This window comes from Vanrija albida (assembly GCF_041260175.1).
Source record: "Vanrija albida strain AlHP1 chromosome Unknown contig_3, whole genome shotgun sequence".
Lineage (NCBI taxonomy): Eukaryota > Fungi > Basidiomycota > Tremellomycetes > Trichosporonales > Trichosporonaceae > Vanrija > Vanrija albida.
Genome location: NW_027191422.1, coordinates 974,763 through 1,991,475, shown reverse-complemented (window position 1 = coordinate 1,991,475; position 1,016,713 = coordinate 974,763). Strand labels below are relative to the sequence as shown.

At 63.9% G+C, this 1,016,713-nt stretch overlaps 354 protein-coding genes and 6 non-coding genes across 360 annotated transcripts in view; 163 read left to right on the top strand and 197 right to left on the bottom strand.

Annotated features, from left to right (window-relative positions):
- Q8F55_004050 (uncharacterized protein) overlaps window positions 1-1,579 on the top strand; it is a gene marked incomplete at both ends in the record, with an annotated part of 1,698 nt that extends 119 nt beyond the window's left edge. The window contains one exon of the mRNA XM_069352574.1: window positions 1-1,579. This exon is cut by the window's left edge and continues 119 nt beyond it. Within this exon, the coding sequence (XP_069209992.1) occupies window positions 1-1,579 (1,579 nt within the window).
- A 127-nt stretch (window positions 1,580-1,706) lies between these two features.
- Q8F55_004049 (uncharacterized protein) lies at window positions 1,707-4,035 on the bottom strand (the record flags this gene model as incomplete). The annotated part of the gene is made up of 4 exons (XM_069352573.1): window positions 1,707-3,046; window positions 3,101-3,737; window positions 3,772-3,843; window positions 3,889-4,035. 4 exons carry the CDS (start codon window positions 4,033-4,035, stop codon window positions 1,707-1,709), a joined length of 2,196 nt encoding a protein of 731 aa, XP_069209991.1.
- A 756-nt stretch (window positions 4,036-4,791) lies between these two features.
- Window positions 4,792-5,222, top strand: Q8F55_004048 (uncharacterized protein; the record flags this gene model as incomplete). The annotated part of the gene is made up of 2 exons (XM_069352572.1): window positions 4,792-5,124; window positions 5,160-5,222. 2 exons carry the CDS (start codon window positions 4,792-4,794, stop codon window positions 5,220-5,222), a joined length of 396 nt encoding a protein of 131 aa, XP_069209990.1.
- Window positions 5,223-5,738: 516 nt separating this feature from the next.
- Window positions 5,739-7,274, bottom strand: Q8F55_004047 (uncharacterized protein; the record flags this gene model as incomplete). The annotated part of the gene is made up of 2 exons (XM_069352571.1): window positions 5,739-5,859; window positions 7,084-7,274. The coding sequence occupies 2 exons, from the start codon at window positions 7,272-7,274 to the stop codon at window positions 5,739-5,741; spliced, it is 312 nt and encodes a 103-aa protein (XP_069209989.1).
- A 769-nt stretch (window positions 7,275-8,043) lies between these two features.
- Window positions 8,044-8,307, bottom strand: Q8F55_004046 (uncharacterized protein; the record flags this gene model as incomplete). The annotated part of the gene is made up of 1 exon (XM_069352570.1): window positions 8,044-8,307. One exon carries the CDS (start codon window positions 8,305-8,307, stop codon window positions 8,044-8,046), a length of 264 nt encoding a protein of 87 aa, XP_069209988.1.
- A 1,200-nt stretch (window positions 8,308-9,507) lies between these two features.
- Q8F55_004045 (ribosomal protein P1) lies at window positions 9,508-10,292 on the top strand (the record flags this gene model as incomplete). The annotated part of the gene is made up of 4 exons (XM_069352569.1): window positions 9,508-9,510; window positions 9,803-9,862; window positions 9,982-10,224; window positions 10,272-10,292. 4 exons carry the CDS (start codon window positions 9,508-9,510, stop codon window positions 10,290-10,292), a joined length of 327 nt encoding a protein of 108 aa, XP_069209987.1.
- Window positions 10,293-11,487: 1,195 nt separating this feature from the next.
- On the bottom strand, window positions 11,488-12,819 carry Q8F55_004044 (uncharacterized protein; the record flags this gene model as incomplete). The annotated part of the gene is made up of 1 exon (XM_069352568.1): window positions 11,488-12,819. One exon carries the CDS (start codon window positions 12,817-12,819, stop codon window positions 11,488-11,490), a length of 1,332 nt encoding a protein of 443 aa, XP_069209986.1.
- A 1,494-nt stretch (window positions 12,820-14,313) lies between these two features.
- Q8F55_004043 (uncharacterized protein) lies at window positions 14,314-15,174 on the bottom strand (the record flags this gene model as incomplete). The annotated part of the gene is made up of 1 exon (XM_069352567.1): window positions 14,314-15,174. The coding sequence occupies one exon, from the start codon at window positions 15,172-15,174 to the stop codon at window positions 14,314-14,316; it is 861 nt and encodes a 286-aa protein (XP_069209985.1).
- A 4,650-nt stretch (window positions 15,175-19,824) lies between these two features.
- On the bottom strand, window positions 19,825-20,872 carry Q8F55_004042 (uncharacterized protein; the record flags this gene model as incomplete). Its single annotated transcript, XM_069352566.1, has 2 exons — window positions 19,825-20,487; window positions 20,564-20,872. The coding sequence occupies 2 exons, from the start codon at window positions 20,870-20,872 to the stop codon at window positions 19,825-19,827; spliced, it is 972 nt and encodes a 323-aa protein (XP_069209984.1).
- A 2,129-nt stretch (window positions 20,873-23,001) lies between these two features.
- On the bottom strand, window positions 23,002-23,954 carry Q8F55_004041 (uncharacterized protein; the record flags this gene model as incomplete). The annotated part of the gene is made up of 4 exons (XM_069352565.1): window positions 23,002-23,105; window positions 23,161-23,177; window positions 23,228-23,443; window positions 23,497-23,954. The coding sequence occupies 4 exons, from the start codon at window positions 23,952-23,954 to the stop codon at window positions 23,002-23,004; spliced, it is 795 nt and encodes a 264-aa protein (XP_069209983.1).
- Window positions 23,955-26,142: 2,188 nt separating this feature from the next.
- Q8F55_004040 (uncharacterized protein) lies at window positions 26,143-27,016 on the top strand (the record flags this gene model as incomplete). The annotated part of the gene is made up of 3 exons (XM_069352564.1): window positions 26,143-26,559; window positions 26,712-26,821; window positions 26,911-27,016. The coding sequence occupies 3 exons, from the start codon at window positions 26,143-26,145 to the stop codon at window positions 27,014-27,016; spliced, it is 633 nt and encodes a 210-aa protein (XP_069209982.1).
- Window positions 27,017-32,356: 5,340 nt separating this feature from the next.
- CDC4 (SCF ubiquitin ligase complex subunit cdc4) lies at window positions 32,357-35,280 on the bottom strand (the record flags this gene model as incomplete). Its single annotated transcript, XM_069352563.1, has 3 exons — window positions 32,357-33,318; window positions 33,359-35,133; window positions 35,177-35,280. 3 exons carry the CDS (start codon window positions 35,278-35,280, stop codon window positions 32,357-32,359), a joined length of 2,841 nt encoding a protein of 946 aa, XP_069209981.1.
- A 1,131-nt stretch (window positions 35,281-36,411) lies between these two features.
- Q8F55_004038 (uncharacterized protein) lies at window positions 36,412-37,466 on the bottom strand (the record flags this gene model as incomplete). Its single annotated transcript, XM_069352562.1, has 5 exons — window positions 36,412-36,603; window positions 36,754-37,016; window positions 37,050-37,120; window positions 37,159-37,237; window positions 37,316-37,466. 5 exons carry the CDS (start codon window positions 37,464-37,466, stop codon window positions 36,412-36,414), a joined length of 756 nt encoding a protein of 251 aa, XP_069209980.1.
- Window positions 37,467-37,990: 524 nt separating this feature from the next.
- YIP3_2 (Prenylated Rab acceptor 1) lies at window positions 37,991-38,897 on the bottom strand (the record flags this gene model as incomplete). Its single annotated transcript, XM_069352561.1, has 5 exons — window positions 37,991-38,018; window positions 38,065-38,176; window positions 38,233-38,304; window positions 38,397-38,524; window positions 38,737-38,897. 5 exons carry the CDS (start codon window positions 38,895-38,897, stop codon window positions 37,991-37,993), a joined length of 501 nt encoding a protein of 166 aa, XP_069209979.1.
- A 567-nt stretch (window positions 38,898-39,464) lies between these two features.
- Window positions 39,465-42,181, top strand: Q8F55_004036 (uncharacterized protein; the record flags this gene model as incomplete). The annotated part of the gene is made up of 1 exon (XM_069352560.1): window positions 39,465-42,181. The coding sequence occupies one exon, from the start codon at window positions 39,465-39,467 to the stop codon at window positions 42,177-42,179; it is 2,715 nt and encodes a 904-aa protein (XP_069209978.1). The 3' UTR covers window positions 42,180-42,181.
- A 399-nt stretch (window positions 42,182-42,580) lies between these two features.
- On the bottom strand, window positions 42,581-46,383 carry Q8F55_004035 (uncharacterized protein; the record flags this gene model as incomplete). Its single annotated transcript, XM_069352559.1, has 2 exons — window positions 42,581-44,635; window positions 44,683-46,383. The coding sequence occupies 2 exons, from the start codon at window positions 46,381-46,383 to the stop codon at window positions 42,581-42,583; spliced, it is 3,756 nt and encodes a 1,251-aa protein (XP_069209977.1).
- A 1,099-nt stretch (window positions 46,384-47,482) lies between these two features.
- ARG8 (acetylornithine aminotransferase) lies at window positions 47,483-49,142 on the top strand (the record flags this gene model as incomplete). The annotated part of the gene is made up of 2 exons (XM_069352558.1): window positions 47,483-47,560; window positions 47,835-49,142. The coding sequence occupies 2 exons, from the start codon at window positions 47,483-47,485 to the stop codon at window positions 49,140-49,142; spliced, it is 1,386 nt and encodes a 461-aa protein (XP_069209976.1).
- Window positions 49,143-49,482: 340 nt separating this feature from the next.
- ARB1 (ABC transporter ATP-binding protein arb1) lies at window positions 49,483-51,525 on the bottom strand (the record flags this gene model as incomplete). Its single annotated transcript, XM_069352557.1, has 4 exons — window positions 49,483-50,967; window positions 51,019-51,109; window positions 51,157-51,275; window positions 51,328-51,525. 4 exons carry the CDS (start codon window positions 51,523-51,525, stop codon window positions 49,483-49,485), a joined length of 1,893 nt encoding a protein of 630 aa, XP_069209975.1.
- Window positions 51,526-52,051: 526 nt separating this feature from the next.
- Q8F55_004032 (uncharacterized protein) lies at window positions 52,052-54,583 on the bottom strand (the record flags this gene model as incomplete). The annotated part of the gene is made up of 4 exons (XM_069352556.1): window positions 52,052-52,457; window positions 52,495-53,684; window positions 53,748-54,031; window positions 54,073-54,583. The coding sequence occupies 4 exons, from the start codon at window positions 54,581-54,583 to the stop codon at window positions 52,052-52,054; spliced, it is 2,391 nt and encodes a 796-aa protein (XP_069209974.1).
- Window positions 54,584-57,394: 2,811 nt separating this feature from the next.
- Window positions 57,395-60,774, top strand: Q8F55_004031 (uncharacterized protein; the record flags this gene model as incomplete). Its single annotated transcript, XM_069352555.1, has 10 exons — window positions 57,395-57,571; window positions 57,625-57,659; window positions 57,703-58,332; window positions 58,372-58,915; window positions 58,950-59,201; window positions 59,248-59,414; window positions 59,450-59,633; window positions 59,669-59,823; window positions 59,867-60,058; window positions 60,093-60,774. The coding sequence occupies 10 exons, from the start codon at window positions 57,395-57,397 to the stop codon at window positions 60,772-60,774; spliced, it is 3,018 nt and encodes a 1,005-aa protein (XP_069209973.1).
- A 110-nt stretch (window positions 60,775-60,884) lies between these two features.
- On the bottom strand, window positions 60,885-61,890 carry RPE1 (RIBULOSE-phosphate 3-epimerase; the record flags this gene model as incomplete). Its single annotated transcript, XM_069352554.1, has 5 exons — window positions 60,885-61,270; window positions 61,321-61,381; window positions 61,461-61,569; window positions 61,731-61,807; window positions 61,855-61,890. The coding sequence occupies 5 exons, from the start codon at window positions 61,888-61,890 to the stop codon at window positions 60,885-60,887; spliced, it is 669 nt and encodes a 222-aa protein (XP_069209972.1).
- Window positions 61,891-62,134: 244 nt separating this feature from the next.
- Window positions 62,135-64,394, top strand: PRP28_1 (mRNA splicing protein prp28; the record flags this gene model as incomplete). Its single annotated transcript, XM_069352553.1, has 2 exons — window positions 62,135-62,206; window positions 62,244-64,394. The coding sequence occupies 2 exons, from the start codon at window positions 62,135-62,137 to the stop codon at window positions 64,392-64,394; spliced, it is 2,223 nt and encodes a 740-aa protein (XP_069209971.1).
- Window positions 64,395-65,019: 625 nt separating this feature from the next.
- Window positions 65,020-65,732, bottom strand: CYC1 (iso-1-cytochrome c; the record flags this gene model as incomplete). Its single annotated transcript, XM_069352552.1, has 4 exons — window positions 65,020-65,028; window positions 65,075-65,179; window positions 65,347-65,543; window positions 65,717-65,732. 4 exons carry the CDS (start codon window positions 65,730-65,732, stop codon window positions 65,020-65,022), a joined length of 327 nt encoding a protein of 108 aa, XP_069209970.1.
- Window positions 65,733-66,119: 387 nt separating this feature from the next.
- On the top strand, window positions 66,120-66,644 carry Q8F55_004027 (uncharacterized protein; the record flags this gene model as incomplete). The annotated part of the gene is made up of 6 exons (XM_069352551.1): window positions 66,120-66,122; window positions 66,156-66,164; window positions 66,208-66,247; window positions 66,281-66,387; window positions 66,523-66,564; window positions 66,603-66,644. The coding sequence occupies 6 exons, from the start codon at window positions 66,120-66,122 to the stop codon at window positions 66,642-66,644; spliced, it is 243 nt and encodes an 80-aa protein (XP_069209969.1).
- Window positions 66,645-67,242: 598 nt separating this feature from the next.
- Window positions 67,243-67,950, bottom strand: Q8F55_004026 (uncharacterized protein; the record flags this gene model as incomplete). The annotated part of the gene is made up of 1 exon (XM_069352550.1): window positions 67,243-67,950. The coding sequence occupies one exon, from the start codon at window positions 67,948-67,950 to the stop codon at window positions 67,243-67,245; it is 708 nt and encodes a 235-aa protein (XP_069209968.1).
- A 412-nt stretch (window positions 67,951-68,362) lies between these two features.
- Window positions 68,363-70,164, bottom strand: LKH1 (serine threonine protein kinase CMGC group; the record flags this gene model as incomplete). Its single annotated transcript, XM_069352549.1, has 8 exons — window positions 68,363-68,612; window positions 68,648-68,810; window positions 68,859-68,997; window positions 69,033-69,121; window positions 69,172-69,338; window positions 69,379-69,559; window positions 69,597-69,759; window positions 69,796-70,164. The coding sequence occupies 8 exons, from the start codon at window positions 70,162-70,164 to the stop codon at window positions 68,363-68,365; spliced, it is 1,521 nt and encodes a 506-aa protein (XP_069209967.1).
- Window positions 70,165-72,728: 2,564 nt separating this feature from the next.
- Q8F55_004024 (uncharacterized protein) lies at window positions 72,729-78,239 on the bottom strand (the record flags this gene model as incomplete). The annotated part of the gene is made up of 21 exons (XM_069352548.1): window positions 72,729-72,845; window positions 72,902-73,007; window positions 73,046-73,132; window positions 73,168-73,280; window positions 73,318-74,912; window positions 74,949-75,127; window positions 75,164-75,657; window positions 75,692-75,952; window positions 75,997-76,026; window positions 76,065-76,301; window positions 76,350-76,961; window positions 77,003-77,113; window positions 77,147-77,360; window positions 77,397-77,526; window positions 77,575-77,589; window positions 77,631-77,641; window positions 77,707-77,722; window positions 77,760-77,888; window positions 77,929-78,051; window positions 78,094-78,164; window positions 78,208-78,239. The coding sequence occupies 21 exons, from the start codon at window positions 78,237-78,239 to the stop codon at window positions 72,729-72,731; spliced, it is 4,683 nt and encodes a 1,560-aa protein (XP_069209966.1).
- Window positions 78,240-79,028: 789 nt separating this feature from the next.
- Q8F55_004023 (uncharacterized protein) lies at window positions 79,029-80,112 on the bottom strand (the record flags this gene model as incomplete). Its single annotated transcript, XM_069352547.1, has 6 exons — window positions 79,029-79,074; window positions 79,120-79,240; window positions 79,280-79,640; window positions 79,691-79,791; window positions 79,909-79,971; window positions 80,082-80,112. The coding sequence occupies 6 exons, from the start codon at window positions 80,110-80,112 to the stop codon at window positions 79,029-79,031; spliced, it is 723 nt and encodes a 240-aa protein (XP_069209965.1).
- Window positions 80,113-81,491: 1,379 nt separating this feature from the next.
- On the top strand, window positions 81,492-84,825 carry Q8F55_004022 (uncharacterized protein; the record flags this gene model as incomplete). Its single annotated transcript, XM_069352546.1, has 3 exons — window positions 81,492-82,796; window positions 82,842-83,233; window positions 83,271-84,825. The coding sequence occupies 3 exons, from the start codon at window positions 81,492-81,494 to the stop codon at window positions 84,823-84,825; spliced, it is 3,252 nt and encodes a 1,083-aa protein (XP_069209964.1).
- A 32-nt stretch (window positions 84,826-84,857) lies between these two features.
- On the bottom strand, window positions 84,858-86,433 carry RVB2 (RuvB-like protein 2; the record flags this gene model as incomplete). The annotated part of the gene is made up of 5 exons (XM_069352545.1): window positions 84,858-85,601; window positions 85,639-86,033; window positions 86,074-86,271; window positions 86,312-86,372; window positions 86,431-86,433. The coding sequence occupies 5 exons, from the start codon at window positions 86,431-86,433 to the stop codon at window positions 84,858-84,860; spliced, it is 1,401 nt and encodes a 466-aa protein (XP_069209963.1).
- Window positions 86,434-86,641: 208 nt separating this feature from the next.
- On the top strand, window positions 86,642-88,430 carry TRM6 (tRNA (adenine(58)-N(1))-methyltransferase non-catalytic subunit trm6; the record flags this gene model as incomplete). Its single annotated transcript, XM_069352544.1, has 5 exons — window positions 86,642-86,877; window positions 86,933-87,222; window positions 87,258-87,806; window positions 87,845-88,241; window positions 88,280-88,430. 5 exons carry the CDS (start codon window positions 86,642-86,644, stop codon window positions 88,428-88,430), a joined length of 1,623 nt encoding a protein of 540 aa, XP_069209962.1.
- Window positions 88,431-88,763: 333 nt separating this feature from the next.
- Window positions 88,764-92,195, top strand: Q8F55_004019 (uncharacterized protein; the record flags this gene model as incomplete). The annotated part of the gene is made up of 3 exons (XM_069352543.1): window positions 88,764-89,264; window positions 89,299-89,465; window positions 89,498-92,195. The coding sequence occupies 3 exons, from the start codon at window positions 88,764-88,766 to the stop codon at window positions 92,193-92,195; spliced, it is 3,366 nt and encodes a 1,121-aa protein (XP_069209961.1).
- Window positions 92,196-92,305: 110 nt separating this feature from the next.
- Window positions 92,306-103,635, bottom strand: TRA1 (transcription-associated protein 1; the record flags this gene model as incomplete). The annotated part of the gene is made up of 3 exons (XM_069352542.1): window positions 92,306-92,748; window positions 92,785-102,931; window positions 102,970-103,635. 3 exons carry the CDS (start codon window positions 103,633-103,635, stop codon window positions 92,306-92,308), a joined length of 11,256 nt encoding a protein of 3,751 aa, XP_069209960.1.
- Window positions 103,636-104,283: 648 nt separating this feature from the next.
- Window positions 104,284-105,337, top strand: oca3 (Inositol phosphatase SIW14; the record flags this gene model as incomplete). Its single annotated transcript, XM_069352541.1, has 4 exons — window positions 104,284-104,401; window positions 104,442-104,650; window positions 104,689-104,924; window positions 105,043-105,337. The coding sequence occupies 4 exons, from the start codon at window positions 104,284-104,286 to the stop codon at window positions 105,335-105,337; spliced, it is 858 nt and encodes a 285-aa protein (XP_069209959.1).
- Window positions 105,338-105,525: 188 nt separating this feature from the next.
- Q8F55_004016 (uncharacterized protein) lies at window positions 105,526-107,293 on the bottom strand (the record flags this gene model as incomplete). Its single annotated transcript, XM_069352540.1, has 4 exons — window positions 105,526-106,402; window positions 106,440-106,599; window positions 106,661-106,860; window positions 106,896-107,293. 4 exons carry the CDS (start codon window positions 107,291-107,293, stop codon window positions 105,526-105,528), a joined length of 1,635 nt encoding a protein of 544 aa, XP_069209958.1.
- Window positions 107,294-107,829: 536 nt separating this feature from the next.
- On the bottom strand, window positions 107,830-109,223 carry RCH1 (LRR receptor-like serine/threonine-protein kinase RGI2; the record flags this gene model as incomplete). Its single annotated transcript, XM_069352539.1, has 2 exons — window positions 107,830-108,379; window positions 108,415-109,223. 2 exons carry the CDS (start codon window positions 109,221-109,223, stop codon window positions 107,830-107,832), a joined length of 1,359 nt encoding a protein of 452 aa, XP_069209957.1.
- Window positions 109,224-109,864: 641 nt separating this feature from the next.
- On the bottom strand, window positions 109,865-110,744 carry Q8F55_004014 (uncharacterized protein; the record flags this gene model as incomplete). The annotated part of the gene is made up of 7 exons (XM_069352538.1): window positions 109,865-110,031; window positions 110,066-110,213; window positions 110,362-110,388; window positions 110,427-110,504; window positions 110,562-110,587; window positions 110,634-110,661; window positions 110,718-110,744. 7 exons carry the CDS (start codon window positions 110,742-110,744, stop codon window positions 109,865-109,867), a joined length of 501 nt encoding a protein of 166 aa, XP_069209956.1.
- Window positions 110,745-111,962: 1,218 nt separating this feature from the next.
- On the top strand, window positions 111,963-117,544 carry Q8F55_004013 (uncharacterized protein; the record flags this gene model as incomplete). Its single annotated transcript, XM_069352537.1, has 2 exons — window positions 111,963-112,316; window positions 112,538-117,544. 2 exons carry the CDS (start codon window positions 111,963-111,965, stop codon window positions 117,542-117,544), a joined length of 5,361 nt encoding a protein of 1,786 aa, XP_069209955.1.
- A 318-nt stretch (window positions 117,545-117,862) lies between these two features.
- Q8F55_004012 (uncharacterized protein) lies at window positions 117,863-120,020 on the top strand (the record flags this gene model as incomplete). Its single annotated transcript, XM_069352536.1, has 9 exons — window positions 117,863-117,944; window positions 118,005-118,151; window positions 118,250-118,438; window positions 118,501-118,719; window positions 118,758-118,831; window positions 118,885-119,153; window positions 119,207-119,331; window positions 119,369-119,935; window positions 120,001-120,020. The coding sequence occupies 9 exons, from the start codon at window positions 117,863-117,865 to the stop codon at window positions 120,018-120,020; spliced, it is 1,692 nt and encodes a 563-aa protein (XP_069209954.1).
- A 121-nt stretch (window positions 120,021-120,141) lies between these two features.
- Window positions 120,142-121,084, bottom strand: Q8F55_004011 (uncharacterized protein; the record flags this gene model as incomplete). The annotated part of the gene is made up of 3 exons (XM_069352535.1): window positions 120,142-120,837; window positions 120,873-120,994; window positions 121,027-121,084. 3 exons carry the CDS (start codon window positions 121,082-121,084, stop codon window positions 120,142-120,144), a joined length of 876 nt encoding a protein of 291 aa, XP_069209953.1.
- A 207-nt stretch (window positions 121,085-121,291) lies between these two features.
- Window positions 121,292-121,379, bottom strand: Q8F55_004010. The gene has a single exon. It is a non-coding gene; the product is annotated as a tRNA-Trp (tRNA).
- An 876-nt stretch (window positions 121,380-122,255) lies between these two features.
- Window positions 122,256-123,590, top strand: CPA1 (Multifunctional pyrimidine synthesis protein CAD; the record flags this gene model as incomplete). Its single annotated transcript, XM_069352534.1, has 1 exon — window positions 122,256-123,590. One exon carries the CDS (start codon window positions 122,256-122,258, stop codon window positions 123,588-123,590), a length of 1,335 nt encoding a protein of 444 aa, XP_069209952.1.
- Window positions 123,591-123,743: 153 nt separating this feature from the next.
- GGA2 (ARF-binding protein) lies at window positions 123,744-125,535 on the bottom strand (the record flags this gene model as incomplete). Its single annotated transcript, XM_069352533.1, has 5 exons — window positions 123,744-124,775; window positions 124,820-125,029; window positions 125,074-125,290; window positions 125,330-125,417; window positions 125,475-125,535. 5 exons carry the CDS (start codon window positions 125,533-125,535, stop codon window positions 123,744-123,746), a joined length of 1,608 nt encoding a protein of 535 aa, XP_069209951.1.
- Window positions 125,536-126,116: 581 nt separating this feature from the next.
- Window positions 126,117-127,595, top strand: EFM5_1 (Protein-lysine N-methyltransferase efm5; the record flags this gene model as incomplete). The annotated part of the gene is made up of 4 exons (XM_069352532.1): window positions 126,117-126,135; window positions 126,194-126,246; window positions 126,301-126,650; window positions 126,779-127,595. 4 exons carry the CDS (start codon window positions 126,117-126,119, stop codon window positions 127,593-127,595), a joined length of 1,239 nt encoding a protein of 412 aa, XP_069209950.1.
- Window positions 127,596-127,935: 340 nt separating this feature from the next.
- On the bottom strand, window positions 127,936-128,850 carry Q8F55_004006 (uncharacterized protein; the record flags this gene model as incomplete). Its single annotated transcript, XM_069352531.1, has 1 exon — window positions 127,936-128,850. The coding sequence occupies one exon, from the start codon at window positions 128,848-128,850 to the stop codon at window positions 127,936-127,938; it is 915 nt and encodes a 304-aa protein (XP_069209949.1).
- Window positions 128,851-129,503: 653 nt separating this feature from the next.
- On the bottom strand, window positions 129,504-130,415 carry Q8F55_004005 (uncharacterized protein; the record flags this gene model as incomplete). The annotated part of the gene is made up of 1 exon (XM_069352530.1): window positions 129,504-130,415. The coding sequence occupies one exon, from the start codon at window positions 130,413-130,415 to the stop codon at window positions 129,504-129,506; it is 912 nt and encodes a 303-aa protein (XP_069209948.1).
- Window positions 130,416-130,985: 570 nt separating this feature from the next.
- Q8F55_004004 lies at window positions 130,986-131,066 on the bottom strand. The gene has a single exon. It is a non-coding gene; the product is annotated as a tRNA-Ser (tRNA).
- Window positions 131,067-131,345: 279 nt separating this feature from the next.
- On the bottom strand, window positions 131,346-133,473 carry Q8F55_004003 (uncharacterized protein; the record flags this gene model as incomplete). Its single annotated transcript, XM_069352529.1, has 4 exons — window positions 131,346-131,856; window positions 131,898-132,805; window positions 132,859-133,305; window positions 133,384-133,473. The coding sequence occupies 4 exons, from the start codon at window positions 133,471-133,473 to the stop codon at window positions 131,346-131,348; spliced, it is 1,956 nt and encodes a 651-aa protein (XP_069209947.1).
- A 2,595-nt stretch (window positions 133,474-136,068) lies between these two features.
- Q8F55_004002 (uncharacterized protein) lies at window positions 136,069-137,655 on the top strand (the record flags this gene model as incomplete). Its single annotated transcript, XM_069352528.1, has 8 exons — window positions 136,069-136,160; window positions 136,218-136,319; window positions 136,392-136,465; window positions 136,551-137,032; window positions 137,076-137,265; window positions 137,318-137,386; window positions 137,435-137,492; window positions 137,538-137,655. 8 exons carry the CDS (start codon window positions 136,069-136,071, stop codon window positions 137,653-137,655), a joined length of 1,185 nt encoding a protein of 394 aa, XP_069209946.1.
- Window positions 137,656-138,116: 461 nt separating this feature from the next.
- On the top strand, window positions 138,117-140,115 carry Q8F55_004001 (uncharacterized protein; the record flags this gene model as incomplete). The annotated part of the gene is made up of 10 exons (XM_069352527.1): window positions 138,117-138,180; window positions 138,231-138,454; window positions 138,577-138,636; window positions 138,720-138,741; window positions 138,797-138,913; window positions 138,965-139,096; window positions 139,161-139,450; window positions 139,490-139,572; window positions 139,612-139,974; window positions 140,010-140,115. 10 exons carry the CDS (start codon window positions 138,117-138,119, stop codon window positions 140,113-140,115), a joined length of 1,461 nt encoding a protein of 486 aa, XP_069209945.1.
- A 230-nt stretch (window positions 140,116-140,345) lies between these two features.
- On the bottom strand, window positions 140,346-142,377 carry Q8F55_004000 (uncharacterized protein; the record flags this gene model as incomplete). Its single annotated transcript, XM_069352526.1, has 4 exons — window positions 140,346-140,380; window positions 140,433-140,504; window positions 140,545-141,861; window positions 141,906-142,377. 4 exons carry the CDS (start codon window positions 142,375-142,377, stop codon window positions 140,346-140,348), a joined length of 1,896 nt encoding a protein of 631 aa, XP_069209944.1.
- A 490-nt stretch (window positions 142,378-142,867) lies between these two features.
- Q8F55_003999 (uncharacterized protein) lies at window positions 142,868-144,111 on the bottom strand (the record flags this gene model as incomplete). Its single annotated transcript, XM_069352525.1, has 3 exons — window positions 142,868-143,554; window positions 143,592-143,834; window positions 143,872-144,111. The coding sequence occupies 3 exons, from the start codon at window positions 144,109-144,111 to the stop codon at window positions 142,868-142,870; spliced, it is 1,170 nt and encodes a 389-aa protein (XP_069209943.1).
- A 216-nt stretch (window positions 144,112-144,327) lies between these two features.
- Window positions 144,328-145,171, top strand: Q8F55_003998 (uncharacterized protein; the record flags this gene model as incomplete). The annotated part of the gene is made up of 7 exons (XM_069352524.1): window positions 144,328-144,364; window positions 144,397-144,439; window positions 144,503-144,591; window positions 144,633-144,665; window positions 144,699-144,949; window positions 145,013-145,113; window positions 145,147-145,171. The coding sequence occupies 7 exons, from the start codon at window positions 144,328-144,330 to the stop codon at window positions 145,169-145,171; spliced, it is 579 nt and encodes a 192-aa protein (XP_069209942.1).
- Window positions 145,172-145,415: 244 nt separating this feature from the next.
- Window positions 145,416-147,914, bottom strand: Q8F55_003997 (uncharacterized protein; the record flags this gene model as incomplete). The annotated part of the gene is made up of 2 exons (XM_069352523.1): window positions 145,416-147,667; window positions 147,704-147,914. The coding sequence occupies 2 exons, from the start codon at window positions 147,912-147,914 to the stop codon at window positions 145,416-145,418; spliced, it is 2,463 nt and encodes an 820-aa protein (XP_069209941.1).
- A 1,661-nt stretch (window positions 147,915-149,575) lies between these two features.
- On the top strand, window positions 149,576-151,834 carry Q8F55_003996 (uncharacterized protein; the record flags this gene model as incomplete). The annotated part of the gene is made up of 10 exons (XM_069352522.1): window positions 149,576-149,654; window positions 149,687-150,078; window positions 150,110-150,366; window positions 150,401-150,672; window positions 150,715-150,803; window positions 150,835-150,877; window positions 150,910-151,263; window positions 151,296-151,337; window positions 151,370-151,451; window positions 151,486-151,834. 10 exons carry the CDS (start codon window positions 149,576-149,578, stop codon window positions 151,832-151,834), a joined length of 1,959 nt encoding a protein of 652 aa, XP_069209940.1.
- Window positions 151,835-151,849: 15 nt separating this feature from the next.
- On the bottom strand, window positions 151,850-152,339 carry Q8F55_003995 (uncharacterized protein; the record flags this gene model as incomplete). The annotated part of the gene is made up of 3 exons (XM_069352521.1): window positions 151,850-151,870; window positions 151,909-152,007; window positions 152,058-152,339. The coding sequence occupies 3 exons, from the start codon at window positions 152,337-152,339 to the stop codon at window positions 151,850-151,852; spliced, it is 402 nt and encodes a 133-aa protein (XP_069209939.1).
- A 2,414-nt stretch (window positions 152,340-154,753) lies between these two features.
- Window positions 154,754-156,529, top strand: PKA4 (cytochrome c oxidase subunit 1; the record flags this gene model as incomplete). The annotated part of the gene is made up of 3 exons (XM_069352520.1): window positions 154,754-155,018; window positions 155,150-156,319; window positions 156,366-156,529. 3 exons carry the CDS (start codon window positions 154,754-154,756, stop codon window positions 156,527-156,529), a joined length of 1,599 nt encoding a protein of 532 aa, XP_069209938.1.
- A 100-nt stretch (window positions 156,530-156,629) lies between these two features.
- Q8F55_003993 (uncharacterized protein) lies at window positions 156,630-157,788 on the bottom strand (the record flags this gene model as incomplete). Its single annotated transcript, XM_069352519.1, has 2 exons — window positions 156,630-157,376; window positions 157,426-157,788. The coding sequence occupies 2 exons, from the start codon at window positions 157,786-157,788 to the stop codon at window positions 156,630-156,632; spliced, it is 1,110 nt and encodes a 369-aa protein (XP_069209937.1).
- A 236-nt stretch (window positions 157,789-158,024) lies between these two features.
- Window positions 158,025-159,258, top strand: Q8F55_003992 (uncharacterized protein; the record flags this gene model as incomplete). The annotated part of the gene is made up of 3 exons (XM_069352518.1): window positions 158,025-158,981; window positions 159,014-159,070; window positions 159,103-159,258. 3 exons carry the CDS (start codon window positions 158,025-158,027, stop codon window positions 159,256-159,258), a joined length of 1,170 nt encoding a protein of 389 aa, XP_069209936.1.
- An 89-nt stretch (window positions 159,259-159,347) lies between these two features.
- On the bottom strand, window positions 159,348-160,946 carry Q8F55_003991 (uncharacterized protein; the record flags this gene model as incomplete). Its single annotated transcript, XM_069352517.1, has 3 exons — window positions 159,348-160,096; window positions 160,144-160,350; window positions 160,658-160,946. The coding sequence occupies 3 exons, from the start codon at window positions 160,944-160,946 to the stop codon at window positions 159,348-159,350; spliced, it is 1,245 nt and encodes a 414-aa protein (XP_069209935.1).
- A 184-nt stretch (window positions 160,947-161,130) lies between these two features.
- Window positions 161,131-162,885, bottom strand: Q8F55_003990 (uncharacterized protein; the record flags this gene model as incomplete). Its single annotated transcript, XM_069352516.1, has 2 exons — window positions 161,131-162,461; window positions 162,504-162,885. The coding sequence occupies 2 exons, from the start codon at window positions 162,883-162,885 to the stop codon at window positions 161,131-161,133; spliced, it is 1,713 nt and encodes a 570-aa protein (XP_069209934.1).
- A 1,054-nt stretch (window positions 162,886-163,939) lies between these two features.
- slp1 (WD repeat-containing protein slp1) lies at window positions 163,940-165,637 on the top strand (the record flags this gene model as incomplete). The annotated part of the gene is made up of 5 exons (XM_069352515.1): window positions 163,940-163,980; window positions 164,026-164,209; window positions 164,244-165,049; window positions 165,092-165,182; window positions 165,218-165,637. The coding sequence occupies 5 exons, from the start codon at window positions 163,940-163,942 to the stop codon at window positions 165,635-165,637; spliced, it is 1,542 nt and encodes a 513-aa protein (XP_069209933.1).
- A 124-nt stretch (window positions 165,638-165,761) lies between these two features.
- Window positions 165,762-168,153, bottom strand: Q8F55_003988 (uncharacterized protein; the record flags this gene model as incomplete). The annotated part of the gene is made up of 8 exons (XM_069352514.1): window positions 165,762-166,091; window positions 166,125-166,186; window positions 166,223-166,348; window positions 166,382-166,660; window positions 166,698-167,536; window positions 167,572-167,829; window positions 167,908-167,973; window positions 168,008-168,153. The coding sequence occupies 8 exons, from the start codon at window positions 168,151-168,153 to the stop codon at window positions 165,762-165,764; spliced, it is 2,106 nt and encodes a 701-aa protein (XP_069209932.1).
- Window positions 168,154-168,593: 440 nt separating this feature from the next.
- Window positions 168,594-173,606, bottom strand: ROM2 (RHO1 GDP-GTP exchange protein 2; the record flags this gene model as incomplete). Its single annotated transcript, XM_069352513.1, has 5 exons — window positions 173,208-173,606; window positions 172,402-173,158; window positions 172,185-172,341; window positions 171,075-172,146; window positions 168,594-171,035 (listed from the first exon to the last, which is right to left on the bottom strand). The coding sequence occupies exons 1-5, from the start codon at window positions 173,562-173,564 to the stop codon at window positions 168,594-168,596; spliced, it is 4,785 nt and encodes a 1,594-aa protein (XP_069209931.1). The 5' UTR covers window positions 173,565-173,606.
- Window positions 173,607-174,782: 1,176 nt separating this feature from the next.
- Q8F55_003986 (uncharacterized protein) lies at window positions 174,783-178,882 on the bottom strand (the record flags this gene model as incomplete). Its single annotated transcript, XM_069352512.1, has 2 exons — window positions 174,783-177,813; window positions 177,852-178,882. The coding sequence occupies 2 exons, from the start codon at window positions 178,880-178,882 to the stop codon at window positions 174,783-174,785; spliced, it is 4,062 nt and encodes a 1,353-aa protein (XP_069209930.1).
- Window positions 178,883-179,856: 974 nt separating this feature from the next.
- Window positions 179,857-180,635, top strand: Q8F55_003985 (uncharacterized protein; the record flags this gene model as incomplete). The annotated part of the gene is made up of 3 exons (XM_069352511.1): window positions 179,857-180,056; window positions 180,101-180,176; window positions 180,240-180,635. 3 exons carry the CDS (start codon window positions 179,857-179,859, stop codon window positions 180,633-180,635), a joined length of 672 nt encoding a protein of 223 aa, XP_069209929.1.
- Window positions 180,636-180,687: 52 nt separating this feature from the next.
- On the bottom strand, window positions 180,688-181,707 carry Q8F55_003984 (uncharacterized protein; the record flags this gene model as incomplete). Its single annotated transcript, XM_069352510.1, has 5 exons — window positions 180,688-180,974; window positions 181,012-181,189; window positions 181,251-181,502; window positions 181,535-181,616; window positions 181,649-181,707. 5 exons carry the CDS (start codon window positions 181,705-181,707, stop codon window positions 180,688-180,690), a joined length of 858 nt encoding a protein of 285 aa, XP_069209928.1.
- A 157-nt stretch (window positions 181,708-181,864) lies between these two features.
- On the bottom strand, window positions 181,865-182,902 carry CWC24 (RNA-splicing factor; the record flags this gene model as incomplete). The annotated part of the gene is made up of 1 exon (XM_069352509.1): window positions 181,865-182,902. One exon carries the CDS (start codon window positions 182,900-182,902, stop codon window positions 181,865-181,867), a length of 1,038 nt encoding a protein of 345 aa, XP_069209927.1.
- Window positions 182,903-183,311: 409 nt separating this feature from the next.
- Q8F55_003982 (uncharacterized protein) lies at window positions 183,312-185,009 on the top strand (the record flags this gene model as incomplete). Its single annotated transcript, XM_069352508.1, has 2 exons — window positions 183,312-183,657; window positions 183,697-185,009. 2 exons carry the CDS (start codon window positions 183,312-183,314, stop codon window positions 185,007-185,009), a joined length of 1,659 nt encoding a protein of 552 aa, XP_069209926.1.
- Window positions 185,010-185,360: 351 nt separating this feature from the next.
- Window positions 185,361-186,391, top strand: Q8F55_003981 (uncharacterized protein; the record flags this gene model as incomplete). Its single annotated transcript, XM_069352507.1, has 6 exons — window positions 185,361-185,387; window positions 185,457-185,669; window positions 185,703-185,759; window positions 185,792-185,935; window positions 185,971-185,994; window positions 186,029-186,391. 6 exons carry the CDS (start codon window positions 185,361-185,363, stop codon window positions 186,389-186,391), a joined length of 828 nt encoding a protein of 275 aa, XP_069209925.1.
- A 990-nt stretch (window positions 186,392-187,381) lies between these two features.
- Window positions 187,382-188,770, bottom strand: Q8F55_003980 (uncharacterized protein; the record flags this gene model as incomplete). Its single annotated transcript, XM_069352506.1, has 1 exon — window positions 187,382-188,770. The coding sequence occupies one exon, from the start codon at window positions 188,768-188,770 to the stop codon at window positions 187,382-187,384; it is 1,389 nt and encodes a 462-aa protein (XP_069209924.1).
- A 1,474-nt stretch (window positions 188,771-190,244) lies between these two features.
- Window positions 190,245-191,932, bottom strand: Q8F55_003979 (uncharacterized protein; the record flags this gene model as incomplete). The annotated part of the gene is made up of 8 exons (XM_069352505.1): window positions 190,245-190,289; window positions 190,341-190,887; window positions 191,034-191,067; window positions 191,118-191,211; window positions 191,403-191,513; window positions 191,560-191,587; window positions 191,672-191,736; window positions 191,834-191,932. The coding sequence occupies 8 exons, from the start codon at window positions 191,930-191,932 to the stop codon at window positions 190,245-190,247; spliced, it is 1,023 nt and encodes a 340-aa protein (XP_069209923.1).
- Window positions 191,933-192,629: 697 nt separating this feature from the next.
- On the top strand, window positions 192,630-193,806 carry Q8F55_003978 (uncharacterized protein; the record flags this gene model as incomplete). Its single annotated transcript, XM_069352504.1, has 4 exons — window positions 192,630-192,688; window positions 192,734-193,113; window positions 193,158-193,379; window positions 193,424-193,806. 4 exons carry the CDS (start codon window positions 192,630-192,632, stop codon window positions 193,804-193,806), a joined length of 1,044 nt encoding a protein of 347 aa, XP_069209922.1.
- Window positions 193,807-194,646: 840 nt separating this feature from the next.
- Window positions 194,647-194,739, bottom strand: Q8F55_003977. Its single transcript has one exon. It is a non-coding gene; the product is annotated as a tRNA-Pro (tRNA).
- Window positions 194,740-195,044: 305 nt separating this feature from the next.
- On the top strand, window positions 195,045-195,467 carry Q8F55_003976 (uncharacterized protein; the record flags this gene model as incomplete). The annotated part of the gene is made up of 4 exons (XM_069352503.1): window positions 195,045-195,083; window positions 195,116-195,173; window positions 195,206-195,288; window positions 195,342-195,467. 4 exons carry the CDS (start codon window positions 195,045-195,047, stop codon window positions 195,465-195,467), a joined length of 306 nt encoding a protein of 101 aa, XP_069209921.1.
- A 54-nt stretch (window positions 195,468-195,521) lies between these two features.
- On the bottom strand, window positions 195,522-198,990 carry CTK1 (kinase subunit of RNA polymerase II carboxy-terminal domain kinase I; the record flags this gene model as incomplete). Its single annotated transcript, XM_069352502.1, has 3 exons — window positions 195,522-196,273; window positions 196,308-198,217; window positions 198,251-198,990. 3 exons carry the CDS (start codon window positions 198,988-198,990, stop codon window positions 195,522-195,524), a joined length of 3,402 nt encoding a protein of 1,133 aa, XP_069209920.1.
- Window positions 198,991-199,456: 466 nt separating this feature from the next.
- Window positions 199,457-200,753, top strand: MRI1 (S-methyl-5-thioribose-1-phosphate isomerase; the record flags this gene model as incomplete). Its single annotated transcript, XM_069352501.1, has 3 exons — window positions 199,457-199,569; window positions 199,630-199,696; window positions 199,743-200,753. The coding sequence occupies 3 exons, from the start codon at window positions 199,457-199,459 to the stop codon at window positions 200,751-200,753; spliced, it is 1,191 nt and encodes a 396-aa protein (XP_069209919.1).
- A 112-nt stretch (window positions 200,754-200,865) lies between these two features.
- On the top strand, window positions 200,866-203,988 carry ATS1 (alpha tubulin suppressor; the record flags this gene model as incomplete). Its single annotated transcript, XM_069352500.1, has 3 exons — window positions 200,866-201,969; window positions 202,781-203,869; window positions 203,914-203,988. The coding sequence occupies 3 exons, from the start codon at window positions 200,866-200,868 to the stop codon at window positions 203,986-203,988; spliced, it is 2,268 nt and encodes a 755-aa protein (XP_069209918.1).
- Window positions 203,989-205,094: 1,106 nt separating this feature from the next.
- On the top strand, window positions 205,095-206,051 carry Q8F55_003972 (uncharacterized protein; the record flags this gene model as incomplete). Its single annotated transcript, XM_069352499.1, has 1 exon — window positions 205,095-206,051. The coding sequence occupies one exon, from the start codon at window positions 205,095-205,097 to the stop codon at window positions 206,049-206,051; it is 957 nt and encodes a 318-aa protein (XP_069209917.1).
- A 1,168-nt stretch (window positions 206,052-207,219) lies between these two features.
- Window positions 207,220-208,836, bottom strand: Q8F55_003971 (uncharacterized protein; the record flags this gene model as incomplete). The annotated part of the gene is made up of 1 exon (XM_069352498.1): window positions 207,220-208,836. One exon carries the CDS (start codon window positions 208,834-208,836, stop codon window positions 207,220-207,222), a length of 1,617 nt encoding a protein of 538 aa, XP_069209916.1.
- Window positions 208,837-209,777: 941 nt separating this feature from the next.
- Q8F55_003970 (uncharacterized protein) lies at window positions 209,778-212,521 on the bottom strand (the record flags this gene model as incomplete). The annotated part of the gene is made up of 8 exons (XM_069352497.1): window positions 209,778-210,125; window positions 210,198-210,302; window positions 210,349-210,491; window positions 210,529-210,795; window positions 210,832-210,930; window positions 210,967-211,440; window positions 211,480-211,586; window positions 211,620-212,521. The coding sequence occupies 8 exons, from the start codon at window positions 212,519-212,521 to the stop codon at window positions 209,778-209,780; spliced, it is 2,445 nt and encodes an 814-aa protein (XP_069209915.1).
- A 727-nt stretch (window positions 212,522-213,248) lies between these two features.
- Window positions 213,249-214,071, bottom strand: ROT1 (Reversal of tor2 lethality; the record flags this gene model as incomplete). Its single annotated transcript, XM_069352496.1, has 4 exons — window positions 213,249-213,485; window positions 213,545-213,758; window positions 213,812-213,885; window positions 213,943-214,071. 4 exons carry the CDS (start codon window positions 214,069-214,071, stop codon window positions 213,249-213,251), a joined length of 654 nt encoding a protein of 217 aa, XP_069209914.1.
- A 1,094-nt stretch (window positions 214,072-215,165) lies between these two features.
- On the bottom strand, window positions 215,166-216,732 carry Q8F55_003968 (uncharacterized protein; the record flags this gene model as incomplete). Its single annotated transcript, XM_069352495.1, has 6 exons — window positions 215,166-215,384; window positions 215,426-215,747; window positions 215,802-215,851; window positions 215,890-216,000; window positions 216,038-216,273; window positions 216,312-216,732. 6 exons carry the CDS (start codon window positions 216,730-216,732, stop codon window positions 215,166-215,168), a joined length of 1,359 nt encoding a protein of 452 aa, XP_069209913.1.
- A 351-nt stretch (window positions 216,733-217,083) lies between these two features.
- On the top strand, window positions 217,084-220,758 carry PEX6 (peroxisomal assembly protein; the record flags this gene model as incomplete). The annotated part of the gene is made up of 4 exons (XM_069352494.1): window positions 217,084-217,335; window positions 217,391-218,313; window positions 218,351-218,970; window positions 219,005-220,758. The coding sequence occupies 4 exons, from the start codon at window positions 217,084-217,086 to the stop codon at window positions 220,756-220,758; spliced, it is 3,549 nt and encodes a 1,182-aa protein (XP_069209912.1).
- A 186-nt stretch (window positions 220,759-220,944) lies between these two features.
- On the bottom strand, window positions 220,945-222,447 carry Q8F55_003966 (uncharacterized protein; the record flags this gene model as incomplete). Its single annotated transcript, XM_069352493.1, has 1 exon — window positions 220,945-222,447. One exon carries the CDS (start codon window positions 222,445-222,447, stop codon window positions 220,945-220,947), a length of 1,503 nt encoding a protein of 500 aa, XP_069209911.1.
- A 420-nt stretch (window positions 222,448-222,867) lies between these two features.
- On the top strand, window positions 222,868-224,191 carry Q8F55_003965 (uncharacterized protein; the record flags this gene model as incomplete). The annotated part of the gene is made up of 2 exons (XM_069352492.1): window positions 222,868-222,970; window positions 223,020-224,191. The coding sequence occupies 2 exons, from the start codon at window positions 222,868-222,870 to the stop codon at window positions 224,189-224,191; spliced, it is 1,275 nt and encodes a 424-aa protein (XP_069209910.1).
- Window positions 224,192-224,316: 125 nt separating this feature from the next.
- Q8F55_003964 (uncharacterized protein) lies at window positions 224,317-226,318 on the bottom strand (the record flags this gene model as incomplete). Its single annotated transcript, XM_069352491.1, has 4 exons — window positions 224,317-225,362; window positions 225,404-225,485; window positions 225,520-225,607; window positions 225,660-226,318. 4 exons carry the CDS (start codon window positions 226,316-226,318, stop codon window positions 224,317-224,319), a joined length of 1,875 nt encoding a protein of 624 aa, XP_069209909.1.
- A 1,393-nt stretch (window positions 226,319-227,711) lies between these two features.
- Q8F55_003963 (uncharacterized protein) lies at window positions 227,712-231,892 on the top strand (the record flags this gene model as incomplete). The annotated part of the gene is made up of 5 exons (XM_069352490.1): window positions 227,712-228,478; window positions 228,512-229,485; window positions 229,521-230,315; window positions 230,357-231,699; window positions 231,734-231,892. The coding sequence occupies 5 exons, from the start codon at window positions 227,712-227,714 to the stop codon at window positions 231,890-231,892; spliced, it is 4,038 nt and encodes a 1,345-aa protein (XP_069209908.1).
- A 51-nt stretch (window positions 231,893-231,943) lies between these two features.
- Q8F55_003962 (uncharacterized protein) lies at window positions 231,944-232,468 on the bottom strand (the record flags this gene model as incomplete). The annotated part of the gene is made up of 1 exon (XM_069352489.1): window positions 231,944-232,468. One exon carries the CDS (start codon window positions 232,466-232,468, stop codon window positions 231,944-231,946), a length of 525 nt encoding a protein of 174 aa, XP_069209907.1.
- Window positions 232,469-232,730: 262 nt separating this feature from the next.
- Window positions 232,731-236,144, top strand: Q8F55_003961 (uncharacterized protein; the record flags this gene model as incomplete). The annotated part of the gene is made up of 2 exons (XM_069352488.1): window positions 232,731-233,872; window positions 233,906-236,144. 2 exons carry the CDS (start codon window positions 232,731-232,733, stop codon window positions 236,142-236,144), a joined length of 3,381 nt encoding a protein of 1,126 aa, XP_069209906.1.
- A 66-nt stretch (window positions 236,145-236,210) lies between these two features.
- NAR1 (Cytosolic Fe-S cluster assembly factor nar1) lies at window positions 236,211-238,401 on the bottom strand (the record flags this gene model as incomplete). Its single annotated transcript, XM_069352487.1, has 4 exons — window positions 236,211-237,819; window positions 237,863-238,008; window positions 238,228-238,332; window positions 238,381-238,401. 4 exons carry the CDS (start codon window positions 238,399-238,401, stop codon window positions 236,211-236,213), a joined length of 1,881 nt encoding a protein of 626 aa, XP_069209905.1.
- Window positions 238,402-239,180: 779 nt separating this feature from the next.
- Q8F55_003959 (uncharacterized protein) lies at window positions 239,181-243,476 on the top strand (the record flags this gene model as incomplete). The annotated part of the gene is made up of 10 exons (XM_069352486.1): window positions 239,181-239,244; window positions 239,300-239,497; window positions 239,714-239,833; window positions 239,881-239,988; window positions 240,026-240,209; window positions 240,248-240,381; window positions 240,432-240,572; window positions 240,610-242,142; window positions 242,182-243,175; window positions 243,224-243,476. The coding sequence occupies 10 exons, from the start codon at window positions 239,181-239,183 to the stop codon at window positions 243,474-243,476; spliced, it is 3,729 nt and encodes a 1,242-aa protein (XP_069209904.1).
- Window positions 243,477-243,625: 149 nt separating this feature from the next.
- cwf29 (RNA-binding protein Cwf29) lies at window positions 243,626-244,892 on the top strand (the record flags this gene model as incomplete). The annotated part of the gene is made up of 4 exons (XM_069352485.1): window positions 243,626-243,630; window positions 243,666-243,745; window positions 243,785-244,008; window positions 244,113-244,892. The coding sequence occupies 4 exons, from the start codon at window positions 243,626-243,628 to the stop codon at window positions 244,890-244,892; spliced, it is 1,089 nt and encodes a 362-aa protein (XP_069209903.1).
- A 92-nt stretch (window positions 244,893-244,984) lies between these two features.
- Q8F55_003957 (mitochondrial 54S ribosomal protein mL58) lies at window positions 244,985-245,624 on the bottom strand (the record flags this gene model as incomplete). Its single annotated transcript, XM_069352484.1, has 2 exons — window positions 244,985-245,150; window positions 245,188-245,624. 2 exons carry the CDS (start codon window positions 245,622-245,624, stop codon window positions 244,985-244,987), a joined length of 603 nt encoding a protein of 200 aa, XP_069209902.1.
- Window positions 245,625-246,485: 861 nt separating this feature from the next.
- On the top strand, window positions 246,486-249,887 carry Q8F55_003956 (uncharacterized protein; the record flags this gene model as incomplete). The annotated part of the gene is made up of 1 exon (XM_069352483.1): window positions 246,486-249,887. One exon carries the CDS (start codon window positions 246,486-246,488, stop codon window positions 249,885-249,887), a length of 3,402 nt encoding a protein of 1,133 aa, XP_069209901.1.
- A 521-nt stretch (window positions 249,888-250,408) lies between these two features.
- Window positions 250,409-251,158, top strand: Q8F55_003955 (uncharacterized protein; the record flags this gene model as incomplete). Its single annotated transcript, XM_069352482.1, has 1 exon — window positions 250,409-251,158. The coding sequence occupies one exon, from the start codon at window positions 250,409-250,411 to the stop codon at window positions 251,156-251,158; it is 750 nt and encodes a 249-aa protein (XP_069209900.1).
- Window positions 251,159-251,370: 212 nt separating this feature from the next.
- MRPL10 (mitochondrial 54S ribosomal protein uL15m) lies at window positions 251,371-252,198 on the bottom strand (the record flags this gene model as incomplete). Its single annotated transcript, XM_069352481.1, has 3 exons — window positions 251,371-251,441; window positions 251,489-252,011; window positions 252,052-252,198. The coding sequence occupies 3 exons, from the start codon at window positions 252,196-252,198 to the stop codon at window positions 251,371-251,373; spliced, it is 741 nt and encodes a 246-aa protein (XP_069209899.1).
- Window positions 252,199-252,588: 390 nt separating this feature from the next.
- On the top strand, window positions 252,589-254,492 carry KRS1 (lysyl-tRNA synthetase; the record flags this gene model as incomplete). Its single annotated transcript, XM_069352480.1, has 2 exons — window positions 252,589-252,656; window positions 252,752-254,492. The coding sequence occupies 2 exons, from the start codon at window positions 252,589-252,591 to the stop codon at window positions 254,490-254,492; spliced, it is 1,809 nt and encodes a 602-aa protein (XP_069209898.1).
- Window positions 254,493-254,719: 227 nt separating this feature from the next.
- ADE6 (phosphoribosylformylglycinamidine synthase) lies at window positions 254,720-258,937 on the bottom strand (the record flags this gene model as incomplete). The annotated part of the gene is made up of 2 exons (XM_069352479.1): window positions 254,720-258,750; window positions 258,802-258,937. 2 exons carry the CDS (start codon window positions 258,935-258,937, stop codon window positions 254,720-254,722), a joined length of 4,167 nt encoding a protein of 1,388 aa, XP_069209897.1.
- Window positions 258,938-259,117: 180 nt separating this feature from the next.
- Q8F55_003951 (uncharacterized protein) lies at window positions 259,118-259,952 on the top strand (the record flags this gene model as incomplete). Its single annotated transcript, XM_069352478.1, has 2 exons — window positions 259,118-259,225; window positions 259,272-259,952. 2 exons carry the CDS (start codon window positions 259,118-259,120, stop codon window positions 259,950-259,952), a joined length of 789 nt encoding a protein of 262 aa, XP_069209896.1.
- Window positions 259,953-260,238: 286 nt separating this feature from the next.
- Window positions 260,239-261,015, bottom strand: Q8F55_003950 (uncharacterized protein; the record flags this gene model as incomplete). The annotated part of the gene is made up of 1 exon (XM_069352477.1): window positions 260,239-261,015. One exon carries the CDS (start codon window positions 261,013-261,015, stop codon window positions 260,239-260,241), a length of 777 nt encoding a protein of 258 aa, XP_069209895.1.
- An 889-nt stretch (window positions 261,016-261,904) lies between these two features.
- On the bottom strand, window positions 261,905-263,864 carry Q8F55_003949 (uncharacterized protein; the record flags this gene model as incomplete). The annotated part of the gene is made up of 10 exons (XM_069352476.1): window positions 261,905-262,286; window positions 262,322-262,404; window positions 262,452-262,517; window positions 262,586-262,668; window positions 262,801-263,004; window positions 263,055-263,171; window positions 263,216-263,274; window positions 263,309-263,501; window positions 263,541-263,629; window positions 263,683-263,864. The coding sequence occupies 10 exons, from the start codon at window positions 263,862-263,864 to the stop codon at window positions 261,905-261,907; spliced, it is 1,458 nt and encodes a 485-aa protein (XP_069209894.1).
- Window positions 263,865-264,114: 250 nt separating this feature from the next.
- On the top strand, window positions 264,115-265,055 carry Q8F55_003948 (uncharacterized protein; the record flags this gene model as incomplete). The annotated part of the gene is made up of 2 exons (XM_069352475.1): window positions 264,115-264,147; window positions 264,183-265,055. The coding sequence occupies 2 exons, from the start codon at window positions 264,115-264,117 to the stop codon at window positions 265,053-265,055; spliced, it is 906 nt and encodes a 301-aa protein (XP_069209893.1).
- Window positions 265,056-268,626: 3,571 nt separating this feature from the next.
- Q8F55_003947 (uncharacterized protein) lies at window positions 268,627-270,307 on the top strand (the record flags this gene model as incomplete). The annotated part of the gene is made up of 2 exons (XM_069352474.1): window positions 268,627-269,263; window positions 269,301-270,307. The coding sequence occupies 2 exons, from the start codon at window positions 268,627-268,629 to the stop codon at window positions 270,305-270,307; spliced, it is 1,644 nt and encodes a 547-aa protein (XP_069209892.1).
- A 2,260-nt stretch (window positions 270,308-272,567) lies between these two features.
- Window positions 272,568-273,756, bottom strand: SFL1 (Flocculation suppression protein; the record flags this gene model as incomplete). Its single annotated transcript, XM_069352473.1, has 6 exons — window positions 272,568-272,615; window positions 272,673-272,798; window positions 272,838-272,849; window positions 273,310-273,490; window positions 273,541-273,609; window positions 273,662-273,756. The coding sequence occupies 6 exons, from the start codon at window positions 273,754-273,756 to the stop codon at window positions 272,568-272,570; spliced, it is 531 nt and encodes a 176-aa protein (XP_069209891.1).
- Window positions 273,757-280,576: 6,820 nt separating this feature from the next.
- Window positions 280,577-283,887, bottom strand: Q8F55_003945 (uncharacterized protein; the record flags this gene model as incomplete). The annotated part of the gene is made up of 12 exons (XM_069352472.1): window positions 280,577-280,705; window positions 280,931-281,039; window positions 281,104-281,137; window positions 281,323-281,511; window positions 281,667-281,697; window positions 281,745-281,917; window positions 282,019-282,059; window positions 282,608-282,932; window positions 283,167-283,301; window positions 283,353-283,373; window positions 283,504-283,817; window positions 283,868-283,887. The coding sequence occupies 12 exons, from the start codon at window positions 283,885-283,887 to the stop codon at window positions 280,577-280,579; spliced, it is 1,521 nt and encodes a 506-aa protein (XP_069209890.1).
- Window positions 283,888-284,920: 1,033 nt separating this feature from the next.
- Window positions 284,921-291,734, top strand: DCK1 (Deoxycytidine kinase 1; the record flags this gene model as incomplete). The annotated part of the gene is made up of 4 exons (XM_069352471.1): window positions 284,921-285,204; window positions 285,267-285,750; window positions 285,799-289,539; window positions 289,587-291,734. 4 exons carry the CDS (start codon window positions 284,921-284,923, stop codon window positions 291,732-291,734), a joined length of 6,657 nt encoding a protein of 2,218 aa, XP_069209889.1.
- Window positions 291,735-291,874: 140 nt separating this feature from the next.
- Q8F55_003943 (uncharacterized protein) lies at window positions 291,875-292,271 on the bottom strand (the record flags this gene model as incomplete). Its single annotated transcript, XM_069352470.1, has 3 exons — window positions 291,875-291,897; window positions 291,936-292,215; window positions 292,248-292,271. The coding sequence occupies 3 exons, from the start codon at window positions 292,269-292,271 to the stop codon at window positions 291,875-291,877; spliced, it is 327 nt and encodes a 108-aa protein (XP_069209888.1).
- Window positions 292,272-292,628: 357 nt separating this feature from the next.
- Window positions 292,629-294,049, top strand: ARP2 (Actin-related protein 2; the record flags this gene model as incomplete). The annotated part of the gene is made up of 6 exons (XM_069352469.1): window positions 292,629-292,673; window positions 292,720-292,762; window positions 292,836-293,189; window positions 293,242-293,528; window positions 293,564-293,842; window positions 293,882-294,049. The coding sequence occupies 6 exons, from the start codon at window positions 292,629-292,631 to the stop codon at window positions 294,047-294,049; spliced, it is 1,176 nt and encodes a 391-aa protein (XP_069209887.1).
- Window positions 294,050-294,304: 255 nt separating this feature from the next.
- On the top strand, window positions 294,305-296,002 carry Q8F55_003941 (uncharacterized protein; the record flags this gene model as incomplete). Its single annotated transcript, XM_069352468.1, has 7 exons — window positions 294,305-294,594; window positions 294,640-294,688; window positions 294,725-295,168; window positions 295,209-295,361; window positions 295,395-295,468; window positions 295,503-295,767; window positions 295,802-296,002. The coding sequence occupies 7 exons, from the start codon at window positions 294,305-294,307 to the stop codon at window positions 296,000-296,002; spliced, it is 1,476 nt and encodes a 491-aa protein (XP_069209886.1).
- Window positions 296,003-296,268: 266 nt separating this feature from the next.
- Window positions 296,269-301,473, top strand: Q8F55_003940 (uncharacterized protein; the record flags this gene model as incomplete). The annotated part of the gene is made up of 7 exons (XM_069352467.1): window positions 296,269-296,332; window positions 296,371-296,462; window positions 296,507-296,672; window positions 296,881-297,716; window positions 297,752-299,069; window positions 299,110-300,669; window positions 300,707-301,473. 7 exons carry the CDS (start codon window positions 296,269-296,271, stop codon window positions 301,471-301,473), a joined length of 4,803 nt encoding a protein of 1,600 aa, XP_069209885.1.
- Window positions 301,474-301,602: 129 nt separating this feature from the next.
- GWT1 (Glucosaminyl phosphatidylinositol (GlcN-PI) nositol acylation protein) lies at window positions 301,603-303,416 on the bottom strand (the record flags this gene model as incomplete). The annotated part of the gene is made up of 4 exons (XM_069352466.1): window positions 301,603-302,246; window positions 302,284-302,416; window positions 302,451-303,287; window positions 303,324-303,416. The coding sequence occupies 4 exons, from the start codon at window positions 303,414-303,416 to the stop codon at window positions 301,603-301,605; spliced, it is 1,707 nt and encodes a 568-aa protein (XP_069209884.1).
- A 298-nt stretch (window positions 303,417-303,714) lies between these two features.
- Window positions 303,715-304,491, top strand: GAR1 (H/ACA snoRNP pseudouridylase subunit; the record flags this gene model as incomplete). Its single annotated transcript, XM_069352465.1, has 3 exons — window positions 303,715-303,802; window positions 303,892-303,951; window positions 304,007-304,491. 3 exons carry the CDS (start codon window positions 303,715-303,717, stop codon window positions 304,489-304,491), a joined length of 633 nt encoding a protein of 210 aa, XP_069209883.1.
- Window positions 304,492-304,855: 364 nt separating this feature from the next.
- Window positions 304,856-305,859, bottom strand: Q8F55_003937 (uncharacterized protein; the record flags this gene model as incomplete). The annotated part of the gene is made up of 4 exons (XM_069352464.1): window positions 304,856-304,912; window positions 304,960-305,294; window positions 305,468-305,756; window positions 305,818-305,859. The coding sequence occupies 4 exons, from the start codon at window positions 305,857-305,859 to the stop codon at window positions 304,856-304,858; spliced, it is 723 nt and encodes a 240-aa protein (XP_069209882.1).
- A 1,337-nt stretch (window positions 305,860-307,196) lies between these two features.
- SDH1 (succinate dehydrogenase flavoprotein subunit) lies at window positions 307,197-309,713 on the bottom strand (the record flags this gene model as incomplete). The annotated part of the gene is made up of 10 exons (XM_069352463.1): window positions 307,197-307,223; window positions 307,264-307,363; window positions 307,410-307,436; window positions 307,567-308,906; window positions 308,984-309,071; window positions 309,123-309,249; window positions 309,300-309,340; window positions 309,413-309,430; window positions 309,523-309,563; window positions 309,600-309,713. 10 exons carry the CDS (start codon window positions 309,711-309,713, stop codon window positions 307,197-307,199), a joined length of 1,923 nt encoding a protein of 640 aa, XP_069209881.1.
- Window positions 309,714-310,328: 615 nt separating this feature from the next.
- Window positions 310,329-313,559, bottom strand: TOP1 (DNA topoisomerase 1; the record flags this gene model as incomplete). The annotated part of the gene is made up of 12 exons (XM_069352462.1): window positions 310,329-310,383; window positions 310,420-310,490; window positions 310,540-310,667; window positions 310,712-311,276; window positions 311,319-311,657; window positions 311,705-312,193; window positions 312,240-312,382; window positions 312,431-312,554; window positions 312,604-312,625; window positions 312,671-313,071; window positions 313,142-313,246; window positions 313,365-313,559. The coding sequence occupies 12 exons, from the start codon at window positions 313,557-313,559 to the stop codon at window positions 310,329-310,331; spliced, it is 2,637 nt and encodes an 878-aa protein (XP_069209880.1).
- Window positions 313,560-314,463: 904 nt separating this feature from the next.
- CEX1 (Nuclear aminoacylation-dependent tRNA export pathway component) lies at window positions 314,464-317,216 on the top strand (the record flags this gene model as incomplete). The annotated part of the gene is made up of 5 exons (XM_069352461.1): window positions 314,464-314,598; window positions 314,640-314,779; window positions 314,816-315,229; window positions 315,268-315,955; window positions 315,993-317,216. 5 exons carry the CDS (start codon window positions 314,464-314,466, stop codon window positions 317,214-317,216), a joined length of 2,601 nt encoding a protein of 866 aa, XP_069209879.1.
- Window positions 317,217-317,307: 91 nt separating this feature from the next.
- On the bottom strand, window positions 317,308-320,398 carry Q8F55_003933 (uncharacterized protein; the record flags this gene model as incomplete). The annotated part of the gene is made up of 5 exons (XM_069352460.1): window positions 317,308-318,453; window positions 318,499-318,829; window positions 318,864-318,946; window positions 319,048-319,365; window positions 319,403-320,398. The coding sequence occupies 5 exons, from the start codon at window positions 320,396-320,398 to the stop codon at window positions 317,308-317,310; spliced, it is 2,874 nt and encodes a 957-aa protein (XP_069209878.1).
- An 859-nt stretch (window positions 320,399-321,257) lies between these two features.
- TTR1 (Glutaredoxin) lies at window positions 321,258-322,088 on the bottom strand (the record flags this gene model as incomplete). Its single annotated transcript, XM_069352459.1, has 4 exons — window positions 321,258-321,397; window positions 321,454-321,476; window positions 321,524-321,582; window positions 321,870-322,088. The coding sequence occupies 4 exons, from the start codon at window positions 322,086-322,088 to the stop codon at window positions 321,258-321,260; spliced, it is 441 nt and encodes a 146-aa protein (XP_069209877.1).
- A 1,710-nt stretch (window positions 322,089-323,798) lies between these two features.
- On the top strand, window positions 323,799-327,898 carry Q8F55_003931 (uncharacterized protein; the record flags this gene model as incomplete). Its single annotated transcript, XM_069352458.1, has 5 exons — window positions 323,799-323,897; window positions 324,382-324,419; window positions 325,425-326,835; window positions 326,879-327,626; window positions 327,678-327,898. The coding sequence occupies 5 exons, from the start codon at window positions 323,799-323,801 to the stop codon at window positions 327,896-327,898; spliced, it is 2,517 nt and encodes an 838-aa protein (XP_069209876.1).
- Window positions 327,899-329,028: 1,130 nt separating this feature from the next.
- On the top strand, window positions 329,029-330,528 carry Q8F55_003930 (uncharacterized protein; the record flags this gene model as incomplete). Its single annotated transcript, XM_069352457.1, has 1 exon — window positions 329,029-330,528. One exon carries the CDS (start codon window positions 329,029-329,031, stop codon window positions 330,526-330,528), a length of 1,500 nt encoding a protein of 499 aa, XP_069209875.1.
- A 1,647-nt stretch (window positions 330,529-332,175) lies between these two features.
- Window positions 332,176-332,376, top strand: Q8F55_003929 (uncharacterized protein; the record flags this gene model as incomplete). The annotated part of the gene is made up of 1 exon (XM_069352456.1): window positions 332,176-332,376. One exon carries the CDS (start codon window positions 332,176-332,178, stop codon window positions 332,374-332,376), a length of 201 nt encoding a protein of 66 aa, XP_069209874.1.
- Window positions 332,377-333,368: 992 nt separating this feature from the next.
- Q8F55_003928 (uncharacterized protein) lies at window positions 333,369-334,286 on the top strand (the record flags this gene model as incomplete). Its single annotated transcript, XM_069352455.1, has 5 exons — window positions 333,369-333,381; window positions 333,418-333,582; window positions 333,628-333,848; window positions 333,889-334,051; window positions 334,090-334,286. The coding sequence occupies 5 exons, from the start codon at window positions 333,369-333,371 to the stop codon at window positions 334,284-334,286; spliced, it is 759 nt and encodes a 252-aa protein (XP_069209873.1).
- A 578-nt stretch (window positions 334,287-334,864) lies between these two features.
- On the bottom strand, window positions 334,865-336,799 carry LPD1 (dihydrolipoamide dehydrogenase precursor; the record flags this gene model as incomplete). Its single annotated transcript, XM_069352454.1, has 8 exons — window positions 334,865-334,903; window positions 335,010-335,076; window positions 335,121-335,169; window positions 335,217-335,259; window positions 335,319-336,363; window positions 336,412-336,485; window positions 336,557-336,730; window positions 336,779-336,799. 8 exons carry the CDS (start codon window positions 336,797-336,799, stop codon window positions 334,865-334,867), a joined length of 1,512 nt encoding a protein of 503 aa, XP_069209872.1.
- Window positions 336,800-337,997: 1,198 nt separating this feature from the next.
- Window positions 337,998-339,749, top strand: Q8F55_003926 (uncharacterized protein; the record flags this gene model as incomplete). The annotated part of the gene is made up of 3 exons (XM_069352453.1): window positions 337,998-338,076; window positions 338,115-338,245; window positions 338,295-339,749. 3 exons carry the CDS (start codon window positions 337,998-338,000, stop codon window positions 339,747-339,749), a joined length of 1,665 nt encoding a protein of 554 aa, XP_069209871.1.
- A 120-nt stretch (window positions 339,750-339,869) lies between these two features.
- Window positions 339,870-340,864, bottom strand: Q8F55_003925 (uncharacterized protein; the record flags this gene model as incomplete). The annotated part of the gene is made up of 4 exons (XM_069352452.1): window positions 339,870-340,353; window positions 340,395-340,453; window positions 340,488-340,625; window positions 340,661-340,864. 4 exons carry the CDS (start codon window positions 340,862-340,864, stop codon window positions 339,870-339,872), a joined length of 885 nt encoding a protein of 294 aa, XP_069209870.1.
- An 850-nt stretch (window positions 340,865-341,714) lies between these two features.
- Window positions 341,715-342,937, bottom strand: Q8F55_003924 (uncharacterized protein; the record flags this gene model as incomplete). Its single annotated transcript, XM_069352451.1, has 2 exons — window positions 341,715-342,568; window positions 342,694-342,937. 2 exons carry the CDS (start codon window positions 342,935-342,937, stop codon window positions 341,715-341,717), a joined length of 1,098 nt encoding a protein of 365 aa, XP_069209869.1.
- Window positions 342,938-344,107: 1,170 nt separating this feature from the next.
- On the bottom strand, window positions 344,108-344,779 carry Q8F55_003923 (uncharacterized protein; the record flags this gene model as incomplete). The annotated part of the gene is made up of 4 exons (XM_069352450.1): window positions 344,108-344,298; window positions 344,331-344,344; window positions 344,378-344,596; window positions 344,634-344,779. 4 exons carry the CDS (start codon window positions 344,777-344,779, stop codon window positions 344,108-344,110), a joined length of 570 nt encoding a protein of 189 aa, XP_069209868.1.
- A 1,939-nt stretch (window positions 344,780-346,718) lies between these two features.
- Window positions 346,719-354,073, top strand: Q8F55_003922 (uncharacterized protein; the record flags this gene model as incomplete). Its single annotated transcript, XM_069352449.1, has 26 exons — window positions 346,719-346,903; window positions 346,948-347,288; window positions 347,326-347,455; window positions 347,492-347,595; window positions 347,810-347,965; window positions 348,007-348,454; window positions 348,499-348,571; window positions 348,609-348,878; window positions 348,929-348,940; window positions 349,076-349,747; window positions 349,785-349,836; window positions 349,874-350,044; window positions 350,081-350,222; window positions 350,262-350,348; window positions 350,398-350,461; window positions 350,507-350,578; window positions 350,617-350,630; window positions 350,674-350,868; window positions 350,902-350,983; window positions 351,027-351,249; window positions 351,300-351,361; window positions 352,337-352,591; window positions 352,641-352,784; window positions 352,838-353,783; window positions 353,828-353,883; window positions 353,921-354,073. The coding sequence occupies 26 exons, from the start codon at window positions 346,719-346,721 to the stop codon at window positions 354,071-354,073; spliced, it is 5,109 nt and encodes a 1,702-aa protein (XP_069209867.1).
- A 363-nt stretch (window positions 354,074-354,436) lies between these two features.
- Q8F55_003921 (uncharacterized protein) lies at window positions 354,437-355,086 on the top strand (the record flags this gene model as incomplete). Its single annotated transcript, XM_069352448.1, has 4 exons — window positions 354,437-354,457; window positions 354,599-354,659; window positions 354,733-354,788; window positions 354,856-355,086. 4 exons carry the CDS (start codon window positions 354,437-354,439, stop codon window positions 355,084-355,086), a joined length of 369 nt encoding a protein of 122 aa, XP_069209866.1.
- A 167-nt stretch (window positions 355,087-355,253) lies between these two features.
- Window positions 355,254-356,600, bottom strand: Q8F55_003920 (uncharacterized protein; the record flags this gene model as incomplete). Its single annotated transcript, XM_069352447.1, has 5 exons — window positions 355,254-355,327; window positions 355,363-355,859; window positions 355,897-356,045; window positions 356,240-356,395; window positions 356,508-356,600. The coding sequence occupies 5 exons, from the start codon at window positions 356,598-356,600 to the stop codon at window positions 355,254-355,256; spliced, it is 969 nt and encodes a 322-aa protein (XP_069209865.1).
- A 553-nt stretch (window positions 356,601-357,153) lies between these two features.
- On the bottom strand, window positions 357,154-359,269 carry Q8F55_003919 (uncharacterized protein; the record flags this gene model as incomplete). The annotated part of the gene is made up of 3 exons (XM_069352446.1): window positions 357,154-358,533; window positions 358,569-359,066; window positions 359,111-359,269. 3 exons carry the CDS (start codon window positions 359,267-359,269, stop codon window positions 357,154-357,156), a joined length of 2,037 nt encoding a protein of 678 aa, XP_069209864.1.
- Window positions 359,270-360,479: 1,210 nt separating this feature from the next.
- MAGO2 (Protein mago nashi 2) lies at window positions 360,480-361,299 on the bottom strand (the record flags this gene model as incomplete). The annotated part of the gene is made up of 7 exons (XM_069352445.1): window positions 360,480-360,490; window positions 360,540-360,675; window positions 360,726-360,813; window positions 360,861-360,924; window positions 360,966-361,025; window positions 361,076-361,131; window positions 361,259-361,299. The coding sequence occupies 7 exons, from the start codon at window positions 361,297-361,299 to the stop codon at window positions 360,480-360,482; spliced, it is 456 nt and encodes a 151-aa protein (XP_069209863.1).
- Window positions 361,300-362,819: 1,520 nt separating this feature from the next.
- EFM4_1 (Protein-lysine N-methyltransferase efm4) lies at window positions 362,820-364,270 on the top strand (the record flags this gene model as incomplete). The annotated part of the gene is made up of 6 exons (XM_069352444.1): window positions 362,820-363,008; window positions 363,044-363,055; window positions 363,127-363,379; window positions 363,412-363,458; window positions 363,526-364,068; window positions 364,106-364,270. The coding sequence occupies 6 exons, from the start codon at window positions 362,820-362,822 to the stop codon at window positions 364,268-364,270; spliced, it is 1,209 nt and encodes a 402-aa protein (XP_069209862.1).
- A 68-nt stretch (window positions 364,271-364,338) lies between these two features.
- On the bottom strand, window positions 364,339-368,546 carry Q8F55_003916 (uncharacterized protein; the record flags this gene model as incomplete). The annotated part of the gene is made up of 5 exons (XM_069352443.1): window positions 364,339-365,280; window positions 365,318-365,887; window positions 365,925-367,831; window positions 367,882-367,989; window positions 368,027-368,546. 5 exons carry the CDS (start codon window positions 368,544-368,546, stop codon window positions 364,339-364,341), a joined length of 4,047 nt encoding a protein of 1,348 aa, XP_069209861.1.
- Window positions 368,547-368,988: 442 nt separating this feature from the next.
- Q8F55_003915 (uncharacterized protein) lies at window positions 368,989-369,180 on the bottom strand (the record flags this gene model as incomplete). The annotated part of the gene is made up of 2 exons (XM_069352442.1): window positions 368,989-369,031; window positions 369,071-369,180. 2 exons carry the CDS (start codon window positions 369,178-369,180, stop codon window positions 368,989-368,991), a joined length of 153 nt encoding a protein of 50 aa, XP_069209860.1.
- An 800-nt stretch (window positions 369,181-369,980) lies between these two features.
- Q8F55_003914 (uncharacterized protein) lies at window positions 369,981-371,327 on the bottom strand (the record flags this gene model as incomplete). Its single annotated transcript, XM_069352441.1, has 4 exons — window positions 369,981-370,047; window positions 370,094-370,656; window positions 370,708-371,025; window positions 371,094-371,327. The coding sequence occupies 4 exons, from the start codon at window positions 371,325-371,327 to the stop codon at window positions 369,981-369,983; spliced, it is 1,182 nt and encodes a 393-aa protein (XP_069209859.1).
- Window positions 371,328-373,216: 1,889 nt separating this feature from the next.
- Q8F55_003913 (uncharacterized protein) lies at window positions 373,217-374,817 on the top strand (the record flags this gene model as incomplete). Its single annotated transcript, XM_069352440.1, has 3 exons — window positions 373,217-373,489; window positions 373,589-374,604; window positions 374,658-374,817. The coding sequence occupies 3 exons, from the start codon at window positions 373,217-373,219 to the stop codon at window positions 374,815-374,817; spliced, it is 1,449 nt and encodes a 482-aa protein (XP_069209858.1).
- A 495-nt stretch (window positions 374,818-375,312) lies between these two features.
- Window positions 375,313-377,639, bottom strand: Q8F55_003912 (uncharacterized protein; the record flags this gene model as incomplete). Its single annotated transcript, XM_069352439.1, has 2 exons — window positions 375,313-377,388; window positions 377,442-377,639. 2 exons carry the CDS (start codon window positions 377,637-377,639, stop codon window positions 375,313-375,315), a joined length of 2,274 nt encoding a protein of 757 aa, XP_069209857.1.
- Window positions 377,640-378,341: 702 nt separating this feature from the next.
- On the bottom strand, window positions 378,342-380,384 carry MAM3 (cell agglutination protein Mam3; the record flags this gene model as incomplete). Its single annotated transcript, XM_069352438.1, has 16 exons — window positions 378,342-378,498; window positions 378,553-378,623; window positions 378,674-378,697; window positions 378,746-378,842; window positions 378,897-378,906; window positions 378,955-379,070; window positions 379,120-379,247; window positions 379,283-379,447; window positions 379,484-379,584; window positions 379,628-379,641; window positions 379,690-379,703; window positions 379,746-379,790; window positions 379,824-379,870; window positions 379,903-380,017; window positions 380,051-380,184; window positions 380,309-380,384. The coding sequence occupies 16 exons, from the start codon at window positions 380,382-380,384 to the stop codon at window positions 378,342-378,344; spliced, it is 1,314 nt and encodes a 437-aa protein (XP_069209856.1).
- Window positions 380,385-381,244: 860 nt separating this feature from the next.
- On the top strand, window positions 381,245-382,493 carry Q8F55_003910 (uncharacterized protein; the record flags this gene model as incomplete). The annotated part of the gene is made up of 5 exons (XM_069352437.1): window positions 381,245-381,312; window positions 381,455-381,689; window positions 381,731-381,930; window positions 382,008-382,093; window positions 382,171-382,493. 5 exons carry the CDS (start codon window positions 381,245-381,247, stop codon window positions 382,491-382,493), a joined length of 912 nt encoding a protein of 303 aa, XP_069209855.1.
- A 311-nt stretch (window positions 382,494-382,804) lies between these two features.
- On the bottom strand, window positions 382,805-385,217 carry Q8F55_003909 (uncharacterized protein; the record flags this gene model as incomplete). Its single annotated transcript, XM_069352436.1, has 8 exons — window positions 382,805-384,049; window positions 384,093-384,201; window positions 384,239-384,440; window positions 384,476-384,646; window positions 384,682-384,769; window positions 384,810-384,898; window positions 384,955-385,055; window positions 385,108-385,217. The coding sequence occupies 8 exons, from the start codon at window positions 385,215-385,217 to the stop codon at window positions 382,805-382,807; spliced, it is 2,115 nt and encodes a 704-aa protein (XP_069209854.1).
- Window positions 385,218-386,657: 1,440 nt separating this feature from the next.
- Window positions 386,658-389,720, bottom strand: Q8F55_003908 (uncharacterized protein; the record flags this gene model as incomplete). The annotated part of the gene is made up of 7 exons (XM_069352435.1): window positions 386,658-387,916; window positions 387,965-388,397; window positions 388,436-388,625; window positions 388,665-389,125; window positions 389,178-389,243; window positions 389,309-389,413; window positions 389,454-389,720. The coding sequence occupies 7 exons, from the start codon at window positions 389,718-389,720 to the stop codon at window positions 386,658-386,660; spliced, it is 2,781 nt and encodes a 926-aa protein (XP_069209853.1).
- A 2,985-nt stretch (window positions 389,721-392,705) lies between these two features.
- Window positions 392,706-398,488, top strand: Q8F55_003907 (uncharacterized protein; the record flags this gene model as incomplete). The annotated part of the gene is made up of 4 exons (XM_069352434.1): window positions 392,706-394,211; window positions 394,251-394,869; window positions 394,906-395,153; window positions 395,189-398,488. The coding sequence occupies 4 exons, from the start codon at window positions 392,706-392,708 to the stop codon at window positions 398,486-398,488; spliced, it is 5,673 nt and encodes a 1,890-aa protein (XP_069209852.1).
- A 781-nt stretch (window positions 398,489-399,269) lies between these two features.
- Window positions 399,270-400,574, top strand: Q8F55_003906 (uncharacterized protein; the record flags this gene model as incomplete). Its single annotated transcript, XM_069352433.1, has 1 exon — window positions 399,270-400,574. One exon carries the CDS (start codon window positions 399,270-399,272, stop codon window positions 400,572-400,574), a length of 1,305 nt encoding a protein of 434 aa, XP_069209851.1.
- Window positions 400,575-400,808: 234 nt separating this feature from the next.
- Q8F55_003905 (uncharacterized protein) lies at window positions 400,809-402,337 on the bottom strand (the record flags this gene model as incomplete). Its single annotated transcript, XM_069352432.1, has 3 exons — window positions 400,809-401,689; window positions 401,724-401,999; window positions 402,034-402,337. The coding sequence occupies 3 exons, from the start codon at window positions 402,335-402,337 to the stop codon at window positions 400,809-400,811; spliced, it is 1,461 nt and encodes a 486-aa protein (XP_069209850.1).
- A 577-nt stretch (window positions 402,338-402,914) lies between these two features.
- On the top strand, window positions 402,915-405,323 carry LYS14 (lysine requiring protein; the record flags this gene model as incomplete). Its single annotated transcript, XM_069352431.1, has 9 exons — window positions 402,915-403,111; window positions 403,146-403,353; window positions 403,394-403,461; window positions 403,497-403,867; window positions 403,906-404,006; window positions 404,044-404,394; window positions 404,492-404,591; window positions 404,629-404,923; window positions 404,960-405,323. The coding sequence occupies 9 exons, from the start codon at window positions 402,915-402,917 to the stop codon at window positions 405,321-405,323; spliced, it is 2,055 nt and encodes a 684-aa protein (XP_069209849.1).
- A 552-nt stretch (window positions 405,324-405,875) lies between these two features.
- On the top strand, window positions 405,876-407,589 carry Q8F55_003903 (uncharacterized protein; the record flags this gene model as incomplete). The annotated part of the gene is made up of 4 exons (XM_069352430.1): window positions 405,876-406,359; window positions 406,395-406,608; window positions 406,643-406,970; window positions 407,008-407,589. The coding sequence occupies 4 exons, from the start codon at window positions 405,876-405,878 to the stop codon at window positions 407,587-407,589; spliced, it is 1,608 nt and encodes a 535-aa protein (XP_069209848.1).
- Window positions 407,590-407,666: 77 nt separating this feature from the next.
- Window positions 407,667-408,119, bottom strand: Q8F55_003902 (uncharacterized protein; the record flags this gene model as incomplete). The annotated part of the gene is made up of 2 exons (XM_069352429.1): window positions 407,667-407,855; window positions 407,895-408,119. 2 exons carry the CDS (start codon window positions 408,117-408,119, stop codon window positions 407,667-407,669), a joined length of 414 nt encoding a protein of 137 aa, XP_069209847.1.
- Window positions 408,120-408,592: 473 nt separating this feature from the next.
- Q8F55_003901 (uncharacterized protein) lies at window positions 408,593-410,397 on the top strand (the record flags this gene model as incomplete). The annotated part of the gene is made up of 7 exons (XM_069352428.1): window positions 408,593-408,782; window positions 408,814-408,965; window positions 408,999-409,763; window positions 409,796-409,851; window positions 409,887-410,041; window positions 410,077-410,250; window positions 410,294-410,397. The coding sequence occupies 7 exons, from the start codon at window positions 408,593-408,595 to the stop codon at window positions 410,395-410,397; spliced, it is 1,596 nt and encodes a 531-aa protein (XP_069209846.1).
- A 353-nt stretch (window positions 410,398-410,750) lies between these two features.
- On the top strand, window positions 410,751-412,906 carry Q8F55_003900 (uncharacterized protein; the record flags this gene model as incomplete). Its single annotated transcript, XM_069352427.1, has 2 exons — window positions 410,751-411,008; window positions 411,185-412,906. 2 exons carry the CDS (start codon window positions 410,751-410,753, stop codon window positions 412,904-412,906), a joined length of 1,980 nt encoding a protein of 659 aa, XP_069209845.1.
- Window positions 412,907-413,029: 123 nt separating this feature from the next.
- Window positions 413,030-415,482, bottom strand: Q8F55_003899 (uncharacterized protein; the record flags this gene model as incomplete). The annotated part of the gene is made up of 2 exons (XM_069352426.1): window positions 413,030-415,286; window positions 415,337-415,482. The coding sequence occupies 2 exons, from the start codon at window positions 415,480-415,482 to the stop codon at window positions 413,030-413,032; spliced, it is 2,403 nt and encodes an 800-aa protein (XP_069209844.1).
- Window positions 415,483-416,053: 571 nt separating this feature from the next.
- Window positions 416,054-420,191, top strand: RPO41 (DNA-directed RNA polymerase; the record flags this gene model as incomplete). The annotated part of the gene is made up of 2 exons (XM_069352425.1): window positions 416,054-416,748; window positions 416,789-420,191. 2 exons carry the CDS (start codon window positions 416,054-416,056, stop codon window positions 420,189-420,191), a joined length of 4,098 nt encoding a protein of 1,365 aa, XP_069209843.1.
- Window positions 420,192-424,192: 4,001 nt separating this feature from the next.
- Window positions 424,193-425,590, top strand: Q8F55_003897 (uncharacterized protein; the record flags this gene model as incomplete). The annotated part of the gene is made up of 1 exon (XM_069352424.1): window positions 424,193-425,590. The coding sequence occupies one exon, from the start codon at window positions 424,193-424,195 to the stop codon at window positions 425,588-425,590; it is 1,398 nt and encodes a 465-aa protein (XP_069209842.1).
- A 1,513-nt stretch (window positions 425,591-427,103) lies between these two features.
- Q8F55_003896 (uncharacterized protein) lies at window positions 427,104-430,074 on the bottom strand (the record flags this gene model as incomplete). Its single annotated transcript, XM_069352423.1, has 3 exons — window positions 427,104-427,465; window positions 427,502-429,827; window positions 429,877-430,074. 3 exons carry the CDS (start codon window positions 430,072-430,074, stop codon window positions 427,104-427,106), a joined length of 2,886 nt encoding a protein of 961 aa, XP_069209841.1.
- Window positions 430,075-431,056: 982 nt separating this feature from the next.
- Q8F55_003895 (uncharacterized protein) lies at window positions 431,057-432,367 on the bottom strand (the record flags this gene model as incomplete). Its single annotated transcript, XM_069352422.1, has 3 exons — window positions 431,057-431,887; window positions 431,973-432,220; window positions 432,265-432,367. The coding sequence occupies 3 exons, from the start codon at window positions 432,365-432,367 to the stop codon at window positions 431,057-431,059; spliced, it is 1,182 nt and encodes a 393-aa protein (XP_069209840.1).
- Window positions 432,368-433,727: 1,360 nt separating this feature from the next.
- Window positions 433,728-435,554, bottom strand: MMT2 (mitochondrial metal transporter; the record flags this gene model as incomplete). Its single annotated transcript, XM_069352421.1, has 4 exons — window positions 433,728-434,235; window positions 434,542-435,038; window positions 435,122-435,231; window positions 435,263-435,554. The coding sequence occupies 4 exons, from the start codon at window positions 435,552-435,554 to the stop codon at window positions 433,728-433,730; spliced, it is 1,407 nt and encodes a 468-aa protein (XP_069209839.1).
- Window positions 435,555-435,786: 232 nt separating this feature from the next.
- On the bottom strand, window positions 435,787-437,959 carry Q8F55_003893 (uncharacterized protein; the record flags this gene model as incomplete). Its single annotated transcript, XM_069352420.1, has 6 exons — window positions 435,787-436,310; window positions 436,346-436,510; window positions 436,546-436,819; window positions 436,854-437,288; window positions 437,516-437,703; window positions 437,749-437,959. The coding sequence occupies 6 exons, from the start codon at window positions 437,957-437,959 to the stop codon at window positions 435,787-435,789; spliced, it is 1,797 nt and encodes a 598-aa protein (XP_069209838.1).
- Window positions 437,960-438,532: 573 nt separating this feature from the next.
- Window positions 438,533-442,734, bottom strand: AMS1_2 (Glycoside hydrolase, 38 vacuolar alpha mannosidase; the record flags this gene model as incomplete). Its single annotated transcript, XM_069352419.1, has 14 exons — window positions 438,533-438,743; window positions 438,780-439,142; window positions 439,189-439,272; window positions 439,310-439,412; window positions 439,446-439,687; window positions 439,725-439,793; window positions 439,829-441,277; window positions 441,312-441,622; window positions 441,659-441,798; window positions 441,846-441,905; window positions 441,946-442,012; window positions 442,056-442,235; window positions 442,361-442,407; window positions 442,650-442,734. 14 exons carry the CDS (start codon window positions 442,732-442,734, stop codon window positions 438,533-438,535), a joined length of 3,411 nt encoding a protein of 1,136 aa, XP_069209837.1.
- Window positions 442,735-443,835: 1,101 nt separating this feature from the next.
- Window positions 443,836-444,692, top strand: Q8F55_003891 (uncharacterized protein; the record flags this gene model as incomplete). Its single annotated transcript, XM_069352418.1, has 2 exons — window positions 443,836-444,321; window positions 444,357-444,692. The coding sequence occupies 2 exons, from the start codon at window positions 443,836-443,838 to the stop codon at window positions 444,690-444,692; spliced, it is 822 nt and encodes a 273-aa protein (XP_069209836.1).
- Window positions 444,693-445,904: 1,212 nt separating this feature from the next.
- Q8F55_003890 (uncharacterized protein) lies at window positions 445,905-446,432 on the top strand (the record flags this gene model as incomplete). The annotated part of the gene is made up of 1 exon (XM_069352417.1): window positions 445,905-446,432. The coding sequence occupies one exon, from the start codon at window positions 445,905-445,907 to the stop codon at window positions 446,430-446,432; it is 528 nt and encodes a 175-aa protein (XP_069209835.1).
- Window positions 446,433-449,117: 2,685 nt separating this feature from the next.
- On the bottom strand, window positions 449,118-449,714 carry Q8F55_003889 (uncharacterized protein; the record flags this gene model as incomplete). The annotated part of the gene is made up of 1 exon (XM_069352416.1): window positions 449,118-449,714. The coding sequence occupies one exon, from the start codon at window positions 449,712-449,714 to the stop codon at window positions 449,118-449,120; it is 597 nt and encodes a 198-aa protein (XP_069209834.1).
- Window positions 449,715-451,624: 1,910 nt separating this feature from the next.
- On the bottom strand, window positions 451,625-452,143 carry Q8F55_003888 (uncharacterized protein; the record flags this gene model as incomplete). The annotated part of the gene is made up of 1 exon (XM_069352415.1): window positions 451,625-452,143. The coding sequence occupies one exon, from the start codon at window positions 452,141-452,143 to the stop codon at window positions 451,625-451,627; it is 519 nt and encodes a 172-aa protein (XP_069209833.1).
- A 1,421-nt stretch (window positions 452,144-453,564) lies between these two features.
- Window positions 453,565-454,119, bottom strand: Q8F55_003887 (uncharacterized protein; the record flags this gene model as incomplete). Its single annotated transcript, XM_069352414.1, has 1 exon — window positions 453,565-454,119. The coding sequence occupies one exon, from the start codon at window positions 454,117-454,119 to the stop codon at window positions 453,565-453,567; it is 555 nt and encodes a 184-aa protein (XP_069209832.1).
- A 2,532-nt stretch (window positions 454,120-456,651) lies between these two features.
- On the top strand, window positions 456,652-457,101 carry Q8F55_003886 (uncharacterized protein; the record flags this gene model as incomplete). The annotated part of the gene is made up of 1 exon (XM_069352413.1): window positions 456,652-457,101. One exon carries the CDS (start codon window positions 456,652-456,654, stop codon window positions 457,099-457,101), a length of 450 nt encoding a protein of 149 aa, XP_069209831.1.
- Window positions 457,102-457,956: 855 nt separating this feature from the next.
- On the bottom strand, window positions 457,957-462,194 carry MDR1_1 (GTPase-activating protein; the record flags this gene model as incomplete). Its single annotated transcript, XM_069352412.1, has 2 exons — window positions 457,957-461,391; window positions 461,460-462,194. 2 exons carry the CDS (start codon window positions 462,192-462,194, stop codon window positions 457,957-457,959), a joined length of 4,170 nt encoding a protein of 1,389 aa, XP_069209830.1.
- A 2,697-nt stretch (window positions 462,195-464,891) lies between these two features.
- Q8F55_003884 (uncharacterized protein) lies at window positions 464,892-466,946 on the top strand (the record flags this gene model as incomplete). The annotated part of the gene is made up of 5 exons (XM_069352411.1): window positions 464,892-465,453; window positions 465,487-465,968; window positions 466,003-466,252; window positions 466,290-466,510; window positions 466,554-466,946. 5 exons carry the CDS (start codon window positions 464,892-464,894, stop codon window positions 466,944-466,946), a joined length of 1,908 nt encoding a protein of 635 aa, XP_069209829.1.
- Window positions 466,947-467,289: 343 nt separating this feature from the next.
- Window positions 467,290-468,635, bottom strand: Q8F55_003883 (uncharacterized protein; the record flags this gene model as incomplete). The annotated part of the gene is made up of 6 exons (XM_069352410.1): window positions 467,290-467,686; window positions 467,722-467,797; window positions 467,832-467,963; window positions 468,020-468,127; window positions 468,292-468,411; window positions 468,557-468,635. 6 exons carry the CDS (start codon window positions 468,633-468,635, stop codon window positions 467,290-467,292), a joined length of 912 nt encoding a protein of 303 aa, XP_069209828.1.
- Window positions 468,636-470,339: 1,704 nt separating this feature from the next.
- On the bottom strand, window positions 470,340-472,774 carry ACS2 (acetyl-coenzyme A synthetase 2; the record flags this gene model as incomplete). The annotated part of the gene is made up of 2 exons (XM_069352409.1): window positions 470,340-472,086; window positions 472,503-472,774. 2 exons carry the CDS (start codon window positions 472,772-472,774, stop codon window positions 470,340-470,342), a joined length of 2,019 nt encoding a protein of 672 aa, XP_069209827.1.
- Window positions 472,775-475,259: 2,485 nt separating this feature from the next.
- On the bottom strand, window positions 475,260-479,078 carry Q8F55_003881 (uncharacterized protein; the record flags this gene model as incomplete). Its single annotated transcript, XM_069352408.1, has 11 exons — window positions 475,260-475,649; window positions 475,685-475,885; window positions 475,921-476,334; window positions 476,376-476,644; window positions 476,681-476,860; window positions 476,897-477,595; window positions 477,749-478,241; window positions 478,288-478,388; window positions 478,429-478,575; window positions 478,613-478,692; window positions 478,879-479,078. The coding sequence occupies 11 exons, from the start codon at window positions 479,076-479,078 to the stop codon at window positions 475,260-475,262; spliced, it is 3,174 nt and encodes a 1,057-aa protein (XP_069209826.1).
- Window positions 479,079-479,711: 633 nt separating this feature from the next.
- On the top strand, window positions 479,712-481,774 carry MET12 (methylenetetrahydrofolate reductase 1; the record flags this gene model as incomplete). Its single annotated transcript, XM_069352407.1, has 5 exons — window positions 479,712-480,002; window positions 480,080-480,404; window positions 480,443-480,567; window positions 480,608-481,057; window positions 481,106-481,774. The coding sequence occupies 5 exons, from the start codon at window positions 479,712-479,714 to the stop codon at window positions 481,772-481,774; spliced, it is 1,860 nt and encodes a 619-aa protein (XP_069209825.1).
- Window positions 481,775-481,977: 203 nt separating this feature from the next.
- Q8F55_003879 (uncharacterized protein) lies at window positions 481,978-482,586 on the bottom strand (the record flags this gene model as incomplete). Its single annotated transcript, XM_069352406.1, has 4 exons — window positions 481,978-482,099; window positions 482,145-482,256; window positions 482,292-482,448; window positions 482,489-482,586. The coding sequence occupies 4 exons, from the start codon at window positions 482,584-482,586 to the stop codon at window positions 481,978-481,980; spliced, it is 489 nt and encodes a 162-aa protein (XP_069209824.1).
- A 171-nt stretch (window positions 482,587-482,757) lies between these two features.
- Window positions 482,758-484,479, top strand: DPH1 (Diphthamide biosynthesis protein 1; the record flags this gene model as incomplete). Its single annotated transcript, XM_069352405.1, has 5 exons — window positions 482,758-482,944; window positions 482,977-483,112; window positions 483,146-483,267; window positions 483,301-484,313; window positions 484,360-484,479. The coding sequence occupies 5 exons, from the start codon at window positions 482,758-482,760 to the stop codon at window positions 484,477-484,479; spliced, it is 1,578 nt and encodes a 525-aa protein (XP_069209823.1).
- A 28-nt stretch (window positions 484,480-484,507) lies between these two features.
- On the bottom strand, window positions 484,508-485,923 carry Q8F55_003877 (uncharacterized protein; the record flags this gene model as incomplete). The annotated part of the gene is made up of 4 exons (XM_069352404.1): window positions 484,508-484,637; window positions 484,675-485,078; window positions 485,129-485,334; window positions 485,374-485,923. 4 exons carry the CDS (start codon window positions 485,921-485,923, stop codon window positions 484,508-484,510), a joined length of 1,290 nt encoding a protein of 429 aa, XP_069209822.1.
- Window positions 485,924-486,067: 144 nt separating this feature from the next.
- On the top strand, window positions 486,068-487,579 carry GTR1 (GTP-binding protein gtr1; the record flags this gene model as incomplete). The annotated part of the gene is made up of 4 exons (XM_069352403.1): window positions 486,068-486,084; window positions 486,329-486,785; window positions 486,834-487,215; window positions 487,251-487,579. 4 exons carry the CDS (start codon window positions 486,068-486,070, stop codon window positions 487,577-487,579), a joined length of 1,185 nt encoding a protein of 394 aa, XP_069209821.1.
- Window positions 487,580-487,680: 101 nt separating this feature from the next.
- Q8F55_003875 (uncharacterized protein) lies at window positions 487,681-489,404 on the bottom strand (the record flags this gene model as incomplete). Its single annotated transcript, XM_069352402.1, has 4 exons — window positions 487,681-488,769; window positions 488,805-488,901; window positions 488,947-489,002; window positions 489,057-489,404. The coding sequence occupies 4 exons, from the start codon at window positions 489,402-489,404 to the stop codon at window positions 487,681-487,683; spliced, it is 1,590 nt and encodes a 529-aa protein (XP_069209820.1).
- A 454-nt stretch (window positions 489,405-489,858) lies between these two features.
- NDE1_2 (NADH:ubiquinone oxidoreductase) lies at window positions 489,859-491,911 on the bottom strand (the record flags this gene model as incomplete). Its single annotated transcript, XM_069352401.1, has 6 exons — window positions 489,859-490,784; window positions 490,832-491,002; window positions 491,048-491,368; window positions 491,461-491,554; window positions 491,636-491,817; window positions 491,893-491,911. 6 exons carry the CDS (start codon window positions 491,909-491,911, stop codon window positions 489,859-489,861), a joined length of 1,713 nt encoding a protein of 570 aa, XP_069209819.1.
- A 1,652-nt stretch (window positions 491,912-493,563) lies between these two features.
- Q8F55_003873 (uncharacterized protein) lies at window positions 493,564-495,223 on the top strand (the record flags this gene model as incomplete). Its single annotated transcript, XM_069352400.1, has 7 exons — window positions 493,564-493,754; window positions 494,055-494,162; window positions 494,198-494,298; window positions 494,383-494,432; window positions 494,510-494,650; window positions 494,867-495,017; window positions 495,054-495,223. 7 exons carry the CDS (start codon window positions 493,564-493,566, stop codon window positions 495,221-495,223), a joined length of 912 nt encoding a protein of 303 aa, XP_069209818.1.
- Window positions 495,224-495,733: 510 nt separating this feature from the next.
- Window positions 495,734-497,290, bottom strand: Q8F55_003872 (uncharacterized protein; the record flags this gene model as incomplete). Its single annotated transcript, XM_069352399.1, has 2 exons — window positions 495,734-496,088; window positions 496,137-497,290. The coding sequence occupies 2 exons, from the start codon at window positions 497,288-497,290 to the stop codon at window positions 495,734-495,736; spliced, it is 1,509 nt and encodes a 502-aa protein (XP_069209817.1).
- Window positions 497,291-500,087: 2,797 nt separating this feature from the next.
- On the bottom strand, window positions 500,088-505,727 carry Q8F55_003871 (uncharacterized protein; the record flags this gene model as incomplete). The annotated part of the gene is made up of 16 exons (XM_069352398.1): window positions 500,088-500,201; window positions 500,252-500,434; window positions 500,472-502,601; window positions 502,650-503,407; window positions 503,448-503,617; window positions 503,656-503,731; window positions 503,767-503,842; window positions 503,882-503,890; window positions 503,933-504,004; window positions 504,047-504,134; window positions 504,175-504,255; window positions 504,295-504,503; window positions 504,541-504,652; window positions 504,689-504,981; window positions 505,018-505,278; window positions 505,314-505,727. The coding sequence occupies 16 exons, from the start codon at window positions 505,725-505,727 to the stop codon at window positions 500,088-500,090; spliced, it is 5,046 nt and encodes a 1,681-aa protein (XP_069209816.1).
- Window positions 505,728-506,248: 521 nt separating this feature from the next.
- RPB5 (DNA-directed RNA polymerases II 24 kDa polypeptide (RNA polymerase II subunit 5)) lies at window positions 506,249-507,047 on the top strand (the record flags this gene model as incomplete). The annotated part of the gene is made up of 4 exons (XM_069352397.1): window positions 506,249-506,326; window positions 506,409-506,488; window positions 506,539-506,982; window positions 507,020-507,047. The coding sequence occupies 4 exons, from the start codon at window positions 506,249-506,251 to the stop codon at window positions 507,045-507,047; spliced, it is 630 nt and encodes a 209-aa protein (XP_069209815.1).
- A 731-nt stretch (window positions 507,048-507,778) lies between these two features.
- Window positions 507,779-508,454, bottom strand: Q8F55_003869 (uncharacterized protein; the record flags this gene model as incomplete). Its single annotated transcript, XM_069352396.1, has 3 exons — window positions 507,779-507,853; window positions 507,900-508,104; window positions 508,219-508,454. The coding sequence occupies 3 exons, from the start codon at window positions 508,452-508,454 to the stop codon at window positions 507,779-507,781; spliced, it is 516 nt and encodes a 171-aa protein (XP_069209814.1).
- Window positions 508,455-510,005: 1,551 nt separating this feature from the next.
- Window positions 510,006-511,185, bottom strand: Q8F55_003868 (uncharacterized protein; the record flags this gene model as incomplete). The annotated part of the gene is made up of 2 exons (XM_069352395.1): window positions 510,006-510,774; window positions 510,962-511,185. 2 exons carry the CDS (start codon window positions 511,183-511,185, stop codon window positions 510,006-510,008), a joined length of 993 nt encoding a protein of 330 aa, XP_069209813.1.
- A 2,363-nt stretch (window positions 511,186-513,548) lies between these two features.
- Window positions 513,549-515,133, bottom strand: UNG1 (uracil DNA glycosylase; the record flags this gene model as incomplete). The annotated part of the gene is made up of 11 exons (XM_069352394.1): window positions 513,549-513,595; window positions 513,659-513,803; window positions 513,860-514,021; window positions 514,071-514,140; window positions 514,178-514,284; window positions 514,373-514,390; window positions 514,435-514,451; window positions 514,491-514,553; window positions 514,591-514,642; window positions 514,695-514,894; window positions 514,983-515,133. 11 exons carry the CDS (start codon window positions 515,131-515,133, stop codon window positions 513,549-513,551), a joined length of 1,032 nt encoding a protein of 343 aa, XP_069209812.1.
- A 625-nt stretch (window positions 515,134-515,758) lies between these two features.
- Q8F55_003866 (uncharacterized protein) lies at window positions 515,759-517,476 on the top strand (the record flags this gene model as incomplete). The annotated part of the gene is made up of 7 exons (XM_069352393.1): window positions 515,759-515,846; window positions 515,921-516,025; window positions 516,063-516,316; window positions 516,364-516,538; window positions 516,575-516,913; window positions 516,949-517,404; window positions 517,451-517,476. 7 exons carry the CDS (start codon window positions 515,759-515,761, stop codon window positions 517,474-517,476), a joined length of 1,443 nt encoding a protein of 480 aa, XP_069209811.1.
- A 790-nt stretch (window positions 517,477-518,266) lies between these two features.
- On the top strand, window positions 518,267-522,855 carry Q8F55_003865 (uncharacterized protein; the record flags this gene model as incomplete). The annotated part of the gene is made up of 5 exons (XM_069352392.1): window positions 518,267-518,308; window positions 518,344-518,356; window positions 518,392-518,964; window positions 518,999-521,771; window positions 522,276-522,855. 5 exons carry the CDS (start codon window positions 518,267-518,269, stop codon window positions 522,853-522,855), a joined length of 3,981 nt encoding a protein of 1,326 aa, XP_069209810.1.
- Window positions 522,856-522,948: 93 nt separating this feature from the next.
- cdc4 (myosin II light chain) lies at window positions 522,949-523,693 on the bottom strand (the record flags this gene model as incomplete). Its single annotated transcript, XM_069352391.1, has 5 exons — window positions 522,949-523,262; window positions 523,299-523,364; window positions 523,401-523,544; window positions 523,633-523,651; window positions 523,691-523,693. 5 exons carry the CDS (start codon window positions 523,691-523,693, stop codon window positions 522,949-522,951), a joined length of 546 nt encoding a protein of 181 aa, XP_069209809.1.
- An 857-nt stretch (window positions 523,694-524,550) lies between these two features.
- On the top strand, window positions 524,551-526,804 carry ded1 (ATP-dependent RNA helicase ded1; the record flags this gene model as incomplete). Its single annotated transcript, XM_069352390.1, has 3 exons — window positions 524,551-524,620; window positions 524,766-525,172; window positions 525,257-526,804. 3 exons carry the CDS (start codon window positions 524,551-524,553, stop codon window positions 526,802-526,804), a joined length of 2,025 nt encoding a protein of 674 aa, XP_069209808.1.
- A 1,579-nt stretch (window positions 526,805-528,383) lies between these two features.
- Window positions 528,384-530,801, top strand: Q8F55_003862 (uncharacterized protein; the record flags this gene model as incomplete). Its single annotated transcript, XM_069352389.1, has 4 exons — window positions 528,384-528,469; window positions 528,505-528,577; window positions 528,646-528,805; window positions 528,841-530,801. The coding sequence occupies 4 exons, from the start codon at window positions 528,384-528,386 to the stop codon at window positions 530,799-530,801; spliced, it is 2,280 nt and encodes a 759-aa protein (XP_069209807.1).
- A 241-nt stretch (window positions 530,802-531,042) lies between these two features.
- On the bottom strand, window positions 531,043-534,795 carry Q8F55_003861 (uncharacterized protein; the record flags this gene model as incomplete). The annotated part of the gene is made up of 6 exons (XM_069352388.1): window positions 531,043-533,018; window positions 533,273-533,300; window positions 533,659-534,024; window positions 534,324-534,442; window positions 534,528-534,603; window positions 534,730-534,795. 6 exons carry the CDS (start codon window positions 534,793-534,795, stop codon window positions 531,043-531,045), a joined length of 2,631 nt encoding a protein of 876 aa, XP_069209806.1.
- A 265-nt stretch (window positions 534,796-535,060) lies between these two features.
- Q8F55_003860 (uncharacterized protein) lies at window positions 535,061-536,861 on the top strand (the record flags this gene model as incomplete). Its single annotated transcript, XM_069352387.1, has 3 exons — window positions 535,061-535,517; window positions 535,552-535,698; window positions 535,732-536,861. The coding sequence occupies 3 exons, from the start codon at window positions 535,061-535,063 to the stop codon at window positions 536,859-536,861; spliced, it is 1,734 nt and encodes a 577-aa protein (XP_069209805.1).
- A 28-nt stretch (window positions 536,862-536,889) lies between these two features.
- Window positions 536,890-539,087, bottom strand: Q8F55_003859 (uncharacterized protein; the record flags this gene model as incomplete). Its single annotated transcript, XM_069352386.1, has 3 exons — window positions 536,890-538,130; window positions 538,167-538,483; window positions 538,549-539,087. The coding sequence occupies 3 exons, from the start codon at window positions 539,085-539,087 to the stop codon at window positions 536,890-536,892; spliced, it is 2,097 nt and encodes a 698-aa protein (XP_069209804.1).
- A 226-nt stretch (window positions 539,088-539,313) lies between these two features.
- Window positions 539,314-539,817, top strand: Q8F55_003858 (uncharacterized protein; the record flags this gene model as incomplete). Its single annotated transcript, XM_069352385.1, has 5 exons — window positions 539,314-539,378; window positions 539,447-539,498; window positions 539,574-539,669; window positions 539,709-539,762; window positions 539,800-539,817. The coding sequence occupies 5 exons, from the start codon at window positions 539,314-539,316 to the stop codon at window positions 539,815-539,817; spliced, it is 285 nt and encodes a 94-aa protein (XP_069209803.1).
- Window positions 539,818-539,961: 144 nt separating this feature from the next.
- Window positions 539,962-540,858, bottom strand: Q8F55_003857 (uncharacterized protein; the record flags this gene model as incomplete). Its single annotated transcript, XM_069352384.1, has 2 exons — window positions 539,962-540,373; window positions 540,416-540,858. 2 exons carry the CDS (start codon window positions 540,856-540,858, stop codon window positions 539,962-539,964), a joined length of 855 nt encoding a protein of 284 aa, XP_069209802.1.
- Window positions 540,859-541,373: 515 nt separating this feature from the next.
- Q8F55_003856 (uncharacterized protein) lies at window positions 541,374-543,073 on the bottom strand (the record flags this gene model as incomplete). The annotated part of the gene is made up of 13 exons (XM_069352383.1): window positions 541,374-541,418; window positions 541,462-541,545; window positions 541,595-541,671; window positions 541,726-541,797; window positions 541,847-541,882; window positions 541,978-542,048; window positions 542,096-542,278; window positions 542,323-542,425; window positions 542,461-542,518; window positions 542,557-542,666; window positions 542,706-542,826; window positions 542,874-542,998; window positions 543,043-543,073. The coding sequence occupies 13 exons, from the start codon at window positions 543,071-543,073 to the stop codon at window positions 541,374-541,376; spliced, it is 1,116 nt and encodes a 371-aa protein (XP_069209801.1).
- Window positions 543,074-545,349: 2,276 nt separating this feature from the next.
- Q8F55_003855 (uncharacterized protein) lies at window positions 545,350-546,046 on the top strand (the record flags this gene model as incomplete). Its single annotated transcript, XM_069352382.1, has 2 exons — window positions 545,350-545,409; window positions 545,507-546,046. 2 exons carry the CDS (start codon window positions 545,350-545,352, stop codon window positions 546,044-546,046), a joined length of 600 nt encoding a protein of 199 aa, XP_069209800.1.
- Window positions 546,047-546,410: 364 nt separating this feature from the next.
- Q8F55_003854 (uncharacterized protein) lies at window positions 546,411-548,410 on the bottom strand (the record flags this gene model as incomplete). The annotated part of the gene is made up of 3 exons (XM_069352381.1): window positions 546,411-546,439; window positions 546,639-548,232; window positions 548,270-548,410. 3 exons carry the CDS (start codon window positions 548,408-548,410, stop codon window positions 546,411-546,413), a joined length of 1,764 nt encoding a protein of 587 aa, XP_069209799.1.
- A 5,526-nt stretch (window positions 548,411-553,936) lies between these two features.
- On the top strand, window positions 553,937-555,280 carry Q8F55_003853 (uncharacterized protein; the record flags this gene model as incomplete). The annotated part of the gene is made up of 4 exons (XM_069352380.1): window positions 553,937-554,065; window positions 554,204-554,584; window positions 554,669-554,845; window positions 554,903-555,280. The coding sequence occupies 4 exons, from the start codon at window positions 553,937-553,939 to the stop codon at window positions 555,278-555,280; spliced, it is 1,065 nt and encodes a 354-aa protein (XP_069209798.1).
- A 3,563-nt stretch (window positions 555,281-558,843) lies between these two features.
- On the bottom strand, window positions 558,844-561,199 carry Q8F55_003852 (uncharacterized protein; the record flags this gene model as incomplete). The annotated part of the gene is made up of 2 exons (XM_069352379.1): window positions 558,844-559,631; window positions 559,669-561,199. The coding sequence occupies 2 exons, from the start codon at window positions 561,197-561,199 to the stop codon at window positions 558,844-558,846; spliced, it is 2,319 nt and encodes a 772-aa protein (XP_069209797.1).
- A 2,537-nt stretch (window positions 561,200-563,736) lies between these two features.
- SYM1 (Protein required for ethanol metabolism) lies at window positions 563,737-564,992 on the top strand (the record flags this gene model as incomplete). Its single annotated transcript, XM_069352378.1, has 8 exons — window positions 563,737-563,811; window positions 563,856-563,877; window positions 563,919-563,979; window positions 564,137-564,288; window positions 564,331-564,398; window positions 564,504-564,538; window positions 564,593-564,620; window positions 564,831-564,992. The coding sequence occupies 8 exons, from the start codon at window positions 563,737-563,739 to the stop codon at window positions 564,990-564,992; spliced, it is 603 nt and encodes a 200-aa protein (XP_069209796.1).
- A 1,011-nt stretch (window positions 564,993-566,003) lies between these two features.
- Q8F55_003850 (uncharacterized protein) lies at window positions 566,004-567,706 on the top strand (the record flags this gene model as incomplete). Its single annotated transcript, XM_069352377.1, has 2 exons — window positions 566,004-566,162; window positions 566,300-567,706. 2 exons carry the CDS (start codon window positions 566,004-566,006, stop codon window positions 567,704-567,706), a joined length of 1,566 nt encoding a protein of 521 aa, XP_069209795.1.
- A 199-nt stretch (window positions 567,707-567,905) lies between these two features.
- Q8F55_003849 (uncharacterized protein) lies at window positions 567,906-573,106 on the bottom strand (the record flags this gene model as incomplete). Its single annotated transcript, XM_069352376.1, has 5 exons — window positions 567,906-568,328; window positions 568,365-571,987; window positions 572,034-572,104; window positions 572,156-572,691; window positions 573,020-573,106. The coding sequence occupies 5 exons, from the start codon at window positions 573,104-573,106 to the stop codon at window positions 567,906-567,908; spliced, it is 4,740 nt and encodes a 1,579-aa protein (XP_069209794.1).
- Window positions 573,107-574,089: 983 nt separating this feature from the next.
- Window positions 574,090-575,495, bottom strand: ERG27_2 (3-keto-steroid reductase; the record flags this gene model as incomplete). Its single annotated transcript, XM_069352375.1, has 2 exons — window positions 574,090-574,701; window positions 574,767-575,495. The coding sequence occupies 2 exons, from the start codon at window positions 575,493-575,495 to the stop codon at window positions 574,090-574,092; spliced, it is 1,341 nt and encodes a 446-aa protein (XP_069209793.1).
- A 520-nt stretch (window positions 575,496-576,015) lies between these two features.
- On the bottom strand, window positions 576,016-576,731 carry RPL27B (60S ribosomal protein eL27; the record flags this gene model as incomplete). Its single annotated transcript, XM_069352374.1, has 3 exons — window positions 576,016-576,283; window positions 576,334-576,466; window positions 576,722-576,731. 3 exons carry the CDS (start codon window positions 576,729-576,731, stop codon window positions 576,016-576,018), a joined length of 411 nt encoding a protein of 136 aa, XP_069209792.1.
- A 1,157-nt stretch (window positions 576,732-577,888) lies between these two features.
- Window positions 577,889-581,209, top strand: ATG13 (autophagy protein 13; the record flags this gene model as incomplete). Its single annotated transcript, XM_069352373.1, has 2 exons — window positions 577,889-578,463; window positions 578,536-581,209. 2 exons carry the CDS (start codon window positions 577,889-577,891, stop codon window positions 581,207-581,209), a joined length of 3,249 nt encoding a protein of 1,082 aa, XP_069209791.1.
- Window positions 581,210-581,625: 416 nt separating this feature from the next.
- SER33 (D-3-phosphoglycerate dehydrogenase 2) lies at window positions 581,626-583,330 on the bottom strand (the record flags this gene model as incomplete). The annotated part of the gene is made up of 3 exons (XM_069352372.1): window positions 581,626-582,789; window positions 582,921-583,221; window positions 583,269-583,330. 3 exons carry the CDS (start codon window positions 583,328-583,330, stop codon window positions 581,626-581,628), a joined length of 1,527 nt encoding a protein of 508 aa, XP_069209790.1.
- Window positions 583,331-584,030: 700 nt separating this feature from the next.
- On the bottom strand, window positions 584,031-585,005 carry Q8F55_003844 (uncharacterized protein; the record flags this gene model as incomplete). The annotated part of the gene is made up of 2 exons (XM_069352371.1): window positions 584,031-584,812; window positions 584,933-585,005. 2 exons carry the CDS (start codon window positions 585,003-585,005, stop codon window positions 584,031-584,033), a joined length of 855 nt encoding a protein of 284 aa, XP_069209789.1.
- A 712-nt stretch (window positions 585,006-585,717) lies between these two features.
- Window positions 585,718-587,343, bottom strand: wis1 (MAP kinase kinase Wis1; the record flags this gene model as incomplete). Its single annotated transcript, XM_069352370.1, has 5 exons — window positions 585,718-585,886; window positions 585,928-586,595; window positions 586,632-586,883; window positions 587,046-587,195; window positions 587,236-587,343. The coding sequence occupies 5 exons, from the start codon at window positions 587,341-587,343 to the stop codon at window positions 585,718-585,720; spliced, it is 1,347 nt and encodes a 448-aa protein (XP_069209788.1).
- A 2,888-nt stretch (window positions 587,344-590,231) lies between these two features.
- Window positions 590,232-591,331, top strand: Q8F55_003842 (uncharacterized protein; the record flags this gene model as incomplete). Its single annotated transcript, XM_069352369.1, has 3 exons — window positions 590,232-590,880; window positions 590,927-591,106; window positions 591,162-591,331. 3 exons carry the CDS (start codon window positions 590,232-590,234, stop codon window positions 591,329-591,331), a joined length of 999 nt encoding a protein of 332 aa, XP_069209787.1.
- Window positions 591,332-591,647: 316 nt separating this feature from the next.
- MON2 (Endocytosis and vacuole integrity protein) lies at window positions 591,648-596,733 on the bottom strand (the record flags this gene model as incomplete). Its single annotated transcript, XM_069352368.1, has 5 exons — window positions 591,648-592,062; window positions 592,114-596,416; window positions 596,493-596,553; window positions 596,601-596,675; window positions 596,731-596,733. The coding sequence occupies 5 exons, from the start codon at window positions 596,731-596,733 to the stop codon at window positions 591,648-591,650; spliced, it is 4,857 nt and encodes a 1,618-aa protein (XP_069209786.1).
- A 413-nt stretch (window positions 596,734-597,146) lies between these two features.
- On the top strand, window positions 597,147-599,819 carry SSL2 (DNA repair helicase RAD25; the record flags this gene model as incomplete). Its single annotated transcript, XM_069352367.1, has 3 exons — window positions 597,147-597,499; window positions 597,547-599,390; window positions 599,431-599,819. 3 exons carry the CDS (start codon window positions 597,147-597,149, stop codon window positions 599,817-599,819), a joined length of 2,586 nt encoding a protein of 861 aa, XP_069209785.1.
- A 137-nt stretch (window positions 599,820-599,956) lies between these two features.
- Window positions 599,957-600,532, bottom strand: FCY1 (Cytosine deaminase; the record flags this gene model as incomplete). Its single annotated transcript, XM_069352366.1, has 2 exons — window positions 599,957-600,347; window positions 600,492-600,532. 2 exons carry the CDS (start codon window positions 600,530-600,532, stop codon window positions 599,957-599,959), a joined length of 432 nt encoding a protein of 143 aa, XP_069209784.1.
- Window positions 600,533-600,736: 204 nt separating this feature from the next.
- Window positions 600,737-601,433, bottom strand: Q8F55_003838 (uncharacterized protein; the record flags this gene model as incomplete). Its single annotated transcript, XM_069352365.1, has 3 exons — window positions 600,737-600,925; window positions 601,003-601,180; window positions 601,309-601,433. The coding sequence occupies 3 exons, from the start codon at window positions 601,431-601,433 to the stop codon at window positions 600,737-600,739; spliced, it is 492 nt and encodes a 163-aa protein (XP_069209783.1).
- A 245-nt stretch (window positions 601,434-601,678) lies between these two features.
- Window positions 601,679-602,172, top strand: Q8F55_003837 (uncharacterized protein; the record flags this gene model as incomplete). The annotated part of the gene is made up of 5 exons (XM_069352364.1): window positions 601,679-601,691; window positions 601,725-601,797; window positions 601,833-601,854; window positions 601,905-601,943; window positions 601,978-602,172. The coding sequence occupies 5 exons, from the start codon at window positions 601,679-601,681 to the stop codon at window positions 602,170-602,172; spliced, it is 342 nt and encodes a 113-aa protein (XP_069209782.1).
- A 556-nt stretch (window positions 602,173-602,728) lies between these two features.
- TIF1 (translation initiation factor eIF4A) lies at window positions 602,729-604,269 on the bottom strand (the record flags this gene model as incomplete). Its single annotated transcript, XM_069352363.1, has 3 exons — window positions 602,729-603,848; window positions 603,927-603,995; window positions 604,262-604,269. 3 exons carry the CDS (start codon window positions 604,267-604,269, stop codon window positions 602,729-602,731), a joined length of 1,197 nt encoding a protein of 398 aa, XP_069209781.1.
- Window positions 604,270-604,940: 671 nt separating this feature from the next.
- On the top strand, window positions 604,941-606,018 carry Q8F55_003835 (uncharacterized protein; the record flags this gene model as incomplete). Its single annotated transcript, XM_069352362.1, has 5 exons — window positions 604,941-605,093; window positions 605,146-605,319; window positions 605,357-605,603; window positions 605,641-605,774; window positions 605,812-606,018. 5 exons carry the CDS (start codon window positions 604,941-604,943, stop codon window positions 606,016-606,018), a joined length of 915 nt encoding a protein of 304 aa, XP_069209780.1.
- A 699-nt stretch (window positions 606,019-606,717) lies between these two features.
- On the bottom strand, window positions 606,718-607,336 carry rpl35 (60S ribosomal protein uL29; the record flags this gene model as incomplete). The annotated part of the gene is made up of 3 exons (XM_069352361.1): window positions 606,718-606,949; window positions 607,116-607,220; window positions 607,290-607,336. 3 exons carry the CDS (start codon window positions 607,334-607,336, stop codon window positions 606,718-606,720), a joined length of 384 nt encoding a protein of 127 aa, XP_069209779.1.
- A 598-nt stretch (window positions 607,337-607,934) lies between these two features.
- RAD23 (UV excision repair protein rad23) lies at window positions 607,935-609,527 on the top strand (the record flags this gene model as incomplete). The annotated part of the gene is made up of 9 exons (XM_069352360.1): window positions 607,935-607,970; window positions 608,011-608,043; window positions 608,112-608,184; window positions 608,236-608,315; window positions 608,354-608,686; window positions 608,735-608,797; window positions 608,834-608,956; window positions 609,003-609,356; window positions 609,402-609,527. The coding sequence occupies 9 exons, from the start codon at window positions 607,935-607,937 to the stop codon at window positions 609,525-609,527; spliced, it is 1,221 nt and encodes a 406-aa protein (XP_069209778.1).
- Window positions 609,528-609,760: 233 nt separating this feature from the next.
- On the top strand, window positions 609,761-612,819 carry msh2 (the record flags this gene model as incomplete). The annotated part of the gene is made up of 7 exons (XM_069352359.1): window positions 609,761-609,763; window positions 609,798-609,846; window positions 609,888-610,646; window positions 610,684-611,147; window positions 611,183-611,930; window positions 611,967-612,291; window positions 612,327-612,819. 7 exons carry the CDS (start codon window positions 609,761-609,763, stop codon window positions 612,817-612,819), a joined length of 2,841 nt encoding a protein of 946 aa, XP_069209777.1.
- An 853-nt stretch (window positions 612,820-613,672) lies between these two features.
- On the top strand, window positions 613,673-614,892 carry Q8F55_003831 (uncharacterized protein; the record flags this gene model as incomplete). Its single annotated transcript, XM_069352358.1, has 4 exons — window positions 613,673-613,723; window positions 613,770-613,894; window positions 613,945-614,256; window positions 614,292-614,892. 4 exons carry the CDS (start codon window positions 613,673-613,675, stop codon window positions 614,890-614,892), a joined length of 1,089 nt encoding a protein of 362 aa, XP_069209776.1.
- A 247-nt stretch (window positions 614,893-615,139) lies between these two features.
- On the bottom strand, window positions 615,140-617,551 carry Q8F55_003830 (uncharacterized protein; the record flags this gene model as incomplete). Its single annotated transcript, XM_069352357.1, has 5 exons — window positions 615,140-616,561; window positions 616,611-616,844; window positions 616,931-617,147; window positions 617,249-617,417; window positions 617,455-617,551. 5 exons carry the CDS (start codon window positions 617,549-617,551, stop codon window positions 615,140-615,142), a joined length of 2,139 nt encoding a protein of 712 aa, XP_069209775.1.
- A 2,835-nt stretch (window positions 617,552-620,386) lies between these two features.
- Q8F55_003829 (uncharacterized protein) lies at window positions 620,387-620,989 on the bottom strand (the record flags this gene model as incomplete). The annotated part of the gene is made up of 1 exon (XM_069352356.1): window positions 620,387-620,989. The coding sequence occupies one exon, from the start codon at window positions 620,987-620,989 to the stop codon at window positions 620,387-620,389; it is 603 nt and encodes a 200-aa protein (XP_069209774.1).
- Window positions 620,990-624,989: 4,000 nt separating this feature from the next.
- Q8F55_003828 (uncharacterized protein) lies at window positions 624,990-626,292 on the top strand (the record flags this gene model as incomplete). The annotated part of the gene is made up of 2 exons (XM_069352355.1): window positions 624,990-626,016; window positions 626,057-626,292. The coding sequence occupies 2 exons, from the start codon at window positions 624,990-624,992 to the stop codon at window positions 626,290-626,292; spliced, it is 1,263 nt and encodes a 420-aa protein (XP_069209773.1).
- A 1,935-nt stretch (window positions 626,293-628,227) lies between these two features.
- Q8F55_003827 (uncharacterized protein) lies at window positions 628,228-628,906 on the top strand (the record flags this gene model as incomplete). The annotated part of the gene is made up of 2 exons (XM_069352354.1): window positions 628,228-628,785; window positions 628,829-628,906. The coding sequence occupies 2 exons, from the start codon at window positions 628,228-628,230 to the stop codon at window positions 628,904-628,906; spliced, it is 636 nt and encodes a 211-aa protein (XP_069209772.1).
- A 608-nt stretch (window positions 628,907-629,514) lies between these two features.
- Window positions 629,515-630,350, bottom strand: Q8F55_003826 (uncharacterized protein; the record flags this gene model as incomplete). The annotated part of the gene is made up of 3 exons (XM_069352353.1): window positions 629,515-629,839; window positions 629,919-629,965; window positions 630,015-630,350. The coding sequence occupies 3 exons, from the start codon at window positions 630,348-630,350 to the stop codon at window positions 629,515-629,517; spliced, it is 708 nt and encodes a 235-aa protein (XP_069209771.1).
- Window positions 630,351-631,402: 1,052 nt separating this feature from the next.
- Window positions 631,403-632,035, top strand: Q8F55_003825 (uncharacterized protein; the record flags this gene model as incomplete). Its single annotated transcript, XM_069352352.1, has 1 exon — window positions 631,403-632,035. One exon carries the CDS (start codon window positions 631,403-631,405, stop codon window positions 632,033-632,035), a length of 633 nt encoding a protein of 210 aa, XP_069209770.1.
- A 103-nt stretch (window positions 632,036-632,138) lies between these two features.
- On the top strand, window positions 632,139-632,968 carry Q8F55_003824 (uncharacterized protein; the record flags this gene model as incomplete). Its single annotated transcript, XM_069352351.1, has 2 exons — window positions 632,139-632,201; window positions 632,303-632,968. 2 exons carry the CDS (start codon window positions 632,139-632,141, stop codon window positions 632,966-632,968), a joined length of 729 nt encoding a protein of 242 aa, XP_069209769.1.
- An 829-nt stretch (window positions 632,969-633,797) lies between these two features.
- On the bottom strand, window positions 633,798-633,880 carry Q8F55_003823. Its single transcript has one exon. It is a non-coding gene; the product is annotated as a tRNA-Lys (tRNA).
- Window positions 633,881-634,386: 506 nt separating this feature from the next.
- Window positions 634,387-636,562, bottom strand: Q8F55_003822 (uncharacterized protein; the record flags this gene model as incomplete). The annotated part of the gene is made up of 2 exons (XM_069352350.1): window positions 634,387-636,188; window positions 636,235-636,562. 2 exons carry the CDS (start codon window positions 636,560-636,562, stop codon window positions 634,387-634,389), a joined length of 2,130 nt encoding a protein of 709 aa, XP_069209768.1.
- Window positions 636,563-637,588: 1,026 nt separating this feature from the next.
- On the bottom strand, window positions 637,589-639,708 carry Q8F55_003821 (uncharacterized protein; the record flags this gene model as incomplete). The annotated part of the gene is made up of 3 exons (XM_069352349.1): window positions 637,589-638,839; window positions 638,880-639,295; window positions 639,465-639,708. 3 exons carry the CDS (start codon window positions 639,706-639,708, stop codon window positions 637,589-637,591), a joined length of 1,911 nt encoding a protein of 636 aa, XP_069209767.1.
- A 991-nt stretch (window positions 639,709-640,699) lies between these two features.
- Q8F55_003820 (uncharacterized protein) lies at window positions 640,700-642,110 on the top strand (the record flags this gene model as incomplete). Its single annotated transcript, XM_069352348.1, has 3 exons — window positions 640,700-640,704; window positions 641,052-642,022; window positions 642,067-642,110. The coding sequence occupies 3 exons, from the start codon at window positions 640,700-640,702 to the stop codon at window positions 642,108-642,110; spliced, it is 1,020 nt and encodes a 339-aa protein (XP_069209766.1).
- A 768-nt stretch (window positions 642,111-642,878) lies between these two features.
- Q8F55_003819 lies at window positions 642,879-642,949 on the bottom strand. Its single transcript has one exon. It is a non-coding gene; the product is annotated as a tRNA-Gly (tRNA).
- A 2,428-nt stretch (window positions 642,950-645,377) lies between these two features.
- On the top strand, window positions 645,378-648,265 carry Q8F55_003818 (uncharacterized protein; the record flags this gene model as incomplete). Its single annotated transcript, XM_069352347.1, has 7 exons — window positions 645,378-645,722; window positions 645,797-645,830; window positions 645,911-645,947; window positions 646,012-646,085; window positions 646,232-646,305; window positions 646,351-647,502; window positions 647,543-648,265. 7 exons carry the CDS (start codon window positions 645,378-645,380, stop codon window positions 648,263-648,265), a joined length of 2,439 nt encoding a protein of 812 aa, XP_069209765.1.
- Window positions 648,266-649,454: 1,189 nt separating this feature from the next.
- On the top strand, window positions 649,455-651,754 carry Q8F55_003817 (uncharacterized protein; the record flags this gene model as incomplete). The annotated part of the gene is made up of 3 exons (XM_069352346.1): window positions 649,455-650,167; window positions 650,401-651,695; window positions 651,744-651,754. The coding sequence occupies 3 exons, from the start codon at window positions 649,455-649,457 to the stop codon at window positions 651,752-651,754; spliced, it is 2,019 nt and encodes a 672-aa protein (XP_069209764.1).
- Window positions 651,755-652,041: 287 nt separating this feature from the next.
- On the bottom strand, window positions 652,042-657,542 carry Q8F55_003816 (uncharacterized protein; the record flags this gene model as incomplete). Its single annotated transcript, XM_069352345.1, has 3 exons — window positions 652,042-656,627; window positions 657,316-657,439; window positions 657,504-657,542. 3 exons carry the CDS (start codon window positions 657,540-657,542, stop codon window positions 652,042-652,044), a joined length of 4,749 nt encoding a protein of 1,582 aa, XP_069209763.1.
- Window positions 657,543-668,442: 10,900 nt separating this feature from the next.
- Window positions 668,443-670,685, bottom strand: Q8F55_003815 (uncharacterized protein; the record flags this gene model as incomplete). Its single annotated transcript, XM_069352344.1, has 6 exons — window positions 668,443-668,464; window positions 668,511-669,007; window positions 669,105-669,229; window positions 669,290-669,381; window positions 669,456-669,804; window positions 670,682-670,685. The coding sequence occupies 6 exons, from the start codon at window positions 670,683-670,685 to the stop codon at window positions 668,443-668,445; spliced, it is 1,089 nt and encodes a 362-aa protein (XP_069209762.1).
- A 2,374-nt stretch (window positions 670,686-673,059) lies between these two features.
- On the bottom strand, window positions 673,060-674,427 carry Q8F55_003814 (uncharacterized protein; the record flags this gene model as incomplete). Its single annotated transcript, XM_069352343.1, has 2 exons — window positions 673,060-673,794; window positions 674,020-674,427. 2 exons carry the CDS (start codon window positions 674,425-674,427, stop codon window positions 673,060-673,062), a joined length of 1,143 nt encoding a protein of 380 aa, XP_069209761.1.
- A 5,657-nt stretch (window positions 674,428-680,084) lies between these two features.
- On the bottom strand, window positions 680,085-682,080 carry Q8F55_003813 (uncharacterized protein; the record flags this gene model as incomplete). Its single annotated transcript, XM_069352342.1, has 6 exons — window positions 680,085-680,915; window positions 680,952-681,053; window positions 681,106-681,287; window positions 681,322-681,649; window positions 681,683-681,798; window positions 681,852-682,080. The coding sequence occupies 6 exons, from the start codon at window positions 682,078-682,080 to the stop codon at window positions 680,085-680,087; spliced, it is 1,788 nt and encodes a 595-aa protein (XP_069209760.1).
- A 177-nt stretch (window positions 682,081-682,257) lies between these two features.
- ERV1_2 (Flavin-linked sulfhydryl oxidase of the mitochondrial IMS) lies at window positions 682,258-682,800 on the top strand (the record flags this gene model as incomplete). Its single annotated transcript, XM_069352341.1, has 2 exons — window positions 682,258-682,500; window positions 682,579-682,800. The coding sequence occupies 2 exons, from the start codon at window positions 682,258-682,260 to the stop codon at window positions 682,798-682,800; spliced, it is 465 nt and encodes a 154-aa protein (XP_069209759.1).
- A 216-nt stretch (window positions 682,801-683,016) lies between these two features.
- Window positions 683,017-684,138, bottom strand: Q8F55_003811 (uncharacterized protein; the record flags this gene model as incomplete). The annotated part of the gene is made up of 3 exons (XM_069352340.1): window positions 683,017-683,241; window positions 683,288-683,448; window positions 683,484-684,138. 3 exons carry the CDS (start codon window positions 684,136-684,138, stop codon window positions 683,017-683,019), a joined length of 1,041 nt encoding a protein of 346 aa, XP_069209758.1.
- Window positions 684,139-684,824: 686 nt separating this feature from the next.
- On the top strand, window positions 684,825-685,196 carry Q8F55_003810 (uncharacterized protein; the record flags this gene model as incomplete). The annotated part of the gene is made up of 2 exons (XM_069352339.1): window positions 684,825-685,110; window positions 685,156-685,196. 2 exons carry the CDS (start codon window positions 684,825-684,827, stop codon window positions 685,194-685,196), a joined length of 327 nt encoding a protein of 108 aa, XP_069209757.1.
- Window positions 685,197-685,601: 405 nt separating this feature from the next.
- On the top strand, window positions 685,602-686,399 carry Q8F55_003809 (uncharacterized protein; the record flags this gene model as incomplete). Its single annotated transcript, XM_069352338.1, has 1 exon — window positions 685,602-686,399. One exon carries the CDS (start codon window positions 685,602-685,604, stop codon window positions 686,397-686,399), a length of 798 nt encoding a protein of 265 aa, XP_069209756.1.
- A 647-nt stretch (window positions 686,400-687,046) lies between these two features.
- Window positions 687,047-687,616, top strand: Q8F55_003808 (uncharacterized protein; the record flags this gene model as incomplete). Its single annotated transcript, XM_069352337.1, has 1 exon — window positions 687,047-687,616. One exon carries the CDS (start codon window positions 687,047-687,049, stop codon window positions 687,614-687,616), a length of 570 nt encoding a protein of 189 aa, XP_069209755.1.
- A 238-nt stretch (window positions 687,617-687,854) lies between these two features.
- On the top strand, window positions 687,855-688,490 carry Q8F55_003807 (uncharacterized protein; the record flags this gene model as incomplete). Its single annotated transcript, XM_069352336.1, has 1 exon — window positions 687,855-688,490. One exon carries the CDS (start codon window positions 687,855-687,857, stop codon window positions 688,488-688,490), a length of 636 nt encoding a protein of 211 aa, XP_069209754.1.
- A 304-nt stretch (window positions 688,491-688,794) lies between these two features.
- Window positions 688,795-691,213, bottom strand: Q8F55_003806 (uncharacterized protein; the record flags this gene model as incomplete). Its single annotated transcript, XM_069352335.1, has 4 exons — window positions 688,795-689,828; window positions 689,896-690,503; window positions 690,546-691,038; window positions 691,195-691,213. The coding sequence occupies 4 exons, from the start codon at window positions 691,211-691,213 to the stop codon at window positions 688,795-688,797; spliced, it is 2,154 nt and encodes a 717-aa protein (XP_069209753.1).
- Window positions 691,214-691,941: 728 nt separating this feature from the next.
- IRR1 (cohesin complex subunit) lies at window positions 691,942-696,127 on the bottom strand (the record flags this gene model as incomplete). The annotated part of the gene is made up of 10 exons (XM_069352334.1): window positions 691,942-692,808; window positions 692,855-693,274; window positions 693,314-693,502; window positions 693,541-694,080; window positions 694,118-694,970; window positions 695,007-695,449; window positions 695,484-695,710; window positions 695,751-695,916; window positions 695,952-695,983; window positions 696,043-696,127. The coding sequence occupies 10 exons, from the start codon at window positions 696,125-696,127 to the stop codon at window positions 691,942-691,944; spliced, it is 3,822 nt and encodes a 1,273-aa protein (XP_069209752.1).
- A 215-nt stretch (window positions 696,128-696,342) lies between these two features.
- On the top strand, window positions 696,343-697,884 carry Q8F55_003804 (uncharacterized protein; the record flags this gene model as incomplete). The annotated part of the gene is made up of 2 exons (XM_069352333.1): window positions 696,343-696,763; window positions 696,797-697,884. 2 exons carry the CDS (start codon window positions 696,343-696,345, stop codon window positions 697,882-697,884), a joined length of 1,509 nt encoding a protein of 502 aa, XP_069209751.1.
- Window positions 697,885-698,170: 286 nt separating this feature from the next.
- On the bottom strand, window positions 698,171-698,913 carry UBE2B (Ubiquitin-conjugating enzyme E2 B; the record flags this gene model as incomplete). The annotated part of the gene is made up of 5 exons (XM_069352332.1): window positions 698,171-698,269; window positions 698,302-698,368; window positions 698,401-698,629; window positions 698,751-698,877; window positions 698,911-698,913. The coding sequence occupies 5 exons, from the start codon at window positions 698,911-698,913 to the stop codon at window positions 698,171-698,173; spliced, it is 525 nt and encodes a 174-aa protein (XP_069209750.1).
- Window positions 698,914-699,353: 440 nt separating this feature from the next.
- Q8F55_003802 (uncharacterized protein) lies at window positions 699,354-701,687 on the bottom strand (the record flags this gene model as incomplete). Its single annotated transcript, XM_069352331.1, has 6 exons — window positions 700,943-701,687; window positions 700,480-700,850; window positions 700,247-700,441; window positions 700,123-700,211; window positions 699,959-700,088; window positions 699,354-699,924 (listed from the first exon to the last, which is right to left on the bottom strand). The coding sequence occupies exons 1-6, from the start codon at window positions 701,681-701,683 to the stop codon at window positions 699,354-699,356; spliced, it is 2,097 nt and encodes a 698-aa protein (XP_069209749.1). The 5' UTR covers window positions 701,684-701,687.
- A 2,774-nt stretch (window positions 701,688-704,461) lies between these two features.
- On the top strand, window positions 704,462-706,689 carry Q8F55_003801 (uncharacterized protein; the record flags this gene model as incomplete). The annotated part of the gene is made up of 3 exons (XM_069352330.1): window positions 704,462-705,147; window positions 705,205-705,548; window positions 705,626-706,689. The coding sequence occupies 3 exons, from the start codon at window positions 704,462-704,464 to the stop codon at window positions 706,687-706,689; spliced, it is 2,094 nt and encodes a 697-aa protein (XP_069209748.1).
- Window positions 706,690-706,857: 168 nt separating this feature from the next.
- Window positions 706,858-709,734, bottom strand: Q8F55_003800 (uncharacterized protein; the record flags this gene model as incomplete). The annotated part of the gene is made up of 9 exons (XM_069352329.1): window positions 706,858-706,899; window positions 706,988-707,242; window positions 707,365-707,377; window positions 707,442-707,568; window positions 707,606-707,999; window positions 708,040-708,284; window positions 708,317-708,583; window positions 708,621-709,248; window positions 709,405-709,734. 9 exons carry the CDS (start codon window positions 709,732-709,734, stop codon window positions 706,858-706,860), a joined length of 2,301 nt encoding a protein of 766 aa, XP_069209747.1.
- A 360-nt stretch (window positions 709,735-710,094) lies between these two features.
- SNF5 (SWI/SNF chromatin-remodeling complex subunit) lies at window positions 710,095-715,270 on the bottom strand (the record flags this gene model as incomplete). The annotated part of the gene is made up of 3 exons (XM_069352328.1): window positions 710,095-710,218; window positions 710,265-710,751; window positions 710,791-715,270. 3 exons carry the CDS (start codon window positions 715,268-715,270, stop codon window positions 710,095-710,097), a joined length of 5,091 nt encoding a protein of 1,696 aa, XP_069209746.1.
- Window positions 715,271-717,415: 2,145 nt separating this feature from the next.
- On the top strand, window positions 717,416-719,452 carry SUB2 (Suppressor of the cold-sensitive snRNP biogenesis mutant brr1-1; the record flags this gene model as incomplete). The annotated part of the gene is made up of 6 exons (XM_069352327.1): window positions 717,416-717,573; window positions 717,621-717,688; window positions 717,726-717,834; window positions 717,884-718,185; window positions 718,754-718,872; window positions 718,907-719,452. 6 exons carry the CDS (start codon window positions 717,416-717,418, stop codon window positions 719,450-719,452), a joined length of 1,302 nt encoding a protein of 433 aa, XP_069209745.1.
- Window positions 719,453-719,666: 214 nt separating this feature from the next.
- GTS1 lies at window positions 719,667-720,921 on the bottom strand (the record flags this gene model as incomplete). Its single annotated transcript, XM_069352326.1, has 2 exons — window positions 719,667-720,823; window positions 720,861-720,921. The coding sequence occupies 2 exons, from the start codon at window positions 720,919-720,921 to the stop codon at window positions 719,667-719,669; spliced, it is 1,218 nt and encodes a 405-aa protein (XP_069209744.1).
- A 1,555-nt stretch (window positions 720,922-722,476) lies between these two features.
- Q8F55_003796 (uncharacterized protein) lies at window positions 722,477-724,128 on the top strand (the record flags this gene model as incomplete). Its single annotated transcript, XM_069352325.1, has 4 exons — window positions 722,477-722,705; window positions 722,744-723,218; window positions 723,255-723,615; window positions 723,652-724,128. 4 exons carry the CDS (start codon window positions 722,477-722,479, stop codon window positions 724,126-724,128), a joined length of 1,542 nt encoding a protein of 513 aa, XP_069209743.1.
- Window positions 724,129-724,460: 332 nt separating this feature from the next.
- Window positions 724,461-725,962, top strand: Q8F55_003795 (uncharacterized protein; the record flags this gene model as incomplete). Its single annotated transcript, XM_069352324.1, has 6 exons — window positions 724,461-724,532; window positions 724,565-724,683; window positions 724,722-725,240; window positions 725,304-725,787; window positions 725,820-725,885; window positions 725,918-725,962. 6 exons carry the CDS (start codon window positions 724,461-724,463, stop codon window positions 725,960-725,962), a joined length of 1,305 nt encoding a protein of 434 aa, XP_069209742.1.
- A 208-nt stretch (window positions 725,963-726,170) lies between these two features.
- Window positions 726,171-727,510, bottom strand: DGK1 (Diacylglycerol kinase; the record flags this gene model as incomplete). Its single annotated transcript, XM_069352323.1, has 3 exons — window positions 726,171-726,540; window positions 726,585-726,852; window positions 726,940-727,510. 3 exons carry the CDS (start codon window positions 727,508-727,510, stop codon window positions 726,171-726,173), a joined length of 1,209 nt encoding a protein of 402 aa, XP_069209741.1.
- A 601-nt stretch (window positions 727,511-728,111) lies between these two features.
- Window positions 728,112-730,049, bottom strand: LSC2 (succinate--CoA ligase beta chain; the record flags this gene model as incomplete). The annotated part of the gene is made up of 6 exons (XM_069352322.1): window positions 728,112-728,158; window positions 728,212-728,249; window positions 728,309-729,190; window positions 729,486-729,655; window positions 729,852-729,926; window positions 730,014-730,049. The coding sequence occupies 6 exons, from the start codon at window positions 730,047-730,049 to the stop codon at window positions 728,112-728,114; spliced, it is 1,248 nt and encodes a 415-aa protein (XP_069209740.1).
- A 506-nt stretch (window positions 730,050-730,555) lies between these two features.
- On the bottom strand, window positions 730,556-732,817 carry Q8F55_003792 (uncharacterized protein; the record flags this gene model as incomplete). The annotated part of the gene is made up of 6 exons (XM_069352321.1): window positions 730,556-730,568; window positions 730,617-730,721; window positions 730,759-731,643; window positions 731,726-732,203; window positions 732,295-732,366; window positions 732,586-732,817. The coding sequence occupies 6 exons, from the start codon at window positions 732,815-732,817 to the stop codon at window positions 730,556-730,558; spliced, it is 1,785 nt and encodes a 594-aa protein (XP_069209739.1).
- A 612-nt stretch (window positions 732,818-733,429) lies between these two features.
- On the bottom strand, window positions 733,430-737,335 carry HRK1 (serine/threonine protein kinase; the record flags this gene model as incomplete). The annotated part of the gene is made up of 2 exons (XM_069352320.1): window positions 733,430-736,006; window positions 736,952-737,335. The coding sequence occupies 2 exons, from the start codon at window positions 737,333-737,335 to the stop codon at window positions 733,430-733,432; spliced, it is 2,961 nt and encodes a 986-aa protein (XP_069209738.1).
- A 1,580-nt stretch (window positions 737,336-738,915) lies between these two features.
- SEC5 (Exocyst complex component S5) lies at window positions 738,916-741,725 on the bottom strand (the record flags this gene model as incomplete). Its single annotated transcript, XM_069352319.1, has 6 exons — window positions 738,916-739,161; window positions 739,198-740,477; window positions 740,512-740,735; window positions 740,770-741,465; window positions 741,501-741,654; window positions 741,689-741,725. 6 exons carry the CDS (start codon window positions 741,723-741,725, stop codon window positions 738,916-738,918), a joined length of 2,637 nt encoding a protein of 878 aa, XP_069209737.1.
- Window positions 741,726-741,971: 246 nt separating this feature from the next.
- Window positions 741,972-743,364, bottom strand: Q8F55_003789 (uncharacterized protein; the record flags this gene model as incomplete). Its single annotated transcript, XM_069352318.1, has 2 exons — window positions 741,972-742,978; window positions 743,247-743,364. The coding sequence occupies 2 exons, from the start codon at window positions 743,362-743,364 to the stop codon at window positions 741,972-741,974; spliced, it is 1,125 nt and encodes a 374-aa protein (XP_069209736.1).
- A 348-nt stretch (window positions 743,365-743,712) lies between these two features.
- On the top strand, window positions 743,713-745,524 carry LCB1 (serine palmitoyltransferase component; the record flags this gene model as incomplete). Its single annotated transcript, XM_069352317.1, has 4 exons — window positions 743,713-743,982; window positions 744,093-744,366; window positions 744,448-744,794; window positions 744,835-745,524. The coding sequence occupies 4 exons, from the start codon at window positions 743,713-743,715 to the stop codon at window positions 745,522-745,524; spliced, it is 1,581 nt and encodes a 526-aa protein (XP_069209735.1).
- A 146-nt stretch (window positions 745,525-745,670) lies between these two features.
- On the bottom strand, window positions 745,671-747,529 carry HIS7 (Histidine biosynthesis bifunctional protein hisB; the record flags this gene model as incomplete). The annotated part of the gene is made up of 3 exons (XM_069352316.1): window positions 745,671-747,311; window positions 747,354-747,429; window positions 747,465-747,529. The coding sequence occupies 3 exons, from the start codon at window positions 747,527-747,529 to the stop codon at window positions 745,671-745,673; spliced, it is 1,782 nt and encodes a 593-aa protein (XP_069209734.1).
- A 1,907-nt stretch (window positions 747,530-749,436) lies between these two features.
- Q8F55_003786 (uncharacterized protein) lies at window positions 749,437-750,838 on the top strand (the record flags this gene model as incomplete). Its single annotated transcript, XM_069352315.1, has 2 exons — window positions 749,437-750,110; window positions 750,169-750,838. 2 exons carry the CDS (start codon window positions 749,437-749,439, stop codon window positions 750,836-750,838), a joined length of 1,344 nt encoding a protein of 447 aa, XP_069209733.1.
- Window positions 750,839-751,101: 263 nt separating this feature from the next.
- Window positions 751,102-753,745, top strand: DBP4 (ATP-dependent RNA helicase dbp4; the record flags this gene model as incomplete). The annotated part of the gene is made up of 5 exons (XM_069352314.1): window positions 751,102-751,260; window positions 751,344-751,357; window positions 751,405-751,802; window positions 751,840-752,615; window positions 752,651-753,745. 5 exons carry the CDS (start codon window positions 751,102-751,104, stop codon window positions 753,743-753,745), a joined length of 2,442 nt encoding a protein of 813 aa, XP_069209732.1.
- A 1,101-nt stretch (window positions 753,746-754,846) lies between these two features.
- Q8F55_003784 (uncharacterized protein) lies at window positions 754,847-755,725 on the bottom strand (the record flags this gene model as incomplete). Its single annotated transcript, XM_069352313.1, has 2 exons — window positions 754,847-755,005; window positions 755,183-755,725. 2 exons carry the CDS (start codon window positions 755,723-755,725, stop codon window positions 754,847-754,849), a joined length of 702 nt encoding a protein of 233 aa, XP_069209731.1.
- A 1,426-nt stretch (window positions 755,726-757,151) lies between these two features.
- Window positions 757,152-758,116, bottom strand: EFM6 (Protein-lysine N-methyltransferase efm6; the record flags this gene model as incomplete). The annotated part of the gene is made up of 5 exons (XM_069352312.1): window positions 757,152-757,283; window positions 757,331-757,423; window positions 757,458-757,614; window positions 757,650-757,801; window positions 757,865-758,116. 5 exons carry the CDS (start codon window positions 758,114-758,116, stop codon window positions 757,152-757,154), a joined length of 786 nt encoding a protein of 261 aa, XP_069209730.1.
- Window positions 758,117-758,361: 245 nt separating this feature from the next.
- Q8F55_003782 (uncharacterized protein) lies at window positions 758,362-759,587 on the top strand (the record flags this gene model as incomplete). The annotated part of the gene is made up of 2 exons (XM_069352311.1): window positions 758,362-758,957; window positions 758,996-759,587. The coding sequence occupies 2 exons, from the start codon at window positions 758,362-758,364 to the stop codon at window positions 759,585-759,587; spliced, it is 1,188 nt and encodes a 395-aa protein (XP_069209729.1).
- An 82-nt stretch (window positions 759,588-759,669) lies between these two features.
- Window positions 759,670-761,455, bottom strand: Q8F55_003781 (uncharacterized protein; the record flags this gene model as incomplete). The annotated part of the gene is made up of 3 exons (XM_069352310.1): window positions 759,670-760,737; window positions 760,770-761,318; window positions 761,354-761,455. The coding sequence occupies 3 exons, from the start codon at window positions 761,453-761,455 to the stop codon at window positions 759,670-759,672; spliced, it is 1,719 nt and encodes a 572-aa protein (XP_069209728.1).
- A 261-nt stretch (window positions 761,456-761,716) lies between these two features.
- ADK2 (Adenylate kinase 2) lies at window positions 761,717-763,013 on the top strand (the record flags this gene model as incomplete). The annotated part of the gene is made up of 8 exons (XM_069352309.1): window positions 761,717-761,947; window positions 761,994-762,010; window positions 762,089-762,201; window positions 762,275-762,339; window positions 762,376-762,447; window positions 762,485-762,551; window positions 762,586-762,761; window positions 762,798-763,013. 8 exons carry the CDS (start codon window positions 761,717-761,719, stop codon window positions 763,011-763,013), a joined length of 957 nt encoding a protein of 318 aa, XP_069209727.1.
- Window positions 763,014-763,106: 93 nt separating this feature from the next.
- On the bottom strand, window positions 763,107-765,014 carry Q8F55_003779 (uncharacterized protein; the record flags this gene model as incomplete). The annotated part of the gene is made up of 1 exon (XM_069352308.1): window positions 763,107-765,014. The coding sequence occupies one exon, from the start codon at window positions 765,012-765,014 to the stop codon at window positions 763,107-763,109; it is 1,908 nt and encodes a 635-aa protein (XP_069209726.1).
- Window positions 765,015-765,450: 436 nt separating this feature from the next.
- GDH2 (NAD-dependent glutamate dehydrogenase) lies at window positions 765,451-768,769 on the bottom strand (the record flags this gene model as incomplete). Its single annotated transcript, XM_069352307.1, has 4 exons — window positions 765,451-768,346; window positions 768,409-768,558; window positions 768,609-768,682; window positions 768,734-768,769. 4 exons carry the CDS (start codon window positions 768,767-768,769, stop codon window positions 765,451-765,453), a joined length of 3,156 nt encoding a protein of 1,051 aa, XP_069209725.1.
- Window positions 768,770-771,177: 2,408 nt separating this feature from the next.
- Window positions 771,178-773,090, bottom strand: ETF1_2 (Electron transfer flavoprotein alpha-subunit; the record flags this gene model as incomplete). Its single annotated transcript, XM_069352306.1, has 2 exons — window positions 771,178-772,925; window positions 772,964-773,090. The coding sequence occupies 2 exons, from the start codon at window positions 773,088-773,090 to the stop codon at window positions 771,178-771,180; spliced, it is 1,875 nt and encodes a 624-aa protein (XP_069209724.1).
- Window positions 773,091-773,654: 564 nt separating this feature from the next.
- On the bottom strand, window positions 773,655-775,091 carry ETF1_1 (Electron transfer flavoprotein alpha-subunit; the record flags this gene model as incomplete). The annotated part of the gene is made up of 7 exons (XM_069352305.1): window positions 773,655-773,932; window positions 773,978-774,127; window positions 774,166-774,361; window positions 774,438-774,559; window positions 774,636-774,700; window positions 774,800-774,861; window positions 774,909-775,091. 7 exons carry the CDS (start codon window positions 775,089-775,091, stop codon window positions 773,655-773,657), a joined length of 1,056 nt encoding a protein of 351 aa, XP_069209723.1.
- Window positions 775,092-776,610: 1,519 nt separating this feature from the next.
- On the top strand, window positions 776,611-779,788 carry SNT2 (putative PHD type zinc finger protein with BAH domain-containing protein; the record flags this gene model as incomplete). Its single annotated transcript, XM_069352304.1, has 11 exons — window positions 776,611-776,698; window positions 776,735-776,773; window positions 776,825-776,952; window positions 777,014-777,239; window positions 777,295-777,439; window positions 777,491-777,763; window positions 777,798-777,955; window positions 777,992-778,066; window positions 778,103-778,670; window positions 778,709-778,938; window positions 778,974-779,788. The coding sequence occupies 11 exons, from the start codon at window positions 776,611-776,613 to the stop codon at window positions 779,786-779,788; spliced, it is 2,745 nt and encodes a 914-aa protein (XP_069209722.1).
- Window positions 779,789-779,944: 156 nt separating this feature from the next.
- Q8F55_003774 (uncharacterized protein) lies at window positions 779,945-784,815 on the bottom strand (the record flags this gene model as incomplete). Its single annotated transcript, XM_069352303.1, has 4 exons — window positions 779,945-782,829; window positions 782,867-784,450; window positions 784,502-784,525; window positions 784,575-784,815. The coding sequence occupies 4 exons, from the start codon at window positions 784,813-784,815 to the stop codon at window positions 779,945-779,947; spliced, it is 4,734 nt and encodes a 1,577-aa protein (XP_069209721.1).
- Window positions 784,816-785,846: 1,031 nt separating this feature from the next.
- Window positions 785,847-787,257, bottom strand: Q8F55_003773 (uncharacterized protein; the record flags this gene model as incomplete). Its single annotated transcript, XM_069352302.1, has 8 exons — window positions 785,847-786,055; window positions 786,106-786,206; window positions 786,243-786,397; window positions 786,443-786,535; window positions 786,572-786,740; window positions 786,782-786,919; window positions 786,973-787,173; window positions 787,253-787,257. The coding sequence occupies 8 exons, from the start codon at window positions 787,255-787,257 to the stop codon at window positions 785,847-785,849; spliced, it is 1,071 nt and encodes a 356-aa protein (XP_069209720.1).
- Window positions 787,258-787,598: 341 nt separating this feature from the next.
- Window positions 787,599-788,621, top strand: Q8F55_003772 (uncharacterized protein; the record flags this gene model as incomplete). Its single annotated transcript, XM_069352301.1, has 5 exons — window positions 787,599-788,006; window positions 788,114-788,277; window positions 788,319-788,387; window positions 788,435-788,522; window positions 788,562-788,621. The coding sequence occupies 5 exons, from the start codon at window positions 787,599-787,601 to the stop codon at window positions 788,619-788,621; spliced, it is 789 nt and encodes a 262-aa protein (XP_069209719.1).
- A 496-nt stretch (window positions 788,622-789,117) lies between these two features.
- On the top strand, window positions 789,118-790,009 carry Q8F55_003771 (uncharacterized protein; the record flags this gene model as incomplete). Its single annotated transcript, XM_069352300.1, has 4 exons — window positions 789,118-789,443; window positions 789,483-789,694; window positions 789,735-789,793; window positions 789,842-790,009. The coding sequence occupies 4 exons, from the start codon at window positions 789,118-789,120 to the stop codon at window positions 790,007-790,009; spliced, it is 765 nt and encodes a 254-aa protein (XP_069209718.1).
- Window positions 790,010-790,519: 510 nt separating this feature from the next.
- On the top strand, window positions 790,520-792,854 carry PRT1_2 (Translation initiation factor 3 subunit b; the record flags this gene model as incomplete). The annotated part of the gene is made up of 2 exons (XM_069352299.1): window positions 790,520-790,611; window positions 790,670-792,854. The coding sequence occupies 2 exons, from the start codon at window positions 790,520-790,522 to the stop codon at window positions 792,852-792,854; spliced, it is 2,277 nt and encodes a 758-aa protein (XP_069209717.1).
- A 1,663-nt stretch (window positions 792,855-794,517) lies between these two features.
- Window positions 794,518-795,057, bottom strand: Q8F55_003769 (uncharacterized protein; the record flags this gene model as incomplete). The annotated part of the gene is made up of 1 exon (XM_069352298.1): window positions 794,518-795,057. The coding sequence occupies one exon, from the start codon at window positions 795,055-795,057 to the stop codon at window positions 794,518-794,520; it is 540 nt and encodes a 179-aa protein (XP_069209716.1).
- Window positions 795,058-795,685: 628 nt separating this feature from the next.
- Window positions 795,686-797,366, top strand: TAP42 (Type 2A phosphatase-associated protein 42; the record flags this gene model as incomplete). The annotated part of the gene is made up of 3 exons (XM_069352297.1): window positions 795,686-796,174; window positions 796,242-796,756; window positions 797,192-797,366. The coding sequence occupies 3 exons, from the start codon at window positions 795,686-795,688 to the stop codon at window positions 797,364-797,366; spliced, it is 1,179 nt and encodes a 392-aa protein (XP_069209715.1).
- A 3,809-nt stretch (window positions 797,367-801,175) lies between these two features.
- Q8F55_003767 (uncharacterized protein) lies at window positions 801,176-804,494 on the top strand (the record flags this gene model as incomplete). Its single annotated transcript, XM_069352296.1, has 4 exons — window positions 801,176-801,421; window positions 801,484-801,553; window positions 801,711-801,855; window positions 801,935-804,494. The coding sequence occupies 4 exons, from the start codon at window positions 801,176-801,178 to the stop codon at window positions 804,492-804,494; spliced, it is 3,021 nt and encodes a 1,006-aa protein (XP_069209714.1).
- An 876-nt stretch (window positions 804,495-805,370) lies between these two features.
- RPL39 (60S ribosomal protein eL39) lies at window positions 805,371-806,193 on the top strand (the record flags this gene model as incomplete). Its single annotated transcript, XM_069352295.1, has 3 exons — window positions 805,371-805,373; window positions 805,865-805,958; window positions 806,135-806,193. 3 exons carry the CDS (start codon window positions 805,371-805,373, stop codon window positions 806,191-806,193), a joined length of 156 nt encoding a protein of 51 aa, XP_069209713.1.
- Window positions 806,194-806,849: 656 nt separating this feature from the next.
- On the bottom strand, window positions 806,850-808,111 carry Q8F55_003765 (uncharacterized protein; the record flags this gene model as incomplete). The annotated part of the gene is made up of 3 exons (XM_069352294.1): window positions 806,850-807,382; window positions 807,488-807,605; window positions 807,845-808,111. The coding sequence occupies 3 exons, from the start codon at window positions 808,109-808,111 to the stop codon at window positions 806,850-806,852; spliced, it is 918 nt and encodes a 305-aa protein (XP_069209712.1).
- Window positions 808,112-808,810: 699 nt separating this feature from the next.
- VMA9 (H(+)-transporting V0 sector ATPase subunit e) lies at window positions 808,811-809,726 on the bottom strand (the record flags this gene model as incomplete). The annotated part of the gene is made up of 3 exons (XM_069352293.1): window positions 808,811-808,851; window positions 809,104-809,192; window positions 809,635-809,726. 3 exons carry the CDS (start codon window positions 809,724-809,726, stop codon window positions 808,811-808,813), a joined length of 222 nt encoding a protein of 73 aa, XP_069209711.1.
- A 1,135-nt stretch (window positions 809,727-810,861) lies between these two features.
- ERG3 (c-5 sterol desaturase) lies at window positions 810,862-811,853 on the top strand (the record flags this gene model as incomplete). The annotated part of the gene is made up of 2 exons (XM_069352292.1): window positions 810,862-811,469; window positions 811,520-811,853. The coding sequence occupies 2 exons, from the start codon at window positions 810,862-810,864 to the stop codon at window positions 811,851-811,853; spliced, it is 942 nt and encodes a 313-aa protein (XP_069209710.1).
- Window positions 811,854-812,134: 281 nt separating this feature from the next.
- Window positions 812,135-812,742, top strand: Q8F55_003762 (uncharacterized protein; the record flags this gene model as incomplete). Its single annotated transcript, XM_069352291.1, has 2 exons — window positions 812,135-812,192; window positions 812,366-812,742. 2 exons carry the CDS (start codon window positions 812,135-812,137, stop codon window positions 812,740-812,742), a joined length of 435 nt encoding a protein of 144 aa, XP_069209709.1.
- Window positions 812,743-812,839: 97 nt separating this feature from the next.
- Window positions 812,840-813,676, bottom strand: Q8F55_003761 (uncharacterized protein; the record flags this gene model as incomplete). Its single annotated transcript, XM_069352290.1, has 3 exons — window positions 812,840-813,244; window positions 813,279-813,406; window positions 813,469-813,676. The coding sequence occupies 3 exons, from the start codon at window positions 813,674-813,676 to the stop codon at window positions 812,840-812,842; spliced, it is 741 nt and encodes a 246-aa protein (XP_069209708.1).
- Window positions 813,677-813,895: 219 nt separating this feature from the next.
- Q8F55_003760 (uncharacterized protein) lies at window positions 813,896-818,619 on the top strand (the record flags this gene model as incomplete). The annotated part of the gene is made up of 7 exons (XM_069352289.1): window positions 813,896-814,308; window positions 814,360-815,920; window positions 815,957-816,825; window positions 816,864-817,709; window positions 817,745-817,932; window positions 817,969-818,091; window positions 818,126-818,619. The coding sequence occupies 7 exons, from the start codon at window positions 813,896-813,898 to the stop codon at window positions 818,617-818,619; spliced, it is 4,494 nt and encodes a 1,497-aa protein (XP_069209707.1).
- Window positions 818,620-818,885: 266 nt separating this feature from the next.
- On the bottom strand, window positions 818,886-819,241 carry Q8F55_003759 (uncharacterized protein; the record flags this gene model as incomplete). Its single annotated transcript, XM_069352288.1, has 3 exons — window positions 818,886-819,014; window positions 819,080-819,170; window positions 819,229-819,241. The coding sequence occupies 3 exons, from the start codon at window positions 819,239-819,241 to the stop codon at window positions 818,930-818,932; spliced, it is 189 nt and encodes a 62-aa protein (XP_069209706.1). The 3' UTR covers window positions 818,886-818,929.
- Window positions 819,242-819,699: 458 nt separating this feature from the next.
- Window positions 819,700-821,542, top strand: GCD11 (eukaryotic translation initiation factor 2 subunit gamma; the record flags this gene model as incomplete). The annotated part of the gene is made up of 4 exons (XM_069352287.1): window positions 819,700-819,831; window positions 820,074-820,211; window positions 820,340-820,482; window positions 820,531-821,542. The coding sequence occupies 4 exons, from the start codon at window positions 819,700-819,702 to the stop codon at window positions 821,540-821,542; spliced, it is 1,425 nt and encodes a 474-aa protein (XP_069209705.1).
- A 368-nt stretch (window positions 821,543-821,910) lies between these two features.
- On the top strand, window positions 821,911-824,469 carry PMT4 (Dolichyl-phosphate-mannose--protein mannosyltransferase 4; the record flags this gene model as incomplete). Its single annotated transcript, XM_069352286.1, has 4 exons — window positions 821,911-821,994; window positions 822,048-822,504; window positions 822,555-823,010; window positions 823,049-824,469. The coding sequence occupies 4 exons, from the start codon at window positions 821,911-821,913 to the stop codon at window positions 824,467-824,469; spliced, it is 2,418 nt and encodes an 805-aa protein (XP_069209704.1).
- A 206-nt stretch (window positions 824,470-824,675) lies between these two features.
- On the bottom strand, window positions 824,676-825,592 carry Q8F55_003756 (uncharacterized protein; the record flags this gene model as incomplete). Its single annotated transcript, XM_069352285.1, has 2 exons — window positions 824,676-825,333; window positions 825,375-825,592. The coding sequence occupies 2 exons, from the start codon at window positions 825,590-825,592 to the stop codon at window positions 824,676-824,678; spliced, it is 876 nt and encodes a 291-aa protein (XP_069209703.1).
- Window positions 825,593-826,473: 881 nt separating this feature from the next.
- On the bottom strand, window positions 826,474-827,920 carry Q8F55_003755 (uncharacterized protein; the record flags this gene model as incomplete). Its single annotated transcript, XM_069352284.1, has 4 exons — window positions 826,474-826,782; window positions 826,818-826,920; window positions 827,059-827,310; window positions 827,358-827,920. 4 exons carry the CDS (start codon window positions 827,918-827,920, stop codon window positions 826,474-826,476), a joined length of 1,227 nt encoding a protein of 408 aa, XP_069209702.1.
- A 386-nt stretch (window positions 827,921-828,306) lies between these two features.
- Window positions 828,307-829,991, top strand: Q8F55_003754 (uncharacterized protein; the record flags this gene model as incomplete). Its single annotated transcript, XM_069352283.1, has 2 exons — window positions 828,307-828,820; window positions 828,856-829,991. 2 exons carry the CDS (start codon window positions 828,307-828,309, stop codon window positions 829,989-829,991), a joined length of 1,650 nt encoding a protein of 549 aa, XP_069209701.1.
- A 91-nt stretch (window positions 829,992-830,082) lies between these two features.
- Q8F55_003753 (uncharacterized protein) lies at window positions 830,083-831,366 on the bottom strand (the record flags this gene model as incomplete). The annotated part of the gene is made up of 3 exons (XM_069352282.1): window positions 830,083-830,300; window positions 830,365-831,106; window positions 831,139-831,366. The coding sequence occupies 3 exons, from the start codon at window positions 831,364-831,366 to the stop codon at window positions 830,083-830,085; spliced, it is 1,188 nt and encodes a 395-aa protein (XP_069209700.1).
- Window positions 831,367-831,559: 193 nt separating this feature from the next.
- SPO14 (Phospholipase D1) lies at window positions 831,560-836,720 on the bottom strand (the record flags this gene model as incomplete). The annotated part of the gene is made up of 8 exons (XM_069352281.1): window positions 831,560-831,595; window positions 831,633-833,814; window positions 833,851-834,158; window positions 834,198-834,369; window positions 834,407-834,741; window positions 834,780-834,985; window positions 835,026-835,992; window positions 836,073-836,720. 8 exons carry the CDS (start codon window positions 836,718-836,720, stop codon window positions 831,560-831,562), a joined length of 4,854 nt encoding a protein of 1,617 aa, XP_069209699.1.
- Window positions 836,721-838,015: 1,295 nt separating this feature from the next.
- On the top strand, window positions 838,016-840,140 carry Q8F55_003751 (uncharacterized protein; the record flags this gene model as incomplete). Its single annotated transcript, XM_069352280.1, has 5 exons — window positions 838,016-838,404; window positions 838,457-838,580; window positions 838,626-838,726; window positions 838,782-839,164; window positions 839,206-840,140. The coding sequence occupies 5 exons, from the start codon at window positions 838,016-838,018 to the stop codon at window positions 840,138-840,140; spliced, it is 1,932 nt and encodes a 643-aa protein (XP_069209698.1).
- Window positions 840,141-840,250: 110 nt separating this feature from the next.
- Window positions 840,251-841,485, bottom strand: SWD3 (WD domain protein; the record flags this gene model as incomplete). Its single annotated transcript, XM_069352279.1, has 4 exons — window positions 840,251-840,668; window positions 840,708-840,773; window positions 840,808-841,264; window positions 841,356-841,485. The coding sequence occupies 4 exons, from the start codon at window positions 841,483-841,485 to the stop codon at window positions 840,251-840,253; spliced, it is 1,071 nt and encodes a 356-aa protein (XP_069209697.1).
- Window positions 841,486-841,611: 126 nt separating this feature from the next.
- Window positions 841,612-843,186, top strand: atg6 (Vacuolar protein sorting-associated protein atg6; the record flags this gene model as incomplete). Its single annotated transcript, XM_069352278.1, has 3 exons — window positions 841,612-842,351; window positions 842,386-842,706; window positions 842,745-843,186. The coding sequence occupies 3 exons, from the start codon at window positions 841,612-841,614 to the stop codon at window positions 843,184-843,186; spliced, it is 1,503 nt and encodes a 500-aa protein (XP_069209696.1).
- A 450-nt stretch (window positions 843,187-843,636) lies between these two features.
- On the bottom strand, window positions 843,637-846,708 carry PMT1 (Dolichyl-phosphate-mannose--protein mannosyltransferase 1; the record flags this gene model as incomplete). The annotated part of the gene is made up of 7 exons (XM_069352277.1): window positions 843,637-844,135; window positions 844,171-844,492; window positions 844,531-844,836; window positions 844,873-845,132; window positions 845,170-846,123; window positions 846,175-846,327; window positions 846,365-846,708. The coding sequence occupies 7 exons, from the start codon at window positions 846,706-846,708 to the stop codon at window positions 843,637-843,639; spliced, it is 2,838 nt and encodes a 945-aa protein (XP_069209695.1).
- Window positions 846,709-847,724: 1,016 nt separating this feature from the next.
- Window positions 847,725-848,577, bottom strand: Q8F55_003747 (uncharacterized protein; the record flags this gene model as incomplete). Its single annotated transcript, XM_069352276.1, has 7 exons — window positions 847,725-847,819; window positions 847,857-847,938; window positions 847,983-848,052; window positions 848,092-848,204; window positions 848,242-848,253; window positions 848,319-848,375; window positions 848,425-848,577. The coding sequence occupies 7 exons, from the start codon at window positions 848,575-848,577 to the stop codon at window positions 847,725-847,727; spliced, it is 582 nt and encodes a 193-aa protein (XP_069209694.1).
- Window positions 848,578-849,038: 461 nt separating this feature from the next.
- Q8F55_003746 (uncharacterized protein) lies at window positions 849,039-850,764 on the top strand (the record flags this gene model as incomplete). Its single annotated transcript, XM_069352275.1, has 4 exons — window positions 849,039-849,105; window positions 849,263-849,468; window positions 849,599-850,281; window positions 850,332-850,764. The coding sequence occupies 4 exons, from the start codon at window positions 849,039-849,041 to the stop codon at window positions 850,762-850,764; spliced, it is 1,389 nt and encodes a 462-aa protein (XP_069209693.1).
- A 247-nt stretch (window positions 850,765-851,011) lies between these two features.
- On the bottom strand, window positions 851,012-852,901 carry Q8F55_003745 (uncharacterized protein; the record flags this gene model as incomplete). The annotated part of the gene is made up of 4 exons (XM_069352274.1): window positions 851,012-851,253; window positions 851,321-852,578; window positions 852,713-852,778; window positions 852,812-852,901. 4 exons carry the CDS (start codon window positions 852,899-852,901, stop codon window positions 851,012-851,014), a joined length of 1,656 nt encoding a protein of 551 aa, XP_069209692.1.
- A 1,464-nt stretch (window positions 852,902-854,365) lies between these two features.
- Window positions 854,366-856,807, bottom strand: Q8F55_003744 (uncharacterized protein; the record flags this gene model as incomplete). The annotated part of the gene is made up of 8 exons (XM_069352273.1): window positions 854,366-854,409; window positions 854,501-855,074; window positions 855,132-855,611; window positions 855,647-855,822; window positions 855,875-856,367; window positions 856,419-856,533; window positions 856,579-856,711; window positions 856,747-856,807. 8 exons carry the CDS (start codon window positions 856,805-856,807, stop codon window positions 854,366-854,368), a joined length of 2,076 nt encoding a protein of 691 aa, XP_069209691.1.
- Window positions 856,808-857,441: 634 nt separating this feature from the next.
- On the top strand, window positions 857,442-860,083 carry Q8F55_003743 (uncharacterized protein; the record flags this gene model as incomplete). Its single annotated transcript, XM_069352272.1, has 3 exons — window positions 857,442-858,074; window positions 858,112-858,678; window positions 858,848-860,083. The coding sequence occupies 3 exons, from the start codon at window positions 857,442-857,444 to the stop codon at window positions 860,081-860,083; spliced, it is 2,436 nt and encodes an 811-aa protein (XP_069209690.1).
- A 208-nt stretch (window positions 860,084-860,291) lies between these two features.
- Q8F55_003742 (uncharacterized protein) lies at window positions 860,292-866,052 on the top strand (the record flags this gene model as incomplete). The annotated part of the gene is made up of 6 exons (XM_069352271.1): window positions 860,292-860,333; window positions 860,953-860,990; window positions 861,420-863,701; window positions 863,739-865,524; window positions 865,563-865,697; window positions 865,740-866,052. 6 exons carry the CDS (start codon window positions 860,292-860,294, stop codon window positions 866,050-866,052), a joined length of 4,596 nt encoding a protein of 1,531 aa, XP_069209689.1.
- A 536-nt stretch (window positions 866,053-866,588) lies between these two features.
- Q8F55_003741 (uncharacterized protein) lies at window positions 866,589-870,165 on the top strand (the record flags this gene model as incomplete). The annotated part of the gene is made up of 4 exons (XM_069352270.1): window positions 866,589-869,632; window positions 869,666-869,803; window positions 869,838-869,927; window positions 870,123-870,165. The coding sequence occupies 4 exons, from the start codon at window positions 866,589-866,591 to the stop codon at window positions 870,163-870,165; spliced, it is 3,315 nt and encodes a 1,104-aa protein (XP_069209688.1).
- Window positions 870,166-870,326: 161 nt separating this feature from the next.
- Window positions 870,327-875,612, bottom strand: Q8F55_003740 (uncharacterized protein; the record flags this gene model as incomplete). The annotated part of the gene is made up of 10 exons (XM_069352269.1): window positions 870,327-870,558; window positions 870,604-870,835; window positions 870,882-870,975; window positions 871,016-871,995; window positions 872,042-872,089; window positions 872,129-872,286; window positions 872,323-872,631; window positions 872,669-874,280; window positions 874,321-875,415; window positions 875,480-875,612. 10 exons carry the CDS (start codon window positions 875,610-875,612, stop codon window positions 870,327-870,329), a joined length of 4,893 nt encoding a protein of 1,630 aa, XP_069209687.1.
- A 2,155-nt stretch (window positions 875,613-877,767) lies between these two features.
- On the bottom strand, window positions 877,768-878,755 carry Q8F55_003739 (uncharacterized protein; the record flags this gene model as incomplete). Its single annotated transcript, XM_069352268.1, has 4 exons — window positions 877,768-877,960; window positions 878,007-878,182; window positions 878,276-878,488; window positions 878,558-878,755. 4 exons carry the CDS (start codon window positions 878,753-878,755, stop codon window positions 877,768-877,770), a joined length of 780 nt encoding a protein of 259 aa, XP_069209686.1.
- Window positions 878,756-879,007: 252 nt separating this feature from the next.
- Q8F55_003738 (uncharacterized protein) lies at window positions 879,008-880,046 on the top strand (the record flags this gene model as incomplete). Its single annotated transcript, XM_069352267.1, has 2 exons — window positions 879,008-879,477; window positions 879,524-880,046. 2 exons carry the CDS (start codon window positions 879,008-879,010, stop codon window positions 880,044-880,046), a joined length of 993 nt encoding a protein of 330 aa, XP_069209685.1.
- Window positions 880,047-880,324: 278 nt separating this feature from the next.
- On the bottom strand, window positions 880,325-881,569 carry Q8F55_003737 (uncharacterized protein; the record flags this gene model as incomplete). Its single annotated transcript, XM_069352266.1, has 1 exon — window positions 880,325-881,569. One exon carries the CDS (start codon window positions 881,567-881,569, stop codon window positions 880,325-880,327), a length of 1,245 nt encoding a protein of 414 aa, XP_069209684.1.
- Window positions 881,570-882,406: 837 nt separating this feature from the next.
- Window positions 882,407-883,819, bottom strand: GAL10 (UDP-glucose-4-epimerase; the record flags this gene model as incomplete). The annotated part of the gene is made up of 6 exons (XM_069352265.1): window positions 882,407-882,554; window positions 882,609-882,998; window positions 883,047-883,267; window positions 883,307-883,508; window positions 883,546-883,703; window positions 883,796-883,819. 6 exons carry the CDS (start codon window positions 883,817-883,819, stop codon window positions 882,407-882,409), a joined length of 1,143 nt encoding a protein of 380 aa, XP_069209683.1.
- Window positions 883,820-884,730: 911 nt separating this feature from the next.
- On the top strand, window positions 884,731-886,635 carry RLI1 (Fe-S cluster-binding ribosome biosynthesis protein; the record flags this gene model as incomplete). Its single annotated transcript, XM_069352264.1, has 3 exons — window positions 884,731-884,775; window positions 884,828-884,844; window positions 884,883-886,635. 3 exons carry the CDS (start codon window positions 884,731-884,733, stop codon window positions 886,633-886,635), a joined length of 1,815 nt encoding a protein of 604 aa, XP_069209682.1.
- A 517-nt stretch (window positions 886,636-887,152) lies between these two features.
- Window positions 887,153-890,300, top strand: Q8F55_003734 (uncharacterized protein; the record flags this gene model as incomplete). Its single annotated transcript, XM_069352263.1, has 3 exons — window positions 887,153-887,484; window positions 887,527-887,811; window positions 887,903-890,300. The coding sequence occupies 3 exons, from the start codon at window positions 887,153-887,155 to the stop codon at window positions 890,298-890,300; spliced, it is 3,015 nt and encodes a 1,004-aa protein (XP_069209681.1).
- Window positions 890,301-890,501: 201 nt separating this feature from the next.
- prh1 (Salivary acidic proline-rich phosphoprotein 1/2) lies at window positions 890,502-892,869 on the bottom strand (the record flags this gene model as incomplete). Its single annotated transcript, XM_069352262.1, has 2 exons — window positions 890,502-892,555; window positions 892,590-892,869. The coding sequence occupies 2 exons, from the start codon at window positions 892,867-892,869 to the stop codon at window positions 890,502-890,504; spliced, it is 2,334 nt and encodes a 777-aa protein (XP_069209680.1).
- Window positions 892,870-893,786: 917 nt separating this feature from the next.
- Q8F55_003732 (uncharacterized protein) lies at window positions 893,787-895,161 on the top strand (the record flags this gene model as incomplete). Its single annotated transcript, XM_069352261.1, has 9 exons — window positions 893,787-893,879; window positions 893,919-894,027; window positions 894,059-894,153; window positions 894,206-894,292; window positions 894,327-894,383; window positions 894,416-894,791; window positions 894,831-894,878; window positions 894,915-895,039; window positions 895,075-895,161. The coding sequence occupies 9 exons, from the start codon at window positions 893,787-893,789 to the stop codon at window positions 895,159-895,161; spliced, it is 1,077 nt and encodes a 358-aa protein (XP_069209679.1).
- A 239-nt stretch (window positions 895,162-895,400) lies between these two features.
- On the top strand, window positions 895,401-896,875 carry FSH3_2 (Family of serine hydrolases 3; the record flags this gene model as incomplete). Its single annotated transcript, XM_069352260.1, has 4 exons — window positions 895,401-895,791; window positions 895,884-896,057; window positions 896,326-896,548; window positions 896,788-896,875. 4 exons carry the CDS (start codon window positions 895,401-895,403, stop codon window positions 896,873-896,875), a joined length of 876 nt encoding a protein of 291 aa, XP_069209678.1.
- Window positions 896,876-898,023: 1,148 nt separating this feature from the next.
- Q8F55_003730 (uncharacterized protein) lies at window positions 898,024-899,556 on the top strand (the record flags this gene model as incomplete). The annotated part of the gene is made up of 1 exon (XM_069352259.1): window positions 898,024-899,556. The coding sequence occupies one exon, from the start codon at window positions 898,024-898,026 to the stop codon at window positions 899,554-899,556; it is 1,533 nt and encodes a 510-aa protein (XP_069209677.1).
- Window positions 899,557-900,228: 672 nt separating this feature from the next.
- On the top strand, window positions 900,229-901,970 carry Q8F55_003729 (uncharacterized protein; the record flags this gene model as incomplete). The annotated part of the gene is made up of 8 exons (XM_069352258.1): window positions 900,229-900,360; window positions 900,399-900,442; window positions 900,474-900,508; window positions 900,544-900,623; window positions 900,663-900,928; window positions 900,967-901,045; window positions 901,078-901,678; window positions 901,711-901,970. 8 exons carry the CDS (start codon window positions 900,229-900,231, stop codon window positions 901,968-901,970), a joined length of 1,497 nt encoding a protein of 498 aa, XP_069209676.1.
- Window positions 901,971-903,317: 1,347 nt separating this feature from the next.
- On the top strand, window positions 903,318-908,229 carry DOA4 (ubiquitin-specific protease doa4; the record flags this gene model as incomplete). Its single annotated transcript, XM_069352257.1, has 14 exons — window positions 903,318-903,575; window positions 903,623-903,696; window positions 903,750-903,791; window positions 903,909-905,591; window positions 905,630-905,986; window positions 906,025-906,136; window positions 906,173-906,654; window positions 906,690-906,891; window positions 906,942-907,229; window positions 907,292-907,419; window positions 907,630-907,928; window positions 907,975-908,057; window positions 908,129-908,148; window positions 908,202-908,229. 14 exons carry the CDS (start codon window positions 903,318-903,320, stop codon window positions 908,227-908,229), a joined length of 4,056 nt encoding a protein of 1,351 aa, XP_069209675.1.
- A 2,564-nt stretch (window positions 908,230-910,793) lies between these two features.
- Q8F55_003727 (uncharacterized protein) lies at window positions 910,794-914,332 on the top strand (the record flags this gene model as incomplete). Its single annotated transcript, XM_069352256.1, has 3 exons — window positions 910,794-910,862; window positions 910,910-911,093; window positions 911,145-914,332. 3 exons carry the CDS (start codon window positions 910,794-910,796, stop codon window positions 914,330-914,332), a joined length of 3,441 nt encoding a protein of 1,146 aa, XP_069209674.1.
- Window positions 914,333-915,688: 1,356 nt separating this feature from the next.
- Window positions 915,689-917,436, top strand: Q8F55_003726 (uncharacterized protein; the record flags this gene model as incomplete). The annotated part of the gene is made up of 2 exons (XM_069352255.1): window positions 915,689-915,952; window positions 916,024-917,436. 2 exons carry the CDS (start codon window positions 915,689-915,691, stop codon window positions 917,434-917,436), a joined length of 1,677 nt encoding a protein of 558 aa, XP_069209673.1.
- Window positions 917,437-917,697: 261 nt separating this feature from the next.
- Q8F55_003725 (uncharacterized protein) lies at window positions 917,698-919,012 on the bottom strand (the record flags this gene model as incomplete). The annotated part of the gene is made up of 2 exons (XM_069352254.1): window positions 917,698-918,389; window positions 918,433-919,012. 2 exons carry the CDS (start codon window positions 919,010-919,012, stop codon window positions 917,698-917,700), a joined length of 1,272 nt encoding a protein of 423 aa, XP_069209672.1.
- A 670-nt stretch (window positions 919,013-919,682) lies between these two features.
- Window positions 919,683-921,673, top strand: Q8F55_003724 (uncharacterized protein; the record flags this gene model as incomplete). Its single annotated transcript, XM_069352253.1, has 4 exons — window positions 919,683-919,831; window positions 919,875-919,944; window positions 919,981-920,273; window positions 920,350-921,673. 4 exons carry the CDS (start codon window positions 919,683-919,685, stop codon window positions 921,671-921,673), a joined length of 1,836 nt encoding a protein of 611 aa, XP_069209671.1.
- A 77-nt stretch (window positions 921,674-921,750) lies between these two features.
- On the bottom strand, window positions 921,751-922,711 carry Q8F55_003723 (uncharacterized protein; the record flags this gene model as incomplete). Its single annotated transcript, XM_069352252.1, has 4 exons — window positions 921,751-922,131; window positions 922,166-922,324; window positions 922,363-922,467; window positions 922,577-922,711. 4 exons carry the CDS (start codon window positions 922,709-922,711, stop codon window positions 921,751-921,753), a joined length of 780 nt encoding a protein of 259 aa, XP_069209670.1.
- A 444-nt stretch (window positions 922,712-923,155) lies between these two features.
- SNQ2 (ATP-binding cassette transporter snq2) lies at window positions 923,156-927,700 on the bottom strand (the record flags this gene model as incomplete). Its single annotated transcript, XM_069352251.1, has 1 exon — window positions 923,156-927,700. The coding sequence occupies one exon, from the start codon at window positions 927,698-927,700 to the stop codon at window positions 923,156-923,158; it is 4,545 nt and encodes a 1,514-aa protein (XP_069209669.1).
- Window positions 927,701-929,705: 2,005 nt separating this feature from the next.
- SQT1_1 (60S ribosomal subunit assembly or modification protein) lies at window positions 929,706-931,172 on the top strand (the record flags this gene model as incomplete). Its single annotated transcript, XM_069352250.1, has 3 exons — window positions 929,706-929,901; window positions 929,937-930,386; window positions 930,433-931,172. The coding sequence occupies 3 exons, from the start codon at window positions 929,706-929,708 to the stop codon at window positions 931,170-931,172; spliced, it is 1,386 nt and encodes a 461-aa protein (XP_069209668.1).
- Window positions 931,173-931,437: 265 nt separating this feature from the next.
- Window positions 931,438-931,532, bottom strand: Q8F55_003720. The gene has a single exon. It is a non-coding gene; the product is annotated as a tRNA-Leu (tRNA).
- Window positions 931,533-935,169: 3,637 nt separating this feature from the next.
- On the top strand, window positions 935,170-940,631 carry INO80 (putative DNA helicase ino80; the record flags this gene model as incomplete). Its single annotated transcript, XM_069352249.1, has 7 exons — window positions 935,170-935,187; window positions 935,284-937,143; window positions 937,186-937,804; window positions 937,844-938,449; window positions 938,490-939,995; window positions 940,046-940,522; window positions 940,573-940,631. The coding sequence occupies 7 exons, from the start codon at window positions 935,170-935,172 to the stop codon at window positions 940,629-940,631; spliced, it is 5,145 nt and encodes a 1,714-aa protein (XP_069209667.1).
- A 957-nt stretch (window positions 940,632-941,588) lies between these two features.
- On the bottom strand, window positions 941,589-943,017 carry Q8F55_003718 (uncharacterized protein; the record flags this gene model as incomplete). The annotated part of the gene is made up of 4 exons (XM_069352248.1): window positions 941,589-941,858; window positions 941,897-941,959; window positions 942,011-942,745; window positions 942,808-943,017. 4 exons carry the CDS (start codon window positions 943,015-943,017, stop codon window positions 941,589-941,591), a joined length of 1,278 nt encoding a protein of 425 aa, XP_069209666.1.
- A 3,500-nt stretch (window positions 943,018-946,517) lies between these two features.
- On the top strand, window positions 946,518-949,105 carry NCL1 (tRNA (cytosine-5-)-methyltransferase ncl1; the record flags this gene model as incomplete). Its single annotated transcript, XM_069352247.1, has 8 exons — window positions 946,518-946,575; window positions 946,626-946,733; window positions 946,771-946,865; window positions 946,902-947,184; window positions 947,222-948,258; window positions 948,296-948,620; window positions 948,666-948,841; window positions 948,880-949,105. Exons 1-8 carry the CDS (start codon window positions 946,534-946,536, stop codon window positions 949,103-949,105), a joined length of 2,292 nt encoding a protein of 763 aa, XP_069209665.1. The 5' UTR covers window positions 946,518-946,533.
- A 498-nt stretch (window positions 949,106-949,603) lies between these two features.
- On the top strand, window positions 949,604-950,584 carry Q8F55_003716 (uncharacterized protein; the record flags this gene model as incomplete). The annotated part of the gene is made up of 5 exons (XM_069352246.1): window positions 949,604-949,620; window positions 949,765-949,928; window positions 949,973-950,074; window positions 950,122-950,190; window positions 950,226-950,584. The coding sequence occupies 5 exons, from the start codon at window positions 949,604-949,606 to the stop codon at window positions 950,582-950,584; spliced, it is 711 nt and encodes a 236-aa protein (XP_069209664.1).
- Window positions 950,585-950,847: 263 nt separating this feature from the next.
- Q8F55_003715 (uncharacterized protein) lies at window positions 950,848-952,051 on the bottom strand (the record flags this gene model as incomplete). The annotated part of the gene is made up of 4 exons (XM_069352245.1): window positions 950,848-951,132; window positions 951,325-951,497; window positions 951,568-951,749; window positions 951,783-952,051. The coding sequence occupies 4 exons, from the start codon at window positions 952,049-952,051 to the stop codon at window positions 950,848-950,850; spliced, it is 909 nt and encodes a 302-aa protein (XP_069209663.1).
- Window positions 952,052-952,870: 819 nt separating this feature from the next.
- Q8F55_003714 (uncharacterized protein) lies at window positions 952,871-955,123 on the bottom strand (the record flags this gene model as incomplete). The annotated part of the gene is made up of 2 exons (XM_069352244.1): window positions 952,871-954,787; window positions 954,842-955,123. The coding sequence occupies 2 exons, from the start codon at window positions 955,121-955,123 to the stop codon at window positions 952,871-952,873; spliced, it is 2,199 nt and encodes a 732-aa protein (XP_069209662.1).
- Window positions 955,124-956,582: 1,459 nt separating this feature from the next.
- PFA3 (palmitoyltransferase for Vac8p) lies at window positions 956,583-958,491 on the bottom strand (the record flags this gene model as incomplete). The annotated part of the gene is made up of 8 exons (XM_069352243.1): window positions 956,583-956,829; window positions 956,873-957,205; window positions 957,256-957,362; window positions 957,399-957,550; window positions 957,588-957,635; window positions 957,675-958,219; window positions 958,258-958,360; window positions 958,407-958,491. 8 exons carry the CDS (start codon window positions 958,489-958,491, stop codon window positions 956,583-956,585), a joined length of 1,620 nt encoding a protein of 539 aa, XP_069209661.1.
- Window positions 958,492-958,988: 497 nt separating this feature from the next.
- Q8F55_003712 (uncharacterized protein) lies at window positions 958,989-961,662 on the top strand (the record flags this gene model as incomplete). The annotated part of the gene is made up of 5 exons (XM_069352242.1): window positions 958,989-959,369; window positions 959,407-959,494; window positions 959,542-959,729; window positions 959,767-960,544; window positions 960,599-961,662. 5 exons carry the CDS (start codon window positions 958,989-958,991, stop codon window positions 961,660-961,662), a joined length of 2,499 nt encoding a protein of 832 aa, XP_069209660.1.
- A 170-nt stretch (window positions 961,663-961,832) lies between these two features.
- Window positions 961,833-964,400, bottom strand: EXO70 (exocyst complex component exo70; the record flags this gene model as incomplete). Its single annotated transcript, XM_069352241.1, has 8 exons — window positions 961,833-961,888; window positions 961,934-962,205; window positions 962,244-962,340; window positions 962,382-963,018; window positions 963,059-963,460; window positions 963,500-964,179; window positions 964,220-964,265; window positions 964,326-964,400. 8 exons carry the CDS (start codon window positions 964,398-964,400, stop codon window positions 961,833-961,835), a joined length of 2,265 nt encoding a protein of 754 aa, XP_069209659.1.
- A 740-nt stretch (window positions 964,401-965,140) lies between these two features.
- Window positions 965,141-966,700, top strand: SAH1 (S-adenosyl-L-homocysteine hydrolase; the record flags this gene model as incomplete). The annotated part of the gene is made up of 5 exons (XM_069352240.1): window positions 965,141-965,295; window positions 965,382-965,796; window positions 965,843-965,947; window positions 966,002-966,624; window positions 966,688-966,700. 5 exons carry the CDS (start codon window positions 965,141-965,143, stop codon window positions 966,698-966,700), a joined length of 1,311 nt encoding a protein of 436 aa, XP_069209658.1.
- A 1,037-nt stretch (window positions 966,701-967,737) lies between these two features.
- On the top strand, window positions 967,738-969,831 carry Q8F55_003709 (uncharacterized protein; the record flags this gene model as incomplete). The annotated part of the gene is made up of 4 exons (XM_069352239.1): window positions 967,738-968,124; window positions 968,169-968,497; window positions 968,536-969,686; window positions 969,725-969,831. The coding sequence occupies 4 exons, from the start codon at window positions 967,738-967,740 to the stop codon at window positions 969,829-969,831; spliced, it is 1,974 nt and encodes a 657-aa protein (XP_069209657.1).
- A 2,510-nt stretch (window positions 969,832-972,341) lies between these two features.
- Window positions 972,342-976,008, top strand: Q8F55_003708 (uncharacterized protein; the record flags this gene model as incomplete). The annotated part of the gene is made up of 6 exons (XM_069352238.1): window positions 972,342-972,388; window positions 972,648-973,321; window positions 973,360-973,821; window positions 974,132-974,624; window positions 974,671-975,688; window positions 975,736-976,008. 6 exons carry the CDS (start codon window positions 972,342-972,344, stop codon window positions 976,006-976,008), a joined length of 2,967 nt encoding a protein of 988 aa, XP_069209656.1.
- Window positions 976,009-976,131: 123 nt separating this feature from the next.
- On the bottom strand, window positions 976,132-976,854 carry Q8F55_003707 (uncharacterized protein; the record flags this gene model as incomplete). The annotated part of the gene is made up of 3 exons (XM_069352237.1): window positions 976,132-976,461; window positions 976,496-976,738; window positions 976,786-976,854. 3 exons carry the CDS (start codon window positions 976,852-976,854, stop codon window positions 976,132-976,134), a joined length of 642 nt encoding a protein of 213 aa, XP_069209655.1.
- A 180-nt stretch (window positions 976,855-977,034) lies between these two features.
- On the top strand, window positions 977,035-980,833 carry Q8F55_003706 (uncharacterized protein; the record flags this gene model as incomplete). The annotated part of the gene is made up of 7 exons (XM_069352236.1): window positions 977,035-977,055; window positions 977,096-977,398; window positions 977,434-977,794; window positions 977,829-978,319; window positions 978,354-979,815; window positions 979,851-980,261; window positions 980,298-980,833. The coding sequence occupies 7 exons, from the start codon at window positions 977,035-977,037 to the stop codon at window positions 980,831-980,833; spliced, it is 3,585 nt and encodes a 1,194-aa protein (XP_069209654.1).
- Window positions 980,834-981,004: 171 nt separating this feature from the next.
- Q8F55_003705 (uncharacterized protein) lies at window positions 981,005-982,681 on the bottom strand (the record flags this gene model as incomplete). The annotated part of the gene is made up of 8 exons (XM_069352235.1): window positions 981,005-981,496; window positions 981,534-981,677; window positions 981,727-981,935; window positions 981,974-982,207; window positions 982,243-982,339; window positions 982,376-982,498; window positions 982,538-982,615; window positions 982,655-982,681. The coding sequence occupies 8 exons, from the start codon at window positions 982,679-982,681 to the stop codon at window positions 981,005-981,007; spliced, it is 1,404 nt and encodes a 467-aa protein (XP_069209653.1).
- Window positions 982,682-984,374: 1,693 nt separating this feature from the next.
- PRE3 (Proteasome subunit beta type-1) lies at window positions 984,375-985,282 on the bottom strand (the record flags this gene model as incomplete). The annotated part of the gene is made up of 5 exons (XM_069352234.1): window positions 984,375-984,550; window positions 984,594-984,683; window positions 984,733-985,039; window positions 985,092-985,169; window positions 985,223-985,282. The coding sequence occupies 5 exons, from the start codon at window positions 985,280-985,282 to the stop codon at window positions 984,375-984,377; spliced, it is 711 nt and encodes a 236-aa protein (XP_069209652.1).
- A 1,244-nt stretch (window positions 985,283-986,526) lies between these two features.
- Q8F55_003703 (uncharacterized protein) lies at window positions 986,527-987,543 on the top strand (the record flags this gene model as incomplete). Its single annotated transcript, XM_069352233.1, has 3 exons — window positions 986,527-986,913; window positions 986,957-987,166; window positions 987,205-987,543. 3 exons carry the CDS (start codon window positions 986,527-986,529, stop codon window positions 987,541-987,543), a joined length of 936 nt encoding a protein of 311 aa, XP_069209651.1.
- Window positions 987,544-988,641: 1,098 nt separating this feature from the next.
- On the top strand, window positions 988,642-991,324 carry Q8F55_003702 (uncharacterized protein; the record flags this gene model as incomplete). Its single annotated transcript, XM_069352232.1, has 4 exons — window positions 988,642-988,690; window positions 988,737-989,010; window positions 989,068-989,200; window positions 989,240-991,324. 4 exons carry the CDS (start codon window positions 988,642-988,644, stop codon window positions 991,322-991,324), a joined length of 2,541 nt encoding a protein of 846 aa, XP_069209650.1.
- A 282-nt stretch (window positions 991,325-991,606) lies between these two features.
- Q8F55_003701 (uncharacterized protein) lies at window positions 991,607-992,200 on the top strand (the record flags this gene model as incomplete). The annotated part of the gene is made up of 3 exons (XM_069352231.1): window positions 991,607-991,709; window positions 991,750-992,041; window positions 992,077-992,200. 3 exons carry the CDS (start codon window positions 991,607-991,609, stop codon window positions 992,198-992,200), a joined length of 519 nt encoding a protein of 172 aa, XP_069209649.1.
- A 78-nt stretch (window positions 992,201-992,278) lies between these two features.
- On the bottom strand, window positions 992,279-993,094 carry Q8F55_003700 (uncharacterized protein; the record flags this gene model as incomplete). The annotated part of the gene is made up of 3 exons (XM_069352230.1): window positions 992,279-992,466; window positions 992,510-992,559; window positions 992,598-993,094. The coding sequence occupies 3 exons, from the start codon at window positions 993,092-993,094 to the stop codon at window positions 992,279-992,281; spliced, it is 735 nt and encodes a 244-aa protein (XP_069209648.1).
- Window positions 993,095-994,277: 1,183 nt separating this feature from the next.
- Window positions 994,278-995,103, bottom strand: Q8F55_003699 (uncharacterized protein; the record flags this gene model as incomplete). Its single annotated transcript, XM_069352229.1, has 5 exons — window positions 994,278-994,363; window positions 994,408-994,457; window positions 994,504-994,573; window positions 994,623-994,769; window positions 994,821-995,103. The coding sequence occupies 5 exons, from the start codon at window positions 995,101-995,103 to the stop codon at window positions 994,278-994,280; spliced, it is 636 nt and encodes a 211-aa protein (XP_069209647.1).
- An 877-nt stretch (window positions 995,104-995,980) lies between these two features.
- On the top strand, window positions 995,981-997,184 carry TAZ1 (Lyso-phosphatidylcholine acyltransferase; the record flags this gene model as incomplete). Its single annotated transcript, XM_069352228.1, has 7 exons — window positions 995,981-996,212; window positions 996,256-996,290; window positions 996,328-996,412; window positions 996,447-996,583; window positions 996,616-996,695; window positions 996,732-996,790; window positions 996,835-997,184. The coding sequence occupies 7 exons, from the start codon at window positions 995,981-995,983 to the stop codon at window positions 997,182-997,184; spliced, it is 978 nt and encodes a 325-aa protein (XP_069209646.1).
- A 257-nt stretch (window positions 997,185-997,441) lies between these two features.
- Window positions 997,442-998,074, bottom strand: HRT1 (RING-box protein hrt1; the record flags this gene model as incomplete). The annotated part of the gene is made up of 7 exons (XM_069352227.1): window positions 997,442-997,475; window positions 997,520-997,535; window positions 997,585-997,633; window positions 997,669-997,736; window positions 997,784-997,834; window positions 997,902-997,929; window positions 997,994-998,074. The coding sequence occupies 7 exons, from the start codon at window positions 998,072-998,074 to the stop codon at window positions 997,442-997,444; spliced, it is 327 nt and encodes a 108-aa protein (XP_069209645.1).
- A 1,445-nt stretch (window positions 998,075-999,519) lies between these two features.
- Q8F55_003696 (uncharacterized protein) lies at window positions 999,520-1,002,361 on the top strand (the record flags this gene model as incomplete). Its single annotated transcript, XM_069352226.1, has 7 exons — window positions 999,520-999,735; window positions 999,773-999,821; window positions 999,865-999,884; window positions 999,937-1,000,158; window positions 1,000,195-1,000,506; window positions 1,000,540-1,000,966; window positions 1,001,004-1,002,361. The coding sequence occupies 7 exons, from the start codon at window positions 999,520-999,522 to the stop codon at window positions 1,002,359-1,002,361; spliced, it is 2,604 nt and encodes an 867-aa protein (XP_069209644.1).
- Window positions 1,002,362-1,002,449: 88 nt separating this feature from the next.
- Q8F55_003695 (uncharacterized protein) lies at window positions 1,002,450-1,004,753 on the bottom strand (the record flags this gene model as incomplete). The annotated part of the gene is made up of 9 exons (XM_069352225.1): window positions 1,002,450-1,002,534; window positions 1,002,574-1,002,637; window positions 1,002,672-1,003,422; window positions 1,003,460-1,003,578; window positions 1,003,615-1,004,009; window positions 1,004,047-1,004,181; window positions 1,004,232-1,004,366; window positions 1,004,406-1,004,430; window positions 1,004,471-1,004,753. The coding sequence occupies 9 exons, from the start codon at window positions 1,004,751-1,004,753 to the stop codon at window positions 1,002,450-1,002,452; spliced, it is 1,992 nt and encodes a 663-aa protein (XP_069209643.1).
- Window positions 1,004,754-1,005,918: 1,165 nt separating this feature from the next.
- VPS34 (Phosphatidylinositol (PI) 3-kinase) lies at window positions 1,005,919-1,008,947 on the bottom strand (the record flags this gene model as incomplete). The annotated part of the gene is made up of 12 exons (XM_069352224.1): window positions 1,005,919-1,006,053; window positions 1,006,089-1,006,348; window positions 1,006,387-1,006,461; window positions 1,006,508-1,007,135; window positions 1,007,172-1,007,441; window positions 1,007,480-1,007,764; window positions 1,007,800-1,008,120; window positions 1,008,159-1,008,369; window positions 1,008,404-1,008,547; window positions 1,008,585-1,008,686; window positions 1,008,727-1,008,813; window positions 1,008,868-1,008,947. 12 exons carry the CDS (start codon window positions 1,008,945-1,008,947, stop codon window positions 1,005,919-1,005,921), a joined length of 2,598 nt encoding a protein of 865 aa, XP_069209642.1.
- A 275-nt stretch (window positions 1,008,948-1,009,222) lies between these two features.
- On the top strand, window positions 1,009,223-1,012,046 carry NOP14 (nucleolar complex protein 14; the record flags this gene model as incomplete). Its single annotated transcript, XM_069352223.1, has 3 exons — window positions 1,009,223-1,009,495; window positions 1,009,533-1,009,919; window positions 1,009,956-1,012,046. The coding sequence occupies 3 exons, from the start codon at window positions 1,009,223-1,009,225 to the stop codon at window positions 1,012,044-1,012,046; spliced, it is 2,751 nt and encodes a 916-aa protein (XP_069209641.1).
- A 325-nt stretch (window positions 1,012,047-1,012,371) lies between these two features.
- On the top strand, window positions 1,012,372-1,013,029 carry Q8F55_003692 (uncharacterized protein; the record flags this gene model as incomplete). Its single annotated transcript, XM_069352222.1, has 2 exons — window positions 1,012,372-1,012,378; window positions 1,012,425-1,013,029. 2 exons carry the CDS (start codon window positions 1,012,372-1,012,374, stop codon window positions 1,013,027-1,013,029), a joined length of 612 nt encoding a protein of 203 aa, XP_069209640.1.
- A 144-nt stretch (window positions 1,013,030-1,013,173) lies between these two features.
- Q8F55_003691 (uncharacterized protein) lies at window positions 1,013,174-1,014,984 on the bottom strand (the record flags this gene model as incomplete). Its single annotated transcript, XM_069352221.1, has 3 exons — window positions 1,013,174-1,014,182; window positions 1,014,223-1,014,769; window positions 1,014,813-1,014,984. The coding sequence occupies 3 exons, from the start codon at window positions 1,014,982-1,014,984 to the stop codon at window positions 1,013,174-1,013,176; spliced, it is 1,728 nt and encodes a 575-aa protein (XP_069209639.1).
- Window positions 1,014,985-1,016,713: the final 1,729 nt, after the last annotated feature.

Here is a 1,016,713-nt window from a genome sequence, read left to right as displayed (position 1 = left end):
CTGGCACCACCCCGACGACTATGCGCAGGGCTCCGTGGCGGGGATAACAAAGTTCCTCTCCCAGGTCGGCAAGGAGCGCGACACGGTCGACGCGCTGGCGGGCAGCAAGGCCCCGCCGGCAGAGTACTCGACCAACCTGGTGTCGCTGCAGGGCGTGTGGGACGCGTTCCGGCGCTCCGAGGGTCCGCTCCTCGGCATATGGCAGAGCCTCGACAAGCGGCCCGGACCTGGCGGCGGGAGCGGCGCCGGCGCGACCAAGGTCGACGTCGTCGCGCGCGGCGGCGACGAGTGGGTCAAGGTCAACACGATACGCGAGAGCCGCCTGCTCGTCGAGTTTCGCGAGCACGACTCGTACCTCAACTCGGACTACGACTCGGACTCTGACTCTGGCGGAAGGCCAGCACCCCGCCTGACAAACAGCCTGCTGGTGCAGGCGCGCGCGCTGGTCGCCGCCGCCGCCTCGCACGCAAGACTACCCGGCCTCCCGGCGCCGCGCGTGCGCTACGTGCTCACGCGGCTAGAGGAGCATCCGGAGGGCGGGCACGCGGACGCGCGCATCCCCGCGACGTTTGCGGCCATGCGCGAGCTGGGCATCGAGCTGGACTTTGCCTCGGCGTGGGCCGACGCACCCCCACCACCGGCACTAGCAGTGTTCCCCGATCCCACGCCCGCGCCAGACATCATCCTCGACCTCTCGGTCCTCATCGCGCTGTGCTGCGACTCGACGCACCACCCCCTGCCGGAGAACGAAGCGGAGCTCGAGGCGCGCTTCCGGCCCATCTGCCCCGGGCCCGTCCCGGCCGACGGCGCGAACGCGGCCCCGGGCGGAGGGATCCTCCTGCGGCTCACCGGCGCGAGCAGGGACCTGCGCGACCAGCTGCGCTGCGAGATGGCGCGGCCGCTCGTGTACGAGCTCCGCGCGCGGCTCCCACGCGGCGCACGGTTCTGGGTCACGCGCGAGGTGCGCGAGCGGCTGCCCGGCCTCGTCGACCTGATCGGCGGGGAGCGCGAGCGCGCGCGCGCGGCCGCGCTGTTCGGCTCGGGGGCCGACTACTGGGCCGACTCGCGCTGGCGCGGGGACACGGGCGCGCTTCAGGCCATCCGGGTGCGTGTGCTGGAGGAGGGCGACGCCCCGGCCCCGCAGGCGCCAGAGAGCCCGTTCGACGCCGTCGTCGCCCACGTGTGCGCCGCCATGATCGCTGCGGGGCCGGACGGGCCCACGCCCGACGAGGACACGGAGGGCTCGGGCGGGGGTAAGCGGAAGGGAGGCAAGTCGCGCAACCCGCTCCGCGGGGGCACCGTGTTCCCGCCCCCGTCCCGCCTGCCCTCGGGGCACACGCTGCGCACCATGCTGGCCGGGGTGCAGCGCCGCGCGACGGTGCTCACCAACAACCGCGGCGCCGTGCTCAAGGTCATGAGGGAGGCCGGCGTGCCGGACGGTATTCCGAGGGGAGGCGAGGGCGCGGGGGATAGAGCGCGGATCTGGGTCGTCAACCCCAGCTCGTTGGCAGAGTGGCGCCGCCTCGAGGTCGAGGAGGGGAATGCGCGGGTTGCGCGCTGGCGCGAGGAGAGCGAGTAGGAGGGAGTAGAGAGCACTGTAGAGCACCACATTGCATCATTAGCATGACCTCGGGCCACAGCACCCAACTCGACGTCGCACCCACTAACACGCCAACCAATGCCATGCATATAGATACAATGCACACCTAGTGCGGGAAGGCCCCCGGCATGCCGCCCTCGCCGTCGACCACACCGAACCCGCCCACGTCCATCTCGCCGTTCTGGAACCCGCGCACAATCTCCTCCCACGTCCGCACGAGGTCGCGCACGAGCGCCGCGCGCTGGTCGACCGGCATGTCGCCCGGTGCGCGCCCGCCCGCAAACTGCTGGAACGCCTCCTGCATCGGCTGCGGCCACTGCGCCGGCTCCTGGCCAATCATGCCGCGCACCATGCCGAGGAAGCGCTCGAACATCTGGCCCTGCGCGTCGGCCTGCCCGCGGAACCCGGCGCCGCGCGCACGCGCCACGGGGTCAAAGTAGGCCGCGTCGTACGCCGTCACCGCCGTGCTGGGCGGCAGCGGGTCGTACGCGTGGAACGAGCGCGTCTTGATCGCTGGCGGCAGGAAGCCGAGCCACGACGTCGACTCGGAGCAGAGCACGTGCCGGCAGATGTTGAGCGGCACTGCCAGGTCGCCGTCGGCGCCGAGGTCGCGCGGCGTCTGGATGATGGCGTGCGCCTCGGCGCGGAGCGAGCGTGCCGAGCCCTCGTCGATGAGCGGAAGCGCCGTCGCGAACGTCTTGCCCAGCCACGAGAGAATCTTGGGCTCCTTCCACAGTGCCTCGGACCGCGCGACGTAGATGTGCGCCAGGAGGTGGAGCACTGTCGTCGGTGACTGCGTGTACCCTGCCTCGACCTGGAGCAATGGGTTACTCCGTGCACCGCCGGGCACATCCGCGCCGACCTTGTCGGCAAGCAGCACGATGACCTCGGGGAAGGTCTTGATGGCCGTGATCAGCGCCTGTGTGCTCTTCTCGTGCTCCTTGTCCTTTGCCGCGTCCTCCTCGGCGCGCAGGGCAAGGGCGCGGGCATAGGCCATGCCGGGGTAACCGTGCCACAGGGCCACTGCGCGGCTTGTCTCGCGCATCTCGAGCATCGAAACGAGCCACTGGCCCTGGTTGGCCTTGACGGCCAAAAAGTCGAGCCACAGCGCCGCGCCGTGCGGGTCGCCCTCCGGGTCAAGCGCGAACAGCAGCTTGGCAAAGTTGAAGGCGGTGACCCAGCATCCGCGGCGGCCGAGGTACGAGATGATGCGGTGCAGCGCAGTGAACATTGGCCGGTTCTCGACGTAGTCAAAGTCGAGGCGGCACGCGCCGCTCTGCACGTTGAAGCCGGGAACGAGACACCGGTCGAACGCGTACAGCGCACGCTCGGCAAAGTCGGACGCGGCGCCAATGTCCGACTGCAGGCGGTACATCTCGCTCATTTGCAGCAGCGTGTCGACGTGCCATGGGTAGACCTGGAGGAGGGCCATGAGTTCGTTGGGGTCTAGACGAGCGTCAGCCAGTGTTCGAGGTACCCTCGCCCGGCGCTACTGCTCACCATGTGACCTCACAGCGCCCAGGAACTGCCTCTCGACCTCGCGCCACGCAGGCGAGTGGTCAAAGGTGTACCACTTCTCTCCTGGGTCCGTCTGCTCCCACCCTCGGCGGTCGTACACGTCCTCGACGTCGTCTGCGCTCATCTCGTGCATGTTGAGCCCCGCGAGCGACGTGGGCGGGGGGTACGTCGGCTTGGGCTTGGCGATGATGTATCGCGCCTTGGAGGACGCGGCCGCGCGGTGGCTCCGGTTCGTGGGCGTGGCCGATGCGATCTGCGTGTCAGCGGGGAGGAACGAGCTGACGATACTCACCACCTTGGAGCCGAAGAAGCGCCGCAGCTCGGCGTCGGCGTCGAGGTTCTTCGGGTCGACCGACAGCAGGTTGCGGAACGCCAGGGCCGACTTGGGCTCGTTGGATACTGGCTCGGGCGCGGCGGGCGCCGGCGCATCCTCGCCATACTTGAGCTTGAGCTCGGCGAGCGCGCGGTCCACCTCGTCCAGGCCGTCGAGGTCGGCCTCTGGCTCGGCCTTGCCGCCCTTCTTCTTGCCTTTTGACTTTGGCGTCGAGGTCGCTGGCGACTCGGCGTCGTCCACTGCCGCCGCAGCTGGCTTCTTCTTCTTTGGCTTCTTCTTCTTGTTCTGGGCGTGAGCTGCGCAACCGGGCACGGCGTACCTTCTTCTTCACGGTCACTGCGGCCTCCTCCTCCTCTCCCTCTTCCTCTTCGGGCTCGTCGTCTCCGCCAAGCTGGGGCATCAGCTAGCGCCCAGGCAGCAGGCAGCCAATGCTCACCGCGGCAAAGGGGTTGACCGGAGCCGGCCCGGCGTGGTCGTCCTCCTCCTCCTCGTCGCTGTCGTCTTCTGGCACAGGGGTCGAGGCCTTGAGCGCCTCGAGCTCTTCCAGCTCTCGCAGCTGCCTCTTGTTGGCCCGCTTTGACATGTCGCTGAGGGCTGGGTGGTCGTTGTCGTGATGATTTTGCGATTCAAAACACGGTTCCGATGACACTTGTGACTTTGGACTTCGAGTCGTCGGAGCCGTGCCTGAGCACGTGGCGGACAGCAAGACGACATCGGCGACCTCCACCCCCGGAGGTCCGAGTGATGGCCGCCACCGAGTCTGCAGTCTGATCGTCTTTGCCCATGCATCCATCCTCTTGCTCTTCTTAGCGAGCTCGCTCTCTCTCTTTCTACGCGGTACCCGAAGCACTCGGCACGCTTCAGGTTGATCCAGGCCTGGGCTCTTGCTAGGGGTTGCAGCGCCAGAGAGTGCGGCTACGGCTGCACCCAAAGCTAGTTACCGCTCAGCAGACCCGCCTTCTAGGAACTCTGCCCTGTACTGCTTCCCAGCAACGGCATTGCCCATTCAATCCGCACTCTGCTCACTCCTGCCCGCCCGCCCACCCGCAATATGCCACACCAATGACGTTGATGCTCGCTGCCTGCCTTGGTGCAGCAACTGACGACTCCCTCCTCGACTACCGTCGTCGGCAACGCGCGCGTCACGGGTCATGGGAACTGCCCGGCACATCTATCCGAGTGCACCATCCGCATTGGGGGGAGTGGCAGGGCCGTCGCTTGGGGTGGTTCGGGTCTGGGGGGGGGGGTGCTCGGCCAGTCATCTGGGTAGATAAGTGGGCTACCGGAGAGAAGGATGCCATAGATCCCCCATCCACCTCCCCCCCAATAAACTACTACAATGCTCCAGCTCGCCCGTGTCTCTGCCCTCCGTGCCGCGCGCTTCCCCGCCGCTCGTGCCCTCAGCACCTCTGCCGTCGCCCGTGACGACGCCGCCAACGCTGCCAAGAAGGCCGCCCAGGCCGGCTACGAGGCTGGCCAGAAGCTCGGCAACGAGTTTGTCAAGCAGGCCCAGCAGGCTGGCAAGGCCGCCGAGAAGCAGTTCAACCAGGTCAAGGGTGCCGTCAACGAGCGCTTTGACGCCACCGTCGCCGCCGCCAAGGCCGTCACCGACGAGGCCATCGCCGAGGGCGTGACCTCGCCTTCCGAGATCAAGGCCGACGCCCAGCGCTTGGTGAGTAGGGCTGTAGACGCCGCTGACACTTGCAGAAGGACAACGTCAAGGACGAGGTCAAGCAGGCCCAGGACGAGATCAAGCGCCGCTCTCCTTAGGTAGTGGAACAGTAGCCTGCCTGTGTCGGAAGAATGAAACGTGTGTGGTGTGCGACGTCCGCCGGTTGTTGCGGGAGCGGCTGGTTTCAATCCACACCACAGCTGAGCATCCACCCTGTCGCCTCTCCTGGGCGTTGTCTATGGCGCTGCGGCTCCACTTGGATGCTTTGACGACGACATGTCACATCATTGACGTCCCCCCCAGGTTGTCAATCCCGACCAGCAACCAGCGGGTCGATCTCCAGCCCACCCTGGCGGCCCGACGATCACATGACGTCATGTTGACAGCCATAACCAGCCCACTCTCACTAATAATATCTTGCTCTGTTCTCCGTCTGACGTGAAGCCAGTGCCAGCGACACGGACGGTCCGCGAACTGCGTTGGGCGCTAAGCAATGAAGAACAGGCCAGGGCCTGTTTAGAGTCCTCACCACGGCGTTGGCCTGACCGCTTGACCCAGCCCATCTAAGCCAGCCTCGCAGATCCCGAAGTCGATGGAGGCGCCACGAGCGAGGGTCAGTCGACGGCAAGGGGCTCGGGTTCGATATGAGCGTTCGTCTTCTGGGACACTGGGTTCATGGGCGGCTTGGCCTCCTTGTCCGAGAGCTTGGTGCCGCTCTGCAGAGCCGACCCAGCCCTGGCGCCGCACCAACATGGTCGTGTACCACTCACGTCGCCGCCCCTCTTCTTGGGTTGGCGTCGCTGACGAGGATCGTTGGCCGGCGGCGTCGGCGCCGCAGCAGCTATGGACTCGCCGAAGAGGATAGTGGCGATGGTGGCGGTGGTCCATCACCTCGAGGTGGCGGAGGCAGGCAGCTGTCGGAGGTGACGGCGACCCCGAGGCAGGGTCAAGCCACAGCCCTCCGCCAAGTCACAGCCCTCCGCCAAGTCACAGCCCTCCGCCAAGTCACAGCCCTCCCCCGGCCAGCCAGCCCTGGTCATCAACATCCACATGAGAACCGTGTGCTCCGAGTTTCGCGGGGGTTTCGTGACCCATACCTCCGTTTCCGTCGGCGTAGCTATTTGACAAGAAAGACTGGTCGCGCCCATGGCCTCCAGCATCAAGACGAGTATTGCATTGCAGCGGTACCGACACCAACTTCTCTGCCTCTCCGACTACTTGCACGTCGCAGCACTCGCCCACGGGCGGACACCTTCGGAGGCGCGGGAGGGTGGGGGTAAGCAGCCTAGGACCGCTACTGAGTCGGGCAAAGCGCCTGGCAGTTGTCCACCGAGGAGGGTGCGGGTTCATTGCTTGGGGGCTTCGGGGGGCAAGTCCAGGCGATGTACCTCTTGCCGTGCCCGGTGGTGGTGGGCGTGGGCGTGATGACCGCGTCGAATACGTCGTGCGCGCCGGCCTCGGCGCGCTCCTGGGCGTGGGCATTGTCCGCGGGGGCGGGCATGGCAGCGACGGCGGTCGCGGCGGCGAGGACAGTTACGACGGTGGTGGTGGTCTTCATGGCGGTACTTCGGGAGGATTGTAGGTGGACAATACGGGACGCGCGCCATCAGTTCTTATACCCCTCTCCCGGCGCCACGCGTAAACACCATCCTCCCTGGTCGTCAAGCGCACGTACTCGCATCGCAGGGGAAGGGTATCTACGAAACAGCGGAGAGGGATCCGGAACACACCCCCTGGAGCCGCAGGAACATCGCCGGGGAACAGTGCCACGCGGTGCGATGCGTCCCTTCGAGCAACCGTCGTGGCAGGTGGCAGAAGCAGTAGCATGGCGCGTCGTTCTCGGTGGCCAGGCAGCCGCACGAAGGCTACTGAGTTTTGCAGATCGCAGTGCAGGATTTCAGGTCCTCGGGTGGTATCCAAACGGCGGTCGCGCCGGCGTAGGGGCCGTCGCATACCCACCTGTAGTATCTCTTGTCGTGCTCGCCGGCAGTGGGCGCGGGCGTGGGCTCGGCGTCGAACACGTCGTGCGCGCCGGCAGCTTCGGCGCGCTCTTGGGCTCCGGGATTGCCGGCCACCGGCGTGGGCGCGGGCAGGGCGCTGACAGCCGTGGCCGCGGCGAGAACAGTGACGACGGTGGCGGTGGTCTTCATTGCGGGGCCTGAGGAGGCTTGGGGGTGGGTACAGGTGACTGGAGTGTGTGCAAGGGTCGGGGGGAAGGGGGGGTGAGGGACTGGAGGGTGGGCACTGTCACAGACATTTTATGTACACCCCTTGTCTCACCGCCACGCAACAGCATGGCCCTCCCGGTCGTCAAGCGCACACGCGTACACGCAACACAGCGAGAGGACGACTCCAATAGCCATAACAGCGGAAGCATGCCCCTGGCAACCGAAGGAACGCTACACTATATATAGTGCATTCCGTGCAGGGCCCCTTGGGCGTATCATAGACAAACAGGCCCTGATCTTTGTGTCGAGGTCGAGGACGGCAGAGAGGCCCTCCTTCGCACAACTCCACGCATAGTATCTCTTGCCGTGTTACGCGGGTACGGGCGTAGGCACTGAGACGAATGCGTCGTCCGTGGGCTGCACGGAGGGGTCGACGCCCTCCTGCGTGACGGCATGGTGGGTGGCCGGTGTCAGTGCAGTGGGCAAGGCGGCGACGGCAGTCATGGCAGCGAGGGCGCTGACGACGGTGGCAGTGGTCTTCATGGTGGTGCTTGGGAGACTTGGGCCAGGTGTTTGGTATGGGCACCACCAGCTCTTATACATCTCCCTCGCCGCCATGCAACACCCTCGCCCTCTCCAGTACCGCCAGACACACGAACTCGCATCTCGTACAACTGCTGAAGGACGACTCTCAGATAGCGGAAGGACGGCTCCCAGGACAGGGGAAGCTGGCTGCGGAACCGCAAGGGTGCTACATAATCGCGCACTGCGTGCACTCCGGCGGACCGCCGTTGATACCGGTGCCGGTGTTGTAGGGGGCGCAGTCCCAGGCGTAGTATCTCTTGTCCTCCTCGGAGGGCGCGGGCGTGGGTCCCGCGTCGAACGCGTCGTGCGCGCCCGCCGCTTCCGCGCGCTCCTTGGCCTGGGCGTTATCGGCAGCCGGTGTCGGCGCGGGAATGGCGGAGACGGCAGTCGCGGCAGCGAGGACAGTTACGACGGTGGTGGTGGTCTTCATGGCTGTGATTGGCGGCTGGATGGGCGGCTGGGTGGGCGTCCCTGTGAGCTCTTAAGAGCCGTCTCCTCGCCAGCAATGCAGCACCGCCCTCCCGGTTGTCAGGCGGACGCACTCCCATCCCAATGGAAGCCCTCGCGACCAGGGGGCGACATAACATGCTTCAAGGAGGCCAGGGGGTGCCAGCTGACCTCGGTGGGAAGTGGCGCGGTTGTCGCGCTCTACCTTTTAAGCATCAAGGGGGCAACGTTTGATGTGGCACTGGTTCCGTCGGCCTGTTTTCGCCGCTGACGCGCCGCCGGCGAGGCAACCCGAACTAACTCATGGAGCGTGAGTGGGCTGTTGCTGTTTGGCATACTGGGCCAGGTACATGCACACGGCGACTGTGTGTTCGGGGCGTCTGCCTCGGGATGATACTGGCGTTCCGGGGGTTGCAACGCTCCGGAGGAGGAGGGCGACCCTAGTGTGCCACTGAGGTGTATGACGTCGCGATGCCCGTCGTCAACAGGCTCTGGGGCCGCGACACATGACCGTGTACACGAGCAAATGGCAGAGAGCGTCTACAGAGGGGCTCAGCGCGTGTGAGTCGGGGCCGCAGCATACCTCGAGGCAGTGTTGACGCACTGCCACGCGAGAGACGAGCTACGAGCCACCAGGCCGTTAGCAGTATCAGCAGGATGACGGTCACAAGTCTGGGGTTGAAGAGACCACAACCATAGTGAAAGCGACGAGACGAGTTGAGTTGAGCCTATCGCCATGATTCGAACTAGCAACGTGAGCTGTCGTCGTTGAGGACGCTTGTGGGGGTTCGTGGTGAAGAAGCCTCAATACCAGCGCACCAGCGTACCATTGTACTAATGTAGTACCAATATACCAATATACCAATAGCAAGGAAGGTGCGGGCACGTGAATTCCACGTGCATCGGAACCGATCCCACGTGGCCTGTGCCACACAACCTTTGCCCTCTATATTTCCGAGACTGAAATGCCGAGGACAAATTCGAATCACGTGACTAAGGCTAGCTACGGTGAAGCCGCCAGCCCGTGCTGGCTGGGCTGGGTGGGTGCGGCCTGGCTGGGTGGTCGCTCGCTCGCGCTGCTCGTCGCTGCCAGACTTTAGCAGTTGTCAAACCACACAGACATCTCCACCAAAAGTATCTCCTGCGACTTTCGCTTAATTTGGTATACTTAAAAACTCTCGAAATGGTGAGCACGATAGCCAAGCGCGACCTGGCAGCGCAACAGCGACAGCGACAACGACGACGGCAAGAGGAACAAACGGGACGAGGGCAGGATTTTCCGGGTCGAGGTCGCGAGACTCGGCGGCGGCGTCGATGTCGACGACGGCGAGAGCGATGAGATGGAAAGCGTTGGCGTGCCCAAGCTCTCTGGCTCGCGTCGACGGAAGCCTGCTCGCCCGCGTCCCACCTGTTCCTTCGTCGTCGCGCTGTCTCTATTGCGCGCGCGCCGATTCCACGACTTTCGCTGACCCTCCCAGTCTGAGCTCGCCGCCACCTACGCCGCTCTCATCCTCGCCGACGAGGGTGTTGAGATCACCGTGAGTGTCGCCCGGGAGCCGAGGGAACGAGTCGGATCCGCGGTTGCCAAAACTTGCACCAACGACTCGCTCGCCCCGGCTCCGTAATGTTCCTGGCAACATGCTGACACCTTGCGCAGGGTGACAAGATCAACACCCTCACCACGGCCGCCAAGGTCGAGATCGAGCCCATCTGGGCCTCGCTTCTCGCCAAGGCTCTTGACGGCAAGGACATCAAGGCCCTCCTCACCAACGTTGGTGGTGGTGGTGCCCCCGCCGCCGGCGCCGTTGCCGGTGGCGCCCCCGCCGCTGGCGGTGCCGCTGAGGCCGCCCCCGTTGAGGAGAAGAAGGAGGAGGCCAAGGAGGAGTCTGACGACGACATGGTGAGTCGAGTTGGCAGAGACTCGGGAATGCAACTGACAAGCAACAGGGCTTCGGTCTCTTCGACTAAGCGTCTCGTCCAGATTCGTCTTGGATACCGCCCTCCCCGGGTCTGCATGTACAGTTACATCAATGCATGATTTGGGTCCTCACTGGGGTGTGTGTATGGTGGTTGTGTGGTGGCTGTGGCTTGGAAGAAGTTGAGCGAGGCACTGGTGGTCGTGGGTGATGCCGGCGACGTGCGCGAGTCACAACGTCGAGAACCTAGGAGGTTGGACTCGGACCCGACGCGGTCATGAGCGTCGCGGCAAACGCGAGAGAAGTTACTTAGGTGCTGAGTCAATCGTCGCGTCGCGTGAGTGTGGCATAAGAGCAGCGTCGGCCCGGTGTGCAGCTGACAGGGAGGCAGGCAAGTGCCGTTGGTCAACCCCTCCCTCAACTGTAGCCTTCCTCCGGTCTGAACATCGGATAGCCAGAGCAAAAGTATCACTTGAGCGACGTTGCAGGAGCCTGGCCAGCTCAAGAGCAGAGACCACGGCACAGCAGCGCGCGCTGGAGAAGTGGCCGACTGTGGCTCGCCGCGTCGCCGACAAGAGGCCCGCCTGTCCCGCCTGTCCTTGTTAGTACTTGCAAGTGCTGCCGGCGCGCCGACAGACTTGGCGCGGCTCGCTGGCGAGCGGCAGGGCGCGTCCGCAGCAGCTGGCCTGCGTACCCGTAGCAGCTGGCCAGCGCGCCCGTATCAGCTGGCCAGACCTCGTCAGGCAGCAGCGGACGCGGCGCACGACGCGCCGTGACAGTGGAATGTGAGGGAGGGACTGAGGGAGCGACAGATTGCCACACTCGAGGCGCACGGCTATGCTTCATTCCGCGGACACGGCTCGACTCGACCCGCAACCGCCCAGCTACCCGCGTACACTGCCTCGCTGCTGGGCTGAGAGAAGCAGGCGGCAGGTGACGGCCGGGCGGCGCGGGTGCCTGCCTCGTGGGAGTGCCTTGGTGGGCAGTGCGGAAATGGGGTCTTGGCTCGTGCGTGGCAGTCACCAGACGCATACACACATTGCCCGCCCTCACTACCACAAGCATCGAGCAAGCCACCTCGCCTGTCGCTCCCACGCGCCGGCCACTCGTAAATCATGCAGACGATACCCAACAGATACAGTAGTGAAATACAATTCCAGTTCCAAGCCCAAGTCCAATCCCGGTCCCAGTCCCATGTAGCCCAAATGCTTCTTTCTTCTCGTCGCTAGGCGTCCGGCACCCAGCCTTTACCAAGCGCGCCCGATCTGCGAGTGGCGCGGAATCTCCTCCTCCTGCCTCGGCGCGAGCGTGTCGAGCTGGAACTCTGCGCGCAGCGGCGACGTGACGGGGCTGCGCTGGCTCGGCGGGGGGCCGAACACGAAGCCAGGGGGGAACTCTTGGGCGACCGACGTGGTGCTCGCGCCAAACGTCGGGTTGAGGAACGTCGAGTTGAGGCGCGGCTGCGCGCCGGCGGTGGGCGGCGGGCCGAACACGAAGCCGGGAGGGAAGAGGGAGCCCGTGGTGGAAGTGGTGCGCGTCGAGAGCGCGCCGTGCGTGCTGCCGTGGACGGAGAGGTTGTTCGAGTAGCCAGAGCGGAAGGAGGGCGCGAAACGGCGGTTCGGAGGCGTCGGGGTCGCGAGGAAGTCGTCGGTGATCTCACCCTCGCCAGAGGGCGAGGGAGGGTCGAAGCGCCACGTCGTGGGCGAGGCAGGCGCGGCGCTGAGGACGCGCTCGGCGGGCGGGGGCATCGGCGCCTCGGGCGACGGCGGGGTGAAGATCTCGCCGCGCATCGACTTGTGCTCGGCCGGCGTGGTCGGCTTCCAGATCGGCCGGGGCGAGGTCATGGCGGTGGTCGGCGTCGCGAGCGGCGAGTCGCAGGTGCGCACGGCCTCGGGCGTGTTGAACGGGTTGCGGCCGACAGTGGGGCCGGGCGAGGTGGTGGCAGCACGGCGCATCGAGCCGTTCGAGTAGCCGTCACCGCCGGCGTACCCCGGCATGACCATGACGCGGCGTGATCCAGAGGGAGACCGGGTGCCGGGATACCCCGCGCTGCGTGAGTACGAAGGCGAAGGAGAGGGCATGTCGGGGATGTAGTTGAACTCGAGGCGGTTGGCCAGCTTGCGCTTCCTGCGCCGGCGGCAGAGGACCCAGGTAAGGAGCGAGAGAATGATGATGCCGCCGATGGCGCCGCCAACAATCGCGCCGATGAGCGTGCCCTTCGACATGGTCGAGGGTGCTCCGTTGAGGCTGTTGACAGGCTGCTGGCATGACTCCGAGTTGGGGTTGCAGGCGACCTTGACGGTCTGCTGCGCACCCTGCGAGTTTGTGATGACGCTGTACCCCTCGGTCTTGCCGGCTGCTGTTCTTGTCGAGCTCGTCGACTCGACCGTGGGCTGCGCGACGGCGAGCGTGAGCTGGGCGTGCGACGACGTGCTCGCGGCGTCGGCTGCGGCTGGCGTGTTGGCCTGTGCTGAGCCGGCGACGGGCGCGCCTGCGTCCGCACCCGCACCGGCGAGCGACACCTGCGGCTGTGTTGGCGGTGGGGGCTTGACGCCCGCTCCGACGTCGATCGTGGACATTGCTGGGAGTGCTCGTCGGTCGAGGACGAGGACAAGTGGAGAATTGAGCAAAGAACGCGTACGTCGATAGGAGGTGCAGGGTTCCCGTAAGGGGATGCTGTTCGAGGCGAGATCGATTGGGTGTTATTAGGGTTGATGGATCGCGCGCGGGGATGCCGTCGTCCAAGAGGGGAGTACGATGGCCTTTGTTTAATGAAGCAAGAAGATGGAGATGACAATGTCGACAGCGAGCTTGACGTGTTGATGAGAACGGCTAGACAAACGACGAAAAGGGCGACCTTATCGACGAGGTGTTGGTGTGACGGACGAGTCGAGGGAGGGACCTCAGTTGTCCCCTCGCGGGCTGGCAGCGTTGTTTCGTCTTTGGTGCGATGAGAGCGTCTGATGGATGGGACAGTCCACCCGGTTTGCAGACAGGCACATTTGCGCGCCTTGGCTTGCCTTTGGTGAGTACGAAGTCAGTGTGATCCCCCCGGATCAAGTCGTCAACAAGGTTCGGCCACCCTCAGTTTGGGCGACGACTGCTGGGGCACCATGGACGCGCTGCCTCTGACCGCGCGCGCAGCGTACCCGGCTTACGTGAACCCACCCCCTGCCCTCGTTTCACCATTTCTCAGAGGGCTGGCAGCCGGCAGAGCCAGCGGGCATGCTCCAGCGACGACTGACCGCTAGACGGGGGCGAAAACACCAGGAAAGGCAACAGGAGTCGGGCCCAGACCAGGTCGATGCTAGGTAACTCTTGTTCGAGTGCAATCAACAAGCTGCGCGACGTGACACTGCTAGCACCCCCGTTCCCCGCCAAGCTTGTCTGGGCCGCAACGGCGAAACACTTACCGCGTCCATCCGACAGGCAGGCAAGGTCGAGGCCGCGTCTCACGTCTCACGTCTCAGCGTGAGACATCGGGTAGGCGCGTCAAGGTCGTGGTGATGCAGAGATGGACTGAGAGGCAGACAACAGCTTGACCTAACCGTGGTCGTGTCATGCTTAAATTGGCCCCGCGAGCGCGTCTGTCGGTGCGCGCGCCATGCCGCCGCCGCTGACGATGAGCCATGCCGCCGCGCCCGACGCGTCGCCCATCGGGACATGCATTCGCCGGCCAGTGCAAGGTGTTCCAAGAGCAAGAACAGATCGCCGTGATGGACGGGTGACCCGATGGGCACCGTCGACAGGCTAGAAGGCGCCACCCGGCCAATGTCGACACCCGCGCTGTGCCTTTGTCGACCAAACATGCGCTTACCCCACCCGATTCGATCCGCCCTCGACGTCCCTCGACGTCCCTCGACCACAAACCACCGGGCCGCAGCACCGCCACATGGCTCCGACTCCGCTCCGACTCCAGGAACACTGACAGCCGCGGTTGTTGCCGAAACTTATCTCACATGCGATATGACCTATGGATCAATGTACCAGTTACAACACTGTCGAGTCTATGACGTGGGGCGGCGCGCGCGTGGTCGCGTCGCGCCGCCACAATGTTCGTCCTAATCACCGTCTTACACCTGGACGAAGCGCGAGTTGCGCTTGGCTGCTCTGGGCGGCGGAGTCAACGGCGCTTGCTGCTGCTCTGTGCCATCCTGGAACAATGCGCCGCCGAGGCGCGCCTGCCCGACTCGTTTTGCGCTCCGGCCGCTCCGGCCCGTGTTCCCGCTGCGGGGCGACGCGTTGAGCCACTTGTCGGACGGCGTCGTCATGAGCGAGCTCTGCGACGCGTTGGGGTGCTGCGCCATGGACACGGGCAGCGACAGGCGGGGCGCCGAGTCGAGGTCGTCGACGTAGCTGTTGTAGCTGTGGTACGTCACGTGCGGGGGCGGCACCCGAATCTTGCTCGGCGGCGAGTCGGGGATAATGATGCCGAGCGACGAGCGGAGGGAGCGTGCTGGCCGCGACGGGCGTGACGGGGTGGATGGCGAGCCGGTGGCCGTCGGCTGCGTGCGATACGACGCGGCGCCACCGGGCGACACGCTCTTGAGTGACCGCGGCTCGGGAGCGACCAGACCCGAGGGGTACGAGCTGCCAAAGCTGGAACGCGTGAGGGCCGAGGGCGCGCCGCGTTTGCTGCTGTTGCGTCCGTGGGCGATCGACTCCTCGGAATCGGAGCGGTTGAGCCGGCGGCGGCGGCAGCACACCCACAGAAGGATGCCGAGGCCGACGAGGACGACGGCGCCGCCGACCGCGCTTCCCACGGCGATGCCGACAATGTCCTTATTGCTGCCCGAGCCGCTGCTACTGCTCTCACCGGCTCTGGTCGGGGCTGGGCCGGGGCTCAAGGCGCGCACCGTCGTCGACGATGGCGCGAGCGTGATGCCCACAGACTCGGAGTAGTCTGCCGGCGCGACGAGGAGCGAGGAGGCCATTTTCGGTGATGGGTGGGCGCGCGGGGACGGAGCAACGCGGTGCAGGCCGGGAGTGCTTAAGATTTGCTGGTACAGTTCCAGGAGAGTGGGATGGTGCGGGGCTGCGACGGCCTTGTCGTCAATGTCGGCGGTGGCGAGTCGGGGGCCAACCTCGTTCGCACGTAGGATGGATTGTCAGCTCGACGGACTGGTGAGTGCAATGACAGAAACGGACATGCACTGTCTAGTGCATCTAGGTCAGTCCCAACTCAGCAACTGAGACGGTCGCTCGGGGGTCGCTGCTCCTTGTTCGCCGCCCTTACGTTGTGGTGTTGTGATCAACAACGAGAGAATTGCATGACCATTCCTTACCCCGTGCTGTGCCGTCCGTCGCGCTGCGGGGTTGCTGCCGCAGCTGCCCCCTCTGGCTCTGGCGGTTGTAAAGGTTCATGTTGTTAATCCAGGAGCTCTCAGGTTCACCGGCCAGGGACGGCGGGGTAAAGACGGCCGGTTGGGCAGGTGAGCTGGGACTCGCCTCCTCTCGTCTGCTGCCTCACTCCTCGTCTACTCCCATTCCTCCTCCGTCGCTCCTCCTCAACTGAAACGCAGCGAAAAGGCTCCGGCCCACACTCACCCTGTACATAGGAGGACGACTACACGCAAAAACACCCCAATACAGATCGCTAAACCCTTTAGCACAGGACAAACAAGGAGCACAAGTACGAGAATGAGACGAAGGATGGGCTAACTCTGGCGTACGTGCGTCTGGCTCCATGCAAACACGGACGCGCGCGCGGCCAATCACACCTCGCCTGGGCCCCTGCACCCCCCGAAGGTTTGCTGCTGACGCATGGTACGCCAGCAAACAAGCTCTGTGCACGCATGGAAGCTCCAGGATGTCTCGGACTCAGGTACGGGGGGGTAAGAGAGGACGGGGGCACAAGATCGCAGTCGACGAGGTGAGGAACTCGACGCGTCGCGCCGTAAGCCCCGCCGTAATGTTGTGCGCGTCTGGAACGCGGTGAGTCAGAAGCAGAGGTTGTTCTGCCCGATCGAGATGGGCGCGCGCGCGCGCTCGAGGCCACAGCTATGCTCGTATGGTGGTGCTTGGCTCAGCGTCGACCGCGTCATTCGCGATGTTTGGCCAGCAGCTCACGTGACCGCACTTCGACTACCCTCGACCTCGCCCTCGGCCCCACCCTTAGCGTCCAAAGCATCGCTCTACGCCCTGCTCTATCACTCGAAGCGCGCAGAACAAGGCTCTGAAGGATCCGAGGTGCTCGCACCCGCAGATGATGTCAATGGCGTTGTGGGCGCTCACAGGCACACTCCGATGACAATACGAGCAATGTCGACAACCCCGAAAGTCTATCGGGTGGATCGTCTGTTGTTCTGAAAGCTAAACGCCTCCGAAACGGTGGCGTCCGATCGCCGTCTCAAAGATGGGGGTGCCCACAAGGACACCCGAGGCAATGGTGTGTCAGTTTAAAGGCGCCGCAGCCGGCTGTCAGTTCTCGGCGTGAGGTGAGGGCGGGATCAGCGCTGCAGCCCCGCCGCCCAGGGTGTTATTCAAGAGGCGCCAGCCACGGCACCAGTGCTGCACTCGTCCAGCCGAAAATGCCTGCACTCAGCCAGGCGGCTGTAGAGTGACTAACTGTGTTTTATTCGCGCGTTTGGAGCTTTGGAAGCACGCACAGCCGATCTTCGGTACGCCGAGCCACCCGCTGTCTGAGTCCGTGCCAAGAGAGCGAGGGGGTATTCTCTACCGCTCTTCAGCTGCAGTTCTGGTCAGCTTGGTTTAACGTGAATGCTCGATTCTCATCACCGGCAAACATCAGTGAACACGGAGGCCGCCAGCACCGTGGGGTGCGCCAGCGGAGGGAGGAGTCCGACAGTGCCAGCTGCACCGAGTACAGTAGCGCGGCCTCTTGGCCCTCTGTGAGCGCCACCGTGCCGATAAGGTTTGGAGATTCTGCGGGGCGAACGTTGATGTAGGCTGAGGCCTCGCCACGGTCGTACTGGAATGCAGGCGAGTTGCAACCACCGACGCCTGAGGGGCCGACCCAGTCCTCGCCGATGCTGGGGCGACCGTGCGACGACCAGTTGGGTGTTGAGGAGATTGGGGGATAGACGGTTCTTCTCGGGTCGTAGAGTCAAATACGATCACTTCGTGCTCTGTGGTGCTGCTGCGCTTGTCGGTGTCGCCCTCGAACTTGCCTGCCGCGCCACGGAGGTGGGTGGATCTGAATGCGCCTCTCCTTCGCACGCAGCCTGGCGGCCCGGTATTCAATTCTACCTCTCTCCTAGCACGCTTCTGGTCAGCCTGGCGACCACTAAGTGCACAAGTCAGCGAATGGCGCTTTCAGTGGAAAGACAAGATGAAAGACACGAATACGTACCCCCCGGCTGTTCGCCTGTGGCATTTCCGCCTATTGTGTGCACGTCGCCGAACATGCCAACTTACGCACTCTCCCGAGCGAGGTGCCACCTCGTTCGGAGCCATCTCATTCGGAGCCATCCCATTCGGAGCCCTCTCATTCGGAGCCACATCTCTCGCTGTTGCGCTCCTAGTGCGTTTGTCTTTCTGCACTGGTCACAGGTCTCTCGCTTGACATGCCGATTACGCTGACCTCTTCGCCCTCTCGACGATGATGCCAGGTCATATTGGTTTTCCCCACCCCGGGGGTTGTGGAGCTTGGAACATCTCCAGATCCTGGCCAGGGCTTTCCAGCCAGCACCTGTATGTACTCGACCTCAGAGAGTCTGGGGACTCGACTGCTCGAGTCAGCGCACTCCCCACCACCACCGCGTCACGGGCAGCTCACCTGGCCACCTGTGAGTTCTCGTCGTAAGTATGTGGGCGCGCAGGGTAGTGCCCGTCTCGAGGTCGTCGAGGAGCCGCGTTCGTGGCCTCCTGGGTATCCCCGCTCGGTCTGGTTGTATGTAGAGGAGGTTCCCGAGTCTCGTACATTGACACCAATGCGGGACAGGCAATCGCCGCCGAACAGTCACCCGCTCAGAAGCCATCGCCATGCGAGATGGCTGCTCGATGACACCGGGAAGGCGACTCTGCCCTTCGTCTCCAAGTGCTGAGTTGAACTCAGAGTAACCGGGACAGAGAATCGCCTTTCGAGTGTGTCTGATCCACGAGACTTCGAGCTCAAGGCAGGCAGGATGCTCTGAGGTGGTCAGAGGATGAAATCTCAAGCACCCACTTCCGCCGTCCAGCAACTCACCAACGCACAGTGGTCCTCGCCATCTAATCTGACGATCCTGCTCCCTCGCCATCCATCCGAGTTCGTTCTTGGCTGCGACCATGGCGCAAGATCCAGTCGAGATGTTCTGGCGTGGTCAGAGACTGGACTTCCAAACACTCACAACTACAGTCCACAAGCACATGAGCGTGCCGTGAACCCAGCTTTGATATTCTGAACCCCGGTCGGCACTCGCTCCGCTGTTGTGCTAGTTGGACGCTGAGGTTTGTCAGTCACTGTTGCTCCCACCATCGTTACAAAGCTGTCTTCGAGGAAGACTTCCAAGTACTCACACGGACGGTCCAGAGGCACAGGTCGTGACCCTAGCTGCTGATTCTGACTCCCCGTCCAGTAACGTCGTGGAGTCGCGTTAGGAGTCCGAGACGTTAGTTCTTGTTCTTCCACCAACCTTCATCAATCGTCAGTCTCAGAGGGGGACACCGTCGACGATAGCTAGGACCGTGGGGGGGGGGGGGGGCGCACTGAAGAGCATCCCATGCACCCAACCCCTTACTTCATAGCCCGCTTGTCTTGGGCGACTCCGAGGACGCTCAGCTGACCTCCAACAGACGTCGTGGGCAGAGTCAACACTGCCGACTCTAGCCTCCGTCCTTCACGGCGACTACCTCAGCCATTTGCCACAGTCGGCGCACGCGCCGTTACCCGCCGGAGCGGGCCTAGAGAGAGCTAGGACAGCGGTAGCGGCGGCTGTTGACACGTCAACGGCGGAAACAGGGTCACTCAGGAACACGGGGTCCCCTCCCTGTTTGGATGCCGAGTTCGGCGGGGCTCAGGACACCCGATCGATGAGGTGACGATGGTCTTGGTCAACAGTCGGACTCACGCTATCCCCCGGCGCGGACATGGGCGTGGATGCTTAGCATGACGCGTGCGGCGGTCGTGGGCGTCACTTTGCGGAGACGAGGACATCGGACCCCTCCGCGCGCTCCATTGTTGCGGGCGTAGCTTGTCCCCGACGACGGGGCTAGCCAGCTAGCGCTGACGATCCGATCACTGATCTACGCGTTCCCAGTCGATCTTGTCTGCTTCCAGCAGCGAGGGGATCGTGGTTGACACTTAGATCACGTCAACAGGACCACAACTAGGTTTGTGCTGCTTTTGCGGGGCCTGCTGGCTCATACCATCCGTTCCTGCCTGAATTCCCGGAAAACTGCAGCAAGCTCATTCATATGCATACGATACGCGCGGGGTAGATGTACACACTAGGGAAGGGGCCCAGATGGGATGGGAATGCAGGGATGGATGCGTGCGCAAAGCGCCGGTAATCACGGGGGGTGCGTGGAGGCCGGATATGACGGGGCAACAGGGGCGGTGACGACCAAAGTAAGGCGCGCCAATGAGGTGGGCCGGCCGGGCCGGCGTCATCCGGCGCTAGGTACCACAACGCGACGCGTGCTCACCACAGCCTCCCAGTTGCTGGGCGGTCGTCGATCGGGCTAAGCTTAAAGTCGACGAGCACGGGGGTGGCGAGCGAGGACGGAGGCTGGTACGCGGGTGGGAGGGCGGGCGAGGATGCCCGGGTCGAGGTTACTTGCTTGGCAGAAACGCCTCCCGCCGGACCTCCACCGCTGACTCCCACCGCCGCTGCAACCTTGCCCACACCCGCGCGCGCGTCGTATGCTGTGATTGTAAATTGTGTCGTGAGACCTGCGCCGCCGGGCGTGCTCTGGTGTGCGTTGAGAGTCTCGGGAGGGCGGAACGATGCGCCGGTCGCCGCCGCCGCCGGCGTCTCCCAGGGGCTGCGGTAGGGCTGCTGTGGCTTCGGCGCCCCCGCCACGGCCGGTGCAAAGTTTGCGTTGCCGCCGACACCGGAGTGCTGCACAATATTTGTGTAGTCGGTCGGGGCGGGACGAGGTGTTGAACGGGCATGAGAAGAGGACGGATCAAGCAACCGTGCACCCGCGCTGCTGCCAAGGCCGCGCTCCTCGTCCCAGCGCTGTGGCGGCGGGTAGCCACCGTATCCTCCACCGTATCCTCCGCCCCCGGGCTGCGCGTACGGGTCGGAATTGTTAATGCCAATAAGTGCAACAGCATCGGGGTCGGTGCCAGGGGGTAGAGGCTGCGCAAGGGGGTCAGTCGCGCCGCACAGATGGGAACCTTTACACCGCCTCGCGGCGGCTCGGTCGCTCACTCACACTCGAGCGTCCAGTGTCGTGACTAGCCTTGCTTCCCGCCCACGGTCCTTCAGCATCGTATACCGAGCTTCGGTGTCTCCCCCCGTTGCCGCCACCGCCGCTGCTGAATGGACCAGAGTCGATGCCTCCCCCACTTGCAAAGTACAGGTCGTCGTCCTCGGCCTGCTTCTTCTTGAGGTAGTACCACAGCAAACCCAGCAGGAGCGCGATACCAACGACTCCGCCGACGATACCGCCAACCAGAGCGCCGACGTTGACATTGGATCCGCCACCGTTGTTCGGTCCCGCGACTCCAGTGTTGGACGGCATGTCGCCGCTCCGCGTCAAATGCGGCCCCCGTATTCCCGAGCTCGAGCCGGTCGCCGACAGACTCGTGCCGTGAGACGTCCTCACGGCCGTAGTCGTGTCATTTCCATCATCGGTAGTGTCGGTCACAGTCGGGGGCGGTTTGGTGGTTGATGCTGACACCGTAGGAGCAGTTGTCGTTGGCACAGCAGAGGTCGCTTGACCTGCCGAGGTCGTAGCGGCACCGGAGCTCGTTGGGTCAGCGGCCGAGGCTGAAGACGATAGCGAGGCGACCGCCGAACTCGACGTGATCACCACCGCCGAGCTCGTTGGTAGCACTGCCGAGCTCGACATGGTTGTCAGTGTGTGTGAGTTGGGTCAAAGGTGCAGGTTGGATGCTTGCTGAGTCCAGATTGATGGGGACGGGGGTGTGAGCGGCGGCGGAGCGGCATGTGCTGGATGGCGGACGCCTTCGCACCGCCGCCAACGCCCCGAGCGCGAACTGTGGCTTGAGTCGTCAGATTCTGCAACTCGCCCGGAGGATGAGTGCGGGGTGAGCCAGATCATATGCATAGTGGTGACAGGCAGTGAGGATGGGGCGCACTGGGCACAAAGTGGCTCTCGAGAGGGGACGGGGAGCGTTTGGAAAGAGGGGGGGGGGAGTGGGCGCTACTCGTAACTCGGCCAACCCCTCTTTCCAAAGCCCCATGTGCACGCTCCGCTCGTCATTCCAAGCTGCCGCTCATCTCCGCCTCCTTAACTCCACTGTTGGTGCATTGCCGCGCGCTAGCACATCAATCGTAGTCAAGACCCGGTGCTTTGGCTCGACCAAAAGACCTAGCGTGTTTCCTAGCGTGTCATCAGAGCTGCACACCACGTCCTCGCGCGCAACCCCCGTTGATATCCGTCAACCCCCCCCCCCCCGGTGATATGCCCATACCAATTACCCTAGCGCAAGGTTCACGCTCCAGCGCCACCAGCGCCGCAGCACAGCCTGCGGAGCGTGCGTTTCAGAGCCAACTGTTTGCTGCCCATTACAGTACTGCCTGGTAGCCGCGGCAGTGGTACCGCTTTTGTGGCCTCCGGTACGGAGTAACGCTGTCGGAATGTGTCTCGGCTCTCTCCGGAGCAGCGACGTGCGATCTGCACTCGACGGGCACACGGCTGTTAGTGATCACCGTTGGGGGTTCTGGAGGGTTCATGGGAGCGGGTCGCGGTTGCGGGTTGACGAGGTGGAGCTGATGCCTCCGGGCCACTTTTGTCCGCCGCGGCCCAATCCCACCGGTCCCACACCTTTGTCATGCGTACATGCATAGGATGCACAGCGGGATGGCCAGCCTTACCTCGCCCCCAAACATTCTTGTTCTGTGCCTCTGCCGTGTTCTGGTCGAGCGCCACATGCATCATCACCTGACGAAGACTGGCCCGACGCCCGACAGGAGTCGACGTCGCGCTGTCCCGCTCCATGGGCGGATCGCCCCCGTATCCATGCCCCATCCGACGTCCATGCCGCGTCGCCGGGTTACAAGCGGCAAGGACCCGCGTTTGTTCTGGCCCTTCCGCCGAGGGCGATAGTTCGCATGGAACACGCACAAGGTGGGCGTAAAACATCCCCCGGCCACAAGCCGTAATAGTCTCTCAGCCGTCGGGGGTGGCAGACGACGCTACGAGGTGACACCCCCCGTTGTTGCCCACTCACTCCACTATCGTTCTTCGCGGGCGGGGGCACCCCCGCTCGCCATCGTCATCACCGCAAGGTGGCTGGAACATGGCAGCGCCCAGTGGCGTTCCCCTCTTTGCAGCGATATTGGTTCATAGTATCCAAAGTCTAGGGGATTATTCGGGTTGTCGCAGTGTGGCGGTGGTGTGACTATCTACCCCCCTTGGGCGTGTACAAGGACAGGCGGCTTGGGCGGCCAAACGGCGTCTTCCAGTCGCACGGGGAGGACCCGAGGGGGTTCCATTATCTATTCTGTCTGCGGAGAAACCATCTAAGACCGAGTGTCCAATCAAGAAGGAACGTCAACGCTTCTTCTGTGCAGAAGTTGGGCGCTGGTGATGTCTGCCCTGCCGGCGCCAGTGGCGCGTTGTGCGCTCGTGGCGTAGAGGTATGGGCGAGTTTTACTTTGGAGCGGGGTGTTGCCCCGTGTGCCCTAGCGCTGGTGCGTTGTCGCATAGCAGAGCACTTCGTAGCTCTCTAGCCGGTCTTCCCTACTCTCGTACGGGATACTCGCATGGTCGTCGTCTACCAGGCAGTCTGTGGAGTCAGTGGGCGGTCCCGTCCCGAGCGCTTCCCCAGTTCCCGTACTCACTGCCAGGCTGCACGCTCCTGAATGAATGTCAGCCTATGCCATTGGAAAGTCCGGAGCTTTGGCTCACCTGTGGTGTTCTGCTCTCGCCACAAAGATGGCGCGCCCATCTCGCGTGCGTCCTCCCTCTACCGGCTGCAGGCCAGGGAACACAGCTGTCTGTCCAGGCTCCACGGGGACCCACTTGACCGGGTCGAGCGAGCCGCAGAGCACCTCGAACGCCGGTGAGGAGTGCACGCGCCCATCAACAGAAGTTGCGCAACGGACCGCCAAGTGGTCTCCTGCCCTGTGGCTGTGTTAGAACCATCCCCGCCGTCTCCCACGCCAATAGACACTTACTTGCCGAGATGCAAGCCCCCGTCGAACCACACGCGAGACGAATACAGTATGCGCCCGTCCTCCTCGTACCCGATTGGGAGCGCGTTGTGCGGGATAGGGGCCCACGACTCGACGAGCACCCAACGTAACAGAGGAACAATGCCCCCATTGGCCTCGGTATTCGCATAGGCGGCGGTACGGGCACGCGCAGCATGCAGCCAGTCCTCACGACCATTGTTGGCCGTGTACTCGCGGAAGACGCCTTCACGCACCCGCTCGATCTCGTGGTCCTCGGCGTACGCAAAGGCGCCGACACCACCGACGCGCCAGACACGCGCACCGTTCAGGTCGTCACGCAGGTAGGAGCGATCGCGGGCAAACTCTGGATCCTCTCGAAGTGCCATAAGGCGTGCACGGGCGTCGCGAGCACCCTGCAGCCCGGCGCCACTGTCCCACGAAGTGAAGCTTCCGACGGACATTGAGCGACCTAGGCTAGGGGAGAGGCTAGCACCAATCCTGGGTCGCATCGAGGGGTCATATGGTGTCGGTGACCCATGACTGCTTGAAGGAGGAGGGTAGGCTGGACTCCATAGATGTGGGCTCACGGGGGGCTGAGGGTGGTCAGTTTGCGAGATAAGGTCCGGACAGGGCCAGTCGCGCCTCCGCTGCGGCGCAACGCCACCGCCGCACTTACCTCACGTGCCAATGCTCCGCTTGTATGCGGGGAGTCACACCGCCATATCGTGCCAGCATACCAGACTGTTGCGCCATTGGGGTAGAAGCAGTTTTGTGTCCAGCCTGGTGGTGGAGGTCGTGATGCTGGTGGTGGTGGCGGAGGCATCGAACGCGACCGAAAGGGATGGTATGGTCGCATGTTGTCATCCCACTCAACCATTGTGCGAGGAACTGGAGTACGTCTATGCTTCTGGTCGTAGGGGTGGTGGTGGTGAGGGACGGGTGATGATGACAGGACGCGACGGGTCGGCTTGCCAGAGGTGATGAGGGTGGTGGTGGGGGAAGCCGTCGTGTATGAGAGGGCTGGCGAGGAGAATGGGGATGGCGATGCCGAGGCCGTGCCGCACCGGCTGCTGCCTCTACTGCTCGAGGGGCTGGAATAGCCCAGTGGTTGAAATGTCGGTTGTGGTGTTGGGGTTGGAGTGCAGTGTCTATCCTTGTGGCCGTTCAATGCGATCCGTGCAAGGAACTCCAGCTCTACCATGATCAGCGTGGGGTGGTTGGTGATGAGCACGGGGGCCGGGGGTCGGTGGGTATTGATAGCAGTTTGAGACAGCTGACCGAGGAAGGGAGGGGGAGTGGAAAAAGGCCACGGATGGTCTGGTAGTGCGGGGGGGATTAAGTACTCTTACGCATGACGGTGGTGTTGCTTCAGGTTGTCGTGCTCCTGTGCTGCGTTGTGCCGCTGGTGCTCGTGCAGCTGTGGCTCCTTGGTCCTGGCCTGGTGGCCTACTCCTCCTGTGGGTCGCTCGCGTCGCTCCGCACTTGTTCGCTCGCAGCTCTCGCTAGGGACCTCTTGGCACGCGCCGCCGCTGCTACGCTACAGCCATATTCAATATTCCACGTACATCCCCCGGCAGCCCACCCCGACCCCGACCCCGACCCCCTGCGGCCGCCACTGGCGCGCCGCGGCCGCCCTAGCTCAAAGGTTTCATCAGCCCCGCGGTAGTCGACCAGCTGATCTACAAGCCCCAGAGTCTGCGTGTTCTGGGTATTCTACCCTGCCCGTCCGACTGTCGTCGTCGCGTCCAAACTCCGGTGCCCCGGCGGACCAACAAACACAGCCGTCTATGCATGGATGCCGTCCGGAAACCACGGACCGACTTGTCGCTGGTGTCCGGAACGACCGCAAATACAGTGTATACTCTGCCCTATCCAACGGAGAAGGACGTGTCAAGCTTTGCAGAGGCACGTCTAGCGTACCGCTAAACATCAACAAGCTATGCAGTGTTCCGAAAATCAAGCACCCTCCGGGAACGTCGTCCTGCCCACGGCAACGGCAGCGACGCAGGGGTCGACGACGGGGGATGCGTCAGAGGTGCGGAACCTTGCAAAACCGTGGGGGGTTCTGCATCTCGGCCCTCCAACCACAACGTTGCTCCCACATGCAACAGCCCCTGCCTGCGAACATGATACGAGGCAGCTGCAGGGGGCAGTCCAGATTAGACTTGTGAGAGTTTGGTTGCCATGCCGGAACAGCTGGCCCCAAGGTACACAGCCCCTGGTTCCTAACAGCGGGTTTGGGACTCTGGGACGTGATGAAATCTCTGGCAGCAAGGGGTCCGGTTACAGCATGCCTCTAATGCCAGTTGAGCCTCAACCCTGATCGACAGGCCGCGCGGACCAGAGGAGGGGTTGACCCAGGGAATGTCAGAGGGAGCGAGGGACCCAGGGAGGCGTGCATGCAGAACCAGCAGCGACGACGAGCCTCAGGACAGCCGGCCGGTCCAGGACCCCGGGAGACACCAGGACCAAGGGACTTGTTAGGACCGACGACGACATCCAGCCTCCCAAGTACTCTCCCTTCCCCGCCCCTGCGCGACAGCCGGCGCGTCAACGATCACGGCGCACAACCCCGATAGACTCGGCATTCTCCATCACGAAATTGTCGTGGTCATTATACTCCTACCACACCGCCTGCCCACCGCACCAATGACATCCTGCATTCCAGACGACCTGCGGCAGCACGCCAAGCCGGCCCGTGCCGCCGCCGACATCAGTGCCGCCGCCGACGCGCCGCCGCCGCTGGGAACCGGGCCCAGGAGTGTGGAAGCCCCTCCTGTCACGGAGGCCATCCGGTCACCCGCTCCGACAGACGCGGAGGGCAGCACGGCTACCAAGACGGCTGGTAGCGACGGCGACATCGTCGGAGAAGGCGTGACCCACGGCGGCGCCATCGCCGACACGTCTGCTTCTGATGAGTCTGGAGCAGCCGCGCACGCCAAATCGTCCATCTTTGCCCGCGACGAGACCGCGCCCATCCACGTCGTGCCGATGCGCGTCATCCATCGTCCACTGCCCAGTGAGCTCGACGAGCAGAAGGTACAGAGCTTCATGCAAGAGATGCAGGTGAGTTGATGCATGCGCGTGTCCAACTTGGTGACACACGGTTGTGCCTGTAAGCCGCCCGACACCGCCGCGCTTTCCGCACTAGACGGTGTCCGGAAACCTCGGCGTGCCAAACCAGCGACCAATCCGCTCAGGCTCACACTTCCCATTAGGCCGGCGACGTCTTCACGCCCATCGAAGTCATCAAGGTGCGCGCTCCGCTCAAGACGGACCCGTCTGGGACGGTGCAAAATTTCTACTTCTCTATGGGTGGATGTCATCGGTGAGCGCAGCATTGGGCATCAGTCATGATGCTCGAGGCGTATCGGCCGAACGAGGGTTAAGGTTTGGACTTAACACCCGGTGCCACAGCTATGAAGCTACCAAGCGACTTGGGCTTCCCAACATCCGTGCACGCATTATTGAAGTGCCCCCAGCTGCCATGCGCATGTACCTGGGAGTAGGAAGCCCCTTCTAAAGCAGGGGCGACGGCGTGGCATCCAAGCTCGACTTGTTACACCCCCTCCCCGCGCTACCGTAATCCCATTTATTATGTATATCCTTGGCCCTGCTTCGTTACTCTGGGCCCAATGGGTGGCTCCAGAGGCTCAAAGTCTGTGCGTCGACTCGAAGGCAGACCGGCCTGGATTCGGAAAGGAACAAGGTGGTTGTGTTGCCCGTAGCTAGGCACACCGTCGGAGAGTTGGAGGAGAGCTGGGTAGGTAGGTGATCCTGGGATCGACATCCGTACTCCACAACCCAAACGGTATGAACCGCGTCTGGTGCCGGCAGGGCAACACCCGCACTGCCCACACGCCTTGGCGTATGCACCGGAGCGCACCGAGGTAGGAGGCCCCCGCGTCCGCTGTGGCGACGGATGCAGGCGGCAGGAACAGCATGAGGGAGCGGGGGTCAGCGACGCGCGGTTGCACCGACTAGTCGTGCCCGTCATCGCCTGCGCATCGCCCCTCGGTAGTCATCGCCCTGTAGATCGGTCGTCCCGTCGACCTGTAGATCATTGGATTGGAGCTACTGGGCTCCTGCAGATCGCGCCGGTGGCTGCAGAGCGGCGGTCGGGGCGGCTGTGGCCGTTGCGGCCCGGCAAGTGGACGAGGTCACGCGCGGCGGATAAACGTCGCTAACGACTTGCACTAGGTCCCTGCAGATCCTTGTGAGTGGTGGCTGGTGCAAGTGGGCTGACGCCATCGGAGAAAGCACCGTTGGCGCCTGATCGGTACGAGAGGCAAGGATGCTGTAGCCCGAGCAATGTCGCCAGTCACCCCCACCCCCTTCGTGTCACCTGCCCCAGGTCGTATCCTGGTAGCGTCACGGGTCCGTCCCTTGCGCTTGTCCTCGTGTCCTGCTGACCTCATTCTGCCTTCAGGCCGCCTGCCTGCACGGCCTGTTTCAGATAGCAAGGAAGCCAGTGGAGACGAAGCAGGTGGTCAGGGGCCCTGCCTGACCTTCTCCCGCGCTGCTGGTGCTGCCCGACATACAATGCACGAATCCAGTAAACGGGTCGCCCACCCACCAATCCCACCACCGCAAGCCACGAGAGCCCCAACAGATGTGACATGTGCTGCACGGCGGGCGGTGGGCAATTATGGGGTGGTTCTGCCTTGCATACCGCCCCGGGACGAGCTTATCTCGGAGCAGGGAGGGCGCGCGGCCCGCGAGTGCCGCGGGTCAGTCAGCTTCACATGTATCGCACCGCCGACTGACAACTGTCGCGCTTTGTTGTACTCAACCTCCCGGGTGGCTGTGACTGCGACTCGCCGCTGCACAGCGGCACTGCCCCGCCGTTCTGCTGTGCTCGGAATGCGGTCCCACAGCGACCGGCACCAGCGAGCGCGAGCGGCACGTCACTCCACGCTCCTCTGCGGGGGTCCAAAGCGGCCTCCACCGCCAGTCCCACTCTCTTTGACGTATCCCACGCACATGCCAAATTCCGAACAAGGCGTGTTTGGCATGCATCGGGGGCTGTCGTTTGGCAACACCCCTAAGCGTCGGCAGCAGGGTTGCATGTCAAGAGGGAGCAAGCAGCACCAGCAGATATCCCATGTCCTCGTGCGCTCTGACGCTGACGATGACGAGGACCGACGACCGATGTGGCGGCTGGGAGTCGTACGCCGACGCCATTGCCGATGCCCTTGCCTCGCGCCGCCGCCCCTCTATTGCCCCTCTACCCCTGTGCCGTTCGAATGAAGGGGTTTGGGCGGGGGTCGACCATCCGCATGCCAGCTGGGAGAACACCACTGCCGCTTGGCGCTAGGCGGTGACGCACGTCGTCGCACGCGCCGAAACAAACGTCTGGATATAGTCATTTTTCATTTTCGGGCACAAACGCCGGGCCGGTCAAGCTCTCAAGTTCTCGGCGATTATGACTCCAGCGTGCCCCCCTCCCGACTTAGTACATGCGAAGCACGAAACGGCGAGTAGACCGGCGCGTCGAGGCCCTGCGCCTGCGCGCCACTGTCACGGACCGTCACGCCGCTGCCCAGGTCGTCGTCATCGTCGCCGTCGTACCAGGTCGAGTGGCGTTGCCTCGTTGAGCAACTCTCGGATGCATGTTGCGCAGTCTAGCAGATCTGGACACATCCAACATGATACACAGAGCACCTCCGACAACTCCTCGTGACCAGGACGGATTCCGAAGAATCGGCGTCTGTGGAGCTGTCATTTGTCGTGACATGCAAACGCGCCGACCTGTGTCATCGTCTTGATTACGTGTAGGCTTATGTCGTGACGCCAATACGCGCCGCGTATCGGGACTGCCCGCTGCTATAGGGCGCCTGCATACGCGGCGCGTATCCCCCGAGGCCACATATCGTCGCGGCTTGTGGCGCGGCGTCTGGAGGCATCGCGCCTTCCATGCCCTACTCGGGGTGTAAAGGGGCGAGTGCTTCGATGGTGTGCATGCCGACAGGCGGCGAATACGCCGACCCGGCCGGGATCACAGCCGTCGTGAAGACGAGCCCTCGCATCCCTCGCGTTCCCCTGGCTTCCCCTCTCGACTCGGTTGCCCCTCCCTCCGCAGTGCCCCTCCCTCTGCAGTGCCTCTCCCTCCGCAGCACACACGCACGACTCCGGCCTCTGTGGCGTGCGCAGTCCCCCGAATGCTTGTGTGACTTCGTCGCACAATGGCACCACCACCCACTAGCGCCGCAACCCACCCACCCACCCCCTTGGGCTTTGCCCACTTGTGTGCGCAGCGGGGGGCGTACACGGCGACCGGACCCCTAATGTCGCGCGCTCGGTGGCAGGCCTTAGCCACTCCGGCTCTCATACCTTGTGGCCAATAGGTGCATCTTTGGGCCGTGCATGGCAGCATTCTAGTCGCTGCTGTCTTGCGCTCTTGCATTGCTGTGCGGCGTGTGGGGGTTCTGGGCTCGACGAGAGTAAGAGCGCAATCCCCCCTCCCCCAAAAAAACACAAGACCATGTCATGGCTTGAGATTCGGACTGTTGATTGGCGAATTGGTAATCTTAGTCGAGGTGGTCAGACAGCTCCACCGTTGCGACCTTAACAGTGCCGCCCGTGGCACCCAGATGCAAGAAAGCGTCACTGGGAGAATGCACTGCAGGAGGATGCACCGCTCGAAGAACGTACACAGACGTCGCTTGGGATCGAGGCGACGCTCGCTGTGGACAATTGGCCACTGTGAGGTTCCGAATGCTGCAAACTGACGTGGTCGGGCCTCTGCCTCGAGAGGGAACAGGCGTCCAAGTCCCCGCTACAGCTTATAGCCCGCTCGAACCGGCTGCAAGCAGTCCAGCTTATTTGTCGATAATTATTGCGCTCTGTCGTCCAATAACAGACGCTGTGAGGCCCTTCCAATGGCCTGACAGGCGTCGCGGGGAAGAATGGGCTCGAGGTAGGCTCCGCCTGAATGACAGTGGCGTCTGTCAGCATATCGAGTGAAGGGCGCCTGATTCAACAAGTCAGGTTCCTCTCACATGGGTAGCACCTCGTCTGATAAAAAACGGCGTCCGAGGCCGCTTTGCTCATGGGGGAGGCGAACGGCTCGCCTGGAGTCCTTGGCAGCCAGTGAGTCGGTGGTGGCGATCTTTCGTCGACGGCAGTCCACCAACCGCCCGTTCCACGGCAGAGATGATGCCCCGGAAAACGGGTACCACACGCAGCTAGAACGCGGATCTTGGTGTTGGAAGACTGAAAGACTGACCTGCTTGTTTCCTGTGGGCGCGACTGACCTCGTTCTACCCTTCCCATAGGTCCCGGAGGACCTCGCGCGAGGCGTCGCGAGTGGCAGCACACGAGCAATACTCGAGCAGCACACGAGCAGCACACGATCGGTGCCAAGGTGTCCCGGGCGTGTTTGCGCTCACTGGCCGTGCTTCGGCCGCCCTGCTCGACGCTCTTCGAGGCGCGGTGGCGCGCCAAGGCTCGGCGCTGAGGCAGGTTCCTGCTGATCCTAAGGACCACTATTCAGTCCGGAACTGGACAGGAAGGGCTGATCGTGTCCTGCTTGTGTGCTGACAATAGTCTCGATTCTTGCTGATCCGCCTAGCACGCGCCTCAGCGGGCCGAGGATGCCGGCGCCGCGTCGCGTCGCGTCTCCGTAGAACCCGGAGCGCGCGCCGCCGGATGTCGACGTACCTCGCCGATCGGGATCGACGCGTTCCTGTCGACGAGGAGGCAGTCGTCCCGCTACTCGATAGCCACCGCCAACAAGGTCGAGGTCTACTGATTCGCGAGGATGCGGGTCGCAGATCCGGATTGTCCGGGGCGCGACTCGGTCGTGCCGCCGCTGCCTCCCGCGCGGGAGGCTGTGCGCCGCGTCCGCCACTTTTAAGACGGCTCAAACCACCGCTACGTTGCTACACTTGCCACCCACGAGGTAGACACTGCATGCCCCGGCGCCTCAGCACCGCCACCCCTCACCGCCGACTGCGAGGCAGTGCCGGCACAGCGACGGCGACGACGACGGCGACGCGCCGGCGCCAAACTCTAATTCGCGCATGCCTCGCGCGCGCAAACCTAAAATCAAGGTTGGACCCAGCCAGCTGCTTTATTAACCCGACGTCGTAGTCGCTCTATTGCTCACCCGCTCGCTCACTCCGCAACTGCACCGCACACCGCTTCCCTCCCAGAGAGGGGCACTGAGCGCGAGTGCTTGCCGCTCACTTCCGTCGGCCGTCGTCCGGGGCGGCTCCAGTTCGCGTCCTTGCCTCGCTGCCCCTCAGTAAGAGGGATGGCAAGACGCTCTCCCTGCCCTCTGCCTCACACCCTCCTCCTCGAGCCTCCCAATACCGCTACAGCGGTGCACGAGGCGGTGCCGGCGCGGGCAGCACAGCCCGGCTGCACTACTGCGCTATGCGACGTCGCGGCCAGTCGCGCGTCGCAGCTTGCCCTCTCCCCCGTCCTCAACGCTCGCTGCGCCTAGAGATAGCCCACTGCCACCCTGGACCATCTGCGACGGTTGCCCAGGCGATAGCGACGAGGCGGTGCGGCGGGACTGGACAGCAAGACTGGCACTCTTCAAGGCGGTGCAGATGGGTCGCGTGTCGTAAATGAGCACACTGGGTCAAGCATGTTAAGTCGTGACCAGGCCAGGTCCCGTCGGCCGAGCCAGGCACCTCCCCTGGCTGCCAGTCAGCTACTGCCTGCGCCGCCCGCCCCGGCTCCACTCGACGTAATGCTCATGCATAATGGACAAGGACGACGCGACTGATGTAACGGTACCGATTACTTACACAGGAAGAATACACTAGATACTGAACCTCGAATGATGCTGGAATGCGCAATGCCAGCGCGGCTGCTCGTCGTAACCTATCCACACTAACCCCCCCCTCCCCCCCTACTCCACATCCTCTGCCATCACCGTGTCCTCGTCGGGAAAGAGCTCGTCCTGCTCCTCGCTGGAGCCACTAACGCCGGACGAGCTGCCAGCCCCGCCGTCGTCAATGTTGACATCCCCAGCGATGCTAATGTCGCCTCCAGTGGTAGCAGCATCGTCGACGATCGTCGGTGTGGCCGTCGAGCCCCACGTGCCCTGGGTGGACGACGCTGCGGCGAGGCGACTGGGCGACCCACTGCGCGTCCGGTTCATGCGCAGAGCATCGGCAACCCCGCTGCGGTTGGCCAACCGGTTTGACCGGCGCGCCTGCGGGCTGACGCCAAGCTTGCGCAACATCTCGGCCGTCTCGGGTGACGGCACGCGACTGTCTCTTGTCGACACCGAGTCGAGGTCGAGGTCCTGGAGGTCGTCCGATTGGTACGTCTGAGGCTCTCTGGGGTTGCCCCTCTCCCACGGCGGACGGCGCAGCCTGTCGAGGCGTTCGTTGTCGATGCCAGATGGGTCGGGCTCGGAGCCAAAGTCAAAGACATCGAACACCGTGTTGCCGGCTCTGTTGGATGCCGCGACCAGCAGGTTGCCGTGGAAGGCCACCTGCCACACGGAGGAAATGCCAACAATGAGGTCACGCACACACTGGCCAGTGCGAATGTCCCAGAGCTTGAGAGTGCCATCGCTGCCGCTCACAACCTTGGTCTCATCGTGCTGGAAACACGTGATGGCCGCAGCATGCGACGAGAGGACATGCTTGAGCTCGTGCGTGTTGGCGTCCCACACGCGCAGAGAGGCGTCTGCCGCAGCCGACACAATGTAGTTTGGTGACGCGCCTAGCAGGCCGACCAACGATGTGTGGCCCGTCAACGTGTGCAGGCACGTTCCAGTGGCAATGTCCCAGACCTTGACCGTGTTGTCCATCGATCCCGAAGCGCAGCGGTTGCGGAAGCGGTCGTAGACGATGCTATAGACTGGGATTGTTAGCATGTATCAACTCGCTCCTCTCCTCACCCTTCTGCTCATGGCCAAACAGCACGTGGATACACGTGCCCTTGACAATGTCCCAGACTCGAACAGTCTTGTCGTACGACCCCGAGACACAGATCCGACCGTGAGCCGCGAGCGCGCGCACTGCCTCCGAGTGTCCTTCGAGATGGTGGACGTGGAAGGGGTTCTGCTCCGGCGGCACATGTGCGTCCGACCCGCGGGTGGAGCTCATGTACGCAGGCTCGCCCTTCTTGGGCAGCTTCCAGACACGGAGAGATGCGTCTCTTGATCCGGTGACGATCATGGGGTACGGGGGCTGGTACTCGCCCGTCGCCTCGTCAAACACGGGCTCGACAATCTGCAGGCACCGAACAGTCGATGTGTGTCCAAAGAAGACGTGCGACTGCTGGAGCGACTCGAGGTCCCAGACACGGACGGTGCGATCAGTGGATCCACTGACGAGCGTGTCACCCTTGTACTCGAGCGCCCAGACACCGCCCTCGTGTCCGTCGAGGCGCTTCTTGAGCTGGCCAGTGCGTGTGCAGTAGATGTTGATCGAGTGGTCATCGGACGCCGAGACAATCTTGTCCTCGTCAAACTGCACGCAGGTGACAACATTGGTACCGTGGCCCGCAAACGACGTGTGCTGCGGTCTCGAATTGAGCCAGTTGCGCCTCGAGACGTGGCGACGGCGGTAAATGTGCTTGAGTGGGGTCGGGCGGTCGTCTTGCGTGGATGGTGATGGTGCGTCGTTGACATTAAGCATGGCGACAGGAATGTTGGTGACCGACATCATCGATTCGTCCTCGCTCGGCGTGCCTGCCTTCTTGGACACTGCGCGATGTCTGCTCGCCTTCCAGTCGAGCGTCTCGAACCGGCGCTGAATCTTGATCTCCTCCTCGCTCTCAACGCCGTGGCCATACCACAGTCCGTCCTCGAGGAGACGGGTGCGCCACACGGAGCGCTCGCTGTCGACCATCTTGCGCCACTTCTTGCTGACTCTTGCCGAGGCCGCGAGACTCTGGACGTCGACCTTGCGCAGAACCTGGACTGCAATCTCATGCGGCAGGAGGGCCAAGAAGTCGCGCTTGAGCGCCGTCGACGCAAACGCCGAGATTCTCTGAATCGTCGGCATGCGCGACCGCCGGAACAAGTGCATGAGCACGTGCTGCTGCACCTTGGAGGGCAGGAGCTCGAAGTGTGAGACGATCGAGGGCAGGCTCAGGAGCGTAGCGACCTCGAGACCCGATCCGAGCGATGGCGTCGACGACGATGGCGAGAGCTCGCGGTCCTCGGCCCCCGGCGACGGTAAGGGCGAGAGGAGGGCGCTGCTACCGTCGGGTGGCGAGGTGATGTCCTCGCTCGCCCGAATCTTCTTCCTCACACCCCCCTCGTCGAGGGCGTCGGTGGCAGAACTGCTCCCAACCGTCGTTGCCGGACGACTCCGCTCGTGCGGACGCTTGCGCACCTCCTTGCTCTTAACCTTGTTGAGGTACCCCGCGAGGCCGACGCGCTCGTCGTTGCCACTGGACGGATACGACCGCGTCCAGCCCGGGCCACACGTCTCGCCTGGAATACCCGCGTCATCCGGCAGGATATTGCCGTCCTCCTGCACGAGGACGCGCCTCCCACCGAGCGTCAGCGCGACGAAACGCATATCGTCGGGCGTGGGCTCATTGGCGAGCGGGTACCCCTCCGACGAGGAGAGATGCGTCGGCATGGGGATGGCGTCGGGCACAGGGATACGGGGGAGGGGAATGGGCGCGAACGACGTCGTGGTGCGCGTCGTGTGGGTAACTCTGCGGCGTAGTCAGCTTTGCAGGTCGCTCCACAGCAACTTACACCGTCTCGACGACCGCGTCCTCCATCTTGAGAACGGGGCCATCACGCGTCCACACGAGCCCGCTACGCGACGACGGGCCGGCATGTGGGTGTTGCTGGTCCATTGTGATTGGCAGTGTTGAGGTGGGCTGGCCGAGAACAGCAGGCAGACTCGCGGCTGAAAGTGTGAGCGACGCGTCTGGTGGAGCGCGTGTGGGGGTGGAGGGGGGACAATGCAGGAGAAGTAATGTGCTCTGGCCGCGCACGATCAGTGCAGCAGCGTGCGCCGGGCGGCGAGAAGCATGGGGTGGGTGCACTGGGTGGTGGTTGATGGATCTGGCTGGGGACAAGGACGAGGGAAGGCCAGACGGACAAGGGTCGCGCGTCGACCAAAAGTGGAGGTCGGACGCGGCGGCGAGCAAACCTGCGGCGGGCGTGTACTCACTCTTGTCCCGAAACTCTGTTGGATAGGGCGTGCTCGCGTGCTCGTCGTTGTGGGCTCGAGCAGGGCAGCGGCGCGAGACAAAGGTCAGAGGCGCAGAGTACCAGAGTGGGCCGAAACGCGCTCAGTCGCCCGAGTGGTGCGCGTGATCGTCCCGGGCGGCGGGGGAGGCGGCGAAAAGCGCGGGGGGAAGAGGGGGGGTGTCGCAGTCGGCTGCTGAGCGTCAGCGATAACTGCCTGCTGCCTGCTGGCCTGGAGACTCGACGTACCGAGTTGTAGCTTGGTTGTGGCCGACGACGAGTGTTTGACGAGGAATGATGGAATGAACAAGTCCAAGTTGGGACTGATGACGAAACTGCACCCGCCCGTCCGCAGCCCGTGAGACGCGACGGACAATGAGGGACGACTACGACGACGGCGACGACGCTGGCTCTTGCGTGCGTTTGTGGGTCGCTGTCCTTTTACACGGCGAGTCGAGACGAGAATGCACAAGCAACGTCGCGACGATCCAGCAAAGGAGGCAGGGATTATATAGCCAGAGAAAGGCATCGCCCTGGGTGGTAAGCGGGCGCCCGCCCGAAACACAAGCTGGGCGCGGGGTGGACATGTGCGCGAGACACCTGTGCCGCACCGCACCTCGCTGGCCGACTGACTGCAACTGGAACACTGAATGCAGGCGAGATACTGCAGCCTTGGCGGGCCTCGCCGCTCCCCGCGCCGCCGGGCCCGAGGCAGCCTGCAGCTTCTCACTTGTGCATAGTGTCTGACTACAGCCCACCTCGCTGTCTCGGCCGGCCCGGCACAGGCATTCTGTCTACTTTGCCAGCGGCTTGCCGGCGTTGACGGCGCCGCTGACCTTCCACGCGCCGAGGATGGCATCGACGACATCCTGCACGCCGTCGCCCTGGCGCACAGAGGTGAAGAGGGTCGGGCCCGACTCGCGCATGAGCGCCGCGTCGCGGCGCATGACGTCGAGCGACGCGCCGACGTGGGGCGCCAGGTCGGTCTGGCGTCAGCGCTTGCGGCACCCACAAACCCACCTTGTTGATAACCAGCAGGTCGGACTGCGAGATGCCCGGGCCGCCCTTGCGCGGCACCTTGTCACCTCCCGACACGTCGATCTGGGGTGAGCCGTCGTTCTGGGTGATGCACCCACCACGTAGATGATGTAGTCTGCCAGCTCGCGCGAGTAGTTTGCCGCGAGGTTGTCGCCGCCGCTCTCGACGAGGAGGAGCTGCGTCTCAAACTCGGCGTGGAGCTCCTCCAGCGCGTGCAGGTTGGCCGAGATGTCCTCGCGGATCGCGGCGTGCGGGCAGCCGCCCGTCTCGATGGCGCGGATGCGCGACTTGTCCGAGAGCGCCTCGTTGCGGATCAGGAACTCCTGGTCCTCGCGCGTGAAGATGTCGTTGGTGACCACGGCTGGGGGTCAGCGGCGATGCCAGGGCTACCCACCAATGTTGTACGTGTCACGGAGGGCGCGGCACAGCGCGAGCAGCAGCGCCGTCTTGCCCGAGCCGACAGGGCTGGGGGCGTCAGCTCGAGCCTCCAGCCCGCTACCTACCCGCCGATGCCGATGGTGAAGGCGCGCTCGTTCCAGTCGCGGCCAGAGTAGTCGGGCATGTCGCGCTCCGAGAACTTGCCTGGGCCGTCAGTTAGTTTGGGCGAGCTAGCCGCGGCCGGCGATAACGACGACGGCGCCGGCGCAGACCCCAACCCACCGGCATGCTCCATGATCTCGTGCGTGTGGCCGTGCTCGTTGGGGCCGTGGTCGTGCGAATGGCTGTGGCCCGCGTCGTGGCTGTGGGGGGCCGCGCCGTTGGTCGCCGAGCCCGAGAGCTGGTTCTCAAAGGTGCAGACTTTCTGGGCCATGGTGCTGGGATGGGAGGGTGAGTGGATGGGTAGAAGCGAATGCGGGTGTTCCGTGAGAGTTGAGGGAGTTGATGGAGTAGCTAGCAAGTGGACAAGATTGCATCGGCGTCTCCGAGCAGTCTCGCTCGCAGACGCCGGCCGCTAGGCCCAAAGCAAGGGCATGATTCCAGTTTGGGTCGCATTGTCCGACTCCCACGGACACACCACCATACAGCCACAACCAACGACGTCACTCGACCAATCTACGCTGCACGATAAGCGCCTCACGTCCGACCTTTGCTTCCGCAACCACCCAAACGGGTCACAACCAACTCCACCCGACGTCGTCCTCGACTGCGACTCGCCTCCAGTCACAGCACCTATGCATACGTTTCCAGTCAGAAAGATACACGCGCCGGTGAGGCACCGACGCCAGTCTATGTGTGGTCCAAGGCACAAAGATCGAGGTGTCCAGCACGCCCCACTATGGAGACCGCGGCACTCCGGTGATCTTGCGCCGCAGTCCGCGGGCCTTTGCCGCCAGCCTAGACCGTCTCGAGGCCGGCATACTCGCTGCGATACGTCAGCGCTGAAACAAGAGGGTTCAATCAGCACTCACCTCTCGACACCAGGCTCAAGAAATCCAGCGTGGGCACCGATGATACATCCCGACGAGCCGACGAGCCAGAAGAAGGTCGCGAATGGCGCCGAGAAGTAGAGGAGGGGAATGCCTAGAATTCCGGTCAGCATAGGCCTGGGAAAGCACGACAGTGACGTAGCGACATACCAATGACGAACAGCGTGGTGTACAGGTTCTGCGGCGTGATCGTCTTGCCGTTGAACTCGATGGGCTCGGGGACTGGGATGTGAGCCGCGTGCCGTAAGGAATCTCTGGTGGAGCTCTCCACGAGCCGCAAGCAGCCGAATGGCTCCCACCGGCACACCACTTACCGAAACGGCTGATGGCGAAGAAGCCTCCGATGAGGAAGCCAAGGGCAATGAGGAGGGTGGGGTTGGTGATGAGCGAGTAGACGGCGAGCAGGGCGATGATGATCACGTAGTTGGCCGAGAAGTAGCGGCTGGGGGGTGTCAGTTGGGTCGTCCGGGGTCGCCGGGGCAGCGAGGAATGTGCGTGGTCGTCGGAGGAAGGCAGGCGGCCGGTCAAGGTGGAGGCGGTGCTCGGCGCGTGCGTGTACGGTACGCAGTGGAGCAGCTGCCTTCCCTCGGCGCTCGCCATCGTTGCCACCGACCAGCCCAGCACTGCAACCGGCGCCGGTGCCGTCCCGCTCACATGTTGTAGCTTGCGCGCTTCATGTAGTCGCTCCAGTCCTTTGGACGCGAGATGCGGGTGACATCGAAGAACTCGCCGACTGGGCGGAAAGCGCCGAGACGCGTCTCCTTGAGGGAGCGGACGTGCTCCTGCGCCGTGTTGAGGTATCCGACCATATCCATGTTGGCGGTGGAGTGTTGGGGGTAGTGGTGGTGGTGTTTGTGGGTGAAAGAGTTGAGAGTAAAGAGCAAAGTGAGTTGTTGACTTGGAGTTTGAAGCAACGCGACGTGGCATAAACACAAAATGAATTGCCACGGGTTAGCCAGGCGCGCGGTAACCAACGACGACGACGCGGGCGGCGCGGGCACAGGCGGAGGGAGGCACACGCGGCGTGCGGCTGGCTGGCTGGCTGGCTGGCTGGGCGGTTGGCTGACAGGCAACTAGGAACGGGTGTGCCAGCGTGTGCGGGTGGCAACTACCGCACAGCCACGGCTTGTATAGCACCCCCATTTAAAAGCAAGCTTACGTAACTGTACCCCACTTCCCCCGATTCCACTCGACTGCACCATCACTCTCTTTGTCATTCGACAGACGACGACGACGACGGACGACGGGAGCCAACAGCCGACGCGTCCTTCCCTTCCTTGGCCTTGCCTTTCAACTCTCCATTCCTCTCACACTAGACAGGGTCTGGCATTCAACTACAGCGCAGACGGGCGCTCACAACCCTCTCCCGACACACACACACAATGGCCATCCCGCCAGAAGACGTGCCGCCGCCCAACGGCGGCAGCAGCGCACAGCCTCCACCGCCGTCGCCGCCGGTCGCGTCCGACCGCCTCGCCGCCGCCGTTCCGCCACCCCAGGCCGTCGAGCACGTTTCCGCCGTCGACACGCTTCTCAAGCGCGACGCCCTGCGAAGCGTAAAGGGCTACAGCGCTGTCGTGGCCAAGCCCTTCCTGCCCATTTTCGTCCCTCCCAATCCCCTACGAGTGCAGGATGGCAAGATTATTGGCATGCCCGACCTCCCTGCAGACCTCCCACCGTCTGCCGCCGTCATGGCCAGCAAGCAGCTCACCCAGCAGCTCACCGATGCTCTGGAAAGCCGCAACATCCGCGCTGTGTCTATCACAAAGTTCCGCAGAGCCAAGGCCAAGGCGCCTCCCCGGCCAACCTCTGAGCAGCCCGGCCCTGCGCCACTCGCCGTCACTAGCTACCTCAACGCGCGCCTCTTCAGCGGCCCGCAGCGAGCTGCGTACTATATCCCAATCCCAATCGACACGGACGGCAACATTATCGACGAGATCCCGCTCCCTCCCGGCACGCGGGCCGACGAGGCGGCCAGGATCAATGCCAATGTCGCCTGGGCTGCCCAACGAGTCCACAAACAGAACGTGTCCGCGGTGTGGACAGAGGGCGCCTCGGACGAACTCAATTTCGTCCTCATCCCCGTGGACCGCGATGGTGTCCCGAAAGACATGTCGCGCTTGCCGTCCCTACGACCTGCAGACCCAGCGGACGCGACACAGTTCAACGTTGCGCTGGCTGCAACGTTTGGAGACAAGCTCGGCTTTGTGGCCGCACGCGACGCATCGCGCGTGAGCTCCCCCTCCGACTCAGCTCCAGCCACATCTGCCCTGCCTTCGTCAACGCAGCATCCTTCCTTGACCTGGCGCTCTTCCGAACCGCTACCCCCACAACAGGCCGAGCCTCAACACGTCTGGATTGCTGTGCCAGTCAACGAACAAGGTCAACCCATCAACACCAGCCAGCTACCATTGCCCCCTAGCCTGTCAGGCTACCCAGCTGAAAAAGCTGCCGCCCGACGCGCGGACATAGCTCGCCAACTTGAGGTTGGTGGCTCCGTGGCTTGGATTGTTCATCTGGAAAAGACTTCGGCAGCGACCGGCTCGAAAGCTGTAGTCAATGAGGTGACTCATTACGTGGCAGTCCAGGTGGACCGTGATGGCAAACCGGTTGGTGCGCCAGGCCTCCCAAACAACTTGACCCCGGACAAGGCCGCCCAGGTTTCCGCCCGCCTCCTCGAAGACGTTCGCGACAGCGCGCAAAGCTCGGAATCCAGACCGTCAACACAACCACGCCAAGATGCGTCGCTGTCTCTCGCCGATAGTCTAAACACCCCTCGGTTCAGCCGGGAGGGCCTTGATTTTGACCCCAAGCTCGCGTCTCGTCCACCACCCCCACCCGGCGTGGGCAATGTGACATGGATCCCTGTGCCCATCGGCCCGGATGGCAAGGTAGTCGGCACGCCGCGCCTGCCTCGTAATGTGTCGCCTATCCAGGCCCCCGATCTTCATGCCTCGATTATCGAAGGCCTAAACCGTGGCGCGAATGTCAAGATGGTTCCTGCTCAGCCACAAATGCAACAGCCTTCTGGGACCCCCCAGCTCGTCCACTGGATCGCTGTCCCAGTTGACAGTGATGGCAAACCCACGGGCCTGCCACATTTGCCCTACAGATACCCTTCTGCTGAGGACACCAAGATTCGCACAACCTTGGCGAAGGAACTCGAGGGGCGCGCCTCCATGACGGCCAGGCTTATTGCCGACCCGGCGACACCGCCCCCCGCGCCTGCAGTCCCTTTCTTTCACCGTCCCCCCGCCCCCGCGCCTGCCCCACTGGCAGACGCAGAGCCCACCCCCCAACCTGCAACATTCCACCTTGCTCCGCCCGCCCGGCACGCTGCTCCGGCCATCACGCCGCCCAAGGAGAAGTGCCTCACGTGGTGCTCGCAGCAAGCCGACGCGCCGGCCATGTGCCGCATGTGGTGTCTCCGGAAGCGGATCGACGTTCCGAGGACGCAGACCGAGGCGCTCGCGCGGCTTCGGCCAGGCGGCGGCGAAGGGGTAGACGACAACAAGCCCGCATCCCCCGCATGGACGCTGGCCGACGCCGTCCGGGCGCCGTTCGAGGCCCTCCGCGTCGGTATCAGCCCGTACTCGATCGTCTATGTCAAGGGCACGACCGAGGGCGTCGTCGGCAGGTACCAGGAGGAGCTCGAGGGCGACGACGGCATCTACGACTTTGGCCCGCTGAGCCGCCACGCGCCGCCCGATCTCGCGCGCAAGAGCACGGGCGGGTTCGAGTGGCTCGACTGGGGCGAGAGCGGCCGCATGGTGCATGTGCCCCTGCTGTCGGTTTTTGGCCCGGTCGTCAACCTCCCAACAAACGTCGAAAAGGTGTTTGGAGCGCCGTTCCGCGTCGCCCAGGCCAACAGCGGCGCCCTCTCCGACGGCGTGCACGCGCGCATGGTCAGCCGCATGGTCGAGGATATCCGGAACGGAGGTGCCATCGACATTCTCGGCAAGATTTCCAACAAGTGGTTCCCCAAGAACCCGACCCCCACCAACAACAGCATCCCGCCCTCTGAGCAGGGCACGGCATCAGGCAACAAGACAAACTCATCAAAGAAGGAGAAGGAGGCCGAGGGCAAGGGCGAGTAGACTTGTCGACAGCATCTACATTACACACTCTCATTGAATCAATGGCGATCCGGGCGCCCCTGTACACACACACACCCGGTCGATCTAGACCACGCTAGACTGTTTGTACACGTCAGAAATGCATCGCCTCAAGAGCCACATGTGGGTAGCAGCAGCAGTATACGGAGCAGCCACGACCGTGGCGGATTTTGTGTTGGCGCGAGGGTTGGGGTAGTGATGTCGGGGTGAGCTAGAGGTGCAGGGTAGTAGTAGAGGTTGATAGAGATGGCTAGATTGCAGATGGTGGTGGGTGTGCAGGGTAGTCGGGGGAATGAGTGTGGGTACGAGGGCGACAGGGCATCAAATGAGGAGAATCCGATGAGAGAGGTATCGCGGGGTACAGTGTTCTTGTTGGAGACAGTTTACGAGTGTGAGACCTGCACGTTGGCCAGACCTTGCGTCACGCCGTCGACAGACGCGTTGAACCGCTGGTTGTTGCCTGCGTTGGCCGGCGGGAAGTAGGTCCCCGTGGCCGTGTTGGGCGAGCTCGTGGTCGTAGGGCTGGGAGGCACAGGTGCAAAGCTCGCCTGGGGGCCGCCGAGCGCACGAGCAAAGTTGAGCTGCGTAATGTCTAAGCTCTGCGTCCTGGTGCCGACGGCGCGCGAAGGGTGCGCATGGCTGTGGGACAGGGCGTGTGCGTGACCCGGGGTGTGGTGCGGCGTGGGGTGCACGCTAGAGCCACTGCTGTTGCGGAGCTTCTCCTCGAGCGTCGAGTCAGAGCCCCGCTTCGAAAGCTCGCCAGGACCGCCGGGGGCCGCAGATCCGCCAGGAGCTGGCGGCGCGCCGGGAGCAGCGGGCTGCCAGTAGTCGGGGACGTTGAAGGCCAGAGGGCCAGCGAACCCGAGGTTGTTGTCGCCGTAGGGCGTAGTTGGCACGTTGGTGGACGCCGAAGGGGGCGCCGAGCCGTCAAAGAGCGCCTTGACGTTGGTAGGGGACACTTGGGGCCTGCGGTTAGGGCGCGAATCGCCGTCCGCACCCTCCGCCTTACTCGTCGATAACAGCTTCGAGTCAAAGTGCGAGAACGCGTCGGCAAACGAGTCGACGCGCTTCTGAGCGTTGGGGAGGTAGACCTGGAGGTTGTGCTTGGCAAGGAACTCTTCGAGCGAGTCGTGGACAGTGCTCAAGAAGTCGATGCTGCTACGCTGGCAGCGGAACTTGAAGATGGCCTCGTCGCCCTGACCGAATCTCGGCGACGGCGAGATGGCGATCTGGTGGTCCCGCTTAATACGCTCGGTGAAGAGTACAAACTCGGTTGACGTCACGAGGCGCGTGAGCTCGGCACTAGGTGGGACGTGCAGGTCGGCCTCAAAGGGAACGTGGTCGAGGAGCATAGCGACGGCAATGTGCACCTGGCTCTCGGGGCCAAAGATGGTGACCGTGTCAGAGGCCGTCTCCTTGTTGGGGAAGCGGACTGTCGAGTTGGTCTTGCGCTCAATGTCGTGGATGAAAATGCTCTTCTCGCCGAGAAGGGTGCGGTGGTAGCGGCGGGGGATGTTGACGCTGTCGATCGTGTAGTCCTTGTCCTTGGGGCTGACCAGCTCCATGACGGCGGCCTTGAGCGACTCGAGGGCGATGGCATTCTTGGCCGGCGTGCGCGCAACGACGTTGTCCTCGTTGTCGAGGTATCCGCCGAGCTGGGCAAACTCTTCGGCGTTGGAGAACTTGACATACACACCGTACATCTTCATGATGCGTTGGATGTTCTTGCCACCAACGCCGATGATGCGCTTGTGGTAGCCTTCCGGGACGTGGAACGACACCTCGGCGGGGAGCTCCTCCTGCAGCATCGACAGACCCTGCAGCGCGGCCATGTCCTGGCCGGAAATGTCCATGAGGAAGTTGTAGTCGTTGAAGGTCTCAAACTTGATACGAACGCCACAGACCTTCATAATCTTGTTGATCTTGCCGTTCTTCTTACCCGAGATGAACTCGCGGTGCTCGTTGGCAAGCTCGATCTGGAAGCGGATCTCGTGGTGGAACGACTTGATGACGTCGAGCTCGAGAACCTTGACCACGGCGGCCTGCACCTCCTTCTCCAGGCCGTGCATCTCAAAGCAGTTGCTCTTGAAGACGACCTCGGCGCCAGTGGCCTGCGAGATGCGCTTCAAGATGGGCTGCATTTGAGGAGGGTTGAGCGTTGCCTGGGGCATGAGGACGTCAAACGACACGGGTAAGAGCCAGAAGCTGGCGACGTAGAACTGGCAGGCGAGGGCCATGACGCTGCGAATCGTGCGCTCAATGTTGACTCTGTGGTCGCCAAACACGGTGATCAATGAGGCTTGAGAGCCAACCGAGGGGACTTGGATGTAGGTGCCGTTGTCGCACATGATGTTGCGGATGTCATCGATGCGTTCGGACAAGAGCCAGTCGAGCTTGCGGGGCAGAATGGCCGTGTCACGAGAGATCACAAGCTTGCTCTGTAGGGGGTTAGCTTCGGCGATCAGGAATCCTTAGCTGCACCTACCTTCTGAACAGCGACAGTAAGCAGCATGTCTCTGGCGCGCTGGACGCCAAAGAACTCGCCCGTGATCCAGATCTGGCTGGCTTTGCCGAGCATGCCCTGCTCGCCGGAGTGGACGGAGAGACCGGGGTGGGGGCCCTGGCCAAACTGACCCATGCCCATCTCGCCGGGGCCGAGAGGCATGCCGCCCATAGGCGCAGTGCCCATCGAGACGTGCATGTGGCTCTGTCCAAAGCCCATCGGCGACATACCGATCATGGGCTGGCCGATGGGCTGACCCATCGGGGAGCCCATTGCACGGTTACCGAAGCCGGGACCGCCGTGGCCATTGGTCATCTGGCTCATGCCCGACATGCCGGTGGGGGTCATCTGGATTGGGCCCTGCTGGTGAGGAGGAGGGCCGTGGGGAGCATGCGGACCGTGGCCGTGGGGACCAGGGTGAGGCGCGCCGTGAGGTCCACCATGGGGACCGGCGGGGCCGGTGGGCATCGACCACTGCTGGACGCCGGGGCCAGTGTACGGCATGCCGCGCGTGGTCTGGGGGTTGATGTGCAGGGGCTGGGGCGAGTACGGGTAGTGGACGTGCTGCTGGGGGTTGTAGACTGGCTGGTTTGTGCCACGCTGCGGGGGCGGCGGGCCATGCGGAGTGTGCGGGGGAGGAACGGCAGGCATGCCCATGCCCATGCCGCTGGCATAGTTGATGCCACCCATGCGCGGGGCCATGCCCTGGGCACCGTAGCCGACGTTGACACGGTTGTAGCCCACACCCTGCTGGGATCCAGGCTGCGGGGGGTTGAGGACGCCAACCAGTGGCGTAGGGAAGTAGATGTTTGTCGCCGTCTCCTCCTGGATCGACTGGATGACAGATCTCTTGCGCCCCGCGATAATCGCATGGAGCTTGTAATCAATATCACAGGCCTCGGAGTGCAGGCCGGATAACTCATCAAGCACGACCAACAGGCGGACCTTGGCGAGCTCAATGCTCTCGACCGAGCCGGTGATGACGAGCTCGCACATGCGCTCAGTCTCGAGGCTGTACGAAGGCACGGCTGGCGTGCCGTTCGAAGTGTCGACGGGTGACTGCTGCTCGGCCTCGGGCGACGGCTGCTGGTCGTCCTTGGAGCTCGAGTCGGGGTCGGACGTAGCCAACACCGCACCGCTGGCACCAACCGAGCCGGGGATCTCAGTGTTGAGCACGGCAATGTGTGCGCGCGTGTCGCTGGCAATCTCGTCGAGACGGTGCTTGACGTCGGCCTTGAGCGGTGACATTGGCGCGAGGGGCTTCTCGAGAATGTCGGAGCGGGCGACCTTGAGCGTCGTGCGGTTGTCGCGCGGCGTCTCGCGGAGGAGGGCACCGCGCGCGCCCATCACGGCCTGGTACCCGCCCGAGATGTGGAAGTTGAAGACTGACGGGCCGACGCCGGGGGCCTCGTCGGGCGACTGTCCACCGTCGGCGACAGCATTCTCGCGGGTCACGGTGACGAGGCATCCTTCTCTCGAAGTGATGTCGTTGCACAACTTTTGGACCTCTTCCCACTCGCGCTCGGCCTGGGCAGCGTCCTGCGGGCCTAGGCCATGCGGGTGAGGCGGGCTGGCAGGAGCGCCGGGCTTGGACTGCGATGGGGTGGCACGCGGGGGCGACGGCGATCGGTGCGAGCTCGACGGCGAGCGCTTGAAGGTGAACGAGGTGGTGTACAGGTCCATGGTGATGGGTAGCTGGCGGCTAGCGTCAAGGATGCGGTATCAAGTGGTCTGGAGGTGTCAGTGGGGGACGGGGGAGGTGGACCGGATGATGGGGACTGGCAATCACTGCGAGTTGCCCAGCAACGCAGCAAGGTCGCGCCGAGGCGTTGCGGAATTGACGCGGTACTCACCAGGTATGCACTCTGTCTAGCAGAGCGAGCGGGGTACCAGGACGCGGCTGACAGCGTAAGACGTCTACTGCAAGAGACTGGGCGCGTGCCGGTGCCAGAGAACGGAGCGGGCGACGTCGCAGGAAGGGAGAAACGCGCGTCGTCGTCGTGGTCGTTGTCTGTGGCCGAGCGATGAAGATGGGACAAGGAAGGGAACAAGTGGTAGCTGCCCGGCGCGTGCTGCTCTGTCGGTCAGGTGCAGACTGTGCGCATGTGCCGCTGTGGTGTGCGATGAGGAAGAGTAGTTTGTACGAATGGAGGGTGTGGGAGATGGAGGTCGTTGTCGTCTCGAACAGATGACGGGAACGGTGCCGTAGCGAGGGGGGGAAGGCGACGGGGGGAGGGAAGGGGACGAGAGGGGTGAGAAAGATTGCACCGAAGTCATGAGCAGACTTCACGTGGGAGGGAGAGAGCACGAGATGGCAGCGGGGTATTGATTCCGTGGCGCAGAGCTTGTTCTCCACTTCCAAATGCATACAGCTGGCTGCTGGAGCGAGGGTCATGACGTAGAGAGGCCAGCAGGATGTAAAGCAGGGGTGAGTGCATGCATAGGAAGAGGTATGCGGGCTGGGCAGCAGCTGGTCACGGTAAGCCATCGCGCCGCACGCTTGACGCGAGACTGAATACATGGGCCAAAACTGGGGACCGCACGCGTCGAGAGCGCATGACGGCAGGAGCGCAGAGGGGTGGGCGGATTAGGACCTGCATTAGAGCCACTATCCTAATCACCCCGAAGTCATTAGCCCCACCCCTAACCCCCTCCACTTCCGACTCCGCGGCCTCCGCCCGAGTCATATCGCGCGAGTCAACTAGGCGCTGGCAAAAGTTGGCCCGGAGCAACGCGACGAGATAAATATCGACTCGGGCGATCCCTCTTCCCCCACAACACCATGTCCGTCGCCCGCCTCTCCAAGGTCCTCCCCCGCGCCGCGCGCGTGCGCGCGTACGCCACGGCGTCGGGATTGAAGGTGAGTGCGAGCCTCGGGGGGAGGGGGGGAGCAAGTGCGATGGGGAGGTGGAGGGTGGTATCGGCGGTCTGGCTGCTGCCTCGTGGCTGGCCCATGCCAGGTGCTGCGAGGGCTCGCAGCGCCGGCCTACAGCCTGGTGGGGTCGGACACGGCGTCCTCGCCGGCACAGCCTCGTCGCGACCGTTGCGACCCACGCCCCCTCCGCCCCCCGGTACCCCCCGCGCATCGCCGCCATGTCCGACTCGCCGGACTCGCCCGCTCACACCCCACCCAGCCCAACACGTCCTACCTCGCCGAAACGCACCCCGACACGGCGCCCGAGGCGACGCACGACCTGATCAAGGAGCACTCGTCGTACCTGCTCAACACGTATGCGCGCCCGCCCATCCTCTTCACGCAGGGCAAGGGGCTCAAGCTGACGGATTCCGCGGGGCGCGAGTACCTCGACTTTGCGGCGGGTATCGCCGTCCTGGCGCTCGGGCACGCCGACGACGGCGTCAACAAGGTGCTGGCCGAGCAGAGCCAGGTGCTTGCGCACGCGTCCAACGTGTACTGGAACGAGTGGGCCGGCGCGCTCGCCAAATCCCTCGTCGACAAGACGCGCGAGGCCGGCGCCCTCGGCCTCACCCCCTCGTCGGGCGGCGCCAAGGTCTTCTTCTCCAACAGCGGGACCGAGGCCAACGAGGGCGCGCTCAAGTTCGCGCGCAAGGTCGGCAAGGACCGCGGCGGGGAGAAGAAAACCGGCATCGTGTGCTTCTCCAACGGCTTCCACGGGCGCAGCTTCGGCGCGCTGAGCGTCACCACCAACCCGAAGTACCAGGCGCCGTTTGCGCCGCTCGTCCCTGACGTGCATGTGGGCGAGTACAACGTGGCCGACAAGGCGACGATCGACGCGCTCATCAACGAGACGACGTGCGGCGTCATCCTCGAGCCGATCCAGGGCGAGGGCGGTATCGGGACAGCCTCGCCCGAGTTCCTCTCCGCCGTCGCGGCCCGCGCGCGCGAGGTCGGCGCAGTGCTCATCTACGACGAGATTCAGTGCGGGCTGTACCGCACCGGCGAGCTGTGGGCGCACGGCAGCCTCCCGGCCGCCGCGCACCCCGACATCGTGACCATGGCCAAGCCGCTCGCGAACGGCTTCCCGATCGGCGCCATCCTCGTGCGCGACGAGGTGGCCGACGCCATCGGCGTCGGCTCGCACGGCACCACGTTCGGGGGCCAGCCCCTCGCCACCAGGCTCGGGCACTACGTCCTCGGCCGGCTGTCGGAGCCTGAGTTCACCCAGCACATCAAGGACGTGTCGGCCCACCTCGATGGCCTTGTGTCGCGCTTGCCAAAGCTCTTCCCGAGCCTCATCAAGGACGAGACGCGCGGCCGCGGCCTCATCCGCGGCATCCCGTTCAAGAACGAGGCCCACCCCGCCCGCGTCATGGCGCTCGCCCGCCAGCGCGGCGTCCTCGCCCTCACGGCCGGCAAGGACGCCGTCCGCCTCATCCCCGCGCTCACCGTCTCCAAGGAGGAGTGCGACCACGCGCTCGGCGTGATTGAGAGCGTGCTCACCATCCTCGAGAAGGAGCAGTAGTTGTAGAAGAAAGGCATTTGGGTAAATCATGCATGTTAGAGTAGGATGGTCGGTGGCTTGGTGCGGGCTGTCAGTTGTAGTCGCCGCCACTAACTCGACCGCCACATTCCTCGTGCGCTCGCTTCGCTCGCGCACTCGCGCGACGTCTCCGTAACAGTGCATCTCAATTCTACACGCCCGCCCACTCGGGCAAGACACTATTGGGGGGATGGAAAGAGGCGTGAAATTGTAATTGATGCAGTCTATGCTCTCGACAACACTGGTCTACCAGCCGATCCAGCCGGGCGGGGTCGCGAGCAGGCGCCCATGCACCCACACGCGTGGCGCACCACTACACTCCTTAGGCAATACCCTTGGTGGCAGTCTTGGACAGCAGCTGCGCCTTCTCAATCTGCGCCTGCGAGCGCTTGGCAAGCGAACGCTTGTAGTCGACAATCGTAACGTCGTCCTTGGTCAGGTTGACAACCTTGCGGTCCTTGACCTCCCACAGGTCCTGGGCAACCTGCGAAATGAGACGGAAGTCGTGCGAGACGATAACGACACCACCCTCGAACTCGTTGATGGCGCGCGCAAGCGAGTCGATCGAGGCCATGTCCAAGTGGTTGGTAGGCTCGTCGAGGAGCAGAACGTGGGGGTGCTCCATGGCAAGCTGGGCGAAACACACACGGTTGCGGAGACCGTCCGAGAGCTGGTTGATGGGGTTGGTCTGGTGGGCACCCGTGATACCGAAGCGGCCGACCTGCTGGCGCCAGAACTGAATGTCCTTCTCGGGGAACTTCTCGCGGTACATGCTCTGCAGGAACTCGACGGGCGACTTGTCGTAGGGCAGCTGGTCCGCAGAGTGCTGCGAGTACTTTGCGAGCTTGAGCGCAGAGTGGCGCTTGATCTCACCCTCGACGGGGTTGAGGTCACCAGTGATAAGGTTGAGGAGCGTAGACTTGCCGGTACCGTTGTCACCGACAATGGCGATACGCGAGTCCATGTCGATACCAAAGTTGAGGCCCTGGTAGAGGTAGTCCCTCTTCTCGCCAGAGTACGAGAAGGCAACGTCGTTGAAGGCGATAATCGGAGGGGGGAGCTTCTTGATGTCCTCAAAGTTGAAGCGCAGGAGCTTGGGCTGCTCAATCTTCTCAATAAGACCAGCAGCCTCCATCTTGTCGATAATCTTCTGCTTCGACTTGGCCTGCTTGACCAAGTTGGCGTAGGTACCGGCCGACGCAATGAACTTCTTGATGTGCGCAATCTCCTCCTGCTGCTTAGTGTAGGCCTTCATCTGGTTGACTTCGTTCTCGGCCTTGGTGCGGACGTAGGTCGTGTAGTTACCACCGTAGTACTGGAGGGTCTTCTTGGGCGTGAGGTCGATCATGTTGGTGCACACAGTGTCCATGAAATCAGCCGAGTGCGACGTGAGGACGAGAATGTGGTTGTACGTGGCGAGGTAAGCCTCGAGCCACACGACGGCGCCAAGGTCCAAGTGCGACGTAGGCTCGTCGAGGATGAGCAGGTGGGGCTTGATGAAGAGGGCACGGGCAAGGGCGACACGCATACGCCAACCACCAGACATGTCCTTGGTGGGCTTGGCGAGCATCTTGGGGCCGAAGCCGAGACCCGAGAGAATGGCACCGGCCTTGGCCTCGAAGGTCGAGGGGTCCATCTCCTCGAGCTCCTCGTAGATCATCTCGAGCTGGAGCTCGTCGACCTCGTCGGCGGTGGCGAGGTCCTCGGCGAGCTGCTCGAGACGGGCGACTTTCTCCTTGGCCGAGTTGACAATGTAGTCGACGGCGTTGACCTCCGAGGGCTCGGCGGCGCCGGAAACGAGGTAGATCTGTGGGTGTTAAAACTTCGGCTCCGACCGTCCACCATCATCACCACTCACGTCAATGTGCTCGGGGATCTCGACGTCGCGGTCGGCAAGCGACTGGAAGAAGGTCGACTTGCCCGAGCCGTTCTCACCGAGGAGACCGTAGCTGCGCCGTCAGTACTCGTCCCCCCTCTGCACGCGATCAGCACTGACCGCTGGCCGTAGTTGAGGGCAATCTCGGCACCCTCGATGAGGAGGCGACCGTGGAACGAGAGCGTGTACTGGTCGATCTTGATGTCGCGCGACTTGGGGTCCGAGACGAGGACACCGTTCTGGGCGTGTCAGAACAATGTCGCGGGCCGCCGCCACCGGCCAACAACTTACAGCGCTACGGTCAGTGGCGAGGTTAAGCTTCTTCATCTGGGCCTGGGCGTCGTTCAGGTCGGCGAACGAGCCGTTGGCCGAGATGGCGGGCGTGTCGCCGGCGGTCGAGGCGGCGGGGGTCGACTTGACCGAGCCGTTCTTGCTGGCCTTGGCGGCCTTCTCTGCGAGACGCTTCTGCTTGGAAGCGGAGGGGGCCATTTTGGGTGGGCGGGGGGGACGGGGCGGGGGTGGTTTACAGAGAGAGGAAAGTTTTGGCGGTGCTGGTCGACCGCTTTTTTAATTGACAAGACGACACGAAAGGGAGTCGAGACTTGTACAATAGGAGAAAGAATGGGGAGAGTTGAGGTCGGATAGAGAGTGTGCAGCCAAGTTGCAGGTGGACCGTGGCTGGCAGCGTCCGTCGTCGCAGTGGCCACTGAAAACTCGTCCAAAGTCGTCGTCCTGTGACGCTGGCTGAAAGCTTTTGAAACATGTGGGGGGCAAAATTAAAGTGAGGGGGGTGGAGCCACGGGAGCAAACTCGCGTGGCCTCGCCCATTCAGTCAATCGCCTCGGCTTGAAATGTCAAGCGCTCATGCCTTGCAATCCTCGCCTTCGACGTCATTCCCGTCCTTCTTGTCCAAGTCTTCATGCAATTGTAGTCTATTAACTGCACGACTCCATGGCAGAGTCGCAGCCTAGTAATCCCTAATGAGAGCACCACCCTCTTCTTCACCCCCCTCCTCCTACCACTTGATCCACTCGCCGTACATGTTGGGTCGCTCCCCACGCAAGTAGGCCTCAAATGTCCTCTTGAGAACAGTCGACCAGCTCAGATCCGCCTGGTCCGCCAACAGGTCTGCCGGCTCGTCATCGCCCTCGCCCACCTCCTCACCCCGAGAAGACCTGAGCGAGCGCTGGCTCTTCTCCGCCTCCAGAGAAGAGAGCGCAGCCTGTCTGGCCGCCTCGCGCAGGATGGCGTCACCCTTGGAGAACCTGGGGCCAAGGTCGGGCCAGTTGCGCGACGGGTCGAACGGAAGCCACCAGAAGTTGTGGAAGTGGTACGAGAATGCGCCGCGGAAGAAGCCATCAAAGCCAAGCTGTTCTGGGCCAGCAGTCTCAAACTTGTCGTTGGAAAAGAAGTAGGAGAACCTGGGTGGTCAGTAATGGCAGACAATGTTAAACTCACTCGGGGAAGTAGGGGAATGGCGGGCGGTCGCGCTGGTACCGCTCCATGTTGATCCACGCGGGGTCGAAGAGAGCGTCGGGAATGCGGAACAGAAGCTTGTCCAGGCCAGCGTCCTGGAGATATCTCGTCACCGTCATAGGGTGGAAGTCGAGACCGTTCTCCAGAGCCGTCTTGAAGAGGAACGAGCTGAGAGCCGAGTGCTTGTGTAGTTTGAGGACGGCCGTGTTGTACTTTGCGTGCCAACTCCAGCGGTACGCAAACTGGCCGCGGTAGTTCCAAAGCTCCTCCCAGTCGCGCAGGAAGAGAGTGTCAGCGTCGAGGTAGATACCACCAAAGCGGTGGGTAACGACAAAGCGGGCCAGGTCGGAGAGGATGACGGAGAGGCGGTCGTAGTCGGACTCGGACGTCGAGCCGACCTTCTCAAACAGACCGTCCTTCTTCGTCTTGGCCTCGACTTCGGTGTCGGTGTCTTCCGCATCATCGCCATCCACCTTGGAGGTTTCCTTGGTGGCTGTCGACTTCTTGGACTTTGACTCCTTGTACACGTTGCCGCCCGAGTTGAAGATGGAGAGCTTGCGCCAGTAGGGCTGCAGCTCGGCCACGCCGTCCAGCTGCTCGGTGGTGTTCCACATCTTGAACTTGACAACGTCGCGGAAGCGCTCGTGGAGGAAGGGGGCCGACCAGGGGTTGGTCGCGAGCTGCTCAAACATGTCGCGCTTGGCCGTGGGGTTGGGGACAGCGGCAGCCGGGCCAGGGTTGATCCAAACCCAGAACTGCGAGCGACAAGTCGACTGGACGACATCGCTCGAGTCGGTGGCAGGGCGGTGAAGACCAAGGTTCTGGGTGAAAAGGAACGACATGATGGCCATGTACGGCTTGTCGCTGAACGGCCCAGCCCAGAACATGTGGAACAGACGAGGGTGGTCGGGGTCACATGGGTCATCGCGCTCGAGGAATGGCTCAGTCACGGGCAGAGGGGGGCCGAGGCTGAGGGCCGTCCGGGAGAGGTTGGGCTCGCGGGGCGTCGTAGCAGGCGGGACCGGGGTCCACTCGTCGGTGAGGTCGGGAACGGTGAAAGGCTTCTCCATAAACGACTGCTTGAACGAGGCGAGGTGCTCGGCGCTGCGGACACGCTTGCCGTTGTCAAGGTTGCCGCCAATGCGAAGGAGCTCGAGGCAGTCGCGAACATACTGCGCAATTGTTAGCGGTGTACTCTTGCTGCGGGCAACGTCGCCGCCAAGACCAGTCCCTACCTTGTTGGTACCAAAGTCGCATTTCTGCAGAATAATGTCAAGGTCGACTGTCGAGCCGGGCAGAGGGCGGGGTGGAAATCCCGGGTTCTCAAGGACCGTGTCCCATGGGCTCAAGTAGGTGCGCTCGGGCCCCTTGCCGACAAGCTTGTGATTGGAAGGCGCGGCCTGCTGCAGCCGAGCCTGCTGGAGAGCAGCGGGCTTGTCTGCAGGTTGTCTACCGGAGAGCAGTGAGGCGGGTACGACGGGGTTGATGAGACCGGCTTCGATGGGGACGCTGGCGGGGGCTGGGCAAAGTCAGCGACAAACTAGACGCGCCGAAATTCACCATCGGCAACGCTCGGATGGTGTCCACTTAGGACCTCCCATTCCCAGATCTTTGCGGCCTCCTCGGGGGTGATAACGAGCGTGCTGGGGTCGGTGAAGGGTGGGCTCCAGCCGCTACGACCGCTGGGCTGCGACCTGAAGCCAACAAGGAAGAAGGCGAGGGAAATTAGCCCAGCGACGAGAAGCGCGAGCTTGATGATGGGATGGAACCGCGAGATGCGTGCGACAATCTTTGGCGGGATGGGCACCGGGATGCGCACGTAGCGGCTGTGTCGGGGCTGGTAGTATGATCTGGGACCGAGGCCGTTGCTCGAGCCTGGCTTGTCGCTGGACAGGAAGGGGAGATGGGGGATGGGGACGACCACAATCGTGTACCATCGCGATCCACCTCCAAACGTCGGCGTCGTCGGCGACGACAGGCCAAACTTTTCATTGTCACCAGTGAAGATGGGCAATGGGGACCGTCTTGGGCCGGGGGGTATATGCCGTTTTGTCTGGCCAAAGAGGGACATGATGGTGTCGAGCGAGCTTGATCAGGTCGTGCTTGCTAGTAGGGCTGCGTGTTTGTCGTCGTCGATCGAGCTTTTTTGAAAAGCAGAGAGACGAGGCGTCGGCGCGTGGACGAGGAGCGCGAGGAGCACGCGCGTGCGCGTGGATTGTAAACGATTGCGGCGTCGAGAGAGAGAGACGAGACGAGGTGTCGTTTGGTGCTGGTGCCGCCGCTGGTGCCGCCGTGGTTGTAGGGTGGAGAGCCGTGCGCAGCCACCACCAGTGTTTCCTATTGCTCGTCTTGCTTCCTTGGCTTGCTCGATGCAACAAAAGGAAATTTGTGGCAACAGAGCTTGCGGCGGGGCGTCTGGGTCGAGAGATGCGTCGTGTCACCAGTCGAGGATGTGTTGCGTGGCAGTCGTCGTGCGTGCAAGTAGTAGTAGGTAGTAGTGTTGCAATCCAAAAACTTGTTATCGGTTATGTTGGTGTAGAACGCACGACTACACTGTAGCAACGAGGGGGGCGGCGTAGGCGCGGGCGGCGGCGGCACTTGATGGCTGGCTGGGTGGGTGGTGGTCGTGTTGGTGGTGGATATCGACGTCGTCAGAGCCTAATGCAAATGGGCAAATTGGCGCAGATGGGCTGGCTGGGCTGGGTGGGTCTTTGGGTGGGTCTCTGGTCGTCTTGGCTCTCTGGCGTCACTGTCGCTTCCACGTTGTCGTGTCCTGCCAGTGGCCAGTCGACCTGTCCTGTCTGATGCATCGCTGCTGACGGGCAGACTGCCTGACAGACTGCTGTAGCCTCTACCGCTCGTCTGAATGGTCAGCAAGCCAGTGCAAAGCGGCTCGCCCGCAGCCATTCCAGCAATGCACCCTGCTTCCAGCCAGGGGTGACCGAGGGGGGCGACAGTGGCGCGCAGCGGCGACCAACAACGGCGAGATGGGGGGGAACAGATAGGGGAAAAAATGTCAAATGACGTTGTCTCATTACAAAACTTGGGTAAACGGACGCCATGGCGATTACAATCTTGTTCTAATCGCTCGGGCAAAGGGGAACAACCCGTCACGTGATGAGGGAAGCCTCAGGAACGTACCAGGAACGAGGGAAACGTTGTCCGGCGGCCCACTGTACGAGCCCCAGCCAAGCAAGGCCTTCCTTCTGCAGTCTACAGTCAGTGGCCAACGACTGCGCAAAGGATCCATAACTGTGGTGTCTGGGCAACAAGCCAAAGTGAGACGGGCGTTGAGTGGAGAGCCAGCCAGCCCAGAGCCATCAGTGTTGCAACGTCGGAGCGCAATGCTTCTTACCCCGCCAGTGTTTCGTCTGCCTGGCACGAAGAAACATGCCCTAGCGTCGGGCGGCCTTTGTATGGAGGGGTAGTGGGTGCCACTGGGTGACACGGGCCTGCCTTCCCCTATGGTTCGGTACCACCAAAGTCCTTAGATGCGAACGCCAGGCGACAGGTTGCAACGACGCGTGCGCCAATGAGCGGTGGCTTTGCAACAAGGACAGAGTGATGGACGCGCTCTGGCCAAGTCGTGGCGCGTGGCGCTGGCTGCCTGGGTGTGTCGGGTGTGGGTGGCCAGGGGAAGGCGTACAGTTTGGCCGTTGTTTCCCCCTGCCGCGCCCACGCGCTTGCACTTGGACTCGCGCGGGGGGGCGAGCGAGCAAGGGGCACGTCTAAGGCTCAACCCGTGACGACCAACAGTTGCTCGCTCCAACCGACCATGATGAAATTGTCAACAAACGCGCGCGTCGAGCGCGTGCACGCCGGAACAACTGCGCCGAGCCCATGCAAAGCTGTCTTGCCTTGTCGCGCTTGTCCCGCGCGCGCCGCCCCCCTCCCCTCACTCCGTTTATCCGTTTCCCCCCGGGTCGGGTGTGACAATGACATGCTTCCATTTATAGCATCGCTTGGCCCCTTGGTGGACGATCTTTCAAAGTCAAAGGCTTGCGGCGCGCGAGAGTGCAGAGCAGCAGAGACAGATCTTGCACCACACGTTCCCCACCCACCACCACCTTGCTCATTCCAGGCCAAGCAGGTACAACTAAACGAGCAGCCTGTAACCGATTGCGACAACCAACCACCACCACCTCGACACACACCCACACACACACAGATTGCATCGCACTCTTCTTGTCCATCACTCTCCCCCCCATCACCCTTTTGCTTCAACAGGACAGTGTCGTGCACGGATCGGGGTCGTGCATCGCGCAACGCATCGCGCACCGATTGTGAATAGTAGAAAGACCTTCTCACCCACGAAGGCAATTCAGGCCGAATCTGGTCAGGTCAGGTTTGCGTCGCAGCCCCCAGCAGCAAACGTGCCGCCCACGCCGACGACACACTCGCCTTCGACATCGCCCATACCACTCTCAGCCCCCCCTTATTACGCGGCAGCGTAGTCTCTCCCTCGGCAACAAGTCTTCCTCGCCACCGCAGCTCCCGCTCCCGCTCATGCTTTACTCGACAACAACACAATAACACGCACCCTTGGTCGCCCTCGTGCGCTCCGCCTGCCCGTGAGCCGGTCGTCGCTCAACTCATCGCGCTCGGCGGTCACTGTGCGGCACGCATCTCGTCGCCATGCCGAACCCACTCCCAGACCACCTCAAGCTACCCGGCTTCATGGAGAAGCTGGGCGCAATACTGAGCAACTCGCTCAACTTTTACCGCGTCCACATGTTGTGCTTGTGAGTGGAGTGGGGCTTTGGGTGGGCTTCCTTGAGACTTGTGCTGATACGCGACAACCTTACACCGCCTTGTCACAACAGCACCTTTGTGAGTCGCCGTGCGCGCACCCACGGACCTCGCTAACGTCCACCAGTTCCCCATGATCTTTGCGGGAATAATGTACGCCGCCAACGCCTCGATCAAGATTGAGTACATCGACTGCCTGTTCATGTGCTACTCGTGCATGTGTGTCACTGGGCTCAACACGGTCAACCTCAGTACCCTGTCGACCTTCCAGCAGTTCCTGCTCTACTTCCAAATGCTCATCGGTAGCTCGGTGAGTCGGTCAACCGAGCATCGGTGCATGCGGATACTCACACGTTTCCCCAGATCTTCGTGTCCATTATTATGGTCTCTGTCCGCAAGTGCGTAATGACTAGGGCCTGGATCCGTAACTGACATGCGCAGGCATTTCTTCCGAGTCAAGTTCCGTCATGTCCTCAAGGAGCGCCAGAAGCGACGCGGCTCGTTTAGCCTGCACAAGACATTGACCAAGATTCCTACTGCTGCAGTTGGCGGGCTGCGGCGCCGATTCACCCGGCAGCCCGGCGCCGACAATGTCGAAGAGGAGGACAAGCCGCCATCGCGGCCGGCGTCCGTCAAGAAGAAGAAGCTTGCCAATATCAACAAGGACATGATCAAGCGTATTGATGGTGGCGGTGTCGGCCTCGTCAACCCCATGGGCTGGTACGAGGCGGCCACACCTCATCCCACGCCCGGCACGAGTGGCAGTCGAGCTGCCACACCGGACACCAATGCGGAGACCAGCCCTCCCCAATCGCCACGCATGCTGCGCAGGGCGTACAGCGCAGCCGATCCCGAGGCATTAAAGTTGTCTCTGGAGCGTGCAGCTCGTCGCGACAGTGCGGGCACGGCCGAGAGCAGCAAGCCGAGCAGCGGTGCTCAGTCAACAACCGACATGTCAAAGGACTCGGCTATCGTCAAGGAGGCGCCAGAGACGGAAAGTCCCACTGGCTACCAGTACGGCGAGCCACTGCGGCAGACGTCGACGAATGACAGTGCTCCCAACGGCTCCGCGTGAGTGGGTTTGCCCGTTATTGCTACTGACTGGTGCAGACCAAGGCCGTACGCTTCGCGGCCTCTTACCGAAGAAGCCTTCCCCCGGTCCAAGACCATTGCTTTCGATGAACCGGACGATGGCTTCGACCATGAGCTACACCCCAGTGATGGCCCGTACTTCCCTCACACCGCGACCGCAAGGAGTGGTCCTGGCTTCCCCCGTACGATGACGAGCGGCTCCAACGGCGGCTTTCCTCGGACTCACTCGCTTCGTCCAACACAAAGCCGATTCGTCGACACCAAGCACAGCGGTTTTGGTGGTTTCCCCACTCCACTCGAGATTGTTGGAGATGCCGTGGAGCGCATCTTTCCCCGCACGAAGACCAAGGTGGATAGGAGTCTGACCATGCCTCGAACCAACACTATTGTCGGACGCGACAGCATTGCGCCAGATGATGGTGCCAAACAAGTCAACTACATCTCGTTCTCGGCCGTCGTCGGTCGCAACTCGCGATTCCAGGATTTGACATCGGACCAGATGGACGAGCTCGGTGGTGTAGAGTACCGTGCTTTGAAGGTTCTCTTCTGGATTGTCCTTGTTGTGAGTGTTGCTTTTGGACGAGACTGACCCCCAGTACTGGGTCTCGCTCCCTCTCATGGGAGCTACGATCATCGCTCCATACATTGCGGCGGGGAACCGCTACGACCATGTGTTTGACGACCAGCCAAAGCACGTCCGCATCCCGTGGTTCGCCTTCTTCCAGGCCACATCGGCGTTCTCCAACACTGGTGTCAGTCTTGTGGACCTGAGTATGGTTCCCTTCCAGAGGGCATACCTCATGTCGGTAGTGCTCGCGCTCCTGATCCTCTTCGGAAATACCTGTTTCGTGAGTGCGATGCGGAAAACGGTGGCAGCCACTGACATTTCCACAGCCTATTCTGCTCCGGTTCATCATCTGGACATTCTATAAAATGAGTCCGAAGAACTCGTCTCTCGAGGAGACGCTGCAGTTCTTGCTCCACCACCCTCGCCGCTGCTTCATTTACCTCTTCCCTTCCACCCACACCTGGTTCTTGGTCTTTGTGGTTATCATCTTGACGTAGGTGCTGTGGGTTGTCTCTTGCTAACCGCCAGGATGATCGATTGGTTTAGTTTCATGGTCTTGGATAAAGGCAATGAAGTGATCGACAGAATTCCCATTGGCACTCGACTCGCCGCCGGCTTGTTCCAGTCTGCGGCTGTGCGTGCAGCAGGATTCGCCATTGTCCCTCTCAATGCCCTCGCCCCCGCTGTCAAGGTTCTCTACGTTATCATGATGGTGAGTTGACCCTGGGGTTCAATCTGACCCCGCAGTACATTTCGGTTTATCCCATCGCCATGTCGGTTCGCGCTACAAACGTGTACGAAGAGCGATCCCTCGGCCTGTTCGAGGGTGAGGAGGAGGAGGAGGAGCCGGAGGAGAATGACGAGGAGGGTGCCCACGCCGTTGCCAAGTATCTGGGTTGGCAGTAAGTTGAATGCGCGCAAGGCTTTGCAATGCTTACACCACAGCGCACGCCGTCAGCTTGCCTTCGACATGTGGTGGATCGTTCTCGCCCTGTGGCTCATCTGCATCATCGAGCGACATGCGCTGCTGGAGAAGGAGAACTGGGACTTCATGAACGTGTTCAACATCATCTTCGAGGTCGTCAGTGCATACGGCACTGTCGGTCTCAGCCTGGGTGTGTCATACGACAACTACGCGTGAGTCATGGCATCCGACTGCGCTGACGTGCAGCCTCTCAGGCGGATTCCGCAAGCTGTCCAAGCTGGTCATCTGTATCGTCATGCTTCGTGGTCGACACCGTGGCCTGCCCGTGGCTATCGACCGCGCCGTCATGTTGCCCAATGACTTTACCCAGGAGGAGGAGACTGCTCTTGAGGACCGCCTGCGGCGATCAAGGAGCAGGCGTGCGAGCACGTACGCTGGTTCGCAGACGGGATCCCAGTTCCAGACGGGGTCGAACTTTGCTCCGCAACCGTCATTCCAGCTGCCACGGACTTTCACCGCTGCGACCGAGGCACCTACGGGCACGCAGCGAGAGATTCCTCGCCCGACTCGCAGCGACTCTGCACCGTCATCATCGCAGCCAGTGGTGTTTGCGGCTCCTGCCAAGCGAGACACATCGCCTACGGCCCCCCTCGGCATGCGGCGCCACCAGAGAACGTCGTCGTCGGGATCGGCGTCGATCGAGCAGCCCCAGCCGCCCACGCCCAGTTCGCTTACGTTTGCACTCGGCAGCAGACCGAGTCAGACTGCGAACATGCCGCCTGTGGCCGGTGGAGGCGGCGCTGCCGGGACGTTAACGCCAGTCGAGGAGATGAGCCGACGCCCAACACTGATCGAAGAGGACCCGCAGGTCGCCGCGGCGAGGGCGGCGTTCGCAGCCAAGAGCACGGAGAAGGAGCACCAGGACTAGAGCATACACAAGATATAGATTGGGGCTCGGGCATCTGTTGTAACATACGATGCAAATGTGATCTACTATGGGTGAGGTTTTTGGTTTTGTTTCTAGTTTGTGGCACTGTCTTACTTGGCCTTTGCGAACTCGCCGTCGACAGCCGCGCGCATCTCGCCGATGGTGGTCTTGGGGCTCTCGGCGCCGAAGACGGCCGTGCCCGCAACGAGGACGTTGGCGCCGGCGTGGCCGCACTGGCACGCGTTGCCGGCGCCGACGCCGCCGTCGACCTGGATGTTCTTGGTGGGGAAGCGGGCGCGGAGGTCGGTCACCTTGGGGAGGCACTCTGCCATGAACTTTTGGCCGCCGGCGCCCGGCACGACCGTCATGACGAGGAGGTGGTCGGCGGCGTTGCCGAGCTCCTCGGTGATGACGCTCGACGGCGTGGCGGGCGAGATGGCGAGCCCGGCGAGCATGCCGTGCTCGTGGATGAGGCGGATGACGTCAGCGGGCGCGTCTGGGAGCGCGGTCAGCAGCGCCAGCGGGAGCGCCGGCGGGCACGCGTACCGGTCGCCTCGTAGTGGAACGTGTAGAGCTTGCCGCCGGCCTTGGCGACGTCGGGGACCCACTGGGTGTGTGTGAGCTAGCTTCGCAGCGAGCGCCGGGATACCGGCCCGGCGCCCGACGGGGGAGGGACTCAGACGCACCTTGGCCGGGTCGGCGACCATCATGTGGCAGTCCATGAAGATGTCGGGCACGTTCTTCTTGACCCACGTGAGGATGGGCGGGCCCATCGTGATGTTGGGGACGAAGTGGCTGGGCGTGGTGTGGTGTGAGTGGGGGCGGGGGTGGGCGCAGGAGCCGGGGGCGCGGCACGGGGCGCGGCGTATCGTCCCGAATCTGAAAGAGCTGATGGGGCAGCCCTCGACGCACTCACCCGTCCATCACGTCTGGTGGTCAGCTCGCACACGCCAGACGACCCACCCATGTGCAGCCAGTCGGCGCCGTCGCCGATCATGCGCTTGCACTCGTTGCTCAGGTTGCTGAGGTCGGACTGGGGCGTCAGTGGGCTGGGCGGGGGTAGCGTCCATTCCAGCTCACGGCGAGGACCGAGGGCGCGATGATAGCCTTGACCATTGTGTCTACTTGTGCTCTAGTTGTTGTCGAGAGAGAGAGAGAGAGTTACGTCGATGCCGCAGATGTCCCCAACATCTGACTTCTGGACCGAGCGGGGGCAGCCCCCGCGCCGGGCGGACACTGGCCTCCGCCGCACGTGGCGATTTGTTTCCTCCATTTCTTGTGGTTAATCCCGAGCCTCGCCACTGAGATGAGGTCAAGAGATCGATCGAGTATCCAACCTCCACCCTCAACCCATACCAGCATGCCCGCCACCCCCCTGTCCGTCGAGGACATTCTCGCAAAGCAAAAGGCCGAGAAGGAGGCCGCGGCGAGGGTGAGGTCGGCCCTATTTTGCCGCTGACACCGCGCAGCCAAAGTTCCTCACAAAGGCCCAGCGCGCGGCCCTCGCCCTCGAGAAGCGCGCGGCAGAGGTCACGGAGCAGAAGGCGCGCGAGGGCGCCGAGCGCGCCGAGCGGGACAAGCTCGACCGCGCCGCGGCTGAGGAGGGGCGGCGGCAGGAGGCGGCGGCGCGGTACGGCGGCGGCGGGGGGCGCGACGGTGGCCGGGACGAGCGGGATCGGAGGGATTACCGCGGTGGCGGCTACGGGGGCCGCGACGCCGGCCGCGATGGCGGGCTCGACTACCGCGACCGCGACGACCGGCGGCGTGATGACCGGCGCGACGACCGGCGGCGTGATGACCGGCGCGACGACCGCCGTGATGACCGTCGGGACGACCGGCGCGGGGGATTCGACCGGCGCAATGGCAACGGCCACGGCCACGCGAATGGCCACGCCGAGGGGTCGCGCGGAGGTGGGAGGGGAGGCAAGGCGGCACCTGCCGCTGCGCCCGCTGCGACTGGCGGCGACCCCGACCTCGAGATTATCAAGAAGCGGTATCTCGGCCAGCACGACGTTGTCAAGAAGCCGTGGATGCGCAAGTCGGCCAACAAGAACGCCATCTTCGACTGGAGCGCGGCCGACGACACGTCGTCTACGCCGCTTTGGTCGGCTGAGCGCGACGGCGGCGGAGGCGCCGCGGCGTCCCCGCGACCCGGCAGCTCGGCGCACACGCCTGTGCCTGAGGCGGCTACGTCTGGCGACAAGTACACGGACGCGCTGGAGAAGCGGCGCGCAGGCAAGGGCAGCAACGACGACCGGCACTGGAGCGAAAAGCCGCTCGACGAGATGAAGGAGCGCGACTGGCGCATCTTCCGCGAAGACTACAGCATCTCGTCGCGCGGAGGCAACATTCCCAACCCGCTGCGCAGCTGGCGCGAGAGCACGATCCCGACGACCATCCTCGACGTCATCGACGAGATTGGATACAAGGAGCCCAGCCCGGTCCAGCGGCAGGCCGTCCCGATCGGCCTGCAGAACCGCGACCTTGTCGGCTTGGCCAAGACGGGTTCGGGTAAAACGGCGGCCTTCCTCATCCCCATGCTCACGTACATCTCGCACCTGCCGCCATTGACAGAGGACAACCGCCACCTCGGTCCGTACGCGCTCATCCTCGCCCCAACGCGAGAGCTGGCGCAGCAGATCGAGTCGGAGGCCGTGCGCTTTGCGGGCCCGATGGGCTACACGACCGTGTCGATTGTCGGTGGTCGCTCGGTCGAGGAGCAGCAGTTCAACCTGCGCAACGGTGCGCAGATTGTCATTGCGACGCCCGGTCGTCTCAAGGACATGATCGACAAGAGCATGCTCGTCATGTCGCAGTGCCGCTACGTCGTCATGGACGAAGCTGATCGAATGGTCGACCTGGGTTTCGAGATCGACCTGACGTTCATTCTCGACGCCATGCCGGCATCGTTTGCCGAGAAGGAGGGGCTTCCCGAAGACGACCCGAAGCGCGAGCGCGTCATGACGCTCTTCTCGGCGACCATGCCGCCGGCAGTCGAGCGCCTCACGCGCAAGTACCTGCGCAAGCCGGCGACCGTCATCATCGGCAACGCCGGCGAGGCCGTCGACACGGTCGAGCAGCGCGTCGAGTTTGTCAGCAACGAGGAGAAGCGCAAGGCGCGGCTCATCGACATTCTGCGCAACATTGGGCTCCCGCCGCCGATCATCGTGTTCGTCAACCAGAAGAAGACGGCCGACATGGTGCTCAAGTACGTGCAGCAGGCCGGCCTCTCGGGCGTCACGCTGCACTCGGGCAAGAACCAGGAGCAGCGCGAGGCGTCGCTGCAGGCGCTGCGCGACGGCGACGTGTCGGTGCTCGTCGCGACCGACCTCGCAGGCCGTGGTATCGACGTGCCCGACGTGTCGCTCGTGCTCAACTGGCAGATGTCGGACACGATTGAAAAGTACGTGCACCGTATCGGTCGTACCGGTCGTGCGGGCAAGACTGGTCTGGCCATCACCTTCCTCGACAACAACGACGACGAGGTCATGTACGACCTCAAGCAGGAGATTGCAAAGTCGCCGCTGTCGACCATGAACCCCGAGTTGGCGCGGCACGAGGCCGCACGGCAGAAGGTGACGCGCGAGATGAAGCGCAAGCGCGACGAGTTTGACGAGTAGGCCGGCGCTGCGAAGCGGCCCGACCCCGGGGACGGCGGTGTACAGTAACATATGCATCTGATAGAAGGTCCTTTCGGTGGATGTCGGGCGACCGGGCTGTGGCCGCCGGGGCGTAAGCGCTCTGCGGCGGCGTGATTCCGAGTGGTTGTGCTGACGCGCGCCGACGCCACAGTGCCACGCAACTGGGTCGGCTATCACCCGCGGCGGGCGGCGGCGGGGCAGCGGGGCGGCGCCAAGCCGTGCGTGTGTGGCGGGTGGAGGCGAATAAAAGTCTCGCGATGCATTCCGTGCCTCGGGATAGGCTGGTGGGGAGTGGGGGGCTGGCAGGATCGGAGCAGTGAGAAGACGTCGACGGCGACGAAGACCGCAGCGACGACGCGGCGACGCGGCGACGCGGCGACTCGGCGACTTGGGCTTGTCTGGGCTAGTGGAGCGCAATCAGGAGCTGCTGGCTGGGCGAAGGGCCACTGGCTGGCCCGCACTAAACTGCCCGCCCACGCAGACATTTGGGCCACGCCAACACTGGCAAAACACACCACGCCTGCACCCCTATTTGGACTATTTTTGCATGATGGCTCTCGCCGTAAAGTACAAGGCGAGGGGTTCCTACGCTCTATCTGTGCGTTTACTTGGTCTGGAGGGGTTAGCTGGGCACGAGAAAGGAGCAGGGCGAGACGCACCTCCTTCTCGAGGTACGCGACGAGGTCGTTGCGGTCCTTGGGCTTCTTGAGGCCGGCAAAGGCCATCTTGGTGCCGGGGATGTACTTCTTGGGGTTCTCGAGGTACTGTGGGGGGTTAGCGGGGTGCGTGTGGCGCGGGGAGGGGGGCGGGGGGAGCGAGGAGCGAGTCGAGCGGTGGCACGTTTGTGCCGCTGACTCTTGCGAGCAGACAAAGCAGGCAGCGCTCCCTACCCCGCCCCGCGCCGGCCTAGCGGCCGGCTCGCGGCACTCACCTCGAACATGGTCTGGCCCTCCCAGGTGACGCCCTTGTTGATGTTGGCGGCAGTGTACGAGAAGCCCTCGGCCTGGCCCGACTTGCGGCCGAACACGCCGTGGAGGTTGGGGCCGACCTTGTGGGGGCCGCCGGCCTCGAGGGTGTGGCACTGCGCGCAGCGGGTCTTGAAGATGCCCGCGCCCTTGCCGAGGTCTCCTGCGGGGGGTTAGCGACGAGCCGAGCGGCCGCGGAGCGGCTGCGATGGGGGGAGGGGGAGGGGGAGGGGCAGCTCGCTGGCCGGCGCCGTGCGTGCGAGTCGCAAGCACGCCGGTCCAGCCCAGCGCACGCCCCCCTCCCCTCCCCCCAAGCCCCAGCCCAAGCCTACCCACCAGGAGTGTAGGACATTTTTGTTGTTTTGGATGTGGGGTGTAGTGGTGGTAGTGGGTGAAAAGAAGTTTGCTGGGCCAAGTATTATGTGTGACGCAGTGGGCCGGCGGGTGGTGCTGCAGGCGCTGCAGCCCGCTCGACCTGTTCCGCGTCGACGCCGTTTGTCCGGTCCATTCCGACGTCGACCAATGGCGGGGGGCCAAATGCGAAAAGTTGAGGGAGGGGTAATTGGGCCGTGACGCAGGGGTTCGGATCAAGCGGACGTCGTGCGGCGCTAGGCGCGCGGGGGGATAGGCACGCAGCTGCCCTACGCCTTCCGCCCGCTCCTCAATCCAACCCACCTCGTTCGTCGAGCTCGGCTCGACCTCAGCCCTAAGCCTTCTCACTCAAAGCAAAGCAACAACAATGGTACGTGCCCCCCGCCGACAGAGCTGACCCCAGGGCGGCGGAGTGAGTAGCGCAGCGGCCTGGCGCAGCGCCCACTAACCAGCAGGCACACTACCCATACCCCAAGGAAGTCTGGACGCCGTCGGGTGCGTAGCAGCGCCGAGCAAGCTGACCCCCAGGCGGCTGGTGGACGCGCCCCAAGAACTGGGCGACCAACACGGTCGTCGCGGTCGTCGGCATCGGACTCGCGACGTACGGCGTCTGGCGCGCGAGCGCCGCGCGTGAGGTGGGTACCGAGCTGCTGCAGGCAGCGAGCGGCGTAGCGGCGAGGAAGGCAGGTGGCCATGACGGAGCCGTCCACCTGCTCGCCTCGTCGCCCCCGCCAGCTGTCTCTATCTCTTCCCAGCTGACACCCCTCCAGGAGCGTCACATCGCCCCGACCAAGCCCATCCCCTCGGCACGGGTGAGTCGCTTGCTGGCTGCGCGCGCTAACCCCCCCAGTGGTCGCCCCAGGCCGCGGCCCTCGGCGTGCGCAAGGAGTAGAAATGCAATGAATGTGTGCGGGTGTGTGCGTCGCGCGTAGCGCGGCCGTGGTTGCGTTGGGTCGTTGGTGTCGGAGGCCGTGTCCTCGTCGGTGTGTCCTCGTCAGGTGTCTCGTGGCGTCTCTCGGCTGTCTTCCCTCTCTGCTCACCGTGCACCTGTCTCTGGCCTCGCGCTCTGCTGTCCATTGCCTCGTGCCGTCTCTGCCGCCTCTGCTGTCCTTGCCTCGCGCTGTCCATTGCCTCGCCTGGTCCGTCGCATCCCATAGCCCAATACTGCAGTCTACATATGTCCCTACTCCTCCCCCTGCTCCCACCCGTCCCCCTTGGTCTCGCGCAGAATCCCCTCGCTGCCGTCAGCACCGCCGACACCCAAACCCACCGCCTAAGCAGCCCCTCGACGCCGTCGGGGCCGAGGTCAAAGTCCACGCGCACCCAGTTGCGCTCGAGCTCGCCGTCGCGGTACACGAGCATCGTCGGCAAGACATCCGGGTCGGGGCGGGGCTCGTCCTCGTCGTCATCGTCGTAGTTATCCGAATGTTGGCGGGGCTGCGCCGGGAGCAGGGAAAACGCCAGCTGGCTCGCGCGCGCGCGCACCAGCATCACCGGCTCGTCAAGCCGGGGGAGCGCCCGCGCGAGCGCAACGGTATCCGCCAGCACCTCCTGGCAGCGCGCGATATCCTTCCGTCAGCCAGCCCAGCACCACCACCCACCGGCTCGTAGATGAGCACGACAACCCAGCCGCGCCTCTCGACGGCGTGCACGAAGCTCTCTCTCCCCACCTCTCTGAGCCCGCGCTCGCCGCCTCCCCCGGCGCGGAGCTCGGCGAGGCGCTGCTCGCGCCAGCGCGCCCGGTCGTCCTGGGCCTCGGCGAGCTCGGCGGCCAGGCGGCGAGAAGCGTCTTCCTCGGGCACGGTGGGCGCTGTGATGGCCGCGCGCTGGAGCGCCGCCTGGGCCGAGCGCTGCGATTCGCGCTGGGACGCGGCGGCCGCCGCAGCCGCCGCCCGCTGGTCGGCCACGACCCCCTTCGGGCCTGTTTGCGCGCCGCGCCGCGCCCCACCCCCAGCGGCCTCGGCGTACGGCCGCGAGCTGCGCATCTGCGGCGCTGGCGCTGGCGCTGCCCCGCCCTGCCGCACGCCGCCGCGCGCGGCCCCGCGCACGAGGCCCGAGCTCTCGTCGTGCTCGGCGTGCTCGTGTTCGTGCCCGTCGTGCGAGTGCCCGCCCTCGCCCTCGCCTTCCCCCTCGCCGCTCGTCGCGCTGTGTTGCCGGAATAGCTCCCCGCTCAGCGCTGCTTCCTCGAGCCCGGCCATGGTGTGTGTAGAGTAGTGCGGATGAAAGATTGCGCAAGGCCACAGTTCTACGCCATGGCGCATGCTCCCCGGGCGGTTCACCTCCACCACCCCCGCACAACAATAGCACAATAGCATCCGCAGCCGCCACCCACCGCGATCAGTGCGCCCAGTGGCGCCAGCGCCGACGCTGCTGCAACCGCGACGCGACATCGCTACCATTGCATACCCAGATGCTTCACTTCAGATGGCCTTCTACTCTTGACATAGCACAGTACAGCGACAGCGCCACGGATCATTACCAAAGTGTGCAGTAGGTGTAGCCCGCTACAGATCGAGCCAATGTGACGACGGGACGAGAGGAAAGAACAATGCTGGGAGGAGAGAGAGAGACGGGGGCGTGATCTAGAGCGCGACAGCGGCCGGCCGACAGCTACGGCGGCTCGGGGATGGTCTGGCGGAGGTACGGATGTGTGAGCGCCTGCTGCACAGTGATGCGTGTTTCGGGGTCAAAGTCGAGCAGCCTCACGACCAGGTCGAGGAACAGGGCATTCGTCGGGTTCGTGCTCGGGATAATGTCCTTCAAAGACTTCAATCCCTTGACAAACTTGCGGCTGGACTTGGAGACGGACGGGTTGGGGAAGTCGATCTTGTTGCCCTTGAAGAACTCTGGCTTTTTGAGCCTGGGCGTCAGCATGGCTACAGGCCAATGACCCACCTCCCACGCTCGATCATCCGCGGCGGCATCTTGCCCATGACAACCTCCATCATGGCCAAGTGCTCCAGGTTGTCGTGCGTCTGGAACAATGCGTCGCCCGTGAAGAACTCGACGAGGATGCAGCCGATCGAGAACATGTCGCATGGGTACGACCATGACAGCCCTGAATGGTCAGCTCGGCAAACACAGCGCAAGCACAGCAGCAACCCACCGAGGATGATCTCGGGCGCGCGGTAGTGTCGTGTGCTGACTACCGACGAGTGGTACTCGTTTGCAAACGTTGCGCTTCCAAAGTCGATCAATCTGATGTCCGTGTTGCGCAGAATCGACTTTGATCGGGCGTTGGCGCGCTGCGGTCAGCCTGGTGTCAAGCCTGTCAACTCACCCTCGGGCCTGATAGTCGTGATTCGTTGCTAACGAGCAGGATGTTTTCTGGCTTGAGGTCGGTGTGAACAAGCTTGAGCGAGTGGAGGACTGGGACAGTCAGCACAACTCACCCCCGCGCCACACCACGCCCCACTCACATTGCACACTGGCCAGCAGACTCTTTGCAAAGTCCTGGATATGCCTCTCTGGGAACGGTTGGAAGTGATTCAACTTCAAAAAGTCGAACACGCTCATGCCATACAGGTCCGAGACCAAGCATGGGTGGTTGCGGAAGTCAAAGTACTCTGCGAGGTGGATGCACTTGCTGTTGATCGTCAGCAACGTCCATACCCCCCCGCACGCACAAATTGTTCTCTGGATCGTTCTTCTTGAGCGTCTCGAGCACACGGATCTCGATCTTGCTCGCGTCGCGGTACTTTTGGACCGCTCGGATGACCTTGATTGCCACCTTTCGCCTAGATTCAATGTGCCGTGCTTCGACGACCTTGCCAAATGTTCCTTGGCCGAGGAGGCGAACAATCTTATCTGCCATGTCAGCTAGGGCCGCTCTTTACTTGCTTACATCGTCCTCCGATAACATCGTCGGGCTTGACAATGTAGTGGCCTTCGGCGTCGTCCCACGCAGGGGCCTGAGTGCTGGTTGCTGCTGCCGGTGGCGCTGGGACATGTGCCTGTGGTTGCAAGGGCAATGGTGGGGCGGGCTGAGTGTGAACAGACGTCGACGACTGTCGTGTCAGCAGTGTATTGTTTGCTCCACCCACGTTTGTTGCCTTTGCCTTTGCCTTTGCTTCTTCTTCAACCTTTCGCCTCTTTGTTGTAGTCGAGCCGTTGACGACCGGAGCAGGGGCGGTGGGGTGCGAGCCGCCGGCGCCGCCGTTCCACTTTGCACTCTCGGCGGCGGCGGCAACGGCAGCGCGGGTGCGCTTCTTGGGCAGCGGGCTTGCACTGTCCTGGATGACAATAATCTCCTTTGGCTGGCCCACCGAGTCGTACGTGTGCTCTGTGGTCCAGCCGTTTCCCTTGCCGTCTGGGATGGATCCAGCTATGCGGCGCGACGAGCGTGCTGAGGACGTCTGTGGTGTCGACGTCACAGTCGCTGTCGATCCAGCCACCTTTTTGCGGGGCGGCATTTCGGGGTACGCAGAGTGGGGTGGAGGGGAAACCGAGTACTTGAAACGGAGTGGTGGTGGGATAAAGAGGGGCGAGTTGGTGCGAGCCGTGTTGGACTGACGCGCGGCCGAGGGATAGAGAGGGGGCGCGGAGAGACAGGCGGGCGAGAGGGGCTGGCCTTGTTGCGAGCGCTGTTGTTGTGCTGCGACACCGGCGTGTGGATGGTGCGAGTGGATGTGGCGGTGGGAAGGATTGTACGGGAATGAGGTCGCTGATGGACCGTCGCCCAGGGGACTGGAGAGATAGGGGCGCTGTCGGGGGTGGTGGTCGCCGTCGGGTTGTGACGCCGCGTCTGATCGAACGTGGCCTGGCAGCTGCGGGGGCCACGGGTGCTGGGGGTAGAGGGCCGTCAGAGGCGGGTGTGGGGAGCGAAGGGCGCGGTACTCGTCAACGGGGGCGGCAGACGATGATGCCGACGCAGAGGAAGGCGCAGAGGCCGAGCCTGATGGTCCGTAGGGTGGCGCGAGAAGAGATCGGAGGTGTGTCGAGATTGGAGAGAGAGGGATGCGTCCGGAAGATGGCTGCTGCTGCTGCTGTTGCTGCTGCTGTTGCTGCTGGTGCTGTTGCTGGGCAAAGTGTGGTGAGCGAGGTGGGGCGACGAGGGGCGCCGTCTGTGGCTCGTTGTACGCAGCTCGGCCGTAGGTTGCGCGACCGGTCGGGATGTGGATGGCCGGGGGTCGATCGTGGGCACGCGGTGCGAGGCTTGGTGCCGGTGCTGGGAGATATGGGCGCGAGGATGAGGAAGAAGCAATCTCTGATGCTGGATGGAGGTGGTGTGAAAGCGCCGAGGACGACGGCAGCGGGGGGAGCGGTGATGGCAAACCGGCGCTGGTGCGGAAACTTGACGTCGCGGCGTTGGATCCAGGCAACGATGGGGCACTCAGACGGCGGAGTGGCGGCGGGCCGGCGTGCACAAAGTCGCGCAGAGCCGTCGACGACGACGACGGCGAGTTGTCACTGCGCGTGTTTGATGATGTGCGCGCGCCCGCGTCGTCTAGAGCGGCGGCGGCGGCTGCGGCTGCGGCTGCGGCACTGGCGCTTGCGTGCGCTTGATGCGCTTGCGTGCCGGATGCTTGGGCTGGGGCGTACTGGTGCTGCTGCTGGTGCTGCTGGTTGTGGTGGTGGTGTTGCGACTGACGCGAGTGAGAGAGAGTGTTGTAGTTGTCTGCTAGGCGGTGATGGTGTGCGTGTTGTGAGTGTTGCTGTTGTTGCTGCTGCTGTGGTGGGTGCTGTTCGTGGTGTTGCTGGTTGTAGCCGCTGTACTTTTGCTTTTCGTCTTTATGCAACGTTCTTGTGGAAGCGTACTGCGTCTCCATGAGTCGGACGTGGTGATCCGAATGGGACGTGTAGGACGAAAAGGGCGAAGAAGCGGCGTGGATGCGAGGGAGCCGCGGTGGTGAGAGGTGGTGGTGTGGTGTAGTGTGCGGTGTGGTGTGGTGGGTGGGTGGGTGGGTGCCGTCTTTGGTGGTGTGGTGTGGTGGTGGTCGAGTTGTCGCTCGGTCGGGGGAAGGCAAGGGGGAATGGCGACGGCGGCGGGGGGTGGGGGGAGAGGGAAGGCAGGGCGGTCGGCCGGGGTGTTTGGCTGAGTGAGTCGACGGATGTAATCTGGCGAGACTGGGCGAGACTAATACGGCTTATTCACAATGACGGGGGCAAGGCGCTTGGGGGGAGGAGAGTGATGCGACTAGGCGGTGCGGTGCAGCGGCGACGAACGGCGGAGAGAACAATGAGCGACTGGACGAGGTGAGACGGACAAGCAAAAAGGATCTGGACAATGCCAACATGCACAAAGGCAGAGTTGCACTGACTGGACTGGGACTGGCGACGACCGACCGACCCGACAGACCGTCAAACGCGGGGAGGCAGACCCAGCCAGCAACCCAGCCAGGAGCCAGCAGCTGCGCGCCAGAACGACACACAAGCAGCGAGCGAGCGGCGGCAGCGGCCTCGCTGACTGCCCCACCCCCCGCATCCGTTGCTACACGCGCACTACTTACCCATGTGACCCCGCCAGGTGAGCCCCTGCTGCGTGCGGCCCTGGCGCTTTTCCTACTCTGCGCACAAAGCTCACGGCCTCTGCTCTGGCCGTGCACCTGCACCTGACATGCCTGACAAGACGTCGTCCTCGGCCCCGGCCCCTCACATCGCCGCGTGCAACGACGTTTCATCCACCCAACAAGCCCTCATCCTCATCCACCACTCGGTCCCCGCCAACAACACGATGCATTCATTCCGCCCGCCCCGTCACTTCCCACTTCCCCGCCTGCCCGTAACCCGCCCAGCCCCCTCTCATGCCCACCCACCACTACCTCCCCCGAGGCACACACCACCCCCAACACAGTCATGAAGTACATCGAGGGGTCGTGTCTATCGTCTTGTTGTAATCCAACCCGAACAATGAGGTGATGATTCTAATATGCAAATAGATGCGCACACTGGTCGTTTTAGAGTTTGAACAAAAAGAAAACCCGCATACCACCACAACCAGTCAAGCCCTCCCCCTCTCGCCCTCACCTCACCCCCTTCAGCCCCTGCGCTGCTGCTTGCCAATGACGGTAATCCACTCGTCGAGCTCGCGAGCAGACATGGCCTGCACAATGTACGAGTTGGTCTGCGTGTAGACTGTGAATGCGTGTCGTCGCTGTGGCACAGAGTCAGGTCCGGGGTCTCAAAGCAACCCAAGGTCCTAAAACTTACACCCAGGAGCATCTCCACATCGGGACTTGCAACCACGGAAGCATCAGCGATATTGATCACTTGTGTCTCGCGCTTGGTGACGTCGGGGTGTAGGTGGAGATATGGTCTTGGAACGGTTAGCGTGCCACAAGCGCGAGCACCTACGGCCGAAGCACGGCTTGCGCCTCCTCCCATCGGTTCTTCCTCGAGTCCTTCAGAAGGGCCAGCGTGCCCCGCTTGATGATGCTCTCACTGGTCTGTCAGCTCCGCTGTCGACGTTGACTTACTTTGGGATAACATGGCGCACCGTAGGGACAAGCCGTGGCTCCAGGTCGGGAACGAGACGCCGCAGCCTGCTCGTCATCTCCTTCTCCGCATCCGTCTCGCGCTCAACGTCAAACTGTGTCGGTCAGACCATGCACCGCGGTGCGACTCACCTCTAGCCTCGTGTCCATCTCGTGCTGCCATAGGCTGAGATACTTGGCAACCAGCTCCTGCTGCGCCGCCTCGCTCGACTTGGTGGCGTCGACCATGCCAGCAAGCTCGAGCACGGTTCGCGACGTCTGGACATCGGCGATCAAGCGACGAACCCTGGTCAACGCAACGTAGTCGCGCACAAGCGCAATGCTGCGAGGGCGCCAGCCAGTGAGCAGGTTGTCACCGGGTACAGGCTTCTTGGCAGTGTCAAGGCGCCAAAGCTCGCGGGCGGTACGGGCTAGCGGCGGCGTGAGGTCGACCGCGAACATGGCCACGACATTGGAGACGGGCCTCGGTCGCCAGATCAGGCGAATAGACGAGCGGCGGGCGTCACGGCTGATCACACGGGCCTTGAGATCAATCTCGAGTACGATGGGCTCGTCGACGCCCTCGACTTCAATCATGAACGTGAGGCGGACGACCACATGGTCCGCTGCGGGCGTACGGCGGTCGAGCTGGATGCAGTGGTGTGCCGCGGAATCCCAGGTACCTCGTGCCGTGAGGCGTGACGTGCCGTCCGAGAGGAATGTCGCCTGCGACGCCATCTGCATGTTGACGTCGGCAGCGCTCACCTGGCAGGGTTCGCCATCAGACGTGACGACTCGGATGTCGCCGGCCGACGCATGGACCACCTTGGCCCATCTGAGAGCTCTGCCAGATGCGTGCGTAAATGTTACGGCGAGCTGTCGCTGCACACCGAGGTGCAGCTGCACGACGTCGTCCTCGACGTCGGTGGCCGTGTACTCGCCATCGTGGCTCATCTCCAGAATCTCCACCGAAGCGAGGATGTCGTGCGTCTCCGAGGTGACAAACTCAGTCTCCGCGCGGCGCATAAGCGGACGCTCCTCCGAGCCGTTGGGCGTTGATGTGCCATTAACCGGAGGTGGCGGTGGCGCTTCCTTGCTCACATCGAAACGCTCGAGGCGCTCGAGGTAGGGGGTGCGGACACGGGCAAAGAACTCGACCGAGGCGTAGCCCGAGGTGAAGTGCCCCACCATGTCTGACGTGACCAGGACGGAGAGAGTTCGTCGCAGGGCAAGGTGCGACACCGAAGCCTGCTCCAAGTTGACCGGCAGGGAGGCGAACGTGTCTTCAGAGGCAATGGCCGGCCCAACCAGTGATGAGAGTCGGGTCTGTGCGTGAACTTCAGTGAAGTCGGCTGATGTGAGGCCCTTGACAGTGTCCACAGTGACGGTGAAGGAGAACTTGTGGCTGAAGGGGAAGGATTGCACGATGGGACCCGACGACTCAGGCGTAGACACGCCAGAGCGGGAGGAGGGGGCAGAGCACTTGAAGTGGACTCTGCAAGAGCCAATCGCCTCCATGGTGTAGACGCAGAAGATGGGGACCGTGACAGAGTAGGATACTTGCTGGGCCAGGAGCTGGAGCGGGGCTCTCGCACTTCCGATGTACGAGAAGCTCGGTGTAGGGCTGTCACCAAACGGAGCACCAAGACTGAGGTGCACCGAGTAGTTGGGACGGTCCTTGATGGCCAGGACCTGCCGCATACGAGCAAGCTGCTGCTGGAAGCGGCAGAGGTTCCACGAGTAGATGGCTGGCTGGGTCAGAGCTCGACCTGGTACGAGCTCACATGTCGATTCATGGTCAATGACTTTGACCATCACTCTGGGCCCAGTCGTGGCCGCACATGTGTCCGAAACATCATCAAACTCGATAATCCCCCCAAGGTCATCCAGCGCGGAAGTGGGCGACGCCACAATGCCATCCAGGATGACAAAGTTGTAGGAAATCTTCTTGTTCATCTGTTTGCTGGGTCGTCAGTCGAGCTTCTACTTGGGCACCTACGCAATGACATTGGCTTCACGAATGTCGGCCGCATACCGCAGGATCTCTTCAGCCATGCCAAAGTTGTGGAGCTTCTTCCACTGATCCGCGGCCTTGCGAGCCAGGACCATCTCTCTTGGAGACCAGGCGGCTACTTCAGGAATAGAGAGGCCACGAGCTCGGGCCACGGCTGCCTGAGAGCGGATCCGCTTGACCTCCTGGGCTAGAGTTCGAAGTTGCTTCGTCAAGGCCTGCTGCTCCAGAGAGGACTCGTCCGAGAGCCTCATGCTGGAGCGCGCATCGCTCCGCGAGTTGGTTTCACCGTCGACGAGCGTGATCTTGTCCGCATTGTCAAGATCGTGGCCTGCAATGCTCGCCGTCCCATTGTGGTCCCAGTCCCTCAAGTTTGCAAACACGTCCACCGAGTCCCCGGCCACGGAGCCCATGAACCGTGACTCGATCTCGGTCAAATCCAAGCGGCTGTCTGGTCGGCCTCGCAGTGTTCGCACTTTGACCTGGGCGTCAGCCGAGCCAATGACATCGACCTACGATGTCGTCGAAGAGCTTGTCCAAGTCTTCGTTGCCAAGTGACTCAATGTCGGCTACTTCGCGACGAGCCGCGGTCCAGTCCATGAGCTCGACGGGAGCGGCAGGCGAGTCGGCGCGAACTGGGGTCCCAGGCTCCGTGACGCCGTTCGACCACATGCCAGACATCCTCGCTCTATGAGCTCGGACGCCCGCAGGGTCGTTGAATCGGAACACATGGAAGTCGCCCAGGATAACGCGATAGCCGTGGTGTAACTTGATGGGCTGACGCTATCAGCAGAGGTCACAGCAGAGGCCGCTGCACTTACCGTACTTGGAGGCACGCGCTTGCCATTGACCTGAAGTGTGAGCACAAGCCGCAACCCTTGAAACCCACATATGTCAAAGCGTCGCCGACCACCTCCAGGGTCACCTCTCCGTCGGCGTTGGCGAATGTACAGTGCTCTTCTGCGATATGCGAACCAGACAACTTGACTTGCGCCTTGCCGCTGTCGACACTTCCTGCGATTGTTGTACCGGGCTTGAGCTGATAGATCAGACACTCCGACATGAGTGGGTCCTCGTTGAGGTTGACAAGCGATGGGAACTTCTGCGGAGCATGCACGCCTACCATCTGCGCAACGTAAGTTGTGCCCCGCCCGGGCACACCTGTCCCCCTCACATCCTTCTCCACAGTGATGCCCAAATCCTCCAACGCCTTCTCTCGCTCAAGATGAATCTTTTGCGTCTCCGCCAGCTTCTCTTCCCATGTGAGGTTGAGGCTGTCCATGAGCTTCTCCGAGGCTTCCAGTTGGTCTTGGAGCTCGAGCTTGGTGACTGTTCGTATATCGCCTTGCTTGGTCTTGTATGTGACGATTTGCTTCTCGGGGGGAATGTCCGGGTCGTATGTTGCCTCCCCGTTGGTAGCGCCGGCATTGACACGGCTCCGAAGAACCTCGAGCTCCTCCTTAAGCTCACGAATGAGCTTGGCATTGGGGTCCTCGTTGACCACAGCGTGAGTCTTGATCCGCTTGGCCGCATCAGCGTAACGTAGAGTGCTGAGGGTCTCGTCATAGTCGGCCGGCGAGATGGCTGCAATCATAGCCGTCTTGGAGTTGCCTCCCAAGCTCTCCTTGAGCAGCCACGTGAGGACAGAGTCGCGATATGGCACAAACTCTTCCTTCTTCTTCTTGCCTCCCGCGGCGCCGGTGTTGCCGGCAGCCAGCGCCGCAATGACCTTGCCCAGGGTGGTGAGCGACTTGTTGATGTTGGCACCTTCCTTGAGTCGCGTTCCCTGTGAAACCGGTCAGCATCACGCCGCTCGGTCACACGCACGGTCGCGCCGGTAGACGCCTGCCTCTCGCTACCGGCCAGGTCAACCAGCGAAATCTTGGACACCTTCTCGCCAGTCATCTTGGTATCGGGGTCGTAGCGTTTTTGTGTGAGCTGGGTGTCAGTGTGGCCCTATGGGGCACTCACGATAAGGGTGAACACGGCATGGGAGCGCGACGACGTCTCGTTCATGTTGGTCGATGCCACTGTTCGCGCCTTGTTTCCTTCGTCCATTAATGTGATCATTTGATTATAGTTCTCCACCACCAGCTTGCTCAAGTCCTCGACGTAGGGTCCCAAGGAGGGGTGTTCTCGAACCTTGAGGTTGCCCTTGTTCTTCGGGTTGAGCAGGTCTCGCACTCTGGCGTGTCAGCTGAGGCCACGGTCCCAGGCTCACTTCTCATTATAGATCTCCATGTAAGATACCTCGACCGAGTACGAGAGGTTCGAGTTCTTCTTTGACTGCTGCTCGACGCGGTTGAAGAGCTCAGACGTCGTGAGCGGAATGATTCCCTTGTCGGGCCCATCTGCGGCGTGTGAGCTAGCCGGTCGAGTTGAGCCTCAAAGTCGCTTACATCCCATCATAGAGTCTGTGCATGTCAGTCAATGCGTCCAACAGGTCTTTGCTCACAACTCTTGCCACTGCGCACGCCAGTGTTAGCTCGTCGCCCAGAGCGGCGGTAAGGCCGGTAACTGGTGCCGCTCACCTGCCGGTCTGTCCATCTGCACGGGTCAGCTCTGAACAACGAGTAGCACTCACAAGCAAAGATACACGTGTTGAAGCCCTCGAAACTGTGGTCGAGGAGATCGACGCCGAGGTCGTCGTAGAGGGTCTTCTGTGACGCATAGTTGTCGTCGTCACGCGAGCCGGCCGACCAGTATGACTTGTCTGTCCTCGTCAGCGGCTAGCCGCTCGGCGGAGCACTTGCCGAAGGAGAACACCTGTGGTTTCTTCTCGATAGCGCGGCCTGAGCTGACAGGGTGATCTGGGGGCTCAAGGATGGTCCGATGGCCTTCCATGCGGATGAGGCCCTTGGCCCCGCGAGCCAGCTCTGTGGCGGGGTTAGCTGGGCTAGACCGGGGAGTGGTACGACGTGCCTCGGGCGTTGAGAGGTCGGCATCTGGGAGTGTCGTGTCAGCGGTGGACGCGATGGTGCTGGTGGGGCTGGGCAGAGCAATGCAGCTCGGTCGGCCAACTTTGTACTCACCGCACGACGACTTTGATGTTACCCCCGGACATGAGAATGATAGGGAGCCCGGAGGGCTCTCAACAAGATCGCCGAATGATGGATGGTGCAGAGGGAGAGGAGGGAGGATGCAAGATGGTGTCGTGTGGGAGGGAGGGAGGAGGAGGTGGTGGTGTGTGTGAAAGCACACTCCTCCTCGTCCTTGACCTGGGTTGAGGGAAAGTGTCGGTGGCTCGAGCTTTGCAGTTGTTGCAGACGTGGTGTCATTCAAAATACCCCAAGCGCGCGTGAACGCGGGGTAACCGTGCCTCGTTGGCTGGCGGGTGGGCGGGCGCTGGGCTGGGCGCTGGCTGGCGTTGACTGGGTGGCGGCGGCATCAGCGGGCGGCGGGCGGATATCGACGCGCACGCCGTCGCTTGCTGGCTGCTCTGCGCTGCGACAATGGGCTCGTGTCTCACACAGACTCTTGCCTCGCAAAGCACAATGCCCACGGCGCAGTAGAGCTCGAGGATACGCTCGCTCGGCAACGGCTCACTCTCACACATTCACACACTCTTCTCTTCCACCTTCAGGCTCACGACGCGCCTCCACTTTTGGCCTCCACCTTTGCCACCCACCCTTAGTGGTCGACAACTCCGTCTAACGCGGCCAGCATGGCCAACATGGCACCATGATGGGCGAGACACCAGCGGGGTTCTCTTCTTTCCCCTGTCGTGACAGCTGTGACACTTCAGAAGCTTGATTCATACGATAAACGAGGCGTCCACAGCATAGTACAAGCAGGTCGGCTCAACGCTCCACGTAGATGGCGGGAGCCAGGATGGCCCATAGTCTCCGTCTATCTAGTGCTTGGGGAGCTCCTTGTCAACGTACTCCTTGCCAAGGGCACTGGGAAACGTCAGCTTTACTCAATACTAAGAAGGCTCAACATACCCCTCAATGCCGGTCAACACGAGGAGGCCGGCAGTGACGGCGCCGACGACCTTGCGGTCCCAAACCTCGTTCCAGTGCTTGTGAGCGAAGTAGCCGACGGCACCGAGGACAGCGAGGTTGACTGGCGGTTAGTGGTGGGTGGCAGCAGTGAAGTACTCACAGACACCGGCAAGACCACCAGCAACGTTGGGACGCAGGATGACCTCCTTGGCGTGGAGGTAGGCCTTCGAGCCCTCCTTCTTGGCACGCTCAGCCTCGGCACGGCCCTCAGGGGTCTCAAGGTAGGACTCGGCAACATAGCCCTCGACGCCGAAGAGAGCAAGAGTGCCGGCGACAGCGGCACCGACCTGGCGCCTGTCCCAAGGGCGGTCCTTGTTCAGGTAGGCCCAGTATCCAAGCGAACCAATGAGGCCGACGTTGACGACGCCGACAAGGCCACCAAGGGTGGAGGGGCGGAGGATGACCTCCTTGGCCTTGTTCCAGTAGGCCTCGAGAGCAGTCTCGGCACGGTCAAACTCGGCCTATGATTGAAATTAACCGATGTCTCTGCTGCTGCAAACGTGCGACCCACCCTAGCCTTCTTCTCGAACTCGCGGCCCTTCTTCTCAGCCTTGTCGAGGCCGTCCTTGGCAGACTTCTTGATGTCGGCCTTCTCCTGCTCCCAGGTCTTCTCTGCACAAATGTTAGCTCGCCATCTGGGAGTGGTTGTCAGCGATGGACAAAACAATGGAGACCATGTGAACCGACTCACCTCGTATAGTCCCGGGTCGGCCTCATGCGGTGACCTACCACCGGTAGGGGCAACACCGTCCCGCAGGTCCTGGTTGGGCTGGGGGATCTCACCGGCAGGGACTGATGGAGGGGTGGATGCGCGCCGAGGGGGAGCACGGTGGTGAGCGACGACGCGAAGGGGTCGAGTGGCGCGAGTGGCGGTTGGCCGACGCGTGCGCACGGGTACTCACTGTTGTCCTTTGCGACTTCAGCGTAAGACATTGTGTTTGATTAACTGTTGGAGTGTATGGGTAGAGTGTAGAAAGAGAAAAAAGAACGAGAGGTGGTGCGCGATGCGTGGTTTATGACGCGTATGTGAAAGGGTAGAAGGAAGACACGAGATGGATGGGTGGGTAGTGCTCTCGACCAATTGAACCAAGGCGGGAGGGAGGTGGTGAGGCAAGATGAGGTGCGTTGGGCGTGCCTGCCTGCTTGCCTGCCTGCGTGACGCGGGCGCGGCGGACAAGGCTGTCCGGCAGCCGGCTTTGGTGGTATGTTGCTGGGTGGTGCGCAGTGGGCGGAGCTGTTGCATCACTAGGGGGGAGCCAGAGCCGAGACTATAGACTTGTATCACCTCGTGGGCGGCGGCGGCTCCCTTCAATACGTCATACTGCCTGGCAGCACGCCGCGTACAGTGATCGGCAAGCCCGCCTCGCTGGCCGGCTGCCTGCCTGCCACCCAAAGCCCAAACGGGGCAAAACACCCAAGGCAAGGGGGTAAAACACTGATGTCCAGGATCCGATTGAGCGGAACCAAACCTGTTCCATGACGTCTGAGGTGGGTGGCACCAAACAAGTCCGACATTGGCCGAACAGCTGACTGGATAGTTTACGTAAAGCGGAACTATTTTTTGTTTGTGAAGTGGAGGTTGATTTATCGCAGGGACCAACGCGTCTCTCCTCGACGCCGCCTCGACGCCATTCATCGACGACGACACGGGCGTGTCTCGCTCGTACATTCTTGCGCGCATTTCGAGTTCCCAACATTCTCTCTCGTCACTTATCACCCCTCTCTCTTCTACTATCCCTTGCCATAGTAGAACCCGACTCGCAACTATTCCAACACAACCCACCCCGGCCTCGAATCGCGCTTCGTAGCGCCTTGCATCTCGGTCGTCACCCACTACGGAGGGTGGTGTCGCGTGTCGGCTTCGGTGTGGTGTCTTCCTCGCGTCCCGCATGAAGGGCCCGGGCGCGCCCTCTGACAAGGGCAAAAGGAGGCATCAACAAAGCGCGCGTGACAGCCGACAATACATCCTCGTGCCGTCATCAGACCAGTCAGATGTTGATGACGATGAGACCGCCCCCGTCAAGTCGCACCCTTCTTCGTCAAAAGCACACACGTCCAGGCCCAAAGATCCATCTTCATTGAAGTCATCATCTTCATCGAAGTCTTCATCTTCAAGAATGGGTCCTGTTCCTTCTAAACTGGTCGACTTCGCGTCCACAGTATCCGCATCGGCCCTTCCCTCGAAGAAGCGACCAAGAGCAATCGACGAGACGCTGGTGCAAGGAAAGGACTACACTAGCCCCAAGGCAACACGAAGATCCAAGATATCCAAGCATCCACTCCCACGTGGTCAGACCACGCTGTCACAAACGATGGGAACCTTGAGTATCAAGAAGCTCGGTGCAACGGCGCAGGAACCCATCGTCTTAAGCAGCGATTCGGACGACCTGGCAAGGCCGCCGAACCCCTCTCCGGCCAAACCACGGATACCCCCGAGTAGCTCGCAGTCGGAGCGATCTCCAGGAGATATTGCGCGCTCGCGTTCGGGCACCGCGTCTACTCGTGCGAGCGAGTCGCCTCTCAAGCAAAGCAGGGCGCAACGCAAGTACGGCTGCGACGATCGCGGGTGGCGACCGGGACAGTTGACCAAACGTGAACTGGCATCTTCATCTCAAGTCACCGGTACTGCTCCTAGGATCAAGCGAGAGCCTTCTCAGCAATCGCAGAAATCCCCCGGGGTCGGACCCAGCAAGAGACGACGACCGGAGGTTCTGGTCGAGGAGACGATCATTTCGCCCAAGCGCAAGCTTCCTCAGCAGCAAGGTGCCAGGAAGAAGGGGCGTGTGGGCGAGAGCAGCTCGTCTATCACACCGTCTGCAACACAGCTGGAAGTCGCCCGAACCCCGCGCCAAGATGTTGTTCAGGACTCCATTAGCTACGACGCTTCGCCAACCCCCACCAGGCCGAAGCCAGGTCCCTTGCAAGACAGAGACCCCGGCCAGCAGTTGCCACCTCCTCAGCCCAACTTTGGCGCCGCAAACGGTGGCGCCCCCAAACGCAAACCCAGCGGCAAGAAGGGCAGACTCAGCGACCTGATGGCTATGGACGAAGAAAGCTATCGCCCGCCACCACCAAAGACCACTAGGAAATCCTCCAAGTCGTCCTCCAAATCAGCATCGTCTTCCATTGCTCGCAATCGGCCCCCGCGTGAGGCTGCAAAGGGGCAGCCCGGCCGATACGAGATCCCCCAGATGTCGGCTCCTCTTGACATGTGGACAAGGAAGCCCTCTGCTTCCAAGGGCGGCCTTCTCTCCCGTCCCGCTGAGGTGACTCGTGCCCCGAAGGCGCCGGTCGCCGCCAGCAGGGCTCCGCGCGCCCTTGAGCGTCAGCGCTCAGTCTCTAGTGAGCTGTCCCCAGCTCCAGAGACGCAGGCTCCCCGGCCACTTCAACGCGTCGAGTCCAGTTTACTGTCCCCAGCCCCAGAAACTCCGGAGGCTGAGCGCATCAGTAAGAAGGGCCCGCCGCCCACCACACCATCACGCACTCGCCCTCCCGTACATTTCGGCAGCGCACCACGGGCGTCACAGGGAGCCCCACGCCCCGAGGCGAAGAGCCCATCCAGCACTGAGTCCCCTCCCACCGATGTCGCTCCTGCCTTTGACGACATTGATGATGTTGTGAGTGAAAGCGGAGGAACGTTTCGGTCACTGACACGTTATCAGCTTGCTCAATATGCCGACTTCGCTGTCAGTCCCGCGCAGTCGATGGTCAGCCTTGCCTCTCGGAGAAGCCAAAACGCCACTCCGAGAACGCCCAGACACCGTCAGGCCACGGGCGCAAGATTGTCGCTTTCGCCCTTGGCCAGCCGTACACATTTGCCGACGCCAGCTCGAAGCGGCACCGACGTCCCAAACAGCCATTCTCACACCCCTGCCAAGCCTACCCTCACGTCTGAGATCTGGAAAGAACATGAGCGCGACCAGTCGCGCGAAGATGATTCCTACGAAAAGGCTGAGATGCGAGCAGAGGCGCGGCGAGAGCGACTGCGACAAACAGCCCTGCAGCAGGAGGAAATGGACGAGGAGGCAGAGTTGGACTTAGACCTGCAGTTCTCGTACGTCAGCCCGGGTGAGCGCCGCTAATTTGTATAGCCTGCCAGAGGCCGCTGAAGAACAGCCTGAAGAGCCACCAGAGCCCCCGCGCCGCTCCACCCGCGGCCGTCGCAGCAACGAAACCCGTCCTGCTTCCTCACCCTCAGAACCTGATGCTGAGGAGCAGGCGAGGCTGAAGTCCAAGAAAAAGAACGAGAATGCTTTCAAAAAGCTCCTCAATGATCGAGCTCGTGACGCTGCGCGTGGGCGCGGAGCAGAAGCGATTGACGCGGCCTTGGAGGCATTGAGCTCTCCGTCCCCTAGTCCTGACCGTGGTTTGCTCTTCCGTGGCTCATGGGGTGCTGCCGGCGAAGCAGCGGGCATCGACGTCGACGAAGATGCCAAGGAAGTCGCCAAGGAGTTCATGGCGGCCCGGACTGCGGCTGCCAGTCGACAGCGTGAACTTGCCATGAAGGTGTTCTGGGGTGAATCTTCACCGCAGTGCGAGGCCTCTGGCAGTGCCACTTTGTCAACCTCAAACGAAGCCGACGCTGTTGTCAAGCTACTTCAAGAGGTTCAAGACCCATCGGGCCTCATGTCGTACCTCGCCGCCGGTATCGTGGATGCGGCCGACGAAGTGTCCCTCCCAAACATCTCCGACTGGCTGTTCACGCTTGCATTCTCCGCAGATTCAAATGACCTTGCTTGGACCGCTGTGCACAACCTTCGGCAGGTTATGGAGCGGTCCTCGACCCCGTTCATGACTGGAGAACGTCTGTTAGCAAGAGTGCAGTCGGTATGGGCGTCGCTTGGTGCCAAGCCTGAGTCTTCAACGTCGAGGCTGTTCGACGAAGCCGTCATCAAACGCTCTCGTGACGACGCCAGTGCAATCATCTGCTCTGTCGTCGAGTCCGCAGCTCGAAAGAACTGGCTGGGCACGCCAGAGCTGGAGGCCATCGTTCTTCGACTGTTCACCCTGTTGGCAGACCCGTCCACAACAGCTGTGCTGTCACAGCAGGTTGCCCAAACGATCAGCACCATCCTTCCGGCACTCCAAGCAACCGTTGTTGACCTTGCCTTCAAGGCCGCCGATCTGGTAGCGGCTCTACCTGCGTCGCTTCAAGCTCGTGTGGTCCTCGCTCTTGGTGAATCCACTACCGAGGTTCGGCAGCTGGTCCGCTGGCTGGCAATCAGCCTGGTACTCCCCGAGCTCCGCAGTGACGACGGAGCTGCTTTCGACACGGACTTTTTGCAACAAGGTCTAGACCGTGTCGAGGTCCTCATGGCAGAAGGGACCGACTACTGGGCAGCAAGCGATGCCTTCACCATGTGGTCGCTGGCGCTTGGCGACTTTGACTCGCTTGCCGCTGGCTCCACCAGCAGCTTTGCGGATGACCTTCGGCGCCATCTCATCCATTTGCTCCACACCATCCGCGACAAGGCCGAAGAAGGCCCAGCGGCGTCTCTCAAGGGGCGCATGGACCAGCTGAGGCATGTGCTCAAACTGCAGCGCGACAAGATCAGGAATCGCCGGGGTCAGCACACCGATGCTGCCAGTTTGCTATTGGGCCAGGAGCGGGGCCAGACGCGGCTGTCGTTCGTCACAGCCCAGTAGTATGTTGTAGAAATAGTAACTTCATGCATCAATCACGCCGAGGTGTCCATGGCATTGGAGCCGTTGGCATCCACCTCGGTCTCGCCAAACATCATGCCGCTCGTCTCCTTTGCGTAGGATGCGCTCCGGTCAACGTCAAGGAAGTACTTGTACGCCAGTCGGATGTCATCGTTGTCAATCTGGGTCGACTTGCGGCGGGCAGCAATAAGCTGGCTGGGGGCGATGAGGTTGAGGGCGTATCGGAGCGAGGTCTGGCCGCCCATGGTCGCGAGCAGCTCGAGGGCATCAGGCGAGACCTTTGCGTCCTCCTCGTCGGCGCGAATCTTGACAATCTCCTTGATCTCGTCCTCCGAGTACTTGGTCGTCGAGATGATGAGCATGCGGTCAAGGAGGTCGGTGGGGATGCCGTGGGGCGACTTGTAGTTGGTTCCGCGTATCCTCGTGATGCCACGGTTCGAGGCGACAACGACGAGCGGGGCGAGCTCGCCCTCGAGGGCGCGGTTGAGGAACGAGAAGCACTCAATGTCGAGCATGTGCACCTCGTCGATGAAGAGCACGCCGGGGACAATCTCGGCCTTGCCCTCCTCGCGCCACTCGCCGACCTTTGTGTTGATCTGGTCGCGCAGCTCGGGCTTGATCTCGCCCGTGTCGCCCGCGAACAGCGCCAGGAAGCCCTGTGTCCGCGAGTTGATGACGTCGATCTCGTGCAGCGAGACGGTGTGGACGACCTCCTTGCGCGTCTGCAGCTCGCCATCCGGGCACGCGACGAACCGGGTCTGGTATGTCAGTCGCAGCTCTGGGAGTATCACTCACGTCCGCACCCATCGCGTCGTAGTCCTTCGCACGGCCAAAGCTCCGTCCCAGCTTGGATATCCTACCGCTCGCCTTGTCGATGCTGATAACGTCGCCTGCCAGCACCTTCTCCTTCTGCAGCTGGTCGATCATCTTGGAGCCGAGGTCGTACACCGTCTCCATGTCGGTCGTCTTGAGCGTCAGGCGGCCCGTCTTGGTCGCACCAGTCACACTCCTGTCGACCTGGATCTCGACCACCTCGCCCTCGATGAGCTCCGTCTCCTCCTTGATGCGCACGCCGATGGCGCGGCGGAACGCCTGGGTCAGCGCCTCAGTCTTGGACATCTCGAGCGAGAAGACTTCAGACGCGGTGAGGTTGACAAAGGGGACATCCGAGCCAAGGGTCTGCGCCATGCCTGCGGTTGTCAATGGGCTACTCTCTCACATCCCACGCACCCATGGCGATGGCCGTCTTGCCCGTGCTTGGAGGGCCAGCGATCAGGATGGCGCGGCCGGCAATGCGACCCTCCTGGACCATCTTGAGGATGACACCGGCCGCCTTGCGCGCCTTGCCCTGCCCAATCATTCCCTGCGACGCCGCCCGAGGCTCGAGGTTGGCATCGAGGCCAAGGCCGTGGATGTGCGAGTGGGCGCCTGGAAGGTTAGGCCCATGTCGCCGACGCGTGTAGCTCACCAATGCGCTCCATCTTCGTCACATCCTTGAGGTTGCCGGGCTGGATCGAGATGTTTGCTGCCTGCGGGTGTCGCGTCAGCACCCATGCTGCTCTCCTAGTGGTAGCACGCATGACTCACCATGTTGATCGAGCTTGGAACGGTCTTGTGGAACAAACAGCAAGAAGCGGTTGTGGTTGTCAAAGTTCAGTTCACTACGCAACCATCAGCGGTCGTGACGGAAGCAAAACCTCTACAAACCACGTGATCGCCGTCCACAAAGTTGGAAGTGGAACAGACGCTCTGATTCAGAGAGCCAACTGCAATCACAAACACAACCACACTCACAGCAATGGAGCACGTCAAGCAAGAGGTGCCGATCGAGGTCGACGCTCCCGAAACGGTCGAGGTGTCTGAGACGACAGAGGCCAAGCCCGGCCCTCGCAACAAGCGGAACGAACCCACCGAGCCCTTGGAACCCCTCGATGACATCCTCCACCGCCGCCTGACTATCATCAAGGAGGGCGACAATGTGCTGCTGAGACTTCCAAGCGACGCCATCAAGGCCGTTGTCGCTTCCAAGGATGGGTGAGACATGCTTCGTCGCTTGTCGATCTTCTACTAACCCCCCCCCCCCCCCCAGCCTCATCCAGCTCGGCAAGTTTGGCTCCTTCCCCGCCAAGGAGCTGCTCGGCCTCCACTACGATATCACATACGAGGTTGTGTCGGGCACCGACGGCACTACCACGACGTCCGAATATCAGATCGAGGAGAACGCATTCTCCTCCTCGGACAACTTTGGCCAGGCCAAGGGCAAGAAGAACAAGAAGGGCAAGGGCAAGGGCGACGGCAACGACAGCTCCAAGACCAACAAGGGCTGGGGTAACCTCCTCCGCCCTCTCAAGAGGCGAGCCATTGTTGATGCTCTTATTGGTGAGTAGTACCAACGGCGTCCACTCATACGTCAGACGACATCAAGGAGACGAACGAGTTCATCGATGACTCTGAGGAGAACCGCGCCCTGCTGACCTCGGATGAGATTGCCGAGCTCAAGGCCCAGGGAGTGTCGGCCCAGGAGATGATCCAGAAGCAGATGGAGCGTCACGAACAGTTTGAGCTCAAGACCGACTTCAGCAAAGAGAAGTGGAGGAAACGCAAGGAGAAGAAGTACCTCCAAACGGTCCACCCCCTCGCACCGTCGACCGTCAACATTGTCAACCACTACGCGCAGCGATCCCCGGCGTCTATTCTGCATCTCCGAGAAGACACGCTCTCGCAGCTTGTCAACCTCGGCAACATCCGACCAGACGGCCGCTACCTTGTCGTGGACGACACTGGTGGCTTGGTCACCGCTGCCCTTGCCGACCGCATGGGCTGCGAAGGTCGCATTCTTCTCTTCACCGATGCCGACAGCCCTCCTGCCTGGGGTGTCCTCAACGTCATGAACTTTGGCGAGCGCGAGCTGAGCTTTATCAAGTGGCTCAACTGGATGGAGGCGGACGAGAGCTACTCTAGGCGTGAGTCAGCCCCAGTGTCGGCTTGCTGACAACCCCAGCCGGACTTCCTACAGAAGACGGCATGCCCTCCATCGCCGAGAACAAGACGATCGCCCGTGTGCGGAGGCACAAGGCCCAGGTCGCCGAGCTGAATGCGACGCGCGCCGAGTTGCACGCCGGCAACTGGGACGGCCTTATCCTGGCCACGGAATTATCGCCCATCTCGGTTATCAACCGGCTGACAAAGTACCTCGCCGGGTCCGCCACCGTGGTCGTGTACTCGGCCTACCAGCAGGTCCTGGCCGAGACATTGCAATATCTGCGCAGGGACGCCAACTTCCTTGCAACCCAGTTGACCGAGAGCTGGTCCAGGACGTACCAGGTGCTGCCTGGCCGAACACACCCTCTCATGACGACCAGTGCCATGTCTGGCTACTTGTTGCATGCTACCCGAGTGTGAGTTTGGCGTATCCTGACGGTAACTAACCATCAAGCCACATCTCGACCTTTGTCCCAGAGTCCCACCAGCGCCACAAGCGTAGGAAAAAGGCCAACGGCGAGGCTGCGGCCGTCGGCGCCAAGGAGGCTGAGGAGTCGACTGAGCCTGCCGAGGCGGCTGTCGAGGCTTCTGACGTCGCTGCATGAGTCTAGCCCTTAGTTATGTACATATTTTGCATCTTATGCACCGTTGCATCTACAACGGTCACTCGAGTGTCACGTGGCCTCGTTGTGGATTGCTGTTCCTGGCTGGATCGGTCGATGTTGGTTTGAAGTGGTAAAGTTCGGCCATCGTCATCACGACCAGCATCAAGTTCTTGACAACGACGCGTAACGCATTCAACTCGCTCCATCACACGCGCAAGCAAACGGCTTGGGGATCCTCAGTCGGCACCACACCGACACTCGTCAGACGCGCCGACGACACCCCGCATGGGCCTATCCGACCCGACCAAGCCCTCGCTTCTATCTCGCTCCGCCATGGACCAACGGCAGGCCACGCCGCCCGAGACGATCGCGCACCCGTTACTCGGCGCGTCGTCTTCAGTCTCGCCAGGGCTGAACCCCTCGGACCCCGGCACGTCGCCCGTCGCCGAGTCGAGCTTGGGATACAAGCCGCGTCACCGGCGCGCGCCAGCGTCCCCCGGGAGCTCGCGTAACGTCTCGGGCGGGTCGACGGCTGTGCCGTCTTCCTCGACGAGCTCGCCCGCGCCCCCGACAATCGGCGTGTCCGCCCCCGCGACAACATCCACGACGTTCGCCGTGCCCTCCGAGCCTGAGGCCTCCACCTCTGCCGCTAGCTCGGCCGCCACGAGCCGCCTCCAACACACGAGCCTCAAGGCCGCTGCGCAGAACGTTGGGCTGGGGAACGGCACAATGGGCATGGGCATGATTGACGCGATTTTCGAAAAGGGGGCCCGAGTGCGGGCCGAGGGGAGCAGCGACTGGTCGGATTTGTTGAAGGTGCTGACAAGCGGCAAGGTGCGTAAGGTCGAGGGGTGGAGCTGACGCGCAGGCGATCATCATGCTGCCGTCCACACCCGCGTCGTCGCTACCCATGACGCCGCAGACGCTGCGCGACCACGTCGCGTTCTTGTCGCCGCCTATCGCGTTGACACGCGCGCAATCGCCCACAGCGTCCGTGCTCGTTACCCTGTCTGGGCTGATTGGGACTCTGAGAGGGTGAGTGGCGAGAGAGGCAAGGCTGATGGTAGAACGACGGTGACGTTTGAGTCGACTGTGCCGTCCGACTCCGCGCTCATCTCTTCGTTGAGGGAAGACTCGTCGCGCGCACGCGTTCTGTCCTCCCTGCGGCCGACGGAGCTCTCGGCTCCCTCGTCGGCGGGATTCCCGTCGTACACTGTCTCGTCGGACTCGACGTCACTGCCCTTCCCTCCACTGGGGAAGGGCTCGCCGCCACCCTTGGAAGTCAAGACTGAGAAGAAGGAGGTGGCGCCCGTACCCGCGAGAAGAATCAACCCCTTCGCGTCGCTGTTTGGCACGTCGGGACCGACCACACCCGCGTCTTCTGGCCTCGTGTCGCCATCCAAGGCGCAGGGCGGCCTCAGCCCCGACCGCCCGTCGTCGCCCTCTGCTGGCTCGCGTCTGTCGAGCCCCCGCCCGTCCGTGCTATCGCTGGAAGTTGGCGACGCCGCGTCAATCTACTCCGACTCGCAGGGAGACGGATACAACGTTGTGGCATACTCGATCAACAAGCCGATCCGGTATGCCGAGGTGCACAAGGCACTGGTCAAGACGGTCAGATCGGCAGTGCGCCAGGAGCTCGACGGCCTGCCGAGCAAGGTGATCGACAAGGTCTTGAAGCTCGTTGTTGGCGCCGTGTGCCCGATCGGGTCTGGAGGTGGCGTCGACGCCGCCCTCCTCAAGAGCCACCACCACGGTTTGGGATCTGCAGAAGTCGAGGGGAACGTGCCCCTGGACTTTTCAGACCCGGCTGTGTGTGGTGAGCGCATCCAGGACTTCATGGAGGGTGTGTACGACGACTTGGTGCAGCACTTCCGCAACGAGTCGCTGTCCAAGTCCAAGGCTGTGCCGTGGGCGCGGGCGAGTTCCCTCGGGCCCGATGATGAGGACGGCAAGAAGGCCGCCACGAGCCCCCGGGAAGCGAGGGAGCAGTATGTCGAGAAGGAGGCAGGCGACGGCACTGAGCGGATCGAGGGGCTCGTCTGCCGGCTTCTGTACAACCGCATCTTTTCACCCCTGCACTCGGACGACGCGCGCCACGACGAGGCGCTGTCGTCGCGGATTGCTGCGCTCAATCTCCTCGACCTGTCTCTCGACCATCTTGGCTTGATCACCCGGCCTCCAGGCGAGGAGGTCAAGGGAGAGGTGCGCAAGGGTCTCGCCCAGCTCGTCGAGGAGGTCGGGCACGAGCTGCAAACCCTAGCCGCGGCGAGCCGCTTGACACCAAAGGACAAGGCCGACGTCCTCGTCAAGGCGCACCAGCTTGTCGTCGAGGGCCTCGGACGCCTCCCCCCGATCCAGCTCCGCCCAGAAGGCGAGTCATACCACGCTACCGAGGACGAAGAGGACGAGGCAAGCACCGGACTGTCAACAATCGCCGAGTCGGAGAGCACACCTCAGGCTCTCCGCGCTGTCCCATCGACGGCGGTCCCCGACCTCGTCCTGTCCGCCTCGGCGTCCGGCAACATAGACGACAAGGCCGAAGAAACGCTGTCAGACTCTGTCGGCACCGTTATCCCGCCTACAGAGGGCAGCGAGCCAGCCGACAAGCCCAAGCCGCAACCCACCTCTGGCGCAGACCTCATCCTCCCCATCATCATCTACGCGGTTGTCAAGGCCAACCCCGCGCAGCTCGCCTCGCAGCTCATGTACCTCCGGCGATACAGATCGGCAATCTGCCTCGAAGGCGAGGCCAACTACGCCATTGTAAACCTCACGGCCGTGGTCGAGTTTATTGAGCACGTCCAGCTCGCTGAACTTGGCCTCGGTGACGGCTCAGATAAGGTCATCAGCGTCGAGGACCTGTCACCTATCGGCCTCACGTACCTGGACGACAGCAATGCCGACGCCGCCAGCATCGCCTCAGCGAGCTCGCGCCTGCGGGGCAGGGTGTTCCAGGTCGGCGAGCTGGCCGGCTCGGCCGCCGGATCCGCCAACAAGGTCATCACTGGAGTGGTTGACTCGTCGTGGTCGGCTCTGCGCGGCTTCATGTCCCCTGCCAACCCGCAAGCCCCTCTCGAGGAAGAGCCCAAGGTCCCCGGCCGACCGCGCCAAGCCTCGACATTCTCTCTCGCGTCGGTGACCGCCTCGGTGGCCTCGATCGCCGCCGCCGCGTCAACAGCGACGGCACAGGCGCGCAACAGGTCGCGCGCCTCGTCCCGCGCGTCAGAGTGGGGCGCCAACCAGGAGCTGCTCGAGGTCGCGTCGCGCCCCGAGTCGATCCGCGAGCACAACATCTATGGCTCGGACGAGGAGGAGGAAGACGAGCCGCGCGGTATCGTCCCGAGCGTGGCGCCGCGGCGTGAGGCGAGCATCGGTGGCCGACTGGCCTCGATCGGTGCGTTTGGCCGCGTCGCGCCCGGCCCGATTTCCGAGTCGCCGACCAGCTCGGCCCCCTCCCCAGATAGCAAGACGGGCTTCTTCGCGTCCCTCACCTCGCGCGCTGGGGCCAGCGGCGTGCCACAGCGCCGACCGAGCGGGCTCGGCGCTGCTGCACTAGAGATCAAGAAATCCGAGGGCGCGGCGTCGCCTGTGCCGAGCTCGCTCTCCCTCCCCCTCGAACTTGAACCTCCCGTCGACCGATTCCTCACCTGCGAGGTCGCTGACCTCCGCCTCGGAGACGTAGGCACCCTGCTGCGCGACTACCGCCGCCTCGCAGGCATCATCAACCGGCTCCAGGCCGCCAACGACGGCCACCCACCCCATTAGCCATACTCTTGCACAATGCACACCTTCACAACGGACACTGCACTTGAAACCACGATGCATTTTCTAACGTTACAACTGATGAGGAAAGACTACATTATGATGGTGGGGCTTTAGAACCACGCCATGAACGTCTCGCTCATGGCTGCCAGCAGAGCCGGCGCCGTCGCTTGCGAGATGAGCGTAACCATGGCGTGGTTGATGACGGGACCACCGGGCACCTTTTCCTTGACTTCGCCAATGTGGCCCATAAGCTCTGCGCGCTTGATGAACTGGTCGACGTTCTTGTACACGTTGGCGGTGAGGGGCACATCGCTGCGCTGGTCGCCGCCCTTGTTGTACGTGTTCTGCCACGTGAGGATCTCGTCGCGGATGAACAGGTGGAGAGTGCTTGCGAGATCAAACTCGGGCAGCGTGAGCGAGTGCGCAATGGCCGTAGCCGATGCGCTGACAACGCCCTCGACGCCGACGCGAGTGATGAAGTGCTGCATGTTGGGAGTGAGGCGGAACGGCACCGCCTCGGGCGAGTGGAAGAGGGGCTGGCCCTGGGTGAAGGCTGGGGTTAGCACTGAGACAGTGGGAATGAACTCACAAGGCAGCATCTCCGTCATGTACATTTGGCCCGTCCGGCGGCTGATGTGGAAGCGCGACGGGGCACGGTTGTTGAGGCAGCAGACGTAGGTGAGGAAGGCACACGCCGCAGTCTGCATGGCAAACTGCTTGCGCATGAGCCACAGGCTCTCCGAGTCGGCCATGCTCTTGATCATGTAGTTTGTGAGCACGTTCTCGGGGAGCATCTTGGCCTGGATCTCCTCGATAATCTCCATCTTGAGCTGCACCCAGCGAGGGTCGGTGCGGGGGATGGACGGGTCGTGGAGCTCGCGCTGGCGGTCGCAGAACGCGAGGATCGTGTCCTCGTGCGTCATGCCGTGGGCAAACGCGTAGTCGTCGTAAATCTCCTGCAGGGAAATGTACGACGAGTCGTTCTGGATCAGGCGGAGCTGTGTGCCGAGAGCAACGGCGGTAGGGAGGTGGAACTGGAGGTTGCGACGGCGAGACTCCTTGCGTCTCTTGAGGACACTGTTCATGATGCGGAACAGCTGGACAAGACGTTCCTCACGGCGACAGTGGCGAGCAGCCGGCATCTGAACGTTGAACGTGTAAGGAGTGCCGTTGTGGCCGATCATCGTGATGCGTCTGAAGCAGAAGCCAAAGCCGCGGCAGAGCTCAGCACGGGGGTGGAAGCGAGCAATGCGGATGAGCTCGTCGGCCTGGTCAATGTGCTGGACATATTGGCCAGGGACCTCGACATCCTCAAACTTTGTGTAGTGGAAGTCGGTGAGGTTGATGCCCGACGAGTCGAGCGGCTGGTGACGAGGACGCGAGTCGATCGCCTTCTCGTAAAAGTCGCGCCAGAACTGGAGACGCTTGATGTACTCGCGCATCTTGGGCTGGTTGTTGATAAAGTCGCGCTCGACGGCCGCGCGGAGGTCGCTGTGGAGGTTGAGCGAGAAGCGGCGGAGGTTGTCTCTTGTGTTGGGGCCTAACTCCTGTTCCTCGCTTAAGAAGGCACCGCGCGTGCTCCACTGCTGCATGGCGTCGTTGAGCAGCGCCGAGAAGAAGCGGTAAATGTCCTCCTCGGACGTCGGCTTGGCTCTGTAGCCGATCTGGTCGACCATCTTCTCCATCGACAAGGCGAGCAGGGGAACGCCAGTCTTGAGGTGGTTGATGATCTCGTCGACAAACTCCCAAGGCTGGCGGGGCTGAGGAGGCCGGTTGGGGGCGATTGGGCCCTGGGGCGGAGCCATGCTACCGTTGGCGGCAGCTCCGGGCGTGCCGGCAGCAGGGGTGCCGGCGGCAGGAGCGGCGGCGGCGGCAGGGGTGGAAGCACCACCAGACGCGGGGGTCGACGGGGCGGCAGCACCGGCAGGGGTCGACGCCGCTGCTTCGTCCTTGACGCCCTCCTTGGTCTCGGGCTTGACCTCGGCGCCAGGGGTAGTGCCCTCGGTGGCGGCCGGAGTCGAGCCAGACGCGCCCGCGGCACCCGCCTTTTCAGCGGCAGCCTTGGCCTCGGCGAGCTTGCGAGCCTGGGCAATCTTGAGCTGAGCAGCCACCTGGCTCTTCTTGACGTTGCTAAAGTCCTCCTTGGTCACACGCAGGCTGTAGAAGAGAGCCTGAGGGAAGGCCTTTGCGATGTGCATGAGGATGTGGCGGGCAATCTGTGCCTCACGGTGCGAGAGCGAGAGCAGCAGCTGGGGGATGAGGGTGATCCAGTACCAGATGACGAGGTCGCCCTTGTACGCTTCGAACGCCTTGGCAATGGTGTTCCTGTTGTCGTCGAGGCCGAGGAGCCACAGAACACGGAGGAGAAGCGCACGCGACTTGTGGTTGGCGTACAAGCCCGCAGCCTGAAGGTAGCACGAGACTGCACTCGACGCGCGGAGAGCACGGTCCTGGGCCCAAGACTCGGCCCACTCGGCGTCCGTCATTCTCTTCTCGCCCGGGCCAGGCTCGGGCTTGCTGCCAGGCGGCGGCGCCTCGGGCTGCTGGCGGTACATCTTCTCGTTGAACTTGCCCCACTCTGCCCATGCCTTGGGCAGGTTGTAGTCCATCTGAACGGCGTGGGCAAACTCGTCGTTGGCGTCCGAGTCCTGGCCAAGGCGCGAGATGAACATGCCCTTGAGCGTGAGGAACTCGGCCTTCTGCGGCTGGGCAAAGTACATGAGGTTGGTCGTGCTGATGTTGTCCAGACCCTCGTTAAACTTTTCCGGCTTCTGGAAGTAGCAGAGCGCCTGCTCGCGGAGCTTGAGGAAGGCCTCGGAGATCTCAATGTTGGGTAACATGTAGATCTTGTTGAGGGCAGTGCTGCAGACGTCGAGGAGGCCGTGGCGGCGGGCGACCTCGCCGAAGCGGTTGATCATCCAGGCCGTCTCGTGGTAGCCTCTGTAGCCGTGGGTGGCTGTCTCGGTCGGCTGGATCATCGGCATGTACACTCTGGTGACCGCCTGGAAGACGTGCTGGCGCCAAGCAAGTAAGTCCGACCACACGCTGATGTCGTCCCAGAAGTTGGGCAGACGGTCGCGCCAGGTCTGGAAAATACCCTTGAGCTCGTTGTTAACCCGCGCCTCGAGGGTCTGGGCAGTGGTCATCTGCAAGCTGTCGAACACCTGGGCGGCCTCGCCAAGCTCGACGACCTGCTGGAAGAGCTGCAGGAGCGGGAGGTGGGCGCCAGTGATCGACGTTGGCAGCGTGGTCCACTTGCGAATGGCCACCTGCTGAGCGTCGTCGACGATGCGAAGGAAGTCGTTTGGCGGCTCGCGCGAGCCATGGGCCTTTATGAGAGCCGTGAACGCCTCGAAAATCTTGCGACGAGGGGTCGGCACACCAGCGACAAGCTTGAGATTGTTCTCGATCATCTCACGGTCTGGCGAGCCCCAGTCGGACAGGCGCCAGGCGCACTCGAGCAGAAGGTCGGGGTTCTGGTCGGCTCGCGCGAGCTCAGTGAGAGACTCCCAGTTCTGGAGCTTTTGAGCGGCGAGAATCCAGTGGTCCTCCCACAGGCAGAACTCGTCTTCGGTGAAGGGGAGAGTAGCGTGGCGAGCCTTGACCATGGTCTGCTCGTACATCTCCATGGCCTGGGGCCACTTGCCGTTCTGTTCGAGGGTGAGGGCGGCCGTGGTCTCGGGGTAAACGTAACGACAACGGGCGCTGCCGTAGAACATGTCCTCCTCGCCGAGCTCGGCGTAGAGCTCACCCAGAGCGCCAGCGCAGCTCTCGCGAAGGTTCTCGGTTCCGCGGTAGGTGTCCGACAGCGTGTTGAGAATCTCAAAGCCGGCATACCAGGCGTTGTACGTCTTGGCGAGGTACTTGATGAGGAGAGGTGGGACCGTGACAGGTGGCTTGCAGTACGCAATGCCCTCGAGCTGAGTCTGAATGACATTGGGCTTGAGCTCGACCTGCTTGTGGTGGAACTCCTTGCAGAGCAGCTTTGAGATGTAGGGAGTGAAGGACGTCTGCTGGGCGCGGGTGAAGGAGGCCCAGAGCTTGGGGAAGATGACAACCCAGAGGCGGTGGGCCAGCGTGGGGTCGACGTGCACAAGGTTGCGAACGTACTGGATCAGGTTGCCCAGACGCCAGTTTGACTGGGCGAGAGGGTCCTCGTCCGCAATCACGGGAAGAGCTGCACGGAACACCTCGCCACGGAGATCAGCAGCACCCAGGAGGAGGCTGAGCATCTGGGGGATCCAGTAGCTGTTCGCCAGCGTCTCCCAGTTCTGAAGCGAGTACAGGTACTCGAGACGAGCGTCGAGAGCGCGAGGGAGGGTCGCTTCGAGCTTGTCGAGGAACTTGGCACGCTGAGCGGGGTCCTTGGAGCGTGTGCCAAGGAGGAACGCGGGCTCAAGGCGGTGCGTGATGTCTGTGCCACTGAGCGACTCAAGCTCGTACACCTCGTAGATGAGGTCGAGGTAGTCCTTGAACAGGGCATTGTCACGTCCCTCGAACACCATCATGCGCAAGAGCAGAAGGGCCTTGTCCTTGATAACGATCGGGCCATCCACCTCTTTGACGACCCACTGGCGGACAAGGTCGAGCAGGTAGCGGCAGAGGGTGAGGTTGGTCGACTTGTCGATCAATGCGCCAAGGATGTTGACGAGGTAGCGACGGTGCTCCTTGAGGTCCGCGACACGGTCACGGAGCATGTCGAGGATGGAGATGATCAGGCGGTACGACGGGTCGGGACCGTTGGCGCTGGTGTGTACCTTGACAAGGTTGCTGAGAACACGAAGGAGGCCGGAAGCCAGAGCCTCGTTGTGAAGCTGCGTCGGCTGGACCTTGAGCCAGCACTTGAGAAGGAAGATGGTACCGGGGAGCTCGTTGTGTGAGCGCAGGCTGGCCTGGAGGCCGTTGTTGACCGTCGTAGACACAAACTTGAGCAGCTTCTGGGCGTCATCGTCGCTCTCGGCAACCTCCTCCTCGGGGAGCTCGGCGAACATGCGCTCGGTGAGGGGGCGGACAACCTCGTGCAACGACGTGTCGTCAAACACCCAGACTTTCTCGAGGAGCTTGCGGAACACCTCGAGCTTGCCGCGGATCCAAGCCTGGTCGCGGACCTCGGCAACGGCAGCAATGACCTCGGTCGAGTTAGCCACGGTGCCAATCGTCTGCTCTGAAATGTCCTGCGACATCGTTCTGTTAAAGAAGCCGAGCTTGACAGAGACGTTGGGCAGGCCCTTGGGGCCGAGGATCTCCTTGAAGAGGTCGAGGGCACGCTTGCTCAGGCCTCCGCGGGTCACGGGCTCGGACGAAGACGCGACAATGCGGAGGAGGTGAGCGGTGATGAGCTCGCGGGTGGAGGAGGGGGTGACCCAGCCGCCACCGCTAGTCGTGGAGACGGCAGTTCCAGCGCGGTCGATGCGCTGGCGCTTGGCAGGCGAGGGCGCCGCGCCGTCCTTCTCGTCCACGTCCATGGCCTCGGTCGAGTCGTCGCGACCGGCTTCGTCGCGCAAAGCCATGCGCTTGCGCTCCCATCTGAAGATGAGCTCGATGACATCGACTGTGAGCTTCTTCATCTCAGCGGTCGCGGCCTGGACAAAGCCGAGCTTCTGAAGCGACATGGCGATGTGCGGGACGTAGAGCTCGCGGTAGTCGTAGAAGAGGTCGGGGTGGTTGACCAAGAGTTCGCAGACGACGACGAGGGTGCTCGTCGCGTGACCCTCCTCGACCAAGACGGTCTTGACCTTCTGTGCCCAGTCTGGAATGCCACCGTTGGTCGGCGGGTCCCGAACGGAGAGGCAAGAGGCAAGGGTGTCGATAGCCTGGCGGAAGAGCGCCTTGGACTCGTTCTCCTTGAGGCGCAGGAGGCCAGTCCAGGTGAGACGGACAAACTTGACCGGCGTCTCGTATGTCTCCATAAAGTTGGCTGTAAGCACATATGCCATGAGCTTGACAGTGGGTTCCAGGAGGTTGATACCCATCCAGGCGAGCTTGAAGACCTCTTTGCGCATGTCGCTGACCTTGGGTCCGGCGTGCTTGACCATGAGGGTGGTCAGGGCAAAGATCTCGATGAGGAGCGTGTCCTCGCGCGACTTGGCGACTGGGGTTGTCGACAGGGGCCTCCACATCTTCTCGGCCATCTTGGTGACCAAAGGAGCAGTGATCAACGAGCCATCGTTGGTCGGGTCGGCAAAGTAGACGCGGAGTGTGGGGTTGACGACAAGACGCAGGGCGTTGGTCTTGAACGCCCAGGTGACCACAGTCTCCTCCTCGTAGAGGTTCATGAAGTACTCGATGACCTCGCGGCGGTACTCGACCGACTCCTGGAGCGCGACTCTCTGGTACAGGAAGAAGGCCACGTAGGAACGGTCGAATGAGCTGCGAATTTCGTACGCCTCGACGACGTGGAAGAGGAGGGCGATGTGCTGCTGGTGCTCCAGCGTGCTCATGAACATTTCGAGGATGAGCACGGGGATGGTCTGGTAGTTGACGTTGGACATGTCGCTCTTGGGGTCGCGAGAGCGGAGGACGATCGAGCGCCAGACGCCGACCACAGCCTCGAGAACAGGCTCGCGCTCTGACAACCAGCCGGGTGAAGTCCGCGACAGCTCGCGAATGATGTGCAGGCCCGGGACGACGAGGTCAAACTGCTCGGGGTTGGCGAAGGCCAGGGTGCAGATGGCCTCCGCACGCTCAGAGAGCTCGTTAACGAGCTGAGGCGCCTTGCCCGACGAGATGATGTTGCGGTATGTCCACACCACGCGGGGGTTCTTGATGTTGTCAAGTAGGTTCTGTGCACCCTCCGAGTGGTATCTGTCAAGATACTTGGCAATGTTCTCCGTGAAGGGACCAGGGGCAGACTGGTGAAGCTGAGACTCGACTTCGACGACCTGAGTCGTAAGCTGCTTGAGGTACTGAACGGCCGTGGCGGGCAGCAGCCTGAAGATGTTGACCAGGCGCGTCATTCGCGAGATGTCTGGGTTGTCCTCCAGAGGCCCAGCAGCAGCCTTCTGGAGCATCTGGGCGTCCGCAAGGGTGTCAAAGTGGTCGAGCAGCTTGACACCAATCTCGACCTTGAAGTAGTTGGTCAAGAGCTCGAGGAAGCGAGCGAGACCCTCGAGGCCTGGGACGCTGAGGCGCTTGGCATCGGCAAGGTTGACAAGGATGGGCCGGAGGCCAGACTGCAGAACCTCCTTGGGCAGCTTGTTCTGCTGCTGGATCACGTCACGGAGACCCTCGTGAGCAACGTCCACAATCTCGGGCGACGTCGAGTAGACGTGCTTGAAGTAGACGGTGATGATGCGCTGGCGGATGGGCGCCAGGTTGGGGCGCTCGTAAAACTCTTGGCAGTTCATGGTCGAACGCAGCATTCTCAGGCATGCAATGCGGAGGGCCTTGAGCCAGAAGTTTTGCTTGTGCGACGGTGCGTCGCCTCGCTTGTTGGGGATGAGGCTAGCATCATCGACGTCGGCGAGGGCGAGCACTTCCTGGACCAAGCGGACAAACTCGTCGTTGATCTCGGGCACCGAGGGTCGGAGGTCAAGGAGGTAGGTCACGCAGTCAATGTTGCCAACCTGCATGGCGAACGAGGAGAGCGCACGGAGAGGCTTGGAGAAGATGGGTCCGGCGCTGGCATCGAGCAGCACCTGGCGTGTGGTCGGGCCGATGACGGTCGAGATGGGTTGGTCGATGACCTCGGCGAGGAGCTTGATGCACGACTGCGCAGCCTCACGCGCCAGCTTGCTCTGGCTGTTGAGCTCGCGAACAAGGATCTCGGTCAAGCGGCTTAATCTGTGACCCCGCCCGTCCTCCTGCGATTGGCACGTCCGGATGAGGTGCTGAATGAGGTCGGTGATCTGCTTGACCGACGTGGGTGGGTCGCGAGGAGCATCCCGCAGGGCGAACATGAGGACGCGTACGAACTCAAGCTCGAGCTCGATAATGTACTTGCGGTTGAGCTCCGCCTCGCGCACGAAAACGTTCATGGCGGTCACGCCAGCCATCTTGCGGTTCCAGTCCTCGTCCTGGCACAAGCCGGTGAATCTTCTGACAAAGGACAAGACAAATCTGTCAATGTTTCTCGACGTCTCCTTGCCAGTAAACTCGGGGTTCTGTGCCAGACTCTTGAAGTCGGAGATGATGTTGCCGAGGACATTGGCGATCTGGTCACGCTCCTTGCCGGTGGACTCGGCGTGGGTGTTGACAATGGCGTCGGTGAGGGCCAAAGTGAGGGGGAATGGTCTGTGTCTGTTGGTGAGGTCAGGCAGCGACTTGTCCTGCACCTCGTCGGTGCGCTTCAACTCCATGAGGAAGATGCGCTTGCAGAACGAGCGCACAAACTCAAGCGCCTTTTCGGCTGTTGGTCCCGATCCCTGCGTGGCGCGGAAGAGGGCCGCGATGGTGGCCTGGAAGACGGGGGTGGCTTCCGTGTCCTTTCGCTCCTCGTGGAGCACCTCCAATGCTGAGAACATGAGGACCTCCAAGCCGTCGTCCTGGCACACGTCAAGCTTCTGCTTGATGGCCTCGTCGGCCGCCGCGACCAGGGGGTCGAGCTCAAAGCGTGACCGCTTGCCCTCGAACGAGATCGGCGCAGTGATGTCGCCGGGGGTCGGCTTGTACTCCAGTAAGTTCTCGACGTCGTTGAAGCGACGGTTGCGGCCGCCCAGCTTGCCGAGAATCTTGACAGCCGCGTGCGAGTGCTGGCGGTTGGCGGGGACAGGCCGGAGCAGCTTGTGCAGCGCGCCCATGAGCTCGCGGAAGACGGGAGTCATGGTAGGGTCGAGGAAATCCGCCGTGAGGTTGTCGATACAGAGCTCGAGGGTACGCAGACCCTGGCTGATGAGCTCAGAGCCAGCCTGCAGGGCGTGCACCAGGGGCTTCATGAGGTAGCTCAGGTGGGGCAGCAGGTTGGTCAAGCGAACCGGCACGGTGAGGGTGAGCTCGACAAAGAGGTCACGCTGGACGGGGTCGGTCGCGTGCTGAAGCAGGTAGGACAGGTTGTCGAGCATCTCCTGCAGAATCGGGAGCACCTCCTTGTAGAGAGCATCGAAGCGGCCACCACCGATGGAACGGAACAGAGCTCTCAAGATCTGGTAGTAGACCGTGGGGTCCTGAGCCTTGGGTGCCAGGGCAAACGACCGCATGATGAGCTTCTGGAGGTGCGGGACGAGGACAATCTCGTTGGTCGAGATGTACGTGTTGATCGCGAGGAACGAGATCTTGAACAGGCGGAGGGTGAGCGACGCGTGTTTTGGCGTGTAGCTTCCAACATCGTCAAGGTGGTTCATGAGGTGCTTGAGTGTGATGGCAACCAGCTGGTGCGAGACCGAGTCGTGGGTGATGAGGATCTGGAGCACCGAGAAGACGTGGGGGTTCTGCAGGGCATTCTCGACGAAGAAGTCCATGTGGGTCGTCCAGACCTCACGGAACGAGTGCTGATCCAAGAGCAGAAGGATCTGCGAAAGCAGCTCGATTGCCTCCTTTGGCTCGCGGGGATCGCGGTTGTTGTCAAAGATGGCAATGCAGCGGAGGCTGTACTCGAAGAACTTTGCGAGGAGTTCTCCGTCTGGAGGCGGGATAGGGTTGTCGCCATTCTTCGTGTAGTTGAGCAAGGTGCGGAACGTGTGGAGCAGCGTCTTGAACAGGTAGCGGGCCTCGCGGCAGAATGTCTCGAGGGATTCGTTGGCGTAGGCCACCTGGTTCACCGGCATGGCCTGTTCGATCTCGCGCCAGCCGTGGGCCAGGCGCTCGGCGTTGGCGTCGGCGTTGGCATCCGTCTCGTCAGCCATGGTGACGTCCTGTCCCGAGGTTGACGCCGGGGCCGACGCCGCGTCGTCCTTAGCCTTGCCCTTGCCCTTATCGCGGTCGGACAGGGCCTTGAGCTTGTCGTAGGCCTCGGTCATGGCCTGGAGCTTTTCCAGCGACGTGATGAACATGCTCTTCATCAAGCGGGCCGACTGCTCAGCGTCGCCCTTGCTGGCAATCGACTCGACTATTGTGTTGAGGAGCTTGGCACACATGGTCTGGATGGAGCTGGAGAATGTCGAGTCGTTGAGGTTGCACGAGAAGACATAAACGACGCGGCTGAGCTGGGCGATGGGGAGCTCGTTGCGGACGTGGTGAATGAGATCAGCGACGACCGACGACGCGAGCGGGCGGAGCGCCTCGCGACTGGAGACACCTGTGCCGACAAGCACACGCTCCTCGAGCAGCGTGTCGATGTAGGGGATGAACGACGAGCGCGAGTCTGCAGTAAGGATGTGGCGGGTGGCAACGAGGAGCTCCTTGCGGGTGCTGACGTCCTCAGGGGGGCAGTCGCGCAGGAGGCGGATGCACGCCTCGGGGAACACCTCGAGGTAGTCCTTGACATTCGCCTGGGAACCACGGAGGACGTAAGCCAAGAAGGCCATGGTCTTGACCTGGGTCTTGATGAGCTCGGTGTACATCTCGCGGTTGGTGATGCCACTAGCGACGCCGACGAAGATGTCGCCGCGCTCCTTGGCCTCCTGGTGGGCGACGCGCTGGGGTTCTGGCTGGATCTTAATGCTCTCCATCACTAAGGGGTAGAAGTCGAGCATGGCAGGGCCCATGACCGACTTGTACGTCTGGAAGATGAGGACGACGGCAATGGGGCACTCGGTGAGCACCTTTGGCGAGTGCAGCGCGTGCGAGAGGTGCGTGTGGTTGGACGACGACGGCTGGACGGGCGTCGCGGGTGTCGCAGCGGCGTCGGTAGCAGCAGGAGCCTAAAGGTCAGCATCCACGCCCCTCGTATCGCACTCACTCCCGGCGGCTTGCCAAACTCCTTCTCGACCACGCCCTTGAGGTTGGCGTACATCTGCTTGACGAGCTCGAGGAACGGCTCGACAAACGGCTCGGCCTGGTCCTTGTGGCTCCTGAAGCCGTCGATCATGATCTTGATACACAGCAGCGCGTTGTCCTCGTTCTCAACCTTCAACAGCTTGACCATGAGCTCCATGACCTTGGTCTCGTACTGGCGGAAGGGCTCCGAGTGGGGCAGGCGCTGGAGATACGCGAGGAGCGTGTGGCGGAAGCGCTGCTCCGAGTTGTCCTTTACAAACACAATGTTCTTCTCCTCGCCGAGGATGGCGACGAGCGCGGGGATGAAGACGCCGAGGTACTTGTCATAGAACACGTAGTCGCGGTTGCTCTCTGCCGAGTCGCGCAGCTCGCTGGCAATCTCCATGCGGCGGCGCATCGGCGTGTTGGTGTCGGACAGCTGGGCGGCGAGCGCCTCGCACTCTGCGAGCGTGCTGGGCCCGGTCGTCGTGATGCCGGTGGCGGCGGTGGGCGCGGCCGTCGGCGGGCCATGGTGGGCCGACGCGCCGGGCGTCGAGCTCTCGGCCGTCGGCGTGCCGCCCGGCGCCGTGGCCGTGGACGCCTTGCGCGGCCGCCCCGGCGCGGGTTTTGGCGCGGCAGGTGTGGACATGGAAGCTGGTGGAGGGTGGTCAGGCGAGTGACCACCTATGGCCACCGGGGTCGTGTTGCTGCGCTGATTTCGGGGTGCGCGCGCTGGGGGTGTCGAGTCGCTGTTTCCAGTGCCGCGGGGGGGTGTAGAGTCACTGGACGGGGGTGGGGACGGGTGTGATGGTGGATTGAGATGTGGAAGTGGTTTGAAAATGGAATACAAGAGTGGCAGTTAGAAACGTCCAAAGTGGCCCAGAGTGGGGGCGCCAAACAGACAACCCACCAAGGGCTCGTTGACCCGGAAAGCACCCAGCGGCGCTTTAAAATAATCCCGTAATGCCGAGGGCATGGGTGGGAGCGATGTATGGTGCACATGCCCTTGCACTGTCACTTTGTACAATGCATGCAATGCCAGTTACGATGTGCACACGTCTGTGCATAGTGCATGTATGCATGTCTTTGTGCGTGAGGGCCAGGGGGGCTGTGGTAGCTGTGGTAGCTGTGGTAGCTTGCACCGTACGTCGATACCAGTCTCAAGCCTGCCTCTGCTCGACGCCCGGCGGAAGCAAATCCACGTGGGCCCCCACGCGTCACCGTCGTCGCAGTCGTCGCTCTCGATGTCCACCACAAGCGTCGGCCTCCACCCACCTCCACGACCACAAGCACAACCATGTCCCAGGCCGACATCGACCAGCTCGCGCGCTGGCGGACGCTCGGCGCGCGCAACTCGGAGGCGGTGGTGCGGCTCGCGCCGGGCGTGCTCCGGGCCGGCGGGCTAGGCGACACTGGTGAGTCCGGCCCGCCGCTATCCCCCCTAACGAATCCCAGAGTGGGCCGTCCGCGAGCAGCTCGCGATCGCGGCGCTCGACCTGGGCCGGATCAAGCTCGCGACCGAGCAGATCAATGCGCTCGAGGCCAAGTTCCGCGCGAGCCCGCGCGTCGACCTGCTCCTCGGGCTGCGGCTCGAGGCGACGGGCGACGTCGAGCGCGCGCAAAAGGTGTACGCTGCGCTGCTGAAGAGCGACGGCACGAATGTGGTGGGTACCGGCTTGACGGAGTGGTGCTGAGCGCGCAGTCGGCACACCAGCGCGTCATCGCGCTGAGCGCGACGCCGGCCGAGACGATCCAGCGCCTGCTGGCCTACCTCGACACGTTTTACGCCGACCCGGCCGGCTGGTCGCTCCTGGCCGAGACGTACGCCAACGAGGGCGCGTACGCGCAGAGCCTGGCCGCGCTGGGGCACTTGCAGCTGCTGCAGACGTGGGACTCGCAGGCGGTCGTGCGCGCCGGCGAGACGGCGTACACGCTAGGGTAAGTCGCCTGTTGGGGGGAGGGAGGGAGGGAGGGAGGGAGGGAGGGAGGGAGGGAGGGAGGGAGGGAGGGGAGAGGGAAGAGGGAGGAGGTAGCCAGCGCCCGCTCACACACCCAGCGACTACCCCCTCGCGCTCAAGTACTTCCTGCGCGGGGTCGAGATGGAGACGCCGGGCGCCGGCGCGGCCGAGGGCCACCGCGGCCGCGCGTGGTGGGGCGTCAAGCTCGCCGCCCGCCGCCTCCTCGACCCAAAGTACCGCGACGGCGAGACGTCGCTCCCCGAGGCCGAGCGCTCGTCCGACGCCCAGGTGCGCAAGCTCGACGCGCTGGCCACCGAGCAGCTGCTTGCGCTCGGCGGCGCTGACCTCGCCGAGAGGAGAGCGGTGCTGGGCGAGGCAAAGGCGGCGCGCTGAGACGACGCGGTAGATACTTGTAATACGTAGAGATGTGACTTGCACATGAGACTGTGGCCATCTACTCGGCCCCCTCGGCGCTTAAAACCACGCATGCATAGAAATGACAGACGATTATCAGAGTCCTCGACCCCATCTAGTGACCCAGTATGGCCTAGTCCCGGCCCACGCCACCCCCGTCTCCCTCCCTACGTCTTGCCCGCGAGGCGGCGCTCAATGACATCGGCGACGACCTTGCCCACGACGGTAATACGCTCGCTCTGGAAGTCCTCGGGGTAGTCGACCTTGGGCTGGTTGGGCGACGTGTGGGCCTCGTCGTGCTGGATGGCGTAGTGGCGGATACCGAGGTGCGTCGCAGTCCACATGTAGTCGTGGGCGAAGCCTCCCTTGCAGAACATCTCGATGACGGCCGAGCGCGGCGTCGGCGGCATCCACAGCAGGTGCGTGAGACCGTTGCCGTGCACGCCGAGCATGATGGTCGTGCGGCCGGCAATGGCAAACTGCTCCTCCTTGGAATACTTCTCGGCGTCGACCTCGAGGAAGTCAAAGTCGACAGTCTTCTGCCTCTCCTTGATCGCCTTGAGCAGGTCCTCGTGCGACTCCTTTGTCAACGAGCGTCGGCCGCCCTGGCGAGAGATGTACGTCACGAGCGGCTTGTAGTTGCCGGCGGGGGCCAGTGCCTTGGGGTCGGTGCTGCCCGGCGCCGACGAGTACTTCTCCCAGATGTCGGGGTTGACGGCGCCAAAGCCCTCGAGGTTGCGGTTAATAATGTCCTCGTCGAGGCCCGACCAGCGGAGGATCTGGCGACGTGCAGGCTCCCAGAACCAGCGCGACGCCTTGCCAAACGCCACGGCACCGGCGTACGTGCGCTGTGTGGGGCCGGTGAACTCTCCGCGGAACGCAGCCGAGCGGTCGGCGAGGATGGCACGGTCGAGGACGTAAGCCTTCTTGCGCGACTCGGTCTTGGTCGACGCCTTGATGTCGTCCCAGTCCTCGGGGTAGAGGAGGGCGATGTTGGGAAACAGGGCGTACATGAGGATGGCGTTGAACTTGTGGCGGTCGCGCCTGGCATCAGCTCTGCTACCTGCGGCTCTGCACGCACCATTCCCTAACGTTCTGGTGCAGGAACCAGATGCGGTCGGGCGGCGTGAACGTGGCGCTGTGGCCGTGCTCGTCAATGTTCTGTGCCATGTCCTGCGCGGCGTGGACGCGCCACGACGCCAGGAGGATCTCGGCCGCGAAGTGGTAGTAGTGGTCGAGGACTAGAGCGTCAGCGGGCACAACTTGGCCGCACGCCACCGCCCACCGCGCCGCCGCACTCACACTGCCCATCGTTCCACAGCCACGTCATGCCGCGCATGCGCTCGACGTTGTTGCCCCACAGCTCGTGGGCCTCGGCGGGGGTCATGAAGATGATTTCGTTGCCGATGGGCTCGCGGGCCTCGATGTTGCCCGGCTCGTCGAGCGACGGCAGGCCCGTAGACGTCATGAGGCGGAGTGCTGGGTAGTCGTCGCGCTTGTCACTGGGCGTCAGCTAACGGGCATACCCCCGACTCACGTCACGACGACCATCTGCCCGTTGTAGATGTAGATGCGCTCGAACATTGTCCAGCCGGCCGTGTGCCCGAGCAGGACGGTCGACCTGGCGGCAAACTCGTCCGACTCGGCGCCGTCGTCGTGGTCTACGCCGTCCGACGAGACAAAGCCAGCGGGCTGCACCGTCTCCTCGAACGTCGGCTCGCGGGCGACGGTGTGCCCGGCGCCAGCGGGGCCAAGGATCGCGCCCCACTTGCCGAACCGGCTCCCGCTCTTGCTCGAGGGGCGGGGCACGACGGCGTTGGGGTGCTGGCCGGGGGTGAGGAAGAGGAGGGCAAAGGCGAGGGACAGCACGATGAGGAGCACGTCGCGCCGTGTTGGCCTGAGCGCGCGGCTCGCAGCTGGGCCGATGAGTGCCATGGTGCGCGGGGGGTGGATGAAGTTGTGCCAAGAAGATGCAACTAATGTGCAGGGAAGTCGGTGTCTGCGGTGGCTAGTTGGGGGTGGGTGGGTGGGTGCGAGTCCTGAAACCTGTCAGTATTGGCGCGACAGGTGATCTGCAAGTGGTACAAAGTGCACGGCCTGGGCAGGCCTGGCGCGAACTGAACCGGCGACTCACCTCGATCTTTCTTTCAACGCCTTGTCAAAAAGTGCAGTGAGAAAGAATGTCAAGAAGGTCGCGTCAATGCTTGTTACGTTGTATTTGTTCTACACTTGCTTCCTTGCCCAACCGGCTGCCGCGTGCCGTTCCTCGTCGTCACTGAGCGACAGCCGCGCCACGTCTCTGAGAAAAAGGAACAGAGGCGGCAGCGGGAACGCCAAGGCGGCAGTCGGCGCGCAGGATACACTCGATGCGGGAGCTTAATGGCCCTCCCGCCTGGGATTTACAGCGGGCGGGCAAGCACCATGTAACCAGCAAATGCATACAACGTCTCAATGACGCGCCGAGATGAAATCTATGCGATGTGGCGGGGCGGTACGTCGGCGGCGCTGGCGGCGCTCCCTCTCACCGATGCAGCGTCGGCGTCCTTGGACTCTGTCGCCGGGTCAGAGTCCGCCTCCTTCGACTCGGTCGTCGCAATCGTGCGGTCGTCGGGCGTCGGCGCCTCGGCGTCGGGCACCTTGTCCTGCGCCAGCCAGCGCTGGCACATGGCAATCAGTACCTGCCCGACGAGGATCTGCTCGACCGTGTACAGGATCATCGGGACCTGGATGAGCGCGCGCGTCATGTCGGTGGAGGTCGTGTACATGGCCGAGATGAGGGGGATGCCGAGCGCCTGCGTCTTGGCCGGGGCGCAGAACAGGATCGAGATGGTCTCCTTCTTGTTGATCTGCTTGAAGATGAAGGGCGAGAGCCGCGTGAGCGCTGCAGGCGGGCGACAGAGGTAGAACGACAGCGCGGTGAAGGACACGCAGAGGACAATGTTGATGAAGATGTTGAAGACGATGGTCGGCGTGTTGATCGTCTTGAGCGCGCCCGCGGCGAACGCCGTGCAGAAGGTGGACCTGGGCGTCAGCTGGGTAAAACAGCTCCAACTCACCACACGAGAGCGACGAGACACAGTGACCCCGCCTTGGCCAGCTTGAACGTCTGCAGCACCCAGCTCGTCTGCTTTGGCCAGAACCAGCGGATGATCTGCCCGACGAAAAGCGGCACAAACACGGTCAGGCCCATCTGCTTCATGACGGTGCGGTAGAGCTGGGGGAGGTGGTGCGTCGCCTCGGCGGGGAGGTACGGCTTGAACGCCGGCACGGCGGGGAGGTAGAGCTTCGTGAGGAGCAGCGGGGTGATGAACGGCCCGAGAAAGTTGCCAATGGTCACGGACACCATGGTGGCTGCCTCGTCGCCGCCCGCGGCGCGCGTCATGACGACGTTGCTCGCAATCGTCGTGGGCAGGCAGCCGGTCGCGACGAGGCCGACGAGCGTCGGCGCCGAGATGTTGCTGTTCGTGTGCGCCGCGACGCACACGCCGAAGAAGACGGCAGAGGTGAGCAAGAACGACATGACCTGCACGATGAGGTGCAGGCGCAGGTTTTTGGCGTGATACAGCAGCTTGTCGAACGGCAGCGCTAGCCCGGAGACGAGGAAGATGACGACCACGGCGCCCCAGGTGACCGTCCACTGCGCAGCGATGTGCCCGCCGCGCTTGCCGACCGAGGGGAAGAAGTAGGCCAGGAGGATGACGAGCCCCATGGCGATGAGGAGCCACTGGTCGAGCAGGAACGAGAGGACCTTGCGCCACCACGGGCGGGGGCGGGGGGCCGGCGCGGCGGCCTTCGCGGGCGGGGTCGTTGGGCTAGTCGGCGTCGTCGGGGTGGCCGGCACAGCGGCGGGGGTAGCAGCGCTCATCTTGATATTCTCGTCATGAGTCGGGTCGAGTTGAGAGACACTGGGCAGTTGAGACAGGTGAGAAAAGCTTTGCGCGCCAAGCCCCGCGCCCATGGCGGCGGCGGCGGTGGACCTGGCGATGGCGACAGGCCTCGCCAACAAACGGACCAGTCCCGCGGCCAACACCCGCTTCGGCTACTTGCCGGCTGCGGCGTCGGCCAGCTCCGGCGCCGCGGCCATGCGCCGGCTCCGAGCTGCCACGCCGAGGCTGCTGCACGTGAGCGGGCGCGGGTGCTCGTCTTGGGTCTTGTGCATGTGTGCATGCTGCCAAGGTGGAGGTGTTGTCAAAAGGCTTGGCGCTTGGCGCTGTTGTTGTTGTATGCAGGTGTTGAATACGACCGAATCGCGAGGCACGTAATACGTCGCGACCCGCGGTGTATTCCAGATACCCAGCTCTGCCACAACCCGACTTGATCTGTGTGGCTTCGCTCCAGCCAGCACGACGACACCTCCATGCCTGCCTGCTCTACCGATGCCAGAGCATCTCTACAACCGCGCTCCGTGCTCTACCATGCTCCCTCGCCCTGCGCCACGGCCAATCGCACCGTGCGCGCCGCCAACACCGAACCCCGGCCGGGCGACGCGGCACCCGCTCCGACCCGCTACGCCTTCTTGTGGTGCTTCTCGACGAGCGGGATCTCGGTCTCGCCATCCTCGCTGAAGTTGACGGTGGGCTTGTTGGCGCCCATGTGCTTGGTGTGGTTGCCAAAGGCGACGAGCTTGCCGTCTGGCGAGTGGAAGTTGACGCGGGTGTAGGCGAGGGTGCGGCCTGGGCGTGAGCGGGGGAAGGAAGGGCTACTCACCAAGCTGCACCACCTCGCCGATGCCGATCAGCTCGTCTCCATCCCGTCCTCCCGGGCGGACAAACTCGCATGAGATGTTGACCGACGCGCCGGTCGGGGGCACGATGCCGCGGGACTGGAGCGCGAGGGAAGTGACAGTGTCGGTGAGCTGGGATGTTAGAGCGTGCTCCGTTTGTTGGCCCTTGGCCTTCTTCCTCGCCTTCCTCCTCCCGCTCGCTGCGCTCAGAGTTGGACGACTCCCCCGACCCGCCTTGCTGCCCCCATGCTCGCTCGCCTGCCTGGCACCCCCGACTCACCGAGAGCAGCACGCCTCCGTGCACCGTCTTCCTTGTCAGCGCTCTGACGTCACTCGCATACCCACGTTATGGTTGTTGAGGTGCTGGTGTCCAACCTTTAGCGTCGTGTGGACGTATCCTGGGCGAGCAGAGTTGACCACGAGCTGGGTGTCTGGTTAGTGGCTGGGAAGCAGCAGCAGCTCGAGGAATGCTCCACTCACCGATCCGAGGACTGTCCCATCGTGGCCTGGGTGCCTGTGAGCTGCTTGGACGGTGAGAGCAGCTGTACGTACCACCTTTGGCGAGCGTCTTTGCCCAAGTCTGAAAGTGTGAGTGTGGGTGTGGGTCAGGTGGCGTTGTTGTTTATTGTTGCTTACTTTGCGGACGAATGCGAGACAGGCCATTGTAGTGGTCGTAGTAGTAGTTGTAATGTGGAGGGAAGGATGGATGATTGACTTTACTTTGGGGTAGGTAGTTAGGTTATCGGCCTGATGTGGGGTGGGTGAGGCTGGGTGGGTGACTGGGGTGACTGGGCCTGGCTGGCCAGACTCTGGTTTGTCGCTCAGGGCTCGTGCCGCGGCGGCGGCGACAAATAGGCAAGCAATAGGAAAGCCAAGTTTCTGGGTGCTAATACAATCCGAACGATTTGAGCGACCAAGTTGCAAACTAAGGGACAACACAAAGGGCGAAACGGGGGAAAAGGGGAAGGGGAGTGTCTCACGCGTGCGCACTCTGCCCTGGCGCGCCTGGCGCCTGGCGCCAGCGGGCGGCGCGCAGGCGGGCTGCGGGACATGAGGCGCGAGGCAGGACAACCAAAAGTCATCCCGCGCGGCGCCAGACGGACCGACTGACCGACCACGGCGACGCGGGCTGGGGGCGTGGGCGGCGCGCTGCGGCGCGGGGTCGGCGACCCCTAGTTTTCATAACGAGCCCAGCGCCTAGCAGGGGGAGAGAGAGAGCCACGGGCCACGGGCGGGCGACGCTCGCTCGTTGCAGGTACCACAGGGCAGGCACGGCCTCTCACCCACCTCGGCTGCTCACCTCACAGTGCTCTGCCCAAAAGAAGGTCTGGACAACGCGGTCGGCACACAGCCAAGTCCCAAGTCGGTCAACGCTCGCTCGCCGTCGTCGTCGTAGTCGGTCGTCTCTTAGGTACACTACTCTCGACACGCCCACCTTACGACACTACACCCCCACACGCTCGCTCGCTCGCTTGACCCGACACTGTCTCTCACCCTTTGTCTGCAATATCCATCATCTCATCCATCTTGTGTGTATCGTCACGACAACCGACAACGACGACGATAAAGACGACGACCACTGCCGCCGTCACGCTACCACTGTACCCCTACCCTACTCGTCTTGCACGCTCGTACTACCCTCTTGCTCGTTTCCGGTAGCCGCATCACCACCACCAGCACGCGCGCCAGTTTCCCTTCGCGGCACAGACTCTAGACCCCGACGTGCACGCACACTGTATCACGACCACTGCGACACAGACTTGTCAAACGCCCCATCGCACGCCCATTGCACCTCGCACCTCGCACCTCCCCCCATGAGCAGCTCGTAAACCAATCTACCCCGCCGCGACTCGACAAGCCCCCACCCCCACGCGACTGCCCATGGTCGTCACCGACACGGTGACCAAGGGGCTCGTGCCCGCGACGCCGACAAAGAAGGAGAGCCGCCGCAGGTCGTGGTTTGGCCTCGTGACGCCGACGCGCAACAAGGAACGCGCAGCTGTCATCAAGGCCTCGGTGCCGCCCGTGACGCCGCCAAAGGACGAGGCGGTCGAGGAGCTCGATGTCACGCCGGTGCGGCCGAGCGCTGGTACCGGCGACGGGTCATTGAGAGACTTTGCCCCCTACTTTGACCAAGACGACCCGAACACGACGGTCAAGAGGCGTGGCCATGTTGACGAGGGACGTGACGCGGTGCGCGCCGCGTTGGACGAGGGCCGTGAGGGGGATGGGCCGGTGCGTCAAATGGACAATGCGACCCTTGCCATTTTATCGAGGGGGAGTACGATCAAGCCGGTGAGTGGGGAGCGCAGGGAGAGCTAGCTAGCGAGCGGGCGGGCGGGTGAGCGAGCGAGCGAGGACGGGCACGCGCGCACCTGCGCACGGGCGACCACCTACCTCGTCGCCGCTGGCCTGGCCGCGTCCAACAGACTACTCCAACTGACACTTGCACGCAGCCAAAGCAGCCATTCTCGTCGCGCATCTTCTCGCGTAGTGCTAGCTCTGCGACAAGCAACAGCAACAACAGCACCGCCAATGCCAGCGCCGCCAGCACTCCAGGCGCCGTCGACATGACTTCAAAGCAATCGCTCAACCCGGCGACGACCATTGCGTCAGTCATTACTCCCTCTCGAGTGCCCAGGCGAACATCGTCCATTAGACCAGGCGCAGAGACGCCAGTCGACGACGACGACCCAGACTCTTCACCAGTCAACAAGGCCCTTCCTCCCATTCCTTTCCACGACCCCTCTCGACCAGACGTCTTCTCCTCGCCGTCACTCCACATCCGTGACGGGTCCCTTCCCTCGCTCCCTTCGACAGACGAATCAGGCCCAACAGCATTGTTTGTCGACGCCTTCAGCATCCCGAGGCATCGCCGCGACGAGTCTCTGCCCTCATTGCCGTCAGCCTCCACCACAGACTCTACCCACTCCTTCCTCCAGTCTCAAGACCACCACATGGCACGATCCGGCTCTGTCCCCGTCCCGGTCCCCAACTCGCGTCCTCCCCCACCTCTCGCCCCCCTCGCCCCCACCGACATTGTCGTTACTCCCAGCAGCCCACTCGACAGGGATCCTTTCGAGGCGACGTTTGCGGCGCCCGGCCGCTCACGACCTGGCTCGGCACCCGTCTCGCGCAGCCCGTCGTACCATGTCGCTCCGCAGCGGTCCGAGTCGCCGACCCCGACCAACGCTCGTTCGCTCGGATTGGGCCTGCCCAGTCCCTCGCGGCGACAGTCGGCCCAGCCTCAGCGGTGGCCTAATGGCCAACAGACCGTGTCCATGCCATTACCCGAGACGGGCAACCGTGCCGTCAGCCCAGCGACAAAAGTCTCGTTCATCTCGCCCAACGATGACAAGTCGCACGACCGCGAGACAAAGGATCCCATCAAGATCAAGCAGCCTAGACCACGCAGTTTTTCGGCAATCTTCAACCCCAAGCCGCCGATCTTGTCTCAGGACACTGACGATGACGAGCCTCCACCAAAGTTCAACTGGTTGAATGTACGCAAGACCATCAAGCGACGTCGATCCGAGAGCAAACTCAAGAAGAGCGGCGCCGTCTCGGATAACGAGGACGGAAGCGGCAGATCGATCTTCAAGGAGCGCAACAACCGGTCTACCCCAATGTTACTAGGCGGACGAGGAGCCGCCCCGCCCATGCCAGGTCGCCCGGCGTCTACGACGCCAGGAGCGCAGTCGTCCACCGCGTCCTCATCATTCATGGCGTCTTCGTTTACGCTGCCCGCCCTCGAGCAGTCTCAACCGTTCTGGGAGAAGGGCGGACAATGGACGGCGAGCCCAACGGCCGAGGTCGAGGAGATGTTCTCGACAGAGACTGATTCTCGAGGGTCACACACGCACGAAGGTTCTACAAGGGACTCTCACTCCCTACGACGCGAACGACCCCGTCTGGAGACGAGCGCCTCGCAGCGGTCGTCATTAGCTTCTGTGTCTCCTCTTGGATCTCTGCCAGAAATTGGCGTCCCCCCAGCCATCGCAGAGAGCGCACTCGAGCCCCCGCCCCCCGTTCTCAAGGCTGCTGTGGCTGGAAGAGGCCGTTCGCTGTCGGACGCAACACGCAGGCAGCACTCGTCGCCGGCACTGTCGCCAGCGCTGTCCTCGGCGCCTCGATCGCCATGGGGCATGGGGTCTGACGTACCACCGAGCCCCAATCGGCCACCGCTCTTCACTCATCAACAGGGAAGCACATCGGCCCTCAACAAAGTTCGAAACGCCCTCGGCATGTCCACACGGCCAAGAAGCAACAGTGGACTACGATATGGCTCCGCGGATGAGCGAGACCGGGAAGATTCCACAGACACCCCTTATCAGCGTCCGGAGTCATCCGCGTCCTCGTCGTACGCATCGCCGGCATTGGCCCCCGTTCGCATCCGGCCCGAGGACGTACCGCAGGTTTCAACCGTCGCGCTTCACTCTGTGCAGGTTCCTGATGATGACCGGCGCATTGTCATCACCGAGACACCAGAGCGTTCACCCCGCTCGTCGTACACTGCGTCGCTCGCATCCAGAGGCACACACCGCTCCCACACTGCTGATCCTCACTCGCTCCAGCCTGCTCCTCGAGCACAAAGAGCACGTGCTTCGACCATCGGTTCCGGAGCCTCGTTTGCGGGTACTTTTGGCCAGCATCAGTCCTTGTCCACCACCTTCCTCCCTGCGACAGCGCAGCAACAGCCCCTCTTCCCCACCGCCGCCACACCGCCACGGGCACGAACTGGCTCCATCCGCAGGTTATCAACCGGTCTCCTGCGCACGGCTCCCAACTCGCCAAGACCGACAGGTGGCGGTCTATTTCCGCTACCGGCGCGCACAAGCGGTGGCGCTCTTGGCGGTCGCGCGTCCCCGATCCCCGGTGTCGACGATGGCCCCGGCGGCATCGGGACTCGCCGTGGGTCCATTCTTCCCCCAACATCCGAACAGTCGTCGCCAGCGCCCGTGCCAGTCGAGACCCTGGCCGATGACGACCAGACCGAGGAGGAGAAGAAAAAGGCCTTCAAGGCGCTCATTGAGGTCAGGGAGGACGACACCCCAGAGTCTTGGCTTGAAAGACTTGATGGTGTTAGCCGGCGCGAGCTGGCTGGAGTCATTGCCCACAGTGCCGACAAGTTCCACGCCGATGCCCTCAAGAGCTACATGGGCCGCTTCGAGTTCACCCACATCGCCCTGGACGTTGCTCTTCGTCGCCTGCTCATGCACATGTCCCTGCCCAAGGAGACACAGCAGATCGACCGCGTCATGGAGGCGTTTGCCAGCCGATACGATGTCTGCGAACCCGGCCTGTTTGGCGCCAAGGATAACGGCTACGTTCTTGCCTTCTCCATGATGATGCTGCATACAGACGCGTTCAACCGCCACAACAAGAACAAGATGACCAAGGCCGACTATGTGCGCAACACGCGTCTCGATGGCGTGCCCGAGCCTGTCTTGGAGGCGTTCTACGACAACATCACCTTCACCCCGTTCGTGTTCATCGAGGACGACAGTGAGGCCGCTCTTGCCGCTCGAGGGGGGTCTGTTGTCAACCTCAACGCTCCCGCAATGCGTCAAGGCAAGATCGACGTCTACGACCTCATCGTTGGCGGTCAGCTCGGCACTCTGAGAGTGGACATCGAGCAACACATCCCTGCCGACAGTCCGTTCTCGTGCATGGGGACGCAGCCGTTCCTCGATGTCGACAGGCTGCAGCGCCAGTTTGCCAACTCTCTTCCTCTTCAGTTCACGACCCCGAAGACGGCTCGCCGCAAGTCGTCTGTCGTCAACCTCACATCAGCACTGGGAGGGTCTGGCACTCCCAAGACCCCGCCAGCTGACTTCTCCACCCTCAAAATCACCAAGGTTGGCCTCATCAACCGCAAGGAAGATACCCTGGTGAACGGCAAGAAGCCGAGTGGGCGCAAGTGGAAGAACTGGAGTATGGTCCTCACTGGGTCCCAGCTCTTGTTCTTCAAGGACACGGTGATTGCGCTCACCCTGGTTGAGCGCATCCGTGCTACGCGCCGCACCAACCCCGACGACCCCCTGCCGACAATGTCCGACTTCCAGCCCGACGAAGTATTCACTGTCAAGGACTGCGTTGCGGTGTTTGATCGCGAGCACCCTGTCCCCGAGCCCTTGCACACGTTCCGTTTCGTCATGCCCGACGGACGCGAGTACCTCATGGAGGCGCCGGACGAGTACCAGATGAACGAGTGGCTCACGTTGATCAACTACGCAAGCACGTTCAAGTCGGCTGCCATTCGGATGCGCGCGCCAGGGCTGAACAGCGAGCATGCTGTTTTGGCCGGCGCTGCTGCTGCCGAGTCGCACCGACGCGACCTGGCGGATGGCACGACCCCACCCCCGACAAACAACTCGCAAACCCGAGCTGTTTTATTTGCCGACGAGCCAGTGGCCGATGCGCGGCCCAAGCTTCGTCGTGTCGGAAGTATGCGTGCTAGCCCTGCGCCGGTTGTCGACATCACTGGCGCCAACGACGTCGTGGTTGGTGGTTCGGAGCAGCTCGAGGCCGTCATCGGCCAGGTCAAGGCAGAGCTGGCGGCCGGCCGGGGGCAGCCTCAGCGCACGTGGTCGATGCCGACCGAGTCGGACACGCCGCCCAAGACTTCGAGAACAGACGCGATCACCGAGCGTATCGGCAGGCTGCGGACCGAGGCAGCTCCGCTCGAGCAACGCCTAGCCGCCAACCTGCGCATTGCCAGAAACCTCGCCATCCTCACGCCATTCCAGAAGACGACACGGGATCGGATCGAGGCTCAGCTTCCCGAGCTCGCGACGCAGATCCGCACCGACCGCATCCAGCTTGCCAAACTGCACTTATGGATCACGATGCTGCTCAAGGACCAGGATCGCGACCAGCGCGACTGGGCCCGCGTGCGCCACGTCGCGATGCAGGCCGCAACGCAGACATTGGCAGCACCACAGCGGACTTCCAAGGCGGATCGCCGCGCGACGATTGCCACCCCGATCACCATCCCCACACTCGCGCTACCCCACGATGACTGGGAGGACAGGTCTCCCAACGTCTTCTCGTCGAGCCCCAACGAGTTCCCCCTCTTTGTCCGCCAACCCAGCGACGACGGGCCGCCTTCGCGCGACTCGCGCGACTCTCGGCAGGCGAGCCAGCGCAACTCTGGCTCCGACTATGACGGACCTGGCTCTGCCCGCCGCCCGTCCTCCGAGTACCTGTCTGCGTCGTCTGCGTTTGGAGATGAGGTGGACAAGGCGCTGGGCCAAGGCCCCGAGTTTGACGAGTTTGTTTCTCTCGAACCGTCTCCTATCGAGGGCGTCTCTGCCAGCGGACGGAGCACGCCCGCGCAGGACGAGGCCGAGCACTGGCGGCAGACACGGGCGGCAACAAAGGTCAGCCTCGCCAGTCTGCCGCGGAGCGGCTTTGCCGACTTTTCCCAGAAGCTCAAGTGGGGCGCAGCCAACAAGGTGTAGTGTGTACATTCTCATCATCATTCCCCGAGGGACACTATTTTGCATAGAGCATTCTTTGGTTGTACGCGTCGGGCAATGGCACCGCATGCATTGGTGTGCGAGGCTACATAAGGAGGATGGGGGTTGCGGCGGCGGGTTGGGGGTGCCTGTATCTGCCACCTCGCTTGAGTCGATCAGCCAAGACGATTGCCCCGCCAAATGCACCCGCAGCCGCCGCCGCCCGTGGTGCTGCCGACCATCAGGTCGGGAAGCACAACGACGGGTTCATCAACTACAAGTCACCACCTTCCTCACTCTCCACCAAACACAAAGCTCAACATGGCCGCGCCGCTGTACGTGACGCAGTCTGGCAGGCTCTTCCATGCCGGCCTCATCCTTATCGCCACCGTCGGCCTCCCTGGTACGTGTTGTCGCTGCCGCCGAGCGGCCTTCCTCGTGACAACCGACTGACCGTCCCCAGCCCGCGGCAAGACGCACATCTCGCGCGCGCTCGAGCGCTACCTCCGCTGGATGGGCGTCAAGACGCGCGTCTACTCGCTCGGCGACTACCGCCGCAGAGTGCTGGGCGGCGCGAAGAGCGTGCCTGCAGACTACTTTCAGACGAGTGGTGAGTCGTGAGCGCGAGGGAGCGAGCCTGGGCAGCGGCGCCGGGCGAGCGAGCGGGCGAGAGTAAGGCGTGGTGCGGAGGCTGACGCCCAGCTACAGGTCCAAAGTCGTCCGAAACAATAGCCCTGCGCAGCAAGATCGAGCGCGAAATGGAGGAACAGATCTGGAACTTTTACAACGAGCAGGGCGGCCAGGTCGTCATCTACGACGCCAACAATGGCAGCAAGGAGAGCCGCAAGCGCTGCCTGGAGGCGTTTGGGAGCCAGGGCGTGCATGTCATTTTCCTGGGTACGTAGCGAGCGAGTCGGCTCGGTGGCGAGCTGTGTGAAGGCGACGACTGACACCCCCAGAATCCCTGTGCGACAAGGACGACATCATCACGGCCAACATCCGCAGCGTCAAGCTCTCGTCGCCCGACTACGCTGGCTGGGACACGGACCGCGCCGTTGCCGACTACTGGAACCGCATCAGAGACCAGGCCAAGACGTATGCGACGGTCACGGCCGACGAGGGGCCGTACATCAAGGTCATGAACGTGGGCGAGCGGATTGAGCTCAACAAGATTGAAGGTGGGTGCGGCACACAAGCACACAGGCTAACGCGCCAGGCTACCTCCAGACGAGGTGCTGCTTCTTCCTCATGAACATTCACACGCGCCCGCGCACCATCTTCTTCGCGAGAGTGAGTTCTGTGTGCGGGCCCAGGAGACCAATCGCTGACACTTGACTCACCAGTCGGGCCAATCCCTCATCGAGCACTCGTACAAGGCCGACTCGGACCTCTCGCCCGCCGGGTGGGAGTACGCCGAGAGACTCAAGGCCGCCGTCATCAGCCGCCGCAAGGCGCTCCGCGAGGAGCGCAAGGCCCGCGGCGAGACGGTCGGTGAGGAGTCGCCGCTGCTCGTGTGGACGTCGAGCCGCCGCCGCGCGCACCACACGGCCTGGCCGTTTGTGCATGCTGGCTACAAGGTGGTGCAGAAGCCGATCATGGGGGAGATTAATCCGTGAGTGGGCCGAGGTGCCGCGGAGGCCGCAGAACCCGTGCTGACTCTGGCAGCGGCGTCTGGGACGGTCTCTCGTCGCAGGAGGCCATGGAGCTGTACCCCGATGAGTGGGACAGATTCCTCGCCGACCCGTACGCGCACCGCGCTCCGCGCGCCGAGTCGTACCACGACCTGAGTGGTGGGTAAAGCCGTTTGCTCCTTGACTGACCCACCAGTCCGCCTCGAGCCCATCATCTTCGAGCTCGAGCGTTGCCAGGAGGACCTGCTCATCATCGGCCACGCGTCGGTGATAAGATGCCTGCTTGCGTACCTCGTCGGCCTGCCGCCCAGCGAGGTCCCCGCGGTTGAGATTGCCCGCGGCGACCTCGTCGAGGTGACGCCAACGTCGTACGGCGTCGTGTCGAGAGCGTTCCACTTCTGGTCGGGCGAGGGCCGCGGCGATTCGGCCGGGCGCAACCTGTACGAGAACTTTGCCGAGGCGGGACACGGCGGCGGCAGTGGCGTGCTGCCGACGTTTGCGGGCGAGGCCGAGAACATTGAGCGCGAGGCCGAGGAGGAGGAGGCCAAGGACAAGCAGCTCAAGGCGGACCTCGTGCGCGCAAAGCTCAAGAGCAGGCTCGAGTCGGGCACGATGGATGGGTGGCGCTCGGCGCCGCACGGCAAGAACGGGGGCGCGTCGCCTGCCGAGCCGATCTCTGCGGCCGAGTCGTCCACGGGCGAGTCTGCGATCACCGAGGGGAATCTCGACGAGGCCGAGCTTCCGTCGGTGAGAGAGCGCGCAAGTGAGTGGAGTGGGCGAGTCGACGCAGTCGACGAGCGGCGCCATGTTCGTTGCTGACACGCCCAGTGAGCATCCTTAAGATTTAACACGGCCACGCGGGGCCAAGACAACACGTAGAATGACCAAAGATTGTATGAGAGTGTAATGCAGAGACATGTATCGTGCGGGGCGTCGTGGGGTCATGCAGCGGGTGCGTGGGTCGTGGGGTCATGCCGCGGGCCGCACAGCGGCGAGGACCTGGTCCACGATGGCGCCGGCGTCGGCGCCCGCCTCGGCGTCTACCAGCCCGCCCAGAGCCCCCGCGTCGGCCAGCACAGAAAAGTGCGGGCTCTTCCCCGCGCGCACCCAGTCAAAGTCCTGCACCTGGGCATACTGCCCCCCCTCCCGCGCGGGATGCGGGCCGAAGAAAACGGCGGAACAGCCCTCAATGACGGGCAAGCTCCCGACGTGGAGGAACACGGCCGTCTCAGAGCTGGCATGCAGGCGGAACTGCTGCGCGCCGAGGAGCAGCACGCAGCGCGTGAGGCCGGAGAGCATCGCGCTGCCCCCCAGCACTGGCGCGAGAACGACGCACTCGCGCAGGTCGTGCGCGTGCAGCGATGTGAGGTGGGCCGACGCGCGCAGGTCCACAACGCAGCGCGACAGCGAGGAGAGGGTGAGCGTGTAGCTTTCGGTGTGGGGCGCGTAGTCGGCGGCCGTTAGGCGGGCGTTGGCGCGGGAGGAGAGCGTGTACGTCGTGGCCTGGGCGGCTGGGGCTGGGGGCGGGGTCGTCGGCGCGGCTGGGGCTGGGGGCGGGGCGGGCGGCGCCGGCTTGCTCGCGCCGGCGCGCTTGAACGCAAACTTTGCCTTGGGGCGCTCCTTCTCCCGCACGGCCTTGAGCGCGGCCTCGAGCTCGCGCACTTGCTAGGCGTGTCAGGAGTGGATGTGGCGCAACTCACGAGTTCGAGGCTGCGCTGGTCGTACGCCGGGAGCGTCGGCAGCGCCGCGGCGAGCTCGGCCCTCAGCGCCGTCAGCCGTGCGCCAGCGCGCGTCGGGTCGGTGCCCAGCGCCGTGGTTATGTCTTCCATCAGCTGGCTCGGGGGGCGCGCTCACCGGCTTTCGCGGCCTGGAAGGACGCGTAGAACTCTGCCGCGGCCGACGTGCTTGCCATTGTACGTGTGCGCTGGAGAGGTTTGTTGTGGCTTTGGCGCGGATGTCTCGACGCGATCGATGCAGGAGCCACCTCCACCGAGCTTGGGGCTTTACGTAAAAGCGTGGTCGAAGGCGGCAAGTGCCTCAACCTTCTGCTCCGTCCGCTCCCGCGGCCTGGCGGCCGCGCTCGCAGCCTGCTCACAAAAACGTTGCGCTGGCGACGCTCCCACCCCTGCCCGACTTGAACGGACGACCTTGAGGATACACTATTCCGCGATTGGAATCTCACGCTCTGCCAACTGAGCTAAGGGGTGCTGTGATTTTGGATTGCGGGGGTTGCTTTGGTGCGGGCTCTGGGACAGCCTGCGCGCTACTGCAACACCTACATTTGCCTGCTTCCTGCTTTGCCAGTCGACGAAGGAAATACAATGTCGATACACAGGCCGCCTCGTCGCCGCGAGGACAGCAAAATACAAAATAATCCACCACCCTCGCCACCTCCCTCGACACCTTCCCTGCCACACAACACGTGTACGCCGCCAATCCCTCCGCTGCCACCATCACTCGGGCGCTCCTCACTGCGTCGTGTGCCACCGGCCCGACCAACCGGCTCGGGATCCGGCCGCTACGATACATTCCAGCGCATGCACACGTCGTCGTCACAGGGCGCGACTCGCAGGGCGCGGCGCGGCGCGGCGCGTGCACCATAAGCGCGTAACCCGGCCCATCGACGTACCAACCAGGCGTCGGGAAACGATTTGGTCCCGCCAGTTTGGCAGGCCGACGAGTCGAAGATTCAGAAAAATCCATAGCCAATGGGTGGTGGCCGGCTGGGCGGGCGCGAGCTGCTGCAACTCCTACGCCTCGATAACACCTTCCTTTCCTTCTCTCTCTCTCTCCACCACACCACACAACAACCAGCTACTCCCCGCCCGCCGCACGCACGCGCCTCGCTCCCAAGCCCCAACCCATTCCCCAGCCCTGTCGATGCTGTGGACTGAACGTACTTCTGACGAGTGAGTCGGACGGACCATCGCCACGAGTCGACGCCAGGTCTTATCCGCAAGACATGGCGGGCGCGCATACCTACCCCCTCGCACCACCACTAACCACCTACCCCAGCTACCTCTCTGACCTCGTTTTTACCCTCAGCGATTAAACACATCGTACCCCCCCGGAAACTTTTAAACATGTCGTCCATCCTCCGCCCCCTCGCAAAGACGGCCGTCGCGGCCACGGCCCGCCGCGGCCTCGCGACCCCCACCACCCTCCCCCACCAGAGCCTGCTCCAGACCGTGCTCCCCGCAAAGGTGCCCGCCGCCCTCTTCCTCAAGTCGGGCCAGGAGTACCACGGCACCGGCTTTGGCTCGTCCAACTCCAAGTTTGGCGAGACCGTCTTCAGCACGTCGATCACGTCGTACACCGACTCGCTCACCGACCCCTCGTACCGCGGCCAGTTCCTCGTCTTCACCTCGCCCATGGTCGGAAACTACGGCGTCCCCTCCAACGCCCCCCTCCCCGACACCCCCGGCATCCCCTTCCTCGAGTCGGACGGCATGCAGGTTGCCGGTGTGATCGTCTCGGACCTGGCCACCAAGTACTCGCACTACCAGGCCGTCGAGTCGCTCCACGAGTGGTGCGCCCGCTACGACATCCCCGGCATCACGGGCGTCGACACCCGCGCCATCACCACCCTCCTCCGTGACCAGGGCACCACCCTCGGCCGCATCGCTATCGGCGCCGACGAGGTCGCCAAGGGTGCCCCCGCCCAGGACGCCTACTGGGACCCTTCCAAGGAGAACCTCATCTCGCAGGTCTCGACCAAGCAGCCCTACGAGCTCAACCCCAACGGCAAGGGCCCCAAGATTGCCGTCCTCGACTTTGGCACCAAGGCCAACATCACCCGCTCGCTCGTCAAGCGCGGCGCCCGCGTCACCGTCCTCCCCTGGGACTTTGACTTCAACACGGTCCGCGACCAGTACGACGGTCTCTTCCTCTCCAACGGCCCCGGTGACCCCATGTCCATCTACGACACTGCCATGCGTGTCCGCCAGACCATCGCCGAGTGGAACAAGCCCATCTTCGGCATCTGCATGGGTCACCAGATCCTTGGCATCGCCGCCGGCATGGAGGCGTACCGCATGACCTTCGGCAACCGTGGCCACAACCAGCCCGTGCTCGCCCTTGCCAACTCGGCCTCGATCAAGGCCGGCCGCGTCTACGTCACGTCGCAGAACCACCAGTACGCTCTCAAGCTCACCGAGGACTTCCCCGAGGGTTGGGCGCCCTTCTTCATCAACTGCAACGACTCGTCGGTCGAGGGCATCATCTCCACGCCCGAGTCGGGCAAGCAGATCTGGGGCGTTCAGTTCCACCCCGAGTCGGCTGGCGGCCCTCTCGACACCATTGCCATGCTCAGCGACTTTGTTGACGCCTGCGCTGCCGGTGCCACTGGCGGTTCGGCTCACATCGGCGCCGACCAGGTCAAGGTCAACCCCCACCACGTCTCGCAGGCGTCGGCCTAGACGCGTCGCCGTGTTTAGCGGTACATTGTACAATTAACAGCACATGCACATGTTTATACAGAGCGCCGGCTGCAGAGGAGTTTGTGGGTTAGTCGCACGAAGCCGACTGCGACACCACCCGCAACATGCAAAGATCCATAACTCTACAACGCATTAACCCATGAGGTCGACGAGATCGGCAAACGCGTCCGGCTTCTTCTGCTGCTGCTGCTGGGGCTGGGCCGGCGCAGGCGACGACGTCGCCGAGTGGCCGTTGCCGGCCGGGACGGCGTACCCTGTCGCCGTAGGCGTGAGGCTGCCGCCAAGCCCAAACTGCGCCTGCTGAGGCGTCGCGGGCTTAGGCTGCTGCTGCGCCTGGAACTGGCCGTACTGCTGCTGCTGGTACTGAGGCTGGCCAAACTGCTGCTGCTGAGGCTGGTACTGCTGCTGGGGCTGGTACTGCTGCTGGGGCTGGTACTGCTGCTGAGGCTGGTACTGCTGCTGCTGCTGCTGGAATCCGCCGCCGTACGCAGGTGCCGGGGACGACGTGTTGAAAAAGTCCATGGGATTTTGCTGTGGTCTCGACTGCGAGGGGCCCGAAGCCGGCGCAGGCGACGACGAGGGCGAGGGCGCGAAGAGGTCCAGAGGCAGCCCGCCGGCCGTGAAGCCGGGGTTCGACGCCGATGGCGCGGCACCAGCGCCCGAGGGCAGAGCCAGACCGCCGCTCGCGGGCGTGTCGTCGTCGTCGGCAAAGGCGTCGAACGAGATGAGGTCGTTCTGTTTTGGCCGCGCCTCGGCCTGCTGGGCGATCGCGTTGGCCGCAGCCCAGTCGCCCTTCTTTGCCGCCTCGTACCGGTTCAACGCGTTGTTGATCAGGTCGTTGCACAGCAGCAGACGGTCCACCAGACCCTCGTGCTCGCCCGTGTCCTCCTCAACCCATTTCTGGATCTTGGGCCGCGCACCACGGCACGCAGCCGCAACCTGGTCGTACACGTCGCCCTCGAGGCCGATGCGCTCGCCCTCTTTTGCGTTGTTGAGCATGTCGTTGAGGAGGATCGCCTTGCTCTGCACCTTATCCAACTCGTTAAGCGTCTGCTTCTCGTAGTCGACAACAGCCTCGGGCTCGGCGCCCGCAAGGTACTTCATGAGCTCCTGGGCGGCCGCGAGATCACGGGGCGTTCCCCGACGGATGAGCTCCTGGAGTTTCTGCCTACGTCAGTATCGCCCTTTCGCGAACAGTTGCAACTCACGGCACTCTTCGCCGCCCGGTCCTCCTGCTCCAGCTCCTCGGGTGACTTGAGGTCCGCGTTCGGGTTGCTCGTCGCCATGGCCGTGGCCGCGTCAAACGCCTTGAAGCGATAGCCCTTGTAGCTCAGCAGGCGGTGCATGTCGCGGATGTGGACCAGGTCGTCCTTGTACTTGGACGTCACGCAGAGCGTGTTCTTCCACTCGTGAATGAGCTGAGTGGTTAGAAGCAGGCCAGCACTATCGGCAATTAACTCACCTCGAGGATGCGGCCCATGACACGGCCCGTGACCATCGGGGGACGTTCTGGGAACCGGCGAACCAGCTCATTCAGGAAGTCCTTTGTGCTGATCTGGAGGTGGATCGGGTATCCACAGTTCTTGACCAGATGGTCGAGGACATTGAGCGCAAGCAGCGCCTGGTTGGGGTTGCGCGAGTTGATGTACTGGACCAAAGCGGTCGTGGCTTCTCGTGGCCTGAGTTGTGAGTTGGCGGCGCAGACAGTATGAACTCACGTATTTGCCTTCTTCCGGTTGATGTACTCGGCGAGCTCGATGTTGACCATGTCGTTGGGCGCGAGGAGAGTTGGGTCGCAGGCCTGGTCTGGGGCGTGTCAGCGGAGGTCCACAGAGGGCATGCGGCTGCAGCCGGCCAACGCACCGACAAGGGCCTGGACAGGCGACCTGCTCGCCCAAGGACGGGCCGAGGTAGCAGGCAACATTGCGGCGGGGCGGGCGGGGCGGGCGGGGCGGGCGGGGAAGGGCTCCGAGGCCGCGAATAGGCGGTGTGCCGTGTTGTGTAGTGAGCGCGTGGGGCGTTGCCACGGGCTCGGTTCTAGTGACCTGGCGTGCTGTAGGGGGTATCGGAGCGAGCGAGCGGGCGATGCGCGCGGCGTTGCCTGCCGGGGTGGTTGGTGGAGCGGACCGGAGTGATGAACCGAAGCCAGCGATTGCGGACGTGTCTTGGATGGCGTCGCCAGCGGTGACCGCGGCGCTGACGCTCATCGTGACTGACTGACTGACGCCCGCCCGGCCGATACATTTGGCTCCGCTGTGGAGGGCCACGCGGGCAGGTCCCTTGGCCCTTGGCGCTGGCGGGCGCGGTGCCACAACTCGCTCGCGCTGCTTTCTCCGACACGCTGGGTAGGATTGCCTCCGCCGTCTCCACCGTAGCTGTCCGGCACTCACACTGTACGGTGCGGCAGCCAACCATACACCAAGCATATCATCAGAACCACCTTCGTCGCTACCACACCACTCCTCCTCGTCTTCACACCAAACAACACTGGCGACAGAGGCCACCATGGCGTCCGTTCGTTTCGGTACGCATCGGCGACGACCGCACAAGCCCAACAGCCTGGAAACTGACACCTCGCGCAGCTCCCGTCCTCCGGTCAAAGGCGGCATCGCGCGTGCCCCGCATCGCGACTCGGGTACGCCGCTGCTGCTCTACCACGCCGCGCCGAGCCCGCTGACACTTTGCACAGTCCGCCCACGACCTGACCATCATCAACCAGCCCAAGACGAACCGCGCCCAGCCCATCATCAAGCAGGGTCCCCCGTCTGGCGGTCGCTCGGCCACCTCGGGACACACGGTCACCGTCTTCGGCGCGACTGGCTTCCTCGGCCGCTACATTGTTGCCAAGCTCGCCAAGGAGGGCTCGCAGGTCATTGTTCCTTACCGTGACGAGGATGACAAGCGCCACCTCAAGGTCGCTGGTGACCTCGGCCAGGTTGTTCCTCTCGAGTGGGACGCGCGCAACCCCGACCAGATCCACGAGGCTGTCCGTCACTCGGACACTGTCTACAACCTTGTTGGCCGCGACTGGCAGACGAGGTGAGTGGGTTCAGGGGGGAGGGGGGAGAGAAAGTGTGGAGCGCGGGAGGGCCGTGGAATGAGCGGCGGGGGAGGGAATGAGCTGCAAGCCGCTCGGCGACGACTGTGGCCTTAGCTAACACTATTAGGAACTTCTCCTACGACGACGTCAACGTCAAGGCTGCCGGCCTCATTGCCCAGGTCTCGGCCGCCTCGGGTGTCGACCAGCTGATCCACGTCTCGCACCTGAACGCCAACCCCAACTCGCCCTCCGAGTTCTACCGCTCCAAGTACGCTGGTGAGCGTGCTGTCCGCGACGCCTTCCCCACGGCCACCATTGTCCGCCCTGGTTACATGTACGGCCCCGAGGACTGGCTGTTGAACGCTGCCGCGCAGTGGCCTATTCTGTTCAAGCTGAACGGCGGCAACACCAAGATCTTGCCCGTCCACGCGCTCGACGTTGCCCAGGCGCTCAAGGTCATCCTCGACGCCCCCGTCACCTCGGTCGCCTCGACCTTCAACCTCCCCGGCCCTGCCGTCCACACCTACAACTCTATTCTCCAGCTCATTGCCGCCCTGACGATGAAGGGTGAGGCTACCGACCCCACCATCCCCAAGGCTGTCGCCAAGGCCTTTGCCGGCGTCACCAACCGGGCGCTCTGGTGGCCCACTGTCAGCCCCGACGAGATTGAGCGCCGCTTCATCGACGACGCTGGTGTCGAGAAGTTCTTCGCTGCCGACACGTCGGCCATCCCCAGCGGATGGGTGCCCGAGGAGGGCCCCGTTGGTGTGCCCGCCGTCGACGGCGAGCCCATCAAGTCGTGGGCCGAGCTCCAGATCGAGCCCGACTTTATCGAGGAGCACGCGATCAAGTACGTCAGGAGGTACCGTACCGCGGCGACGTTCGACTCGCCCGTCGAGCTTGGCCACTTCAAGGCCCCCAAGCCATACCACGTCGTGCCTTAGAGAAACCGACTAAAATGCATATGGGATTAGCAGGCTGCGCGGCGCGGCCCGAGCGAAGCGAGGGCTGCGGGCGAGTGTAAGGTGCCGCGGGCGCCTTGCAGAGGCTGAGGAGGTCTAATGCGTATTGGGGAGTGACACGAGCGGGTTCCTGTACTGACCACAGCGGCGAGCACGCATCTGCAGCCACTTCTGCCTGAGTCACAACTTCGGCGTAAGCTCAGGCCTGGGTGGCTCGGTTAGGTCTGGGTTCACCTGGTGGCAGGTTGAATTGCAGCTCCTGCCCCCACTCGCTCCTGCTCACCCCCCGCGTCTAACAAATCTAGTGCATCAATACAGCCCGCTACAGCTGGTCAAAGTACTGCCCAGCCCTAAGCGCCTCAAGCACGTTGGGCTGCGTGGGCGCCCACCCCGTCTGCCGGACAGTCGCGGCGTTCTCGACCGGGTTGTCGAGGGCGATGAGCTTGCCTAGGATGCCGTAGTGCTTGACCGCCTCGTCGCCGACCAAGTCCTTGGTCGGGACGCCGAGCCCCGCCGCAATGGCGCCCACAATGTCCTTGGTGCGCAAGCCGTTGTCCCCGACCGCGTGGTAGCGCTCGAACTGGCCCTCAACGCCGGGCTTCTCAAGCGCGGCGCGGAAAAGTGAGGCAACGTCAGAAACGTGCACGCTCGCCCAGCGACTCTGCCCGCCGCCCACGGTGGCCGCGAAGCCCGCGTCCTTAGCGCGGCGGAGGAGCGTGAGGAAGAAGCTGCTGTCCGCGAGGTCGGGGCCGTGGACGAGCGGCGCGATGCGGACGATGACGGGGCGCGTGCCCTTCGCCGCGAAGGACTCGGCCACGCGCTCGGAGAAGAAGCGCGGGTTGGCGCTGCCGGGGCCGCCCTCGTCCGCCTCGGTAAAGGTCGGGTGGAGCGCGCCGAGCGTCGCGACGGACGACACCAGGAAGGTCTTGCCGGTCCCCTCGAGCGCCTGCCCGATGGCGCCGATGGTGGCTCGGTCAGACGCACACGCGGCCGGGACGTCGCGCCAGCTGTGGTCGAAGGCCGTGTGGATTGTCGCGTCGGCCGCGGAGGCGTGCTGCGCGACGAGCGCGAGGTCGTCGGTCGAGCCGCGGACGGGCACGCCCCCGTTGGCGGCGACGATCGCGGCGCCGGCCTGCGAGCGAGTCAGCCCGGTGACGCTGTAGCCTGCGCCGACGAGCTCGCGCGTTATCGCGCTGCCGAGGTAGCCTGACGCGCCGGTTATGAAGACTGATGGCATGGGGGGTTGGTGGCTTGTGGGAGGGTTGAGGTGGTTGATGGGCCACTCGCCACACCGCCGCCACTTAAAGTACAGCCCTGCCTGCCAGCGGCACGCCGAGGCTCCCCACTGCCGCTGAGCTCGGCCACAGCATGCTTGATAATACGAGCCCGGCGATCGCAGCATGCATCCAACGCATCACGCCAGCTCGGCCCCACCACCAATGCAACAGACGAACACGGCGTGCTCGACAACTTGGCCCATGAGTCAGGCCTGCGCGATCTGCTTGAGCGCGGGGGCCGGGTCAGGGTCAGAGTCGCGTGGCTCGTGGCGGGTGGCAGCGGCAGCGGGGCTCGACAACCGCCTCGTCCAGCCTCGAGCTCGGGGTCGGTGACGGCGCATCGGGGTCTGCTGTGCATGGGGCTAGCGAGCGCCGTACGCATGTGTTGCGTAGCGGCCTTCGGTTAGTCTGGCGCGGCCGCTCCCGCCTCGGCGACCCGCCGAGCTGGATGCCACTGGATTACTCTCGCTCCGCCAACGGCTAGCACGCCACCGCCGATGCATTCTATAACCCCCACCCATGTGCCCGTAGTCGTCTTCTTCCCCCGACCTTGTGCCAGGCATCCCCACGACGTGGCAGAGCGGGGTCTACATCTCATGCTACCAGCGACTGTCTACGCCGTGTCAAAGTAGCTCCCCCTGCGCAGCTCGTCCATCAAGCCGGGCTGCGTCGGCGCCCACCCGAGGCGCGCGCGCGTAATCTCGGTAGCCACCTCGTTATCCAGGCCGAGCAGGTGCCCGATGAACCCGTACTGCTCTACCACGTCCTCAGCGCTCAAGTGCGCGAGCGGAAGCCCGTCGTGCGCCGCCACGAGCCCCATGATGTCCGCGATGGCGTTGAGCTCAGCCACGGGGTGGAGGCGGAGCACCTGGCCCGGCTGGGCGGCCAGCGCGCCGGCGTACACCGCCACCGCGTCGGCGACGTGCACCGAGGGCCAGCGGTTGCCTCCGTCGCCCACGACGCCCGCGCGCCCCCCGGCCCTAGCGGCGCGGATGAGGCGGTGGATGAAGGCCCCTCCGCCCAGGTCCCCCCCGCCGTGCGTAATGGGCGGGAGGCGCACGATGGCGACCGCGTTGCCCTTGCGCGCCCAGGCCTCGGCGGCCGCCTCGGTCCCGGCGCGCGGGTTGGCGCTCCCCTCCGTGGTGTGGGCCTCGGTCAGCGGGGCGAGGTGCGCGCCGAACATGGTCGCGCTGCTCGCGACCAGCACCTTCGCGGTGTGCTCATACGCCGCGCCGACGGCCTCGACGACCGCGCGCTCGTCGGCACAGGCCGCGGGGAAGTCGGCGAACGTGTGGTCAAAGGCGAGGTGGTAGGTCGCGTCGTGGGCGGAGGCCTGCGCCACGATGAGGGGCAGGTCGGTGGGCACGTCGCCCGTGATCAGGACGGGCGTGCCGCCGTTCGCCGTGACCACTGCCGCGGAGCCGGAGGAGCGCACGAGGCCGGTGACGCTGTGCCCCTGCGCGATGAGGAGGCGGGTGAGGTGCGTGCCGATGTAGCCTGAGGCGCCGGTGAGGAGGACCTTCATGGTGGGGTGGTTGTGGCTGGCGGGGCGGGGCGAGGTCGAGGCTGTTGCTTGCTGTTGCTTGCTGTTGCTTGCTGTTGCTTGCTGTTGCTAGCTGTTGCTAGCTGTTGCTTGCCGCACCACCTCGCACGCCGCGCCGCTTATATGCCCCCCAGCGCGTCGGGCATCGGCGTCGGCGCACACCGCGTCCACTGCCACGGATAGCGAGGCGGCCGCCTCAAGTCGCGAGCACACCGGCCATGTGGACGCCCTCGGCCACCGCCACGGACGTTATCTCGGCCGGCCGGCCGCCCCGGCCGGCTGTCTCGGTATCTTCGACGTCTGCACAGGTGCACGTGCACACGCAGCCCGCTTGCCGCTTGCACGCTTGCATGCCTGCACGCGGCGACCCCCGCTGCGTGCCCCTCGCACATGCACAGCTCGCCGAGCTCGGCGCCGAGATGCCCCCGCCCCGCACTCCCCCGCCCTCCCCCGCACTCTTCGCACCCGTTGCTCGCACCGCCGCCAGCCAACCCCCCCCCCCCCTCCCCCCCACTCGCACCAAAAGCAAAACGTATGCGCACGCGCACACACCGACAACGACATGATTCGAACATGCGCTCCCGAAGGAAGTTGATTTCGAGTCAACCGCGTTAACCACTCCGCCACGTTGCCTTGTGTTTGGTGGAAGGGTTGGGTTGGATACGAGGGGGAGGGCGGCGCAGGTCGCCGGGCGTCAGTACGTCGCCGGTGGCGGAGCTTGCAGTTTATAGCGGACGCTGCTCGCGGCGGTGTCGCCTGCTGCGGGCCTGCACACATCCGATGCGAGCAACTCGTCGCTCCCGGAACTCCGCCTGGCACGCCGCGGCGCCCATTCCCCAAGCCCACGCCGCCGGCCCACTCCCACGCCGACAGTGTACATGAAGATACCAAGACCAAGACGCTACTGTACAACTACACCGCCGTCGAAGACGACGACGCCGCCCTCGCCGTCCCCTCCCCCACCCCCTTCCTCTCCCCCTCCGCCCGCATCCGTTCAAGATACTCCTGGTGGCGCCGCCGCCCGAGTTCCAACTTCTCCTCCATCGACATCTCCTGCAGCGCGCCCAGCACGGAAAAGTCGAGGTCGGGCATCGTCGCAGTATGCTGGTCCCCTGGTGTGCGCAGCGACAGCTCGTGCTTTGCCGAAACCGGCGACGACGGCGAGGACAGCGGCGGCGGCGGGTGCTCGGGCGAGTACGCTGGGATCGACTGCCTCGGCGCGTCGATCCCAGACGGTGGCCTCGGCGCGTACGCACTGAACGCGTCGCCAAACACCTTGCGCAGCTCGGCGTCCCGTTGCTCGAGGTTCTTGTTCTGGCTGTCGACGCCAATCAGGTCGTCGCCCTCGCGGTACACCGAGAATGGGTCGAACACGCCGTCGTGCTCAAACGCCAGGTCTGACGATGCTGGCATCGCGTCGCCCCTGCAAGTCGTTAGCATCATATCCACACCGCCGCCACCCACCATAACGCCTCCTCGAGGTCGTTCAACAACCGCGGAATGTTGCCGCCGCCGCCATCCGTCGCAAACACGTTTGCTGGGACAATGTCCCCGTACTGCCCTCTGATGACGGCCTCGCCAAACGCCCAGCCCATGTCTTTTCGCCGGTTGACCGCCTCGTCCGTGTCCCGCAGGCCGTACCGAATCTCGTAGCCCCAAAAGTCCACGTCGGTCTGTGTCTGCGGGTTGGACAGGAACCCGCGTTTCTTGGCCTCCTGGACCGCGGTGATCGTCCAACTCCGCCACGTTCTTCGTGACGGGACGGCACCAGCCGCAAACGATACTCGGCGCTGGGCCGTCGGCATGGGCATCCCAGTCCACGGGCACGGCTGGTCGGGCTGGGTTGTCGACCACACGGCGTCGACATATGCCCCTAGTGAGATGACAAGCTCGATCACCAGCGGCCGAATCCCCCGTCGCGATAGCAGCGTGTCGATGAATGAGAATGGATTCTCCTGGCTCGACACGCGCGGATGTGTAGATAGCCGCCGCGTTCTTTGCGCTGGAGCCGTCGTGTCCCCGCCAAAGTACCCGGGGTCGATGGCCAGCTCGACGTCTCTCAGCGCGCGCGTCGATTCCGTCGTGTAAATGTCCTGGCCCGGGTGGAGGGCCGTGGACGTGCTGACCGGTGTGCCCGGGCCAACAATGTGAGAATGGTCGGATGTGTGGGTCGCGGCGCTGCTCATCACGCCATGCCCTAGCGAGCTCGGCCCAGCGAGCGAGCCGCGGGGCGATATCAAGAACGAGGCTTGCGTCGCGGGTGGTGTCGGCGCGGGCGAGTATCTCGCTGCCTCCGCTAGGCTTTGAGGCGGGCCAAACAAGGGGTTCGACTCGGCCGGACTGGGCTGGGTAGGCTGCTCGACGATCCATTTCTGGGGCGCGTCAGTTTCTGCCCCACCCTCGCACCATCGTCGCCTTGACCCACCCTCCACTTCTGCATCGCCGCCTCAGCCTTGCGTCTGTCGATACGCGTGCTCGGGTCCTCGTGCACGCGCTTCTTGCCCCCAGCGCGCAGAGTCACCGCCGTCATCTCAAACATTTGCTCGCCCGATCCATCGTCCGACCGGTTCGACTTGTTGGATCGGTACGAGCGATTCGAGCTGCTCGTCAGGCTCTTGGCCGTTGGCGGGCGAGCCGACCCTGGCGCAGCTGATCCGCGCCGCCCAAAGATGCCGGCGGCGAGGTTGCGCTCGCGCGAGTGGACCGACAGCGAGCGCGTCGAGCCCGAGTCGGACGCCGACGCGGCCAGCGAGTGCGCATAGGGCCGGTTGCTGAGGATCGACGATGGTGCAGAGGTCGTTGCGGTAGGTGGCAGCGCGGCGGTGGCCATGCCGTTGGGGAAAGCACTGGGCGCGTGGGGAAAGTCTGCTATCTGTGGAGGGGGATGCGTGAGCTTTGTGCGCGCAGAGCATGGCCCAGGCAGTACTGTTGGTGCAACACGGTTACTCACCCTCGTGTCAAAGCCCGTTACTGACAACCCTGCAGCAGACTGGCGGCGCGATGGCCCCGCCTGGGCCGTCGTCGTCGCCATCGTCTCCATTGGAGCCGTAATGTGGTCGAGTGAGATGCAGCAGTATTAGTGGCGAGTACTGTGAATGTCGTTGGTGTTGTTGTTTCCTCGACCAGCGTGATAGCTTGGTGCTCTGCTCTTGCAGTGCAGGCAGCAGGCAGGCCGGCCGTTACGTTTGGCTGGCCAGAGTCGCGACCACGATCGCCGGAGTATTATTGTGCTGCCTTAGGGAGTCGTGGTCTAATCAGTTGTTGGTCGTCGTGGTCAGCGTCGTTGGTCGGTCGCAGGTGTGTGATGGTTGCCGATGGGTCGCGGCTATCGTCGCGTAAACGGGCGCTGAGTGCTGTTCATGTCGGTGTGGATGTTGAGAGTGTATGTGAGATGCGAGTTGTCGATGCGAGTTGAGACAAGTTGATCATTGCACTTTCGACCAAATACAAGCAAGGCTCATGGTCAGTCTCGATGCCGTAACTTGTTACCGCAGGGGAGGGAAGGGAGGGAAGACAGGTGGGGCACGAGGGCACGGCACCACGGCGGCGACTTGTCTCTCTCTGGTCACGGGCGTCATTCCTTTCCTTCCATCCTTCCCCTTGTCTGCTCGCTCGATCACAAAAACCCATAACCCAGGCCGGCCGGGCTTGCACCTTCCCGGACACACCAAACAGCATGCGATGCGTTTCCGCTGCAAGTCGCTCGACCCGCCAGGCACTCTGCCGAACAGCGAGCTTGAGCATCAAAACGCGTCCAACGCGATCCACTTCTTTGCACAACGACAAATCCCTCATACGGTGTTTGCATGTGGTCGACAAAGTGTCTCCCTGCAGCGTATCCTAGAGTCGGCGTACCGGCGTCTACTCTACTCTGCTCAACCCCTCGTGGCTGGCTGGCACCGTCGAGTGGGGCAATTGAACAAGAGACGGATTCCAAACTGCAGCCCGGCAACCGCGGCAAACCTCTTGCAGGGACAATTTCATGTTTTTGTAGGGGGCGTCGGCGCCAAGCGCCACGGTACCCTTGTTTACCCTAACCGCATGCAACCCGACATGAGCAAGACTTGGGCAGGGAGGCCAGCAGCTGACAGCCAGCCCAGCGCCCACAACAACAACGCCATGCAAGGGATCCACTGCGACAACAGCACCAAGATCAAGATCCGTGGCTTGGTTTATCCTCGGTGTGCTCGTCATGCTGTTGCAGTCGCAGACACACCCACGTACTAGGCAACGGAAAGTCACCGCTAAGACTAATGCCCGGTCCCGCTCAGCTTTCTTAGCGCTCATGTCAATGCAGGAGCGCGCGCGGCGCCGCGTAATGGGCGAGGGGGGAGGGGAGCCAGTCGCCATCTGCCTCTGCGCTGGTTGCCAAGCATGCACGCACGCGCGCACGCCCATCAGCGATTAACCGTCAATGATCACCGGATTGTCGGTAATGATTCGAAACAAGCATCAATGATCAGCGCGAAGCACGCGGGAGGGGGCACATACCGGGACAGCTGTGCGTGGGGGTGAGGGCTGGCGGGGTAGGTGGAGCGTGGCATCACGTGTGGTGAGGAAGTGGCTTCGCGGCTTCGACTTGGTCTAGGCAGCACCACAGACTGCAACATTGGTGCGTCGGTACTGCATGGGCTATAGGGAACCACTTCCTACCACCCTGTCGTACAAGACCCATACCTCTTCCGCATCGTCAAGGTGAACACCGCACCATCCTCCATCCACCAAGGCGTACTCCCTTCAAAGGCAGATTGCACTGTCACTCCGATGAGCGTTTTACCACCGACCTCGGCGACATGGACGAGCTCTACACTCCTAGGAACCCGGGACAACAAGCCCCACTGCATCAGCGGCGTCGTGGCACACATACTCCACGGGACGGCCCCTCCCGCGATGATCTCCCGTCAGGACGCGCGTCTCAGGACGTGCGAGCATGCCGCCGGCAAGCTGCGGCAAGTGGGTTGGGCTTAGCGAGCACGTAGGGGGGCATTCCGGGGTCGGTAGCGCCCGCTCAAGTATGTCGTGCATGGTGCATCTGTTGAGTTGCCGCAGAGGGCGTGAGGGCGATGGATTCGACACGCTTCGACCTCGTTTGGCACTGACATGCCTTGCTGTCGGGCCAATCCCATTACAACCCTGATCTATTGAGCAGAGGATATCCCCGTGGCCACTGCGGGAGTCGGATGAGCTCTATGCATGTAGCACTCGGGGCCATCGTCGTCGGCATCGCGACAAGATGTGCGGGTTGACGAGCCTTTGAGGTTCATAACGCCCGACGTCGACAGTGCCACTATCAACAACGATGCACTAGCCACCCGAGTGCGTCCGGGTTGCGCTGAAGATCCGTCATGCCTTACCCCCAGCACCCAGCACTCAGCACCCTAGGACATGCGACGAGGTCGTCGCAAGCACACAGATCGCGGTGACATCACTGCTGCCACGGCGCCACACTCGGCACTTGGTCGCATGACAGGCTGGAGCCCCACTTTGGCGGAACCAAATTACAATGATGTCCAGGCAGAAGACCTGCGAGCCGCGCGCGAGTTGCGACCTGGGAGCGTCTTGCTTGTTCTCCAGGTCCTTCGGTTCCTTCAACCTTCCAACCTACCCCTCCACCCAACCCAGACCACCAGACACAATGTCCGCCGAGGCCGCCATCGATCTCAAGAAGCCCGCTCCCGTCGCCGACAAGGCCGAGAAGGAGGAGGAGAAGGGTCTCTCCAACGAGGTGTAGGTCGCAGAACATTTGTGCCTGGCGTGTGACCTCACTGACGCAGTATCTCACAGCCTGACCAAGTACACCACTGCTGGCCAGGCTCTCAACGAGGTCCTCAAGAAGCTCATCCCCCAGATCACTGCGGGCAAGAAGGTTCTTGAGCTCAGCATTGAGTGGGTGTCTTCGCCCGGTGGCATCCGAGGCGGTGGCTGCTGGCTTTTGTGTTCGAGCTGACCTTTTGCTAGGGGTGACAAGCTCGTCACCGAGGCCGTTGCTCCTCTGTACAACAAGGCCAAGGCCGGCGTCAAGGTCGCCAAGGGTGAGTGAGATGGCGAGCTCGCAGCGCACTGCACTGCGCACTGCCTGCCGACTTTACGCGGCACGGGCCGTTGACACCCGCACAGGCTCGGCTTTCCCCACCTGTGTCTCGGTCAACAACGTCGTCTCGCACGTCTCGCCCCTCCCCTCTGACCCCGAGATCGTGCTCAAGGACGGCGACGTTGTCAAGGTCCAGCTCGGTATCCAGATTGACGGCTACGCTGTCATCCACGCCGAGACTGTCCAGGTTGGAAGCAAGACCGAGGGTGCCGCCGCCGACGCCATCAAGGCCGCCTACGACGCTGCCCAGGCTGCTATCCGCACCCTCAAGCCCGGAGCCAAGAACTGGGACGTTACCGAGGTTGTCCAGAAGGTCACCAAGGAGTACGGCGTCCTCCCCGTCCAGGGCATGCTCTCGTGCCAGCACGAGCAGAACGTCACCGACGGCAAGAAGCGCGTCCTCCTCAACCCCACCCCCGAGCTCCGTCGCGACCACGAGACGGTCACCTTCGAGGAGGGCGAGGTCTACGGTGTCGACGTCCTTGTCGTCACCGGCACCGACGCCAAGGTAGGTCGGGTCGGCCCCGAGCGGCGATCACTGACGTTCCCAGTCGCGCCCTGAGGACTCGCGCACTTCGGTCTACAAGCGCGCCAACGACGTCAACTACCAGCTCAAGATGAAGACCTCGCGTGCTACCTTCTCCGAGATCCAGAAGAAGTCGGGTGCCTTCCCCTTCACCCTCCGTGCCCTCGACGACGAGCGCCGCGCCCGCATGGGTGTCCAGGAGGCTGTCTCGCACGGTGAGTTTGGGCGGGTCCCGCCGGACTTGGCCGCATTGCTGACGCCTGCCAGGTCTCCTCAAGCCCTACGAGGTTACCCAGACCGCTGCCGGCTCGATCGTTGCCGAGTTCTTCTTCACCCGTAAGTTGGGCGGCTGCTAATCTCGGAGCCGAAGCTGACTCGAGCTAGTTGCCCTCCTCCCCGCCGGCCCCTTGTTGCTCTCGCCCCAGCCCGTCTGGTACTCGGCGTGAGTGGTTACTTAGATTGTTGGGCATTGCTAACCACTGCGCAGCGACAAGGTCAAGTCGGACAAGTCCATCCAGGACGAGGAGCTCAAGACCCTCATTGCCGCTCCTCTGCGTGCGCCCAAGAAGAAGGCCAAGAAGGCCGCTGCCACCAACGGTGCCTAAGACTTGAAACAGTCATTGGGTGTCAATGTAGCATGACAGCAGCAGGAAGAAGAAGCCATTCAATAGCGCGCACGCCAGGTGGCGCCGCAAATGCAGCGTTTGATCTTCCACCATCGAGTTCGAGGCTTTGCCGCGTCGCGGAAAACTTGGCCCAGGCTGCAGCAGGCCTGCAGGGTGCGGTTGCGCCTGGGCTGTAAGGTGTATGGGAGCGCCACGTGGTAAAGAGGGTCAGGCCGGCGGCTGGCACGTGGTTTGTGCCTGAATAATGACGACGTGCCTGACGCGTCTCTCTCACGCCGCCGGACGGACGGCGTCCAAGTCGGTTGTTGCTTTGGACGACGAGATTTCTGGACTCGGACTGGTCTGATGCTGCAACGAGCCCCCCCTTCACATCAACAACGCGCAACTCTCACGCTCCGTCTCTTTCCCACTTCTTCACTCGACCTCTACTCCTCCTAACCATGACAAAGACAAAGGACGTCCACCTCGTCCTCCTCATCCATGGCCTCTGGGGCAAGTGTCTCGGTCCCAGGCACGCTTTCGCCAGTCGGCGCCACTAACACGGCCGCGCACAGGCAAGCCAGAGCACCTCGCCGCCGCGGTCGACGAGCTGCACGCGGCGTGGACCGACCTGACCACGGTCGACATGGACACGCCGACCAACGAGTCGGTCAACTCGTCGCCCTCGTCCCAGCCGCTCCGCCAGCGCGACGACCTCGTCGTCCTCGTCGCCGAGGGCATGACGTCAAAGCTCACCTATGACGGCGTCGACGTGTGCGCCAGCCGCTGTGCATACGAGGTGGGTTGGCGAGCACAGGCGAGGGGTTACAGGGGATGGGGAGGGCCAGCCCCCCCTCCCCTCTGTGCATTACCCCGCCTGCACGATGCATGCGCAACTACGGCCCGGGCTGACGCGCCCAGCTCGACTGCGAAATCGCCCGCCTCGAGGCAGACGGCCGCCGCGTCGCGCGCTTCAGTGTGGTGAGTTGGACGCGGGGCGCACAGTGCATGCGCGCATGCATCGGCTGACAAGATGCCGCGACTCGTCGCAATCCAAACACCAGATGGGCTACTCTCTTGGCGGGCGTGAGTTGACGTGGGCACGGCACGCGGAATGCGGCACGCTGACGCGCCGATCCAGTCGTGGCCCGGTATCTCGTCGGCCTGCTCAACGCGCGCTCGCCGTCCTTCTTTGACAAGCACGAGCCCGTCACCTTCTCGGCCATGGCGTCGCCGCACCTCGGCATCCCGCGCTACAGTGAGTTGTGTGCAGGGCATTGTGGCGGTGTGGGAAGAGCCTAACACGCAGACACGTTCATCTCTACCGTGCTGTGCTGGCTCGGCGGCCGCCTTCTCTCACGTACCGGCGAGCAGGTCTATGTCGTGGACAGCTATTCCGAGAGCGACCCACGCCCGCTCCTCGAGATCATGGCGGATCCCAGTGAGTGGCGGTTTGTTCGATTTTGAGCGGTTTGAGCGGCGAGTGTGGCACTTACACGCCACAGAACAGGTGTTCCACAAGGCACTGTCCCGCTTCCAGGACATTCACATCTACGCCAACCTGGTCAACGATAACACGGTCCCGTTCCCCTCGGCCGCTATCCAGATGCGCGACCCGTTCGTCAAGTGGAAGGAGCGCGGCCTCCAGGTCAAGTACGACCAGAATGACATTGCCCGCGACTGGACGTACCCCGAGCCCGACCCGCTCACGGTTGCCAAGCCCAAGGGCAAGCAGTGGCTGTGGAATCTCGGCACGCTTCCGCCCACCTTTAGATTCCGCCAGCCGTACAGCACTGTGAGTTGTCACTGTCCTACCTGCCCAACTGACGACCAGATCATTCTTGTTCTGGCCCCGATTCTGATCCCGGTCATCTTCATCCTGGTCATCCTCCGCTTCTCGCTCGATACCCGTCGCTCGTGAGTACGCTGGCGTATGAAAACCTACTGACATTCCAGGCGCCTCCGCCTCCAGAAGCTCACCCGCGCGATGGAGGCCAGCAACCATGCGGCAGACCCCAGTCGCCCGGCGTCGCCCTCCCCGATCGGGTCGCCCCTCGGCCTCCCGATCGACAGCCTCCGTGCAGCCATCCGCAAGGTCGAGCGCAGCATCGAGCAGGATTTCATGGCTGCGGCCGAGACGCCCCTCCCCCTCGAGCACGATGAGAATGACAAGGACTTTGAGCACTTTGAGCCCGACGTGCACCCGCTCATGACGGACCGCCAGACCCGCATGGTGCACTGGCTCAACGCTCTCGACCCGAACAAGCACATGGCCTGGCTGCCCGACTGCCCCAACTCGCATGCAGTCATTGTTGTTCGGTGAGTTGATGCCTTTGCCGTGCTGACACCCCTAGCGACCCCACAAATATGCCGATTCACGAGCGTGGCCGTGGTGTCCTCCGCCACTGGGCCGGCGAGGTCTCGCTCGCTGCCGAGACTGCTGCTTCGACCCCGCTCTGAAAGTCTCCTACTCCCCGTACAATAAGTTGTAACTACAACGCGCCCCGCTCCCAAATAGCCACAATTGTATATAGAAGCGTAGCTTGGACTCCTTGGCTCGAGCGGAGTTTACACAAATGACATGCAACTGTTTTACTACATTTTATTACAAGCGTGATGTTGCCAATGGCGATGGATACAAGTTACTAGGGTTCATTATATGGAGTAAATGGGGGCAATGGCCACATGGCTTAGCGAATCGCCCGGCGGGCGCGCGCCTCTTCCACTGACGAGTGAGCAGGTACAGACGGGGAAGACACAACGGCAACTGAACTCACTGAGGCGCTTGGATTCCAGGGTCAGCTCGTCCGAGCTGACACGAATGTTCTTGCTGAGAATAGCACCGAGGGCTGGGGTGTAAGCTTACGTTGCGGTAACTGCATAGCTTACTCTTAACAGGGGTGGCGGGCGCGCTTGACATCGGAGAGTTCTCAGCACGCTCGATTTGTTGGATGCGGTCCTTGACGCGGCTGTGGCCTGTGTGCGCCGGGAAGTGCGTGGAGCGACCCGCAGGGGTCGGGATGTTGGTGGATGTGGTAGCCAACATTGGGGTCGAGTTGGACCGGGTAGCACGGAGCGGCTCAAAGCTGCGCTGCGAGGGGATGAAGGGCTTGAAGGGCGACGCGCAGCTGGGAAGTGGCGTAGAGTTCTCGCGGGTGTGGCGGATCTCTCCGCGCGGGGTGGCAGGTGCCACGACCTTTGGAGACTGGGGTAACGGATGGCTCTGGGAGCGCTTGTGGAGGTTGCGGAGGGATCTGCGCACTGCAGGGGTGCGTCGGAGGATGGACGACGTCTTGTGTGCAAGTGGGCGGCCCGGAGTGACCGGGCGGTGCTCCGGCATCACAGGATGGTTTGTGGCTGTGCTCGGCGCGCGTGAGGCCACTGGGGTGCGGCACTCTTCAAGGAGCTCGTCGAAGAGCTGGTCCATTTCGTAGCTGAACGATCCGTTTGGGCTTAAGTTCGGTTTCGTTAAATCGATGTGCGGGAGATCGACCGCTTCGGTCGAGGTGGCAGGGGACGACGGCTTGCTGCCACTGCTGCTGGTGGACGACGATGTCTCCCCGGCTGAAGTGTCAGTGCACATCTTGGGGGTGGGCGGGGGCGTCGCAGTACCGAGGTCTTCTGGCGTAAGTGCCGGAACAGGCTTGCGGGGGATTCGGAATCGCGACGAGGCGCTCGAGTTGACCGAGGACGGTGTTTCAGGCGGGCGCATAAAGGAAGGCGACAGCGGTGAAACGGGTGTGACCGACAGCGGCGATAGGCAGATGGCCTCGCGCTTGGAGCGGAATCCTGGGCGGGAGGGCGTGTCCAGCGAGTTGTCCTGCATGACGAATGGTTGGCGGCGGGCAAGCGACGGCGGCTGAGGGGTTCCAGGTTGAGACAATGTTGCACTGACGGGCAGTGAAATGTGGCGAGAGCGGAGTGCCGAGGAAGAAGCCGCCTTGTCGCCACTGTGACCAGCGTTGGCGACGGCAGAGAGGCGACTAAATGTCTCGCGGAAGAGCGAGGAGCCCGCAAGAGGAGGCTGAGGAGAGCCAGACTTGGAAGGGGGGGAAGGTGAGGCCGAGGAAGGCGCAGTACTTGGGCGTCCACTAGACCGCGCCGACTGCGATCCAAACGGTAGGGCAGAGTGCGACCGCGCACCATAGCCATGCACGTGGTGGTTGACGCTGTACGCGTGCTGATGCCGGATGCGGCTGTGGTCAACTGGGCACTGTCAGTGGTGTGCTAGGTGTGTGGGCACCACTTACAAGCCGCCGAGGTCGGCGTGGCAGTGGCCGACGTCGAGGCCGAGGACGGGACATAGCCGTGGCGGGCGTTCGCGACGTCCTCGTAGCTCCAGTTCGAAGCGGCGCCAGGGCTCAAAGGCTGGGACAGGGTGGCAAAGTCGTTGGCGAGGGTCATGACGACCGAGGCCGAGTGGGAGTGGGAGCGGGCGTGCGCCGTGGGCAGAGTGGCCGCTGTGCGGCGGTCCGAGATGGAGAAGGCGCGCGAGATGCGCGACGACAGCGAGGAAGACTGCGACGAGCTGCCGCGGTACGCCGTTGAGAGTGTCGGCGGCTCGGACGCAGGGACCAGCACCTCGACGGGCCCGCTGATGTCTGAGACGTTGAGGCGGGCGCGGGACGGCGGGCGGCCGGTCGCGCGCTCAAACAGCCGGTGGACGCGTAAGTTGCGCCGGTCGTTGATGTCGGCCGACGACGAGCGCTGGGTGAAGCGCATTGCGTGGGGGAGACAGGATGGGCCGGGTATATGGGGGGAAGGGGGTAAGAGGTGATGGAGAGGGGGAAGGGGGAATGCGATTGTGGGTATGGGTGTGGGTGCGAGTGGGCGAGAGGGAGAGAGCAGAGTGGACGAGGCGGGCGACGAGGTGGATGTCGAGGTGCGTGAGTGGGTCGGTGCGAGCTTTGCTTGCTGGAGCCAGCAGCGAGCGAGCGACTTTGTAAACACACAAACACGGACACACTGGCGCGCGCTCGGCGTGTTTATCACCACGCCACAGCGGCGCCGAGGAAGCATCACAGGCGTCGTCGACGGCGACGGGGCAGCAGGTAGCCAGCAAAGAGATCAGCATGACGCCGCAGGGGAAAGACGACACTCTGGTCAGTGGCGCAGCAAGTCCCAAGCCCCCAGCTCTGCTCTGTTCTGTTCGCGCACGCACCCATACATGTACATCAAAATGCAGATACTATTGACAACAACAAGACTACGTTTACACAGTGAGGAGCAGCTCCTCGAGCGCCTGGTCCACCTCGCGCCGCCTGCCCGCCGCCTCCTTGACGCTGCCCTCGTGCTTGCTGACCTTTGCCGCACGCTCGCGGGCAGTCCCGTTGAGCTGGTACAGGGCACCCTGACCGGGCTCGCGAACACGGACACGGTGACGCACCGCGAGCGCCCATGCGCCAGCCACATTCTCAGGCAGGCAGTACCACTCGTCGCAGCCGGGCCCGACGACGGCGGCGGTGCGCGGCACCTCGCCAGCGCGGCGCGCCCAGGTGTCCACGCCGCCAGGGCCGCCACTCAGCCCCCCCGTCGCCTTGACCTGCCTGCGTGCGGCCGCGTTCGGGTTGCCCACCTCGTGCTGCCATGTGTGCAGGTTGTCCTCCCAGTTCGGGGGCAGGTCGAACGGAGAAGCGAGGAGGCGCTGGGCTCGGATCAGCCTGTTGAGCGCCTCTTCTGCCCGTGCGGAGATGCTCGACGCCAGCGCGGGGTGTAATGACAGCGCGGCGACCAGGTTGGATATGTGCACCTCTAATGGGGGGTGGACGTGCGTGATCTCGAGCAGGGTGCGCAGGTCCGCGACATAGTCTGGCGGGATGAGAGCCGCCGACTCGACGCCAGCGGGCGGCGGGTCAATGTCCTCTGGCACGACGACGATCGAGCAGGCGAACAGGTCGATCTGGGGGATCAGCTGGTCGTCAAACTCCACAACCCACGAGCCACGGGGGCGAGTCGTCGGCCTTGTCCTCGCTGCGGACCCAGACGAGGAGGGGCGGGCGGACCCACTTGTTCGCCGATGCGACCTCGTTGCGGAGCTTGACGAGCACGGGGGGCGGGGCGTCCTCGAGGCCCGTGACGACGAAGCAGGCGGCGCGCGGCTCGAACGACACGTCCGCGGCGGTGCTGTGGGCCGCGACGTGGATGGTGCGAGTCTCGAGGCCGAACACGCACTCTGCGAGCTGCCTCCGTCAGTCGCAGGACCCCACACGCGCTTACAGCGACGGCAGTCCGCATGACCCTGTTCACGCCCGGTAGCGGGTACCCGTGCTCGCGCACCACGTCGATGAGGACCCCGCCGCGCCGCGCGACGAGGGCGAGGAGGAAGACGGCGAGGAGCGTGCCGTCGGGCTGCCAGCCGCGCAGCGACGGCGCGGCGTACACTGCGCGCACGAGCGCGGGCGAGAAGCCTGCGCTGCCGGGCGTGGGGAGGGCGATGGGTGGCGTGTGTGCTGCCATCGCGGCCGCGTGTTGGACAATGGGGATGGAGTGGTGTGTGGACGACACGATGGTTGTGTGCGCCGGCCGGCGGGCGGGCCATCCGCGACAATAGGCGTGTTGTGACTCCATGCCCGTGCAACTCACCTCCACTTTGTGTGTCCGCGCCTGCGACCCCCAGCCTATAAGTGGCTCCCCAATCCCCCCTCGCTTCTCCTTCTCCCACAACTACTCAGAATGACTATCGTCGCGCTGGACCGCTACGTCGCGATAGGTACGTGCTCGCCTCGTACATGCTGACACCAGACTGCGAGATGGTGCGCTGCAACACCGAGGCCGGGCTCGCCAGGTAGGTTAAGGCCCGCGGCGTCGGCGTCGGCGGCGGCGCGTCTCACGCCGCTCACGCCCACAGGGTCGCGCTCGTCGACCACGCCGGCAAGGTGCTGTACCACAGCTTTGTGTTCCAGCACCCGGCCAACGTCGTCGACTACCAGACTCAGAGTGGGTGGCCCCCCCGGCCACGGGACAAGCTGACGCCGCAGAGTCGGGAATCACCCAGGCGCTTCTCAAGGACGGTGGGTGGCCCGTGCGAGCGCGCTAAACCCCAGCGCCGACGGTCGAGACGGTCCGCAAGCAGGTCGTCGAGATTATCGGCAGCAAGATTATCGTCGGGCACGCCCTCTTCAACGACCTCGCCGTCCTGCAGCACAGGCACGACTACGAGGACGTGCGCGACACTGCGCTATTCTACCCCATCCGCGAGCGCATGGGCATCAAGCACGAGGGCATGTACCCGAGCCTCCGGCTCATGGCCAAGGAGATCCTCGGGCGCGACATCCAGGACGGCGCGCACTGTCCCGTGCGTGGGCGAGGGGGGCGAGGCCTCGCAGCTGCGGGATGGCGTGCTGACCACCACACACAGATCGAGGACGCTCGCACCACCATGGAAATCTTCCTCAAGTACCGCGCAGAGTATGAGAAGGGCATCGCCGACGGCGACGACGTCGTGTCTGGCGTCCCTCGGTAAGTCGCTCCCGCCAGCACCGCTGACCCCAGCGCCCACGCAAAGTGGTACTGGTAAACAAAGGCCGCCCCGCGGCGCACGCCCTTGGTGCCCCCGGCCAACATTCCCGCGATACCCAGCATTGTGAACGACCTCCCACTAGGCCCTTGTGCCCTGTCCCTCTTTATCTCGCTATGTACCCCACTGTCACACCTCCCATCCATCGTCATCCGTCACATTTTATTACAAGGTAGATGTACAAACCGCGCCCAGCTCGGCCCATTGTTCAGCGGGGCACTATACCACTACGCTCGCTCGCTCGCTACTTCTTGTCTCCGTCCCTGATCCGTCCTCCGATAACCTTGAAGTCCGCCTTGAGCTTGTTGAAGATGCCGGCGCCCTTCTTGCGCGCAGAGCTCGAGCTCGCGGCGCTCGCACTCGCATTGCGCGAGTGCGCAAAGAAGGACGTCGGGGGCCGCGCAGCCGCCTCGGTGTTGGGGTTGAGGTTCGGCGCCGCGCTCTCGGACCGCTTGTGGCTCCGGAAGAAGGAGCCCGAGGGCCGCCCGGGTGTCTCCTTCGGCACGGGGATCGGGACAGGGTCCGAGATGATGGGCCGCTCCTTTGCCTGCCCTTGCGTGTTGAGCAGCGTGCCGCTCGCGGTGCGGCGCAGCGCGTTGCCAAAGCCCGAGAAGGCCGCGGTCGCGCTCTGTAGCGGGCTCGCAGGCGACTTGGGCGACGTGGGCGTCGCGGCCGACTCGTCGTTGGCGGCCGAGCGGTTGAAGTTGAAGATGCCGTTCGGCTTCTTCTCCTTCGCGGCGGCGACGGGCGGCGCCTCCTCGACCTCCTTGTCGGCAATGGGCACAGTCGCGACCACGGGCGGCTGGCCGTCAGGCGACGAGTTGCCGCTGCTCCGCGAGTAGTCGGCGTCGGCTGACGGCACCGGCTTGCGTCTCGCCGTGTCGATGCTCTTGGTCACGCTGGCCGGGGTCGCGAGCGGCGCGCCGGAAGTAGCGCTCTCGGTCGGGCTCGCCGGGCTCGCAGCAGGGACCGGGCTGACGGGGCCGTCCTTCTCGGGCAGGGCGGGCGGCTTGTCATCGTCGTCGACCGTCTCCTCCGCCTCGGCCTTGGCCGGCTTCTTGCCCTCGGCCTTCGCCGACAGCTTCTGCACCGCGGCACCCACGCCCGCCTTGTGCTCGAGCTCTGGGGCAGCCTCGCCGTCATACTGCGGCGCAGGGTACGTCCCCACCTCGCGCGTCGTGCCGGGGAGGCCGCGCGACGCGGGGTGCCCGACGGCGCGGTACGCGTGCCCGAGGGTCCCGTTGGTGTTGCGGTGGGACGAGCTCGAGCCGTTGGCCGAGGGCGCCGAGACGGCGGATAACGGCGACGTCGGCGACTTGGGGTCAGACGCCGCGGCAGTCGTCGTCGCGGGTGACCTGGGCTCGGGGGCGTGGCTCGGCGCGGTAGGCGACCCAGGGTGCGATACGTTCTTCCCCTCGCTGCCGTTGCGGATCGCCGTGATGCTCGAGGTCGAGGCTGCCGGGTCGAGCCCGTGCTTTGTCGCGCTGGCGATGGCGAGGGACCCGGGTGTCTGGGGGAGCGAGCTCTCGCCTGCCGGCGTCTGCGTCCGGGACACATCGCCGGACACGGTGCCCGTGTCGACTGTGGCGGTCTCGGCGCCGTCCGTGTCGTCTGGGCGCTGGCCAAGCGACGTCCGCTCGTTCGGCTTGCCCTCGGCGCCGTGGTGGATCGCCGTGGTCGACGCCGAGGTGTAGGTCCGCTCCGCGCCGCGCCGCGTCTCGCTCGTGACGGCGAGTGCATTCTTCTCGTCCTCTGCGTTGAGTGCCGCAAGCTCGCGCAGCGCGGACGCGCCACCCACAGCTCCCAGGGACACCATGGCCGGGCGCCCGACCATGCCGGCCCGCTTGGGGCTGACGGGGCTTCCGGTCGGCACGTCCCGATCCTCAGCCGTGTCCGTGTCCGCAATGCTGACGACGGCATCAGGCGGTGGCTGGACCGAGACTTGGGGTACTGCGGCTGCTACTGGAACGGGCAGCCTCGAAGCCGAGTGGATCGTCGCGCCGTTAGCGCTGGCGGGGCTGGCGGGGCCGCTCGCCTCTGCGCCTGTGGCCTGCGGCGTCGCCCGGCCCGATGAGGGCAAGGGGCTGGCGCTGGGGACCTCGAGGCGCCGGCTCTCGCCCACACCAGGGCTCGGCTTGGGCGTCTCGCCCGGCAGCAGAGTGTCGTCGTCGATGAAGAAGACTGTCGTCTCGGGGTCGAGCGAGGCAGTGAACAGCCCGTTGGCGGTGTTTACGCTGAGCCGCTTGGTCGGCGGCACGCGCGCACCAGGGGCAAAGACGACGGTGCCGTCTTGCGGGGCGGAGGGGGGCGCGAGCTTGGGCGCCTTGAAGGCCGAAGGCGCGGCTGAGGCCTTGGAGCGGGCGGGGAACGACGTCTGCTCGAACGTCGATACCTCGTCCTCGTCAATGGTTGGGGTGGACACCTTGATCTTGTCGAACGCGCGGCTAATGTCCTCGGACCACGAGGACGCTGGGAGGTGTGGCGGAGGCTTGACTCCTGCGAGGTTAGACGGCGCCGGGTGGGGCCACTCACCGGCTGCGGCCTTGGGCACGCCGTTGGGCGTGCCGTTAGGCGACGGGCCATTGATGGCGGCGGCGGCCCGCTGCGACGCGAGCTGTGCGCGGGTCAGACCCGACGCCGTGACGTGCGCCTTGCCCGTGATCGGGTCGATGGTGGTCGCGGGCGACGGGACGCTGGCGCTAGACTGCAGGCCTTCGCCGGGGGACAGTTTCGACTCGCCCATGGTGGATGGGATCGTGTGTAACCACCGACAGAGATGAGGTAGATGGTGAGAAAGTCGATGAGGGGTGGCTAGCTAATGCAGCGTCGAGGTGTGTGAGATGTGGAGGCACTGGCGGCGTGCCTGTGCAACCGTTTGCACGACGGTAGGTAGCGACGGTTGTTAAGAGGGATGCAGTGAGCGGCGGCGTGCAAGCTGCAGCCGCTCAGCTGCATGTAGCCAGGGGCAATCTGGCTCTGGCTCGCTGGCCCTCTCTTTTGCTCTTGCATGATCGGAAAGGGTGCGTGTCTCAGCGCTGGCTCCCATGAGCGAAACCTGTGGTTGTAAAACCATTACGGCACGACGACGAAACGGCTGGTCGCGCGGTTTGACGTCACGGCAGCCGAGTCAATGGGGTCAGCCAGGTAGCATCAGCAGGCAGCAGGCAAGCAGCAGCTGCATCCGAGGTCAGGAGCGCAGGTCGACGACGACGACCAGGTTAGTGACAACGCCCTGAAGTCAGAGGTGCGACTCGCCCGCCTTACGCAGCGCAGCGTTTCGACATGACCGCACGCAGCCAGGCAGGCCTCCGTCGCGTTCCGAACAAGGTTGACGGGTGACAGGGTGGGAATACTTGGCGATGGTGGGTGACGGGTAACGGAGGCATGGTGAGGTGGAACAAGCAAACAACAGTGACGAGGAGTGCAATGGGGACATTGGGGGAGAGGGGGGATGGGGGGATGCGCGCGGTCTTGTCTGTGCACGGCGTTGCCTATCAGTGCGCAATGCGTGCACTCGCCACCAGCAACGCCACCGCCAAGGCACTCGACATTGCCTTCCTCGTCTCCCTCGTCCCATCCCACGCAACCAGCAGTGCCTGTCATCTCTCTCGGGCTGACCAGTCTCACCAGCACCCAGTTAACCTTTGCATCTCCCTCGCTCCGCTTATCAGGCTCGAGATAACCAGCGCTGAGGGCCCCCGGCCGACGCCGAGCCGCGCATCGCCGAGCCAACATGATTGATGATGGCGGAAGTGCCTGTGCTCCCGCCGCCTTCGGCTCAATGTCGAAGAGTAAGCTGCAGCGTGCTCTTCGCGCTGCTCTCCCGCCGGAAGCCCAAGCGCCGAGGGCGACGAGAGGAACGGCGGGGCACCGAAGTGGGGCATCAAGCGCTGGCTGGCACCGAAGGCGGCTTGTCAACCGGGATCCGCCACACGACGCATCAGACTCGGGCCGCAGCATCTCGATGCGAGCGGAGTGCAGCACCCAGTGAACGAGGGATCCGTGGCCGAAGCGCAAGCTCTCAAAGGCCGACACCGCCCACAGCTCCGCCGCATAGTCTGCTGGGCGGAAGCACTCTTGGTCAACCTGGGCTTATAGGCCGAGAGATGGCCGTGGCAGCACAGAGTGGCCGGCCCTCACACGCCGATACCAGCCGTCTGCACGGCCTGCTCAGCCCCAAGCGTGGGCCGTGCACCAGGCCCAGCACAGAACATCGAGACGGCCGGTTGCAGGACGCCGCCCCAAATGGCCGATAAAGGCCGGCCTAGTCGGTTTCTTCGCTAATCGCCGTGCTGATTAAGTGCCGAGGATAACTTGAGACTCCCCCGATCAAACGTCTGCACTCCGCCGTCTGCACTCCGCTCTCCGTTTCTAACCTCACGCACCCACTGACGACCACCCACAATGGCGTCCGTCGGCCGCCCGCGCCAGGCCTGCCTCCCATGCTACAAGCGCAAGATCAAGTGCGACCGCGGCTACCCCTGTGCGTTTCCCGCCCCGCGCCGCTGACGCCAGGCGCGCAGTGCATCTCGCGCGGCAGCCAGGCGCGGTGCGACAACCCCACCGAGCTGCCGAAGCGCCGCAGCCCAGAGGCACCGCGCCGCCGCTCGGCGTCCCCGCCCGCCCGGCGCGCGCGCTCGCGCAGCCTCTCTGCGCCGGCCGACCTCGGCGTGCTTACAACCGACGCGGTGGCGTTTACGGCCGCGCGCTGCGCCGAGGTCGCGCGCGAGCCCGTGTTTGTCAGCACTATGCTCGATGTGTTCGGCCTCGGGCTGCGCACGACCGCGGATATGCTGCGTGGGGTCGCGCGGACTCCGGTGTTGGGCCCTGCCGCGCGCGAGGCGGTGGAGCGCGCTATCGGCCAGCTGCCCTCCGCTTATGAGGCGAGCGTGCTGGTCGCATTCTATGTGGGTCGTCTACCGGCCCTGCTGACCCCAGTTCGAAAGCGCAGAGTGGCTCACGCGCGTGCTCGACGGCGACGGCTATGCCGCCGAAGTCGCGTCCCAGCTCGACGCGAACGACCCCGCGCCCGCGGCCCTCGCGCTCCACTTCGCCGTGCTGTGCGTCGCGATGCACCTCGCCGACGCGGGCACGCGTGCCGTGCTCGGCCTGACTGAGCCCGAGGGGCAGGAGCGCGCGGCGGCGTACTACGCCACGAGTAAGGAGCTGCTCCTCGCGTCCGACTTCTTCGCCAAGTGAGTTGGCGAGATCGCTCACAACTCACGCAAGCCACAACCTCGAGTCGCTGCAGTGCATCGTCCTCTACGGGGTCTACCTGTACAACACGGACGCTGGCCCGGACGAGCACGCGGCGCTCCTCGGCGCGGCGATTAAGATCGGCTACGGCCTCGGCCTCAACCGCCTGGCCGCGGACGGCGCGATCCCCGACGAGCTCTGGCCGCCGGCGTGGCGCAGCGCCGCGCGCCGCGACCTCGGCCGCCGCGTGTGGTGGGCGCTGGTTTCGTACGACTGGACGCTGAGCCGCGTGGCTGCCGGGACTTGTGAGCTGGTCTGCATCCGCCAGTCAGCAGCTCACCATGTAGACTGCATCGCGCCCAGGCTCAACTTCACCGTGCTCCCGGGCAACCACGACGCGGTGGCTGATGGCGCGGCTCCGATGGACACTTACACTGTGGGTCGAGCCGCTGGCGCCGCTCACCCAGTCCGCCTCGTGCTTCATCCTCCGGCGCCACTACGACACGCTGCGTGCGTATGCCCTCGCGCCCCGCTGACGCCAGAACGCGAGTGCCAGGACCACCGGGCGGACCACGGCGCGTGCGACTACGCCTTTGTGCTCACGCGCTCCGACACGCGCCTCGCCGCGCTCGAGCAGCTCCTGCCAGCGCACTACGCCTCGCTCGCCGGCGCGCAGGCCGCGGCCGCGCGCCTCAGCAGGCCAGTGGTGGCAGAGTATCTCGTCCTGCGCGTGGTGCACGCCGCGCGCATCGTGCGCACGCACCGCCCGTTCATGCTCCTCGGGCTCACGGACGCGGCGTACGCGCCCTCCGTGGAGCGGTGTGCAACGGCCGCAGAGCGCATCCTGCGCGACGTCCAGCTCGCGTCGGTGCACGCGCCCCTGCTCCTCAGCTACTGTGCGTGCTGGCCCCGACCGCACTGACTCTAGGGGTGCTCCTCAACGAGGCGTACTACGCCGCCATGATCCTGTGTACGTGCGGCGTCGGGCCGAGCTGACCCCAGTCTTCCACCTCGCGTACGCGGCGAGCGCGGCGCAGCGGGACGCGCAGCGCGCCCTCCTGCAGACAACGCTCTCAACCTTCCAGTCAGTGAGGCTGAAATCCGCATCTAACTTGCAGCCACGCCGCCGCCACCTCGGCCATCGCGCGCAACGCGTCCCGCATCCTCGACGGCCTCCTCGCCGCCGAGGACCAGATCCGCGCCATCCGCCTGACCTCGGGCTGTGCCGCGCGCTCGGCGCAGGGCCAGACGCTGCGGCAGGTGATTGAGCGGATCGTCGGCATCGGGGGCGACGCGGCGCCCGACCCCGCCGAGGTGCCCCAGCCCCTCGACCTGAGCTGGCTCTTCGCGCCTGACGGCACGATCAACGACCTGTCCGCCGCGTCTGTCTTCCCCCCAGGCGACAGCGTCGACCTCGACGCGCTGCTCGGCCTCGTGGGGTGGGACGGGAGCCCCCCACCGGCGTAGGGAACGATGCATATTCTACTCGCGCGCGGCGGCGATCTGCGTGTGAGCTGAGCCCGACGGTGGGGCGCACTCACGACCTGGAACTCGGCCGCCGCGTTGCGTGGCAGCGCGGCGACGCCGACCGCCGTGCGCACGGGCAGGGCGGTGCCCGCGGGAAACAGGGTTGGGTAGAGCTGAGCGTGAGCTGGCGTACCCCCCCCCCCCCTCCCACCACGACACGAACCTCGTTAAGAGCAGCAATGTTTTCCGGATAGTCGCGCACATAGATCGTAACGCTCACCAGGTCGCCCAGCCCGAGCCCGGCGTGCGCGAGCGTCTCAGCGATGGCAGCGAATGCCTGCCGCGTCTCTGGGACGATGCCGCCGGGGACCAGCGCGCCGGTCGCCGGGTCGTTGCCCGTCTGGCCGGCGAGGAAGACGAGCGGGCCGGAGCGGATCACGCGCGTGAAGATTGCGGTCGTGCCCGCCTCGGGGAGGGGGATCTTGTTTGCGTTGGGCGTGGCCATTGTGCTGTGCTTTGCTTTGGGGAGGAGGGGTAGGAATGGAAGGAGGACGCGATTCTTATGGCCACTGCGAGGAGGTGCCACTTGGGAGGCGTCGGAGCTTGCCGGCCCGCCCGGATCTCTCCTGCGCGCGACTCGACGACCGGGCCGCAGTGCAGGAGACATGCGGGTGCCGGGGCGTTCGGTGAATGCCGCGGGTGCATGCTGCTGGTGCGATGCATGCAGAGTTGGGGCGAGGCATGCAGGCCTTGGGCGAGGGAGATGGGGGGCGGATTTGTGGCGTTGAGCCGGCCGCTGGACGCCGCCACACCCCGTCGACCACTTTCCAACTCCCACCACCACCACACTGGCGGACGTGCACAGCCAACCACAACCCTTACGACGCGGCCAGCAGCTCCCTGTGATGCAGCGACACCCCGCGACGCAGCAACACCCCGCCAACCCCGGGAGTGTCCCCCGCGTGTCTCACCCAGCGCAGCCGCGGCTCCGGGCGTCTCTCGGCCATCACCGCCGCTGCAGCGATTATCCGCAGCACCTGGGCCAGTCACCTCGGAATGCCGCTCAGACATGTCTCGCGCACGGCGACGGAAGTTGCCGCCGAGCGACGGGCGGGTCGCGTTCCGTCGCCACCTGCGACAGACGTGTTATCCCGCACGTCGAAACGGTCGTGGGCGCAGACGGCGAGGGCAGACAGCGAGCCTACTGCCCCGTTTGTCCGTCTTGAAACACGGCCCTTGAATCCCCAATACAGATCTGGGACGGTTTAGCCCCGGCGTCGCACGCTGTAACGAGCCAGTGCCAGTGCCAGTGCCAGTGCCAGTGCCACACTCGGACCTCGGCCCACGCGTCGTCCGACGTCGCTCGGACACCTCGGACGCGGCCTGCCCCGAGCCCGACGCGCCTGCACATCTGCGCATCACGATGCGCGCTGCGGCTGCGGTTCGCCCTGGGGCGTCAGTCAGGTGCAGCGCTCGCCGAGCCTTGCCGCAGCACCTGCCGTTCCCTCGGCGACTGGGCCGTGGGGCCGTGGCGCACGGCGTCGGTGGCGGCCTGCTCCTGCGCGTACGTGCACGCGTGCTGCTCCTGTACCGCTGAGGCTGGCAGTCGCCTGCCACCGCAGCCAAGCCACTCGACCCGCCCACGGTCATCGTGATGACATCAAGGCGTCGTGTCAATTCGGTCCAGTGTTCCTTCAGGCACGCGGCCGCGGGGGTGGTGCTTTACTGGTCGTGGCTCCAGTCGAGCATGGCTCAACCAGTGACCACCACTCCATTGCTCATCTGCCCACTTCAGGCAGCATAAATTTTAGACTTTTCGCGACCCAACGGCACAGGCACCGGGCGTGCAGGCGGGCACTGCGGGCGCCGAAGTGCTTGCTGCTCGTCTGCGTCTGCTCGATCTCGGTGTGCACCTCCCTCCTACTTCTCCCTACATTCATTTTCTTGCCCATCGGGACGGGGTGAAGGAGAAAAAGAGTGACGCAGCGGCAGGGTACGAGTCTGGGCTCTTTGCTACTCAGGGACAGGCACCAGGGTAACTGTCCGACATTTGACGGGGAACACGCGGCGGCGGCGAGGCAGGAGAGCAGAGGGGCGCAAGGCAAGGGAAGCGGGGGCATGGGCAGGGTCACGGTCGACTCAGGCACAGGTCGAGTTGACTGGAGCATTCCTGCAGTCGTCGCAGGGCGCAGGACGATTGACGCCACTTTGTACGCCGCCACTGCCGCCACTCAGGAGTCGACTCGCTCCTGTGCGCCCTTTCCCCCCCTCCCCCCGTTTTACCACCTTGCGCCTAGTCGTGTCCCCTTTTGGCCCCTTGGCCCGTTCAACAAAATGTCCCCGTAACTCGCAATCTCCATACACGTACAGAGCAGTAGCGCGAGCAAGCACCGAGACACAGGCCGGCCTACACCACACCACACACGCACTGCATCGCCATCACCTACTACTCTTCTCATTCTACATTCCACTTTGCGTGACTACAGCCGCGCCGCCCCGCCGCCCCGCCACGCTCCGCACAGCTCCACCACACCGGCGTCACACCGACCGCGTCCCCGCAACAGCTGCCCGCCGCCCGCCCGCCGCGCCGCCGTACCTGTTGCCGCCCACGGGCCCAAAAGTCCGGGATCAAGCGCGCGCACAGCAGCAGCCGCGACAGGACAGACAGACAAGACCGACTCCAAAGTCTTCGTCAACACGCCACCTAGCCCAAACCCACCTGCCCCAGGCCGAACATCGACGTCGACGACGCCGACGACGCCGACAACAACGACGACGACGCCAGCGACGACCGACATCGACGCTTGCTTCCACACACTCCCCCCACAGCACAGCCATCACCCCGCCCACGACGCCTTCCCTCCCTCCCCACCTTCCCTCCCCCACTGACGGCGTCGTCCCACCGGGACTGTAGCCACCATGGACGCGCCCGCGCCCGCGCCAACGACAAACCCCAAGCCGGCGGCGTCAAAGTTCAAGCTCGACCCCATGTCGCTCTTGCTACCCCACGAACGCGTCGCCATGCTCGGAGCACAGAAGCCTCCATCGGCCGCGGCGGCGGCGGCGACAGCAGCACAGGCGGCCAACGCCAGCGCCGACCCCTACGCCGCCTTTCGCCAGCCCGCCCCCGTCCACGCGGCCGGACATCAGATCGGCCGTCCAGCGCCCTTAGCGCAGCCTAGTCGTGAGTCGCCGGCGTGATTGTATGCGCGATTTACGGCAAGCTAACCCCTGTGCTCGCTGTCTCTGCCGATCGCCGCCGATCTCGCCTGATCACGCTCCCGCGCACCCCTCACCCTATCTGTTGCATCACAGACTACGTCCCAGTTCCACCAGGACAGGCCGCACCGCTATCGCCCCCAGCGTCGCTCATGTCCACGCCGCCCTCGGCCTGGGACGCATCGTCGTCATGGGGCGGCATGGAGGGCGTTATCGAAGGCTCGGCGTCGGGACAACAATGGCAGGGACGATTCCCTGCTGGCGGATCGAGCCTAGGCATCTACCCCCACGGATGGCACCCACACCGTGGGCAGGCTCGTCTGCAGGACTGGGAGATTGTCGAGACGCTCGGCACGGGCACCTTTGGTCGTGTGCTGCTCGTTCGCCAGCGCCCATCCTACCGCCCAACGGCCTACCACCCCATCTTCCCCCACCTGTACCAGTCGCCAGACCCGCATTCCCCATCGCCCGCGTCGACACAACAAGCGGACGGGCAGCTGCCACACTTTGCCATGAAGGTGCTGAGGAAGTCTGAGATTGTGCGCCTCAAGCAGGTCGAGCACATCAACTCTGAGCGGCGGATCCTCGAGCGTATCCGGCATCCATTCATCGTCGAGCTCTACTCGACGTACCAGGACAACCTCAACGTCTACATGCTGCTGTCGTACATTCCCGGTGGCGAGTTGTTCTCGCACTTGCGACGAGCGGGCAGATTCTCGGCCGATGTCACGAGGTTCTACCTGGCGTCTATTGTCCTCGCGATCGACTACATGCACTCGAACAACATCATCTACCGCGATCTCAAGCCCGAGAACCTGTTGCTCGACAGAACAGGCTACCTGCGGATCGCCGACTTTGGTTTTGCCAAGGTGGTCGAGGACCGCACGTTTACGCTCTGCGGCACGCCCGAGTACCTCGCGCCGGAGATTGTCCTGTCGCAGGGCCACGGCAAGGCCGTCGACTGGTGGGCGCTGGGTATCCTGGCATTTGAGATGCTCGCAGGTTACCCGCCCTTCTTTGACGACCACCCGCTGGGCATCTACGAGAAGATCCTGCGCAACGAGGTGGCCTTCCCTTCGCACATCGACCCGTACGCCAAGGACTTGATCCGGGGTTTGTTGACTGCGGACCGTACCAAGCGCCTGGGCAACCTGCGGGGCGGCGCACGCGACGTCATGAACCACCCGTGGTTTGCCGGCGTCGACTGGGGATCGCTCGAGAGGAAGGAGATTGGAGCGCCGATTGTTCCGCGGGTCGGAAGCATGAGTGAGTCATCTGCCGCTTCCTGCGTCGGCATTGCTAACACGCCCAGGCGACTCGCAAAACTTCCAGCGGTACCCGCCACCGCGACCAACCGAACTGCCGGGTATCTTCGGCACGCCGTACGACGCGACCGAGGACCCGTACGAGTCGCTGTTCCGCGAGTTTAGCTTTCCCAGCGGCCGCGCCGCCGAGGACGTAATGGACGACGAGTAGAGTAGAGGGGTAGAGGGGTAGAGGGGTAGAGGGGCTAGAGTGTTTTTATGCGAGCCGACTGGGCACGCTTTTCTATGCATATTGGGTTTTAGGGCTAAGTCTAGGCCAGGATGATGGGGCGGACGGCGTCGCGGAAGGTGGGCCAGGCGTCGCTGCCGTCAAAGGCCATGGCGGCGGACTGGTGGAGGCCGCCCTTTTCCTCGACGTACGTGACGTCCACGCCAGCAGCGGCCATCGACTCGACCGTGGCGCGGACCTCGTCGACGAGGATCTCGAGCTCCCCAGCGTGGACGTACACCTTGACCCCAGCGGCCGCGAGCGGCGCCCAGTCACCGGGAGCAGCTCGCACAGGCGAGACGTAGCGGTGTGCCAGGGCCTCGGGGGCATAGTGGCGGAGGTAGGAGGGCACAGCGAGCCTGCCCACGAGGGGGAGGTAGTCTGCGGCGTAGTTGCGGGCCGTGCTCTCCATGCTCGACGTCGCATCGCACCACGGGCCAGAGAGCGCCAGCGCACGGGGGAGCGCACGCCCCTCGTCCGCAAGCAGCTGCGCGAGCTGCAGCGCGAGGTGGCCGCCCGCGCTCTCGCCCACCACTGTGACCTCGCCCGCGGCGTAGCCCTGGGCCAGGACATGCTCCCAGCCCGCGAGCGCGTCGAGCAGCTGCGCGGGGAAGGCGTTGGCCCCGGACAGCGCCTTGCGGTAGTTTGGCGCGTAGAGTCGCGCCCCGAGCGAGGACAGGAGCCACGCGAACGGCCACTGCAGGGGGTGGCCGAAGGCGTACGCCCCGCCGTGGAGGTAGAGGATTGCGCGGGGCGGGGGGAGGGGGAGAGAGCACGAACAGCGGGCGGGCTGTGGGCGCGACGGCCGGGTTGGCCAGCACCCCGGGGACGTCTTGCACCCCGGGAATGGTGACGACAGCAGCGGTGACGCCGGGCGCGTGCCTCGCTCCGTTGGCGGCGTAGCGCGCCGGTATGGCCGCCTCCTCGGCGTCGACGCCGGGCAGGAAGTAAGTGTACTTCTGCAGAAAGGCCTTTGCGAGCCTGCTCCACACGTAGAAGCGCGCTGGCATCCACGCCGCGGGCGGGCCGCGCGTGTAGTACGTGCCGAGGGCTTGCGCGGCGATGAAAGGCGCGAGGAGGTAGAGGGCGGCGCTCGCGGCCCAGTTGAGGAGGGTGAGGAGGGGCGTGGGCGGCGTGTTGGGCGCGCGGGGGTCGGGCTTGCTTCGGAGGAGGGCCACGAGCGGGGGCGAGGGCGGGGGCATGCTGCCGGCGGACGAGGCGCTGCCACTTGCAGTGCTTGCTTGCTGCTTGTTGTTGAGAAGTGGCGAACAAGACGTGCTCGCAGAATTCCAGCCGGTGTTTCCGAATAGTGTGGGGACCCGGCCGTCCCGACGTCATGGTCGCATCCCTTCGCGACATGTCAGACGCCGCGGGGTCAGCCACGTTCAACTGTTCTTTCTCTTACTCTCTTCCCAGCCGCCACCAAGCCGACACTACGATGGCCGCCCCCATCGTCTCGTCCTTCCTCGACGCGCTGCGCACCCTCCCCGCCCTCCTGGGCGCCGAGCGCACCCTCAACCCACTCACCCTCCTCCTGTCCCCAGCCACAACCTCGGCGCTGCACGTCCCGCTCGGCCTGAGCCTCGCCCTCATCCCCACGTCCTTCCTCCTCACTCACCTGTCCGGCAACGTCGGGTGGGTCGACCGCGTGTACACGACCCTGCCGGTCGTCTCGTCCTTCTCCATCGCGGCGTGGGCCGTGCTCAACCCCAACGCGGCGGACTTTGGCGCCAGCCTCCCCCGCGTCTGGCTCCTCATCGCACTCCAGGCCCTCTGGAGCGCGCGGCTCACGTGGCACACGGCCCGGAGGGGGCTGTACAGCCTCGACGCGGAGGACTACCGCTACGCCACGCTGCGCAAGATCGTCCCCAAGTGGGCGTTCGAGGCGATCCACATCGCCGCCGTGGCCATCCCCCAGCCGCTCCTCATCTTCGCGCTCAGCATCCCCGTCGCGGCGGCGCTGCAGCCCGCCGCCGCGCTCTCCCCCGGCCCCGGGGGCTTCGCGCTGCCGCTCAGCGCTGTGTCCTTCCTCGTGCCCGGCAACCGCAGCGCGCCGGGCACCACCCCAGTCCTGCACCTCGTCGACGGGGTGCTCGCTCTCGCCGGGCTCGCCATCGTCGCGCTCCAGGCGGCTGGAGACAACGCTATGTATCGCTACCAGGAGGCCAAGCACGCGCACATGCGCGGCGAGGCGCGCCTCGACGACAACGGCGTCCCCCTCCCCATCGAGGTGCCGGACGGCTTTTGGCCCGGGTTCCCGACCACCGGGCTGCACGCGCTCATCCGCCACCCCAACTTTGTGGCCGAGCAGCTCTTCTGGCTCAACCAGGGCATCGTGGCCCTCTTCGCTAGCGTCCACCCGCCTGCTCAGGCATGCCTCGGCCCGGCCTTCTTCGTAAGCTCTCCACCCGGCGACGCTGACCCCAGCTTTCGCTCCTCTTCTGCGCGAGCACCCGCCTCACAGAGTGGATCACGACGCGCAAGGTGAGCTCCACTGGCGACCGCGCTGACCCCAGTACCCCGCCTACCGCGCGTACCAGCGCCTCGTGGGCATGTTCCTCCCGCAGGAAACGGCCATCAAGTGGGCGTGGACGACGCTGCGCGGGACACGCGCCGAGCTGCAGCACGAGCTTGCCACGCCGCCGGCCAAGCCCGCCGCCGCGGCCGAGTAGATGACCCCACCGGACCTTGCATCCCTCTACACCCGTTGTACCCAAAACTATCTTCTGATGCCACCCCGCCTTGCCCCGCCTTGCCACGCCTACTTGTCAAAACTGCCCGGCCCCGGGCTCTGCCACGAGTAGTTGTGCACCCCGCGCTGCTTGAACAGCTCGACGACTTCCGCCGCGACCGCGTCGCGCTCGGCGTCAGCCCCCGAGTTGATGTCGTGGAACGTCTGCAGCGTCTGGTGCAGCTGCGCGAGGTTGGTGCACCCCACGACGACGGGCACGACGGCGCCGTCGGCCTGCTGGAGCTCCTTGTACCCGAACGCGATGCTCACGGCCTCGATGCTCGTCCCGCGCGCGGCCGCGAGCTCAGCGGCCTCAGCGACGGCGGGGTGGAGCTTGGGCACGCTGCGCGCGGGGTGCCACTCTGGCCCGCCGGAGCGCGTCAGCAGGCCCATGGACAGCGGCGCGGCGTTGACGACCTGCGCGACGCGTGCCGAGTCGTTCAGCGCGGCCAGGTACCCGTCGCCGAGCGCAGAGTTCTGCAGCGTCTGGTGCGAGTAGCTCTGCACGAGGTCGAGCGGGCGGCCTGTCGTGTGCAGGACCAGCAGCGCGAGGCGAAGCAGCACGGGCAGGGTGTAGCCCGCGATACCGACGCGCTTGATCTTGCCCTCGGCCTGCAGCTCGCGCAGGGCCGCGAGCGAGGCGAGCACGGCGTCGTCGCCCGGCCCAAGGGAGACGTAGGGCGGGGACAGGCCCTCGGTGCCGGCGGAGAGCGAGGCGAGCGGCAGGCCAGCGGGCACGGGGAACGGGCCGGCGGCCGCGAACTCTACGTCGTGGAGGTCTGCCCGTGTAAGCTCAACGCATTCGCGACGGGGCAGCGCCACTCACACACCACGTCCAGGTACGCCGTCTTGAGCCGGCGCAGGCTGCGCTCGACGCTCGCCTTGACCGCCGCAGGCTCGTACACGTGGTGCTTGATCGTCGGGCCAAACTTGCACACCTTGGTGATGAGCGTGTACGAGTCGCGCGGGAACTCGGCCTTGAGCGTGTCGAGCGCGTTGCCGAGGACGATTTCCGAGGGGTGGTACCACGGTGCTGGGGGTGTGAGCGGGTGGGCCTGCGGGTGGGGCTGCGGGGGGCGAGACGCCTCGCCTACACGCGCAGCGGGCTGGGCTGCAGAGGAGACGGCGGCGCGACACGGTGTCTGGCCGCCGGATGTGTACCGGAAGTACAGAGTACACGGCGTCGCGAAACGCCGTAGCACAGCCGGCCAGTCTCAACGCCGTGTCCCCAACGCGAGCGGCGACGTGGGCGACGCTGAGCGAGACGACGCCCCCGTCCGACCCGGCAGCCCCCGCCAGCCCCGTCGTGAGCCCCGCCGCCATCCACCGACCCAACTCACCAGTGTCAAACGCATTCACGCCCGCCCGGAGCGCGGCGCGCACCAGCCGCACCGGCTCGACGCCCTCGACCGCGCCCTTGTCCGCGTAGATGCCGTACCCGAACGGCGCGCAGCCGAGGATGATGCGCGGGAGCGTGCTGCCGCCCTCGGGCGGCGGGAGGACCTCGGAGGCCGGGATCGCGTCCTCGGCCGTCGTGGGGATGTCGGACGCCGCCCAGACGCGCAGAGGCGGGCTCGGCTCGGGCTGCGACGGGTGGTATGGGGCCAGGGCTGGTGTTGGGAGCGTCATGTGGGGTGTTGGTGGGAGGCGAGATGGAGATTACCAGCGGTCAGCGGCAGGCCGTATTTATGGGTTTGGCGAGCATGCGGACCGGCACACCCGATATATCGGCAACGTCGGCCGCCACCGATAACTCGGCGCCACCCCGCGCCGGGTCCCGCCCGCTCGGCTTCTACACACGCTGCATGCGATGCTACACACCAAACTCGCGCGCCGACTGCACCGCGCCCTCCTCCGCGTCCTCCTCCTCCTCGGCCTCTTCGACCCGTTCCTGGAAGGCCACTTCCGCCGCCGACGCAGTGTCCTCGGCCGCGCTGGCGAAGCCAACGGCACCCTCCACATCAAGTCCTAGCCGTCTCGCCATCGCACGGACGAAGCCGTACCGCCAGTCCCGCGGCATGTCGTCGACAACTTCCTGCGCCAGCTGCGGCTGGCCGTGCTTTACGAGATACTCGATGAGAACGCGGTAGTCGAGAGGGCCATCCACCTGCTTGTCGAGCACCTTGTAGTGATGCAGTGCCTCTGGGATGCCCTGCGCATCGTTTCGGCTCGCACTGTACCGTATCACATTGCGCCGCAAGATGTCGAGATAGTGTTTCCGGCCAGGGAAGCTGTCGAGCAAAGCCACGAGGTGTTCGTGTCGCTCGTGCGCCGGAATGGTCGTTGCCTGTGCAACACTCCTCGCGGCCACACGCCACAAGTTCAGGTACTTGAACTGCGGCGCGTTGTCCAAGCGCGGGACAAGTGTCGTGAGGATGAAGACGGCCGCATCAAAGTCTCGGGGCGAGGGCTCGCGGTATCCACGCACGAGCAAACCAAGCATCAGGTTCATGTACCAGTTGATGGGTTCAGACTCCGCCGAGTGGGCACAGATCATCCGACAAGCCGTTTGCAAGTCACTGTTTCCCTCCAGGAGATACCGCAGGATAATGCCGTACGTCCCAGAGTAGACCCTCGCACTCGGGAGTTTATGCTTCATCAGGGCGCGATAAAGCCGCTGTCGTTCTCGGTATGGCAACGGTTCGGTGAGGGCATTGCGCACCATGACTTGAAACAGGCTTCTCTCCTCTTTCGAGTCGGTCTGGCGACGGGTCGCCAAGAGTCGGACGGCGCGGTCGACTTGGTTCGTTGAGCAGAGATGGGTGAAGAACGCCATGTCGAGATAGATGTCCTGGCCGCTGATCTGTTGCTGTCGCAGCGAAGCCAGCCCCGCTTTGTAGAGCTTCTCGATCTCACCGGCCCTGCCTGACGGCAATGCCACCATGCGCCTGCCAATGGTCTTCGCACTCTGCATCCCTGCTTTGACCATGGTCTCCCAGAGCAGGTCGCATTGTTTGCTGGCTTCTTTTCGGAGTTTGCGGTCGAAGCGGGTGTCCGTAGCCAGGTAGCCCATGCCTTTCAGTGCACTCGATAGGAGGTCCTCGCTAGGAGGCCGGCCATCGTACCGCAGAGGGATGTCTTCTGCAATGACCTTGACGACCCGGTCCAGCTCGCCTAACCGGCTGAACGCGTCGATGAACAATGCTGCGAAGGTCAGCGATTGCGAGCACCCCACCGAAGACGCACCCCATGTGTCAGCAACCAGGGGGACATTGGAATGGTACTTCAGGCGACCGGCCTCGTTCAGATCTTGGGGAACAATCAGGCGGTCCTTGCCGATCGAGGCGGCCATGATTGCGTCGTACAGATCGATGATGGCTTTCCTTGAGTCCTGCTCCGACCAAATGCGCACCCGCACATTCAGCGCATCGGTGTGGTACACCAACAGAATGAGGTTGAACCTCTCAAGGTTATGGGTGAACTTGTCACCCATATCCCGACCACCATTGGCGCGTACCAGACTCTTTCTGATGTCGTCCCAGTCCAGCGATTTCATCATCTCGGGACGGAAGTCGGCCGTTGTGTCGAGGAGATCGGTCACATGAGTGTTGTCGAACTTGTCGAGCATGGTGAGGGTCGCAATATGGGCAAGCAGTATCGGCTTCATCCCTTCTCCAGTCAGACGAGTGGCTATGCGCACTGCTCGATCAGGCGAAGTGGCGCCGCTGAGATCTTCCTTGCCTTCGATCGAGCGGCGACGCCGCTTGAACTCGAGAAACGTTGACGCAGCCTCACTCGGGAGACCAAAGGCGAGCAGCTCAAGTTGAAAACGATGCAGTCCTTGCCACTTGTCACGGGCGGCGGCCTCGATTGCCATATGTCGCAGTTGGCGATACGGCTCGGGGGCAGCGGTGTGCAGTTTGAGGACACTGAGCCTCGGGTTGCTCAGCTTGGTGTCGATGACGTCGGATACAGCGGCGTAGTCGGAGTCTGTACAGGCGCCCGTCTGCTGTAGCTTGACCAGACCACCCCATGCGAGGATCAGTTTGCCGAGGTTCTTGTCCTTCAAGGCGGTGCGAAGTTGGTCGAGGGCTTCATCCGTATCCACCGACGCTGTCGGTGGGGCGGCGGCGATAGGGGTTATAGATGGCGCTTCCCCTGGCTCCTGTCGGAGGGGGGTAGACGACGATGAGGTAATGGTCCTCTGGGAGGTGGCACTCTCATTCGGGCTCGGACCGTCCGCTGCCTGTCGAGGAGGCAGTGATGCCGTCGAGGTATGCCGTCGAGGTGTTGCACGCGCCGAGCTCGGCAGACGGCTAGACGCTAGCCGCAGCTGGCGAAACAGCAGTGTCGATGGCCCAGGACCACCTAACACTGTGCTCAACCCCATCGTCCAAGAGTGTGCCGCTGGCCGCTTGAAGAGTGATAAACAAGGCAAAGGAGATGTGACGGAGAGCACATTACGATCAAAGGGCAGCAGTTACCTTTTCTGTTCCTCCAACAACATTTTGCTTCCGCCTGCATTTCAACCCAGCTCTTCCCGCGACTGCTTTGTTTTGGCCACCCTGTCGCATCGATCCCTTGCTCCGGCCCATCGCTACTTGTACTACCTTATAAACGACCAAAGGCATCCCCATCGCCTCACTACATACGCAGTTTATAGCATAACCCATTCGCACACCATGGGCTCCGAGGCAGTAGGCAGCAGCAAGGATCGCCACCCGTGAGTCCGTTGTTTGACCAGCCACCGCACACCCTAACATCGCAGGTCCAACCCGTTCCACACGAGACCCAAGGCCCCTTCACCCACAAAGCAGCGGTCCGTCGACTTAGATGGTCTCGCAGGCTTGCGGGAAGGCATGGGCCGCATGAACATTTCCGACCGGGGCAGCGGCGAGTTTGTGCTGCCGGAGAAGAGTTCCAGCTCCAAGGACAAGATCAGTGCTCGTGATGTGAGTTGTTTATTCTCGACCGCGCTGATCCCAGCTCGACCGCTTTGTGCCTTCTCGCCCAGTGTCGCAGCATTCGTCGTTCTCGCACCCCAGCGAGACGCCCGACACGTCGATGGACTCGACGCACAGCGCCCCAGCGCACGCAGGCCCGTTCGCCAACGCCCCGCCAGGCCGCCGTATCCTCTCCTTCCGCGCGGCCCCACCCCCTGCATCGCATGCCACATCCCACCTCGATGCCCAGCGCAACTACCTTCTTCACAGCTCGGCGGCCGCCAGCCGCGGCACGACGACGGCCAGTGCCGCTGCGTCGGCCGGTGCCAAGAAGCGCTCCCCGCCGTACCTGCCCGAGCGAGTGCTCGACGCCCCGGGTTTCGTCGACGACTACTACCTCAACCTCGTGGACTGGAGCTGCTCGAACCGCGTGGCTATTGGTCTGGGATGCGTCCCATACGTGTGGGATGCCGAGTCGGGCGATGTCATTGCGCTCGGCGAGGAGACGGAGGAGGCCTCGCCCGTCACTTCCGTCAAGTGGTCACCCGACGGAGCGTTCCTCGCTACGGGTAACGACGCTGGCGAGATTGAGATCTGGGATGTGGAAGACAGCAAGAAGATGCGTGTGATGCGCGGCCACAACGCGCGTATCCCCACGCTCTCGTGGAACGGCCACGTTCTGTCCTCGGGCTGCCGCGACGGCACCATCTTCCACCACGACGTGCGCATTTCACAGCACAAGGTCATGGAGCTGCGCGGACACTCGGCCGAGGTGTGCGGTCTGGCGTGGCGGCCCGACGGCCAGCTGCTGGCTAGTGGCGGCAACGACAACGTTGTGAACTGCTGGGAGTGAGTTGAGAGCCGCTCGCCTGGAAGCAACTGACACGACAGTGCGCGTATCGGCCAGTCGGTGATCCCCACCGAGAGCCAGTACCGAGTGGTGCCGAAGTGGACGAAGCGCAACCACACGGCGGCGGTCAAGGTGAGTGACAACGGCCGTGCAGCACTCACACACAGGCCCTCGCATGGTGCCCGTGGCAGTCGAACCTGCTCGCGACCGGCGGCGGCAGCCAGGACCAGCACATCCACTTCTGGTCGACGACGACGGGCGCGCGCACGTCGTCGCTGCACGCCAAGTCGCAGGTGACGTCGCTCATCTGGTCGCCCCACTCGAAGGAGATCCTCTCGACCCACGGCTTCCCAGACAACAACATCTCGCTGTGGTCGTACCCGTCGCTGCAGAAGATCTACGACGTGCCAGCGCACGACAACCGAGTGCTGGCGAGCTCGCTCTCGCCCGACGGATGCACGGTCGCCACGGGCGCCGGAGACGAGAACCTCAAGTTTTGGAAGATCTGGGAGCCCAAGGCCGTCGGCAAGAAGACCGACTCGGGCGACCGCGATGCCCGCGGCGCATCCAAGGTCCGTATCAGGTAGCGCGTTGCGCGGTTCGCTCAGTGTTGTTTGTTGTGGCCGATTGTACCCTTGTAGTCGTATTCATGCTACATACGTACAGCTACTGTACAGGCGGAGGTGGGCTACTTGGCCTCGTGTTACGCTCTCAATCTTCCATCGGCTCGTCGTCGTCCTCGCTTTCTTCATCTTCTTCCTCTTGCTCCCTGTCCTCGCGGCGAATAAAGCTTATGGTGTTTCCACTTGGTGTAACGAACTGAAAGGCAGGACGGACACCGGGCGGTGGCTCGCCGTCGATGGGGTCGAGCGCTGAATTGGCCACATAGTTGGACAGGTAGTGCAGGATGGCCGCCCTGTCTGTGAAGGGGTTGAACTGACGCTCCGCGCGGGGGCGGTACGTGTTTCGCTGGATGATGCGGTCGACGTTGGCCGTGCGGATGTGCGAGTCTGCCAGGCGGGCCGCCGTGGGCGCGAAGACCTGGCGTGAGCGGGCGACAACTTATGTACACACCTTGACAGTGTTGTCGATGCCGCTGACGGCGATGACGGGCAGCGTGGGGTGCTGCGACATGACTGGGGTCAGCGGTGCCGGGAGGGAGCGCCACTCACCATTAACAACCTCGCCGTCGCCCTCCCAGATCCCCTCGAGCCGGCCCGTCGCCTTGTCCCACACGAAGAAGTTGCCGTCGTCGGAGCCCGAGGCGATCTTGTCCGAGCTGTCGCCGAGGAACGTGCCTGGGGTCAGCAGGGAAGCAGGAGTCGGCTCACAGTCCTTGACCGTCTCGACGTTGCGCGCGCCCTTGAACATGCGCCGCGGGTGCAGGAGGGGCACGCTGCCAAACTGCCCGGTGGCGCTGCGCTCGCCGCGTCTAATGCCGAAGGGGTAGTCGTCCGAGTCGTCGGAATCGTAGTCATCGTCGTCGTCGCTGTCACCGTCGTCGTCCTCGTCCTCGCGGAGGCTGTAGTGAAAGCGGGACAGGTCGATCTCCTCGCCCGATTCCGAGTCGCTGTGGCTGTCGTCGAAGTCGTCGAGGACGGCGTCATCGTCTGGCGGGTGAGCTTCAAAGCGGCGCGTTACACCCACCGATAACCACGACCGCCTCGTCGTCACCATCTGCATCGACCCCTTCGCCCCCGCCCAGGGCAAGTACGTCCTCCTCGAGCTCGCGAACATCATCGAGGTCGACCTCGCCACCGCCGCCGAGGGGCACCACAGTCCTTAGCCGCGTCACGGGCGAGCGCTCGCCTGCCGTCGACACCTGCGAGTGTCGCCGCTTGTGCCGGCCGGCCGCAGCCTCCTCCAGCGTCTCATCAATGATGGTCTGCTGCGCCTCGAGCAACTCCACCGTATCGCGCTGCGCCCGGCTAGGACTGGGCGAGAGCACGCCGCGTTCCTTGCCCGCTGCGGCCGACGTCTCGACCGGCGAGTCGTGCAGGTTGAACAGGGCCGTCGAGTGCTTTGCGAACGCGCAGATCACCTCGGCCGGGTTATCCGGGTTGAGCTTGACACACGTAATGTGCCGCTCGCCATCGTACCCCGCGCGGGCGGGCGCCACGGCGTCCCACTCGGCGTCGGGCAGCCCGAGCCGGCGGACACAGTGCACCTGGTCTGCGCGTTTCGTGTGCGCTCCCCAGCTCGGCGTCTGGCGCGCGGGCATGCGCCGGTCGAGGACGTACGCGCAGTCCGTCTGCCCCGCGACGGCGAAGATGTGCGGCGCCGCAGGGGAGAGGGAGAGCGAGTAGAGGTCGACGCCGGGCGGCGCCTTGAACAGGGGCGGCGGACACTCGTCCCGGCACGTGTGCGGCCGGCGCAGGTCGTGCTGCCGCACAGACCCGTCCTCGCTCACACTGAGGAACTGGTGCGGGCTGGCCTCGGTCGCAATGCGCTTAGTCCGGTCCGAGTGGCAGCGGAGGATGGTCACGCTAGCGTCAGCCCGCCGTCGTTGAGAGCCACCCACCCCGGCCCGCTGCGCCCGTCAAGCGCGCCCTTGTCGCGCAGCGTCGGCGCCCACTGCAGCCGCTCAACGTCAAACACGCGGATCTGACTGTCGCCCGCACAGCTGACGATGCGCGGCGTGCTGCTGTGCGGGAGGAAGCTCGACCAGAAGATGTTGGCCTGGTGACCCGTGATAATGGTCTCGCGCAGCCGGAGCGGGTGCGGCGAGTCGGCGCTGCTCGCCATGCCCGTGCGCTCGTCGGGCGTCCACATGCATATCCTTGGGGTGTCAGCGGCGCGCAAGGGAAGCGAGCGAGGGAAGGGGAGAGGACAGGAAGAGGGAAGAAGGCGGACCCACCGCTTGTCGTCCGAGCCGGAGAGGAGCACGCCGCCGTCGTCGGACCACGAGAGCGCGTTGACGCAGCTGCGGTGTCAGTGTTGCCGCACACAGCACCCACCCCGTATGCGCCTCGCCGTCGTCGCCCAGCTCCTGCACCCTGTCGACGCGGGCCCACGCGTCGCCGTTGAACACGCGCCGTCGGCGCTGTGGCCCGCGAGAGCCGCCCGTCAGCGTGCGCGGCAGGGGGTCGAGCGTGTGCCGCATCGTGTGGTTAGTGCTTCTGCACTGGTGCTGGGTGTCGCCGTTGCCGTGTATGTTTTATAGCCAGTGTGTCGCTGTGGAAAGAATAAGGGTGAGATGGAGAACAAGCCATCGCGACATCACATCCTTTGTCGTCGTCCATCACCGGCCAGCCGGTGGCAACATCGTCATTCCGGCTGCGGGGCACCAAGCCGCCGGCACCATCACACCTCTCCCATCACACCACTGCCCCACCTCCCTCGCATGTATGCATTCTCTCTCACGCGTGATGCTACAACCAACCAGAACAAAACTAAGGTGCCAAAACAGTGTAGCGACCACCCGGCCTAGGGGCCGGCGGTATGAGGGGCATGAGATATGATGATGGGTTGGTGTGATGGGAACGGCAGGGTGCTCGTGCGGGCAAGGAACCGAACAACTAGATCGAGCGTCGACTCGCCCGCTCATCGCCCAGAGTGCGTCGAGCGCGAGTCGGACGACCGCCGCGCGTTGGCGCTGGGAGGCGGTAGCTTGAGGAACTGGACGTGGCCGTCGTCCGAAACAAAGATGATCTGTGGTCGGAACTGGAAGTTGCGGATCGGCTGCATCGGCGGTGGCGCGCCGTAGGGCATCGGGGGTCGGCCACCAGGAGGGTTGTAGCCCTGCGGAGGGTAGCCATAGCCCTGGGGCATGCCGTACTGGCCCGGTGGTGGCCGGTACATCTGTCCATTGCCCGGCTGGGGGTACATGATCTGGCGCTGCTGCGGGACCGGGGCGTTGACAGTCGACGGCGGCATGTCGGCAAACAGGCAAGTGATGTGGCTGCCGGGGATGATCTGCACTAAGTGGCCAGTCTCGACGTGGCGCACCTCGACAAACGTCGGCTCAAACGCAATGACGTAGGGGTACTGCAGCGCGAACGCTGTCGGCGCGCCCTCCCACACAATGGCCCACTTTGGACGTGCTCGCCATCCGTTCTTGTTGACGTAGAACGCAAAGTCGTCGTAGCACAGTAAAAAGTCGGACTCGATGCGGTAGATGGCCATTGGTCGCACACCTTCGCGCTTGAGGACAAAGTCGAGCGACTGGTCCGAGGGGTCGAGGAGCGACTGCAGGTCCAGTGTCTCGAGGTCGACAATTTCAAAGCCCTTCTGGCAACCCACGCAGAGCTTAGTCTTGAGGAAGTAGACCGAGAAACTCTCAAAGGGAATGTAGAACTCCTTGAAGACCTTGAGCGTGTCCTGGGCTCCCTTCAAGCTCTTCATGAAGCTTCCCTGCGGCTTCTTGCCCCGCATGTTCTGGTCCACCGGCTCGAGCACCTTGATGGTCGACGAGAGCGGCGAGCTCTTGACGACGGCGACCAGTGTGCGGCCCAGACAGACACCCGACTTGAAGAAGCTCGTGTGCGACGACACGCGCTTGCCGCGCTTGAGCGCCGCGTTGGGGTCGTTGGGGTCGAGGCAGTCGAGGGGGAAGGTCGTGACCTGTCGCTCGCTCAGGACAATGAGCAGCTGGTACTCTTCAATCACGTCGACCTGGGCCACGTCGATGAGGTTGATCACCTTGACGGGCTCGCGCAGCTTGGGGTCGCGCAAGTTGGAGAAGTAGACGCCTTCGTCGGTGCCGTAGATCATGCGGTTGCCGTTGTCGTACGGGCTGAGGCAGTTGATCCGTCTCAGGCCCTGGAAGAAACTCTCGGTGATTGTCTCGCTGACAAAGATTGTCGAGTGGTCACGGATGACCTGTTGCTGCTTTTCAATGCTCTCGATCCACTTCCTCCTGCCGGCATACGTGTCGATCCACAGTTGCAGCTCGTATCCTTTGCGGCCGAGGTGTATGACGTTGAGGAAGAAGCCGTGCTTGCTTTCGGGCTTTGGTGGAATGTGGGCCAGCTGGCTCTTGCCGCCTGCTTTACCAGCAGGGCCGCCGGCTCGGACGAGCTTGTTATTCGTGCCGGCAGAGAGCTTTGCCGAATTGTAGTGATCCTCTGGGTATCGCAAGACGAGTAACTCGAGGGGGATGGGGCGTCGGTAGACCTTGTACTGCTCGGTCTTGTTGACCCACTTGGACTTGACAAGCAGGAAGGCGTGGTCAAAGAGGAAGGCGAGGAGGTCGGCATTCTCGCCGCCCTGGTTTCCTCCTCGTCTCTTGACGGGCCCCTTGTGGACGAGCTCGCGGCTACGGTCTCTCAACCGAAGGTCAATGTTGTCACCGCGGAACACGATCTGCTTGTCAATCTGGGCCAGTTCGAAGGCATTCTCCGACTTTCCACTCTCGACGTTGACCTTCGACAGGAAGGCTTTGATCATCTTGATGACCTCTGGGAGGTCGCGCTTGTCCGAATGGTCCTCTGGCGTGTATTTGAGGACGGCCTCCAACAAGAGCGGGTATCGACCCAGACGAGTGGTCGGTTTTGTGAGGTAACCGTTGAGCTCGAGCTTGCGCGACTCGGGTTTGCGCTCAGTCTCATCCACAAACTTTTGGAAGGCAGGGTTCGTGTTCTTCTCCTTCTCAAACTCGTACTTGCCCCATAGCTGATGCGCTCCGTACACGACAAACGGCTCGAAGTGGGGGACACAATCCAAGAAGATGTCGCCTAGCGACTGGACGACGGGCTGCTGCTTCTGGCGTTTGGTGAGGCGTTCTGCCAGGACATGGTTGACCTGGAGCACGTCGTGCACGTTCCAGAAGACTTGGCGCACAAACTCGTCCCTGCGGTCCGAGGTGACAATGTCCTGGGTGCGCAGTGGCTTGACCCACGAGTCGCGAAGGTATTCGAGGTCTCGAACAAAATCACGTTCCGTGTAAATGACTTCGTTGATGGCCTCTTGTCGCTTCTTCTCCGTGTCGTCGACACTGTCGAGGATGTCCTGGGAAACCGAGTGGATCCATAGTGTGCCAGTCTCCTGTAACGGTTAGCCATGGTGTTGTGACCTCTAACCCACCTTTGGCTCATCGTGCAACGACTCCTCGCTCAGCTTGCGCGATAATCCTGGGTGGGCAGACTTGACATTTAACCGCTTCATCTGCTCGAGTCGACGGGGACAGTTGATCGAGTAACAGAGCTGCTCGCGGGAACATGTTGGCGAGTAACAGTCGGTGAGGAGCGTGAAGACACCGTTGGGCAGGTCATCCTCCGAGTCGTCCGACTCGAGCGGCGTACCGCCAGGGATCGGTGTCGCCTTGGTCGTCTGGAGAACCGGAGAGTCGAGCAGAGCATCGTATGCAATCTGTTTCCGCGGTGTTGGCGCTGTGCCACTCGACGACGATGGCGGTCTCGTGAGGCCAATGTGCTCTGAGCCAGGCGAGTCCATGATTGCCGAGTCGTTGACAAACGGCGCGACCAGACGCTCCTTGAACTGGTAAATCTCATTCGGCGTGTCGCGCAGGCGGTGCGCATAGGTGACATCGTGGAAGAACTTTTGCGCGTCAAGGGCACGTCCAAGAAGCAGGGCGAGGTTGCGATCCGGCGTCTTGATAATGTCCGAGATGATGGTGACTGCCGTGCGTCCATCAAAGGCGTCCTTGTAGGTGATGCCCTCCTTGACAATCTCGACAACGTCGACGATCTGCCGGAAGGCGCCGGCGACGCTGGACAAGAGTGCTGCGTTGATGACGGGCATTGTCTGGAGAATGGCCGCCTGGCGAACGCTGGTCTGGGAGCGGGTAAACGAAGGCTGAGATGTAAGTGGAGAGCCTCCACCGTACGTGATTCCCAAGCCCCGCGAATCGTGGCCGTGGAGAGATCCTGAAGAACGGACAGAGCTGACAATCTCACGCCTGTTTGCCGAGCTTCCCGAGAATGACGTAGCCCTGTGGTCGAACACGGACGTTGCTGCCCCTGGTGGGAGCGGAGACGACTCTGTGGCAGTCACGTTTGGCAAGGGGAGCGAGTGTGTCGACTCCATCGACTTGCGAGCTATTCTCTGGAACATGCCGTAGCCGTTCTCTGATCCAGTCGGTGTCGAGGGGGAGCCGAAGGGCGAGTCGGGGACCTGGCCCATCTGCGACAGGGGACTGGGGGGTGAGCAATGGTACCAGGCGGCATTACTCACGCTATCCGCTGGTTCTGGCCGACCGTGTAGACGCTGGAAGCGATAGACGAGTCTGATGGATGGCGCGTGTGCATTGAGCGGTGCTGTGATGACGAGCTGGCCGTGGACGCATGTCGTAGTTCTTGGGGCCGCTGCTGCCTGGCGGGATCTGGCCGGGCTGGGACCAAGTTAGCACGCGGTGCCGTTGTTTGGGCACTCTGTCGACCATCACACGTACCGGTCGGCGTCGGCTCCCAAGGGCCACTCAGGTGGCCGAGACCGAGGTCGCTGTCCGACGTGGTGGGGAAACCTGGAATGTCGTCTAATAAGCCGCCACCAGGCGTGGTGTGAGTGGCCCGCAAGTAGTCTGGCGGGGGAGACGCAGCACGGTGTGACGGCGCCCTCTCCCTCTCCCTCGGCCCGGCGCCCGGCTCGAGTGCTGCACGCTCGTCTGATGTCATATGCAGCGCCGAGAAGGCCTTTGTTGGCGACGTGTTGATGGTGGGCGAGGGGATGGTTACGCGGATGGGGCCGTTCTTGGCGTGCAGGGATCCCGAGCGCGGGGGAGGGACCGAGACCGTGGTGTTTGACGAGGCGTGGGTTGCGGTCGAGCTGCCCGACACGGACCTCATGCTCTGTGTTGCCGTTGTGAGTGTCGAGGCGTTTGACACTGATCGCGTGGGCAGTGATGGCTGAGGCATGGGCTGAGGCATGTTGATACTTGCCGGAGGGGGTGCGGTGGCGGACGACGACCTGGGCAAAGGATGCTGGGCGTGTGCCGGGCCGCCAGCCACGATCTCACCTGGCTGGATCGACGAGATGTGCGGCAGGCGGTCTCCCCTCGGCGAGGGCGTTACATATCCGTTGTACGACGTTGTTGGGGCCTGCTGCTGTTGTGCGGCGCTACTCGACCCCCCGTTGGCGGGGTACGTGTTCGGGGGCGGAATCGACGGCGTGAAGGACGCGCGCCTGGGGTTGGGATGTGGCTGTGGCTCCTGTCGCCGTTGTCAGCGATGCTCGACCACTCCAGCAGAGACAACTTACACCTGCGCCGTAGCTCGGGCCTCTTGGGCGCGGCGCGTATCCGTTCGCTGCGAACCCCTGCTGCTGCGGCGGAGGGCCGGGGATGAGGCCCCCTCCGGCGGGGTACGCGCGCGGCTGCTGCTGCTGCTGGTGGTGCGGGGGGTACCCCTGCCCATAGGGGTACTGCGGGCGGACGTGGGGGTGCGCGCCGGGGTGCGCGCCGGGGTGCACGCCGGGAGGTACGCCGGGGCCGAGGTGGTGTCCGCCTGCTGGGCGGCCAAAGATGTTCTCAAAGACCTCGTTGCGCACGTTTGGCTGGGGGCGGGCGCCGCCCGGCGCGGGGCCGGGGCGCGCGCGCGGGCCCGTCGGCGCGGGCATCTGGGGTGGAATGGGGGTGGGGGTGCCGGGGGTGCGGGCGGGAGATGCGGTGGCTAGCTAGCTGGGCCAGCTCGTGATGGCGCGCGCGGGTGCGGCGGCGGCGGTCAAAGGACGGCGCCCGCGTCGGTCGTCTACGCGCGTGTCGTGCTGCCCTAGCTGGATGGGGAGCTCGCCCGTCGGCGTCGGTGCATGCGGCGGGGAAGCAGGGGGAAGAGATGGGTGGGTGGCTTTGTCGCGTCCGAGGCCGTGATGCACGTGTTGGTGTCGTGTGCGTGTGTGTGCTGGGGAGGGCGTGTGCGTCGTGTGCGTGGTGTGCGTGGTGTGGTGTCTGCGTGCTGCGTGTGTGTCGTTGATGTCGTTGATGTGTGCTGCGAGTGATGCTGCGGGGGTGTGGGTGGGTGGTGGTGTGGTGGTTGCTGGGTGATGGCACGCCGAGTCGGTGTGAGTAGAGTAGAGTGAGGTGTGCAATGGCAGGTGTGCAGCCGGCAGACAGCACGAGTGAGTGAGTGTGCAAGGTGTGTGTGCAAGGTGTGCCCCCCCCGGCTCCCTCCCTCTGCCCTCGCCTCCGCCTCGCCTTCCCTCCCCCTCCCACTCCCCCACTAGCGCCGACGCCGCCGCGCCGCGGGGGTAAATCACGCGCGGCGGCGGAATGGGTCTTTTTTCCATTACAACTGGGCCATTACGGCGCGCGAGGGGGGGATTAGGGCGAGGATTACATCGCCCGGCAGGTTAGCCGGTAACTGTGCAGGCTTTGCAGGGTCTGCCAACTACTCAGGGGCCGCAGGCCCGCGTCATGACTGGCACTTGCTACGACAGGCGGGCACTTGACACGCACACTGCCGCCACGGCACGGCACGACACAACGGCAACCCGCAAGGCAACGGCATACAGCAAGAGAGAGATTAAGGGGGCCCGCCGCTCGGGAGCAGAGCGTCGTAGCTAGTGGCACTTGCACAAGATCCAACCCTCCTCGTCCATCTGAGACACCCCAGCCTTCAAACAACAAGATCCTGCTCCACTGCTGCTCCAATGCCAGGATCTAGGGCTGGCTGGTCTGGCCCAATCCGACCTCCAGATCAGGCCATTCCTTGCGCTACCAAATGCCCCGTCGTGGCGGCGATCACTCCGGCTCAGTGGCACGGCTCACTGCTCGCCGCGCCAAGAATCCCAACACCCCTGCATTATGTCTAGCTATAGTAAACCAAACTCCTCCCCAGCCTAGATCAGCGTAGTGTACTCGCGTGGCGGGCGCGACGGTACCGGCGGCGGCGGGCCATCAGGCAGCGCCGACATGGCCCGCTGCTTGCCCTTGGCCGCGATCGCCGTCGCGTGCCGGGCCAGGCTCAGCGGCGTCTCGCCTGCCACTGGCGACAAGGGTCTGTACATCGACGAGTCGGGCGGCGCAGACGACGGCCCGGGCGAATACGGCCCCGCAGTCGACGCCGACCGCGCAGCCTCGTACCGCCGACGCATCGCGTCCTTCTCGTCCCCGGCCGACATGTAGCCCGGAGCGCCGCGGAGCGAGCCTACGGGGGACGCGGTCCGCGTCAACTCGTCGTAGCTGATCGGTGGCGGCGACGATGACAGTGGCGGCGGTGACGAGATAGACCCGCCGGTCGAGCGCGACCGCGCTTCCTCGTATCGCCTCTTCATCATGTCCTTCTCGTCCGCAGCAGACATGTAGGCCGGAGCGAGGGGGCTCGACGAGGAAGACGGGCCCGGGCCAGACGAGCTGCTTGAGCCGCCAGCATTCGACCCATTGGCCACGCGGCCAGTCGCCTCCTCGTACCGACGTCGCATCTGGTCCTTCTCTTCCTCGGCGGAGAGGTAGGCGGGTGCAAAGGTCGAGGCTGTGATCGGCGGAGTGAAGGGAGACGACGCCGCGGTCAGGGGCGGCGACGACGGTGGCGAAGACAGCGTTCCCTGGGTGCGGGCGACACGCGACTGCGCCTCGTCGAACCGTTTTCGCATCATCTCCTTCTCGTCTGCGGCCGACATGTACGCAGGGGCCATGGTCGAGGGCGCCGACGAGCCCACCGATGGACCGGCACTGCCACCTGCCGCAGAAGAGCTGGCCCCAGTCGCATGGCTCACGCGGCCAGTCGCCTCTTCATACCGCTGGCGCATCAGGTCCTTCTCGTCGGCTGCCGACATGTACGTCGGGGCAAACGAGGGCGGGGGCGAGGCGGGCGTCGGGGTGAACGACGGGGGTGGCGAGACTGGGGCGGGGGCCGCCGATGAGCCGCTGCCGCCAGCTGAAGGTCCGCCTTGCGTACGCGCGACCGCCGACTGGGCCTCCTCGAAGCGTTTACGCATCATCTCCTTCTCCTCGGCAGCAGACATGAAGGCGGGGCTAAGGACAGGGGGCGACGCTGTAGGGGGCGAGGCTGGGGGTGGTGACGACCACGCTGCAGGTGGTGACGCGGGGGGAGGTGCCGTCCACGCTGGCGGTGCAGCTGCAGCCGACGGACCAGAACTGCCACGAGCAGACCCTCCACCCTGCGTCCGTGCCACAGCCGACTGGGCATCCTCGAAGCGCCTGCGCATCATCTCCTTCTCCTCCGCAGCGGACAGGTAGGCCGGGGCCATCGGAGGCGGGGTCGAGACGGCAGCAATAGAGGCAGCCACAGCGGCAGCGGCGGCAGCGATCGACGTTGATGATGGGCCAGGGCTGCCGTTTGCCCTCGGGTCAGCCGCGATCGACGTCGGGCGCCCGGCACCCGCCACGCGGTTCGTGGCGTCCTCGTACCGCCTCCGCATCATCTCCTTCTCGTCAACCGCCGACATGAATGCGGCCGGCGGGTGCCCATTGGACGGTCCGGGACTCGAGCCCGCCGCGTGGCCGTTGTTGGACGCCGCGGGGCTGCTCTGCTGGGGAGACGCCGCACCCTGCGTGTGTGCGACACGCTGCTGGGCCTGCTCGTAGCGTGCCCGCATCTCATCCTTTTCCTCGGCGGCCGACTTGTACGGGGCCGGGACAGGCGGCCTGGCGCCTTGCGATGGGCCGGCAGACGAGCTTCCAAAGATGTCGTCGTACGGGATCGGCTCGTCGGCCTGCTGCGTCGATGACGCCGCCAGGGGAGAGGCAGCCCGCTGCGGAGTGCCATTCTGTGCTGGCGCCGAAGATGACCCGGCGTTACCAAAGGACCCTCCACCCACGCGCCCCGATGCAGCTTCGAAACGCTGTCGCTGCAGCTCCTTCTCCTGCGCCGCACTGAGGTACTCGGGCTTCATCGTCGCCGGGCTCCTCAGCGACAGGGCGGGTGGTGGCACTGGTGGGGGCGCAGAAGACGTGGCGGCGGAAGAGTCGACCGAGACTGACGGCGAGGTGGTGCGAGACGGTTCTGCGTAGCCTGGCGGGGCGCCGGCGCCTTCGAGGCCAATCTCGGAGAGCGTGGCGCCGTGGGACTGCTGCGCAGAAGCCGCCCTGCCCCGTGCCTCCTCGTACAGCCGTTGCTTCTCGTTGGAAGCCGAGAGCCACCCAGCCCGCCCCGGTGACACTGGGCCTGGTCCAGATCCGCCGCTGCGGACAGCCGAGTCGATAACATTCTGGTACTCGGACATTCGCCACTGGCCAAATGTCCCACCAGCATCCGAGAGCCGGTTCGTCTGGGTCTCGACGTGACCGTGGCCGATATCTGACTGGGCGATGCGGTTGTACGTCGAATCGCGAGAAAGTGTCTCCTCACCCTCGTCAGGCACGCGAGTGAGGGATGTTGAGCGGTGCCCTCCGTTGAGGTAGTCCTGGGAGTAGGCAGAATGGGGGCGATTGTTAGGCTGGGGTGATGGGAAACCAACATTGTTGCGCTGGAAGTGGTGGGCAGGAAGCGTGGCGAACGGCCGGTCCGTGGAAGGCGCAAAGTCTGACCCAGGGGTCGTTGCGGCGCCCGCTGTTGTCGTGACAGTCGTCGATGTCGTGCCAGACGACGACCGGCGCCATAAGTCTCCTGGCCCGGTCCCCGGTGGTGGGCGCGCTCCTGGCTGTGGCGATGGCCCCGGCTGCATGGACAGACGGAAGTCCCGTGCGTTTGCCAAGCCGGGCTGCCCCGAAGGAGGCCCCAGCCTGCCCAGGCCCGACAGCGAGGCGCTGACATGGTGCCCTCGCGGGGGGACCTCGGACAATGGTGTTGCGGCGCTGCTGACCGAGGGGCTCGAAGGCACCGACGACGTCGATAGCGAGGTCGAGAGCGCTTGCGAGTGGGCTCCAGGCGGTGGGCGGGGGCACAAGCCTTCGACATAACCAATGTCCCTGGGCGTGTCAGGCGCATCACATGGCCCAGAACTCACCTGACGGCCTGCTGCGCCGATGATCTCGAGAACGTCCCGACAATACACTCGAGCCCAGGAAGCAGGATCTTGCCGGCGGCGCCGTCGCACGCAGCCTCGACGACCAGCTCGTATTCGACCTTGAACTCGCGGGCATTCCTCACCGTCAGAAGCTGCTTGTCGGTCGGGATTTGGAGATTGAGCGAGGCGCCCTTGTCGCCACCACCCTGCGAGACCATGATGTTGCACGGTGCTCGGCTGGTGCCAATCGTCAGACGCTTGACGGTCGGCGGCGTCGGCGGTTTGCCCTTCTTTGCCTTGGCCGCGTCCTGCGGTGGCGGGTAGATGGTCAGGACCTCTACGAGGGCCATGTCGAACCCCTTGAGCCGGAACGGAGCAGGCAGGTTGGACTTTATCGACGCGTTGAGCAATATCCTATCGCCGGGCCCAAACGCCTGGCTCGGTCGGTCGACCGTCAACGTGACTTGTCCGTTCAACACCGAGACGGATCTGACCTCGGTGTTGTTGTACACGGGCCAGGCCGACGCGAGCTCGTATTTTGTTATTGTCAAGGGCTCGGACGCGTGAGCGTAGCTCGACACGTCCTTCTTGAAGATGCCGCCCTTGCCCTTGTAGCACACGGCTGCGACAAGCTCATAGCGGACGCTACCACCCTTGGGGCTGATGACGCTCGGGGGAATATCCAACGGCAGGGGGACGTTGAAAACAAAGTCGGCGATCTGGAGGACGTCAAACTCCTTGCCCTCGCTGGGCTTCCAGAGGATGTGGACCTTGCCGACGTGTTCAAACTGGGTGCCGTTCGCGGACGATTTGGGGGCGCCTGATGGCGAAACCTCGTACCTGCGCACCTCGACGCGCACCCACTTGGCCTTTACTGGCGTCTGGCCAATGCGCACCTCGACCGAACCCTTTACGCATGGCGATGCGCGGTTGCCGCCGGCCGTGATGCCGGGGTATCCTTGGACAAAGGGGAGATGCGGCGGTGCGCGGAGGAAGAGACGGACCGGGCCTGACGGTGACTGGCCTGTCATTGTGCGTGATGGGGGTCGGCACGGCGACGTGCCGGTGCTTGTCGGGCGGGGATGGGCGAGGGCAGTGGTCGTGGGGTCGTGGGGGGGTCGTTGGCTGATCTAGTCGTAGCAAGGAGGCAGTGGAAGCAGGCTGGGGCGTATGGTCGTTGATGCTGTGCCCGCCCAAGCTGTGAAGTGTATGAGATGGAAAGGAAGTCGAGATGGAAGAGAGACGAGAGCCGCTATTGTCGATGTTGCAGGGGGTGTAGGGGGGGTGCGTGTGCTACGCTGCCGTCGCCGGCGTCGCCGCCGCCGTCATTCCGCGGTGCGGCTAAGGGGCAAAGTGGCCAAGTCTGTCGTTTCAAACGTCATTACAAGGCAATCATATTGACGCAATTTGAAGCATTTGAGTTGGCCCCACGTGCATATTACAAAACAGGTTGCAACTCAAAACAAGAAACCTGGCTGGCATCGACGCCTAGACGCCTCAGACGACGCCACTGGAGACTGAAAACTAGCAGGCAGGCAGACCAATGCAGCAGGCAGCGAGCGACAAACTACTCGACTAGGTCACATCGACACGGCTGGGGAACAAGTCGCAGCAGCCAAGTGGCCCCCGGCCCAGCGCGCCGCGCCCAGCAGCTTGGCGGCTCTACTGGCTTCGGATCGCTTTCCTCATGCCGCGGCCGGCCATTTCTCGATGCCCGCCCGCCCGCAGCGGCGAAGGAATCGACCAGGATCGATGCAGCGACGCATGCCAGAGGCAGTGACAGGGCTGGCTCGGAGGATGGTGAATCCAGGATATCCCAGGATGCATGAGAGATCAGGAGCGAGCGAGGGGGGGCAGTCGTGCCACCCTCCGCACGGGCGCACGGGCCGACCTCCACCACGCGCACGTGACCCTCCACGCGACGAGCAGTCCAACGCGTCGAGCGATCGAGCAATGTCAAGAAAGTCGACGCCGTCGTCGACCGCACACCTACACTCCCAGCGCGATGTCCGCACCCCCATCACCCACCCTCTCGGACGCCGAGCTGCTCGACAGCGTCGAGGAGTCGTTCGACCTCGGCGCCGAGCGCGAGCGCCGCATGGCCGAGCTGCGCGCGACGGTCGAGAGCGCGCGCGTCATCAAGGAGACAGAGTACGGCCGCGTCGTGACGTACACGGACGAGAAGGAGCTGGTCGAGCGCATGGCGTGGGTGGCGTGGTGGTGCTTCTGTCGTGAGCTGACGGCCGCAGCAAGGAAAAGTACTGCGTCGTGCACTTTATGCACCCCGACTTTCCCAAGTGCAAGATCATGGACGAGCGGTTGGCGGTGCGTTGCCTCGGCCCTTCCCCCAGCTGACGCGGGCCGGCTCTACCTCGCTGACACTGGCAGGAACTCGCCCCAAAATACAAGCACACGCTCTTCCTGCGCGTGTCAGTCGCCGACATCCCGTTCCTCGTCGGCAAGTTCAGCATCCAGGTGCTGCCGTGCGTCTACGCCTTCGTCGACGGGCGCAAGGTCGACCGGCTCGTCGGCTTCGAGGACCTCGGCAACACGGACACGTTTACCGCCAAGACGCTCGAGTTCCGGCTCAAGCAGAGCGGCGTGCTCGTCGACTCGCTGACCCTCGCCTCGCTCCTGCCCGCCGGCGCGCGCAAGTCCGGGTCAGACGACGAGTCGGACGAGGACGACGCGCGCGCCTTCCGCGACAAGGCATCCCGGCGCAAGGGCAAGGTCGGGATCCGCAACGGGCTGGCGGGGCGCGGCGCCGACGACGACGAGTGGTAGGGTCGAGGCGTCATCATACACCCCATTGTAAACTATTGCATTTGTCCCGCTGCTAGTCCTCCTCGCCGTGCATCAGGCGCCAGAGCTTGCCGACCTCGGGCTCGTCGGCCCCGAACGCGTGCTCGGCCGCGAGTGCCTGGGCCATGTGCGTCGCGTTGGTCGACCCGCACAGCGGGGTGATGTGCCACAGCTCGGCGAGGCGGTACACCGCGGCCTCGGGGGTCACCTTGTGCCGGTGCGCGAGGGCGCGGAGCAGCGGGTGGGCGAGCAGCGACGGGCTGCCCGTCAGCGTCCAGAAAGACTGGTACGCGATCCCGTGTTTCTTGCACAGGTCGTAGACTGGGGTCAGCGCCGCGCCGTTGCAGCCGAGGCTCACTGGGCCAGTTCCACCCGTTGCCCTCGTACCACCTGTTCTGGACGTATCGCACGGGCACGCGCGCCTGCCCCACGAGCCAGGCGAGCTCGGACGCGTCGTAGATGTTGGACACGCCGAGCGCGGCGACACTGCCGGCGTCGACGAGGCCCTCGAGCGCGCGGTACGCCGCCAGCGTGTCCTGGGCGAGGGTGAGCCATCTCTCCTTCCCTATTGCCCCCCCACCCCACCCCCCAACCCACCTCGCGCCGCCGCAAGGGCGAGTGCAGCACGACGCTGTCGAGCCGCTCGACCCCCAGATTCGCCAAGGAGACAGCGACGCTCTGCCGCACCTGCTCTGCGACGGGCGCGTCCTTGTCATACGGGATCGGCTGGGAGGCGTCCTGCCCGTCAAGCGACGTGAACTTGGTCTGCAGCCACACCTCGTCGCGCGAGACGACGCCCTCGGAGAGCGCGCGCGCCAGCCCCGCGCCGACGAGCGGCTCGGCGTAGTGCTGCTGTCAGTGGGGAGCAGCCGGGCGCCCACCTTGGGCTGGCAGGCCGTGTCGATGCCCCGGAAGCCTTGCCGCAGGGCGAGGCACACTAGCTCGGCGGTGCGCTCCTTCTTCCTGCTCGTTAGCTGGGTCGCGGGGCGACGCACCAGGCCGTGCCGTATACGATTCGGGGGATGGGCATGGCGCTGCTGTCGCTGTCGCTCATGGTATGGTTGTTGGTTGTTAGTTCGTGAGACTACCTCCACTTATTGCGTCATGCGGCCTCCACTAGGCTGCGCCGGGCTATGGTGTTGGTGTCTTGGTGACATGGGTTGTACAATGCTATGCTACGCTCTATGCTACGGTGCTACGGCTACGCCCGCCTACTCGTCGTCGCTGTCGGGGGCCGACTCCCAGCGCCCGCCCTCAGGCCCGCTGTCGTCGTCGCCGCCCGCCCCGCCCTCCTCATCGCTCCCCGCCTCCCCGCCGATCTCAATCCCCCCGTCCCCCTCCTCCTCCACGATCCCCTTCTCCTCCATGCGGCGCTTGCGCTTGGCGGCCAGCTTGGCCAGCAGTTTCTCCGCCTTGTTGAACAGGCCTTGGGTTGCCGCACCGCAAGCATAGCACTTGGGGCTCTTGGTAAACCGCTTCATCGCGCAGTCGAGGCAGAAGTAGTGCCCGCACTTGGTCACGATCGGCTCGGTGAACTCGCGCTTGCAGATGAGGCACGCGAACGGCAGCATCTCCTCTTCCTCCTCCTCAATCTCCTTGACCTCGTCCGGGTCGAGCTTGTCCAGCTGCCAGCCGGCGAGGTAGTCGCCGCGGTCGTGCATAAACTTGCACGAGTCGCCGTAGCCGCAGAATCCCGTCTCCTTGTACGGCTTGCACACGTCGGGCTGGTAGTCGACGACGGTAATCGTGCGGATGTTGGCCGTCGCGCGGATCGGGCCGGTGCGCATGCTCTTGGCCAGGCTCTGGTCGGCGCGCTTGTTGATCGTAGAGAGGTAGCCCGACTGGCCGTGGTACAGCCCGTCGTCGCGCACAATCTCGCCGTCCTCGTTGAGCTTGATGCGCTTGTCCTCCTTCTTCTCGACGCCCTCGAGGTCCCAGTCGGCCGAGCGCGTCGCGTACTCGTCCTGCGTGATGCCGCCGCCGTCGGCCTTGAAGTCGAACTCATCGAGTCCGCCGACCTCTTCTCCGGGGGCTCGCCGCCGCTTGGTACCCTGGACGAGCGGGTTGAGGATCGACTTTTTTGTTGGGCGCACGACGGCAGAGTCGCTGTCGGTGGCGGCGGGGGAAGCGTCGTCGGCGGGCGGAGTGGCTTCTCGCCGCCGTGACTGGTTTGGTCGTGACCGCGGGCCCTTCTTGAACATGACGGTGGGTGCGGGGGGCGCCGATGTCGAGGCTTCTGGTGCAGACATGGTGTGGTGTGTGTTGTGGTGATGTAGACAAGTTGATGAGATAAGATAGGGGCTGTCGTGGTTATATCTTTGTGGAGGGGGTCGACGTGCTGAGCAATAGTCACCCAGTCAACCCAACTCTCCAACTCTGGTGACGTAAGCAGAGCAGGAAGCAGGAGCGGAGTATCAGGGGGGTCATATAAATCCTTCCTCCACGTGCAAAATTTATATGGCCCCGGCTGATAAAAGTGGCGGGAGAATTTTCCGGAACCTTTTGGGGGGTGTTGGCGATGAGAACACCACAAACACCCACGACTCGAACGCCGCGGCCATAGCCATACTCTCATCGTTCGGGACTTCATCTCGGCGTTACAACAACTCCACCCTCCACCACGCGAGGCGGCTACACAAACAACAACAACAAGGTGCGATGGAGGACGCCCTCACGACCCAACAGCAGCAAGACAACGATGCCGTCGCGGCCGCCGCTGCCGCCGCCGCCGCTGCCTCGCTCGGCCTCGCCGACCTCCAGCCGCCCCAACAACACCACTTCCATCACAACCTCCAGCAACCCGACTTTAGCCACACCCACAAGGACGATGGCACGCCACACGACGAGGTAGACGTCCACGCGCTCGAGATCCCCGTGGATGGCGAGGATGATGTCGGATTGCACGACCACGACCTCGACCTCAGCCTCAGCCTGGCAGGGACTCCACATGCTGTTGACACGACGCCAAGAGCATCGTACGGGCGGCCACCGTCCATTAGGAAAGGTTAGTGGCTCCGCCAATCTCACCGTGCTAACGCCACAGCCTGCGACTTGTGTCATGCCGCCAAGCAGAAGTGCTCTGGAGACCGCCCGGCGTGCTCGCGATGTGCCCAGGGTGGCTGGCAGTGCATCTATGCGCCACGGCAGCGGAGGAGGACGGTTCCCAAGGACCAGAAGCTCGCTGGGCTCGACGGCAGATCCCACGGCCTCGGTGGCCTCGGAAGCCTGGGCAAGAAGCGCAAGCTCCAGCGCGACAGCATGACCCTTGGCACCGACGGCCTCGACATGAGAATGGCCATGGGCATGGCCATGGACCTGGGGTTGGCCGAGGAGGAGGAAGACGAGCACCTCTTGACAATGAGCGACGACCAGATGCTCGAGTCGATTGCCATTGACGGCTACCTCGCCGACCTTCCCTTGGGGACGTTTGTCAACAACCTTCCCTACAACTCGGCGCCCCCGGCGTCGGCGAATGCGTTCGGCGCCGACGACTTCCCCGGCGCGGGCGATGCGTACAACTCTTCCGAGATGGACCAGCACACGACGTCTGCCCTTCGCGATGCCATCTTCTCGCTCAACGAGTCGAGCGGCGCCGGCCAGGGCCACGACCAGACGGGCGCCGAGGGCCAGGTCGACGGCACCGACCAGCAGGGCATTGAGAGCATTGACCAGCAGGGTCTCGACCCGCATCTGGCACTGCTCGACCTGTCCCACGCCATGCCCGTTGAAGAGGGACCCCAGCCCGACCCGACGGCTGACCTCAACCTCACAAACATCCCCTCGCCTCAGTACCCCGCCCAGTGCCAGCACATTGCTCTGGTCCCACGAATCCTTGCCCTCCTCACCCAGCACCCACTCGAGCCCAAGCCTGGATCCAACACGCCGCTGAGCATGTACATCTTTGCCCCGCTGGCACGCTCCCTCCGCCTCTTCCTCTCCATCATCCACTGCCAGCACTGCTCGGGCTCGCCACAACAGACGCTGCCTCAGCTGGCACTGCTGTCGCGCACCACCACCATCCTCACCTACCCCTTTCCCCCATTGCCACCCAACGCCGCCGGACAGCCGTCGGCGCAGATCACAATCCACGGTGCGCGCCTGTCGGGCACTGGCATCTCCGAGGCGATCGAGCAGCACATTGTCGGAGTCGCGTGGGACTCTTGGCGTGCAAGCATCCGCGAAATCTTCAACTCTTTCGAGCGCAAGGCGCAGGACGTGATTCAGCAGAACGCGGCCCTCAACGCCACCAACGATGGGGGGCAGCCGCCTTCAAGTGCTGAGACGCAGAGAGCGGGCCTCATGTTCCAGGCCATGACACGGCTGGTGTCTGCCATGAACGAGGTCGAGCGTGACTAGAGTGTAGTTAATTCAAGTATAGACTGCCCCAGTGGGCAATCATCCGTGTACCATTAGATAAAACCGCGGTGGTGGGCTCGGCACTGTATGGTGTGTCGAGGTGATGCCATTGTGTGATGTGCAGTGTGCAAGTGGGTGGTTGCAGTTGCAGTTGGCTTCGGGGGTCGTCGCCACAATGACATCGGCGTGGGCCGTCATTTGCCACCGTGGGTTGGTCGTGTGTCGTCACCGGCAAGTGCTGGCTGGGCGACTTCCGGCCACAAACCCCACAACACAATATCTCAGCGACGACAACCTCCACCCCGACACTCTCAACTCGTTCCACAGCGGCAATGACGCAAACAAGATAACATGGAAGCGGTCAATCACATCAAGCTGGTGCGTGGGTGGGCGTGGGGTGCGACCGCATGCCCTCCTTTGGCCCTGTCGTCCCAGCTAACCCCCCAGCGCGTGGAACGCAGCCAGGCCAAGCCCGTCCTCTCGGCGCTGCTGCACGCCGTCTTCTTCCACCGGCTCCTGGACGCGGTCGAGCCAGAGACAATCGAGACGAACGAGACGCACGTCGCGTGCGGCGGCAGCGGGGCGGTCGAGCGCGAGGTCGCTGCCCGGGTCGACGAGTTTGGCCGGGCCTTCGTCGAGGCCGGCAGCGACTCGGGCGAGGTGCGTCGCCGCCGGGGCGGGGCTGACGCGCAGATCGGCATCGTGTTCCTCCAGCGCAAGAACCGCAAGGGCTGGTTCGCGGTCACTGAGGTGCGTTGGCGCGGGGGCGTGGCTGACAACAGGCCCTCGTACCGTGGGAGGAACACCTCATCACCATCCACTTTGTCAAGAGAGCCACGACGAATCCCCTTCCCGGAGCGCTGCTCCAGCTGCTGACGTTCTGCGCCGAGCGCAAGGACAATGTGCCGCCATTAGTGGGCACGGGGGTGGGTAGCTGCATTTGGCGGAGCTGACGGCGCAGGACCAAAACAATCTCTCTCACCAGGTGAGCTGAAGGTACGGGGACAAGCTCACGCCAGATCCTCATCTCGCCCCCGCCCCCCTCCGAGCTCTTCGCACCCTCCTCCCCGCCGCTAGGCCCGACGCGGCTCACGAGCCCGCCCCCAGCCCCAGTGCAGGGCACGACGCCGGCCACGGCCGTTGCGGACATTCCCCGCGCGTACCCCGCCGCGCCGCGCGCCTCGTCGCTCGGCCCGCGGGCCAAGACGTCGGCCGGGGCGCTGTACGACGCCGGGTCGGCGCGCCGCTCGAGCAGCCCGATGACGGCCATCTCGGACGCCGGGACGAGCGCAATGGGATACCTCGAGCAGGCGAAGGACGGCCTGCTGGCCAAGGCGGGGTGGGGGGGCAAGGTGGGTGCGGCGTTCAGTGGGCGCGGGTAGGGGGGCTCGTTCGTTGTGCATTAGTGTACTTAGATGTGATGGTTGTTTGATTGCGGGGTGGGGTGGGTTGGGTGGCAGGTGAGGCGCCACGCGTGCCAGGTGGCAGGCGCATGGAGGATGGCTGCATGCCCAACTTGCTGCATGGCCACGCGCACCGCAGCATAGGTGTCTACGACGGCCGCCGCGAAACGCACTATCGCGCTTCCGCGGCGACCGGACAGGCGATACTGCGTCGTGTGCCACGCGGCGTGGGGGTGTGGGGGAGCGTGGTTTGCGCGCGAGTGCAGTGTGGGGTGTGCGCGAGTTTGGGGGCGCTGAGCCGTGTGCCAGGGGGGCTCCGGCACCCGCGGGGGGGAGGCCTCGGCGTGCCGGGCCTGACCTCCGTCGTCAAGGCCGCAGCCGGAGCCGCTGGTCGCGAGGGCGGGCCCATGGAACTGGGACGGCCATAAGCATACCTGCTGCGCAGCACTGCCCACACCAAGACGGGGACGCAGCAGCGATTCTGAATACACCGCGCCGCGGCGGTCCTCGACGCGCAATACACACTGGGTTAGGTTCTGTCCCGGCCGCAACCGAGACGCCGCGGCACCGGGCAGCGTAAGGTTGCCCGCGGGCGGGTGCCATCAGTCAGTCACCCGCGCTCTGCGTTTCAGCCACGCCGACATGTGCGATTAGGGGTGTGGCGCTGCGGGTGAGTTTGTGGGTGGCGGTGGCACCGTCGTCGCCTTCCCTCCCCCGTCCCCCCACTTGCACTCGCTGCGCTCGTGCTCGTGCTCGTGCTCGCGCCGGTACAGTGTCCATCTATGCATAGGAATACAGCGCCGTTGGATCAATCGCGTGTGTACGAGTTCCAGGCGCCCCTAGAGACTATTATACGCAGCACTCTGAGCGTGGGCGAGTCAACTCGAGCCCCGTGTGTGCAAAACCCAGTGTCCGTTGCCTTGGCGTCGCGGCGCGACCCCCTCTATACGCGGAGAGCCAGCGTCTCGCTTAGAGGCCCCAGACCTTCTGGCCGAAGCCGGCGTCGGCACTCGGCGTGCAGGTCGCGTTGCCCGACAGCGCGAAGCCGGGCGCGCAAGACGAAACAACGCACTTGGCGTTGACGCACGCAACGGAACCAGCACCCTCGATGGCCGAGCAGTCCTGGCCCTTGCCCTCGGCGACGCAGCCGCCGCACGACTCAATGTCCGAGCTCGTGTCGACGCACTCGAACTGGCCGTCAAAGCCGTCGCCGTCGATGCGGCACGCCTTCTTGCCGGCCGGGCAGAGGCTGTCGACCGTCGTCTCGTCACGGCGCTTCTTGTAGCCCGAGGGCACGATGCACTTGCACGACGCGTCGAGCTTGCCGCCCTTGTTGTTGCACTGGCGCTGGGCGCCGCAACCGCAGTTGAGGCACTTGCAGTCGGGGCCGACGGCGCGGCCGGACAGGTAGCAGAACTTGATGAGAAGCGGGTTCTTGCACTGCCCGATCTGGGTCGGCGTCGAGGTCGGCACCGTGCCGGTCGAGGTCGGGGTAGGAGGCTTGATGCACACGCACTTGGCGTTGCAGCCCCAGCCCTGCTTCCAGCACTGGCCGAGCTTGGCGGGGTCCTTGCAGTCCGAGCTGGTGCCGGGCACGACGGGGGTACCGGGGACACAGTTGCAGTTTGCGTCGGTCTTCATCTTCTTGCACGCGCACTGGGCGACCTTGAACCAGTCCATGCAGGTGCCGGGGACGGCCGTGGGCTGGGTAACAGGCGGCTTGGGGTCGGTGGGCGTGATGCAGACGCACTTGGCATTACAGCCCCAGCCCTGCTTCCAGCACTGGCCGAGCTTCTTGGGGTCCTTGCACGCCGAGGGGGGGTACGGCGCGGGGCCGGCGACACAGTTGCAGTTTCCGTCGACCGAGCGGCCGCCAGAGATGTGGCAGAGGGCAATCTTGTTGTAGTCCTGGCACTTGGCCGGGCGGCCAGTGCACTGGCAGTTGTAGGTGACACCCTGGCCGTTCTTCCAGCACGCGAGCGTCTTGGTCCAGTCGGTGCAGTAGCACGACGAGGGCGAGACGACGGGGACGGGGGCGACGAGGCGGGGCGGGAAGACGCACGAGCAGCGCGAGTCGCAGTTCTGGCCGCGGACAAAGCAGCGCGCGCGCTGCTCGAGCGAACAGCCCTTGTTGGTCGTCGAGTGCCCGTGGCCAAAGGTGCGCGGGTCGAGCTCGGCTGCGCGCTTCATGAGCGAGGCCTCGTCGGCATCGCGTGCGGCCATGAGGCCGGCGTGCTCGGCGCCAAAGGCGTCGACGCGCTTGGCGACGTAGGCGCCAATCTCGTTGGGGGGAGGGATCGAGTTTGCGAGCGCCGCTGGGAGCGCCAGCAGCGCGAGCGCCACGCTGGAGAACTTCATTTTGTGGCGGTGGGAAGAGGGGAGGAGAGGGGAGAGGAGAGGGGGGTTATAAGGAGAGTGGTGCCACTGTACGGCTGGCCTACAGGCGGGCTTTGGGGAGGAGAAGAGGTACGCGCACGCAAGGAAGGTTGAGGGGAAGCACGTCGTACGCGCGTATCTTATACCCAACCCAAAGCTTGGACGAGGACGTACGTCGACGTCTGCAGCAGGAGTAAACTGCCAAGCCCGCCGGCGGGCGTGACGTACGAGGGCACCCCTGCCCTCGCGATGCATTGGACAAGCAGCGTCAGGCAGCGTGCATCAGTGTCAGACAGTGCCACCTCCTCCCTGGCACACGCGACGATCGGAGGATAGGCATTGTGTCGTACGGCAGGGAGTGCGTCGTCTTCGAGGTGAGCATAGTGAGTGTAAGCTTCGTCGTGAGTTGTGTGAGGCCACGCCAAGGGGTCCAGGACTTCGGGAGACGATCCCGCCCAGAGGGTAAGTTACTCCGGCCCACACTCGACGCGCCGACGTCAACTCAAGCTAGCAAGGTTGCAATAAAGTAACCTTGATCCCAGGCCCGGCCGCCACGCGCGTCGCCGCGCGTCTCAGGGCGCAGGCACAGCACAGGACTCTCCCGCTCTTACGGTAAGCAATTCCTCCCCGCCCAGGTTGTGTACTCGCCTTCCTCTCGCAGCATGCAGCGACGGCGACACGCACGACTCCACCCCTGGCCGCTGCTCGGATAATAGACGCGCCACGTACGAGAGAGCAGATAGGATCCGAGGGGCACGTGTGGTTTCTGGCAAGTGGCGCACGCTGAAACGGTGACTGCTAACTTCGAACAGAGGGCTGGCAGGTGGCGCCGACGTGATCAGTGCCGAGGTCGCGCACTCGGCGCCACCCCCTCCCAGTGCCGAGGACGCCCACCCTCGGGACTGCTCCAGCGGCCCCTGCCTGGCTCGGCGTCATCACGGCCAAGACGAGTTGTGACAGTAAACACAGCTAAGCAGCGGCGCCAAGCAGGCGCGCTTCGCCGCACCTGTAGGCCGCTGCCATACGGACAGGGCCGACACGCTGCTTTGCCGTCCCGAAGTCGTCGACCCCCCTTGGCACTCCACCCTCTCGTCACTCGCGTTTTCGGGGGTGCAGCGTGTTAAGGGTGGCACCGACGACTCCGCCTGTCAGAAAGACTAGGCAGGACGAGTTGCCCGACTCGCCATCCGGAGCATGGCGCGGCACTCCCATGGCAAGTCATGGCTGCTCGGGGGATGCTGTTCGCCGTTTCCGTCGGGGCCGCGGCGCGCCGTGCCACGCGCCGAGAGTTAAAGCTTGATTGCTGCTTGACGAACCACCCCACCCGCGCAACCTCCGTCGGCGCAAACACGTCCCATCCCACGATCGTTGATCGTAACAATGCATGATACGCCGCTTGGCTGGGTCAACATAATGCTCCTTGACATGTCGGACGCAAATGTCCCTGCGCCGCCGTTTAGTAGTAGGCAGGCCGCGTGCGCTGCTGAGCAGAGTAGGTTCTCTGTGAGTCGGTCAGCTTGTGCTCCGCTGGAATGACGCTAGGGCAACCCACGTAGGCAGCAACGGCAAAGGCCACAAAGGCGAGGAGGCCAATCGCCTTGAGAATGAACAGGAACCAGCCAGAGGCTCCGCGCGAGCTCGACGGCTTGCGGCCGCCCGGAGCGCCCTCACGCGAGAAGCTCGAGCCCTTGTTGGCGACGATGGGCGCAGCGAGGGGTTGCTGCTTGCCGCCGGGCACGGCGCGGTACTGGGGGAGGAGGGTGGCCGAGTAGGTCGCGACCGAGACAATGTCGTGGTTGTCGGACAGGGCGCCGGTGATTGCCGAGAAGCCGAGGAAGGGGTTGTCGGGCAGCTCAACCTTGGTCTCAAAGCACGTCTCCCACTTGTCCCACTCCTTGAGGTGGAGCTGCACCTGGAGACCGCGGCCCTGGACGTACGTCAGGCGGGCCTTGGTGGCAACGTCGCGACGGCGGAAGTTCTCAGAGCAGCCGGCAAGCTCGCCAGCGGCGTTGTCGCCGTCGAGGTCGTACTTGGTCTTGCCGTCGCCGAGCATGGCCGTGATGCGGGGGAACGAGTACGAGTGGCGGGTGTTGGCGTAGCTGTTTGGTCAGATGGCTTTCCGCGACGGCTATGGCGCTGTGGCATGCGATTGTGGCAGCGGGTGTGGCCATGACGCAAGATGCGCTTCACACCATGACGCCCCACAGCCCCAGCTTCGCACCCTCGCACCGCCCAAGCCACTCACGTGTCGAAGAAGAGACCAAGGCCGGTGAAATGGTCTGTAGCTGTCAGCCAGGCGAACCGGCCGCAAAGCGGGCACCGCACTCACCGGCACTGCCGAAGACCGGGCCAGTGGTCGCGCGCTCCTTGGTGACGAAGATGGCGAAACCGTCGCCGTACATGCCGTTCGACTTGCCGTCAACCTGCAGGGGGTCAGTATCTGAGTCTCTGTGGATCATGTCCAGGCTCTGCACCGAGCAGCTCCTTGCAACGGTCCGAACCGGGCTGAGCCGTGCCTTTCGTCGGCGCCGGACGACACCAGGCGCGCCCGCCACAGCCCACCGCCTTCAACCGTCTCCCCCGAGCAGCACCCCTACGACCCCGCAACACCCACCTTGAACTCGACGTCAACCTGCCAGTTGGTGATGGCAAGCGGCATGCGGCTCCAGAGCCAGCCGGACTCGGACTGGCGGTCCTGGGTCAAGCGGATGTGCTTGTTCGTGTTCTGCGCGCGTCAGCGGCGTCCAGGAGACGGTGGTCGCGCGACTCACGATGATGGTGTCGCCTCCAAAGTCCCACCTGGGGGAGTGTCAGCTCGCGGCAGGGAAGTCGCGTGACGGCTAGCCGACATGAGTGCGACTATCGCAGCGCAACAGCACGCACCATCGGTTCTGCAGGTCGCTGTCGACGTAGGGCATGGCGATCGAGTGTGTTCTCAATGCGACGCGCTGCAGCGTGAGTACCCGCTCCCTCACTTCCTCATCTCGCGCGCAGCTCGCAGCCGGCCATCCGGCGACTGCAGCAAACGGACGCGTCGCGACGCACCTTCTCGACCATGTCGACAATGGGCTTTTCCTCGGCCGCCGCCATGACGGGGCTCAGCGCGCACAGCGCCAGCGCGAGCGCGGTGACGGGTCGGAGCATCGTTGCGTGAGTGAGTGTGGGTAGTTGTCGTTGCTGTTGTCGCCGGCGTCCCGAGTTGTCGAGGTCATCCTTCGGCGGTCACAGTGTGTGCCAGGGTGGAAGTCGCTGGCTAGCGTGGAGGCACGCGGGGGATATCACGTGATACTGTGTCGCGTGGATGTTGCGTGCATTTCACGTGGGTGTCCCTAGCGGCCATTCCTGTCGGCGTCGCGGTGCCGGAGCCGACAATGCGTCATCACAGGCCCCGCTCATTTCGTCAGCCATTGCTCCCAAGGTGCCACCGACCGAGGTCAACACCGAGCTGATCAGTGCAACCTCTCTATATCCCCGTTGTGCGCACGCTTCGCCCTGTCGCTCGCGCTCCGCCCCACCGATACGTCGATACCCTGCTTGTAAGCAGTTTATCTCCGTGTGACTAAGAAGAGCTGGACACCGAGATCACGACAGCGCCTCGCCGAGGCGCGGCCATGCGGTCGTGCTCCATCTGTAACCGACAGTGGACGTTATCGTGCCCGATGCCGACGACTGACGCGCGTCTACGCTCGCGCCATTACTCACCTTCCATTGCCGTTCGAGATCTCGCGTCCTGTCACCATCGGCAGCCTGGTATTTAACCCCTCCCGCTGCTCCTTCTTGCACCCATCATCCAACATAGACTCATCCAACTAGCCTCATCCAACCTAGACACATAGACACAATGCCTGCCCTCACCTCTGGCCTTATCCTCGTCACCGGCGCCTCCGGCTTCATCGGCACGTGAGTTGGCGTCGCCCAGAGGTGCGAACACAACTGACCCCCTAGCCACACCGTCTCGGCCCTCCTCGACGCCGGCTTCAGCGTGCGCGTCACCGCCCGCTCGGAGCCCAAGGCCGAGCACGTCCGCGAGCTCTTCCCCGGCAAGGAGGACCGCATCACCTACTCGATCGTCCCCGAGATCACCGAGCCCAAGGCATGGGACGAGGCCGTCGTCGGCGTCGACGGTGTCATCCACCTCGCCTCGCCCGTGACCCTCTCGCACCCCGGCCCCCCCAGCGACGTCATCGACCCGGCTGTCAACGGCGTGTTGTACCTCCTTGAGAGCCTTAAGAAGTTCAACCCCACCGTCAAGCGTGTCGTCCAGATCTCGTCGGCGGCGGCTGTCGGCAGATTCGACAGCGGCGTGAAGACCTTCACCGAGAAGGGTGAGTGTTGCTGCTGTTTCGAGCTTGAGAGCTGACTCTGCCAGACTGGAACGACGCCATCGTCGAGCTCGTCGAGAAGGAGGGCGCCGCTGCCAGCGGTGGTGCCAAGTACTCGGCCTCCAAGACGCTGTCCGAGAAGGCCTTCTGGAAGTGGATTGCCGACAACAAGCCTACCTGGGACGGTGTGTCTATCAACCCCGTCTTCAACTTCGGCCCCGCTACCCAGTTCGCGCACGCCGACGCCGGTGCGCTCACCTCGTCGCTGTGTAAGTGTCACCTTGGACCCCAAGAGGCTGTGCTGACCCCCCAGTCCTCCTCACCCCCTTCCTCAACCCCGGCGCGCCTGAGCAGCTCATCGAGGTGCCATACGGCACCATGGTCGATGTTCGCGACGTCGCCTTCGCCAGCGCCAAGGCCCTGACCACCCAGTCGGCCGCCGACGAGCGCTACATCCTCGCTGCCGACACGCTCTGGGGCAACGACATTGCCCTCGCTGTCGAGGCCGTCGTCAAGGAGCCCGGATACCTCAAGGGCAACCCCGACGCCGCGTACCGCGCCGCTCAGGACACCAAGGTCGCCAAGTTTGACGGCTCCAAGGCCGAGAGGACCTTTGGCTTCACGTACCGCAAGAAGGATGCTACTCTCCGCGAGTCGGTCGAGGCCGTCGAGGCGGCCAAGAAGGCCAAGGCTTAAATATTAGACCCGGGCTTCGGGGCGGGTGGCCGCTCGGGGGCCAAGTGCAGTAGATAAGATGCAGTGACATAAGATGCAGTGGCATAGGTTGCAGTGGCATTAAGATGCAGTAGCATAAGATTCAATTGCGTAAGATGCAGTGACATAAGATGCAATCGCATATCGTGCACTGTTTGTGCGGCTGAAGTTCTGGCGCTGGCGACGTGTGTGAAGTCCCCCAGACGAGCGACCACAGGCGCCGGTGGGTGGCAGAAACCCACGTCCTCACAGTTCTCGTCTTCGGCCGGGGCTCGAGCCAGACGATGCAGCTGATAGGAGCAACGCGCGTTTGTCGGGGTTACTTGGTGCCCCCGCTCAAGAAGCCACCTCGACGCGTCATGTCCACCAAGGCATATACGCTGGCGCCTCACGCCGCAGCGTTCGACGATGCCGGGGTGGAGAAAGCCTACCCGCAATCTTCACCTGGGGTCGCCACGCAACGTTCAGCGTCCGTGGGCGTGATGCAAGGAAAGGGTCTGGGTCAGGCGTCGTGGTGAGACTCGAGTCCTGCCGTCGTGAGACGAGATATCGGCGGAACAGGCCACCATCTTCCTAGGCTGAGTGCGCGCATCGAAGCAAAGGAGCAGCAGAGACACAGCTAAGTGCAGCACGCCGCACCAGGCGGAGGGCAATCGTCACACAGGCAGAAGGTGGCCGCATCCGGTGCCACACTACGCGTGGCGCCACGCGACCGCCACGGGACCAACCGGCCCTCGCGCCAACCCGCCGTCTACCTCTGCAGCCCAGCCAGTCGCACCCCTCCCTCCCTGCTCCCCTGCCCCGGGCGGGAGCCAAAACGAAGGCCCTCGCCGGGATTTGAACCCAGGACCACTCCCATTGCTTAAGGTGCGTCAGCGCCCTAAGAGAGTATGATAGCCACTACACCACGAGAGCCGTGATTCTTTCGAACCGTGGTGGTGTCCGAGGGGCCCGCGGGTGGGTTATATCCTCGCCACTGCCGGGGTTCTCGCCATCTACGGGGCATATGTGCTCCGTGCAGCCTGCTCTGCCTACCCATGGTAACTGGCTACCTAGAGCTGGAAGCTGCACTCGGAAACCTGCACCTGAAAAGTTCGAATGTCGGATGCGCCGTAACGGGGGGACCGAATACGCCCGACCCGCCCGAACCTCACCTCCACCTCTTCTTGACATTTCCAGAGCGCGACACAGCGCGCACACTCAGCACCTCGCAGCCCACCATGCGCCCGCTCCCCTCCTCCGGGCCAACGCTGCAGCACGTACGTCGTCCCCGCGGCACCGCTGATCCCAGTTCCTCCTCCGCGCCGAGCTGCTCAAGGCCTACCGGGCCGCCGTGCGCGCCACGCGGCGTGAGTGCCCCGCTTGGCTTAGCTGACCCCAGCGCTGCCCGACGCCGCGACGCGCCGCGAGACGCTCGACTGGCTGCGTGGGGACATTGAGCGGCTCAAGGGGGTGACGAGTCTGGTGAGATATGGCAGAGGGCTAGGGTTAGGAGGGCCGGCTGACGCCGCCCGCAGGACGCGCTCAGGTCCAACCTCAGCAGCTTTAACCGTAACCTCAAGATCATGATCCCCAACGTCGCGCTCACGGGCGGCACGGAAACGGCCAAGCTCGTCGGCCGCGGCGGCCGGCGCACCGTCTAGAAGCATAGATGTGTCATTGTTGTACTATGCATGGGCTATCACTTGGCATCGGTCCTACTTCCCCTCTCGGCGGCGATGGCGCTCGAGCTTGACGCTCATCTCGTGGTGCTCGCCGCAGCCGGCCAGCTGCGTCGGCGGCTCCATCGCCGGCGCCTCGGTAGTAAAGTACGGCTTGCGCAGCGCCGCGTCGGCGAGCAACCGCTTGGTGGGGTCGAACGCGAGCAGCCCCTCGACTAGGTCCAGCGCGTCGGGCGTGAGCCACTTGCCGAACGCCGCCCGGAACCGCGACGGCTGCGCCTCGCGCGGCCGCATCAGCTCGTACCACGGCAGCTCGGATATGGCGGGCCACTGTGCCTCCTCGGGTGTACCCATTATCGACCAGATCACGTCGAGCTGGTTGATCTCGTCGGTGCCCTGGAAGACTGGCTTGGTCGTGAAGATCTCGAGCATGATGCACCCGGCTGACCAAGTGTCCACCTCGGGCCCGTAGCACGTCTCGCCCAGCAGCAGCTCGGGCGAGCGGTACCACAGCGTGATGACGCGGTTCGTGTAGTCGTCGCGCTTGGCCTTGTGGTAGAAGCGCGCGAGGCCAAAGTCGGCCAGCTTGAGCTCGCCCGCGCCGTTGAGAAGGATGTTTGACCCCTTCATGTCCCGGTGCAGGATGCCGCGCCGGTGCAGATAGCCCAGCCCCGACAGCATCTGGTAGTTGAGCGACTTGATGTTGGCCGGGGACAGTGTCACTTCAGGGTGGGACAGGATACCCGTGAGATCGTGGTTCATGTACTCGAGCACCATGTAGACCGAACCTGGGCGTCAGCTCAGCGCACACGCCACACTCACCCTTCGATACCATCATCTCGCGGAGGCACACCACATTCGGATGGTTGAGCGCCTGCAGCAGCTTGATCTCGCGCATCGACGTGATCGGGAACCCGTCCTTCTCCTGCTCCATGCGGATGCGCTTGAGCGCAACGAGCGCGCCATCGGCGTTGCTGCGAGCCTTGTAGACCTTGCCGTAGGTACCCTCGCCGACTTGGGCCAGGCGTTCGTACGCCTCACCCGGGACGACCTTGGTGTTCCGGCCCAGAGTAAAGCCCAGAGACGAAGCCACGCCCGAGGTCGACGGCGTAGTCGCGTCCGGCGTACGTGTCGCAACCTGAGTGTCGGTCCCCGACGACGGCAGCGAGTGCAGGGCAGCCGGGCCAGTCGGCGGCTGCCCCTGCCCCTCCGTCCTCAGCGCTTGCGCATGCAGATGCCGCAGCTCCTCCTGGTCCTGCGACAGCTGCTTGCGTAACGTCAACAGCTGCTGCACCTGATCCAGCTCGTCGTTGCTCGGCGACCGCCCAAAGTAGTGAACCAGGAAGTCTTTGAGCGCAGGCGAGGTGCCCTGCTCGTACCACTGCGAGAACGCCGCCTTGATATACGGCGCGATCGTCCTCAAATGCCGGTCGTACTGTCTCTCTTTGTTCTCCATCGCGCTCAGGTACTCGCCCGAGTGTAACAGCTCGCCGGCTCGCGGTTTGATCGGGCTCCACTTGTCCGAGCGCTGAGGGGCAGGCTTGCGCGGCTCGTCGTTGACGCCGATGTCCACCTCTGTATCCTCATGCGAGCGTTGCAGAGCCGCGGCCCCATTCGAGTGCCCAGACTCTGGAGTCGCGTTCCTAGCCAGTGCAGTCCGTGCAGAGATCGATTTCCAGCCTCCCTTGGTAGGGCTTGCGTTCCGTGCTCTGGGGAACGACGAAGTTGAAGGACGGCCGGCGGGGTGGCCGTTGGTACCAGTGCGGTTTGCCGGCTCCGAGTGGCGGTCGGGGAATCCAACGTCGCGGCGGTCAGTCGAGGAGCCAGCGTCCACACGCCGCCACCCGCCACCACGGCGATTGTCAGCCCCCCCGACGCGGTCGGCTCGTGGCCCCGTCGGCGGGGATAGCACACGCTGCGCAGGTGGAGTGGGCGAGGGCGACGGGCGTCGTCGAATCGCACGAGGTGAAGGGGATCTGCTCCGGGTGGATTGAGAGCCTTGCTGTCGACGCGGTGGAGACTGTGAGCGGCGCGCTGCCGGTGCGGGCGAAGGCGAGCGGCTCTGGCTAGGCGAACGGCCTCGGCCCCACTGCCGCATCTTGACGGGCGCATCGTTCTCCTGACCAAACCGGCGGTTGTCAAACGACCGCTTCGGCTCGTCCCAGTCGCGCTGGGCGCGCGGTCCACGCGGAGGGTCTCGCGCTGGAAGGTCGCGGTCGCGAACAGGCAGGTCTCGGTCACGAACAGGCAGGTCTCGGTCCCGGACAGGAACCTCGCGGTCTCGGGCAGGGGCGTCCCTGTCACGAGCAGGGAAGTCTCGATCACGCGCAGGGAGGTCCCGGTCTCGCACAGGCAGCTCACGGTCGCGCGCAGGTGCGCTGTTATGCTGGCTTCGCGCCGGCGGGCGCCAGCGCTCGCGGTCCGGCCAGCGGTTCGCCGTCCGGCTCGGAGAGGGTGAGCGCGCGGCGCGATCCCTATCGGTGGGTGCCGAGCGAGCGGCATACCCGCGCGCCGGGGACGGCGAGCGCTCTCTATCCACACTCGCCTGCCGCTTAGGCGGGGTGGGGCTGCGTGAGCTCGAGCGCCCGCGAGGGGCGGGCGGGCTGGATGATCTCCTCCGCCACGACGGGGGAGAGTGCTCTCTTGCTCGCTTGGCCTCTGGGGCGCGCGGCGAGCTCGGCGCGCGTCGCTTGGGCTCTGGCGTGGGCGATCTCCAGCGCGGCGAGGGGCGGCTGCGCGTTAGCGGCGCCAAAGCAAAGACTTACGAAGCACGCCGGCCGCGCTCAGTGTCCGACTCGGACTCGGACCGGTTACCGTAGTCGGGGCTCGGGCGGCGCGCTCCTCGCGGCGACGCAACCTTTGCAGGGGACGGCGACCGTCGGCGCGAGCGCTCACGTTCGCGGTTGTCGGGGCTGGACGCGCGCGCCTCCCGCCGCCGGTCCCATCCTCGGTCCCGGTCGTCGGCCTTGCTCCATCGTGCACCGCGGTCGCCACTCGCGTCGTCGTCTCTCCTGCGGTACGCTGACCTATCGGGGCTCGACGCGCGTTTACTCAAGGCGGCCCGGCGCTGGCGGTAGTCGTCCCAGCTGCCGCGCGTGTCCTTGTCTTGCTGCTTGGTGCGGCTGGCCCACCCGTCGTCCCTCCGCCGGTCGCCGTCCCGGCTGCGGTCGCGGTCTCTGCTCGAGCCGCGGTGGCCGTTGCGGTCTCTGTCGTCGGCGTTTCCCCAGCGGTTGGACGACGAGCTTGTTTCTGGCGGCTCGTAGTAGCTGTCGACTCTTGTCGAGCTCGGCCCAGGGCTCTGCACCCTGGGCGAGTCGCGCGTCGCCCAGGCGTTGGTTGGGCGCGATGCTGACGACGACGACAAGCCGGCCCCAGTAGAGCGGTGCGCTCCCCCCGCCGAGGAGGAAGACGCACCAGGCCGCCAGGTGGACTCGCGCTTGACGCCGGGGTGGGTGCCGCCACTGCCGCCGGCGCTGTTACGCGAGTCACTGCGGTAGGACGACATCTCGGCGTTCACGCTCCTGGGATTGGAGCGCTGGCGTGCGAGGGGATGCCGGGTGGCGGTGGTGGTGAGCAAGGGGTCGTGTCCCGCCGTGTGGCTCTAATGTGGGCCGTGTGATGATATTGTTATTGTTTGTTGAACAAGAGGGATGAGATGCGTGTCGGTCGGGCGAGTTGGATCCTTCCTTGGCGAGGCGGGCGTCAGTGGGGTGGGGGGAGGGTGGGTCATGCCAAAACGTTCCATTTGCAGAGTATTCAATTAGGTTTATATTTGTATTCTTGTTTTTGTAATCGGTCGACCCCGTCCGATTAGAAACCAGCTCTTATCAAATACTTCCGCCTCCACCTCCACTTCTTGGAATTTCAATCACGACAGAGACGCGACGACCGCAGACGACGAGGCGAGACAAGAACGTGGGGGGGCTAGCAACTCGCTCTTCAACACTAGACATATACCCAGAACCAGCACAATGGCAGCGGCAAGCACTACTACCCCCGGCGGCAAGACCCTGCCGCCGATGATGACCTCGCTCCGCATCGACCCCTCGGGCCAGGTCGAGATTGTTGACCAGCTCCTCCTCCCGTAAGTCTGGCATGAGGCCGGGGCCGATGAACTATCAGAGCAGCAAGGCTAACCCCCCAGCCACACGGTCAAGTGGGACCCCGTCTCGACCCCCGAGGAGGCGTTCGATGCCATCAAGACGATGCGGGTGGGTAGCTTAGTCCTGACGTTACACCCACGTGCTTACTCCTCAGATCCGCGGCGCGCCGGCCATCGCGTCCCTCGCGGCGCTGTCGGTCCGCTCGCACCTGTCGTCTGCCGCCGCGCCCAAGTTTGGCTCGCCTGCCGACGTGGCTGCGCACGTCGGCCCGATCCTCGACTACCTCGAGTCGTCGCGCCCCACGGCCGTCAACCTCGCCGAGGCGATGAACCGCCTCCGCCGGGTGCTCAAGTCTGTGCCCACCGGCGGTGAGGCCGAGGCTGCGGCCCTCGTCGAGGAGGTCAAGACGGCGTCGTTCGCCGTCCACGAGGAGGACCAGGAGCGTAACCGCACCATGGGCCGCCTCGGCGCCGAGTGGCTCTGGCAGCAGCGCGGCGGCAAGGACGGCAAGAAGGGCCTCAAGGTCATCACCGTGTGCAACACTGGCTCGCTCGCGACCTCGGGCTACGGCACCGCCATCGGTGTGATCACGGCCCTCTTCGAGGCCGACCACCTCGACACGGCGTACTATGCCCAGACGACGCCGTACCACCAGGGCTCGCGCCTGACGTCGCTCGAGCTCACGACGCTCCACATCCCCGCGTGCATGATCTGCGACACGATGCTCGGCTCGCTCATGCAGCACTACGACATTGACGGCGTGATCATCGGCGCCGACCGCATCGTGCGCAACGGCGACACGGCCAACAAGATTGGCTCGTACCAGGCCGCCGTGCTCGCCCAGCGCCACAACGTCCCGTTCGTGGTCGTCGCGCCGGTCACTACTGTCGACCTGTCGCTTGAGACGGGCGCGCAGATCCACATCGAGCAGCGCCCCGCCGTCGAGGCGACGCTCGTCCGCGGAAAGAACCTCGAGACGGGCGGCATGTCGGTCGTGCGCATCTCACCAGAGGGTGTCGGATCAGGCCCCGAGATCTGGAACCAGGTCTACAACCCGTCGTTTGACGTCACTCCCGCCGAGCTCATCAGCGCCGTCGTGACCGAGAAGGGTGTGGCCGTGCGCGCGCCGGGCGCCAAGAGCATTGACGTTGCGTCGGTGTGCTAGTTGTAGAGGATGAATAATGCCACACGATGACTCGTCTCAGGGGCTTGTAAATGACGACACGGAGCCAAACAAATGTTGCAAGTTCACTCTCTTCCTCATCTCGACTCTCACCATGCCGCCCGCGCTCTTCGCATGCGGCTCAAACGGCTCAGGCCAGCTGGCCCTAGGGCATGAGGACGATGTGTCAAGCCTCACCCGGTGCGCGTTTCACCCGTCCTGCCCCGCGGCCAGCGACATCGTCGACCTCGTCTCGGCCGCCTCGCACGCCCTGCTGCTCGTCTCCACCGAGTCCGGCACGCGCCTCCTCGGAGCCGGGACCAACACGCACGGGCAGCTCGGGCGGCCGTGTGCGCTCTCCTGCCCGGCCCCGGCAAGCACCTTCCGCCCGCTCTCGCTCGGGCGCGAGGCCGGCCTCGGCGACGGCTGGGAGCCCGTCCGCGTCGCAGCGACCTGGACCACCAGCTTTGTGGTGTACGAGCGCGGGCTCAGCAGCGGGCGCGAGCAGGCAGTCGTCTCGGCTGGTTCGAACGACTTTGGGGAGCTCGGCTCGTCCTCCACCTCTGGGCCAGTGCTGCTCGACCTCCTCAAGCCAGGCGAGCACGTCGAGCACCTCCGCGGCGGGCAGCGACACGTCATCGCCGTGCTGAGTTCCGGCTCGGGCGCGGGCCGCACCCAGCGCGTGGTGGGCTGGGGTGCATGCCGGCGCGGCGAGCTCGACCCCTCTGGACCGAAGCCGACAGCGAAGGGCAAAGGGAAGGCGCCGGCACGCACCTCGCCCCCCGTGGCCATCGCGCTCCCCGTCCCGCCAGGAGCAAAAATCACGGAGCTTGCGCTCGGTGCCGCGCACTCGCTCGCGCTGCTATCCACCGGCCGCGTGCTAGCGTGGGGTAGTGACCTCAAGGGGCAGGTCGGCGGACTCGACGCCGTGAGCGAGGCCACGGGCGTCGCAGCGACATGGGGCGGAAGCTATGTCGTCGCTGCGGGTGCGCTGTGGTCCCAGGGAGCGAACACGCACGGCCAGCTGCTGCGTTCGTCGACAGAGGCGCGCGCCCGAGTCGCCCTAGACGCGCCGACTACGCTCGTGGCCGGCTCGGAACACGTCTTGGTCGGCACTGCGGAGGGGCTCTGGACAGGCGGCTGGAACGAGCACGGCAACCTCGGCCTCGGTGACCAGGCGGACCGTGCCGAGCTTGTGCAGGTGCCGGTGCCGGGGAAGGTGCGGCGCGTGTGGGGCGGGTGTGCCGCGACGTGGGTCTGGGTGGAATGAGATTGGCCCAGATCGTGCAGATGATGGGGGACAGATCTGTGCGGGCGGACGGCGGAAGGGCGACGGGCGACTGGCGGCGAGGAAGACGGGCAAAGCGCTGGTGGCGGGCATGCGGCGGCGTGTCGTCGCCGTGTGCTGCGTGACGGCAAAATGGGTGCTTGTCGTGGTGTCGTCGTGGGCAGAGAACAAAAGGAAGACTCAATGCCGTCCCACGCCGTTCATGCTCGTCGGTGTGTTGTCGTTGTCGCGTCTGTGCGCGTCGCCATTGCCGGTCCGTCGCCGCTCGCCGCCCGTCGCTCGCCGCTCGCACTCGCCACCTGCGTGCTCTGCGCGCCTCTGCAATTGTGTAATTGTGTATGTTGGCGTTACTGTAATGGCATTTCCCCTTCCCTTTTCCTCGTCGCGTCCTTTGCGTCGCGTGCACCACACACCACACACACGCCCAAGACACACACGACACGCTGCACAGACCTTGCGTCCACCTCGTCACTCTCTCCCTCTCATCGTCGTCGTTGCATCATGTCCATGTCTTCTTTAACATCAAACGGCGCGACAGCAAGAATGACCGTCTAACTTCAACCCCACTCTCAATCAACTCACCCTCTCGCCTTCTCTCTCACACACCTCTGATCACTCGTCCCACCCTTCTTGGCCGTCTCGACATACACGCTTCCTCTTGACCCCCAACTCGACACGATACCCACTCATGAGCAAGCCCACCACGGCTCGACCACGCAACGCCCCATCGATGACATTGCAGGACCGTGGTCTCAGGCCACAGCCCCAGCCCCTGCCTCAAGCCCCATGGGCCCCAGGAGACGCCTCTGCGTCCTCGGCCCCGACAGCGTACCAGTGGACGCAGGAAGAGCTCGACCACTACAGGAACACGCACAACCGCGTCAAGAGCTGGCGGCAGGATGCAGCAGTCGCCGGTAGCTTCGCCCACGTACACGGGGGAAGGAGTGTCGGTGCAGGCAGCGTCGCATGGAGCTCGACCGACTCGGACGTGTCCGCCAATGCGCCACTGCCGCAGTACCGTCACCCGCTGTCGTCGCACGCGCCGAACCCGTCACCCCGCGGTGCCAGCCTCGAGGCCGCCATTGCGACGCAGCGCCGCGCTAGAGATGCCTCGGGCAAGATCCAGCGGAGCTTGTCCAAGCGCACCCCGCTGGATCCTAGCCCTTCCTCGCACCACCCGTCCGCGCCGAGACCAGTGCAAGTGTCACGCTCGCAGAGTCGCCGCTCAACGCCCATCGCCGCACTCGCCCAAGCCCCATCGAGCATCCTGCCCCAGAACGTCGCGCTGCCACGAAGCGACCACCTCCCGCTGTCCAACGCACCGACAGCACAGTGGTCACAGCGCGAGGCGTACCTCAACGACGCCCTATCCCCGCCGCTCGAGTTTCTGTCCGACACGCTCCCTGAAGATCCGATGATTGCGACGACCGAACGCCCGTCCGGCCTTACCCGCATGGGCAGCTTCCTCTCTCGGACACGGAGCACGATCTCCCGGCGCAGCTCGCAGGAGTCCCTCACAAAGGCGCCGCTTGCCACGGCAGGGCCACCTTCGGCATTCCACAAGTCGCCAGCTGTGTCCCAGCCCCCGGATGTGCTAGTGATGACACGATCCACGAGCGTGCGCCAGGCCCTCGGATCGTCGAGCCCGGCCAAGCTCGCAAGGAGCCAATCGTCATCTGCTGCCCCCAAGAGCAACAGCCGGGGGTCCACGCAATCACCGCGGCCATCCGCCGCCGCCGGCAACAATGGTGTCGCGTCAAAGCCGGCTCCCACCGCTGCCCCTGTCCTTCCCGAGCTTTCGTTTGACCCGATCCTACCCAGAGCAGGTCTGGTGCGTCCCACAACGCTCTAGATACTAATGCTCACAGCCCGCAGGCTCCGCAGGTGCTCGCCCCCGCTCCCGCACAAGAGCTGACACAGCGAAACCGTCTGCGGCGGTTTCGCAAGTGAGTGCTGCCACAGTGCGCGACGTCGGCGCGAAGCCGCGTGCACCGCGCACCGACGACACGTTGCTCCTCGCGGCGCAACGTCCCCTGCCTCGCACCACCACGAACGCTTCGTCGTGGGCGCTGTCTCCTACTCACTGTGTAAATGTGCCGCTCGCTCCTTCAACCATTGCTTCTAACACACGGCACTCGCCTTCGCCCAACATTTTACCCCAGCCTCCATCAGCCTCAACAAGCAAGCCTCGTTCAGCCACATTACCTACCCAGCTCTCACCGATGGCCCTAGCTACTCATTCACACCACTCTGCCGTTCCTCCGCGCCGCGGCTCGACTCCAGGAGCAGCCCCACCTCTCGAACTTGTGCTAAGCAATCTGCCGCCACTGCCGCCGTCTACTCTCCCTAGCTCGGTGGGTAAACGTACTTCCGGCCCCAGTCGAGCTCAACAGCCTACCCCGTTACGCACGTCCGTGACACTGGAGCACCGACAACCCGAAACCCGTCCCATGGTCTCTGTTCGCGACTTCGGCGACACCAGCAGTTATCGCCAGCCTGACCTCTCCTCTTCGCCGTCAGACTCGGACGACGACGACACCTTTCCAGAATTCCTGGGCAGCCCACCACAATCCGGGCGCACACCTGTGCGGACGCCAACACACACGGGGACTCGCACACCCACCGGTCGCATGTCAGCATCTCCTCGCGGCGAACCCGATATCCGTCCACTCGCCTCTGTTCGTGACTTCAGCGACGTCCGAAGCAGTCGTCCACCATACATTACGCCTGGTCACTCTGAAGTTACTCCAATCATTCCAAAGGTGTCGACACGCCGGCCTTCTGAAGTCGCTGTGACGCGCGCGATGGAGCGTCAACCCTCCTTAAGCCGTCAGCCCACACCCGTCCGCGACGAACTGGATGTCAGTCGATTGCCATCTGTTCGCGACTTTGACGACACCCTCCCAAGCCGTCGTTCAAGCCTCTCCTACTCCAGCTTTGATGGATCCGACGCTCTCAGAACTGTATCGAGACTCAAGCGCTCTGAAGCCACGGCAACTCGCGCACCCACCCCAGTGCCACGTGTGGAACCCATCAGCAGCCAACCTACACCCGCCATGGCTAGTGTTCCTCCCCGCGTCACGGCACTCGACACCGGGCTCGACGCGGACCAGCACCCACGCGTCCACCGGGCTAGCGCGCCGACATCCCACCTGGAACACGACCCCAACGAAATCTCGTTTGAACTGCCAGAGAACCGCGGCCGTCTTCATGTGTCGCTATCGTGGCTCCCTCCCCGCGAGGACAGCAAGCCCAAGAGCCACTCGGCACCAACAGCTGCCACTGGCGACAAGAGGAAGGAGAGCACACCAGAGCCGCTGCGGAGACCGTTACCGTCTGTTCTGGATGAACTGAGATCGCCAAACGTCTACCACGGTCACCCAGACATGCGGGCGCGGGCCGAGAGTCTGGCCTCAAGCCTCATGAGCGAGCGACACACGATGCCTGGACGCGAACCCCAGAATTGGCACAAGGATGTCCACCCGTACCTCCCAGCTCCAGTCGGCCCGATGTCTTCTGTACCAATGCCTGCCGCCGCTCCAGTCTTTACCCTGCCCACGGCCATCCCGATGGTGCCGGTCATGCAGGTTGTCCCCATCCAGTATGCCCACTGGGGATTCCCGGCAGCCCCGGCGGGGGTCCCGCTCATGCCGTATGGCAACGGCTCTGTCGTGGACCTCACGCAGCCAGCCTACGCGTACATGCCTGTGCCAAGCGGGCAGTACCTCATGCCGCCGATGGCCGGTGAGGCTGCCGGGCTGAGCCGGCGGCTGAGTGAGGCCCAGCGCGTGTACGACAGAGAGAAGGCAGAGCGTCGGCGGCAGCGCACGGCGAGGCGCGACGAGCGCGAGAGGCGCGAGGCAGAGAAGAACACGCTGCGTTCGCCGGAGACCGGGGGTGCAAAGGCGAAGAGCGGAGCTGAGGGCGGCAAGGCAGAGGCTAAGAGCGGGGGCGAGGGTAGCAGGATAGAGGCTAAGAGCGGCGGCGGCGGCGGCGGCAGCGGCAAGCGGTAGGCCGGGCATGGACCGGTACACCGGTGCGATGTCCATCCTAGCCTAGTTCACCTGCGCCCGGACTGACATATGTCTGCGCCCGGACCGACATGTGTATCAGCCAGCACACGACCATGACGACCTCACGACCCATGACGACAAAAGCGGCCCGGCGACGGATAGACCACGCGATAGACAGTAGAGTACTATGAACACTGGCACGTGGCTCTTGGCGCCGTCAGCAGCGCTATAATCGTCTCCGGCGCGGCCGGTCCGCCAGCGCCGCGACGATCCGCAACGACGTGCCGCAAGCACATGGGCGGCACTGACGCGGTTCGGCGGTGAGGGCTGCGGCGGGGCGGGCGGCATCGGCGCTCGGTGCGGTCGTCGCTCTAAGTAATCTAGGCACGCGGCTGTAGGCGGTTACCGTCGATAGCCGCGGCGTGATTCAATTGCCCGCCCCGGTGGTGGCGGCGGGCCGAGTGGCGCCGAACGCACGCATGCCGCTGCGCACGAGCCGATCTGCCGACGCCGGCACAAAGTCCACGGGGCCCACGTGCTCCGCTCTGCCCGGCGGCGGGGCTCTCGGCGGTCGACGGGGCTTGGCGGCGATGGCGGGGTGCGAGGGGCGGGGTGGGGTGGCACACTGCGGGCGGCGGAAACGCGTGAATTGCCCGCCCGCCGGCCGTTGGGCGCGAGCGAGGCGAACGATGGTGAGCGAGGCGAGGGAGACCCACTCGACTTGGGCGTGGAGGGGAGAATTACTCGGGTTGGACGTGGAGGGGGAGAGCACTCGACTTGGACCTGCGAGGCCGCGCGACATGGCCGACGCGAGCAGCGAGCTCGAGCGGACAGCGGGGCGTGACGGCGCCTCCTATCCACGCGTCATTGATCCATGCTCGATTATGCTTAAGCTGGCTAGCAAGGTGCCAGAGGTGGGCGAGCCGAACGAGCAACGAGCCGGGTGAGGGGCGACTCGATCCCGCTGCCAACTGATTGCGCTGCGCAATGTCTCTGGGTCGGGCGCTCGGCGCTACTCGACACCAACGTGGCACTTGTGTGCTTCTTCTGACTGCCCAGCGAGTTTGCTTGTTAATCTCTGCTGCTCCTACTCCTGCTCCTGCTCGCTGCGCTCGCAGTAGCCACTCTATCCATATCCTACAATGCAAAATGCCCGTACAAATCCAACCTAGTAGACGTAGACAAACTCGTCGTTCTTGTAATCCGTGAGATCGAGGAGCGCGTTCTGGCCCAGGCGGGGTCCCTCGCCCGACTCGTCCTCCTGTCCAAACGCCTCGTACTTTGAGCTCATGGACGTGTCCTTGATGTACTGGGGCTTGCCGACCGCCACACGCTGCCTCTGGCGGACCTTGTTGAGCGAGAAGATGGCAAAGACCTGGAAGCCGACGACGCCGAGCAGCGCGCAGAAGATGCCGAGCACGGCCTTGACGCCGGGGATGTACCTCGGTCCGTCCTTCTTGAAGAGGAGCGGGCCGATGATGTTGCCGGCCGACGCGCCGGCGTTGTAGATCGAGATGATGACCGTCTTCTTGGTCTGGCCACCCGTGTTGGCGACCATCCACGACACGATGAGCGGGTTGCCACCGAAGAGGAACGAGAGGAGGTAGTAGCCTGCCAGGCGGGGGCCCTGCCTCAGGCCGTGGGTGCCCTCGTAGAAGAGGAGCGCGAGGCCGACAATGACGGGGATGACGAACACGGCGAGCACGGCCGACTTGATGCGGAACATCTGCGCCGCGTACGACGCGGCCAAGATGCAGAGGAACTGTAAAAATCCAAAGGGCATGTTCAGAAGAGTAGTGATAAAGTTGTCGAAGCCGAAGCCCTTGATGAGCGTCGGGCCGAAGGCGTTGGTGACGCTCGCGCCGATGTTGAGCAGGAGCGACATGGAGAGCCAGAGGTACGTCTTGACGTCGTAGAAGGCCTCGGCGACGTGCGACCACTTGAACTCGTTCGAGCCCGTGCCCGTCTGGTTGGCGCGCAGACGCTCAATGGCCTGGGCCTTCTCCTTCTCGTCGAGGAAGCGCGCAGAGGGGATGTCCGAGTCGATCATGTACCAGATGACGGGGGCGGTCATGACGGTGATGGCGCCGACAATGATGAAGAGCAGCTGCCACTCGTGGATCTTGTCCGACTCGATGTGGCCCAGCGCCCATGAGAGCAGCGCCGCAAAGATTGTCGCGAGGCCGTTGGTCGAGTACCATGCCGCCACGCGCAGGGGCTGCTCGGAGCGACGGTACCACTGCGCCGTGAGGACCGAGAAGAGGGGCAGGCACCCTGCCTCGAACAGGCCGAGAAGGAAGCGCGTCGCCATGAGTCCGCCAAAGTTGTGGCTCGCCGCCATGCACGCCTGCGCCGTGCCCCATCCGAAGCAGAGGACCGTCATCAGAGTGCGCGCCGGCACACGGACAATGAGGTACGACGAGAAGGGCTGCCATCCGAGCTGGGCAAAGGCGTTGATCGTCGAGACCCAGCTGTACTGGTCGGGGGTGATGTTCGTGTCCTTGCTCAGGCCCCACACGTTGCCGAGGCCGAGCACCGACTTGTCGATGATCTGGAGGAAGTAGACCCAGCAGAGCATGGTCAGGATGATCTTGTCCGTCTTGCGACGGATGCGCGCGTCGTCCTCCTCGGTGAGCTCGATGCGCTCGTCGCCGACCAGGGCGAGCGCGCGGTCGCCGTGCTTGATGTCGCTCGTGGTGTGCGTGTGGTCCTTGACCATGTCGCCGTGCTCGAGGTCGGCGTTCTCGGCATGCTGTGGCCTGTCCTTCTCGTATGGTGTGGACATGGCGGGGGTGGGGTGGGGTGGGGGTGGTGAAGGTTGGTTCCAAGTTGCAAGTTGTTTTCAGGTCGGTACTCGTCCTCTTCGTCGCGTCTTGTAAAATCTGAGTCTAAGTCTAGACTATGCCGCGGGGATCCGTGGAGGGTTGTGGGGCATCTGGGGTTCCCCCCCGGGCGTTAAGTATTTTTGCGACGCCTGCACGACCTCCGGATCGTGCTCCGAGTCGTCTGGGGTCAGCGGTTGTCGACGCCAACGGCGAGCAGGTAGTCAGTTGACGTGCGGGACACCCGGTCCGATTGGCATGGTCAACTGCGGAAAGCGCAATCAAGTCGGCGGGGTGGCGGCCTGGAACCTGCTGGGGAACCTGCAGGCTAGCTTACAGCAGCATTGCCGCTCTGCTGCCAAGGTGCCCTGGAGCATGTGGCTCTGTTTTCGGCTGGCCAAGCCACAGGGCGTCGACCACGTCGTCACCCGCCACTGCTTACCCTCCCGGCTATTGACGGCCACTGCACGGGCATCAGCCCGACTGATTCCCATCACGTGTTGCCGCCGCTCCGATCGTTGGTTGCCGCTGCCGCCGCTCCGATCGAACCGTGCAAGGCGTCGTGGGTGCGTGCCGCTCGGCCGCGGGCTTCATTGCGCTGGGAATCAATCCAGAACCGTGTAGCCCGACCCATCACGTCGTTAGCCGCTGACTGTCTGCCGCTAGGCCCGAGGTTCCAGTCGCACGGTTCGCCGCCGCTCAGTGCCGCTTCGGTGACACTTGCAGCCGCGCGTCCGGAGACGCACGGCCGGAGTCGTGGAGCGGCTCCACACACACGGTTACTGCTCACACCGCACTCTACATCACCGGCACACGGTTCGGATGCAACACCGATAACCGTTGCCGTCTCCTGCCAGCTACGGCGGGTCGGTGCTGCCTCCGGCTGCACACCGACCACCTACGCCTACGGCGAGTCACCAAACATGTATCGGCCGCGCACCGACTCGACCCGAACGATGCCGCTGTACCCTGCCGATGCGAGCCACCCGGCGCGCCCGATGCCGCCGCCACTTTGCCAGGTGACGCGGTGGATACCGACCTGCTTGGGCCACATTGCGACCTTGACGTAACCCACTTCGCCATCAGTTGGCGCCTCGGCATCGGCCTTTGATGGGCGGAACTGCTGATTCTTCTTGTTCTTGCTGTTCGCGTCTTCCAGCCCCATCGTCTCGGGCATGAACCCCTCGCTCATGCGGTACTCGCCAGTGTGCTCGTCGTAGTCGAGCTCGTACATGATCTGGAAGTTCATGCCCTGTCACAACAGGTCAGCCCTGTATCACCTGACGGCCGCCGTTCACGATCGGATCGGCCAACTATGACGTACCGCCTGTTTCCGCCGCCAGAATCCTGTGGATGTTGTCGTTACGTTGACAGCGCCGTCACTTGACCCCGAAGCGACCATCGTATGGTAGTCGGACGTGCCAATGCTCTGTTGCAGGTCAGCAGACATTCGCCTAGCCGACGCGTAAACGTACCCAGATGGGGCCACGGTGAGGCGCAATGTAGTAGGTTGCTGGCCCGAGGGCCGTCCTCATCTGGGCGAGGACGACGAGGTAGTCGATGTCGGCGTACACCGGCGTAGCCACCTGTGGCGACCAGGCGACAGCCATGCATGGCACTGCGGGTCAGAGATGCCACAGACACAGACCACTCACGTCGCGCTCGGTTGTGGTCGATCGTGACTCCAGGGTCGCGCACATCGATCATGCCGCTGGAACCGTCGTATGACGCGAAGAAGATGTATGGCGCGTCACCTCCGTAGTCTGGCGCGCCGTCACTGTCACCAGGTGCACATCTTGCCACAGCGATGGATCGGATTGCGGATAGCGCGACGTATGCGTAGACTGACGGCAGTGGGTCGTGCACGTATCTGCCGCTGCCGTCGGGTCCAAACTCGAGAGCATCAAACACGGCGATGTGGCCTGGGGTCAGCGTCCTCCCCACCGGTTACCACTCACCATTCGACAAGCCCACCGCGAGGCGGCTGCCGGACATCCAGTCGATGCTCATGGCTGTGGCCTCGGGAATGTCGAGGCGGACGAGTGGCTTAGCGGAGACTGGCGTCAGGATGCCTCACTGCCACCAGCACGTACCATAGATCGGGCCGTCCTTCTGTCCAGACACAGCGCGCAAAGCAAGCGAGCTGGGGACGGCGTAGAGCGAGACCGCGCCGCCCGCCTGCGAAGCAGCGATCACGCCGAGCTTGGGCAATCCCTCCCCTGCCTCGAGCTCGTCCCACCCCCCGACAGGCATCCACTTGAGCTCGGTGACTGGTCCGCCGTCGATACACAGCACGATCTCGCACGCGGCGCGGCCCTGTGGCAGCTCGGCGGCCCCGGCGTCGGGCTCTACAATCGACCATATTTGGATACTGCCGGGGGTGTCGGGCGCCACGCGCTCGCCGATGCACGGCTCAAATCCGGGCGAGAGCGTCCCGACCGCGATGTACTGCGCGTAGTTTGATCCTGGCGCCCCACACAGGCGCTCGGGGTACGGGCACCAGTCGAGCCCCCACACCGGGCCACCGGCGGAGAAGATGAACCCGCTCGAGATATCTATTGGGCTCTCTGCCCGTAAGCGCGACCCAGATCTCACCAGTGACCCACCAATGCGCTCGGCGTCAAACTGCACCATCACGGCGCGCCGCTGCGCACCCACCGGGCCGAAGTGCAGAGTCACGGGGTCACACGCCGCGGCGTACCTCCTCCCATCGCTACCGTCAGCTCGTCTCCCCCACAGCACTCACCTCTCCGAGACCGGGCCAACCGCAGCGCGCGGAAGCCCAAAGTTGACCTCTTCCCTCAACCTCCACCCCTCCGGCAGCCCGTCGACGGCCTTCGCCTTGCCCTTCCCCCCAAACAGCTCAGGCCACCACCCCTCGCCGCGCCACGCCGCCCAGGGGACCTGCACGCCGACCTCCTTGGCCGTCTCGCGTGCGACTGTGCGCCGGTGCTCGAGCTGCTCAGCCACGCTCCCCTCCGTGTCCTCGACGACGAGCTGGGCACGGGCGCGGGCCCTGGGCGACGCCAGCAACCTCGTGCTGAACGGCACCATCGGGCCCGGGGGGAACGTCGTGACGTGCCGCGCCGAGCGCGCAGCCCTATCCGCAACCTGGCTCACGCGGCCGCCCGTGCCCCGCGCGAGCGCCTGCGAGCTGTCGCGCAGCAGGTTGCGATAGGCGGTCGGGTACGCGTTGAGCGAGGAGCGCACGAACGCCTTCTCGGTCGAGCGCGTCCCCGTCCCGAGGTCGACCTTGGTCACGTCCCCGCGCTTGGCTTCGGGCCCGCCGCGGCGCTTCGGCGTGTCGGCGGGGGCGGGGGTCGTTGCTGGGGTGGCGCGCTTCGGCGCAGGGGTGGAACGCTTCGGTGCTGGGGTAGAGCGCTTCGCTGCAGGGGCCTTGCCGCCGCGCGGCTTGCGTCCCGGCGTCCTGGGCTCGCGCTTGACCTCCGGCTCGAGGTCGTCGAGCTCGATCTCGAGCTCGTCGGCGCCGTCTCTGTCTCTTTCGCCCGAGCCGGGCTCGAAGGCGCTCGACCCGCCAGAGCTGAGGGGCGAGCCGGGCGGCGCGGCGTCGTCCTCCCCGAGCTCTTGCAGCCCGTCGGCGACGGTGGTGTAGGAGACGCGCGCGCCGCGTGTCCGTAGTGATACCATTGGGGTTGGGGTTGGGGATAAGTTGAAGGAAGGGGGTGTAGGCTTGGACTTGGCTCGACAACAACATTGGGTGTAATGTGTGGCGTCAGTGAGCATGGCACTCGCGTGGATTTGATCCCGTCAGGTCCCTTCCTCCAACTGCTGCGCTGCACTGCTTCTTGCGCGCGAGGTGGGTGGGTGTGGGCGTAGCTACGTATACTGCGATACTCTGTGCACTCGTGCACTCGCGCACTCGCGCACTCGTTCACCTCAATCGCGTGATTGTGGTGGCGAGCGCGTGCGAGCTCGATGCCATTAACGATGCCTGCCAGCTATATTTGGCCGACGACACTCGACTCGTCCCAGCACAGGCCACGAGCGCACGGTCACATTGTCATTGTTTGGCCATGTTTGGCCTGCATCACACGCCGCCGCAACTCGTCATGCGAAATGTGTGCCACATGCATCTCAGACAATAGCAGGCTTGAGCGCTGGGAAGGGGGGTATATGTGCGGCGCCGCCGAGAGATGAGGTGCAAGGGATGCCGAGTTCGGTAGCAGGAACAAGGCAGATGCTGCGTGAATCAAAGGTCCGTGAGGATGGGGTGGTGGTGGGGGGGAGGCGCCAGGCCAATGTGGCTACCACGCCGAGGAAGAGGAGGCAATGCTATAGCGGCTGGATAGTCTATCCCCAGTCGCTGTTTGAGACGTCTCTTGACGACGCACGTTCTAGTGTGCTGGTCGCTCGCTTACGCCGAGTCGGCGTTCGCAAGTCGCTTGAGAAGCGAAGTGACCGAGTAACGACGCCTCCTTGTCGAGGTCTGTCCAGTCGAGTTGGTGCCGGTGAGCGTGTGCGTTGGCAGCATGTTGGGGGGCCTGGCAATGAGGTAGAGAGGAGGGACGGGGGCGCCGTCGAACCCGAAGAGGTTGAGCGTGTAGCGGGCCGTCAAGGGGTCAATGGAAACACCCCAGTTCTTCATGGTCATCTAATGATCCTGTCAGCGACGCCCATCGCGCCCGGGCTGCGCGGTTGCGCGTTACGCACGATCTGGTTGTAGTAGGTGATCTGGTTGGTGACCGCAGCACATGGGTCCTGCACCTGGATACGGCCGTCGCTCTCAAAGGGAGTCAATTTCAGTCCGTCGCCCTCGAACGTGTACGTTCCGTGCTGCCAGCTGATGAAGCCAGTGATGCACCGGGGGTCGGTCGCATTCGACTTGTAACGGTAGAGGACTTCCTCGAAGTGACCGTCCGTAGTGCTGCAGTAGTGTCAGCAAGCAGCCCAGTGCCACGCATATTGTGCGTCACTCACAACGAGTACGAGATACCCGTGTTGTTGGGGTAGGTAAAGGTCGTCGTCTCGAGGGTGCCGGGGATGCAGATTTGCTGGGTACGTGTCAACAACGGGCGGTCACTCTGCGATGCCCGCGCTGCTCTACTTACTCCACCAGTGGACACTGCGCCAGTACCACTGCTCCATGTTCCCTCGATCGACGCGGGGTCGTTCTGGGTCTGGGCGCGGGCCGAGAAGAGCGAAGCCAGCAAGGCAGCGGCTGCGAGCGTGAAGCGCATTGCTGTCGTGGGGTGCGACGGGGTGGGGTGGTGCTTTGACGGTGGAAGGGGTTTACGGCGTATGTGACGGGGGATCACTCAGGTCGAGTTGATGGTCGAATGCACGAGCCGAAAAATGGGCGAGGACGAGGTCAAAGCGCGCGCGCGTGTGGGTGGGACGTCGTTGTGGTTGATGCTGCAAGATGGCAAAGTGTGTGCTGCTGCAACAGAAGAGATGCAACGCGTAAAGGGAATCGAGGTGGCGGGACAAGAAGACACGACCTGGGGCAGTGTAGGAATGCCAGGGCTGGGTGTTTCGGGGGCAACCTGGGCGACTACTTGGCAGGCTGCGGGCTGGACGGCGGGCGGGCGACGGGCGACGGGCGACGGGCGACGGGTGGGGCCTTTGTTGTTGCAGTGCGGCGCGGCGCGGGATGGGCAAGTGTGGGCTGTTTCTGATCCGACCTAAACAGACAAAACAGACGACGTGTGGTTCAGGCAGCAAAAGGGCACAAAGGGGAGGGCAAGGGGGAGGGGACGAGGGAGGAGTCGACGACAATGCAAGCAAAAAAGATAAAGGTGTTTGTGGAAAGAGTGTGGTATGCTTGCCTTATGGACGGCAGACTGCCTGCAGTGGTGGTGAATGCAGTCGAGTGGGGGCGCAGCGGTGGGAAGGGAAGGGAGACTGGCGGCAAGCAAGAGACTGTGAGAGCAAAGCAGCTCGACTGACGACGACGACGGTGATGGCGCAGACGGGGGAGGGAAGGGAGCGAGGGGAGGGGGGCAAAACACCACCACCACCAGCCGTCACTCCTGGGCGGCCCCGTCCCTGAACCGTCCGTCCTCGGCGCGGCGCAGCGCCCAAGCCTCCAGAGATTACACTCGCAGTTTTTTCCCTGGCACAAACCACGAAAACCCTGATTCACAGCGAAAAGTTGCCCTGAAAAGCAAAAACCCTTGGCATCCCACGCAAACCAGTGCCACACGCGTCAGTGGCCGCAAATCCCGAGAGTGGCAGCTCGTGTGGCTCTGGCTCTGCGTCTCGAGCTCGACAATGGGGTGCATGCTGGTGATAGATAGTGTTGTGCAATGACTGTGGGCAATGATGCGCCACTTTACTTGGTCTTCTTCGACTGGGCCTGCTTCTCCTCATACTCGACAAGCCACTGCGGCTTGAGCTTCTCCGCCTCGTCCTTCTGCTGCTGGATATCCTCCTGGAGCTCAATCCGGAAATTGTCAATGGTGTCGATCCGCGCGCCCTTGCCGCGGTGGTGACGAACCATGATCTTGCGCTGGCTGTCCTCGGGATCACTGCTCGTGAAATTCTTCATGGCCTAGTAGTGTCAGTGGGTGGGCCCTCCAGTTCTCTACCCACCTCAAACGAGCCAATCGCGTTGGCTGCCTCGTGCGACATCTCGAGGTACTCGCCGTTCTGAATACGGTCTTCGCTGGCCCAGCTCTGTATCCGCGGGTCCGACCAGTCGATCTCGGGTCCATTCTCCGCGACAGAGAGCGTGGGCGAGGGGGGAATCGAGTCGCCAGTGGGGCCAGGCGACATCCAATGGGTGTACCCCTTGGAGACGCCGTGTGCCAAGCTCGAGTCCCCCACATTGTCCAGAGGAAGGGAGGGGACATGTACACGTGTCACCGGGATGAATGGCGCCGGGTTTACATAGTAGTTGTTGGCCAGGCGTCCGCTAAGGGGGTCGTCAGAGTTGTCCTCTGTCTCGCCAGGGCGTGGGCCGGCCCACCTTTCGCGCATGGCATCTGGTGGTGGGAAGCTGACTCGGCACTTGGCAGACTGGCTGGGTTAGCTCTGTCCATGGCACACGCACTCACACTCTCGTCGTGCGCATCGAGAATGACCTGGTACGTCCGCTTGTCTTGTCCCTCGATGTTTACTTCAAACTCGGCGATATAGATGGGGAACAGAATGGGGTAGGCTGCGAGCTGCTGCGTTAGTGCCTGCTGCAGCCCATTTACCCACTAGCTGTTCCTTCCACTTTGACTCGTCGATGCGGAAGCCGTGGAAGGTCCTGTTACGCCCAATCTCTCGACGGATCTTGTCGAGCATGCCAAAGGGCGAAACCGTGAAGGGCACAGGAACAATCTCATAGCCTTCGCCGAGCTGGTTCAGATCCCGTGACGGGTCGTATGTCGGGAGCTCGTCCTCCAGTTGGGGCACAGCATACGAGAGGTACGAGAGCGGGGCGAATGGGTTACCTGGGGTGTCATTTGCGGAGCATGGTGTGTCAACTAACCAGGGATGTAGCCCTCGCGGATCTGCAGCCAGCTCTTTGCCTCTTGGGACCCCGAGATCTTCTCGACCGAGCCCTCGGCCATGAGGTCGACGCGCCAGACGGGCCAGTAGGCCGCCTTCATGTCCTTGAAGATGAGCGACTCGCCGAAGCCAAACTCCTTGCCCCATGGCTCGATGCCCGAGCCGAAGAACCGCAGCGCGCCGGCCCACATGACGTTTGGCCACGACGCCGATGCCAAGAGGCCGTGTATCAACAACCTGTCGCGGGCGTCCTGGGGCCGCTGCTTGAAGGGGACGGCGACAATCTTGTCCGAGACCGAGTCGGACGAGTAGGCGCGGAGGCCTGCGGGCGCCAGGACCCTGGCTCTGGTCGCGAGTCGCAGTCCATTTGCCTGTCTTGAGAGAGCTGAGATGGACCTCATGGTGGTCCGAGATGCTAGGAGGTCGGCTTTGGAGGGTCAAGTGGAGGTGAGCAGGCGGCGCTGTCGGTCATGACGACCCGTTCATGAGTCGTCGGACTTGGTCATTGAGGAGAGATTTGGTTCCGCTAATGGGAGTGTCTGTCGGCGGCCTTTGCTCAGGTTGGCTGACATTTGGGCCGGTTGGTTCGGCGGCGCCAGTAGCCGACGACAACGCCAGGCAAGCAGACGGCCGGCTCAATGACGAGACGGACAATCCTAGCTTCCTTCCCCCAAAGGGCGTCTTGGGACTTCTCGACCTTGCTCTCCATCTACCTCTCTCCACATCGCGCTCCATCAATCATCCCGCAACTGATGCCAGCATCAATAGGTCGCCCATTCGGACGGCCAGCGCCCATAGTGGCCGACGTGCACACACTGCAGTCGGCCTCGGGTGTCGCAGAGGCATCGTCAGATCTGTGGTCGGCTCTCCTCCCCAGGTCCCGCACAGGCGACAAGCCCCAGCGCATCGCCGTCGCCGTAGAGTGGCAGCCAGAGCGTCGCGTCGCGTCGGCAAAGATCAAGGCGAGCCGTCTCGTCACCTGGGTGGTGCCCAAGACCGGCGAGGTAAGTCGCGCCGGGGCTTACTTGGCGAGGGTAACGATTGGGTGCTGACGTACAGACCTCGGCGGCTAGCCCTCGGCCCCGGCTCTACGTCCCTGCTCAGCTCCTGCCGCCCTTCATGCCGACCCCGACGACAGTGACCGTGTACTGGCACGACCCGGTGACCTTGAGCCTGCTGGTCGTTCAGCCGACCGGCAATGACGAGATCGCTGCCGAAGACCTGGCACCGTTCTACGAGGACGCAGCCGACGCCGAGAACGAGGGCAAGGTCAACGGTTCGGTGCACTTTTCTTTCGACGACGAGCCACAGTCGCGCGCAGGCAGCATCTTCCGCGAGGGAGGCACCGTATCGCTCGCGCAGGCGTCGGCGTTCCGCGTCCTCATGTGCGAGCCGGTGCAGCAGGGCGTCATCTCGAGCTCGACGCGGATTATTGTCGCCGAGCGGCCCAAGGGGCAGCACGCGATCGAGGACACGTCGGAGAGCATTGCGCCGACGCACAAGTCGATGGTCGACGAGTTTGACCCCGACACGTTTCTTGCCTCGTCGCTGGCCATCTCGCTCGCGCAGCTGGCCGACGAGGGCGACCTCCCCCCGCCTCAAGAGGAGCGTGTCGACTCGAGCTCTGACCGCGGATCAGAGCTCACGGCCTCTCTCACGACTTCCGGCTCTATCACACCCCGTCCCGGACGGCGGACGCCTTCGCCCGTCGCCGCGCCCGCTGATGTGCTTCACCCGCTCGACTCGCCCGCAGACGAAGGCGGCATGAAGTTTATCGCTGTCAGGTCGACTGGGCGCGGCGTGCCCGTCGAAGGGTCGAATGACGACGACGTGTGCTACGCTGGCGTTTGGGCACTGGGGTGCTCCGGTGTGTTCGAGGGCGACTGGGTGACGATCAAGGCGACGTCCGACGGCGGGCCATCGCGGACCCGGCTGGCCAGAGTGGTCGCCTGGGAGCGCTTGGATCAGGAGGATAGCGAGCTGTGAGTTGAACTGGGAGGCCCTTTCCTGACACTGCAGGCCACCAAATACCATTCTCATCCCCCCGTCTCTCTTCCGCGCACTCTTCCCCGTCCAGAGCACGAGCACCGAGGTCGTGGTCCAGCCCACGTCGTTTGGCGCCCGCCGCCCAACACTGCCTGTCGCGCAGAAGATTTCGATCGCACGTGTCGCGACGGCCGAGGGTGTGGACAAGCGCTACGAACGGTCGTGGCTCAAGGGGCTGCGAAACCACTTCACAACCAAGGATGTGGATGGCGAGCGGGTCCAGCGTCTCGTCAGGCGCGGTGACATCATCGCCGTGCCCGTGTGGCAGGACAAGCCACTGGCAGAGGGCGAGGAGCTCGAAGCAGAGGAGGAGGACGACGACTCGGATGCTGAGGACAGCGCGGTCGTGCTCCGCAAGTCGTCACATCCGAAGCCGACGGCGCTCGCGTACTTTGTCGTCACGTCCCTCACGTTTGAGCCTCTCGTGCCTCTTGAAGACGACTTCTCGTCGTCGTCCGCGTCCAAGGCCCGCGCAGGAGAGCTCGGCTGTTGGGTTGATGCGGACGTCGGAGGCGACACCAGCATGGTCCTCGGCGGCCTGGAGCGGGAGCGGGTGTGCCACCGTGGTGGCGACCTGCTGTGGAACGGCCTTGGTGAGTGTGCCCTTGAGACACCGCTGACATTCAGCTGCTCCCCCAGCTCCATACTCGACCGCGGCCGTGTCCACCATGCGTGACCTCGTCCGCTCGGCCTTCTCCAACAACGCTCTCGCCCGCCTCTTCCCACTGTCTGTGCTCGTCAAGGGTGCGCGTGGGTCCGGCAAGCGCTCGTTTGTCCGCGCCGTTGCCGACGAGCTGGGCTTGAGCGTCATCGACGTCCCATGCTTTGACATTGTCGGCGACACGCCGCAGGCAACCGAGGGCACGCTGCGTGCGCGTCTCGACAAGGCCCGGTCGTGTGCGCCAGCCGTCTTGTTACTGTCCCAACTGGAGGCGTTCGCGCCACCGTCGAGCGGTGGCTCGGCACCACCTACCCGCCCCCCGCCAATCGTCAAGGTCATCGAGGATATTCTTGCCGAGTGCCGCAAGTCGGCCGTCGAGACAGGCCAGCCTGTGGTCCTGGTCGGCACGACGAGCAACTCGGAAGGCGTGCCCCGCGACATGCTCGCCTGTTTCAAACACGAGATTGCGCTTCCAGCACCATCAGCGCCCGAGCGTGAGGTCATCCTCGGCACTACCCTCGGCTCGACGCCTCTGGCACCCGATGTCGTCGTCTCGCACGTTGCCGCCCAGGCCGCCGCGCTGAACGCCGGCGACCTGGTCAGCCTGATTGACCGCGCACGCGACACGGCTCTTGCCCGTGCCTGCTCGTCTGCTCCCTCGGCCTCGGATGCCCTCCTCGCCGGTGTCTCGCTCACCGCCGCGGACCTCACTGCGGCGCTGGGTGACGCGCGTGCGTCGTACGCCGACAGCATCGGCGCACCGCGCATCCCCAACGTGTCGTGGGACGACGTCGGTGGTCTTGCGGCCGTCAAGAACGACATCCTCGACACGGTCCAGCTGCCACTCGACCACCCCGAGCTGTTCGCCGACGGCATGAAGAAGCGCTCAGGTATCCTGCTCTACGGACCACCCGGTACCGGCAAGACGCTGCTCGCCAAGGCCGTCGCCACATCCTGCGCTGCCAACTTCCTGTCGGTTAAGGGCCCCGAGCTGCTCAACATGTACATTGGTGAATCGGAAGCCAATGTGCGCAGGGTGTTCGAGAAGGCACGCGACGCGTCGCCCTGTGTCATCTTCATGGACGAGCTGGATTCCGTCGCGCCCAAGCGCGGCAACCAGGGCGACTCTGGCGGTGTGATGGACCGTATCGTGTCGCAGCTGCTCGCCGAGCTGGACGGCATGTCGAGCGGCCGCGGCCAGGTGGTGGTCATGGCGGCGACCAACCGTCCCGACCTGCTCGACCCGGCGCTGCTCCGTCCCGGTCGTTTCGACCGGATGCTGTACCTGTCCGTGCCCGAGACGCACGCGGCACAGCGCGACGTGCTGCAGGCGCTCACGCGCAAGTTTACGCTCGACCCGCAGCTGTCGCTCGACGCGGTCGCCGAGCGCCTGCCGTTCACGTACACCGGTGCCGACCTGTACGCGCTGTGCGCCGACGCCATGCTGTCGTCAATGACGCGCGTCGCCGGCGCGATCGACAAGCGGGTCGAGGAGCTCGACGCGGCGCCCGCGCCGCGCCCGTACCCCACCCCGCTGACGGTGCAATACTACCTCGCGTCGATGGCGACAAAGGAGGAGACGGACGTGATTGTCAAGGAGGACGACTTTGTGCACGCGCTCGAGCGGCTCCTGCCGTCCGTCAGCACCGACGAGATGGCGCACTACAGGCGTGTGCAAGAGGAGTTTAAGGGATTCTCAATTGGGGCCGACAAGCAGTAGTCATAGATATCAATGAAGCATCATACCCAGGGTTACAACGCGATACAGCACGGCTTACATACATGGTCTTACACGTTACTTGTACAGGTGCTGGGCTTGAATGTCCAGCTCGGTGGGGGCGGCGCGGTTGGTACGGTGGGTGGGCGAGGGTGTCTCGAGGTGGGCTCGTCAACAAACAGCAAGGCACTACAGCCCGATCGAGCCCCACGCCTCTCGCTCCTTGGCCTCCTGCTCTGCCTGGGCGTTGGCCTCGTTGGCCATACGCAGCACAGCCTCGCTGAGCTCTGCATCGCCGTCAACGTCGCCGTGTGTTGTCGAGCGGGGGAGGGCGAGGAGGGCGCGGGCGAGGCCCTCGTGCCCGAAGCTCAGGTCGGCGGGGAGCTCGGCGCCGTCAATCGCGTCCATATTGAAGCCCTCGACAACGTCATGCGAGTAGTCGAGGGTGTGGGGTACGCCGGCTGCCGTGGCGATGGCGGCGGCCGCCTGCGCATTCACCTGCGCATTCACCTCGTTTGCGACCTGCTCGCTCACGTCCTCGAGCTTTGGGTCCTCGCGCTTGGCGCGCGCCGCACGCGGGTTCTTGGGCGGTTTGAAGTCCTTGATCGGCCCCTTGAGCTTGCGGTACCGGTTGTAGATGTCGGGGTACTTGATGCGCAGGGTGAGGGCGAGCGCTGGCGGCTTGTCGGGGTCGATGCGCGACGGGTCCTCGGCAATGGCCTGGAGGTAGGCCGACTTCTCCTCGTCGGTCATTGTGAGCGAGCGGCGGATCTCGTCCGTGTCCTTGCCGGCTTGGATCTGCGCGACGAGCCACTCGTCAATCACCTTTGGCAGGCGGCCGCTCTCGAGCTCGTCGTCGGCGTATGCGTCGTGACCCTCATGCTGCCAGAAGTACGACGCCTTGCACCCGCCCTCCTCCATCTCGGTGAGGACGATGCGGGCGGGGCAGTCGCACTTGACGCTCTTCTTCGTGTTGAGGCGCAGCTTCTCACGCGGCAGCGTCGTAGAGTGCTTGGCCTCATACCGGCCCGCATGGTGACACGTGAACGTCACCTTCTCCTTGATCGTCGACGTGCGGTTGCGGCGACGGCGTTTAAGCGGCGGCGCCGACGCCACCTCGTCGGGCGTCATGTTGGCGAGCATGCGTTCGTGCGCCTTGATGCGCGCGCGGAGGCGCTCCTCTGCGCGCTTCTCGGGCGTTGTCGTGCGGCGCTGCACAAAGTGGCACCAGGACGACTCGCCTTCGAACCAGACCTCGAATTCGGCGCGGTTGGCGAACGCCAAGATCTCGGGGTGTGGCGTGTTGTCGTCTCTCTGGGGGCGGGAGAAGGGTGCGATGTGGGCTGGCGGAGTGATCAGGGGCAGCTGCTGCGTGTCGAGCTGGGGCTGGAGGTGGGCGAGGGCAGCTTCAGTGCTGACGCCGACGCCGACACCGACGCCGACGCCGGCGTCGCCCACGCTGTCGACGAGCCCCGCGACGAGGTGCTGTGCGAGCCCGCCATCGAGCTGCTGCTGGTGGTGGTGGGCGGCGGCGACTGCGGCGCGGGCGAGCTCGTCGTCAAACTTTTGGTCGTGGGCCTCTGCTGCTGCAGTGAAGAAGTCTGCTGCGTGCGCGAGCGAGGGGTCGATGAGGCTGTCGTCTACGTGCGTGACGCCTGCGAGGTTTAGAGGGGGTGGGTCGGTGGTGGCCATTTGGCTTGTTGTTGTTGGTGGGTGAGTGTTATGAGGGGGGAATGGAAAGAGGGGGGAGGGAGGCGACGGGCCGTCTGCCCCCCTTTTTAGAAAGCTGGCGGCGAGCGGCGAGCGTCAACACGTCATTGTCAGGCTCATCCGTTCGAATCCGTCAGCTGACTGCCTCACTCACGGATGCAAATGTCAGCCTCATCTCACAAATACACGGCTCCGTTCCTGTGACCTCAATGACCTCACAGCTCAGCCAGCCAAAGCCGCGCCGCCTCGCCCTCTGACGTCGCCATGACAAGTCGCCTCGCACTTCCTCCTCCTCCTCCCACTCCCATTCCCGCAATCCCATGTCCTCGACGACATTCTCGGCACATGGCCACATGCTGCCACACTAGCCACAACTGACTCTCACTCTCAATCTCCGCCACCATGCGCGGCATGCGCCTCACAACTGTGCTGGAGCAGGTCATCCCCCCAGCAATACTCACGTACCTCGCGCTGGGGCTGCGCGCGGCGCTCACAAAGGTCGGGTGTAAGTCTGCCTCCTGTTGTTGTTCCCCACGCTCCCGCTCACACGACAGATCGCTACCTGTACCTCTACGCCCGCCGGCCATGGGCCGCAGCGCTCTACTCGGCCGCCGTCGCCCTCGCGCTCCCCGCCCTCGCCGGCACCTTCCTCCGCCTCTACCTCCTCCCCTCGCGGCAGAACGTGCCACCCCCACGCCCGCCCGGGGCCATCACCTCCCTGCGCACGCTGTTCGAGTGTGTGCCGCCCAGGCGCGCCCTGCGCGAGGGCTACACCCTCGTACCCCGCAGCGCTGCGCGCGACGAGGTCGCAGACGCCCTCATCGCCACCTGCCACAAAGGCGCCTGCGCCGGCCGCTGGAAGCCGGCGCGCGCGCGTCACTGCTCAGAGTGCGGGCGCTGCCGCTGCGCGTTCGACCACCACTGCGCCTTCCTCGCAAACTGCATCACCGCGTCGTACCTCCCCGCCTTCCTCGCGCTCCTGTTCGGCACGCCGCTCGTGGTGCTCGGCGCACTGGTGCCAGTGTACACGACCCTGCTTGCGCGCATCCCCAAGGCATGGGCCCACTCGGCCACGGACGCGGCGGCGGCGCGCTTCTGGGCGTGGCGGCCGGGCTGGGTCGTGGCCGGCGGCCCGGTGGGCAGGCTCGCTGTCGGCCTGTTCCTGGGCTGGCGTGGGCTCGACGGCGTCGACGGCGGCGGGCCGGGCGGTACGCTCACCTGGGACCTCGCGGCCCTCGCCTTCGTCGGACACATGCTCGCGCTGTTGACGACTGCGCTGGGCTACTCGACGCTTCGGCACGTGCTGTCCGGCGCGCTGACGATCGACGTCGAGCGCGCCAAGAGCCTCGCGCGGCTGCGCGCGGACATCAAGGCGAAGCGCGCGCGCGGCGAGGAGCCGAGCGCCGACATGGTGGCCGACGCCGAGCGCTTCGCGGCCACGACCTGGTTCTTTGTCCCCCTGGAGGACAGCGACGAGTGGGCCGGCGCCGTGCTCCCAGCGCTGGACGGCGAGCGGCCGTACGACCTCGGGCCCGCAGGCAACTTTGCCCAGATCATTTCCCGCGGCCGGGGGATCAGCTGGCTCGCACCGTGGAACGTGCTCCGCGGCAGCTTGCCCGACGACGAGCTGTGGAACTGGCCGGTCGCGCCGGCGGTGCGCGCGCGCCTGCTCGCCGACGCGGAGAGTATCGCGGCGGACGAGGCAGAGGCCGGCGCGGACTACTAGAGGGATAGACTCGTCAACACTAGAGGCCGTCTTATGACGTCTACATAGAGACAAGTATGCTTGTAACAACTAATACTATGGCATGCCGGCGGATGCAGAATAACAAGAAAGTCCACCGACAGAGCTTACCCCTCGACAATGGACACGCGCGTGCGGATGCTGCCCACGCCCGGCGGGCGCGTCGACCCGATCGTGCTCGCCCGGCTCGCGCGGCTGTCAACGTCGCTTTCGTGGGCTGCCGACTCGCTGTCGGCCGACGTGATGTACCCCACCGACCCGTTGACGCTCGCGATGGCGTCGTGCGCGACGGTTATGGTGACGGGGGTGGCGACGCGCTTGCCGGTGTTTGGGAGGATGAGGGTAGGCGGGGGGCCGAGGCCGAGGGGGAGCGGGGACGCAGACGGGGTCGGGGCGACAGGCGGCGGCACCGCAGGGAGCGGCTTCGCCTCCCGGAGCGGCGTGGCCGGCCGGGGCTCGTCAGCCAGCGGCGAGCGCGTGCGCGCTATCGGCGTGTGCTGCCCCGAACTCGCGGTGCGCGCGCTCACCGGGCTCGGCGCGGCCCGGTAAATCTTGACCGTCTGCCCCGAGTCTGTCCTGGTCCGCACAGCCGGTCTCTGGGGTCTCTTTCCTCTGGAGGGCGGGAACGTGACGGCGGTGCTCGCGTCGCCGTGCAGGCGCGCGTGGAACGAGGCCGTGATATGCGCGATGCTCTCGCGCAGGCTGCCCGTGTCGGCGAGCGAGCCGTCGTCCACCGGCTCGGGGGGCACGAACGCGTCGCGCGCCGAGAGCCCAGAGAACGGGAGGCTCGAGAAGATGAGGATGTCGCGCCCGTGCGTCTGCGGCAGGAGCGGCACTGACCCAACAAAGTCAAAGTGCAGCTCCATGAGGCTGTCGATGATGGAGATGACGACGGGCGCCTGCAGCCGTGGCGCGAGCTTGACCAGGCGGGTGCGGCCCAGGCGCGAAAGAAAGTCACGCTTGGCGCCAGCATTGGGGTCGCTCATCCAGAACCGGTACACGCCCGGCTCGTGCCACCCCTCCTCTTTGAGTTTTGGCGTGTCGGCGCCTGGCGGGGAAGTGGGCGTGCCGTGCACGATCGCATTGCGCACCGCGTCGACCAGTTGCACTGTGAACCGTGGCGGTGGGGACACGAGCGAGATGCGGTCCGGTTCTGGCGTCGGCGTCAGCTGGCATAGTCAAAGCCGTGCTCACGGGGAAAGGTGACAGCAAAGAACAGCGGCGGGATCGTCGTGCTCGTTGGGCAGTAGGCAAACACAAAGTTGTGCGTATCGAGCTGGTCGTCAGTCACCGCCGCGTCGTCGACGAACCTTGCCTGACGAAGCACGGACATCGCCTACGAGCGACCATCCGTGCTGCCCCAAGGCGGTGAAGATGGCCAAAATGAGTCGGATCGACCTGATTTTCGGGTCAGACATAGTTTCCCTATTGTCGACCCGCGGCAACTCACTCGAGCTCGCCGCTGCTCTTCTGTTTCCAAGGGTGGCTCTTGAGTTCTGCCTTCCACGCACTGACGGGGGAAGTATCCTCCTTGCGCCGGCGGAGGTTCTCGGTGCTCTCGCTCTTGGCCGCGATGCCGGGCGACCACTTCGCCAGAGCCTCGTCCACCTCGAGCAGCGCGGCCGCCGAGAACGCGTGCAGCCTGATTGTGCTGGGGCCGGCAATGGCCAGGAGCGCGTGCCGCTTGGAGTAGTGTGACTCGGACAGGCGCCACTCGTTGGCCGTCACTGGCTGGGAGCCGTCGAACACATGTGATTCGGGGTACGTCACGTCTATCGGTGGGATCGATGCGCGGGGGAGCGACAGTTCGGGTATCTCTGGCGCCTGGTCGGCAAACAGGGGGAGGGGTGGTAGCTCGCCGTCGAGCCGCTCAACCGCCGCGAGGTAGAGGTCGCGCTCGGATGGCGTGATGTGCAGGCTCTCCCAGCGCGACTCCTTGAACTGGCGCGGCATGAGGCGCTGCACCACCGAGTCGACTGTCCCGGCCTCGGTCTCGTTATCGTGCAGGCTGGCGTCTTCCTCGAGCACCTCAACGCTGTCGCGGCCACTGTCGGCGGAGGCCGGCCTTGGGGGCGCGCGCGGGCCGCCAAACTTGAACCACGCGGGCATGCTGAGGTGAGTGGGTAATGAGTGACAATGAGTGGGGTTCAAAGGAGGGGGAAGGGGGGAGAGGGAGGTTGAGGGAGTGAGTTGGTGGAGAATGAGCGACGGGTTTTTTAGTTGCAGGGGTTGGCTGAGCTTTGACCCGCGACGACGAGAAAGAAGGTCAGTGCTGGAGCGAGTGAGCACGTCAAAAGAGGACCCGCGGGTGAGCAGCAGAAGGAAAAGGGGAAGGGGCGTGTGAGCCAGTTAGACAAAGTGGACGGATCGGCGAGGTGCAAGTCGTCGTCGTCAAAGAAAAAGTCGAGCGACGATCAACCTGACAAAAGATGGGTGCACATGCCACTTTGACGACCACGACGCAGACTAAATTGCCCTCTTGTCTGATCGGGGGCGACACGTGCGAGTGAGCGCGATACGCGATAAACAGTGAGCAGGCTAGCCTTGTGCGGGTAGAACAAGCCAACAAGCCCCCAAATGGTCCATGGCCCCGTGCGTGGAATGTGTCACTGGGGAAAGCAAGGAGGGAAGGAGCGCCAGCCGAGGCTAGGCTCGCAGCCACTGGGCTGCGTTGGGGTGGGTGGCGGCGGCGGCGGCGACGCGACACGGGTGGCTTTGACTGTGGCGGAGGCTGGAGGAAGAGAGACTGATGCAGTGGCTGAGAAGTCGACGTCGAGGTTGTGGAGCGCGCGCGTGTCGTCGGCGGCGTCGGCGTCGGCGGCGTGGATGCAACAGAGAGTCGACGTGTGTGGTGCCCATGATTTCCGTGACTGACTTGACCTGGTTTCAAACTGGGGCCGTAATAGAAAATCTAATTGACGTCATTGACCGGGCCGGCCACTCCAGCCAACACGAGCCCGCAGTAAGCAACAGGTCTGCTGGAGCCGAGCCAAGAAATGTCTCGACGACCGAGACACTCCCTCGGCCGCAGCTCCTCGCCGCCCAACAGCGGGGCAGCACAAATACCTCGTCTTCACCGCTTTGCCTCTCGCCGACGCGCGTCGCCAACTCTTTCGCAATGCCAGCGCCAGCCCGCCCGCTCCCCCCACCGCCACCCGATGACGAGCCGACAGCCAAAGCGGTGCCGACAGCGGCAGGGTCCGCAACCGACAACAGCATCAGTACCCACAATGCTGTGGCCGTCGCCGCCGTCGCCGCCGCCGCGTCGTCGCCCGCAAAGCAGAGCTTGAAGGAGCGCCTCGCGGCGACTGTCAAGCGAGACGATGGCCTGGCCCCAGCCCCAGCCCCAGCATTGGCACCAGCCCCCGCGCCAGCGCCCGCAGCGGCCACCGTGCACACAGGTACAAGCACTGGCGCTGGCACAGGCGCAGAGGCGATCGTCACCCCGGCCGCTGGGTCGTCACCGGTTCAGCGCGTCGAAGGCCAAGCTGTTGACCGTGTGATGCAGCCCATCGCGCCAGTTGCAGCTGCGCCTATCCCATCTCCATCGCAGCCAGCGCCGGTGCCAGCAAAGACACCCCCGCCCGCGCCCCTCACCCTCGACCAGTCGGCCGCTCCCCTCGAGCCAGCGCCCAAGGACCCAATGTTCTCAAAGCTCAAGTCGTCGCAGCCTGGGACGCCGACATCGCTGCGGCACTCGACGACGGCGGGCTCGGACGAGATGCGCCTGAGGCCCAGCAACGGGCATCGGCGGACCGCTTCGTCGTCCTCGCTTCGGCCGTCGGAAGTCTCCACGCCGCCCCGCACGCCGTCGCTCTCGGGGCGTGAGGACGCAGAGGGCAAGACCCTTCCGCCCGCGCCCACGGCCAACGACCCCCAGCCATTGACGCCGAGCGCCGAGGAGAAGGCGGCAAAGGAGGCGCAGAAGCGCGAGCTATGGCTCAAGGCCGCGCCGGTCGCCTTAGCCGTCCCCGTCCTCAGCCTGCTCGGCGTCCCTCTCTGCATTAGCCTTACGCTCGTCGCGCCCCTCCCTCTCCTGTTCGCAACGTACAAGGACCACCCAGCGACCCGCGAGGAGTGGTTCATCGTCTGGGGTGTCGTCACCGCCGGCGTGCTGTACTCTGCTGGCGTGCACGTACTCCTCGCAACGCTCGTCCTCCTCCCGCCCCTCCTCTTCCTCGTGTTCGACCCCCGCCAACCCGGTGGAAAGTCCACCGACGACGACCCATACCCGCCCCACGCGGCGCAGAATGACTCGGTCGCCTGGGTGTGAGTGATGAGCTGTGCTCCGCTGACATGAAGGAACCACGCCCTCACGTCCCTCTTCCCCGTCATCTCGTCCGACGTGCTTACCCCGTTCATCGATCTGCTCGAAGATGCCCTCATGGAACAGGTGCCGCCAGTCGTCACGTCGGTCCGCGTCTCCGGCGCGTCCCTCGGCAACCAGCCGCTGCTGCTCACCTCGATGCGCCACATCACCGACGATGACTGGTTCAAGGCTAGTACCGAGTCGCCTGAGAAAGTCAAGGTCAACGGTAGAGCCAAATCAGACACCGTGTCGTCTGGTCTACCGGTGGTGACACCGCTGGTGAATGGGCCGATCCCGTCCACGCCGACCCAGGCCACCCCGACTACCGCTGCGACACCCGCGACCCCTGTGACGCCAGTGACACCGGCACCTGCCACCCTGGCCACGCCTTCCAGCACTAGAGCCGGACGCAGCTCGTCCAACGCCTCGAGGACGTCGTCCACCGCCGCCTCGGTCTCGGATCAAGCCGCTGTTGATCCGTTCGACCCGATCGGCGTGTCCGCTGTCGCTGACTCTGAGCAACTCCGGAAGCGCGACCGCCTGCTCCAGAGGATCCGCGGCCAGCGGGTGGAGAGGACATCTGGTGACCAATCTGGTGACCAAACCAAGGACAAGTCTAATCCTGTTGACGACGACGAAGAGGGCGAGTTTGTCAACTTCGAAGTCGGGTTCCAGTACCGCCACAGTGCCGACGCCGCCGCCAGAGGACTTGGTCTGCACATGCTTGCCTACTTTGGCTGGGGCATCAAGGGTGTCGGCGGGTCCGAGATCCCAGTGTACATTGATGTCGTTGAAATCAAGGGCAAGTTGCTCATCAGACTGCTTCTTACCGCCTCGCCTCCGTTCGTGCGGATGGCGACGGTGACGTTCTTGTCGATGCCCGAGTTTAACATCTCGGCTCGGCCACTCCGAAGCATGGGCTTTGGGAGCATCAACGCCATGGACCTGCCTCTAATCAAGCAGTATAGTGAGTGGTCTGGGTGTGGCGGGGCTGACCTACAGTTCAAAAGTCGATCGCTCAGGTCGCTGGGCACTTTGTCCGGCCCAAGCAATACACGATGGACGTTGATCGACTGCTGCTCGGCAAGGACTCGAACCTCAGGACCTCTGCTATCGGTATCCTGCATGTTGTGATTCACGGCGCGACGGATCTGCCAAAGGCGGACACTGTCGGCTCGTGTGACCCATACCTCGCCATCTCGTACTCCAAGTTCAACAAGCCGGTGTACAGCACGAGGACGATTGTGGACAACCAGAACCCCATCTACGATGAGCACGCATTTGTTCTCGTCAACGAGGACACCATTGTCACGGGAGAGAAGCTCAGGCTACGCATGTTCGACGCGGATCGGTTCTCGGCCGACGATGCACTGGGCCAGGTCGAGGTCGACGTCGAGGAGCTCGTCGACATGTCAACCAAGGGCCCAAGAAGCGACGAGCTGTTCACACGAGATGACAAGCTCATGCCTACGCAGATCGGCATGAAGACGCAGGGCGAGCTGCACTGGTCGGTACGCTTCTTCCCGCTGTGGAAGATGCCGGCAGACCAGGTCGACAAGAGAATGGAGAGAGCCAAGAAGCATAACGCCGACGAGGGGATTGAAGCGCCGTGGTGGATCAAGTGGATCGAGGAGTTGGTCGAGAAGCCCGAGTGGGAAAAGCAGAGGGAGAAGGAACGCAAGGATACCCTCGCCATGTTCTGCACCGAGCGCCAGAGGGAGGAGGTCGAGGCCATGGCGCGACCGACGGCCGAGCGTTCGTCTGGTGTGCTCCAGTTCCATATCCACCAGTGTGTTGGTGAGTACCTGTCCGTGGCGGTAGGCACTGCTGACATTCAGACCTCGAACTCGAGTCGCTTTCTGGTTCATACTCGGCCGACGTGAGCAAGCGCAAGTCGGCGGCCATGGGCAAGCCCGCGCTCGCCGACGTGGTGGACCGTGCGCCGAGCGAGATCACCAACCCGCCGAGCGCGTACGTCGAGGTCCACTTGAACGACAAGCTGGTGTACCGTACACGTACGAAGCAGCTCAACCCGATGCCGTACTTCAACGCCGTGAGCGAGCGTTTCATCCGCGACTGGCAGCTCGCCAAGATAACATTTGTGGTCAAGGACGCGCGCGACCGCGAGCACGACCCCATCCTCGGCGTCGTGAATCTGAGACTCAGGGACGTGTTCAAGAAGCGTGCACAGGAGACGCACTGGTACCCGCTCGTCGGCGGCCTCGGATGGGGCAAGCTGCGACTCTCGCTGCTGTTCAAGCCGCTCGACATGCAGCTGCCCAAGGGTATCTCGATGTACGAGGTGGCCACGTTTGAAGTCACGGCGCTGTCCACGACCGACTTCTCCAACGCGTTCGGCAAACCCCCATCGCTCGTGATCGAGACCGAGTACGATAAGGCCATCCTCGATGCGCCGGGTGCGGGCGGGAGAGACAGCCTGGACGACGAGCCGCGTAAGGCCGACCTGGGCCAACCTGCGCCGCCGGTTGCCGACGACGCCGCGTCGACCAAGTCGGGTGTGTCGTCTGCGCGCGTCTCGGCCGTGCCGACCACAACCAGAGTCACATGGGATATCGCCAAGCCGGTACGCCTGGCCATCATGTACCGAACAACCTCGTCCATCCTCTTCAGCTTTGTCACGCGTCATCGGATGAAGAAGACAAAGCACCACGCGATTGCGACGCTGCGCCTCGACGATGTCATCGACGGCAACGAGGAGTCGCGAGTGGTCCCCGTCTTTGCCACTTCGTCCCCGCGCGAGGCCATCCGCGCGGCGTTAGTGTTCAATCAGTACCAGCGGCAGGGCGACCCGACGGCGCTGTACAAGACGTCGAGTGACATTCGCATGATTGGCTTCATTCACATCTCGTTTGTGCTCCACCCTGGCATCAGCCGCGCGCACGAGAAGATTGCCAAGCGCGATATGAAGTTCCGGGCGTCGTACAAGGCGTGGGGGGCGACGCGGATGCTCGACGCGACGCCGGCGCAGATTGCGGCTGCGGCTGCGAACGCGGACAAGGAGAAGGACGACGGGTACGACTCGGATACCGAGGACGAGGAGGAGTTTGACTCGGACGACGAGGCTCGGCCTGGCCAGCAGCGCGCCGACAGGCTGCACGAGGACGACACGCGGGCCATGCTCGAGGAGAGCAACGCGCACGGCAAGGCGCTGCGCCAGGGGGTGAGTGGGGTCCGAGTCGGCGTGCTGACCCCAGAACCGCGGTTTATTCCAGCTGAAAATCGCCCGCACGGGCAAGCTTGTCAAGGACAAGATCGAGGCCAAGCTGCTGTCGAGCGCGGAAAAGACCAAGCAGGACCGGCGGCCGCGGGGCATGGATCTCGAGGTGGAGAAGGAGGGCCAGAGTCGGTTCTAACTTGCGATCAGCCTTGTACCGATAGCACACACCTACATGTATCTGATGAGCTTAGAGCACCCAGTCGTACATTGTCGTGAGGGCTGCAGCGGTGGCGATGACAGCGAGGGCCGAGCAGCTGAGTACGATGGCCATCATCTCGCTGCCGACGGGCTTCTCGAAGCCATCAGCCTCAGCCGCGTCGAACACCTCGACGTCGTCCTCGTCGGCGAACTGGACGCGGTGGGACAGGGATATGCGGGGATGCGCCTCGACGTCAACGTCCGGCGCAGCCGCGGCCTGCTCGGCGGCCCAGCGCGCCGTGTTCGCCTCGAGCGTGCTCGGCGTCAGCGGCGGCGCGCGGTCGTCGTCGCCGTCGTCGCTCTCCTCGTCCTTGCCCCGCGCCGGGGAGATGGGCGTCAGCGCAAAGCTCGCGCGCCGCCGCCCAGCCCCCCCGGAGACGAGCAGCCCCGCCTCGTCGCTGCTCCCGAGGCTGGAGCGCGAGCGCGCGAGGTGCAGGCTGGCTGCGGAGCCGGAGCGCGTCTTGCGCGGCTCGGGGTCGGGCAGGGCGATGTCGGGGATGGGGAAGGGCGGCATGGCGAGCGAGCGGCGAGCGGCGAGCCTGCGGAGCAGGCGAGCAGGCGAGGCGAGTTGGGCGAGTTGGCAAATTGAGCAGACGTGAGTGGGAGTGGGAGAGAGAACGGTGGTGCGATGGGATCGCAGCAGCCAGCGCGGTGGAGGCGCCGGCACGGCGCCCCCGTCACCACTCCTGAAAGTCAGCGCCAGCCAGCCCGTGACGTGACACACGAGTGCTCGTCGTCGCCTCACCACCACCCACACCACGGCCACCACCACGACAATGGACGACCCCTGGGCGACTCCATGGGGCGGCGGCGGGGGCAAGCCGCCCGCCGACCCGCTGCGCGGACTGAGCATGTCCCCCCCGCCGGGCGAGCTGGACGACGACGTCGCGGACCCGTGGGCGCCGAAGCTGCCGAAGGCCGACCCGCTGCCGACGCTCGCGGCGCTCGGCGTCGCCGCGCCGGCGGGCGGGGCGGCGATGGGCTGGGAGGACGGCGGGGGGTGGGGCGCGCCGCCGACCGCTGCATCGCACGCCGCCGAGCCCGAGCCGGCGTCACCCCCAGACGAGCCAGCACCACCACCAGCACCAGCACCGGCGCCAGAGCCAGAGCCAGAGCCAGAAACAGAAACAGAAATACCAACACCACCGGCACCAGAACCAGAGCCAGAAACGCAGCTCCAGACAGCGCTCGACGCCGTCGCCCCCGCCCCGACGCCCGCCCCAGCCCCAGCCCCCTGGTCGGCCGACCCCGAGGCAGACTTCGAGGCCACCCTCTCGCGCCTGTCGACCCCGCCGCCGCCCCGCCTCAGCCTCGGCAGCCGCGGCGAGCTGTCGCCGCGCGAGAGCCTCGAGGCGGCGCTCGCGGCTGCGGCGCCGCGCAAGTCGCTGTCCCTCTCGCCGCGCGTCTCGGCCGAGGTCGTGCGCAGCGCGGCGCCGCTGCGCGCCGGCTCCCCGCTGGCCACGACCGCGTCCGCCGCCATGGCCCGCGCACCCTCGTTCGGCGCCGACGAGTTCGGCGACTTTGGCGGCGGCTTCGCAGAGACCAGCTTTAGCGCCGACACGTCGGATCCCTGGGGCGGCGGCGGCGGCGCGTGGGGGGCCGCACCGGCCAGCTCGTCCCGCCGCTCGTCTGCCGCGTCTGCGACCCCCGCCGACGACAGCGACGAGTACGCCGCGTGGGGCGGCGTGGCCCGCCCCAAGGGGCCCGAGGCGCCCACCGCCCAGGAAACCCAGTGGGAGTCGGCCCAGCGCACCATGGCGCTGCAGCAAGCCCGCGCGCCGTTCGAAAAGGTCGAGCGCCTCAAGCGCGACTGGGACGACGTGGCCGCCGCCGCCATCGGCGAGAACACGGTCGACGCGCTCACCGACGCCGAGGAGGCCACCCTCGACCAAGGCGTCAAGGCCGTCGACGACAAAGTGTAAGTCCCCGCTCCGGCGTGTCTGACGTGCAGATCCAACACCCTCTCCTCCCTCGGCACGCTGCCAGACGGCATAAACACGTACCCCACCGTGCTCTCCGCGCAGACAAGCTACCAGAAGTACCAGCAGGCGCTGGCGCGCCCCAACCCCAACCCGGCGAGCTCGCTGCTGCACGTGCCCGTCCGCGCGCGGCGGCGCGACGAGTCGCTCAACTCGTTCGGCCCGGGCCTCGACGCGCTCTGGTCCGGGCGGTCCAAGCTCGGCGAGCCCGACGCGGTCGTCGCCGCTGCGGCCGCCACGGACGACGCAGGCCCGAGCAAGTGGTCGTTCTGGCGCAAGTCGACCGCGCCGCCCAAGACGCTCACCACGAGCGGCGGCGGCATCCTCGAGGTCAAGGACGTGTCGGCCGTCGCGTCGCCGACAGTGGCATCCCCCACTTCCATGACGGGCCGGCCGGCAACTCCCGGCTCGATCCCCGCCGACGCAGCGAGCATCGCGCCGAGCATCGGCTCCAACCGCCCGTCGACGTCGCGCGCCCCGTCCATCTCCTCGCGGCCCGGCACGCCAGCGGCGCCCGAGAAGACGAGCTACGACGCTGGCGGCTCCGCGACCGACCCCACGCCGGCGGCTGCGCCCGCACCCGCCGCGCCGACAGGCGTGTCCCGCTTCTGGGGCCGCTTCGGCCGCCGCGCAGCGTCCCAGCCCGTGCCGGCCGACGACGTGGCCGAGGCGAAGGAGGACATCGAGCTCTCGCCCCACGACTTTGCCTTCCTCTCTGATGTCCCGTCCAACGCTGCGCCAGGCACGGGCGACCTGTTGGTCATGGACGGCGGCATGCCGGGCATCGAGAGCATCTTGGCGCCTGCGCCCCCGCCGCTGCCCGCGCCGCTCGCGCCGCCACCACGGAGCGGGAGCGGCTCGGGCGCCGCGTTCGCCCCAAGGATGGCAGCGCCACCAAAGCCCGCCTCCGACTTTGACCTGCTCTCCGGGCTCGACTTTGACGCGCCTGCCCCCGCCCCGGCGGCAGCTCCTACATCCCAGGGGTGGGACACGCTCCTCGCGCCGTCGGCGCCGAGCCCCTCCCGCATCGCCTCGCCCCCCATCGCGCCGTCGCCCGCATCGAGGCTGTCAACGTCGACACCGCCTCTCGCGCCTGCGCGGGCCGCGACTCCCCCTATCGCCACCATCGCACCGGCCATCGCCCCCATCGCGCCGGTGCCACAGCGCACAGCGAGCCCGCTGAGTGGTGTCCCACCGCGCACGGCATCGCCCTCAGTCCTCTCCCCCATCTCCCCCTCGTTCGGCGCGCCGCTCGCCCCGTCCCCCGCCCCACGGCTCGCCTCACCACCTACAGCACCGAGGATAGCCTCGCCCCCCGTCCCTGCCGCCTTCTCCTCCTCGCCGCTGACTGCCTCGCGCCCCGCATCCAGCCGCGGCTCGCTCGGCTCCCTCCCCCCCACCCAGCTGCCTCCCGCCCAGCCAGCGCAGCCGTCGCTCGCGTCCTTCGCGACGCTACAGGCGCTCCCGGCGCTGAAACCCACGCCGACGGGCGACAGCCTGCGCAGCGCGTCCCCGCAGCCGGCATGGACGGCCTCGCCCATGGCCCCGGGCCTCGGGCAGACGCTCGCGCCGACGCCAGCAGCCCCGGCTCCGGCATTCGCCCCGCCTCCCGTGACACCAGCGCGCCCCTCCGTCTCCCCCGCCGACGACTTTGGAGATTTCGGCGACTTTGCAGACTTTGGCGCTCCCCCCGCCGCTGCCAACACCTCGTTTGACGACTTTGGCGACTTCTCGGCCTTCGAGTCGTCGCAGCCGCCGACGCCGCTGCCCAAGTCGCCGAACCCGCCAACTCCGATCGCAAAGTGGTCCAACCCGCCCACGCCGATCGCAAAGCTCTCCCCCGTCGCCCAGCAGCCCTCGCGCTTCCCCTTCCCCGCGCAGTCGCCGAGCCCGGCGTCGGCGTCGGCGTCGGCGTCGGCATCGCTCCCCGCGCCAAACGGAACCGCGTCGACCATGCGCCTCGTCACGCCGCCCAGCCGCCGCGGGCCAAGCGTCGACCACAGCCCCGCCCTCTCGCTCCTCTCCATGGCGTCACACTCGCCCGGCCGCTGGCCCTCCCCTCCCAGCCCGGTTCCTCCCCCTCTGGCACCACCGCCCAGCGGCACGCGCCAGAACGCCGGCGCGTCGTTCGGCCTCGCGCCGCCCCCGCCGCCTGCTAGCCGGCCAAACTATGACGGCGGCAACATCATCGATCTTATGGATGACGACTAGAGTAGCCCAATGTAGTGTATTGCATCAGAGCCATGCAGATATGAGGATACAACAAGACGTATGTTTCTACCACTTGACCTGCTCGTGCGTCAGTCCGCCCTGGGACAGCACGTCGCCCTCAACACGCTGGAAGCGGCAGCGCACAAACTCGAAGCGCTTGGCCGCGTCGCCTCCGGTCGCTTGCGCAACAATCTCCTCGGCGAGCGCGTCGGCCGCGTGTGTCCGCTTCGGCGGCGTGTAGCTGTCGGCCGCCTGCAGGCGGGGCGACGGCGGCGGCGTGGGCAGGCCAGACCAGTAAACGTTCTCCACCTTGGCCACCCACTCCTTGGTGCTCCAGCGCATGCCCTCGTCGGCGCCCGCGAGGCCCGAGTTCGTCGGCGGGGGAGGGGGCGCGCCAACGCCGTCGTCGGGCAGGACGCGCGGGTACCCCTCGGCATCCTTGGACGCTGTGGCGGCAGCCGAGAGCGGCTTCATCTGACCGCCGCCGTTGACGCACCCGCCGGGGCACGCCATGACTTCGACAAAGTCGAGCTTCTTGGCGTCGCGCGCCGCCGCCACCGCCGCCTCGGTAATGTCCGCGGCGGGGGCGTCGACCGTCGGCGTGCCCGGCGTGCCGGTGCCTGTGCCGGGCGTGCTGAGCTCGGTGCCCTGCGTGCGCGCCTTGCGCCGGCGTGCGGCGACCGCAGCCGACAGACGCCCTGCTCCAGCGGACCTGGGGCCAGCCTTGCCGAGCCCGCTCTCCTTGCTGACCTTGCGGACCAGATTCTGCAGGTTGCGGAAGCCATAGCACTTTGCGCCCTTGAACAGAACCTCGCCTGTCTCGGCGTCCTCGAGGAAAACCTCGACGTTGTCGGTCGACCCGCGGATGTCGCGGCTGATGATGCGCGTGCGGCGTGGGTGCTGCGCCGCGAGGTAGTGCAGAGTCGTGGCGAGGTATGAGCCCGAGCTGGAGCCAGGGTGCTGCAAGAGCTCGGGGAAGGGGACAGAGTCGGATGCTGGTGCGGCGTTCTCGCCCTCGACAGGTGCGAGCGGGTCGAAGCCCAACTCGGAGAGCAGCAGGTCGAGCTCGCCGGTCGTCAGGACGCAGTCCGTGTCGCGTGTCGAGTACATGTCCGAGTAGAAGTCGGACCGGGACGCCTCGAGCTTCTTGTCGTAGCACATCATCGCTGAGACATGGTACACCTCGGCGGGGTTCTTGCCGTGCTGCTCGGCCCACCACTTCTTCACGAGCGCACCCATGACACCCTGGGCGGACCGCGCAGAGCTGAGGAGCGGGAGGAGGTCGCCCTGGGCCTTCTCGGCGTAGCACACCCAGCCGGGGCATGCTGACGTGAGCATGGGCAGTGCCGGCGCCTTGCCCTTGTCTGCACGCCGCTCCTCAAACTCGAGCACGCTCTCGCGCAACGAGACGTGGCGCGCAAACGTAGTGTCCCATACCTGCCACCCTCCGCGCTCTGGGGCAGCCAGGAAGTGCCGTATTCTCCGGAGGAGCGCGAGGAGCGGGACCGGCGCGCTACCAGCCGCCTCGGCGTACGCTGCTGACAAAGAGGCGAGGGTCTGGGGAGCAATCGACAGCACGGGCGAGCGGGTGAAGTCGCCCGCGCGCACAAAGTCGAGGACCTCCTTGTGGGACTGCATTGTGATGAGGAGGGACTCGGTAGATGTGATGCAGCCGCTGAGTTTGTTAGTGGGTGACATTCGACATCCACGACACCCACCTGCACGCCAGGCAGTCGTTCAAGCTAATCTCGGCCTTCTTGAGCGCTTGCCGTCCGGCCTCGACGCCGGAGGACGGGCCTGCCTTGGAGGTAGAGTAGGTTGACACCTCATAGTAGTTGTTGTTGGCGTCGATGACAATGTCGGTCTGGGGGAAGGGTCAGTGGTTGGTCATCAGGTCGTCTTGCCCGTCTTCCTCCAACGTATTCCTCCCTACCACCGGCCCACCCGCCCTGCTGCACGACCCATACTTTGCTCGCCCACCCACCCCCATGCTCGTGACGCGGGCAAGAGGTCTACCACCACCGACGGCTCGACCCAGCCGCCAGACACCCCTCCACCGCCTCTCCGCCTTCCCCCTACTCACATTCGCATTTTCTCCCGTTGCCTGCCCTGCCGGCTTGTTTGACTGCCTGACTGGAATAATACACGCTTGAGACGGCGTCAGAAAGTCGTCCAGGTCGGTGAGCGTCTGGAGTAATGTGGTCAGACGAGCATGTCACTGATAGCAGTGACTCACCAGGGCGCCGGAGAAGGTCATTGTGATGGATATGGACCTTTGGCGGACGCGATGAGAGAGGGGTGAAGGAAGATGGAATGCGCCGAGTTGGGCGTTGAGTAAGCCGAGTGTGTGGTAGGTGCGGCCGATGTGATGCTGCTTTTGTGATGTGATGGCAGCTGTTTGTTATCGTCGAGATGTGAGTGGTAGCTCGACTGGACATTTTCCATCCATCCTGCACAGAGTGAGTGGCCACCCAAGCCACTCCTCAGTCAGCCGCCGAGCCAGGGATCGGCGCTGTTTCCGACGACCTGCGGACACTCATGGATCTCCATTATTCGGGATCAAATAAAGTGTTACTCTCCCACGGTGACGTCAGTCCTTAACCGCGCCTGGCGTTACATTGATTTGGGTGCGGGTAATGGCGTCGCTGCTCGCCCCCGGCCCTCCTCCCCCCTCCCTACCCCTGGCTGGTCACCGCCGGTCAGTTGCACCACGACGCAGCCGCACCTCTCAACTGACCCGCAGACCCGCAACGCGGCATCAAGCAGCCAGCACCCAGTCGTGGCCGTCCGTCCGTCCGTCGACGCCAGCAGCTGCAACACGCACCCCTCCTTGCTTCACTCAACCTTGCAAAAGACACGTCTAAAGGAACGCGACGGCTCTTGCGACCTACTACTCTTTCTGCCTCTCGCAACCCAGTGGCGTGGACCCAAACCCACGTTTCCTTTGCCGCATCTCCCTGCCGAACCATCAATCCCCGGCCTGTCAACAGGCTTTGTTGATTCCCACCCTCGGTCGAGGCGTATTCAACTGCAATCATGGCCTCGACGGCCACTCCGATACCCCAGCGCGGGACGCCTAGTCGCGGCCAAGGAGAACTCGGTGAGTACGAGCACGGGTGTTCCCTGGTGGCAGCAACTGGCTGACCTTGGTCCAGCGACGTCTCCAGCGACGTCGTTGCTCGCGTCGTCGGCTCCCTCGTCAGCACTCTACAATTTCCGCCTCCTCGCTGCTCTAAGGTCTGGCTTCGCTACAGAGGTCCAGCCGTTCATCGACGAGCTGGCTACGGCCGACCCCAACTCGGACGCTGCTCACCCCGGCCGTCTCCTCGGCATGGCTGCTAGGGTTGCTACAAGTGAGTACCAGCCTTGTGGGGCAACAGTGTCGATACCTGGGGCGTGTCTCCTCCAACGTGGGGACAAAAAGCTGTTCTCTGGGGAGCGTGGGAGGGATGTGCTGCTGTGCGTGGCGTGCCATGAAGCTGGCGATCGGCCTTCATATCGCCTCGGAGAAGCCAGATCTCTCCCCTTCTTCTTGTCCTAGCTTGAACAACGGCTGACTCCATGCCCAGTTCCTATTGTCCAGCAGATCCTCAACTCGCCCAACCTCAAGTCCCCCAACCTCCCCGTGGCTCCTGACACCACCGCCACCGCTCTGCACGTCGCGAGTGAGGTCGGCCGCCCAGAAGTCGGTGCGTCGAGTGTGACCCTGCCCTCCATCGCATGCTCACGTTTGCAGTCGAGCTTCTCCTCAATGACCCCCGCATTGATGATACTATTCGCGATGAGCAGGGCCGCACTCCGCTTGAATGTGCAGCTACATCCGAAGTCGTGGCTCTGATTGCAGGTACGCACGTCATCCAAATCTTGGCTCATTCTTCCAGACTCGCGAGCGGCCCTCCAGGCCAGATTCCAGTCCCTTCTCGCCAGCTACACCGCCAGTCCGTTGAACTCGGTCGAGGAGGGATCGACAATCGTCAACTTTTTGGAGAACCCTCGTACAGCCAGCCTCAACCTCAACGTTCTCGACGCAAAGTCTGGAACCAGCCTGCTGCATGAGGCGGCCCAGTATGTTGCTTGCACCGTGCCTTACGCTAACTGTATAGCCGCCGCGATTTACGTCTTGTCGAGCTCATTGTCAAGCGCGGCGCGGATGTCTTCGTGCGCGACCGCCGAGGCAAGCGCGTTCTCGAGCACGACAAGAGCGGTGACGAGCGCATCCGGGCTTACCTCAAGCAATGTGAGCCTTGTGCCTTTGTTTGCGGTGGCATTCTGGCTGACACCTGGTAGTTAGTAACAGAGACAGCATCATCCAGCCCAAGAGCGATGGCCGCCCTCCTGACCTCCGCGGTTTCCTCAGCAAGTGGGTGAACTACCGCCAGGGCTGGAAGACTCGTTGGTTCGTGCTGGAGAACGGTGTCCTCAGTTACTGTGAGTGCATATGTCACAAACCACGACTAACCCCAAGACCGCACTCGTGAGGACGAGCAAGTCGCGTGCCGTGGCTCTATCGCCCTTGCCAACGCCCAGGTTGTGCCGAACGTTGACGGCACACGCTTCGAAGTCAGCTCTTCCACTCACACCCACTCGGGCCAAAAGTTCATCATGAAGTCCAACTTGCGGGGTGAGATTGCTCGCTGGATCCAGGCACTCCGCCTCAACATCGAGTACTACCAGAAGGGCGGCAAGGGGTCGCAGGGGCCGGCCGTTCAGGTCGACCGCTCGGACTCGCGCTCCGTGCGCACCTATGCCCCGAGCATCGCCGCGACGACAGGGACTGAACGTGCACTTGGGTCGAGCTTGAACGAGCTCCCGCCGTCAGACGGGTTCCTTCACCCTGGACTTCAGCGCTCCAACACCAACCTCAGTGGCAGGAGCGGCAGGAGTGGCGTCAGCGTCAACACCCCTGCCCTCACGCCTGGCCTCAGCATCAACAGCCCTGGCACGCCCCAGCCCTCTCGCTCCGGCCGCACCATGTCGAAGGGCTCGCAGAGGCGTAACCTTTCGCCTGCCAGCAAGGCTGGAACCTTGAGCGAGGATGCTCTCGACAATTCCGACCAAGACAGCATCGAGACTACCCTCGGCGACCAAATCCCTCACGAGGAGCAGTATGAGCTCGGAATCCACAACCTGAAGGCACAGCTTGAGCTCACTGAGCAACTCGTGGGCTCAATTGTGACCCCTCCTTCGACGCCAGACCCGAACCGCCTGAACCCTGCATACACCCGCCAGCACCAAGTCAAGGAGGCCCTCCGTGAATCCCTGGCCACTCTCTCGCAGCTCTTCTCGAAGCAGAGTGTCATGGCCCAGGAGCGTGAAAAGTTCTACCTGCAGCGCATCAAGCGGGAGGTTGAGGCCAGAAAGCTCTGGGAGGAGAACCTCATGGCGGTTGCTCAGCAGCAGGCTGAGACGGATCGCCTTCTCAACGAGGCGGCGCAGGACAATGCCAAGAAGCGACAAGCCCTTCGTCAGGCCCGCGGTGTACTTGCCGAGCTCAGCACCGCAGCCAGCGTGGAGACGTCGCCGATCAACCCGACGCAACCTCTGGTGGCCGAGCCTGCTTCCATGGGCTCTGACTTTTCTCCGGCTACGCCCGCCTCTCCGCCCAGAAACCGTCGTCGGTCGTCCTTCGTTGCGTCCGAGTCGCTGCGTCGATCGATCAATGGCCTGCCGTCATCCAGCTTGCGCGACTCGGTCGCCAACATCCACGAGGCAGCATCCCTTATGGCGGCTGTCGACGATTCTGACCAGGAAGACGATGACGAATTCTTCGACGCCATTGAGACTGGCACTATCCCCAACCTTCGTGTTTATGATTCCATTGACAACGCGGAGCGTCCTGCTACCCCTTCAAGACCCGCCGACGAGAAGGTGAACGAGCATGCTGCACACCACGACGACGGAACGGTTGTCAGCTACCTCGCTCGCTCCAGTCTGGAGCCGTACAACCACGTGCGACACAGGCTCCCTATCGACGATGACAAGCGTCCCTCTGTCAGCTGTGAGTGTTGCAGTTAAAGCTTTGTTGCTGACTGTGTAGTGTGGAGCATTCTCAAGTCTTCGATCGGCAAGGACCTTACCAAGATCTCTTTCCCTGTCAGCTTCAACGAGTGCACCTCCATGCTTCAGCGAATGGCCGAGGACATGGAGTACGATGCGTGTCTTACGGTCGCTGCTGGCGAGGAGGACTCTCTCAAGCGTATCGCCTTCGTCGCCGCCTTTGCCATGTCCAACTACTCGTCGACCATTGGCCGCATTGCGAAGCCTTTCAACCCCATGCTCAGCCAGTCGTTCGAGTACGCCATCCCCAACCGGTACCGATACGTTTCGGAGCAGGTGTCGCACCACCCTCCCATCTCGGCATGCTACAGTGAGGCGCCGACATGGAAGTACTACGGTGAAGTCGACGCCAAGAATAAATTCCAGGGACGGTACTTTGAGATCAGACCAACTGGTGTCGCCCACGCCGAGCTCATCATCCCGGAATCGTGGGTCAAGAGCGGTCTCAGCTACCCCAAGGCTGGGTCCGAGTACCCTGCCGGCAAGGTGGTCGAGCACTACTCGTGGAAGAAGGTCACGACCAATGTGTCCAACTTCATCATGGGTAACCCGATCATCGATCACTACGGTGACTTGGTAGTCACCAACCACCGCACGGGCGAGACATCGACCCTGACGTTTAAGCCTCGCGGATGGCGTGGAGGCAACGCGTTTGAGATCAAGGGCAACGTTAAGGACTCGGGCGGAAACATCGTGTGGGATATTGCTGGCCGCTGGGACACCCAGCTCATCGCCCGCCGCGCTGGTGCCGGAGAAAAGGAGCTCGATGTCAATGAGCAGGTCGAGGACACGGACGAGTACATTCAGCTGTGGCGCAACACGAAGAAGCCCCCTGCGCCGTTCAACCTCACACCGTACGCCCTTACTCTGAACGACATTCCCAAGGGCCTCGAGGAGTACCTGGCGCCCACCGACTGTCGTCTGCGTACCGACCAGCGGGCGTTTGAGAACGCCGAGTATGACAAGGCGCAAATGTAAGTGTGGCGTGTGTTTCGATCACATTGGTGCTAACAGTGTTTCAGGCTCAAGTCGGCGAACGAGGAGAAGCAGCGTGAGACGCGCCGCCTGCGCGCCGAGGGCATTATCCCACCTCACGAGCCGCGCTGGTTCACGTCAGAGACGGACAAGGACTCTGGCGAGCGCGTGTGGATTCCCAAGCGTGCCGACGACGGCGAAGTCAAGTTCTGGCACGACCGCGAGGAGCAGGGTCCCAAGCCAGACGGCGAGAAGTGGACCGAGGTGGACCACATCTTTGTGGAGGACACGGACGCGTGATGATATTTGCATTTTGTGTGGATTAGAATAATGAATGTGTTGACTTGGAAATTTGCTCCCGTCGGCATCACTATTGAACTCGGAGAGATGTTGCCTCTGACGACCGACACTGTTGTGGTCGGTCTCGACGCATCGCCCACCCACTCACCATGAAGTAAGTCTCTACACGCAAGCGATAGCTTACCCCAGCGCCATCCGCGAGATCAACAGGATCAACCAGCGCGAGCTGGAGCTCGGCGTCCAGGGGTCCTGGCACGACGAGTACAAGGGTGGGTCGGCTGCCTTGAACTCGCCACTGACCCGCGCAGACTCGGCCTACATCTTTGTCGGCGGGCTGAGCTTTGAGATGACCGAGGGCGACGTGATCACCGTCTTCTCGCAGTGGGGCGAGATTGCAAACATCGACCTGCCGCGCGACAAGGAGACGGGCAAGCCGCGAGGGTTCGCGTTCCTCATGTACCTCGACCAGCGGTCGACCGTGCTCGCCGTGGACAATATGAACGGGGCGGTGATTCTGGGCCGGACGCTGAGGGTGGGTTGGCGTGCCTCCTTTCCTCCCCTCTCCTCCGCCCCGCCTCCTCCCCTTGCCCGCTACTACCCCTCCCCTCGCCCACTACCGCCCGCTAACCCCCCCAGGTCGACCACGTCAAGGACTACAAGCAGAAGGGCAGCCGCAACGAGGAGGGCGACTACGTCGAGCCCGAGAAGGCAGAGTACAACGCGCTCCCGCCGGTCATTGACGGTGCGTTTACGGGCGGAACGGGGCTGACGGCAGACGGCGAGGACGAGGAGGAAGAAGAAGGCGCCGAGGCCAAATCGGAGGCCGACAGCCTCGACGAGGAGGACCCGATGGCGGCCTTCCTGCGCGCCGAGAAGAAGGGGATCAAGCGCAAGGGCGAAAAGGAGGCCGAGAAGGAGGCCAAGAGGGCGCGCAAGGCCGAGCGGGAGAAGATTCGCGCTGAGCGCGCCGAGAAGAAGCGGAGTGGGGACAAGGGCCGGGGCGAGCGGGGCGAGCGGGGTGAGAGGGAGCGTGAGCCGAAGCGCAGCAGGAGCGAGAAGGAGGAGCGCAGCGAGCGCCGGCCTGCCCGCGAGGACGAGCGCGAGGCCAGGCGTACCGCGTCGCCCGCGAAGAGGCGGGACGAGGGGCGCCGTGACGACCGGGGCGAGCGTCGGCGGGACGACGACCGCCGACCGCGCGACGACGACAGGCGGCGCGACGCCCGCCCCCGCAACGACGAGTACCGCCGCTCTGGGCGAGACGAGCGCGACGATGACCGCCGGCGCAACGACCACTCTGAGCGGCGAGACGACCGGGACCGCCCTCGTGACTCGCGCGACTCGCGCGACTCACGCGACCCGCGTGACCGACGAGACGAGCGCCGCGACGATCGCGGGTACGACCGCGACAGGCGATAGAGCTAGACCACCACACGCCACACACCACTACCACCCCAGCCTCGGCTCGGCCGTAGCCATAGCATGCACATAATCTACAATGATGCGGCCCCCTACCAATAAGTCTTGCGCTTCTCGCGGACGTCGCGGCTGAGGCGCTTGCGCGCGCCCCAGCGGGCCTTTTGCCTGTCGAGCTCTGCGGCCTTGTCGCTTGCCTGCTGCGCGGACAGGGGCGCGACGCGCGAGATGAGATGGCGCTGCGACTCGGGAATCGCGAGTCTGCCGTGTCAGCTTACATCTCTGGGTGACAGCTCACTCCTCGGCAATCTCCTTGCGCGACTTGCCGGCCTTGCGCAGCTCCTGCATGCGGCTGACCGTCTCAGCAGCCCACTCAACGCTCCCCTCGTGCTGCTTGCGCTGGCGGCGGAGCGGCGCGCCCTCCTCGCCCGTGAGGGACACGCCCTCGCCCCCGAGCCAGCGGAAGAGGTCGGGCGCCGCGCCAGAGGTGTACGACGGCGCGGTCGGCGGCGGGGCGTAGTGCAGCGTCAGGTTGTCGGCGAGCCGCGAGCTCGCTGGGGCGGGGGTGGACGAGCCGCCCAGGTCGGCGGGGTGGGCTGTTGCCGTTCCTTCGGTCGGGCGCGCGGGCGTGATCGTGTGCGGCGACTTGAGGACGGGCACGCGGGGCGGCCGGGCGTGATGCATCACGCTGCGGCGGAGCGTTGGGGCCAGGCTTGCGAGGACGGGCCGGGACATTGTGTGTGCGTTGTCGAGATGTCTATGAGTTGCGCGAGTTGCTCGTTCAAGTCGAGGCCGACTTTTGCTTTGGCGAGTTGGGCCGGGGTTGTTACGTAAGGGTTGACGTGTGAAGCTGACACGCACCCACGTGGAGTCTGGCTGACACTGCGCTGCCAAACTCAATCTCAGTCGACTTGGTTTAGCCCACCTCAGGGCAGGCTGTGATGAAAAAAATAGTCCCGTTCACCCATCAAATGGCGTTTGCTTTTTATTGTCGCGACCACCCTGCTCCACCCTGCGCGCGCCAGCCCACCCACCACCGCCCTGCTCGACACGACCAGCCTTCTGCAGCGCCAACATTACTTTGCCACGTCTGGCAACTCCACAAGGCCCAACCCACACGCAATGTCAGATACCAGTCGAGCTTAAACGCCACTGCAGGGCCCGGGGACCAGGCGGTCATTGAGTCGCGAGCCTCGCCGCCTTGGCTCGGACGCTTGTGCCCGTGCTGCGCTGTCACCGCGCGCTCTGCGCACATGAGTCTACCAGGGTAAACCCAGGTTCATTGCTGCGCCTCATGTCGAAGGCTGGGTGAGGGGTGGGGAGCGTAGTTGGGAGCCAACCAGCTCCGGTACTGGAGGGGGAACCACCGGCTTACATCAACGACGTAAACTCTTCTTCCTCATCTTCTTTCCACTCCATCACCCATCCACCCCTCCTCCCCATCCTCACGCACGCTCTCGCTAGCCGAGTCGTCGTCGTTTGTCTCTCCTGCTTGACGCAGCATTGCCCTGGTGGCAACAGTATCCTTCTCTACCCTCCCGCTTGCAGCGACCCCCTCCCTCCCCACCCACCTTCCCCCAAACACTCGCCGCCGCAATGCGTTTCACAAACTCGGCTGGTCCGTCCCTCCTCCTCCTCCCCCTCCTGGCATCTCAGGCAGTCGCCGCCCCCTCCCCCCGTCGCCAGGCCTCGCGCTTCCGCAAGGTCCACGCTGAGCGTGCTGGCGCCCCCATCCCGTACGCTTGGAACCATGCCGTCCAGGTCGAGGAGCCGTCGTCGTCGGAGGCTGCGGCCGTGCCCAGCGCCAACGCCACCTCGTCGGCCGTCGACGAGGCTTCTGTCACTGCCAACTCGACCGCCCTCCCCAGCCTGAGCGCCAACGCCACCGAGAGCGCTACTTCTGCCTCGGTGTCGGAGACGGCCTCAGTGTCGGATGTGCCTTCCTCCGCCAACGCCACCGTGTCTGCTACCGACGGCGCCAACGCTACTGTGTCGGCCACGGACAGTGCCAACGCCACCGTTTCGGCCACGGACAGTGTCAACGCCACGGCGTCGTCTACGGCCTCGCTCAACGCCACCTCGACCGAGGTCTCTGCGTCTGCGACGCAGAGTGCCACCGAGAGCGCGACCGAGAGCGCAACGTCGACCGACTACAACATCCCCGTTGGCCCCGGCCACTCCGACATCCCCGTCCCCACCTACCCCGACCGCAACAGCACTGGCACCGAGACTGTCCCTGATGCCCCCGAGCAGGGCCCCGACGCCATCTCGGCCATTCAGTCGGCTGCCGATGCCTTCAGCACCATCACGTACACCCAGTATGTGCCCGCTGCCCCCACCTCGGAGCCTAAGCCCACCGACAAGGGTCCCGGTGGCATCGACGCCGACATCAAGTCGGCTGCCGATGGCTACATCCAGTCGGTTCTCAACGACAAGATTGGCCAGTACCTCCCCACGGTTACCCTCGAGGTCGTTCTTCAGCCTACCCTCGAGGCTGACGGCACCTGGGACTACGTCGTTGTCATTGGCCACGACGGCAAGGCTACTGCTTCGCCTACCTTCCTCACCACCACGGCACCGGCGCCGACTGGTAGCTCTGGTTCGGGCTCGTCTGGTTCGGGTTCCGTTCCCCCGCCCGCCGCTGGTAACAACAACGAGGAGCCTCCTCCTGCTGTGACCACCTCGGCCGACACCAACCCCACCCAGACTCCTTCCAGCCCGTACCTTGTGCCTGCTAGCAGCGCCAACTACGGTGGCACTGCCGTCCAGCCTGCTCCTACCCACGCGCCTCCTCCCTCGTGGACCCCCTCGGCTGCCCCTTCGACCGCTCCCAAGCCTTCTTCCGGAAGCTCGCAGCCCGACTCCAGTTCCGAGTCGAACAACGCTGGCAACAACGAGAGCCCGAAGCCTGACAACGGCTCGCCCGACCAGGGCGGCGACAAGGGTGGCGACAACGGCGCCCAGCCCCAGCCTCAGCCTACGCCTTCTCAGGAGCCCGTTGACCCCTCTGCCCCTAGCTGGCCTTCGCACGGCGGTGACTCGACTCCCGACAACGGTTCTGACAACAACGGCTCTGACAACGGCGCGCAGGCTCCCTCGGACGCTCCCTCCCAGGGCGGCAACGAGGTCCCCACCTCAACTGCGGATGCTCAGCCCACTGGAAACCCCGGCCACAACTACCCCGACGGCTCTCACCCTGAGAACCCCACCCCCGTGGAGTCTTCTTCCTCCGACGAGTCCTCGGCTCAGCCCACCGTCGCTCCCTCTGACGTCGCTTCGCCCTCGCCTTCGGACCCCGCTGCCTCGACCTCGGACGCTGAGTCGGTCGCTCCTTCGGGCTCTGCCACGTCGGTTGACCCCTCGGCTACCCCCTCTGCCAACGTGACCTCGTCGGTCGACCCCTCTGCCACTGCCTCCGAGTCGGCTGAGCCCACCGCCTCCGTTGAGCCCACCGCCTCGGTTGACCCTTCGGTCTCGGCTTCGTCCACTGATGCCTCCGCGTCGGTCGAGCCCACTTCTTCTTCGCCCGCCGAGTCTTCATCTGTTGACCCCTCTTCGACTGGCTCTTCGATCTCTGCTGAGCCTACCAGCGCCAACGGCACCCAGACTGCCGAGCCCACCGACGCCAGCTCGACCGCTTCGGTTGAGCCTACCGCTTCGGTTGAGCCTACCGCTTCGGTTGAGCCTACCGCTTCGGTTGAGCCTACCGCTTCGGTTGAGCCTACCGCTTCGGTTGATCCTACCGCTTCGGTTGAGCCCACCGCTTCGGTTTCCGAGTCTGCGTCGGCTTCGGAGTCGGTCTCGGCTTCCGAGTCGGCCTCTGCCACCGAGTCGGCCTCTGCCTCTGAGTCTGCCTCCGCCACTGAGTCGGCTTCCGAGTCGTCCTCTGCTGCTCCGACCAGCTCTGCCTCGGAGTCGGCTTCCGCTACCCCCACCGACGCCCCCACTGGTTCGGCGGTTCCCACCAACGACAACGGCATTGCCACGGAGACTGCCACCGAGTTCACCACGGTCAACATTACTCTGACCCGCTCCGCCTCGGAGACGGCTACCTCGTCGGTCGAGCCCACGGCTTCCTCGAACGCCACTTCGTCGATTGAGCCCACCGCTTCCTCGAACGCCACTTCGTCCGTTGAGCCCACCGCTTCCTCGAACGCCACTTCGTCCGTTGAGCCCACCGCTTCCTCGAACGCCACTTCGTCGATTGAGCCCACCGCTTCCTCGAACGCCACTTCGTCGATTGAGCCCACCGCTTCCTCGAACGCCACTTCGTCCGTTGAGCCCACCGCTTCCTCGAACGCCACTTCGTCGATTGAGCCCACCGCTTCCTCGAACGCCACTTCGTCCGTTGAGCCCACGGCTTCCTCGAACGCCACTTCGTCCGTTGAGCCCACCGCTTCTTCGAACGCTACGTCGTCGATTGAGCCCACCGCTTCCTCGAACGCTACGTCGTCTGCTCTCCCCACCGAGTCGGCTTCGTCGTCGGTTGACCCCTCGGCTACCGCTTCGTCGTCGGCTTCCGCCTCTGCCTCGGCTACTGAGTCCGCCTCGTCGTCGTCGGCTTCGGCTTCGGAGTCCGCCTCGACTTCGTCGTCGGCTTCGGCTTCTGAGTCTGCCTCGTCCTCCTCGGCTTCCGCTTCTGCCACCGAGTCTGCCTCGTCCTCTGCCTCTGCTTCGGCTTCGGCTTCTGAGTCGTCGTCTGCCTCGGCTTCTGAGTCGTCGTCTGCCTCTGCCTCCGAGTCGTCGTCGGCCTCCGAGTCTGCCTCGTCCACCGCCTCCGCCTCCGAGTCGGCCTCTGCCACCTCGTCTTCCGCCACTGCTCCCCCCGCCTCGACGTCTCTCTCGCCCGGCGTCAGCCCCACTGGCACTGCCACTTCGACGTCGGCTGAGCCCAGCTCGACTGAGATCTGCCCGCGTGGCTTTGAGGAGCGCGACGAGTACGAGGAGATCTGGGTCACTGAGTCGGAGATTCTGCCCGGCGACGTGATTCTCCAGTAAGAAAACGGTAACCTGCATCCCTCTCCCCCTCCCTCCCCCGTCCATACATGTACCCTGTTACTCTCACCCCTTGCATCCAGGTTCAGACCAGCTTGGCTTAGGTAGTCGGAACTATACACCCTGCGCTGGCCGCAGTCATACAGATGAATATTAATTGTTGCAATAGCCATGAGTGTTGCACGGGCTGTGGGCGGGGTGGTAGGCTCGAGTGCTCACTCCGCCGATCCGCCAAACTGGCCCCCAAACCCAAGGGTTGGCACTGACTGCCAAGCACTGGCCACAGTACACACCGTGCACGCTGATTGTTGGTATTGTGCGTGTTGTTGAGAGCAAGGCGTGATTCATGCGGCGTGGAGAGTGTCGACCGGGCCGGAGTTGGCCGAGTACTCGAGGTGGAGTCACTCGGCCCCACCGGCGCCGGCAGTCGGTCACTCGACCACACCGACCGAGCAGGTCAATGCTTAAAGGCCGGCCGGTCCACAGCACCGCGAGACCACCCCCACTCCCCCGTCTCAAACAGCATGCCCCCAACCGCCGACAAGATCGAGGACACGCGCGTGGCGCTGTACGCCGCCCTCGCGGCCACCGGGCGCGCGCCGAGCATCCCAGCCCTGGCGGGGGCCACGGGCCTCACGCTGGCCGACACGCGCGCCTCCTTGGCCGCGCTACACGCCTCGCGCGACGTCGCGCTGTCGCCAAGCGCACTCTCGGCCATGCGCGCAAACGTACCAGACCACGACACGGACGAGGCCGCAGTGCTCATGGCACACCCCTTCGCCACTGTCCCGCTCGGCTTTAGCGTCATGGGCCGCGACACGCTCTACTGGGGCGGGTGTGCGTGGGACGCGTTTGCGCTCCCCCACCTCTGTGCGCAGCAGGCGCCGGTGCTCGTCGCGACGCGGTGCCCCGGCTGCCAGAGCCCGCTCGCGTTCGAGGTGGGCACCGAGGCGCCGCCGGCCCCCCAGGCCGTGGCGAGTGCAAAGGGGGAGGTGCCCGTCGCGCACTTTCTCGTGCCGATGAGCCGGGTCTGGGACGACGTGGTGCACACGTGCTCCCACCAGAGCCTGTTCTGCAACGAGCGCTGCGTCGACGCGTGGCTCGCGAGCACGGGCAACGAGAAGGGCTATGTCATGGGCCTCGACACGCTGTGGCACTTCGCAAGGGGGTGGTACGCTGGCCGCTTGGAGCGGGGATACCGCCGCAGAGAGCCGGCCGAGGCTAAGGACTACTTCCGCTCTGTTGGGCTGCAGGGGGCGTTTTGGGGGCTGTGATGCATTGTGTAGGAGTTGCTGTGGGACCGGCATGGCTGAGGCCAGGCGTGTGGCGGAGTCTGTGCCACTAGGCCCTACTAACGAAGCTCTCTCTGCCACTTCTCCTCGCGCCATCTCGCAGCCCGCCTCCGAAGCCATCCTACTGCTGCCACAACCTGTGCATATGCTGGTATCCTATGTGATGATCAAACTGCCGCGCTGCCGCCCACCCCCTACTCCTTCGACGCCGCCTCGCCCTCCTTGGGCGCAAGGTATCCGTACTTTGCCGGCGAGGTGTAGTACTCTGCGGCATGTCAGCTGGCTTACACCTCACGGCACCGTCCAACTCACCAATGTCGGTCCGGCGGATAGGCTTGGCGCTCTGAATCGGCGTGGGGAACTTGTGCGGGTGCACCTCCTGGCGCAGGCTCAAGTTGTTGTGGTACACCGCCGTGACCTTTCCGCCCGCCGCCAGCACCGCCTCGGCCGCCTGCTTGGAGAAGCGGCTCAGCTCGAGGTTGAGCGGGGGGAGGGGCAGCTCGGGGTCGGCCGGTCCGAGCAGCTTGACGCCGCCGTCGCCGCTGATCCCGTGCACGGCGTTGGCGCGCACGACGGTGCCGACCGTAATCGGCAGTGCGGGGTCGATGCGGGCCTGCGCGATAAACTGCTGCAGCTTGCTCAGCGCGAGCGGCGCGTAGCTCTTGCGCGTAAAGTTGACAAAGCCGCGCTTGGGGAACACCTTGTGGATTGGCGTCTGGCCGCCTGCGAAGCCCGGCACGGGCTTGCCGTTGCCGCTGCGCGCGTTCTGGCCCTTGTGACCGCGTCCCGACTGCTTGCCGTGTCCTGATCCGGGACCGCGACCTTTACGCGTGTTCTGCGGGGGTTAGCGGGCTGCAGATGGAGGAGAGGCGCACCGCCGAGGACGAGCCCTTTGCTCCGGCCAGGTTGCCGAGGTGCAGCGTCGACATTTGGCGCGACGACGACGCCTGGAAGAGGCGCGGGAGGCGCGAAGCTGACGCCTCGGCCGCGTTGAGCACGGTCGAGAGGGCGCCGAAGAGCATGGTGTGGGTGTTTGGGTGCGATGGAGTGGGTGTGGAGGTCGAGCTCGGCAGCTCGTTCGAAATGTCAAAAGTCGGACTGGAGGTAATTGTCGGGTGATAACGGTGTAAGGGTTCAGGCATAACTAATGACACGTAAATGTTTTTGGCACCCCGGGAGGTCACTTCTAACTCGCAAAAGTCTTTGGGTGTAGCCGGTGCAGCAGACGACGAGCGAGCCGCTCTTGATCACACGCTCGAGTCAACAAACTCCCCATCACACCCACATCGTGCATGCTCAAAAGCCTGGCGACGGTCAGACTTGCACACACATTTTCTAGACGCATCTCCACACCCCGCCTCCCGGCCCCCCGATCTCTTATCTCCCTCCCCCCAAGCACCAGACCCTTCACAATGTCTGCTCCTGCTGCCGAGCCCAACCTCCAGAAGGACGAGGTGACCGGCGAGATGGTCTCCAAGTCGTAAGTCTCGGCGGTGGAAGGGCGTCGGCATGTCTCTTGCCGCCTCCTCTGCCACACCCCACCACTCGCGTCGCTCGCACCGCTCACACCCCCAGCGAGTACAAGAAGCGCGTCAAGGCCCGCCAGAAGGAGGCCGAGAAGGCTGCCAAGGCTGCTGAGAAGGCTGCCGCCGCTGCCGCCGCCCCCGCCGCCGGTGCGTCCACCTCCAACGCCGGTGCCGCCGACGCCGAGGAGCAGCTCGACGCCGCCGCCTTCTTTGAGCTCCGCTCCAACGCCGTCAAGAAGTGGCGCGAGACCAAGAACCCCGACCCCTACCCGCACAAGTTCCACGTCTCGAGCGGTGTCCCCAACTTCGTGCGCGAGTGGGGTGCCGAGGGCAAGATTGCCAAGGAGGAGACCCTCAAGGACGTCGCGCCCGTGACCCTCGCTGGCCGTGTCTACACTGTCCGTTCGTCGGGCAAGAGCATCAGGTTCTACGACATCCGCGCCGACGGCGCCAAGGTCCAGATCCTCGCCCAGGTCCAGAACTTCAAGTCGCCAGAGGAGTTCGCTGCCGCCAACGACATTATCCGTCGTGGTGACATTATCGGCATCACTGGCCAGCCTGCGCGTTCCAAGGCTGGAGAGCTCTCGCTCTCGGCCACCGCGATCAAGCTCCTTTCGCCTTGTCTCCACCAGCTCCCCGGCCGCGAGGGCCTCGTCGACCAGGAGACGCGCTACCGCAAGCGCTACCTCGACCTGATTGTCAACAACCAGACCCGTGACGTCTTCATCGCCCGCTCCAAGATTGTCAACTACATCCGCAAGTACCTCGACAACCTCGGTTTCCTCGAGGTCGAGACGCCCATGATGAGCTTGATCGCCGGTGGCGCCACTGCCAAGCCCTTCATCACCCACCACAACGACCTCAAGCTCGACCAGTACATGCGTATCGCCCCCGAGCTCTACCTCAAGGAGCTCGTCGTCGGTGGCCTCGACCGTGTGTTTGAGATCGGCCGCGTGTTCCGCAACGAGCAGATCGACATGACTCACAACCCCGAGTTCTCCATCTGCGAGTTCTACATGGCCTACGCCGACATGTACGACCTCATGGACATGACCGAGTCGATGATCTCGGGTCTGGTCAAGTACCTCAACAACGGCAACACCAAGATCACCTTCCACCCCAAGGGCAAGGCCGACGGCAAGGCCTACGAGATCGACTTTGCTACCCCCTGGAAGCGCTTCGACATGATCGAGGAGCTCGAGAAGCAGCTCAACGTCAAGTTCCCTCCCGGAGACACGCTCCACACCGAGGAGGCCAACAAGTTCCTGCGCGACCTGGCCGCCAAGCACAACGTCGACTGCTCCGAGCCCAAGACCAACGCCCGTCTGCTCGACAAGCTCGTCGGCGAGTTCATCGAGGTCCAGTGCATCAACCCCTCGTTCATTGTCGGCCACCCCGAGGTCATGTCCCCCCTGGCCAAGTACCACCGCTCGCGCGCCGGTCTCACCGAGCGCTTCGAGTGCTTCATCGCCACCAAGGAGATCTGCAACGCCTACACCGAGCTCAACGACCCCTTCGTCCAGCGCGAGCGCTTCGAGGAGCAGGTCCGCCAGAAGGACCAGGGCGACGACGAGGCCCAGGGTGTCGACGAGACCTTCCTCAACGCCCTCGAGTACGGTCTCCCCCCCACCGGTGGCTGGGGTCTCGGTATCGACCGCCTCGTCATGTTCCTCACCGACTCGGCCAACATCAAGGAGGTCCTCCTCTTCCCCGCCATGCGTCCCCTTGGCCAGAACAACCCTGGCGAGGCCGCCCCCGCCGAGGCACCCGCCGCCGAGGAGGCCAAGTAGACGTCGTTAGGTAGACGCCTGTTAGCAGTATAAAATGCCGTGTTTTCTAGCAGCAGACACTATGCAATCCTTCGCATCTACCCGTGCTCGTCGCCTGCTCAGTCTGACACGATGCATGATCCAAAATATGTGGGTAGGTGGGGGGTAGGTTGCGTTTTCTAGGTTCTGGCCAGGTGAATGGCCTGGCACGACTTTTGTTCTTTCTATACAAACACACAGACGCTCGCTTAGGCGGCAGTGGCGAACGCGTACGCGTTTTGGAAGAGGCGGAACCAGGGTCCCTTGCCCTTCCACTCGCCGCGCTTGTCGACGGGGTACCACGAGTTGGACTCGGCGGCGACGACACGCTCGGGGTGGGGCATGATGGCGAGGACGCGGCCGCTGGGCGTCTGGATGGCCGAGATACCCTCGGGCGAGCCGTTGGGGTTGAGGGGGTACTGCTGGGTGACCTTGCCCTCGTGGTCGACGTAGCGGACGGGCACGAGGCCAGCGGCGTTGAGGGCGGCGAGGTCGCCGTGGTCGGCAAACGAGGCGCGGCCCTCGCCGTGGGCGACGGCGACGGGGAGCGTTGAGCCCTCCATGCCCTTGAGGAGGACCGACTTGGCGGCGTCGGCCGTGATGGCGACAGTGGCGACACGGCCCTCGAAGCGCTCCGAGCGGTTGGCCTTGAACGTGGGCCACGACTCGGCGCCGGGGATGATGTCGTGCAGCTGCGAGAAGAACTGACAGCCGTTGCAGACACCGAGGGCGAACGTGTCCTGGCGGCCGAAGAAGGCAGCAAACTCGGAGCGAGCAGTGGGGTTCAGCAGAGCCGAGCGGGCCCAACCGCTACCGGCGCCGAGAACGTCACCGTACGAGAAGCCACCGCAGGCGGCGAGACCCTTGAAGGCGCCGAGGGGAACCTTGCCCGAGATGACGTCGGACATGTGGAGGTCGATAGCCTCGAAGCCAGCCTTGTGGAACGCCCAAGCCATCTCAATGTGGCCGTTGACACCCTGCTCACGGAGGATGGCGACCTTGGGGGCCGACGAGAGGGGACGAGCAACCTCGGGCAGGAAGGGGAACTTGATGTCGTAGATGATACCGTTGTCCGAGTCGTTGAGGATGGCATCGTACTCCTGCTGAGCGCCCTTGGGCTCGTCGCGGAGCGACTGCATGCGGTACGAGGTCTCGGCCCAAGCCTGCTGGAGCTGGCCACGGGTAGCCTCGAAGACGACGGCACCCTTCTGGATGACAGTGACGGCCTGGTTCTCGCGGCCGAGGACGCGACCGATCGAGTGGATCGACTGGGTGGGGAAGCCGGCCTTGACAAAGGCGTCGGTGAACGCACCGAGGTCAGCAGTACGGACCTGGAAGAGGCCACCGAGCTCCTCGTTGAAGAGAGCGGCGGTGACATCGCCCGCCTTGTTGATGGCGTCAACCGAGAGCTCGACACCGGTGCGACCGGCAAAGGCCATCTCGACAGCCGCGGTGAAGAGACCACCGTCCGAACGGTCGTGGTAGGCAAGGACCGTGTTGGTCGACTTGAGGGCCTGGACAGCGTGGAGGAAGGCCTTGAGCTCGGCAGCGTCCTCGACATCAGGCGCCTCGGAGCCGAGCTGCTTGAAGACCTGGGCGACGGCGGAACCACCAAGACGCTGCTTGCCGCGGGCAAGGTCAACAAAGACGAGGACAGAGTCGCCAGCGTCGGTGCGGAGGGCAGGAGTCCAGGTGAGCTCAACGTTGTCGACGGGCGCGAAGGCAGTGACGATGAGCGAAAGAGGGGCAGTGACCTGCTTCTGCTCGCCGTGCTCGCCAGACCAGCGCATCGACATGGACATTGAGTCCTTACCGACGGGGATACCGACACCGAGGGCAGGGCAGAGGTCCATGCCGATGGCCTCGACGGCCTCGTAGAGGCGCGAACCCTCGCCCTCGGTAGAGGCGGCCGACATCCAGTTGGCGCTGAGCTTGACAGCCGAGAGGTCGGGGACCGAGGCGGCGACAAGGTTGGTGAGGGACTCGGCGACGGCCATGCGGGCGGAGGCGCCGGCGTTGAGGAGAGCAAGGGGGGTGCGCTCACCCATGGCCATGGCCTCACCGACGACGACGTCGAAGCCAAACGCAGAGCGAGTGACAGCGACGTCGGCGACAGGGACCTGCCAGGGGCCGACCATCTGGTCACGAGTAACAAGACCCGAGATGGAACGGTCGCCAATGGTGATGAGGAACTGCTTGGAGCCGACGCTGGGGAGGTGGAGGACACGGTCGACGGCAGTGGCGAGGTGGGCGTCGGGAGCGTACGTCTTGAGCGACGAGTCGAAGGCGTCGCGCTTGGGGTGGACGGTGGAGCCGTGGCGGTGCATGCGAGGGGGCTTGCCGAAGAGAACCGACATGGCAATGTTGATGGGCTCGTCGCCGAGGAGGCGGTCGGTGACGACAAGGCGCTCCTCCTTGGTGGCGGTACCGACGACGGCGAAGGGGCAGCGCTCACGCTTGCAGATCTCCTCGAAGATGCCGAGGTTGTCGGGGTTGACAGCGAGGACGTAGCGCTCCTGCGACTCGTTGCACCAGATCTCCATGGGCGACATCTTGGGGTCGTCAACGAGGACGTCACGGATCTCGAACACGGCGCCGAGGTCGCAGTCGTGGACGAGCTCGGGGAGGGCGTTGGAGAGACCACCGGCACCGACGTCGTGGATCGACTCAATGGGGTTCTTGTCGCCACGGTTGACACAGGCGTCAATAACCTGTTGGCAGCGGCGCTGCATCTCGGGGTTGTCACGCTGGACCGAAGCGAAGTCGAGGTCGGCAGAGGAAGCACCGCTGGCCATGGACGAGGCGGCACCACCACCGAGACCGATGAGCATACCGGGGCCACCGAGGACGATGACCTTGTCGCCGGGGTTGATGCCAGTCTTGAGAGCAAACTGGGGGCGGACGGTACCGAGACCACCGGCGATCATGATGGGCTTGTGGTATCCGCGCCACTCGGGCTCGCCGTTGGGCGAGGGGACCTCCATGAGGAAGGTACGGAAGTAGCCGCCAAGAGCGGGGCGACCGAACTCGTTGTTGAACGCGGCGGCACCGAGGGGGGCCTCGATCATGATGTCGAGGGCCGAGGCGATGTGGGCGGGGCGGCCAATGTCCGACTCCCAGGGCTGAGTGCTGCCGGGGATGAGGAGGTCGGAGACGGTGAAGCCAGCGAGACCAGCCTTGGGGCGCGAGCCCTTGCCGGTAGCACCCTCGTCACGGATCTCACCACCCGAGCCGGTAGCGGCACCGGGGTAGGGCGAGACGGCCGTGGGGTGGTTGTGGGTCTCGACCTTGATCAGGATAGGAATGTTCTCCTCGATCGTGCCGTACTTGTTGTCGGCACCGCCGTCAACCGCGAAGCGGGGAGCCTTGAAGCCGTCGACAACGGCCGCGTTGTCCTGGTAGGCCGAGATGGTGGCGTGCGAGTTGACCGACTTCTCAGTGTTGCGGATCATGCCGAAGAGCGAGTTGTCCTTGTCCTGGCCGTCAATGGTCCACTTTGCGTTGAAGATCTTGTGACGGCAGTGCTCCGAGTTGACCTGGGCGAACATGAAGAGCTCAGCATCAGTGGGGTTGCGGCCGGCGGCGGTGAAGCTCTCGACGAGGTAGGGGATCTCCTCCTCGGACAGGGCGAGGCCGAGGCGGGCGTTAGCCTCGCCGAGCACGGCGAGGGGGTCGGCCGCGCCGATAATGGGCACGGTGACGAGGGGGTCGGGCGTGGGGTGCGACGAGGGGAAGATGGTCGTCGGGTCGGGCAGGCTCGTGTGGATGAGCTGGGTCATGCGGTCGTGGATGAGGTAGAGCTGGCCCGCGACCTCTGGGAGCGTGATGGCCTTGGGCGCCGTGATAAGATAGAGGGCTCCGCGCTCGAGCCGCGCGACGTGCTTGGACAAGCGGCAGAGCTTTGCAATGTCGGTCGCCTTGGAGCTCCAGGGCGAGATGGTGCCAGCGCGGGGGAGGACGTAGAGGGCGAGGGTTCCCTCTGCGACGCCCGACTCGAGGAACGACTTGGTCGAGTCGAGGCGGTCGTCGTCGCCGTACGCGAGCAGCTCGTTGAGGATGGCGCGGCTCTCCGAGCCGGCCGTCGCGAGCTCGCCCGCCGCCGCCTCGTCGACGGGGTTGACGAGGTGCAGGTGCACGGCGTCGACCGACGTGATGGCGGGCAGCGCCTTCTGCAGCGCCGCGAGCAGGGTAGCGCGGCGCGTGGGCGTGATGGCCGAGGAGCCGGGGAGAACGAGCATCGCTGGGGGTGTGAGTGGGCGGGGTCGATGGGGGCTGCGCTGCTGCGGCTTACTGCGAGCTGATTCCCGGTTCTGGGGGGTTTTGTGCGTCGGCGAGGGGGTTGAGACTGGGCAGTCCCGGTTGGGGGGGAGAGGTGGTGAGGACGTCGTTGTCGCTGCAGCGTCGAGATGAGCCAGGCGCGGACCCATCGCACGCAGCCCAGCAGCCAGCCAGCGGCGCGCTCTGCCCGCGAGCCGACAACGGACTCGACTTGGAAAAATATCTGCTGCGTGCCTGGCCGCCACGCCTTGGCGGGTCGGTGGGATTTGCTCCCGCCGCGGTCCGCCCTTCCGCGCGCCTGCGTCATACGACAGCGAGGCGGCGTGTTTATGGTGGTGGCCAGGACGGCGGTCGGTCGTGAGCTTGCTGTCAACTCGTGTACTCGAGCCCACGATAGTCACATCGCAACGAGCGGCGTGACGACTCTCGACACACGCGTGAGTGGTACCTGCCCCGGGGCCCGCACCGCCGCTCACGCCTCAGCCCGACCCCAACCCCGGCCACGCTCACCATGGGAGGTACGTGCTGGCCCTGCCGGACCCGCTCACACCAGTGACATTTTCGTCCCTCTGGTCGCGCCTGTTCGCGCGCAAGGAGACCAAGGTGCTGATCCTCGGCCTCGACAATGCCGGCAAGGTGCGCTGCTTCCCCGACACCGCTAACACGCAGTCGACGATCCTCTACCGCATCACGATGGGCAGCGTCGTCGCGTCGGCGCCGACCGTGGGGTCCAACCACGAGATATACGACTACAAGGGGGTGCGGTTCGGCCTGATCGACCTGGGCGGGCAGAGCAGCCTGCGGTCAAGCTGGAACCAGTACTTTGCCGAGACTGAGGCGATTATCCTTGTTATCGACTCGAACGACCCCGCGCGCCTCAACCTCGCCAAGCAGGAATTGCAGAAGCTCGTCAAGGCCGAGGTGGGTGCGGCACTGGGACGGGCTGACGGGAAGGAACTGAGGACAGCGCTCCTGCTCGTGCTCGCCAACAAGCAGGACCTGCCAGCCTCCGAGGGCCGCCTCACGCCCGCACAGGTCTCGGAGGGGCTCGGCCTCACGGATCTCCGCGAGCGCGAGTGGCAGATCATGGGCTGCAGCGCGCTCACTGGCCTCGGACTGTTCGAGGGCATGGACTGGCTCGTGACAAAGCTGTCGGCCAAGTAGGCCGGGCAGGCTGCTGCTGAACGAGCTCTCATCTGACACCTCACGACCCGCGCACGACACGTCCTGCGCCGACGCCATACCGACGCCACATGTAACATGTACGCCTTCTCCAGCATTTTCGGGTTTCATACACGTTTGCTACGACAGGAAGGGTTTCTTGTTTGACAATGATTGGTGAATGTTGACAGTGGTTTGGTTTGACAATGATGGCTTGACGACGACGACAGCGTCACTCTATAGATGGCACAAGTACACAGTGTTCTTCTTCAGATCCTACTCCCCATTGTTACGCGCGCACGGCGTCGGCGTACGACTCGTGCCCGACCGTCTTGTCGCGGTCTCCGTCTGCGTCGGACGACGTCGTGGTCGTGGCGTCCTCGAGCTCGAGCTCGCCGACCATGACGGCCGCGTCGTCCTCGTGGTCGACGTGCTCCCAGTCGTCCTCCTCGTCATCCGACAGCGGCTGGACGGGCTCGAGCGCGGGCGTCGGCGGTGCGCTCAGCGCCCCCGCCCCCGCCCCCTCTACCCGCTCCGACGCCACCGTCGACGGCGCAGTCTCGGGCGTGCGCCACTGCCACAGCGAGGGGCGGGGGACGCCGGGCGCCGGCGCGGCGGGCGCCGCGGGCTCGGTCGCCTGGTCGGCGTCGAGGGCGAGCACGTGGGGCCGCGCGACAAAGTCGAAGCCCAGCGCCGCCGCCGCTCCCGTGCGCTTGGGCCGCCCGCGCCCGTCGCTGAGCAGCGCGTCGAGGGGCACCTCGTTCGCCGGCGGCGCCGTGGGCGTGGGCGAGCGCGACAGCGAGGACGAGGACCCGATCGAGCGCGACGTGTCTGGCGTCGGAGTCCGCGCGATGAGCCGGATGCCAGAGAGCGTGTTGGGCGCGCTGGAGGAGAAGGCAAACGGCGGGAGGTAGGGGATGTCGGCGCGGTAGTCTGCGTCGTTTACTAGGCTCGCCGTCGTGCTGGCGCGCGACGTCGTGTACAGCGACTTGCGGGGGATGGCCGTGCCGGGGCGGCGGTGGCGCGAGTGCGTGTGGGCGGGGACGGGGCGGGGTGGGATCGGCATGGCGGGGGGTGGGGTGGGAGTCAGGAAGGAAGGGGGGCTCGCTCAAGTAGGAGGGAGTGGGTGGCGCGGTTGCGAGGGGGAAGCAAGCAACAGGACGAAGCACGCAATGCGATGCGGAGAGGCAAGTGGCAAGTCGAGGGAAGACGAGGAAGACGAGGAAGACGAGGAAGACGAGGAAGGAGCAGTCAATACACGACTGGCGCGGTACCGTCACGTCTGCGGCGTCGCTGCGGGGAAGGTGTCTGTCCAGGTGTGCAGTGTGCCGTGTGTACCGTACCGGGTAACAGGTCGCGGGTGGCAAACGTGTCCGAGTCGCGAGTCGCCAGCAGTCCCTTAGGCCTTGGCGTGATGTGATCAAAGGGTCGGGTCGTTGTTTACAGACCGGTCGGGTATATAACAAGGACGAGCGAGTGGGACAGTGGCGAGTGACTCGAGTCGTGCATGCATGCATGCCGCGGATGGATCGGGGCGGGCACCTCGCTCGGTGGCAAACACTTGGGCCAAGCAAGGCAAGGCAACAGCGTCGAGTCACTCACTGCATGCCGACACCCAAACAGTGCGGACCCGGATGACGACGACGCGCGCGGCCCAAGGCTTGCTCGCCTTATCACGACAGATAACGGCGTCTGGCTCCAGCGCGCGCTCCAGCAGTCGTCGTGGGGAGCGCAGTGTCCCACTCCGGCCACTCCCACTCCCACGCGTCCCTCCCCACAATGTTTGTCGCTTTGTTCCCGCACCCACTGCCCATGCCCACCAGCCCACCCACCCATCCAAAGCACGTTGGATACCCCATGCACGCCTCGCCAATGGGCTCGGGCCAGCCAAGCCCCATGCAACTATACATGCCTACAAACATATGCAAATAGTATCGCTCGCGCGCCCACTCGAGCTAGCTTATCGTGCTAGTCGGAGTCTGGCGCTCAAGCCGCTCATCGGGCGTCAACAATGAACCACCAGTGAACGCCAGCACCTGGTACTTGGTGTGCGAGCTGAACCGGTTCATGTTGACACGGAACACGCCCAGAGACGACGGCAATGTACCGTTGCCGACCTTGAGCTTGCTCAGGCTCATCTTGCGCCGCCGCACCCAACCCCCGGGGCCGACTTCATCATCCTCACTCAGCTCTGCAGCCTCGTCACCCTCCCTGGCCCTCGTGGCCGCCGGCTCTGACGTCAACGTCGTCTGCACCGTCGTCGGGCTGTGTGCCACCCCATTTCGAGACTGGCGTACTTGCTCGATACCGGCGGTCCGCACGTCCTTGGGGACGGTTCTGGGGTCAGCTCAGCCAACATGTAGAAAGCTCACTTGGCTGGGTCGAACACGAGCAAGTTGATTTCGCCCTTGGCAGACTCTTCGTATCCCACAATCGAGCGCGAGTGGCCAGAGTGCTGTCGCTCAGTCAGCGCGGATCACACACACGCACTTGCGTACTCACCTGCAGGATCACGGGCAGGCGCGTCGAGATGCGTACGGAGCCGGGGTGCCCCACGTCGTCGCCGTCCTAGTCAGTTAGCTGGGTGCCGTGGAGCCAACCGACTCGATGCCCGGCGCCACCTTGCGTCGACTCACAAAGTAGTTCTTGACCCAGCGCTGCAGTCGCTTAAACGCTGGTTCGTCGGATCCGCTGTTGACACCGGGCTTGTCAAAGTCATCTGACCGTCAGCCAGCGAGGTGCATTCGACTCACACAGCGTGCAGCGCACACCCATCGAGCTGAACATGGCGTAAAGATCTGAGCCCAAGTGAGCGGCAGCACAGGTTTAATATTCTTGAAGCAGAACGCACCAGACGTCCCGATCCACTTGCGCGTGCCGAGGAGCTTGTCCTGCAGCTGGAACCTCCCGTCTGGGTCGTACCCGTCCCGCCAGGCCTCTTCAATCCACGACTGGATGGCTCGGACGCCTGGGGTGGAGAACACGTCGCGGTATTGTGGCTCGGAAACCAGCACCGAGATGATCATCTCGGCGTTGCGGTAGCCACATCCCCAGGCTGCGTAGTCAGCATACCTTCCTGTCAGTCACCATGGAGACGAGACCCACTTCCATCAAAGGTCCAGCTACTCTTGATGTGCACGCCCCCCGAAGCAAGGACTGCCGATCGGATGTCCCGCTTGGATACCTCCTTGAGGAGCATATCGCGGAGGACAAGGATGAGGCCTGGCCATCAGCTCTGCACCGCCACCTACGTCGCCTCCACCTACCTGGAGAGAAGTTGGACGGGATGTTGGCGTTCTTCACGCCGCCGCGTGTTGGGTCCCACCTGGTATTAGCGGCATCCCAGGCCCATCACATACCATTCGTCGCCCTTGGTCTCTCTATCGCGCCCTGGCTTGAGAGCTCCCATCACCGATCCATTCCACAGCCCGTCGAGGCCCCTTCCCCTGCCAACGCGCCGCGAGATGTCGTTCGGCGTATCTGGGTCTTCGATGTAGAAGTCCGAGTCGATGCTTATGCGCTCTTGCGGGGGTGTCTCGACACCTCCAGAATCTGCGAGTCAGCACTACCGCCGCGCAGCACACGACCCACCCAGGCAGTGGTTGACGTGGGCGTTGCGTGCGTCGTCGCCGAGTGCGAACAGGTCGGTGCCGCAGACAAAGCAGCGCGAATCTGGTCCGCTGTGGGTCGTGTCAGATGGTATTGCTTGGAATGCATGCAGTTCTCAGCCCACCGTTGCTCGAGGAACTCGACGTCGTCGTCTGACGACCCGCGGGGAGACAGGAGGAAGTTGCCGTCGGCGGCGTCGTTTCCCTCTGCATGCTCGCCACTCCCATCAAAGTGAGCATTCACATGGTGCTCGAAAGCAGTATCGTCGGCGTTGATGATCTGCTCGCACACCGGGCAGGTTGGCATGGTCGGCGCGAGTTTGATGAAAGAGAGAGAGGAAGATGGCAAAGTCGGCCCCGCCCAACTTGCGCAGACGTCAACATTACCTTGACTTGTCGGCCTGTGGGGCTCCACCAAATTGCGTCTTCGGTTCAACCGTGCATTAGGAATTCCCTCCCGTCCGCCAGTCGTCGCAACTCGACGCCGTCCAACCGACAACGACACAATCCATCACTCGTCCTCCATCCGTCTCGTCCACCCGATCACGCACGCAACAATGTCAGACTTCAACGCCGAGGACTCGCTTGCGGTGGGTACTCGCTCTCGCACACCGCTGACCCGCAGGCCGCGTTCAACAGCTCGTTCGCGATGCCCGCGGCTGCGCCCCGTCCCGCCGCCGCTGCTCCCGAGCCCGAGGCTGAGCCCGCCCCCGAGGCCGCCGCGGCGCCCGAGCTCGAGGTCGAGGACTGGAAGCCGAGCTACGAGGCCAACCTCGCCGTGTGGGAGGCTGAGGCTGCCGAGGCTCGCGCCAAGGCCGAGGCCACGCGCGCAAAGTACGAGGACGAGGCTGCGGCCCAGCTCAAGGCCAAGGCCGACGAGAGCAAGAAGGCTGCCCAGGCGTCCAAGGAGGCCAAGGAGCGCGTCGAGCGCGAGTCGCGCCTCGCGTCGGCGCTCACCGAGGAGCCGCCACGCCCGCACCACAAGAAGGCGGCCGACACGTCGAGCAAGGTCCGCGAGGCGTGGGAGCTCGTCAAGGACACGCCTACGCCGACGGCGAGCGCGCCGGCCTCGCAGACGTGGGAGGAGATCTCGGCGCCCCACTCGTCGGTCGAGGACATCTCGGCGTCGAGCCCGGACCGCAACGTGTCCGAGAAGCACTCGACGGCGACCGGATTGCCCGTGCAGAGCTCGCAGGCTGTCGGCGCCGGCTCGGTCGACGGCCCGGCCCAGCCCCCGTCCCTCACGCTGTCCATCTTCACCAACCACGGCGCGCTGACGGCCAGGAGGGTGCTCGCGGCCCTCGGCATCAACCTCGTTCTGCCCTTCATCAACGGCATCATGCTCGGCCTTGGCGAGATCACGGCCCGCGAGGCGGTGCGCTTCGGTCGCCTCTGGTGGCGCGGCGAGCGCGCCATCGCCGGTATCTGGCACCGCAAGCCCTCTTCTGGCGCCGGCAGCGTCTCGGGCGTGGGACTCAGCGGCAGCGGCGGGTTCTAGGGGGCTGGGGATTCTAGTTGTGGGATAGACTGCATGCACGGTTGTCAAGGCGGGGGAGGGGGCGTCTTAGGGCATAGTGGTGCGCTCAGCGCGCTGATCGCAGTTACTCGGCTTACACCCGTTCCCGGGCGCTCCCCCGAGCAAGAAACAGCCCCATGCGAACCACAAGGATGACCTCGAACGGACCACTTCGGGCGGACACCGCGCCGCTTCCAAGCTACTCTCTGACGCCAGCGAGAAGCCACAGAGTGTTCTTAGAACCCTCTGCGTGTTCTTGCTCGCCGAAAGATGGCCGAGAACAATCTCGACGCCCTCTCCGCGGCGCTAAAAGATCAGTGAGAACGACGTCGAAGCGCGATTGCGCGAGTAGCAAACAACAACGGCTGGATCGACGAGCACTCGAAGCGGCGTTCACGAGCGCCATCAGTGTGGCACCCCCTCCCCCTCTCACCTTCCAAGCTCGCCGTCGCCGAAGGATCCCGAGACAACGGGGCCGAGTGCCTCGATCGTGGGCAGTATTGCAGCCACGACTCGGCCCCGGCCGTTCAGTGGGAGCTGCGGCGGCCTCGGAAACCCTCGGCACGCAAGGAGCCACGCCATGCCCTCTTCGGCGCACGCGTTTCAACGGTGAATCAGGGGCAGATCCGTGCAGGACCAGATAATCCCCGAGGGTGCTCAGCCCGGCGGGGGGTGGCATACGCTGCTGGTGCCGCCACAACGAAGCGCCCGCCGCCGGAGTTGGTGAAGGCGCCGCGGAACGGCCGAGGGGGTGCCACGACGGGTTTGACGGAAGGAGGGGCTTCGATCACTGCGTTCTGAGCCTGCGGACGGCGAGGGGCTGCCGCTGTATTGTGACGACTGTCGAGCTGGCCATCCGGCTCTAGACTTGTCGCGCCGCCACCCCCCGCAGAGTGGCGCCTTTTTGGCCAAGACTGGGCCTTGCTGGCTGGGGTGGGAGGGGTGCGCGCTGCGTTTGGGAGCGGCGGGGTGCTCTGGCCGAGCACCTCGCGGTCGATGGCACCCGTATGTACCGACGTGGCGCGGCTTTCGAATCGGGTCGACAACCTGCCACTCTGCTCGTTGCCGAGCTTGTCTTGTGCTTTTGATCGCGTCGCGTGTTTCACTCGATACTGGCAATGCTCGCATGTTGTCTTGCGCTGCGGCGCTCCTGTGAGGGTTGCGGCGTCACGCGTAGGTGATCGTGGCATCGCGAAGATAGTGTCGTTGGCTGGGGAAGAACCCCGTCCACCGCACGTATCCGGCTATGCCGTCTTCCGCCCTCTCGACTCGTCGACACCGTCCCCCACCCCCCACCCCCCCCCCCCCCCGACTCGTTTACGCCGCCTCACTGGTCCTTTCGGCGCTGCGCTGACGTCGACCATCGCCTCCTCGGTGCTCTTGACTCATTGGCCAACCTCGATCTTCGCACCCATTTCCTGAAGACGCCCCGAACAAGGTTCACGACCCTCCGTTCTGAATGGATTAGCGCGTGTCGTTCATTCGAGTGTCCCTCTTTTACGACACTGCGCTGCGCTCATTCTTGACCCTGCGTTTGGCGCTGTCGTCCTTGACGCCGGGCAGGCTCTTGACGACGCCCCGCTCTTGACGCCGCCCTCGCCCTAGGCGCTGCCTCGTCCTTGAGGCTCCTAGCATTCTTCCTGTGACGCCCCCTCGTCCCAAGCCTCTCCGCCACGAACGCGCCACCCTTGTGGGATGAAAATGCCTCGCTCCCGTCGCCGAGCAGCCGTACCCTCCGTCATCGAGCGCCGCACATGGGCTATCATCTGGCCACCAGCGGGCCAGGACACCGACCTGCGCGATGGCGTCAGCTGTGCGGAGCGGGAAGTGATGAGATTCACCCACGCGCACCTCCATTCAAGAGTCGCCAGGCGTCGGCGAGCGCGCGGCGCTAGCGTCCCCGGCCAGATCTCGCACCCCGGCGTTTCCCACCCGGCGCAACTTGCAGATCGCGAGCTCTTAGTACCGGGTTAGTCGCGTACTTGCCGGCATTTTAATAACTGGTTCCAGCCGTGCGTCTCGAGTGCGGAGCGCACATCCGTCCGTCTCCACGGCGGTCGCCAGACCGCTTCCTGCGACGTCTTGCCCGAGCCCCCCCTCTCGCCACACGCTAGGTTACTACCCCGCGGCGGCCGGCTGGATCTCGGGTCTAGCGTGTCTCGGAGCGGCTGGGCACATGTGCGAGCGGGCTGGGTGGGGCCGTCAGCCGCGGCTGCGACGGAAGCGCCGGAAGTTGCCTCCTGCCTCGTTCTCGACCAACGAGCGGGTGGGCGCGTGCGGCTGGTCGTGGCGACGACGGTGGCTTGGGCTACGAGCAAGGCGCCACCGCAGCCGGTCCAGCCGTGGCATGTGGGGACGAGCTGGCGGGCGCGAGGCCACAAATGAGGCGAACGCCAACGCCCGTCGCAAGTGTCGCTTTGCTCTGTCCATCTGCTCCCTCGAGGACATGTACGACGCCGCTTTCGCCACTCCACTCACAGTCCCGTAGGAAGCGCCAACCTCAAACAGTAGTCAAGCCGCGCCACTATGGCCCCTCGCATCTCCGCCGCCTCGCCGACCGATTGCACACGAGGTGGTTTCGAGGTGCCACAGTCACTGCAGGGACGCGAGGACGACGAGGCCGGTGCTGTCGACGTAGCCTGCTGTGACAGGCACTGGGTGCGCCGATTGGTGCCACTTCGGTGCCGTTGCACCAGCAAGGTGGCAGTGCTCGCTTGCCTGCCTGCCTGCCGGGGTGCCCGCCCGCTCGAGACTCGCCGCGGCTCCGCCGCCCATCCGTCCCCACCCACACCGGGGCGTCGCATGTGCATTTAAACGCAACTTTAAGGAGTGTTCGGATCGAGGGTGCGTGTGGGGCGAATACGCTGCTGCTACTGTCGCTGTTCCCACCCCCTGGGACCGACACATCTGCCACGACCTGCCCCTCTCGTCATTGGTAGCACGCCCCTTGTGACCGACCGCCCAGGACGACCGCCCAGGAACTAGGAACCTCGAGACGACGCACGAGGGGGAGCCAGCACTCACTCCTGGGACCTGTCTCATGATCTGGGTTCGGGGCTTCCATGGCGACTACTGCAGGTGACTGTGACGCTACTTGGCGTGCGCAGTGGGAGGGCAGCACTGAATAATTACGCGAGAGTCATAGTTACGAAGAGAACACCCCGGAAGACTCACTTGGGCCGGTCAAACCCCGGAGTCTATTGACCAGCCAGCCTAGCTACACTCGTCTGTCTGGCCGGCCATGCACAGTAACACGGTCCACGCACACTGTCTGTTTACCGTGTCTACGTTATCCACATTCATCGCATACTCGACCTTGCTGCGACATGCACGCCTACTATCAAGACGGCCGCTCTACACCCAGCGCGCCTCGGTCCTCGGCGGGTCGGGCAGTCGGGCACACCCGGACGCCGGGCCGAGGCGCGTGATGTCATGATCGCCGAGGTTGCGGCTGGCATATAATCTCGGCCAGCTCGACTGCACCAGGCGCGACAACAACAACAAACCAATGGCCCGAGTGTTCAAGCCTCTCCTCTCACGATCACTGGCAACAATGGCACCATACAGCGTGGTCTCGGGCGCTCGTGGGGTCATGGACGGGCTGCTCGCCGACACGCGGCTGCACATCCCGCCCGAGGTCGCGGAGCGCGCGCAGCGCGACGTAAAGTTCACCGGCAACCCCGAGCCGTTCCTCCCCGTGCCGTTTCGTATCGTCGAGGCGCTCGCTGGGCTCAAGGGGCTCGAGGCGGCGTTCGCGACCGCCATCGCCGAGGAGCGGTACGGCGTCAATGCCGGCACCGCGACCGTCGACGTCGAGCACGCGGCCCTGTTCCTCTTCTCGACGTTCCTCGCGCGCATCAACGGCAAGGTGCCAAACGACCCGAGCCTGACGGCCGCCGGCGGCCCAGTCAAGGACACGGACATCCACCACAGCTTCAAGAACAGGTACCGCCAGCTCGCGACAAACTGCTACCGCACAAAGGATGGCAAGTACTACTACACGCACGGCAGCCTGGACGCGCGCGCGACGATGAAGATCCTCGGGATGGACCCCGACCGCACGGACCTCGTCGAGACAAAGGACATTCTCAAGGCTTACGGCGAGGCCGTGGCGCAGTTCACTGCTGCCGAGCTCGACGAGAAGATTCAGGCCGCGGGGCTGCCCGGCACAATTTGCTACTCTATCGACGGTGGGTGCCCCCGGCTCCCTCAAAGCTCACGCCGCAGAGTTCCTCGCGACCGAGCAGGGTAAGGCGATTGCCGATGCACCCGTCTACGAGCTGTCCTCGACCCCAGGGCCCAAGGTTACCTGGCCCTCAGTCCCGCCCAACACGCCGCGGCAAGCCCTCACAGGCATCAAAGTCCTCGACCTAACGCGCGTCATCGCCGGGCCCGTCATCGGGCGCGGGCTGGCCGAGCACGGCGCCACAGTCCTGCGCATCACGTCGCCCAACCTCCCGGACCTGCAGGGCATCGTGCCCGATCTCCACGCGGGCAAGTACTCTGCGCACGTCGACCTCGACACGGCCGAGGGGCGGGCGACGCTCGCCGCGCTCGTGCGCGACGCCGACGTCCTCGTAGACGGGTACCGGCCCGGCTCGCTCGCTCGGCGCGGCTTCTCGCGCGACGCCGTGCGCGCGCTCAACCCGGCGCTCGTGTACGTCCGCGAGAACTGCTACGGGTGGCGCGGGCCGTGGGCGTCCCGCGCAGGCTGGCAGCAGATTGCCGACGCTGCGAGCGGCGTGTCGGCGCTTTACGCCGACAAGCTCGGCCACGCGGGCGAGGCGATCCAGCCCATCTTCCCGTCAGCCGACTATGGCTCGGGGGCCGCCGGCGTCGTCGGCACACTGCAGGCGCTGTATCAGCGCGCGCGCGCCGGCGGCGTCTTCGACGTCGACGTCAGCCTGCTCCAGTACAACCTGTACGAGCTCTCTCTGGGCCTGTACCCCGACGCCGTGTGGGAGCGGGTGCGGGCGCCGGCCGAGCGGCTGCGGCACAACTGGGACGTGGTGATGATGATGGGCGGGGTCGGCCCTTCGCTGCGCGCTGCGCGGCCAGAGCTCTTCACACGCGCCGACCTGTGGCAGGTGCTCGCGGCGCCGACGTACGGGCCAGAGGGGAGCGTGCGGATCCTGCGCCCCGTCGTGAGGTTTGCGCACCTGCCCGTCGAGCTGGGCAAGGGCCCGAGCCAGAACGGCGACGACGCGGCGGCGTGGCCTGCGCTGGGCAAGTAGACTAGACACCAAGAGCCGATGCACATGGGCTAGACGGGCTAATGTGAGACAGGATCTGGGTCAGTCACCGGCGCGCGCGCTGGCGATCCGACATCAGAACATTCCACCCGTAATGTCAGCCGGGTAGCCGCGGGTGGGGATAAGAAAGCCCGAGACAGTGGCGTCGTGCGGGGCGGGGGCGTGGGTGGGTGCGTGCTGCGTGCGAGCGGGCGGGCGAGGAGCTCGTCGTCGCGCGGGTAATTCTCGCCGCGAGCTCGCGCCTGCACTGGGCTACTCGCAAGCAATTGCCACCCACCCGCCCGCCACTTGTGGTCAGCTGGTTGCGCTGCTGTTGCCGGCCGCAGTGCCCGCGCCACCGCACCGCGTGCTCCACTCGCCGTCGGAAGCAGCCGTCGCTGCCAGCGGCTGCAATCACCAAGCCGCTGCCGGCACGGCGACAACGGTAACGGTGTGTCACCCTCGCGTTGTATCTCTACGCGCTGTGTCTTTTGCGTCTTCGCTGCTGCATCAAGCAGCCTGCAGCCCCTCGCAGGGCCCACGAAACAGGAACGCCAGTGCCTGCACATCCAATGATTCGTCACAATGGGCATGCCGGCAGGGGGCCGGCGGGGGGGGGGGGGGGTGTGGGTCGGAGCAGTTGCTGCGCTGCGTGAGACACGACGAAGAGACAGCGGGCGGTGAATGCACCACCTGCCACAGCTGGCCGGATCAAACGCCAGGAGAAGGCGTCAGAGACGATGAAGGGAATGTCTAGGGTCAGCCGGCGCAAAGTGCACCTTGTCCCGAGCAGCGCGACCGAGTGGGGGGTGGGGGGGGGGGCAGTGATGCCGTCAGCCTCGAGGACCAGGCACCCGCCCGCCCACTGTGCCCACGCCCGCTCCCAGACCAGAAAAAAAATACACGACACTGACAGGACAGGATCTCTAGGCCAATCTGTTACAAGTGGGGTGCCTGGGCCAGGGCACTCGCAGACCTGTCACCACCGACCCACTTAGCCTGGCCATTACGACGACGGTGCGGCGTGACGCTGCCCTCGTGCCCCGCTCCTACCGCTCCTGCCGCTCCGGCCGCTCCGGCCGCCGCTGCCGTGCCCCGTGCCGCTTCAGGACCGCAGAAGAGAAGCCCGGCACACCCAGGTTCCCGGCGTCAGGTGTCAATCCGAATAATACCCGCCAGCCCATGCCATGCTGCTTGCCGCCTGCTTGCGCGCCGCCGCCGCATCTCATCAACCGTCTTTACGGCTTGCCCACCTTGGCACCAAGTTTGGGGTATCACCGCGTTCCTTACCACACTCACGCCGGCCAGCCAGACCCCGTCACCTCGCTCCATCGGATGCCCAACCCATTCATAGACCAGAGTGGTGGCACGCGGTGACGCACACATGGCGCTCACTCGCATCGCTCGCCTTCTGCCGCTCTGGGCCGCACTGCACACCCCACGCCACCTCACACCCCCACCCCTGCCACAATCCACGTTAGTGACGTGCCTAAGAGACTGCCGCGAAACATCTCATCTTCCACTGCTCGGTCCCCGCGGCCGTCGCGCCCCGGGCCCAGGCGTACGAGTGTAGGTACATTTCTGCTGGTACCTAATGCCGATAAGGAAAGGATAGACTAGTGGGCTTATGCGCGGGTATACCTGTATGATCCTGCCAGAAGAGAAAAATGAGACACAACCTGGCAGGGGTATGCGACGACAATGATGGGGTGAGGCTGCCGAGGCGCAGAGGCCACGACAATTATTGGCAATGAGTGTCCGAGGGAGCGAGGTGGTGCATGTACGTTGAAACCAAGGGCGTGGCGGGGCGGGGCGGGGCGGGCGGGGCGGACGGCGTGCAGTGTGATGGAGGCGGTCCGGGGCGTAGCCGTGCGTCGCGTTGCTTGGGTTGCAAAGCAGCAAACGAGAGAACCCCAAAACGAAACGCGCGGCCACACCAGCCCGATCTAGTGGATCAAGTTGCGCAGCGACGTCTTTGGTGGGTCGTGGTCCACCTGTCCCCGTGTTTCTTCGTGCGACAGCCCGTCGTTTTCTCGCCTAGACGACGGGCCTGGACGTCCAGGGTTGTAGTCACGAGGCACTTCTCTCTGATCGAGCCGGGGTGGCCCGCCCCGATGGTATGGTTGTGGCGCTCCTCCTCGTAGCGGTTGAGGCGGGTACTGCTGGCGTTCCAACGATGGGTAGTATGCACCGGCTTCAGACGTTGCAGGTCGTGACATATCAGGGCGGGAAGCGACAGGCGGAGAGGGGCGGTTCGAAGAAGTTAACCGGCGGTCTTCATGTAAAGACCGAGGGAGGGAGGAAGCACCATCTGAGCCAAAGTCAGTGGACCGGCATGCCAGGATGGCTGCTCCAACACGATACCTACAACCAGAAAGCGGTCTTCCTTCTTCGGGGATCGTGCTGGGGGACGGTTCAGTCGCCCGCAGTTGGTCATATCTGTGGCGGAACAGGGTTGCCTGCTGGTGAAGAACTTCTTTGAAGCCCCGAGTGTCTACTCTGTTAGACAAGGTGTGCACCAACAGTTCCTTACCTCGACCAGACTCTGTAAACAAGTCCGCCATGTGAAGGAGATGGTTTGTGAACTCGATGGAGGTTCTAGAATTCTGTAGTCGTTCGTCATGAAGGGAATTGTGCAACCGATTGATCGTCTCCTGTAAAGAGACTACTTGACGGGAGAGAGCTTCAATAGAAGGTTGACGAGAAGCAATACTCTGAGTTCCAAAGTACGCCGGCTCTGCCGAGGGCGCAGGTTCGCGCACATCTCGAGGATCCCGAGGATATGAAGAGGGACCAGCGGATGAACTTGCAGCCGCTGATCCTGCTCCAAAGTGGACACGAGATGACGGTCCTTCGTATGGACCGGTAACCGGAACGGGATGCGTGTAGGCAGAGAATTGTCGGGTGGCAGGATACTCTCGCGGAGGAGAACCGTAGCGAGCTTGGGGAGTAGTACTTGGTCCTGGGTGACCACCATCTCGGGACCACCCTCCGGCAGCGCGAACATCTTCGTCGTTGGGCGAAGTGGCGGCGGCGTTGTTGCCCTCGGGGTTTGATGGGCGGGTAGACTTGCGTTTGATACTCGATAGCAGGTTTGGTTCGCCTCGCCGGAAGAGAGGGTGTCGGAACTCCCACGCCTGTGGGTCGCTGTTGGCGGTCGAGTACAAGTCCGACACTTTGTTGAAGCTGATCATGTGGTTAGTCAAGGCCCCGGCCGCCACTTTGCTAGCACTCACGAGTACATGTTCAATTGGCGAACAAAGGACTGCCAGTTGTTGTGCTTGAAGTAGTTGGGCAAGACATCTCTGTTTCAATGTCAGCTTTGCCCTCGAGGTTGAGGGACATGGTGGCACATACTTTGAAAACTCCGTAGGATTCGGACAAACGAATGATGTGCCATCTTCCGACCAGAAGAGAAGCCTCGACGATGTGATCTTCTCGTCTTCCAGCATCGAATAAAGCTTGCCAACAAACGCCGCTTGGGTCCTGGCGGGAGGCTGAGCCAAACTACTTGAGGAAGAGAGATAGTTTGTAGGGGGCGTCAAGTTCAATGACACATGGCGCGGAGTCATTAGGGGCTCGTGGTGGTCGTGAGCGTCTCGGGGGTCATTGCTACCCCTGCGGTCCCAGGATCTGCTTTCTGGTCTCTCAGACTCTGGGCGATACGTGCGCGGCATTGTCTGCCAAGACGGGCGGCGGATGACCCCAGACGCAGATGCCGGTCTTCGCAGTGAGCCTGGTGCGCTCGCGGATAGTGGGGCCCGACTGTGATCCCCATCGTCTCCGCCACCCCCAGCAGAAGAGGCCGTTGACGAGTCTGGCGACGGGGGCGATGGGTTCCGAGTCCGCCGCGGTTCGCTTGGACCCTCAGCTGCAGCATAAGAGCGGTGTGATGACGATGCTGAAGCGTTGCGAGACGGGCCAGCGGCCATGCTGCCCTCACTTAGTGAGTTCGAGTTGCTCGATGGAGACTTGTCGTCTTCGGCCCCGCGGGATCGCTTCTCTGCCGATTCGTCGTCTGAGACGAGAGAGTGTCGTCGCTTGACAGAGCGAGGCTCTGGCGTCGATCCTCGCCGGGACATGGAGTCTGGAACGTCTATGGTCTTGTGCAGGTGTAGAGCATGAGTCGAGTGTAGGGCGATGGCTAACAGCTTGATGAATGACCGAGACGAAGCAGCCGATCAAACCAGCACCAATGAATAGAGCAATAACGATGTGCTTGTCCTGGGGGGAGACGGTGAGACAGTGCTGTGGCAGATGGTGCGTTAGCGCGTGCGCCCGTCGTGTTTGATTGTCGTAGAGATGGGCAAGGAACAAGTGACGTGCTTGGCGGCGAATGAGGCGCAGTGGGCTGGAAGGCAGGGGGGAGGGAGAGATGGGGGAGAGATGGACAGGTATGGACGGGATGGAAGAAGAAGGTGGGATGAGATGTCTAGGACAAAGAAGTCGGAAGGGTCCAGTGATGTATCAGGAACATGTTTCTCAAGGAAGCATGGCGCTTGGAATGCAAGCCCCACGGCTGTCACAATGTCTTCGGGCACTCAACCAATGGGTGCGTGGGTCACAAGCCGATATGCCGGTGAGGGCAGGGAAGGGGGAGAGGGATGAGGGATGTGTGGGACGACGACGACGATGAGATGAAAGATGTGGTGGTGGGGCAAGAGGCGGATGGATGGGATGGAAGGGGGGGAAGGGCAAGGGGGGGCGCGCGACGGATTGACAATCCCAAAGGTGTGTGTGGTCGTGTCCCACTGTGCACTCTCGGATCCCACCAAAGGACGACCCGAGATTGGATAGACGTCGGTGGGGTGGATCAAAGGGGAGCAGAGACGGGCGCGAAGCCAGCCCAGATGCTATCTCCCCCCCTCCCGCCCGGTGTGGTGCACTGGCTTCCTCCCTCTCGGCCTCTCTCGTTTCTCGGCCGGCGTCTGTCTCCCTCGCCGTCGCCCCCTCGTCTTTGTGTGCCGTTTGTTACTCTAGCATGTAGAGCCCGAGCGGCGCTGTTTGCGCCCTCGCGTCATTCTGCTTGCTTGTCGGGGGACGTGCAGAAGTGATACAGTGTGGCCACTGCGCGCGCGCCGCGTTTCTGCAGGTTGCAAAACACACACCTGCACACCTCGTCGCTGCACAGTGCTCAATGCACATCTTTGGTCACTGCTTGAGCAGACGGCCCAACCATGAGCACAATGCACGTACCCCCCCGCAGCCCCCGGTGTGCAGTGTTGCCGACACTGACGACGGCCACGGCAACAGCGACGACGCTCGGACGGGCAAGCGCCAATGTGACGTCGGTTTCACACCCCACCGACCGACCGGTCCGACCCACTGGGACCGCGCGCGCATTCCAACAAACGCCCAAAGCCACTACTAACCTGTTTCCCAAGAAGTGGAGCCCGAGCTACTAGTGTCGTGTGTGTATGTCGTCAAAAGGAGATGAATGCAACCGACACAATGTCGAGTCGGTCGTGGTCGAGGTTGAAGCTGAAACGCCAGTAAAAGGTCCTAGCTAGGGCGGCAAGGGGGACCTCGTCGTTGTCTACCACAAGGCAGAATGTGATGCCAAATGTCGGTGTGGGACCTTGAGATCGTGGTCGACGTTGTAGCAGGAGCAGCTGAGCACCTGCCTGCCTGCCTTGTCCAGGTCCAGGGGGAGGGGTGGGGGGGGGGGGGGGTTGGAGGAGTGTGTTGCCGTGCCGTACCTCGATGAGTCGAGCCCTGAGATGCGCTAACGTTCCAAGGGGAAATCAAAGTTGGGCGACGACCAGGACGACGACCAGACGACCGAAGAGAGCGGAGAACTGCGCAGCCAAAGTTGAAGGTGCGGGTCGAGGGTTAGAAGGGCGGAGCGCGCGGGGGGGAGGGGATGGCCAGTGCGTCACTGGCTCGCCAAGGACAAGGTGCTCTGTCTGGTCTTCTACGAGCAGCGTCTGCGCAACTTTGCTGCCTTGCCTGGGTTGTCGGAAGAACCAAGGTTCGGCTAGGCAGATGAACAAACCCGACAGGGGACAGTGTACTGCACACACACACACACACAGTCGCGCTCTCTACCTCTCTCGCGTAGGCAGAGACGGGTTCGCGCGCACGCTCGTCGATGTGCAGCAGCAGAGCGCCAACACGAAACGAGAGGGCTGGAGCACTAGGGGCCACGAGCGGGGCGGGACGGCGAATGATACAAGGGGGAGAGGGAGGAGGTTGCAAGGATAGTGGCCCGCCAACGGGGGGCTCGATTGGGTGATAGGGTGACTAGTCGCGTGGCTCGGAATTGAGCAGATTGCTTGTTGAATTGTCCTGTGATATTCGATCTCTAGCGCTCCCAGGAATTCTGGCCGGGAAGGAACAGAATGGGGGGTAACTACTGGAATAGCACGCGCGAGGCGACAGTGCTGCACGAGATCCGTGTGGCTGCTTGCGGATCGAGCAAACAAGGGGGCGGGGAAGGTTGGCACCGGGTTCGATGGATAGCGGGAATGTGTGGGATGGAGCGCCGAGGGACCCTTAGGTGCACACGGTTCACGCAGCAGGGTTCAGAGCACGAGGGAGGTGTCGAGGTGGTGGTGGTGGTAGTGGTCGATGTTGACGAGCTTGAGGACGATGCGGCTCACTCACTCACTCACTGGGCGGCGCCTCTGTCGGGTGTGGTGACGGTTCGGTGACGAGATTGCGGGGGTGGGCGGCAGGACGTCCTTGTCGATCCGCTGGCGCAGAATCGAATGTCGGCAACCTCGCGGTCTGAAACTTATGAAGGAACGAGCGTGCGTCGAGAGACCTGAGCGCACCGAGAGGCAATAGCCGAGGCTGTTGTGCGGTACTTGATGCGGCTGTTGCGGCGGGCCGGTGTTTGAGGTGGGCCGGGGTGGGTGTGAGAGGGCGAGGAGGGGGGAGGGAGCGAGAGGGATAGAGAGACTGAGCAAAGCTGAGCGCGTGCTCTCTGGGTGATGGCTCGTGCGCAATGACGAGAGAAGAGAAGAGAAGCGAGTTGTCGAGCAATCCGACTCGGTAGAATCCTTGTGCCAGATTTAATTTTGATGGCTGGATAAGGGAGGGCAGGGTCGACGACAGCGACGAGGAGGCGAGGAGGAGGAGGACCAACGGGTTGTTGTCAAGTGTGAGGTGAGGACGCCGGGGGTGCGTGTTTGAGGTTGTGTCTGAAACGGGCTATAGGCCAAGAGGGATGACTCTAGCCAGCAGCGAGCGAGGGTGGTATGGGACAAGGCCGAGGTGGTAGTGTGTAGGCAACGGTGACCGTCGTCGCCGACGTGTACGTCGAGAGATAGCAACCACAACAGACGGCCAAGGTAGCGCCGGGCGCGGGGGTCATGGATCCATCCATCCACCAGCCAGCCCAGGCAGCCAGGAGGTTGGCTCGCAGTCGCTCGCACACAAAACACTACCAGACGCACGCAACACACCTTGGGCAGCAGCACCTTGGGCAGCAGCACCTTGGGCAGCAGCACCTTGGGCGTTCCTGGGCTCTCACTTTACCTCCCCGCGCCCCTCACGCATTCTGGTTTGCAAGGCCCTACCCCCACCCCCGGGCACCAGGGACGCACGCACGAGTAAGCCTTTCCCGGACGCAACCCTGGACTCAAGCGCCTCAGTTACAAACTCGACGGTGAGTCCTGTCTGTGGGCCTTTCTAGGAGGGGGAAGTGCGATCGCCCTGAACTGGGCGTGGCGTGTGGCGAGGGCTACGGCGAGCAAAGAGAGAGCCAAGGCGCCAGCGCGTACGCCAGCAGGTTCCCAGCAGGTTCCCAGCAAGGTAGGCCGCGCACAGCCAGAGGGGAGGACGCCGGACGCCAGCCTAGCGCCGCTGGGCGCGCCGGCGCGCCGCCGCCGATTCTCTGTGCGACCCATGAGGTGAGTGAGGCTGAGGCGGCCCGCGCGTGCGACCCGCCGCGCCGCGCCGGACACAGGACACCGGTAACCCACCGGCCAACCCAGTAACCCAGTCTGTCAATGTACCGGCTGAAAAACTCTTTGGGTAGCCTCGACCCTGCGCCGCTCATACCGGAAGAAAAAATGGACGAATCGAATGCTCCGAGGGTCGAGGGCGGCGCGACAGCAGCGGGCAGCCGCAGCCATGCACCCACTGTTTGTTTGGGCTGGGTCGACCCGGCGACCCGGCGCTGTGGAGACTAGACGGGGGCCGCGCCCAGACAAACAAACAACCACGGCACCTCCCACGGCCGGCCACGGCACCAGACCTCAGACCTCAAGAGCTGCACGGGCACGGGCACACGCACGCAGGAGCAGAGACGAGGGGCGCAACGTTCCTTGGCGATCCATTCCGTCCATTCCATCCGTTGCGCCTGACAAATGCCGGTAATACAGGGAGTGGGTGGGGGGCGGCGTGGGTGTGCATGGCGCCGGGAATCTTGGCAGCGAGGTAGCGGCCGAGTGGGTGAGCGGGGGCTGGCGGACTGGCACGCTCGCTGGCGCCGCCGCGGCGCCGAGCGGCGGAGAGGCCCGCTCGCCCGGCGGACGCACGGCGGCACGACGACACGGCACGGCACCGCGCCGACCTGGCGTTCAATGGGGGACATATTGCTTTGACGATTGATCGCGGCGCGGCGCGGCGCGGCGCGGCGGCGCGTCGCAAAGGGGCAAATCAATCGAGCACCAGAAGCAGCGACGCGTGAATCGCTCGGTCGGTCCTGAGCGGTGTGACGAGCCGAGCGACGCGGCGTGGGTGCAAGCAAGCTCGGTGGGGTGCAAGCTCGGTGCCGTGCAAGAGCTAGGCGAGGCCGTCGCCGCGGTGCCTCGGGGCACGGCAAGCAGGCAGGCAGGCACTGGCGAGGTCGAGGGGGGGGGCGTGACGCCGCTTGTCGGCGGCGCCGAGGGTGCTGGTACACGCCGCTGGAAACCACCGCCGCGTTCCAAACACCCGCACCACCTTCCATGCACGTTCCCGTGCGACCCGGGCACCCGACCGACCCGAGCGCCCGGACCGACAGCTTTGTTTCTTATACGCCGCATAAGTAGACGCCGCGCGCGCATTTCATCCGGGCGATCGCAGATCGTCTTTCACGTCATCTCGGAGGTTTCTAGCCTCGTCGTCGTCGGTGCGTGCGGCGATTACCAGATTGCTGGCTGCGTGTCCGCCTAGCCCACCGCGCTGCCCTGCCCACTGCCCACTGCCCACCGCGAGCCCGACGGACAGGTCACAGCGGCGGCATGCGGCGGCGGCAACGGCGGCTGCTGCGGCGGCACGAGCAACGCACGCCCGCGCGCCGGCCAGCCCACCCCGCAGGCGGCAACTAATAGTCGTCGAGTGCTGCCCCTGGGAGAAGGTGCCTGGGACCCCAGTTTTCTGCCTGGTTAGGGTTGCCGCCTTGCCCTCGGCCATGCTTGTCGCACGCCTAGGCTAGGCGGTGGGGCGGTAGGCGTGCGGCCATGCATGCAGTTGGAGCGGCGCGCGCCGCTTGGTTGGTGGGGTGCATATGCATTCGTTTTAGGCGCCGAGCACGAGCTGAGCACGAGCTCGCCTCGACTATGCACGTACGCCGCCTACGGCACATACATGCCGATCAAGCGCAGCGTCCGAGGAATGTGGCGCCCAGTACGGCGGCGGGTGACAGCGCGCCGGCGCGCGCCCTTGACCCCCTACGCCATCGGCACGCGTGGCGCCGAGGCCGTGGCGGCCATCCAGGCGTGCCACCCAGCGCCGACTCCACTCCGCAGCCACCACAGGGCGGGCGCCGCCGCCGCCTGCGCCTTTCATTAACCCCTCGCACTGGGTGATCCAGCGATCAGGCGTGGCGACCAGGCAGGCAGGCAAGCCCCCGCCGAGTGGGTCGTCGCTCGGCCCGCACCCGGCCGCCCGCACCCACTCGGCCCCCACCCCGCCCCTTCCACCCCACCCCGTCACGTGCGCTGAGCGGCGCGGTAGGACACCGAGGTGCAGCGGACTCGGACTCCCGCCCGACGCCTCTGTTCCACCGTACAAGTCGTTGGTTACTCCGGCCGCCCATTCCCATCATTCCACTCGCGCTGGCTTGGCTCGGCGGTCCCCAGGCACAATTTGCATCCTTCTGCAGCATGTGTTGCACGCCCGCCCCCGTTGCCCAGTTCAGGCTTAATCACAATCCCATCCCTCCCACCCGGTCAAAGCGGCGCCCGCATGTGGCATGTGCGCTGCGCACGCAGCGCACGCAGCGCACGGCAATCGTCACAAGCGGGCGGACCAGAGGGCGGGGCGGGCGCCGGGGACACTGGGGCGAGGAAATGCCCGAGATAGCATGCGACATGACATTCGTAAACAGCGTACAACCACTCATGTGAGCCGGGGGTGCAGGTGCTCGTCACCGCCGCTCTTGCCTCCGCCGTGCGCATACGCTGCTTGTCGGTCCTCTCGTCGTTGGTGGTGCCCACGCAGGTCCGTATAAAAGTCGGGCGTGAGGCCCTGAGGTGGCGGTCCAGGTTAGCAATGGCCTGTAACCGAGAGTGGATAACGCGACGCCCGATGCTAGACGCCCTCTACTAGATGCCCTCTGTAGGACACAGGGGGCCCGGTGCCCAAGCCGCCGAGGCACTGCCGCGTCACACCGCCCGCAGGCACTGGCCACCACCACCACCAGGATATCAAGCAAAACAGAGACAAATCCAAGCCACCAAGCCATCCACCTACCGCCTTTGCTCTGTCTTCCACATTAAAGGGACCTTTGAGATCCCCGTGGAAGTTGTTGGACACTTCCAGACGAAACTGTTGGACAGGATCCAATCCTCGCTTATTGCAACTATAGGTCCGTTTGTCAGTGCCACGCCAAGCCAATGCCCGTCCGCCACTCGACAGACACCCACATCCATGAGAACCACCGGTGTCCGGTCGTCACGTCTGCGCGCAGTCAGCACCCCGTTCCTCGCTGCGCCTGCGCATGCCCGACGCCAAGGTCCGCTCTCGTCCCACGCCAATGCCCGCTGTGGCCCGCGGACACAACACCGCCACTTGGCCTCCCAGTCTTTTGTTCTCGGTGTTTGAACGCTGGCCTCGGAACGAGTCACATGGGCTCATCAACTTACGAGTGATTTCGTCAGCGTGGATAATCTCCAGGATGCGGGTCGATTCGGCATCATCTGCGGCGCGTAGCTTGGCCATTGTGAGTGGGTTCATGTCCACTCCTCGAGCTTCCGCCACAAGGTGGATGATGGCAATTCGTGATAGCAGAGAGTCTGCAGTGTCGCTCGCCGACTCCCACAGTCCAGCGTGAACTGAGTATGCGTAGTTGTAGTGGCCATCGACAGTGGGCAGAGCCGTAGCAGGTCGGTTGGTCGATACAAGGGGTTTCCATCAGCCAGCGTTTTTCGAGGCCTTTTTTCGCCTCGCACCGACAACTCTGTTGCGAGCACGTCCTGTTTCCACTCACCTGTGTGAGCACCAAAATAAGAGCCCATTTCCTGCGAGTGTCAGCAGGCATTCTGCCATTTCCCGGCGCAAGGCTTACCACTAGTCGCTTGCTGAGCAGCGAATAGTGCTTCGCCTCGTCTTCGGCAACCTTGGCCCAATCGAGGAAGAAGTCCACCGGGAGCCGTTCGCCTTCGACCTCAAACTCGGCAAACCTCGCAATAATATCCCAGGCTAGGTCAATGGCATATTGCTCGATGTTGGCAAGCGCGTCTGTTGACATTGAGCGCGTGACCGGTGTTTGAGTGAGTTGGTATGGCGACGAGGGTCGACAGTCAGCTGCCATCCTTCTACCCATCCCACACTTCACTTACGCAGCATCAAAATCCTCGACTTCTCGGATCCACCCTTTCCGCTGGAGTCGTCGTCAGCTCTAGCCCCGCCGAATACTGCTCCGAGAAATTGACCGCCATCTGGTCGCCGACATCCGCGCTAAGTGGAGTACCCCGGCGGTTCTTGAGCCCCACACTAGAAGCTCTCGTTGATAACCGCGGCAAGCGGAGTCCAGAGATGGTCGCTCAGCGGTATCGGCAGTGGTCGCGCTGAAACGCGTCCAAACTCGCAGGTCGCCAAGCCAGCACAATAATCAAGCTGACAGCCGAACTCTCTGCCGCCTGGGCGTTTGCGAGCTAGCGCACATTTGGTGGCGACTTGCAGTCTGCGGTTCTCCCAGCTGCGAGAGAGGAGCCACGGCTGTACCTCATTGCAACCCACGCATCTGCGTCACCAAACAAAGGTGTACGTGCGCCTCTCCAAGGCGCGCGTGATCACCTTGCCGCTACGAGAGCGGGAGAGTTATCCGGCTCGTCGCCGCGGTGAACCCCGTGCCCCTCAGCTCAGGCATCCCTCGAGCTCCACTGCTCACAATTCCTGACCCCTTCGCGGTCTCCAGGCTTCACTCACCGCTTTCCAGTACGGCCAGGCGGAACTGCTACTTGCTCTCGGGGAGGCTCGTCGAGCAAGCCGACGTCGCCACGGACACGCTTCACCTCCGCCAAGCTTGGACGAATGGACCTAAGCTTGCCAGCGCGCATGCGAGTGACTGCCTCTCGTGTGAGTGCGCACTTGAGGATCGGATCCGACGTCGCGAGGATAAGGTGGGCAAATTCGAGCAGAGTCTTTGGGAGCTCCCCTGGCAGCTCGGCTTGCGTCTGTGATGGTGCAGAAGTGGGCTGGCCGTCGTGGAGCTCGAGCGACTGGAGAGAAAGGGGTGGCGGGTCCGCAAATTCTGAGATGGGTGTCAGCTTCCCAAATCGACATTCTTCACGACACGCAGGTCGGAGTCGCAGGTAGCGAACGCGTTCGAGCCTGTGCGGCCCTCACTGCAGAGCCGCGCTCCCCTGCTCTCGCAGCTCACACGCCCACGACGACCTGCGGCGGCTCGGGAATGCTATCGAGGATGTGCTGGAGCATGTTTTGGAAGCGGGAGGGCACTCAGAAAGACGACGCAAACGCAGCTTACCTTCACTAACTCCTCGGAACTCGACGACCTCCCATGCGTGATCGCCTTCGATAGACGGAGTCTCGACCCACACAGTCGCGTCGCTGCCCGTCCCTTCCACCCTGACGTTGTATGTGCATGTACTCAAGCCTGTAGCTGCAAAAATTTAGTGACGGCCTACCGAGGGAAGACAGGCAGGAGACGTACCACTTGTTCCCCCCCGCAGGTCTTGAAAGGAAGGTGTCAGTCAGGCTGGCGCATGGTGACGCTGGAGAGCTCACCAAAGTCATAGTGATGCCAAGGGCACACTGGGGCGGCCGTCAGTCATTGTAGGACCTTCTCCCGACAGCGGACCTACCAATCGTCCTAGTGTTCTCGATATCGTCAATCTCGAGCTCTGCATGACTGAGGGGAGCTCCGAGGTGGGGACACGTCTCCTCCATGCAGTAGAATTCGGTCAAGGAAGCATCGCTGATAGGACTAGGGCTGCTTGATGATTCGGCTTGCTCATGATGGCTGGAGCCGTTGCTGCTTTCCTGGGGGACTTGAGGTGATGCCGACGGCTTGTTGATTCGGAAGAGGAGCAGTCGCCGATAGATGGCCGGGGTTGATTTTGTCCTCAGGTTGAGAAAGTAGCGGGTGTGTGAGAGGGTGTCTTGGAGCGAGCACACTCTGAGTGAGGGGTTAGCTGCTGCGCTGAGAACCCTGCGCTGGGTGCTCACTCTATATGCTTGCCTGTCATCTTGCAGTGAGAGAGAGAGAAGGTGTGTCGGGGGAAGGAAGGTTGCCGAGGTCTGATTGTGGATCCCAAAAAGTTGAAACCTGAGGTAATGAATGGTCCATGACGAGTCGGTTGTGATGTATTTTGGATACAGCCAGTCTTGGGCTGCATCTATTTGGAAACGCCCGCGATCGTTGTAATGTCGAGGTTAATGGTCGCTATTTTGGATTGTAATTGAAACCCGGGGCATTAGGTTTTGGTATTGAGAGTCAAAAGTCAGCGAAGTCAGGATGCGGCCTAGGCACGGGATGAACCATTGCATTGGGCGGGAGGGCAGACAGGCAGGCGGGCTGCAAAAGGCCAGCCCAGCAGCCAGGGTGGAGGGGAGGGAAGGCGGCGGCAGGCGGGCTGAGTTTTGGCTGGGCGGGCTGGGCTGGGCTGGGCTGGTTGTGTCGCTCGCTCGCTCGCCTTGCCTTCTCCCTCCGCCGGTGCTCTTCCCGCTGCCCATCCGTCCCTTGGCTTGAAGGGCGGGCGGCCGGGTCGAGAGAGTCTGGCGCAGGCGGCGGCGGCGGCGGCGGCACGGGCGGGCGGGCGGGCGGGCGGTCACTGGTGCCAGGAAGTGGTAAAACAGGCTCCCCCTGCTGTATCAACAGTGCACTTAGTCGGACTCACCCACCACCACACCACCACACCACGCGCACCACGACGGCCCAGGTGCATACAACGTACAACCAACCAGGCCCACCACGATCACTTTCAACCTACACTTCATCTCTTGGGCTCGCTCGACTCTTTCCGTTTCATGACACTATCCACACCCCGCACGACGCCTCGATAACTCTTTTAATCAAACGACTACATCACGAACGACACGCGACTACTCGACCTCCACCCCTAGCGTTGCCTTACTGCAATGGCAGGCCCGAGCGCAAGTTCGGGTCCTTCACGGTGAGCAGACACTCCCATCACTACCCACCCCCGCGGACAGCTCATCACACTCTCCCTTTCACGCATACTGCTATCTCGACGCGTCTCACGCTCCCGTGCACAACTAATGCCTCCCAGACGAAGCGGCTCATGGGAGCCCCTTCCACACATCTACTCGGGCTTGGTAGTCCACCCCTTCCATCCAGCTCAGTCCCTACCAGCATCTCCCACGACTACCATCCGCTCAACCAAGAACCGCTTCTCATGGGCCGGATCGCGTGCAGATGACTCGTTTTCGACAACACGCGGCAACCCACACGAGGTCACGCTCGATGTCGGCGACGAGTTCTTTGCATTTGAAGAGTACCGCGCGCTCGACGACGCGGGTGACAGCTCGGTGTGGTATCGAGGGTGAGTCCATGTAACACCGCGTGGTGCTAGTCGTCCACTAAACTAGTCGTTCCCTTGCACAGTTACATTGTCCAGGGCGTGTCCTTGCCAATGCTCATGCCGTCGCCCGATGCGCCAACAGTCTTTCCAAAAGCAGAGCCCTCGGTGCTCATCGGTATCTTTCCCGCGGCGGCCGTCCACGTCCGACCAAACGCGGTGACTGAAAGTGACGTGTTGACCGCGGCCCACGAGCGTGCGCGCGAGCTGGCAGAGGACCGTGCACATGACCTCCGGCGAGAAATGGCCGCGGTTCGCGAAGAGGACGAGGACGAAATCGAAGGACGGACAAACGGTGTCTCGAGCGAGGGGAGCGACGCCGCCGGACGGTCCAACGGCTCGGCTAGCCTCCTCAAACGGAATCGCAGACCAGCGTCTCTCATCCTCGCCAAGCCAAGAGAGAAGGAGCAACCACCTCTTCCTACATTGACCGCTGGCGACTCAACGGTAGCTGGACAACAGTGGCCCCTAGTGGATGAGATCGCATGTGCGATTCGAGAGTGGTATGCCGTAAGTAGCCTTAGTGTGGGTGTTTGAGCCATCCTGACAACACAACAGCGGCTCCCGACATACCTGGCGATGCGCGAGTACCGCTTGCTCAACAACGTGGTCCAGCATATCGATGCATTGTTTCTCGGCCGCCGACAACTGCTCTCGCAAATGTTGAGCGGGGACGAGCTGGTTCGCATCCGCCGAGAATGCGTCTCGCGCTTGGTCAAGTGCAACGTCGCCCAGGGCCTTGAGGTCATTGTGCGCAGTCTCGAAGATGGCAGCGTTGTCGGCGTCGACAAGGATCGCGCCCTCACGAGTTCGGGTTGGATGGGCGGCGTGCTGGCTTATGTCTACCAGGTTCAACTGGCATACATCGACTTGGTCCCACTCGACGCGCTGTTCGGCAAGTCGACGATCCCACGACCACTGGCGATCAAGGCGCCCGTCACGACTGCCCTGGAAGCCGCGCGTGAGGCTGATACATCTCCCAGCGGCTATCACCTGTTACTCGACTTCCGCGCGTTTGTCGCCAGCCCCTGTTCTCCCGGAGAGACCGCAGAGCTCTTCTTCTCGCTCTACTCCAAGGGCCAGGGCAAATTCTTGACGGAAGAGTTCTGCCTTATCCTCAACCACAACGGAAGCCCTGCGCGTGACGCCGAGCACCGGCTGGGCAAGTTGAGGACACTGTTTGCCGATCTCCGGGCCGACGATGTCGCCAGCGGCACCTATCTCGTCTGTCGAATCGTCCGGAACGGAAGCATGAAGATGGCCGCCGAGTCGAGCACTGCCGGGTCGCCTGAGGGAGGACGTTGGTCTACCAGCGGCAAACGAACCAGCACAATGTTCAACAACAGCGAGCCTGGAGGCAAATGGAGGAGCTCCATGTCTATTTCTGACAACAGGCCCGAGGACTCCTCCGCGTCCCTTACTGGATACGAACCCCAGCGCACCCAGACGATCGACACGATTGTCAGCCAAAGCACTACCACGAGCTCTCGCGGGACTTTGCGCCGTCCCCTCGGATGCGCTGTCTTCGAGCTTCCCCAGATGTCCCGTCTCACCGGTGACGGTGCCAACGACGACCATGCCATGCCGATCTACGTGGCTCGCGACGAAGGCACATTCGCAACATTGCACGCCGATATCATCCTCCACAACGAGCGCGCCTACGACAGGTCGCCTCGGGCCGAAGCCATGGCTTTCGGTCTGCGCCTGTTCCACGGGCCGCTTGAGACTGTCATCAGGGAGCACCCTTCGCTGCTCCTGGAGACCCCTCAAACCGCCAGGCTCGGCTTCCCGGATGTCGTGCCTCCCGGCATTGTTCGCAACGACCTGTACATCAAGCTTTGGGCCGCGTCCTTCTCAACACTGTTCCCAGCCGCTGGCACCTTACGCGTGAGGAAGACGGTCGCTCCTATCGCATCGAGCACCCAGGTATCACTCGAGGTCCGACGCGCGGATGGCAGTCTGGTGGCGGATTCGCTGTATGCTGGCGGCTCGGGCGAACCCCCGACCGCGCAGTACAACTCTATCGTCTACTACCACAACGACCGACCGACCTTTGGAGAGCTCATTAAGATTGCCCTTCCCCAAGGCTCGGGCGACTGCCACTTGTTCCTCTCGTTCCGACACCGAACACGGGAGCGCGACAGTGCCAATGGGGAGGGCGGCGAGAAGCCCTTCGGGTTCGCCTATCTGCCCCTGTTCTCCCATAACGCTTCGATCAAGGACGGCAAGCACGAGTTGATTCTCTACCACATGGAGAAGTCGAGCCAGCAGCCGACACCGAACCTCTACTTCAAGGTGCCCTCCACCGGCGAACCGCGCCTCTCTGCAGAGTCATCACGCGCCATGTCAGCACTCCGGGACCGCATCTCCATCAGAACCTTCCTCTGCTCGACTTTGCACACCCAGGACGACACGCTTCGTGCCTTGTTCTCGTGGCAGAGCTCCGACGCCGAAGCCCTGTGCCAAACATTGCAGATGTTCGGCTTCGTTGGCGAGGATGAAATCGCCAAGTTCCTCCAGCCGGTCCTCGACGCTCTCTTTGCCATTCTTGTTGGCCATCTCGGTGACCGACGCGAAGAGGTCGACGACCTGGTGTTCAAGGGTCTCATCAAAGTCCTGTCCATGGCGTTTGATCGCCGGTTCCCCTCGTTCAGCCCGACCCTGGCCTCGTACACGTCCAAGCACTTTGGTTTCGCGTCATCGGCACCTCATCTGCTGCGTGCCATGAAGGCAGTGATGGGACGCCCCGCCACACAGGAGTACCGCTCGCTCCTCAAGGTCTGGCACAACGTCTTCCGCTTTGTGATCCGGTCTCGTGAGCTCGACCGCTCGCGTGGATCGTCGCTCGGCCCATCGTCAGCGCAGATCGAGGCCGACTTTAAGCGCCAGACTCGCGAGATTCTCGAGGAGATCAACAACATCATGATCTCGAGCGACAGGGCATTGATCGGCTCGCAAACCTTGGCTGTGCAGCATTACGCTGACATCCTGCCCGACCTTGCCCAGGTGTTCCCGCCAGGAGAAATCGCAGAGATGGTCATCGTCTTCACCGACACTCTTACGACCGCGCAGGGCAACCTTGCGATCTACAAGCTGCTCCTCATTCTGCAGATCGTCAAGACGCTTCTCGACTTCTCCGAAACCCGTGCAGAGCTCATCCCGGCCATCATCCGCTGGATCAAGCCGCACGTTGGTCGCTACGAGGAGGACCTCTACTCTGCCCGCAATGAGACGCAGGCAACCAAGGACAGCCGTCAGATCCGTTGGCTCGAGTGCAACCGCCTTGCGATCTCGATCATGGCATGGACTGTCAACAAGCTGCAAGAACTCTTAGACTCGCCGATCATAAAGTCCGACCCTCAGCTCTTATCGCAGGAAGAGGACAACATCGAGTACTGTCTCTCCATCCTGCCGCTCCTGTTCGACTCGTACCTCGAGCTCAATTCTGATGCCACACTCGCTCTACTCGAACGACACCGATCGTCTCCGACCGTGTGGAAGTCTACTCCCGACGTATTCCCCAATTCTCATCCATTCGCCTTAGTTTCGGATCTCCCTCCACCATCACTGCTGGACCAGGAGGAAGGCTTACCGCCCGCTGGCATCTTCAAGTGTGCCCTGGCCGAAACGTCTGTCGTCATCTTCACTCTGGTCATCGCCTCGCCCCGGATCAACGTCGTCCGCTGGTTGGACGAGCTACTGGACATGAGTGACGTCGAGCAGGTTACCTCCATCCTCAAGCGCTCATTCACTGTCTTTGACTCTGTCATCAACTTCGACGCTTTCCCTCGTCAGTGGCTCACCCTCTCCGGACTTGCCTTCACAGCCGTCGTCCGATGGGTTGACCCTGTCTTGGAACACCTTACACGCGAGGAGTATGTTCCTCCCATCGAGGACATGGAGCGGTTCGATGTCGACCTGTGGACTCGTTTGATCGGGCTACTCTGCGATATGTGTGGCAGCGAGGAGCTGTCTCTTGAGGACCAGGGTCTGCAGCGCCGCCGTGCAGGCTGGATCATTGCTGGAGACCTGCGGGACGACGGCGCCGTCCTCTTGCAGAGGTTGTGGAACACTATGGGCTGGCAGTCGCTGGGTCCCAAGGGTTCGCCACGCTACGGAGGATACCAAACGCGTTTCACCGGCCTCGCCGAGCGCATCCTCACCCTGTGTCTCACATCCCACGACCGACTGTGCGAGGTTGCCGTTGAGATCCTGTTCTCGATGATCTACGCCGAGTACGTCCTCGACGGCAAGTTCCATGCCATCCAGACGGAGATTTTCCAGAAACTCGAGTTACTTGTAAGTAGTGACCTCCGAGAAAAGGCACAGCTGTTGACCTCGCCCAGTTCACTCAGAAATCCATCTCGGCGAGCGAGTCAGGCACTCGGGCCTACTTCGTTACTCGGCTTCGAAACGTCTTCGAAGCCACCCCTGAGATCGATTCCAACTTCCGTGATCACGTCGGGCCGTTCCTGGATCAGGTCGAGCTCTTCATCGACCTGCTCATGGCGGTGCGGGACCTTCCCGAGACCGCCCAATGGAAGGAAGAGCGCGTGGCTGCCACGGTCCGTCTGATGGAATTCTTCTCCAAGGTGGGCCGCGACGATCTCTACATTCGCTTCGTCCACCACCTCGTGACGATCAATGCGGAGGCTGGCGACTGGCTTGGCGCGGGCCTTGCTCTCAAGCTGCACGCGGACCTCCATGAGTGGAGGATGGAAGGCGAACTGGTTGACGAGTTCAACCACCACGGTCTGCGCTTGCCCGCTCAAACGCAGTTTGAACGCAAGGAGGCACTGCTGTACCACGTCCTCGAGTACCTTGCGGAAGCCGAGGCGTACGAGTACTCTGCCGAGATTTGCCAGGAGCTCGTGACCCAGCACCGCCAGGTCACGTTCAACATCGAGCGCATTTCCGAGCTTCTGAGCCATGAAGCCAGGCTGTGGGAGAGCATGGGCTCGTCGACTCGTCCCAAGCCCGAGTACTTCCGCGTGGCATACTATGGCAACTTTACGACAATCAACCTCGACAAGGAGTTTATTGTTCGCGGCGCGCCTTGGCAGCGATATGTCGACTTCTGCGAGGCTCTGCAGGTCAAGCATCCCGACGCCCAGGTCTACAAGTCCAAGATTCCTCCGTCTGATACTGTGCGGTACGGAACCGAGCCGGTGGTGTGGGTCACGAGCGTCACACCTGTGCCCGACCTCACCAAGCCCGTCTTCCGCAATGGCGTGGAGCCTACCGTTCAGACGTACTACAAGACTTCGGCAGTCAACCAGTTTGAGACCATGCGGCCGTACATTGTCGACCCGGAGGAGCGAGAGCCGATCCTGCAATGGCTTGAGAAGACGACCTTGACGACTTCAAGCGAGCTGCCTGCTCTGCAGAGCCGCGCGGAGGTCGTTCACATTCACCACCACCACATCTCGCCCGTCGATACCGCCATCCTGGCTGTGCGGAAGGCCGAGCGGGACCTCAGCAAGTTGACTGACGCCGAGAACGTGGACGTCAAGATGCTGGGCACTGCCCTTAATGGTGCCGTTGACTCGAGAGTCAACGGCGGTGTTCCTCTCTACAAGAAGCACTTCCTGGACCCGGCCTATGTTGAACGCCACCCGACCGAAGCCAAGAACGTTGCTACTCTTCGTGAGGCCGTTATCGACTATGTCCGCACGATTCAGAAGGGTCTCTCCGCGCATCAACGTGTCAACAAGGATATTGCTTTCCACGAGGCGCTTCGAACCCTGTACAACAAGGCCTACGCCGACGAGATTCTCAGACTTCCCCGCCTGTCTGATGCGAGCAGCAGCCCTCCCCGTCTGTCGACGAGCGTCGCGACGCATGAGTCGAAGCCTGACTCGTCGCGCCCTCCCTCGGCGCTGTCAACCGAGCCTCAATCCAAGCGAACCTCGCGAAGCAGCTACATCCTTCCGACACTCCGTGTGGGCCCCCGAAACTCGGCGCTCCCAGAGGTTCGCCAGAGTGTGGCCAGCAGCCATGGCGCAACCAGCAGTCAGGGTGATACGCCGAAAGCCGGCGGCATCCTCCTGAGCCCGCGGGCATCCATGTCTGGCTCGGCAATCTCGCGCAACTTGTCAGTGAAAGCCAACGGCAACGGCCACATGGCGCGCAGGTCTGTGGCGTCGGTAGCGCCTTCCGTGGCGCCATCTACGGCGGCCAACGACGAGGCCTCTCCGGCGACTGCCAAGGCCGACAAGTTCAGTCGGTCTGGGAGCATTGCCAGCGGCATTGGCCGGCCGAGCGAATCGGGAACACGCCCCGAGGTTCCAAGCTCGGCAACCTCTAGCGTCGGCGCAGCTAGCGCCGCCCCTGCCGCCGTGCGCGTAAGCACGAGCACGCGTGAGAGCATCAGCTCTGGAGCCAGCGCCGGCGTCGCCTCTGTGGACAGCAAAGCATCGAGGGACACGGATGGGGCGAGTGTGGCGAGCAAGCGCGACACATTGAAGCGGTTCGGCAGTCTTCTGCGGCGATAGGCGTGGCGTTGACTCTGATGTTGTCCGACTTATACCCCGGCTCTTTGATATACCTTCATACAACATATAGTGACAAAGTAGGAACGAACGGTGACGATCTTTGGGTATTCAATGAAGGCATTGCTTGCGTGTGGTTGGTGCTACTTGGACGTCTGCTTGTACCCTGTCTGTCAGCGAGCTGCCGCGGGACTCTGGACTCACTCGACGTATCAAGCACAATGTTGCCACATATTGCGCACAGCCCCTTCTTGTACGCGCACTTCTGGCAGCGGGTCGCGTTGTTCTGGTGCACCTGCTGCTTGCAGTCGATGCACTTGTTGCCGTAGGGGTTGGTCTTGCTCCTGCTCTGGCCCGGCTTGGCGTAGGGTGCGGCCCTCGCGCGGGCAGTCAGGAGCTTGTTCTCTCCGATCTTGCGCACGCCGGTGGACGACGAGCCGGCGGCGGTTTTGAACGTGTCGAGGGTTGCGACGCCCGAAGTTTTCTGCTATCAGCGGTGTCGTGGGCCGAGCATACCTTTTCGCACTTCTTGCACACCATGATGAGTGGAGCAAGGTCGTCTTAGCAAGGTCGACTTCGACTCCGTTGCCACCTAACATCGCGAAGTGGAGGTTGATCGAGCCTGGCTCGCTAACCCCGGCCACGTGGCTAACCCCGCGCCGTGGCATTCGTCACAGCCCCTGCGGCCCTGGGAGGCGGTGACGTCCATGCTGCTGTTCGCAGCGCTGGCACCGAGACGCTGGTGACATTGCAACGACGACAACGACAGCGACGACGCAGCATCGCTCGTTACACACCACCCCATCTCAGACGCTAGACGATAGCGACAAGACAAGCGGCACACGGCGCGCCCCGACCCTCCCCTCGTCCCATCGCACCCACCCCCTCCACCCCACCATGGCCGACTCGAACGTCCCCCTCGTCGTCGATAACGGTACCGGCGTGAGTTGGGCCGCGCGCCGATCAGGACATGTACTGACGCGCCCAGTTCGTCAAGTGCGGCTGGGCCGGCTCCAACTTTCCCGAGCATGGTCAGTGCGCCGAGGGCTGGCGTCGGCGCTGGCGCCGGACTGGCCTCGAGCGGGACGCCTGCTGACCCCCCAGTGTTCCCCTCGGTCGTCGGACGGCCAATCCTCCGCGCAGAGGAGCGCCTCGGCTCGTCGCAGCTCCGCGACCTCATGATCGGCGACGAGGCGGCCGAGAACCGCTCGTTCCTCCAGATGTCGCACCCCATGGAGCACGGCATCATCAAGAACTGGACCGACATGATGCACCTCTGGGACTATACGTTTGCCGAGAAGCTCAAGGTCGACACGCGCGGCCGCAAGATCCTGCTCACCGAGCCGCCCATGAACCCCAAGGCCAACCGCGAGAAGATGGCAGAGGTCATGTTCGAGCGCTACCAGTTCGGCGGCATCTATGTCGCCATCCAGGCCGTGCTTACGCTGTATGCGCAGGGTAAGTGGGGCGAGGCGGGGTTGGATGCGGGGCAGACGGCTGACGTGACTAGGCCTCCAGACTGGTGTTGTTGTCGACTCGGGAGACGGAGTTACCCACATCGTGCCCGTGTACGACGGCTTTGCGCTCCCCCACCTCACCCGCCGCCTCGACGTTGCCGGCCGCGACGTTACGCGGTACCTCATCAAGCTTCTGCTTATGCGCGGCTACGCGTTCGAGCGTACCGCCGACTTTGAGACGGTCCGTGGTATCAAGGAGGCGCTCTGCTTCACGTCCTACGACCTCGACCTCGACAAGAAGCTCTCGGACGAGACGACGGTGCTGGTCGAGAACTACACTGTGAGTGGGGAGCGGGAGCGTCGCTGACCCAACAGCTCCCCGACGGACGCGTGATCAAGGTCGGCTCGGAGCGCTTCGAGGCCCCCGAGTGCATGTTCCAGCCACACCTCGTCGACGTCGAGCAGCCTGGTGTCGCCGAGCTCCTGTTCCAGACGATCCAGCAGGCCGCCGTCGACACGCGCTCCGAGCTCTACAAGCACATTGTGCTCTCGGGCGGTTCGTCAATGTACCCCGGCTTCCCGTCGCGCCTCGAGAAGGAGATGAAGCAGCTGTACCTGACGCGCGTGCTCAACAACGACACGTCGAGGTTGAAGGTGGGTGCAGTGGTTGTTGATTATTCCTGACACGCGCAGCACTTCAAGATCCGCATTGAGGACCCCCCTCGCAGGAAACACATGGTCTTCCTCGGCGGTGCTGTGCTCGCCGACATTATGAAGGGGCAGGAGGCCTTCTGGGTCACCAAGGAGGAGTGGGACGAGCAGGGCGTCCGGGCACTCGACAAGCTCCAGCGGGGAGAGTAGGGCGGAGGCTAGGGCTAGCAGCTGCCGTTGTAGTGTAGTGACATGAATGTGCTGAGGATAGTGGTGGCGTGGGGGTTGTGGCTCGTTGTCGACGGATCGTCGGTCGTGGGAGCGTTGTCGGAACGAACTGGATGCCAAGTCGTGGGGTTGTCGCCTCGCCGCGTGACCGGCTAGTCGGCCGAGGTTGCCGCAAACATGTGACGCCATTGACACGGGCTGGGCTCGTCGTCGTCGTCCATCCATCGCCCATTCACCATGCGTCCAGCGTCCGGCGTGCGATGGCTGAGCGCGGTACGGTTGACGGCCGCGCCGCGGCGCGCGGCGTCGGCGCGGGCACCGCCGCCGCCGCCACTGATAACGCCGTCATCGTCATCGATAGCCGCCCTCGCCTCGCGCTGTTCCCAGCGCGCGCCGCTCGTCCGCGCGCTGCACACGTCCAAGCCGCGGCGCGACGTCTTCTTCCTCTCCATCCCGGCCATCAAGAGCGGGCTGCTGGGCGTGACGCGCTTCTCGCTCCTCCTCTTGCCTTTCGTGTTCCGGTACAAGTGAGCTCGGCGGGCTGCAGGTCGAGCAAGTGGGCTGACCCCCAGGCTGTGGAGGCGGTACAAGCGCACGTCGTGGATCCTCATCCAGGTGCCGGTGGGTCCTGGGCTCGTTGCGATGCTCACGCCGCAGATATTCGCATTCTGCATCGTCCTCGCCCTCGGGCTGAACCAGGACCCGCGGACAGGCAGGTGGCGCCTCCTGCTCATGGGCGAGCGGGAAGAGCTGGCGTGGTCGCACCGCAAGCACAAAGAGGTGCTCATGCACGAGGGCCCGCTCCTCCTCCCGCCCGACGACCCGCGCAGCCGGCAGGTCGAGCGCGTGACGGCGCGCATCATCACCGCGCTCGAGGAGCAGGACAAGCACGTCGTCTCGGGCGCCGCTTGGCCCCCGCGCGAGGACTTTGCCGCGTCCATGAGCGAGCGCGAGGAGCGCTTCGGCGACTACTCGGGCCGCTTGAGCCGCTTCGAGCCGAGCGCGACCGCGCACTCGGCGTACATGCCCTTCCGGCCACAGTCGCAGAACCCGCTCAAGAACATGGAGTCGGCGGATTGGAACATCTACATTATTGACCATGTGCGTGGGCCCCGATGGGAGGGGCTTGCTGACGCCCCAGCCACAACTCAACGCCTTCGCGCTCCCCTCAAAGGACCTGTTCATCTACACCGGCCTGCTTGACACGCTGCCAAAGGACGACACGATGCTCGCGGCCGTGCTCTCGCACGAGATTGCACACGTCGCGCAGCGCCACGCAGTGGAGAACCTCGGCGTGGGTGTGTGGGTTGGGCGTGGCTGACTCTAGTTCCTCAACGTTGCCGCTGTGGCGTTCGACGTCCTCCGCGGCATCTCGTTCGCGCTGACCATTTCATTTCCCATGTACGTGGCTCTGCAAGGGTGGTTCTGACCCCAGCGTTACCGACTCGGCGGGTATGTTCATCAACTGGCTCAACGACGTCGTCGCGCAGCGCGCCTACTCGCGCAAGCTGGAAGAAGAGGCCGATGCCGTCGGCCTAGAGCTCATGGCGATCGCGGGGTACGACCCGCGCGCGATGCTCGACCTGTGGGGCCTGATGGCGTGCGTCGAGGAGGACGCGCAGCGCGCCGGCCAGAGCGTGTCCATCGAGAACCGGCTGCAGCTGCTGCGCACGCACCCCACGAGCCAGGCGCGCCAGGAGGTGAGTGGAGGTGTAGTGCGCACGCTGACCCCAGGCGATCCAGCACCTTATGCCAAAGGCGATGAAGCTGTGGGAGTCGAGACGGTCCAAGACACGCGCGACGATCGAGCGCCTCAAGGCCGCCGAGAGGCAGCAGGCCCGCGAGGAGGTGGTGCCTGCCGTCGCTGTGGCGGAGGCCAAGGCCGTGGTCGACGAGGCCGCTGCCGCCGGGGCCGCCGAGCCCGAGAGAATTTGATACTTACGACCTCCCCATTCTGTTGTTACCCCCCGAAACGCTTCGGATACCGTGTTGAACGTACCAGTCTTGTAATGCATGAACAGTTGCCAAAGTCCATCAGTCTGAACGCCGCTGGGTGATGGAAAATACTTCCGTGTCTACACCCTAATCCAAACGTAAACAACTCACTCACGCGCCTGATTTCAGTCGGCCCACAACACCATACACCACACAACAGCCGCTCTTCCGCATCACAGCACCCCACCCGGTCTCGCCATCCCAGCATGTTTGGCGAAGACCCGCTCGAGCGGGAGAACCGGGCGCTGAAGCAGCGGACCAACGCCCAGGGTGGGTCCAAGCGGCCCAAGTGCGATGTTGACCTCCAGACGCCCGTCTCTCGGTGCTCGAGAGCGATGTCAAGAAGCACGAGGCGCAGGTCAAGGAGTCGACCCGGGTCGCCGACTACGAGAGGGACAGGGTGTGTTGTGCTGATATGTAGCGGCGTCGCAGCTGACACCCCAGGCAAACGCAGAGGAGGAGAGGGCGAACAAGGCCGACGCCGCCCTCCGCGAGGCCAACAACGAGCTCGCGCAGCTCCGCCTCAACGTGTCCAACTTTGAGACACGGCTGCGCATCGAGACGGACAAGTCGGCTGGTCTGGAGCGGGACCTTAAGCGGGTCGAGTATGGTGCGTGAGGGTGCCGGGCAGGGCTGATACCAGATCTTGAGTGTGCCTCGTCGTCGGTCGGGTCGCATTCCGCGGCGGACGCCAAGCTCGCCGCAAGACTCAAGGCGCTGGAGCAGGAGCTCCACCGAAAGGATTCAGAGCTGGCACAGGCGCGCGCATTGGTGAGCCGCGGGGCGTGAGCAGGGCTAACGGCAGGCGTCGAGACCAGCGTCCACTTCGACAACGCCATCACCGAACGGCCGCGGCCGCAGGCGCTCGTCGTCCATGAGCTCGGGGCAGGTCACCGACCTGACCTCGCAGCTGGATGCTGCGCGCGGATCGACCCAAGCGTTGACGTCCCAGCTCGACGGCGTCAAGTCCCAGCTCGCCGCAGTCGGCAGGGAGCGCGACAAGGCCGTCAACGAGAAGATGGCGCTCGAGAAGCGGCTCAAGAAGGAGACGGAGGAGCTCAACGACCGCATCGACGACCTCACGTTCGAGCTCCAGGCGGTCGGCGGCGGCGCGCCCAAGCCGTCCAAGGAGGCCGAGCGGACACTGCGCCAGCTCAACGAGGCGCTGGCGCGGGCCACCGCACTCGAGGCGGACGTCAAGGCGAAGGAGGAGGAGATCGTGTGCCTGCAGGCTGGCCAGGGCTCGGACGAGATCGCCCAGTTGAAGGCCACGGTCGAGGACCTCGAAGGCCAGCTGGCTGCCGCGCGCACCTCTGCCGAGCCGGCATCCCACCACCTCCAGCGCGAGCTCAAGGCAGCACTCCGCCGCGCCGATGCGAAGGAGCGCGAGTTGCAGAACCTCCAGCTCGATCTCAACGACGCGAAGGAGGAGATCGGCGAGCTCCGGGCGGCTACGCCTGCGTCGGGCTCCGACTCCCGCGTCCAGGACCTGGAGGAACAGCTTGCGACTCTGACAGCGCAGCAGGAGGCGGCTTCCAAGGGTGCTGAGGAGGCTGAGAAGGCTCTGTCACAGGCTGCTGCCGAGCTCGCAGTGTCCAAGGAAAGCTTGGACAAGGAGCACGAGCTCGCCGAGCAACTTCGGGCTGATCTTGCGGTGGGTTATTGGGTCTGGGGAATGCTGACAAGCAGGCTGCCACGGCGTCTGCTGAGACCTCGGCCACTGAGGCGGGCACCGCTCGTGCGGCTTTGGCTGGCCTCGAAGCGAAGATCACCGAGCTGGGTGCCAGTGCCGAGACGTCTCGCGAGAAGATTGCCGCTGTAGAAGAGGCCCTGGTTGCTACGAAGGAGCAGCTCACGACTGCGGTTCAGAGCGAAGAGGCTGCCAAGACTCTGCTGCAGGAGAGGGAGGCTGCCATCACCGCCCTTGAGGAGAAGCACAAGGCCGTGGCCGATGACCTCGCCCGACTCAAGGAATCGACCGCGAGCCTCGCCAACCTGCAACAAGAACACGCCGACGCTCAACAGCAGGTCACGGAGCTGCAACAGCAAGTTGAGGACCTCGGGTCTAAGGTTCGCGAGGCCGAGGGCGCTGTCGCCGAACTTGCCTCGGCGCGGGAGAGCCTTTCCGCGGCCCAGGAGGCGGTCACAGCGAAGGAGACGGAGCTCGTGGAGCTTGAGCGATCCTTGAGCGAAGAGCTCGAGTTGGCCAAGACTGGCATCGACGAAAAGGCGGACGAGCTGAGGATTGTGCAAGAGGACCTTGCCCGTGCCCTCTCCGACCAGAAGACGACTCAGTCCCGCCTTCTCGCATTGGAGGAGGAGCTGTCGAGCCGTATGTCGGGAGCAAACACCCCGACTGTGGCTTCGTTCGGCGCCAAGGCGACAGACATCAACCTCCTCAAGGCGGCAGAGCCGGTTGACGACAACCGAATGAACCTGATGATGAACAAGATCCAGCGTCTTCGCCAGGAGCGGAACGATCTCAACGGACAGCTGTCGTTTGTGCAGCACGAGCAGCGGTTTGCCGTCCAGGAGGCGACCGAAGCCCGTGATGCGGCCAACGAGGCGCTGCGGTCCGCTCAGGAGGACCTGGCCACGAGATCGGCCGAACACGACTCGCTGGTGGCTCAGCATGATGCCCTTGTTTCCGAGCATCAGTCGCTGCAAGAGCGCGCCGAGGCGCTGGAGAAGGACACCGACCGCGCTGCTCGCCTCCAGCAGATCGAACAAGACCTCCTCCAGGTCAGCTCTGAGCGCGACGCCATTCAGCAGAAACTCAGCGACGCTGAATCCCGTGTCGCCGAGCTCGAGGACAAGCTGAAGCAGGCGACTGCGGAGGGAGAGGCGACTGCTTCCAAACTTCAGTCCTCGATCGAGGCAGAGAAGGAAAAGCGACGCCTTGCTGAGGAGCGCATTGGCGAGCTTCTCGTCTCTCCTGCCGGTTCGGAGTCCGCGGACCAAAAGGAGTACCTGCAGACCCTGCACGGCAAGATCAAGCGCCGCGAGCGTAAGTAGCGGCGACAATACAGCTGCTGACAACGTCACAGAGGCGATCAAGGCTCTGCAGGCTGAGAGCAAGAAGAAGGACATGAACTTATCGGTCGCCGAAGAGAGCCTCAAGGATCTCAACGACGAGAACGATACCCTGCAGAAGGACCTTGCGGCTGCCCAGGCTCAGCTGGAGACTGCCCAGGCCGCTCAGCAAGGAGCCGAAGGCGCCCAGGCAGCCTTGATCGAAGAGAAGACCGCTCGGGTCGAGGAGCTTGGCCAGGAGCTGCGTGCACTTCAGGCTACGTGCGACGACATCAAGGCTGAGCGCACGGGGCTCTCCGAGCAACTTGCCGCAGCCGTTCAGCAGCGCGACGCCTTGATCGTTGCCGCAGCTGAGACCGCGAAGGAGCTTGAGAACGGCCACGGTCAGCTCGTGCAGAACAACCAGGAACTGGAGTCAAAGCTGGCGTCTGCCAGTGGCCAGATTCAGAAGCTCGTCGCCGCGGCCGCTTCTACGTCCAACGATGTCGACAACTTCATCCTCGCTCTGGCGACTCAGCACCGTCGCGTCACCGTCGCGACTCGCCGCGCCACGACCGCAAGCAGCGCTTTCAAGAACGCCCTTGCCAAGGTTCATGCCCTGGAGAACGAGCGCTCTGACCTCCTCGAACAGGCCTCAGCTGCCGATGCGACTGCAGAGGAACTTGGTGCCACCCGCAAGCTTCTCGAAGAGGCTGAAGCCCGATCGACTCTCGCCGAGAAGAAGGTGGATGACCTTGCGACTTCTCAAGACCGCACCCGTGCCGAGCTCGAGGAGCGAGTTGCAGCGATGGAGAGCGAGCTTCAGGCCAGGGGCGAGCGTCTGTCTGCATCCAGCACTGAGCACGAAGCGGCTGTTGCCGATCTCAACCGCCAACTCGCTGAGGCCCGCAAGGAAGCGGAAGCGCAGGCGGCCGACTATGCCGCCCGCGTCCTCGCTGCGCAGAACGACATCTCGTCGTGGTCGTCCAGTCTTGACGAGCTTCGCGTGGAGTTGTCCCAGGCGCAGAAGGAGCGGGACATAGCTCGCGAATCGGCGGAGACGAAGGCAGTGGATCTCGAAACCTCAAGAAGCGAGGTTGTCAAGCTGCAGGACGCCGTTGCCAACGTTGAGGCCCAGCTCGCCGAAGCAGCCTCGGCCAAGGAGTTTTCCTCTGCCCGTGTCGAGGAGCTCGCGGCGGAACTCGAGAATGCGAAGGCCGACCACGCTGCGCTCCAGGAAGAGCTCGACCAGACCGCCGAGTCCTTCGAGGAGTTTGAGAAGGAGCATGCCGCTGTTCGCTCCGAGCTGGACGCGGCTCAGGCGTTGCTTTCTGAAAAGGAAGAGGATGTGGCCAAACTTCAAGCATCTTACGACGCGGCTCAGCAGGAGAACAAGCAGTCTTCATCTCGCTTGGCCTTCATGGAGAAGCAGCAGAAGGATCTCACACAGCGTCTTGCTGGCCTGCGAGAGCAGGTCTCGGCTTCCGAGGAGCAGGGTGTCGCGGCCAAGCGTTCAGCCGCTGAAATCGAGCGCCTCGAGAAGAAGGTCGCCACGCTGCAGCAGACGGTGGATGAGCTCGACGAGGACCTCAAGCGTACGTTTCTGCCGCTGCAGCCAAGCTAACCTAGCAGGCACCATGGAGTCTCTGTCTTCCAAGGTACAGGAAGTCGAGGATGCCGACGACAAGGAGGCGGACCTCCGCAAGAACATGTCTAAGCTCCAGAAGCGCGCCGACAAGTTGGACCGCCAGAACAAGTCGCTCGTCAAGGAGATCGAGACGATGAGGACGACTATGACTCAGCTTTCTCCCCCCAAGGAGGCCGCCCCGTCGCCTGCTGCGGTGGCCAAGCCATCACCCATTGCGGCCCAGCCCAGCATTGCCGTCCAGTCACCTGCGCGGGCAGCACCATCGCCCGCGCGCCAGGTGACCTTCACGCCCAACCCCCGCGTGCGCGAGTTCAACGCGTTTGAGCCCCCGTCTGCGTCCAAGAAGTCCCCTCCGATGTCGCAGCCGGGCACGCCGTCCCAGCGTAGCAAGCGCACGCGCGAGGACGATGAGGAGCGCCAACTCCCAACCGAAGTGCGCGTGCAAGCCGCCCCGGCGTTCTCGGTGGGCCAGTCGCCCTTACCCACCGCCCGGCAGCCGCTGAGCGCGACGAGGGCACTCAATGCCAAGACGCTCGGCCGCCGCTCCCTCTCCGGAGAGAAGGCAAACGACAAGCCCAAAGCGGGAGCCTACTTGACACCGGCTGAGAAGATGTACCACGACCGCTTAGCCGCGCAGAAGGCATCGCCACACCCTCAGCCAAGGGCCACACCCAAGGCATCACCACACCCGCAGTCGCGTCCCCTCGGCTCTCGCAACGTCTTTGCCAACCCCGAGGGCTTACGGTTCTAGCGTGCTCGCCCGTATCTTGGTCTCTCTGGCTCTGTAGCATGTACCCCGGCTCTATTGTACAAGTATGCATTTAATGTCTGCGCTGTGGCATGTACGTTGCCCAGTACCACACATGCCATTCATACACATCTAAAGCTTTATTCTATGTCTCCGGATCGCCCACGCAAAGGCGCTCACGCCAGCGCTGTAGGCCGTGAGGATGGTCATCGAGGTGAACGTGCCCGCGTACATTGTCTTCATCGACACGTTGATGAGGCCCGTGAGGAGGTTGGCGATGAGGAAGACGACGAGGCCGTTGCGGTTGATGGCGTCGAGGAGGGGCGGGCAGGGCGGCGCGGGGCTCGCGGGCGGGAAGAGCCAGAGCTCGATGGCGAGGTAGAGTGCGAGGGCCGTCGTGTTGTAGGCCACGGTCCAGACGACGTACGGGAGGTTTGCGAAGCGGCGCGAGACCTTAATGCCGAGGACGTACGACAGCGCGAGGGCGGCCCACGAGATGGTCGCGTACGACACGAGCTCGAACGCGAGCTGCGTCTTGCGCTTGGTCGCGCGCTCGGCGAGCTGGCGCGAGTCGAGGCGGTGCGCGCCGTCGTCGTCGGCCTTGGGGGGCACCGACACGCGCAGCACCTTGTCACCGGCCGATAGGCCCAGGAGGAAGATGGCGCCGTAGCCGGGCATGCTGGCGATGCCTTCCTTGTTCTCTCCCAGCAGGCCGGGCCGTGCCGCGGAGAGGAGGAAGGCCTGCAGGCCCGTGTTGCTGAGGACCAGCTGCTGGACTGGGGCATTAGCGGAACACTGGGGGTCAGAACGTACCGGCTGTCAGCAGCAGCCCGATCGTCGTCCAGCGCAGGTACCGCCGCAATGGGAGCAGCGCGGTCGCGAGGGCGGGCACCAGCCCGAGGGTGAAGAAGAAGTTCCAGTGCACGCCGTACTCAGTGAGGTGTTCCTGCCTGTCAGCGGGAATCCGCACCACCACTCACGGGATACTCTGACCCCTTGACCATGAGCAGGCGGACAAAGCCGAGGGCGAGCACCGGTGCCGCGCGGCGCAGCGAGCCGATCAGTGCCGGGATCCACCGCCGCCTTCCCGACCGCGGCGAGAATGTCCGGCTCGACACGATGCCGAGGCTAAACACAAAGCTGCCGACGCCGATATCCATGAGGCTCGTGCCAAAGTTCTCGCACTTGCCCAGCACGCGCGGGAACACGGGAAAGTCGACGGCCAGAATCGCATGCACCGTCATGAGCATCATGTGCGCGCGGTACACCGAGAGGAAGGGGAGCAGGGTATCTCCGCGGGCCGTGCGCTCTGCGGCCACGGGGGGCCGCGGCACGGAGAGTTTCGGCACTGGGCGGTCCGAGCGCTGCTGGGGAGACGGGGGGATCGAGCCGATGTCAATGTGGATCGGGGACGTGGGGCTGGGGCTGCGGCGGCGTCGCGGCTCTTCGGGCGGGAACAGGCTGGTCGGGGACGCGGCGGCGGCCTCCTCGCGTGCCTGCGCCAGGCTCTCGGCGACGAGCTGGCTCGGGAGCTTGATCCCGCTAGCTAGGGGCGAGCGCGGGCCGGGGGACAGCGGCTCGGCGTCCTCGTCCGAGTCGGACTCGTCGAGCCACTGCCCCTTCGGCTTTGGCGGGGGAGCGGGGGCCGGCGCGCCGAGCCAGAGGAAGGCAGCTGCGGCGGCGAGGAGCGCGTTGAGCGTGAACGCGCGGTCCGCGAACAGCGTAACGGCTAGCAGCGTGGGGAGGACCATAATCGCCCAGTCCCAGGCCGGGGAGCGGAATCGGCGCGCCGCGATCGCGTACAGCGCGTAGGCGGTCTGGTGTGAGCTGTGGCCCGGGGGTGGGGGACTCACGAACGCCGCGGCGCTGACAGCGCTGACGTGGAAGACTGACGACCCGGGGTTGTCGGCCACAAAGGCCTCCTTGGCCTCCTTGTAGCTCGACATTGCTGGGGGGTTTATGGCAGGAAATCAACACACGTTGGGCGCGATCGAGCCGTGATGTGATGGTACCCGCGTCATGCGGGGTATAGTCGCTCCGAGTGATGTCAGCCACGGCGGCATCACCGCAATTGCCGTGGTCGAGGCCACGTGGTAAAGTACGTGTCGAGAGGCAACATTTGATAAATCTGCCCCCGCCCCTACTTCACTTTCGCGATTTTCTAAAGTCGCCAGTACAGCGAATGTTGAGAGCGACGGCACCACCCACTACCACCTCGACTACCCCGACAACACCGACAACAACATGAGCGGACGCGGCGGATTCTCACGGGGCGGCGGCGACCGCGGCGGTCGTGGCGGCGGACGCGGTGGCTTTGGCGGCCGTGGCGGTGGTGAGTGGCGGGTGTGGGGTTGGCTTGTGGTCTTGCGACCCCCGGCCGAGGTGGACCATCTCGCAACCGACGGTGCTAACAACCCCCAGGCCGTGGCGGCGGACGCGGCGGCTTCACCCAGTCGTACGGCCCCCCCGACACTGTCCTCGGTGAGTAGCTACGCTACCTCCCCTGACCCAGCTAACCCACCCCCCCCCCCCCCAGAGATCGGCTCGTTCATCCACCCCGTCGAGTCGGAGATGCTCTGCTCGCTCACCGAGCCCACAAAGATCCCCTACTTCAACGCGCCCATCTACCTCAACAACAAGACGCAGATCGGCAAGATTGACGAGATCCTCGGCCCCATCAACGAGGTCTACTTCACCGTCAAGATGGACCAGGGCATGCTCGCGTCCAGCTTCAAGAAGGACGACAAGGTCTACATCGGCGGCGACAAGCTCCTCCCATTAGAGCGATTCCTCCCCAAGCCCAAGGCTCCCGCCGGCCCCAAGGTCAAGCGCGGACGCGGCGGTGCCTCGGGCGGCCGCGGTGCCCCCCGTGGACGCGGCGGCTTCGGCGGCGGCCGTGGCGGTGGTGGACGCGGCGGCGGATTCTCGCGCGGCGGTGGCCGTGGCGGTGGATTCTCGCGCGGTGGCGGCGGCGGTGGTGGCCGCGGTGGGTTCAGCAGCCGTGGCCGCGGTGGCTACTAGAGTGGTGGAGCCTTGTAGTAGAACATGTATCAGGTATACCCAGGAGAGGGGGGAGGGGTGCTGCTGGCTGGGGAGGTCACGGGAGAGCTCGCTTGCAGGGCACCGGCTACTGGGCTCTCGTTCCGTCCAAGAACGGACGGAGCGCGGTTCATGGCGACACGATGCAACAAGGACGCTGTACGCCGTACTCCACTCGCACGCAGCCAGGAGTTGCAGGTCTCAGCGAAAATCACTACCTTCCCCACGGGGTCGACGCTGGCATTGTGGCGGATCCACACTGCCTCGCGACTTCCTCGTTGTGCGCTTACCCACCCCAATGCATCCCCTGACTATGGCCGTCGCGACAGGCTGTCTCACCGGCACTTCAGCTTTCCTTGAGCCGATTGTTCTCAGCCTGCAGGGCACCGTTGGCTTTCTCCGCCTTTCATTTTTAGTTAACGCCGAACTTGCGCGTGGCCGTCAACCTACCTCTTCCAATCGAGATCGAAAGTAGTCGACGTCGGCTGACATCGCCGCAAGTTGCTCAAGGAGATCCTGGTTGGCGGTTTCTGTCTTTCGAAGGGCCTCGAGGGTGTGGGTGTGGTCCGACTCCGCAAAGACTTTGACATCTTGCTCCAGACATGTCCGCAACTGACTTATTGTTTCGTTGGACAGATCGAACAGTTCGTTCAGGCAAGATTTGCGGCGGACGAGTGTCCCTGCCAGACTCTGAATGACACGCTCCAGATCCGGGGGTGCTCCCCTACGCTTGATCTCGCTCGCCTTTTGCAAGTCGATGATCTTCTCAACCCTTGACTTGAAATCTGTTCGATAGGTTGGGCCGTGCAGATCGCCTTGAGACAAAGAGGGGTTTGTATCAGCAAGAACCTGTTCCTACGGAGATGCACTATTAGACTGGCTGCCGGAAATGTCATGGAGTGGCTCACAATGCGTCGGATGTGGTCGCCCAATGGGCCATCCAAGGCCAAAGCCATACCGGACCTGCCCGATGTGACGCTGCCGAAATCATCTTCGTCGTCAGACTCGTCGCTGGCAGTTGCGTCAAGGCCAGTGATGAGGCGGGAGTCGTTGTCGAGGTCCATCTCATCCTCGGTTCCGCCCGGCTGCTGAGGGTCTTGCATGTCTTCGTCCTTGTCATTGGCCTCCTCATCCTGTCGCTCGTTCTCTTCCTGTTGCTTGTTCTCTTCCTCCGGCTGGTTCTCCTTCTGAGAGTCCTTCTTGTCCCCAGGACGGGAGTAATAGCTTCGGGTATGGACCTGACCGTCCTTAAAGGTATGCTGGCCAGCGCTTCAGCGCCCGTTATCAACACATTAAGCGGCCACTCACGCTCTCTATCACCTCCTTGGTATATCGCTCAACCTCGAGCATTGTCGACCGATCATCCGGAAAGCATAGGAGGAGGTTTCCCCTCAGGAGCCTCGTCGCGATGGAGCACCTATAGTTGCAACCACGACAGGCGTTGCTCTCGAAGAAGCCCCTCCCCCCTTTGGCGACCTTCAGCGGTCTGACCCAACAGTCGATGTCTCTTCCACGGTCTCGACACTGAGTGCACCGAGCCTGGGGCGGAGATCTGCGTCGGTTAGCTCAGACATGGGAACAGCCAGCCCTCGACCACTCACTTGAAAATGAACTTGCCACCGGGGTCCCTTGGGTGGCGTATCTTGCGGTCCTTGATGTATCCCAGTTGCTTCATACGCGCACCACTAAGTACGGTGCCTTCCTTGACATCATCCAGAAGCCGCCTCCCTGTGTAGGGTATAGAGTCCGAGCCTGAGTTGCCATCGGCTGTCGCTGTCGTCCTCACCGGCGGCATGGCGTAGGCGTGGGATCTGGTGTGAGGGCCCTTTTCTTTCGTCTTCGTTGAACTCTGAGGCCGTCTCCGAGGATGTCGGCGGCTTCAAGGTGTCCCGAGCCACCACGCACTGGGCCCTCACGCTCGTCGCCCCTTATGGCGTAGGTGCGGCAGTGCGCTTGATGGGTGTGGTGGTGGAGGGTGTGCGGAGAGAGAGAAGGTGTGAGACGGCCGATGGACGATGGACGGGCGGTAGTGGGAAGTGGGTGCTATGTTGCCCAACAGAGAGTTAGGAGAGGATGAGGATGGAGGTGAGTTATGTTCAGGCATGAGAGATGCGCCGATCCACGGACGCAGTGACACGCAGCAGGCGTCCGGTGTGGCGCCCCGACCGCCGCACACACACACACACACACACACACACACACACACACACACACACACACACACACACACCCCGAACGCAGAGCACACAAAAGCAAGTCCTCGGGTGACCGTACAGACCGGCTTCGACTCGATGCACCAGTCCTCGGGCCAACCGGACAGACTGGGGCTCGATCCCAAGTCCTCGGGTGAACCGCACAGACTGGGAGAGCCGCGTCTGGTCACACCACTGAACCAGACGAGCATCGAATCTGGCTGTGGGCGGCACTTGGGCTACATAAGGCGCTGCTCCCTCGTCGTGGAGGGGTCAACACGTCCACACTCGAGGAGAGCACTCATAGGAGGTTGGTGCCGAACTCCGATTCAAACGTCATTAGGAACCAACGATGAATCATTAGTTCTGACCATCAGGCATTAGCGGGATCAAGTATCGATCGCAATAGCGGATTCAAATCCACCTCGCTCCAGTCACCCTGCGCTTCCATCTGTTACATGCTGCTGCAACGCACTCGTCCCCTAATAGACTCGTTTAGTACACGCGCTTGGCAGGAGGGACCTAATGGCGTCAGCATACGGGAAGGGGGGAGTGGGCTCACCGTCTTGCACTCGTTCTCGTCGAGGGTGTGCATGATAACGTCCCTGTACTTGAGGTCGACCGCGGGCGACTCGGGATTATGCTGGAAGCTCAAAGTGTGCCTGTTCACGTCAGCGACAGCATGCTAGCGGCACGATCAGAACTCGCTTTTGCCAAGTAACATCATCACGGTCCCTAACTAGGTCAGCAAGCATGCAGAAGAGTTGTGGAAGGGAGGACGGAGGAGGGCGGCTGGGAAGGGTGCAACACCAAAAAGTGCCACACCCGCCCGCCGCCACCTCCACCTCCACTTCCTATCACTCACGGGTAGTCCTCGCGGGCGTGGGCACCACGCGACTCCTTGCGGGCGGCGGCGGAGACGACAGTCTGGATGGCGTTCTGCATAATGTTGCGGAGCTCGAGGGTCTCGATGAGGTCCGAGTTCCAGATGAGGGAGCGGTCCTTGATGCCGACCTGGTCGTACGACTTGTAGACCTCGGTCATGCCCTTGACACCGTCGTCAAGCGACTCCTGGGTACGGAAGACGGCAGCGTCCTTCTGCATGGTCTTCTGCATGTTGAGGCGGATGGTCGAGGTGTGGAGAGGGCCGTCCGAGGTGCGGATCTTCTCGAGGTTCTCGATCGAGGCCCGGCCGAGCGAGTCGTCCATGGGCTTGTGGGGGGTGTTGGGCTTGAGGTTCTCCTTGATGTGGTTGGCGGCGGCACGGCCGAAGACGACAATGTCGAGGAGCGAGTTGGCACCGAGACGGTTGGCACCGTGGACCGAGACACAGGCGGCCTCACCGGCGGCGTAGAGACCGGGGACAATCTTGTCCTTGCCGTTCTCGTCGACAGTGATGACCTCACCGGTGTACTTGGTGGGGATACCGCCCATGTTGTAGTGGACGGTGGGGAGGACGGGGATGGGCTCCTTGGTGACGTCGACACCGGCGAAGATGGCGGCCGTCTCGGAGATACCGGGGAGACGCTCGTGGAGAATGTCGGGGGGAAGGTGCGAGAGCTGGAGGTAGATGTGGTCCTTCTCGGGGCCGACACCACGGCCCTCACGGATCTCGACCGTCATGGAACGCGAGACGACGTCGCGCGAGGCAAGGTCCTTGGCGGTGGGGGCGTAACGCTCCATGAAGCGCTCACCCTTCGAGTTGAGGAGGTAACCACCCTCACCACGGGCACCCTCGGTGATGAGACATCCCGAGCCGTAGATACCGGTGGGGTGAAACTGGACGAACTCGAGGTCCTGGAGGGGGAGGCCGGCACGGACGACCATGGCGTTGCCGTCACCCGAGCAGGTGTGGGCCGAAGTGCACGAGAAGTAGGCACGACCGTAGCCGCCGGTGGCGAGGACCGTCTTGTGCGAGCGGAAGCGGTGGAGGGTGCCGTCCTCCATGTTGAGGGCAATGACACCGACACACTCGCCGTCCTGCATCAGGAGGTCGAGGGCAAAGTACTCGATGAAGAAGTTGGTGTTGTGGCGGAGCGACTGGCCGTAGAGCGAGTGAAGCATGGCGTGGCCGGTACGGTCGGCGGCGGCGCAGCAGCGGTAGGCCTGGCCGCCCTTGCCGTAGTTGAGCGACTGACCGCCGAAGGCACGCTGGTAGATCTTGCCCTCCTTGGTACGCGAGAAGGGGAGACCGTAGTGCTCGAGCTGGCGAAGAAAAAAGGGCGGTCAGTGCGGGTTCCGTTTGTGCGCTCGCCGAGGGCGCTCGCTGCGCGCAAACTCACCTCAATAACAGTGTGAGGCGCCTCACGGGTCATGTAGTGGATGGCGTCCTGGTCGCCGAGCCAGTCGGAACCCTTGACCGTGTCGTACCTAATATCCGTGAGTCCGGTGGCCGCGGAACAGCAAGCAGTAACAACTCACATGTGCCACCTCCAGTCGTCCTCGGTCATGTTGGCGAGCGCGGCGTTGATGCCACCCTGGGCAGCGACCGTGTGACTCCTAGTGGGGAAGAGCTTGGAGATACACGCAGTCTTGAGGCCACCCTCGGCTACGACATGTCAGTTTCTCCGGTGGCTCTGAGAGTGTCGCCAGACTTACCAAGACCGAAGGCAGCACGGAGACCAGCACCACCGGCACCGCTGCGGGGGTCAGTTTGCCTCTTTCGCCCTCTCCCTCTCCCTCTTGCCGCCTAGGCAGCCGGTGCGACTTACACGACGACGGCGTCGAACCTGCAATAGGCGTCAGTTGATTCGTCCTAAAATCTGGCCGGCCAGCCAACTCCCCGGGCCCAAGTCGCCCGAGAAGCAGCAGCAACACTCACTCGTGGTCAATGACGGGGTAGCCCTTGTGCGTGCCAATGTTCTTGCGGGTCAGCACGTCCTGCAGCTAATGACCCACCTTGGCCTCGGCAGCGCGGTGCGTCTGCGAGGCAACGACGTAGCCGCGGGCGTTGCGGCCGGCGAGCTTTGCAGCGGCGGTGGGGCGCGACACGGCGCGCGAGAGGCGCATCATCTTTGCTTTGTCGTGTGGGGGAGAGTGGTGAGCAAAGGGGAGACCCGACTTTGTTGAGACAGGGGTTTTGCGACTTGCGTCTGTGTGTGATGAGAGCGAGCGAGGAGGGGTGACGCCTGGCGGGGCGGACGTCGACGGCTGCAGTGAGGCCGCCCGCGCCAGTGACAACTGTTGCTACCAATACAAAGCACCATTTGGTCCCTTCGGAGCGTCCCGGGCAACTCACCGTACGGTACAAATCCGACTATTTCCACCGACAAGTGCCATACCCCGCGACCCTCTCAGCCAATGAACACAGCGCTATTAGCACCACCCAGCGACACGCGACACCGATCGCACCCACTACCACGGCCGACTCGGCCTTCTACGTCCTCCAGGCCTCGACGCTCGACGCTTCCCACACCCACCCACACTAGCTCAACAAATCACTGCTTCTGATCCATGCTATGTGAAAATGTGACGACTACAGGGGAGGGATACTAATACGATTGTGGTGTGTGGTGGTGACGGAGCAGACTACACAAGCCCCCTACACAACCCACCACACGAGTGCCCGACAGTGTGCTGCCAAAGCCACTCTATGCCTACACAAACCAAGGCACATGTATGATGCGCTTAGAAAATCCAGTCCTCATCCGCCTCGGCCTCTGCCCATGGGAACTTCTCGCGACTGCCTTGTCAGCACGACGGAAACTCGGCCACTCACAGTGTCTTTGAGAACAGCTTCTCCAGAGGAACCTCGTACTTCTTTGCCCAGGCCACCGTCAGACGAGGGTCCTGTGCGCGTCAGTACTCGCTCTGGCACTCGTCCTGGTACCAAACTCACAATGTAGTTGATCTTTGACGTGCCCAGCGCGACGTCCTTCAGCTTGTCGCGGTCGCCCAGTTGCACCTTCTGGGTAGCAATGCGTTCGTCGACCTTGGAGATCTGCTCCAGCAGCTTCTCCTCGGTAGCTGTCGTGATGAGCAGCTGCTACCCACAGCATAGCCGCACTCACCATTCCCCTTTGGCTCCACCTTGCGCGACTTCCTCTCCTTGGCGAGCTCCTTGAACTCGACCTCAATCTCCTTGATGCGCTCCTTCAACTCGGACTGAGGCTTGGGCTTCTCCTTTTGCTCCTTCAGCTTCAAGTTGTCCTTCTCAAACTTCTTGGTCGCCGTGTCAATCGCCTTCTCCTTCAGGCTGACCTCGTGACGCTCGATAAAGTCGTCGTCCATGTCCGACTCGTCCTCGGCCAGCTCGGGGTGCTTCTTCTTGGCCTTGGGGTTGAGCGTGAAAAGTTGCAGGCGAAGCTTCATGCGCTGGTACTTGACCGCGCGAATCTTGTCCTCGGCCTTGGCCTTGGACTCCTCAAAGCCCTTGCTGACCGTCTTCTGATGGTTACAGAGGATGGCGACATCGCGGTTCGCAGTGTTGTAGGCGGCAATCTTCTCGGCGACAGTACCGTTCCTTGGTGTGTTCTTCAGCTGCTCCTGGAAGGTCCACGAGGCGTTGTATGTACGGAACACCTTGGCGGTGAGCCCCTTCATTTGCTCCTGAAGGTAGCGGTTGAGGAGGGTAGTCTGTTCATGTTAGCGGGTGAACCATGCTCTTTCGACACCCACGTTCAAGCGGTCAAACAGGTCATCGCCAGTCTTCTTAGGCTCCGCCTTGAAGATCTTGATGTTCTTGAACACCTGAGCATCGACCTCGACCTCCTGGTGGAACCTCATCGAGTCCTTACCCAGGAAGTCGAACACGACCGTGCTTGGCGGCTTGAGGGTGACGTGCTCGTAGCGGAGCGAACAACAACCGACAGTGTCGGCCTCGTCCTCGCCCTTTTCGTTACCAGCACGGAGGGCCAGACGGTCGACAAAGTACAAGGCAGTGGCACGCTGGCGGTCGGCCATGACCTTGGACTTGAGGTCGACAGTGTAGTCGGAACGGATACGGCCGACGTGTTTCTGCACACACTGTTAGCAGAGGTCCCTCAGTGTGTCGGTCTACTCACGATGAGCTCACGGGCCTTCTCAAACTTGGAGCGGTCGCTCTGGCCCTTCCAGGAACTAGCTGCCGAGAGGAAGACATACTTGGACTGGCCGTTGACGTTCTCCTTCCAGTGGGCGAGCCAGGTGACAGTGTTGTCGTGCTGGATACCCTTCCACTTGCCGGGAACGTTGGGGATTGGGACAGGCGCGTCCTTGCCAATGTTGATGATAATGTCCTCGGGTCTGAGGCGGTGCTTCCATGTGCCCTTCTTGGGGTGCTCGCCACGGCCACGGAACAGTCCAGGAGGCTCGGCACGGAAGTTCCCCAGTTTCTCCTTGCGACCGTCGACAAGGGCGTACAGGTACGGCTCCTCAAGCTTGTCTTTGGCGTCCTTGGCAGCCTTCTTCTCGTCCTTGGTCATGGACTTCTTCTTTTCGCGCTCCTCCTCAAAGTGGTCGTACATGGGGCGGAAGTCACACTTCTCGAACTTGGTAACCTTGACATTCTCCTTCTGCACAGTGTTAGCAGGCCATCTCCATTGCCCGCGCTTAGCTTACAGGAGGGTACTGTGCAACAACAGCCTTGAAGTCCTTGAAGAAGTTCTCGATAAAAGTCTTGTCTTTCGCGTGGTCGGTCTCCAGCATTGCACCGAAGAAGCCAGCGACCTCTTCAGACTCTGGCGGAAGAGTGAGGGGAACACCTGCACTCGTCAGTGCCCCGCGTCTTCAGTCCACACACAGATACTCACCATCGTACTTCATCCTGACGCTCTTAGGCAGGGGGACATATGGTGGAGGGAACAGCACACCGTTGTGCACCAGGGTCGTCCACTTGGAAGAGCCATCGCCCTCGCCCTGCTCCCACCATTTGTACTGCTCATCGGTTAGTGCTTGCCGCCGCGGGGACGTCTGCTCAGCTCACAGTGCCGTCTTCCTCATCATCACTGCTTGTGTCAGCTGGGCCTCCCCATGCGTTTGCCGCCACTCACCCCTCCGTCTTTGGCTTCTTCTCCTTCTTGACTGCCTCCTTCTTCACGGCAGTCTTCGCCGGCGCTGCCTTGCCCTTGGCAGCCTTCTTCGCCAACGGCTTGTCGTCCTCGCTGCTCTCTGGCTCGGCCTTGACCTTCGAGGCCGCACCCGAGCTCCTCCTCGCCGCAGCGGGCTTGGCAGCAGGCTTGGACGCCGACGTAGGCTTCCGTCCCTTGGCGAGGGGCTTCTCTTCCTCCTCGCTCGAGTCGTCGTTGACAGGCGGCTTCTGGGCGGCGGCACGCTTTGATGGCGGCTTGGACGAACCGTTGCTCGAGCGCGGGGCGGCACGCTTCTGGGCCAGAGGCTTCTCGTCCTCCGAGTCAGAGTCGGCAGGTCGTGCAGGCTTGGAGGAGCCATTCGTCTGGTTCACACGACCAGTCAGCAACAGTGGGATGATGTGGCACGGGTAAGCTCCCGTCACCATCACTCACTTTTGGCTCCACGGGCGAGGAAGGTCCAGCATCACTCTCGTCGTCGTCACTCTCGACGATACGGCGCTTCTTGGATGGTGCAGAAGACACGCGGGGCTTCTTGCTCTGCAAAGTCGCGTCAGCAAGGCCAGCCTACGCGTCTGCAATGTTGGCCACCACCTAGGCCCTGAGTGCCTACTCATTGGCTGGGTGGTGCCACCTAATCTCGCGGGGCGGTACGTACCAGAGGCCGCTCATCCTCGTCGCTCGATGCAGCAGCACCGGCACGTTTTCCATTCGTGACTGGCTTTGCCCTCGACAGTGGTACGTCGTCCTCGTCGTCGCTGCTTTGGCCGTTGGCTGCTGGCCGCTTATCGGGGGCGCCTCCGGTGGAGGTAAATGTTGGTGCCTCCACAGTTGTTGAATTGGGAGCCGACATTGTGAGATGTGCGATGGCGAGAGCGAGGAGATGGGTAGGGGTGTTTATGTATCGCTGGGTAGAATGATGGGGTTTCGCTAGAGTCGGGGGAGTATGATGGGAAGGACAAAGGAGATGAGGTGCAAGAGGGAGTTAGGATATGGCAATTGTAATTATGATCAGGTCTGGGGGTAGAGAGGGGGAGGGAGGACACTGGCCGGGGGGGAAGGAGGGCTGAGTGACTTGACTCCGTGGGCGGGCGTCGACTTGGTGCATTCAAGTTCACATTGGAGCCCAGCAAGCCTGGCGGGCAGGCAGGCAACCAGACAGAACACTCGCCCGACGCGTCTGGACTTGGCTCCCCTTCTGGCGCTCCTTGTAGGCTGGCTGGCGCTCCAGTCACCGCCCCTGCACCGCGCTCTCAGCCATTGAGCCTTCCCGCCCCGCCTGCCCCGAGCGAGCGAGCGAGCACCCGACGCCTTCCACGGCTAAGTTCCAAAAAGTACTCCCAGGGTGGGGCGGGAGCAAATTCAAGACGGAGAAATGACGGTGTTTGACTGCGTGGCAGGGCGCGCAGAAGTCGCCGCGGGGTGGGCGGGGGTCTGTGCGGTTCCGGCGTGTCCTACGAAGGTGGTGATGGCTGTGGGCTGTGGCTGCTTGGCTGGCTGCGTGCGTGTGGTGGAGGTGGGTTGGGCTGATTTGGGCCCAACACGTCAGTCCCTTGGCCATTGACACGACAAAAGACGGCTCGTAAACACACACGGCCCATCGCACAGCGGGGCAACACTCGACACGTCGTAGCTGCGATAACAATACGACACCCGCGTCACCCACAACCCAAAGACTGGGCACGGGCACCAGCACCGACGACGACGGCCTACAACGTCCACAGTCCAAGCCGCCTCCACAACAACAGCCGCCCACAATGAACTACCTCAAGTCGATCACCACCTCGGTGCTCAACTCGACCGGCGTCTCATTTCCCTTCTCGATCGGCGAACGTATTCCTGGGCTAGAGGCAGGGAGCACAATCTGGGATATCCGCGAGGGCGTCAAAAAAGTGCGCAAGGCGACCATGGCGAGATGCTGACCTTCCCCCAGGATGACGGGACACCCCTCACACTGTTCATCTTTGACTCGACGCTGGGGCCGCTGCAGCCGGGCAACAAGGACCGACGGACACTGTTCCAGCTGGCCAAGAACTCGCTCAAGAAGCTGCGGACGATCAGGCATCCCGATGTGTAGGTTCGTTGCACTTGGCCCGCGCTCACCCCCAGCCTGAAGTACATCGACTCGGTCGAGACAGAGACGCACATCTACATCGCTACAGAGCAGGTGCGGCCGCTGCAGGGCGTGCTGCGCGACTGGGAGAGAGGCGGTGCGCTCGCTTCCACGAGCGCTGTCAAGAACAAGGAGGGCAAGGAGGCATGGCTCGGCTGGGGCATCAAGAGCATATCCACCGCGCTCGCGTTCCTCAACGCACCGCCGTTGTCACAGCACCATGCGTACCTCCTCCCCTCGACCGTGTTCATCACGCCTGCGATGGAGTGGCGCCTGGCGGGCTTCGACCTCCTGACCGGGCGAGATGACGCATCCGGCGTGCTCTGGGGCCTTGGTGGGCTGGCGCCGGGAGGGGTGGGCGACTACTCCAGCCCCGAGGTGCAGAAGGGCGGCTGGGGAGTACTCCGAGAGTGAGTTGAACGATGGGAAAAGCCAACTGACACCGCAGCACCGACCCTGCCCAAGAGGACATCTATCTATTGGCCATGTTCATCTTCCACCTGTACAACCCCGAGAAGCCCATCCCCAAGTTCTCAGGGCCACCAACCCCGGCGTCGGCAGGCTCGCTCCCCAAGAGCCTCTTCCCGCTCTGGAAGCGCATGCTGAACCCCAATGCGCGGACACGACTCTCGACCGTCAACTTTGTGGCCGAGGCGCAGTCGACGTCGTTCTGGACGGGTAACCCGCTCGTCAGCCTAGTGGAGGGCCTCGACGGATTCGAGCTGCGGTCGGATGGCGAGAAGCAGCAGCTGCTTCGGATAATCAAGGACTCTGCGGATGCCGGGACTCTGTCCGAGCCGTTCCTCGTCCACCGCGTCCTGCCTAGCTTGCTCCACTCGCTGTCGCTGCCCGACGCACCAAGCGCACTCATGCTGCCGCTGGTGCTGGCCATTGGCAAGACTGTCCCGCCCTCGACATATCCCAAGGTTGTGCTCGAGCCCGTTGTCAAGCTGTACGCCAGCCCCGACCGCGGAACGCGAATGGCACTGTTGGAGGGCCTCAACGAGTACGCCGACAAGCTCGACTCGCGAACGGTCAACGAGCGCGTGTGGCCTAACCTCATCACTGGTTTTGCCGACACTGTACCCGTGATCCGCGAGGCGACCATCAAGGCCGTGTACCCCTTATCCAACAAGGTACGTGCGTTTGTGAGGGCGAGGCTGACGTACATAGCTCTCTGACCGCATTCTCAACAACGACCTGTTGCGTTTACTGGCCAAGATGCAGCAAGACGTCGAGCCGTCTATCCGAACAAATACGTGTATCCTGCTCGGCCGCCTCGCACCTTCGCTCAACTCGAACACAAAGAAGAAGGTCCTCGTGCCGGCGTTCGCCCGCAGCTTAAAGGACTCATTCGTGCACACGCGCGTGGCAGCTCTGATGTCGCTTATGGCTTCGATCGACTGCTTCGACACCGAGGACCTCGCTGCACGAGTAATCCCCAACATGACGTTCGCTCTCGTCGACAAGGAGAAGCTTGTGCGCGATCAGGCGTTCAAGGCTGTTAGCATTTTCCTGAAGCGGGTCGAGGAGGGCGCGGCGAAGATGCCCGAGACGCAGCTGAGCGACGAGGCGCGGGCACCGGCAGCGCTGGGATCCAATCCCCCTGCTCCTGCTGCCAACGGCAACTCGAGCTATGTCAACTCGGCGGCTGGCGCGGCGGCGGGCGCAGCGGGCTCGCTGGCAGGCTGGGCGTTCTCGACGCTCAGCCAGCAGATCTCGTCGCGCGACGCCAACTCGTCGCTCACGGCCGCGTCGTCCAACATTGGCGAGCTGCCAAACTTCCAGGCGGCACGCGCCGCCGCGGCAGCCGAGACAAAACCGAGCCCGGAACCGACGCCATCCTACGAGCGCCCCGCGCCGTCCAAGGTCTCGTCGTTTGGCGCGCCCAAGCCCGCGCGCTCGGCACACGGCATGAAGCTCGGCGGCGCGTCCAAGACGCACAAGCCGAACAACGATCTGGCCGACGCGCTGGCCGCCGACTTTGAGGACGACGAGGTCGCCAACGCGTGGGGCAACGACGACCTGATCAACGTCAACGCCGACGACGACGACTGGACAGCGTTCGAGGAGGCACCGACAGAGGTCGCCGCCGCGCCGCCACCCCAGTCGTACTACATCACGCCGGCGGCCAAGCCCACGCCAAAACCCGCACCGCCAAAGCCTGCGGCCGAGCCAGTCGCGCCGAAGCCCGTCAAGGTGACGCCCGCGCCCCCCGCTGCCGCCAAGTCGCCGCCCCCGACCGAGTCGGCGCGCAGCAGCATCTCGGAGCCGTCCAAGCCGGCCACGCCGCAGCCCAACCTGTCGTCCCTGTCCAAAGAGGAGAAGGACAAGGAGATGGCGCGGCGGCGCGAGGAGCGCAAGGCGCGCATCGCGGCCATGAAGGGGAAGAAGTAGCCGCTGCTTGTAGCCCATTGTATTACAGTAAAATCCATCCCACTATTACACCTAACCTATGGGTTGCCTAAATGTTGAACGGGGCCGTTGCCTAAATGTTGAACGGGACCGTCGGGTCGGCCTCCCAGTCAAAGCTGGTGCCCGCGATCTGGGCCCACATTTCCGAGATCTCGACCGTGGGCGTCTGGGCAGAGTCGAGCGAGGCGCCGTTGAACCATGTCGGCTGGTTCTGCGGCGGCGCCGTGCCCGTGCTGACCGAGGGCGACGGCGTCGTCGTGTTGATCATGCTCGACATGGGCGGCGTGGGGCCCGACGAGCCGGCCGACGCAAAGCTCATTCTGCCCGGCCCGTTTGGCGAGACGTGGTTGCCCTGGCCCTGGCTCTGGGGCGTCTGGTGCTGGGGCACGGCGAGGGCCGTCTCGCCGTTCCACGGGTCGTTTGACGTGAAGCCGCTCAGCATCTCGAGGCCGTCAAAGTTCATGTCGCCGACGTCGAAGAGGTCGAATGTCGGCAGCGGCATGTCGATGCCGCCCGAGACGTGCTCTGGCACTGCGGGGGCCGAGAAGTGCGCCGCGGGCGGCTGGAGCGGCGTGCGCGCGTCCGACGTCTCGTACGACCGGTCCCGGATAGACGACGGGTGCTTCCACTCGCCCGGGACGACGGTGGTCCCCGACGCCGAGCCGGTCGACGCCTTGGACTGCCGCCGCGCCTTGGCGTCCTGCGAGTCGGTCGACGACGACTTGCGCTTCTTGTTGGTCGCTGCTGGGCGCCCCAGCCCGGCACCGGCGCGCACCTCCTTGGCCCTGTTCTCCACGTCGCCTAGGAGCTCGCGCAGCTTCCGGCACCCGGGCCAGGCTGGCTCCAGCGTGCGCAGCGACGAGCGGCACGAGTCAATCTGGGCACCGACCGCGTCGACGACGACCTGGTCCTTGGCTCTCACTTCACAGAGCAAGAGAATAACCGACGACGACCAGAGGTACTGGCAGAACACGGCAATGTGGTGTGACACCGGTACCATGACTCTGGACTGGGCCGCGACGTGGATAACCGAGCGGGCGGCGTCGACGCAGTGCGCGAGCGACTGGGACGACGCCACGGGCTTGGGGCGCGGAAAGTCGGGGTTGGACGGGAGAAGGTTTCGGTGCAGGGTGATGAGGACGGCAAAGTAGGCGTTGGATAGGACAGCCGACATGAGCGAGACGGGCCGAGAGGGCGAGGGGTCTTTGTACTTTTTCGGCTGTCACGGCATGAGCTTTGGCCTTTCTCCTCGCAGCGCACTCACCACTTCGTGCTCGAGCCAGTCGCGAAGCATCTTGTCGAGCTTGTCGAATGTCTTCTGCTGGCTCGTGGCCCACGACGGGTCGTTGACCGAACGCCCGTTCAAGGGCCGATAGAGCACCTGCGAGACTCTGCCGGCAATCTTGCAGAGCTTTGTGAGGGCGACGAATCCTGACATGGTCGACTCTTGGGGCTCGGGAGGAATCTCGCCGACGTCTTCGGCCTGAGCGTCCCCGAGCGCGTGGAGAGCCGCGTCGTCGATCTCGACAGGGTAGGCAACGTCGATATCGCGGTCATCACAGCCGAGGGGCCGGCCGAGCGTGATGGAGATCAACCTGGCGTGAGCAGTGTCCAAGCCAACTAGCTCACCTCTCGAGGCCGTAAATCGCCCACCAGCACCGCGAGCCGAGCTGCTTGATGGCATAGCTAACCTTGAACCTTGGTGCGGCGCGCTGTGATCATCAGTGCCTTGGTCAGGTGGGTGTGTGGGGAATGTGGGGCTGTTGCCGGGGCCCAATTTCGACGGGGAAATTGGCCATATGGTGTCACTCACGTGGAGGCCAATGTCCATGGCGATGCGCAAAGCCTGGCTGGCCAGCAGCCAACTCATGGGCATGGCGTTGACGGCGGCCTGGAAGGACGCCTGCAACGTCAAGCACTGGACCTGGTGGATGTCGATCTCTCTGATGGTGGAGAAGTGCAGTACTTGAGACCGCTCAAACCAGATGACGCCGGCCTCGGCCTCGCCCGGCAGCAGCGTGTCGTCGTCTGCACGGCCCTCGCGCAATTTTGTGCACTCGCGGCGGTACGCCCGTCCGACGACAATGACACGCTCGCCGAGGGCAAACATGGCAAAGACGACCGACATGAACTGGATGCCGTCAGCACGGCAGATAACCCCCACTCACCCCGCCGCTAAGGCCCGAGAAGTCTCCCAGCTCAACCTTATCCATCAAAGTGTTAAAGTCGCGGCGGAAGTCGTGCTCGTTGACGACCGGCAACACGGGGTGCACTTCGACAAAGTACGCGTCGATCATCTTCTCGGCATCCGCACGGGGCGGGAAGATGGCCTCCTCGAGGCCGGGGAAGACCGAGCCGATCGAGCCCGCGCCGGCCACGGCGCCAAAGTACGGGTGGCTCTCTGGCGAGCCGCGGTTGGGCTTTGGCTCGTTGCCGTCGATCGACTCGCGATGGAGGGCGGGGTGCTGGCCCTCCTGGTGTCCGCCAAACGAGTCAATCAGACTGAGTGTGTTGGACGAGCCGATGTATCGGAAGTTGCCACGCTCGTCGGCCATCATCATGACCTCGCCCTCGTGCGAGTCGCCGCCGTCCGAGCGCGGCGAGCGGGGCGAGTGCATCGCCGAGCCGATGACCGACTCTACGCCGGACCGGTTCCCGGCGTCCCACTTCTTGGGCGTCGAAACGGGGAGCGACGGCAACGAGCCGCCCTCGTACGCGCTCAGCAGTGGGAGGAGCCGTGCTTGCAACGCCTCCAGCGCCTGCACGCGGCCCGAGAGGTCCTGGACATATGCGCGCGAGTAGGCAGCGCGATCGCGCGTCGGTTGGTACTCGCACTCGGTGCCCGACTGGGTACATTGCTGGCATGCTGCCGTGCCGCCTGCTGATGTTGCGGCCGCGGGGCCGGGCAAGCACTTGATTTTCTTCTGTCGGCAAGCCCTGCACGCTGCAAAGGCGCGCACTTTGGAGAGGTCGCCCGGGCCGGGGTTTGCAGAGGTCGACGCGCGCATGACGGACGGAGTGGCCTTTGCTGCGGCTGCAGAGTCTGGGCCGGACTGGCGGGGCCGTTTTGCTTTTGGCGGGGCCGAGGCAGCAGCCGATGGGATGGATGGGGGAGGTGCGAGTGGTGGCTGCGAGGGGCCTGCGAGGTTTGGGCGTCCGCTCATGGTTGTGGATGATGAGATTGCGGCGGTCGGTGATGGCGACGCAGGGCGTGGGCGGTGGGGGGTGGGGTGGGGTGGGGTGGCTTGTTGTGGGTCGTGTGTCTACAGCGTACGCCGAGACGAGACTGGCAGCGAGCGAGCGAGCGAGGCGAGGCGAGGATCGAGCGCCGAGAGGCGGGGGCGTGGGGGCCGGTGGGTCGGTCGGTCGGTCGGTGTGGGCGGGGCTGGGCGGGGCGGGGGGGGCGCGCAGCGGCCAGGGCAACGAGAGCAGAGCCAAGCGATGGACGACGACAATGGGGCCCGTTTGGCGGGGCTTTTGGCGAGAGAGGGGGTGGACACTGCGATGCTTGGGGTTGTCGCAAGCGATGCCGTCGGCGGATGTGATGTTGTGCGCGCTGCGTGAGACGAGAGGGAGTGAGCGAGGGTGACTGCGAAGAGACTGGCCAAGAGTATCAGCTGGACACGAGGGGCAAGTGGGGTGCGCTGGGGTGCGCTGGGTTGGCCGTCATTGACCGCCGCTGCCCGCCATTGTGACCGCGTAGACTGGCTGGGGAAAATGCTATTACTACTGTACATTCCGCAAATTCAATACAAACGGCCATTTCGGGGCCATGTTGGAAAATATATCCACTAATCAGCGCCCGGATTAGCGGCATCCCAAAGGCATGGAGACCGCAGCAAGGCCGCAATCGTTGCAAGCAGGAGCTGGCTGATGACAACAACAGCAGCCCTCTGGGCAGCACGCTCGTCGACAACGTAGCCATCAATGATCGTGGCGCCAGGCCCGCGCCACGCCCGCGCCACGCCCACCACATCGCACCGACTAGGGATACATCTAACAGATTCAATCTACGACGGACGCCTACGCCTTGATGCGCTTCTCGAGCTCGGCCTTGGGGATGGCCTGGAGGTCAGAGTTGCCGCCGATGAACTGCTGGTGGATGTAGACGTGGGGCACGGTGCTCTGGCCGTTGAGGTCACGGAGGTAGGCCTGGATGGCAGCTGGGGCGAGGTTAGCGGGGATACTCCGCTGACTAAGGCGGGGTGGGGGGACTTACAGCCGTCGTCGCGCTCGTCGAGCCTGGGGAGGGGGTTAGCACGCTCGTGGTAGCGACACACAGTACTCACTCGAACACCTTGACGTCGTCGGTCACGTCGGCGAGGGTGGCCTTGGTGCGGCGGCAGTACTGGGGCGTCAGTTGGAGCTCCATCACAAGGCGCTCCGTCACATGGCAGCTCCATCACAAAGGCTGAGAGGGGCGTGTGTAAAGGCGAGCGTATCGGCACGCTGGCTCATTCCCCGCCCTTGCTCGCTGGCGCTCGGAGATGGGCTCGCCCGCTCACACACCGGGCCTGGTAGCGCTAGGAAGACGTCGCTCGCACACCGGCGATGAGGAAGGGGCATCGTCACCACCCACCCCTCCCTCCTCCTCGGCAGCCTCCAACACCCCGCTCCTTCACCCGAGCAACTCACAGGGCAGTACGACTTGGAGAAAACAACCACGTTGTTCTCGGCAATCGCCTTGTCGACGAGCTCCTTGGCGGCGGACATGGCGGCGGGGGTGACGGCGGGGGAGGAGAAGAAGGCGCCCACTTTGAAAGCTGTGCGGGGGGTAGCGGTGGCGGCAGTAACGATGGGGGTGCGCGAGAGGTGTGCAGCGAGGACGTTTACGCGACGAGCGGCTGTGAACATGGGCTTTAAGGAGTGAGCAGAGGGAGAACAGTCAGCGGCGTATGAGATGGTGGCTGGGTGGGTGGGTGAGTGGCGGGGGCAATTTTGGCCCGCACGTCATTGCGCGTGTCTGTCAGCCAGTTCGGAACCAAGCGACATGGACCCGAACGAGGGGGGGAATGACTGATGCGTGCGCCGAGTGACTGTATGCTAGATGAGTGAGCGGCTGGAGCCCGCACGCGCGCCGCACGCCGCGCTGACTGTGTCGCGCTGTGTCGTACTTGACCAGCTTGACCAGCTCGACCGAGTACAGACCGACGAGGTGGCACCTCCTTGGGAAGAGGCCGCACCCAAGAGCCCCGGAACCCCAACCCAACCCGCCGACCACGTCCCGCCGCTCCACCTGCTTATGTATATGCATCACGTCGTGCCTCTCGACGTCAGCGCGGCCACTGTAGCGTCATTCCCCCTCGCCCACTCGATTTTCTGCGTCGTCGGAATCAGAAGCAGGGTGCTAGCTAGGATTGTGGAACAAGGCTCTGGTGGTTAGCGCCAGGCAGGCCTGGCCACGTCAGGTCCACCAGCCAGGTCCGACCCGGAGCGCCGCGGCACGACTGGCTGCCTCTGCGGCATGTCTCTGGCGATGTAAGCCAAGCCCAGCGCGCCCAGCGCCGATAATCTCGTCGGTTCCGCTAGCTCGTGACCCCCGGCGCGGCAAAAAAAAAAAAACGGGGGTGGCCTGGGGATACATCCGGCTGCTGCAAGCCGCGGGCTGCCGTCAACGAGCCTGCACGCCACGAGCGCGTGCATTGTCCTCTGACACATGCGAGCGCTCGGCGCTGGGCTGCAACGCCTTGGCTGAGGCGCTGCGCCTCTGGCTCCTCGCCCGCCTGTGCTCGCTCGCGGCACGTTCCGCTCGACGCGCCGGCTCGCTCGCCCACCCACCTACCCCCACCCCACCCACTAGCGCAGACCCCCCGATCTGCGTCGCGCTCGCCGCTGCCGCCGCCAGACGCCAGACGCCGCCCGCCCGCCGCCCGCAGCCGCTTGCATGACTGACATCTGGGGACCGACCTCTTTCGGCTCTTACTGATGCTGCTGCTGGTGGTGGCCCCAGACCCCCTCCTCCCCCATCTTTTACAGATAACCTGATTTTGGAGGGACCTGCTCTCATCAACCCCTCCCTCCCCCACTCTAATCTGCTCGCTCGTGTTTGACGTCCTCGCGACCTCCTCACTGCTACTGCTGCTTGACCTTGATTTTGCGGCTGGTACCACAAAATCATTCACAAAAATCAACTCGCCGCCGGCCCTTATCGATATCGGCATTTGCCCGCACCACGACGGCTCGCTCACTGCAAGCTCGCCTCTCTGGATCCTCGACGACCCGTACACTCTCACTACGCTACACCACGCTCGCTCGCTCGCCCGCTCGCCCGCCCGCCCGCACACGCGCCCTCCCGCTCTACGACAATCACTAAGCCGCCGACGCTGCGCGCACACCACCACCACCACCACCCGACGCACATCTGCTGATCCCTTCCTTTGACCCACCGCTTCCGACAAGACACCAGTTGGATCAGCCTCGCCTGCAACAGCAAGCAAGCACAACAAGTCCCCACTACCAACCCCAACAAGAACCCGGCGGTAAGGGTCGTTGGTCGCGTGGCCCCCCACGTCCCCCCCCGTGCCCCCGTCCCCCCACTGACCCGTCGACAGCCGCCACTTTGCAATGATGCTTGGACGAAAGCCGCGCACGTCGCCAGTGACCCCGCCACTGTCCCTGCCACACGGACCCAAGGCGTTTGCGTTTAATGACTCGGTCAAAGGGGTGAGTGTATGAGGGGGGGAAAGAAGAGAGCATGCTGGGGGCAGTCGTCGTCGTCGTCGTCGTAGCCGTTGTCTTCGCCGTTGTCCTTTTGCTTTTGGCGGCCGACGCCATTGTCGCCCCCCAGGACGTGCGCTTTTGTTGCGCCTCGCGCCTCAAAGGGGGGGTCGTCGACGGGTCGGCGGTCGACATTGTCGACTGGCATTGCTGCTGCATGGCTGCCAACTGCCAGCTGCCTTGCTGCAGCCACGCCTCGTCGCGCCGCGCCCCTGCACAGCCTGCATGCAGCCTCGCACCCACCTTTGTTGTTGTCATTATGGGGGCACACTTTGCTGATCACCCCGCTTCTTGCATCGTCACTCTGGTCGTCGGTCGTCCTTGCACTCTACGCACCTCGCCTCTCGCCTCTGGCCGCTCACCATCTCGTCTCGACATCCATCACCCGACCCCCGACCTCCACCCACCCACTCGCCTACCCATCTTTTAGCCCGTCGACTATCCTGACAAGGTGGCCGCTTTGATCAGGTCAGACTGGCCCTCTGCGCTTCCACCACTCTCTCCTGAGCCAACAACGCCCGAGCTCGACCTCGTCGTCCCAAAGACGGCGGCACTTGCTCTCCAGTCCGTCTACGCGTCGACTCCTCCTGCCCGACCTACCCGCCCTCCTCGAAGCAACGCACGCGCCGCTGCTCCCCTCCCCCTCCCCCTCCTCTCCACCAGCCCCTCGCTCCCTCTTGACCACCCCGTGCCCAACATTCTCGGTACAACCCGCCAAACATCCTCTCTCTACTTTAGCACCCTGTCATCGCCCGACAGTGCCCTTCTCTCCGACCTCTACTCGGACTCTGAACAATCAACCAGCAACTGTCACTCTACGGCTTTCTCATACGACGGCGAGACAGACACGCGGCAGGCCCCGCCTTGGCCTCGTCGCCAGAGCGAGAGCAGCAGCTCAAACGCCTGGCCTTCTCCTCCCTCACTCTACGCAGCGACGAGTGCGAGTGACAGCATGGCCCTCGTCTCGCCGCCGCTTCAGCCCGCACCACCCCCGCTGCCGCCGACACAACCGCCGCGCACCATCACATGCACGACCGATGGCGAAGATGAAGACGGCCCGACTCGTACCCTGTGGACACAGTCGGCGGCGGCGTCGTCGCGTTCCAAAAAGCCATACACACTGAGATCAAAGGACAGCTCGTCTTCCTCGTCTCGTCGACGCGTCAACTCTGCTCCCCCCTCCCCGACCACTGCACAGACGACCACGTTCCCCGGCCCAAGGTCAGACTCGCCAGACTTTGCGCGATCAAGCTCCGACCACACACACTCGAGTGTCGAACCGCGTTCTAGCCTCGAACAATTTTCCAGCGTCGAGCGCTTTTCCATTACTGATCACAGTGTGGATCGACACTCGTTTGACCGCAGGTCGAGCTACGATCGCCAGTCGAGTTTTGAGCGCCGCCGCTCAAGTGTCGAATCTGCCCAGTCTGGACCTTCCATCAGAGTCAGCGAGAACCGCCGAGGCGCCCCCAGGCTGTCCTTTGCCAACGGCGTCTCGAGTCTGCTCGGGCCTCCGCTCCCAACCTTTGATCACAACACGCCGACGACTGCTGGGTCCGTTCGTACCATCACCGACTCGACGCCCACCTCTCCACGTCACATTGACGGCTCGCTCAGCTCGCCGAACGCGTCGGAGCAATCGCCAATCTCGCGCAAGCGCCGCCTCAACGCCATCCGCGGCCTCGTCAAGACGCTCAACTTTGACCAGCCTTGGAGCATTGTCGAAAAGTCGGACGCCAGCGGCAGCAACAGCGTCTACTGGGCACACGGTGGCGAACCCCCGCAGCTCAACCGCTTGTCACTCGGCCACAAGTTCCAGGCTGCCGATCTTTCAATCACTCCTTCAAACGACAGCACCGTTTCGCTGCCCACGAGCCAGCTGCCCGACGCCGAGTCTGACAACAGGCTTCGTCGCACTCGCAAGTTCAGCCGATCCATGGTCTGTGTGGTCGAGAACCGTGATCTCGACGCGTCCAATCCACCCGGCTGGCCAGTGCGTCCTCTGTCTAGAGGGCCTGATCAGTGGACTGAGCGACCCATTTCACCCCCAATGGGCCTCGCCCCGCTCGAAAAGGTCAAGTCGTTCGCGGCGGCCGCAGTTGCCGCGTCGACGTCGGCGCCGTCCTCGCCCCCACGCATCGTCCAGCGCGTCAACTCTGTCGCTCTCAAGAAGAAGCCATCAAACGCGCGCCTCAATGCACCAGCGCTCCCTCGCCAGCCCCCGCGTCCCTCACGGCAGCGCAAAGAATCCTTTGCCGTCGCCCACTCGGGCTACAGCAAGTCGCTTCGTCCCACCACGCCCCTGCCCTTTGACAATGAGGACTCGGCCCCGTCGTGGCGCGAATCACTCATGCATGACGGCGTGTACAACAAGATCCTCAAGTCTGCGGACGGCCCCAACGAGATCAACCGCCAGGAAGTCATGTGGGAGCTATGCGAGACGGAGGCTGCGTTTGTCCGATCTTGTCGGGACGTTCTCCGATTGTTCGTCACGCCACTCCGCACGCCTCACGGCGACTGGATGTCGGGCGTGCCACCGGGCGCGTGCGAGTTGTTCGAGTCGCTCGAGGCGATCACGCAGACGCACGCGGAAATCTCGACCTCGCTGCATCTCATGCGCCGCCGATCAAATGAGATCCTCGACGTTGGCGAGTTTGTCAAGCAGTTTAGCAAGTGGGTGGCGCGATTGGCGTGCCACGAGCCCTACCTGGTCCTGTTCAACCCCATTTGCGCCCTCATCGACGAGTCGAGCCGAGACGACACGAGCACCTTTGGCGAGTTCCTGCGCATGCAGACACGCGACAAGGCGCTCGGCTCGCTCAGCCTCGGGAGCATGCTTCTCAAGCCTGTGCAGCGGCTGACCAAGTACCCACTGTTCCTCAAGGTAAGGTTTTGGGGGTCGTTCTCGCCGCTGATCTCTTCTCTAGCGCCTGCTCGACGCCACACCGTCTGTCCACCCTGCCCACGAGGCAGTTGTTCACCTCATCGACACGACCGAGGTCATCCTGGCCACGCTGCAGGACACCAAGGGCCGTTCCGATGATTTCCAACAGTTGACGGCTTTGCAAGCCACCCTTGATGGGCTCCCCAACGGATTCGTGCTGGCCACGCCTGGTCGCCGCTTGGTCGGCCGCACCCAGGTGGTGCGCATCTTCAATGACAGTGCACCCGCGACGCCTAGTCTAAGTCGTGCTGGCAGCGTGCGCTCCCTTCGCCAAACCTTTGCTTCTGTCGCACCACGGACGTCCAACTCGTCGAGCCACACGACGTCGTCGGGCCACCTCGAGACGCCTCAGACCCTCTGGACGACCACCCCGTCGTCTGTCGCCTCGTCTGTCCGGACAACCTCTGTCCGGTCATCCTCTCGGACGACCTCGCCCGTCCAGCAAAAGGACCGTCCGGCTACGACGGTCTCACGATCACCCTCGTTTACTTCCATCCTGGAAAAGTCGCCTCCTCGCAGCTTTGGTTCTATCCGCAAGATTCGTGGGGAGGAAGCCCTCACGCTGCTCGTGTTCAACGACATGGTTCTTCTCGCCGCGCCTGTGAGCGAGCGCCCGGGTTTCTTCCGATACAAGGCGAGGAAGGCGGAGCCTGTGCGCTTCCGCGTTGTCCCGGCGGCCGATGGGGGTCTCGGGACGGTCGACGACGTGCGCGAGGTGTCTGGCTGGGGCAGTGAGTCGGGTGTTGGGGGAGAGGGGTGTGGGCTGAGCTGACATGGACCAGGCTACAGCCAGGCCTTTGCGCTTGCTACTCGGGCACCGAATGGGCGGAGCGTGGTGGCCACCTACGCCCTTGCGCCGTTGTCGACGCTGTCGCGCCGTGCGCAGCGGGCACCGCCGCTCAATGGCCAGGTGTTTGAGACGATTGAGCAGGTCGTTGGCATCATGAAGTTGACGCGGGTGTCGCCTGCCAGCTCGACGCACACGACGGAAGAGGAGGAGTAAAACGGACAGGCTGGGCTGGAGTATCCTGTGTGTGTGTATCGCGTCACGACCTTGTAACGAAGGGCAGTAGGTAGAAGAGACATGAATGTTGCGTGTTATAGGCGCGAGAGCGGGGCGGCGAGAGCGGGGCAGCGTGAGCTGCCGGGCCGACGCCGGTGCAACTTGGCTCGGACTGCGACCATGCTCCTCGCCGCGCCGCTTGTTGTGGGTGGTGAAGGTGGTATAGGCTCACCCCGTCCGCCCACGCCCACCGACCCATCACCACCCCCGCACACATGAGCCCGACCCCACGCACCCCACCGCCACAGTCTGCTCGACCTCGCATCCTTCTCCCCGGACAGGCCAGCCCCGCATGGAATGGCCGAGCAGCCCCGAAGGCAACAACTCGCAATGGCTGTCTGTCTCGGGACGCCCGAGTGGGTGCGCGACGCCACCCCCCGCCCGCCATTGTCCCGGTGCAGTGGGCTCGGCAGCAGCGGCATTGTTCTATTCCTTACGTGGCAGTCTTGTGCCTCCTCGCGGAATGTGCCTTGGGAGTCTTCAACAGCGTCGATGCATTGTCAAGCTGAATGAGCTGGTGGTCGTGTGCTCGGTGCAGAGGGCATGCCGTAAGGCGTCATGTCGGGGGCGGTGGGTAAACAGCAGTGAGCGGGCAGCGAGTAGAGCAGACCAGAGTAGTAGTAGCAGCGCTAGTGGGCGAGAATGGCCTGCCGCTGCGCGGCGCGCTCGAAGCACGAAACATGAGACTTGTGGTGGGCAGTGCGACGAGCGAGCGAGCGACTTGCTGCGTCATTTGGCACGAGGCGACGACGAGGGAGGCACGCTGGCTGCGCTGGTGGCACGCGGGGGGGCCGCGGCCCTCGCCCGTCCCTGAGCGAGCGAGCGACGGGGCAGGCGGCACGCAGGCGGGCGGGTGCCAGGCGGCGCGGGGCGCGGGTCACACTCAACTCTTGCTCAACTCTGCGCGTGATGCATGCGCGACGGCAGACAGCGACACCTCACACGCTACACTCACTCTTGGTAACAACAACCGGCGGCGGCGGCGACGACGAGCAGCACGACCCTCGACTCTTGGCTCTTATCATTCGGCAACACTCCCCTACCCAAAGCCCGCCCCCCCCCCCCCACCCATGGCAACAATCGACCTCGCCGACGCGCCGGCAGCCCCCGCGCCCACATCCGCCGCGCCCCCCTCGCCCAGCCGCAAGAAGGCGACGCCGCCCCCGCTCGCGGTCGGCGCGCGCGCGACGCCGCCCCGCTCGCCCGTGTCCCCGCGCCGCCGCGCGCCAGCGTCACCGGGCGGCATGATGCTCCCGCCTTCGGTGCCCTCGTCGTCGGCCCCGGGCTCGTCGGCACCAGGCTCCTCAACGCCCAGCGGGTCGGGCACGCCGCCGCCGACGGCACCGAGCCCGCGCAAGGCGAGCAACGCGAGCCTCGGGGGGCGGAGCAGCCCGCCGACCCGCCGCCCGCTCTCGGCGCTGGCGTTTGCCGGCCCCTCGCTGGCCGGCTCGCTGCCCAAGCCCCGCTCAAACTCGAGCCTCAACTCGAGCCGGCCGGCCCCGCCCTCCCCAGCAAACTCGCGGCCCCAGTCCCAGATCATGATTGCGAGCCCGGGCTCGCCGCACCTCTCCCCGCGCATGTCGCCCGGCCTCTCGCCCGGCGCGGTGAGCCCCGGCGCGGATGTCTCGGCCAGCTCGAGCGGGTTTAGAGACCGCGCGGGCTCGACAGCCAGCTCGACGTCGTGGCGCTCGCGCGCGCGCCCAAAGTCGACGCTCGGCGCAACCAGCCTCGTGCCCTCCCAGGCGCTGTTTGAGGCCAGCGACTCGGGCTCGTCGCGCGACCCGTCGCTCGGCCCGTCCGAGACGACCTCGCTGGCCCCCCCGCCCGACATTGAGGACCAGCGCCAGCGCCAGTTATCCCCCATGGTTGAGGCGAGCGAATCCGACCGCGCGAGCTGCCTCTCGGCCCAGTCGCCGACGATCACGTCGCTCGCCGTCACGCTCGTGCGCCGCGTCGTCGTCCGCGACTATGCGTTTCCCGCCGAGGACGACCGGTTCAAGGGGCTCGGGCCGCACCGCCCATATTCCAACTGGGGCGAGGGCGAGCCCGAGCCCACGCCGCCGGCGGCCGAGGAGCGCGACGACGCGCGCAGCGGCTGGCCGAGCCTGTCGCTGTCCTGGGGCTTCTTGGGGCGCCGCGCCGGCGCCGCGGCCGACGTCGACGCCGAGCCCGAGGCAGACTTTTCGCTCCCAGAGCCAGACCACACAAACGACGAGTACTGGTCCGACGACGAGGGCGACGACGACGACGAGGAGCCCGACGGGCTCTACCGCGCCGCGTATGCGTTCGAGCCCGAGGGCGTGAATGAGATGGCGATCGAGGACGGGGATCTGCTCGACGTCCGCGGCCGCGGCGGCGGCGGCGACGGCTGGGTCATTGCCATCCGCCTCGACACGCAGGAGGAGGGGCTCGTGCCGGAGGGGTATCTCGAGCCCGTGACGCGCGACGACTACCCCGAGGCGTGGGAGCAGGTGCACGAGTCGAGGTTGGGCATCCGGCGCGCGTCGGGCGAGGCGGAGGGGGCCGAGCCCGAGGCACCAGCAGCAGCAACAGAAGCAACAGCAGCATGAGAGCATGGGACATTGGTAGCAGAGAAGCAGGGAGATGTCACGACTGTCATGTGTGGTCGCCGGGGGTGGCGGGGGCTTGCGCTGATGCTGCTAAGCCGGACTGACGCGCGCAGAGGCTGCCAAGCGGGACTGAAGCACCAGGGCCGCCGCACCCAGCCGACGATCGCCAGGAGCACCAGCAGCTCGACGATCGCCGCACCGCACCAGGCGATCACTCGACGCAATAAACTAGCACGGCGCGGCGTGGCCTAGTGCGTGGGGGCTAACGGGCCGACGTGACCATGAGTCAAGCACAGGACGCGATGTGGCGCTAACACGAACAACAGCAAGATGCCACCCAGCATCCCATCACGACCGTGCCGTGTCGAATGACAGCTGCTGGATGGCCTGCTGGATGGCTTGACTGGGGCGAGGGCACATTCTAGCACCCGTAGGACGGCGCGGGGTATAGGGGTGCAGGGCGGCATCGCCGCCGCAGCGTCAAGTAGAGCCCAGAACCACGGGACACCGACCCTCCCTCCGCTCCCAGCCACACATCTCTCCGCCGCCCCGAGTCGAGTCACAGCGCCCCTTTGTGGGCGCTGACGCCGCTGTCAGCAGTCGATGCGCGCCTGCCGCTGGCTCTCCCAGGCTGTCCGGTCCACCCGAGGTCTTGGGAGCGAGCCCCAGTCTGTCCGGTTGGCCCGACGACTTGCGTCAACAGTCTGTCCGGTCCACCCGAGGTCGTGTGTTTGTGTGTGTGTGGCGGCGTTTGTGGCGGTGTGGTCAGGCGGCTGTGGCTGACCGCTCTTCTGGCCGTTCCAAAAGCGCAGTCGCTCAATCTGCATGGCCCTCGCATCGGGGCTACCGGCGGCGCATGACTGCCGCGCCGTGCGTCGCCCGGCCTCCACGATGCCCACGATTCCCCAGCCCGCTGGGTTGGCTGATGCGACTGCCCTCGGCCGGCGCTCTGACTGGGCGCCGCGCTCGCTCTCCTGTGGTCCATGTTCCTCACGCCTAGCTGACTACTCTCACATCAAACAGGTTCTTCTTCGCGCCGCCGGTCATACCCAAACTGCACACATCTTGGCTATCTCTGAAGACCAAAATGCAGACCAAAATGCAGACATTTAGGTCACCAAAATCCACACTTTGACAACAAAGTCCACGCTGTGTAGGCTCTGGCGGGAGGGAGAATTCCGAGCAAGCTCGGGGCGCGACATAAGGCCACACCTTCCCCCCCGGACACAGGACGACGGCCTTCTAGCTCACCTGGCGGGCAGCTCTTCCCTGTCTTGTTTTTGGTATTTCTCTCGGGTTTTTACCATTCTCTTCTCTTGTGTTGTTCTTGCTATTTCGTTCATTCTTTCGTGCTTCCCGTCCCCTTTTCTCCTCTTCCTCCTCCAACTTCCTTCTTCATTCCCCTTCTTCATCTTCCTTCTTCCTCCTCTTTCTTCCCATTCCCCCAACTTTATTCAATCTCCGATGTGATTCGGAGCAGCAAGTCCGCCGTTAGTCTCCCCGTCGTCTCCATCAGCTGGGCCAGGTGAGCCAAATTGTGCATATGCTGACGATTCCAGAACCTCGCTCCGTTCTCCGGGGAAGTTGCCCCCTGTTGCCTCCTTCCAGGAGTAACGGCTCGCCAACCTCGCCGATGGTACACATGCCATGCTGGCATCGCCTGATCTCCGCCACCAGGTCTTCTTCCGTGAGGCGGATGGCGAGCTGGCCGAGGTGGCCTACCACCACGTCGACAACGTCCACATCGTGCCAACCTGGTTCAACCTCGCCAAGCGAGGAGGCGTCGAGCTCACTATCGATACTGTCATGGCCGCAGTTCAGCTTCACCAGCAAAGGCCTGAATGTTGACGGCCTCGTTCCTTTGGTCGACGCGACGACCAAAACCAACGCGGCATACTCTAACCGAGCGAACATCGGTTATGCTGAGAAGAAGGAGGCCATCGTCCGCGCTGGGCGTGCCATGGCCGCCTTTGGTCATGGGGGAGCAAGCGCCTACAATTCAAGCCGAGGCCGGTCCTCCAGCTCGTAGAATACGAGGGAGTGATAGTGGAGTTACTGTGTTCGCTAACAGCAAGGCTTGCCAACCCCGACCTGTTGGCGGACGTCGCCGGGCGCTTTTCTCGCAACGCCGAGGGATTCCCGGTGGCTTTTTGGCCTGAGGCCAAGGAGAAGGATCTCTGGCGGCTCTGCCTTCGAGCCATTCACCGAGCCGAGACAGAGTGCGACCGGCTGTTCGTGCCGGACCCAAACAACTCTCCTCAAGCTCTGCTCTTCGTGTGGCTTGTTCACTGGAGCAAGTTCAGGACCCGTGATATCCTGTTAGGCCTCCCCCTCGACTTCGGGATGCCCTCATACGGCGCCCGAACCCCCACCCACGTTGCGCATCAGTCGCATCAAGTTCCGTTTGACTTTGGGTTCTGTACCCCGAATCCATCGGAGTCGAGCGACTCCAACCCGGACAGTCTTGGGCGCTCTACGGAGTGCGTGCCCAAGAGTGGATCGGGGTCACAAACCCCTACGAACAGCGGACGGCGTGCGCAAACCCAAGTGAGTGTGCCCCTTACCGCTCTCTCTGACGGTCATAGAGCTGCAGGAGGGTCCTGTCAGGGAGCTGTGCAAGCTCAGCTGGGCGGAGCTCCAGGCGTTGTGCCGCGAGAAGGGAGTGATTCCTTGGGGATACAAGGACTAGATGGCCATGCGTGTGGTTCTGAAGGCGGTAAGTGTTCTGGGTCTGAGATTGTAAACTCTGACAGCATCACCAGGTCAACGGAGATGGTGGCCGTCGAGTTCCGGCGCGGGACATCACACGAGTACTACTCGATGAAGCTCCGCCGCTACAAATGGGCAATGAGGGTGAGTCCTCCTGGGGACTGGTTTCTGACATCACAGACCGTGATGCCCGTGTTCTCCAACTGCTGGAGTTCCATCACGGGCACCTCCTCCGCCATGCCACTCTTAACGGCATCTCGTGCCGTAGGATGACGCAGAAGCTCGAGGTTGCCAAGGTGCTGGTCGAGCCGAACCTCGACCACAAGGTCCCGCCTGAGACAGAGTGTACGCTGAGCCCGCTTGTTTCGCTGACGCCAGTGTCGCCATAAGCTCTTGTCATGGCGAAGGGCCACACCAAGAAGGAGCTCGTCGCCAAGGACAAGGAGCTCAACTACCGCTCCGAGAACACAGAGGAGCGCCTGGCCGAGAGATCCTCAGGCGCGACGCCATCCTCGAGGCAGGGGGGACCCTGGATGGGCCGAGGGCCCACACTGCCCACCGAGGCCTGCGGTTCATCCGCGATAAGAGGTACAAGGGTGACGGAACCCCAGGTGAGCTGCTGTTCAGTGAGTTGTTGCTAACGTCGAAGAGTTCCTGGAGCGCGCCAACCACCTCATGGCGAGCTTCACACTCGCCGAGCTCCAAGAGGCCGCCAAGGTCCATAACATCGATAGCAAGGGCAACTCGAAGGAGGTGCTCGAGGACGTCGACTCTTCGATGGAGGTGCCCTCAAGGCCCATTGAGGAGTCGACCGGTATGGCCTGCATGCCACGTATGCTAACGTCATTGCAGACGCCTTCGTCAACCACCTTCGCGCCATGACGTTTACAGATCTGAAGAAGTTGGGCAAGCAGGAAGGCGTCTGGGGCTCGGGCACCAAGGCCTCGTGGGTTGAGGCTCTTGCAGCCCACGAGGTACGACCGCTGATAAGATACGGTGCTGACGTGCAGCGTACCAAGTCGGACGCGCACTGGCATCGCCACAGGTAGCACAACTTGCAGTAGTCCAGTTGAGGAGGGGTGCACCTCGATATGTAAGGATCTTTGAGCCAAAGTGCAGAGTTTGGTCACCAAAGTTGGTTTTTGGTCACCAATATGCGCATTTTGGTGACCTAAGTATGGGTTTTGGGCAAGTTGTTGACCTTGTAGCCAAAAATGGCGAGCGAGGCGGTTACACGTACCATTCACGTGCGTAGGCGAAGGAGTGTAAGTACCATTCAGAGAACGCCAGGGGGTTCTGCGAGGGTTGGGTGAGGAGATGCCCGGATGGACGGGGCACAGACCGTCAGGGAAGGGGTGGCTGGGGAATGGGTGGTCACTGCACCCCCTCGTCGCCGCGGCCAGCCGTGCAGCATGTACTGCCATTGCGCTGGTCGATGCACCGTCTTGTCGGTCGCTGCATATGCAAGCTATTGTCAGTAAGGTCAGTTGGTGTCATGGTCCGAAATAATGCCGATGGCGTCATTGCCTTTTGAATGTGTGGCATCCATCTTCTCCCGCTCCTACTGCTCGAGCTCGAATGTCGATGCTGGTCGTCTGCAATCCCCTGTCCAAACTCATCTGCACGCTTAGAAGTTGATGGGCTTGTCGTACGTGCTGAGGGCGGCCTGTGACGTAAGTCAGCCATCGGCTTACTCCGAATGTGGCGGGTGGCACTCCAACCCGCCCTCCTCCTCTTCCTCGACCTCCTCGACCTCTCCAAGTCCAACTCACCTCCTTCGTGGCCTCCGAAAGCGTGGGGTGGGCGTGACACACGCGGGCGAGGTCATTACGTAAGCAGCTGGAAACTGTGTGAGGAACTTACCCTCAGCAGAGGCCTTGTACGAGAGAGCGAGGGTGCCCTCAGCAATCAGCTCGCCGGCACCGGGGCCGACTGGGCAATGTTAGCGCCTGGATTCCACTGTACAGCACGCTACGCACTGATGTGAACGCCGAGGATGGTGTTGGTGTCCTTCTCAGTAAGCTGTTGGGTGTTAGCAATGTCCAGGCCAAGTTCGACTGCCACCTGCCACCGATACTCACGAACTTGACAAAGCCCTCCTGGTCCTGGTTGGTCTTGGCGCGCGAGTTGGCGGCGAAGGGGTACTTGCCGACCGAGAAGTTGACGCCGTCGGCCTTGAGCTCCTGCTCGTTCTTGCCGACCCAAGCGACCTCGGGGTGGGTGTAGACGACCGAGGGGATGGCTCCGTAGTCGACGTGGCCGTGGCCGGTCTTGAGGATCTCGGCGGCGGCGATACCCTCCTCCTCGGCCTTGTGGGCGAGCATGGGGCCAAAGGTGGCGTCACCGATGCACTTGACACCGGGGACCGAGGTGTTGAACTGGTCGTCGATGACGATGCGGCCCTTGTTGTCGACCTCGACGCCAATCTTCTCAAGGCCAAGACCCTGGGTGTAGGGGCGACGGCCGATGGCAACGAGGACAACGTCGGCCTCGAGCTCCTCCTCCTTGCCGCCCTTGGCCGAGTCGACCTTGAGCTTGACAATGTCGCCCTCACGCTGGCCGCCGACGACCTTGGTGCTGAGCTTGAACTTGAAGCCCTGCTTGCCGAGGATGCGCTGGAAGGTCTTGGCGACCTCGGCGTCCATGCCAGCGCCGATGGCGTTCTGGAACTCGACAACAGTGACCTCGGCGCCGAGACGGGCCCAGACCGAGCCGAGCTCGAGGCCGATAACACCACCGCCAATGACGATCATCTTCTTGGGGACCTCCTTGAGCGAGAGGGCGCCAGTGGACGAGACGATGCGCTCCTCGTCAATCTCGAGGCCGGGGAAGGGGGTGACCTCGGAGCCGGTAGCGATAATGACGTTCTTGGCGTCAAGCTGGGTCTCACCGCCGTCGTTGAGGGCGACGTTGATCTTGTTGGCAGACTCGAAGGCGGCGGCGCCCTTGAGGTAGTCGACGCCGTACTTCTTGAAGAGGTAGGTCTCGATACCGCTGGTGAGGGTGTTGACCGAGTTCTCCTTGGCCGCGAGCATCTGGGGGAGGTTGAGCTTGACGTCGCCGACGTCGATACCGCGGTCCTTGGTGTCGTGGAGGGTCTGGTGGTAGATGTGCGAGTTGTTAAGCCTGTACGTGTCAGAAATGCCACACTGCCTCGCTGCCACTGCCACATACATGGCCTTTGATGGTATGCAGCCAACGTTCAGGCAGGTACCGCCAGGGGGACCGCGCTTGTCAATGCAAGCAGTCTGGCCAGAGTTAGCACGTTGGATCTCAACTTCTCGAGACTCGGGCCGCCGCCCGAGCCGTCGTGACTAACCTTGAAGCCGAGCTGCGCCGCCTTGATGGCGGCAACGTAGCCACCGGGTCCGCCGCCGATGACAACGACATCGTAGGGCTTGGCCTCGGTAGCGAGGCCGCGGACGCGAAGGAGGCCGCGGGCCGCAGCGTACGACGACGCGGGGTTGGTGAGGGGGCGAAGGAGGCCGGCCGACTGTGGCGTTAGCTGGCCGTGCTATTATGCATCCCGCACCACACTCACAAGGGGTGTCCGGGAAAGCATTATGAGAGTGGTTTGTGCAGGTTGGATGAGCGAGAATGTAAGCAGTGATTGTTGGATATATCTGCAGTGTGTCCCTCTCGCGCATCGGCTCGGATCCTCCGTTTGACGGGCCAAAGGGCCATGTGGGCGGGCGCGGCGGCTGGGCGGCTCTGACTCTGCCGCAAAAAGGCCCGTTCAACGCCGAACCCCCAAAGGTGGCACCTCTCGGCCAATCGCCCGCGCACTGGGGCCAGGACCGACTGATGCATGACCGAGGTGAACGGTGACAGTCACCGCGCCTCGGCATGCATCCGGGCAGATAGCAGATTCCAGTGCATGCCGGGTTACGGTACTGCTGACTGCGTAGAGTGCATGGGATGCTGGGTGCTCATGGAGGGGAGGCTGTAGTGCGCCCCACAGCTCTAGCCGAAAACAACCCCACGCCCCAGCTGATTGTCACCGCTGAGGTTGCAGTGCCACTCTCATCTCTGACTCGACTGCCTACATTGGAAACACCCAAGAGCATTGGAACACGAGCAGCAGCCTCACCAGCAGCCCTCGCGGTTGTTGGAACTCTTGCCACCGGGTGGCCAACAGCCCAAGCCACCAACCAGCTCGACGTCGTCGTCGATTTCCAACAAACACTGGGCGCTTTCCAACAGGCGGCAAGCGGCGCCCGCTACTCGCTCTACGCGGCATGCCGAGCACGCCCAGCGCGTATCGTTATCGCCGCGGTAGCCACGGCCCGTGCTCACCGTCCTGACGTGATGGCTCACTGCAGAGTCGACTCACTGCCGGGCATCGGTTGTCGATGTCGACGGCGGCCAGAGAGACCGAGGTAGCCTTCGGTCACTACAGCGCGGGCGGGTGGGCGGGGAAGACGGGGTAACGGCGCGCCGTGGACAGAACTTGACCGCGCCCCCCACTTTGCCACGTGAACCACGCGCACCACAATTGCATGACGATGTTGCTCGTGGCTCTGACGTCACTGACCGTACGCACCACACTTTCAAGTCCCACGGCGGCACAGAGCTATGACTAGCCATGACGAGCGCGCTGTGACGGAGCTATCGTTTCTCACTTGTGACGAGATGGCTTTGCTGCTCCTGCTCCGCTCGCAGCACGCTCGCCACTGTGATGATGCATTTATAAACGTGCCACGGGAGGGAGGGCCGAGAAAACAGACCCCACCGCCCATTCACACACCCAAACTGACAATATGAGAATCGCGCGCGTGCTCATCGCCGCGGCTGTAGCGCTGTCCTACAGCGCGGATGCAAAGACCTTTGGCAAGAAGGGTAGGCGGATGGATGGATTGGGCAACGCTGACGAAAAGCCACATACGACGACTGGAGCCTGTCGCAGGCGCAACAGTTCCTCAAGGCGCAGGGCGTAAAGGGCTGGGAGTCGACCAACCTCGACGATATCAAGAGCAAGGTCGCCGAGCATGCGGATGCGGCGGAGACTGTGAGTGCGGCGGTGGCGCTGGCTGTGGCATTCAAGCTAACTCCCACAGTGGGTCTCTGACACCGCCGCGTCGGCGACCAACAGCGCGCACAAGGCCGCCACCTACGTCTGGCGCCAGCTCGACGAGGCCAAGGACTATGTCTACTCTACGTGGGACGAGAGCGAGCTGCACTCGTGGCTCGTGGAGCACAAGCTGCTGCCTACACCCGCGCCGACGGGCAAGGCGGCGCTCCTGGCCACCGTGAACAAGGCCTACACCTCGACCACCGGCGCCGCGTACGAGGCGTGGTCGGACAGCACGCTGCGCGAGTGGCTGGCCGAGCACGGCGTCGTCGCGCCGAGCAACAAGCGCGAGGACCTGCTCAAGACCATCAAGGACAACTACTACGACGCCAAGGACAAGGTGTACAGCGCGTGGGACGACGCCACCAAGCGCAACTGGCTCGTCGACAACGGCATCCTCAAGAAGAACGCGCCCGACCTCAACCCCGAGAAGTACACCAAGCTCCTCGACGAGCACTACACGCACGCCAAGAGCACGGTGTGGGAGGCGTGGAAGGACAGCGACATCCGCCAGTGGCTCATCGACAACGGCTACGTCAAGAGCGACTACCAGGCCAAGCGCGACGAACTCGTCAACGAGATCTCTTCCAAGTACACGTCCAACGTCTGGGAGCCGTACCTCGCGTGGCCTGACGCACGCCTGCGCGCGTGGCTGCGCAGCAAGGGCATCGACGACAAGAAGTACGTCGGCCGCACCGACCTGCTCCAGGAAGTGCGGGTGCGCTACACCGAGGGCTCGTCCTGGCTCTCAGCGCTCAGCGCGCACGTCAACGCGGCCGTCGGCGCCGCGTGGTCCTACGGCTCGGACACGCTCTCGTCCTTCCTCGGCGCGGTGCACAGCCGCGCCGTCAAGACGGAGGAGGACCTCGAGGCGGGCGTCAGCAGCGTGAGCAGCGCCGCTGAGCGCGCCAAGGCGAGCGCGAGCTCGGCGGCTAGCGCGGCCTCCGTCTCGGCCGTGAGCGCAGCCGAGGCCCTGGAGAGCAGGTACGAGGACAGCGCGGCGACGGCGTCGCGCTTCGCGCACAACTCTGCGGCGAGCGTCTCGAGCCGCCTCAGCGCGTCGTACGCTTCCGCCTCCAAGGCCGCGGCCAGCGCCGACGGCGAGGCCAAGGCGTCCCTCTCCAAGGCGGCGAAGGAGGCCAAGGCGTCCCTCGACAGCGAGTGGGCCAAGGCTAGCAAGGACGCCAACGCTGCCGCGAGCTCGGCGGCCGCGTCGGCCCGCTCGCGCGCGCGCGCGGCCCAGGCGAGCGCGAGCGACGCCGCTGCCGCCGCGGAGGACCAGTGGCACAAGGCCGTGAAGAGTGCTTCGGCTTGGGCCGCCGGCGCGACCAAGAGCCTCAGCGCGGCGTATGATGCCGCCGTTGCCAGCGCCGCGTCGGTCGCGTCCCAGGCGAGCGCGACCGCGTCCAACGCGTACGAGAAGGCCAAGAAGGAGTTTTAGCCCGTAGTTAGTTTGTAGTTGGGTCCGTCCCGATGAAAGAATGAGCCGACGATACGATACATCTAGGAATAGCAGCGGTACTTAACACAACGAGAGCCCGCACGGCGAGCACGAGCAGTCCTACCACCCGCCGACCCAGAATCCGACAGCAGCCATGGCGCTGGCGGAGATGAGGTTGACCGCCGAGTTGGACAGGACGTTGCGCCCCGGCCCGATCGTGACGACGCCGGGCGCCGTCTCGCGCTCCTTGGACGACAGGTCGGTGAGGATGCGGCCATCAGTGGTAGAGTACAGCGTGCGCTGGAGCGTGGCGCCGAGCAGGCTGTCCAGCAGGCTGCCGGCCAGCCCGGCGGCCGTGCCAAACCCGAGTAGCTGCAACGCCGCGGCCCAGCTGCGGCTCGAGGCATCCTCGATCGCAAGGTCAGCAGCCATAACGAGCGCCATGAGCGTGCCGCCCGCCGCGCTCGCCGCCAGCCCGAGCGGCGACACGGCGCCGTTAGTCCCCGGCGGGACTTGTGCGAGGGTGAGGACGTGCGTCGGGCGGGAGGGGGCGAGGATGCCGAGCTCGGACGCGAGCGTGTCGCCTAGGCAGGTGGCGAAGTGGCTTTGAGCTGTCAGCGAGCGCGTCCCCACGTCGCGCCATACCCGAGCGCCGCGAGGATGAGCTGCCTGCCCAGCCCAGGCTGGAGGAGGGGCGGCGTAGCCTAGCGTCAGCGGCCGAGGGGGGAAGCAACGCACGTCAGCGTACAGCCGGTACGCGAGCGCCGCCGCCAGCGACGGCAGCGAGTTGGAGAGCACCTGCACCCAGTCGCGGTTGCCCGCCGGCTTTGCGGGGTCGGGCCCGTCCTCGAGCTCGGCCTTCTTCGCTGCCTTTACCTGCGAGTTTCAGCGGGGAAGTCGCCAGCCCGCACCTTGGTCGCGCGCGAGCCGAGCAAGTAGAACGCGATCATCGCCACGCCAAACACCTTGACCGGGCCAGCGAGGTGGCCGTACCCCACGACCCAGGCCGCCGCGGCGCCAGAGCGCGACAGGCTGCCCTTGCGCAGGCCGTGCAGCGCGAGCCCGGTCGCGACTAGCGCGGCGCCGGGGTAGATGTTTGTGTCTGGCTTGCCCATGGTGAGTGGGCGAGAGTGGACGCTTGAGGAGCGGTCGGCCTCGCCTCGTTCCCCTGTCACAACATAGCCTCGGGGCCCCGTGATAACGGCAGGGGAAAAGCCACGTATTCGGCGGTGCGAGGTGGCGCTGGGCCGCTTGCACCTAAAAACTCACCCACCCCCCTCTCTCTTCTCTCCATCCTTCCATTGGTGAGTACCGCGCGCTGTGAGGTCCAGCGGGCCGCTGACACGCCCAGTTTTTAGAAATGATGACACTCCGCGGCCGCAAGTATTCGACTGTGCCCGGCCCCGCTTCGGCGGCGGCAGCGCGGCGCAGAGAGACATCAGCCGCCCGGCGGCCACCATCCTTGTTTTTAAAGGGGCGGTGGGGGTCTGACTATTCAATGGAGGGCGGGTTTGGCCTGGTGGGCGGGGGTGGCAGACGCGGGAGGGGGAGGGTGGAACGGGGATGGGGGGGATGGCGGAGCGGGCGCGGTAGAGCGCTCGCTGGTAGACGGAATGCAGCACGCGGAGATGTACCTCTTGTCAACGACCCAGCTCGCTCCCTGGGCCAGTCATTTCCGGGATCCCGCCGGCAGGCGTTCCGTCGGTCGGTGGGGTCGGTGGGCAGGAACCTGGAATGGAATGGCAGCTGATCAACTGACCGTGGCAGCGGCGTCCGTCTGCGGCGTATTGATGTCTTGGTCGTTAGTCGGCGTTGGCATCCTCGACACCGCCGCCAACACCGTCTCACATTCCAAGACATCATGTGCTTCATGGCTGCTGCATCCTTGACTACGCCTACAATTACTGGCTACACCGTGCGGCTGGCTACTGCGGCTACTGCGGCTACTCGCGCCCGCTCACCCGCCTAGATCTCGAGCACGACACGGCCCTCAATTTTGCCGTCGTGCATCTCCTGGAAGACGCTCGTGAGGTCCTCGAGCTTGGCCGTGCGGATTTTGCTGGTCGCAATGCCGCGCCTGGCAAAGTCGAGCGTCTCGATAGCCTCGAGGCGGTTGCCGACAGCCGAGCCCTTGATGGTGAGCTCCTTGAAGATGAGGAGGGCGGGCGCGGCCGAGCCGATGGGCGCGAGCTCGCCGTCGGGGATACCGACACAGACGACGCGGCCGCCGAAGCGGCAGAGCGTGGGCGCCTGGGCGTAGGCGGCGTTGGACGCGGTGAGGACGAGGACGGCGTGCGCGCCGAGGCCGTCAGTCGCGTCCTTGACGGCCTTCTCGACGTCGGTGACCTTTGTAAAGTCGATGAAGAACTCTGCGCCAGCGTCCTTGACGAGCTTCTCCTTGCTGCCGTGGTCGATGCCGATGACGCGCGCGCCGACGCCCTTGGAAGCAATCGAGACGGCAATGTTGCCCAAGCCGCCGCCGGCGCCCATGACGACGACAAACTTGCCGCCGGCGACGTCGGCCTTCTTGAGCGCCGAGTGCACCGTCACACCGGCGCAGAGCATGGGCGCAGCAATCTCAGAGTCGAGGCCGTCAGGGATCGGCGTGACGTAGTCGGCCGGGCCGACAGTGTACTCCTGGAACGTGCCGGGTGTGAAGTAGCCCGAGACCTTGTTGTTGGGGCACAGAGCGTCGTGGCCGTGCATGCAGGCCGGGCACGCGCCGCAGATGGCAGACACCCACTTGATGCCCACGCGGTCGCCGACCTTGACGGGCGACTTTTCGAGGCCGCTGCCGAGCTTGGCAACGAAGCCGACACCTGAGGGGGTCAGGACGGGGGCGGGACCGGCACAGCTAGTGGATGCGGCGGGCGACGCTCAAGGCCGGCCGGGGGCGGCTACTTGATCCAACGCCAGCCACAACACACACACACGCCAAACTCACCCTCGTGGCCGCCAACCTGGCCCTCGGGGGTAGGGAAGGGAAGCGCCTTCCAGCCGTTGACCATGACAGAGTAGTCCGAGTGACACACGCCCGAGTGGGTGAGGCGGATGAGCACCTCTCCCGGTCCGGGCTCGGGCGTGTCGACCTCGACAACCTTGGTACTCAAGGTACCGGGCTTGTCGTAGATGGCAGCCCTGTGCTTCTTGGGGATGTCGGTGAGGTTGGCGGGGGGAGCGTTGGACATGATGGGCTAGTGGTGGATCCGGGGATGCGTTTGGGCAGGTGGAACAAGGCAGGATGCGACGCCGCACGCTGTTATATACACGTTCATTCCGCCCATCCCGGCCTAGTTGCTCGCACTGCTGGCGCTGCTGGCTGGCACTACTCGGGCGGGCCGAGTGGGGGAGACCAAGACAACACGGTTCAGACGCAGCCGGCCGACGCGGCGGGGGGGCTACACTATTACCGGAAACCAGAGATCACAAGACCCCGCCTCGGCTAGTTGAGGCTAGTGTCTCTGGGGCAGGGGAGCAGCGGCCTGCAGCCTGCGTCGCTTATCTACTTGGGTTCTCCCAGCGACGCGACCTTAGCCGGCGGCCGGGAGCAGCGGTCCTGCTCTGTGCACGCATGCGGCGTGTGCGCATGCGCGCATGCCTTGCACGCATGCGGCCATGCCTCGTCGCTGACAACCATATGTGCATGACGTGAGCTTGGCTTGTGGCCAGCCTTCGTGCCGCCTCGTGCCGTGCCGCGATATCAAGACCTTCGGCATGTCACGTGTGGCGCGTCGCGACCTACGTCAAGGCAGGCTCGCTTCGCCCGCCCGATCCCGCCCCGTCGCCTTGCCTCGTCACACTCCCTGCAGATAACTTGTGGGGTTACAGGGGGCCCCTACCGTGCACCGTACGGGCAGTCACCGCCGCGGGTGGAGGCTTGCCGCCGCCTTGCCTCTCTGCACCATGTGCATCGTCGGCATGCCCCGCCGGTATACCCGAGATTGGGCGCGGTGAATGCGCTGCGGCGCTGTGACGAGGACGCCGCCGCCGGCGCCACCACTGCAGGCCGCCGGCTGCCCTCGTCGACACTCGTCCTCCCTTAAAACGCGGAACGAGGTCGGCTCAGCGACGGCGGCCTCGGCTCTCTCTCGGCGTCGCCTCGGCTCACCACCGCCCCGTCTCGGCACTCACGCTCGCTCTCTGGCGCGCCTGTTGTGAATAGCCGACCCCACGCCGCCGTCAGTCCCAAGAGTCCCAACCGAGGCCGTATCAACGGAGGTGGAGGTCGTAGCGAGGTGAGCAGCATCAGACACGCGTCAGGCCATGTCAGGACGCACGACTGCAAACGAGGGGGCGATCATCGACGCGACGCTCAGTCTGCGGTTCTGCATAAACACAGCCCTGTCCTCTCGACCCAGCTAGTGCGCGACGGCCAACGTGACGCTCTGCCGGATCGACGCCCAGCGCGACAGCGGCACCGAGGCCGCCGACTCGTAGTCGTCAGGCCCCGCACTGGGACGGAGACAGAGCACCTCGAACACGGTCGAGTGGGCCTCGACGTCGCGCGCGAGGCTCGGGAAGTGAGCGTGCGGCGCACCGGCCTCCCAGACTGCTATCAGCGATGAACTGACCCGCGCTCACATCCTGGTCGCTTGCTGTCTGTCAGCAGTGCCAGGGCATAAACTCACCCAAACGGCGTGTTGGGCGTCGGCGCGGCCGTGCGCGCGAGAAACACCCCGCCGTCAGCGGCGGCCCACGCGCGCGCAGGCTTGATGTCCCCCGCGGCCACCTTGACCCACTTGTACGGCGCCTGCTTCTTGGATGGCGCGGCGCACAGCACCTCAAACTTGCTCACCATGATCGTCTCCTCGCCGTTGGTGACCACCGCCTCGGACTTGTGCGCGACGCTGGTATGAGCTGCTGTAGGCCCGGGCCCACACCCACCGGCCAAAGTACCACGCCCCGCTGCGCTGGTACCGCACGGCGTAGAGCGGGATGCCGACGCGTCCGCCGCCGCCGCTGATCTTGACGGCCGTGGGAGGGAACGCCTCGCCCTTGGCCATCGGGGCCCAGTGGAGTGGCGAGGACATGGGGAGAGGGGAGGGGGCTGGGGGTGAGAGAAGGAAGGCGGGTGACGGGACCGAGCGCTTGGACGAGCTGCCTTGGGTGTCTGGGGTGAGGGCTGGGTGGTGACCGTGTCGCTGATCTCGAGGCACGGAGCTGATGTCGTCGTCGACGTCGGCGAAAGAGTACTGGATGACGATGGAACGTTTGTTCACGACGCAAGAGCGAGACAATACGGCCTCGTTCACGCCGCTCGGGCCGGAGGAGGGCACGCGCGCGCCGCTCAGGCCGGGAGAAGGCATCGAACACGGATGGCTAGAGAGTGAGCAACAGCAACAGATCAACCACCTCCTACTGATCAGATCACGACGGGCCGCCGTCGCGTGACGCCGACCCGAGTCGAGTCGAGGCCTCGGCCCCAAAGGAGCGGCGCTGCTGGTGCGTTCCTCACGCGGCAGCGCCGATCAAGGGGGACAACGCCGTCGGCGCGCACACTGATCGCCCGGCGCCATCAACGGCGCCACTCTGATTGTCGGCCTTCCCCCAAAGTCACATCCTGCCTTTGCAGTCGCGTCAATCGACGCCGCGCCGTGACTTGACCGTGTCTTGCAGATGCTCGAGTGTCTTGCACTCGCCACGCTCCTCCCAGACAGCCCTGCATCACTCTTGGGGTCTGGGGCTGCCACAAAGATGCCGGCAACACGGCACGCGCCGTGTCGTTCGCGCGACACAGACAGCTCGCTGAAACGTCGACTCGCACATTCCACTGTCCTCCAACATTCCCCCATGCTTGTCACCGCCGCCGACGGGGAGAGCAAAGGATGCTGGGGCGAGGCAGACGCGAGGCGCGTTGTGCTCTCGAAGGTGTCCTCGTACGAGGCGTAGAAGTGTGCGCGGGTGTGCCGCCGGGTGGCTGTCCTCGAGGCATGGTCGAGACCCAACTGCGCCCCCACTCCCCCTGGACGTGCCGCCGGGCGTAGGCGTCGGTTGACCTCAGCCCAGCCCGTTAAACGTCTTCACCTCGCGACTCTTGGTGTTGTCCACTCTCTCTCACCCACACTCTCCTCGCTCACTCACCTCACCTCACTCGCTACTCGTACTCGTACTCGTTCTTGGTCTTGCTTGTCCAACACCTCTCTAAGCCACCTACAAGGTGTGACGCGGCCATGGCACGCCAGAAGGCGCCTTGCTTGCATTTCCAGCGGGGCAACTGCAAGTGGGTAGCGCACTCCCAGAACGGCGGCTGACGGTAGGCATGGAGACAAGTGCTCCTTCGCGCATACGACCCCAGCTGCTCCAAACGGCAAAGGTACTGGGGCCGACTGGCGGCGCCCGAAGCCACCTCCTGCCCCCGCGCCCGCAATCTCTCTCAGGACTTCCTCCGACTCCTTCCTCTCTGTGGCCGCTGTCGAACCGCGTCTATCTGACCACCTCATCTTTCCTACTCGGGCCGTGGCGCTATACAATGTTCGCCACCGGCTGCGTGAAGTCGGCGACGACAACTACCGCATCAACACAATCGCCAGCGCCGAACGCCTTGTGTCTCCCCTCACCCAGACCAACGCGAACAACGAAGGATGGGTGAGGATCTGGTGCCCGAGCAAGGCTGACGCGACAGGACTATGATGCCCGCCAGTCAGTCCTTCTCGACTTTACCAAGGTCAGTGGGCCATGCAAGACATCGCTGACATCAGCTCCCGAGCAACCTCGCCGCTCGATTCAGTGATGTCCTCGCCTTCCCCCGTGTGTCCGCTAGTGCTGCCGACGGAGTCACGATGTCTTTCCAGAAGACATACATGGCTATCATCGGAGTGAGTTCCTTCTCCCCCATCTACCTTACTGACTGCTGTAGTATCTGACCTCAGAATCTGTCATTAAGAGTGCTGTCCAATCTTCTGTCAAGTGAGCCCTTCCTTTCTTCCATGTGGCACCGTCTCCGCTGACCCAACAAGCGCACTCTACTCCATGCTCGATTCCAACATCGACCACGTTGTCAAGGTACTTCAGTCCAACATCCAAGAATGCCTGGACGCACTTACGTTCTCCGATCGTGGCCGAAACACCTACCGTTTTGGCCTCGACCGCCAGGGACTCATCAGTATCGTCTCTGGGGTGCAGGTGTTCAAACCAGTTGCTTCGCTCCTTGTCGAGTACGTCGTCGTGGCGGCGAGGTATCACTGACAGTGCTACATAGGTACTTCAACCGATTTCCGTCAGCCCCGATTGTGCATCCTTCAAGCCAAATCTTTGTCACTTTCCTCTCCGACTCATACAGCAAATGGGAGGCGGCCATCAACAGTGGCACTTTCCGCGATCCACTGTCGAACAAGGACCCGTATGAGCGCCGACTCATCTTGGACCGCATCCACAAGGAGATTCAGCTCGTGACTGCCACGGTATCCCAGGGACAGCCTACAAAAGCCCATGCTCCAGCCTCCCGCCTGACCACCTTGCCCCTCGGTCTGCTTGCTCGTGTCGCTCGAGATTACGATGGCCCCGGGAAGTCGTCACCTGATGGACCACGCCATGACAATGGTGAGTGCAGGCAACCTCAGCTCGTGCTGACGACAAGACCACGAAAGCATTGCCCAGATCAAAGTGGTGCCGACGGCAGCCGAGCTCGTGGCAAAACGCGAGCCCTACCTGCCGGCCAATAGCCCAGGAGCGAAGCACCACCTGCCTCCGGAGTCGATGGACAAGCTGTGAGCATCCTTCGTTCACGGCTGAGCTAACGTCAGGTTTGATGTTCAATTCCGACTCCTTCGCGCTGATGCCTTTGGTGGACTGGAGGGGGGTGTCAAGACCATCGTGCAAGACATGATGGATCCCGACCCTACGCGAGGTATGTGAACACCCATGCGAGGCACTGGCTGACGCCTTCAGTCTATCGTAACGCGAGCAGAGGGTTTTACACCGTGTATGAATCTGAACGCGATTCAACGTACGTAGTCATCATACGCCTTCTGCTAACGACAGTCGTGTCGCTGTTCTCACGCACGTCGAGTACACCGGCTTCATTGTCGATCCCCGCGGTCTGATCGTCCGGTGCTCTGCAGACGCGCCGCCAGGCCGTCTCGCGCGAAGCTCCAACAGGGACCAACGCAAGCGGTTCTGGAGCCAGACCAAGCGTATGCAGCACGGAGCGCTGGTGGCTCTCATCGCCAAGCATCCGAATGGGGAGCCGACCATCGCAGTGGCCACTCTCGCCGAAGGTGAGCAATGAGGCGATAGTTTCTTCATGCTAACTGGGCAGCGCCAGACAAGTTCACCCATGACATGTCGGCCGATCCGCCGCGCTTTTCCTTCACACTGATATTTATGGATCCACAGGACGCGCTTCGAGCTGCCCGAGCTGCTCAGAACGGCTCGGCCAATACCGACACATTCCTGGTCGAGAGCCCGGTGCTGTACGCCGCCGTGAAGCCATTTCTCGAGATGCTCAGTACCACCAAGTTCCCCCAGGTGCCATTTTCCGACTATCTCCTCCCGCAGACCTTGAGGGCCAAGCAAACCGAGCAGCCTCAATACACGCAGATCCCAGGCTTTGAATGGGATCTGTCATGTCTGCTGAAGAAGCCCTCAGAAGTTGTCAACTTGGAAGCAAGCTCAGACGAGGAGAGCTGCACATTCGACCCCCGTTCTCCCTTGTCCACTCAGGCCGCCCGTGACTACATGCATGAGCACTCTAAGCTTGATCTAAGGTGAACCATCCCTCCTTCAAATGGATCTACACTAACCGACGCAGCCAGTCTGACGCACTCATCGACTCCCTCACCCGCGAGGTCGCCCTCATTCAAGGCCCACCCGGCACTGGCAAGGTGAGCGCCAGGACTTACTCATGCTGAGATCGACCAGACTTTCACGGGCGTGGAACTCCTTCGCGTCTTATTCGCCAACAAAGTTGGGCCTGTCTTACTCCTAGCGTACACAAACCACGCCCTCGACCACATCCTCCGAGCGGTCTACGACAGTGGTGTGACGGACAGCATTGTCCGCCTCGGCTCCATGTCCAAGGACGAAGTCGTCTCTCAGTTCAACATGGACTACATTGGTCGAAGTGGTGGGGACTCTTCGATGCGCCGAGACATCTGGCAATCGTCTGAGAAGATGAAGGAAATTGAGAAGGTGAGCATCGTCAAGGAGTAGTGTTCTCGGTGACTAACGCCCTGCCACAGAAGATGAAGGCCGTTTGCAGCGACATTGGTAGCCAAACTCACAGCGAACACTCCTTCAACGCCTACCTTGACTCTGAGTTTCCCGATATTCTCTTCTCCCTTCAAGACCAGCCACCCCACGTGAAGTCTTGGTTCGATTTTGAACAGAATGAGCAGTGGACACGTGTGTCCAAAGGCAAGATAGGCAAAGCCACCCGTCATCCATTGTGGGAGTTTTGGAAGGAAGGGCGAGACCTCGATTTTCTGCGAGCTCTCGGATCAACTCCACAGGTCGCGTCAGGCGTTCAAGTTGCGAAGCCAAAGAAGTCCACGGAGGTGGTAAAGCCGCCGGAGAACCGCTTCCATACCCTCGAAAGCGTCCTGCAAGACGATGAATCAGACGAGGATGACACCGACGCAGAAATTGACTCCCAGTATGCGTGGGTGCTCGGCGGAGACTGGTCTGGGCCGCAGCCAGACTCGGGCGACGAGGACAACGAGGACGACTCGGACGACTCTGTTGATGGGCACACTGAGGCTCCTCCCCCGCCAGCTTCAGGAGAACTCTCGGTGAATGACGTCCTCGATGAGCGGGCAGCGTTCCTCCAGCACTACAACCTCAACGTGCTGCCCCGTATCTCGCACACAGCGCGTCCAGTCCAAGATCTGCTCGCAGACCTCGATGTGTGGAACTTCTCCGCAGTCGAGCGCCAGGCGTTGGCCGACTTCATCGAGCGCGATGCCCGAGCACACATCAACAATGATGTTATCGCCAACTTGGAGATGCTTTCAAATCAGCACCAGCTCTCTGCCAAGCGACGAGATGAAGCGCGAGACAACGTGGGTCACGGCGTCGCACACAATGCTGACTCGACAGATCAAAGTCTTTCAGCTCCATAAAATCTCCCTTGTCGGTGCGACCACGAGTGGTAAGTCCGTAAGATGGGTGCAATAGCTGACGTGAAGGTCCGGCCAAGCTGTCGTCCCTCATGCGCGGTTTCGAGCCCAAGGTCCTCGTTCTCGAGGAAGCGGGGCAGATCCTGGAATCTCACGTCCTCTCAACCCTGTTCCCCAGTGTTCAGCACATGATCGCCATTGGTGACCCGCTCCAGCTTCGGCCACAATGCAATCGCTACGGTGAGGAAGCTGTCATTGACTTGCGCTAACCCTCAGAGTTTTCCATGGACAACGCCCGCGGGCGAGACTTGTATCGGCTGGATTTGAGCTTGATGGAGCGCCTCTCATCGTCCGGGCTGCCAATGAGCCAGCTGCTCGTTCAGCGCCGCATGGCTCCACCAATCTCCTCGCTGATCCGGTAAGGTCCAGATATTCTGTCGTTTCTCTGACCCCGCAGGAAAACGTTGTACCCGAGTCTTCAGGACCACGAACTCGTCCATGCCTACCCAGCCGTCTCAGGCATGGGAAAGAGCCTGTTCTTCCTGTAAGTGGAGATCACATATCTATCCTCGGCGCCTGACAGACACCGACAGTGACCACGATCAGAAAGAGCACGGTGGGGATGACGGAGGGAGCTCAAAGAGGAATTACTTCGAGGTGCGCTCCGGCATTGTCAGCTCCTGTTAATCAACCCAGGCCCAGATGGCGTGTGATCTTGCACTGTATCTACTCAAGCAAGGCCCGTATTCCGAGGAAGGCGATATTGTCATTCTTGTGAGTGATCCATGTCTTGGCGAGCTGACGTCGATTAGTGTGGCTACCTCGGGTAGGTTGCCGCTCAACCCCGATGTGAAGATACTGACGTCCAGGCAACTGATGGAGGTCCGAGAACTTTTGCGAAACAAAGTCGTTGTTGTCATTGGCGAGAAGGACAAGGATCAGCTTGCGAAGCTTGGCGACGACGACAATGACCTCGATACCGGCCTGACCGCAAGCGAGGTCGCCGCGGGGAAACACATTCTTCTCCGCACTGTCGACAACTTCCAAGGCGAAGAGGCAAAGATGTGAGTCGCACTCTGAAAGGAGCTCACCTTCAGTGTCATCCTGTCCCTTGTTCGCAACGCCGGAGCTTCCGACGTGTTGGACGCCAATTTGAAGCGTACGATCGGCTTCCTGAGGGTGAGTTGTTGAAATCACTCTACATAGAACACTAACCACTCAGTCCCCCAACCGCACAAACGTCGCCATCTCTCGAGCCAAACATGGGATGTACATCCTGGGCAACGCTGAGCAGCTCTCGTCGGGGAGCTCGATGTGGAACACTATCATCGATGAGCTCGCCAGTCAAGATGTCATTGGTCCCGGCTTCCCAATCGCGTGCACAATCCACGGGGTGTCGCAAATCATGGACAAACCTGGCGTGCTCAGTCTCGTGTCTCCCAATGGTGAGTCACAGTGTGCTGTCTGAGGGAGCCTCCCTGACGACCCTCACCAGGTGGATGCCTGCAAGTGTGCAACCAGCGCCTTGTCAAGTGTGGCCACTTCTGCAAGCAGATTGTGAGTTCTCTCCAACTGAACACGATCGCTGATGCCACAGTGCCATCCTTATGACCGCACACACGAGTTTGCGGTGTGCAAAGAAGATTGTGAGCGACTCCACAGCCCCTGCAACCATCCATGTAAGCGGAGGTGCTCGGAATCATGCGGCGATTGCTTTGAGACAGAAGTTGTGACACTTCCTTGCGGACACGCCACGACATTTTTCTGGTGGGTGGACTGCGCAGCCAGGCAACTGACGGCCAGCTACCAGCGTCGTGATATCGATGCCGTGGAGTGCACTGCGCGGGTCATGAAGAAGTTACCCCTGTGCGAGCACAGCGTGGAAGTCGAATGCGGGCAGGACGACCTCTCAGGCATTCAGTGCCAGGCCACTTGTGGTGTTGTGATGACCTGCTGCTCGAAGGGGTGCAAGAACCGCTGCTGGGCCTGCAAAGCTCGTACGCCATCAGCATCGGCCGGGGCCGACATTGTCATCTCAACCAGGCCACAGGACCACATTCGGCATCCTTGCAACCGGCCTCGACAGCCGTGTCTTCATTCATGCTTGGACAGGTGCGACACAGATCACAACAAGCATACCGACTGCTCTTCGCGGTGTCTTCGAGTCTGCACCCACGGCAGTTGTCCAGAGCGCTGCGGTGTCATCTGTGCCCCATGTGAGTGGCTTCTGGGTCTCTGAGCTGACGGGTAGGCAAGGGCAAGTGCGAGTGGGATTGCCCACATCGAGCCGGCTCCTGCCAGCTCCCTTGCGGAATGGTACGCGCGCACTGCCATGGGCTTGGAACATAGCTAACATCTCAACAGCCATGTGACCGCATGCCGTGTGACGAGCCGTGCGACCTGGTGCTCCCCTGTGGCCACCCATGCAGTTCTGGTAAGACTACCGAACTGGACCCTCGCTGACGGGGTCTCTCAGTGTGTGGCGAGCCCTGTGCAGTCCAAGTGTGCAAGACTTGCGCGTCGCCTTCTCAGCTCGACCAGATCTCGGACATGATCATGCAGGCGACCCTCGCCGATGTCATCAAGGACGAGCCAGACGCCCTCCTCGTCACGCTTGAGTGCGGCCACGTCTTTACCCTCGAGACGCTGGACGGCGCAGTCGGCCTGACCGACTACTACGACACCGACGGCATGCGGTGGACTGGCCTCAAGACTCCGTCGGGCTTCCAGAACCGACCTACGTGCCCCTCGTGCCGCGGTCCCATCACCTCACCGCGCTACAACCGAGTCACCAAAAACGCTGCTCGATATCCAGGAGCAAATGGCTATCAGGCAGCTTAAGGGGCAGGTCGACCGGTTGACCGCGAGGCTCGACCGCTTGGGACACGCTGCCGCCGAGGAGCTTGTCGCTCGGGACCTCAGCGAGATCGCCGTCCCGACCCTCGATAAGCCCAACCTCTCTGCCTTCAATGCACTGTCTGTCCTACATGGCGATGAGACCAAGTGCACTACCCCTGATGTGTTCGAGCCCAGGTCAAGGGCAAGAAGTACAAGAACAAGGCAGCGAGGCCCAAGGGCAACGCGTTCGGTCTCACAGGTGCGCTTGCCGACGCCTGGCGCACCGCTGCCAACCCCTATCTGGACATCTATCGCACGCTTTCGAACCTCATCAACTCGAAGCGCATGCCACATCGCGACGCATACGAGTCAGCTGTGGCCACCGTATTCCGTGCCGAGCACGCCCTTGGACTGCAGTCGGCCGTAGCTGCCCATCGTGACCCAAGCTCCGCGGCACTCACGACCGCCCGTCGCCGCCTGGGTGCCCCGCCCCCCGCGGCCCAGACCCGCTTCCAGATCGAGTCCATCCATCTGAGTATCAAGGTGCGCCTCGAGATGGTCAAGATCGCCAACAAGGCCTCAGAGGCTCTGGCGGATCGGGCCAACAAGGCGTTGCTTGAGCGCGCGATGGAAACGGACAAAGGCAAGGCAAAGGCAAAGGGCCAGGCTGAGCGCGCCCGGCGAGCCGGCCTCGCATTTACCATGCTCGGTACCGGCCTGCTCGCCTCGGCCACCCGAGACGCCCAGCTGGCCCTCAACCTGGCCTCGGCACGCCAGCTCGCCCGCCTCGAGATGAGCTCGTTGGTGGTGTATCTCGACACGCACCGCCACAAGCGGTCCTACGAGGTCGAATGGCGCCTGCGTCAAGCGCCCTCTGCCCAGCGCGCCCAAGCCGCGACCGCCCTCAGGCAGGAGTCTAAGGCTGAAATGGACAAGCTGGCCGCCGACATCGATGCCGCCTTGGCCGAGGCGCCCCCACAGCTCGCCGAGTATGCGCAAACCAAGATCCGCCCAGCCGTCAATGCGCTGCTGGAGGAGTGGAAGAACATGACGGCTGGAATTGGGCAGGATGGATTCTACCAGGCCGTCTCGGCCGAGGGGAAGCTCAGTATCATTAAGGCGATGATGGAGGAGAACTGGGGTGAGTATCACTGTCGTTTAACAACCCAAGGCTGACACCTCCAGGCTACGGTGGCAGGTACTATCAGTGCCCAAACGGCCACCCCTACGTGATCGGCGATGTGAGTGGGCGCGTGAGTCCAGCGGCTGACCTTGCAGTGCGGACAACCCATGGCGACGTCACGTTGCCTCGAGTGCGGCGCTGAGGTTGGCGGTCACGATCATACGCTGCTTGGCGGCAACGCTCGAGACGCCGTGATGGAGGCAGTGGCTCGCGAAGCGGGTGCAATGCGCAACCCACACGCCTTCTGACCAACACAACGCCGCGTACACACACCTGTAGCACCACATACACATTGCCGAGATATCTGTGTACGATGATTATTATGAAGTAGTCAACTGTGCCAGCTGTGCCACGGCCGTCGCAAGGAAGCGCGCCAGCTATGTATGCACTCATGTTGGAAGTGCGATTTAGGCCCGCCACCACGTGGGAAAGTAGGCCCCCGCCCTCATCGGCCTCGGAACCCGAAACTAGGCGCGCGTGAAAACGATTGGCTGCCGTGTGTCTCCGCCCTCCGTCGTCGTTGCTAAACCGCCCACCCCGTCCGACGCCGTCTGTCTCGTTGCTTGCTCGTCGTCTCAACCCTCCTCCTCCCCACTCACCCGTCGCCGAAAATGTCCCTCCTCCGCCTCTCCGTGCGTGTGCCCGCCTGGCGCCGGCGTCCAGCGTCCAACGTCGGGGCGCGGCGTTTCCCCCGCCCAGCCCAGCCCCGACCCGCCCCGATGGACCGCCGGCGACAAGCGACCTCCCCCCCAAGCACCAGCTGACTCCCGCAGGCCCAGCGCGTCGCCGCCCCCGTCTTCGCCCGCTCGTTCTCGGTCTCGGCCGCCCGCGGTGGTGCGTTGGCATGCGTGGCGGGCTGGATTGATCGGATCGCGCCTGCCGTATCCGAGCTGAACTGACCCCGCAGACCTCGTCAAGGACCTCTACGTCCAGCAGCTCAAGGCGTACAAGGCTCCTCCTCCCGTGCGTTGGTGACGGCGCGCGCGCCGCCGCCGCCAGCAGAGTAGAGTAGCGCTGACCCCCCGCCCAGTCCGCCGACGCCAAGTCGGCCGTCCGCTCGTACTCGGCCCCCGCGGTCCCCAAGGCGCCCGTCCTCCCCACCGACCTCGCGTCCGAGCTCTCCAAGTTTGACGCGACCGAGCCCACGCTCGGCAACAACGCCGCCCCTGCCTCGGCCCCCGCCGACGCCGAGTCGGGCGAGACGGCCGCCGACTACCTCAAGTTCCTTGAGGCCGACATCCCCAAGGCCGAGCACCACTAAAATGTGCCGTGTGCACCGGCGCGCGGTAGTCTAGCGGATAAATGCATCTCGTGAAAGAGCGCGGTGTGGCGCAGCTAGGCTGAATGCTGGGATGGGATGGATGGGATGATGGGAGGAAACAACTAGGCGCGGGTGGCAGCTACGCTCGCTACGCTCGCTCCGACTCTTCACTCCCCCTTCTTGGCCTTGGCCTTCTCTCTCCTCTCCTTGCCCTTTGCGCGCGCGGCGTCGATAACCTCGGCTGGGGGGTCAGCTCTGCCCAGCCCCGGGACTCACCCTTGCCCTTGCTGCCGTGCAGCGCCTCGAGCAGGCCGAGGACGAGCGGGAGCATGTTGTGCCTCCTGAGCGAGTTCTCGACGGCGCCCTGCGCCGCCTTCTGCTGCTCGTGGTCGAGCTGGTCCTGGAGCGCGAGGCGCTCGTGCGCCGCCGTCGCCTCGGCGATCTGGCGCTGCAGGCGCGGCACGGCGGCCGAGCGGATCGCGAGCAGGTTGAACATGACCGAGCCGGGGGGGTAGGTCGCGATGCGCGCCTCGATCGTCTCGCGCGCCTGGTCGAGCCAGTCGCCCTCGACTGCCGCGTGCATGATGGGCGCGGCGCGCAGCCCGTCGAGCTCGTACAGCACGCCGTTGACGGGCAGGTACGCGACAAAGTGGTACGCGTCCTCCTTTTCGCGCTCGGGCACGGCCGACGGGTCGAGGCTGAACGGAGACGTCTTTGAGAACGAGTTGTGCACCTCGCGTATCCTATCAGACGAGGCGACGACGTGGCCCAGGCTGGGGGGGTTAGCGCGCGGCCGAAGACCCGACCCACTCCATCGACCCCATGCCGGCGCCAAAGTCGCGCAGGTTGGCGAGCTCGGGGCCGACGTCGATGCTCTCCCCGGCGTGCGGCGACGCCTGCGAGGGGATGTTCATGACAGCGTTGAGCGCGGCGACGGTCGCGCACGAGTTGTTGATGACCTGGGCGTGCGTCAGCTATGCAACGAGTGAGGCGCCGGGCGGGGCGACAACAAACAATAGGGGGCGAGCAGCGACAAACAACCCCCTGCAGCCCAGCTGGCACCGCCCCACCAGAGCGAGCAAGGCCGCGTAGTCGCCGCTGCTGCTGCTGCCGCCGCCGCCCCCTCCCCCGGCCACTGCTGAGCCCCACCCACCTGGTTGGCAAACCACACGCCGCCCTCGAGCGGGTCGATCTCGACGCCGACGCTCTCGCCCGCGTCGCCGCCGCCGACCCACTTGAACAGGAAGATGAGGGCGTGGATCGGGCGGAGCGTGTCGAGCGTCGCAGCGTCGAGGGTGTACAGGTCGTCCTGGGGGGGTTAGCTGGGCTCGCGAGCACTGTTGCTGCAGCGCCGCCGCGCCGCGGCCTCGCTCCCTCGGCTGGCGCGGCTGCTGGCGGCGGACGCCGCCCCTCCCACTCACAACCTGCAGCCCAGTGACGCCGAGCTCGCGCAGCAGCTCGCTGAACACCTGCGGGTCCGACTCGGTCAGCGACCAGCCGGAGGGGTCGTCCATGTTGTGTGGTGGCGTGTGTGTAAGTTGCCGATGTTGATGATGACAAGCGGTGATCTGCGGCGGCGGCAGCAGCGGCAGGCAGGCGGCGGCGGCAGCAGCGGCAGGCAGGCGGCGGCGGAAGGCGCGAGTGAGTGAGTTTGTCTGTGGCGCCTGCCTGGCTGGTGGCTATCGACTGTTTCGTTTCTTGCTGATCTCGCCTGGTTTGCTCAAGCTCAACCCTACTCTGTTCCGCCAGGCACATGACACACGTTGGAATCAATTGCCCACGCTCGACTACGGCAGCGGCATGACAACTCGAAACATGTCCACAAAGACCACGCAGACATGACCGCTGGCTGCTGCCTACGAGGCACTGTCGCCAGGCGGCGTCTCACCGCCACCCTACCCAGCCAGCCTCTCGCTAGACAAGACATACGACGACACCGACGCCGACACCTACATCTACCGCCACCCCCGCCCGCTCACCCACTCTGATACACACATGCAGATGGTAACTATACAAGTATTCCCACACTCTCCGCTCGTTTCACACACGTCCAATACGCCGCCCCGCTCAAGCGCCCTCAATCTGCCGGCTAATCTTCTCTAGATCACGGTGCAGCTCTTGCCACTGCGCAACCTTGGCTGCAACATCATCGTTGGCGGTGAGCGCAACAGGTGACCCCTCTCGTACGCGCTCGGCCGCCTGATGCACGTCGGCAAGGTACGCCGTGAGCTTTTGGTACTTGGGGTACAGCTCGTCGTACCGCCGCTGCAGCGCCTTTGCATTGGACGATCCCGCCCGGCGGCCGTCGTGGTCGCCCTTGCTTTTGCCGTCGAGGTCCAGGGGCGCAGGCGGGACCTTGCGCTTGAACTTGGGCAACGCGCGCGACGAGTCGTTTGGTGAGGTCGAAGGTGCCGGCTCGGATGGTCGTGCCTTCTTCTTCGCCTTGGACGGCTCGTCGTCGTCAGATGACGTGTACGAAGGCGACTTGCGTCGCTTGTCGTTGCCGTTGACAGGCGGTTTCGCCTTGCCGTTCGACGAGTTGGTTGACACGGGCTTGGCCGAGTTGTTGGCGGATGCAGGCTTGGCCGACGAGTTCGGCTTGACGGCCTTGACCGTTCTTGCCCGTCCCCGCCTATCGTCCTCGCTATCGCTGTCCTCTGAACTCGTGTAGTCGCGCTTGCTTCCTTCTCTCTTGAGGGCAGGGCGCTTGTCGTCTTCAGGTCGTTTCCGCTTCGCGCCATTGTCCTGGCTTGCGGTCTTCTCAGCCGCTGCCTTGGGCTTTGGCTTTTCAGGAGCCTTGTCCTGTTTTGAATTGTCCTTCGTCGCCTTGTCTGCCTTGACAACCTTGGCGAGAGGCTTGCTGCCGCTCGAGTCCGAGTCGAGGTCGAGATCCTTGACATCGTGGTTGCCCGTGTTGGCGGCCGCAACGCGCGGGCTGGCAGTGCCGTCCGAAGGCTTCGAGTTTGGTAGTGATGATGCACGCTTGGCAGCCATCTCTGTGCGCATCTTGGCGATCTGCTTGCCGACCTTGGTTCGCTCCGTTTTGTCCTTTGCTGCCGGCTTCTTTGCTGCCGACGGTGCTGGTGAGTCGGTTCGGTCCACTCGGCTCTCTGTACGCGAGTCGGGTCGCTTCGGCGGCGATGCCTGCTTCTGGACCTTCGGCTTCGGCGCAGGGGCAGCAGCCACAGGGGCAGGTGCTGGTTCTGGTGGGGTCGTTGGCTGCGACGACGCCGAGCTCGATACTCCAGCACTCAACGCGTCTCGCTCTTTCCTTGCAAGGTCCTCTCGCTCATACGCATCTGGTGGAAGGTCCAGCTCGTCGAACGCCTTGCGCGCAAGCTGAATCACCGTGACCTTCTCATCGTGCGTGTACTTCCAGTCTCCAATCTTGATCTTGGCGTACTGCTGGGGCAGCAACGTCCAGAGACCATTAGGTCTAGTTGCAATCTTGATCGTCAGCCATGCCGTTTACGGCAACTCACAATCTTGGTGATGCGTTCGACATCGGCCGCGTCGCCGTTTGTCCTGGCCACAATCTCTTCCATTGTAGCTGGGCCAAGAGCAAGCAGCTGCACAACTCTTGTCTTGAGCGGTATCCGCTCGGTGATCGACGTCGTCGGTGCCATTGCTAAACTCGTTGCAGCCGGTCCACTCTGCGTCCGGGCCATGCCCATGGCCTGCACCGCAGCCACGGGAGCGGGTGCGGGGGTGTAGGCGGCGGAACGCGGCGTCGGGGTGCCGGCCTGCGAGCGGCCAGTGACGCGCTCTGCGCGTTCTTGGCGCTGGCGGTCGAGCGCTGCGCTCTGCTGGCGAACCTTCTCCACGGCCCTGCCCGCCGAAGCAGCATTGATGGGAATGTGCAGGCGCGCCGCCGCCGTGCCCACGGGGACAAGGCTCGGCCCAGCTAGCTGGTACAGTTCTGTCGACCCCGTTCCAACAACGTCAATGAGCATTGGGTCCTGGCCAGGGAGGTTTATTGACTGCGGCGATCAGCTCTGCTGCTTCCTTGCTCTGCTCTACTCACAATGCCATCGTCGACGGTGAACGAGACTTCGGCGCCGCTGCTCGCCGCGGCCGCGAGCTTGTTCCACGTGTCTTCTGGAAACTTGACGAGGAATGCTGGCGGGGGCACGGCACCGGGTTCGCTCGGCGTGAGCGGAATGGTGCCGCCAGGAAGCGGCATGATGGTGGGGAGGTGTGATGGGGAAAAGGCGAGTGTGCAAGAAGGGTTCGGTGTGGAGGTGGCAAAGGTGCGAGAGGAAGCAGGGATATTGTCTTGTCTCGGTCTCTAGGGCATGGGAGGAGGCGAGTCGTTCAGAGCGATAGGCTATAGCGAGACGGCGACAAGAGCTGTCTGTCGATGGGCGGTGGTGGCCTTCGGCGTGCGTCCGAGACGACGTCGGCTCTCGGCGTTGCCGGGTGATCTAGCGCGAGCTGGCGCCGAGGGAGGGGCCGGGCGCCGTGATCGTCGGGGTCGTGAGCGTGCGGTGCGGTGTGTTGCGTTGCGGCGGTGCGCGTGCAGAGGTCGTCGCGGGTTGGTGTCGGTGTCGGTGTCGAGCGTCGTATCGGCCTGGGCGTGATGACCGATTGGTCGTTGGCAGAGCTGGCTGATACCTACCAGGGACGAGCGAGCCAGCGAGCCAGCGAGCGAGGAAGGGCGCGCGGGCAGAGTCGAGTCGAGTCGAGGCTGCGGCACACGAGCACGCCGCGGGCGATGGGTGACGGGGCTCGATGGGCGCGAGGAGGTTGGTTGGGGGTATAAGTAGTACAAGGGGAGAGGTTGTGGTCTGAGCCTTTTGGACAATGGGTCGTGTCTGAAGTGTTGGCTACGAAGGATAATGTGGGCACCGAGCTGCCTGGCCTGGCTGGGGGGAGTGGGTGGGTGGAATGCAGTAAGGTAGGCAGGACGAACAAGGGACAATAGCCAAGGAAGGGACAGGACAGACCCGCCGCGCTGCACAGACGACGGACGGCGGAGGGAGGGGGGGGGAGACGACGACCAGGTTCCAACGGACAAGGGCGGGGCAAGGGAGCCAGGCGGACAAGGGAATTAATTGGTACAAACGCATACGGAAAGCAACCAAGACAGCGAGGAACATTACACCACTTTTGTAATCACAATGCTAATGGGACAATTAACATTCCGCGACTTTTGGAACAATATCAGTGACGACAAGTTGCAGTTGACAATGACAACCTTATGACACTCGGCGCCATCCAGCACAACCAGTGGCACATAATAAAGAGTCTTGGTACATGCATACGGCTCTACTCTGTCGTCGGGTCGGTCAGTGCGCGCGAGGCAACAAGGCATTGGGGACGGGGGACATGGGGACATGGGGGGTCGTCTTGCCGTCGAGCGGGCGGGCGGGGGTTTGCCAGCACTCATCCACTCATTGCTGGACTGTATCGACGTCAGAGAGGTCCAAGCATACACGCTCCACAACACTCACTGGGCTTGATCTTGAAATGGAGCGTGATGAGGGAGAAGATGAAGCACTTAAGATCCTGAACCAGGTAGTAGAACACGCGCAGGCCCTCGGCGTCGGCACTGTCGTTGACGTCTGCTAGGGATCCAATCTTGGCCGTCTGTAACGGGTCAGCAGGCGCCGGTGTGTACCAGCTTCGCCACGACGCACCTCGAACGAGATGTGGTCCTTGTCTATCCTGATCTCGAGCTCCTGCCGTCCGACAACGTTCTTCTTGGGCCACGACGCGTCGTCTTCTCTGCGTCGTGTCAGTGGCCTGGTATGCAATTCAACAAAGCCACGCACTTTGTCACTTCGCTTTCCCGCACGATGCGCTTCAGCTCCTCGGCGACGGCGGGGCCGACATAGACTGATGGGTCAGCGCTGATCCCGAGGCGTAACGACACCCACCTTCCTTGCGGATGAGCGAGTCATTACGGTAGTTCGAGTTGTTGGCGTAACGCAAGCGGCCTGGAGGGTCAGTTGCTGGCTCTACATGCCGTGTCCAGCACGCAACGCACCGTGGGTGTACTCGAACTCGAGGAACTCGTGGCCGTGCATGCCCTGGTGTCCAGTGCTGCGGGGTTAGCGTCGCGAACGCGGGGGCATGGCGCAGGATGCAAAGGAAACTCACTAGTACCTGTGTTGTCGGAGAAGAGCGCGCCTGGTCAGCATCTCGCGAGGGGGAAGGTGTCAACACCAACCGGAGGTAGAAGGGGTCGCGCTCGAGATCAGCAACGGACATGGTGGAGGCGGTTGCTGGTAGTTGGGGCTAGCGGAGTCGGCGGTTGAGGCTGGTGCGTCTTTGGATCGGTCGGTCCAGAATGTTTTGCGTGCAAGCACGAGTAAGCAACGCAGCGGCAGATGGGTTCAGGCAAGGTGTCAACAAGGTCGAGCGCGACTTTGAACATTCAGTGGTGGGTGGGTCATCGGCGACGTCGAGAGCCACACGCGACAGCCGGGATAAAACAAAGAAAAAAGAAAAGAAAATAGAAAGAGCATTTAGTTACGTAAAATACCTGACGCGTCTGGCCCAGACGCGTGAGTGATTTCTGGCGCGCTGGTAATGTCGACGGACGCCTCAGACCCACAATCAGACGCACTCCTCCTCACCAGACGCTAGCACCATGACCGCCACCGACAGCGCAAGCAAGACGCCCTTCGAGGGCAAGAAGGCCGTGGCCAAGCTGCCGACCGAGGCGCCCGACGCGTCGGTCAAGCGCGCCGCCGTCGTGGTCAAGAAGTCGCCCCTGGTGAGTGCGCGTGGGTATGGGCGGGCGCGTGAGCTAGGCGCTGGGCACCGCCCACGTCCTGTTCACGGCGACACGCCCAGAAGCCCCTTGCCGAAGCCCCTTGCCGCGACTGACGCCGCGCCAGGACGAGCCCCTCCGCGTCAAGCGCCTCGCCGCCACGGCCACCGTGCCGACGCGCGGCTCGGCCTCGGCCGCCGGCTTCGACCTGTACGCCTCGCGCGCGGCGACGGTCCCCGCGCGCGGCAAGGCTATGGTCGACACGGACATCAGCATCGCGCTCCCCAAGGGGACGTACGGGCGCGTCGCGCCGCGCTCTGGCCTCGGTACGTGCTTTGAAGCTAGCAGCACTCACGCCCAGCGGCCAAGCACTCGATCGACACGGGCGCGGGCGTCATCGACGTCGACTACCGCGGCCCGCTCAAGGTCATCCTGTTCAACTTTTCCGACGTTGACTTTGAGAGTGGGTAGGGGGGTGTGGGAGAGTGGCTGACGCCGCAGTCAACGTCGGTGACCGCATCGCGCAGCTCATCCTCGAGGAGGTGCGCATGGCGCCGGCCGTCGAGGTGGACGTGGGTAGCTGGGAGGTGGACTTTTGGCACAGCTGACACGCCCAGGAGCTCGACGAGACGGACCGCGGCGAGGGCGGGTTTGGGTCCACGGGCGGGTTTGGCGGCGCCGCGGCCGCGCCCGCCCTCGAGGCCAAGTAGTGTAGCGCGTAGCACAGCATATGTATTCTTACGGAGGGCGGGCGTGGGCGTGGGCGTGGGTGTAGGCGTGGGTGGGTGCAGCGGGGCGCGGCATGTGTCGTTGTGGGCGTGGTGCATACAAAGTTCGAGTTGCAGCAGCCGCCACTGCCGAACTTTGTTGTTGTGGCCGTCGGTCAAGGCTCGGTCCCGCCCGTGACATGACACCTCGGTCATGCCGAAACGCGCAATCGAGCTGCCGCCGACTCCACAAACCTACATAAGCAGCAGCGTCCAGCGCCCCGCCCCGCCAGATAAGACTACGCGACATGCGCGCGCGCCTCTTCACCCGCCTCCGCTTCGCCCCCCCAGCCGCAGCAATGGCGCACCTCACCATCTCGCGGCCGGACGGCACCCGCGAGCGCAAGGACCACTGGGCCAACGACGAGGGGACGGCGTTTGTCAACCCCTGGCCCTCGGCGAACATGAAGGCGATGGCGGGGGGTGCGGTGGCCAAGGTGGGTGCGCCAGAATTCACAGTCGCTGACCGCAGTTCATCTGGCAAGTGAGTTGAGCCGCTGAAGGCGACAAGCCGCGCCAGCACCTCGCTCCGCTCGGCTGGCGCTGACGGCCCAGGGCCTCTGGATCAGCAAGAAGGACGACCTGGCCGACCCGTCGCGCTTCGTCAGCACCACGACGCCCGACTTCTCCCCCGCCCCACAGGGCAGCGTCAAGGCCACCTGGCTGGGACACGCGTGCGTGCTCGTGTCGTTCCCGCCGCCGGCGGACGCGGCGCCCGGCGAGCGCGGCGTCAACGTGCTCTTCGACCCCGTCTTCAGCGTGCGCTGCGGCCCGACGCAGCTCTTCGGCGCGCCGAAGCGCTACACGCGTGGGTGGCGGCGTCGACGTTGCTGACTTTAGCCGTGCCGTGTGGCGATGTCGACGGGCTGCCCGAGATCGACGTCGTGGTGAGTGACTTCGGGCTGAAGGCAGTACGGGCAGGCTCGCGGCTGACGCCGCTCGCCCACTCCCTAGGTCATCTCGCACAACCACTACGACCACGAGGACATCCCCACCCTGCACGCGCTGTACAAGAAGCAGGCGGCGCACCCGCCGGCCCTCCTCGTGCCGCTCAACACGCTCCGCACGCTGGGCGGCGTCGCCGCGCCGGCCGACAGCGTGCTCGAGCTCGACTGGTGGGAGGACGCGACCATCTCCGTCGAGGGGCGGGGCAGCGTCAGGCTCACGTGCACGCCGGCGCAGCACACGACCGCGCGCACGCCGTTCGATAGCGCGCACTCGCTCTGGGCGAGCTGGGCGGCCCAGGCGGTCGATAAGGCGGGCGAGAATGCCGGAGGGGCCGTCTGGTTCGGCGGGGACACGGGCTACTGCTGCGTCGAGAGCGAGACGCACGAGATCGACCCCAGCCGGCCAGTGTGCCCCGAGTTTGAGCGCATCGGCCGCGAGCTCGGCCCGTTCTCCCTCGCGCTGATCCCCATCGGCGCGTACGCGCCGCGTTGGTTCTTGTCGACGGTGCACAACTCGCCGCTTGATGCCGCGCGCATGTTCAAGGACATTGTGAGTTGGGGAGGGGGCTGGGGCTGACCCGTCGTAGCAGGCAAAGAAGGCCATCGCCATCCACTGGGGCACTTGGGACCTCAGCCACGAGCCGCTTAGCGAGCCCCCACGGCTGCTGGCCGCCGCGCGTGAGGTCGTCGGCCTCACGCCAGAGCAGTTTGACACGTGCGCCCTCGGCGGGTCCGTCGTCGTGCCGGCCTAGTGCAGATAGATATCATATGTAGAATGCTTATCGTCTATGGCTTGCTACTTGCTACGCTACGCAACGTCCTAGAACCGCCCCGCCGCCGCCTTGGCCGCCTGCATCGTCTTGCGCGTCGCGCTCAGCCGCTCGTCCAGCTGCACCCCGTTCGTCCGCAGCAGGTACGCCGACGCAAACTGCTCGACGTCGGCAGGAGGCAGGCCGGTCTTGGTCTCGAGCCACGTGCTGATCAGTGCCGCCGCCTCCTCGGCGTAGTACTCGCGGTAGTCGACCGCCTCGTCGTGCAGCTCGACAACCGCGTCCCACAGATCCCGCAGGCCAACACCGCCGGCAAGCAGCGCCCGCGACGCCCAGCCGGGCTGAGTCGCCTCGCGGTGCGGCGCCGCCTCGCCGTACACCACTGGCAGCACAATGTCGGACGGCGCAGCCTCCGACGGGTAGTACTTGCGGCACAGGTCCGTGACGAGCTCGCCGACGGCACTGTCCAGAGGCGTGTCTTGTGACCGCTCGGCAATGAGCTGCCGCCACACCGCCTCGCAGACGTCCTCGACACGCGTGTCGGCCGTCTTGAGGATGAGCAGGATTGGCTCGTACAGCCGCAGTGGTCTGGCAAACTGCAGGTACAGCTCGTCCAGCGTCATTAACTCGCTGTTGAGCTGCTCGAGCGCAGCGTTCTTCTCCGCGCGGTCCATGTCCAAGTGGCCGTCGATGGCGCGGACCACCTCGAGCTGCACCTGGGCAACATCGATGCGCTCCTGCAGAGCAGTCGTGAACTCGACGTCCTCCGACCCAATCGACATGGCCGACTTGGCGTTGGCCAGAGCCTGCGCGAGGTAGTAGACGCGCTCTTGCAGGCTGAGCTCGTTAGGCCGGGTGGCGAGGTCATGCAGAGCCTTGGAGGCAGGAAGGAACTCTTCCCTCCGGGCGTAGTACTTCCACAGCAAGTCGCGGCGCTCAGGCACGTTGGACGTCGTGAGCTGGAGGTAGCGCTGGATGAATGGTGTGTCGAACTGGCGGGTCAGCGCGTCTCTACCACAGATGGCTTACCTCGAGAAGCTGGTCGGCGCGGTTCATCTCAATAGTCCAGTCGTAGAGGTAGAAGTGGAAGAGCTCGTCGTTGGACGCAATGGCAAAGCCGTACGCCTGGTCTCTCACGCTGACCGCCGCCGCGGGGTTACCAGCAGCGAAAGCCTTATTCAGCTTCTCGTCGTAGCCACCGAGGGCCTCGACCACGAGCTGGTAGCACTCCTTGCGCTGTTCGAGGAACGCGGCCCGTGGGTCACCGGGGTTACGGCCGTCGCGCTCGTAGTCGCCGGCCTTGTCATCCGGGTCGATGTCGGTGGCGACGCGGAGAGGAAGCTCGATGGTTCCGCGCACATCGTTGAGCGCGCGGTACCGGCGTGTCGCGTCAGGGAGGCGGGGGAAGACGGCAGCGGCGGCGCTCGCCGAGGCACGGGTGAACAACTCGAGCGACTCGGAGAGGTTTTCCTGCCGCTCGATAGCGTCGCGCGTGTTCTCAGCACGGCGGAGGCTCTCCTCAGCCTTGTAGAGCACCACGTCGCCAGACTGCACGAATGTGCCACAGCGCTCCTGGAGAATGGCACTGAGGGTGTCGATCTGACGAGTCAGTGCTGCAACATACGCTGTAACTCACGCCCAGCTCCTGGCCAATCTGCAGCTCGATGAGCGCGGTCACCAGGTGGCGCGCAGTGTCACGCCCACCCTGGCTTGTGAGGAGCCCCTGGAAGGTGAGGCTGGCGAGAGTAGATTGGGTCGAGGCGTCGCACTTGGCAATCACATCCGGCAGCTTGTAGTCGTTGAGCAGGAGGACAAACGAAATCGCCTCAATGGCCTGCTTGAGGAGAACCAGCAAACCGTGGAGGGACAGCTCCTCCTGGTCCCACGCCAGCTTGGCGTCACCCTCAGCCTGGTGGCGGGGGAAGGGGTGGTCGTCAGTGAAGCGGCGCAGGTCGGCAAGACGGCCCTGAGCCTCGTGGAGGCTCTGGTCCGTGACGCCCAGCTTGAACCTCTTGGGGCCAGCAGGGACAACGACCTTGGCGTTCCAGATGGGGCGGAGGAGACGGCCGAGAATCAAAGCAAGGCCATCGTGGCGAGCCGAGTACACGATGGAGCGCGCTCCGCTCGACGCCTGACGGATCGACGGTGGCTCGGAAACCAGCAGAATATTGTTGGACATGGAGATGAGGTCGGACTGTTTGTTCTTGTCGGCGTTTGCGCCCATCTGTACGCCCATGGCAGCGAGCTGGACGCGACCGAATGCCGCACGCCCGGCGTGAATGCCCGTGTCCTTCTCGAGTCCAATGTCGGCCTCAAGCATGTCGATGGGGCGGGGCTGAACAGCCCAGAAGATGCCGCTGGGTGTAAGGATAAGGAACTGGCGGGCGTAGACCGTCGTCTGACGGGGGAGAGCCGAGAGGGCAATGCCATCGCCCCTGGACAGTGTCGGGGGTGATCTCGACGGGTTGGTCGCAGCGACCTCGGCGATCGTCCACACCTGGCTAGGAACGCTGTCGACCACAGACCACTCCTGGAGCGCAGGGAGATGGAAGGTCTCGTAGTTCTCGCGCACTGACGATTGGCGACCGGGAGCCGGGGTGACAAACGTAAGGCGGGAGGTGGGGGTAGGCGACTCGGAGTAGTGGACGGAGATGAGGGTACCCGACGAGTAGAACGACTGCGCGTCGGCCTTGGTCGTCTCGGGTGGTGGGGGGCGATGGCCGAGCACCTGGAGTGAAGAGGCAGTCCCATACGAGCCGTAGAACGCCGCAGTGCCGAGGTACGCACGGGCACCGCTGGCCGAGATGGCAACGAGCCATGCCTTCTTGCTCTCCTCGGCACCGACGATGGCTATTGACACGACCTTGGCGCCGGCATACGCTGGTGCAGCACCACCGTAGCCCAGACGCTGGAAGTCGCTCCTTAACGCAACGTATCGGGCGCGCGACTCGAACCGTGAGGCCTGCACGTCGATGTACTCGATCTCGCCCTTGGTATGGAGGGCGAACAATCTGCCCTGCTGCGGGTCGAGCACAAACGACTCGACGCCCTCGCGGGTGCCCGACGAGAAGACGGACGGAACCCAGGTGCTTAAGTAGCCGCTGGACCGGTTCGAAAGCCACGCCTTGGAGCCACCAGACAGCCAGCCACCGCCTGTGCTGTACTCGAGCTCGTACAGGTCCTTGTCGACGCCGAGCAGGAAGATGCGACCAGAGTCGGTGCCGCGGATGTCGAGGAAGCCCGTCGACGTGTCGGTGCTCAAGTTGGTAGCGTACAGCGACAGCTCACCCTTGTCCGAACGGGACAGGCCAAGGAGCGTCACCTTGCTGGCCGTGCAAATGACCAACAGGTGGGTAATGTCGTCCACAAACACGTCCTTGCGGGCACGCACGAGGCCGACAGTCTGGATCGTGTCCGTCTGCTGGTCGTACCTGCTAAAGTCGCGGCCGTCGTTGTAGTTCCACAGGAAGAGCTTGTTGTCGACGGCGAACCAGGCACGCTCAATCTCCTCGAAGAGGCCCATGCGCGCAGTCAGATGCTTGTCTGAAAAACAATCAGTGTTGTGCTCCGCCGATCCGAGGCACACTACGCACAGTTGAGCTCCTGGTGGAGCGCATCGGGGAGCGGCGTCGTCTTGGTGATACGCGCCGTGCGGAACGCGGTCGTCTGCGTAGGGGGAGGGAGGTATGGCGGCTCGCTAGCTGCAAAGGTCAGCGGTTGCGCGTCACGCATCCTTACTCGGCGTGAACTGCTCGGCGAGGTCGGGCGAGATTTCATTGTCGCTGACAATGGCGCGCTCGATCTTGCCGCGAGCGCGGCTCAGGGGGCCGTACACCGGGTCCTCGTCCTTGGCGACCGTCTCGAGCTGCTGCGGCTGCTGGAGCTGGGACGCCGAGGCGGGTGCGTAACCCGCGGCAGCGTACGCGCCGGCCGTGCCGCGCGATCCCCAGCCGCCGCCGAGGCCGGACGCACCGAACGTGTACGGTGCGGGTGCGGCCGGGGGAGCGACAGGAGCAGCACCGTGCGGCTGCTGCGAGGGGTGGTGGTGCAGGTGCAGGTGGGGCAGGTGAGGGAGCGAGGGGAGGTGGAACGGGTTGGGATGCCCGCCAGAGGTCGGCCCCTGCGGCGGGGCGACGGTGCCGGGTTGGCCTGGAGTCGTGGGAGGGAGATTGGGCAGGCCGGGGAGCTGAGGGTATAACGGCTGCTGCGCGTACGGGTTGTAGCCCTGCTGGGGCTGGTCGCGGTTGAACAGCGACATGGTCAACGTCGTTGCCGGTGCCGAGTCGAGCGGGCGGGCTGGTGACCGAGCGATCGAGTTTGCTTTTGGCGAGTATCAAAGCGATTCGCACCGAGGGGTACCAGGTGGTCTGTTGCCTAGTCCCCCGTCGACAGGCAGATGGCAAGCAAGGTAGAAAGGAAGAGACTGATGGTGGAGGAGATGTTGGGCCTCAAGCGCTCAACAACTTCACTCTCAACACACCAGAAAGTAACAAATGGCCACGTGGTTATTTGCTTCCGCGATTCACTCTCATTGTGGCACCCAACAGGACAATGGACATGCGACTTGAAATACATTTGGCTTCTTTGTAATGACACGACGACACGCAGCTCGCTCTACACAGTGCACACGCTACACACTTTCACTTGGACTCGACGAAGCACAAACATCTACTGTACACTGAGGTCATGCGACTCTCTTTTTAGTTGGCAACTTTGAGTTCGGGGTGCAGCTTGTGGGTGATACTGAATCTGTTAGGGTCTTGGGCATCACTGCGGACTCACCGCCACCGAATAGCGCCGGCCGAGCGTTCCTTGAACCCGGCCTGTTGAAGCCTGATGACACCCTCTTCAAGCTCGCTTTCCTTGTATGGGATGTCGCGGGCCGGGAACATTTCTAATATAATGCGATCCTGGTGGATAAGCGGAGTTTATGATTGAGACTTGCCTCCTCATCGCAGTACAGTTTTGATGTCGGCGCTGGGTTCTTGGACTTGGGCTTGGAGCGGCTCTTGCTCTTCTTGTTGGTGGTGTATAACTCCTCAGCATTTGAGCTGTCGTCCAGTGCCAGTGGGTCCGGAGAGGATTCACGGCCTTGAAGGTCCAGAGAGTAAGGTGAACCGGGCGTTGGCGCAGATTCCGCTGGTGAATGAACGGTGCTCGGAGGTGAAGACAAGGGGGTTAGACACTGCAGGTGAGTGGGGTTCTTGATGCAGGGGTTACTTACCTCGTCCAGAATGCCCACAGAGTCGTCGCAGTCGTCGCCTGGTGTCTCCGGCGCAGCTTTCTTCGTTCTGGCAGCTTTCTTCTTGGTTGGAGCCTTGGTTGGAGCCCGGGTTTGAGCCTTGCCGGGAGGCTTGCCGACAGGCTTAGCCCTCGTCCTCTTGGCTGGTGGCGGTGGAGGGGGTGAAGCCTGTGCGCGCTTTGGGGCTCGTGTCTGTGCCTTGTGGGCTCCCGCTCGAGATCGGGGGCTGCTTTTGACAGCTGGCAGGTGCGCAGGATCGCTGTCCGGAATGTCGCTCAGTTTGGCGGAGTACTTCTTTCGAGGGCGCTTCACACTCTCAGCAGGTGACGGAGACTACTGTTAGCACGAGTTTTCCCTCTGACGACCCACTAGTTGACGAGAGGGGCCAGCAACTTCGAACGATTGTTGCCGCGTTCTCCTGCTCATGTCCTGATTCCCGCCGCGCGCTTGCTACCCCGATGACGCCTGGACGAGACCGAGGACCTCCTTGAGATCATTGTCCGCTCTCTTCCGCTTTCTGTTGGGCGTCAGTGGGATGGGGCGGTGGCCCGGTCTTTACGTACACTGGGGCTCGACGCGCAAGAGCGGGCGCTGGCGCAGATGCGGAGGGAGCCTCTTCGACGGACTCGGCATTCGCGCTCCCACGTGTGTCGACTAAGGTAACTTTACACTCCACCTCCATACCGTCCAGTGCGAGGGCATTCGTAGGGAATGAATGGCCGCGGGTGCGGATGAGGTGAGGTGTGCGCGAGGGCCCGGCCTCACTGGCTGATCGCTTGATTCCCTCTGTCCGCTGGCAGCCCTCTTCATGGGTCGGCTCCACCGGAGTTAGTAAGGGGGAAATGGGGGACGTAGGGGCGGTAGTCTTTTTGAGAGTAGGTGGTGATGATGGGACGTCATCTTCGCTCTGGGTGGGAGAGCAAGTCCGTGCCCTCGACTGCGGTGACGGGAGCTTGGTGAACCGGACGGGCGTTGGTGAAGTCTTCGGTCCATCTTCCATTTCACATCCTGCGCCATCGGCAGGCGAGGAAGGGTACATGGCTTGTAGTTGGTCGAGTGAGCCTGCGCAGCCGAGCACCGGCTTGCACTCCTGTTCGTCGGGGTCTGAGCCGTTGGGCTTTGCCTCCTGTGAGGCGTGAGTGATCATGTTACGAGCGATGGTTGTGGTGAGACTCACGGTGTGACCCAGCTCGCCCGATACCTCACGCTCGTCGCGGCTATCACTCCCCTCAGCCGCTTCCTCCTTGGGCACGACTGGGCCTGGGGTCACAACTAAAGGAGACGGTGCTCTTGGGGTGTCCTCTGGATCGTCCGCCACCCACGACTTGGCCTTGCAGAAAGTGTTCCATGTTTGGGAGTCGAGGGACTCTGCGTCCTCAGGAGGTGGCGTAGGCAAATCTGGGACAGAGACAAAGGATGGTGGTGTGCGGGGTGGCGAGCGAAGGTGGGTGAGCAAGGGTGCTTCTTCGGGCATCTCGGCGCTGACAAGAGGCTCCTATCTATGGTCAGTGCTGAGGAGACAACACGACGAAGAAGAGCGTGACAGGCACTCGGGAGACTCACCGCGTCTGGTTGTCCGCCAAGACGGTCAATGATATCGGAAAACTCGTGATTCGCCTCTGCTTCGTGCACCTCTTGCGACGCGAACACTTCACGCGGGTAGCCGAGTAGCTCTGCGTCTTCCCAATCGAGAGTGACAAACGTCGGCGCTCTCTCTGTGTGCCAGGCTGCGATCATTTCGAGGGGCAGAGGGAACGTCTCGTGTTCGAGGTCGATCGGGGTTGCGGGAGTGTACATGTTCTTTGGGTCGCCGAGGTCGGTCAGGAGCTCGCTGACGGATATGGTGGTGGCCGGGGAGAGGGCAGCAGTGGACGAGAGTGAGGGGGATGGAGAGGAGGGTGAGGGGGAAGGCGAACTCGTCAGAGGGTTGTCTAACGACATTGTTGTTGTTGTTGTTGGTTGTAGGTTGACGAGGTGAGGAAGAATGTGAAGGAGAGAAGGTTGAGTGTCGGGAGGGGGCTGGCGGAGGTGGTGGTTGTCGCCCACGGCCCACGCCAGGGAAGACGAGGAAGACGAGGAAGGCGAGGAAGACAGACGGGGTACAATGAGCTGTCTGGGTGTTTCAAGGTGGGGTGGGGTGGTGGAATGGAGGGAATGAGTTGACGCGGGCAGGGCAGGCGGGTGGTGGGTCGCGTGTTGGGTGTCAGGTCGCCAGTCGCCGCTGGCTTCTCGGTGCTGTGAGTGGGTGTGGGGTGTAGGGGGGCGACCCCTCCCCAGCTGCGGCGTCGTCGCGGCGTCGTGGGTGAGTGGACGAGTAAGTGTAAAAAGAGTGGTTGCGACGAGGCGGACGTGGGGCGAGTCGCGTGTCTGGCGTGGCAGTCTGCTCCAGTCTGCGCAGTGGATGCATCGGCGTGGTGCTGCCGCTGCTCGCTGCACCGGCGTTCCAGGCCTGTCCCCCCTGCTCCCTTGCTCGCCCACCCACCCACCGCCCGCTCGCTCGCTCGCTCGCTGGCGACGAAAACGCCGCCGCCGTCGCGCACGGCTCTCCTTCCCTCCCACCCTGCCATGCCATGCCATGCCCGCCCCGCCACTGCGCCCCACGCCCCCTCCACCTCCTTTGGCACGCAGCACGAGGTGGCGAGGCCCGAGCGCGGCGTGGCGGGTCGCAATCGGGCGCAGGCAGGGCGCAGGGCGCAGCATCGGCGGCGCATTCGCGTGTGTGCACAGACTCGCGCAATGGCGACCGGCCACTCTGGCACGGCGGCGCGGTAGCGAGGAATGACGTCGTCGACAAAAGTCAGGCGCGGTGGTGGCGACGTTCCAGCCAGCCAAGATCCTGGCCACAAACATGACCCAGCTGCCTGCCAGCCTGCCTGCACGTCCACTCGTCTCAAAGACGTGTCTTCTCTCTTCTTCTCCTTCAAACACATTTGGGTATCAACCACTTAGAACCCCCCCCCCCCCCCGCCTGGCCCCTCTCAAACGCCCCCGGTAGCTCCGTCAGGACAGAGGAAGGTGAGGGTGTTCCAGTCGGATCAGTCTGCCGCCGCGGCGGCTCTCGTCCGTCAGTGGTGAGTCAGATTCGTGCCACTCGCACCCCATCAGCCGGCACTCGCGACATGGCCAGTGTAACCAACTCTCTTATGACACTCGTCTGCGGCAACACACCCGCCACGCATTCGGCGCACACTACGCCGCACAGCACTCGGGGCCCCCTCGGACCGATGTGGTCCCGCACCATGTGGATTGCAAAAAAACCTGCCGAGTCCGAAGATGCTCCGAGTGTTGACACGGCTCTGGGGCGATCCTCCACTCCACACCACGGCGGCGGCCGGTTTCCCTCGACGACCAACATGGGAACGAGCCGACTAGCGAGCTAGACTGCGGTGGAGGTCGGTGGTCACTGTTCCGTTCGCCCTTGGCCATTGCTTGCCGCGGGCGCTTTTCGGCCTCGGAGCCTCCGCCGACCTTGCTCGCGCGCCGCAAACCTCCCGCGCGCAATGTCAGCGCTGTGCATTGTTTGACGTGGCCATCGTTGTCGATGCATGTCTGGTGTCGACTCATTCGGCTAGGTGAGCGCGTTGGCAAAAGCTGCACTGACTCTAGGCGACGACCGATTCCAGCTCCAGTGTGGCTAATAAAGTTGCCGTGGTTGGCCATCTCGGCCTCGTCCACCACCCGCCAGCATGACGGAAAAGATCGAGAGCCCACCAGCGCACCACCCCAACGCGCTCGAGCGCCTCACCTCGCTCGTGACTGGCGAAGAGCCACCCGCCACACCCACCACTGGCGAGTACCACACCAACTATGTGTTTGCGCGGCTGCGCGAGGACAAGCCTCCGCCGGGCCGGTACCACATGTGGGGCATGCTGGCCGCGCTGTATCTAGTCATGTTCTTGGCAGGCTGGAATGATGGTACGCAGGGCCCGCTGCTGCCCTCCCTGCAGGAGTACTACAACGTGAGTCGCATGATGGCGGAGAGAGACGGCGTGAGCTGGTGTACAGCCGCTCGTTGATCCCCGGCGCGTACGACACGGCGTCTCTGACGCCACACTCAGATCAACTACCTCGTCATCTCCATCATCTGGGTGTTCAACATGCTGGGATTCCTGTTGGCCGGACTGACCAACGTCTTCCTGACCGACCGCTTCGGCTTCGGTATCGTCGCGCCATTCGGCGCAATGTGCCAGGTTCTCGGCTACATCTTCATGTGCTGGGGCCCGCCTTATCCGTTGTTTTGCTTTGCCTTCGTGTGCAGCGGGTACGGACTGGGCCTGCAGGACGCGCAGGTCAACACGATGGCTAGCCGGCTGCCGAACGCGAACAACCTCCTGTTCCTCATGCACGCGGTGTACGGTCTCGGCGCGACGGCCTCCCCGCTCGTGGCGACCCAGTTCGTCAAGCACGTCCGCAGCAAGGTGTACTACTACTACTTTGTGTCGCTCGGACTGGGCCTCGCGACGGCCGTGACGCTACTGGTCGTGTTCCAGCTGCGCACCGAGGACCAGGTGGCGGGCCGGCGCGTAGAGGACCACCCGGAGTCTGTGCCACAGGCAGTGACCGAGACGGAGACCAAGAGCGACGGTGAGGGCGGCGCTGAGGTTGCGGCGCCAGCGGCGCGGACAGTCAAGACGGGCCCCACCTCGTCCGGCAGCAAGATGAAGCAGATCATGCGCATCAGCGCGACGCACTACATGGCGCTCTTCATCCTGCTATACGTCGGCGTCGAGGTCGGCATCGGCGGATGGGCGACGTCCTTCCTCATCGCCGAGCGCGGGGGCGGAGACAGCAGTGGCTACGTCTCGGCCGGCTACTTTGGCGGGTTGACAATCGGCCGCGTGGTGCTCATCCCCGTCACGAATTTCATCGGCAAGCGGCTCGCGACGCACGTCTTCACGCTGTTGTGCATCGCGCTCATGGTCGTCGTGTGGACCGTCAAGTCGCTCATCGGCAACGCGGTGGCGTACGCGTTCGTCGGCGTGTTCCTCGGGCCAATGTACCCCATCGTCATGATTGTCATTCTCGACGTCATGCCGTTCGAGTTGCAGGCCGGGACGATTGGATGGATTGCAAGGTGAGTGCGCGACCCCGAGAGCGGAGCAACAAGGCTGCAGCTGACACCCCCAGCCTCGGCCAAGTCGGGTCCGCCTTCATGCCCTTCGTGACCGGCGCCATCAGCCAGAAACACGGCGTGTGGATCCTGCAGCCGCTCATGATCTCCATCATGGGCGTGTGGATGGTGTGCTGGGCGCTCGTGCCGCGCACGCGCGTGCAGCAGAGGGCATAGCGCGTAGCGCGTGGGGGATCTCGTAGAGCCATAATAGAGCAAGGACACTGCGATGTACGAGTAGACGTGATGGACTGGTCAGGTGGGCCGGCGGTACCGGCGCGTACGTTCACCTCTGTGGCCGCGTACGCATCCCCCTCCGCGGTACGCATCTTCGCCAAGCTCGCCGCGCGTCGGTACACCCGTGAACAAAGTGAACAAAGACTGCGGAATATCCACCCCACTCCAACTGCCCCACCCGCGCCGCCGCGCGGCCGTGCTGTCCGCGCATCCTATCTCGCTGGGTTTTCCCGTAATCAGGAGACATCCTTACATAGACGCCAGTTTACCCGCGAGCATGCCACGGAATCGTCCTCCGCCCGGCGTCTGCGTCTCTGTCTTCACTGCTGCATGCATCACTATCGATCTACAGTCGAGCGCGGACGGGCGTTGTACAGTGCGCTACTCATTACCACGCCGATGCACCATCCTTCTGAACAGCCATGCACGACGCGACTAGCTCCAGACATCCGTCATGAACCTGTTGCGCTCCTTGAGCAGCTTGAGCTCCTTTGCGCCCTGGATCTCGGCGGTGCCGCCCTTGGCCTCGCCGAGCATGCGCGCCAGGCGGTCCTCGACGGCGCGGGCCATGTTCTTGGCGTCGCCACAGATGTAGATGTAGGCGCGCTTCTCGAGGATCAGAGGCGCGAGCTCGTCGCGCTTGTCCCAGATCAGGTCCTGGACGTAGATCTTGGAGCCGTCCGGCTTGCGGTTGGGTCCACGCGAGAAGGCCGTGATCATCTTGAACTTGCCGCCGAGCTCCTTGGCGTACTCTGGCCACTCCTCGGCGTACAGGTAGTCCTCGTCCTCGCGACGGCATCCGTAGAACAGGTAGATGGGCGCCCACTCCTTGAGCGCGTCCTCGCCGCCCTTCTCCTTGGCCTTGCGCGCGAGCGCGACACGCTCCTGGACAAAGCCACGGAAGGGGGCAACACCGGTACCGGGGCCAATCATGATGATGGGGACCTTGGGCGACGTGGGGAGACGGAAGGTCGAGCGGCGGATGTGGATGGGGACGCGGTAGATGTTGTCGTGGAGGTGGAAGTCGCGGGGGCCAGAAATCTTGTACGAGGGGAGACCGTCGAGGCGGATGGAAGCCTCGTTGCCGGCAAGGCCGCCGGTGTGGGCATGTCCGTTGGTAAGAGCACCCTTGTTGGCTCCGTTGGCATCCGAGGCAAGCTTGACGTTGAGGATAAAGTTGGTGCTCAGGCCGTAGACCCAGCGGGGCTGGTCGGCGTGGTCCTTGCTGGGGCCCGACTCGTACTTGAGCACGACGGCAGTGACGTGGACCGAGCTGGGGTTGAGCTTGGAAGACGACGAGATCGAGTAGTAGCGGGGCTGGAGACGGGGGAGCGTGCCAATGATGCGGTCGAAGGGAATGGGCCAGACGGTCGAGTTGGTAAACGGCGGGATGAGCGAGTCGCGGGCGGCCGACTGGAGGACCTCGGCAATCTTGAGCTTGGGGCCGTCAACGTACTCGTGGTACGCCTCACGGTCGGTACCCCAGGTGGTGAGCGTCTCCTTTGCCTGCTCGTTGGGCGCGTAGCGGGCGAGGAAGGCGATGGTCTGACGGGAAGCGAGCGACGAAATGTCGAGGTAGTGGCGGAAGACCGACTCGTACGTGGCAGGGGTGGGGAAGGGAACCTTGGCAAGTGCGGGGTCGAGCGACTCGACAGCAATGGGCGTGTGGCGCTTGTCCGAGAGACCGAGGACGGCGAGGGCGCGCTCGACCTCCGAGTCGGGGTTGGAGGGCCAGACGCCGACGTGGTCGCCGTGCATGTACGAGATGCCAGTACCGGAAATGTCAAACTCGATGTGGACGCAGTTGCGCTCGCCCGAGACGGCGAACAGCTCGCGCGAGGTTCCAACGGGGGCAGGGTAGGGGTTCTTGGCATCGTACGAGCCGGCCGGGGTCGTCGACTTGTTGGCCGAGGCGACGAGGGCACGCGCCGACAGCTCACCGTGGAAGACCTTCTCGGCGGGGACAGAGTCCTCGACCTCGGTGACGACAAAGTCGGCGACGTCGCCGGCGCCGCCCTCCTCGACGTCGAGGCGCTTGGCAAACTCCTCCCACATGCCGTCCTTCCACGAGAGGTAGTCCTCCTCGAGGGCCTTGTCGTCGTCGCCCTCTCCGCGCTCGCCGATACGGTGGGCGCCGAGGGCAGCGAGGCGGCGGTCGAGCTGGCGGGCAGTCTCGTTGAAGTGCTCGTACGTGCGGTTTCCGAGGCCAAAGATGACATAGTTGAGGTTCTCGAGCGTGTTGCCGCCCTGGCTGAACTCGACGTTCTCCTCCAGAATAAACTCGAACAGCGGCTGCGCGTTGTCTGTCGGGTCGCCCTCGCCGTACGTGGCCAGCACGAAGATCACCGCCTTGTCGCTGGGGATCTGGTCGAGCTTGTTAAAGTCATACTCTTCCGGGTCGCACACGAGCGACGAGATGCCAAAGCGCGACTTGGCCTCCTTGGCCAGCCTGATCGCGTACTCCTCTGCCGTGCCAGTCTGGGTGCCGTAGAAGACGGCCGCGCGCTTGCCCTAGGACGCCAGTCAGCCCCGAGTTGCCCACCTCGTCTTTTGCAGCTACTCACCATCTTCTCCATCTTGCCGACAAAGTCGCGCGGGTCGTCGTCGTCGTCAGCGCCGGCGCCGGCGCCGGCCTTGGCGGCCGCGGCAGCGGCGACCGACTGGCGGGGCTTGCCGCCGATGAAGGGGAGCGACTCGCGGAACCACCAGAGGAGGGGGAGCAGGATGGCCACGGCCACGATCACGAGGTCTACTGATGCCATGATGGCTGGGATGGGGGTGATTGACCTGGTTGTGCGATGGGCGAAAAGACGAGCACGGGGGGGAGGTGTGCAGAGTGTCGTGGATCTTTTGACTATATGAGACGATGTTGGGTTGGGTGGGGTGGGTAGGGTCGTGCTGGCTGGGCAGGCTGGGTCCTTGTCGGCCGGCTGTATGCTGTCTGGCTGCAGCAGTGTGGTGCATCCGTCGGTCAACAGAGTCAAACCCTGCAGGTTCCTTGGACGCAAGCGTGCGCAACACCGGGCATCTCGCGCTCTCTACGCGTGGGCAGGCAACCTGGCGCAGTGCGGGCGCGCCGACGCCGCGCCGCGCGCCAAACCCACCAGGCTCCCACCCATCTCACTATCGCGCGCACATCCACGGCCGGACAATTTGATCCCGCCGGCACCCACCCACCCCCACCCAGGCACTCTGCCGCCTCTTAGGCCCCCTTCGGCTCCCTCCCCTCACCGAGATTATCTCGCGACTCCGGTTGCAAGATTTCCACGGTTTACCCGGACACTGGTACTCCGGACAGCAACATGCCTGCTCACTGCTCACATCTCCAAGACACGTCGCTTATACCCCACATGTAGCCCCACCGTCCCTCTCACGGCCCCGGTTCAAGCCGGCGGCGACGGACGGACGGACAAGACGGACACGTAAAAAGTCCTGCTGCATATACCCGGGAAGTGGCGGCTACTTTAGACATTGTTGGCCGGGTGGTCAATCAATGACGCTATGGAAGGCGCGGGAGCATGGACACCCTGCGAGAGTGAAGCCGAGGAAGCACCAACGCCGCCAAGTAGAGCGCGGCGACGGGCCACGCGACCCTCAAAGATACGGCGGAGGCCAGCTGGGCTATAAAGATGTTAGCTCGCTGACGCGTCTTGGTGCCACCTCCCTCGTACTCACCTCTCAGAGTGGTAGCGCGGGCGAATGACTGGGATACGGCTGTGGACATCCACGTAGCGGTCCGTCTCATCCTGCCACGTCAGCGTTGCTCTACTCGGTACTGGCTACTGATCCAACATACCACAATCTCCTTGCCGATGAGCTCCTGTTCGCGTCAGCGGGGATTTTCCGCGAAGCCGGGCGCCGCTCTCACCTCGACAACGTCCTCCAGAGTGACGACACCGACCGCACCCTCCTGGCGGCCAGGCTTGGTCGACACGAGAAGCAGGTGGCTACGGCCCGTCTGGAAGCTGAGTTGAGCGTCAGCGGGTCCCCGATACACAGCCCATCGCCGAGTAGCGCACTAGTTCATGGCTGAAGCAGGTTAGCCTATTTCCACCGCCCATGTAAGGTAAGACATACCTTCGACAAGCGAGAGATCTGGAGGGCACTGAGGCAGCACAAGGGTGACGAGCTCCGACACCGGCTTGGCCTCGTTGACGTCGTACTGGACAAGGTTGCGGAGGAGCATGACGCCGCTGAGGTGGTGTGAGTGGCAAGGGCGTGCGGGTTTCAGCGGCCACTTACAGGAAAGAGCCGGGGACCTTGGCATCGTAGACGGGGATGCGCGTGTGGCCCTTGCGAAGAACTTCGGCGAGCAGCTCGGCATCGACGATACGGTCCGATGGGAGCTGGTACACGTCGGCCATTGGCGTCTGGGATGAGCTGCTGTTCCGAATCTTCAACTCACCATGACCGTGCCAACCGTCTTGCCCGAGAACTCGAGTACGCTACCGAGGAGGTGGAGCTCGTCGTCGGCGAGCTTGTCCTCAACACCGAGGGCGACAAATGCCTTGAGCTCGGCCTTGCGGTACGTCACGCCGTCATCGTGGGCACCGAACATGTAGTCAAGGAACTGGCCGTCAGCGGAGCAGTTGCCGCCGCCACTCACCAGGGCCATGGGCTTGGCAATGGGGTACATTAAGATGACCAGGCCGCGGACAAGAGGCGCGAACGTTGCGCCGATGGCGAGGCCATACTTTGTGCAAATCGCTGGGGGGTGAGCGCGTGGCGAGGGAGACAACATGCTACACACCTTGTGGGATGACTCTGGGCGGGGGTGTTAGCAGTGTTCAGGCCGCACTGTCGGTGACTCACTCTCCGAACACGAGCTGCGAGGGTCAGCGATGCTATCAGTCACGTCCACAACCCACCTCGAGACCCGTCGCGCCGAGAATGGCGATCCAGCCGCCACCGATCTGACGTCAGCTGTGGCTTGGGTGGCGACATACCATTGAGTCGAGGAAGACGGGGAGCGACGTGTTGACGAGCGTGTTGCCTGTTGTCAGCGACGCCTCAGGGGCCACGCACAAAGGAGAAGGACGACGAGAATGAGGTGCCGGCCGCCGCTGAGCAGCTTGAGGACCTTGGGCGCCTGCTCCTGCTCGGACTCGGTGCCGGCCTGGCTAAGGACCTGGAGATTGATCTGGGGTCAGCGTCGTCGGGGGGAGCAGCATACCGCGTCCAGGCCCATGAGGCCGAGGGTGAGGCCCGAGAAGATGCCGCCGAGGAGGATGAGGACGATGGTCGCGCCAATGAAGATTGGGAACGACGGGTGGTCGGGCTCGATGTGGACATGCTTTGTGCGGTTGCCTGCGGGTGTGTGTGAGCGGTGGGTGGGCTTGACAGCGGGGGACAGCGAGCGCCGAGCGGCGAGGTGGCCGCACACGCCGGGCGATCACTACGGCCCGCGAGGGCTGCCGCCGGCGCAACGTACCCTTGAGCGCCGTGTCCACGAGCGTCGCGCACAGGCCCGGCAGGTGCGCGAGCGGGACGGTGATGGAGTCGTTCATGGGGGGCGGGGTGGGCGGGCCGTGCGCCGCGGTTGGAGGAAGGTGACTGAGTCTGGGGCTGAAGTAGAGATTCGAGTGAGAGACAGTGTTTGTTGTGGCCGTCGGCGTCGTCGTTGTCGTCGCTGCGTTGCGTTCCGACTGAAGGCGTGACCCGAGGCAGCAAGTCGTCGCTCGCTCGCGGTATGTGGCGTGGGCTTCAATGTCTGAAATTAAATTTCGCCGTGGCACGCAGCGCGCGGTAGTGCTAGCAGGCGGCGTGCGTCAGATCGGCGTCCTGGGACGCCGGCGCGCCGGTACTGGCCGTTGTCTCTCGCACCGATGCATGACGGCTCTGCCTGTACATTGCGCTCTGCTCGCACAAACGTGCACAACAACCCACTTGTTATTATTGGCTTTTGGGTGCACACGATCGGGGCGTGCCGATATCGCACCGATCGTGGGCGGCTGCAAGGCACGGGATGTTGGGACACGTGATTTTGGGCCACGTGTTAGCCTCGTGGGTTTCACGTGGCATGATGCACCACGTGACCTTGTCGACCTGGTGAGTTCACAACAGTGGCACCTCCACCCCGCCGAGTTCCGCGGCCCCGTCCCCCTCGTCACCGTCGCCAGCGGCGTGATAGCGAGAGCCGAGGCGGCGAGGAGCGGGGTGGGGTGTGTGGGGTGGCGCGGCGCCCCCCCGACAGGCGCGACATCATCCCCAGCGCTCAGCGGCCGACAAACATCCCTCGCCATCACCCCTCGGCTAAGTTCCCGGGCTGCGTCGTAGCTCCGGCCGTTTGTAGCCGGCCGTCGTGGGGCCTGTCTAAAGTCCAAGTCGCGGCACGATTCCACAACCACTCACTCACTCACTCACTACAATGGCCGCTCCGGCAGTTATCAAGCGCGCAGCTGTTGTCGGCGCCGGGCAGATGGGCCTGGGCATTGCGTGAGTGCTGTGCTCCGAGCTCCGAGCGCGCAGCGCGAGGAGCGAGGCGGGGCTTCCTGCCGACCTCTCCAACCAACCAACCCCTCCCCTCCCCCACAGCCGGCACCCAGCCCGCTCCTCGCTGACCCCGCTGACCCCGCAGCTATGTCACGGCCCTGCACGCCAAGATCCCGCTCACGCTGCACGACCCGTCGCCCACCGTCCTCTCCAAGGCAGTGACGCACCTCGAGTCCCTGCTCGCGCGCGACGTCGCCAAGCGCGGTCTGCCGCAGGCCGAGGCCGACGCCGCGAGGGCGCGCGTCACGGCGCAGCAGGGCGACGGCACGGGCGAGGGGGGCGGCGACCTCGTCGCGCAGGACACGGACATTGTCATCGAGGTGAGCGGCCTTCCCCCGGCCCGACGCAGCTGACACCCCAGGCGATCCCCGAAATCACGGCGCTCAAGACGGGCCTGGTGCGCCGCCTCGCCGAGCGCCTGCCGGCCCCAGCCATCATCGGCACCAACACGAGCAGCATTAGCCTGACCAAGCTGGCCGGCAGCGCGACGCTCGCGGGCGACGGGGGCGCCAGCGCCGCGCGCGTCGTCGGCATCCACTTTTTCAACCCCGTGCCGCAGATGTAAGTGCGAGCGGGCCGGCGAGCGGGCGCAGCCCGCGAGCCTGCCGAAGCCAAGGAGCCCCGCTCACACGCCGCAGGAAGCTCGTCGAGCTCATCCCCGCGCTGCAGACTTCCGACGAGACGCTCGCCCGCGCGCGCGCGTTCGGCGAGGCGTGCAACAAGAGTGAGTCGGCGTCGGGGGGAGGGGAGGAGGGGGGCAGGGGGTGAGGAGACGCGGCACACTCGCTAACGCCCGTGCAGCCGTCACGCAGTCGGCCGACTCCCCCGGCTTCATCGCCAACGCCATCCTCATGCCCATGCTCAACGAGGCCGTCATGCTGCTCGAGAAGGGCGTCGCGACGAAGGAGGACATTGACACGACGTTCCGCCTCGGCATGGGCCACCCCATGGGCCCGCTCGCGCTCGCCGACCTCATTGGCCTCGACACGTGCCTCTCGATCCAGAAGGTGCTGCACACTGAGACGGGCGACACAAAGTACCGCCCCGCGACGCTCCTCCAGCGCATGGTCGACGCTGGGTGGTACGGCAAGAAGTCGGGCAAGGGCTTCTACGACTACAAGTAGGGGTGGGGTACAGAAGAGCACAGTATGCAGAGCATAGCAATCCCGGGTGTCGAAGCAGCAATGGTCCAGCCTATCTGATGAGCCACGGCCCAGCTTACTCACGACGGCCCCCCCCCCCCCCGCCTCCTCGCTCGCTCCGCTCGCTCGTTCGGCGCGGCTCAACAAGACACCATGCATGTCACTACACGTCACTATGCTATGCTCATGTGATGCGAGGTTAGCCAGCCAGGCTACGCGGCATGTGGCCGGCCCAGCCGGCGATGATTGTTTCTGATATTCCTTGTGGTGCTCTATCGGGCACGCCTCGTGCGCTATCGCGCCTCCTTTTCCCGCTTGGCGTCGCCGCCGGCCGGGTCCACGCCGAGCGCACCAAACCCGTGCGTCAGGCTCTCCACTCCCTTGTCCACCTCTCCTGGCAGGCCAGGTACCTGCGGCGACGGTGACAAGAGCGCGCTGGGGCTGATGTACGGCGCGCTGCCAGAGCCGCTCTCGGCCATTGACGGATGCAACGACGAAGGAAGCACCGGTGGGGAGAAGGGGGCAAACGTCGGCAGAGGTGACGTCGGGTCATCGTCGCCCAGTGTGTGCGACTGCGCGAGCTGAGATGGGGGGTGCGACAGGTCCCGCGTGTTGGACACGTTGCGGCGACCGGGCCGCGCCTCGTTGCTCGAGCCGGGAGCGCCGAATGTTGACGGTCCGGCAGACGGCGTGTTGCCGCCAGAGGGGCGAGTTCCAGGCGCGCCAAAGCCACCGGGCGAGTCGTACGCCCATCCACGTCCGATCTCGAGCTGCGCATACAAGCGCGAAGGAGAGAGCGGCGCAGAGACAGTACCCGCGGCGTTGGGGTTGTCGTAGTTAGACGCCTGGCGGCGGTCGCGGGCACGAGCAGGGTACTGCGACGGGTCCATTGCCCGCGTAACGGGCTCACGCCCTCTTCCACCGTACTCGGCGAAAGGCGAGTCGGCCACGCCGCCGAGTCCAAGCCCGGATGGGTTACCAAGGTTGGGGCCCTGGGCAGCGAGCCACATGTCCTGGGCAACGTTTCTTTCGGAAACACCAGACGCAGCGGCGGCCGAGGCAGCAGCGCCAGCGCTGACCTCGTTTGTTCTGCCACGGCGCTGGTTGGCCTCGGGGGCCATGGGACTTGGTCCGGGGCCGTTGGTGGGGCCGTAGCGGTCACCACCGGCACCGGCACCTCCAGCGTGGTATCTGTCGTGAGGCTGTTGAGACTGGCTGCGCCATCCAGGGCCGTTGGCGGCAGCACTGGCGTTGCCAAAGCCGCCGCGGCCAACCGAGAGCGTCCGGGGCGCGGGCGAGGCCGAGCGAGGGGCACGGAGGAGCTCGTCGTCGCGTTCGCGGCACAGCTCGGCGAGGGCGAGGACAGCGCGCTCCGGGCGCTGAGTGAGGATGCGAGTGGCGCGCATAAACTCGCCGCGGATGGTGTAAAGTCCGTCCTTGGTGACGGTGCGCGCGACGTTGTACGTGATCTCAAAGGGGTCCTCAATACAGAGCCTGTTGCGGTCACGGGCCATCTCATTGAGTCCTCCGACGTCGATCTGCGGGGTCAGAGTTGTCCACGACGCGCTCGAAGCAACTCACGTCGTTGGTCCAGCCCTTGCTCTCCTTTGTGAGCGGACCGGCGCGGAGCGACAGGACCATGGTGTTGAACTGGAAGTCGTGGGAGAAGTAGCGGAAGAAGTCGATGAGGCTGGAGGGTCAGCATACTCCAGCCAGACGCCACTTACAGCTCGCCGACGCTCTCAAAGTTGATCGAGGACCACTCCTGGCGGAGCATCTCGACGTCGTCAAAGAAGTAGACGTTGCGGCCCTCGAGCATCATCTCCTCCTCGGTAATGGGGCGGATAGGGGCAATGCGCTGGAGGTTGGGCAGGACCGGGGGCTGCTTGACATGAACAAGGAAGAAGAGGACCATGAGGGTGATGCCGTCTGGGGGTCAGCGCAGTACAAGCTGTTGCACCTACAAGAGGAGAGGGTGCCACGGTAGGGCGAGTTGATACGGCGGCGCTTAGCCCAGACCTTGAGGAAGAGGACGAGGGTGCGGACGCGGGCAGGGTCGATAGTGGCATAGGTCAAGAGCAGTCGCGTGTTCTCAATAGCGAGGCGGTTCTCAATGCCAATGTCGCAAGCGATACCTGATCGTTAGCGCGAGCCTAACGCCGCTACTCACCGAAAGGCAGGCCGGGGGACGCAGCGAGGTTGAGCTTGATGATGGGAATGCGCGCCTTTGGCAGCGGCTTGACGTCAAAGTTTGTCTCCTGCACAGTCAGCGTCGCCTGCAATGGCGCTCCCACGCACCCTCTCAAGAAGGTCGCCAATCATGGCAACAAAAGTGGACGGGTCGAGGGCTGCTTCTGGGTCGTCGATAAGGACGACGAGGTCCATGTCTGCATCGTCAGCCTCGAGGCAGAAGAAGCGTGGAGCCTCGCGGGGGCGCACTCACCCGAGTTGCGCAGGCCAAACGAGTTGCAGCTGCTGCCAAAGCTCAGCAGACGGGCGCTTGGCTCGATCGTCTTGATGAGCTTTTCGATGAGCGTGCGGACTCTGTACAGCGTGTCAGCGTTCGTTGCCCTGCCGCGCCCGCCTCCCCACTCACTCCTCCTTGATGGTCAGCTCCTCGGACGTCGGGAGGAGCGGGAGGACAAAGGAGAAGAGCGACGTCGAGAGGTCGCTCAAGAAGCGGCGGTGGAGGACGCCCGGGTGCATGGTGGACAGGACGTCTGGCGACAGGTTGTGGTGGTGCTGCGGGGTGTAGTGGTGCTGGTGCTGGTGGTGGTGGGGCGATATGCCGGCGCTGATGTTTGCCGTGTGGCTGTGGGCGTGTCGCGGGAGGGAGAGGGAGGGGGACGTCGCTGTCCGTGGGGTCTGCACTCGCTGCTGCGGCGGGGGGTAGACGACGGGCAGCTGCAGCGGGGTGAGGTAGGTGAGCGTCATGTCAGCATGCGTTTGCGGGGGATAGACGTGGAGAGCAAGCTGAAAGGAGGGGCGGGAGGCGCCTGACAGACAGACAATCACACGAGCTAGCTAGCGAGCAAGCGCGCGAGCGAGCATAGCCCAGCCCAAGGCGCGCCTGCTGTCCTCGTCCGTGGTATTTTCGTCCAGAGTGATGGGCCGACTCGAGCCTAGTCACCCATCATCGCCATCTCGCCACCTCGGCGTGGAGCTGCTCTCCGCTCGGCCCACTTACAGGTCAGGTGCGCTCGGCGTCGGCCTCGGTGTCGGCGATAGCAGCTGGGGGGACGAGCGCTGTGGCCAGACAGACAAAAGTTGGCGCTGCGCTCGGGGCGTGCGGACGTGCGGGGGAGGGGAAGGGAGGGGGGAGGGGGGCGTGGCGAAACCGGTGACGGTGGTACAAGTCGTGCCAGGTGTCTCGGAGCTTGGAGGACGAGTTAAGCGTCGCTGGCGGTGTGTGCTCGGCGCGTCGGGGCAAGTGTAGTCGGCCTCGGCGTCTTGTCTCGGTGTCGTCGTCGACCTGTTCCACTGACAGTGGCTGCTGGGCTGTACCGACACGCCGCTGGTCAGACTTTTGGCGTAGCTGGCGCTGGGAGGGCCCACCGTGGGAGACTGGCACGGGACTAATCCCGAACAGTTTGGCGTTATTGGCTGTATGGTCCGCCAAACGTTAAAATATTCTGCTGGCTGCAATCGAGCAGCACATGGGACCATATGGGCGCGCTCGCGTCCCTTACTAGTTGGCTGCTGGCCGGGTTAGGCGGCAGGCGGCAACGGTGGCCTCTCATGACGAGGCGCGCGGGCGACGACGTAGCGGCCGCGCGCGACACGCCTGACGCGTCGAAAATCTGGTAACAGATCTCGCACACCCCCTCGCACCCATTAGGCCTACAGGTGCCGTACTCTGTGAAGTAATGCATCAATGGTCCGTGTGGATTGACGTGTATAAAATGTGAACATCAAAAATGCCCAAATGAGTTTATCGACATATGTAAAGGGGGTGGTGCGTCTACTGTTTGTATGAGGGAGGGGGCTCGGCTCGACGGGGGAGCCGAGCGGGTCGTGATGGGGTTGGTCGTGTTGAGGGGGTATGAAATGGAGCGAAGGTTGATGGTCAACACGATCAGTGTCGTGGAGGTGTTTTGGTGGGATGCCGAGGTCAAGAATAAGAGATGCGTGGCGTGACCGCCACGCTCAGTGGTTGCGCGCCCGATCCGAACCAGCCAGGAGTGACTCGTGCAGGCCGTCGGCAGAGGCATCGTTCCGAAGCTGGATCATGTACACATGGCCAGAGCGCTGGCCGTTGGTTGAAAGCTCGATGGCGACGCCCGTTCGGCCGACGCGCTCCACGCCGTCCGTCAGAACAATCGTCGAAATGAGAACCTTCTTGTTCGACTCGACGACCAGCTGCTTGACGTTGCGGCCCTGCTCGACAAAGAGCTTGAGCTTGGCCGAGCCGAGTGACTTCCACTGCTGGTGGCCGTTGTTGAGGAAGACCTTGCACTTCATCTGCGCCGTAATCGTCGTAGGACCAGTAAGCGCAGTGATCACCTCCTCGGTCGGCGACGCCGGAGGCGTGTCGTCATCGTCGTCCGGGTACTGCTGGTTCTGCTGCTGGTACTGCTGCTGCTGCTGGTGCGGAGGCACCGTGACCTCATGGAACGTTCCCATTCGGGCAGACGGCGGTTGCACGGCCTCGGGCGCACGGAACGCCTCGGCAGAACGCGACCGAATCGGCGGCGCATGCTGGAAGTGTTCGGGGTAGCCAGACGGCGCACCAACGTCCGAGAGATGCGAGCCGTTGGCACGAATCTGCGGGATCGGAGGCAGGTCGTCGCGCAGGCGCATCCCCTGTGGCCCGCCTGCGCCGCGCGGCATTGGCGCAGCGTAGTCATTGTACGACGGGCCTGCTGGACCTTTGGGAACTGGTGGAGGAGGCATGTCACCGTAGCCCTGAGGCTGAGGGGTGTACGGGCCCTGCTGGCCGTACATGGGCTGAGGCGGGGGGCGGTTCATGTTTGGAGGCATCGACTGCGTCGAGAGGGCCGAAACGGTCGAGTAGCTGGACTGAGCCGAACGGGTGGAGATCGCACGGTTCTCGGGCACCATTGGCGATGTCGGCTGCGACATTAACTGTCCGGGAGACAGCGTGTTTTCGCCACGGCCACGAAGGCTCGCGCCTCTAGGAGGAGGGCCCGACGAGTTCGGGTTGGTCCAGTCGCCTTGATTGAGCGACATGTTCTGCATGTGACCCGTCAAGCTTGCGTCATAGTGACCGTGCGAGCTGTTGGAGACCGGGGACATGGGGGTGGGGTACCTTGCCGGAGGGTTCGTGTCGATCCGAGGAAGAGGGCGACCGCCATCTGCAGGTGGCATCGGGGGCGTGTTGACCATGGGCGGCGTGTGGGACACTGGTGAAGGCATCACAGGCGTCGGGGGAGCAGTTCGAGACTCTGAATAGGCGTGAGCATTGTTCCAGCACGTCAGCAAGCGCCACTCACTGCCAGATGCAAAGTCGATGCACTCTTGGATGCTCTTGACCATCTGGTCGCGCTCAATCTCCGAGTTTGCGTGGATGACAAACGTTTCCTTGCGCATGACGGTGACGGCAAGAACGTTGCTCTGTTGACCCTCCACAACCACCAGGTGCTTACCCGCCAGCGGCGGGTAGGCGAGCCACATCTCTGGCATGGGGCCGCGCTCGCCAACGCGCTCGGGCTGTTCACGGGCGACCTGCTGTGCCTTGGCTGCCTTCTCACTGGCCTCCATACGATCAGTGATCAAGAACAGGTCGGTAAGGATGAAGATGTGGGCGCGGCGGTGGACGACCTGCTGGCCGGTGGAGGAAGGCGTGAAGAAGACGGTCGCGTCGTGAGATGAACGGATCGAGCGAGTGTAGGCGAGACCTGGGGGGTTCATCTGCAACTTGCATTTCTGGGCGGGTCAGCGTCGCCACTACCATTGCCACTCACCCTCGGTTGCATGCTGAAGAGGTCGATCGTTCTCTCCGCGTCGATGCGAAGCTCGAGGTCCGTGACAGGCGAGTCCGCCGTGGTCACCGTCAGGGGAGGAGGGCGACCAGGCGAGGCAGCCGCGCTTGGCGGCGCCGAGGTAGCAGAGGTGCGACTGCTCTCCTTGCGGCTGGTGAACGAAGACGATGTCCTGTTTAGTCAATACACAGTGACTCGAGGCTTGACTCACTGCGAATGGGTGTCCGCTGAGCTACCATTGCCTCCACTGTTGCGGCTCTCGAGCTGCAGCTTCTCGTTTGGCCAGGTTTGCTCGACGGCAGCGCCGCGGGCAGCGTTGGCCGTAGCAGGGTCTTCCTCCGAGACATCAAGCTCCAGCCTGCGCTCGACATCTGCGATCAGAGTCTCGAGACGCTCGTTGGCGTTCGCGAGCAGCCTGTGGTCGCTCCGTCCCTCCTGAGTGTTCTTGAGCAGACGAGTGTAGAGCTTTCGGTAGTACCGCAAGCGAGTGTAAGGAAGGATGAAGAGCGCGTCGAGGGTCCACCGTTCCACAGGCGGCGATGGGGGGCAAGAGATCGTAACTTCGTCGAGGATCGGTGCCAGAGCTGGGTTTCCAGAAACGGGCAGGTAAGAGTCGAAGCCAGCTAAGTAGATGGTACCGTAGCGGCCGTACGACGGCTCGAGGTCGTCGATCTACACCAGGTCAGCGAAGGAACGTGCGACGGTGCGAAAGCCAACCACGCACCCATCGCATCAGCAAGTCGCCCAGCGCCTTTGCATTGGCTGGGTTGGCTGCAATGTCCTTCAACCGCTGCGACCCAGTGTCAGCTTGCCCCTAGTACGACGGCCGTATCGCCATCCCGTCAAGGTGCTTACCACGGCAAAGGCACGGTTGGCCCTGTACACTGCCTCGATGCAGCGGAACATGGCGTCGAGCTTTGGGGGCGGCAAGTTGCGTCTTGACCAGGCTGCAGCAACGCGCTGGGGGTGGTTAGGAGGCGCCGAGGACGTGTGTACTCACCCGAATGACGAGCGTCAGCTGTTCGACGTAGACCTTTTCAGTCTCGACGAGGTCGTCGAGGGGGTTGCGCTTCGCTTGGGACTCGTCGACGGACGGTCCCCTGCGGACGCCGTTTGCGCCTTGGGACGACGACTGGGGCGACATTGGGCCTGGTGCGTAGCCTGAAGGTGCTTGGCCGTAGCCGTTGAGCGCGTTCCAGGAGGCAACCTGGTCGAGATTTGGTCGCTGAGGATGTTGCGTGACCGAGGGTGACGGGAAGGAAGGCATTGGGAGGGCCGTCCGTGATGGGCCCGCCGCTGGTTGGTACGATGCAGCCGACGGCGCCGGCGCGTACATCTGTGTCGGTGTGGGGGGGTGCGTGTGCTGTGTGTCGTGGTGTGTGTGGTGCGGGGCCGAGGTGGGTGACTGCGTCGGTGGTAGGTAGGGTGGGGTATAATCAATCCATATACGGAGGCGAGGGTGGGTTTTGGCTTTTCGTGTTGTTGATACAGCTGCGATGTGTGCGAGAGCGAGAGGCAACAAGCGAGAGGGGTGAGGAGGGAGGGAGAAGGGGGAGGAAGGAGGATAGAGTGGTGCCAGGCAACGCGCGCGCAACGCAGGCAGGCAGCAACGAGTGAATCGACGAGTGGGTTTGGAGAGTTTGGATGGGGTGGGGTGGGGTGATGAGGTGTGATTGAGGTAGGTGTGGTGTGTGTCGAGGCAGGCAGCCTTAGGGAAGAAGGTGCAATGGCCCAAGGTGGTGGGTTGCAGGCTGGGTGCTTGCTACTGCAGTAGTGTGCGTTGTGGGTCGCAAGTGGAATTGGCCTGAAGCCCCCCGGAACCAAAGGGTTCACTGACGAGAGGGTGGTGTAAGGGGAAGGCGGACGAGGGAGGACTGAGGCAAGGGGGAGGGAGCCGCCGGCCGACGCCGAGGGACGCGAGCCAAGGAAACAAGGTGCGATCGACCAACCTTGGGTCCAGATGGGATCGTCTCAACCGGTGGGACTTGTGCTGCTTGACGCGGGCCGGCGCGTACGTGCCTAGACGTTTCCAACAACAACAACGCTGCAATGAGTAAAGAAGCAAGACGCGGTGAGCTTATGCACCTCGGTCGGTCGGTCGCGACAAACGAGCGAGCGACGCGTGCTCGAAAAAGATTGTTTTGGAGTAAAGTGGGTTCAAGCTCAACAAGGGGAACCGACAGCGACTAGCTGCGGCGGCGGCGGCAGCAGCGGCATCGGCGGCCTCTTGCATCTCAGAGAGACTACAGACTACAGCTACGGCCCGACTCTGCACAGCGAGTGGTCACGGTCAAGAGCCAGGCCTTGCTTGCAAGGATCCTCGCGCCTGCCTGAGTGGTGCCGCGTCAGACTGAAGCTTTGTGGATGAGGAAGCCGCGGAGGGAGGAAGGGGTGGTGTGGCAAGGCCCAAGGGAAGGAGGGAACGTGCACCGTGCACGACGCGCAAGAGCACCAAGACTCTGTCAAGCTGCCCAGCATGCCCAGCGCCCAGCCCGCTCGCATTCCTCGGCGCCAACGCGAGTCCCAAGTGGCGAGGAACATTTGGTAAGGCGAGCCGAAGGGGGCCGGGAGTGGTGGTCTGTCCGGGTCGGGTGCTGTGGGTGCTGGGAAGGCGGCCGTCCTTGGAGGCGTCATGAAACACGCTCGACACACTGGGCGCCGGGCGCCAGCGAGCGCCCCCCCGCATGTGCGCCAGGGTGTCAGCCAAGCCAGGCGAGCCAGGCTGGACCCGCAAGGCGCTGCAGTCTGTTCAAAACAGGCTCGTCAGCGGCAGGGAAAAACGGCATTCCCCGACCGACCCTGTGTGTGCAACGCGTTTTGTCGACGCGCGTTGACAGAGCCCCCGCGCGCGCTCAAGGCCGCAAGCCCGACCCGCGACGGGGTAGACGTGCACATATCTCCGTGTCCTCCGGCCCCAGAGGGCCAAAGCATTCCATTCCACCGCGGGGACTCGGGTGGTCTATGCAATCCCAGCTGCACTCGCGCACTCGCGCACTCGCCCCTCCTGGCCCGTCCTGAGCGCCTGAGCCCTGTCCCTGGCGTGTCACTGCCGCAGGTAATGACTTTAATCAAATACGTCTATGTAGGTAGCTTGAGCTTCGCACTAATGCCTTAGCTACCACTCCGATTTCCCAGGGTGTAGCCCGTTTGGGAGCCACTGTGTGTGCTGTCATCACCCCCCCCCCCCCCCCCAAAGGCCTGGGTCGAGGCCAGCAGCGCGTCGCGTCGGCGGCCTTAGCGAGGTGGTGTGCATGTAAACGACGTGCCGTCAGAGTGAGGCTATAACGGGCCGTTTCATGTCGAGCAGCATCAACAACGTTTATGGCCTGCCTGTACGAGTGCCGGCAGCAGGCCGCAGCAGACCTTTATGCACTCGAGATGGGTGCACAAGGGAACAACCAAGTGGGCAGTCCAAGTGTTGCCCTAACAAGGTCCCGGGATGATTAACAGGTACGCGGCAGGGGTAACAACGGAGACAGTGATGATTAAATGCACATTGTCTGCGGCGACAAAGGCCGGTGAAAGCGGTGGTTTGTGACGGCCGCCTGGCGGGGGCCATCCATTTGCTTGACCTCTGTCAACAAGAGTGCGAAGGCGCGACGCCGACTTCGCACCCAGGAGTGACGTGCTGGTGGCGCGCGGCGCGGTGACGCAGACACCTGTCTCGTTCCGAAGACAACCAAGCGGGAGTATTTCCACGTGGCAATTACACTAACAATGACGTGTTGTAATGGGCTATTGTGACACGCATAATTTCCTTTTCCGGCGATCGTTGAAAAGTGCCACGAGTGCTAAATGATAACGATAGCGGAGGGAGTCGACGCGAGCGGCGGCGACATTGCACACCGGCCGAGGGGGAAGGGGAGGGGCAGCCGGGGGTGGGCGTGGGCGACTCTGCAACGCCCAGCCAGCAGCCAGGGGGTAGCGAGCCGGCGAGCGACCGACTCTTGAACACTGCGACTGATCATCGACGCAACGACGCAACGGCGCAGCACCACTCTGCGCTTACTCAACTCGCATCACACTGCCCACAACGCCAACTGCGGCCTGGCAACCCACACCTGCAAAGACGCCGCCGCCGCCGCCTCAGCACTGCCCGTCGCCGCCCGCTCCGTCCGTCGCCCATTTCGCAAAGTGGCTCAACCTGCATTGTTCAACCACCAAAGACTTTTATCCATCACTCTCCTTGTACAACATCAATCTCACACACTCCACCTGCATAGGCTAGCCCACCACCGCCCGTCGAGCCACCATGGCCATCGACGACACTGCACCCACATCCTCGGCCGGCGCCGCGGCCGCGACCACCCCCGCTCCAAAGGCGTCGCCTCCCGTGTCGACAGACGGCCGACGGACCAGCACTCGCCGCTCACCAGCAAAGCAGCAGCAGCAATCCCAACCACAGACGCCGGCACGCTCCACGCGCTCACTGTCGGGCAAGGCATCGAGCGAGCATCCCCAGGGGCCATCGACCCCCGCATCGGCATCACGCCCAAGATCGGAAACCACAAAGAAGCGCAAGCCGACCTTTGTGTCATGTCTCACCTTCCCCGAGGTCGGTTCCCAGCCCGCTCCCATCGTCAAGGAGGAGCCCGATGCCGGCGGCCGCTCGCAGCGCAAGTCCAAGGTCGAGGCCATGAACAAGATTGACCGTGCGGGCACTCCTACCGCCGTCGCGGCCGCTCCGGCCGCCACCTCGTTTGTGCCCCCGCCGCCGCCGCCAGCAGGTCCATCAGTGTCGCGCAACCCGCTCAAGAAGCCGCACATTGTCAACCCCCCGTTTGACATCCACTCTGTGCGCACCTCGGCCCCGAGCGACCCGGGACCGACCAACGAGCAGCGCCTGTTCGACCTCCCCACATGCCCCGCGTACCGGCCCACCGCCGACGAGTTCCGAGACCCCATGGCGTACATCGAATCCATCGCGCCGCAGGCCAAGAAGTACGGCATCTGCAAGATCATCCCACCAGAGGGATGGCAGATGCCCTTTGAGCTCGAGACGGACTCGTTCCGCTTCAGGACAAGACTGCAGCGGCTCAACTCGATCGAGGCGGCGTCGAGAGCAAAAATCAACTTCCTCGAGCAGCTCAGCATGTTCCACCTGCAACAGGGAGACTCCAAGGCGCACATCCCCGTCATTGATCGCAAGCTCTTGGATCTCTGGAGGCTGCGCAAGGAGGTGAACAAGCTCGGCGGCATCGACGAGGTGAACCGCCTCAAGGCATGGACAAAAATCACAGATCTCTTGGGGTACAATACGACATCGTCCCCGCAGGTCAAAGCGGCCTACACGCGCATCATCCTGCCTTTTGAGCTCTTCGCCCTGCGCGCAAAGAATTCGCCAGACTCTCCTTTGACGCCACTGCCTCATGGTACCACGAAGCAGCACTCAGCGCCGCCCGTGTCCAAGCTGTCCCCTGGCACACCATCGCAGGGTCGCATGAATGGAGTGCGCCCTTCTCCGCGCACGTCGCCACGCGGCCGGATGGGCTCCCTCTCCTCCGCCCCCTCTGTTCTCAACTCGATGTCGACTGGGCCGGAGGCTGGACCTTCCTCGGCAGCCGCCAACGGCGCTCTCGGTCCAGCCGCAAAGATTCGCATCACCATCCCCGCCGGCATGGGCCTCGCCAAGGCCGGCAGCAGTCGCAGCAGCGATACCGAGCTGAGTGAGCTGACCGAGCTGAGCGACGTCGAGTCGTCGAGATCTGGCTCCAACACTTCGTCGCCAGATGGGCCCACAAAATATGAAAAGGGCGAGGTGAGTCGTCTATTTGGTGGTCCGTGCTGACTGTGGCAGGTTTGTGAGATCTGCGGCCTTGGAAACCATGCGTCCAAGATCCTTCTCTGCGACGGATGTGACCGCGGGTTCCACACGTACTGCTTGGACCCACCGCTCGCCTCTGTTCCAGCAAACGACGAATGGTTCTGCACCGCATGTCTGCTTGGAACGGGCGATGATTACGGATTCGACGAGGGCGAGGACCACTCGCTCCCGACTTTCCAGGCTCGCGATGCCGCGTTCACCGAGGCCTGGTTCAACAGATACGCCCACAACCACTCGACTCCAGGCAAATTCTCCCGCCAGATTGGCAACGTCTCTGTCAGCGAGGCGGACGTGGAGCGCGAGTTCTGGCGCCTTGTGGAGAGCCAGGACGACACTGTTGAGGTCGAGTACGGTGCCGATGTCCACTCGACGACACATGGCAGCGCTGCACCAACCCTCGAAACCAACCCCACGAGCCCGTTCGCCCACGACCCGTGGAACCTGAACAACATGGCCATTGTGCAGAACTCGCTTCTGCGGTACATCAAGTCTGACATCTCGGGCATGACGGTCCCGTGGATCTACGTGGGCATGCTCTTCTCGACGTTCTGTTGGCACAATGAGGACCACTACACATACAGTGTCAACTACAGTGAGTGCTAAGCGCTGGCCCGACCTAACTCTGCAGTGTTCTGGGGCGAGACCAAGACCTGGTACGGTGTGCCTGGCGCGGATGCGCACAAGCTCGAGGCGGCCATGAAGAGCGAGGCGCCAGAGCTGTTTGAGCAGCAGCCAGCATTGCTCTACCAGCTTGTGACGATGATGAACCCCGGCCGGCTGAGACAAGAGGGCGTGGATGTCTTCGCCTGTGACCAGCGGCCGAACGAGTTTGTCATCACGTTCCCCAAGGCATACCACTGTGGCTTCAACCACGGCGTAAGTGACCCCAACTGTCCACAACTGACGCCCAGCTCAACTTCAATGAGGCGGTCAACTTTGCCCTGCCAGACTGGCTGCCCGAAGGCAAGGAGTCGGTCATCTGCTACAAGCAGCACTCAAAGGCTCCCGTGTTCTCGCACAACGAGCTGCTGATCACCATCACGCTGTACTCGGACACCATCAAGACGGCTCTATGGCTTCAGGACTCATTGAAAGGGATGGTGGTCGACGAGACTGCTCGCCGCACAAGACTCCGAGAGCAAATTCCAGAACTCAAGGAGACCCTGGTCGAAGAGGACGTTCCTGAGGAGCAGTACCAGTGCTGCGTGTGCAAGGGCTTCTGCTACCTCTCGCAGGTGACCTGCACCTGCACCAAGCTTGTCACCTGCTTGGATCACGGAGAACACCTTTGCAACCACGACTGGTCGACAAAAACACTACGAAAGCGCTTCTCTGAGAACCAGCTGGAAGACATCTTGGATGCTGTAGTTGCACGAGCCTCGCAGCCGGAGCAGTGGCAGGCCCGATTGGACTCTCTCCTCGACGTTGCTCGCCCCCCGCTCAAAGTCATTCGCCAGCTCGTTACGGACGGAGAGCGTATTGCGTACCCACTCCCGGAGCTCGAGTCGTTGCGCCAGTTCTCTGCACGGGCTTCGGCCTGGGTCGACCGTGCCATTGCTATCGGAACCCGCAAGAGCACCGGTCGACGCCGCAAAGGTCGCCAGAGCGAGGGCGCAGACGACGAAGACGTCGATCGCAGCCCTGAGGGCATCAAGGCACTGCTTGAAGAAGCTGAGCGTCTTGCCTTTGACGCCCCGGAGATCCTCCAGCTGAGGCAAACGCTTGCCTCGATCGAGAGCTTCCGTGCCCAAGCGGAAGAGATCCTCAACACACCCGACTCGGAGCTCACATACCAGCAGTGTGAGACGGCCATCATTCTTGGTGAAAGCCTCAATGTGGAGCTCCCCGAAGTTGCCGCACTGTCCACAATTGCCGCACGTCTCGAGTGGTACCACAAGGTCGAGGAAGAGGTCGACGACCGCGCTCTGCAGTACAGCGACATTGTCAAGCTTCTCGACGACGCCGACAGGTTTGGCATTCCCAGCGACCACCACGCGGTCGTTGAACTGCGTGCACGCGAGCAGAAGGGAGCGCTGTGGAAGCAAAAGGTCGACGGCGTCCTTTCCTCGAGGTCGATTGCCATCGCCGACATCATCAACTTGATCGAGGGACAGGAGTACACGCCGACTTCGCTCGAGACCATGCGCAGCCTCGAGAACATGCGCAAGACTGCTCTCCAGTGGCAAACCACTGCAAACTCCATCCTCGTTTCGAACGGATCCATGGCATCAGCGCAGCGGCTCGTCAAGGCCGTGAAGGCCGCTCACGGGCCCCTCCAGCGCATCCACATCCCCGAGGTCACCCAGCTGCAGGGCGAGCTCGACTTCAGCGCCAAGTGGCTCAAGGAGGTGGCCGACTACATCAACGTGCCTGTCAACAAGGTCAACACGTCGCTCTCTACGCTGCTCTCGGAAATCGAGGGTCACCTCGACGAGGACGACGATTTGCCAAACAACCGCTATGCTTGCTTCTGCCGCGACGCGCCCACTGCCACGATGGTCATCTGCCAGACCTGCAACGGATCATACCACCCCAAGTGTGTGGGTGTCAGCGCCAGCAGTGCGCGGGCAGTCGCCACCGCCAGCGAAACCTTCCGCTGCCAGATGTGCGAAAACCTCCAGTACGACGACCGCCCGTCCTTGAACACGCTCGGCAGCTATGTCGACCCCGTCAAGTGGACATTTGTCATCCGGCCGCCAGAGTTTGGACTGCTCGAGACTACCCTGACCCTGGTGGTCCGGTACTGTTCGCTGCTCGTGCCGCACATCGATCCGTTCTATGCCACCACCAAGGTCGACGTCGAACTAGTGTCTCACTTCCTTCGCAAGATGTGGACGCTCCCCGTGGTTCTCGACGCCGTCAACAGATCCGACAACAAGCTCGTCGTCTTTGAAGAGTGGCTCTACCGCCGTCTCCGCGAAGGCCTGTCGTCTGGCCACAGTGCTTCAAACGGCAAGGTGGCCAGGACTCGTGCAAGGAGGCCAAAGTTCCTGGTCAATGGGATCCGTCCTAAGGAATTCTACTGCCTGTGTACCGGAAAGCAGGCCCCACTCGACGCCCTCCTCCAGGTCGAGTGCTCAAAGTGCGAACAGGGCTTCCACCTGTCGTGTGCTAAGGCCCCATTGAGTGCCTTGCAGGGTACCCCATGGCGCTGCCCATTCTGCACCGTCAAGGACGGCAAGCCACCCATCAAGGGTGTCGATCTCCGCATCCAGATGGAGGACAGGATTGGCACCGACGAGTTTGTCGACTGGCGCCAGACGATGGCCACGTATGCCGAGGACCCCATTGTCACCCGCCTGCCGCCCAACCCCGACGCTGTGGTGCTGATCTGCAACCGCTTCACCAAGCCTGCGCTCCCCGACAACTTTGAGCGGCCTGTGTGGGTGGAGCCCGAGGAGACGGACGGGCGACGCAAGCGCAGGAAGACGGACCCTGCGCCGCAGGCTGCCAGCGCAGCGGTGGCAGCGCCGCCACCTGCCGTGCAGCAACCTCCGATTCAAAACGCGAGTGCATCAGAGCGCCCGCCGCACCCGCCGCACCCGTCACACCCACCACACCACGCGAACGGTGTCGCTAGCGGGTCCGCCCCGGCTCGTCCGTTGCACCCGGCGGTCGTTGCTGCTGTAAACGGCGGCGCTTTCAACCCCCCACCAAACGGCTCGGCCCACCCCAACCAGCTCCCACCTCTCTCGCAGCAGGTCCCGCCGGTGCCACACCCATCGCAGAACCTTCCGGCGCAGAACGTGCGCCAGAACGGGAGGTACTACTACCCCACACACTCGATCGTGCCGTGGCAGAACAGCGACATGTTCTCGCAGTTCCAGGTCGCTGCCGGAGGACCGGGTGGATCAGGTGGACCCAGTGGGCCCGGTCCTGCGGGTTCTGCGCCTCCGCGCAGCTCGCACTCGCACTCGCCCCCCGGCCCCGGCACGAGGTCGCCTGGCCGCCCTGCGCACCGCGCGGACGGCCCACTACCGCCGCCAGTTCGCAGCCCCCCAGCCCACGCTGCAACTGTGCCCGCCAAGCGCCCCCACCATGCCTTGGACGACGTCGTCGCCTCCATCCCAGCCTCGCTCCCACCCGAGGTCGTCGCCTCCATCCCGGCGTCACTCCCACCCGCGGTTGCTGCCACCATTCCAACCTCACTCCCGCCGGCACCCATCGCCCACCGGTCCCCGCCGGCGGCCGAGGTCGCCGGCCCGAGGTAGAACACCCCCTCCCCCCGCCAAACTCTACATTCACTCCAAGGGAGCCACTAGTGCCCCTACCACACCATTGTCCCACGCGTTGCGCGTGCCCCCCGGTGCCCACTCGCAGAGAGCTATGTCGACGGTGCCTGTTGATATCTCATATTGGATGAGTTGCGTCGCGTCGCATGTACTTGTACGCTGAGGAAGGGCTGTCGCCAGCCGGCAACTACCTCGGCGCGCACGCCGCGGTGTCCCCTGCACGTACCCCAGGCTCCGCCCATGGCCTGTCGCTAACAAGGCTCCGCATTAACGGCTAGCAGCCAACATTAATCTAGTGCACTCAAAACCCACGCCGGTGTGGCCCTACTAATCTCGGCCAGCTGACGTCGACGCTAGCGGACTGTGGCACATGTCCCCGCCAACATGTCGCACCATCTTATCAGCCCATGTGCACCCTCCGCCCCCAGGCCCAAGATAGCACACTTGGCGCCGCCGGCGCGCTGTCGCCCGGGCCCATGGGTCGAGTATAGCTCGCATCGCGCGAGCAGCGGTGCCGTGTAGCTCGCATTGCGCGAGCGGCGGGGGCGCGTAGCTTGCATCGCGCGAGCGGCGGCACGGCGTAGCTCGCATTGCGTGAGCCAGCTCGCAGTAGCGGGCATGGCGTGGCGGGTCGCCATTGTCGTCGCGGCGAGGTCGCCGAGCGGAGCGGGTCGGACGGCTTCGTCGAGAGGTGTAAGAGGGGCGTGAGCGCTCCTTGTACTCCGCACCCCCTCCGACACTGCCCCCCCCCCCCCCCGCCATGAAACCCACCACCGCCCTCCTCATCCTCGCGACCCTCGCCGGCGCGCTCGCGGTCCCCACCGACCCCCTCTACGCCAACCGCAAGCTGCAGCGCGACCTCGGCCTCGAGCGCATCCCGCTGTCCCGCACCCCCGCCTACGTGCCCGACATCCACAAGGCGCTGGCCAAGGCGCGGGCAAAGTACCACCCCAGCCGCTCATTCCGCTCCGGCGGCTCCGCCAACGGCAACGGCACCGTCACCTCCACCCCAGAGGACTACGACAACGCGTGGCTCACGCCCGTCTCCTTCGGCACGCCGCCGCAGGTGCTTACGCTCGACTTTGACACGGGCTCGTCGGACACGTGGGTCTTCTCGCCCGAGGTCGAGCCCGCCGAAGACGCCTGGGGCCACACCGTGTTCGACCCGGCCAAGTCGAGCAGCTTCACCAAGCTGGACGGGTACTCGTGGTTTATTGCGTACGGCGACTTCTCGAGTGCCTCGGGCGACGTGGGGACCGACGTCGTGAGCATCGGCGGGGTGGGGGTCAAGACGCAGGCGGTGCAGCTCGCGAAGCGTGTCTCGCACTCGTTCGCGCACGACAAGAGCAACAACGGCCTGCTCGGCCTCGCGTTCGACAACATCAACACCGTGCGGCCCGTCAAGCAGAAGACGTTCCCGACCAACCTCGCGGGCGAGGGCACGCTGCCGTCCGGCTCGCAGCTCTTCACGACGGCGCTGTATTCGACGCGGGACGCCGAGTCGTCCTTCTGGACATTTGGCTACATCGACGACGAGCTGGTCAAGGCGTCGGGCCAGGCGATCAAGTGGACGCCGGTGGCCGCCGAGAGCGGGTTCTGGCAGGTCGACCTCCCGCGCATCACTGTCGGCGGGAAGGAGACGGTGTTCGATGCGGGGAACAACGGCATCGTCGACTCGGGCACGACGCTCATCATCGTGCCGACGCAGTGGCTCGAGGCGTTCTACAGCGCCATCCCCGGCTCGGGCAAGGACGTCGACCCCGACTCGGGCGACGTCAGCTGGTGGTTCCCGAACGCGGCGCTCGACTCGCTCCCCGAGTTCAAGATCGAGATCGGCGGCACGCTGTGGACCGTGCAGCCTGAGGACCTCATCTACGACGGGCGTGATGCCAACTCGACGTACGGCGCGCTCCAGACCATTGACGAGGACACGACCATCCTCGGCGACACGTTCCTCAAGAGCGTGTACGCTGTGTGGGATACCGAGAACACGCGCATCGGGTTTGTGCCAAAGATCCAGAAGACGCAGAACCTCAAGCCCACGGGCATTGGCGGCCACCCGTAGGCTCGACCTGGGGCAACCCACCACGGGCGACTGGCGATGAGCTGAGATGGGAAAATGAGAAAACCCAATACAAGTCGTGGCAAGTTCCTAGAGAGAGGTAGAGTCGGTCGTAGACAGAATTGAACAGGCTCGGTCCGTAGACAGAAGTGAATGAATAGAGTCGCCCGTGGCACCGTCGATGCCTGCTGAGACTTGTTGCATACTGATTTTTGGCTTCTTCCCCTCCCCGCCACGCTACAACTTTCCCGCCACAACCTCGCCGCGGCGCAGCTTGCCCTTCCTGCCTGGCCCGTTGAGCCACTCGATCGCCTGGCCCGCGGCGTTGCGCCCCGCGATGACCGCGCCCTCCATGTATCCCTTCCACACGGGCGAGTTCTCTGTGCCGGCGAAGAAGAGGCGGTCCGTCGGCTCGCCCGACGCCTTCTGGAGCAGGAGGAACTGGCCTGGCGGGTACAGCGCGACAGGCGCGCCGCGCGACCACTCCTCGTTGATCCACTCGAGCTCGAAGATCTCGGCGGGGTGCGCGGCGTCCTGGGGCCGCTGGAAGGCCGCGCCGACCTCGGCAATCACCGCCGCGTGCCGCTCCGCCCTGCTCAGCTGCGACCAGCGCAGGCCGCGCTGGTCCGTGATGAAGCACGTGAGGCTGTACTGCCTCGGCGGCATGCCGCGCACATCAAGCCCGCGCGCGTACACGCCGTCCGAGGAGTCGAGCGTGATCCCCACATACCCGTCCGGGAGGAACGAGCTGCCAGAGTACCCCGCCTCGTACCACCACGGCCGGTCGTACGCGAGGATGACCTTGCAGTAGTAGCCTACGAACGAGCGCTCGACCGCCTGCCGCTGCAGCAGGGGGAGCGGGGGCTCGAACCGGATGTTGGAGTAGAGCGGGGTCGGGAGCGCGAGGATGGCCGCGTCGGCCGTGAAGGTCGCTCCGGCGCGCGTAGTGACCACGACGATGTCGCGCGTGCGCACCACGCTCGAGACGGGCTGCTCGAGCCGCACAGACCCCGCGGGGAGGAGGGACGCGAGGTACACCGACATGGACTGGTTGCCGTTGCGCGTGCGCTGGTACTGCCCGCCCTTGCGGTTGTCGGACGTGAGCGAAACCCAGCCGCCTGGGGGTCAGTGGCGTGGCGGGGGGCAACTCACCGCACGACTTGATGTAGTGCAGGAGGAAGAGAAACGAGATCTCGCGCGCCGCGCCGCCCCAGATGGCGCCGACGACCGGGTCGAGCTCGGCGTGGATCTGCTCGGGCGTGGCGCCGGCCTCAAGGAACCAGGTGTACGCGCTCATCTCGTCGAGCTGCACCGCGTTCGGGGTTTGAGCGACGTCGGCAATGTCCACGCTGTCTGCCAGCGCCTGGAGCTGCGTCTTGAGCGGGTACAGCGGGTCCTTGGGGTCGAGCTCGTTGACCGTAGCTGCGGCTGCCGCGTCAGCGGGGTTGCTGCGAGAACATACGGAACAGCTCGCGCGCGCCCGACGACGCATGGTACACGATCGACGAGCCGTCGATGTTCTGCTCGAAGTACCGGTTCCCCGCCTCCTCCGCGAGGCGCGTGATCGTCGGCTGCGTGTGCTCGTTGATCCAGGCCGCGCCGAGCTCGACGTTGCCCCCGGCCTTGGTGCGCACCGACCACGTCTTGCCGCCGACGCGGTCGCGCGCCTCGAGCACCGTCACGCTCTTGCCCGCTTCGTGCAGCTTGCGCGCGGCGGACAGGCCCGAGAGGCCGCCGCCGATGACGATGATGTCGCTGTGGGTCATGGTGTGGGGGGAGGGGCTGAGATGGTACTCCGGCTGCGCGCCGCCACGAACGTCTTATAGCCCTCGGCTTGGGGCAGCGGACAGCTCGCCATGCCGAGTAGCCGGCGCGGCGCACCTCGTGACCACTGCCGGACATTGAGTTGTCCACTCCGCAGCGATAGCACGAGCATAGGTGCACCGATGAGGATGAGCGCGAGCGCGCATGATACCGCAGATGGCGGCACTCATGCCGACCTCGGCAACCACGTGGCGAGAACTCGGCTTATCCGAGGCCGAGATCGACACTGACCTCCCCATCTCACAGTTTGTCCACGCTCCCTCACTCCCCCCTCAGCTGCCCCAGAACTGGCAGAACAGAGACGACAAGCGAGTGCCTGCGGCCACATCCCGGCTGGTGCGAGCCTGACCAGCTGCGACGCGGACCTCGATATCGCATCGTCCTCGTGACCACTCTCGTCTCGCTCGGGGGGCTTATCATAAACTCGCCTCGCCTCGCTTCACCCGACTCGCCCCCACACCTCTCAACCGAATCCTATCTCGCTCAGTCAAGCCCCACACCTGTCACCCGTGTGCTGCGATGTCCGGCCCCGCAGTGTCATTCAGCTACGCCCCGTCCGGGGCCCTCGTCCTCGAGATCCGCGAGCCGTGCCCCGGCTGCAAGCACACCCACCCGACCGAGAAGGCGCAGTGGGACGTGATTATCCGCGCGACGTCCACATGGATCGCAGAGAACAACCCTGTGTGCCGCCGCTTCTCTGGCATCCTCCCTTGGGCGTGAGTGTGTGGCTCCGCCGACACTGACGGCCAGGAGGACGCTCTCGCCGTCGACTGAGCTCGCCAAGGACAGGACCGGCACCGGCGCTCCTCAGCTCCCAGCTCCTGTAGCCACAAAAGTCATCGTCCCCGTCTCCGTCCCAGCGCGGTCGGAGCTCCCAATACGCACGCCCAAACTTGGCCGCTCAGTCTTCGGCTGCACGACCTGCAAGCAGCGCAAGGTCAAGTGCGACCAGCGGAGGGTGAGGAGGCCCAACAGGGGAGATCGTGCACTGACGACAGCCCTCATGCGCAAACTGCTCTCGCAAATCCGGGCGCAAGTGCGTGTACGAGTATGAGTTCGTGGACAGGTGGGTTGTGGAGCTGGGCGATCGCTGACATCAAGGTCGCAGTCGCCGTCTGAGCCTGCCCAGGCGCCAACTCCTGCCCCGGAGACTCCTTTCGCACCGGAGAGCAATGTGGGGCTCGCAGACATTGCACCAGATGTCCTCCGAACTTCAGCACCATGGTTCCAGGAGGCTTCAACATCCTTCCAGGCCACTGCGGTCGCTGCCACTCCGCTTAACCCCTCCGTCAGCGATACCTCGCCTGACACCAGCCCTGCCGGGGTCGAGTACTCCGCTACCGTGGCCACCTTCCCCATGGCAGGTCCCAGTCAACCTTTCCTCGGAGGGTTGAGCGGTCCACCAGGACAGCTGCTCCCGGTGTCAGACAAGCTACAACGCCAGTTCCCAGGCGAGCTGAACACAGACATCAGTCAGTCTCGCGACCTTGCAGTTGCTAACCTGGCACAGTGTCCAGACGAACGGATCAGGACTGGCTCGAGCGATGTGTCGATACAAATGGACTCACATGGTTTATCGATGCCAGTGAGGTGATCGACCAACGCGTGCTGGTAAGTGGACCCTGCCGCGCACCCCCTCACACCACAGCACTCGCAGCAGAGGAAGACCTGCAACGACCACCGGCAGACCCTCCTGTCCACGTGCTGGGACGCGTACCTCGGCTTTCATGGCAAGATCCCGCTCGTCCTCGACAATGTCGATGACCTCGTATCGACGGCCATCCTTCAGGCTTTCGTTGCGGTGGGCGCACAGCACTATGCGTACCGGGCCAAAATGCGAATGATGCCATACGAGGACCACCTGGCGGGCGCGGTGGCAATGTCCAGACTGGCAGTCGAAGCGACCAAGCGAGTCATCGACAGTGCCGGACCAGATGGGCTCGCCCCATTGACAGAAGCCAAGCTGCTCATGGCGCAGAGCATGGCCTTTACAGAGGGCGTGAGTGCTGGCCAAGATTCATTGCTAACTGTAGTGTATTGCGGGCAACCGGAGGGGTCTAGATGCACTCAATCAGCAACTAGCTGGGATCCAACAGTTTGGCGGGCCTCAGGCGTCGATCAAACGGCTGTCTGCCGACCCGCGCACCGCACCCAGCGGTCTTGAAGTCGTCTCAGTGGCTATCTGCGAGGTGATCCGTGAGTAGTGACAAGCTGACCGCCCCTGACCACTCAGAGAGCTTGGTACGCGGGAATCCCAGCGACATCTCACCCGACGGCAAGGTGACATGGATGGAGGAGTTCGGCCCTTCACACCGCATCATCCCAGAGTGCTTCGGCTTCAGCCTAGGCATGGTGCAGCTCATGGCGCAAACAGTCCATGTCCTGTACGGCGCAGAGGAAACCACGGGCCCCGGCCACATCGGCAACCTTGAGCGGCTGAAGACACTGTATCGGAGTCTGAGCACGACCTCCCTGGTCGCAATCTACGCTTCTCCGCAGTCGCCGCGCGTGCAGGCAGGCGACCTTCTGTAGGCCAGCGAGAAAAGGCTCAACTGACGGCCCAGCTTTCGGCAAACGCTCTGCTGCCTGATTTACATGGACGGCTTCAACCTCGGGCCGTCGGATGCGCTCGTGGCCCGGGCGTCCGATGCCATTGTCGAGCTGCTGGTCGACGCCGTGGCCCAGGGGATATACACGGCGCGGTGGCTGCTCCCGATCATTGTTGGCGGGTCGCTGTGCGCGCCCGAGCGGCAGGACAGCGTCCGCTCGGTGTTTGAGGCCATGGCGCTGACTTGTGGCTGCAACGACATTCACCTGTCCCTGCGTCTCGTCGAGGAGGTGTGGGCCCGCAGAGATAAGGGCCAGGACGACTGGGGCTGGCGCGAGGTCATATGCGAGGGCGGGGTGTGGGATGTCCTGTACTTGTAGTAGAGTGGGGGAATGTATACAGGTGGGGCAGGCTATACTGGGATCGTTATCGTCGACGGCGTTTGTGGATGAGAGGCGCCGGATGGATGTCGCCTCCAGACCAGATAAGGACGGACAAGGCACCCGTTGGACAGCTGCCGTCGTGATTGTATTCCGTCAGCCATGCTGGGTAGCCATCAACATCCGACTCGTCATGACTTCACGATACACCTCCCCACTCTGCTCGGCTCTTAAACGCACATGCTCACCACAAAGTGGGCGGGCGACCCCATCACCGACAACCTACCCGCTCTCTCCAGCGCCGCCGATATCCCGGCAATTGCTTCTCGTCACAAGACCAGTCGAACCCTACCTTCTCCAAGCTAACCCAACCTTCCTAAGCGAGACCCAAGCAGTAACGCCTGAACACCCACGGATAAATGACCAGAGTCATCGCTCATGTGCTCCGCACACCTGATCCACATGATAACTCTTTCTCTAGACGGGCCTGGGGCCTGATAAAAGGTTGATGGGCGGACGGGGCAACATCCACCCCACACCCTCACCGACACAATGCGCGGGCCCCTCCTCCTCGGCGCCCTCGCCTCCCTGGCATCGTGCACCGCCCTCCCGTCCCCGCGGAACAGCGACGGCACCCACGCTCAGGTCATCATCCTTGGCGGCGGCATCGCCGGCATCTCGCTCGCGCGGTCGCTCATCACCGAGCACAACATCACCGACATCCTGCTGGTCGAAGCGCGCGACGAGCTCGGGGGCCGCGCGCACACCGAGACGCTGTACTCCAACGCGACGGGCCAGAGCGTCACCGTCGAGAAGGGGTGTAACTGGATCCAAGGGCCGGGCAAGGAGCCGATCCTCGAGCTCGCCAAGAAGTGGGGGCTGAAGACTGCGCCGCAGAACTACAGCGACGTCAGCTGGTTCCAGGGGCTCGGCATCGAGGCAGACGGCGCGCGCGGGCACTTCCTCGACGACGCCGAGCAGGAGGAGTTCATGGCGGGGTACGACAACTTCCTTGAGAACGCACCAGGCTACTCTAGTGAGTGGGGACAGGGGGGTGAGCTAACGACCCAGCCTGGCGCCAGAACAACTCGCTCGTCGACCTGAGCGTCCGCGTCGCCACGTCCATCATGGACTGGATCCCCGTCAACCCGCTCCAGCTGGCGTACGAGTACTGGAACATCGACTACACGTTTGCGCAGCCGCCCGAGATCAGCAGCTTTGAGAACGCGTTCGCGCAGGAGGCGGGCATCGCTGAGGAACAGGACGACTTTGTCGTGGATCAGCGGTGGGTGTGGGACGTTGGGCGTGGCTGACGGAAGGGGGTACAAGTACCTCTTTGTTCAGGAGGCGCGCGAGCTCTTCGGGCAGGAGCTCGACGACCCGCGCCTGCGGCTCTCGACCACGGTGAAGACGATCGACTGGTCGGCGGCCGAGTCGGGCGGCGACATCGTCGTCCACACCGACTGCGGGAGCTTCAGCGCGCCACACGTCGTGTCCACGTTCTCGGTCGGCGTCCTCCAGCACCAGGACGTGCACTTCACCCCCCGGCTCCCCGACTGGAAGAAGGAGGCCATCTTCACTTTCGGAATGGCTACATACCAAAAAATCTTCCTGTTGTTTGACGAAATGTTCTGGGGCGACGAACAGGTAAGCTGGCGTGTGACAATGGCAGCTGAGACCACAGTACGTCGTATACGCCGACCCCGACCAGCGCGGGCGCTACGCCGTGTGGCAGAACATCAACGCGCCTGGCTTCTTCCCGCAGAACACGACCAACAACATCATCATGGTGACGGCGACCGACACGTTCGCGCGGCGCAACGAGGAGCTGAGCGACGACGAGATCCAGGGCGAGGCGTTCGCCGTCCTGCAAGAGATGTACGGCGCGGACATTCCTCAGCCGGCCGATATCCTCGTGCCACGCTGGACGCTGGACCCGCTCTACCGCGGCTCGTACTCCAACTGGCCGCTGGGCGCGCTCGACCAGCACCACGCCAACCTCGGCCAGCCGCTCGGCGGCGGCAGCTCGTGGCTCCACTTCACGGGCGAGGCGATGAGCGCCGACTCGTTCGGGTACGTCCAGGGCGCGTGGGACGAGGGGATCAACACGGCAGGCGTGATCGCCGAGTGCCTTTCCGGAAAGTGCCCCGCCGCCGAGGCCTTCGAGGCGCTCACGACGTGCGCGCAGACGGGTACGGCGCTGGCACGTCGCGGGCCGGCGACACGCCGGGGCCATGGTCGCAGGGCGCGCGGTGTGCGCCGATAAGCCCAAGTGTCAAGCGCACTGGGACAGTCGTAATAGTTGTGAGCTGCATCTAAGAGTTGTGACACGCATGCATAGTGCTACAAGTTGGCCTTGGCCGCGTCGCCGACCCAGGCCTGCGCTTCGATCTCGATCCCCATCCCGTCAAACGCGAGGGTGTTGACCCCGATAACACTCATGGCGGGGATGGCCGAGCCGTAGATCTCGTTGAGGCGCTCAAGCAGCGGCTTCGCAAAGGTGTCGAACTCGCCCGTGACGAAGACGAGGAGCTAGCGAGCGTCAGCTCCCCAGGCCCCCTCAAAACGCACCTTGAACACGTCGTGCAGCGACGCACCCGCAGCACGCAGCGCGGCCTCGACGTTGCGCAGCGCCTGCTCGACCTGCGCCCTGGGCTCACGCACGACCTGCAGCTGCGCGTCCCACCCGCCCTGCCCGGACAGGTGGACGACGGGGCCGACGCGCACGGCCTGGCAGAGCCCGCTCTGGGCCATGAGGTCGCCTGCGCCGGGGTAGTTGAACGTGGGGAAGGGCATTGTGAGGTGGGGAGGGTGCGCTGGCTCGCGATAGCACTTTAATGCGAGGTGTCGCCAGCTTCAACGCGCGGCTGCTGATAGCCAAATGGAGGGGGCGGGCCGGCTGCCACTTCGGCACGCGTGCCGCCGCCACACTCGCTCGCGCCGAGCGAGATCTCGGGATATGCGAGCGAGCTTGGCGGGGTGTCTTGCCCGCGACGCACGCGAGTTTACGCGGGTTCGCGCAGCTCGACATGCAGCTCACATGACCTGGGGTTCATGGATGATACGCGACGTAGCCGTTATCATTGGGGAGCGGGGGCGGGGGTGGGGTAGTCGCGCGGCTCGGCTCATCTCGTGGCGGAGTGGCCGTGCCAGATCCTTGCCGGCGCAGCCCTGTGGCGGCCAGTCTGTATCCGGAATCTCGAGACCACAACATCTCCTTATAAGGGTACGATGGCTCTCTCTCGACCGTATTCTACTAACTACTCACAATGTCACATGCGGACAAGGACAAGGCCACGCCCGAGGACAAGGACCAGGTGACGACGTCGGTCGTCGACGCAAAGTACGACCGCGATGCCGAGCTCGATCCGACCAAGCTCGAGCTCGAGCACATAGTGCACGCGCACGGGCTGTCTGGAGCCGTCACCAACGTCGACGAGCTCAACCAGGGCTTCTCTAGTATGTCTCGCTCCCTTCGCCGCTGACTCAGTCCCCTCCCTCATGGCTGTCGCGCTCGTGCTCGGCGGCGCGTGGGCCGCCGTCATCCAGACGATGAGCAGCACCATCATCTACGGCGGGGGCGTTGTGCTCATTTACGGGCTCTGGATCACGGGCTTCGGCTTCCAGATGATCTACATGTCTGTGCGTTGCTCCTCCAGGCGGCACTGACCCCAGCTCGCTGAGATGGCGTCCGCGTGGCCCACGTCCTCGGGCCCGCAGGAGTGGGCGTTCCAGCTCTTCCCGGCCAGGTGGAAGCGCTTCGCGTCGTACGGCATCGCGTGGGCACTCTGCATGGTCTACCTCTTCGCGACTATGATCTCGACCGTGCTCGAGGCGCGCCAGATCCTCGGGCTCGTGGCCTACGCTGTGCCCGGGTACATTCCGACCAAGCCGCAGGTGTGGGCGCTCAATGCGGGCCTGTGCATCGTGAGCGGGGTGGTCAACATCTTCGGGATCAAGGCCATGCACCGCCTGCAGACGTTCAGCCTCGTGTGGTTCTGCGCCGGCTTCCTCATCTGGCTCGTCGCGCCGGTCGCCGTGTCGCCGACCCACGCGCAGGCCAAGGAAGTCTTCGGCACCGTGCTCAACATGTCGGGGTGGAGCGATTTTGTGGCCCTCATGATCTCCCTCGGGTCTATTGGTGTAGGGTACGGCGTGCCCGACGCCGTCACTCACCTCGCCGAGGAGACATCCCGGCCGCACGTCGACATCCCACGCGCCATGATTGCCAGCCCTCTCATCTCGCTCGTGACTGCGACGGCCACGTCCATCTCCATCCTCTTCTGCGGCGTTGATCTCCTCGCCATGGCTACGACAGAGACTGGCGTGCCGTACCTCTACTTCCTCGACCATACGCTCGGCTCCCGCGCCGGCGTCATCTGCCTGAGCGTCATCATTCTCTACTCGCAGTTCATGGCCATCTTCGAGTGCCAGTTGACGGTGGGTGCGGGTGTGGCATTGCTGACGCGCAGAGCTCGCGCTCGCTCTTTGCTTTCGCGCGGGAGGGTGGCGCGTTCGCCCCGAAGTAGTGAGTGGGCTCGCGGTCTCACGCACTCACCCCAGCCTCGGTGCAGTCCACCCCAAGCTCCAGGTGCCGCTGTGGGCGATCGTGACCAACGTAGTCTTCTGCTCGCTCTTCACCCTCATCCTCCTCGGGTCGGATACCGCGCTCAACTCGCTGTGCAACTCGGCGGCGGGTTTGCTCGGGGCGGCGTATAGTGAGTGTGGGGGAAGGCCCGGCTGACCCTCCCAGTCCCTCTGATCGGCATGCACCTGCTCAACAAGCGCCACCTCGCCAACCCCGGCCCCACACACTACGGCCGCTGCTTCGGATGGTTCTGCAACGTCGCAGCAGTCGTCTATCTCTCCTTCACGCTCATCTTCTACCACTTCCCGTACACGTACCCTTTCGACAAGGACACGTTCAGTGCGTGACGCGGGAGGCAGGGGAAGGCCAGCTGACGCCACAGACTACAACATTGTGATTGTGCCCGGGCTGCTCGGCCTCGGCCTGCTTGCGTGGTTTATCTGGGGTCGCAAGTCGTACATCCTCCACCGTGTTACCGACGAGTAGTGCAGTGTAAGAGGGGGATAAGTTGTAAGCAAGAGTATAGCAAGAGGAAATGGAATGCAATTAGGGTGGCTCCCCTGGGCTTGCCGTCGGCCATGTCCGTCACATGGCCGAGTCGCCGCCGTTCCCGATCGCCTCAGCTCTCGCTTCGCTCACTGCGCCGCGCGCGGCGCGCGGCGTCACAGCTCGCCATTCGTTATTGACAAAAGTCATCCGCGGCCCCACCGAGCAACTCGCTCTTGCTCTATCCGTCTCAGCGGCGCGCTCGCTTCCTTGTGTATACTTATTAGACCGCTCGCCGCCGGGTCACCGGTGCATCGACCAGCTCTTGCCCCATCTCGCTATCGCACCCGGCCATGTCTGAAACGACCCCGCTCCTCCCGCCACCCACGACGGCGGCGCAAGCCCCGTTCCTCGCCCAGCGTGTGCGCCGCTCGCTCTCAGCCGACGACGACGACTGTCACCGCTCATCAGCGTTCCGCCGGTGGGCGCCATACGTCCTCGTCCTGCTCGTCGGCCTCGGCGCGGGCTTCGGCGCCGCGACGGCCTACAACCATGTCCGAGGGCGTAAGGATGACGGACCGATGGTGCCGCCCGTCTCCAGGCTACCCCCAGTGAGTTGGATCGCGTCGCGGAGCTCCTCCGAGCTACGACCGAGGTCGCGACGAGAGGATGCGGCGCGGCGCGGCGCGGATGGCGGATGGCACAGACCGTGTTGACGTGCTCGCCCATCGCGTGCTCGCAACCCTGACGGCGCGGCGATGGCGAAGACCGCAGCTCACACCCCCAGCCAACAGGCCTCCCTCGCAACCCCGCGTACCTCCTCGGTCCTGGACGCGCAGCTGTAGCGTCGGAGGAAAAGACGTGCTCGGAGCTCGGTCTCACGATCCTGCGAGACAAGAATGGCACGGCAGTCGATGCGGCCATTACCACGACCCTCTGCATCGGCCTTTTGAACGCCTTCAGCTCGGGCATTGGCGGCGGCGGGTTCGCGCTCGTCTCCCTCCCCAAGGGACAGAGCTACGACACCGAGGCGGACGTGGCCGACGACGTGCAGCTGCTCATCGGTGACCGCGACAAGGCGCGGGACGCGCGTGTCGTCGCCATCGACTTTAGAGAAACCGCTCCTGCCGCAGCCACCAAGGACATGTACAAGGATGCCGGGCGCTACGCGTCCCAGGTTGGCGGGCTCGCGGTTGGCACGCCAGGCGAGCTGCGCGGGCTGGAGCGCGCGCACGCCATCTACGGCAAGGTCGATTGGGCCGACCTGGTGCTGCCTGTCGCGCACCTGGCCCGCCAGTTCCAAGTGAGCCGCGAGCTCGCGCGCCGTATCCGCTACTTTGGCGGGTTCATGCTCGCCGACCCCGCGTGGGCGGATGTGTATGCGCCGACCGGCCAGCTGGCGATCGAGGGCGACTGGATCTCGCGCCCGACGTACGCGGCGACGCTCGAAACTATCGCCAAGAAGGGCGCCGGCGCGCTCTACGAGGGCGAGATTGCCGAGGACATTATCGACACGGTCAAGGCGCGCGGCGGCATTCTCACCCACAAAGATTTGCAGGGGTACAAGGAGAGAGTGTACCCCGCCATCAGCGGCAGTTTTGCCGGCCAGGATATCTACACGACCGACGCGCCCGGCTCGGGCGGCGTCATGCTCGGCATGCTCAACATCCTCGACGGGCTGGCGCACACGCACAACCGCTCGGCGTGCTGGGACGAGCTGTCGGCCCACCACACGATCGAGGCCATGAAGTTTGCGTTTGGCGCAAGGTCAGAGGTCACCGACCCCAAGTTTGCGACTAACCTCACGCGCCTCGCCGAGTTCCGCACCAAGGCGTGGGCCGACGAGCAGCGCAGGAAGATCACGTACGCGACCCACGGGCCAGGATACTACGGCCTTGTTCACGACACGCCGCTCGACCACGGTACCACGCACCTGTCCGTCGTGGACCAGTGGGGCGGCGCGGCCAGCGTGACGTCGACGGTCAACCTCATCTGGGGCAGCCATGTCATGTGCCCGAAGACCGGCATCATTCTCAACGACGAGCAGGACGACTTTGCCGTGCCCGGCGTGCCCGACGCGTTCGGTCTGCAGCCCAGCCCGTGGAACTACCCTGCGCCCGGGAAGCGGCCCCTGTCGTCGACGGCGCCGAGCGTCGTGTTCGACAAGCACGGCGACCTCCGCGCCGTGCTCGGCGGCTCGGGCGGCAGCCGCATCTTCCCGTCCGTGGCGCAGGTGCTGCTCAATCTCGCGTGTGGGGATGACATTTCTGCCGCGGTCGAGCGTCCTCGCCTGCACAACCAGGTCTCGCCGGGCATCACAACGCTCGAGGTTGGCCCAGAGCGCCCGGCTGACGCGTGGCTCGCCGCGCTTAAGGCGAGAAACCACACGATTGGCCAGTTCGACATCAACGTCGGCGCGAGCGAGGTCCAGGCCGTGCTTCTCGACAAGCACGGCCGCGTGTTCGCCGCGAGCGATAGCCGCAAGAACGGCATCGCCGCCGCCTACTGATATCCTGTACAACAGCATTGCATGGTTCTTATGAAACAGATTATGATTCACCGCGCTAACGTTATGCGTGTTATGCAACTATGCGACTTGGATGTTTACAACTGGTGGGAGAGATGGGGGCTCCTAGCCCCGGGCGCGGTCGAGCAGGTTGAGGAGGCTCACCGCGCCCTGGCGCACAGTGACGCTGTCCGATTCGGCGAGTTCGCGGACGCGCGTCTTGAGCTGGTACGGCTGGAGGAGGTCGACGACGGCCTGGCGGGGGCGGTGGGAGCGCGAGTTGGACTCGACGAGGTGGCGGAGGGCGCGGAGCGCGGGGATGCGCACCTCGTCGTACGGCACATTGAGGGTCGAGCTGAGCGACTCGAGCAGCTCGACGCGACCAGTAATGACGGAGCGGAGGCGCTCGTTACCGAGCGCGAGGTGGCTGAGGATGAACAGGCCGGGCTCGCAGAGATCGAGGTCGACGTCGACAGTCGGCCGGATGCTGTCCGCCACGACGTTGATGACGAACTCGAGGCCCAGAGCGTCGACGGTGCGGTTCATCTCGGTCGGCGTCTGGTCGTCGAGCAGGTTCTGCAGCATGTCGAGCGCTTGTGCGCGCAGCGTCTTTGGTGTCTCGGGCGAGAGGAAGCGACGGAGCGTGTCCCATCCCAGCGCCGTCATGACATCGGCCTTGAGTGGCTCGCCGGCATGGTACGTGACGTTCTTGAGGGCCCAGAGGGCGTTGAGGGCCAGCGGCTCATGCGAAGACGCGGTGAGTTCGACCAGCAGCTCGAGGCCGCCGTTCGCGAGCAACTTGTCCTTGAGCGGAGAGAAGTTGGTCACGAGGTTACAGATTGTCGCGGTGGCCGCCACCTCGACAGTCCACGAGCGGTCGCCGAGCTCCTCTTCGAGCGAGATATCCATGCCGTCGTCGCCCTCCGGGTCGATCGGGCCGTCGCTGGGCTCGGCGCGGCGGCGGGTGACCTCTCGCTTGAGCGCGGCCACGACCTCCTCGCCGACGCCCGAGTCGACAATGGACGTGCGCACAATGGCGACGGTGCGAGACAGAGCCCGGGCGAGCGAGCACGCGGCCGCACGAACGCCATAGCTCGGGTGGCTGAGGGCCGCACACACCAGCGGGAGGACCGGGGGCGAGGCATCGGCAATGAGGGAACGCGTCGGCTCGTGGTTGAATGCCAGGGCCGCCAGTGCTATCAACACTGCCTCACGCATGCGGGACGCGGCGTCGTGCCCGAGCTCGCCGCGCGCCTCGTCGGCGTCGACTTGGATAAGCATGCTGATGAGCAGGTTCGGGCACCCCTGCTCCGCTGCGGCCTTCTGCAGCCGCTCGTCGTCGGACACGAGCGCCGCGAGTACAAAGCATAGCTTGACGCGCTCCTCAACCGCTTCGGTGCGCATGAGCTTGACGATGACGCTCAGGAGGTTGAGGTTGGTCAGGTTGACGTTGGTGAGGCTGATGATGGAGCGCTCGCGTGGGGGGCTAGATTTGATGGCCTTGAGGACATGGGTGAGGCATCCTGCGACAGCGATCCGAACGCCAGGAGGTCCCGTCTCCATCAGCTGGACGAATACGGCGACATCGGGGAACGGCATCGGTTCTTCGTCGGTGCTGATGGCTATTGGGGTCGTGGCTGACCATTCGCGGATGTACGATGCGACGCGCGGCTGGCCTTTGACGAGGGCGGCGAGAAGGTCGAGTGCCGCTTCCAGAAGCTTGGCGTTTGGCTTGCGGCCTGGAATGAACCAGTTCGCGATGGTCTCAAGCAGATGACTTGTGAGGAATGGCGGCGCGTCGGAGTCGGTGCCGACGGAGCTCGTTGGATGGAGGCCAAGCGCCTCGCGGTGGGACGGGAGCTGGATGAGGCGCGCGAGGAGCTGGTACAGCGGCAGCAGGACGACGGGGTCGGCGCACGCGTCGAGGAGGCCCAGGAGCGCCGTGTAGTTCTGGGGCTCGAACACGAGCACGAGGGCGGCGCTGGCCTCGGCCTTCCATTCCGCGACGTTGCCTTTCGGGCCGACGCGCGCGGGCATGATCACGTCCTCGCCCACCAGGCCGGTACCGACGACCTTTGGTTCGGCCCCTACCCCCCACATGTGGCCCCACACAGCGTCGGCGGTCGCGCCGAGGACGTTGCGGAGAGCGCGGAGGAGCGGGGGCAGCATGCGGCGCGCGCCGGGGTGCAGCGAGTGCCGCTCGGGCGACGGCGGGAGCGCGCAGATGACGGCGAGGATCCTCTCAGGTGCGCGCGCGGCCAGAAGCGGTCTCAGCGTCAACGAGCCTGCAGAGCCGAGCGCGCCGATAATGACGGCTGTTTCGGCCACAAGATCGACGCTGAGGTCATCTCCTGGGGCTGGGGGGACGAGGAGCCCCAGCAGGCTATTGCGAGTCAGCGGGTGCAACACACTATTCCATCGGTTGCCACTTACAAACTCAACAGAGCATCATCCCCTGCATACTCGACCTTCTTCCATGTGTTGCCGATGACTGCGTTCTTGAGCTCCTTGAGTGCTCTGAGCAGGTCTGCTGGAGCCTCGGCCGCCTTGAGCGCCTCGAGTGTGACCGAGGTGGTCATGCCTTTGGGTAGAGTGGTGGGGGCTGCGCCGGGTGCGCTGTTTGCTGAGGGGATGCAAGGTGAGTTGGGATGTGTTTGAATGCAATGGGCTGTGGTGGGTGGGTGTGATGCAGCCAGCGAGCGTCTTCGTCGATGTGGCGCTCCGTCAGGGCAACGCAGCCAGGCAAGAGGGAAAGGCCGGCTGTCTGCGTATCGGAGCGGACGGATTTCAATCTCCGTCGGCTTACGGGTGCATTCTCTTCTGTGTTGTATGGTGGCGAATCACGTGACTCAATCTCGTGCTCTTCCGAGTTTTTGACACTGACGGGGGTCGAAGGAAGGTGGAAGGATGATTGACGATTCTTTGTCCATACCCACACTAGTGACGAGCAACCCCAGCAACATCACGACAACAACAACCACCTCGTCCATCTCGTATACCATTCACTGCATAGACTAGACAGACGACTCGACAAAAAGACCACTCGAATCCTTTAATTAGGGCTAGAAATAGAGGTCACAAAAGCCCAGACGACCACTGGCCACACGACCACCTCTCAAGTCGGCCGCCCCCATCTCATCCCCATTCACCATGCTCCGCTCCCAAATCAAGGTCGCCGCTCTTCGCCGCGTCCCCCACGCCTCTTCATCACGCCTCCCATCAACATGCGTGACGTGCACGAGGTCGTACGCAAAGCCGACGACTCCGGCTTCGGCTCAGCCAGCGCTTGCCGAGGCCACCGGCAGGGTGTTTGACCCAGCAGTCTTTGCACACCACAACCGCGACCTGCGATACGATGAACCTCACAAGTTCAACCCGCACCCCGAGATGAAGATCTCCCAGGGACCTGGCCGCCGGCTGCCCTCGATTCAGCTTCCCTCGCCATTGCCAATGGACGTCCCCGTCCCCATGCAGTCGCTCCAGGCCGAGCTCTACAAGCCGACGAGCACAGTTGACACGATCGCCATGCTTTCCATCTGCTCGAGTCGCTCAGAGTTTGTGCCCCGCGCGTACCAGATCTTCACCCAGCTTCTCGACGACGCCAAGGCCGGCATCGCTCGCCTCCCTCCTGCCGAGGTCTTCGCCAACGTCATCAAGGGTGTCGCAGCCCTCGGCGAGGACAAGGGCGCCAAGCGTCAGTCCGAGAAGGATGCTGCCATCTGGCGGCACCGTGCGCTGCAGCTTGTTTGGGAGTGGGAGACGACGCACAGGGGTCCTCGCGGCATCCCGATGCTGGAACACGACGGCGTTCGTGTCTACCGCGGATGGTTTGCAGGCCTCGTCAGGTGAGTAGAGTCAAAGTGGTTATCACTGACTTGTTTCCAGCTCCGGCTCACCACTGGATTCGATCGTCCCATATATCGAGAACCCCAACCTGGGCCTCAACCCGCTTCTCGCCAACTTGCAGACGGCCGACCTTGAGAAGGCGCTGGAAAAGCTCGCCGAGTTCGCTCAGCGTGGAGCGCGCGCCGACCTGATGGCGCAGATCAGCGAGTTGCAAGGCATTGAGCAGGAAAAGCGCGAGTTCATGGAGCGTGAGGTCGTGCCCGAGGTCTCTCCAGTTCTCGTCACCCCCAAGCAGCCCAAGGGCCGCTCCAAGGTTCCGGATGTCAAGGAGGCCGACCTCAGCCTTGGGCCCCAGGCTCGCTTCACGATCACAAACCTCCGCGACACCCTCACGCACATCAACTCGCCTCTGAGTGCCTTCCAGCGCCAAATGGACCTCGAACGTGCCTCGTACGCTGCAGCTGAGGCTGAGCTCGCTCACTCGGCCAAGGCCTTGGAGGAAGCTGGCCTCAGCGAAGTGGCTGGCAACTCGCGACTTCAGCGTGACTCGCTGCAGGGCCACATGCACCGCTGGCACGTGCTCCTCACCGAACACATCGAACAGGACATCAAGGAGATGCGCGAGCGGGTCGAGGCAAAGACGTTGACGGCGAACGACTTGTTGCCAAAGTACAGCTCGAGCAACAAGGTTAAGGACAGCGCCCTGCTCCTGTACTTGACCGTCCTGCCACCAAAAAAGCTCGCCCTCATCACGATTCTCGAAATCATGCGCATGGTCGGATCAGGAGGTGTAACCGATGGCATGAAGACACTACGAGGCGTCCTGTCTGTCGGCAAGGCGGTGGAAACCGAGCACCGCGCCGAGACCATTCGGACGGTCGTTGGCACCGACAGTGCCCTGTGGCAGCGTGCGGTCGACTCGCACACGCAAAAGCCGTCGCGCAAGAACATTGGGGACATCTGGACCCAGATTGGAAAGGAACGGGTGGATGCCGACAAGGAGGGCGGTAGCAGCTCTGAGAGCTCGCTCAGCACCTCCGAGAAAGCGCTCATCGACGACCTCCGGTCTGTCTGGACTCCTCCCTGGTCGCAGATGGTTCAGATGAGCCTCGGCAGCCACCTTGTTGAAAGCCTGATCAAGGTCGCCAAGGTCCCGCGCCGTGGTACCGACCCCTTGACTGGCGAGGAGGTGACCGAGGATCAGCCGGCCTTCAACCACGAGTACGAGTACATGCGTGGAAAGAAGCTCGGTGTCATTCGCCTCAACCCCGTCGTTGCCTCTCGCCTGGCAGCCGACTCCGTTCGCCAGGTGATCCACCCCAAGCACTTGCCCATGCTTGTCCCCCCTCGCCCATGGACCCAGTGGAACGACGGCGCGTACCTTGCCACCCCGGTCACGATGATGCGCTTCAAGGACTCTATCGAGCAGATGAACTACCTCAAGGCTGCCAGCCAGAACGACCATCTCACCCCCGTTTTCCACGGTCTTGATGTGCTGTCATCTACGCCTTGGCGCATCAACCGTGGTGTCTTCGACGTTGTCCTCGAGGCTTGGAACTCGGGCGAGGCCATTGGTGACATTCCCGCGACCCCCGAGAAGACGGTCTACAACATGCCGGAGAAGCCAGACCCGAGGGACACCGACCCAGCTAAGCGTTCTTCCTACGTCCAGAACCTCAAGATGGTCTTGGCCCAACAGCGCAAGGACCACGGCGAGCGATGCAAGTACAACTACAATCTCGAGATTGCGCGCTCGTACCTCAACGACGTCTTCTACATCCCGCACAACATGGACTTCCGTGGTCGCGCCTACCCCATCCCGCCTCACCTGTCGCCCGTCGGTGACGATCTCTGCCGTGGTTTGTTGACGTTTGGCGTCAAGAAGCCCCTTGGCTCGCAAGGCCTCAAGTGGCTCCAGATTCAGCTGGCCAACGTGACAGGCTATGACAAGGCTAGCTTTGAAGACCGTGCCAAGTATGCCCAGGAGCACGAGGACGACATCTTCGACTCGGCCGACAACCCGCTCACAGGCCGCCGGTGGTGGCTCAAGGCCGAAGACCCCTGGCAGTGTCTTGCAGTGTGCATGGACCTTGCCGCTGCCCTCCGCTCACCCGACCCGACCAAGTACGAGTCGAGTCTCCCTGTGCACCAGGACGGCACCTGTAACGGCATGCAGCACTACGCTGCCCTCGGTGGTGATGTGCGCGGTGCCAAGGCCGTCAACCTGGAAAAGGGTGATCGCCCCGCGGACATTTACACCGGTGTCGCCGACCTTGTCAACGCGTCGATTGAGGAGGACCGCAAGAACAATGTCCCCGTGGCGTTGCTCATTGACGGAACCCTTGGCCGAAAGGTTGTCAAGCAGACGGTCATGACGACAGTGTACGGCGTGACGTTTATCGGCGCGCGTGACCAGATTGCCAAGCAGCTCATCGCTCGCGGCGGCCTCCAGGGTGACGACGTCTACCTGGTTTCGGGATATGTGGCCCGCAAGGTCCTCGACTCGATCGGTGACCTGTTCAGTGGTGCGCGTGCGATTCAGGACTGGCTCACCATGAGCGCACGCCTTGTTGCCAAGTCGATTCCGGCTGAGCGCCTCGAGATCGCAACCGCTCCGGCGGACCCACTCAAGCCCAAGGTCGGCAGGAAGAAGCCGGCGGAGACGGCCAGCCGGCGCCTTGCCAAGGAGCTCATGACTGCCGTCGTGTGGACAACGCCGCTTGGCCTTCCTGTGGTTCAACCATACCGCAAGGCTGCCAAGAAGCAGGTGATGACTTCGCTGCAGACCGTCTTCATCCACGACCCCAATGCGCCGGCCGAGGTCAGCCCGCAAAAGCAGGCGACTGCGTTCCCGCCCAACTTTGTTCACTCGCTCGACGCCACGCACATGCTCCTGACGGCTGTGCAGTGCAACCAGTCCAACATTCAGTTCGCGTCGGTGCACGACTCGTACTGGACGCACGCGTCCACGGTTGAGCCCATGTCCGAGGTCATCCGCGACACATTCATCCACCTGCACACCCAGAACCTGATTGGCGAGCTGCACGACGAGTTCCTCGAGCGCTACGGCGACAACTGCATCCCGATCAACAAGGACGGCGGCTACATCAAGTCCGTGGTGGAGAAGCGCAAGGCGAGTGAGAAGACGACCAAGTCCAAGAGCAAGAAGGTTGCCGAGGTGTCTGAGGAGGCCGAGGACGCCACTGCCTCGCTCGACGCCGACGCCGATATCGAGGACGGAGACCCCGACTCGCCGATTGTCAACGAGAAGGTGGTCGAGGGTGCCGAGGGCATCGACCTGTCCGAGGTCAACAGTGACGCCGAGGTCTTGGAGTTCAACGGGCAAAAGTTTGTGCGCTTCCGCGACATTCTTCCTCGGCCACCACCCCGTGGCGTGTTTGACGTTGAGAAGATCCGCGACTCTGCCTACTTCTTCTCGTAGTCTACATCCCCCATTCCCAAAGTCCGCCGCGGCGCACGCGGCGGTTTGTACGAGTGCATTTTGTCTGTAAGCATTAGCATAGTGTGGGTATATGCATTCCACCATTCATCTTGGACGTGGAGTCGTGGCGCCGTGCCGTCGTGGCTCAGGGTTGGTGGCATTCCAGCGCTCGCTCCTGCGGCCGTGAGGCCGTGGAATGCAGTCGTCGGCTTGCGGAATCTGCGATGGGAAATGCATTATCGAATGGGGGTGGGGTTGGGGGAGTGTCGTCATGCTGTGCTGTGCATCGGCGGTGTGTCGCGCGACGCGGGGCAGAGGCCAGCGAGCCGTCGACGAGGCGGACGCCGACGATGATGCGGCGACAGGTCGAATGCTAGCGCTTTGGCGGGGTTTGGCTGTCTGACCTAGGAGTTAAAGCGACGATAGCATTGTATGCGTCGTACGGCCTCCCCCCCAACGAACAGGAGCATATGAACTAGCATACCGCGACGAAGGGCAGCGGACAACTCCAGGTGTGCCGTCGTTGTGAGCGGCGAGCTCCGGGCCGAGCTGGCTCTCTCCGTGACGCACCCTCCAAGTTTATGCAGGGCACCCAGGGGAGGGGAGAGGGGACCCGACAATCGTGCGCAGGCCATCGTGCGCGTGCGTGCGCAGCATCCTGCGGATATGTATTCGCGCAGCGTGTTTGTGGCGAAGTGTTGTGGGGTCCTTGCGCTGATTGGCTGGCCCGCGTAACCGCCACTATCCAGGATATCAGTGCCAAACGACTACAGAGTTGAAGGGATCCGCAGGGCACCTCGATGGGATCTGACGTATGGGCATGGTGAGACATACTGACGTATGGGGGGAGCGTGCGATGGTCGTTGGGATAGAGGGGCGAGGAAAGGTGGGCTCGCGCTGGCGTAGCGCCTGTTTGAGTGCTGTGACGTCGAATCCGCAGGCACCTGATGAGATCTGGTTTGAGTCGTTGCATGCATGCAGGGGAAAGAGTCATGACGAAATGGGCGAGCAGCGAGCAGGAAACACTCAATGGCGCAGCTCAAACTCGCAGCTACTTGCACCGGTGGCGTCGCCATCGTGGAGGTCGTGGAGGTCGTGGAGGTCGTGGCGAGGCGGCGAGGTGGCGACCTGCCCTCCCCCGGGGCACTGCACACCCGGTGGCGAAGTTATCGAGCGGCACGCGCTGCAATGCCCGCGCGGCAAGGCAGAGCCGTGTCAGTCCCACGCACCGTGTTTGCATGTTTGCGTTTGCGTTTGGGGCGCTGCCTCACCCGGACGTCATGGCCCCTTCCTCTGTATCCTGGCAGGCATCCTGGCAGGCAGCAAACGCCATTCTAGGGTCTGCCCGCCGCCGCCCGCCGCCCCCATTCGGTTCTCGGCGCCGAGCCCACGCCGCGCCTGCTCCGAGCGAGCGTCATGCGAGTGGCAAGCTGGCAAGCTGGCCTCGTTCTGGCAGCCGGGCAGCTAAATGGGGCCGTCATGCGCCAGTTTAGCACCACGGTGACTGCGGCGGCAGGCCGACCTGGCGTCCGATCCGCAGCTGCAGCACGGCGTCACCGCATCACCTGATGCCTCGTGCGCCAGCCAGCTCCACGCGGGCAAAGCCTCTGGTGCATTCGCCGAGACTGGCGCACAGTCGCCGCCCGCCGTCATTCCTCCGACAGCGATGACGATGACTGAGACGGGGGTGCGCTGCGGCGCAGGACGTCGCGAGCGAGCGAGCAATTCCAGCAACAGGGGTGGGGCGTACCTGTATGTAGGAGCGTGTAGGAGCCGGCAGGAGCCAGCCAGGAGGGGAGGGCTAGGGTGGGGGTGGTGACGACAGTCTGCGCGCTAGTGCTCGGCCGTGCCCTGTGCCCATCGGCGTCTTGCACGTCTTGCCTGTGCCACCTGTGCAGTGTACCCACCCGGCCACCGCCTGCAGACGTATGCTCCCTGGCATGTGCCGCTGCCGCTGCCCCCCCCGGCCGCTGCCCCCCTCCGCTCGCCGCCGCCGCCGCCGCCGTTGCTTTTGCCAGCGTGGTGCGACCGGCCGACGCCGGGTCACTTTTCGCTATCGGCCCACGGCGCCCACCGCCAATACTATATCACGCGCAGCGACCGCGCACGCACCCGCAGCAAACCCAACTCTTATCCCCCCATCTCTCTCTCGTCACAAACACCTCACACATCGGTCATCACCACTGCTGGTCGTCCGATATCGTGCAACACACCATTGACCACCTCAACAGAGGAAGCGTCACCATTGTGAGTGTCGTCGCCGTGTGTACCCCCTTGCTCGTCGTGCATCCCGCTTTCGTTGTCGTGCATCTTGTCTTCCTCGCCTTGCAACCCCCCTTCCTCGCCGGTCCCGTGTATCAGGTCGTGTGGCGAGCGTGACGTCGCTGTGCTCGGTGCTTGGTGCTGTCTAGCAACCTCGCCACCGTGCCACGGCCACGCTGCACCCAGCTGCTGCGCGCTGCATGCACCATGCTCGCTGCTGGCTGCGGCGCCCGAGGCAGGCTTCGCGCCCGCCGTGCGGGCGACGACACCTCGGCTATGAAGCTACGGCCGACCTCGGGCACTTTCTTGCTCGAGTGGACGCTAGCGGGACTATTTTTCGCCATCGCTCCGCTCTGCCCGCCGGAACGGTTCCGTTTCAGGCGGCAAGCGCGGCAAGCCGGATTGATCGTGTGGTGGCACCTATCCACTAGACCCGCGTCATTGCTAGGTTGGTGTGTGACAGGCGACGGGCGACGGGCGGCGGGCGATGGGCGGCGGCACGCACGCACGCACGCACGCTCGCTCGGCCGCCTCGGCACGACGTCGGCGCGCGGCGAACTCCCGCCTTGGCCTTGCTTGCTGCCTCCCGCGCCCGCAGCAGATGGGCCTTGGCTCCCTTGCCCGCAAACGCCGAGGCGGCATGCGCAGGCAATGGGCCAGAGGGCCACAATCGTGTCTGTCGTCGCTACAGTTGCCACTTGCCAGGGGCGATATCCTTGCCCTGTCGCTCGGCACACTCGGCACCGTCGTCGGATTTTCCGTGCGGAGTGTCTGCGTGTTGCCAGAGTGTGAGTGTGCTTTGTCACTGCCCACTCTTCTGTGCCGTGTCATTGTGCCGCCGCCAGATCCCTTCGGCATATCATTGCCCAATGGTCTCCGCCTCCCTCCCGAAACCCCCACCGACAAGTCCCTCGTCACCGCGTCGTAGGTTTGATGGGACTGTCGAGTGGTAGCGCTGGGAGAGGAAACAAGGGGAACCAGAGCCAAATGACGCGCCGAGGCAAGCGACGACGGGTCCGAAATCACGCTTCATCGCCACACCCACCCCTTGTCGCTTGACCCCTGAGACACTTGTTCCCTGAAACAGAGTTCAAGCTCGGATCCCCCGGTGCCTCTTGTCCTCTGCCCTTCTGCCTGCACTCCTCCACCCCCTCCACCCTCTGCCGTCGTGCCGTTTTCCCTTGGTGTCCCTTTTATTAGCCCGGGCAGAGGTAGTTTTTCTATTCCGTCGTTCGCTTCAGTCTATTCCGGTGAGCGGTGAGCAAACCCGCCCGCCCGACCAGGCAACCGGACCTACCCACTGCCCGCAGGCCACACTGCCCACTACCTGCCTGCATCTCACCCCGATGCTGTCACTTTGAGGCCTGCCTGCTATTCTCCGCCAGAAACAAGTCCCTCCCCCCTTCCGTCCTGCCCTGTCTGTCCCTTTTGTCCCTTGACGCCTTTCCAACCGACACTACACTCTACAACTTGCTTCCCTCCCACACCACTTGCTGCGAAAGCACACTGCCTTCCTCCCCTCTCCCTCCCTCCCTCTTCCCCCAAACACTTCTCCCCCTTTTCACACCGCCTCCTTCCACATCCACAATATCTCCCTCTCCTACATCCCATCTCGTCCTTATACACATCTTACTCATCATCACTTCGTGTCACCCACAACACACCCCGCCCAACTCGCTTTACACACACTTACACCTTGTCGAAGCGCCGGCGCTAGCCAGCCCCTCACCCACCGCCATATGTCGGAATCCCTCGACCCAGGACTTGTCCGTCCCCGCCCGCCTTCCAACCTCTTTGTCTCGACAAAGACTTCTCAGGCGCACTCGCCCTCGCGCCAGTACACTCTTCCATCGCCGCCCCTGTCTGACTCGTCTGACGCTGCTGCCGGCGCTCTCGACTTTGATCTTGAGCCCCTCGACCACATTGTAGCGCGCCACAACACCCCGCCGGGATCAGAGCACGACCACTTCGTCGCGTCCCCCCAGTCGTCGACCGCGCTCGTTTCGCCCAAGGTCTCGACTCTTTCTGGCCTCTCGCCGACGTCGTTCAAGTTTGACGGCCTCGACGTTTCTGCTGCTGCTGCCGCCGCCGCCGCAGTCGGTCTTCCCTCGAGCACCGCCACCTCGCCTACCACCACCGCAGAGGCCCTGAGCGTTCACCACCTGGAGCGCTTTCTTCACTACAAGGCCCTCGCAGCTCAGGCACAAGCCGAACTGTCTCTCTCACTCCTCGAGTCGCGCCAGCCAATGGGCACTGAAGACGTTCTCAAGAACGCTCGCAACGCCATGCTTTCCCTCCAGCACCAGCCAGCCCCCTTCTTTTCCGCCCCCGCCCCTTCGGCGGCCGCGGGCTGGAACCAGACCTTCACGTACCAGCAGCAGCAGCACCACCAGCAGCAGCAGCAGCACGTCTTCCACGCCCAGGCTCAGGCTCAGTCCCACCTGCAGGCTCATGAGGCTGCCGCCCAGCAGGCTGCTGCTGCCCAGCGCAACGCCATGACCAACTACTACATGCCTCAGCGCACGTCGTTTGATGGCGGTGCCCCCGCTGTGCCCCAGGCCCCTTCGCTCTGGTCGCGCCAGTCGGCTAGCACGTCTGTTTCCGGCGCTTCGCCCCCCTTCCCCTCGACCCCGACCTACACCGCCTCGGCCACGCTCGGCGACGCCAAGTCGTCGCACCCCTCGTTTGCCACCACTGGCCCCTCGCTCCCCGTCATTGACGGCGAGAACGAGATCGAGGCCGACGAGCTCGACTTTGGCTCGCCCGAGGCCGACGACTCGCGCTCCAACGTGTCGATCCCCAACCTCCACGGCGGTGGCCGCGGCTACGTCCCGGGCAAGACGCCCGACGACCCCAAGAAGCGCCACAAGTGCACCGTCTGTGGCCGTGGTTTCGCTCGCGTCTTCAACCTCAAGTCGCACGTCCAGACCCACGACCCCCTCCGCCCCAAGCCCCACCAGTGCCCCCACCACATGTGCAAGCGCTCCTTCTCGCGCCTGCACGACCTCGAGCGCCACCGCCAGGGCATCCACTCGGATGGCCCCCTCGTCGACGCCAAGCGCCAGGGCGTTTCGCCCTCGGTCGTCCGCGCTCAGAGCCGGATGCAGCGTCGCGCCGAGGCCGGTGGTCTCATCTAAACGGGTACCGTATACGTCCGGTACCCACTCGCATTAACTAGACATGCTTGTCGCTGTCTATCTCTTACCGACTATTCTCCCTGTTCAGGCTCCACCTCCCCGAGCCATACCGCGTCCCCCTCTCTCACCTGCCACCTCCAAAACGCAGCGCCGTCGCCTCGGCGGCAGAGAGAGGACCTTTGCCACGCAAAGGCATGGACACTGGGTATGGCGGCATCGATAGCCAGACACCCCCAGAGGCTCCACCTCGACCCAAAACACCCTCGTTCACCACATCACCCTGCACCATCCAACCCCCCATCCCCCATTCCAGCTGTTTATTTCGCTCTGCTCTTTTACATTCTGCAGCTCGGCTCCTCGCTCGCTCAGCCCCTTGTCTATCCTCCTCCTCGCCCCTCCTCCCCTCCTCCATCTCCTCCAGCTCCACCCACGACCGCCTCAACCATCCCGCGAACCCAGCACTCTCCGCCGCATGCCACGCCCGGAGACTGTGGGCTAGCCCCGTGATAGGTTCCTGCGCCGTCAGGGCAGCTGATGTAACGACCTGCAACGTTCCATAGACTCTTGCGAGCACGAGTAAAACTCCATAAAACCCAATCCTTGATAGATGGCGTCGGCTGTACGATAGAAACTATGAAAACATGAAAACTGGCCAGTGGTTGTGTGGTGGTGGCTGCGGAATGAGGCGGTGCAGCCTAGCGAGGACGTTGTGCCACACTCAAGTAAGTTGGCACAAGTTGTGGCACCGTACGACGTCACCGACGCGCAAGCGTGGCGTCGCTTGTGGTGGCAGTGGGGCATGGGCATGGGGCATGGCGGGGCTCAAGCGGTGTCGCGTCGGGCTCATGCAGTGCAGCGAGCGTCGACGAGCCGCGGCTGCGACCACCTGCACCGCACGCAGAGCGGTACGCAGCCAGCGGGCAAGCGCCGCCGGCCGGCGGTGGCCGGCTCGCGAGGCGCCCAGCACACCGGCTGGACGGGACATGGGGGACATGGCGACCCATGTCGCGATGGCGGATATCGGGTCCAGAGCTGCTGCGCCGCAGACATGCTGCGGGCCGGGCCACTGTGGCGGGCGGTCGCCGACCGCCACTGCCGCTGGCTGCTATTCACGGCCTGGCATACACTTGCAAGGTGGGCTTCTATTCGAGGCGGGGCGATGCGGTCCGCCACAGTACCCACCCGTCCGCGGGCGGAACGGATCCTGTGCGGAATGGCATCGCTTGAGGATATGGATAGGTCGGGGGCATGGGTTGGTTCTACGCCTCTGCGCCGCGCCGCGCCTCGCCGCCTGACACCCGCAGCAGGTTGCCCTTGCGCCGGCCGATCTCGTGCCAGGCCACCGCCCACCCGCCGAGCAACCCGCGTGTGCATAGCTCAGCTGTATCTAACCCTAACCCAAACAATGCTACACGTGTGCGATGATGCAAACTACACTGCGAGGCGACAACCCTCTCGGTCTCTACTCCTCTGCCTCCCCCTCGCGCTCTACCTCCTCCTGGCAAACTACCCCCTACTTCCTCTCGTGGCGGATCTCGACGACTACGTTGGTCGTCATGATGGCTGCGTACGCGACGAGCAGGCACGCTGCCCAGCGCCGGTCGATTCTGAACCGGTTGATGGGCACGACAATGGCCGTCGCGATAAGGATGAATAACAGGCCGCACCCGCTCACCCAGAGCGTGGGCGAGAAGTTGATGAGCACGGGCGCGTGTGTCGGACTCGACAGGATCGAGAACGAGCCCGCGCCGCCAATGCCCAGCAGGAGGTTGAGGAGCGGGCCGCCAAAGCACGCCGCGTACGCCATGGTCGGCGCAAACTGCGCAATCGTGACGTTGGCCACGAGGTCTGCTAAGCTGTTGCCGACTGCGAAGACTGGCCCGTCAGCAATGTTTGCGTCGGCTCACTTACTTGTCAAGCCGATGATGGCGTCCGACAGCCCAAAGATCTCGCCCACAGTCTGGAGCACGGCGACGACCTCGTCGGCAATGGACGCGATCCAGATCATACTGCAGACAAAGCCGCTGCAGCAGCGGATCAGCCTCCACGGCTGCTCCGTTCCATCTGTCGAGTGCTTGAGTGTGACGAGGGCAATGCCGACGCCGATGCCGCCGGCGACAGCCAGCGCCCAGCGCAGGTAGTCCTCCTCGAGGAAGAGGAGGTACGTGCAGACGACCGGGCCGAGGACGCACTGCGCGGCAGTGAGGTACGGGTTGTACTCTACGCCGTCGCAATCGGACAAGTCGTCGGCAATGGCCGAGAGCGTGTCGGACGCGTCGTCGTCAAACCCTGGCGAGCTCGACTGTACCAGGGCAATCGGGCTGATGCTCGCGCGGCGGTGCAGATGCAAGTGGGAGTGGAGGTGCTGGAAGGAGCGCACATCAGCATCGTCGTCGTCGTCGTACTCGTCGCCATCGACTGGCGTGTAGTCGTCCTGTTCGACGAGCGGGAGGGCGTTCGTGTGGTCGGTCAAGGGCTCGTCCTCGATCGGAAGGGCAATGCCACCGTCACCGCCACGGCCGTCGTCGACGACCGGGAGCGTGAGGGTGAGGCAGAAGATTGCAGGGACCGAGAGGATCGCGAGGACTTTACCCAGGATCGACTTCTCACGGAACTGGATCAGCGACGGGAAGAGCGTGTGCATGATGCGGTAGAAGGCCGTGTGCGCCTGGACAAACACACTCTCATGCGTGTTGCTGCGCGAGATGGGCGGGGGATGCGACTCGCCGCTGGGGTCAACAATGGCAATGGCCGGGAGGTCAAGGCCAGGCGACTCGGCGTCGTCGATATGCGACGTCAGGAACGGTTTGCGCGGCGTGTCGGTGCCGGGGATGATGAGGTTGGGCAGGTCGGGCACCTTGCGCGCCGCGCGCTGCTGCGAGCCAGCCAGTGTCGCCGAGCTCGAGGTATCGGCAGGAGCCAGCGAGGGGAGATCGGTCCCGCTCGGCTGCTTGGACGCGAGACTGCCCCTGCGGGACCCGAGACTGCCTCTACGCGACGCGATGCTTCCCCTCCGCGGGCTCGGACTGCCAGACACGACGGCTGGCTCCTGCTCCGGCGACGGAGGGATGGCCTCGAGAGCGCGGACGGCGGGCGAGTCGCTTAATGAAGGCGACCTTGGGCGTGCCGGCCCTCGGCCCGACGACGACCGTGAGAGCGGGGTACGCACTAGCGAGCCGCTCCTGCTCCGCTGCCCGGTGAGCGACTGCCGGCGAGAGAGCGCAGCGGTCGGCGAAAGCGTCGGACCCGAAGACAGGTGGCGCCGGTGGTGGTGGTGGTGGCCCTCGTCGTCGTCTAGCCCTGGGCTGCCAGGTCGCGACGGTGGGCGCGACGACGAGGGCGAGTGAATCTCCTGGCGGAGCGAGTTGACGACGTCGCGGAACTCGACTGCGCCCAGCAGCGAGAAAGTCGCGCGCGGCGTGTCGACGTTGTCGGCGTCGTGGTGGTGCGCGTGGTGGTGCACGTGCTGGTCCGAGTTGAGCGTCGCGGCCGACACGCGGCGGAGGTGGGTCACGCGGGTCGGCGACGAGCGGAGGGCGAGCGAGTCGTTGAGCTGCGGTGTCGACGGCGTCTCCACCACGACCGGCGCTGCGAGCGACGACGGCTGCACCGGCTCCGGCTGCTCAATGGGGCTGGGCGCGCGCTCGACCTCGGTGCTGGCCTTCCAGCCAAGCTCCTCGAGCTCCCTGCGCCTGCGGCGCCGGCCGACAATGTAATTCGAGATGACGACGGCGAACACGTACGCGACGTACACGAGGACCATGCCGCCTGATTCTCTGAGGCTCAAGTGCCCGTCCTTCAGCACCCACATGAGGGTGAGCACCGCCGCGACGAAGAAGACGGCGTCGCGCACGAACGGGAGGCGCGGCACGTTGAACGGCTTGACCATTGCGATCGAGCCGACGACGATCGACGTGATGAAGCTCGCGGCGCCGATCAGCTCGCCCACGGCCAGGCCGAGCGTGCCCTCGCGCACGGCGACAAACGTCGAGAAGACGTCGGGGCTGCCGTTCCCGAACGCGAGCAGCGTGACGCCGGCCGTCGTCTCACTCAGGCCGAGGTACGCGCTCAGCGTCGCGAGGTTGGGGCAGAAGAAGTCGCTGGCCGTGATGGAGATGGAGGAGAAGAGGACGGCGAGGATGAGGACGAGGAGCGCGAGGAAGGCCGGCCGGAGCGCCGCCGGCGTCTCGTCCCACCACACCTCGTACGGGATGCGGAGGAGTGTCCCGCGTGATGGCTAGTGTGTCAGCACACCAGCCCCACCTCATCCACCTCATCCCACTCACCTCGCCCTCTTCCAAAGCGCCAAACGAGCGCTTGAGGTGCGCGTGGTGCGCGTGCCGGTGCTCGAGCTTGCGGGCGTGCAGCCTTGGCAGCGCGACGGCAGAGTACAGCCCCAGCGCGGCGAGCACGACGGCGAGCGCGAGCGCGCGGTGCGGCCACGACGTCTGCCGGCGCCGTGGTTCAGAGCGCATGGCCACCATGTTGTCGGGGTCGCGTGAGTCGAGTGGCGAGGGCGACGGGGAGCAGGTCGTGAACGCCGTGTTTTTGCCGCCGGGCACGTGGTGTGTGGACGTGTACGTGTGCTGCTTGTCGTCGCGTCGACTCGATAAGATACGCCGTGTGCTGGGTGGGTGGGTGGAGTGTGTCGACGGCGACGTCGTGGGCGGCGGCGTCGTTGTTAACCTCGCTGCCTGGCTTTGTATGGAGGAATCCGGCGGGCGGCGCCAAGTTGGTTCGCCGGCTGGCTTGGCTGCTTGCGGCGGCGCTGTTGGCCGCCTGGCGGGGGAGTATGATGCAATCTGCACGTGGCGGGCCAACGCGCGGCGCGCTGCTCGCTTGTCCCACACGAGTGATCGAGTGAAACAGCTCCACAACTGCGCACATTGCATCCACTCGCGCGTCATGCAGCACGCGTAAGTATGCGGGCAGGCAGGCAGGCGACAGCACAGCCAGTGCAACGTATGTAATCTCGGCCCCATGTCGCATGTCGCACGCTCACGCTGCACGCTGCTCCTGGCTTCACACAGTCAATTGCCTTGCCTTGCCCTGCCGTCTGATCCCGCTGCATGCATGCCCCCGCTCCCCCGATCCCCTCGAAGGCACACTCTCATGCCCTTCTTGGCAAAGGCGAACATAGCCCCCGCGCGCACATGCCGCCGCCCCGCCCTCACAACAAAGTTTCAGCCCTCTCTCGTACACATCACATGGGCAGCCAGCTGACGAGAGCGGCGGCGACAACAACAACAACGCAAGGCTGAGTAAATGTGCATTGAGTCAACTCGGGGCATCGGGACACCAAGCTAAGACTATGCCTATGGAGAGTGTTCTAAGGTAGGAGACGAATCCCGCCTGGGTCTGGACGAAGGGCAAAACTGGCGCCGGGGGGCGGGCGGCGCCAGGATATTAAGACCAACGAGGCTAAAGAGTCGTGTTTGTACAAGCATGCGCCCCTCAGGCAGCTACTTAGATGAGAGCAGCGGCAAAGACGAAGACGAGGACGGTGGCGACGGGGGTAACGAAGCCGCGCGAGGCCGCCGACGTGGGCTTGGTGGCAGCAGGGGCCGCCGAGCCCGAAGCAGTGCCAGAGGCGGAACCCGAGGCGGCGGCGCCCGACGAGGCAGCACCAGAGTTGGCGGGCGGGGCGGCACCCTGGGCGCCGAGCTGGTCAATCGACATGGAGGTGACGGGGGCCTTGTTGTCGGCGGCGTTGAAGTACATGCCCTTGTTGAAGGCCTCGGCGACGTTGAGGACCTTCCATCCGGCGTCGACAAAGCTCTGGAACTTGGCAATGAAGATGTCGACAGTGCCAGTGTTGATCTCGTGCATGAGGACGTTGAGGCCGGGGCTCTTGGGTCCAGAGGCCCACTGGTCAAAGACCTTCTCGACGGGGCCCTTGCCCTCGCGGGCAATCTTCCAGTCGTTCGAGTCACGGTTCCAGACGACAGTCTCGAGACCAAAGACCTTCTTGGCAACGTCACGGACACGGTTGTCGAGGTCGCCGTAGGGAGGGCGCCAGAAGAGGGGGAGGCGGCCGCCAGTGTTGTCGGCGATGGCCTGCATGGTCCAGCCGAGCTCACCGACAATCTGCTCGTTGCTGAGGATGGTCATGCGCGAGTGGGACCAGGTGTGCGAGGCAATGTGGCCTCCGCGGTCAAAGACGCCCTTGAAGAGCTCGAGGTTGGCGACAATCGAGCCACCAATCATGAAGTGGGTCGCGTGCGTCGACATCTGCTTGCTCTCGAGGAAGTTGGACAGGTTGGTCGTGCCGGCACCGGGTCCGTCGTCGAACGTGATCTGGGGTGTGTGAGTGATGCGTGCGGTAGTGTGACGCCAGACGCCAGACAGCCCGCGAGCCCGCGTGCCCGGGCGGGATACGTACGAGGAAGGCGCCGTCAGGGCCGGCCCAGATGTCGTCCTTGGTGGTGCAGCCCGTCGTGTAGGCGCAGATGCCGTTGGCCTCGAGGTTGGTGCCCTGGGGGTAGGTGACGGCGTTCGAGTCTGCCGAGACGACGGGGGTCGAGATCGGGACGTTTGCGATCTGGTCCTTGACTGCGTTGAGCTTGTCGAGCCACGCCTTGGGGATGCCCTCGACGGGGGGGACGGCGAGCGGCGGGGGGAACGTGTGGCCTGGGGGAGTTAGCTCGTGCTCGTCGCTAGCGGGCAGTACGCACCACCCTGGCGCTTGAACAGGTCGTGGACGGGGCTGTCGTCGGGCTGGGCCCAGGGGGCCGCGGCCGCGAGGGGGAGAGCGGCGAGGAGGAGGGCGGGGAGCATTGCGCTGGCGATGAACAAAATTATGGGGGGGAAGTGAATGAGTGTCGGGTGCTGTGTGCGGTGCGTGCGTGGGGGCGGGGGGGGCTAAAGGACCAAAAGTGTAGTAGCTGGTCTGCGAAGGAAAATGAACAGCTGGGTCTGAAGGTGGACTTGGACGAGGATGAGATGAGGAGTGTGATGGAGAGTGTGTTGGCAGCGGCCTGGCCGGCGTGGTTGGTTGGCAGCAGAGGCACCCACCCACTGACTGACCCACGGGCCCAGCTTGGCGACCTTGTGGGTTCACTGTACGACTCTTGACAAACAGGGGGACGGGGGGGGGGGGGTCGTCGGGGCGTGACTCTGCGCGCGCTGGCCTGGCGCGTCTGTCCGTGGCGCCGCAGCAGCGCGGGGCGGGCGAGGGGCGGGGGGGGGGGGGGCAGGCATGAGGCCCGAGGACGACTTTTTCACTCAGGGCCCGGCGGAACAAGGCTTGTTTGGGTGTGACTCTTGGCAGGGAAGGCTCACGTGGGAGCTAAAACACCAGCCGTCGTCGAGCGCGGCGGGGGGCTTGGCTTGTCTACGGGCCTGCGAGCGAGCTCTACGCTGCGCACTCTTGAGTACATTGCTCGACGACGACCTACGTCGCCGCTGAATCGAGGTAGGGCGGCGTGCATAGTGTGAGAAGTTGCTTCACTGCTGCGGACGATCGCCCAGGACTTCTTGCACGGACAAAAGAACATGGCCCTGAGGCTGCCCGCCCTGTGCTTTAGGCAGGATCGATCTGTAGGGTGTGCCATGGGGTGGGTGCCACTGTCAGCGTCGGAGCGAGCGGGCAAACAATAACACCCATCACCCAACTAACCCGAAACACACCGCCGCACAGTGGCGTTCCCTTGATGGGACCTCCCGCGGCGTCTGCAGTGATTGCCGAACGCGGGGGGGGAGGGTAGATGCCGAGCGGCGACGGCTGCCTTGATCATCACTGCGCTGCACTGCACACGACTGCATGCTGGCCGCTCGCTGGGTTCAACTCACTCACGCACGGTGACTGCCCGTGTGTCCGCACTGTCGGCTTGGCCACACTCGCCCGCGACTTGGCGCACTGCCTCGTCTTGCGTACGTGATGCGATGCGCCTTGACCGGCTTGGCACTCGCCCGCAGCACCAGTAAAATTAATCTTGACCGCCCTCGGCATGTTCGGCAGCTCCAGTCTCCACTCAAAGGCCGAAGCTGGTGCAGTCGCTACAGTCTACGCGTGGCATGCGGCCACATCGGCCATGATGTATCAAGTTTGGCAGTGGTTTTTGGCTCTATGGGGACTACAATTGCGGGTTACAGCACAGGTGGGTGGTGGCGGCTCTACACAGGCGACAGACGGCGACTAGCACCCGTCGCGGCCAAAGTCGTTGTTGCCGTTTGGCGAGGGCGGCGTCGCTGGCGGGTCGGCCGCGTGCGGCAGGGCGACGCCGTCGTCGCCGTGCACGTGGATCTTGACCTCGCGCGTCTCCTTCTTGGCCGCCATGATGGCGTCGCGGACGTGCTGCTCGACGGCGTGGCTGTCGCGCACCGTCATGCTGGCGGGGACTACGATGGTGAGGTCGAGGACGATTTGGCCGCCCGAGCGCACGCCGCGCACGTTGCGGCAGCCGAGCAGCGTGTGGTGGTCGACCAGGCCGTCGACAATGTCCTCGATCGACTTTTGCGACTTTGCGTCAATGCCCACGTCGAGCAGCTCCATTGTCGCCACCTTGGACAGCGACAGGCCCTGCTGGAGGATGAAGAAGGACACGGCGATGCCGCCGAGCGGGTCGAGGAACGAGTAGCCGCCGAGGCTTGAGCCGACGATGGACCCGAGGGCGACGAGGGACGTGAGGGCGTCGGCGCGGTGGCTGGGGGTGTGAGTGGTGCTCGTGGTGCAGCGGTGGTCGTGTGGCGGAGACAGTGTGGCTCGCGAAGTGATCGACGGTGCGTGTGTGCGTCGTAGCACGCACACACGGCAGCGATCATGACGCGGCAGCTGCCACGGCCACGGCCATGATGCGGCGTCGTCATGAGGCTTCTTGCCGGGCGGCGAAGCGAAGCAGCACGACGCTTCTTACCATCACCTCCGCCTCGGCACCAGACCAGAAGCGCGCGCCGCCCACGGCCTCCACGCTCCGCCAGCTTCTCCCGGCACACCTCCCCGGCCAACTCACTGCAGCGCGTTCGCCTTGAGCACCGGCGAGTGCTCCTCCTTAGCCACCTTATTCGTGATCTGGTAGAGCCACTCCTTGATGACGACGCTCGCGAGGGCGAACCACGCGGCGTGGGGGTTGAGAATCGCGCCCGACGCGCCCGCGCCGGCCGCCGCCGCGCCGTGGTCATGGGCGTGCGCCTCGCCGACGGCGTGCGCGTGGCCATGGGCGTCGCCCACGCCGTGGGCGTGGAACAGCTCGAGCAGGGGCGACGGCACCGAGCTCGGGAGGTACGCCTGCAGGCCGTGCAGGAGCGAGTCGGGCGGCAGCGACTCGAGGTACGGGATCAGGACCTGCAGCAGCAGGTGGTACGAGTGCAGGCCGATGCCGATCGCGCCGCCGACGAGGATGACGCTGACTGCGAGCGTGCCGCACGTCTCGAACTTGGCGTAGCCCCAGGGGAAGCGGTCGTTTGGCGGCTTGCGGCTGATGCGCCAGGTCGCGAGGGTGACAAAGTCCTGCGAGCGAGCGAGCGTCAGCGAGCGAGCGGGGCGGCCGGCCGGCGAGCCAGCGAGGGCGAGGGGGGGAAGGCCCCACTTACCCCGAGCAGGTCGGACAGCGAGTGGCCCGCCTCGGCGAGCAGCGACGCCGAGTTCATAAACAGGCCCGCGAGGCCCTTGGAGACCGTGAGCGCGACGTTTGACCCAAGGCCTAGAGTCAGCGGAGTCGAGCCCAAACCCACCCAGCAGCGTGATCTTTGTCCCGCGGTCCAGCTTGCCCGTCTTGAACGCGTTGATGATCTGCTCTGCGCCCTCGGAGCCGTGGGCGTGGTCGTGCGAGTGCGAGTGGAAGAGCGAGTGGTGGTGCTCGTGGTCGTGCTCGTGGTCGTGGTCTGCGGCGGCGGGCGCCTTGCCAGCGGGCGGCTTGGTCGAGTGCAGTCGCAGAGGTATTGTCGCGAGCGGGGAGCGGACGGGCGGCCGCAGCACGCGCGCGCGCAGCGCACCGGCGCGCAGGGCCGGGCGCAGGAGCAGCATTGGGGGTGGGATTGCAGTTGGAGACGAGTGGAGAGAGAGTAGCACGACTGACTTGAATTCCGCGCGTTGGCGGTTCGGCCGGTCCGAGCCGATTTTACGAGTTTAGCCGGGCGTGTGCTGTCGGCCTCGGCGTCGGCCTCGGCGTCGGCGCCGCACGGGCCACGCCGCCCACAACGCAAGCCAAAAGCCCATAATGTACATGTAGCAGTCTATGATCTATCCAAGCCAGGCCCTACCCACCGCCGTGGATCGACCCGCCGCCCAGGCTCGTGCTGCGCTGCAGCACCTCGCCGACGGTGGGGAGCGTCGAGCTGCGGGAGCGCGTGCGGCCGAGCTGCGAGCTGCGCGAGCCCGTGCGGCGGAGCGGTAGCTGGCCCTTCACGGCGGGGAGGTGGCCTGGCTCGCCGTGCTCGTGCTCGCTGTGGTCGTCCGAGTCGCGGCGTGGCGGCGCGTCGCGCCCCGCCGCGTGGGAGAGTACCCTGCCGAGCGAGTTCTCCTCGCCGGCCGCGGCGATGGCCGCCTCCGACTCGGGCGCGCGCCCGCCCTCCGTCTCGAGCTCGGCCTCGTCCTCTGGCGTGTCGAACCGCCGCGCGGCGGCCTCGCGCCACTTCTCGCCGTAGACCAGCGTCACGATGGCCGCCGCGACCCCGATCCAGCCGAGCCCAGCCGCGATGGTCATGGTCCAGCCGAAGCCCACGGCCTTGGACAGCGGCAGCACCGCCGCCGAGGCGCCAGCAGCAAAGATGTACCGCCAGACTATGGTCAGCCACGCCCGCCGAGCCGCAACCCACAGTTGTTGACCGCGATCGCCTCGGCGCTGCGCTTCTGCGCAGAGTCGACGAGGTACGTGTTGTACGCTGTCAGCGGCATGAGCATGCCCGCGCCGTTGATGAAGAGCATGACGCAGATGGGCGCGAGGCCGCCGCGGTGGCTCTGCAGGATCCATCCGTAGGCCACTGCGCCGTTAGTGGGTATCGACACGCCGACTCACGCCCGCTCAGCGGCTGCACGAGCCCCGCGCCGACAATGCTCGCGCGCAGCCGGTCCTCGGGGCGGCGGTAGCCCCGCTTCTCCATCCACGTGCGCACCGTGTAGTCTGCGTACGGGCCGGATATCCGGCTGCCGAGCAGCGTGCCGGCGCCGGACGCGAGGTAGATGAGGCCTGCGATCGCTGCGTTTTCCACGCCGTACTCGTCCTTCATGATGGTGGCTAGAGGCACGACGACGCAGTACATCTGGAGCATGACGCAGGAGGAAGCGATTGTCTGGGCCGTCAGCGCCGCCGCGGGGCACACTCACAATCATCGAGATGTTGGGGTATCGCAGGAGGAGGAGGCTGCGCGCCGGGTTGAACCAGTACGCGACGAAGCGCTTCCCCGTAGCCTGCTTCGCCGTGTCGTGGGGCAGGGGCGGGTGGCTCGTCTCTGGGAAGAAGAACGCGAGCAGGGCCAGGCTCAGCGCGCTGGCCGCGCACAGGAAGTACTGCGTCGCGCGCCACGTGAGCGCAGTGTACTGCGTAAAGATGCCCGCGAGGATCGGGCTCAGCGCCGGGCCGAGCAGCGTGCCGGTGTAGAACCAGGCCATGGCGTTGGCGCGCTCCGTCGGGCGGTAGAGGTCGCCGATGGTCCCGGCGCCGACGGAGAGCACGCACGAGCTGCCGATGCCTTGGAGGATGCGCGTGCCGATTATCTGCGCGAGGGTGCGCGACTGGGCCACGCCGACGGACGCGACGACCTGGGGGAGGGTTAGCACGAGCACCGCGCGCCGTGAATAGCTGCTGCCTCGAGCCACATTGCAGGCCGGCAGGCGCGGCAGGCCAGCGGCAGTCACCACGCCACATGTCGCCATGGCAGGTGACACTGTCGGCCATCCCCGATTCGCCAGTCGACCACCACCAACAACATGGCCCGCCGCCCCACGATGCATGCCCGCTCGCTCCGCTCGCTCCCGCGCCCACTCACCATGATGGGCATGCTGGCCAGATACACCGGCTTGCGCCCGTAGAACCCGGCGAGGGGGGACCAGAAAATCGGCGCGACGGCCACCGAGACGATGAAGATGGCGACCGTGTAGTTGATGACCGCGGGGGACGTGTGCAGATCGGTCGCCATGACGCTGATCGACGGGAGGAAGGAGGACGAGGCGATTGCTTTGGGCCGTCAGCTCGCCGCCTCCCACACAGTGTGCCACTCACGCCCGATGAAGCCGGCGTAGGACACAATCGCGACGATGTACGCCTTGGTGCGGGGCGAGAAGCGGTCGTAGATGCTGTCTGCGGGGTCGGGCTGCGCCTCGACGTCGACATCGGCGGCGACGCGCTTCTCCGTGCCGCTCGGCGCCTTGTCCAGCCCGGCGCCGGCGGCGAGCGTGCGCTCCGACTCGTGGGCGCTCGGCGGGGGTGTCATTGTCGTCGCGGTCCTGTCGCGCGCATACGTGCGTGCAGTGATGGGGTGGTGAGACGAGCAGAAAGGCAGAAAAACGCTCATCCTCCCCGGCAAAGGCTCATGCACGCCGATTCCGAGCCCGGAATCACGGCGCCATACCCGCGGCCGCCGACACTGCATGGAGCAGGAGCAGGAGCAGGAGAAGCACAGCGCAGCAGCAGAGCAGAGCCGGCCTTGACACAAGCGTGGCGGCATTCGGCCATGTCCGATGGTGCGTCCCGAAAATATTCGTAGTTGCGCCGCACCGTGGGGCAATGCCGGAGAGGACTCGCTCGGCGCTCGTTACGGGACTGCCTGGGTAGGTGAGACAAAGGGCTGCGAGCTCGGGTGTAGAGCGGCGGCTCTCACCTCTGGCCGAGATTACCGAGTGGCTGTCACTCATCTCACATCCTGAGTTAATCCACCTCGCACTCGCTCTTGTCCGACGTCGCATGACTAGAGCCGGGTCAAGCCAAAAATACCAACAACCCGGCCCGCCCCCCTCAAGCACACATTTGCATTCCTTCTTACAAAACTTTACAACCCTGCCCCCGCCTAGAGCTTGATCCAGCCCTCGCTCGGCGAGCGGCGCGTCTTGACCGCAGCGCCAGGCGCGAGCGTCAGGCGCACAGTCTTGATCTCGTACCCGCGGAACGGCAGCACAATCGTCGACTTGTCCTCGGCAGAGTTGACAGACACCGATGCCTCGCTCACGTGGTCTTCGAGAATGTTGACAATCTCCGCCTTGGACACGGACAAGCCCGAACTGACACTGTCAGCCACCATCGCACTCCCCACTTACATGTTGAGCTTGGCCTTGGCGTGGCCGCCAAACTGCTCCCACAGGCGGAGGATCACAGTCTGCTCCTTGCCGGCCGAGTGCACGTCGTCCTCGCCGCGCTTCACCGTCTCGAGGAACACGTTCGGCGCGCCCGTGACAGAGAACGGAGGGCTGACCGCCGCAACCGCGCTCGTGGCCGTACCCAGGCGGACACGCGGCGGGGCGTTGAACGCAATCGCCACCGCCGACACGTCCGACTCGGTGTACGTGCCCAAGTGCGGGTAGATGGCAAACGAGAACGTGTGCGATCCCATGTCCGTGTCCGCGTCGGGCATCGTGGGGCCACGCAGGAGCGAGAGGCGGACAGTGCTGCCCTCGGTGCCACTGGGCGTGTCAGCAGACGCTCACTTCCCCCGCTCTAAATACTCACTAGCCGTACTTGCAGTCGTTGATGAGCGCCACACCGTAGCCGTACTCGGACAGGTCGGCAAACTTGTGCCCGCAGACCTCGAACCTGGACTGTCAGCAGTCGCTCGAATCCCGGGGCTCACTTGGCAGCATCCCAGCTCGTGTTGCGGTGGGTGGGGCGGGTGAGCGAACCGAACTGCGTGTCGTAGGTCGCCACATCCGAGTGGATGTCGAGGGGAAGCTCGACTGTGACGTCAGCTTGGCCACCAGCCCACTTACACTTCAAGAACATGTGCTTCTCGTGCCAGTCGGCCTTGGCGTCGAAGCGGATCAAGCTTCGAGCATCGGGCTTGAGGCTGGCAGGGACAGCGTCGAGGGCAATCTCGACGTCGATCGTGCTCTTGCCGTACTTGACAGTGGCGTTGATGCTGCCACGGAGCGGGCCGTTCTCCTTGATGCTAACAGACGAGAACTTGAGGTGCTGCGGCTTCTCCAGGTGGAACGCGTCGACATCCCAGGCGCTGGAGTGTGAGTCAAGGCAGACACAACTACACTTACTCCCAGTAGTTCGGGTGATCCTCAAAGATGACAAAGCCGGCAGTCTGGCCCTCGAAGAGCAGCTCCTTCCTGCAATGTCAGCGCAACCTTGCGGCCCAACTCACTCGGCAGCAGTGTCAACGATGCTCGAGATCCTGCCGTCCGAAATCTTGATTGTGAGCGATGCGTTGGAAATGGTGAACGAATCCGCAGCCAGCTTCTTGACGCTGACGGGCTTGATGTCCGCGTACAGGCCCTTGGGCACACACACGGCGCTGTCCGCAGTCGACTCGACGAGCACGTAGCCGTGACCGTCCTTGGACACCTGAGCCGAGTGGGCGCGGACGCTGCTGTGGGCAGACAGGGGTACCTTGACGACCTCCTGGCGAGGGTAGCCAGGGATCGTGTTGATGGCGACGAGCGACGCCTTGCCTGAGACGGTCTCGTTGGGCTCAAGCGGGCGGGTGCCCTTGTAGAGCACCTCGTATGCCTCGTTGATGACCTTGGTGATATCCTTGCGGATCTGGGCGTACTTGGCTTCGGCGTCGACGTACACCATTGCGATCGAACTACCGGGGAGCACATCGTGGAACTGGCACAACAGCACATCCTCCCACGCCGCGTCGATGCGGTCCTTGGGGTACTTGTACTTGGGGTCGTAGATGCTCGCAAGTGTCGCCGCGTACTCGGCCTCACGGAGCAGGATCTCGCTCTTGCGGTTACCCTTCTTGATCGAGCCGTGGGACGTGTATGTCGCACGGTGGAGCTCAAAGTACAGCTCTCCACGCCAGATGGGCAGGAGGGTGCCGTTGTTCGTCTCCTTACGCACTGCGTCGTAGAACTCCTCAAAGCTACCACCCATCTTGACGAGAGGAAGCTGACCGCCGGCATCATTCACCTTGCCGAGCGCGCGCGCACGGCGGAGCTTCTCCAGCATGGGCGGAGTGGGACCGCCACCACCGTCACCATTGCCGAACAGCAGCAGGGCGTGCGAGGTGACCTCGAGGTTCTTGTGGTTGGTCACGCCGCGGCGAATGTCGTCAATGTTGCACTGACTGTTGTAATTGTTCACCGGGGTCATGTGAGTCAACACCTGGGACCCGTCAAGGCCGACCCAGTTGAAGGTGGTGTGCGGGAAAGCGTTGTCGGCGTTCCACGACAGCTTTTGGGTGAAGAAGTTGGCTGAACCGGCGAGACGCGAGATCTGGGGCAGCTGCGAGGCGTACCCAAAGGTGTCAGGGAGGACAAACGTCTTTGAGCGGAAGCCAAAGCGGCTCTCATAGAACCGCTGGCCGTAGAGGAACTGGCGGGCGAGCGCCTCTCCGCTAGGCATGTTGGTGTCCATCTCGACCCATGTGGAGCCCAGCGGTTGGAAGGTGCCTTCAGCAACCTTAGTCTTGATGCGCTCAAACAGAGACGGGTACAGCTGCTCTGTCCACTTGAACTGCTGGGCCTGGGTGGCCGAGAAGCGGTGCTCGGGGTAGCGGTCGATGAGGTCGCACTGGGTCGACCAGGAGCGCGCCGACTTTTGCTGCGTCACCGAGAAGGGCCACAGCCAGGCAGTGTCGATGTGGCTTGGGTCAGCAGCATCCCCAGCATCAGGCCTACCAGTGTCCAATGCCCCAGAGCGTGCCCTGCTGCTTGCCGGCGGACTCGCTCTCCTTCTGGATCTCCTTCTCCCAGTCAGAGCCGAATACCTTCTCGGCGGCCTTGCGGGCATCGGCGACACTCGAGAGGTCACCCTGGCGGAAGACGTTCATGATTTCGTTGGCCGACCACTTGGCACGGTTGCCGAGCGATGAGTCGCCCGGGAGCTGCTGGTAGACCTGCCTGAGCGCGTCGTGGTCCCACATCAGGCGCCAAGCGTCCTGGTTGGGAACGGCGAGGTCGGCGCTGTTGAGACGGTAGTAGCGGTTCGGCTGCTGTGAGCATCATTTCAAGATCGTGGCACTCACGTCGGGAGGGTTCTCGCCGTTCTGGCCAAACATGCCGTTGCAGCTTGCCTCAACGTAGTAGTGACCAACGCCCGCCTTGCGGTGCTCCTCCGGGATAATGAACTCGACGCGGCGGTCGACCCCAAAGCCGCCAGTGAGGCCTGCCAGGGTGAGTTGAGGGAGCCCACATACTGAACACTCAACTCACCGTGGTACGGGTTACCCTTAGTGTCCCAGACCATGGCTTCGCCGGAGCAGTCAAACTCGACTGGACATCAGTGCTGCTCCACCGGCCGGCCACAACGTACACTGAACGCGCTCATACTTCTCGAACTCTTTAGGGATGTGGATGGTGACCTTGAACCAGTGGTTGGTCTGTAGTGTCAGCTGCGACACATTCAGCCAACGACCAACTTACCCAGGACGGGCCGAACGACTCGCCCTTCTTGGCAGGCTTGTACTGCGCGCGCTTGGCCTCCTCAAAGGTCGGCTTGGTGAGTCCCGGAGCGGACCAGACCTCGAGCTTGACGTGCTTCTCGTCGTCGAGGCGCGCATGGAAGTGCAGCGCCGAGAGGTTGTAGTCGGCAAAGTGGCCGCCCTGGCGATTAGCTTGGCGCTTCGGCCGATGCGATGGGCAGCAGAGGTGCGTTGGGCAGTAGAGGTGCGTTGGGCAGTAGTCCCCCCCATCACACACATCGCCCACATCCCCAGCTACCAACTCACAACAAACTGGTCGAGACGCCCGCGCGTAGAGTTCAAGTGCTTGTACCCTGCTCCGTCAGCCCCCGGCGAACCCCGGCGTCCCGGACACAGGTCCTGCCTCGCCTTCCCCGGCTCCTCGCTGGCGCTGCAGATGAACCCTCGCTCACCCACCCTCCCTGCTGCACAAGCAAGGCGTCGCCCACCCACCCGCCACTATACTTGCTGTACGAGCAAGGTGTATCGCCGCCACCGACCCGTCCACCCGACTCCGCCTCCCTTCCCGGCGATGGCCGCAACTGGCGCTACTCACTGGCATCGTTGTTGAGCTGGGGGTACTCGCCGAGCTTGCTGTGCGCTTGGGCGCCCCCGCGATCGCTGTGGCCGTGTGAACCCATACTTTGGTGGGTTCTGGTGGATGTGGATGGGGGAGAGGGGGATGCAGGAGTGAGATGTGAGGTTGGGCTGGAGGGTCATGCTGTCGCCCGGGACGCTGTCGTCCGGGATGGCAGGCAGGCAGGTCACACACTCGCCGGCGACCATATGAGGAAGGTGCCGCCGATGACGTCGGTAAAGTCTGACCCCGTGGGTAACTGTGCTCTTTGCGGGGCAACAGGACGGGGCAATGCAACTCACACTCGGAACAAGACCGAGATGCATCTAACAAGCAGATATATGCGTAGGACAAGTGTGGCAGAGGTGGGCCACTGCATATGACTGAGGTGAACAGCCTCACACACGACTGGCGAGACGAGAACACGAGGGCGGGCCCCCCAGCAACCCCTTGCCGGAGCCGGCCGAGTCGCACCGAACTCCGCCATCACTCACAGCGCGACCTCCACTTTGCTCGTTCTGCTGACTTTTGCCACCATCTCGTCCTCCGCATCAATCTTCCTCGACCCATTCATGCCAAAGCACGCACTCACCTTCAAGCACCTGATAGCGACCAGTTCAACCCCGAGCCGCTCAGCACCCGAACGATCCGTAAACGACCTCCTATCGTCCTCGCGGCGCGCGCGGCCGCAGCAGGACGCCGACAACGCTGTAGACGCCGGGGGGCGAGGGCTGCCCCCGCATCTCCGGGGCCAGCGGGTGTGGACGCCAAGTTCAATCGACCTCGCACTGGAGATTGACAGCGGGGCGGTCCACCCGTCAGTCGGCTCTTCCCGCCGCGCGGTCAATACTGATGTCGCAGGGGTGAGCTACTGCGCCGAGAACAAGAGGCCCACCGCGCCGCTGCGAGATCAGTTGCAGGGCCAGCACCACCCCGATCATGGCGCCCGGCTACTACCAAACGGAGTGAAACCGACTCCTCCTCACTTCCGGAGAGAAGCGCGACGACCTACGACTTCTTATCAGCTTCCGAAACGCTCGGGCAGAGCATCGATTCACCGTGGCCTCTGCAAGGCGCGCCTCGGCTTGTCGACTGCTGCATCGGGCTCGTCCTCAAGCTTCTGCACAACCCCGAGGTGTTGAACGACGAAGACGGTGGGGAGCAGATGACATTGGGAGAGGCAGTGCTGGAGACGACCCGTGAGCTCGACCTCCGCTTTCGGGACCTCCTCATCCGGAGGGCTGCGCTCCTGCCGCAGGGCGATCCACTTCGGCTCTCGGACCGCCAGATCCGTGGTTTGCTCGAGTATGACCCTGGAGTGAGGGGGGGCCGACGGCCTGACCCCGGCGAGGAGGACGACGACTGGGATTCGCCAGAGAACGGCGACATGATCACACACCTCGCGCTCACCGCCCACCCATCCCCTATCCCGCTGCTGCGCGACGTGCCGCGCCTGCAGGCACTTGCACTCACGTCCCTCGACCTCGCGTACTGCACGCTCCCGGCCGATCTGGACCGCCTGGTGACTGTTCTCCCCTCCGGGCTGCGAGCGCTCGGCCTGCGCGGGGTTCGCGCACCCACCTCACCCGACGTCATGAAGCTGTGGCCGCACGGAATGGGCAGCCTCGGGCGCAAGCTTGTTGTGCTGAGGGTAGGTGCCTTGTCTAAATACGCTGACCCACAAAGACACTCGACCTCTCCGAGTTCCCAGTAAACTCAGCAGCACCTGTTCATCTCCACCTTGGTTCGGGGCCCAACGAAGAATGGCACCTAGGGGTTCACCCCCTCCTTGCCCTCCTCAAGCCGCTGCTCCAGCCCGCAGGGGCCCACCTCCCATCCCTCCGCGTCCTAAGGCTGGCTGGCATCCTCGATGAACCTCCCGACACGTCGACATTACACTCATCGCGGTTGTACCTCCATGAAGACCAGACAAGGAAAAATCGGATGACAACAGACCGTGTGTCGGAGATGCTCAAGAGCGGCGGTGAGCGCTCGCATTGGGTCGAAGTGCAGTGGGAGTAGGACGCGGCTGGAAATACACAGAGCTAGTGGCTCTCCTTCCACTGCAGCGGCCCGACCTGGTCAAGCCGAGTAACATAGACACATCTAGATTGTATAACCAGGGCTGCATTGCATGGCTTGACCAAGGTGCGGAACAGCCATGACGCCATCATGCCTGTTAGCCGCGAGAGCAAGCGCAGGAGCGAGCCCATCCGCGGCTGGAATCATGCCACCGTTGGCACCTGCAGCGCGAGCATGCCGTGGTGCGCTCTGCTGGACATGACTACCGAGCAAGCAGTGAGGACCTTGGCGTCATCTACCGCAGGAAAGCATTAGTTACCGGCGCTAGGTTTGGCCGCAAAACGCTAATGGCTGCCCAAAGGAGCTTAATGCGACCCCGCACTTTTTGCTCCGCGGTGGCGCAAATCCCAATGTGACTATCGGCTACTTGGACCGACGAGACTCTAGTAGCCTGCAGTCTTCGTCTAGCGATGTGGTTCCTGACCCCAACTTGAGCAACTGGGGTTTTTTGAGCCCGTCGCCATCCCAGCAGCACCGTGCTGGGGGCCTTGCTTGTATCGGCAAGGCCGTAGCTGTGCAGTGCTGCGCTGAACGCGGACAACACTCCGCGCCGAGCGCCCCCTCCCCGACTCCCTCCGCCGAATCGGCGTCGGCCCACCCCACCACCGAAATCTACAGCTCTCCCACTCGCAGTCGGGTATGTAAGTCCCCTACGTAAGCCCATTCATTCAATCCTTCGACGCTAGTGCCGGTGTTGGTCCAAGAAGTGAACGCGGCCTGGGCCTCATGTCGAGCAGGCACTAGACCGGTGCCCCTGCTTGGCTCGTTGGTCACGGCACGGTCGATCTCTAATGCTGTGGCGTTCACGTCGCGGCACCTCGCCGACGCACAATGCCAGAGCTCATCGCGCAAACAGCGCTCCGTAGCATGCGGCGTACCGGCACTGTGCCTTGCGGAGATCCCAGATGTGGATAGCGCGATACTGCTGCAATGTCGAGCCTCGACTGGGCTAGTGTGCTCGGCCGCTCGGATATTTACCTTGACCCCACTGTGCCGCACTCACCTACCAGGGCTCACGTCGGCTTTGGTTGCCTCTGCGCCAAGTCTACATACCCAAGGTGCGAGTGTGCTTCCATGCGCGCTGCACTCATAAGCTAGGCCTTCTTGGCCTGGGCACGAGTACCCCCTCCCCCTCCCAAGCCCATCCCCACCATGCTGCCCCGCCTCGTCCTCTCTGCGCTGGTCGCGGCCGTGTCCGTCGTCGCCGCCCCTCCCCCAAACAACGCCATCCCCCAGCTCGACTGGGCGCACGTCGACCTGTGGTCGCTCCCCCTCGAGGCGCTCCACGCGCGCGACTACGTCCCAGAGCGGCTCGTGGCGCGCGCCGAGCCCACCTCGCTCACCGTGACGTGCTTCAACGTGTCGTCGTGCCAGGGCAAGCCGGTGTCGACCGCGTCCTTCTCAAACACGCCCAAATACAACACGCAGATCCTCCTCACCACCGGCCCGAACGACAGCTTCGGCAGCTGCCGCTTCGACAGCACCGGCGACTACCGTGCCTTCGTCCAGCTCCAGGGCGCCAACACGAAGAAGAACAGAAAGGGCATCTTCGCCGCACCCATCTCCGCCATCGGCACCACGCCCCCCTCGGGCTCGTACTGCCTCAACCAGGACAGCCTGTCCCCCGACAGGACGCGCCCCGACGGAAGGGTCGTCGTCATTGGCCGTCTCGGTCCTTAGTGGCTAGATGGGTGCGATGCCGGCGTGGACAATTTCCGTCATCACCGGGCCCCTTGGTCCTTAGTGGCTAGATGGGGTGGATGCACGGCGTGGACAATTTCAATACAGTTCGAGGTAGCTGATACAGCGTGAATGAATCGATTCTGTGCGTATAGGTGCAGCTTGTCTCTCTGAACATCAAGCGGGGTTGGGATAGCACTAGACGTCGGGCTCTTGCCAGAGCCCACTCATTCGCCACAAGCAAACTTCAAACTGCATAAAACGGCACCCTCTGGACAGATGGTGTCCCAACCGGGAGGTTCACCCTGCGGCTGAGCTGCCCGGGTCGCCACATGACACGCCGATCAGTGCCTCCCCGCCCCCTACCGCCGGCTCATTCGCCACGCGCATAGATGCCAGGCTACGAAACGGTGCACTCTGGGTACATATAGTCTACAACTGTACGGCTTGGCTAGGCACCTTAGCATCTCAGCCAGGAGCGTTGACGCAGGCAGAACGAGCTTGGGGAACAGGGTACAGTAAAGAGGAGTCGAGTGGACTACGAAGAGGAAATCGTCCCCGTTTATCACATTTCATCAACAGCCGCCCACATCGGCTTCCCCTTGCCGACCTTCTTGTCCTGTCTGACGCACCACTCCCCCCCTCGCTCGTCCGAATAGTTCGCACCGGAGACCAGTCTGTAGTCTTTGGCGAGAATCGAGATCTTGGCGCGAGTTCCACCCCATGCGCTGAGGCGGCAGCTCACGAGGTTGGTTCCGGGGGAGTAGAATGGACCAAAAACCACACCGAAGCGGTACGTGTCTCTCCCATCGTAGAGTATGTTGCCCGTGCAGTCGGGTTTGTCGAAACAGTGCACCGCGAAACCCCCGCCGCTGCGCTCGGAGATCGGCGAGGTGTCGTCGCGCGCGTTGTTGGCAGGAGCCATGCCTGCCTAGAAGTCGGCGATCTCCCCGAGGTCGGTGCCGGCCTCGTTGGCATGGGTTGGGACGGCGGGCGCAGCAGCGGCCAGACCCGCAATGAGGACAAGGGTGATGGAGCGGAGAAGCATGGTGTTCGGTGTTGGCTGGGCTTGGGTTGGCTCGCAACTTGGGTATGGGGAAGGTACTTACCGAGTGGAGGAGTGAAGAGAAGATGTCATGAACAGTCCCTCCTCGGCGCGTCTTAAATACACAAACTGGGAGACTCTTGCCACAGTGTCGCGCTCCGCGCGGGGGGGGGGACGTCCTCAGGACGACGGCATTCAGGTCGAGACAGAGCTCTCTCTCTCTCTCTCTCTCTCTCTCTCTCTCTCTCTCTCTCTCTCTCTCTCTCTCTCTCTCTCTCTCTCTCTCTCTCTCTCTTACCCTCCGTGATTGGGGCTCCCAGTGCCGGCCTACCCCTACAGATCGGTAGGATGCATCCTCGGCCCGAGGTGCGCGCTCTTGTAGGTACGGTATCGAGGTCCCAGACCCTGCCGCGTCGTCAAGACGACGACATGCAGGTCGAGACAGTTCTCTCGTTGCCCTCCCTTCTCGGGGCTCCCAGTACCGGCCTACTGCCACAGGCGCGGCAGCATGCGTCCTCGTTGCGACCCTTGAGGAGAGACAAACAGACGTCATGGCAGGGGAGTGCCGGCTCGCGGCCCAGAACTTGAGGGGTACGGTGAAACAAGCTTACACGCTTCAAACATGTGAAGGGGTGGCGCCATTCCGCGTTGGAGGGCACTACGGCCAGGCGTCGATCGCGAGCCTCGAGACAGGGGAAAACCTGCATGTAGTGCATATGTACGGTACTGTACGCATATGTACCTCAAAGCCCAGAACTGTGACAAAGGAAAGCCCACCCCGCGCCAGACGATGCTGCAAAGAGCTCCAAGGCACCGTTCACTGGTGAAGCGACGCGTAAGGGGTAGGACGCGTCGCACGCGTCTTGCACTTCTCTTCCTCCTCCCCACCCTCAAGCGAGAAGGGGTTTCGGATGCCCACACCATCCACAGCGGTCCGAAGTACCTGCAGGACAAAGATGCGCAGCCCGAGCTGAACCTGGTAGCCCACAAACCTGTCCAATGATCCAGCCCACCCTGCGCACCGCACAGGTGATGAAACCGCCGGTTTCACAGCGTGTTAGTGCCGACAGCGACAGGCTGTCGTTCCGTCGCGCCAGATTCTAGAGCAATTATGGGGTGTGGGCACCGCCACGGTCAGATTCGTAAAGAGCGCGGATGGGGTAGGACAGGCGTACTGTCTCTCGGTATGCTGGCTTCGGGCGCTTCGCCTCCACTCGCTCATAGCAATGCTTCCCACAAAGTTAGCAACTGTTCCCCGCCATTCCAACACAGCTTGAACAGCTTGAGTGCGGGTCCCGGGGTTGAGCGTGGCCCGGAACGCCGAACTGTGCCGACTATGTCTATGACGTCGACTCCGCGCCTATTTGTGACTCAGACCGCAGACAGGTTGGGTCAGTGACCAGAGTTGGGAGCGTAGGAAGCGAAGATGGCGATGAACTTGGCCGTGTTTGCGGCCGTGTTTGCCGACACCAACTCGTTCGGCACATGTGTACTTTCAACTGCATAGAAGTGCACCCTCTGGGTACACTGTACAAAACGGCTTTGTCTAGGCTGGGCTATGTAACATCTCCAGTGAGGAGTGCCTGCGCAACGGCTTCTTAAACCGGGGTGAGAAAGACTGAGGTTCCGCGAGCAGGTCATTACCACAACCTCTGAACGGCCGCAAGTTTGCGGTTCTCCTTGGCAGTCATGCTGTCTTTCCACTGGTTGACGCAGTACTGTCCCCAGCCATTGGAGAAGTTCTCTCCCGAGACGTGGGGCTGATCCCAGGGCTTCTTGCCAGAGGGAGCGTCCGCCATCATCCAAAACTTGCCCCCGAAGTTGTTCCAAACGTCGAAGCGGCAGCTCCCTAGGATATCGCCCGCCTGGGTGTAGGGCCAGAGGGCCATCCAACCACGGGGGATAGTGTACACAGTCCCTGCCGGAAAGATCTCGTTGCCCGTGCAGTCCGGGCGGTCGAAGCAGCGCACATTGACGGAGGCGGAGTCGCGCGCCAAGTTCTGCGGCGTGTCGGCATCGTCGTCTTGCGCGGTCTCGGGCGAGCGCTCGATCTTGTAGAAGATAGGCTCGACAATTTGGGGGTTGGAGCCCCGCTTGGTTTGCGTACCGGCCCCGACAGAGAGGCGGGAAGGAACTGGGCCGGGTGTAGAGGCGACAGCCCCCCCCTGGACTTCGGGGGCGGGGGCAGCAGTAACGAGGGCTGCAGTGAGGGTGAGGACAATGGTGTGGAAGAGCATGGCGAGGGAGTGTATGTAGGTCGGCTCAGCTTGGGTAGGCTGGGTATGTACTTCGGTAGGGAGAAGTGATTGAGAAGATGTCGAGAACAAGCCGTCCTCGTCGCTTTATGTACACAAATCCAGCGGCCTTTCGCAAAACATCGCGCACCCCACAGGACAGCACCTCTTGGCTAAACGAGAGAGAGGGAGGGAGAGGGGCACCCAACACGTCGTCATCGAGGATCCGCTCCTCGTGTCATCGCCGAACGGAGACACCCAGTGGGCAGTGAATGGGACTGACCCCACGTACGCCACAGCACGCGTCGTCCTCGCTGTGGTGGATGCGATGAAGGCACCGTGATGACAACAGCCGTTATGTACCACAGCATCGCCCAGGAACCCGAGGACTGCACCCGTTGCCGTCCGGCCTCTTTGGTTCTAGGTTGAGCTCACACGTTTCTAACATGTGCAGGGGCTGTCGTCCTGACGTCCAAGCGCGCCAGGGAAGTTCTCCTTCGCGGCACTCGGTCCACCGGAACGATCCTCAAAGACCACACAGGTGACAGGGCCCAGGAACTTCTCGTCACAAATGTCCTGTGTCCGACCATGTAGGCCAGGAGCTACTGAAACGCACGCAACGTCTTAGGGAAGGCGCGTTGTTCGTGTCCCTCCCTCACCTGGCGACGGTACGCGTCCGTTCGCTCAACCACCTGACGGCGCGTCTGCAAAGAAGTCACCCGCGTTCAGCGACAGTAGGGGTGTGTGCTGCACCCCTGGTAGTGCCTGCTTCATGGTCGGTTTCGGTATCGCGTCTGCCGGTTCCGCACAGCCTGTGTCGCGGCGGGTGCAGAGCAGGAAGGGCGCCAACGCGGTGTTCCTAATTAAGCATTAAGTAAGCTTGAAACCTTGTGCCTGTTAGAGTGCGCAACCCGCAAGACGCGGGTAACCCGCGCCCCGCCCCACCAGTCACCGCGCTCATGCGTGCCCCACTCGCCCTGGACTCTGCTGACATCTCATGCACAATACCCCAACAACGGGTGCCTGAAAGCTGCACGCGTTTGGTGACGCGACTTGTTTGCGACGCGTCCGGCACGGCTCACAAGCGGGCCGCATTGGGGATGGTCGCTAGTGATGGGCCTTCATCCCATATGCAAACGCGGATCACGTTCTGTTGGCGGTTGGTGACAGGAACGACGACCACGACGTGCCCACAGCGGGTTCAGTTCGAAACAAGCAGGCTGCTTGACTACAAGGGCCGTGTTGAGGGACGCAGCCACTAGCAGCGTAGCAGCGTAGCACCTTCCGAGGGAGTACATACATCCCGAGTCTCTTGCCTACAGTAGAGACAGCCGCCACACACCGAACGTCGCCCTGCTCAACCACGCAGGTAAATCAGAGGGCCTGGGCCGAGTGGGGCAAAGGGTGGTACAAACTGCCCTGGAAGGGCATATGTACTGTATGTGGCAGTGAATGGCAGGGGTGTGTGCGTTTCGTTTGCTTGACAACCATGAGTGACTGCTTCCCTGGTAACTTGTCCCGTGGTACATACGCCCGCTGTCCTACATACGACCTCGCGTAGAGCATGCGGTGGCTCAAACCTTGTCCGGTCAGGGAGGAACCGATCGAGGTGACCGAGGCGGAGAACGTAGCACGAACTACCCCGCCGTGTACGCGTCAGCGGCTGCGCTTCACTCTACCACAGCTTCCCAAAGCCCCAACGAGGAAATAGGTAAACAAATGGCCAGGTTCAGCTGAAACCACCTACCTCATCTCACCTTCCATCTCTGAGCGGATACGACAAGCTTGGGTGCATACACATGGGGGTTACATGAAGCTGCATAGGCGGAAAGGGTGAATGGATGTTAAGTTGACCGGGAAGGCCGTTGACAATGGGATTGGAGGTGCGCGGAGACATGCGACTGTTGAGACCCCTACCACCGGACGGCCATAGGAGACACATCGATCCGGGCACGCCCACCGCCTATGTTTGTCCACATGTCGACGCAGTACTGGCCTGACCCATGCGAGTAGTTCGAACCAGAGATTCGGCGGGACGAACCGTGTTCCGACGGGAAGTTACCGAGGGCGAGATAGAATTCGCCTCGCCAGTCATTCCATGTGTCGAACCGGCAGCTCATGCGCTGGTAGGCATGGATACCGAAGGTCATGGCCCACGTAGTCCCCTGATTGATGTATGTGTCAACCGAATGGCTGATAATGTTGCCTTGGCAGCCGGTCTGGTCGAAACAGATGACGCGGAGGCCAGCGGAGTCGCGAGCGCTGAGCCCCGAGGTCTCCCAGTCGGGGACAAATCCTTCCGGAACCTCGGTATTCTGCGATAGCTGGGATGGGTTCTCCTGAGGGACTGCGGCAGAGTTATCGACCTCAACAGCTGGAGCAGCGGCGGCGAGGGAGGCAAGAAGAGCGAGGATGACAGTCTTGGCGAGCATTGCGATGCTGAATGGCGTTGGGTGGGGAGTGACGGCGAGTTAGGAAGAATGATGAGATGATACCATTTCTCTGAGAGTCGACTCGCGCGTGTCCTCTTATACTGCGAACCCCGCTGTCGTTTCCATGGCGACAGCACACTTCACACACCGCGAGGGAGGACTTGGAAGGGTGTCCTCATACACACAGCACTGCGGCCCTGTGGAAACGCTGACGAGAGGGGGGGGTGAGGCTGTTGTTTCGTCGAGAGCGCTCGAGCCTTGTTTCGGTTTGACTCCGTGTTTGCCGTCAACAAGTACCTGCGAGCAAATAGCTGAGACGACCCCCTGCGGCATAGCCCATTGTGCACGTACCGTGTTGTGTCATCTTTTTGGTATGTTGGCGTAGTGGTGTGGTGTGGTGTGGTGTGCACCAATGACCTCCAGCCTAAACACCCACCGTGCGGCTGTGGAGTCGTAGAGAATCTGTCAGGAGCTGTCAGCTCGAGCGCGTCTGTAAACAGCCCCGTAGCGAAACGACTAGCCGTCGACTCCAGGCTTCCGAGTCACAGTATCGTTTCGGCGCGGGGGGTTGCGGGGGGTTCAGAGGTACGATGCTGTTCGGGGCAGGGTAGTCGCGGGTTGACAAGACGTGTCGCGTCGCAACGTGTGCAGGAACCGGGGACGACGCGTCGAGCGAAGTTGCACCCGTGCCCCGGTCCCACCAGCCAAGCAGGGTACGGTACGCGTCGACGCTGACAACCAGGAGAACCAGGAGCTGCACTATGCCCCACTGTCGCGTGCACAGCGTCAACATGCAAGGTGCGGCCTGGAAGCTATGTAGTTCTGCCTGAAGACGCCGGCGGCTGCGGGGTCTCCGGCTTTCTCGGCCGCAGCCAGCATCGTGACGCGTGCCTTGTTCTGCCCAGCGACTTGGAGTGGCAGGCGCGTGGGTGTGGCGGCCTGATAAGCTTTAGCCTTATTTCGATTTGGCCCGCATAACGCGGAACGCAGAAGCGCCGCAGATAGTCACCCCTCCGTGCTTGGCGGAGAACTGGGGTACAGCATGGTACGGCAGCATCGCCATGCAGACATTGTTCGGCTCGCGGTCGACAAGAACCACCGCGTGCTGGCACAATAAGCTCCAACTAAAACAAGCATGCGACTTGGCGACGACTGGGACCACCGAGCTGCAGTGGACCGCACGCAAACCAAAGGGATCCCGAACTTTCTTGCCTGGGGACAGCCGCTGGCTCCTAGCGGTCGGTGGATTCACCGCCGGAACGGGGCTGAGTGCAGTGTGGATGATGTGGGCTGTATGGTTTACACGGATCGCACTTGTAGCCGACAAGTCTGTATAATTCGCATCACTTCTGCTACAAGGGATAGTTACGTAGATGACTTGTGCTCAGTCGAGGTCGATAACGTCGAGAGAGTTGACATTGTTACCAGCGCGTGGCAACAGCCCACATCCCGATATCGGCACGCCCTGCGCTGTGCCCGTAGACATCGACGCAGTACTGGCCGGAACCAGGCGAATAGTTCTCGCCAGAGATCGCGGGGGAATTGAAGGGTCCCTTTCCGTCTTGGAGATCGATGGCGACGTAGATTTTGCCTCGCCAGTCGTCCCATGTGTCGAGCCGGCAGCTAACGTCCTGGTAGGCTGGGGCACTGAAAGGCAGCGCATAGCTGGTGCCGGGCTGAATGTACCATTGGTCGCCCGACGTTTTGATCAGGTCGCCCTGGCAGCTTTTGCCGGCGTAGCACCGGATAATCATGGCCGGGTGGTAGCTCTGGCGAGCATCGAGCTCAGAGGTTTCACCGTCCCCGGCGCTGAGGTCGGATGTCTCCCAAGGGGGGGTGAAGCCCTCGGGAACCTCGATCTTCTGGGTGACCTCGACCCGGTTGTCCTGAGCTGTAGTGGAGTCGTTGACCTCGGCGGCCGGAGCGGCCGCGACAACAGAGGCAAGAAGAGCGAGAAGGATAGACTTGGTGAGCATCGTTGGAAGATTGTTGGACGGAGTTGGGTGGGTAGTGGAGCGGGGTGACTCAGGTGGATGAGATGATAGAATATCTTTCAGAGACGAGCTTGAGCTGGCCTTTTATACCTTAACATCTTCTATCGGGTAGCGACTGTGATACTTGAGAGTACAGTTCAAAGGCTCCACACCGAGACAGGACTTGGAATGGGGCCTTTCAGACACACAGCACCGCGACCCATCGGAAACGGGCATTGGCATCGACCGGTGCCTCGTCCACCGCCCCCGTCGATGGATAAGATTAAGCGTCTTGTCCCTACATACGTGTGATGCGTGCGGAAGGCGAGAGTTTAAGGTTCTTGCTAGCGGTGTAGGTATTGGTATTCCTTCCAGTTGTCTTCAAGGGAGTTGGCATGGAGAAGGTGGTTCGCACACTACGAGGTTGCATGTGGCGCGGACCGTCCGCCTTGCTTGGCCTCCTTGGCTGACGGTTCGCCCTGGGAAAGCAGTGCAGACAGAGTTGAGGCCGCATGTAGCCGGTGACGCTGATTCGGGAGGATGTTGTGCGGTCGGTTGGCCGTCGATTGGCAGGAACAAACGCACCGCGTGATCCCACAATGATACATAGGCTCAAGTTGAAACAAGCATACTGCTTGGCGGCGACCGGATTGCGGCGCTGGAATGGAGTAACACCCGAAGGCACACTGGGATGCTGGCCGAGTCACGCTGCCGCAGCGGGGTTGGGGAGGGTGGTTCTCCCATGCTACGTCGCCTCGGAGACGCAAGCAAACGGGGGTGGCGTCAGCGCTCATGGAGCCGCGGTGCTAGCTGGGAGTTTTCAGGATGCGCTTGCTTGACAACTCTCGGTCCATCGGTCGCACAAACCCCCGCAGCCCGGCCCGCGCCCCCAGTCCAACCTGCCGTGGTGCTGTGCTTTCCGCCCGCTGCGCGACAGGAGCGCGAGCTACCTACCCTGCCCGACGACTACGGCGCGGGGGGGTATGCAGGCCGGCTCGTAAGCCTGTGCAAAGCAGTGGGGGCCCTCACAACAGCCCAAGGTCGGCAGCTGGAGGCGCCGCCGGGCTGCTCGCTGTGGTGCGACAAACGCCGCGCTCGAACCAGCTCCCGAGAGATACTCGTCTTGGCCAGTGCCTGCCCCTGTACGCAGCCAGGAACTAGTAGCGCCGGGGACAGCCGGACCGGAGGCAAGCGCGCCCGACACGCGCCGCGTGATGCTGAGAGCAGCCGTGTCGAGCACACGCGCATACCTACTTCGCGTCGCCACGGCGGGCGTAGCACCCCGAGGCGAGGTATGTTGGAACCCACACCGCACCCGTGGTTGCCAGGCAACCACACTGCCCCGGACACTCTGCCACGGTTCCAGTGCTCGGGCGTACCGTGACGCTGGAGCCAAACTGAAACAGGCTCAAGCTTATTGCTTCCATCCTCCACAGTGCCACGCACCCAGTCGCGTGTCGTGGACAAGGCACGAACCCAATCCGCCCTCCGTTTCTGACGGTACACTGCTGCGGACGGGATGCCCTCAGTGGGGATGCGAGTTGTTCTCCCTTCGGGAGAGCCTAGCAGTCACCAGGACAACGACAGCGGGTGCGTTGTGAACCGGCCCAGTGGTTTAAGCAACAGCCCCAGGACCTTTAAGTAACAGCCCCAGGACCGTCTAGCAGGTGCCAGCGGATGGTGCAGACGCGCCATGCTCGACGACGAGCAAAGCTGAGCCAAGACGAGGTCTACCAGCACGAGCATGCTTAGCGTCCCTCCCGCAGGCCTGTCACGCGGGGCAAGACGGGGAACAACCCTCGCTCACTCGTGGTTGTCAAGTAAACACACTGCTTACCTACCCCCGCAGGCACTGGCACCGCTACAGTTACTTCGGTCGCGCCGTGAGTCCGCAGCCAAACCGAAACAAGGCTAAAGCTTACTGTGTACACGCGTACCGCCACACTTCCTGTCGGTGTCCGGGACGAGGGGCGAGCCCCTCGCTCCCGGGCCGTCATTTCCGGCGGTTCCAGTGCTGTCAACATTGACTTTAAACTCTGTGCTTTCGGGTCCACTATTAAATGCGGTGCGGCGGGACGCGCGCGTCAGCACACGTACCTGTGCCAGACTGAAACAACTCAAGCATGTTGCACACACACCACACCCCTGGCCGAGAGGGAGGCACCAGGCCCCACAACCAGACGCCGACAAGGCCGGAGAGTACTGCGCGACTGGGATTGCGCGTTTCAAGCTCTACTGAAACTCGGTCAAGTCGGCTCGCTCCTCCTCCATCACCGCGGCCTCCCACTCCCCCCGGCGGCGGCGTTCTGTGCGTGCACTGCCGCGGAGTGCTTGGTCGGAGTCGTGCTCCGTTCAGGAGAGCACCGCAGTCGCCATGGCAACAGGAGCGGTGGTGTTGTGACCAGAGGCGACGTGGTGGCATCGAAGCGGCGAGATGCTCGCTCGACAAGGTATTTAAGACGGCCCAACCCCAGGTCTCTAGAGATATTCCATCATCCCATCAACCCCCCCAATTCGACACCCACTTGCTTTACAATGCTCGCCAAGAGTCTCGTCCTCGCTCTCCTTGCCTCCCTCGCCGCGGCTGCTCCCACGGCCGAGCTCGACCAGTCAGCCCACGCCCAGCGCGGCGAGACCAACCTCGCCGCCCGCGACGCCGGCGTGTCGGTTCGGTGCTTCAACCAGAAGGGCCGCCAAGGCGACGAGATCTACTACTCTGCCAACATTGAAGACATGTTCCCGAACCAGAACAAGCGTCTGGCCATCACCACCAGGGGCCCGAGCGATATCAGCTGCCGCCTCGACAGGTGGGGCGGGTGGAACGGCTACTTCTGGGTCATGTGGGATAACGACAACGTCGGTTTCCCCAAGCTCTCGGACCCGCGGTACACGGATGATCCGGGCAGGAACCAGTACTGCGTCGACAGCTGGGTCGGCGCCGGCCAAAATATCCCCCTCGGCATCTCTCTTAACCGCCTGCCGTAGCCAGAAGAACCGCGCACACAGGACTATCGCCCATGAACTATGTACCTACGGTCCCACTCAGCTCCACCCGAAGTCCCACGACATTCCTTTCGAAACCAGCACCCTTCAACAGTTATACTTTCGCCCACTGTACAGAATTTGGTCGAATCCGTTGCGGAGCGCCCAATATGCACAGCTATATACATACATGCGCAATCTGTCATCGTTGGCAGTGTCCTTCAGACTGACGGCCACTCGTTGTTGGGGCGAGGGGTTTGGTGGTTTGGGCGCAGGTGCCCAGGGGGGGGAGTATGGCCTTCATTATGACATGGATATGACAGGGAGAGCGGAGGAGGAAGAGGGTGACGTCCGACTCCAGAAGAGAGTTGGTCTATCATCATGCAGAAGGAGGTAGCCGCCACCTTATCACCTCACAGTTTCAGGCCGTCAGGACGCGGAACGCGGAACGCGACGTTGCGCAACATGGAACTGTGGCCACCATCTCGGGGGTACGACACGCGGTCCCCGCATCGACATGTCAAGGACGCCGGCCCAGGTGTTCCTGATTTCTCCGCCCTTGTCGGCTGCACTACGAAGCGAGGCCGCACCTGATGCCGCCAGCGGCCCAGCATACCCGCCCGCCGCAGCCCTGCCGAGGCGCCACTTGCATCGACGACATACATTCGGCGACTACCATGCTGTACTGCATTGTGGAGCAAAAAGAAAAGCGAGAATGGGGGGAGGAGGGGGAGGGGAGTGGGGTGATGAGGAGGGGGGAGACATGAGGGGTTGAGAGTGGATATGCTATCGTACAAACTGCTGTGATTATACCTGTACTCGCCGTGGCCGACCATGCTCGACCGCAGCTCTTCCTCTCTATTGGATACGACTGAGGTTCTGCATGTGAACCAGCTCGGCGTACGCGCCGCCCTTGGCGATGAGCTCGGAATGCGTGCCCTTCTCGAGGACCGCGCCGTCCGAGATGAAGTAGATGATGTCGGCATTCTGGATGGTCGACAGGCGGTGCGCAATCGCGACAACAGTACGACCCTTGGAGGCGTTGTCCAGAGCGGCCTGGACAACACGCTCCGAGGTCGAGTCGAGCGCGGCAGTCGCCTCGTCGAGCAGAAGCACCTTGGGGTTGCGGATGAGGGCACGGGCAATGGCAATGCGCTGCTTCTGGCCACCCGACAGCTGCGAGCCCTTGCCACCGACATCAGTGTCGAAGCCGTCGGGAAGCGACGTAATGAAGTCGTAAATGTTGGCGTCCTTGCACGCCTCGATCAGCTCGTCTTCGGTGACCTCCTCCTGAGGCTTGGCGGCACCAAGAAGGATGTTGAAGCGAATCGAGCCGGCGTACAGCGTTGGCTCCTGCGACACGAGGGCAAGCTGCGAACGGAACGAGGCGACGTTGAGCTCGCGGATGTCGGTACCGTCGAGGGTGACGGAGCCCGACTGGGGGTCGTAGAAGCGCTCGAGCATCTGAACAGTGGTCGACTTGCCGCAGCCTGAGGGACCAACGAGGGCGACATACTTGCCAGCGGGAATGTCCACAGTAAGGTTGCGAAGCACTCGGACGCTAGGACGCGAGGGGTAGCGGAAGTGGATGTTGTTGAGGCGCACATTACCGACAACCTTGGACGGGTCCAGGATGATGCCATCGGGCGAGAGTGCATCGATGTCGGTGTCGTCGTCGAGCAGCTCGAAGATGGAGCGCGACGCCGAGTTGGCCTGGGAGGCATCGGGGACGAACGTGAAGACGTTGCCGGCCTGGATAGCAGCAAAGATAACGGCCGTAAGGGTGGTGAAGAAGGTAGCCTGGTCGTAGCGGCCGTCAATCAGCCACAAGGCACCGACGTAGAAGACGAGCGCAATGACGAGGAACGAGATACCCTGCGAGGCAGCGTAGAGCATCTGCGACCAGATGGCAGTCTTGTTGGAGATGTTCATGGGCGTCTCCAGCGACTTGGAGTAGATGCGGTCGATGTCGTCCTCACGGGTAAGGGAAGCGACAGTGCGGACAGCACCAGCAGCCTCGGAAGCGAGCTGGGCGCTGGAAGCGTGCCACTTCTTCGTCTTGGACTCCTTGTTAACGACAACGCGGAGACGGATGTAGCCAGACGAGATTACGAGAGGGATACAGGCGATACCGATGAGGGCGAGAAGAGGACCATAGCAGAGACCGATGATGATACCGCCGACAAGGGTGGCGATGGACTGGATGATGGAGCCGAGAGTGACGCCAAAGAGTCCCTGGACCTTTTGCGGGTGGTCGGCGAGGTTGGAGGTGATACCGCCAGTCGTGTGCGCATCGTCGTCAAACCACTCAATGTCGTGACGCATAACAGCGCGGAACGACTGCTTGCGGAGCTTGGCTGACAGCTCCCAGCCGGTACGCGAGAAGCAGGTGGTCTGGAACCAGATGACAATGGCAGCGATGATGGCAACAATGAAGTAGAAGAGGGCCTTGTGGTTGAGAGTCCGCTTGAGCTCCTGGGGATCCTGGATCGTGAAGTCATTGATGATCTTGCCGAACAGGATGGCGAGAGCGGGGTAGACCAGACCAGCGGCAACGGCGCCGAGTGTGCCCACGACGTACGTGAGCCAGTACTCGCGGTTGAACTTGAGCAGTCGAATGAACAGCTTCATGAACGGGATCTTGTCGCGGCGCTTGCCAATCTCCTCGCGCTTCATTCGCTGCTGTTCCAGGATCTGAGAGGAGATGGAGCGGCCAGTGATGGAGCGAGTGAGATGGAGGTGCTTCTCCTTCATGGGCGATGCCGGACCAGGCACGATAATGTCGTCCTCATCCGTAGTGTCCTCGGCCTCGACGTCATCCGGCAGATGGTCGGCAGCCTGTTGCGAGAGCTTTTGGTTGGCGACAAGCTTGGCATAGGCTCCGTTCTCGTCGGCAAGCAGCGAGTAGTGGGTACCCTCTTCGAGGATCTCTCCTTCGCCCATGACAAGAATACGGTCGGCGTCCTTGATGGTAGCGAGACGGTGGGCAATGACGACAGTCGTGCGGCCGATGGAAGCCTTGTCAAGAGCGTCCTGGACGACGCGCTCAGACAGGCCGTCAAGAGCCGAGGTAGCCTCGTCAAGGAGGAGAATACGCGGGTCGGAGACGATGGCACGGGCGATAGCGATGCGCTGCTTCTGGCCACCAGACAAGAGCATGCCGCGCTCACCGACAATCGTGTTGTAGCCATCGGGGAGCTTGGAGATGAAGCTGTCGGCATTCGCGTTGATGCAGGCCTTCTTGACGAGCTCGAAACGTTCCTCGTCAGAGGCGTTCTCCCACTTGGATCCAATCAGACCGTGCTCGACGTTTCCGCGGACGGTGGTAGCGAAGAGAGTTGGCTCCTGGGAGACGAGACCAATCTGACGACGGTACCACTTGAGGTTGAGATCCTTGATGTTACGGCCATCGAGAGAAACCGAGCCCGCGATGGGGTCGTAGAAGCGTTCAAGGAGCTGGATGACAGTCGACTTGCCGCTACCGGAGGCACCGACGAGCGCAATGGTCTTGCCAGCCTCAAAGTTCATGGTGAAGCCCTTGAGGATAGGAACATTGGGGCGCGACGGGTAGTGGAAGAAGACGTCCTTGAAAGCAAGAGCACCTTCGACGTGCTCGGGCTGGAGTCCACCGGGGTCGGCAGAGTCGATGAGAGGGACACGGTCGATGGTCTCGAAGAGCTTGGCAGCGGCGGCCTGACCCTTTGACACCGCCTGGAGCTCGGGACTGATCATGGCCATGGAGAACGAACCAATGAGGATGGCCATGAAGACGTTGATGACGATACCAACGTCGGCCTTGCCCTGGGCCACGAGGACACCGCCGTAGACGAAGGCGAGGGCGTATGCGGCGTAGATGGCGAAGAACATGACCGACAGGCCGGTTCCCTCGATGGCAGAGCCCTTGATGCCGGCCTTGCGGCTGAGATCAATCTCCTCGTCGAAGCGGTGACCAAGAGCATGGCCAGTGCCAAAGGCATGGACGGTACGGATGGACGAGACGACCTCCTCGGCGAGGGTTCCAGCCTTGCCCACGTGACTGAGCGACTTTGTGGTGAACTTGGTCATCGTCATGAACATGATGCTGCCGGTGATGATGATGACAGGAAGGATGGACGTCAGGGCGCCGGCGAGTCGGGGCGAGCGGGCGTAGGCCAAGGCGAAACCGGTGATGAAGGTCGCGAGGAACGAGAGGGCGATGGGAATCTTCTCACTGATAGCGACCTGGACCAAGTGACAGTCCGACTGGATGCGGGTGGCGATCTCTCCAGCGCCCAGGTCGTCAAAGTACGCGATCTGGAAGCATAAAGTCAGGATGGTTACGTGGGAGCAGCGCGGTACCGCTGGCACGAATCTCAACTCACCTCTTGACGCAAGATAGAGCGGAGATAGATCTCGCGCATGCGCTTGGACTGCCTCTCCGACGTCCAGTTCCAGATGAGCATGAAGGCGTATGTGGTGACGAAGAGACCGATACCGATCGCCATAAGGTACAGGGCGTTATCACCGGCCTCCTTCTTGAGTGTTTTCTTGGCGTCGGCGAGGCGCGCAACGTTGGTAGGGGTCAAGCCCTCCTTCTCAATCGACTGCAGAATGACGGCAAAGACATTGAACGCTGTCGTCAGGCGACCGAAGATAAGGGTCATGAGAGGCTGGGTCGCGCCGGCGGCAGCGGCCAGAACAAGGCCGATAAAGTTGAGAGTGAGCTCCAACTTTGTGGCGAAGCGGAAGAGGCGGTGGAACGGGATAGGCTTGGGGAGGTTGTCGTCCTTGCCCTCCTTGCCCTCCTTGTCATCCTCGCCCTCGGCGGCCTTCTTCTTCTTGCCGAACGCAAAGCGCTTCTTCTTCTCCGCGACGGGCACGCCAGTGGGCGTGAAGCCGGGCGTCGTCGGAAGCGGGGGCTTGTTGTCAACGGGGACCTTGTTGTCAATGTCGAGCGACGAGGCAGCGGTGGAGCGCGCGCGGAACTGGTCGCCATCGGTCTCGTTTAAGGGGAGGAGCTCAATGTCATCGTTGTTGCTGCCGCTGCCGGAGACGGTCGCGAACACGGCCGGAGGCGACGACTCGACGGGGGTGGAGGTCGGGGGTTGGGCGGCCATGGCCGCTGGTGGGGCAGAGTTGCGCGATGGGTTGTTGTGAGGAGAGTAGGGGGGTTGACAGGGGCAGGGGGAGTGTTAATGCTTGCGCCGTGGTGGTCGGGCGGGGTGCAAGTGATGGGTGATGGTGTAGAGTGAGATGAGGTGCAAAGTGTCACCAGAGTTGACTGGATTGTAGAAAAAAGAAGGACGAGATTGTGGTGGCGGGGGATATGGGAGGGGTTGATGTGCCGGGTCGGTCGACTTCACGACGAGGGTTAGTGTGGGTGCCGGCAGTGGCCATGGGGTGGGATGCGAGGTGGGTCGTGCCAGGGTGGGTGGGATATGCGCGCAACCGACAACGTGCCGAAACACGCAAGACGATGACTTTGGCTCTTCGGCACTCAAACTCCGTACGCAACAAGCGGTACGGCGCGGCGCGCGGCCGGCGACACGCGGCTCGCTGCCGGAGTCGATGCCGGAACCGAGCCATCGACGCAGCAGCAGCAGCAGCACGCAATTTCCCGCGGCTCCAGCTCTGCAGCATGCATGCAACGCCGCCTCACTCCCTCCCCACTCGTTGCCCGATAGTGAACATTGTCGCTGAATACAAGGAGTATTGGCTTGGCAATGTGCGCTCCACGGCCGCCGGCGGCCCCCCTCGCAAAGATCCCTAGACGCCCCGCGTGGGTTCGGCAAACGTCAGGCACGCAAACATCACACCCTCACAACCACCGCGACAATACTCGCGACCACGACCCACGGCGTGCACGGCTGTAGCGCTGGCTGACACAATGCACATAAGCCACAGCATACACGTCTCAGCGGAATGAATGAATGTGCCGACGTGTCTGTGTCTCAGCAGCTCAACAGCGGCGCGCCGTGGATGTGCAGCCTCGGCGACGCCCACGACCTCGGTCGCACGCCCCGGAAATCCCGTGCGCGACGACTTTCGGTGCCGGATCTCCCGCTCTGCCGAGTATGTCAATGATTCAGCCTCGGCGAGCGACGCCGATGCGCACTTACGCTGCCAAGTGAGGCCGACGGCGTCGCGCTCGAGCCTCGGCTGCGCACAGTCTCGGAGCACCGCGGCAGCGCGCCGAACGTAGCCGCGGACGTTGGGAATGGGCCACGCATAAACGACGTTATCGAGATCGGAACCGATATTGCTCGCCCCGGCCGGCACCATCCCTGAGGCCAGACCATTTTCGGCGGCTCGGCGGCGTCGCACGCAGGCGGCCATAAGCTCACGCTGCATGCCGCCATCTGCACAGCTAACGACCTTACTGCACTGCTTGACGGCGCGTGCGGGCGATGGCGGGGTACACGGTGCGCTGGGGCCGCCTCGGCCACCGATCCCACCGACCGAGGCCGCGGTGGCACGATAGAAAAGGTGGCGCAGCGTGCAGCGCTGCACCGCAACGGTTCCACGCCGGCATCTGCGAGCCAGTGGCGCCACTGGTGGTATAGTGCGGTCACCGCTCGCTCGCGCCCACGACACCGAGTGCGGTCATAGGCTGGGACTGCAGCGCGAAGCGAAGACTGAAGCCCGACTCGCTCTGCTGATCGATGACGTCCCCCCTCCACCGAGATAGAGCCACGTCGTCTAATCATATCTTCAGTCGGAGCTACGGCGCCAATCGATCCTGAGGCTTCGGCAGGCAGAGACGCTGACGCGTGGAGCCGGCGGCACGTACAGCACGCCGCCGCACAGCGATGCCGCTTAGACTGCCCAGGTCTCCGGCCGAAAGCAGGCCAGAAACAGCACCCCCAGGCGAGCCCATTCGCCGACGATCCGCTCCGATTCCGCCCAGTCGGCTGCCATTTTCCGCGTCCAGCAGGGCCGTTTGCACCGCGCGTCCCAGAACGCCGAACACGGGGAGCACGGCCTGGCAAAGCTCCCGCCGAAGCCAGCTCGTGCCGCGAGCATGCCACACCACTCTGGAGGGGAGGACAAAGCGGGCCTAGTTTGCCCCCTCCGCGTCTGAGAAGGCAAGGAGCGTGGTTGACACACATGAGACGCGGGCGGGATGCACCGCACGGAAGGTCAATGGGGTCCACTACTGGGTGTCGGCGTGCATAGCGTCCTCCCTCCAGCTGTCAGCGTTGTACCTGCGCCGTCGGCACACCCTTCGCCACCGTCCCGCCCAGCCGAAGCATCACGCGGCCCCGTCGGCGGGTATCTATCTGCCCCCCCCACGCGCTCCAGCATGCCCCCGAGCGTTCGTCGACGGCGGCGTTGGCAAGCCGCGGGTGGGCGGGGGATGTGCAGCGTTGCTTGCTCAATGCCCCGGGGCGTGGGCAGGGGTGAGAGATGGGCTACCATGAGACATGCGGCGTAACTCGCGCCATGCTTGCGGCCGCAGTCACCGTGACTGTCCTCGACCAGGCTCTGGAGTCGGGGATGCTCCTGCTGCATGTTGCCAGCCTGGATCGCAGAGGAACGGCAAAGGTGCCAGGTGCTGAAGGTGTTGCATGCGCCACGGTGCCACGCGACCGCCCACCACGCGACGTACGCGACGGCCCACATGGCAGTCTACGTCATTGCCACCCTTCCTCCCACTCCAAGAACGATGCCGTCAACAGGCTCCGGACGACCACCAACTGACACAACCGCAGCAACATTCTCTTCTTCACTTTTCTCGCCCGAACGAGCGCAAACTCGCCCGAACGAGCGCAAAAGGAGGCCTAGCACCCACAGCAGCGCCCGTCGCCTCCAGCATGCCGGCCTCCTCCTCGCGGCCCCCGGCCCCGGCCGCACGACCACCCCCGCCCCCCGCCCCGCCGCTCAAAGCCCCGCTGCGCTTCGTGCTCGCCCTGGCGGTCGTGTGCGCGTCCTCCCGCCCGCCCGAGGGCGTGGCCTGGTCGCGCGCCGACGCCGACGCGTTCCTCGACGCGCTGCTCGCCCAGCTCGACCTCGTGCGCGACGTGCTCCCGCCCGACGTGCAGCCCTCGGACGTCGCCTTCGCCGCTGAGGGCCACCAGGCCTGGGAGGCTGAGGACAGGGACGCGCTCGCGCGCACGCTCGTGCAGGCCTGCCTCGCCCCGAAGCAGGGGGACAAGGACAAGCCAAAGGTCGTGTACACTGCCGCTGCGCGCGCCGCGTCCCACCTCACCCTGTCGTTACTCGGGCTCGACGCCGGCCTCCTCCTCCCCCGCGCCGAGGCTGAGGTCGGCGCGACGCTCGCCGCTGCGTTGGAGGACGCGCACACTGACGAGGCGGTGGACGCCGCGCGCGAGAAGCAGCGGCACGGGTGGGGCGGCAAGCTAGGCCGCGGGCTGGGTGAGTGGGCGGTGGGACAGCGCTGACGGGCAGCGACCGGCGCCGGCGTGATTGCGGGCGGAGTGCTTATCGGGGTTACGGGCGGACTGGCTGCGCCGGCCATCATCGCGGCGCTCGCGCCGCTTGGTTTCGGGGCCGTGTCCGCCGCCGTCGCCCCGTTCGTGCTCGGCACCCTGTTCGGCCTCACGGGCGGCGGGCTGGCCGGCGCGCGCGTCGCGGACCGCTGGCGCGGCGTCGACGAGTTCAGCTTTGTCGAGGTCGGGGCCGGGACCAAGCCCAGCGCCGACGAGGTCGAGGACTTACAGACTGGTCGCGCGGCCGTGCTCTTCGACGTCGACTCGCTCGACTTTGAGGATGATGTCAAGAAGCCGAAGGAGGACTCGGCCGCGGCGGCCGCGCGCCGCGAGGTCGAGCGGAGCAGGAAGGAGCTCTCGGGGCGGATCGTGCAGGCGTCGATTGAGGCGGGAACCGACTCCGAGGCCAAGGTGCCTGCGCCGCCGCCGCCCAGCCTGACTGTGAGTCCTGCCGCCCGGCCCCACTGACACGCAGGGCACGATCGTTGTCCCCGGCCTCCTGACCGTGTCCCGCACCGAGGCGCTCACGTCGTGGAGGGCAATCTGCTCGCCGCGCGGGCTCCTCCAGTACCAGGCGCGTGTCAAGGCCGAGGCCGAGGCCGAGGGCGGGGAGAAGAGCGAGCCGCCCGCGCAGCCGACCGGGCTCAAGGACGGGCGCGACGTCTACCTCCTCCGCTTTGAGACAAAGACCATGCTGGCCACCGGGCGTGACATTGAGTCGTGGGGTGAGTGTGGCGCGCGTTCCCGCTGACCCGACCCCAGTCACGTCCAAGGTCGCGAGTATCGCCGGTACGGAGGTCATCAAGCGCACCGTCCTCTCGGCGTACTACGCGGCCATCGCGCTCCCGCTCACAGTCTACAAGCTGAGCACGATGACGCTCGACAACTCGTGGATGTATGCCCAGGGCCGAGCGGTCAAGGCCGGGCGGCTGCTGGGCGAGGTGCTCGCGCAGCGGGTGCAGGGCGAGCGGCCCGTCGTCCTGGTGCGCAGCTAGCGCAAAGCTGCAGACAAGCTGACGCGCCCAGATCGGCACGTCGGTCGGCTCCCTCACCGTCCTCCACGCGCTGCTGTACCTCGCCTCCCTGCCCGACCCCAAGCCCGACATTGTCGAGTCAGCGTACCTAGTCTCGCTGCCGTCAGCGCCCACGCCGCAAGAGTGGGCGGCGGCGCGCTCGGTCGTCGCGCGCCGGCTCGTCAACGCGTGGTGCGGCAATGACTTTGTGCTGGCCGTCGTGGTCCGCCTGCACGAGGTCGTATCGCGCGGCGTCACGGGCAACTCGGGCATCTGCGTCGCTGGCCTCGGGCCCGTCGACGTGCGCGGCGTCGAGAATGTCAACCTGTCCGGCGTGATCAACGGGCACAACGAGATCAACGCGCGGGCCGGCGAGATCCTCGAGGTGATTCAGATTGACCAGTAGGGCGTGGTCGGGTGGTGTACATAGGCGCCATGCAGCCGCAGCCACACATAGACACTAGATGTAACTTGTACACTACGTTGGAGTCGCGGGCGCGAATCGTGTCAGGCGAGCGTAGCCGCACAAATACACACATGAATTCATACACATTTTCAATAGTATGGCGAAGCCGCCCTGTCGCGGCCTGCAGGTGCAGTGGATGCGGTTGCCTGTGCTGCTGTGGGGTGTGAAGTGGGGGTAGTTTGTCCCGTTGCTTGCTGGCAGCCGGGCTGGCTGCCAGGGTGTGGTATCGGTTCCTGCTGCGCGAGCATTCGCGCCGCCCGTGCTCTAGCCAAGCCAGGCCTCATCAGAGGAGCGTGCCACCGCTGGCGCGGTAGCGGTCGACGCCCGACTTGAGCTGTTCGAGGATGAGGAAGATGAGCGTGGTCGTGGGCTGGAGGCGGATCCAGGCCGGCACAAAGCCCTTGAACAGCACGCGGGGGCCCTCCTTTGTGATGGACTCGCGGAGCACCTGCGCGACCGACGTGTTGCCCTTGCTCGCGTTCATGATGCGCGCCTTGATCACGTCAGCGGGCGAGGTGACGGCCGTCGCGACGGTGCCTGCGCCGAGCGAGGCGAGGAAGTGGAGCAGCGACCCGTCCGGCAGCCAGCCCGTCTGCAGCAGCGAGCTCTTGAACCAGTCGTACGCGCCCAGCTGGGTCATGTTCATGAGCACGCTGCGGATCGTGTTGGGCACCCAGCCGCTGCACGTCAGCGGCTTCCCGACGGCCCAACCCACCGCCACCACGAGAGGATGCCCTCGGTCCGCGCCATCGTGTACAGGCCCTGCACCGAGTTGCGGTAGTTGTAGCGCTCTGGCTGTCAGCTGGGCGTTGGCCTGGTACCCACTCTCAGGCGGCTTGGCCTTGTCGGCCTGCATGCGGACCATCATCAGCTCGGCCGGGTTGCCGAGGATGCCTGCGACGCCGCCCGCGATCGAGCCGGCGAGCGCGAGCTTCCACGCCGGCGCGGGGCCGGGTGCTGGGGGGTTAGTATTCGGCGCTCCGGCGCCGGCTGGCGCCACCGCCACGACCCACTGGTATGGAGATACGCCTTGGCCTCGTCAAAGACGGCGAAGCGGATGACGCTGTACGTCATCTGGCGGAGGAGCGTGCCCGTCAGGCCGTCGTACAGGCCGCGGATGCCTGGGGAGTCAGCTGGGGGCTGGGGGCTGCGGACTGCGGCCCGCCGATCAGGCGGCAGCGGCAGGGAGGGAGCTCACGCCGACACGGGCCGTGGTCTGCCGGCCCGGGCCTTGACATGCCTGCCTGCCTCGCTCGCACCGCGCTCGGGCCTGCGCCTCACTCACCGGCCGTGTGGATCGTCTTGCGCATGCTCTGGATCATGCCCTTGTCGCCCGTGGCCTGCAGGCGCACCTTTGTCAGGTCGAGCGGGTGCGTGATGGACGCGGCCATGGCGGCGGCTACGCCTGCGATAGGGCGTCAGCGTGCGTGAGCGGTGTGAGCGCCGAGCAGGCGCTGGCAATGGGGAGGGGGGAGCCGGCGGGAGCGGCGGCTTCGAGATCCATCACCGCCACGATCGCCACCGCCGCCACCACCCCCAACAACACCCACCTCCCAGCCAGAAAGGGTACGGCTTGGGCTTCTTGGCCACGACGGGCGCGGGCGGCAGCTGCAGCTTGGTCTCGCTCATGGTATATGGGTGTGGGTTATCGGGCTGGCGGGTGGCGGCGGCCTATATCTGGGGGTGTGTGTGAGCGGGCGCTGGGCAGTGGGCAGCCTGGGTCGAGGCACGGAAAGCGGGCGGGCGGCACGGAGGGCCGCTGGCGTCGGTCGGCACCACCAGCATACCCCAAACCACTTGGCATCCGGCGCATCGCGTCGCTGCAGCGCAATCGAGGCTGGCTCGCGGGGCCGGCGTGCCCGCCTGCGCGTGATGCATGCGTCGAGCGAGCGGGCCGGCCCACCCGCCCACCCACCGCTGCCCGCCAGCCAACGGCGGTGCCCGGATTTGGCTGCGGGGTTCCACGGGGTAGCGTAGCGCCGCTGGCCCGCTGGCCGGGCGTGCGATGTCCGGCGGTGTCGCTCGCCACCGTCGTCCATCCAAGTTCCGGATGCGTACGTACCTCTGAGTGGTGCTGGGATGAGTAAACGCAAGAGAGAAGAAGCGGACTGAGCGATGTTGACAAGTACGTCTTGGGCTTGTGCGTGTGACTGTCGACTGGCGTGTGGGCTGGGCTGGCTCGCTGGGCGGGGCGGACGGCTCGGCCATACGCGGTCGATGCAGTCATGTGCCCCGTGCGAGTGAGCGAGCGAGGACGCGACTACGCTGCAGCATTCACACACGCATTCCCCACTAGTAGCAACGTCGCAGCACATAACGGCTTATTCGAACCCTCGTCAGTGTCGACGACTCGACACGTGCCCACAACAAGGCAGCCATGACGCAATGGCCCTTCCCCGCGCCCACTGACCCCGGCGTCGACCCAGGTGTCGCCTACCCCGCGCCGTCGTGACCAACTCGGACACGCACAGAGCGAGGATTACACCGCAGCACGCAACAACGACGAGCGGGGGGAGCCTGTTGGGCCGAGCAGCGCCGAGAAGTCGACCCTCCCCCCTTCCCTCTCGCTTCCCCCTCGCCTCCTCGCCTCATCCTCGCCCCACGCCCCAAAGATATCCCCCACCAGTGCCACAGCGCCACATCCCCCGCACGTGGGCCCGTGCGCGTCCCCGCACGCGCGCGGCTTGGCGTCGGACTTGTGCCGGCACTTTGGGGGCCAGGCAAGGCGGCGAGCGGAGGGGCCGGGGGAGGGTGGCTAGCACGACAGACGGCCCGGACGAGCGCGACCGCGACCGCGACTAGGACAAACGTGTGTCGCGAGCACCCTTCGGCGCCTCGGACTCGCCGACATTCCATGCCCCCGCGACGCGGCTCCACCCCCCGTGGTTTATCTTATCGCAGCGCAGGCCGAACAGGGACTCGCGTTGCTCGCCTCGCAGAGGATGCAGCCAGCCGCTGTTATGCATCTCATTCCTCGGCCCGCATGTCTCGTCGCGACGACTCCCCCGCTGACGTCGACGTCGCTCGCGCTCGCACCCACACCAGATCTGTTGACGTGGCCCGGACTCTGGAATCTCAATAGCGAGCGAGCAGCATCATTGCAGTACACCCTCGCCCCCGCCCTGCGGGCGGCGGCTCGTGCTGCCTGTCACAACCAGAATGCATGTACAAACGACTCCAGTCCAAACCCACAAATAGCTTCTGAAAGGTCTGAGCCGCCACCGGCCACCAACCCTTGGTGACGTTTTAGTGGCTACACCCTACGGCAGATCCCCATGGGCAAGGAGATCCCCAATCCCATTACTCCTTGTTGCTTGTGCGTGCACAATGGTTCTACTTCTTGGCGGCGACGACGTCCTTGATGTGCTGGACGACGTAGGGGTCCGAGATGGACGAGAGGTCACCAAGCTGGTCGCCCTCACCAGACACAATCTTGCGCAGGATACGGCGCATGATCTTGCCCGAACGAGTCTTGGGCAGGTCGTTGACGAGGTAGATCTTCTTGGGCGCGGCGAAGGGGCCAATGACCTTGCGGACCTGGATCGAGAGCTCCTTGGAGAGCTCGGCCTCGGACGAGATCTCAAACTCGGGCTTCATGGTGACGAAAGCGTAAACGGCCTGGCCAGTGATGTCATCGTGGGCACCGACGACGGCAGTCTCGGCAACACCCTTGTGGAGGATGAGGGCCGACTCGACCTCGGCAGTCGAGAGACGGTGGCCGGAGACGTTGATGACGTCGTCGACACGTCCCTTGATCCAGAGGTAGCCGTCCTCGTCACGGGCGGCACCGTCACCGAAGAAGAAGTATCCGGGGTAGGGGCGCATGTACGTGTCGAGGTAACGCTTGTGGTCACGGTAGACGGTACGGGCGATAGAAGGCCAAGGCTTGGAGCAGACGAGGACACCCTCGACGTCGTCGCCCTCGAGCTTCTTGCCGGTGGTGGGGTCGATGATGTCGAGCTCGTAGCCGAAGAAGGGGAACGAGGCCGAGCCGGGCTTGGTAGCGATGGCTCCGGGGAGGGGGGTGACGACGTGCGAACCAGTCTCGGTCATCCAGTACGTGTCGACAATGGCGCACTGCTTCTTGCCGGCAAACTCGTTGTACCAGTGCCACGCCTCGGGGTTGATCGGCTCACCGACCGAGCCGAGGACACGGAGCGACGAGAGGTCGTGGTTGGCGACAGCGTCCTCGCCCATGCGACGAAGGAGACGGATGGCGGTGGGGGCAGTGTAGAGCTGGGTGGCCTTCCACTTGTCAACAAAGTCCCAGTAGCGCGAGGCGGTGGGGTAGACGGGGGTCGACTCGAAGACGGTGGTGGTGACACCGAGGGCGAGGGGGCCGTAGACAATGTAAGTGTGGCCGGTAATCCATCCGACGTCGGCCATGCAGGCAAACTTGTCGTCCGGGTGGGCGTCGAAGACGTACTTGACGGTGAGGAGGGCACCGAGGAGGTAACCAGCGGTCGAGTGGACGACACCCTTGGGCTTGCCAGTCGAGCCCGAGGTGTAGAGAATGAAGAGGGGGTCCTCCGAGTTCATCTGCTCAGGGGGAGCGTAGGTGGGGACCTTCTCGGCCTCCTCGTCCCACCAGAAGTCACGGCCGGGGGTCATCGAGACCTTGTTGCCGGTGCGGCGGAGGACAAGGACCTTCTCGACGAGGGGGCACTCCTTGAGGGCAGCGTCGACGATGGCCTTGGTGGCGATCGACTTGCCACCACGGCGACCCTCGTCCGAGGTGAGGAGGACCTTGGACTCGCAGTCGTTGACACGGTCGCGGAGCGACTCGGCAGAGAAGCCGGCAAAGACGGCCGAGTGGATGGCACCGACACGGGCACAGGCGAGGAAGGCAGCAGCCGCCTGCCAGGTCATGGGCAGGTAGATGGAGACGGTGTCACCCTTCTTGACACCCCACGAGCGGAGGACATTGGCGATGCGGTTGGTCTCGTGGAAGAGCTCCTCGTACGAGATCTCGCGGGCATCTCCGGGCTCGTCGGCCTCGTAGATGATGGCCGTCTTCTTGGGGTCCTTGTAGAAGTGACGGTCGAGACAGTTGTACGAGGCGTTGAGGACACCCTCGGGGCTTGGGAAATGTCAGCAAGGGTTTCATTGTAGAGTGGGGGAGGTGGGGTGGGCATGGTGGGATTGGTTTACGGCAGGCACGCCGAAGTGGGGGGATGGGGATGATGATGATGGGATTTGGAAACGGCGATTCCGGGCCGCGTGATCGGCAGTGGATGCGGCAGACACGGCTCGACCCAAAGGAAGGCACCGACGTGTCCCAGCCAGACCCGACCGACCCGAACCAGCCAGCCAGGTAGACAAGTCGTCACCACCAAAAAGCCACTACGTCAGGTGGAACCCCATGGGTTCCCGAATGGCGCAGCAACGCACAGACCTATCGGTCACACGGGTGGAGAACGCTCCGACAGCCAACGCGGGGTGCGAGGTGGCGAGGAGGGAAGGCGATACGCATCACACGCAGGATCACACACTCACAACCACTGGATGTCACCGGCCTCAAAGCCACCAGCGCGGACAGTCTTGAAGGGCTGGTACCAGTCGAGCTCGGTGTTGGCCTTCTCGGCCCACCACTTGTCGGCGTTGGGGCCGACCGACTTCTCGTACTCGGTCTTGTAGGCCTTGAAGTCGGGGCCAATGAAGGGGAGAGGACGGCCGCCCTCGCCGCGGAGACGCGGGGGAGGGGGGTAGTCGTGCTGGTGGCCGGGGTGCTCGTCGACGATCTCGGCGTGGTGGACAGGCTCAGCCATTGTGCGTGCGGGTTTGGCTACAAGAGTGGTGTGATGGGAAGATAGAGATGGGAGATCCGTAGACGTTGGAGCCTTTAAGAGAAGGAGACGACGAGGCTGGGTGTCCGAGTCTAGGTTGTGGGGAAAGAGGAAACGGCCTTGTGGTGACGATTTGGGGGATAGATATAGGATGGATGTGTCGCGACGGTCAATTTGCTGGTCGACATTGTCCGGTCAAGCCGCTGGAGCCCTTGATTACCCCGCAAAAAGGTGGGTCGAAGCTGGGCTGGCTGGCGGCGGCAACGGAGGCTTGTGCGTCAAAATGCCATGCCACTCTGTAACAGGCGGGCGCGGCAGGCAGGCGCGAGTGGGCGCGGCCCGGTGCAAGGGCGCAAGGGCGGCAAGGGGCCCAGGCGGCAGACGCAAGGGACCGTGCACCTGGGTCGGGTACAGACCTGGCTAGCTTGGCTGGAAACGCATCGACGACGACAACGACGACTGGACTGATCCGATGTTTTTGCCACTTTGGGAAAGTCAGCCCGGCCGGTTACAGGGTTACCGACGACTCGTGCCCCCAGCAAAAGTGCAACATCGGGTGTGGTGCTTATCTCCTCCCCCCCGTTTCCCCCTTGCCCCTCCACCCTCCCCCTGCCGTTTCCCGGTGAATATCTAATACCCACTATGTTTTTGGCCATTTGTCTGCCATTTGTATCGGCAGGATCGGCCGATTAGGGCCCCATCAGTGGCATCCTCCTCTCCAGTCTCTCTCTTCTCGACCACGACTGCTCGGTGCCTTGTAGCAAACTGTCGACGCCGCCGCCCCCCTCCCCTCCCCCCGCCCCCAAGCAGGGACAAGCACGCATGGGCACAATACAGCCCGCAAGCCCGCAATCACGAAAAACAGATCCCACAAGGCCCGCACTTGGCGCCCCGCCAAGAACCCACGGGGGTCCAGCTGGGAAAGAGCAGCATCCAACGTCTTGCCCCGCAGCGACCCGGAAACGAAACCCATCTACGGCCCGAGCCAATGACCAGTGCGGTAGATCAAGCAGGTCGTAGGTGGAGCTGCCCCGCCCGCCGCCCCCGCCCACTCAGGTCGTGCTCATTACCACCACCGCGCCTGGCTTTCGGGGCATTCAGATCAGCACCGGGGAAACAGCTGTGCCAGTTGTCGCGATACCGTCGTGACGAGGTAGCAGGCGAGGTGGCATGGCGCCGGTTGGCGACGTGGTCGGGGCGGCTGGGGCTGGGGGGTGCATGATGCGTGCGAGGCGTGCTGCGTTGCATGCGAGTGCTCTGCTGGCAGAGGCAGAAGCGAGCACCACAGCTCGCTACCTTCACAGCGACTCTCGTCTATAGCAGCCGCAGCCCCAGTCGCCACGTCCCAGCCTCCCACCCGACAGCCGACCGACGACGCGACCAGTGCGGATCCAGCATTCCATCGCACAGGTGATTTATCTTGGCGTGCGGGACCCACTGCGGCAGCGAAGCGGTTCGCACGCGTCGGCCACAAGCCCTGGCTACAGTCACTTGGCCGCAAATAACACCCGGTGCAAAGAAACATGAGCGACGATCGCGGAGCAACTCGGGTGTCGCCTTCCGCGCCCAGCATACCGGCCCAGCATAGCCGCTATCGTCGCGACGCCTCCAAGCTTATTGTTCCTGCCCACCCTGGCTGGGGCCACTCAAGCCTCGAACCCGAACCGGACCCACTCTGATGAAAAGTCGCGGCAGTCGCGGCAGTCGCGTCACCCCACGACTGGGCCCCATGTGGGGAGACGCAAAGCATGGGCCTGGAGATCTGGCGACGACGACAGCGACAACGACGACGACGACGACCGAGCGCAGAGTCGTAGCCCGGGGCGCCGGGGGGACGAGGCGAGCCGGGAGCGTGGGGCCTTCGAAAGTGTGGGGAAGGGGGTCGAGAGCTCGTCGAGTACGTTCGAGAGCTCACGTCTGTCGCCACCACCGCCCACTGCAACGTCCCGCTCGACCATCGACACCGGGGCGCACCAGCCAGCGCGCAACCCCCCCGCTGGCTAGAGTCACCCCCCGCCGAGCCCCGCACCCGCACCGCCGGCCTAGCGTCCAATCGCGACGCGCCGCTCGGGGCGAACACACGCGACGGTGACGGAGACACCGCCCCCAACGCCGCAGAAACGGACGTCCGACAGCCAGTCGGCGAGCCTGCCGTCGACGTGGGCCCTGTGGCTCCCTCACCGCGGCGGCGCGGTGCGAGACACCAAAGCGCCGTTGCCGCCGTTGCGGGCTCGCCCTTCCGCCCGTCCGGACGGACTGCCTGCTCGCTCGCGACGATGGACTCTGCTGACTTGCTACGGCCGTACGGTGCGCGGGCAGGCGGGCGGGGACACGCTCGCGCGCTCTGGGCTCGCGGCACTGACTTGCGCGCACACGATACGCCGCGTTTATCCTCTCACACGCTCACCCTCTCACCCCCTCACCCGCTCGTACCCAACCCAAGCCCATGCCAATGCATACAGTAATGTTACAGCGGTTGCGATGTATGAATGTCTAGGAATGATTGTGTTCCAAACAGGGTGCGGGCCGCAGCAAGCAGCTCGTCAATGCAGTTGATGGCCTCGCCCAGCGCCTCGTTCTCCGCCATGCCGTACAGCACGGCCAGCTCGGCGCGGTTGGCCGACTCGCCCGCCCCGTCGTCCTCGGGGGCCGGCTCGACCTCGGCTTCTCCCGCCGCCGCGGCGCGGCGGCGCATGTTGTCGCGCGCACGGAGCACGCGCACCTGGCGCGCGTGCTCGTCGGTCGCGTCCATCACTTCGCCGAGTGGGACACGCGGCGACGGGAGCACCTGGGGCAGCGGGCTGCGCGAGCGGAACGACTGGCCCACGGCCCAGATACACACGAGAATGGCGGATATCTGGCAGGTCAGCGCGATACAGCTTTGAGACTTACAAGCTCGCGCCGGCTGGATAGCACGTCGAGCACTGTGGCCTTGCGCGGCAGACTGAACCTCAGCGTTCGGATCTCCCCAAACGTCTCGATCAGGCGCTCGGTCAGGTCAATGACCTCGGCGTACAGCTTGACTGGCCGCGGTAGTAGGGACAGCTCTCGCCTTTGAATCTCGACCAGGGTGCGACTCCGGGCAATGTTGCGCTGGTCGTCAGCTTCCAGGCAGCATTGCAACTTACTCTGACAGACGCCTCCACCATGCTGTACTGCTTGCTGTTGGCTTGGTAGACCAACGACGGTCGAAGCAGGTCTCGGCTCATGCGCAGGTAGTACTCGGTTACCTGGTCCATCGTCTGCGCCACAGCACCAAAGTACTGCACGCGCGCGTGGATGGGCCACAGCCACGACCCAATGACGATGGCCGCGCCAATGCCGATGACAATGTCCACGAAGCGCATCCACGCGAGCGTGAACTCGGACAGGCCGCCCGAGAGCCCGAGATACTGGATGAACATGATGGGCGGGAGAGTGATACCCGTCACAATGGCCATCGGCGCAACATGTGAGAAGAGAACACCGTATGAAATGGGCACAGCGCACGCGGTTGCGAGGGCGACGAGGCCGTACGGGTTGGTGCCAGCGATGCGAGTGCACTGCGGGTCAGCAGGCGGGACAACTGGATGCGATTACCTACCACATAGCCCACGACCGCACCGATCAATGTCCCCAACGTTCGATAGAAGCCGATGCGCAGGGTTGCTCCGGTGGTCACCTCCAGAACGTACATGAAGCTGACCACCATCCACGCGCCACGCGACTTGTCGTACCAATGCCGTCCAGAGTTGCCTTCCGGCATGAACGCCGGGACAGAGAGCAGGCTGATGCCAATGGTCTGCTTCACGGCGAAGAGCACATGGTGGGAATGCTTTAGCGAATGCAGAGCCTTGGACACGAGGACACGGGCTGGCGGTTCAGCAGGTTACGAGGCATCACACCCACCAACGACCACTGCTTGCCGGTCCCAGATGGAGCGCCACGCCGAAACAAGGCGTCCGGAGAACGTCGGCTCTGTTCGCACACGGACCGGCCGCGACTCGCGTAGCAGCGTGTGGACAAAATCGAGGTCCTCCGCTCGTTCGTCGTCGTCCGCTACCTCGGCCTCGGCACGCGTTTCTCCCACTGCGCAGGTTAGAAGAAGAAAAGCAGGCGACCCACCTGACGGCCTAGCCATCTCTGGCGCCTTGGTCCAAGGCCAAACGATGGCAGGGAAGATCCAGCGCTTGGGCTGCGCACCCTGGCGGAGATGCACGGCATAACCGAGCAAGTGTTGCGTGTCCTTGGCCAGATCAAGTAGCGCGATCATGTAGAAGGCGATGCGGAAGCGATCCTCCTCGTCCAGCCAGTCGGCGGTGGTGGGGATCTCGTCCTCCCACACAACACCCCTGGCCGAGAGGCGCGAGGCGAGCGTGGCCGTGCTCGTGCTCTTGTGAAGCTCATTCACCAGGTCTGTCGTATCGATAATGCCACTCAAGTGCCGCTGGAGATCCTTGAGAGACGTCTGCAGCTGGGCTTTGACCTCGACTGGGTCCTTGTGGTCGTCCATCCCCCAGTGCCAGTCGCACGCCTCAGACATCTGGGCTGCCGCCGAGGTCATGGCGGCCACGATACTGTCGCTGAGGTCCGTGCACGCCATCGTCAGCTTCGCTCGCGCGGGGTCGACATAGGGTCCGCCGCGACCGCGCGAGTTTCGCGAGTTGCCGGACGCGTGCCGCGGTTGCGTGTGGGTGGCTACTCTGCTCAGGTGGTGGGCCAGCTGCGCTCCATCGATGTAGTGATCGCTGCCTGTGATCTCTGGGGTCTCATGGGCATTCTCCGGGCTACCGTCCGCGGCGAGGCTAGGACTGCCCTGCCATGCTTGGGGGATGGCGTCACGGGCGTGGCGCTCCACACTGCGACTACGGCTCCCCTGTCGCGAGTGCACACTGTGTCGTGGCGTGCTCGCTCGACTTGGGGGGCGAGTCGACGGAGTAGCGTACGTGCGCTCCAGCGCATGTCGGATACGCTCACCGGGTACGTGCCCAGTCGGGCCGAGCAAGGGGTTGCGCTGCAAACGGGCGAGGATGTGGATGATCGGTTCCAGAGCGGCAGGCTTCTGTCTTGCGTGGACAATGTCGAGCATGTACGAAGCATGAGTGGCACGAGTCGTGGCAATCTCAGCACGCAATTTCCGTGCGAGTTGCTGTTGCCTCGTTCGAGCCGAGGGCTTCTCAAGCGACTCCTCCAGTTCTTTTGCCGATGGGGCCGACGGGGCCGATCCCGAAGCCGTACCGGAAGCCTCCTTGCTGTTGCTGCTGGCTTCTGGTGGCGTCTCGGGGTCAAGATCCAGAATAGTGCCCAACGATGCTGGGATAAGCTCGCACGCGGTCTTCACCGTCTTGAAGAGGTGCTGGCCGAGCAGTGGCGAGGACGAGTGTTCGGAGAACAGCACTCCCGAGACCGTGGCGAAGGCGTACGCGAACAGTGCGACGAAGAACTGGTCAAGGAACAAGTGTGATTTAAACTAAGGGCGGGTTAGCACCTCCAATGATGGCGGCGCTGACACTCACTTTGGTGATCTTCTGACTCGCGGTCAAGAGGAAGATGGGGTTGAACATGGCGGCTCGGCATGCAATGTTCAGCCTGGGGTAGCAGCTCCGCAGGAAGCCACCTGGGCAGCAGTTAGCCAAGTCACCACTCGCACGACGTACAAACGACCGAAAGGATGGCCAGCCATACGGCCAGAACCGCACGCGATTGTGGCGAATCGGAGCCATAGGTCTTGCCGCAGGACGCAGCGATTGCAACCCCAATGGTCGCCCATGTCAGGCCGCACAGTGCACCGATGAAGTTTACCGCTGGCGGGTAAGCATGCATCGACGACAATAAACCCACTGTTAGACTCGAGCTGCTGGCTGACCCTCCCCTGAGGGAAGTAGAACAGAATGACCGAGGTGTACACGAGGAATGAGTATCTGTGCGCGGCACGCGGGCGGTTAGCGCGACAAGTGCCGGCGGTAGTGGTGCGAGCTCGGGTGATGGGTTACACCCGGTCGGGAACAGCCCGCTCGGGTGCTGCTCAGCGCCGACAGCTATTTTGGCTGGCTCGGCGCCGGCCCATCGCGAGTCCCGCCACGGCTCCACCCATCGCGTCGACTCACTCTCCTGCTAGGTGGTTCAACGGGTGGACCACCACAAAGACAAAGCTCAAAAATGCGGTGAGAACCGGGGCCAGCATAGGACGCGCCTTTGAGGCCCATGGCGGCAGACGCGCGTTGAGCGAGAAGGCATGGCGCCGCCCCGTAGTTGGCACAACGGTGCTGCTGTCGGCGCTGGTGCCTGTCGGTGTTGTTGAGGACATGGCGTCGATGTCACCAACAGGCGCGCGCGCGCTTGTGTGCGTGGGTATTCGTGTAGTCCAGATGTGTGCAATGTCAAGAGTGTCGCTGTTCCATGATGCTTTGTGCCGGTAGACGTCGGGGCTGTTATGATTGTCCTCACCCGATAGGAGGTAGCATATTTGTGCGAGCGTTCAGACGCGTTTCCGACAGTCGGAGAGGCGGCGACGAGGCGCAACGAGGCGGCGGCGGAGGAGGAGGTGGATCGGTGGAGGCGAGGGAAGGCAGGGAAGGTGCAACTCACCCTGCGGTCAGTGACCGAGTCGGGTCGGGGGTCGATTAACGATTACGTTGAATGCCACGTGGACCACGTGGCTGACCATCACTGATTAGCCCTTAGTCTGCTGTTCAGGGCGTCAAAAGATAATCACGCCATGTCGTTTGGTTCCGTTTCCATTACGACCGTCGTTAGAAATGCGTCGGTCCTTGTTCGGTCTGGTCGTCGATGAGCAGCCAGCTGACTCTGGGCTAGGCCGATGAACCTACGGCTCGAGTTATCATAGCGCACTCTACACCATCTCATCGAGCTACTAAACCCGGTTCACTACAGGCCAAAGCCCACCAAACCACCGCGGCACTCCCGCCACCCACCCCCCATGCCCCATCTCACAGACCTCATCACGGCGAGGCAGGGCCCGTTCCACACGTACGAGTTCTTCCCGCCGCGCACCCAGCCAGGCCTCGCGAACCTCCTCGACCGTATCGGCCGCCTCGCGACTGCCCCGCTCAATGTCCCGCTCGCAGTGTCGGTAACCTGGGGAGCGGGTGGCTCGACGGCCGACCGCTCCCTCGACCTCGCCGAGGCCATTGTCAAGATGGGCCTCGAGGTCATCCTGCACCTGACGTGCACCAACATGCCGATTGAAAAGGTCGACAAGGCTCTGCAGGTGGGTGCCTCGTTGCTTTTGTTATCTCAAGGGCGCGGTCGGGCGCAAGCACGATAACTAACGCCATCTCCACACAGCGCTGCCGCGACATTGGGATCCAGAACATCCTCGCGCTTCGAGGCGACGCGCCGCGCGGAGACGAGTACGCCGTCGACGCCAACGACAACTTTGACGAGTTTGAGCATGCCGACGACCTCATCCGCTACATTCGCAAGCAGCACGGCGACTACTTCTGTATCGGTGTGGCGGGGTACCCCACGCCGCACCCCGATTCCGACAGCGCCGAGTCCGACTTGCACTATCTCAAGGTCAAGGTTGACGCCGGTGCCAACTTTATCATCACGCAGCTGTTCTACGACATTGGCGAGTTTGAGCGCTGGGTCCTGAGTGTGCGCGGGGCAGGTGAGTACCGTCATGGGTTGCGCCCTCTGACTCGGAAGGCATCGACGTCCCCATCCTGCCCGGCGTGATGCCGATCCAGAACTTTGCGTCTTTCCGCCGCTTGGCCAACTTGACAAAGTGTTCGGTGCCTCCTAACATCTTCACGGACCTCGAGCGCATCAAAGTGGGTAGCTCGTCCCGCTCGAATAGCCTAACCCGCCCAGGCAGATGACGCAGCTGTCAAGCAGTACGGCGTGCGGCTCGCCACGACCATGGTCAACCGCCTCATCGCGTCTGGCCTCGTCAACGGCGTCCACTTCTGCACGCTCAACCTGGAGAAGTCGGTCCGCACGATTTTGGAAAAGCTTGGGTGGCTCGCAGATGGAGGCCACGGCTCCCCGAGCGGCCGCAACCAGCTCATCCAGGACGACGCCCAAGCTGCCCGGCAGCAGCTTGACCACCACTCCATCTCGCCCTCTGATGCCAGCCAGCTGGCGCAGTGGGGTCTTGCACGTGCCCACGAGCAACAGGCTCGCCAGGCCGTGCAGTCAAAGCCCCCGCCACCCGCGATCGGTGAGGACGCGTGGGACGAGTTCCCGAACGGCCGCTTCACCGACGTGCGCAGTCCCGCCTTTGGTGAAATCGACGGCTGGGGCAGCGGATTAAAGACGACAGTGAGTGGGCTGTATGGCCGTTCAGCGGGCACCGCTGACGACCACCAGCCTGCTCAGGCCCTCAAGGAGTGGGGAACCCCGGCGACGACTGACGACCTGGCGACCCTGTTCACGAGGTATCTGAAGGGTGACCCGTCCACGCCGACTACGCCGTTCTGCGACCTGCCTCTGTCTCCCGAGTCGTCCATTATTCTCGACCACCTCGTGGCGCTCAACGGACCGCAGAAGAAGTACTGGACTGTCGGCTCACAGCCGGCTGTTGACTCGGCGCCTAGCGACCACCCTCTGCACGGATGGGGTCCCGCGGGCGGCTACGTGTGGCAGAAGGCCTTTGTCGAGTTCTTCGTCCCTGCGTCCGAGGTCGACCGTCTCCAGGAGAAGCTTGTCAAGCTCAACGACGGGGAGATCACGTTCTACGCATCCAACAAGAAGGGCGAGTACACGACCAACACGTCGAAGGACGCCGTCAACGCTGTGACGTGGGCCGCGTTCCCTGGGCAGGAGATTGTCCAGTCGACTATTATCGAGCAGCTCTCCTTCTTGGCGTGGAAGGAGGAGGCGTTCGACATCTGGAACGAGTGGTCGCTGCTCTACCCGCGCAACTCGCCTGCGCGCAAGCTGCTCGACGAAATCAGCAACGAGTGGTGGCTGGTTAGCTTGATCCACCACGACTACAAGGACCCCGAGGGATTGTGGCGCTTCCTGCTCGACAACTAGGCCGATAGCATAGAATCTGGTTCGCACTCATGAGGAGCGAGGGGGAGTGGGGTTGAGGAGGGCGGAGGAGAATTGTTCAACCAGCATAATTGTAACCCCAGCATGCCATGCAAGACATCCAACTGTACGCGCGCGTGAGGCAAGCGGATGTGTCCATCTAATCAGTACAAATACATGTCGTCTGCTGTCTCTGCGCCGCTGCTCTACTCGTCGTCGCTCTCGCCCCGCTCGGGCGCATTGTTCTCGTGCTCGGCGGCATTGATGCTGGCGAGGATGTCAATCTCGCCCGCCGCGGCCTCCTTGCGCATGCCCTGCAGCCGTTGCCCTGCGTGCGTCAGTTGGCTCTCGGGGTCCCCTCAGCCACACGCACGGAAAATCGTCGCGATCGACTCGTTGGTCTTGCGCTCGAGCTTGCCCATGCGCGCGTTCATATCCCGCTTCAGGTCCCAGTTTGGCCGCTTGGGCTGGATGTTGAACAGGTCCTAGGGGGTCAGCGTCGCATTGGCGGGGCACTCACGAGGTCCTCGGCGCGGCGCGCCTCGTCCTCCTTTACAATCTCCTCGGCGAGCCCCTCGACCGCCTTCTCGACCGTGTCCTCGCCGCCGTCCTGCGCGCGCGCGCGCATCTGCCGTGTCTCGGGGTCAAAGTTGCGCTGCTTGAACGTAAAGTGCGTGCTGGGGGGTCAGCTTTGCCCAGCGGCGCGGCGAAACGTACACGTCCACCTCGCCCGCGTCGTGCGCGTCCTTGCGCTTGCGCAGCGCGATGAGCCGCTCCTTGCGCGCGGCGGCTGTTGCGGCGAGATTCGTCTCCATGATGTGTGGGTGGGTGATGGAAGCGCGGCGATGGCGGCGATGAAAGTCGAGACTGGAGGTAACTGGTGTTGTGAGGGATCGGCAAACGACCGTGGGAAAGCACCGACCCCCCGCCACTGAAATGTTGTCCAAGCTGAACTTTGCTGACATCGACCATTAACACCACACAACATGGCCGAGATTACAGCGACAGAGGGCATCGAGCGCCCCGCCAACCCGCCGCAGGCGAAGCCGCGCAAGCGCTTCGTCGGAACGTCGGCGCGCGCCAGCTCGTCGCGCACCGCCGCGCCGCGCCGCGTCGCCAACCAGGTCCCCGACGAGATCCTCAACGACCCGGCGCTGCGCGAGGCCATGAAGGGTGGGTGTGGGCCGCTGCGGCGCTGACGGCAGGCCTGCCATCCAACTACAACTTTGAGATCCCCAAGACGATCCACCACGTCCGCAAGGAGGGCGTCAAGACGGTCGCGCTGCAGATGCCCGAGGGGCTGATGATGTACGGGTGTGCGATTGCCGACATTGTGGAACGGTGCGTGTGGGGAGAGGACGTCGCTGATGCCAGGTTCACCGGCGCCCAGCCGCTCCTCCTCGCCGATGTGACGTACGGCGCGTGCTGCATCGACGACTTTACCGCGCGCGAGATGGGCGCCGAGATGATCGTGCACTACGGGCACTCGTGTCTGAGTGAGTCTGGTTGCTTTACTCAGCTAACCCCAGTCCCCGTCAACCAGACGTCGATCAAGACGCTGTACATTTTCGTCGAGATCGCCATCGACACGCCGCACCTGTGCCTCTCAGTGCGACGCAACTTTCCGTCGTCGCGCGCCGCGTTCCAGCGTGCCGTCCTCGGCGCGGAGCAGTCCGAGGCCGGCGCCAAGATCGGCATCTCGCTCGACGAGAGCGAGCGCGAGGCGATGGGCAAGGCCGACGAGGCGGAAATCCCCACGCGCCTCGCGCTCGTCGGCACCATCCAGTTCGTGGCCGCGGTCCAGGCGCTGCGCGACGACCTGGACAAGGCGATGCCGCCGCTCGAGCAGGCCGAGGAGGAGGCAGACGACGCACTCGCCAAGGTCCGCCGCGGCGAGATCGGCGTCTGGCGCGGCAAGTACGAGATCACGGTGCCCCAGATCCGGCCGCTGTCGCCCGGCGAGATCCTCGGCTGCACGGCACCCAAGCTCGGCGACGTCGACGCGCTCATCTACGTCGGCGACGGCAGGTTCCACCTCGAGAGCATCATGATTGCCAACCCGAGCGTGCCGGCGTTCCGGTTCGATCCCTACAGCAAGAAGTTTACGCGCGAGTACTACGAGCACGACGAGATGCGCAGTGTGCGGGCGGACGCGGTGCGCGTGGCCCGCCGCAACCTGCTCGAGCGGGGCGCCGACTCGTGGGCCATCCTGCTCGGCACGCTCGGCCGCCAGGGCAGCCTGAGCGTGATGAAGACGGTGGCGGCGGGGCTCCCGCCCAGCGCTGACGCGCTCCCGCCGCTCATGGTGCTGCTGTCCGAGGTGTCGCCGGCCAAGCTGGGCCTGTTCTCGGACGCCGAGATCTCGACGTTTGTGCAGACGAGCTGCCCGCGCCTGTCCATCGACTGGGGGTACGCTTTCAAGCGGCCGCTCCTAAGCTCGTACGAGGCAAGCGTGGCCGCTGGGCGGATTACGGGGTGGCACGGTGTCGACCTGGACGGGCGCGAGAGCGGCAAGGGCGACTACCCTATGGACTACTACGCGGTGGGTGGGGGAGTGGGGAGCATTGAGAGCACTGCTGACAACTCAGGACGGATCGCTTGGGCCGTGGACTCCGCGCCACCAGCCGCCGAGGCCACCACGCGAGCCGCGGACGCTGCGGGTCGCGCCGACGACAACGACGACGCCCACACCCGTCGCCGCAGCGTAGTAGATACAACATGCATATTGTACAGATCCTAGTCGCTGTCGTCGTCGACCGGTGCGGCCATATAGCTGTTGAGCATGTGCACGAACGGCGCCATGACCTCGACGACGGCGCCGACCTTGTCGATAAAGTCTGACGCGGTGACCTCGTCGTCTGTGAAGCTGGTCGTTAGTGAATGCCCGCTGAGGCCGCGCTCACTGGTGGAAGACGACCACACTGCGCAGCTTGAGCAAGTCGATGTCCTTGTGCGTCTTGTCAACCCCCTTCGGCGCGACCTTGAGCTCGTCGTGGTGCCCGAACACGTTCTGCGCCTTGCCCTTCTTCCCCGGCTCGGCCTTGCCAAACAGCTTGGTGAACGCCGGCGCGCCAATCGCCGCGCGGAACGGCGCGGGGTCGAGCAGGATGTTGGCGCGGATGGCCGCAATGTCGTCCCGGCTCGGCTGCCACTTTCCGCACGCGAGGATGCTGTGCCCCCGCGGACAGATGGAGAGGTGGTAGCCCGCCCAGGTGCCCTTCTTGCCCCCGCGGCTCGTGCTCATGCTAAAGTTGGACTTGTACGGCGTCTTGTCGCTGCTGAAGCGGACGTCGCGGTAGATCCTGTGCTGCGGCGCGTCAGCGCCGCCGCGGGACCGCGGGCAAGCGCGCCACTCACAATCACGTCGTTCGGCGGCAGCACCGGCACCTCGTCGTCCGCCTCGCCTATCCTCGCCTGCAGCGGCAGCATGAACGCCTTCCACTCTGCCTCGGCCTGGCGGTAGGCCGGCTCGTGCGCGCGGAACCAGTCGCGGTCGTTGTTCTCTGGCACCTGGAGGAGCGAGAGGAAGTGGAGCGTGTTGCGCGATACCTGGCCGGGGGGTACTGCGAGCGTCAGCGAGCGAGCAGACGGGAAGCACGCACCCTGCCCCGTCGTCGGCGCGGGGTAGATGCGCCCGGCGATCTCCTGCCCCTCTTCGAGCTCGATGTCGTCGTCTGACCCGAGCTCGACGGGCTCGGCGGCCGACTTCCGCCCCTTCGCCCCGCGCCCCCACTTGGCCTGGGCCTTGTCCGCCGCCGATGACGCCGGCGCCTTGCGCTTCGCCCCGCCCTTGGGCTTCGGCGTCGCCTCCTCTTCGCTGTCGTCCCCGTTCATCGCGTCGGCGTCGTCGTCGGCCTCGTCGTCCGAGTCGGGGTCGAAGGCCGACCCCGCGCCCGAGTCGGTCGTCTCGTCTTCGTCGTCGCTCGTGAGCCCCGTCGGCTCGGCCGCGCTGTCCTCGCTCTCGGCTTTGCGCTTGCCACGCGCCGCCTTGTTAAAGTACGGCGATGTCTTTGCCTTTGATGTCTTAGCCCGGCCGGATGCGGATCGTGTGGGTGTGCTGGCTGCCGCCGCTTTGGCCTTGCGGGGCGTTACCTCGTCATCGTCGGGCTTCTTCTTCCTCGTCGCACGGGCCGCGCGCGCTGCTGCTGCCATCCTGTCCTTCTTGTCGTGTCGCCGTTGTTGTTGTTGTTGCTGCTGCCCTCGTTGTCGTCAACTCGCTTCTCACTCGACGCGTCTTTCCACCACATTGCACGGCGTACTCTCCCACGGTGTCCCGCTCGTTTCACCTCCCCCACCATGACGTTTGTTACTACGTCGCTACGCCGCTCACCACAGCCCATACCACAACTTCATCATGTCGTCGGCGTCGAGGAGAAAGGTGCGTGCTAGGCCGGAGCTAGGGGCGGCGCTGACGGCAGGTGCTCCTCATGGGCAAGAGCGGTGAGTGGCGCGGCGTCGGCAGCGGCGGCGGCGGTATCTAACCCATCCAGGCAGCGGCAAGACGTCGATGCGCTCGGTCATTTTGTAAGCTCCCCCCGCCGGCCGCGCTGACCCCAGCTCAAACTACACGGCCAAGGACACGCGGCGCCTCGGCGCGACCATCGACGTCGAGCAGAGCGCCGTGCGCCTGCTCGGCTCGCTCGTCCTCAACCTCTGGGACTGCGGCGGGCAGGACGCCTTCCTCGACAACTACCTCGTCGCGCAGCGCGACACCATCTTCACCAATGTCGCCGTGCTCATCTACGTCTTTGACATCACCTCGTCAGAGTGGGACAAGGACGTGCACTACTTTGAGGACAACCTCTCGGCGCTGCGCGAGAACTCGCCCGACGCAGGCATCTGGGTGCTCATCAACAAGATGGACCTGGTCGACAAGGAGGACCCGAAGAGGGTAGTCTACGCCGAGCGGCGCGCCGAGATCCTCGCCATGAACGAGCGGCTCTCGGCCGGCGTCGACAACCCCGGCCCCTGCCGCATCTTCCCGACGAGTATCTGGGACGAGTCGCTATACAAGGTTGGCCGCGCCGAGACCTCAGCGAGCGAGCACTGACGCCGCGCCCAGGCCTGGTCGTCCGTCATCCACTACCTCATCCCCAACATCAAGCTCATCACCGAGCACCTGACCTACTTCCGCGACCTGAACAAGGCGGCCGAGGTCGCCGTGTTCGAGGGCGAGACGTTCCTCGTCATGGCGAAGTCAGGCAGCCCGCTCGACGCCGACGCGGCCGAGCTCGACGCCTGGGAGGCCGAGCGCGGCGTAGGCCGCCTCGACCGCCAGCGCTTTGAAAAGGTGTCGGAGATTATCAAGAGCTTCCGCCGGACGTGCCAGCGCACCGGCGAGCAGTTCCTCGGCTTCGAGGCCGATTTCGACGGCTGCGTCGTCGTGCTAGAGCCGCTCACGCGCAACACGTTCATGCTGGTCATTACGACCGACCCGCGGTTGAGTGCGTCTGCCAGCGAGAGAGGAGCTGACGGCCAGCCGCGTCCATGGTCAAGTACAACATCTCGCAGAGCACAATCCACTTTGTAGAGGTCGGATTAACCGTCAGCACGTTCCACCGCAAGTGCTCAATATGCCGCGATACGGTAAAGAAGTACATGCCCCACGCCATCTACGACGTCGAGGGCGACGACGACCCCAACGTCGTGGCGTGGGACGACGTGCCCGTCGACTCGGACATCCGGCCCGCCAACGGCACCGGCACGGGCCCGCACTCGGCGGCACACTCGATCACGCACTCCGCCCCGCACTCGGCACCGCACTCGGGCGCCGGCACCGGCACGCACACGCCCGCCAGCCAGAGCTAGGGAGGGTTGCATAATGTACAGTATATTGTAGCTGCGTACGCGTATTACATGGTGCAGGGGCAGCGGTGTGACAACAGTGGTGGTGCGTCCGCCCGCGCCCGCTACTTGAACTCTGCAAACAGCGACGCAAACTCGTCGCCGTCGACCTGGGGCATCTGGTCGTCGAAATTAAAGTCATCAAAGTTGATGTCGCCCAGTCCGCCCTGGTCGCCGAGGCCAGCGTCGTCAAAGCTGACGGGTGCGGCGGCCGCGGCTTCGGGGGCCGGCTGAGCTGGCGCGGGGTCGGGCAGCGTGATGGCCGGCTCGGGCGCAGGCTCGGCGGGTGCAGGCTCAGGTGCGGGCTTTACGTCCTCTGTTGGTGCTGGTGGCTCCGGCACGCTGGCGGTGAGGTCGCCGCCAGCGAGCAGTGCATCGAGGTTGAGGTCGCCGCCCGTGTCGTCGGCCTGGGCCGTCGTCGCCCCCGCCTCGCCGTTGCTCCCCACATCCCCGCTGCCCGACGCCTCGCCGAGCGCGCCGAGCCCCCCGTCGTCGCCGCCACCGCCACCGCCGCCCCCAAACAGGCCCTCGAGCGCCGCGAGGTCGAGGTTGTCGAGGTTCGACAGGTCCATGTCGCCGGCGTCAAACGTAAAGTCAAACGTGCTGTCGGCGGCCGGCGCAGCCGTGGACGGCGCCGGCTGCTGACTCGGCGTCGCATCCGGCGCTGGCGTCGCCTGCTGCGCCCCCGCGGACGGGGTAGGCGCGGTATGTGCCGCCGGCGTGCCGGTCCCCTCGAGCGTCGCGAGCAGCTTGGACGTGTTGGGCGTCATGGCGAACACGTCGCCCGGAGTCGCTGCCGACGGCTGCTGCTGCGCGTTCATGTCGTTTGCGCCGGAAATGATGGCGTTGAGCTCGTCCATCCCGAGGCTCGAGAGGTCGATGTTTCCGTCAAACGACATGAGGCCCTCGGGGAAGACGCTCTCCTGCTGCTGCGGCTGCGCGGATGCGGCCACGGCTGGCGGGTGCGCGTTCTGCGACAGGAACGACGTCGACGACAGGGGGATGGGGGAGGACACGATCGGTGTGTGCGCCATGTGGGCCGGCAGCGCCGAGGCGGGCGACGGCGTCGGCATCGGCGGGGGCGCGAGCGGCGCCGGCGGTCTCAGGCGCGCGTTGAACTTGTCTGGCGCTGCGGCGTACTCTACATTCTGCGCCTGGACGTCAGCCCCATCACGCGGGCTCCACTCACGATGAACCACTCGACATGGCGCCTCGTCGCGTCGTAGTTTTTCCACGCGGCCTCGAGCCGGATCTCGAGCCGCCGTGGGGGCTTGGATGCGTACCCGCTGCCCCGTGTCAGCTACACTCGCGCTCGACACGACAAGACTCACATGGCCTGACAGTCGGCCTTGTACTGCAGGATCATGGTAGCCGCGATAAGCGCGTCCTGGCCCATCAGCCACCCCGTCCACACACGCACACACAGCCACACCCTACGCACCTTGTACTGCTTCTGCATCACATCGACCTGGTTTGTGATCCACTGCGCGCCGGGCGGGAGCTTGGGGCGCTTGGGCTCGCGCTTGTCGGTCGCGATCGAGCTCTCGCGCCGCTTGCTCGGCACCGACGGGCTCGCGGCGCCGGGCAGCGACGCGGGCGAGGGGCGCGTCGGCGTCGGCAGCCCGCGCGGTCTCACGGCTGGGCTCGGCGCCGGCCGTGGGCTCGGACCGGGGTTGCGCGGCGACGGGCCCGTCACGGGCCGTGGGGACGGGCCTGCGAGCGGGCTGGGGCCTGCGCGCGGCGATGGGCCGGACAGGGGCGAGGGCCCGGCGAGCGGGCGGCCTGACATGCGGGATTAATGAGTGTTTGGATGTAGAGGAGAGAGGGAGAATGGGGGGATAGATGGTGGAAAGAGGACAAAGTGATGGCTGTTAAGGAGAAGTGGTGGGTTTGCCGTAGCCGAGCAAGACGTTGAGAAGCAGGCTGCTCAGGCACCAAATCGCCCGTCGCCGTGAGGCTTCGTCGTTTGTGATTACAACTCGCACTGGCAGCTCGCTCGCATTGTCGCCAGCATGAGAACAATGCACGCACACTACACACACGACAGCCACACCCCTGTCCACACCGTCACACAATGATATCATATGGCTGCATACTCTATTGCCATGGCTTGTTCCAGAGACTGCGAACAAGGAGATGTGGGGTTGTGGGGCTGGGGCCGGGGCCAGGGCTAACTACCAAGAACACCTAACGTACACCCAAGAAGCTGTTAACAAAAAATCGTCTACACGCAGATCGTCCGTTTACTCGCGCGAGACGTCACGGCCGAAGAGCTTGACCTTGATCCAGTCGGTCATGACAAGGGTACGGTTACGGACCGAGTAGAGGGTCGAGACGTAAGCCGAGCGCCAGAAGAGCATGGCAGCGCCACCGCCAGAGGCAACGTTGCCGTTGAACAGGGGCAGGTCGGCAATGGCCTTCTCCGAGCCAATGTAGGCGAGCGATCCCTGGTGCGAGTAGTGGAAGGGGGTGAGCTTGGTGGCGCGGTTGAGCTTCTTGACAACGTGCTCAATGTCGTCGGCGGAAGCGGTGCCCGAAGCACGAAGCTCGGCAAGCTGGCGCTCGTACTTGTTCTTCTGGCCAAGCTTGGCGAAGACCGAGGCGAGGTAGATACCCTCCTGCGAGGCGACCTGGGCGGTGGGAGCGTACTGGGTGGCAGTGCAGTCACCAATGGCGAAGACGTCCTTGGCGCCAAGGAGCTGGAGGTAGTCGTCGATGACGAGACCACGGCGCTGGGTCTGGGTAGCGGGGAGCTTGCTCATCAGGTCGAGGGTGATGGGGCGCGAGGTGTTGCCAGTGGCCCAGACGAGGAGACCGTAGGGGATCTCGCGGATCTCCTTGTTGGCGTCCTGAACAGTGACCGAGGTCTCGCCAACGTCCTTGACCATGGTGCGGGTAAGAACGTCAATCTTGTTCTCCTTGAAGGTCGACTCGGTGTACTGGATGAGCTGCTTGGAGAAGGCGGGGAGCACGTTGGGGAGGGCCTCAATGAGGGTGATCTTGAGGCGGTCGGCAACCTCGGGGTACCACTTCTTGAGGTCGTCGATGAGGAAGTCGTGGAGCTCACCGGCGTACTCGACACCAGTGGGGCCACCGCCGACAACGACCATGTGCATCAGGCGCTCAATCTCCTCCTGCGACTGGTCACGGAAGGCAGCAGTCTCGATGCCTGCGGAGGTTAGCATTCGCCCACTAAACCAATCTCATCACACTCACAGTCCATGAGCTTGGAGCGGATCTTGTCAGCATCGCTGAGCTCCTTGAGGAAGCAGGCATGCTCGCGAACACCCTTGATGCCAAAGGTCTGGTTCTCGCAGCCGACGGCGTAGACAAGGTAGTCGTAGGGGATGGTAACCGAGCCCTTCTTGCCCTTGACCTCGGAGATGTCTACAACCTGTCAGCAGCGTTCACGTGTGGCTCGTAGCAACTCACCCTCAAAGGTGACAGTCTTGTTGATGGGGTCGACGGTGCGGGCCTCGGCCTCGTAGACGAGGACGTCGCGCTTCTTGTGGCGGGTGATGAAGCGGGTAGGCTGGATGAGCGAGCGGGGCTCGAGGGTGCCGACGGTGACCGAGGGGAGGAGGGGAGTGAAGAGGAAGTAGTTGCGGGGCGAGACGACAACAACGTTGAACTCCTCAGTGTCGAGGTTCTTGAGGAACGAGGTAGCACCCCAGCCCGAGCCGAGAACGACGAGAGTGGGCTTGGTGGGGTCCTGGGGGAGCTGCTCTCCGGGGTGGGACTCGGACTGGGTCACTGATCGAGTGTCAACACCGTATGGGGGATCAAGGCGCAAAACAGAAATCTTTGCCAAACGCCGGTCCGGCTTCCGAGTCGGGGGTACTCACCAAGCAGGAAAACACCAGTCGCGGTGACAAGCGCGACCAGAGTCACGCGGCCGAAAGTCTGGAGACCACGGCGGAAGCGTCCAGGAGGCTTGTACTGCAATGGTGTCAGTTATCGCTGAAAAGACGACGACGTCTCTATGCGCGCGGCTGCGGCGCGTCGGTGACGTTTACCCACCTGCTTCTCGGGCTTGGGGGCCTCGGGCTGCTCGGGGGCAGCGGGGGTCGAGTAGGCGCGACGAGCGGCCTGGGACCAGGCAGTCGAGGTCGAGGGGGCCGATGAGAGCTGCACGGTGGGGCGGACGAGGCGGGCGGCCGCGCGAGGAGCGACGGTCGAGCGCGCAACGAGGGGCGCACGGGCTGGCGGGTCAGTTTCGGGTGCACGGGGCGGGACAACAGTTGCGACTTGTCGGGTCGTCCCTCACTACGACTTACCGAGCGAGCGGAGAGCCATAGTAGGCAGTCTTTTTAGGGCCTGAGAGTGGTGAGGAGGAGAGTGTGAGTGAAAGATACGGCGAGATAGGATGCTTTGGGGGTGCGATGCGATGGCGCGACGGCGGCAGTGGTGAGAGAATTGCGGAGATTTGCAGGGCGAGTGGATTCGAGCCACGTGGCCCTTGCGGCAGTGGCTAGGGGAGGAAGGGTAGGGTGTGTGTTCCGACAAGTGGATGTCCTTGTAACCAACGAGAAGAGCAATGTTTGTGATGCACAACACGAGCGGCCTTTATACTTACCGGTAGTGAGAGTGGGGAGAGTGGTCTAGCACTGAGTGAAAGTGTGGGGAAGGAGGAGAGATGCGGGAAGTAGTTTGCGGCAGTGACGGTCTTGAGAGTTGGCACTGACGACGAGCACTCTGTTGGTTCCTTGTCTCGGTCCTGCCTTTCCTTCCTTCGGCGGTTTGAGTCGCCCAGGCAGTGCATATCAGCGCGCCGCCCGCCCGCCCTGGGCCGCAGTGGTGACACGCCTGGGCGCGCGGCTGGCGCGCTCCCTAGCCGCTGGCTCGCTGGCTGGCTGGCTGGCTGGCACTGCTACTCGAGGCGTGATAACATTGCCACTCCCTGGACTTTTTTTTTTTCTCTTGCTCTCTTGGGCTCTGGCCCTGTACCCGCTCGCTCTCTCGCTCGTCACCCTCTCTGGCCTGTGCCCCAATCAATCTCTGGATGCTGGAAGCGCCTGTTCCGATGCCTTGACTGCATCTGATTTGCCGTTGTAACCGGTCGAGGTGTTGTCGTCAACAAGGCTCCCGATTGGGCAGAGCCTGGGCCAAAAGCCATGAAAGCCAAATGGCGGACTAGGGACGACTCGGCCAAGCAATCCCATCCACTCGGAACGTCGCGGAGTTTTGGCACATGACGAAGTGGGTTGTCGGGTGCAGTGCATACGGCGTCGTCGCTTGTAGGCCGCAGCCAGCATCGACGACTCTCACGCACACACACTGCACACAGTCACCGGTTAGTGACAAGCTGCACACGCGCGTAATCAGTCTGCCTGGCTTTGCTTTGCAGCCAGCCCCAGCCGGGTTGCCGAGGGGCGAGCGATCGACACTTGACGAGGCACTGGCTGTTGGCACTACCCGACAGTCGAGGACAGGAGTGCCGGCCACACTTCCGACCGTCACCATCATCCCAACTATTTGTTATTGCTCCTGCCAAATGCACGTACTTGTTCACCATTCTCGCCACCTGGACACTGCACACCCGTCAACCAGTCAGTCGCAGCAGGCGGACAGTCGGCCGCTGCTGCTTGGCTCTGCTCGCATTGGTCGAGCGGGGCAAACGTCCGACACGGCAAAGTGCGGCGGCAGGCAGTGTACCGACCATGCCACTGGTACAAAGTCGTGAACGTGGTCTTGGTCGTGCTTGTGCTGTCGCGCTGTCGTCGATTCCTAATAAAAACCCCCCAATAGAGAGCCTTTAGCACGACTTTCACCAGTCACTAGGGCCGGAAGCAAATGGGCCCGTCGCGTGTCGCGTCCGCGTCCCTCCCCACGTCCCCACCCCACAGCCAACTCCAAATGACGACGTTGCCATTGACCCGTCCTCGACAGACACTACTCGCCCCACCGCACACCTCACTCTGCGCACCGCACTCCGGCTCCAGCTCAAAATGTCGTCGCAGCTTACAGAAGGTGTCGCAGCCTGCTTCCCCGGATCGGGCGGCGGGACGACCAGCCTGCCCCAGTACGCCAGCGACGGCCAGGCGTCCAGGCCGAGCTCCAAGCCTCAGAGCCGCCAGTTCACCTGGGTCAGGCTCATCAGGAGCTACTGGTACGACTGGGTCCTGATCTTCGGCCTCTGGTGAGTAAGCGCGCAGACCGGGATGTGGGGGAGGAGGCGGGTTGCCTAGGCGTCGGCATCACGCCTTCCCCGGCAACCATCGGCATCGGCCAAGCGTCGCGTGCGCTTGCCAGCTGCTCGCGTACGGTGCAGTGGCGTTTCCTCCGCGGTACGCCGATTCCAGCTCGCTGGGGCTCGCCGGGCCCCTCGTCGCCGCCGCCAGCAGCCCCAGAAGCCGCATTCCGTTGCAGCGGCGACGCCGATGGATATGGCCGATGGGACGATGTGGAGCAGTCAGAACTCTGACACTGACGCGCGCAGGCTCTTCCTCGCCGTGCTCCACCGCACGCCTGGCCACAAGCGCGAGTTCTCCCTCACGGACGTGTCGATCCAGCACACGTTCGCCGAGCACGAGCGTGTGCCGAGCTTGTAAGTGGCTCCACCAGGCTGACAGCTCACGGCAGCCTCTTAGCCGTCGTCTCGGTCGGTATTCCCGGCGCGTTCCTCTTCCTCATCTCGACGCTCATCGCGCGCAACGCATGGGACGTGCACAACGCGCTTTGTGGTGAGTGATGGAATGCAAAAGCACGCACGTGCCGTCGGCGCGTCGACGCGCCGGCGCCACTTGGCAGACCCTGACGCCCTCCAGGCCTCGGCGTGTCCTGGACCATGGCCGGCGTCGTGACGCAGATCATCAAGGTGAGCCGCTCCACGATCGGGGTTTGCGATCGGCGCCGTAGTCGCCCCCGCGCTGGGGTAGTCGCTCACACGACCAGATGATGGTCGGTCGTCCCCGCCCCGACTTGATCGACCGCTGCCAGCCCAAGCCCGGCTCTGTCGACGCCTCCCCCTTCGGCCTGTCGACTATCGCCATTTGCACCCAGACCGACTTGTTCAAGCTCAACGACGGCTTCAAGGTGAGTTGGCTCTTTGCCCAGGATCGAGCTAATCCCACAGTCATTCCCTAGCGGCCACTCGTCCCGTAGGTCGTGTCGTTGAGCCCCACTAACCCCAGTCTCGTTTGCCGGCCTCGGCTTCCTGGCGTTCTACCTCGCCGGTAAGCTCCACCTCTGGGACGAGTATGGAAACCGCGTAAGTTATCACCTTGGTGTCGAGCCCCGCTGACGATGCAGAACCGTGCGTGGTTTGCCCTCTCGCCCCTCCTCCTGGGTGTCACAGTCGCGATCAGCCGCACCATGGACAACCGCCACCACTGGCAGGACGTGCTGGTTGGCTCGGCTCTCGGCCTTGCCATCTCGCACATTGCCTACAGGACCTACTACCGTGAGCTGCCATTGTGGGCCCACAGCTGACATGCAGCCAACCTCAAGCACGTCGCGTGCCACCTTCCGCTCCTCCCCCGCCCGGGCCGCAACGAGCTCGACGATGCATACGACACCGACCTCGCCACCAGCCCCCGTGTCCGTCTCCTCCCCGAGGAGGCCGGCGTTCCCCGTGCCAGCGAGGAGCAGGAGGCCTGGCGCCAGTAGATAGCGGCAGGCTAGAACATACACCACGCCCTGCTACGTGGCAAACACAACGAACGGAACGACTTTCAAAGCTCAGCATCATGTAGCCTGATAACATGTCGGCGTAGTCACGAATGCACGACTAATTCGGCGTGGGAGCTGCTGTAATCATTGTTCTATAAATGTCTGCAGCGAGGCCAAACAGGAGTAAATTTAGCCGCCTTCAATGTCAGAAATTGCAGCAAAAAGGAGACTGATGTTGCGACGTCGTGGGACGACGGAAGCAGCACCAACCTCCTCCCCCCTCCCCTCCCACATCGCCAGCTTCCAAGAAGATTGCATCGCCGTGTCACGAATTGAACCAGAGACGCCTTGTTTCGTCATTCTGCTGCCCAACGTTACATTGTTACAACACACGATTCAAGCTCGGAGATGAGACACCACACATTTGGCCCAAAGAGAAATCCCAAAAGTAGCTTTACCGCGGGCACCTGGCCGCTGCATTTTTTGTTGTTTGTTTGTTGTGGTCGATCAGGCCTTGGTGAGGATCGGCTTGCGGTCGATCTCGACGTCTTCGACGTGCACCTCCTCCCACCCGGCCTTGGTGTCCATCTTGAGGGCGTTGACGGCGCCCGTCGTCTCGCGCATGACAACGTCAGGCTCGCCCTCGACCGAGTCGCCCGCGATCGACTCCTCGCCTTCCTTGGAAGTGCCAGAGTCGCCGCGGTTCAGGCTCGGCGGCGAGATGACAATGCCAGCCTTGCGAAGCAAGCCTTCGAGGTGCGTGATGTGCGAGACGGCCTTGCGGAGGATGATGGCCTTGGAGTCGGTCGGAATGGAGGTCGGAAGCGCCGTGCGAAGGGACTGGAATCCCGTGTTGATGGACCTGGTAAAAGGTTAGCAATGCGTCAACTGGCGTCACAACGCCACTTACTCTCGTCGCTTCTGCTCAGACATGAGATGGGCCAGCCTTCTGTTCTGGCCACCACCACCGCCGCCACCACCGCCTCCTCCGCCGCCGCCATTGGACGAGGCACTGCCACCAGTAACGTAGGGCGACGCAGCCTCGCGTGGCGTCTGCGGCCCTGCCCAATCACCGCCCTCAGATGACGATGCGCTGCGCGCATAGTGGCGGGAGAGGCCACTAGCCGCCGAGTGGCTACGAGCACGGCCAACTTGTGGCTGCATGTACTGTTCTGGCGAGTAGCCGTTTGAGCCACTGAGGCTCTGGATGGAGCGCAATGGTGGGGACGAGTGATCGGGGAGCGGGGCGCCGCCACTGTAACGTGGCGGAGAAGGGTCGTTGCGGTAGCACGCCGCGGAGTTTGCCGACTGTGCCGAAGACTCCCTCGGGCCGGATAGTCCGAGGTGGGGGCCACGAGCGGGCGACGGCACCGAGTGCTGCGCACTCGGGGGCTCATACGAGTAGCTCGGTCGCAGGCCGGACATGCCAAAGAGCTTTGGGGAAGTGGCCCTGGAGCTGCCTGGCGAGGCCGGCGGGCCCATGCTTCCATTGCCTGTCGGCGTGAGGGGGCCACTGCTGTGCGCCGCCGAGAACGACGAAAACGGCGGCAGCTGAAGACGTTCTCGGTCTCCATTGGTAGGGTATCGGTTGTCGCTCTGGGCTCTCGGCAGAGAGGGACGGCGGTCGCGCCACGCCGCCTCGCGGGAGCTGTCTCGCTCGCGGGCGTCGCGGATGTCGCGCTCGCGCTCACGGTCGCGGTCTCGCTCACGCTCACGCTCGAGGTCTCTGCCTTCTCGGTCTCGGCGTTCACGCTCGCGCTCACGTTCGCGCTCGCGCTCGTGCAGGATGTGCAAGGGGGCAACCGAGTTTGGTGGGGGTAAATAGATGCGCGCACCATCGGCCGTCTCTTGCTGTGCCTGGTTGACACTGAGGCTGTGGCGACGGGGGTAAGGGTGAGAGCGGTGCGACGACAGCGAGTTCTGGCTCGGGGAGCGCGAGTTGGATGACGAAGCGATGCGAGGGCTCCGGTCCGACTCGCGGTCGCGGCCGTCACGGTCGCGGTCGCGGGCCGATGAGCCGTTGTACGGGGCGTGCACGGCGGGGATGGGGATGGAGGTAGCCATTGTGTGCGACTCTGTCGGTGAGCGCGGGTGCTGCGACGGTCCAGGCGAGTAAGTTGTCATTCCCGGGGAGGCCGGGGGTAGGCGAGTGTGAGAATGTTGGCGTTGTGGGGGGGTGCGAGTCGTCTGCGGCGTCGGTGTCGGTGTCGGCGTCTACTGCGGCGTCGACTAGATGGAAGAGAGTGAGGGAGGAGAGCGAATGCAAAGAAGAGTCGAGAGTTGTCGCTGGCGACTTGGCGTTGAACAACCTGGGGGGGATGTAAGGGATTTGTGACGCCTTCGGAAGTACTGGGGTGTTGTCACGGGCCGGTGCACGCGGCGGCGGGCGGCGGGCTGCAGGCGGCAGGCTCGGCACGAGGGGGGAGGGGAGGGGAGGGGAGGGGAGGGGGGCGGAGGGGTCGGGGGTCGGGGTTGAGCTTCGGTGAGAGGGCCGAGACGCGCGGGGCCGAAGGTTGGCAACGTGCAAGCGGCAAGGTGTGCAGGTGCAAGACGGACGGTTAATTTGGGCTGCGGGGGATGCAGGTGGAAGCCGCTGGCTGTCGTGCGAGAGAGAGAGGGAGAAAGGGGTGGTTCGGTAGTCGGCGCGGCACCTGTGAAGGGTTGCAAGGTCGGTCGTGCCTGCGAGTTGTGGGGAAGGAGGCAAAGGACAAGAGATCGACCAGAGGAACGAGTGCCAAGACTGTTGTTGGCTGGGCTGAGCGGGGCGGGCAGGCGAGACGTGCTGGGTCGCTGGCGGGTTGGCTGATTCGTGTGGCTCTACAGTGGGCAATGTGTTACAGGCAAGCAGGTGGGCGTCGTCTGTCGGGAGAGTGGGGGAAGCGAGGGCAGGGCCAGAGGGAGAGGGAGAGGGAGAAGGGCAGGGGGGGCCACGGGGGTCACGGGGGACACGGGGCAAAGAGAGGGGAGTGGATTCAAATCCGATCCGAATACACAGGGCCACGATGAGATTAATCTGGCCGCCGGCGTTTCGTAATGCAGCGAGACACGGTTGTGCACAGCAAGCACGGCGCACGGCAGATGCGCAGATGCAGTGGAAGAAGAAAACAGGGGTGTTCCACGGCGGCGGGGGCGGCGGGGGCGGAGGGGGCGGCGGCGTGCGGTGGCGGCGGGGGGCGGGCGGGCGGGCGCTGGTCCGTTCTGGGCAGGCAGGAGATCCGGGTCGGTGTTCGGTACGCCGGTGCGGGCGGTCGAGGTGGGCGGGGGAGGTGGACGAGGCCGGCTGGGGGCGGCGGTGGGGGCGGCGGAGTGGCCGTGGCCGTGTGCAGAGGTGGACGGGGCGACGGCGTTTGGCTGACGACTAGCTGCGAGGAGCGAGCAGACACAGAGGATGATGAAAGCAATGTCAAGATGGGCGAGCACGAGCGCGAGCACATGCACATGCACATGGGCTGCATGGGCTGCTCGCCTGCTCCTCTCGCTTCTTTGTCGCTCCTCGCTCGTCGCTGCTCTCCTCGCTCTCTCGCCCCGGAAGTACCGACGACTGCGGTCCTCGGGATGACCGGCCAGCGTGCCGAGTGGGAGGGCGGGGGGTGGGCTGCGGGGCGGGGGCGAGGGGAGAGGCGAGGGGCGTCAGCGGGGCCGCGACGATCCGGCCGCTGACTACTCACGCAGCACGACCCGCAAACCCGGCCCTTGCCAGGGTCCACGCCAGTCGTCAACGCCGCGCCGCGCGCCGCACAGACCTGCCGGGGCGCGGGGCGGCCGCCCATGTGCTGGCCCCTCCGACCCATGTGCCCGGCAAAGACACCACACGAGCAGCGAGGCGACGACCACACGGCCCATCATCTCGCTCCGAGCAGGAACTGGCGCTAGCCTCGTCGGCTGGTCCAGGCGTCGGTGGCTCCACCCTCGCTGGCGCTAGCTTGCGCCGCTAGCAGCCCACATGTCAGTCAGGTGGTGCACGCCCCTCTCCCGCCCCACAGATTCAGATTCGCGTCGGTGCGCGTGCGTGCGCGTGCTGTGCTCGGCCAGCTCGGCCAAGCAGCCCAAACGGGAAGAATACGGAGCTGAGAGCAGCGCCGGCCGGGGCGCAGCGCTCCGGCGCTCGTAGCCCCCCAGCTCCGGGGGCCCTGCTCGCCTGCGCTCGCCCGCGGGCAAGCAACGCAGGCCTAGCGGCCGCGTGCGTACCGACGCGAGCAGAGGCAGAGGCCAGCGGGTGAGCTGGAATCTGCGGCTGCACCGCTGCACAACCCCCACCCCCGCGTGCCGCTTGACGGCAGATGCTCTGATCTCGCGAGCGAGGCTTGGCAATCCCCCAACGAAAGCCACCTACCTCCCCCAGGTGGATCCACCTCCCACAACCATACCCGCTGGTAACGTGACCACACCACCTCGCTTCGGTCGTGCATGTCTCGGCACATGCCTGGCACCAGGCATGTGCCGGTCACTCACTCCCGTCGCTCACCTCGGCTTGGTGGCCGGGGCTCTGCACGCACACTCCCACCCCTCACGCCCACGCCCACGCCCTCGCCCACGCCGTAGCTAGTGCGGCGTTTCCCCGCATCAGATGCCTCACCCGTGCCAGCCCTAGCCGACGGTCGCACCGGTCATGTGCCCATACCAACCTGGCCTTGGACATATGCCCACGTCGTTAGGGTAAACTCGTGGCGGCAATTGCGAGCTTGGCGACAACCACACACCTGGACACGGCCCTGATCACACCTCACTCCACCTCGGCAGACGACCCGGTTCCCTGTCCGACAATGCGGAGCATCGGCGGACAAAATGCATAACCACCGCTCGGGCTTGTCCGCAAAGTCGGTACTGTCCCGACTTTATTCGTCCGCTTTCAACCCCCTCTCTACTTGGATGCGTCCTTCTTCTCCTTCTGCTCGGCCGCCTGGTACAGGTCCTTGTACTTGCCAGTCTTCTCGCACAGCGTCTTGAACAGAGACGTGTCCCGGCGCAGCAGGTTCTGCACACAGTCAGCTGACCACCCCACGTGGACGGCGACGGATCACTCACAATCGGCGTGTCAAACTCGGCCACACCGCCGTCAGAGAGCACGAGCAGGCGGTCGTAGTCAATGACAGACGACAGGCGGTGCGCGATCGTAATCAACGTCGACTCCTTGAACTCGGACCGGATGGCAGCCTGCAGAGCCTCGTCGGTCGCAAAGTCGACAGACGCCGTCGCCTCGTCCATGATCTGCAGCAGTTAGCACGTGTCACACCTGCGTACTCACAATAAGGTTGGATCGACGGAGCAAGGCACGCGCCATGGCCACAAGCTGGCGCTGGCCTTGGGAGAAGTTGTTGCCTCCCGCCGATACCTCCGAGTTGAGCGTGATCTTGACGCGCGCAGACGGCACAATCGTCGCAGCCGCAGAGTCAATGCTGTCGGCGGTGGAGTGAGCCGGCGCCGCAGTGCCGTGGGCAGCAGCAGCGTTGTGAGCAGCCAGAACAGCCAGGTTTCTGGCCGATCCCTGGCGACTGATGGCAGGTGTGCCAGCAGCAGTGCCAGCCGCGGTGCGCCCGCCAGTCACGAGGTTGACCCGAGCAAGCGCCTCAAGCAGCTCCTCGTCAGTGTGCTCCCCAAACGGATCGAGGTTGTCGCGGACCGTCCCCGAGAACAGGACAGCGTCCTGGGGAATGTACGTGATCCTCGAACGGAGATCGTCGACGCCAATCGTCGTAATATCAATGCCGTCGATCTCGAGCGTGCCCGAAGTCGGGTCCACAAAGCGCAGAAGCGACATAGCGATGGTAGACTTGCCCGAGCCTGTACGGCCAATGAGGCCAATCTTCTCGCCCGCCTTGATGTCAAACGAGCCCTTAAAGACTGTGGGCAGCTCGGGCGAGTACTTGATCTCAACGTCGCGGGCGCTGACAAACGAGTCGTTGGGGGCGTTCGAGGGCCAGTACGCAGGCGGGCGGCTTCCAGCAATCTCGGCAGGAGGCTCCTGCGGCACCCCGAGGTACTCTTCCACGCGCTCCACGCTGTTGAAGTCGATCTCGAGCTGAGACCAGAATCGCGACACCCAGTAGCACGACGTGACGAAACCCTGCGCGCGAAGGATAATGATACCAGTGGAGCCAGCCGAGACGGTGCCGCTGAGAGCCAGAATCGAAGAGCCGAGGACGGTAAGAGAGCCAAGGAGATCGAAGCGGAGGAGAAGCCAGCGGTTGTTCATCCAGACGTAGTAGTAGGCGGTCTGCGTTGTGTCGAAGGCCTTACACAGGTTGTCGAAGAATCGCTTCTCAGCGGAGAAGGCGCGAACGGACACGACACCGTCCAGGATCTCGGCAAAGCCGGAGAAGATGGGCGACCGGGTCGTGGACTGGATACGACGAACGTTGCGGCCGGCTCTAAGGTAGATGATAGAGTACCGGTAGTAGAAGTATAAGATGACCGCCGAAGGGAAGATGAACCAAGGGATATAGTAGGCGATGACGCCAACCGACACGAAGAGCGCGACCAGTTGGACGAGGACGAAGCGCAAGCTGTTGTACAGAGACGTGTCGACCGTTTCAATGTCCTTTGAGAAGCGGTTGATGATGCGGCCCAGAGGTGTCGTGCTGAAGAACCGGACCGTAGCGTGCATGATCCTGTCGAGGAGTCGGTCATGGAGGTTGATCGACGCTCGGTACGCTCCCCAGACACCGACCATGGAAAGGACGAATCCGGAGAAAGCAGTGATAAACATCAAGATCGCGTACACCGTGAGGTAGTAGCCGGGGTGTGTCGCGGCCGGCGGCTGGGGAGGGTTCCAGTTGGCCGAGAGGTCTCCGCCGCCCGACTGGATTGTAAAGAGCTGGTTTGTAACGTTGACAGCGGCAGGAGACAGGTGGTGGTAGTAGGTTGGGGCGCGGTGCTCGGTGTTCTGGGGATCGAAGTGGTAGAGCGAGTTCACCAGTGCGAACAGCGACACCGTCGCCGGTGGGTAGGCATCACCCCAGAACTTGATCCAGAGCTGTTCCGCCAACGACGACACTTGGCCAAAGATCATGACGATGAGGGAGATTGCCCAGGTGATGTAGGTTGCCGCACGGATGTAGAGCAGATAGGTTCCCCACTTGACGTTGCCGACCGCTCGCTCCTCGTCCTTGACGAGCTTACGGCCAGGACCCTTCTTCTTGTCCTTCTTCTCCTTTTTGGCGTCGCCTTCGGTCGACCCGGTGACACTCTCGACATCTTCAGGCTGGACGGTCTCGACAACGGCACCCTCAGCCTCCTCGATGGCGACGATGCCGTCCAAGTTTCCAGCAGCACGCAGGTCCTCAGGTGTGCCTTGGGTGTCGACACGGCCGTCGACAATGCGAACCAGGTAGTCTGCGGAAGGCAGGAGGAGCTCAACGTGGTGAGACACAATAATCTGCAACGGTCAGAATCGCGAGCAGGCTATTGGCCGAATACTACTCACCACCGTGCGCCCCTTGAGCAGGGGACCGTTGATACACTTCTCGGTCAGGTGCTTGGCCGTGTGTGAGTCGACAGCAGCAAGAGGGTCGTCAAGGAGGACGTGCTTGGTGAAGGAGTACACGGCGCGAGCGAGAGCGACACGGGCCTTCTGGCCACCACTGAGAGACACGCCCTTGTCGCCAATCTCGGTCTCGTCGCCGTCCTCGAGGATGTCAAAGTCGGGGGTGAGCGCACAAGCCTCGACAACGGCGTCGTAGCGGTCCTCGTTGAGCTCCTCACCGAAGAGAATGTTGTCCTTGATCGACTTCTGCTGGAGCCAAGGGGTCTGCGCGGCGTATGCGACCGAGTTGCGGAGACCGGTCGATGGGTCCACGTCGGTCACATTCTTCGGGAGGAAGGTCTTGCCTTCGATAAGGTCCAGTTCACCGAGTAACGCCTTGAGAACGGCCGACTTGCCAGCTCCGGTAGGGCCGGCAACGATACTGAGCTTGCCAATGGGGAAGTTGACGTTGAGGTCGGTAAGCTCGAAAACGGTATTCTCCTCAGGCTCCTCTGTGGAACCTCCGTTCTCGCCGTTAGTGACAATGGTGGGTGGGGCGGCCGAGGCACCATTGGTAGGGGCTGCGTCCTTCTTGTCGTCCTTTGTGTCCTCCTTCTTGCGAGCGTTGAAGCGCAACGTTGCCGCTTCAAAGCCAATCTTGCTCTCGTCAAGAGGAAGGTTCTTCTCCTCGCGCTTCAAGGACGAAACCCAGTCGGGAACTTGAGCGTCAGTCCAGCCCGTCCGTGTCATGGTGCTCACCTTCGTCCTCTTTGAGGAAGTCGTCGATGCGGTTCACCGCGACCATGGTCTGCATGAAGCCGATGATGAACACGGGGAAGGCGGTAAGTGGCTGGCGAAGCATCTGGAACAGGAGGATGGCGGGGAAGGCGATGTCCACGGTGAGCTCCTGCTTGGCAATCACAATGAAGCTGGTAAATCAGCAAACAGCGCACGCACTAGGACCTACCTGAAGAACGCCGAGAGGGTCACCAGAATAGGAAGGAATGCCCAGATCAAGGTAAACAGACCACCGTTGAGCGCGTCTAGTGCGTCAGCGTGGAAGCCGCGTAAGACGTACTTCGCACAAGCTGCCTCATCTCTTCTTTACGGGCATTGGTCACGCGGGTCTTCCACTTTTCCGTCCATGCGAAGAACTGGGAGGGTTAGTAACCCAGCGGCATGCGTTAATGTACCTTGATAAACTGGCATTGTGGTCAGCACACGCCACACCTTCTTCGGCTTACGGTGATGGCGTTGATAAGCTCCGACATGACCGAGATACGCTTGTCGCGGGCTTTCATAAGCTCCTTTTGGATCTGACCACGTCAGCGGGTGACAGTCAGACATGCACCACGTACCTTGATGTTGCGCTTCATGATGATCGAGTTCAAGGGCATGGCGAGGACGAGGGCGAGAATACCGGCGAAGGCAGACCAGCCGAGGAGACTGTCGAGTTTAGCTCGTGGGGTGCGGCAGCTCTACTCACTTGTACAGGAAGAACGTGGCAATGATGGCTTCAATCGGGCTCGACCAAATCATGGACATGAAGGCAGCAGTTCCGCTGATCCTGCGACGCGTCAGAATCGGGCACCTTGAGGCGACTCACCTGCTGGCGTCGGATGCCATCAGGTTGACGACCTTGCCATCCTCGGCAGTTCCACCCTTCTTCTCGTCTTCTTCGCCTGCCTTCTCGCCAATGACACCAGAAGTGTCCTTGCGCTTCAGCGCCTTCTCGTAGATGGCAGCAGTGAGCTGGCTATAGATGCGAAGGGACGCGCGGCGACTGTGCCAGAGGTGGATGAGGTCGGCGAGCGTCTGTCAGAGTCAGCAGGGCCAGTGACGCTCCACAAACCTTGACCAATGCCGCGAGGAAGGTGAGGAAGGCGAAGGCATACGCGTGGGCTGTGGCCTGCTTCCTGACGTCTGGAGGCGCGTTGGGGTTCTCGCGGGTCTGAATCGATGCGCTGAGGCGTTAGGAGAGGACCAACATGCAAACCCACAGAATGCGCTGGAAGAAGAATGGTGACAGGTAGTTGAACGCAGCCGCGACAAACGTCAAAGCAGCGTCAATGGTGATGTCGAAGCGGTTGGCCTTTGCAATCTTCAAGAAGAGGCTACGACCCTTGGTCTCGTTGAAGAGCTGGAAGACCTGCCTGGTACGCATGGTCGTCGAGAGCGGGGGCAGGTCCTCGGGCTTCATCTCCTCGGCCGCCGCCTTCTTGATGAGCGGGGTGACCCACGAGAATGTGAGCCACTGCCAGAGCGACACAACGTCGTCCGGAGCGAGGACCGACTGGGATGTCAGCGGCAGCCAAGTCGGAGCACTTACAGCACGAGCAATCGTGATCGGCGCGTTGAACCGCAGCAGCCCGGCGATCGACGCAAGGAGGAGGGTGATGGCGGCGTTGGTCGACTCTAGCGCCAGGACCGGCGCAGTCGCCCACACCGGGAGCTGGCCGTCGGCGACACGCGTATACGCGGCCGTCATGAGCGTGGTGAACGACACGCCAAACAGCGCCGTGTACACCGTGAGCGACGACCAGGGGGGGACCACGGGCGGGTGGAGGGCGGTGCGGATAAGCAGGAGACTCTGCGCTGTCAGCGCCACCCCCTCCGCCTACTCACCCAGACCAGGACCATGACGGCGGCGTAGACGACGGCCTCGCGGCTCCCGAGCGCGCGGTTGACGAGGCGGCTGAGCTCGTCGCCAAACGACACGGTCCACACGCCGACGGCGAGCGCGTTGAGGACGACGAGGGCATACGCCAGGGCCTGGGGCGGCTGGTACGCCTCGGCCTTCTTGCGCGCGTCCTTGTCGTCGACCGAGGACGGCACCTTGGCGAGCGTGAGCGCGTCGACGAGCCAGTAGTTGACAAAGCGGCGGATCGGGGGGATGTGGTACACGGCCACGGTGAGGAAGACGGCGCCGACGGCTCCGAGACGCGCGAGCGCGAGCGTGTCGTAGCCTATCGGGCTGGTGGGCGCTGGCGCGGTGTCGCGCGCGAGCGCAGCAATCGCCGACGGGGAGGAGAGGGCCATCGTGTCGTCGCTGGTGTTTCAGGCAGCGCGACAGGTGGCGTGTAGGTGGGCGAAGGGGATGCACTCGCCGCTACCTATGTATAGCAGGGCTGTTTTGCGAGTTTTGTTTGAAGTCTCAAGATACACTGTGCACCACATGCTGCTGCCGAGGCACACCCACTACTCACCCGCGTCCTGCTCGGCTTGCTCGCCGTGCCTGACATCCATCGCAAATGACGACAGCGACGGCCGAACGCCACATGGAAGGTTGTAGGCGTGCCTATCTTTCCTCCACTCTCAGCTCCGCGCCTATTACCCACTGCACGCCTAAACTCAAATCTTGAACTGAACAATCAATCCAACTCCTTTTTGCGTAACCACCTCGACCGCCAACACAAAGACAACTCACACTCTCTCCACACCCGTCGCCCTTTGCTCACCCGACGACCCGAGTAGCATCCCCCAAAGGGACGACACCGCGCCGTCTACACTCGCCCTACCTGTGCTTCCTGCGTCTCTAAAACCTCCACCGGCCGCCCACCATGTCGCTCGACTCGGACCGTGAACTCGCTCGTCTCTGGCGCGTCTCCAAGACGGTGCACGAGATGATCCGCGACCGCGTGAGTGGGATTGCGCAGTGGCGTGGGGCTACGAGCCGCCCGCTGCAGGAATGCAGCCGCCAGTGCCGTGCTGACGCCCCAGGGCTACGAGGTCGCCGACTACGAGATCAACGTCGGCTTCGAGGAGTTCAAGGACCTGTACGGCGGTGGCGGCAGCGTCGAGTGAGTGGCGAGCGTGGGCCTAAGCTAGAGAAACTCGCTGACCCGCCCAGCCGAGGACGGATGGCGTTCCACGCCAACCACACAGAAGACCAGAAGGACAGGATATACGTCTACTTCTGCAACGAGAAGAACGTGTCCAAGGCGGCGATGAAGACGTTCATCACGTCGCTCGACGGCATCGGCGCCAAGCGCGGCATCATGATCTGGAGCGAGAAGATGTCGCCGGCGGCAAAGAAGACGCTGTCCGAGATGCAGTCAGAGTACTACCTCGAGGACTTTGCAGAGGCCGACCTGCTCGTCAACATCACCAAGCACTTCCTCGTGCCCAAGCACACGATCATGACGACGGCCGAGAAGACGGACCTCGTCAAGCGCTACCGCCTCAAGGACACGCAGCTGCCGCGCATCAACGTCACCGACCCCGTCGCCAAGTACTACGGCTTGAGGCGAGGACAGGTCATGCGCATCGAGCGTTCGTCTGAGACTGCCGGACGGTGAGTTGTGCGGCTTGGGGCAAAGCTGACGCGCCAGATACATCACCTACCGCATTTGCATGTGAGCTGCGTGGGCAAAGAGTGTACGGGGGAGGCTGGGGGAGGCTGGGCGGCGCCGCGTCCCGCAGCCGGGACACGGCAAGGCCCAGCCGGTAATTGTATGATATGCAGTGGCATTAGATCAATGGGCGAGCCGTGCAGAAGGCGGACTACGTATTTGAGACAGAGAGAAGAGCCGGCGGGGGCCTGGGCAACCCCGCTGGATGCGAGGCTTAGGGCAAAGCTGCGCCGGCGCCTACTGCACCGAGAGATCGCTGCTCGGCAGAGCGGTACAGAGCTGCAGCGAGCTGCCTGCGATCGATGCGATGCTGAAGCTGCGAATGGCCACATCGCCACAACCTGGTGGAACATGCGGCGACGCCGACGCCACCCACTCGCTCACGACGCTAGCCCGCTCGCTCACAGCCCAACGCCAAAAGGGCTACCCGCTGCGCCACATATGGCGTGCCCGAGGCCAAGGATAGCCTTGCTATCTTGCAGGCAGCGCCGTATAGCCGCAGCGTAGCGTGCGACAAGCCCGAGGTCGCCGTGGTCGCCGCGTCGCCGCGTTGCCGCTATCGCCGCACGCTACGCCGTAGACCAGGTATCATGGTCGTGTCAACAAACCGCCCCTCCCCTCCTCCTGCCCTCGCCTCGCCTCGCCTCGCCACTGAATGCTGCTGCATACGTGAGATGACAGAATACCGATACGGACGACGGGCGGTCCAGAGATCCAAAATGAGACGAGACGGGAACACTACTCTTCTTCGCTCGACAGCCTGCGGCCCTTGCGGACTGCCCGGTCGTCGCGCTGCTTTTGCATCCAGTCGCCCTGGGGCTGTCAGCTGCGTGCTAAGATTGTCTGGGGGGCGACTCACGGCATTGGGGCGCTTCTTCCTGACCCACTGCTCTTCGAGGGCGCGGCGCTCGGCAATCTGCCGCTCGAGCTGCTTCTGGCTCTCCTGGCGGTCGAACACTGGCCCGCCGACGACAAACTCTGGCTCGGACGCCTTGCCGACCGCCTGGGCCTCGGGGTCGACGTAGCCGATGCCGGCGAGGGCGCCGAAGAAGACGAAGAGGGCGCTGCGGGGGGAAGGTGGGTGGAGCGGGCCAAGTGCGATGCAATCACGAGATGGAGCGGGGGAAAACTGAGTCAGCCATTGTTGCGTTGCGTTGCGGGGAAGAGCGCCCACTCACACCATGAAGACGATGAGGAACGGCAGGTTGCCGCGCCGGATGACACGGTACGCGCGCGCTGCGATGGCGCGCCCCACGGCCTGAGGCGAGAGGCGGGACGCGCGGCGCTTGTCGGCGGGGTAGTCTGCCGCGCCGGAGAGCGAGTGGACGACGGGCTTGCGGGGGCGCTCGTCGGCGGTGGGGTGGGGCTCGCCGCGCTCGAGCGAGTCGTACGCGACGTCGCGGACTGGGGCCATGGTGTGGGGGGGGGGAGCCTTGTGGGTGGAGGGGCGGGGGAAGGCAGGCGGGATGCCGAGCGGAACGGGCCGGGGTCGTGTGGGTTGGCGCGTGTGTGTGTAGTGTGTAGTGTGTAGTGTGGTGGACGCGTCGACGTGTCGAGGACGGTGATGGAGCAAAATCGAGAGCAAGGTTAGGGTTGTGTTTGGGGTTGCTCAGCGGCGACGACGATGGCGAGCGGGCCTGGTCGATTGGGGAATAGTGGAATGTAGCGACGAGGGGGCAATGTCCCGTCTGTCCGTGTTTGGCGGCGGCGAGGAGGAGCAAGACGCTGGACGCTGCGGTCCAGACTTGGGTGTCTGAATGGGCTAAAACGAGGCGGCGCGCCAGGCGGCCAGCGGCCAGGCAGGCAGGCAGGCAGGCTACAGCGCGCCAGGCGCGGCGCCGTTCAACCGAGTAGAGTTGCCCACACCCTAGCCGTTTTCGCAAGCTCCTCGCCCGTCGGCGGGGGCAAAAATCCAGCACGCACAGCCAGCACGCACCACTGATCGTCGCTGGCCGATGCATCGTTTAGCGCGGGCCAGGCTCTGCCGCGCGCCGGGCTGCCCGTGCACAACGCCCAGCGACACTTTTCATCCGAGCATACCGCGCCGAGCCGCCCGCGTCGTACTCCACCTCACGGGCATTATTGCTCGCTCGCTCGCGCACACACGCACGCACGCACCCTCCCACAAGAGTCGCACCAGAGGCGCGTGAAAGCACACTCTCGTCATAGGAACAGAGGGCACGGCCGTCAGGTCGGAGACGGATGTGGCAGGTGCCCGCCTGGCTTGTCTTGCCTTGGGACTTTGGGAAGCGACGAGGGCCGGCGGGATGCATGATGCGTTGGTCGGCGGCAGGCTTTCTGCAAGCATGCCCGTGCACTGGCGGTTGGAACGCTCGGCCTGTCCGATAGTGCATGCCTGGTTTATGCCCAACTCGTCTCGCTCGACGTACGGGATCCAACCGAGATCGCGGCGCGTGCGTTGGTATTTTGAGCAAGCGAGCGAGGCTATTGATTGATCGCTAAATTTGATTACACGCAAGCTTCTCACCACATGATCCCGACATGTGCCATTCATTCAGATCCAGCGCCGCCGATCCACGCCCGCGCCCGTAACAATGCATCGCTTGTATACATAGTGTTCAGCTACTGGGTCGGTCGTCGCAACGAGTGAATTGTTCATATGTGTAATGTCCGGGTTTTCATCTCGATTCCCCTCGCGCTCCGCGTAGAGGAAGAGGAAGGAAGGCTATGAATTGCTTGCGGCAGTGGTTTGGGCGTCGAGCACGGCAGACAGTCAACTGTCTCCAGGACCGTCGATGCGATGCGTCACCCGTGGGCTGCGTGCGCGCTGTTGTCTATGATGTGGGGGTTGTTGGTACCAAATTGTTCGTTTGCTAGAGGGACCAAAGGGTGGTGGTGAGATGGAGGGTATTATATCGGCGAGCATCTATGTGATGTGGACCGACCCCGGGCCATTGCAATCTGGCCAAGCCGGGGTCGCAGATAGATTGTCGATGGATGTCGTTTAGACACGCTCGCACGAGGTGCCGTTAACGGCGGCGAAGCCCGACTTGCACGAGTGGACGATGCAAGCGCCCTGCTCACAGCCGACCGAGACGGCGTTGGCGATCGAGGTGCAGTCCTTGCCGGCGCCGGTGGCGATACAGCCACCGCACGACTCGAGCTCGGTCTGGGTGTCGAGGCACTCCCAGGCCCAGGCGCCAGACTCGGTGGGGACGGTGCAGGCAGTCATGTCGTTGGGGCAGTAGATGGACGAGTCGACGTCGTTCTCGCCAAGAGCCTCCTGGTCACGCTTCCAGCCCCAGGGGTGGCGGCCACCACCACCACCGTGGCCACGTCCGGGAGGCTTGGGGCCAGAGCCACCGCCGCCAGCCTTCTGCGAAGGGCCAGGACCACAGTTGCCGCCGCGGCAGCAGCACTGGCGGCCGGGGATCCAGTCGGGGCCGCAGTCGGGCTCACCGCAACGAGGGAAGGTGGGGCGGCACTGGAGGAGACCAGAGTGCCAGAACCAGCCAGTGGGGCAGTAGACACCAGGGGGGCAGTTGCCGCGAGGGGGGTTGTGCTGCCATCCGTTGTCGCAGCAGCCACCGGAGCGCTGGTGGAACCACTGGTTGGGGCCACAGCCGGGCGAGCGGTTGGGAACGCACTTGAGCGAGCCACGGTTGAAGGTGAAGCCCTCACCGCAGTCACAGCCGTAGACCTCCTTCTTGGGGACACAGCAGCCACGGCCACCGTGCCAACCCCAGTTGAAGGGGCAGTTGTTGCCGGGGGGACTAAGGTGTGGCGTCAGGGACTGCAAGGTTTCTCCGCGGGAGTGCCGTGTGTTTTTTGCCATGTGCCACAGAAATAGACTTTGGCTGGGCTCGCGGCTCGCGGGGGCCTTGGGGGCCTCGCGCAAGGCCTCGCGAGGGCCAAAGAGCCACAAAACACACGGCGACTGCCACTACTACTGGTACTCACTTGCCGATGGTCTGGGGAGAGACACAGCCGGGCTGGCCAAGGAGATCCATGATGAACGAGCCGGCGCCCCTGCACTGGGTCTTGACCGAGGCGGGAGCGGCGCCAAAGTTGGGGCTACCCCAGTTGGTGTTGACACCAATGGCGAGCGAGAGGCCGCCGGCCGAGACCTCTGGGGCGACGGCGAGGGCTGCCACGAGGGCAGTGACAGCGGTGCTGACGAACATTGTGGTGGTGGTGCGGGGAGGGAGAGTACTTCGGGGGATGGAGAGAAGGAGTGAGGCCGAGCGCCGACTTTTTAGCTGTCGGGACGGGGGGGTGAGGTTAGGAGGAGAGAAGGAGAGTGAGCACCAAAGGATGAGGGGGAGTGAGATTGGCACGAGGGGGTTGGGTTTTAAACGACTGTGAGTGTGTGGGTGTGCACTGGTCGGTGGCTGGCAACGAGGGGAAGCAAGGGGCAGTGGGGGGCAGTGGGTGGGTGGGCCTGTGGGTGTAGTCAAGGGGGCGGCGGGCGAGGCGAGACAGCGAGCGAGGTGGAAAAGGGGGAGTGCGACGTCGACGGCGACGTGAACGAGGCAGGCACCGACCTGACTTGGGTTACCACGAGTTTGAGGATCGACTAGTGGGCAGGGAAGCAGCAGCATCAGATCGGGACGGAGGGCCAGCGATTAGTGCACCACTGAAGCAGCGGGCATCTGCGACGATGCCCCCCAGATGCCCCCAGGGTGCACAGCGCCAATCCGAATCCATTCGACGCAGTTGCTTCCCCTTGCAAATGAATGCAACGCAGCGCAGCTGCAGCAGCCAAATGGACGGGCAGTGAGATCTTTTAGAGTGCAGTGCCTCGCCCCATCTCGTCTCGTCGTCAAGGAGAAGTGCAATGACGGCGGGGGTGGGTGGGCGAGCGGGCTGGGCGTGGGCGTGGGCGGGGCGAGGAAGGGCACTGCCCCTACGCCTGCGCCAGAACGCGATTCGCGCGAAGCATGCACACGCTGCGTGCACGCGCGCCAGTCTGAGCCACACTCGACGACCGGCGCTGCGCTGCACGCCGCGAGCGCGCAAGTCACGCGCACTGCCGCGCCGCACAAACACGCCCATCATTCCTCACCCACCACCGCCCTCGTCCCGCCGACAAAGATAGAACTCGCCGGCCCACGCACCAACATGGAAAAGCAAAACACGCAGATCTCGCACCGCACGCATATGCAAGCCAGTGTTGTGCGCCGATGCCCCGACCCTCGGAGCACCCAACGGACGGGCAACGGCCCCAACGCCCCCAACCCCAGCCAAGCAAGCCAACGTGGCCCCCGGGCTGGGTGCACGGATGAAACGGGGCGGGAGTGGTTTTCACTCCGAGTCGCGCAGACGTCGCGCCGCGCGCGTCAACTTGTCACTCCCGCTGCTGTAATGTTTCGGTTCCTGCCATTCCTGGTGCCCTGAGTGCCGGCACGCCCCGTGGCTCCTTCTCGTCGTCGTCAAGGAGGGCTGCCCGACAAACCCAGGGATGCGGTACGGCCAGCGCGAGCTCAAGCCGGCACGACGCGCCGATCGGGGCATTTCTGACACTTGTCGCTCACACCGGCGCCGCCGACGTCCCGTGGCACAGGACACTGTCGTAAGTGATCGCACTGCATCCGCGCGTGGGGGGGTCGTGAAACGGACATGACGAGACGGCAGCCACCAGCACCACATGCTTGCGGCGGGCTCGAGTGTGTCGCTCGGCCTCCTCGGCCCACGCACCCCCCTTGGCATGCCATTCCTGGACAGTTGCCGCAGAGACGCCGAGCGGCCGGCAGGCAGCCCACGGGCCACGGAAGCAACGTCAGTGGCGAGAGGTGAGTAATTACTCTGCGACGAGTGGGGGCGCAATATGCCTGCAATTAGCTAGCCACGCACATGCACACGGCGTCAGCTCGCCTCGCGCGGCCCCCGTCGCCGCGTGTGCCGTCTCACCACTGCAGCCGCGGACAAGCCGACACCAGTACACCAGGCCCCTCTCGTCATCAGCCCGTGCCGGTGCCGAGTTCGCGTGCGGCGCGTGCGGCCCCAAAGCTTACTCCGCCGCGTGGCCGGTAGCGTGGGACGCGCAAAGGCACGCGGGAAGTGGGTGGGTGGAGTGGGAGTGGCCGGGGCATCCCCGAACTCAGCAGAGTTTGGAGGCACGACACTGAGCCAAGCAGCGGGCGTACCGGTGTGTCGGTGCGGCGCCCGTCCGCGCCCGCCCCGTCACGCTGCCCCGTCGGCCGTGCTCGCCACCACACGACAACCCCTGGCCGCCGCACTTTGATCCACGCCGAAACACCTCGCACCACTCGCCGTTCCATCGCAGGATACCTGCCCACTCCCTCGCGACCGCCGCCTCCTCCGCCGACAGACCCAGGGGAATGGAATCTCGCCCACCGCCGCAACCGCTGCCCACTAGCCAACCTTCCGCAGAACGGCGCGCTGCATACTCGCATTTGGCAACGGGCCTGGCGCCGAGACGGACATCCGCGCACCCGACATATCGCGGTACCGCCACATCACATACCAGCCTACCAAGCTACAGCCAAAACAGAGTGGGACATTACGAAACATTATGTACACGCCACTAGTAGGGCAAACCAGTCTTGCCCATATTACTAAAGAGGTACCCAGCTGCACACCAGCGTCCCGAAGAAGCCGACGTACGTCGTCCGACCTCCCTCTCGCCTCACGCACCCAGCCCCTTCCAATCAATCACCCCCTCAGGACCATAGCGCTCCCGCAGCCAGTCGTTGCTCTGGTTGAAGTGGCCGTTTCCGAAGAACCCCCGGCTCGCGCTCAATGGACTGGGATGCGCAGACTTGAGCACGAGGTGTTGTTTCTGATGAGCAAAACAAGGTTAGCGGGACCATCTCGGGCCGAGGCACTGGCACCCACCTTGTCCAACCCGACCGCCATCTTTTGCGCGTGCGCTCCCCATGCCATGAACACTACCCCGTTTGCCCCCTTCTTGCCCGACGAGCTCGCGGAGCGTGTCGTAACGGCCTTGAGGACCGCCGCGGTGAATTGATCCCAGCCACTTTTGGCGTGCGACCCGGCCTGAAGCAAGTTATCAGCGGCGTCTTGGCGCAATAGCCAGCCACTGTACCTCGTGCGCCCGAACCGTCAGCGAAGTGTTCAGAAGCAGAACCCCGTGTTTGGCCCATTCGGTGAGGTCACTGCCGAGTCAGTCATGTCTCGGCACGGTCGGCGCACCCGTGTTGAGGCACCTTGAAACCCGTGACTTCGGCCGCCATCTCCTTGTACATGTTCCGAAGAGACGGCGGGATCTTGACGCCTTTACGCACGGAGAAGGCGAGGCCCTGCGCGAAGGCGAGGTTAGCGGCCGCCGTGGGGTGTATGCCGATGTGCATTGTGGCGGGCAGTGGGTCTTCGGAATGGAGCACTCACATGAGCTTGGTTGTCGTCCTACCTGGTCAGCCTCTTCTCTTCGCCTTCTCCAAATTGCTCACATGATACGGGTCCTGGCCTTTGAGCGTCAGCTGTTGTTTATCTCTTCGCCACTCACCAACAATCACCACGCGCACGTCCTTGAGGGGGCAGAGCCTCGACCACGAGTAGATGTCGGCGGCTGGAGTCAGCAACTGAGCAGCTAGGCAAGGACCCACCGGGAGGAAACACCTGCTTGCTCTTCTGCTCGGCGACGACAAACTCCTTGAGCTGGGCGTGTCAGTCTGCGTCGTCGGCTACCCTGCTGACGAGGTGCACCCACCTTTAGGAAGTACGGCTTTGTGAGCTCGTCCTGCAGCGCGATGAGCCAGTCCTCGCCCAGCGTGTCGAGCTCGAGCTCGAGCAGCGGGAACGCCTTGGCATGGCTGCTCTTGAGGGCCTCACGGAGCTCGGCCCGGGTGGAGGCCCTACCTGCAGCGGCGTTGGCGGCGGCAACTGCTCCGTTCGACACGGAGGTCGTACCTAAGTCGCGTTTCAGTACAGACTCAAGTGCAAGGGCTACACCGGCCCACACCGCGCCCTCCCACCCCCGACGCGGACGCCGACGCACCGTTCTCGCCCTTGGCCCTCTTCGCCGCCGGCGCGTCGCCCTTGGCCTCGGCGATGGCCTGGCGCGCGGCGTCAGAGAGCCCGCGCTTCGTGCCGGCCACAGGGGCGGTGACGAGCGGCTTGAAGTATCCCGCGATGGACTTTGGTGGCATGGTGTGGTGTGGGGAAGGTGGCGAAGGTGTCCGAGTAGGGAAGCGCCCTTTGAGTCTGGGGCGATGATATGAGCCGCGGTAGCGGTCCGGGCGCGTCTGGCGTGGGTGAAAGGTTGACGCGACTGACTTGGCGTGGTGGAGGTGGCGTCGGCGTGCGTGGGAGAGTTGGCAGTTGGCTGGCGGCGGCAACCCTGCCGCTTGAGACTGTGACGGAGTCTGATACAGCAGCCATCGACCCGTAAGTAGGCAGGCTGGTTGGAAATCGGTTCTGCGCCGCTAGGCGTGCAAAGCGGCGCGGTCAGTCGTCGTCCCGACAGTGCCAGTGAGCCGGTCGACCCGCCAGCACACCAGCCAGTGCCGCTCTGGGGCTCCTCCCCATTAACTGCTATCTCTAAGCGATTGGAAAAGGTCGCTCACCGCTTAAACCGCTCCAATCCAGCCAGGCAGTCCCCCCACTCCCCCGCTTGTATTCAGGCATCAACCGACAACCGAATCTCGTGACATTGACCCGGCTGGTAGGGCTGGTTATCCAACACCTGCAACCACATATAGTCACTCCCGATAACTACCACTCCGCCCCAACCTCCTCTCATCGACTCAAGCACCACCCAAACCCACACCCATCATGCCCCCCTCTGCTACCCAAGACGCGCCCAGGACGCTCGCCGAGCTGACGACGCTCCTCAAGGACGACCGCATGGTCAAGGTCGCAGGTGAGTGCCGCCGACACCGCTCCGCTCGGATCGCGGTCCGATCGATCGGGTGGGGCTGACCCTCGGAACAACAGGTGTCGACGTCGACGGCGTCCTCCGCGGCAAGGTCATGTCCAAGTCCAAATTCCTCTCGTCGATCGAGGCGTTTGGCTTCTGCGGCGTCGTGTACGGCTGGGACAGTGAGTGTGGAGCAGTCGAGCACCTGCTGACAAGCAGTGCACGACCAGACCTACTCGCGCGAGCTGCTCGTCTCGAACCGCGGCAACGGATACCGCGACATCCTCGCCCGTGTCGACCTCGCCACCTACCGCCGCCTGCCTTGGGAGAACAACATCCCCTTCTTCCTCGTCAGCTTCACCACCCCGGAAACGGGCCTCCCGCTCGAGGTCGACCCCAGAAGCCTGCTCGAGACGGTCCTCGAGAAGGCGACTGATAAGGGATGGACGGGCATGGCCGGTGCAGAGTTCGAGGTACGTGCGGGCGAAGCTGGGTCAAGCTCTGAACTAACCCGCCCCAGTACTTCCAGTTTGCCGAGACTCCCCAGTCGGCCCACGAGAAGGGCTTCATCAACCTCACCGCTCTGACGCCCGGTGCCCACGGCTACTCGCTTCTCCGCACGACCATGAACAAGGACTACTTCTACGACCTGTACAACGTTGGCACCGACTTTGGAATCGAGATTGAGGGTCACCGTGCGTATCGTGGCTTGACGTGTGCTAATTTCGAAGACACGGAGACCGGCCCGGGCGTGTTCGAGACTGCCCTCGCCTACACTGACGCGCTCCGCATGGCGGACAATGCCCTGTTGTTCAAGCTCGTCGCCAAGAGCGTCGGCTACAAGTACAACATCATCCCGTCGTTCATGGCCAAGCCGTACTCTGACGAGTCGGGATGCTCGGGCCACATCCACGTCTCGCTCCGTGACAAGAACAGGCGCAATATCTTTGCCGTGACCGACGAGGAGGCCAAGAGCGGCGGAAGGAAGAACGCCGCGTTTGACGACCTCAAGTACCTCTCGCAGGAAGCCGAGTGGTTCCTCGCTGGTCTCCTCGAGGGCCTTCCTGATGGTGAGCTACAGCTCCCGCACAGTAGCTGACATCAGTCATCCCCCTCTTCTGCCCCAACATCAACTCGTACAAGCGTCTTCTTGGTGGTGAGCAGTACTGGGCCCCCGACACGGCGTCGTACGGCTACGACTCGCGCGCGGCGTCCATCCGCATCATCTCGGCACCCGGTGTCAAGGGCCCCGCCACGCGCTTCGAGGTGCGCATTCCCGGTGCCGACATGAACACCCACTTTGCCCTCGCTGCCATCTACGGTCTCGGCCTCCGCGGTATCGAGAACAAGACCAAGCTTCCCTACGGCCCCATCGGGTCGCCCGGCGTCACCCGCGAGACGCTGGTCAAGCTTCCTACCTCGCTGGACGCGGCCACGGCTGCCTTTGCCCGCAAGGGCAGCATCGCGCGTGAGGTTCTCGGCGACTTCTTTGTCGACCACTACGCCGGCACCAGGGAGCACGAGCTCGACTTGCATCGCAAGGCCGTCACCAACTGGGAGTGTAAGTGGGGCATGGTGTGGGGTGGGGCTCGACTGACAACTCGCAGTGGAACGTTACCTCGAGCTTGCGTAGAGGGCAGGGTGTACTCGCTTGGTCGAGTTGTCAGCAGATATATTCATTGTGGCATGCAGAGGGTGGATTATCGGCGTTATCTTGTGAGCAAAGTCAGCTGACCAGGAGCACGACGGTGGCGGCGTTGATTGATAGCGATGCGAGGGAGCCTCGGCTGGTCCGAGGTGGCGTAGAGCGAGGTCGCGCTCAGTTGGCGAGGTGTGCGATGATGCCACTCTGCCACCTGCTTGCTGGGTGCCTTGGCGCCATGCTATTGCATGGTAGCTGCAGATATGCCACTTAAACGCCGGGGCGCAGATGTGATTGTGGGAAACAACTGGCAGAGGCGCAGAGTAACCCCGGACAATGCGGCGTCGACGGCCTACCTACGTGTCGGCTTACGGAGCGTCAGACGAGCATGCGCGCAGCGTTCGCCGCTGCAGGGTGTGTCGGCGCTGGGTGTGCTGTGCACGCATGTCGCAGCCGCAGTCGCAGTCGCCGTGCGTCCGCCGCCTATGGCCCCCGCGGCGGCGGCGACGACGCCGCGCCACATGGGCCCTGACGGCCAAGCAACCACCACCAGTGCGTCATGCGCATTTTGGCCGCCGCCGCCGCCGCCGCTGCAGCTGCCGCCGAGTGCACCAACTCCATACCAAGCTTTGCGTTGCCTTGCTCCAACACTCACCCATACCCCATCACCCCCGGCCCATCGCACTCGTTCAGCAGACACTACGACCCCGCCGACGACAACCTCAACGCACGCCCCCACCGCCATGTCCCCTCCCTGTCCGCGGCACTAAACAGCTCCACAATGAACGACCCCGGCGACGGGCGCGGCCACAATCGCGAGCGGGTGAGTTGCTGCGCTCTGGAGCTCGCTGACCCCAGTCCGGCCAGGGCAGTGAGTGTCGAGCACCCCCGTCCCACTGACCCCAGTCCCGCGCAAGACGCGCAAGAAACCAAGGCAGCGCGACGGGCCCGTCCCAGAGCCGTACCTCGCGCTCGCGCCGCGCCCCGTGCTGTCTGCCCCGCCCGACCCCGACCCCGTGGCCGCGAGCCTGATCCTCCCGTCGACGTATGTGCGGCGCACGCGGGGAGGGTCGCGGCCTTCCTCGGGCGCGGGGCTGGGCCGCGCGCCGTCGCCCGCACGCCCGCTCGTAGGCGGCAGCGGGGGCGCGTACGCCGCCAACCTGCTCGCGCCGCCGAGCATCGTGCCCCGCCGGGGCTCGGCGGCGCAGACGCAGACGCAGACCCGGAGGGAGGGGTACGCGGCCAACTGGGCGTCGCCGCCCGCCATCATGCCCGGCGGCTCGGCGGCGAGCAGCTCGATGCAGACGGGCCGCAGCGTGCCCCGGCCTGGTGTGCCGGGCCAGCAGAGGCGGCGCGGGCGCGTGGTTAACCAGGAGGGCTCTAGCCTCGCGCGCCGGCTGACGGTGACCTCGCGCGAGGAGGGGCGCGCGATCGGCCTGTCGCGCGGCGCATCGATGCGCCGCGTTAATCTGTGGGACGGTGAGTCGGGGGTGTGGGGTGCGCTGACGGCCAGATCTGCCCGAGACGGACGAGGCGCCGCCGCCGTTCCCGTTCCCGACTGCGAGCAACACGCGGCTGCCGCCGACGTTTGAGCCGTCCGAGGGGGATGAAGAGGAGGAGGGGGCGCGGCCGCGCTCCCCGCCGCCGCGGTTCGACGACCTCTTCCCGCGCCGCCACTCGACGGGCGAGGCGCTCGCCCCGCCCCGGCCGCCGCTGCGCCTGACGCACTCGGACGTCGTGACGCCCGTGGTCGAGTCGGACGCGGCGACGCAGGCGTTCGTGTCGGCCCCGTCGTCGCCGATCGCGAGTGAGGACGAGGCGTCGACGGCGCATAGCGAGCACTACGACGACGACGAGCGCGACGACCGCAGGATGTGGAACTACGACATCTCGGCAGGATACAGCCTCGAGGAGCGTGTCCGGCGCGAAGCAGTGCGCCAGGCGGCGCGGGCAAAGGCGCTGGCCAGTGGAGCGTCGCACCAGGTCGCGCAGATGGTCGCGCAGGCCGCGACGCCGCTGCCAAGTCCAGAGGCCGAGTTGTCGGCGGCAGCGGCGGCGGCCGAGGCGGCACAAGCGGAGGCTGCACGAGTTGAGGCGGCGCGAGCTGAGGCCGCCCGCGCTGAAGCGGCACGAGTGGCAGCTGCACGCGCAGAGGCAGCACGAGTACAAGCCGCTCGCGCCGAGGCTGCACGCGCTGAAGCCGCGCGAATAGAAGCCGCACGCGCCGAAGCAGCGCGGGCCGAGGCCGCACGCGAGGAGGCCGAGCGGGCTGAAGCGGCAGCAGAGGCTGCTCGTGCCGAGGCCGCCAGAGTCGCTGCCGAGGCAGCTCGCGCCGAGGCGGACCGCCTCAAACGTGTGCGACTCGAGGCCGAGGCTGCCTTGACGTCAAAGGCAGAAGCGAAGAAGGCCAAGGCCGCCCAGTCAGAGGCCCGGCGGCACGCAGAGAAGACCGAGGCTGCCCATCGCCACCTCATGGCCGAGGCAGCTACCAGGCGATACCAGGCCGAGGTGGCGGCCACACGGCGTGCCGAAGCACAGCAGGCGTCGCGCCGACGCGACATTGAGGCTGCCGTGAGGAACATCGTTGGCTCGCGGCGTGTCGCCGAATCCGACATCGACGCGGCTTGTGACGACGCGTATGAAGCCCTCAAGGGCAGGACGCCGACGGCCGACGAACTGGTTGCCGCTGCAAAGGACGCCGTGGATGCCAGGATCCCCAGACGCACGCCGACAGCGAGCATAGACGACGTCCGGAGACGATCTACGGGAGAGCCTACCCCACGTCCTGGGTCATCAAACGGGCAGCCACAACCGCAACACCAGACGAGGAGCACTCCGTCACCCGTCAACGCCGTCATCGACCCCAGGCGCAACACGCCCAGCCCGCTCGACAGCTCGCAGTCAAGCGAGCGGGTCGTATCCCCTCGGCCACCCAGCGTGCAGGAGTCGCGCGCAAGCATGGGCAGCAACCGCCGCGCGTCGCGTATCCAACTGATACACGGCAACCTCGTCGAGGTGCCGCTCGACCTGTCAGACCCGCCTTCGCGAGACAGCACGCCGTCGCCAAACCCCTCAGCCGGAACGATCCCGTGGCCGCAGCCCTACAGCCCTCCATCGCGGCCCAAGACATCGTCCATCACCTCCGACAGCGGTCGAGGCCGCACAACATCAGACGACGGTCGACGCCGCTCAAACGGCGGCCCCAGTGAAGCAGAGAACATCACGCAGACGCCGATTACGTCGTCGCCGCGCTCGAGCTTCTCGATACCCACTGATTCTATGCCTGAGCCCCAGACTATCCTCTCCCAATTTAGAGAGCGGTCTGGGTCCGGTGGTGGACAGCGGCACGACCGCCCTGGTGCTGGCAGATCGACGTCTGCTTCGACCATCGACACGATCCCTGAGCATGTCGTCTTCCCGACGGCACAGGCGGCGCCCGTAGCTGAGGATCGCACTCCTCCAGCCGCGGCCACCACTCGCGAAGAACGGAGACTGAGCCGTGGCGTTGCGGTGAGGAGGAGTTCCGCCTCGCCATCGGGTAGATCACGGCGCCTCTCGCTGCCGCAGTCGAAGCCAGACCTGCCCCCGCTGTTCACGTCCCCCGGCGTGTTCAGCGAGGAGCTGCCAGCAGACGGTAGCACCGAGGCCACGCCGCCACGGCCCGCCGCGCCGCGCAGCAAGACAGCTGACGAAGTGGCGCGTGTTGAGGCGTCGCCCCATGTCCCCCACCGCCACTCGATCGACGCGAGCCCCTCCCCAAGCCCAGCGACTAGCAACGAGGTGTCTGCAGCGGCACTTCACAAGCCATTGCCTTCGCTGCCGCCCGGCCGTGAGGCAGCACTCCGTCGGCGTGAGCTCGGTGCACCTATCCAGCTGGAGGACACGACCTCGCCGCCTCCCGTGGTTGCGCCTCTCGAAACGCCTCCTCTCACTGGGCCGCTCCTCGACCTCGCCAGGCTGACGCCATCAATACCGCCTGCCAAGTCACCCGGGCTCAAGGACCTCGGGATGACCGCCCCGGAGCTCCTCGAGCTGCTCGAGGAGGACGGCGCCGGGGGTGCCGAGTCGTCAGCCCGTGGCGCGGCGCGCGCTGCCATCCGGAAACAGTTTGAAGAGCAGCTCCAGGAGCAGTCGGCAATCGAGCACCAGGTCGAGCTGGACCTCCAGCATGCGCTTGCGCTGGAGACTCCGCCGCAGATCCGCGAGCCCGTCGTCGAGAGACTCGAATTCCCCCCGCTCCCATCCAAGCGGCCCCCTGTCCCTCCCCGCCCGCGCGTCACCATCCAGTCAGATTCGCTACCCCCTCAAACACTTGCATTCACGCCTACGACGCCGCTTAATCCCGTCGCGCCGCTCATATTCCCAACGCCGCGGACGTCGCTGAACTCCACTTCCCCGCAACTCAACTCTACCCCGCCGCTCAACTCCACCCCACCGCGGAAACCGCCTCCCCCACCTCCGCCGCCGCGCAGCAGTGGTAGCATCCGCCGACCGCCGCCTCCGCCGCCACCTCCCCGCTCTTCCGTGTCAGCGTCGTCAAATAACACTGCGAGGCCTGAAACCCCGCCGGACCTGTTACGCACACGCCCGCAGCTCATGCAGGTCGCGTCATTCTCGTCGTCCACGTCCTCGCTCTCCGACGTGCCCGACACACGCGCACCGTCGCCAGTGCAGTCCGTGACGTCGCAGGGACGGCCGCGGGGACCGCGAGGCCCTCGCCCTGCGCCGCCCCCTGTCCCGCCGCGTCCTTGGGCGAGCCGACGGCCACCGCCGCCGCCGCCCCCGCCTAGACAGGCTCCACAACCGCCAGCAGTTCCCCCTCCACCCGCGAGGTTGGCCCCACGCCCGGCGCGCCCCCTTTCTGACATTGGCATGCCCACGCCTGCGGTCGACACTGCACCGGAGATTCCCCGGCCTCAGTCGTCTGTCGAGGTGCACCACGCAGTGTCGGATGACGAGGATGAAGCCGACGAGGCAGAGTTCGAGTACACGGACCTGGACCTATTTGCCTCACAGCTGGAAGGAACAGGCCACGAGTACGAGGGCCTGACGCATCTGACCCAGTTCATGGGTGCGGCCACGGACCCCGGTGCGAGCGCAGCGGCACTCGACACCCTGATCCATGCGCCGGTTACCATCGACAGCAAGCGGACCAATGCAAAGGGCAAGGTCAAGCTGAAGATGTCTGTTCTCGGCGCGCGAGTAACGACATGCCCCATCTGCCTGGCGCAGTTCCGGGGCGGGGACTCGGCCGTGTGCCTGCCGCGCTGTGGGCACGTGTCGCACGAGACGTGTGCGACACGGTGGTTCAAGGAGAGCTCGAATTGCATGATCTGCCGTCTGCCGTTGGTCGAGGAGACGTTAATCTAGGTCGCATCCCCCATCATATTAGCAGCCGTTAGTAGACTGCGCACATAGAAGCGGAAGCGTCCGCACATGTATCCCTAGTCTTGCACGCGGGAGTCAGAGCACACGCAAGGGCCGAGGTCGTACATCAAGGTCATGAAACGCGGTGCTAGTCTGCTCTACCCGAGGCAGACTGACGCCTACTGGGCGAGGATGGAGCGGACAAACGAGTGGTAGTTGATCTGGCCGTCGCTGCATGTCAGTCACGACCACGCCACGCACGCACGTGACAGGGAAGCCCTTGAGGAGCTCGTCGACCTCGTCGTCAGTCATCTTCTCGCCGAGCTGGGTGAGGACGTAGCGGAGCTCGCCGGCGCCGATGAAGCCGTTACCGGCCTTGTCGAACACCTGGAAGCCCTTGATGAACTCGTCTATGCCGTCAGCTGTGCAGCAGCACCAAAACGCACCGGCAGTGCCCGCCGGCTTCCACCCGTCGGGCCGGTTGAGGATCTGGAGGAACGAGTCGTAGTCGACTGGGTGCGTTAGCGCCGCCTTCCGCCAAGACCCACAAGTAGCACCCAGGTTGGCCTGCAGCGCGCCGACCTCGGCCTGGGTCGGGTTCTGGCCAAGCGAGCGGAGGAGCTCGCCGAGCGACTCGCGCGGCACCTGCCCCGTGCCCTTCTTGTCGAAGAGGGCAAAGGCCTCGCGGTATTCTGTGGGGTGTGAGCGAGCGAGTCCCTTTGGTGGCGAGGCCGCCAAGCACGGCAACACGGGTCGCGGGGCACGAGCAGGCCGACTTACCAGCGTTGTTGGGGGAAGACTGGGGCCGTCAGCGCTCGCGCGTGGGGTGTAGACGCACCATGGTGTGTGGGGGGGTACGTTGGTCTGTTGTTGATTTCTCAGTTGATGTTGTCGTTGAGTTTGCCAGCATGCGGCCAGCCAGCGGCACGCAGCTAGGCCGGTGCGCGAAGCAGGCCCTGAGACGCGTCAGGCGGTGTGGTGTATTTGGTCCCGCTCGCGTGGGAGGGTTATTTAACCCGCCCATATACCCCGGGCATAGTGCGTCACTTGTCGTCGTCGGCCTGATTTGCCCCCGCCCCGCTGTTCTCACTGTGACTTTGGCGTGGCCCGCCCGTCGCCCCGCTGAATTAAGCCGGACCCCCGCCCTGGCGCCACGCGCAATGCCCGGGCTGGCATTGGGGCAGCAGTGTGAGCCTGGCCGCCTCTGCTGCTCCCCCCGCCTGTTTGCATTTTTGCCACTGATGAGAATTTTCTCCCGAAGCCTTGGACGGCGAGCCAGTGGGCCACTTGCTAATGACTGACTGACACGCGTACATGCTGCCTGCATGCGGCTGTCGCGCCTCCGCCCGCCTCCTGCCCCACCCAGCCGCACCCTTTTCATCCACTATATTCCACCCACTCCAACTCTCTCTTTCCTTCATCTCCTCATTCAACTCCCCCCTCCCCCCTCCAATAACACTTGACAACTCTTCCCCCCCTTGTCCCCTCTTAGACTTGCTGCGACACGCTCTTTCCGTTCTGTACCTATAGACCGAGAAGAGACCACCTCCGAGCCAAACGACAACGAAAAAAAAGAAGCCCGACCGTAATCGATCCGTCTTCCCTCCCCCCCAACCTACGCCCACCCCCCTCCTCTATATCAACCAACGCCCGCAACCTTTCGAGGTAGCAACCCCAACAAACCCCTTTAAACACATTATGACTGCTACCCCCGTCACCGACTCCAACATCCCTGCCTCGGGCGCCACTGGCCTCGAGAAGAAGTTTGGTAAGTAGACAGGCGAAAACGCCTGGTCGCGTGAGACCGAGTGGACGCGGGTGGCGTGGTCAGCAAACTCGACAACATGTTGCCACCCACCTTGTCCCTCGTCAGCCGACCCTCGCGTCGTTGCCACCCACACTAACAACCGCAGCTGGTGTCACTCTGAACGCGAACCGCCCCGCTTACGTTCCCCCCTACCTCCGCGCCCGTCAGGCCGCCGAGGCAGTCGCCCCCAAGCCGGCCGCTCTCAACACCGCTGCCCCCGTCCCCTCGCAGGCTGGCAACGGCTACCGCCCGTCCCCCACGGGCCTCCCCACCCCCGCCCCGACTCCCGTCTCGAGCCGCGGCGCCTACGCCCCTCCCCGCGCCCGCGCCGAGGGTGCTGCTGCCGACGACGGTGGCTGGGGTGCTCCCCGCCCCGCCAACAACAACCGCTCTTTCGAGCGCGGCACCGCTCCCGGTGTCGGCGCCTGGCGCGATGGCCAGCACATTACTGGTGCTCGCAACCCCCGCCTCGAGAAGGAGCTCTACGGCGAGGAGGGCGACGGTACTCACCAGGTGAGTGGCGGTGTAAGACGCGCGGCAGATGATCGACGTCGTCCGGGAGCAAATTTTTTAGTTCCATTACTGACATTCGCATAGTCGACCGGTATCAACTTCGACAAGTATGCCGACATCCCCGTCGAGGCCACTGGCACGGGCGTTCCCGAGCCGGTGATCGAGTTCAAGCCGCCTATCGACCCCGTTCTCCTCGAGAACATTGCCTACGCGCGCTACTCGACCCCCACCCCGGTCCAGAAGTACTCGATCCCCATTGTCGCCCTCAACCGTGACCTCATGGCTTGTGCTCAGACTGGTTCGGGCAAGACTGGTGGTTTCCTGTTCCCCATCCTCTCGGCCCTCTTCACCTACGGCCCCTCGGCTCCTCCCCCGGACAACCAGTCGTACGGCTACAGCCGCAAGAAGGCCTACCCCACTGCCCTCATCCTTGCCCCCACCCGTGAGCTCGTCTCGCAGATTCACGAGGAGGCCCGCAAGTTTGCCTACCGCTCGTGGGTTCGCCCCGCCGTCGTCTACGGCGGTGCCGACATTGGCCAGCAGATCCGCCAGCTTGACCGCGGCTGCGACCTTCTTTCCGCTACCCCCGGTCGTCTTGTCGACCTGATTGAGCGTGGCCGCATCTCGCTTGCCAACGTCAAGTACCTTGTCCTCGACGAGGCCGACCGCATGCTTGACATGGGTTTCGAGCCCCAGATCCGCAGAATCGTCGAGGGTGAGGACATGCCCGGCGTCCACGACCGCCAGACCCTCATGTTCTCGGCCACCTTCCCCAAGGAAATCCAGATGCTCGCCCGCACCTTCCTCAAGGACTACATCTTCCTTTCGGTCGGCCGTGTCGGTTCCACCTCGGAGAACATCACCCAGCGCATCGAGTACGTCGACGACCACGACAAGCGCTCGCTCCTCCTCGACCTGCTCCTTGCCGAGCAGTCGAACGGTCTCATCCTCGTGTTCGTTGAGACCAAGCGCATGGCCGACTCGCTCTGCGACTTCCTCTGCTCGCAGCGCCACAACGCCACCTCGATTCACGGTGACCGCACCCAGCGCGAGCGTGAGGCCGCCCTCTACGCTTTCCGCACTGGCCGCGCCCCCATCCTCGTTGCCACTGCCGTCGCCGCCCGTGGTCTCGACATCCCCAACGTCACCCACGTCATCCTCTACGACCTCCCCACCGACGTCGCCGAGTACACCCACCGTATCGGTCGTACTGGCCGTGCCGGTAACACTGGTACCTCGACCGCCTTCTTCAACCGTGGCAACCTCGCTATCGGCCGTGACCTCATTGAGCTCCTCAAGGAGGCTAACCAGGAGGTTCCTCAGTGGCTTGTTGACATCTCGTCTGAGCGTTCGTTCGGTGGTGGTTACGGCCGCTCGAGCCGCGGTCGTGGCGGTGCCCGCTCCGGCGGTGGCCGCGACGCTCGCCAGGGCGGCGGCTTCGGTGGCTCGGGTGGCTACGGCGGTGGCCGCGGCGGCTCGAGCTACGGCGGCGGCGGCGGCTACGGTGGCGGTGCCTCGTACGGCGGCGGCTACGGTGGTGGCGGTGGCGGCTTTGGCGGTGCTCCCGCTGGCCAGTTCGGCGGTGGTGGTTTCCCCCCTGCTTCGGGCTCTTCGGGTGCCAGCTGGTGGTAAGCTCTACCCACTGACACGGTGTGCGACCTAGTCGCCACTGTTGTTTCGTGTCTTGTCTGTTTCCCACTTCGTTTCCTTTTCCCCTTTCTCTGCATCGACATCAACCCATTCGCCCGTCAGCATTCGCAAGCATGTGTTCAAGCGTCCAGCAACAGCAACACCCCCCTTCCATTTCCCCCGTCATTCAGCGCACAATATCATCATTCGATCATACACCGCGGCGCTGGTCGCACCAACGAAATGGACGTTGAACAACAAACCACGCATTCGAGCACGCTTGCACAACCCCCCTCCGCTGGCGGCGGAAGGAGTCCCCGATACCCATCCGGCCTTGTGTACGATTAGCGCATTCCTATTCAAGATTCCCGACCACACAATAGACAGCAACTGGCACAATTTCATGACGACTTACGACCCCCCCACCCCACTATAGCATTTCGACATTACCATTGTGCCCCCCCTTCGCTGTCTGGGTTACCCCAGGGAATTATCATGTAGCGGAGACACCAGGGCGAGAGGCGCTAGAGGCTTAGAGTGATATAGAGATCCAACCGCGAGCCTCGCCGGCGTTTGTATGCCCACCGTCTCGGTGAGAGAATATGAATAGAGTTGCGAGTAATGTGTGGTGTGGTGGGGGCGATGTGCGGAACGTGGCAGGCTATGTTGATCGTCGATCGAGGAATGCTGCGACTGACGGACTGGCTGGTCTCGAGGCACGTCCAAGAAAGTGCCAAGTGCCACAGTCTTGGCCGGCATGGCACTGGTTGCGGTAAACCTTGAGCAGAAGAGTGACATCACGGCATCGCACAGTGCACGTACATAACTCGGGCTGCCGCATCCGGAACCAAACAACCAATGTTCCCAGTCGCGTGAGGACAGTCATGTGTGCTCGAAGGAGCGGGTCGCAGCGGGAGGGATGAGACAGTGCGAGCAAAGAAGCCGCAGCGGGCGGGCGTGTACAGTCCGCCCGCACGGCGTCGGCGTCATGGCTCGCTCGGCAGACTGCGGCGGGACAGGCAGGCGCTAGGCGTTGCCCGCACGCCCTGACGGCGGCGGCGTGGGCGGCTGGGCGCCGGCGTGCTGCCTGGCGCAGGCTCGGCCCCCTCGCCAACTCGTACGCATGCATCCGACTGCGAGTTTCACGCCGGCGATGATCTGGGGCGTCTGCTGCGTGTGAGACTCGCGGAGAACAGTGATGGAGGAGGGCTGGGGAGGGGGTGGGAGGGGGGTTGCACCCTGGCTGCTCGTGAGGCACCTTTGGATCTAAGTCTAAAAAGTAAAATGCGTTTGGCGGCGGCGAGTTTTGCGACTGCGCGCGACACTGGCGACTGGCGACTGGGACATTTGCGACCTTGGCAAGTGACGGCCCCGGGCTTGGACTGCACGCGCTGCCTCTGCCTGCCGGGACGCAAAGGCCCAAGTCAAGCCACGCGCAGCAACTTCGACTCTGCTCTGCTCTACACACCCCACACCGACCCACACCATCACTCGGGCTCGCACCGCACCCGTGCACAGGCGACACCTCGCCCCCATCGCACACGACGCTCAGCACTGCAACGCAGCCCGCAGCCTGCCCCCCATGGTGCGCTGGCGGGGCGTGCTCGCCGCTGCCGCGCTCCTCGCGTGGCCCACGCACGCGGGGTACATTACTGTCGGCATGACCGAGTGAGTTGCGCGTCGCGGCCTCCTGCTGACCCCAGCGCGCACCAGTGCGGCACGTCCACGGTCGAGTGGTACGGCGACGACGGGCCGTACCACCTGCTTCTTACACCTGTGCGTTGTCGCGCTCGCTTCTGCCGATCGCCGGCCCCCGCTCCCGCGCTCACGCGCTCACACCCCAGACTACCTTCTCGGCACACGGCTACAACGTCTGGGTGCCCTCCATCGCTAACGGCACGACCGCGCACAACCTCACGATCAAGCAGCCCGCCGGGCTGCAGTACCTCGTCACGGTGTGGGGCGCCTCGGGCATCGAGTATGCCGGGACGACCGACGTGCAGAGTGGGTTCGGGGAGAGGCGTAGCTGACGCCCGTAGCCGTGCTTCCCAGCGCGACAAACGACGCCTCGTGCTTCTTGAAAGACGCGGAAATCGCAGGCCTGTACACGTTCGCCTTCAACATCTCCAACACGAACGCCGGGTTCCCGCCCCAGTGCTCAAACCTGAGCATGGCGTGGCCGACGAGCCTCGAGTCACCGACCCTCCCCCCGAGGGTTAGGGGGTTGGGGGAGGGCGACGGCGAGGGAGACAGCGACAGTGAGGACGTCACGGCTGTCATCGAACCCCTCGACGAGCGCCAGGCCGGCGCCGCCCCCGCCCAAACTTCCTTCGCGTCCAAGTTCCCCGGCGTGCTCGAGAACGCCGACACGTCGAGCAGTAACAAGACGCAGGGCAACACGACCACCCCGCCGACCATGTTCGGCATCATCCCCCTCGGCAACTCGTTCTCCATCCCCATCACGTACCCGCACAAGTCCAAGTTTGTCAGCGGGCTACCCGAGGACTCGCTGTCCAACACGCCGACGACGTGGACGAGCCAGGGCGTGACCCACCTCAACTGGACAGTCAACCTCGCAAAGGGCACGCGCTTCATCCTCGTCGCAGGCATCGGCACGCACGAGGAGTGGGCGAGCGGCGGCTCGAGCGAGATGATGACGGTCGGCCAGGGTGGCGTGGGGTGCTTCAACCTCGGCGGCGCGCCGAGTATCACGGCGTCAGAGACCAAGAGCGGCCCGATCCGCAAGCCGACGTCGACGTCGACCGACATGAGTAGCACGGACGGCACGGACACCGGCGGCAAGACCTGGGCCGGGGTGATCATCGCGTGTGTCTTCTCAGCCCTCGCCACGCTCGTCCTCGCGACAATCTTCTACTGCTGCTGCCGGATCCGGAGCAAGCGCAAGCGCGCAGCCAAGCAGGGGCTGCCCAAGCCCTCGGTCGTCAGCGTCGCGACGTTTGGTCGCATCGACACGAAACGCGGCAAGTCGCGCATGGAGCGGTACGAGGCCGGCGGGGAGAACGCGGCGGATGTACAGCTCGACCTCATCGGCGGGGACAGGGACGACGCGAGCGACGGCACGCGGCCGATTTCGACGGTGTCGGACGCGACCCGCCCCCAGTCGCAGTTTTCTGTTTCCTCCCGCCCGCCGCCAATCACCACGTCGCCGCTCTCCCGGCGCTACGACGGCGAGTTTGGCACCTACCCCTCGCCCGGCTGGTCGCCGGGGTACGGGTCGCCGGTCGAGCTGCACGACTACCACGACTTCGCGCCGGGCGGGGGCTACTCCAACACGCAGCTCACGTCGTCGGCGCGCACCCGGCCCCCAGGGGAGGACTACACGCCCATGAGCTCGCCCATGAGCTCGCCGACGCGCGCGGCGAGCTCGGGCCCGCTGGCCGACCTCCGCAACGACCTCATGGGCCGGCAGGCGAGTGTCGACCAGCTCGTGTCGTACCCCGCGCTCGCGGTCAGCCCGCCCCCGCGGCGCGGGCTGCAGCTGCACGACCCTGGCCAGGGATCAGACGACATGGGCAACGCCGGCGCCGACGCGCTCGCCGAGCTCAAGCGCGACACGCTCGCCGCGCTCGGCGGCCAGCCCGGCTCGCCGACCGGCGCCGCCCCGCCCGCCGGGCCATCGGCCCGCCGCCGCCGCGAGCGCGAGCGAGGCGAGGCGACCTACCTCGTCCACCGGGACGCCGGGCGCGTCCTCGGCTCCGGGCCGCGCAGGCCGCGTAACGTCCTCGAACTGCCGCCACGGTACGAGGAGCTCACGTGGGACGAGGATGCCGATGCCGACGCCGAGCGGCCACCGCCACCGGCGCCACTCACGGTCGACACGAGCAACACGGGCTCGCACCCGTCGCACTCGGCCTCAGCGTCCCCGGCCACCCCGGCGCTGCCCTACGCCGCGAGCATACCCCTGCCCCACTCGCCCTTGCCTTCAGACACTTGGGACGCTGCTCCGCCACCCGCTCCCGCTCCCCCCGCCGACCCATGACACTACACGACACGGACAATCAACTTTACCGCATTGTAAAGCATCGCAGCAGCATCGTGGCCGCATACCGAACACTAGGCCTCCCCCACAGTCGTACACTGTTGTAGCACTAGCCCCCGATTCACGCGTCCCACGCATACACGCCATTTACCCGTATCCGCCACTGATGCATGTGCGCCACGAATCTATGAGATGAGGAACGGCCAAGGCCAAGAGAGTCAAGAAGAAAAAGATGCGGTGACTAGTTTGGGTAGTTCTCCAGCTCGTTCTGGAGGATGAAGCTCACACGGCGCTGGCTCTTGGGCGCCGTACGGCCACCAGTCGTGCGCATCTCCTGGCACACAAACGAGTCGGGCGCGCCGGCCCAGTCGTCGACACGGTACCGTCCCTTCGAGTTGAGCCCGCGGTCGCGGTCGCCGAACAGGTCGAGCGCGAGCTGCGTGTGTGACACGCCACCGTACGTTGTCAAGCAGCGCGGGTTGACGAGGATGCGCGCAGGGCGGTACTCCGAGTTGGGGATGAGCCACATGTCCTCCTCCTGCATGATGGGCTCGGGCTCGGGGATCGACGCGTCCATGGCGTCGATGTTGGTGCCAGAGTTCTCGTCGGCAGCCTCCTCCTTGTCCTGTCCCTCCTTGATCGGGTTGGCGAGCTGCGCAGCAGGGTCCTCCTGCTCGGCGGCCTTGATGGCGGCAACGGGGTCGGCGGGACGCTCGGCACGCTCGAGGTGCTCGTTGCCGGCGGCGGGCGCGGGCTTGTCGACGCGCTTCTTGTCGGCGCCAGCAGCGGCGGCGTCGGCGCCAGAATCGGCCTTGGCAAGGATGGGATCAATGTTCTCGACAATCTGGTCACGCTTGCCGCTGCGGCGGCCCGAGCGTGGAGATCCACGACGGCCCTTGCCCTCGGTGGGCGTGTCGCGCGACGCGTCGATCCAAAGGTCACGGCAGAACCACATCTGAGTAGAGTCCATGCACGGGGTTTCGGGATCGGTCGGGACCTCGGCGGTGAGGTTCTGCGCGTTGGGAGAGGCACGGTACTTGATACCACGGTAGTATGACTGCTCGGGGTCGACGACGTGCGTGCCCGACTCGCAGCAGAAGACCTGGAATGGAAGGTGCTCGGCGTATCGGTCGGTGCCGACCTTGTCACGGGGAGGGCCAGCCTCGGGCTTGGAGCTGGAACGCGCCTGGCGGAAGAGGTCGCCTGCAATGTCACGGGTACGCCAGCGGTCCGAGAAGATGAAGAAGCCGTTGTGCTCGGCCCAGTCCATGCCGCAGACCATGGCAGCGCTGTTCTGCTCCGACACACGGAGCGACTCGAGCACGTCCATGGGGCACGTGAAGCCCTTGAGCCAGATGACGCGGTGGAACTTGATGTGGCGCTTCTGCTGGAGCTCGTGAAGAGGCTCAAGCACCAGGTTGCGCACTGCGGCCTCCTCGAGTGGGTAGTAGTTGATGGTCAAGGGGTCGATGCGGCGGATACGGAACGCAATGCCGAGGATGGTCAGGACGGCCTCGCACAAGTCGCTCAACGTTGGCGTCGCGTCGGTCGAACCCTGGTCGAGCATGGACACGAAGATTTGGTGGGTGCCGAGGCGGCGAGCGAGCTGCACAATGATGGCGAGCTGGTCAACCAGGAAGTGGTCGGCCGAGTGCACGACTAAGGCGATGTAGTACAGGTGGTCGCTGTTGGCGAGATCATTGTACTTGTCGTCGACCGACTGGCTGAACGGGCGCACGAGCGTCTGACACTTTGCCGCGACCCATCCATTGAACTGGAGGAGGTCGTCAATGACACCCTTCATGACCTGCGTGTCCTCGCGGGCCGTCTCGCTGCCGACGATGAACGGCTTCTGGAAGCGTGCCCAAAAGTCCCAGATACCATCTGTCACCTCCTCGTCAAACAGGTCGGGGTACGCGTCGCGCCCTATCCTGCTCTGGAGGAAGGGGTACTTGGCCACGTCGAGGTCCTTCTCTTGCAGGAAGACGCGCTCAACGACGCCATGGCTCTGGATCGAGTCGCCGCGCTTGCTGCCGCCGAAGAAGACGCTGCGGAAGAGTACGATGGCCGTGATGAGGAGCGTGCCGCGGATGAGCAGGCGCTGAACCGCTGGCGTCAAGTTGAGGCGAAGGCCACGCAGTGGGAACGTCGGCATGTTGGGCACGTTGGCTGCGCCTGGGGGAGCGTTGCGAGGCCGACGGCGCGAGTCGGCGTTGGCTTTGGGCGGGGGGGCTGAAGTGGGGGGAAGGGAGCGCGTGTCGAGGAGCGAGGTTGAGATAGGAGCGCGATCGTGGGGAGAGTCGCAGCAGCATCCAGAGGAGAGCACGGGCAAGGATAATATGTCACCGGGGGAGCACAGTGTCAGCGGCGTCGGCGTCGTGGGTGTGTCGCGCGTCTGTGCGAGCGAGCGAAATCTCCGTGCACGCTGCCCAGGGCGGGAAGGGAGGGGGGAGAACGCGACGACTACTCACAGGTTGACGGAATGTTGACCACACGCTGCTAGGGCAGCGCGACTGTTGCGCAGTTGTTGAGAGGTGTTTGGCGTGAGTGAGATGTCGTTCGAGGTCGTTCGTTGAAAGAGAAAGTAAAGAGTAGCAGTAGAGTTCCAGGGTGGAAGTCGCCTTGCAAGGGAGGAAAGGACGAGGACGCCAACCTTTGAATACTGTTCAGGCACAGGACACGGGTTCATCACAACTTGTTGCGTGTCAAATCTCATTTAAAAGAGTGAGGTAAACGGGACCAATAGCGCGTTGCTTGGCCTGGTCCTTGTGGCATCGAGGCTGCAGCTCCTACCACCCAATGCAACACTCTCCATGCATGTCATGCAGCTCAAAACTACCTAGGCCTCCTCACGCACAACCTCGACCTCGATGCGCACCTCCTCGCGGCCAAACTCGCGCAGCTGCACAGACGCAGCCCACGTACCCAGCTCCTTCATGCGCGCGCCAGCCTCCTCGTCAATCCACGACACCTCGACCTCCTTTGCAGAAATCTCGTGCTCCAACGCCAGGCGGTCAAGCACATCCGAGAGGGTGAGCGAGCCGTGCAGGGATGGCGTCGTGGGCGAGACGGTGCGGCGCTCAAACGTGAGCGTTTGAGGGATGAGGTGAAGGGCGTTGAGGAGCTCGGCAGGTGTGGGGATAACCTCCTGGGGCTGGTATCCCTCCGGTGCCTCGCCCGAAGGCGCGTTGAGCAGGTCGATGTTGCTAGGTGAAGGGCGGTTCTGCGGGTGTGAGCGGGGGTGCGAGAATGGGTAGGGCCCGGTCTGGGGACATGGGTGAAGGTGTTCGGCCCTGTCCGCAGAAGCTCGGCCTTCACTGTGGCAGCGGTGTAGGATCACTCTGCTTGTCAAGATGTACAAGTACACCAGCTCCCAGGGTTGGAAAGTCCGTACACTGCTTGTCCGATCCAGGCAATAGAGCCACTTCTTGCCGGCGCCGCAAGCCTGGGACCTTCCTCGGACAGGTTCTTGCAGCCCTCTTGAGCCGCCTCCACAATCCCCTCCTATACACCAACACTCACCATCTCGGAGACGAAGGGCTCGAGTCGCTCAGAAGCCTTCTTCCAAGGAATGTAGCGCGCGAGGCGGTACGGCGCGAGGTGGTGCCTCATGCGGCCGGGGGCGACCTCGACGCGGTCGACTGCGGGGTCAGCGATGGACGGGCCAGGGGGTGAAGCGATGGGCTGCTGGCCTATCGGCACACAGCTCCCGCACCCTCCACTCACATCGGTAGCCGAGGCCCTCGACGTCCTGGAGGAGCTCGACGACGACCGGCGTGTGCTTCATCGACACGGCCGAGGTCTGGGGTGTCAGCGGCGTCGGCGGGCCAAAGCAGCAGCTGTATCCCTAGTAGTGCTGATACACGAGGCGGTGCGGTCCGACACGCCGCCAATGCATGGGCACGCTGCTGCTGCTCGGAGAACTCACGGAGAAGGCAGCGGACCGGGCCTTCAAAGAGCCGCGGAGGGCGGCGCGCGACGTCGAAGCGAGCATCGTGGTGTGGGTGGGTTGATTTCTGTCCTCTTCTTCGTGCGGTAGGCGGTGTCGGGCGCGGTGTAGCAGCGACGACGGAGTTGTGAAGGAGGAATAACACGCTCGAGGTCGTTTTTGCAGCGTCGACGAGCTCAACTTTCGAGATTCGCGGCAGAGATCGGTTCGCGTTTGGTGGATGAGTCACGTGACGTCCCACACAAAGTTGGAGACAAGCAATCTTGCGGGTCTGTTTTGACGCGACCACCGCCCATCACACCACGACAACATGGACAGAGGAGCAGCACGCAGCAGGAAACGCGCCGAGAAGGCCGACAAGGTGTCTGTAGCGGCGCCAGCACCGGCCGGAAAGCAGCGCGACGTCAAGTCGCTCCCAAAGCCCAACTCGAAGCCGAAGCACAAGGGCAAGAGCAAGCCCGGCCCCAGCGACGGCGTCCACCCCGAGCGCGCCGAGCGCAAGCGCAAGGCCGAGGAGCAGTCCAAGGACCCGGCAAACTACACTGCCAAGGCGATCCGGAGCGCCAAAGCGCTCGTGTATTCGCAAGAGCCGTTCGACCTCCCTCCCCCGGCCGAGCGCCTCGCCGGCGTCACCCGCGTCGACCTCGAGGGCAGCGGGGCCACCGACGTGTCGTGGCTCGCGGGGAGCAGCGTGACGTGGCTCAGCTTGAAGGGGTGCGCCGTCGTGGACGGGTGGGAGGCTGTTGGCGGGTTGGCCGATCTGTCAGGTGAGAGTCGCTGTACTGCCCGCGCTAACCCCAGTCCTCAACATCAGCGCGACGGGAATCACTACCCTCCCCAAGCCGCTTGTAAACCTCTCAAAGCTCAAGGCCATCGTTGCGATGAGCAACGAGTTCTCCACGCTTGACCACGGCGTCGTCGCAGGCTGGAAGGAGCTCAACTCTATCAGTGCGTCCGCCACCAGACCCCGCTGACGCCCAGTCGTGTCCCACTCGCCCAACCTCACCTCGCTGCCTGCGTCACTGGCCGAGCTGAGCAACCTCTCCAAGCTGACCATCTCGCACTGCCCACTCCTGTCCGCTACGGGTCTCCCAGACCTCTCGGCGCTCCCGCACCTCCGCGACGTCAAGGCCAACAACCTCCCGCGGCTCACGACGCTCCCAGCACACCTGGCGACCTGGGGAACCGGCGTGATGAGCAGCGACAAGGACGGGGCCGCGCGACGCGGACAGGGCCTCGAGGTGCTCGACCTCGGCAACTGCTCGCTGGCGTTCGCGGCCGTCGCCAAGGTCTTCGGGCTGGGCGGCAAGTCCAAGGCGGCGCAGTGGGGCAACCTGCGCTCGCTGACGCTGCGCGCCAACCCGCTCGCGCTCGAGAAGGAAGACTACGCCGAGCTGCTGCAGGCGTCGGCCGACCTGCCCAAGCTCCAGATCATCGACTCGCGCCGCGTCGTCGAGCGGAAACGCAAGGGCGAGACGCCCGAGACCAAGGCCGAGAGGCGGGCACGCGAGCGCAAGGAGGCCAAGATGCGCCCGACCGGTGCCAACGAGACGGCCGGGGGCGCGATGCGCACGTGGGGCAGCGGGGAGGCCGAGGGCAAGGAGAAGAGCGGGGAGAAGAAGCGCAAGGCGCGGCCAGAGGACGGGGAGAGGGGCGAGAAGCGGCGCAAGGCCGACGGCAAGGGCAAGGCGGAGGGCGAGGGCAAGGCCGAGGTCCGCCCCAAGCGTGTGCGCGAGGACAAGGTCGAGACCAAGCCCGAGGTCAAGCCCGAGGCCGAGGCCAGGCCCAAGAAGAGCAAGGCGCCGCGCGTGGTCGACGCCGACCCGGAGGCGCCAGCACCGAAGAAGCGCAAGGCGGCGCCTGCGCCTGCGCCACCAGCCGCGCCGACACCGGCCACGCCGGCCGACCCATCGGCCGTCAAGCCCAAGAAGCCGTCGCGCAACGAGACGGCCGTCGTCGGCGTCATCGAGGTGGGCACGGGTAAGGGCGAGGCGCGCCGGCCCAAGGCCAAGACGGCGGGCGTGGACCTCAAGGCCGTGTTTGGCGGCGCTGCGGCCCCCGCGGCCGACGACGAGGCGTCGGGATCCGGCCTCGGCGTCGGCGGGTGGTAGATACAACATATGCATACACTCTACATGGCTAGTCGTCGTCGCTGTCATCGTCGGAGGACGAGTCCTCGGCGGCAATGACGCCCGACGCGAGGCGCCGCATGCCCACGCCGCCCTCGACGCCCGAGAAGCCGTACGTCGCCGGCGGTTCGAGGGCGCCCGCCGCAGCGAGGTCGCCGAGCGCGAGCGCGGCCGCGTCGGCGCCCGCCTCGGTGGCACTGACCGCCGCCGCGGCAATGTCGCCCACGACCGGCGCCACCACGGGCTCGGCGTCGCCGCCCAGCTCGGCCTGCAGGAGCAGCGCCATCTCGTCCATCTCGTCGTCACCCATGTCAATGTCGCCTTCGGCATCGCCCTCGCCGTCCTCGTCCTCGCCGTCACCGTCGCCCTCGGGCACAGCTGGCGTGGCGAGCGCGGGCGTGGCAGGCGCGACGCTCTCGCCGTCGCCATCGTCGTCGTCGTCGCCGAACAGGTCCTCGTCGTCCGACTCGGCTGCCGGTGATTCGGCGTCTGGCATCGGCGTCGCGATCGCCATGCCCGGAGTCGCGGCGGGTGTCTGCCCCTCGAAGTCGCCCTCGCCGTCGGCGTCGTCGTCGAACAGGCCAGCCGAGTCGTCCCGGTCCTCGTCGGCCGCGGCAGGCGTCGCGGCCGCCTTGGCTGCGTCGTCGGTCGCGGCTGCGGCCGCACCCGCGTCGGCAGTCTTGGCCTCGATCTCGTCGAGAAGCGCTTGCCGCACCGCCACCTTTGTGTTGACGTCGTCTTGCAGACCCTTGATCGTCTCCTCGAAGCGCTTGGTGAGAATCGGGTTGCCGCCCGTGAATCCCGCACGCTTCTTCTCGATGAGCTGCTCGAGCTGCTTGATCTCGGCAGAGTACTGCTTGATCTTGGCCTTCTTCTCCGACGTCTCGTCGTCGTCCTCCGAGTCCTGGTCGTCGTCGTCGTCGGATCCGTCGAGCCCGTCTTCCGATCCCGACTCGTCCGACCCCTCCATCTTCTCCATCAACGCGGCCTGCAGGTCCTCGTCGAACGCGTCGTCGCCGCCCTCTGGCGCCTCGCCGTCGAACTCGTCGCCCTCCTCTCCCTCGTCGCCGTACTCGCCGCCTTCGCCGTCCTCGTACCAGTCGGTGGCGACCGATCCGGGGTCTTCGTACATCTCCGACCCGTCAAATTCGGACGCCCCGTCGTTGTTCCATGGGTGCTGCTGCTCGCCAATAACGTAGTTGACGTAGTACGAGTCGGGGATGTCGGGGTCGGGGTGAGGCTCAATCGAGTCTGGGGGTCAGTCATTAGCCGCGCCTCGGCACCCACCAACAGTCATGTGGTCCGCCTCCTCGTCCTTGCGGATGAGCTCCTCGACCTGCTCCTCCACAACCTCGATGGTCTGCCGCGACAGGCGCTTTCGGAACCGCCTCTTCCTCACATGCTTCATCGGCGGCGTGATGCCGTGCGGCCAGATGTAGTCATCGGCATTGAGCGCCGACTCGGTTATCCGCGACTCGTCCCTGATGGGATCAGACACGATGAGCATCTGCGAGATGTCGGCGACCTTGAACAGGTGTCTCCCGTCGACCGTCTTCTGCGCCTCGATCATGTTGGGCAAGTCGACGAGCTTTGACGCGTACGTCCTGTCGTTGATCTTGAACACGCCGCGGCGCGGGTCTGGAGGTCAGCGACATCCTCCCCCACTCACTCACCCAGCATCTTGAACTCGATCCCCTCCAGGCCCTTGCCCTTGCCCTTTATCAAGTCGCGCAGGCCGAGTCTGTCGCCTCTGCCATCCGCGACCTCCTGCGGCACGCGGAGGATGAACTGCTCCTCGAACGCGAGGGGTTCCTCGGGGTGCTCGTCGAGCTCGCGGTCATACTCGCCAAGGAAGGAAGTCTGGCGCCCGCCAGCCGCCTCGCCGCCGCCGCCGGCCTTGAACGAGATCTTGAGGACGGCCGGGCCTCTGGTCGCCGCGGCCTGCTGGCGCGCCGAGACGCGCGTGCTCTGCCGTCCTGGCCCGCCACGTCCGCGGCCTCCGCGCGATCCCCGTCCGCCGCGCGACCCCCGCCCCCCGCCCCGCCCTCGGCCTCGGCCCCGCCCACGTCCGCGCGGCGCGCCGTCGGCTGGAAGGTCGGCGGCTGGGGCGCCGGGAGAGTTGAGCGAGAACGCTGGCGGTGCCGCCGGCGCCTCGGCTGCGTACGTTGACGGCCCGGCGTCGGTGTTGGCCCATGCGCCGTCGGACATGGCTCGTGCTGTGTCGTGTGGTAGTGCGTGCTGTTGCGTGGTCGCGGGGTTGTTGGTCGTCGGCGTGCTGATGTGCCAGGGGCTTATATATTGTTGGTTGAGGGCCACGTGAGGATGCATTACGTAAGGACAGCAGCCGCTTGACTGTCCACCACCAGGTGTTGAATCGATCAGTGGGTTGAAGCAACAACTCGCAATCCTCTCTTCGTCTACACACGCAAGCACAATGGACGACGCAGTCAACGCCTCTATCAGCGAGCCCCTCGACATTGTCAAGCTCGCGCTCGGCGAGTGAGTGGCGCGCGCGCGCGCGCGCGGCGCACGGCGCAAGAGACCCCGGCAACGCTGACAGTCCGAAGGAAGGTGTTCATCAAGCTCCGCGGCGACCGTACATTGACCGGCACGCTGCATGTGAGTCGAGCCGCTGGGCTGCTCGCAGACGGGAATTGCAGCCCTGCCCCCTCCGCCCGCCCACTCACACCCCAGGCGTACGACGCACACATGAACCTCGTCCTCTCGCAGGTCGAGGAGTCAATACACACGGTCGACGTGACCGACGACGGGCAGCCACTGCAGCCAAGGGTGAGTTATCTTTGACTGAGGGCTCAGCTCACACCGCAGGTCGAGCGCCGCAACCTCGAGATGCTCTTTGTCCGTGGCGACGGTGTCATCCTCGTGAGTTGACCGGCACCCGCTCCCCAACTAACGCCAGATCTCGCCCACACAGTAACAGCCTACGATGCATTGTATACCCCCTCGATGTACATGTACATGTGCATAGTGCATTGTGCAAAATGGCAAAGACAACTGATGTGTGATGCGGAGTGTGGTGTGTGCTGCGTGCTTCTTCCTTCTTTCATCTCTTCCCTCGCCTCTAGCGATCCGGGCCGGCACCGTAGCTGCCCGCGCCTCCGCCCGCATACTCGTCGTTGCCCTCTGCAAACTCGTTGTCCTCGTCGTCCGAGTTATCGCGCATGTCGTCGTCGTAGCCCTCAGAGCGGCGCGCGCGCGCCGTCGCCAGCGGCAGGCCGTTGCCCGCGTCCTCATGCCCAGAGGCGTACACCTGCGCAGCAGCATACGCCTCGTCCGTGTCAAACAGGTCGTCGTCCTCGTCCTCGGCCACGCGGGCGCGCGCATACCGAGCGGCCTGCTGCGCGCGCCCGAGCTCGTCGTCGATGTGGCGCTGCTTGCCCCGGCCTGAATCTGGCCGGTCAAGCGACAGGGCCTGGGCGAAGCGCGCCGCCGTCTGGTTGTCAAAGTCACGTTCCTGCAGCGCGAGCGTCTCGCTCATCGGCCTTATGTCAGCTCCGTGCGATGGGATGACTCACAAGACCATGGAATTGGGCGCGAGATGGAGCTCGCCCTGCCGGATCGCATCGAGCGCGCGCGCCTTGCCGCTCCGTGTGGGCGGGCTCGAGGCGAGGCGGGACGGCGAGCTCGGGCTAAGCGACATGCCGCCTATCGAGTCGGCGAGGAGCTCTGCCTCGCGCGCGAGCAGCTGCTCACGCACAGCGAGGAGGCGGTCGCGCACAGGGTCGGGGGCGTCGGGATTGGACACGCGGCGCGCGGTGGGCGAGCCGGCGGCAAAGGAGCTCGCCGCCGTCGGGCTCGTAGAGAAGAGCGACGTGTTGAGCACGCGCTCGTTGCGCGCGAGCCGGTCGCGCACCTCGCCCAGCGAGAGGTGCGAGATCTCGTCCGAGCCCGAGCCGGGCAGGGAGTTGCGGCCGCGGTTGGTGCGGCCCGGCACGCGCAGCGGCACGGCTTGGGGCATTGGTGTGGCGGCGTGTGGGTGGGGGTGGCTGGGGTGTGTGGTGTGATGTCGTTGTCGGTGGGGCTCTGGAGACTGTCGGCGGGTCGTCCTTATATACTTGTCGGCGGCGGCGGTGGTGGCGGCGGCAGAGGCGACGGCGGCGGGCGGGGCGGCAGTCAACAGCGTCATCCGCTTCACAGCACTGGTGGGTGACGGTGGGTCTGTGGGGTGGGTGAGATAGGCGTGCGAGGGGCCCAATAGGTGCGGTTGGATCTCAGCCCGTTGTTTGGTGAATCTAGGCACGCGTGTGGCAAACCCCCATCACACCTCGACTGTTGTGGCGTTTGGGCGTCTTGCCATCAAGCAAACTCTCTCCAAAGGATGTGTTTGTGCGTGGCCAGCTGGAGACTATGTAGCGCCCCCGACCAGACACTCAGCCGAGACCGCCGACATGTCGCTCGCACCACATGTTAGATGACATTCATACCTCACTATGCTGACATGGCTTCTACAACAGCACTCGGGCCCAGCCGGGTCTAGTAACGTTCGAACGTGTCGGTCCAGTCGTCCTCCGTGATGAGCTGGGGTGTGTGAGCGTTACTTTCCGGTCTCATGTTGACTCACATCCCATGTGGCGTGGAGGAGGGCGACAGCAACAGTGTTGCCGATGGCCCAGATGAACGCTGCGCTGACTTTGCGGTGCGAGACCTGCGCAGTGAGCAGATCGATGCGCGTTAGTTTCGAGCCCGCGACGTACATTGCATACCCGCTCCGATGCGAAGAGGAGGATCAGCTGTGCGACCGCGAAAACAAGCAAGGCAGAGCTGAAAAGGGCTGTGTTCGGTTAGCGCATGTGTTCCGTCACACGACGAGTTCCGCTCAACGTACCTGTCGGACCAAGTTCGTGTAATTTGACGATGAGCACGAATATCATCAACGCGGCACTTTGCGGTGCGAGACCTGCGCAGTGAGCAGATCGATGCGCGTTAGTTTCGAGCCCGCGACGTACATTGCATACCCGCTCCGATGCGAAGAGGAGGATCAGCTGTGCGACCGCGAAAACAAGCAAGGCAGAGCTGAAAAGGGCTGTGTTCGGTTAGCGCATGTGTTCCGTCACACGACGAGTTCCGCTCAACGTACCTGTCGGACCAAGTTCGTGTAATTTGACGATGAGCACGAATATCATCAACGCGGCATAGATGAACACGGCACTATGTCGTTAGGGATTGTTTCGGAAGGACGGTCATTCCGTACTCACATGGTGGGCCAGAGAACTGTCAGAACAAACAGTGGGACGTTCTTCAGCTCCCCAGGGCTCGACGTTGTCACGAAGAAGACCGAGTTCCAGTGGAACCCAGTCGACAGGGAGATGTAGAGTGTGCCGCTGAACAGGAGCGACACAATGATGCCCAGCGGAGCGAGTGACAGCAATGACCCGTCTCTGCGGTGTTGTTAGCCAGATCGGGTTAGGCGCGGAACACCGACTCAAGGATCTGCGCTGAAACCAGTGCGTTCGCGATGAAGACGTAGCTGAACGCTGCGATCCATGCGGTGTGAAGGGACGAGAAAACAACGAGGGTGGTTGAGCCTGGGTCATGAGCACTGTCTTGGCCACCCACGCACCTTGCTCGAGCATCGAGGACATGGTGATCGCTTGCAGCGCGGAGAGGAGAGCAAAGCCCTGCGCGGTCAGGTGTGAGGGAGGGACATGCAACCTACGCCAAGGAAGATCCGATGCTCGTCGCGCGCGACGGCCGCCTTCCTCCTCCCAGCGTGGAAAATCAGCATGATACCCAGGAGGAAGGCGAGCCCCGACACGGCGACAAAGCCTGCGCGGGTGTCAGCGAGAACGCGCGCCAGCCACCCACCAGCGTCACCGGCGCTCCCTCCCTGGTTGATACGCGGGATGCTGCAGTTCTCCCCGATACCGGTACCGGCGTGCTGCACAGCGAGCAGGACGTTGGGGTCGATGGCGCGGGACGAGACGGTCTGCGGCGGGTTAGCTGGTCTGCCCGTGCTTCCCCAGCTCCACGCACAACATTGTAGTCGGCGAAGAAGGGCGACGTAGGTGGAAAGAGCGTCAAGAGCTCCCTCGGCCCGGGGTTGTAGTTGAACAGCTGTGAAAAGAAGAGATTGCACTGCGGGAGGGGCGCGTGCTTGCCTGAGAGACGGGTTAGCGCTTCGCCTCGGCGGTACCCAACCCACAGAGCCACTCGAACGAGCCGAAGCCTGGCATGCTGCCGATGGAGAAGAGTAGAGCAAGAGAAAGGACAAGGTTGAAGGATGTCTCTGTTTGCGAAGGTGCAGACAGTCGCGTGGTGGCGACAGGAGTCGTGCCGCGGCCCGAGCGCTGTCGCACGGTGCTCGCCGGTCGTGTGTGGATGGGCCAACACGGACAAGAGCCTGCGCACAGCACTGACGGCGCGAACGTGCTGCAAAGGGAGGGAGGGAGGGTGAGCAGTGGTGAGTGAGTGTGGGGGATGAGGGGGAGATCAGTGAAACTTGGCGACGCCGGGGGGTGCGGCATGAGCAGAGGCTGGCTGGCACTCATCGGTCGGTCGGTACAATACGACATGAGGAATGATCAACACGCCCAAGAGGGAAAGGAACAAAAGGCAGCCGCGGGGGGGCTGGGTCAAACCACACACCACAAGAGCAGACAGATATACAAACGCGCGTTGGATGCACAGGGTGGCCAACGGCGAGCGAGGCGCCACGAGTGGCGCCCTCGGCACCAGTCCCACACATGTTGCATCGGGATCATGCTCGGCAGCAGTAAGAGCCACGAGCGATCCTCGTCGCCCGCCCTCCTTGCCCGACCCGACCGTCAGCTGGTCTCCCCCACTCCCCACATCGTCATCGATGTTCCCCCACGCTCTAGCCCAGATCGAGCGCAGCCATGACCAAAGGGCATCTGCTCGGCGTCGTCATGACCAGCAACGGTCAAGTCCGAGCCGCCGGAACGAGCCCAGTCGAGCAGCCCATGCCGAGGAGACGATGCGAGCCGAGACTGGGGCCCATGCATGCCGCGCGGGCAACTCGACGGCACATGAGGATTGCAGGACGAGACCGACGTCGGTAGCATGCGATAGCATGTGCGACGACACAAGATAGGCTATATATTGGCCCTATGGTGCCTTTCGGTGGCCGTGGCCGAGCAACTGCCGCCGGGGCCCGGTCTGCCGCTGCCGCCACACCACCTCCCCTCCGCATGCACCCACCCCGAGGAGGACCTGATGTGCAGTTACCATAGACAAGTTGGCGTGTTCACATGTTCTGGGTCTCGAGCTAGCGAGTGGCCGAGATTGGGGAGAGTTGGGTCACCAGGTGGCCAGTGTGCACTTTGCCGCTCGAGCCGCTCGAGTGGTTATGGTAATTTGAGGGGTAGATGTCGCCGGGGCTTTGACTCTGCTGGGCTTGTTCGGCCGGGCTCGACATGCAGCCTCACTGTGCGCTTGCTCTGGTCGCCGTGGCGTGTGGCGCAGTCTAGAGGCCATGTTCATGAGCGGCCGGAGCGGCGTGGCGTCCACATGGCGCCTGCCACTGATGCTCGCTGATGCATACAACGACCCCGCCGCCGCCGTCGACGGATGCAGCGGCCGTTCCAATGGCCCATATTCGAGGGTCCTTAGGCCGAATAAGGTAACTGAAGCATCCTCGAGTCAAGGGACTCGAGGCACGCGGGCAGAGGACGCGTGGACGGGTGCGGGCTGGCAGCTGGCAGTGTAACACGGCACAAGGCCCAAGGTGCCACCGGTGACGGGCGTGGCGCCACCCCCTTGCGGCAATGCGCGTCTACCGCAGCCAAGAGTCTTGGGTGTTTGTCTCGCGCCATATTGCCCAAGGCACGCTGGCAAAGCAAGACTAGCAAGACTCGATTATGCAAAAACACAGATGAGGGTCGGCGTCAGGGACAGCAGCTGCAATGGCTGCGAGGACTGCAGACGACGCGTTTGGAAGGCATGCGGCTGACCCCTCCTCGCCCGGCTTGGGTGCCTCATCCCGAACAGCTAACCCGCCCATCTGCCTCTGCCCTAGCCATCCCCGAGCTCGAGTCCTGTAACACGCAGCGAGGCTGCAAAGGAGGGTGCGTACACATATGCAGAGGAACAAGTCGAAAGGAGGCAAGCCCCTCTTCCACCCAACCCGATCCCGCAGACAACAATCCCCTTGGCGCAGTGTGGTAAAGGCTTGGCTAGGAATAGGTACCAGCCGTCCCGCACCCCCGTTTCAATCACGAGCAAACCCCTCAGGCGACGAGTTACCCAACCTGTACGCGGACGCCACCACCAGCAGCGGCGACAACCAACACCATACGGCGGGGAAGACGGATCCCTTCCTTGACATTGTACTCTTCGCCGTTCTCAACTCACACCACCACCGACAACCGTTCGACCACCGACGCATCGCGCGCGCGCGACGACCAACAGCCACCCCACACTCGTTTGCGCCTTCACCGCCTATACTCCCCTACGCTCCTTCTATAACCCTCCTCGCGACAAATTCGACGACATGTTTGGCATCAAGGTTACGACTCTCGCCCTCCTTGCGGTCCTCCCCCAGGCCCTCGCCGTGAGTGGCAGCGCGTGTGACGCGCCGGTGGCCCATTCCCATGCCCCCGCGCCACCCGTCCACGCATCCATCCATGCACAACACTAACAACGCGCAGGTGGCCAAGAAGTACACGCTCTCGCCCGCTGGCTTCCCCGACCTCTGCCTCGCCCCCGCCGGCGACGTCAACGGTGCTGGTCTCACCGTCAAGAACTGCGACGAGGACTCTGTCGTGTTCAAGTACTCGACCAAGTCGGGCAAGCTCAGGAACACTGGCAACAAGCTCTGCATTGACGTCAAGGACGGCGTCAAGAAGAACGGCACCCCCGCCCAGCTCTGGGGCTGCTACACGTGCAACAAGAACCAGGTGTTCGACTTCCACGGCACGACGGCCAACAACACGGTCCAGTGGACCGGCTCCGACTACTGCCTCGACCTGACCGACGGCGAGGGCTGCGAGGGCACCCCCGTCCAGCTCTGGCGCTGCGTCCCCGGCAACACCAACCAGCTCTGGACCGTTACCGAGGTCCACGAGGAGCAGTGCGAGGAGCCCTCGGACGGCGCCGCCGAGGCCTACGCCGCCGCTGCCGAGGAGCCCGAGCCGGCCGCGGACCCCACCCCCCGCCGCCGCCACTTCAAGGACGCTCGCCGTCACTAAGTGACCTTTCCTCGTGATTGCATCGGTGCTGGACAATGTGCCTTTCCCTCATCTCCGCCATCCATCCATACCTTGCATGATCCTTTCTCTACTCGACGTGCTCCATCCACTTGACGTGCACTGCCCGCCTCTCCTCCCCCGTCATTGTGCGTCTGTGAGCGCCAACGACCACGACCCTCTCCATCCTCTCCGGGGAAACGACTCTGGCCGGGCGCCAGCGCCTACCTCGGCCTTGTTACGCTTTGCTACTTCGCTTTTTTGGGTCCTTGTCAGGACAGGACCTTGTTCTATGCACACAATATTACTCTATTGTTCTCGGCGATGCATGTGCCGCCGTCGCCGCCGAGTCCCAGAATCCGAATAATTACTCGTTTGCGCAGTTGCGCGTCGCTGCTGATACCCCGTGACATGCATGCGCTGCACCAAAGAAACAAGCTAAGAAGGCAACTGCCCTAATTGTATCCACCTCGCCCGACCAAGCGCCAACGCCACACCCGGCCAAGCAGCCCACCGCGGCCAGTCTCCCAATCGACCCCACCGGTGGCCGGATAACTGCCCAAGCCGCAGATATCATCTACCACTCGCCGCGCACTTCCGACGCATCCTTCGAGAAGGGGGATGCCAGGGTACGCATACGACCCAGCGAGATAGATAAGCGGTGCGGGGTCGGCTCCGCGCGGCGGATGGAATCCGACGAGCGTCTCCTTGCTTCTTAGTGGAAGCGCGCGCTCGAGCCGTGCAATGCCAAGGACCTGCTCCGGGTCGATCGGCACGACCGGGTTGGTTGTCTGCAGCACGAGGGGGTAGCCTGCACTCTGGGGCGCGTGGACGAGATGCGTCGCCATGGTGTACACTGCGTCTGGGGCCGGCTCGAAGAATGGCGTCGCGCCCAGCTGGGACGGGAGCTTGCTGGGCGTCGGGCACGGCGAGTTGGGGGGCGAGGCAGAGTTGGACGACGTCGGGGTGAGGAGCGGTGTCGAGTCGGCGCTGTCGCCGTCGCCGTCACCGCCCGCCACGCCGCCATCGACAACCGCCTGGAACAGGTTGATGTCACGCACGTTGCTGGCCTCGGGCAGCACCGACGCCCTGTCCGTGTGCGTGATGACAATCGTCTCGCGGTACGACACGTCCTCGAGGGCGCTGCGCATGCGCGCGACGCGGCGCGCCTCGGCCTTCTCGCCCTGCACCTTTAAGCTTGGCTCGAGGGTGCCGAGGAGGGAGCGCGCGACGCTGGCCGGTGTGGCGATGACAACGTGGTCGACCTCGAGCTCGTCACCCCCGTCCAGCGAGAGGACAAGCACGCGCCCGCCATTGCTCTTCCGGTACCGGATCGCACGGATCGCTGTGCCGAGTCGGATGTGGTCGGCGCCCTGCTTCTTAACAGGCTCCGCGAGGAGCTGCGCGACGTCCCTTGCACTGCGCCCCGCGCCAAGCGTGTAGTGACTTGTCCCAACTCCTGCGTGGATATAGTCGAGGAGGTGGACGGCCGGGGTGCTCCACACGTCGGCGTCTGTCATTGTCCCCACTGCCGAGAAAAGCGGAAGGACAATGTCGGCGGCGAACCACCTAAACGAATCGCCCAGCCCGGTGCGAGGGAGCCAGCGCACTGGCTGCTCGAGCGTCCCGGCGACGCTGTCGACCACGTCGCGGAACGTCGCGTGTGAGCCCTTGCCGTGCAGGAGGCCGAGGACGCTGTGCCAGTTGAAGAAGGACACGACGAGGAGCACAAAGTACGACACTGCGACGCTCGCAAACCTCAGGACCGCGCGCGCAAACGCCGAGGGGTTCGACCACGCCGCGGCCGGCACGTTGGGGAGCGACGCGCCGGACGCGCCCGCGTGGATGAAGTAGGTCTCACGCGATGTGCGCGCTACCGCGCTGCGGATCGGGTGGGGGACAAGCGACGAGAACGAGAACGCGTACGACTCGGGCTGCAGGCTGAGCCCGAGGTGCCGGTAGAGCGCGATGAGGAGGGGGTAGTACCCGCCCTGGAACGAGCGCATGGGGACGTCGACAGCAATAGTCTCGGCAGAGCCCGTCGCCACCCGCTTGCTCTTTGCTGGCGACATGGACGGGGCCCGGGGCTTGGCCGGCGACGGCGCGGCGGACAACGTGTCGCCGCAGTCGGCGTCACTTCTCCGGGCATCCAGCTCGACGCTGTATGCATGGAATCCGAGGCGCGGTGCCTGTGTGTGTCAGTACGTGCCGCCTCAGCTCACACACCTTCTCGATTAACCACACGTCGGCGCCCTCGCGCTGGAGGAGGTAGGCGGCCGCGAGGCCCGCCAAGCCCGACCCGACGACGGCGACGCGCCGAGCGGTGGGGACGGGGCCAGTGCGCGCGCCAGCAGTGATACCGCTCATGGGTGCGGTGGCGCTGGCGTGATTATAGAGGGGAGTGGTGCCGGTGGCGTGTATGCGGATGGATGCGTGCGTGCGAGATGCGATGCGCTCCAACGTGTGGTACGATTAATTTTAGTAGAGCCAGTGGACGTTGTAAGTGGAGGCGAGGCGGCCCCAGTCGTGTCGTTATTGCACGCGCGTCAACGAAAAATGGCAGAGACTTGGCACACTTGCGTCAGTGGGGCAATGGGGAGTTAAGCGCCAAGGAGCCATGACCCGTCCACTGCACGCTGCCCGGTAAGTACGGGTGGCGCCAGCCAGCCAGGCCCGGTTAGTAATCCCTCGACGGAGCACGCACGCGTCCGAGGCAGGCACTGTGCCCATCCGCCTCGGCCTGCACCCCGCTGCTGTGCATGCATCGTCGCACACATCACTCGCACGTCAGCCTGATGTCGAGGATCAGAAGCAGAGGCAAGTGGAGCGAGATGCGCAGAGTGGAGGGGGAACCGAGGCAGGAGCCAGCTGTGCGGGGAACGCGGAGTGAAGTCGGATATTCCGTGTTGAGGCGGCGTACGCGCACGGCGTCGAGTGAACTTGTGAGGTCGACATTGACCGTGTCTCGGTGTGTCATGCTGCTGACGATTAGCCCAGGAGGAGTGACCGGAGTGATGGCACGAGCCACATGGATGCTGGATGGTCACCACATGGCATATGGCCACGCGGATGCCATGGCGAGCTCGCGCGAGCTTTGCGACCACGAGAATGTCGCGTGAACGCCTGAGGCATCCTCGTGCTCGCTCACATGACGCGGCAAAGACCCAAACACGACGACAGCAACCCGGCAAATGTTGATCAACACACCACGAATGGCTAGTTCTGGGACCCCGTTCCTATCGTCGCATCGGATGGGACAGAGCAAACACGGAGGGTTGCCAGTTTTCAAGGATTGTTGCTGGATTGCATCGGTTCCACAGGTTGGGTCGGCTCCCTGACGGCTGCGTGCTCCTCGCGCGCACTCCAACCCCCAGACCAAACACTGGCCAAGGAACGCATCTGCGTTTCATACCACTCTTGCAGTGTTATCTCGACCCGAACCGACGGGCAGCTTGCGCCACCCGAGCCAATGTTTGCGCTCCCCTCAGGTTTATCTTTGACGGCAGCACGGGCGGATGAGGTCTGTCCGTTGGGACGATTTACGGCCTCCCCCACCTCATCCGCTCGACGACAGATCGGTTCCGTCGTAACTAATACCCATCATTGCGGCATGGCTAGATGCCTATTGTTTCTCAAGGCACAAGTGTGTATTGCCGGGCTCATCATGCGACAACGGATGGCCGACCAAGCGGGAGCTGCTGAACGACCGACCGCACACCGACCGACGCCGCCGCGCCGTGCTGCGCACTCCGCGCGGCCGATACAACGCGGCCATTGTGGCCCGCCTCCCTTGCCGCAGGCGGTGGCTGGTCGCTCGGCCTGTCGGATTGTCGGATACAGTGTTCACCATGCCCACTGTCCAGCCTCATGCTCGTGCTGCTGCACGACAAGGTGGATCATGTGGCCGTTCTTGGACACTACTTTGCGACCCGCTGCAATCAGGCGGGTTTGTATTAGGCTGGCTGGCGACCGATGGCTACCTTCCTTGATCGTGGGAAGCGCGGATCGGGCGACTTGTCTCGAGTTCCTGGTCGGTGCGCAAGAGTTGTTGGGTTCCGAGGGCGGGCAGTGCTTCTTGTTGTCGAGGTGGGCATCGATCTGCTTGCTATTGACGTCGGTTGCATCAGAGGCATGAAGCAGACACACCCAGCCAGGTACACTGCCACGTGTAGGCTGATGGTTGTTGCAACACCTGCTGCTATCAGAGATTCGCCTCGGTTTGATCCGTGCCGTGCCGTGTCTGCTGGCACAGTTGCTGCTCTGGTCGCCGCTGCAAACAGCACGGCACAAGCTAGCTAGCTAGCTAGCTGGCCAAACGAACCAGGACCGCGGCCAAATTGTGACAATGGCAGCAACAAGGAACGCTCCGGAATTTCCGAGCAGGGACAGAGGGCACGACCGACTGTTGGTGCTGCTGGGCTGTCGACAACGTAATGTCGTCGTGCACAAGTGCCGAAACAGGAAGGACAAGTGACAAACACGCCCGTTTCTTGCCAGGTTTCAATGATCCCGCCAGGGGAAAATGTCTCAGACTGACAACGGACCGAATAATGGTGCGTGGTCACCCCGCGGCGGGAGCGAGGGACGGCGACATAGTTGTGGGCAGGCGGCATCGTCAGCGCCCAATGTGGCTCCCGGCGGGTGTTGCGGGTGTTGCGGGTGTCGCTGGCCATGGCATCCCTAATGCAATGCACACGAAGGCTATCACGCACTGCTGCGCGGGCCACTCGCGGCTGTCGATCAGGAGTGTAGCTGCAGCACAAAGCAGCAGCAACGACGCAACACATCTGGACGTGGCAAGGCGGGCCACGTCCCGGCCCCTCTGCGGGCGGGTAATGCAAGTTTCGAAATCTCGACACGGACTAATCTATAGCCGCTGCTGCTTCATCGGTGCTAGAGGCGTCGGTGCCATGTTACATGCCCAGCTCGATCAAGATATGCTTGGGCTCAGGGAGGTCGTGCTCATCATACCGTCGCCGCGCCGGCCCCGACCACTCCGCGAGCGGCGGCGGCAGCAGCAGCGGCGGCTGCCGCCCCGCGGCCTTCGCGTGGGTGTCAGACCAAGACTGATGACGCGGCACACCGAAGCACCGAAGCAACCGCCACTAGCTGGCTGCTTGTTTTAGACCACCCGGGATCACCTCCATCGTTACCGCGCACCCCTTGCCCGCTCTCCCTCTTCTGGAGGTTCCGCGGAAATAGTCAAGGCGGTTTTTTTTTCTCCTTTCAAAAGTTCCCACCCCACGCGACGACAGAAAATTCACGAGCCGGTGTAGGTAGCGGCACCCGCTCCACTCGGTTACACACTCGTCTAGTGGTGCATGCATCGAAGTGGAGTGCAAGTGGCGCTTGCAGATCGACGTGGCCCCGCAGGCTGTAGACGGCTGTCGGCGCCCTCGGGTTGGTGTGCATGCGCCGCTGATGCTGCTGCTGCTGCTCCTGACGCCACGCCACGGCAAGTCCTAGTAATGCCCGTAGTCGTCGCTGCCCGCCCACCCTAATACAAACACCGCCAAACTGAATTCCAGGCCAAACCTCGAAACCTTGGGACGGGTTAGTAACCGGCGGTTTCGAGTATGTCATTGCCCTAAAGGACAAGACGAGCCTGGCAGCAGCGGAGGATGCAGACCTGAGCAGGCCCTTTGTCCCTCTGCGGCCTTGCCCTGGTCGTCATCCGAGACAAGAGATTGTCGGAGGGTCCTCGGAGGGTGAAGGCGACCAAGCAACAGCCCAGGGCGACCATGTCCAGCCTCAACCGTGCTACTCGGTCATGGCAAAGCCGTTGCGTTGCCGCAGCTCGTTCCCTGCCTATCCAAGCAAGGAGGCGCCGCCATTGACGCCTTGGCGGATCGTCTCAACTGGCGATGCCGTGAGACGTCGGCCTGGTTTTTTTTTTCTTCTCGCAGTCGGTCGTCCCTGTGATTCATGCACCCCATCCTCCCACTCGACGATCCCTCGTTTGCCGCTTGAGCCCTGCTGTTGATGCCTTGCAGTCGTGTGCTCTCCTGTGCGTGCTTGTCCTATGATCGCCAGCCACCGGGGCCGGCGGCGGCAGCGCTGCTCTTGTGCGTCGCGTGCGGCCGACCATGCATCATCCCCACCGCTGCATCTCGGGTACTAGTTTTGCAGATGTATCCGTCGTCCCCGTGGCGTCCACCCCGGTGCCGCGGCGCCAGCCTCGAGGAACATTCCTCAAACCCGAGCCTTGGTCATGCAGCCATAGTACCTTGTTACACAACCTTGTACCCAGCGTTAACAACCTGGGGTCCCATCTTGTCGTATCGTATCTGTCACGTCGGTCGTCTCAGGTGTCGTCGGCGGCGCTGGATGGCGGCGGCGGCGGGTTCGATCACGAAACCCGTGGCTTGCAACATGAAGCAGCAGCAGCGTGCGGTTTTTCCCCGAGGGACCTGACCTGGTTCCTCAGCCAGTTGCTTGTTGCTCATGCTGCTTGTGCCGAACGCACCGGCGAAACCCAAACCTGCTGGTGGCCTGCCTGGGTCTTTGACCCTGCCGGCTGATGCGTGTCTTGGTGCTGCTCGCTCTGCTCCATGCCCTCGTCCACCCAGCCCTGACGACCCGTGCAGGTCGGTCACTCCCGCACCACCTTAGCGTCGTGAGAGCCCCAGAGTCTGGAACGGGTCGCTATCCTGCCCGTCGCCTCGTTGTCGCCGCGCGGGGCGGGCGGGCAGCCAGGCAAGCCATAGCGGCTGTGCACTCTGCCTGATGCCTGAGCAGTTGCCTGTGGATACGCAGAGCGTAAACATCGAAACGGTCCCGGGACCCGTTGGGACTCGTTTGCGTCCCATCCGACAAGCCTGGGGGTACGTTTGGGTGAAATCTCCCAAACACCAGACCAGGATATCTCAACTCGAAACCCAACCCGACCGACGACCGCAATCTCACGAAACTAGACAGCCATACCCTTTGAGACTGGCCGGGTTTTTTTTTCCTTGGCCTCGTGCTGCATCAGAAACCCTGGGACGAAACAGCTCGTCTGCGAGGCCGCCGTCGTCGTTTTGTGGGCCTTGCCGTCTGCCGCATCGCAGGGCAACCAAACCTCGTTCTCTCCGTAACTAACCCCTTCGCGCCTCCCGCCCTGGGCGATCGGCAGGCCAAATCCCCGCGGTCGTCCGCCTGTCGGGGGGAGTGGCTGTTGCTTGTGCTCTCCTGTTGCAGGCAGCCTACATACTCTTCGCCTGCCGCCTCGCCTACCGGCCTACCTAGGTCCTCGTCTGTCTCCTCCCACGGGCCGGCTCCTGCTCCGTCTCCTCCCTCCCATGCCCTTTGGTTTCCCTCGAGCCGGCAGCAGGCAGCAGCGACGTCAAACCCACCCACCCACCCACCCCACCCACATCTACCCTCAATCCTAGATCTCTCAAACAGGCTCCTCCCAGGTCCATCGCCGCCGCTCGCTCAAAACCCAGAGCATCCTTAGTCTGGACGCAGCATCATTCCGTCGTCGCCTGCGTCTGGCCGTTGCTTTGCCTGCATACAACAGACCTGCGCGCACGTAGTCATCACCACCACTACTACCAACACCACCACCAACACTACCTTCACCACCCACACACGCGAGCGCTCTTGAGACCTCCCACTTTCGCTGCTGCCTTCACCAGCAGACGCCGCCGCCCCGTCCGTCCCCTTGTACACGCCAAGAGGACGCTCCCAACTTTTCGGTCCCAGTGGCACTGTGGCGTAGAGGCTGTCCCTTCACTACCGACCGCTCCCGTCGTTGACAAGAGGGCGATACATACCCGCGACCAGCTTCCCGGTAGCCGCAAAGACCCCACCGTGACAATCGACTCCACCACCACGACGGTAAATACATATACCACCACCTTGCGGAGCTCCCCTCGACCCCCCTTTTACACCGTGACGCTACTCGCTACAATGCAACGGGCCGCACCACTGGGAGGCGGCGCCGGTGGACCTGGAGGCCCCGATGATGGCGACAATCGCTCGCGAAACGCAAAGGCGCAGCGCAGACATCGTGAAAAGCGCAAGGCACATCTGAAAATGGTGAGTAAGATAGCAATGCACTGGGTGTGCCTTGGCAGATTTACCTCATGGTTTGGAACACTAACCCCTGCCCTTTCCCCACTCTTTACATCGTCGTCGTTATCGCAACACTTGATATCTCGCGGCACATCACCACAGCTCGAGGAGTCGGTCCAAGTACTCCAGGCCCAGCTGGAGGAAGCCCGGCGGCAACTGAGCAATGCGGCGTACGGCGGTGGACGAATCGGCTACTCGCCCGAGCCCAAGAATGTTGGGCAAATGGCACAGGAGAATGCATACCTACGAGACGAGAACGCCGACCTCCGGCGCCAGCTCTATGCACTCCGGGCAGGTGGGCCGTACCCAGATCCATCAGGACGACCACCCGTACCATTGGGCTCGGAGCCCATGTCGGACGTCAAGACTGAGAGCGCCACACCAACCTATGGTGTCTACCCTGCCGGCACGGTCGTTTCACCTCCGCGCATGCCGTCCTCATCTCACGGCCGCACCATGTCGCACCCGGGAGACTTTGTTCGAGTGAGTGGTGTGCTATGCAGGCGGCATGCACTTGCCGCCGCCGCACATGGACACTTGCGCTAAAGCGGGCAGCTAACATGGCAGGACCCCGCGGCCGAGTCTGGCAGTGCGTCGAGCACTTCGTCGTACCCCCCTCCCCTGTACCAGTTTGGTACCATTGTCGGGGAGGAGAAGGGTTGGGGCCAGCAGAGCATCTCGCGGCACCCGCAGCGGGCGTCGAGCACGAGCTCGTCGCGGAGCCGCATGCTGTCGACGTCGTCGGTAAGTAGCGGCTGGCACTCGTCGCTTCAAGACCCTCAAGGCTCACACTGGTACCAGGCGCCATCTGCTTCGCCCTACGTCACGTCGGCGCCGTTCCCCACCGACCCACGAGCCCACGCCCTCTCGACGCCGACGCAGGCGTACCCGCCGGTGCGTTACGAGTCGGTCGGCTACCCGGCAGCGCCGCCACCACACAACCTGCCGCGATCGGCCGTCGCGTCGTCGAGCGCCGCTGGCGGTGGGCTGTACACGCATGGCGCCGCACCAACGGCCTACGTTGCCCGCGCCGACGGGGACGTCGCCTGGGGCCCGGACGTGAGTTCGGTTGCGCCGACAGCCCCAGCCACGGCGACGCTCTATGCCCCGCCGGGAGCTGGCGCCGTTGGAGCCGCTGGGGTGCCGCCGCCACCCGCGCCCGTTGGAGCCCACCCCTGACCTGACATCCCACCCCAGACGACGACGGCCAGCCCAGCAATCCCACAAGGACCGACAGCCGGCGAGCAACACGCCTACCCCGTCGCTGGATTCAGTCAACCGCAACCCGAGGGCTGGCGCACAAGCCCTCACCACTAGACGTTTCTCTTCTCTCTCAGTCTCCAGTCTCCGTCTCTGTTTCATCCTCTAGTCGCCTCTCTCTTGCCGCCCCGCCTCAACATCAACGGGTATAATGGCCATCGCCGACGTCGGCCTCTCCGCAGTATTAAACCTATTCATCGGGAAGGCCGCAACTGGCCCGTCAGCGCGCTACCTACACACTAGCTCCATCGCGACTCCCCCACAACCATCACCACTGTAACAATACAGCCGACTCGAACACTTTAGACTCAAGAACATGGTTCAGCTCGGCAGAGACTGCGGCAGTCAATCCCTGGCCTCTTTCTGCTAGCTACATCCGAACACTCTTGCGCTCGACACAAAGGACAATGGGTTATTACCGGGTTTCTCTCTTGTTCTCCGTCTCGTCTCTCTCTGTGTCTCCTTCGCCCGTTCTGTTTCTCGTCGTCTCGAGCCTCCAACCCCGCAGTGCTAGTAGCTTTTTCGGCCTGCCCCCCGACGCGCGCTAGTCGAGTCTGTCTGCTAGCAGAGGTACGCGGATGGCTTTTCTTTCGAGCTAGCCACTGCCCCACTGCCGCTGCTGCAACAAGCGACACCCGCGCGCCACATATCTGTACCATACCATACTTTTCGGCACCGCAAGCGAGCTCGCGTCACGAGCATGTGACGGTCGCTATGCATTTATCCTCTTTGTCGTCGTTGTCGTCGACGTCGTTGTCATCGTTGCCAGATGGCTTCCACGTTGCGTTGCCTCGCGGCGCTCCGTCTTGCTCTTGGCAACTGCCAATCTCTCACATTGCAGATTGGGTTTGCGTACGTGATCCACCCATGCTTGCTCCCAAATGGCTCTGGCTCTCGTTCTGTGCCTACTAATACTAGGCCTCTGCCGCGGCCCGAGGGGTCGACGGCCTCGGGGCGGCGGCGCCGCGCGCAGAATCGGGCCGCTCAGACGTGCGAAGGGCCGCACGAGCCTGGCGCTCTAGACTGCCCGAAACTTGGAGCGTGAAACGATCGAATATACCTCGCTAGCGAGAACAAGTGGCCGTCGCACGAGGTTGGCAGATGGCACCTGGCGGCACCTGGCGTGGCACCACACATGGCGCCCTGGCCTGGTGGTCGCGACCCACCCCACCCCACCCGCTCGTACAGGAGCCGGCCGAGCCGTGCGCAGCTCGCAGCCCACAGCTCGCAGGCTACTAGCCCCCCGGGTCGGTGGTCGCCGCGGCCATGTCATGTCTCGGGCCAGGCTGCGTCCTGCGCCACATGGAAGCCCGCGATGAATAGGCCGGGGCCGTCGGCCCACCCGGGCAGGCATGGTTCAATCATCAATGACCCCTCCGCCCGCGGCCTGGTCGGCACAGTAGATCATGGTAGGCCTGAGTGCATGCCGACATTGATTGCGTGCAAGCCGGCATGGGTCTGCAGAAAACCAAGGGAGCACGCTGCGCTTACGTGGTGCTGACGTTGGTCGCTTGGGTGTGCCTTGCACAACGTGCGCTGCGTGCGCTGTGTGCGCTGCTCCACGCCCAGTTGTGAAACGATGCCCCATTGCCCCCCATCCTGTTCCAAACCCAAATGTGAAGCGACGTCGACGACTCCAAGCCAAGGCTGGCGACTCTGGCGGGCGGTCGGGATCGGCGAAGACGGCAGCGAGCGCCGCTCCATGCGCCAAGCAAGGTGCTGCTCCAAAGTCACCCGAGCCGCGAGCCGGGTGCACCTGGGTATTCTGCGGCGTGGCGGCCACGAGGAGAGCCGAGGCACATGCATGTCCTGCGCCAGTGGGCCAGCTGGTCGAGCCCAGTGGAGTTCGGCATTACGGCTGCCCCAAACAAACAACAAACATGACGCACGACGCTACCCCAATCACCTGCTCACCATCACCTGTGTACCTGCGAGCCTGACAACGCCGAGCCGGCGACCGCCAGCCCCCAGTTCACAGCTCGCCTCGCAGCGGCTGGACGAACGCCAGCCGGACGATGACGCTCCGATTCCAGTCGTCGCTGTCGCCCAGGCGGCAGATAGAGTTTGGCCCCAGCCTGCCTGCTCTCACAGAGCTCCTACTCAAGACCTGACCCAACAGCCCCAGCCAACAGAGTTTGATTAACGCCGCCGGTCGTTGTCGTCGTGCCCGTGTCCGCCTTCCACTGGAACATACGTCACAGGTTCGCCCGTCGCCTTCTCTCCGTCCGGGAACCTGGGGCGAGTGGGAACACCGCACAATAATGACATGGGGCGGACCTGGCCTGGTGGCCTGAACCTGGGGCCTGTCCTGTACCTGTGAACGAACCTGGCCGCGGGGGGTTACAGCGAGCGAGAGCTGGTGTGCGAAACCAAAACTGGGTTTGGCTCGGCGAGCGAGCGAGGTGGGCGTCGGCGAAGGAGCTCCCCCGCTCACGACAGCAGGCGGCACAGGCACCCGGTCAGTCGTAACGGAGAGTTTGTTTGCCCCAGCCCAGCCAGCCCAGCCTCAATAATGGCGGCCTCCAGAGCTATCATGCATCACTGGCGCAGACGGCACCGCGGGCCCACGACGCCCAGTCTCCACCAGCGAGAGTGCTCCAAGATGCCGACGGAGCAGACGAGCAGACCAGTCAGTCGGGCGCCGCCACGCCTGCATGCCCCGACGGACGTCCGCCATCGCCGCCCACCTCCGCTACCCACGGGCAAAGTGACGCAGCGCCGACGCACGCACGACGCAGATCTGCTGGCCATCTGACAGTGTTCCGGCGCAAGCCCGCCTGCGTCCTTGACGACTAGGCTCTCCAGCCACCCGACGGCGGCGGCGGCGGCGGCGGGGTGCTGCTGCGATGGCGGGCGGCGGAGGCGGGCTGCTGCAATGGCGGGCGGCCATGAGCTGCGCCATGAATCAGCTGGTTCCTCGGATCCATCGCGCGCGGGGGCGCGTCGCTGGCCAGGGCAATCGGCGTCTCCGCGGCGTCGTATCAGCGTTGCGCGTTTGGTCATGCGACATGGCTGCGGCGAGGGGGTGGGCTCACTCCTAACTGGGCCAAGCGAGCTGCAGTCGCCGGGGTGGCGGGGCATGGTGGGGGTTCTGGGGGCGGTGGCCTGGCTGCCTGGTGCGGGGCAGAGCCAACAGCACCACCCAGAAACAAGCAGCGACGCCTGCGTGCACGCCAGCTCACGGCCCACAGTGCGCCATCCGGGGGTGAGGAACCCCGGCGGCAGAGGACGACGAGCGGCGCACCAGCCGGCAGTGTCAGTGTGAAGGTGGGCTCGTCCGAGTACTCGGAGAGCGGACGCGCAGAGGAGGATTGTACCGCAAGCACGGCCTGAGCAAGACGCCCACACCGCACCAGTCATGGTAGTACATCTATCGGTAGAGAAAGCAATCTACAATGCAACAATGAGTGCAGGACAAGCTGCCCAGGTGGAAAATGTCCTGGGCAAGTCCTATACAGGCAACGGACTGGTTGATACAAAAGTTATCGCGATGCGGTTGGCAGAGTGGCCATGCGATGGCGGTGATGGGGGTGCGGCAGGTGGGTGACGGCCCGACGGCGGATCTTGGACCAGCATATCTTGGCCTGGCCGCCCACGGGGTGATCAGAGAGGTCCACCTCGTTGGGCTCGTTGTCAAGCTCGTCGGTGAGCTCTTCCTCGTCTTCCGACGTGTCCGATTCCTTGACATAGGTGAACGGCGTGAACTCGTGCGATGCTGTCGGGTTGAACACATGCTCAATGACAACCTCGGGGAGAATGTTGTGCTTCTCTTCAAGCGAGTGCCGGCTGTCGTGATGAGCGTGGCGATGCCCTCGTGGGGCCTGGTCAGGCGACAGTAACGAGTCCTGGTGTGCAGGTCCAAAGCCAGAGAGCTGGCTTCGAGGTGCTTCGGGAGCCGTGGGCTGGTCAAAGTAGCTCGTGTCCACCGACAATGCCGTCGCCTGCAGGCTGGGGGAAGCCTGAGGTGACTCGGTCAACAAAGTGCCATTCTTGGTCTGTCGGAATTGCGACATGTCGGTCGGTGCACTGCGTAGGTCGTGGACGGACGAGTCGGCCGACGCCGGGGCAGAATCAAGCCCGCGACGGCGATTCTTGGATTCGTCTGGGAGGAGGTGGTGTTCCACAGCAGTGTATCGGTTCCTGGGTGCCACAACAGCGCTGTACACCTTGGTGACGCTGGCATTGGAAGCAGAGGACCGGAACGACGGCCGGCCAGACACGGACGACGTGTCCGACTGCGACGAGATGGACGGGCGGTGGTACAATTGAACTGTTTGTTAGCCGGGATCGGGCGGGGCGCAACTCACGATCACCAAGGGCGCTCTCGTCGGTGTGCAGCTCGTTGATGCTGCGAACCAAGTGTCCATCTTGCAGGGTCGGCGCGATCCAATCCTGGTCACCGCCGATGAAGCGCATGGTAACGGTGACGCGCAACGTCGCGTTGGTCTTGCTGTCCTTCAGGAGGAAACGACGAGTGGTTTTGCCAAGGTCTGCAAAGGGGGCGAGGTCGACATCGACGTAGCCAAAGATGGAGCGGTCTCTGGACGTCGTGTCGTCCGTCTTCTTGTCTGATTGATGAATCTCAAACTTGATACCCGCGTCGCTCTTGGGTCCACCAACGAGAAGTGGGATGCTTTGGTCGGCAACAAGGTGACCCTGCGACCCTTCTGGCACCTCGATGGGGAGGCGAATGACATGTTGCAGTTCCTGCTCCCATGTCACTGCGTGAGCCTTGATAGGAAAGATCTCCGTCATGCCCTTGCGTTCGTGCGAGACATGTTCGCTGTCTTCCTCCATCAGGGGAGAATCCGAGGGCGCTGATGGGCTGGGAAGGGCTTGTGACGAGTCAGAGATGGAGCTCCAGCGCGCCGATGGGTTTGACTCCCATGGTCTGGAAGCAGTCAAGGACGGCGCGCGAGACGACTTTGACACGATTGAGGCGGAGTCGCGCACAGAGTCGGACTCAGCAGTAGACGAGGCAGTGAGAGGCGTAATTGGGCTCTGGTTGGAGCGACTGCTGCTGGCGCTCAGAGGCACCGCGTCGTTCTCGTCCGCATTGTGTCCAAGTAGTTCAGGCTCGTCGACAACTGGGGGGCAGCCGTCACCATCCCGCTTTGCGCCCTCGCCCACTGATTGCGCGCGCAGACTCTGCCTCAGCGGCGTAGGGTCCGACCCCTTCTTCTCCTGTTTGCGCTTGGTTGGAAGCGGCGCTGGGTGCGTTTGTTCGCGGTGGGTGATTGGGAGCGTGTGCTCGCGGTGGGGGGCGAGCCAGTTGCTGCTGCCGTTTGCGCCCCCTCTCGACGACCCGGCGACAGGTGAAACCGCGGTCGTGGTCGACGCCGAGCGTAGCGACATGGCGCTGGACGATGGGCGTAAGGTTCTAAGGTTTGGCACGCTGGGCTTGGGGGACACGCGGTTCTGCGGCCGTATGCGGCGGGCCGGGGAAGCAAGAAGCTGATCGGCATGGCGTGGACGGTGACCACGGAACTTCCACCGGACCGCAAAGTCGCCCTCGAGCTGGGGAATGTTGCTGAGCTCGTGAATGGTGACATTGACTTGGAAGGTGGCATGCTTTTGGTGTTCAAACAGCTTGCGCAGCTTGCTGCCAAACTTTGAGTGCGAGTGGGGCGCGTCGTCGACGGTTGTTGTGGAGGCCGACTTTGCGGCGGTCGAGGCCGACGAGACTGCGCGGTGTGTGGTCGACGACGCGCTGCGCATCGTCGGTGTCGCCGTTCTGTTTCGTATTGACGGTGCTGGGGTTGCTGAGCTGGTGCCAGAGTCTGATGATGGAGTTGGGACGTCGAGAGTTGCTCTCGACGCCTGCTTTGACGGCGCCATGGTGGCCAGAGTGTGCGCTGCTCGACACGAGGCCGGCGGCGAGAGAACAAGAGGCGGCTGATGGGTTGGGGAAACTTGACCAGATCCTTGTCGCTGGTGTTGGGGGCGACGAGCCGTGCCGTGGCTTGTTGAGGAATGAACGTGTTGAAAGAGATGGCTTTACACGGCGTCGAGATTTGTGGTGCGTGGGACGACGATTGTCGCTGTCGCCGTCGTCGTTGTCGTCACTACCGATGGCGTTGGGGGACGACACAAGTCTTTGGGGATTGATGACCGCTCAAAGGAAGGCGGGGAAGGCGGGCGAGGTGAGGGCGAGGGCGAGGGTGGGCGGTGGGCGGCGGCGTTAGAGGATGAGCGCCATGAGTTGTCGCGGACGGGGGCGGGGGGCGGGCTGGCGGGTGACTCGGCGTCGGGGGGCGCACGGCGAGGGGGGGGGGCGAAGCGGGGGTGGCGAGGCCGAGGCGTGGGTGTGGGCCCGAGTTTGGTTGATGAGAGCGGCGGGTCGTGCGCGCGGCGCCCAGAGATCCTCAAGATCCCTTGTTGCTTGTTGTCGTCGCGTCCACGTGTCGGTCAGTCGGTCGGCAACTGCGACGATCCAAGAGCAATGTCAATAGGACAATGGCACAAAGGACCCGTAGTTGGTTGAGTAGAGAGTTGAAGAGAGAGAAAGAGGCGACGCCGTGGAGGTACTGCTGCAATTGGGTTATCGACGTCGTGGCCGCCGGCTATCCGTCGTCGTCGTCTTGGTCGTCGTCGTCGGTCCTCGGCCCTCGGTCACTGGTAGGTGGGCGGGCAAACCTTGAACGCGTCGAATGCGGCCTACAACGAGGCTAGCGACGCGAGAGGGGGGAATGGGGTCGAGGTCAAGAGGTGCTGTTCCCACTACTGCGAGGTATAGATGTAGTATTGAGGGGGTGTATGCATCTTGACCGCCGCCGTGTCTTGAATCCTCCTCTCGTCTCGCGCGGTCCAACCAAAATGGGCGAGCGTGTCGTCGTCGTCACCGACGCCGCGTCCCCTGAGTGAGCCAGACCCTCCTCTCCTCGTCTTCCTCCTCGCTCCCTCCCCCACGTCCCCGTTCTATTGCCCGCCCCTTATTACCCTCTTTGGGTCTTTGTTAATTTGCTCCAGATGCGTGTATAACGGCAATAACCGTATGGATGCTGGCGACATCAGGCACATCCTCCCACCCCCAGCCGTGTCGAGCTCCTTCCCCACCGCTATTTCCAGCTATCTGTGGGGTACATGGGAGTTCCGGGGAATGAATGGAAGTACGCGCGAGTCGCAGAGAGAGAGGAGAGACAGTGGGATGGACAGCCGTCGCCGCTGCCCGACTTGGCCCACTCCGCAGCCGCGGGCAGCTCGACTGCATCGCTTTGTACGCCGCCGACGCGCGCCGAGGACTGGACGCACTTCCCACATGCCCTCCTCGTCGCGGCTGCGCGCTCTGCCGCTGCACGACAGCTCGGCTCCACACTTTGGGCCGCCGCGCTTCTTCGCGTCCGGTCTAAGGAACACGCGTGAACGTCTTGGCTCGGCCCATTCCAACGCTTGTGGCTAGTCCGAGTTCGAAACCGAGGCGACGTGACGAGCGAGCGCTGTTCCGCTGTCTGTCTGTGACTGCATGCCGTAGCACGTCGTAGTAGGTCTGAGATTCGTGTCGCTGGCGTGCAAGTCGCCGCCAGAGTTGGTGTGTGCGGATCTGGTCAGTAGCGGGTATGCAGCCGCCTGCCGCTGCCGCTGCTGCTGGGGCCGCTGGGGCCCGCTCGCTCGCTGGAGAACAGGCAGGTCATGTGGAGGATGGGCCGGATGGGGTTTCAATGCCACGCTAGCGCTGGCACTGTGGGGAATTGGGAGCGACTCGTCTCGTCACTGCATGTCTGCCAGCCTCGGTCGGTGGATCCCAGTCGCGTCCAAGTGTGGTTCAAAGCGGGAGACTCCAACCCGCCCGGCGACTGGAGCACGGGTCAAGTCCAACTGGTTGCGGAGCAGAGTTTGCCACTGCGGCGGCGGCGGCGGCCATCGGGTGCCAGGCCGCTCGCACTGCGGGGCTGAGGGCCGGTCGCAGCAACCCTAGAGAGGGCAGGGAAGAGCGGACGGAACGAGCCGCTGGACAAGCCAGCCTCCGGTTCAAAGGCAAAGGTCACGAGCCCATGTGGCCATTGGTAAACTGATGAACGTGACCCGTGTCGCCCGCCGTTGACCCGCTCGGAAGAGGGGGCTCCGAGTTTGTGGTGTAGGCAGTTGCGGCAAGTGGCAAGCGACAGGACCAATGCCGCCGGCCTAACACTGACTTTTCCTGAGTGCCAAACGAAAACCTCACTCTGCGCCGCCGGCTGAGCACGCTGCTTCTCGTCGACTTCTCCCCCCCAGGCTGTTGTTTTCCACTCACTGCTGCAATTCAACTCTTCACCACTCAAGTAATACTCTAAAGCCTGTCACAGCTGCTGCACAGCGCACAGACAGCAAAGTACACTACACAGATCGCCGCGAGCACGCCCATCCCTCCGTGACCCCACACTGCCCCGCTCCACACAATGGCCGGCCTCCTCAACGCCTACACGTCCTTCTTGGGCCGCCGCCCCATGCTCGGCAACATTGCCACCTCGGCCGTGAGTAGCGTTGATTACACTGTGCTTGTGCTAACGCGTCGCAGGTGCTCTTCGCCACCGGTGACAGTTAGTTTTGATCGGGCTCGCCACCCCCACTGACACCGCAGTCATCGCGCAGCAGGCCGTCGAGAAGAAGGGGCTCAAGAACCACGACCTCGCGAGGACTGGGTACGTGTGGAGCTGCTGCTCGTGCCGCGTGTTGGCCGTGGCTGACGTCGGATGCGCACGTCTCGTCTTGCACCCTCCCCCGCACCGCACCGGCTCAACTGCTCCACTCGGCACATCGACTGATGACGCACTGCTAAACGCCACTTGACCCACCCAGCCGCATCGTCGTCTGGGGAGCAGGCATCTTTGCGCCGCTCGTGACGGTCTGGTTGAGGGCGCTCGACAAGATCCCCATCAAGAACAAGCTTGCCGGGACGATCACCAAGGTCGCGGCCGATCAGCTCATCGCCGCGCCGACGTTCCTGACCGGTGGGTGTGGTGTGGCTTTGGTGGGCCAGTACTGACCCGCAGGCTTCTTCACCGTCATGACGCTGCTCGAGGGCAAGGACCTCGCCGCGGCCAAGCAGAAGTGGCACGAGGTGGGTTGCGTGGGGGGAGGGAGCTTGCGGGAGCCGAGTCGGCGTCTTGAGCACCTCAGGCGGCCTCCCTGATAGGCGCACTTCCTCCCAAGCTAACCCCCGCAGTCCTTCTTCCCCACCCTCAAGGCTAACTGGACGCTGTGAGTGTGCTGTTTCGTAGCTATCAATGTGGGCAGCAGACTGACAGCCCGCAGCTTTGTCCCCTTCCAGGCCATCAACCTTGTAAGTTCAGGTGTTGCGAGCCTTGAAGGTGTAAGCTGACAACCGCAGGGCGTAAGTGTCAAATAGCATGCGAACGTACGGCTATCAGTGGCGGCACCGCCGTCATGGCCCCGCCGGCGTCGGTGCCATCACGCGGCCCCCGGTTGCGCCGATGCGCGCGCGCGTGCCGGCAACCTCGGCACATCCAATGACCAGCGCTAACCTCCCCAGCTCATCCCCCTCCAGTACCGCGTCCTCGCTATCAACGCGGTCAACATCCCCTGGAACACGTTCCTGTCGGTGCAGAACTCGAAGGGTGCCAAGGCGCAGGCCGAGACCAAGTCGGACGGCGACATTGCGCTGGCCACTGCCAAGGCCGCCGACTTGGCCTAGGCGCGGAGTCGGTGTCGCGTCGTTCCTCTTGCATTCAGCGGTGCACCCGCGCCTTAATACAGTAGACAGGTTTCTGGCATAGATGATACAGCATACCCAGCGCGGCCTCGAGCATATCGGGGGCAGTCCTGGCGCATTCGCCGGGTGCCACACGGTGCATGCCCCGGGAGCGTGGTTTATCAAGGGCTGGTGCGAGCTCGCTTCGGCGACTCGCGTGGCCTCGCCCCGGCCTCGCCCCCCGATCCGGTCAGGCCGGGGGTGGGGGTGTGTTCTGGGCGTGAAGATAGATGCTGATCCGGGTGTCGCGGGGGTGGGTGTCGGTGTGAGGCGCATGTGCGACGCGCGATAGTGTTATCGCGGGAGTGCGTCGGCGACGGACACTACCGCCCACCGCCAGCTCACCCCCTCGCCACCAGCTCACCACCACCGCCAACACCACCACCGCCGCCAAACCCTCCCCCCCCCCCCCACCCCCCGACACCCCGAAATACCCACATACCAAACGCGATTTCCAAGGCCGTCAGCAAGCCAAATTTCCAGACCCCGCCAGGCAGACGACCCGCCGGGCCCAATCAGCGCGCGCGCAGCCGTCAGGCGTTGGTCGTTCGTTATCAGGTTTTCGGCGTAACCCGGGTATGCGCCGTATACATAGCAGAGTCGTGGGAGTTGTGGACGCCAGATAGTGCAGTGCACGGACACAGGGGGAGGGGGCTATCAGCATGTGGTGCACGGGGTGTGTCCAGAAATACATCGTGGCTGCTTGCGCTTGCACTCGCTGTCCTGCTCGAGGCAGCGCGAGGCCAGCTAACCCAGCTCGAGGCTGCTCGACGCCGCTGCCGGCTTGCCGCGCCGCAGCCGAGCCGACTCGGCCCATTCGTCGAGATAACCGCCCTGATTTATTTGGCATGGGTGTGGGCGGCGGGCCGATATGTACGAGCTGCAGCAGTTTTCTCCCCCGTATCGTCCCTCGTCTCGTCTCTACACATCTCTCGCCCAGCTCCCCCAGGCGCCATGTCGGATATCGAAAAGCACGCGGGGCTCGACGCCGCCGTGTCCCCGCACGACGGCGGCTCGACGACGTCGGCGTCCGAGCAGCTCAAGCCGCAGGGCCGGTGGGCCACGTTCCAGGCGTACAATGCGAGGCTGGAGGCCGCGCTGGGGATCGAGGCGGTGAGTGACGGCGCGTAGCGGCGGCGGCGGTGGCGGGGTGGTTCTTGGTAGTCACCGCGCGGTGGCTCCACAAAAAGTGGCACCCCGCCGGCGCTTTTTACGCCGTGCCCAGCCCACACGACAACTGACACCCCCAGCGCGGCATCGAGCGCGTGCCCGAGACTGAGCGCCCCGACCACCGTCTCTGGGGCAACCTCACCCTCTGGCTCAGCGCCAACTGCGTGCTCCCCACCTTCGGCGTCGGCATCCTCGGCCCCCTGCTCTTCGGCCTCGGGCTCGGCGACAGCCTGCTCACCATCGCCTTCTTCGTGCTCGCGTCCGCCGCGCTCCCGGCCCTCTGCTCCACCTTCGGGCCCAAGCTCGGCCTGCGGCAGATGACGTCCTCCCGCTTCAGCTGGGGCTGGGCCGGCGCCAAGGGCGTCGCGGCGCTCAACTGCGTCGCGTGTGTCGGCTGGTCTGTCGCCAACACCATCGGCGGCGCGCAGACCCTCTGCGCGGTCGGCGAGTACTCGTTCTCCCCGGCCGTCGGGACCGTCATCATCGCGCTGTGTACCCTCGTCATTGGCTTGTTCGGGTATAAACACGTGCACGCGTACGAGCAGTACGCGTGGCTCCCGACCGCGGTCACGTACCTCGTCGTCCTCGGCGTCGCGGCCAAGCACCTCGTCAACACGCCGATGGGCGCGGGCCGGGCCGAGGCCGCCTCCGTGCTGTCGTTCGGAGGCGTCATCTGGGGCTTTGAGATCGGCTGGGTCTCCCTCGCGTCAGACTACAACGTCTACATGCCGGCGGATGCGAGCAGCAAGCTCGTCTTCATGTGGACGTACCTCGGCCTCGCGGTCCCCGGCGTGCTCGTCATGTGGCTCGGCGCGGCGATCGGCGCGGCGGCGTCGGCCGGCGCCCTGCCTGGGGCCTCGCCCACTCTCGTGAACTGGAACACGGCGTACACCACCAACGAGCTCGGCGGGCTCATCTCGGCCGTCATGGTCCCGCCCCTCGGCGGAGGGGGCAAGTTCTTCATGGTCCTCCTCGTGCTGAGCGTCATCGCCAACAACATCATCAACGTGTACAGCATGGGCATGAGCATCAGCGTGATTAGCAGGTATCTCGCCTACGTCCCCCGCCTCGTGTGGCCCGTCGTCATCACCGCCATCTACATCCCGCTCGCGATCGTCGGCGCCGACCGCTTCGCGGCGACGCTGCAGGACTTTTTGTCCGTCCTCGGCTACTGGCTCGCGATTTTCGTCGTCGTCGTCGTGGAAGAACACTTCATCTTCCGCAGGGCAGACTTTGACAAGTACGACGCCGCGCGCGCGTGGAACAACCGCGCGTTGTTGCCGATTGGCCTCGGCGCCATGGCGGCCTTCTGCTTCGGCGCTGCTGGTGCGGCCGTTGGCATGGCCCAGGTCTGGTGGATCGGCCCGCTGGGAAAACTCGTCGGCGGCGAGTTCGGCGGCGATATCGGCTTCGAGCTGGCCTCGGGCTTCACCGCCGTCGTCTACCCCCTCTTCCGTTTCCTAGAGATCAAGTACATTGGCCGGTAGTTTTGGGTTTATGCGATGTGTTAATGGCAACGTTGGTTGGTGTGGCGTGTGCTTGTGTGAAGGAGACTGCCACTGTCGTGTCTCGCCCCCCCTCGACCCCATCTAATTACATCAACTCATTACACCTCGTTTATAAACTCGCAAACATCAAGACGAGCCACGCTCTCTACTCTACCACCGTGCTACGCGCACCGCCCCGCTACGACGCAGCACGCCCATTCCCATTGTGGTGCTGCTCGTCGCCCCGCTCGCTGCTCGGGTACGACCCGTCGTGGCCAGCCCCACCCTGGCCGTCGTACATCGTCTGCCTGAACGCAGGGTTCGGGCTGCCCCAGCCAGGCGCGCCCGGCGACGGCATGCCCGGCGGCATGCCGTACGGCGCCGGGAACCCGCCGTACATGCTCGGCGCGGGCATGAACCCGTACCCGTAGCCGCCGGCGCCAGCAAACGGCGGCGACGACGGACGCATGCTGCCCGCGGGCGACACACGCCCCTCGCCGCCACGCGGGTCGTCGCCCATCTGCGACCCAGCCTGCGACATGGCCATGATCGTCTGCTGGTACGCCATCTGCGCTGCGTACATGGCCTGCTGCTGCGCCGCAGGGTTCATCATGCCATAGGGCTGCAAAGTCAGCATTGTACCTCCCAACCCACTCACGTTGTAGCCCATTGGCGGGGGCATGCCATAAGGAGGGTAGCCCTGCGCGTACGGGTTGCCGTACATGCCGCTGTACATCGACTGGCTCTCGGCCTGCTGGCGCTGCAGCTCCTCAATCTTGCGCTGGCGGTCCTCGGCAAGACGGCGCTCGCGGTCACGCTCAGTCAGCGTCGCACCAATGCCACCCGCGTTCTTGCGGTCGGCCTCGTGCGCCGCAACCTGACCAAGAAGGCCCGTCTGAGGGGGAGGCGGCTTGGCGGGCACATTGACCAGCGCAGAGCCTGTCTCACGCGCGACCTCCTCCTGACGCTTGGCAGAGCGGTCGTCCTTGTCCTGCATGCCGGCAGCGAGCAGACCACCGGGCAGGAACGCCTTGGTGAGGGCAACAGACGGCTCGTCGAGCTGCACAAACGTGCCCTTGTTCTCCGTCATGCCGTGCTCGACGGCAAAGTTGGCGTTCCACACGTTCTGCTTGAGCGCTGGCGGCGCGGGCAGCGGGCCAGTGTTGCGGACTGGCTGCTGCGGCAGCTGCCTGTGGGGCGCCGGCGGGCTGCGCGATCTCGGCCGAGGCTCAATGATGCTCGGCGGCGGCTGGTAGAACGAGTCGTTGTCGCGCATAGTTTCCCGGAAGTTGTCACGGTAGGCGTCGCGCTCGGGAACATAGTTGCCATAGTTGCGATCAGTGCGCTCGTTACCGCCATAGTTCTCGTACTGCTGGGGAAGCTGCTGGCGGCCTGCAGGCACAGGGGGAAGGGCACGAGGAAGGCTGTCGCGGCGAATCGGCTCGGGAAGAGGATGCCTGGGCTGAGTAGCAACAGGCGAGTCTTCGTCCTCGTCCTCATCTTCACTGCCGCTCCAGATCTCCCCACCGCGCTGCTGGCTGTTGGCCTTAACACGCTTACCACCACCAGGCACAGCCATGGCGGAACGCTGCTCGGCGGCAGCAGCCTCGGCCTTGGCACGGCGCTCGGCGGCCGCCTTGGAAGGAGCAAACGACGAGCGCGTCTCGGTAGCACCAACAGCGGCCGCAACCGCGGCACCGGCAGCAACAGTGGCACCGGTGGCAACAGCCGCAGACGTCGGGGGCGTGGGCAGTGTGCCCTTGCCCCGCACAGGCGACGTCGGCTGCTCGGCAAAGGCCATGTACGCCGCCGCGTCGTTGGCAAGGTCCTGGCTCGTGTTGGACGCAGGGAGACCACCGCTGCTGAGAGGAGCGCGGCCAGGCGACGAGTGCAGCGACCTCTGCTCCGGCGCCTGAGGCGAAAGAGACTGGACGTTCTGCGGCTGGGGCGAGAGCTTCTGGTGCGCGGCATCGGGTGAGAGGGGTTGCTGAGGAGCGAGCTGGGGGGACTTGGTCGCCGACTCGGTCGAGCGCGGCTGGGGAGACTTGGTCGCCGATTCCGTCGAGCGCGGTGCCGCCACCTCGGGCGCGGTCACCTCGGGGATGACGGCAGGGTGAGCCTTGGCATCGTCGCTGCGGGCGCTGCTGGGCGAGCGGCCCATAGCCGAGCGCGGCGCGGGGGCGGCGCGCGCGCCAGACGGACGGCGCGTAACCTGGTCCGAGCGCTGCGTCTCAGTGACAATCGTGGGACGAGGCGGCTTGTCCTGTTCGGGGGTCGGCAGCTTGGCGACGATCGGAGAGGGCGCCGACGCGGGTGCGGCGTGAGCCGGCACCGGTGCCGGTGCCGGTGCGGCCTGCGTCGCGGGCTCCTCAACCATGTTCATCAGATACAGCGCCGCAGGCTCTTCTCTGAGACCAGCCTGGAGAGGCTCCGACGACGCCATTCTGTGCGGCTTGGGCTGGTGGATGTCGCTCTTGTTGGACGATCCAAGGGCGGCAGCACCCGCGAGACCGGCAGCAGCAGCAGCAGCGGCACCACCCGCAGCGAGGACCTTGGTCTGAGGGAAGTACGACGACTTCTCGGGCTCGGGGGCGGCAGGGGGCGTAAGGGCCTTGGTGACCACAGCCCTGTCGGTCGTAATGGCGTGCGGGCCATACGAGTTGGCGCGGCTCGGGGGCTGCGAGCCGGCTCTGGCCTGGGCGGCGTGGTTGTGAGACTCGTGGCTGATGTGGCTGATGGCTGGAGTACGGTCGGTCGGCGTGCGGCCAGACTCCTGCGACCAGACGGTCGGGTTGGTCGCCGACTGAGGCGTCTCGGCGGGAGCAGAGATCTGCTCCTCAGAGTCGTTGCCGTGTCGGCCAAACGTAGCGTACGAACGCGAAGGCGAAGCAGCTCTCTCGTTGGAAGCAGGCTTGGTCTCGGCCACAGGGGGCACGCCCACGACGGAACGAATGAGGGGTTCGGGCTTGGCCTGCGGCTGGGGGCGATGCGTCGAGTTCTGGCGCGAAGCCTCGGCTTCCGTAATGGGGGTGAGGGACCGGTTGTCGAGCAGCGTAGGGGACGACTTGGGCTTGGGCTCGTCGTTGAACGACAGGGGAGGAAGTCTGAACTCCTCGGCCTTGGGCTTGGGCGGCGACTGCTGATCGTTGTCCAGCTCCTCTGGTTCGCGCACGAACGACGACTTTTCGCTATAAGGCTGCTTGCCGTTGGCGATGCCGGTGAGGCCCGACTGCGAGCCATGGCGCTTCTCTTCGTTGATGGCCACAATGCGCTTCTGGACCAGGGCCGTGAACTGGGCGCGGATACCCGGCGTGTTGAGTCTGTGGTTGGCCTGAGTCGCCTCGTCAAGAGTGAGGAAGAGGTCACCCCGGAGATCGCCATGAGGATAGGCAAAGAAGAGACTCTTCGGGTCAGCATCGTCCCAGCTGTACTGGGCCGGACGGCCGTAGAGCTTGAACGCATCGTGGAAACCAGTAACCCAGCGCATCATGAGGGACAGCGGGGTAGCCGGCTGAGGAGGCGCAGGGTCCTCGACAGCGGCCTCGGGCATGATGAGGGCCCAGCCCGAGTCGCGCAGACCGCCCTCAATCGTGACGAGATCACCGCTGATACGGCCCACGACCTTCATGAGGTTGGACTGGGACATGACCTCGAGGTGCTCGGGGAAGACGGCATACGTCTGGCTGACCTGGGTGATCGAGAGGACGGGGAACGACGACGTCTTGTTCTTGGCCGTGCGGGGCTCAGAGTAGAAGGACGCCATGGGGACACCAGTGTTGGGTTCCTGGATGTGCTCGTTCTTGTGGCCGCCCATCCCGAAGAGCGAGTGACGACGGCCGGGGCTGTCCTTGGGGTCCTCTGCGGCGGCAGGGTCCGAGAGCACGAGCCACAGGCGGTGCCAGTCGGTGCCGCCCATGACGCGGACGCGGACCCAGCCCTCGAGGCGACCACGGACGAGCGGGGAGCGCGGCTCACGTCTGCCCGCACGGATGAGGTGACCAGTGTAGACTTCTTCGAGGCGGGAGCGCTCCCAGGCGGCAAGGCGGAGGCCGATGGACCAGCGGACGAGGTCGTGGTCGCTCGGACATGAGAACAGGAGACGGTTCGAGCCCGCCGTGTTAAGCGAGAAGACGTGGCTGTGGGGGTGCGAGTTGGGACGGTGGGGAGGCGGGGGAAGGGGGTTGAGGAGTTCAAGCGACGAGTCGGTGATGTTGAAGTAGGTCGGGGGAATCTTCTCTCCGCGGGCGGCGGCAGCGCGCGTCTCCTTCATCGACCACATGGCTGCGAGTGTCAGTCTTGTGCACGTGGGGCTCGTGCGACGGCTTACAGAGCGAGGTGCCCGAGAGCTGGAGCCACACCGAGTCCCAGTCATTGTTGGGGCTGCCAGGCTGGCCCTGTCTGCGGCGGTGTCAACAAAAGGCCACGACGGCTGGCAGACGCTAGACTTACTTGGGCTGGTTGCCGGCGCTGGTGCGCGCAAAGATCATCTCGAGCTCTGGCGGGCTCGTGACATACGTCTTGTGGGGCTGGTACGAGATGAGCTCGACGACGGGCTCAAACTCCTGCTTGTACTCGGGGCGGTTCTCGAGGCCGGGTGACGATGCGGCGACGGCCGACTCGTGGGTCGCGGGGCGGTGGACAAAGCCACCACCACCGCCGCCGGCGCCGCCGCTCGCGGTACGCTGCTGCTGCGGCGGCTGGGGCGCGTCCTGGCGATGATGGAAGCCCATGGTCTGGGCGCGCTGCTGCTGCTGCTGCTGCTGCTGCTGCTGTTGCTGCTGCTGCTGGTTGCCGGGGCCAAAGTCGCTTGTGCGCTGCTGGACGACTATTCTGCCGTTGGGTTGGGTGAAGCCGCCTTGCTGTTGCTGCTGGTGCTGCTGGTGCTGCTGTCTGTATGCAACGTTGGGGTCCTCGGGGATGCCGCCCATAGAAGGGCGACCGTTGACTGTGAAGGTGGACGAGGGCCGCGAGCTGCCTGGCTGTTGCTAGGCAGTGTCAGCTTGTCTGTCTCTAAACAAGTAACGCGGGGAATGAAGTGGTGGGTGGTGCAAGGAGATAGATGGGTGACCAGGGCGACGACTGGCCGCAGCGTTGCGCTGCAAGGGCGTAGTGGGGGCCACAGAGAGCGAGGGGTAGAGGGGGATGCGGGCACCAAGTGGATTGAGATGAGGGCGAGACGACGGCACAGACCGACCAGCCTCGTCGTCACGACTCGTCGCATCCTCTCCTCACTCGTGCACTCTACACTCCACCACCACCGCTGCGGCGTCGTCTCGTCTCGCCGTCTGCGTGCCCGGCGCTCACTCTACTCACCTGATCCTTGTCCTTGTCCTTTTTCCTGCCAAAGCCGAGGAAGCCAGAGCGGCGCTTTTCCTTGCCGCCTGTTGCCTGGCTGTCCATGCTGGCAATCGAGTTTACACGTTCGGCGGGTACGCCTACGCCGCCGTGCATTTGGGACGAGGCCATGGAGCTGATGGACGCCCGCCCGGATGCAGGTGGTGGCAAGGGGGATACGCCTTGCTGTGGCTGTTGCGACTTTCTTTTAAGCATTGCGTGGGGTTTGTTGGGTGGGCCGTGTGTAGCAGGCGGCGGGTGTGTCGACGACAGTGGCTAGCTAGCGCCGGCGCGAGCGAGCAAGCAAAGCAAGCACCAAGTGTCGTCAGAAGGGGGGCCAGGGGAGGCGGAGGCGGCGGCAGCGGCGGCGGCGGCGTCGGGGCGCGACTCTAGGGCAAGCAGGCGAGCAGCCAGGCAAGCAAGGGGACGAGCGACAAAAGGGAATGTGTCGGGGGTGTGTTTTTGCACAAGTCGCGGGGCGGGTCGGCTCGGGCGTGCGCGGGGGAGAAGGGGGGCAGTGCTGCTGGGTGGTATGCAAGATGCGACTGTAACGCAATCGCGAGCAAACAAGCAATACAAAGGTGCAAGTGGACAATGTCAATGGACGGGACTCGCTCGACTGGCATGGGCAGCGGGGTTTGCAGCAAACACACCACCCCAGTAGCCCCCATTGCCTTGCCTCGCCTCGCTCTGAGGCACTGATCGTCATCCTCTGCAGCTGGCAGCACATGCATCCACCCGCCCTCTCGCCCACCCCACCCACTTGCGCCGCTGCCGAGGGTCCAGTTCGAGATCTGCAAAAAGGGTCCTCCCTACTCTGCCGCCCGCCAAAAACTTGAGCCGCCGCATAGTGCGTCATGGCGAACACTGCCTCGCCATGCTGCTGCCTGCTGCCGCCGCCGCGGCCTCGATGTACTGATTGGCGTCGTTGCCCGCCGCGGTCAACTCGATCATCTGACCCAGTCGGGGGGCCGCTCTGCCGGCAGCACACGGGCTGAAGCCCGCGCTGGCCCGCCGGCCTAGCAACCAAACAAGCATGTCTATGCATCCTACTCGCCCCGCTTGTGCCACTGGCGGCGTATTGTCTCGCAGTGCTTAGCGACGGCCGCCGCCACATCGCCGTGCGCCTCCCACTCGTCGACCTCGCCATACTTGACGCCCGGGGAGCGGAAGCGGCGCGCGACGACGTGCACCTTTGGACCGGGGAGCTTGGCCGCGGGGAGGAGGTAGGCGCTGCCCACGAGCGCGGCGTAGAGCATGGGCGCGGCGCCGTCGCTCGCCCACACGGGGTGGTGCGGCGAGCCGAAGAGGTAGGCGAGGTAGAAGGAGAGCCAGTAGCACGCCCACTTGAGCTGCACGAGCCACTGCCACGCGCCGAGGCCGCTCACGGCGATGTTGGTGGCCACGCAGCCCGGCTCGGCAGAGATGACGCGGATCGGGCGGTCGCCCGCGCCGAGCTCGGCGTCGAGCTGCGTGACGACCAGGTCGCCCATGTACTTGCTTGCGCGGTACGACGACTCGTAGGTGAGCAGCTCGATGTCGTCGAGCGGCGAGGGGTTGAGGCCCTCGGCCTCGGCCTCGATCGACGAGGTGTAGACGATGCGCGGGTCGTAGGGGAGGGACTTGGGAGAGGCGCGCAGCGCCGGCGCGAGTTCCTTCGACTGGGCCGGCGTTAGCGGGCCGTGCCGTTGAGTGGTCGCCATCGTCCGTCATTGCCAGCACTTACCAAGATGTAAGGCGCCAGCACGTTGATCCCCCACACCCGTCCCCTCTCCCCATCCGCGCTCCGCGCGCCCACCTCTTCCACATTGTACCGTGGATGATGGAGCGCGTACAGCGGGCCGTCAGTGAGCATGCTCCACACAAAGCGCGGGATGACGACCTGCGTGATGGCCGCGTACCCGGCGTTGAGGAACAGGCTCGTGACGTGGGGATACCTCCCCTTGACCCGTTTCGCGAACGACAGCACGCCTTTCGCGCCGCCAACCTGGTCGAGGTCGACGAGCTCGTACTCGACGCGCAGGCCCTCCTCCCACCCCTCGGGGACCGGCACCCCGGCGGCCCGCCTAGCCTCCAGCTCGGCCGCGTGCCGCGCGAGGATGAGGCTGCGCGCCTCCTTCGCGTTGGACTCTGAGCGCACCGCCAGGACGAGGGTGAGCGCGGGGTGCGGGCTCCCGATGGTCGCCGAGCTGAGCGCGGCGCCCTCGTCCAGCGCTGGGCGGAGGCTCGGGGCCAGCGCGGTCGCCTGCGCCACGGCGGCGGGTACCGGCCCCACGGTGGACAGGTTGGCCAGCAGCGCGTGGCACAGGCCGAGGCCGAAGCCGCTGGGGGTTAGCGTTGTTGTTGAGCAGACGCACGAGTTGGCGCCGGTCACGATCGCGACGATGCGGTTCGGGTCGGCGGCGGGCGCGGCCGACGCCGCGCCGCTGCTGTTCTGCGACCTTGTGCTGACCATTGTGGTGTGTTGACAACCGACGCGACGGGGCGGATTTAGGTCTGGCCGCGACTTTTGGCAGGCGCGTCTGCATGGCACGATGTCGGCTCTCTCCGTGGCGCGGGCGTGTGCCTCTGGCCAGGTTCTGGCGTGGCGCCGTTCTGGCACGCCGCTTTCTCGCCTGCGCTCATGGCCGCGACGGCACCCCCCATGCAGCTCGTGTCAGTTGCGACTATGCTACGTTCGGCGCTATGCTACGTCGCCGCGGGTTGCCCAACTCGGCGACTACGGCCTCCTGCCATCACCCGAGACCAAAGGTGCACTCCGACATTTGCTCCCGCCCCTGACTGAAAACTGCAACTCTGCGTCCAAAGTCGAGTGAGCAGAACGAGACCCAACGCCGCCGCAGCACCCCGCGCCCAACGCCGCCGCCGCCGCCCCCGCGCCCATGGTATGCAGGTGTGATCGCATCCTACGATCTGGTACATCAACCTATCCCTCTCACTCAGCCCCTCAGCTCTAGCACGACGACGCGCACAGCTTAGAAGCGGAGCTTGGAGAAGAACCAGCGGTTGGAGCCCTTGGCGTAGCGCTCCTCGAAGGCCTTCTTGATGGCCTTCTTCGACTCCTCACGCTGGGTGGGCTCCTTGAAGGTGTCGTTGGTGACGGCACCCTTGAGGTTCTCGAGCTCGAGGACGTAGCGGGTGGGGAGGAGGTGGGCGTAGTTGACAACCTTGATGAAAGGCTTGACCTTGCTCCTCTTGGCAACCTTCTTCTTGCCCATCGACTTGGTCACCTTCAAGGGGTAACTGGGGACGTGTTAGATGGCTGTACCGTCCTGTTCGTCGCCGCCACTCACCGCTCGATGCCGGCAACAATGGCGTGGGGGTAGGGGCGCTCCTTGGTGCCCTCGTCACGCTGCTGGATGACGACAACCTTCTTGCCGGCCTGACGGCCAGAGAGGACAACGGCGACCTTTCCGGGCTTGTAGACTGGGCGTGGTTAGCTGCTGTGTGCGTGTCTCGCGACCGCAGGGGACCAGGCAGAAATGTCGAAACTGGACGGGCTTGGGCATGGCACGGCACACGCGCACGACCAACGGTACGCTCTCGGCGCCGCACGCAGTGCACGCCGTTCTCCTCGCCGACGGCATCCCCGCCGTGTCCGTGTCCATGCCCAGCCCAGTGTCCGTCCATCTCCAGCCTTGGTCCTCTGCCGCCGTCGCGAATCCGTCGAATAATGCTCACTCTTGACCATCTGTGAGGGCGAAGCGAGCGTTCGAGTCGGTGTCGAGAGAGAGGGGGCGATGGTCAGCACGTCGTCGTTGTTGTCGCCGTCGTCGTCGTCGAAGCTCACCTCGTCTAGCTGGGGTGGAGTTAGTTGAGGGAAGACTACTTTTGGGTATGGACTTGGGAGTGTAGCAGGTCCTCGCCCCGTCGTAGCAGCACAGGCAGGGGGGTCCAGGCAGTCTGCAGTGTGGTCGCCTCTGCCAGACAACTCTCCCACGGTGGATACTTTCATCCCCAAACTCTCGGCGTTATGGGTGTGTGTGGCACTCTGACAACATTACATAATCGATTCAACATAGGTATGTCACCCTGATCGGGCGCCTATCAGTCGCTTCGGCGCGCACGCCTGCATAATCATCACGTCACACACACCCTTCAACCGCTCAGCCAGCAGTGACGACTATCGACTATCGACCCCGCCCCCCCCCCTCCCCCCCGCGCCAGTCAGTCGGCATCCTCCGTCGCTACTGTCAAGCTTCCTCGTTCCCCTCTGCATTGAATCGTCGCGGCGCGCGGCACGCACATCAAGCGACTCCAGCTCAATAGCCTCCCCATTGTCAGCCCCGTTCCTTGTAAAGCCACTCGCCACACAGCACACAGCCCACGTCCCACCCCACACACGTCAATCATCCTCCCACCCTGCCTGCGCCAGCCAGCATCCGTTCCTTGCACCAAGCCGCGTGCCGTGCCCCACAACAATAACAACGACCTACACCTGCACCTACATTCGCGCACGCGCATCTCATCCTCCTCCTCCCTGTACATACTCGACTGTTACTGCATAAGACGCACATAGATCTCGCACTGCTTTGTTGAACCTGCCACCTGCCTGCCTCCACTCCCCGCCCTCCCTTTCACGCGCGTGACGCCATTCCCCCACACGGCACGCCGCACGCCACACACCCAGCCTAGCTTGCACACCCACGGAACGCGCCGACACTGTCGACTCGACGACCGACAGGCGCACCGCACCACCCATTCCATCACTGCAGTCGCCTACATCACAACACGGCACGCCGCAGCGCACACGCCATCACGCCCAACGACACCATGCCCTCGGCCCCCAGCAACTAACCATCATCAATGTCCGTCGCGCCCCTGAAGCGGGTGCGCGGTGAGTCCGGCATGGCAGCAGCGGCTCCTGGCGCCGCGGCCACCGGCGGAGCCGACAGTCCACAGCGCGGCGGCTCAAGCTCGCCCGCGTCGGCCTCGGCCTCAGTGGTAGCAGCAGCGCCCAACGCCGACGCGACGTCATCGGCATCCAGCAGCCAGATCGCACCCGGAGGAGTCTCGCGCGCCGACCAGATAGTCTACCGGTTCTATCTCAAGACTGTCAGCGTGCTCGTCGACGGCCGCGTAAGCCATCTGCGCAACGCGGCCGAGCGCAAGAAGGACAGATGGTTCAACCTCACGATCCCGGACACGGACGTGCACAAGCGCGACCTCGCCATCTACCGCACCGTGTCGACGTCACACCCTCCCCATCCGTCGCCCGACACCGCGGCCGGCGAGAGCCGGAGCACGGTCCCCCCGCTCCTTATCTCACTTATCCTCGACACGAACGACATTCCTCCTGGCCAGACACTGTTGTGGAATCGCGAGGGCCAGCGCGTCGCGCTAGACCCTACGCTCGTCCGCCCGGCGGCCCAGCCCCAACGCCGCCCGGGAATCGTGCTGGAACGATGGACCTTCCGAGCAACGTAGGTGGCGTGTTTGGGTACCACGGGACCATGCACCGGGAACAATGCACTGACCCTTGCCTTGCCCCACAGAGACGTTGCAGTTGACCCAGCTGCCGGCGCTTCGGACATGGCCCCACCGACTGCTTATCGCTTGGGAATCATCCACTTCCGCGCGCTATATTCGTTTATTCGCCTCCTGCCAGCGTACCGACTGTTCCGCCGGCTCAAGCGTGCGAACAGTGGGCTCCGACTGGGCATCAAGCTGTGGGCGGCGGAAGGCTACGCCAACTCGCCAGCAGAGATAGCAGAGGCCTGGGAGGTCATGGACCGCGACCTTATCGGCATCGACGTGCCCCTAGAGCGTATGATTCCTGGAGCTGAGGTCGACCCGGCACCCGGCAGTTCGCTCGAGCGATACGACTTTCCTCCTGTCGATCTGTTTGGTTCCACCTACGAGCTCGGCGTCGTCTACCGCTCCAATGTCGACTTTGACGTGGAGGACATGGAGAGCGTGCTGAGCGAGCGCTTTGTCGACATGGACGAGGAGTGGTTCACCCCAACAGTGGCGCGCCACAGACTTGAGAGCGAGGCCCGCGTCGCGGCCAGTGCTGGGACGTCGCGGTCGGCATCGCGCGCTGGTGTTACTCCACCGACGGTGGCGGGCCGAGTCACCGTTCCGCCCACCGGGGCCGCGGGTCTCGGCAGTGGTTCGTCGGGGTCGCGTCAGGTGTCCAGCCGTGCGGCGTCCGGGTCGGCGGGCACACAACCAAGCAGCCTTGGCGCCGCAAAGTGGGGCGCACTGGCCGAGGGCCTGCCATTCGCGTCTGCCTCGCAAGTGGCCGAGGCACCACCATCGCCTGTGCCCAGCGGCGTGCCGTACCGTCGACTGTCGGCGCACTCGCTGCAACCGTTCCGCTCAATCTCGGCGTCGCCATCAACTTCCATTTTGCGAACGGCCCCGGCCAACCCTGCGCAAGCGCCCGCATCGAGCACGCCACAGTCTGCACGAGCCATCCCCGGCCAAACGTCGTCTCCGATGGCGCGTACGAGCTCATTCCTCTCCCAATCTGGCCGCTCGTTCACACACGCCCAAGTCGCCAACATGCAGGGCGTGTCACCTGTCGGAGGTGCCCCACCATTTGCCCTGCAGCCCAGCGGCGTGTCGCCCCCCTTGTCGCAGCTACCATCATCCCTCAGCTTCTCCAAGCAGGCTGTTGGTCGCGGACCCGCTGGCGTGACATTCCCGATGGCATCACCGTTCCTGCCAAGTTCCCTCGACCGTGACAGCCCGGGAGCGTCTCAGCTGGCAACCAAGCGTCACTCGTCATCGCTATCCGGTCGGCGTGCCTTCCCCGGCTCGAGTCCAGGTGATTCGGCTCTCCCTCCAGGATTGAGTCTGCGTAGAACGAGTACCAAGGAGAGCGGCCTCCGACATTCAAGCATCGACGGAGGCCCCGACGGCGCCGACAATGACGATGTGCACGCCTTTCTCCGTGCGCTTGATTCTTGGTCCGCACCGACGAGCATTCAGGGCCACGGTCAGTCGCCCAAGGTCTCGACATCAGCCTTGGGATCGTCGGGTGCACCGACGTTTACCACCACCGCACCGACCCCACGCCGAACGTCGGCCGCGTCGTCGTCGTTGATATCACCCCTGTCGGCGACGGCCAGTGCTCCAGATGCTGGATCGGCGACACGGACGCCGCTCACCAAGGCTCATGTCGGCGACGTGCTCAGTCGTATGAAGGGCAGCATGAGAGAGAGCTCGGTGGATTCTCCACCCCACGCAACGCCACCGCCAATGTCCCGTGACTCGTCTGTGTCTGAGCGTGCCCGCCAGCACTCTGGTCTCGGCACGCCTGGTGGACCGTCTCCCCGCACGAGCACACCCGCGTCGCAGATGGCGAGAAGAGCGTCTGGCATCACCGACTCGGGCACGCCTGGATCCAGCGTGCCTCGACAGTCTACGCTGCTGTCTGGCCAGCGCCCGCTGGCGTCAAGCCCTCTGAGCGGCGGCGGCGGCGCGGCCATGCGTCACGCCGCATCGGGTACGTCACTGCCAAGGCCCGCCGCCCTCCAGGCGGTAGACCAGGGCCACGCCCGTAGCCTGCCCGGCAACCCGGCCGTCTCGACGTCACCGCAGCCCATGACGCGCATCCAGCCCGCGTCTGTGCTCTCACCGCAGACGACGGGCGGGACGACTGTGGGGACGAGCGTTGGCCGTCGTGCCGCCGGCCCAGTGCTGGTTCGCGGAGGCTTTGGTGCGCCCAGTCTCAGCTCCAAGGCGAGCACGTCGTCGTCTTCGCCCAGCCACAGCCCGGTGCGCGACTACCGCTACCGCTCTGGGCTGCAGGCGGAGCGCGAGCGCCTCGACGACGACAGCGGTAGCACGAGCACGAGTACGGGGTACACTTTCCCGCGGCGTCTGGCGAGCAACGCGCTCGTGAGCGGGTTCACGCTGGCCGGCGCGGCGCCGCAGCACCCCGCGGGTAGCGGTAACGGGCCGGGCGGTGGCGTGCGTCGCACTGCGCCGAGCAGCCTGGGCGCGTTTGACATCGAACACGAGGACGGCGCACTGCGGGGTGCCGGACGCGGGCGGGTAGCGAGCGAAGGGTCGGGCTCGCCTGCTGGCCAGTTTCCAACCCCACTCTCGCCCGTAGTCGACGGGTTAATGGCGCGGCTGGCGCTCGTACAGCAGGGCGAGCCGGCGACGACGACAACAACCCACGAGGAGGAGCGGGTGCCGGAGCCGCCGGCGCCCTAGTATAGAAGAAGGGTAGAACATTGACTGTGTAGTGCATCTTCGTTGTAGAAAGTCTGTCTGAGCATGTGATCTGTCTCACCTGGACGTGGTCAAGGCGCGTGGCCAGAAACCCATGCCCAGACAGTCCTCTTGCGTCCACCCACTCAAGATGACCCCGCAGCAGCCTCGCACCACGACCAGCCCCGCCGGCTACGTGCTTGTGAAGCAAGACGTCTGCTGACGCACGCCAGCCCAGAGCTCGTGTCTGAGATCCCAGTAGCATGCATACGGCCTTGCGGCGCCACGCTCTATTTTATGATGATGTTGGTTTGTTGATTTGGTTTGTGCAGCCGCGGGCGGGCGACGCAGTGGTGGAACACTATAGATAACAGGTAGCGACTACATTTACAGATTTTGCCCGGTTGAGGGGAGTGCGTCTAGTAGAGGAGACGCGTGAGGATGTTGGCACGCGTGCCCTTGATGGCCTCGTAAATGTCCTTGACCTCCTCAATGCCGACGCCGGAAATGTCGGCCATGAGGTAGGCAATGTCGCCCTTGGAGTCTGAGAACTGCTTCTCAATGTTGTGCGAGCCGAGGATGGCGTTGATGTTGCGCAGGACACCGGGCTCGTTCCTGTGGACGTGGCAGACGCGGATGTGGCGGACGTCGTCGATCGAGATGGCGCGCAGGTCGACCTCGGGGAAGTTGACGCTGCCGAGCGACGTGCCAAAGTTGAGGTAGCGGGTGAGGGCGGTGGCGACCTCTGAGCCGATGGCACGCTGGGCCTCCTCTGTCGAGCCGCCAATGTGGGGCGTCATGATGAGGTTGGGGAGCTTGCGGAGGCGGGGGATGAACTCTCCGAGGTCGTCGTTGAAGCCCGGGCCGTTGGATCCGGGTTCGCGGGGGAAGACGTCGACGGCGGCGCCGGCGAGCTTCTTGTTCTCGATGGCGTCGGCGAGCGCGGCGAGGTCGACGACCTTGCCGCGGGCATTGTTGATGAAGAAGGCGCCGTCCTTCATCTGGGCAAACTGCTCGGCGCCGATCATGCCGATCGTGTCGGGGATCTCGGGCACGTGGAGCGAGACAAAGTCGGCGTTGTTGAGGAGCTCGTCGAGCGTGTCGACCTGGCGCGCCGTGCCGAGCGGCATGATGGGGAGCACGTCGTAGTAAATGACGCTCATGCCGAAAGACTCGGCGAGCACCGACAGCTGCGAGCCAATGTGGCCGTAGCCGACAATGCCGAGCGTCTTGCCGCGGATCTCCCAGCAGCCCTTGGACACCTTGTTCCAGATGCCGGCACGGAGCTCGGACGCGCGGTCGATGAGCTGACGCGAGAGCGAGATGATCTCGCCAATGACGAGCTCGGCGACCGAGCGCGAGTTTGAGAAGGGCGAGTTGAAGACGACAATGCCGCGCTTGGCGGCGTGCGTCAGATCGACCTGGTTGGTGCCGATGCAGAAGCAGCCGATGGCGAGGAGGTTGGGGCAGGCGTCGATGACCTTTGCCGTGATCTTGGTCTTGGAGCGGATACCGATGGCGTGGTATTCGGGGAGCTTTGCGATGAGCTCGGCCTCGGAGAGGGCCTTGGTGAGGTGGTCGACCTGGGAGCGAGCGTCAGCGAGTCACTACGACTGCGAGCGGAGCGAGCAGGAGTGGGTGCGTCGACGCGACCCCCCAGCGCCGCCGCGGACACTCTCCGCCCCGCCCCCGCCCCCTCCAACCCCACACCCACCTCATACCCCTGCTTCTTCAAAAAGTTGGCGGCATCGAGCGAAATGTTCTCGACGAGCAGGAGCTTGACCTTGCCCTGGCGCGTCGGCGTCGCCGTCCCCTCGTCCTCCTCGGGCACGGGGAACGTGTTGGGGAGGTAGGCGTGGAGGGTGCGGACGTTGCGCTGGTGGCGGTCGGCGAAGCTGCTGCCGAGCGAGGCCGAGGGGCTCGTCGCGAGGCGGGGCGACGTGCTGAGCGTGGCCGTGGGCGACGTGGCGAACGCCGACTCGGGCACGCCGCGCGGGTTGGTGGGGATGGGGATGCTGCGTGTGTGAGTTGGCAGCCGTGCCATGGTTAAGGGGTCGCTCACTTGCGGATGGGCTCCGAGGCCGAGACGGAGCCTCTGCGGTTGATCGACTTGGGCGCGGACATGTTGTGTGCTGCTCACGAAGAGGATGAGAGGGTGGTTATAAATGCTTGTCGTGGACTCGTCGTTGATGACGCTGTAGTGATCTCAACTTTTTGGCAGGAGTCGGTCGTCCACGCACGCCATATCTGGACTGATTGGAGGAGAGGACGCGATTCGGAAATTTCCAGGGTGAATGACTCGAGTCGGAAGTATTTTGGCCGACGCGCCGGGCGGTGATGGCTATTGTCTTCAACCTGACGGCGAGGGCGAGGGGACATTCAGGCGCGCTCAGGCGACAGCAGCGACACGCATGCACAGACGCGGGCTGGGCGAGCTACAGCCCCACGCCGCACGCGCCGGGCCGTCCCGAAACCGCCCGGTGGGTCAAGAGTGCCAGCCCATCCCGTTATCAATGGGTGGGAGGTGTGGCACTTCACAGCCGCTCGCACGTGTGATGCTGCTGGCGGCGGCTTGCTTCCATCACGACAGCGCATCTGCAGCCCCAACGCGCTCGACGCCTCCGAATCCACGATGCATGCTACGATTGCGACGAGTCGACTTGGCGTCGCGGCGGCGGAGGCAGGCCGCTCCACCGCCTATCCCCGGCAATCGCCGAGGAGATGAGATTACGAACTTGAACAGCGGCTCGCTCGTCGCCTCGAATGAGCGACGCGCCCCGTCCCAGCCCGATACATCGCTCTGCAAGCAAGGGCACATCCGCGCCTACCACACACGCGCGACAAAGAAGAGGATGACGCCCGCCCCGGGGCCCAACAGCGCGCTGGTGGCGAGCAGCGCCGCGCGCCCAGCCCCACTGCGCGGCGCGACGAGGGCGAGGGACGCAGCGACGACGACGACGTAGTCGACGACAAAGACCCACAGCGCGGCGCCGGCGAACGTGTCCTGGGCAGGCCAGAAGGCGTCGGCCGGCGTAATCTCGCCCGACGCCAGCGCAGCCAGCAGCGGCAAGTGCGCGGCGGCCGAGACGGCGGCGCAGAGCACGGCCGCCAGGCCCAGCGCGACCCGCCTCGCGCCAAAGCTGAACGGCGAGAGGGCGCCCGCGACGGCCAGCACGTAGAGCGGATAGACCTGCCACGCCGCCAGCGGGCCGTACGCGAGGCCGGAGCGCAGCGCGAGCACCCCGGGGAGGAGGTATCCCAGCGCTACGCCGGCGAGGGCCGGCCACGGCTCGTCGCCGAGCTTGGGGGCCGCGACGGCAAAGTAGCCGGGGTACACGATGCACACGGGGACGAGCTGCCCGACAAGGAGGACGAGGGCGCCGCGCACTGCGCCGGCGTGGAGGAGCGCGAACGCGGCCGAGGGGAAGAAGCCGCCGAAGGCGCCGATGAGGAGGCGCCCCCCGGCGGTCGAGTAGGCCTGCGAGAAGGTGACGTTGAAGGCGCACAGCGCTTGGTTGAGCGGGTAGGACAGGAAGGGGAGGGACGGGGAGCCCGTGCTCTCGAGGCAGGTTTCGTGGCTGATGTGCTTGTTGACGGCGGGGATGGCTGGGGTGTGAGCTGGGGGGTGGGGGCGGGGGAGACGCGCGGAGGTGCGGGGCCGGGGGAAGAGGGCCGGGGGAAGGAGGGAGAGACGCCGGGGGCGCGCGGGAGACACGGCGGACACACCTTGCGCGAGGAGGGCGACGGCGGTCGCTGCCAGGACGCCGAGGAGCGCGCGGGGCGGCGCGGGCGGGCTCATGGTGTCTGTCGATGGACAAGAGTGTTGAAGACGTCAACGTCGACGTAAAGACGCCGTGCGCACCGGCCCGACTGGCCGGCCCTGAAGCTTGTGCGGGCAGTGCCGGCGGCGCGGGCAACGCTGACGCTGACGACGGCGCTCGGCACACCGGCGCAGTCACCCGCTTGCATGCCGCACACCGCTCGACTTGCACCCACCTTATCGCGGCGACTTGCACCCACACCCCGGTCACCGCCCGGTCACCGTCGGCTCGGACCACGCCCCGACTTGCCGACGCCGAAGGCCGACTCCAGCTCAGCTCCAGCTCCAGCTCCCCCTGTCCCCTCCCCTCCCCTCGCTCCGGAAAAGCAGGACCATCCACCAGGTCACCCACTATTCCCTGCTGCGCAGTCCGAGCCTCGCCCCATCTCGGCCTCGGCGCGTCACAGCGCTGTCGCTCCGCACCCACGCCCATCTCCCATTGCCTCCCCACCCCCTAGCTATGCTGTTACATCATGCCCAAGGTATGTACCGATGAATACAGAACGTGCGATTGTTTGCTTGCGTGTTCGTATGCTGCTAGCCGCGGTCCCCTGGCCCCTCGTGCTGTCGTCCGTCGTCTTGGCTTCGTCGGCGTCGTTTTGCTGTTTCATCGCGGGTCTCCCTGAGATCCTCGCTCTCGCCCTCGCCCTCGCCTAGCCTCGCCTAGCCTCACCTCACCCTGGCCCCCACCCTACACCTCGACCTCCTGCAGAGGCACGACGCTGCTCCGCTGGCTCTGTCTCTCCATTGCCGACGCGACCCAGCCCGCCATGTCAACGTCGGCGTCCTTGTCCGCCTTGAGGAACGGGTGCTCGAGCAGCTGCGCGTACGTCGGGCGCTTGTTCGGGTCCTTGAGCAGGCTGCGCCGAGTTAGCCACAATCTCGGGTTACCCCTACTCACCACTTGGCCACAAAGTCGTGCGCATCCGCGCTGTAGCCCTTGGGCAGCGTCGGCGCAGGGCCGTTGACAATGGCAGTAAGCTGCGCAAAGACATTGGCAAACGTCTCGGGCGGGTAGGGGTAGGTGCCCTTTGCGATTTCGATGATCGACAGGCCCACCGACCACACATCCGACGACACCGTGTACGTCGACACCTGGTTCTGCGACTCGCCCTTGATGCGCTCGGGCGCCATGTAGCTCTGGCAGCCAATGTTTGTCTTTGCGAGCGACTTTTCCAGCTGGCCAGAGACGCCAAAGTCGCACAACTTGACCTCGCCCTTGGTGTTGATGAGCACGTTGGTCGGCTTGACGTCGCGGTGCATGATTTGCAGCTCATCTTTGAGGAAGCTCAGGCCGCGGACAATCTGGGCGGTTATTCTCCTCAGCACTGGCTCGGGCACGAGCAGGTCGCGTTCTTCTTCGCCCGCGGCCGTCTTGACCACCTGGCCCGTCCCAGTGAGCTTGTCGAGCGACCCGGCGTCCATGTACTCCATGCAGTAGTACACGCACGACTCGATCGTGAACGCGCCGTAGAATTCGACAATCTCCTTTGCGACGGCGCGATGCAAAATGTCGAGCTCCATGATGATGCCGTTCAGCTTGGACTCGTCGAGTTCCAGGCGGATTTCCTGTAGCCGTCAGCGACGTCCCTACCCCAGACCCACCTTCATGGCCATCATGACCCCGGTCGGCCGGTGGTACACCTTTTGTACTGAGCCGTAGTTGCCCTTGCCTAGCTCGCCCAGCACCTCCATCTCGTCCATGTTGATCTTGAAGCTCTGACCGTCGCCGAAATCCACACCGCCAGCGTGCAGCACAGCCTTGGAGAACTTGAGCGATCCCGACGGGTCCATGATCTGGTTGAAGTCGGAAAACTTGGACGTCTCATGTGCAGGCTCCTGGCCTCCGCCGCCCATCTGCGCGAGCGTGAGTCCGCCAGGTGGTCCTCTCCGCCCGGCGATGCCTCCACGAGATGCGCCAGGTAACGCTCTTGGCGGTCCAGATGTGCTGTTTAGGCTCATGGGAGGACGTCCGGCTCGTCGCGCCGCAAGGCCGAGCGGACCGGCGTTCGGACCCACAGCGGGCGGCCCAGCAGCGCCAGGAATAGGCTGGCCCATTGACCGCATGGCCTGCTGCCGCAGTAGCGCGCCCATGGACGCCGCCTGCGGATTTGGCCCGACGCCATTACTTGCCATTGGGCTAGGGGCCGACGAGCGCTGAGCCGCAAGCTTGCCAAGTCAGCAAACTAGCACATGCTGTCCCACCCACCTTGTCCATCTTGGCCTGGAGCGACGGCGGCAGACGGGTCTGCAGCTGCGCAGGTGCGCCTCCACCGGCAGCGACACCACCCATGCCCATCGGCGCGCGCATGCCCATGGGACCTTGTAGTCCCCGTGGTGGAGGTCGGCCTGGGACGGGAGCTCCTGGCTGAGGGCGGCCCCCTACGCTTCCGCCAAAGCCAGCGGGGCGGACGGTGCCAGCTGGTCCTCCAGGCTGGGCATGCTGAGCAGCAGGGCGCTGAGCAAAACCGTGCTGATTAGCCGATGATGTTGGTGAAGCGAGGGCTGGTGCTACGGAAGGAGACGCAGCGCTCGGTGACGTGGGAAGCGGGGTGGGTGTGGAAACATTTGCAGCCGATGAGACTGGCGACAACGTCGACGACTGCGCGGCTGCTGCTGGGGGTGCTGGTGCTGGCGCTGGTGGTGATGCTGCATTGCCACCTGGTGAAAGTAGCGTGTCGGCTGGATGTTGCTCGGTCAGCTGGTCTTGTTGCGGCTGTCCCGTTGCCTCGGCGTCGTCGTCGTGCTGAGCCCCTGCCGACGGCGAGAGTTTTAGCCTTTCGAGCTGGGGAGGCAGCGAGTCGTCGGCGGCCATGGCGGGGTGGTGGTGCGAGGGGAGGGGTTGTGGGAGTGATGGGATGAGTGATGGGTTTGTGGACGCTTGTGGGAGTCGCAATCAACCGGAGGGAGAGTCCACCAACGTGTTGGCACGGCAGGCGAGATGTGCGAGTGCAGTGCGTGCTTGTCGGATGGATTGCCCAACGGTTGTGCGAGTGGTGTGCGTGTGTGTTTGGGCGGGGAGGTGTGGTGTGTGGAGTGTGGGTTGTGGCAAGAGGAGGATGCAAAAGAGTCGACTTTGATGCAAAGGAGGAGGATGAGGACGAGGAGGTAGGAGGTGGTGGTGGTGATGATGAGAGTGCGGCGACTATGTCGGCCAAGTCGATTTGGGTGGGTGAGTGAGTGAGTGGGTGACTGGCCTGCCTGCGGCGACTGGGCGGCTTGCACTGCTGGCTGGCTGCGTTGTGCTGCGCTGCACTGGTGGGCTTGGGCTTGGGGGAGGGAAAGCGGGCCAGAACTGTTCCCTCTACTCTACGGCCGCCTGCCAGGCTGCCTGCGTGCCAGGGGCTCACCTCACCCCATCCCCACCCACCCAGCCAGGCAGACAGCCAACGGCATCCCCCCACCCTGCAGGCAGTTGTCCCGACTCCCTGCTCCTACTCCTAGTCATTCCCACTACCACCCACTCGCTACTACTCGTCGTCGCTCCCTGCTCTATGCTCTAGCTGCTCGCAACGTCTTGCTCATCCGTCGCGACCATTGCCGCCGGCCCACAGTCTACAGTTACACCGCACAATGAGCACCTCGCCGTGCCGTGCCGTGCAACCCCCCTAACCGAACCTTGGGCATCCCCAATGGCGGTCGGTCACATGTGACGAGAGTGCTGCATCATCAACCCTCCGAACAGGCTGCCTTGTTATCACCGCTCTTCACATTCCTCCTCTGGCGCGTGCACCGGGCCCAGAGTGACCAGAGTTTCCTCCCCCCGTCCTTGCCACCCTTGCTTGCTTATTGCTGCTGCTGCGGTGAGCGACGCCAAGGCGCGATCTACGGTATGCGGCGCACGCGCCCGGGATTCAGGTTGGGCCCACTTACCACCTGGGCGGGCAGTCAGTCTGCTGCGCGACGCCTCGTTGCTTGGCTCCCTTCCCTCCCTCTCCTTGCACACAAGCGAAGCAGCAGCCCGCGCCCAGTGCCGCCGCCCGCCGCCCGCCGATCCGATGCATGCCGCACGTCTGCGCCGGCGAAGCAGGCGAAGTCCGGGGCGCCCAGCGCTGGCAGGCTCGCGCTGGGTGGCTCGCACCCCGGTCTACCTCGCTTGCTGTTGTTGTCGAGATCTGTCTGAGGGCGAGGCACTAGACACAGGGTGCTGGCGCACCGTTGGGGTAGCGCTGCCTCGGGAGGGTGGAGCGAAGGTCGCAAGCCAAGCCCAGCAGCCCCAGCACTCGCAGCCTAGCACTTTGCAGGCCCAGCTACCCGCTTCCCATAATAGTCTGTTCGTAAGCGAGTGAGTGGGTGCCAAGGACGCTCGCTGGTGGACGGGGTGCTCGTCGCAGCGTCAGGCTCTCTCCGACAGTCAGCACAACTTACGCCGTCGCGCCGCCGCTGCCGCCATTGTCGTCGCTGTTGTCGTCGTCAGTCAGTCAGTCACCTGCTGAGCAGTTGCCGCTCATTTGCCGCCGACAGCCGCATTGTCGGAATCATCACGTGATGTGCGCACGTGGCAAGGTTGGGCGGCGGTACATCCGCTTGATCCGAGATGAGTAGGGCGTGGGTGGCGCGAGGCGCGAGGCACGGCGTCTTGTTGTTATTGGTATTTTGGCCATTTTGATTGCGAGCGCGTTTGTCTGGGCAGGCGTTGATATGGCCGCCCGTCTCAAGGCCCGCACCAGTGCCGGCCGGCTTGTGCAGGGCTGCCTGCACTAGGACACGCGCTGCTCCGCCTCCCCCGCCCTACGGCCTGCATACCGCAGCACTTAGGCGTGAGCACGCGTGATGGGTTTTTGGCGCGTTGAAATTGGCCCTCTGGCCCGCGCCGTCCGGTCGCCCAGGCGCCGGTGGCAGTGGCAGCCTGGCGTTTTTACCAAATCACGTCATCAACGCTCATCCTCAAACCTACCACGCTGGCCGTGTCTCACATCGGCGCTGAGCTCGCCGCTCGCTCGCTGGGTGCAGCGCTGGCGCTGGCGGCTGGTTGCTGATACACACGCTCACAAGCCGGGCACGAGGCAACTAACCGGATGCTTTGCAGCGCGAGCGAGCGAGCACGTACGCACGCACTCACGCCAGCCCACACACTGCCGCCTAACCCGAGACAGAGATGTGGCCTTGCCGCGATACACAACAACGACGACTCGTCCACACTTGTAATTTATCTCTCCTCGCCAGCGCCACTCCCCACCACGCACCCCCCACCACTCCTCGTTGATGCCGGCAGCCGACGACGGGATCGACTGGCACGCGATCCTCACGGCTCTCGACGGCAGCGTACCCGGCGCGAGCAGCGGCGCCGCCGCAGCAGCAGGCAGCAGCAGCAGCAACCCCACGGCGCATGGCGGCCTGAGTCTGGCGGCCGCGCAAGCAGCAGCACAAGCGCAAGCAGCGTCCTCGCCGAGCACGGCGCACCCGAGCCCCGTGCAGCCCGGGCTGTGGGACCTGTCCTCGAGTGGCAGGCATAGCGGGCACCACGCACACGCGCACCACCACCACCGCACGCACAGCCAAACCCAGACGACGCACTCAGGACCTCCGACAGCCAAGCCGTCGCCCGCGTCCTCGTCCCTTCCCCCCACCCCGCACCCCGGCCTCGGGCTGAGCGACGAAGAGCTCTTTGCCCACTTTGCCCACTCGTTCAACCCCGCCATCCCGCCGAGCATGTACAACCACCACGGGGGCCACGGAGGCGGGCCCAACTGGCCGCCGCCGCCCGCCGGCCCTTCGGCCCACTCGTCGCCCCGAGGGCTCGGGGGGACCGCGAGCGCCGAGCTCAACCAGCGCATAGCCATGGCGCACGGCACGCACCCGTACCAGCACCCGCTGGCGGGCAGCGCGACGTCTGCGCCGCCGAGCACGCCCTGTGAGTTTGGTCGCGCCCTCCTGATAGCATTACTGACGGCGCCTAGCCGGCCCGCCGACGTGGAACACAGGGCCAGCGTCGGACAGACCACGACCGCAGCGCACGCTCACCTCGTCGTCGGCCATCACGTCGTCGCGCGCCGGCAGCCCCGGCCCCGGCTCGGCGCCGGCCGAGACGCCCAACGGCGAGGACGTCGAAGATAAGCGGATACGGAATACGCTCGCGTGTGAGTGGGAACGCGAACGGCTCAGGGGAAGGGCAGCGCTGACTGTGGCACACAGCCGCGCGGTTCCGCGCAAAGAAGAAGCAGCACGTCGAGACGGTCGAGCGCAGCATCCGCGACCTCGAGGCCCAGCACCGCGAGCTCGAGATTGAAGTAAACGACCTCCGCAAGGAGAACGGCCTGCTCAAGGAGATGGTCCAGCTCAAGTACGGCGCCAGGCAGCCATAGCGTGCTTGCCCTTGTAAAATGTGCCGCTTGCCGGGCGGGCGAGGCCGGGGCACTAGGACGACCATGGCGGCGCACGCCAGCCAGCCACGCTGCATGCGTCGCATAGACGGCAGGTCATAGATTCCATGTATGATGGGTACCAAGTTTGTGCACTTTGATGGTGTGACATGTGTGTGTTGGACATGGATGAGCTTGCGTGATCACTATGGCGTCGGCGACACGCCCGGTGGCAATGCTCCCGCGTTCCGATCCAATCACGACTATAATAACACATGGCCTTTGCTCGGCCTTGATCAGGCAGGCCAGGCAGGCTCGTCTATACGCGCGTGCTCAGGCCGAGCTCGAGCCCAACTAGCTCTAGGCACCGACGCGCAAGGTCGCGGGCCGAAACCTCTATCAAGTCGGTACCGTCCCGAGCGTCGTCGTCGTCGCTCTCCTCGTCGTCCCCCTGCCCCTCGCCACGCTCGCCATTTACCCTCGGCTCGACGCCGGCAAACAATCGTACGTGCTCGGATGGCAAAATCCACATTGCTGGGAGATGCGCAGGCACAAACGCGAGCTCGAGGAGCAAAGGGTAGTAGGTGAACAGGTGCGCCCTGGACGACGCCGCAGACGCCTTGGCCAGCGCTGTTGGCGATTCCCCGTCGCCATCGGGAATAGGAACGCTTCCTTCCCATAGTGTCATTGTGACAAGATGTCGCAAGACGTAAAGAATTTCCTCCTCGCGCACGCTGAATAAATTCGTCAGCCATGCACCGAGCGTTCAAATCCCTCGCACTCACCGTGAGAATGGCATCTGACCACGCAGCTTCGCGTCGCTTAAGAAGTGTCGCAGTGTCGCCTCGAGTCGTCGCAGCAGTGACGGCACAAACAGTGATGTCACTCGCTTGTCGTTGCTTCCCCGCCGGCTCGAGCTCGCGATAAGATGGTCAAAGGCCCAGTACCGCGTCTTCTCCTGCGGCTCGGCCACCACAGGGGCCGTTGTTCCACCCGGGGCACGGACGTCGTAGTGGTACAAAACACTGGCTTTGCGCAGTGTCTCCGCATAGGCCGACACGACGCGGTCAGGGATGCGTGGATCGGCGAGGCGGGGTCCGACAGCAGCTTGCAGTTGCTCGAGGATGGGCAGCACAAACGCCTCGTCCTCGGGGTCGGCAGAGTCACCGCCGTCGTCGGCGAGCAGCACCCCCGCGAACACGTCCATGACCTGACCCCAGATGGCCTCGAAACGCTGTTTTTCAAGCGCTTCCAGCCTCTTGCCCTCCAGGGTTGAGGTAAGGACCTTGAGCACGCGCACAAACGTCGACATCGCCGTCCGCCACAAAGGTGGATCCGAGCCCCACTTGTTCGGTGCCGGGCAGTCGTACTTGAGCTTGATCGGTAAAGCATACGCGCCAATCACGCTTTCAATCGTTCCGTCCTCGTAGAGCGCGTCCGTGTCGGCCACGCGCTCGTACACCTCGGCCATCTTGGGCATGGCAAACTTGGACAGCGCGACGTACGACAACTTGCCTGTGCCGTCACCGACGTACGCCAGCGAGCTGAACTCTGCGAGATCGGAAAGGACGAGCGACGGGCCGAAGTGCGTCGACTTGGCGACCAGCTCGGCCACAGCCTCCTGCAGTGGCGACATCGAGTCGACATCCGGGCGATAGTCGGGCGAGCGCGAGTATGCAATGACGGCACGGAGGATGCTTGACAGTTGCTTGCCACGCTCGTCGGTCCACTCCAGTCTGTCGTGCAGGAGAGACGCGACTCTAACCAGCGCCACAAGGTTATCCTGGGTGTACGGCTCCCCCTCAGACAACGCAGCGCCCATGCTGCAGAATGTGTCCCAAATGTGGCCGAGTTGCGGCGCCCCCGCCTCGGTGGCAGAGACGACCCGCTCGAGCACCTTCAAGGACGCAGTGCTGCACTGGCGCGGCTCGCTGATAAACGACAGCTTGAGGCGCTCGAACAGAGTCTCAAAGATCTTCGAGTTGGAGGGCAGTGCGGCGATCTTGGGTCCGAAGGTGCCAAAGATGGAGCCGACCGACGTCAGCGCGAGCACCTGCGACTCGTCGCTGCGCATCGTCTCGAGAAGCGGGAAGACGACCTTCCATAGGACGTCGTCCCACATCTCTGATGTCAAGTCGGCGCCGTACAGCTCGACGCAGCGGAAAAGCGTCTGCATCGCGCCAGTTCGGACCTCGAGGCGCGAGTCGCGGGCGAGTTCCAGCAGCTCAGTGAGGAGATACAGCCAAAGCTCCTTGGACTCGCCCTGGACCTTGTCCGAGACATTCCAGAGCAGCCCGATCGCTGCGAGCGTAATGTTGACGTCTTCCTGTTGCTTGCCGAAGAACCCAAGGCAGGCAATGCACTGGCGCATAGCCGTCGCGTCGAGAGACGACAGGAAGTCGGTGCAAATGAGAGTCAGAGAGGGGAACGCAATGCGGACGAGGTTGGCGTCACCGCGGTGAGGCACGTGTCTGCCGCCTTCGTTGACCTCTGGCTTCTTACACACGCTGTCCAGCATGCCAAAGATGGTTGGCCAACCGACCTCGAGCGAATGGCCGGATGACTCGAGAATCTGGTTCAATGTCGCAAAGCCCGACGACCGCACTTCGTAGTCGGTGGCCACTGTGTTGCTGACGGGGTTGACGTCGACCTGGAGGACGAGGACGTCGAACACCTGGTGCTGCACTCGTGGCTCGGGGACGGTGCGCAGCGCAGTCAGGAGCAGCTCTGACAAGGTCTCGGACGCTTGCAGACGGATCGCAGACGGCGCGCTCACGTGCCGCGCCACCTTGAGCAGGTGCTGGGTGACCTCGGTCCATCCAACGGATGGGTCGCTGGCGATGAGGCGCGGGAGGTTGAGCACAGCAACAGCACGCAGCTTTGACAGCCCGAATGAGCGTTCTCCAGACTTGATACTTTGCGAGATGTTGATGCCGCTCGTGCGGCGACGCACAGGATCGCCACCTGGCGAGAGGAGAGCTGCCGGGGTGGTGGGGCTCTTCGTCAGGTCCACCACATGGTCCATGCCGATCATCTCGGAGCTCAGCTTGCACAGCGCAGTGATGAAGATGGTGAATGCCTCGTCGTCGAGCTCGCGTGATCGCTCGAACAGGGTCGTGACCCCTGCCTGGATGGTCTCAGTATCCAAATCCTGCAGAGCCTCGGGCCGCGGTGCGTTCCCGTCCTGCGATGACCGTCCCGAGCCAGTTGGCGGAGTTGGGAGCGGTTGGCCTGACGTTGTCCTGCGCGAGGTGGGCTTGCGCGCCGTCGACAGGAGGTAGTTTGCGTTCTGCAAGGTCTCGAGCACGTCGTGCCATCCCGGGCCAAGCGTGCTCGCAAGCGTCTGGGCCACACCGACGAGACTGCGGAGGCAAGCGAGGTTGCGTTCGGACAAGCTGGGAGGCGAGGCTGGCCCACCGCCAACACCTAGTGCCGAGAGACCCAGGGCGTCGGCGGTGCCGCCCGTCTTCTGTTGTGGCCCGTTCTCAAAGTACGACTGCATGGCCGACACCACTGGTGGTGGGACTGCGTACCGTGCAAGGGTGTTGATGAAGGCGTCGCGGGGGGTGGAGAGCCCGAGTTCGCCGCAGGCGATGGTGAAGTTCTGGAGGGCGGTGAGCACCTCGGCAAACAGCTGGTCGGACAACTCCGTAGACATGAGATATGACAGTGCTGCGAGCAGCGCAGGCCATGCCGACTCAGCCATGCCGCGGGCCGTCTCGCGTGTGTCCTCCTGTGCGACGCCGTTCGGGATGCTCTCAGCGATGGCATCGAGCGATTGGACGGCCAAGAGGTAGGGGTACGTCTCTGGGGTTGGTGGGGCCTCGGCCTTGTCGTGCTGCTCGATGAGACGCTGCTTCATTGTCGAGTGCTGGCCGAGGCCACCTCCTGTTGGGCCCATCATGGCGGTGACTGTCGACACACCTGCACTGGCTGCCGACGCCATCATGCCAATGCCCATGTCCAGGTACCCAGCGTTGGCATGCTCCGCCGCAGCGTTGGGGGGTACACCGAGTCCATGGATCTGTGAGCTGACACCCAACAGCTGTGGCTTGTCGTTGACGAGTCGGCCGAACGCCGAGACGAGCTTGGCGAACAGGTTTGGTGCCGTCTCCGAGTTGTCGTACTGGGTCCAGATGGCGCGGAGAAGTGCTGGGTCGCCGCTGATGCCACGGAGCACCTCGAGTGACAGCACGTGTTGCCATGGAGCCACGAGATCCTTCTTCGGGTCCTTCTTCGCTTCCTTCTTCTCGTCGTCGTCCCCTGTCCCCATGCGGATGAGCGACAGGAGGTACGTCTCGCACTCGCTGGGCAGTTGGTCGGCATAGTGGCGGATGAGCACGTAGATGATTCGGCAGATGCGCAGTGCGACAGGGAAGCTGGGCTTTTCAGCCTGTAACCGCAGCACGAGGGGATGCAGGTCGTGCCGGAGGAGAAACAGCAACTCGGGGTGCTTCTTGACGACACCGTCGTATCCACTCAGAATGCTCTCGATGAGCTCGAGGCCGAACGTGCGCTGCAGGGATGAGAGCTTGAGCAGTCGAGGCTTCTCCTTTTCTGCTGGACTCCAAAGACTGAGGCCCGACGACGCCGGTGACGACGTTGTCAGGAGGCACAGGTCCCAGAGGATGAGGTACGCGTCCATGGCTGCTGGCGTGATGGCGATTTCCTCCGGTGGCTCGGTAGCCAGCACAATCTTCTCGCTCTTCTCGGCGTTTGCATCACTCGTGACGCGGTCAAACACGACCATGATGGCCTGGCGCAGCGTCGCAGCCGCAGTCGAGCTGACGACGCTCACACGCGAGTCCTGGAGCTTGAAGCACAGCAGGAGCGCGGTGCCCAGCGCGTCGCCGTGCATGTCCTTGCAGTACGTCAGGATGCTGAGGAGCGTCTGCAGGATCTTGAGCTGGATATCGACCGCCTGGCCGGCCACCATCCCGAGCGTGTGAAGCACGTCTGGGAGCGACGCGAGCGGCACGCCGCCGAGCGCGACGAGCCGCTGCAACGCCGCGATGCTGATCCCGACGATTTTCGCGTTCCGCGTCTTGCATCCCAGCGTTACTGGTGCGAGTAGCGTGTCGGAGCGTGCTGAACGTGTAAGTGACGTGTCAGTCGTCGTGGCAGGCCGTGTCGCCACCGTCCAGCCACCGTCGCTGAGACTCACCGGCCAGGACGTCGCGCGGCTGTGGCCCAGCCCGCAAGATCTCGAGCGCGGCCTCGCCAGCCTGTTTGTCAGTTCTGTCTTGGCTGGGGAGCAGCAGGCAGTACTCACATCCCTAACCTCTGGGTTCCGGCGCTTGCTCTCAACGATGAGCGACTGGAGCTCCGAAACGAGGAGGTTGTGGTCCTGTGCAGAGGGATGTGGTGTTAGCAGCGCAGTGGGAGAGTGGGGCTCTACGCACCATGGCCCCAGGCGACGGGTCGCGATGTGGGAGTAGACGAGGGGTGGTAGGGTGTGGTGTGAGTGTTGTCACAGATGAAGTTGCAACAGCTGCCGGGTCGTCAACAACACTCGTCGCCAGTTGTCTCGGTTGTCGCGCCGGCCGCGTCCTGCCAGCTGCCAGATCGAGGCTTGAAACCCGGCCGGCTGGCTCGGTCGCGCTGACGGTGACGTGCCACCACGTTGTCCTGGCTGGTAGGGTGGTGGTAGGCGCGTGCGGCCACGAGGCGCGCCTGCCAAACAAAACGTCCAATCACCACAAAGTCACGTGCACCTTTGTGTTCAGCTTCGGTGGCGACTCACTCCTACGACTACTTACAAGGCAACTCGTTCACAAGGCTTTTCTTGTTCATCCTCTTCCCCATCACCTCCCACAGCATGTCGTCGCGGGCGTCCACACCCGAGTCGCTCGACTATTACCAGTCGGCAGACTCCGAGGAGGAGTACACCCCCGTCAAGCGCCGGGTTCCACCCAAGGCTCCGGCGGCGCGCCGTGGGGCGGCGGCTGCAACAGGCATCAAGATCAACTTGACTGCTTTGCAGCGTGCCCGCGAGGTTGCGAGTGCGCACCCGGTCGATGGGGCGGTAGACTATGACGACGTGGGAGGAGGCAGCGGCGATGAGGGGTTCCTCGAGAACCTGGTCGGCAAGCAGGGGATCGACCTGTCTGGCGAGGTCCTGAAGGCTGACCACTCTGCCCGCCCGCTGTGGATTGATGAAAAGGGCAACATGTGAGCTGAGGTGCGAGTGGTAGAATGGCGTGTTGACGTCTTGTCAGTATTCTCGAGGCCTTTGCACCCCTCGCTACGGCCGCGCAAGACTTCTTGATTGCGATCGCCGAGCCAGTGTCGCGCCCAAGTCTGATTCACGAGTACCGGATTACCAAGCCGTCGCTCCACGCAGCCATGTCGGTTGGCCTCGAGACAAACGACATTATCGAGGTCCTCTCGCGCCTGTCCAAGATTCCACTGCCAAAGCGGTTGACTCGGCGTATCCGTGAATGGACCTCGTCGTACGGCAAGATCAAGCTCGTCCTCAAGCACAATCGCTACCTTCTCGAGTCGAGCGTGCCAGAGTACCTCCACCAGCTGCTCAATGACGACGTTATCAAGACCTGTCGTGTTCATCGCGACGAGGAGGAAGAGGACGTGACCTTTGGCATCGAGAAGGGCCCACGCCGTGACTTCCACATCCCGGGCACGGAGGAGGCCCGCCGGGCCGAGCGCGGCGAGGCTGGCAAGCCTGATGAGAACGGGCGTGGGCGTGACGATGTCATCGGCGCCGTTATTGGCATCAATGAGACGGACGAGCTCGACGAGGAGGACGCCGTCCAGTCGTTCGAAGTCGCTGGCGACCGGATGGAGGAGGTCCGCCGCCGCTGCAAGGACATCGACCTGCCAGCACTGGAAGAGTACGACTTTAGGAATGACAACCGAAACCCCAACCTGGACATTCAGCTCAAGCCGATGACCGTCATTCGCCCGTACCAGGAGACGTCTCTGTCCAAGATGTTCGGTAACGGCCGAGCGCGTTCCGGTATCATTGTGTTGCCCTGTGGTGCTGGCAAGACCCTCGTCGGCATCACTGCGGCGTGCACGATTCGCAAGAGTACGCTCGTCCTCTGCACTTCGGCCGTGTCGGTCGCCCAGTGGAGGCAGCAGTTCCTCCAGTTCTCCAACATTAGCGAACGCCAGATCTGCACGTTCACGTCGGGCGAGAAGGAGATCTTCCAGGGTCCGGCGGGCATTGTCGTCTCGACGTACTCGATGATTGCAAAGTCTGGCAAGCGTGCGCACGACGCTGAGAAGGTCATGCAGTTCCTCCGCTCTCGCGAGTGGGGTTTCCTCCTGCTCGACGAGGTGCACGTCGTCCCCGCCGAAATGTTCCGCAAGTGCGTGAGCGGCTTCAAGGTGCACGCCAAGCTTGGCCTCACGGCGACCCTCGTGCGCGAGGACGACAAGATCAACGACCTGGGATACCTCATCGGCCCGAAGCTCTACGAGGCCAACTGGATGGACCTGGCGAAGAATGGGCACATTGCGACTGTGCAGTGCGCCGAGGTCTGGTGTCCAATGACACCAGAGTTTTACAAGGAGTACCTCAGCAACCCGTCACGGAAGCGCATCCTCCTGCACGCTATGAATCCGAACAAGATCCAGGCTTGCCAGTTCCTCATCAACTACCACGAGTCGCGCGGCGACAAGGTCATTGTCTTCTCGGACAATGTTTACGCCCTCGAGGCGTACGCCAAGAAGCTCATGAAGCCGTACATCCACGGCGGGACGCCTGAAGGCGAGCGTCTGCAGATTCTCAGTCGATTCCAGCACGACCCGTCCCTCAACACTATCTTCCTGTCAAAGGTTGGCGACACGTCGATCGACCTGCCGGAAGCGACATGCCTCGTGCAGGTCTCGAGCCACTTTGGCTCCCGTCGCCAGGAAGCGCAGCGCCTGGGCCGCATCCTGCGCGCCAAGCGCCGTAATGACGAGGGCTTCAACGCATTCTTCTACTCTCTCGTGTCCAAGGACACGCAGGAGATGTACTACTCGTCCAAGCGGCAGGGCTTCCTTATCGACCAGGGCTACGCGTTCAAGGTCATCACAGAGCTGCATGGCATTGACAGTGGGTGGGTATAACGTGCGTTTCGCTGATCCTTTCTCAGAGATGGAGGGGCTCGTCTTCCCTACCAGGAGCGATCAGATCCAGCTGCTCGAGGAAGTGCTCAACACGGACTCGAAGAACTGGGAGACGTCGGACCACTACATGCGCCTGAACAACGGCAAGCGGCAGAAGGTGGCTGCCAGTGCGCCGCAGAACCTGAAGAACCTCAAGTCGGCGGCGCCGGTGGAGCGGTTCTCGGCATCGCTCGAGCACCTGTCTGGCGGGCAGCACCTGAGCTACCGCGAGCAGAACAAGAGCGCGAACAAGGAGCTTCAGCGCGAGGAACGGCTCACGAAGAAGCAGCGTGTTGCGCAGAGCGGAGCGCAGCACTCGCTGTTCAAGAAGCGTACGAATGAGAAGGCGGCGGCGAGGAAGCGCCTAGAGGGGTAGGGTAGTAGAACAGTAGTTGTAGCATATGAACAAGGCATGGTCTCAAGCTGGAGTGGCAGCGGGATGACAACTGGCCAGACCGAGGCGTACTAACAACCATGCTGCATGCAGGACATCCTCTACGCACCTCAACCCCACTACGCCTGCGTAACCTCGCCAATATCCTCGTTCCAGATCTTCCTCCCCGCCTCGCTCGCGATCCACTCGGCCATCATCTGCGTAATCCCCTCGTCCTTGAGGTTGACAACCTCGACGCCCTGCGAGCGGAGAAAGTCCTCGCCGCCGACAAAGTTCTCGTTCTCGGCAAGCACGACAGTGGGAAACTTGTACAGCACACACGTGCCGCTGCACATGATGCACGGGCTCAGCGTCGTGAACATGATGCACTCGCGCAGCAGGCCCTCGCGCACGCGCCCGAGGTTCTCGAGCGCGTCCGTCTCCCCGTGCCGGATGTTGCTGTTCTCCTGCACGCGCTTGTTGTGCCCGCGCGAGAGGACGTCGCCGGTGGGTGCGTGGACGATGCAGCCGCTGCGAGGGCGAGTCAGCGAGCGAGCGAGCAGCGGCACTGATCTGCCGCCCATAACCCACCCGATGGGAATGCCCCCCTCCGACAGCGACTTGAGCGCCTGCTCGTGCGCGCTGGGGTCAGCGCCGTCCGCCGCCTGGCCTCACATCTTCATGTACTTGGGGTAGTCGGCGGGCGTGACGGGCATGGTGTGGGCGTGGACGATGCGATAAGAGTGAGTGGAAAGAAAGTTGACTCAGGGATGGCCCGAACCTTGGGCCGAATTACTCGGCCTGCGCCGTTCTAATGATAGCCAGGCCAAGCAGATGCACCAGACGGGATACAACAGACAGACAGCGCGATACGGCAGACAGATACCTCTGATACCAAGCCCAGGACCCCCCCCCCCCCCCTACGCCTCCCACAGAGCCCGCCCCTCGGGCGTCGCGATCCACTCGACCATCATCTGGCGCACCTCGGCGTCGTCGAGCACCACGACCTGGACGCCGTGCTGGACAAGATACTCCTCGGCGCCGGGGTACGTCTCGCGCTCGGCCGCGATGCACAGGGGGATGCCGAAGCGGACGAACGCGCCGGCGCACTGCGAGCGTCAGCGCTGTCGCCGGAGTGCAGCGAGTCGCCGGGAGAACGGGAGCCACGCCGCCACACCCCACGCACCATCTCGCACGGCACCATGGTCGTCACGACAGCGAGGTCCTTCCACGCGGCCTTGTCGATCGGCCCGAGGGCGGCCAGCGCCTCCATCTCGCCGTGGGCGACGTGCGAGCCCGACTGGGCGAAGCGGTTGTGCCCCCGGGCCAGCACGGCGCGCGTGTTGACGTCGACGATGACTGCGCTGCGGGCGTCAGCCGACGATCAGCTGCGTGCGCCGTCGGGCTAGCAGTCGTGCCGAGCGAGGCCGAGCGCCCCGGCGCCCAGCCCCGCCCCCACGCCCCCTTGCCCGCACGACCCACCAACACCCACCCTATCGGGATACCGCCCTGCGCCAGGCTCTTGCGCGCCTCGTCGAGCGCCCTGGTGTCAGCTCGGCCGGGGGGAGGGACGTACAGGCGCATGAGCTGCGGGTAGTGCTTGTCCGTGACGCGCATTGTAGGCGCGACGGGCGGGGCGGGGCGTGGGTGTCGCAGAGACGCAAGGCGATCCAAACTGTTGACATTGGCGGGCGTCGGCGGCGGCTCGATCGGCATCGCCGCCCCGCCGACCGCTCATGTCGGGAGCAATGTCACGTGCTGCCCACGTGCGCCGGCCACTCGCCGCAAGTCGCAAGTCATCGCACAAGACTTCGGCACACTTTCAGCACATTGCTCCATCTACTCCTCACCTCTCACTCACGATGGGCGCGAATCGTGCGTGCTGCCCACGCCAGCGCTGACCCCCAGTCGAAGTATTCAAGTTTGCGACGTACCTCTTCATCCCGCTCTTCGCCATGCTGCACTTTGGCGACCCGAACTGGTGCGCCTTCCCCCCGTAGTGACCGCTGACGGCAGGTACGAGCACCACGTCCACCCCGTACGTGCTATGCACCGAGCAATGGCCACGTAGCAGCACTCACGCCCCAGATCAAGCACATCATGTGGCCGCCAAAGGAGACGACCAACGTGAGCCCACTTCGCCCCACCGAGCTCACCCCAGACCGTGTCGCCCAAGACTGCCGACGAGCTCCACTCCGAGCTCCTCCGCCTCAAGGAGGAGCACAAGGCCCGCCGCGCTGGTGTGGCCTCTTCCCCCGCCGCGGCCGCGGCCGCGCCCGAGACGAGCGCAGTGCTCGCCCAGTTGCCGGCTGACGGCAAGTTTGACTGGGCGGCCGGTGGCCGCCGCTTGGTGTAGGCCCTCGTCTACATTCATTACTGTATGCATATACTCTGCTCATGTGCCGGTCGTTGAGATGTGCCAGTCGTTGAGGGGGCCGTTGAAAGAGAGTGGGACAGACCTTAGTATAACAGCTGTGTGGCGGACTGTAGAGCCGACCACTAGTCAACCACTCGTGCTCTTCTCCTGCAACATGCCACTGCACAGACACCCCCACGTTGAACCATTTGGCTGCATGCCTGATCATGCCCATGCGGACGCTGATATAGTAGGGAAGGGAATAGTATACGCGTCGTCTCTTCGGCCTACTCTAGACGATGACACGAGCGATGCCCCTTCAAACGTTGTCAACCTGCCACCACAGAGGCGCTTTGGTCGGCAGCCTCTACGCCGCAGTATCCACAACGACGAGGGGCACATTTTGAGGGGTGGGGGGGTGGGGGGCTTGGGGGTGGGGGTGGGAGCTTGGGTGGGGTGGTGTTGGGGGGAGGGGAGGTGCTAAGGTGGCTAAACGCCAGCGATACAGGTTTGCACGATTACAAAAAGTGGACCAGAAGATGCCGGAAAGTGTGACTTAGATGAGGTCGGCGACGTTGAGGGGCATCTCGTCGACCTGGGTGTTGTAGAAGGTCTCAATCTCACGGAGCATCTTGACGTCCTCGGTGGTGACAAAGTTGATGGCAACACCCTTACGTCCGAAACGACCACCACGGCCGATACGGTGGATGTAGTTCTCCTTGGAGGCGGGGAGGTCGTAGTTGATGACGAGCGAAACCTGCTGGACGTCGATACCACGGGCAAGGAGGTCGGTGGCGATGAGGACACGCGAAGAGCCCGAGCGGAACTCCTTCATGATGACCTCACGCTGGGCCTGGTCCATGTCACCGTGCATGGCCGAGACGGTGAACTCGCGCTCGTGGAGCTTCTGGGTGAGCCAGTCGACCTTGCGGCGGGTCGAGCAGAAGATGACGGCCTGGGTGATGGTGACAGTCTCGTACAGGTCGCAGAGCGTGTCGAGCTTCCACTCCTCCTTCTCGACGGCAATGTAGAACTGACGGATACCCTCAAGGGTAAGCTCGTCACGCTTGACGAGGATACGGATGGGGTCGCGCATGAACTTCTTGGTGACCTCGAGGACGTCGGCGGGCATGGTGGCCGAAAGGAGGACAACCTGGGTCTCGGCGGGGAGAAGCTGGAAGATGTCGTAGATGGCGTCCTTGAAGCCAGTCGAGAGCATCTCGTCGGCCTCGTCGAGGCAGAACATCTTGACCGAGTCGGCGCGGAGGGCACCACGGTTGATCATGTCGAAGACACGGCCGGGGGTACCGACAACGACGTGGGGGCCCTCGGAGAGCTTGGCAATGTCCTCACGGACGGCGGTACCGCCGACACAGGCGTGGCAGTCGACGTTGAGGTAGTCGCCGAGGGCGATGACGACCTTCTGGATCTGCTGGGCGAGCTCACGGGTGGGGGCAAGGATGAGCGCCTGGGTCTTCTTGACAGTGGTGTCAATGCGCTGGAGGATCGAGATCGAGAAGGTGGCGGTCTTGCCGGTACCCGACTGAGCCTGAGCGATAACGTCACGGCCAGTGATGATGGGCATGATAGCACGCTGCTGGATGGCCGAGGGGCGCTCGAAACCGTAGGCGTAGACACCACGGAGAAGCTCGGGCTTGAGCTCCATGTTGTCGAAGCTAGGTCACACTGTCAGCAGGCGTCCTCGCAGCAGAGCACCGAGCTGGAGCTCGGATGCTCAGAGCTTCAACACCCACTTGTCAACGACCTGGTCCCAGTTGGACTCGATGAGGTCGGCGTTCAGCTCGAGGCCGTTCTCGTTGTTGCTGGGTGGGTGTCAGTGATGAGTCATTCTATTGTGTGCGGGTGGGAGGGGTGGCGAACGCGTCTGGTTGACTCCCAGGCTGGTCGCACCGACATGTCCAGTGTCGGAGCCTGCTCGACATGTCTGCAACCCCGCGTGACAGTGCTCGTCGCTGTCGTCTCCTTGACATTGGATAGCTGACATGTCTCGCGTGGGTCCAGTTTTTGCCGCTGGTCGAAAGGGGATGGGGGGGCGAAAGGAGGTGTCGCGCGAGAGAGAGAAACTCACTCAGCCATGATGTCTGTTTTGTTTTTTTTGTTGGTCGCTTCGTCTGTCGTGACGGAGCAGCCGGGAGCGTTTGAGAGGGGGGGGGTGAGCTTTTTTAAAGTTGTTTTGATACCCGAAGGTGTTTGAAGGAGAAGAAGAGAGAAGAGACGTCGTTGTGACGAGTGGACAGGCAGGCCACTGGGCGGTGGGTGGGGTGGTGGCCACGGTGGGTGCGGGTGAGCCAGGCTGGGCTGGGTTTGCTGGCTGTCGCACGCTGGCTGCACTGGCTGGCGCTTGCAAAAATTGTCTGGCGAGGGACGGAACCAGCGCAGCGCACTCAAGGGGAGGAGCCGCCCTTGACCCTGACTCTGACACCCAGCCAGCTAGCCAGGCGCGCGTGCGGCGTACAATGGCGGCGGCGGCGGCGGCGCGCGGCACTGACGCACACTGCAGCATGCGGTATGCGTCCTGTCACACAGCCAGGGGAAAAAAAAGTCTGTGCCACACCCGGCGAAACGCTCGTACGCCGCTTGGATTATGTAATCCCAGCCAGCATTTTATGCGTCACTCGACGTCCACCTCCACTTTCAATGACCACCCGCTCCAGGCAGCAGCCACGGGCATCATCAACAACACTCTCATCGCGTCGAGCATACAGCGGCCTCGCAGCCCCTAACAATCACCGGCTCGCACCCGCGCGATGGTGGGAAAGTACAAGTTCAACCCAGAGCCCAATGACCCCGACCGGCCGCGCACAGTGCGCGGAGCGTACATCTACAACCTTGTCGACTGCATCTATGCGTGCATCCTCCGCGGCGAGCTGGACCGTGCACGCCGCGCCTGGGGCATCTTGGTATGTGGCGTGAGGTGGCATGTTGTGGGCCACGACTAACCTCGCCCCCCAGGTACGCTGCCCAGACGTCAACTGGCGGGAGAGGTGGCGCTGGGGGCTGTATCTCATGACGGCAGAGACGGACGCCGAGGCGCCAGCCGGGACGCAGAGCCAGACGCAGCCTCAGCAGACGAGAGACGTCGAGCGCTGGCTCAAGAATCTGCAGATATCCATGCCCGAGGGCGACGTGAGTGGCCACTGTGGCGCTGTGCTGATACGACAAGCGACCCGCCATCCTCGCCGAGCTCGTCCTCTTCCACATCAAGGCTGGCCGGTACCGCCCCGCGCTCGACGAGCTGGAGACATACCTCACGTCGTACCCCTACCTCCTATCTCCATCGCTTCACACATACTCTGGCATGATCTGCTTCTACATGGCGCAGCCGAAGGCCCTACAGGGGTCCGAGTACGACCCGTCAGCGGAGCCAGCAGCTCGAGGACGACAGTCGTCTGTCGAGTCCTCATCAACTGGTAGGTGGCTACCTCCGGCAGAAGCTGACGTACCCAGCTACAAGTGTCGATTCTGTCGGAGCCAACGTTCCCCCTCCCAACGAGGGCCTGTTGCGGCAAGCACGCAAGTGGTTCGAGAGCGCGCTCAAGATCAACCCGCGCGAGCAAGTGGCGCTGGGGTTCATCGCTATGGTCAGTTAACTTTTTGGTGAGGCGAACTGACCGCCAGATGGACAACCCGGGCAGCCGGCCAGACTACGCCGAGGACAAGTCAGACGACGGGATGGAGCTCGAGCTCGAGAGCATGGACAGCAAGTCTGACGACGCCGGGACGGACAAAGGGGACGAGAGCGGCAGCGACACCAGGACCCTCACGCCGGATCGCTATGGCGCGTTCGGCGGCTTCAGAGGGAGGTACTATGATGACTCGGACTAGGGGATGGGTGGGGACTGTCTTGGGAACATGTCGAGTACGGTGGTATGTTGTAAGGTTATGCACTGTTGTACCAGCACGGCGCCAAACAACCTGGGATGGCCTGCTCGCCATCTCCTGCTGGCCATGTGCAAGCGGGGAGCTTGTGCCCACGACGGGTCTTGTGCACACGACAAGCACCAGAGGGCCGAGATGCCTCCCACATGTCCACCAGAGTCACCAACCCTCGTCCAGTTCGGTCACTCTGCGCGGCGCTAACTGACACTGTCGGCTCGGCGACCAACATCGTCGCGCTCTGAGGGCACAACGCTCGCCCTCCGTTGCACAGCACACGCGTTAGTATCGTGAGATGTAAGTGAGACGTCCAGGCTGTTGGCTGGCCCTGCGCTTGTGTCTCGGCCCAGCTTGTCACAGCCTTGATACCGGCACACCGGGCCAACTGCAACGTCCGCAAAGCAGACAGCACCGACGAGCACACGACACCACTCGCCGCGAGCAGTGGTGCGCATGCCGGACATGCCGTCGTGCGAGCTCGACCCCTGGCTGCGCCTCCCATCTGCCGGCCGAAAAATCTCCACCCCAACCCCAATCGCCTCCAATCCACAATCGTCTGCATCGCGCGCGTACCGATTGCGGTGTCGATGGTGTTACACTCATGCATGGATGCCCGATGAGCCCGGCGACACGATGTCATCGAACATTTTATGCCTTGAGAGCGTACTTCCTCTGGGGGAAGTGGACGGCCTTCTTGTGGGCGCGCTCGGTGGTGGCAGCCTGCTCCTTGGCGGTGAGGCGGCGGCGGATGGCGCGAGTCTTCTTGTTGCGGAGGTCGAGGGGGAGGTACTTCGACTTCTTGTAGAACTCGCGCAGGTTCTGGCGCTGCTTCTGGTTGATGACCGTGAGGACGCGGGCGATCGACTTGCGGACAGTGTTGCTGCGGCGTGTTAGCTCGGCGCTTGCTCTGGCGTGGCCTCGTCTCCTCTCCGTCTCCCCCGTGCTCGTTGCCTGGCGCCTGCGCTCGTCTCCAGGTCACTCGACGGCGCACACGCCAGCCTCCAACCCGCCACCTGCCCCCCGGCCAAATCTTCAAATCAACGCACATCTTGGTGAGCTTGGACGACGAGCCACCAACGACCTTCTGGACGCGGAGAGTCGAGAGCTCAGTGCGGAGCTCGGTGAGCTGAGCAAGGAGGTCCTGCTTGTTCCTGCGACTTGTCAGCGCTGTCTTGTCTCGTTTCCGCAGCCAGCTCGTTCGCTCGCTGGCGCCAACGCACTTGGACTGGAGCTCAAAGGCCCTGATCTTGGAGGACGACGACGACATCTTGCTGTTCCGCGGTGTCAGCTATGTTGAGAGTCGACTCTTGGATGGGGGCAACACGAACCGGAATGGCGACCTTGAGGTATAGAGGGAGCTTCAGAGCCTCGAAGGGACCTTGCACAAACTCTGCGAGGAGGGCGGCCAGCGGCAGGAGGCAGAGGGCGGCGTGGACGGAGGCAGCCAGCAGCCAGCCAACCAGTCGCCAGGCTGCAGGGCACGCAACCTAGCGGGCTTGTCCAAGCTTGAGCGTTCACTTTGATGACGAAATACGTGTCATTCTGATTATCATTTTATTTGTGGCACTCGGCGAAGGGGCGTCGGTCTTAAGAATAATGCCCGAAACTGTCGCCTCCGGAGACATCCGTGGATCCTGTCGTTTCACGTGACGACACTGACCGCGTTGCCACTTTACACGCCTAGGGCCCCGTCGGTCTCGCCTCGCAGGCGCCAACGCTGGCCCCGCGCCTAGAACAATCCTTGCTGCAGCGTGTCGTCACCGATCCCGCACCATCCACCACCACGACCGCACAACGCTTAGTGTACAACAGGTTCCACTCGTTCAACGATCACTCTTCCCACTACACCGTCACTTTCGCCTACAATGACCAAGATCACGTTCAAGACGGTCCAGAACAAGGTACGCATGGCCGCAGCCAGTGCAGAGCTAACCCATGCAGCTGTTCACGGTCGACGCCGAGGCCAACGAGACGGTATGTTTACGCCGCCGACACGCTCAGCCGAGCGCCAGCGCACACGCACTTGCTGATCGTGGGCACAGGTTGGCGACCTCAAGCGCAAGATTCAGGAGGCGCAGTCTTTCCCCGCCGAGAACCAGAAGCTCATCTACTCGGGTGAGTTGGCCGCGCAAACAGCGAGCACCGAGCGCACGCTGACCTTATCAGGCAAGATTCTCAAGGATGACGCGACCGTCGGCGAGCTCAAGATCAAGGAGAAGGACTTCCTCGTCGTGATGGTTTCCAAGGTGGGTGATGGGGCTAGTTCGAAGTGCTCACCCGCCAGCCTAAGCCCGCCGCCCCCGCCGCTGCGGCTGCCTCGTCGTCGGCCGCCGCTGCTGCCGCCCCCGCCCCCGCTGCTGCTGAGCCCGCCCCTGCGGCGCCTGCCGCCGCTGCCGAGCCTGCCGCGCCTGCTGCCGCCCCCGCCACCACCGAGGCCGCTGCCGAGGCTGCCCCCGCCGAGGGTGGCGCCGCTTACGGCTCGTCGTTCCTCACCGGCTCGGCTCTCCAGGGTGCTATCGACGGCATTGTCGAGATGGGCTTTGAGCGCGACCAGGTCGTCCGCGCCCTCCGTGCCAGCTTCAACAACCCCGACCGCGCTGTCGAGTACCTCATGAGCGTGAGTTCGCAAACTTACTGCCTTGCCAGCCAACTCTGACACCAACAGGGCAACATCCCCGAGACTGAGCCTGAGGCCCCCGCGGCCGCTCCTGCCGCGCCTCGCGCTCCTGTAAGTTTAGAGACTGGAGCGGGCTCTAACTTGTAGGCCGCTGCTACTCCTGCCGCCGCTCCGGCCGCTCCCGCTGCCCCGGCTGCTGCCCCCGCCCCCGCCGCGCCCGCTGCCGCCACCACGACGTCGTCCGGCGCCGGTGCCGACAACCTCTTTGCTGTGAGTCCCCGCCGTTATTGTATGCCAACCGTGCTAACAAGAATAGGCTGCCGAGGCTGCTATGAACCGTGACCGCGGCATCCCTGCCGGCGCTGGTGCTGCTGGAGCTGCCGGAGCTGCTGGTGGACCCGACGCCGAGTCGTTGAACGCCATTGCCAACTCTCCCCAGATCCAGCGCATTCGTCAGGCTGTGCAGGAGAACCCTGCTCTCATCCAGCCCCTTCTCCAGCAGATTGCGGCATCAAATCCCGCTCTGGCCCAGATCATCAACCAGAACCCTCAGGCGCTCTACGACCTCCTCGGTCTGTCGGACGACGACCTCGACGGCGGCGAGGACTATGGAGGCCAGCAGGTCATGCAGGTCAACTTGACGCACGACGAGGCCGCCGCTGTTGAGAGGGTGCGTGATAGAAACCTCCCAACTGCTATGTGCTAACAACCACAGCTTGAGCAGCTCGGCTTCGACCGCCAGGTCGTCCTCCAGGCGTACCTCCTCTGCGACAGGAACGAGGAGCTGGCTGCCAACTTCTTGTTCGAGAGCGCCGAGGAGGACGAGCAGATGGGTCCATAGATGTCGTAGCACTGGCAGAGGCGTGGGGAGCGTGCATGAGTGGCCTATCAGAGCCGCCAGGCCTTTGGGCGTGGCGTAATGTAACGTAGTATATCATGAGCAGCAGCGAGTGGAGAAGAGCAACGCGATTTTGGTTCCGCAACGCGTCGGGCAGTACGCGTCATGAATCCAGTCACCTGTGATGTTGACTTTGACCTTCCTTCACCACTGCATACACCACAGACTACTCCAAAATGGTGAGTGATCCCTCGCATGCGCGACTGACAGCAGCCAATGTACGATAAGGAGTCATCGGCGGCCAAGCCGCAGTTTGAAATGGGTGCGTTCACGCGTCGCGTCGCGGTAATGTTGACGCGCCAGACAAGGACCAGGAGGACCGATTCGTGCGGTTCGTCGAGCGCATGCCTCCGCGCTCGGACGGCCTGGTCCGCCTGTTCGACCGAGGCGACTACTTCTCAGCGCACGGCCCCGACGCGCTTCTCATCGCCGAGCAGGTGTACAAGACGACCAATGTGCTCAAGTACCTCGGCTCGCCTTCCTCGAAGCCTGGGTCGTCGTCCTCGGCCAAGGGCCTTCCCTCGGCCACCGTGTCGATGACGCTCGCCAAGGCCTTCCTCCGCGACTGCCTGACGACCAAGCAGATGCGCGTCGAGATATACGAGCCCGTCGACGGCGCCGGCGGCCGCAAGAACCACACGCAGTGGTTCCTCGCCAAGCAGGCGTCGCCGGGCAACCTGTCCCAGGTCGAGGACCTGCTCTTCGCCCACGAGGACCTGCTCGCCAACGCCGTGAGCATGGCCCTGCGCGTGTACATCAAGGACGGGGTGCGCACCGTCGGCGCCGCGTTTGTCGACGTGCAGGACAAGACGATCGGCGTCGCAGAGTTCCCAGAGGACGAGCACTACGGCAACACCGAGTCGCTCATCATCCAGCTCGGCATCAAGGAGTGTATCATGCAGGAGGACGCCAAGCACGCCGACCACGAGCTCGCAAAGGTCCGCACGCTGGTCGAGCGGTGCGGTGTCATTGTTACGGAGCGCAAGGCGTCAGAGTTCCAGCCATCGAGCGTGGTGCAGGATCTCGGGCGGCTGTTGAACGACACGCACCCGAGCGTTTTGCGTAGGTTGGGGGCTTTTGGAAGGTGCTGACTGTGCAGCTGAGCACGACCTCAAGCAGGCAATGTCCGCGCTCTCGGCGCTCATCTCGTACCTTGGCCTCCTGTCAGACTCGCTGGTCCACGGCACCTTCAAGCTCCACAACCACGACTTGTCGCAGTACATGAAGCTCGACGCCAGTGCGCTCAAGGCTCTCAACCTCATGCCCAACCCCGAGCTTGGCAGTAGCAAGAACATGAGCCTGTACGGCCTGCTCAACTACTGCCGGACGTCGCAGGGCCAGCGACTGCTGGCGCGGTGGCTCAAGCAGCCGCTTGTCAACCTCCACTCGATTCTTGAGCGGCAGAACATTGTCGGCATGTTTGTCGACGACACGGTCACGCGCGCTACGGTGCAGGACGACTGCTTGAAGAAGATTCCCGACTTCCACCGTATCTCGAAGCGCTTCCACCGTGGCCAGGCTGGCCTCGAGGACGTTGTGCGCGTCTACCAGGCCGTTCAGGTCGTGAGTTGGCGCCGTGGTTCCAGCGCTGACGATAGCTCCCGCGCATCATCGAACACCTTGACAGCGTCAAGGAGGCCAACCCGGAGCACGGCGCCGTCCTCGACACTAGGTTCACCGACGCGCTCAAAGGTCACTCGGAGATGCTTGACAAGTATGCCGAGATGGTTGAAAACACGATCGACCTCGACGAGCTGCAGAACCACAACTTTGTGCTTCTCCCCACTCTGGATAATGAGCTCCAGAGCTTCCGCGACAAGCTCGTGGGCGTCCGCGACGAGCTAGATGCCGAGCACAGGCGCGTGGGTAAGGCCCTTGGTCTCGACACCGACAAGAAGCTCCATCTGGAGAACCACCACGTGTACAAGTACTCATTCCGCATCACCAAGGCCGAGGCCGGGCTCATTCGCAACAAGAAGCAGTACATCGAGCTGTCGACGCAGAAGTCGGGCACTATTTTCACGACCGACACTCTGCGCGACCTCAGCGACGAGTTCTCAACCCTGCAGGACAACTACGAGGAGAAGCAGCGCCACCTCGTCAAAGAGGTGGTCCAGATTGCTGCGTCGTACATCCCCGTGTTCGAGCAGCTCGATGACCTCGTTGCGGCGCTCGATGTCATCCTCAGCTTCGCCCAGATTGCTGTGAGCGCCCCGATCCCATACATCAAGCCCACGATCAAGGAGAAGGGTTCGGGTGATGTGGTGATTCACGGCGCTCGCCACCCATGCTTGGAGGTCCAGGACGACATCCAGTTCATCTCCAACGACCATGAGATGCGCAAGGGTGAGTGGCGGACAAAGTGTGGCGCTGATACCGCAGGCACGAGCGAGTTCCATGTCATCACTGGGCCAAACATGGGCGGTAAATCGACGTACATCCGCCAGCTGGGTACCATTGCGCTCATGGCCCAGGTGGGCTGCTTTGTGCCGGCCGACTCGGCAGAGCTGCCGATCTTTGACTGCATCCTGGCGCGTGTCGGTGCAGGCGACAGCCAGCTCAAGGGTGTCTCGACGTTCATGGCCGAGATGCTCGAGACCGCCACCATCTTGCGCTCGGCGACGCGCGACTCGTTGATCATCATTGACGAGCTTGGGCGCGGAACATCGACGTACGACGGCTTTGGCCTGGCATGGGCTATCAGCGAGTGAGTATGCCCAAGACTGCGTGCGCTGACCTTAGACACATTGCCAACAACATTCGCTGCTTCTGCCTGTTCGCGACCCACTTCCACGAGCTCACGACGCTCGCCGACCAGCTCGAGTGGGTCAAGAACCTTCAGGTCCGCGCCGAGGTTCGCCAGGCGCCCGAGGGCTCGAAGCAGGACCGCGAGATTACACTGCTGTACCAGGTTGTCGACGGCCATAGCGACCAAAGCTTCGGTATTCACGTCGCCGAGCTCGCTCGCTTCCCGGAAAGCGTGGTCAAGCTGGCGAAGAGGAAGGCTGAGGAGCTCGAAGACTTTGGTGACAGCCCCGCGCCAGAGCCGAAGTTGCCGAAGACTGAGGTCGAAGCTGGCACCGAGCTCATGCGTTCCTTCCTCGAGACGTGGCGCAGCCGCACGGAAGGGGCGTCTGAGGAGCAGCAGTTGAAGGAGCTGCGCCGCACCGCCGACGAGTTCAAGGAGCGCTTTGACGGCAACGCATGGGTGCAGAAGGCCGTGGAGGGGTTGTAGGAGCGTGTGGCGCACTGTTCGTCATTCCGCCCGCGCGTCAAGCGCCCGGGTGCGATCGCTGTAATCTAGGATTGTGGGTTAGTGTACGTTAGATGCACAGTCAGTGCGAGGATGTTGCTGCGAGGTATGTATGGGCCAGGGGGGCGATGATGTGTGGCACGGGATCTGGAGCGCGCAGCGGGGAGTAAATGTGGGTGAAACAACGCGCAGGACGGTGCAGGGCGGATCTACCAGGCGCAGCGTATGTGTCGGTGTTGTGGACGAGGCAGAGTGCAGTCGTCGCAAGTTGTTTGTCCTCGTCGTCAGGCGCGCGTCTTGCCACGTCGAGTCGCGTCTGTGGCGCCGCCGCCCACCGATCCACTGACGGTACCCCGCCCAGGCCCTGCTATCGTGGGCACCGAGTGACCAAAATAGCACCAGGGCGGTGTGTCAGTCGTCGTCACTTGTCGTCGCCGCCGTCCATCTTTCTTGCCTTCCGCCTCGCGCACTCGACACGACTACGACGACGACGACGACCGCGACGCAGCAAGGATGCAACCAAGGTGCAAGGTACCGAGGCGAGAGCGGGCAACGAGTCGACACGCCGTCGCCGCGTCGCGAGGCCTGCAACCCCCATCGACTATAAACGCGACTGCGCCGTCTTCCTCCCACTCATCGTTGACCTGCTTCCCACCTAGCACCCCGCTTTAGGAGAGCCCTTGGCCTTTGGTCTTCGCAGCTGTGAGTTGCTGCGGCGAGGGTGGGTAGCGTCGCAGCGTGCTGCGCGTCGTTGCCACCCTTCCCTTCCCCACCCCCCGCATTGTGCAGCTGGCTAACTCCTCAGCACCTCCTCTTCTCTCAACTTGCCGCCACCATGACTCCACTCGCCGCCCTCTACGCTGCCGCCGCTCTCGCCGCTGGCGTGGTGAGTCCAGCTAGACCCTCAGCAATGTGCAGCTGCTCACGCCCAGACACACGCCCAGGTCACGGCCACGGGCACGATGGGCGTGACCAACCCGACCGCCGCGGTCCTCGGCACGCCCGTCAACCAGTCGTCGTACTCGCGCCTCATTTCGCTCAACAGCATCAACGACTTGTGAGTGGCGCTGCCTCCCCTTTGACGCCCAGCGCAGACTCACCCCCCAGCTGCATCTTCGCGCCGCCGACGCCGGGCTCGACGATCGGCAACACCGAGACGGAGCAGGTGGCGTGGTGCCTCCAGCCGCGCAACGACGCGCGCGTCATCCCAGACGGCACGTTCCAGGCTGTGCACTTTGTCAAGACGCCGCTCTACTACCAGATCCACGGGTGGGCCGACCTGACGCGCCTCAACGTCGCGCCCGGGGACGAGGGCGGCGAGCTCGACCCGCACGGCCAGTCGGGCGACGGCAACCCCGTCGGCGGCAACGTCACCTCCAACGCCACGGGCCACGACGTGTCGTACGAGGAGTGGATGAAGTGGGTTGCCATACTTGAGTCGACTGACCCGCCAGCTACATCTCGTACCAGGAGTTTTGCCTGCGCATCTGCATCGCCGAGAACGGGACCTACACGGCCGCGGCAGAGTGCCAGCACACGCTCGACGAGATGGGATGTAACTGGATCATGCCGGGCGACTACACCAACAACTCGTTTACAGAGTGCGACGCCGACGCGGCGTACCCGCCCGGCATCTACCCGCAGCCCAACGGCCAGACGTCGACCTTTGCCCAGCGCTACACGGGCACGTTTACGCAGGGCGGCACGGTCGGCTTCTTCACGGTCGGGCAGACGGTCACGCCGCCCGCGCCGTACTCGACCCCCGCGTCGTCAAACTGCGTCACCTACTCGACTGTCGGTAACGGCATCCCGACAGAGGCGCTCTCGTCCAACGCGTACTTCACCTGGACGCAGGGCATGAGCTTTAGCAACCTCCCGAGTGGGTCGGCGGTCACGACCACGAACGCGGCCGGCTCGACCGTCGTGACCCAGTCTGGCGCGGCCGCCAAGGCTGGCTCGTACGCCGTCCGCGACGGAGCGAGCTTCGGCCCGGTCGCCATCGCCGTCGTCGCTGCGGTCGCCCTCATCGCTGGTGCCAGCGTAGTCATGGTGTAGGAAGGCCCGTCCACACCAGAACCCATAGACTCCTTCCCTTCCACGGACACACCCTCAAACGGCGCGCACTACCCCCCGCACCGTCTCATGTGATGATAATGGCATAACGATACAGGAACGGGCCAAGGCCGTGGCCGCAGACGTGTGCTGCACGGCAGCGAGTACAATGGTGGACTGAAAGTCGTGCAGTGCGTGAATGGGTGAAATGATGGAGTTGGTGGAATGTAGTTTGCGACGGCGACGCTCGCTAGGAGCGCTTGCGGCGGTGCGAGAAGACGCTGCCGACAATGGCAGTGAAGCCGTCCTTGTGGTCCGACTTTGGCTGGTCCTTCTTCCTGTCCGACTTTGAGCGGTGGAGCCAGCCGTGCTTCTCCTTGGACGGCACGCGGATCATGGGCACCTCGTGGTGGTAGTCGACCGAGCCGACGGGGGTGCGGTCGCGCGACGGCGCGGGCGGGATGCTAATGGCCAGGCCGGGGCCATGCCCGTGCCCGTGGTCGACCGAGCCCGCAGGGGTACGGTCGCGCGAGGCAGCCTCCTCGCGGGCGTCGGCGTCGTACCGCTCCAGCAGTCTCGCGGCCGTGCCCTCGTGCGCGTGGTCGACCGAGCCGACGGGCGTGCGATCGCGCGACCCCGCCCGCGGGATGTCGATGGCGCGCGGGCGCTCGAGCAGGCGCGCGGCCGTCCCCTCGCTGTGGTCGACCGAGCCGACGGGCGTGCGGTCGCGCGAGCCGGCGCGCGGGATGTCGATCGCGAGCGCGCGCGGGCTGTCGGCGAGCGCGAGCGCGCTCATCCGGTTCACCGGGCTCGTGGCCAGCGTCGGCGTCTCGGGCTGCTCGAGCACGACCGCGTCCTCGGGCACGGCGGCGCTCTGGCGCAGCGGGCTCTCGAAATCCGGCGCGTTGTTCAGCCCGTCGCTGAAGCTCACCGACTTGCCGCGCCGGATGATGCGGTGCGCCGACGGCGGCGCGGTGCCGGAGCGCGGCCGGCCCGACTCGGACCCCGTGCGCCGTGGGCTCGGCCACGCGCTCGCGTACCCCTCGACGGGGGTCGGGGGCAGCGAGCTGTCGGCCGTGCGCTCGGCCCACTGGTGCAGGCTTATTCTGGGCGACGAGGATATCCAGTCGCCGCCGCGAGACGACGAGCGGCTCTGCGGCCGGTATGAGGAGAGCTGGGGGAAGCCGCCCTCGGGTGACGTTGCGGTCGGGGACGAGACGAGGGGCGGGCCGAATCTCGCGACTGGGGACGGCGGGACAGAGTAGCCAAAGTCCCAGGACGGGGCGCCGGATACGATCGACGACGACGTCGGCACGCGGCGCAGCTCTTGCCGGTCTCTCAGGCCCGGCACGTCGCCGAGAAGCGACTCGGCGAGGAAGGCCGGCTTCTTGGCGCCCCGGAGCCACGGGTGCTCGGCGAGCTTGGCAGCTGTGGGGCGCAGCGCCGGGTCCTTTTGCAGGCACGCGTCGACAAACTCGCGCATGTGCTTGCTGAAGCCCTTGTCGAGTTTTGGCGGGGCCGTCGTGGCCGTCGCGGTGAGCACGTCCGACACCTTGCCGTTGCGCGGGGGCGAGCCGTGCGCGAGCTCGATGATGGTGATGCCCAGGCTCCAGATATCGGCCTTTGCGTCATACAGCTGCCCGAGGATGACCTCTGGCGCCATCCACGACGGCTGCGGGGTTAGCATGCGCACGCATGCAGCACGACATGGCACGACGCACCGTGCCGACAAAGCTCTGGCGCTTGCCAATCTCCTTGACGAGCACTGGCCGGGCGGCCTCGGACGGCTTCGGGAGAATGTGCATGCCCGGGCGATCAAAGCGCACGGCGTCGACCGGTGGCGGGCGCTCGGCGGCCGGCGTGGGCGGCATGTTCATGTCGCCGCCGACGCCAAAGTCGGCGAGGAGGACGGTGCCGTCGGGCTGCAGCAGCAGGTTGCCGGCCTTCAAGTCACGCTGGGTGTCACGCGTCAGCTCTGCTAACCGACTGTGCGACGAGGCACGGCCAAACACGCGCGCGGGCGTGCGTGCACACAACGCACATGGAGGAAGCCGTTGGCGTGCAGGTAGACGAGGCCGTCGACCACCTGCCGGATAACGGCCTTGGTCTCGTCCTCGTCGAGCGCGCCGGTGTGTCTCGTGCCGGCGGCGTTGCGTATCCGCCACTCGAGGACGCCGGCGAGCGACCCGCCCTCGATGAGCGGGGTGACGATGGCGACGCGCGTGTGATCTGGCGGCAGGGTGAATGTCGCGAGGACGCTGGGCGTGTGTGTAAGCAAGCGGGCGGTCGGGCGCGGGGCGTCGCGGTGGTGTCTTGGCTCGGGGGCGGCACGAGACCACGCCGGCCGTAGAGCACTCACCGCAGCACGTTTTGGTGGCGACAGAGCCCGAGCAGCCGCGCCTCCTTGGACAGCTGGCCCAGGTCGCTGCTCGCCGACGACACCTTGACAGCGCAAGGGTACCACTCAGCGTCGCCGGCGCCGGGCACGTTGAACACTGCGGCGTAGACGGTCGACGACGCCCCGAAGCCTGGCGTGTTAGCGCGCGGGGTCGCGTGCGCACTCACCGACCGGCGCGCCGAGGTCATAGTCCTCTGGGTCAGAGGTGAACGGCAGCCACGAGGCATCGTCCAGCATGCCGTGGTGGTGAGTGTCCCCCGCCATGTTGACGTGAGCAGGATGTAGCCCGATGCCAGGTCTGCGGATATGATGCGATGCGATGCGCGATGCAGGTGCAGGCCGTATGCAGTGGCTTGGCACCGGGGATTGCAGTCAGTGTTTGCGTGGGTCGTGCAGTGCCACGTGAGGCGATGAAACTGGGTGCCGGCCGCTCAGGCACCGGTTGTGACAATGACGCACACGACGCACAGTGGCATCGGACCCAAATTGGAACCAGATTGCGAGGCTAATAGCCTTCCTCCCGCCCTATTTGGAACGCGGCACGACCCTTTTACACACTCTGGCACGTATGCTGCACGGCTTACAAAAAATGCAGGGCGGAATGTAGACGTACTAGGACGGGCGGGGTGCGTGTGGATGCTGGTGTGAGGCGACGAGGCGCGTGCGCGCGCGGCAAGGTGGCAGGCCACATGGCTGTCACGTTGGTGCGGCGCTTGACCGGCTTGCGCGCTTGTGCGGTGGCGCGGCGGCTCGGTAAGGGGCCGAGCGAGTGGGAGGGGAGATTGTTGATTCACTCTTTCGCCCTTTGGCGCGTCGAACATTGCAAGAAGGCTGCGCGAGTGCACTTGAGGACGAGGGGTGCGTCCGCCGCACGCGATGGGCCAGGCGAGCCGGCTCCATCCCCCGCTGCCTGCCTCCTCCGCTGGGTGGCCCGCAACCTCGGCAATCTTCGGTCACCTCGGCGCCGTCTGCTCCTTCTCACGAGCGACGCGTCGGCCCGCGCGCTACTGACGGCTGAATGCTGAATAGAGGATGGGCAGCGCACCCGTGACCTCTGGCCCGTAACCCCAGCTCACCGCAATCTGCCTCGGCTCTATCGTGGAATGTCGGCCTGATCACGGGCGCGGCGGACGGCGGACTTGGTGTCGGCTTTGACTTGCTCGCCATTCCGCTGGCTACTCCGCACGCGTCCACCTGGGTCGTTCGCCCGGCCCCAGCATTCGCGGGTCGCTACTGGCCGTGTGAGCGTGCTCGCCCACTTCGTCGCCGCCTCTCGGCAAGTGAGACACAAGCATCGCCTGGTCACGGGCGCGGCGGACGCCGGACTTGTTTGCCATTCCGCTTGCTGCTCGCGGTGCTTGCTGCTCGCGGTGCTTGCTGCTCGCGGTACGCGTCCGTCTGGGTCGTTCCCCCGGCGGCCTAGCGCTCGTTGGCATCGCTACCGGCCGTGTGAGCGTGCTCGCCACCCACTCTGCGTCGCCGCTTCTCAGCAAGTGACACACACCAGCATCGCCCCGCCTCACCATACCGCATTAGCAGCCCACTGCCCACCAAAAGGATGGCGCTCGACGACGCGTTCCGCGTCCAACGGGCCTAGCATACCGCGTTCGGGGCATGCAGAGGGCGCTCCCCGACGGAAAGTGGCTGCGCCTCGGCAGCGCCGACGTCGACGTCGCGCGTGCCGGCGCTAGCGTTCTCGCCACGCCGAGTGGCCTCCCCCCAACCCGAGCCGCCACCCGAGCCGCAGCCGCCACGCACAATCCTCGTCGGTGTCTGCATCAATCGCCAGTCGGGCAACCCGCACGCCACCGACCCACCTGCAGCCATTCATTCCTCAGCACGGAACGGATCTAGCACCCCCGACACCGGGAGACGGGGCATGTGTCGCGAGGTATCTGCCACGGGGCGGCATGTAACGAGCACATACCCTCGAGCAGGGGGAGAGCACCCAGAATATCGTCTGTGATCCAGCAATCCTCGTTGAAGAAGACGCGGAACGTGTGCCCACGCTGGCCATTCCATTCCTCGCTCTCGACTGGGGTGTCACGTGATCCACCCCAAGACTCGCACGAGCACACATTGCATTGCACGGCGTGCATCTCGCCGTTCGAGGCGGTCGTAGTGTGCCAGTACAGCGGGACGCACGCGCGGCGCGCACCTGTAGGGTGTCGAGCGGACACATGCTCACCCCCAACGCCGCGGCTGTTCCGCGTTCCGCCCAAGCGGCGAGTGCCACCGGCTGCAGCAGCCGTGTGCGTCCGTGGCGGGGCGCGCGTGGTGGCGATCGATCGGCGCTGACGCTGACGCTGAATGGCAAGCACGCTCCACTCGACTCGAGGGAAGCGAGAGGCTGCCGGCGCTGGCATGTTACATGGGCACAGAGCTGAGCTGGTGGTTAGTCCGCGATGGCGTCGTCCCAGTTGTCATTCCGCCGGCCCCACGGATCTGGGGCCAGCCTTTTTCTCAGTTGCCAACTCCACGGCCCACAGCAGAGGTGGCGACCGCCGCCGCCGCGTGTGACGCCGTGCGGCATTCTGCTGGTCCCGGCGTCGCATGGAGCTGCATCTAGCCCTCTTGCTGTGGAGCGATGATGCGCCGGCGGACTCGTCGCGGCCTGCACGATCGGTGCAGAGCGCATGCCATCGCCACCACCGCCACCACCGCTGCGCGTCATGCCCGCCGCGTCGACGAGCAGCAATTTTTTGCACCAGCCTGCTCCGGCCCTGTAAATCAAAGTACTACAGCTCCCCGGCATGACGCGCTAGCATAAGCGATGCAAAGTGTTCCAGATTGGTGCCGCACCGTCGCTGCAAAGAGCCGAGGTAAACAAGTCGCCGAGTCGTGGTTGCAGGTTGTGGAGCGGCCTCGTCAGGAGGCGCCGAGCTACCCCTCCTCGCGAGCACTCCGGTACACGTGTACCCTGTGGACGGGCCTGCCACCCCAGTCAGCGCTGCCTACTCCATGCATCTATGCAAAATGGTAGGGACCGTCCCAAACTAAGGATACAAGGTGGATACAAGCACTATACAGTGGTGGGGTGCGGGGGCGAACCGCCGTGGCGCTCGCCATTAAGGCCTCGTGACAAAAGCGAGGCGACTACTACTCCGAGTCTCGGCGGGGCACCTTGTCGCGGCTCTCGGAGCGCAACAAGTTGGACAGCTGGGGTCGTGCCGGTGCGAAATCTATAAAGTTGGGCGGTGACGAGTCGGGGTCGGTCGGAAGTGGAGCGCGCGAGTCTGCCACATCGTGGGGTGGCTTTTTGATCGTCATGGGGTCACTGGTCGTCGTTCGCGACCAGCCGTTGGCTGTCGCTGAACCCGGGGGAGTGTGCTGCTGCATGTGCCGGTGCTCGGGCGGGACGCTGGCCTGCTCGAGTTTTGAAAAGTAGGCGGCCAGAGAGTCGATGTTGACTGGGATGCCTTGGCGTTTCTGCATTTCGGCATGGTGGCCGGCTGCGGCGGCGTAAAACGGAGGGAGCGACTCGACAAACTCGGACAGCGCCTGGATCATGTCCTCGCGCGTCTCGACCTCCTCGAGTGACATGCGCAGCTCGGCGAAGCGGCGTCGGATCGGCGAGTTGAGGACGGTCGTGTTGGTGCTTGGTGTTGTGGCGCTGGTGCTGCTGCCTGTGGCAAAGTTGTTGTCGGTAGAGGACAGCGACGGGCGGCTGTCATCCGAGCCCGCCCGCTCACGGTGCACCATCTGAAGGTACGGCAGTCCCAGTACTCGTGGTGAACGAAGAGCACTTCGGGGCTGGAATATCCTCGGTCCGAACGACCCCACAAACCCCAAGTCGCAGGGAACGGATAGGCTGAGAATGTCGGGCAGCTGTCGGCGGGGGCCAAGGACGTGCGTAGTGGGCGACTATAAGTCGCTGAAGTTTTGGTGCGAGATGTACTCGAGATAAATGGTGGCGGTGGTGAGGCGCGCGGCAGATCGCGGCAGGCGTATGTATGTAGGGTGGGGTGAAGGGTTGATGGCAAAGGGCAATTTGGAGTGGGAGCTTGCCGACTGCCGCCGTGTTATTAAAGGTTGGCACAGGCCCGCAAGCCCTTGGCACCTGGGACGGGGGCCGCCGGCAGCACAGGAGGCCCGTACACGTTACGTCTGGGCCAGCCGTACGCGCGTACGTTTGCCCAGTACGTCCGCCGCCGCGGAGGGCTCGGTCCGACGCAGCACCGGGTGCGAGAGGCTGGGCGCCTGCGCAAGGGAGCCAAGGGCAAGAGATCGGTGGGGGGGACCGAGGGGGTTCGTCTGCCGTATGGCGTGGACGAGGCTGTCGTTGTCGTGGCCGTGATGCCGGGTGAGGAGAAGGTGCCAAGGATCGTCAAGGGGGAGCCGCGGTATGCAAGTCGTGTAAAAGCGCCTAAACACCCAGGCAAAGAGTACCCGGCCCGGTCAGGCGCGCGCAGTATATCTGTGAAAAGGGCCAGATGACAAGGTCGGAGCAGATAGAGCGGGCGATACGTCGTTGCCTCGCGCCGTTGTACGACACCGGCCGGCGTCGGTCGGCGCTGCAGCGCGAGGGTGTCGCCATCCTCGGACCCTGGCGCTGTGCCTTGTGGGTAACCTGGAATCCCATCCACTGGGTGCATCTTCTCGAGGTGCCTGGGGACGTGTACGCTAAGCGAGGCGCGCGAACGAGCAAGGCAGACGTCGGTCGGCAGGCAGAGAGTGCGGGGACTATGACTGCCGTAGGTGTGGAGCCGAGCCACGGCGGTGGCGGAACCAGGGCGGCACGCCAGCGGCCGACCATCTAGCGTCCTGGTCCTGGTGTGAACGGCCGGCCTGAACTGAGGGAAAGAAAGGCGACGCGCCCGACGACCGAAAGGGCGTTCAAAGCCCGAGGACCAGTGCTTCGGGTCCAGGCGTGAGCCAATGTTTACATTTTCATCGTGTCGGACACCCTTGGCACTGGTCGGTCGGTCCTGCCGGCACGGTATACAACGCGCCCCCCTGCCGCAGCCACCACAAACACCTCCTCGCACCTGGCCAAGCCCTCGAGGCGCGGTCAAGGGCCCTTGTGCATTAACGACCTGTTCCGGGAAAATTGATCAGAGGATGCTTTGCTTGTTAGATGGTTATCGTGTCCTGCATGCAGGGGCCGAGCCAGCCGAGCCAGCCGCGGTCAAGGACACGTCCTTCTCGAAGCCCTGTGCCCCATGTGTTCATTTTGACTTGCTCCTGGAGCTCACGCCTGTCAATGCTTGCTTGCTGATTCCTCCCTCGCTCCCTCTCTCCCTCAGCCTGTTCCTGTTCCCCCGCGATATGCCCACCAATAGATTGCGTTCGTGTCGTCTTGGCCTCGATCCAATCAGGCCCCGCTCTACACCCTCGCTGCCGTGGAGCGACCGGAGCCCGTTTCAAAACGTAACGGGACCTCGTTCTAGGCACACGAGTGACCAACCTCGAGCTCGATTCCTGCAACTCCTGACCGACCGAGTCCATCAGCACGCGGCCGCTGCCGCTGCCGCCGCGCCGGCCGCCGAAAGCGCTGTCGTGACGCGCGCCGGCGCCGGCTTCCAGGTCTTGCAATAGCCACCGCCGCCGGATCTCCGGTCTGGCCGTCGACGCAACGCACCTTGGCCATCTTACATTCCTCCTACGTGTTTCCCGACGACAACCGACCCGAATCATTGTCGTCACGTCGCGACGTACGTGTGCGCCGGCGCACTTGATAGCCGCGGCTACTGTCCGCACTTTGCATGAATGCCGCACACAGGCTACAAACAGATTGTGGGGCAGAAATCATGATCATTGTGACGTAGTCGTCGTGCATTGGCGGTGTTCGGCGCCAATGCTCATCCGGCAGTTACACATTCCTCGTCGACCGCCTCCGTCCCTCCCCGCCTCCCTCCCTGCCTCCCCTCCCTCGGCTCTGCGACTATCGAAAACGCCGGGCGATCTGATGCACCCCACCCCACCCATTCCCAATTGCGAGCAGCCCCTTTTGATGTACCATTCCGCGCTAAAACTCCCCGACTAGGCCAGGAATGGCGGCGGCTCAGTCGAGACAACGCGTGGCCCCACAGTCGCAACCGGGCAACCGACGCCTTGTGCCTCGCGCGCCGCCCCGCGGGATGGCACGCAGGTGGCGCAGCACATGGCGCGCGTGCAGTACGGTGTAGATGGCTAATCTATCTCGGTGCCGCCTCTTAGGCCTGGGAATAACACCACAAAGAGTGGAGTCTTTGGCGCAAACACATTCCATCGACGTCACAAACCTTGCCCGTATGATCCAAAAACAGTTTGTCACAACCGGGAGTCACGCGGTCGCCATGATGCACATGCAGATCGTCTTGCGTTCACGTCCGTCCTAGCCCGCGTCGTCAATCCCGCCATGCTCCACAGGCCACTGGCCATTGCCCAGATGCCAGATGCCACCCCACGCGACCACCCGACGAGCTGTGGGCGTCGTCAGTGGGCGGCCATGGCTGCTTCCTTGGTTCTACACATTCCTCTGACGAGAACGCCCAGCCACATGTTCCCGCAAACAGCTTGCTCGTAACCGTGTGAGCGGCCGCACGTCGTCTCGTCTCGTCTCGTCTCGTCTCGTCTCGTCTCGGCCGTTGGCCATGGGGTGGCGCGTCCGCGTGTTGCTTGCTACCACGCGCTATAAGCTCTGGCTCCACAGCTTCACGTGTGCGTCATAGGCATGCTGGAATGGATAGCGCCGAGGAATGCTGTGGCAGCATGTGCTCCAAATTCCTCGACATAGATCTAGTGCCATTCAGCCGATTGCCGGGAAGGAGCGAGGCGAGAGGCCCAGTGGGGTACAATGGGTAACACGGTTCTGCTAGGCTCGTTTTAGCTGGGAGCCGCACATCGGGTCGGTCGTCAGGTGGAGCCCAAAATCAAAAAACGGTAGCAGCTGGCCAGCTGGTTGGTTGTTGAGGCTAAACATACACGTTGACGTCGTCAGTCGTGGCTGTGGCTCTGATGCAGGCAGCATGGATGGACATCGCTTGTACCGTCAGTAGCCAGTGGCACGGGATTGATTGATCGAAGGAAGGCGTCGCACAACTGAGCTCATCCAACTCACACTCCAATGTGAGACCCTCCCGCCCTTGCGGTAAGTTGATTTGGTTTGGCGCTCCCACTTCTCGCTTATGAGACTGTGTGATAACTGACAGTCGCCGCAGATCTTGCAGATTGTTCACTGGGTCGGAATTTAGGTGAAATGGAAGTGAATCGCGTCGAGCGAGATGGATCAGTCGCCGCCGCCACCAAAGCGTGTCTGCCGTTGCTGGAGCCAAACAAGGGGGCGGAAGCAAAATTCGGAAAAAGGTGACTAGGATTCGACGCGCCTCGCGTCGCCGTCAACAATGCGCCTGCTGGGCTGGCACGCGGGCGGCGTACTGCGGCGACTAGTTAGTGTTGACCCACCCACCCACTCATCACTGCACCCCACATTCCTCGTTGCCGTGTGCAACCCATCATCATCCGTCGTCTTTACTACACCACACCCACCACATGTCGAGAAGGAGAGAAGAGGCAGAACTCAAACGCGTACTAGCACTATCGACACAGCAAGCACAGCACTGGGCCTTGGTCTCCCCACACACTCTGTCTCTCTCTAGCGCGCCCACCAATGACTCGAGGGATCTCGAGCTCCGCCCCTTCCACAGTGCGTCCCCGCCTTGCCCGTCGACGGGGGTGCATGGCCGCTCTTGCTCAAGCTAACCTCTCAGTGACCTCGATCATGACGCCATCAAACGGAGAGCCGTCGACGCCAGCCCGACCGCGGCCCATCGCGTATGCAGTCTCGCCTGATGGCGACGAGTCGTCACCGCCCGCCGCCGCCCGCCGTGTAGAGGTCGAGCTTCCCGCACGCTCATCGCTTCCGAGGAGCAAGACTCCGGTGGGCGACGCGGATGAGCTGGACGTGATTAGCCTGCCGGCAACCCCACCAGACAACAGTGGGTTCGAGGTCCTCGACGGAGCTGCATCACCAGTCGACCTGTCCGAACCCCTGTTGCCGCCGAGGGCGCAAGCCACTGTGTCCAGCTCGGAGTCGACGTGGCTCAACACAAACGTGGGCTCGTCGTCGGGGGATTCTTCGCGCCAACTGTCGAGCAGTGGCCAGGCGAGGAAGGAGGCCGAGGCGGGCAGGGAGGAGCAGCGCCGACAGCGCGAGCTCCGCGAGCTCGCCAAGACGCGCCTCGTGATTGAGCAGGTCAAGGAGGTGGAGCAGAGGCAGGCCGATGCCGATGACTCGTGGAGCCCGACGAAGAAGAAGCCGAAACCAAAGCCGAAGCCCAAGGCCAAGAAGGAGAAGGCGCCGAGGAAGACCAAGGCTTCGGCCCCGACGTCCTCGGCCTCGAAGCGTTCCACGGCGTCATCGCAGCCAGAGGTGCCAGTGGTAGAGCTCCCCGCGTCCTCGGCTCCTTCTGCTGTTCAATCGGAGCCTCCTGTTGTGGAGCTCCCCGCCGCCTCCAAGGCGTCGCCTCGCAAGCGCAAGTCTGATGCCGGGCCAGGGGAGACCTCTCCCCGCAAGCTGGCGTCACCGTCCCGAGCTGTGGCTCCTGCAACTGAGCCTGTCACTGTCGACGACGAGGAGGTCACTGAGGTCATCGCCCCAGCCGCGGTGGAAAGCGGTCCGTCCAGACGAAGCCCTGCAAAGGCGGCCCCGGCCCCTCAACCCTCCACGCCAGCACCTCTTGCGCGGCCTCTGCAGCCAGCTCGCAGTACCCCTAGCGGCACGCCCCGTACAGTCAAGTACAAAGCAGGTGAGTTATCATGGCCAGGCGTCCCGCTGATGTGTCCCAGCGTCGGGCAGTGACAACCTGGCGAGCGCGCTCTTAAAGCTTCCCGGTGCCAAGCGCTCAGGACTGTCGAAGAGGTTACGCATTGCACCACTACATGCGCATATTGGCACGCCCGCTAGGGTGCTGCCTCCGCCACCGCCGAAGCCTAGCAAGAAGAAGGTCGAGTCGGACGATGACTCGGACGACGAGGGCAAGATCAAGGTCGGCAGCCGCGAGTGGCTGATGATGGAGGACTGAGGAAGAGGAGACGACGGTGTTTGTTGGGTCCCTGCTGTCTTGGGCATAATCATTGATCGCATACTGTTGCATATTGCATTGATAGAATTATAGTGGCGGTGGTTGTTGCATGTGAGTGGAGTGCGAGGGGGAGAGAGAGAGAGAGTGACTGGGCGCGAGCTGCCGACGAGAGACACAAGTAGTTGCAAGCTACCGAGCGCGCCTGCATGAGCGCAAGCTGGGATGTAGTCTCTCGACCTTCGGTGGCGCTATGCCCAGGTCAGCGACTGCGATCTCGACGGTGAGCGTGTCGGGTTGTAGTCTTAGAACAGTATCACGATGCAGTACAATCAGCACATGGATGCAGAGGACGCCTGTTACCGTCAAGAGTGCAGCGACGTCTCGGGTGCGGTGACAGTTGCTAGTGTCTGCGCAGCGCATACAGTGGTGGCAGACAAGAATCACGAGTATACAACCTTCAGAGAGACGGTTGGTGCGACTCTAACAGCAGGATCGAAGTAGAAAGGAGCCTCACAAGCATTAGGAACCGGAGGCCTGACCGTTACGATGGCGAATACAAGGGAAGTCAGTCACGTCCCATTCTAAATAGGGACGGAACCAGATTTGATCCCGGCGAAAACCTATCGCCAGGCGTCACCCCACCCTGGGTCTACCTCCGCCGCCACATATCAAACTCCGAAGCGCCGAATTACGCCTACTTGCAAGATTAAAACTAAATGGGATCCCTAGCTGTCGGCCACCGGCCTAAACAACCGGTGTGCCATCAGATAAAATTTGGAACGATACAGAGAAGATTAGCATTGCCCCTGCATAAGGATGACAAACTCGAGACAGAGAGGTCCGCTTCGGCGGAAATATTTTTTGCAGATGTATGCGACACATTTGCATACACTCTTGGTATAGAACGGTAGCGCAAGCCCTTGGCTACAGTTTGAAATGGTTCCGAGCGCCCTAGGTGGCGTGGTTGGCGCGCTATGGCCCGCCAAAGAGCCGAGGAAGGTGGGACCGAAGTGCCACGTTCGCGCGTATTCCACTTCCTATGCATCCTAAGCACCCCAGATCGGTAGAGGGACTGTATGTAAGCGGCTTAGGGCGGTTAGTTGGGACCTAGCGATGCGTGGGCGGGTGTATCGGGCTCCGAGGAGTCACTTCCCCCGAGGAAGGTGGTGCCACACTCGCCGTTTGCCCCCACCTAGCGTTCTAGCCTCTGGCCCGCGCGCTGCCCCACCCTCAGCGTCGTGCTAGTGGACGTTTGGGCCGTGTCTTGCTGTCTGGGACGCCGAGCTGAGTGGGAGCGCTGGGGTCGGGGAAGGTGGATGGAGGGCAGCTGGGCCTTCCTCTGCCCCGCCTCTTTGAGGCCCAAGTGGCCTACATAAGTGCATCCCGGTACCGACTACCCACTACCGACTGCCCCACTACCGACTGCCCCACTACCGACTGCCCCACTGCCGACTGCCCCACTACCGCCCATCCCCACCCCCGCTTCCTAGCGCTCTCTCGTGCTCGCGCGACTCCTATGCGACACTGCCCTACTCAGCCGCCCTCACCCGGGGGGCGGGGGACAGTGGTCATCATGGTGAGTCGGTGAGTGGGTCTGCTCCCTACCCATCGGTGTTGGCTCACACCTTTCCCCTCTTCCTCATATCCGTCGGCGGCGCCTTGCCCGCCGCGCCGAGCCAATGGAGGTCGCTTCCAGGCCGTCCTGCGCGCCAGCCGTGGCGAAACCACAAGCTACATGCACGATACCTTCCAGGCCCTCTTTGACCAGTGTGTCGCCGATGGGGGTGATCTGTCCGCCCCATCGGGCCACACTCACATCACCGCCTACCGCATCAAAGTGAGTTTCATTCAAAGGTGCACCAGAGCTGATGTGTCTCAAGGTCAAGAAGAAGCTATGGGACGACCGCAAACAGGCGCCAGCTGACGAGTGGATGAATGACCACCCGGCACCGTCGCCCTTCTTTCTCCACGGACGTCGCGAGGCTCGGCGTCCCTATCAACCCAGGCGACCCGGCATTTGCGGCGCCGTTCGCACAGGAGGACGATGGCGAGGAAATGGCCAAGCACATCGACCAGCACGTCAAGAACACGGCGGGTATCCCCGGCGGTTCCGTCACGGCGCCCGCCACCAGTCAATCCGCCTCTTCGCCAATGGACCTACCTCTTGGCGACGAGGCGAGCGTGGCCGAGTCGCCGGATCTCGTTGCCCAGGCCCGCATGGCCTACATGCAGACCACGTTTGGTCTGCCGCAGGCCCGCCAGCTTAGGGACGCCGTCTTGAGATTTTTCGACACGCACGGGCTGTGCCCATGGTGTCCACTTCATCAAGTGGGCACCTTCATGTCGCACTCGTTCACCCCGGGCGACTTGACGACGGGGTTTGTTCGCCGCAGTCGCACGCCGATCGGCGTGATTCCCCTCAAGAAGGCGGAGCACCTCTCGCTTCACCATCCGGCAGAATGGGCGGCGCTCGGCCTAGGCAAGGTCAGGGCAGTAAGCTTGCCTAGACGGCGCCTCTGTCTAATTCCGAGGCCAGGCTGGCTACAGTACTACCTTCCAGCGACTGAGCAACTTCGAATTGCAAATGCAGAACAGAACCGACACAGATGCCTAATTGTGCACCATGTTGTAGTTATCAATGAAACACAATCTTGAAATGCTCGCCGGCGTCGGCCAGCGATGAAACAGCGTCGTCTGCTGTCAATATCGTGTACCGCCGTCGAGGCCCTCGAGGAGGCAACACTACCTTGACCACTCGTAAGCGTCGAGTCGCTCGTACGCGGCGACAAGCTCGTCATGGGTGACGGTGACGGGCGTGGACTGGAAGCTCGATCCCATCGGCCAGGAAGTCGCCGAGCTCGGCCACGTCCCGCTCGCTCAGGTGGGCCGGGGGCCACCCGCACCGAGACTGGACGAGGCGGCCTTGCCCTGCCGCCGCCCATTCAGCCGGATGGTGGTGCTCCATGTAGCTGAGGGGCATGTGCCCAGCGGCCTACGGTTCTTGCTAACCGTTGTTGAGCCCAGATCGCCCGGGGCGAACCGATGCGAGTGGTACGTGCCCACTTCACCAAGTGGGCACTATGGGCAGTGCCCCTGCCTGTCGATGAAAGAAAGCCTTGCGGATCTCTCAGCTTTGAGGAGTCCGAAAGTCGCCTCCATGCAGGCGATGCGGGCTCGTGCGAGGTCGTCCGGCGGGGAGACGTCACTTCCGTCGTCACCGTTTCACCAGACAGCGTCTGGCTCGCTCGAAGGGTCCTCTCGCTGCTGAAGAGCGAGCTCTTCCCAACGTGCGTCGTCCTCGTTGCCAAGCGGCATCTCCAGCAGCGACTGCTGAGGAGCCTGCGCATTCGGCGTTGAGATCGACGACGCGCGCGTGTCCGCTGTGAGCTTGACATGGCTGTCAATCTCGGCGCCTATGCCCTCGGTGTCCTCCTCGTTCGCAAATGGCGCGGCGAACGTCGGGTCGCTAGGGTTCATCGGAACCATGAAGCGCTTGACATCGGCCCCGAAGGACGGCTCGCCGTCGGCATTGCACGAGCAACACCCGCTTGGCTCCCATGAGGACTTCGAGAGTCGCCGCAGCGCTGTTGAATTGTGCCACGGTGCCCGATGGCATCTCCCCCCACCCTCCAGCCCGCGCCTTTTTGCGCTCCTTCCACATGTCGTTCTTGACCTAGACATGGCGTCAGCTTGGCTTCAACTCCTTGTGCCGGATTACTCACCCGCGTCCGATACGCCGTGATGGCGCCGTGGCCCTTTGGGTTTCCAAGGTCGCCCCCCTGGGCAACAAACTCGCGTAGCATTGACTGAAAGACCGGATCCTTCTTGAGGACTTGCTCGAGCTGTGCCGGCGGCACTGCACGGTCACGCTGGTAGTTCTCCGTCTCGCCATGGCAAGCACGCAAGACGGCTTGTACGGCGAGGCCCTCAGCAATGCGCCGGGAGAGGCCGGACCTGGCCACCCACGGCGCTATCTCGCGCATCTCGAACGAATAGTCGGGCAAGGCAATGTTGGAAATTGCGATGTTGCCCGTACTCTCGGTGTAGTGCCTCTGCATGGAGAAGGGTGATGAAAGAAAGGCTGAAAAATGGAGTTAAAAAGGAAGACGAAGGGGGCGAGAAAGGAAGGAAGGGAGAAAGGGGAGACAAGGGAGAAAAGGGAGAAAAGGAAGAAAAGGAAGAAAAGGAAGAGAAGGAAGAAAGGAAGACGTGGAGGTCATGGGAGACGAGCTGTGGTGCTGCTCTGCTTTGCCTAAGGGTGAGGCTAGGCGCAGAAGCGACTCAGTTCCACGCTTGCACAGCGCCGAAGAGGACCGACGCGGGAACAGCGGTCGAGAGACACGAGCCGCTGCGGATCCACTGGGTGGCTGTCGTGGCCTGTGACGGCGCGGATGGTACTGTGCGTGAGATCGGCCCGTGGTGACTCAAACGGTGTGCCTCCGTGGCTAGAGACGTAGAGAGTTCAAGACGATACATTCGATAGAGATTTAACTGAGGATGGTGATGCTAGTTATACCGAATGTAGAGGAGGGGGCGGGATAGGCAGTGTCGTACCGGCTAGTGGCAGCGCTTGTGGCAGCTGGCCAGTGGCATGGTGCGACATCGAGCCCACGCCAGCCGACCGAAGACAGCTCTGACGACGAGAGCGACCGAGTATCCGGCGAGCCGACGCAGATGACCGAGTTTGCTGGGCCGCACATGACGACCAGGGCCGCGCCAAGCGACCACCACGGCGGCGGGGCCGAGCCGGGCGACCACCGCGGCGGCGGGGTCGAGCCGCACGACGGTGCCCTCTGCGACTCACCGGCCTCTGTCGCCAGAAAACCAGGCTTACCACGCCGAGATGGGCAAGTCCGAGCTCCTCACTCTCTGCAAGGCCAGACGCGTGCCGTTCCGAACGGCGAAGGGGACGTATGAGCCCAGGGCCGCGCTTATCGACCGACTCGTCGCGACTCGTTGCCCGCCACGGCGCTGTCGACACGTCCGACTGAAAGCCAGCACTGTCAAGGCATCCAAATGCGGCATGGCGATCGACGAGTGAACGCAATGCGGCCAGCACTTCCCCAACCGTCATGGGTTCAACCGTCATCTTGAAGTTGCCCACGGATTTATGGTCTTGGGTAAGTCTTGGGCAAGCCACGGGCTCCCGTCGTCGGTCTCAGAGTGCAGCACTTGTGGCGTCTGGCTTGTGGGGTACGAGGAGATCGACGGGCACCGCGCCGAGCACGTCAAGAACGCTGTCACGGCCATGCCACGATCCCTCGTGGGTCAGGCAGGCAAGGCCAACGGTGGAGCCAGCAATTTCTACTGTCCCATCAACGTCGATCTCCCGAGGCCAGAACGCGGCGCGACGTTCAACCAGCGTCAAGGCCAACTCTTCCACATCAACCAGCACCTGATCTCTATGGCCAAGGGATCCAAGAAGGACGCACATTGCCCCTTCGGCACGTGCTCCGAGTCGCCGCGCATGAAGCCAGCCAAGCTTGCCGATCACTTTATCGTCACGCACGGGATGCCGCTCGCTGGCCTTACCAAGCCTGGCAAGCCAGCCTCACCAGCTGGCCATGGCCTCATCGATGACGACATGAAGGCACTCGTGGTCGAGAAGCCGCGAAAGAAGAGGGCGATGACCTCGAACTCAAGCCAGTCGACACGGGACAGCTCTGGCGAGGACAGCGACCGCGCATCCGACGAGCCGACGCACACGAACGAGTTTGCTGGGCTCCCGCCCTGCCGCGCATGACAGCCAGGGCAGGGCGACGAGTTTGAGTGCGCTTGTTGCCAGTTTGAAGAGGAGTGGGCTCTGTGCATGGCAGAGTGGGATACGAGAACATAAACATTTAAGCATGTACGGTGACGAGTCGAGCTCGGAAACACTGCTAACAACAGGAACTCGGTGGATCTTTGGGGTGCGACAGCACGTAAACTGTGTTGCTTTCAGTGGGACGTGTTGATAGCGCTGGCTTTCAGTCGGACGTGTCGACAGCGCTGTGGCGGACACCGAGCCCAGTCAAACCAACCAGTTACCCATGGCCGCCTAACCGACGGCAACCTCGAGTACCTCCTACGCGAGAAGCCGCGGCTTAAGGCGAAGGCTCCCGGCACGGACGACGACGACGGTCTCCACGAGAACGAGGGCGAGGCTTGTCCCCCGCCAGCCAAGAAGACGCGCTCGAGCACGCGCCATCGCAACTCGCATGAGGAGGACCTCGACGAGGACCTGGACGACAACGGCAGCCCAGAGAAGCAGGAACTCAAGTCGAAGCTGTGCGCCCTCCGCAAGGACGACCTCCTGAAGCTAGGACGCCAGCACCACATTGCTGCAAACTTCAAGCAGGCCAACGGCAAGTGGGCGCCCAAGACCAAGGACATGCTGGTCAACAACATCATGAGGCTCCACGCCGCCCAGGGCGTGCTCGACCTAAGCAAGGTCAAGCGACACACGTCGAAGCCCATGTCGTCGCGCCACGAGGCCGCCCTCGCCACTTCCACTCACCGCTCACCGACTCCAGGGGACCGCGGCTTTTACGCCACCAAGAACAAGACTGAGCTTCTTACCCTCTGCAAGGCAGCGAACATACCGTTCCTCAACGGAATGGGGACTTACGAGTCTGTCACGGTTCTTGTCGATCGACTTGCCTCATACCACTCCGCTGCGGGTGCGCCCACCGACTAAGTTCTCCCCGCACATTGCCCCCGATGGCCACCGCGCTCGTGCCCTCTCCCCTGTTCATGTCGTCGACAGGGATCTATTGTCAGAACTGTCTATGCAAACTACCGCTTACGTCTTCGGACACCTGCTCAAGTTCCATAGTATTACCCTCGGCTCTGAAGCAAGACTGGCGAAATCGAGAGCCAGGTGACGATGTTCTCACGGTGCCACTTGTTTGCCATTAATGCTGCCGCCTCTTGCTTTGTCTGCATAGCCGACGGGAGCTCGGCTGCGCATGAAGCGGATTCCAGCGATGCCGGGCTTCGCAGGGAGGGTGACCGGACGATTGAAGGCGAACTCCGAGGGACCTGGCTGTTCGAGGGGATGGAGGTGCGTCACTGGCTCGTTGGATGGGACGTTGAGCGTGGCGTCGAGGGGGGGCTGATCGACGTCGGGCCCTCCGTAGGCAGGGGTCACGATCGCCGCCGCGTCGGACTGGTAGTCATGTCAGCGGTGGTGGCTGGGTTACGGTGACGCATCATGCCTTGATGCATCATGCCGAGTGGGTAATAAGACGAGGGCAAACCCCTAATAGAAGAGGATACTTATAGTCTGCCAGTGCTACAGCAATGCCACTTCCGACACCTCCCCGACGTTGGCCATTGTTGCCTACCCCCCCCCGCCCACTGTATAACCATGTACCGTGAGGGAAAGCGCTGCTGCATCATGCATGAGCGTCTCAGAAGCCGCAGCGATGCACACGACGATCGTCAGCTCAGCGCAAGTCGGCGTCGCCCCCCCCCCTGACCACGCCACCTCCTCGCCCAATCGGACCCCACAGCAAAAGGTAGGAAGCCTAGTATGGGGCTCGAACCCATGACATTTTGATGTCTTAGTAGTAAGAGTCAAACTATCTACCGACTGATATAACCAGGCGCGTGTTCGTTGCAGCCCACGCAGGCTGAAGAGCAGGGCCGGCGGGGGCGAGGGCGAGGGCGAGGTGCGAGGAGTGAGGGAGTCCGCCCGCGCAGCTCTCCGCCCGTGTCATTGGCGTTCGGGGGGTGGAAGATTTGAGCGCGAGGGTCGGGGGCGAGCGGTCGGGGATTGGCTGCACTGGGGGTGGCGACGCCACAGGGTGCCGGTGAGGGACGCGGCGGACGCGGCGGGCATTATGCCGACGGACGCGGCGGTCGGTCCTGTAGCTACCATCCACGAGTCGAGCGTCTGCGCCGCCTTGCGATGACTTTGCCATGGATGGACGGCTGCGGGACGGTCGCTACGGCCAAGGGTGATCAGCGGTGTGGCGGCGCCACGTGCCACGAACGCCCTTCCACCGACCATCTCATTCACTGCACTCGCTGCATTCTTACAAACCTGCTACCCACTCTACCCTAGAGAACACAAGACCCTTCTGACATCTGTCTTTTACCTGATACGCCGTCCTACAAGTTGGCCTTGCCCGAGCAGCAGTCGGCGACCTCCTTGCCCTTGCCAGTGACCAGGTGGGACTGGTTGAAGGCCTGGGTCGACGGGGGGACGTCAATCGCCGGCGAACGAGCGAAGAAATCATTGGGTTTCAGCGAGATGGTGTGGACTTCGCAGGGCATAACGGGGAAGTCCTCGACGCGAGGGTTGTGGGTGAGGCCGAACGAGTGCCAGACGACGACGTCGTCGTTCTCGACGTTGTCGTTGCGGCCGACAAAGGTGCGCATGCCCTTTGCGTTTCCGTTGGACATGTTGGTGAACTTGCCGCCGCCGTAGAACTCGCCGTCGACGTGCTTGGTGACGTAGAGGTGGTGCTCGCCAAACTCTGCGCGGGCGTACTGGATCGAGTCGGGGTGGGCGATCATGAGCTGCGAGGGGGCGGGGACGAGCTTGTACGAGACGGGCTTGCCCGAGATGGGGTTGATGACGTTGGGGTTGGTGATCTTGAAGACGCGGTTCTTCATGGGGGCGGCGTCGGCAAAGCCAGAGACCTTGAAGGGCGTCTTCTCGACGACGTAGCCGACACCCCAGCGGTTGTCCTCGGGCGGGTTGTGCTTGTCGAAGGGCATGGGGACCGAGTCCTCCTGGACGACCGTGTTGTTGTGGCCGTCGATCGAGGGGTCGATACGCACGCAGAAGATGTGCTGGTGGTTGGTGGCGAGCACACCGGGCGAGACAATGTTGCCGTACGGCGACGTCTCGCCGGGGAGGATGGCGGCGGTCGAGAGGATACCGGTGGCACGGGTCTCGAGGTGGACACCAGCGGCCTGGTCAAACTTCCACGCAAAGATGTACTCGTAGTTTGCGACGGTGAGGATCGACTGGACGACGAGAACACGGTTGCGGGTGACCGAGGGGTTGTTGGTGCGGTAGTTGGTGTGCTTCCATCCGATGCCCTCGTCCTGCTCGTGGATGCAGACGACCGACTTGGCGGTCGTGTTCTGGCCCTGGACGCCGAGGTGGTCCCAGTCGAGGTAGAGAATGTCGCCGAGGCAGTCGCAGCCGAGGGCGAGCTCGTTGGCGCAGATACCAGCGCCGAGGTCACCGAGGTCGAACGCCTGCTTGCGGTGGTAGGGCGCGCGGGGGTCGCCGTAAGGCACCGTCATGTCGGACACGGACAGACGGTAAAAGGTCTTGCGGCCGTCGTAGCGAATGTCGGAGAGGACGATACCCTCGCGGGCGTTGAAGCCGACGTGGATCTCCCACTTTTGCCAGCGGAGGACGCGGCCCTCGAGCGAGAACGAGGCGCCCTCGGGCTGGATGACGCGCAGGGGCTTGAGGTCCTTGCGGAAGTTTTCGCCCATCGACGTGAGGATCGAGTAGTCGTACTCGTTCTGGATGTACAGGTGCCACGGGAAGGGGCCGTCGAGGTCGAGGATCGTCTTCTCGCCCGTGCCGAGGATGGGCGTGTAGTCGAGGCGGACGAGCTCGAAAGTGTCCGAGTTGAGGACGGGGACAATGGGCAGCGGCGCAGAGTAGTGGCACGAGTCCTCGTTCTCGTTGAACGAGAGGTAGACCATGAACGGCGTGTAGCGCTCGGTGCGCTTGGTCGAGTCGGCGCCGTAGATCCAGCCGTCGGGGATGATCTTTGCGTGGGCGGGGACACCAATCTTCTTGCAGGCGGCGAGGAACTCCTCGTTCTTCATGAGCGCCTCCTCGCACGCGAGCATCTCGGCGACGTCGGCGGGGACGTGCAGGTCGGCCGGGGTGGGCTCGGCCTTCTCCACAACGGCCTTGCCGTCGACGCGGACGATAAACTCTGGCGCGGCGTCAGCGACTGTGGCTCCAACCCGGCAACTACTCACCATACCACGTGCAGGTGCCGTCCTTGCGCTTGACGCCGAGCAGGGCCTCGGCGCGGCGGGGGAGCTTGTCGACCGTCTGGCCGCGGGCGCGGGCCTCGTGCCATGCGTCGAGGTAGGGCGCGAGGATCTTCTTGGGCGGGTCGACGAGCTGGATGCTCTTAAACCACAGGCGGTAGTCGTTGGTCTTCTCCTGCTGGGCAATGTACGACTTGATGGCGTACACGGCCGCGGCGATCTCGCCCGCGTTGATGGGGTCGAGCGGGTGGTAGCCCTGGGGCGAGACGGACAGCTTTGCCGCCGAGGACACGAGCTGCGAGATGGTCGACATGGTGGGCTACTGGGCTGGCAGTAGGTGGTGAGGAAAAGCACAGAAAGGCCGCACCGGTGGGGCCTATATACCAGCTCGCTGTCCATACCGCCCCACAAGAGCCGCAGCACAATGACAACAGAACATTGTGGCGACTATCGGGTATCGTGTCAAATGGCAGCTCGAGGCGGGTGTAGGCGAGGACAGGCGACAAGTGGCGGCGGTAAGCGAGCTTGCCATCTCGCCATGCCCCGCCTAGCCGTGCCAGCCGCGACCTGTGTCCTCGTGATAGGTGGGTCGTGGTGTGCGCTACGCTGCGGCGCGGTGCGTCGGCTCAACCCCGTTTCTCCTGCGGCGGCATGCCTGCGTAGGTCGTATAGGCTGTCGGCTACACCTACACCGCGCGGGAAGCCAGCCAGCCTCGCCTCGTTCCTCGCCAGTGTGGGGGCTTGTGGGGCCACGACCCACACGTGCAGCCAGAGTTCTTCCAGCGGCGTTCCACCGCCTGGCGATAGATGGGCAGCGCGGGCGCATGCATGCTGGCACTCGGCAGGCTCCCCCCCGATAGCAGTATCGCGGCGCAGAGTCGCTCCATCTAGATAGTGGCTCCGCGTCGGTATCCCCGGGTCGTGGGCTGGCTAAACCGTCCGCCCGTGGGGCAACCATAGGCACGCCCCAGCACCAGCACCGCCCGCCGTGCTTATCGCGACCACACGCCAGCGTCGCTTGCTCCTGGCACCAGCCTGACTCGGTCCAGTTGTGCATGCCGCGCTATCAGTGAGACGGTAGCCGCGGGGTCTAGTCGCTCCGCGCCGGGGATAATCTGGTTGCGCCGGCGCCCCCGCTCGCCGTGCCGCCATCCGTCAGCCTCGTGTCGTGTCGCCACCGTATCGACGCACTCGAAACGATGCCGGTGCGAGCAGCACACTGCCCGCGGCCTCACCCCGCACCCCCAGCCGTCGGCACGCCCCCAGCCCCCTATCGCGGCCTTCAACCGTCACCCGCCGCCAACCGCGCGCTACTCGGCTATCGCATGTCCCTATCCACCTATCCTATCAACACGGCCCTGCCAAACTCCAGCGCTATCTCGCGCGTGCCGCACGCCTCGTCGTCGTACCCGTCATCCGCTCGCCGCCACATTTCCTCCATGACCAGCCGGATGACCTCGAGCTCGTGGCAGCACTGGTACGCAAACGTCTTGAGGATTGACCGTGCAGTGTTGCGTTTGTCGGCGTCGAGGAGCACGCTCGACGCGTACAGCAACGCCCAGTTGAGAAACTCGACCTTGTCGCCGACCTCGATACAGAGCTCGAGGATGGCCGCGGCAGACGACTGCACCTCGGTGTCGTCGCGCGGCCGTTTCTGCACGTCGCGCAGCATCATGATCTGCAGCATGTGCCACAGCGTCATGCTCCCGATCATCGTCCTCGGCGTCATGTACCGCGCAGAAGCCTCGGCGCGCCACTGCGCAAGCTCGAGCTGGGCATCGGCTACGCGTCGGCTCATGTCCGCACGCGCGACCGTCGAAGGGCTGTCGAGCGAGATGGCCGTCGGCGGGTTGAGCAGAGGGCCATGGTGGGCCTCAAACTCGCGGCAGTTGGAGAACAGCTCAAGCGTGTTGCAAGTGAGGCGAACCAGAAGGCGGTCAAAGCCGAACAACGACTCGACGCTCTCCCACTCTCTGTCGGTGGAACCAGTGTTGCCGAGCGCCTCCCACCACGACGAGTCGCTGTCTAAAACGGTGGGCGGCGATCCGATCGACAGACAACACAGAATGTCGTGCATGACCGCGTGCTCGATGAGGTACCGCCGCACAGGGGCCGGGGGCGTCGCGCTCGATCCGCCACGGGAGATCGCGTTACGCCAGTCGGGGCCAAACAGGACATTGCCGGCGCCACCACGGTGGTTGATCGCCTCTTTGGCGTAGCGAAGTGGCTCACGCCACGACACACACGCCGCCAGAATGTCATTGTCGAGAATCATAACGCACGACGCCAGGAATGCGTCGTGCGCCAACTCCTCGGGGACCCGGCGCGCTTGGCGCAGCAGGCCCAGTGCAGTGTGTCGGTATTGTCTCGATAGCTGGAGCGTGCGTTCGGCATTCGGCGCCCGGCTTGTCGCTTCGAGGTACGACAGGTGCGTGGCGCCGAGTGTCAACATCGAGTACTTGAGCGCATTGACCGAAAGCGGCGCGTCGCCCGTCGGAAACAGAAACATGGGCGCAATGTGCTCGACCCATGGGTTGTGTTCCTCGTCAACCACCAAGATCGACAGCGAGTATGTCAGGCAGTGGTGGAACTGGCACAATGTCAGCGACGCCTCCCTCGCAACCACTCACGCATCGCAAGTCCTCTGGCAACGGGAAAGCCAGCCGCAGAAACTCGGGCGGGTCGACCGGGTTGTTGAAGAAGCTCCCCATCTTGGTCTTCCTGAACAGAGCGTGGACCATCTCGATAGGCGGCACGCTGTCGAGGGCCGGGCCGACACGACCCGGCGGCAGGGCCGGGAGCGGCGGTGCCGGGGGCAGGGGCGGCAGCGGGGGCAGCGACGAGTGCGGTGTTATTGGGGGCGGCGAGAGCGCCTGCCCCGCGCCGGGCGTCGCGTCATGGTAGGCCGCTGCTGTCGCTGCTGCGTTCGACGGACGGTTGTGGCGTGATCCGAGGGCGGCATCGACGGCGGCGGCGTCAAAGGCCTTCTTGATGGGGTACACGCACTCTGCGCCATAGTTTACGCAGCGCTTGCACTCTGGCCGTTCTGCGCAGCTGTCAGCAACATTTCTTTAGCGCTTGCTCGTTGTGCTATGCATGCGTAGCCGCCGGCGTTTAAGGCGAAGAAGGGAGGGCGGAGCAACGACGGATAAACGACGTCTATGTTGTGGTGTAGCCGAATTGGCGAGACAAGCGAGAACCGGCGAAAGACTCACCCAAATCACACTTTATGCGTCGTGCACGGCAAACCAGGCAGCCATTGCGAGAGCGCGTACGCTTGACGGCCGAGCCATCGTTGGTGGTGTTGCTGGGGCCTGCGGTGGCGTTGGCGTTGCCATCGCCAGTGGAGGAAGCTGATGGTGACCTGCGGGAGTGTTGTTGTTGTTGTTGGTTGCTGCTGCTACTACCGTGGTGCAGCTGGCGCCCTGTTTGGTAGGGCGAGGGAGGCGAGGGAGCCATTTCGTCGCGAGACGCTGGGGGGGAAGGTGGGTCGGGGGCTGCCCTCGTGACGTCTCGGATATGCAGGCTGTGGGAGGGGTGTGTGCGTGCTCGGTAGGTGCCAAGTGTGTGTCGAGCCGTGTGATGGAGTTGAAATGTGTCTGAAGTGTGCAAGTGGATAAGATAATAGTGTGGAGGATCAAACAGGAAAAGGGTGGAGAGGGAGGGAGGGAGTGGTGGGTGGGCTGGGTGGTGCGCCGCAGCAGTGGTGGTGATTGAGTGGGGATTGCTTTGGGGCAAGCAAGGCCACTCACTCCTGCAGGACTTTGCGGTTAAGCGATCGCTCACAATCAGAGATGCAGCAGAGACGAGACTGCACTGCGGTGAATACAAAGTATGCATCTAATAGCATGCACCCGAGTGGGCGGCCGCGACACTGTACCGGATAAGTGACCCAAGGCCCGCCAGAGACCCGAACGACGACCCCCGTCTGTAATCATCATAGTCGCATCTGTTATAATCATAATCCGTCCGCGGCGTGGGCAACAAAGTGTCAGCTGACCATTTTGACGGGCGGGCGGGCAGGCAGGGGGACGGCTTGCGGCTTGCCGGCGACTTGCCAAGCCATCGCACTCTCTCACTCTGTCCACCCACCCCACTACTCCCCCCACTCGACTCTGCTCTCCCTCTCATCCCCTCCCCCGCGCTCGCGTCGCCGCCTCTGTCATGGAACCTATTGCCCAATCTCAATCTCCCCCTCCTCCCCCACGGCGACCGGCTACCCAACCACAATCACATCCGACATCCTCACCCACCTCCACCCCCACAACCCCCACAACCACTCCTCCGACCCGCACACCCACTCCGATCCCAGAAGACATCATCCGATACATCGCAGGCATCCTACACGACTCCAGACAACAGCGCACACTCGCAAACCTAGCACATGCATCCACTACAGCGTACAGCGTCGCCGCGCCCCTCCTCTACCGCAACCTCGTCGTGACGCACCATGGCGTCAGTGCACTGTTCGACCTCGAAGCCGGCCTGACTCGGCCCATCGGAATCGGGACCTCTGCCCACTCGTCATCCTCATCCTCCTCACCCGATACGTCGACACGTTGCTTCCCACCCCACGCCTCGGCACCCACGACAGCACGTGAGAGCCCGACTCGACCGCTGCGCACTGCTGCCGCAGGAACACTGTCGCACGGTAACGATGCACTGGCGACAGCAGCCACGCTGTCGGAACTGAGGCTCAGCCCACCTCCGCCGTCGGATGCAACTGTGACCCACACACATGGCACGGCGCTCGACCCAGACCCACCGCGCCCACCGGTACGCGGTAGCCGAGCACACGACAGGCGCATCGCGGCCCTCGCCCACGTCCGTCACCTGACGATCCGCTCGTTGCCCCCGGACCATGTCTGCGCAGCGCTCGCCCGCGCCGCTGCCGCTCGTCTCGAGGCTGCGGGTGACCAGAATGTTCGACACGACGTGACGGCATTGACGCAACGCGAACCTGACGATCACCAGCTCGACCCCGCACTGGCGACTGATCACCGCCTAGTCCCGACAGATATCGCAGAGGGGTCGCTCCTATTCCCGCGGCTTCGGACCGTCACGCTGCTGCCAGACGCCATTGACGCAGTGCGCACATGGACGCCGTACGACTACAGTCGACCCCGCAACCCGCCGCTGCTCGAGGCGCTGGCGGCGTCTTCGCGCCCCGCCCACCTCTGCTTCGCCTTCCGCCTCGTGCCGTCGACCGACTGGGAGACTCATCGCGACCTCACACTGTCTGGGCAGTACCAGCTCGTCAAGCGTATCGCCCTGCTCACGGCGCAGTGGCCGCTCGAGTCGGTGACGTACCACGATCTCGTCTTCCAGGTACCGCCGTCTATACCCCACACGACCAACATCTACGACTTTGCCCCGCACGTCGTACCCCATCCATACTTTCCCCGCCGGTTTCGATTCCCGACGCGGGCCGACGCCGTCCACATACCCGGTCCGGAGTGGACCATTCGCCCGTGGCAGATGGCGATTGCGATCAAGAACCTGCTGCCGTCTGGGGGCGACGCCGACGCGGCGCTGGTCGACACGCGATGGGTGTTTAGGAATGTCGGCGGGCACATTCTCACAAAGGAGCAGCGCGACGACGACGACTCGACGGGGGTGTGGTTCGAGGAGGTCGAGGCCATGAGCCACGCGAGTTTGGTCACGGGCCTGCGGCGTGATCTGCCGTCGAGGGACGGCATCGACGACGACGACGTCGACAAGGTGTTCGCCAAGGTGGCAACAGAGCGCCCGGGGGGGTGCGCCGCTTGTGAGAGTGAGTACCGGGATGGCGCTGGGCAGCTGCTGACACTGCCGCAGAGGACCCCGACGACCATCCCGTGTCGAGCCTCGAGGGTTTGTAGGGCACGTGGGGGATAGAGGCCGGCGCTGGGCGCCTGCTGTTAGAGCATGGCATGGCATGTTTCATGCACGGTTGTATAGTCGGCGGTGTGGGGTGGAATAACCATTAAATAATATGTCAAGTTCGTCATCCCACCGTGGTTTGTTTCCCTGGAGTTGGCAGCCGATGTGTGACTGGCAAACCGAGGTGTCGAGTTTGTCAACCCACCGCGGTTTGTTTCCCTGAAGCTGGCACCTGGCCGCCGAGATGTCGAGTTTGTCAATCCCACTGTGGTTTAATTTCCCTCGAGCAGGCAACGACGTGTCGAGTTTGTTAGCCCACCGTGGTTTTGTTTCCCTGCAGTTGGCAGCTTGCAGCCGAGGTGTCAAGTTTGTCGTCCCTCCGTGATTTGTTTCCCTGAAGCTTTCAGAGCTCCGCCTGGGGCCAGGCAGGGAGCGCTGCACAATCCAGCATCCCACGCACCGTCGTACAGACGCGTCCATGCGCTACTACTCGCGGTCGTCGACGGACCGCACGCCCCGGCCACACAGCCGTCCTCGCCGCAGCCTCATCTCCTCTTCGCATCGTCAGCGTCCGGTCTCCGTATCCCGCCCTCAGGCAGCCCCCTCCCTGTCGAGAGGCCCACCCCTTTCAAGAACGCGAATCCAGCATGCCGCTAACACACAAGAACGAGGAGTGGCCGGTGCCAAAGGTAATGTGGCGAAATGTCGGCGGGAGCCAATAAGGATGCGCGATTAGCAAAACGATTAGCTAGCTTAGCTAGCCGCTCTACACCGTAAGGGAGTCGAACCCCTGCCGCGTCGATGGCAACGACGCATGATACCGTTTCACCAACGGTGTTGAGATGTTTTTGGGAGCGCAAGGCGTGTTATGAGTGTGTATACTATCCCCAGCTGTCCTGGTGGAGATGACCACTCGAGACACGCGATCTGGCATGCGTGCACTGGCGCGCGGCACCCGGCTGATGCACGGTCCGCGTGGCGCGTGGCGCACAAGCCGGCCATATGCCATGCAGCCGTTGGCCGTTGGCCAGCGCACCCTTCGCGACTCGGGCCGGCGCTGGGTGAGGCCGTGACGGACAGAGTCGAGGATCAAGCCAAGGCCTGGTGCCCATGCGCGTGTCCGCGCCCGTGTCGTCGCCTGTGTCCGCGCCCGTGTCGTGCTTGACGCACAGGTCCTCGTATTAAGTTTGATAGCAGGCTGGAATGCGCGAACTGTATTTCCATTAGGTTACAGCCGCACCGGTTGGCGGCCTCATGTCCACCCCGACGCATTGTCGGATGGACACATGCTCGGCCCAACCGTACGCTACGCGGTCGGCCTCCGCAGTCGCCACGTCAGATCCAACTGCAGTCTTGACTATGTTTGCTACCACGCGTCGTACTCTAGGCACGCGGCAGAGCCAGGCAGGTTAGAGGGCCGTGGACGACGAGCCAGGGCCGCGCGACGCGCTTGACCCTTTGCCACGGCGTGTGGGCCGGTGCTTGTCGTCGCCTGTCGAGCTGGAGAACATCGAGCTCGTCGGTGCAAGCATTCCCCGTGCTCGTCGCTCGCGCTCGGCGATCAGACACGCGCGCCTCGCTCGCTGCATTGAGGCGAAAAAGTCAAATCGGAATAAGGCGTCGTCCCAAGGTTCGGGCGGGCAGGCACGCGTGCCGGCCGGTGGGGCCGGTTGTTTGTCTCGGCGGAGAGTGGGCACGGGAGCGAGCGGCATGTCGCGGCGACTTGGGGGGAGGGGGATGGTGGAGGAGGGAGAGGGACGTCGCTTGTAGACCTCCCGGTGGGTTGGGTGCATGAATGCATGCATGCATCCATGCCGAAGACGAGGAGCGGGAAGTGGGCTGGGTGGGCCATGGTCTGTCTGCGTGACTGTGGACCCTTTTGCGCTGGGTACGTGACAGCTCTGAGCGCTGCGTGTTCGGAGACTTGGTGGCTATCGAGTCCTGAACTCTGCGACATCAAACCTGGCAGTCGTTGGTCGTGCTCGCTGCAGGCAAGCCAGCCAGTTGGTTTGTTTATCATGGCCAGGCGGGAAGAAAGAAAGGCAAGGCACTGCGAGTAGAGCACCGGCGCGCGCGGGTCGTGATCCGCCGCGGGGATGACTGCTGCTCGTTACCTGCTGGGCTCGACGTCGACTCACTCACACATGAGCACTGCTTGCTCTCTCTTGTCATTCTCCCACCCCTTGTCTCGCTCGTCGCTTGCTCCAGTCCCCTTGCTCCTCCTCGCCGTCGCCGCCGTGCACCGCGTTAGACCAGGCAACGCAGGTCGCTAGCGGGCATCCGGCCCTGCTCCTCGTCCTCGCACCCCACTCGTCTGGTCTCGGCGTCCGCTCCGGCCTTGCCTTCCCCCCATCGGATTCCGCCCCTCCCTCGCCAGACCCACACCCCTCATGCTCGTCAGCGCCGCCCATGCCGCCCCGCCCCAGCCGGGCACCCCGCCGCTCAGCGCCGCGGGGTGCGGCATCCTGCCCGCGTGCAGGCGCGTGCCGGTGCCGCATTACCTGCCCGCGCCTGTCGCCATGGCGCAGTTGCTCGATCCGGCCAGCGGGTCAGCAAAGGACGATGGCAAGGACGACGGCGAGGAAAAGTGGTCGCATGACGAGATTGTGCATGGCTACTTGGCGACAAGCCGTGCTGGTGCTGGTGCGACCCCCTCGGTGTTACCTCATCGCCTCGTGCCCATACCGGCACCCCCGTCATTGTCGGCAACGCGGCGCGGTGCAGCACCCAAAGCAGCAGCATCAGCAGCAGTAGCTCAAGCTCGAGCACGAGCACGAGGTGCATCACCTGCCTCGGCAACAGCCACTACGAACGCCGCCGCCTGCGGCGCCTCCGGCACCGCCGCCGCCGCCGGCGCATCGTTTCCCTTGTTTCGTGCACCTCGTCTCCATTCGACAACCACCACCACCTCGCAAACGACTAGTCTTGTCATTACCCCATCTGCCTGGAAGCAGCACTACTACAATAACGACGACTACGACGGCGACGACGACGACGGCACGAGCGCAGAGTCGCCTCTTCTAGTTCACCACCACCACCACCGCACTAAAGGAGAAAAGGACGTCACTCTTTACACTTCCCAACCCACTCCCACTCTTTCACTCTTACCCACCCACCCTTGTCCCCCAGCACCACTCGGAAAGCGCAGGGGAACGCACGCGCTATCCTTGTCCACCTCTACCACCCCCAGGCGACGCGGCAGACGGGCATCGGCAGCAGCAGCACGCATCCTCGACGGCCATCGTGCTCCCCCGCAACCACCCGCCATGCAGCAGCACCAGCCTACGCAGCCCTCACTCGTTGCATCCTTGCTCGCCGCTCTGCCGCCCGCAGGCAGCAACGGCGGCAGCAGCGCCAACAGCAGCAGCGAGGCCATCGAGCACAGGCCTTCCCCTGGGCAGGGCGCTGCACGCAGTCACGTCGACGTCGGCAAGAATGGTCCTAACGGTACCAGCGCCGGCAGCAGCGGCGCCCAGGACGAGCACGAGCACGAGCCGGCAGAGCCTCCAGCAGCCCTTTCACCCGTCGACGTTCGTGAAATGCTCAGTCACTGCGACGACGCGACCATGAGCTGGAGTCTGCAGTTCTGGGTCACGATTGCAGACCCTCTGGTACGTTCTGTCCTCCGACGGGGTTGGGTTATCATTACGCACGCGGTAGTACCTGCGCTAACGTACAACGGCAGACACACCACGTCTTCTTCGCATGTCCTGCATCAGGTACGTTGACCGACCGAGGAGGGGAGCTTCCCAGCCTCTGGCCTGCCTTTGGCGTTGGCTGTGCTGACTTTGTCTCCCAGGCCAATGCAGTTGGGAGCCCCCCGTCGGCGCATTTGTGTACGTCTTGTTTACATGCTTGAGCGCCTTGAAATGTGCAGGCGACGCGTGCTAATAAAGTTAGGGTGCCTCGCTCTCCCGACGGAGAATGGTGGGAGCTGGCAGACCCTTCCCGCAACAACCAGAGCTACTACTACAGTGAGTTCAGCCTGCACACGCGCGCGCGCGGCGCGGGTGGGCACCCTCCTCCACTTTTCCATCCATCCCGTCCCGCCGTCCACGCGATGCCGAGCTCGCCTGTCATTGTTGCGTTCTTGTCATTGACATCCACTCTCCTCATCCAGACACTCTTACAAGCGTAACTCAGTGGAACCGACCCGACGGCGACGCGTTTGTAATTCCCCTTGGGCTGATACAGGTACGCACCCCAATAACCCCGAATACACACTCATAAACCCCGCAGAGGAACGCTCTACCGGCACATAACGTTAGCAACTCGTCGGCGGATGACCAAAGCAACAGAACATCACCAGACAAGTTGAACGGCAGCCTTCTTCCATCAACCGCGCCGGGCGGGTCCAATACGTCGTCGGTGCGCTTTGCTCAGTCGCCAGTCGTGGCCGTGAATGCCCCCGACGACGAGTCGCCCGCCGGGTCTCACGAGCACATCATGGAGCGGGTCGCCAGCCGCGAGTTGCCTGCCGAGGGCTCCACTTTGCAGCAACCACCTCCGCCTCCTTCACATCTACCGCCAGTCGCCTCGGGATCGTCTCCGCTGCGTAACCAGGATGAGCGCGCAGGCGGCTGGTGGGACCGACGCAAGTCGCGCAAAGCGCGGCCAAGGATCATGGACATTAGCCCAGTTGTCGGCCACGCCGAGAGCAGCATCCCCCCTTCACCACCTCGCTCCCCCATCCCCATCGACGACGGCAGCGTCAACCTCACATTCCAGCCCGCATCACCCACCCAGGCCGCCTACGACACGCACACGTCGTTCAGCACCGACATGTTTGCCGACCGCTACTTTGCGACCAAGCGATCCGGCGTCTTGAGACAACGCCTTCCGCTAGAGCGCATCATGGAGTGGCAGCGCAACCCCATCTCGTCGCCATTGCTCGTCTTAAGCAAGTCGTCGGTTCAGGACGCCATCACCACGTTCAAGGTCATTCAGCATGTCATGGGCGAGCGCGACCGGCCAGTCGAGGCGGCAAGATCACTTTCGAGCCCCTCAATTACCCGATCAAAGGGCGCCGAAGCCGACACGTCTGAAACCAAGATGATCATTCTCGAGGAGATTCGCTGGATGCTCCAACTCGGCGTGGGGCGCACGGAAATGCGGGACGAGATTTATTGCCAGCTTATCAAACAGCTTACCCGCAATCCCGATCAGGACGCCACGGTCCTCGGCTTTCAACTTTTCTGTGTTTTCGTCCACGCCTTTGGGCCGTCCAAGAGCTTTGAGCCGTTTGTCCAGTCTTTCCTGGTGCGCAATGTCGAGCGGACCGACTATGGCATCGGTATCATGTCCAAGTTCTGCCTGGCGCGTCTGGACTCGTGGCTCAAGAACGGTGGTCGGGGTCGTGTGCTCACAGTGGCCGAGATTGAGCACGCATCGGTGAGTGTGGTGGATAGGGAGCTGTGCTGACGCTTGACAGGATGCCGCCTTCTACCCATCCGTGTACGGTCAGACGCTCGAGACGATCATGCAGCGCCAGGAGGGCGCGTACCCCGAACTTCGGATCCCCATCATCCTGCCATTCCTTGCAGACGGCATTCTCGCGCTCGGCGGTACCGAGGCCGAGGGCATCTTCCGCGTCCCCGGCGACCAGGACGCCATTGCCGATCTCAAGGCGCGCATCGATCGTGGACACTACCAGCTGGGCGGCATTGACGACCCACATGTGACGGGCTCGCTGTTCAAGATGTGGCTGCGTGAGCTGGACGAGCCGCTCGTGCCGACCAAGCAGTACAACGCGGCGTTGGAAGCGTCCAAGGACGTCGACCAGACGATCATCTTCTTGAAGAAGCTGCCCGACCACAACCGGCGAGTGTTGCTGTTCGTCATCAGCTTCATGCAGCACTTCCTGGACCCGGCCGTTGTCGCCGTGACCAAGATGACGCCGTCCAACCTGGCGTTGGTACTGGCCCCCAACATCTTGCGGACGACGAGCGAGGAGCTGTCGACTGTGTACAACAACACGTCGTTTGAGTGCCGGTTCGTGTTGAACCTGCTGCTGCACCTCGACCCACCATCGGTCGACCCCGAGTACGTGCCAATGCACGGCGGAGGGGAGCGGTCCTCGCTCGACGAGTCGGACCAGGACGACGACGAGTTTCACGAGAGCCACGCCGGCGACCCGGTCGAGGACCAGCAGTAGACGACGCTAGCGACCGCATCGATGAACAGCAGTAGACGACGCTTAATGAGCGACATCACCGGCGTTGGCGGACGACGCGGTGAACGCTATCTTGGGTTTTGCCTTGGACACTATGTGCAGATGTGCGCGCCGTGCTGCAGCATCCTCCGTGCTGCACCATCCTCCTCCCTGCACCTACCTCCCTCCCCCTGCTCCCCACGCCCCACGCACTCTTTGCCTACCGACACACTCAATGACATGTTACGATATAGGTACGGACCGAGTCAATGGACCGATGCCATGCATGCAGTTATGTATAGTACGGGGCGGGGGGGTGGGTTGTGGGATGTGGGATGGGCCGGTGCGGGTTCCTCGACGCGTGCTGGGTGTAGGTTGTGTCGGTTTGACGGTTTGAGACGACGGCGTTGGTACGGCCGAGCCTAGGCCAGGCGCGTGGTGGAACGTCGGACGTGATGGCGAGCGCGGCGAGGAGCACGCGTCGTCTCTGGCTGCCCGTCTCGCGGACACAGAGTTTGTGGTGACGAGAATGTGACCTGGTGGGGCCGAGACATAGGGCGGCGTTTCAGACGCGCCGGGGGTGTGTGTCGCGGCGCGGCGTCGGGCGGACTGGCAGCGCACCGAGCGTGAAGCACGCCGAGCCCAGCGCAGCCCCCTGAAACTGCACTCTGGCCCACTGTCCCAGCCTGGCCGGCGCGGCGGTCCATCTCACAGACTGGCCCGGCTCGACGCTCGCGGCCGCCTGGGGGCCAGGGGAAAATGTGCGTTTCAGCCGTGCTCGCCAGGCCCGTTGGACAGACGTGGGTGACGGCATGGGCGCGCACGATCGGGTCGTTGGTGGCAGTTGGGCTGTGGCCTCAGGGCTGGGTGGCCGCCGTCACGACCCGCCCAGCAGGTGGCGGCGGCACTAGGCGACCCGTTGGGTTGGGTTGTGAGGCAGGCAGGCATGCAGGTGCAGGTGAGCAAGTAGCTCGGCGTCGCTCGCGTTTGTGCGTCGCTGCGGTCGTCGCGAGAAACAACACTGGGTCGTCGTCTCGTCTTGTCTCGTCCCGTTTCGTCTCGCCTCGTCGTCTTCGCCTCACACTCGTTATACACGCTCCTTTCTTCTCCTTCTCGGCCTCGCCTCGCCTCGCCTCCGCCTTTGACCAGGCAACTTTACAGAACTCGCTACACGAGGGCAAACGACTCCAGGATGCAGGTCCAGCTTGGATCGAGGTGGGTGGTGCTCGCGGACGCGCTGACCCCCAGCTCATCGCAGCTCCGCTACGCCCCGTGCCGCGGCTGCGACCCCGGCACGGGGTTCGCGTCCTACCTCGACTTTTACGCGCGCGACGCCAACGGCACGGACGCGGGCATGGTGACGACGGGGAGCGGCAGCGTCGGGCTCAACTTTACGGGGACGGGCGTGGCCTTTGCCCTCGGCTTTGTCGGGCCCGGCGGCGCGGCGGAGAACGGGTGGGCGACGAACCTGCTCGTCAACGGGAGCGCGCCGCCGCCCGGCGCGAACACGACGGGCACCAGCGTCGCCGGGCTCCCGCTCGGCCGGCACGAGGTGACCCTCGCCTTTAGCCAGGCCCACGCGAACAGCTCCAACCCCGTCACGGTGCACCACGTCACCGGGACGCTTGGGCAGGTGGCCGGCGCGGCCGCGGCCAACGCCACGATCGACGACAGCTGGTGGCGCAACGGCAGTTTGTGGATCTCGGGCGGGTGGAACATGGTCGAGGGGGGGCAGGCAGGCCAGAGCAACTACATCAACGCGACAGAGTACGAGGTGGAGCTGGGGACCGTGGGCAACGACTACAACGCGAGCGTGTCGTGGACGACTGAGCCGCGCGCGTGGAACGCGGTCAGGTGGAACGGGAGCGCCGTGTGGGTGTATGGGATTACGGGGGGGGATGCTGGGTGAGTCGTGAGCGAGCGCAGCGAGCGAGCGGGCGGGGGTATGGGCGGGGCCATCGTCGCGTGAGCAGCGCAGCATAGCGTGAGCGTGAGCAGTGCTGCATCGAGGCAGTCACCTGCTACCTCTTCCGCCAGCGACCGCGGCGACCCCGCGGCTGTCGTCATGGCCCGACGTGACCAGGCACGGCGCGTCGCACCCTCCCCCCGGCCATATGCCACAACCACTGACCGCGCAGCACATTCCAAGTCGCGCTCGACAACGTCACGCAGGGCGTGTTCGACGCGTCCGGCGGCCCGAGGGTCTACGACAGCGTGCTCTTCCACACCGCGGGGCTGGCTGAGGGCCCACACGAGGTGGTCCTCACCAACGTCGCCGGCCGGCTGAGCTTCGACCGGCTCGTCGCCGCGAGCGGGCTGGAGCCGGTAGCGGCGGCGCCAGCGGCGCCCTCGAGCTCGGCGACCGCCCTCCTCACGGCCAGCGACGGCCCTCCCCCTCCCCCCGCGCCCGCCACGAGCGCAGCCAGCTCCGCCCCCGCCGACCCATACGCCGGCTGGACAGACACCGAGCCGGCGCGCATCAGCTCCGGGGCGATCGCCGGCATCGTCATCGGCGTGCTCCTCCTCCTCGGCGCGGCGCTCGCCCTCCTCCTCTACCGCCGCCGGCGGGACCGCTCCAGCCGGCAGGGGTGGGACGAAGACCGGCCGTGGCACAAGCGCCTGTTCGCCGAGGACAAGGGCTGGCGCTTCGTCCACCTCGACGGCGGGGCGCCGGTGCAGGCCGCCCCCCCGAGGGACAAGGACGCGCTGCATATTTCCAGCTCGAGCTTTGGCAGCGCCGCGGGGCACCTCGCCAGCCTCCCGCCCTCGCCGCGGCGCAGCATCGCGGGCTTCTTCCGGGCCAAGAGCGTGCGCCGCCCCGCCGAGGCGCCGCTCCCCCCGCTGCCGCGCGGCGCGAGCGCCAGCCCCGGCTCGGACGGCAGCGCCGACGTCGACGAGGAGTATAGCGGCGCGCGCGACGGCTCGCCCAACCCGCTCTTTGCGGCCCTGGGCGGGCAGCACAGCCCGCTCACGCAGCTGCAGCGCAGCTTCTCGCGCTCGTCTGGCGGGCGGGCGCCGCCGCCGCCCGCGATAAAGGTGGCGCGCAGCGCGACGCCCGACGAGTCCGACTTCGGCGTGCTCGACCTGCGCGAGCACGCGCCGGCCACGCGCCCGAGCTACACCAAGGCCCGCGACTCGGCGTACAACGCCAGTATCCGCGAAAGCGCGTACAGCAACCACCGGAACCGGCTCACGACGCACACCGCCACGTCCGGGCCCGTCGGCGTGCGCGAGTGGTACGACTGGTTCGGGCTCAGCACGTACGGCGATCGCGCGAGCAGGCAGACGGCGCGCCGCGCACCCGACGAGAAGGAGGACCGCGAGTCCTGGGTCGTCGTTGACGGCGCGCAGGCGCCCGTGTCCTACGTCCCGCCCGTCGAGGCGCAGCGCAGCCCGCGTAGGAGATACTTTGACAAGCCGTCCTTCCTCCATAGTAAGTGGGCCGCTACCGGCAGAGAGCACAGCTGACACCGCTCTGCAGGATTCGGATGATGAGATTGTAGCCCGTTTCGCTGCCCGATCGAGTGTATCAGTATCGCCCTTTTGTAAACTAGCTAGCTTCGCGTTCGCCCAGTGCCCCAGCCCCCGCCCCCCGCACCACGCGGCATGCATGCATGGACACGATCACGGCAATCTACTAAATGCTACGGTGTGCTATGGTGCTACGGTGCGAGTCGGTCGTGCCAGAGAGACGACAATGAAGGATGTGTAGAGCCGAGACCCGTGGGAAATGCAGAACGAACAGGGATGAGTGTGGATGAGGTGTGGAGCCAGTTAGCTTAGCGCTTGACAGCTCCCCGGCGCAGAGGCTTGATCTTGCGCCCGCCAGGCGACCCCGGCGCATTGTCCGCACCAAGGCCCATGCTGAAGCCGCTGCCGTCGGCGGCCGCAGGCGCAGGCGAGCCGAACCGCACAGGCGCCGACGTTGGTGTCGTCGGCGCGCCGCCAAACTGGAATGGCTGGGCCGCGGGTGCAGCAGCAGCCGGAGCGCTCGAGCCAAACGAGAACCCACCAGCGGCTGGGGCGGCTGGTGTGCTGCTCGCGTTGTTGGGCGCGCCAAATGCGAACGACGGCCCGGTTGGCGTGGCTGGAGACGCGCCGGGTGCAGGCGAAGCCGCACCGCTGCCAAAGGAGAACGGAGCGGCGGCCCCAGACGCAGGCGCGGCAGAGCCGAACGCCGAGCCGTTGCTGCCACCGCCAAAGCCAGACCCCGTGCCAAAGCCGGAGCCCGTTCCGAAGCCGTTGGATGTGCTGGCGGGGGTCGACGCCGGCGCGGTCGAGCCAAAGCCAGACGACGCGTTGTTGGACCCTCCGAACGAGAAGCCGGACGAGGCGGGAGCCGCAGTCGTAGCCGCTGGCGTAGAACCAAAGCCAGTGGCAGCGGGAGTCGAGCTGCCGAACGAGAACCCAGTACCAGAGCCAAAGCCGGTCGATGCGGCCGCAGGAGTCGAGGCAGAGGGAGCACCAAAGCCAGACGAGGCGGCCGGAGTCGCGGCCGAGCCAGCTCCAAAGCCAAAGCCAGTCGAAGCAGGTGCAGCGGGGGTGGTCGTAGCGCTGCTGCTACCAAAGGAGAACGCAGGCTTGTCGGCAGCGGAAGCCGGAGCCGACGAGCCAAAGCCAAAGCCAGTCGCCGACGCGGGAGAGCTCTCCTTCTCCGGAGACTTGGCCTTGCCGAAGCCAAAGCCGCCAGCGCCACTGCCAAACGACGAGGTAGACACAGCCGGTGCAGCTGGCTTAGCAGCCGAGCCGTTGGCCGCACCAAAGCCACCAAACGTAGTCGCCGGCTTGTCGGCAGCTGGGGCAGAGGATGCGCCAAAGCTGAACGGCTTGGGAGCCTCGGCAGGCTTGTCAGCGGCGGGCGCTGCAGACGGCGTGCCAAAGCTGAACGGCTTGGAGGGCTCGCTGGCAGCCGGGGCCGCAGCAGAAGGCGCGCCAAAGCTGAAACCAGCCGCCTTCGCAGGCTCAGCGGGCCTGGCCGCAGCTGGACCGCCAAAGCTGAACGGGGCGGCGGCCGCCTTGGGCTCGGCCGCTGGGGTAGCAGCCGGGGCACCAAAGCTGAACCCAGCCTTGGGCGCGGCGTCGGGCTTGCTGGCCTCGGTCGACGAAGTCGGCGCACCGAACGAGAACGGCGCCTTGGGCGCCTCGGAAGGCTTGTCGGCGGCAGGCGTGGTCGAGCCAAAGCTGAAAGCAGGCTTGTCAGCAGCGGGAGCGTCGGCCTTGGCCTCTGGGGCAGGCGTCGAGCTGGGTGAGCCGAACGAAAAGGTCGAGACGACAGGCTTTGTCTGTTCGGCCGTCTTGGGCTTGATGCCAAAGTCGAACGCGATGGGTGCTGCGGTCACGGGCGGGGTCGCCGCAGGCGTAGCCGCAGCCGAGCTGCCAAAGAAGTTGGGCACGGCGCCGCCAGCCTCAGGCGAGGGCGGCTTGCCGAGGCCAAGGGACGTCGCAGGCTTGGAGCTGGAAGGAGCAGAGAAGAATGTCGACGCAGGCGGTTTGGCAGTCGGTGTCGTCGAGCCGGTTGGTGTTAAAGACGCGACCGGGGTGTGGGCCGACAGCGAGAAGAACCCAGTGTCCGCAGGAGGCTCCTTCGGCGGCGCACTAGGGATGGCAGGGGCGGCCTTCTGGCTCTGAGGCGAGTCGGGCTCAGCGACGACCGAGTTGGTAGCCAGCGGCGACGACGCGCGGGGGCGGGTCGAGATGCCAGTGCCGAGGCGGTTGATGGAGCCGCGACCAGCGTTGGAGGCTGGGAGGGAGAGCGAGTTTGACTGCTGCTGCGACGAGGCAGGCGCCGGAGTCCCGATGCGCGAGGACAGCAGCGGGGTCGTGCCGGTCGACGGCGCAGCGGGCTCGGAGGCCTTGGGCTTGTCCGCAGTTGTGCTGCCAAACAGGGGCATCGAGATGCCAGAGAACGACAGCGGGATCTTGGCGGCAGCCTCGAGCTCGTCCATGTCCGGAAGGTCCTCCTCCCGGGCGGAGAAGCGACCGCTGGCGCCAGATGTCGTCGGTGTCGTGGCTCGCGACGAGTTGTAGCTCGCCGCGCCCTGGTGGGAGCGGTGCTTGCGCTCGGCTCCAGCACGAAGAGAGGAGCGCACGCGGGGGCCATCGTTGTCGTCGCGGACCTGGTAACCGGTTGACGACGCGACTGGCGCCGCCGGCGCAGACGTAGAGACACTTGGCGAAGCGTTGTGCGTGACAATTTCGGGGATGGCAACAGCTGCAGCAGGAGGTGAAGGCGTGCGCTGGCGCTCTGGCAGTGGCGACGTCTTCTTGCGGCGTACGCTGCGGAGTGCGCGCGGTGTTGGTTCGGGGGTAGGCGACTTGACATTCTTCTTGGTGCGTGTGCTGCGACGAACCTTGGGCGTCTCGTGCATCTCTTCGTCCTCCTCGGGAATAGGCGACCTCGTTCTAACCTTGTTGCGGGCCGAACGGCGGGGAGCAGTCGAGGAGGCAGCCGAAGACACTGACATTGCGTCGTCGCTCAGGTAGCTGGTCGACCTGCTGCTGCGTCGCGAACTGCGGTGTGATGCGGCATCAACCTCCATATCACTGGCCTCAGACGCGGCTGCCTCCCGCTCAGCTTGTCGCTCCTCACGGCGGCGCTCGCGGGCCGCAGTGTCGATCGCCCTGCGGCGGCCGTAGGGCGAGATTAACGACTTGTCGTCGACGACCCAGTTGGATGTGCCTGCGCCGGCACGACGCTTGGCCTTGGCCTCGGCCTGAGCAGCGACGAGCGGCACGGCAATAGCCTTGCGGAGCTGCCGAGACGAAGCACCGATCAAAGACGCAGGCAAGCCGTTGATGGGCTGCTCGCTGCTGTGTCCGCCTCTGGCCGACTCGAGGGCGAAGAGGATTCTCTCAGCGTCGTTCTTGAGCGTGGGCTTGGGCACGTCGGCAGTCAGGTCGCTCTCGCGCACGAAGCCCCGGTCACCATCCCAGACCATATTGCCCTTGCGAATGGGCGGCAAGGCAGCGGCCAAGGAGGTGGCGCCGAAGGAAGGGAAATCGGAGAGGCGGCGGCTGGACGTCGAGGCAGGTAACAAGGTCGAGCGACGGGCAGCACGGCTTCCCCATCCATCTCCGACATTTGAGCGGTCGTCCTCGTCAAGGTCCTGCAGGTCGCGGGCACCGAACTGCATCGAGCTGCTGGGCCGCAGAGACGAGCGCGGACGCACCGAGTTTCCACGCAGCGACGGGGTGCGGTCAATCGAGCCGGCCTCGGAAGGCGCAAGGCTCGCCTCGCCTGCCAAGCTGTTCATCGTTGCGGAGCGGGCGAGCAGCGACGAGCGCGGGGCCGGTGCGGGCGACGGACGCGAGCGGAATGGCGAGTTGGACTGCAGGACGACGTCGCGTGCATCGGGGCGAGCAACGCCACCGATTGACGCTCTCCCTGCTGCCGGGTACGTGCGTTCCTTCCACGGGCTCCAAGATTCTGTGTCGAGGCGGTTCGATACGGTGCTCGAGCGGGAGATGCCGCGCGCGGGTGGTGGGGGAAGGCGTTGGGGTTCGTCTTCCTGCTCGTCCGCAAGCGACGCGAGGTCCAAGCGGCGGGAACGCGTGAGTGGTCCACCGCTTCGTGCGCCGGCGCCAGAGATGGTGCCGGAGCGACGCAGACCGCCACCGCGGGGCGAAGATGGGGCGAGCAGGCCGGCGGGAGGGTCGAGGTAGGGCATGGACGCCGACGCAGGGAGGCTGGGCCTGCCCGACCGGGCAGTCAGGCTGACATTTGGCGGCAGGGAGGGGAGGGCCATCGCGTCCGACGCGCGGGCGGTGCGGAGGAGCGAGTCGCGAGTGGGTGGCGGGCCGGGCTCGTAGGGGTTACGCTCGCGGTCGGGCGAGGATCGGCGTGCGCGTTTGGCGGCGCGGCGCTCGGACGGCGAGGGGATGTGGTCGTCGAGATCGTCGCCAAACGGCGAGGCGTTGCGCTTGGCGCCGCCGGCTGCCTGTGGTGCCGGCGCGCGCGTCGGCGTCGCGAGCCATTGGAGCGGGCGGGAGAAGAGGCTCTTGATACCCGAGAAGAGGGAGCCCTCCGAGCCCGACCTAGGGAGCTGCGAGGTGCTGGCTGAGAGCGCGGCCGCGCGCGTCGTCCGCGTGCGCGTGGGCGACGCCCGGCGGGTGGCAAAGGCTGGGTGTCCGTTGCCGTTTGCCACTGGGGAAGCGTCTGCGGGGCGGCTGTACGGCCTTGACACTGAGTGAAGGCGCGGCGAGTCGCGGTCGCGGTGTGCGCCGGGGAGGGCTCGCGGCGTGCCAAACACGTTGGCCATTGTCGGGCTCGCGGGGTTGGGTGATGGGGTCGAAGAGGAGAGTGCGTCGCCAGTGCTTGGCCAGGTCGACGAGTCGTCACTGCGCTGGGCAAAGTCTGATGGCGGTACTAGGCGGCAATGGTGGCCAAACAGTGGGTAAACAAGTCTGGCGAAAAAGTTGTAGAATCGGCGGTTGGACTACGGGTCGTCCGAGGTGTATGTTTTGGTCGTGTCGGTGCGGGATGTCGAGCGGGGTATCTTTTGTCGAGAGAATCAGGCTGCCTTGACCCGCCGCATTGCCCTCGTACAGAGTTGTACAAAGAAGGGATAGACGACGACGAGGGAGAAAGGGAAAGGGTGTGACGACGAGTGGAGACCGACTTGGCTTGATGATGGAGTGGTCGTAATGCTGCAGGCTGGCTGGGTGCTGGCTGGGTGGAGACTGGCACGCTCCCCGCCTTACACGCGGTGAATTTAAAATAATCATTTATTTGTTATTTATCCCAAATGCAAGAAGTGGCACCAATCAGTCAAGGCACGTAGCAAAGGCCAGACGTCCCGTCCTCATGCTACCATGACAACCGCCACCAAGTCATCTGACAATGTCGTCGCTCCACAGTCGACATCTCCATAAGGTATGCACTAGATGGCATGCAATCGGCAGCGGGACGTAACAGGAACAAAAATATGCAAACAGGAACGTCAAAGGGCACCACAAATGGCCAGACAGACATGGTCTTACATTCTCTTTCTCAATCGCTGTTGGCATCCCGTTTTACGGCTGTGGAGCTGGAGCACCACGAGAGTACAACGCACCGTCACTCCCGTCGGTGAGTTGCCAGCCAAGATCTACAAGGTCGCGACCAATGCTTTCAAGGAAGGCATCGCGCATGTTGCTCGGTGCCTCAAAGTAAGTTGAGACGAGCGTGCGGAGATTGTTCTGCCTAGTCAGCATCGGAGTCGCCACCATCAACAGCAAACGCCGCGCTTTAAGAAGCACTCACTTTGACATTCTCGACAAAACCTCTGGCATTTTCCTCCATGTTGGGGTCCAATCCCTCAAACCCATTGGCATGCAGACGTGCCCACGGGAGATCCGCCCGGCTGGCAGGCAGAGGCGGCTCGTTACCGCGTGGCGCAAGGATGACTTGCGGGGTGGGGTTCGACAGACGTGCAGGAGGACGCGGCTCTTGCGGTACGTATGGAGGCCCAGGTGGGAAGGCCACTGGAACGACATCCACATAGCTAAGGCTAGGCGCCGAGGAAGGGCGGTGACCAGCAGGAAGAGCCGTTTGAGGGCCAGGCGCTGCTCCATGATGAGGAGCTGGAACCGCTGTCATCGGGGGCGGTGCGACGTCTCTTCGCGAAGGTCCTGGGGCTGCAGGCGCGGCCGGTGCAGGCAGTGCTCTTGGATGAGAAGATTGAGCTCCATGGCCCCCTGGGCCATAAGGCGAGCCTCGCACCGCAGGAAACGGCCACTCCGAGCCCTCTGAACGCGGGCGGGGCGAATACTGTACAGGTGGCGCCTCGGGGTGATACGGGGATGGTCTTGGCCGATGAACCGGATCGGCCGATAAAGGAGGCGTAAATTGGGCAGGGTTGGGAGGGTGGTACGCGTATTGCTGCGGGTAGCCAGCTGGGTATGCCGTTGTAGGTTGATGATAGGGCTGCGCATATGACCCATTCTGAGGCGGCGCATAGTTGTGGTGCCGACCGTTCGGAGCGCGTGGATCGTGGTCACGTTCAACCTGAGAGTCCCGTGCCTCTCGAATGTTTCGCGAGTCGGGCCTGATGAACTCGGAATGACCTCGAGGGTCGAAAGCGTCCCGATCACGAACAAGTCGCGGATCTGGGTGCTCGCGATAGTCCCACGCCTCTCGCTGTTCCGGTGTACTCAGGCCGCGCTCCCAGTGCTCGTTGCGTCGCCTGGAGCCATCCTCAAACTCGCGAGGATTACGAGGATCACCTGCACTTTGGTGGTACCGCGCACCGTGGTCATACCCTTCTCGAGGGGCACGATCTCTTGAGAGATCCCTCCCGTTGCCGCGATACGATCGGTCCTCGCGATCGCGCTCATGGCTGACATCATTGCCGTTCCAGAACTGCCCACGCTCTTCAATGATGACAACATCATCATCCCTGGCGCGCTTTTGCTGCTTGGTCGGGAGCTCCCGAGGTCCACGCTCTTTGGGACCTTCTTCGTGGTCGGGACGGCGGCCTTCGGAAACGCGACGGGCTGAGCCACCGTCCTCGCTGGGACGAGGGCGATTCGCTTTCGGCTCAGGGTTGCGCTCCAGGTCGCGGGCAGCCTTTCTGGCGTCGCGCTCTTCACGTTCGCGTCGCTTTTCGTTCGCTTCAATGATGAACCTAGCCTCGTCCGACACAGCGGGCAGTTTGCGTGGAACTGTTTGGATCGCTGTAACCGATTCGCGCGCAGTTGCGGGTCCCTTTTCCTGTCGAGGCACGGGCTCTTGACGCGGCAACGGCGTGTCGTCAACCTCCATCGGACGGTCCCGTCCATCGCTCTCCGGGGGCGACGGATAAGCAGGACCTGCTACAGCCCGAACAGCTTTCGGCTTCCCAACCGTAAACTCGTCCAGAGTCCGCTGATTGGGCGGAGCAGTGGAGCGAGGTCTGGAAGAACTTGCCCGTGAAGACTCTGGGGCCGTCATGCGAGGGGTTGGGGTTGTAGTCCCAGGAGCGTTGCTGGGGCTTGCACGTGGCGAGTCGTCCCTGCTGACGCTCTGCTTTCCTCGGGCTGCGCCTGGGATGGGGGCCGGCGCAATCGCCGCCGGACTGGAACGCCCGTTGCTCTTCGTACCGTTGCCGAGTTGCTTGAGAGGAGCCGGTGCAATCTTGGGTAGCTTGCTCCGGGGCCCTGCTGTTGCTGGGGTCGGCGTGCCGGGATGGCCCGAAGCAATGTCCCGGGCATGCTGGACCGGCACACTAGCAGGGCTGTCGACTCCGTTTATCAGAGTCGGGGTCGAGGCGCTCGTCACAACCACGGGCCCCGGGTCCGAACGCCGTGGCACTCGTGTTTCTGTGCGCTGGGGCGGGTTCGGAGTCGGTTCATCGGGTGTGCTCAGTGCAGGCGCCCGTGAGATATTGCGAGAAGTAGCAGCCGGTTTGGGGCGCTTGCCAGATGGCGGCGGAGACCCGCTTGTGCTGAGGCGTCGCTTTGACAGAAGACTCGCGCGAGGCCTGCCCCGCTTGGCACCTTCCTTGCCAGAGGTCGAGCGTGCACCTGGAGCAGGCTGGGCAGGTTCTGGGTCCTGGTCGGCAGCAGGTGATGTCGTTTCTCGGGCTGGTTTGTTTACGTGTATGGTGCGAGCGTGGGAATGGAGGCGAGGAGAAGCATCGTCAGCACTGACCTTCATCTTGGGAAACAACTCACCAGAGCCGCTTGTGGTGTCTCTTGTCTGCTGCACCGACGCTGACGACCGCCGACGGCCGTTCGTCTGGGCTTCAACTTCGGCGGGCTCCTCTGCCAGCGACATGTCAATATCCGCCGCCTCTGCCGGGCTGCTTGGGACAGCGTCTGCGGTCTCGACGGCCGCATCGCCGTCGGGGGATGCATCGCCAGCTCCGCCCGCTGGCCGGGCTTCTTCAGCCTGGTCAGGTGGTGCTGCGTCTGGCTGGGGTTCAGGTTGTGGCTGAGGACGAGTTCGTGGTCGGCCACGGGGACGTGGTGGTGCACCGGGTAGGCGTTCCGGTTCGGGGCTTGGTGATCGGACAATCTTGTTGCCGTACTCGTCGATAATTTCGACTGCCCAGCCCTTCCAACCGCGGCGTTTTTGCTTCTTCTTCGGTTGCTGGTCATCGTCTGCGGCAGCACCATTGGGAGCATTGCTGGGACCGGCGGCTGACGACGACGCGACAGACGGAGCCGCGCCGACAGAGCTGGACCTATCGGCAGAGGGAGCTGCCGGGTCGCTTTTCGGCGTTTCACCGCGCTTTGGCGTGTCGCGCCTTGGTGTTTCGCGCCTCGGAGTGTCGCGCCTCGGGGTATCACGCCTGGAAGTCTCGCGGAGTGCCGTGTCGTGTTTTGGCGTCTCTCGTTTTGCTGGGTCTCTTCGAGGCGCATCTCGAGTAGGTGTGTCGGCAGTTGCGGTGCTCTGCAGATCTCGTCGGGGAACCGCCGGGGGGGCTGCAGGTGAAGGCGCTGCCGCAGCCGGTGCGGTAGCGACTGTGCTGAGCGACGATGAACTCCCTACACTCTGCCTGGGACGCATAGGTGCTGCAGGGTTGCGACTCGTCGGTGTCGAGACGGACGGGATGGACGAAGAAGCCTTGTGTGGGAAGGTCGGCGACGCGGCGGCCGTAGAGGGGGGGGATGCGGCGGCAGCGGCGGCGGTCCCTGCCGATGCGGTTACGTGCAGATGCGGCTGCAGTGGGACCTTGGACCTGCTCGCGTTGCCGCTGCTGCTGTTTGAAGACACTGCGCTGGCAATGCTGGGGCTTGCGCTGCCATTTGTGGGTGCTGATGGAGGCGCGACGCGTGATGCGGAAGTGGAGGCGGTTGATGCGGATGAAGCCGGTGCGAGTGATGGAGCCGTGTGTGTCGATGATGATGAGGGTGGGGGCGGTGGGGGCAGTGATGTTTGCGAGGGGCGTGCACGCGGGGTCGAGGCCGATGGGGAAGGCGACGACGCGGATGATGTTGACGGGGCTGCCGTTGCGCGTGCAGCTACCATTGCTGCAGTAGTCCAGCGCGGTGCTGCACCTGCTGCGCGCGACGACTGCGATGCAGCGCCTGTCGGCGTCCCGCTCATCCGTGGTTGCAGACTTGACGGCTACGCGTGTTGGAGTGTGTGGGTATGATGATGGTGTAGTGGGTTGTTGACAAGAGTTGGATCAAATGTTTATGAATGTATTGGAATGGTCGATTAAGGGGGGGAGGCGACGCGCCGGTTGCAAATGTGGATTGGGTGGTTGTGGTGATGGTGGTGGGTGGGTGGGTGGGTGGGTTGGATGCACCCGCGTTTGTGGTGGAGGTGTGCGGTGTGGTGGGTGGGTGTGGTTTGGTGGTGTGCGGTGCGAGTGGGTCTTGGTGGGTGGGTGTTGGGTGGTGGTTGGTGGTGTTGGTGGCCCTGGTGGTGGCCGTCGTCGTCGTCGTCGTTGTTGGTGGTGGTGGTGGATGTGTTGGTGCGACGGCGAACTCGGCGAACTCGATGGTTGATTGGTCAAAGGGGAGTGTGACGTGACGCCTCGTTGCTCTCTCTGCACCACTCTAGTCACGGCGGCGGCGGCGGCGGCGGCGTTGCGCAGACTTGGGTGGAATGGGTTAGGGTCGTAGGTCGGCTGCCTGCCTGCCTGGAGGGAAGGCCAATGTGGGGTGGTGGGGTGGTGGGTGGATGGGTGGTTGGGTGGTTGGGTCGAGGGAATCAAACCGAGGTTGGTCGTCGTGCGCCTTTTAGCCTCGCGGCTCGCTCGCTCGCGCTCTCGCTGGGAAGGATGGGTGGGTGGGCACTGGGCGTCGGGCCAGTTTTCACACCAAACGACGACGACGAGGGGGGGCGAGGATACACAGACGCCGGTGGCAACAAGCTCTGTACGTGTACGACTGATGAGGTGCCTGGTGGGGTATGGGTGGGTGTACGTTGCAGGTAGAGTCTGGGTTTGGGCTGGCTACTGCAAGGATGATGATAGCTTTTGGGGGGATTGTGGTGGGATGAAGAAGAAGATGAAGAAGCAATGGTGAATGTGGGGAATGCAAAATGCCAAGTGGGATGGACGGACGGACGACGGAGGGAGAACCACGAGGATGCGCCGGTTGGCGGCTCCGGAGTGTAACGTGTAGCAGCGGGGTGGGATCCGGTGGGATCGAGTGGTTGAGTGTGTGAGGCGAGGCGAGGCGATGGCGGCGGGCGGCGAGGCGAGGCGAAGTGGGTGGGTGGGGTGAGTGAGTGTGTGCGGGGTGCGTGCGTGTGTGCGTGCGTGCTCGTGCGGTGCGTGCGAGCGAGCAACAAGCGCAGTGCAGCGCAGCGCAGGGGCGGGTGGAATCCTATCAGCGGCGGCGGAGGCGGCGGCGTCGCGTCATGCTGCTGCTGCTCGCCTGTGTGCTTGCTGCCTGCCCCGCTGGGCAAAGCGTGGCCGGCCAGGCCCTGTGGCACCCCACCCTTTACACCCGCTGGTTGGCTGGGCGGCCACCCCTGGCGGCCATTTTTGTCACCGTACTGTCTCACCCGACACATGGCACCCATCCACCCGAGCCTGCACATTCTATGCATGGCGCAGCCTCCCAGTGGCACCGAGCACTGCGACGCACCACGCGCAAAATAAAAAATAATACATGCACGGCCAGCGGCGGTGGTATGGGCCCCCGGGAAATAAACGCCAGCTGCGCGTTTCGGATTTCCCACCGCTGGGCGTGTGTGGCCCCGACCGACGCCGCCGAGCCTGCCGCCACCGACGGCGAGCTTTGCGGCGCGGACGTCTTCTTTTCGCGTTTCCGCGCAGCGGCAGGACAGGCAAGGACGTGTGCATTATTATTTCTGGCAGCCGCCGCATGCACGCCAGGTGCGGCGCGCAACGAGAAAAAACGGACCCGAAAATAAAGACCGCCGAGCTTGGGCGCCCGCCCCGCCTCGCGCGGGCCCACAAAGACGCGGCACCACGCGTCTTTTCTGCCCCTCCCCGTCCGCGATTCTGGGCGGGGGTGTGCACGCGGTGGCGCCGTCGCGCTGCGTGATGCGTGGAAAAATTGCTTGCCGCTGGGGGTCCTTTGGGCACGTGGCGGGACCAAGTCGCCCCGTGGTTGTTGGCCGGATTCCCGAGGGCCTCACGCGCTCGCATCCACCCGTGCCGCGCTCTCGGGGCGCGGTAACGCGAACCCATGGGCCTGGGTGGCGAAGTGTGGCGTGGGGAGGTGGTCGCATCTCGGTGGTTGGTGCTGGATGGCTGGATGGGTTGGAGGCTGCCTGGCGGGCTGGGAAGTGATGGGGGCGACCATCCGTCGGCGTACTGCCGTTCTGTGCGTCCATCAGCCTGGAAAACAACCTCGAACAGCGGTTTGCATCTTGATGGACTCGAAGAACATATACCGTTGTGTGGTGCGATGCTTGTCGTCACCAGTGACGTGCTGGGCGGACGAAGCACACCCCGTTGTGGGACCTCGGGCCGGGTCCTCACTTTGGCGCCGGGTGGCCTCCATCCGCATGTAAAAGACGTACCAAGCAGTGGTTAGGGTCTTCATGGACCCGAAGCGCATAAAATGCTACATGGTGTGCTTCTTGTCGTTTCTGGTGACCTGTTTGTGGACGAGGCAGCACTGGCGGTGGAGCCTCGGGCCAGGTCCTCACTTTGGCGCCGGGTGGCCTCCATCCGCATGTAAAAGGCGTACCAAGCAGTGGTTAGGGTCTTCATGGACCTGAAGAACATAAACCGCTATACGGTGTGCTTCTTGTCGTCTCTGGTAGAATGCTGGGATGGCACATCAGCAATCCGAAACTGCCACCTCCACCCACCAAGCCCAGCTTCGCCGGCTGGGCTCCATCCACCTTCACCGCCCAGACAAATCATCGGATTCACTTACCTGGGCCTGTACCCAGCGTCTCCCACTTTGGTGCACGCCTCGCATGTACTCGTCGACCGCAACGCTGGCCCACGGCAAATCCGCGGCCCGCTCCACACGCCAAGAGACATCGGCTCGCCGCATCATCCCTACCGCCCTGTGAGCCATGCACCATGCTTCGGTCTACGTACCTGTTATAATGAAGAGTGGTATCCGTAGTATCTTGCGTTACCTCACACGGCCGATGGAGGGGAAAGTGGCCGAAAGGGAATCTTCGTCTGCCACTGTCAGCCCGACACTTGGATCCCCCCTGACGTCCCCATGTTCTCCCAAGTCGTGCACCATGCCGTGACTTACTTAGCTGGAATCTATTCCAATCCTCCCCGATAAGCAGCGCCAGGTTTAGCGGCACGATGGGGGCGATTCTGTCCCGGCGGGTTGGTACCGGCGCGGGTCCGTCCCACCGCACAGTCCCCAGTGTCGCTGTCTCATCCTTTCGAGGGGCATTCGGTGCTGTTCTGCGTCGCTCGGGGCCCAGAGGCTAGCCAGCGATGAGAGTTTCGAACTAAGATCAAGCGCAGTCGCCCACACCTTGCCGCTGGCGGGGCCGGGAGGCCAACGGGCCTCTCCTAAACATCAGCCACCAGCGTAAATACGTCGCTGTGCCCGCCTCACGCTGTCTGCAAACGTTTCTTTAGCCAGAACTCACCCGAGATCTGCCACGCCGCGCCATACGTCCTCTGCGTCACAGGCCCAGCCGTGCTGTCTCCGTGCGCCGGTAACGCGGAAGCGCAGGCCGCTAGCTCCAGCAGCGGTTAGTAGCAGTGGTTACTGACCTCCCGAGCTGAAAAGTCGCTAGCTGTAGAGCCGTACGCACCCGTGACGTCTGCCGAGGCAGGCAAGCAGGCCAAGCGCTCGCTTTTGACGTTGCGAGCGGCGGTTTTCCCGAGACGGGCTCAGTCTAGTCTCGGGGCTGCCGAGCTCCATCCGCCAGCAGGTTTGCTCGTGCATTCCTCGCCCTCCCTCGCCCGTGGCAGAGACGACCTGCCATGCGGACCCAAGTGCCCCACCTCGCCTCGCGACACGCTGCGCTGAAAATACAACACCCATTGCGGGGTCTCAATGATGCAACGAGTGCCTAGCAGATGTCCCCGTGTCCCCGACAATGACGTTATTGCCTGCTGGGTGATTAGGAATGGCGGACGGCGCACACGGCGCACAAGGTTCAATGTAGGTGCGGCATGGCATGGCCGTGTGTCAGCGGGCTCATGGCCGTGTATCTGGGCCTGATTGCCGCGTGCGTGGTGCGTGGTGCATGGTGCGTGCTGCGTGGGTGCTTGCAGTGCCTCTAGTCGAGAGAGAGGACCAAGTGCCGCCCGTACACGTCCCACTTGCGGCCCACCTCGACTCCCACGAAATTGATCAAAGTGCGACCCACTCCCCCACGCACCCACCCCCACTGCAACCAGCTCCACCGATAAAGACGCGCGGTCCAGACTCTGCGTGCCCAAGATCAAGATCCGTCCGCGGGCCGGGTATGCAGAGGAACACGGCACCGCCGGGCGTGCTGCTGGCGGTCGTTACGGCACGGCGCTAGCGGCCACCGCGACCACGTGTATGCCTCGGCGCCGTCTCGGAGCGGCGGACGTGGCGGCGCCGGGGTGGGGCTGCCTGGCCGCGCCACCACGCCGAGGTGATGCGGATGTGACGCAGCGAGATCTGGTTGTTGGTGCGTGCTCCTCCCCGGCGCGGACGCCGCTCCGGGAAAGCAGGCAGAGGACCGCCGAGCCGGGAGGCACATGCCGTAAGCTGCCGGCATAGTGGCACCCGGCTCCAGAGTGACTACAACGCCGAGATCTGTGTGTCGAGTGGTCTGGTCTTGCGAGCGGGTCGTGCAGTGCCGCGCGGCCGTGGGGAGGGGAGGGAAAAAAGCGGCGAGGGAGGGGTGAGAACAGCGCCGTTCGCTGCGCGACGGAACGGCCGGCCCACCCGAGTCTGGATCGCGGTGGGGCCAGGCGAGATCTCATGGCGGCGGGTGAGGCGGCGAGCTCGAGTCTGGCGGGTGGGCTGTCGCCGGGTCGACCTCTCGCTCGAGTCGATGGCGGCACTGCTGAGCGTCGCTGTGGAGTATGGCGCGGGGACCTTGCTCTCAGTCAGCCTCGGGGAGGGAGGGACAGCGGGCGGCGGACAGCTCGAACACCTTGCCACGGCAGCACCTCCCACCGCCCCTCCACCTCGGGGCTCGGGTGCCACATTCCAAGTAGCCCGCACGGCCCGGTCGACGTCCAGCGCGACTGCTGCCAGGGCGTGTTTGCCGCGTGCTGACTCCGAACGGCCACTTAATCGACAAAGAGTCTCCGCAGCCGAGGTGCCAGGCACGGCGTGTACGGCATCCCCCCCGTGGCAATTGCGTGTCTGCCCCTCGCGGGCTGGCTTTTCATCGAGGCGCACATGTGCTCTGTGCTCGATTAACGCACTGTACCTCGATTAATGCAGTACTCTCCCTCGATTAATGTGCATTCGCTCTGCTTATCACTCTGTCTCCTCTCAAGCTGCTTGCACCCCGTAATTGCGATTCCACGGCCGATGGTGATGGGCCGGCGCCCTGGCTACGACACCTCTCCAGTGACGGCCTGCCGCCTCGCGTCGAGCGAGGCGCACATGTTTCTGCTCTCGCTCGTGCTCCAATTACCTCGCTTCCACGACAATCACGAACTGGTTCTGGGCGAGCCCTCGGGACGACGCACCCCTTCCCTTACCCGTGGCCTGCCGTGTCCCCGGCGTGCGAGCCGCTGTTGGATCGAGGCTATTGAGGGAAGGTACAGACGCCTACATCAGCAACGTCGCTTGGTCAAGACAGCTCGCTGGTACAAATCGGCAGGCTCCCGCGATTTCGCTCGAGCAGCTGACGATGCGACGCCGGATCGGGTATGTGGACACACACTCGAGTCACTGTGATGGACCCCGCAGCCACCTGTCGCAGGCCACTCACCTCACGAGCCTCCCGGCTCAGTTGCGATGACTCGCTGACATCTCAGCAACCACTGATTTACAACCCCGTGTGCACGCCGGCATCTGCTACCCCGGCAACGGCAGTCACTGACGATGTCATACGCGAGTGCTAACCCATGCCCACGCAGCTCTCTCGTCCCTCCGTTCGCCGGCCCCTCCGCCGTCCATCGGTGCCTCCTCCCCTCTCCCTTCCCATCTCCTTCCCTCCTCCTCCCTCCTCCTCCCTCCTCCTCCTCAACGCCGCCAGCGTCACCCCCAAGCGGGCACTTACTCAGCAAGCAGAGTGCGTAGGACCGCCGACCCGAGCACCAGCCAGGCCCAGCACCGTGCCTCCAGATATTCTCCGCCCAGGTCCCCGTCGTCCCGTCCACTTGAGGCTCGATGCCCCGCCGAGGCTCGTCTGCGCGTACATGTCGCAGGCATGTCACGCTCGGGCTCCGCATGCTCGCTCCCAGGGACGCTGGCGCAGCGTACGCGACAGGCAACGAGGGGCAAGCAGGCGACGAGCGCCTCGGACACGCTGGCATGCAGCTGCGCTGTTGTCTGAGCACGACTCAGCCCTGCCACTACCCTGCTGTGTCTCAGTACCACCGCTCGGCTGGACGCCCCCGCCCGGCTGCCTCGAGACTCAACTGACGCTTCACTGCCAGAGCGGCGATGTCTCTCGAGATGGTGGCGACTGTTTGCCTGCTTGCGCCGATGCGCGCGACTTCTCTGGTGCCCGACCCCTCACAGGCGTCAGGCCTCTTGATCTCCAAGCTGATGTGGTGGCAGAGCGACCGTTCGAGGGCCAAGGAACGCGTTTGGGCGCGGCCAACCCCAGACGCGCTTCTGTCTCTCGCGGCCGCGCTCAAAGCGCTCCTCCACCAGATCCCCGAGGCGGACCCGCCTTTGCCTGCCTACGCGTGGCGCACGGCGACATCCGGGACTGCGCAGCGCTGGCCGAGGCGGTCGAGGGCGCGTCGGGCGTCGTGCACTTCGCCGCCGGGTCGCGCGTGCTGTGGTGGTGCCTTGAAAATTGACGAATGCCATACTGGTCACGGTCTCTGTCCACGTCAAACTCACGACCGATGGCACAGACACCCTCACAGACCAAGGCAGCAGCACTTAACAAAACTCGGTTGCATTATTAACCATATAGTCTATACCGATTCAAGGAATGACATCGAGTGGGCTCGGTTCGCGCCCACCGGCTGGCGTGGTATTACAATCAGATTGGACAAGCACGCGGGGAGTTGGCGGTGTACACATATGTTGACAGGGGGGGGGGGGGAGGGAGGAGGGGTATGCTCGGGGGGGCAGAGCAGGACTCGGAACTCGGAGAAGGAGGGCAAAGCGGGTAACGCGTCAGGTCAGGCAAACGCCAGACTGCCACGAATCCACTTGGTGGCGACGTTGGTCTTCAGCCAAGCCATGCTTTATCTCCTGATAGAGTCGTACCTGGCCATGTCAGCTACTAAAACCGCTTCGTTCTTGCTTGACTCACGTAGGAGGGATCTCGGTGGCACCCGCCGTGTCCGTGTCGACAAACGCACCACCATCCTCGTGCACGGTGACAGGGGCAGGAGGAGCCGATGGGCCGCTAGGGCCGGCAGTGGGCGAAGTCACGTTTTGCACGCGGAAGCGCTGAGACTCCTGGTACGCCTCGCGCTGCTTGTCGGACATTTCGGGGCCGGAACCAGTTGCCACAGCCTGGGGGAAAGCGTTGAGGGCCTGAGCACCGTAGCCACCGCCAGCACCGAAACCGGCGTAGCCAGCAGTCGAGGTAGCCGACGACGTGCCGTGCGAGCGGCTCTCGAAGCCGGCATTGCTGTGGGGTCCACCCGACGGGATCGAAACAGGGCCGCCGTACTGGGTCGTCTCCACGCTGGTAGAGGCAACGCCGGCCGAAGAAGGCTGGTAGTTGTAGGGGTCCACCGTGGGCGCACCGGCAGTGTCGGAGAGGTCGATGGCCGCGTGGTTCTGGGGACGAGCAGGGTCGAACTAAAGGGTGGTTAGTCAAGTGACTCAGATGTCTGTGCTCGGCATGCTCGGCCATGCTCGACCGCCTCGCACCCGGCGCCCGGACGACCAAACTCACCATCATGTCGTCAAAGTCGTCGCGGTACGACTTGCGCTTCTTGCGGAAGATGAACAAGACCACGCCGAGAATGAGGATGAGACCAACAACACCGCCGACGACTCCACCGGCAATAGCGCCGACGTCTGTGCACGTGTTAGTCAACTGTCGCTGCAGGGACTCTTTTTCTGTCCAGGTGCACTCACTCGTCTTGGAGCCGCCCTTAGCACCCTCGGTGGTGACAGAGCCGCTGGTCGAAACAACGAGGTTTCCGTTCGCGTCCGTGGTGGTGATGGTGCTGAGGGTGATCTGTCAGCAAGAACTCCGATCACTGTGGTGACACAACGCTGCGTGTCCAGCATCTGTACTCACGTGAAGATGGTCACGGCGTTGCCGCCAGTGCTGCTGGAAGAGGACGGATGGCCGGTCGGGCCAGCAGACGAAGGACTGCCCGACGACGGTCCGCCTGACGGGCCAGCGCTGGAAGGGCCGCTGCTCACAGGCGGCTCGGAAGAAGGGCCGCCCGAGGGGCCTGCACTTGAAGGCGGCTGCGACGTAGGCGTGTCCGAGGGGCTCTCGGAGGGCGGGGCGGACGACTGGGGCGGGGCCGAGCTCGAAGGCGGGGTCGAGGGCTCCTGCGAGGACGAGGGGGGCGGCTGGGACGTGGGCGCGGGGGCCGACGAACTGGGCTCAACGACCGGAGGGGCGGAGGAGGGGGAAGCTGGTCTTGTTAGACTGACTGAAACTCTCGAGCTGTTGCTCATGGTGCGGGGATGTGGGGGGTGGTGGTAAGAGGGGCGAGGAGCAACGCTATCAAAGAGAAGAAGAGTGAGGACGAAAGGGAGTCTGACGACGGCCGCCGCTGGTGGTCCAAAATGTGATGATGCGCAGTGTTGTGTTGGAGGACGAGGGTCGTGCACAAGTTGTCGTCGTCTGTGTGTCGACAACAAGCAACACGACGAGGAAAAGGAGACGAGAGAGCAGAGAGTAGAGAGCAGAGCAGACAAACGACAAGAACAGCGACGACGACGACGACTTGCAGGACGCCAGTCGCGATAGCTGTGCAGTCCAAGTCAAGTCCCTGTCTGTCATCCTTGATCCAGGATTGAATAAATCATTGGCACAGGTCTTGAATGTCTCCGACTGCTCGCTCCTGCTCCTGCTCCTCGTTCGACTCGCCCACTCTGCTCTTCAGGACAAGCCAGCCACTGCGACGACGACGAGGACAAGAGCCCAAAGGTCATCGGAACATCAAGGGAGATCCGAGCACGCAAAGGTGACGCTCGCGCGCCAGTGTCATTGCGCGCTCGTCCTCGCTGCTTCCAGCGACGGCGACTCGCCTTATTCCACAGCCAGCCATCAAAGTCGCGCCACCCAGAGACGGCTAGCACAGCAGTGTCGCCGCCTGCTCCACACGCCAGGAGCGCGAGAGGAAGGACGCCAACCCCAGATTGCGCAGATCTCGCTGCAGGCCAAGCCCCGCCACCCCCTCGCATCCTCGCATCCTCGCCCCTGTTCCCCTCCCTCTCAACACCCCCACACAGAACAAGAGAAGCAAGTGTTGCGCGATCGGCCTTTGGATTCAGATCGGTACGTACCCATTGTTGTTGTTTTGCTTTAAAGAGCACAAGGTCGTGCTAGCTGCGATCAAGTCGACGTCTGGATAGGAGCAGACGCCAGAGACGTGGCGCTGGACGGCGAGGTGAGGGGGGAAGGGAGGGGGGTTGAGCGTGAGCTGAGTGAGCGAAGGGGTTGTTGTGGGGCGCGCGGCGGCGACTGCGGGTTGCAGGCACGGTGTATCGCGTTGGTGTCGAGGGGTGTGATGGGTCGGTAGGTAGGCCTGTCGGTCTATGTGTGCCGTGCTGTGTGCTCTGAACTGATGATTCTACTGACGAGTGCGCGAGAGAGACAACGAACAAGACGACATGCATCAGTCACAACAGTGTAAAAAGGCGGTGTTGTCATGCATGGGCTGGCTGCAGGCTGACGGCTCGCTGACCCCTCTGGGCTGACCCTTGAAGGCATCAAGTTTTTACCTCGGACGTACTACAACTGGCAATAAATGGGGTCAGGCCCTCATACAAATGCCCTAATGCCCTCTCGGCCGCTCAAAGTCGAGACCGCCGCCACCCGGCCTGCTCCGTGCCGCCGCTGGCTGGCCGCTACCTCTTGCCGCTGCCACTGCCGCCAGCTGCCGCCACCCAAAACGTCACTGTTGCAGCATGTGGGCCCGCCGCAAAATTAAGTGATTCGCTGGGCTTTTGCCGCCAGCGGTGCGGGCTACTACGACCATGCATGCGGCCGCCGAGACGGCACGAGCGGGCAAGTGGTAGCGCCGTTACGCTTGGCTGGCGCCGAGCAAGCAAAACCTGCCAGAGGCGTCGCACGAGGTATGTGCGTTACCCCGTGCGGTGGGCTGTCGGTCGCCCGACCAGAGCCCACGAGGCCGTCGCGGGCGTCGCTCGAGGGCAGCTTGTGGAATGTCGAGGGGCGGCTGGCCGTGAGTGCGTGCCGCGGCGCGGCGGATACGACCATGACGACGGTAGCCGCCCCTGCTACCGATTGCATGGTCGCCGTCGTCGCTGCCGTCGTCTGCGGCAGTAGCAATGCAGTGTTCGTTCTAGCAGTGAGAAACCCGCAAAACCCGCATAGCGGTAGGAACGGGTCCTTGGGGGTGTACGACGTCATGCTGGGCGCGGCAGCAGGCGCGGCGATAGTGAGCCCCGGATGGCAGCCATGCCAGCCAGGCACGGAGTCTGCACCGGCGCCTGCTGGTCGACAAGAAGTAGCTGTTACGCGCCGCGTCAACCCCCTCAAGAGGCACTGGTGCACGCCGAAACGCACGGGCGGGGGTTACGGTCGCGTCGTGTCCAGTGTTGTTGCATTCCAGCTGCTCACAACGGCCAGGCGCACGTCGCCGATAAGTATGCCCTGGGGCGGCGCGGAGTAACCCCTACCCGCTTCGGACCGAGTCGGCGCCCTGCCACCCTCTCGTGGCACAAGCTCTGACCCTCGCGAGCGTGCCCTCGGCAAAAGACAGCAAGCGCCAAGGTCACGCCGACGCCGCCGCCTCCCTGTCTGCGCCTTCGCCGCCGCCTTCGCCGCCGCCTTCGCCGCCATGTCCTCGCCCTCCGCTGAGCGCTCGGCGCAGAACAGCACTGCGCACGCCCCCGCCAAGCCCGCAGCGCCGGTGACGCAGGCGACGCCAGCGGCTTCGGACCCGTCCGCCGCGCAGAGCTCGCACTGGCGGGCGCGAGCCGCGCGCCCGGCGACAGCCCAGTCGCCGGCCGGCGCCGACCTCGGCGAGTCCGACTTCCCCCCCGACTCCCCCCCGCCCCGACAAGGCGGCGCCACGCTGGTGCGAGGTATTGTTCGCCGGCCGGCGGGGGGGCGCCGAGGCGAGGCGCGCGATACGTCAGATTCCAGCGTTTTGAGGCTGCGCCACGGTCGGTGTGGCGCCGCGCCGGCTGACACACTGGATAGACGATAGCCTGTGGGTATTGTTCAGCGGCGGCAGAGGCCGTAGTGCGTACCCACGAATGCTGCATGTCTCTACGCCGCAGCACCCGGACTGGCAGGTCGCAGTCGTCCAGTCGCCGCCGCGCCGCCCCGCCCCGCCGGCGAACCCCGTCCCGAAACAGAACTCGACCATGCCAACCAGCCAGCCTGGTTTCACTACAGATCTCACCTGCCTCACATTCAGTTCGGCCTCATTCAGTTCGGACCGATCGCACCCTCGTTCCTGCAACGTATACATGTATCCTAACATGGCTAATTCATTGACATTGTCGTGACGGGGGCACGCAGCAATTCGACTTCTAATTTCAAAACCCGAGGGCAGAGGCCATGGGCGCGGGTGGGGTGCGAGTGACGGGAGCGTGAATGGCGCCACACTTGCACACAACAATGGGTGTTGGTGTTGGCCGGATCGTGTTGGCCGGATTGTGCCACAGACTGCGTTCAAACGCCCGCCGCGCTAGTCACGGCGGTCGCGGGGTCCTCTGGGGCTCGGAGATCGCCCCCCGCGAGCATAGTAGTCGCGCTCGTCCTCGCCATCGCGGCGGGGCCACCCCGACGCAGGGTGAGGACGCATCGAGTAGTGGGGGTCGAACGGCGCGGTTTCGGGGCGCTGGGCGTACGGCGGCGGAGCGTGGTGGTGCGGAGGGGGAGCACCGTGGGCTCCCGGAGCCGGGCCTGGGGGTGGGTGACCAGGGTGATGCGGGGGGTAGTGCACAACGACGTGCGGGTGGTGCGGCGCCGACAGTGGAGGCGACGGGTAATCGCTGTCCGAGGGCCCGTGGCGCTGGTGCTGCTGCCCCCAGCCACCAACCGATGCGCGACGGTCGCGCTCGTGGCGCTCGCTGCCGGACGAACGTGGCGGACGGGGGTATGGGTGGTGCCTCTCGGCGTGCGGCTCACGCCCACCGTGGGGGTGAGCCTCACGGTGGTCACGGCGGTCGCGCGCGTCCCGCGGCGGAGGGGCGTAGTAGTGCGTCGGCGGCGCCGACAGCGGTCCCTCGTGTGGACCACGGGGCATGTGCGCGCCAGTAGGAGGCGGTGCTCCGGGTGCCCATGGCCAGCCCTCGCCACCGTGGGCAGGGGCCGTGTACAGTCCAGGTCCGCCTTGGGGGTACTCGCGGGAAGGAGGCTGAGCCGCAGAGGCCTCACTCCACGTCGGGCGACGCTCGCTACGCCTCAGGACCTGCGGCTCCTGCGGGGGGGTGGGGGGGCGCACAGCCGAGTTGGCCAACCTCGTCGACTTGCCCGCGGGTGGGCCACGCTTCTTCTGTGTGGCGGTGAACACACACTCGCGGTTGCTTTCGCGACAACGGTTACAAATGGCGGGGGCGCCTGGTTCGGGGGGGGTTGCAGCGAACCTTTCGTGAGCGGCAAGGGTCGCAAGCCTTTGTCGTGCGCGAGATTGGTGTGCGCATACCACCATCATGGAAGGGGAGGGACTCGGGGTGGTAAGGGAGCCGAGCTTGGTGGCCTGGGTGTGCTCCGTGGCGCATGTTGGGAGGGAGCTTGGGAGCGAAGGGAGGCTCGCCATGTCCAGGGTGATATGAGTGCCTTCGGGCTCGCTCATCGTGCTCGTGCTGGTAAGGGTCATGCGGGTAGACATGTAGGTCGTGCTGGTACGCAGGTGGGTAGTGCTGGTGCGGACCTGGGAAAGGGTGATGTTGGGGGAACGGGTGTTGGTGGTGGTGGAGAGTGGCCGATGTCGGAGTCGGGGGCTCTGAGGGAGGCCCTGCATATGTCTGGGCATGACGGAGCTCTGGTCGAGGTCGGTGGGGAGCATCACGGTAAGGAGGGGGTGGGCCTTGGTGAGGAGGGGGCGGGGCATGGTGAGGAGGGGGTGGGCCACTGTGGCTGTGCGGCCGGCGGGCTGAGGGCTCGGGAGGGAAGTATTGGGTAGTGGGAGTCGGTTGGGAGGGAACCGACGATACTGTAGCCGAACGAGGTCCGTTGAGTAGAGAGTTGATGCTGCGGCGCTCGTCACTGGGGTTGCGGGCCAGAGGAACGGCCTCGGATGGTGCTGCTGATCCTGGTGTGGCGGAGTACAGCGAGCGGCGGTACTCTGACAGGGGGGGAGGTGCGAAGCTCAGCGGATGAGGGGGTGCACGACGGCTCCTGCCCTCGGTGCTGGGTCGGCTCTTGACCTCTGTATCAGGCTGACTCAGGCTGAGCGTGACAGGAGACCGGTCGTGGTGGCGAGATGACGGCGGTCGTGGCGAACCTGCGCCGGGGGTGCCTGGCGTGTGAGGGGGCGAGGTGCTGGCCCGGGTCGTGTCGCTCGTTCCACCCGTTACGCTTGATGTCGAGTTGCGTCCGGTTGATGCATTGCTGCCCTTGTCGCTGATACGCAGCAGTTGAGTGAGAGGGGGGAGTGATGGGGACGACATGGCGGAAGGGGGGGAAAGTGGAGTGTGGTCGGACGGGTCCACCCTTATGGGGAAATGACTCTACGTGCCGGTTGTGTACTGAGCGGCTGGGCTGTACCAAGACGGCGGCCGCGAGCGGTTTCTGCTACGTGCTGCGGACCGAAAGAGCAAGCCACTAGAAAAGCTTGCTGCTGCCAAGCACGTCGAGCGGGCAGTTGACAGGGGGTGACGGACGGCTGACGGACGGTCGGTCGGTCGGGTCGTGTGGCGCGGCTGCAGACCGAATCAGTGCCGATAGACGACGACTACTGGGCGTCAGGAGGCTGGGCGAGTCTCCCTTCTGAGAATAATGGTTATGGCGTTGCAGTGGAGATGGTGGCGGTGAGCTGGCGGTCGCTGATTGTTGTTCTAGGCGCCTTGTTGTCTCGATCAACGCGTTGTACTGGGTTACGGAGACGGCGGTGGGCGCAGATATCAGCAAACTGGGTGATGGTGAAAGAGTTGTTAGAGAAGAGAAGAAGATACGGGGCGAAGGTGTGTACGGCGAGCCAGAGCTGCGAGCGCGAAGACGTGAGGAGGTACCCTATGTCAGTGCATGCTGGGCAATGATTGTGTCTGTCTCCTGCGATCAAGGTACCAGAGGCTTGGGGTGGCCAGGGCAGGTGGGCCGGAGGGCTGGGACGGCTGCAGGGAGGGCAATGCAAGCATCAGTAGTCGTCGGCGGTGGCTTGGAAAAGAGGCGGCAGGGTTCGGTGTAACAAGCAGCGACCAAGGTTGTGTTCGAGATGGGTTGGGGCCGGTGGCGTCGAAGAGTGAGAGTAGGGGGGGCACGGCACGAGGGCGAGCTGCGTGGCGCACGCAGCGGCACGCAGCTCGGAGGGAGGGAGGGAGGACGAGCAGAGCACGAGCAGGAGCAGCCGGTCGGCGCCAGAGCGACCATGGAGGATTTGATGATTTGATGACACTACGGAACAATTGTTCAACCAAGGAGTATTCAAACGCAAACAGGTTGGCTTTCGACGACTCAGGGGGAGGAACAATGACAGGAACAGGGTAAGAATACAAGGGGCACGTCCAGGAGCCAGGAGAGACCGAGGCAACCTGCAACAGAGTTTACAATGGCGCCGGTGGGTCGCTAGCGCGTTGCCAGAGCGACTTGTCGATTGCTTTGGGTGCGTTTGGTCCGAGGCGGTTGGCGGCGGCACGGCGGCAGAGGCGCAGCGGCGCGGGGGGCAGTTGGCGGCGGGCGGCCGGCGGCGGCGGCGGAGGCGGCAGGCGGGGGCGGCTGCTGGCTGGCGGCTACGGGACGGACCGACCGACGCTACAGCATGGTATTGTGTTCCTGACCTATGAGTGCGTCTACCAGCTGGATTGACACTAATCGAGTTGCGAGTGATGGTGGGTGTCGCTCGCTCGTTCACGGTGGGCGGCGGCGGCGGCGTCCCTCTGCGCTGCGCTCCCTCGTCTTCACACGCACGCTGCGGGAGATCCACGTCCCCCTCCGGCACCTGGGCGCCCTTGCTCATAAACAAGCTCCGCGACGTGCCGCATTCCACAAACGGCGGCACAACAAACCCCGTCGTGGAATCCTTGGCCCAACCTTGGCCCAAACCTTGGCTTGGGATCCCGGCCGGTGTCCAATTCATGCACCTCGCAGACAATAATAGCCCCCGCAGACAGACAAGGTTGCTGTAGTCGGCGCCGCTGAGCCCAAACCAATGGCACCCAAGTAATTCACGCATGTGCTGGGTGCGATTGAATCGGATCGAGGGGAGTTGGCTAAATCCAGCCGGGCACGCGGCCGCGTCGCGTAAAGCCGAGCCGAGCATATGCATCCACGCGCGCTTGTACGAGGCCGCCGGGTACAGCTCCCCCCCCAATGCTTGCCGCAGCCTCACATTGACGCTCGTTTCGCATCCTAGTGGGGAGAGTCGTGGCTTGGTGGCAGAGAGCGAGACATGGGGATGGGATCCTGATGGATGCCTGCGCAACCGGCCGGCACGACGTCCAGCACGTCACTCATTTACCGTGCATGGCGTCAGCCGTTCCTTTGGAACGAGATTGCCCTGGCCGCGAGCGGCAGCTGCTCCTGCAGCTACATCATCCCGAGCGGCGTCAGACGAGTGGCTGGGCCGGCGGCGGCTGGCGGGTGGGCGCGGCGCGGCAGGGCGGGGCGGCGCAGTACCGTGGCGTGGCGTCCTTGTTGCTCCGTCTGGCGTCTGTCTGTCAGTCTGTCGAGCCGTGGCCGAAACAAGGCCTATCCCTTCCGGGTCAGGTCTGCGCCGTCTGCGCCTCGTGTCATTCAGTCGACGCAACTCTAAATCCTGCCGGACGCCACTTTGTCGAAAAAAAAAGTGGCGTTTCCTGGCCCAACCGCTGGCTCCAACTTTGCCATTGAGGAGTCAAGGCCGGACAGGGACGTGGCGCACAGTGCATGTGTGTGTCGGAGCTAGGGTGACGACAGATGCCAGGGCGGCCGGGGGAGGGAGCGAGCTGCCTGCCTGCGCGCCCCAACTGACCGACGTCGGCTGCCTGACGGCGACCCAGTGCCACCGAGGGGCGACCGAGCCCACTGCGGGGTACTAACCTGAGGGCTGCGCCGAGCACACTGGGCCCGGCGTCATCGACGATGCCGCCAGCCCCAACCCCATGGAACTGGTGCGCACCCAAACCTTGGCTCGGCGACCGACCCTCCCTGCCTGCCTCCTGCCGGCGGGGCGAGTCCGAGGGTCCGAGGGTCCGGGGGCAGCAGTTAAGAGTCCGAAGTCAAGTCGAACGCCGACGTCGGTGAAAATATAGTGCCTGCCGCCCAGCAATACAACAAGGTTTGGCGGGGTCTGCGGTCTGGGAGTCTGAGCGGAGCAGCCCGCAGACCGGCAGCAGACAATCGGCGCGGCGACTGGCGACGGCGTCTGCCGGGGGGATTGTCGCCCGCCATCCCTCCCCCCGAAAATCCGCACCTGCATGCCACATGCCGCGAGCGCTCCGGCGACGGACATTGGCGTGCGCTCCCGAGCGGCCCTCCCCTCGGCCCTCGGTGATGCCCCCTGCCCTGCCCTGCACGGATGCGATGTAGTGAGACCTGCAAGACCTGCAAGACCTGCAAGACCTGCAAGACCTGCGCTACTAAGCGAGAAGGTGCGGCGTGGTGCTCGCTCGACAGTGCGAGAGCGATCACTGAGCGACGAGCGAGCTAGAACATAGCCAGAAGCCGGGAGGGAGCTCGCCGGGAGCTCGAGCCGAGACATGATGCCATCCAGCGGTGTGGTAACTGCTGTTTACGACAGGGGTTACGTCAGGCGGTATTCCGGGTCGCCTGTTGTTTATCGGGTATTCAGAGCGCTCGTCTATCTGCATGGGTGTGAGGTACGCGAGTGCGCCGGCGGCAGACGCCTCGACGCCGCGGTGGAGATGGTCCCGCCCTCGACGGCTCGACGCGCAGCAGGCGACGACAGTGAGCCAGCGACGACAGCGAGCCAGCGACGACAGCGACCACACCACGATGGCGACCACGACGACCCGGATAAAGCCCGGGACTGGGTTGTTCTGTGCTTGCTGACCATCGCCCGTCGGTGAGGCGGCGCCGCTGGCCCTGATCAGCGTGCTGCCGGCGGGCTGGTTACCGAAAGCGACGAACAATGGGCCAAGGCAGGGGGGAGGGGAGGGGGGCAGGGACGAGGCTGAGACCGGTGTGTGCCACGCTTGCTCGCTGCTCACTCGCCTCTTTCGCTCGCTTGCGTGCCGTCGGATGCAAACGGCGGCTCTGCGGCAGCTCGCCGACTGAATGCAGTGTATCGGATCTGCATTCACTCAATTGTCGTCCGCGGCGCGGACGAACCGACGCGCGTGGCGCCATTCGCCATTCAGCCTCTGTTTGCTGCGGTCACCCCCGACGACGCCGACACCGGCAGGCAGTCACGGCGGCGGGCGGCGCTCGTCGCCGCTACATACGTGGGCGGAGCAGCGCCCGCCCGCGATCACAAGCCCGCTGCCCACTCGGCCCACTCGCCCACCCCAGTGTTTGATGGGCACGCCATAGCCACCAGTGCGACGACTGCCACTAGCCCGGCGCCAGCGCGCCAGTGCAGACCGCTCCGTTTCACGCGCGGATTCTCCGAGATGCAGATCACACTGATGGCGGCGAGCGGGGCCGCTGCCGCTGCCCCCGCCACGCCGCGTCGATCACGTCCGCCGGAGTCGGGTCGTGGGAATACTGACTTGCATCGCGCCGACGACACACTTGGTAGCACCGACCACCGACACCGAGCACCGACACCGAGCACCGAGCACCGAGCAGGTCGGCGTCTAGTCCACTTCGGGACGCGATGCCGCCGGCCGCCGTGCATGTGGGTGTGTGTATACGCACGCGACGCGGTATGCTCGCGCCGGGCCCTACTATTGACGGCGGCGACGGCGCGTCGACCAAGGTTTGGCGCGCTTCCATTCCACGACCAAACCTTGTGCTTGTTCCCGCGCCGGGAACACGCTGCATAACCTTGCGTGGATGCATGTTTGGTCGCCGCTGCTGTCAGCACGTCACCGAGGGTCTGTCTCGTCGCCTCGGTCTCGCGCTGCTGATCAGGCCGAAGCCAGGGACGGAGGGACGCGCTAAGCGGCGGCCACCCAACGCCGCCGACGACGCGGTCAAGGGAGCGAGCGCCGGCGACAGCGCTCGCTCGTGCCGGCCACTGCCTGCCCACCTGCTCGTCGCTCATCAATGCCGATGGCCGCGCGCGCCACCCACCCTCAGTCCACCCTCAACCCACCCCTCGAAGGCCCAGGCTAGGCTCACAGCCTAGCGCGCTTTACACGCACACTCAAGGGTGTGGCAGGTGGCAGTCTGATCATGGCGTTCATTTAGGATCGGGCCCGAGGGAGTTGCGAGGGTCGGCGAGCAGCGAGCATCCTCCGACGTGCTCGACAAACAACGCGCGCGCACTACGACGCGACAGTCCGAGCAAGCAAGCGCGCGTACATGCACCTAGCCACCTGCGCCGCGCGGTACCGTTCACTACCGTCGCCACACAGCGACCACGACCATGCCCGCGACCACACCCCCGCCGACAAGACACATATGCCATAGAACCATGATCCAATACAATGCTACATGAAACCAGTGCTATGTCGCAGCTAGAACAAACGCGTCCAGCAGTGCCCACGCGGCACAAGCAATCTCGGTGCCGTACGGCTCGAGCGTAGCGTGCGGCACACTGGTGGGGACCCATAGTGGGGGGAACGGCTCGGCGCCAGACATAATCGCCATGGTGCGCAGCCCGGCGCCCGAGGCCAGGACGACGGCGCGCAGAGGTGCTGCAGCATTGTCCCGGGCAGCGACCGCTACTGCGAGGCTGATGGCGTCGGCGACCGCCTCGCCAATGAGAAGCCAGTGCAACCACGTCTTGGAAGCGGCGGGGAGTCGGGTGTCGAGCAAGTGTGACGCCCCGGCCGCGAACAACGCGACGACCCGCACGCCGAGAAGCAGGGCACGGACGGACCACAGGCCCCTGTTCTCGAGCACGATGCCGCGCGGTCGCGGGGCGTAGTCGTTGTGCTCGTCGGGCAGTTGTCCAGGCGTGATCTGGGGCGTCGTTCCAGAGCTGATCCCCCAGCCGGAGAAGAGCGACTCGAGGCCAGTCTCGTCCTGCTGCCGGGGCTGGGGGAACATGCGCTGCCGGCCGACACCGAACGTCTGCCAGTCGTCTGTCGGTGTCCCGGGCGCAGGCGACGGCTCCCAGTCCATCGGCTCGCTCTCGTCACGCGGCGCTGCGCTGTGCGACGGCTGCCCGAAGACTGGCTGCGGAGGCTGCTGCGGCCCGTTGCCGAGCGAGAGGCCCGAGAAGCTTGGAGGGGCAGGTGCCGGTGGGGACGCCGCCGATGTCATGTCCGGTCGCACGAGCTTGAGGGCGACAGGCTCCTTGAGCCGCAGTTGCGAGTACGCGAGCAGGACCGCCTTGACGTCAGCTACCGAGCAGAACGGCGTACCCACCACCACGTCCACGAGTGACAGGTAACCAAGCGCGCTCCACGACGAGCGCGCGAGCAAGATTGCCCCAGCAATGCGGGCAGCGTACAGCGCGACCATGGTCCCCTGTGCCGTGTCAGCTGACGATGCCGCAGCCCACGCGAGAGCTCCCACTCACGACCCAGAGTCTCCGCCCCTCGACATGCAACTGGCCGCGGCTCTGCGCGCGGCGCAACCACGTCGGGTCCCACGCCGCCCAGAGCAGCGACACGGCGTAGAAGGCGACAATGGCCCACGGGGCAGGCACGCCAGCGACGGTCGCGGCCCATATCCTTCCTCGGGTGCCCGGCGCAACAGTAGCTGTCGTCAGCCCCGCACTCGCAGCAAAACCCACCTGCCAGCCCCAGCGCCCACGACCCCACCGCGCCTAGGAGGAAGAGCCCCCCGCGCGCCCTCCATACCGCGACCTCTAACGCCGTCGGCGGCCCGCCGCGCGGCACGTACACGCCATTGCGCCCCTCGGCGCCCACGCCGTTGCCGTTGCGCCGTAAGTCGCCGCGCCGCAGCGCATTCCCCCACGCCTCGGCCTGTGCGCGGTGGTCGGCCTTGCGGAGCGCCTCGTCCACGCCGCCCTGGCACGACGCGCACACCTGCGGGTAGCGCGCGTACAGGCTCTCGACGTAGCGCGGGAGTTCGGCCTCGAGCTGGGGGTATGCCGGGTCCTTCCGTCAGCTCAGCGTGCAGACTGAACCCACCCTCTCGTCGGGGAGATAATTGCTCAGCAGGTTCATCACGAGCGTCTGATTTGTCAGGCAGTTGCGGCAGAACGGGTTGGTCGAGGTCGGCGGGAGACGTGCCGACGATGGGCCGGCTGGTTGGGGAAGTCAGCGCTCTCCTTTGCACCATCGAGCACACTGTACCCACCGCGTAACTCGAAGCTGCGGCGATTCAGCGCGCTGTTGCGCATCGCCGGGTGATCCGAGACAATGTTGCCCGCGGCGTCTCTCGTGTTGAGGCAGCCGCACGCCGAGCACTGCCAGGACGACGTGCGCCCCGTGCTCGTGCTGGGCCCGGCGGCGGCCGCGTCCCCGGGCGCGAGGCAGTAGAAGCACTGCTGCGTCCTGGCGCGGTGTCGGAGCAGGCCCATGGGCATGAGTTGTGGTGGTGTGGTGAGTGTGATGGTCGAGTGGTGAAACTTGACGATGTTGGGTGGCGAGTCTGTCGTTTGCATCGTCATTGGCGCGAACTTGCTTTGTCGTCCGATCCCGAACATTTCAACGACGCCGACTTCACCACCCATCACAAACCAACCACCCCACCACCCACCGCCATGTCCTTCGGATCAAGATCAACCAAGCCCCCGTCGGCGCTCATGTCGGCGGTGCGCAGGCGCCCGTTCGCCCTCTTCGGCCTGCCGTTCCTCTCCATCGTCGTCATCTCGAGCTTTGCGCTCAAGACGTTCACCCAGACACGGTACGACCTCAACGACCAAAAGGTGCAGTCTGTCACCAAGGAGGACGAGCTGGGCATGAGCAAGGAGCGCAAGAAGGTCGACATCAGGGAGGAGTACTATGTGAGTGGGGCGGGGCGGGGTGGGCGTGCAGACGTGCAGGCGCGCAGCCGGCCGAACGAGGTCGACTAACCCGCCCAGCGCCTCAACGCACCCCCCGGCACGCTGTCAAGCAGCAGCGATGACTCGCTGTCCGCGGCCCCCGCGCCGCCGAAGAAAAAGTTCTCGATGGCGCCCACGACCAACGACGACTACGAGCCCGTCCGCGTGCCCCGGCCCGCGGGTGTGCCCGAGTGGGGCGGGATGCGCGCCGGCCCAGATGCCCCCATCAAGGGGCATCGCAAGGAGGACCGGTGGGTGTAGGTGGTGGGCGAGGTGGCCAGGAGAGGTGACAAGAGAGAGGAGAGAGGGAGAGGAGAGGGGGGAGGGACGGGGTGGGAGAACCGACGGAGAGCGAAGGGAGAACCCACGGCACGCACAACACACTACAACTAGCATATGCATCTAGCTCGACTCTGATATGCGTACATGCGTCTACCCAGTCTACGACAGCGTCTACACCACCGTCTGCCCCACCGCCTACTCGCGGTTGAGAAAGTCGAGGCCGCGCGACTTGCACTCGAGCAGCTCGCGCTTGTCCTCTGGGAGGAGCAGCTGCTCGAGGCTCTCGATGACTTTCTCGTCCTCGACGCCCTCGTGGAACTCGTACGGGACCCACTTGTCCTCGTCCTCGCGCTGCTGCGTCGCCCACATCTTGTTGCGGAAGTCTTTGAGCGAGCCCGAGCCGTCGTTGTTCGCGTCGTCCTGGCGAGTCAGCCCTGGGCTTGGTCGCCAAATCCACCACACTCACAAGCGTCTTCGGCAGCGGCTCGCGCTTCGCCGCGGCCCTCTTCTTCTCCTCCTCGTCCTGCCGCAGCGAGCCGCCGCGGTTGCGGACGTCAAACTCGTCAAAGTAGTTGAGCGCCGTGCGGAACTGGCTGACCTTGCTGACGGGGTGGAGGTGCAGCGCGCCTGGCTGTCAGCATGACCCCCCACCACACACCCACCATCATGGATAATGCCGGAAAAGTACGTCGCCGCAGACGTGACGGGCACGGCCTCGGACCTCAGGCGCATCTTGTCGCCCCACTTTGGCTCCTTGTCCTTCTTGTTGCGCTTCTCGCGGTCCTCGGCGCGGCGGTATCCGCCGTCGACCTCGGCGTGACCGTTCGCGACGTCGGGCACAAACTCGAGCTCCTTTGCGCGCTCCTCGCGCCAGACCTTGGGGTCGGCGTCGACGGGGATCTCAATCTCGACGCGGCCGACGCCTTCCTTGACGCGCGCCGTGATGCGCTTGCCGCGGTCCGCCGCCCACTGCGGCACCGAGAGCGAGCGGTGCTGCAAGGGGTACTGGAACATCTGGAGGGTTGGGTCGAGCGCCGTCGACAGGTAGACGGGCAGGCGCGCGACGACCTCGTCCTCCTCGGCGTCGTCCATGTCGAGGTCGGGTGGGAATGGCCGGCTCTGCAGGTCGGGGAGCACGGGCGACCCGGGCCGCGGATCCCGCCGGGGCGGCACGTACATGCTCGATGGGCCGGGAACGTCGCGCGCTCCGGCGTCGGCCTCGGCGGTGATAGTCTCGCCGCCGTACTCGCTCCCCTCGGGGGAGTCGATGATCGAGTCGACCACCTCTGTGAGCTCTCCGCGCGCGACTCGGGACATGGGTGGGGGTGGGTGGGGTTTGGGTGATGGTCAAGAGTTGAGCGGGCCGAGTGACGACAGAAGTGGAGGAGGTTTCGAAGATTTCTCAGAAGTGCAGGTGTCAACAAGGAGATTGGGTGGTTTGTAAGTGGGGAATTAGCGGAAGCAAACTTGATTAGAATAGTGAGTCAAGTGGTAATGCCATCACGTGGTCTCCTACTGCTGCAGATCGCCGAGTGTACGTTGCGATGGCATGTGCATAGTGAGGGCATCTGGTATCGCACAGGGAGGTTGGCAGCGGCTGCTCTTGACTGATGAAGACTTAGAGCCGAGCGCCCATGCAATGCGTGTGGGACAGTTGAGAGCAGCCCCATTGTGTCACTACCATGTGGCGTCACCACGGCAATCGTAGCCGCAGTCACCGGATCGTCAACTCCTCGGGTTCCAGTATCCTCGGGCGCCACAGTGACGATGGGGCGAGAGCACAAGGGCGGCGGTCTTGGCCTTGCACGCGAGGGCTGGGCAGATAAGATCACCAGGGCGGAGGGCGGAGGGCGGTGGGCGGTGGGCGTAGTGGGACGACGATGTCGGCGAGAACCGCGCTGGGCCACTCGAACGACCAGCATCGTCCAAGACACCAGACTAGAAGACATAAGACCTCGACTGGTCGGACGAGCAGCAGCCCCCACCACCCGGCCCACAACACAATGACAGAAACCCTGCGCACCGTGACCACCGCGCTCACCGCAACCCTCACCTCGTTCCTCTCCCCGCTCCTCCTCTCCCCCCCGAGCAGCCACCACACCGGCCTCGACCTGTGGCTGCACGCCGACGCGCCGCGGTTCTACGACATCAGCGAGCGCGAGTTCGTGTGCCGCCGCGTCGAGCCGCACTGCGCGTGCTGCGCCGAGGGCGAGGCAGAGCTGTGCTGCGTCGGCCCGGGGCACTGCGCTGCCACAAGCGGCGACTGCGCCGTCGTGAGCTCGCGCGGGGGTACGTCCCCTCCACTGGGTGGTTGACTGCGCGCTGACGGGACAGCCGGTGCGGCCGTGGCCGTGGGTGAGGGCCGCGCCCAGTAGCCGCACGCCGCGCTGCGCTGCACGTGTGCCGGCACGTGCCGGTGTAGAATAGTTGTAATATGCCACCTGTCCCTGCTGCATCGCTGTACCGGCTCGCGACCAGCCGGAGTGCATGCCCCCTCGTGCAGCTCCAGGAGCACTCGGGCGAGCGACTGCAGCGGGCGATCACGGCGGGCGGCGAGCGCCACAGTGGCGCGAGTGTGGCGTTTTCGTCGTTCCTCGTCGTTCCGCATCGTCGTCCGGCGCGGCCCGACGTCCGACACGCCCAGTCGTCAGCGATGGCGCAGCGCAAACGTTCGTCAGAGCGCTCGTTTCGGCGCGCGACGCACGGGCGGGCGAGCCCGCACTGGCCGCACTGGCCGCCGCACGATCTGGCCCGGCGCACTCTCACACCACATACTTATCATGCTGTACGCTGTTGGCCATGTCCTGGCCAAGCGCGGACGACAGCACTACGACAACGACAACAGCGACGACTACGACGAAATGAGCGCCATTGGTAGGTGTGGTATGCGGCCGACCGCGCTGACGCCAGAACAAGTCACCCCCGCCCCCACCGCCCCAGCCGTCCCCGACATTCCCAAGGAGTGGGCCGCACAGCTCGAGGCCGTCGCGCAGGCCCGCGTCGCGACCGAGGCCGCCGAGGCCGAGCCCGCCGCCCCTCCGGCACCTGCTACCGCCCCGACGCCCGAGGCCCCGAGCGCGCCCAGCGCCGCCGCCGCGCCGGGCCCGCTCGACCCGCCCGCGTCCTGGGCGGCGCAGCTGCGCGAGGTGGCGACGCACACGCACCCCGCCGACCCGGACGCGGTGGGCACGTCGCCCACGGGCCCGACCGCCATCCCCGAGCCCGAGGCGCTCCACCGCGTCGACAGTGCCGACCTGCGCCGGCGGCACTCGGCGCACCACCACCACGCGGGCGACGCGCCGCACCACCACCACGACCTGGCGCACCCGCTCCAGGAGATCCGGTACCACGCGCACGCGGTGCTCGAGGCGCATCCCGCGCTCGCGCGGGCCGAGGAGCGCGTGGCGCACGGGTTCAAGGAGGCGGGCCACTCCATCGAGGTGGCGCTCGAGAACTCGGCCGGCGTGAGCGGCGTGTGGTTCCCCACCGTGCCGGACGGGTTCGAGACCGAGCCCGCGGCGGCTAAGGCCGCGAAGACGGAGGCGAGGGCGGCGCTCAAGGAGTCGCATGGGCACTGATGGCGCCGAGTTGTCATTCCCCCGCCCCTTCCGCGACGCCCACGGGGCCGTTCTCCATTGATTCGTATACACTGTACCGTAATGCACTGTTGGGTTGATAGCGAGTGGGCGGGTCTGGAGACGCAGCGGAGGTGGAGACGGACGTGGGATCCCGCCGGCGCCGACGCCGCCGTGCCGGCTGCGTACTCCGACGCCGGTCTCTGCGCCGCCAGCCATCTCCATCTCCGTGCCGCGCTGTACACACTCCCCGATACATACTCGCGCGCAGGAACTCGCCGAGATAAGAGCGTGGGCGGCGGGCACAGGGCACAGGCAGGCAGGGCCCGCGGGGTGGCCACGCAGTCGCGGCCCGGTCGATCGGTTTGGAGCAGGTCGCGGCTCGCGGCTTATCTTCCAGGCCGGTGACGGCCGGTGACGTGGGCTGGCGCGGCGGCGGCGGCGGGGCGGGGCTGGTTGTGGTGCGGGCGTGCAGTGGCGAGCGCGGTGTGCATGAGCTGAGGTGCATGGTACTTAAGCGGGCTGCGGGGGGGCTGGGGTGCAGCGAGAAGTACGACCTCAACGGCACAAGACACAAGCAAGACAAGGCAAGTGCCACCTCCCGCCCCGCCCGCGCTCGCCACTGACTGGCCAGACACCACACCCACACCATGTCCGCCAACCGCACCGACCCCACCTCGCGCCAGCACGGTGCCCAGCCCGCGCACAACGCGAAGCACGCGCCCGCGCCCGCGCCGGCCGAGGCCATCCCGCCCGGCTTCGCCGCCGAGCGCAACCGTACCCGCCGCTTCTCAGAGCACAGCGACAGCTCCGAGCCCGGCTGCCTGGAGCAGGGGGGAGCCACCACGCGCGGGGCGGACCGGGCCAACAAATCCCTCAGCCACGACTTTGACACGCTCATGTCCGACCTCGGGTGGCACATCGACCGCGCGGGGCAGAGCGTGAGCGACACGTGGAGCAGCGCGGTCGACGACACGCACGCCGCGCTCCCCGACCTCCGGGCGCACTGGGACGCGCTGTGCGCCAAGGTCGGGAGCCAGTTTGAGAGCCTGGGCGCGGCGCGCGGGAGCAACGAGGCCGTCGAGGCCGTCCGCGAGCAGACGGGCACGGCCGTGCCCGTCGCGGGCGGGCACGCGGCGCGCTCCCACTCCCCTCCGAATAGCGAGGCGCGCGCCGAGGCGTCGGCTCAGCGCACGACCGGGAGCAGGAGGCTCGTGTAGGCGCGGGCAGCTGGCCGTAGTATAATATGATGCAAGATGCAAGCCGCCAGTGCACACGCATACCCGGGTGCCGGCGCCAGCGCCACCTGCGCCGCGCCATTTCCCACCGCGACGTTGGGGACGCTCGCACGGCCGTCGACGCGGGCGGCTTCTCACGCAGCGAGCCGGGCAGGCTGGCCGGCTCGAGCAACGCAGCTTGATCCCCCGCGCCATGTTGTAGACGCTGCAACAACGCACAATGCACCTCGACCCGGCCTCGGCCTCGACCTCGGTAGCGAGCAGCCGCTCGGCCTCGCCCGCGCCGTCCGACCCCCCCAGCCCGCTCCTCCAGCCAACGGGCAACCCGTACCCCAACCTCGAGCACCTGCGCGCCTCGCGCCCGTCGTCGCCCCTCCCGCCGCTGGACGCGCTCACGCCGCCGACCGAGGCCCACGGGCCATTCGAGAACCTGCTCACCGCGGCCGCAGCAAAGCTCGACACGGCGCTCCTCGTCGCGAGTGAGCGGAGCCACGCGGCGCTCGACGACGCGGCCCACGCCGCTGAGAACGCGCCCGCGCTCCGCGGCCGCACCGAGGCTGCGAGCGTTGTGATTACCGGCGTGGGCATGGGGCTCGACGGCGTGCTCGCCGGCGTGAGCTGGATGCTGGGCGCTGTCCTCTCTGGCGTGGGGCGCGGTATCGACCACGGGCTGGGTTTGGGCGTGCCTGCCGAGGGCGGCGAGCCGGCCAAGGAGGCAGCGCCGGGGGAGACGGTGGAGACGCTGTTCGCCGCCGACGGGCCAGACAACCAGCCGCTCGCGCCGGGCGAGGGCGCGGACAAGGCGGAGACACTGGTGCGTGGGCATACGGTCGCCGCTGACCTGCAGACGGCCTGACCCGACGACGGCCTGACACCCCGCGGTGCCCCGCCAAACGTCATCAACGTCCGCTAGCTCCTTCTCCATACACCGCCAGTCTCGATGTAACACTCGCCATGCCATGCTCCTCAGCTCACTTCTGACCCTCACCCTAACCCTCGCCGCCGCCGCCGCCGCCGCCGCCGCCGCCGCCGACCCGGCCCGCGGCGCGCGCTACCGCCCCCTCGCGGCGGCCTGGGATACCTCGCCGCCGCGCTCGGCATCTCCACCCTCTCCACCCTCTGGTCCAAGTAAAACAGATGCAACAGCAAGAAGAAAAAAGCTACATGTTAGGACTCGGCTCGCGGCTCGCTGCACTCGCCGCCGCTGCCGCCGCCACCCCCTTGAGCTGGTAAAACGTATAGCGTGTGGCAATGTAGAGCAAGCAGGTGAGCTGGGCAACGGCCAGCGGGGTATACCGTGTGGAGTATAGTGCGGGTTTCGCGTGTGTGGCATGGGGTGTGGTGGTATGGGCGATCGAGCTCCGGCTGCGTTGGCGGCGCGGCTGCTGCGGTACGCGCAGGGTATTCGGGCCGGCGGCGTCGAGGCGCGCGGCAATGTTCAAGAGGTTGGGCGTGTCGGACGGGAGGTGGGGGAGCGTGGAGCTGGCGGCAGCCGCAGGCGCGCCCGGCACAGCCCGCCGGCCGGCCTTGCCCACGCCGCGCCAGTCGGCCCATGGCAGGTCCCACGGCGCCGATTCGAGCTTGGGCGGGAGGGAGGCCGGACGGGCTCGTGTGGGCGGGATTGAGGGTCGGGTACGCGGAGGTGGCCAAGGCTCTTGGGCCTGCGGCGACAGCGCCTGCGCCGCGACGAGGTTGGGGAACACGGACGCAAGGAAGAAGGCCAGCCGCGCCGGCATCCCCTTCCCCACCCCCGTCACCTCCCTCGCCGCAATCGACACCGTGTACGGCACCCCCTCATCCCTATCCATCATCGGGGACGGGGCATACGAGGTTGCCGAGGTAGGACAGCCAGCCAGACTGGGCTCCGTCGGCGGCTTGGGGTTCTGGTAGTAAATGTTGGAGCGGGTCCACATCTGCGGGGAGAGGGAGGAGGAGCGATGATGGGCCTTGCTGCTGCTGCCCATCCGCGGCTGCCTCGTCACCGGCCGCCCGTGGCGGGCGGCGTCGGACGAGGCCCTCGAGGTCGTCAAACTCGAGCTCGGACGAAGACCGAGCTCCTGCCTCTCCCCATTGCCAAAACCCGAGCTCTTGGTGCTCGGCGTGCCGCCGCCCAGTAACGCAGTCGGGTCGAACCATGCGGAAGCAGACATGTAGGTGCGTGCGTTGGCTTCGGGTCCCGAAGACCACATGGGTTCTAGAATGTCAGTGCGGGAGGCGGGGACACCAGGGGTCCCAGGGGGCCCTGCAAAAAAAAAACTCACCAGTTTCGACCCGCTCGGCCTCGGCGTCTTCTGCGCATGCATCGATGGCAGACGGGGGCGGGCGGCCGTTGTACTGTCTGTAGCGCTGCTTTGGTCTGGGCGGTGGAGGGACTGGCTCCTCTGGCGTCGGTGTCTCCATTAATGATGTCGTCTTGTGCGTCCCCGTCTCGCTCGAGGCCGTCGACACATGGCGCCACTGGCGCGTGGTCCCACGAGGGTCCATTCCGTTCCTTTCACAGTAGGACAGGTAGTTTTGCGTGAGCTCTGTCGACGACCGCCGGGCCGACTGCCCAAGCAGCCGGGACAGGGTGACATCGATGGCCGTGTGACGCTGGGACGCATCGAGTGTACCGCCTTCTTCCAGCGGCACGGGGTCGGCAGAGTGCCGGGCCGTCGACGTGCCGCTCTCCTTGACGTAGACCGAGTCGGCGCGGTACAGCGACTCGCCGCGCTGGTGGCTAAAACTCAGGCGCGACATTCTCGCCGACACTGAATGCCGCCTGTCGTCAAACGGCGGCGGGCTCTTGTCCAAATCACGCAGATGGTCCAGTTCATTCAGCGACGACGGGCGTGCATTGCCTCCAGGGAGAGACCGAGACAACCGCGAGCTGGGATCGTTAGTCGGCCCGACCATAGGGGCTAGCACGCACCCGTACGATGAGATCGAGGCACGGTTCGCGAGGCTGAGTGGGCGGAGGCCGCGCGAGCTCGACGTCGACGACCCGGGGCTGAGGATGTTGTCCGACGAGCTCGACGAAATGGAGCGGTCGCTGGCCGACGCGCGCTTGTACACCTGGCGCTGGGCACGCGCGGCGCGGACATGCGCGCCGGCGGCCAGCGCCTCGTCGATGGCGTGTGGCGAGGTCGTCGAGTGGAGGTGGGGGAAGGCGCGGACGTGGTCGGCGGAGAAGGACGACGTCGACTGGTGCGTGCGCACGCCCGACGACGCCGTGAATAACGGCTTGAGCGGGTCGGCGTCGGGTTCCGCTATGTCGTCTGGCGGCGCGGGGGACGGCGACGAGCCAGCGTCCGACACGGGGGTGGGCGGCGCTCGCAGCGACGCTTTCGACTTTTTGCGGATGACGAGAGGGCGAAAGTCGAAGGCGCCGGGCGCGGCCAGCGGCTGGAAGAGCGTGTGCCGGTCTGGCGAGGTGGGTGGCGGGGAGAGAGGAGGGGAGAGGGGGGAGGGGGAGGCGGTGGTGTCGACGACTGAGTCGGCAGCGTCGTCGTCGTTGTTGTCGTAGTATCTAGTTGGGAGGACGGGCACTGATTGATGTCGGTGTTGTGCTGCTGCTGTACTCTTGTGCTGCTGCATCATAGTGTCGATTGGCGCTAGTGTCTCGGCCCAAGGCGTAGTAGGTTGCTATTGCTGCTGGCGGCGGCGGCGGCGGCTGGCTGATTCAATCTGATGGCCGCTGCCCACATTGCGAGCCGGCCGGGGGGGTTGTCGCAGTCGCTAGGCCGGCGGTGGGCTGGGCTGGGCTGGGAGAGGGGGACAAGGGACTGGAGCGAGTGTTTATACAACAGAGTCGAGTGATGATTGATGTCAAAGTGGTCGTTTTCACAAGCGTAGTAGTCTGCTGCCAGACTCGACGAGCGAGGCCGACTGCCGCTTGCTTGTTGTTTGTTCGTCCTGGGTGGTAAACTGACCCGTCCAGTCCAGGTGATCCCTTATTCCAGGCACGAGCAAGCGGATTTCTGGGCCGAGGGAACTGACGCCGGCCAGTCAGCCCACGACCCCCCGCGCGCCGCCCGACGCCGCCTCCGCCTTCCCCCTGGTGTGTTAACCGGCCATCACTGCGGCAACAACTTGGCGTCCTGAAATGTCACTCTGCTGACATGAACTGAATGTAACGACCCGACACACAAACAACAACAACAACACCGAATGCCAAACCTAATCACGCCAGATCCCCTCCAACTCAGACTGGCTACAGGGGCTCATACATCATCATCCACTACAAAGGCACAGACGGCCACGGCCACGACCACGATCACGACAAACGCGAGCATCCCAAAACCCACTGCCCAAGACTACTCGCTCTACTAATACTTGTTGACCGTCTTCCTCTTCTTGGCAGTGGGCTCGATGGACACGCTCCGGTCGCGTGAGGCAGCAGAAGCAGCAGGTGACGACCCAAACGCCAAGTCGATTTCAGCGTCAAAGTTGCCCTCCTCGCCGGGCTCAAAGTCGAGCACAACAGACTCGTCCTCGAGCGGCCGCTTCTGGCTCAGAGCAGGTTGAGAAGACGGCGTGGCGCCAAACTCCTCAACCTCGTCGACCTCGACCTCGTCTGCGGGCTGGTCTGCGCTGGCCTCAATCTCGTCGGCGCCGCCGTTCTCCTCGACCACGTCCACGTCGCCGTTGATCTCTGCCTCGTCGCCGTTGGCCTCGTCCTCGTCCTCGTCGTCCTCGACAATCGCCGCGCTCTTTTGTGGCCGAGGCGCTGCCCTTGTGGGCTGGGCTTTGGGGGCAGTGTCCTTGCCGGCGGCGCTGACGAGTCGCTTCTCGTAAGCCTTGTACGCTGCCGACGCTCGGGTCTGGACAGCCGCACCCGAGCCGTCGACGACACTCTCGAGATGAGCCCGGATGCGGAGCGCGTCGCGGCCCACAATCGGTCCCAGAAGCAGCGCGAGCGGGCGGAAGAAGGAATAGAGCTGGCCGCGTTTGGTGTTGATTCGAGCCTTGGCCTCCTTGCTCTCCTTCTGGGCCTGCTGCTTGACTAACGCGCTAATCTTCCGGAAGACCCAGTCAATTGCGTTGATGTGCAAGTCGTACACATCGCCCGGGTGGATCTGCTTCAGAATCGTAAAGTGCGTGCCCTGCACGACGAATGCTGAGGCTGCGAACCGTGCCAGAGCAACAGTTGCGTCGGGGTCATGGTCGTCACTGTCCAGGAACACGTTAAATGACTGGCAATGTTAGCCCCTAGCGTGACGGTTCCAGCCAGCCACTCACGTTCTGGAGTGCCTCTCCGATTACATGCTGCACAGTCGTGGCGTCACGGTTGTAGATGCCCTCGTTACGCAGGGAATCCGCCAAGGTCCGGACGAGCGAATCGTAGGCATCATCGAATCGGCCGTAGTGAGCCAGGGGCTCCTTGGCCTGCTCAATGTCCAGGACACCAACACGGATGGCTCCGACAAACACCGCCACCATCTGCAGGAACGTGTAGTCACGCTGGGCGCTCTCGATGCTGTCTTCGTCCTCACCCTCCTGCTCGGCGTCGTCGAGGTCCGAGACGTATCGGTCGACTGCGGCCGAAAATGCACCGCCAAGTTTGTGTTGTTTGTCGGTAGCCATCTCGAGGACGATCGAGGGCGGCGGGCTGCGTGCCTTGCAGAACAGGATGTGGAGGTTGATGAAAGCAATGAAGGCCTGCAATGTCAGCTGACGCACGTTACTCGTGTTACTCACCTCACGGCGGGTCGTGTCGGCCGCATTGGTTCGGTCTCGAACGCCGAAGCGCTCAAACAACTCCAAAGCAGCGTCACGGCGCTCGTTGAATGAGTCGATGGCAGCTTCGTCGTTGGACTCGGAAGCTGACAGGCGACGGCCCAGCCAAGCAACATGAGAGAAGATGATACGAAGGGCGTGCTCGACCATCTGCAATGGGTCAGTGCAAGTACGCGCCAGCCACTAACCTTTGCCTCCTCCCTGAAGCCCAGGCCGCCTCGGCCTGCAAACGCATTGACAATTGTCCAGCCGCTGCTTTGACCGCCTTCCTCGTCCTCCATGGCGGTCACAATGTCGCGGGCGGTCGAGACAAGGTGGATACGCAGTAGGATGGCCTCCAAGGCCGTGAGCTTGTCCTCGTCGATCGACATGGCAGCGACGTCCTCGCCATCGACGGCGTCCCGCAGACTGGAGAAGAGGGCCTCCTCCAACTCGGTCGTCTTTCGCGCATTGACGGCTGCCATCGACGTGTTGTCGTTGAGGGCCTTGATGGCGGCGATGGCGGCAGACTGGACAGCGGCGTCCGTGTGCTGCAGGAACTGCTTGGTGATATCATCCCAGAGCGACTCGTACGCCGCCCCCTTGCGCAGATCGAGGTACAGGGACAGATTCATGTGTTGAGGGATGGACAAGACGCCGACGATGCGCTTGACTTCGGCCTGGTGCTTGGCGAACAGGCGCGGGAGCACCTTGATGAGGGCCTTTGTCTTTTCGTCCTCATCCTCATCCTGAATGTCAGTTGTTGTGGTCGGGGCACCGACTCACCTCGTAGTCCGTGATGACAGTGACCAAGACTTCGAGCAAGAAGTCTTCCTCCTCCTCTGTCAGGAGCCAGATGTCCTCGTCCGAGGTCGAGTGGTCGAGTAAGAGGTACGGGACAAGCTCCTGCCAGCGCTGGACGAGCTCGATACGGCCGAGGAGGGCCTCGGCAGCTGCAGCGGCACGAGTGGTGGCTGAGCCCGTCGCAGCAGCGAGGGGAACGACTTGCTTGGACGAGCTGGCCTCTTCGCTGGGCTCGTTGAGCGACTTGGACGTCTCGACCAGCAGCGAGGCAAGCGCCTTCCACTCAAAGCGCTGCTTCATTTCGTCGGCGTTGGTGGCGGCGGCGCCGGCGCGCTTCTTCTGAGCAGCCCTGAGATTGCCAAACTCGGTGGACAGCACCTCGACGCGGTCCTCCCATAGGCCCCTGACAAAGCCTGCGGCGGCCTTTCGGACGCGGGGCTGCTCGTCGAAAATCAGGCGCGTGACCTTTTCTCTCTGTTCCTCGTCCTCGTCCTGCAGAGCACCGGTTCGGTCAATCGCAGTGATGACGTTGACGGCGTTGATGCGGACGGGGGTCTCGACGTCGCGCGAGGCCATCTGGATGAGCCGGGGCGCGATGCGGAGCGTGAACGATCCGACGTGGTTGGCCGTCGACGGGTTGGAAAAGAGGCCTGCGAGCGCCTTGACCGTCTCGAGACGGGCATTGCCGTCTGGGTCGTTTGACCCGCGGACAAAGTAGTTGAGGTACGACGTCGAGACGTACTTTTCGCCGTATGTCTTGACCCACACGCCGAGCTCGCGAATGCAGTCTGTTCGGATCGCCGGGTCGGCGTCGCGGACACGGTGGACAAACATACTTGGCGTCAGACTAGCACGCATGAGCGGCACTTACACATCAAAGATCTCGGTCATGTACTCTTCGAGACGCGTCTTGCGCTCGTGAGCCTCCTTGACCTTGTCCTCGGCTTCCTTGAGGCGCTTCTTTGCCGCCGCGCCCGAGCCGCTCTTCTTGGCCTCTGCCTCGCGCTGGCGCTGCTTGATGCTCAGCTCGTTGCTGGCCGTCGCCGCGGCGTCACAGAGCGCCGAGTTGATCTTGAGCGTGATAAACGTTGCCGTGTGGCGGATAGGGCGCAGCGGCGACGAGGCCATCGAGTGCAGCCAGGTCAATAACAACGGGACGAGCGGGAGCGAGTGCTTTGTCGTCTCGGCGTCGTCAAAGAGGTGCGGTGTGAGGAACAGCGTCGCGACGAGGTGCGAGATGACGGCCGACAGGTTTGTCTTGAACGACCTGAGCGACTTTACGCGCGAGATAAGGGGGTACGTCGCGGGGTTGGTCTGGTGTGAGCTGCGGATCGGCCAGTAGACTCACGTTGACGCTCTCGTCCTGGATGCGCTCAATCACGTCGACGACGCCGTCCTGGTCCATGGCCTCGTCCTCGTCGACGTCGGCGCCGAACCCACACGCGCGGATGAAAAGCAGCACGAGCTCTTGCACTGCCGCCTTCTCCGCGTCCCCATCGCCCGCCGCGCCCTGGTACGTGTGCACCCAGTCCTCTACGAGGGGCTGGATCGCGACATCCGGCTGGAGGAGCGCATCTGCGGCGCGTCAGCGCGTGACACCCTTCCGCACACCCACTGAACAAGGACGAATCCGTCTTGAAGCCCTCGACGACCTCTGCGTCGGTCGCCGGGACGGTGGCCGCCGCCTTCCTCGGCTTGGCCACCTTGGCCTTGGGCTCTTTGGGCTTGCCATTGGCCTTGCGCTTGCCGCGCTTTGGGGGCTCGTCGTCGCTCGCGTCCGACTGGGGTCAGCTGCGCGTCTGGGGGCTCGGCCCACCTGCTCGTCGTCGTCACCGCCGCGGTTGTTCCCTAGGCCCAGCGTCAGCGCGCGCCCCCTCCCAGGCGGCAATCTAGCCAAGCCGACCCACCAGTGACATGTTCGAAGCGCTCTGGCTGCTTGCGCTGGCGTGACCCTCGCCGGGGCTCGTCGCCGTTGGTCTCGGCAACGGACATGGTGGATGGTGTGATTGTTGTTGTTGTAGCGGGGGAAAAGCAACAACAACGGGTGGGTGGGGAGGGAAGGCGAGGCGCGACTGGCGGCGTTGCGGGGAGAGAGGGGGGGGTGTAACAATGCCCGCCCGCCGTCGCACCCAGGCGTAAGGTTGACTGGACGACGCGTCGAGCCAAGCGCGTCGGTTACGTAAGCCAAAAATGACGAAACAATAACAATGGGCAGGGCCCTCAGTGGAGAGGCCGGCTGCATCACATCAGTCGCTCAACCTCGACCGACCCGAATCTACATGTCTGGGAGAGGACGCGGCAGAGGGAGGGGCCGAGGGCGGCACTCGCAGGCCCCGACACCGTCGCCGAAACAGCCCCCAGCACAATCACCGTCCCTCGCGTCAGCCCCCCTCCCGCCGCGCTACGCCATCACGGCGGCCTTCGCCGCGTTGCACGCACCAAGCCCTGCCGAGCTGCACGCGGCCTACGTGGCGGGCAGCGAGGCGGTCTCCGACGCAGCAGAGACGGCGCACGCGCCGCTCGTGCCCCTGCCACCCAGGCGGCTGCTGTGCGACGCTGGCCCCCAGCACGCCGAGAGCAGCGCCGCGGCGCTCTGGCGCACCGCGCGGCTGAGCTACCCCTGCCTCTGTGGGTCCTGCTTCTTATCACCGCTGACTACAGGCACGCTGCGCCCCTTGCTACGCGCGTACGGCCCGCCAGCGCCGCCGCCGCGCACGCTGCCGGAGCTACCGTACGAGCCTAACCCACCACTCCTCGGCGCGCACCTCGCCCCGTGGGCTACAGACGACGCCGATCTCGACGCCGCGCTCGACGAGCTGCCCGAGTTCGAGTGCCTCTGGCCCCGCGCCTGGCCCTCGAAGGGCAAGGCGCGGGCCGAACCCCCCGCGCCTCTCGCGCCGCCGTCGAGCGCCGTGCTCCCTGACGACTCGCCCGACGACGCCGACGCCGACCCCGCCCCGGCCCTGGCCCCGCGCGCACGGCAGGCGTGGTGGCGCGCGCAGATCGACCAGGACGCGGGCTACGGCCGCCTGCTCGCCCTCTTCTCTGGGCAGCAGGTATGGCCCGCGCCGCCGCTCGCACCCCACCGGCGAAAGCGGCACACCACGGCCGACGCGTTTCGCTGCCCGCGCAACCTCTCCTCGCTGGCCCACCCCCTCCACCCCGACCTCGCGCACTTCGCCGCCGCCGCGCGCTGCAGGGTACACTGGCTGCTACCTGTACATGGGCCCGTCGTCGTCCCAGGGCTCGAGGACGTCGTGGCCGACCCCGCCGCGCGGCCGTGGACGAGCGGCGGCGTGCTCGGCGAGCTGGGGCTTGGGGTGGTGGAAAAGCGCCGGCCCGCGACGGTGCGCTGGACGGCCGGCCTGCTCCGCGCGTTCGTCGCCGCGCTGCAGGCCCTCCAGGCGGACCCGGCAAGGCCGTACGGCGCGCTCCACGTCGCCCTGTCGGGGCCCAAGCCCGACCCGTTCCTCGCGCTCTCGCCGCCCCCGCCACTGCTCGCCCACCGCCATGTTCCCGACGGCTCGGCGACGCCGCGCCCGCCCACGCGCCCAGAGGCGGGCGACCATATCCGCGTCTACTGCGACAGCGCGCGTGCGATGAGCCTGCGCACCTGGCTCCACTGGTGGGAGGTGGCCGAGCCCGGCGCAGCTTGGGACGGTGCGGCGCCGCCGCCGGCCACCCGCCCGTTCGAGTACGCGCGCCTCACGCTCGTCGGGCCGCGCGGCGAGGCGCTCATGGTGGCGTAGCGGGAGCCGCCACATCAGTTTTCTTGCCTGCGCTGCGCTGTTGTATTCTTGACATTACACATATATGCATTTACACGCCCGCGCCATCATGCGACACGGACAAATGCGACGAGCGGGCGAGCGAGCGAGCGAGCGAGATCATGGAACGGGGCGTGGATGGAGTGGATAGTGCGAGGACAGTGAGGCTCGTATGATGCCGTGACGGAGGGTCCGTTGGGTAGTACAGAGTGACAACGATGCGGGGGGAGGGGGCGAGGCCGAGGCAGGCCGGGTGGTCGTGAGTGCCCTAGGCGGGGATAGGCGCGGGGTGGGCCTCGTCGTCTGGCGACGCCGCGTTGAGCTGGGCGAGCTCGTCCTCGTCGACCCACGACTGCTCGACCGTCATCTGTCGTCAGCGCGTACAAAAGGCTCACTCACCTTAACGCGGCGCTCGTACTCCTGCTTGTTGTCCTTGAACAAGGTGGCGGCCTCGACGTTTGCCGGACTGTTGTCAGCTAGCCCCCACACACGACCCACCTGCTCGGGTTCGGGTCGTTGAGCAGGCTCTGCACCGACGTCAGGATGGCAGCCACGTCGTACGTCGGGCTCCAGCGGTTCTGCAGAATGTCGAGGCACAGCTCGCCATTGTTGTAGATGTTTGGGTGGAACATGCGGGATACGAAGCGGACGGTCGGCGGCTTGTTGGGGTACGCGTCCGTGAAGGTGAGGGTGAGGCGGAACGAGCCGTCCTCGAAGGGTGTGTCGGCTGGGCGGCGAGCGTCAGCGTGCGAGCGGAGCGAGCGCGCGGCGGTGAACCACGGCGGCGAGCGCGCGGGCGGCGAACCACGGCAGCGTGCGCGCAGCGGCGGCTTCCCAAGCCCACTCACGAGGCCCAAAGATGACAGCGTTCCACACCATAATGTTGTCGTGGCACGGGCTGCCCGACACGCCCTCGGGGGCCTCAGTCGCCAGGCGCTTAAAGTCGCGAATCAGCCGCCTCTTGGCCGCGGTGGACTGGCGTGAGCGGGCGCACGGCGGGGTGCTTACCATGTTGGATCAGTCACGCGAGGTGGGGGGTGGCGGGGTGAGGGGGGGAGTGAGCGGGCTGGTGCTGTCGCGCGAGGTGATGGCGACGCGGGTGTCGCTTGAGATGGTGAGGAGGGGAGAGGAAGAGAAACGGTGGAGCTTGGTGATTATGAGTGAGGGAGAAGCGGGAAGCACGACGACGACGACGGCGGCGGCGGCGTCGAGCACCCACCCACCCACCACCATTGTGCCGCCCACCGAACCAGCACTAGGTCGCATCTCACACGGGCACAGCGGGATCAATTCCAGGGGGCTGCTCGGCCAGCCATTACGCCACCAGCCCAGTCCAGCCTCCACCACCATGCTCCACCCACCCATGCACGCACGCGCCTAACTCTATGCAACAATGCACATGATATGATAAAATGAATGCTACTCATGCTACTCATGCTACCCATGCTCCTCTAGTGCCCGTCCTCGCCCTCCCACCCCTTCTGCACCTGCACAGTCACCTCGCCCCCAATCCGCGGGCCGACAGCGCTGCTGATCTTGGTCGACGTTAACCGCGTAATCTCGAGCACGTCCGTGTCGGTCGCGTCGGGGTGGACGTGAACATTGACAGTCACAATGATGGGTACGGCTTCGGTCGTCGGTGCCCTGGACGCAAGCGACACTGGTGCAGCGAGCGGCTGCTTGTCCTTCTCCGTCAGAGGCGCGGGGAACGAGATCGAGTGCGACGGGGATGAGCTGATGGACGGGCGGCGCGACGCCGGCGCAGAGTTGGTGCCGCCGGCGTCGGGCTCGACCTTGTCCGTAGAGAGCGCCCAGCAGCGCAGCGTGCCGATGCCCAGCACGCGCCGGTCGTCCTCGACATCGCGGAGGGCGCGGCGCAGCACCGTCATCTGCGACGACGTCGTGGGCGGCGCCGTCTGCAGCAGCACGTTGGCGAACGCCTTGGTCGGCGGCCATGCGAGCGCCGCGATGAGGACGGTGAGGGCGACCGAGCTCGACGAGTCGAGGCCGTGTAGTGAGTCACTGGCGTCAGCAGAGCAAGGTTTGCCTGGCTTACATGGGAGTGATGAGGGAACCGACGAGCAAAGCGGCCGTGGTACCGGCCACGCCGATAGTGTACGGGTTGGCCACAAACTCGGGCAGCTTGGCCGACGTGAATGCCGATGGGAGGAAGAGGGACCCAGTGGCTGGACGTTAGCGAGTTCGGTATGCCCGACCTACCCTCTGACAGACGGCGGTGGTTGTTGAGGAACGCGCCGGACAGGAGGCTGGCCACAAACGACAGCAACAGGAGGACATAGGGGAACGGCCTGCAGGTTAGCTCGGCTCACTCGCAGCAACTCACGACTCCTCGCCGATAATGTGCTCGACGTGCGCGTGGCCGTGGCTGTGGCCATGTCCGTGGCCGCCTCCGCCGCCTTCCTCGTGCGCGTCGGCGCCAAGAAGCACCTGCTCGAAGCTCTCCTTGGAGATGTACACGGCGGCGAACATGAGGAAGAGGGATTGGGCAAAGCAGAGGAGCGAGGTGAGGCGGTCCCATCTGCGCGGGTCAGTTCAAACCGATCAATTCACACCCACCCAAACGGCCGCCGCAAGCTTCTCCATCCGTCCTCGTCGTTGCTCGCAACAATGTTGACAACCATGCCGAGCGCGTCAAACACGACAAGGTATCCTGCGCCCTCGAGGCACCGCCAGCCGCTCATCTGGCCCTCGATCCAGAGGCTCGCGCCGAGGAGCGCCTCGCCGACGGCAAACGCGTACATCGCCTGGACTGCGCCGGTGCGCTTGCCGCGAGGCATCGGCGACGGTAGGGCGGACGTCGTCGACATGTAGGGCATCGGGACCGGGGTCGGCTCGTCGACGGTCGATGGCGGTCTCTCACTCGGTGGCGGTTGGGTTGCGCCGGGGTCGAGGAAGGAGAAGAAGTTGTGGGACAGCGAGTGTTTGTGCTAAGTCGTCAGCGACAAGTCGGTGATATGGCGCTAGTAGAACGCCGGTAGGCACTCGGCAATCCGCACCCCGCATCCACTCCCACACTCACATGGTGTCCACGTCGCTTGCCACGCTTCACAGGTGATCCGTTATCAGCTTCAGACTCTGGCAGAGCCGAGCCAAACGACCAGTCGGCACCTCCCGAGAAGACGCGCGGATCGGCAGAGGGGATGACGCTATCGCCAGCGACAAAGCCCGGCGAGACGGGCGATATGGGGCGGGCCGGTGCGCCGGGGTGGGGAAAGTCGTGCGAGAGGCTGCGGGCGTGTCCTCCCTTGTAGTAGAGGGCTGGGTCGAAGCGGCGGTCTGGCGACGCCGGCGTAGTAGGGAGGAAGGAGGGGACCTCTAAGCTGTTGCGGTGCCAGCTTGGCGGGCGGTTCGACGACGACGATGGGGGTCGGCGCGTGCTCTGCGTGCTTTGGGCACTTTGATCAATGTCCATGCTCCAAGAGCTCGGGCTTGTCGCGAGCGCAGACTCGTCGCCGTCGATAGAGAGTGAAAAGGCACGCGTGTGGGCCGGCGACGCGGCTAACTCGCCCACGTTATCTCCCGCCTCGTCGTCGTCGTCATCTTGCCCGGCCCCCACAGAAGGCGACACGATAAGCTGCGGCGGCACTGGCGACATGCCGTCCGCGACGTGGATCGGCGGCGGACGCTTTGCGGCGCGGCTCGCTCGTCGCGCCTGCGGCTGCGGCTGCGGTGCGGCGGGCTCGTGCGCGCGGTCGGTGCGCGCGGTCCCGACGCTGGTGCTCGCGCCGGGCTGATCGCGCGCTTCGTCGTGCGCGGCCATCGGGGAGCAAAGCGCTGTGTTCGAGTCGGTCGTGCGAGCGAGAATCCCGACACACGCCGGATCAACTGGCCACCTGGTGGACGGAGCGAGCTTGCCGCGCTTGCTTGCCTAGCTTATCTCTTGTTGGCTGGTTCCAATCGCACAGCCCTCGTGCACGCACTGGCGCGCTGTTCTTCCTCTTCTTGCTGGGTATCTGAGCGAGCTTGCCGTGGAGCGTGCGAGGCTGGCTTTTGTCTGGAGCATGCGATGGTGTCGAGCTGCGGCCAACAAAGTCTGAGACAGCCCGAGCCAAGCCAGATCAGATCGGACGTTGCGGCCGCCGCAGCGCGCTGCAACAACACATGCACGCACGTGACGGCATCGCGGGTGTGATAGGTGGCGGAGATGGCGGAGAGTGGGGGATCTCCGTTGCCTGTCGGCTCACGTGGGAACGTTATCTGGCCCCCCTGATGACGACAACGCATTGTGAACGCCCCGTAAAGCATGCTGCTGGTCATAGTGCGTTTCTCGCCCGGCTCGCTTCAAGCACGCACACACCCTCGCACCCATCACCCCATGTAACTCCCCGAACCTTGACCTTGTTCTGGAACAGGACCTTGTGCGCCTAATTCCTCGGCATACTGCCTCGCGACCGACGACTTTGGCGACTGCATTCACTTGACGACCAGGACAATGCCGACACTGCGGATCTCACTCGAGCTCAATAGGGTCGTGTTTGGTCCCATCTCCAGCGACGTCCATAGGCCGAATTACGGCAATTGGGGCAGCGGAACTTATGCTGACGCGATCGAGCACCATGCGGGCTGCGTCAGGCCGTCTGCAACACTTGCGCATTGCACTGGGTCGCGCTGCTGTAATTGCTACCCGGCTCTGGCCACAATGCCGGAGTGAATGTCACCTCACGCCACCTGCCGCAGCCATTGTTTCGTGTAATCGCTGGCGTCGAGGTGGCGGTCGTCCAGTCGGCACACATGAGTTCGGTTTCGCTAGCAGGCCATGTCTCGAAACTAAGCTTTGAGGCCTTGGTCGTGACCGACGCGACCGTGACGACGTCAGCTTGGCCCTCTTGCGGTTGAGGGCACACAGACGCGAGGCACAACCCGTCGGGATGAGCGCTGATCACAACACAACACATCCCCCCCCCCACCCGCTCGCCGTTTCAAGCTCGCACTTTGGATGCTGGTCCGGGGTTTGCCCGTACGCGCCGTAACGGCTCCATCGGAGCGGGAAGGCCCAGGCTTGTCGGTTTGCTCCAGGGCGTCGAGCTGGCCCTCGTCCCGGTTTGGCGGGCAACAGGACACAAACTTGCCTTCTCCTTCCGGTACCTGTGTTTGCTTGTTGCACGAAACCGTCTCCGGCGAACGAGTATCATTGGGCACTGGTGAGCTGCACCGGTCTGAGGGCCGCGCCAGAACGCCCGCCCCACGCCGCACGCGTCGGCCGCTCCCGTGCCTGCGCCCCCTTGTGCGCGATTATTCTGCGAACGTCGACGACGTCGGCAGGTACATGAAGGCACTCTGGGTGCAGATCCTCTCCAGAGACAAGAGTTGAAAGGGGGTACGGGGGGTGGCTACGTGCTTCGCGTTCAACTCTGGCGGCGAGCGACGTGATGACTGCGCTCGCACTTTGTTCCAGCTGAACCGATCTTCGGCGTGTGCTTGCCCACCAAGTGATGAATTGAGCCAGTCATGGGCCGCAGGGTTGGGAGACTGATGGACAAGGCATTGGCCAGGAGGTGGCGTTGGGCGGCAGCAATGCGCGTCGCTAACCACGGGAAAGAACAAGCATGGTGCTTTTAACGGCATCTACAGGGTCACAGTCGTACTAAATGCGGGACACGAGATGAGGGACGAGGGGGGGCGAGGCGAGGCGAGCAGTGCAGCTACTCCTGACAAAGGGTCGTCAGTTCTTTGCATTCTGACTGCCTTGGCTTGAGAGCGCGGCGCGGTGCTTGTTGACGTCGTCCTGGTCCTTGTAATGTGCCTGGGCCACGGATCGGATGGGATCGACTCCATATCCGCAGTCACCGGTTGGGAAAAGGGGCGACGGCGACAGCGACGCCGAGGGGGAGGCGAGGGGGAGGCCGAGGAGGAGAGGAGGCGTGCAGGCAGGCGTGTCGACAGTCAGTCACGGCGGGGCGCACAATTGTGGATGCGCGGAAAAGCGCCGAGGCGTACGGTACCACGAGGTGCACGCGTCCGTCGTCTCGTCGGGTGCTGAGCCTGCCTGCCTGCTGGGTCGGTGTGGCCAGCGCCGCCTGCCTTGCCCGGGTCAAGACGAGGACGAGGATGAGGACGAGGACGAGGGGGGGAAGGCAGGGAGGGAGAGCAACCCTGTTTGTGATTGCGAGCACAGTCTTGTCAAACGTGCCCCCTCGGCCACCCGCCCCCCGGTGGCGACCCTTGCCCCCCGCCGGGAGCACGAGAATAGCCATAAGCTGCACCACTGCGGCATTCTGGGCGGCGCCGTGCTGTTTGCAGCAACAGAGCAGGCGGCGCGTCGAAGGAGCGAAACATGGCTTGGGTCGCCTCTGGTCTGGTTCCCGGCCGGCACAATCTCCTAGCAAAGCTGGCTAGCGTCAATGGGCGCTCTATCGTAACAGCCAGCCCCGGCCAGCGTAGCGTCCACCCCCACACCCCGGGCTCGCTACCTTCCCTCTCTGTACCCCCCTCGGCCCACCCACAACACGTATGCACACTCTATCTGTGGAATGTTTTGCTTTCATTCATCCCTCATTGTCACTACTCATCTAGGCTCCAGACTGTCCTCGCAAGTACCATGTTGAGGAGCAGCACTCTTGCCCTCGGTGCCACCCTGGCTTCGACAACGTCCGAGGACCGACCACCAAAGCTCCGCCACGGCGACCACCACCGCCCCCTCACATCCAGCCGTCTGGCCCGGGTCGAGGAAGCCGGCGATGGCGAGGACTCGTACCAGAAGGAGCTCCGCCACCGGCGGCATGTCGTCCTCGGCTGGCTCCGCAACCCCGTCATCCGCAAGCGCCTGCTCGTCGTCGTCGTGTCCGTCGCCGCAGTGTACGTCTTCCTCGCAACTGCTGCCTCGATGCTCCCGGTCGATCTCGTCGACGGCGCCGACACGGGCGGTGGTGTGAGGATGAAGAGCGCCGGCGCCGGCGCTGGGCAGGCACACAAGAAGGTCCCGGCCGGCAAGGAGCACCGCGCTCGAGGGGGTACGACCAACGCCGTGGCGGCGAGGAAGAATGACAGGGCGGCCGAGCAGGCGGCGTTCGTCGGATCAGAGCACAAGGTGCAAAACGGACGTCTGCTCGTCAACACCAACTCGAAGCAGCACCCCATCAACCAGCTGATCAGCAGCGCCAACGCCGCCTGGGACTTGAAGGTCGCCAAGCAGAGCAAGACGCTCAAGCAGGCCGTCGACGAGTACAAGCGTCGCTACCGTCGTCAGCCACCTGCCGGCTTTGACAAGTGGTGGGCTTATGTGGTGTGAGTAGGCTGTCGGCGATCACCCATGCCTTTCGGCGCTAACAAAGCCACGAATAGTGACAACAATGTGCAAATGCCAGACGAGTATGACCAGATTGAGCGCGATATGCGGCCATTCTATGCTCTCCAGTCCAAGGACCTGAGAGAGAGGATCGAATTGCATAGCGCCGACAAGGACACATACACGATCAAGATAAAGGACGGCAGGATTTCGACAACGGCCCAGTACAAGGACGAGAAGATCCACCACGCCCGTCTCCGGAGCCAGCTCCAGCTCGTCCAGGATGTCGCACAGTGGATCCCCGACATGAAGGCCATCTACACGGTGCACGACACGCCGCTCTCGCTCATCAACTGGGACCACCGCGTCGAAATCGCCGACAGGCTCGAGGAGGACGAATGTGAGTGGAAGTGGCGCCACGCCAAGCCTTAGTGCTGCGGCGCGCCCAGGGCCAGGCCCGGCTGACATGGTTACCAGACCTCGATTCCGGCCTCAACGTCGCGGGAGACTCTGAAGGTTGGGCATTTGCATGCCCGCCCTCCTCCAAGCTGCGCAAGAATGGCGAAAAGTACGCGGGGCCCAACTGGGACGTCGAGGCCAAGTCGTTTATCGTGTCGCACTACGCCGACATGGACGTGTGCGAGCACCCCGAGCTCATCGCGCTCACGGGCATCTTGGCAGGCAAGAAGCCGCTCAGCACCAACCTGCTGCCCATCTTCGCCATCTCCAAGACCCGTCTGCACTCGGACATCCTCGGCGTCCCGCCCGAGCGCTACAATGGCCACGTCGAGCTTGTGCCTTGGGAGAAGAAGACCAACACCCACCTCCTGTGGCGCGGCGCCAACACGGGCATGCACTATGGCGCGACGCTCCCGTGGCGGGAAACACAACGTGTGCGTCTCATGGGGATGAGCGCCGAGAGGACGGGTACGGTCGACGTCATTGCCCCGCCCTCGGCGATGAAGGCCAAGACGGTCGGCGAGGCCGTCAAGCGCATGGCCAAGAGCTCGGCCAACCCGCACTACTTTGACGTGGGCTTTGTCGGCAAGGCGATCCAGTGCGAGGTCGAGGACGGCACCTGCGCCGAGATCGACCGCAGCTATCCGTTCAAGACGCGTGTCAACCCCGCCGAGGCCGACAGGTACAAGTTTATCGTCGACATTGACGGCAACGCGTGGTCTGCGCGCTTCCAGCGCCTCGTCGCGTCCGGCTCGCTCATCTTCAAGGCGACCATCATGCCCGAGTGGTGGACGGACCGCATCCAGCCCTGGGTCCACTACGTGCCCGTAAAGGCGGACTTCACCGACCTGTACGACTCGCTCGCCTTCTTCAGCGGCGACGTCGAGGGCAAGGGCGCCGAAGACGAGCTGGCAAAGAAGATTGGCCTCGCCGGTCGCGACTGGTCCCTTACCCACTTCCGCATGGAGGACATGACGGCCTACGTCTTCAGAATGTACCTCGAGTGGGCACGGCTCCAGGCACCCAACCGCGGGGCAATGAACTTTGTCTACGACCCCAGCATGGAGCGCGAGCGCGAGTAGCCGGGCGCCGGAGCGCCACACTCGACTGTACTACCACCCCGACGCAACACAAGAATCCACACTACGCATCCTAGACTGTTACGAGATTTGCTGTACACGCCTATTGGGGCATTATGTCAAGACGGTGCATATTGCTGGTGCATGCTGGGTATGGTACACGAGTTACAGTTACAATGGGGGGAGGCTGCGTTTGCACAGTGGGCAAATGGTCTGCAGGTGTCAGCAATCTGCAGGCGCGTCCCAAGTCGGAACACCGAGCACCAAAATAGACGCCCGTGGCACTCGTCGCGTCACTCACCTTGATAGCAAGCCACTGGGCAAGACACTTGGTGTGGAAGAGATGGTGGCACGGCGCGACGGCATACGACGCCCGGGCGTTAAGCCCGAGCAGTGCACCGCCACTGCCGTCGGTCGACGGGCCCGACGGGTGCGTGCTGACCTCCTCCATGCAGATCGAGCACGTTGTGCCGCCCTCGAACGCGCCACCGCCGGCGTTCTCGGCGTCTGCCGGCGGCAGGATAGGGTGGTAATTGTAGGCCTCTTTTGGCGCAAACTGTGAGGAGCGTCAGCGGTTTGCGGGCCTGCGGATCCCGGAGCCCATCCGCAGAGGGCGATAGATGCCGAGGCCGTCGGCCTGGTCCGAGGTCTGGGCTGCGGAGCGGCGCCGACACTCACGCTCTTCGGAAGGCTAAATCCGGCGTCAGCTCTACACAGCATCACACCGCCGCCGCCACGATGCCAACGCCACTCACAAAAATGCAGGGCCGAATCTATCCTGGGCAAAGAGGACGAGAATCTGGACAATCTGCCAGACGACCATTCCCCAGACCCAGTCGGCATTATCGACAAACCAGATGTTGTTCGGGCACGCAAGAGGGTCTGCAGGTAGTTAGGTCGTGCCTGAGCAAATACGTACAGAGGGGAATGGCGAGCAGGCCGAATCCGACGCCGATCACGAATGTGTGTGAGAGCGACTGGCTCGACCCGCGCGTCGCGTTGCGGTAGATCTGGGGGACCCACATCGAGTTGGTCGCAAAGAGGACGAAAGGGACGAGCGAGGGCATGAGGAGGATGTTGAACATGAAGATGGTGAAGAGGACGCCGCCGAACCACTGGAGTGCGGGGTACTCGCGGACGATCTCTGTGACGCGCTCGGAGAGTGGGCGCGGGGGATCGGCCGGGGTCTCGACGGTGGGGGTGGCCGCATCGGTGGCACCTGCGTTGGTCGCTGCGGCGGCCGGCACTGGCGCTGTCACAGGCGTGTACGTGCGCTCTGGCGCCTGGATCCTGTTGAGCAGGACTGCGTAACGCTGCCATGTCAGCTTTGTCAAAACTCCCCTGGGGACTCACCACACCAAAGACAAAGACGGTACAGAAACCGAAGAATCCCGGCACGAGCATGGGCAAGCTCGCCTTGTTGTCCGACACGAGGCCGATGGCCGCGTGGGCCGAGAACATCCAGGCGTCTGAGAGCAGGATGATGACAATGGACCAGAGCGAGACCTTTGCCAGCGTGCTCGGCGTTCTCGTCGCCTCCATCTGGCGCACGAGGAGCACGAGGATGACGAGCTGGGTGACGGTGGCGTACGCCGCGTCTAGAGTCAGCCACGCCCACAGCCACACTCACAGTTGATGCTGCGGCGCCAGAAGTCGTCGATCGGCACGCCGCGTCCGTTGGCGAACCCGATCGCGAGGCCACACTCGGTCGATACCGCCACGCCGCCGAGCCCCTGGCCTTCCCAGTACCGCGGCGGCCTGGCCAGGCTCGTCAGAATACCCGTCGGGCTGGAGAGCTCGGACTCGTACGCAGCCACGTCGGCGGGGTGCACGCCGGCCGGCAGGGGCGGCAGCGACACCTGGATGACGAGGGGGCAGCGGGTGGCCATGTCCTCGGCTGCTCGTCAGTGTGTGCAACCTCTACGCGCACTCACGCTCGTCCTTGACGTCGGTGAGCACAAAGCTGTCCTCCTGCGCCTTGAGCTCCTTCTCGAGCTCGGCGAGGATGATCCTCGACGTGATGTTGTGGTGGGCCGGGAAGAGCGGCGGGATGTTCCTCACGTCGATGTGCAGCCCCTCGGGCATGGCGAAGAGGGTGTACGTGCCGTTCGGGACGAAGTGGAGGCCAAAGAAGCCGTAGTTTACACCGCGGAAGTCGCGCGTCTCGATCGTGCTCGTGCCCTTGACCCAGACCCAGTCGTCGTCTCGGGCGCCGGCGCCAGCTCCGGTGCCGCCAGCCGTCTCGTTGCCAGAGCGGAACGTGACCCGGCGCTCCTTGCTCACGTGCAGGTCCCACTTGACCGCGTCGGACCAGTTGAACCGGCCCCTCCACTCGGCCGCGAGGGAGCTGTTGAACGCCGTCGTGTTGAGCGACGGGAGGGGCACCGAGCTGAAGAAGCCCGACGAGGATGGTGCCGCCGCCGCCAGGTCGACGACTTCGGCCTCGGCGTGCCGGTACCAGCCGGTGATGTTGGTGAAGAAGGGGGTGTGTGCGGCGGCCAGAGAGGAGTGGTCGTAGGCGGGCGGCGTGATGGCCGACGGGAGGAGGGACGGGGTGGGGTGCTGGGGCGGGCGGTCAGCGGTGCGTCACTTGGTCTGCGTCGTCGCCGTTGGTCTCCCTGCCCATCGAGCCCGCGCGGCGCGTCGCTTGGTCTCGTTCCATCGACCGCACGACCACCGACGCCGCTCGCTCCGCGCGCCGCGCTCCGCTCGACTCACCTCGGTCCAGTTCCCCGTCCCATTCAAGAACTCGCGATACTCGCCCACCTGCCCGCGGAGCAGCTGGAGCTCGGTCATGCGCGGCCGGAACTCGCCATCAGGGCCAACAACAGGCTGGTACGCCGGCCCGTTGCCGCTCATGAAGAAGAAGAACATGGTGAGCATGAGCAGCGAGCTCACGCTCTGCCGCGGCGCCGGCGGCGCCGGCTGGCCCACGAACACGCCCGGCCCGTAGCCGGGCGTCATGGTCGCCGGGGCGGGCAGCTCGCTGTCCGCCGGGCGCGGGGAGCGCGGCGAGCCCGGTGCTGCTTGGCCGGCGGGGTCGGACATTGTGTGGTGGGGTGTTGTTGTCAGTGTGAGTCACGAGTTGGAGACTGACGTGGGCGCGTGGCTGCTGTGGCCGTGGCGCCCGGCCGACCGACCAGGCGTCATTTCAGGCACGACCCGCGGCGATCCAGCAACCAGCGACAACCCAGTCCAACTTCACTGCCATGACATGCATATCAGCCTCTATCATGTCTCTTCGTCCCCCTCCCCTCCCCGGACCGCAGTCCATTGCTGTGTGCCTCGATACGGCTTCTACGTGTGGTTTGTTTATATGGGGGTATCAACACTGCTTCGTCTGCGCTCGCGCGCGCCCAATGAGAGAGATGTGAAATGATGCACACAGTGTTCACGCAGCAAAGGCGCTCACTTGCGGCCCTTGCTCGCATCGATGCGCGTCTGCACGTTGGCATTGTGTGCCCGGTTCTTCAAGTGCACTTCAAAGTTGGCCAGCGACTCGCCGGGGCCAAGCGTGTAGATGCGACCGGGGCTGGGCGCAAGTCAGTATTGTCCCGCCTCAACTTCAAGTAACTTACCAGTCCATGCACTTGACGCGCCACTCGACGGGCCCCGTGGTCGGTGCGTCGGGCGCCCGCGCCTTCTGGATGATTGCAAAGTTGTGCTCCGAGTACTTGGTCTTCATGTCCTCGTGGGCCTTGAGAGCCCAGGCGGGTGGCACCGGTGCCGCTGGCGTTGTTGCTGCCCGAGGCGCAGGCGTTGCTGGCGTGGCGCTAGGAGGGCGAGCAGACGCCACCTTTGCTGCCGCCTTGGCCTTCTTCCGCCGAGACGCGCCGTCATTATCGTAGTCGTCCGAGTCATCCGAGTCGGATCCAGAAGACGACGACTCTTCGTCGAACCGATTCGCCCGCTTCTTGGGCGAGGGTTGTCCGTTGACGGCGGGCAGTTCGAACGCCGGCTGGGTGTCACCCTGGCCCTCCTCGGCGTCCTCGAGCTTGCGGTGGTACTCTTCGTCCTCATTGTACTCGACCTCGCGGTTGCGACCCGTGCGGCGGAGGTAGTCGGCTGGAGACGTCAGCAAGGGCAACACCACACTTTACTCACCGCACTTGGCGCAGAGCTCCAACTCCCCGCTCAGGCTCTTGCCCCTACCACCAGCCAGCGTCTCGGGAACACCACAGTTCTTGCAGTGCCACGACTTGATGGGAACCGGGGTAGCCGCCTTGACTGAAGCACGGCCAGAGTCGGTGGGGGCAGCAGGGGCCAGTGTCGGTCCACCGTCCTCGGCCTTGACAATGTCATCGACATCCGGGCTGTCGGCGATGCGGCCATTGTGTCGCTTCCGGGGAGGAGCCGGCGAGCCAGCTTCATTCTCCGAGTCGTCGCGCAGACCACGCTTGATCCCGACGGTAGGCGTGCTGTGGTCTCCGTTGATGACGGAGCCTTCCCGTGTCGAGCTCGGTGAGGCCCTCGAGCCACCACGAGGGAAGTTGGGTGGCCGTCCACGGCGGCCACGGGTGCTGGGGAGGGCGACGGGTGGCGACGGCGGCGCCGGGAGCGGCAGGTCCTGCAGGGCCAGATTGATGTTGGCCTGGGCAGCAATGGCGGCCGCTCGTCGCGTGCTGTTAATCGGTGGGGCCGGTACAATGGTGGATTCAGCAGCTGCGACAACGCTGGCGTCGATAGCAGAGTGGAGGAGTGTGCGGAACGTCTTGAGCGGCTCGCGATCAGGCAGCACGACACCGCGGCGACCTCTTGTTGCACGCTTTTTGCGCTTGCTCTCCCTCTCACGCTCCTTTTCGATCGCCAAGACATCCGCCTCGGTGAAGTTGGCGAGCACAGGCGTAAAGCTGGACATGGCGACGTCCTCCTTGCGCAAGGCTGCTGTGAGAGGGGGAAGGAAAGCGCCGCGCACGTCGTCATTGAGGATGCTGCCCGAGCCGGGAGTGTGTCCGACAAGGAACAGAGAGCGTTGGTGCGTCACAATCTGCTCGTGAATGTCGTGCGTGATGGCCGTGACAAACTCGCCGCTGAGGCCGAGGTCCTTGCAGTACGAAATGGCAAACTCTTCTGGTGACACGGTCGAATTGAGGTCCCACTCAAATGTATCGGACAGGTTCTGGGTTCCAACAATGATGTCGACCTTGATGAGAATACGCAGTTCGTCATCCTCGACGGTGACACCAGTCGGGAGACAAGCCATGGCCTCGTCCACAGTCATGATCTTGTCGTCGACTTGGTCGTCGAAGGAGACAATGCGGATGTGCGAGTCGTCCTGGTCGGCGCCCTCGTCCGTCTTGACCTCGTCGTCGCTCTCATGAGCACGGCGGAACACTTCAAGAATCGAGTGGCCTTCGGCGTCGTCGAGATCAATCGTCCCACGTCCAGTGGGCCCAGCCGGCTGGCGGGCATGGATCGGGAGGACCTGGTCCTGGTACTCGCGTACCCGCTCCTTGATAGCCGCCACGATCTTGGGCAAAAACTGGCCTGCCGGGAGCTTGAAGTCGTCGCAGATAGTCTGAGCGAAGAGTTCGGGGGTGACGACCGTGTCGGAGCAGTTCCACATGAAAGTGTCGCTGAGGCGATGGTGGTCGTGTTCGAGTTCGAGGCGTACCGGAACAATGTGGTCTTCAATGTCGGCCATCGACTTGAGCTGTTGCGGGGTGAATCGAACCTCGCGACGCTTGCGAGCCTTGACTCGCTGCTGGGCCTTCTCCGTAGGGTAGATGATGTTGATGGGCCCGGTAGGGCGACGAAGCGACTCGCCCTTGCGGAGCACCCACCATGGGGTCTGGCTTTCCTCCATTGCGGCCCATCGCGTAATCTTGGCGGCCATCTTTTCTCTGTGCTTTGGGACCGTGGTCGCAAACTCCTGGTCGCGAGTGAGCCACGACTTGACGTCTTCCTTTTCGCGCTCCGTCATTGCAGGCAGCTTGCCCCCAAAGGTCGGGTCGTCGTCAGCCATTGGCAAGGAGGTGATACCGGTCGTGGGAATGTCCAGCCGGAGGGCCCCCTCCCACTCCTTGACCGGAAGGGCGTTTGGAGCAGGGCCAGCGGGGCTCTCGGGCGGCTGCGTACGGGTTGGTGTGCCGTGCGTGGGGATAAACGTCGGCGGTGGCATGGCGGCCTGACCGGTTTCGCGGGCAGCCTTCTCCTGCTGCTTTGCAGATACCCGTCGTGCAAGCAGGCTGGACTGGGCGGCGCTCGGAGACTCGGGGGTGCCCACATTGGGGGGCAGATGTGGTGGTGGAGGTCGAATACCTGTTGGGGTAGCCGGAGATCCAGCCTGACCCTGCGCTCCCCAGACGCGCTGCTGCTGGGCTGGGGGGATACCGCCTGGCGTAGGCTGCGCTGGGGGAACACCCGGAGCTCCTGGAAAGCCTGGTGTGCCGCCTGGTCCAAGTTGTGGCTGTCCTTGCGGGGAAGCACCGGGTTGCTGAGGCTGCTGGCCCGGACCACCTGGCCGGCTTGCGTTGAGTCTTTGCATGTAGACAAAGAACTGCTGCATCCGTTGGAGGATTTCAGGTCGGATCTGTCCAGTCTGAATACGCTGGGCGACGTTTTGGACTTCTTGCAGAAGAGCCGGGTTGCGCTGTTGCATTTCCTCGCGCCAGCGAGGGTTGCCAACATGCTGAAGGTATGGTAGTAATCGCGCGTCGAAGGGGAACTCGGCAGGGTTGATACCAGGAGGTGGTCGGATCGGTTGACCAGCCGGCGCGCCTTGAGGACGAATGGGGGATTGCCCGGGACCAGCACCACCCTGGGCGGCCTGAGAGAAGAAGCTCATGGCCTGGGCCATCTGCTGCTGATGTTGTGGCGACATGTTCTGCAGGGCTTGTGGCGGGACACCTGGCGGGAAGCCGCCTGGAGGGAATCCGGGCGGTGCGGCGTTGTTCGGCGCGTTGTGGAGCATGTTCTGGGCATTCTGTGCGTGTTGCTGGAGTGCCTGGATCGCGTTCATCGCCTGAGGCGTCTGGGGCTGCTGTCCGAATGGGCTTTGTCCTGGCTGGCCGTTGATGCTCAAAGGCTGAACACCAGGGGCTTGGCCAGGGAGACCATCTGCTGTGACGTGGCCAGGCATTGGCGACTGGGTCAATGTTTGGTTCTGCGGAGTGGGCGGAACATTGAAATTGGAGTGGTTGGAGGGTGCTGGGGAAGGCGCGCCAGTCGCTTGTGGGGTACCCGACATTGCAGGAGGCGTGGCTGCTGGTCGGATCGCTGGCGAGCCTGGTCCCATCGATGGGTGAGGTGAGGGTGCGCGCTGCGAAGCCGACGACGCTGGCCTCTGGGGAGCGAGGTGTTGAGGGATACCCGAGAGGTGTGCCGGCACGGGGCTCTGGTGAATCTGAACAGGCGTGGGCGGGTTGGTCTGCTGTGGTGTCGATGGCTGCTGCTGTTGTGGTGTTGGCGGCTGCTGCGGCTGCTGTTGCTGCTGCAAAGCCTGCTGCTGCTGTTGCTGCTGTTGCTGTTGCTGTTGCTGTTGCTGCTGCTGCTGCTGCTGCTGCTGCAACATCTGCTGCTGTTGCTGAGAAACAAACATCCGGACCAACCCCTGCTGCATGAGCGCCAGCTGTTGCTGTTGCTGATGCTGAGGCATGGCCTTCCACTGGGGGTTGTTCATCATCTGCGCCCTCTGCATGGTGATCATTTGCTGCTGCTGAGGCGTCAAAGATAACTGTGGTGGCTGATTCGGTCGAACCTGGCCAGGCGGGGCCATGTTTGGTGGGCGAGGCGAAGCACCTGCTGGGAGTGCCGGAGGAGGCATGCTTCCAGGCTGGAGGGCAGGAGGGCGAGCGGGAGAACCGACTGCAGGCGAACTGCGGCCTTGCATCTGTAGCCGTGCCGCCATTTCTGGCGTCATACCGGGCTGCTGCTGCAATGGCTGCTGCTGTAATGGCTGCTGCTGTCCAGGCTGTTGTCCGGGCTGGCCCTGTTGCTGGCCTGCCTGCTGCTGGGCCTGCTGCTGGGCCTGTTGCTGAGCCTGCTGTTGGGCTTGCTGTTGCTGCTGCATTAACTGCTGAAGGCGTTGGGCCTGAAGAGCCTGCGCGGCGTTCTGGTTGAGGCCGGCCGCTCCTTGAGGCATGCCCATCTGGTTGGCCAGCTGCTGCTGCCCAAGCTGTCCGAGTTGAGCAAGCTGGGCCGGAGGGATGCCGCCGCGCATGGCCGCTGCCAGCAGTTGGGGGTTGACGTTCTGGGCCTGCGCCTGGAGACCGGCCATGGCCATCTGCATTTGCTGAGGGTTGAGCTGCCCGTTAATCCCGCCCTGCTGCTGGACCTGCGCCATGCGCTGGAGCATTGCGAGCTGCTGGGGTTGCAGGTTTTGCAGCTGGGCCGGGTTGAAAGGAGGGCGCGCTGGCGCGCCGGCGCCCGCCTGTTGCTGCTGAGCCTGGGATTGCATCAGCTGCTGTTGGAGTTGCTGCTGCAGTTGATGCTGAAGCTGCTGCTGTGCCATCGAAGAAGGACCTGGGTCGCCGTTACCGCCAGGTATTGATTGAGGATTGAAGTTGAATTGCTGCTGCTGCTGCTGTTGTTGCTGCTGCTGCTGTTGCTGAAGGAGTTGTTGTTGAAAGAGGCGAGGGTCCATTGTCGTGTCTGCCAGCGCAACCTCGTGTCAAGCTGTAGGAGCGGGCAAATCCACAGCGCGAGGTCGAACCAGATGGCGAAAAGCCGTGGCTTGAGTGATGGGCGTTGCAATCAACTCAAGTGACCGAGAGTGATGGATGCGATCCAAGGGCAGGCGACGACGCGTTGCTCGCGAGGGCCGGCCGCGCTTGGCCGGCCACCGACTTTGATGGACTCTTTCTGCCTAGTACCGCGCCGGCAGAGTCTCCGGTGCGGTGGCTACACGAGTCGAGAGAGGTCGGCCTGTGGTGGGGACGATGGATTGAAGAAATGGACGTGTTGTTGGGAAAAAGTAAGGCGACGAGACAAAGGCGGCGGGATGGCGGGGGCAAGTGTTAAGGGGGGGTTTGGAGTCCAAGTCAGCGCCCACTGTACGAGCTAACGGTGGCGGGGGGAGGGGGGGAAGGTGATCAAACACCTTGCATCCACTTACGACCAAGCGCAATGAGCAAGCTGGGGTGGTGCTGTAGGGTCTGGAGCGGGCCAGGTGCGATGCGGGTATGCGATGGGGGGGTGAGAGTCGAGTGTTTGGGTGGAGTGAGGCTGGGCGCGTAACCTGGGGTTTGGTGAAAGACACGCGTTTTGCCAAAGGCAGTCGAGTGTTGCCGACCTGTTGCTGTACGTCTACGTGTTCTAGGCGCTGTCGAGCGCGCCTCTTGTGCGTCGATGTCGAGGCTGTAGGCGACTGGGACGGCTATTGAGTCGGCCTTGGCCTTTGATTAGATAAAAGGGGGGGTATGGCACGAGTTCGGCGTCACGATCGTTCGTTTGGCAGGAGGTGTCGGTTGGCGGGGACTGGGCGGGCTGCTGCGTTGGCTGGCCCGGCTGGCTGGCTGACGGTAAGTATTCCTGGCAGAGAGCGGTCCCGGATTGGACAAGCCAACAAGACACAACACTCGCTGGGTGGTACAATTTTGATCCCGCGGCTCTCACCCAACGAGCAAGTCGCCACTCTGACTGCCTGTGGGCGGTTAGGTGTCTGACCGAGAGACACGACCAGAGACACCCAAAGCCGTTGCTCGACTATCGCTCCCAACGGCCCGGCACTGACCCGATGTCCTGGTCCCGGAGGCACTCTGCTCGCTTCGCCTAATCTAGACGCGCGGGCAATCATATCTCCATGTCAGATCCCATCAGCTTGCCGGCGGCCCGGCTGCGTGGCCTGCTGCCTAAATCACGGCGACCACCCCGCCGCCCCAACGACGCCCCTGCCCAGCTTTGGCGTCCCTTCTCACCCTCGACTTCCGATTCTCGGGAATCACCCCAGACACGGAGCAGGGACCACTCCCAGACCGGGCACCCCCCGCAGCAGCTCTCGCTCGGGCCCTGGGCACTCGTCATATCAGCCAAGCTTGCATCAGTCGGTCGGTCGCCTATCCGGACCTAGAAGGAGGCAACGGCCGGCATGTCATCATCTTCCGCATATTGCGCGGAATGGTCGGCCCAAGGCGCGTTGCGATGGGACAAGGCTGCTGCCACGGGCACATTTTTTACGTGGGGCGCGCGGGGCGGCCGAGCGACACAGGGCAGGGGCCGGGCACAAGACGCAGACGCACACACGAGGCACCTGACACACGGTATTGTCCGCTTAGATACAATTGTGTGCGCTTGCGTCGTCCTCTGCGTTACGATCGCAACCTTGATACCCGAGAGGCCGAGAGGCTCAGCCCATGCTCATTGTGCTGCATTGGGCTCATGAAGACGGCCTGGAATGACTCGTTTTCGGTGACAGGCAAGGTGCCACGACCCCCAAGCCTGGACGCCACCCTGCTTCTAACGCCGCTAACGCCGGCGTGTGGCTTCCGCTGTCCAGGGTTCTGCCACCCACCACGCTGCACACCACCGCCATTGAGACATTGTTGACCTCGCTCGACGTCGAGATCAACCCGCATCCATCACTCTTTCTCCCATTCACTTGTGGAGCAAGACCCATCCAACTCGCTCACCCCCCTCACCGTGCGTATACTCAACCACCCCTGCCCACCCTTCCACGCCATGGCATCCTTGTGCATTCGGCGACGCCGCAAACCCAAACCTCGATGAACATTTCGGCTTACGCGTCTCTCTGGCATTCTTCAGACCTTCTACACTCCCCCTTAGATTCAAAATGGCGCCCCCTCCTGAGGAGACCGAGGAGCTTGTCGACTACGACGAGGCCGAGGACACATATGTCGCCCCCGTCGCGACCGAGGTTGCCACTGGCGGCGACGCCGCCGACGGCGAGAAGAAGGGTTCTTACGTCGGTATCCACTCGACTGGTTTCCGGTGAGTCGAGCGCATTTGCCACCTGCGCAACCCGCTCACCCCTCCAGTGACTTCCTTCTCAAGCCCGAGATTCTTCGTGCTATCTCCGACCTTGGTTTCGAGCACCCTTCGGAGGGTGAGTGAAGCTTGCAAGCCGTCTTCTAATCCGCCAGTCCAGCAGGAGTGCATTCCCCAGGCCATCCTCGGCACCGACGTTCTTTGCCAGGCCAAGTCCGGTATGGGTAAGACGGCCGTCTTCGTTCTTGCCTCGCTCCAGCAGATGTGAGTGTTGTTATTGTTGATTCAAAGGCCTTGCTCTGACAATGAATAGCGAGCCCGTCGACGGCGAGGTCTCCATCATTGTTCTCTGCCACACCCGCGAGTTGGCGTACCAGATCCGCAACGAGTTCACTCGTTTCTCCAAGTACATGACCTCTGTCCGCACCTCGGTCTTCTACGGTGGAACTCCCATCTCGGCCGACCAGGAGATCCTCGCCAACAAGGAGAAGTGCCCCCACATCGTTGTCGGCACCCCCGGCCGCATGATGGCCCTCGTCCGTGACAAGAAGCTCAACGCCTCCAAGGTCAAGCACTTCGTTCTCGACGAGTGTGACAAGATGCTTGAACAACTCGGTTAGTTTTTCCTCCGACCTGATTATCTTTTCTTTCCGAACCGAGGGACCGGGAGATCTGCTTGCCAAAACACCCATCACCCCGGTCCGCGAGCAACACGGCCGGTCTGGCGTCTCGACCGCTGGGCCGACTGTGGTGTCCACAAAGACCTCCAACATCGAACGATCGTTGAGCAAGGGTGGCCTGCGCCAGAGGCGCGAGGCAGAAGTGTCCGCGAGGACGACGACCGTACCTGCCGCCAATGAACCGTCACCGGCGAGGCAAGAGGTGCAGGGGGACAACTTCAAGGCGTAGTTTCGCTTTTCGGCCAGTGGGCGTGACCCCGGTCCCATTGGGGCTTGCGAGACGACATCACCCCTCTTCTCGGTTTTGTAATCGGTTTGATGCTCACAATCTTCTCTCTGCTTTATCGACCTGCTACCAATACGATGTCGACTCTCCGCAATCCTGTCCGCCCCAACCTCCATCTCTCTGCTACAACATGGCGCCGGCGCCGACTACATCAACACATCAACCGCATTGGAAACCCGCTCTGATCTAACCTATACTCGCCTTTAACCCCCCACAGACATGCGTCGCGACGTCCAGGAGGTCTTCCGCGCCACGCCCCACCACAAGCAGGTCATGATGTTCTCGGCCACCCTCTCCAAGGAGATCCGCGCCACCTGCAAGAAGTTCATGCAGAGCGTAGGTCGCCAAGCGTGTTCACGCTAACCCGCAGCCTCTTGAGATCTACGTCGACGACGAGACCAAGTTGACCCTGCACGGTCTCCAGCAGTACTACCTCAAGCTCGAGGAGAAGGAGAAGAACCGCAAGCTTAACGACCTGCTCGACAACCTCGAGTTCAACCAGGTCTGTATCTTTGTCAAGTCGGTCGCCCGTGCGACCCAGCTCGACGCCTTGTTGCAGGAGTGCAACTTCCCTTCGATCTGCATCCACTCGGCCCTTAGCCAGCCCGACCGTATCGCCCGCTTCCAGCAGTTCAAGGCATTTGAGAAGCGTATCCTCGTCGCCACCGACATCTTTGGCCGTGGTATCGACGTCGAGCGTGTCAACGTTGTCATCAACTACGACGCCCCTGCCGACGCCGACTCGTACCTCCACCGTGTCGGTCGTGCCGGTCGTTTCGGTACCAAGGGTCTGGCCATCACCTTTGTCTCGTCCGAGGGTGACCAGGAGGTCCTGGACAAGATCCAGGAGCGCTTCACTGTCGCTATCCCCACACTCCCCGACAACGTCGACCCCTCGACCTACATGACCTCGTAGGGAGGGAGCGCGGCCGATGAGCGCGACCGATGTTTGATCAAAAGTGACGGGTAGTATATATATGCAACGAAAAACCATGTATCAGTGATGCGATGCCGCGACCTTGACAGATGATATCCAGTTGCATGGGGGCATATGGCGCAGGGTATGAAAGAGGGGCCGACTACAACGTTACAACACGTACTGTCCAAAAGAGTTCTGTTGGTCGAGCTGGCTACATGTGGACCGGGTAGGTGCCATACTGTCCGAACTGGGGGTAAGCTTGCTGCTGGGCGTACACGGGGACGCCGACGGGGGACATCTGCTGCTGCGGCTGCTGCTGGGGGAACTGGGGGAAGGCGAGGCCGGGCGAGTAGATGCCCGGGCTCTGCATGGGGTAGCCGGTCGGGGTCTGGAGCACGGGCGACTGCACCGGCTGCTGGACGTAGTTTGCGAAGAACGGGTTGGTGGTGGGCATGCCAACGGGGGACGCAAAGGCCTGCTGGCCGAGGAGTGTAGGCTGGGCAAACTGCTGCGGTGCGAGCTGCTGCTGCTGCTGGGGCTGCCAGGCCGGGACGGTGGGGAACGAGTTGACCTGAAGCGGGCGGGTGGACGATGTGGAGCCCTCGAGGTCGATGAGCAGGTTTGCGGGCTTCTGCTGCACTGGCGTGGGCGATGGCGCGCGCATCGACGAAAACGACGGGGACACGGCCAGACGGCCCGCCGTGCTGCTAACCGCCGAGATCGAGTTTGAGCGCGGCGGGACGGGGTTGAGCGAGGCGGCCGACGCGGGCGAGAGCTTGGAGGGTGAGCTGCCCGTCGAGTTGGGGCTGACGCCGCCCGCGCCCGCAGGCGGCTCGAGGGCGCTCCACGCGGGTCCAGTAACCGAGCGGGTGGGGCGCGGGCGCGCCGGCGACGACGGGACCGAGAACGTGCGGTCCGAGGCAGAGGCTGGCGGGGCCGGCGCGGCGCGGTGGTTCTGCAGCACGCTCGCAAACTCGGGGTGCCCCTTGCGCGCCTCCTTTGCCATGCTGCGGCTCGTGACGGCGTTGCTCGTCGCGAGCTCGGGCGCGGCGGCCGCGGCAAACGCACGCAGCTCGTACTTGCGCCGAATGTACTTTGCCAGCTCCGAGTCGCGCTCGTCCGAGCTCGTGTTGGCCGGCGGGCAGTGCTTGCGCTCGTCGGGGTTGTAGACTGCGTTCGACTTGATGTTGCCCGTCTCCTTCATGCCCTGGACCTGGTCGCGCGTCCACTCGTCGAGCGTGACCGACTTGACCCGGGACCGGTGGGTGCCCATCTTGCGGTGCACGCTGGCGCAGGTGACGCAGAGGAAGATGCCCAGGTTGACCGAGGCCCACCGTGGCGACGACGCATGGCAGTCGGCGCAGCGGTCTGACGGTTAGCCAGGTGCGAGGGGGGTAGTGCTCACCATTGCCGGGGAGCTTGAGGACGTCCTCGAGCTGGCGCTGGATCCGTTGCTGCGGGTTCATGGTGAGGTGGGTGGTGGTGGTTGAGTTGCTAGCTGTTGCAGATTGTTGAGCTTGCTATGGCACGATGGGGTGGGCCGGTGGTGGTTGTGCTCACGGACCGTCGGGGCGGCGGCGGCGGCGGCGGGGAATAGGACGATGCGAAGGTGTGAGGAGAGAGACGATCACACGACTGGGTGTGTGCTGCACGCTGCGGGGCGGAGCGTGGGTATGCGGTGGACGATGCGGTGTGACTCAAAGTTGATGGCTCACTTTCCGCGGGGATTACAGAGCAATGTCGTGGTTCCTTGCGAGGTGGGCCGGGTGAACAGAGTGCGAGGGTGACGTCGGTGCAAGCGGCGGCGGCGGCGGCGGCAAGAGGCGCGGCCGTGTAAACGAGTGTGTGGGGGGGAAGTGTGAGGTATGTGCAAGTTGCGAGTTGCGAGTCAGTCGTCAAGACGGAAGGCAACACGGTCTCGTTGCTGCTGCGTTTTGTTGCATCGCACTGCACCCACTTCGCTCGCAGCTCACAATTGCCTGCCTTGGTGTGACTCACGGCGCGGCGCGCGATCGCGCCTCGCCCGCCCGCAGCCAGGCCGCCCGCCGCCCCCCCTTCCCCCCCCCCTCCCCCCTCCCGGCCAGGGTTTCGGGTCAAGAGCACGCGTCTGGCTGGCTTGGGCAAGCCAAGCCACAAAAGTGTCGCGCGGCGCCTTCCCCCAGCCATGCCAGCCAAAGCGAAAAGGCGGGCCAGCAATCTACATTGTACATTCCTCATATGCACGGGGCTAGCACGGGTTATGAGCGTTCAACAGCGACGAGCGCAGCAGCAACATGGACCGCAGTATCACTCGTCGACGCTGGTGCAAGGCGGTGGTGTGCCTAACCCCAACCCCACCCACCCGTTTCTCTCGTCACCACGCGCTTTGCTCGGCTGGCCCAAGCCACCCTGGTTACCCCATTTTCACCCTTGCCGCCGGGGGGGTGAGCTAATAGGCAAGAGTCTGGGCCCACGAGCCTGCGAGCCTGCGAGGCGAGGATTAACTGCCTGCCTGGGTGCAGCAACAAAGGATATAGCCAGGCAGCAGCCACAGAGGACATGTGCAGTCGCAGCCGCCGCAGCCAGCCATGCAGGCGCCAGGCGCAGCACAAAGGCATGCTCACTGTAGAAGATTTAGATCTACAGTGAGCGGGGGTGTCCTGGCTCTACGGCCTTTGCCCTGACGTGACGTATCGTGCAACTTGGAAGCGACGTTGACAAGGACGACCCACCATCCATGTTGGAGTAGTGCTGGGAGCTGGGAATAGACGACGACGACGACGGCAACGGCAACGACGGCGATTGACACGACACGACTGAGCAGCTCGCAGCGACTCCAACTCTCATCATGGATCAGTACCATTAGCCATTTTGTATCTCTTGTATCCACACCTTTCCCCCCCACTCCCCCCAAAGTAAAACAAGGGCCACAACAACAACACAGCCTTGATCGCCCTCGACCAGCTCCACTTCAAACACACACAGGCGTGTTTCAGACAATCGACACTGCCTCTTCCCTCCTCCACCTCCCACACCACCACCATGGCATCCACAGACCAGGCAACAATATCAGACTACACATCGGCGTGGTCGCGGGCATGGAGCGCGACCACGCCCACGGGCGACGAAAAGCGCGCAAACTGGATCCACCTGCCGCGCGTGCGCACCCGGCGCGCGTTTATCCAGGTGATTCTCGGCTGCACCCTGTTTGTCGGCGCGGCCTTCTACCTCGTCAGCGATACCGGCCGGATAGAGGGGTGGCGCGTGGGCGGTACGTGCGTGTGCGCGTTTCCATCACTGACAGCCAAGGCGGCGCCGCCGACGCGTCCGCACCCCCCTCAGATCCATCACACGGGCGGCAGATCACCGACCTCCCATCCGACCCCTTGCACCGGTGGGGCATCGGCACCCCGCAGTCCAAGTACCTCGTTGCCGGGCTGCGGGCGTGGCCCGACAACGGGGACCTGGGCGAGCCGACGTCCGAGCTCGGCGAGGTCGCCGACGCCTCGTTCACCTACGGAGCGCGCACGCTGGCCGAGTACCGCGCGCAGCTGCGCGAGTTTGTCGACGTGTCGTTTCCCAAGCGCGCGCGCGCCGTGCTCCAGGCGAGTCTGGACACGTACCTCTGGGAACAGCGGAACGCGTCGCGCGTCGCGTGGGACACGGAGAAGCGCGTCTGGCAGACGGACAAGGACGGCGAGAGCAGGAACACCGACGAGGTCCTGACCTGGGCCACGGGATGGGCGGCCCGTGAGGGCTGGGACTGGAAGCTGTACCGGGATCAGTGGGTTGTGGCTGGCGGGCAGAGCTGACAGCGTAGGGAGGCGCGCGACTGGGAGGAGAGCCAGCTCAAGGAGCACGGCGTCGTGAGCCAGGTGCACTACCTCTGGACCCATCTGCCCACGGGCATCCTGCGCTCCGACATGTTCCGCTACCTCGTGCTGCTTCTCCGCGGCGGCATCTACTCGGACACGGACACGTCGTTGTTGAAGCCCCCGAGCATGTGGGGCCGGGATGCCAAGCTGTGGAAGGACGGCGCGGGGTGGATGACGGACGGTGAGCGGGAGCGCATCGCGGCGGGAGAGAGCGCGGCGGATGTGCTCGGTCAGCCGTCAGTGATCGTCGGCGTCGAGGCCGACGTCGGCGACCGGGAGGACTGGAACGACTGGTGGCCGCGGCCGGTGAGTAATGTCTCTCCACGCTCGCTCACACCCCAGCTCCAGCTCGTGCAGTGGACCATGGCGTCGGCGCCGTACCACCCGATCGCGCTCGCGGCTGTTATGAGAATGGTGCACCAGACGGCCAAGGCGGCCGACTGGGCGGCGTCAAGATGGGGCGAGGTGCAGGCGCTGCGCGCCGCGGGCGACTGGGACGCGGCCGACCGCCTGGCCGAGACGCACGTGCTCAAGAACCCCAAGGACGGCGGCCCGATCGGCATCATGAACTGGTCGGGGCCGGGCGTGTGGACCGACGCCGTGTTGAACTACCTGCGCGTGCGGTACGGCGTGCGGTGGGTCGACCTGCGCGGGTTGAGGGAGCCGCTGCGCATCGGCGACGTGGTGGTGCTGCCGGTCACGGGGTTCTCGCCTGGTGTCGGCAACTTTGGGAGCCAGCTGCCGCAGGACGCGCAGGCGATGGTCGAGCACCACTTTGCCGGGTCGTGGAAGGAGAACGGGCTGGACAAGTACCGCTAGCGGGGTGCTGCGCCGCCAGGCGCAGCGCGGCGCGGGGGGGGGATGTTGTCACTATAGATCTTGCCTTTATGTTGTATGCACGTCTTGCATGGGCGCAGCGCGCGAGCGGAGCGAGCGCGATGTCGCAACAGCGGCATCAGTGGGGCGCGAGCGGAGCGAGCAGCGGTGTATCAACAGCAGCATCAGTGGACAGCGGTGAGGCGGGCGCGGCAGGCGCATGGGTGCCACAGCCGCCCTCGCCCGACCGCGAGCCAGCAACCAGCCCAGCCCTGACATCATCCCCCGACCAAAGTTGGTAACCCATTGTCCTCCACCCACCCACCCACCACACAATGTCCGACGCCGAGGAGCGCCAGCACTGGCGCGACGTCGTGCGCGCGTTCGACGGGTACATGCAGTACCACGTGCGTCCCCCCGCCGTGCCCGCTGACGCTAGCTCTCGGCCAACAACGCGCGCCGCATGGCCTTTCTCCAGCAGCCGCGCGACGCGCGCGCGGCGTACGAGGCCGTCGGGTACCGCGACAAGCTGGACGCCGTCGACGAGGGCATCAGGCGGTGAGGTTCGGCGGGGGCGGGGCTGACGGTGGGGGCAGGAACGCGGAGTTTGTCGACCTCGTCATTCAGGACCCTGTGTTCGCTGAGATGCTGATGGAGGGCGGCGGCGGCGACGGGCACGGGGGGCATGGGCACGGCGCGGGCCATGGGCACTCGCACGACGCGCACGCGCACTCGCACGACCATGCCCACGACCACGGCCACGGCCACTCGCACGCCGCGCACGACCACCCCGCCCCCGCCCCCTCCCCACCCCACGCCCGCCCAACGCAAGCCGAGCGCGACGCGAGCCAGGACAAAGTCCGCTCCACGCTCCGCTCCTTCGCGCGCGACTGGAGCGCCGAGGGCGCGGCCGAGCGCGCGGCGGCCTACGACCCCATCATCGCCGCCCTCGAGGCGTACTACCCCGACGTCGGGGCCCGCTCCCGCGTCCGCGTCCTCGTCCCCGGCTGCGGGTTGGGCCGGCTCGCCATGGAGGTCGCCGCGAGGGGGTTCGAGGCGCAGGGTAACGAGTTTAGCACGTTCATGTTGATTGCGAGCAACTTTGTGCTCAACCAGTGCGTGGGGCGTGCTCGCTGACTCGGTGGCTCGCGAGCTGACGCTCGCTCGCTCGCTCGCAGGTCGACCCACTCCAACGCCCACGTCCTCTTCCCCTGGCTGCACGGCTTCAGCAACCACCAGACCACCGCCAACGGCCTGCTCCGCTCCGTGCTCGTGCCCGACGTCGTGCCGGCCGACATTTTGGCCGGGCGCCCAGAGGGCGCCTTCTCGCTCGTCGCCGGCGACTTTGAGGAAGTCTACGGCCCGCAGCACTGGGGTGACGGCGCAGGCGGGGGGAGCGACGAGGGCGGCAACGCCGACCAGCGGGGGCGGTGGGGCGCGGTCATCACCTGCTTCTTTATCGACACGGCGCGCAACGTGCTCAACTACCTGCGCATCATTCACACCATCCTCGCCGAGGGCGGCGTGTGGATCAACCTCGGCCCCCTGCTGTGGCACTTTGAGAACTCGCCCACGGCTTCGGCGCGCGGCGAGGTCGGCTCCATCGACCTCTCGCTCGACGAGGTCAAGGAGCTCGCTAGGGGCGTCGGGTTCGAGATCAGGGTGGGTGGGGGCGTGGGCGCGCTGACGGAAAGGAGGAGAAGATGGTCCGCTCGACGTACACCGGCGTGCCGGACAGCATGCTCGAGCACGTGTACAATGTGAGTTGGTGGCCCCGCCCCGCTGACCCCAGTGCGCCTTCTGGACCGCCACAAAGCTGCCAAAGGCGGCGGCGTAGCCACGAGCAGACTAGACACGGCTCCGCGAAGCCACCCCCACACTAGACACAATCACATCATGTCATTCAATATGTATGTTGAAACAGTCGTCGTCGTCGTCGCCGTCGCCGCCGCATCCCGTCGCCCCACCCAAAGATCACACTGGTATAAATCTAACTCGATACGCGGACAGTAATATGTAGTTGAAACAGTCGCTGGGCTCGCCGCCTAGTAGCCGAGGATGGCGTTGGTCGCCGCGAGCCAGGCCCACACAACCGCGCCGCTAAGAATCGGCAGGGTGAGGTTGTCGTCAAAGCCGAGGTCGAGGGCCTCGACGACGGCGCCGCCGAGGCCGACAACAACGCCCGTGGCGATGCGGCCGAGCAAGCCGCCGTCAATGATGGCCCAGGTGCCCGGCGCCCAGTGGTAGAAGACGCCGATGCCAAAGCCCGTGACGGCGGCGGCGAGGAAGCCGGCGAGCGACTTGCGCGGGGCGAACGGCAGCCACTTTACGCCGGGGAAGTGGGGCGGCAGGGGCGGCGTGTACTTGCCCCAGAGGCGGCCGATTGTCGAGGCGGTGGTGTCGGACCAAGAGAGGCTGGGCGTGTTAGAAGGACGACAGGGCGGCGGCGTAGCACTCACGTCAGGATCGACACGACGGCAACGTCGCGTGGGTACAGGGCGAGCACAAAGATGACGCCGACGAGGTACCACACCGTGCCGTTGACCTTGTCGCGCTCCGACTCGCGCATGAGGAAGCCGACGGTCGCCTCCCACGCCTCGGCGAACGCGGGGATGTTGAGCCTCAGCGCGTCGTTGACGCTGATGAAGGCGAGGAGCGACGACAGCACCTTGATCAAGGGGCCGAGCGTCGGCGGGTCAAGGTACTTGAGGTAGAGCGTGACGAAGCCTGCTCGTTAGCCTCGGCGCTAGTGGTGGGATCACACGAGCGCGGGGGTGGAAGATCCCCACAGATGCCAACCTCCCCAACACTCACCAATGCTCGAGTGGAACGTCTTGCGCGGAATCTCCCAGTCGACGGCCTTGGTCGGGGTCACCCCGGGGGGCGGCTTGGTCTTGATGCTCGAGCTGCGGCGGCGGCGGACGACCGGCCGCCCGTTGGCGTCGTACACGACTGCGCCGGGCAGGGCAGAGCGCGAGGGGGGCGGGGCCGACTCGCTGAATACCGACGCCTCGCCGTCCGACTTGAGCTCAGCGTCATCCGGCACAGTGGGGAGGGTGGCCACGCCGACGGGCGGGCTCTTTGCGCTGCGGCGGCGCGGGCCGTCGCCCTCGTCCTCTGAGCCCGAGCGCACGCTCCTCGAGTCGGACCAGTACCCGTTACTGCTCTTGGGCGACGTTGGTTCAAATCCTGCGCTGCCGGCGGCAGCGGCGCGCGGCGGCGCGTTCTCCTTGTCCATAGAGGACCGGCGCGCGCCCCGGACGGGCAGGTGCGGCGCGGGGCTGGCGCTCGCGCGGATGCGCGGGCTGCTTGGGCTCCCGGAGCGCGGGTACGACGTGGACGGGGACGCGGCGCGCAGCGGGCGGGGGAGGGCGGCGAGGGCCATTGGGCTGGGGGTGGTGGTGTGGGTGATGCGCAAGTGAGATGCTGGCTGCCTGGATTTTGATCGTGGCAGGCAAGCAGGCGGCAAGGACGAGGGCGGTCAGCACACGCCGATTAGTCTTTGGCGACGACGCACGCGGCCGCCGAATGTGGAAAAGGGTCGGCCGCGCAGGGGGATTAGCGGGAGCAAATCCGCCGAGCCAAGAGACAATGGAACGCGTCGTCGCTTGTTCGCCGGCGCCACTGCCCGACCGAGGTGAGACGACCTGGCTGCATGCTCACACTGGCTGACGGCACACAGCAGAGACGACGACGACTAGTCCGTCCCACTCCACGTCCATGCCGTGGGATCCAACTCGACCCGCTCCGGCTTCCCTTCGCTTCTCGCACAGAAGCCACACTGCTCAGTGGAGCGAGATCATCTCGCTTCTCCACTTCTCCACTTCTCCCCTTCTGTACACGTTCATGACCACAGCATATGCAAATTTGCCCCCGCTCTACCTCCCCTCCCCTACGTCATCCACCCTTTGCGTAATGATTGACTGCATCCGTCTGTAGCTATACACTCAAGAGCGCGCCGGCACCCCCCGTCACCGTCTACTCGTCTACTTGGCAAGCTTGACGGCCTCGGCGGCGGCCTCGTCGAGGTCGTCTGAGTGGCGTCAGTAAACAATCCCCAAGTGTCTCCACACGGCCCGAGCTCACCGTAGGCGTAGATCTTCAGCCCAGACTCCTTGATCATCCTGTGGTGATTGGTTAGCACACACACACAGCACCCGGCTACGCCCGCTACCCGACTCACTTCTTAGCCTCGGCCTCCTTGGTGCCCTGGAGACGGACGATAAGAGGGACAGAGAGGTTGAGCTCGTGGGTGGCCTGGATGATGCCGTCGGCAATGACGTCGCAACGCATGATACCGCCAAAGATGTTGACAAAGATCGACTTGACCTTCTTCTCGGAAAGGATGAGCTTGAAGGCGGCCTTGACGGCCTCGGCAGTGGCACCACCACCAACGTCGAGGAAGTTGGCGGGCGAGCCGCCGTGGAGGGCAAGCACGTCCATGGTGGCCATGGCAAGACCGGCACCGTTGACAAGGCAGCCAATGTCACCGTCAAGCTTGATGAAGTTGAGGCCGTACTCGGCAGCCTGGACCTCCTGGGGGTCCTCCTGGGTCGTGTCGCGGAGCGAGAACACGTCCTTCTGGCGGAAGTCGGCGTTGTCGTCAAAGCCAAACTTGGCGTCCATGCAGAGAACACGGCCGTCGGGGAGCTCGCCGAGGGGGTTGATCTCAATCTGGGTAGAGTCCTTCTCCTTGAAGATCTGGTAGAGCTTGGAGAAGGTGTCGGCGGCGGCGTCACGGGCGTTGGGGGCAAAGCCGAGCTTCTCGGCGAGCTTGACACCGTCGGCGTGCGAGATGCCGTTCTCAAAGTCGAGGGGGGTGGTGATGATGGCCTCGGGCGTGTCGTGGGCAACGTCCTCAATGTTCATGCCACCCTGGTTGGAGGTGACGAGAACGGGGGTGCCAGCGGCGCGGTCGTTGAGGATGGCGGCGTAGTACTCCTTGGCGGGGGGCATGCGCTCGGCGAGCATGACGGCGTTGCAGATGCGGCCGCCGGCACCAGTCTGCTTGGTGATGAGCTTGTGGCCGAGCATCTTGGAGGCGAGGTCCTTGGCCTCGGCGGGGCTGGGGGGGTTAGTGGGTGGGCGAGAGATGGGGGGGGGGGGGCGTGGAGGGGAACGGGTCGAGGGGGCGCCTCTGGCGGGGTCGGCGCGCACCGCCGAGCACAACAGGCTGCTCGCCGAAACTTCGAGCCAGGCGGCATCTGGCACGGCCGCCATTCAATCTCCACCTTGCTGAGCGGCACTCGCGCTTCACGCTGGCCGCCATCCTCTCCCCACGACGCAGCCCTCCTCTCCCGGCGACACCTCAAGCTCGCGCCGCACGCTGCGCGTGCAGAGCTCGCTGCTCGCACACTCACGTGTCAACCATGTGCACACCGCCCTGGAAGCCGTTGTCAAAGTGGCCCTTGCCACGGCCACCGGCAAGCACCTGCGCCTTGATGACGGTGGGCTTGCCGAACGCGGTCGCGACCTGCTCGGCCTCGGCGGGCGTGAACGCCGGCTTGCCGACGGGCGTGTCGACGCCGTACTGGAGAGTTAGCGGGGCCGCGGGGCGGGGCGGGGCGCTCGAGCGCGGCTTGAGCGCGGGTTGGGGTGGGTCGGGGGTAGGCTCTGGGGGGCGGGATACGGGCGGGCCAGTGGCCCCCGTCGTCCGTCCCCACCCCTCCCTCAACCGCCAGCGCCTCGCCGGCTCGCGGCTGCGCCGCTCGCCCGCTCGTACTCACCTGGTTGAGCAGCTGCACAGACTGGTACTCGTGGATCGAGAGGTTGCGGACCTGCTGCTGCTGGAACGCGGAGCGCTACGTCCGTCAGTGCCAGTCCAGTCGATAACGGCGGCATCGGGGGGCCAGTTTCCCCGCGATAACGGCCACGGCGGCCAGACTCACCTTGATGGCGCGGGTGGCACGGAGGGAGCGGAGCATGGCTTGTTTTTGGGAGGGGGGAGGGGAGGATGGAGAGTGGTGGTTGTGTAGAGAGTGGTTGAAGATGAGCGACGACGACGACGTGAATCAAATCGACCGTGTGTGTGTGCCGTCGAGTGAGTTGCCGCGGCGCCGTCGCTGGCCCGCCCCCGCCGTGCCGCCTGGCTGGCTGGGCTGAAAATGGCGGCTACAACCTGGGGTGCGAAGCGAGCCAGCCAGCGCCCAGCCAGCCAGCGACGACCGACCTGGCCGATGACGGTGGCAGATTGAGCAACGCGGCGCACCCGCACCTTCCCTTCAACGGCGTATTTCGGCTTGACACAAAGGCCAATAACCTGGGGCCTCGGACACCGGAACTCCGTCACGTGGGTGGCTCCCCCCAACCACGCCCACCGCGTGCACCAATGTATTGCACAGTGACATTTTCAATGCGTCTAATATGTAGTGGCTCGCATCCCTAGTGGAGAAGAATCATGCAGCGCGCCCGTGTCCCAGCCTGGCATCGGTTATGTCGTAAAGCTGCGACAGTCAGCTCGGAGCAGCCCACACCAACTCTCCCCCACTCACATGCCAAGAATCTTGAAGGGCGTCGCTGGCCCACCGGGCTCGCCGTCGAGCGTGCACTCGACAAAGTGCGAACCACGCGCCACAAAGCGGTCAATCATTGTCAATCTGGGACATTAGCTGAGCTCACACCCACGCCACTCACGTTGCAATCGGCTCCTCGACCTCGGCAATGCCCTCCAGCTTCCGTGCGCCCTCGACATTGTCGTCGACCCAGCAGCGCGCCGTGCCAAAGCCCTTGCTCGCAGGGCCCTGCAGGTAGTAGATTCCAACGTCACCCGCGCCGATCTTCAGAGGCACGCGCAGACGCGACGTCGGCTGGTCGGCGTACCAGTAGTGGTGGTGCTCCGAGACCGAGTTCTTGGACGGGTGGTACGCGTGCCATCCTGATCCGAGGAAGATGGACGACGGCAGGGGGTTAACCAGGTCGCTAGCAGCAACGCAGAACGGCTCGCTCTCGCGGAAGTTTTCCAGCTCGCCGGGGCGCGAGTTGAGGCGCATCGGGGGGACCGAGAGGCCCGGGTCCGAGGCGTGAGACACGAGCTCGGCCTCGGTCGCGCCGTCGTCCTTTGTCTGGCCTGGGACCTGGTTCTGTCGGAGGCCGGCACCGCCAAAGAGCAGGGGAGTGCCACCGATCGACTCGCCCTCAATGCTGTCCACACTGGGGACGTTGTACGAGTGGCCGAGGAGCGTCGACCAGCCCTCGCAGATCTGCGACATGATGTACGAGATGAGCACGTCGGCGATGAGGTCGTGGCCCTCCTTGTTGGAGAGGGCCGAGTCGGTGTAGAGCGATGTCTGGACGCGGCGGGGCTGCTCGAGGTACGTCTCGTACATGACGCCCTTTGTGGTGATGTGCGGGACGTCGTAGAACTGGGCGACGGCGTTGTGCAGGAGCTCGGGGCCGGCGAAGCCGTTTTGGGCCTGGACCTGGGGGCTGAAGTGGCCGAGGATGACGACCGCAGGCTGCTCCTTGCGGAGGAGGATGGAGCGGACAAGGAGTTCAAAGTGGCCAAGCCAGTCGGGGTCGCTGCGGGGTGTTAGTGGGGGGGACGTCGGATGGGCTCTAGGCAGCCGCAGTGCCCGACGCTACCAGCTTGGCGACCACTCACTTCGGGTCCGCCGTGTCAAACTCGAGAATGACCAGGTCGCTCCGGTCAGGGAGGTGGTGGGACGAGCAGTAGGCAAAGTAGGCCGAGTCTGTGCGCTTTACGGCGCCGTTTGTGAGCTCGTTGTTGGGGTGGGGGAAGACGCTGTTCCACCAGTCGTAAAAGCGGTGGGGGTAGCACTCTGGAGCGACGAGATCGTCGCCGGCGCCCTGGCACGCCGTGACCGAGCCGCCGAGGACCGAGATGGTGATGGGCATGCCGCTCATGGCCTTGCGGAGGACGCGCTGCACGCGGTTGCCGGTGCCGAGGTGGAGGCGCGAGCGGAGGAGCTCGAACTGGCCGCGGCGGGCGGCAATGGCGTCGCCGGGGCCAAAGACGGGGCAGAAGTCGAACGGCGCGGGGTCGGTCGCGCTGTTGTTGAGGTAGTCGCGCGGGGTGATGAGTGTGGGGTCGTGGACGTGGTGCGTGTGGGTGTCGTTGGCTAGGGCGTGAGTGAGCGAGCGCAGCGAGCGAACGGGCACGGTCAGCCGTCCGCGCGGCGCGGCGTCACGGCCAACCCGACACAAACTCACTCATGATAAGCTTGGTGAAGAGGACGAAGCCGATGACGATGGTGAGCGCGAGCCACGCGCGCTGCGACAGGCCTGGGGGGTTAGTGGGTGCCATGGGTGTGGGGTTCAGCGAGGAGGTCGAGCAGGCGAGATGGGGTCGAGCAGGCTGCCAGCGCGGCGATCGACGCTGCGTCCGTGCCCAGCGCTCGAGCATGACCCAGGCTGAAGCGCCGGCCGAGCCCCCTCCCCCTCCCCCTCCCCCGCCCCTCGCCCACTCGTTCGCTGCGCTCGCTCGCTCGTAGCACGACTCACCAAACCTCCCCCTGCCCCTCCGCACGCCGAGCAAAGCGAGCACGCGCCCCCCCGTCCCGCCCGCGCGCTTCTCGCTCACAGCCGCGTGCTCGTGCACATGCGCCAAGCTCGCGGCGCGCAGGCGCTCGTCGCCGCCGTGCCCGTCCATCCGTTCCGTGTAGTGCGCCATCGGCGTGTCGGGCTCTACTGGCCCGGGGCTGTTGGACGCCGCGTTGCGCGGGCGGAGGGACATGGTCGTTGCTTGGGGGGGAGGTCGGGGGGGGGAGGGAAGGAGGGAAAGAGTAGTCGAGGTCGCTGCGTTTGCAGGGCCGACAGTGTCGTGCGTGCTGGTGCTGGGGCCGTGGTAGGTGTCGTGCACGTCGATGTCGTCGTGTCGTCGCCGCCCAGAAGAATCGTGCTGGTCGAAAGGTCTGCGAGATTGGTTGCGACTTTGGCAAGTTACGCGGTAGCGCCTGCGGTACCGTACAGTTCGACCTTGCTCTGCGCTGGCACCCAAGGGCACAGACTGACAAGAAGTCCCTGCCCTGCCTCGCTGCCTCTGTCCGTTTGCCGCCTCAGGGCCACCCACCACTTGCCCATTCAACTTAGCCGTGCCTTGGTCCATCAACTTGTCGCAATTTAAGATCCCGCAGGGACTCTACCTACGCGCTCTCCACTCAACAGGCTCGCTCGCTCCGTTCGCTCGCAGCTCCAAGGCATCAAATACATTCCAGATGCAACGAGCTATATCTACCTCTCAAGAGCTCGTACACACAATCGGGTATACGACAAGTGACACGACACGATGCGACGACTACTGCTTTTCCTTTTCTTCAACGCTTGCTTGAACGGCCCATCTCTACGCCTATCCAAACAGCTTCTTCTTTGGCTTCTCCTCCTGCACCACCTTGATGTGTTGGTGGTTGACGGGCCGTCCAGGGTTGTGCGAGCAGCACTCAATCGTCTGCAGCCAGTGGTCGCCCTCGTCCTCGTCATTGTCGACGCCAGTAATCTCGGATGGGGGGCGCGACAGCGCACCGCCACACTCCTGGCTGCCGCACGGGCACATCTGATCGTCGTTGCCCTCGCCGACAAGCAGGTCGGACAGGGTGCAGCGGATCGAAGGCTCGACCGCGAGCATGCGCATCAGAGCCGAGCGCGACTCGCGGGGCAACAGGCGGAAGATGGACTCGGCGCCACCAGACACAAACGTCCTTGTAGACGAGATCGACGCTGCTCTCTCACGGCGCTGCTGAACCTCTTGACGAGACTCCTGGCGGCTGGGCGCGTTGGACGCAATGGGCGCGCCAGGAACGCTCGGCATGGTCACCGAGCGATCCCGCCCAGTGGTAGAGCGCACGGGCCGGGGGATCGACTCTGAAGGCTCCGTCGACTCGGGCGACTGGGAAAAGACAAGGTCCTCCCTGCCCTCCTGTCCAGGCGACGTAGGGTGAGGAAGAGTCTTTTGCCGCACAGTGCGGCCGAATGGTCCCGTAGTCATGGCTGGGATACCGGCGCTGGGCAGAGACGCAGTCGAGTCGCCAGAGCGAGGGAAGATTGTGTCGCTGGGGTCCTGCTTGGGGCTGTCGTTGAGCTCCAGGCGGTCAACCCGAGGCGTCTGCGTGTCGCTCGACGAGCACGAGCCGACCGAAACGGCAGAGTCCGTGGGGGCAATGTCGCCAGAAGTCTTGCCCTCAACGGCCGTACCGGCAGTCGAGGACGACGCAGTGCGGAATGGCAGAGAGCTCGAGCCATCAGGCATGAGCGTACCACCGACCTTGGCCTCCGTCAGGCCGTTGGCAAACGAAGGAGCAGGCGTCTTGACAGGGGGCTTCCTGCAGAGGTCGGGGTGCGTGTTGACGTAGAGCTTGAAGCTCAGGTCCGTCTTGTAGTCGGGGATCTTCCAAGGGAAGCGGCGGAGAATCATGCACATGAAGATGATGGCCACGGACCAGACGTCCGTCAGACGGGGGTCATAAGTCTCCTTGGTGAGGACCTCGGGGGCCAGGTACGGGTCGGAACCCACGACACCCGAAGCAGGGATCTGGTGCTTGCCAGGGTAGTGGAACACGGTGGCCGTGCCAAAGTCGATGAGCTTGACAATGTTGTGGTTGGTCATGACACAGTTGTCGAGCTTGAGATCACGGTGCGCCAGACCCATGCTGTGGAGGTAGTTGACACCATCGATAATCTGGCGGAACACGCAGTAGATCTCTGCGCGGTTCATGCGGCCAGACATGACGACGCTGAAGAGGTCGTACGGGGCGTACTCCATGATCTCGTAGTAGTGGCCGTGGTCGTTGACAATGTCGACAGTCTCAATCACGTTGATGTGGTGGAGAGTGACGCCGACGCAGAACTCGGCGGTGACCTTGCGCAGGTACTCCTTCTCGCTCTCGCCCTGTCTCCTAGGACGGAACTCCTTGACAGCGTACGTAGTGCCGCCCGTCTTCTGGCTCGCCTTGATGAGTCTGACAGTGCCACCCGCACCGGAACCAAGGACACGGCCCCACTTTCCGTACTTCTTGGACAGGTGGGCGTGGGTAGCCTCGAAGGAATCTGATGGGTGGGTGAGGGCGACAACAGGCTCGGGGACACCGGGGTAGTCGTGGAGGTTCTTTGGTGTGGCGTGGCCCGACGTGTTGTGCTTGGGCGTGTGATGACCAGGGGTAGGGGCGGTCAAGCCAGTGGAGTGAGTGTCCATTTCTGACATGAGGAGGGTCGAGGTGCGCGAGGGGGCTGCCGACGAGGCGCGGGACCCATCCTTGTCCTGATGGGCCTTCTCGCGCTCCTTCTCCTTCTTCTTCTTGTCCGAGTGGTGGCCAAAAAAGGAAGCCAGCGAAGAGTGCGATTTCTCGCCATCCTTGTCGCGGTGGTGGTGTCGCATGAATCCGACAAGGTGGGTCGTGTGGTGGCCATGGTGCTGGTCACGATCTCTGCCGGCACCCTCGGGGAGGTTTGTGCTGCTCGAGGGAGCTGGGGTGGCGACACCCGAGTCGGGGACGCTGTTGCCAAACTCGCCACCGCGGAGCTGGGAGCCAGGCGTGGCAATACCGGGAGACGGGGAAGCTGACCCAGGACCACTGGCGTGCTTTGAAGGCTTGTCCTTGTCGTGGTGGCCGATGTGGTGGTTGAGGAAGCGCCTGAGGTCATGGAGGGGACCATTGTGCTTTTGCGACTTCTGGCGCGAGGGAGTCGGCGAGGGGGACACCGATGGGTTGGAAGGAGCGTGGTCGGCTTGCTTGGCCTGGCTTGGCGAGTAGGGGGCCTTGTCTCTGTCGCTGCTCGCGGGCGAGCCGGACGACGAATCGGAAAGACCGTGGGCTGCCGTGTGGCCATGAGAGAGGCCCGAGGGAATGGGACGGCCAGGGCGGGGCTGGGCAGGAGCAGCCGAAGCGGGGGCGGGGATCGCTGGCGAACCAGAGCGAGGCGAGAGGTCGTTCTAACGAGGAGTATCAGCACGGTGCTCCACGAAACGGACAAAAAAAGCCGGTCTAAGCGAGGCTGGGGAACGAGGGGGAAGTAGCGCACCTGCTCGCGCTGGTGTTGGTGATGCTGATGCTGGTGCTGGTGCTGGTGGGTCTGGTGCTGCTGGCGGACACTAGCACCACCAGCTCGCTGCCTTAGCCGCGACGACCACGCCCACCATGGGAGTGAGATACGAGTCGGGCGTGGCTTGTTGTGCTGCTTTCGGCCAATCATGACGGGATGAGGGAGTGTGAAGGGGGGGAGACGAGTAGGATTGATGCAATATAAGGTCTAGAGCGGGCTGGCAATCGCCATCCCCAACGCCTCCACAGAGCGTCGAGCTGAGCAGAGACTGGATTGACCCAGTATCACACACAGACGAAGTTGTGTTGGAGGCGTTTGGGGGTGTAGAGTGGAGCTTGTGGTGGAGAAGGGCGGAGATGGAGATGGCGATCGCGACGTGATTAAGTGCAACGACACCAATGCAGTCTGTGGCCAAGCGCGTCGTCCGGCCGACCGGAGAGTGCGCGACGCCGCCCGGGCCTGGCCAAGGCATGGCATGGGGATGATAAAGCATCGTCTGTTGACGGTGCAGTGCCGCCGCCAGTGGTGGACGAATAGCAATGACGCAGGCAGAGTGGGTCGTTCGGTGATCTGCGAGCCACCCGACGACACGACTCCTCGGCGCCCGAGGCATTGACGACTATGCCTCGTGCGGCGACAAGCGACAGGCTCGGCCGGCCGCAACGCACGACGCGCGACAATAACACCGGCCGGCGGCAGTGTGCAGTGTGCTGCAGCACTGCTCGCGCACTGCACGCACCGACCGCTGCCTGCACCAGCGAATCCGAAACCCGCCCTCGCCATGGGTGGGGCCACGATAGGAGAAAAACGCATAAAACCCACAGACGTCACTTACATTGTCGTGCCAGATTCCTCCTCGGGACGGCACCTTTCGAATGCTGCCGCCGTCCTCGATCTCGCCGAACATCGACTTGCGGCGGTCGTGATGGGGGTCGTGGGGGGCGGCTCCTGCTCCTGCTGCGGCGGCAGCGACGCCGGGGAATTCAGTCGAGCCCTCGGTCTCGGGCGGAGTGCCCGTTTCCGAAGGCGTGGCCGACTCTGGCGGGCTGTCTGCCGGCGTGTGGCCCTCGATGGGGGTGAGGACGCCGGGGCTGGGCAGGCCGTCGCGGTTTGTCAGAAACTCGCGGCCGTTGGCAGTCACGAGCGACAGGCGGCGGCCGTTGCCGCCGTTGAGAAAGTCGATCGACGACAGGGGGATTGCGGGTGCTGAGGAGAGCATGGTGGTGGGGTGGTGAATGGGGGGGAAGGTCGATGGGGGATGATGTCGCTGATGCTGTCGTGTCGATTCTTTGCCGAGTCTCTCTTCACAGGGGGCGGGGAGTTGGGTTGGAGGGGAAGGTCGGGGTTGCTTGTTCACAGTTCAAGGTATGGCTTTGTGCACGCAGAGTGCTTTGCTGGGGCTGGGTGCTTTACTGATTGTGGGTATGCCGACATTCAACAGTTGTGGATTGTGGTAGTGGTTGATGGGGCAGATGTGAGATGGATTGGGGGGCTTTGGGGGAGCGTGAACGTGCGGCGTGGCGGGGTAGTCACGGTGGTGATAACGGGGGGAAGACGTGTGCGGGGGGGAGGGAGGTGGGAGGGGGGATTCGAGTCGCGCAGTCGGCGCCGAGTGAGTGGTGCTTGGGGGTAGAGTGGTGATGACAATGGTGGTGGTGCACAGAGTCGACGAGGAGGTGACGACGAGTAGCGTCTGTGTAATGCTTGGTTGCACCTCGGCTCTCTACTTTTGGTGATGTAAGGAAAAGATCAGCGGGGAGGCGAGGTGGGTGGGTGGGTGTGGGTGGGTGGGACGTGTGTGATGGGGGCCGATGGTGACTGGCTGGACGCGGCGTTGCCTGGCCGCCGCCTGCCTAATTGCTCACTGCCAGTCGCTTACCCGCCCGCCCAAATGTCCCTCTCCCCCTCCCACTCTGAGCGCAGCCTTGGCGGAGAGATGCATCGGCCCTGCCCCTTCGTCGTCGCCGCCGCCGGCCGGCCGCCCGCCCTCCAGCCCGCCTGGTAAGCGGCGCAGGCGATTGACTGGGTGGGTGGGGTGGGTGGGTGTGCAATCAGGGCACCCAGCGACCAGTGACGCAGTTCCTCCTGCCCCCTCCCTCGGCCCCTCCCCTCCCGAGCCCTCTCCCCTCGCCGCCGCCACCGCTGCCGCCAAAAGCCTCCGCCCGCCGGCGCGTCAGTCTCGGCCGCGGGGCGGCAAGACGCTCACGGGAATCCCGCAACGCTGCTGACGCGCGCGCTCGCCAGTCCGTCCGCCAGCGTGCACAGCACGGACATTTACTGCCTCATGGCGAAACCGTTGCCGTCGGCACGTCGGCACGAAGCAGGGAGCGTGCCTCTGCCTCCCTCTGCCTCGTTTCGCAGCCCATTCGCAGAGGCAGTGGGCAACGCCGCAGCAGCCAGCACGCCAGTAAACACCAGGGAGCACCCCGGATCCAATCCATAGTCGACACCAAACGTCAGCGTCACTGCGACAGCCGGGCCGGGTCACCGCCGCCGCGTCGCCTCCCCGCCTGGGCACGGCTGGCCAAGCCGAGTCGGGTCGTGGCACGCAGACGACGCCTGGCGCGACGCACGCACACACACACACACCCATGAAACTGGAACCGTTCCTGCATCTGCCCCACTTTGCGGACTGCACCCCGCCCTCCGTCTCGGCACGCGCGCCGACGTTCTCCGCTCCGGAGAGGCGCCAAGAAAGCAACCTGTCTCACTGCATGCGCTACTATGACGCACACACTACCTCGGTGGGGAATCGCCGAGCCACTCGTCGTGGGGCAATTGATAAGGCCAAGCACATGTCTACTTCCTGGCAGAAGACGACGCTGGGGGTAAAGACCGCAAGCACATCGTCTCCACACCGGTGCCCCGCCGGCTGTCGGCCAAGAGGCGCCGCATCGCATCCAGGTCCCGCTGCAGTGTCTCGGGGGGCTGCTGCCGGCGGTACAGCTGTGCAATAATGTCGTACACCTCCTCGAGCGCCGCCTTGGCCTTCGGCGAGAGGTAGGCGGTGACGGACTGCTGCAGAAACTCCATTTCGAGCGTAGCCTAAACGTCAGACACAGCACACTCGCGCACACTCACGGTTAACATGCCGCCCGTGCCGAAGCGGCTGACGCGCTTGAACGACAGCAGCGCCGTCTCGGACACCTTGTCCACCAGCGTCTCGAGGATTCTCGGCACGAGGTCGACCGACACGTCGCCCACCTGCGCGTGCGCCTCGACGAGCTGCAGCACGACCTGGTGCATGTACGGCCGCACCTCCTTTGGTGTCGGCGCCTTGAGCCAGTCGATGCCAGAGTTGAGCACGCCGTTGCGCACGAGATCGCAGAGCTGGTCACCCCGCCGCGACGTGTAGTCCTCAAACACCGAGTCATACATTTCGGCCAGGGCCATGTCGAGCGTCTTGCGGTCAGACGACGCATCCACGTCGAGCAGAATGGTCATGCGCGCCGTCAACGCCGGCACGCCCGTCATGCGCAGTTGGTCAAATGCCGCAAGCGTGTACAGCAGGCGCGTCTCCTGCGACTGCACTGGCGTCGTGACCGAGTTTGAGCGGCCCGGCCGCGAGCTCTTCTTCTGCTCCTTTGCCAGCCCGAGAATGCCCGCAAACACGAGCTTCTCGGCCTCGACGAGGCTCTCGCGAATCTTGCGCTTGAACGTCGGCTGGACAACCACTGTTGGCTCGCCGCGCTGAGAGTGCGCAGAGTGTGGTCCAGGCGAGGCTGCAATCTTGCGGGCGGCGGTGAGGGCGCGCGTCTGCAGGTCGTCCACGAGCTTCAGATACCTCTCGTAGCCCTTTACCGCGCCGTCAGGCGACGACGTCGTCCAGTCGCCGAGGAGGTGCAGGGTCCGCGCGTCGCGCCACCACGTCGCTGTGACAACCTCCTCCATGCGCCAGCGGAGCGAGTCGACCATGCCGCGCGCGCCCGAGCTCGCCTCCTTGCCGACATCGATGACGGTGAGCTCGAGGGCACACTCGTGCACCTGGTCGACAATCTCCTGGGCAAAGTAGCACGCGGCGAGCACCGTCGTGCCGGCAGGCACAAACGACGGGACAGGACGGTCGGGCCCGTTGGACCCTTCGCGTCTCATGACCGTGTCGGCGACGGAAACATCGGAGAGGGTGAAGAACTGCGACAGGTAGCCAATGTAGCGCTTGACAATCTCGGACGCCATCTGCCTGCACGCCGACGCGGGGCGGTGCGACGCGCGCAGCGTGCCGCTCGAGTCGCGCTTGAGGTACCGGCCGTCCATGCACGCCTTTGCAATCTTCCAAAACCCAGGCAGGGTACGGATGACATAGTCGGAGAGCTTGGAGATCATGGCAATGATAGCAGCCCACGCGGCCTCGGTCGACGACGCTGCGAGTTAGCCTGGTTCTGTTTCCTCACTTACCCAGCAACGAGTTTGGCTTGTACTCTGGCGTGGCGAGCTGGCGGCGGAGCAGGTCGGTGAGCGGTGACGACGACGACGGCTCGTCACTCGCGGCTTTCTGCGCGTCCTTGATGACCTCCTGCGAGCGCTGGAACAGCGCGTCCATGCTGTCGCGGATAAAGCGGTGCTGGTAGTCGAGGTATGCCCAGGCTGGCTCATCCGACCCGTCGAGCTCGACGAGGATTCTGCCGTCAGCGTCGTCTCCCATCCCGAACCCACTCGAGCGTCTTCTCATGCTCGTCCACAGTCCGCCCCGGGTCCTTGAGCTGCACATCCAGCCGCTGCCGCATGTCGTCCATGACGCTCTCGACGCTCTCCCACACCTTGTCGAACACGCGGCGCTGGCGGGCGACCTGCTCCGCCGTGGTAGCCGGGACACCAGGCATCAGCGCGCCGGGGCTCGAGCGCGCCGAACGCAGGAACAGCCCCTTCTTGTAGTCCCGCAGCGCCTGGTCATACTTGCCCGCGTTGATCGAATCCAGCAGCTGGCCCGGCAAGTTGAACAGAAACTTGGACTTTTCAAACACGCCCAGCGTCGACCGCAGTTTCGACGCCTTGACCGCGTTCTCGAGCACCGGCAAAAAGACCTGGTCGGCGCGGTGGCCGGCCACCTTGAATATCTCGCGCAGCTCGCGCGTCCCGTGGTCCGTGTCCTCGCCGATGAACCCGTCGACCATGTCGCGATAGACGACGTCCGACGTCGCCTTGACCGTCACGAAGCGGTCAAAGTTCTCCTCGACGAGGATGCGGACCTGCTCGCTGCGCGACTCGAGCGCGTGCTCCAGGTGGCGCACGCCGCGCCGCAGGTCGTCGTACGACGCGTCCGGGTGCTGCACCGAGAGGAAGACTTTGGGGTCGAACGCTTTGGACGAGAGGAGCGTCGCGCCCCGCGTGCGTAGGTCCAGGTCGGCGTTGCTGCGGCGTGAGCACGCGCCAGAGGCTGTACTCACTTGTTCAGGTGCGAGAGAAGCCCCAGCGGGTCGATGTCATCCGCGCCGCCGCCGCCCTCGCTGGTCAGCGTGCCGGCCAACGGGCCCTCGACGTTGTGGTCCACGTCTTCCCATCGCTCTGGCGCCAGGCTCGACAGGTTGTAGCTTTTCAGCACTGCGCGTCAGCTTCGCTCCGGCTTCATACCCACACGTCGCCTCGTCAATGCCGTACAGGTTGTGCGACATGGCTGCGCGTCGTGCTGGGGTTGAGTGTTCGATACGTGGCGGTCACAACAATCGCGCCGAGGTGAACAGTGCAGGGGTCGTGCCAGCAAGTGACGTACGGTGGCACCGCGTCGTCCTTACGTAACCCGCTTTGACCTCTTCCCAATGCCACACAGGACGCGTCTTTCATGGAAGCTGGTACAATTCAACGCTACACAACATCTACACCTGTGCTCGAGCTACATGAAGACATCTGCCCTCGCCTCGCTACATGGAGACATCTGCCTCCGCCTCGCCGCCGTCACCCTCGGCGTCCCCATTCTCACCGCCGAGACCCACGCCCTCGAGCGCCTTGGTCATCTCCAAACGAGTCTGCCTCAGCGCCTGCCGCTGCGAGACAGCGTCTGGGGAAAGCTTGTCGGTGTAGCACGTGAAGATAAACCGAGACCCGGGAGGAGAGTTTTCATTCTCCTCCCAGACCAGCTTGAACTCGTACTCGGAAGGGCGAAAGAACACGACCGCGCCTGGGTTGAGGCGGACGCGGCGGTTAATCCCCTTGACGTACAGCTCGGCGGTGCCACCCGTTACTGTGACGACAGTGTAAAACCGACTAGAGTGTCCCTCTTCGAGACCCCAATCCGAAGACCCCGCCCCCCAGGACACGGAAAGAACAGTGCCGAGCCCGGCGAGGGTAGCTTGTAACGCGGTAGGAAAGAGCTTGTTGAAAAGATCCCTTGTTGCACGAGGGGCGCGGTTGGAATCGAGTTTCATATACTCGTACAGTGTCGCCGAGTTGTCTCGCATTTCTGGCACGATTTGGTGGTCCCATTTAGCCGAACGGTAGTAGGGGCGGGCCATCACCTCAGCCCATCGAGCGACAAGTGCCTGCACCTTGACGAGGAGGCCAGGCTGTTCTGCCACGCCGGACGAGTCTTCCAACGAGCCGGTGCCGAATTGTATGTGGGTGGTGTCTGATGCTGATACACCAGCAATCTCCCTGGCAGCATGATGAAGGGTGTTGGCTTCCTTCATTGAAAGGGTACTGCGGAGGCGGAGGAGCCCGCAAGCAGGACCAGACGGCGATGGACTTAGAATGGCCTTGTTGTGGGACGTCTCGAGAGGAAGGAAGGCACCGAGGTCGTCGCCAGTGAGAGACGGTTCACTTGGGAAGGGAATGCAAAGCTTTGGATAGCGCAGGCGCAGACGGTCGCGACCGGTTTCCTGGGGCCGACGACGACGAGAGGAGCTGGCGTTGGGGACGTCGGCAGACGATCCTGGGGGTCAGCGAGTTAACAATGGCCGTCAACCTTACCAATCGCCTGCAACTTGATATTTAAACTGCTAGACGCCTTCTTCTTCTTACTCGAAAAGGTCGCCATGACGATAGCCTCAAGGAGGGATGTACTTGTAGTGGGGGGATGGTGTGAAGAGTGGTGTTGTGTGAGGATGGTTGAGTGAGTACTCAGTGATGCCAGCCCGCCCCCGCCTTTTGAGGGAGGCTGAGGAGTGTCGTCCAACACAACAGTGATGCAAAATGGGCACTGATGGGCGACGGGCGCTGCGTCTGGCGCGTGTCTGGCGCGTCTGCCTCGTCCTGGGTGGCGCCGTCGAGTGGACCACCTCCACCGGGGACAACAGTGGCGGCGATTTTCGGCGACATTGACGATGTGGCAGCTCGCCACGTGGCAGAAAGAGCGACGCGGTTCGCGTCAGTGAACCCTGGGCGAGTGGGTAGGCAGAGGGGCGTGACCCACGGCCAGAGTGGGCTGGGCCAGCGCCCAGTGTGTGCTTTGGCTCGGTTGAGTGGGCTGAGTGGGCTTGGGTGCACGCAGGCGCAGGCGCGGGTCGTGTCCGAGTGAGAGAGACAGACGACTTGACACCACCACTGTGACTCCTGTCGTCCAAGTCGTGCCCAACAACCCACTCGTCTCCTTTTACACTCCTCACACTTGTTTCCTTCACCCGACAACACGTCGAACGGCGGACTGGCGAGCCTCAACAGCCCATCATGTCCACCACCCAATCCACGCCCACCGACATCTCGCCCGTCCTCATCCCAATCATCTCCTTCCTCTCCTCCACCCTCGAGTTTGTCGTCGACGCATTCCATCGTATCCCGGGCTCGCCCATCCTCGTCCGCTATGTCAAGTCTTCGTACCAGGACGACCCTTGGCGCTCGGCCCTCGAGCTCCTCCTCTTCGCCTATGCACTCCGCACCGTGTTCATGGGACGGACGCGCGGTGAAGGCGAAGGTGGAAAGCTGAAGCTCAGTGAGAAGGTACGTCGTCGTCGTCACTTTCGGTCAAGTGCCGCGTATGACAGGGGACGGGGGCGGCCTACGTCCGAGGGTGCAAGTCGTCTAGAGCATTCACTCACGCGACACTACAGGAAATCGACGAGCTCATCGACGAGTGGCAGCCCACTCCACTGGTCGCGCCATTGACCAACATTGAGCGCGACACGCTCACGTCGGTCCCTATCGTCTACGGCCAAAACGGCACCCATGTCAAGCTCTCCCCCAACGGCAAGCCAGTGCTCAACCTCGCCGTGTACGACTGGCTCGGATTTGTCGAGAACGAGCACATCAAGGATGTGGCCATCAAGACTCTCAGGGAGTACGGCGTGGGCTCGTGCGGACCCATGGGCTTTTACGGGACCATTGGTGGGTTGAGTGGCTGGCGCGAACAACAATGTCGCGTCGGATCGCTGTTGGACGTGCCTTTGACTAACACGACGCGCACAGACGTGCACACTCAGTTTGAGCGTGACCTCGCCGAGTTTCTCGACATGGAGTCGGCCATCATCTACGCCCAGTCGTTCTCGGCCGTCTCGTCGGTTATTCCTGCCTTTGCCAAGCGTGGTGACATTATCGTGGCCGACCGTGGCGTTAACTTTGCTATCCACAAGGGTCTCCAGCTGTCGCGTTCCCAGATCCGCTGGTACGCCCACGGCGACATGAAGGACCTCGAGCGTGTGCTGGCTCTCGTCGACCGCGAGATCAAGCGCAAGCGCGGCAAGCTCACCAAGCGGTTCATCGTCACTGAGGGCATCTTTGAGAACGACGGCATGATGGCGGATCTTCCCAAGATTGTGAGTTGTATAAATGGTCGCTATCAACTGACACTTCCAGATGGAGCTCAAGTACAAGTACAAGTACCGCCTGATCCTCGACGAGTCAATGTCTTTCGGCATGGTTGGCCAGCACGGCCGTGGTCTGACCGAGCACTACGGTATCCCCGGCTCCGAGGTCGACATTCTTGTCGGCTCCATGTCCAACAGCCTGGGCGCCGGTGGTGGTTTCTGCGCCGGCTCGTACGTTGTCACCAACCACCAGCGTATCAACTCTGCCGCGTCCGTCTTCTCGGCCGCCCTGCCCGCCATGCACGCTACCGTCTCGTCGGCTGCCACTGCCTTGATGGCCTCGCAGCCCAAGCTCCTCGCCGACCTGCAGACCAACATTCAGGCATTCAGGCAGCAGCTGAGCAAGATTGAGCCTTCGCCCTCGACCCCCGGCGCCTCGGACAACAAGGACGCGCTGATTTCGATTCCGTCGCACGAGCAATCGGCCCTGCTCCACATCTTCCTGGTCAACCCACCACCTACGCTCGAGGCCGAGGAGACGCTGTTGCAGGAGATTGTCGACGAGGCGCTGGCAAACGGCGTGCTGGTCACGCGCGCGCGCCGACTGCGTGGACAGGAGGTGTTTGACCCCGAGCCGAGCATCAAGGTGTCGCTCAGCGCCAACATGACGCGCAAGGAGGCGGAGAAGGCGGGCAAGACGCTGCGCGACGCGATTGTCAAGATTGCGGGCAGTGCGTGAAGTGGCCGCCGGGGCATACACATGACTGACGGGGTTTCTAGAACGCCGCTGAGTAGTCTTCTACGAGTCTTATAATGAGCGCGAGGGCCGCAGCCCATATGCCGCGTTGCATGCATTGATACCCAAAATCTACATTGTCGCGCTCTCTAGACGGCGAGGGTGGTGCGGCGGACGGGGAGGCCGTCAGTCTCGAGCGCGGCCTTGACGTCGTCGATGCCGACCTCGTCGCGGTGGAAGATGCCGGCGGCGAGGGCCGCCTCTGCGCCCGTCTTGACAAACACCTCCTCAAAGTCGGCGGGGGAGCCGGCGCCCGAGCTAGCCACGACGGGGATGGACACGGCGTCGCGGATGAGGCGGATGAGGTCGAGGTCAAAGCCCTTGCCCGAGCCGTCGCGGTCGACCGAGTTGATGAGCAGCTCGCCTGCGCCGAGGCGCTCGACGCCCTTAGCGAGCTGGATCACATCAATGTCGCGCACGTCGCGACCGCCGGAAATAGTCGACTGGTACCACCACGCCTTGCCCTGCTCCTCGGGCTTTGTGCGCGTCGTCGACGTCTCGCCCGTGACGAGACACGCGCGGTGCGCCTCGGGCACCTGCTCGATCCAGTTGGGCACCGTCGTGTCGTAGTAGACGCGCTTGGGGTCAAACGACACGACGACGGCCTGCGCGCCGTACGCCTTTGAAATCGTCTCGATGCCCGTCTTGCCGGTGAGCGCGGGCTCGCCGCGCGCCTCGCGCTCGAGCAACTCCTGCACGTTGATGACGGCCTCGGAGCCGATCGACACCTTGTCAGCGCCGGCGCGGAAGTAGGCGCCCGCCACCTCGAGCGCTGAGCGCGCCGTGCCGTCCGGGTCGACCGTGTCCTTGATTCCGCCGCCGACGGTGAGGGGCACAAACACCGTCTCGGCCGAGGCGCGGACGACGTCGAGCATCGGCTGGTCCTGGAGCGCCGAGCTGCGGAACGACGTAATGTTCAAAAAGCACACCTCGTCGGCGCCGGCGCGGTAGTACTTGCCGGCGAGGGAGACGGGCTTGCCGAGGTTACGGACGTTGCCGCCGTCCTCCTTCTCGCGGACGTCGTACTGGTCGCCCTTGGTGACGACGAGGTCGCCCTGGTCGTTGGAGCGGACGTCGAGGCACGCGACGATGCGCGACGTGAGGCCGGTTCCCTGGGCGCGCGCGGGGCGCGGGTCGGCAGGAACGAGCTGCGGTGCCGGGACGTCGGGGAGCGGGTGCGGCGCGCTCGAGACGTCGGCGACGGGCGCGTCGAGCCAGCGGCGCAGGAGGTCGAGTCCGGCCGGGCCGCTCTTCTCGGGGTGGAACTGGGTCGCAAAGACGTTGCCCCTGCGGATCGAGGACACAAACGTCTCGTTGCCGTACCGCGACAACGTGTACGCGTACTTGAGCAGCTCGGACTCGTCGGCCTTGCCGCGCAGCGCGGCGAACGAGTGCACAAAGTAGTAGTCCTCGTTGTCGAGGAGGAGGGCCTGCTCGTCGGCCGCGGGCGCGGTCGCGCGCCACGCGCCGTTCCAGCCCATGTGCGGGACGCTCTTCTTGCCGTTGCCGGCGTCGTTGGCGTCAAACTTGGAGATGGGGTACGGCACAATGCCGAGGCCCTTGGCACCGGTAGACTCCTCGGACGACTCGAATAGCACCTGCATGCCGATGCAGATGCCAAAGTAGGGCTTGCCCGACTGAATGTAGCGTTTCAATGGGGCCGCCATGCCAATGTCCTCGAGGCCCTGCGCCGCCTTGTAGAACGAGCCGACGCCGGGGAACACGAGTTTCTGGGGGGTTAGCGGGTGGTCCTACGATGGATCGGTACCCACGTCGGCCTTGTCAAAGTCCGACTCGTCCTTGATCCACTCAAAGTCGTAGCCGAGCTTGGTGATCGAGTTGGCAAGACTGGGCGTCAGTTGTGAGCTTGCGCCGCGACCCACCTCCGGACGTTGCCGGCTCCATAGTCGAGAATGTAGAGCTTGGGTCGTGATGTGTCGCCTGTCATGATGCGTGCGTGTCTAGGTGTAGGTGTCTAATGTTGAGTGCCGAGTGGTTATGTAGCGAGATGTTGCTGCTGCCTGCGGCATCGCGACTCGACTTTTGAACGACTCGATCGGCACTTGACGGCTGGGCCGACGGCCGGCACGGATCCAATTGGGGTAATGGGTTGAGGCGTCAGAATTCAAATACAGACCAGCCAGGCCTATTAGCACTCCTGGAGGGCAATACAGCATGTCGTCAGAGATGACTACCCAATCGATTGTCGACGCGCCAACTGACATTGTGAGTGTACTTACTGGCAGCAGAGACGTGCTGCACACTACACGTCGATCCCGGCGATGGAAGTGGCCCACACAGGCCACGCCCCAGCGTTTGTGGTAAGCAAGGTCCGTGCACACAGTGGCACCTGCAGCCTCATAACGGCTCGAAAACACTACTAATATCCACGGCCATAGGACTCAGAAAATACCGCATCCCGTCCGATCTGCGAAGTCAAGCTGAGTACCGCCTAGTTAGTACCATGGTGGGGGACCACATGGGAATCCTGGGTGTCGTGGTTTTTGCGTTTTGGAAGGAAGGTAGGGATTATGTAACGGGGGATGTGGTTCTGGTCACCGTAGGCTCGTCTACTTCGACATTCCGTCGGACGAAACTAACTTTGGCGGGGCACTGGCATGCCACTGCAGCCCCTGCGATGCCTACGGCTGACAATACCTTCGACGCCGGCCCAGGCTCGAGTCGATGTGATGCTGGAGGAACACTAGTCGCCCTTCCCCTTGTTGGCTGACGGCATGAGGAGGGGAAGGCATGCCCCCGCCACGGCTAATAACTGAGAGCTAAGGTGGCAGGCCCTGGGGATTCTAAGCATGTGGCACCCTCAGTAGCAAGCTTATGAAACTTGAGGACACGGCCGCAACCTTCGCGTTGCAACCTTCTACTTGACGACGTGCCCTGCCTCTTGTCGTTGTGCAGCAGGCGTTCGTCCCCCTGGCGGCTCCTGCGTGATCCGGCATCTGTGAACCTTTGCCCACCCCTTGCCGCCCCCCATTGCATCAACCGACAACACCCGCCATCGCAGCCGAAACGAGCAACAGCCGTGTAAGGTGCACTTATGAACTCGACATCGTCACTGGTGTGCCCGACAACCGGGAGTGTCGAGGAGTCCCGAGGCACTGTTGAACCAGGTACACCGGTTACGCGTTGCGCTGCTCTGAGTGGCTTAGGTCTGCTACGTTTTGGCCGTAACCACCGGGTCGAGGCCGAGCGGCCGCTGTCGGCCTACCGAGTCGTACGCGCGCGGTATGCGCTCCACCGCCGTCGTCATGGCGCGTCCAAGGCCCCGAGACGCGACCCCCTCTGAATCGGACCTGGCAACGCGTCACACAGGCTCGTCCGCGTCGAGCGACGACCCGCCGCAGCCCGGCCGCCGCTGACGGGCCGTCCCCCGTTGTCGGATCGGGTAGGCGTCATCGGACAAAGCAAGCAGTATGTACTCGGCCTCGTGGACGTCCGAGCGACGATAGGCTTTACGAGTGCGTGTCACCGTAACGTAACGACCCCTTTGCTGGGCATCATGTGCCATGCCACGCATTGAACGCCGACCGAAGGAGGGGCCTCGATCGCTGCGCGGTAGTAGCCAAGTGGGTGTTTGGTGCGAGTTGTCACGCAGCGGGGGTGAACGCGTTGTTTGGGGCTCGAGCCTGCGAAGGGGGAGGGGGGAGGAGATGGAGGGGAGGAGGAGGGCAGGAGGAGGAGGAGGAAGAGGAAGAGGAGGAAGGGGAAGAGGGGTGGTGTGGGCCGACGCTAAGAGGGCCAGAGCGGCCTTTTGGTGTGTTGAGGCAAATGCAGGTCGCGTCGAAGAGGCATAAAAGACACGACCGTCACACCCCCTTCCCCTCACCCATGCCCACTATGCTCCTCTGGTCCATCCTCGCGATTCTGGCCACCGCCGCGCCTGCCGCGGCGCAAACGCCCCTCGAGCAGCTCTCGGGCCAGTTCGCCGTCGACCTGACCGGCCTGCTGAACCAGCGCATCGACCCCATCATCGACCCGGGCAACGTCAAAGACAACGGACACCTGCACACCATCTTTGGGGCGAACAACTTCGGCAACAAGCTCAACACGTTTGCCCAGATGCAGAAGGCGACGTGTACCACCGCGGTGGTGCAAGCCGACAAGTCCAACTACTGGATCCCGTCGCTCATGTTCGTCAACCCCGACGGGACGTACGAGCCCACGTGGTTCCAGGGCTCGCGAGCCTACTACATGGTCACGAACTTGACCCAGACTGAGCCGTTCCCCGAAGGGCTCCGCATGATATCGGGCACCGCCGCCTCGCGCCTCCCCGGCCCCAAGACGCACGGCATCCACATCGACTCCACGATTTTCAACGGCGGCGGTAACAAGGCTCTGGGCCTCAACCTCCCCAACCCGAAGTACGAAGACCGCGGCCCGCCCGACCAGATCAAGCTCAAGATCCAGTTCCCGGGCTGCGGCACCGGCGCGCTCGACAGCCCCGACCACTTCTCGCACATGGCCTGGCCGCTGAACGGGGCCAACCAGTTTGATCCCCAGTTCGGGTTCAAGTGTCCCTCGAGTAAGCGGCTGCCACGCTCGTCGCTGACGCCCAGCCCACCCGCACAGGTACCCTACGCTCCAGCTCGAAGTCTACTGGGCGCTGCACTACACCCAGAGGGACAAGTGGCGTAGGGGCGTAAACGACATCAACCTGGCCTTCGCGAACGGCGACACGGTGGGCGCGTCGCTGCACGCCGATTTCGTCAATGGATGGGACACAAACGTTCTCCGTGACGCGATCAAGTCAAAGACCTGCCTCGAGAGCGACTCGACCAACCAGAACTGCCCGGCGTTCAAGCCGACTGCCAACTACGAGACGGCCCGAACCTGTCGCTACGCAGGAATGGTGCTCGACGAGAACTCGTCCGAGGGTCTTGGCTACTTCAAGCCGCTCAAGAACCTCCCGGGCTGCAACCCGCGCTGGGACGCGTCGGCAGGCACCACCAAGCCGACAGCCTGCCCCGCTGGCTACGTCAAGCCGGGATGGACGTGGCCCAACGTCGCGTGGCGCGCTCCGTACGAGAACTGGTTCTGGGCACTTGCGGTGGATTTCCCCAACGCCCCGAGCGGGTACCCCTCCGACTCTTGGGTTTCCCAGTTTTCCACGACCATTGGTCAGCGCTTCGCCGCGTGGGGCTCGATCGCGAAGACGCCTGCCGGGTCGACCGAGGATATTAGGAACAACAAGAACCTCGCCACTGCGCCGAACAAGGAGCAGAAGATTGTTGGTCTCTAAGCCGTCTGATGATGTGCGCGAGTCGCCAGCGACTCGCGAGCCTATGTTGCGCGTACCATACACGATGTATTCTGTCCAAGTAAGCGCCACAGTGACCTCAGCCACCTTCACTTGCTTCCGTTGCCACCCACATCCCTACCACGTGGCAACACGCGGCGATTCGCACGTGACTTGCGATTTCAGCTATCAGAGATTTCTGTTGCTCCGATTTCTGAAGGTCTGAACCACCTCCACCACAACATCTACAACTCGCAACACGCACCATGGCTTTCCAGGAGGGACAGCCCTCGTCGTCAAAAGGAGAAGGAAGGCCCAAGGGCAAGGGCAAGGGCCCGCAGAAGCCGCTCGTCAAGAAGAACGTGGCCAAGCGCTCGCGCAACGACCAGGAGCTCACCGACCTGCAGAAGCGCATCAAGGAATATGTGAGTTGCGCCGCTCGGCTGCCAACTGACAAGCAGGAACCGCCAGCCGAGCTCACGCTCTTCTCCCAACTGCCCCTGTCGAGCCGCACGCTGCGAGGTGAGCTTGCGCGCGCCGACATCGCTAACCTCAGGCCTGAAACACAGCCACTTCCTCAACCCCACCGCCATCCAGGCTCAGTCGATCCCCGAGTCGCTGCGCGGGCGCGACCTGCTCGGCTCTGCACGCACAGGATCAGGCAAGACGCTTGCGTTCCTCATCCCGCTGCTCGAGCGGCTGTACCTCCAGCGCTGGGGCCCGATGGACGGCCTCGGCGCCGTCGTCATCTCGCCGACGCGCGAGCTCGCCGTGCAGACCTTCAACGCGCTCAGGGACATCGGCCGCTTCCACACCTTCTCGGCCGGTCTGGTCATCGGAGGCAAGCCGCTCAAGGAGGAGCGTGACCGTCTCTCGCGCATGAACATCCTCATCGCGACGCCGGGCCGCCTGCTCCAGCACCTCGACAGCACGGTTGGGTTCGAAAGTGCCGGTGTCAAGCTCCTTGGTGGGTTGGCCTAGAGGACATGAGAGCTAACCCGCAGTCCTTGACGAGGCTGATCGCCTCCTCGACATGGGTTTCCTTCCCGCCCTCCGCGCCATCATCCAGCACTTCTCGCCGTCAGAGACTGCTCGCGCCGACTGCCAGACGCTCCTCTTCTCCGCCACGCAGTCCAAGGACCTCGCTGCCCTTGCCAAGCTCTCGCTCCACGACCCTCTGTACATCAACACCAACAAGCCGGGAGAGGAGGGCGTCATGCCCGCCAACCTCGAGCAGTACTACTCCGTCGTTCCTCTCGAGCGCAAGCTCGATGCGCTCTGGGGCTTCATCAAGAGCCACTTGAAGATGAAGGGTGTCGTGTTTGTCACGTCCGGAAAGCAGGTCCGCTTCATCTTCGAGACCTTCCGTCGCTTGCACCCAGGTCTTCCGCTCATGCACCTCCACGGCAAGCAGAAGCAGCCTACCCGCATGGCCATCTTCGAAAAGTTCTCGTCGTCCAACTCGGCCCTGCTCATCTGTACCGACATTGCCGCGCGTGGCCTCGACTTCCCCGCCGTGGACTGGGTCGTCCAGCTCGACTGCCCCGACGACGTCGACTCGTACATCCACCGTGTCGGCCGCACTGCCCGCTACCAGAGCGAAGGCAAGGGCCTGTGCTTCCTCCTCCCGAGCGAGGAGGAGGGCATGAAGGCGCGCTGGGCCGAGAAGGGCATCGACGTCAAGATGATCAAGATCAAGGAGAGCAAGATGGGCAAGCTCGATCAGCAGATGCAGAGCTTCTGTTTCAAGGAGCCAGAGATCAAGTACCTGGGACAGAGGGTGAGTGTGACTGTGGATTCTTTGCTAACCGCCAGGCATTCATCTCGTACATGCGCTCGGTCCACATCCAGAAGGACAAGAGCATCTTCAAGCTCTCCGAGCTGCCTGCCGAGAAGTACGCCGCGAGCATGGGTCTGCCTGGTGCTCCTCAGATCAAGCTGCTCGACCAGGGCAAGAAGGTCAAGGAGCGCGGTGGTCCCAAGAAGGACGAGGATGAGGGTCCCACGGTTGTCCACCAGAAGCTCGCACCATTGAGTGACGAGGAGGATGACGACGACGAGGACGAGGAGGACGAGGATGAGGACGACGAAGAGTCGGAGGAAGAGGAGAGCGAGGACGACGACGAGCCTGCGTCAGGCTCGGGCTCCGAGTCCGAGGACCTCCCAATTCGCTCGGCACCCCAAGTCCGAACGAAGTACGACCGCATGTTCGAGCGCAAGAACCAGGACATCCTCACGGACCACTACTCGAAGGTTGTGGCGCACGACGACGACCTGCTGGCCGCTGGTGCGGAAGACGACGACGATGTGTTCACGCTCGCGCGTCGGGACCACGACATTGACGACGACGAGACAGCCGACCTCGGCATCAGCGAAGCTCTGGCTGACCCGTCCAAGCCCAAGCCTCTGATCACGTCCGACGACCTGTCCAAGCGCAAGCTCAAGGCGGCGAGCACGCGTACCGGCCAGCTCAAGAACCGACCAGCGCCCACCAAGGTCTTCTTCGGCGAGGACGGAGAAGCGAGGGATATCTACGAGAAGGGTATCGAGGCTGAGCAGGCCGCGGCGGCGACGCGTGACGGCTACCTCGCCGAGGAGCGCGAGCGGATGGCGGCGGCCGACATTGTGGACCGCGAAGTCGCACGGGAGAAGCGTCGCGAGAAGAAGCGGAAACGCAAGGAGCGCGAGCGCGAGCTCATGGGGCAGTACTCGGACGACGAGAGCGGCGCTGTCGCGTTCATCGGCGGTGCGAGCGGCGACGAGGACGGGTACGAGGGCTACACTGGAGAGGGTGTGGCATCGTCGCCCGAGCCCGAGGCGGCGCGCCCGGCGAAGAAGACTCGCAACGCCGCGGCCGCGGCGCTCGAGGACGAGGAGGAGCTCGCGCTGCGTCTCCTGCGCGGCGAGTAGGGGTGTATGTGCGTGTAATGCATTATCTAGACAAACTTGAGCACTGCCCTTGAATGCTGATCAGAGTTTGGACGAAGATAGAGCAGGGCCGGCAGAGCCGGCCTGGCGCCACATGGCAGAAGTTGGCGCCCCTCGACCCTTTCACACGCTGTCACGCAACCCCGCCCCCCGCCCCCCCCTAGCCGAGCGTAGGGCTCTGGAACACGCGCGGACACACCGACTTGACAAACGAGACGCCGAAACGAGGGCGGGCGGGCAGTCGGACGGGCATGTCGGCGCCCGTCTCGCACGTCGCGACTGCCACAACGTGTGAGTGGCCAGGTGACTGCTGCACTCGTCATGCACGCGGGTGCCGCGGCATGCGCGTCGATCCATGCCAGACACGAGCGCGGTCCACGACAGACCCGTCGGAGGCCCCGAGCACATGCTCGCCGCCGCAGCCTGCTCGCCGCAACAAGGCCGCCGGGTTACGTTGTGCCGCCTCTGGCGCGCGGGGCACCTGCGGGGCGATTGGGCGGGGGGATCCGTGTGGGTAGTGCTAAAGGTGGCTGCTGGCGGAATGCAAAGCCGAGCGCCGAGCGCGAGCGCGGCGCATGCATGGCAAGTGTATTACGTGCTACAAACAGCCCCGCCTGGGGCGGGGAGATATCAGTGTGGGTGGGTGGTCATGGCCTGCTAGTGTACATGCCAGAGGGGCACTAGCGCGGGCAGGCCGAGGCGGGGGGGAGGCGCGCAGGCGGCAGGTCAACGTCCGGGGGCGTGTACAGTGATGTGATTCGTGTATCGGTTGGTGGCAGTGGTCAAGGCCGGTGCCTAATCAAGACGGCTTGGGAAACACATGCGCAGTCTCGTCTTGGGGGTGGGGTTCGTGACGCGAGAGTTGAGCATGTGCGTGAAGGGAGGGTGCAGCGTGTGTTCGTTGGGGGGTAGGGTACAGATCGTCGTGCGTGCGGCGCGTCCGTGGCGCTGTGGGGTCGGCATGAGGCGTGAGGCGTCGTGGGTCGTTCATTGTAGTTCGTCAGGCAGAGTTGGGCGAGTCCAGCTAGCCAGCTTGTAGTGTTCAGTTGTAGTCGTTGTAATCGTCACGGGGCCACGGGGCCGTCATGGTCCGTCCTGGCGCCACGGTAGCGCGCGGATCGAGCCCAGGCTGTTCTGTACCCGGAGCGAGAGGTATGCTCTCCCTGCACGCGTGTCGGCGCGCGGCGAGCTCTGTGAGCGCAGCGGAGGCGCCGATGCCCCTCGCGTACGGGTGCGCGGTGTCTGATGATGTGAGCACGCGTCGTTGTCGTGGGAGTGTGGCGAGAGTCACGCCAAACGCAAACACCGCGGCAGCGAGTGCCATGTGATTCTGGGCCGGTAACAGCCAATTCACAGACACTGCACAAGGGCACGCGTAACAAGCCACTGCTCCACCGGCGTGACTAGAATGCAACTCACGTCGTACTGGGTCGCGAGGAACGCGCGCGGCGTCGTTCGCCTCCGCAGGGGGATGGTGTGATGCTGCGTCTCTAGCAGTGGGCTGGGGCGGGGGGACGTCTCGGGCGAGGGCTCGGTGGCGAGGTCGTCGAGGGCGATCGTGTCGGCGCAGCTGTAGCTGCTCGGCCGGCGCTGCACAAGCATCGGGCTCTGGCGCCCCGCGAACGGGTTGCCGTCGACGCCCTGCGAGCTCGGCGTGCGCTCCATACCGACGGCGGCGAGCGGCGGGCGGGAGTACCCGATGCTCGCGAGGCTCCTGCGCATGGGCTCGGAACTGGGCGCGCACGACGAGGACGACGACGAGCGCGAGCACGGCGACGCCGTCAGCCGCGGGGGCGACGGCGTAAGCGGCGGGGTCGTCGTGCCGAGCAGGGGAGTCATGAGGGGGAGGTGCCGCGGCGTCGTGTCGTCGGCGTGGGGGGTCGTGCTGTGGTCGTCGTCGTCGTGGGGGTCGTCGAGGGGTGCTGCGTCGAGGTCGAGGCGCGCAAAGATTGTCGTGGCCATGGGGTATGATGGGGATGCGATGGCAAGGATGTTGTGTGCGGTGTTTAAGAGAAGAGAGAGGAGAGACGACGAGCGGGTATGCCGAGACTTTTGTGTTGGTCGTGCTCGATCAACACTCGTCCGTGCCGCGTTCCTGTCCTGTCCGCCAAACGGGCCAGTCACGGCCAAAACACCCATGCTTGCTCTTCTCACGCGGCACCGATCTGCACGCGCGCGACTCACCCCCACCCCCCCGTCATTCAATTACCGCGGCCCGGCGCGCCGCACACGTCGTCGGCGTGAATGCATGGCGCTGGCATGCTGCGGGCGGCGTCGGCGCGGCAGGCGGCCAGATGGCCAGGCGGGCGGGCGGGTGACTGCCAGGCGGCTCGCGGGCGGCCGGTCTGATGTCATCACAGAGCCGCACCCTGGCTGGGCGGCGGCGGCGGCGGCAGGCGGGCGACAACCCCCTCCCTAGGCGATCGCGGCCGCGCTGCAATCTCGTTCTTTTTCTACATCTCCGCGCATACACCTTGCAGCCTGCGTACCCCCCCGCCCGTGCATACGTGCTTGCGCCGCTGATGGCGAGTGCGCCGGGTCGCTTGCGATCCGAATATGAAGGCACCGCCGCGCAGTCTTCGATTAAGCAGTCGGGGATGCCGCCGCGTGGGGGAGTCGAGGTCACGCGCACCCCAGCGCGCCGTCGCGGTCATCTAACACGGCCATGCGCAGGCACTGGAGATTATTCGGGATCCTGGTCTGGTTAGCGCGGGCAACAGCAGCTCGAACAGATCTGCTACTGCTGCTGATGCTCGCCCCACTGCATTCCTTCTGGCCATGGGGCTGGTACAACGGGGCGGACATACAAGAGCCGACCTGTTGTTGAGCGATGTGGTACGCCTCACGGGGTACGCGGGACGAGTCTGTCCACACGGCGGAGCATCACATCGCACGCGCTCATGTCGTCGTGTCTCGGGGCCTCGAGGTACACGTGTGTGGAAGCGACACGACGTGTTTGTGGGAAGCGAGTGGTGCAGATCCTGTCGGTTGGCGAGGAGCCCCGGCTCGACACCATCTGCACGCGCGTGTTGATTCTCCGCGGCGCATTCAGTCGTTCATCCATTCATACGTACGTCTGCGCGTCCTTTTCCAGCGCTCCACTCGAGGCCATGCACGCGGCGCCCCCAGATCGACCAGATCCCTCGTTATCTGTACCTCGCAATCCGAGCCGTCCGTCCCTCAATAACACCGTCGCAATTAACCACCTGCCTCTAGATAGCCGGTGCCACACCGTCTCCTCCGCTGCCCAAGACCAAAATCCATGAATAAACGTGAATACAAGCCCCAGAATACAATGCTTGCCGTAACCCCTTGTGCCAGTAATGCTCACGACCAGTCGCGAGTGTGTCTGTCGATCCGACGGAGATCGACCTGCTCGCCTCGGCGCCTATCGCCTGCGACGCAGCCGCCACAGCATGACCCCCTCGCGGTTGTACTTTTCCCGCTCGCCCTCCTTGTCGTCGTCGACGACTATCGAGTCAAAGTGCTTCTTGAGCAGGGCGAAGAAGCGCTTGTCGGCCTGTGGTAGGTGTAAGCACGTGGCGTGGCGAACGCCACCGCACGCACCTTTCTCCGCTTCTTGTAGCAGAAGAGGATCTCCATGTCCTTGCCAACCGGCGCGAGATCGCACAGCGTCTTGACGAGCAGCGGGAACGCGGGCTGAGGTCAGCAGGTAGCCTGGGTCCTCACGCACCTCAAAGTAGACGCAGTCAGCCGCGAGCACGACGTCGACGCTCGCCGTTGGGATCGCAGCCGGGAGGTCCTCGCCCCACGACAGCTCCTCGACGTGGATGTTGCGCGAGCCCGGGATGTTGAGCTCTGCATTCTCGCGCATCAGGTCGAGCAGGATGCTGCAGCGTCAGCCCCGCCGCGCCGGCGCACCCACTCCTGGTCAGTCACCCAGACGTCGGCGTCGGGCACGAGCAGCGCCGTCGCGATGCCCACGAGGCCGGTCCCCGACCCGAGCTCGAGGACAGTCTTGCCGGCGAGGCGCGCGGGGTCGCGCGCGTGCCGGTGCGCGACGTAGCGGGATAGGACCTAATACCAGTGGTTAGTAATCGTGCCTGGAAGAATTCCATCACAACGAAAGAAGCCACACACCTCGCCAGCGGGCCACGCAATGCCGCCGCACCCCGGCCCAGCGTCGACCTTGAGGCGCACGGGCGCGCCGAGGCCCGGCACGCCGATGGCCACCTCCTCCTGCGCGGTGGTGGTGGGCGGGCGCGAGGGCGCGAGCGCCTCAAACGAGGGCAGGGCGACGCCCGAGTCGGTGGACGAGACCGAGCCCCCGCGCGGGCGGGGCAGCTCGGCGGCTGCGGCTGCGGTGGCCGCGTCGACGACTATAACCGTCATTTAATGAGTGATGGGCGAGCGAGCTTGAGATGGCCCGCGCGGCGGGGCGGAAAAGCGTCGTGGCTCGCTCCTGCATTGTTCCATGGCGGCGTCGATGGCGGCGCTCGAAATAATCGCCATCGCGCGTCCCGTGACGCGGGGACCCCGCACGAGGCGATCCACAAACCCACCGCCCAACGGGCGGTGCTCGGCGGCAAAGGGGGGGCAACAGGCAACATCCCGCCATCGCCTCGTCGCACCACACAATGTCCTTCAACTACAGCCCACTGATCGACTCGCTCTCCCCACGCACAGGCGGCGCAGTGTCGCCGGGGCGGCGCGTCCAGCGGCAGCCGCAGATCATCGACCACGCGCACCCGTCCGCGTCGCCGCCGCTTCGCGCCGCCTGCGCCTCCCAGCCAGTCTTCATCAACCCGCTCCCCGCGAGCCTGAGCATCGAGGCCGAGTCGCGCGCCGAGAGCGAGCTCGAGCTCGGCCGGCAGCGCGCGCAGCTCGCGCGCGAGAAGGCGCTCGCTGAGGCGCTGCAGGACGAGCGGCACCGCGTCGAGCGCCTCCCGGCCAAGGAGGAGATGGGGTCCTGGGCCCAGCTGCTCAAGCGCATCGACGGCGCGAAGAAGGCCGGAGCCAAGCCGGACACTGCGGGGTTTGCGCGCCCGCCCCAGGCGTATGAGCTGTACCAGGCCATCGATAAGCGCAATATCGACTTTATCATGCGCGTGCGCGACCACGCCTTCAACCTCCTCCTGCAGAAGAACGCGACGGATTTCCCCATCATCTACGCCGCGCGCATCGGCCCCAGCCACCGCGAGATTGTCATCCTCATGATCGGCGCATTTTCTCGGTTAGCTAGATTCTCTGTGTAGAGCTGACGCCCCCCAGCTACGTCAACCAGCTCGAGGAAGACGACTTCAAGAAGAAGGACGTGCAGAACACGCTCAAGATGCTCCGCGCAAACCTCAAGCTCGCGATAGACAACGCCCTCCTCCCGGCCCAGCAGGGCAACCTGCTGTCCTCGTACCTCCAGGTCCTCATCATGTCCGAGGGCGACTCGTGGCTCCACCGCAGCGTGCACGACCTGGCGCTCATCATCAGGGCGGAAGACGCCAAGCCGGTCGCCCAGGCCGAGGCGCTCGTCCGGCGCTTCTCGACAAAGGAGCTGCGCTCGGTCCCCGGCGGAGTTGGCGACGTCGACGAGTACGTGGCCAACGCGACGCTCGACCTGGTGATTATGAGCGTGTGGAGCGTGGCTGCGGGCCAGATCGGTGCCGACGCGCTGCCGACGTACACTTTCGCACGCGACCTCCGCACCTTTACGCTGTTTGCCGAGGCACTCCAGGAGAACAGGCAGAAGCTGCCCAAGGTCAACGGGAGGATACGCAAGATGATGGCGACCCTTGAGGAACTCGCGGGCGACACGCGCAAGAGCATCCGCGGCAGGCTGAGGGACGTGCAGGAGGCGCTCGACAAGTAGCGCCAGCGCGCGTATCGTCTAGAAGGTTGTATCACTGTACTACTACAATATGCTCGCTCCTACGCCCGCCCGCTCGCACACCCTACTCCTGGCTCGCATAGTACCACACCATGCCGGGCTTGGCGTTTGAGCTCCACGCGAGCGTGTTGCGCGTCGGGTGCCACGCGAGGGCGTTGACCGTGGGGTTGACGGGGAACTTTGCGACGACGGTGCGCGCAAACACGGCGAGCACGTAGATGAACGGGTCGTCGCCGGCGACGGCGAGGAACTCGCCATCGGGCGAGAAGGCGGCCTGTCTGATGGCCCCGGTCGGCTGGTCAAAGTTGCGCTGGACGATCCAGTCGGCCGTGTCGATGAGGGTGACGCGCGCGTCGTTGCCCCCGAGCGCGAAGAAGCGGCCCAGCGGGTCGACGGCGAGCGCGAGCAAGCTCGCGACGTGGATCACCTGCCGGAAGCCCTTCTCGAGCTGGCGGTGCTTGCGGCGCTCGAGCTCGGCGGCCGCAGCCGCCTTGGCCGCGGCCTGCTTGGCGGCGGCTTCCTGCGCGGCCTTTTCGCTGGCGAGCGCCTTGTCCTCCGCAGCGGGGGTTGCGGCCGGCGGCGTCGCCTGTCTGCTCGGCGCGGCGGTCGGCGGCGCTGTGGCTGCCGGCGTATCGGCCGGCGTGGGCGGCGCCCCCGTGCCGTTCGCCTTGGTGGGCGAGGCCGAGCCCATCTGGACGTCGCCGTCGGCGTCGCCAGCGGTTTCGTCCTTGGCAGTGGCGTCCATGCCGTCGCCCGCTGGCACCTCATAACCCTCTGCTTCGGCCTCTTCTGCCGCGCCCTCAACCGTGGCCTCTACCACCTCGGCCGGCGCCGGCGTCGCTCTCCCCTCGCCGTCCTCGCCCTCACCCTCGGCCTTGTCCGCCTCGCCCTCGCGATCGTCCTCGGGCGTCTCGCGCGACGCCTTGCCCTCGGGATCAGGTGTGTCGGGCGCCGACTCTGGCGTCGCAATACGGCTCCTCTTCGCCGGCCGTTCGTCCGGCCGTTCGTCCACGAGCGCGGGATCCACGAGCGCGGGGCGCTCCTCCACGGGGTACTTCCACGAGTTGAGCGAGCCGTCGTTGGACACGGCGAGCACAGCGTCACCGCCCGGCCAGAACCTGAGCGCGTTGACCTGCCGTCAGCTCGTCTCCCTCCCTAACCCACCTCCTCGACGCCAATGTCGATCCCCGCGCCGCCCATGACAATGTCGCTCCGCTGCTCCCACTTCTCCCCGCTGTCCCCCCTCACCAGCCAGTAGAAGAAGACCTCGTCACGGGTAGACCGGGGGCAGACGGCCGCAAACTGCCGCCCGGAGGGGTGGAACGCGACGTGCAGCACGTCGCCCGAGATCTTGAACATCGCTGCGGGGGCCGACGGCGCGGTGATGTCCCACACGCACACGACACCCCCGCTCGTGCTCTTGCACCCCGACACGAGGATGCGCGGGTCCGTCGGCGACCATGCCAGAGCCGCGACGTGCCCATGGTGCGGCGACTTGCCCGACGACGGTAATGACACGGGGCGGTCGCGCACCTCGGTGCCGTGCGGCGTCGGCGTCCCGTCCTTGGCCCGCGGGTGCGCCAGCACGTCGTGTATCCTCAGCCCGCTGTACTCGGACCCCGACGCCACCTTGCGGCCGTCACAGTTCCATGCGAGCGCGCGTACCAGGCTTGAGCTTCCTCGGACTTCGTGCACGCGGCCAAACTTTGGTGGCTGGGGTTAGCGATGCAAGTTGGCTCGCGGCTTACTTCGAGGCCGCGCGACGCAAAGCTGTTCTGCGGGAACACGTCGTACTTGAGAAAGCCGTTCTCGTAGTCGGCGTTGTCCTTTTCCTTTGTGCCGGCGCTCATGGTGAGGATGTGTGCGAGTGGGCAAGGGTGCTTGCTACCTCGACTTTTGTTGTCCCAGTCATTGTTCGCTCGCTCGACCAGCTTGGTTAACCGTCATTGATGCCTGCCAAAGTCACGTGGCAAAGGTGAGAAATGCTTCCGCCGACGCGCTGAGGTGGGGATGGTTACCCCGCACTCTCGACCATCTCGCTTCCCCACTTTCACCCTTCCCACCCATCAACAAGCCTCCAAGTACCCATTGCAATGTCCCTCCGAGCCCCCATGGCAGCCCTGCGGCGCGCCCCGCGCCTTTCCTCGGCGTACCCAGCACTCCGCCTCGCTCCTCGCGCCGCCGCGCTGTCAACCTCGGCGATCCGACGCGACGAGAAGCTGGTCGAGACCGTCATGGCGACGGCGCGCCGGAACGTCGAGGACGGCAAGCGCGCACCGACGGCCCATGACGGCGAGAAGGGTGTCCGCTTGCTCATGTTCGGCAAGCCAGGCTCTGGCAAGGTGCGTGTCGCGGCTGGTCGTGCTGGGCGCAGCTGACGGGCAACAGGGAACGCTGAGCGCAAAGTGAGTCGGGATTCTCGGGTATTTCGCAATGCCGTTCCGAGCCCCCTCGGCGCGACGACAACTGACCCGCGCGCACAGACTCGTCGAGGCCTACGACGTCGCCTTCATCTCCACTGGCGACCTGCTGCGCCAGGAGATTGCAGCCAAGAGCGAGGTCGGCAAGAAGGCCGAGGAGATTGTGCGCACCGGCGGTAAGTGACGGTGGGGACGACGGTCAGGGCGAACAGAACATCGGTTAGTGATGGTTCCTGACGCTGCACCAAGGCCTCGTGTCCGACGAGCTCATGCTCGAGATGGTCATCGCCGAGCTCGAGCACCACCACGGCCAGGTATGTTCCGGTGCATGCATGTGCTGACGGGTCAAGAGCTGGATCATTGACGGCTTCCCACGTACCCTCAAGCAGGGGCAGCTCCTCAATGAGGTGCTCCAGAAACAGGTACGTCGCGCACGGCCAGCGCCAGCTAACGCCCCAGCGCCGCCCCTTCAACATGGTCGTCAACTTGAACGTCCCTGACGCGGTTATCATGCAGCGCATTGCTGGTGAGTAGCACGTCTGGCACTGAGCTCACCCCAGCCCGCTGGGTCCACCTGCCCTCGGGCCGCGTGTACAACGACACATACTCGGCGCCCAAGGTGGCGGGCAAGGACGACGTGACTGGCGAGCCGCTCAGCAAGCGCCCCGACGACACGCCCGAGGTGTTCTCCAAGCGTCTGCAGTCGTACTACAAGCAGACTGCCCCGCTCCTCGAGGTGGGCCGTTGGCGGGTGTGTAGCAGCTGACTTTAGTTCTTCGCGCACGAGTACCCCGACGTCCTGCACTCGCTCACCGGCTCCTCGTCAGACCAGTTATGGCCCATGCTGCGTGCGCTCATCGACGAGGCTGGGTTGGAACCCCGCTTCGAGCACGTGCGCAAGCAGGCCGACGACCTCGCGGATACCGCCAATGTTCCTCTCGAAGACGGCGCGGTCGCCCACGTCGGCAACGACACGGCGAGCAGATAACCACGTAGGGGTCAGCAGAATAAATGGTGTAGGCTGGTACCCAGCGCGCAGCGCTTAGACTGGGATATCATAATAGACAGGAACAATGCATGATTAAAAGGCACGCGGCTCGCACGTTGGCTGTTGGACAAGCTGTGGCGAGGGGGCCTGTTTGGCCGGAGGTGGGCTAAGCGGACGGCCAGCTGTCTCTGACTGTCGGTGTACGCTGGCAACGAGCTCGTCCATCGTGGAGCGAGTCACGATCACGACCTCGAGAGCGGATTGGCGGAATGCGAGGTAGATGTCCTCCGCCTCGACACTGTAGTCGGATCCACATGAGCTGCTAGACAGGTGCGCGTCGTCGGTGTCCTCGCTCTGGCTCTGGCGCTGGCTCTGGCGCTGGCTCTGGCTCTGGTTCTGGCTCTGGTTCTGGATCTCGTTGACGCCGTCGCTTCCCCCGTCGCTGCCCCAGTCGCTTCCCCCGTCGCTGTCCCCGTCGCTGTTCCTATCGCGATCGGCGTCTCCAGCGTTGACGTCCTGGTGCTCGTCGTCGGCGAAGAAAGCGGCGTCTTCGACCGCCATGTCGTCGTGGGTCGCACTCGCACCTCGGTCCTTATTCGACCGAGCGCGCTTGCGCTTGGCCGAGGCTGGGCGTGTCGCTGGCGAAGCCTTTGCGCGTCGCTTGCCCTTGCTCTTGCTGCTTTGGCCAGCGCCACCCTGGCCGCCTTGGTCGTCGTCGCTGTCGTCCGGGTTGCGAGACGACGTGCCACTGGTGGAGGCGGCCTTGGGCTTGCTACCCTTGCGCTCCTCGCGCAGCGCCCGACGCACGAATGAGGCGGCGGTGCGGGCACGCTCGTCTTCTAAGAGCGGCAGTCTGTGGGCTGCATTGGCCAGGCCGAGCTCGGCGAGTCGGGCAGGCGACGTCGGCGCGAATGGGCGGAGCGGCGCCGCGGCTGGCAGGTCGAGGAGCATGTCCCAGGCGGCCAGGGTCAAGTCGCCGAGAACCGAGACAGCGTCCCAGTTCACAGCCGCCGTGCCCCAGCCGGGCGCAGCCCGGAGGTTCCAAGGCAAGCTTTCCGCCAGCTTGGCGTTGCTCTTGTCATCGAGCGCCCGAAGAAACTCGTCTGCGGCGAGGCGGCACGCGATCTGGTCGGTCGCGTCCTGAGGGGTGGCGGCCGCCGGCATGTCGACGAGCTCCTCAACGGCGACCATTTGCGGCGAGAGGGCGAATACGCGGACGAATCGCGTCCGGAAGAAGTAGATGCCGAGTTGAGCACCGGCCAGCGAGTACGCCTGAGCGACGTAGAACACGGTCTGGAGCAGACCTTTTGTGGCGTTGGCGACGTCCGACTTGAGCTCCATGACACCGGAGACCGTGTAGGTGGCAGGCGCCGTATCCTGCATCGATGCCACGAAGGCAATGTCGGGTTGCCGGATGCCCCGAGTACGCTCGTACGCGGCCAGCTGGCGAGACGTTGGCGGCCGTCGGGGCGAGGGCCGTGTTGGCTGGCTCCGGGCCGCGGCAGGTGATGCTGGCGCAGACGACGGGGCCGAGGGCGCTGTCGACGATGCCGAGGATGCAGTCGATGCCGCTGCAAGCCACGACAGCAGGCGCGTATGGAGCGCGACTTTGTCGAGCCGGTCGCGGGTAGCCACGCTGACGTGCTTGAGCTCGAGCTCGCGCATGGCTTGCACCTTGTCGTCGGCGTGCTCGTAAGGCAGCCTGACCAGGACGGCGAGCTTCTCCTGCAGCTGGGCTTCTCCTCCCTCGAGCTGGTCGACCCGCAGCACCGCCGTAGCGCTCCTCACCAGCTCCGGGTCGGGTGGCGAGATGCCGAAGATGCGTGGCTGCGCCTTGCGCAGCCCGGCGCGGAAGCGGGGCGCGCTCGGGTCGTGAACGGGCGTGCGGGGGCCGCTGCTGCATGGCGACGAGTCGCTTGCGCCTGCCCGCTGGGGCTGGGCCCTTGTCGGCGTCCGCGGGGGCGGGACCGGGGGTGGCGCTCCCCACTGCGAGGCGCTCATCGCGCAACAAGAGAGACGACGTGGGGGAAGCGGCGAGGCGAGGTGCCGGGTAGGAGTAGCGGCGAGGCGAGGCGAGGTGCCGCAGGTTGGGCCGCAGGTTGGGGTTGGCGACGGGTGGTGGTCGGGGATGGGGAAGGGGATGGGGATGGGGATGCGAGCGACGAGGAGGGAGAGCGAGTGAATGTGGACAACGACGCAACGCAACGAGATTGACTCGGCTGACCACTGGTTGATGCAACAGGCAGGTGGCAGGGTGGCAGGTGGCAAGTGGCAGGTGGGCAGCTGTTTGTGAGACAACATGCTCGACCCTGAGTATCTATTCTCACCGCCACACGAGCACGGCCAACAACATGATTGCAGAATTATTAGAGTCCATGCATGCTATGATGCTACTGCTGTGCCTCGCCTGCACTCTGATCCTTTCGACTATCTGTTATTACACGGCGAGCTTGGAGAAGAAGTGGAAGAAGTCGACGTTGGTCGCCTCGAGCGAGTTCTGGTAGATGTAGTTGGACGAGACCCAGGCCGACCAGACGGCACGGAGGTAGACCTCGGGGAGGCGCTCGACGAGCTTGTCAAGGCCGACCTTGTCCTGGAGCGTCTTGGGGAACGCGTGGGCGAGGACGTTGTTGCGCGACTTGACATTGTCGTACAGGTCGGAGAACTCGAGGTCGTCCTGCATCTTGTTGAGCGTCGACGAGAGCTGGTCCGAGATGAGGGTGCGGGGCTTGGCGCCCTTGAGCTTGTGCCACTGCTTGTTGATGCAGTTGTACTCGGAGGCGGCGTTCTCGCAGATCTTCTGCTGAATGTCCTTGACGTACGACTGGTAGAAGGTCGAGGGCTTGCCGTCCTTGAAGATCATGAGGTCCTTGTACTCCTCGTCGGTGAGCGAGAGACCGGCGAGCACCTCGAGCGACGACGACGTGACACCACCCTTGTTGGTCGACGAGTCCTTGTACTGCACCACGCCCTTCTTCTCGAGGAAGAGACGAGCCTGCTGCGAGAAGAAGAGGTTGGCACCCTCGACAATGTACTTGAAGTGGGGCTTGCCGTCAGAGTCGATGAGTCTGGAGACGTTGCCAATGTTGACGGCCTCGGGACGACCACCGCAGGGGACAAAGATGTCGCACTTGACACGGAAGTGGAAGTTGTTGCGGAAGTCGGTCGTGTCGGGGATGATCTCGCCCGAGGGGAGCTTGTAGTCCTGCTGGTCGACAAGGACCTTGTAGCCCTCGGCGCTGAGCTTGGAGTCGTCAAAGTTGACAATCATCTTGCGGGCGCGAGCAAGACGGACGAGCTCGGAGCGGTCGAGTCCGTGGGGGTCGTAGAGCACACCCGAACCGTCAATGATACCGACAGTCTTGTCGTTGGAGAGGAGGATCTCGTTCGAGCCGAGGTCACCATCGGGGCCACCAGTCTGGAGCTTGGTGACCTCCTTCTCCTTGAGGCCGTGGGCCTTGTAGACACCGAGGATGTACTGGCGGACCGAGAGCGAGGTCATGCCGTAGACGTCGTGGGGGATACCACCGAGCTTCTCGGCCGACTTGCCGGTGGTGAACGACTTCCACCAGGGGGCACCACGCGAGCGGGCGTGAAGAGCCGCCCAGTCCATCATCTCAGCGGTACCCTCATCGGGGCCGAGGAAGAGGATCTCGGGGCTCTGGCGGCCCGAGATGTCGACAATGGGGCCCTTGATGCCGGGCGACTGGCCAGGGATGAGGAGGTCGATGACCGAGTCAATGTACTTCTCAAAGCACTGGCGGGGGTTGGCGCCGAGCGAAGGGAGGATGGTGCCCTTGGAGCCGCCCTCAGGAATGTCCTTGTTCTTGAGGGTCTGGGTGGCGGCGAGGGCGTAGTTCTCGTCGAAGAGGGTGCGGACGTTGGCGTTGTAGTTCTCCTTTCCGCGCGAACGGACGAGACGGATACCACCACGGGCAACGTCGCGGAAGCGGACGTGGAAGCCACGGAAGTCGGAGCCAACGACGAGGAAGATGCCGAAGGGGTTCTTGGGGTACTCGACGTCGGGGAGGAACGAGGGGTCGAGACGGAACGAGAGGGCGACCTTTGTGGGCTGGTAGAAGTTGCTCTTGAGCACGTGCTTGTTGAAGACGAGGAAGGCCTCGAGGATCTGGGCAGCGTGCTGGTTGGTGGCCTTCTTGCGGATGACGGTGAGCAGGTCGGCGTCGGACAGGGGCTGCTCAGTCTTGATACGCTGGAACGAGAGCGTGGGGGTGAGCTGCGAGGCCTCGTCGGCGGCGGGGTAGTGGGTCATGGCAAAGTTGATGTAGAGCTGGCGGATGAGCTCGGGGTGGGCCTGGATGGTCTCGCGGATGTTGGTAGGGGTGAAGGTCTCCTCACGGAAACGCGTCTTGATGCGGGCGAGGACAGCCTCGTGGTCCGGGTTGTTGTCGTCAAGAACATTCTTGAGGGCAAGGTACGAGGGACCAAGACGGTTGCAGAAGTGCTGGGTGAAGATCCATCCGACGTAGGCGTAGGTGGCCTCCTGGACGGCGTGGGGAGTCTCGTCGTCGGCAACCGCGAAGAATGGGTTGTCGGGCAAGCAGTAGAGGAGCGAGGCCTCCCTGACGACCTGGTGGATCGAGTGCTCGATAGGGGGAGCGCGCGAGTTGGGGACGGGGTTGAGGTAGAGCGAGATGATGGTGATGCCGTTGGCAAACTGCTCGACGTACTTGCGGGCCGAGTAGAGGCCGTAGAAGTGGTACAGGTCGGAGAGAGCGGCAAAGTACTGGTGGGTGCCGCCCTGCTTGTAGCCGATGACGATGCGGTGCTCGCGGGTGGGCGAGTCCTCGATCTCGAAGAGTTCGATGACGGGGCCGTTGCGGCGCTCAACCTCGTTGAGGACGTTCTGGTAGATCTCGACAGTGTTGGCAGTGGCCTTCTCGAGGAAGGCAGAGTCCGAGACCGACTTGATGTCGGTACGGCCCTCGGCGTCCTTGACGGCAGGCGTCTTGGGGAAGTTGCAGGGCGAGACAAAGTAGCAACGGAGCTGCTGCGAAGACTCCTGCGAGACCGAGCCGGTGGAGCGGTAAGTCTCGAGGCGGTACGACTTTTCTCCGCTCGACTTGTCGAGGTAGAGCTCGTCGATGCGCTTCTCGACCGTGGCGCCGGGGCCGTCCTTGGCCGAGATACCGGCGGCCGACGAGTGGATGAAGACGGCGCCCTCCTTGCCGCCCTCCTTGAGGTCGTCCTCGGACGTGATCTTCTCGAGGTCGATGACAAGCTTGGCGGGGTCGTGCTTGGTGTAGGCGAGGACCTTGGCCGAGTAGAGGGCGAGGATGTGGTCCGAGATGACCTGGGGGCTCTCGGCAATGCTGGGGCGGGGTGTGAGTCGTTGCGTCTGTGCGCGTCGCGTCGTCGTCCGACGGTTACTCACAAGTAGGCGTTGTCAATGCCGAGCGAGTTGTAGAACCAGTCGACCTCTCCCTGGACAAAATCAGGCGGGATGAAGCCCGACGAGGCGAGGATCTGGGCGACCTGGGCCTGCTGAGACGCCTTCTGGGGGAAGGGCGACTGGACGTAGCCGCTGGAAATGACGTCAGTTACAGCGACGAGGAGCGTTAAGACGGCACTTACACCTTCTCCTTGAGGCGGTTCTCGGACTGGGGACGCGAGGGCACCTGGAGGTGGGCCGGGATGGCGGGGGCAGCCTGGTGGTGGTGTGAGCTGGGGGATGGGTGGATCGTGGAATGGGTACTTACGCCGCTGGTGGGGGTGGGCGATGTTGGGGTAGCCATCTTGGAGATGTGTGATGGGGGGGAGTTGGGGGGAGAAGGCTGGGGGATGTCAGAGACTATATACGGGGCTGGGGGGTGGGCTGGGCTGGCTGGGTGGGGGGCTGAGAGGCTGGGGGGTCGCAAAGGCGCCAAGAGTGTGATGCGGCCGTCACACTGCACACTGCACACTGGCAGCTGGCGTCATGAATCTGGACGCTGGCTACGACGACTCGCTGGCTCGCTGGCTGCAGCTGGCTGGCTGAATGACCTCAATCAGGGCGGGCGGCGTTCGACGCCATTCCACGGCGCGGCGCGGCGCCGGCCGCTGCTCGTTCTCTCGCCCTCTCTCACTCCCAGCTCGCTCGCCCCGCTCCAACTACTCACCTAGGACGGAATGGCGGACAGGCGAACAAAGGGGAGGGTAGGACGAGGGGCTGTTTTGGAGTCAGCGATGCGCGAGCAGTAGAATGGGGCCGGGCATCGCACGGTGGTGTGGCTGTGGCTGCAGCCGGCGGGGCGGGCGGGGGCGGTGGGCTGGGCGGTGTGGGCGCGGCTGCTGCGGCTTGCGGCAACAGTGACGTCGAGGTGTCCCTCCTGCCAGCCAGCCAGCCGGCGGACGGATCTCGACGACGCGGCCGATCTCGCGGAAAATCGCGCAGGGCGGGGCGTGGGCACGGCACGGCATCGAGCGAGCGTCGCCAGCCGCGATGCATGCCGCAGAACGCAGCGGCACCTACGACGTGCCCACGACGCGGCTACGACAACATCGAGTCGAGCAAAGGAAGCCCGCTCGTCGCTCGTCGCCCACGCCAGATGGCACGAGACGGGCAAAGAGGCGCCGGCCGCCGCCCCCCGCATCGCTCGCTCGCCCTCGCTCTCCAGCCGCCATTCCAGGCCACCACACACAGCGAGCAGATCGATGCGCTCGGCGTGACGCGGCGCCGGCCCCGTCCAAAGGAGCACAACAACAACAAGCCAGAAACACACTCACAGTGACGCGCCGACCGGGGTCTGCTAGTGTCTAGAGTACAGGTGGGGGGGGGGGGGGGATGTCGAGGCAGTAGTCAGCACTACACGCCGTATATATTGGGTACGTCACGGGTCGTCTCTGGGGAGTAGTAGGGCCGACCTTGACATTGCCCACGTTGCGCCGGCTGCCCTGGCGCATTCGAAAATCATGTGAGCAGCGCGGCTCGGTGGGCCTGGCGACGGCGCCGGGCGGCCTGACGGGTTCCGGCGAGTGGCTCGGGTCTTGGCCCCGACAAGCAGTCGCTCGCGCTCGCCGCGTCCCGTCGGTTACTATGCTGGAGTATTTCGGTCTCTAAGCGAACCCTGAGGGCCAGCTGCAGGCGACGGGCCCCCAGGCGCAGCGCGCAGCAGAGAGTTCGGTGGAAGTCGTTCCACCGGCCACCACAGACAACGGGCACACCCCACCACTCACCCCAGCGACCCACCAGAGAGGCCTTATGGATCCCCGGTCCAGTGGACTTACTGTGGCCTTTGGTCCGGCGCAAAAGACGGCCAGCACGCGCAGGCCGGAACGTAGCAGCGCCACTAGCGCGGCCGTCCGGGTCTGGCCCAGCTGCCAGCCCAGCACCTCCTCGCTCGTACTCGCTCGCAATCGCACCAGCACTTTGCGGCGACCCCGACCGCGACCCCCGCACGCGCCGCCCGACCGCGCCGACCCCGCACGACCGGACGACCGCATTCGAACAACCGCGCGAAAAGGTCAAACGCGCGACCCCGAATTGCGTCGTCATTCGAGTTGGCGCCCCCGCCCATTTCGAAGTGTTTTCGAATACGATTGGAATTGCAGCCGAGCTTTGCCGCTGCAAGCAGCAGCGCGTAGCGCTGCGCGCTGCGCCTGCCCACTCCCCTTGCTACCCGCCTGTTCGTACACAAAGTCAATGTGCTCCATCCTCTTGGCGCCAGCCAGCCCCAGCCAGCCCGCCCCAGCCTCCTCCCCACTCCCCGCTCTACGCGCGAGTGTCTACGCCCCGCGGGCCGCCCAGCTCCCCCCACACCCCGCTGACACGGTATTCTGACACGGTATTGTGCAATGCGCGCCCATTGCCAAGGCCCACCCACCCCTCGCCCCATCGGTCTTCTTGACAAGAAAAGTCGGAAAAAAGACCGGTCTGTCGGGGTCGCGCCGTCGCGACGTGTCTCCCCCCCCCCCAACTTCCCCCCCCACCCCTACAATCTTATCACGACCACCCCCACCCACCACCACCTAGTACAAGCTGCATGCATCCCACAAGGACATTACTACTGACAAAGACATGGACACTACTACTATGGTATACTGCGCTGCGCTCGTCGCACGCGCTTACGCTCGCTGGGCTACTCTCAGCCCGCAGCCCCCCACCCCACCCCCGCGACAACGGAAGCGGATAGGAAGCAAACAACTCAAGCGCGCTTACGCCCGCTTACGCCGTAGCGACCGGCTCTGCGCCCTCCCACAGTCGGTCCTTTGCACGGACCTCGATGGGGCCAAACGCCTTCTTCTGTTCCAACCGCACACAGTCGCGCGTCCCGAGCACCAGCAGCTCAAAGAAGAATGCAGACGCAGCGCGCTTGGACGCGCCCGCAGCCACCTTGTCAAACGACACGGCCTTGTCAGCCGCCTCGATGGCATCGAGCTCTCGACGCAGCACGCCCATCGCCATGCCCGTTGTTGCCGAGAAGCCGCCGCTCTGCGACTCGACAATGCTCGACGCAGCGCCGCCCTTGGTCGGCGTGCCGAGCTCAGACGCGAGTGACTGCGACTGCGACTCGAGCTCGCCCTGCGAGTTGCGGATGCGGGTATCGAAGACAGTCAATGGGTGGTCGCCCTGCTCGCCAAACTGGATCTCGCGCGCAATCGACTCGGCCCGCGAGGGCGCGATGGACGGTGCGCGGGGGCGCTTCTCAACCGGTGGTGGCGTGACGAGCGGTCCGTCAAAGTCAAACGTCAGGTCCTCGCCGCCAAACGTGTCGATGCCAGCGTCAAAGCCAGCCTCGCTGGGGAGGTGGCTCTGCTCGCGGCGGCGGCCAACCTCATCGTCGACCTCCTCCTCGGGGCCCTCGATACGCGGCCGCTTGCTAGAGTGGTCCACCTCGGGCTCCTCGCGGTTGCGGCGGAGCACATTGACGTTGAAGGTGAAGAGCTCGGCGAGCTCGGGCGCGAGGCCGGGTGGGCCGGCGAAGAAGACTGACTCGGAGCCGACGCGCGACGTAGGGAGGAAGAAGGCGGTGGGGTCGTCGATAATGTCGCGCAGGCGGACAGCGTTCGAGTCGGCAGGAATGAACTGCTCCTCGCCGAGGATGTCGCTGTCATCGTTGGGCGCGGCAAACTCCTCGTCGGCCAGCTCGAGCTCCTCGTCGGCGCGCACAATGCGCACGCGCTTGGCCTTGTCCTTGCCCTTCTGGGCGTCGGCAATGCGCTTGGCCGTGCGCGGGCTGACGTCGAGCGTCTGGTTGAGGTGCGAGGGCGACTCTGGCGGCGGCGTGGATAACGTGCTGCTGCCGCGGCGCGCCCGCGTCTCGTCGAGGTCGGGCAGGTCGTCGAGTCCAATGTCCAAGTCCATAGGCTCAAAGTCACCCCCAAAGTCGTTGTTGAGGTCGGGCAGGTCGTTGCCCTGGCCCACATCCGATGGAGTGCGCAGAAGCGCCTGGGTACTCTTGCTGCGCTCGCGGTGCGCGTCACGACCGATTTCCATAGACATGTCCCAGTCGTCGAGACCGAGGCCGAGGTCTACACCAGCAAAGTCCTGGCTGTCGAGGTGCGACGAGTCGTCGTGCGAGCCCTGGCGGGACGACGAGTCGCCGTAGATGGACGACGCGGCGGGGCGACCGAAGTTGAACGCACCGTACTCGCGGCGGAGGTTGGTCTGCGTGAGGGGAGCGGGGCGGGGCACAGTAAGATCGGCACCCGTGGCGTGGAACGACCAGTCGAGGACGTCCATGCCGTCGACGTTGGGCGCCAGCTCGGTGAAAGTAATGGCATTCTTGTTGGCGCGGATCTGGTCGGCGGGCAGGTCGACCATGCCGGGGCGGAAGGCCATCGAGATGCGCTCGCGCGTCTCCTTGCAGTCATCCATCAGGTACTGCGCCTTGCGACCGTAGATGCGGACGACACCGAGCATGAGCTGGCCCGAGATGCGGAGGTGCTCGACATCCTGCGTGATGATCGCGTCTGGATCGTCAGTCGTGCCCCGTCACCACTGCACCCACCAACACTCTCGCCGACATCCACGCCAAGGGCCTGCTGCTTGCTGAGCTTCTTTTCCTGGTGTGCCGACGTCCAGACCTTCCACAGGGGGCCGCGCTTTTCGAGGATGAGGTCGGTGAGGAGGACCATCGCGGGTAGGGTGGGTGGGGGGCGGGACGCGTCGGGGCGAGCGAGGAAGGGGTAAATCTGTGGCCGGTTTCCAGAACCCGCCGCGGTTAAGCACAGAGGTGGGTATGCTTAGGGTGTCTCTCGGCGTTGTACGGGCCAAGAAGTGATGGTATTGTAGAGTATGGGTAGTGGATGGATGGGTTGGAGCGAGGAGGGGAGTGATGAAGAGGTGGCGATGGATGCCCGTGAGATTGCTTTTGGGCGGCGAAACGGGAGCCCAAGCTGAGTCGCACCCCAGTCCAGTCAGCACAGCCTAGTGTAGCAATACAATCCATTAGGCGTAATTTTGATTCCGCTAATGAGACCGCCCCATTGTCTAATACAAAAGCAAAGGCAGTCGCGCGCTCGCGCCAAAGAGGAGCATGGTGAACTCAGGGAAAAGAGCAAACGCGAGCCAGCCACCGTGGCCGAGTTTGGCCAAGCCCATTGTGGCGGCATTCGGCCGACTTGCGACGCTACTTCTGGCTATCCGTCTATCTATCTCCATGTCCTGCATGCAACGCTGCTACAATACATGCTATGTTTTTACTTCTTGGCCGCCTCAATCTCCTTGACAAGCTCGGGGACGGCGTCGAAGAGGTCGGCGACAAGTCCGACGTCGGCAATCTGGAAGATGGGCGCGTCGGCGTCCTTGTTGATGGCAACAATGAGCTTCGAGTCCTTCATGCCGGCAAGGTGCTGGATGGCGCCCGAGATACCAATGGCAATGTAGAGCTCAGGGGCGACGACCTTGCCGGTCTGGCCAACCTGGAGCGAGTTGTCGGCGTAGCCGGCGTCGACGGCGGCGCGCGAGGCACCGACGGCTGGCGGTGTCAGTCATAGTCTCTCGCACTCTGCATGCGACTCACCGGCACCGAGAGCGTCAGCAAGAGGGTCAAGGACCGAGCCGAAGCTCTCCTGCGACTTGAGGGCACGGCCACCCGAGACGACCTTGGCGGCGGAGCCGAGGTCGGGGCGCGACGAGACAACAAGCTCCTCCGAGACGAACTTGGTAGAGGCTGGCTAGTAAGCATCTGACCTGGGCGGTCCGACTCACAGTCGGTCTCCTTGGCGGCGACCTCCTCAACGGCAGCGGAGCCACCCTCAGCAGCGGCCTTGGCGAAGGCAGTGGCGCGGACAGTGACGACCTTGACGGCGTCCTTGTCAGTCGACTTGAGCTTGAGGATGGCGTTGCCGGCGTAGATGGGGCGCGAGAAGACGTCCTCGCCCTCGAGAGCGATGATGTCCGAGATCTGTCGGCGTCAGCGCGGAACTCGATCGGCGGCGCTCGGCTATTTTCACACGCGATCGCTACCGTGCCACACTCACCTGCGAGACGCCGAGGATACCAGCGAGGCGGGGGAAGACGTTCTTCACGGCAGGGGTGTGGGCGCCGAAGAGGTGGGTGATCGACTTGCCGGGGACGACCTCGGCGAGGACGGGCGCCACGTCTGGAGGTTTCGGTTAGCAGGGGATAGACGAGTGGTGCCTTAGCCGACGACGACGTCGCAGCCAGACGCGACTTACTCTCAGCAACACCGTGCGCGAGCGAGTCCGAGGCGGCGGTGTAGATCTTGGAGAGGCCGTCGATCCTGTGCAGTGTGAGCTCCGAGTTGGTTGGTAGAGAGCGACCGTCATGGGCGGGCGGCTGGGCCGAAATCCGGACCATGACGATTTCGGGCGGCGCTTACTTCTTGGCCTGCTCGACGACCGAGTCGACATCGGCCTTGGAGCCAACGACGATACCAGCGACCTGTGCAGTGTGAGCGGGTGGTGGGGGTGGGCCGATGCAAGACTGACGTCTCCGCCGACCTGCTTGGCGGCAGTGACGGCCGTGAGGGCCGAGTCGTTGAGCTTTCCGCCCTTCTGCTCGAGGAAGACGAGCGACGAGGCGAGACGGCGCTGGGCGGCGGTCGAGAGCGAGCTCGAGGCGATGCCCGAGGAGGAGACGCGGGCGGTGCGGGCGACGGAGCGGAAGAGCATGGCGAGGGAGTGGGGTAGAAGTGAGGAGATGAGAGATGAGGAAGTGGTGCGGAGTACGATGGGATGGCGCCTTTCGGCTCCCCACCCCCTCTGCCCCGTCGTCCGTCGCACGCGCCGGTTGCACCCAGCCGGTGCTTCTGTCGTGGGCGGTGGTGCGTGTCGCCATTTGATCCCGCTCCGGAACTCGGCCGCGCGACTCTGGCTGGGGATATGCGTCGCTCGCCTATTTTGACTGGCTGGCCAATGCGAGCCAAGAGTGGGACAGCGCCGAGAGACTGGAGATGGAGGGGGGATGCTTGTAGGCGCGCCAGGCTACATGCAATGCAATACCGAACGGCGTTTCCTGACGCGTGGCAAACGACGAGGCAAGGTGGACTGGAGCACACCGTCATGGAATGTGGGAACAAGCAATGCCGCGTACAAATACCATCGGGGGCAAGCGGGGCCGTGCATAGGGGCACCTGTTTGGGCAGCACGACGCTCCGAGCGCCTGTTGATCCAGCGAGCAGCAAGCAGCGAGCAATGAGCAGCGCGGGGTGTGGAGCAATGGGGGGCCTCGGGGGTCGCTCGTCAGTCAGTACGGACGCGATTCTGCGGTACCAAATGTGACACTGTTTGTATTGAACGCTCGCCCGCGCGTGTGTGTATGGTGGCCATTGCACTCGGCCTCGGACGCAGACATGCCCATGAGCAGAGTGGGAACCGCCCTCGCGGCTCGCAGGTGATCATGACCCCCAAGTCTCACACGCATCATCAACATTGCGAGATCTGGCCATAGTAGCCCAAGATCGGACTTGGACAGAGGTGAATGATGGAACCAAGATGATGGCCTATCAAGGCCGTTGGTGCACTGTCTGCCGATGAGCAGACCGGTGGCAGATGCACAGTCTTGCCGCGCATGACCGTCACGCAGCGCACTCCCAGTTCACCCCCTCCAATCCCCGTCGACCCGCAGCGCGCACCGTCTCCAACGGTGGATGAAACGAGCAGGCCGTGGCCAGGTGCCACTTCCGGCCGTGGTCATCGCCCGCGCTCTTAGCCCTCTACGACCTTCATCCTTGTAGCAGCAGCAGTACAGCGAATGCATAGGGGCAGTAGAGAGGGGATGCCCCAGGCCATGGGGCACCGGCCCCCGTTGCGCTCTCCCACGCCGCCGTGGCATACACGAACCTCGTCACCGAGCAGGAGCGGCGCTACGTAACGCACAATCTCCCCGACGAGCGAGCGAGTGAGCGACCAAGTGGCCGTCGCCGTCGCCGTCGAATCGTGCCAAGTGCCCTTTGTCTACCTCCTGTCTCTCCATCCTCATCAAATCCATCGACACGGGGGAGCAGCGCATCCTGTCGTGACTGTCTGCATCGTGCACCGCCAGGGTACTCCAGCTGCAACGCGCCGACGACAAGCCTCAACCCCGACTCAGACACCCAGCCAACTTCACGTCAACTTTCCTACGCGTCAACCACACGCCGAAACATCACCCTCTTGACATTACCTTTGTCCCCACCACCCAACCACAACCATGCCCTCTCGCCAGTCCGACATGGCGCAGCAGGGCTTCAAGGTCAACTCGGTCAAGGCCGCAAACGGCGAGACGGTGCACGTGAACGGTGAGCATGCGAGGTCGAACCCGCTGACACCACCAGACCACGTCTATATCTCCCTTCCTTGGTCTGACCGTGATGGTGAGCGCGTGCACGCATCCTCGGAGACGGTGCTGACACCATCGCGCGCAGGCACACCGTACAACATTGCGAGGATACTCGAGTTTGTCCCCCCCGCGAACAAGGACCACCGCAAGGCGGCGCGCGGGCACGCCAACGAGCTCCATGTCCGTCTGGCTATCTACTACAGGCCGAGCGACGTGAGTGGGGCGCGTCAGGCTGCGTCAGGCCTAGCGGGGAGGAATCCTGCTCACTCTACAGGTCGTCGGCCGCAACGTCTCCGACTTCCGCCTGTTATACGCTGCGATTCATACCATGATCGAGCCGGTCAGCGTCATCCGTGGGCGCTGCTATGTCCGACACAAGGACAAGATTGACGACCTCATCAAGTGGAAGCACACCCCGGACCACTTCTACTTCAACAAGTTCTACGACCCATACATCAAGCGCGAGTACGAGGTGCTGCGCACGGCCGCGGTGAACAACAGTGCGTGGGGTGTTGGTTGTTGGGGGACGTGTGTTGAGGCCCTGCTGACCATCAGTCCCACCAAATGTCAAAGAAGTGCTCCTCCAGCGCTATGAGTATCTCATCTGCGAGAAGGAGATGGTGTCCGACCTCCTGGATGCATACCGGAGCTGTGCGGTCTGTCACCAGTGGGCCTCGAGTCAGACGAGTGTGCGGTGCGAGTAAGTCTACGAGCTACGAGGCTCTGCAACCGAGCTAACCCGGCGTCCCAGACTGTGCAAACAGTTCTACCACATGCAGTGCCTCACCCCACCGCTGTCGGCCAAGCCAGCAAAGGGCTACTCTTGGGGGTGCCAAGCGTGCACGGTGCAGAGGAGGAAAGACGTCGAGTCTGAAAAGTATCGCTTCGTCAGCAACGGTGGTTCCGCGCCCCCACGCGGCGGCAAGGTTGCAGCAGCTGCCAAGGCCGCGGCGAGGAAGGAGCGACTCGCTAGCAACGACCAGCCGGATGTCATGTTCCGCTTCTGGCCGTGGCGGTACTTTGGGTAGGTACAGCGCAGCAGCTGTCGCTCACGCCAGCTTGTACACCCGTGCAGAGGACACACTCAGCGCCGAGGATCTCATCTTCCCCCGCGCCGTCACGCGTGTCGGGACAAAGTACCAGGCGAATGTGCTCTCGTGGGAGGAGCAGGTGGAGGCCGAGGCGCGCCACGAGGCGGGGCCATCGCGACTGAGCGGTGGGTGTGACGCGGCGAGCACATCTGACCTTACAGTGGAGCGAGGTTACGACCCAGGAGAGAAGAAGCACGAGTCGACTCTCGAGGTGTGGTGCACGCCAAGCGACGAGCGTGAGTTAGACTTAGCAGTCGCGTCTAACTCCCCAGTGGACAACTTTATGGAGGAGATCCGGGGACTCAGCCTCCCCGTGCCATCATACGACATCCGTCTTTTGAACCGCGCTCCGTTGTTGTTCACCACTGTTGGCAGGGACAAAGCGCTGCAGGCGTTAAAGTCGCTCAAGCTGGCCGACTTTAACCCTATTGTTTGGGAGGACGAAGAAATTGCCGTCTTTGAGGAGCAGCTTGAGAAGAATGGTGGCCTCGACGCCTGGGCGGTTAGCAAGGCCCTTGGCAAACGGCCCGCCGAGGTGCTCAAGTTCTCGTACATGTGGAAGAACAAGAAGCTCAAGACGGAGAACGAGCTCATCCGCCAGCACCGCAAAGTGCACGCTGTCCACGCGAGGAACAATAGCAAGACGCTCGGCGCGCCGTCCTTGGGCAAGATCCGCTCACGCGCCGAGTCTGAGGCGACCGACGACGCCGTCTCGCTCTATGGCGCGGCGTACGTCAGCACCAACAGGATGCAGTGCGCGACATGCTCGACGCGCATGTCGAATGTGTGGTGGCGCTGTCCTCGCTCCGTGCAGGGTACCGCGATGTGCGAGCCTTGCGGGTGAGTCGGCCTCTGTGGCCTCTCTGCTAACTTTGCAGCTCAAACTACCGCAAGTATGGGGTCATCACATTCACTAAAGCCGAGGACGCCAAAATCATCCCGAAGAAGGAGCCCAGAGGTACCAAGCGCAAGGGAGATACGGCAAGTGGTGCGTCTACTCCAGTCCCGACCGGACCTCCAAAACTCCCGCCATGCTCGTCGTGCAAGAAGATGGAGCCCAAGGCGGCTATGGCGCGCTGCAAGACGTGCACGTACTCTGTCCACTCTAGTGAGTAGCTGCTCTTCGCTGCGCTAACCCATCAGCCTGCTATGGCATCGCCCCAGACGCCATGGGCCCGAACTGGGAGTGTGACTTGTGTTCCAACGTCAAAATCGAGGAGACCAACCTCGAGCCGCGGTGTGTCCTTTGCCCCAAGGACACTTCTCTCCTCGTCTCCAAGACGAAGAGCAAGAAGCCGCCAGCCGACTTTGACCTGCTGGCGGCGCTCAAGCCGACCGAGGGCTGCCGCTGGGCTCACGTCCTCTGCGCAACGTGCATCCCTGAGGTGCGGTTCTCCTCCAGCGTGACGTACAAAAAGGTCGAGGGCATCAGCGCCGTCTCGGACGAGAAGTGGCACTCGGTGTGCAACCTCTGCGCGCAGACGGACGGCGCCACAATGCCGTGCAGCGACTGCGGGCTCGAGTACCACCCCTCGTGTGCGTACCAGGCTGGCCACCGCATCGGCTTCGAGTTTAGTCTCGTCAAGCCTGGGCGACGGGACGCAGTGCCCATCGCAAAGTTCAGGGACGCGGCGGGCGTCATGACCCCCGGCATCTGGTGCAAGGGCCACGACCTCGAGGGCCGGGGCATTGTCGACCTGTTCGACATGGACCCCGAGCAGAACGAGAACGCGCTCCAGATCTACACGAGTCTGTACAAGACGATTGCGGCCGACGACTCGTTTGCCCTCCTGCGCAAGGCGCGCCGTCTGGACCGCTTCGAGCCCGAGCCCACGCCCGCTGCCGTCGAGTACAAGTGCTCGTCGTGCGCCATCGACGTCTCGCCACGCTGGCACGCCGACGGCGCCGGAGTCAAGTGCCACCAGTGCTACGTTGCTGCCATCCCCATTGCGGCATAGCCGCATCGCCGCCTAGATGTTTGTTGTATTGTATGCACCGCGGTAACGATAAAATGTGCATTAAATTAACAGGTGAAGAGCATGACCAAAGGGGGGTGGGTATCAATACGATGCAAGATATACAGGGGTGTGAAATATGGGTGGTCTCGTTAATCGTTAATCTGCGCCCATGACGAACACGACCTCGCTCGGCCGGACAAAGAGGGCGCGCGGGCGCTCGGGCGCGGCCCACTCGGACGCCGCAAATGGGCTCGAGGAGCGGCGCGGGTCGGACGGCGGTGGCGCCAACCCGCCGAGGGCGAGGGCAGCGACGGCCGACGGCTGCCGGAGACCACGCGAACCCTGGCGGCCGGGCAACGACTCGGCAATGTTGGCAATGCGGCGCTGTCGGAGGGCGCGCTTGTCTGGGTGGTTTTGGTCGCCCGCTGTCGGGAGCGCCGCCGGCGCTGTAAAGTGAAAGTAGCGCACGCCGTCGTGCGCGCCAGTTGGTAATGTCTCGACACCGAGGCGCTCGAGGTCGTCGACCTCGAGGCCGACCCAGGCGCCGCGCGAGTTGGCCATGCGTCCAAGGTACTTTACGTTTGCGCGGAAGCGCGCGCGCCGCTGTGAGAGGGTCACGATGCAGGGTATGCCGACCTGGAGCGAGACGCCCGGGCCGCTGAACGGCATGTTGCCGTCGTTGATCTCGATCTTGGGAGCGACAGGGGCGACAGGGATCGAAGTCTTCTTCTTCGGCGGGTCGAATGCAAGCGCGGGGTGCGGGCGGAACGGCGAGCCGAGGTGCGCGCTGGTACCGCCCTCGCTGACAATCCGCGACGCGACGCTCACTGGCGAAGTACTCAGCGCCGGCGACGTGACAGCGGCAGGGGGAATATCTTGCCCGGGCGTAGATGGAATAGGCACAGGCGCCGTCCTGGCCTCAGGGGCAGCTCCGACAGACGACGCAGGTGGCGATGGCGCCAGCTGCTCGACATCAGTTCGGGGCGGCTGCTTGACAATGGCTGGGACGTGGGCGGGTTCAGGCGCCTTGGGCGCTTCGGTCTCGGCAGGAGCCGCCGCCTCCGGCACCTGGGGCTGCTCTGGTGTCCTCAGAACTTCCGACTCGGGCGACTGCGGTGCCAGTTCGCGCGCCAACTCCAGCGCCTCGGTCACCTTTGCGGGATCAGGCGACGCGGTGATGACTGGCGTGTTATGAGGCGACGACTCGTCCACGACAATGACCGGCTCGATAATCTCGGATAACCGTGGGGTAACCGGGCCCTCAGTTGAGCCAGATAACGAGCGCAGCGACGGTCGCGGGCCAGTAGCCGAGGGGGGCTGCTTGGCTCCAACAACGCCCGCCACACTGGGAGGTAAGGGCGTTGCTCTCTTCCACGGCGGCGCAGCGGACGATGCGGTTCGTTGGCGGGGAGAGTTGCCAGGCGGCGTTGCCTTGAGGTTCATCGACGTTGAACGCGTCCGAGGGCTAGCTGTGGGGAGCGGCGGGGCCTTGGCCAGGCCAACATCGCGTGGTTTGGGCGTACGCGGAGTGGGCGTCTTGGCGCCGCTTCCGTTCCGGTCTCGCGGTGTCGGCGTCTTGGTCCCCGCCGGCGCCCGCGACGTGGTAGCTGTCGGTGTCTTTGGAACTGTGGGCGTCCTCGGTGTGCCGGCTGCTGCGGCTGCTTTGGCAGTGTTGATACCAGCCGGCGTGGGTCGCCCAGACAACGACTTGGTCGAGGCTTGGTGCCGCAGCGGGCGGTCTGCTGCTGAAAGCGACTTGGTAGAGACAGAGGGCTTGACGCCGGCTCTTGGGGTGCCAGGCGTAGGCGTCTTGCTCCCCGCCAAAGGTGCTTTGGTCGAGATGGGAGCTGGCCGAGCGGCAGCCTTGGGGCCTGGAGCGGGAGCTGCTTCGGTTGACGTGGCAGCAGTGGAAGTCTCCGAGGCGAGCGACGGTGCCAGTGATGGTGCCCGGGAGCGGGTCGACTTGGTACTCGCAGTGGACAACGTTCGCTGTCGCACTGCAGCAACCGCTGGCCGAACAGGCTGCGCTGGCACAGCAGGAGCGGGGCCATTCGCAGGCTTGGTCGCCTTTGCACTCGCCGTCGATAATGTTCGCCGCCGTGCGGCGGCAGCAGCCACGCGTTCGTTGACAGTGGTCGGCGTCTTCGCAGGGGCAGTGGCGGCGGCAGGTGCCGGCACCGGCTTAACAGGCTGCTTGGGCGCAGCAGACGAGATCGTACCTGTGGTTTTGGTGGTGGCAGGCTTGGGACCGCCCGCGACACTCGAAGGCTTGGTGGTGCTCGGCGGCCTCGTGGCGCTCGACGGCCTCGACGCGCTCGTTGCACTTGACGGTCTAGACGATACCGACTTGGCCGTGCCTGCCGTTGTCCGAGCGCTTGAGGCGCTGGCAGCGCTCGTCGCCGAGCTGACCGATTGGTCACGCAGCCGCGTGCTGGCAGATGTGCTGGGTGAGCCGGACCTGGTAGGCGACAGTGGTGAAGATGGCGACTCGGAGCGTGCGGCCGACTGCAGCTTCGACACGGGGGTCCTGCCAGTGAGGGAGAGTGGGCGAGGACCGCCCGTCATGACCTGACCCGGCCGGGTGGGAGTTGGGCTTTGGGCCCCCGTGGTGGCTGCTCTCGAAGCCGCGCGGCCCTTTGAGCCGACAGACACGACCAGTGTCTTTTGCGCCGCGCCTGGGCTGCGCGGTGTCGGGCCAGACGGCATTGGCGGCCGAGACGCTGCTGACGCGGTACGCGATGCTGCTGAACGGGCAGAAACGACCGAACTCGTGGATGCCGAGCTGGAAAGGCGCAGACGACGCAGACCATTCGGTTCGGGCGCCTGCGGCTCTGGGGGCTCGATGGGCGGCGATCGTAGGGTCGAGGTGCGGCTTGCAAGGCTCGCATCTGATGTGCGGGGCGTTCTGGCCGATGATGCGACGCTCCCTGCATCACTGAGCCCTGCTGGGCGCGAAGTCGTCCTTGGCATGGTGCCCCGCCGCGTGCGGGGGAATGCCACCTGAGGCGGGCCGAGCAGGTCTTCAATGGGGACCTCGATTTCTGCGTGGGTCAGTCATCTTCTATACACATTACCCACCATCTCGGATCTCCTTGAGGGCCCATGGTTCTAGCCCGGTGAAGCCGCCCTCCTCCCTGATTTGCATCCATCGGCGCTTGATATGAGCGAGGACGCCTTCCTTTGCGTCCTCGACCTTTTGACGTTGGAGTGACCGTGCCTTGAGCATCGTTTCAAGAGTGTTGGGGTCGACGCGAAGCAGGATGGACGACACGATCGTCTGGTACATTCTGGGCGCCTGCACGCTGCCGCGGGGCCCGCTGGCGCAAGCGACAATCTCGCGGAGAACGTGGTCGAGCAAGTCGTCGCTGAACCCGACGCCCGTGACAATGTCCTCAAACTCTTTGCCGTCGCACACCGCGGCCAGCTGTGTCGAGAGGACGCTGCGGGCTTTGGTTTCAATCTGCGCGGCCATATCGCCAAGGACATCGAGCCACTCGCCGTCGGTCGACCCCTTGATCCGAACCGTCTTCTCCATCCTGGCGCGGACGTGCTCGACACTGCGGTAGGTCGACACGACGTTGGCGGGCGTGACATCCGACATGACGTCGTTTAGCAGCCCTTCGCGGTCTTCCTGGTCGGCAGTGGCGACCTCACGCGACCACGACTCGGCCCAGCCGGCAAGGAGGTACCTGCGGGCCCGGCGTGCGAGATCGAGCGATGCGGTATCCGGTGCGAGTGCGAAACGCCATACGCGCGCCGCGCGCACGTTGCACCGGCGGCAGTGACACTTGTTCCAGTCGAGGCCGTGGCAAAAGTCGTGCACTATCCTCGCCTCAATCTCGGCGACAAGCGAGTCAAGCTGGAGGTATGTTCCCGCACGGTGAATCTGGAACGCAGTCTGGAGGTCAAATGTCCGGTTGGAAAAGTCGAGGTGGCCGGCGTACATCCACCCAAGGCAGAAGTGCAATGCCGCCGGCGTGAACGGTGGCGACGGCAGGTGGACGTCGCTCGTTGGTGGGCGAAACCCGCTGCCGTTGAGAAACATGGCTGCAAAGTATGGTGATCTCGAGACGAGCATGAAGCGGTGGGCCGTAAAAATGACCGTGTTGGCGAGCGAGTCGTCCGAGTCTTCCGACCCGTCCGAGTCGTAGCGCTCTTCGTCTGGCGCCTCCAGGTGTATCCGAACGTCGCAGTAGAGCTTGCTCGTCCACATGTAGGTCAAGTCCTGGCCGAGCTTGTCCCTCCTGTCTCCGAGACTCCCCCGTCGTCCGAGCGAGTCGCGCACGCTACCAGCCCCGCCCTCGGCGTCGCTGATCCACTCGACGACGTCGCCAAACCCCTCGCCCGTGTACAGCCATTCCAGCTGCGCGCGGAAGAGCTCTGGCGTGTCCTCGAGACCGAGTCGCAGGGACGAGCCGTCGGCAGAGCCCGTGCTCAATGTAGGAGCACGCAATGTGCCGTCGCTCTCAATCGTGTCGACCGACAGCGTGCTGCCCCCGCGCCGTGGTGGGAGGGGGAACAGGGACGGGCTGGGCGTGTTGCGCGCCGACGACGTGGACGGGTACAGCGAGGCTATGGGGTACGGCGGCGGGCCGGACGAGAAGGCTGTTGGCGAGCGGGACATGGTCTTGCGCACGAGAAAGTATCTGTCCTTGAACGCCTCTGTGTTGTGTCAGCGTCGCGCTCGCCGTCGCCACCCTCGGCTCTGCTTACTCGGCGCTCGGACGTAGACGACGGCTGGGAGGGGTGGTTAGCAAACAACCCCGGCCCTCGCAACCCAACCCACCCTTGTGTGCCCATATCCGCTCGCCGGCGTCCGTCTCCCAAGACACGTCGGCATAGCGGTCCTTGGCGTGCTCGAAGAGGCTGCGGAGGTCTCTTGCCCAGAGGTCTGTCGACTCTTGTATGCGCCGCTCGACGGTGGGGAAGGGGGCGAGTGCCGCCGACGCCGGCGTGGCCGACGACGACGCCGACGACGACGACGGCTGCGGCAGAGTGGTGGTGGTGGCGCTGTCTAGGCGTCTCATACTGCGCGCTCGTGCGCAATATGGGCGCCAAACATGCGGTGGTGGGGTGGGGGGGTGGGGTAGTCGTCGGTGGTGGTGGGTGGTGCTGGAGTCGAGGTAGGAGCGAGTCGATGTGGTTGTCGCCTGAGTGAGTGAGGAATTGACAGAGTGACGAGGAAGGCAAGTCTACAGAGGCGAGGCGCAAGCACGACCCAAGGTAAGGTTGTTGGACTCTGTCGTTACCGCCGCCGCCGCCGCGGTTGTATGCAGGTTTAGCTTTTGGCTGCCTCTGGCACGGTGGGCTGGGCTGGGCGACTCTAAGCTCTAGGACGGGGGCACTGCCCGCAGACCGACGCGCGCGCTCTGGTCGCGTGGCTCGGGGACAGGGACAACAAGGCACAACAACCACGGGCGGGCGGGCGGCCACCTCCCGTCGCATTTCAACGCGCCGCGCCGCGCCGCCGCAGCCAGCCAGGCAGCGCGCGCCGGTGACGCCAGCCAGCGACGCCAGACACCTGACACCAGACGCCACCGGCCAACCGGCTCTCCCGGGTCCCAGTCCTGGCACACTTTGTGGTGAGTGCGCATTCTTGGTCGCGCGGGCAGCCGCAGACTGCCTATGGTGGCGACACACCCACTAGCCCCTTCTCAGTCGCGCTCGCTGCCAACGGAACTGAACTGGTCTCAAAATCGAGCCAAACACGGCGGGACCAAATCGACCCGCTGGGCGCGACTGACTATCGACTGAAAGAGCTAGGGCAAACAACACGCCCAAAGACACCACTGCCCCTCTCGTCATTCAGTCCCCGTCTCCCTCCCCCACGGGGAACGAGGCACACTGGCACCCACGCCGCTCGAAGCATGGGTATACATATTACCTCGACATGCAACTCGGCATAACGTCCGCGCTACATGGAGTAGTCAAAAGGCAAGAGATGGGAAACAAGACAATAGAGTCGAGAAAGATAACGAAGCAAAACAGGGGGTGAACGAGTAGACTTTGGCAAGGGGAAGGGGATATGCGTCACAAGTGACACGCGCCTGCACGCGGTTTAGGCCTTGTAGCCAGTCGCGAGGCGCTCGGCAAGGAGGAGGGCGGCAACGAGACCGGCGCCGAGGGCACGGGCCTGCGAGTTGCCGCTCTGCTCGAGCGCGTCAACCAGCGTGTTCGGCGCGGCCGAAGTGAGCGGAACGAGGAGGATGGCCAGGCGGAAGAGGGCAAACGTGAGCGCGTCAATGGTAGGCGACGGCGGGTTGGCAGCTGGGAGTGTGAGTAGGCGTCTCAGATTGTTGATCAGTCGCGACACCTACCCTGGTAGCGCGTGGTCGCACCGCCGCGGTGCACGCCCTTCTGCGGCACAAAGCTGACGACGGTGGAGAGGGCCAAGGGCGGGAGGATTGTGGCGAAGAACCTGGGACGTCAGGGCCAGAACCAACACCGCACTCACCACCACGCAAGGGCGGGCCAGAACTCCGAGTCGCGGCCAAACGAGTGGAGCGTCGGCAGCCAGTACGTCCACGACACGCGGGGGAACCAGAAGAAGAGGGTGCGGAGCAGCTGGGCGATGGATCCACGGTCGGTCGTATGCGGGGGGAAGGCAACCTGGCAGGTTAGTAGGGCCGTAGTGACAAGCCGTAGTCGACTCACCGTGTACTTGATGAACGGTGTGACCGCGTGGTAGAGGAACGCCTCCTCGATACCGATGGCCGCGGCGAGGATGCCGTGCGGGGTCGAGAGGATCTGGCGGGTTAGTTGGGATACAGACGCCAAACCCACCTCGCGGGCCTCGCGAACAACGCCGTCGACGGCAAGCTTGCGGGCGTCGACAAACTTGACAACCGTCTTGATGTACGGCTTGATCACGGCGAGCGCGTCGTCGGCGTCCGCCTCGACGAGAGTGAGGGCCTGGTCGGCCGCAGCCTTGGCCTTGGACTTGCTAGCAGAGCTGGTCAATGGTTAGGCCGTGTAAAGGCCATCGCAACTCACAGTGGGGAGTCAGGGAGGGGGATGTTGGCCGCATCGACAATCTTCTCGAGCGTCTTGTTGATGGACTTGCGCACGCGGCTGGCCGGCGTCTTGGCCTCGGGGCCGGGCGTCTCGGCTCCTGGGTCCGAGTCCGAGGCCCTGTGGCCAGCGTGAGCGTGGATGGCGGTGGATGGACCGCCTGTGGCACGTACTGGTTGCGGGCGCGGCGCTGGTAGAGGCCCTTGAAGCGGGGGTCGGCCTTGAGCCTGTCCGACTCGGTGTCGAGCTTCTCCTGCACGCGCTCGCGGAGCTCGATGAGCTTGCCGTCGGTCGTGTCAATGCTGAGCGCCTGGGCAATCTCGACAATCTCGCCCTTGCGCTTCTGCGAGAGCGCGCCGGAGAATGCTGTTGTGCTGTGGCGCGAATCGCGGGGGCGCGCGAACAATGGTTAGGGAGCGTGTTACACGGCCGTCACACGAGTCATCCACCCACGACATGTTGTAGCGTTGTCGTCGAGCGGTAGGTTACCGTCTCTGGAGTTGATGGATCCCACTAAACACCTTGATCAGGTGGATGGGGGTAAGAGTGAGATGTAGAGACGCAAACGTAAATGGGAGTGGCTTGTTTACCTTTTCAGACAAGACGGCCAGGCAGGGTGGCTAGGGCGGGTTCCGCCACCAGCGCCCCACGTTGTTGTCTCGTGGGAAAGAGTTACGTAAAATAACTTGGCTGGTACGTGGCCGAGACATGACACGCTGCCCGCCCCGCCGATCGAGCGAGCACTACCACGACTCGTTGACAAAGCCGAACTGCTGTTGACACTTTCGACACGACCACCATGGCTCACGAAAACTGCAACCACGGCCCAGGAGAGCACCACCACGGCCACGGCCACGACCACGGTCACTCGCATGGCCCTCCCGGCGGGCCCGGTGGACCGCCCATGGACATCCAGGTCGACCCGGCGATGCAGCTCCTCCTCGACTCATTGCCGCACACGCCCAAGCCGTTCGCGCTGGCCGAGATGCCCATCCCCAACACGCAGCCCCCCATCACCCAGGTCATGGTCGTCTGCCTCGAGCACAAGTCGCCCGCGTGCGAGCAGTGCAACGTCAACTTTACCGGCTTGAACTACATGCACCAGTTCCTCCGCGCCGCCCCGCCCGAGGCTATCCCCCCGCCCCCCAACGTCCAGCCCCCGCCCCAGCGCGCCGAGCAGATCAAGGCGGCCAAGGAGGCCGGTAACGTGAGTGGGGCGTGTGGAGAGCAGTGCACGAGATGTGGCTGACCAGTGCTTCCGTCTTCCCCCTCACGTCATTGTCTTCCCTCGCGTCGTCTCGTCGCCGCCCGTAGACCGCGTTCAAGGCTGGCAACATCCCCGTCGCGGTGCAGAACTACTCGCGGTCAGCCGACATGGCCCTGTCGCGGCCACCGTGGGAGCTCGCCGCCGTGTCGCGCGACGAGACGGCTATTGCGCTGTGCAACCGTTCGGCAGCCTTTGCTCTCGCCGGAGCTTGGTAAGTGCCGCTCAGCATGAAGGAATCGAGCTGACAAACAGGGCTAATGCGCTCGCCGACGCCGAGGCCGTCATCGCCCTCAAGCGCCCTTGGACCAAGGGACACTTCAGGTGGGTACCAAAGCCGCAGGCTGGACACCCATGACTGACTCCTCCAGGCGAGCCCGCGCGCTTGTGGGCCTGAACCGCATCGAGGAGGCGCGGGATGCCATTGTGGACGGCCTGCAGTTTGAGCCCGATGACAAGGTGGGTTGAGAGGGATTGGTGCTCGGCTAACCCACCCAGGAGCTCAACAACTTCCTGCAAGAGGTCGACGTCAAGCTTGCCGAGCAGGACAAGGCATAGGTGGTGGGTTGAAGAGCAGCAGCAGTAGCAGTATTGTGGCATCATCGTCGAGATGCGTTATACCCCCCCGGATGGATTGTAATACCGACATTGCACCAGACATGTATTGTTGCCGGCGCGGCGGCGTTGTCGTTGTTGCACGGGCGGGGCGTGACACGTCTTGACGCCATTTCTGTTGGTGTGCGCACTGATCGCTTTTGATTCTTGCCCTCGCCCCCCCTTCGCCTCGCCTTGCCTCGCCCACCCGCCCCGGCCGCCGCCGTCGTCGCCACCGCCGCGGGTTCCCACCCCACCCACATTGCGCCGGCGTCACTGCGCGCTGCTGCGTCACAATCAACGTCGCCCCCCTCTCTGCTTGCTTCCTTTCCACCCACCCACTCCCACCCGCTCCCACTCCAACCCACCCACCCACCACCGACCACATCACCCTCCTTTCCTCTTCTTCTCTTCCCGCCTATCCCAACTCGACACTCCTCCCAATCCACAAACCAGCACAATGGCCCAGGTCGCCCTCGTCCCCGACGACAACCCCCACGACCTCCCCTCCTCCCCCGTGCAGAAGAAGACGGCCAAGGCCACCCCGGCTGCCGCGGCCCTCGCCCGCGCCCGAGAGCAGTACGCAAAGGCCGGCGTCGCCGTCGCGCGTGCGCGCGGCCGCGCCAACGAGCTCTCGCGCCACCCTCACGCGGTGCGCGCGCGTCAGATCGCCGAGTCGCAGCTCGAGACCCTGCGCAGGGCGCTACTCAAGAGCCCCACGGTCCAGCACGCCGTCGAGATCACCAAGCTCGACCCTGCCGTCCTCGTCTTTGGCACTATTACCTTGTGCGTGCAAGTCCGGGATGAGCATGCTCACGCACCCAGCTTCCTCGTGTTCATCTGGTACGACCTGTTCAAGCTCGCCTTCCCCGTCACCACGGCCCTGTGCTTCGTCCGCCCCGCTTACCACGCCCTCGTGGCCCTTGACGACCGCCGCCCGGCCGACGACGTCGACAACACGCTCGCCGTGTTCGTCCTCCTCGGCCTCGTCCAGACTGTCGAGGCGTTCTTTGGCCGCGCCCTTGTCGCCGTCATCCGTGAGTTGGAGGTCACCTCCCACTCACAGCTCACACCCAGCCTACTACTTTGTTCTCAAGCTCGCCCTCTTTGTCTACCTCGGCCACCCTCGTCTCAAGGTGTGTACTGTCTCAGCTGTCTCTCGGATGCCTAAGCTGACACCACAGGGTGCGGCCAAGGTCCACGACAAGCTTCTCAAGAACCTTGTGGCCACCTCGCCCCCGTTCAGTCCGCCCGCCTTCCCCAGCCCGGACCAGGACCTCTCGCCCCAGAAGCACCAGAAGGTCTACACCCCCAAGTCGTTCAACAACGGCACCCCGAGCAACGGCCTCTAAGCGAGCTACGCCCTCGGGCCGAACCACGATGTTAACGAGCACACACCAATGACCCTCATGACCGTCTACCGTACTCATGTGATTTCCCCCTATGATATGTTTCATGCACTCGGCTCCCAGTCGGAGATTGTATACACGGCGGCTCGGGATGCAATGATCGATGATGAGGGGTGGTGTTGGCGGCTGGTGAGACGATGAGTGTGTGGTGGCGACGGAACGTGCCCACTTGTGGGACCGGGCGTGTAATACATGGATGTGCAGTCAATCCTCCTACCTCGTGCTCCAAGCACCGCTCGTGAACACGTTGAATGCATCGCCGAGCTGATCTGTGGTGTTTGTCGACATCCGCCACTGTTCCGGATGCGAGTGCCACACTTGGTCCCAGGGTCGCGAAAGCCCGGCTGGAACTTTTCGCCGCCACGCGCCTGGCTGCGAGTGTCGGCGTGCAACACCATCTCCATTGTCCTTGTGTCAACCACCCATAACATATACCCACTAGACACATCCAAAATGGTCAACCCAGACCTCAGCGAATTCAGCGAAGAAGACCGCATCGAGATCGAGCTCGAGCTCAACTCCGGCTACGCCGAGATTGAGGAGAGGTGAGTAACAAGGCCCAGCGCTGGAGCCCTCGAAAAGTGACTGACCAGACTTTTCCAGGTTCGCCGTCGACACGCAGCAGGGCTTTGAGAATGTGCTCGTCATCGACAACCTCCCGCTCGTCGACGAGTCCAAGAAGGCGCGTCTCATCGAGCGCCTGAGGCAGATCTTCGCCAAGGCCGGCGCGCCGATTGACGAGGACCGCATCAACATGCCCTGGGACGCCGAGAACAACTCGAACAAGGGCTTCGCGTTCCTCACGTACCCCGAGGCGCAGGAGGCCGAGCACGCTCTGCGCGCGCTCGACGGCGTCGCGTTCGGAAAGAACAAGCTTCACACCAACCGCTTCGGCGACATTGAGCGCTTTGCCAACCTTCCCATCGGCGAGGGCGAGCTCCCCACGGGCTGGCGCGAGAAGCCCTTCCAGGAGAAGGGCCACCTCCGCTCGTGGCTCGGCGACGCCGCCGGCCGCGACCAGTACCTCACCTTCCGCGACCAGGACGTCAACCTTTTCTGGAACGGCCGCAACGGCAACGCCGAGCAGGTCAAGGACGACGAGGGCAAGCCCGTCAAGAACGCAAAGTGGGCCGAGCTCTACCTCCAGTGGTCGCCCCTCGGTACCTACCTCACCTCGCTCCACCGCGCCGGTGTCGCGCTCTGGTCGGGCCCCAGGCTCGGCGGCGCTGCCGGTGTCAACTTTATGCGTTTCTCTCACCCCGGTGTTCGTCTTGTCCAGTTCTCGCCCTGCGAGAACTACCTCGTCACCTGGTCGGACGAGCCCATTGGCAACTACGAGAACCACAACGACGCGACCCTCCGCGAGACGTTTGGCCCCGAGGACGAGGGCAACCAGTTTGTCATCTGGGACGTCAAGGCCGGCCGCCTCCTCCGTTCGTTCCCCGCCGACAAGACGCCCCACAACCCCGACGGCCCTGCCCGCCCCCAGCAGCAGTGGCCCGTCTTCCGCTTCTCGCCCGACGACGAGTACGTCGCGCGTGCCCAGGTCGGCCAGGCCATCCAGGTCTACGAGCTCCCTGGCATGGGCCTGCTCGACAAGAAGTCGATCAAGATTGAGGGCGTGCAGGACTTTGAGTGGTGCCCCATGAGCGAGAAGGACTGGGAGCAGCGCAAGCAGGGCAAGGGCCGCGAGTGCATCCTCGCCTACTGGACGCCCGAGGTGCAGAACCAGCCCGCCCGTGTCAACCTCATGAGCATCCCCAGCCGCCAGGTGCTCCGCTCCAAGAACCTGTTCAACGTCACCGACTGCAAGTTCTACTGGCAGAACCAGGGCGACTACCTCTGCGTCAAGGTCGACCGCCACGCGCGCAAGGCCAAGTCGAAGAAGGCGACCTTCTGCAACCTCGAGCTCTTCCGTCTCCGCGAGAAGGACTACCCCGTCGAGGTCATCGAGCACAAGGACTACGTGCCTACCTTTGCCTGGGAGCCCAATGGAACGCGTTTCGCCATCGTCTCCACCAACGACCCCAACTTTGGCCAGAACGTCCCCGGCGCTGTCATCAAGTACACCGTCTCGTTCTACCAGCTCGACCCCAAGAAGGGCGACTTCCTCCCCATCAAGCACCTCGAGGGCAAGGTCGCCAACACGCTCATGTGGTCGCCCCGCGGTCGCCACATCATCCTCGCCACCATCGGCAGCGCCCAGAAGTACGACATTGAGTTCTGGGACCTCGACTTTACGCTCGCCGACACGGCCACCAAGGACGTGTCTGACCCCGGAGCCAACGTCCAGCAGCTCGCCACGTCGGAGCACTACGGTGTCACCGACATTGCGTGGGACCCGTCTGGACGCTACCTCGCGTCGTACGGTTCGTCGTGGCGCTCGTCGCCCGAGCCCGGCTTCTCTATCTGGGACTTCAAGGGCCAGCAGCTCGTGCACCAGGGCCAGGAGAAGTTCAAGCAGCTCATCTGGCGCCCCCGCCCCCCCACCCTCCTTCCCAAGGACGCCCAGCGCAAGATCCGCAAGGAGCTCAAGGACTTCTCGCGCATCTTCGACGAGGCGGATGCCGCCGAGGAGAACCGTGGCTCGGCCGAGAAGCTCGCGCAGCGCCAGCGCGAGATTGCCGAGTGGGACGCGTGGCGCTCGCGCAACAACGCGCGTCTCGCCGAGGCCCGCGCGGCGCTCGGCAAGGAGCTCACGCGCCCCGTCGCCGAGACTGCCGGCGAGAGCGTCGAGGAGGTGTTTGAGGAGCTGATCGACGAGACTGAGGAGGTTACCGTGGCGTAGGTGCGTGGGATGCAGTAGGATATGCACAGTTGTCTATGGTGTGTGGTGGTGCCGCGGGGTACTAGGAAGCCGCTGCTCGGTGCACACGAGGCAAGGTGCACAAGGTCCAAGTTGTCCAGATGATGGCTACTATGTAGTAGTCGCCGTCCAGATGGTGGCTGCTGAGACTGGGGTTCGAGTAAGAGGGAAGTGGCGGAACCGCCGCGCCACACATGCCCGTAAACGAATCAAACTCGACGTGGAGCTCGCACGCCAGGTGCAGACGGGTCACCTTCGCCCGTGGCGTCGCCGCCGTGCCCGCGACCCCCCTTGAGCTCGCCGCTGTGCCGTCAGTCGCAGGCATGCCCCGTCCCCAGGTGCCACCCGACGACGCACTCATCGCCGTCTCGGGTATGATAGTCCACCGCGCGCCCACCACGCTGTGGAGGTACTTGTCGTCTGAAGGACCGGCGCGACTGTCGTCTGAAGGACCGGCGCGACTGACTTTTGTTGTTGGGCAGTTTTAGGTAACGGCCAAGTCGGTGCGCTCGATGTCTTCGTCGAGCACGCATGCAACCTTGTACACACGCGTACGCTCGACCCGGCAGGCGTGGGTCTACGCGCCACCGAGCCCGGCATTGCAGCCAGGGCTTGAGGCCCAAACCGGCGCGAAAAACAAAATCAGTATTCTCTCGCGGTGCAACTGCAACTGCTGCTCGCTGACTGCTGCGCTGACACAACTGCAACTGCTACACCCCCGGCCCAGGCCCAGCAACTGCATGTCTCAGAACCCTTTCTGACTCACTGCAACGACGCGGCGGTGACTCGAACACGGGACGGACACATACATGCAACACAACGCAACTGCAACGGGGCGAACCGATACTGCAACTGTGCAACGCTGGCGTTAGTAGTTAGTGGCTGCTGGCTGCGGGGGTCGCATATGTACCCGCCCACACACCGCCAACACGCGGTGTGCGGTCATGCGTGGGGGTTCGGTGCGAATGCATTGCTGCTGGGCATGCACACGACCCCGCCGCTCGCCGTGCTCGCGTCCACTGACGACTATCCCACGCGCCTGCTTTACTTCCCCTCCGCCCCGACTTGTCCACTCTACACTTGCACTCCGCACTTCCACTTCACACTACCTACACACCACCGCTCCGCACACTGCCACTCTTTCCCCTCCTCCCCCCTCGCAATCACCTATCACGCCTGGTCGACTTCGAACCCCGACAACAAGGATCGCGGAACGCGAACCAGCAACGACACAAACACATCCTAATAACCTCGCCCCCGTCAACACCATGCCGGCTACCGCCCCCCCCCTCCCCTCCTCACTCCCGGGGAGAAGAATCACGCGCATACTTGCCCCACAGCCACAGATCCCCCTCCAGCCTCAGCTACGTCCCATCGGCGGCAGCGCGCACCACGGCCTCGATCTCGCCGTAGTCACCAATGCCCTCAGTGAGTTGAGCTCCTCGCGCACCTTGTGTTCGCGAGCTTCTGACAGCTTATTGCTCAAGGTCAGTGCTGATCTCCCTTGTTCATCGCAATGGCAGTGATCATACCTCGGCTCCGTCGCGGGGCTCGCTCGTCAGGTGTCACGCCCACCGGCAGTTAGATCAACGAACGACTACCTCTCAACGCCCCGACGATGTCGCATCCATCCCGCGTCTACACCCTACCGATCCCCGCCGCCGTATCGCCCGCGGATGTAGTACCACATATCCCTCGCACACCAGCAGTCCTTGACCTGCTTCCAGATCGCGAGGTCGACAGTGAGCAGGATAACCGCACGCGCCTTGCTCTCGCGCTCCGCCCACGCCTCCCACTCGGCCTGCATCCCCGCAGTCCACACCAGCGCCGCCTGGGTCCTCGCTTCCGGTCGTGGCGCTGCGTCCCCCGCCGCCTCGTCGGGCGGGTACACCGTGTCGTGGTCGGCCGTGCGCGTCGCGCCGCGGCGGTACGGCTCGCGCAGCCGCCCGCTCAGGATCCCCCGCGCGCCAATGAACAACAGGTACCCGGTGACCCCCTGCTCCCATGCGTCGTACTCCCTCCGAGTGGAGGTGTAGGCCAGGCGTGGGAGCGGGGGCAGGGGGCAGGTGCAGGAGGCTGGGTGGGCTGCGGCAGGCGCTGCGGCGGGTTTGGTGGGTGTTGTGGGCAGCTCGGCCTTTGTAATGATCACCGTCGCAGGGATTCCGGATAACGTTCTGGGTGGCATGTTGAGGTGACCTGGAGCGCGTCGGGGCAGTGGTGCTTCCTGGGGGGGGGAGCGTGGAGGGTGAGGAGGGTGTTGAGGGAACGGGTGGACAGGGAGGCCGGTACCCAAGCCGAGGGCGAGGGGGGTCTATCCGGCGGAGTTCAGTGGCTCCTGGTATGGTATGCTGATATTCTATACTCGTTGTAGGTTAGCAAGCTCGATGGCAGCGAAACCCAGACAACGATGGAGCCGTAGTTGCCCATGAACGCTGCTTCCCCGCCGGGCCAGTGCGTCGCGGCCCGAGCACCATGGCGTGGGTGGGGGACTTTTGGTTCGTGGGTCCTCTCTAATGCCCCCTCAACTACACACAATGGACACGCGCAGCCACTGCTGCTGCCATTGTCGCCGCTGTCACTGTCCTCTGTCCTTCGTGGCATTGAGGCCATTGTACCGCTGCCACAAGCTCGCCCAACGACGATCAACCACGTGACTTGACCACGCGACCAACCCTTACGTAAACCACCGCCGCATTGATGTCATTGCTGCCAGAACCTACCACCTCGAGCGACAACAAGCAGCAACATTTCTTGTGCATCTGCCGCTGCTGCTTACTTCACAACCACACACTCCACACTCCATCACCACCACAATGTCGCACGAAGCAGAGACAAACCTACCACTACCGCAGTACTACGCGCGCACGCTGCGCGCCCTGGTGCCGATCTTCAACGACAGCATCAGCCTGTCGGACGCCGGCGCGCAGGACACGCTCAGCCGCGCCATCGACGACCTGTACCTCGTGAGCCGGATGCTCACCTCGCTCGGCGTGTTCAGCGACAACGAGAGCGTCGACGAGATCGGCGACAAGGAGCTCGCGTTCATGACGGTCCCCTGGGTGCTGGGGCAGGCCGAGGCGAAAGGAGGGCTTGGCGGCTACGACCAGCGCAAGGACGCGCTCCGCCGCTCCGACACTGCGCTCAACGCGTTCCAGCAGCTCCTCCAGAGCTACAAGGTGCTCGGGTCGGACGAGGAGGCCGAGAGCAGCGGCGGCGGCGCGGCGCCCGCCGACCCCGCCAAGCGCCGCGAGGCCAAGATCCGCGCGTACAGGCGCGAGAAGGAGCTCAAGGAGAATATCTCGGTGAGTGTGGGGCAGGAGGAGGGGCACTGCGGGGTGTGTATGAAAGGAAGGCTTGCTGACACGCCAGAACGCGCTCCCCGGCCACCCCGACCCCTCGTCCACGCCGCTCGAGTTCATCCTCGCCCTGCTGCCGGGCGCGCCGGGAGAGCGCGACTCGTCGACGGCCGTCAACGACGAGGAGCCCGAGCTGCGCGACGCGAGCCTGCTCATCCTCCGCCTGCTCCGCGAACAGGCCGTTGCAACGCTCGCGAACAACGCCATGGAGCTCGAGATCCTCGCGCAGGCGCCGCCCGAGCCGGTGCAGGGCCCAATCGACGACCCGCGCGCCCGGCGGACCGAGGACGACGCGGCCGAGTGGCGCCTGGACCGCAAGCCGGCCGGCGCTGTCAAGCCGCGCGAGCTCATCTCGGGCGGCGGTCGCGTCCTCCGCCCGTTCACGATCCTGCCGTCGACCACGGCGCTGAGCGACCGTCAGCGTCTCCACTCCGAGGTGTTCCGCTCGAGCCACCGCCTGCCGACCATGACGATTGACGAGTACCTCGCTGAAGAGCAACGACGAGGCAATATCATTACTGGTGGAGGGTGAGTTGAGTTTGGGCGGGAGAGATCCGAGGAATGCTGGCGTTGGGGGCTTGCGAGGATCGGATGGCGGCCGCAGCTGGTGGCTTGACAGCTGCTGCTGTCGCATACATCCGATCGGCTTCCGGCTGCGGCGGGTAGCCTGCTGGCGGCGGCCGCTGGCGGCGGCCTGCTGGCGGCGGCCTGCTGGTGCCGCTCATTACCGGCTGCGCCGCGCTTGCGGTCGCGTCGTGCACTGGTACGCTGGCGCCACCGTCCACTCGCATTGCATCGCCGCCAAAACCTGCGCCTCTGGCGGCGCCTGGCGTGATCGCCAGAGTCCCGAAGATTTCCCCACTCGGGACGTCTGCGTCTTGCGCCTTGGCTCGGCTTGGCTCGCCTTGGCCCGCGGTGGCTCACCGTGCCACTCCTGGGACGCATTGCTAATCAAACCCTTAGGCAAGCCTCTTACGATGCCCCCACCGAATCCGAGCTTTTGGAGCTCGAAGCCGAGAACGACGGAAGCGCTGCAGCCGAGGAGGCGGCTGAAAGGAAGAGGCAAAAGGACGAGAATTGGGCAAACTTTACGGATGACAACAGGAAGGGTGCTGGCAACACGATGAACCGGGGCTGAGTGGGGGAGGGGGCGGCTGGGGATCTGGGCCTAGTCTGTAGATAGGTAGATGGCTGCTGCGAGATGTGAGCCGCGGCTGGCAGGATCCGCAATGCGGGATTGCGGTATTTTAAGCGCGTTATTTGTGGAGCGGTGTGGGTGGGTGGGGGGGGATGAAAGGGGTCGTTCGTCATGGACCCGTTTGTTCGTTGTGGCGGAGTGCATTCTGTCGATTCGCTGCCCTCGAGGCACGGCAGGGTGTTTGCAAGTTGGAATGCTGGCATGGTGGCACTGGCTTGTGCTGCTGGGCCGCGCTCGACGTGGACGGACGTGGACGGACTGTGGCCGAGGGCAGGCGCGCAGGCAGGCCGTGGGCCCACGCCCGCGCTCGCGCACCCACGCCGCGTGATCGCGAGTGCGCGACTTTGGCCGAGACAGAATGCAAATCACCAATCGAGAGGTTACAACCCCGTGGCGGTGGCGGGGGCTGCAGGGCGTGGTGCGTGGCGCTGCAGGGGGGGAGGACCTCGCGGGCGCGCGATAACACCGCGCCGGTCGTCCTTCGTCGTCGCCGTGCGCTGCGCGATTTGTGCCGCTCTGCGCTCTGCCCTCGGGCACCTCGGACGCAGATGCCATAACCAACACACGGGGTTATTTTTGTCCAGGGGCGGGGCAAGGGGGAAAGCCAGGGAGAAAGAGTTCCGGCGCCACTCCGGCGCCACAGGGCCGCAGGTGGGGGGCTGGGCGGGCGCCGAAGGGGGCGGTGCAGCGGGCTCGGCGGGCGGCGGGCGCGGGCGGGCGCTTCGGGGCACACCTTCGGATTCGGACTTGTCTGCCCCGTGCGCACCTCACGCAGCCAGGCAGCCCCTGCAGCCGCTCGCCCCCCGCCTGGACACATGTCGGAGCGAGCTCGGTCGGGGGCATCGCGCCCCGCGGCGTGCTCGCTCGCGTCAACCGCCAGCGGGGCGCAGCCAGCTGATCGCTGCGCGCACGGTCAGACGAGGTAGAGATTGACCGAGAGTCGTGTGTCGGTCACACGCTCCACGCTCGGTGGATCTGTGGCAGTGACTAACAACGCAAGCAATTCTCAATTGACCCACCCGGACGGACTCCCGGCCCGCGCTCCGCGCCAGCTGGCGCGACGTCGTCAGCCTCGCTGACGTGCACTCCCGCCCAGCCCGCCGCCCAGCGCCTCCGCCCGCGCGCAGCTGCGAGATTCGAGGCTGACCGACCCGTGTCGACTCCCAGCGGCAAGACGGCGCGCTACCGGCGGCTCCGGGGGCTGTTATCCCCGCTCTATCCCCCTTGGTGCCATTGCCGCAAACTTACCCTGTCGCCCACGCAGTCTCGCAGCCCTCCTCCTCCCTCTGCTCGGTCAAGCTGTCGGGCGACGGGCTGCCAAACCCCCGCGCGCCGCCGCCGTGCACCTGCCCAGCGCCGCGAGCAGCGGACGAGGCGCCCCCCCGGTCCCCCTTCTCCCCGCCATTGGCTGCAGTTATCAGATGGCCAGTTGCAAACGCGTGCTTCGGTTACCGTCGCTTGGGTGCATGTGCAAAAAAAATTCAAAAGTCTATCGCTCGCGCGGTGCGGTGCGGGGCAGGCGTCCGCAGACTGCAGGCTGAGCGCACGCCGGAGCGCCCTCCGAGTGCGCCGGGTGCTGCGAGTTTCGTCGCGCGCTAGCACTGGGCGGGCACACGGGCGGAGGGGGAGGGGGAGGGGGAGGGGGAGGGGGAGGGGGAGGGGGAGGGGGAGGGGGAGGGGAAGGCGAGGCCAGCAACCAGCCGCAGCCATGTCCGATCGGGCCTGTCGTCGGCGCGGCGATGCGGCCTCGGTCCGCGACACACATGGATACCTGCTGCAACCGCTCGCTCTCGCTCGGCTCCATGCTGCAGCACATGTGCATGTGTGCTATATGCACGCCGTTGCTGCTGTCCGCATCATCGGACACGCCCCCGGCAAACGTTTGTGCTGTAGCAACTCTCAGTCTCGCCCGCAGCCCTCGTCCTCTCCAGGAACGAGGCGACCGCCTCGCGAGTGCGTCGACCCTGCACCCCCCTTCGCTGCGAGACGCACCCTATGAATGCCGTACTAGCTGAGGCTGTGGTGGCTCGCGGCCCTGTGGCCTCTGCAACCCCACGATGCACCCCGCGTGATAGAACAGTGGGACAGGGACTCGGCTCCCCCGCCCTGTGACGTTGGACCCTTGCAGTGGCGCACAGAGGCCTATCCTTGATAGCTGATGCAAGCAGCTCATGAGTTATGCCCGAAGGCAAGGCGGGCGCGCGGGCGGGCGCGCGGGTGACAGCTGATTTCTCGAGCTCGTCCTCCTCGTGCACCTCCTCGTGCTCCTCCTCCTGCACTGCACCCGCACCTCCACCTCCGTCCTGCAAGCGCCAGCGCCTGCTCCGCTCCGCTCAGCTCCTGCTCCTGCATGCAATCAAACTCACCCCAGAGGCACTGATCTAGCGCTTGTCGTTAGAGGTCTGTTTTGGGACATGCCCAGCGGCCCGCCGCCCGGCCGATGGGCCATACCTCCCTCGGACATAATATTATCAGCAGCAACAACCCGCAGTCGAATGCGGCCCCCACCCTTCTTGTTCATTCCATTCTCGTCTCTCGAGCGGTCTACATAGCCCGAGCTTCCAGCTCCCCCAGCACAGCTCTAAAACTCGTCGTTTGTCACGACGACACGACGGCGGCGCCCACTGTACAAGCCGTCTCGCCACTACTGCCATCTCGCCCACCCCACGCGCTTCCCAGCCCGCCCCCACCACAAACCTCGGACTCACACCTACGCACGCCCTCCTACGCGCCCCCGTCGGATCCTCTGTGTATAGTCCGGTCTCCCTCTACACACACCTCGAGTTTCATTTCAGAATCGTACATATCGTCAGCCAACAACAGCCCCTGCCAGGCCCGCTCGTTTACGGCATATAGCGTTTGCTGGGATTTCAACAATCTTTCCAGAGATTTGACCGATTGGCCCTCGTCCTGAATACCCACAGCCCCACTCTGGCCCTGTCCTGGGTTGTCGCCTCGCTGGGCCGTCACCAACACGCCCGCCTTCCGCCTCTGCCTTCGACTTCGGCTCGTCTAGTCGTTGTCGACGCCGCCGCCGCCGCCAACTTCGTCCGGCTCGACGACGCCCCCTCGTCGTCCCCGGCTGTACGCCAGCCGCAGCCACTTTGAGCCACTGCTCGCCGCCTCGTCGACTCCTGCCGCCACCACCTGCGGCCACTTTACGCCACTGTAAGCGGCCGTCCTGCCTGGTACACGCGTGTTGCATTAAGCTCTGTTCCGTTGGAACTTGTCGACCTTACCCCACCCAGCCAGCCCACCTCGTCCTTCCGGCCAGAATCCGCAGCCAGTCGCCTACGCGCTCGCTCGACTAGCCCTCGCCTCGTCGGACCCACCCCGTCGCAAACGCTTGCAAGGTTGCGTACGCAGAGCAAGACAGGTCCGGAGAAATGAACGCCGTCAGCCAATCTGGAGTGGGAGGTGGCAGTGGGCCGTGGGGGAGCGGCGGCCCAGAGAGCGGCAACCACCAAAGTCACGGCGGCCAAACCATGACGACAACGAGCCACCACTATCACCAATTCCACCACAACCTCGACTTGCACCACCACCACTTGCACCACCAACCGGCCCCACTCAACCCCGCAGCCGCCGCCATCGCCGCCGGAGCAGCCCCACCACTCAACTCTCTACTCCTGCAACAACAACACCCACAAGCATCTTCTCTCCACCCACAGTCTCACTCGGCTCAACGCAGGAGAGCGGCGCGCGTGGGCCGAACTCCTCGCAACGCCTCCGCCGCCCCACCACCCAAAATGAGCAACCACCACCAAAACCGTGCATCCCACATCAAGTCCGAGTTGGACGACGGCTCCACTGATCACTCTGCAAAGTGGAACAACGACCCCGGGCACGCTCATCACGACCAGTACCAAGTCGCATTCAAAGACAATGCCCTGGTCGCCGACAAGGACGGCGTGGCCGGTCCAGTCAAGGCAGCATGCTTGAGCTGCAGGCAGAAGAAGGCAAAGTGCGATGGAACCAAGCCCATCTGCGGCCAAGTGAGTAAAGCCGGAAGCCCGCCGGCGTGACGTGGCCAGGGCTGCCGTACTGACCAAATCAGTGTGGTCGCAAGAACCTTGAATGCATCTACATCAAGTCGAAACGAGGTGGGGCACGCAAGAAACGTACAGGTGAGTGCGACACGGCGTCATTGGGTAGTGCGACAGCTGTTTCGGATCTATTCCTACTCGTGTGCTACATTCCTCACCCGCTCCAATCTTTCAAGGATGGCGCCGTGACACGGGTCGTCATCGGTACTTGGCGCGCAGGCTGACATCACTGCTCCAGGCGCAGCACCCTCCGCACTGCAAGAGTTTCTCAAGAAGCTCGATGGCTTGCTCGCAGTCCCTCAATTTGACTTGCACCATGCGGAACCTCAGGATGGTGACGACCCGACAAACATTGTCCGGTCATTTGCATCCCGCGAAGAAGTGTAAGCATCATGACGACACTGCGGCCAATTCGGTGGCGGCAGTGACTTCAGCACCCGTACTCCACTGACGCACACACAGCATGAAATGCTATTACAATGAGGTCCACCCGTACCTCTCCGTCATGCCGCCACGCCACTATCTCGTCGACGTGCTGCCCGAGCTGCTGCATGAATCGCCGTTCCTGCTGGCGACGCAGACCGTGCTTACCCTCATTCCCCATCAGCTGGACCCGAACCCCAGATCTGCCCGCTCAAAACGCCTCCGTTCGGCTGCATCGGCCCAGCTCGGCAAGCAGGCCGCAGAGGCTGTGGAGCGCACCCTTGCCCGCGGGCAGTCGCTCGAGGTCGTTCAGGCCCTCTGCATTCTCGCAGTATGGGAATGGGGAAGCACAAACGACGCCACAATGGCCATGACGCGCGCCTCTCAGGCAGTCCAGGTCGCCATGGACATGGGCATCCACGACATGGACCGGGACGGCACGGGCTACTCGCTCGAAGGCATCGACTGGCGCAAGGACTCTATGCGTCGCACCTGGTGGATCCTCTATGTCTACCAGTTGACGATTGCGCTCGTGTCGGGTCTTCCGCCGCCCGTTGGCCCCGATGACGAACGCGTGCATGTCGACTTTCCCATCTGCTCGGATAAGGACCGGACATGGTCGACCTGGGTCAACTGCATTCGCCAATGCTCGCGGGTGTGTGCAATTGTCAACGAGCTCATCTACGCGCCAAGCCAGGCCGAGCCCGCCACTCACACTTGGGGCACCCTGCCGGCGGACGCCATTTCGGCTCAGCAGGCCGCAGACAAGCGCCGCCAGATGATCCAGTTTGACAAGGAGATCATGGAGCTCATGAAGGAGACGGAAAGGATGAGCATTGTCGAGCAAGTTCCTGGTGGCGAGGAAGAGGTCGTCAAGAATCAGCAAATTGGCACACGTCTCGGCCTTGCCGTCACCCACATCCACATCCATCGCCACCAGGCCTTCCCCGAGGTCTCGCTCTACTCGAAGCGCATTTGTGGCTTCCCGGCTTCCGGAGGCACCGACAACGACGACACGTCCGAAGCGGGCTCGTCCATTCACCGCAAGGGTAGTGGTGACAGTGCGGTGTCTTTCGGTGACTACGGCGTCCCGCAAGCTGGGAGCCAGTACCCACAGTTCCAGCAGCCACAGGCGCAGGGGTACGAATATGGCAGTGGCTACCAGGCCCAGCAAAACGCGCCGCAGCAGACGGCCGGGCCGTCTTCGCAATCGCCGATGATGGCGTTTGGGTCGGCCTACTACCAAGAAGCCGTGCTCCGTGTTGACCAGATGATGGCCAATTTCAACAACCCGGCGCGTGTGCACCAGCAGCAGCAGCAGCAGCAGCAACAGCAACTGCAACAGCAGCAGCAGCAGCAGCAGCAGCAGCAGCAGCAGCAGCAGCAGATTGCGGCCCAGCAGTCCCACCAATCCCAGCCACCCCATCACCAGTACAACCACGCCTCCAACACCTTCCAAAGCTACCACGTCGAGCCTCCCCAGCAGCATCTGCCGCCAGCGCAGCTCCAGTACACTGGACCATCACAACCACTGTACCCAACTCAGCAGCCCCAGTTTACCTCCCCGCCGCAGCACCAGTACAGCAGCTCGGCACCTGCGGCGTCGCTGTCCCCGGAGGTGTATATCACCCAGCCCTTTAGTGGCCAATCTACCTATGAGCCCCAACCGTACACCTCGGAGCCTCAGTACCAGCAGAACACCAATTTTACGTCGCCCCCGCAGCAGGGCCTGCCGCCGGCAATCCACCCGGAATACGCGCAATGGCAGCAGCAACAGCAACAGCAACACCTGCAGAATGGCATCACCGACGACATGTGGCACCCGGAGACGTACCCCGAGTACCTACCTCCTCCTTGGTTTGCGAAGCCCAACGGCGCCGCCGAGCTATTCATCCCGCCGCTTGACGAGCCTCGCCACGTCCCTGCCATCCAGATCCCGCCAGTGATCGAGGCGTACCAGGTGCCACCGCCGTCGGTGGTGCCACAAACGACAATGTCGTCGTCGTTCGACAGCGCCAGTTACAGCAGCGGCACGATCAGCCGTGGCACCACAGTTCCGGCCCCCTCTGCCCCAGTCAAGCACCGCACGTGGGGAATCGACGAAAACGACGAGCTCGTGCCCACCGCCGATGTCAAGGCCGCCGAGCTCGTCGAGACCTTCCCTCCTGGCATCAGTCTTGCTCGCTGTGCCACTGCCGCCAACGCGATTGTGCGCCTGGAAATTGTCCACCGCAGCGCCGCCCTCGCACTCGACGGAACACCAAAGTGGATCCCCTTCTGCGCGTGTGGGCTCGTCTCCGGCGCCTACTCGTTCCTCCTCCTTGTGCTGGCCGTGCAAGCCGAAAATACATTTGGCGAGTACTCTGAGGCACGCAACGAGGAAGTGGAAGCGCTCCTCACCAACGTAAAAATTATTCTGGCTGGCCTCGAGGCCTACGGCATCATGTGGGAGGGCATCGACATGATGGCTCGCGAGGTGCGCGCTGCGGTCGATGCCGCGACCCGCCTGCCTCTCGAGGTCCAGAGCGCGCGGTCTTCGAACAGCGCTCCGGCCTCTGCTGGCGCGATAACCAACGTGCCACACGGATACGACCAATGACTCGCGGTACACAGGCGAGTTAGCAGACTGGCCAGGCTGGTCACTGCTGCTTAGGGGCACTCGTCTGTGGGGAACACTGGTATATCGCCCCGCCAACCGGCCTTTGGTCTGGGCGGCGTTTGATTTCGGACACTATCGTGCCCGATCATACCTCGGTGGGGGTGCGGGTGCAGCACCGAGTCTGTCGCGGGCGAATTGACGCAACTCGAGTCGTCATCGCCCTGCGTCAGTTTATCAACGAATGGAGGAGTATCCGAGATGCGCAGTAGCGTGCCTCGTTAGATTGAATACGATTGGGATTTTGGGTTTTTCTTGTTTTGTCTCGGCGGCGTCGGAAAATAGGAGTAGGGAAGTGGAGCGTTAGCTGTTGTATGCTGAATGTCACGATCTGTGGAGCGAGTTGCGCAGTCGCCGTCTGGTAAGAGGGTGGGTGTTGGGGTGTTCGGATCTCTTCGGCGTGGATCTCTTCGGCGTGGATCTCTTGGGTGTCGGAACCCCTATCGCCACCCAAATTCTAGCATCAAATCGGCCAGTGCGGCATCACTAGACCGCGGGCGGGGTGGGACCACCGCACATAGATATCAAATGGCCGGCTCAAGGATACACGCCAGCATTCAAATCCCCACACGAGCTCCGCCACGAACTCTCCGTGCCTGAAACCCGCGCCACGCCACAATACGCCGCTAACCCCGGCAGCGGGATCAAACCACCGCGAAATTGCAACCCAGGCGGCGGGAGCAAATTTCCCAGTGCTCGCACAGCGCCCAGTCCACCCTCCTGCCCAGGCGCACCAGCACCTCCCACTGCGCGGCAGCGACCATCACAGACGACTTGGTGCTCACGGCTTCTTCATACATCAACAAAAACATCGACAAAATGGTCAGTTTGGCGTGAACAGCGTGCGCGGAACGGGATCGGCAGCGACGCGGCAAGGCAGGACGACGTTCGACGGGCTCGATCGGACGAGGAAGGACGAAATCGACGAGGGAGGGACGAAGTTCGACGAGGTGGAAGTTTTCGACGAGATGGGAAGGACGAGGACCTTCGACTCAACGGTGGCGAGCGCGGCAGCGACGGCTAGGGCGTCGGCGTTGGCGTTGGCTGCTCTGCGTTACGGCGAGCGCTGCGCTGCATGCGTCGTGGCTCATCTGCCGCGTTTGATCTGCACGAAACTCGAAGTCTAAGTCCAAGCAGTGGTCGAGCGACCAGGACATCGACCGCCGTCTCCTCTCGTCTGCTCTCGCCCGCCTCTCCTCCTCGCCTCGGCCGTCCTCGCCGCCCTCGCCCGTCGTCCCCGTCGCCGTCGCCTGTCGCTGCCGACCGCTGCCCGCGCACACCCACCCACACTTGCACCACTAACCACCCCGCAGCCTTCGCAGAAGACTTTCATCATCAAGCAGAAGCTTGCCAAGAAGGCCCGCCAGAACCGCCCCATCCCCCAGTGGTTCCGCCTTAAGACGGACAGTGAGTAGCGAGCACGCGCAGCGTGCGGGGGTACGGGCTGGCTGGCAGGCTGGGTCGAGTCGGTGCAGTTGGGTTTGCAACCCGCTGCCTCGCCTTGCCACCTTACCTTGCCTTGCCTCTGCCTGCCGGCTAGAACCTTCCACACCCTCCCCCCTACCCCCGCTCACACCCCCCAGCCAAGATCCAGTACAACGCCAAGCGCCGCCACTGGCGCCGCACCAAGCTCAACCTCTAAGCGGTTCGACACGTCGACCTGGTCCACCTCCCTCACGCCGGAGTGGCGCCCGCCGACTGGCGTTCGCGAGTCGCCATGGACCTGTAGATGAGCATATGGCAGAGCGTGTATACTAGCGGCTGGGCCCGGGCGGCGAGGGGCGAGGAGCGAGGAGCGAGGGTGTGTCGAGGGGGGCAAGAGCATGGGCCACAAGGACCCAAGGGGGTCTGACTGACTGAGCAGGGTGTGAGGAGACTCAGTCCAGACGTGAGAAGAGCAGAGGAGGGCGGAGAGGCAGAGGTCGCGGAGACATCGAGATCTGTCGAGATGGTACGGGTCTGATCTTAGTACCGCCCTGCGGCGGTGGCAGTCAACGCCGACTCCCAGCCAGCCCCACGCCACCTCATCACACGGTCATTCATTCAAACATTGTCTGCTACGTGGCTATGAGTTGCGGCTTGTGGCTATGGGTTGTTGGCTAGTTGGCTGTACGTTGCGTGCGATGTGGCGGCGGGGGGCGTGGGGGCATGGGCAGGCGGAATACAACTGACACGGAGGAATACACGGGCATGCGTTTCGGTTCTTGATGTTGCGAGATGGGCGGGCAGATGTGCAGGATGAGGCAGCAGCACCGAGCTACGACCCCACCGCTGCACGGCGGGGCCGCTGCCGCGGCGCTACCACGGCGCGTCAAACCTTCCGTCATCCACAACCCCCGTCTTATCCCGCATGCCCATCTCGCCGCCCATCTTGCGCTTGTTCCGCGCTTTGCGGCCTCCGAGCGCCTTGTACCCCTCACGCGCGGCCAGCTTGCGCTCGGTCGGCGTCAGGGTGCCCTGGTTGACGGCCTCGGCCCAGCGGCTGGCGTTGCCCGAGCCCATGCCCGCGTGCGAGTGGCGGTTGGACGGCGTAGAGTAGCCGCTCGAGTGGAGCGAGTATATATCTACGCGGAGCGGGTCCGTGTCGTCCTTGTTCGGGTCGGACCGCGCGAGCGTGCTGTGGAACACCGACTTCCACGCGCGCTTACTCTCCGCCTTGGACCACTGTGGCTGCGTCGAGCTCGGCACGGGGACGGCCGGGAGGGCCGACAGGCGCGGCGTCTTGTCGTAGGGGTCGAAGAACTCGGACCCGTCGTCGAGCTTGCGCGTCTTGCCCGTCGCGATGCCGCTCAGCGAGGGGAGGACGAGCGCGCGGTTCTGCAGGAACCAGACTGAAGGGTTAGCGCATCCGGCGTGTGAAGAGGCCGCGGAACGAGGCCGGAAGCGGTTCCGCGGCCTCCGCCACAGTCATATCTCGCGCCCGCGCCACCACTCACCATAGTTGAGCGTGCTCGACTTGTGCCAGCGCTTGCATACCCGGTCGCAGCGGGCGAGGCTGCGGATATCGAGCTGGAGGAAGATGCGCACGGCGATGTGCGTGGGGAGGAGGCGGAGCTGGGGGATTAGTAAGGTGGGGGGGGGGGGGGTGGATGTAGCAAGGGCGAAGGACAATAGGGTGGTGGCAAGCCCGGTGGGTGGTGGCAAGCCCGGTGGGTGGTGCATGGTGTACCTCCCACCGCCATCACCGTCACCGCCACCACTGTCCCCGTCACCATCGGCATCACCAGCACGAGCACAGCCATCACCGTCGCCGCACACTGCGCCCTGCCCGTCCCGAAGCCGAGCCTACTCACCGGGTCCCGTCCGCCGACCTTCTTGATCCGCTGGCCGAGGACCATGCCCTTGCCCGGGATGGGCGTGCCAGGCGCGGTGCCCCTTCCGACGGCGACATACTCGTTGTCGTCGTCCTCGTCGTCTGACGCCGACCTGCCGCCGCGGCCATTGTCGCGCGAGCTCCCGACGCTGCTGGGCGGGCGGGGCGTGTGGCTCGGGTGCGCGACCTGCTGCGCGACGTGCAGGTTCTGCAGCGCTGTATGGAGGAGCGAGGTTGTGGTGGACATGTTGTTAGGTGGAGTAGTCACAGGTGGTGGTGGGGACGAAGAGGGATGGGGTTGTGATGGGGGGGATGGGATGTGAATGCGGTCACTGGAGGAGTGCGCCAGTCGCGGCGAGGAGTGAGCGAGCGACATTACTGACGTAGGGGGCGAGTCGGGCGGGTCGAGGTCTGCCAGCCAGCCAGTCGGGTGGGCCGCATAGCCGGCCAAAGGGGAGGGGGATGGCTTGACTCGGCACGTGACGATGATCCAAGCCAGGTGGCACTATTGTAGGGCCCATTGCGGTCACTGTGGCGGGCGGGGGGGGCGGCCTTGTCGGACTGCACTGGGCAGGTAGATGTGGGGGGTGACGCCTGGAGCAGACGCTGCATGCACACGCGGCGCACGGAACGCGCGAGGACATGTACGCGTCGGTGGACACAGGCGCCGACGCGTCAGACTTGCTCACATGTGACGCGGTGACCTCACGTTCTGGCCTCAACGCCCTCGCACTTCCAACGTTCGCTCCCCTCACTGCTGGTACAGCTGCGCCCACTGCCTGCTGCTCTGCTCACCACTCACGCCCGTTGTGCCAGCACAAACACACGCACATGACCAGCCCGTGCGCGCCGGGCGGCGGCCCACTTCAGCCACTGACGCAGCGGGGTACGCGCTTCGATGCAATCCGGCCCTCCTGCGAGCCGTTCATATCATACATAGTGTCTATTATTCCCCAACATTGGGACGCAGGTCTGCGCGCTTTGGTGCTGGGCGTGTCAGTGTGGGCGCAAGGAGGGGTGTCGGGGGCGGTGGGTGAGGAAGGCGACGTCCGGTTGGTAGTCGACACCGCCGGCCACGGACGCAGGCTCATAGCTTGTGCACCAGCAACCGTGGTCGAACAGTTGGTAGCCTGGAGATCTTGCGAGCCATTCGGCACAGATCAAGCACCCAGACACCGACGTCAAGCACGATCGTTCTTGCACAACCTCCACGCCGTCTCACTCCCACGACACACTCACCGATCAGAGGGTTGAGCTGCGCCGTGTACGTGATGCCCCACATGAGCCAGAGGCAGGCGAGCGTGAGGGACACGCTGGAGCGGATGAGGCTGGGGGTGTTAGTGGGGTTGCACTGGCTGAGGGAAGGTGAGGTGGTGTGATGAACGTGTTCATGGAGGCGATCACTTGCCGCCGGACAAGGCAGAGGGCGCAGGCAATGCACGCCGTTGCCACTTCGCAACACGCCACTGCGCATCCAACAGCGCTAGTCGACGACCACGGCAGCGCGCTCGCCGCCCACCACTCGGTTGATCGCAAGGCATCTCGTTTGGTCGCCCACCCACCCCCCCGGCCACAGCTCTCTCCGCCCGCAGGTGAGTCTGCCTACCCACCGGCCCTGCTGCGCAAGCAAGCCTTCGCCCGACAACCCAACTCATTCTCGTTGTGCGAGCAAGAGACATTGTCACCACACACCCCTCCACCGCTCCTCCGCCCCCAGCCTCAGACATCCCTCCACCACTCCGCCTTCCCCCCCACGTGCACGCCACTCACGTCTGGTTCTTGCCGCGCGGGGTGGTGAACCACACCGCGACGCCAATCGCGCCCATGATGAAGCCGATGAGGACGACGTGGCCGAATCCCATCGTGAGGGTGGGGTGGGGGAAGGAAGGCGAGGTGAGGACGAGATGAGACGAGCTGCGCGAGCTCTCTAAGCGCACGGGCGCGGTCTTGTTGCTTTCGAAGAGGTGAAGGAGCGATGGCTGCGCGACGGCGAGTAGGCGCGGTGACTGTCGCTGCTTTGTGCGGTCGATGCCTCGGGCTAGTTGCGTGTCGATGTTGAATCTCGTCGTCGATAGCAGCGGCAGCGGCAGGCAGTCATTGGCGTCACTCGGTGAGTGACGGCGGTGACAGGGCGGGAGTATTCTCGCGTGGCTTACGACACGTGGTAACTTGATTCCGCTTCTGGCCTGACGATATTTGCTCCCGCGAGGCACGCACATGAAGCGGCGCCAACGCGCCAACATGCCGCACATCCCGCTGTTGGTCGCGCTCGTTGCCCGCGCCTGGGTGCGCTCCCGTGCGCTCCGCGCCGCGGCGACCGGCCGAACTGAGTGATGATCGTCCCACTTTTTTCAAGGCTCCCCTGATGTTTTGTTGGCTCGACCATTGTCTGTTTTCTAATCCGCTCACCCCGATTTTCTAATGGACCAGGTTTGCCGAGCTAGTCGTGCAAGCGTTTTGGAAATTTGGTGCGGCGGCGGCCGCCCCACGCGCCGGCCGGCGAGGTGCAGCAACAGAGAGAGCAACAGACAGCTCGGTCACCTGCCGCGCGCGCTTGACGACGTCAATGTGGTCCATGAGGTGCTCGCTCTTGTTTGCTTGACGACAAACCTCTGCTTTGCTCTTCTCACAACTAGTACTTCTGCTACAGAGTGCACGGCCAGCTAGCCAGCAAGCCAGCGCCACCGCAGCCCATCAAACCCACCCACGCACTCATCGTCCCACTGCCGAGGACGAGCACCACCTCGCTCCCCCTCTGCGCCATCGTCCCACCGCGCGCACCTTGAGCGCAATCGCCCGAGCGCGCCGTGCCCCGCCGAGCACTGCCAGACTTTATCAGCTGATCAGAGCGCACTAGCGCTTCTCATCTCTGCCTCCGACTGCGACTGCGACTGCTCCGTCGCGTCCGCCTCGCTCCCGACGTACACCGGTCCGCCTCCCCTCCCCTCCCCGCGCATTCCTCCCCGTCCACGCCCCCGGCCACCCCGCCAGCCCACCATGGACCTCGTCCTCCAGTACAGCGACGAGTACGTCTTCGACGCGGCGTACGCGTACCTCCTGCCCAAGCCGGGCCAGCTCAGCTCGGCCGCCAACGCGACGGTCGCGGGCGAGACGCTCGCGACTGCCTCGCTCCTCGCGCGCGACAACATCTACCGCCAGTGCCTTTCGCTCTGGGCGATTGCCGTCGCCGGTGGACTCATCGTCTACTTCATCTTCTGCTCGCTGTCCTACTTTTTCCTGTACGACCGGCGGCTTGAGCACCACCCGCGCTTCCTCAAGAACCAGGTCCGGCAGGAGATTATGAGCTCGCTGCTCGCCGGGCCGACGATTGGCGTGCTCACCGTCCCCTGGTTCCTCGGCGAGGTGCGCGGCAAGTCGGTGCTGTACGAGAATATCGACGACTATGGCTGGGGCTACTTTGTCTTTTCGGCTGTGTGGTTCCTCGTGTGCACCGACTTTTTGATCTACTGGATCCACCGTCTCGAGCACCACCCGTCAATCTACAAGTACATCCACAAGCCGCACCACAAGTGGATTGTGCCTACGCCGTATGCCGCGCTCGCCTTCCACCCGCTCGACGGCTACGCCCAGTCGCTCCCCTACCAGTGAGTTGGCGCGGGCGGCCTTGACGACAACGTGCCACTAACACACCCAGCGTCTTCGTCTTTGTCTTCCCGATGCACCGGCTCCTCTACCTCGGCATGTTCGCCTTTGTCCAGTTCTGGACCATCTTCATCCACGACGGCGACATGATCAGCGGCGGCTGGGCCGAGAAGTTTATCAACTCGCCCGCGCACCACACGCTGCACCACATCTACTTTACGTGCAACTACGGCCAGTACTTTACGTGGGCCGACAAGACGTTTGACTCGCACCGCGAGCCTGTGCCCGAGCTCGACCCGTTGATCGCGTCGTTGAAGAACATGCAGGCCAAGGGGCTGATCGACGAGGCCGGCAACCCTATCCCGCAGAAGAAGAAGACGCAGTGAGCGCGCGCGCACGAGTGCAGCGAGCACAGCGAGCGAGAGGCGAGGGCGCGGTGGACACTGTCGCACGTACCGCTGCCCCGCCATACTGTACTTCTAGGATGGATCTGAAGTGCCACGACGAGAGGCGACTAGATGTTTAGAGCACGATGCTATGCAAACGTGGACACGGCGGGTGCGGTGGGGGTGTGTTGTTGCAGGCGGCGGCGCCACTGTAGTGAAACGCCAACAACCAGAAACCGACGTCATGCAATTTTGTGTTTGTCCCATAAACACCAACCACAATGGCACCAAGAGAAAAGCTCGACGTCGAGAGCGCCGAGTCGCGCGAGGCGCGGTTGGGTGGGTGTGCGCCGCGTTCAAGCTGACAGCAGGCTCGCTCTTCTCGTCCTTGGCCCAGCCCGCCGCCGCGGCCGACGACGTGCCCTTCCCCCTCCCCCCGAGCAGGCCGCACGCGATGCCCGAGTCCGACGGTGCGTCTCTCCCCACGAGCCGACGCGAGCTAACGCCCGCAGTGCTCGCCCGCGCGCGCGCCTTCCTCCCCCTCCTGGCGAGCTCGAACGCCGACCTGCTCGCGCGCGCGGCCGCCGACCCCGCGAGCGTGGATATCGAGCAGGGCGAGGGGCCCGCCGTCGCCATGGACGTCGGACTGGGCGTGTTTGACGTGCGGGGCGAGGTTGGGGACGGGTTGGGGCCGCTCGTGGAGCGCGATGCGGGGGTGTGGGAGGCGGCCGAGGCTGCTGCTGATGAGGGGGAGGAGGGGGAGGAAGACGACGAGGGGGAAGATGGGGACGAGGGGGATGAGGACGAGGACGAGAGCAGTGACAGCAGCGACGATAGCGACGACGACGAGGAGGCCGACGCCCCCGACGCCATGGACACCGACAAGTAGACCACCCCACACATAGACACTGTGCATGACTGCATGACTTGCACGCCCACACACTCTACTGACTCTATACGCCGCGCCGCGCCGCGCCGCGCCACCCCTACAGCCCAATGCTCCGGCCCTTGCCGCGCACCCCCTTCCACACGTTGTCGACCCACTCCTTCTCGTCGCGCTCGACGACGACAAAGTCGCTGCGGCGGGTCGTGGTGGTTGCCGCGGCGGGCGCAGCGACCGACGACGTGCTGGCGCCGAGACCGCCCCGGGCCACCTTTGACGGGCTCGCGCTCCCGCTGTCGTCGTAGAACAGGCCCGTCGACGACGGCGCCGGCTGCGCGAGGTTGAGGATCCGCGCCGTCGACGACGACAGCGGCGACTGGCGCTCGGGCGTCGTCGTCGCGCCCGGGCGGTTCGGCGACGCGCGGTAGATGGACTGGGCGAGCTGGCTCTGCGCCGCACTCGAGCGCACCGGCGTCGACGCGGCCGGCTCGGGGGGATAGCTTCGGGTCTGTGCGTCAGCCGCGGCGGGGGGCTGGACTCACCAGAGGCGACGACTTGGAGATGGGCACAAACGCCATGCCCTTGGGTGCGGGGGGCGGGACGGGCGGCTGCTGCACCCAGTAGGCGGCCTCGGCGATGTTGTAGAGCAGGGAGAGGGTGACGAGGGTTTCTGCAGTGTTAGCGCCGGGCGAGAAGCGAGCGGCGAGGTAGTGCACCGCCTGCAGCACTCACCGATCCACCACACCAGGCCGCTGCCGCGGCGCTGGAACGACCCAAGTGCCAGCAGTCGGTCGGCGAGGGCGACAACGACCGCCCGCAGCGAAATGTACGGCGTGAAGACTGCACGCAGGAAGGCGAAGAGGGCGAGCGCGCCGAGGTTGGACTTGAGACGCGAGCGCGCGAGCGGCGCCGGGAGGGGTGCCGGGAGGGAGAGGGCCATGGGGGGTGGGTGTTGTGATGAGGACAGTGTTGTTTGTTGATCGAGCGTGAAAATGGCCAGGAGTAGGTGCGACGGACAATGGGTGCAGCCAGGCCAAATGATGCCGACTGGAATCGACGTCACTGAAATGGAATGGCAAACGGCGACTCACTCGCAACCACCATCACACCCATCACACCTGCATACGCCGCCGACAGAGCCCGCCCCGCCCCACCCCCCATGCACTCGCCCTCGCCGTCGCGCGTGCCGCTCCCGCCGTCGGGGCCGGCGTCGCGCCGCTCGAGCGTCACGTCGCCGCGGGGGCTGTCGCCGCTCGTCTCCTCGACAAAGCTGGTGCGCGCGCGCGGCCCGTCGACGACGTTCTCGGCTGCTGGCGGCTCGATCCTCGGGCTTGGGATGAGCGTCGCCTCGCTCGCCCCGCCAGAGGTCGAGCGCCGCAGCTCGACACCGATGGACCCGTTCCAGGAGGGCGCGACCATCACGGTCAACCAGCCGGTCGGGAGCCTGTCCATCAGCCCGTCGAGCCGCGACGTGTGTCTCGCCAGCAGGAAGGGCCTGTACATCCTCGATCTTGCAAACGTCGACTCGGCGCCGAGATTCGTGCCCCAGGGCGGGACGTGGCAGATCGCAGAGTGAGTGGGGAGGCGGGGGGAGGTCGAGTGAGGTCGCTGACGCTCCCGCAGCTGCCAGTGGTCTCCCCACGCCGTGACCGACAATCTCATTCTGTCTACTTCGTCCCAGAAACTGCTGATATGGGACCTCGCGGCGCAGACCGCGCTCATGCGGTCTATCGACGCGCACTCGCGCGCAATCACTGATATCAACTGGCACGCGCTCAACCCCAATCTCATGGCGACCGTGGCCATGGACGCTGGCATTCGCGGCTGGGACCTGCGCATGGACGGCAACACGCCGTTCATGCGCCTCTCGGCGTGGGGCGCGGCCGGGACGCAGGTCAAGTGGAACCGCCAGCACGAGCACATCCTCGCCACCGCCCACGGCAAGGACGTGATCGTGTGGGACGACCGCAAGGGATCGGTCCCCGTCGTGGTGATTAAAGCGCACGACGCAAAGATCTACGGAATCGACTGGGACAGACGAGAGCGCCACAAGATTGTGACATGCTCGCTCGATCGCACAATCAAGTACTGGACCGTGCCGGAGCTCTCGCCCGGAAACGAGCAGCTCAGCGACAACGACTTTGTGCCCCTCCCGTCGCCGATCGGGTCGATGTACGAGCCACGGCAGACGATCCAGACAAACTATCCCGTCTGGCGAGCGCGCCACTTGCCGTTCGGGTACGGCGTGCTCGCGCTGCCTCAGCGCGGGGAGACGGCGCTCGAGATGTTCGGGTACGACTGCCCAGAAACCCCGGGCATGTCCAACACACCAGTGGAAAGGTTTGAAGGCCACGCCGACGTGGTCAAGGAGTTTGTCTGGCGCAAGCGCGGGGGTGATGACCTCGAGCACGAGGACCGCGAGTTCCAGCTCGTCACCTGGTCAAAGGACCGAACCCTCCGCATCTGGCCCGTCCCCCGCGACGTCTCGGCCAAGGTCGGGTACAAGGCCGGCGCCCCGATCACGGTGCTCAGTACGCGCCGCGGTGCAAGGGATGTGACCTACACTCACATTCCAGGCCGCGAGGGAGCCACTGCTGGGCAGTATCAGCCTGCGGGGTCGTACTTACCGGCACCAAAGGTGATCGACCCCCACAACCCGCACCTCTGCCTCCCAACCATGTTCCCGGCCCCAGCACCGCCGAGCGGTATTGCGCGCCAGCGCATGCTTGCTGCGCCAAAGGAGACGGGAATGACCCGCGGTGGTGGCACGCAGAAGGCCGTGGACCAGATCGAGTGGCTCACAAAGGTCGTCAAGACGGGCAAGGGTGCCACGAGTGCGACGCCCGAGTCGAGTGTTGCCCCGAGCCGCGCAGCCAGCGTCCTGCCCGGAGACAATGGCAGCAGAAGAGGAGGATTAGCGCCAGCAGCATCCATCACCAGCAACTCGGCCAACACGTCACCGGAGATCGAGACCCGCAGCACTGATGGCGATAGATCCAACTCGCGCCCGCGGACCCCTGGGGAGAACTCATCGCTCCGTGGCCTCAGCCTGACACGTACCCCATCACACAGACGGAGGAGGAGTATGGACTTCTCTGCCACGGGGGTGGAGCTTATCCCGCTCAAGGACGAGCTCGTCCTCGTGCACAAGATGTTTCCAAAGTCCAAAGTCAACTTTGAGAAGGTGAGCGAGTTGTGCCCGCAGCATTGCTGATGCCAGATTGATATCGCGCACCGCAAGCTTACCATGTCGCTCAATGGCCCGTGGGCTAATGGCGATCGCTTTGCGTTCATCCGTATCCACTGGACCTTCCCGCCCAAGTATCCCCATGGCCCCGAGATCCCAACGTTTGAGCTCGAGCGCAACGCGACCGTGTCGCCCATCACGCGCCACCGCATCGTCTCGACTATCAAGGAGATCCGCGCGGCGAACAAGCAGTGTCTTGTGTCTGTCACCGAGTTCCTCCTCGGGTACCACGAGCGCATGGGCCGCCGTGTCGTCGACGAGGAGAGTGGCAGTGAGAGCGACCGTGTCATCCAGAACGTGCCGATGCTGGTCCGGTCGACTGGTGCGACGTTCGGGCACAACGGCCAGCTTGTGTGCTTCTTCCCGAAGCAGACTGTCCTGCCACGGGCGAGGACGTCGCTGTCTCGGTCGCCATCTGGCGGGCGGGACCCATTCAACTCGCCCCTCGCACGCGCTATCACAGCTCTGTCTCGACTCGAGAACCCGCACAAGCCTGCGATGATGCGGTACAAGAGACACATCCGCAGGCTCAAGTCTGGTCTCGCACCCGTGCAGGCACGGAGCACGCTTACAATCCACAATGTGTCGCATCTTACCGGCGCGACCGACATCAACCTCGCGGCGGTGTACACCACCACGTCAATCGACGCAAACTTGGTCCACGCGCTCGACCTGAAGCGGCTTGATCACGCCGAGGTGTGGGCGGCGGTGCGAAGTCTGTTGTCCGACCCACCTCCGCCGTACTCTCACCATGCGCCATTCCAACGCGAAAGCAGTGCGAAGAGGGAGCGGATAGACTGGGAGATCGGTATGGAGAGGAAACGGAGGGTTCTGGACAAGATGTGAGTGGGGACTTGTGCCACTAGCTAACCGCTGTCAGCTTTGACAGGCTCATGGATGCCCATGATGTCCAGCTCCTTGCGCTCATTGCCTGCATTCTGAAAGAGTACGAGCGCACGTCGAATCCTCCGCCTCCGGCCGAGACCATTGTCCACCACTCGCCCGAGGCCGACTACTTTGACCTCCCGATGACAACGACGACGATCGCGCCGACAACGCTGACGGTCGGGCGACGACACAGCTCTAATACGCCGACAACACCTCCCCATCCGCCATCTGCACCGAGTAGCTTCCGAACGTCGGGCTGGTCGCAGATCCTCATGAACCCGTCGTCCATCAGCCTGCGCGGCATGGCGTTGACGCCTCGTGACCGCACGTCGTTTGATGTGCCCCACCGCATCGGTACTCCCCGGACGCCCATCGCGGGGAGCTTTGAAGAGCCCTCGTCAATGGGCATGTCGATCCCTCCTCGAAGCGACACGATCGGCCCGTTGATGACAGGCACGTCTATGGTGGCTGCGTCCCCACGCAGACTGGACCGCCGCGAGTCGCGCGAGTCTCGCGACTTTGGAAGATCGGGCAGAGACCCGCGTCCGCGCCCGCTGTCAATGGCTACGTCGGGTACTAGCGCTCCGACGTGGTCACCACCAGGGTACAATGTGCCGCCGACGCCCCACCGCCCTCCGCCGTTCGAGCGCGAGGGCTCGGGAGCGAGCCTCGGGGACGCGCCGCCGCACACTGGCCGCTCACAGAAGGTGTCGTTTGGCTCGGCAAGCCCCTTGCGCAGAACCTTTTCACGCGCGGGCGGCGCGCTCGCGTCGACGCCGGAACGCAAGCGCCGGCACCGGACCGTCGGCGTGCGGATCGACCTCCTCATCGACGAGCAGTGAGTTGTAGAGCGCCAACTCAACTGACAAACAGCCCGCGCACGTCGCTCCTTCGCGATGAGATTCTCCCGCTCGCCGAGGTATGGAAGCTTGTCTACGCAGACCACCTCCTCCGTCTGGGTCATGTCGGGAAGCGCGCTGCGCTCCTGCAGTACGACTTTGCGCCTGTTGAGGGACCGGCACGCGATGCCGCGAGCGGCGAGCTTGGCACCAAGGATCTGAGTGAGTGTCACGTCCTGTTCAGCGCTCATGTTCCAGCCTTTGCAACCATGTGCCAGCACTGCAAACAGCGCGTTGTGACTCCCGGGCGCGCCTGGTGCCCACAGTGCAATCGTGCCCGCGAACCGCCTCAGTGCTCGGTCTGCCGCCTTCCAATCAAGGGTGAGTGAGCTCTCCATGCGTATCTGACAACCAGGCCTCGCAACGACCTGCACAGTGTGTTCGCACACGTCACACACGCGCTGCCTGCGCGCCGTGCTGCAGTCGAATCTGGACCACTGCCCCGCATGCCTGTGCCACTGTCTCGGCGAGCGCGGCCTCTCGGGCAGCTTCGTCACAGCGCGCCCGCCACCGCCGAGCGCGGTGACATACGGCTTCGACCCCAACGAGCTGGGCATGAGCGGACAGAACTCGCCCACGTCGCTGGTATTCGACGGCCCGCACGCCATACACGCCATGCTCGACACGCCGCCAAACGAGCTGGTCCACCCCGAGCCTATCCGCCGCAGCGGCCCCATCACCGCGCTCGAGCTGACCACGGGCCTGGGCGCGGATGCGGCCAGCGGGTTGTCGTCCGCGCCGCCCGCCGACGACAGGGACAAGCCGCTGCCGCCGCCTCCGCCGCGCGAGGGCCTGCTGGCGCGGTCCAGACTGCGCGCGCTGGGCGCTGAGGGGATTCTGGGGTGGTAGGGGATGTAGTCGAGATAGTGTCAAATGTATTAGTTGCGCATGGGCGTGGGTAGGAGTTGTGTCGGTCGTGCCAACTCGCCAGGCCAGCGGGGACAGGGCACTGCGCTGCACTGAACGCGCAGCCGTCCCGGTCGAAGCCAGGCGCGCGCGATCGTCGGGCCCAGTCGCCCCGCCTCCAACAACCCCTTCTCTCCGCCCCCCATTTCCCAGCCCCAACCTCTCGAATCCGGGTATGCTCATGCAATCTTTGCTGTACAAGTCGCTCTTGTCGCTCTTCTTCGCACGCGTGCCCTGCTCGAGCGCAGGCGCACTAGTGGTGCTCGTCGTCGTGTCCGTGGCCGTGTCCGTGTCCGTCCCAGGGGTGGCGGAGGCCGATGAGCGCCGGGCCGTCCTGGCTGCCGGGGGGGTCAGCGCGTCCCTCCCTCCGTGCACGGGTGCCCGTCTCGCGACCAACACTCACCGAGCGCGGTAGAAGACGAAGAACCACATGCCGGCGCCGAGCGCCTTGGCGAGGCCGCGGTGCAGGAATGATGGGGGGTGGGGGTGGAATCCTGCGCGCGTCAGCTTCCCTCGCGCAAAGTGCGGGCGGCGCCTAGCCGCTCGACTCACCAGGTCCGGCCATGTTGCTGTACTGCTGCTTGGTGGTCGTTGACAACGTCGTCGAATCGGACTTGGTCGAATGCCAACTGGTACGGAGGAGTAGGAGGTCTCGTCAGGGTTGTCACGTGATTGCCCCCAGCCCATGCTCAGCCCAGCCTGCAGAGCGGGTGACGGAGATAATTCCGGGCTGGTCCGGGCGTGGCAAATCGACCAGGCCATGCAGGCCATGGATCCTTTTTCGACTCGGCGGTCTGAGCCAGGTTGGGTGGTGCACTCTGCAAGCTCGCGGTGGTCATTGTTCGCGGCTCACCAACGCCTACACCCACCACACACAACCCATTTCCATCTCGACGCATCTCCCAAAAGGGCTCGAATCGACCTCGACCTCGACCCCCGGCACACCGCCAGCCCCACACATAAAAACGCGCGAAAAAAAGCACCAGCACACTCCCTCCCCCCACCCCGACAACCACACCCACAATGGCCGCCGTCAACGACCCCATGGCCGCGTTCCAGGGCGAGGGCTCGAGCTCCAACCCCGCCGCCGAGGTCCAGGTGGACCTGACCAAGCTCACCGCGCTGAGCCCCGAGGTCATCTCCAAGCAGGCGACGGTGAGTGCGCTAGGGCGGGCGGAGCTTGCCGCGCCGAGCCGTGGAAAGTCGTGGACGCTTGGTGGCGAGACGCAGCCAGGTCGGGGCTGCGCCCAGCGGCGACGGCGACGGCGACGGCGTCGCTGGTGACGACGTGCGGCCGCCGCGCGCCGCGCGCTGCGCTCAAACCCCGACCCGCTTGCCACCGGCCTTGACCCACGCCGGCTTCGTTTTTGCCGCCGACCACCAGCTAACCCCCCCAGATCAACATCGGCACCATCGGCCATGTCGCGCACGGAAAGTCGTCGACCGTCCGCGCCATCTCGGGCGTCCAGACCGTTCGTTTCAAGAACGAGCTCGAGCGTAACATTACCATCAAGCTGGGTTACGCCAACGCCAAGGTGCGTTGGGTTTGGCTTGGGGCGGGAGGCAACTGGACTGTGCGCGAGCTGCTCGTGTGCGCTGCTCGTGTGCAGGCCGTGCTGGCCCACCTCGCCGACACGGCTCGCAGCATGACTGACTCGCCCAGATCTACAAGTGCCAGAACCCCGCATGCCCTCCCCCCACTTGCTACCGCTCGTACCCCTCCTCAAAGGAGAACAACCCCAAGTGCGAGAGGCCAGGCTGTGACGGCCGCCTCGAGCTGATCCGCCACGTCTCATTCGTCGACTGGTGAGTAAGAGCCGCAGATGAGGCCTGTGAGCGAGTCTGACCCCGCAGCCCCGGCCACGACATTCTCATGGCTACCATGCTTACCGGTGCCGCCGTCATGGACGGCGCTCTCCTCCTCATCGCTGGTAACGAATCATGCCCCCAGCCCCAAACAGGAGAGCACTTGGCCGCGCTCGAGATCATCGGCATCGACCCCCACAACATTGTCATCCTCCAGAACAAGATGGACTTGGTGCGCGAGTCCGAGGCCGTCGAGCACTCGGAGCAGATCCGCAAGTTCGTCGAGGGCACCACTGCCCGCCTTGCCCCCATCATCCCCGTTTCCGCCCAGCTCAAGTTCAACATTGACGCCGTCGTCATGGCCCTCGCCAAGATTGAGCCCCCCAAACACGACTTTACTGCCGACCCTCGCATGGTTGTTATCCGTTCGTTCGACGTCAACAAGCCTGGTGCTACCGTCGACGAGCTCAAGGGTGGTGTCGCCGGTGGATCCATTATCCAGGGTGTGTTCAAGGTCGGCCAGGAGGTCGAGATCCGCCCAGGAATCATCACCCGTGACGCTACCGGCACCTGCACTTGCCGTCCCCTCATCTCCAAGATCCAGTCTCTCCACGCCGAGCAGAACCACCTCCAGTTCGCCGTTCCCGGTGGTCTTATTGGTGTCGGAACGCTCGTCGACCCCGCACTGTGCCGTGCCGACCGTCTCCTCGGCATGGTCATGTCGGCTGTCGGCAAGGGCCCCAGCATTTACATTGAGATCAAGGCCGAGGTCTTCCTTCTCCGTCGTTTGCTCGGTGTCAAGACGGACGACAGCAAGAAGGCCAAGGTGTCCAAGCTTACTGTTGGCGAGACGCTCTTTGTCAACATTGGTGCCTCGCAGACTGGTGGTCGCATCCTCGCCGTCAAGGGTGGTGATGTCACGATCGGCCTGACCACGCCTGCCTGTACCGAGAAGGGCGAGAAGATTGCCCTCTCGCGCCGTATCGACAAGCACTGGCGTCTTATCGGCTGGGGCAAGGTCAAGAGCGGTGGTGTTCTTGCCGAGGTTCGTGATGACTAGAGGAGCGAGTGTACGTAGAGTAGACGGCAGATTGGGACCGCGCACACTGGCACGCAGCCTGGGCTTGTAGCGACATGCACTGCATCATAACGCAAAGCGTGGGTGGGTGGGCGAGTCGTGCTGCGTGTGCAGTGCCATCGAGTCTGTATCAGATGATATGCAGTGTGTATGCTTTGAGGTTGAAGGTTGCGGGTCAAACATGTGCCACTTGGCTCATTCGCCACGTCGACGTATTGGGTCATGGCCGATCAGCTCGCCGCGCCGCGCGCCGACGCGACTCTCCCACCCCTGCGGTCACATCATCCGCGCACCGCATCAAACACATCTCTCCATCACATCGCACTCCTTCCCCCACCCCATCTCCCAACATGTCGCTCCAGCCCCGTCAACGGCGGCCAAGGAAGAGCCCAGAGCTGCCGCAGACCGTGGACCGGTACTCTGACGAGCACAAGGTGGGTTGACCCGCTCCATTGTTTTCGCTTCTGCGGCTGACGCCCCGCCTCAGCGCGACGCGCAGCACGCGCCCCGCCCGCCCGTCTCCGCCGGCGCGGTGCGCAACGAGCGCGTCCTCTCGTACGCCGTCGCGCTCGGCCTGACGGCGCTCGCGGCCATCGTGCGCTTCTGGGGCATCCAGCACCCCGACCAGGTCGTGTTCGACGAGGTCCACTTCGGCAGCTTTGCGACCCACTACCTCCAGCGCGAGTACTACTTTGACGTGCACCCGCCGCTCGCAAAGATGCTCAACGCGCTCGCCGGCTGGGTCGTCGGCTACACCAAGCCGTTTGGGTTCGACAACATCGGCGACAGCTACGTGACCGAGGAGAACCCCGTGCCCTACGTCGGACTCCGTGGATGGAGCGCGATCCTCGGCAGCGTCACCGTCCCCGTCGTGTATGCCACCATGCGCGAGAGCGGCTACCCTATCCCCATTGCCGTCTTCTCGGCACTGCTGATTCTCTTTGGTGAGTGGGGAGGGAGGGGGGAGCGACGATCGGCGGGCTAACAGTTTCAGACAACGGCCACATCACGCACACCCGCCTCATCCTCCTCGACGCCCCCCTTGTCCTCTTCATGGCCCTCTCCGTCTTTGCATACGTCAAGTTCCACCAGCAGCGCTACCGCGAGTTCTCCAACGAGTGGTGGGGCTGGCTCCTCGCCACGGGCGCGGCGCTCGCGTGCACTCTCGGCTGCAAGATGGTCGGCCTCTTCACATTCTTTACTGTCGGCGCTGCCGTCGTCTGGGACCTGTGGGGCATCCTCGACGTCAAGCGCGGCCACACGATGCGCCACTTCTGGAAGCACTTTGTGTACCGCGCCGTCGGCCTCATCGTCTGGCCCTTCATCATCTATCTGTCCTTCTTTTGGCTTCACTTCAAGATTCTCAAGTTTTCCGGTCCTGGTGACACGTTCATGAGCCCTGCGTTCCAGGAGACTCTGGCCGGCAACGAGCTGCTCAAGTCGTCGCAGGGTGGGTGGCAAGAGCTGGGGAGACGCTGACCCGCGCAGAGATCCGCTACTACGACACGCTCACCATTCAGCACAAGGACACGTCCCAGTTCCTCCACTCGCACGTCGACCGCTACCCCCTGCGCTACCCCGACGACCGCGTCTCGTCGCAGGGCCAGCAGGTGACGTGCTACCCGCACAACGACACCAACAACCACTGGCAGATCATCCCCACGCGCGAGATCCCCAGCTCTGGTCGTGGCCGTGTCGTGCGCCACAACGACGTTGTCCAGTTCCGCCACATCGGCACCGACACACTCCTCATGACGCACGACGTCGCCTCGCCCACCATGCCTACCAACCAGGAGTTTACGACGGCGGGCAAGGACGACGCCGACAAGCGCGAGTTTACCCTCTTCCAGCTCCAGGTCAACGACGCTCACGAGGGCGAGCCGATCAAGACTCTGTCGTCCCACTTCAAGGTCCAGCACGTCAAGACGCGCGTCATGCTCTGGACGCACAAGAAGGCGCTCCCGGACTGGGCCTTCAACCAGCAGGAAGTCAACGGTAACAAGAACGCCGACCACCGTTCCGCCCTGTGGCTGTCGACCGAGATCATCTCGGACGGCCAGGGCCAGGACTTCCGCAACCGGACCGGCGTGCAGCCCGAGAAGCCCGTCAAGCACATGAACTTCTTCAAGAAGTGGTTCGAGCTCCAGATTCTCATGCTCCAGCACAACGCCGGCCTGTCGAGCAGCCACCCGTACGCCTCGACCCCCGTCGAGTGGCCCTTCTGTCTCTCCGGTGTCAGCTTCTGGACCAACAATGACGCCAAGCAGCAGATCTACATGATTGGCAACCTGCTCGACTGGTGGGTCTGCGCCGTCGGTCTCAGCATCTTCATCGGCATCATTGGTGCCGACCAGCTCGCGCGCCGCCGTGGCATCGAGCCGATCGAGGACGACGTCCGCAACAGGATGTACCGCAACACGCTCTTCTTCTTTGGCGCCTGGGCGTTCCACTACTTCCCCTTCTACACGATGGAGCGCCAGCGTTTCCTGCACCACTACCTGCCCGCGCACCTCGCGTCGGCGCTCGTCGCTGGCTCGATCCTCAACTTTATCCTGGTCGAGACGGTCAACTACCCGGTGTCGGCAGCCGGCCCCAAGACGCGCCTCCGCCCGCAGGTGCGCGCCGTCGTCGGCCGCAACGGGCTAATCGCGCTCGGCTTCCTCACTGCGCTGGTGCTGGCCTCGTTTGCCTACCTCGCGCCCTTGACGTACGGCACGACTCTTACGCCCGAGCAGATCTCGGCGCGCAAGCTGCTGCCGAGCTGGACGCTGCACTTTGAGGCCAAGGAGGTTGTCGAGGTCGACCAGAGCCTTCTCAACGCCAACAACGCCGTGGGCTCGGTCGAGCCGCCCGCGGAGGGCGTTGTCGAGGGCGGGTCGTCGGAGGACGAGCAGATTGCCCTGTCATAATCAGCCGCCGCATACCTGCGCGCCGCCAGGCGCGGCATCTCACTATATCCACCCACTGGCATCATGGTCAGTGGTAAAATGCATACTCATGGCGCGGAGGTGACGTGGGCTCGACGGTCCCAGTGGCTATAAACATTGACTTCATCGATAACTACTGAATTTACTGAGCCGGGCTAGGAGCTCTACTTAACATGTGGCGGCGACGCCTACTTGGCGGCGAGGGCCGACTCGACGGCCTGGTCGACGGTGCGCGGGGTGACGCCCTTGGGCTTGTAGCCGTTGACCTCTGGGAACTCGCCGACGCCCCACTTCTTGATGAGGGCGCCGGAGAGGACGCCGAGGGGCCCGTTGGCGCGGAGGGCCTCGAGCTCGTCGTCGGTAAAGGCCTCGATGGTGGGCGGTGCGCCCTTGGCCTTGGCGATGGCGTCGGCCAGCTGGCGGCCGGTCCACGCCTGCTCGAAGATGGTGTACGTCTTGCCCGGGACGAACTGTGGGTCGGTGACGAGCTGGGCGACCCCGGCGGCGAGGTAGCCGGGCGAGGTGACGGCGAGCGCGCGCTCCTCTGCCTTGCCGTAGAACTTGAGCTGGTTGTCGGCGAGCCAGACGCCGACAAAGCCGGGGAAGAATGTGAACGGCTCAAAGCTGCCGTTGAGCACGGGCGTGAGCTGCACGCCGAGCTCCTTGGCCTTGCGCGCCACCACGAGCTTGTCGTACACGATCACGTTGGCCGGGTCGTCGTCCTCGCCGTTGGTCCAGGGCACGGCGTAGTCGGACGGGATGTAGGCCGTGAGCTTGGCCGGGCGGGACGCGAGCGCCTCGAGGAAGCGGATGTCGGCGGCGGACGAGGCCTTTGAGATGGCGTTGCTGCTGCGTCAGCTGGGAACATGGCACAAGAAGCCACTTACACGACAATGTCGACGCCCTCGAGCGCAGTGTGCACGTCGGCGGCCGACGCCGCCTCGTAGTCGAGCACGCGCGTCTGCACGCCCTTGGGCAGCTTGGAGAGGTCGGACGAGGCGCGGTGCAGCGCCACGACCGTGGCCTTGCCGCCCTCGGCGAGGGCCGCGGTGATGAGGTGGCCGAGCAGGCCCGAGGGCGCGATGACAGCGACGGTGGGGGACATTGTGGGTGGGCTGGGGCTGGGGCAGAGAGGAGTAGAGCGAGGAGAGGAAGGGAAGACGAGGCGTTGATGGCGAGTTCAGTGGCCCCAGCCCGTCTTAAATAGACACGGAGCCTCGCGCCGCTAGCAGAGCATGCCGCAGCGCGCCCGGAATGTCGTGCGTGCTCGCGATCGAAGCGACATGCCGCAACAGCTAAGCAGTCACACGCCCCGGCCTCGCTCGCCAACGCGAACGCACCCACGCCCCGCGCCCTCGTCACCGCCGCTAGCACGCGCAGCACGACAGATGCGCAGATGCGACGAGGATATCGCGAGGACCGGCATGGTCGCGCGCGCCAAAGCCACGCCACACGCACCGTTTCACCGATCTGCGCTATTTATGACGTCGCAGGTCGTAATCGATAACAAATCAATCAGTCAGCCTGCAGCCACAGCCGCACGCACGCGCCGTCTCGTCGCCGCCACCCCCGCTGCCAGCTGGCATCCCGGACTCGTGCATGCTGCATCTCCGCGATAGACTCCGGTGCGCAGTGCGCGTCGAGCTCTGTACTCGGCCCGGCGAGGCGCCCTTGTCACCGAGGCTCGCTTGGGCAATCACTCGCACGCCCACGCCCCCCTGCACTTGCTCTACGCCCAGAATCGATTGGTAAGGCGACCGCAGATTATGGTCTATATCCGGCGGAACTGCGCACGCACATGTCTCCTTGTTCTTGGTATCACCGCGACGGCCCGGCCCAACTCTCGACAAACGCCGCCCCCCCGCCGCCTCCGCCCCCGACACCTCCCAATACTCTAACATGCAGCGTGCAGTGTCTACCATGATGCGTGTGTGCGCAGTGCGCTCTATCAGCAGGCATGTGGGCCGTGCCGTCTGTGCCATACCCCTAGTCCCTCTCGCGATCCATAATCACCCCCTCGTCCCACGGCACCGGCCCGTCGTACACCACAAAGCCCTTGGGCGGAGCCTTGCTGCTGTCGGGCGACCCAGGGTCGTCGTCACGCAGCGACGTCGGGACCGCCACCTCGCCCACCAGCGTCTGATGCGGGCACCACTCGAGCAGCGGGCCGAGCTCGGGCGTCGACGCGTGGTACGGCGGGTAGCGCGAGTACGGGTTGCGGTCGGCGCGCTTGCGCGAGAGCGGTGGCCGGCAGCCGCTCGGCGAGAGAAGGAAGTGGGCGTAGGCGTTTTTGAGCTGAGGGTGAGCGTTGAATGCGAGATCGGACTCACCTCGCCAAAGTAGTGCTCCGTCGTGTCACCGTCGTCGTCGATTCCAATGTAGTTGAACTTGTGTGCCGGGAAGCGGATCGCACTGCGGTGCAGTTGTTCGAACCTGGGTGTGGGTGTGAGCCGAGGGCTTGATACGGCGTGGCACCTCGACACCATCCCGAACTCGGGCCGGCGAAGCCAGCCCTCGCACACACCCCACAGACGCCACCAGCACAAACTACACCCCCACCCCCACACTCACCTCTTCCGCTTCATACCGTACCCCACGACCGTGACGCGGTCCGGCCAGCGCCCAGTCACCTCGCGGAACCGCGCCATCGAGAACAGGAGGTTCTCGTACGAGTCGAGCGCGTACTCCTCCGTCGTCGCACGCGCAGCCGGCGCCAGCTGCTCGTCCACCTCGCTGACCGACAGCAGGCCCTTGGCGACCGCCAGGCGGTGGTATGACACCGACTCGGACAGCGGGGTCGAGGTGTGCAAGCGCGTCGCGCCACTGTTGTCGCTGTCAGCAATGTCCCACTGCACCAACACCGCACTTACCCCGAAAACACCAGCAGCGCATGCGGGTCCTCCTTCAAGAGCTTCGCGCCGCGCTCGATATGCCCCACATACGTCTTGACGCTCCCGCCCTTCTGGTAGTGCTCGAGGACCCAGTCGTCGTCGTGCAGCGACGCGACGCTGGGGTCGTGGCCAACCCAGACGGCGTGTCCGGGCACCATGATGAGATGGTCGACGTCGGCCATGCGCGAGTCGCGCGTAATTGTCGTCTCGACGCTGGGTGGGCGGCCAGAGTGAACCCGCTCGCTGGACGCGAGCTCGTCCCACTCGTCCCAGGCGGCGCGGGACAAGCTCACGGCGCTCGGTGGCGCTGGGCTCCACCCAGAGAGCATGTAGTTGACGTTCATGAGGAGCGAGATGCCCGTGACCGATAAGAGGATCACGACCGCGAGGTTGGTCAAGCGTGTCCGTGTCCGCAGCGTCGTCATGGCGCGGGAGGCGGAGAGCGGCAGCGGCGCGTACCCGCCGTTGCTGGAGTACCCTCCGCCTGGGGGCGGGAGTCCGTATCTCGGCTTCTGGCGACCCGAGAGAGATGATGGCAGCATGGTGCTGGTGTGAAGTGTGAGTGCAAGATGCAGGAAGGCGCTTGGCTTTGTCTCTACGACTGTTGCTCAAGAGTTGGCCGCCTGCCCTCTCTCCCCGTCATTCCCTGAGACGCGTCAATTGGATGGACACGTAAAAAGCTGTAATAGTCACGTGGTCTGTATTTGAAAGCTGTTGTAATGCAATTAGCCCCGTCAACCGGAGTGATCTCGCCGGTGGCTCTGAACGCGTCGCGCGTTTGGCTGAGTGCACCAAAAACAACAACTTGGTCGTCGCAACCTCCTCCTCCTTGCCTACTCTCTCTCTACTCCGACTCGTCTCTCCACCACCACACATTGCCACTCATTCCTCACCCCCCTGCCATGCCTATTTCCCCAGCTCAACACCCATGCGAGCTCTGATCCGGCTCTCATCAACGCCAACCCCGCACATCCTACAGCTCCCAGGCTTCGACCCCAAGAAATCACCACCAGAACGCGACTCCTTCCTTCCCGAGTCGCCCAGCTCACCGGTGGCTGAGCCCTCACCAGGCCCTGCTTCCCCGGCAGAGCTTGCTCACAACGACGACAAGGCGCAGGGAGTGCCGTCAGCACCAGAGCCACCAACTCCAGCCCCCGACGCACCGGTCACCTGTCACTACGTCGAGAAGCAAGGTGACGCCCCGACCATGCCCGCGACAGCACCGGCCCTTCCTCCAAACAAGTCGATCATCCCCGCGTACATCAACCTGTCCCAGGAGCCAATACCAAAGCCAGAGGCGAACGAAACGCCTCGGCGCGCTCCAGCGGCGGAGACCAACGAGTTTGACGACATTGTCGAGCTCTCAGAGTCGGACTTTACCCCCGAAGAGATCCTGCGCTCGGAGAACAAGCGCAAGCGCAGGGCGGTTGCGCGCCAGTCTCGTGAGTGCGAGGCCTGAAGCATTTCTGATCCGCAGACACGCCAGCACCGTCGAGCGCGCCGACCGGGGCATCGGTCGACCTGTCGCATATCGACTCGTCGCCGATCGCGCTCAGAAAGTCGCCTCGCATAGCTCGGTCAAACGTGTCATCATCCTCGACGCCATCGCGTCAGGCGATCGACGCACTCAAGGACCACCTCTTGAGCCCGTCAAAGCCGGCGTCGAGCTCGAAGCAGGCGTCAAGCTCGAAGGCGGCCCCAGGTGGGACGCGCCGGCGCGTCGCCGTCAGCAGCGATTCCGAGCCAGACGACGTGCCACCCCCAGCACTGGTCGAGAGCAGCGATGACGAGGTCTTGCGCAGGCCCAAGCGGTCCCGCACCAAGTCGCCCGCAAAGGAGGCGTCCACTGCGGCGTCAAGCTCGTCCAAGTCGCCATCACCACCCAAGTCGTCGGTCGCAGCCAAGTCTTCGCGGTCGTCGTCCCCGGCCCTGTCGTCGACCACGGCGAAGCCGTCGCCCGTAGCTGACACTCCGTCGCCGGCCAAGTCGAATGGCAAGGGCAAGGGGCGTGCGGTGCCGTCGCCGAAGCGCGCGGAGGCGTCTCTGGCTAATTTATTCGACGACGACGAGGACGAGGACGAGGAAGAGGACGAGTTTGCGTACCTCGACGGCGACCTCGACTATGCCGCCATTCCATTCCCCTTGGACGGGATCGCGATTCCCGACTTTTCGCAGTACCCACCGGTGCGGGGCGCGTCGCCATCGCCGCCGGTGTACGAGGTGCCGGACGACGACGATGATGATGATGACTTTTTACCCGTCATGACGAGCCACCCGGGTACCAGGGCGAGGGGGGTGGCGAGCACGGTTAGAGCCGCGACGCCGGCCAAGGCGCCCAGCCCGATCAAGTTCACCGACCTCAAGTTTATTTCCGACCTCGACGAGCGGCTGCAGTTCTTCTACCGCAACCACTGGCGGCACAAGGGCGCGGCCGAGGAGGACGAGGAGGAGAGCGACGACGACGAGGAGTTCCGCGGGGTCGCTGCGCCCGTGTCGGAGGGCAAGTTCCGCGGGAGTGCGAAGCGCGGCGGGGGCGGCGGCGGCAGGGCACCGGCGCGGGGTGGGCGGGGCGGGTTCCGGCCATGGGGCAAGAAGCGCGGGGGGCGGAGGTAGGGCGGCAACGACGACGGCGCATGTTGTACAAAGTAATGCATGGGTGTGATGTGGGTAGGTGTGTACTACTTGTTCCTGCGGCAGGGTGGGTCTACTTCTTCCTGCGGCCCTTGGGAGCCGGCTCGTCGAGCAGCTTTGCCGCCTCGAGGGCGTCGCGGGCAGCCTGGTTGATGTGCTTGAAGCGGTCGGGGCCAAGGTGGATGCCGCCAAACCAGCGTGTGACGACGACGAGGACGTTTTCGAGCTCTAGGATTTCGAGGAGGTGCTTGAGGCGGGCGCCGGCTTGTGTCTCGCCGTCGTCGTCGTAGTCTGCGAGCGCGAGCGCGAGCGTCAGCGAGCCGAGCCGCGAGCGAGTTCATCCCCCGCAACTCACCAGCCTCGACAACCTTGCCCGCCACGCCGCCGACGTCCCGCACGAGCCGGTAGGCGTAAATCGTCGGGTGGGCGGCGCGCGCGATCCGCCGGTCGAGCAGGAGGTGGCGCACGACGGCGGCCACGTCTGCCTCGTCGGCGATGCGCGCGGCGTGGCCCACAAAAGCCGACTTGCGGTCCGTGATGGGGTCCGAGCTGGTAATGGGTGGCAGGGGGCGGGTGTCGAGCGCGAGCGCGGCGAGCGCGGCGCTTGGTGAAGCGGGCGCCGAGGGGGAGGAGGGGGAGGGGGCGGCCGCGGGCTTATCCGCCGCTCTCGCCGCCTCGCCGGCCGCCTCGTCCGCCTCCCGCGCGGCGTACCACGCCCCCGCGAGCCCCTGGACGTACACCAGCCCGTCGAAGACGCACACGTCCCCGGCGGAGAAGGGCACGCCCACCGACGCGATGTACGTGCGCGTCACGTCGCCGAACAGGCCGGCGTCGATGGCGTACGGGCCGAGGTAGAGCCCCAGCAGCTGGAGCTGGGGCGCGAGCTGGGCGGGATACCCCTCTCTTAGGGTGACCAATACCCGCAGGGTCGGGGCCGCATCGTCGCCCTCCCACGCTGGGAGGGAGATTTCCAGCCGCACGCGCGGGCCCGGCTCGAGCAGGCGCATGGCGCCGGGGTAGATGCTGTGCAGGGCGCCGAGCTCGTCTGCTAGCGTGGCCTTGTGGGTGTCGTCGGACGCCGACAGAGCATCGATGAGCTGCGCGTTAGCGGGCACGGCGCGGCACGCACGCTTTCGAGCTTTGCCGCCTCGACGTCCGCGTCGATCGCCTCGGGGCTGGGCCCGCGGGTGGGCGGCGCCGACATGCGCAGTGGGGAGGGGTTGGGTAAGGCGGCCTTGGGCACGGGCGCGGGGCCGGACGCTGCTGCGACCTCTGCGCGCCAGAGCGGGGCGAGTTCCCTCGACGGACGGACCTTGAGGGCTGTGACTACGCGCCGGAGGAGCGCGCGGCTGGCCATAAACTGTTGCAAGGGGGAGAGCGAGATGGAGCAGTTGAGATTTCGCCGGCCCGCTCGGCTCGGCTCCCGGTGGAGGAGTCCGAGTCTGACCTTGGCGGTGGAGGTGGCACAAGGTGGCACTCCCAGACATTCATCACCCGCGCCTGCTATTATGTCTACTATGCTATGCTGTACAATACCATGCACCTCTACTCTAGTCGTAGATGAGAAGCGGCAGGATGCGCTCTTGCTGCGGTGTCAGCTCGCCCCCCCACCCCCCAACTCACGTTGAACAAAAAGTTGTTCGCCTGGTCCTCGGCCTCGAGGAAGTGCGTAGAGTACACCACCAGCGTACCCCGCAGCTCGTTCAACAACTTCTCCATCTCGCGCAGCTCCCACTCGGCCCACGGCTCGTTGTCCCCAGACGGCTTGTTCCCCTCCTCACCGCCCCCCGGCCCAACAATCACCGTCGTCTCGTGCGGAGGAGCCGCAGACCCAGCCTCGCCGTTCGCCTTGTCCTTGTCGTCCCCGGGCTCGGGCGTCGACGACGGCTTCGACCCCGCCGCGCGCCCAAACTTCTCCAGGTATGTCGCAAACTCCTTGTATTGCGCCCACGTCGACACCAGGTCGTCGGGCATCGCGCGGAACACCTTGCGGAACACTTCCGTGTTGAACACGGCCGCCGCTACCCAGATCTCCTCCCAGAACCGCTTGTCCAACGGGTCGTGGAACAGGTTCGGGTCCATCTTTGGCGGGTCAATCGGGATCGACCACCGCGACTCCGACTTGAGGTTGTTTTGCAGCAGGTGCTGAGCCAGCCCGCGCTCGTCGCCCTCATCCAAGGCGCCGAGGGCAGCGGCCTCCTCCTCCGGGTGTCCCGCAGCCCCGCCGTGTGCCGCGTGCGTCTTGAGGATCGCCCGCTCCTCCATACTCGGACCGTGGTCGCTCTGGAAGCTTTCGCGTCCACCGGCCTCGTGCTCCACCGCGGTGACCGTCTCGATAGTCTTGTCGACATACCCCTTCATGTTCTCGCCGACACCCTTGGCGAGGCTGCCGACTGCCGTCGAGACCGACTTTTGCAGTCGTTCCCTCGGCGTGCTCTTCTTGACACGCGTGATACCGCGCCCGCGCCCAGTCTGCTCGTGGTCGGGATCCCACACGGCAATCTGGTCGCTCTCGGCCACAGGTTTGCGGAGCATCAGCTCGTCCTCGTCAATCTCGTCGACGTCGACACCAGTGTGCTCGCGCATCAGTCGAACTCGCAGAGTGTGCGCGAATCGCCCGACCTTGAACGGCTTGCCGGCCATCGTCCCGTCGATCATGTCCGTGTCGCGCACAACCGCCACGAGCTCCGAGTCACGGTCGCCTCTCTGCGATCGCTCGTTGATGTTGGCCGACCCGCACAGAACCAGCCGGTCATCCACAATCATCGTCTTGCCGTGAATGTACACCATCTCGGTAGCCAGCGCGCCCGAGTTGAACTTGCACCACCCGCGCAGCGAGAAGAACGAAATGTAGTCGTCCGGGTTGATGCCCTCCTTGCGCAGGCGCGCAAAGATGGACTGCGGTCCGCGGCTGATGGTGCGGTTCTGGCACTCGAGAATCAGCCGCACAGAACTCGCTTCGCTCGAATCAATCGGGTGCGTGTAGCCTGGAAGCAGAGGGATGACAACACATGCCCTCCACGGCGTGCCTTCCTTGTGCGCCCGGATGATGCGGTTGACAAGCGCGTTGCCAATGTTGTTCTCAATCTGGATGCCGTTGACGACCGTCGAAGTAATGAAGAACTGGTTCTCAATGTAGACAAAGTGCTCCGACAGCATGATCGACTTGACGTAGGCATTCTGGATCGAGTGCTCAATCTTGGTCGTCGTGCCCATTGACCACGGGCCCACCGACCGGCAGATTTGCACCTCGCAGGTGCCCTGCAGCTTGAGGTCGACCAGCTCCCTCTCGGTAAAGTCGGCGGGCGGGAGCAGGAACGGCATCTGTCGACGGTGGTTCTTGACGCGGAGAAGGTAGTTCCAGCGCTGGACAAAGTGGCGACACAAGTCGCGCGACGGCTGCCCCACAATCTGCAGCCCCACATCGTGCCAAGGCATCCGTGGAATCTTGGTGCGGTCGAACGCGTCCTCCATCGGCTTGTTCAGGTCGTGGAACTCGGCCACACGCTCGTTCCAGTAGTCCTTGCCTCGCCACACTGGGCCGTCGGGGCCATCAGGCGCCGTGTAGTCCTCGTCCGTCATGATATGCTGCGACGTGTCCCAGCGCCCAAAGCACAGGTCCAGGCCGCCCATGAACGCAATCGTCTCGTCGATAACGCAGAGCTTTTCGTGGTGAGACCAGTACAGAGCGCCGTTGGGAAGATGCGACGGTGACCTCTGGACCATGATGTTGGGGTGGAGGCCGGTGAGCGTCTTCTTGACATAGAGACTTTCGACAGGCGTAGTCTTGGCCGATACTTCGTTGCTAGTCCGTCAGCGCCAATGCTGCTACATCACCCACTAGATGATGATAAAGATCCGCACGCCCTCCTCTGCCTTCTTCTTGAGGAGGTTGTCGAGGCGGTATCGCTCGTCGCCAGGCCGGCGAAGGTAAATCTCGGGCGAGATCCACCAGTCGTGAATGTAGATTCTCGACTTGGCCATCATCATTGCGCGACTCAGGTTCCAGAAGTAGTCGCGCCCGTCGACGAGCCATTGAGCGGCCACGTTGAGACGCACTGGCGCAAACGAGTCGAAGCGGTTTCTGCCTGCCCAAATGCATTGCATGGCAATGCGTTCCATCGACACGATGAACTGGTGCATCTGGCGCTGGGGTTGATCAGTGGCGGTCAACATCTCGACACTTACAGCATTCTTCGCCACAAGTTTCAGACGCAGTTGGGCGTTCGAGATATAGAACGTGTGCTGCGATGCCTTCTTCTCGTCCTCGCCTTCTTGCACCTCGTCAGTCCTATCCTCGGCCGTGTCACCATCTCCCTCTGTCGTCGGGCTGGAGGGGTCCGGAGTCCTGGTTGGGCCCCTGTGTCGTGTCAGCAGCAGCCTGGAACTCTACTCACGATCCGGAGAGAAGGTGCAGGCCTTGACGGTACGCTCGCTTCGGTCTTTCAATAGCAAAGTCCGAGTCGATGAGGAAGACGTCGTAGAAGTCGGTCTGCTCTGGACCCTCGGCAGAAACAAAGTACGACTCGCGCACGATGAACCACTTGGGCTTGCGGTGCATCACCCAGCTGTGAGGAAGGAGGCCGGGCTGGTTGCTGCGGCGACTGGCGTTGGCTGTCGGAATCTTGAGGAAACCGGCCTTGCCTTGGAACCCTCCGCGCGGTGCCAGCGTCACGGTGAGGGCTGACAATTCGAAGAAGATGCACAGGCGATTCGATTCTGGGCGGAACACCTGCCAGCGTCAGAGGATTCTCCAACTCGGCAACCCACCACGGCACGAATCAGGTCAATGAGATACTGTTGAAGCGCATCTCGACTCGCGGGGCTAAACTCTTGACGGCCTTGGCCGCGCTCCACGGCTTTCTGCTTGTCGGCGGACGCAGCAGCCTCAGCCTTCTTCTTCTTCTTGCCCTTGTAGTCGCCCTTGCCCTCCAGCCAGTCCATGTAGTAGCTCTCGCGGGCCCAGTACGGAATCGCTGCGCGTCATCAGTGGAAGCCCTCGGTTTCTGTACGCACCACTTCGAGGGAACTCGGGAATCTCGACGTGGCGCGAAGATCGCAGACCGGTGACGCGCGTTCCAATGTTGGCCGCCTTGTAATGCGCGTGGAGAGACAGAAAGTCTCGTAACTCGCGGTACACGATCCACTTGACAGCCCCGTCACCGTACTCGCACTCAATCTTGAACATCTCACGACCCTGCCCAGGCTTGCCGGCTCTGTAGCCGACACTGTCGCCTACGCGGAAGCGCAGATTGCCGAGAAGGACCGGCACAGCGCGGTGGCCATCCTCATCGCGGTCGAGCCATGTTTTGAGAATCATGACAGGGAGTGTACCGGCCATCATCTCGTTCGTCACGGACGGTGCAGCGACTTCGGGTATCGCCGGTTGCTGCAGTGCGGCCGAGGTGCTTCCGCGGCGTGCCGATAGCATGCGGGGGAAACGAAGCGCGCGCTTGCCGCCTACCTTTGGCGTGTTCGGGACCGTGGGACCATCGTCACCGCTGGTATGCCCCGGGGTCCGCGAGTGCGACTGCATGGTCGACGACCGCTTCGGCGTGACCTTGAGCCCTGCCGGTGGCCCGCCAGACCACGTCCCATGCTGCGTCGGTGCGTCATCCGCTCCCAAGTCGTTCCCGCCATCACCTTGAGTTTCCGACCATGAATGCCGGTGTGACGACCAGTTGCCATCCTTTGGCGCGAGGATACCTGGCGTGGACGAGCCCGAATCAAGCGCTGAACGCCATCGGCCGTCGCTTGTCGACACGTCCACCCAGTCGCCAGCACCAGGAGGTGGGGTGCCCTTGTTCATGACCTTGAGCCGCTCCTGCCAGTCCGGACTTGGGTCTTCAACTCTTGGGGGTAATGCTTCTTTGACCAGCTCGCGCTGCTTGCCGTTGCTTCGTCGATGTGAGGCGAGAATTGGCGGCGGCGGCGTGATCGGATTGGCGCGGCTACTCGAGCTCATGGCTGGTGGGTGTGGAGGCTGCGAGCGCGACGCGGCGCGTGATCAGTGGAGGAGAACAACAAGACGCAATGGCGAATGCGCCATACCAGGCGACTCACTTGGGGGACGTGCGCGACGTCGTCGACTACCGGAGAGTCGAGCACAATGACTCCGTTGGGGTTCTCTCGACCCCGCTCGCTGGGGTGCGAGGCGTGATGGTTCTTTGGCGAGGTCGTCACATCCTCACGGGCGCGGTTCCGTCGTGGGGATCCGTCGTGCCCGAGGTCAGACAACGGCGCGTGTTTTGGCGTCCCGGGGCCTCGGCGGCGTCCGGGCGACACGCCGCCGGCGCCGCCATCAACTGGTACGTCTGTGAGATCTGCCTCGTGTCCGCCTGGCCCTCGTCCGTCGGCGCCCTCGTCACCTCCAGGAGGGATGTCCTGCTCTTCTCCATCATGTTCGGCTGGAAGCACATGGGAATGCCGGCGGGTTGGGCAATCCTCCGGCGGCTCGGACGACTCGAGCTTTGGGCTGGAGGAAGCTGCTGTGCCGTTGACCTGGACCTTTGGTGCTTCCTCGACCTGGAGAATCTCGAGCTCGCTGATGAGCCCAGCCCCTGGGATGCCTGTGCTGATCTGGTCCTTGGTGGCGAGGCGCTCCGAGTTTACGAGCGACACTGTAAAGGTCTGACCGTCGGCACTGTCGACAAAGCCGTCTGGTGTCTCGCCTGTTGGGGCATGGCCGTTGACCTTTTCGGTCACCGCCATTGTGTGTTGGTGATGGGAGGAGGGAGGGGGGAGGTGATGATGAATGCGTAGGATGCTCGAGTCTTGCGATGATGATGATGATGATGTGGGTGTGTTGTCGTGGATGAAGTGAACAGGGGAGGGGGTGATGGATGCTGCGGGCGGGTATCGGTGGCTGAGAGAGTCGACTTTGCCAGACTGGGCGGGTTGACAACACACTGATGTCATCAAGCCGAAACCACCAAAGCCAGCTGACCCGGTCCAAACTGTGGAGTGGGGCGAGTAGCCGCTTGCACTGTAGTCGACTGCACCGGGCCGAGGCCGTGACAGGCCAAGCGGCCGCCAACAAGCCATGCAGCCTTTACACCAGGCCACCTGCGTAGAGCTCAGTCATTCTTGGCAGCAGCGACGCGTACTGGTCCAAACCGCCGCTCATGGTCGTCGTCGTCGTCCCCAGTCACCCCCCCCCATTGACAGCGGCGAGTCGCATGCTTTGCTCGTCCTCATCCCTGTACACTGTACGGCGTGGTCGACACGCGACAACTGCATGCATGGGCCAGGGCTATGCAACTCATGCAGCTCAGTGGTGCTGCGCAGTGCTCAGTGCCTTGTCCCCGACACTTGCGGGGAGATTGTGGGCAGCCAACTGCCAGGAACGGGCCAACACGAGGCCGTCAACATGCCTTCCTTCCTTCTTTCCTGCGGCTCCTGGCTCGCACTTTGCAGCCAGCCCAGCCCTGACATTGTAGATCGCTCGCACAGCGTTTGCTTTGGCTCGTGGCCCAAGTACATGGTGTTTACGCGTGTCGGTCGGCTTTGTGTCGTAATAGCCGCGAGCCTGATGCACTCATGCACCCTTTTGCGTCCCGTGTCGCAAAAGTCTCCAGTTGTTTAAGAGTCTGCCGGCGTGGCACCACTCGAGCTGGTGGGTGACTGACTGCTGGGTGACTTGGGCTATCTTTGTGCAAGCCACGATTCCAATTCCCTTTCCACTTGTCGCGTCGTCTTCTTGTTCGTCGCCACGATCTCGATCTCGAGCGCGCGCGCACGGCACGGCACGGCGCATTGCACCGTCACTTGCAAGCACCCACTTGTCCACAAGGAATACCAAACGCCGTCGCCCGCCCGCCCGCCGGCCGCTCCCCGTCGCCGCCGCCGCCGCAACGCGTCCGTCCCCTTCCCGGGCCAGGCTCATCATTCCCGCACTCCCCTACTTACGACACGACACGGCCACCACCTTCCCTCGACAATCTTGATTTTCTTGCTTCAACGTCGTCCAGCAACCCGCTGCGTGCACACCACTTCATCTCGCCGCCATGCTGGCACTGCGCCGCCTCCGCCTGCGCTTCTCAAAGAGCACGGTGCTCATATCGGCCATCCTCGTCACCTTCCTCCTCATCGTCTTCCTCTCCGACTCGAGCACGAGCACAAGACAAGCGAGCGCCCAGACCGACCATGGCGGCAGCAAGGGCGCCGTCAAAGTCGACGACGGTCACGACGACAGCCAGCGCTCGTTCTCGTGGAACATTTTCAAGCCCGACCCCATCATCGCAAAGGGCTTGACGTATTCTTCGGACGGGCTGGTCCGTGGTTGGGACAAGATCCATGCCGCGCTCGCCCGCGGCAAGGGCGCGACGACGGACAAGCACCCCATCCGCGAGCTCATGAAGGACGGCCGCAAGCGCTATGACAGCATGCTGAAGCGGTTAGTGCTCGTGGCTGTTGTGACGCGCGCACAGACACTGACGGTCACCCAGTCAGTCCAAGACGCTCACTCAGGCCGTCGCCGAGTACAAGAAGCGGTACGGGCGCCAGCCGCCGCGTGGCTTTGACGCGTGGTTCCAGTGGTGCAAGAAGAACAATGTGAAGATTATCGACGATGTACGTGGACGCGGGCGCACAGGGCTGCTTCTGACGCGAACACAGTATGATCAGATCAACCGCGACATTGAGCCGTGGCTCGCGCTCTCGCCAGACGAGTTCAAGAAGCGCGTCCAACATATTGGCGACGAGCCAAACCACCGATAGTGGGTGTTGGGCTGCATTGGGACGCGTTGAGACGTCACACTGACAATGCAACAGCAAGATTGTTCTGCGGCCCAACGGCGAATCGACGCTCTCGGGCGACCGCGAGGAGTACCGCCGCCCGATCGAGCAGTTCGAACAGCTTCTCCCTCTTGTGCCGTACCTGCCCAACGACGTGACGCTGTGGTTCTCGGACCACGACATGGCCAACTGGATCCTCCCTGCCGACTTCCGTCAGGCGGCTCTGGACGCTGTCGCCAAGGGCACGTACCTGACCCCCAAAGAGCTGCAGAGCCTCGAGGACCAGAACGACAAGGATTCTGAGGGAAACCCGATGGGATTATTGGCCTCGTGCAGCGAGGACTCGCCCGCACGGCAGCTCACCAACTCGGCGTACGACGGCCTTAAGGAGGGCAAGTTTGACCCAGTCCCAAGGACAGGTATGTCGCTGCTTGCCTGTGCACTCGCTGACTGCTTTCAGAAACCACATTCATGTTCGACCCCGTGGGTAGCATGGACTACTGCAACTACCCGCAGCTGCTCAAGCTGCACGGTGCGTTCACGTTCCCATTCCGTCGCCAGGCCCAGCTTCGCCCTCTGCTTCACCTGTCCAAGCTGTACCAGAACGGCGACATGTTGATCACGCCGCTGGAGGCGTACTGGAACCATACATCGGCATATGGAATCGGGCAGACGTCGGAGTGGCCTGAGAAGACGATCAACAAGCTTTTCTGGCGTGGCTCGAGCACGGGCGACGCGTACACGAAGCCCAAGAACGGCCGGCCCAACTTTGACTGGCGCATGAGCCACCGGCCACGGCTGCACTTCTTCGCAAACCGCAAGGACGGTGACAGCAATGTGTGGGTCGAGCGCGACAATCAGCTGTTCCACGAGACGTGGAGCAACGACGAGCTCAACCAGAACTATCTCGATGTCGGGCTCTCTGGCCGCCCTCACCAGTGCGACCCCGATGGCACTTGTGACGAGATGGCCAAGGAGATCAGGTTCGCCGACCGTGTCGAGCCCGAAGAGGCCATCAAGTACAAGTATGTGCTCGACGTCGACGGCAACGGCTGGTCGTCGCGCTACCACCGCCTGCTGGCGTCGGGCAGTGTGGTGCTCAAGTCTACCATCTACCCCGAGTGGATGTCGGACTGGCTCGTGCCGTGGGTGCACTATGTGCCTGTGCAGATCGACTATTCGGACGTGTACGACATCATGTCGTTCTTTGTGGGACCGCCCGACGCACCGGGCACGGGCAACGACGACGCAGCCAAGGAGATTGCGGCGAATGCCAGGAAGTTTACCAACGAGCTGTGGCGCTGGGAGGACATGCAGGCGTACATGTTCCGGTTTATTCTCGAGTACTCTCGCCTGGCGTCGGACGACCGGGACGGGTACGAGTACCGGGGTTGAGCGGGTACAGCGACACAACATTAGACATAGGTGTGGTTAGGGTAGTGCTAGTTGGATAGTGCTAGTTGGGATACATATGCATCTTGCTGCTTGCAGGCGAGGCGAGTGCACTACTGCTGCCACTGCCAGACCTTGATCTTCTTGTCTGGCTCTAGGGCGCCCGTGGCGATTGTCCTCCCGTCGGGGTGGACAGCGAGCGCGACGACGGGGGCCTCGTGGCCTTCGAGGACCTGGACGACGCGGCGGTCCTGCAGGTCCCAGATGACGGCCTTGCCGTTCTCCGAGCCGGCAACGACGCGCGCGGCGGCGAGCGCGCCGTCGACGTCCATCGCGTCGGGCGCGGCGTGCCCGTTCGCCAGGCCGGGCGCGGCGAACACGATGGCCGGGGACGGAAACTTTTCGCTCACGTACTCGGGTGCACGGAGCGTCTTGAGGACCTTTGCCGTGTGGAGCGAGTAGACGCGGATCGTCGAGCTGAGGGTCGACGAGAGGATGAAGAATGACGACGGGGTGAAGGAGGCGGAGGAGCTGCGCGGACATGAGCTCGAGGAGGGAGGAACCACTTACACCGGCGCGTTCGACTCGTTGTCAAACGTCTTGAGACACTGGCCCGTGGACGCGTCCCACAGGCGTCTGGGTGTCAGCTCGTCCCTCGGCCCGGACCCACATTAAGCCGTCCGCACTGCCGGTGATGACGAGCGCGCCCTCAGCGTCCCACCCGACGCTCCAGATCGCCTCAGCGTGCGCGGGCAGAGTGCGCAGGCTCTTGCCGCGGCGCACGTCCCACACGATGGCGCTCTCGTCGAGCGAGCCAGTGACGAGGAGGTTTGATTTCGGCCCAAACGCAACAGACAACACGGGGGCCGTGTGTGCGGCCAGCGTGCGCAGCGGCGGTGCGATGAGTGCTTGGGCGCGAGGCGCCGCTAGCGGGTCGGCCGCGAAGACGAGCGCCGTGCCGTCGTCGCTCGCGGTCGCGAGGTACAGCCCGTCCGGGGAGAGCGAGATGTCGTTTATGCCTGGGGTTAGGGCTGCTGGGGCAAGGGGCTTACCGGTCCGGTGGCACCACAGCGCGCGCTGGTGCGCGCCGCTGGCCGCGTCCCAGAAGTGAACGTAGCCGTCGGCGCCTGGGTGTGAGCTGGGTCCGCGGGGGGGGGGGGGGAAGTTGTGAGGGCTGGAGAGATGGAGGGGAGGGGGAGGGAGAGCCGAGGAACTTACCCGCCGACACCAGACTCCGCCCGTCCGAGCTGAAGCGCAGCGCCGTCACCGCGCGCGAGTGCCCCGAGAGCGTGTACTGCGGCGTGTAGGACGGGCCTGCGGGTGGTGGGTCGGGATGTGTCTGCACCATTGTGGGTGGTGGAGAAACCGATGTCAACAAAGTCGAGCAAAGTCGTAACTACTCCCGCCGCTGACGTCTATCTAATCGCCTCGCCACCGACTCTCACTCATCACCGCCCACACCCCCACCCCCACCATGGCCGACCCGCTCGTCTGCCAGCGCTGCCACCAGCCGCTGCTGCGCGACCCGACAGTGGCCAACCTCACGAGCTCGCAGTACGCGCTGATCGCGGGCACGCTGCCCTCTGCTCCCCCGCGCGCGCCGGCGCTCTCGCCCGCCGCCAAGCTCAGCTCGCAGCCGCCCGGCGCGCAGCCGGCCGCGCAGGCGTGGGCCGCGGCCAACCCCATCGCCGAGAGCTTCATCATCCTGCCCGAGGAGGCGCCGGCGCGGCCGGCGTCGGCGTCCCCGTCGCCGGGGCTCGCGCCGGCCTCAGCCTCGAGCAGCACGTCGCGCGCGGCGTCGCCCACGGCCCCGGTCGTCGCGGGCACCGCGCTCGCGTCCAAGCTCGAGACGCTGCTCTCCAACCGGACGAACATTGACCATCCGCTCTGCACCGAGTGCACTGGGCTGTTCCAGGCACAGCTGCAGCGCGAGCTCGAGGAGCTGACGCGCGAGCGCGACGCGTACATTGCCTTTGAGCGGAACCTGCGCCTGCGGGCCGAGGAGCGCGCGGGCGGGGGCGGCGCAGAGGGTGACGACGGCGTGGGGGGCAGCGAAGAGTGGGACGCGCTGGTGCAGCACCGCGCCGAGCTGGAGGAGGAGGAGAAACGCCTGGCCGCGCAGCTGAGGGAGCGTGAGGCCGAGCTCGACGGCGTGCGGGACGACGAGCGGCGCGTCAAGGTCGACGAGGCGGCCGTCGAGAGGGAGGAGGCCGAGTGGGTCGCCGTGCAGGGCGCCGCTGACTCGCAGGTTTCTCAAGTCGCACGCAGAGCTCGCGACGCAGCTCACACAGCTCTCGCACGCGCTGTCGAGCGCAAAGACGCAGCTCCTCCTCTCCACGTCGCTGCTGCAGCACCTCGAGTCGACGAACGTGTACAACGACGCCTTTCAGATCGGCCACGCCCCGCTCGCGGCCGACGGGGGCCGCAGCGCCGTCACGGTCGGCACGATCAACGGGCTGCGGCTCGGCGGGCGGCCAACGGTCGAGTGGGACGAGATCAACGCGGCGTGGGGCCTCGTCGCGCTGTGCATCGACCGCCTGGCCGTCAAGGTCGGGTGTGTCTTCGAGACGTAAGCCGCCGCCGCTGCCACGGTCCTAACTCGCACAGGTACAAAATCGCGCCCCTCGGCTCCTTCTCGCACATGGAGGAGCTGTCAGGCAAGGGCAGCTACGAGCTGTACGCGTCGTCTGATCTGTCGCCCGCGCGCCTGCTCCAGAACAGACGGTTCAACCACGCGCTGGTAGCGCTGCTGGATTGCCTGCGCCAGCTCGTCGAGTTCGGCAGGTCGAGTGGGCGCGCCTGGGCGGCGGGCAGCATCGAGATCAACAAGGACCGGATCAACGGCTACTCGATCCGCCTCCCCGGCCTGGCGTCAGGCCTCCCCGCGCTGGGCAGCATGAGCCTCATGGGCCTCGGCGCCGCCTCGGCCGACGCAGCAAAGGAGAGCAGCGCAGACGAGCAGTGGACGCGCGCGTGCCGCGCCGTCCTGCAGGTCCTCAAGCGCATCCTCGTGGTCGAGAGCGAGGCGGGGCGAGGTACGGCGGCGTGAGTGAGTAGGCAGTGCTTATGGCAGCGGCGGCGGCAAGTGCAAGTAGTCCAAGGCCTGTCTCAAGCCCCGCGCAGCGAGTTAGATTCGCCACAGATCAGTGGTACCGCTTCCCGTCGTCGTACTGGCGCGACGGGGCGTAGTGTTGTATGTTAGCGTGTGCATTGAGCGGGGTTGCACGAGGGTGTGTGGGGCGAGCGCCTGTAGTGGGGAATGGGGTGATGTGGAGCGCCGACACAATGGAGCCGGGGAAGCAGGCGGCAGCAGCACACTGAGAACAAGCTGAGACCCGCACATGACTGCTGCGTGTGGTCACGCCGCGTTGATTACATTGAGTATCGCTCAGATACGCCTGACCCGCCCCCGGCTCGTGCTCTCGCTCCGCTCGAGCCCTCGCCGCCGTCGCGATGCAATACATCACCCGTCTGTCTAGATTTTCGGTTATCACCCCACCTACTCATCAGCGGCACGCAGTGCCTCGTCAGCCAGCTTCTTGGCGTCATCGTCCAGGTCCATCTTCTCAACCTCGACCTTCTTGGCACCAGCGGGCGCCTTCTCAGGCTGCGCCTCCTCCTCCTTGGGCGCGTCGTCGTTGGCGCCGCCGTGCCAGCCACCCTCGTCGTGCGCAGAGCCAGTGACCTCGAGCGCACCGGCGTCCAGGCCGACAGGCGCACGGTCATCCTGCGGGATCGGCGCGTCGGCCTTGTCCTCGGCCGGACCAGGCACAGCCGTCGACTCCTGCATCTTGACGTCGTTGTTGGGGCCCTCAATGCCAGTCGTCTTCTCCTCCTTGGCGGCATCGTCGCCGCCGTCAAACGCATTCTTGATAGGCTCGGGAGCCTCGTCGACAATGGTCGTCTGCGCACTGTCGTCGACGTAGATCTGGTGCTCGGCCTGCTTGACGGCGCTGCTCTCGGGGTGGTACATCTTGATGTCCTCGTAGAAGTCGCCGCTGACTGTCAGTCATGCCCAAGCTAAAGTACTCACCAAGAGAAGTCCCACGTCTGCAGCCACTTGGCCTTCTCGCACTTGGCCTTGGTCCAGGGCGAGGCGTAGGTAAGGGGGCTGAAGTAGTTGTACGACCAGATCGCAATAATGACAATCGCGACCGCAATCTGGAACCTCATACGCGGGCGGATGAACGACGTGGCGTAGTCGAACGCGGTGGCGAAGATGAGGATGGCGAACCACAGAGCCGGGAGGTAGTGGTGGAGGAAGAGCTGACGCTGCATCAGGAAGAAGGGGAAGTAGTGCAGCGCCCAGCCCGTGAGCAGGAACGAGATGACCTCGTCGTAGAAGGCAATCTTGGCTGCGGGGGTCAGCTCTGCGACAGCTCAGTGTACTCACGCTGCTGCAGGTCGCGGTAACCACGCTTGGCACGGAGGATGAGGAAGCCGCGGACAACAACGTAGGCGAGGATGGCAAGCGACGAGCTCCACCAGATGATGGGGTTGCCGATCAGGTAAACCTGGGTGTGGTCCTTGACCCAGAAGTTGATACCACGGCGGAGCCAGGGCCAGCTCTGGGGGCGCGAGTCGTAGGCGTGGCGGTCGGTGAGACCGGCGTTGGTGCGCCACATGACGCCCTGCAGCTCCCAGAACTTGGAGAAGAAGCTGGGGACCTCGTAGTTGACCTTCTCGGCGTCGGCGGCCACTGGTAGGTTAGCATTGAAGGGCTTCGTCGACCTACACTGGGGGTGGCTGTTGGTCTCAATGAACCAGAGCGAGTTCTCCCACGTTGGGTTCTTGTTGCAAGTCACCTCCTGCTGCTCAAAGCCCCAGTCGGGGAGCTTGACCTTGTGCGAGAAGAGGTAGCAGCCGGTCATGGCGTGGCGGAGACGGAACTGGCTGCGGAGGGTACGCAGGCGGTGCTTGGCAGCCTTGTCCTTGCGGCCCCGCGTCTGGGGCACAATTTCAAGGATGAAGTCGTCGTTGGCGTCACCCGCAAAGCTGACACGTTAGCAATGGCACCCTGTGCCGCACTCACTTGTCAAAGCCGTAGCCCGACACCTCGTTCTGGAAGTCGACCTCGGAGACCGGGGGGCGGACGTCGTGCGAGTGGAGACGCTTGTTGGTCTGGATGTGCTCGAAGCGGACCTTGAGGCCCGAGGTGACCGGGGTGAACGGAAGGTTGTCCCAGTCAAACGAAGTGCTACCGTCCTCGGGGACCGACGCGTTGACAATGCGGAAGTTGTTGTTGCTGTCACGGTGGGGGTAGAGGGTGATCTGCTGCTGCTTGGAGCCAGCGGGGTAGGCGTGGGCGTGCGAGTGGAGGTAGCCGCCCTGGGTGTGGACGTGGCGGATGGTGATGGTCGAGCCGAGGCCGACGTCGGCGTACGTGTCGTCCATGCCGTGGCCCTCGAGCGTGTGCTGCAGCTCCGAGCTCATGAATCCGTCACCGTCACCCGACATGTTGAGGATCCAGAAGTGGATCTGGAAGCACCACATGTAGATGAAGATGGGGATGACGATGAGGCAGAGGGTGCGGGCAGCAAAGTGGCGTGCCCACTGCTGGGGAGTGACGCGCAGGTTGCCGAGCAGGAGCCAGAGCTGTCTGATGGTGCCGAGGCCGATGGTCGCAATCGTGAAGAGGCCGACCCACTTGCAGCTCGCGACGGCGCCGAGCGAGGCGCCAGTGAGCGCGAGGTTTCGCCACCACGACGTCGTGAACGCACGGCCCTCCGAGTCGTCGTTGGAGAAGCGGACCCAGAAGTAGATAGTGAGGGCGGTGAAGAAGACGAGGTACGAGTCGAGCAGAATCAGACGCGACTGGGTAACCAGGGCATTGTCAAAGGTAACGAGCAAGGCGCCGAGGATCGCCGACGCAAGCGACAGGCGGAGCGCGATGAGCGTGAGGAACGTGATGGGCACGACGGCCAGACCGAGGATAGCCGGGAACGAGCGCATGACAACGTACGGAACCTTGGGCTCGATGTAGTCTCTGCGGTGGTGTCAGCCTGGCCAACAGCAGCTCCCACCACACCCCACTCACTTGCCAATGTCCTTGAAGTCAAAGTTGCCGTCAAAGCGTCCGATGAACGCGCTGAGCGTCACCAGGAGTTTTGCCAGCGGGGGGTGCACATCCATAAAGTACTTGCGCTTGATGTACTTTGCCGCAAAGCCGCCAAAGTGGACCTCGTCAAAGCTGTCCAGGTCAGCGGCCGGCCCGTCGTCTCACTTACACAACGGAAGTCGGGTGCGCGAGGTTCCACAGGCGGACAAACGACGCGATGACACAGATGGCTCCGACGAGGATCCACTCGCGCCTCCGCAGGCCGGCGATCGCGCCGGCGCGCCCCGCTCCGCGGAGGCGGGGGCCGCCGAACGCCGCGCTGACGGGGCCGTCGTCCTTGTTTCGGAGACGGGCGTCGGCGTCGGCCTCCTCGCGGGCGTTGCCCGAGCTAGACTTGCCGTTGGCGTGGCCCTTGGGCTTTGAGTCTGATGGAGTCGAGGTGCCCGAGAGCGAGGCCGCGCCTGGCGGGCTGGCTGGGCGGCGCCTCTGCTGCGGCGCGGAGAGGGCTGGCATTGTGCGTGCTGCCGTTTGTGTGCACGACTGGGTGCCGGGGTTTGGTTTAGTTGGAGTTTGTTAAATGGACAAGTTGAGACGTGAGGCGTATTGTTTTGGGTGTGGGAGTCGGAGGGAGGGAAGGGTGAGTGGCTGCTTGCGTAGAGGGGCTGGCTGGTCGTCGCGTTGTCTTGTCGCGTTGTCGTGGAGGGAGGCTGGCCGAAAGCTGAACGTGGGCCAGCAGAGCGGGGTGCCTTGGGGAGAAGAGAGGAGACGGAGAGAGAGAGCGTCGGGTGGGTTGGTTACCACTCGTCGTTGTCGTTGTCGAGGCGCAGTGCGGGCCGCGGGCTGTGCGCGACGTGTCATAAGGGAGCGAGGGACGACCATCTTAGGGGGGAGCAACTGCCGCGCGCCTGCTGGACGGGGCGGGCTGCGGGCAGCACACTCCCAGGGCTGGCCACCCAAGACGAAACCGGCCCAGTGTTCCAAAACTCGGGCACTTGGGCGCGGCTCACCACGTGGTGGCGTCCGGGGCTTTCGCACCATCACATGCATAGAAGACGGAGTAGTGTTCTTGAAGGTTGCCCAGCCCGTCTCTGTTGTTCTCAGACAGAGAAAAGGTCATTCTCTCGCTGGTCCCCGAGAAGTGTTCTAACGCGACGCAATCATTCTGCCAGTGGTACGTGCTCATGAACAGGAGTGGAGTACGCAGGGCAGGCTATCTAGCTGCCAGCGGCCGCTCCTCCTGTTCATGAGAATGTGCCACTGGCATGATACTTGAGTAGCGTGAGGATAGAGCTGGGAAACCTGTGAAAGAATGGCCTGCGTACAGTCCGGCTGCATCGGCTTCAGGCGTGCCCGCTACTGGCGAGCAGGCCTCGGCACGGATGGCGGCGCTCACGGCCAGGCGAACCGCTGCCCAGCTCCCTCTCCACCCCTGTTCATACAGTTCATGCCATGTACAATGATGTCAATCCTCATGCAGTGTGATGTAGTCGAGACGCGTGGCCTCGAGCGGCCGTGGCGAGGCAGCCCGCCTACACGTCCTCGGGCTTGGCGACCTTGCGCTTCTCCGCCTTGCCAGTCACCTGGTCCTCCATCTCCTGGTACGAGACGGGCAGGAGGGGGTTGCCTGGGGGTCAGCTGAAGACAAGGCGGATTCAGCTCACCATCCTGCGACGTCGCGTACACCACACCGAGCTCATTGGCCGCTGTCGAGAGGTAGTAGCTGCGGGCGTCGCCGAGCGAGATCTGGGGTGTTGGTGCTGCTCCCAAGAACACCGCGTAGCACTCACGACCTTGGCCTTGACAATGTCACCGAGGCGGAAGCACTCGCCCATCTTGATCTTGTCGCGCTCCGTCAACCTGCGGTGTGAGCTGACACCTCTGCGAACATCAGCTCACCGAATGTCGGCGATGCGGATTACGCCCGTGAGCTCTTCGCTCGACTCGGCGACCGGGCGGTTGTTCACAATCTGGATCGTGACGTGCGCCTGCTGCGGCGACAGGCGGGATACCTGTTGGTTAGGTGTAACCCATCACTTTGCTACCTACTTGTCCAAGGATCTGCGAGGCGTCAGCTACCTTCCTTTGTCGTCTTCCTCGCCTTCCTCCGCCGCAATGGTACTCACAACCGCTCCGATATCAGGCACCGCTCCGGCCTCCTCCTTTCCAATAACGCTGACGACCTGTGGTATGTTAGACGGGTGAATACAATGCCGAAGAGTGACCACCCACAGCTCCATCACGGCGGGGCCGCCCGACGACCGAGGCGAGGATCTTGCCGCCGTACTCGTAGCACCCGTCCCCTGCGGCTGGGAGTGGCGGGGTGGTGTATGCTGCTGGGAGGGGCTGTCCCGGCAAGAGTAGGGGTGCGGTGTCTGCTGTCATTGTGTAATGAGTGGTTGTTGGTGTAATGAGCTCGACGTCGAGGTTGTCGCGTCGTTCATGGCTCGTCAGGTCGACCTCCACCTCGAGATTTGTGTGTGGATCCTCCACCCCAGCAGCCAGTGACGGCTGACGGGATTAATTCCAAATAAAAGTGTCATAAATAATTGGGTGCGGTTGCGGCGTCCTGGCGCGCCGCAGAGTGAGCCTGCCTGCCAGGCACATGTGGGCCGCGCTGAGCGGCAACGGAGACGGCAAGTCATGGCAGTCCGATCCCGCTGCAGTGACAGCTGCCGCACCCACCCACCGTGCCGCCCACTGCCAGGCCATTTCCCCACAACTGAAGCGAGCTGTAACTGGCAGAGGCAGGCGGCACTGGCACCAGCTTTCATCGACCACCACCTCCAACCCCTCGTCCTTCTCCTTCATCCCACACCCCTCTAATAATACATCACTGCACAACAATGATGTCCTTTGCCAACGTCGCCAGGCGTCACGTCGCCAACGGCGCCCGCGCCCAGGCCACGCGCAGTGAGTTGCAACGACAAAATTGGGTCATGGCCATCCCGAGATTTACCTCGAGCAACACTCGGGCTCGAGACGGCTCGAGACGGCGCTGGGCGGCATGCCCCCAGCTGCTCTGCCAGCCCCCATACTCGCTGCGCACCCAGCTGACACGCATCCGCAGCCCTCCGCACCTCGGCCGCCGCCGCTGCGCTCGCAAAGTTCAAGATGCCCGCCATGTCGCCCACCATGACCGAGGGTGGTATCGCTGCCTGGAAGAAGGCCGAGGGTGAGGCCTTCGCCGCCGGCGACGTCCTCCTCGAGATTGAGACGGACAAGGCCACCATCGATGTCGAGGCCCAGGACGACGGTGTGCTCGCCAAGATTGTCGTGAGTATTGGGGAAGGGGCGCGTGTGTGATGGGGTGGTGGACAAATGCCGCCGGCATCTTTGCGTGGTCGCTTTGGTCTCCGCCGCGCGCGCATCGCACCCAGCGCCAGAGCAAACGCTCACGCCCCAGGCCCCCGACGGATCCAAGAACATCCAGGTCGGCAGCACCATTGCCATTGTCGGCGAGGAGGGCGACGACCTGTCGCAGGCCGACGCGCTCGCCAAGTCGGGCGACGACGCGCCCGAGGTCGTCCCCCACGAGGACGACGCGCCCGCCTCCAAGGCTGAGGCTCCCAAGGAGCAGCCCAAGGCCGCCGAGTCCCCCAAGCCTGCCGCGCCCAAGGCCGTCGAGCCCGTCGGCGCCGACAAGCCCTCGTTCTTCGCCTCGCCCCTCGCCCGCAAGATTGCGCTCGAGAAGGGCATCCCCCTCGGCCAGGTCAAGGGCACCGGCCCCGACGGCCGCATCACCAAGGCTGACGTCGACGCCTTCAAGGGCGCTGCCGCTCCTGCTGCTGCCGCGGCCGCTGCCCCCGCTGCCGCCCCCGCCGGTGCCGAGTACGAGGACATCCCCGTCTCCAACATGAGGAAAGTCATCGGCAAGCGCCTGTCCGAGTCGAAGCGCGAGGTCCCCCACTACTACCTCACTGTTGAGATTGAGGTCGACCGTCTCCTCAAGCTCCGCCAGCTCTTCAACAAGGCGTCCGAGGGCAAGTCCAAGCTCTCGGTCAACGACTTCATTGTCAAGGCCGCTGCTCTTGCTCTTGGTGACGTCCCCGAGGCCAACTCGGCCTGGCTCGGCGAGACCATCAGGCAGTGAGTCGGGGTTGCATGGCTACGAGAGTTGACGCTAACCCCGCCGCCAGATACAAGAAGGCCGACATCTCGGTCGCCGTCGCTACCCCCACTGGCCTGATCACGCCCATCATCAAGGACGCTGGCGGCAAGGGCCTGTCGACCATCTCGGCCGAGACCAAGGCGCTGGCCGGCAAGGCGCGTGACGGCAAGCTCAAGCCCGACGAGTACCAGGGCGGCACCTTCACCATCTCCAACCTGGGCATGTTTGGCATCGAGCACTTCACGGCCATCATCAACCCCCCTCAGAGCTGCATCCTCGCCGTCGGCAAGACGTCGGCCAAGCTCGTCCCCGCCCCCGAGGACCCCAAGGGCTTCAAGACGGTCAACGTCATGAACGTGACCCTGTCGTCGGACCACCGCACCGTCGACGGCGCCGTTGGCGCCCGCTGGCTCCAGGCCTTCAAGGGCTACCTCGAGCAGCCCCTCACCTTTATGCTTTAGAGAATCCACCACGCGTATAGGGCGCGGGGGTGTGGGTGTGGGTGCGGGTTGCGCACTGGGGTCACGATGCATCACGTAGTACGCTCGACGAGGGCATGCAACAAACATTTCTTGGACAGAGCTGCAGAGAGCTTGGATGGCACGAGAGCACAAGAGCGGCTTGTGGCGGGCCGCCCGGGATCCGGCACTGACTTTCCGGCGCACTCCGACGCCCCCGCGCTGCGTTTGCAAGAATACATGCAATGCCCTACGAAATGCTCAGCTTGCTGACCTCCTCCAATGCGTTGTCGAGCTCGAGCGCCTCGGCGACGGCCTGGGCCGCGACGCCGTTGATGCCGGCCGCGGCGGCCTCGTCGCTCGGCTCGACGTTCTTGATCCACGCGCCCAGCGAGCCGAGGAAGCCCTCGTGCCGCAGGAAGCAGGCGCGCATAGTCCCCTTTGACCAGAAGCGGATGGCGTACGAGAGGGTCGAGATGGTGGCTGCGTGGCCTGGGGGTGGGGTTAGGATTGGGACAACAAGCTCGCTCGGCGCCTGCGGCGCCGCGCCCGCACTCACCTCGGATGAAGCAGCCCGAGAAAAACACACGGTCCAGGCCATACTTTGCCGCGTTCATATACGCGACATGGCCGATATTGTTACTAATCGCGTACAGGAGCGAACGCGCAATGTCCTCCTGCTTGAAGGCCTTCTTGCGCCGCTGCGAGCTGTCGCCGTGCTTGAACACCTTGCCGAATGTACTGGCGATTGTCGACGACTTGAGGCCAATCTTGCTCGCGTCCTGGCCGTAGATGTCGCCGACGAGCATGTCGACGGCCGAGTTGTCGCCCTGTTCAGACAGCAGCAGCATCTCGTCGAACGTGCTCGCGTCGGTGAGCAGTGACAGCAGGCCCCACAGCGTGCCGCCGCCCAACGACGTGCCGCTCACACGCTCGTAGCTGCCGTCCTCGTCGACCTTGACAATCGACACACCCGAGCCAATGTTGACCAGCAGACACGGGAACACGGGCGTGTCGTCGCCCGCGGGCGCAAACGACACCTGGTACATTGGTGGCGTTGGTGAGGGCCGTGGCAGCTCTGCGGCGGGGATGGTGATTGGCACTGGTGTCGGCGGCAACGGCGTGCCGTTTGCGCTCGTCTCTGGGTGCGACACCTTGTACACCAGCTCCTCGGAGAACCAGAATACTTCTTCTGGGATCAGGGCGACAAAGCCGAGACCAAGAATCAAGCACTCCATCTCCTCCTCGCGGCGGACTTCCACGCCTAGCTCGGACACGAGCCGGTCGTAAAACTTGTGGGCGCCGCCGCCCGTGGCCATGACCTTGACCATCGACTTCATCTGGTCCAGGCTGACGCGGTTTGCCTTTGCGCTTTCGGCAATCAGCTCCTGGAGGAACTCGATGAGGTCGTCTACGCGCTCTGTTTCAAAGCGCGCAAAGTTGACGAGGCCGCCGGGGAGGGGGTCCGGGAGCGATGTTCTCCTGAAGCGGTGGTGTGCGCCGACTCCGCGCGTCTTCTTTGGGCGCGCGGGGGACCCGCTGCGCGACTGGGCGCGCGCGTTGGAGAGAATGCCGGGGGTGAGGGCGCCGTTGACGACGGGCCGTGGCCGCTCGGGCGTGTGGAACTCGCCCGAGCTGCTGCTCGAGGCGAGCGAGTCGGGCGCGTGCGGGAGGGTCGACGAGGACGCGGCGGGGGGCGAGGAGAGGGTCTGGGCCGGCGCGAGGAAGGGCGACGACGGGTCGGAGCGTGGCGGGGTGGTGGGGACGGGGTGGGAGGAGCGGGTGAAGTAGATGACTTTGGCGAGGGATCCGCCGATCTGCGCGTGTGAGCAGGCGAGCGAGCGACAGCGAGCGGCGAGTCGTGGGCCGGGCTGGACTGCGAGCAGCACAGCGGCACAGCGCCGATCCAACCCAGCCTCTCCAACCCAGCCTCTCCGCCCAATCAACTCACATCAATAGCGATGTGCGACACGGCCTCGATATAGTGGGGGAGGTAGATGCCTCTCGAGTCGCGCGTCTGCCGTCAGCCACGCCAGATAAGCACACGCACCGCCGGCGACTCCTCCTGCACGATCTGGGCGCCCGTCACGTCGACAGCGATGCGGCGGGCCTGGGGGATGGAGATGGAGGGGAGGGACATTGCGTCGGGCGTCGAGCGTCGCGAGCAGCGAGCGGGCGGGTGGGTGTGATGCGACGTCAATGTCGTGTGAGGCAGCTCCTCGTCGCCGCTATGTACTCCTCTGCGGCGACTGCTGCGCTTTGCTTGCAAGGAGGATGCTGCTCGCCGAAAATCCAGCGGTTATCGGGCACTTGAACGACCCGGGGGGGGCTGGGTTCGGTCGGTCGCGCGGTCCCCAAGAAATTCAGAGATAGCGCGTGCTCGGGCAGCTGCTAGTCAGCGTGGGTGCGTGGTGGGTGTGTCGGCGATCGTCTTGCTCGCGACGACGTCGACGTCGGGCTCACCAGGTCGTGGTGGTCGTACGAGCTGACAGAGTGTTTTGGCCGTCGAGAGGAGGCGAGGAGGTGGAGCACAGGCGAGGTTGAATACGCGCGATGGGGTTGGCCAAACAAGGGTGCCGGGGCCAGGCTCTGTGTTGCGCTGTTGTCGTCGTTGTTGCTCGCTCGCTCGCCGTCGTGTCGCTGCACAAGTATGATGATCAAGACGTTGCCTTTGCGAGCAAGGTCCCCTCGGCCCAGGTTAACCGTCGTCGCTCGCTCGCCTCGCCGCGTCGCTGCGACTCGCCTGACCAACCACCGCGAGACCAACGCCGCCGCCGGCGCATCCTGCGGGGCGTGGGCCAAGTTGAGGCTGACACCCGCGGCCGGACGGAGCCCCGATTGCGCCGTCGTAATCCCCTCCTAATCCATTCCTTGCCGCCTAATCGCGTCCTAATCCCCCGGGGTTGGCGGTGTTTCCCCGGCCCCAGGTGTCAGGCTCACGCCAACCCTGCATCCCCAAAGTCGCAAAAGTCAAAACTCGGCCCATCTATTTTGCGGCTCGGCTGCTCGGCTCACGCGCTGCACGATGCTGCTGCACGCTGGCCAGGGATGGACGAGGAACACGCAGCCACGAGGTCTCCCCTGCCTACCTGCCACCCGGTTGCACGCGCCCTCTCTGCCGGCGGCTCCATCACTCAAGCCAGCCCAAGTCATCACTCAGCACGCTGACACGACCTATCTTCCGGCATCCTCGGCAACCCACAACCCCTCCTTATCGTCACGCCGATGCACGTAACGGCCCCCGCCGCCGGCATCACGGCAACAACATGCATGTACAGATGAGTAGGCTATAGACAACGGGTGGGTGAGTGATTGATTGATACGAAACACTACCGGGCATGCGGGGCCCGGAGGAGAGAGTGCCCGCCAGGAGTGCGGGGGCGCGAGTGGTGGACAGACGAGTGCACAGCGTGCGAAGAGTGGCCACCTGGAGTACGAGGGCGCGCATGTGGAGAGTGAACATTGTGTGGAGTACGAGGACGAGAGTGGGTACCACCAGGGGTACGCGGGCGAGACGACGGGGTACGAGGGCGAGGCGAGACACGACGAGGGGGAGACATGACGCCGCCTGTCGGCGCAGTACTGGCTCTTGGCCGCGACGACCCTACGACGGGCGGAAGTCGAGCTGGCTCACAATCAACGGCCACACTGCGTGAGGAGTCAGCCGCCATACACCTCGCGATGACTGTGCCAACACGGCTCGCTCAGCGTGTGCCTCGCACGTCTTGACGCTACTCACCCTCCTCAAACCCGACGTGCTTGCCCTCGCGGATTTGCTTCCAGATGTTCTGCATCGTGTCCGACTTCTTGATGTCGCTCCAGTGCTTGAGAAAGAGGGCCACCTGCACCTTGCGCACGTCCTCAAACGTGCACGAGAAGCGGCTGAACACCTCGGCAGGGATATTGTCGGGCTTGAGCCAGTAGATAATGTGGTTGTATGCGCGGATCTTGAGAGCGGGCAGACCGAGCTTGTCGGCCAAACGGTAGACCGACTTGGCCGATACTGGGCGCGGCCCGATAGCGGGCGTGGTCAGGCCTTCACTCGACGTCGGGACAGGGCTGAACATCTGATGGAAGCCGCCCAAGCTATGTCCGAACGTCGCGCTCGTCGCCGTGCCAGGGACGACATCCGACGGCCCCAGCCCCGAGCTCATGCCGCGCTCGGCGAGCCACTGCGCGATCCATTCTCGGCGGTTGCGAGGCTCGGGACCCGGGATGCTCGTCGACGAGTTGCTGCGGCTGTGCCTCGGGTTCCGCGAGGATGAAGCGAACGACGAGGATAGGGGCGCAAAGTAGATGATGTCGGTGTAGAGCTGTGACGTTAGCCGGGATTCATGGGCAAGATCACAAGTTGACGCTGGGTCACTCACAAAGTACAGCACCGCCCACCACGTACTCCACGCCGCATCGCGGATGGCGACGCGAGTCTTTTTCGGCCCCAGCACTGCATTTCCGATACTGCGCGTGCGCGTGCGCGACTCGCGCTTGACCAGCTCGGCGCTCGACGCGTCCGGCGCCGCTGTTGCGATGCTCTCTGCCCCCGAGCCCTCAGCAGAAGCGTCGGCGGGGTTCGTCTCCTCGCTCGACCCATCGCTCGTGCCCGTGCCGTCGGTGCCCTCTTCATCTTCATCATCGCTGTCGTCATCGGCGTTTGCCGGGCGCCGGGCATGCTCGATGCTCTCACTCGACAGACGGCGCGTCTGTGCGGGCGAAGTATCCCTCGTTGTCGTCGTCGAGTGGTCTCGAGAACGCGGCACAAGGTTGGCATACTCTGACGACTCGAGCAGCTCCTGCGCCTCGTCCTCCTCGTCCGAGTCGGAAAGCAGGTCCATAGTCGGGTCCTGGTCCATCTGAGAATCAGCAGACGCCCAGCACGCCCACTCACATCCGCTAAAGCACCCTCAGACTCGCCAAACCCGCCATGGAACATGGCATCAAAGTACTGGCACCGGTTGAGAATCTTCTTGTTGGCGTAGATGCGACGTGGTGGCGGTCTTGGCTCGTCATATCCGCCACTGTGGATCCGGGGTCCTGGGATGACAAACTCGATGTCCGAGTACACTACGGCCGCGTGAGCACTCGGCACGCGGCACTGTCCTCCGCCGTTACTTACATGGGTCATCGAGCATGTCGCCGACAGCCGACACGAGATCCCGCGGCACGACGCGCTTTGGCCCACCGGCTGCCATTGTCCCGCCCGCCACGCCACCGCTCGCACCGTCCCCGCCAGTCCATGAGGCGATCCCAACCGAGGGGCCGATTGTGCCGTTTGGCGTTCCGGCGGTGGTGGGGTTGCGCGGCGGGGAGCTCAGACCAAGCCAGTAGCCGGCAGGCAGCTGCGGCTGTGCAGAGATTGTGCACACGATCACAAACGCGTCGGCCGAGACGACAGCTGGGTGGAGGAACAGCTGGTCGCGCTTCGCAAACTGCTGCCAGCCCCAGTTGGCCGTCTTGACGGCAAACATGTGATCGCTCGCGTCCTTTGAGGTGAGGACAAGCAGCTGATTCTTGCGCTCTTCGGCCACCTTGACCTCGAAGCGGAACCACCACTTGCCCTTCCTAGACCACTTGCCGCCGATGCCCTGTTCGCGCTCCTGCGGCGTGGGCTGGGCGCGTTAGGCTCGGCGCAGGGACTGGACTAGCAACGCTCGACTCACCACGCATGACAGGTACAAGCTTGCAAACTCGCCGCCTTGAACACCAGAGTTGGGGTACCAGAGCACCTCCCACAGGTTGTCGGGGTCGCCGAACACGGCCGACTTGATGCACTTGCTGAGCGTGTGTGAGCTTGCACCCACACGCCAGCATGCAACTCACGACTTGGCCTCGCCCTTGCTACTCTCGTACATTTGCCGAAGGCCGCTGAGTCGCCACTCGAGCTGGACGGTGGAGGTTTCGGCAAACTCTGACGGGCCAGACGGGGGGCTCGAGGGCGTTCCCAACACTTGGACTGCGGGTAAGCGGCGCGTCGGTTAGTTGACCCACCTTGGTTATTGTCTCCTCTGCCATGTGAGGGGGGCAGGACGCCCGCTGTTGGTGTCGACATGTCTGATTGTGACTCTGTGGTGGACGGTACAAGAGTGGAAGTGGGAGTGCGGGTGGGAGGATTGGATAGGAGTTGTACGAAGAAGTCGTGGAATGATATTGTTGACGGTGGTGGTGTGCCGTGTGCGAGCAACGAGCTGCTGCTGCCAGGGATGCGACAGTGGTCTAGGCCGGCTAGGTGCAGCAGTCGCTGGGCGCGGCACGGCGAGGCTCATGGCGTCATAACAAAAGCCAGGCGGTGGCGGCGGGCGGCACGGTGCAGTGGACAATGAATCAATCAACCTTGATGCGCTCGCTGCACGCTCTTGTAGCACTCTCCCTCTCCATCCTTCATGTGCATCTCTCCCGGGTATGCTCGCTCTGCTCTGCTCTGCCTCCCGCATGCATGCATTCGTCTTGCTTCCTTTGCCCTCGTTGCGGGTGGGTCGGTTCTCAAGTGACGCGCAGGCCACCGCTCGCTCGCTCGATCACCCACGTGAGATTGCTTCCGCCGGCAATGTATTGATTGTGTTTACGACGCGTGAGTCGCGACCCATAAGGGCAATGGGCGATTGACTTTGGTCTTGCTCTCGCTCTGCCCTCTCTGCTCCACACCCAGCCAGACCCAACCTCGACCGACTCGCATCACGCACGCCATGAGTGGCACGAGGCAGTCTGCCACAGGCAGAAGCCTCGTCCCCTCCAGCAGCTCGAGCTCGGACGAGCCCATCCTCCTAGAGTCGCCGCCTCCACCCGCCAACAACAGATCACGGTCCACCTCGAGGGCGAGCACAGCGACACTACGCAACGACAGCATTGTTGTTCTCGACGACTCGGACTCACCAGCAGCAAGTACAAGTACGGCCAAGCGACATGCCGCCATCCCGCGCAGTGGCCCCCGTCGTGCCAAGAGGTCACAGACAAAGCTCAACGCCGTCGACGACGATGACGAGATCGAGTTCGTCGGCGAAAGCGTGGCCAGCGACCTCGCGGCGCGCTTCACCTTCCCCGGCTCGGCTTCGTCCAGCCGGTCGAGCATGACTTCCACCCGGCCCCCGTCGTCTTCCTCGCGAGGCTTAGGCCCGTCGTCATCAAAGGGCCCAGGCGGTGGCATTCCTCGCGGACCTTCCTCGCGTCCAGCAAAGATTGTGGCGCTTGCCCCGCCGCCGTCCGAGAAGCCCGTCCCGGTCCCCGAGTGGATAGGGCGCGTCGCCGTCCTCAAGCAACTTGCACGGTGTGTTGTTTGTCGCTTAGAGTTCAAGAAGCAGGACAGTGGGCCGACGCGATGGGTAAGTGTCCGTACTGGGTCGACGCTCACCTACCCAGCGACACATCTCCACCTGCCTTCCCCCGGTCTACCGCCCGCCAAACCCGCCTCCGGATCTCAAGGAGCTCCTGTTAGATGCACTCGAAAGCTCGCAGGACCTCACTCTGCTCGGGCACCGTGCGCATTCGGCTGCAGCAGCCGATCTGCTGCACGCGCCAGGCGTCGACCTCGGGAAGCAGAAGCGCACTGGTCTCAACCTTACGACTGTCACGGCCGTTCATTCGCGCGGAGAGTTCTGGGACCATGAAGTAGACACACGAGCTCGCGCCGTCGTGGGTGCGTCTAGCCCTTTGCCGTCAAGAACACCGTCCATGAGCCCCGAGTACGAGCTGCCCCCAACACAACCGCTCGGCGAGTCGGACCTCGCAGGGGAGTTCACTCGTCCTGCGCGTTCGAGCGTATCAGATGAGGAAAGCTTCCTTATACAGGCGCCACCAGCCATTGGCCTCACACAGGTTGTCAAGGATGACTTCAAACTGCGCGAGGCGGCGATGGAACGCCGCACAGAGGAAGAGTTCCACTTCCTCCGCGCAACGCAAGTCCCTCGCGAGGACAATGACGAGGATGTGGGCGGCTTTCTTCCTAAGATGAGCCGGCCGACGCCACGCTTCGCCTCCCCGTCGCCGTCAACAGGGAGCAACTCTCCAACCCCGCCCTTTCGGCAGGGGGCCGGTACGCGAGACCATGGGTACCGGCCCCGACCCGACGACAATGGTCGCGCTAAACGCGCGAGAGCTATCGCCATCCAGCAGGCCATGGACGCCAAGTGGCGCGGCGTCTCCGCATGAGGTGGAGAGCGTCGCGTTCCTGGCGTCCTTTCGCGAGGCTTCGTTGACGCCGAAGGCGGCCAAGACGGGCACCAGAGTGGAGCATTGGGCGGCCGCGTCGCCAGACCGTGTACTCGACTCGCCGACGCCCCAGCCAGAAGTTATCAACATCAGCTCAACGCCGGATGCTATCGAGGCGGACGAGCAGTGGGAGAACGACTGGGGCGCGGACGAGTGGGGTGACGATGCCGTGCTTACATGGGAAGCGGACGGTGAGGCTGCCTCCTCTTGCGAGGTTTCCTCTGTCGCCCCGAGTGACGCTGGCGTCTCCGAAGACGAGTGGGGCGCGAATGCTACCCTCGTTTGGGACGGCGTCGGGGAAGGCTTAGACACGTATGGCGATGGTTTCGAGTCCCATGACGACGGGGTGTCCCCCGATCACTTGGATGACCCGGGCCTGAACGACTACACCAACGCCGACATCGGCAACGATGACGACTCCGACGACGACCCTGAGGACGACTTCGACGAGGAGCCAGAATACCATGATATCGATGGCATCGGCTCTGATGACGACGATGGTGATGACACCACACCGCCTGCCACATCCTCCGCCATGCCCGACTACAAGTCGTGGGACACCGCCAAACTCCAGCGCCTGGCCAAGCAGTATGGCTACCGGGCTGACCTCGGTCACGCCGCATTAGTCAAGGTCGCGACCGACGTGTGGTCAGCCCTCCACCCAGCGACAGCCTCTGCATCTGCCTCACGCACAAAAGGCAAAGGCAAGAATTCAGCCACAGCTACCACCGTGTGCGCCGCGAACCAGCCTACCGAGCCGCGGCGGCGGGCCCCCAAAAAGCCAGCGCCTGCCTCCTCTGACACCGAGGACGCCGAAGTGGGCTCGACCGCCGCCACCAACGCCGCGCTCGACGCCCAGTTCCATGCCATGATTATCGGCGATAAGGCGTTCTGGCTGCGTATCCTGCGGTACGAACCCATCGCCTTTGATGAGATGGTGAGCCGCGCCAATGTGGCGGGTATCAAGACAAGGGGGTGGAAGAACCGACTGAAGCGCTTCCTCGATTTGAAGGTGGGCCGCTCGGCGCTGTATATTCTGACTGGCAGGGGATCATCTACTACACTGCCGACCCGACCGGCCCACGTCGGCGTCACTAAGCAGGGTGAGGACGAGGCCATATGACTCAACGAACCACAACGAATGTCCGCAACAACAAATACCATTGCATACGCACCAACGACCGCATGTCCCGCATAACCATTCCTGTACTACGATTTGCAGGTCAAACCTGTTTGCATGTGGTCGCCCTCGGCCCTTGCCCCATGTTGTTGTGTAACTAGTCATGCGAAGCGCCGAACGGGCGCCGTGAGCGAGCTTCTCCGGAGCAAACATGCGACACGAGGCAGAAGTGGCTGCCAAATCTCCGACTGGGGTGTCGCGCCAAAGGATCACGAGCGGTACGGCCCGGCCGCAGCCACCCACTCTGGATCCAACGCCTAGCCATCTGGCTTCACGCTGGTGGTTGGTTATGCGAGTGGGCCGAGGTGCGAGGTGGGTGGTTGTGAGCGAGGCGATCTGTGCCGAGTGTGGCGTCGAGTGGCGCTGGGCGCGTCGTGGTTGTTGTCGCGGCCGATCCCTGCCGCCCCCGACGTTTTGACCATCACTCTATCCTGGTCTGTCGTGTCTCATCTCCCTCCCTCCCTCATGCCCTCCCTCACACGCCGCATCACGCTGCACAAGGCAACCGAACGGCGAGGCGACGCACCTGGCGAAGAGAGGGGCGCCCAGCGGTCACTGCTCAACGACATCCCTGCGTCGCGACGACAACCCGAGCATTGTTCCTTAGACTTTAACTCACCTTCTCACTTCTGCCGATCAACTAACCCTTCAACACGACCACTGTCGCGTCTCATCATCTCTTACTGTCACTTGTTCTTCTTCCTGAACGCGACCTTCGCCTTCAACCTGCCCGCCCCCGCTCTCCATCTACCGAACCACGCCCGAGGACGAACCGCACCTCGCGCATCCCTCCTTTCGCCCCTCCCACCAAGCTCCCCCCTCAGCTTCCCGGGGATCCTTTTCTCCACAGGTGCCCAAGCGCGAGCCGCTATACAACACCCATGGCACTCTCACCACCTTTACCGCCCCCCACCTCGCCAGTTCCCTCTGCCCCAAGACTCACACCGCGCACATCTGGCAGCTTCCGCAGCCGCTCGCCGATAACCTCTCCCAGCAGCGCCGATACACCCACTCTCCCCGCCGTGAACGCGGCGCCTCTCGGCGACTTCTTCGGCACAAGAGGGGACCTCGCAGAACTGCGCGAGGTGCTTGCTGCTGGCCCGCCGACGCGCTCCCCCTCCCGAGCGAGCAACAGCCGACGGAGCTCGTTCGGCGCTGCGAGCGCGAGCTTCTCTCCCCGCCTCAGCCGGCCTAGTATAGTCGAGGTCGACACCCGCCCGCTCCTCAGCCCAAGTGAGTTCGCGGGGAAGGTGAAGCTGACGACAGGATCCCACGACAGCCTCCTTGCACCAACCCTCGCCGAGCCCCGGCCCCGGCTTACGCCTTCTGGTCGCCCAAAGCCCGTACCCCGCCCGGCGAACATCGTCGACCCGCCGCGTAACCGCCGCCCGAGTCACTCTGGCCTCAACCCGCGCGACTCGCGTGTGGGCACGTCCGACCGCCCGCCGGTATCGTACCGCAACTCCCGGAAGCCGAGCCACCGGCGCCGCCTAAGTCTGATCGAGGTCCTCGCAGACAAGGACTTTGCCGCGAATCCTGCGAACGTGATCGGGCGTGACGTTGCGAGGTCGCACGACGATACAGAAGAGCTCCAGAACGACCACGGCATAGACGACGACGAAGACGACGCTGTGTCCATTGCACAGCGGCGTGATTTTGAGTTCTGGCACGAGGTTCTTCGCTACACTGGGCCAGAAGACAAGATCCATCCGAGTGGTATTGCAACCTCGACGGTGGACGTGAGCAAGTACCAGACCCCTCCGCCAACTCCTACCCTCACCAAGGACAAGCACAAGCTCCGCAAGTCGCCGTCGCTCGCACAGTCGGTGCTCAAGCTGCTTACGCGGTCGAAGACGCCGCACGACGCCCCGCCCTCCCCGCAGCTTCCGGCAGGGTACAAGCCGAACGCGACAATCAGCGCACCCAGTACCGTTTCAAAGGCGTCGACACGGTCCAGTGTCGGATCAGCTACACCCCTTCTCAAGGGATTCCCCAGCTTCAGAAAGGACAAGGGCGATATGGCGGGCTCGGTCAGGAGCTCCAGGAGCCGCACCAAGCGCGACGAGGAGCAACCACGCGACTCACGCGAGTCTCGCGCCTACACCCCCAGCGTGCACTCGTACGCGCCGTCCCACTCCTCGAGAAACGAGCAGATTGTGAATGTCAATGTAAACATCACGCCTGCCATGCTCGCAACCACGCCGACTCTGGCTCCGGCACCGACGTCCAAGCCTGCCTCTACGCGCTCCCGCCCGGCCTCGGAGCGCTCAGTCGCCACAGTCATTGCTCCGACGGCGACAACGCCCGTCCCAGCTGGGCCACGTCGACTCCCGAGCGTTACGTCTGTGGCCCCTACAGCACCATCTAGTGCGCGGAAGCCGCCGCCCCCGCCCCTCGCGCCCCTCGTCCGCGACGCCCCCACGACCATTGTTATCCCCAGCTCGACATCTGCCGCCTCCACCGTGCTCCTCGCCAACGCTACTCCGCAAGTCGCAAAGGTGGCAACGCGGGCCCCAGCCCAGGTGGTGTCCGTGAAGTCGGTCGCCACCCCTGCCCAGGTAGTCGTCCTTCCTGCTCCTGCTGCTCCTGCCCCCACACCTGTCGCGAAGCCTGCACCGGCCCCAGCCCAAGTTGTTGTCGTCCCCGCGGCCGTTCCTGCGCCATCCAAGCCAATCCCCCTCGTAAAGGAGGTTCCTATCGTCATGCCAACGTCGCGCCCGCCCGCCCAAGTCGTTGTCGTTCCAGCTGGGTCACGCCCGGTGTCCCGCATTGTCGTCCTTCCAGCGACGCTAGCCGCTGCGGCTCCCGCATCTCAAGTATCGGCACCCATTGCTCCACCTGTGGTCGTCGTTCCAGCCCCCCCAGTTGCCTCTGTACCACCTCCTGCGGTCGTGACACCTACCCCAGCGCCAGCACCAATGATGGCTTCGATCCCAGTTTCCGTCCCTCCGGCTGCGGTGCCTGTTTCCACTCCCGTGGCGCTTGCAGTGGCACTTGCACCAGTTGTCGCACCAGCGCCGTCAGTCGCACCGCCTCCAGTCCCCACTCCCGTGCCAGCCGCTGCGCCACCCTCACCCGAGCCTGCTCGCGTCGAGGTTCTCGAGAAGCACGTCGACGTCGTCACGCCTCAAGGTGATAAAATCGAAAAGGTGACAACAACGACCACCACAACAGCCCCCAAGCCCAAGACCCCATCTGTGGCACCAGCGCCAGTCCCTCGACCAGCACCCCAGGTAGTCGTGAACAAGCCGGTCCAGCACGTCGTAAACACGCCTCCTGCTCCTGCGGCCGCCCCTCCGGCCTCTGTACCCATCCCTCCTGCTCTCGCGCCCGCCACGCCGAAGGTCGACCGCGTCGAGGTCGTGGAGAGAATCATCGTGCCAGCAGGGACGGCCCCGGAGGCTGTGGAGAAGGCACTCGATACCCTTGCCAAGGTCGAAGCCTGCGAGGCCAAATCGAGAGCCGCAAGCAAGCCCCTCCCAGAGGCCAACCCCAAAAGCCAGCCCTCGGTTCCTGCCCCCGCACCTGGGACCAAGGCAGGCCTCGAGCCCATCAAGATGGGTGAGTTGAAGTTTGGTGCATAGCTGACACGTTGCAGTGGACTACAAGTCACTCATCAAGCGTAAGCCAGTCAAGCAATGGCCCCCACCCAAGCCTGGATCCAAGACGGCCGCCCCCGCGCCGCACCAGTCCCTGCCGAAGAGAGCTTCGTCTGTTGTCGACAAAGCCGCGTCGATCCCACTTCCACCCAGTCCAGTCAAGGATGCTGCCTCGGTGCCTCTTCCTCCCAGTCCCGTCAAGGACGCGACGTCGGTTCCTCTTCCTCCCAGCCCTGTGAAGAACCCGGCTTCCGTACCACTTCCTCCCAGCCCTGTGAAGAACCCGGCCTCCGTCCCTCTTCCTCCTAGTCCAGTCAAGAACCCGGCCTCGGTGGCTCTTCCTCCCTGCCCAGTCAAGACTCCTGCCTCAATCCTACTTCCTTCTAGCCAAGGCAAGAATCCTGCTTCGGTGCCGCTCCCTCCCAGCCCCACCAAGGCTTCGTCCAAGGCTGCTGCCGTCGCCTCGAAGCATGAGAAATCCCCCTCCATCTCGATCAAGGAGACAGAGAAGGCCACCAAGTCACAACCTGGGGAAGTTGTCATCTCGATCGGGGGACCGAAAGCTGAACAGCCGAGCGAGAGCAAGGGAAAGAGCGCGGAAAAGTCCAAGCCCGAGGACTCCGCGCCGAAGTCGCAGCCCGGCGAAGTCACCATCTCCATCGGCGAGAAAAAGGAAGAGAAGGTGGAGGCCCCGAAGAACTCGCCGTCCAAGGAGAAGACAGATGCGGTCAAGGCCGCTATCGCCAAGATCGAACTGAAGGGAGGCGTCAACGTTGAGCTCGCCGCCACGGCGGCTGTACCGATCCCACCCTCCCGGCCCGCGTCGATCCGGTCGGTACACTCGACAAAGTCCCACCACCGCGCAGATTCGCTCAGGTCTATCCGCTCGGTGCGATCGACAAAGTCGACCGTAGAGGCGCCGAATGTGACCACCATCACGGCTGGCGGCACGAAGATCGAGGTTGCCGTTGCTGAGCCGCAAAAAGCAGGGTCAGTGGTCCTGCCCCCTCTCGCTAAGATTGTGGGCGCGTCGAAACACAAGCACTCGGCATCGACACCGTCACTGCCTTCTTTGAAAAAGGCGGCCGACGAGGTCGACTGCATCGACGTGTCGGTTCACAAGACCTCGAACGGTGATGAGGTTACGGCAAAGATCCACTCCCACGCTAGGTGGGGGTCTGCGCCACCTTCTGTCGTGGGCGAGGGCAAGAAGAAGGACAAGGGCGAGACTGGGAGCAAGAAGGACGAACACAAGGCCGAGAGCAAGAAGGGCACGCAAGAGTCCGGGAGCAAGAAGGACAAGGAGGAGAGGCGGCAGAGCCATGGCCACAAGCATGGCAGCGACGACACCAATGCCAAGGCAGATAAGAAAGACAAGAACGAGACCTCCAACGAGGGCGGCAAGGACGATGCGCACAAGCATGGCCGTAAAGACAGCCAAAAACTCGCCCCAAAAGAGGTGGTCCACGAGGCCGATTCCGACCTCGAGATCGACATCGTGCAAAAGGACATTCCCGACGGCAAGTCCACTGCCATTGCGATTAGACGGAAGGCCTCCAAGGAGAGCATCAATCGATCACGGGAGGGATCGCCTTCAAAGTCGCACCACCACCACGACAGCCACCGACACGACAGCCACCAGTCTCTCGGCCAGCGCCGTACTCACGAAAAGCACCACTCGAGGCGTGACTCGCACGGCGCCAGCCATGAGAGACATCACCCCCTTGGACAGCACCACGACCACAAGAAGCACCATCGCAGGCGGTCGTCTATGGACTCGAAGAGGTGAGCTAACTTAGGAGGCGTCGGTTAGCTGACAGCAGGCATCACCACTACCGCCCCTCATCCGGCGAGGACTCGGACTCGGACGGCAGCTTCTACTCTACGCGCAGCCGGGCCTCGCGACAGAGCCGAGGTGGCAGCTTTGACATCCCCCGTCCTCCACTTGGACAGCAACGGTGAGTGCACCACTGCGTCGCAGGCCGAGACTAACGCGTCAGTCCGTACTTGCCAGCACCGATGCCACCAGCGATGGGAGTGCCGGTGCACCATGGACCGATGTATGGCCCAGGCATGGCGCACATGCCAGGTATGCCGGGGATGATCAACCTGCACGGCATGGCTGCGAGCGTCGGCGTCCCAGGTATCGGCTATGCCTCGGGGCACCCGATCGTGGTGCCCATGGGTGCTCCTGCGCCAGTTCCGCCCGTGGCGCTCGGTGCGGTGCCCGTCGTGCCAGGGGTACCCATGGGCTGGGCTGGCGCGCACGGTGCGCCACATCCTCTGGGGTCGCGCCCGCCTCCTCGTATGTAGAGTCGTGTGTAATTTGTCTTGATAATGAGCGTATGTGACGCGTGTTGCACTCGCGTGTCGAGGGTCGAGACGGAGGTGTGCAAAGTGCATTTGAGCATTTGCGCGCCACTGGCGTTTGTTTTGTTTTGCCCACACTGCGATGACTGACCTGACCCTAATGCGCCGTCGCACCCATCCACGACCACCCCCCGCCACGAGGCTCGAGCTCGTCGCAGCGCTCGCCTATCCCTCCCGACCACAATGCTGCTGCTCTGCACGCCCGTAGTGCGGCCGTGCCGGCCGTGCCAGGCAACCAGCCAGCCAGCGTGCAGAATGCAGGTGCGCGCGACAGGCGCGACGAGCAAGCAAGCAGCACTGTGCGCGCTCATGCTCGCGCTGCCCCCCTCGCCCGCTCGCCTCGCCCCGGTGCAACCTCCCACCGGGCACCCACCTCAAACTAACACTCTCACACTTGCTCCTCACGACGCAGCGGGCGCGCTCCGCGGGCCGGCTCCAGCGCGTAGATCAATCGCCACTGCCCAGCACCGACCACCACCATGCCCCCCTCACCTCGCAGCCTCAGCCCCATCAGCCTCAGCCCCATCACCGGCCTGCACCCCTACCAGCCGCTGTACATCGACCCGACCGACTCTGCGCCGCCGAGCCCGCAGCTCGCCAAGCGCCTCTCCGCCCCGCCGGAACTCGACCCCGCCTTCCTGCTCCGCACCCCTCCGAGCCCGGCCCGCTCAAACACCAGCCTCAAGGGCTCGCGCAGACGCAAGCGCCAGACCATGCCCGCCGACCTGGCCGCCGTCGCGGACCTCACCGACAAGCTCATGGGCGTCGCGGACGGCTCGCCCAAGCCGCGCAGCCCCCGCTCCCCGCCCCCGAGGGTCCGCCCAAAGCTCCCCATGCCCCGCCCGGCCCAGTCGCCGACGCCCGCCTCGCCGACGAGCCCACACCCGCACGTGGACGAGGGCGAGCGCGCCCCGTTCCGCCCCGGCTCGCGGGCGCCGAGCCGCGCCGCGTCGGTGGCGAGCTCGAGCCCGGCGACCAGGCCCCGCTCACGCCCGTCGAGCATGGTCGGCCCGCCGGCGACGCCCGGCACGCCGTCGCGCCCGCCGAGTCGGGCGGCGAGCCGCGCGGGCTCGCGCACGGGGTCGATTGGAAGGGCGGGGATGAAGCGGCACAGCCGGACACGGAGCTTGGCGGAAGAGATTGCCGACGCTGAGAGCAAGCTGCCGTTCTACGACAGCGACGAGGGCGAAGAGAAGAAGAGGGGCGGGGCAAAGCACTGGGTCGAGGCGCTGAGAGACGGCCCGACGAGCCCGACGCCGTCAAAGGTGCCTGTGGTGCGCCGGTCGTCGGTTGGCTCGGCGGCGGGCTCGGCAGCATCGGGCGCGAGCCGTGGCCCGCCGCGCGCGCATGTGCGCCGCGAGTCGGTCGAGTACACTGGCGGCCGGGTGTCGAGGGAGAGCGCGCGCCACTCGAGTGGCAGCCAGTCTCCGGCGCCTGGCTCGCCGTCGTCGTCGCGCATCCCCATGCCCAAGCGGATCCCGTCGCTGAAACGCAACGACACCGTGCAGAGCATGCAGAGCATGCAAAGTTTCAAGAGTGCGAAAAGCCAGCCCATGCGCGCCCCGACTCCCACCCAAGTACAGTCGACCTCGCCCTCGCGTCGTCTTGCAACCCCCGCGTCGCCCAAACCCATGGCCAAGAAGATTGGACCGCCGGCCCCGCTCAAGCCGACCCCGCCGACCGCGGCCCCCGCCGTCAAGTCGCCCCCGCCGACAGCTGCGAAGAAGAACAAAGCCAAGGCCAAGGAGCCGAGCAAGGACGAGGAGAAGAAGGTGAGGACGCCGTCGACGTCCATGTCCCGTTCAGTCATCAAGGCTCTCAAGCCGAAGGGGAGCTTGCGGAAGGCCGCGTTGTCGCCCGGCGGCTCGCCAGAGCCTGCGCCGCCGCTCGTCACTCGGCAGCGCTCAAACTCATCGGTGTCGAAGGGCACCGGCGCGTTCGCGTCGCTCGCTGCCACGTCCAATGCCGTCATGCTGGCCCCGTCCCCCTCACCGCCGCCAAAGAAGGTGTCGCCCGCCTCCAGTATCGCCAGCCTCAAGAGCTTTGCCAGCTCGCTCAGCCACCGCTCGAGCAAGGGCGAGCGGAGTGCCCTCGTCGAGTCGCTCAGTGAGGACAAGGGCAGCCCGGCACGTGCGCCGCTGTCGCCCGCGATGGAACAGAAGGCGACGCTCGCGCCGCCTCCGTCCCACCCCGCACCCGAGCCAGAAGCAGAGGGGGATCTCGACGCGTCGCCCCTGGAAGGCTCCCTCGCGAGGTCAAAGAGCGGCAGGAACATGTTCTCCCGCCTCCGCACGCTCAGCTTCACGCCCAAGCCCGCGACGATCACGCCCAAAGCTTCAAAGGGGTCCCGGCCACCATCCGTTGTCGACGTGTTCGCCCCCTCGGGCGACAAAAAGCCTGCTTCGACCTCCTCGCACCGCGAGGAGGCCGCTGGAGCGAGCACCGAGCCGACAGTGGCCATCCAGGTCGAGCCAGTGGAACCACCTGTGGTGTTTGAGCCCGTCCAGGATGCCGTGGACGATGTCGAAGCACCTGAGCCAGACGCCATTGGCGCCACTGATGCCGACGCCCTCGACCCCATTGCCATAACGACACCCGAAATCATCCTCTCACCCCCGCGCTCACCGGTGGATATCCTCTCGCCCCCGCGCTCGCCGGCATCAGATGCCAGCGGCACTGGCAGCGAGCTTGCGATGGACGACGAGCTTCTCCTCGACTCGGACGACGAGCTGTGCCCCCGCCCCGGAGAGGGACTGCTCTCGGACAGCGCAAGCATCGAGGCTGATCCCGAGGAGAACGACGGATCGCCGTCTGGCTCCGAGTCGCCCGGCCTCACATGGAGCACTGGCGAGTCGCTCGAGATCGTCCCGTCCGAGGGCTCGCTCGAGTCTCTCTCCTCGGCAGGGTCAGATAAGCCTGGCGACGAGGACCTGAGCCGCGCAATGGCCGAGGGCAAGGGCGTCGAGTTGGGTCAGCCGGGCATCGAGCAAACTGCCGGTCCGCCAGCCCAGGACCCAGAGCCACAAGTGCACTTCCCAGTGCCCGTCCCGTTCGCGCCCGCCACCGCCGTCGACCCGATCCCCGAAGACGCCGAGCCAGAAGTCGCCTTCCCCGTCCCCGTCCCGTTCGCCCCCGCCAAGGACAAGCCGCGGCCCGCGACGCCGGTGGTGCCCCCGCCGCCGAGCCAGGCCGTCGCGCCGCCACAGTTCAGCGCCGAGCCCGAAGCGCCGGCCTCGGAGGCCGTGTGGTGGGCTGCTCCCCAGCCGCCATCACGCCCAACTACCCCAGCCCAGGCGGAGCCGGCGCCGACATGTCCTGAGCCCACAGCTGAGTGGGAGCCATTGGAGGCCGAGGACGACGAGCTGGAGAGTAACGCGGACGCGGAGGAGGACCACCGCCGAGCGCGGAGCGCCGCCCCGTCGCCAGAGCCTTCGCCAGAGCACCGTGCTGCCCCCCTCCCCACCGATGAGCCCGAGTACACCCTCTCGCAAGTGCCAGAGGCCCCCGCACCAGAACCCATACCGTGAGTGCGCTCGCGGCCGCGCTGACCCAGCAGCCCAGCTGTACCTTCCAACCGCTACCCCACACCACCGAGCGAGCCAGAAGACCTCGCGCTCGCCGGGGACAGTGCGCCGCTCGCCCCAAGACAACAACTCCCCCCGGGGCAGTTCGTCGCCCTCTCCCCCTGCCTCGTGTACGTTCCCTACCGCGGCCACGCTGACCCGCAGCGCGTTTGCCGGCACGTCCTTCACACACAGCCGCTCCGCCTCAACCCCGTTCGGGGGCATGGCGGCGCTCATTGGCCTCCCGGGGCTCGGGTACGCCGTGCCCCACCCCCTCGGCCTGCTCCTCTCCGCCTGCGATAGGTGCAAGGGAGGTAACGGCCTCGTTGGCTCCTCTCCGTGGTGCGGATGCGCGCAGCCACGCCTGGGCAGAGACCTTGGCCCGCGCGCAATTGCTGGGTATCATGTACCCTTGCCCCCTGCTCTGCAGGGCCAGGCGGCTGAAGCCAGCGTGTTGAGCGGCGAATGCGACGACGACGACGAAGACCCATGAACAATATGAACAGACAGATAGACTATGCAGACATCAAGACATTGCCCAAGCATCAGGAATCTGCAAGTGCATGCAGTCACTCCGTCGTTACTCGGACATCTATCTCACTATACACATGTATGACCAACAACAGACTCAAGGTACAACGAGCGACTTGTCGCTCACATGATAAGCTTCATCATCTTCTCCGTGTTGAAGGCGTTCACAGTCACGTCTCCACCACGGTGTGCGGCGTGCGCCACGTTTGGCATGGCAGCAACTGCCTTCTCGTCCTCTTGAGCATCGGCGAGATAGATGCTAGTGCCGTTGCGGACTCCCTCGGAGAGAATTCGGGCCTCGACCGTCTCCATCGTGGCATAACAAAACACGGTCGTCTCCTTGTTCTGTCCGAGACTGGGCAAGTCAGCCAGAGCTCGGCGCCAGCGATCTGCCACTTACCGGTCAACACGGCCAATGGCCTGGAGCTCAAACGAATGCTGCAGCACTGGCTCGAGGAGATGGACGACCTCACAGGAAGTGAGGGTCAGACCCGCGCTCTCACGCTCGGCATGGAGGAGGAAGACTGAGATGCTCCGGTCGCGGTGGAACTCCTCGACCACATTGTTGCTTTTCGAGTTGGACTCGAACGACACATACTTGATTCGGTTGACGCTCAGTGCACGCTCCACAACTGCACCGTCAGTGCTACTCGATAGGGACTGTCTCTTAGCACTCACTGCTCAGACTGTCTGCCCAGTTGGAGAACACAACGTGGCGCGAGCCTGGGCGCGTCGAGCGGTAGTAGTGAAGGTGCTTGATAAGGAAGTTGATCTGGCGGGTTAGCTCACGGAGTTGCGCAGCTGAGACCCACCTTCGACCCAAACTCGCCCATCATGTCCATGGCGAGAATGGCGCGTTGCTTGTCGAACGGAAGCATGTTGAGCTTCTCCAGGTCCGCCGCCCTGGCCTCGCGCTCCTTCTGCGCCTCTCTCTCAGCAGCTTCATCGTCGTCCTCGGGTTCCTCCTCCTGCTGAGACTCTGGCATCTCCTCCTCCCTAGGGCCCGAGCCCTCTCCCTCGCCCGACTCGCCCTCGATCGAGCGGTTTAGTCGAATCTTGGTGAACTCGCGGTCCTTAATCGGGGTCTGACAAGTGGCACACTTCTTTCCGACGTGGGCCGCCTTGCGGTACTCCCTAAAGCAGGAGACACAGAACGCGTGCCCGCAGTTAAGGAGGATAGCGTGGGTGTCGTCTGAGGTACCGAAACAGATCGAGCATTCGCTGTGCACGTCTTGATTGGCGTTGTCCTTGGAGCCCAAGAAGTTGAGGTACCGGCCACGGACTGCCATGCGAGCCAAGAGCACGTCACCGTCGATGACATCCTTGTCGACAATAGCAATGTCTCGGCCCACGTCCTTGAACATTGGCGTGGCCACTGAGTCGGATATCTCCTGCAGTGCCGCGAAGTAGACGACACGCTTGTTGAATGCCACACGGAAGAGGTCGAGCTCCTTGTTGAGCTTCTCGACAAGCTCGGACTGTTTGTTGATGTACGTGCGAATACCCTCAGATGCTGCCTTGGCGATCATGATTTCCTCGGCGCGGAACTGGCCGTGCACAATGGAGGTGAGTGTGATGAGGAGTGCCTTGAGCGGGCGCTCGCAGTCCTCCTCTCGACGGCGGTCGCGGAAAGCCTGTCGCTCGGTCATGAGCTTCAACGTCAGGTCCTCGACGTCGTTGAGAGGGATCTCTTCCACGCCATCTTGGGCCTCCTTTGCCGCACGCGTCGTGCGCTTCTTCACCATGCGGGCGTCGTGTGTCGCGAGAACACTACGTTCTTCCACCAGCATTTCTAACTTGGTTAGTCTTGCAGATACATGAGGGCGGTGTAAACTCACCTTTGCGGTCCGCGATGGCCGCGGCATAAGCAGTCAGATAGGCTTCGACTGCAGTGTCAGCGGCATATCGCTAAGGTAGGTACCCACCATCGCCTTGAGCCTTCAGTGCCTCGGCGTAGTACTCTTGGTCGGGGTTCTCCACATCCTGACCTTGTCCCACAGCTGGAACTTTGTCTTCCTCGGCCTCGAGTGGTAAGTTGAGCAGGTCGATCACCTTGCTGCGCCAGTTGAACACAAGCACAGCGCTATCATCAGCATTCCGCAAATGTATGGGCACTCACTTGTCGTTGAGAATCTTGAGCAGACCATTGACTTCGCCAATGGTGCTAACTGAAGCCAAACCACCAACCCGCCTGGTGTCGGTGGTTTGCAGTTCGGTTATGGTACTGATTGCAGGTGCACGCTGGATCGATGTAATCATTGCCTCGACCTGGCGCCCGGCGATCTTGAGAGGGCGTGCAAGAATGTCCTTGCGTAGCACTTCAGCCGCCTTGTAGGCTACGACCTCCTTCTCTTCATCCTTCTGGACGTGATGAATGTCGCCTTCCAAGAACCAAGTCTGGTGAATGATGATTAAGGTTTCACGAATGCTGAGTTGTCAGCACAGCTCCCAGCAATCTCCCTCACACTCCGCGGGCAGCCATGATCGACTTGGCGTGGTCCTTCTCCTGCTGCGATGCCGCCTTGTCCAACTCTGTGTCATCGATGCTGTCTTCACGGTCCCCAACAATGGCAGCCAATCGGGCTTGCGCAGGTTCGAGAATCTTGCTGCCTTCCTCGCGTGCTCTCTCATACAGAGCCAGCGCCATGAGCTGATGTCGCTCAATGTCGTCCGGGTCGCGTTCGTCGAGGATCAGGAGCTGAGCCTTACGGACTAGGGCGCGCATGTGATGCCTTGTTTGCAAGAGATACTCATTCTCGTGGTCAAGCCGCATCTTGCTCAGCGCCTCATCCATGGTCATTAGTTGACGACCGAGGTGGAGGCGGTCGGCCCGATCAATCGGTCGGTTGGCGGCCGTAGCGTTCAGCGCGCCGACCTGAATGTGGGTACAGATCTGGCGCAGGTGACGCAGCGATGTCGACAGCGACACTTCGTCGCGGCGGAGGCGCTCCCTTTGACGCTCCAGCGTATCAAAGTAGTAGTGGCTCTCGATGTCGGACAAGTCGATGGGGACGACGAATCTGGTTTGATGAGGAATATTGAACTCATCCACGACTTGAGCTTTCGTTGTCCGAACGGCCAGAGGCTGGAACAGGCCGTGGAATGCTGACCGGTTGGCAAGTTGGGTGAGTCGGTGCCACAGGACGCGGTTGACACCCGGGACACGCAAGAAGTTGAGAGAGCCGGCGAGATCGAGAACGTTTGTGCGTGCTGGCGTGCCCGACATGGCCAGGGAGAACTTGCGAGGAATGAGTGACACCATTTCGGCAGCTTGGCTCTGGTTGCCTTGAAGCTGAACCTCGTCCATGACGACGCGCCACCACTCCACCATGACGAGCGGGCTTCGAGGGCGCTCGCCGATCTTGTACGCCACGTTGGCCCGGCGGCTGCGCGGAGGAACGGGGGCAGCGACAGTCAGATCGTCGCCAAGGGTCTGATATGTGGTAATGACGACGTCGTGGCCACGGACATAGTCGAGGAATGCGCGCTGAGTGTGCTCCAGAAGGGTTTCCTCGTCAAAGGTGGACTCGGCCACGTCCTCGTCATCACTGTGGCCTTCGTCCTCCATCTCCAGGGGCACTTTCTTGCCGTCCTTGCCTTTGGCGTACTTGCGGCGAGTTTCATTGCGGAACTGCTTCATCTTGCGCTTTTGCTTGTCGGCTGCTTGTTTGACTCGCTGCTTAACATGCGCGTTGCGCTTCTTCTCAACTTGGGCGATCAGCGCCTTCCAACCAGGGTATTCGCAGATCCTCAGGGACGGTGCGTGGGCATTCATTTCGGCGATCCATTGCTTCATGAGGGGAAGCGGGGTGACAATCAGCGTCGCTCCGATCTCGGAGACTGAGAGCTGTGACTCGTCTGACCAGGAAACTGCGTCGGCGAATGCGTCGTGTTCCTTGTCGAGCCAGGCGCGGAACTCAGGCTTGTCATGGTCGGGTGCACCAGCCAAAAGATTGATTTGAGGCGAGAGGCGAACAGCATATTCGTTGTACTGTGGCTCGGTGTGTGGTCGGGGAATCGAGAGGGGGTGGCGGTGGAGGAGAACAAGGGCGATCGCTTCGACGGTCTTGCCAAGGCCTGTAGGTGTCAGTGGTAGTGATACATTGCAGCAACTCACCCATCTCTTCACAAAGCATGGTTCCCCGGACCCGCGAAAGATCAAACAGCTTAGGAAGAGCGTCGAGCTCCTCATCGCCATCCGTGGAGCCCGCGCGGCCCTTGCCCTTACGGTCACTGAGCGGCTTGAGCTCTCCGGTAAGGCGCCTGAATGCGTAGGTGCCGAACCGTTCGAGATCCACCTTGATCCACTGGCCGGCTGGGGAAGATGGCTTGGACACGCCAGTCACAGGCGCGTCCTCCCGTTCGAGGAGCCGGGCAAGAGTGCGCCTCTGGAAAGGAAGGAGTCGGGAGGTCATCTCGCGCGGCTGCAGCCGTCGCATGTCAAAGTCGTCGGGGAGAGTCGGTGCCGAGTGGAGGGAGTTGTAGAAGGTGGTCAACGCGGTGGCGTGCGCCTTTTGAAAGCTGGCTGCATCGCGCTCGTCTGGGATGTCTTCGTCGGTGGGCATGAGAGCCGAGATGACGAGACCGATCATTTCCGCGCCAATGTCAGGTAACGGCTGGTTGAGTGCCTCCAAGTCGAGATAGACGTCGATGGTGATGTGGAGGCGAATCTCGACGCCTTCCTCCAGTGCATCGTCGGAGGGGACCCATGTGACACCGACTCCGGTACAGAGATAGAGCACTTGCTTCTCGGGGCGGTATTTGGTGCGGCGGGTTAGGGCCTGATCATGCGAGAGCCCGAGAACAGCGTGAAGCCAGTTTTGGGTGTCCCAGGCCGTGGTCGAGTGCAAAAACTGGCGCCCACTGGCGGGGAGCTGCTGGGGCAGCTTGGCAAGGGGCTTCTCGACGGCCCTAGTTGCCGTCTTGCTCTTGGTTGGGACCGGCAGGAAGATGTTACCGGTGCGGCCTGCCATGGCTTTGGAGTTGCCCACGGGGGTCCTCAGTGCGGTGGGAGAAGGCGGTGCGAGGGCGATCGGGACACACGCGTCGGTCGCTTTGTGGACCGAGTCGCGGAGAGTCTCCCAGACGGCGTAGCCCTCGTTGGGACGGAGCTCGGTGACACCACCGCCGACGCTGTACTCGTGGTACTCTGGCTCTGGCTCAAGTGTCTCCTGAAGAGTCAATGAGTGGAGGTGGAGGAGCGAGAGGTTGACTGAGCGGTGTCAGCCAAGGGAAGACGATAAAGACAAGACTGGGGGCGGCGGCCTATCACTCACCTGGTTCACCGGCAGTGACCTTGTCGCGAGCAGCGAAGGCCTTCTTGAGTTGCAAGAGGTCATACTCGGACGTGGGGAGGGTGCCTTGGCACTCGGATAGGGTGGGCAGAGCCGCTACCGTTGGCGGCGACATTGTGTGTGGTGCTGGTGGAGGGGAGTAGTGGAGGGAAGATGGAATGGAAGGGGGTTGAGGGAGCCGGCAACACAACAAACAGGGCGGCTTTTATGCTCTTCGAGATGGAGGGCCTAGTCGCTTGTTGCTTGTTGTGTTGTTTACTCCATTTCCTGCAGAGCGCAGAGGTGGTGGGTGGGGAAGAGAGACGAAGAGACAAGATGGCAACAGCCGGCCTGCTTAGTCGATTACGGGCTGCAATCTCAAAGTGGAGGGCAAAGTGGAGGGATCGCGCGGCGCGTCAACTCTCCCACGGGGGCATTTTGGCCGATAGGCGCGGATATCCACCACGCCTATCACGCGTTTGCAACACTCTTATCACCCGTTTTCATGCATTGCACACTCGAGGTGGGCACCATGCGGTGTGCATGCACTAGCGAGAGCTCCACAAGATGCATGAGGAAAGCAAAGCAAGCGCAGGCAGCGAGGGAGACGACGAGTGGCTGGTTGATGGCCAGCACGGCTGTTGTCGTTGGAGAAGTGGCTCGTGAAATGTGTAAAGTTGCGCAGGGGGGCCCAAGCGCTTCTCGGCGTGGGGCCGCCGAGCGGCGATCTCGAGCGCCGTCGCCGAGGTGGTGCATGGGCCAGCCGAGCGAGCGCTTACCTCGTGGTGGTGAGTGAGCCTGACATGATGGCGAGGACGGGGTTCGGTGTTGGTATTTTGGTGGCTAGCGCGGTCTCGGCGACGGCGCCGACGGGTGCGCCGACGCGCCGCGCGCCGACAGCCTACCAGGCCGAGCGGCTCACAGAGGCCCGCGATAGCGCTCGAGCAAGCAGTCCTTGCATCGCAGATAGGCCCAAGGCACCCTCGACGCGTCATGTCGCTGTGTGGAATGACGCGCGATGGACGCGCACGGTCGGCGCCGGATCGCCGAAAACGAGTCCAACCACATCAACGAGCCATCTCAGTCCATCTCAATCCCATCCAAGATTGCACGCATACTGGCGTCGAGCACGCCCCTGCAATCATCCGCGCCAGCAGCGCCTGTAGCGACCCCCGCGCCGGGCCAGCACACGACCGCGTAGCAGACTGGTTAGTACACCGGCCCCCCTGGGCATGGTGGTTCCCTGCTGCCAGCCTGCTGCAGGCCGCGCTCTTGCGACCGCTGATCGAGCCCCGACCGATAGGTTGTGCACGGGTGGTCCGAGGCGAGCTCCCAATAGTACATTGCTCGGGATATGTCCCTCCCCCAGTGCGGGTGTGTTGTAGACTCAAGGCGAATGTCTGGGATCCGTAGGCCAAGCGACCTCTCCTAGCCTCGTACAGGTAGGCACGTTGCCTCTGGTATGCGGTGTAGCCATCATGACGGCAACAGTATGTCGAAGAGCTCTGTTGTGGTGTGGGTATGGGTGTGGGTGTGGGTATGGGTGTGGGTGTGGGTGTGGGTGTGGGGGTGTGGTGTGGTGTGGTCGTGTGGTGTGTGGACTTCCACACTGTGTCCATCCCAGGTGTGGTTGACGTCATGTTGTGTTTGCAGTGAGTGAGCGCGTCTCGAGCATGGGGCTGGCATGCTGCGGTGACATCCACAGCTCTGCACGACCACCCCCAACGGCGGCTGCACAGTCACTGTACGCCCGAGCTACACGACAGCAAGAGCCACAACCACGCGCACGCCGACTCTGCTATTCTGAGCCGTCCGTGGACCAAATCAACCCGCCCGCTCACAGTAACGGCCGGCGCCCCGGCGGTGATTGGCCAGAGGCGGCTCCACCCGCCTCGACACCTGCTCCACCCACCCATGCACGCCGCTCTCCCAACGCACACCCATCCGCCCACCACCACCCACCCCCCATGCCCGCTGCCACGTCGGTTGAGGCTGCCCGAAACACGCCCCGCCCACGAGCCAGTCACAGGCTCGATAGATTCCGATAGCGAGCCCCGGGCTTGGTGGCAGCCCATGTGGCGCCCAGATTGGCTCGTGCCCCGCCGCCAAGCCCGGCCACCAGGGAAAGCGTCCCCGCGGTTGGTTGCAGCCCCGCGTTGCGTCGTCACTGCTCGATGTGTCACGAATCGAGTCAGCACGTGTGGAGCGGGCAGGCGGATGGAAACACGGCGAAGATGCTCGCCTCGTCTTGCAAGATGCTGCATACAAATCTACTGCACACGCCCACGCCACTACTTGGCAATCCACGCGTTGAGCTGGTCGGCCCAGCGGTCCGACTTTTTGTTACCAATCGTGGTGCCGCCGAAGGCGACGAGCTTGTCAAAGTTCTCGTCGGCGTCGCGGCCGTTGATGGCGCGCGTGGCGGGGAGGTAGACGGCCGTGTCGAAGCGCGAGCTGAGCGCCGAGAGGGCGGTATGAGAGACGCTGCGTGGGTCAGCTGTGCTCGAGAACATGGTGGCAGCAGACGCACCAGAAGTCGCCGGCGAGGCCGACAACGACGACCTTCTTGATGCCCTCGGCGCGGAGCGCCTCGACGATCTTGCGGGTGGGCTGGGGGTCGATCTCGGTGGGGAGCTCGGGCGGGTTGGAAGCGTCCGAGATGACGCCGTCAAAGGCCGAGTAGGCCTCGACGCCCTTGTGGAAGCCCTGCGAGTGGTGTCAGCAAGCGGGCGCGGGTGCGGTGGAATGTGCGATAAGCCAGACTCGTCGGCCGACAAGCCGTCGCCCCACATCACTCACCTTCCTGATCAGCTTGAACTTGTCGCCGTACGCCTGGAGCTTGGGGAGCAGGTCGGCGTGGATCTCGCTACCCCTGGTGCCCTGGATGCAGTGGTCGGGCCAGAGCATCTGCTCGTAGTCGAAGCCGCGGGCGTCGCGGGTCTCGATGGTTTGGAACTTCTTGTGGCCGGGGTGGCTGGACGCGAACGAGATGTGGCCCTCGGGGTGGAAGTCCTGGGGAGGGAGCGAGCGTCAGCGAGCTGCGAGCAACGAGGGCGCGTCGCCGCAACCACCCCAACCCACCTGCGAGGCCACAACCAAGTCCCACTTGTGGTTGAGCTTCTTGCCGTCGAGGAGCTCGGAGATGGCGGGCACGACCTCGAGGCCGCCGGGGACCTGGAGCGAGCCGGTGGGGGGGAGGAAGTCGTTCTGGACGTCGACGACGATGAGGGCGACCTTTGCGGGCGCGGTGGCGGCGGGGGACTCGGCGGGGGCGGACATGGTGTGTGGTGGATGGGTGTTGTGGTGGAAGAGGGAGCGGGATCGTGTCGATGCTGGCTGGCTTATGCCGGCCGGGGATTGCGCCAAGCGGGGCCGGCGGCTGCTGATCGTGGGATCGCGGGGGCATTCGGGGTAGGTGTCGCGTGGCAACACGTGGCGAGTGCGACTGAACCCATGACATCGACAGCGATGCCGCGCCTGGAGGAGAACAATAGCGCAGTACTCGCAGCGACAGCGTCTCCATCGCCCACCATGCCGCCGCTGCCCAACCCCGCCGCCAGCCTACCCCCAGTGCGGCCGACGACGCCGCCGCCGCCGACGGCGATCCAGCGCGCCAACACGCCCCCGCCGCTGTCGTTCGCCGTGCCCCCGCCGCCCGAGCTCGAGCCGTCGGCCCCGCGCACCTCCGAGCCGACCAACACGCTCGCGCTCCTCCTGCCAACGCAGGCGCTGTTCGCGCCCGAGCCGATCGCGGTCCTCCGCGCAGCGTTCGAGGCGTACGGCCGCCTCGTGCACTGGGCCCCGGTGCGCGCCATGGGCCGCGTGATCCTCGTGTACGACGACGACGGGGCCGCCGCGCGCGCAAAGCGCGAGGGCGACCTGCTGCGCATCGAGCTGGGCGACGAGGCCGAGGCGGCTGCGGAGGCCGTCGAGGCGCGCAGCCCTGCGCCGGCGGCGCAAGCGCCCGACTCGCACGGCTACTTTGACCGCAAGCGCAAGGCGTGAGTAGTTGCGTTTACCTCTCTTGCAGGCCTGACACAGCCCCAGGATCACGCTCCGCGTCTACGCGCTCCCTCCGACCCCCCTCTCACCAGTAGACGCGCACCTGCGCCCCCCCGAGGCCGAGCGCAACTTCCTCATCTCGCCTCCCGGGAGCCCGCCAGAGGGGTGGGAGCCGGTCGAGGAGGAGGGCCCGAACCTGCACCCGCTCGCCGACGACCTGCGGCGCGCGCTCGAGAGCCTGCAGATCTCTGCGGCCGGCGGGCGCGAGGTGCTCGTCGACGAGGGCGGCGTGCGCGTCGAGGTCGAGGACACGAGCGCCGGCCCGAGGCGGGAGCGGTGGGAGGGCGAGGAGGAGGAGTACGGCGTCGAGGAGCCGTGGGGCGGGCCGGGGATATGGGAGGCGCCGAGCCAGGCGCGGGGGGACGGGGGAGGGGGAGGGGGAGGAGCAGGGCTCGGAGGGGGAGGAGCAGGCCTCGGGGCTGCGCCGCTGCCCGCGCTCTCGCTAGGCGAGGTGCTCAGCCCGAGCGGCAAGGTCCGCATCGTGCCGACTGCGCGGCCGCCCGTCTAAGTAATCAAACATCAGCATCTAGCATATCTGGCGTGCGCACCGCCGTGTAAGCATTGTGTATGTATTGTATTGTGCGTGCGTGGGCGGGAGCGGCAGCGAGGGGGCCGACGCCGAGGTGCCTTTGGGCGAGGAGACTTGGCCAAAGTTGCTTGACACGCCCGAGGCGGATTTCTCACACCGACTGTGCCACCCCACCCCGCCCCTGCCACCGGCCCGCTCACCACAACCGGAGATGTATCTACCCATGCATATGCCCTACTGCTCACCCTACTGCCCCCCTACTGCCCCTGCTGCTTGGTGATGCGGTTGAGCAGGTTGTTAATCGCCGTGCGGCTCGTCTGCGCCTGGATGCGGCGGACGGCCTCGGCTCCCTGGCCCTGCACGCGCGTGGCCCTCGGGCCGCCGAGCACGCCCAGCGCGCCCTCGGCCGCCGTCGACGGCGCGGCAGCGACCACGTCCTTGCCGACCCACTCGCGGCTTCCGGGGATGGGCGCGGCGACATCCACCTCGTCGACCTTGATGTCGAAGCGGAAGCTGTCGAGCGCGCCAGGCGGCCGCAGGGTGGAGCGGCTGAGGCCGAGCCACACGGCGTCGCGGCCCGTCTTCTGCGTCAGGCCGAGCACGTTGGGCGGGGCCTCGATCGCCGCCTCAGCCACCTTGAAGTGCGCGACGCCGCGGTCGCGCCGCTCGCGCGTGTAGTCGAACTGGGCGAGCGTCGGGCGGTCCGTGACACGCACGGCGCGCGACCTGCTCACGGCCGTCACGCCGCCAAGCCCGACGACATAGTCGGCGTTGGTGCCGTCCAGCCCTGAGTAGCCCGAGCCGGGGCGCGCGACGCGGTCCAGCGCGCGGCCCTTGTGCGCGCGCGCCGGGTCGGCCGCGGCGCCGGCGGCCGGCGCAGAGCTGTACGCCAGACCGTGGAGCTCGTGCTTGGCCCCACGGAGGCGCGACGAGCTGGGCGACGCGAGCTCGCGCGACGTGAGCCCCGACTGGAACTCTGCGGCGGCCGTCTGCCGGGCGATGCCCTTGGCGGCGGCGTGCGCGAGCGTCGCCTCCTCCGGGGCGGGCGCCTCGGTCTCGGCCCACAGCGCGTCGCGCAGCTCGTGCCGGTGCGCGCGAATGTTGTCGAGGTATCGCTCAAACTCTGCCTCGCTCATCGCGTCGACGTTGGCGATGAACTCTGTCTTTTCGGGCGCGGCCTCGGTCTCCTCGGCGTAGATGCTGGCGCGGGCCACGCGCTGCGGCTTGGCAGCCTTGGACCAGGGCACGCTGCCGTCGCCCCACGTGTCGATGAAGCGCATCTCCTTCTCGCCGCTCGACCACTGCGCGTCGAGGCCTGGTCCGGCGTCGAGCGTCCCGACCTTGATGTACAGCCCGCCCTTGGCGCGGTACACGGGGAACTTGAGGCCGTAGTCGTCGTACTTTTGCATCGAGCGCTTGTTGGACGCGTAGACGCGCGCGATGGCCGGGTCGTGCATCGCGAACGCCGAGCGCTTGAGCAGCTGTGGGAAGGTGGAGGACATTGTGGGGGAGGGGGGATGTCGGGGTGAGGGGAGGAGGGGGAGGGGTGAGCGTGCTGTGCCGTCGTCCGGGGTCGGGGGCGAGCTTGTCGGAGTCGGGTCGGAGCGCTCGCTGTAGCCGCCGCAGTCGCTGTTTTGTAAAGTGTTGTTGTTGTGCAACGAGCTGCTGTTGCTCTTTCGTTGCTTTGCAGCAGCTTCAAGCCGACTTTTGCCAGTCGCAAGTGGTCCCAGATCGGATCGCCACGGACGGGTGGTGGTATTTCCCGGAGAAAATCAAAAGAATAACGCGGGTTTAATCCCCTCGCCTCCTCGCTCGCACCCAGCCCCCGCCCGCCGCATACAAAAACCACACGACCCCCATCCTCCTCCCTCTCAATCACAAAAAAAAACCTATCGCTCCATAAATTCCTTGTCGGCGCTGTGCTCCCCCGTTCGCGGAGCGCGAGCTGCCACCGCCCCCGAGGCCAGACAGGAGCGTTGAGGGACTGCTTCGGCAGAGCTGCTTGCTTAAAACAACTTTGATGAGGGGCAACCCTAGGACTCCGAGTCACCTATAAGTAGCTACATCTGCGCGAGGTCGTGTGCGCTTGCGAGCGTGCACGGCCGTGCGCGTTGTGCCAGTGATGAACTTGTTTCTGCTGCGGATCCGTACAACGGCGACGTGACTCGCATACTGCTCGCATGTTGACTTGTGACCGACTCACGGTCGACTCGCGCTCGACTCGCGCGCTCAACCCACAGCCGACTCGCGCGCCTACCACCAGCCGCTCCGATAAGGACCCATACAATGACAAGATTATCCCATATTCTATCACACTATATCCCTATGCTCGCCCGCGCTCACGCGCTCGGCTCGTAACCCTTGGGGTTCTTGGTCTGGAAGTTCCACAGGTCGCGGCACATGCTGTCGAGGTCGCGCTTGGCCAGGAAGCCCAACTCCTTCTCAGCCAGGGCCGGGTTGGCAGTCAGGTCGGGCACGTCTCCGATACTGGGCAGGGTCAGGACAGGTTCACACCGCCTCGGCCCGCAGCTGGCTACTCACCGCCTTCCAACAATCTCGTACTGGTAGTTGTAGCCCGTCGCCTTGCGCATGGCCTCGATCATCATGAGCACAGACTGGCCCTTGCCGCGGCCGAGGTTGAAGGCGCGGTAGAAGCCGTCCGCCCTGGGGTCGTTGTTGGAGAAGATGTTGGGCTGCGACTCGGGCACCGCGATAGCGTCGAGAGCGAGCAGGTGGCCCTCGGCAAGGTCCATGATGTGCAGGTAGTCGCGGACGCAGGTGCCGTCTGGCGAGCCGGGGTAGTCGTTGCCGAACACCTTGAGCTCCGACTTCTCACGGCCAATGGCCATCTGCGCGAGCAGAGGGAGGAGGTTTCCAGGCTTGCCGCGAGGCTCCTCTCCAAGCTTGCCCGAGGGGTGGGCACCAGCAGGGCTACGAGCATCAGCACTGCTCCACAGCCGCGATAAGCAACCAACTCACTTGAAGTAGCGGACCGACACGGCCTTGAGGGGCGACTTGCGCTCGAGCGTGCCGGAGCGGCACGCGTCGTGGAGGATCTCCTCGACCATGGCCTTTGTCCGTCCGTAGGCAGACTCGGGCTGGAGGGGCGAGGTCTCGGGGATGGGGATGACCTCGGGGGTGCCGTAGACGGTGGCCGAGGACGAGAAGACAAAGTTGTTGACGTTGTACTTCTGCATCGACTGCGGGGGTTAGGGCGCGCTTTCGGGCTGTCTACTCACCTCGAGGAGCGAGATGGTGCCGGCAACGTTGACGCGGTAGTACGAGAGCGGGAGCTCGCCCGACTCGCCGACAGCCTTGAGGGCAGCGAGGTGGACGACGCCCCAGATGCCGCCGTCGGCAGCGTACTTGTCAAACACGGCGTCAATCTCGGCAGTGTTGCGCAGGTCGACCTTGTGGAACAAGGGCTGGGGCGCGTCGGGGCTAGCGCGTTAGCTGCAGTTGCAGTGACACGACGTACCCAAGCTCATCGCGGGCAATCTCGGCGCAGCGCTTGACGGCCTCGGGGAAGGCGTTGTGACAGTTGTCAATGACGATGGGGAGGTAGCGCTGCGACAGGAGCAGGGTGAGGACGACGTGCGATCCAATGTATCCGAGGCCGCCCGTGACGAGGACGCGCTGGATCGAGTGTGAGCACGGAGGCGTGGGTTTTGGGGTACACTGATCGCCGGCACCTGGGGGGGCGCGGCGTCGTCTCGTGTCGTGCATACCTTGAGCTGAGAGTCGTTGGACATGATTGCTAGATGCGATGTGATGCGATGTGTATGTGTGTGAGATTGCAGAAGCGAGGTGTGGTGTGGTGTGTGATGCGGTGTATTTATTTTACACCAGACTTTTTGTGTGGTTCGGAGTTGGTGGCCGTTAAACAAGTAACTGTTTCCTATTGTCCGCCAAGAGCAAAGAGTGGGTCGTGAGTGGGCAAGAGGGGGCACAGACCCCATGCATGGGGCACAGTCTATCATTTATACCTTGAAGCCAAGACTGTCGTGCTAGGTAGGACAAACGTGTGCCGTCGGGGCAAACGGGAAGTGCAGTCGCGAGATTGCAACCTGCATTGTGCATTGTTGATGTCTTGAGGATGCCATCGGTCCGAGATTCCCGTTCGACGAGCAAACGGACGGGAATCTTGAAAGCAGAAGTTGCAATGAGACGCCAATGCCGACATGACGGCGACCGCGGGCAGCGTGACTGAACGGGAATGACTGGGTGGTGGGCGGCGAGACCTCCGAGGTGTGGCCACAATCACACGTAATAAAATGCCACGTGGGTTATCACTCTTGAAGCCGTCTAATCCTCAGTGCTTCATTGGCGAGCGTCATGTTGACGTCGTCGCCGCGCCTTTTGCCCGTCGCACGCCTAACGCCTGTCCCATCCCGTAGGATCCGAAATTTGGCCCCGTCAAACATACAAAAGTCTTTGACAGTGTCGCTCGCCCGCCACCACCGACGACACGACCAGCGACGAGCAGTGACCGCGGCCAGCGCCAACCAGCTCATTGACAAAGCAACTCGTCTGACAAAAGACAACAACCGAGCATCGGGGAAGGATCCAGGCGAAGACCCCTCACACTCCCATCTCCCAGCCACACCCCACCCCCCTCGACCATCGACCACCCAACCGCCTGGCTCGACCCGCCCTTTCCAAAATGTCTGACAGACTCACCCGTATTGCCATCGTCTCGGACGACAAGGTGGGTGTGGAGCTTGAAACGACTTGGAGAGACCCAAGCTAACACCCCACAGTGCAAGCCCAAGAAATGGTGCGATGAGATCCAACTACCCCCTACTGACCCCCCAGTCGCCAGGAGTGCAAGCGCTCGTGCCCAGTCGTCAAGATGGGCAAGCTCTGTATCGAGGTGACGCCCAACGACAAGAAGGCCTTCATCTCCGAGGAGCTCTGCATCGGTTGTGGTATCTGTGTCAAGAAGTGCCCCTTTGAGGCCATCCAGATTCTCAACCTGCCCACCAACCTCGAGTCGCACGTCACCCACCGTTACGCTGCCAACGCGTTCAAGCTCCACCGTCTCCCCACCCCCCGTCCCGGCCAGGTCCTCGGTCTCGTCGGCACCAACGGTATCGGCAAGTCGACGGCGCTCAAGGTGCTCAGCGGCAAGCTCAAGCCCAACCTCGGCCGCTACGACGACCCTCCCGAGTGGACCGAGATCATCAAGTACTTCCGTGGCTCTGACCTCCAGAACTTCTTCACAAAGGTGCTCGAGGACGACATCAAGGCCGTCACAAAGCCCCAGTACGTCGACCAGATCCCCCGTTCCATCAAGGTCCCTGGCATGACTGTTGGCAAGATGTTCGACCGCCAGACCGAGCTCGACAACCGCAAGCAGCTCGAGGAGGACCTCGAGCTCTCCAAGCTCCAGAACCGTGAGGTCGGCCAGCTCTCGGGTGGAGAGCTCCAGCGTTTCGCTATTGCCATTGCTTCGGTCCGCAAGGCCGACATTTACATGTTCGACGAGCCCTCATCGTACCTGGATATCCGTCAGCGTCTGGCTGCTGCCCGTGTCATCCGTGGCCTCGTCACCCCTACCAACTACGTTGTTGTTGTCGAGCACGACTTGTCCACCCTCGACTACCTTTCCGACTTTATCTGCGTCTTCTACGGTGTCCCTGGTACCTACGGTGTCGTCACCATGCCCTACTCGGTCCGTGAGGGTATCAACATCTTCCTCGACGGCATGATCCCCACCGAGAACATGCGTTTCCGTGAGGAGTCGCTCACTTTCCGCATCGCCGAGACTGTCGACGAGAACGCCGCTGCTCCCAACCTCCAGTCGTACACGTACCCCGCCATGACCAAGACTCTCGGCAACTTCAAGCTCCACGTTGCCGAGGGTGACTTTGCCGACTCTGAGATTATTGTCCTCCTTGGTGAGAACGGTATGGGCAAGACTACCCTCGTTCAGCTCCTCGGTGGCAAGCTCCAGCCCGACGACGCGCGCGACGCCCCCCAGTTCCGCGTCTCGATGAAGCCCCAGACGATCTCGCCCAAGTTCCCCGGCTCGGTTCGCATGCTGCTCCTCAAGCGTATCAAGTCGATGTTCATGCACCCCCAGTTCAACACCGACGTCCTCAAGCCCATGCAGCTCGAGCACATTATGGACCAGGACGTCCAGACCCTGTCTGGTGGTGAGCTGCAGCGTGTCGCCATCTGTCTCGTGCTCGGTGTCCCCGCCGACGTCCTCCTTATCGACGAGCCCTCTGCCTACCTCGACTCGGAGCAGCGTATCCACGCGTCCAAGGTCATCAAGAAGTTTGTCATGTCGTCGAAGCGCACCGCGTTCATTGTCGAGCACGACTTTATCATGGCCACCTACCTTGCCGACCGCGTCGTCGTGTTTGACGGAACACCGGCCATTGAGGCATGGGCCGGCAAGCCCGAGGGTCTGTTGACTGGTATGAACAAGTTCTTGAAGAGCTTGGACATCACCTTCCGTCGTGACCCTACAAACTACCGCCCGCGTATCAACAAGATGAACTCGGTCCTCGACAAGGAGCAGAAGTCGTCTGGATCGTACTTCTTTGTGGACACGGACTGAGGTTGATTCAACCTATCCGGCCAGTGCTGGGTCAAGCCGCGTTGTGCGGCAGGGCACCGCGGTTTCCGGCCAACGGGCCTTTGTGGCATCGCCAAAAGTGCAAGCGCGCGGTCGGCGGTGTCGCCGTCGCGCCGCGTGAAGCACAGATACCCCCTGTCCTATTGTAGACCGTAGCATATTCTGCATGGGCATTGGAACGAGCGCGGGTTGTGTGGTGGGCACATGGTGTGTGTGGCGTGGGCAAGTGGCGCGGGGCGCGTGCACACGACCAGGAGGAGATGCATATGAAGCGGTCGATTCCATCAACAGTCGACGCCGAGCTCTGAGAGCTTGTTTTTGTCCTTCGCGCCGCCCCACGTGGCAGGCACTGCGCGGAACGCGTTTCCGTGCCTGGCTCGTCACTCGGGTTGGGTTGGGTTGGTTGGCATCGACGTCGTCGCCGTCGTCGTCGACATTTGCCTCCTCACTCCCTCCCACGCAACTGCCAAACTGCCCTCTATACAATAACAACAACACCATGGCAACGGCGACCAAGCCCGCGCCGATAGTCGTGCCAGACGGCACCGAGGGCGCCGGGCCGAGCGCGTCGACCCCGGGCACGCCGCGCACCCCCCGCACGCCGGCGGCGCCCACGTCAACTGCCGCCGCCGCAGCAGCGCTCGCCCCCTCCCACCCCCTGGCGGCCGAGCTCGCGAGCCTGCGGCAACAGCTCGCGCAGTACCGCTCCGCCGCGCACCAGGCCAGCATCGACGTGCAGGGCGTGCGGCTCGAGCTCGAGCTCAGCAAGGAGGAGGCTAACGGCCTGCGGAGCACAAACGGCGCGCTGCAGGCGGAAGTGGAGACGCTGAGGTAGGGATTCTGCGTTTGGCGCAGTGCAGTGCTAATGTACAGGTCGACCCCCGACCCCCCCGTCAAGCCTGCCCCGTCGAACGCGCTTGCAGAGTTATCCCTCGCCCACCGCCGCCTGAGCGCCAAGCTCGACTTCACCGAGGCGCAGCTCGCTGCCACGGCGCTCGAGCTCTCGGCCGCCAAGCAGGAGCTCACTGCCAGCCACCGCGTACGCGAGAAGGAGCGCGCGGCGGCGCTCGAGCTCGAGCGCATCGAGGAGGACAGGGAGGACGAGATTGCCTGGGAGCGGAATGAGCGCAAGCGCGTCGAGGAGCAGAAGAAGCTGTGGTGAGTGGCGGCGGCGTCGGACGCGCGGGGGGGGGGGGGGGGCATGCTTGTGCTGCACTATGGCCTTAGTGCAACGTACTAACACCCCCAGCGACCTCGCACTCGAGGAGTACAAGTCCCTTGTCAAAGCCCTCGACCCCAACGCCGTGCCCCCGCCGCTGCCGAGGCGCAAGCCGAGCGACAACATCCTGACGACCCCGCCCTTACTCGACGGCCAGGCGGCGGCCGAGCCGACCCTGGCAGACAAGCCGGAGCGCAAGGACTCGAAGAACTGGAAACCGGTCCAGAAGGGCGAGGCGATCGCCGCTGTCAAGGACGTGGATGCCAAGCAGCCCGTGACGCCTTCCGACGACTCGGCTTCCGTGGTCGAGGCAGTGCTGCCCGTCGCGACATACACTATCGATGACGGCGAGGACGACGACGAGGACGACGATGACGAGATCGACCAGCTCTCCAAGCCCGCCGACGCGCCTGACACGCCGTCTGCGGCCAGCACGGCGTCTGCGTCTGCCGACGCCATCTCCAACCTGTTGCTGGGGCAGCGCGGCGTGCACCGCCTGTTCAAGGACTTTGCCGCTGCCCTCTCGGCCAAGGACACCGAGATCCGCAAGCTGCACAACAAGGTCGACGAGCTGCAGACCGAGGTCACGGTGGCCAAGGACCAGCTCACCGCCGAGACTGCCGTCCGCGTCGAGGCACAGGTCGACCGCGACCGCGTGCTCCGCGACGATGCGAGCGCAGCCAAGGTCGTCGAGCGGTACATGACATTCTCGCAGAAGGCCCACGCGACGGTCCACATGCACCTCGGCCACCTGCGCCAGCGCTCATCAGCGACGCAGAAGGCGCTGCGCGCCGACGCCAAGGTCGCGCGCCAGCGCCTCCGTGGGGAGACGGAACGTGCAGGACGGTTGCGTGCCGCGGCGGAAGACCTCGCGTCCGAACTCGGTCGCGAGGCCGCTGGCCGCCGGCGGGAAGTCGCGCTCCGCCTCCAGCTCATTGCAGCCGACGAGGCTCGCGCGCGCAAGGCCGAGTCGTGGCTCGACAAGCTGCGTCGCGCGCGCGAGGCCGCGGAGGCTGATGGGCGCGGCTTCATCGCCCCTGACGCGGCGGCTTCGCTTCTCACCGAGGCAGCGGCGCTGCTTGGCCCGCTCGAGGCCGCGGCGGAGCAGGAGGCGCCCGGAAGCAGCCGCAAGGGCTGGCGCGGGCGCTGGCTCGGTGGCGGACGCAAGGCGAGCGTTTCGGCCGGCCCGGCAGCGGCCACGCCCCAGGACGAGTCGGTCGCGCGCGTGTTCCTCGCGGAGGAGCTGGTGCAGCACCTGGTCGCCGACCTGCAGATCGAGACGGAGCGCCGCGTCGACCTCGAGCGCCAGCGCGTCGCGTGGCTCGCCAAGGAGGCGGAAGCCGGTGTTGATCCAGAGCTTGAGGGCGAGGCTGGTGGCTTGTTGTGGGATGCGGACGGCGAAGAGGCGGGTAACGACGAAGGTGCGGATGACGACGACAAGGAGGGAGAGGGGAAGAAGGCGCCGGAGGACGAAGCTGCCGACGACGCCCCGTCCCTTCCCCAGCTCGAGGAGCTGTCCGGCCTGTTCGAGCCGCTGGAAGAGCGATACCGCCCGCTTCAAAAGTCGCTGCATGACCAGGCCATCTCGCTCGCTGCGCTGCGGGCCACTGCTGCGGAAACGCCCTCGTCGACGTCGCCAGGCGGCACGCCCGAGTCCAAGAGATCGACGCTGCGCGCAAACCTCGGCCTGCGCCCCGGACGCACGGCGCACGACGACCTGGTCGCGCTCCTCGACAGCCTGCACGAGGTGATCGAGGACGCGCGCGTCGACACGGAGATTGCCGTGGCCGACGAGGACCGCGTGTTCCACGGCTTCGCCGCCCTGCTGGGCGTGGGCGCAAGCGGCGTCGTGCAGGCTGCGAGCGTGATCCGCGACGCGCACGCATACATCACCACGCGCGTCGGGCCTGACGCGCCGCACGCCAAGCTGCAGACCCGCGTCGGCGACATCGAGCACGACCTCATGGCCATCAAGCGCACGCTGCACGAGGCCGAGGGCATGGCCGAGGCTGCTGACGACGCGGCGCCGACGCCGAAGAAGAAGGAGCGCAGGAGCGTGTGGCACCAGATCGAGCTGCGCACCGTCACGCCGAGCGCGCAGCGGCCGCTGCACCCGAGCCTGGCGCCCGCGCCGGCCCTGGCGTCGGACGACGCGGATGACGACGACGACGACAGCTTCACGACCGCGCGGCCCGGCGGCGCGGCCGCCGCCGCGGCGGGCACGCGCAGCATCCTCTCGAGCGTGGGGCGCACCTTCTCCTCCGGCGTGGCCGGTGCCGCGTCGGGCGTGGCGGCTGCCCCGCGCCAGGTCGGCGGCCTCGCTGGCGGCCTGTTCGGGCGTGCGCGCGCCAAGTCGCGCGCCGACGAGACGCAGCCGCTTGTGCCGGCGGCTGCGGGCAAGAACAACAACGACGACGACGTGGAGTAGGGCGTGGCCTGGACGCCGCCTGGACGCAGCTGCTATAGATGTAGAGTTCCGTCGCCTGTAGACTGATGTACTAGTTCCTTGCACGGGCAGCGTGCATGCATGTGGCGTAGAGCACGGGCAGCGTGCATGCAATGTGGCTATGAGGCTAGATCTATGATGTGGCACTACACCGTTCTCCGGCTGGCGGGCTCGCGGCGCCCGCTACACCTTTCTCCGGCTGACGGGCTGCGCGGCGCCCGCCTTCTGGAACCACGGGACGGTGACGAGCAGGTCCTGGTCGAACGCGGACACGTTGCGCGCGTAAATCGCGCTCGTGATCGCCAGCTCGTCGTACACGATGGCCGGGGCCTTGCGCCCGGCGAGCACGCTGGCGGGGTGGATCTTGACGGTGAGCGCGCCCACGGTCTGGCGGTAGCTCCCGTCTGCCTGAATGACGGCCGTGTTCATAAACAGGCCCTGCAGCAGCGCGCGGCCGACGAGCGTGTAGTCTGATCCGCAGGACGCGGTGGCGTCGGCGCCGTGCCGCTCGGCCAAGCTGCGCAGCTGCTTGCGGATGCGCGCGGCGGCGGCCAGCGTCTTGCCGTTGACGTGGTTGTCGCGGCACCATGCCCCGATGCCGCCCTTGCCCACGGCCGGCTCGTCGTCCTCGTCGTTGTCGGCCCGGAGCGAGAGGTACGCCCGCAGCACGTTCATCGCCGTCAGGTGGTCGCCGTCGCGGTGGATGAACTTTGCGCGCGCGGCAGCGGCCGTCTCGCGCGTGTCGCCCCGGTCGTGGAAGACGGGCCCGGCGACGACGAGGCTGAGGATGTCGATGAGCTCGGCGGCGCAGCCGAGCTCGAACGCGGCTACGAGGATGCGCGCGTGCTCTGGATCGAGGGGGTAGTGCAGCATCTGGCGGCCGAGCGGCGTGATGACTGTGGGGGACGAGATTGCGCCGAGACCAGCGAGCGTGCGGAACGCCGCGGCGATGGAATCGCGCGACGGCGGGTCAATGTACTCGAACGTAAAGGGGTCCTGGCGCATCGCGATGAGCTGGAGCACCGCGTTGGCGAGGTTGCACCGCTGGATCTCGGGCGTGTCGAACTCTGGCATCTTGCGGAACGCGGCCTCGGTGTAGAGACGGAGACACTCGCCCGGCATTTCTCGCCCGGCGCGGCCGGTACGCTGCCACGCCGACGCCTGCGAGATCTCCATCTTGCGCAGGTGCTCGATCGCGCCGGAGGCGCGGTAGATGAACTCCTTTTCCTTCTTGTACCCCGAGTCGATGACGAACCCGACGCCGGGGATGGTGAGGGATGTTTCGGCGATGTTGGTCGCGACGACGACGCGCCGCGTGTTGGCCGGCGTCGGCGCGAAGATCTTGGCCTGGGCGGTTTGCGGGAGGGAAGCGTAGAGCGGCAGCACTTGGAGCTGGGTCGCGTCGGGCGCGAGGTCGTTGCCGCGGCGTTTGAGGAGCGACACGAGGTTCTCGATCTCGTCCGAGCCCGGCATGAAGACGAGCATCTCGCCGGCCGGGCTCGGTTTCCGCGAGTGGACCATGAGCGCGGCGTCGGCGGCCGCCTCGATAAAGTCGTCGACGGGCCGCGCCGTGTGGCTCGTCGCCACGTCGAACATGCGCCCCGGAACGTGGAGCGCCGGCGCGCCGTCGAAGAAGGCCGTAAACTTTACGGGGTCGAGCGTCGCGCTCATAATGACGATTTTGAGCGGCGCGATGGCGTCGCCGGCCGCGGCGCGCGCTTTCCGGATCCGCTGGATCTTCTTCATCGACCCGAGGAGGAAGTCGGTGTTGAGCGTGCGCTCGTGCGCCTCGTCGATGATGACGACGTCGTACCGGAGCAGGAGGTTGAGCGCGTCGGCAGACTCGTCCTCGTCCTCGTCGTCCTCCGGCTTGGATCCATTCGCCTTGCCCTTGCCCCCCTTGCCCCCGTCGTTGGCCAGCTCGCGCATCAACACACCCTCCGTCATGAACCGCACGCGCGTGTCGCGCGAGCACGCGTCCTCGAAGCGCACGGCGTAGCCGACCTCGCCGCCGAGCGTCACGCCCATCTCGGCCGCGACGCGGGTCGCCAGCGAGATGGTCGGCAGGCGACGCGGCTGCGTGATCGCCACGCTGGGCCCCCGCGGGCCGTAGTGCCCCAGCGCTAGCGCGTGCCGGCGCAGCAGCTGGCCCAGCTGCGTCGACTTACCGCAGCCCGTCTCGCCGATGATGACGACCGTGTCGTTCTCGAGGATCTGCGCGAGAATGTCCCGTCTGCCTGGAGGGTCAGCTACGCCGCGGCCCCAACCCACCCTGGTAGAACGGCAGCTCGTACCGCTTGACCAGGAGCTCGCGCGCGATGCGCTCGAGCTCGGCGCTGCCCGGCCCCGCCCGCCCCTTGCCCTTCTTGTCGTTGAGGCGCCGCTTCTTGCGCAGCGCGCCGTTCGCGAGCGGCTGTGGCGCCGCGGCCGCGGCCTCGTGCTCGTCGTCGTCGTCGTCGCTGAAGAAGTTGGCCACGCGGGCCTTGGCCTTGCCTTTCGCCTGCGCCTGCGCCTTCTTGGGCTTGCTCGGCCCCGGCTGTGCTGGCGGCATTGTGGTGGGCGATGGTCGAGATGGCAAGATGGTCGATGGTCGACCAAAACATTGTCGGTGTCTTGGCTCGTGGTGGAAATATTTGCTCCCGCGCCGAGATGGATTTGGCGGCGGCGGGGTGGGTGGCACAACCACGAGCGAGGCGGACAGGCTTGGAAGTCGGGTGAGAGTGCATCGGGTCGAGCATGCTGCTCACGTAGCTTGGGGTGTGTGCTCCAGAGCCGTGATTTTGCTGAGGCAGGCCAGCTTGACGCGGCCCGGGTGGGAACATCGCGGCGCGGCGGCTCCTCCTCCCGTCACTTCCGCCACTCGGGATCTGGCAACGGCCACGTAAATACCTCGACCGTGCACGACATGCTCTGCATGCACCCAGCCAGCATCCCGGACGGAGTGCACCACGTGTCCGAGGCCACGCTCGTCGCCGTCATTGAGCCAGAGTGACAGCGTGACCTCAGGGACGCGACTGACTTGTCTCAGATCCCACTCATTAGCCGTCCGGCTCCCACCCGTTCACCTTTGTTCGTCGCTGGCAAAGTGGGGTCGCAACCCTAGCTCGTACTCATGATATTGAGGTCGCAGCAACCAGCGTTCGACCCCCGGTAGCGTCATCTCATCGACCTGACCGTCAGATTGGTTGCACCCGCACGGCGCGGGTGGCCGCCCAGCAGGATAACCCTCTGGGCACGACGGCGGGAGTTGTCACTACTTGGGGAGGTCCCACCATAGTTGGGGCCGGGGTACCCTCTCTTTTGCCATTTTGCATGTCAGTATGGTGGGTATGGAGGCGATGGGTGATGGTGGACGATGGTGACGAGAGCGAGACCGGTGGTGGCGGGAATCAAGCGGATGACGTAGACACGCACCAACTATTTTTCTATCGCACCTGTCCTCCACCCCCTCTCCACCACCCACACAGCATGAAGCAGTACAACCTCGCACACCGGACCGGCCTGGACGGCGTCGTGCTGCGCAACGACGCGCCCGAGCCAAAGCTCACCGGCCCAAACGACGTGCGTAGCCCCCCACCGCTCCGGCAGCTGACACCCCAGATCCTGATCCGCATCAAGGCACTCTCGCTCAACGCGCGCGACATCCAGGTCGCGAACGGCACGTATCCCGCGCCGCACCCAATCCCGGAGAACGTCGTGCCCGTGTCTGGTGCGTTGCGGTGTGAGCTCGCTGACTCCAGACGGGTGCGGCGTCGTCGAGGCCGTCGGGCCGGCCGTCACGCTGTTCAAGGTCGGCGACCGCGTCGCGCCTGTCTTTCCCCAGGGGCACTACTTTGTGAGTGGGGCTGCTCCGCCTGCCGCCGCACCAACGCCGCTGACACAGCCAGGAGGAGGACCCGCGGAACGGCGACATGAGCCGCGGGCTCGGCGGCGGGATCCACGGCGTCGCGCAGGAGCTCTTCGTGTGCAGCGAGGTGGGTGGCACGATCGACTCAGCTCACCAGGCAGGAAGACGCCGTCCACATCCCCAAGCACTTCAGCTACGCCGAGGGCGCCACGCTGCCGGTACGTGCCCTCCCCAGCCCTCCTGACGCCAGATCGCGTTCGCGACCGCCTGGTCGTCGCTGTACGCCCACCACCCCAAGCTGCGCGCGGGGGAGACGGTGCTGTGTCTGGGCACGGGCGGCGTCTCGCTCGCCGCGGCGCAGATCGCGCTGGCGGCCGGCGCGCGCGTGATCCTCACCTCGTCCTCGGGCGACAAGCTGCAGCGCGCGAGCGGGCTCCTCGCCCCGCTCGCGCGCGCCGACGACGCCGTCCTGACCGTCAACTACGCGACCACCGAGGACTGGGACAAGGAGGTGCGCCGCCTCACTGGCGGGCGCGGCGTCGACTTTGTCATCGAGATCGCCGGCCGCGCCACCCTCGGCCGCAGTATCCGGAGCACGCGCCAGGGCGGCCTTGTGGCCGTGTCTGGTGGGTGAACTTGCGCAGACGGTCTGACTCACCCACCAGGCTACATGAGCGCGTTTGGCGCCATCCCCGAGAAGATCCTGCAGGAAGGTAGGAGGAGAACGATGTGCAAGCTCACGCACCCAGACCTCGCCGTCACCATCCTTATGTCGGGCGCGTACGTCCGCGGCAACTTTGTGTGCAACCGCGAGGAGCTCAAGGCGATGGTGTCGGCGCTGGATCTTGCCGGCGTGCACCCGATCATCGACAAGGTGGGTGAGTAACTGCGCGTGATCTAACCCGGCAGTCTTTCTCGTTTGACGACCTCCCCGCGGCGTACCAGTACGTTGCCGACGGGCGCCACTTTGGCAAGGTGGTCGTGGAGCTGCCTTGATCCGTAGCTGCCTTGATCCGTAGACCCATGCATTGCATCATCCACCAGTGTCATGACAGTCGGCCTCGACCCGACCGGCTCGATGTCGCTCGGTGCGCCGACGGCCGTATCGCTCTTATCCGAGGTACCCGGAGGCGTCATCTGGCGGCGTTAGCCGAGGCACTGATCCCCAAGTCGCAACCGGCCCGCTCCATCTCAATCCTCCATCCTCCTCTCCTCTCTCCATCACAAAACCAACAATGGCGATCCGAATCCTCGCCCTGTGCGGCTACTCGCAAAACGGCGCCATCTTCGCAAAGCAGGTGCGCTCGGCCCTCCTCGGCGCGGGCAACGTGTCCTCGGGCGACTTCTCGGCCAACTGGTCGCCCCTTCCCCAGGCGTACCAGCGCTTCCAGGTCGCCGGCGCCGACGGCGTGCAGCTCGACGGCAAGCCCATCGGCGCAGCGACGCACACCAACGCTGCGTCTGGGGCCGAGGTCGTCTTCGTCGACCCGCCCGTCATCCTCGGCGACGCGCAGCTCTCCCCCATCCAGGTGAAGGAGGTCGCTGCGTACGCCAAGGGCGACGCCGCGCCCAACGTGGCCGTCACGCGCTCGTGGTGGACCGCGCCGGACAGGAAGACTTACCAGTGTGAGTGGGGTGGCAGCTGGCAGCCGACCGCGTCGGCCAGCAGTCGAACGAATCGGCCCACAACAAGACGCCAGCTGACCCCGCCACCGCAGACTACGACAACACGGTCAAGTACCTCCACTCGTACCTCGTCAACAACGAGCCGTTTGACGGCGTCATCGGGTTCAGCCAGGGCGCTGCGATGGCCGCCGCGCTCGCTGCGCTGCTCGAGAAGCCGGGACTCCACCCCGACTTTCCCGCCAGTGACAAGCTCAAGCCGCTGAAGTGTGAGTAGGACGTGAGCGCACGCAGTGCGCGGGCTTGGTGTGGTGTGGTGAGCAGAGGTGGCACGGCAGCCGTCGGCGGTGCGTTGGGTGGTGGTGGTGCCGGCGGTGCCAGGCGGTACCACTGCCGATATTGGCGGTGGTCGCTGTTGGGGGCCTGCCTTCCTCCCCCTCCACTCGCCTTCCCTTCCCTCGCCTCGACTCCCCCGCCAACCCACCCCTCCTGTGCTCGCTGCGCTCGCACGCACGCTCGCACGCACTAACCCCCCAGTCGCCATCGCCGTCGGCGGCTTCAAGCCCCGCTCCGAGGTCCCCGACTTCACAAACTACTTCCCGCTCCAGACCCCCATCCTGCACGTCGTCGGCAAGACGGACCCCGTCGTGTCGGGCAAGGCGAGCAAGCAGCTCCAGGACGCGTGCCCCTCGAGCCGAGTCGAGACGCACGAGGGCGGGCACGTCACGCCTGGTGGTGAGGAGTGGGCTGGCTTCCTGAGGTGAGTGAGCGCGATGTGGTTGTGTGGATGCCAGAGGAGGCCCCTGCCGCGATGGTCGGCACCTCGTCGCTCGCCGGCACCTGATACGCCCCATGACGCGTGTGTGTGTGCGAGCGAGGCGAGCGAGGTTTCGGGACAGTCTGGCGTCATGACCGGCGCCCCGGCCCCTAGTGCCCCGCGCGCCTTGCCCCGTTGCCCCCGACCGCGTCCCCCTCTTGCCCGTCGCTCACACCCCACAGCGAGTACATCAAGACGCTCGCCAAGGGCGGCAAGGCCGACGACGTCGCGCCTCTGTCGAGCTTTGGCGCCGCCCGGGCGCGTCTGTAGACATCTAGAAGTGTGCGTGTGTAGATGCAACCTGATGGGGAGATGAGATCTGGAGGGTGCAAGGGGGGGCAGGCACGGTTCATTTGGGTGTGTCATTTGGGTGTGCATGTGTGAGTCACCGCGTACGCAAAGCGTACCTACCTGCAGTGTGCATCGAGTGATGGAGCCAAAGCTACTACGGGCTGAGTCACAGTGTCACTGCCAGGCCGAGGCCACGAGTGTCCCGGCCATTGCCGCCCGTCGGTGCCAAGCACGCTCCAACAGTGGTGCTACTGCGGCAACCGTATGGTACGGCAGAGCGGAGTTGCATACTCAGCAGGGCCGACTCACCCCCCAATCTTGTTGTGCGCAGCGAGCCAAAGCCTAGGCGCGGCGCGGCTTGCGGCGGCACGGCAGCGCTCGCTCGCTTGGCGTTGGCTCTGGCAGTATGACGCTGCGCCGCCACGGCTCACACACTCACACACGTCTGCGCGACACTCTTGGGCGCCGAGGCATCGAACTACGCAGACGCTCGCTGGGCGCCGGCGGGCGTCTGGCAGCACCGCATTGTGCAGCAGCTCCATGGCTCGAACAGCTTACTCACCCCCCCGGCGTCTGGCAGATGCGATGCTGCTGCGCTGCCTGCTGCCAGGTGCACATGCATACAGCGAGTCAACCGCAGATCGACGCTGCCACGCGTCGTCGTCGTCGCCGTCTAGTCGTCGTCGTATGCATTCTGGTGCCTGGGGGAATGGCCGCTGCGTAGTAGGAAAAAAAAGCCAAGACATTGTGGATGATTGCGCGGCGCGACTGCGATAATTACCTTGTTTTTCCTTTTCTGCGCAGCATTTCTCTCTTCCAGTCCATCTCACCCACCCCCTTCCTTGTTCATCGTCACCACTACCACTACTCCCACCGCTGCGCCGACTGCGACCCCACACCCACCGCCATCGGCACAGCGCAACTTGGCTCGTACTTAAACTCACACTCACTCTCGTTACCCCCTCCCCTTCCTTTCCCCCCTCGCCGCCGCCCCGCATCACACCCTCGATCTCCGGATCGCCGCTCCCTGCCCGCGCCGCCCCGCCAGCAAGCCCGCGTCCCGGCACCGCTCTCAACGACGACATAATAACTTTTTCACCCCGTCTTCCTTCTTCACCTCCCCCGCCATGCTCGTCGCCTACACTGCACTCCTCGCGGCCGCGGCGGCGCTCGCGGCCCCCTCGGACCCCCGCCCACGCTCCGCCCAGCCCCTCTCGGTCCCGCTGCGGCAGCTCCCCAGGCGCGGCGAGTCGCTCGACGACCACCAGCAGTGGCTCAAGGACCAGGCAACAAACCTCCGCAGCAAGTACGCGCCGCATCTGTCTGAACGCGAGCTCGACAACCTCAAGCGCGGCCTCGACGAGCGGGCCGACCGGCAAAAGCGCGCGGGCACGGCCCCCGGCGCCAGCATGAACCTGGTCAACCTCAACATTGACGCGTTATATGCCGGCGAGCTGCAGATCGGTACCCCGCCCCAGACGTTCCTCACCATTGTCGACACGGGCAGCTCGGACCTCTGGGTGCTCGAGGACGGGTGCCCCCAGTGCGCTGGCATGACGACGTTCAAGGACCCGGAGAGCACGTCGTTTGTCAACACTGGCGAGCCGTTCAGGATCTCGTACGGCTCTGGTGACGCCTCGGGTACCATTGTCACGGACACGGTGACGATGGACACGTTCACTGTGGAGAAGCAGGGCTTTGCCCTCGTCAACCAGTCTACAGCGTCGCTGATCTCGGCGCCGACGTCGGGCCTCATGGGCCTTGCCTGGCAGAAGATTGCGTCGACAAAGCAGATGCCGTGGTGGCAGACGCTCGCGTCTACCACCTGGGCCGACCCCCAGTTTGGCGTCTACATGGCACGATTCCGAAACAACCGCAACGCCCAGGCTGTCGAGAACAACGGCGGCGAGATCACCTTTGGTGGCGTCAACACGTCCTACTACACGGGTGAGATCAACTACATCTCCATCGCCGACTCCAACCTCGACTACTGGCGCATCCCCATTGAGAGCATCTCGGTGCAGGGCAAGAACACTGGCTACAAGAGCTCGTCCCCCAACGCTGCCATCGACACGGGTACCACTTTGATCGGTGGCCCCAGCAACGCCATTGCCGCCATCTACGCCCAGATTCCAAACGCGGAGCCTCTTGGCGCTGCCTCGGGATTCGAGGGCTACTACCAGTACCCATGTGACACTAAGGTTGAGGTCAAGCTGGGCTTTGGAAACCAGGTCTGGACCCTTGACAACGACGACTTCAACCTTGGCCCCTTTACGCAGTCGAGCCCCGACCTCTGCCTCGGCGCCTTCTTCGCCGTGGACATGAGCAGAAACCATCTCGTCTCGTGGATTGTCGGCGCGAGCTTCCTCAAGAACGTCTACTCGGTCTACCGGTACGACCCGCCTGCCATCGGCTTTGCCGCCCTGGCCAATGGCGGCGCTGCGCCAGAGGGGTCGGGCGTCGCCGGCAGCACCAACGGCTCCTCGTCCAACAACAACAACAACGGCGGCAGCAGCACCGGCACCGGCACCGGCAGCAGCAGCGGTACTGGCAGCTCGGGCAGTGGTAGCGGCTCGAGCAGCGCTGCTGCCCCGGCTGCTGTCTACGCCCCCGCCCTCGCCGTCGCCGCCGCCGTCTGCGCTCTCGCCATGCACACGTAAACACGGCATCGCAACTTGCATTGTACGTCACTAGACCACCCACGCCACGCCACACACATATTCAGGCATGTACCACTAGATTCAGTCCGTCATTTCATACTGTGGCTGGTATGCAGCGTTGTTCCATAGCGAGGTGTGGGGGACAGGCGTGGCGTGTGCAAGGGCGCCGAGGCGGTGGGAGGGGTTGGCGAGGGCGTCTTAGGCCCTCTCGCTCTCTTGGTACCACTCAGCGACGCTCCCTAGTAAAGTGGCACACTTGACAATCTTCCCTACTGGACCCGCCCAGGGTCCTTCCCCCGCCTCACCCGCACACGCCGGCACTGCTGCGGCTTGTGGACGGGCGCAGTTGTTCATCAGCAGGGACGCAGAACTGCGGCGACGCGGAGCACCGTGGCCCACGGGGCAGGCAGCGGTCCCACGCTATCCTGGGGCTACCCCACTCTCCAAGTATAACCCCGGCGTCCGCCGGCAACCACCCACCCAGCATGTTGGTGTTGCATCGTTTGCCGACCTCCGCGGCCAGAAATAGAAGTGCGCGGGGCGATGGTGCGGGGGAGCGTCGACTCGCAACAGGAGGGCATGTCGCGCCTCCGGGGCGGCTCGGCGTGGGGGGTATATGTACCTCTGCCCCAGCGCTGTCCCACTGACCTGACCCCCAACTGACCCGCCACCATGCCGCACGACATCGCGCACCAGGAGAAAGACAAGGGCAGCGTACAGCACCGCGAAGTGGGCGGCGCCGAGGCCGACAGCGACGCCGCGCTCGACCGCGCCGCCGAGCGCAGGCTGCTCCGCAAGCTCGACGTGAGCCCGCCCCGCCCCCGCACACTAACCCACCCCAGCTCCTCATCGTGCCGCTCACGGCCATGCTCTACCTCTCGGCCTAGTGCGTCACCCCCGGGGCCCACTGACGCCAGCCTCGATCGCGGCAACATCGGCAACGCCAAGCTCCGTGAGCTACCCCAGGTTGGCGCCACTGACCCCCAGTCGGGCTGCTCGACATCCTCCACGGCGACAAGGACACGCAGTTCAGCATCCTCCTCGCGGCCTTTTACATCACGTACATTGTGTGTATGTGGCCAACGGTCGTCGACTAACCCCCCCAGGTCTTCATCATCCCCGGCAACATCCTCGGCGCGACCATCAGGCCGAACCACGCGCTCGCGCTCGGCGCGCTCACGTGGTCGGCCGCGTCGGCCGCCATGGCGGCCACGCACAACCTCGCCGGGGCGCTCGTGTGCCGCCTCCTCATCGGCGTCGGCGAGGCGGGCTTCGGCGCCGCCGTCCCGCTCTACTACGGCCTCTGGTACCGCCGCGACGAGGTGGCGACCCGCATCAGCTGGTACATTGGCGCCGGGAGCCTCGCTGGGGCGTAAGTCGCCGCCCACTGGCTCCGCTGACAGGTGGCAGGTTCGGCGGGCTGATCGCGTACGGCGTGAGCTTTATCCACGGGCCCATTGCGCCGTGGCGCGTCCTCTTCCTCATCGAGGTGGGTGCGGTCGTGCCCCTCGCTGACGCCAGGGCCTGCCGTCCCTCGTCCTCGCGCTCGTCATCTTCCTCTTCCTCCCGAGCACGCCAGAGCGCTCGGGCTACATCTCGCCCGAGGAGCGCGACCTCATCCACGCGAGGCTCGCCGACGCCGGCGTGTCCCACACGCACACGTTCGACCGCTCGGCCCTGCCCCACGTCTTCAGGAGCCGCACGACGTACCTCAACGGCCTGGTGTACCTCGGGCTAAACCTCAGCCTCGGGTCCGTGTCGGGCTTCCTCCCGACCGTGATCAAGAGCTTCGGGACGACCTCGAGCGCGCGGGCACAGCTCCTCACCGTCCCCCCGTACGCCGTCGCGTTCGTCGGCACGCTCGCCGTGTCGTCCCTCTCGGACCGGGCGCGCAGGCGCGGCGTGTTCGTCGTCGCGCTCATGCTCCTCAGCGCTGTGGGCTTCACCATCCTCCTCGCCGTGCACAACAGCCACGCCCGCTACTTTGCCACGTTCCTCGTCGTCCTCGGCGCGTTTAGCAACATCCCGCTCATGCTCTCGTGGGCCGCCAACACGTCCGGCAGCCACTCGGCCGCCGCCGTGCGCCTCGGCTTCATGAATTCGGTCGGCCAGTGCTTCTCCAGTGAGTGGGCCCGCCGGCGCCGCTCACACCAGTCCTCGCCGCCTTCATCTTCCCGTCCGCCGAGGGCCCCCACTGGTACAAGGGCTTCGGGCTCAACCTCGCGTTCAACGTCGTCTCGGCTGCGACGGCGGCGTACCTCTCGTTTTACTACGCGCGCGAGAACGCAAAGCGCGACGTGGCCGAGGCAGCGGCGGCGGAGGAGAGCGTGGACGAGAAGGCCGTCCATTCCGCGCACGCCGACGTCCCGACAAACCTGCACGACCAGGCCCCCGGATTCAGGTACTATGTGTAGTAGCAGCATGCAGCGTGGGATGGAGGACTGGTGGCAGCGCCAGATGCGGCAGTGGCACTCGTCGCCGCGGGTAGCAAAACGCAAAAGCAAAAACCACGACACCCAGGATTCCCATGTGGTCCCCCACCATGGTACTAACTAGGCGGTACTCCAGCTTGACTTCGCAGATCGGACGGGATGCGGTATTTTCTGAGTCCTATGGCCGTGGATATTAGTAGTGTTTTCGAGCCATTATGAGGCTGCAGGTGCGAGTCGGTGTGTGGGTGTCGGGCGTTGATGATCAGCGCGATCAGCGTAGGATGCCACAGAATATGCGGCCACACTGATCGGCGGGCGCGCGGGCGCACTCCGAGGGGCGTCGAGCCGCCAGGCCGCGCCCGCTGCCTGCCTCAGCGTGTCGAGAAACCCACCATGTCTCTGTACGACGCTCGGGCCGCGTCGTAGTGTGTTTTGCGAGCTCGCGAGAAACCCATAGGCAGTTCTGTGAGCTTCACGTCGAACTGCCCGAGACGCGCACACCCGACCTCCTCCCTCGCCACGGACGGCCCAGTGACGCGGTCGCGTCGCGGGTACGCTCCCTGGCGTCATTCACACGTCCATGTCGACGACTCGCGTCGTCGTCGTGGTCGTCGTCGGCGCGTCCCTGGCCACCTACCTAGCTGCACGCCTGCCGTAGTCGTCCAATGGGTGCTGCAACGCCATCAACGGCCCTTGATGATGGCGGCGGCCGTGTGCACTGCTTTGCGCTTTGCGTCGTCGACCCGGCTCCCCGGCGCGCCTTCCTCTGTGCTATGCATTCATTGCGCGCGTGTCGCACTTTGTGCGGACCATGTGCATGTCGGTGCATGATGCATGATGTACAGCATATTGAACGCGCGGTGCGTCTCCGCAGTTTGCAGTGGCCTAGACTGCTGCGGGGCCGTCCGCCGACTGATGTCTAATCGGATTAGTGGGGTTGATTAGCAGCAGATTAGGGGAGCGGAGACAAAAACGTCATTGCGCCGGGGGGGTGGGTGTAGCCCACCACACACAGCCGAGGCAGCCAGGCAGGCGCCACCCTGGCTGGCCCCCTTGCTCGTCCCACTGCGTCGACTTACGCATCGTCACTGTTCAACCCGCCGACGACTCTGACTACACATCGGCTCCTCGACAACTCGCCATCTCGTATCCACCTCTCTCTCACTCAACTAGACTGCATAGGCACGGGTCACACTAACCCGCTGGCCACCTTCATCCCCGCACCATCGCACCCCACCCCCATGGCTCGCTAGACATTTCGGCTTGGAGCCTTCGACAACCCCGACCATGTCCCGATCCTCCATCCCCACGGCGCGGGCATACGACACAATGTCGTATGACCAGCTCCGGGCGGCGGCAGCAGACTCGGTGCCCGTCAGCGACCGTACGCCCAAGCAGTGGTTTGAGCTCGCCGTCCAGCACGCCGAGGCGGCCCGCCAAGCCGAACGACGCGGCAGCAAGGCCGCAGTGTTCGTAGAGTACACCCAGCTTGCCACCGCCTACAAGAATGCCCTCTTTCACCCCAGCACAAAGGAAGCCAAGGCGGCCGACCCTCGCTGGGCGACCCGCGTCAACGAGTTCAAGCCGGTACGTGTTGCATCGCGCAGAGGCGACTCGAGCTGACACACCAAAAGACCTGGGAGGCGGCCGTGCAGAAGGCCACGACGCTCAAGGAAGAGCTTAAGCGGGCCCTGTCCGCGCCTACATCGTGGGTATCTCGGCGGGGACGTAACCCGTGGCAATGATACTGACGCGTCGCAGGCCAGTGCCCACCTCGAGCCGCACGATAGCAGGAGCAGAAGGGTAGGTCTGAGCTGGGAACGGGCCTCCTTCCTGCAGGTTGCGAGGGCTGGCAACAGCTCGAGCGGCTCTGTCGAGGACCCCTCGCGCTTTGCTATTGTTGCTAACGTGCGGACGCAGAAATCTGCCTGCCCCGTCACCGTCGCTGGACGAAGAGTCTGGCGGTTCCATCGCCGATCGAATGAAGGCTCTGAGCGGCCGTGGAATGGATGTTGGAAGCGGGTCCAAGCGCATCAGCAGAGATTTCGCCTCCCACTCAAGAACAGGTTCGAACGCGAGCGCGACCTTGGGTGGTGGGGGCGGCGGTGTAAGCGGATTCGGCGCTGGGCGGAATGGGGCGGCGTCCGCAGCAGTGACTGGGCACAGTCTCGACCCCGCGGCGAGCGACAGCACTGGCTCATCGCCTTCGTCAATGCCTCCTCCAGCATCGACGACTGCCCACCGCCCATCGTCAAGCATATCGGCCGCCAGTGGCCTTGCGCGCTCACCACCAGTCACCAACGGGCTGCATGTCGCGGCGCAGCAGACCGGCGCGTCGAGCCACTCGCTCAAGTCTGTCGCAACCGGAGGCAGCGCGAGCAGCGGCACGGTTCCCATGTCTGCGCCCATCCCTGTCATTCGCGCATCGAGCCCAACGAAGCAACCGTCGCCAGTGGCTGACCCCAGCCCTCGGTCGAACCTGTCGTCGTTCCCCTCGAGCTCGCCAAGAGGCCAGGTCGACTCCACCACGCTCCCGAGCCCACCAAAGATCCCCGCGGCGCTGCCACATCGCCCTTCAAGCCCAAGCGGTCCTCGTCCACTGCCGTCATCTGTGTCGCGTGGACTGTCACCAGCGGCCCCGCCGGCAGCCCCGCTGGCCGCACCACGTGACGACCTTGGCGACTTCGAGACAAACTTCCCCTCCCTCGACAACTTTGGCAAGCAGTTCGAGGATGCGCTCCCCTCTGTTCCTTCGCTGGGATTGAGCAACGTCAAGCCATCACCAACATCGGCCTCCTCTGCCAAGAGCCCTGCTCTCGACGACTTGCCGTCGTTTCCCGATCTTCCAGCCTTCCCCACACTGCCATCAGTCCCATCACACCTCCCCGGCCGGGAGTCGCAAAAGCCATCACTTCCCCCACCCCCAGCGCCGGCCGACAGCCTCCACGATGCGGAAGGCTTCCCATCTCCGCCCAGTCCGGATCTCTATGGCGACCTAAAGCGCCCCGCAAGCACACCAATTATCAGTGACAAGGGTATCTTAGCATCGTCACCTCCAGACGAGTTTCCACTTGGCGAGGCAAGCCCGGCGGATACGCCTGCACCTGCAGTTAACGTCCCGGACCCATTGATCAAGATGCCTGAGCCGAGGACTGCTGTGCCGCCTGCATCACCACCCAGCGCATTGCCCGACGCGGCCCATGGCCACAGGGGATCAGTCCCCGTGGCGTTCCCTTCACCAGTGATCAGCGGAACCGTGCTCAGTCCCTCTGGCCCGGCATCCAACGGCAAGCCCGGAGTAGGAGCTGGAGCTGGGGTTGGCAAGGCCGCAGTGGCGCCTCCCAACGGCAGGCCATCGAAGACCGAGTCTCAGGCTCCCGGTTTCGCGCCAGCTCAACTGGGAAAGCCAGATTTCCCCTTGTCCACGGCCATCACACCGGACACGCTCAGGAGCTACTTCCTCAACTCGTCCGTCGATGTTCTCCTTCTCGACGTTCGGGACGAAAACGAGTACACGACGGGCTATGTCGGCGCCGAGTATGTCCCGCGTGGCGCGAAGATCAACGTCATCTGGATCGATCCCACCGTCCTGGCGCGTGACAAGTGAGTAGTAAGAGAAGGACCTTTTGCTGACTGTACAGTCTGAACTCGACCGAGCTTGAGGACGCCATGTCGTTGTCCCCTCAAGCCCAACAGCTGGCGTTCCAGAACCGACACAAGTACGACCTCGTGGTGCTGTACGATAGGCGCTCGACTAGTTTCCCCAACACCAAGAAGGGCGAGCCCGCAACCCCCATCTCTAAGCTCTGGGCCATCATTGGGGAAAACGAGTTTAGAAAGACGTTGCCGCGCTTCCCAGTTCTTCTCATCGGTGGCTTTGAGGGCTGGGTCAAGTTCATCATGGACAGGCAAAAGGCTTCCATGCAGCAGCACCTGGCGCAGCAGCAACAGAGCCGGCCATACAACCCCAAGACAAATGGCCATGGTCCAGTGCCACTGTGAGTGCTCACATCGCAATCTATACTGACCAGTTTAGTGGCCCGAAGCCCATCACGAATAGGTCGAACGCAGATCTGGTGGCCAAGAAGCCGAGCCGAGAGTCACCCGTGTATCAGTCGTCGCAGTATGCGAGGGGTATCACTGAGAACGTGAGTAGCTGCCAGAAGAGCCCGCTGACTCGCCAGTTTTCCCATTCTTCTCCTCAGTCGATGACAGGCGCGCATACATCGTCAGCCTCGATATCGAGCCTGGCGTACGCAGGTTACGACGCTTCGCGTCAAGCCCCATCTCTGCCGCCACGCACATCCCACGGCTCGTCCAATTCGATCTCGTCGTACAATGCGCCGTCCGCCATCTCCCCTCCACCACGAGCGTCTATCCACCCTGGTGCCGGCGCACGGCGTCAGAGCGGATACCTGGACAACCAAGGATACTCGGGCCATGGCACGACCTCTCGGCCGTCGATTGACTACCCCCAGGCGCATGCTCTGGCGCAGGTGCCGCAGCCACCACCGGCGGTCGCAACGCACAGCCTGGAGCGCCAGGACTTGAGACCGATGCCGAGGACAGTGTCCGCTCGAAGCGTCGATCAGCTGTCTCCAAACTATGGGGTGCGCTACTGGCGTAACACCAAGCTCGGCCTGACGGGATTGAAGAACCTTGGAAAGTGAGTACGCGTTGTCGATGTCTGCTGACAATCAGCACCTGCTACATGAACTCAACTGTCCAGTGTTTGAGTGCCACGCTGCCCTTTGCGCGATACTTCCTCGACGGACGGTACAAGCGCGACGTCAATGTGTACAACCCCCTTGGAACAAAGGGCGACCTGGCACACGCTTTCGCCGAGCTCCTCGGGGCGCTCTGGGGAGAAAACTACACCTTCCTGTCGCCAATTACTTTTAGGGTTAGTTGTGACTCTGTGGAAGGAGAGTTTGTTCGCTTACGCTGGCGTAGAAATCCATCATCAACTTCAAGAGTGACTTCGCGGGCTCTGAGCAACACGATTCGCAAGAATTCCTGTCGTTTGTCATGGACGGCCTGCACGAGGACCTCAACAGGATAAAGACTCGACCCAAGCCGATTGAGATGACGCCTGAGCGCGAGGCAGCACTGGAAACACTGCCACCCCAGATCGCCAGCGACAAGGAATGGCAGATCTACAAGCTGCGCAACGACAGTCTGATCGTCGACCTGTTCCAGGGGCAGTACATGAACCGGATGGAGTGCTTGACGTGCCACAAGGTGAGTGGCCAGAGGCACGAAGCGAAACCATAACTCTGGGTGACGTAACTAACATGCCGCAGACGTCGACTGTCTATGACTCTTTCCAGTGGCTGACTCTGGACCTTCCAACGACCAAGAGCAAGGTGGTGTTGCCCGAGCTATTCGACCAGTTTGTCAAGCCCGAGATCCTGGATGGTGACGAGAAATGGTGAGCCGACCGACGTTCAGAGTTGCATAAACGCGACCTTTGCTTTACCCCTTCACCTTCATCTTTGGGCTCGCCCTGAGCGTGCCTTGTCCTTCGTGCCTACAACCGCACTTTTGGACTGGGTAGTGCAAAGTCACCTTGGTTACTTGCCAGCCGCGCCCAAGATGCACTAGGCGACGACAGACCGAACAAGGCTGCTAACACGAACAGGTTCTGCCCTCGCTGCAAGGTCAACCGTAGAGCTTCAAAGACCCTGACGCTGGTGCGCCTGCCACCAGTGCTCCTTATCCAGCTCAAGCGTTTTATCCCTGTCAACGGTGGACGCTTTTGGAACAAGTCGGAGACGCCTGTCATCTTCCCGCTTACCAACCTCGACCTGTCGCGCTATGTGCCAGTCAGGCAGCCGAATGGGACCGAGGACCTGGACGACCCCCGAACGCAAATTGGGCCGTTCAAGTACGACCTGTACGGCGTGAGCAACCACATGGGCACACTGTCCAGCGGACACTGTGAGTGGGGTGTGGCTGTGAAAGGGGCGCAACTGATGAAACGCAGACACTGCATTTGTGCGGTCGTCTGATCAGTGGATGTTCTGTGAAGACAGCAGGGTGCAGCCTGCTCGTGAAGTGGACGTCGTGGTACGTAATGTGACGCGGAGGGGTGGATGGCTTTGCTAATCATTGTCTCTTTCGTCTGATAACGGCAACAGTCACGACCTGCTTACATTTTGTGAGTTTGAGGGCTGCCACATTGTCACTTTGTTGCTAACCGTGTCACCTTAGGTTCTACAAGCGCGTCCAAGCGTCGTGAGGGCCATGGTCGTCGCCGTCTTGAAGAGGCGATGGCTGCGGTAGCGGGAACCGGGACATGCCTGCGGTATGGTCACGGCGTGGTCCCATCTCGTTGTAATCTGGTAATATTTTGCATTCCAGCAGAAGAAGAGGACGCAATGTACACCTTGGTGTGTGGGACGGCTCGGCATGGTGTCTCAATGGATGGGCAGGAGATCGGGTTGTGCAGGGTTGAGTAGTGTAAGTGCACAAGGAATGCTGTCATGGGCTTGGGTGTGGGCGTCTCGGAGGCGAACGAGAGGTGGACCAGGAGGTGGACCAGGAGGTGGACCAGGAGGTGGACCAGGAGGTGGACCAGGAGGTGGACCAGTCGGAGAGATGAAAGCTGTGACGAGAGTGTGCCGTCACGGCTGCCGACATGGCGCGTGGGGGTGGGCCGGTAGCTGTTGCTGGTGCAAGCTGCGTCGATCTGCTCGACGTCAACGGTGCAAGCAGCGTGCAGCGTGCAGCGTGGTGTGCAATGACGCTGCGCTGCGCCACGGCACGCTGACAATGACGAGCAGAGGACTGGAACAGATGAATACACGGGTCGGTGTGGACCCTGCGGCGTCGCGGGGGCGCACGCCTCGCGCTCCCAACGAGCTGGTCGATGCTATTGTGCGGCTTGCTGGGCTGGTGGAATGAAAAGCGACGCGCGGGGGCGTCACGTCGTCGTCGTCTTCTCCGGCTGGCCAGAGCCGCGGCAAGAGGCAATGTACACCGCTGGCGCCGCCGCCGCCGTGACTGCTTCGCAATGCAATTGACTTGCCCGGCGCATTCAACCCCCCCCACTCGCTCCGGAACATTGGCGCGCCGCACCTTAATCCGCCGGGCCCTGACCCGCATGTCCCGGAGGCGCTGGCGGCGTGGTGGCGACTGGTGGGGCCGGTGGGTGCCTCGTGGCGGCGTGGTGCGTGATGGGCTGCGCAGGTGGCATGGTCACGGGCGGTGGTGGCAGCGCCAGTCTGCATTGGCACGCAGAGCCGCATGCACCACCACAAGCTCCATCGGCAGTCGTTTCGGACGAGCCAGCACCCGCGCACTACGTACGTCTCGAGCAGAGCACCGAGCCGCCCGATCAAGCTCATGAGCGCTGGCGCGACCCTGAGGGCCGCTGGGCCTCTCCCTGCCGGGCCTCCCGTCAGGTCGAGGACACCACCTCGGCCATGGAGCGCAGGCTTGGTGCCCACCCTCTTGCTCAGGGCGCACACGAAACCGCCACTCGAGGCGTCGTAATGCGGCGTGCCGTCGCATTCCAGTCGACGAGCCGCTGACGCTGACGGCGCGGCGGCGCGGGCGAAACACGAGTCAGTCACGCAGAGTAGTGGCCCAGGAACGCCAGTCGACGGAACAACCATGGCCGTTGGCCTGAGCCAGCGAGGCGACTTGGACCACTCAGGGAGGGCCACGACGGGCTCAGGAAAAAACCAGGCTGCAGCCAGTAGCCAGACCCAGCATGGCTCGACCTCCTCTCGTCCTCGACGATCAGGCTGCCTGCCTGCCGTTCCCATATTCAGCGTCGCCTGCCGCTGCCGCTGCCGCCTTGGCCGCTCCTGACTCGCCGCTGCACAAGTGTGCTCACAGCTCACCGCCGCCGTGCTCAATCGGACACCTCTCGACACGGTAACGGCACGCTCGCAATCCCCCTGTACCACTCTTGCCTTCTCGATCTCGACAACGACGACGACGACGACAACGACGACGACTGTATCCTCGTGTAGCTTGATACCAACATCCACAACCAGACTCGCCTCGCTCGACCGCCACGCCCCTCCCCCTCCCCCCCCTCCTTTCCGAGATCTCACGACATCCCCAGGCAGACGGACGACGACCACACTCGCTGGCACAGGCCCGGCGCCAGACAACGTCCACCACCATCTCGCCCGCCCTTTGCACCACCGAGACGTCCTTTGCTGCCAGCTAGCTTTGCGACGACTGCCTCGCCTCGCCTTCCCCCCCGCCCCCATCTCCCCCCTCCCCCCCCCCTCCCCCTCCCCGTGGTAAGTCAGCGCCCCGCCCCTCGCTTTGTATCCGTGCGCAACGCTCCCTCGACGCCATCACCCGCCTCACCCACTCGCTGCTGCCAATCACGTCGACGGCCAGCGACCCCGCGCGGCTCGACACTGCGCGGGCTCGGACGGACGGCAGACGCAGGGACTGGCGCTGGCGCTGCCGCCGCTGCTGCTTGTGCTCGCTTGCGGCTGGGCTTGTGGGCTGCCTCGGCGCCTGCAAAAAGTCTGACGACCGCATCGCTGTTGCCCAAGCAAGCAAGGACCGGGGACATGGCAACAGCGAGACCTTGTCGCAGTGCCCATCCCCAACCTCCTTCCTTCACCCACTACCCCCACCCATTGCCCATCCCTCGCCATCGCGACACCCGCTGACCCCATCTCGACAGTGCTCCCCCGTCGCCGACCCCTGCGCCCGCGCCCAACCCCAGGCGAACTGTGAGCGCGCGGCACGGCATCAGCAACACGCCAAGACCACATCGCATCCTCTTGTTGCTCCCTCCCTCATCCTCTAGCCCCACCAACCTCCGCCATCATGACCGACGTCGGCGCCCTCGCAAGCGCCTTTGAGCCCGCAAAGGGCGAGGTCCCGCTCCCGCTCACTGTGAGTCCGGCGTGACCGCAGCCCAGGCAAAGCTGACAGCGACACAGGGCCCATCAATCACCCTCTCGCCAATAGCCACGCCGCCGACCATCTTCCTCTTCGGCGGCAAGGTCGTCTCCCTCCGCAGGCTGACTTCCGAGATGTGGGCGTTAGATCTCACCACCTTGACGTGGTCTCGTGTGAATGCTGGACATGGGCCAGGGCCACGATACTTTCACTCGATGGAAGTTTGTGAGTACCCCGCGCCGCGCAGGATCGACAGCTCGCTGACGCCGCTCACAGGGCAAGACAAGCTTGTCTGCTTCGGAGGGATGAGCGACTCGGACTTGGTCCACGAGGTCCACTCGGACATCTGGTTCTTTGACTGCCGTTCAAGGAAATGGCTCCCCCAGCCATCACCCGAAGGAGGTCTCGGACTCGGCCTCGCAGACGGCATGCCTTCCTCGGCTTCCCAGTCATCACAGGACCCCCTCCTGCTCCCTCAGCCCCGATACGCCCACTTGTCAGCCGTCTCGCGCGGCAACCTGATTGTCTGGGGCGGCCAGCGCACCGACAACACCTGGATCTACGAGATGAACGTCTACGACCTCGGCCGCGGGGTATGGGTCGCAAAGACACGGCAGCCTGAAACCCACGGCCTGCACTCAAAGGGAGCCTACCGCTCAGTCGCTGTCTCGTCGACCCACCGCGTCATCATCCCCGCCGACCCCCACACCGTCACCGGCATGCAGGCGCTCCCGTACTCGATGGAGGAGCAGGGCGGTGGAGGCGAGATCTGGTGCTACTCAAACTACGACTTTGCAAAGGTCCGCCGCGAGCTCGAGGTCATCGTCCCCCGCGACGGTGACACCGACACGCTCAGCCCTCCTTCCGAGAAGATTATCCCCCCACCAGACTGGACAATGGAGGACTTGCAGACCAAGATGGCCGGACCAACAATGCCTCCAGGGCTTCGTTTCCCCTCGGCCGGTATCGTCGGCCACCACTTCGTCCTCTGCGGTCTCTACCTCGCCAGCACTTCGGCCCAGTTCTCCATCTGGACTCTCGACCTCATCACCATGAAGTGGACCCACATTGAGCCCGAGATTCTCCAGCACGGAAGTTGGAACCGCGCCATTGTGCTCCCAGAACGTGGCCAGGTGCTCGTGTTTGGCAACCACGGCTCGGACCTTGCTGCCGACTATGGCCGCCGTGCCGTCAACCTTGACCACGTCGCCGTCGTTGAGCTCGAGGCGTACGGCATCTACCGCCCACCAGCGATTGCGCTGTCGCCTCGCACCCAGAACACTGGCCTGGCCATGCTCGACGAGAAACTCGTCTCCGACTTTGAGGTCATCAGTGACGACGGACGCAGGATAGCCTGCTCCAGCAAGATTCTCACCGAGCGCTGGCCTTGGTTCGCCGAGCAGCTCGACTTGCTCAAGCAGAAGACGGAGGAAGCCGTCTTGGACACTGCGGCCGCATCCCTCGACATCAACGACGCCTTGCTGGGTTCGCTGAGCCCTGCCCGGCTCGCCCCTGACGGCCTCCATCTCCCAGAGCCCCTGCCTGTTTGCGTCGCTCTGATCCAGTACTTCTACACCCTCTCCCTCGCCACTCCTCTCCAGACGCGCTCGCCTGTGCTCACTGCCCTTCTCTTCCTTGCCAAGCAGTACAAGATTGAGCGCTTGCAAAGGCTCGTGGTCCATGCGCTCCACTCCCGCCTCGACACGTCGATCGCCCTCGGCGTGTACGAGGTCGCCACCCTCGCGGCCGAGCGCAACCTCCAGATCAGGGCACTCCACCTTATCAACCAGGCCAAAGAAGGTGGTAGGTCCCGGCTTGGTAGCAACCCTCGACGTGGCGGATCGGGTACCCACCAGGACGGAGCTGAGGGCGGTGCCGGCGGTCCCGGTCCCGGTGGTCCCCACGGCCGTAACCACTCGATCCACAGCGCAGCCTCAGGCGCGACGGGTCTGCACTCGAACGCGACGGCCGGGCATGGCAGCCACCGGGATAGCACCGACCGCGCTAGCACAGGCGCCAACGGGTCGAGCCAAACGCAAGGCGTTAGGCGACCGTCACACGAGGTCAACGGTCGATTGTCGGTCGAATCCAACGCCACTCGCGCCTCGCAAGCCGTTGGTGGCCGCAAGTCATTCATGTCGATGAAGTCGGTCAAGTCGATGAAGTCGGCCAAGTCGGCTCAGTCTGACTCGCCTGGATCAACGACCTCATCCGTCGCCCCCATCACCCCGCCCATGCCTGTCACCGATGGCGAGATGCCAACCGCCGATGAGGTTCCTCCTATGCGCCGCGCTCGTGCAGACTCGTTCACTGTCCCAGAGGACGTGCGCAAGGGTCACCCTGAGCCGCCGCTCGAGATTACCGAGGACCCCAGACTGCACCGCCTGCTGGACGCCCTCGACATCAACAGTTGCCCCCCAGCGCGGCGGCCACCTCGCATGATCGCCCCTCGGCCACAGACGGCGCCGAACAGTGCACAGCTTGGATCCACGGCGACGCTCCCCCCCGCCCCTGCTCCTGGAAGCGGCCGCATTAACCGTGCCAACCTTCCTCCCATGCTCCCGCCTCCGCAGCAGCCGCTGCCAGTGCGCCCAACCCAGGACGCACCGCTTACTCCTTCCACGCCACTCACGGACGGAACGCTGCGTGCCTCGAGCCCAACCAACTCGGAGGCCACGTCTTCGTACCCTCGCACGCCGTCAGAGTCGCACCGCGACTCGCAGATCATTTCGCGCGAGTCATCACCCGTCATGACGTCTCACCTGACGGCGAGACCCATGTCGATTGTGACCACTCCGAGCAAGACTGCGACGCTGCCCGCGCTGCCCGAGGATGAGCTTGTCACTCCCGAGCTCTCGAGTGACAGCGAGGCGTCTCGCCTGTCGACAGAGTCGGCCAACTATGGTGACACGACCCCGACCACGGCTCCGATCATTGTCGAGACGTCGATGGGTGCCCAGCAGCACGAGGCGCTCGAGACGCTGCGCGGCAGCCGTACGGGCTCGAGCAAGCTCACTCGCGCTGCATCGCTCAGTTCGCTCAACAATGGCCGCCCCAAGTCCGTGATCGGCACCCTCACGCTGCACTCTGAGAAGGTCAGCGCCCGCGGGTCTTCCGACTTTGGACCAGTTCCTGAAGAGGAGGGCAACAACGACTGGGCTCAGCGATCGGCGATGGCGGGCTCGGCCATCGAGGTCTCGACGTACGCGGGCCGCAACTCCAGCAAGCGGTCGCTCGCCGCGAGCCGGTCCAACACGCACATCCCGTACACGCAGCTGCAGCCGGTCCGAAGCGCCGAGGAGGAGCAGGAACGGTTAATAAAGTTCCAGGCGCTGCTCGCCGAGCAGCAGCGCCAAGCGGGATACTCTACCGCTGAGGCTGATGCGCGCGCCAGGCGCGCCATGGTTACCCCCAAGACCAAGTTCGGGCGGCTGGGGGCCAAGTTTGCCGAAGCGCTGCGGTAGGCGCGCTATGTCTCTCTAGACTTTGGTTATCTGTCGAGGCTCGGGCTTCGGACTACCCTGCCACTATACATCGGCACATACCACTACCCCAGGCTGTCACTTGACCTCGACCACTACGTTTTATCCTCTATCCACGACTTATGTCGATGTACGACCCGACCAGAACTTTCCGCCACCACGCACGACGGACAGGAACTTTAATGATATATTCTGCTCATGGGCTGTGTGTGTTTATACTGTTACACGAATGCAGGTCTTGATCAAGCACGAGGGCGTGAGCAACTGAGCGCGAAACGCGAAGTTGCGGCGGGGAGATGGGGGTTAGGGCGGGTGGAGCTTGGGGCTTGGGAGATGCAAGGGCCTTTCCAGCAGACATTCCGCCCAGCGCCCCCCCACCCAGCGGCAGTCCGCCGAGCCCCGCATGATAGTGGCCGCTGATAGACATCAACGACGACAAGCAAGCGCGCACGCATCGGCATTGTCGACGCCAGTCGGCTCTCAGCCGTCGCTGATACCAGCGGCTGGCAGGCAAGATGGTGCACCACGAGGCAGTAGGCGCGGGCTAAGCGCCGGTCGACGCGAGTCCGGCATCGCGGACGGGCGTCGGCGACGGGAGCTGGTTGGTCTGGCGGCGTGCAGCGTGCATGCGGGGGGCGAGTGAGTGAGCCAGCGGAGTGGCCGGTATGCGTGCGGTAGTGTCTGAGTCGAGCGCGGCCGATGCACGAGTGGTGTGCGTGAGTGAGGAGTGATGAGCGGTGGTGATGGGCGTGGGTGCGGGCGTTGGTGCAGGTGCGACCGCCTGATAAGATTAGGGGGGCGGTAGACGTAGCCGCCGGGGTCTGGTGTCTGCTGCTGCCTCACACGCTGCTGCACCGAGCCTGTGCACTGGCATGGTTGTCGAGCATGCCACCACGCATGCCCGGCCGCTGGCTCGAGCCACGACGGCGCACGTTGCGTGGAGCAAGCAGCGCATCGGCGACGAGCCAAGGTCCGTCGGCTCGTTTGTCGGGCCACAGGGTGCGTCACATCCAGTCCGCGGTACCGGAGTCGCTCGACCGCGACTTTTTTTCACCCCCCCGAGCGTCGACTGGGCTCTGGGTGCGCTCGACACGCTGATGTGGCTGCCCCCCGCCCGCGTCGCCGGACCATGCACGCCCGCCCGGCGCTACATAAGCAACCGCGGCGCCGTGTGCCAGACGCCCAACTCTCTCTTCCTCTCGGTAATCTCTTCCTGCTAGCCGCGCGCTTAGCTCGCACCACCCACCGGCACAACTCCACCTCCCCAACGCAGCCCGATCTCAGCGTCTACCGTTTCCATCTCACTCATATATCAGCAGCAAAGCAGCTCCAGCCAACATGCTCACCACACGCATCCGCGCCCTCCGCCCCCTCAGCATGACTGTCACGCAGCTCGCCTCGACCACCCCCCGCACGGCCAAGACTGCCGCCGCGCTCGGCGCGCGCGCGCTGTCGTCGCGCGCTTCCGCCGTCCTCGCCGCGCTCGACATCCCCACCGAGGGCGTCATCCCCGGCGTGTTTGACGGCGCGTGGGGCGGCTCGGGCCCCATCATCGAGACAACGTGCCCCGCCACTGGCGAGGTCATTGGCCGTGTCCAGAGCGTGAGTTGGGTTCATGACTCGAAGTCCGCGGACTCGGACACGGACTTGGACTTGTGCTGACGAGATGTTAGGCCACCGTCGACGAGACGCGCGTCGCTATCGCCAAGACGGTCGAGGCGTCGCGCGCCGTCCGCGCCATGCCCGGCCCCAAGCGCGGCGAGGTCATCCGCCAGATCCGCGAGGCGCTCGCCGCCAAGACGGGCGACCTCGGAGACCTCATCTCGCTCGAGATGGGCAAGATCAAGTCCGAGGGCAAGGGCGAGGTCCAGGAGTTTGTCGACATCTGCGACCACGCCACGGGCCTGTCGCGTTCCATCGCCGGCCGTGTGCTCCCCTCGGAGCGCGAGAACCACGTCATCTACGAGATCCCCAACCCGCTCGGCGTTGTCGGCGTGCTTTCCGCCTTCAACTTCCCCGTCGCCGTCTACGGCTGGAACTTTGCCGTCGCCTTTGTGGCCGGCAACGCCGCCATCTGGAAGCCCTCGCCCACCACCCCCCTCTGCTCGATCGCCGTGACAAAGATCATCCAGCCCGTCCTCGAGCGCAACGGCCTGCCCGCGGCCGCGGCCTCGCTCGTCGTCGGCGACGTCGACGTCGGCAAGGAGGTCGTCGGATCCGGCGACATCCCCCTCATCTCGTTCACGGGCTCTGAGCGCGTCGGCAAGGAGGTCGGCAAGGCCGTCCAGGACCGCTTTGGCAAGACCATCCTCGAGCTCGGCGGCAACAACTGTGTCATTGTCGACAAGGATGCCGACCTCAAGCAGGCGCTCCAGGGCGTCCTCTTCGCCGCTGTCGGCACCGCCGGCCAGCGCTGCACGTCCACCCGCCGTCTCCTCCTCCACAAGGACATTGCCAAGGACTTCCTCGCCAAGCTCCTCACCTACTACGACTCGGCTACCCCCTCGTCGACGCTCAAGATGGGCGACCCCCTCGACCCCGCCACCCTCATTGGCCCCCTCCACACCGAGGTCTCGGTCAAGAACTACCAGGCGGCCATTGACGGCGTCACGTCGCGCGGCGGCGAGCTCCTCACCAAGCGCTCGGGCAAGATCACCGACGGCCCCACCGACGGCGGCCACTGGGTCTGGCCCGTCGTCCTCCGCCCCAAGCTCGACGACCCGTGCTGGCAGGAGGAGGTGTTCGCGCCCGTGCTCTACGTCGCCGAGTTTGAGACGATTGACGAGGCCGTCAAGATCAACAACGCCGTGCCCCAGGGTCTGTCGTCGTCGCTCTTCACCAAGAACCTCCGCACCATGGGCCGCTGGCTCGGCCCCGAGGGCTCGGACTGCGGCATTGTCAACGTCAACGTCGGCACGTCGGGCGCCGAGATCGGCGCCGCGTTTGGCGGCAACAAGAGCACGGGCTGGGGCCGCGAGTCGGGCGGCGACGCCTGGAAGCAGTACGTCCGCTGGTCGGCCGCCACGGTCAACTACGGCGACAAGCTCCCGCTCGCCCAGGGCGTGAGCTTTGGCACGTCCGACTAGGTGTGGGTAGAGGGGGGTTGAGGGGCGCGCACGCAGCCGCCCCAGAGTGTATCATTACATTATTAGTGCACGAGATTGGTATCATCAGTATGCAGCTTGACGGATTGGAAGCGTGAGCACTCAGCCAGCCAACTAAGGTTGACTAGCAATGACGTCATGTCACAAGCCAGCTAGCCGCCCAGTGGCACCCGGCCTCCTACAACACAGTCAAGAACATGCAGAGCTAGGCAATCGTGTATCAATACTGCTCTACGCCCCCTCCTACAGCAGCAGCGCTAGCGCCGCGAGCACCACAGCCGCGGCAGCAGGGACACCGGCCCGCCCCGCGCCGCTCCCCTGCCCAGTGGCGCTCGCACTGGCACTCGCGCTCGCGCTGGGCACGCCCGTCGCCGGCCCCGTAGCGTTCACCGCCGCGCCGCCGTCGTGCCGGAACTCCTGCTGCGTGGAGCAGTGGATGCCGCCGCCGCCCGCGGCGATGCCGTCAATGTCGAGGGTGACGACCGTGCGGCCGGGGTACAGGCTCTGGAGGGTATCCCTCGCCTTTGCGTCCGCCTCGTCGTCGCCGAACTGGGGCGCGATCACGGCCCCGTTCGCGACGTAGTAGTTGATGTAGCCCGCCGCAAAGTTCTCGGCATTCTTCCCCTCGGACAGCGGCCGCAGCTTGGTCGGCGCGGTGAGCACCGTCACGTTCAGCGGCCGCCCGTACGCGTCGGTCGCGTTGCGCAGGATGTCGAGGTGCGCGAGCGTCACGTTGTGGTCGTAGCTCTCTGGGTTGGGGTCATACGCCGCCACCACTTGCCCGGGGGACACGAAGCGCGCGTAGAAATCCGTGTGGGCGTCGGTGATGTCCTTGCCCTTGATGCCGGGGAGCCACACAATCTTCTGCGCGCCGATCAGGAACTTGAGCTCCTGCTCGACCTGCTCCTTGGTCCAGCCGGGGTTGCGGTTGTCGTCTGGCTGTCAGCTTGGATGCGGGGGCCAACTCACTGAGCACACAGCTCTCGGTGATGATGGCCGTGCCGTTGCCGTCGACCTCGAGCGCGCCGCCCTCGAGCACGAGTTTCGTCGTGACCCGCTGCACGCCGGCGATCTCGGTCACCTGCTGCGCGACCGTCGCGTCGTCCTTGTGCTCCTGCTTGTTTCCCCAGCCGTTGAAGTTGAAGTCGACGCCGCCCGTGCTGGTGCCGTTGGCGGCGCGCACGAACGTCGGGCCAGTGTCGCGCAGCCACAGGTCGTCGAGCTTGGCCTCGACGAGCGTGATGTTGGCCGAGAGCGCGGCGTTGTCGCCCGTCGCGTTGGCCACGAGCCCCTTGAGCTCGGCCATGTCGTCGGCGCGCACGAGGAAGGAGACGGGCTCGTGTGCCGCGATGGCGGTCGCGATGCTCACGAGGTTGGCGCGCACGATGGGCAGCAGCGAGTCGCCCCACACGTCGGCCGTCGGCCCAAAGCCCATCCACGTGCGCTTGTGCGCGTCGCCTTCTTCAGGCATGAACCAGCCGGGCCCGGTCTGCACGACGGGGTCGGCGGCGCGCGCGGCGGCCGCCAGCGCGAGGAGTGAGAGTGTTGAGGTGCGCATGGTGGGGGTTGAGTTGGTGGGGGGGTTGGAACGACGTCCACCCTCCCGCTCTTATGCTGAACGCTGGACATTACGTCTTCCGCTCGCTCTTCCGCTCCCACATGACCTGTTGCTGGATATCTGCTACGTCGGGCGATTGCAGTCAGTGGAGTCAGTCTGCCGCGCCAGGCACACCGAACGAGTCCCGCGGCCTCTTCCAGGCCGTATCGTAATCACCACCCACGCTTGTAACCGAGGCTGGCTGGGATTAAAGCTCGGTTCAGGCTCAATTCCAATCACACACCTAAGGATCAGTCCAAAGTCCAAAAGTTGGAATTAGTCGCGGCAGTCGACGGATGTCGAGCACAGCTTGGACCGCCATTTTATCGCAGCACATGCTCCGAACGCTGCTTGCGAGTTCCGGATCCCCCGGCATCGGAGATCCTCGAGCCAGTCGTCGTCTTGGCGGTATGCTTGGGTCTGCTATTGTCGTCATGCGATGAGAGTGAGCATGTGGATGCATGGCGCGTCTTCGGGATACGAGGTATGCCTCGAGCGGGATCAAAAACGCCGCGCCGCCACTGTACGCGTCAAAGCAACATGACGCGGCTCAAACCTCCACCGGCAGGCAGAAGGAGGAACAACAACCTCAACTCAACTCCCCATTGCACAAAATCACGCACACCGCACGATGACAGCGGCCGCGCTGGTCGACCTCCCACAGGAGATTCCACTAGCACAGCCACGCGCACTGCCCCAGCTGCCGCACACGCTCGACCTGAGCTGCCCCGTGCCGCTGCCGACAAACAAGGCGCGCGTGCCGTGGCCGTGGCCCGTCGCGTGAGTCGGCGCCGGCAAGCACCACTGACAGCAGTGGACCAAGCTCCGTTCCGGACGAGAAGCTCGATGCGTTCATCGCGAGGCGGTACTACGAGACGCTGTATCTCGGCGACGTGGGTTGCGGACTCTGTTACAAGCTGACCCACCAGACGCTCGCGCCCCTGTCGGGCTTTGCCGCCGATCTCGAGCGCGTCCTCCCGACCGACACTGGTGCAGCGCTCGTCCCGCATCTCCTCGCTCTGGGGGATATCGAAACGCGGCACCGCAAGACGCTCGCTCCGGCCATTAACGCCGCGCTCCAGCCCGGGGGAGAGGAGGCGGTGTCAGCAGAACGTCAGGCTCTGGCCCTTGGCGTTGACCTGCGCTCCAAGAGTCGTGCGGCCGTGGAAGGCGGACGTGTCCCGCGAGCCAAGACACTGACGGAAGAGTTTGAGCACAGGGAGTGAGTCACGGTGTGAGAGCTGGCTGACGAGTAGGGTGCTTGTTCAGATTATCTTCCTCTTGCTGTATCGCTCAAGGGAAGGGAAACGGGTGGTGGAGGAGAGCGTGACGGAGAAGGAGGGCAAGAAGGACAGGAAGAAGCGCAAGCTCGGCCCGGTGGAACCACCACACCCGTCGAAAGATCCAGGTCTCGCCCTCGAGAACCTCGCGGACCGCGTGAGCGTCTGGCAGGTCATGTCCCAGCTCGACCTTGGAGGCCTTGGCTTGTCCGATACCCCGAAGCCTGACCCCGCGGGAGGCATGGCGGCCATCATCAAGCGGTTCTGGACCGACGTCCTCGTTCCATTCTTCATCCAGAAGCAGCACTCGTTCTGCGCCTCGTTCCATCTCAAGGTGTTTGGCGCCGAGCTGCCAGCCGAGCTCGTGCAGAAGAAGCCTCGAAAGCCCAAGGTCACGCGCAAGCTGTCTCTCGATGCGAGGGATGACGAGCCGGCCTCAGCCGCGGCGAACCCGCCAGCGAAGCTCCGCCGCACCGTGTCCCACGCGCCACACACGAGCACGCGCCGCCCATCGTCACCGGAGCGCGGGCGCGATGCGAGCCATCAGCCACACCGTGAGCGCACAGTCCAGCGGTCAATGTCGCGCGTGTCGGACCGCACCGACCGGTCTCGCACCGTCGACGGCGATCTTGCGTCGCGGCGATCGCGCTCCAGCTCCATCGACCCGGTGCCTGTCAACCGGCCCAAGCCTAGCATCGTGCGCGCTCCGAGCGGCAAGGACCTCTTCAAGGGCCGCGAGGTCGGCCTCCTACGCCGCTCAAACAGCGTGCGGCTGCCTCAGGCCGAATCGCAGAGCCAGAGCCAGGGCCAGAGCCAGGTTGGGCGTGGCCTCTTTGGCCGCCGCACAAACTCGACCCAACTGCCCGCACCGTCGCAATCTCAGTCCCAATCACAGGCGTCCAGTGAAACGCTCGTCCTCGCCACGCCCGCAAAGCCCAAGCACAGCGCGTTCTTCGCGCGTGCCCACACGCAGCAGTGGCACCCGACACCGATTCGCGAGGAGCCGAGCTCGGCCGAGAGAAGCTACAGCTACGTCGCCGAGACGCCTGGGCGTCGGAGTGCCAACGGCTCGTTGGTCGCGGAGACGCCACGGGGCAGCGCACACTCACGCGTGGCTGAGACGCCTGCGCATGGCTCTCACGGCGGCCACTCTGTCTCTGAGACGCCGCTAGGTCGCGTCGCGGGCACGCCGCTGCGCGGCACAGAGATTGACTATGACGACGACGACCTGGGCGCGCTCATGGTGCCGACTGACGAGGAGGACGAGGTCGACGACGACGACCACGACCACGGGTTTGGCGGGTTGCTGGCTCCCGAGACCCCACGCAAGGCGTGGCAATAGCTGTTGTACATTAGTCGACGCCACCGCGTACCCTGTCCTCCGCTGCCGCCCGATGCAATGCCATGCCTATTGCTACACTAAACGAGATCGTCTCCGCGGTCGTCTTCGCCATCAGTGAGTGCGAATACGTCGTTGCCGAGCTCTGCGTCGTCGACCTCGTCGTCCCAGACGTTGCTGGTCCGGTGCTCGTACTCGTGCGCGGCGTCGATATCGGCGTCGGCGAGCGCGAATCCAGCAGCGGCGCCGACGCCGGCGGCCGCACCCGTGGCCGGGGCGAACGCGTGCGTCCGGCCCTGGGCGTCGCGGTAGGACGCGCCGGCCGATGCCGAGAGGGGCTGGTACAGCTGAGCGAGCTCTGCGCGGCGGCGGTTGCGCTTGTCGAGCACGGTCGCGAGGTAGAGGAAGCCCGTTGAGCCGAGGAGGTTTGCGACAATGTCGCCGAGCTGGAACGTCTTCCACTGGGCGTCAGTAGGAATCTAGCTCGCGACTCACAGGAAGCATGCCCTGCACGATCTCGCTGACGATGCCGCCGACAAAGAAGCCGCAGAAGAGGGTGAGGAGCAGCGGCGCGCGCCGGATGTACCATATCCTCCTGTGCGGGCCCTCTGGGACCTCGAGCACAAAGTAGATGAGGAAGGTGGCGAAGCCGAGCTAAGGACAGTTAGCGGGGCGGAGGCGCGGCAACTCACGCCGAAGAAGTGCAGCGCCTTGTCGTTGATCGGGAGCGTCGGGAGCGGCGCGAAGCCTAACACGCCGAGGAGGAGGAGCCACGCCGCGACGACAAAGACCATGGCCTGGTGTGTGGGGGGTTGGCGCCGGGGGTTGAGTTGAGGCGAGGGAGACGGCGTGTCAGCAAGGCTGGGAGGACGCTGGCTCGCTCCGCTCGCCCTCAGCCCAACTCACCGGCCTCAATCGCAGCGGCACATCCTTGACGGGGTAGCTCCGCAGGAGGAACTCTTCGACCTTCTCAAACGCCGAGAGGACGGCCGCATGGGGGCTGGGGTACGACGGGAGCGAGTAGGACGGGAGGGACGGCATGGCGCGTGGATGGGGCGGGGGGCTGCTGCTGCTTGTTATCGGCGAGCGTGAGCGCGTGCGGCGTGGTCGTTCGGTCGCCAGCCGCGGGCAAGTGGTACGTCCGCTGGGGGTCGGTCTGTCGCGTGCGATGGGGTGGAATGGACGAGTGTTGTTGAGACGAGCGCGATGACGATGACTGTTGGTCGGCGTGCGTGGCTCGACTCGCCGAGTTGCGCCGTCGCGCCGTCGACGATTCGGTGGTGCCGAGTGGCGGTCGCCGATGGCGACGTCACCACGTGGCGGAAGCACACATGGCCACCTGATGACTGCCTCCCCCTCGAGTACTTGCCACTGACCCCCCCTCACCCCAGTTATACGAGAAACACTGCATGCTTTGATTGTGCGAAGTAGTAGCTTCGGTGGGACTCTATATCTATGTCCAAGACGTGCAACTCCACGACTCCACTATCGCTTCTGCCACCTGAGGTAACGGGCGGCGAGGATGAGGACGATAATGTTGAAGACCGAGTAGCAGAGGTAGATGCCAAAGTCGCGCCAGCGAGTGCTAAAGTCGATCTCGAGCGCGCGGAAGAAGTACTGGCCCTTGGACACCTGGCAGTAGTTGCACATGTCGGTCGCGTCGGGGTTCTGGAAGTAGCCACCCATGACGGCGGCAAACTTGCCAGCGTACTCGGCACACGTCTGGCCCACGGGCGGGGGGAAGCGGCTGAACTCGTCGTCCTTGCAGTAGACGGGGACGTCCTGGAGCGCGACCGACACGAGACCCGAGATGAGGCGGGTGAAGGGGTCGAGCGGGTACATCCACGAGCGCCAGAAGTGGGGCAGGGTGGCGGGCGGGGCCGTGACACCGCAGAAGACGGAGAAGAGCACAAGGAGGAAGGGGTTGAACAGCGCGGCCACAATGATCGAAGGCGAGAGCGCGGCGACGGCCTGGCCAAGCGTCACCGAGTAGATCTCGGTGAAGAGGATCATGAGGAAGAAGTAGCCCGAGCGGCTCGACGCCGTGGGGAAGCCAACACCGTAGTAGAGGAGGAGGAAGAAGGCGACCGAGCAAAGCACCGAGTAGGGCATCTCGGCGATGAGCTGGGTGAGGGCAAAGATGGTCGACGAGTACATCTTGGAGCTCGCCTCACGGTTGAAGGTCATGCGCGACATGATGTACTGGGGCTCGATCTGGGCGAGGACCAGCGCGGGGAGAATGGTCGCGAAGAAGACGGCGAAGACGCGGTACTGGAGCGCGAGGTACGAGTTGTCGAGGCGGAGGAAGGTGAGCAGGACGACCATGGCAATGGCAATGTGCGCGAACAGACGCGTCCACTGGTAGTCGGCGTTGCGCCAGAGGGCGACGTTGGTGCGCTCGAGCACAACCTTGAGCTGGTAGGCAAAGCTGGTGGCGTACTCGGACGGCTTGCCAGTGTCCTCGAGGGGCTTGGCGAGCGCATCGGCCTTGAGCGTGGCAATCTCCTCCTTGACCTGGGCAAACTCGGGCGAGGCCTTCCACTTCTCGTGCCAGTCGCCGCCGATACGCTTGCGCGAACCGGCGCCAATGGCCTCGAGCATGAACTCGGCCGGGTTGGCGTCCTCGGGCACCTTGGCGCCGTTGCGCTCGAGGTAGTCGATGAGGACCCTCGAGTCCTGGCCAATGTCACCAAAGTAGACGCACTCGCCGCCGCGCTGGAGCAGGAGGAGGCGGTCGAACGACTGGAAAAGGAGCGCGTTGGGCTGGTGGATGGTGCAGAGGATCTTCTGGCCGGCGGCGGTGAGCTTGCGGAGGAAGCGGACAATGTTGTACGCCGACTGGCCGTCAAGACCCGAGGTGGGCTCGTCGAGGAAGAGGAGCAGGTCGGGCTTGGCGGCAAGCTCGACACCGATGGTGACACGCTTGCGGGCCTCGACCGAGAGACCGTAGCCGGGGAAACCGATCATGCCGTCGGCGAGGTCCTGGAGCTCGAGGAGCTCGATAATGTCCTCGACGTAGGCGTCCTTCTCCTCCTTGGGCACGTCCTGAGGCTGGCGGAGGTAGGCAGAGAAACGGAGGGCCTCGCGCACGGTGGCAGTCCACTCGTGGACGTCGAGCTGCTCGGCGTACGCACAGCCACGGGCGAACGAAACGTCGATGGGGCGACCGTTCATGAGGATGTCGCCGCCGATAACACCAATGCTCTTACGCGCGGCGAGAACGTCGAGAAGAGTCGTCTTACCGGCACCCGAGGCGCCCATGAGAGCAGTGAGGGTACCAGGCTTGACGTAGCCGTAGACATCGTTGAGGAGGACCTTCTGGCCACCGGGCACGGGGACAGTGTAGTGGAGCTTCTCCCATGTGAAGGGGACAGGGGCCATGGACAGGGCGCTGAGGTCGGGGTCGAGCTTGCCGGCACGGAAGGCGTCGCGGCGCTCGGCGAGGCGCTCGTTGCGCTCCTTGAGCTCCTTGTCCTCCTTCTTGAAGACGACGATCGAGAGGTGGCGGGCACCCATCTGGAGGGTCTCCATGAAGAACATCTGGAGGAACATGAAGAAGAGGAAGAAGCCGATGAGGATGCCAAAGTTACGCCACATGTGGGCCTTCTCGAAGCGGAAGCCGTCGTACATGTACTGAGAGCCGGTAACGAGCGACTGGCCGGCAACCGAGCCAGCAATGGAACAGAGCTGGTTGGGACCGACAGTGTCGGGGTAGCCGGTGATGTTAGCAGCAGGGATGTTACGGGGGATGATGTAGTTGTTGTCGCAGACCATGTCGATGCGATAGAACTCGTTGGCGAAGATGGCCTCGTAGCCGTACGACAGCGGGTTGAGGTAGTAGATCCAGAAAAGCCAGCGCTTCATCCTGAACACTGGAATCATGTAACCAGTGTACGTGACCATGAGCGAGATGAGGACCGACGCAAGACGAGCGGCCACATTGAAGTCCTGCGTGGCGACACCGAGGGTACGGAAGAAGCCAGCCATGACCAGGAATGTGGTGAGCACGAAGAGGTAGAAGGTCCAGAACGCGCCGCCATTCGAGACAAGACCACCCATGAAGTAGAGGATGATACTGAACAGGAAGATGTTGGACGCGTTGAAGGGCACGTCGGAGACGACGGCCGCGACGGCATAGGCGGATGGGCGGTAGAATCGGTAACCAACTTGACGGAAGAGGATGGGGCGACCCATCATCTGGCCGGGAAGCTCAGAGAACGAAGTGAGGGCGTTGAACAGAAGACCGAGGAAGAGAAGACCGCCGCGGGTGAAAGCACCAGAGGCCGAGGTGGGGAGGCGGAAGTAGACCGAACCGACAATGAGAGCAATGATGACGGACGTAGCGTAGCCAGTGTAGACTCCAAACTTGTCCTGGAACTTGAGGATGGTCTGGCGCTTGGTGATGGCCATGACCTGAGAGAAGAAGCTGACGGTGTAAGGCGACTTCTTCGAGACACCACGGTGCTTCTGCTCGAGGACAGCCTGGCGGAACTGCTCGCGGTCGTGCTCGTCGGCCTCCATCTTGGTCTTGTACTCATTCTTGTCCTCGATCATGCGGCGGTTAATGTCCGAGGCGACAAAGGCCTCGGCCATCTTCTCAGGCGTCGAGGGGACGTTGGACTCATCGCGGCCCTCCTGGAAGCGGCGCTCGTTGGGGTCGGTGCAGCCCGAGAGGTAGTCGGCCGTCGTCTGGCGGGGCAGGTCGAGGTAGCCGAGGCCGACCATGTAAGCGCGGGCCTCCTTGGCGGGGCCAAAGTAGACGACGTGGCCCTCGTTGAGGACGAGCACCTTGTCAAACTGGTCGTAGATGCCCTCGCCGGCCTGGTAGAGCGAGACGAAGGTCGTCTGCTGCATAATGTCGGTGAGGAGGCGGAGCGACTTGGCGTAGTCGAGCGCGGTAGAGGCGTCGAGACCGCGAGTCGAGTTGTCCCACGACGAGAGGACGGCACCCGAACAGAACTGCTCGGCAATCGACACACGCTTGCGCTCACCACCCGACACACCGCGGACAAAGGCGTTACCGACAATGGTGTTGGCAGTGTGCTTGATGTTGAGCATGGACAGGAGGAGGTTGAGGAGGTCCTCGCGCCACTGGGCGTCCGAGACACCGGGGATGCGCTTCTTGGGGCTCTTGAGCTGGAGCGCGAAGCGGAGCGTCTGCGCCACAGTCAGGGTGGGGAGGTGGTCGTCGTCCTCCTGGTTGTAGAGGACCTCGCCGGCGTAGAGCTTGTGCATCTCCTTGGCGCCGACACCGGCGTACTCGACGTTGCCCTTGACCTCGAGGAACGAGTCGCGCTGGTTGGCAATCGTCTTGAGGAAGGTGGAGCAGCCGGCACCGGGGCGGCCGATGACGAGACACATCTCTCCGGGCTTGAGCACACCCGAGGTGGGGAAGAGGATCGTCTTGGGCTTGGGCGCGAACGGGTTGTAGCCAAACACGCCCATGAGCTGGATGACGGGCATCATGAACTGCTCAATGACCGCATTGCTAAAGTTGCGAATGTTCATCTTCATGCCGCCAGCGCCGATGACCTCGAGGTCCTCCCAGATGACACCGACATTCTTGTGCTTGATGCCGGCGTTGTCGGCGGCGTCGCGGCCGGCGCGGAGCTCCTCGGAGAGGTTGAACTCCTCCTCGGAGTTCTGGCCCTTTTCGGCGTCGGAAACGGCGGCCGTGTCAGTGGTGCGGGTGCGCTCGGGGCGCGAGCCAAAGGCCGAGCGAATGGAGCGGCTGGTTGGGGTGCGCTTGAGCTCGTTCGAGTTCTGCGAGAGGGTTGAGTAGCGGCGCTCGAGGGCGGCAAACTCTGCCTTTGCGCGGTGGACGGAAACGCCACCCTGGCCGAGCTCGCCGACGAACGACGAAGTCTCCGAGCGGTTGGGCTTGCCGTCGGCACCCAGGTCGAGGCGGGAGTCGTCGCCAGCAAAGGTGCCCGAGTCAGACGACGAGTTGTCCTGGGTCTCGGCGGCAGCAGCGGCCGCAACCGAGTTTGGTGGTGGTGGAGCCACCGTGTTTTTTTCGTCAACACCCATGGTGGTGGGGGTGGTGGTGGTGGTGGCTGTTTGTCGTAAACAACAACAACGGCGACAGAGGTGGCGAGAAAGAGGAAAAAAGGAGGGAACAAACACGGGCAACACCCCTCGTGCTTATGAAGCTCTCGCAGTAAAAGTTGACTGAGCCGATGCGGTACCGACAGGCCGTGTCGTTCGATACCAGGAAAGTGGGGGAGCTGGAACGCACTCTCGCACAGATGAGTGCCTCTTCCGACGTGGTGTTGTCGAGGCGGCGGGCTAAATATTTTCAGGGATTGCTACTAACTCGCGCTCCCCGGTCCTGGAAATGGGAGCAGGTTGTCAATAGCGAGGTTGACACGGCGTACGGCGAGGCGACGGCGGGTCTGGCTGACGTGTTGTTGATGGCCGGACCCGAGGTCCCTCACCAATCTGCCCGCAGGGGAGGCTGCTGCGGAGGGGGTGCATGGAACATCGAGCACGAAAGGCAGCCCGAGGCGCAGCAGCCCAGGTCGTCGTCATCGCCGCCGGTCGGGCGCCGAGCGTGCGCCGAGACTGCGCGCGCCAGTGAGAATCCTCACATGGGCGGACGTCATTGCTTGCATCGGCGCGATCGCCTCGAGGCCACATGCCTTGCCCGGCGGGCTCACTCATACTCTCTTGGCATGCCCCGGATCCGAGTTGCGCAGACCTGTACCGACCAGGCCCGGCGGTTCGGATCCTCTCCACCCCACCTGGGCACCTTGCGACAGGCCTCGAGGGGGGCGAGCAGGGCGAGTGGTCTGCACATTGAATGCTACGACGCCAGGCGACATCGTGATTCTCAAACGTACGTCCCCATGTGCCCTGGGTGCCGGGCTGCCGGCGTTGCCAAAACACTCGCCGTGCACAGCGGGCAATGAGTCATGCCGACGGGTTGTACGAGCAGGCGGCTTGTTGTGCAACAGGGCAGGGAGCAGGTGGCCCGGCTTTCCAACCCCCGATACCGTGAAAAGACGCCGCCCTGAGATAGCGGGTGAGTCAAGGCGGCCTCAGGGTCGTCCGACCCCCACCCACATGTCGTTGCCTGTCGAGCCATTTTCGTCGCCGCACTCGCGCTCGCCTCGCCTCGCCCGGCACCGCTCCACCTCGCCTCCAAGTCGGACCGGACGCCCCTGGAGACGCGAGCCGCCGCGGCGGCATGCACGGCATGCCGAGGGGACGCGCACCTGGGAAAGTGCGGCGTCCTGGGAGTATGTATGCATCTTCGGAGATTGACTCATGTCCGGGCCAAGAGCCCGGCCCCAGCTCGGCCTGACCAAGCTTTGTCAATACGCTCGCTACTCTCGCGCCGGAGGCGGCTCCGGTGCCGCGGCGAGCGGCGAAGGGCTCGGCGTCGTTCGACTCGACTCCTGCGTCGCCGCGGACGGCCCATCGTCCGACCTCGCATCGTTGCATGTCCATGCCATGACTCACAGCCCGTGCGCCACGAAGGAGCAGCACGCCGGCTTCTCCCTCGTGCGTCGTACGGAGGGGGCGAGGCTCCACACACCCTTGTTTACGTTTTCGGATCGCTCGGTGGAGAAACGTCGGCTTTTTTCCAAGGGTTCTTTGGCGCCACTGCCGGGATATGGCGGTGAGAGCCGCCTCAGCTTCATCAATATAGCCTATTAGTCCCTCAGGCCCGCATTGTCTCCCACCCATATGCGGGGAATGGGGCCACTAACGAAGGCGGTTCAAGCATGCGAAGGACGACATACGTGGACCCAGCTAATCTGCTTGATGGGAAGCGCGACGGAGCCACGACGGGAAACCCGAGATTGCATAGAGCAAAAAATGCCACATCTGACACTGCCACGTGCTGATCGCGTGGTACATGTCACGTGACTCTCAATGACGCCAAGTGGAGGCGCGGAGGCCCCCTCCACTCGAATTTCTCTTAGTCAGGCGCTGAGTGAGCTCGCGTGCGATAAGACGAAAACAAACGCTCGAGCTCATCGAGCTCGCTGACACTCTTACCATCGCCCACCCCACCTGATTCTCCGCCATGCCGTACGACGACCCAGAAGACGACGTGATCCTCGGCGAGGACGACATTGACGAGGTGTACGAGGACGAGGGGAGCGACGCCGAGTTTGAGGACGACGATGAGGACCTCACCGCCGCGTCTGGTGCCGAGCCGATGATCAAGGACGAGCCAGGGGAGCCGAAGGAGCGGCCGGACAACGCCATCGGCGGGACGTGTAAGGCCTTGTGTGTGCGCCGCCGCTGACCCCAGTCCTGCACAAGCCCGACTCGGCCATCTTCGCGCTCGCGCTGCACCCTTCCTTCCCCAACCCGCCCTTGGCAGTGAGCGGGGGGCAAGACGACCGCGGGTTCCTCTTCTCGCCTATCCCGGCCGGCAAGGGGCCGTTCACGCGCGAGCACTTCAAGCCGATCGAGCTGACGGGCCACACGGACTCGGTGGCCGCGGCAGCCTTCTCAACGGACGGCGAGTACGTCGCCACGGGCGGGCTGGACGGGCGCGTGCGCGTCTGGCGCCGGGTCAAGAGCAAGCTCGCACAGCTGCGCGGCACGTCACCCTCCGATGACGACCCGGAGGCGTGGCGCCACTGGGAGTTCATCACCAGCCTCGAGGCCGGCGGCGAGGTCCAGTGGTTGACCTGGCACCCCAAGGGGACAGTACTCTCTGCCGGCTGCGAGGACGCGACGGTGTGGATGTGGAACTGTAGGTGGCGCCCCCACCGCTGGCAGTGTCAACTAACCATCCCCAGTGCCTACTGGCCGGACAATGTCGGTCCTCTCCTCACACACGATGGCCAGCACGGCCGGCATCTTCCCCCCGCCTGCCGGCAAGCAGCTCCTGACCTCCTCGCTCGACTCGTCGCTCATCCTCTGGAACCCCGTGGCATCAACATACGAGTTCAAGACGTCGATCTTCTACCCGCCGCACGCGCCGACGCTCGACCCGTCCATCCACGGGATCACGAGTCTGGCGGTGAGCCCGAACGGCGCGCTCGCGGCGGTCGGCGGTGCCGGCGGGCGCGTCCGCCTCGTCGCCCTCCCGCGCGGCGAGATTGTCAACACGCTCGAGGGGCACGCGCTGCGCGAGAGCGTTGAGGCGCTGGTCTTTGTCGACCTACTCAACGGCGCCGACGGGAACAAGGGCGTCGTCCTCGTGTCCGCCGGCACCGACGGCCAGGTGTTCGTGTTCGACGCGACGAGCGGCCGCGTCCGCGCGCAGCTCCGCCACCCTGAGCCCGTTACTGCCATCGCGGCCCACCCCGCGCCCTGCCAGTACCTCGTCACGACGTCGGCGCTCGACCGCACCCTCCGCACGTGGGACGTGCGCACCGGCACGCTTGTCGCCGAGCACGTCGGGCACGCCGGCGCGGTCAACAGCGTGGCGGTCGCGCCGGCGCCAGAGGGGTGGGAGTCGCCCGCGGGCCTGCCGCAGGCGCAGGTGATTGTCAGCGCGGGCGATGAGGGGGCGAGTATTATCTGGGTTGTGTAGGCCGTGGGGCGGGGTGTAGGCCGTCGGGTGGAGTGTAGCCCATGCGTAGATTCTAGACCACATACGTTGCATAGCACTACATGTACTTGTTAGCATATGCGTGGGGAGTTAACGGAGCAACAGGGAGCAGGGCATGGGCACAGGGACGCGGCATATGGCAGCGCCACACGCGACCGGATTGGCCACGCGCTCCCCCTGACCTTTACTCTGCCTCCCTCTCGTCGTCGCCAAAAGCATTGGCTATTGGAGGCAGTGAAGCCCCGCTTGACGAGAGTGGGATTCGAACCCACGTCCGAAGACTGCGGATGTACACGAAGTAACACCTTAACACAGCGCCTTAGACCGCTCGGCCATCTCGCCGGGCACGGAGGTGGGGTGTGTGGGTGGGGTATGGGCGTCGTGCCGGGTGCCACGCGCCTGCCACTCTGCCACGGCGTGCAGAAGGGTACCGCTGGCATCTGGTGCTGGCTCCCCTACGCGGCATCGCCCCCGCCGAGCCCCGGAGTCTGGGTGGTGTCGTCGCAGCGAGCCCCCGCCACTCGGTGCGGTGGTCTTTGCTCCATGTGCGGGCCAGAGGAGGCTGGACATCCGTCTGCCACCCGCCACCAGCTCGGCTCTTCTCCTCCCCGGGTTGCACAGATCCCAGCCCGACATGTCGGCGCGATATCAGCCACGACGCCGTCGCCAGCTACCCCCCCCCCCTCCCCCCCCCGCGGCCGCCCAAGCCAATAATAGCACCCAGGCCGGCGCGGCGGCGGAAATCGCCGCCGCTCCGAGCTCGGCGCCTCCTCGGTCACGGCGTGCACCTCTGGTGCTGAGAATGCGGGAATGCTGACACACGCCTGGGGGCAGCCGACGCATCCCGCCCCTGTTGTGGCGGCGGCGCGGTATGCCGGGGCTTCTGCCCGTCGGGCTGGCTTCTGGTGATGCTGCGCATGGGGCGGGGGTTGGTTGGTTGGGGGGTGGAGGTCGGAATCGTCTCCAGGTCGTCTCACATCGTCTCCTGGAGGATGCTGCCCTCGTCGTCGGCATGGACGTCGGGTTGCCTCGTCGCTGAACAGGTCGACCACCGACCTGCCACATGGCCTGCACGAACCGTCACCTCCTCTCCGTTCGTTGTAACCTGTACTACCGGCCATGGTTGGTGTTCTATCGAGTGTATCGTCTTGAGCCCTCTGCGTCTCTGACCTAAGAGGCACCGCTTGAGCCGTCACACGTCGACCTCGAACTCCGTACCAACCTCGCCATCACAGGCCACGGACACGGCCCAGCCTCAGACCCAGTACACCCCGTCCCCGCGCGTCCTCTTCTCCGGGATCCTTCGCGGTGCCCTTCCCTCGGCCCAGACCCGACCCCACGCCTCTTCCCTTCGGATAGCTGCCAGAGGGGGAGGGCGGCCACCCACAAGGCCGAGCATGGCCTTGCCGACTTACGCCGAGGCACTGGTACTACCCAACGCATGCATGCCTCTGCAACGAGGACGACGCGCCAAACCAACTTGCTGGCCCCAGCCGCCGCAGGCCTTCCTCCACCGGGCCATCGTGCCGGGGAAGACACGACACTCTTTGCTGCCAAGAGCTACTGGCTGCCACTCCAAATTGCTCCATTACGCGCCGGATTATTAACGCCTGCGGGGTAGGACGATTCATTACGATTACGTAGTTACGTAAAGGTAGTTTGAATCAGGCAGGCAACATGGCGGCGCAGGCAGACGCGCAGGCGTGCACGCCATGCACCGCACAGCGATCCAGCACAGCGTCAGGACCTGCACCTGGTGCTCATGGGCGGCCCGATCCATCGACGGGCGCACGTTGCACGGCGCACGATGCACCGAATCAACCCCTCGCGCACCCGTGCGCGCTATCAAACGACAGGCACAAACACACGGGGTCGGCCGGCGCGATCGCGACGCGTCGGCCCTGCACCGTGCTGCTGCGAGTGGTGCTCGCCGGGGGGCATGGCTGCTCGCTGGGGGGCATGGTAGCTCACGATCCGTTGGGTGGGGGCGGGGGCTGCCCGGTCCGTCACTGGGCAGCCCGCCCAGTGCCCACCTGCCACTGGCATCACCCGCAACGCGCCACACACACATGGCCAACACACCCACCCATCACGACCCGCTCAGGCACGAGATAGTCAGGCACGGGTACTTTGTTCCCTGTATCGTGCTAATCAGTGTGCACCCACCCACCACCCAGTTGCCCAGTCCCGTGACTTTTCCAAACGCGCGCCTCTGCCTCGCTTCGCCTCGCCACTTCGCGCGCCACTGCTGCGACTGCTTGTCCCAAAATTAATACTCGTCCAACACGTTGGCCCGTCGTCGCCATTGTTTGAAATGGCCCGTTTTCAGCTCCGCGCCCCACGACGCTGCACAGTGCCCATTTCACACTCCCACCCGCATACCGGATGCGTAAAGAGGACACAACATGACCTGCTGCAATGGATGCAGCCACACGACGCATCAGCGACCGCGTCACCAGGCCCAGGCCAGCACTGCTTGCGGCGTGCTCCGCGCGCCATCACTGCACGTGACGGGCCGATTGGCCGAGCTGATATGATACGCCGCGCGCAGTGGCCGCCCAGTGGAGCCAGCGCGTGTGGCAGACAGCCGGCCTCGCATGGATGGATGCAGTGGGCCCGGTTGGAGCGCGTGACACTTGGTGGTGCATTGTCTTGGGGGGGCAGGAGGGGGGCGTGTGGATGAGATCTAGGTTGGAGCGAGGGAGGATGGCCCCGGGTGAATTCGGTTGGGGGGCAAGGAGAAAGGGAAGAGGCGACACAATGAGTGAGAAAAAAACCAAGGCAACTAGAAGGAAGACCATACGACAATGTGGAGGTGGACGCGCACTATGCGCACTAGGCTTTGGTGGCGGGTGTGCTATCGTGTATGCTATTGTGCATTGGCCGCAAAGGACCACCACCACTGCCGGGGATGCATCGCATGGGTGGCGTGTTAGGTGGTCGGTGAGCAAGGTGGGGGAGGGGTTGGATCATGAGCCAGGGGTCGGGGCCAAGAGCGAGCGAGCATGGGTGCAAGAGAGCGACGGCGGCAAGTTTTAGTCAGATGAGATTTCCGAGAGCGAGGATGATACTGCCTGATGCTTGCTGCCTTGTCACTGCAGCAGTCGTCATCAAGGCAAAGAGGATGCCGGATGGATCACTCATTGTTGTATATACGGGGGCATAAATTACACGTGGAGAAAGACGACGAGGTGCAAGAAGAGAAAGGGGCCAAAAGGACGAAAGGAGCAAAGGGGGGAAGGGAAAAAAGCAAAAAGCGACGACGACAATGATTGAGTGGAGGAATGACACCAAGTTGGTGCCGCGCCCCCCGCGCCGCGCCGCCCCGCCCCGAGGTCGGTTTTCACCCAACCCGGCCGGCTGGCTGGCTGGCTGGGCTGGCTAGGCTGGCTGGCTGGAGTGAACGTCCACCCATACCCACCCACGGTCACCACGTCCCAAAGCAAACCACCCACCCACCTTGGCCCCCCCCTTGAGCCCAACCAACCAAACCAATGACCCCACCCACCCACTCCCCTTCCCCCCCCCCAGCAACCCCTCCAGGATGCAATCATGACTGCTCGTCGCCGCCGCCGCCGTCGCTACTCTTAACATCGTTGCACTACTCACCTTCCCACATCCATCTTCCCCATCATCCATCCACCACCCAAAAACTAACACGCCCAGCATCAACCCCGACAACATCCACCCAACTGCAACCCCTCCACCATAGCCTACTCTCATTGACCCACCCAGCCTGGGCAAGCCCTCAAGGGGCCATTCTCTCCCCCCCGACCCCAACTTGAGTCAGCCCACGACAACCTTGTCTCTCTCTCTCTCCCCCCTTCCCCAGTCGTGCACATCCCACAACCCGCCATCCAGCAACACCATCAACCCCCAAACCATGGTTGATTACGACCATGCACGCCTTCACAGGCCCGCGAGGCACTCGACAAGTATTAGCCCAATACAGTCTTCAACCGCGCTTGGGGCAGCAGCTATGGACGTGGACCGCGGAGTTAGTACTATAGGCGAGGGCGACGCGAGGCGGCAACAGCATGAGCTGCATAGCATGCCCTCGCGCCAGAGGCAACGCGTACTGATTCCATCACAGTTGTCACCTCCACCACGCCCGGCGCCTTCTGGTCGGATGTCGCTATCAGCACTCGTAAACTCTCCACCACCCGCGTCACCACCGCGTTCAAGCCGCGTCCCAGACCTCCCAAGGAAGAGCTCATCATCGCGCTACGAGTACCCGCCCGCGCACAGCGCCTACGACGACCGTGACCATCGTGCATACTCGTCTTCGTCGCGCGCGCGACCTCCGACAGACTATTACGGTGGCGCCCACCAGAGCGTCGGAACAAGCTATCACCACCGCAGCGACGTGAAGGCCGCTCCCCCGACATACGAACGTCGCCGCCCATCATTCGAGCGCGACCGTTCATACGAGAGCCAGCGTGTGGCAGCTCCTGTCGACCGCTACGCCGACGAGTACGACGAGCGCCCGTACGCCGGTCGTGGTGGTGGCAGCGGCGGCGTCCCTTCACACCCCGGCCCGTCATCCTACGCGTATCGCTCCCCTTCGCCTGCTCGCCCTCCAACCTTCCAGCCCTACGAGCCATCAGGCTGGAAGCGCAACGGTCGCGCATCTCCTGCCCCTCCATCCAGCCCAGGTTCAGACCGTCGCTCGGTCGAACCCCAGCACCCAGTGGCTGAAACACCTCCTGCTGCTCCGACTGGAGGCAGCAAAAAGAACCTCGTGATGCGCCCCGACGACAGCCTCGTGTCCAACGAGGAAGTGTGGCAGGAGAAGCTGCGCGCGTTCCAGATGAGACGCGAAGTCGAGGCCTTTGACATGCTGCGCTGGACACCAGCAATGCTCCAGAATGGTGATTCTGAGCAGGTCAAGGTCCCCGTTAAGCGCAAGGGCTGGCCGGCAGACCACCCTACCCGCATCGCCCAGAGGCAAGCAAAGGAGGCTGCTCTTGCTGCGGGGATTGAGATTCCCAAGAAGAAATACGTCCGCAGAAACAAAAAGTCTGCGGCGTCGGCGGCGATCGACGACGAGCTTCTCGGCCTGGTCGAAGGCGACGCCCACCCCAGCTCGCCCATGGGCGCGTCATCCGCGGCTGAGGATGACGGCGGTGAGCCTCCAGAGGTCAACAGGGACGCGACGTCAATCGTGTGGCCATCAGGCTTGACGCGTGCCGAGGTCATGGCCAAGGTCGAGGCAGATGACCTGCGAGGCTTAACCGAGGACGACGTCAAGCAAGTTCAAGACGAAATGTGGCTCAAGAAGAACGGCCCAGCAGCACTGAGGAAGGACGGCACCATGCGCAAGAAGCCAGGCCCTGCAAAGGGCTGGAAGGCTATGCGTAAGGCGCAGAACCGTGACGACGAGGGGAGCGAGGCTGGCGACCGGTCCGTTGCAGCAGAGGAAGCCGATGCCGATATCGCTGCCTTGCTGGAAGAGCCAGCCAGCACGCCCCAACCAGTCAAGAAGGCGACCAAGCGCAAGAAGAAGAGCGCAAAGGACAGCCTCGCCGTCGACGCCTCCGAGATTGACGAACTCAAGGGTGCGGATGATGAAGACGACGCCCTTTCCCTTCTGGAGAACGGCGACACCCCTGTGTCTGTCGCCAAGAAGCCCCGCACAAGCAAGGCGAGAGAGCCAGGCGTCGGCAAGGGCAGGTGGACTCGCCCTAGCAAGGAGGAGAAGGAGCTCAAGTCCAAGGCCGGAGCTATCGCCATGCAACAGGCCATCCAGCAGGCCAACGACGGCATGGACACGGACGGCGGCGAACACGTTGTCGAGTTTGGTGGTCCCGCCCTCCTCGTCCAAATGGAGCAGCACACCCCCAACACGTACGACCCCCGCGGCGTGTCCGAAGCCGAAGCGCACGTCAGACTCGGCTTGGTCGAGGATCTGCAGAAGCAGGCGTGGGCCCAAATCATCAGAGACGCCCCGAAGGTAGGTGACACTTTCAAGAGACCAGACGCTGACTTGCACCAGGTATACCGCGTCATGCAAGCCTCGGAGAGCACGGCCAAGATGGATGCTATGCGTACCGCCCAGGCTTGCGTGCGCAACGCCTTCAGCCAACGCAGCACGAAGCCGACGTTCCGTACCAACAACCGCACCAACAAGGATGCCGCCGCCAAAGCCAAGAAGGTCATGCGCGAGATGCTCGTCTACTGGAAGAAGAACGAAAAGGAGGAATTAGCCGCTAGAAAGCGCGCCGAGAAGGAGGCGATGGAGAAGGCCAAGGCAGAGGAAGAGGCTCGCGAAAGCAAGCGTCAAGCTCGTAAGCTCAACTTCTTGCTCACTCAAACCGAACTCTACTCGCACTTCATCGGCAAGAAGATCAAGACGCATGAGGCCGAGAACATGGACGGCGGAGACGTCACACCAGCTCCAGTTGCACCAAAGGGTGCCGACGAGCTGGAGAATGTCGACTCTGCCGAAGTCTTACCCGACATCGACTACGATGACGACGACGAGGAGAACCTTCGCCGCCATGCCGCCAAGGGAGCCCAGGCTGCTATCCAGGCTGCACGAGACAAGGCCCGACAGTTCGACTCTGCCCGACCGGGTGCCCAGAACGGCGAGGCTGAACTCGATGATGACACCAGTGCGTTTGACGAGCCGGGCTTGCTGCTGACTTTCACAGTGGATGGCGACGAGCTCAACTTCCAGAACCCCTCGATGGGCGAGGACCAGGTCACCATCACCCAGCCCAAGATGCTCATGGCTCAGCTCAAGGAGTACCAGCTCAAGGGTCTCACCTGGCTCGGAAACCTTTACGAGCAGGGCATCAACGGCATCCTCGCCGATGAGATGGGTCTCGGAAAGACCATTCAGTCCATCTCCCTGCTGGCCTACCTCGCCGAGGTCCACAACTTATGGGGACCTTTCCTTGTCATTGCGCCCGCTTCGACTCTTCACAACTGGCAGCAAGAGCTGGCTCGTTTCGTCCCCCGCCTCAAGGCATTGCCCTACTGGGGTTCGCCCAAGGACCGTGAGACTCTGCGTCGCATCTGGAACCGCAAGAACCAGACCTTCAACGAGGACTCGCCGTTCCACATTCTCGTCACCAGCTACCAATTAGCTGTACAGGACGAGAAGTACTTCCAGATGATGCGTTGGCAGTACATGATTTTGGACGAGGCCCAGGCCATCAAGAGCTCGTCGTCCGCACGCTGGAAGTCGCTCCTGTCTCTCAACTGTCGTAACCGTCTGCTCCTGACGGGTACTCCGATCCAGAACTCGATGCACGGTAAGCACTGCGTCAAACGAGTATATTCTGACACTCCCAGAACTGTGGGCTCTGCTTCACTTCATCATGCCGTCGTTGTTCGACTCGCACGAAGAGTTTAGCGAGTGGTTCTCCAAGGATATTGAGAACGCCGCCGGAGGAGGCAACTCGACGCTCAAGCCCGAGCAGCTGAAGCGTCTCCACATGATCCTCAAGCCGTTCATGCTCCGTCGTGTCAAGAAGCACGTCCAGAAGGAGCTTGGCGACAAGATTGAGATTGACGTCCTCGTCGACCTGAGTCAACGCCAGCGCTCCATTTACAAGGCCCTTCGCCAGCGTGTCTCGATCGAGGATCTTCTCGCCCAGGTTAACAACGCAGACGACAAGATGAGCGCAAAGAACCTCATGAACTTGGTGATGCAGTTCCGCAAGGTCTGTAACCACCCTGATCTCTTCGAGCGCGCCGATGTGGTCTCGCCCTTCTTGTTCGGCTCGTTTAGCCACAGTGGCAACCTCAACCGTCAAGGCGACATGCTCTACTGCCCCGACTCTGCTCGCAACCCCATCGAGGTGCAGCTGCCTCGCATCATGTGGACAGAAGGAGGCATGCTCAACCTGCCCAGCGAGAACAGCCTGGCCGGTTCGGACACGCACGTGTTGCAGAACCTGCTCAACATCTGGAGCACGGAGTGGATCAACTCTTCGATCAAGCAGGACCAGTCAGCCTTCGGCTTCCTCAAGATTGTCGACTGGTCCCCCGCCGAGGCCAACCGCCGCGCCAAAGCGCACCCTCTTGTCAAGCTGCTCGACGGATCAGAGGACGCCCTCGAGGTTGTGACAAAGGGACCTTTCATCACCGACTCTGACCTCGCTGCCTCGACGTCACGCAAGTTCTCGCCACCAGCGCCACGGGTGCCACATGCGGCTGCCACTGGCTCGGACCTCGCTCCCCTGCGTGATATCACGTCGAGGACGTGGAACCAGTCGTACCTGTCGCGTCCCGGAGCTCGCTTTGCAGTCGACAATGTCGTCGCCCCAGCCATCAAGCCCGTCTCGTCGAGCCGGCTGTCTGTCAATGTGGGCGAGCGCCTGCGCAACGACGACATTGTGCGATCCGCCCTGTACGGCGTGACGCCAAGCGATCTCGACGAGCCCCAGGCAGTCGCGGCTCTGGACGCGCTTGTGCCCGGTGTTGCGCCTCGAGGCCTGCTTGGTAGCTCAGACGAGAACCAGGCACCTCTCTCTTCGCTCCGCATCCCGCCGACGAAGCGATTGATCGTCGACTCGGCCAAGCTCGCCCGTTTGGACGACCTTCTCCGCGAACTCAAGGACGGCGGACACCGTGTCCTGCTGTACTTCCAGATGACGAAGATGATGGACCTCATCGAGGAGTACCTCATCTACCGCCAGTACAAGTACCTCCGCCTTGACGGTTCGTCGCCCATTGGCGAGCGTCGAGACATGGTCACCTCGTGGCAGACCAACCCCGACATCTTCGTCTTCTGTCTGTCCACCCGTGCTGGTGGTCTTGGTATCAACCTTACTGCCGCTGACACTGTCATTTTCTGTGAGTTGAGCCATTCTTTCAAGTACGGCGCACATGCTGACACAACTTAGACGACCATGACTGGAACCCTTCCAACGATGCCCAGGCCATGGACCGTGCGCACCGTGTGGGCCAGACCAAACAGGTCACAGTGTACCGCCTTATCGCCCGCGGCACCATCGAAGAGCGCATCGTCAAGCTTGCTCGCGCCAAGAAGGATGTGCAGGACATTGTCGTGGGCACCAAGTCGCTCAACGAGGTCGCCAAGCCTGCCGAGATCGCCTCGCTCTTCATGGACGACGAGGAGCTTGCAGAGTCGATGGCCAAGCGCAAGGCTGCGGAGGCCCACGGATACGTCGCCCCTGCCTTCGGTGGACCCAAGAAGTCTGCCTTTGGCGACGGCCTCGGCAACATGGACGACGAAGACGACGGCTTCTTCAGCGCGGCCCAAAAGGCGCAGCAGAACAATGACGACGACGAGAACGGCCCCAGCGGTGCGGGCACACCAGTATCCAAGAAGCGCCCAGCACCCAAGAAGAAGGACAGTGGTGAGTGGCGTCGTGGTGGCAGCCGATCACATCAGACTGACTCGCCTTAGCTACCAAGCCTCGTCCCAAGAAGAAGGTCAAGCTCGCGGCTGACGGCCTTCCCATCTAACCACACAATTTCATGTCACGATTGAGATACCACGCATAGGACGCCCCCATCGAGGTGGCACATGTAGATGCATTATTAGTGTTTGGAGTGAAGTGATTGTCGGAGTTGCAGCCGGGCTTCGATGGGATGGATGGAGTTGGTTGCGAGACGGAGTTGGTGGCGAGATGCAGGTGGCGAGATTGGGTTGGTGGCGAGGAAGACGTTTGTGGCAGTTCGTCAGTTATCTTTGAACGAGTCTGCAACACGTTTGGTGACAGCTTTTACGGTTTTGGTGCATTGTCGCACATCTAACTAGTTACGGAACTGGCCTTGTCTGCGCCCTATTGACTTTTGTTCTCTCTATTCCGACGGGGTAAAATATAACACGCCTCGTTCCTTCCCAATCCTGTCTCGACCTGCCCTCTATGCTCGTTCTTCGACCACCTCCGAGTCGTAGACCACAAACCAACAACTGCTCCACACACGCCACCCCACACAGCCACACCACCGACCACTGCTTCCCCTCCTCGTACTCTCGGCGCCCTCCACTCAGCGCGCAGATCCAACTGGTAACGGCTTCGAATCCGCTCACGCGGCTCACGGCTCAAGCAATAAAGCGAGCGGGTGTGCGGCGGAGTCTGGCAATCGGCGTAGAACCAGGGAAAATTCTGCAAACGCAGTGGGGATGACACTCGAAGGTAACGACGAGGTTGACAATGGGGGATGATGGGATGCGCAGAGGACATGGCAGCACAGCGCCAGCCAGTCGTACGTCACAGGAAACTGATCTCAAAACTGAACACAGGGGACTTACAGCACAGAGACGCGACACTTGATTGCGTCTAGGCGGGGTATACACAAATTGCTGGCCAAGTCCGAGTGCGTCCACTCGAACCAGGGAGAAAGAAGTGCTGGAGTGATGATGTCGGGGTGTTGATATTTTTGGGGGTTTTCTTGTTGTCCGTTCGGAATCTCCATCTAAAAGTCGACAAGGGCCGCCTCCCAGGCCCACTCCTCACCAGTCACCATGGGCGCCGCGACACCGACCGCGCTGCCTGGGACCACGGGCGAGACGCCAACGCCGGGCTTGGAGCCCTCGAGCGTCTCGAGGAGGTCGTTCATCTCCTGGTCCCATTGGGCCGCCGAAGCGCCCTCAGGGAACCAGCCGTCCGCCTGGTCGCCATCTTGAATCGAGATGCGGTCGCCCGAGGAGGCAAACGACGCGTCGATTCCGCCGAGGTCCAGCCCCTGAGGCGCGCCAGCTGCACGATCACCCTCGCCACGACGGCCAACCTCTGTCCGTTCGCCGGCAAGTCCAAGTTGATTCCTGTCAAAGAGCCCCTCGCCCGCTGCAGGGCCGCGTCGCGCCTCACTGAAGAGACTGACGACGAAGTCGCCACCGCTGCGGGGTGGCGAGCGACGGGAGTTGACAGGTCAACAAAGGAAGAGAAAGCGTCCGAAGTCGAAGATGACTGAACGTGGGTGGGGTGGGAAGGTGCAGTGTCGAGCTCGGTCTGGAGACGGAGAGGCGACTGGACAGCCTCGCGAGCGACGGTCGGGTACATGGGAGGGGAGAGAGTAGCCGACATGCCGGGGGCGGGCTGCTGGAAAGGCGTGTTGGGCAGGGCCATGCCGTTGGGGGCAACGGGGGTGGCCTGGCCGTCGACGGGGGCGTTGTACGCCGAGAAGAACGTGGCGGCCTGCTTGACAATGTTCTCAAGCATGCCAACGCGCCAGCGGAGGGCAGCGTTCTCGGCGCGAATGTCGTTGGCGAAGTCGGCCGAGACGGGGCCCGTGATGGGGATGGGCTCGGGTGCCTCGGTGGGAGGGGCAACCGTGGTCGAGATGAAGGGCTTGATGTCCTCCTGGACGTCGGCCGGAGGTGGTGCGACAGTCGCGAGGTTGACGCCGCCGCCAGCGCTAACAATCTCGGCGGGGATGCCGAGGTCGGAAGCGAGCGAGACAATCGAGTTGGCGGGGGACGACTCGCGAGTCTTCATAGGGGAAGAGGGGGTCGAGCCGGTCCGGAGGACACGGTTCTCGGCCTCGAGCTCTACAACGCGCTGCTCGAGCCAGGCGAGGTGCGCTTTTCGTTGGTTGCGGGAACGCTGAGCCGACTCGCGGTTTCGGATAGTCTGTGCGGGTGTTAATATCGCAAAGGACCGTGGGGCAGGCGGCTGCGCGCGGTTGCACTGACCCTTGCTTCCCTGCGCTGGGCCTTGGCCTTTGCCTCGTCGTCCATGTTCTCCTCGTCGATAGGCTCTCCGTCTCCAGCCTCGTCGGCGGCGTCGTCCTCATCGTCCTTGTCGGCCGACGAGGGGCGGGCGCGCTTGGCGGCAGGGGTGGAGGGAGGAACGGCCGAAGCGGCGCGCTTTGAGGATGAAGGGGTGGAGGTGACGTTTGACATGGTGGCAAAAGGTTGATTATTGACGTGCAGGCCTTTTGTGCGCGTGTGACTTGGGAGATGGGGCGTTATCTACGACGGAGTGGCGCAGCCTTGGGTCGTATCGAGTTTCGTTTCTTGAGTTGGGTTGATGTACTATGCTGGGGAGTTGTTGTATGCGGCGATGGGCGATGATATGATGATGAGGAAGGACGACGATACAAGATGTGAAGAGGCAAAAGGAAGAAAAAGAGGGGGGGCGCGACAAGGGCGACTGTTGAAAGAGGAGAGGGAGGCTGAGCGAGCTCGAGTGTAGCTGGGGGGGGGGGGTGGATGCAGTACACTGGACGCTGGCGTGGGTGGTCGGAGGGAAGGAGAAGGGGGGGCGGTGGGGGATGACTGGGAGAGTGGCCGGGGGGGCAGTGCCCGGCTTGGGGCTTAAGAAGCTTGTCGACGTGGAGCTATCAAGCGGGACCAAAATGGCGACTAGACACTGCGTGGGTGTGTGAACGGGGCACTGGACGCGCACGTCACCCAACGGACGGGGGGGGCGGGGCAGGGAAGGGCGCAGGCGCCAGGCGCAGCGCGCAACGGCAAAGCAAACCAACACAGCCACCGGGCGAGACGAGGCATGGGCGAGGGCGAGGGCGGGGCGCGGCGGCGGCGGGCATGCGGCGACGGGCTTCGGGCGATCCCACTTTGCCCATTCATTCACATGGGCTGGGCGTGGCCAACCCGCCGCCGCCTGCCTTCCCCGCGCCGCCGCCCGCCGCCACTGGCTGGGCTGGACTGGCTGGCTGGGTGAAAAGGACAAAAAGCTCGATTCATCCCTGAGCCGCTGAGAGGTGAGGAAAACGGTGACCTGGTTACGCCGGCCGTTGCGTTGCGTTGCGTTGCGTTGCGTGGGTTGCAGGTTGCAGGCGACTGAGCCACCCAATCATGCAAACGGTGGCCCACCGTGGCCCACTCACATACACCCACCAGCACACAATTTACCCCTGAATAGCACTGGACAATGCACTTTTGGCTGTTCCCGCCCCGCCCCCCTCCCCTTTGCACTTTCCCCTGCCCTTCCTCTTCGCAGCTAGCTAGCCCTGCCGCTCTCACGTTGGCTAATGCTAAAGTCCTAATGGATGGAACAGGTTGTCGCCTCGTGTGCCATCCTTTCGACCAAACATGTAACGCAAACCAAAGCATGCAAGCGCACCCTCGGGCCAGTGACGGATCGTGCTAGTAGTCTTGGCCCGCCGATGGACGCGCCCGGCGCTCACTCGCCGACCGAACAGTGCCCAAGCCCGACGCCGCAGCAGCCAAAGCCAAAAGTGGCCCAAACAACCAATCTCCTTCCTTTGAGGCGCCCAAGCTGTTTCGGTTACGGGCTAGAATGGCGCAGTCTGGCAGGCAGTGGTGCACCGCTGTGGCATGGAACACTACGCTGCAAGGCGCCCGCGCCCGGTCCATATCCATACCAGCTACCCACGCGTCCGCGCAATGCGGCGCGCACCGCGCAGCATCCGCGCCTCACTAGGAGCTAGTGCGATCTCTGAATCAGAGCGCGGCGCGCCGCGTCGTCAAGGCGGCTGGCCAAGAACGAGTCCATCTCCGCGTTATCCGCACAATTCATCCTTGCGGAGCCCTCAGAGTCTGGCTCGACGAGGCGTCACCCGCTTCTATTGGAGAATTAGAATGACCCAGAATGACTGCGACTCCACTCTGCGCTGCTGCTCCCTTCACCTGCCAAGCAATACATCCAAGGACTTTGCAAGGACTTTCAATGAAAAATGACGGAGGCTGAGACTGAGCTGCCCGAGTCACGTCAGAGCGGGAATCCCCTTCAACGCCCACCATGTCATTGTCGACTGCACGCAAAGGAAGCGGGCCTCGAACGGCTTGCGTGCTGCGCGTCATGCTCCAGCCGACCGACCGACCGGTCAACGGACAACCGGCGCACCCTCAAACAATGCATCCTTTGGTGCTGTGCCGTTCTGCTACACACCGTGACAATGAAAAGACAGAGGCCAATCGAGTGGCTCGTTCGGTCGGTAGAGCAGACGACGCGCGCGGCGCGCCTCGCCTCGCGACGAACGATGACCGGTCCGGTCTCGGCGGTGGTGCCAGGGGGTGCCGCGCGGTTGTCGTCGAGGAGAGAATGTTCTACGCGAATGAAACGGTCGCGGCGGGCGGTCGCGGTCGGTCGCGGGTATCGCAGAAGCCACACCCACGCTAGCTGGTACGCGCTAGGCGCTAGGTCTGTGCGGAGACGCGCGCGACTTTGCTGCGACCTGCGACTGCGACTGCGACGGCCCCCTTGCCCGGCAGTCACGCTCAGGTCCGGTGTCGCGGCTGGTGTGTGTTTGAGGGCCTGCGAGTCGGGCCCACGCGACGACCGTCTCCAGCCGCCCGCCCGCGCGTGCCTTCGCGTATGCATGTTACATGCTCCATGGGCTCCAGCGCTCCAGACCGCGTCGACCTTCCCACTGGCATTCGCTTGCGGCTCTTGCCAACAGTGACGTCTTTTGCGTGAGACAAGGCGAACGGCGACCCCAGGCGAGGCGGGAGGTGCGAGCGTCTGTCCGGGCGATCATTCTAGGGCCGCAGCCGCAGCCACAGGCGCAACCGCGCACCCGCAGGCAACCACGCTCGCTCAACTCACCGGATCCCACTGGAATCAAATCATGCACCTCGCCCATGACAGCATTTCCAGGCCCTCTGCCCGCTGCCACTCCCGCACAACCACCTCTCCGCAGTTTAAGCTCGGCTGCTTCATTGACCCCACCCGTCGCACCGTGCAGGGCCGAGGAACATGGCCATGTTCCGGATGCCCATGGCCGTGACGGTATCCAAGAGCGAGTTCGGCGAGGGTACAGGTGCAGAGTGACGCAGGAGGCTAATAGCCACCAATTGGGAGTGTGTGCCGTCTCCTGCGCCCGAGAGTGACGGCCGGCGTTCCTGTACCCCCGGCGTCTCGTCGGCGAGCCGGCGACTGGGCCGACGGCGCTCGCAGCGCAAGGAGCGCACGCAGCTCGCAGCCTCTTTGCCAAACCAGACGCGCTCGCGCGCTCGCGCAGCCACGGAATGACTCGTGCCCAGACGCCAGTGGCGCCCGGTGGCAGATGGCATTGGAGGATGAATCGTGGCGTGCGGCCCGCGCGGGGCAGGTCAATCGCGACAGGACTGCCGGCTGGCGATTGCGCGATTGCTCGCCCTCGAACGTTTATCAGATGGCCCACTGATTGCTTTGCGGGTGAGGTTTAACCTGGCGCTGCACTCGCCGGGAAGTGCGGAGCCCTGGATTCGCACTTCGCACCCTCGGCACTTGGTAGTCGGCCGACAAAAGCTTGGCGGAAGCAAAGTGGCTGTCGGGGCACGTGGTGCACGTGTCATTACGTGATGAGATGACCACGCGACTGCCACGCACCGACCAGATGGCCCAAGCCCCATCACGTGACTTACGTTTTCGTCGCCGCCAGTCCACTCTCCTCGATGCGATAATTTGTAGCCTCGAGCCCACAACACACCGTCTTCCAGAACCAAACAACAATGGGCAGGAAGCACAACGGCCGCGGAGGCCAGGCTGGCAAGGTGGGTTGTGCAGCCTGCCCTCTCGCTCCGCAGCCGCTGACCCCCCGCAGCACAATGACCGCAGGAACCGCACCAAGCCGCAGCGGGGCGGCGCCAACGACTGGAACAACATCGTGCCCGAGAACATGCAGAACGCCAACTTTGAAGAGTACTACAAGGTGGGTTTGGTCTTCTGCCGCCGCAGCTCACACCAAGGCGCAGAACATTGTCCCCGAGGACGAGTGGGACAGCTTCCTCAACATCCTCAAGGAGGAGCTGCCCACCACCTTCCGTGTGACGGGCTCGCGCGCGTGAGTGCCGCCTCGAGAGACCCGCCTGACCCCCAGCCACGCGTCCGTCATCAACGGCCTCATCAAGGACACGTACGTCCCCTCGATGCAGGACTGCGAGGTCGACGGCGTAAAGTACGACCCGCCAAACGCCATCGGCTGGTACCCCGAGGGCCTGGCGTGGGAGCTCTCGGCCCCCAAGCGTATCGTCCGCAAGCAGCCCGCGTTCAAGTCGTTCCAGCGCTTCCTCGTCGGCGAGACCGAGGTCGGCAACCTCAGCCGTCAGGAGGCCGTCTCGATGATTCCTCCCCTCCTCATGGACGTCGAGCCCCACCACCGCGTAGGTTGCAGCTCACTGTCGCATACTAACCTGCCAGTGCCTCGACATGTGCGCCGCCCCCGGCTCCAAGACGGCCCAGATCATCGAGGCCCTCAACCCGCACCACACCGAGTCGACCGGCATGCTCATCGCCAACGACGCAGACTACAAGCGCACCCACATGCTCGTCCACCAGACCGGCCGCATGCCCTCCAAGGGCCTGGTCGTGACCAACTTTGACGCCACCATGTTCCCCAACATCAGCCTCGGCGGCGGCGAGACGCTCAAGTTTGACAGGATATTGGGCGACGTCCCCTGCAGTGGAGACGGCACGATGCGCAAGAACCGCGAGATCTGGCGCAAGTGGTCACCCATGGACGGCAACAGCCTGCACATTGTCCAGCTCCGTATCCTCGACCGCGCCATGAACATGCTCAAGCCTGGTGGACGCCTCGTCTACTCGACCTGCTCGTTCAACCCTGCCGAGAACGAGGCTGTCGTCGCCGCCGCGCTCAACGCCCACCCCGGCGAGTACTCGATTGTCGACGTCTCGGACAAGCTCCCCAACCTCAAGCGCCGCCCCGGTATCACCACCTGGAAGGTCGCCAGCCACCCCGACGGCAAGAACGTGTACCACGAGACGTACGAGGCGTACCGCGCGGCGGTCGAGGCCGGCGAGGAGCGCGACAAGGACAAGGACAAGGGCATTCCCAAGACTGTCTGGCCTCCTGCCAACGCCACCGAGCTGGGTCTGGAGCGCTCTCTGCGTCTCCTTCCCCACGACCAGAACACTGGCGGTTTCTTCGTTTGCGTTCTCGAGAAGAAGCTCAAGCCCGATGCCGTTGCCGCCGACGCTGTGCGCGTCAACATTGACGAGCTCCCCGAGGCCGACGAGGGTGTCGAGGCCATTGACGACAAGGGAACGCTCTCGCTCAAGCGCCAGCTCTCCCCCAGCGTCGAGGCTGCCGAGGTCGCGGCCAAGAAGGCCAAGCTCGAGGCTGGCACTGCTACCAAGCGCGAGAAGCGTGACCTTGCGTTCCGCGAGGACCCCTTCTCGTTTGTCGACCCCGCCCATGACGAGGTGCAGAGCATTGTGTAAGTGCCGCTCGTTCGGGCCTAGCTAAACCCCCAGCAACTGGTTCCAGCTCAAGGACTCGTTCCCGCGCGACAAGCTCTTGGTCCGCAACGAGTACGGCAACCCGCTGCGCACCATGTACATTGTCAACGACGTCGTCAAGGCGGTTATCAGCAACAACGACTACACCCGTTTGCGCATGATCTCGGCTGGTGTCAAGGCGTTTGTGCGCCAGGACAGCCAGAAGCGTGACGAGATTGGCTGCAAGTGGCGTGTGTCGTCGGCCGGCATCCTCGAGGTGCTGCAGGACGTGCCCGAATCCAAGGTCCACACCGTTGGCCTCGACTCGTTCCGCACCCTCACGGAGGAGATGTACCCTCCGGTAAGTGGCGGTATTGGAGTGGGGTCCTTTGGCTGACACGTTCAGATTGACAAGTTCACCGGCGCGTTCAAGGAGCTGCTGGACAAGTCTGAGGTTGGCAACATGCTCATCAAGGTCGAGGCGGGCGAGGGTGCCGGCGGCAAGCTTGACCTGCCAATGTACCTGCCTGTGTGGAAGGCCAAGAACTCGATGTCTCTGCTCATCGACAAGAAGGAGAAGAGGTGAGTAGCAGGGAGCTGGAGCGCCACTGACGCCGCAGCGTGCTGTCCGAGCGTGTGTTTGGCGCCGACATTTGCAAGCCTGCGCCGCCCAGGAAAGACGACGCAAGCGGGCTCAACACGCCCGAAGTGAAGACGGAGGGCAACACGCCTGCCGTCAACACGGAGGTGAACACGCCTGTTGGGGAGGGCGAGGAGGACGCCGAGGGCGAGGCGGTGGAGGAGGAGGTGGGCGAGGACGAGGAGGAGGCAGCGCTGAACTCGTAGTTGTGGGACAGGACTAGCTAGGGCGAGGGTGCGCCGAGCTTAGACAGGTAGCACGCGGCGCGCCGTGGTGATAGATCTGCAACGATTGTACGCACTGTAGAGGTGTATGTCAGGTGTGATTGCATAGTGTGTCTGTGCGGGGGAGGGGCGGTCAGCCACACGACGTCGTCGGTGATGGGCGGGGGAGTGGGCGGGCTTGGGAATTTGGTTCCGGCGACGTCGGCCTGTGGATCTCATGTTGCCACTGACTGGGCTGGCTGGGCATGCGACAATGATCGGCAACCGACGACTTGGTTTGTTCCCAACAACTCATTCTATTCGCGCCACAACTCGCCGCATCGCATCGCATCGCACCGCATCGCACTTTGCAGCAGTATCTGCTGCTCGACCCGCCGCAGCGCAGCACCTCGGCACTAGCCACCCCGGGCCACCGGCCACCCCCGACCGTAACCGCCCATCTCGCGGCCGTCAGACCGGCGCATGTCGCTCGCAGCCAGGATGGACCAGCTGACGTGGTGGGTTGCTTGGGGGCGATGCAGCGCTGACATGGCAGGGACTAGTGCGTTGCGTGGTTGTGGACGCCGGCGGCGTTGCTGACTCTTGTCCCCTTGTTGTTGTCGGCCCTAACCATGCCCGGCTGCCCTTCATTCGCACCGCAGCATCCTCAAATACGTGATTGTCGGCGACGCGTCGGTCGGCAAGTCGTGCCTCCTCGTGCGCCTCACCGACGACCGCTTCGCCGCGGCCGAGCCGACCCTCGGCGTCGAGTTTGGCAGCCGCATCCTCAGCGTCGGGGAGAATGGCAAGCGGGTCAAGGTTCAGTGTAGGTCGCCTGCGTGGGTCGCCGTGGCGCGCTGACGCCGCCAGGCTGGGATACCGCCGGCACCGAGTCGTTCCGGAGCATCACGCGCAGCTATTTCCGCGGCGCGGCCGGCGCGCTGCTCGTCTACGACGTGACACGGCGGGAGAGTGAGTGGGGTGGGAGAGGGGCTGGGAGCCAGCTGACATAGCCGCAGCGTTTGAGCACGTCACGTCGTGGCTCGACGACCTGCGCGCGCACGCCGACGAGAACGTGTCGATTATTCGTAAGTCGGCCAGCCATGCCCCGCTAACCCCCCAGTCGTCGCAAACAAGACCGACCTGTGCTCGTCTGCACCTACCGCCGTCCCGCAAATACAGTACGGGGTCGCGATCCCGCACGCGGCCGACGAGGGCGACGAGCCAGCGCCGGCCGAGGCCGCCGCCGCTGCCGCAAAGCTGCGCCCACGCGCCGTGTCGACGATCGAGGGCGCCCTCTTCGCCAAGGAGCACAACCTGCTGTACGTCGAGACGAGCGCCAAGGAGGGCTGGGGCGTCGTCGACGCGTTCGAGTGGACGGCGCGCCAGATCCTCGAGCGCGTCGAGCGCGGCGAGTTTGAGCGCCGCAAGCCGTCGGGCGTGGCGCTGGACGCGGGGAAGGCCAAGGGGGGTTGTTGCTGAGTTGGGGGAGACGCGCCAGCGCACGCACGCCGCGCACGCCACTGTAGACGACGACGACACACACGCCTCTGTACTTGTATGGGTTTAATGCATCTGCATCGGGTAGCGGCGGTGGGCGGCGGCGCGGCGCGGCGCGGCGCAGCGACAATGTGGCAAGAAGTGGCATAGCAATGGTAATGTATCAAGATGAAGCTGGGGCGTGCGGTGTGCGATGCGTCCAGATGCGATGGGGTCCCCTGACCCGTCCGTCTCCCCCACGAGGCCTACCAATGCCTGCCCCTCGTCTCCTCTGCCGACCGACTGCGCCAGATCATGACGAGCGCGATCGCCTTGAACAGGCACGCGAGCGAGCTGGCGAACCACGCGCTGATAAACTGCTCGGCGCCGAGGCCGAGGAACGAGCCGATCCAGAACACGGTGAGGTAGACGATGCGGCGGTCGCGCGGCACCTGCGGCGTGTGGCTGAACAGGAACGTGTCGGAGATGAGGCCTGCGTACGCGGATGTCACCATGGCCGTCGGCATTTCGGGCACGCCGAGGTTTGTTGCCTGGGGTGTGAGCGCCACTGCACTACGGGGATCTCGGCGGCGCGCCACTACGGCCGGCGGGACATGCGGCGCCACCTCGGCCTTGGTCGGCGCGGCGTGCGCGTGCGGCGCCACCTCGGTCTTGGTCGGCGGCGTGCGCATGGCACGCCGCCCGCGGGCTATGCCTCGCCTCGCGGCGCTCAGCCCACTCACCATGACCACCTGCGGCCCGCCCTGGATCGCGCTCAGCAGCATCGGCACCCACGCGTGCTCGCCCTCGGGCGTGTACGCCGTCGGCGCGAGCGGGCTCACGAGGAAGCAGAACGCGGCGAGCACGGCGACCTGGTAGCTCATTGTCGCGAGGACCCAGGCGCGGCGGCGATGGCCTGGGGCGTTGGCGTTAGCTCGTTAGTCGGGGGTTCCGAGACCGCCAAGTCGCCTCGGCGGTGCACTCACCAAACCACGCGCCGAGCTGGCCGAAGAGCAGGCCGGCGCCAAAGAACCCGCCGAGCGCCGTCGCCGTCAAAATCAGCTTCTTGCTCCCCCTATGCAGCGCGGCCAGGGTGAGGAACACCGTGTTGCCCGTCTGGTTGGTCGTGAACGTGCCGAAGAGGGTGAACATGACCGCGTCGAGCATCCTGGCGTGAGCTCGGCCGGGTGGAGCAACTCACGACGTGCTCAGCGTGATCACGAGGTTGGAGTATACCATATCCGGCGGGCCGAGGTCCTCGTTCAGCCAGTCGGCCCACGCCGCGCGCGCGTGCAGCTGGCGCTTGCGCGCCGCCCAGGCGTCGGCCTCGAGGTCGCCGGTGTGCGGTGCGTGGGGGTGCGCGTCGGGCGCGAGCAGCGCGTCGGCCTCGCCCGGCGACGGCGGCGGGGAAGGCAGCAGGCTGTCGTCGACGTCGACCGCGCCGTACGTGTAGCTGTGTCTGTGGGCCATGCGGGGGTGTTGGGGGGAGGGGCAAGTGAGAAGGGCGAGGTTTGTCGAGGTAGGACTCGCGGCGTCGCGTGCCGGCTTTGCTTGGTGCGCAGGCGCTAGTGGTTTGTTTTGACACAGACCAAGCAAGCCAAGAGACGACCCACCGTCGCAAAAGTTACAAACTGCCAAGAAGCTATACTCGACGCAAGGTCTCCGGATCGACGCCGGCCGCCGTGCGCTGCGCAATGCATCCGAATGCCAGGCCGGCCTGCGACCGCGTAGCCCGCCATCGCGCGCTCTGTCGCTGCTCCGACCTTTGCCTCGCGCGACAATCACCCCCGATGACGACAGCCGGAATACCAAATGCGTCCGCGGATTTGGGAAATAGATAAGGGACCGTGTGGGAGCGTGTGCCACAGCGACAGCGGCTGGTTTGAACGTGCTCGACGCCGCTGCATTCCGCAGCATGCAGTCTGCCACTCGCTTGCACGACTGCGCATGCCATGGCGAACGAGGTGCTCACGCCGGCGTGCTCACGGCCGCTGCTCGCGCCGCGACACCGCTCCCCGCGGCACGAGCACGACAGCGGGCGCATCCTGCGGCCCGCTGCGGCACAACTCGCACGCCAACCACGACCCACACCCCGCCACACCCCGCCGGCGAGTCAATATGCATACATCTTTGCTACAGCGCTGCCGCTCGGCGGCAGCGTCTCGTCTATGTCGTCATTCGTGTCTATTTGTGTGTGCGTGGGTAGGTGTGTGCGCAAGTCGCAGGTGTGTGCGCCAACGCGCACGCGCAGAGTCTTCTAGATGTGATCGTCGACGGATCAACGCCCGCCTAGAACCCATTGCCGTTGGGCACAAAGCCCAGCGAATAAATCTTGTTCTCAAACGCGTGCAGGTCCGGGTCGTTGTGCCAGCCCCAGATCTCGACCGGGCTGCTCCAGTCCGGAATAACAGAGTACGGGCGCGGCGGCTCGGGCTCGCCAACGCGCTTGGCCTCGTCGGCCGCCTCCTGCCACTCGGCAATCGCCTCGTCGACGACCGTCGTGTTGAACCCCTCGCGGTACTTTTCGTCCTCCTTGATGCGCGCCTCGGGCCGCACGTCGACATAGTCGAGGTCGATGCACAGCGCTGACAGGCTGCCGCCGTGGTACTTGGCCTTTACGCCGCGCTCGCGCACCGCGCGGCGCATGATCATCTCCTGCGCCGGCGCGCGCGCGTACCCGTACTCGTCGGCATCGGCCAGCATGTCGCAGTCGACGTCGCCGAGCCCGCGCTTGTCGCCGTCCTCGGGCTTGATTCTCGGCTCGCCCAGGCGAGCAGTCGCCGGCGACGCGGGCCACGTGTTGAACAGCGGCAGCTGCTTGGACCGGCCCCACGAGAAGCCGAGGCCAATGCCCGACGGCACAGTCTTCATGAGGTTGTAGTGCACGAACAGCGGGACGCCCCAAGCGTCGTGCTGGATCATGCTGAGCGCGCAGAAATCGCCAGAGAGCGTGCCGCCGGGGAGGCCGCCCGCAGCCACCCAACGGCCCGGCACAGCCCAGCGCTTGCGCAGCATGAGCATGGCCCAGCGGAAGATGTCCTTGTCGCCGTCGGAAAAGTAGAACCAGTAGCTGTGGTTGTAAAGCATGTACTTGATGAGGTAGAAGACGTCGAGGTGGCGCGCCTTGTCGATGTACATCTGGCCCGTCTCCATCTCCCACTCGTCGCGGCACTTGACGCCGGCAATGGCCCACATGGGCGAGTTGCCGCTCGTCTTCCAGTAGTCGGGCGTGCACCAGATGCCAAGGCGCTCGTAGCCCGGGGCCTCGAACATGTACTCGGGGTCGCGCGCCGGCACACTGTCCGAGTCGAGGTAGAGCACCTCGCGCCACGGGCACTGGATCACCGCGATCGCCTTGAGGTGGTAGCTCTTGTTGTGTTTGGGGTCCTTCTTCTGCCCAACAGCGGAGACGAGGGTCACGTTGAGGTCGGCCAGCTGCTGGACAATCTCGTCCTCTGCGTCGGGAGCCTCCTCGGGGAAGTGGTACTGCAAGTCAGCTATGCCCCTCTCGTCGCTGCCACTCACAACCTGCACCGGCAGCTGCGACCCGTACGAGCGGAGCATCTGCACCGACCACTTTACGCGCATGAGCGTGTCGACGTTGCCGGCGACCATGACGATGCCGCGGCCCTCGCCGTAGTCCTTGAGCTCGGCCGAGTCGACGAGCGTCTCCATGTGGTTGATGAGCTCCATGCGCTTCTCGTGCACAATGGCGCGGTCCATCGACGCCCACACATTCGCGCTCTTCTGGATCATGTGCGTGTTGTGCTGCTCGCTAATAGTCGTGCACTTCTCGAGGTTCCACTGCACAAACTTGCCGAGCTCGACCTCGCCCTCGATGGCGCCGCGGCCCCCAGGCGCATTGCGCCACACCTCGAGCCGCTCCTTGAGCGTTGCGCCCACCGGCAGCGGGTCGGACGCGACGTCGATCGCACGGCGCGACAGGCCGCCATAGAACGGCGAATAGTCCTGCGGGCTCGGCAGCGAAATGTCCGCGGCGGCGCCCACGCTCGAGCCGTGCAGCGCCGATGCGGCAGCCGTCTTGCTCGGCTTCTTCTTGGGCGCTGCCGTCGTCGTCGATGACATGGCATCATCGGCGCCGGCCCCGGCGCCCTCGTGGTGCCCGCTCCCAGCGTGCACGTTGAAGCCTGGCGGGTCATCGTCCCCGCTCGGCTCGTGGTGGGCATCGGCTCGGACAATATTCAACTACGGCTGTCAGTTATCTGGCCCGCGGCCATTGACGCCACCACCACCACTTACGCCAGTATCGCGGTGGTACACGAGGAAAATGAGCGCGATGAACACGCCGACGACGAGCGCGCGGCGCACGAGGCCGGAGCGCGCGCCGCTGCCGGTCGGGCTGACGGCGAGGCGGGCGCGCGTCCACAGGCCGCGCTTTGCGGGCGAGTAGGCGCTCGCGCCGGCCTCGACGAGGCGCGGACTTTTGGGGTACGGCCTGCCCATGTCGTCGGTGTCGTCGCCTGGGATGTGCGACTGGTGCTTTTCGGCGGCTGATATTTCAATGTCGTCGGGGCGAGTCATGGCGCGTGCTGCGGGTGCTGCGTGTGCAGAGCCCTAGGTGGGTATCTGAGCTCGCGCCGGCGTACCGGGTTGGTGGTGTGCTTAGGGTCGCGTCGAGGGTGGAGGCGGGGTGGGCTTGCACCTATGGTGGGGTGGCGTCGGCGGTGATGGAAAAAGACCAAGGAAGGGGTCTTGGAGGAGAATAGAACAGAACAGGGCTGCACAGACTGATGGCGAGCAAAGCAAGGGGGGGGAGAAGAATGATGATACAAGAGAAGAAGAGGATGGGTATAAGCTTGAAGCTTGCGTGCGTGCGTGCGTGCGTTGGTGCGTGCGTCGGTGCGTTTCGCGACGGCCGCGCAGCGCAGACAACGCAATCTAGCAGAGGCGAGGCATGGCAGCAGGGCGGCGGTGGGTGCTGCGACTGGCTGCCTGGGTGGTGCTGGCTGGGTGGTGTCGGTGGGTGCCACTCCGAGCGAGGTCCAAGGGCAGACGAATCAAGGGGGAGGGGTGGGGTGGGTGGGTCGCAGATCTGACGGGGGTTAGACCAGAGGGCGGATCTCGAAACGGCGCATCAACCGCGAGGCCGAATCTCGAAACGGCGCAATAACCGCGACATGCCACCCGGGAGAGCGATGACGCGCGCCGCCAGAGGGGTGGCAGGCATGTGCTCGCTACGGCCGGCGGGCTGTTTCGTGCAGTGCCCGCGGCGTGCCTCTGGCCCACGCACGTTGTCCTGCCCGCTACTCCCCCCGGCCCCAACTCATGAGAAACGCATCGTGTCTTGGTGTCGTCTCGGCGCAGCAGTTTATAGCACCTTTTTGTGGAGACGAGTCGGTCAGGGAAGCGAGGGGATGGCAACTGGAGTGGCCGCAGCAGCGAGAGTGACGCTGCATAGCGAGGCAGCTGCGAGGCACTGCCTACCGCAGCACTGTTGCCAGCGCCGTTGCCTCGTCTGGCATGACCTCGTTCTGATACACGAGGAGGGCAACGATCGCGGCCCATAGCCCCGGCCCGCAAAGCACACAAAGCACACACACACAGCTGCACTTACCACTGTTTGCCCCGTTCCTCGCGTGACACCTCGACTGGCACGGCAGCCAACAATCGCACACGCGTCCCAGAAGACGCGTTCTTGCCCAACTCGCGCTTCACACTGCACACTCCCTCACGGCGTCATGGCCTGCGCACGCGTTCTCAACAGGTGTTGTGTTCTCAACGGCCGCTGCATTCTCAACAGCCGCTCCGTTCTCAACCGGTGCCTCATGCCTGGACTGTTCTATACAGCAAAGACGCTGACGTGTATGCCATGGTCGCCATCGGCCACCGCTCGCAGCACTCCGCTCCACTCCGCCGCGTAGCCGCCCCACCCCGCTTCTCACTTACTCATACGCAATGTCAATGTTCATATGCGGGGTGTGTGTGTGTGTGTGTCTATACAAGGAGTGGCGGCCGCGCCGCCGCATGCGAAGTGCAGCTCTCACTCGTCATCGCTCCCTCCGCTCTCGCTCTCCGACTCGCCGATCGTCCATTGATTGCCGTTGTTCCGCTCGACGTGATATCCAGGGACGTGGGGGCCGCCGACGTTCTGCGGAGTCGAGTGACCGGATGATCGGCTGGGTGGCAGCGCGCCAGGCTTCAATCCGAGCCGCAGCTCCGTGGTAACACTCTTGAGACGCTCCAGGCCTTGCTTGTCATAGTCAAAGTAGTGCCCGCCAGTGGCAGCCCTGTAGAGTCAGCGGCCGTTCAAACCCGCTTCAGCACGCTCACTTCATCCTCGGCCTTGACAGGGGCCACGCTGCCGAAGCTACGTCGTGTGCGACCTGCTTCCACGACCCTGGGGGTGCGGACGCGACAGCATCTCCCAGCATGACAGAGCGCAGGTTGTAGCGCCATCCCATGTCGAACACATTGATCGCACGAGCTTCTCGTCGCAGACGAGTGCGTTCGGGCCTGGTGAGAATGTGGTCTGGCCGCCATGCTCCAGGGGTTCGGTAGCGCGACCCTCGGGCACCCAGTTCTTCCACCACGCCGCGTGTCTCCGAATCCAACAAAGCTGTGGGAACGTTACGGAAAAAGTCTTCCAGAGTGGATCGGTTGTTCCTGGGAGTGTCAGCGAACATGACGGTGCAGACTAAGCGGTCGTCACTCACAACACCAGATACCAGTGGTAGGCAGCAAGAACTCCAACCGCAAGAGTGAGGGTGCCGCCGACAATCGCCAGCAACATGTGAAGCACAGGAAGGAAGCTGATGCGCGTCTGCAGCGTTAGACTAAGCACCTCTCGACGACTCACCTCCCACGTCTCGTCCATTTCGCCTGCAGCATAAGGGCCAGGATTCACCGGGCCGGGCTCGTTGAAGAAACGGTAAGCCTCCATGCCCGCTTGGCTCGCTCCATACCCAGCCATCAACGCCGCGTACGTGACAAACAGCATGAACGCCTTGTCTGTGTGTGTCAGTGCCTGACTGTGCAGGTGACTCACAGTTGTGGTACCCAACACAGTTGTCAAGCCACGGGCAATGATGGTCCACTGGTTGGTTAGTTCGCACGATACTCGAATACCACCCACTCTTCAGAACACACTGGCCACAAGCGCGACAGTGGTGGCATCGGTCCGGTTTCCAGCCATCGCACTTGCGACACCAGCGGTGCCCGCCCGTGCCGAGTTTGGCCATGAGGGGCTGCCCGGCGGCCATGCCGACGTTCTCCTCCTCGTCCTTGGCCAGCAGCGCGCGGTCCTCGCTGTCATCTTCGTCGTCGTCTCTGTACTCGTTTCCTCTTGCCTCAGCGCTCTGCGGCTCGACTTGGCCTTCCTCGGCGATGGGCGGCGGTTGCTCAGAGTACGACGGCGGCGACCGACGTGGGGCTGCGGGCCGCAGCAAGCGCAGCGGGATGTCGTCGTCATCGCCGACGCTCGCGTCCGTGATGGTTATCCGCGGAATGATGCGTCCGTTGCGCTGCTGGCGATGCTGGGACCGCACAGCTCCCTCATCTGGCTTCAGGGGGCGGGCACCTTGCGGCGTTAGGGACTTGTCTGGCCGTATTGGGCGGCGTGCGCACGCGACGCTGAACGAGATGATGGACATGAAGAGGAGCGCGGTGTAGATGACGACCCTGTGTGATTAGATGTGGTAGGGCGCTATTGAGCTCACTGGCAGAGAAAGCGGCCGACCTCATGCCGCTGCAGTAGGACCTCATAGACGGACACCGAGCCGATGAACAGCGCCGAGGGGATGAACAGCAGCAGCCATGCACCTGAACGTAAGCATGGTGTAGCTGGCCTGCAACAAATTCTACCTACCGACAACAGGGAGACGCTTAACAATCCGCCTGACCGTGTCGTGCGAGTGGTTTGACGCCTCGCCCTCGGACGGGTGGACACTCATATTGTGGCGATCTCGGTGAGAAGTGGGTGTGGGTGGTGTGCTGGGAGCGCACAGTGACGCTCCCTAGAGGCCTTGTGAGCTCTTTTTGGTACTCCTAGTGTCCCCGTCTGCGTAGGACAGAGAATGTTTGACTGGAATCGAGAAAGTTGCAATGTTTGTGAGTGACGAGGAAGACGTCGACGACGACCAACTCGTGTAAGCACAGCGCACAGCAACGGGGGCGGCGGGCGGGCAACCTGCAACACGGGGACTCCACAAGGGGTCCATGTGGCAATCACATTACGTAACTATGATCGCCACAAGCGGGAGCAAATACTTGGAAGGAAATCAGTCACCAGGCAGGCTGGGGTGGGACAACAACAACACACGGTTGCACACTCCAGAGCCTGCCTGCCTGCACAAACACTGACTAGCACCCACACCACTCGGACTCTCGACTCACCCCTCTTCGCACTTGCACATTCTCTGCGCACAAGCACATACACACAGTCTGCGCAATGCCCACACAATCGGCATCACCGTCACCGCTACGGCCCAAACATCTAAACAAGAAGCACACCTCGGTGGTTGCCGACTCAAACTCGCCCACCCCGTCCCCCCTCCGCTCATCTATCAAGGCCAACCTCAAGATGAACGACGATGCGGCCGAGCGTGCCGCCCGGAGACGGTCAGCGCACTTTGGCGACCTCGGAATCGGCAAGGAGAACGTCAACAGCGATGGCGTGCAGTCCCGCAAGGCGTCGGCCATGTCCAGCAAGGACGGACCCCAGCACCAGCGCCGTGCCAAGCGCCTCAGCGCCGTCGCTCCCGCCATCCCCGTCAGCATGGAGGTCATGAACACCAACTTTGAAGAGTGGATGAAGCTCGCCACGGACAACGTGGGTGTGACTGGCGTCGAAGAGTCTGACAGGATAGAAAATCACGTCGGCAAACACCTGGAACTTTGCGCTCATCGACTACTTCCACGATCTCACGCTGCTCCGCAACGGCCCTGATGACCAGAGTGGGTAGCCTCTGGGCCGCGGCTGGAGGCAGGGGCTGACCCAACAGGCATCAACTTCCAGAAGGCATCCTGCACCCTGGATGGATGTGTCAAGATCTGGACATCTCGTGTCGACAGTGTTGCCACTGAGACTGGCAAGCTGCTCAGCGGTCTTGCTGGTGGTGGCGGTGGAGATGGCGAAGACGGCGACGCGGATGACGACGACGAGACGGGCGAGCCCAAGGCCAGTCGCAAGGTGAGTGACACTGCCTCTGCTCCCGCTGACGCCCCAGACCCACCGCTCCGAAGCCACCCTCGCCAAGACCTTTGCCGCGCTCCAGGTCAAGAAGTTTGACCTCGAGTTCACCGTCGACCCTCTTTTCAAGAAGACCAGCGCCGACTTTGACGAGGGAGGTGCCATGGGTCTCCTGATGAACCACCTCGGCATCGACGGTACCGGCCGTGTCGTCTTTGATGCCGGTGATGCCGTCGTCGACGAGGACGATGAAGAGGAAGAGGAAGCACTCGAGGAAGAGATCATCGATATCACCGCTCTCCGCGAGTTCATCCCCACACCCGAGATCACCGAGGACCTCAAGATCTCGGACACTCTCGCAGCGTTCCACTTTAGCGCCGACCCGGCCGACATGCCCGACCTGGCCGCCATTGCAGGCCTGACGCTGACGTCCAACGACTACGCTGACGACCCGGTCCGCGAGGGCTCTGTCCCCTTGGGCAGCGGTGAAGCCGTTGACTTCTTCGGCGATGATGATTTCAACGGCGGCGGCGGCGGCGGTTTCGATGACGACGGCTCCGTCGCCGGCGATGTGGGCGGCTTTGGCGACGACGTCTTTGGCCCTGGGCCCAGCGCACCCGGTGGAGCCCTGGGCATGGCGCGCCCGGGTGAGGGCCACGGTCCCTTCGACCCCCGTCACGGCGCTGGTCAGGAGCTCGTGATGGCGCTCGTCGACACGGACGACAACGACGGCATGTTCGACTACTTTGACAGCGGCTTTGCCAAGGCGTGGGCTGGTGCCGAGCACTGGAAGCTGCGTAAGGTGGCTCGCAAGGGTGAGTCGGATGTGGTCCACAGCGTGATCGAGGAGCCTATTCTGACTCCCCCAGACCCTGTCGCTGCCGCCGCTACAAGGGAAAAGAAGGAGAAGAAGGAGCCGTTCAAGATCGACTTCCTTGGCGAGTCGTCGCAGACAACCAAGGCGCTCTTCGCGCCTGGCACAAGGTCAGCGACGCAGCTCCCAGGCTCGTCGCGCCGCGGCACCAAGAAGTCGGCTGCCGCCGCCCGTCGAGAGGAGTGGCTGCTCCCCGACGACATGCACTTCAGCAGCCGGCAGCTGCTACGACTGTTCTTAAAGCCCAAGTTCGCCCTGCGCATGCGCCGATCAACAGCGCAATACGCCCAGAACCCGAACGGGGACATTGACGAGAACTTCTGGGCCCAGGCTGCCTCTGACCAGGCCGGTGGCGGGTTCGACCCAATGGACGTGGACGCCGCGCCACTTCCATTCGAGTCTCAGTTCTTCCACGACGATGGTGATGGAGACGACGACGCGTTCATCGACGACGCGCTCGACCCAGTAGACGACCTCGCACCGGGCGAGGAGCACGACGACCTGTGGCGGGCGACTCAGGGCCAGGAGTTGCGGCGTCCCCGGCCGGAGAACGTTCACTACGCCAAGAAGGCGAAGCGTGTCGACGTCAAGCGGCTCAAGGACGACATCTGGAACGACCTCAAGGTGCTCGTCGACGAGAGCGCGAGACCACAGGGCGCTGTTCCCGAGCTCGACCCCGAGTCCGAGTCGACACCAGCGAGCGACGCCGAGGCCGAGGCGCCACAAACGCCAAAGGAGCCGGTGCAGACGTTTGACAAGGTCATCCAGACACTACGCGGCTCGTACCCGCGCGAGAAGATGTCCGAGATCTCGACGTCGTTCTGCTTCATCTGCCTGCTGCACCTGGCCAACGAGGAGGGCCTGCGTATCGAGACTGCACGGACAGACGGGCTCGAGGGCGTCGACTCGGGCTTCAAGGGCTTTGCCGAGCTCGAGGACGACGGCACCGTCCGCCCGCCGCAGAAGCGCATGGATGAGGGCGACCGCATCGACCGCGTCGTCGGCGAGCTGCAGGCGCTCAAGGTCTACAAAGACCCAAATGCTGGCCGGGCGGCGTAAACCTAGGTTGGGGGGAGGTCGGGGGTTGATAGCTATCTCTTTTGCTCGTTGCCTGATGTACACTGGTTTTGACAACGGCAAGGTGTGGTATCAAGTCTTACATGACATGCAATGCGGCAACATTATACTGTACAAATTGCCAAGAGAGAGTCAGCACTACCAAGAATGAATCACCGGAAAACAGCCTGAACACGGCGTTGAATCTCCTCGGGCGAGTATTTGAGGTCTGAGCTGTCAGCACCGCGCTTACACCCCGGTCAAGGCAACTCACACTTGTCGTACTTGCCGTGCGCCTTGGCCCAGAAGGACTGGTAAGCCGAGGCGACCAGCTCAGTCACTTCGGCGCCAATACGGTCGCGCAGGTCGATATCCTGTCGCGAGAGCGGGTGCTGGCGGCACGTGTACTCGAGGTCCACCAGCTTCTCGAAGAACGCAGCCGCCGACTCCTTTGCCGACTGCTTGTCGGTAGACCCGCCGGGGAAACGCGACTGGGCTTGGATGCTGAGCGTCTGGACTAACGCCTGCCAGTCGCCAATGTACTGTCTGGGGGATGTTAGTACACGTAACGTCGTCGCACGCACGTCTTCGCTTCACGGAAGTGGCGGTTCATCATGTCCTCAGCGGCGGGTCCGATGATGTCGGCGTTGAACGACGATGTCGTGTTGCGGATGTACGACACTGTGGGGTCAGTTCTGACATCGGCAAAAGCATGAACTCACGGTTGTTGAGCAGATACGTAGACGACACCGGCCGGCGCATCGTCTTGGCCTGCTGGTCAAGGTGGATGAGGAGTGTGCCGAGGGTATCAGCCGCGTAGAGGTTGAGGGTGCCGCCCTCCTCGGCCGCGTTGCGCGCGGGCGACGGGTGGTCCTTCATGCCCATGAGCCACGTTCTCTCGTGACTGCCGCCAGAGCGAAGAAGGCCCTCGACGAGCGGGCCAAACGATGGCAACGCTTCGAGGAAAGCGAGCGTGCTGTGCGTGGTGTCGTCGATGGTAGCTGAAATGGTGGTGCTTCGGGAGGGAGCGCGAATGTCCACCAGCCGCTCGGGGAAAGAGCGCAGCGCCAGTCCTCTCAAGATCTGGATAGGCCCGTTCAGTGCGCCAACGATATCCCGTCCCTCCGGAAGCTGGCCCACGATGCTCGCCATCTTGTTTTCGTATCGCGGCTGGAAGCCAGTGAAGCACGAGAACAAGTCGAGCATGACCAACGTCTGGGCAGATAACGACCGCTTGACTTGGGCAACGACCTGGTTCATCGTCGAGGTGACAACCGTCAGGGCGTGGACAAGGGTAAACGTGACGAGGGCCTGGCCAGCGTCTCCAGGCATCGCATGCTGGGCCACAGATGCCTCTGCCTGCGAGTCGTTAGCAACCTCGAGGGACACGGCAACTTACATCAGCTGCGACGAGGAACGACTCCCACAGCCGCATGACCAGCTTGACCTTCTCCCCACCCCTGCCTTCCCACGAGCCCCCTCCGTCGACTTCGTCGATGCGAGCCGAGAGCGAGGAGAGAGATCGACGGATCCAGTCTCCTCGGATGGCCGCAATGTCGGAAATGCAGTTGTTGAGGACAGGTGCCAACACCTCCCTCGCCTTGGGCGTGTTGCCGTCGACCAGCGCAACGAGCCGTGTTGACAATGGGATGATGGTCGTGAGCTGGGGGTAGAAAGCCTGAGCCGATGAAGGCGGCGAGTCGGCCAGCGTTGCGGCGTCGAAAGGTCGGGGCAGCGTGTCGCGCACCAGCTTCACTAGGAGCTGCTCTGCGCTGCCAAAGCCGTTCTCTATCACCCGAGACTGCACGGTCAGCGGGTCGCTCCTCAACACCTCACTCACAAGCTCCGCAACACCCTGCTCGCGTGTCCCGCCCCTTCCCTCGGCCAAGCCCTGGTTCATGTGCTCAAGGTCGGCAATGAGGACCTCGAGCGCGCCAAAGTACTCGCCAATGCTCATGATGTCAGGCCCTCTCGCCACAATCGCGCGAGCACCGCCTGGCGAAGGAAGGTCGGAGGAAGCATTCGGAGTCCAGGCAGGCTGCGAAGGTGTTGTCGCAGCAGTGTTTGTCTGCGGTGTTGTCACTCTTGTGCGCGTCGTCGACGAGGTCGTCGATGTTGGTGTTGGTGTCTCGGTTGCCCAGCGCGGAACAACGTCCGGCCGAGGGACGGCGCGTCCACGCTCCATCACAGATATTGACGGGACGGGGGGAGTTGTAGCCTCCTTGGCCGCCGGCTTCTCGGGGGCCAGGTCGCCAAAGGTGCGACTCGAGCTCAAGCCTCGCTGGTGTCCCGGGGAGCTTGCCGTCCTACTCCCATTTCCGTTTGCCCCAGCATGGCTGTTGACTGACGAGCCGCCGTACGATGCCTTGTGGCTCAGCTTTGTTGATGATGGCCGCGTGCCGGTGAGAAGCTCGAGCGCCGTGTCAAGGTTTGAACTCTGTCGCGTGATCTCTCGGATCCCAAGCTTGCCGATCGACTTGTCTAGCCTTCCGAGACGCGTATCCAGTTGGTGGAGGATGGCTAGGTGATAAGTGCTTGCACCTCGTCATTGCATACTCACTTGTCATGTGCTTTGTGAGCGTGTTTGTCTTTAACAGGTGCTGGTCCTGGCGGTGTTGTCAGCGTGCCGAGTTGGAGGAAGATTGTCGCGGGCTCGTGCCACTTACGAGCAGTGCGAGGTCGGTGTTGTCCTCTACTGCAAACGACCTTGACAGGCCGCTCTCGTGTGGTGCCAGAGTCATTGTTGGGAATGTCTCTGGTGCAGCGAGACTGCGTGTTGTTGTTGTCGTTGTTGCCCAGCTGCAAGAAAAGAGATTGTGCCGGGACGTGACTTGGTTAGGAGATGTGTGCAATGTGGGTGGTGGTGATTAGGTACGGCTGTGCGGTGTGTGCGGTCTTGCTTGTCCGCGCTGCCGCCGCGACGAGATCGAGCAGAGCAGAGCACGAGGAGGAGTACGCGGGCGCGTCATGCCGCAAGATTGGCATCGAGCCTATGTAGGTGTTTCAGGGTCAGACCACGCGCAAGCCACGCTGTTTCAGGGTCTTGATTATAACTCCGTCCAACTCCGATCAAGCACACAGATTGGCGCCTTGCATGGACTTTTTTTCAGGGCCCTGACGGCGGCGGCGGCGGCGCGCGTCGTGTCATGGTCATGGCCGACGCCGTCGCGCGCCTTTGCCAGTGGACGCAAAAGGGCAGAGGGGAGTCCAGCACGGTGACAAAGGAAGGCACGCCTACGTTGAAGATTTCAGCCAGGCGTAGGGTCTGGACACTGTGCCCCTTCCTTCCTCCGTCCGCCTTTGGCCCCCCCCCTCCAGCAAGACACGCCTCCCCCCCACCCCAGCCGGCATCGCACCATCCAGACATTTCCCTCACCGACTGACCGCATAAACGTGCACCAACCCCCCAACTTTTAAACCCTTCCTCATCTCTCCACTTCTTTCCTTCTTCCCACAACCCACACACATTCAATAACCAAAAATGTCGTACAAGGTCGCTGACATCTCGCTCGCCGCTTTCGGCCGCAAGGAGATCACCCTCGCCGAGCGCGAGATGCCCGGTCTCATGTACTTCCGTGAGAAGTACGGACCCAGCCAGCCCCTCAAGGGCGCCCGCATTGCTGGCTGTCTCCACATGTGAGTGCTCATAGCAGTGGGGGGAAGGCGGTCATAGCGAGCCCCCCACGTTTCCCATCTCCGCAACGTACCCTAACCTCGCATAGGACCATCCAGACCGCCGTCCTCATCGAGACCCTCACCGCTCTCGGTGCCGAGGTCACCTGGTCGTCGTGCAACATCTTCTCGACCCAGGACCACGCCGCTGCCGCCATCGCCGCTACCGGTGTCCCCGTCTACGCCTGGAAGGGCGAGACCGACGAGGAGTACACCTGGTGCATTGAGCAGACCCTCACCGCCTTCCCCGACGGCAAGCCCCTCAACATGATCCTCGACGACGGAGGTGACCTCACCACCCTCGTCCACGAGAAGTACCCCCAGTACCTCGCCGACATCCGCGGTGTCTCTGAGGAGACCACCACCGGTGTCCACCACCTCTACCGCGCCCTCAAGGAGGGCAAGCTCCGCCTCCCCGCCATCAACGTCAACGACTCGGTCACCAAGTCCAAGTTCGACAACTACGTAAGTGCTCTCGTTTGCCTCTCTGACAAGCACTAACTCTCCACAGTACGGCTGCCGCGAGTCGCTCGTCGACGGCATCAAGCGCGCCACCGACGTTATGATCGCCGGCAAGGTCGCTGTCGTCGCCGGCTTCGGTGACGTCGGCAAGGGCGTGAGTGCTGCAACCATCTACCTTCCTTGACAGATTACTTACACAACTAAACAGTGCGCCGAGTCGCTCCGCTCTTACGGTGCCCGCGTCATCGTTACCGAGATTGACCCCATCAACGCCCTCCAGGCTTCGATGTCTGGTTACGAGGTCACCACCCTTGAGAAGGCCGCCTCGCAGGCCAACATCATTGTCACGACCACCGGCAACCGCGACATCGTCACGAAGGAGATCTTCGAGCAGCTCCCAGAGGACTCCATCGTTTCCAACATCGGCCACTTTGACATCGAGATTGACGTCGCCTGGCTCAAGGCCAACGCCGTCGAGCACGTCAACATCAAGCCCCAGGTTGACCGCTACACCCTGGCCAACGGTCGCCACATCATCCTCCTCGCTGAGGGCCGTCTTGTCAACCTCGGCTGCGCCACTGGCCACCCCTCGTTCGTCATGTCGTGCTCGTTCGCCAACCAGGTCGCCGCCCAGATCGCCCTCTGGAACGCCAAGGAGGGAGAGTACCCCAACCCCTCGGTCTCGGTCCTTCCTAAGCGTCTCGACGAGGAGGTCGCGTACGCGCATCTCGGACAGCTCAACGTGGAGCTTACGAAGCTCACGACGGTCCAGCAGGACTACTTGGACATCCACCCCGATGCCGCTACGTTCGAGGGCTTCAAGCCTTTCCAGTAAGTCGTCGAGTTCGAGTTCGCCACATTTGGTGGTTTTGCCACACAAGCTTACGTAAACAGCTACCGCTACTAAATGCGCCCACACAATCGGCCTCAACAGCCAAGCGCGCATTCTTTTCCGCTGGTCACTCTGATCAGTGGTGTAGCCGTCTCGTAAAAGTATACCCCCCGCTTATGTCCCGCTCCAAAGCGGACTAGGTTCACTCTGTTCACCCTCATCGAATATCCCCCTCCACAACACTCATCCTACTTTCAACACCGTAGGCGTACAACAATCAAACCCCCAACCACATAGGTGATGCCCGCATCACGCTCAGCAGATTCAGTAGTCCTTGTTCGCGTTGGTCTTACCTTTCATACGTTCTTCACCTTGGCCCACTGGCAAGTGGTGTGTATGCATTGGACTGGCGGCAGTGTTCGGGGAGTATCTAGGCGGTAGCATCTAGGGACGGAGACGGGACACTGATGAGTCTGGACACGAGGCTGGCGGACGCAGGGTTGGCGAGAGACTTGCTGTGGCCGGAGGCCACCGACACCACCACCTTGCCACAAGTGGTTGTGCCACATTAAGAGACCAGCTTGCTTGGGTGGCACAAGACTCCCAAATTTCCAGAGCGCAGACCAAGTTCACCATACACACCCCCACGCCCCAGAGCATCCCACGACGAGTTGTAGTCGCCAGCTTGCACGAGTGCAGGGCACAACACTGCGTTTGACATCATTCTACAGCTAAAGCTAAGCTCGGTCGGGTGGAAGGAAAGCGCTGGCAGCATGTGCAACCGGGCGGGGTGGGCCGGGTGGGAGAAGGGCGCATATCCGCGCTGGGGACTGGCAGGACTGGCGGCAGGCGCTGATTGTGAGGAAGGGCGGCTTAGGAGAGTAGGGCGTCTTGAAGGGCGTTGGTTGCCGCCTGCACGTCTGGGCGTCTGCACCGACACCTCGCGTGACGGCTTGCTCGCCTCGCGCCTCATGCCCTCGTACCCTCATCCTCGTGGCCTCGTGTTGGTTGTTGCAATCACCTTCTTCTTGACAACACACTGTCACCAACACTCTCTTTCCTTCACCCTCTCTCCCAAATCCAACTCGGTGCCTTCTACCTTACACACAACCATGAGCCACTCAGCGCAGTCCGCAATCTCTGGTCCCGGCAACCGCCTCTTGGATGTGCTCTGCTTGCCGTACCGATACCAGGCTCCTGCGTGGTTTACCAACATGAGCCTCGAGGAGAAGGCGAAACTGTGGGAGAATTGCGAGAAGTTCACCGCCGCGAACCGTTACCTCGAGTGCATCTCGTTCATTAAGGAGACGGCGGGACCCAGTTTCGATGACAGCATGGTCGCAACTACTGGGCGAATCTTCAACACCGACATCTGGATCCCACAGGACGCGCCGTTCATCAGGGCCGCTTGTGACGTGTGGCGTCACTGCCTCCCACTGGACAACCTCATCCATGTCCCCCGTCTGCCGCTCACCCGAGCTCACTTCTCGGTTGAAGAGGTGGGCTCCATCTCTAGATCTGTGCCACCAAAGCTGATGGGCAGCTCCACCAGCGCAATGACAGCCTCAAGGATTTGTTCATCAAGTACAATCGCGGCTTCGTCATCTTCGATCCCTCCGTTGCGATGGCCCTCTACGACATTGAGCACGACCACCGCGACTTTGAGCTCATTGTCCACACGCAAGCACTTGGATGCTACGATGTACTCCCCTACGTGCCCTCGAATGGGCAGGATCCCGATTCCGAGGAGGGTATCCTCGAGCTCTTCCAGAAGACCACCTTCCAGCACATGGCCGCGCTCAACCTGCCCATGCCAACTTCCTTTGATGGCCATTGGCGTTCTCGGCTGTTTGTGAACCACTTTTACACCGCGTGAGTGCCACTAAATTGCCACCACTGACGTGATCCAGCTCAGGCCAACACCTCGTTCCATACACAGAAGCCTCTGCAGAGGAACAGGCCGAGGCCCGCAACCTCTACAAGGAGCAACGTTCCGCCGGCGTCCCCAAGTACATTGCTGCGGCGACGGTGCTGTGCAAGAATGGTCTCGTTGTGCCTTGGGCGTGCCCGTCCATGAACTCTGGCATCGAAGCTCCGAGCCCCATCCGCTCTGGGATTTCGGGCCATATCCAGAGGCTGAGCATCGCTCAAGCAGAAGGAGATGTCCATGCTCGACTCGCCCAAGACAAGCGGTTCCTGTTCGGCATGTGTTCGCCCGAGGACCTCCTCCTTCGCACCCTTCGTCAAAGCGGAATCATCAATCTCCAAATGCATGATCGCCTCAAGTCTATCGGCGAGTACCATGGCTGCTGCTACCCCGGCTGCATCTATCACCTGAAGTCAATGTGCCGTACCGGCGTCTCGGACGGGGTGTGGGTATTTGACCCCCTGCAGTTCTGCCCTACAAACCTCATCGCTTGCCGGCTCCACTTCCAAATCGCCACGTTGCTCACGGATCCCGAAGGACTGTCCCTACCGCGAGAGCTCGCGCTGGCCCTTATGACAGCGAAAAACAAGTCGACCTTGGAGTCCCTCATCCGCGGGGGCAGGTGCGGAACTCCGTTCTGCCCGACCCAAGGAGTCTTCGGTATGGCAACGTGCGCGGATCCCACATCGCAAGCGTTGGGTGTTTGTATCAACTGCGCCGAAGTGCTGAAGGTCAAGATGGACACGATAAGAGCCGAAGGCCTGAAATCTCTCAAGGACTTTAAGCTCACGAGCGTCTCCCATGGCACATTCGCGCCGAGCACTCTGTGCTCCGATTGTACGGGTCTATGTCTTGCCAACAGCAAGGACGGATACAACCTCTACGACACGTCGGACTACGTCAACAAACAGGGCCTCCCCATCTGTTTCGCCTGCTTCAAGGAACAGAATGGGCTGGGGACGAACCAAGTCGTGTCCAACCCTGACCTCCACACCCCCGAGATCGTAGTGCGCCTGAACTCGTCCGTGAGCAAGCTGGACGACACGTACAAGGGCGCGGCCCGCGACAAGACAACGGCCCAGCGGGAGGTGTTTAACGCAGAGAGCATAGTGCTTGCCGCCGAGCTCTACAAGGGTGAGAGACTCGATCGCATCCCTCAGCTGACGAAGCAGTGCCACTCAGCATTAGCGCGGCCCGCACTCTGCTCCGTGAGCGTGCTACCCAAGTCCTGACCTTCCACATGGAGCTGTACGATCAGCTGGATATCGATGAAGAGTGATAGTGGACTGTGATCCTGATCCCAGATGGGTGCTTGATGCATGGTGTGCATGTGTGTGAGCTGCCACGATCTATCGCATTGTCTCAGAAGAGAGCACCTCCGTCTGAGGAGAGGATACAGACAGAACCAGAGGCAGGTGCGCTCCGCCGAGCCCTCTGCCAACCCGCAACCGGGCGCCGTCGCCGGTCTGACCGCACTCGCAATGCGCCGGCACTACAACACGCCGACGCCCTGCAGCGCGACACGCAATCGAGCTCGGTGGCGCCGCTCGACCGAGGGCACCGACAAGTCTGACGCCGAGCAAGCAAACAACAGGCCCGTGGAGGATGGGGTGCTGCAGTGCTGGTGGCGCTGGCGAGCCTGTCGTCTGCTTGCTCGGCGTCAGACTTGTCGGTGCCCTCGGTCGGGGGTGGGCTCGGCGGCTACGACCGGGGCGCAGGGCGCCTCATGACTGATCGACAGAGGTACAATGGCACGGGCGGAGTTGCGCTCCGACTCTGGGTTTGAGCCTGCTGGGAAATTAGCATCTCACAAGCGCCTCGGAACCAACTACACTAACTGCCAGCACTCCACTGGCTGACAAGGCCCAGCCGTGACTGACTCTCGCGTCAGCGGCGAGGCCTAGCTCTAATCAACTCCAAAAAGGTGGCCGAGTGGGCGCTACCTTTTCTTTTTGAATTTGTCACATCGCAGGAGTGTATGTATTCCCCCAGTTCCAACTAGAGCCCCCAGTTCCAACCATTACCGGCCAGCGGTAATTCTTAGTAGTACATATTATATTAGAACATTATAGGTTGTCGGTCTTAATACCATCCCGAAACTTTTTTTGTGCTTTTATATTATGAATTTTTTTGTATGTATGGAGTTATATAGTTTTTTTGGTGTTTTAAGTATATAACGAGACCCACCGGGGGTGTTGAACCCGCACAGCGCCCACACAAGGGGGGGTGTTGAACCCCCCGATGAAACCAGGCATGCCCAAGGGGTTTTAATCTTGCCATTAGGCGGATTCCGGCGCCGGGGATAGCAGCTTGTGGCGCAACATGGCCCTCTGGGGGGTAGGGTGGGTCACGTGGGCCTCGTGGCATGTCTCAGATGCTCGAGGGGTGAAGAAACGGACAAGAAAGGTCGAAGTGGCATCAGTACGAGGTGGTCAACGACGAGTTCGAGCGCCACTCGCAGATGCAGACGACGATCCCCGCAGCCTGCGCTTATCCGAGCCCTGGGTATAGGGGCGTTGTGTGCGCGGGTGCGGAAAGATTTGGGGGTGGGCGGGAGCAAATTCCGCCAACCGGTGGGCTGGTGCGCTCGGCCGAATAGCAAGCCAGAGCCACCGCGACCGGCCCGGCGCCGAGTCGCCGCCAAAAGGATGCGTGTGGGCGTGCAACAACGAGTTGTGGTGGGGTGAGGCGTATCTTGGGTGTGTGAGGCGGGTGGGCGTGGATGTGGCGCGCCGCCGTGTGCTGCGGAGAGCCACGCTCGTCGGGTGGCTCACAGTCGGCACGTCGGACCGGTGCCACCCACCCCCTGCCGTCTCGATGCGACCTTGCTGCTTCTCTTCGTTCAGAACAGAGAAGAATCGACGCTCGGCCCGTGGCGCGATATCTTCGCTCTCACGCCCGCTCACCCGTCACACGACGCGCCGGCCCGACGCGGGCGGGCTGACGCAGCCCAGCATCGCGCCGATCCAAGCCAGGCGCGGCGAGTGAGTGCTCATGGGGATTGATCGGCCACAGTGATGCACTGAGCGCCAGTGGCCGCGCCAGTACAGCGACCACCTCCAAGGTTCGCTGCGGGTGCTCGCTGGTCGGGAATGGCACGGATCGGTGGGGCTGGGCTACTGGCAAAGTTCTGCTTCTGTTCTCTCTGCTCTGTGCGGTATCGGCATGGGGCGGGTGCCTTGCATTCCTCTTTACTTTAGAGATTGGGGCAAGCGTAGAGGGTTGTTTTGGATAGAGCCGTGATTTGGTGCATTTGCTAGTGCCTGCAGTGTCATGCCTAGACATTGTCAGGGACGATGTTGATTGGCTTGGACTTGGCTTGGGGGGAGAAGGGTGCAGGCAGTCGATGACGATGGTCGTCACTCCCACGCGCCAGGATGAGCATGATCCAGCGGGAAGGGCAAAAGTGGTGCTGCTGCTGCTCGTTCAACCGTGTTGCTTCCTCATCACTACTACAACTGATCAAGCCGGCGCGACGACTTGTCCAGTCAGACACGCACCACATCTTCTTCGCCCCTCCCTCCTCCCTCTTCCCTCCCCCCTCCCCATTCCGAAGCAGGCGCCCGCCTTCTTCCCACACTCTCTCCCAGCTCTCCCCTTCCTCCCCTTTATCTTGGATCTTGCACCACCTGGCTTGCGTGGTCTGTCCAACTTCTACTCGATCCAGTTGCCCGTCCCCGGCTCCAGCTGTTCCTCGTCGCGCCAAACCCAGAGGTCACGCGCATAACCGGTACGTGCAATCTCGAGCTTTCTCCTCCGCCCGCGCGCCCACGTCTCGATACACCCCCCATGCCCCTTCCCTTATCGCACGGTGCGCCCAAGATCCCGATGTGCCAGTGCGCGCTGTTTCGGCGTTGCCGTGGGTCGTGGGCTGGCTTTAAAGTCGCGGTCTCACCTCGCTGCCCTCTATCATTGTCGCGTCGACGTTGCTGCGTGCTAACAGCCTGCCTTCTCCCTCAACATGCGACACCCGCACTTCCACCACCACCACCATGGCCACCACCCTCACTCGATCACGACGACTGCGACCGATTCGCCCCGGGAATCACAGTACAGATCCTTCGTCCTAGACGGCCCTCGCCACCCTCTTCCCAGGATCATCTTCCACAAGATGGAGGAGTCGATGCACCCCGACCCGACCCCGGCGCTGCCGCCGTCCCTCGAGGACATTCGCGAGCAAGTCGCCCGCCTCGAGGCCACGCACCGCGCCAAGGGCCTGCCCCTCTCGGGCCGTATCATTCACGTCGCCCACCACCTCCCGGTGGAAATCGTCCGCCTCGCGCAGCCAAACGACATTGATGTCGCCCTGACGTCACCCATCACCCCCGAGTTCAAGCCCGAGGACATTGTCACTGTCGAGAGCGCGGACCAGAAGTGGAAGATTCATGCCCGACAGGGCCACACGGCAATGGTGTCCGGTATCCGCTCTCTGTCCGACACGCACGAGCAGCTCGTCGTTGCCTGGACAGGAGACATCCTCTCACAGCCGGCCGAGAAGACTGGCCAGTCGACTCCCAACCTCGGCCCCGTCAACCCCTCCGCCTTCGTGCTCCAGGACAATGTCGAGCTGCATGCCGCTCCTACACAATCGCCGCTCATGGTCATCGGCAGTGACTTTGACTTCAAGGAGCAGCGCGAGATTGCCAACGAGCTCAAGAGGTTCAGCGATACCGAGGTCGAGCAGGAGGGTTACGGCAAGCTCACGTACGTCCCCGTGTTCATGCCCCAGGAGATCAGCAAGGGCCACTACGAGGGTTACTGCAAGACTAGTAAGGCTTCCGGTACGAACGTGCGACTGACTTCCCAGCACTATGGCCCCTGTTCCACTACCTTTTGTGGCTTGACTCGACCGCCACTGTCCCTTCGCCCGACCCGTCGTGGATCGCGTACAAGAAGGCCAACGAGCTGTTCGCCAAGCGTGTCGCCGAGGTCTGGCAGCCGGGAGACCTGATCTTTGTCCACGACTACCACCTCTTGCTCGTGCCTAAGCTCATTCGCGAGTTCCTCGGCCAGTCGGCGCATGTCGGCTTCCCTGGCCCTTACGGCGGCCAGCCGCCTTCGTCCCCCGCGGTCAATACCGACAAGCTCAAGGGTATGGACTGGGATTCCAGCAAAACCAAGTACAATGGTATGCTGGGTTCGGTCAGCCACAACCTGGGCGAGCACCTCAAGTCTGGCGAGCACCACAGCCGCGATCCCAGCGAGGTCATGATCGCGCTGTTTGTGCACACGCCTTGGCCCAGTTCGGAGATTTTCCGCTGTCTTCCAAGTGAGTGGTCTTGTATGTCCTCGACTCTGGAGTCGAGAAGCTGGCGTGGAGGAGCTGGCATGGAGGAGCTGGCATGGAGAAGCTGGCATGGAGGAGCTGGCATGGAGGAGCTGGCATGGAGGAGCTGGCATGGAGGAGCTGGCATGGAGGAGCTGGCATGGAGGAGCTGGCATGGAGGAGCTGGCATGGAGGAGCTGGCATGGAGGAGCTGGCATGGCCGATGGAAGTTGGGGAGCTGCCATGACCGATAGAAGAGGGGGATTCGGGCCCGACGACTCGATCTCTCAGATCAGTGCTGACCCTGCCACAGAGAGAAACGAGATCCTCGAGGGCATGCTCGGAGCCAACCTCGTCCTCTTCCAGACCTACTCGTACTCTCGTCACTTCATCTCCAGCTGTATCCGCGTCTGCGGCTACGAGTCGACCACGAACGGCGTCGACGTCAACGGTGTCATCACCGTTGTCAGCCACTGCCCCATCGGTATCGACGTCAAGCGTGTCGCCCACGACAGGGATGCTCCTGGCGTCCGTCCCAAGATGGACAGCCTTCGCCAGCTCTATGCCGACAGGAAGATCATTGTTGGCCGCGAGAAGCTCGATGCTCCCAAGGGAGTTTACAACAAGCTGCAGGCGTTCGAGGTGTTCCTCGAGAAGTACCCCGACTGGAGGAACAAGGTCGTGCTCATCCAGGTGACGACGCCTGCCCTCTCCGAGTCGCCCAAGCTCGAGAGAATGGTGGCCGAGCTCGTCAGCCATATCAACGGCACGTACGGCAGCCTTGACTTTACCCCTGTGCACCATTAGTGAGTGGTCGACGAGGCTGGCGAGGGTTGCACTGACACGCCCCAGCCACCAGGCCATCGAGCGCGACGAGTACTTTGCCCTCCTCTCCGTTGCCGACCTCGCCCTCATCACTTCGCTCCGCGACGGCATGAACACGACGTCCATGGAGTTCATCATCTGCCAGGACAAGTCGAACAAGTCGCCCTTGGTGCTGTCCGAGTTCATGGGCACCAGCTCGTCGTTCGGCGAGGCCTTGAAGATCAACCCCCACGACCTCGTCGGCGTGGCCGACGCGATCGAGAAGGGCCTGTCCATGGACGAGGAGGAGAAGGAAACACGCCACGCTGCGCTCTACAAGAGTGTGGTCGGGCACACCAGCCACACCTGGGCGGCCACAATGGTCCAGCTGCTCCTCGAGAACGTCGGCAACGAGCACACTGCGCACCAAACGCCTGTGCTGGACACTCAGTTGATGAAGCAGAAGTACGAGACGGCAAAGAAGAGACTCATGCTCTTCGACTATGACGGTACTCTTACACCGATTGTCAAGGTGCCCTCTGCGGCTGTCCCCACCGCCCGCACGCGTGCCGCTATCGCCGCCCTCGCTGCCGACCCCAAGAATGTCGTCTACCTCATCTCGGGCCGCGACGGCGACTTCCTTGAGGAGCACTGGGGTATGGTCAAGTACCTGGGCTTCTCCGCCGAGCACGGCAGTTTCGTCAAGACGAGAGAGGACGGCGAGTGGATGAACATGACCGAGGCTCTCGACATGAGCTGGATGAGCGAGGTCGAGGAGATCTTCCGGTACTACACCGAGCGAACCACGGGCAGTACGATTGAGCTCAAGAAGGCTTCCATCACCTGGCACTACCGCAACGCCGACCCCGTGTTTGGCGAGTTCCAGTGCAAGCAGGCGCTCGACCTGCTCGAGAGCAGCTTGGCGCCGCGCCGGCCGATTGAAGTGCTTGTGGGCAAGAAGAACCTCGAGGTGCGACCTCTTGCCATCAACAAGGGCGAGATTGTCAGACGTCTCATCTATGAGAACCCCGACGCCGACTTTATCATGTGTGCTGGTGACGACAAGGTATGTGGCGCGGCTCTTGGGGAGAGACTCTAGTGCTGACCAGACAGACCGACGAGGACATGTTCCGTGCCTTGAGGACAGTATTCCCTCCCGGAGGTCCGCGCGAGGACGAGCCGGTGCTGATGAAGCCTCCTGTTGGCATCACCTCCGTGCTCGACCCCGACGACGCTGAGGCTCTTCCTGAGAAGGAGATTCACATCCGACCGGATGGCGTGTTTGCTACGACGGTTGGGTCGGCGGCCAAGAAGACATTAGCCGGCTGGCATGTCACTGGCCCAGAAGAGGTGGTCGACGCTGTCGAGCAGCTCCTAGAGAAGTGAAATGTTAGTGTGTCGTGTCAGTGTAGTCCATCTCCTAGATAGTCTTGTCCCGTTCGCCAGCGCATGTACACAAAAACTCAGCATGATGGTACAGTTTGTCTATGCCCTGGGGTGGATACTGGCCTACTCCCCGCGCGCTCTCTTCGCATCGTCGCCAGTGGCTGCAGCGTCGTCGGCAGCGTGTCCGAGCTCACCACCAAAGTTGAAGCCCTGGCGGACAGCGCGGCCCACAACCTCGCGCAGCCTCTCCTCGGGGTCGACGCCATCGCGCTCCGACTCCTCCATGATGCGCTGCGTCTCGGCGAGCAGGTCGTCGGTCTGGCGCGACGCATACTGGTCAACAGCGTACTGGGACACCTCGGCTCCGGCGTGGGTCTCGGGCGCGGCCTCGCCCGTCACGCCGCGGAGGTAGGCCGCGACGGCGGGGTGGTCCTCCTCGAGGCTGTCGGCCGCCTGGGCGTCAGCTTTCTCCTCCCCCAGGACCTACACTCAGCCCCTCGTCGTTCTTGTGCGCCGCGTCGGCGCCGTGCTCGACGAGCCAGCGCGCGGCATCGACGCTCTCGCACGTGAACAGCGGCGTGTCCCCGTCGTCGTCGGGCAGGTTGACGTCGCCGCCCACGCTGACGAGGTACTCGAGCAGCTGCAGATGCGCGTACGACGCGGCCGCGTGCATCGGCGTGTAGCTGTGCTCGTCCTTGTCGTTTGCGGATGCGCCGGCGGCGATGAGCTCCTGGGTGCGTGAGTGGGGTGAAGGGAAGCCGCACACTGCAGACGCACCTGCACGCGCGCGAGGTCGCCGTCGGACGCGGCGACCCAGAGGTTCTTTGCTGCTCTAGCCTGGACCATGGTGGGAAGTGTAGTTGCACGAGCAAGTGGACGGTGGAGGGAAAATCAATCTCAGGCCATGTGGAGTTAGGCACGGGCCGCGGGCCGGCACCCACGACGACGACGGCGGTAGTGACGCATCAGCGATCAGCCGTCAACATCCCATCGCAGACTTCATACTCCAGATAACACACTGGCAAGATGAACTCGTACCCGCCCGAGGTAAGCATGTCGGCCGCCGTCCCCCGCTCACGCCACGCAGTTCCTCTCGCACCCCCAGCCGCTCATGTTCATCGCGGGGCTGCCGGGGGCTCCAGCGGCGCGGCGGCCCTCGTCCTCGGCAGCAGCGTCGGCCGCGGTCACCTCACCCACGACCGACACGCACGCGCTCCCGCTCCAGTCGCCCGAGAAGGCGGCGCTCGGCCTCCCCGCGCCCGACAGCTCGGACGAGTTCGAGGTGCTGGGGCGCGACCTGCGCGCCGTGCTCGCGCCGTACACGCAGCCGCCGCGCGTGTGGCTGCCCGAGGCTGAGCGGCGCGCGTTCCGCGTCGTGCTGACCGACAAGGTGGGTTAGGCCTGGGGAGAGGAGCTGACGGGCAGAACGTGCGCCTGCCGCTGCGCAAGGCCGCGCCGCTCGCCGGCGAGACTCAGCAGCACTCGCCGCTCTCGCCGCTCACGCCGAGCTCCCCCCTGCACCCAGACGGGCTGATCGCGCCCGTCTGGGTGCGCAAGCATACCGAGTTTGTGCCGGCCGTGTTTGTGCTCTTCCTCCGGCTGTACGAGAGCCCCAAGGGCCCGAGCGACTCGCCGCTCGGCGACGAGGTCGCGGCGGAATCGCGCCGCCAGGCCGAGCGTGAGGCCGACGAGGGGCTCGTCCGCGAGATCTCGGAGCGCAGGCGCAGGCTCGGGGAACGGGGCATCAAGCTCACCGTGGTGTTGATGGCCACGACGGCTGCGTTGGGTGAGTGGCGGGAGAGGGCTGGCACTGACGGCAGACTCACCAGGGCTCGACCAGCGCCTCTCGCTCATCCGCCGCGCATCAGTCCTCAGCGCCAAGGCCTCCCTCTTCGTCCTCACCCCCGTGCCTTCGCACGAGCTGCCCGACTTTGTCTCGTCGCTCCAGGACGCGCTGTACGACTCGGCGCTCGAGTACTACGCCGCGCACGGCAAGCGGATCCGGCGCAAGCGCGGCCGCGTGCCCCAGTCGTCTGGGGCGGCCTCGAGCCCGAGCCTGCCGCCTGGAGGCAACCGCTCGCGGTCCGGGTCCGTCGCGGCGCGCCCCCTCGGATCACAGGGCTGGATCGTGCGGTACGAGTGGAAGGCGGGGTGGTTTGCCGAGGCGCGCGGCGAGCTCGACCTCGCCCGAAGGCACTACGAGGACTGCTGGAACGAGCTGGCGCGCATGTTCAGCAGCACGACGACGCTGCCACCACGGACCAAGCGCTGGGCCGAGGCAAAGGTGCTCGCCGACTGCGTTGCTATCAAGGTTCGTGATGGGACCGGCTTCCGCTGACAGGCAGATCTGCAAGCTGCTGCTCTACGAAGGCTCGGCCGCCAAAGTCCTCATCCCATTCTTCGTCCACCTGCGACGGTTCGCCGACCTCTCCCGCGGCTGGGGTATCGGCGAGGAGACGTTCGAGTTCTGGTCGTGGGTCGCGCGCCAGTACCGCATCCTCGGCGAGGTGCTCGAGATTGCCCAGGGCCACGGCTTCCACGTGCCCCCGTTACCATTGCCTGCATACGCGACGCCAGCAGCCAGCGTCGTGCCGCCACCGTCTGACGAGCTGCCCATTCCGATCTCGGCAAACAACCCGTTGCACGTCCTCCACCCACCAGCGTTCTACTTCTACAACGCAGCGTGCTGCACCATCGAGCGCAAGCAGCGCTTCGACGACGCGCTTTCGGCCGAGCGCGACTCTGGTTCAGTGGCCCTCGCTGCCGCTCCTGGCTTTGCCAACGAGAAGAATGTCGATCACGCCGCGCTGATTGTAGAGCTCTTATCCAAAGCATACAACCTGCTCAAGGACGAGGAGCAGGAGGCGTCCCGACTCGCGCTGTATATCGCGTTCCGTATCGCCAAAACGCATTGCCAGGCCGGAGAGCACGAACTCGCTGTGAGGTACCTCAACCTCATCTCTGGCAAGTTTGCCCAGGAGGGCTGGAAGCCGGTCCTTTACGAGATCCGAACAATCTCCTACGAGTGTGCAAAGCAGACCGGCGATGTCGAGACAGCCGCCAGGCTCTTAGTGGACATCCTGGCGTCTGGCGACGCAACCGACGGTGAGGCGCTGCAGGACGACCTTTTGTCTCTCCTCAAGACGACAACAGCGCCATCGCCCGAGCCGATTGCCGTTGATGGGAGCGACGATTCGTTGCTCGACGCGCGGGTCGGATTCCGTGAAGAAAAAGTCGGTGTCGGCTCGTCGGTCGCCTTCCAGGTCGCCATTAGCCCGAGGCCCAAGGTCGACGTATCGCGCCTCGAGTTCTCCCAGCTCCGCATCGGCTTCAGCGACGGCCGCCCGGATGTCGTTGTCGCCAGCGGAGGCGAGTCGCAGTACGTTGACGTCGGAACTGTCAAGCCGCAAGGCGAGAGCGAGGCGTTCAAGGCGCCTCTGAAGTGGGCCAATGGCGACACGCTTGTCGTGACTGGAGAGCTTCCTGGCAATGTGGCAACGGAAGTCGAGATTAGCGACATCACTCTCGTCCTGACCGCGGGCACCTGGACGCTTGACCTGAGACTCGTCCCTCAGCAGCTCGTTGTGTGGACGGTAAAGGACGGAGCCAGCTACCTCCCGGTCTCCAAGCTGTCCTCCTCGGTCGTCTTCTCGCAGCTCCCGCACGGGCTGACGCTGGACGTGACTCACGTCCCCGTCGCCTTTGTCGGCGAGTCGCTCCCTGTCAAGGTCAAGATCGCAAGTACGGACAGCCGCAAGCTCAAGCTGTCACTCAGCGTCCTTCTTCAGCCAGGAGCCGAGCCAGATGGTAGGTAGTAAGCTGTGTCGTACCTGACCCCGCAGGCTCTACCATTACTGTCGGCGACACCCAGTCCGATGCCCTCGTGAAGGAGGTCTCCCTCGGCACCATCGAACAAGGAGGGGAGGTTGAGAAGGACGTGACATTGATCGTCCCAGCTGAAGGCACCAAGCTCCTCGACTTCAACGTCCTCTCTGAAGTTGAGGGCACGGTGGCCGACACTGCTGAGACTGCCAAGACGGCCGTCGTCCCCGTCGTCGCTCCGTTCACGTGCACCGCGACCGTCCACACCACTGGTCCCGCGACAGCAGGAAGCACCGGCTTTGGCGTCATCTCAGCTCTTCTCACCGTCCCCGGTCCTCGTGGCGTTGTCGTGGACAAGGTGGAAGTGGTCGCCGACGCGGAGAACACCAAGCTTCTCGGCTCGTCCTTGGATGTGGCGACGTTCCCTCAGAGTAGGTCATGTTCACACAGCGACACTCACACCGCAGCCTGGAGCCACACAACCTCGTTCGCATTCAGCGCGCGCTTCTCGGTCGGCACGCCCGCCCATCGCCTGGCGGCCCAGCCGCCGTCGGCCGCCTCGGCCCACATCTCGTGGCACGCGGCCGACGACACGTCCGCCGAGACCTTGAGCACGGTCGTGCCCCTGCCGGCGCTCGTGCCACCCGTGCCCGACGCCTTTATCACCTCGTCGCTCTCATTCCCGCCAGTCGTGCGCGCGCACGAGCCATTCCCCGTCTCGCTCGAGCTGCGCAACGCCCACCCCACCGAGGCGGCGTGGGTCGCGCTCCAGGGCGAGACTGCCGATGGGTTTGTGTGGGCCGGCCCGCGAGGAGCACGTGTCGGACCCGTCCCGGCCGGAGGGAGGTCAGTCGTCACTGTCGAAGCCATGGCCGTCGGCGCTCCTGGATGGCAGGCTCTCCCTGGCCTCGGGGCGTGGGCCGGTGACGGAAACGAGAGAAGGCAAGTTGGCGTCGCGACACAGGGCGACAGGCCGGGAGCCACTGTCCTGGTGCGCCCATAGATCTACCGCGCAAGGAGGACATGCATGTGGATGCTACAGACGCATGCTCAGAGTACAGCATTAGAGCTCTACAGATTAAGCGACTCTATCTGCAAAGGACAGAGGTGTAATGGATGTGTGTGAAGACTACTACAGAGTGAGACGTAATATAGGGCTAGACTTGCTACACGCCTATGGCGCAACAACCGTGGACCGTGCCGTCCGATCTGCTGGGTGGGCAGAGTCGTCGTCGAGGTCCTCGCCGTGATCTAACTGTGACGACCAAGCACGCTTGCCGACATTGGCAAGCCCGCCGCCCTCCATAATTTGGGCCTCGATCTCATTGCCGGTCCCGCTCGCGACACCGGTACCGTCCGCCGGTGTTCTTGGGCGGCTCGGTAATCGGTCGAGCTGGGTAGGAGGGGTTACGTGGTTGTTGGCTAGTCGGGTGGCCTGTGATGCCGACGACGACGCAGCCTTGCTAGACGACGATGGTGGATGGTAGTAGGTGCGCCGCTGGGTCCGCGCATAGTCGAAGACTGTAAAGTGCTCCTCCATCATCCGCATTTCCGGCGTGAGGGCCTGTGTGTCCGTGTCCGTCTTGCGCTTGCGCGCTTTCAGAGGGTTTTCTTCCAGCAGGAGCTCCTCTAGCTCGTGCGTCGCATCAAAGTTTGCGCGCTTTGACTGCAGAGGTCAGTGCGGAAAGGGACGAGCTACTCACGTCGGGCTCGAAGGGAGGGACAACCTGCTTGTTGTATAGTGCTTCCCAGTCGATGCCAGCAAACCATGGATGTGCCTTGATGTCCTCAAAGCCGCCGCCGCCGGGGCGATATCCTAGCCGCTTGTTTGGATCCCGCTCCAAGAACTGTTGCACGTTAGTTGAAGACAGTCACGCCAATAACCGGCCTACTCACCGCACGGATGGCTTGCATTCCCTCGGTTGAGCAACGCCCTGGGGCATCCTCCGGCCAGGTCAATGGCTCGTTCAAGATGGAGTTTGTCAGGGCCGAGTTGGTCCGCCCGCGGAAAGGACGCTTGGAGAACATCAACTCGTACGCCATGATCCCCAAGGACCAAAAGTCGACAGGTGCCGAGTATCCACGCTTTGTGAGTACCTCTGGTGCTAGTACGGTCAGTCTTTGCCAGGTCGTTACTACTCACCCATGTAGGCCATGCTGCCGGCAACACCTGTCAATAACCGCCGCTCAGAGAAGTGGACAGCAATGTTAAAGTCGGTAATGTGCGCGTGGCCGCGCTCGTCGAGGAGGATGTTGTCGGGTTTCAAGTCCCGGTGAACGATCCGTTTCGAATGGAGGTAGTCGATGGCCATGGCAATCTCTGCGACGTAGAAACGGACCACCTCCTCTGCCATGGCGCCTGCCCTGTCCAGGTGAACTGTAATGTCAGCTTGGATCGGTCCTTTGACCTACATCTCAAATCTCCTCCGAGCATCAAATCGAGAACAAAGAAACAGTTCTCATCGTCCTGAAACGCGTACCGCATGTTGACGACGAATGGGTGGTCGATCTGCCATCGTCAGCGCGTCTCGCCTGGTCGACGTACCTCCTCCAGCAGGCGTCGCTCCTGGACAATGTTTGCTACAGCTTTCATTTTAACGCATTTTGCCTTGTTGATGTACTTGAGCGCGTACAGTGTCTTGGACTGCTTGTGCTGGACTACTCGGACCTGTGGGGGTTAGCTTCACGGGACGCGAGAGTCACCAACCTTTCCGAAGGCACCCTTGCCCACGCTGCGCAGAAGATAGAAGTGGAAGAGATTGACCTCGGCATCGAAGTCGATAGCCTGAGGTGTGAGCGTGTGTTAGCTGGAACTCTGCCTCACCTCTGGCTTGCAGCAAGCTGCGCCCATGACGTGTAGAATGGGCCAGGCGATGAAGGAGGGAGAGCGATGTCGGGGTCGTGGGTTCCAATGGCAGCTGCTGGCCAGTGTGCTCCAAGGGCACGCCGGCAGTCCACCAAGAGGCTGTGAAGGGCGACGACTAAATTGATATGACGAGTGCGGGGCTAGCGATCACAGGCGCTGGGTCGAGCGTCAGTGGATGATGATAAGAGTTGGAGTGAGAAGAGCAACACTAGCAAGACACAAGGGGTTCAAAGGTCAAGCAGAGCTCGTCGCAACGAGGCCAGGCAGCGCGTTCGGCACGCGACAGGCAGACGGGCCCCACCCCAACGAGTTCGGCAAGGCGACCATTGTTTGCGCTCTGACGGAATGGGACTGCCGCCAAGGGGTTGCCGAAGTTTAACGGGACAGGCGACTCACGAGATCGGGTCGTCGTTCACGGTCCACAACTCTGCAGCGTCACAGGGGCTTCTAGCTGCTAATGGGATCGGTTGCTGCCGCTTTCGAGGATGTGTTTGTGGGCTGAGGAAGGTGGAGTCGGTCGTCAGCTATCGGGCGGCTGCTGGCGGGCTGGGAATCGGGGCGGAGGAAGGAAGGTAGGGAGCTGGATAAGGGGCGTGGAGGCGTCGCGGGGGAGCTCGTCGCCGTTCGTCGTGAATGAGAACGGAGATGGTGATGAAGTGACGGGGCGATTGACAAGAGGGAGAAAGACGATTCGCATGTCCAACCAGTATTCAACTGGGACAAGTTACTTCTTGGACCCCGCCGTCGTGCCTTGTCAACGGCATGGCATGTCCAGATCCAGCCAGGCGGGGGTGAGGGGGAGGGGGGACCAAGGAGCGGCAGGGAAGGCAGGGGTGGGGGGGTATTCACTCAACTCACCTCGTCCGCTCCGCTCCGCTCTGTTCTGCTGTTGTACAAGTCGATCGCTCTGTCGACGAGGGAGTGTACCTCGCAGAGTGATGGACCCGACGGAATGCGTAGGATGCGTTTGTGTGGGGTTTGTTGGTTGCTGATATTTGGTTTGCGGAACACAGTGACGACGAGGCACAACGAGTCGAGGTTTGGCCTTGACAAGGTTAAATGGCCGACGACGTCGTTATCCAAGGCTGCGACGACGACAGGACGACGACGACGGCGGTGATGGTTGATGCTGCAGTGCGATGGGTGATGGGCGAGTGCAACTGTCTGAACTTGGTCGCAGCGCGCGCGTCGTGTCGTGTCATGCTACTGCTTTGTCGTCTCGTCTGGTCTCGTCTTGTCTTGCCTGTCGTGGCCGCCGCCGCCGCCGCCGCTTTGAATGAGTTGGAGGCGTCGAGCTAAAGCAAAGGTTCATGCCATGTGTCCCTGGAGCTCATTTCTCTCCCCCCCCCTCCTCCCCCTTGCCCAGGTGTAACCGTCAGACGTAAACCCTCGACCCATGTTACCCTCGTGGGCACCTGCCAGCGGGCTGCATGTATGCATGCGTGACGATCCTTGACCCACCTCTGAGCATTCAAATGCCCTCCAAATCAATCCACACCGGATGCTAATCGCTCGTGGCAGACACCGTCAAGGCCGAAGGCCGCGTGCGCTACCAGCTCCCCTCCCCTACCTTGTTCTAATCTACCTTCATGCTATCGTTACAAATGCTCCCCGCATCATTGTAGTCTTCTACCACATGCACTGCCCACCAAACTGTTCAGACGGGCCCATGGTCCGATCAAGCAGTCAGAGCCGTGGGGACGGCGCTGTGAGATCCGACAACCTCCTTGCCCTCCCAGAAGCGCGGCAGCTCGTTGCCGGGGATGAAGTGGCGCTCGACCTTGTCTTCCGTGATGACGGCAAGACGAATGCAGCCACCCGAGGATCCGTCGCGCGACATTGCCAATGCGAGAGCTGAGAGTCAGTTGAATGCTTCGAGAACAGTTAGGCAACTCACTGTTCTTGACAAAGGTGATCGTCTCCTCCTTGTTCCAGCCCTCGCGGTAGGTGGCATCACAATAACCGTACACGTACGTCGATCCCGAGCCTGATCGTGGTTGTCAGCGACTGGCCCGAGGTCCCTCAACCAGACGTACCTCCAATGGCCCATGGCTGCTCAAAGGTGCCACCTCCGAGGGGAATGTTGAACACGCTGCCGCCGTTCTCCTTGTCCCAGCCAGCGACAATGATACCGGCCGAGAGCTGGTCCTTGTTCTCGTAGCACAACTTCTGGAACAGGGCGGCGACGGTCGCAACGGGTGGTGCGTCACCGTAGACGGCGTTGTAGACCTGGGCGTGGTGGTGGACAATGTCGGCAATCGCCTGCGTGTCGGCAGCTGATCCCGAGCGGCAGCAGTAGATGCGGTCGTGAATATGGGTGAGCTTGTCGGTCACACGGTTGGCCTGGGCAAGGTCAGTCGGCGCGCCGTCGAGCAGGGCAGGGGATGCAACTCACAATGTACGAGCCAGTGGTCGTGCGCGAGTCGGCGCCGATAACGACACCACCCTCAAACCGGACTGCCATGATCGAGGTCTAGGCGAGGGTCAGCTGCTGCGCTGTGTCTGTCGAGCAAGGGCCAAGCTTACACCAAGGTTGACCTCTCCCTTCTTGAGGTGCTGAATGTCGACGCTGTTGATGCCGTTCATTGTGGGTGAGGGAGAATGGAGTGAGGGTCGATGGAAGCTCTGGTGTTGGGCGTATCGCTGCTCGAGTCGTCTGTGACTGTGCTGCAATGCAAGTTGTTGGGAGTCGAGATGGGTTGATGCTGGTGATGATGATGATGCTGATGGCTCGCTCACTGACTGTTGCAGTCCCGCCGCGCAAGCGGCATGCACGACGTAATGGCCTGACTGCTCACTCAAAGGCTGACGCGCCTGGATCCACGTGGCAATCTCCGATATCGCCGGGTGAGTGGCAGGCTGCGACAGGCACGCTGAGCCAGGAGAGGTCAGGCATGGCGACGCAGGGTTGAGCGCGACTCGGCTGGGCCGGCTGACCTGACTGCGTGGTGACTGGCTGCGCTGTGTGGGGGGCGCCGGCGGCTTGCTGTGGTGCGAGTTGGGGCTGCTGCTGCTGCTGGTGCTTTTCCGGGCACACGGCACAAGCGACGACGGCGGCGGCGGCGGCGGCGGCGGCGGCGGCGCGCGTCGTCACTGTTTGCGAGCGAGCAAAGGGACAAGCAAGTGGCGCAGTGTCATGACTGCGGCAGTTACAGCCAAGGCGACAGAGGCAGCAGCAGCAGCAGCGATCTCGTCTCTTCTGCTGTTGCATCCATTGAACGTTTGGAATGGGTGATGCCTGCAAGCCAAAGTGCAGCTTTTGTCGCGCATCACTTTCTTTCTGAACGGTCGTTGGAGCAACGTAATGATGACATAGGATCCATCCAGGCCGAGGCCGATTTGATTTGCATGTAGCACAAAGTCAGGAGCTCGCTCAGGATGTCATGCAGGCAGCGGCCGGCGGCGGCGGCGGCGCGCGGCGGCGGCGGCATGCTGCAGCAGGTTGAACGAGCAAAGGGTGCGATTACAAAACCTAGTTGTAGTCACTAAGCTGCGCTGCGCTGCCGTAGTCACCACCTAGCAAGGAAGGGGACGAAGGGCGAAGGGCGATCTTGCTCCTCGTTACTCTCAAACACACATTGAAGCACTGCATCTACTTCATCTCTTGGGAACCGTTACACTCAACACACTCTACATCCTACCCACCTTCACAGCAGCCCATCGACTCTTAAACCCCATCACATTCACATCAGCAACAACGCTGCCCCCCTCTGACCGGCGCCAACCGCTCAAGTGGAGCCGGCTACCATTGCGACGCGTCTTGGCGCTACAACTCCACCCATCTCGACACCCTCCCCCCAGCGTCCGCCGCCGCCGCGCGTCACGCTGCGATGCCAACAGTAATCACAACGTCGCATTCGACACGGTCGTACGCGCCGCTAGCAGACGAGACGAGCCCCATAACATCGCCCACTGCATCAGCCAACGGCACGGTCGTCTACTCGAAACGTTTGACTCCACCTGGATCGTCCTCAAACTCGGAAGATGAACACAAGAACGGCTCCAGCCTCGTGGATAGCGACGAGACATTACACAGTGCACGTCGCGGCAAGGCCCGCGGCCACTTTGCGGTCGACGACGATTCGAACAGCCTCAAGGGCAAGAACAGAGCGTGGGGGGAGCGCATGACCGACTATTCCGAGGCGGCCGAGGCCGAGGACGGCGGCGCGTACCCGCCAGTTAACGCGGCAGAGGAAGAAGAGAGGCGCGTGCAAGCGGTACGTGCTCATGTTTCCCGACACTAGCGCTGACTATTCGCAGAACCTTGCAAAGTTCACAGCACGAGAGACGGCTCGGCGAAAGGCGGCGCGGTCATCGCGCTTTATGCCTTCGCAGGTTGACTCGGCCCCGCCGTCGGCAAGCTCGTCCACCTCGTCCCTGTCGGCTACGCAGCGACTGTCCGTCATTGGCGAGTCTGTCAAGAGGACCGTTGTCGGTGGCAAGGCAAAAAGCATACCAGAAGACACAGAGGTGAGCTTTGCCCGCGTTGTGCACTGTACTGACCCTAGCTCTCGTCCGTGTCGTCATCAAACGCACAGACATACAGAAACCCTTACGACAGTCAAGCCCAGTCACCAGCCGACTCGCCAACATCGCCCACGATGCAAGGCTCGAGCCCATTTGCGGACCCTCCAACGGCCAACGGACACCAAGCTGCGCGCACGATCTCATCGACGCGAGAGGGCGACTTTGGATACGCTGGCGCCGAGTGGCGTGGGGGTGAGGCGGCGGCGACTGCTCCACCTCAGCAGGAGCGATGGTGGCACTCGATCTGTTCTTGGGGATCCGATCTCGACGGCGGACACGGCAAGAGCAAGCAGGCGGGACGAACCAACCCATTCGAGTGAGGCTGAAGAGACTGCCACCCCTGGCACTTCTCGACCGAGCTAGAGTTGTACACGGATAGCGCTAGAGCATGGTAGGCTGGTGCATACAAGATGTTGCATGGACATGACTGTGTGATGTAGCATGAGGTGGTGGTACGGCGTGAATCTAGGATGTCGCTGCGGGGGAGCGCGGCATGGCGCGGCTCGGCGCACACTGGCGACGATGCCGTTGGCGGAGACGGACCACTTGCTTTTGCGCTTTTGGCGTCAAGCTTCGTATCGACGTGCACGCGTCGTCCTTGCCTGCGATTGCTGGATGAGTCAAACGGCTGCTGCTGCATGCTGCATGCTGGGTATGCAGTGTGTGGCTGCAATGCACTGCTGCACACAGTGAGTGGTTATCCGAATGCATCCGCCACCAGCGGAAGTAAAACCCAAAGTGCCGTGAGTCGTCAGCCTGCCTGGGCAGGCTGGGCTCGTATGCCTACCAGCCAGTCACAGACTCACTCCCACCCACCCCACCACCCACCACCCAACACGCACACACACCTCGCCCTCCCCCCTTCTCTTGCCAGTGCATGCATCGACAGACGCAAAAGCACATTGCACTCGATCCCCCACTCCTCCTCGCACCTCTCTAGCCACCACAGCCGACACGCTCAGCCCCGCGGTGACGCATCCGTGTCCCCCGCATCGCCCAAATCCACGACCGCCGCCCGCCCGCCGACAAGAGCCCGCCGCGCGCCGTGTCCGCCGCCGCGCCGTTAGAGTCGCGTCCCTCTCACGACCTGAGCACCCAACCAGGGACGCGTCCCAACCAACAACTGTGCTCGACCCCGTCTGCCGGTCAAGCCTCCATCGTCGCGCCGACCGCAACCCAGCGCCGCGATCATCAATAAAAAAAACAAACACTCCCCACCCACCTCGCAAGCAACCCGCCCCTCGGCCAGGCATCATCACCTCAGCAGCAACCGACACGACCGACCCCACTGCTAGGCTCGCCTCGACCACGCCGAACCCAAACATCAACAATCCGCGGCCCGCCCTCCGCATCCTCCTCGGCATCCAAGCACCCTCCCCCTCGTCCTCATCCTGCCTACCCCACCACGCAGATCAACCATGGTTAGGGAGACGCGGGGCTCGGCTGCGACCCGCGAGCCCAATCTACGTGCGTGTCTGCAATCCACCATTGTTCGTGACTGACATTGCCGCAGCATCCACACCAGACGCAAACTCAAAGCGCAAGCGCCGGACATCTGCAGATGCTGCGGCATCCGCCTCGCCCAGCACGTCGCTCGCAGCGGCTGACCCCGCGGCGGCGAACGGCGAGCCAGACAACAAGCGCCAGCGCGTGAGCTTGCGCTCTGCAAACGGCAAGACGGAGGCCATCGCCGAAGAGTCGACCGAGGGCGGCTCGGTGCCCGAGCCTGTTCCAGGACGATTGCTGTCAAAACAGGTTCGCGAGGCGATTGCTGTTGTTGTTGCTCAGTGAGTCTTTGTGTGTGGTGGCTCGTGCGCGCAGAGAACCTTCTTAACACTGTGCAGAATGGCGACGCGGCTTCCACCTCCGGCCAACAACGTCTTGTCCTTCTACCTGCCGCCAAACTACACACAAAAGGAGGAGAACACGATTGGCCATCTTCTCAAGCAGGACAACCTGACGTGGGAGACGCTGGTCGTGAGTTTGAGAGGCCGAGACTTGTGACTCACGCGGCAGGACACTTTGCACAACTTCTCGGAGCACATTCTGTCACCAGGATCGCCGGGCGGGTACCCCAACCCCGTGCCATCGCGCGCTTGCATTCACCTGCCTGTCCCGCCATTGCCATCCCACTACCCTCCGGCGCCGCTGTACACGTTCTGTGCGGCCCTGCACCAGCTCCTGCTGCAAGTGGAGCCCAACGCCGATGGGAGCAGCCCGCTCGAGGCCCCATCTGAACGCTGGGCTCTTGTCCAGAGGACACCAGGACAGGGCCTCGGCGCTGCCGGTGGCGAATGGTATACTTCGCCGGCTGATCTGCGCGAGATCGAAGCTGTCCGTGCTAAACTCAAGCTCGACAAGCCATTGCTGGAATCTTTGGCCGCGGAAGGGCGCAAGTTTGGCTTCGCTACGCCCGTGTCAGTCCACACGACCGAGATTCTCGGACAAGCCGACAATGGCGCATCCAAAACGCTGTCGGAAGCTGTCGTCCGGCGAGCAAGCACCAAGGCTCAGGCCTGGAAGGCAATTCGGGCCCAGCGGCGAGCAATCGCAGCCGGCAGCCCGCTGCGTGGTGTCAAGATCCGCCCACCCTCCAACACTGCCTTCACGCCCACGTTTGCGCCAACCTACGACTCGAGCAGAGCGTCAGGCATGGGCTACTACTCGACTCTGGACGGCATGCGCGAGCTCGGCCGCCACCGTGAATGGGCACGTCGCTCCAAAGCAATAGAAGCGGTCAACGAGCAGTGGGCCGGCACCATCAACAAGGAGGAAGAGGAAGAAGCCAACGGAGAGGAAACCAAAACGACGGAGGCATCAAGCAGCGACGTGGAGAAGAAACCCGAGGAGAAGGCCAAGACGGCCGAGGAAATTCTGGAAGCAAACTCTGAGCGCATCGCCGAGCTCCAGCTGTGGCAGGATCTGCGCCTGCGCAAGGGCGACGAAACGTGGATCACGGATCGCGAGCAGGCCGTGGCGCAGGAAGTCTTGGTCTCGCTCACCAGCCTTGTCGACAGCTCTGCTCTTCCCCCATCAGCTCTCCTTCCTACCGGCGTCGAGCCCACGGCTCCCGGACTTGCCCACAAGCTGGCCAAGCGGCTGCTCTCGAACCGAGTCCCGCTTATTCGCGGCACTCTGGACCCGAACCGCGCGACGGCGGTCCACGACAATGTCACGATCAGGTTAAAACCACAGACTGTGGCTGCGATTGGAGCCTTGCCGACGCCGACACCTGGTACCCCAGGGCCTCAGCAGTCACCACTTGCCCCGCAGCAAAGGACGCTGCCTGGCACACCGGGATTCATGGCTCCTCCTAATGCAGGCATCCGCGAGCCTCCCCCTCACACGCTTCCGCCAGGGGCCCGGTACTACCCTCCTCAGCAGGTGCGACCCGGATACCAGCAGCAGGCCAACATGCCGATGGTGCCGGTGCAGATGCAGATGCACATGCAGCAGCAGATGCACCAGCAGATCCAGCAGCAGCAAATCCAGCAGCAGGCACTGCAGCAACAGGCCATGGCCCAGCAAATGCAGCAACAGCAGCAGCAGCAAGCAGCGGTTCAGCAAGCACAGGCGCTGCACCAGCAGCAGCAACAGCAAGCGCAAGTACAAGCCGCGTTAATGCAGCAGCAGCAGCAACAGCAGCACATGGCGCACACGATGCGGGCAGTCAACATTCCCGGTGTCCCAACGGTGCCGCAGCCAGGCTACGGTGGCTCGCCCGGGCAGCAAATGTACCTCCCTCAAGGCAACGTCGCCTACATGCGCCAGCAGCAAGTCGGTGGGCCTCAGCAGGGAGGCATCCCTGGCAGCCCGAGCCCGTTGCCACCGGGGTACCCGCAGCGCATGGTTCAACTTGGGCCGTCCAACCTTCGGCAGAGCTATGGCCCGATGCCGGGCCAGATGCAGCTGCAGGGCCAGATGCCCGGCCAGCTGCAGGGCCAGATGCCGGGGCAGGTGCCGATGGTGGGGCCGTACGGGTCGCCTGTGCAGATGCGCATGATGAGCCTGCCGGGGGGAGTTGGGCAGGGGCAGGTGGGGCAGGTGCCCGGGCAGATGGGCATGCAGCCGCAGCCGCAGCAGCAACAGCAGCACCGGTAGGGTGTGGTGGGGGTGGAGGAGTGTAGCCTGTTGTGGTCATAGTTTGAGCGCGATCCGTAGTAATTCATCGACGCGGAGGTCATGCACGGAGTGCGGCGGAGTGCGGCGGCTTGGACAGCAGCGGTGTGGACAGCGGCTTGGTGTGGAGGTGGGGGGGATGATGCGAAGGCCGAGGCAGAGGCGGAGGCATCATGACGACATGGTGGGCGAACGTTGCCGTCAGTATCTCGCGTCTTGGCACTGCACTCGACAATACTCGACAGCGTCTATCCCAAAGCCTCAATGCTGCGGCCCCTCCTCGCCCGCCTCCGCCTCCGCCTCGCAAAGACTGCCCCCACGCCCCGCGCCGCAAGCTCAATGGTGCTCGACCCGTCCAGGCTGAGCGGTACGTCCCCCCCCCTCCCCCCAAGCTCACGCCACGCCAGTGCTCCACGGCCCGCTGCAGCCGCACACCCGCCCGGGGGACACGACCCACCCGACCGGGTTCAGGCGGGACGGGTACTGCTGGGGCCTGGCCGACGACGTGGGGGAGCACTACGTCGCGGGGGTTGTGACGCGCGAGTTTCTCCAGTTCAGCAAGGCGCGCGGCAACGACCTGAGCACGCCGCGCCCCGGGTTCGCCGGCCTCGCGCCCGGGTGCAGGTGGTGCCTGTGCGTCGCGCGCTGGGCCGAGGCGCTGGCCGCGAGCGCGCGCCTCGGCGATGGTGTGGTCCCGAGGTGAGAGTGCACCGACGCCGACGCTGACTCCGCAGGGTCGACCTCGCCGCCACCGCCCTCGACACGCTGCGGTCTGTGCGGATCGAGGATCTGCAGCGGTTCGCCGTGCGCGACGGCGAGGGCGAGGGCGACGGCGGCGACGCCGCGCCAGAGAGATAACATGGGCTGCATCCGACGTTGTACAACATGTGACGTGGTGTCTGGGGCAGACGGGCAGGCGGGGCAGGCAGCGCGGGCTTAGAACGCCGCGGCGGCGGCGACGGCGACGACGGCGACGGCCACGCCAGCCGCGACACGCCGCGCCGCGCCGCTCGCCGCCTTGTGGCTCGGGTACACCGTGTTGTCTGGGCTCGGCGTGTATCCCGGCGGGTAGGACGGCGCGCTGCCGGCCGGCTTGAGCTCGAAGCGCTGCGACGAGACGGATGCTGCGGGGTCAGTGCCTTCCCGATGCCCGGCGTCGCGACTCACGCGCGTTGGCAAACTGCGCGACGAGGACGAAGCCCTTGCCGGGTTGCGCGCTGCGCTGTTAGTTGTCCGCTGGATTGCCCCGACCCACCCGTACAGCGGCTTGGCCGTGTCGAGCGTAAACGTCGTCGTCCCGTCGGCCGGCTTGATGACCGTCTTGAGCTGCACCGTGCGCTTGAGGAGGCTCGTGTCGCTGTTTGTGAGGAAGATGCGCAGCGCCGTCGTGTTGGAGGGAAAGTGGAGCTGGAGCGTGTTGGGCTGGCGCGCGCCCGCGCCCAGCACCCACCAGCTCGTGTTGGTCGGGAACGTGAAGCCTGCGTCGGAGTCGTCGGGGTGCCCGCCGAGCGTGCCGCCGTTGCCGCTGCCGCTGCCGCTTGCGGGCGCGGCGGTCGGGACGGGGTCGCCGAAGGAGACGCTCGCCGCGCCGCCGATGGTCACCGTCTCGGCGTCGGCGCCGCTGGGGAGCGCGAGCGTCGCGTTGTGCGTCGCGCTGTTGCGCGAGCGCGAAGTCGTGCTCGACGACGAGGTCGAGTTCTGCGCCGCGACGAGGGCCGCGAGCGCGGCAGACACGAGCGTGGACAGGAGCATGCTGGGGGGGGGGGGGGGGAGGCGGTCGTGCCGAATGAGAAGAGGAAACAAGCAACAGTGCTGTTTACAGCGACAGCAACAAGCCAACGACTCGTCCGTGTTGGGATGGATCGTGTCTCAGACGCGCGGGAAATACACATGTCGACGGCGGCGGCGGCGGGCGGCGCAGCGGCCAGTGTCCGCGCTCTGCCACACCTGTCTCGGAGCATAAACTTTTAGATCGCGCCGCCCGTCGCCCATCGAGCCTGCAGACGAGCGCAGACGAGCGCGAGCGCGAGCGACGCTCGCGATCTAGCTCTGCCCGCCCACCCACTCATCCTCCCTAGACGCCGCCGCCACGGCGCCAAGGGTCCCCCACCTCCCGCGTTACTCGAAATAGAAATGCCGAGAGCTGGCAGACCAACGGCGCGGGCCCGACTCGCTCGTGGACGACGCTCGTCGTATCGCATCCGCAGGCTCCCGCGCCTGCGGATAAAAGCGCGCAGGCGGCGGCGCAGCGCAGCGCAGCATGCAGCGACGAGGGGCGAGGGGCGAGCGGGCAGCGGTTGAACGGCAAGTGACCACGCCCGCCGACGTCGCCGCGTCGCCCGTGAAACAGCCGCAACTGCCTAGCCCGGCCCTTCGTAGCCTTAGTCTGTCTCTGTGCTGCAAGTTGTTCGAGCCAGCACCGCATCCCTCAGTCGCGACGACGCAGGCTCGGCGACCGCGGCGACCTCGCTCGGCGACATGCAGCGCTGGCGACCACCGACAGGCAGACCGAGGCCGAGGGCAGCGCACGGCCACGAGCGACGTCCGTGAGCGCCATCCCTCCCCCCTCACTCCCTCAATCTCGCTTGCTCGCCTCGCCCCCACGCCGCCTCGCATCACCAGCACCTGCGGCCAGCACATCGCTCGGCCCTGTAGGGCGTAGGGCCGCCGCCGCCGCCACACGATCGGCCCCGGCCCTCGGCCCTCCGACTCTCGGTGACTGACCGACTCGCCCCCCGTCCCACCATCTCCGTCACAATCACATCAAAGTCATGTCCATGAACGCGTCGGTCCAGCAACAGCATGGCCTCTATTTCGTAAACACATAACAAGGGTACCGCCTGCGACGGCCCGTGACCACCACCACACGAGTGTCTTACCACCGCCTCACACTCCTCATACGCCCAGGGCGTCGACAGCACAGCATCTCGCCCACTCAAAAGTCGGGAACCCAGCCAGCTGGGTACGTCGCATTGCTGCCCTTGGGCTTGAGCTCGAAGAACTGCGAGCCAAAGGCGTGGACTACGGCGTCAGCGACTGCGACGGCGGCGCCAGCGCCAGCTCACCTCCGTCATCCGACTTGGCAACAAGCATGTATCCGTGGCCCGGGTTGGCGCTACAGGTGTCAGCTCGCACTACATCGCTTTACGGATGCCACTCACTCCTCCAGGGGGTCGCCGCTGGGGTAGTCGAGCTTGGTGTCGTTGATCTGCAGGTTGGTCGTGCCGTTGTCTTGGCCGTCAGCGCCGCCATCCCCCTCCATCTCCCACCGCGTACTCACTCGAATGGATGCCTCCCACCCAGATGGGGCGCGGGACCGCAAGCATACTGGCGTTCCAGTGCGTGAGGTAGACGGTGAAGCCGTACGACAGGCGCGGGAAGCGCAGCTGGAAGAGGTTGGGCTGGTCGAACTCGGGGTCCTTGACCCCTGGTGGGGTGTCAGTGTGGGCGCGACAGCCGCCGATGGCATGTTACTCACACCAGGCGTCCTGCGTCGGCCAGACAAAGTAGACCGTCTGGTTGACGGCGGGGTTGGCGTCGGCCGGCTGGGGGGCGATCGTCGGGTGGGGGCGGACGCTCGACGAAGTGTTCGAGGGCACCGGCGGGGCCGAGGTGGAAGGCGGCGGGGGCGGCACCGAGGTAGAAGCCGCCGCGGCGGGCTCGGAGAGCGCGACGGGGTCGTCGTGCTGCGGCGCGCGGGCGTCGAGGGGGGCGGCAGCGACGAGCTGCAGCACGAGGAGGACGGTGGCCTTGAGGAGCATTGTAGATGGAGTGTTTGTTGCAAGTGAGTCGAGAGGAGAGACAGAGTAGGGTTGTGAGGTGTAGTGTTTGCCCCGAGTGATGCAGGAATGCAGTCGACGAGGCCAGACGACTGCGACGACGTGCAGGAAGAGTACGAGGTGCGAGAGGGCCAAACTCAATTCACTCATGTGCTTCTCGGCGTGCCCTTCTGCCCTCTGGGGGTCGGGTTTCATCCCAAGCCACTGCACTCGTCTCTACTCTACTCTGCGCGATCCGGGGTGCACCCTGCTGCTGTTGCTGCTGTTGCTGCCACCCCGATTCAAGTCTACCCTGCAGTGTCCAAGGTAAACAATTAGCTAGCGCGGGGTGTTGTCTCAGGACAGTCGCGATGGTCAATGACGCGTGTTCGAGACAAGCACGGCGGCCAGGGGCTGGTCGTCGTGATTGTGCAGTGCACGGGGTTAGGCGCGCCAAATGTCATGACGAGGCACGCACGGTCCATGCAGCCGCTGTGCGCGCTGTGCACACTGTGGCATTCTACCATGGGCGAGGACGAGGACGAGTCGAGGTCCAAGCCGAGCGCAATGTTGTTGATGTTGCCGCGACTTTGGTGGCGCCTGGCTTTGTGCAGCCCAGCCAGCGCGCGCGCCAGGATGATTTCGGACCACCGTCGGCAGTGACAACGTTGTCAGCTCAGGCACGGACCACCATCGGCACCCAACTTTTTCCGTCAGTCCCGACCTGCCTCGGACGCGACAACAACAACATTGACTCCTCGTTCCATCTCGCCTGCCTCGCACTTGCCCCAGCATCGCCGCGCCTACTGACGGCTACTACGACGCAGTGTCGCCCTCGACCGGCTCCCAGCCCCGCGGCCATCCCCCCGAACACCCCACCATGCCGCCTCCACCCTCGTCCCTCCTGTCGGCCGCGACCCTCAGCTTTATCGGCTTCCCGTGCAAGGCCTTCCTCAACCTCACCACGCAAGGCTACCACGTCCACGGGTCGCAGCACCTCCTCAAGGCGCTCGCCCAGCGCAACGACGCGATCGACGTCGCCGAGGCGGGCGACGCCGACGGCGTGGTCGAGATCGACGGCGAGAAGCCGTTCCGCCGCGGCATCATCACTGGTGCGTTGGCTGCGTTGAGCCCGCTGCCCCGCTAACCCCGCAGTGTGCAACCACAACTCGGTGGTCGACGACCCGATGGTGCGCGCGCTACTGGTTCCCGCTGACCCGACCCCAGATGTGGTCGTTCCTCCCGACGTCCAACTTCTTCCCGCTCGCGTCGCCCCAGACCACGTGCTTGAACACGCGCTGGACGCTCGGAGGTGGGTAGCGGCGACTGGCTGGGGCTGACAGCAGCCTCCGACATCATGTTCACGAGCGCGCCGACGGCAAAGTTCTTCACCGCGGGCCAGGTCATCGAGACGGTCCGCGGCGGCGGCATCTACCAGAAGGCCGTCGACACGGCCATTCAGCGCGTCGAGGAGGGCGCATGGGTGCGTGTCTTGCCGGGCATCGCTGACAGCAGGTGCACATCTTCCCCGAGGGCAAGGTGAACCAGAAGTTCTCGCACCCCGCCGGAGGGCTGCTGCGGTTCAAGTGGGGCGTGTAAGTGTCTCGGCGCGGCCGCTTGCTGACCGGCAGCGGACGCATCATCATGGACTCGCGGGTCATGCCCGAGATTGTCCCAATATGGATCTCTGGTGCGTGGCCATATAGGGGTTGTTGTTCTCGCTGACACCCGCAGGCTTTGACCAGATCATGGACGAGCACCGTGGCTTCCCGCGCTTCGTGCCGCGAGGAGGCGCAAAGGTCAGCGTGACTATCGGCGAGTCGATCAGGCCACAGGTCGAGGCCGTCGTCAACGCGCACCGCGCGCAGGGGGCCAAGCCTTCCGGCCCAACACACGTCGACGGCGACGCCGCCGCGCACGATGCAGACCGCGAGACGCGTATCCAGATCACGCAGATGCTGCAGGACGCCGTTCAGGCCCTCGGCGAGAAGGTCGAGACGGCCGAGGGCAGGTTTGAGCGCGGCGAGTGGTCGCAGTCTCGGGCACGGGTGGAAGAGCCGGTCGAGGAGAAGGCCAAGGCGTAGATAGACTTCTAGAGGGTAGAGGGGAGGGGAAGTTGGGCGAGCCATTAGCATTGCATCATGTCACACATTCGGACAGCGGCTGGGCAAGAAGCTGCGAGCGTGCAAGGGCGGGCAGCGGCAATCCTGCCCGCGCAAGTCACAAGCCCTTTGGAGCACAATACAGTGCTCCTCCTCGTGAATGCGCAGTATTACATGTCGCTCGGTTGTACACATGAGGATGAGAGAGAAGTCTTGGTTCGACGGCGGTATCCGAGCGATTACCGGCCATAGCGGTGGAGCTCCCATTGACGGCTGTGCATGTCAGCAGGTGCACGGCAGCCGGGGGGTGAGCGTACTTGTCGAGGGGGCACACTGTACGTTGGTGTCAGCGGTTGCTCGAGGCCCAGATGGCACAACCCACCCTGGCGAGTCTTGAGCCAACGGCTGATGCAGTGGAAGTGGAACGCGTGCTGCGGGTCAGCGGCGCAGGCGGCGGCACACCCACGTTGCAGATACCCCAGGCGACGGTGCAGCCCTCGCTCTCGGCACCCTGGTTGGCCTGGCACTCGATGCCTGCAGTGTGAGCGCTGGGTCACTCGCGAGGAAGCGGCAGCACTCACAAAGGTCCATGATGTGGTTACGGCAGATGGCGCAGTTGTCGACGACAATGTCTGGGGGTTGAGTTAGCTGGGTGCTATGCGGTACCTTGCACGTTGCAGCGTTGCACCCAAGACTCACCCCACGCCCAGAGGGCGACAGCGTTCCACTGCCGAGTCAGCACGCGTCGTTGTGGTCGTCGTTGTCGCGTCGAGCGCAGCCAGCAGACGCACCTTCTTGACCTCGAAGCGAGGCTTCTTGTCCTTGACCACGGCGGAGGAGGCGGTGGGGGTGTCGACGTCCATTGCAGACATGTTATGGGTGAGAGGAGGATGGAGGAGAGAGTTGAACGACACGGTGTGAGGTGTGGACGTCAGTGGTGGTCATCAGCCGCGCCGCCGCGCTCAGGGGTGGGTGGAAGGAGGGCGGGGGCAAATGTATGTGACATGACCTGTCGGGTGTTGTTGTGGCGGGCGTGTTGACATGGCCTTGTCTTCCTTCTCTTCACCTCACTCGAAGACAATGCCCACCGACGACCCTGCCCTGCTAGCATGCTGACATGCTGACAGTCAGTTCAAGGGCGGGCGAGGGGGGACGGGAACGGCTCCCATGTGAGCAAAAGTCACCACCGTAGATTCGTCCGTCAAGCCGCCGTGGGGAGAAGCCAAGTCGGTTGACCAGCTTGCCGTCGCTATGTACGAGATGCGTGTTCCGGGACAGTGAGAACTGCGCGGCGGCGCGCTTCCTCAACCCCGCGTCAACAACTACGCCCATCCGCTTATGCCCTTCCGAAGCCGCCGGTCCATCCTCCGGTGATCAAAGCGTCCACTCCCATGCCGCCCCTCGGCAACCCGCCGTCTGCAATCTGGTAACGTCAGGATGTGCATCATTGTAGCATGGCAAGGGAGAGCGGGGGAGAGTTGGACGCCGTCGTCAACCATCCCGCTCGCTATCCACGCCTGGAAGTAGCCAGCTACTTCCTCTAGACGGGCCGGGGGCTCCGTATCGCACACCGCGCACCAACAAGCTTGGCAGTGGCTTCCTAGGTGCTCAAACCATCTGCTGCAGCCCCCCGGCCGCTCCGAGCGAGCCGACGCGCTGCCTGCTTGCTTCCAACACTGCTACACCCACCTCATTGCCAGCAGAACATACACCGTTTGCTGTCGTAAGCACGCGAGCAGCAGCGGCGGGTGCAGCCGGGGACACTCGCGCCGCGGGCAACAGCGCTCGGCCATTGCTATCGCCGCTGGCCGCTGGTACGGCCTCAACAACGCCGGTCGCGCCGCCAATGTGGAGCTCCATGCGTGGCGCGGCCCACTTGGCGGACCAACTATGCGTACAAGTCGTTGATGCGCAGCTCCGGACGAGCCGAGCGGATATACCGCAAGCCAGCAGTGGTGGACGTAGTGGGCAGGGTATGCGGCGTGCGGCGTATGGTGCGGACGTCGGCCCAGGACTTGTCTTGTGACGACAACCCAGGGCGGGCCGAGATGGAAATCGGCTCGACATTCTTGGCCGCAGCTGACCGCCGTTTGTGTTGACTTGACCTACCCCGACAGGGCAACTGACTCTCGACACCGACAGGCAGCGGCGCGTAGTTGCGGAGTGCGAGTGCGCCGGGCCGTGGGCCGGCATTACACCCACGCCCGCAACTGCGTGGATAGATAATACATGGCTGCTGGGACGCGTCCTGGAGTTCGCCTCGCCTTCCCCCGCCTAGCTCACCCCCAACCGTCTGTCCACTTCACTGTCCGCGACGATGACGGCCGCACTCCCCCCCTCCCCGCCCCTCTCGTCGCCGTCGTTAAGCAAGGTCTCGCCCAGCCCATGGCACACGGGCGACCGCTCCTTCCTCGACGCCGACGTCGACGAGCTCCTCGCCCAGCTCACGCGCACCGAGAAGATAACCATGCTCGCCGGCGCCGACTGGTGGCACACGGTGCCGGTCCCGCGCTTGAACATCCCCGGTGTCAAGGTGGGTGCGATGGTCCTATGGAGGCTCACCCGCCCAGATGAGCGACGGCCCTAACGGCGCGCGCGGCGCCTCGTTCGCCGAGCAGAGTACGTTGCACCTCTCAGCAAAGTGTAGCGCTGACCCTCCTAGCCGCCGGTATCGCCCTTCCTGTGAGTATAGGCCAGGTGCCGACCGGGGAGGCCGCTGACGCCGACTCTCCAGTGCGAGACCGCCCTCGCTGCCACCTTCAACACCGACCTCGTCCACGCCGCCGGCCGCCTCCTCGCGAGCGAGGCCAAGGACCGCGGCGCCGTCGCCCTCCTCGCACCCACCATCAACATCCAGCGATCCCCCCTCGGCGGCCGCTCGTTTGAGAGCTTCACCGAGGACCCCATCCTGAGCGGCATCCTCGCCACGGCGTACATCAACGGCCTCCAGGAGAATGTGGGTACCATCTTCAGCCTTGAGCTAACCCGTCAGGGCGTGTCTGCCGTCCTCAAGCACTACGTCGCCAATGACATCGAGCACGAGCGCACCGCCGTCAGCTCCGAGGTGTCTGAGCGCGCCCTGCGCGAGGTCTACCTCCGTCCCTTCCAGATCGCCGTCGCAGACTCGAACCCGCTCGCCATCATGTCGAGCTACAACCGCGTCAACGGCGAGCACGTCAGCGAGAGCAAGGAGCTGCTTGACGGCGTGCTGAGGAAGCAGTGGGGCTGGGACGGCCTCGTTATGAGCGACTGGTTCGGCACGTACTCGGTCGACACCGCCATCAAGGCCGGCCAGGACCTTGAGGTGGGTACTGGGTGTGGCGCCACTGACAACCAGATGCCCGGCACGGCCAAGTGGCGCACGCCGTACCTTGTCGAGCACCTGCTCGCGGCTCGCAAGATCTCGGAGCGTGATATCGATGCGTGTGTCCGCAACGTTCTCGTCTGGGCGCAGCGCACGGCTCGCATGTCCCCGGCGACCGTGTATGGCGACGACGTCGAGGTGACTAACGACCGGCCCGAGGACCGTGTCTTCCTTCGGGAGCTCGGCGCCAAGTCCAACGTTCTGTTGAAGAACGAGCAGAAGGCTCTTCCCCTTACCAATGTCAAGCGCGTCGCGGTCGTTGGCCCCCGTGCCCTCGACAAGACGTGCTTCGGCGGCGGATCAGCGCAGCTCAACTGCAGCTACGTTGTGACCGTTCTTGACGGCATCAAGCAGGTCGCTCCGGAGGGCGTCTCTGTCGAGTACTCGCTCGGTACTTCCTGTAAGTACGCAGCACCTACCCCTCTCTGACTCCTCAGCGCACAAGATGCTCCCCTACCTCGACGGTATCGTCCGCGACGATGGCATCGCCGGCGCCGACATGCGTCTCTACTCTTCCCTGGCACCCGGCTCCGAGGTGGTTCACCACTACCGCCGCGAGGCCTCCCACGTCCTTCTCAACGACGGTGTCCCCGACAGCCTGCAAGGCAAGAACTGGTTCGCCATTATGAGCGGCAAGTGGACCGCGCCCATCACCGGCGCGTACGAGTTCAGTCTCGCAGTCTGCGGCCGTGCCAAGCTGTACGTCGACGGCGTGCTCGTCGTCGACAACTGGGACGTGCTCCAGACCCCTGGCGAGACCTTCTTCGGGCACGGCACATCAGAGGAGTTCGGCCAGATCGACGTTGTTGCCGGCAAGGAATACTCCATCCGTGCCGAGTTCTCCAACATCCCCGGCGTCATGAAGGACGCGCCCGACGTCGGTCAGATCTGCAACTTTGGTCTGCGTATCGGCGGCTTCCCCGTCGTTGACAAGGACGCGGCGATCGAGGAGGCGGTCGCGCTTGCCAAGGAGGTCGACGCTGTCGTCGTCGCCGTCGGTCTCAGCCCAGACTGGGAGAGCGAGAGCTACGACCGTGCGTCGCTCGCCCTCCCGCAGCGCACCAACGAGCTCGTGTCCCGCATCGCCGCCGCCAACCCGCGTACCGTCGTCGCTGTGCAGAGCGGCAGCGCCGTTTCCATGCCGTGGGTCGACGACGTCGCCGCCGTTGTGCAGGCCTGGTACGGCGGCAACGCGTCCGGCCTCGCCCTCGCCGACGTGCTCTTCGGCAACGTCAACCCCTCGGGCCGCCTGCCCATCACCTTCCCCGTCCGGGAGGAGGACATTGCCGCGCACGGCAACTTCCGTTCGGCCAACGGCAAGGTGCTGTACTCGGAGGACCTGGCCGTCGGCTACAAGTGGTTCCTCGAGCGCAAGCTCACGCCCCTCTTCCCCTTCGGCCATGGCCTGTCGTACTCGACCTTTGGATACTCGGACGTCGAGGCGACCCGCAAGGACGAGACGACGATCGAGTACTCGCTCGCCATCACCAACACTGGAGACGTTGCTGGATCGACCAGCGCGCAGGTGTACCTCTCGTCGCCCGTCTCCAACCTCGCCCACCCCATTCGCCACCTCGCAGGCATTGCTACCACCGGCGTCCTCGCACCAGGGGCGTCGGAGCGTGTTGCCGTCACGGTCACTCGCCGCGAGCTGGCCCACTGGGACGACTTGATCCACAGCTGGTCGATCGAGAACGGCAAGTGGAAGGTGTTCGTCAGCGACGACGCCTTGGCAGAAGAGCAGCTCGTTCACGAGTTTGTTGTTAAGGGCCGCCACGAGTGGTCCGGCTTGTAGACTTGTAAAACTATGATGCATAGACACCAGAGGAGTGGTTTGTTTATTAACTGACAACACAAGTTACCCAAGAAGAAGCCAATGTTGTTTACTCGGCTGAAACGTCTCGGCCAAAAGTGTACATGCCCTCGATGACGCTCAGCACCGAGAGGAACTGCATGAGGAGGGTTTGCCTGCGACGCGTTAGCACTCCAAGGCGGCTTACTACTCACGCTCGCACAGCCTGTGGTGACGTCGAAGTCGAGCCCTCCATGAGCTGAATCGCAACAAACCGGACTAACGGTCAGCCAAACCCGGGGCAAACTCATACCTTTCTGCACAAGAGACGGGCCGTTGGTGGCGACGCATTCTTCAGGAAGACTGTTCAGGCCGTCCAAAAGGTCACAGGCGATATCCTCGGCAACCTCATTATTCTGGACACCCGCGAGGCCGCCGACACTCTGGAGGGGCATGTGTGTAAGGGCCGCAAGTTGGCGGAGCAGAGATTCGCGGGTCTGTAGAAGAACGAGTCGAACCACCTGCTGGGTCACCAGGATGTTGCCTTGCATGACCATGAAGCTGTTGATGTGGTCGTTGTCGGTAGCGCCGGAAAAGAAGTCCAAGAATCTCGCCTGCAGATTCGCCTCCCATCCCTTGGCTGGGCTCGCTGCTCGCGAGTCGTAGGCAGAACGAATACGCAATGGGCTCGCGACTTCGACAGTCGCATTAATCACTCGCTCTCTCAGCTCGTTGACGTTTTGAAGGTCGGCCAGGATGCTGTCCACCGAAGGCAACGACTTGCGCCGCTGAAGAAGGAGGGCATCGTTCAAGATGCGGAAGAGGTTGGTCACAATGTTGAACCCTGCAATAAGCGGGGTCCGACCCGAAGGCTGGGGCAGAACTCCAGCAGGTGTGATCTGTTCGTCGTCCACTTCCGACGGGAGCCGCAAGCCTGGAGCGTCCTCCAGACGCAAGCAGATTGTCCGGGCGCGCAAGCAGGCTGTGCTCTTGTCGGCTTGGAACAGCAACCAGTAGATGCGCCGCCGAATCTCGGACTCGATGGGGTTGAGGCCCTCGTAACTCTGCATTGTCAGTACAGGCGACTGGTGGACCACATACAGATTCCTCGTTCAGTCGCAGTGCCAGAGCGCACTGGTTGGCCTGAGCCGTCACTATGACGTGGGCCGTGTTGTTGCCAAGTAGCAGATGAACGATCCCTTCGAGATAGAAGATGACCACTGGCAGATTAGCACAAGCCGTCTTCGTTCACGCACCAAACTCTGCGCGGACGGGGACTGGGTCCTCCCAAAGGTAGGCTGTCTTCGCCCTCGCTACACGGACGCAGCGCCGTGCCAAGGCCTCGACTTCCTGCTTGTCCAGGTTGACAAGAATGCGAGGGACCTGCACTAGCGTTGAGGCCAGGACGACAAGCGTCAACGCAAAGAAGACAGGGTCTGTCTTGTCGCGGCGAGCCGCAAGATCCGCGATGAATGTCGGTCGGTGCAAGCAGGGGGTCAGAGGGTACACATAGTCGAAGAAGAGACCGATGATATTCTCGAGTACTGGTGGCGACACGACCTGGTCCAAGCTGGTCGGAACGGCTGTGCCCATACTCCCCACGTTCGGCGAGGCCGCGAGCAGGGGAAACGATGGCGATGGGATGGCGACGCTGCGAGTCAGTACTTGACCTCGTCCGAGACACCTACCCTTGACCAACATCAAAGTCAAGACCGCTGCTGCCTGTCGAGGACGCAGGGAGACCCTTCGGTGCTTCACTCGCACTCTCTCCAGACGTGCCGGGGTTGTAGCCGTGGGCAGCGTCAGAAATGGCGCTGAGGTCGCTGCTCTCGTCAGTCTCGAGGGCCCTCGATGGCACCCGACCAGCACGTACACAGGAGCTGGCCCCTTTCGCCGCGACACGCGCATGCGAACGCAGTCGAGGGCGAAACGTCGGCATCGCGCACACGGCAGCTTGGCGACGTCCGGATGATCGGGGGGCACCAGGGGGGATGGCTCGCAGCGACGCCTACAGTCAGCAGTGAAACAAGTTGCAGCTGGTACTCACTTGCCCTTGCGGCAGGCCTCACAACCTGGCGGCGATCAGCAGAGTCTCGCAGCGGCGTTGCTTACTTGTGAGCACCTGTGCATTGGCCGACCCCCGCGGCTTCTTGCGATCCGTCGAAGACTCTGCCTCGTCGTCGCCGTCGAGGGGCATTTCTGGGCTGGTGGTTTGGGTGGTTGTGGTCGAGTGTGCGACTGAAGGTCTTGCTGACGGCTGCTGGGCGCCCGACGACGACTTGCGCCGCTTGCCTAGGCCATTGGACGGGGCCGACGATGCTCCCAAGTCGGTGGCGAGCGCGTCTGCTGTCCCTGGCGAGATGATTGGGAAGATGGAGGAGGGTGAGGTGTCCATTGCCGGCGGTTGCGAGTGGGATGAAGGGCCTCCCGAGCCGGGGTAGAATGACGACGAGTTTGACTGGTGCAATGCGTGTTGCAGTGGGTCTATGGATTGCGGCTCGCCCATTACTTTGAGAATGGGCGGTTGGCGTGGAGCGACAGAGGGAGTGGTGTGGTGTGATGCCAACGGATTGATTAATGAGAGAGATCGCGAGATGAGGAATGCCAAGTGGGTCAGTTTGGGGTTGCGGGGTTGGATGGGTTGGATGCGAGGAGGGAGGGAGGGAGAGGGGGCGGCGGCGGGGTAGTGGATGACTGGGTCACTCGGGACAATCTGTCTAGTCTGTCAAGATTGCGGGGTTGTGGGCAACTGCAACAACTCTCAACCTAACTAACATGGTCTCGACTTTGCGTGCAGGCCATCTTGCATCTCTACATCTGGGCACACTTCAATGGTCCTGGACGGGCAGGACGTGCGATGAACGCGTCCAGAGCCCGAGGCTCATGGACAACAACAACACGCCCTTCTCGCCTCCAACTGCTCCTTCAAGGCTGCTCACGCACTGACTGCAGGGGCACCACGCTGTCTGACCTCCTCAGATCGGTCCGTCTGTGTGCATGCAGCATCAAGTCCGACAGTCTCACATCCAACACTCGTCCCAAAGCGTCACTGGGTTAACCCCCCGACTCGTCCACTCCTGCGCAGCACGGGCAGTATTGAGCATGTTTGCTTGCTTGCACCAGGACACGCAGACCTGTCCAGCCATAAACTGTCCGAGCAGCAGCAGCGAGGGCGGAGCGGCAGCGGCAGACCTGCGTCACAGGACGAGCAAAACGAGGCAAGAGGCGTCAATGGCGCAGCAGGGTCTTTGGCCGAGGACTCGCCCAGCAGGTGTCGGTGGCACGGATGCCGCAGAGCCCCACACTACCAAGCCAGCGCCCAACCTCTTGCTTCCATGCATTGCGTGATGGGAGAGATCAGCTCCTTCCAGTTGTGCTTCATCCAGTTGTTCGTCGGTCAGCCGAGTCGTCGCTACACGGCTAATGCCACCAACCGGCTCCCGCTTCCAGCCGGTCGGATATCGACGGGTCTCTCCACCTCCTCGTTCACAACTCCATCAACAGTACAACATGGCAATGCTATTAATGCAGGGTATGATCGCCAACGACGAGGGCCGAGCTCAATCCCTCAGATACTGGGCCCAGTCGTGGATTCGATCGAAAACGACTGTAATGTAAGAGGTTTCGCTTAGGAGAACCTCAAACTGCTTGATGGCATCCTCCTCACTCAAATCAAGCATAAACTTCTCTTGCACCTGAAAGTCAGCCCGGCCCAAGCGACCAGACGTACCTTCCACACTGCCTTGTCAGGCTCAAGCTGAATATCCTGGATACCGGCATCAACCATCAGCGCAATGAGATTCAGAATCAGGTTGGAGTTTTTGCGCAGAATGCTGAAGGCCGTGTAGCAGAAGCTTTGGAAGCGAGCATAGTGAGCCGACGACACTCCTCCCATGGCATCGACCATTTCCTTGCACACTTTGACAGGTGGCGGGTAAGGCTTCGGGTCGCGTCCAAGGATGTACCCGAAGTCAACGTGGAAGAAGTGGCCTGGGCAGTTAGTTTCTGATCACGTTGTCAACACAAACCATCGGGCGACAACATGAGGTTGTCAAGGTGCCGATCGCCGACGCCGAGCACGTAGGTGAGGACGGAGTAGCCAGCTGCGGTTGTCAATACCGCGGTGCTGCTTCCATTGTCTAAACTCACCACAGCTGCGGATGAACGTGTCCATGACCCCTGCTTCGATACCGTAGGATCCGAGGGCGCCCACATCGGCGTGGCTCTCTCGCAAGTACGTTTGGAGGTTGCTATGCTCTGCCATGATGGCGGAGAGACTCTTGCTAGGCACGTATTGAATCATGCCCTCTGAAGTTGATGTAGCGAGCACAGCGTAAGGGCTCAGTCGCAAATCGAGGTTCTCCTTGCGAAGTAGTCGGTCCATTAGGTTGAAGAGCTGAATGACCAGCTGGTCCTGCCGCAAGTCATCGCCATTCTTGAAGATGACCGGGTATTCGCCGCGAGGGCTGTCCACCTCGTCATCGAGCGGGTCGTCATCCTCAAACCACAGAAGCAATGGCAAGAGATTCGACTTGAAGATCGACGACTTGTCCGGCACAATGTTCGTGACAGAGACACGTGGGTTCAAGGGTAACGGCAGGGGTGCCGGAATCGGGGAAAGCCCGTGCTTGGAATCCCCAATGTATGCCCTCAGCTTGTCGATCTTCTTGGACCTGGTGTCCTTGGAGGAACGGATGTCCTTCGCTCGGGCCGACAGGCACTCGATGAGTTCACCTTGACGCCGCAGCACGTCGCGCTGGGCAATGCCCTTGGGAGTCTGAAAGTCAACAGGTGTGTAGGCAACCTCACATACCTCTTGAAGTTTGGTCATGAACCTAAACGCAACCTTCGTGTACATCTTGCCCACAGTGGACCGCGTGTCGCACTCGATAGTCAAGTACCAGTGAAGGTAGGTGGCAAAGATGGGGTTCGCGATAGCGCGGTCGATGAGGAACTGCGCCAATCGGCTGTCTTGCTCTTCTTGGCTGGCTGCATCTCGGCGGCGATGAGATTTGGTCGGTCGGGTGGGATCTTGCTCAAACCTGAGTGCCTGCACGAGCTGCAGAAGATAAAGCAGGATTTCCTGCGGGGGTCAGCAGTCATCGGTTCACACCGACTTACATCATCGTCTGCCCGCTGCAACCTTTGGACGGCGAATGCGCGCACTCGACGATCTGTGAACCCTGGACCCAAGAGCTCCAGAGCATCGTCCATGCCAACGTCTTGTCCCCATAGTGGCAGAAGCTTCTCCGTCGCCTGGGTTGCTTCGACAGGATCGGACCAGGTCACACACTTGAGGAACTTTGTCAACGACCGGGGAGACCGGAAGAGGGAGAACCGGAACTTCCATAGCAGGTCCTTGTCGTTGGAGGAGAGCTCGGTTGTTGGAGGCATGCTGAATATTTCCTACTCATTAGTGGCTTGTCTCCACAGTGACTCACGTTCAGCCTATCACGGTCCACTGGGCCGGGCTTGAGGTCACGCCCCTCATCGCCCAATCTCTGACTGCGGAGGAGTTTACGATGCTTGATCTCGACCGGGTTCTCGCGCCATGAGTCTGGGTCGAACAAACGCCAGAGATGCCTATCTGAGCCCAGAGAGTCGGCGGGCAGCAGCTGAGTGTGGGGGTGCGCTTGAGGCTGGTGAGATACTGGAGCAGGAGGATACGGAATTTGGCTCTCCTTCTCCGAGTACACCACCGGGAAGTCGAAGCGGGGAAGGTCGATGTAGAGATAAAGGTTGTCCGATTTGCTGGCTTCGGCCTGAAGAAAGTCAGCAGTATTGGGAGTGAAACACCTACAGCATGGGCCCGTTCAATCTGTCGGAAGGCGAGACGATCCAGCCAATCTATCTTGGTGACGTCCCCTCGTTCGTACTCCTTGACCAAATGCTCCAGCCGTCCCATCTCGTCCTCCTCCAAGTGAACTTCACTCGGAGTTGTTGTTTCGACGCCGGGATCGCCTTCCACATCGCGGTGAACGAAGAGGCGCTGTTGACCACGACGGAGCGTCCTTGATGTCAGCTCGCGAACTCCCCATTGCGTACCTATCTGAACTAAACAAGTTCATGGTAGTACCGCCCACGGCGACGGGCTTGCCTGCGCCCTGGACATCCCAGATGGTGAACACGAGCTGAGCTGTGGGGAGTAGGCTGGGATAGGTGATAGGCAGGATGAGGGTCTGATTCCAGCTGTGGTGGTGAGTCGTTGCCGGGGTGATATGCTTACATGTACGTTCGCTGGAAATCCTTCCAGGCAGTCCGGTAGGGTAGCGTCAAGGTCTGCCCATCGGCCCAAAGCTGGCAAGTGACGACGAGGTCGGCCAGGCCGCTGGTGGATCAGCTCGCTGTGCATGTGTACCTCGACTCACTCCCTCTCAAAACGCGAGCGCTGAAGTTCTTCATCCTCTAAAAGCTTTGTGTATTTGCGCTTGTGAATTTTGCCTTCCAACGAGACGCTGGACGAGTCAGTATTGAGGACGGGGGAGGTGGAGGGGGTACCTCAGGCGTACATTTTGATAGTCAAGTGCAAGTTCAAGTCGCTGAGCCTTGCAAACGAGAGGTCCTTATCCCTCGAGGGTTCCCCTTGCATGGTCTCAGTCTTGGGGTCTGTCCCCTCGTCGAATGGTCAATGTAAATGTGTATGCGGCAGTTGCTCGACGACATTGTCCAATACATCCAGTGGCCACTACCTCACCGCTGACGCAACTGACGGCTCGACAACACGGAGATACCATTCCTGTCCGTATCAATTGAAATTACACGTGTAAGTCACTACAGCTAATCTCAAAAGTTGACCACTGTCATGTCCACCTCTCGGCAACAACATTGACCACTTGCATCGCCCAGTAACCGCTCCTATTCACAATGGGACCCTCCCAGCTGGCGCAGCTCAAGAATGCGCTCAACTCGGCTGGACTTAATCGCAAATCCGTCGCAAAGAAAACCAAAAAGGGTGGCAAGAAGGGCGCATCTCAAGATGTCGACCGGGCCAAGAAGGCCGCCAAGCTCGACGACATTCGCGCGCGTTTCAACAAGTTTGACGAGCGCGAGACAAAGTTGAAGCATGATGTCGGTGGGAGGAAGCTCAAGGGTGTGACGGGTCGTCCCACGGCCACTCGTCAAGCTGGTTTGGAGCAGGTGAGCTCTCCACTCACCATCGCATCTAACGTCGTAGCGCCGCAAGACACTGTTGCCAGAGCACAACAACCGAGACCACCGCGGTACTTTCCGTGACCGTCGTTTTGGAGAGTCGGACCCCTCGCTTTCCTTGGAGGACCGTATGCTCGAGCGTTACACGCGTGAACGTCAGAAGGGTCAAGGCAAGAAGGGCGCCTTCAACCTCGAAGACGACGACGACGCGTTTGGAGCCGACGGAGACGATGGCTGGGCTCTTGGCGGCCTCACGCACGGCGGACGGGATGTCGATGATCTCCCGGGAGACGACTTTGATGCCCAAGGCTTCGCCGAATACGACGACGAGGACACTGGTGCCATCTCGCGCCGACAGGTTCACCGTGAACACTTTGGCGGCTTTGAGGACAACGAGGATGACGAAGAAATGGTAGGTTTCAAGGTCTGAGCAATCGCTAACTGTTAGCCTGAGCGCAAGAAGAGCAAGCACGAGGTCATGTCCGAGATCATCTCGAAGAGCAAGGAGTACAAACTTGAGCGCCAACATCAGAAGGAGGAGGACTCGCAGATGCGCGAGGAGCTCGACGAAGGACTCGATGAGCTTCGTGCCCTTCTCGGCGAATCGGTCCCCGTCCGCCCAGCAGTTCAGCTTCCTGGTCCTGCACGCACGGTGGCCGCCATTCCGGACCAGCAGAACGATGGCGACTACGATGAGCTTGTCCGCACACTCGGCTACGAAGCACGTGCCAAGCCTAAGGATCGTACGAGGACGGAGGACGAGCTGGCTGTCGAGGAGAAGGAGCGACTGGAGGAGGCTGAGGCCAAGCGATTGCGACGCATGCGTGGCGAGGCCTCTGATGACGAGGAGGAAGCCGCCACCAGCAAGAAGCGCAAGGCTACGTCGGGCCGCGCGCCGGATGCCGACGACCTGGATGACGACTTTGTCGGCGACGTGGACGAGGATGGAGGAGTCTCTCTCCTCGGTCCTGGTCTCACCAGGGAAGCGATCGAGGACATGGCAATGCCGTCAGCCGATGACGAAGAGGACGATGAGGATGACGATGAGGACGACGATGGGGAGGACGACGACGACGACGACGATGAGGACGATGATGAAGACGACGAGGACGAGATCTCCGACATGGAGGACCTCAACGACGACGTCGAGTCGGCAAGCGAAGACGAAGACGACACCCCTCTGGCGCCCAGGACGAAGGCCAAGGGTAAGGCTAAGGCCTTGCCCACTGAGATCCCTTTCACCTTCGCCTGCCCGTCGACCGTCGAGGACTTCATCGACATTGTCCAGGATCTTCCTGACTCCGCCTTGCCGACCGTCGTTCAGCGCATCCGAGCCCTGCACCACCCCAGCTTGGCGCAAGGAAACAAGGAGAAGTTGCAAGACTTCCTCGGCGTTCTTCTCGACTACATCCTGCTGCTCGCGTCCCAAGACGAGCCACCATTCGACATCATCTCTGCGCTTGGACCTCACCTCGCAGCGCTGGTCAAGCTCAACCCTTTGACTGCTGCATCTCACTTTGTTGCCAAGCTGTCGATCATGCAGAAGAACCTGCAGCGTGGCCTGGCGCGCGGCGCCAGCAACCCCACCTCCAAGACTCTGCCGTCGGCCCCGGAGCTGGTCATCCTCCGTCTGGTTGGAGTCACATGGTCCACCAGTGACTTCTCGCACCCAGTGGTTCAGCCTGCCGTGCTGCTGATCGGCCAGTATCTGTCGCAAAGTCGGATCCGCGGCGTCGCCGACGTTGCCTCGGGCCTCTTCCTCTGCTCCATCATTGCCCAGTACGAGTCAATGTCGAAGCGCCTCGTGCCCGAGGCTATCGACTTCTTGGCCTCGTCAATACTGGCCCTCCTCAAGCGGAAGCAGGACGCTGCTGCGGTCAGGGCGTACCCCAGCCAGGTCGTCTGCGCCATTCAAATGACCAACAGCGTGGCGCACCAATCGCCCGCAGATCTGCTGTCGGCACTGGCCGAGTCGGATGTCGAGCAGAACAAGGCGGACCTGCTCTCTGTTGCCGTCCAGCTTGTGTCGACCTTTGCCAACATGTACTCTTCGACCGACTCTTTCATTGAGCTTTTCAAGCCCGTCCTTTCAATCCTGGAAGGTTCGCGGGTGGCCAAGCTGGCTCCGGAGCTTCGCAACCTCGTCGACAGCACCCGCTCGACTCTGTCTCGCCAGATCGGCTTTGCGGTTGATGCTCGCCAGCCCCTCACTCTGCAGTCACACAAGCCGATCCCGATCGCCTCGTACACGCCCAAGTTCGAGGACGACTACGCGCCCGGAAAGCACTACGACCCGGATGCCGAGCGTGCCGCGTCGTCCAAGCTCCGTGCGCAGTACAAGAAGGAGCGCAAGGGAGCTATCCGCGAGCTGCGCAAGGACAACCGGTTCCTTGCGGGCGAGCGCGCCCGGGAGCAGGCCGAGAAGGATGCCGAGTACAACGCAAAGATGCGCCGTGCCGAGGGCAGTATCAACGTCGAGCGTGCCGAGGAGAAGGAGATGGAGCGGGAGAAGAAGCGGGAGAAGCGCCGCCGCGGATAGATGCGGTGTGCGCTGGGTGTACTGGTCTAGTCATGCATGTTTGTTGCATTGTAAGTCGTGGTGGGTGGACGTCGTCGAAGCGCTGTCGAAGCGCGGGCGGTTGGATAATCTGGGGGTGATTGTCGGTGACATCCGAGTCGAGTATCCAGTTAGCCGGCGGGTCGAGATCCGAATACGCATTGCTCTCGTTGCTCATCTCGGTTCTAGAAGCAACCACGACGAGTCAACACAAGGGCCGACTGCGCCGTAGTGGTTCTTGGCTGCACCCTTATCTCGCTCAATACAGCACAGCGGTCTTGGCCCGACCAAGTCGCCAGCAGAAACCATGAGTGGTGAGTGGGGGCGTGAGTGTGCGCCATCCAATGCCTGACGCCCCAGCGCCCACATCCCACCCAGCACAGAGCAACCTCGGCCCCTCCGAGGCGCCGTCGCGCGCCGCGACGCCGAGCGACATCACGATCCGGGCTGCGACGGTGCACGACGCCGCAGCCATCGCGGGGATCGGCGCGCGCTCCTTCTTCCAGACGTTTGTCGGCACCTGCTCCGACGCCGACATGGACGCCTACCTGTCCGAGTACTTCTCCGAGGCGAAGATCGCCGCGGAGCTGGCCGACGGCAACCTGTCGTTCCTCGTCGCGAGCTTCACCGAGGCCGGGGAGGAGGTCGTCGCCGCCTTTTCCGCCCTGCGCACCGACACGAGCGAGGAGTGCGTGCAGCACATCCCGGCCCAGGACCGCATCGAGCTCCAGCGCATCTACGCAGACTACCAGTACCATGGGCGCGGGATCGCCAAGCCCCTCATGGCTGCGACGCTGGCCAAGGCCAGGGAGCTGGGGGCGAAGTACGTCTGGCTCGGGGTGTGGGAGAACAACGACCGCGCGAAGAGCTTCTACAACAGGGTCGGGTTCACTAAGATTGGGAGCCACGACTTCTTCGTCGGCGACGAGCGCCAGACTGACTGGATCCTCGGCAAGGAGCTGTAGAGGCCGAGACGGGTCGCGATAACCAGCTGTAGGCCTAGACGGATCATTGCACGGCGAGCTGCAGGTCTAGACTGATAATCTGCACGACAGCAATGCATCTACTTGTACTTGTACATCCCCAGCTTCTGACGCGCCGCGGCCCCACTACTTGCCGTGGAGGAACTGGACGAGCACCTCCTCAAACGTCTTGATCGCACTGCGGCTCTCCTCGTACGTGATGATCGAGTACGACAGGCGGAAGTAGCCCACGCCAGTGTCGGCGCCCTTGGCCGTGTCGGGCGCGAACACGAAGCCGGGCGCGAACAGCACGAGGTGGTCGGCCAGCTTGAGCCAAAGCCGCCGGGTCAGCTCGTTGGTCGCGTCGGACCCCAGCGAGTGGAACTCGGGGTGCTGGTCGAAGTGGACGGCGAGCCAGACGAACATGCCCGCGGTCGGGGGCACAAAGGACACGAGGGGCTTGCCGTGGGGTGAGGCGACGCCGCGCTTCTCGTCCCACTGCGCCTCGCTGCTGCCCGGGAGCTGGCGAGCATACGCCGTGGCGCCGCGCCCGATCCCTGCCACGGTCAAGACGTTCGGGTTGTGCACTCCGTCCTCCTCAAACTCGAGGTGGAAGACGTCGGCGAGCGAGTCGACCAGCCAGTCGCGGCGCACAGTGTACGCGCCCTTGAGGCCGCGCAGCCAGCGAATGTAGCCGTCCAGGCCCCAGGTATTGAGCAGTGTGATCGTCAGCGAGGTCGCGAACCCGCTCGGCGCCTGTGTGCTCGACTCGGCGATACGGGTGAGGCGCTCGATGAACAATGGCGACGAGGTGATCCAGCCGAGACGCGAGCCGGGGCACGACGTCTTGGAGAAGGTATCCAGGCGGATGACTCGGCCCTCGGTGTCAAACCTGAGGTACGTAGGAGGGAGCGCGTTGATAAACGCCTCGTTTCCTTCCTTGCCCTCCTTCTTCTCGAGGTCGCGCTGGTACTGGGCGAGCGGCGACAGCTTGGAGTCTCGTGGCGTGTACGCTCCGCTGTACAGCGTAAAGTAGGGCTCGTCCTCGACGATGATCAGGTCATACTTGGACGCAATGTTGTAAACCGCCTGCTTGCGCTCGCCCAGCATTGTGGCGCCCGTCGGGTTCTGACCGGTGGGCACTGTGTACAACAGACTGACAAGTTAGCATGGTGCCCGGACTTGCGAGTACCCACCGAGGGAAGCGGCCCTGCGACTCGTCCCAGTCGGCGAGGAGCGACTCCAGGTCCTCGGGAATGATACCCTCACCGTCCATCTTGACTCCAACGACTGTCGTGTCGTAGGGAAGGTAGGCGTTGGCTGCTCCGGGGTACGTCCACTCCTCGACAAGGATAGTGTCCCCAACGTCGAGGAGCATGTCGCAGACCTTGTTGAACCCGTCTGTCGCACCGTCGTCGAGCAGGACATCCCAATCGGCGTATCCAGGCTTGTAGACAGTCGCGACGTACTCGCGCAGGAACTTGGGGAATGCAGGCGGGCCCGTCGCCATCTGGTACTGGAGGGAGGTGGCGAGCTGGACTGCGTACGGGTCGGTCGGGTTCTTGGCGTACTTGGGGACAGTGATCGAGGGAGTCGCAGAGCTAGAGCCCGATCCAAACAGCCATCCAAGCAGCGACTTTTTCTCCTTGACCGGGACGCGTGGGTTGTCGAGTGGCAAGTGGTCGAACGGGAGGATGGTCGCCGATAAGGTCTCGAAGGGGAAGTAGGCGGGCGAGGGGATGCCTGCCTGTTAGCTGCAGCTGCATTGTAGATAGACGATACGAACCTCCAGCCAGCGACACCATGCCTGGGACACCTGAGTACTTGTACATCTCCTTGAGCTTGTTGGCCACACGCCGCTTAGTAATGGCGTTGAGGTGGTGGGTCAAGTCCTTGGCCTTGGGGAGACTGCCCACGGGCGCCTCATGGGCCGGGGACAATGCGTGAGCTCCGTCCATTGTGGGATGAAGGCGGGTGCAGCCGATAAGCAAGCCGAGATAGCAAGACGGTGTGGTAGTCGGCGACCTGGCAGAGCCACTTGTATGAAAGGGAGGGACAGGCGGTGGGTGCCGGTCTTTATGTGCGGAGCCTGGAATGAGTCATCGTGTGGTGCTCGTGCATGCAGCACTTGCCGCCACGGGCTGATTGATAAGAATCAGGCTGCACGGCGTGAGACCAGAGCATTGGGAGCCGGGCAGCACCGACGACGGCCAAAGCCCGAAGGGGAGGGACGCGAGGGACAAAGGGTGGGGCAATGTTGTGATGATGCCAAGTGACAACGATTCGTTACGAGCTTTGGGGTCTGAATGCCGACATTGCACCCGCGGTTGAGAAATCGGCAGACGGACGTGACGAAGTGAGTGAGCTAGGCTGCAAGGTGAGGCTTGCGAGTCAGTTAGGCTTGCCTTCGTCAGCAGCTGGTGTCTCTGCGCCGATCTGCTGCTGTCGCTTAGCTGGCAGAGCTGCAGGTCAGGAGTGAGCAGTCAGCGAACAGCCCGGCGGCCAAGCAGAGGGAGCGGCAGGAGCGTCCCGAAGTTGAAGAGGGACCGACCGAGCCGGCCGAGGCCGAGCTTGCCAAAGTCAGCCACGAGTCACGTGACTTGGCCGCAGCCGCCTTTCTGGCAATCTGCCACCTCCCAGACCTTTGAAACCACATGCATTGTGGAGTGCGAGGAATGGAATGGAATGGGGGTGCAGGTCCGCAGCGCATAGGCTTGTGTGGGGCCTGGGGGACAATGACGCGCCGGTTAGGTTCAGAGCTGAGGCAGCAACGACTGACTGTTGTTGGTCAACTCTGCCTCAATGGCCTTGTTGTTGCGGGTGGACTTGTGGGTGTGTGGTGTGCCTTGCAACTAGTATCCCTCCATTTCACGTCATTGTCCTTGTCTTCCTCGGCTCGTCCTGCTTGTCCTCGCCGTCGTCGTCGTCCATGCTCTCCCAACTCGCTCTCTCTCTCTCTCTCTCTCGCTCTCTCGCTCGCTCTGGCCACCCACACCTTAGTCGGATACCCTTTGCGTTACCGCCCACTGCCCTGCGCCTCGTTGTGCACAGGGATGATGGGCAGTAGACCGCCGGCCGGTGGCGAGACGCCATGCGCGCCATGGCTAGCGACGACGCCTGGCTGGCTTGCTGGGCGGCCCTGCTCACTCACTCACCCTGCCTCACTGACCGCCGCCTCGGGCCGTTTGTGACAAACGGACTGACTGACAAGGGCAACAATGGCTCATGGCTCACTTACAAACTCCCCAATGCGTACAACGCACGTCTGCAACACTGTGCACACCACGCACAGATCTTCAGTCCTGCACGCCAGGCGAGCGCCGACGTATCAGCCAGCGCAGCCAGGGCACCCACCCAGCCACACAGCCAGTCACGCAGCTCGCTCGCAACGAGGCCGGCCCACTGCTAACAAGACTACGCACCTCTGGCTCCTTGCCCTCTGCCCCGTGGCCTCGTGTCGACCTCGCGGCCGCCTCGCCCAAGAATGACATGACGCGCCGCCAGTCGTCGCAGATCCTCCTTTGCCCCTTTCTGCCTTGGTTGATGACTGCCCTCGTGGCAGGATAAGAGAACATGACCGCGACACGCGACGCGACGACGCGACGAGCACAAAGGCGGGTTCTGGAGCAGCCCCCCAGCCGGCGCTGCATCGTCGTGTACACATGTCGCTGTTGTCCCCTCTGCCTT